General features: G+C 42.9%; 5 protein-coding genes, 4 long non-coding RNA genes, 6 other non-coding genes and 1 pseudogene across 46 annotated transcripts; 9 read left to right on the top strand and 7 right to left on the bottom strand.

Moving 5' to 3' along the window:
- Window positions 1–78,516: 78,516 nt before the first annotated feature.
- Window positions 78,517–110,565, bottom strand: LOC139179077 (uncharacterized). Of its 2 annotated transcripts, none has more exons than XR_011563477.1 (3): window positions 110,274–110,565; window positions 105,471–105,621; window positions 78,517–105,108 (listed from the first exon to the last, which is right to left on the bottom strand). It is a non-coding gene; the product is annotated as an uncharacterized lncRNA (long non-coding RNA). The 2 variants fall into 2 exon arrangements; XR_011563479.1 differs by having other exon boundaries at window positions 78,517–104,734.
- A 50,928-nt stretch (window positions 110,566–161,493) lies between these two features.
- MYLIP (myosin regulatory light chain interacting protein) lies at window positions 161,494–182,209 on the top strand. Its single transcript, XM_019986046.2, has 7 exons — window positions 161,494–161,768; window positions 162,826–163,016; window positions 174,532–174,717; window positions 176,002–176,199; window positions 176,670–176,834; window positions 177,764–178,184; window positions 180,639–182,209. Exons 1-7 carry the CDS (start codon window positions 161,682–161,684, stop codon window positions 180,726–180,728), a joined length of 1,338 nt encoding a protein of 445 aa, XP_019841605.1. The 5' UTR covers window positions 161,494–161,681; the 3' UTR covers window positions 180,729–182,209.
- Window positions 182,210–222,101: 39,892 nt separating this feature from the next.
- On the bottom strand, window positions 222,102–274,590 carry LOC139178855 (uncharacterized). The gene is made up of 4 exons (XR_011563303.1): window positions 274,337–274,590; window positions 252,269–252,366; window positions 222,781–222,819; window positions 222,102–222,208 (listed from the first exon to the last, which is right to left on the bottom strand). It is a non-coding gene; the product is annotated as an uncharacterized lncRNA (long non-coding RNA).
- Window positions 274,591–274,695: 105 nt separating this feature from the next.
- Window positions 274,696–335,385, top strand: GMPR (guanosine monophosphate reductase). Of its 3 annotated transcripts, none has more exons than XM_019985912.2 (9): window positions 274,697–274,908; window positions 283,699–283,818; window positions 287,603–287,686; window positions 292,909–293,082; window positions 307,976–308,057; window positions 311,484–311,590; window positions 326,199–326,241; window positions 328,745–328,904; window positions 334,901–335,385. In XM_019985912.2, the coding sequence occupies exons 1-9, from the start codon at window positions 274,837–274,839 to the stop codon at window positions 335,079–335,081; spliced, it is 1,023 nt and encodes a 340-aa protein (XP_019841471.1). In that variant the 5' UTR covers window positions 274,697–274,836; the 3' UTR covers window positions 335,082–335,385. The 3 variants fall into 3 exon arrangements, with proteins under 3 accessions (XP_019841472.1, XP_019841471.1, XP_019841470.1); XM_019985911.2 differs by having other exon boundaries at window positions 274,698–274,883; XM_019985913.2 differs by lacking the exon at window positions 292,909–293,082 and having other exon boundaries at window positions 274,696–274,883.
- A 3,056-nt stretch (window positions 335,386–338,441) lies between these two features.
- On the bottom strand, window positions 338,442–765,357 carry ATXN1 (ataxin 1). 27 transcript variants are annotated; one of them, XM_070777653.1, is made up of 11 exons: window positions 757,918–758,122; window positions 749,615–749,729; window positions 745,682–745,835; window positions 681,862–682,004; window positions 649,054–649,179; window positions 591,563–591,690; window positions 528,412–528,472; window positions 485,335–485,463; window positions 361,097–363,170; window positions 345,682–346,204; window positions 338,442–344,419 (listed from the first exon to the last, which is right to left on the bottom strand). In XM_070777653.1, exons 9-11 carry the CDS (start codon window positions 363,008–363,010, stop codon window positions 344,325–344,327), a joined length of 2,532 nt encoding a protein of 843 aa, XP_070633754.1. In that variant the 5' UTR covers window positions 363,011–363,170; window positions 485,335–485,463; window positions 528,412–528,472; window positions 591,563–591,690; window positions 649,054–649,179; window positions 681,862–682,004; window positions 745,682–745,835; window positions 749,615–749,729; window positions 757,918–758,122; the 3' UTR covers window positions 338,442–344,324. The 27 variants fall into 27 exon arrangements, with proteins under 27 accessions (XP_070633754.1, XP_070633755.1, XP_070633767.1 ...); XM_070777654.1 differs by lacking the exon at window positions 745,682–745,835 and adding an exon at window positions 684,173–684,349; XM_070777666.1 differs by lacking the exons at window positions 681,862–682,004; window positions 745,682–745,835 and adding exons at window positions 485,911–489,602; window positions 583,595–583,791.
- On the top strand, window positions 758,157–772,892 carry LOC109576881 (uncharacterized). Of its 3 annotated transcripts, none has more exons than XR_002183445.2 (4): window positions 758,157–758,370; window positions 758,979–759,380; window positions 770,573–770,763; window positions 771,576–772,890. It is a non-coding gene; the product is annotated as an uncharacterized lncRNA (long non-coding RNA). The 3 variants fall into 3 exon arrangements; XR_011563302.1 differs by lacking the exon at window positions 758,157–758,370 and adding an exon at window positions 766,735–766,798 and having other exon boundaries at window positions 758,482–759,380; window positions 771,576–772,892; XR_002183444.2 differs by lacking the exon at window positions 758,157–758,370 and having other exon boundaries at window positions 758,498–759,380.
- Window positions 772,893–779,445: 6,553 nt separating this feature from the next.
- Window positions 779,446–779,552, bottom strand: LOC139179152 (U6 spliceosomal RNA). Its single transcript, XR_011563581.1, has one exon. It is a non-coding gene; the product is annotated as a U6 spliceosomal RNA (small nuclear RNA).
- Window positions 779,553–953,523: 173,971 nt separating this feature from the next.
- On the top strand, window positions 953,524–962,386 carry LOC139178911 (uncharacterized). Its single transcript, XR_011563322.1, has 2 exons — window positions 953,524–954,061; window positions 962,151–962,386. It is a non-coding gene; the product is annotated as an uncharacterized lncRNA (long non-coding RNA).
- An 11,219-nt stretch (window positions 962,387–973,605) lies between these two features.
- On the bottom strand, window positions 973,606–973,677 carry TRNAC-ACA (transfer RNA cysteine (anticodon ACA)). Its single transcript has one exon. It is a non-coding gene; the product is annotated as a tRNA-Cys (tRNA).
- Window positions 973,678–977,542: 3,865 nt separating this feature from the next.
- On the top strand, window positions 977,543–977,615 carry TRNAW-CCA (transfer RNA tryptophan (anticodon CCA)). Its single transcript has one exon. It is a non-coding gene; the product is annotated as a tRNA-Trp (tRNA).
- A 23,850-nt stretch (window positions 977,616–1,001,465) lies between these two features.
- On the top strand, window positions 1,001,466–1,001,537 carry TRNAC-GCA (transfer RNA cysteine (anticodon GCA)). Its single transcript has one exon. It is a non-coding gene; the product is annotated as a tRNA-Cys (tRNA).
- Window positions 1,001,538–1,028,208: 26,671 nt separating this feature from the next.
- On the top strand, window positions 1,028,209–1,051,802 carry STMND1 (stathmin domain containing 1). The gene is made up of 5 exons (XM_019986333.2): window positions 1,028,209–1,028,425; window positions 1,036,451–1,036,616; window positions 1,040,336–1,040,487; window positions 1,050,460–1,050,591; window positions 1,051,288–1,051,802. The coding sequence occupies exons 1-5, from the start codon at window positions 1,028,345–1,028,347 to the stop codon at window positions 1,051,570–1,051,572; spliced, it is 816 nt and encodes a 271-aa protein (XP_019841892.2). The 5' UTR covers window positions 1,028,209–1,028,344; the 3' UTR covers window positions 1,051,573–1,051,802.
- LOC139179075 (KATNB1-like protein 1 pseudogene) lies at window positions 1,048,408–1,050,421 on the bottom strand (annotated as a pseudogene).
- An 18,954-nt stretch (window positions 1,051,803–1,070,756) lies between the features above and the next one.
- Window positions 1,070,757–1,070,829, top strand: TRNAE-CUC (transfer RNA glutamic acid (anticodon CUC)). Its single transcript has one exon. It is a non-coding gene; the product is annotated as a tRNA-Glu (tRNA).
- A 41,282-nt stretch (window positions 1,070,830–1,112,111) lies between these two features.
- Window positions 1,112,112–1,124,144, top strand: RBM24 (RNA binding motif protein 24). Its single transcript, XM_070778356.1, has 4 exons — window positions 1,112,112–1,112,414; window positions 1,113,584–1,113,707; window positions 1,115,141–1,115,195; window positions 1,121,986–1,124,144. The coding sequence occupies exons 1-4, from the start codon at window positions 1,112,247–1,112,249 to the stop codon at window positions 1,122,347–1,122,349; spliced, it is 711 nt and encodes a 236-aa protein (XP_070634457.1). The 5' UTR covers window positions 1,112,112–1,112,246; the 3' UTR covers window positions 1,122,350–1,124,144.
- A 27,234-nt stretch (window positions 1,124,145–1,151,378) lies between these two features.
- Window positions 1,151,379–1,151,451, bottom strand: TRNAE-UUC (transfer RNA glutamic acid (anticodon UUC)). Its single transcript has one exon. It is a non-coding gene; the product is annotated as a tRNA-Glu (tRNA).
- Window positions 1,151,452–1,153,433: the final 1,982 nt, after the last annotated feature.

Raw genomic sequence — 1,153,433 nt, 5'->3', positions numbered from 1 at the left:
TGAGCTACAACTACTGAGCCCACGTGCTGCAACTACTGAAGCTTGAACTCTAGATTCTGAGCTCCGCAACAAGACAAGCCACAGCAGTGAGAAGCCCACGCACCACAGTGAAGAGTAGCTCCCACTCGCCTCAACTAGAGAAGCATGCACACAGCAGCAAAGACGCAGAGCAGCCAAAAATAAATAAGTTTTTAAAAATAGAACGGATCATGAATTCTTGGCCTTGGCCTGAGCAACAGGAAGGATTTACTTGACATTGAGTGAGATGGGGAACACTGTGGATGGAGCAAGTTTGCGGGAGAAGATCAGCAAAGATTTTGGGAAAGTTACATTTCAGATGCCTGTTGGGCATCCCAGTAAGCAGCTTGACATATGAGTCTGGAGTCCTGGAGAGACAGCACTAAATCTTGAAGTTGTCAGTTTATAGCTGATATTAATGACCGTGAGACTGGATGGAAGCACCAAGGGAATGACTGTCAACAGAGAAGGAAAGAAGCTGAATTCCAGGTCCTAGGGGCAACCCACTCCAGTATTCTTGCCTGGAGAATCCCAGGGACGGGGGATCCTGGTGGGCTGCCGTCTATGGGGTCGCACAGAGTCGGACACAACTGAAGCGACTTAGCTAACTAGCTAGCTAGGGTATCTGATGATAAAGGGTCGGGAAGATGAGAAGCCAGCAAAGGTCCAGAGCAGTGGTGACCATGTGATAGAAGGAAATTCAGGGGAGGGTGGAGTCCTCTGAGAAGCCAGGAGCACAAAGTAGGAATCTATAATTTTAGGACATAAAACTTTCTGAAGAAATGAGTAAATGGCCATCATAGGTTCATGCACAGGCAATTAGAATCCATTGCTCCCTGGAGTTCCTGAGAGCCCAGGGCTGTACTGGTATTAGTCTGCAGTGGGTGGGGACGAGGATCTGGGTAGACGTTGTGGATGGGTTTTTCCTTCGGCCTTTTCTAAACAGGTTATATTGATAGCTGGGGCTGACAGACTGTGGTCTTACAGTGAGGTACGTGTGAGTCAGGCAGCAGAACAGAATTTGATGAAAGAAAAAAAATTTCATTTTGGGTCAAAATTCATCTCTGATGCAAGGTACTAATTTTTATTCCTGTGCTCTTTTATCCACACTGTTAATTATTTCTTGGTTGGAACATGCTTCTGGGATTGTACCTAGGAGGGCCAGCTGTTCCCCAAATTCTTTTGAAATGCTGAGTTTCGAGTTCTGAAAGTTGTGCCTCCTAGAAGGGCATTTGAAGATTAAAGTCAGCCTCTCTCTCCCCCTCAGCAGTGAATTATGTGGGCCTCTCTTATTATCCCCTCATTTTTAAGAAATGGAAACTCTTTCACAATGTTTAATGGGCTCTTCACATGTTATTTCACGCACCATTAACATAACTGGATAATAAAATTGATGTTTAAAATAACCCTACTTATTCCATGTAAGGTGAGAATATGCAGTGACCGTGATTAACCCAAGATGGAAGAGGAGGGCAGGAGCAAAGCCATCTGGTGGGAAACAAGGACGGCTCTGAAGCTCAGGACGTGGGTGCCCTGCCTGCCCATCTGGAGGAAGACAGTAGAGAGAAGAGCTGTCATTCGTGGGTCATGTCCATCCCCTCGTTCAGTCTCCATATGAATCCTATGAGGCAATACTGTCCCACTTTCTTGAAGAGGAACCTCAGATTAAGCAGATCACTTGGATTCCCTGTCGGAAGCGGTATGTTATGCACTGACCTGTGTTCCCCCCAAGTCATATGTTGAAGCTTTAACCCCCAGTGCCTTCAAGCGTGCCTGTATTTGGGGGTGCAGTTTGCAGAGCAAGTTGGCCATCCATGGGAGAGCAGAAAAGACAGGCAGGAAGTGAGGGCGCCTGGCCCCTCCGGACTAGGGAGATGAAAGATAGACACTGCCCTGTGATGTCCGTTTTCTGGAGGCTCGGCTCTGCTTCCTGCCCTTGGGTTCAGGGAGGGTCTCTGTATCCTTCCCACAAGTCCCCTTCATTCTCCCTCGATTGAGTGGATTTGCCTTCCTTATAAACAGAGAATTGCTCACGGAATCAGTCTCCAAGGCCATGCTCTTTGCTGTAGGTGTAACATGTCAGAGGCCCAGCGACATTCCTGAATGTACAGGATCGCTCTTTTCACTGCAGCTTTATTCATCTTACAAATGTGTATTAGGTGCTGCATTGGTCAGGGTTCTCCAGAGAAACAGCACCAGGAGGAGATCAGGGGCGAGGCTGGAGGGAGCCCGTTGGCAGTCTGTGGTTTGCAATTAGGTGTGACACAGCCTGAGCTATGAGGATGGTGGTGGGGCTGGAAAGGAGACTTGGGCTGAACACATGCCTGAGATGGAATGTATTCCACTGGTGACTAAGGGAGGAGCCAGTGTGACTGGGGCGGGGGAGTGGGGACCGAGGCCAATACTGAGTGGATAATGGGGCTGGTCACAGACCTGCACGATGGAGAAGAGAAATACCTGGTTCTGAGGGGAACACAGTGCATTCTGACCCATGTCCACCTGGCATGTCACACTGAGCTTCTCTCTTCACCAATATCATCACTACCAACCACCACACTCAGTTCTTCCATAATACACCAGGGGCAGATCTTTGCAAATTAAAGCTTATACAACCTGAGGGGCCCTTTTCGAGAAAAAGAACCTGTCTGCAGTTCCTTTCAAGAAACCACCCTCAGCAGGAAACCCCATTTCTTGTCACTTTAGCAAAACTATGTTGTAACTGACTGTTCAACCAGGCATCCCTACACTTTACTCAACTCCGGCCTAAGCACACCTTTCAAATCTTTTAATCACACAATACCTTGCCTAACTTGTCAGTTCCTCCCGCAGATCAAATAAATGAAGAATAAGTAATTAATAGATAACCAGATCTCTGCCCTAGCTTCCCCGTCATAATCTCCTAAACAAACTGTGACCAAACTGTGGGCAAGATAACAACTGGAGAACGATCATGAGGAGTCGACAAGCCTGCACACAGTAGGGGGTGGCGATGACTCTGACCGCCCCTCCATCTTAGTGATTAACTGAGATGACTTCCCTGTCTCCCTCTAAAGCTTCCATGGCCGAGCAGAATCTTCAGAGGTGGTTTTTGTGGGACACCGAGTCCACCATCTCCCCAGATTGCCAGCATTTTGACTAAAGGCACCTTTCTTTTGCTACCAACATTTGTGTGCATTGATTTTGCAAGGGGTGAACAGTGGGACCCCCCATTTGATAACTGAAGCAGATAAGAGTCTTGAAAGGGGGCTGGTGCAATCGAGAAGCTCTAAAGCTTGAGTTTCGTATTTATTCTGTTCAGTCTGCCTTTAAATACCATGTCAACTGCTAAACATGTTCACTCACCTAGGCTCACATTATTTGGGAACTCGGTTTTTCTCTTAACAAGCAGCTCCTGTAAAGCAAGGAGAAGGCCGCCTCCTGTGCTGTGTTTCAGGTTCATGGCTAATATTCTGTTCTAATCACCCCTAGACTTCCGTGCTTGAAACTGGACCTTGGCGCAGGCTTCTAGACCTTGAAAGTACTCGAGCCTTACAGGGGGGCTATGAAATTACAAAAGGACCCCTGGGTATAGTGGGGGTCAAAAAGAGGAATGAAGACGACGAATGGCAGTGGTGACAGAGGCGGTGAATGCCAGTGAGGAAAGTTGACAAGGGGAGACAGCTGCTAAGTCACTTCAGTCGTGTCTGACTCTGTGAGACCCCATAGATGGCAGCCCACCAGGCTCCCCCGTCCCTGGGACTCTCCAGGCAAGAACACTGGAGTGGGTTGCCATTTCCTTCTCCAATAGGGGAGACAGAGAAAGAGGGAAAATCCTACAGGGTCAAAGAAACCCGGAAGTAATTGGGTTTACCTAAATGTGGTCAAGATAATATTTTATGCAATCAAGCAGAAGGCAAAGATTGACATTATAATTAAATTCAGGTGGCGTGAACAGTAAAGAAACTGCCTGCCAATGCAGGAGATGTAAGAGACGCAGGTTCAGTTCTTGGGTCGGGAAGATCCCCTGGAGAAGGGCATGGCAACCCACTCCAGTATTCTTGTCTGGAAAATCTCATGGGCAGAGGAACCTGGTGGGCTATAGTCCACAGGGTTGCAAAGAGTAGGACACGACTGAAGTGACTAAGCACACACGCATGCTTGCCCATGATTAAATTCAGTTATGGGAATGAAAACCAGGCTCCATTTCTTGTTCATCCAAGTATAAGGCTTGACAATTTGTACCTGCTCTGTGTACTGAAACAGTGCCCGCTTCTCACAGGCCCACGAACGGGGTGGTAATGAGGATGGCGCCTTGAACTGGCACTTTTGCCCGAGGCTCTGGTCTCTTACTGGAGATTGCTCTGAGCTGTCTCAAGTGACTTGTTCACCAATTCTCAAAATGCTCCAGAGCGCCTGTTCTGAGAAGCAACAGGTGCAGCATGTTGAGGGGACAGATGCATGTCAGATACGCTTCTTTCCTCTAGGAGGTCACAGTCTAGGAAGTTAAAGCTAACCTTCATGAAATGGAAACAAGACAAGACTGAAATGCTAGAGAACAGAGTGTAAGTTCCACTGGAATTCAGAAGATGGTGATGGACTGGGGGCTGGAATAATCCAGACCCTTGCTGCTATCCATGAGCCAACAGCATCAGTATGACCAGAAATTGTTAGAGATGCAGAGTCTCGGGCACTATTCCAAACTTAATCCACCAAATGTGGGGTACATGTTAACAAGATCTTCAGTCTACCTTAAAGTTTCAGAAGCATAGCTCTGGAAGAGTTGATTCACGAACTGAGCCTTAAAGAATGGATAAGATTTGTAGAAGTTTACTAAATTTATCAGTGCTTGATTTCTTTGGGCTTCATATAAGAAATCCTCTTTGTAACCTTGATATCAAAAGCCCTTCTGATTAGTAAAAGGAAGTTGTGATGAAGGCGGGGTGGGGATATTCACACAGAAGGAAGATGGAATTTCAAAGAGTAAGGTCGTTTGGAACAAGTAATTAGCTACATGTGAAGGTTGAAAGTACATGAATGAAACCCTACTTGCTCTTCTGAATGTAGGCCCTTGTGAAAAAACTTATATTTGTAACCATCCTGCTCTGCATTTGGTAACCCCCAAAGTACTCTTGCCTGGAAAATCCCATGGACCAAGAAGCCTGGTGGGCTGAAGTCCAAGAGGTCGCTAAGAGTCGGACACGACTGAGCACCTTCACTTTCACTTTTCACTTTCATGCATTGGAGAAGGAAATGGCAGCCCACTCCAGTGTTCTTGCCTGGAGAATCCCAGGGACGGGGGAGCCTGGTGGCTGCCGTCTATGGGGTGGCACAGAGTCGGACACGACTGAAGCGACTTAGCAGCAGCAGCAACAGCAGTAAAGTATTCTTGCTTCAACATGTACAGTAAACCCTCTTGGAAACATCCAGACTTCTCACATTCAATTTTATTTCTTATGGGATGTAACAGTTCATCTCAAAGACTTGCATAAGAAGTGCCTCTCCTGGGTAACTAATTGGCATCTCTTAACTCCCGAAGTTTTATAGAGCCTGGTAGAAGAACTTAAAATTTTTATCTGTCTTATCTGCCTTTGGCCAAAGGGAAATAAAAGCATTAGTGATTCCAAACTTGAAGGTTTAGATAGGTTTTCTTCTTTGTCAGATTGTATCCTATCTTAGCTTGACTCCAACCTCTTCCCTCTCCTCCCCCACTCCTTTCCCCCTCCTCTCCAATCTCCCTCCTTCATCTGATTCTTCACTGTGGCTTTTTAAAGCATCTCTACTGCAGTCACATTGTTTTACACACACACACACACACACACACACACACACACACACACGCATGCTAATAGTCTCCCAGGCTGTAGTTGTTTTTCTACCCAGGTTGCCATTCCCTTTGCTTCCCTGAAGCTCAAATGTCACATTCCTGGCTGTTAGGAATTATCCCACATCTGGACCCTATAGCATTTCTTTGTGCCTCCCAGGACTTTTCAAATCTGAAATACTCTGATGTGTGTCTCTGTCTTAAATGTCTCCTTACACTATAAACTCCTTGAAAGCAAGGATTTTGCCTTATTTATATTTTGCCACAACATCTGGCAAGAATAGGTACTTAGCAAAGAGCAGATTTTTAACAAATTATTGTTGAACAAATGAATAATGAGAGCTAGAAAGATAGCAAAAGAGATTCTTGACAGTAGAAAAATGACCATAGGTATGACTGCTGAGTGAGGTGAGAGGGATGATGATGTATATTTAAAACAGATTTCCCCAGATGATTTCTGTAAAGGGCCAAATAATAAATATTTCAGCTTTGTGGGTCATACAGTTTGTCTCAATTATTCAGCTCCGCCATTGTATTACTATGAAAGCAGCCACAGGCAATGTGTCAATGAATGGGTGTTGTTTGTTCCAATGAACTTAATTTATGGACACTGAATTTTGAACTTGATGTAATTTTCAAGTGTCATAAAATACTATCCTTTTAAAAAAATTTTTCCAGCCATTTAAACCTCTAAAGGCTATCATTAGCCTTCAGGCAGTACAAAAGCAGGGTGGGTGGATCTGGCTCTTAGGCCACAGTTTGTTGACCTTGATTTAGAACAATTAAAACATTGCAATTAAAGAAGATTCACATCAAGGTTTTTATGTTGGTCAAAAGGACAATGATTGAGTAAATTATACTACAATCACTTATGAAATTCTTTGCAGCCAATTAAAAGAATAAAGACTATGTAGCAACATGGAAAATGCTATGATAAATTGCAAGTTGAATAAGGCAGACTAGAAAATTATGTCTGATTATAACTGTGTTGAATGAATCTTGAATAAGCGATCTGCAAATTATGTATGCACAAGGATTGAAAGGGAAAATGAAGGATGTTTGATTTGTATGAAGTTGGGACTATGGGTAATTTGTTTTTCCCTACATGTGAGATTCAAGCTTTCTCCCAATTCTCAGGTTCTGTGATACCATTACCATGGACATTTAGCTCAAATTAGTTCATCAAGCAAGTTCTCTTTGCAGACAAAGAAGGAAGAGGACATCATTTAGAGTGGTTCGAGGTCAGGAGAGGTTTCAACAGCGTTCCAGTTAATCACCACTTCATTACAAACAGCCCCACACTTAGTGGCCTAAAACAATGTCTGCTTATTATGCTTACGGATCCTGTGAGTCGGAAACTCAATCAGGACACAGCGAGTGGCACATTTCTACCGTCTGATGTCTGTAGTCTGTGGCCTCAGCTGCAAAGACCAGAGTGGCTGCAGGTGACTTGAATGTCTGGGGGCTGGAGGACCCCACATCTGAGGTGGCCCCTTTACTTACCACCTGGACCAGAGGGTGGAATGACTCCAAGGATGGTGTGTTAGTTTTCTGAGGCTGCTGTTTAAAGTTCCACAAATAGAATGGTTTTGACAATAGAAACGTATTGTCTCACAGTCCTGGAGAGGCTGGAAGTCCAAGATCAGGGTGTCGGCAGGGCTGGTTCCTTCCGAAGTTATGAGGCAGAATCTGTTTCATGCCTCTCTCCTCATTTCTGGTGGTTCCCTGGGCATCTTGGCACTCCTTGGTGCATCACAGCGATCTCTGCTTTCACATTCACACAGCATTCTCTCACACACCTGTCTTTGTGTCCAAATTCCCACTGTTTATATGAACATGGGGCGAACTGGATTAGGCTCCACCCTACTGATCTGATCTTAACGGAATCATCCACAAAGACTCTATTTCCAAGCAAGGTCACACTCACTAGTATTGTTAGGATTGCAACATCCTTTGATGTATGCGGTTCAACCCATTATAGCTGAGCTCAGCTGGGACTGTTCACAGCACCTACACACGGCCTGCCCACACGGCCTGGAGCTGAGTTCTGAGAAGGAGCACCCCCAAACAGAGCATCCTAGGTGAGCTAGGTAGAAGGTGCATAGCCTTTTATGAACTGACTTTGGAAGCCATACTTTATTGCAAGATGCAGTTAAAGCTTTCCTAGATTTAAGAGGACTGAGAGGTCGCCTCCAGATGAGAGGAGCAGCAAGGAATTTGAAGCCATTTTTAAAACCTACTGGGAATGATTTTTAATCCAGGATTTAGGGACCCAGTGGGAATTCTAAAGGGTCTGAGAAACCACAGCAGCTATGCAACGTATTGCATGAGCTCAGTTTCGTTTTTTCTGAGGCATGGGTCCACAGAGCTCACTCTGTGCTCGAGAGGGTGGATGACCTACAAAACGGTCAGGAAGTACTGGAATATTGGGTCCATCTGCTGCTTCTAAACAGAAAAGGACACTCCTCCCTTTCTCTAACTCAGAGAAAATGTTTTCTGTCTCTGGCTTGGCAGCAGAGCCAGCCTTTCTCCTTCCCCCAGGCAGCTTCTGCCATCTGCCAAATGGCATTGTTCTGTGACCCTGGTGTCCTTGAAGTGGCTCAGCGGCCTTAGAGGGAGGGCCCCTTTGATCCCAGAACGCTGGGGCTCCTCAGTACACGGGGATGGACTGAAGAGCTGCCCGTGGGCGCCACCCCCATCCCGCACCTGGGAGGCTCTGCAGCACAAGAGACCCAGTGGAGGGGTGGGCTCCTGCCACAGCATGGGCCCTTCCTGTCGTCCTAACCCCGATCATGCCTCTGTGCTCTTCGTGTACCTGCCTGTCTCCTCCACTAGCTAACAAACTCCTCTGGGAACTCACACTTTTCATTTCTCTTTCTATTAGAAAATATTTAAGACCATGTTTTGCATATGATTATACTCAAAATGGTTGGCAGTTTGAAAACATCAAAGCTGAGCTGTGGAAAGTTAGACCAGGCCCCCAAGGACTCTGGAAGGCAGGGCCTCACGGGCTCCTCATGCTTAGGAAAGTCTCATTTGGGGAAGGACGCCAGCTGCAAAGAGGAGGCAAGGAGATGGGAGAGGGGGCTGTGGCGAGTGAAAGGTGGAGCCAGTCTGGGTCCTAATCCTGGTTCTGGGACTGACAATTCGAGGGGCCCTGGAGAGGCATTTCTGGGCGGTGTGGTGGAACTGCAGGGTGACCCCCGCCTCTCCGTGTGTCAGCTGTGAGAGAGGCAGGTTCTGGGACTGACAATTCGAGGGGCCCTGGAAAGGCATTTCTGGGCAGCGTGGTGGAACTGCAGGGTGACCCTAGCCTCTCCGTGTGTCGGCTGTGAGAGAGGCAGCTGGCAGACTGGGCCTGTGTCCAGTTCCTAAAGCTAGACTACCTGGGTTTGTGTCCTGGCTCCTCCTCTGCTGCCTTTGACTTTGGGCAGCCGTGAGCTTGGCGAAGCCTCCGTTGCCTTGTCTGTAAAACAACTGCTCCCTGAGCTCACCAGCCTCCACGGAGTGGCCACCACGAGATGAGCACTGTGCCGCGTGTCACACGTATTGACTCCTTTCCTCCTAGGACAGCCCGAGGACCAGGTGCTGTTTTACCCATTTATCAGTGGTGCAACTGAAGCACAGAGAGTAGGTAGTCCGCCCACCATCACACCTTGCCAAGGGGCACAGCTGGCATTCGAACCGGGCAGTCGGGCTCCCTGGGCCTGTTCCCACAACTGCTTCATTATCACACAGCTCCCTGTCCCGATGAGCCTAAGCTGCTTAGCATGTAAATGCTCAAGAAATGTTTGTGGTTCATGCTGATCATTCCGAATTTCAGTCTCATCTTTTAAGTTGGGGGTGATGCCACCTAATTCACTGGAGACAACAGAGATAAAATACTAAACTGTGTGCCCGAGGCTGGGGTGCCTGGCTTGTTGTCTCTGGTGTCGGCTGCACGGTAAGTGGATGAGCCCCCGGTCCCAAGGACACGGACTCAGCAACCTTCTAGCTTGCACCAGAGCTTTGCTCAAGACAGATGCTCAAAAATAGTTTATTCCACTCTCCAAGAACTAGAGAATTCCCAAGTGTCTTGTAGAAGCTGTTTTAAAAGAAGGTGTGAAAGAAAGGATACTGAGTGTTGGGGCAGAAATCACAATCGACTCCACCCCCGGCTTCAGTCTCAACTCTAGAAAGAAGCTCATTCCATATGAGCCCTCCAGCAACCTGCTTCATGCTGGTTTCGCTGAACCTGTGCATGGATGTCACTGCCTTTGTTCACGCAGGACAGCTGTTGCCCTGTTCTCACTTGGCACGTGCAGGTCAATACTGTCTGTCTTTGCCTGCTGGCTGTCCACAGACTGGCGACCTTGTCTATTTACTAACTATCAATGGTGCAATGCCAAGTAGCAGGCTTGAAATGGTTCCTGGCTGATTCAGCAGCTTGGATCCTGCTACAGTTAGAGGCTAGTCCTAGTTATTTATTGTTTTGATTTCTTCTTTCTCTGCCCCTATCCGGGGTGAGGCAGCAATTCTGGGTAATTGTGTCTGCTCTGCAGACCAAGCTTTTCTTTCATGTGGGCTGTCCCAGGGTCTAGACGGGGCCATAGGATAGATAGTGGCATGACCGAGAGCATTCAGTGGCCCACCGGTCGCTGAACATAGCCACAAACTCCAACTGGGACTTCAGCAGGAGAAAGCTCACATTTTGATCTCCATCCATCTGATGCTATGTAGTTCTCAACTGATTCTGAATTGGGGTACCGAAGAGAGGGGTGTTATTGACGAATCCACTTAAAAGCCCCAGCAGAACGCATGGGAAATGGGTCTGTGGTCTGGTTGGAGAGAGAAAGCCTCTTTTTAGACAGGAGGTGGTTTCCCAGGGCCCCTGCCAGAGGAAAAGAGAATTGATAAGCAGGGGAAGAAGCGGGGTGGAGGGTGTTGGGGGTGGGGAATGCTGGTGGGGCTCTGGCACAAGACCACCCATGTTCAGATCTGAGCTCTGACCTTTCCGGCTGTACAGCTGTGAGCAGCTGAGTTTTTCTTCCTACTCAGTTCTCTCATCCGTAAAACAGGACAGACCAGAGCCCCCTCCCTCACAGGTGGGAGGCTTACACAAATTAATTCATATAAGGCACTAGAAAGCACTGTGGGCAGATTACACACTGAGACTCCTAGGAAGTGATGGTAGATGTGAGCTATCATTCTCTAGAAAAACAGTCCAGAGAAATGGAGAAAACAAGGTCGCTATCAGACACAGAGGTAAATTCTCTTCCTCTGGATGAACGTGGGTAAAACTCAGCAGCATTTAAGAGTCTGGCCTGACACTGCTTAGACGCCCAGTGATGACTCAAGGCCTGAGGAGGGTGAAGACAAAGGGAAGGACAGGGACCTGCAGGAGGGAGCCTGAAAGATAAGGCCAGAGATCTTGTTCCAGCTGTTCAGGGAAACAGCTCAGCTTCCGCATGCGGCATTCCTCAGCTTCTGTTCCTGCTCTCACCTCTTCCTGGAGTAACATCCAACCCAAAGCCTGAGATGCAACATTGAGAAGCCACGGGCAGGGATCCCACCTAGGAAACTGATGAACACACGATTTGCAGAGTGGAGGGCATCTCAGGACTGCCCCCTCACCCTGCTGCCGGTCTAGCATCCTGGGGTCTGCATGTGTGCGCTTCCTGTCTTGGTGCTGTGTTGGTATTGTTTTGGTGGACATAAAAGTAAGACCACCTTGAAGAAAGTTGCTGTTTTCTTCTGAAGTCTGTTTGCAGCCTGTTCATTCCTCCAGGGACATTCTGAGCCCAATTCCAAGAATAAGTTTGGAAAGTTAATAAAAGACTTCCCAAAAAACACGGGCAGAGAGGAACTGCCACAATAGCACACAACCGTATGGGACCAGTAGAATCCTGGCTCGAAGTGAAATCTTGGGTCGTGAGACAAAGATTCCAGAGGAAAACCACTCTGGGAGGACAGTGTTTTACAGAGGAAGCACTAAATAAATCCTCACTCATGCAGTGCAAGTTTTGACCTGGAAGTCTGTGTTTACAGGGGATCAGGGCCCATAGGAAGGCCCTGTAGGTTTCCATTAGGCTTCAAGAAAGTGGATGTTTGAGAAGAGAGGGATGGGAGAGAGAAGAGAGGCCAAATGGAGTGAAAACAACCAAACAAAGAGAGTGAGAAGAGAGGGATAGAAGAGAGTGAGTGCTAGAGCATGAGAAAATAGAGTGGCAAGAAGGAATACTTGATCCTCCACCTTCCTCAAACTTTTTTTTTCAATCACAGTATATGCATCTTTAAGAGGCAACTTTTTCTTGAGAGACTGAGTTCAAACAGCAAGGAGACTCAGGTTGCTAACACAGCTAACTGACTAATGCTAACTATACCGTTCAACACTGTGCTTCTCTTGTTCAGTTATTGCTTATGACCAGGCAGAAAGAAACCTTGCTCATTACGCCATGGGGATGGGGTTGTGTGCCTGGAGGAAGGGCGACATCTTTTGCATAGAGAAAATAATATGCCCTGTGTGCTGGGCACTGTGCAAAATTCTGGGGGTGCAGACGGCCGTGGGTGAAACCCAGCACTTGCCTTCATGGTGATTACCAGCTGGAGCAGATGACACATGTTAAATGACCCACTGAGGTTTTTAAAGACAAAGTATCCTGTTCATATGTATATTTTACTAAGATTTCTCCGGCTATGTTGTGGAGAATGCGTTAGAAAAAGGCAGAGTTGGATGCAGAGAGACTGGTTAGGGGGTTAGGAGGCTGTTACAGTAGGTCAGGTGACAGATGATGGAGGCCTGGGAGAGAGAGTAGTAAGTGGAGCTAAAAGATATTTGGAGTAGAATGGCATAAATTGGGTATGGATCAGAGGACACTGGGGCAGGGGTATTACTGCCAGTTTCAGACTTGACCTACTGGGTAGAGGGAATAAATTTACAGAAATATGGGACCTTAGGAGAGCAGCAGTCTGTTGGGAAACAATAAACTCTGTGTTGTGAGGGACACAGTAGATTGAATCACTTGACCTCTATTCTATACTCCTTGTAGTGGCCCAGCCTGTACTCCACAGTCCAGACAGCCAAAAGCTCCATGGTTCAGGTCCATCAATCGGTTAGACCCACTCGTGAGTCTTGAATTCAGAGCAGAGGCTGCAGAGCCCAAAGCATCTATCCGGCTAATGCAAATTCACCAGCTGTAAGAGCCTCTGAATCAAGTGATTTTGGCCACAGCTGCCTGACAGATGCAGCAGAAGTAAGCTTGTATTTGGAACAGCAGGCTTCTAACTTCTCAGCTTCTTGCTGCGGCAAAGACAGCACTTCTCCTAGAGGGTTAAATCTTCAGGATTATTCTGGTGTCAGTCCTGGACACCTCTCCTGGAGGCTCTCCTGGAGACTTTGCTAGTCTTTCCAAAATTTTTAAAGCATGCAATTTCCTGTAGAAACCCCTTTCTGCTTAAAATGTATGGAATGCTTCTGCTAGCAGCAACTAAAATTTAACAGATACAGATGCAGTGAGCACGTAGAACCTGCAAGTTATGTAGGTGTAAATACATGGATAACATGCAGATATATGGGTCTGGTGGCTCAGATGGTAAAGAACCTGCCTGCAGTGCAGGAGATATGGGTTCAGGCCCTGGGCTGGGAAGATTCCCTGGAGTAGAGATTGACTACCCACTCCAGTATTCTTGCCTGGAGAATTCCATGGACAGAGAAGCCTGGAGGCCTACAGTCCATGAGGTCACAAAAAGTTGGACATGACTGAGCAACCAAGCATGCACACGTGCACTTGGGCCTGGAGTTCAGGAGAGAAAATCGGTCTCGTAATTGCATGTTGTTGGCATACAGATTGTAATGGGTGCAATCACCCGGAGAAGTATTGCCAAGAAAGGATTTGCAAGATGAGAAGAAAGGAGGGCCTAGGACAGAACCTTTGGAAATACCAGTTTTTAAAAGATGGTTAGAAATGTAAGTTGGTCATCAGAGGGAGATGTCCAAAAGGTAGGAAGACCAGGAGGTGTTAGGATCATAGAAGCCAGGGGTGGAAAGTGTGTCTACAGAGTAACAGACGCTGGAGGAGGTCAGGCAAGGTGAGGGCTGGGATGTCTGTTGAATCTGGTCTTTGGTAATCTGGGCAAGAATTTGATTACAGTGTTGGGAATAGGGTTCAAATTAAAAGGACTTGGGGATGTGGGAGAGAGAAGGAAATTGATACTGTGGGAATAGGCAGTCTTTTAAAAGAGGGTTGACTTTCCCTAGGGGTGATATGGGATCAAGGGAGGGAGTTTTTGGTTTTTTTTTAATATCCTTAGTCAAACTAAGTCACCTTTCCATGATGAAGCATCAGTGAGGTTTGTGAAATTGAGGCACGTATTTCATCTAAACAATGGGTCTTTCATGTTGGAGAAAGAAGCACGTGTTTGATGGTGATGAGATGAAGTTAGGAGAGAATTAGTGAGGGATAAAGAAGAGAATGCCTTCCAACTGTGGTGCTGGAGAAGACTCCTGAAAGTCCCTTGGGCAGCAAGGAAACCAAACCAATCAATCTTAAGGGAGATCAACCCTGAATATTCATTGGAAGGACGGATGCTGAAACTGAAGCTCCAGTATTTTGGTCATCTGATATGAACAGATGACTCATTGGAAAAGTCCCTGAAGCCAGGAAAGATTGAGGACAGAAGGAGAAGAGGGCATCAGAGGAGGAGATAGCTGGACAACATCACCAGTGCAATGGACATGAACTTGGGCAAACTCTGGGATATGGTGAGGGACAGGGAGGCCTGGCGTGCTGTAGTCCATGGGGTTGCAAAGAGTCGGACACGACTGGGTGACTGAACAACAACAGCAGCAAAAGAGGAGGGGCTTCCCAGGTGGTCCTAGTGATAAAGAACCTGCCTGCCAATGCAGGAGACATAAGAGGCTCAGGTTCGATCCCTGGGCCGAAGAAGGGCTTGGCAACTCACTCCAGTATTCTCACCTGCATAATCCCTGTGGACAGAACAGCCTGGCAGGCTACAGTCCGTAGGGTCGCCAAGAGTTGGGCACAACTGAATGCAACTTGGCATGCATGCTCACACACAAAGAACAGAAGATACATATGTACTTTGCTGCTGCTAAGTTGCTTCAGTTGTGTCCGACTCTGTGCGACCCCATAGATGGCAGCCCACCAGGCTCTGCTGTCCCTGGGATTCTCCAGGCAAGAACACTGGAGGGGGTTGCCATTTCCTTCTCCAATGCATGAAAGTGAAAAGTGAAAGTGAAGTCACTCAGTCGTGCCCGACTCTTAGCGACCCCATGGACTGCAGCCCACCAGGCTCCTCTGTCCATGGTATTTTCCAAGCAAGAGTACTGGAGTGGGTTGCCAGTGCCTTCTCCGTATGTACTTTAATAGCTGTGCAAATATAGGAGTGGGTGGGCTTCCCAGGAGGCACTAGTGGTAAAGAACCTGACTGCCAATGCAGGAGACATAAGAGGTGCAGGTTCAATCCCTGGGTCAGGAAGATCCCCTGGAGGAGGGCATCTTGCCTGGAGAATCCCATGGACAGAGGAGCCTGGTTGGCTACAGTCCAAAGGGTTGCAAAGAGTCGGACACCATGTAGTGATTTAGCATGCATGCGTGCGTGCCATCCTGATGCTGGGATGGTTTTAAGCAGAGAAAGGGGAGCAGATAGGGGGAGGGCTTCAGACAGAGGAAAGAAGGGACAGAGGGAGGAGGTGCATCAGGAATTAGCTGTTGTGAGCAGGAAGCCCAGGACTTGCGTTGATGGCATTTACTCTCTTTGTGCAATAATAGACAACGTTCTCTTTGGGGGGATTTATGGGGTGCTGAGGACTGGAGATTTCTAGACAGTGAATAATGCCTTAACGGTCATCCTGTAGAATGAAAGAGGAAGCTCACTAGCTTTCTGTCACTGTCAGGAGCCTGCTTGGGTTTAATAACAAGGAACTGATGAATCAATCCATCCAAGCGAGATTGGTTCTAAATACAGCCCATCTGTCCATGATACAGACAGAATCAGGGGGAAGCGAGGGAAGAGTCACCCAGCAGACAGGGTCAGACACTCTGCTAAATGGGTTGTTGGGTAGGGGAGCAGGAATGTGGGTGTATCATGGCTGGAGCAGGATGGATTTCACCAGAGTGAAATCTCACCCTGGAGTCACATCTTGTCTGCCAGGAGGAGAAAGCCACTTGCTTTTCCTAGTGAACAAAAGCTGAGCTTGCATGAACATCTCTGGAGAGAAATGTGTTTGTACATTAGGCTGGTAATTAAAGGCTTCTAATAAACCAAGTCTCATTACTCAACTTAAGGAGCTGCCTAGAGAGCATCTGACATGGTGTCAAGTGTCGGCTCGGCACAAAGCTGAGCTGGAAGGGGCCCAGCCCTGGGGGTAGGGCACGGGCTGGGAGCTCGCGGAGACCTGCCTGCTAGGCCACCCCTGCTAGGCTGCACTCTTGGGAACAAGCAGATCCTTACACTGCTCAGGCTTCCTTGTTCTCTTTTCCAAATATTGAAACAGGCTGTAAAGCACAGGGCCCTGTCAGCTGCCTGATTCAGTGAACATTACAATGGTTAATTGTTGAGACCTCAATTGTTGTTGGGAACCCCATGCAGGTTACACTGTCTCAGCTGTGAGGAAGGCTGCTGCCAGCCATTCTTCACTAGCTGGCAGGAGAGTCTTGTTAGCATCAAAGTTCAGATAAGGTAACACCATCAGTTGCTTCTCCACAAAATAGAGCCTGTGGTTTGCACTTCACAAATGTTTGTGTAATTAAATACTTTCACTGGGGACAGGGATAATACTACCTTGGTTCTGGAAAATACTTTCTAGTTTGCAAAGCACTTTTCACTCCTATCATCTAATCCCCCCTTTGCTGTCGAGTGTTATTTCTTATCTAGAGTAGGGATAGTATTAATATTAGCCACACCACCACCACAATCAGATCAGATCAGATCAGTCGCTCAGTCGTGTCCGACTCTTTGCGACCCCACGAATCGCAGCACGCCAGGCCCCCCTGTCCATCACCAACTCCAGGAGTTCACTCAGACTCACGTCCATCGAGTCAGTGATGCCATCCAGCCATCTCATCCTCTGTCGTCCCCTTCTCCTCCTGTCCCCAATCCCTCCCAGTATCAGAGTCTTTTCCAATGAGTCAACTCTTCGCATGAGGTGGCCAAAGCACTGGAGTTTCAGCTTTAGCATCATTCCTTCCAAAGAAATCCCAGGGCTGATATCCTTCAGAATGGACTGGTTGGATCTCCTTGCAGTCCAAGGGACTCTCAAGAGTCTTCTCCAACACCACAGTTCAAAAGCATCAATTCTTCGGCGCTCAGCCTTCTTCACAGTCCAACTCCCACATCCATACATGACCACTGGAAAAACCATAGCCTTGACTAGACGGACCTTTGTTGGCAAAGTAATGTCTCTGCTTTTGAATATGCTATCTAGGTTGGTCATAACTTTCCAAGGAGTAAGCGTCTTTTAATTTCATGGCTGCAGTCACCACCTGCAGTGATTTTGGAGCCCAGAACCACAATAGCTGCTAACTTTTCTGGACAGCTTTCTCAGTACCGGGCACTGTTTCACGTGTATTACAAGCTGCATGGCCAGTGGCAATAGGGAAGCCAAAGAAGGAAAAGACTATGGCTTCATTGTACCCAGATGACATTTTATGTTAGCCAGGGGGACCCCAGGGTGGCATGCATTTTCACACAGTTCCTTGCTAGGAAAAACCTTGCTTCCTACAACTAATTTCAATATTCCTCATCACTCTTTCTGTGGCTTTCAAGATGGTCCATGACGTAGGTCCTTCTCTATATTATTCTGAAAGAGTCAACTCACTCTAATGAATAAGAAGAGCTAACACTTATGGGACACATCTCTGTGCTGGGCTCTGATGTAAGCAGTTTCTAGGCATCCTTTTATCTCATCCTCATAAGTACCCCACGAGGTGGGTAGAATGACTAGCCTTGTTTTCAGATTAGACAACCGAGGCATCAGGAGGGTACCCGACGTGCCCTAGGTCACTCAGAGAGCGGCAGGCAGGGAAGCTGAAACCGGGTGCCCTGGCTGCAGTGCCCACACGCGTGGTCCCCGCACTGACCGCACGGTTGATGGACCAGTGCGTTCCTTTCAGTCAAGCTTGGCCCCAACTTGAGGAACATGGCTTGCTGAGCCAAGACGAAACCTGCTCTTAGCAGAGGTCAACTGACTGCCTGAAGAAGCTACTTCTCAGTCTTCAGTGTCCAAGTCCATTGCTCTTCTCGCTGGATCATGTTGTCACAAGTGTCAGAAAAACCGGAACACTAAAATATATTGCAAGAGGCAGGGGGCAAGAGGTTTTTGTTTTTGTTTTAAATTAGGCTTTTGCAAGTTGGATGGCCACCAATTAAAACTCTTTTTTTTTTTCACTTTCCTCCAAAGAAATGCTTATTTCTCTGATCTAGAAGGGAAGAAACCACAAGAAGCTGTAATTTGCTTGGCCCTCCTGCCCTGCCTGTTGGCCAGCTGTTCTTTGGATGTGAGTGTCCTGACTCCTGGGGGCAGAGCCCTCTTTTCCACACTCTACTCCTCTGCCTGCCCACAACCCCACCTGCTTGAGCTTCCTGGGGGAGCTGGTTTGGGGTGTGGGTGGACCCAGAAGTGAGGTCAGGCACCTGCTCCTAGGCCTTCACCTGGGTGCCCTCCTTAACACCCGAATCATTCATCAGGAAGGGCAGGGCCCCTTTTATCTGGAACAATAGAGTGAAACGCACCATCACACGTGTAGTACATACAACGGGGTGAAAGTTTTCCCTTTGCCAGCAGAACATGACACAGTTCTTACCTGCGAAAATGTTGCTCAGCCTGAGAACTCCCGGCTTGTGCCCCTGGACATGGAATTAGTGGCTTGTAAAAGCAGAACATTTCTGAAATCACCCCTGAAAGAGCATCACTCACCATCTTATGGGCTACATCTTTCATCTGGCCTGCCTGCCTCTCTGTAGCTTTGTTTGTTTGTTTTTTTTATTCACAGCTTCTCACCAGTTTTAAAACGTGCCTAGAAGTGGAAAAGGGCTTTGCCTTATAAGAGACTGTCAGCATCGCCAAAGGTGACCTTCACTGTCTGTGCAAAGAGCACTGAAACAGCCGGCCACACTCACTTCTCAGTGCTTTTCAGGGCTTAGTAAGTTAGGCCACAGTAACCCCCTGGTGCCATACTCCACAAATGCTGAGCATTTTCAGATGATCATACACAACATGGTTGCTAAAGACACAGCTTCTCTGAGACTCGAAATGTCACAATTGTTTAAACAGTCCTGAGAAAATGACCCTGAAATCACAGGTACTGAGAAGAAGTCCATTTCTCCTCTACTTTGTAAACCTCCCAGTATGTATACACACACACACACCCACACGTACACACGTGTGCTAAGTCGCTTCAGTTGTGTCTGACTCTCTGCGATCTCATGAACTGCAGCACGCCAGGCTTCCCTGTCCATTACTATCTCCCTGAGTTTGCCCAAACTCATGTCCATTGAGTCAGTGATGCCATCCAACCATCTAATCCTCTGTCACCCCCTTAAATCCAGATGCCCAGGCCCATCCCCAGACCACTTAAGTCAGAATCTCGGGGACTTGGGAAGCAGGCAGTACTTTTAGAAAGCCCCCTCAAGTGATTGTAATGTGAAGCTAGAGGTAAGAATCACTGCTTTGATTCTCAAAGTGTGGGCCCCAAACTAGCTGCATCAGCATCACTGGGGAACTTAATTAGAAATGCAGATTCCCAGGCTCCACCATGAACCTAATGAATCAGAAACTGTGGAGATGGGCCCCAGCAATCAGTTTTAATGAGCCTTCTAGATGTCCATCCTCAAGGAAACCAGTCCTGAATATTCATTGGAAGGACTGATGCTGAAGCTGAAACTCCAATACTTTGGCCACCTGATGCTAAGAGCTGACTCATTTGAAAAGACCCTGATGCTGGGAAAGATTGAAGGCAGGAGGAGATGGGAACGACAGAGGATGTGATGGTTGGATGGCATCGCTGACTCGATGGACACGAGTTTGAGTAAACTCCAGGAGTTGGTGATGGACAGGGAGGCCTGTTATGCCGCAGTCCATGGGGTTGCAAAGAATCAGACACGATTGAACTGAACTGAAGTAGATGATTCTCTGCATGGTACAGTTTGACAACCAGTTTAGATGACAAGGTAGTATTTTTGCAAAATCCACTGAGATACTTAAGCTGTTAACTGTTACCTCTAATTTCCTTGTCTGACGCAAAACCCAATTCCTTTTCTGATGATTCTCATCTTGGCTCATCTGAGATGAAAAAACACAAAAGATACACCTGAGGCCCGACTGTTATTTCTGGATTGGGAGCCAACAAAGCAAAATAATCTTACACATGGAGACAAATTCTTTGGTCTCCTATAATTAAGGCATCTGTTTTAGTTTTGTTTTATAAGGAGCAGGTTTCTAGTCTTTACTTGTTGTTTATCTATCAAGCTTGGTGCAGCCAGAAAAAATTATGCCCCAAACAGGTTTAATTAGAGAGAAATGTGGTTGGAGTTCCCTAGGGAAATCTATGATATTGTAGGAAGATGTGCTTGTGGTACAGAGCAGACAGCTTAAATTCACTCTGAGAGAGTCCCGTTGAGGCAGCCACCAGAGGAGGGAGACGAGGGAAGGAGAAGAGAAGGGGGCGATCAGTAGTAATTTGAGTAAAGAGTTATGAAAGCAAAGATGACTTGCTCTCCAATCTTGAGAGTTACTGAAATTTCAGGATCTGAGAACTTCTGCCTCAAGAGTTACTGAGGGGCACAAATGAGTGATTTTGAATTGGGGAAGTTCAAAGACCTTCTCCTACTCCTGACTCATCCCCTCTCATTTACAGAACTAAATCACAGAAACAGCATTTATTAATTCCTACAGTTTGGGTATCCAGAATGTTGTGTTTTTCTTGCAGTAAAAATCTAAGAATACTAGGTGGTGAATGGACACTTATCCAGACAATTATATCTATTAGATATGAAAAAAGTGAAAGTGTTAGTCACTCAGTCGTGTCCGACTCTCTGTGACCCCATGGACTGTAAGCCCGCCAGGCTCCTCTGTCCATGGGATTCTCCAGGCAGGAATACTGGAGTGGGTTGCTGTACCCTGCTCCAGGGGATCTTCCCGACCCAGGGATCAAACCTATGTCTCTTATTTCTCCTGCATAGGTAGGCAGGTTCTTTACCACTAGCGCCACCTGGGAAGCCCATCTATTATGTATTTTAAGCCTCAAAACAACACTTAGGTGAATATCATTGGCCCATTTTTCCAAATTAGAAAACTGAGAGAGACCCTAAGCAAGTAACCTAGTCATTAAATGATAGAGCCAAGATTCTAATCCAGGTCTGTCCAACCCTAAGTCCTTTGTTTGCTTCTTTGGTCTGGAAGGATATTAATTGGAGCCTAGAGCTGTGCCCCCAGCTGACAGGTCTACATTCAACTACAAACAAAAAGATGAGCCCAGAGCCTCACTCTTACAGGTGAACATTATTGAGGGCAACTCTGTATGGTGTTTCTATACATCTTGTGACCTTTTCTATCCCAGAAGGATGCTGGCTTAGCAAAGATCTCTCTAGCCTGGTTCTGTTTCTCACACACACCCTGACCTTACAAGCTTCCCCCTCTCTCAGGAGCAGAGTTCAGTCCCTGGAGCTGGCAAAGCTGTGATCGCACTAGCTTCACCTTCCTCTCAGCTCCGTCCTTTTCAGATCCTCTTGGACCCTGAGGGAACCCATGAGCACCAGACTCTTGCTCAACCAGTGGGACCGGACTGGACGGTTAAGTAAGATTTCCCACGTGTGCTCATTGCTGCTGGCTCAAAATGGATCTTGATTGTTTTTCTTAGGAAAAATCCTTGGAGGCAAAGGCAAAGGGGAGGAGGGTGAGCACGCTAAAGGAAGAAGAGGGGTGAGGCGGTGGGGATACAGTTACCCTGGACTTTTTCATCTTGACTCCTCCAAGTCAACATCCAGGAGGTTCCCTCCCCATCATCCACAGGGTGAGAAAGTCTGGGCCCTTCTGAGATCCAGGAATGGGGTGTGTGTGTGGGGGGCGGGGGTGGCTAGCTGTTTGCAAACTAATCTGCTAAAATTTCTAAGGATTAGAAGAGTTGTTAGAACTGAGGAAAGTCTACTACAGCACTTCACATGCATTAATGCACATATTTACTAATCACCTGGGATCTTCTTAAAATGCAGACTCTGGTTCAGTCCCTCTGGCTGGGTTGAGACCCAACATTTTGCATTTCCAACAAGCTTCCAGGGGACGTGGCACTGCTGGTCCGTGAACCACACTATGAGTAGCAAGGGCGCGTCATATCTGAGTAAGCTATAATTGCTGGAGCCACTGTTAGGGCCATGGCCACTATTATGGACTAAATGTTTGTTTTCCCCCCACCCCACCACCAAATTCACACATCTAACTGCAGGTGTGGCTGCAGATGGGGCCACTAGGGAAGTAACTAAGATGAAATGAATAACTGAGTAATTTTGTTGTATACCTGAAACTAACACAACGTTGTAAATCACTTCTACTCCAATATAAAATGAAAATTTAAAAAAAGATGAAATGAATCATAAGGGGCCCTGATCCAATAGGAAGAGATGAGTGTTCTCCCTCTCTCTCTTTCTCCCTCTTTTCCTCTCTCTCCCTCCCACGTCCTCCCTTGCCCCGCACCCACTAACTCAATCCCAGAGGAAAGGCCATGTGAGAACACGACAGGAAGGCGGCTGCTGCTGCTGCTGCTAAGGCGCTTCAGTCGTGTCCAACTCTGTGCGACCCCACAGACAGCTGTCCATCAGGCTCCACCGTCCCTGGGATTCTCCAGGCAAGAACACTGGGGTGGGTTGCCATTTCCTTCTCCAATGCATGAAAGTGGAAAGTGAAAGTAGGAAGTCACTTGGTCATGTCTGACTCTCAGCGACCCCTTGGACTGCAGCCTACCAGGCTCTTCCGTCCATGGGATTTTCCAGGCAAGAGTACTGGAGTGGGGTGCCATTGCCTTCTCTGCGACAGGAAGGCAGCCATCGACAAATGAGTAAGAGCACTCTCACCAGAAACTGACCATGCCAGCACCCTGACCTTGAACTCTCTGCCTCTAGAGCTGTGAGGAAATAAATGTGTGTTATCTCAGCCCCTCAGTCTGTAGTATGTTGTTACGGTGATTGGAGTGGATGAATACAGCTGCTATGATGTCTGCTCCAGACGTTCAGGAGTTCGGGAGAACCAGATACCCTTGTGCCCTAGGACTTGCTGTGTTTAGTTGCTCAGTCATGTCTGACTCTTTGTGACCCCATGGACTGTAGCCCGCCAGGCTCCTCTGTCCTTGGGAATTCTCTAGGCAAGAATACTGGAGTTGGTTGCCATGCCCTCCTCCCGGGGATCTTCCCAACCCAGGGATCAAACCCAGGTTTCCTGTGTTGCAGGTGGATTTTTTTTACCGTCTGAGCCACCAGGAAAGCTCCAGGAATTCACAAGGGACAATCTCTAAACCCAGACAAGCTGGCTGTTCCCTCTACTAAACCCAGACCAAGCTGGCTGTTCCCTCTACTATACTTTTCTACACTCTGATGCTTCAATTCACAATTTCATTAGTCAGTGTATATCAACCTTAGCTGCACACGTGTATAATCTGAGAGCTTTAAAACACTAGCCATGCCTGAGCCTCACCTACCCAGGATGCCAATTTAATTGGTCTGGTGTGGGGCCTGGGCATCAGGACTTTTTAAAGCTCCCCAACAGATTCATTCTGAGATTGAGAACCACTGTTTCAAGTAAACGTTTTAGGTCTAAGAAAGGGGTTAATATCAGCCTCAGCTCTAGGGGAAAAGAGTAAAGCACTCTCTATGTGGGTGTGGGTATGTGAAGGGATTGGCAACAGCAGGGAAGGGCAGAGGAACAGAAGCCATCACTCCAGAGTGGCAAAAGGAATAGGAAATGGTCAAGTTAACTTCCTGCAAAAGTTGTGATCTGCTGCAGAGGTCCTACCCTCCTCTATGATGAAAGGTTAAAGGATCTTCAGAACCAGTCTGTGGAATGTGTCCTTTCAGTTCAGTGAGAGGTGAAGCCCTGCTGGGTAATTTCAAACCCTGTTCCTTCAGGAAGGCTCCCCAGATGTCAGTGTCAGCCTCCTGATCGAGATAAATCTCCTCTTCTGCTTTCTTCTGGCATAAGCTCCAATGTCCCCTAAAAGTGCCAAGCTGCACTTACACTATTTCAGTAGACAGGGCCTCACAAGGGATAAGACTTCTACTTCTCCTTGGAGCTCTCTGAGTTCCCTCTCCTATCCTGAGTCACCACAGTCAGACGGCCCTCCAAGAGCAATTTTGAACTCAGACACTAAAGGGAGATCAGGAACAAATGATATGACCTCTTCTTCCTTCGTTTGTTCATTTAGTTTGTGTTCACATTTACAGTGTTGAGTTATATTGCTTCCACCGTGTCACACTGTACCTCACTGATTTCTAGAATGAAGTTAACTGCTTTGTGGCTGGGTTGCATTTTCATCCATAACCTGGGGATGGATGATTCAGGTTATAGATGGTGAATCACCCACTGGTGATTTAGTTCCCATCAACTTATGGATTTAACTGATCCTACTTGACAATCTCAGAGGCATCACACCTGTGTTTACTCTGCTGGGTGAAGCCGTACATCTAGGTAGTAGGCAGGTCTAGGAGTTGGATCAAAGACTTAGCGGAGGCAAATGTCTCCAATTTAGAGGTGCTTTATCTGGTATGTGGTCGGAAAGAACATTGCACATCCTATATCAGATACAGAGAAAACATTAAACACATTGTATCTCTTTTGATTCTTACAGCAACCCTATGAGAATAGACATTATTATAATTTCATTTTATAGATGAGGGAACTGAGGTTCTAAGACATTCAGTAGTTTCTTTGCCCAAGGTCTTTGCAGTATTAGAACTGGGATTTATGGTCTGGGCATTACATTCCACTGCTCTCAGGAAAAGTCTGATCATCTCCATTTTATGGGGGAAGGAATTACACTCTGAGTTTAGTTAAGCTGCGGGAGGTTTACAAACAGGAAGCTTATAGCTTGCTCAGCTGCCATACATCTTTCCACTGTCTTTTTTTTTTTTTTCCTCAAAGACAGTCATAAGCCTTATCATTGCTGGAAAGTATCTCACGGTTTATGGGATCCGATAGGGCTGATGGGTTGGTTACTGGAATTTCTAGTCATTATTGGGCTCTAGGATAGAGACTTTTATTCCTTCAAAGATCTTTTTAGGAAGCAGTTAAGCAAGGCTGAAATTACATGTGAAATCAGATGACTTACATTTTTTTTAAAAGCTGTATTTTTTATCTCTCTCTCTAGTGTTACATTTTCTTGGCAGTGCCATGCACAACTTGAGGATCTTATTCCCCTAAGGGTCAAACCCAGGCCCCCTGTACTGGAAGTGCAGAGCCCTAACCACTGGAAAGCCAGGGAATTCCCCCCACCTCTCTCTTTTAGCAGCAAAATATAAATGCCAGTCCTTTTCCCTTTCCTGCAGTTTACCTCACCTTCTCATTAACCTCTGGTGTCAACTTCACAGTGATTCATCTTAACACGTGGCTGGTTAGAATTCTACAGAAGCGGTCCCCAACCTTTCTGGCACCAGGGGCCGGATTCATGGAAGACAAATTTTCCAAGGAATGGGGTAGAGGGTGGAGATGGTTTCGGGATGATTCAAGTGCATTACATTTATTGTGCACTTTATTTTTATTATTATTATATCAACTCCAACTCAGAAAGTGAAGTCGTTCAGTCGTGTCCGACTCTTTGCGACCCCATGGACTGTAGCCTGCCAGGCTCCTCTGTCCATGGAGATTCTCCAGGTAAGCATACTGGAGTGGGCTGCCATTTCCTTCTCCAGGGGATCTTCCTGATCCAGGGACTGAAACCTGGTCTCCTGCTTTGCAGGCAGACTCTTTACCCTCTGAGCCACGGAAGGAAGCCCCTTATTTCTCTTATTACTATATCAACTCCAACTCAGATCATCAGGCATTAGATCCCAGAGGTTGGAGATCCCCATTCTATAGTATCTCATCATCATTTCCATTTAAGAACATAATGAAAGTGCAGTTGTCTTAAAGTTACACAGATTAGAACAGGATGGGATCCTTTATCACTACGGAGGCTTCTGTGACCCAATTCACTGGAAGATTCTTGGTTGGGTTTATCCAGCGGGTGGGATGGGTTTCACACTGGCATCTCTGACAGGTCTTCCCTGGACCATTGTTCTTGTTATCTCTGTGACAAGGTCGCTGAGGGTTAGGCTTGTAGGTTGGATCAAGTTGTTCTGAGTTAAGATCATATTTTGGCCTCATCAGTGACACTATCTGTTCCATCAGTGGAGGTGATTAGCTAAGAGTAGGTAATGGCACCCCACTCCAGTACTCTTGCCTGGAAAATCCCATGGACAGAGGAGCCTGGTGGGCTGCAGTCCACGGGGTCGCTAAGAGTCGGACATGACTGAGCAACTTCACTTTCACTTTTCACTTTCATGCATTGGAGAAGGAAATGGCAACCCCCTCCAGTGTTCTTGCCTGGAGAATCCCAGGACGGGGGAGCCTGGTGGGCTGCCGTCTACGGGGTCACACAGAGTCGGACACAACTGAGGTGACTTAGCAGCAGCAGCAGCAGGTGAAGTTGGTACTTAATATTTAATAGACCCACTAAGGCCCCAGAGGCCTCAAAATACCTTTCCTTTTATATCACTTTGGCTCATCTTGCCCATCGTCTCTGGGCTGAAATTATTCCAATTACCTATTTTTATGATAGATCTCAGAGTTTCAGCCACAGGATTTCACTTTTTTCTCCAAAATATAAAGAGGCACATGTTATGTTGAGAGGTCTTGAGGCAACTGTCAAGGTTTCTTCTATTAGTATTTAGAAGAAATACTAACAAGCATCATAACCTTAGACAGTGTTGTGATTTGAACTGTGTTTCCCTCCCCCACCTCCTTCCTGGAAAATAGGCTGAAGTCGTAATCCCTGGTACCTGTGACTATGACCTTATTTGGGAATAGGGTTATTGTGGATGTAATTAAGATAAGATGAGGTCACACTGGAGTAGATGGGTCCTAATCTAATATGTTGTTTTTGTTTAGTCACTAAATTATGTTTGACTCTTTGGGGACCCCATGGACCCCCAGCAGGCTCCTCTGTGGGATTTCCCAGGCCAGAATACTGGAGTGGGTTGCCATTTCCTTCTCCAGGGGATCTTCCCCACCCAGGGATAAAATCTGAGTCTCCTACTTGGCAGGTGGATTCTTTACCACTGAGCCACCAGAAGTCCAATCTAATATGACTGGTGTCCTCGTAAGAAGAGGAGAGGAGACACAGCACACAGGAAGCAACACCACGTGAACACAGAGGCAGAGACCACGTGATGTGTCTGTAAGCCAGGCATGTCAAGGGCTGCCAGCCGCACCAGAAGCTGAGAGAAAGGAAGGCATGCACCAGATCCTCCCCTGGAACCTTCAGAGAGTGTATGGCCCTGCCAATACTTTATTTTCAGACATCTGGCCTTCAGAACTATGAAAGAATCAATCTCTGTTGTGTGAACCCACCAGGTTGTAGTTATTTAAGGTAATCCTAGGAAACAAGTACAAGTAGGAAGGAGAGTCCTGCCTTGATGTAGGGGCAATGAGTTTCCGTGGAACCAGTAAGCAGGGGGCCCTCTCCCTTGATGGCTATGGATCAGAGGCAGGAACCACCAACAGCTCTGTATGCATAAATTTTCAGGCCTGGGGTTCATTCCTCCAGGGAGACATTCCTGCAAGCCAACAGAGTTCTGCTAAGCCTCTGGACATCACGCTCAAGAGGAGCCTGAGATTCCTGAGCAGAGCCACGCAGTTTACAAAGTATCAGGTGCTTGGACAGGTGCCTGAAGAAGGACCAGATGGCCCAACTTTGTCTATTGCACAATGGAGCCCAGGGCCATTTCCCTAACAGGAGACAGAGCAGGCCGGCTCTTCTTTTTGCAAAATCGCAGAGTTAATCATCCCAGTGCCTGAGCCTTGCCTATTTGATCTTAGGGAGAACTTTTGTTCTCCATTCTGATTTTCCATCTCCAGTGCTACCTTTGTGTTTGTGACCTATCAGAAACATGATTCAGGAAGCCGACTTAGATAACGTTTGTCTACTAATTTTATTAGGTGCCCAATAAATGTTGGTTAAGAGGTTTTTCTTTTTCATCTGGAAACAGATGTCCTTTGAAGTGAATGCTTCTGGAGAAGGGGTGTCTTCTCCAGAATCCCCATCAGGACTCGGGCAGGTCTTCTTCCAGCTGCTGAGAGCTAACTGGAGAACCCCTCTCCAGGGACTGCCTCTGCCTGAAGCAGGCTGCCTTGCTCAGTTATTTACTGAGTGGTCTGTGCAGGAGTACAAAGGCTCGCCTCCAGTCAGCACATCTCTGAAGGTCATCCCAGCTCCAGGGCTCCCCATACGGTTGGTGGAGGCTTTCAACGCAGCTGCCTCACTGTTTGACTTCTCCTTCTGTCCAGGTCTGCTGCCCTCATCCCATACAGGTCGTTCCTGAGAGTACTCTCCACCGAATACCCCTGGCACACAAATCTCAGTGTGTTTTCCAGGGAACCTGATCTAAGATATTTCAACTTAGAGAGAAGAGAAATATATTGAGCACGCTTCCAGGTATCGACTTGGAATCTGGAATGCTTATAGCCATTGGCAGGAAAATAGAATGCTACCGTGTCTCGGCATTGTCTCTGTCCTCAGCCTAAAGGCTGGGTCAAGAAGGTGCCACTGCTTCCCAGGGGCTTATGAGTTCTGAGCACAGTGCGACTGCTTAGTAAGTGTTCACGGAATAGGCAATGGATGAGTGTTCATGGAATTCAGCTTGGTCCTGGGATGAGCTAAATAGGTCTTGCATAGTTTTTCTCTCTTTGTGATGAGAAGGGTCATCTTTGGAGGGTGTATTAATTCCCTAGGGCTGTTGTAACAGGAACACAGTCTGGGTGGCTTAAACAATGAAAATGTATTGTCTTAAAGTTCTGCAGGTCAGAAGTCTGAAATCAGGGTGTCAGCAGAGCCCTGATTCCTCTGAAGGACTTGGGAAAGGGTGCATTCCATGCCTCTCCTCTAGGTTCTGGTTGTTTTGCTGGCAATCCTTGGCGTTCCTTGACCTATAGACACATAATCCTAATCTCTGCCTGTAGTGTTCCTCCGATATGTCCAAATTTCCCATTTATAAGGACACTAGATATTGAAATAAGGCTCTATCTTACCCTTACCCGAGTACAACTTCACCTTAACTGATTATATCTTCAATGGCCTTATTTTCAAATAAGGTCAAATTCTGAGGTCCTGGGCCTTAGGACTTCAGCATATGAATTTGGGAAGGGAGATAATTCAATCATTTTCTTGGAGGTTCTATTTTGACTCTGGGATTTCAGAATTTCCAACATGCCCTGTGTTAGAAGCACTGGGGCTGCAGAGGGGCCACAGGAAAGAAAGTGTGACCTGTAGCTGTGGGGTCTGAGCCAGGGGAAGTCAGGTTCTAGATAGCAGAAGAATGGAATATTGAAAAGCCCCTGAGGCCTGAGGTCTGGCTGGGTTCGGACCAGATTTCGTGCATTTGATAGGGGGATGCAAACAGCGTAAAGATGCACCATCCAACCCAGATATTGTTGTACTGAGTGAAGTAAGTCAGACAGATAAGGAAAAATATCGTATGGCATCCCTTATATGTATGTAGACTCTAAAAGAAAATGATGCAAATGAACTTACTTCCAAAAGAGAAAGAGACTTAAAGGACAAACTTATGGTTGCCTGTACACACTGCTATATTTTAAATGGATAACCAACAAGGACATACTGGATAGCACAGGGAACTCTGCTGAAGGTTATGTGGCAGCCTGGGTGGGAGGGGTTTGGGGGGAGAATGGATACATGTGTGTGTACACACACACACACACACACACACATACATATATATATATACTGGCTGTTCTCCTGAAACGATCACATTTTAATCAGCTATACCCCAATACAAAATTAAAACTTAAAATGTGTATTTTTTTTTTTTTAAAGATACCCCATCTTTTAACTGATGCAGTTACTTCATCCTCAGGGAAAGGAGTATAACTCCTTATTTCTTAAGGGTCAGCTGCACATACTGATTTTCTTCTAACGTGCACTGTGTGGAACAAAGAAAAAGAGTAACTTTTCAGTAGAGAAAACTGACAAGCACCACCCCAGCAAGGTGATCCACGTCAACATCAACAGTGCTAAGGGATGTCGCTCCTAAGTACCAGGACATGACATGATGAAAACGGAACTTCACCTCTGTGATCTTTCTCCCCCAAACACATAGCCACAGTCTAATAACGAGAAAGGCATCAGAATACCCCAACTGGGGGACAAGCTACAGGATACATGACCAGTACTCCTCAAAAATCAAGGTAATATAAAATAGGAAAAGCTTGAGAAACTCACAGCCAAGAGAAGCCGAAGGCGAGAAGATGATTAAGTGTAACGTGGTGTCCTGGATGGGATCGTGGAACAGAATAAAAGGGATTAGGTAAAAACTAAAGAAATGTGAGTGAATTATGGACTTTAGTTACTATTAATGTATCACTATTGATTCATTAATGACAACAAATGTATCATGTTAATGTGAGGGGTTCATGCAAAATTGGATAAGGGATATGTGCAAACTCTATTTTCACAACTTTTCTGTGAAACTTCTAAATAAAACTTCGTAATCTTCTAAATTACCTCATGTGAAGAGTTGACTCATTGGAAAAGACTCTGATGCTGGGAGGGATTGGGGGCAGGAGGAGAAGCGGACGACAGAGGATGAGATGGCTGGATGGCATCACTGACTCGATGGACGTGAGTCTGAGTGAACTCTGGGAGTTGGTGATGGACAGGGAGGCCTGGCGTGCTGAGATTCATGGGGTCGCAAAGAGTCAGACATGACTGAGCGACTGAACTGAATCTTCTAAAATAAAACCTTTCTTGAAACTGAATTTAAAAAGTGCCATCCTAAACTTCTAGTTAGAAGATAAATAAGCTCTAGGAATATAGTTGCAACATAATGACTACAGTTAATTACTGCTGTCCTTTCTATATGAAAATTGTTAAAAAAAAAAAAAAGTAAATCCCTGAGTTTTCATCACAGGGAAAAAAATTATCTTTTTATTTTTTATTATATCTGTAAGAGATGATGGAGGGCTTCCCTGGAGGCTCAGTGGTAAAGAACCCACCTGCCAATGTAGGACACTCAGGTTCATCCCTGGGTCAGGAAGATCCCCTGGAGAAGGACATGGTAACTCACTCCAGTATTTTTGCCTGGGAAATCCCATGGACAGAGAAGTCTGGAAGACCCCAGTCCATAGGGTCACAAAAGAGTTGGACACAACTTAGCAACTAAACAACTACCTTAAAAACTAGATAATTTGCATTTCAAAAACATTAATAAACTTTTTCTTCTTTTTTCCTAGAAAACAGTTTTGTCTCACAGTTACTCAAAACCAGAAAGCAGGCAAATGGTTATTTAATTCTCAGGAGAAATATTTAAAAGCAAGCAAGGGCACTGACCAATCAGACCATTGGTGGAGGTGAATAATAATCAGGAACTCATTGGTCAAATATTATCTCTGTTTATTCCACCCTCATCTCTACTTAACCAGAGAACTAAAAGGAAAGGCTATGGAGGGAAAAGAAACAAATGTGATTCTTATGTATTCTTGGGTTGCTTTGAGTAATGGGATGACTGAGGACCCGGGGAGACAAAACCTGAGGTTCTAGCAGCTGTTTGGCCCCCTCAGCAGAGGGGAAGAACAGGTGTGACCCCAGAACTTTGAGAAGAAAGTGAGATGGGAGTTACTCCACCTTGAATTAATTTGCTCCAAGTTTTATCCGCTTAGAATATAATCTGTGCCCCTCTGATGCTTTCAGGAAGCTGTTGCTTCTGGGAAACATGTCCAAGGCTCCCCTTTACTCTGTAACAGAATCAAGGCTGAATCCACAATTTAATCTGTTCCCGGCTCCAGCATGACATGAGAACAAAGGGGTCCAGAGTCCAGGTCTTTCATTTTTTTTTAACCTGGATCCTGAGAGCCAAAGAGCAAACCTGCCCAGGTTTATCTTCCTCCATTGCTGGTCAATTGTTTTGACCTTTGACCTTGCATCTGGCCAAGAGTCCATGGGGCAGCTCTAGGTTTGCCCTGTGGAACAAATGTTGATTTAACCTTTTGGGTCTCCTGACACTATTGTGAAATCCATTTCATCAGAAACCAAGTTGTGAAAAGAAAAAGAAATTTGTTTTTGTTTGCTGTCTGTTGTTCAGAGTATTTATAGGAAATGGCAACATTAGCTTCCACAAGACTCATTCCATGTTACCACTTTTACAAGCTATGAGTGGAGAAAAGATATTCTAAGTTTCTAAAACCCTATTTCCTATTTCTCTTTTTTAATTTTCTGCTACATGCTTAAGAATGTCCATTAATTTTTCTATAAAATATTTACAATAAATAATTGTGTAGACATAGTGCCTTTCCTCTCATGATTTCAAATAATTTATAAAAAATGAATCACAGGGATTACTTGGTGATCCAGTGGTTAGGACTTTGCCTTCCAATGCAGGGGTTGAGGGTTCTGTCCCTCATCAGGAAGCTAATATCCCACATGCCTCTCAGCCAAAATAAAAAACATAAAACAGAAGTAATGTTGTAACAAATTCAATAAAGACTTTAAAAATGGTCCACATCACAAAAAAAAAAAATCTTAAAAAAAAAAAAATAGAACCATATACATGCCAGGCTTGTTTGGCTCATTTTCTTTTTTCTTTCAGTCTTTAAAAACTGTTTTGATATAAAAAAAAAAAAAAAAATTAAAAAAAAAACTGGATAAACTAAAAACATGTTTTCAGCACTAAATACATTTAAAAGTTTAAAGGCCAAAACAAAATATGATAGCACAGTAAGCAAATGCAATGTTTATTTCAAATAAACACATTATACTTTGTGGTTTTCATTGTGATCTGCCTAAGTATTTTAAATGCATTTTCCAATATTTTTGCAGTCTGAATGTATCTGCTGACTAAAGTTAATTCTGTTAAATGTTGTTTTCCCAAAATTTTTCTTTTGTTCCTAATTTGGTTTACTTTGGAGAAAGAACATTTGCTGTAGCTAGGACGACAATGAAAAACTAGTATTTTAGTAAAGCTTGTGTATATACTACTTTATTTTATAATAAATGTTTCAACAATTCACATATACTTATAATCTTTTTACTATCACTTGTTAATGAGTTTGTGCAAAGCAGTAATACTTTCGTAAATGATTCATTATTCACTTGAAAATTTTCGTTGCCTTTTGTTTATCATAATGAATTGTTTCAATAAGTACTTTACTGAAAACAAATTCAACTGAAGAATAGCTTTGCTTATTTTGAGTTGGATGTTACAAAATTGCCATGATACTGACTTGATGAAAATTTTGCTTTTCTGATTATTTTTTAAATTAGGAAAGTAATATTTGCTCATGTTTTTTAGAAGGTTTAAACAGCTCCCCAATCACTCTTTTATTAAAGTTAATTTTTTTTGAAGTATAAACCATACAGAAAAATTTATAAATCATAAATGTACAACTCCTTGATTTATAACAAACACCCCTATGAACAGCCATGAAGATCAAGGTAAAATCATTACAAGGACCTCAGAAGAGCCCTCTCCCAATCACTACCCCTTCGCTCCTCAAACACAGCCGTATCTTGACTTCTAACACTGGAGATGGTTTTTTTCTGTGTTGTGCTTGATATAAACGGAATCACACTATGTGCATTCCTTTCTGACTTCTTCACTCAGCGTAATGTTTGTAAGACGCACTTGCCCCATCGTGTGTGACTAATGCCATCCATTATCACTGCTTTCGTTTCCTTGAGTGACCCTACCTCAAGTCAGCTCTCCTCCTGCTTGGATGGTTAATTTTATTTGTCACTTTATTAGGTCATTTTACTGGAGAAGGGAATGGCAACCCACTCCAAAATTCTTGCCTGGTGAATCCCATGGACAGATGAGCCTAGGGGCTGTAGTCCGTGGGGTCGCAAAGAGTCGGGCAGGACTGAGTGGCTAACACTAAGTAGACGAGGGGATGCCCGGATAGTTGATCAGACATTCGGCGAGTTTCTGTGAGGGTGTTTTTGGATGAGATTAACATTTAAATCTGTAGATTGCGTAAAGTAGATTGCCTTCGTATTGTGTGTGGGCCCCATCCGAACAGTTGAAGGCCTGAATAGAACAAAAAGGCTGACCCTCCCCTAAGTAGGGGAGAATTCCTCCTGCCTGACTCCCTTGAAACTGGGACATCAACTGTTTCCTGCCTTCAGACTCAAACTGAAATGCCAGCTCTTCCCATATCTCAAGCCTGTCAGCCTTTAGACTAGAATTATACCATCGATTCGCCTAGGTTTCCAGGCTGCTAGCTCACCCTGCAGATCCTGGGACTTGCGAAACCCCAATTTGGCATAAGCCAATTCTTCACAGTAAAATCTCTTTTTATATATATAGCTAACTGACTTCTCTCTCTCTCTCCATATATGTATACACACATATATGTGTGTGTAAATATATATATAATCTATATCTTATATCTATCTCCAGTTCCCTGGAACCTCAGTGGCTTCTGTTGACTCCATTGCCTAACAGAGTCCAGGGGAAGCAATGCTCTGTAGCAACGAGTTCTTTTTTAAAGGATACAACCATTTCTCAAATCTTAGTCCAGGTCATAATGGCAACAGAGTGTCTGCCTGGTTCTTTCTTGGAACACAGGCCTTTGGAACCCTGAACCAATTTGAAAGGAGTCTGGCCACTATGAAGCTGCCATGCTGGAGAAACCACCCGGGCAGCCTACCTGGACATAGAGATGCCAAAGTTTTCCCAGTCCTCATCTGTCCGGCCCTCTAGTCTTTCCAGCTCAGGGACCAGACTTGTGAGTGATGGAGCCTTCAGGATGACCTCAGGCCTGGCCACCATCTGACTGCAATCTCATAAGATGTCTTGAGCCAAATCTCTTAGCTGAGCCACCCTCAAATTCCTTTCCCCTAGAAATGATGAGTGATAATGACTGCTGCTGTTTTAAGCCATAAATTCTGGGGTGAATTGTTATGCAGCAATAAGAACCAGGATAATCACTTATTGTAAAACCAGTGAGGGTTACTGGATCCATAGGAAAAATGAAGATAGTTGTAATTCATTACATTGTCTTACTCAAAGAAAAAATATTCCAAACACTAAAATCAAATCAATGCTCTCTTCTTATTCTCAACAGCTACTTGATGCATATTTTAGTTTGCTTCATATCTGAGAAAAGGTATTTTGTATAGATTTAATTTTTTTTTTTCAGAGTCCTTATCGGGCATTTTTTTTTCCTTATTAGCAGAAAAGATGATTGCTTTATATTTCATATTGAAATTGACTTTCTTCTTGAAGGCATTCTTCACAGAGTCCTCTGAGTTTTGGGGCTCACTGCTTCCTAGATTTGCTACACAATCATTGAACTGGGATTTCATTTCAGTAATCTCTGGATTTGTGTCGTATGCTTTGAATTTCATGCTGTCCTTTCTTTTGGGTTCCTTAAGAATGCATGAAACATACAATTTCTGCATCACTGTATATCTGTAGTCTTCTCAATTTTGCCCTCACACTTGATTGTCTAGGCTCCAAATTGCTTTTGGTGTGTTTCAGGCATTACAGCGTTGTTTTCTAGCTTTCTGTGTTGCTAGAGACATGCTGTCATCTCATACTTGTTCTATTTGGTAGTTATCCACTTTTCTCTAGAAAACTTTCGGATTCTCTCCTTAGCCCACCTGTTCCACAATTTCTTCAGATGTGCCTATGTACAACTGAGGCTTATTTTATTCAAAGTCTTGCACTAGTTTTTTTTTTTTTTTTTCAGTTTTTCAGACCCAAGTCTTTTCAGATCAAAGCACTTTTCTGTATTATGTCTTTGATTACATCCTTCCTTTCATTGTTTTTATACCTGCTTTTAAATGAACACTGAGTCTTTTAAAAAATCTATTTTTACTAACAATGTTTCTCATATTATCCATGTCATTTTCTACTTTATCTAGCTTTCTGGGAGATGCCTTCACTTTAAAAATCATGTCCCTAATTGGGTCTTCAACCATTTCCATTTCACTGTTTAGCTCTTTCATTAAGTTCTCAAAACTTCTGATAATCATTTCAAATTTCCAATAACTTTCTTGTTCTCTAACTGATCCACTTTGTCCCCACAGTAGCCAGTACTTTTTTGTTAAGGATGCCTCTTGAATTTCTGTTAAGATAATTAGATATTTTATAAGTTATCTCCCATTATTTTTTCTCGTTTCCTCAGAAGCCAGTCTATCTTCACCTCAGTCTTTATCTTGCCTCTTGTTGATTTCCCTCAAATGTTTGGTGATCCTTTGTTGACTATTCATATATACTAAGAACTATATTGATAAATATAGGTTGATTGAGTGGATTTCACTAATAGGTGTGTTTACTCAGAAGGTCATTTTTTGAATGGGAAAGCTGGTTACAGCCTGTGTAAGTGGATAGATTTGCCAGTCAAGCTTGCAATTCACTAGCAAGTCTAGGACCATCACAACTGAACAAGAGGGAATAGCTTTATCCAGGGGTAGAATTCCACTTCAGAGTGGAGCTGGATTTATGTCCACTGTGGAGCTCTAGTGCCCTGAGGCTAGACAATACTTCTTTCTGCCTCCATCCCAGCCCCCAACCCCTTTGGGAAGATCTTACTCTCTTCAGAATGCAGTCTTCGGTGGTCTAGCTGAGGATAAAGAGCTTCTCTGTACGTGGAGTGTGGCAGGCGGGCCTGAGTGACCCAGCTGTTTCGTCTGGTTTTGTCTGTTCTGTGGTTAACTCCCCTGATCACTGCCCAGGCCCCTGTGTTTTCTCTCTGCCCAGGGGCTCCAAGCCCGGAGCCTCTCAGGATGAGGATCCTGGCTGAAGACCCCGCACTCACGTGTCTCAGCTTGTACATTACTCTGCTTTTGTGCATCAATATGGTCCCATCTGCGCTCTGACTCCCAGAAATTTATCCAAGTCATTGAAATTTCTGCTGATGGCATTCTATTTGTTTTCAGCATTCTAACTGATTTATTCTTTATGTCTTTATTGACATTTCAATAGGATCTTGGGAGAAAGGGTAGGCAAATACACACGTGCTATCTGTCATTTTGGACTGGACCTAAAATAGTTTATTCAGTCAATAAAGCATTTATACATTTCCCTAAAACTAAAAGAGAGAGTATAATTAAATTTTCTAATGGAAAAACTGGAGGTCCAAAAAGTCAGAAGAGGGAATTCCCTGGCAGTCCAGAGGTTATGATTTCAAGCTTTCACTGCCCAGGGTGTGAGTTCAATCTCTGGTCAGGGAACTAAGAGCCACACAGCAAAAAATAAAATAAAATTTAAAAAATATTAAAAATGACAATTTTTTTTTAAAAGTCAGAAGAATTATCTTGTCCATTATCATCTTCCTAACAATTAGAGTAGCATAGTTATTAAAAGTCTGATCTTTGAGTCAGACAACCTGGGGCAGAGTCTACTTACTAGCTAGGTAACAATGTGTAAATTAATTGACCTCTCTGGACCTCAGTTTTCCTATCATTAAAATGGGAATAATCATACCTTTTTGTGGGTATTGTGACAATCTAAGTATTCAGCAAAGTGCCTGGAGTGTGGTAATCTATTAGTGGTAACCAGTAGCAGCAGCTGCCATAATATCACCATCATCCCAGTCATGAGTCATCCTCCTTGTTATTCTATCTTCTTCTAGACATTGTTGTTCTAATTAATCAGAGTTATGAGACCTTTGTGAGTTTGAGTTTTGTTTGGCTAACCTTCAATCACTACCTCTGGTTTAATCTCCCAATTTCAGGGAGCATGGCTAAGATAAGGGAATAAAAATTAAATACAGATGATGGAACAGCATGTTTTTATAGCAAAAATTTCTACCATTTATCTCATTTATTCTTTCAAAATACTTTGATGTAAGTAGTTTAGGTATTTACTGGATATTTATCCTATATATATATATATTATATAATTTTTTTTTTTTTTGCAAGTTAACTTTCGGGTGCCTGTTATAGAAGAGAATTTTCCTAAATAACAGAGGATTTTGAAAAGACTCATTGGGGCCTTTGTTCTAAATTATAGCAATATTCAGTTTTAAGAATTAAGACAGGCATGACTTGGTAAACAGAATAAAAGCATTGTGCTACTCTAAGAGTTTAAACTTTTTGAACTCTTTTTTTCTTTAATGAGTTAGTCCTACACAGAGCTCTAATAAATAAAACAGAGCCAAGTAGAACTCTGCTGGTTGAGGAGGGCTTGGGGGCTAGAGCTCTGCTCACTGGACAGTCCTTTCATCTTCAGCTGCTGCCAGCATGGAGGCTGCAGTATCTCATCTTCATACTTTAAGAATTCTAAGAAACAGAGTTTGGAAACCACTGATCTCACTTATTCCAAGGACAAGTTTTCCAGTTTCTATGAAAAAAACTACTGTTTTTCAGTGCCACCTTGTTGTGCCCACCCAGTATCCACAATAGTTTTAATCCTCCCAATAACCAGTCCTGGAAGACATTTACTCTCCCATTATTATACTAAGAAAATCAAAGTCCAAAGAGGTGAGCAACTTTCACAACATCCCACAGCTAATAAGCAGAGGATTTGACTTTTTACTCATGACCAGCTCCAAATTCTTTCTTCTACCTCCAAATAAGCACAGAAATCTAAGGTTCTTTGCTAGCAATAAAATTTCATAATTTCAAGATACCTTTAATGAGCAGAATACAAAACATTGATCAAAACAATAAACCCTGAGCCAAAACCCAGTCAGAGAAGGAGCTATGAGTACAAATGAAATAGAACATTTGCATGGAGATAGAGAAATCAATTTTAACTGGTTGGCCAGCTTTCTCTAGTCATCGCTCTTCCTAAACTTCTTGCAGTGAGAAAGGGAATTTTTGATGTCTCCCTCCCAAGTATGTTGCTTGATTGCCTCTTTTCCAGTTGGAACCCTCACTACTTACTTTTAGGCTCATTGCCATTGGGTTGATGATCATTTATGGTGGATGATCTACTTTCAGACCTATTCTATTCTTCACTGAATTTTCTGGGCTCTCTTAATGGGCAGGGCAGTGCACCAAGTGCCCAGAGGCATAATCCCCGGCCTTGAGGCACTCACTGTCAGGTTGGAATGAGGGAGCCCTACTGTGTGAGATACCAAGGAACACACATGGCATTAGGCACAGAGATAGAGATTATGATAGGAGATAGGAACCCAGAGGAGGAGTGCCTGGTCCAGTCAAGACAGGTTTCCTGGAGAAAAATGAGCTTGAACTGAGCCTCCAGGATCTGTGGGGCCTTTAGCAAGAGGAGAGGGGAGGGGAGGATAATCCCAGGTGGGAAACAGACAACCAGTACGCCCAACCGGCTGGAGAAGAGGGTGTGTGTCTGCCAGTACCACCGCCTATCGGCAAGAGGGAAGGTGCTTTCTGCTGACCTTATTTCACTACGGGGAGGGAGGCCCAGAAACAGCACCTCATTCCTGTGAGCTGATCTTGAGTCTCTGGAGAAATAAAAACTTGTGTTTCACAAAAACAGAGTAAAGGGTACTTGCACATACAATGTTTTTCTTTGCGTCTGCCTTTCAGGGCAGGCTCAACAAAATTTGGGCATTGTATTCATTTCCTAAGGCTGCCAAAAAAACCCAAAGTACCATAACAGGATGGCTTAAAACAACAGCAATTGGCCCTCTCACTGTTCTGGAGGCCAGAAGTCTGAAATCGGAGTATTGGCAGGGCCATGCTCCCGAGGAAACCTGTGGGGGAGAATGCTTCCTCCTTCTTCCAAGTGTCTGGAGGTGTTTGCAGGCCTTCCTTGGCATTCCTTGGTTTTTCAGCTACAGCACTGTAATTTCTGCTTCTCTTGTCACGTGACTGTCCTCCCCCTGGGTGTTTCTGTTCCCTTCTTTGAAGGACAACAGTCATAGTGGAATAAAACCCCCCACCCTTGACTCTAGTATGACCTCATCTTAACTAACCACCTTTGCAGTGACTCTGTTTCCAAATAAGGTCACATTCTTATGCCCATGGGGTTAGGGCTCCTACGTGTCTTTTGAGGGGACACAAGTCAACACATAACAGAGATGAGCAAGACAATTGTGCACCTTTGAGAGGAGGGGGCAGTTTTTGAGGATCTGTTGGTATCTGCCTCAGAGACCGGCCTTCTTGAAGCCACCATCCCTCATGGACCTCTGTTTTGCTTCTTGAAGAAAAAGATTTCAGGTGAAACTAAAAGAGTGCTTCCCTCAGAAATCTCTGGAGCTGGAAGCAGAAAGTGAAGCACAGAGGCTGGGACGAGAGAGGGGAGGGAAGAGAGGAGGAGGCTAAGAGTACTTGTGGCTAAGAGAACTTGTTTGGAGATACTCACGAGTGTCATCAGTGTGTCTTTGTGACCACAAAGCATGATGGAGGCAATATGCAGACTCCAGTCCAACATCACGTCAATCCTTGTGAGATATGGCCCATCTAAACATGAAGAATCTGAAAGGCTACACAACTCAATGTTTAGCAAGAGAATAATTGAAAGAAGTTAGCTGTCACTTGGGGTAAGAGTAACACACCATATCTGCTATCATATCTGATGACATAATTAGATATTAGTTCAACCTGAACCCAGAGGCCAAGTTAAAAAACCAGTCCTAATGGAAAGATGCCTTATTGTCAGCGTGTCCATAAAAAGAACTTAGCAGAATTATCCTGAATAACTGTGGCACATATGTCCTGTCCTGCTTAAAAATCTCTCATGAATAAAGAACCTTAGCTCCCTGAAGACACATCATAAGAGCTTTCAGAACAATCACAGGCTTTGGAGGACGGTCCTGCAATCAATATGCAGAAACAAGCCTGAGACAGATATATGTTTCCCCACCTTGGACAAGGAGTTTTTGCTCCCATCCCCTGCTCCCCAACCACTGGTATTTGAGGTGGGGTAGGTCCTCATTTTGTCAAATACTCAAACCTGACTTCAATAAAAATAAAACAGGGTGTGCACACAGAGGCAACAACAAAGAACAAACCAGCAAAGGTGGCATTTCACCCACAAATGTAGGTAACTGTTGTCCTCTCAGTAAGCATGTAATAAGAACGAATACAAAGATAAATAGAACAAAATTAAAATTCCAGAAAGAGATAGGAGAACACATTTACAGTATGAAAACAGTGGGTATCTCAAATAAATGGGGAAAGTTGGATTTTTTGAAAAAGATGTTGGGACAACTGAAAAGCCATTTGGAAAAATACGGATTTGCATCCATACGCTACACAGAATATCAGGGAAAACTCCAAAAGGATTAGAGATCTCAACGTAAAAAGTGAACCCATTCATTTTTCTGAGGAAACACGGGTAAATTTCCAACCTTGCAATTGGAAAGGCCTACTGTGACTCACTATTCAGAAGAGATAAAGGAGTAGGTTAATAGACTTGTCCAAGCATTAATACAATCTTTTGTGTGGCAAAAGTCAAAAGATGACAAACTGGGAGAAATATTTGCAACTTACATCATTAAGGGACTAAAATCTCAAATAGTTAAAGTTACTCTTAAAATATCAACAACAAAAGAAAAATTAATAGAAAAATGGACAAAATGCACCTATAATCCAATGAGAACAGGACACGACCCTTAAAAATATGAAATAAGATATTCAAATAGACTTATAATAAGAGAAATTTATATTAAAATTATACTGAGCTATTTCTCACCTATCAGATTGATGAAAACTCCAAGAGTTGAACAATACATTCTGTCAGCTAGGCTTAGAGCATCTGGCATTTCACATATTGTAGGTGGGAGTGCAAAATGGTACAACCTCTATGGAAAGGAGTTTAGCAACAGCTCACCAAGGGCATGGCAACCCACTCCAATGTTCTTGCCTGGAAAATCCCATGGACAGACGAGCCTGGCGGGCTACAGTCCATGGGGTTGCAGAGTCAGATACAAGTGAAGCGACTTAGCACATACTATGTTTTAAACTTCCAAACAGCTAGGTTGCTAAGATCTTAATTGTTTCACCACAGAGAAGAAATGATAATTATGTGACATGATAGAAGGGCAAGGTGATGCTACTGCTACATGTTGCAATATGTAAATTTATCAAATCAGCACAATGTACCTTGAATCTTAATCTCTGAGCCTGTTTCTTCTCCTGTAAAGGAGCTCATTAATAGCTTTCACATGGGCACCACACGGATTAAGAGAAATATTGCACAACACTGCTCCTGGCTCACACAAAACTAGCCCATCCCCACTCATTGTGGAAGGTTTACAAATGCCAGGGACAAGAGGCGACCATGTAACTGAGTAGGACCACCCCCACCCATGTCCTCTGCCTGCCTTTTGTCTGTAGAAAAACTTTAGTCACAGAATAAATTTAATCAGAGAACTGAGAAAAAGCAGAAAGAAAGGAAAACAGTCAAACAAGACAAAATAATAATACTTCAGTCAGTAAACAAAGTCAAGGACCTTTAGATCTCCCTCAAGGACCAGAGATAACCTGAACCAAATCCTTTGAGCTGTTTTGCAGATACTGAAACCCCCACTGGGATGGAAGACGTGAACTATATGCAGCCCACAAGCACGTAGACCCCAGACCGGTTGTAACCAGAAGGTGGATGATGCTGACTCCCACTTAGCTCACCACCAACCACTTGGAAGAATGTCCATGAGCTGATCACAGCCTGCTCTTTGGACACTATAAGACTCCTTACTACCCCTCTCCAGGAAGGGATGCACAGTTTTGAGGGCATTAGCCTACTGGGGGCCCCTTTGCCTGGGAAAGCAATAAAGTTATTAATATTTCTATCAATATTTCACCCAAAACTCTGTCTCTGAAATTTCACCAGGCACCAGTGTACAGAGGCCGAATTTCAGCAACAACCATGAGGTCAGGAGGCCTGTAGCCTAGGGAGGAGAGGAGATCAGGAAGAAGTGAACTTTGCTTCATGCACACCTAGCAATTAGGTGCTGGTCTCCCAGACCCTGCAAACACAGGAAACAGATCTCCTGGAGGGCAGGGCACTGAGGATACTTGTCCAGGGACCTAGAATTTAAACCCAATCACGTCTGCTTCCTTCTCCCCCTGCAGCTTGGTTTTCCTTCCTCTTTGGAATTCTCCAGAAACGGCTGTGAAGGAATTTAGAGTCCTCTGTACTCTTTTGACCTTTGACTAAGAAAAGTGATTCAAAGTCTGCTAAAGAGCAAGAAATGAACTTTGAAAAGTGCCTGCAGGAGATTTCAAAATCTTTGAACTCAGTTTGGATGTTACTAAGGACTAGACCTTGGATTATATTTTCACTTATATAATTTTGCCTCAGGAAAAGGCAGAGACACAGATGCACCTTCCAGTTCCTGGGACTGTCAAGGTTTGTGCCACTGAAGGACCAAGAATGGCTGGGGATGCCAACAGAAATCAAAGAGCCCGGGGTCTTGGCTCCAAAGCCTAGTCACTTTCTGGAATATACTGATTCCAGAAATGGTAATCAATTTCTGAGTCTGGCTGATTTAAGGAGAAGAAAAAAGAAACCCAAAACTATAATGCTTGGGTAAATCAGTCTTAAAGGCAGATTGATCATTAATCCATCCATTCATTTTACTCATCAAATAAATATGTATTATAATATGTATTATACCAGCATGCATGCTAGTTGGAGAAGGTAGAAGCAGAGAAATCTGATTAAGGTATTTGCCATGAGAGGAGAATTAAGTTCAGGAGTGATTTCTGGTTCTTAGGTTTGAAAGGAATCTTAAACGTCATCTCACACTATTCCTCAAGATCAGGTCTAGCAACTGAGGCTCAGAGTAGTCCTACCCAAAGCCATATAGCTGATTAAGGGCAGAGCCAAGAACAGGCTTGGGTTTCTTAACTCAAGTCCAGTACTAGTTCCATCACCACTTGCTGGTCCAGAGGATAATCCTCAGGTATGTTGGAGAGAGAGAGAGGGAAAAAAAAAAGGCTAGAAAATATGTATTTATTTGATATGGTGAAGAAGTTGATGGCTTAATTTTCCTCCTTAAAATTCTAGAGGAAGAGAATTCCTTGAAGACAGGTGCTGGGTGGGTAGAGAAAATGTACTTAATTAATCATTTCAGGATTCACTCACAAATACGGGCTTCTTGGGATAACATCCATTAAGATCCTGAAGGAAGGCTTCAGCGTGATTTGCTGCACTAATGAAAGATGAGTCACCTTACTATCTTACATATTGGCTTCCTCTTCAGAATATGTCGCTTTGAAAGGCCTAGTTATCCTGGTTGAACTCGGATTCACTTGGTCTCTATGGCAACCAAAGAGAATTCCCACAAGTCACCGGAAAAGGGCACTTGACATCTTGAAGCACAATAGACAGACCCTTTATATTATAGCCATCCCTCTCATTGCTAGAAGGGAAGGAGACACAATCAAACACACATTCCACAGCTGCAGAATAAAAACCTCTCTGCACTAGCCTGATTCTTGAAGCTGTTGCCGAGTTCAAGAGTCATTCATGACTGTTACGACTTGTAAGTTGACAATTTCAGATGGCTCTCTGACACTCTCCTCCACCACCCTGACCCCAAGCGTGAACAGAATTCAACCTAGTTATAATTTAGATCTATCAGAAATTGGTTTGGCTGCATAAGACAGACCATCCAAATGAGCAGTGGCTTAAACACACAATGTTTTACTCTTTCACTTTAAAAGTCTGGAGATAAGCAACTTGATGCATCCACAGCTACTCAGCAAAGCCTTTATGGCAACAAGGCTCCCTCCAGCAAACCACTCCACCATCCACTCCTACGATGGTGCGCCTCTCTTCCTCATGGTGCAAAATCTATCAAACTTCATTGTGTTGGCAGATGAAGGAAGGAATGATGTCATGTATGTGAGCCAGCTATCTTTCTAGGAGGTTCTACTGCAGTTGCTGAAAAGCTTTTGAATTAATAGACTGCCTGGCTCCTCTGTCCAAGGGATTTCCCAGGCAAGACTACTGGAATGGGTTACCATTTCCTTCTCCAGGGAATCTTCCCAAACCAGGGATAGAACCTGTGTCTCTGGAATCGGCAGGCAGATTCTTTACCTGTTGAGCCACCACGGAAGCCCTAAGGTCTTATTGAAAAGCACTTAATTATATGGTTAGAGCTGGGTGCACTGGAGGTAGGGGCTTGATTCCTGATATCTAAAAGGCCAAGGCTCTATTAAAAGGACAGAAGGGAGACATAACAAGTAATCAGGTCCTTTGAAGCGTTGTCTAAAGCCTTTAATGGCTTTCGGTACAAACTGGTTCCTAGCTCTGGTCCACAAGCCCAAGGCTAAAATGGTTTTTACATAATTATGGGCTAGTGATCCTCAGGTGATGATGTTGGTTGGAGGGTTTACCTCTTAGTGTAGAGCAGTGATGTAATGAAGTTACCAGGCAAAGGGGTTTGGGATCCGGACTAGAATTTGTAGGTAGACGTGTCCCCGGGTGGTTGTGTTCCCCTCTTCCCTCAGCAGCATGCTCGGGCTGGAGGCTCAGGTGTGTGGGCACTGGATTCAGGAATAGCATCTTTTGCTGGGTGATTATGGGATAATCCTGCACGCCTCTCTCCAGAATTAGAGAGGGTTATGTTTTCAGGGTTGATAGCTTCAAGGAGGAAATGCTACAACAGAACAACTTAGAGTAAGACTTTTCAGCCTTTGAGATACAAAATAGAGTTTCAAACTCCCAGCAGATATAATACATTGTCAGAAAGCACTTTTGTGTCTCTGTGTTTGGCTCCTGGGTATTGAAATGTTTCTGTCATAAGCAACAGATTTGGAAAAAGTGCTTGATCCTATGACATAAGAATCAATGTGCTCAGCTCTTTAGCTTTGATTCTGTCTGGGGGACAAGGAGACAAAGAATATCAGGGAGGAGAATAATAGAGAAGCAATGGTGGGTGTTGGGTCTGCTCCCTCCTGCCTTTGACCCAGTCTGAAAGGCAGGGTGCCTTGGATCCCTGCATCAATTTGGGCATTTGGTGACCTGGATTTCCCTTGGGGTTCTGAGTGGTGGTAGGCACCCATGTGGTTTCCTGTTTCACTGTGACGGAGGAGAGGAGAGATGACAGCGTGAGACACCTGGGGAGCCGGGCCCAAGGTGCTTTCAGATAAGCCCCAGATACCTGTGGCACACAGGAGCGGCCATGTTTTCTCAAGGATCCTCGAGTAAAGACGTGCGTGACAGAGGCCTTGGAGGTAGTGCACTGGGAGGATACATGCCGTGTGTACCCAGGTCAGCTGAGGGGGCATCTGACCCCCTCCATTCAGGCATTATTCCTATTTGTGGATAAGCAATTGGATAGAAACCGAATCCCCCAAAAAATATCTTCTGTAATCAGCTTACCAAGGAGACCCTGGTCTGGATGTTCACAATCTTCCAATTATCCCCATAATCTTACTGGTTAATCCTCAAGACAGGCCATGACGCTGTTAGTGGCTCCTGCTGCTGCTGCTGCTAAGTCGCTTCAGTCGTGTCCGACTCTTCGCGACCCCATGGACTGCAGCCCACCAGGCTCCTCTGTCCATGGGATTTTCCAGGCAAGAGTACTGGAGTGGGGTGCCATCGTCTTCTCCAAGTGGCTCCTGCAGCCTCGCACAATCTCATCCTGCCTCCTCTTCACAGTATCCTCAGGAAAAGTTGATACCAGGGCTCTGGATAATTATGGGCATGGTACCCAGTGGGGAGTCTTAGAGGTTGCCTTACTTGTGTTATGGCACCTCACACTCTCATTGCATTTCACTTTCTTGTCATGGGAAAAATAAGCTATCCATAAATGTCATAGTGGAGGGTCTTCCTGGGCCTGTGGGCTCCTACTCTGGGATGATTCTATCCACGGAATATGACATTCGGACTTGTTATTCACCTCTCTTAACTTCGACTTTCTTGGGATATACACACTTTCTGCATGGCAACACCTCAACACCCAGCACATAGTAGGTGTTCATTAAGTTTCCTCCCTTTCTTGCCATCTCTTCTAGAGTCAAGAAGAATGACTGAGAGTTTCTTCTGCCCCAAAATCCTATTGGAATTTTTGGATAGAATTTGCTGAAGTTCTGCTATAACCATTTTGAAGCCATCCACAAAACTGTGTATGCAAGCATCAATTTTTGTTTTTAAGTGACCTGAATATTTGACTTCTCTATAGTAGTAATACTGGGAAGCCTTAATGTTTCTCAAAGGGGAAAGTGATTTGTCTGTCAGATAACTGTGTCCAAGTTAATTGACATACAAGAGTCCATTGTTTCAATGATAAGTACTGAATTATGTCAGACAAAGATCAGAACGCTGCTTATAACTTCCCAATGGATGCTAAAAATAGCTGGGATACTGCAGCTTCAGTATGTGGGGCAGGGGTGAGGAGACTGAAAAAATAATTGAGCTGAGGGCCACTCAAAATCAAGCAAGGTCTATTTCAATAAATAGCAACTAAATGTAGTGGGCTTATACAAAGAAAGAAAAAATAGAAATCACTTTCTATATTGGCTATTAAAATGAAAGACACTGCACATAAAACTCTAGTCAAGAAATAGAGCAAAATATGAAACCATATACTGTAAGATTTTGATTATCTGGAGCCCTTTAGAAAGCAGCTGATGGCTGAGTTTTCTATATAGCTCGGGATCTATATTTTCAAGCAATGAATTTTTAAGACTTTAAATGGAAATCTCTCGAAAATAGATCACACTGTTTTATGCATTCTTAAACAGAGTGTGAAGAACGTATTGTTCTTCCTGACTTGGGATTTCAATTAAGTGTTTTTAATACCAACTATTATTTGGTCCTGTGTTAAGACAATGCTTCTGGAGAAGGCAATGGCACCCCACTCCAGTACTCTTGCCTGGAAAATCCCATGGACGGAGGAGCCTGGTAGGCTGCAGTCCATGGGGTCGCTAAGAGTCAGACACGACTGAGTGACTTCACTTTCACTTTTCTCTTTCACGCACTGGAGAAGGAAATGGCAACCCACTCCAGTATTCTTGCATGGAGAATCCCAGGGACAACGGAGCCTAGTGGGCTGCCGTCTATGGGGTCGCACAGAGTCGGACACGACTGAAGCGACTTAGCATAGCATAGCATAGCATAAGACAATGCTTCAGTCGTGTCCGACTCTGTGGCCCTATAGACTGTAGCCCGCCAGGTTCCTGTGTCCGAGGGCTTCTCCAGGCAAGAATACTGGAGTGGGTTGCCATGCCGTCCTCCAAGGGATCTTCCCCATCCAGGGATCAAACCCACATCTCTTACATCTCCTGTGTTGGCAGGCGGGTTCTTCACCACTAGCTCCACCTGGGAAGTCTATGATGCCCTCAAAATCAGCTTAGACACAGGGGACTGTTTACATCTGTATCAGTCCCAGATCTCTGTGTTTGTCAATATTTTATCTCACTAGCTGCTGTCACTTCTCACTGCTGTCCTATGTCCATCTTAGGTGGACATGACACTTCCTCCCTCCTTACTGCTTTCAGTGATTGGTAAATCCAATTCAAGTTTGTTAAAGCTATTTGTAAACTAGGAGTAAATTGATACTGAATCAACATTTGAGGGTTTGAGAGGAAAAGATATGAGCCTTAGTGATGGAACTTTATGGATACATTTTAGGGACTTCCCTGCTGGTACAGTGGATAAGAATCTGCCTGCCAATGCAGGGGACATGGGTTCAATCCCTGGTCTGGGAAGATTTCACATGCTGTGCAGCAACTAAGCCCGTGTGCCATGCCTACTGAGCCTGAGCATCTAGAGCCTGTGTTCTGCGACAGGAGAAGCCCGGCAATGCGAAGCCTGAGCACAGCTAGACAGTAGCCCCGCCCCCTGCAACTAGAGAAAGCCTGCACAGCAAGAAGACCCAGCACAACCAAAAAAAAGCAGATGTATTTTATTCAGAGATTTGTTTATTTATACTTTATGAAAGTGAAAGTCGCTCAGTTGTGTCCGGCTCTTTGCAACCCCATGGACTATACAGTCCACGGAATTCTCCAGGCCAGAATACTGGAGTGAGTAGCCTTTCCCTTCTCCAGGGGAATCTTCCCAACCCAGGGATCAAACCCAGGTCTCCCACATTGGAGCGGATTCTTTACCAATTGAGCTATCAGGGAAGTCCATTTATAGTTTGCTGGTCCTCAACTATATCTGGTTATTAGTTGATGTGTGATACACTAAAACTTTTTATAAACTATACTGTACAAACAGAAGGTAGTGTGGATATCTTTAGAGTCTTTTGTACAACCTGGCCCATAGCCATGCCCAGTCCTTTAAGACCCTGAATTGATCATGCTTGTCTGTATACCAGTGGTCAAGTTATTATGATGTGACTGAGCAAATACAGAGAGATGGCGCCGGGAGCAGATCTTATACTTCGGGCCCCTAGTTGGCTGATGACTACTTGCGCATCAAGTACATCAGGGCACCTTGGCCACCAGGCTGTCAGGGTTACGGGTCCTGTGGGATGGGTGAGATGTGCTGCCAGGCAGAGCTCGGTGGCCTCTGCAGGCTGTGGGAACGGGGGCACTGGGACCTGCAGGCCAGCCTCTTTTGCCTCGAGCAGACTCAGGGTTTATCTCAGTTTGCTATGCGAATATCATCCCTTTCTCTGTGTGTCCTGGTGTGAAAAAAAAAAAATGTCAAGCAGGGCTGGTGTTAGGTAGCTATCCTAGATTGCAAGGGGCCAGGTTCACGGGTATGGATGGCTCATGCTTTCCCCGACCTGCTACCTCCTGGCAATGCTTTGTCCTCGTCACAGTAATGGGGACATCAATGTAATTGGGTGATCCAAGAGGACACTGTCACTAAGGCACTAAGAGGGCTAAGACCCAGCCCTCTGTGAGACAACCAAGCTGGTCTGAAAATGCGGGAATTGTTTAAAATGAAGCTCATTCATTCAACGTGTATTTATTGACTACAGACGCTGTGAAAAGCTCTGGAGACACAAAGGTGGGGGCATAGGGGCCCTACCCCGATGAACCTGAGAGGGAGATAGGTGTATGGTGACATGATGGAGGAAAGCCTACCACAGTTCTGGCCTTCATAAGGGGTCACCTGTCCTTCCTTTATCTCCCAACCCAAATAGGAGATGAACGTAACAGCAACAAACCCCATGGCAAGTTTGAATTCCTGGGTTGTATAACTGCTTATTGGAACTTTCCTGGTGGTTCAGGTGGTTAAAGAATCTGCCTGCAGTGCAGGAGACCCAGCTTCGATCCCTGGGTTAGGAAGATCCCCTGGAGAAGGGGATGGCTACCCACTCCAGTATTCTTGCCTGGAGAATCCCATGGACAGAGGAGCCTGGCTGGCTATAGTCCATGGGGTCGCAAAGAGTTGGACTCGACTGAGCAACTAAGCACGTGACAAGCACGTAACTGTTTGTTATGCCACTGAAGAATTACGGGTTCATGAAGTTGCTAATCAGGCCATCCTACCTGCAGGCCTCTAATTCCAGTCTCTGATGGCCCTCAGGGCATCCAACACGTCGGACCACAGAGCATGAGAGCAGGTTTAAGGTTGGTTCCTGCCACACCACAGTGGCAGTCGTAAAGTCAGGGAGGAAGCAGGACACAGCACCGCAGTTTTCCTCTGAGCCAAACACCACCACAAAGAGTTTGTTAAACCTGAAAACTGCATTCTGAATTAAGCTGAGATTTTTTTGTTGTTGAGAACAATTTGGAGTGGGACAGTTTGATCCAACTGAACTTGAAAAAATAATCTTAGTCAACCATTAGGATAATAAATTTTGACCTACAAGGATAAGTAAACCAAATAAGTAAACAAAGTCAGTCCAATGATGGCATTCTCAGTGCCTCATTTTACAAATCCAGGAATATTTTCAGCTTCAGAAATAAAAGTATTACGTACAATTTGAAGGTTGTAGTTTCCTTCTTAAACAAAATGATTTGAGATTTTTGTCCGGTTAAAACCCGAGGGCTTTGTTCCTATGAATACCTAAACTCTTTTGACTGAAGCTGGGGTTTATCCTTTCTGTCCAATAATAAGGACAACTAATGGTAATTAAGAATTTGCTGGGGACTATGCCAATAGTTTATAAGAATTATCTCTTGTTAATCTGAAATATAGGACATTTTTCAGTGAGTCACATTTTATATTGCTTTAGTGTTTCTTGCAAACATTTTATTGCATGATAAAAAATTCAAGGGATACAAGAGAAAGAAAAATGGGCAATCTCTTAACACATGTGTGGTAGCTCTGTTGTCTTGGTGATTATCTGAAGCTCAAGATTACTTGTGCGAATAAGATCGTCACTCCTTCAAGACCAGGTATATTTTGAAGAGCTCATGTGATCCAAGGACAGAAGCTGTGTTTGTTATAAATTTGAATTCCTTCTTTGTACTTTACTGAACTCCATAATGTACCAGCAATGAATCCAGGTCTCCCATATTGAGAAAAATGTTACTTTGGCTGCAAGCAGGTTTCTTGAGGCAAAGATTTGTAGACATCCCAAGCAGAATTTTGTGATTATTTTTTTTCCTGTAAAGGTTCCTGTTTGCCAGGAAAGTTTCAGATGTCTGGAACATCTGAAGTACAGGCGTTCCTGGGTTAATGAATATTCCAAATTCAAGCAATTAAAGGGTTTTGTTGAAAACAGGAAGTCTCCTCAGGGGCCTGGAGACCAGAAAGCAATTGCTCGGCTCTGCCTTTCCTCCTCCCAGGGCAGCCAGCTCACCGGGCTCCAGTCCCACCAGCCTCCTTCAGATCATACACTGAGCCTTCTCAGGCCTCAGGGCCTTTGTACCTGCTGCCCTTTCCACCTAGAAGAAGGTACCCCAGCTCTTTTAAAGCCTGATTATTATCATTCTCTAGGTCTTAGCTCAAAAACCAAGATGCTTTCCTTGACTCCCTTATCTAAGGCCAAGTGAAGGCATTTATTCTAATCTTTAATTATCTTGTATATTTACTCATTTACCATCTGACTCCTTTCATCTCCACATAAGATCCACGACAGCAGGGCCTGGGTCACGTTCACGGCTGCATCCTCACTGCCCAGTGGTGCTCAGCACAGTCATTGTTTTTTGCTGTTTAGGTGTTCAGTTGTGACCGACTCTTTGCAACCCCATAACTGTAGCCCACCAGGCTCCTCCGTCTATAGGATTCTCCAGGCAAGAATACTGGAATGGGTTGCCATTTCCTTCTCCAGAGGATCTTCCTGACACAGGTATCAAACTTGCATCTCCTGCATTGGCTGGCAGATTCTCTACCGCTGAGCCACCAGGAAGCCCACAGAGTCATTACTCCATGTATACTGAGTGAATGAAAGAATGAATGAATGAGTAAATTAATCAGTAAGTAAATGAATAACATTGAATTTAGCTATTTTAACAAGATGGGGAATTATGAGACATCACATAAGCCATCCTACATCTATATTGTTGTTTCTCTGAAAGATGCTTGCACCGAGCATACAACTTGTAACTAATCGATAGATTATGTATAAGGATGAAAACATACTTTTTAGGGCATAAAAAGTAAGAATAACACTATGGAGATATTAAATTTGCCTCTGAAGAAGTACAAGGAACGTCTGTTTGCCTTGAATAATCTCTAAGCAGATCTGAAAATATTCCATCTATCAAAATCTCGTCACTCATCACTGTTTCCCACTCCTGATACAACTTCTCCTGAGAAAATAGCAATGTCCACCCACATTCCTGATTGCTTCATGCTTCCCATAAAAACTGGGGGTGGACAAGCAGGAGAGAAAGTGCATTGGGGAGGTCTTAAAAACCCTCCTTTAAGACCCCCTAATTCCACGGTCTGTTTAAGGTAGAAATTCCTGCCTTAGGCTTTTGAATCTGTAGAAAGCTACAGCTGACATAGTTAACTAGCTGACTTAGTTAACATTGTCTACTAGGAAATGAAGCAAACACATAAAATGCTAATTTGATGGCTGGAGGAAGGAGGGTATTTATTCTGAGCAGACCAGAGTTGTCTGCAGGCTGTGAGAGAATATGGGTTTCTGGAGGAGGGAGAAAAGACTGGAGGAGTTTGAAAGGGGAAAACAAAGTCCTCTAGTCCTGAGACCCGCCCCCCGCAGAGACTCAGAGGCTGGAGTGCAGGTAGGGGGTTAGAGGGAACAAACAAGGGCTGCGGATGGGAACGTTCTGGAATCTGTGCTTCTAACCTCATTTGCGGCAAAGCTATTGAAATTCTCCAGGGCATAAGAATAGGAGAAGCTTTGTGGCCCCGAGCTGAAAGTGGCCTTAATTGTGTAGAAAGAAAGATGTTGGTGATGCTTAAAGGTTCTTGTGTCAACCTAAGAGTAAGTGGGAAACTGACTCCCTGCTACTGAGACCCATCCCCAGGTCTTGAAAACACATTTTTGGATTAAAATCTTACCAACATAATCTTCAAAGAGTTGCCATCTCTTCTAATATGCCCTAAGTACCACTTACGGGGCAGCAGGTACCACAGAGCTCCAGAGAAGGAAAAGTGCTCCTCTGCTTGTGGGCCAGAAAGGCTTCAGGAAAGAGCTGGCTTTGAGGCACACACAGACCTTTGGTAGATAGAAAGGCATTGGGGGAGGGGGGCTAAAACAGCGAGAGCAGAAATACAGAGGAAGAAGCGACAGAAATCAATGTAAGGGCTAGAGGCTGATGTGGAGATCTGCTGTGTTTGGATGGGAGGAGAGAAAGAGGTCCACAGGCCACTGCCCACCATGGAGGGATGGAGCGATTTCAGGAAAGAAAAGAGTGAAAAAATAGAGGCTGAGTGAAAAAAGGAGACACGCTTCAAAAACATTGCCTTTGCCAAAGATTTGTGGGTTTTACATCTTCTGAGCAAGGTAATCATGTATTTACCAACTGATTCTTATTGAATTCCTACTATGTTGCCAGGTACTATCCTAGCTTTGGGGAGAAGGCAAGGGTTGTTAGAGACAATAACAAAAGTCCCTTTCTCCAGGAAGTTTGCATTCTAGTGGGAAACATAGATAGTAAAGAAATAACAGAGTAAGTCAGAAGGTGGTAAGAACTACAGAGCAGAACAGAGCAAAGGAGGTGTTGAGTAGAGTCAGTGGCATGGGGAACACTGTATCTCATGCCTGGAAGAGCAGACATATCTCCTTCCCAAAGATTTACTTACTCATTCATTCATTCATCATTTATTCATTCCCTGTGCTTTTTTTTTTTTTTTTTTTGCCAGATATTGTTCTAGGCACTGAAGCAGAGCTATACAAAAGACAAGCAAAATCCATCCCTTCAGGAGCTCATGGTCTAGTAAACATGCAGCAGATAAAGAAATAATATAATTGTAAGTGCCACTCAGTGTGATGAGAAAAATAGCAGAGCAATGGGGTCAAAAGTGATGGGGGCAGTGAGGAGATGACTAACAGAGAAAGGACGAACCATTCACTGATGGGTGAAAAGTATTCCAGAGGAGAGGAAAGCAAGGGCGCAGGCTCAGGACAGACTGAGTTTTGAGTGTCATGAATGTAAGTTCATGGGTTATGACATTTTTGCTCTCATCTCCCCTTGGCTTCTTTTCCTTCTCTTTTAAACACACTCTACTTCTCCATAAGTGTTAGTCGCCAGTCATGTCTGACTCTTTGAGACCCCATGGACAGTAACTCCTCTGTCTATGGAATTCTCTAGGCAAGAAGACTGGAGTGGGTAGCCATTTCCTTTTCCAGGGAATCTTCCTGACCCAGGGATCAAACCTGGGTCTGCTGCATTGTAGGCAGATTCTTTACCATCTGAGCCACCAGGGAAGCCCTGCTTCTTAGTAAAGACCTGCATAAATCAGGGCATCCTCTTACTACCAGCGAGGAGACAGTGTGACATCTGGGGAAAAAACACTGGGGTTTAGCTAGTAAACCTGCCTTTGTGTGTGTGTTTCCTGCCTTTGTTTTCTCATCTGCACAATCAGGGTTGGAATCCATGTGTTCCAGTCTCTTGTTCACTTGCTTCCACCCTTTCTAATAAGAGAGGCACCAATGAATATTCTTAAGAGGGGAGGAAGGGAACTTTCTGCCCCCTGCCTGGCTGGCTTCCTCCACACCTCCTGGATCCTCCCAAGTTCCATGGCTACATGCATTGATCAGGGAGGGGAGAATTCTGTTGGACTGCCTCAAGGCCTGTGCCATAGAGTCGAAAACTTTGCTAAAGTACATGGTGGTGATCAGCAAAGGACAACTGGACACTTGACTGGTCCCCAGGGAGAGGCACAGAAATTCTGAGCTAGAAGCTGGAAACAGTCAATCTGGGGTCCCAAGAGGTGACTTATCAGTGCATACAGCAGGGGCATATTGGTGACAGGCAAGGGAATCCCTTCAAGACTACAGGCACCATTAGCTGGTTCGGTTTCACTGGGTTTCCCCCTGAACCCTGACTACGCACTGCGGTGCAGACCAGGAGTTCTAACCCGGGAGCCTGGTCTGCAGCTTTGGTGGGCGATACCACGTCACGGCCTCATGGGGTGGAGCCTGGAGCTTCCACTGACAAGAACTGAGGCTCAGGCTGAGGCAGGGACTTGCCCAGTTACGCAGTAGCTGCACAAAACCTAGAGCAGAGCTTTCCTGATATACAAGGGAATCTTAAGGGAAGAGAGGTAAACTGAAAGAAGAGGTAGAAGGATCTTAAACATCCAAAGACAGTGCTCCCGTGGTGGGAGACTGACTGCCCACGAGGATCACCAGGGGAGCTTTTAAAACTCCCGGTGCCCAAGTCTTATCCCTCGGCCACTTAAAACAGAACCTCTGGGGCGGAGTCCAGCCATGAGTATTTTTTAAAGCATCCCAGATGGCGCCCATGTGTCGCCAAGGTTGAGAAGCACCGTCTAATGGCAAATTCAGAGACAGCTGTTAAAATTAAAAATGCAATAATTTAGGAACTCTCTTAAAAAACAACAACAACAAACTGATAATTTGCTCCTTTTTCGTTTTCTGGTCAATTCAGAGCAGTCATTTTTCAAGATAAAAACCTGGGTTAAGTGGGTGTAAAAGCAGGAATGAAATTTGAAATAAATTACTAAGTGAGAAATAAAAGCCATGAATAATGTAAGAAGGAGAGGAGCTGGAAGAACTAGGGCAGGAAGCAAAGCCAAGAAGAGATAATAGGGAGAGGTCACTTGGGGAAGCTCTGTGGGTCTGAATACCAATGGAAGGAGGAAAGCTAGCAAGCGGGTCCTGCCTTTTGAAACTTCGGAGCCATAAGCACCTTGGATACCTGAGGGAGCTCAGCCCTTGCAGATGATTGACAAGCAGGGGAGCTGTAAAGAGCAGTGGAAACACAGTGACACTAGCTTCAGCCTTTGCTCAGCTCGGAGGTGGAGGTGCGGGCCGGGCGAAGTGTGTCAGAATCCTTGGGGGAGGAAGAGGGGTCAGGGGCCTTGACAGCTTGAAGAGCTCAGTGATTTGACACCCTCCTCCCGCTCTGCTCTTCTCTTCTCTGTCCCTCCACTGAGGATCACTGTCCCTGGAAAGCTCCCCTGGAAGCCCCAACGTTCAGGAGCTTTGTGATTAGCACCGTGTTTGCACTTTCCGGGTGGCTCCCTGGATGACCAAGCCTACAGGGTGGCAGATAATGATTTCAAGTCACTGTTACTCAAGAAACAACTTTTAGTCTCCGTCATGGTTCCAACAAAACCTCCCAAGCGGAGGAACATTAGTCACTGTTCTTTGATCAAGAAATAATAAATTCTCTGAGCAGATTTGCTTCTGACAGATTTCCAGCAAGCTCAGGCTGTAGAGTTTCGTAAATTCCAGGTATTTTTATGAAATGGTAGTCATTTATTTGCTTTATGGTTTCAGGATAATCCTTTCTCTCTTAGTCAAAGTGTAATGAAGAGAGGGTTTCCCAATGTAAGATTCACTTGTCTGGATTGGTGATTCACCAGCAATTAATTATGGTTGAAAGTTGAGACGATGCATGCAATTGCCAGGTATTTGGGGATAATTGAAAGTCACTGAGTTTTGTAAATGACCTTGATGAAATTGTTGAGCTGGGGCAAGACAATTAGCTGCGTATTTGGATCAACTTTGTTCTCAGGCATTGCAAGAATTAATGTGTGTTTTGTGTGGTTCCCTACTTCAACCTCTGTGACCTGCAGAAAACCTTCTTGAGAAGATAGAGTTTAGATTAAGAAGTACTGAACAACTCGCCGCGCCGCGGCCTCCGCGCGCCGCCGCCGCCGCCGCCGCCGCCGGCTCCCGCCGCCCGGGCCCGGCCGGCCGCGCCGGGGGCCGCCGCGAGGTCAAAAAAAAAAAAAAAAAAAAAAAAGATTAAGAAGTACTCATTATGCTAGCAGAAGACCTTGTCCCCAAGTCTAGAATATATAAAGAGTTATCCCTTATCTCTAAGTCTAGAATATGTAAACAGTTCCTACATGAATCTGGCTGAAAAGGAAAAGTCTACATGGAAGATTTTTCTACCTTCTTGGTATATTTTCATTCAGTGTCAAGTGGCATCTTTCTCTGCTTTGTAATGTGGTATTGTTATGGACTTGAATGTTCACATCCCCCACAGATGCATATGTTGAAACCCTGCCCCCAAATGGGATGGTATTAGGAGGTGGGGCCTTTGGGAAGCAATTAGGATTAGAGTCCGTCCTGAGGTTAACTGTCATGAATGGGATTAGCATCCTTAGAAGGGTCATGAGAGAACTGGCTTCCTCTCTCTGCTCTCTGCCAAACAAGTCAGCACTCCAGAAGAGGAGCCTCAGCTGAGTCCAAGCAGTCTGGCACCCTAATCAGACTACAGGGCTCCAGGTCTGTGAGAAATTTATTTGTTGTTTATAAGCCAACCAGTCTATTGACTTTGTTATAGCAGCTTGAACTAAGACAGGTATATTCTAGAATGTTCTAAAAGCATTGACTGGAAAGGCAGATACTATTATCAAAGTGTGGTTAAACAGATATCAACACCTTCAGTGATTCACAGAGTTACTATGGTTTCCTAAAGAAAGGGGGAAAAAAGTTCCAAATTGGCAGACTGGCATAAATGATGCATAATGAGATATCCTTTTGATTGCCTAGCTTAGCAAATGGGTACCTTTGATGTGAATGTGTGTAAACGTGCTTTTGACACCTGTGTGCAAATGCATAAAGCAAATATTGTGATGCCAGGCTCAGCAGAAATTGCCATAGACACAAAAAATTCCCAAACAAACATTTAGCGTAACAACTCTACCGAACTAATCACGCTGTTCCCATTGACTCATCTGAAACAGGAGGAGATCTCTTTTGTCTGCACAAAACTAGTCATGCTTCCCTTCTGCATGGTTACATCTCTGGCAGAAGTTCCTCTGGGCCTAACCCACTTTTTTAAGCATGGCCAATGTTGTGTACTGGTTAATGGGAAAGGAGTATCATGTACCTCTTAAAAACCATGAAAAGGTTGGGAAAAGGAGAAACAGTCGCAAGTCATTCGATTGGCAGCTGGGAGAAAAGTAAGCCACAGGCTCAGCAGTTGAGTCTGTCACTGACCTCTGGGCTCATTCAGAAGATCCTGGAAAGAAACATGCTAATTGACCAGACGTTCAGACTCCCCGAAGCTACCCAACCCAAAGTCAAGCCATGTTCTGGGAGTTCCAGTGATAGCTGCTAAATAGATTCTAGCTGGGCAAGATCATGCCTTAAGGAGAAATAATATGAGTTGGCAAACTTTTAGATGAAGGACCAGATAGTAGACATTTTATTATGGATGAGTGAAAGGTGGACATGTTCACCAGTTACAGAGTATGATTTATAGAGGCAGACTAGCATGGTGATTATGAACACGGACTCTAAAGCCTGAATTTAGATGCCAGCTCCAGCACTTCCTGGATGACCTTGATTAAGCAAATTACTAAACCACTGTGTGCCTCAGTTTATCTGTCGATAAAATGAGGATAATAATAGAACTCGGGGCTTCCCAGGTGGTACAAAGGAAAAGAATCAGCCTGCAGTGCAGGAGATGCAAAAGACACGGATTTGAGCCCTGGGTTGGAAAGAGCCCCTGGAGAAGGAAATGGCAACCCACTCCAGTTATTCTGGCCTGGAGAATTCCATGGACAGAGGAGCCTGGCAGGCTACAGTCCATGGGGTCACAAAAGAGTCGGACACAATCTAGTGACTAAACACAATACTAGAAATCAGTGTTGTAGCTTGGGTGGTCCTATAGCAGACCCTGGGGAAAGAACTAGGGTGCACGTGATAATTTCAGATGAGATCCCAGGAGGCACAAGTGAAGGAGGAAGGCAAGTGAAATGGAGAGAAGGTCATGAAGAGCCATCAAAGAGGAGGTTGTTCCTGAGGGCAATGGGGCATAACCATGCTGGGACCTTCGGAGGCTCTGGATAGGGTGGGGCAACCAGGATGTTTACAACTGACACGTAGTCTTCACTGCCCATCCTCACGACCGTCCGTGGGTACTGCAGGAGTAATCGGACTGGAACGGGGACCTAGGAGCAGGGCAAGAGTCTCTGCCACACTGTGTTGTGAAAGTGTTAGTTGCTTCAGGCATGTCCGCCTCTTTGTGACCCCATGGACTGTAGCCTGCCAGGCTCCTCTGTCCATGGAATTCTCCAGGCAAGATTGGAGTGGGTAGCCATTCCCTTTTCTACACTATGTCGTGGGGTTATGATAAAGATGATATTTATGAAATATTACTGTGAAATAAGATTTGTAAAGCACTTTAGAGAAGTGCCTGGGGGACTTCCCAGGGAGTCCAGTGCTCCCACTGCAAGGGGCATGGATTCAATCCCTGGTCGGGGAACTAGGATCTCACATGCCATAGATGTGATCAAAAATAAATAATTGATGCAAAAATAAAATCCATGATGAACAGAAATGTTGGGAAGCATGTAGGCAAATTATAGGCAGTGGCCGTTCACACTTGATAAGGCTGTGAGTTAGCACTAAGTACTGCATTAGCTGATGGCAGTGATGTAGAGTAACTCTAGGAAAGCTGAGGACACAGGCTGTCAGGTAAAGCTTACACTGTATTTAGTGTGTACAGAGTTTTTATGGGGGCATGGTAATTAGGCACAAATAATACGCTGATTATATGAACTACTATAATTTGTATTACTTTTACATAATACAACCAAATAATAGTATTGCTCTCCTCACACTATTAGTCCTGCAGGATCCAAAATTAGGAAGATATTGGCCGTTTATCCTAATATGGTTGAATCATCACAACCAACTGTGTTCAAGGATGAGGGCCCTGAATTGTATCCCATGTAGTGTGGGATTCCATGATTTACAAACTTCCTGACTTTGAATTCCACTCATTTTTACTGCAAAGGTCTCTCCCAACTGCTCCCATCCATGGAGCTCACTTTGCCATGGAGCTCACATTCCCATGGGGTTTTAAGGCATATCTCCTTTTCCTGAGTATTCTGGCTGCTGGTGGCCTCTGACTGGGGAGGGGGCCACAACCTTGTTACCATGTTGGGACTGATCCTCGGTCAGGGATCACTGACTGAGGAGATCCTGGAGCTTTAGCATCTAAGAGTCCAGATGGTTGGACGGTGAAGTCCAGAAGGTTGGATGGTTCACCGTCTGAAAAGACAGAGCTCATACAAGCTGGTTCTTGTTTCCAGGATTCATCAGCAAAAACCTGAGCAACAATCTCTGGCATGGATAGAAGCTGTACAAATAAGTCTCTGACTACTTCCAGAGGCTGGAGGAATGACCTAGAATGGAAAGAGGAGGAAACAGCTGTGCCTCCTACTTAACCTTGCCAGGCGCCCGAGTTACTAATACGATCTTCACAGGCATTTCTAGACAATAGTGTGTGTCTCCATCAAAATGCTTTTGCTTGCAAGAAAGAAACAAAACCAACTGGAAGTGGCTTAAACTACCAGGAAATTTAGTGTTCCACAAAAGAAAATGTCCAAGATGACTAAATTCATCGGTTTGAAAAAAGGTCATCAAAGATGCTGATTCGATTCTGCCACCCTGGGTGTATCATCGTCATGCTTGGGCTCACTCTCCCCATGGATTAAGATGGCTGCCGCCTCTTTGGGCAGACACAACCACATCAAAAGGAAGAAGAGACTGCGTATTCCTAAATGTCTCTTTTCAGAGTGAGGAAACCTTTCCCAGGAGCCCCCCAGAACATCTTCTCTCTCAACTTATTGGTCACAATGGGCCACAGCTCAGTCCTAAATGATCCATGGGTAAGAGAAATAGGAGCACTGAGGTCAGCTTAAATGTGTCAGGATTTGCCCCTGGAGCTGGGCTAGGGCCGGGATCAACCTTCCCCACGTCACTTGAGGTAGAAATAGATTCTAAACCAAATTTTGAGCTCTGCCAAAAAGGAAGCAGGTGGATGGAATGTTACCTGACAACTGATATTAGGAGTCCAGAGATATCATGAAGGCCTAACTGATACTAGGTGGTAAAGAACCTTCCTGCCAATGCAAGAGACACGGGTTCGATCCCTGGGTCTGGAAGACCCCCTGGAGTAGGAAAAGGAACCCACTCTAGTATTCTTGCCTGGGAAATCCCACAGACAGAGGAGTCTGGCAGGCTACAGTCCACAGGGTTGCAAAATTGTCAGACACAACTGAGCATGCACCTGATACTCCTACTTCCTGCAGCCTTTCCTACTTATCTGAAGGTGGTTAAAACCTTTTCATTTGTCCCAAGGCTTTTAATCCACAAATTCAAATGAAAAGCACAAAATATGAATGTGACTGGAAAATACAGGAGTTGGATGTTGTTGTTCAGTTGCTCAGTCGTGTCCGACTCTTTGCGACCCCATGGACTGCAGCACGCCAGGCCTCCCTGTCCTGCGTCATCTCCCAGAGCTTGCTTGAACTCACGTCCATTGAGTCAGTGATGCCATCCAGCCATCTCATCCTCTGTCATCCCCTTCTCCTGCCTTCAATCTTTCCCAACATCAGGGTCTTTTCAAATGACTCAGTTCTTTGCATCAGGTGGCCAAAGTACTGAAGCTTCAGCTTCAGCATCAGTCCTTCCAATGAATATTTAGGGTTGATTTCCTTTAGGATTGACTGGTTTGATCTCCTTGCAGTCCAATGGACTCTTAAGATTCTTCTCTAACACCACAGTTCAAAAGCATCATTTCTTTGGTGCTCAGCTTTCTTTATGGTCTAACTCTCACATCCACAAATGACTTGGAAAAAACATAGTTTTGACTATTATGGACCTTTGTCAGCATAGTGATGTCTCTGCTTTTTAATACACTGTGTAGGTATGTCATAGATTTTCTTTCAAGGAGCAAGTATCCTTTAATTTCATGGCTGCGGTCACCATCTGCAGTGATTTTGGAGTGATGGGCTTCCACTCTCTGTGCCCATTATGGTGAAGAGACTACAATTCCTTGTGTCTGTAGCAAGGAGCACAGACACTTATTTCCTGTCTTCCCAAGCGTCCCATGTCCCCATCTTGTGGGGAACCATGATGAGACACACTCAGTCCAGTCATGCATCCCAAAGAAGTCTGGCTGATTCTGGTCTAAATGATTCCACCCCCAGGCTGCTTGGGTACCTAGTCTTGGTCCCAGTTCTTGACAGCATCTTTTTTGAGTGAATTTATCCAAATCTAGTAAGCACATATACACCTGCCCCTTAAACCTGAGCTATTGATTTTCTCCTGTATATTTAATTATAGCATCTCCATTAGACAGCATGTTAAAAAGCAGAGACATTACTTTGCCAACAAAGGTCCGTCTAGTCAAAGCTATGGTTTTTCCAGTGGTCATGTATGGATGTGAGAGTTGGACTGTGAATAAAGCTGAGCGCCAAAGAATTGATGCTTTTGAACTGTGGTGTTGGAGAAGACTCTTGAGAGTCCCTTGGACTGCAAGGAGATCCAACCAGTCCATCCTAAAGGAGATCAGTCCTGAATATTCATTGGAAGGACTGATGCTGAAGCTGAAACTGCAATACTTTGGCCACCTGATGCAAAGAAATGACTCATTTGAAAAGACCCTGATGCTGGGAAAGATTGAAGGCAGGAGGAGAAGGGGATGACAGAGGATGAGATGGTTGGATGGCATCACCGACTCAATGGACATGAGTTTGAGTAAACTCCAGGAGTCGGTGATGGACAGAGAGGCCTGGCCTGCTGCAGTCCATGGGGTCGCAAAGAGTCGGACACAACTGAGCGACTGAACTGAACTGAACTGAACTGATCTCCATTCTCCTTACCAGTGTCAAGTTCCAGAAGACACTTCTCTCCTTTATCTTTAACCAATGAACATCTTCAGATGGGTTTAATATCTCTTGTTGTTTTACCGCTATGGTTTTGCTTTCAGTTAAATTTATCAGTTCCTCTTATACCTTCTTTTCTTAGGTTTGCATTTCCTGCTTCCCCCATCAGTCAACTCCTGTCCTGAGACCCATAATCCCTGCTGCTCAGTTTTTGCCAATCATCATCTATCTATTCGAAAGGAACATCATCAAGCTCACATTTCCGTCAACATGCAAAAGATAACCTATGTGTCTACAAACACAAAAGAGGCAGTCCCAGATATTCAAGCATCTCATACAAATGGACAATTTGTATGTACACCATCCCCACACCCCTACTCTCCATCACCTCCTTCAGGACATATTAAACTAGGAACTGAAACGTGTAAATTCAGCAAACGCTTGGAGAAGTCTTCCAAGTAGAAACCTAAAGTTCTTTTCCCTTCTACAGCTGATCCCATTTTGTATCCATGGAAATGGATGCTGGTATTTACATAACTTTAAAGGGCTTATAAAGTCCACAAAGGAATCTGTTTTCCATATTAAAACTGTATCCTTAGTTCACCTCAGTGTGCAAAAGTATTGCAAAATATTTGGTGAAGTTAATTCCCATCTGGCCACCTCCACAATAGCTAACCGCAGCAGGAGAACTTAGAGAAATGAATTGTAGGCTTGCCTGATGATTTATTTGCTGTGTGAGTTTAAGCGAAAGCCTTAACTTTCAATATATATTTGATTTTCAAAATAGGCTTCAGAAGAATAAAAGTGAATGTAACTGTTCCACTGAGGTGTGACACACCATCTCAGGCTTCTTGGAGTCTGCTCTGGTTTTTATTGATTCATAGTAAAAGTGTTAGTCGCTCAGTCATGTCCGACTATTTGCAACCCCATGGACTGTAGCCCACCAGGATCCTCTGTCCATGCGATTCTCCAGGCAAGAATACTGGAGTGGGTTGCCATTCTCTTCTCCAGGGGATCTTCCTGACCTAGGGATAGAACCCAGGTCTTCTGCATATCAGGTAGATTCTTTACTGTCTGAGCCATGAGGGAAGGTTGGGTTATATTTTGCAAATTGTCATTAATAGTGTTTATACGTATGTATTATATATATACACACATATACATATATATAAATACACACACACACACACATATATTACACATACCTTGTAGGATCTTTTTTACTCCACTGTGGAAAGTACTGCATAGGCTGTGAATGTCTATTCCCAATGGAACATGCTTTCTGTCCTGGATACAAAAAATGAGCTGATCAGGGATGGGGTGTTAGAGCAGATTTAAAGGCACAGAGACCAGTAGTATGAATGAGCTTATGGAAATACTTGTACCAGTTCCTAAGGGAGTAATTACAGATAGACTTTGAAGCTACTTAAAAACTGGCAGCATCATAGATTTGTATAATCACCCTAGTAGCTGCACTAGATTAGCCTAATATAGTTCTGGACACATAAAAGATGTACAGTAACCACTTGTTGCATTGAGCTGAAGCTTAAGAAGGACTGAGGCTTAATGCATGTAAGAGGGGAGGAGCATCTAATCCTTTTTCAGAAATGAATTAAATTTCAGTGTTCTATTATCCTCTTTAGAGTTTGAAGTCTATTTTCCTAAGGTCGATGCTTAAAGGAGAAGCTGAGTGTGTAGCAGAAGAAGATAAAAGAAGAGGTTATAAAGAAAATATCTCACATTTATAGGGAACTTACTATAGAACGAATATTATGATGATGACTTACCATGGCATCGGGGGAATAAAATGAAACTCTGGACCTATTAGCTTTGAACTAACTCTGTTCCTTAATTATGAAATTAATTTCTAATGTGTCTTCATAGTATTTCAATATACCTGGGCATTTTAAAATAAAGCAAAGCATTTTAGTTTGCTCTTATACTAGAAAACTCACGATAAAACAATAAAGGATTCATTATGTCAATGAAATGTAGGCTGTGGGTACAGCCAGACTGATGTTGATTTATAAAGAAAAAAAATTGATGGGCCAAATTTTAACATGGCTTTGGACATTAATCACAATAGTCTTGAAAATAATCTATTGCAACCAGCCTGCCATTCTCCTCTGAAACAGGAAGAAAACAGCGTTCTGGGGGCTGAACAGGGGAGAAGGGCTTGCTCATTCATTTATTTATTCAAAAAATTTTTGTTGACTTTTATTAAGTGCCATGGGCTGTGCTAAGCACAGAGGATACATAATGACTAAAACTAATTTCTTCCTCCCAAGGAGCTCATGTCTAGAAAGGAACACAAATACATAAACAATTAGTGTTTATAGAATGTGAAAAAATCTTAATGGGGGAATGATCAAGTGTAAGGAACCTAAAGGGGAGCATCAAATCTAGTCTTAGGGAGGAAAGGGAGAGACGAGGAGGGCGTCTAAAGCAAAGTCCTGAAGAATAACTTAGCAGGGAACCAGAAGCAGGAACAGGAACATTCCAGGGAGAGGGAAAGAACCACCATTAAACAAAACCCCCGAGATACTGGCTGTAGACAGGAAGACACAAAAACAGTAGTGGAGTCACATGGTGAAATAAGGTGTTGATGTGGGCACTCAGGCCATGTTCCCAAGGGCGACAGGACAAAAACCATTCATCCAAGTGGTGTCAGTAATTGAAAAGACTAGGACATTAGACACACGAAGTATGTCTCATGAGATCTGCGGCATGAAACCCACTACTTTAGACTCATAACTTGCACTTGTATTACATGGCTGACTGTGTGAACCAAAGAAAATGCATACTAAAAACTAACGTTTAATGACATGTCCACATGTATATAAGTGTAGGCCTATTTACTATTGAGCTGCACAGAAACTGAGCTTAAATAACTATAATCAATAGCGCTTTAACGAGTTAAGCCAATTTTCTTTTTTCACTCTGTTAGCTTCTAAATATCTATTATCAGTGAAATGTCATTAACTGTTCCTCAGCTCACAGCTCACTGGCAGATTATATACAAGTTAAAAACAAAAATCCTGTATATTATTTCCCAGGATCTGGGGTTCTTCCCATCACTTCACACGCTCCATGTTGAAATAATTTATGTGTGAATAAATCAAACAAGTGTATTATTGTGTAGTTAAACAACAGTAGCCTAATAAGGCAGCAAGTAGATTTTGAAACACTAATTACTTTGGGGAGGAGCATTTTTATGCAAGCATGCGTGCTTTGTCACTCAGTCATGTCCGACTCTTTGTGACCCATGGACTGTAACCCACCAGGCTCCTCTGTTCATGGAATTCTCCAGGCAAGGATACTGCAGTGGATTGCCATGTCCCCCTCCAGGGGATCTTCTTGACCCAGGGATTGAACCCCTGTCTCCTGTGTTGCAGGCAGATTATTTACTGTCTGAGCCACCAGGAAAACCTCTACATTTTTATGGTGAGATATGAAAAGAACCACAGAGTAAAAGCCTCCTAAGGAAAGGCCAGAGAATATCTGGATTCGTGAAAACAAGAGGGCTTATATGGTTATTTAAAGGGTTTTGGTTGCTGTCATTTTATATCAGGCTTTCTCTTCTCTTTTTGTGAGTGTTTTTACACTAAGGGGAGTTGTACCTTTAGCAATGAAATAAATTGTGCAGCTCATAACAACTATGAACAAAAACAATAAATCAATGGAAATACAGTTGGCAAAGGCTTTACTTCAAAGATTGCCATCTCAAAAACTGCAAGCACAGAAAGATAAATCTTTGTAATTTGCATATTGACTAGAACGAACTTGATTAGGCTGATGGAAGCTACAAATGAGACAAGCTTCAGATGAACTAGCCCCAGAAGAACCGCAGAAGCCAGGGCCCAGGCCAAAACCAGGAGAGCCTTTCTCCCACCACTCTTAGTTACAGGTTCCGTCACTGACCTGCTCATGAGGTCAGCAAGAAACAAATTTTCTTCTCTTTTTGATCATTTTTGCTCAAAGTATGAACTACAGACCAACACTACAAGTATCACTTGGGCACCAGTTAGAAATGCAGAATCTTGGGCCCTAAACCCCAGACCTACCGAATCAGAATCTGTATTTTAACAAGAAGCCAGGTGGTTTCAGTGCTGTGGATGAGCCACCCTAAAGAATCTGAAGCACCTTATGGGACTCTAAGAAGCCACCATCATCCAGCAGAGCAGAGCCAGGAATGCAATCTTCACAATGTTCATGACAAGGGTCACCTGTTGGATGGATCCAGGATGCTGGGAAAGTGGAGTAGAGAGGGGAAAATGAAGGGAGAGGGATGTTAGGGCCTCCTAGGAGCACACTAAGGCAGACTCTGAATGAAATGGGAGGTGAGTCAGCAGGGTAAGTGATGTTTTGTTCTATTCCTCCAGGCTCTTTTTCATTTGTAATCAGCCTCTTGTAGAAATGTGTTGCCTATGTGTGTGCTATTTTATGTTATTATAAGGCATGAAGACATCTTTCAAGTTTTCTAAGGGTATGTTGTTGTTATTGTTTAGTTGCTAAGTTGCATCCGATTCTTTTGCAACCCCATGGACTGTAGCCCACCAGGCTTCTCTGTCCATGGGATTTCCCAGGCAAGAATACTAGAGTGGGTTGTCATTTCCTTCTCCAGGGGATCTTCCTGACCCAGGGATTGAACCCACATCTCCTGCATTGACAGGCAGATTCTTTACCACTGAGCTACCAGGAAAGCTCTTTTCTAAGGGTTTTGTTTTTTTTTCTAAGTCACTTCAGTCGTGTCCAACTCTGTGCAACCCCATAGACAGCAGCCCACCAGGCTCCCCTATCCCTGGGATTCTCCAGGCAAGAACACTGGAGTGGGTTGCCATTTCCTTCTCCAGTGCATGAAAGTGAAAAGTGAAAGTGAAGTCGTAACTTTGTTTAAAAATATTAGTTAGAACACATACGTTGCTGGCTTTCACTGCTCCCTGCTGCTGCAGGACCAAGTAATAATAGTAGTAGTGTTAGCCACTCAGTCGTGTCCAACTCTATGATCTCTTGGACTGTAGTCCGCTAAGCTCTTTGTCCATGGAATTCTCCAGGCAAGAATACTGGAGTGGGTTGCCATTCCCTTCTCCAGGGGATCTTCCCAACCCAGGGATCGAACTCATGTCTCCTGCATTGCAGGCAGATTCTTTACTATCTGAGCCACCAGGGAAACCAAGGCTCTCCACAATGTTTTCCCCACAACTATTTGGGAGACGTTCCCAAAGGAATTGCACACATGTTCTCAAGCTGTTGTGCTGGACTGGTGGCTCAGATGGTAAAAAAATCTGCCTGCAGTGCAGAAGACCCGGGTTTGATCCCTGGGTCAGGAAGATCCCCTGGAGGAGGAAATGACAACCCACTCTAGTGTTCTTGCCTGGACAATCCCATGGACAGAGGAGCCTGGCAGGCTACGGTCCAAGGGGTCAAAAGAGTTGGACACAACTGAGCAACTAACTCCCAAGCTGTTACCGTGTGGCGTCTGTAGGACTCCCTGGCCTTTTCTGGGTGGATCCGCCTTTACTAGGGAGAGTTGCTGATGCTGAACACGGGTACCACTTCTGTTTGGTTCTGCTGGGTTTGGAGGGCTGTGGCCCATGCTGACTGGACCCTTCTACCACCACTGTAGAGAGCTGAAGCCCTCAAGGGTGGGCAGCGAGGTGAAGAGGGCACATGCTTGGAGAGGTACCAAAAACTCTCACCCTGATACATGACAGAACTTTCAGTTTTTACCCCAAATCTCTCTGAATCCTCCATTGGACCTGGCCTGTGGAAATCCCTGTTACACTGAGATTTTTTTTCTATTGAGGTTTAGTTGATTTACAATATTTTGTTAGTTTCATGTATACAGCCTAGTGACTCGGGGTGGCTTTTTTTTTGCAGATTATATTCCATTAGTTTATTACAAGATATTAGGTATACAGTAAGTTTTCGTTGCTTATCTATTTTATGCATAGTAGTTTGTATCTGTTAACCCCCTGCCCTTAATGTGTCCTCCCCCATCAAATTTATTGAGTTGGATTGAGTTCTTTCCTTATCCCTACATGCTAATAGACTTCTGATGAGGCCTCCCCACCAATCCATCCTAAATACTCAGCTACTTCTTAATCTAAGAGATTCTAAAAAGTTGAAGTTGAAGCTGGGACTCCCACTACCCATAAACTATATTAGAGGAGAATTCATGCTTCATTATGCTTCAGTTCTCTTTACTGAAGTATTTTTAAGATGCAGTATTTTTTTTTTTTATGGCATCAGGGTATTTCAAAGAGTTTCCAGTGCTACTGTATCAGGACCGCCTCTCACATTCACGTCTTCTCTTTAGGGCCCCTCTCTCCTCCCTGCAGTGGACTCGGGGCCTTGGCCTGCTTTCCTCTCCTGTTGGTGTGATGAGCAGCCTATCTGTCCCTTTGTGTTCTGTTTCTCCCAAGACTGACTGCCTCCAGGGTAGCAGCTTGCACAAATAGCCCAGGCTCCTGCTGTACCTGAAGACTAACACACAAGCTGTGTACATTTGGTTTTGTTGCTAATCCCTTTAGGAAGCAGACCTGGGAAAACAGAAACTAAAAACATAGGGAAGTTCTAAATTATATAATCTTACAATGTTCTTTCCATTTTACTCTGTGGATATTAAGAATAGTTAACATCAAAAATAACCAAGATTTATTGGGCAATTACTGCGTGCTAATCTCTCATAAGCATTTTCCAATCACAGTTGAAGTAGGCTCTGTGATTATCCCTATTTCACAAAGGAGAAACTGACATTCACAGAAATTAAAACCCTTAGGTAGAATCACACTGGCAGATTCACGGTCATGGTTTTCACCTTCGTCGTATAATTCTTTTCTATATTCTATCTTTTAGTTCATTTCTGAAATGGCATCTAGAACCTCCAATAAACTTCCCTTGCTTCTGTTTAATAGAGTTGTATTCAATAAGGTTCTTCACCAACTGCTCCCACCCCCATCAACAGCTAGTTGGGGATCTCTATTAGGAACCAACAATGGTGTCTTATGAGATGTTGATACCTGTTTCATTTAAAAACAGGAGTTCTGTGTTAATACATTTGGAAAGCACTAGGTTAGACAAAATTTGAGAGATTACTTTTCTGAGACAACATAGGTATATATGTATATGTATATATTCACCAAAACCATTTTTTTTTCTTTCCTGAATCCTAACTAACCCCAGTGACAAATAAACCCATGCTTCTCAAACTTTAGGGGCTTCCCTGGTGACTCAGATGGTAAATAATCTGCCTGCAATGCAGAAAACCAGGTTTGATCCCTGGGTTGGGAAGATCCCTGGAGACAGGAATGGCAACCCACTCCAATACTCTTGCTGGGACAATCCCATGGACACAGGAATCTGGGGGCTACAGTCTGTGGGCTCGCACAGAGTCGGACACAAGTGAACACATCAAACCAAGAGGGCGTCTCAAACTTTAAGATGCAGACAGGAGACCTGGGAGTTTGTTAAAACGAAGATTTTGGTTCAGTTAAAATGAAGGTTCTGGGATGGGGCTGAGATACTGCACTTTAATAAGCTCTGAGGACCACACTTTGAATAGGAGGGCTAGAATACAGTTTGGTCAGTGCTGGTCATGGAAGACATGCCTGCAAAAGGTTTATATTATAGAACCTCACCCGGAGATACAACTGAGTCAGAATTACAGATGTTCTCTTTGTCTCAAAGGAGCATTTGGCACCTTCAAGTGTCGCTACTGCTCCTCATTCTTTCCTCTGGATAGTTCTCCACTATACCCCAGTGACTGTTTAGAAGAGATACCTTAAAAAACTTACGTGGGAGGTCAGACAGAGCTGTGGCCAACATTTGCAGTGTGAGCCTCAAAGAGGGCCACTGGCTCAGTGGCCTCTCTTATAAACTGGCTCCTGTAGTCCAGCTTGGATGGGCTGCCCCAGGCCGGAGTCCTTAGCATATGCAGCCCTGCCTTACCCTCCTGTGGGTAGCCAGAGCCCTCCTGAGAGCCAGCATCCTTTCTGATGTACTTCTCTTCAGAACCAACCACCAGCACAATTTGATTTGAGGGCTGCAAGAGCCCTCACTTCATCTCTCTCTCCACCTTCCCCCTTCCTTTCCCCACCTGCTTGCTGATGTCTCACCCAGGTCATAGAAGAACCAGGTAGAGCACTCAGCTCTGATCCAGCAAAATGCCTTTCCAGAAATGGGATATTTAAGTCTCTCTTCTGTTAACACTGACAGGTGCTCTCACAAACTGTGCTTTGGGGGAGGCCCAATTTCGATAGGATTCTCATTTGCAAACTTCTGCAGTGAGTTCTGAGTGAGTGGGGAGAGAAAGAAAATGAATTGGGGGCCCTCTCACTCCTGCCCTGCTAAGAACAGCTTCATGGCCATGGCCACATCATTCAGCTTCTTTGAGACTTGCTTTCTCATTTATCATAAAGAATAGTGAAGCTGCCTTGCAGAGCGGATATACGGAATGGATAACCGAAGGACTGGCACAGAATGGCCCCTGTGGCCGTGCTTTCTACTACAAATAGCTTGTACTTGACTAGACTCTAACACACAGCCCCAGGGCCCTCTAACTATCAAGAGCATGTGAATTTCTGACAGGCTAGTGGACATAAGCTGTGAGGACAAGCTGTGACCTCTGTCTCCCCCGGTGATCACCAGATCAGTGGGGCTCCTCCAGCTGGCTTCCCTCTCAGGCCTGTATGAGACCATTCCTCCCTGGGAAGAGGAGGCTGCCCACTCCTGACCTTACTGGGTTCTCTCCCCTGCATGTCTTCTGTCCTCCTCAACTTCATGGCCCAGCTTTTGCAATCTGGTGTCACCACTATCCACTTCCTATAGGCATTAGTGACCACTTCCTTCCCTCTGACCCAAGTAACCCCAACACACCAGATATGCTTATGTATGTACTACACATACCTTTTCATATACACACATCACACACATGCATGCATCACACTCACACACACAATACACACACATGAACACATGCACACACAGAATTGCTTTCCAGCAATGCAATTGACCTCTCTTTTATTCTTACCAGCTAATCAGTAGAAATTTGAACGGAATGTTTCAGAAAGCTCGTAAATAACATTAATGTCATTTTCTCCTGGTTTCAAATGCTAATTTCCAAATTTCACATCAGAACTTTAAAGAAAACCAACCTCATGATCAAATATTTTAAAAAATGTGTTTACTGAAAAAGACTAGCTCGAAGCTAGAAAAGATCTGAGTGCATCCAGAACAATATTACACCACAGAGTATCTTCCTTCTACATTTCCTGCTCTACTCTCCCCACCTCTCCACCTCCTCTGTCTTTTTTTTCTGGCCATGCCACGTGGCATGCAGGACCTTAGTTCCCAGTCAGGAATCACATTCCTGCACCATGCAGTGGAAGCACAGTCTCAACCACTGAACCACCAGAGAAGTGTCTCTTCACTTACACCCTGCCTTCATTTTGCTCTGTCTTAGGGCAGAGAAAACGATGATCTGTCCGTAGAAACTTTGTTTCAAGTTCTTCCATCATATCCTCTAAAGAAAGGCAGAAAAAATGAGGAAGAAAATGCAGAGTTTAAGATACGCTCCTGGAGTTTGACGCCTTGGTTTGAGATCCAGATCTGCTATGCACCAGCTGGGAGATTTGGAAATTTTGCTTCATCTCTCTGAGCCTCAGGTTACCCATCCAGCAGAGAAGGATAAAAATGCCTACTGACAGGGTTTTTGTAGAGGAAAAAGGTGAAAAACTTATAAAAGTACTTGAAGTTCTTGAATGTTGCCTGACACAGATAATATATTATTTATGTGAAAGTCTTTTGTCATCTCTAAGCCACTATATAGTTTTTAAAATTAGCTTTATAAATATTGGGCTTCCCTGGTGGCTCAGACAGTACAGAATCCACCTTCAATGCCGGTTCAGTCCCTTGGTGGGGAAAGATCCTCTGGAGAAGAGAATGGCTACCACTCCAGTATTCTTGCCTGGAGAATTCCATGGACAGAGGAGTCTCGTGGGCTACAGTCCATGGGGTCACAAAGAGTCGGACACGACTGAACAACTAACATTTTCACTTTATACATATTAGTTGAATAAATTAGTTTTAATATTATAACTATAATACATATGAAATGAGTTTTATATATGACTCATTTTTTTACACACCCTGATTTCTATAAGGCTCTAAATCCACAGTCTCATAATTGTTCACATTGTAAGGCAAAAAATAAATAACAGCATTTTGTTTCAACTAAAATTTTGCTGTTCATAACTGAAAACTAAATGGCCTTGAAATGAGACATTTGGGGATATGCTGCTAGGCCCATTCAATTCTTACATGTAATAAAACCCTTCTTTAAAGAAAAAAAAAAATAAGTAATGCAACTAGAAAAAATGTACAATTAAAAGTAAGTCCTGCTTCTAAAAGCTTTTCTAATCATGTCCACTACCAGATTATATTAAAATAGAGGAAATCTGAATAAATAAAATGTGTAAAAAGATCAACACACCTCTTGTCTTGGTTTTTATAATCAGATTATTAGTTGAATTTCATTTAATCATAATTAGTTTTTTCTCCCAAGTTTACATGTGAGCACAAACATCTATTTTCTTTTGTTTTTATTTTTTCTTCTTGAGTATCCCATGGAAGTGAAATCAAAGTGATATAAATTCACCCTTTCTGCCACCTCTGGTTTTATGTTATAATCTGATAAACAAGACATACATTTCTTTTCTCAGTTCCAAAAATATTGAACTCCTATAGCCAGAAATCAATTATAAATATTTAATTAGACTTCTAGAGGAAACATCTCAACTCAGAATGGTGATTTGGTTTTAAAATTTGGGGGAAGAAAACTATGCTCTGTGGCTCCCTCTTTGATTGCAGTCCTCACGGTTTTCCTAGGAGCAAACCACCACCAGGTCCCTGGCCAGTTAAGAGATGAGCCTCACTGCTGTCAGGAAGGTTGGTGGTGGGTGGGTCTTTTAATCAGTAAGCTGACATTTCCATGAAGTCAGAGTGTTTTGGTTGTAATAAAAACCTGGTTTTCACTACATTTAGGGGTGGTTGATTGGCCTTATTCTATCTTTCTATGCCAAGTGCAGAACTGTAACTCAGCTAATATTTTCATTTCAGTTGAATTAGATCTTGCTCTTGACCTTGTACTCAGAAACCTAAACAATGGGGGGGGTGGTTAATTCAGTTGAGAGTATAGCCTTTTGTCATATTTATAACTAATAAATTAGCAGACTTCGACATGAGAAGGTAAAAGAATACAGGATCCATGTCCAGGTACCTAGAGAAGGATAGAAATAAAAATAATTTGGGGAGATGGACTGGGTCATATTAAATATATGTGATGTTTCCCAGTTGGAAGAAAATGGCTGCTGGGAAAGTGAGTTGAAGGTCAAGGTTTTAGGGATACTTCCATCTCACTGATGTGTACTTAATTCCATGAGTGTCTAAGCATGGATGCCTCTTATTTTCACACATCATTGTTTCTACTCTAGTGACCCCCAAGACTATGTATATGTATGTCTTACTATAGAAAAGTCATCTGTTCAGTTTCAACATTATGTTACCTTATTCCTCTGCCAGCTTTACTGAGATATAATTAACATATACCATTGTGTAAGTTTAAGGTGTACAATGTGATGATTTGATTTGATATAGATATAGATATAATTTCAGTGATATGCACAATTAGGTTAGTTAACACATCCATCACCTCACAAAGTTAACTTTTTTTGTGATAAGTTTTAAGACCTATTCTTTTAGTAAATTTCAAGTATACAATACAGTACTGTTAATTATAGTCATCATGCTGTACTTTTAGATCATGCTGCTGCTGCTCAGTCGCTTCAGTCGTGTCCGACTCTGTGCGACCCCATAGACGGCAGCCCACCAGGCTCCCCCGTCCCTGGGATTCTCCAGGCAAGAACACTGGAGTGGGTTGCCATTTCCTTCTCCAGTGCATGAAAGTGAAAAGTGAAAGTGAAGTCGCTCAGCTGTGTCCAACTCCTAGCGACCCCATGGACTATAGCCTACCAGGCTCCTCCGTCCATGGGATTTGCCAGGCAAGAGTACTGGGTCTTATTAATTCTTGTAACTGGGATTTTGTACTATGCTACATTTTTGTGATTTTTTTAATAGCATATGAATTTTTCAATACTGGTGAAGATCTTTTTGATGATTCCCTTAAAGACATTTTAAAATAGAAAACATTAAATTTTTCTTGAAATAATAAAAGGCTGGAAGTCAAATCATAAAATATATCCATAATATAATAATGAGGCTGTGGTTTTTAGCACTATGAAGGGAGATTTAAGATAGGTAGAAAAATAGGTGTTTGTTCTAGAAGGAACCTCAGAGATCATCTCAACCGTCCTATTTTACAGGTCAGAAACTGAAGCCTGGAGAGTGTTCATGACTCGCCAAAATCACATTCAGTTCTCTTGACAATTCAGTAATTCTTATGCACTGTCATTATATCACTTAAGTGATTATATAAACATTATTTTTAAAACATTTAAATAAACATTATAATTAATACTTATAAAATTATGTGATTTGTCTTATAATCTTCATCAAGGATATACACTTAAAAATGTATTATTACACAAATCTTCTTTCCTCTGCCCAGGAATCAGACTTGTTCTAATAGATCCTGAGTAGTTGGTTTCCCTTCACATTCAAAGCAATAGGAAATACCCAGCTGCTTAGATAATAAAGCCTCTTATTTGTTTTAGGAAAACAATTCATTTAAGAAGTTTACCAGAAACCTTTCAAATCTGAGATATTATCTGTGTGAATAAACTGTTTTGCTTAAAAAATAAATATTTAAAATAAGAGATCACTGGATTACTATTTATCATTGCTGTACAGCTCTCAGGATTTTGGAAAAATAAAATAAATGTCTTTCTTCCCAAACCCAGAGGTAAAATTCACTTGTTCTCTTCATGAAAGAAAATTCATGAAAAGAAAAAAGATTCAAAGCAATTCCAATCAAAAGCCTTGTAAGGCTTGTTTCATTTCCTTTTGTTTTTATTAAAAAAAAAACTAACTCACTGATTCTAAAGTTTGTTTATGAATGTTGACGGAGAAGGAAATGGCAACCCACTCCAGTAATCTTGCCTGGAAAATTCCATGGACAGAGGAGCCTGGCAGGCTACAGTCCATGGGGTTGCAAAGAGTCAGGCATGACAGATCGACTATCACTCATGAATGCTGAGGGCCACAAACAGTCAAGGAAAGCCTAAAGACGTACAAAGTGGAAGAACTGGCTCTACCAGACATAAAAAAATAATGTAAAATGATGAGACGGCATGGAGTTGTTACAATGGTAGACAACCCAACGGAACAGAAGAGAGTCCTGGAATAGTTCATGTGCATATGGTCACTTGATTTTTTACCATGCTGACACCACAAAAGAGAGGAAAAAGGATGATCTTGTCAATAAATAATGCTGGGTCAGTTGAGGTCCACACAGAAAAAAAATGTGACCTCTATCTCATGTCGCAAACAAAAACCCATTCCAGACAGATTGTTAACTAAAGTAAAAGGTTTTGTTTGTTTTTTTTTCAGCTGAAGCTGAAACTCCAACACTTTGGCCACTTGATGCAAAGAACTGACTCATTAGAAAAGACCCTGAAGCTGGGAAAGATTGAAGGCAGGAGGAGAAGGGGAAAACAGAGGATAATGGTTGGATGGCATCACTGACTCAATGAACATGAATTTGAGCAAGCTCCAGGAGTTGGTGATGGACAGGGTGGCCTGGCATGCTGCAGTCCATGGGCTCACAAAAAGTCAGACATGACTGAGCGACTGAACTAAACTGAAGGTAAAAGTACAACAATAAAATTTTTAGAAGATGCTAGATAGAGATTTCTTAAACTAAATGCCAATAGTATAACTGTAAAAAGGGGACTAAGTTGGGCTTCATCAAAAATAGGAGCATATGTCCTTTGAAAGATACAGTTAAAAGAGTTAAAGGCAGCTGAAAAAGTAGAAGATCTGTGCTATATTCAGCATATAAACAGAATTTCTACAACTGAATGAGAAAAAGATAAGAATTCTACATGAATATTCAGCTAGACATAGTTCATTTTGGGAATAAGTCCGTTCCTTCTCAGAATCTTTTGAGCTCTCTTTGGGCATAGAGTATCCTACCCTTAGGAAACCACCCACTCCTTGATTTAAGCAGTAGATTCAAAATAAAGAATATGAGAACCCCGTGATAGTAAAGACAAAGAAATAGAACTTGAGTTGCTTTGAATCTGTTATTTTGTGTAACCTTTCAGAGTTTTTAATCTGTGTTTAAAATTTAAAAAAGCCAGAAGGAAAAACATAAATACAGTATTCTAACGCATATATATGGAATTTAGAAAGATGGTAACAATAACCCTGTGTACGAGACAGCAAAAGAGACACTGATGTATAGAACAGTCTTATGGACTCTGTGGGAGAGGGAGAGGGTGGGAAGATTTGGGAGAATGACATTGTAACATGTAAAATATCATGTAAGAAAAGAGTTGCCAGTCCAGGTTCGATGCACGATACTGGATGCTTGGGGCTAGTGCACTGGGACGACCCAGAGGGATGGTATGGGGAGGGAGGAGGGAGGAGGGTTCAGGATGGGGAACACATGTATACCTGTGGTGGATTCATTTTGATATTTGGCAAAACTAATACAATTATGTAAAGTTTAAAAATAAAATAAAAATAAAAAAAAAATAAAATAAAAAACAATGAAACAGTGCAGACTGCAAGGTGTAATTTTGTTTGGCGATGAAAAGTTTTACCTCATGCGTGAAATATTTCATAGAGTTTAAATAATATTTTTAAGATTTAAGTTTACTATTTTTAATTGTTACTTTATGTTAAAACTAAGAATAAATCAGGAAAATTATTTTTCCTGATAATTATGTTAACTGCTTCCAAAGTGTTATAGATGCCTACCCAGGTGTCAAATGCTCTCATATTCTGATGCCTTGGACTCCAAAGATGTGTAAGACTTCTACTCAAAAAACTATAAAATGTTATTGGGAGATATTAAGGATATAGATAAGCAGGGGGTGTCTCTTGTTGAAGGATTGAAAGACAATTATTGTAAAAAATTGTGTGTGTGCACATGTGTGTTAGTCATTCAGTTGTGTCCGACTCGTTGTGACCCCATGGACTGTAGCCCGCCATGCTCCTCTGTCCACGGAATTCTTTTTAAATTGTGTATTACAAAGTCAAATCAACATCCCTCCAATTTTTAAAATGAGACATAAAAGAATACAAATAAATTTTAATACTTAAAAATTAGAATATGTGCTTTCCAACAGTGACTATTAACAGAGTAAAAAACAAGCTATAGAGTGAGAAAAGTATTTGAAATACATATGACTGACAACTAACTCATCCAAAATATACTATTAAGAAACAAATATATAATTAACAAATATAAAATGAAGAAACAAAACATTGAACAAAACAATCCAAAAGCCAGACACAAAATAAAGCACAATGAAGATTTCCATTTATATAAAGCTTTAAAAGAATAGGTAAATGTGTTAATAAAGTCTAGTTTTTTGACTGGATAAAGAAAATGTGGTATATACATACAATGGAACACTGCTCAGCCTTAAAAACAGAAGGAAATACAGCCAATTGTGAAAATACAGATGACTTGGAGGACATTATGATCAGATGGGAACGTTTACACCACCCACCAAAGGGAGGTGCAGAAGTTCTGTCCAGTGTAACTGAAACCATGTACCACAGACATGCTTCACATGCAGGTCCTAACATGACATATGAATCATGCTTAGGATGCAAGTATTCTGATCTAATGGCTTAGATATCTTGATCTTGACTAGGGGTCCTTTAAAACTATTAGCTCATGAAGTTACCGAAAAAAAAGCAAAATATTTTATTTAAGTAAAGGACTCACAATCAAGTCACATTGTTGGAGCATTTTAGAAATTGATTCCCATTTCTATTAGTTGAATGCATAATTTAGTGATTATTAAGTATATGGTCTAATATTATTTAGATTCTGAAAGAGTCAAGAAAATGTAGTATAAGCGATAACTTTATCTGAAAATGGGTGTGATATAATAAAAGTCTATATAAATCATCTTAAATACTGCATATCAGTTTTTAGTTCATTTTGTTAGAAATCTTTGCATTTTCCTATAAATAAAAAAGGTATTCTTTTATTTTTCCATATCAAAATGTACTCCCTCTGCATGGGAAGAATGACATTTCCTAACAGGAATTTAAAAGTTCCAAAATAGTTAATGTCCATGGTTTAATAAATGACCACAGTGTTGTATGCAAGTATAACTCACTGTTTGATGTTTCATTTTAATCCAGTTTTCAGTGGACACATACTCTTCTGGTATAGTAAGGGCAGAAAATGTATAGTACTGGGAAGAAAATGAGAGAATCTTTCTCCTTGGAAAGCTAAATATTTTAGTTAGGTTTAAAAAGTATGAGCACAAGCCCCATAGCAGTTGTAATGAACGATAAAAGTCATTCTCCAAGGATTTGATATAGTGTAGTCATTTTTCATCACTATTATTTTTCTGTCATTTCTTTAAAAAGCCCAGCAGATTGCCTTTTCATGTTACTGTGTGTGACTTTTTGCCCCCTCAAGATTTCTAGGCTATTGCTATTGCAAAAAATAATGAAATTTTGCTTAATGTTCTTTTGCTCTTGAATTTTTTAAAATATAAATTTATTTATTTTAATTGGAGGCTAATTACTTTACAATATTGCTCTTGAATTTTTTAAATGAGGAACTCTGTACTGCCTACATCTCTTTCGATGACCACCACAGGCCTTAATCATGAAAGAGAAAAAGGTCTCCCCAACCCATTTATTTTGGAAAACAGTAATTTCACTGGTAAGCAACAATTTCACCATTTCTACAATCCATTTCCACTGGAATGAAGAACAGTTTTGAGATGAATTTGTATAGTGCCACTTAGGTATTGTTTTCCTAAATTCAGATAGTGATCCCTAGAGAGTACGTAGGAATGCTGTAACAAAACTAGTAAGACTATATTGTATTAATTTATTCTACAAATATTTATCATTTTCTACCAGTATCCAGGCTTCTCTGGTGGCTCAGATGGTAAATAATCTGCCTGCAATGTGGGAGACCTGGGTTTGATCCCTGGGTTGGGAAGATCCCCTGGAGGAGGGCATGGCAACCCACTCCAGTATTCTTGCCTGGAGAATCCCCAAGGACAGAGGAGCCTGGCGGCCTACAGTCTATGGAGTTGCAAAGAGTCAGACATGACTGAGCGACTAAGCACAGCACCCCATTAGCCAGGCACTAGGCTAGGGACCAAGGATACAATATGGAAAAGACACCCTGCCCTCATAGGAGACACGAGCTCATGTCAACCCAGAAAAGTGCATGTCCCGAGTATTACAAAAGCACAAGATAATATTGGAGGGTTACTTGATCAAATTTTAAGGAATCAGAGAAGACTGCCTGAAAGAAATGATAGCTAAACAGAGACATAAACAATGAATAGAAATCAGGCAGGCAAAAAATAAACCCAAAGGAGAATATTAGTTATTTCACTTGGAGTGTGGATTTTAGGGGAGTGTGGATTGGAGGTGAGGGCAGTGTGCCAAGATGAGGCAGAGAGAATGGAGGAGTTGGAAGGCCAGTTTTTTTAAGGACCTTGTATGCTGAGATAAAGGGCTTCCCTGGTGGATCACTGGTAAAGAATCCACCTACCAATGCAGGAGATGTGGATTCAATCCCTGGGTTAAGGAAGATCTCTTGGAGAAGGAAATGGCAACGTGCTCGGGTATTCTTGCCTGGGAAATCCCATGGACAGAAAAGCCTCGTGGTCTACAGTCCATGAGGTCACATAAGAGTCAGACAAGACTTAGTAACTAAGCAACAACAAAGCTGAGATAAAGACTTTGGGTTTATCTATGTAATAGGTAGAAAAACACTGACAGTTTTTCGGCACGTACAGTTCTAATATCACAGCTGGCTTCAGAGGAACAGAATCACAGGATGAGTTCTGTGAATTGGTGACTGTTCCATGTCCATCCTACAGGAGTCCTCTGGGGCTGTCATTGGAAAGTTGCTTGATGAAGGGGCACCCTCTGAGCTGATGAACAGTACAAAGAACCAGTGGGTAGTGGCTAATGTGGCTTTGGAATTAACTCTGTTTCACTTGGCTTGGAATTTTCCTTTTTTTTTTTTTCCTGAATTTTCACTCAGGTTGAGAGTGAATTTGGAGGGAGGAAACTAATGATTAGGTTGGATCTGTACTGGAAAAGTTCAGGGCATTGGTCGAGTTATTCTTCCCGAATGAGCACTGCTGCTGCTGCTGCTGCTGCGTCACTTCAGTCGTGTCCGACTCTCTGTGACCCCATAGAGGCAGCCCACCAGGCTCCTCCATCCCTGGGATTCTCCAGGCAAGAACACTGGAGTGGGTTGCCATTTCCTTCTCCAATGCATGAAAGTGAAAAGTGAAAGTGAAGTTGCTCAGTCCTGTCCAACTCTTAGCGACCCCATGGACTGCAGCCTACCAGGCTCCTCTGTCCATGGGATTTTCTAGGCAAGAGTACTGGAATGGGGTGCCATCACCTTCTCCAGAATGAGCACTAGTAGTTGCTAAAAATAACATCAGCATTGCTAAGTAGAGAAAGGATCATTTTCAAGGCTTGTTGTTTCCCCACTCCCGGTTTTCTGTGCTATTTAGGTTAGGGAGCAGGTCACTGTTCAGGAAGCAGGGTGCGGGACGTCCCCTGGGGCACATGGTGAGCACAAACGCAGAGAATTGTGTTCTTCGCCACAGTTTCGGCTCAAATTGAACACAGATGTCAGTGCAGACTGTCATTACATCCTCATGACTGTACTATTGAGAGAGACTCCCGACAGACTCCTCCTTCCAGGCCACCCAGGCTCCTGGGCATCAGCTCCCTGAGCATCAGTTCTAACATGTTCCTCCACTAACATGTTTCAAACTGCCAATGGCCCCTCAGTCCCTGTACAATGGTTCTTAGCTCTAACAGCATGTTATAGTCACTTGGAGAGAATTTTTTAATACTAATGGCCAGACACTTGAATCAGGACTACGGACTGAATGTTTGTGTCACCTACCACAAATCCACATGCTGAAATCCTAACCACTAATGGAATGGTAACAAAGAGTAGAGCCTTTGGGAGGTGATTAGGTCATGTGGGTGGAGCCCTAATGATCTGGATTAGTGCCCTTAAAAAGGAGACCTAAGAGAGCTCTCTTGCCCCTTTGCCATGTGAGGACACAGAAAGAAGATGGTTGTTTCTGAACCAGGAAATTCTCACCAGAAACCTAATTGACCAGTGCCTTGACCTTGACCTTGGGCTACCACACACGTGTCCCTGTGTTTCACTGCCAATGTATGAGAGAGTATGCCAATGTAGCCCCAGAAGGGAAATGACACAAAAGCTTGTATCTGAGCTTTCTAGACACCAACGATGCAAACCTTTCTCCTGTTGCTTTTGCTCTGTATTGTTGCTGTAACAAACCTGACCCATGGATAGGACATTCTTTGAATGAATGAATGAATAGGTGAATGACATGAATGCAATAAACAACGAAATGAAATGGCCATCCAACACATATGATGTCTATCTTTCAGTGCAGAATGAATGAATCTGTACTGAGATGCATTTACTGTAAACTATAAAGCCTAAGATGAGCTCTGCTTGGGAAAATATTGAACATATATGATCAGATATAATAAAATTTAATAAATTCCTTTCAGATCTTGGGTACCTCTTTTCTTACTTAGTTCCAAAGAGACACTTCAAGACAAATTTTCTCATCAAATTGTTTGTCAAGCAGTCAGACTTCCTGCTGCTTCTCACCTGCTGTGGTATGTCCAGAACACTTTCCTTCCCAGGAAAATAGGATGCTACAGTTTCATGATGCATCCTCCATCATAATGTGAGTCATTTATATGCCAATATGAGGTTTATCTGACTGCATATACCAATGGAGAATGGTTTAGATAAGGAAGAATAGAAATGAGTTTAATAGTATCTATTGAGGAAGGCTAGTAGGAAAAGAAAAGGTGGCCATACTCTGAAATCTATGCAACTATTTTCTGAATTCTGTTCACACTTTTGATAGGGGAGATGTGGCAGGAGTGGTAATAGAACTGATTGGGATGACCTCTGGGAGTAAAGAGGTGAGAGACGTGAAGAGGAACAGATATAAAGTTCACAGACCCATGCAAGATCCTTAGTGATGCTCATAATGGATCATCCTTGTTTAAATTTTTTAAAAGCCTTCCTCTAAATTTCTCTGTCCTCTGTGTTTTGAGAAGCTATAGCAGACACTTCTTCCTGAGGTTGACATTTTCATCAGAAGAGAAAGCCTGGGGACTTTGATAATAGCTGATCACAGGACTCCTGGGTGACCAGCATGGGCTCCCCCTCCTTGATCCTACTCTAATTAGGTGATCACAGCCACCCCTCCTGACATGTCTGCGAGGGGCTGCAGATACTTGGCAATGAATCTGTCAGTCATGCAGAGAGCACAAATGGGCTGGGTCAGAGGTAACCAGAAGCCTTGTGTTTATGTCACGTATCTATTTGGAAATTAGTCCACAGGCATGGGAAGGAGGATATAAAACACTGTAAATATACACTATATATGAACATTGCCATTATTTATTCTAGATTAAAATATCTGAAATTTGAGTTATTCTTTAGTAATAAAAATGAAGAACAATTTCACATAAGCTCAGGAATATTAACAAAAGCTATAATAATAAATTTGGGTAAGTTAATACTTTTTTGATATGCTGGAATAACTTGCTACTTAAAGGAATTCTGTAATGACTATTTTTGTAACACAAGAAAATCTTCTATAGGTCTCTCTGCATTCTAAACTGTTTTATAATTTTGATTTTTCTGAAAGTTGTATATACCAAGGAGTTTATTACTGTTAGATAAAAGCTGTTAAATTTTGGATTGTGGTTATTGCTCCTTATTCTTGCTTCTCTGGGATATTTAAGCCATGATGGCAGAATGACTGCAAATTAGGGAATGTTTTTCTTATACTTAGCTCTAATAGTGTGGAGAGGGTGCAACCCAGGGGGTGCAGTGGTAAAGAATTTGCCTGCCAGTGTGAGATTGATGTGGCAAGAGATGTGAGTTCTATCCCTGGGTTGGGAAGAGCCCTTGGAGTAGGAAGTGGCAACCACTCCAGTAGTCTTGCCTGGAAAATCCCATGGACAGAGGAGCCTGACAGGCTACAATCCACGGGGTTGCAAAGAGTCAAATACAACTGAGTACAGCACAGTATGGGACACGATTATACCACAGCAGTGCCCTATGCAATGAGGAGGCACGAAACAAAAACCATCTGAGCACCAATCATCGGTTTGTCTTCTCCTGTGTCCTGTAGACACCTGACCTTTGTTTTTGGCCTTGTGCTGCATGTGGGATCTTAGTTCCCCAGACGAGGGATCAAACCTGCAACTACTGAATTGGAAACTTGGAGTCTTAACCACTAGATAGCCAGGGAAGTCCCTGACATCTGACTTTTGAGGTGTCTACTTCAGAGCTGCAAGTTAGGGACCAAGGATGTTTCTTCACTGGGAGCTCTACTGGAGAGAAGGGATTCTTTGACACTCAAGACATTTTTGGCTCTAAAGCATATACCTATAATCAGAAGGAAATGGCAATCCACTCCAGTATTCTTGCCTGGAAAATCTTACGGACGGAGGAGACTGGTGGACTACTGTCCATGGGGTTGCAATGAGTCAGACACGACTTAGTGACTAAATAACAGCAAAAAGTGATACCAACACATGGCCACAGTCAAAGCTGGCAAGAGGCAGAGTTAGCGAGGGGGTCTGGCTCCTGAGTAAATACTCTGAAATATTATGACCTCACTGGAGTTGCCACATCAATTTCAGTTTAGCATTAAGCTATTATTTCCTACTGAATCCCTTTTCAGCTTTCTGGATCCTTTTTACATAAAGACTCTAAATGCCCAGGCCTGCTAATTATATACATTTGTATCTTTATGTATGCATCGTTGCATCCTTCTAGGATACACCGCAAAGGAAAGGTGACAAGCACGCTACTTATTTGTCTGCCTATTTATTTCACCTGGTTTTAGACAACACTTTTAGTCCTGATACAGTCTTCATTTCCATCTGTCTTGAGGCAACAAGATGGAGAGAGAGTTCCTGCTGATCCCTGTCATAACTGATAAGCTCCACGGGGACAGAAAGCCCTCACTGTTCTCAAAATCTCTGAATTAAGTTTTAAAAAGGGCACTGGGGTCCAAGCACAAATAGCAAACCTTCCTTCCAATTCCATTTTTAGCCCAAACCGTTGGATAGTACCCGAGCACAGTAATGCTCAAATTCAAAGATAATTGTTAATGTTGATCACCCTAGTGAGTATCATTGTTCCAGCCACAAAGAACCAAGTTCATCACTATTACTGGTAGTACAAGGAATACAGAAGCAAAATTTACATGAAAATAAGCAGCAAATAATCTCTGAATACTTCTCATGTGTCACTAGAGATGGGATACTGACCCTCAGGGTGCAGCAGAGAAATAAAAAAGTAACCATGCAACATCATCTACAACTGCAAAATGATTTCTCAAGACTTCTCAGTCCTCATCTCTATTTCCCTTCTCTTTCCCCCTCCGCCCACTACCCGCTTCCTCCTCCACACAAACATACATCTCCTTTGTGTGCCCTGAATCTTTAGAGTCAATGCTGGCTTTCAGGGCATAGGAAAGCCCATGAAGACCTCAATTTTTCCATAGCAGCAAAGATAAACCTGTACCAGCTTTATCACATATAACAAAATTTAATCTTCCTGAGTCCTACTTCCTCAAATGACAGATAGGCTCATCCAAAGGTGTTAATTGCTTATTAAGTCTTAACAACCATTTATATGTTAGCAATCACCTATGATATCTTGAATCCTAGGAGCAAGACTTGAGCTGACAAAAACAATAGGTACTGAGAGACGTGAACGTCCTGTTAAGAGGCTGAAATTTTTAAAACTGTCTGCTTGGGCTTTTTAACATGAGATTTCCAATCATGTCACAGTTTCCAATTTGAAATACTCGCCATTTATCTGAGCCTTCTAGAGATTTCTCTGATCTGTATATAATTTAAGAGGAGAATTTTATTTTCCACTGTAAAGATTGATTTTGTTAGTCAAAGACATCAGCAGCAAGTTTAAATTTGCATTTTAAATTTAGAATGATTTATTTCCAATGAAAAGTGTATCACTGCTGCAGTTATTCTAGGAGTGACTAGGGGACAAATAATTTATATTGAAAGACTATTAGAAATGTGAGCTTCCCTCTAAAGGAAAAGATTGGCACCCTTGACTTCATATTTTAAAACCTCTATATGACAAGAGACTGCCTAAACGCAATTATGTGACAAACAGCAGACCTGGAGAAAATACTTGCAACATACATAATCAAAGGGTCAGTATTAAGACTGCATGAGAAGCTCCTGGCACTGAATAGCAAATGGCAAACAACCTAATTTGTATGGGGAAAAAAAACAACCCTCAGAGAAAAGTACAAATGACAAATAAGCACAGAGGAAGCTTAACCTCACAAGTCAGAGATGTGCGGATGTTCTCTTTGTCAGATTGGCAAGGTTAATAAGATTAATATTTAGTGTTATTGCTGGCAAAGGGTACTGCCAGTTGTCAGTAAAAATTGGGAGAGTCAACTGGCCTCAGTTCTCTGTAGAGTTATTTGGCAACATTTATCAAAAATTTAAGTGTCTTTTTGACATAGCAATTCTCCCAAGGATCTATCTGGCACAAAAATGTACAAAAGTGGAGCCTGTTATGTTAAAAAATCTTAATTGTAGCTTTCTAATGATGAAGTTTTAGAAACAATCTCAATGTTCACCAGCAGAAGAATGGATAAATGCATCAAATTACAGCCACACCACAGGGCTTCCCAAATGGTTCAGTGGTAAAGAATCTGCCTGCCAAGCTGGAGACACAAGTTCCATCCCTGGGTCGGGAAGATCCCCTGGGGAAGGAAATGGTGACTCTCTCCAGTATTCTTGCCTGGGAAATCCCATGGACAGAAGAGGTGGTGGGTTACAGTTCACGGGCAGCAAAGAGACATGACTGAGCCACTAAACCACGACAGTCACACCACACATGCAAAGCAGCTGAAAAATAAGTGAGCGTGTGCTCACGTGGAAGGATGTTACCTGCTTTATTTTCTAAAGTTCTAGAGCAATATATACACTATTTCTATGTAAATAACAACAAACACCATAGTCATATATGTGGGTATAAATGTGGATGTGCGGTCATAAAAAAAATGCCTGGATGATCCAACTGTTGGCAGTGATCCCCAGTGAGGAGCTTGGGATTGGGGCAAGGGATTTTTTTTTTAATTGATTTCTAACTTGTATTTAAAATTTTACTTATATTATTAACGCATCAAAGAAAAGTTCTAGAATTTTCTTGTAAAATAGTGTGCCAAATGACTCAGATCCCACTATAGTGCTGTTACGTTCCAGAATTCATATATTATCTCTTTACATGCTCCCATTGGTAATGCTCGTTTTGATAACACTGGACACCAAATTTCCCACTGATTCTTTAGAATTCTTGAAAGCGCACTGCACTGAAAGTCAGGATATTCAAGTTCTAGTTGCTGTTCTATCCCTCCCTCCTCGCTACAGGTATCCCCGCTTTTCAAAGTTCACTATACATCACTTTACTTTTACAAAAGGCCTGCATTAGCACCTGTTTTTGCTAAGGGAAAGAAATCCAAAGAGGATTTTCATTTTCAGGCAAACAGGTGAAAAGGGAAAGTAGTTCCAGCTTTGGTTTTGCTGCAGCTGTTAGAGAGGTAGTGTGCACCCCACCCTCGACCTCCCGAGCAGAAACAGTACCTGCCAAACTCCTTCTCCAGGCTCAGCATCTCAGCATCTAGCCATGAGAGCTTTGAACTGTGTCTGTGGGCATCTGTGCTTTATCTCCTCTTACTTTTGGCATCTGTTAGCAAGACGTGTCCTAAGGTAACCGCTTCTTCACTTTACACCACTTCGGTTTCTGTTAAAAGGTTTAATGGGGGTGCCCAACTTTCAGATGGTGGGGAAATATGTTATCTCTTTGCAGACCAGTCATTCATCTCTATCTTTCTCTGAAAAACAAAATCCGGGCCCCATTTGTTGCTTTCTAACTCTGCTTCCCGCTGACCCGTGGCTCTTCTCCGCACTCATCTACAGTTCACCACTCTGCTTTTCAACTAAAGCAATTCTATTTCTCTTTGTTTTAATTATTTGTTGATTCACCTAAGATTTGGTCTGATTTCTGAGCAAAAAATCATTTGAAAATATCCAGAAGAGATTCTTTTAAGGTTCCTTCCAGAACTAAGACTTCTTGAATCGATGAAATGCAGGCTCTGGTCAGGAATGCAGACCTGTTAGTCAATCCTTAAATTATCTCAGCCTGGAGCTGCCTCTCTCTCTGTACATTAGGCCAGAAACACAGACCTTCTTTATTTTTTTCCAGAACATAAAGTTGAACTGTACAGGCTGTGATGGAGGTAAATGAGAAAGACCAACACATGTGTGTCAGGAAACAAGGGGCAACGTGGATGGCTGGCGGAAAGCGGGATTCTTCCTCCTGTTTCTTCAAACGGCCACTAGGTCAGTTGGTGTTGCTCCTAGCACGATGGTTTTGCTTTTGCTTATGAACATGCTCTGTTCAGAAATAATAGTTGGCAGAGAGCCCTGAGAATGCATTAATCAGGGAGCTGTAATTCAGGCTTCCCAGTTAAAAGTCAAACCAGAAACCAGCACCAGCTGTTAATCAGCAGCTGCTGGAGGAGTCAGGGCCTGATTTTCACTCTCAATGCCAATGAAACTAAGGGCCTGTGTTCAGGGTCAGCTCCATCCATTCTGTAAGCTGGGTAAACTTTGACAATTGGGTGGCCTTTTCTTTGGCTCAGGTGAAAAAACAAAATTGAGAACTTCTAGATGCTGGGAGGGATTGGGGCAGGAGGAGAAGGGGATGACAGAGGATGAGATGGCTGGATGGCATTGCCGACTCGATGGACATGAGTTTGGGTAAACTCTGGGAGTTGGTGATGGACAGGGAGGCCTGGCGTGCTGCGATTCATGGGGTCGCAAGGAGTTGGACATGACTGAGCGGCTGAACTGACTGAACTGAACTGAGAGAGTTCTAAAAGGAATCAGAGAGAGCAAAGTTAGAGCAGATGTTACTCTACTGCTCCACCCAACCCATTATTTCAAGACACACAACAAAGACTCTGTGACTCAAGACACCACCAACTGCATCACAAGGTAAGAAATCATGAAACTGTTTGCCAAAGAGGCAAACAAAGAGGTCAAGGTACAATATTCATTTCACAGCCCAAACACCATCTGTGAGGCCACTTTAGAAGTGAAGCAAATAGATTATGACTTATTTTTTCTATCCTATTTTTTTCCGTAGGAAAGTCTTAACAGCATGTTTAAAATATCACAGACTTAACCTACTTGACTGCAACTCCTTGAATCCCGTTTCCTCTCAACACCTCTATATATACCACATATCATTAAATTTGTTCTTATCCTTTGAATTTGTGTTATTGAGAGGAGGGCTCCGTGCTTTGTTTCTCTTCTACACCCGCCATCAGAAGCCCAGATGAAATGCAAACAACCTGTATACTAAATATAACTAAAATACTATGCCATTAAAAGGACAAGATACAGTATAGAAGCAATTTGAAATATGTTAAATTGCTAAATAAGCACATTACATTTGACAGGCACTTTAAAGAGTAAGCTATAAAGGCAGGGAAGAGTAGACAGATGGAAAACTAACTACGTCTGTGATTTAAATAAAAATAAATTTTGATAACGAAAGGGCTACTATGGAAACCACCTTTAAGCACCTCCTGTGTGTCAGGAGCAAATCCCAATGTCCATGTACTTTACAAGCCTCTGCTTTCATCATGTCTGCGAACATCCTATTGGCCAAAGTAAGTAGTATGGCTGAATCCAGTGCAGAGCAGGAGGGAGGGCACTCAGAGGTAAGAATCTGACTATGTGAAGAAATAAAGAACTGGAGCCATAAATGCTGTTTCCCCAGAGGCCCTGTACTAATTTAATTGATTTTATCTCATTTAACTTCATAATAACTCTAAGAAGTTATTACTATTATCCCCATTTAATAAATGTGAATACTAAGGATAAGAGGGGCTTCCCCCATGGCTTAGTGGTAAAGAATCCACCTGACAATGCAGGAGACACAGGTTTTACCCCTGAGTTGGGAAGATCCCCTAGAGAAGGAAATGGCAGCCCACTCCAGTATTCTTGCCTGGAAAATCCCATGGAAGGAGGAGCTTGGTGGGCTACAGTCCATGGGGTCACAAAGAGTTGGACATGACTTAACGACTAAACAGCAACAAGAGAGGGAAAGGCTAACTAGCTGGAAATTGACACAGCTACTAACTCCTTCTGTTCTAATATGTGATCTTCTGGCTCCACACATTTCTAAGTTTCTTGGACCTTTATTATTTACCAAAAATATGAAAATTATGGCAGAGAGATATTTGGCAAAATTAGGAACCAAAGAACCTAGTTGTCTTATTTCATTCTCAGGAATGAATCCTTTCCAAAAGGAATGGATTTAGTATATGTAAGTTATATCCAAATAGAATACAAAAGAAAAGAAAAAGAATCTTACTGAGTTAATTGACACCCAAAGAGAACACCTACTAGATTTTTGGGAGGCAACCAATCAAAATGACTAAAAAAAAAATATGGAAAACTAATAAATAACAATAGCCAAGAACATTTTGAAAAGTGAGAGAACTGGAAAGTCATTTGTCTTTACAGACATTGCAACACATTTAAAAGTTACAATAATTTTTAAAAGTACTATCATATGAATTGACAGACAAATCAGACAGACCAGAAAGCACAGAAACAGGCCAGAATCCACACAGGAATTTAGACTATGATAAAGGTAGTGATTCAGGTCAGTGAGGAAATGATGGATTACTTAGTAAATGGTGCTGTGATAACTGGATAGTCATCTGAAAATTTTATTATATTTCTCCAACATCTTATACTATAAAAATTTCACACCTATCAAAGATGTAAAAGTGAAATGAAACAGTAATAGCATGTGAACAAAACACAAGCGTATGTTTTAAATATATGCAAAGTGAAAAAAGATTTCTTAGGTTTGACATAAAACCCAAATCCCACTGCAAGCCAGTGGAGGAACTGTGGAACATATCTCAGAATTATCCCACTGAGGAGCGAGGAGGCCAAGTTGTTTATCCAGAGCTCCTGGGGCATTAATTTCTGGCACTTATGGTTATTGCCAGCAACCTCCACAGCAGGCCAAGGGGATGTGAGGGCACTGATGGTGTCTGAAAAAATATGGGAAATAAAAAAATGTTGTCTCTGTGTTTTTATTTCCATTATTCTAGGAGGTGGGTCATAGAGGATCTTGCTGTGATTTATGTCATACAGTGTTCTGCCTATATTTTCCTCTAAGAGTTTTACAGATTCTGGTCTTACATTTAGGTCTTTAATCCATTTTGAGTTTATCTTTGTGTATGGCAGGAGGAAGGGGAGTGTGGGATGAATGGAAAGAGTAGCATGGAAACATATACACTGCCATATGTAAAATAGATGGCCAGTGGGAATTTGCTGTATGACTCAGGGAACTCAGACCATGGCTCTGTAACAACCTAGAGGGCTGGGATGGGGTGGGAGGTGGGAGGGAGGTTCAAGAGGGAGGGGACATATGTATACCTATGGCTGATTCATGTTGATGTATGGCAGAAACCAGCACAATATTGTAAAGCAATGATCCTTCAATTAAACATAAATCCTTCAATTGAAAAAAAATTTTTTAATGTTGTGTGTTTCATTCATTAGGTGAATAGTGAGAGAGCTCTCTCCTACTTCCTTGCCTTGGTTCTGCACTCATGAAGTCTGGTTATGAGTGGACAGCACCAAATATTAATTGCTCTTTCAAAGTATATAGAACATCTTGGAAGACAGCCCTCCAAACTGTAAAAGTGTTGGTTTGCAGCTTCCATCATAGCTGGATCTTCTAAAGGCCATCCTACCATTTTTAAGGTCAGTTTTTCGTGGGTGAAAGGGTTCACAGTAGGATCAGTGAACCCCACACGTATGTGCTTATTGCCTACCTTCTCAGTAAAATGAGTTCCCTGTTCAGAAGCAAGACCACCTTTGGGTCATTAGGCCATGATGTCCAGGTAGAAGAGCTGCTTGCATTTCAACTTGAACCAGTACCAGTTACAGAACCTCTCTGGCTTTGAGTCACACTCAAGACCAGAAACTTTAAGGGTTACTTGGCAGGAGGTTGGAGCATTGTGCCTCTTTCTTAATGTTAGAGAATGTAACATGCTGCAGATTATTTTTCACCTTGAAGGAGATACCTTGAATGTCTCACAAATCCCCAGAACCTTCACTGATATTCACTGAGGTCTCTGAATTTTCATGAGATTTATCACTCATTCTCTGGTACACATGTGTTTTGTCAAGATATTTGGGGTACTTGGTACTTTTGGCTCAATCAGCATGGTCTAATCAGTATAGTGGAACAGAGTGTCCTATGGGATGATGAAATTATCAAGATCTCTACATATTAGATTAAGGCAGCCAATGGGATGTTGTGAGGGTATATAGCTGCTGGATTACAGCAAACTGTGTTGAGTGGTGTCTGCTTATTGGTTGGGAAAAAAGTGTTTGCCAGATTGACATCTACATATGAAGCTCCAGGGATTATGTAGATTTGCTCCATAAAAACAGATCATATCTGTAACAGCAACTGCAATTAGAGCCACTACCAGTTAAGTTTCCTAAAATCCAGCTCTCCTCCTTGACCTCCAGCACATCTGCTCAGGCCAAATAGTAGAGGAGGCTAAATAGGGAAATGACTGCAATCAATTCCCACGTATTTTCCAGGTCCTTGATAGGGTCATTAATTCTATAACTCCTCCTAGGATGTGGTATTGTTTTGGAGTGGGGATCCCATGTAGCCCTTCTTTCCCATGTAGCCCTTCTTTCCCTAGTAGCCCTCCTTTCCCTAGTAGCCCTCATCCCAGAAGCCAAAGAATGAATATGGAATTGTTTTCAATTGCCAGATTAAGCATTCAGGAACTAGAAAAATAAACTCAGGATCTCTAATGAAAACTCTCTTATGTCACTAAAATCCCACATCTCCCAGTCCAGTGGGCCTGTTGCCAGGGTCTCCAGGAAACTCTGTACACTGAGATGCTTGTGGTGCCCTACAACATTGCTTCCAACCAAGAAACTCCTCTTACCGCAAGAAGAAAAGTAATGATCTCACACTCATGGGATTCTACTCAAAGACAATATCTAAAATTATTTTCAAATCTGGTATCCCACTTTCCCTGTTGCACAAGCACCTTGGTAGGTCATGGCAGAACTCTTTAAGGGTGGCTAAGAAAATTTATGATACATATAGGTGGTAATGTTGTGGGAGATTATTTTTAAAATAAATATTTATTTATTTTCAGCCATGCTGTGCAGTCCGTGGGATCTTAGTTCCCCAACCAGGGATTTAACCCAGGCCCAGGCAATGGAAGTGTGGAGCCCTAACCATTGGACAACCAGGGAATTCCCATGTGGAAACTTTTTTAAAGGAATGCAGTCTCTCCTACAGTTAGGGGTTTAGAGAATGTGAAGTGGCTCAGATAGGGAAAACTTTGGTGGGGATTTGAGCATCCTCTGATGAACAGTCACCAGGCCTACCTAAAGTTTCATCAAGTATACAAATCAGGCTTTAGAAAGTTGCCCATATATTTCAACACTAGAGATAAAGGATCTGTTATCTACTACCAAAGATCTCTGAAAGGAAAACCATTTTGATCACGTCCCTGGCTCTGCTTCCTATTGCCGTGACCACAGCCAGCTAGGCTCTTGTGGTAAAGCTGGCCTCTGTTGCTCTGGGATCTAACCAACCTCACTACATTCAGGAATCCCATTCCAACAGCAGGACTTCCCACCTTCACCCCAGGTTCACTGTCAGAGCCAGTTTCCTATCTAGAACACTAGCTGCAAGCAAATCTAGGAAATGTCATGTTTAGTTTTCTATGTCCTGTGATAACAAGAAGAGGTTGGAATGGATGCCAAGTCTAATAGGTGAGAACCTCACGAGAGGAAAGAATGTTTTCGGTGAATCTGGAGAAAAGGCTGAGCTTATGCTCATGAATAAGATAGATGAATGGATTAGGATTGTACATGGGGTGTACAAAAAAGCTTTTGAGTCTGAAGGGGTAGGAAACATGTCCTTTTGTAAAAATGGCCTTTCAATCTCCTCAAAAATAAGTGTAAGAGGACACATATCATCCCACAAAGACTGCCAAACACAGACCTTTGCAGTCAATAAAAACTGTGTTTGCAAAGAATACTGAATGGTGTGAGGATGTGCTGACTGTTACATTGAGTGAAAAGGGGGTTATACAAGAGCATATATGCATTTTCAACTAGTGGGTGGGTATGTATGTATATGCACACATGTGCACACATATGTGTACACACTCATATACTGAAAGGAAGCATATCAAACTGCTAAAAGTGAATTAGAACTACAAATGACAATATTTTTTCTTTTATTTTTCCAAAAATTGGACTATGTCATTTTAAAAGTTAGCATTACTTTATAAAAATATTATACAAGAAAATGGAATAGCTAATGAATGTGTTTTGTCTAAATACATTCCAAACAAGTCTAAAATAGTCTAGTGTTATTATTCTACAACCCTAGAGTTTGTTTTCTAACATAGTATAAAAAAAGAGTACTTTAAGAACTAAGCCCAGGATTGGGAGATAAAAATGTGTTTCTAAAATCCTTAGTGTGGGCTTGATCTCAGAATCCTGGAAATAAAAGCTAAATTCTGGACATTTAGCCTGATTTCATGTTTGATTGTAGCAATAAATCCTTCCAATGTTTTTAAATAAAAACATAGATGAACTCTAATATCTAGGAGAAACATGCTTCATTTGAAAACAAACTCTCTAGCAAGATGCTTAATTGTATAGAAATCTACTTGAAAGCCATCATTTTCCAGATAAAGAGATCTGCAAAGGGGAGGGGCTGATTGCTTATAACCAAAGGTCAGATAAGAGAAGGTCCCCATGACACACTCAGGAGGCTGTGGCCAGGGGCCTCTTATCACTATTCAGGGTATGAAGTCAAAGGTACAAAAGGAAAACGTGTCCCAGAGGACTGTGAGAGGGCAAAGCCAAGGGTCAAAACTACACTGGTGCCTTGAGGGGTCAGAAGGCAGGGAGAGAATGCAAAGATCAGCTGGTGCTTTTCTGAGGCTTCAGTGATGGCTTAAAGAAGTATTGTAGGTTGGTTTAAAGAGTCCGAAAGGGGCAGACAAGTAATAGCTTGCTGATGATTACATGACCCTTGGGACTTAAAAACCAGGTATCTCAACTCAGCAGGATGGCCTGGCTAATACACACACACACACACACACACACACGCACGCACGCACGCCTGCCTATAAGTAATCCACATAAACTTGGTAGCTCCCGTATTCACCTTACTCGAACAGCATTTACCCAGGTCCTCAGAGACAAGCTTATTGCCAATCTAATGGAAAACTTCATCCATTTTCCTACTTGGTTTCTTTTTAGTCCTTTCCTTCGGCCACCCTCTCGGAATTCTACTGCCCTATCCGACTGCATCAATTAGCATCTTACTATGTGATCATTTCGTAGCTCAGTTGGTAAAGAATCCACCTGCATTGCAGGAGACCCAGGTTCGATTCCTGGGTTGGGAAGATCCCCTGGAGAAGGAAATGGCAACCCACTCCTGTATTCTTGCCTTGGAAATCCCACGGACACAGGAGACTGGCAGGCTACAGTCCATGGGGTCGCAAAGAGTCAAACACGGCTGAGTGACTAAACCACCACCCCATGATGATCAAACTTCAGTGTGCTTGATAATTATCTGAGAATTAAAATGGGATTTGAGGTTCCAATCCCAGAGGACTTGGGGAAGGGAGGTACAACTGTACACAGATGGCTCTTGAGTCACAACTTGAGAAAAACTGAAGAATATGGTCATGAGTCTCAGTCTCCAGCCCAGATCTTTTTCTGGGGTTTAAGGCCTGAAATATCAACTGCCTGATTGATTTGGACAAATTCTGCCACCTTAAAATCATCATGCTCTTATCTGCTCACTCCCAAATCTACTGTGCATTTTCCTACATGCCACCTGTGGTCCTGCTGCCAGCTGGGCCCAGGTCCTCTACAACCATGAGTCCACGGCTGGCCTCTGGTCTTCTCTCTCACTCATTTCTAATGGCTTTAGCTCACCTAAAGATAGGAAGAGCCACTGACTTTGCATTGCAGGCAGATTCTTTACTGTCTGAGCCACTAGGGAGGCCTTACGATCATCTACTGTCCCTAAATCTCTGAGTCCAATCACTGAAAAGGCTGCTACCTGTTTTGATAGAGGGAAGGAGAAAATATGAGAATAAATATATGACTATTTATTCATATATGAATATGGTGGCTCAGACGGTAAAGAATCTGCCTGCAGTGCAGGAGACCTGGGTTCCATCCCTGGGTCAGGAAGATTCCCTGTTGAAGAGAATGGCAACTCACTCCAGTATTCTCGCCTAGAGAATTCCACAGACAGAGGAGCCTTCGGGCTACAGTCCATGAGGTTGCGAAGAGCTGGACGTGACTGATTGACACTTTTACTATTTATGCCCATGTGAATTCCCCAAAACACTATGTATCAAAAGCAATTAGGTAGTCAATTGAGGGACATGAGTAAGAACAGTGAGCAAGGGGATTATACAACTGATTTCTTAAAGCTAAATACTGAGTAGCTTTATTCTAAAAAGCCCTTCAGTCAACCCCCTCCCCACCTCCCCCCATGTGGATCCGACTTTGTTTGAGCTTTCTTCCCTCTCCTCCCTGTTCACCCTCTGAGACTTCCACTTCGTGGGCATCGTTCCTGCAAAGTGTTGGAGCTGTTCCTTTATCTCAGCCAAGCTCATCCCAACCACACTTGACGAGCAACACTCTCCCAGCCCTGCCACCGCCTCCCACCCCATCCAAGCTAGAATGAACCATCAGTGGATTTTAAATACAGAGATGTTTCTCCTTCAAGAAAAAAATTCTGCTACCAGCTCTTAAACCAACGATTTTTCTCTCTCTGTGCCATATCGTTACTTGGCTCTAGTGAAATTGCTTTAATATTAGCCACAGTCTGACCACAGCGGTATTTTTAACTCCTTTCCTCTTGCGAGGGCAGCTGTCAGTTGCAATCAGGTGTTAATGAGGCTGGCCTGGGGTTAAATCCTCCTGAGTACTAGTTAGCTTTGTGCTGGTCCCAGGTGGCAGTTCTTTCTCCTCCCTCCTGCTAGCAACCTTGCCAATGCATGTTGTTTATTACAAGGAAGGCCAGTGTAGTGGGGAGAAAAAGGAGGGAGTGGGAAGATATTTTTCTCATTAACCCTAAAATATATTTTTTAAAAATTGGAACCAGAACCCATATGTCGCTGAGCGTTCTGGTAGTGGATTTTTATGATAATACTTAGTAGCCCCTGGTGCCCTAGATGTTTCTTGTAAAATTAGGTTGGTTTCTTGTTAAATCTCTTAGACAAGGCAACAGGCTCTGCTTGTCCTTGACGATAATTAGCACTTTCTATTGAAGGTAGCCCTGAAGAAATTATGTTTTCAGTTTTTGAATTCAAAATGTAAGACTTTACATGTGCCCAAACTGGATATACCAATTGCAGAACAGAGACTTATGTCACCAGGAAACAGGCTGGATAGGCATGCTTATTTCTAAAGGAAAAAAAGCTTTTAAATAGTCATTCAACAATCATCTAGCTATGAGCAGAGAGACATAAGGGTAGTGGATTGATGGCCATTTTAACAGGGAATGAACCAATTACAAAGTTTTACCGATATGATGTATTGATGATGTCGATACAAGAAAAGATATGGCTTAAATATTTCTGTAAGGGTTTTCCTTAGCTCCAGGACTATCTCGGTATACTGAGGAACATACTATCCAGTAGGGTCCCTGGTTTTAATGGCTGTCAAATGAAGGAGTTACTATATCTAGATCTCTCCATTGCTTTATGACCCTTTTGACAAAAAAATTTTTTTTCAGTAGGACTAGCAATACAGTCTGTTTCAGTGAATAACTCAGGCACCTTCAGGCCTCTGTGCTATTCTTATGTTGGACAAATTCAATATTGCTCTTCTACTTCCATTAAGTGGTCCTTTTGGGGGTCACAGATCCTTTTGAGAAGCTGGTAGATATGAAACATCTCAGTTTTGGGTAAAAAGAGGAATCTATACACAAATATACAACATATTACATACGATTTTAGAAGATTCATTATTCAAATCTAAATTCATTAAGATTTTAGAAGATTCTTCAAGGCTTCCTTCTGAAGCCTGTCAGTGGACTTTGTAAAGGGGCATAGGCTCCAGTTTTTTTAAACCCTGGACTAAATGTTAACTTTCAGATTCCATCCTTAAGAATGAAAATGTAAACAAGATAATGAATGAATATAAAACAAGACTATAAAAAAAGAATCTTCCTCAACTTAAGCCATATTTTAGAATATTACCAAACAAGTCTTACAGCAAAGGCAGGATACATTTCTCCCTGTTCCGATCCTCTGCAGCCCCCAGTGCCCTTGAATTGAGGGCACACTGCTCAGTATGACCTGCAGGATTTTGTCTACTCTCCTACCTTATTGCCTAGGGTTTCCAAAGACCTCTGTCGCAACAGGTGTGATTTTTTCCCCTGGGATTGCCACTTCTGAGCCTTTCCCATGGTTTCCCCGTTGTCTGGATTGCTGCGCTCCTCCTCGATTTATTTGTCAATATCTCTCCACTATTTGCATCTAAGACCAAATGTCACCACCTCCATAAAGTTTTCCCTGAGACTTTTTACTGGATGTGATCAGGCCTGCCTTAAAGCCCCGTGGCACCTTATTATCACACTTTAACTTAGTTCCTTACACTGATATCGGCCATGATGTACACTCCTTGTCCTGTGCAAGTCACTCATATAAAGGTTATTGAATGGATAAGTGAATGAATAATAGTGATGAAAGTTTGCATCAGAAAGAATAAACTTCAGACACTGTGAAGCGAGAACATTCTAAACAACAGGATGAGAATGATCAGCACTGGTCTAGGTGCCAGGATTCCAGAGTTCCAGCCCCTGTTCAACCACCTCCTCACTGTGTCAGCTCTAGTAAAGTCATTTAATTTCTTTGATGCTCATTTTTCTTATGTAAATCAAATGGAATATGTATGTGTGTGTGCTTTGTAAACTGGTAAGTGAATTGCAATGTCAAATTTTATATCAGTCATTATTGTTCATTATATGACAATAATATTGTCATATTATCATTATGACAATCAAGAAGAAAGTGGAAAATCTATCAATCCAGATATAGATAGCTCAAATAACTATGTCCACCACTTTGAGTTTTTAACATTTGCAGACATTTATGAACTAAAGTATAGACAGTCACAGACAGTATATCACATTTGTATCACAATGTGATATTGATATCATCCACCTTTCCTTTTCTGTGAATTTTTTAATACAAGTTTTTGAAAACAAAGTTCATTTCAAATCAATTAACCTAACTGGCCTTTATTGCAGAGATCCTTAGTGTGGAGTCCATGGATCACAGGTCCATCAATGGGCCATGGGATACCGGAGGTTCCAAGAGTCTCTGGAAGTCTATGCAAAATTATATGAATATGCATTCAAGAAGAGAGATTGCAGTTTGCAAACCCTCAGATTAATGACCACAAACATTTAAGAATTACTATTAAAGTTTAATTGCACCTGGGAAACCCACTGGATTTGTACTTATTTAATGCAATGACAGGAATAGGGCCCAACGGTGTGTAGGAATAGGAATCTAGCTAAAAAGGTATTAAGAGTTGTCGAAGGAAGCATTAAGAGGGCCTGATCTGAGGATGACAGTGAAAACAGAAAGGAAAGAGTAAATGCAAAAGGCATCTTTTAGACAGTCAGTCCCACCCTCCTGCGCTTTCTCCTGGATGGGTTTTCATGGATGAGGGATCCTCTTCCATCCCTGGGTATTTTTAACATTATCTACAAGTTATCTCTCCTGGTGTAAGAGTTCCATTTTCCTTCTAGCCTTATAGCTTTCTGAACTGTAATACATAAATAATTTAGTCCTAATTTTGGGAGGATAACTTGAGGCTCCTGATGTATGAGTGAGGAATAAAAGATGTTTTCTTGGGTTTGAGAAGCAGTGTAGAGAAAAAAAGGCATGGCTGGGAGAAAGTGGTTTGAAATGCTACTGGGGGAAAAGGACTTCTGGGAGAGGGAGAAAGAAAGAAGAGAGAGATGAATCTTTAGCAAAAGGAACTTTGGAGAAAACAAAGATGTTAAATAAAAAGGAATATTTTAGAAGCTACACTGCACGGCATGCAACAGAAGGCTTTACAGTACTTTCTTACTGATGCTTTAGTAAAATCTACATCATGAAGATTGGCATAATCCAGTGTAGACGAACAGTTTTCAATCTTGCCAATACATTCTAATCACCTGAAGAACTTCTAATAAATACCCAGCCTGTTATAGCCCCATCCCAGATAGTCTGATATATTTGGTCTCAAAGTGGGGCCTCAGCATCAGCATTTTTTTAGAAGTTCTCAAGGTGATCTATGTGATTTTGAAACCAGTAGTCTAGGGTCTGGAATTGTGGTTTTCAATATGCCAGTCATCAGAATTATCTGGTGAGCTTTTAAGCAAGATGGATGCACCAGGCCCCCTCACACCCATTAGGTTTGACTCTCTGGGCATTACACTTTTCTTTTAAATTCCAGATGATTCTGATGCAACATGAAGCTGCAGAGCCACTGACTATAGAAGAAAATTATATACTAGAGCCTAAATGAATCTATTTAGGTAGGATTTAGGCAAGATGAATCCATTAAGAAGCTATATATACTGCCTATTATTGGCACTAACTAAATAACTAGTTCCCTGGCTTCCCAGGTGGCACAGTAGCAAAGAATCTGCCTGCTAACATGGGAGATGGGGGTTTGATCCTTGCATGGCAAAGATCCCCTGGAGGAGGAAATGGCAGCCCTTTCCAGTATTCCTGCCTGGAGAATCCTATGGATAGAGGAAACTGGTGGCCACAGTCCATGGGGTCACAGGGAGTCGGATACGACTGAGCAACTGAGCATGCAACTAGTTCCCTGCCCTTGGTGTCTCATCCTCAAAAACTATCAACATTTTATTTCTATGCCAAATGAGTGGGAAAAAAAATAGTAAGAACCTAATAGACACTGAAACTATCCTCTGGATGAAAAAAGAGCAAGATGTTTGGATTGAAAGAAAATATCCAACACAAACCCTGTTTTGTTTAAATAATTAGCCCTTTCAGATTGGCTTCTTATTAAAAAAAGAATTCCAGGCGGTAAGCAAATGACAGGAACTCTGGTTTACAGTGATATGGGGTAAAATAAAAAAAAGACCACCTTTAGAAGAGCTGAGCCCTTTCCACACTGGTACGTGGTAATATCATGAAGGCTTTTGTTTCACAGCAAAATAGCTTCCAAATAACTCACCACACGGTAGCAGGAGGCATTTACCACTGTCACAATATAGATATTTGGAGCTCAGATTTTTACAGAATTACACAGATTTATGGGCTTCCCTGGCAGCTCAGCTGGTTAGGAATCCACCTGCAATGCAGGAGACCCTGGTTTGATTCCTGAGTCAGGAAGATTTCCTGGAGAAGGGATAGGCTACCTACTCCAGTATTCTTGGGCTTCCCTGGTGGCTCAGATGGTAGAGAATCTGTCCGCAATGAGGGAGACCTGGGTTTGATCCCTGTGTTGGGAAGATCCCCTAGAGGAGGGCATGGCAACCCACTCCAGTATTCTTGCCTGGAGAATCCTATGGACAGAGGAGCCTGGTGGGCTATAATCCATGGGGTCACAAAGAGTCAGACATGACTGAGCAACTAAGCACAGCACATACAGATTTATACACATACACACATGATATCTTAGATATATGCATGAGCATGCTCACACACGTGTGCACACATGCACTCACATGGTTTAGCTGATTCTGCAAGTTCTGCTCTTGTTTGTAATATACAGAAGCAGTTAACTGATAACTACAGTGACTATTGCAATTATTAGGGCAATGAAATAGGTTTCCTGCAAGTCATAAAGACTCTTTAATTTTCAAAAACAAGGCCAGCATTTTGTTTTTTGGCAAAATTAGTTCCTTACTTATAGAGGACAAACTGTAATTACACGATAAACCTGCATTTTGTCACTCTGAAAGCTGCTGGCATACCACGTGTTTAAGAACGTGACACTATGATTACCCTCAGAGTACCTGAATTCTAATCAAGAATTTTCAGTGCTGTAGTTTCAGCATGAAAAAGAAAACAGAAAGAACAGTTGAAGCAAAAGCCTAATCCTGAGAACTAAACAGAGCTAGAAAGAGCCCATAAGCCATTCTAGAGAAAGGAAGATGATCTTTAATTATCCTAGAACAGTTTGAACTGAGCCCAAAGTCCAAGAGACTAAAGCCACTGAAATAAGATCAGATTGATTAAAAAACTATCCACGTTGCAGGAAGAGTACTGATATGAAAAATGCCTTTCTACTGACACATGGAAGATAATTCAGGCAGGACTTATTTTGTTTTGTTTTACCATAACAAAGTAATAAATAAAATGGAAACCTTAATCATGATACCAACTGCTGTTATGGAATTTTTTTAATTGAATACAATGGCAGAGTTTTGTGTTGCCTTTTAAAACCACTACCTATTTTGTTTCAGTAACAAAAACAAACTTGTTTCCAGGGACTGTGGTTACTTTCCCTTTGCTTCTGTGAGTCGGGACAAGAGGGGATTCAATTGGCATGTGTTTATTGAATGGGCAGAGGAGAAACCATCCAGCTGGGAATTACCTGGTGAAAGGTGGGTAGGAGGGCTTCCCAGGTGGTGTTAGTAGTGAAGAACCTGCCTGCGATGCACAGAGTTGAACACGATTGAAGCCACATGGCACACACACGTGGGGTAGGAATGAGCAGAGCACCACAGAAGGCAGGATATTGAATGACTACTGGTGAGACATGGGTTAGAATTCTGGAGAAGACATAAAATCTCCAGAAATGCCTCAATTTTCTTATCTGTTAAATGGGGATACTAATACTATCTACTATTAGAAGGATCAAATAAGTTAACACATGTAAAGGGCTTAGCACAGCTTTCAATAAATGTTAGCCCCTATTAGTCATCTTTGACTCATCCTACCTACTGCATCCAGTTCATTACCAAGACTTACAGGTTTTATCTTCACAATACCTCTTGCATTGCCTCCACCTTTTTTATTTCCACTGTTGCTTTCCTGTTCAGGCAGGACCTCATTATTTCTGATCTGAAATCCTGCAGTAAAACTCCACATTGACCTCCTCACCCTCAACTTTCTCTCTGGTCCCTTGTGTACACTGAGACCAAAGTAACCGTCAGAACCATGGATCACGGGCCTCTACTGTGCAAACAGCCGGGTGTGCCCTGTCCCACAGAATGAAGCTCCAGGAGCTAAGGCTGTGCAGCCTGTGGCCCCCAGCAGGTCTCCCCACTATACGGCAAGCTTACGAATGAGGCGCTTATCTGAGCAAAACACTGGGTGTGCCCTGTACCGCCTCCTGTGTTCAGCCTGGGCTGCATCTCAGCTCCCTTCCTCTTCTCTCTCCCCTACTCCCTCCCACCCCATCTGAATGTCTCTGCTTGTTAACATCATACCCAATCTTCATGTGTGAGCTTATATGCCACCTCATCGATGAACCAGCCTCCCTCCATCTCAGCAAACAGATTTAATAGCTCATCCTTGAATCCTTGTAGCACTTTCTGAATATTTCTCTAAAGTAATCCCCCTTCCCTCCTGGGGCACAGTCATGTGTAATCCTCCTTTTGTCATTGTGAGCTTGTTCAGGGCCTGGCCCATGTCTTACTTTGTCTCCACTGCAGTACCTAACCTCTTTGGTAGCACCTAGCCTGTATTGTGGAGAAGGCAATGGCACTCCACTCCAGTACTCTTGCCTGGAAAATCCCATGGACGGAGGGGCCTGGTAGGCTGTAGTCCATGGGATCACGAAGAGTCGGACACATACTGAGCGACTTCACTTTCACTTTCATGCATTGGATAAGGAAATGGCAACCCACTCCAGTGTTCTTGCCTGGAGAATCCCAGGGACGGCGGAGCCTGGTGGGCTGCCATCTGTGGGGTCGCACAGAGTCAGATACGACTGAAGCGACTTAGCAGCAGCAGCAGTAGCAGCCTGTATTGAGAGCTCACTAAATGTTTATGAAATAAAAGATGTGCATTGCAATTGAAAGTTGTTGATTTTGCAATGACCAATATAAATATACACACACAAAGAGATGATTGGAATAACTAACCATGAGAAGCTGAGACTAAAAATTTGAAAATATATTTCCATCACTGAACAGAGGTCACTTGGCAAATATATAATTATTGTGGAGGTGGCACCATCCAGCCTCTTGAAGCACATAGAAGATATTCCTTAAGGAATTCTTTGCCCTTTGTCCTAATGTTTAATGAGGTGTTTCAGGTGTCTGGGTTCCTAGGAGAGAATAGACGTTTCAGTGGTAAACACCTAGATCTTCATGACATACATTTTCCATACAAAATTAATAGGTTAGTGCTTCTGTTTACAAATTAATGCAGTGTGGAATCTTAATTCAAGGCCTGATCATTGCTGAAGTGGCAAAGGGCTCTAGATGTCCAAGCAGCTAAGGTCTGGTCCTGTCTTTGGATGCCCCACTCAAGGCCTTAGAAGAAAGAACTAAAGCAAACCAAGAAACATCCTGTGAGAGCCCACCTCTTACAAGTTCAAATGCTCCTTTGGATCTCAGAGTACTTCTGGGCCTTCTGATTCACGCCAAGCCTTTATAAGCCATCTCTCCTGCCCTCTCCACACTCCGCTCAGGGCCATGTCTAAAGGTCAAAGATGACAAGAGTTGGAAACTCGGGCTGGTAACTTATAGTGATCTGCTGGCCAAGGAGGGAGAACCAGTGGGCAAGTTCTGTCCTCGCAGGCCCTCTGTTTTTCCTTTAGAGCCCTCCCAATCCTCCTTGATCTCATGGAACCATCCCCAGCTCGTTCCCAAGCTTGGTTTGTCTCTGGGTGGGAGTCTCTGAATGTCAGCCTGTGTGTGTGTGTGAGCATCTGTCTCTGCTAATCTGTGATGCTATTAAAGTCATCAGGATTGTATAGATCAATATGCAAATTTATGCAACAACTAATGCGTAACTTAGCATTTTACTTTTGAGCCAAAAGACAACACATGATTACTTACAGTTGAATATATGTCCCCCAGAAACTTTCAGTTGCTGAAAAAAAACCTCTCTGCAGCTCATCTGGTGTAGCCCTTGTCTCTCTTGCTGTTTTGCCACCAAGAGAAGGCAGAAGGAATGTTACCGAAAGGGCTGAACATCTTGGAGTGGGCCCTAAAAAAATAAAGCATAAAAGAGAGGTGTACAAACTGCTAGCATATGGAAGCCAAGAAGGGAAACTTTAAGCTGAAGACACTGAGCATAATCATTTTTAAATGGCACTGTGTGAGTGGGAAATGTTTTTCTAACCAGTCCTTAGAGAGTTGAGTTCTACACTAAAGAAGGAAGAATCAATAAGCTTAAATGACCTGAAAAGAAAGCAAATGCATGACAACATTCATCCACAGCATAGAATTAATGAACAAAGCAGCCCAAGTTTGCTACATGGACCTAAGGATTTATATGATTAGAGTTTTCATCAAAGTAAATTCCTTCTATTTCCTATTTGCTTATTACACAATAAATCAAGAAATTTAAAGGAGCTAGATAGTTTGAGAACCTCATCATTCAAAACAGTATCGAAAAGATTTTATTCCCAATATTCTGCTCTTACCCTTTAAGGACAGTCAAGGTCATTTCTCACTGCTAGGGCAGCCACATTCTGCAAGGACAGATGCTTAGGCTAATGATTCAGGGACTGTGTTTTGTCAATTAGCCTCAAATTCACCATGTTTAAAACAATTCCCCAAGGAAGCCTGACTATCCAAGCACCATGCCCCAAACTTCTAAGAGAAGAAACGAAGTGAAGTCACTCAGTCATATCCAGCTCTTTGCGACCCCATAGACTGTAGCCCACCATACTCCTCTGTTGATGGAATTTTCCAAGCAAGAGTACTGGAGTGGGTTGCCATTTCCTTCTCCAGGGGATCTTCCCGACCCAGGGATTAAACCCAGGTCTCCTGCATTGCAGGCGGATTCTTTACCAGCTGAGCCACAAGGGAAGCCCAAGAATACTGGAGTGGGTAGCCTATCCCTTCTCCAGCAGATCTTCCCAACTCAGGAATCGAACTAGGGAAGTCCCTCATAGCTAATGGGCACCTAAGAGCTGCCCATTGGCGCAGGCGGAGGCTGCGTGATCAGGAGCAGGCAGTAAATGAGATGAGACGTGAAAGGCAGCTTAGCCTCTGATCTGAGTTTATCTAGAGATGTTTCCCCATGCTGTAGGGTCTGTGACACATCCAGCTTCTTTTCTTCTCTGTCTCCTTTTCTCTCCTTAGGTTGACTTGGTTCTAGAATCTCATTTGTCAGGGCTTTTTACACTTCTACAACATGTCAGTATCCCTCTGGGTCATATGTAACAAAAGCCAACTATATTGGCTTAACCAAATCAGCTTTATAAGCTGAACTGAAAGTCTAAGTATCAGCAGACTAGGGCAGAAACTTAAAGTCATCAAGGGCCCAGGCTCCTGGTTTTTTGCTCCTCTGTCCTTACTGTGGGTTCTCATCCCAAGGGTTGCAGGATGCATACCCCACATACAGAAATGTATCTACATCCCAAGCTGGAAGAAAATGGAAGGGAAGAAGGGAAAGGGCATAGCCCAGCTGAAACTACCTTTCTTATCAGATTAAACAAAAACTTCCCTCGAGGTCCTTCCCTGTAGACTTTGATTACACCACCAAGCCTGGGTCACATGGTCACTCTTAGCTGAAGAGACCCCTAAAGAGGTGACGATTTTTAACGAGGCACATTATCCTTCTAAATAAATTTACATTTCTCTTTGTAGAAAAGAAGGAATGAATTTGGGCAAGCAAGTAATTAATCAAGAATATACAAGGTGTTGCACCAAACAGAGGTTAAGACCATCACATTACTTACTGTATAAACACTATGGGAAGCTCGGTAAAGGTCAGGGATATCCTAAGACCTGACACTATTTACAGTAGGAGTCTGCAAGGTCAAAACTATTTTCCACATGAAAAGATGTTTGACACCATTGTCACTCAGTTCAGTTCAGTTCAGTCGCTCAGTCGTGTCCGACTCTTTGTGACCCCATGAATCGCACCACGCCAGGCCTCCCTGTCCATCACCAACTCCCGGAGTTCACTCAGACTCACGTCCATTGAGTCAGTGATGCCATCCAGCCATCTCATCCTCTGTCATCCCCTTCTCCTCCTGCCCCCAATCCCTCTCAGCATCAGAGTCTTTTCCAGTGAGTCAACTCTTCACATGAAGTGGCCAAAGTACTGGAGTTTCAGCTTTAGCATCATTCCTTCCAAAGAAATCCCAGGGCTGATCTCCTTCAGAATGGACTGGTTGGATCTCCTTGCAGTCCAAGGGACTCTCAAGAGTCTTCTCCAACACCACAGTTCAAAAACATCAATTCTTCGGCGCTCAGCCTTCTTCACAGTCCAACTCTCACATCCATACATGACCACTGGAAAAACCATAGCCTTGACTAGACGGAACTTTGTTGGCAAAGTAATGTCTCTGCTTTTCAATATGCTATCTAGGTTGGTCATAACTTTTCTTCCAAGATTAAGCGTCTTTTAATTTCATGGCTGCAGTCACCATCTGCAGTGATTTTGGAGCCCAAAAAAATAAAGTCTGACACTGTTTCCACTGTTACCCCATCCATTTCCCATGAAGTGATGGGACCAGATGCCATGATCTTCGTTTTCTGAATGTTGAGTTTTAAGCCAACTTTTTCACTCTCCTCTTTCACCTTCATCAAGAGGCTTTTTAGTTCCTCTTCAGTTTCAGGCATAAGGGTGGTGTCATCTGCATATCTGAGGTTATTGATATTTCTCCTGGAAATCTTGATTCCAGCTTGTGCTTCTTCCAGCCCAGCATTTCTTATGATGTACTCTGCATATAAGTCAAATAAGCAGGGTGACAATATACAGCCTTGACGTACTCCATTTCCTATTTGGAACCAGTCTGTTGTTCCATGTCCAGTTCTAACTGTTGCTTCCTGACCTGCATACAAATTTCTCAAGAGGCAGGTCACCACTGTCACTAGGGAAATGCAAATCAAAACCACAATAAGGGACTTCCCTGGTGGGCCAGTGGTTAAATCTGTGCTTCCACTGCAGTGGGAATTGATCCCTGGTCAGAGACCCCACATGTGGCACAGCCAAGAAATTTTTTGTAAAGAAAAGAAAAAATGTAAAAGTTTGGGACTTCCCTGGTGAGCCAGGGGCTGCAGTTCCAATGGGGGCGGGGGGCTGGGTTTGATCCTTGGTCATGAAACAAGTCCTTGACACTACCCCTCACCCCAGCAACACGTCCTCTGCCTGCCTTTGCCTGTGGAAAACTTGAGTCAAAGAAAAAGTTTAATCAGAGAAATGAGAACATACAAAAGCAAAGGAAAACAGACAAAGACCAAATAATAATAATGTAGTCATTAAGCATAGTTCTTTAGTTCTATCTCAAGAACTATAGATAATAATCTGAGGCATATACTGTGAGCGGTCTTATAGATACTAAAGATTCCCTGATGGCTCAGACGGTAAAGAATCTGTGAATCTGCCTGCAATGTGGGAGACCTAGGATCAATCCCTGGATCAGGAAAAATCCCCTGGAGAAGGGAATGGCTACCACACCAGTATTCTTGCCTGGAGAATCCCATGGATATAGGAGCCTAGCAGGCTACAGTCCGTGGGGTTGCAAAGAGTCAGACATGACTGAGCAACTAATAAACACATTCACTTTCTTCGGGTGGGAGTCGTTAACTACATGATGACCAGACTGTACCATGACATAAGCTGCTATAATTCTGAGAACTGGCCTCAAAGAATTGGGGACAAATGGACCCTGAAACTGAAGATTAACTGTACCTGAAACAACCAAGATGACTCTGGTCAACCACCATTGACCAATTTGAAGATGACTGTCAGAGTTGACTATACTGTTTCTGCAGGTAGCCCTGTCCTTCTGTCTATAAAAACTCTTGCCCCACTGGTTGTCAGGGGCGGGGTGGTGGTGGGGGGAAGTCAGCCTTTGGACAGATGTCTGCACCCTCCCCCAACAGTTGCGGGTTTCTGAAATAAAGCAAACTTTCCTTTCCACAAAACTGGCTTATTTATTGGCTTGTGAGCGGAAACCAGTCAGACCCCACACTCCTTTAGGTAACAGTCAGGGAACTAGATCCTGCAAGCCCCAGCAAAAGATGCTGGGTGCCGCAACGAAGGCTTTTAAGGCTCCTCTATAATTTTTAAGGTCCTGAGACCAAAAAGTTTAAGCATCACATCTGTAGATTGTGCCTTGGGCAAAGTACCACTTAATGAAGATTGAGTTGAAATGAAGGTCTGAGAGAGGAGGTCTAATTTCAAGCAGACCCTGAAACCTGAGAAGGACTCCGTAGGGAAGCGTATAGTAGGGGGAGGGGCAGATATTTCAACCTGAGACAACCATCTGAATCTGTATGCTCAATTTTTTGTCCCACCAAATACACCAGACAAATAATATTTATAAATGTGAGGCACTCCACTTTTTTCCTTCAGAAAACTGAGAGCAACATCGTCATAAGTTCAGTTCAGTTCAGTCGCTCAGTCGTGTCCGACTCTTTGCGACCCCATGAATCGCAGCATGCCAGGCCTCCCTGTCAAATTCTCTTTAGTTTTTTTTTTTTTAATAAGTCACTGACAAATATCAGTAATTGAAATCTTACCAATGACTCTCTGTTGATTACAGTAAAAAAATTTTAAAAGCCTCCTTTCAGTTGCTCTGGTCTCTTTAAATACCACGTGGGCTGCTTGCGGCACCTGCTTTACCTTGAAAGTCTCGCCTTTATAAACAGCACTTCTGTGAGACTCAGTTTCCTTACCTGTCAAATGATAGCAGTGAACCAAGCTCTGATGTTCTGCGGGTTCTAAATTTAAAACTGGAATTGTCATGGCAAAGCCCATTAACAATTCCTAGGAAATTAAAATAGAACCTGGGTAACAGAGTCTAATTTTTTTTTTTTTTTCTTCTCATTTCCCTTGTGCTTAGTGAGTTTCACTGGCTCACAGGGTGCCATGGGCAGAGGTCCCACATCCGGCACTTGGGACCTGAATTCCTCGTGCTGACTGTCAGCAACGGAAACCTCACCTCAAGAGCCGCGCACGACACTGGGACTCAAGATGGCGGCAGCGGGCCGTGTGCAGACACGCTGCACACACCTCAGTACAAGATGGTGGCAGCGGGCCGTGTGCAGAGACGCCCTGCACCCTGACCTGGACCTAGGGCAGGAGCAGCACAGCTGCAGCCCCCTCCCCACTAAAGAGATCCCAACAAAACAGCCCCGCCCACCGCCTACGGGAAGAGCATTTGCTCTGAGCTCGCACGTCTCCGATCTTTGATGAAAGAATAAAGATCAAAGACCTTTGCTTCTGAACTAAACCCGGTCTCATTCTGTTGGCACAAATGACACTGGGCAGGAGGACCCTAGCTGGGACCCGACTAGAAAGGGTCAGTAACAGAATGAATGTCACCCGCCCTGAAATGGGCCCAGAGGGGTTAAAAAAGCAGTGCCTGCCCCTTGGCTGCTAGGGTGTGTACACCTGTTAGACTCCTGCTAGCTTCAGGAGCATATAGCGTCTGCAGCCACACCGGGCCTCACATTTGGCTCAATGCTCCACTGCTGCAGTCTTAAAATCCTAACAGTTTTTGAACAAAGGACCCTGAATTTTCCTTTTGCATTGAGCCCCACAAATTACACAGCTGGTCCTGCTATAGGTTGTTATAGAAGAGTGATAAAGGACCCAGATGCAGAGTAAACACGTCTGGCCCCAATCCCTGGTCTATTGTTGACTAGCTGAGTAATTTTTCATACATGATTCTATATCTAAACTTCAGTTTTACCACGGGTAAAGTGATACCAAGGGCTTCCCAGGTGACTCAGCGGTTAAAAAAAAAAAAATCCACCTGCCAATGCAGGAGATGCAGATTCCATTCTTCTGTCAGGAAGATCATCTGGAGGAGGAAATGGCAAACTGCTCTAGTATTCTTAACTGGAAAGTTCCATGGACAGAGGAGCCTGGCAGGCCACAGTCCATGGGGTTGCAAAAGAGTTGGACATGACTGAGTGACTAAACAGCAAAAAGTGATACCAACATCACAGAGTAGTCGGAAGAATCCAATAAGGTAATGCATTAAAAAAGACTTAGTGCAACACTCAAAATACCAGGAAATACACACAAATATTAGCAATTGTGATTTGCTATGTTTCATTTGTTAAATTCATTCAACAAAATATTTATTGAGGACCTACTATGTCCCAGACTATCCTGGGCACTTGAGCTATGCCTGAAAATAAAATAGAAAAAGAGTCTCATCTTCCTAGAGCTTGTGTTTTTCAGGGTAAGGGAGGAGTTTCACAATGAGTATAACCGATGCTATAGTAAGTTAGAGGCTTCCAGTGGTTCAGTGGTAAAGAACCCGCCTGTCAATGCAGGAGACACCGGAGACATAGGTTCGATCCCTGGGTGGGGAAGATCCCCTGGAGAAGGGAATAGCTACCAACTCCAGTTATTCCCTCCCTAGTGGCTCAGATGGTAAAGCATCTGCCTGCAATGCAGGAGACCTGGGTTCAATCCCTGGGTCAGAAAGATTCCCTGGAAAAGGAAATGGCAACCCACTCCAGTACTCTTGCCTGGAAAATTCCATGAACGGAGGACCCTGGTAGGCTACAGTCCATGGGGTCGCAAAGAGTCAGACATGACTGAGCGACTTCACTTCACTTCACCAACTTCAGTATTTTGCTAGGAAAAATCCCATGGACAGAGGCATCTAGAGGGCTACAGTCCATGGGGTCTCAAAGAGTTGGACATAACTGAGTGAGCCCATGTGTACACATAGTAGGTCAGAAGGAGGGAAGAGCTATGGATATAAGAAAAAACACAGCAAGATAAACAGGCCAGGGAAGATAGGGAGGGTTGTAGCATTAAGTGGGAAGTTCCAGTGAAAAGACAAGATTTGAACAGACTTGAAGGAGCTAAAAGAGTGCACTAAGTGGATATCTAGGGGAAAATATTCTAGGTGGTGTTTCCCAATTAATGAGGGGAAGGAGCATGCTTAAAGGCAGTTGTTCAGTTGCTCAGTCGTGTCCAGCTCGTTCTGACCCCATGGACTGTAGCCCGCCAGGCTTCCCTGTCCTTCACCATGTCCTGAAGCTTGCTCAAACTCATGTCCATCAAGTCAGTGATGCCATCCAACCATCTCATCCTCTGTCATCCCCTTCTCCTCCTGCCTTCAATCTTTCATCAAGGTCTTTTCCAATGAATTGGCTCTTCCCGCCAGGTGGCCAAAGTATTAGCCTTAAAGGCAGAGCCTGTGCTAAAGTTAGGTCCATCCCAGCAAAAGACAAGAGAAGTCTAGAACTATCTACCAGCAGTACTCCTCCACAGCAGTGAGGAAATACTGTATAATCTGTAATTGCTAAAACGTTTTTACATGGTTGGGGGTTGCAACTCCCAAGTATTTGCATGAATTTATCTGATAGCACCCAGTTAGTGAAATCTCTCATTTTCTTAAAGTTTCACTTTGAGGCGTAAAGACAGAGACAGAAAAATTCTTACAGATATTATTCAGATAACCAAGAGAACAGTTTCTTGTGAATCAAACAGTCCAATTAATTGAGCCAGGATGGATTGTAGAAGAGCAGCCAAGGAGAGAGGACCAAGATAAGAACCTGGACTGAGGTGTTCTTCTCAGCCACACCTGGGAAAGGCTTTCACCTTGTTGATGGTGGAGGGTGGTTTATAATGATCAGGGCCGCTCTGTGTCTATCCTATGTGGATATGGTGGGTTTTGCATTGTAAACAATTCAGGAATTTCTGTGACATTATTTTGGGAATCTGCTCCGATCAAGGTATAGTTAAAATCTGAACCAAATGACCCAAACTGGCAATTACCACCCCAATTCTGGTATCTAGGCTGGATGTTCTATAAAGCAGCATTTATAGAATGTATCCAAAACAAGCTACAATTCCTATTCCAGAAGGCCAAGTGGCAAGAAAGAGAAGAGGGGAGGAGGGAGGGGGAAAGGAAGGGGAGAGAAAAAAAGAAAGAAAAGAGACACATACAGTGATGAAATACTATTTACACCACTTGACACTTTTGTGTGGCCTCAGGGAAACGTCTAACTTTAAGATAAAAGAGATGCCCGTGGGCAAATTGTCAATCATGAATTGTTTAAAATATAACTTCAAATCCCCAATATAATGAAGTCGATTTTGAATCTTTTGCTGAACAAAAGTAAAAGAAACCATGAAGTGAATGTTATTTAACATTCTAAAGGCAATATCCTTGTAACTGGGATAATTAGATGTTCACAACAGAAATTTCAACCCAGCATGCTGATTCAGTCTCCACAGTAAAATCTCAGTAATTTAAATCCTGCTAAGACACACAAGAACTGAACTGAACTTTACCTTGGTACCGTCTATGAGGAAACAGATTGCTTAGCCAAATTAAATATGAATAAGGATTTAGATGGGCTACTTAATTTATCAAGACAGCAAAACACTCCTTAGCAGCACTATTTGCCTTCAATGTACTAATTACAGTAAAAATTGAAAATGGTGTTAGTGTATATTACTGGCTTAAACTTCACCTATTTTTTTTTTTAATTTTTATTTTATATTAGAGTATAGGTCTTCCCTGGTGGTTCAGAGGGTAAAGAATCTGCCTGCAATGCAGGAGACCCAGGTTCAATCCTTGGGATGGGAAGGTCTCCTGGAAAAGGCAATGGCAACCCACTCCAGTATTCTTGCCTGGAGAATTCCATGGACAGAGGAGCCTGGTGGGCTGTAGTCTGTGGAATCTCAAAGAGTCCGACATGACTGAGCAACTAACACAAAGGTTCATAGTTGATTCACAATGTTGTGTTAGTTTCAGATGTACATTTACATGTATCCTTTTCCCATACGGATTATTACAGACTATTGAGTAGAGTTCCCTGTGCTGTATAGCAAGTCCTTGTTAATTATCTGTTTTATTTATGGTGGTGTGTATGTTAATCCCAACCTCCTAATTTACCCCTCCCCCTAACCTTTCCCCTTTGGCAACCTTAAATGTGTTTTCTAAGTCTGTGAGTCTATTTCTGTTTTGTAAATAACTTCATTTGTGTCATTTTTTCGACTCCGCATATAAGTGATAGCATATGATATTTGTTTTTCTCTGACTTCACGTAGGATGATAATCTGCAGGTCCACACATGTTGTTGCAAACAACACTATTTTGGTTTTTTATGGCTGAGTAATATTCCATTGTGTGTATGTACCACATCCTGTACGTACCTTTGTATGTGTGTGCCATCCCTTTGTTAGTGGACATTCAGGTTGCTTTCATGTCTTGTAAATAGTGCTACAATGAACACTGGGGTGCATGTATCTTTTTGAACTATGTTTTTTTCCAGATATATACCCAGGAGTGGGATTGCTGGTTCACATGATAGCTCTATTTTTAGATTTTAAGGAAACCTCCATACTGTGCTCCATAGTAGCTGCACGGGTTTACATTCCCACCAACAGCGTGGGAAGCTTCCCTTTTCTCCACACCCTCTCCAGTATTTACTATTTATAGACTTTTTGATGATAATCATTCTTACCGGTGTGAGGTGATACCTCGTTGTAGTTTTGATTTGCAGTTCTATAACAGTTAACAGTGTTGAGCATTCTCCATGAACTTTTTGGTTATCTGTTTGCCTTCTTTGGAGAAACATCTGTTTAGATCATCTGCCCATTTTTTTGATTGGGTTGTTTGTTTTCTTTGATATTGAACTGCATGAGTTGTTTGTATAATTTGAAGATTAATCCCTTGTTAGTTGTATCGTTTGTGAATATTTTCTCCCATTCTGTGAGTTCTTTTCATTTTGTTTATGGCTTCCTTTTTTGTGCAAAAGCTCTAAGTTTAATTAGGCCCCATTTGTTTATTTTTATTTTCATTACTTTAGGAGGTGGATCCAAAAAGATATTACTGCAGTTTATGTCAAAGAGTGTTCTGCCTATGTTTTCCTTTAAGAGTTTTGTAGTATCCGGACTTACATTTAGGTTTTTAATCCATTTAGAAACGTCACTTATTTCAAAACACAGTGTTGAGTAATTCAGATCATATTTTATTTTAAAATAATGAACTGTATATTGTGTCAGGCAGATTCTAGTTCTGGCTGAGGCTCCCACAAAACAGAATCTTATTGTTAGTAAGGGTTGTCTTCAGGTTAATACAAATCACAGTTCTGTCCAGAAATTTCTCCTCGAGCTAACTTGCCATAGGAAAGAAATCTCTGTTCTGCAACACATCTTTGAAAGCAGCTTCTAAAGAGCTGACATGTGGCAACTGTCAAGCTCCCACCCGAATTCTGGCTCCCTGGACATCTAAAACTATTTTTAACCAACTCTGCCCTCTTCCACTAATACGTGATTTCTGCAGCTCCACCATCGTACTGCAACTCCTCAGTTTTCCCGAGCACGGCCTAAATGCAGGCATTTGTCCTTGTCATAAATTTGCTGTGTGGTTCGGTCTCCTCTGTGCAATGTTGCCCAGACACACATTTGAGCTTCTTCGCTTTGCAGTGATACACAGGTGCATCTCGGAACTGAGCTTGGGGGTTAATTGTCTACCTGTCAGAAGCTGGTCAGCCCATCTCATCGTCTTTCCTGCTGGCTGAAGCAGGTGGCTGCTGCTGCCGAACCAGGTAGAGGCCTACCCTAATGATCGTACTTAAAGAGAAAGAGCAAAGGGCAGGAAATGGGTGGTATATGTTTTCTTTGGGAATTACCATATAGCATAGGGAACTCTACTCAATATTCTGTTGTAACCACATAGGAGAAGAATCTGAAAAAGAGTGGATATATGTTTATTTATAACTGAATCACTTTGCTGTAGCCTGAAACTAACACGTCGTAAGCCAACTCATCGTCGTCCCTTCGTCACTAAGTTATGTCCGACTCCTTGAGACCCCATGAACTATAAACTGCCAGGCTCCTCTGTCCATGGGATTCTCCAGGCAAGAATCCTGAAGAGGGTTGCTATGCCCTCTTCCAGGGGATCTTCCCAACCCAGGAATTGAATCTGCATCTCCTGCTTGGCAGGCAGATTCTTTACCACTGAGCCACCTGGTAAGCCCCTGTAAACCAACTATACCCCAATATAAAATGAAAATTAAATTTAAATAAATAAATAAAGGGATGGAATGATGTGCCTATAGCTGAATTGCCTCCTCAAAACTGTCAAAAAATAACTGAGGTGCATGAAATCCTCCTGGAAAGAAACAGGGGAGCTATACCTGCCCACCAAGTCAAAAGCACCCCCTGGTGAGTGGACTACACTAAGAGTGGTGAACGGTTTTGTCCTAGAACAGAGAGTTAAGAGTCAAGATCTTTCTTGTTTGTGCTGGGACCATGCTGAGACTGAGCGTCTTCTACTCCTTAGTACTGAGGACAGGAGCAGTTCAGTTTACAGAACAAGTGCAAATGAGCAAAAATCAAAACTTATTGTAATTAATAGGCTAATGAGAAATATCATATCCACTGTTAACCTCCTGTTAACTCTTCCTCTTTTTTAGGGAAAGGCACTCAGTATGCCATGCAGGTGTCTTTGCTATTTATCTCTACCTCTGAGTGGTTCTCGGTTCTATCTTTTCCTCTGTTGATACTTTATTTTTTTTAATTAATTTTATTGGAATATAATTGCTTTACAAGGTTAGTGTCTACTGTACAACAAAGTGGATCAGCTGCACATATACCTATAGCCCCTCTTTTTGGGATTTCCCTCCCGTTTAGGTCATCACAGAGCATTGAGTAGAGTTCCCTGTGCCAAACAGTAGGTTCTCCTTAGTTATCTATTTTATACTCTTTTGATACTTTAGAACAAGTTTGCTGATAGTCTTGAACACGATATTTGTTTATTCCAAAAGAACATATTTATAACAAAATCATTGTAGAAGGAGCTCTAAAAAAAAAAAAAGACACTGATACAGAGAGACACATCATAAACAAAAACATACAGGGCCCACGCATCACTAATCATCAGGAAAATGCAAATCTAAGCCATAATGAAGTATCATTTTACACTCATTACAGTGACGATTGAATAAAAAAGAGAGAATCGTAAGTATGGTGAGGATGTGGAGAAACTGGAACCCTTATGCATTGCTGGTGGGAATATAAAATGGTGCAGGTGTTGTGCAAAATCATATGGAGTTTTCTCAGAAAATGAAACTACTTTATGACCCAATGCCACCTTTGAGCATTTACCCAAAAGAACCGAAAGGAGGGACTAAGATATTTGGATCAGTGTTTTTAACAGTGTTATTCTCATTAGCCCCAGATGTAGAAACAACCCAACATGCATCAACAGATGAATGGATAAACAAATGTGGTACATATATACAATGGAATATTATTCAGTCTTAAAAAGAAGTAAAATTCAGACACATGCTGCAATATGGATGAACACTGAAGACATGCTTCAGGGAAAGAAGCCAAGTAGTAAATGACAAACATTATATGATTCCATTTACATGAGGTACCTGGAATAGTCAAACTCACAGAGACAGAAAGCACAGTGATGGTTACCAGGGGCTGGGAAGCAGTAATGGGAGGCTATGGTTTAATGGGAACAGAGCTTCAGTTTGGGAGGATGGAAGGGCTCTGGAGCTGCGTAGATACGATGATTGCTCAACCATGATAACGTACTTCTTGCAGTGAATTGTCCTGTTAAAAATGGTTAAAATCAGACATGTGAGTTGTGCATATTTTACTGCAATTTTTTAAAAAGAGCAAATGTGACCCAAGAGGCAGAGTGGGCTTCAGTAGGATTCATTCCTTTTGCAAAGAGGAAAACTACACTGAAAATTGTTTTGTTTGTTCCTTAAGTCAAAACTTAGCTTGTCCTTTGTTTCTACTGGCTGAAAAGTCTTCAGAGAAAGTATTTGTGGTATCAAATCTTATCATAAAATCAGATAAGAATGTTCAGGAATTCAGAACATCAAAGGAAATGATATAATTTCATGGCTAACCTAGATAAATTTTTTTGCTTGTTTTATTGGCCGAGCCCACAGCAACTGTCTCCCCTGAGGACAGTGCAGTAATGGAACGCTTGGGAAGGGGACCCCATCATATGCCAAGTAGGGTAGAGCCACCTCTAGAGGCACCACACAGAGGATGGGCCAGCATCGAACACATCATCAAGGATGCCAAGAGCAGGTGAGTGGAAGAGAGCCAGGGCAGGGTTAGTGTGTACCTGGGCCATGGTCCAGACTCATCAGGCCGACACCCCGGGAATGGGTCTGTTATTTCTAACCAGTTGCTTCCTGCTTCTTTGCCTTCTGCTTGCTTTGAAGAGGCCAGTCCAGGTGGTGTTTGTCAAATCAGGTTGAAAGCATATGTATCCCTTACCCTTATTTCCTAAATATAACGAATACTTTTTAAAACTGGGGGAAAAATGTTAAACCTGGGTAACAACTCTTGTCAAAAACTCCAGTCCCTGAAAATCTCCACAGTTGTGTGAGTCAAAAAGTGAATGCTTTCAAGCAGGATGACTCATTTATTTCACGCAGACACCTGTAGCTTCTTACCTAACGCAGGTCTAGAGTGCGTTTTACCTTGTTTGAGGGACCTATCGTTATCATCTCTTGATCCAGCTACACGACTGTTTCACACACGGCCACAGACCTCCCTGTGGCTATTTGCGTAACTGAGCTGGGAAGTCTATAACCTGTCATCTTTGGGGCCAAGAAATGAAGAGACTGAAAGAATACATTTGTGTGGACTTCCCTGGCCATCCAGTGGTTAAGACCCTGCACTTCCAAAGCAAGGGGTGCAGGTTCGGTTCCTGGTCGAGGAGCCCAGGTCCAACATTCCGTGAAGCACAGCCAAAAGAAAAAGAAACACATTTGCTTGACAGCAGTCTCATGAGATCATCCCTACCGAAGCAATTATTTTGGGTGAGTGATATGACTGTCTTCTATTAGGCGGCTTTTCAAATTTTCATTATAGGCCTCAGCAAAGTTAAGTGATTTCTCATCCCTGTGATATGCACTCAGCTTTCTGTCAACATCTAAATCAACATTGAGATAGGATAACTGCTTCTACTTTCATCTGGCCCTCTGGCTCAAGGAGATATTTGCAGTTTTGTAGAAATTTAAATGACCCACACTCCTCGAAAAGCCAAGAACGTCACAAAATGTTGTCTATTTCAGTCTCGCTAACACTTCCAATAATGGTGACAGGGAATGTAAGTTTAAATGTCAGTTCTCTGAACAGAGTTCCCTGTTCTGAAAGATGCCTTCATTTTGCAGCTTCCCTTCTTGAGCCTTGAAAACCTGCAGAAAATCTGCGGGGATAGAAATTACTAAGAGTTTCTTCTGTTTCCGGCATTATTGAAGCTAAGTTACTCCAGGCAACCTTCCCTCTGAAATGACTGAACATGCTGGATAAGGTTTTTAAAAGTCATTGACGATGCATCACTGAACCAGTGATAAAGAAAGGCATCCATAGAGAGCAGACATCCGGTGAGAGCAGGAACGTGGAGATGGATGGAGGCTCGGAAACTGGCTTTCACCCTGGGGGCAGGGGTTGTCTCTGGCCCCTTGAAATTTCTGCTTTGACAGCTGTGGGGGGTGCTGGGACAGAGAGACAAAGACAAGAGCCCATGCAAGGTGGACATCTACTAAGAGACCCTGCAGAAAGCCGGGACACCAAAGGATGATGCTCACTGTGAAGGTCTACCAGAAATACACCGGCCTCACAGATGGAGACAGCAAGGAAAAAGGCAGCTTCCAGCATGACTCTAGGTAGAAAGGAGAACAATTCAATTCCAAACATTCACAGCCAACAGCTGTCTCTTCTGAAGGTCTCCTGTCCAAATTCACCCTACTTATGTTGTCCTGTGGGCTTCCCCGGTAGCTCAATGGTGAAGAATCTGCCTGCAATGCAGGAGATGCAGGAGACATGGGTTCAGTCCCTGGGTCGGGAAGATCCCCTGGAGGAGGGCATGGTAACCCACTCTAGTATTCTTGCCTGGAGAATCCCATGGACTGAAGAGGCTGGTGGGCTACAGTTCATAGGGTCGCAAAGAGTTGGACATAACTGAAGCAACTCAGCACACACACTTTGTCCTACAAACCTCGATGAAGTAAGTTCAAGTGTCATGGGTCAGTAATGCCTGCAGTAGCCTAGATAAAGCCAACACAAATCCTTGTTGGATAAGCCAAAAGGAATTATATATCAATCCTCAAAGAATTTATACAAATGAAGTATGAGATGATGGTGAGTCAATACATGTGCACAAATACACACACACACATACACACACACACATGCAAATTATAAGTCACCGCATGCAAGAGTCAGCAGAAATAACACATAGCAAAATTAAAGCTGCAAAAATTTTAGGTATTGGACAGAGGGTAAAAATTAAGTATGATTTAATTGTTTGAAACTATAAAAGAGAGAGTAAAAGTATAACTAAGAGATGATAAAAATTATAGAGGTAGGGAAAGAAAAACTATTCATTTTATTAGTAAAAATATAACAGTTAAAAAGGAAAGTTTAAAGGACTTACTGATGGCAAAAGAGGCCCAATTCAAGAAAAAGTGAAGAAGAAAATGGATTTGAAGAAATTGCTCAAAATGCAGCACAAAAAGAGGGAACATATGAAAGATTAATAAGATAAAGAACAGAATGAGATCAGATATACATTGACTGGCAGTTTATTTATAAGAGAGAATGAGACAGAGGGGATAGTCAAAGAGATAGAGTTTCTACAATTGTTGCAAAATACCAATCTTCATATTCAGAAATCCAAAGGACGTATCAGTTCAGTTCAGTTCAGTCACTCAGTCGTGTCCAACTCTTTGCAACCCCATGAACCGCAGCATGCCAGGCCTCCCTGTCTATCACCAACTCCTAGAGTTTACCCAAACTCATGTCCATTGAGTCAGTGATGCCATCTAACCATCTCTTCCTCTGTCATCCCCTTCTCCTCCTGCCTTCAATCTTTCCCAGCATCAGGGTCTTTTCAAATAAGGCAGCTCTTTGCATCAGGGGGCCAAAATATTGGAGTTTCAGCTTCAATATCAGTCCTTCCAATGAACACCCAGGACTGATCTCCTTTAGGATGGACTGGTTGGATCTCCTTGCAGTCCAAGGGACTCTCAAGAGTCTTCTCCAACACCACAGTTCAAAAGCATCCATTCTTCTGGGCTCAGCTTTCTTTGTAGTACAACTCTCACATCCATACAAGCCTACTGGAAAAACCATAGCCTTGACTAGACAAACCTTTGTTGACAAAGTAATGTCTCTGCTTTTTAATATGCTGTCTAGGTTAGGGTTAGTGGTTATATATTAGCTTCTTTTAACATAATTACCATTGAGTGTAAGCACTGTAATAACATTTTATTATGGAGTAATTTTACAGTCACAGACTCAGGCTTCCAAAAATGTATCTTTATCTTTGTAAAACTCGATGCTGTATTGCATCTCTAAACCCTATTCTGTGTGATACAGACATCTAATCCAGTGGCTTCTACATAAACTCAGTCTGTTTAAGTGACTTTTTGAAATCCTCTTCTCACTGTTCCCCTGCCCTTGCTCTATGGGATGTATCTGCCTGTAGGGTGGGAGCTGTCAGCTTTTTGATTGAAGTCAGCAGTTCTTAACCCTGGTGGCTCGTTACCATCTACCAATGTGCTTTTGAAATATGGCAAAGCCCAAGTCTGTCATCCACATGGCTGCTGCTGCTAAGTTGCTTCAGTCGTGTCTGACTCTGTGCAACCCCATAGATGGCAGCCCACTAGGCTCCCCCGTCCCTGGGATTCTCCAGGCAAGAACACTGGAGTGGGTTGCCATTTCCTTCTCCAATGCATGAAAGTGAAAAGTCAAAGTGAAGTCGCCAAGTTGTGTCCGACTCTTAGCGACCCCATGGACTGCAGCCCACCAGGCTCCTCCATCCATGGGATTTTCCAGGCGAGAGTACTGCAGTGAGTTGCCATTGCCTTCTCCAAACAGCAGCCTTCTCTAAATTCAATGTGTATATGTGATCCCTGAGATTGTTTTTTTAGTTGTAGATTACAGTACAGAAGGTCTGGGGCCTGAGACTCCATATTTCTAACACACACCCAGGTGATGTTGATGCGGCTGGTCTGTGAACCCCATTTAGAGTAAGTACAGAACAAACTGAATCAATGCTTCCTAACCTTGATTCCAAGTGGAAATTACACAGGAAACTTTAAAACCTAGTCATGCCTGGATATCATTATGTGTTCAAGATTGCGATTAATTGTACTGGATGCGGTCCAGGCATTGGGAAGTTTAGAAGCCCCCAAGATTGAGAGTGTGCCTGTTAGGTCATCTTCAGTTGTGTCTGATTCTTTGTGGGTGGGTTCTTTATCCCTAGTGCCACCTGCTGTGCCGTGCTTGGTGCTGTGCTTAGTCGCTCAGTCATGTTCGACTTTTTGCAGCCCCACAGACTGTAGCCAGCCAGGCTCCTCTGTCCATGGGGATTCTCCAGGCAAGAATACTGGAGTGGGTTGCCACGCCCTCCTCCAAGTGCCACCTGGCAAGCCCCAAATAATGACCTATGTGAAAGTGAAAATCATTCAGCTGTGTCCGACTCTTTGTGACCCCATGGACTATTCAGACCGTGGCATTCTCCAGGACAGAATACTGGAGTGTGTAGCCTGTTCCCTTCTCCAGGGGATCTTCCCAACGCTGGGACTGAACCCAGGTCTCCCGCATTGCGGGCGGGTTCTTTACCAGCTGAGCCACCAGGGAAGCCCAATAATAACCTAGGGTGATGGTAAATTTTGTGTTAAATTGGCTGGATTGCAGGATGCCCAGATATCTGGTTAAATGTTTCTGAATGTGCCCGTGGGGATGTTTCAGAAGAGATTAGCATTTGAATTGCTAGAATGAATAAAGCACAATGACCCACTCCACCCAGTGTATGTGGGCCTCTTCCAATCCTTTGGGGGCTTGTATAGAACAAAAACTGGGAGGATGGGAGGATGGGCTCGCCCTCTGCCTGACTGTGCAGCTGGGACTTCAATTGTGTCCTGCCTACCCACTCCTGGTTCTCAGGGCTTCCATCTCTGGCTGGAGTCTCTGCCATTGGCTCTCCGGTTCTCTGGCTTTTGAACTACACTGCCAGCCTCCTTGGGTCTCCAGCTTGCAGATGGTAGACCATGGGGCTCCTCAGCCTCCATAATCACATGAACCAACATCTTATAATAAATCTCTTTCTACATATAAATACACATCCTGGTTTGTTTCTCCGGAGAACTCTGAGTAACTCACCTAGCAACCTGCTGACGTGGACTGTTCCCCAGGCGCTGGTGCTGAGGGTCTGCTCAGCACCTGCTCAGCCTGCCCCACCTCATCCTTGTTCCCACTCTAAAGCAGCCCGTCATTGCTGTTTGCTCTCACTCTTGCACCAAATAATGTTTTCCTCCCACTTGGGGACCCTGGGACCTTTGAAATGAGCTGCAGCCCCACTGCTCATCTGGAAGACGCTGGCATTTTGGGATGGTCAGTAACCGCTCATCCTGTCCCTCACTGTCCTTCAGCCAAAGGTCTCTGGGGCTTCTGGGGGACTTGGGAGGGGTTTTTTCCTGCTCTCACATCCCCCAAACTTCAAATAGGAGCTCTTTTCCTGTGCTTTCAGACTTTCTCTTGGTAGGACCTGGAGACCCATCTAAGCTGTCTTGATTTCTCCTCCAATGCTCACCTCCCCTTCAGCTGAGAGAGAGAGTCCTTATCTCTGGGAGGGAGTATAAGCTACTTGCGTTCACACCTGCTTTGGTGTCTGCTTTGTCCCAGTATTAAGATCCATTTTAACTTAAAAGCAAAGAAGTTGGTACAAAGATACAGACAACATGTGTAACTTAGCCAAGGACGCACAGGAACCAGGCAGCTGACGCTCAGCACCAGCACGTCCAGAGCTGTCACACCAGCCTCCCTGTCACCATGCCCTGTGTTTCCTAAGTGAGTGAACATCTGGTACCTTTAAACTACACAGAACTGCATGTGTAGCTCAAAGGGCTTCTGAAGTCTGTAGCTGGAGAAGAAAATGAATTCAACGGCCAGCCGGGAAAAAACATTCTGTCTTCCTTCCTTTTCACCTTAAACAACCCTTAAGTATATGAGGAGCACAAAAAGCATTACTCACCAGAATCTTCTAGTTGTATATGCAGTGAACTAAAAGAAGAAAAAATTTAACCATATTGTTAAAAGATTCATAAGTTAATCTTGACCTAATGGCAAAAGCTTAACTCTTAAAACAGAACCTCTGTCAACACCTCTCTTCTGACAGTAAGTGTTCCTGATGCTCTGTGTGAAAAATATAACATAAAATGTGGATGTATAAATAAAGATTAGAAGGGATAAAGCTATGTAGTCACATTAAAAGTAATGTTACAGATTCTTATTCCTTTGACAGTCATCTCAGATTGTCAGGCTCTAATCAACAATGATGTGAATTCAGCTGTGAATCAAAGATATTTTTACAATTCACATTCTTATATATATTCTGATTTACTTGAGGCAAAGAATGATGGTAGATAATTCCAGCTGTGTCTAAACAAGGCAAATGTTTTAGGCTGAACAATCAGTTATAACTGGGAAAATGGGCTTTAAGATTTTTTTCTATTCATCTTCCATGATTCCTGAGTATTTGGAAAGTTAGAACATGAAAATATTTTGAAGCAGATAAGATTCACATCATTATGAAATCTCTCAGAAGTCAGAATTCAAGTCAGTAAAAATAGCAATTCTGGAGCAAGTCTCTTCAGAACCAAAAATATTTATTGCAAGAAGCTTTGTTCTACTTACTTCTAGCCTCAAAGCTGTGAGAAGTTACAGGGAGTAGGGTGATAAGCGATCAGATAATAAAGCTCTTGTCACCTAAGGACTCACGCATTGAGAGCAACCCAGGAATTATGGAAATCCTCTGGATTCCTAAAGAGGAAGAGAGAGCTAGAAATTATTTTCCATGTCTTCATGACGTTGGCAAAATAATTTGGTCATAAGCCTCTCCTTATTACAACATATTAAGTGTTTTTTAAAAAACATTCAATGTGACTAATGTTCTCCTTGTAATCACTGTACATGTATCCAGGCGCCTAAGTCTATGTTTTTCCAGTAGTTTGATTTCTAATATTTCTTATGTGTGGCACGATCAAGAATTTTTAATAACACTATTAATAAGTGCTAGAGAAAAGAAACATTCTTTATGTTTATGAAGCTTTTTAGGAGTTCAAAGCTTGTTTTTCTGTCTGCACATGGCTATATATATATATATATTTCCCCCTTAAGAGGTTTCCTTAGGAGGAATTAAAGAACTTCAGTGTGAAATGATGTGGCTCAGTGGTAAAGAATCCGCCTGCCAAGGTTCAATCCCTGGTCGGGAAAATCCCCTGGAGGAGGAAATGGCAACCCGCTCCAGCACTCTTGCCTGGGAAATCCCCTGGACAGAAGAGCCTGGCAGTTAACGGTCTATGAGTTCAAAGAGTCGGACAGAACTGCGAGACTGAGCACACGTGCACACGAGACCGTGAGAAGTGATAGGTTCTTGGATTCCACTGCAGAATTTAGGACTGAAGTATGACTCAGGAGAGAGTGATGGGACAGCACAAGGGCTGAGGGACTGACTGTATATATTGGAGTCCAGCAGATTTTCCACCGGCCGCTGCCTCCTCCCCTCATTGCAATAAGTTGGAGAGAAATGGGGATTGATTGTGTTACAGTGAGCAAACCTTCCCTAGGCACTGCTGCTGCTGCTGCTGCTGCTAAGTCGCTTCAGTCTTTGTCAGACTCTGTGCGACCCCATAGATGGAAGTCCACCAGGCTCCCCCGTCCCTGGGATTCTCCAGGCAAGAATACTGGAGTGGGTTGCCATTTCCTTCTCCAATGCATGAAAGGGAAAAGTGAAAGTGAAGTCACTCAGTCGTGTCTGACTCTTCAAGACCCCATGGTCTGCAGCCTACCAGGCTCCTCCGTCCATGGGATTTTCCAGGCAAGAGTACTGGAGTGGGGTGCCATTGCCCTAGGCACTACTGAATCAATTATTCTTCGTCTGATACCTCTGAAGCCCCAAACACCCACCCTCAATTAAGGTCTATCTGCTCAGGCTTCTAATACCCAGCATCCAACACCCACCCTCAGTTAAGGCCTATCTGCTCAAGCTTCCCAGGTGGCACTAGCAGTAAAGAACCTGCCTCCCATTGCAGGAGACATAAGAGACGTGAGATCTCTCTCTAGATCGGAAAGATTCCCCCTAGAGGAGGGCAAGGTAACCCGCTCCAGTATTCTTGCCTGGAGAATCCCATGGACAGAGGAGCCTGGAAGGCTACAGTCCACAGGATGGAAAAGAGTCAGACACAACTGAAGCGACTTAGCATGCATACATGCTCAGTCACAATAGTTCAGCCAGAGCTGACATGCTCTTCTTGTATCCTCTGCTTATATTTACCTCAATGGATGGCAATTACCTATTTACACTTTGATCTATTCTGCTAAAATATGAGCTCAGAATTCCTTGGGCTAAAGAATCATGTATGATTTGTTGTTGTATCCTTAATACTTAGATCTGAGCCAGGTACACAGGAAACTCAGGGCCAGAGTGTACTGCAAGGATAATGTGCAGGGAGACCAGGGAGTCAGCGATGGGAGATAGTGTCACAGCCCAGACTGAGATCTCATATGTTAGCATCTACCTCTGTGTCCGTATGCTCTGCAGAATTCCACAAACAGAGGAGCCTGGTGGGCTACAGTTCATGTGGTCACACACACATACATACACATACACACACCTCAGTGTCCAGGACACTTGCATTGTCTACACTAACAAAGCATCCATGGGAGATGGCTCTTGACATATTTTTGTTGGTGCAAGAATGGCTTGTCACTTACTCAGAATGACCTGTTTGTACCTTTGCTCATGCAAAGCTTGTTACTGTGATTGGAAAAACTTTTGCAAACTGCAAGGGCAAACTCCAGGTAATTGCTAAGGAGATTTTTCTTTTCCATTTTCTCTTTCATCTCTTATGTAAAAGGAGAAGCGAGAGTATTTCCTTCCACAGAAATGATAACCATTAAGACCTGGCTTCACCATTTCCCAAAGCAAGACGAGTACATTTTATGTCTCTTTCCAAGAAAACAAAAGTTTTCCCAGCGTGCAAAGTGTGTAAAGCTTAATGCTTACATAGAAATGAAGTCTTTAAAGAAAACTGGATTTTAATCATTGCCCTGTTGTAACACCGGCAGAGCAATCTGTGGTCAGGAAGGGGCTGCTATACACTGGAGAACCAAAGGCTAGAGAAGCTATCATTTCTGCTCACCTACCTTTTGTGAATTCACACAATGAATTATGTTTCATTTTTATGCTTCACAAAAACTTCCAGAAAAGACAGATTTCTAAAAAACCAAAATCTCTTCCTTCATTTAAAAAAAAAACAAAACCTCTTTCACATAAGCAAAGCTGTTATTTCAGCTTTTACAATACTCTACGCCCTTCTTTGCTTTGTCCTGAAATCTTATAAAACCAAGATTTCGTTCTTTTATAATTCATGGCATGTGATGTTTTTGGCCCTTGAATTTTCTTTAGACAAGGAAAGCGATTATACAGTTCAGTTTTATTAGAGCAGAGAGTCTTTATTTTTCTATGAAACCTCAGGATTTAGACTTTTCCTGACAAAGTAAGGTACCAATATGCTGCTGTTTCAGAGCAAAGTCTAACAAAAAAATATAATCCAGTGTCACAGTTTTTAAACTTAACTAGATGAGAAAGCAAACTAAATCAATAAAAAGTTTGAGTTATTGACGCCACTTAAAAGAAATACAATTTTATTTGCTTTCAAGCACATATAAACTCATGTTAGGTTAATCAAATGGTGTCTGATAAAGGTTCTTTGAGGACTTGCTTTAGCAAATGAACAAGGATGAAGTGCAATTACCACAATTCATTGACTAATTAGTATTCTTCAATAGCCCTGGTTTATTTTTATTGCACAACCATCCTGCTTGTGTAGGAGCAAACTTCTCAGGTTTATTTACTTAAGTAATTTGACTAGTCTCTATATAATTCTTTTTTACACTGTTAATGTGCTTAACACAGCATAATTTCAACCTTACCACTTTATAGTCAAGGTTTAGAGCAGGGGTCCTCAACCCTTGTGGCATGAGGGACCAGTTTCATGGAAGACAATTTTTCCACAGATGGGGTGGGGTGGTTTCAGGATGATTCAAGCACATTACACTTAGTGTGTATTTATTTCTACTTTTACTACATCAGGTCCATCTCAGATCATCAGATCCTGAAACTTGGGGATCCCTAGTTCAGAGGGAATCTATGCATAAGAGGGATCTGAGGCTAAATAATCTTTGCCTCTGCTTTGATGGTGCCCTTCAGCCAAGTGTGATTTAGTAGAGGGAAAAATTAAAAGATCTGGGTGGGAAACAAATTATGAACCCTCTCTGACTGTATGTGTTCATCTGTTTGGGACCGATCCATACCTCCAGAGATTGTGTTAGGATGAAATAGGTTTGTGAAATTGCTCTTTATACAGAAAAGCACTATTCAAATATTGGGTATCATCCCTATTTCAAAATCTGGATTGCTGAAGTTCAATTTAATAAGATGGGTTTTATTTTATTTTTTTTCATGCATGGAAAGAACTTGTTTACAAGGGTGAAGAGCTCCCTGTGAGTATGGAAGCTTATCAGGAACTCCTCTACCATTTCCAGGAGTCCAGAGGGCTACCCTGTTTGCAAAGTGTTATCAAGGAGCGGGGTGTTCAGAAAAACAAACTCGCCTGTCCTGGGGTGGCCAGATTAAGGTCTGTCTCCTCCAAAAACCTCCTGGGATAACTTCATCTCAGTTCTCTCTCTGCCTCAGAATGACTAGAGCCTGCCACTAGATTCAATTCAACAATAACCTTGTGGGGAAAAGGTCACTTTGCTGGGTGCCGGGGTAGGGGGTGAGGGTGGTGAGATCTGAGATGGAGAGAGGGCTCAAGGGCAGAGCCTGCAGTCCACCGGCCTGGTCCTCAGGAATTCACGGTCTGCAGATGGACACTTGTTGGACATTCACACCCTATCAGGCAAGTAGGGGTAAATGCAAAATACAGATATAAAATGTGTATACAAAGGAGAGATCGATTAGGACTGGGAATGTCTAGACTGGCTTCCAAGAGGAGACGGGATTCTAGCCACATCTTTTAAAATGTTTGGGATCTGGGGAAGAGGTTAGGAAGTGGACTAGAACACTAAATAGAGGCTCTATGAGCTTCCTCGGGCTGCTATAGGAAATTACCACAAACTTGGTGGCCTGTAAAAATAGAACTGTATTCTCTCATGCTTTTGGAAGCCAAAAGTCTGAGATTAGTATTGCTGGGCTAGGATCAAGGATCAATCGGGCTCTCGCTCCTCCCAGAGGCTGTGGGTTCTGAGACGCCTTCCTGGCCTCTTTGGGTTTTAGTGGCTCTGACTTTTCCTGGCTTGTGGCTGCCTCCCTCCAGCCCTCAGGGTCAACAGCCTCAAATCTCCCTGCTTCGTCTTCATACCACCTTCTCCTCTGTGTGTTAAAACTTCTTCTGTCTCCCTCTTACGAGGGTATGTGACTGCATTTAGGGCTTATCTGGATAATCCAGAATAGTCTCCCAATCTAGAGATGCTTAATTTAAATCACATTTGCAAAACGTTTTTTCCATATAGGATAATGTTCACAGGTCCCATTGATTAAAACATGAATATCTTCTAGGGACCACTTTTCAGCCTATCATGCAGAGGTTCTTATGACCAACCCCAGAGACCCTCTATTATTAATATTAATGGGATGATTATCTAGTGTGTAGATTATTTGGGCTTTTGCTTTTCTTCTCCATTTCTCTTTTTTTCTGCCCCATTACCCTAGGAGTTGGGAGATGAGGCACAAAGAAGTCAATTTAACAATTATCAGCTCTGGTCAAATATTGACGAAGAGCTTCATTAGGTGACTACAATGAAAATACTATTACCTGAGATTTATTTATTTATTGCCTAATTTAACTCAGCTAATCAAGAATCAATGATATTCCTGCAGTAGAGAACACAGAGGTAGGTCAAATAGATCCTGAATTTTCTTTCTGCCTTTTCTTTAGGCTTTTACATTGCTAGTTTAGCAAACTGAAAATTAATGAGCCATGGAGAAGTGGATTGTGAAATACTGACCTAAGAGACAGATTCTATTTTGGACTGTTTACTCTGGATTTACTCTGACAGTCACTTCACTTCACTGTAGAAAGTTTAAAAAAATGAAAAGAATGGTTATATTTATTTTCTGTGTATTGCATTTTTGAAAAAAAGTAAAAGTGTTGGTTGCTCAGTTGTGTCTGACTTTGCAACCCCATGGAATTTCTCCAGGCAAGAATACTGGAGTGGGTAGCCATTCCCTTCTCCAGCAGATCTTCCCAACCCAGGGATTGAACCTGGATCTGTTGCATTGCAGGCATATGAACAACATCTGAACCAAAAGACAGCAGATATAATGGACTCATTTTGTACAAAAGCTCTAGAAAGTAAAATATTCTAAGGTGTTTGAGGAGGAAACGGCAACCCACTCCAGTATTCTTGCCCGGAAAGTCCGGTGGACAGAGAAACCTGGAGGTCTACAGTCCACAGCGTTGCAAAGAATCGGACATGACTGCAGTGATTTAGCACAGCATACAAGGTGTTTCTAATGAAATATTTAATACTGTGGGTTTAAATATTTGTACATTCATTAATTCATTTAACTGTTTGTTCAGTAACTATTTACCCGATGCCAACTGTGTGTCTGCCACTGTTCTGGTTGCTGGGTATTTTAAAAGCTGAACGTGCCTTGTAGTACTCTAAAAGCATGGCTTAAATACTGGGATAATCTCTAGTTTAATTAACATACATTGGTTTGCACTCCTAAGAAGAAGGGGGTTAGAGAAATCTGAGTCAATAGTGGCCTTCTCTTGCTCCTTTGTTTCAGGCAGCACAGCAATGATGTGCTGCAGATAGAAGTACCTCTTCTCAATTCCTCCCAGACTGGATGATGCATCAGAAAACAGCTTTACAGCAGGCCTATTCTGCCAACTAGGATGGAGACTGGAAGGCATGCCTTTGGAGAGTTTAAATTTATGTTTCAACAACCCCATGTGAAATAAAGGTCTGGTTGATTAATCAGTTTCTTGAGTCAATGAAGAGAGCCAGTCAAAAGTATTCTAACTCTGGAAGGGATTTCTAACCTGAATAATCTACCTTAACAGCCCAATACATCAATTAACTGTATAGTGATCATTATCAAATTACCAATTTCACTTAGCTTATATAATTTTAGTGCTATATAGACACAAATTCGAATTTTGCATTGATGTAGGCTCCCTTTCTTCTGTACTTTCTTTATGACCTGACTTTGTATGCTTATAATATAATTTTTATTATAAATAAATATCTATTCTAAAAAAAGTAAATTCCTTTTTTTATTAAATCTCTTTACTTACAATTCAGGCTATGTTGGAGGAGGAAATGGCAACCCACTCCAGTATTCTTGCCTGAAGAATCCCATGGACAGAGGAGCCTGGTGGACACAGTACATAGAGTCACAAAGAGTCGGACACGACTGAGCTGCAAGCAGCAGGCTATGTTAGGATGGTTGACTTTCTTCATTGCTTGGTGCTTACTTCCCAAGTGACACAAGGGATAAAAAAACACCTGCCAGCGAAGGAGATGCAGCTTCGATCCCTGGGTCAGGAAGATCCCCTGGAGGAGGAAACGGCAACCCACGCCAGTATTCTTGCCTGGAGAATTCCATGGACAGAGGAGCCTGGTGGGCTGCAGTCCATGGGGTCACAAAGAGTTGGACATGACTGATAACACACACATATGTGTGCATGCAATAAAACCAAGAAGCAAATGAATGTAACTTAAAAACTAGAGCTAGCAGTTGAGAGGAGGGTTAAGAAGGACATTGTACCATCCTGGTATTGAGAGTATGCCTGATCCAGAAAACAGGAAATCTCTTTTTCTGTTTAGAGTGACTAGGCTATTTTTTGGCAGGAAAAACTGCCTACTAATTCATTGATTTCATCTCCTCCTATTTAAAAATGTGAATATTGTATTTACTTCAAGGATTATTTCTGAGTATCAAAGACAAAAATCTTAAGGCATCACCTTGACATTTGCATACTCCAAACATCCTATCTACTTTTTTACCAAGAATTTTATATTACCAAAACAGGTGGCTGGGTTTTACCTATTTGCTCACATGTGTTTATGAAAACCATTCAGTACAAATGAATGTTCACTGGGGCACCATAGTCAATCCCCAGCCTTTGACTGTCTTTCCTTGCTTGCGTGCATGCTCAGTCATGTCCAACTCTTTGCCACCCCATGGACTGTAACCCTCTAGGCTCCTCTGTCCATGGGATTACCCTGGCAAGAATACTGGAGTGGATTGCCATTCCCTACTCCAGAGAATTTTCTCCACCCAGGGATCAAACCCACATCTCTTCCGGCTCCTGCCTTGACAGGCAGATTCTTTATCACTGAGCTACCTGGGAAGCCCCATCTTCTCCTTACTCCCATCCAAAAACACTTTCTGAATTACTAGTCAGGTGATGTTTTTATGGTTTTGTTAGTGCAAGTGTATTGAATCTAGGCTATCCAGATGACCTGGCATGGCTGGGTAGGATTATATCCTGAAAGCATTGATATGACAGTAGGGGGACAGAGGGGAGGATGCCAAAAGGCTCTGGGAGGAACAAAAAGGAGTCGCAATGGTTTGCCCATTGCTAGCTACCTGATCAAGGCCAATAGATCTACCCTTTCAGAACTGTCAGTCTCCCCACTCTAAAATGTAGTCAGTGATAAGCCCGGTGATTGCCAAGTTGATCAGTACAGTTCAGTTTAGTCCTTCAGTCATGTCTGACTCTTTGCAACCCCATGGACTGCAGCATGCCAGGCTTCCCTGTCCATCGCCAACTCCCGGACCTTGCTCAAACTCAAGTCCATTGACTCGGTGATGCCATTCAACCATCTCATCCTCTGTCATCCCCTTCTCCTCCTGCCTTCAATCTTTTCCAGCATCAGGGTCTTTTCCAAGGAGTCAGTTCGTCACATCAGGTAGCCAAAGTATTGGAGTTTCAGCTTCTGCATCAGTCCTTCCAGTGAATATTCAGGACTGATCTCCTTTAGGATGGACTGGTTGGATCTCCTTGCAGTCCAAGGGACTCTCAAGAGTGTCCTCCAACACCACAGTTCAAAAGCATCAATTCTTTGGCACTCAGCTTTCTTTATAGTCCAACTTTTACAACCATACATGACTACTAGAAAAACCATAGCTTTGACTAGATGGACCTTTGTTGGCGAAGTAATGTCTCTGTTTTTTAATATGCTATCTATTTTGGTCATAGCTTTTCTTCCAAGGAGCAAGCATCTTTTAATTTCATGGCTGCAGTCACCATCTGCAGTGATTTTGGAGCCCCCCAAAATATAGTCTGTCACTATTTCCATTGTTTCCCCATCTATTTGCCATGAAGTGATGGGACCAGATGCCATTATCTTAGTTTTCTGAATGTTGAGTTTTAAGCCAGCTTTTTCACTCTCTTCTTTCACTTTCATCAAGAGGCTCTTTAATTCTTCTTCACTTTCTGCCATAAGGGTAGTGTCATCTGCATATCTGAGGTTATTGATATTTCTCCCGTCAATCTTGATTCCAGCTTGTGCTTCATCCAGCCCAGCATTTCGCATGATGTACTTACTCTGCATATAAGTTAAATAAGCAGGGTGACAATACACAGCCTTGATGTACTCCTTTCCCAGTTTGGAACCAATCTGTTGTTCCATGTCCAGTTCTAACTGTTGCTTCTTGACCGACATACAGATTTCTCAGAAGGCAGGTAAGGTGTTCTGGTATTCCCATCTCTTTAAGAATTTTCCACAGTTTGTTGTGAGCCGAGTTGATGGACTGAATCAAATCAGAGTATTTATTTACCTAAGGTGCACAGTCAAGTGCTAACTTGATAGGGCTTATCTATATCCTGTTCCCTCTGTTCCAACCAGTCCTCCACACCTTGCCTCAAGGAGAGTTAAACAGAAGTGAGCTTTTGGTTTGACAGACGCCCTTTCTCTCCCTCTCTTGACTGTGAATTCCTTAAGGTGTGGACTTTGTCAGTGTCATCTTTGGCCACTGTCTTACAACATGTAGTTGTTTCACATGGGTATGCTACAATGAAATATAAGTAGACATAGAACCTTCCAGAAGGTTGTTTCTCCTCAAATCTGAGTATAGACGAATATATGTATTCATGCATGCCTCAAATTGTATTAAGTGTTTTTTATGTGAAATACCTCCAAGCTTCTCTTATCAGCTGTAATGCTTCAAGTATATAGAAACCTTCCATTGTGCCCATGAGGAAATATAAACATAGCATTTTTAATGACTTATCTAAGGTAATTCAGCTATTTGAAGGCCTTCTTAGTGCAAAACACTACTATCTACACTGTGAGTGTGTGTGTGCGTGTGCGCGCACGCGTGTGCGCTTCAGTCGTGTCCGACTCTGTGACCCCATGGACTGTAGCCCGTCAGGCTCCTCTGTCCGTGAGATTATCTCAGTAAGAATACTGGAGTGGGTTGCCATGTACTCCTTCAGGGGATCTTCCCAACCCAGGGATTGAACCCAAGTCTTCTGCGTCTCCTGCATTAGCAGGCGGGTTCTTTACCACTGAGCCACCTTTAAAACCCATCTATCTATATATGTACCTTTTATTTTTTTAAACCAGGATCCTCTCATGTAGAAGCCCCCGTCAGCTTTGGTTGAAATCTGCACTGTTTTGAAGAACTTGTCCTTCATTTTCTTTGCCTTGGGGAACTCGGAACACTCCTCTGCTATTTTCATCACTCCATTTGCCACATACCTTTATTGTCTGCTTTGCAATCTTGCCTGGTCTCTCTCAACCTGTTCACTCCAGACCGTCCTTGCATTGTGTCATCTGAGAGAATAACTCACTTGCTAGTGAAACTGCCCTTGGTCCCAAACGATAAACAGTAGTAGTAATAATAACAATCACAAGAGTATGGCTAACACATACACAGCACTTACTCTGTACAGGGTGTCATTCTAATTGCTTATACTTAATAACTCACCTTCATCCTCTCAGGTAGGTATTACTCTCCCCATTTTGCAGACGAGAAACCTGAAATTAACTTGCTCAAAGCCCTGTATCTGGGAAGCAGTGGAGCTGGGATCTGAGCCCAGGCAGCCTATCAGAATCGGTGCCTATCCCCACCAGGCTCTGCTATCATAGGGTCCAATGAACACTGCAGGTCAGCTACATTCAGAGCTTTATCTATACACAGACAGGGGCTGCACATGCAGGTGGAGAAGCCCTTTGAACACTCCCGTGACTCTGCGGTGTCATCTAGTTAATCTGTAAACCTAGAGGGAGTCCTCCCTTCTGTTGTACGACTGTGATGCTTAGTACCAGCACTGTATTCAGGAGCAGCCCAAGATAGGACTAGAGTGGGTAGCGGACCTCTGATGGTGAGTGCTCAGTCGTGACTAACTCTTTGCAACCCCACAGACTGTAGCCCACGAGGCTCCTCTGTCTATGGCATTTTTCAGGCAAGTATACTGGAGTGGATTGTCATTTCCTTCTCCAGGGGATCTTCCCAGCCCAAAGACTGAAACTGCATCCCCTGCATCTTCTGCATGGCAGGCAGATTCTTTACTGCTGAGCCACCAGGGAAGCCCCATAGTCTGTAGTGGGTGCTCAGAAAGTACTAAGCAAAACACAAAGCCATTATTAGATACAAAAGGGAGAGAGCTTCAACCCTCATGGCAGTGGCTCGTAGACCTCCCTCTTAAGTGATAAAGAATTAATTTATAATGTCAATGTAGCTTTTCTATATATCCTGTACTCAACATAATATGGCGATGTTTTCAAACTGAGTACAAATGTTTGCTGCTCCACACATATTACTCATGGCCCCTTTATTTACACTGAATTATTGTAATTTAAGTTGGCGGCCGTGGTAGTTTGATGTTCAGCCACTTGCAAATTTGGTTAGCCAATGTAAACTAAGAAGTTTGGAGTCAAAATGAAGATTCTTGTTTCCAATATGTAGGCAATAGAGTGATTCGGTGTGGGGGTGTCAATTTGATTACTTCGTTATCTGTTACCTAAATATCTCAAAAGAAAATAGAGTCTGTTTCTGTCTTATCTTGTAGACTGTTACAAAACCAAATGAGATCATGTCTGTACACTGTTTTGAGCTTTTCAGTGGAAAATACATTATAAACAATGTGTCTTCTTATTATACATAATAACTTGTTGCTGATAGAGAGCTCAAAACTACCTTAAATGGAAAGTTATTAGGAAATTAATGTTAGTCTCCGTTGCACTTATTTTCGGAAATGGCAAATTTTCTAAAATAAGAAATGGAAAGTTCCAGGGGCAAGTGTAGACTATTACAATAAAGTTTTGGTTTATTTAAAATTCTTCTCTAAACTAAAGAAACAAAACCAACTCTGCACATTGGGGGAGGGGGAGTGTAGTTCTCATGAATAAACTAGGTCCATTGATTTTGGAAACTGTTCAATCCCTTTATGATGGGGGAAGGGGAGGGTTACTGCTGTTCTCATTGTGTCATTGTTATTTCTGAAGTACTTACTATACTATATTCCCTACCCTGAGTTTCTTTCTACATTTGCAACATGGACTGAGGAGTGAGACACTACTGAAGTAATCTAAGTGACAGTAGTGTGACAGAGATGTCACAACTTTGTAACCATATCAGATCTTGGCACCCTGGGAATAGGCAGAGGCCAGTTCTGGGTCTGCTGGCTCGGTCACTAGGACCCAAGGTCACCTGCAACCATGGCCACATCATGAGCAGAAGCCTAGTAGCCATGACTGATCGGGCAAGGCAGCCTCCAGGGGCCCTACCAAAGCCTTTGGAGGGACCACAGCCCAGGAGGAGGAACCGGAAGAGGGAGCAACGACCTGGCATACAGAGGCCTGTGCGGACTTAGCAGAACCTTCTGTGGCCATTTTAACTGACTTCTGTGGCTACATGCTCGGGCAGAGGCTTCCACGGTGAGGCAATTCACAGGTACCAGATGAACTGTGGCCAGATACGTTGGGCAAACAGAAGCAATTGTCCAGATTATTATAGGAATTGTTCACTTTATACAGCTGACTAGAACCTGGGACCAGAACTTTGTACAATAGAAATAAGGTTTTCCTTCCAGGATTTTCTGAATTTGTGTCGCAATCAATTTCATTAACACAGAGCAAAGTCCCTCAACAGGGCAGATGTGAGAAGCAGCTGATGTGAATGGAAAATCACCCACAGTGTTGCCTAGTGGATACTGACAACACCAGTCCAGGGTAGGCCAAAGGTCTGTGTGTCCAGGCGAGGCGAGGTCAGGTGCTCAACACAAGGTCAGAGGAGTGCTGGACTTTAAGGGACCATGGCCCTCAGGAAGGATCATTTTTGTCCATTTCACAACTTGACTTTGGATCTAAGGGTCTGGGTGTGGATGGCCCTAAAAAAAACACTTGCATTTCCTTTGCTTTCAGGTAAAGGTAGACACCTTTATATGTATTCTGAGGCTGGGAAAAAACTGACCCTAACCATACAATTACATTTTTTTTCACCTTGTAGAATAAATGAATTTGATTAAACCACATGAAATTATCATCTGTGACCTTAACAGATTCATGTTACTCAAACTAATATTCCTATTCATCATCATGCTTAGTCAGTCATGTTTGACTCTTTGCGACCCCATGGACTGTAGCCCACAAGGCTCCTCTGTCCATGGGATACTCCAGGCAAGAATACTGGAGTGGGTTGCTATGCCCTCCCCCAGGGGATCTTCCCAACCCAGGGATCGAACCCAGGTCTCCTGCATTGCAGGTGGTTTCTTTACCATCTGAGCCACCAGGGAAGTCAATATTCCTATTGAGTATTGTTTAATCATATTGGTATTACTTACTGCATCAATGAAAGAAACAGGAACTAGTAAATGTAAACACATCAGGTGCAATGGTCCCCAGCCTTTTGGACACCAGGAACTGGTCTCCGGAAAGACAATTTTTTCACGGAGCAGGGTGGTGGGGATGTTTTCAGGATAATTCAAGCACATTACATTTATTATTATTACATCAGCTCCACCTCAGATCACCAGGCACTGGATCCCAGAGGTTGGGGACCCCTGAGTTAGAGGATGTTTCTGACTCAAGGGAATTATTAGTAGAATGACCTTATAAGTTGTAATTTTAAAGTCAGACAAAGCCATACAAAGAATCTGTTCAGTCTAATGTTATATGGTCCTAAAACATAAAAGACTGAAAGACTTCATCAATTTCCAAGATCTTTAAAATGACATTTCTTGTGATCGCATTAAATTTAAGGTGTAGAGTTAGAAGGAGAATGACCCTTATTTGTCTTAAGGACTTACCAACTTGAGTGGGAGCTGCAGGCTCTTAGGGTTGACAGAAGAACAGGTCATGTGCTTAACTTGAATCCAGGGGAGGGGCAGGTGATCACCCCCACCCCTCTTAAATTTAAGGTACTATTGACAAAACAACTGTAAACAGGTTTAGGCACCTTACCTTGGTGTCACAAGAGAACTAGTCAGCCTTCCACCTAAATCTCTATTAGCAGATATCATCAGTTGCAACAAAACCGGCTGCTAGCAGCCTGAGGCCCTTTCATGTATGCTGACCAAGAGGGCTACCTTTCAAAGAACTCTGGAGCTCACCCCAGAAGGTTTCGATTCTCTTTCAGCTGTTGCCTTCCAATGCCTGGAGGGCACACGCTATTATCATCGGCATCACTTCTATTCCAAGTATTTTTTATGCAAAAGTGTGGACTGCCAGGCCAACAATGGACTCTCAGCAACATAGCCTTATGGGCCAGGAGTGCATGTGTGCGAAGTCTTCTCCAACTCTTTGCAACCCCATGGACTAGCCCAACTAATTTGCCAGGCTCTTCTGTCCATGGAATTTTCCAGGCAAGAATATTGGAGCAGGTTCCAATTTCCTACTCCAGGGGATCTTCCTGAGCCAGGAATTGAACCTGCGTCTCCTGCTTTGGCAGTCAGATTCTCTACCACTGAGGCACCTGGGAAGCCCACCAACCAGCCAGGAGCTATGACCACAAAGATTCTGGGGAAAGATTGTCTTGGCCCCAGTGAGCTGAGACCGGTGAAATTATCTTGACCATCCTCAAAGACAACAAGCATGTCATTGTGAGCTCTTTCTATGCCACTTTCAGAGACACTTGAATGACAAGCCCCAACCACATCCAATTTACCATCAAAACTAGATGAGGCTAGTATTCCAAAATATTCAAAAAAAAAAAAAGAACAATCTGGACTTTGGTATAAATAGGCTTATTTATTTTATTTCAGTTGAGAAGATAAACTGACACACATGCTACCATTAAGGGGTTAACAAACCCTCCTAAATTTGTAATATGTGCTTAGAACATTTCTCAGTAATCTATGAGGTCCATACCAACTGGATCTAGAATGTCCTGCACATCAGCTATTGATTTTGAAATAGATGAGAAATAATTTCATTAAGGCTTTTTTTTTCATTATTCCTGTAGGGAAAAAAAGATGAGGCTGATTTATACAAATTTTGAAGATCATTTAAGACCTCAGAAAAGTCCTAGAGGATCTTCCACAGCTTTGTGGCAGCTTCAGATAAGAGGCAAAGTGGCTGAACAAAGACCACAACCAAACTTTGAAGGACTGGGTAAGAAGGCAGAAGGCATGATCTCAGGGCTGTTAGCATGAACAGGAAAATCAGCAAGCTGATACCAGTGGTGGGTGCACAAGTCTTGCTTACCGCTGTGGTTTGCTCCTCCCTACGTGGAGGATCTCGGAGAAGGCACTGGCAACCCACTCTGGTACTCTTGCCTGGAGAATCCCATGGATGGAGGAGCCTGGTGGGCTGCAGTCCATAGGGTCGCTAGGAGTCAGACATGACTGAGCGACTTCACTTTCACTTTTCACTTTCATGCATTGGAGAAGGAAATGGCAACCCACTCCAGTGTTCTTGCCTGGAGAGTTCAGGATCTACTTATGTACATCCATGCATAAGTGCATGCCTGATTAAATATGCAGGGGGTCTCCCAGCATGTGCAGGGCCACTCAGAGACACTCTGTTCTGCTTCTCACTGTTCAGGGCTGGCTGCTTCTTAGAGAAGCCCATAGGTGTACAATCTGTATATCTATACACATGGCTCCTACTTCTTGGCTTCACTGGCCATCCTGCGAGGGTCAAAAGCCTGTGTTTTAGCATGGGTCAAGTTGATGGCTCTTTAAGGCCAAACTAGGAGTTCCGTGAGAGGTACCAGACCATTTCACTACAGCAAAAGCCCAGAGCCCCCCAAAATGTTCAATGTAGTTTTAGACTTACTTGTTTTACATGCATTCACTGACAAGGGAGCCTCTTGGCTCATTAGTTTTAAGTGCTCCAGCTAAATCATTTACATTTCACAGAAAATGTAATGTGTCATTTAAAATGTCACCAGAAAAAAGATATGCAAAAATATCACCACTGCTCTCTCTTTATTCTTTTTTTTTTTTTTTAACTGAATTTAACAACTAGTTTCCTTTATTACCTTTCATTTTCTCTGCAATTGCCTAAAAAGTGAAGTCAAAGAAAATGTTTTAAGGATCACTGGGTTAAATTTCAGACACGCAAGGAAAACGTTGCCACCCACTACCCTCAGAAACCACCCCCTTGTGTCTCTATGTAACACACAGTCAAATGTTCCAGTAGGACTGCTAAGGTGATGGCAGTCTTCTTCGGAAGAGCTGAGTCAGAGTCCCTGTCCCGGCTTCTCCATCTATGAACTCTGTGACCAGGTTACTAAGTTACTGAATCTGAACCCCAGTTTCCTGTTCGGTGAGATCCGGGCAGCCTCACAGGGTTGTTGTCTTAAATAACACATGGAACCCTCAGACAGAGCCAAGCATGGAGCAAGCACTGTGGCTGTAGCCTTGGGGTAGGAATACAAGCCAATACAAACTTGGGCTTGACAACCCAAGCCCCGCTCTGCAATCTTTAAGTAACAAAGCAATATGGCTGCTCCCATGGAAGAAAGGGAGCAAGCTGAACGTGGTTACTCCCTTGCTGTATGGCAGGGAATATTCATTTCCTGCAGCTACACTCAGTGCTAAAGAAATCGCCTGCAATGCAGGAGATGCAGGTTCGATCCCTGGGTCAGGAAGATACCCTGAAGGAGGAAATGGCAACCCACTCCAGTATTCTTGCCTGGGAAATCTATGGACAGAGGAGCTTGATGGGCCGCAGTCCATGGGGTTGCAAAGAGTTGGACACAACTGAGCAACTAAACAACAACTGGATTGTAACAAAATGCCACAAACTGGGTGGCTTGAAATAAGAAGAATTTATTCTCTGCCATTCTGGAAGCTAGAAGTCTGAGTCTGAGGTATTGACAGGTTGCCTGCTTCTAGAGTCTCTGAGAGAGAATCTGTTCCATGCTTCTCTCCTACCTTCTGGAAGTGGCCGGCAATCCTCAGCATCCCTGAGGATGAAGACTGGTGCGTGTAGCAGCTGTCTGAATTTTGTTGTGATCAGCAATGACCCCAAAGCCTGTGGTAGTAACCCTTGCTGACATGTCTTAAAATATATGACATTTAAGGGACTTTACCTCCCCAAGTTCATCTTGGGCACTATTTTAATTGTAGTTAAGCTGATCTTAGGAGAAGGCAGTGGCACCCCACTCCAGTACTCTTGCCTGGAAAATCCCATGGATGGAGGAGCCTGGTGCGCTGCAGTCCATGGGGTCACTAAGAGTCGGACACAACTGAGCGACTTCACTTTCACCTTTCACTTTCATGCATTGGAGAAGGAAATGGCAACCCACTCCAGTGTTCTTGCCTGGAGAATCCCAGGGAAGGGGGAACCTGGTGGGCTGCCGTCTATGGGGTTGCACAGAGTTGGACATGACTGAAGTGACTTAGCAGCAAGCTGATCTTACATTACAGATAATCAAAGAAAGTAGACCATTACTGGCTTGTTGAATGTAATTGTCCAACTTTTCTTTGTAATTATGAAAGAAGAATGAAAGGCATACAGCACAGAATTCTCTGGAAGCAGCAGTGCACTTCTATTTCCCATATGTATCTTATTGGTGGTGGTTTGCCCCTAAGTTGCTTCAGTCGTGTCCGACTCTGTGCGACCCCATAGATGGCAGCCCGCCAGGCTCTGCCATCCCTGGGATTCTCCAGGCAAGAACACCAGAGTGGGTTGCCATTTCCTTCTCCAATGCATGAAAGTGAAAGGTGAAAGCGAAGTCGCTCAGTCGTGTCCGACTCTTAGCGACCCCATGGACTGCAGCCTACCAGGCTCCTCCATCCATGGGATTTTCCAAGCAAGAGTACTGGAGTGGGGTGCCATTGCCTTCTCTGTTGGTGGTGGTTTAGTCGCTTCTATTTCCCATATGTATCTTTTTAGTGTCTTACTCTTACGCCCCCATGACCTGTAGCCCACCAGGCTCCTCTGTCCATAGGATTTCCCAGGCAAGAATACTGGAGTCAGTTGCCATTGACTTCTCCAGGGAGTCTTCCCAAGACAGGGATCAAACCCAGGTCTCCTGCATTGCAGGCAGTCTCCTGCTTTATTGCAGATAAATTTTTTACTGACAGAGCCACCAGGGAAGCCCCATGTAGCTTTCTGGATTCTTTTAAATTGTTCAGAACTCTCAGGGGCAAAGTGAAAGTGAAAGTGAAAATCCCTCAGTCATGTCTGACTGTTTGTGACCCCATGGACTGTAGCCAGCCAGGCTCCTCTGTCCATGGAACTCTCCAGGCAAGAATGCTGGTATGGGTAGCCATTCCCTTCTCGAGGGGATCTTCCCCAGCACAGGGATGGACCCCAGGTCTCCTGCATTGCAGGCAGATTCTTTACCATCTGAGCCACCAGGGAAGTCCTAAGAGGGGCAACATCCACATCAAATCAGTTTGACCAAATGAAAGTGTAATGAATACTAATCTTTCAGCCCAGTTTGACAATAGTATCTGGTCTAAAGTATGAATATGAGGTCAGCCTACAAAGGATTAAAGCCAATATACAATCTTGCTTCACACATGAGACCATGTCCAACCAAAGACCAACAGGTTTTTAAAGCCTGGTAGGTTACAGATTTTACAGTAAATATAGTGCTGGAAAAGTCATAGCCAAAGCTGTGGTTCAGACTTGTTAATTAAGACAATAAGAAGTAAGAGTTGATTTTTGATGTTGTTGTACTGTCTTAGGCATCTTTTCACTGCAACCTCACATGGCAGAAGGCACAGGAACATCTCTGGCATCTCTTACAGACACTAATCCCATTCATGAGGGTTCCAACCTCATGACCTAAGCACCTTCCAGAGGCCCCATCTCCTACTACCATCACCATCTCCTAATACCATGGGGATTAAGATCTCAAAATAAGAATTTTGAAGGCACATAAACAGTCAGTCCATAACATGTCCCAAGCATATTCTAAGAAGTCACTTTGTTTTTTCTAATGCTCAGAGATCTTTAAGAGAATATCAGTTTGGCTGACACATAAAGTGACGTATCTATATAGATTAGATCAAGAAAGGGCATTTTCATATCAGGAATAATATACTGGAAACCATGCTGTTGTTTTGTATAATAAAATTTACTCAAACAATGAAAGCAGGACTTTGATAAGAACAAATGATACAACATCTAAAAGCACAGAACTTCCCCGCTGGCTCAGCGGCAAATGCAGGAGGCGCAGGTTTGATCCTTGGGTTGGGAAGATCCAATGGAGGATGGCATGGCAACCCACTTTAGTGGTCTTGCCTGGAGAAACCATAGACAGAGGAGCCTGTCAGGCTATATAGTCCATGGGGTTGCAAAGAGTTGAACATGACTGAAACAACTTAACACATATACACTAAAAGCACAGACTATCTTGCCTTTTATAAACATCCTTCTAAGTTAGGAGACTTGATGCTGTTTTGTCAAAACTGAACTGCTCCTTCTTTTAGTCTAACATATTATTGAAATGTACAGCTTTATCCTAAAGTAGGACTGATTAAAATTTAACGTGTAGAAAAAGTATAAAGATTTTTTAAATAAGCATTTAAAAATCTAGGCGCTGAGAAGTTTCTGAGTCAGATATTTCACTACGGTTAGGGAGTTAAACAGTAGGCAATGAAGGGAAAACATTCCAAGGTAAGTTCTAGGTGATATCTTATTTCCTCATTGGTTTTAAGCAAACATGTGATGCATAAGGACGAGTTTTTTCCATTCATTTGTTTTCATCATGGTAATATTTTCCACTATAGTGCAGGGAAGGGTGGAAGAATGTCTTATTTTGGCAGGCCTAAAATGCCAAATAGTATCTACAGTCAAAACTTGTTGTGGTACAAGTACACAGATCATAGACACACAGTGTGTGGTCTCTTCTATTTTTATTTTGTGTTGTAAACGGAAAATAACAGACTAGACGGTCTGGCCTTTACCCCCACAGATGCTCTGCTATAGATGGCTGAGAAACGCATGGTAGATTTGTTACCTATGTTGTTGTTCGGTCACTAAGTCATCTCTGACTCTGTGATCCCAAGGACTGCAGCATGCCTGGTTCCTCTGTCCTCCCCTATTTCCTGGAGTTTGTTCAGATTCATGACCATTGAGTTGGTGTTACTGTCTAACCATCTCATCCTTCCGCCCCCTTCTCCTTTCACCTTCAATCTTCCCCAGTATCAGAGGCTTTTCCAATGAGTCGGCTCTTCACATCAGGTGGCTAAATAAAGTATTGGAGCTTCAGGCTCAGCAACAGTCCTTCCAATGAATATTCAGGGTTGATTTCCTTTAGGATTGACTGGTTTGATCTCCTTGCTGTCCAAGGGACTCTCAAGAGTCTTCCCCGGAAGACAATTTGAAAGCATCAAATATGTTACCTAGGGGTTAGCATCTTTCTGGTGTTCAGTATTTCCCTTTGCCATGGCCCTGGGTCTCTGAATCTGATGACACTGTGATCCTATTCCAACCGGTGGATGCTGGGAGTGTCCCAACTAGAGGTTTTGTGAATTGCCACAGCAGATGGTAAATGGCTCAGTCTTCCCCAACAGGGACTGAGTTTATCGCTGGCAAATTGAAAACAGAGATCGATGAGATAATCACTGACAAGGAACTTCCTCCTCATTCCAGCCACTGTTTATTCCAGCATCTGTAAGCATTCATTTCCTTCAGCAGACTGGGAATTACTGGTTATGGGCGGCAGCAGTAACGATAGAAGAACTTTGTTGACTCCTTTGGATCCCTTAAGGAAATCCAATGAGAGAAAACTCCTATTGTGCCCTTAATCAGTGCTCGTTCTTCCTAAAGAAGCAAAAAAATTCATGCTAATTTCTGCCTTATTGCTGCTCCTAGATGAACATCAAGTTGATTAGGTATTTTTCGTGTCCGACTCTTTTCGACCCCACGGACTATAGCCCACTGGGCTCCTCTGTCCATGGGTTTTCCAGGCAAGAATTCTGGAGTGGGTTGCCATTTCCTTCTCCATGATTGGATTATAACAATTTTTTGTTGGAAAGATACTAGCCTGAGCTGATAGGATAGGAGGAGAAATGGGATTGATCCTAACATGAAACCAGAGGTTTGTTTCAAAACACACCGAACCTTTGTAATAAAAGGCTCATTTTCTGGGATTTCTCTGGTGATCCAGTGGCTAACACACTGCACTCCCAATGCAGGGGCACGGGTTCAATCTCTGGTCAGGGAGATGGATTTCACATGCCAGAACCAAAGATCCCACATGCTTCAGTGAAGATGGAGGATCCTGCGAGCCACAGCTAAGATCCAGCACAGTCAAATACATAAGTAAATAGATTTTTTTTTTTTTAAAGAAGACTCATTTTCTCATTTACAGATGAAGCTAGAAATAGGTTCACATTCTGCTACACTGCTAAGGCTGTGCTCAAAGAGGGGGCTTGTACTCACCAGGTACAAGGGAAATACAAGCAGACTTTGAATGCCACCAGCCATTAGGTCCCCAGCAAGGAGTGGACTAGAGATTCTGTTTCCCACTGCTTGTAGGGGGGCACTGAGCATGCAAGGGGGTGAGAGAGGGAAATATCACTGCAGGCACATCTCAGGGGACACACAGCTCTCCTGCAACAGACCCTGGCTGTGGCTCTGACTGGGTAACTGCTGTGTCACATTGGTCTTCCCCAGAGAGAGGGGGCCACCAGTTTCTGTTTATGGAGTCATTGAGCATCCCCAAGCACAAGCAACCAGTTTTTAAGAATATATTGCAATATGCCACTAACATCCTTTAGGCTTTAACATAGCATTTGCAAGTAAATTAAAACTACCATTCTAAATTCAAGTGGCCTGGACCAGCTGTTTATGTTAGGGTCACAGGCTTCAGCTATCTCAGGAAAGTCAGCCAACTAAAGGAGGGAAGGAAGTCTGTTGCAAATTGGTATTTGAGAAAAATACAGATTTCCCCCACCAGAGTTCCAGGAGTCTTCTGCCAAAATGCAGCCTTTACATCCGCGTCGTCTGAGTTTCAGTGGACATTTGGAGAGTGCCCGTTTCCATGGCAAATCCAAGGAACATATAGTTTCCCCAACTGTTTACTCTTTGAGTACAACCTAAAAATGGCAGTACAGAAGAAAGCCTGACCCACTTATGTAAGAGGCATAAGTTCACCTTCTGATGAAAGCTACAGTACTTTAGAACTTCCTATGCTATTGTATACACAGTAGATAATTAATGTTTGAATTCCTTTCCATAGAGACTAAAGGAAGCCGTAGAATATCCTGGAGAAAATTCTAGGAGTAGAAGCCAAGAGTTCTTCTGCTGGCCCCCAAATTTGTCGTGTGATCTTAGGCAAATGGCTTTAAATCTCTGGACCCAGTCTGCACGGTGAAAATTATGTCTGGGCCTCTAAGATCAGACTTAGTGCTAAAACTAGGAATGTCTGGTTGTGCTATAGCCTAGAAAAACCGTTCAGCATTCATTTTCAAGTCTTATATCTAGAAATACACTTTCCAAGTTTCCTTTACTTGTTGAATCAATATTTGCATAGGAGAACTTCCACAATAATATTTCAGAGATAGTCACCCTATGAAAAATTGCAGAACTCTTGTTTCTTCACATTTCATTTTTGTGTGTTTGTATTACATTTTTCGTAAGACTGTTTCTTCTTTTCACTCTTGAAGATTAAAATATTAATAACTGTATCAGCCACAAGGCCACAACTGTGAACCAGAGTGGAGTTTACCTTCATGAGAAGGGGTTAATGTTACCCCTCAGGAGAGAGTGTTTTACTCTCTGCTGTCATAATATTTGGATTTTTCGACAAGGTAGGATTAAGTAAACATATGGGATGTTAAAATACACACACATGTATGTATGTAGGCACATAAGTATATATTGGGTTAGCCAAAACTGTTGTTCAAGTTTTTTGGTAACATCTTACAGAAAAACCCAAATGAATGTTTTGGCCAAACCAAAATGTCTATGTATGTATAAAACCATGCTAATTTTCATCAGAATTTAAAAGCTAATTACCAGGTTTCACTTAAATAATGCTCTAGAAATATCTATCAGGCAAAACATAAAATATTTATAAAAAGAAGCTTTATTGAACAAAGTTCATAAACTATAAGATATCACATTCAAATAAAGACTATAAGTACATTTAAATCTCTACTTGTCTCATTTCAGATCACAGTAAACCAGCCTTACTCTCACTGGTCTTTACAACTTGCAAAATGATTTGGCTTAAGTTTCCTTGGGGATTCTGTCCTGAGAAATCTCTCCACGATCTCACCATTACTGTGAAAGTCTCACATTTTAGAAGGCTGCTGCAAGCAAGTCTCCTTACCCCAAACTTATACAACTCCAGACAGTTTTTAAGGGTGTTTGTGTGCACGCACATGTGTTTCCCCCTCTCCTTTTAGCTCAAGGAAACAAAAACAATACATGCCAAAGTATTTATTTACAATTCCAACATACCTAAATAAGATTCAATAGAAATATTTTAACCTGTTTTATCACAATAGCTATAATAACCAGTCTTCAAATTGTATTCAGCATCTGTCACAAATTATCTCAAATAGAAGTTTAATTTTACTTACATGCCCATAAAACAGAACCATTTTAAATATTTATGGTAGTATATTTATGCACTATGCAAATATTTATGTAGCTCTTTGTTTATGCTAGGTACTTTGCTAAGGATTGAACACTCAAAAAGCAAAAATCAAATCAAATAAAGATATTACACTAAAGCTATTACACTTCCTGACCCTGGATCCCTGGCTCAGGAAGATCCTCTGGGGAAGGGAATGGCAACCCACTCCAGTATTCTTGACTGGAGAATCCCATGGACAGAGGAGCCTGGCAGGCTACAGTCTATGGGGTCACAAAGAGTCAGACATGACTGAGTGACTAAGCATACACACACTAAAGGCATCATCTCATAGATGCTGACTTCATCTAGAGCTTTCTTCTCATCCCCTTCAGAAGCAGATCTTTAAGTGTATAGAATCCAAGCAACGCTTGAAGTTCTAACCATATCTTCTTTCCATGCCAGGTTACTTTAAAAATATGCAAACTGTGTTGAGAAATATAAATAAGCTCACAATCTATTCAAGGGGATTCCAATTTGCAAAACTAGAAACTTTACTTTCTTTAATGGATCTTATCTTGCTCTTGAGCTCGAAAGTGCTCCATGTTTGGTCAATTAAAAAGTAATAGATCATTGTAACATACCTGAGACTGCTCTTTAGAAAGGACAACTTGCAAGGCTAGCCCTTGGCTTGGGTCTGGGAATTTGGATTTCAGGAGGGTTCCCACCAGTCCTGGGTTTGCCCGGTGGCTCAGCAGTGAAGAATCTGCCTGCCAATGCAGGAGACGCAGGTTCGATCCCTGGGTGGGGAAGATCCCCTGGAGAAGGAAATGGCAACCCACTCCAGTATTCTTGCTTGGAAAATCCCATGGACAGAGGAGCCTGGCGGGCTATAGTCCATGGGGTTGAAAACAGTTGGACATAACTGAGCACAGCACAACAGCAGCATATATAATATAGACAAGTTTACACACACAAATGAAAAGCTATAGAATCCGCTTGCCAGTGCAGGAGACCCGGGTTCAATCCCCGCATCAGGAAGATCCCCTGAAGGAGGAAATGGCAACCCACTCTAGTATTCTTGCCTGTGAAATGGACAGGCAAAAATGACATGGACAGAGGACCCTGGTGGGCTACAGTCCATAGGGCCACAAAGAGTCAAACACAACAGCGACTAAACAACTACTCACGAGTACTAGAACTGACAAGAATGATTCACGGTGCCCAGGGTGTCTACACAAACAACATGGCTTATGCCGCACCCCTGCTTTGCTTTGGGGAGTCTGAGATTTTAAATTCTTTTGCCATGCCGCACAGCATGTGGGATCTTAGTTCCCCAACCAGGGATCAAACCCACTCCCCTACATGGGAAGGATGGAGTCTTAACCACGACCACAATGGAAGTTCTGAGTCTTTGGCACCTGCCAGGCAGACAGTGCTTATGTGTTGCTGTTGTTTAGTCACTAAGTCATGTCCAACTCTTTTGCGATCCCATGGACTGTAGCCTACCAGGCTCCTCTCTCAATGGAATTTCCCAGGCAAGAATACTGGCATGGACTGCCATCTCTTTCTCCAGGAGATCTTCCCAACTCAGGGATCAAACCTGTGTCTCCTCGATCGGCAGGTGGATTCTTTATCACTGCACCACCAGGAGAGCTTGTGCTTATGTGACCAACTTACAATAAAAACCCCCTGGCCCGAGTCTCTAATGAAGTTTCCTGGTAGACAGCAGTGTGCATGTGCTGTCATGACTCACTGCTGGTTGAATTGTGTTCTGTGTGACTCCACTAGGAGCAAACCCTGGGAAGCTCATATCTGTTTTCCCTAAACTTCACGCCCTGTGTTTTTTCTCGTACTGAATGCACCAAGTAGCCTTTCTCCGTAAGCAGTCTCAGCTGTGACTGCTGCCAGTCCTTCTAGAAAATCACAGACCTGGGCATGGTCTTGAGGGCCCCCAACACACATGTAATTAATGAGTATCTCCTCTCCGCCAAGCACTTTCTAACAGCTGAGCATATTTCAGTGAGCAAAACAAAGGCCCCTGCTCCAGGGAGCTTACATTCCATTTGGAGCAGTTAGAGGGAAGACAGGGAGAGGAGGGAGGAGTCAGGCAACTGAAAAAACAAACAAGCAAATCATATTAAGAAAATATGCTTGATGGCAAGAGGTGCTATGCCAAACAAGAAAGCAAGAAAGGGCTTCCCAGGGGGTCCAGTGACATAGAATCTGCCTGCCGATACAGGGTACACGAGTTCACTCCTGGGTTCAGGAGGACCCCACCCACTGCAAGGCAACTAAGCCCAAGTGCCACAACTGCTGAAGCCCACACACCCTAGATCTGTGTTCTTCAACAAGAAAGCCCACCATAATGGGAAGTCTGCAAACTGGAAAGAGAGAGTAGCCCTAGCTCGCTGCAACTAGAGAAACCCCTGAGCAGCAAGGAAGACCCAATGTAGCCAAAAGAAAATTTAATAAAAGAAAGCAAACAAGAAAGAAGGTATGGAGTTTAGTCATGGAGGGCTTTGAGTTAAGAGTGGAAGGAGGTATGGAGTGAGTCATGGAAATATCCAGGGACAGAGCTTCCTAAGCAGAGGGAACCGCTAGTGCAAAGGCCCTGAGGCACGAGCATGTTCAGTTCAGGAATAGCAAGAAGGGCAGTGTGGCGGCAGGGCAGTGAGCAACCCCCAGGAGTGGTAGGAGATGGGCTGGGGAACGTGGAGACCAGACCAGGTGGGCCATTACCAGCTTTCCGGCTTTTATTCTGAGTCAGACAGGAACCCATCAGAGGGTTATGAGCAGAGGAATGATTTGATTTTAAAACATCATTGTGGCTCTTTATGGAGGATACACTGTACATTACTGCCAGAATTTGTGGATGACTTAGATGCAGAGTGTGTGAAAAAGAGGAAACCATGATTCTCGGGCTTCAGTTGGTGAAGTTACTGTGTATTGAGGTGGGAAAACCGAGGAAGGAGCGGGTTTGGCAAATGTAGTTGTAGATCCAAATCAGGGATGTAATTCTCTCCTCCAAAAGGAAATTTTCATTTCTCTTTTGTGCAGACCAGCAAGGGAGATGGCAGAGCTTCCTTCAAAAGCCACCGCTGCTTCGATGGTCATCACACAGAGATCTGGCAGGATCCCATATTCTACATGACTCTTAAAAGAAAACACATGTGGCTTGTGATATCATTGCATAGCACAGTGTTTTCATAATTTTACTTACATTATGTTATGTACTTTAATCCTTTGAACTTTAAGAAACAGAAAATTAAGTATCTCTCCGATTGTGCATAAAGGAAAATATATCTTGCCTCATATTTTGATAATACTTTTATGTAACTGATCTCATTTAAATCATATAACAACCCACTGTGGCCAATTACAGGTCTTACCCCAACTTTACCGCTCTGAACACTGAGCCTCGGGACATGGCTTTGATGTGATTTACAAGGTCAGCATTAAAATTCGCATGAGTTTCATTTTCTAGCCTATCAGTCTGAAGGCTGGCGATCTTCACTGACCATGTTTCCATTTTGCCTGTGTGGATATTGCATAAAGGACTCTGAATGAGAACTTAGAGCAGAATGATCTTACAGGGAGGAAGAGGAAATATTAGAAGCTGGTAACGAATGACCTACTGTTTAACTTAGCTCATAAGTTTTTAGAGACGGCATCGCTTTATTTCTCTCTGGAAGTATCTCAGACATTATCATATTAAAATATGTACTTGGTATATATATACACATAAAGACACTTCCTTCCATGTGAAAATCTCTTTGGTGTGGTACAGCTTGTTTCTCAAGTTAAATTGGCTGCTTCCTTTGTATCTGAAGCTACATGTTGGTGTTACAGGAAGCACCATCAAAAAGGTCTGCCTTAATAGTTGTCGTGGAGCAATGAGATAATATTATTATAATTAACAAGGTTCAAAGGACTTTCAGGTAATGAGAATGTACAGTGTTTTTAAAAATAAGAAACATGGGCTTAATAGAATTTAAAGACTGCAAAAACTCCCTACTTCTTTTCCAGTAACCTACTTGTCCAAGCATACATATCCGCTAAACAGTATTTGGGGAAATAGCCTGAATAGTTAATGAGTACCTTGAATTGACAGAGTGGGTAGAATAATATAAATATTTATCCTTTGAAGTGTAACTAATGGAGCTTCAGTGTATTCATAGTGGAGCTCCATATCAAAGTTCCATTTCTTTGGTTAGTTTAAAATACCTCATTAATATTTTGAGTAATGCTGAGGAACTACAAGACTATTTCTAATACTATTTTTAGATAACAAAAACAGTGGCGACTCACTTATATAAAGTTCTAAACTAAAGAAAATTGGTTCTTTTACATCTCTTTTTATAAAATTCTTGCTAACTGAAACAATCGCAGCCAACACTTTGGTATATTTCCTTCCAGGTTATTTCAATTCATAGATTTGGTGTGTGTTTTACATTCTAGTTATATTACCCCCTGGGTTCTTTATTTATGTATTTATGTTTTGGGCAGTGCTAGGTCTTCATGGCTGCACAGGGGCTTTTCTCTAGTTGCAGAGAGCAGCGGCTTCTCATTGAGATGGCTTCTCTTGCGGGGAATGGGCTCTGGAGAATTCAGGCCTCAGTGGTTGTGACTTATGGGCTGAGTTGCCTTGAGGCACGTGAATCCTCCCGGACCAGGGATCGAACCCATGTCCCCTGCATTGGCATGCAGATTCTTAACCACTGGACCACCAGGGAAGTCCCTCCCTAGTGCTTCTTTCACTTCACTCAGCAGTGAAGTAAGGAGGGAGGGTAAAGGCTCTGCTACCCGGACAGATTCTGTCTGCCCTTTGTTCTTCTATTAATTTTTGCTGGGTATGGTGGATGCTGAGCCCCCAGTTTTTGGTCATCCTCAGAGGCCTGCAGGAGAATCTTCCCCTGGGGTGAAATATGCAGACAGAAGTTGAGAGTACCTTGAAGGTTAAGCACCTAAGGGCGAGACTGGACTGAGGTATGTGACAAGCCATTCACACAGGACTTGCCTGCTATGTGCCAGTTGATGCTTGCATACTTTTCCTTCTCCCAGGTGGACCTGATGTTCATTTTCCATTGCCACAGCGACAGGAAGGAAAGCTGAAACCAGGAGTGCCGGCGGGAGAGCTGCAGGGCAGGACGCAATGCCATCAAGTGACTGGAGTCTCGTTATTAGGAAATGTGGAAAGGTTACTGAAACTGGTAAGCAGGCCACAGGAACTGAATACTCCCAGGGATGAGGGAGGCACTGGTGAACACTGAACCCTTTTTCATAGTTTGATTTCTTTTGATGACAGCATCCAGTGAAGGCTTTATAGTTTTTAAAAACCTCAAAATGAAGGTTAGTCTGGCAAGGGATGGCCAACCCCTCACAAAGCTATTAACCCATCTAATTGGAATTTGATCATGACAATTAAAGGCACATGTCAGTCTTTTCTTTTTATGACCTTCAAATAAGATCTACGTCTGAAAGCCCTGTCTATGACGACAATTGATTTCAGTTCAGTTCAGTCGCTCAGACGTGTCCGACTCTTTGTGACCCCATGAATCGCAGCACGCCAGGCCTCACTGTCCATCACCAATTCCCAGAGTTCACTCAGACTCATATCCATCGAGTCGGTGATGCCATCCAGCCATCTCATCCTCTGTCGCCCCCTTCTCCTTCTGCCCCCAACCCCTCCCAGCATAAGGGTCTTTTCCAATGAGTCAACTCTTCGCATGAGGTGGCCAAAGTACTGGAGTTCCAGCTTTAGCATCATTCCTTCCAAAGAAATCCCAGGACTAATTTCCTTCAGAATGGACTGGTTGGATCTCCTTGCAGTCCATGGACTCTCAAGAGTCTTCTCCAACACCACAGTTTAAAAGCATCACTTCTTCGGTGCTCAGCTTTCTTCACAGTCCAACTCTCACATCCATACATGACCACTGGAGAAACCATAGCCTTGACTAGACGGACCTTTGTTGGCAAAGTAATGTCTCTGCTTTTGAATATGCTATCTAGGTTGGTCATAACTTTCCTTCCCAGGAGTAAGCGTCTTTTAATTTCATGGCTGCAGTCACCATCTGCAGTGATTTTGGAGCCCCCCAAAAAAATAAGTCTGACACTGTTTCCACTGTTTCCCCATCTATTTCCCATGAAGTGATGGGGCCAGATGCCATGATCTTCGTTTTCTGAATGTTGAGCTTTAAGCCAATTTTTTCACTCTCCTCTTTCACTTTCATCAAGAGGCTTTTTAGTTCCTCTTCACTTTCTGCCAAGGCAATGCCAAAGAATGCTCAAACTACCACACAATTGCACTCATCTCACACACTAGTAAAGTAATGCTCAAAATTCTCCAAGCCAGGCTTTAGCAATACGTGAACCGTGAACTTCCAGATGTTCAAGCTGGTTTTAGAAAAGGCAGAGGAACCAAAGATCAAATTGCCAACATCTGCTGGATCATTGAAAAAGCAAGAGAGTTCCAGAAAAACATCTATTTCTGCTTTATTGACTATTCCAAAGCCTTTGACTGTGTGGATCACAATAAATTGTGGAAAATTCTGAAAGAGATAGGAATACCAGACCACCTGACCTGACTCTTGAGAAACCTATATGCAGGTCAGGAAGCAACAGTTAGAACTGGACATGGACTGGTTCCAAATAGGAAAAGGAGTACGTCAAGACTGTATATTGTCAACCTGCTTATTGAACTTATATGCAGAGTACATCATGAGAAACGCTGGGCTGGAAGAAGCACAAGCTGGAATCAAGATTGCCGGGAGAAATATCAATAACCTCAGATATACAGACAATTGGTTTAGAAAACAGAAAATTGTGTGAGGGGCATTAAAAAGAAGGTCTGGCCTTCAGTAAACCTTTTACCCTTCTTTGGAATAAGTGTGTTACTTCGTGTTATCTTTTCTTTTACTTTTAAAATGATTATTCTCAACTTGAGGCATAATGAAAAGATTACACATACAAAGAGAGAGAAGAATAAAGCAGTGTGATCCATATCTGAGGATCTGCTGTGAAGCTGTTTGGAAATCATTGTATTATTCTTTCCTGTAAGTTGAAAATTATGTCAAGTACAAAACTGAAGTAATGAAAGATAGCTTTTAAATCTTAAAACATGTTTAACATGGTCTTATTAACATTATATAAATATTGCAAGGCACCACCATAAACACTTAGGATAGTGCTGTTCCCAAAGCTTTTTATTTTGTATTGGGGTAAATCTAATTAACAATGTTGTCATAGTTTCAGGTAAACAGTGAAGGGACTTAGCATACACAGTCATGTCTGCATTCTCCCTCAAACACCCCTCCCATACAGGCTGCCATATAGCATTGAGCCGAGTTCCATATGCTATACAGTAGGTCCTTGGCGGTTAACAATTTTAAATATAACAGTGTGTACATGTCCATCCCAAACCCCCTCACTATCCCTTCCCTCCATCTTCCCCACCACCATCCCCGCCTCAGCAACCAGAAGTTCATTCTCTGTCAGTCTGTTTCTGTTTTGTAAATCATTCATTTAATTACTGATAATATGTGTTTTCCTTTTCATGACATACACTAAAATCCTAATGGTGAAACCTGATTTTGCATTTATAGTAAGAAATGAGCTAACTAGTCTTACTATTATATATATATATATATATATATCACCAGGAGCAGCAAATCCTGCCCATCATCCAACAGCAAGAATTGTCCCCTAAGAGAGCTGATTTACACAGCAGGACATCAAATAGATGATAAAGGCACAGAATATTGGTGAGCAATTTAAAGGAATACTATCATTTTTACCACTGTACATTTGAATATCACTTTTCTTTTTTTTCTAAGTATTTTTGCCCGTATTATCTCATTGTATACCCTGCCTTATATTTAAAACTTGCCGTTTTTCAAGTGGCCATTTTCACAGCTAGATGGGATTTTAAAAAAATCTATGTATATTTGAAGCTGGTTAAAAACATCTATAATCTGAGAAAGACCTCTTATTGACTGCAGCTAGAAAAGGAAGAAGGGGATTTTATTATTCTCAAAACTCCTGGAAATTTGATGTTGCTTATTGTCAGTCTATATCACAATGCTGAAATCCAGCACTTGCTCTGGGCAGTCTGTCTATGATAAATAATTTTTAGTCATGAAAAGAATGGGCTTCCCTGGTGGCTCAGACAGTAAAGAATCTGCTTGCAAAGTGGGAGACCTGGGTTCGCTCCCTGGGGTGGGAAGATCCCCTGGAGGAGGGCATGGCGACCCTCTCCGGTATTCTTGCCTGGAAAATCCCCATGGACAGAGGAGCCTGGTGGGCTATAGTCCATTGGGTTGCAAAGAGTTGGGCACGACTGAGCGACTTAAACTTTCACCTTCACCCTCACCAAGTTCTGTGTCACACCCATCCATACAATATATCATGTTAGCTCCTTTTTTTTTTTTTTCCACAGAAGGGCATGTCCAGACACGGTATGAAGGGCTGGGAAGAGGGGTGTCATTACAGATCAGTTGGTTGGAACACCTACCAGTTAGGGCAGGTTTGTGAGTATGAGCCTCAGGCACAATGGATCTGTTCTCTGTTCCACGGCTCCCAACTACATCCCCGGCATCTACCTACACAAATTCAATCAAGATCAGACCGACTATATACCTTGTTGTGGGTGGATCAGCCTTTGCATATCACCAGACTTGAGAAGTAGTTGCCTAATCATCTATCATCTCCATAAATAAAAGACATGTATCCAAAGAATGAAAAAATTATTTTTGTTGTTACACAACACTTGCCAAATTAGAAATTATCTCCCAGTTCTAAGCATCTCTCAACTAAATGATACATGCATTTCAGGGTATACTAAGAAGGGAAACAGAAGAAAGGGTAATATTTCAGAAGATTTTTTAAAAGGAGAAAGCTGAGAAAGAGTAATAATTGGAATTTTTCATGGAGGTTATTCTTTCTGTTTATGAAAATGAAAGTATCAGTTGCTCAACTGTATCTAACTCTTTGCGACCCCATGGACTATAGCCCGCCGGGCTCCTCTGTCCATGGGATTTCCCAAGCAAGAATACTGGAGTGGGTAGCCATGCCCTTCTCCAGGGGATCTTTCCCACCCAGGGATCAAACCCAGGTCTCCCACATTTCAGGCAGATTCTTTACCATTCGAGCCACTTATAATTGTTTATAATTTTCCTAATATTCATAATACTAGGTTTAGATTTGGAATTCCCCACCGCAAGTGTCTCTTGATCCTTCTCCAGAATTTCATATGCAGTATTTGATTATACAACAATCAAAATTTAGAGCGCATTGCATGCAAAGTACAAAAGTAAAACATCAACACTAACTGGAAACACCTGATAAAATACAGGTACTTCGTTCTTCCCTTGTACTTTTCAGTCTTTTCTAAGGAGAACACCATAAACTACAACTAGGGGAAAAAACCATTTAAACCGCCTGCTAGTTAAGACAATGCCATTTTATATGTTCCAGAGTCTAATACAGGTGTTGCTTCTCCTCTCCTTCTTCCACTCTTCAGACAGCCAGATTTGGAGATGAGATGCTTTACTTTGATGGCAGGCCAACACCAAATTAAACTACTCCTGAATTTCACAAGTCTAACATTTCAAATGAGAGATTTCAGCTCACTCCACACAGTTTAACACACTTGTGCTTGATGAAGCATTGCTGATAGAATAATTAGCTTGAATAATGTGTGAGAGGGTAAAGACAGCTTTTTAGGCAGTTGCTCACCGTCCTTCCCTCTGTGCCCTTACAAATGAATGTGTAAGAGGTAAAGAGAGAGAAGGGCCTTTCCTTTGACCCAGCACAGGATCTCTGCAGCAGTGTGCAGTGTTTAGAAAGGAATGCACACGGAGAGGTAGCCAGCTAGCCAGATCAAACCTCGTGCTCAGCCAGAAGCAACATTTTGAAGCCAGACTACCATCGTATCGCATCTTACAAATCTTATCTAGTGGTCCGTCTTTAGCCTTCATACCTGTGACAGAAAAAAAAGGTGTGGATGTGGGTGTACTTGAATAGCCATTTAAGCTATGGTTTCTATTAGTATTTTTAAAATCTACCTTCCTGCAACCAATCCTTTTACTTTGCTGGTTAATTTTAACACCATCTTTAGGAGGTTATAGCTAATGGAGAGCATAAGAGAGCAGACACAAGTAAAATGTAGCACTTCTCTGGCTAATCCGGAACTGCCAGTCACAGCTCAATCCAATACAGTTACCACCCCCAGGCCTGGGTGTGCAGGCTTATTTTGGAGTTAGACCCAGCTGGGGCTTGAAACCGGCTCCAGACGTTTCATAGCATTGCCAGATGGTGGGATCCTCTAGGAAGCAGTTCTACTGTGGGATTTTTACTCCCTAACCAGGTCTTTGAACATAATCTGCTTTCTCACCCAGGCACCAGCAAACTCAGCCTTCTCATTCCTTACTAATCTGCTCTCTATATCTCTACCCAAGGAAGAAATGAGGAAAGAGAAAAACCAGGGAGAGAGAGAGGAAGAGAGGGAAAGATTAAGGTCTCCTATTTCCTGGACATGCTAATAGAAGCCAGTATTCTTTTTCTTCTTGGTCATCATGATTTCTACCCTCACCCCAAGTGCTGCTTTTCCTATTTTTAGCTTTGTTTTAAGAAACCCTTCTCCTTTTCAGTCTTATCTGATGATTCAATTTCAAAACCCACTGACATCTTTACCAACCGTCCCACAGTCAAAGCATGGTCTGGGTTTGTATTAAGAAATATCCCTGGCAAGCCAAAAATATGCTATTTTTAAAGTAGTTTCTCCACAGCATGAGTATTTGGTTTCGGTGTTTGGTTGTTTTGGGTTTACGTTTCATTTTTTAATTTTTGTTCTTGGCCAATTGATATGTCTCCCTTTCCATTCATTTTCAAGCCTCGTCCCCACTGATTCTGTGAGCGCCCCCAAATTTTGTGCACCAAATTCTCTTTTGCTTTAATTAGACAACTTTTGGTTCACTGGCACTGGTTTAGCCAGCGTGGTCACTCAATAAGCAAAAATGTTTACTGATACACTTGGCCTCTGTCTTGCCCCTCACCTCTTCTCCCAGTTCTAAAATTTCTATAGATTAAGCACAGATTAGATGACAATTACACAAATGTTATCTCCTAGATAAATTTCCTAGATCAGTAACTGAAATTAAGTGAATCAGGAACAAGAGTTGATACAAGACAGGACTGTTTCAGCAGCATATCTTGAGATGTATTATATATATATATATATACACACACACACGGCTGTGTTTGGTCTTAGTCACGGCACAGGGAATCTTCCTTGCATCATGTGGGATCTTTCCTTGTGGAGCAGGGACTCTCTAGTTTTAGTGCTAGGGCTCAGTACTTACAGGGCTAGGCAGTTGAGGTGCACTGGCTTCTTAGCTCCCCAGCATGTGGGATCTTAGTTCCCCCACCAGGGATGGAACCCATGTCCCCTGCATTGCAAAGCAGATTCTTAACCATTGGACCACCAGGGAAGTCTTGTGAGGTGTATTCTTAAAAGACACAAGGAAAGATATGTGTGTGCATGCCCTTCTGCAGCACTGGAGGTTGGGACGTGGTTTAGTTTTAGCCATCGTGGGCTTTAGTGAAAGACTGTGGTAGGATCCTGACTAGTAGTCTTTTCCTCTGATATTCTTACTTCTTTGTAAATAAATGTTAGCGGGACAGAAACAATCCGAATTCCGGGAAAGGGATAATGACGGAAGTCATCAGCAGGTGGTGACAGAGCTGGCTATATAGATCTCCTTACATATACCATAAACCAGGTCATCCAAATGCTTTCTTGAAAACTACCTCTGCTGCTCTTCCCAGCAACCCTGGGGAAAGGCAGGACAGACACTATAGTCTCCATTTGCCTGATGAAACACTGAACCGCAGAGAGAAGTCAGTTTTCAAGGGTCCAAGGCTGAAAGCCACATCTCTGGCTTCTCCTATAAAGAAACCAAAGATATAGGCTGAGTAATGTGTTGGCTAAGAGAAACAAGTGGCAAATGAGGGAAGAGTTGGAGACTTTTAATTATTAATAGCTTCCATGGAGGTTCTGAGATGAGTCCCTTACCCTGAAGTTGAGGATAACACCTGGTTGTCTGAGAGAAAAGGCTGGCACTGGAGCAGGTGCTCAATTAATGTTTAATGAACAAATGAGACAGGGCATGAGACAAGGATGGGCAACCTGAGAGAGGGCCTTAGTGCCCTACCAGTGTTTTGATTCAGCACAACGGGTAAACAGAAGCCTTCGGAGAGGGTTCATAGAGAAAGCACTAGAGGAGAAACTCCCTGCCTTATTGAAGAACAACTGCACAAACTTTTATACTCAGATTTTGGGTTTGTTTTTTTTTTCAACGACGAGATCTAAAATAATGAACAAGAATTCTGCCTTCCAACCAGTCACTGTGGCAAACCCCAGAGACAAGAGTTTTTTCAAGCTTTGGAGCTGCTCTGCCTTCACCCCAGAAACGTGCTATTGGAGCGACCCAAGGCTTCTAAAGAATAGCAGCAGCCTGCAGACGATTAATCACTGTAAATTCAAGCCCGTCAGAAAGGCTTAGGAGCTGCAGACGGTCGCGGACTCGGAGCAGCGTCGCCCAGCGGGCAGACGCAGCGGCTGCGCTCCGAGGCCTCCCTCCTCTCCACAGCGTTCCGGCGCCTGTGAGCTGCCACCTCCGGGGCGGCCGGCGTCGGGGCCGGGGGGACACTCCGCCGGCGCTGGGAGGGCGGGCGGCGGTCGAGCGGGCGCCGCTATTGGCTGGCCGGGCGGCGGCGGAGGGGCGGGGCCGCCGTGATTGGCGGGGGGGGGCCCAGCTGAGTGGGGCGGGGCCGTTATATCTGAGGAGTCCCGGTCGCGGCGCAGGCAGTCGGGCTGCTGGAGTGCGGCGCCGCCGCGGGACCCGGGAAGCCGGCTGACGCGCGGGCTGGCGAGGCGGCGGGGGGGGTTGGTGCGCGGGGCGCGGCGGCTGCGGGGCGTAGGGCAGGGGTCTGCAGGGCTGCCGTCTCCCGGGAGCCAGCCTCGCCGATCCCGGAGCTGGGTCTGAGCCCCGCGCACACCAAAGACGAGGCGGCTGTGGCAGCAGCGGCGGCCCCAGCCATGCTGTGCTATGTGACGAGGCCGGACGCAGTGCTGATGGAGGTGGAGGTGGAGGCAAAAGCCAACGGCGAGGACTGCCTCAACCAGGTGAGGACCGGGGGCCCCTGCCGGCCCCCTGAGGCCGGGGTCAGGGGGTGCCTCGCGGTGGTGCGGGCGGCGACGGCGGCGGTGGGGAGTGCGCCTCGGGCGCCCGGCCTGCGCCCCCTCCTTCCCGAGGCCGTAGGGGCGCGCGGCCCCCTTCCTGGCGCGCGCGGGGGTGGCCCGTTGGTGGGGGTGGGGCGGGGGCGCGGAAGACGGGCCCGGGCCTGCCACCCGGTCCCCCAGCCTGGCACTTTGCTGGAAGAAAGCGGCCCGGCACACCTGCTGCAGGTGGTGTGTGCACGAGGCTGCCTGTCGTCCCCGCGGGGCCCGGCGGCGCCACCTGCGTCCCGGGATGAGGTGGCCGGAGGCGGTCGCAGGTCCCTCAGGTTGCTGGGCAGACAAGCCGGGCCCCTTGCCTCTCACTGCTTCTCAAGCGGACGGTTCACCGCCCTGCCTCTCCCGATTCGCTGGGGACGGTGGGTTTGGGTCATAAACTCCTTGGTTGTCTGTCAGCACGCGCGTTTCCTCGGGAGTGAAAAACCGTTCCAAACAGCGCCTAGTGGTGTGGCAGACGGCAGGATTTGCTCTCAAGTGAAACGCTGTGCCTTCAACCCCCCTCGACCTGAGATGTTTGGAAAGCCTTCTGTAAAGCTTAGTAGACACTTGTGGCGTGTTTCCTCAGTGTGTTTATTTTTTTGGAACCCAGATGGTTAAAATTGTCCAGATAATAAGCTGCCAAATCAGCTGTGCAGATTGTGCTGGTGGAGGGAATTCCAGTGATTGGAATAAGAAGGAAAATACCCCGTGGATTCCCCTCCTCAGGCTTTCTGGAAGGCTGCATTTTGAGAACTCCTTTTGTGCCTGCCTCTATACCACGACTAGTGGTTTAGCATCACTGGAGCCTTAGAACTTTGTTCTTATAGCCTACAACGGGAATTGTAAGACCGTTGTTGAACTTTGTGTTTTTTTAAAAAAACATATGCAAGAATCTTAGATGGAGTCTTGGTTTGCTTTGACCACATGGACCGCTTGCTTATCTATGCTGCATTCATTTTTGTTTTAGGTGTGCAGGAGATTGGGAATTATAGAAGTTGATTATTTTGGACTGCAGTTTACGGGTAGCAAAGGTGAAAGTTTATGGCTAAATCTGAGAAACCGGATCTCCCAGCAGATGGATGGGCTTGCCCCTTACCGGCTTAAACTGAGAGTCAAGTTCTTCGTGGAGCCTCACCTCATCTTACAGGAGCAGACTAGGTAAAATGATGCTAAAATAAACCAGTGTCAAATAGACCTTTGATTCCCTTTAGGGAGAACCACTGCACCTTCCTGGAGATGCTCAAGGCACGTTTGTTTTGATACAGAGGTGGTTCATAACTTACAAGTTTTCCATAGCACAGTTATTTTGTTGAGGTGAAAAGAGAGCAGCATAGTTGGCCAGGGGTACATTTTCCAGCTCTTGCGGTATTTTTCTTGTCATTGTAAACAGTGGGAGAGCAGGGATGAATTCTTACAAACATTTGAGATCAGCACCACAGCTCAAAAAACTTTTAAAAAGAAAGAAGAAAGACCCAACTGACTTCCTGATAACAGCATCTACTGCCCGATAGTAACCTCTGCCTCAGCAGTGTTACTATAGGTCATTGCAGACTGTTCTAACAGAAAGCAGGAAACAGTTCCTCTTGGGTTACTTAAACTTGGTCAACTTCTTCAGCCTAGTGTCAGATTACAGTCTGTAGCAAAGAGCTCTTTCCGAATTTTTTGAGTTGTTCAGTTTCTTACAAATGCAGTTAAGAAAACTCGTCTAACGCCAGTAGTAACATGCTACCCCACAAATACATTACACGTGATTGTTGAGTTTAGACTGCTAAATTTCTCTCTCTACTTCTAGAAAGCTACCAGTAGTGCGAGACAATCAGAGTGTGCGGTTTCCTTTTTCAAACAGAAAATGGATTCTCCCCTGGACTAGACGTAATACTTTTCTCAAGGATGAACTAAGCTAGGAAACTGGTGTTTAATATTTATTGCTGAAATGCAAGAGACCTAAATCTTATATAGTGGTGTATTTACTTAAAAAAAAGGAAAAAAGGAAAATGACTACTTTTAAACACAGCAAACTTTGGATCTTTGGATCTTAGTTTTAGTGTTTTCCTACTTTGGCTTAGAAATTTGCCACGACCATAAAAAATGTGAGTGTGACAGTTTTGAGTAATGATGAGTGAGCCATATTCTTCAGCATTTTTTAGCATGTCATTTTATTTTTTTGGTCGTTTACCAGAGGATGGCTAGACACATATTTTGAAATACTGTTTATTTGAGTTTGTAATCTCTGCTTTGCCTTGTTATGGAGCTTTAAAGGGTGAGGGAAATGTTCAATTTTGTATCTGAGAGAAGCTAGTATATTGAATTCTTAGTGCTTCTAAAAATGTCTTGCAAAATATTCAAGTAATTCCATGTTTAAGAATGTCTTAGCTGTCTGTATGACATCAGGATAGGTTGCGTTATTGCTTTTTTAACTTAAAGCTGATTTGTGAATGCTTCTACTTTGCAGTTCAGTTTGATAACTTGCAATTGAGTAAGAAAAAAATATGTGTGTATATATAAAACACAACCTCTTGGAATTTTCATTGTTTAGTTTTATCCTGATTTTGCAGTTATTTCAGGGTCTCCATTTACAAATCTATTTTGATGACAAATTTATTTTTTTAATCTGCAGAAGCTTGGAGGACTAAATACATCGTTAAATGGTAGCAGTCATAACAGTATAACATGTGCATTTGTATTATAAATGCTTACAGATTTTACAGTTTGCTACCAGACATTCTTTACCTGTGCTTTCTTATAATACAGTTAATAACTATTATCAAATCCATTTTATTCATGCAAGAAATACATTTTATGAGTTAGAATTGGAATCAAATTTCCTACTTTATTGACTCAGTGACTTTGACTCTTGAGATTCAAGCCTAACAGCACTCAAAGAATGCACATACCTGGTTAGACTCGGTAATTTTAATTGATTTTCATTCCATTTGAAATCATACCAAAAAATTCAGGTGATCTAAACTTTTGATTTTTAAAATATTGGTGTTTTACTTTTCTGTGGGGTTGTCTGAAGTAACAGAATTTTAAGAAAATGCCACCTAAAGTGTATATAGCATTCAGCTTTAATAAATAGATAAAGTGATTTATAATTAGCTTTATATCTTTTCATTAGGAACATAAGTTGTGCTGGGCCCAGTTTTGCTACAATTAGCATTGTGTTTATATGCCAGATACTACAGAACAGGAACACTTATTTCCCTTAATGTTAACATGATAAAGCTGGTGATTAATGTTTTTGATGTTCAATCATTTGTTATAAAATATTGATATAAAATGCCATGGAAGTAAAATAGATCTATTTACATAGTGAGTAAGCTCAGCTCTGCCAGTCCAGTTATGAGAGGTGATATTTTAGCATCTCCCAGTCAAGTCATGAGGGTACACTTAGTATACTGAAAGTGTCTGGACAGTTCATTAAATGGTGCTGAAATATCCTGGCCAAGCTGTCCTCCGTGGACAATTAAAGCAGCCTGCTTACAGTAGAGCTGGCCTAACTGGGGGCACTTCATACATTAGTTTGCATCAAATTAGGGAGGCTGCTAGAGAATGACAGGCGGGAAGGCCTGTCTAATAGCAGAGTCCTAGGGGCCACACGGAAGCCCTGCGTTCTAGGTTCAGCTCAGCCACCAACCACCAGTGTAAACAGCCTTCTAAGACTTGAGCCCTGCTGAAAACCCTGAAAAGACTTTCTTTAAGATCCCTTCTAGCCGATTTTTTTTTTCTTGGCTTCTGTTTCTCTTCATATCACTTTTCTAATGCTTTTTTTCTAGATAACATTTCTCTGAAGATAGAAAAAACATTTCCAGTGTCTGCTTAGATAGGGAGATAGAGTTAGTCTGGTTTCTGATGTGGCCTAATTTTAGATTTGATTCTTTACCCAGACTATTTTGTTTGCTCTTGAATGAGGAATTCTGGAAAGTAACCGGAGAGGTTTGTTTAGACTCAGCTGGAACATTTCAGAGAGGAAGACAGCAGGTATTTTCAGCAGATGTTTGCCATGCTGTGGATTAAAACAAAACGTGAGACTAATATATTCTGAAAGTGGGTCTGAAATCCCAGTGATCTTTGAAATTCTTACGTTTCAGAGGCTCTTGGTTATTCACAGCAATTCAGACCAGATTTTGTCAACATTTTCAAAACCAGAGGTTAGAGAATTATATGCTACATCTTCAGGGATCGTAGGTATTTATACCATCTACTGCCAATAAAAGCTTTCTGTTTCTCCTGATTTTGCCACATTTTAGCAGAGCTCTGTGTTCTTTGCTAGAGGGCACCCTTATTAGTTAGGATTCACCAACACCTGAATCCTTGATCCCAGAGAACAATCCTAATACAAGCACTCTGTGAGTACTGAAGTACACGTTCCTGGAAATGCTGTAATCCTGAATGTCGCATCCCATTAGGGTCTTAAAGTTGTGAGCAGTGATGAGTGTGATTGCAGGCCCCAGCTCATTCATCACTCCTTGGAAAAGCCTTCTCTAGGCCCGCTTCGGAGAAGGCAATGGCACCCCACTCCAGTACTCTTGCCTGGAAAATCCCATGGACGGAGGAGCCTGGTAGGACACAGTCCATGGGGTCGCACAGAGTCGGACACAACTGGGCGACTTCACTTTCACTTTTCACTTTCATGCATTGGAGAAGGAAATGGCAACCCACTCCAGTGTTCTTGCCTGGAGAATCCCAGGGACGGGAAGCCTGGTGGGCTGCTGTCTATGGGGTCGCAGAGAGTCGGACACGACTGAAAGTGACTTAGCAGCAGCAGGCCCACTTAGGAGACTGAACTCTCCGAATGTATCATGCCGCTTTCCTTTACAACATTTAACGAATGTGTAGCACTCATTTACTTTTGTGACCATTTGCTTATCATCAGCTACTCTAATTATCTAAATTCCATTAAGAAGGAGCTGATCAACCATGTATCCCCAGAGTCTAACAAGTACCTGGTGTGTAAATATTTGCTGAATCAATGAATTAAGAACTTGGAAGTCAGTAAAAATGGGGTTAACTGATACTGATAATACAGATTTTCTTGTAGATGTTGACATGTTTTGCCAGTTTGCTTCTATAACCTGAAACGTTTGAGATAATCTAAAAGAAATCTCACCATTAAAAAAACGTTTTCTAGCGGTTCTTCTTGGTTAATAGTTTGCTCGGTGCTTGGCATTCTTCTGTTTGCTGGCTGCCTTCCTTCGCCCCCTCTACTCCATTCAGAGCCGTTTGTTCATTGTGGCTATTTGTTCTTATCAAGGATGAACTACCGCCCACCTGGGCCTTTTATGACGTTCAGATAGTTTTCAAGCTGCAGGCCGGCTTTATCTAATTTCAGCCAATTTGTAGGTCCTTGGTACTTATTAAATTCAGTTTTTCCCCTTCTCCCAACAAAAATCATTTAGACATGTGAAAGTTCAGGAACGATGGCATCACTGAAACCCACAAAGCAAATACCACATGTAAACTATAGGCAGAGATGAGGTGATAATCTCAAATCAGTCCACAGCTGAATCAGGTTGACCCTAGCCCATGCCTGTAATAATGTTGAGAATCTTATAAAACATTGTCACGAGGGTAAATGTTGATTACAGAACTTACCTTTGTGTGATTCAGGATGGGTAAATTCCATAGGATGCATTGCAGGAATATTATGTTTTTTATATCAACTACATGTCTAAGAGTGGAACAACACATTCTTTTTTTTTTTTTGATATGCCCAAATATAACATAGGCCCCAGGAAAGTAAAAAAGGTTAAAAACAGACATGTATATTATTTCAAAGAAAGTATTAATTACATTTCTGAATTCTAATTTATTAAGTCTTTCTGCTCAGAATATGGGATGTTTGTGTGGTTTTATGTTTATTTTAGCCACAGGATGCCAACCCGGGCACCTTCAGTCTTTTTTGAACTTATGATACTTATATATACATATAAAATATCAGAGAACATTGAGAAATTGATTTGTAGCCCAAATGAACTTTTCATTTTGAATGTCATTATAAATAAACTCTGACTATTTAGAGGGCATTGAGAGTGAGACCAGGGTGACCAGTGTGGGATTAGGTTCCAGGTATATTTATTCTGAGTTGTGTCCCTGATTCCAGGCCTCTAATCTAGATTGCTGAGAAAGAGATTGTAGTTGACACTCTTAAACTCTGCGATTGCCTGGATTGTTATTTGCCCAGGGACAGCTATCTCCAGTGAGTGAGTAATCATACCTTTTAGAAGTGAGATTTTATGCTTCCAGGTATTTTTCTGGAGTGAGTTGTAATCAATTTGAAGTTACGAATTTCTCACACCTGTACCCTCCTTACCATTTAACTGCTTTGGAGCCTGAGGAGGAAACAAATTTATCAGGGATTCCCATTTTACATTTTGGGCTTTGAGAAAGATTTCCTTAAGCCTGAATAGAGACCTGACTTGGTAATTACTGGCTGTGACAGGTTTCTCAGTTGCAAACTTTGCATGAAATGTGTTAGATTTGATGGTTCATTTTAGTTATGGCTCCTCATTTGAATTCTGAACCTTGACCCTAAGGGGTTTTTACTAGTATTATGTTCTCAATCTCTTACTATAAAGATTTTCAAATGTACAGATAAGTTGAAGATTTTTAGATTGAACACCAAAAATACCTAGATTCTGCTATTAACAGTTTAACATTCTTGTTTGATTGCATATTTATCCACTTATTGGCCCCTCTACCCATCTATCAGTGTATCTTTTTTTATGCCTTTCAAAGTAAGTTGTAAGTACATATCCCCCTAAATACTTCACTATGCATATCATTAACTAGAACTCAGTCTTTGCCTACAGTTCTTTTTTTCTTTTGATATAAAATTTACATATGATGAAATGCATAAATTGTAATATTTCACTTAGTTTTGGCAAATAGATGTACCTGTTTAAAACCCTTATTAAGATTTAGACTATTACCATCACTCCAGAAAGTTCCCTCATGACCTTCTGCAGTCATTCTCTACTCTCCTTCCCTACCTCCACCCACCCCACTCCACAACCAGGTTGTATGTTTTTCCAACATAAATTAGTTACAACCTGTTCTACCTCTTGTCGGTGGAATCACACAGGTATTCTTTTGTGTCTGGCTCCTTTTGTTCATCATAAATTTTTTGAGACCCATCGTCTTGTTGTATACATTAGTGACTTGTTGCTGTTTATTGCTGAATAGTATTCCATTGTATTATGTACTGCTGTTTGTTTATCCATGCTCCATTGATGAATATCTGTTTTCCAGCTGTCATGAAGAAAGCTGCTATAAACATTCAAGCACAAGTCTTTTTTTGTAGACATGTGTTTTCATTTCTCTTGAGTAAATAAGATTGAAATAGCTGGGTCATAGAGGAGGTAATTGTTTAACTTATAAGTAACTGCCAGACCTTTTCCAGAAATGCTTGTACCATTCTGTGCTCCTGTCAGCAGTGTACAGGGGGCCAGTTCCTCCACATTCCTGCCAGCCTTCTGCTGGGTTTGCAGTGCTAGCACATTGTGGTTTTAATTTCTACATCTCTATTGATTAATAACGCTTTCTCATCGGCTTATTGGCCTTTCAAACATCTTTTGTGAAATACCTGTTCGGGTCATTTGCCCATTTTTACTTTAGTTGTTGCCTTTATTTTGAGCTCACACATTCTTTGTATATACCAGTTTTTTGTCAGATATTTGTTTTATAAGTGTACTTTTTTCCTGTGATTTGCCTGGTCTTTTTTTTTTTTTAATGCATTTTGACTGGAAGAAGTTTTTAATTTTGGTTAAGTTTCACTTATGCACTTTTTTCTTTTATGATTTTTGCTGACTGCATCCTGAAAAACCTTTGCCTGTCTCCAAGTCATGAAGATACTCTCCTGTGTTTTGTTCTAAAACTATTACCGTTTTGGCTTTTATATTTAGGCCTGGATCCATCTTGAACTGATTTTTGTTGCTCTGGAGTTTAAGATACAAAACAAACGTATAGCAGTTCTGTTGTGGTTTGATAATTTTTAAATATAACCTGGCAGTTAGAGCTTGTGGTTTAATGACTCATTGAACTGAGGCACGCGTTCAGGTGACCTCAGTGGGTGTCTCACTCTGCGAGGGACTAACCAGCTGTTAAAATGGAGAGCCAGGTTCAGTCAGTCTCTTGGGGAGAAATTCACTTCAGTTATTGGGACCGGAGAGTTTTAAAAAATAACTATTTAGTAATTTGCATGCAGTGCAGGAGACCTGAGTTCGGTCTCTGGGTCTGGAATATCCACTGGAGAAGGGAATGGCAACCCACTCCAGTATTCTTGCCTGGAGAATTCTATGGACAGAGGAGCCTGGTGGGCTACAGTCCATATCTGCAGAGAGTCGGATATGACTGAGCAACTAACACTTTCACTTTGAGCCATTTGAGAGATGTTTTAGTTGGTTACTTCATTTGGAGTTTAATAGTGAGTGTGGATATAGTTGTCTTATATTTGTGTCGTGAAAAGCTTTTCAAAATTACATAACTGGCAAGATAACTGGAGGGCAGTAATAGAGAGTAACTGTCCGTGATGAGCAGATCCACAACTCCCGATTGGTTTGCAGAAAATTCTGCTTTGATTATTAGATGATTTCTTTATGAGACAAGGCAGGGTTTAGAGGAGAGCATTCTGATTACAGTTCTTAAAAGATAAAAGACCTAATTTTATGGCTTAAAATTGTGGAAAGGAATTCATTTTAAAAATAGAGGAAATTCCAAGTACATATTTCTAAACAAAACGTATTAAGGATGTGTGGCTCTTTTTTTAAATTAAAATATATATCCTCATATTTATTCCTATTTTCTTTTTTTTTTTTAATCTTCTCTAATGCTGCAGTAAGTGTGAATTCATGAATACAGAGATATGAGTTAGCTAGTAACTTTTCACTTTGGGCTTCCAAGCCCCATCCTATGCTGAAAGTATCCAATTTCTTAGTAACTGAGTAAAACTGGAAAAATCAAGAATTTCAAGGTGCAGCCAAAGGAATGTTTAGAAAATGAGCTTGTCTGTTAAGATATATTCATAGACATTTGCTTAAGACATGAGTTTTTTCAAAGGCTTTCTTTCTGTTTATGCTTCTAGCATGTAGCCTAAATTGAATTAGATATGCCAATCACTTTTGATCTTTAGTTAAAAAAAAAAAAAGCAATTCACTGCAGGTCTGACTTCTTTGAACACATCTACTTATTTTGATACTATTGGTAACAGTTAACCCAGCCTACAAAAAGGGAGAGGGTGAAATCCATGAGCCAGTCAGTTACAGGCCAAATAGTTCAAGGGAAAATAGAAGAAAATACTTGACTCAGAACCACCCCTAACTATTGAGCCATCCCTGGATTCCTTGCTGGCAATGGTTCTGCACGCCCTGTCATCCTCCGTCTGGGAAGAGCACATTAAAGAAAGTCTGCTGACAGCCTGCCGCCGCTGTGACCTTTGCTATCACTGCTTCACGTGCTCTTCTGGAAAGCATAAACTTGTCACCTAAGTGCCAATTTGCAGCCGGTTATTTTGATAGGATACTTTCCTTCACACCAAAAGGCTGTAAGTTCCATCAAAAGAGGAACTATCACATATGTTCACCCTGGAACCCCAGAACTCCAGCATAGGGCTTGGCACAGAGACAATGCATGACAGACTTGTTGACTTGAAAAGGTTGCTTGATAGCCATGAAATGGCAAAATGCAGGAAGCGCCCTACCAGAAAGTTTCTGTAAAGAGGGGGATTTTTGTACTTAAGAGGGTAGCAGTCGCAGTACAGCCTAGAATGTGGAGTATATAGAAAAGGCTATTGGCCTGCACCCCCTTTTTAAAAATTCCAACTCACATGCCGAGAAAGGATCAGCGTTACTCTCAGGCCGCTGGCCACCTGTTAATATTTTGTTATTGCTTCTCTGACTTTGATTTTGGCAGCTGTCTGTCTAGGAGTTGGCATGGATAGTTTAGAAAAAGAAATTGGATTGATTTTGAACCTCTTTTGCCAGCTATACTAGTCTCTAACTTAATACCTAGGAAATCAGTTAAAAGACACTTTCACATACTGCTAAGTCACTTCAGTCGTGTCCAACTCTGTGCAACCCCATAGATGGCAGCCCACCAGGCTCTGCCGTCCCTGGGATTCTCCAGGCAAGAACACTGGAGTGGGTTGCCATTTCCTTCTCCAATGCATGAAAGTGAAAAGTGAAAGTGAAGTCGCTCAGTCGTGTCCGACTCCTCTCGAACCCATGGACTGTGTCCTACCAGGCTCCTCTGTCCATGGGATTTTCCAGGCAAGAGTACTGGAGTGGGGTGCCATTGCCTTCTCCATAAGCAGTGATTAAATCGAGAAGACTTAGTTTGGGTGATACCCTTGAAAATCTTTCAGCACATGCTTTCTTGTTTAATGTAAGCATATACTGAGATTTTTGCTGCTAGCATGTCCTCTGATGACTGCAGAGACAGGGGTACATAAACCAAGATGAAGTTTACCGAATGGTTGTCTAAAAAGCCTTCTGGGGACTGAAGCAGTGTCGCAACACCAAGGTTTTATGGGGCTGCTAGATCTCAGTCTTTGGATATTTTAGAACAAGTTATTTTTGTAGTCATTTCTTTCCCCCAGTAGGGACCCCCTTCTCAGTTTAGCAGTATGTCAGAAATACTTTAAAGACAAGCAGATGTTTGGTTTAATAAAAACCATGCTTATCGTCTCTCAGTGCTATTATTATGCATTCTTACTGTGATTTCTTCATCACAGTAAGGGGCTTTGAATGAAAAAAAAAAAAAAAAAACACTGCAGTGTTTGGCAGAGTCTGATAATTTTAAACATTTCTTTATCATTGTAGAAGGCACAAAATGTTGAATTTAAGCATTTTTTTAAAGGAGGATTAATGGCTCTTGTCAGCCCAAAGTTTTGAGACACTTAGCAGTGCCCCTTCTTGTTTTTTCTAGCCTCAGGTTCTCCTACCTCCTTTTCTTGCATTGTTCTCATTATCCCTTCTACCTGGATGTCAGACACAAGACTAACATAAATAAAAGTGACTTGAGGACTCGAATAAGGGTATCCAGCTGAAGGGGGAAACTGAGTTTAGGAGCCCTGTTCAGAGCTTTACAATGATGATCACAATTCATTTGTTAATTGAGGGAGTAGTGTGGCATTTCAGCATGTTTGAGAGGATGTATTGAATCATCAGGGAAAGTTATACTTCTGCATTTGCCAGAGGCAAATTTCATAACCCTGGCCAATCTGTCTGTGACAGTTTAAGCACTCTGTTCAGAGTCTTAGGCAATACAAATTATCAGGTAACAACATCTGAAGTTTTCAAGGATTCTAAATTTCACTTACTTTTTGGTAAATGTGGAATGCAGTGTTGTGTACAATTAGGACAGGGTCAGATGGAATGAAACTAGGATGGGCAGGCAGTGTGTAGTTTTATGTACATTTACAGAACTCTCTGATGTTAGACACACTTAGAGAGTCAGTTCACATGCAGCTAAATGGTCTGTGTGTGAATTAGACAAAAGGGTATCCGATGAGGGGATAGGAAGAGTGGCCTTCAGGACAGAGGGAACAGCAAGACCAGAGACGTGGGAGTGTGAATGTGCTTGGTTTTTCCAGAAAAAAAAACTTGTCTCTTTCCTGGGGCAGAGTGGCTGGAGGGAATGACAGGAGTGCACGTGTGTTTGCTCAGTCGCTTCAATTCTGTCTGACTCTCTGCGACCCTACGGACTGTAGCCTGCCAGGCTTCTCTGTCCGTGGACTCCCCAGGCAAGAATACGGGAGTGGATTGCCATGCCCTCCTCCATGGGATCTTCCCGACCCAGGAATCGAACCCACGTCTTTGATGTCTCCTGCGTTGGCAAGTGTGTTCTTTATCACTAGTGCCACCTGATATGGCTGGAAATCTGGGGCAAGACGTTGAGAAGTCTGGGTTCATGCTGACAGTGTGCTTCCTTGGCAAACAATGGGGATGTCTTGAAGGATTCTGAGCAGAGGAATGGCAAGTCTGTATCAGAAGCAAGCAGCTTGGAAGGTGGATTCACGCAGAGTCTAGAAGAGAGATCAGCTTAGGGGACATTGTGAATTCTCTGACGGTTGAGAGCTACAGCAGGACAGAGGAAGTGAAAGCGGGGAAAATGGAACTGGATTTAAAAGAACTTTCAGGGACAGAAATTAGACAGAAAGAAAATGAAGAATCAAAATTGAGTGTGCCGTAAAAATAGCAAATCAGTCGCTGGTTTCCACTGGGAGAAAAGTGGGTTTGGGGAGGAAGATAGTTTGGCTCCGAACAAGGTGAAATTGGGATACTGAAGAACATCTAGCGGAGAAATCTCTAAGCTCTTGCACATTTGAGTATGATCCTTAGCAGAGAAGTTAGGGTGAAAACGAGAGATTTGAGTGTCATTTGAATCAGATATCAATTACACATCAAGATAAAGTTTTTCTGATTAAGATAATTTCTTTTGAAATGTATAATGCAGAAACGTGTATATAATTATTATGTGTGTATGTAATCCTTAGACTTATTTTTTCTTACTCCTCATGATTTTAATAAAAGGTCTGTAAGTGTAAGCATTTCCCAGGTAGCTTTCTACCCTGCTCTGTTTTCCTTACTTAAAAGGGATTATGGAATTGCCATGCAGTGGGTCTGATAACCATGTTAGTCCCCCGGCATAACCTTATTCTCCCATTGCTTTGCAGACATATCTTTTTCTTGCATATCAAGGAAGCCCTCCTGGCAGGCCACCTCCAGTGTTCCCCAGAGCAGGCAGTGGAACTCAGTGCCCTCCTGGCCCAGACCAAGTTTGGGGACTACAACCAGAACACAGCCAAGTACAGCTATGAGGAGCTGTGTGCCAAGGAGCTCTCTAGTGCCACCTTGAACAGGTGAGGCCTCACTTCAGGCTCCTGTGTGTTGTCATGGATCTAGCAGATTTATAAGAATCTCCAGGAGAAACATCAAACTATGATAGATACAGGTAATTTGTGAGGTTGAGACTAAACCATTGCCCACTCTAACCAACTGTTTTCAAAAGATTCTTATCCTTTTCTTTGAGAAACTTATAAACACAAGATATAATCCACACAAATAAATGCCCTTATACAAAATGCTGTATAACGGAAATTATAAAGTCTCTGGCCTTTTAAGAATGTAAGTCTCTTAGAAAGTCTATCAGATATGTTGACCTTTCCTTCATTCCAGAAAGGATTAAATCAAGAGACCTAACATAGGTGTTTTAATTATCTATTCATGGCTAATGAGTTGACCTCCAAAACTTAGTGGCTTCAAACAGGAAATGTCATCTCACAGTTCTCTGGGTCAGGAGTACCGGCCATGGCCTGCCTGGGTTCTCTGGCTTCGGATCTCTCTGGAGGCTGCAGTCAAGCTGCCCGTGGGGTTCAGCCTCATCTGAGGGCTCAGCTGAGGGAAGGATCCGCTTCCAGCTGGGCTCAGGTGGCTTGTTGTTGCCTGGCCTGTGCCCTCACCACATAGGCCTCTTTCCAGAGGCTGTTTGATAACATGGTGACTAGCTTCCCCCAGGACAGGCAATCTGGCCAGAGCAAGAGCGAACACCCAAGATGGAGTCTTTATAAATTAATCTCAATATTGAGTGACAGCCCATCCCTTCTGCCATAATCTGTTCATTAGAAGCAGGTCATTAATCCAGCCTGTACTCAAGGAAGTTATACAGGGGCATGGATACCAGGGGGTGGGGTTCTTTAAGGACTATATTGGAGGCTGTTCCACCTCAATAGATAAAATAAATCTTGCATATTTCAGTTGCAAATGACCTAATCAATCCCATATAATGCTATAGTATAATGAAACGTAGAAAGTAAACCTAGACAAACGCATGAGACATTCCTAGGTATAAATTTCTTACATATATTTTTAGAGATTTTCTGTTGTTTTTTTAATTCATTCTCATCTGGCATCCCCAGTAGTTTTTTTCTACTAAATATTTAATAGTTGAGATCTTGAACAGTGTCTTAAAAGTATTTTACAATAAGTTTGCTAAATAGATGAAACATCAATAATATATAGCTTTAAGTTTTTATGATTCATAAATGACAGTGTCAGTCTAATTCACTAGTGGAAATAATAGATTTCTCTCTGAAAACTGCATCAGTTAACCTCTTTGTATACTCTGGCCTTTTGGTGTCTTACAGCATCGTGGCAAAGCATAAGGAGTTGGAGGGGACCAGCCAGGCTTCGGCCGAATACCAAGTGTTGCAGATTGTGTCGGCAATGGAAAACTACGGCATTGAATGGCATTCTGTGAGGGACAGCGAGGGGCAGAAGCTCCTCATCGGGGTTGGACCTGAAGGAATCTCCATTTGTAAAGATGACTTCAGCCCAATTAATAGGTATCCCAAGTCTTAAATTTGTTTAGACCTAAGTGTGTATATACTCTTGTAGCTCTGATCATGAAAATAGGAAGTGGAGAGGGCTTTACTAGACAGTCATCCTTTAGGGATAACATGTTTCATTTGGGGTAGGTACATTAATTTTATTCAGGCCTTGATAAGCATTCCATTTTTTTAAATGCAGGCTTAAGTGTACTCATGTGGCAGAGTTAATATTTCTCAAATGTCACTCACAGCTATAAAAATCTCATTTCACCTACACACAGTTCCCCAAAACTCACTCCAGTGCTCCTCTTCACGTACCCCAAGCACTTTTCAACGGACCTTTATAACTTGCGAGCAGAGTGCTTATCTGATGGTCTTATTTGAGCATCTGGTTTTGCAGCTGGGCCACGGCACATGGGAACCTGACTAGGTGCCTGCGCAGTGGTGGAGCTCCCCTGAGCCCACGCTTTTCCTCCCCCTTTCAGGATTGCTTACCCCGTGGTGCAGATGGCCACCCAGTCAGGGAAGAACGTGTACCTGACCGTCACCAAGGAGTCTGGGAACAGCATCGTGCTCTTGTTCAAGATGATCAGCACCAGGGCAGCCAGTGGGCTCTACCGGGCCATCACAGAGACACACGCGTTTTACAGGCATGTACCCCCCTGTGCTCCATGACCCCCGTGTCTGCCTCAGGGTTGAGGTTTCCAGGTGACAGCAAGCCTCCTACAGTTCCTGGGATCATTGTGTCAGTGAACCATGTACAGAGTTTAAGAAATTGGCTATTTGTGAGCCCTTCATTTCTGCCCTAGCAGGGGTCCTTCTCAACGTTGTCCTGCTTTTCCTTCAGCACGTGTGCATGTGGCGTGGAGGGTGTGAGTGTGATTTGCACGGACTCGCTCCACTGCTCATCTCTTAGCCCATTTCCTCACCACCCCCACCCCCCCCACCCCCCGACCGGGGTAACTGAGTGAGGGCTTGTTCAGCCACTGTTTTTGCCCTTACCCTGCAGGATGACCCAAGTTGTTTTTCCTCCCTGGGAGAGTAGCTGCCCTGAGTCCTCAGTGTGTAATGAGGATCCCTGGGTAACCATATTGATTCCCTCATTTCTGAGGGTGCTTTAGCATTGTGATTTGACTCAAATATTTGGAAAATCAAAAGCTACAAAATGTAATTGGCGGGCAACCGAACTATTTTTTGTTAAAATAGACACATTGTGAAGCAGAATGGAACATTTGTAGAAATTTTTAGCATAAATCCAAGGTTACAAAGAAAAACGTCCCTTTTCTCGCCATAAGCTGCTTTCCACTGTAGCTACTGTCCCTGGAGGTAGAGGTGCCCTCTGTTTTCACCGCTGCCCGACCAGAGATCCTTACTCAGGAGACATTTGAGAAGCATAGAGGTGGCATCATTGAGATGCTTAACACATATGAGACTGGAAGGATTTATTTTCAAGCATGCAGACAAGAATGTTAAATATCTGCCAACATGAGCCTCCCTGTTCACTGCAGCATTTAAGGTCCGGCTCATGGGGCCACCCAGGCCTGTCAGCACTGAGGTGGGTGTGCGTCTCTGTCCGTAGGTGTGACACGGTGACCAGTGCCGTCATGATGCAGTACAGCCGAGACCTGAAGGGCCACTTGGCTTCTCTCTTTCTGAATGAAAACATCAACCTGGGCAAGAAGTATGTCTTCGATATTAAAAGAACCTCCAAGGAGGCGTATGACCACGCCAGGCGGGCTCTGTATAACGCGGGTGTGGTGGACCTCCTGCCCAGAAGTGACCCCAGCCCCCCGAACTCTCCCCTGAAGTCCTCAGAGAGCAGCACCAGCTGCAGCAGCTGTGAGGGCCTCGGCTGCCAGCAGACCCGCGCCCTCCAGGAGAAGCTGCGTAAACTCAAGGAGGCCATGCTGTGCGTGCTCTGCTGCGAGGGCGAGATCAACTCGGCCTTCTGCCCCTGTGGCCACACTGTGTGCTGCGAGGGCTGCGCCGCCCAGCTCCAGGTGAGGGTTTACCTGGTTACAGGTGAGGGGGCTGCCTGGTTCCAGGTGAGGGTCCACATGGCTCCGGGTGAGGGGCTGCTGCTTAGCTGGCTGCCACAGCCCAGGTGCTGACTTGTGGAGGCACTGATGGAGAATGTCCATGTCCACCTGGGGAAGGTCTTTGTACTTGGTGACTAGGAAGGTGTGGCCCTTAGGAAACAGTATAGATCAGCACACTCTTCTCGACAATGTAATTACTGAACCACAGGCTTCTTTCCAGTCCTGGAAATGAGGATCAGATTTACATGGTAAGACATCTAGTTGGTTGGCTGAGCTGGGTACTGGGATCCAGGCCTGCTGGGCTGGATCTCCCAACAAGATCTCCCAAAAGAAGGCTGAACTCCTCCTTTTCTGTTTCATGTTTTCTCTGCTTCCTGACACTTAGGAGGATGGTGTCTTTTACTTCTTATTTGTGGAAGAATTCTTAGAGTTTTGGGTGATAGTTAACTCACAGTAGGTTGTTGCCTGATTATTTATGATTCATTTCCTTTTATTACCAGCTGTGCCTGTCAGGTCCCCTTGGATTGGCTCTCAGTTAGCAAGTCAAACTACTTTTAAAGTTTGTACTCAAAATAAAAGTACCGCTTACATAGTAGGTTTTCCTTTCTTGCACCTTGCATTTCCTTTTACAATAATTTTTTCAGTTTGTTTTCATCCCCCAGAACTGTTAGCTACATGTTGCTGTGGTTTTATGTAAAATTAGTCCTAAATAACTTCTGGTCCTTAAGAAGCTGCTTTTAGGGCTACACATGAGCCAAGAGGATGCTTGCATTCTTCCTTAGACTGTACAACACACTCTTTCCCCAGGAGTGGTCATGAATTTGCCTTTTGCTGTCCACATAGTCTGACCCTCACACCCAAGGCTCCCCCTGTGATTGAGCAAGGGATCTGCTTGCTGAAAGGCCAGCCCCGGGGTGGGGGCAGGGGTGGGGGGGTGTGACTGTCCTGTGACTGGAGCAACCATGCTCCCTGGCCACGTGGCATCTGCCCAGTGATGTGGCCCAAGCCAACTAGCCAAGGACACAGTCTCTGGAATGGTGTCTGGGTCTCCTGCATCCCTGCCCGAGGCTTCATAGTCACCCCACATGGGGACTACAGCCTCATCTCACAGCAAAAGACTGTGAGTAATCACTTTACTCACTGTGCCATGTTTAGGGTCTGACTGAAAACCTGATTAATGTCCTTCAGTTTATACTTTTTCATAATCTTTAGTTTTATTTACTTTTAAAACTTCTTATTTTGTGTTGGGGTATAGCTAATTAATAATGTGATCGTTTGAGGTGAACAGTGTAGGGACTCAGCTATACATAGACATGTATCCTTTTCCCCCAAACTCGCCTCCCATGCAGGCTGCTGCACAACATTGAACTGAGTTCGCTGTGCTATACAGGAGGTCCTTGTTGGCTATCCATTTAAAATATAACAGTGTGTACATGTCCGTCTGAAATTCCCTGACTATCCCTGCTCCCCATTTTTCCCCCTGGCAGTCATAAGTTCATTGTCTAAGTCTGTCTCTCTCTGTTTTATAAGTAAGCTCATTTGTATCATTTCTTTTAAGATTTTACCTGTAAAAGATGTCAGGCTTCCCTTGTGGCTCAGATGGTAAAGAATCCATCTGCAATGCAGGAGACCCAGGTTCCATCCCTGAGCCAGGAAGATCCCCTGGAGAAGGGAATGGCAACCCACTCCAGTATTCTTGCCTAGAGAATTCCATGGACAGAAGAGCCCTGGTGAGCTACAGTCCATGGGTTGCAAAGAGTCGGACATGACTGAGCAACCACACTTTCACTTTCATAGGTGGTGTCATACAATATTTCTCCTTCTCTGCTTGACTTACTTTATATAACAGTCTCTAGGCCCATGCATGTTGCTGCTGCTGCTCCTGCTGCTGCTAAGTCGCTTCAGTCATGTCCGACTCTGTGCGACCCCATAGACGGAAGCCCACCAGGCTCCCCCATCCCTGGGATTCTCCAGGCAAGAACACTGGAGTGGGTTGCCATTTCCTTCTCCAATGCATGAAAGTGAAAGGGAAATCGCTCAGTCATGTCTGACTCTTAGCGACCCCGTGGACTGCAGCCCACCAGGCTCCTCTGTCCATGGGATTTTCCAGGCAAGAGTACTGGAGTCGGGTGCCATTGCCTTCTCCAGCATGTTGCTGCATATGGCATTATTTCATTCTTTTTAATGGCTGGGTAATATTCCATGTATATGTGTATTATCATCTTTATTTTTAATCCTTTGTCAAGTGCAAACTTACAAACTGGTCAGAAAGCAAAGATCTCTCCCAGGGAAGAGCTAGAAATAATTGTAACCACAGCGTATTTAGAAAATGCACTGTAACAGGTACCACAGGTAAACACTGAAGACACAGATCCGTGAAGGTGTCCTAACCTGTAGTGCCGGCTTCTTTTCCAGTCGTGTCCCGTCTGCAGATCACGGGTGGATCACATCCAGCACGTCTACCTGCCAACGCACACCAGTCTTCTCAACCTGACTGTGATCTGATCTGCTGTGCACTTACAGGACATGAACTGCACTAGTATAAGCTAAAAAAAGATAGATTGTGGAGAGAAAAAATACTCCAACACCCATCTGCCATGCAACGTATAGGGAAAAAAAAACCAACAAGGAAGAATAGAAAGAATATAACTACTCCTCACCGCCAAAATGTACCATGTGTAGAATCAGCACCTGCTGGGTGGCGACCAGGAGGAGCTCTGGGACCCAGACACATTCCTTGGACTTCCTTCTTTTTATGATCAAGTAAGGAATCAGGAAAAATCTTTGACATCTGTTAAGTGGCAGCCTAACCCTAAAGTGGGTACCTTTTAGAAAATGATGTTTTAAATCTCCTTAACGTATCCCAAGGTAAGTTTCCTACCTGCAGCCAATTTTGTAAGAATTTGTTTTAAGGATTTACTTGGTTCTTTTTGTACGGGTCACGGAGCTCCGGACATTTTTAATAGGGAAATTTTTCTTAAAGAGATAGTCATCGTTTTAATGTCATTTCTGTTTTTTCTAACTTGTTCAAAATGATTGGGAGGCAAGCAGATTTAAAAATTGATTCGGGGACTTTTTTTTTTAAAGTGGGCAACAAAGTTGTCAGATTTAAACCAGTCTGGCCAGTGGAAAAGAGATCACTCCACATGGATGGTTTCCTATCCCTTCCTCCTCCCTTCTTCTTACCACATCCCCGAGCCTTTCAGTGATAAAATGCTACCAGTTTAGTTAGACGATTTCTATGTAGTAGTTGGCACTCCTTGGGCCTCTTGAGTTGGGGGAACGTTTTATTTTAAGATTGAAAAGGGAGCGCATGTTCCTTGGAAGGGAGAGCATTGCTCGCCGAGACGAAGCTTCGTGGCATACAAAGGGGGCGGTTCGTGAGTTCTCCCATGCACCCTGCTCCAGCTTCACCCAGTGGGGCTGCTTTTGCTTGATCCATCCAGCCTTTTACAGCCTTGTCATAGATGTCCTAGATATTGGATGCTTTTCTTCTTTTTTGGTAGTAAATGCTTAAGTATTAACTTTTTGTTGTCCCTCTATGTTATAGAGGGGTTTCGGGTTTGTTTGTTTGTTTGTTTCTGTATTCTTAATCATGTTTTTCCACTCCCACTTGGGAATTTTGGACGCTGGTCAGCTTGTGGGTTTTCTAGGATGTTGGGAAACCTAGATGACCTTACTGGGTGCAATACTAGCTACGTTAAAGCTAGAAACCTACACTGTCACTTTACTGAGATTTCTGAGTATACTTTCCATATTGCCTTAATGTAGCAGTAATGTGTTTATGCATTTGTTTCTTTGCACAGACATTTTGTCAAATATTAAAACTCTACTTTTTTATGGCACATATTAGCATATAAGCCTTTATTCCAAGAGGTATTTATTTTTTCACTTGTAAAAAAATAATGTTTCCACATAAAGAACTCTGTTATATCCTAGAGGACTTCTGTCTTTTATATTCAGGATAATAAAGACTTTAAAGCAAACATGGGTGTTTGTATTGTCATAGTGATTGTCATTTAAGCCGGTTTTTAATCATTTAAAAAGAACATGGATAACATCCTGGTTGGTATCTACTGTGGTCCTTCATGGAAGGTTTGAAAATGTTCAGGGTATTGGCTCTAACTGAGGAGACTGTTTACCAGTTACTCGTTCATCTGTGTTTTCTGGTTTATAGGATTGGAATGTAGGTGACAGCGGGGTCATATGCACAGGCAGAAGAGAAGTTGGGAAAAGGACTATGAAGTATTGGAGAAGGAAGGGAGTGGCAAAGTTGGAAGTTAAAAATGTAAACCCGGGTGGTACCACTAGTACGTGGCCTAGTCAGGACAGGTGAGTGTCGTCCTGGGTCCCAGCACAGACAGCCCCAGGCTGCAGACACGACGGCTTCCATAGGACGGCTTGCCTGCTTCTGCCAGTACCTCGCTGCCCTGCGTGTGCCAGTGTGTGCTCACGAAGTACGTTGTGGAGCAGAGAACAGCACACGTAATAGAAAGAACTCAGAACTCTGTGTGGCAGTTGAGTACTTTCAGCTGCTGCAGAAGTTCAGTACAAGTGCAGTGACTTTAAGTAAATAATTTTCTAAAAGTCAAGAAAAGCAAGATTTGTTTTCCACAAGTCAGCCCACCATCAATTTCTAGGAATTAACTCATTTGTCCAATCAGTACATTTATGGAGCACCTGCTAGGTTATTTTGCAGCACTGGAAATTTAAGAATGACCATGACATGAATGATATAGGACTTAACCTGTAATTTACACTGTTTTCTCTATATATAGAAATTAAATAATATTCAGAATCATAGAATATTAACACTGGAGGGAATCCTAAGAGTGATGGTCTCAAAATGCTGGCCAGAATAATGGATGGATGGATGACAGGCCAACAAATGATGAGATACTGTTCATTCTTCTAGACCATGGACTCCTAAAGTTTAATGACTAACATAAAAACTACTATATTACAAGGTGACTTAATAGAGCTATAGGAAAAGTGCCATGGAGGCACAGAAGTTGATGGTTAATTCTCCTTAGGAGCCAAAAACCCTGTAAGCTGAGCCTCAACATTATAGTGGAAGTTTACTAGGTGGTAAAGAAAGTATATGGTGCACACAGGGTTAGAGTGCAGTTTGGGGGTCTGGACCATCCGCTGTTGTCAGTGACGTGGTAAGAAATGAAGCTCAGAAGGGCATGTGGTTAGAGTTACAGTAGTGGACGACCTTGAATTCTAGGCTTCACTTGGACTTGGTTCTCCACTGCGTTCAGAACCAAGAACTTTTGGGGATGAGAGGGTGGCAGTCAGATCTGGTTCTTGCACAGGGAACTCCTGCCTCAGAGGAAAGGATGCACAAGAGCAGGAAGAGAACAGAAAACTCAGTTTTGATCACCTGTTGACATTACTTTGCTGACAAAGGTCCCTATAGTCAAAGCTAAGGTTTTTTCAGTAGTCATGTATGGATGTGAGAGTTGGACCGTATAGAAGACTGAGCATTGAAGAATTGATGCTTTTGAACTGTGGTGGTAGAGAAGACTCTTGAGAGTCCCTTGGACTGCAAGATCAACCGGTCAATCCTAAAGGAAATCAGTCCTGAATATTCATTGGAAGGACTCATGCTGAAGCTGAAACTCCAATACTTTGGCCACCTGATGCGAAGAGCCGACTCATTAGATTAAAGGCAGGAGGAGAAGGGGATGACAGAGGACGAGATGGTTGGATGGCATCACCAACTTGATGGACATGAGTTTAAACAAGCTCCAGGAGATGGTGAAAGACAGGGAAGCCTGGCATGGTGCAGTCCATGGGGTCACAAAGAGTTGGGCATGACTAGCGGCTGAACAACAGTTGACATGAAAATGAGACAGATCAAGAGACTTCAGAACTATGATCAGTATTTAGTGGGACAGACAAGTCATACACCAATTCTAATTTGTGTAAAAACCTGGGTTGGAACTTCCAGAGGATGGAAATGGTAAAGAGAAGCATTTGATGGCCATTGCATTTAATTGATATTTGAAGATGTGACAGTTTTAGAAGTCATGCATAGGAGAGCCTTAAAAGGAGGAAAGAATAAAGCTGAAGAGGACCCTGAAATGACCCAGATCTAAGGTGGACGGTGAGACTAGGAAGGAGTCTGAGAAAGACAAAGGGATGAGGAAAAATCAAGAGATTGAAAGCCACACCTGGAGACAACTTCAAACAGTCAAGACTGCTACATCCAAACAGGCCAGCAGAGTCAAGGAGCTGGGGGACCGAGAAAGGTCCATACAGATGTGGCAATGTTAGGTGGTCCCAGGATCCAAGAAAGAATTGGTGCATTGTGAGACTGAGGGGATACTCCAAGGTTGCCAAATTGTGGTGAGCTGAGTACAAATGTGAGATAGAGACATGGCAGCAATACAGCGGGGCCGACATGCATTGGTGGAGAGGTGGAGTCAGTCAAGGTGGTGCCATAGGACATAAACAGAACTTTATGAGGGAGCGTGATTCAGCGATGCCACATGAGAGGATGGTTGTTCCATAGGTTTCTTTTTTTTTTTTTTTTAAACTTTGCAATATTGTATTAGTTTTGCCAAATACCGAAATGAATCCACCACAGGTATACCTGTGTTCCCCATCCTGAACCCTCCTCCCTCCTCCCTCCCCATACTCTCCCTCTGGGTCGTCCCAGTGCACCAGCCCCAAGCATCCAGTATCGTGCATCGAACCTGGACTGGCGACTCGTTTCATACATGATATTATACATGTTTCAATGCCATTCTCCCAAATCTCCCCACCCTCTCCCTCTCCCACAGAGTCCATAAGACTGATCTATACATCAGTGTCTCTTTTGCTGTCTCGTACTCAGGGTTATTGTTACCATCTTTCTAAATTCTATATATATGCGTTACTATACTGTACTGGTGTTTTTCTTTCTGGCTTACTTCACTACCCTTTCACTGCTATTTGACACTCCCAGTAACGTAAAAGCAGCATACCATTCACGCTTCACTGGGTTGTGTGCTTTAAAAAAAGTTTCAGCATGCTATTTCCTTTAGTGTTATAACGCATATAGAAAGCACTTTTTACAAAATCTAGGAAGGGTCCACTTTAATTTGGAATTCTGTGTGAGCTAAGAACAAAGTTACTGGCTCTTTCCAACTGTAAATTTTTTTATTGTTAAAACACCTTAGAAAATTTTAAATATTTATGTCTAGAACAGTTTTCCCAAAATAATGAACTGTGCAGTTCTTGACATTAAAAAAAGAAAAAGATGTTACCATAGGAGGAGGCAGGCTCAAAGCATTCTTTCATCTTTTTATTAAGGGCTACAAAGAAGCTAGACCCCACCTGACCCCATTCCGGTAGGTCTGCACAGATCCTGTTGCAGATGTGGAGCTCAGATGCAAGGCGGGTACATTCTGGGGTTGTCCCCTTAACCCTGCCATTGGACACTAAGGATCAGAAGCCCCACAGGTTCCTACTGCTGGGCAAGGCATGAACTATATTTCAAGAAAAATGTGAGAAGGAAATGCCCCATAGACCGGAAGTTGGAGCAATTTCCAAACTCAAGCATGGGGAAAGTGTGTATATAAGTTGCTGCAAGTATGCCTAAAGCAGGATGGTGCAGAAGATACTCGGGTGTTGAGAGAGCCCAGAATAAACCAGGAAGTCAACATTTTAAAGGTAGTTTTATCAAGCAATGGAAAACGAAGCCTAGATGGAGTCTGAGCACAGTCAGAATTTAAGTCCAAATGCAGCCATTGTTGCCTTTCTCATTGCTTTATCGTATTTAGTGCCTTCTCACAGAAATCCTACAGCATTGCAAATTACTTTTATTCATATTTGCAGAATCTCCTTGAAATGAGTTTTAAAACAAGATGTTAAAGACGGAGCCCTATGCCTTTTAAAAGCAAAGCTATGTCAAGACCACACCCATTACACAGAGTTAACACACCTGCCAGAGGTTTATGAAAAAAAAATTCAAGCACAAGCTAAGCATCTGTTGCTCATAAACTTGTACTAATGCTAAGGGGAAGGAAAATCTCAAAGGCAGAAGCAAGCGAGCCATTCTTCTAGTTGAGAGAAATATTCCTGTACGTGTGTGTGAAACAAAAAGTTGATAATCGTTCTAAGACCAAAAATACTGCACGCAGAAGTATGTATGTATACGTATGCACATATGTGCATATGCGTGTAATTTTTCATGGGTGAAATGAGTCACTGTGGATTGGGTGCACTTGGGGAGGCTTTTTGAAGTAGGTAAGTTGTTCTCTGTCTTGCAGTCAGTACAGAATTTGTACTGGCGGGAAGGAAAGCAAAGCGTGAGGATCTGGAAGTGCCTGCAGGTGAGGGACAGAGGATGTGAGAGACGAAATAGGAAGAACGTAGAACCAGTTCATACAGAGACTTTGGGAACAAAGATCTTAAGTTTGATTTGGTGAGTGTGTCAAAGATACTGTAAGATTCTTCCTTATCTGTGGTTCACTCGGTTTCTATTCATTAATTTGGACATTGATTTATTAACTCGACAAATATGTATTAAGCACTTGGTAGACATCAGGCTCTCTGTTAGGGCCAGAGCTGTGGTTCTCATCCAGGCTGACCTTCTCCCCCAGGGGGTGTTGAGAAGTCTAGAGATGGTTTTTGTCACCACACTGAGGATGACGTGCTACTGGCATTTAGTGGGTGGAGACCAGGGATGATGCTACACATCCTGCAGTGCGCAGGACAGCCCCCACTCCAAGGCGTTTTCTGGCCTGAAATGTCAGTATCGCTGCTGTTGGGAAACACTGGGCTGGAGAGTTCAGATATCCCAGGGCAAGTCCTCGCCCTTTCAGGATCACAGGGAGAGCCGACACTGTAAAATATTCATGATAATCCTGCTGTCCTAAGCGCCACAGTGAAGTGGGTGCTGGGTGCTATGGAAGAGCAGAATCAGATGTCACTGACTGTGCTTGGGGTTGAAACGATTTCTGGAGGAGAGTCACATTGGAGATCAGTCTTAAAAGATAAGTTGAAACTTACCAGGAAGTTTGGAAGGTAGGAAGCGGGGGTGGAAGGAGAGTGTTCAAACACGCGGCACATCTGGGACCAGTGGCTGGTGTGGCGTAACTGGAATACAAGGTGTGTAGTTGGAGGTGATGGTGAGGGATGGGGCTGGGCAGTGAGGTTGGGACCGCATGCAGGAGGGTGCTCCAGGCCCTACGCCTCTCTCCCCCGCGTCCACCAAGGCCACGTAAGGTAACCTAGAAGGTGCTGGGTTCCACGGTTCTCTCCACGGCACTCTTGTCTGCAGATTTTATTTCCTCATCTGGGCTCCGGTAAGCATGTGTCCTCTGAGTTTTGAGTAAAAGTAATAGAGAAGTAAAACCCTTGCTAATAATTTGCCCTAAAGATGGAATCTGTCAGATAATCATTCAGAATTTAAAAGCTCATCTCAATATTCCTTCAGATGAAGAAAATGGTAGGATAAAAATATAGCAGAGCTTATTAGTAACATCTTACCCATTTTTTCCCTAAATGGTTAGAACATACTGCCTTAACCCGCTCTTTACATCAACGTTCCTGTTACTAAAGCTGTCTATATTTCAGTTCTAAATCCTGGGAGGATTTCCTCCATGAATTTAACATGACTGAGGAAACTTGCTCCAGGGTAGAACCTTGCTGCAAATTATCTAACTGAGACTAGGCTGCTTAATAAAGAGACTAAAAACGAATCACAGCCTTTTTTGTAGCTTCAAATGTGGAGTTGCCTTTCTCCTTCACCCTCAATTTCATGATTATTCATAATAGAAAGAGACCAGCTTTATACGATGATTGCATGGAACAAATGTCCTTTGTGTTCAAAACCGGATGCTGCCGCTGATACGGGCCAGGAGGGAGCATGTGGGAGAGAGTTGAGGGTACTACCTAGTTCTAGTTAGGGGAGTCAGCATTTCTAACATGCTTATAGGGGGGCGTGTATGACACCTCTAGGGTCAGGCAGTGTCTTCTGAATGACCCTCAGGCTATCTGTTCAAGCCCAAATCTCTACTAAGGTATAACCATGACTTTCCTGGGTTTAGATATTATGTAAGTTCTGCCAAGAGTCAGTTCAGTCGCTCAGTCGTGTCTGACTCTTTGTGACCCCGTGAATCGCAGCACGTCAGGAGTAAGTGTATACAAATAATCCATTATGCTGGAAAAGGAAACTTACAGATGTTTCTCAGTGCCCTCGCCCCGCTTCTGCCCTCTGCATCTTTGCAGGGGTAAGTGTAAGGTACACCCTGCACTCTAGTCTGTGGGAAAACTTTTCCCTCTTCATATCACCCTGATGTTTGAAAGGTGTTTATCCTTTGGAGCAACCACCAAGCTTCCCGTCTCCCTGCTGGTGTTTAACCTCACTTTATGTACAGTATCACCTAAGACTGTTCGGAGGGTCTTAGCACAGGTGTCAGCAGCAGTCCAGTGTCCAGTGCTAGACATACTAACGGCTTTAGGGGAATCGACTTGTTTCATCCTCACAACGTGCCTGTGAGTAGGTACTGGTTTTGGCCTAATTTATAGATGAGAACCTTAGGCCCAGAAAAAGGAAGTGACTTCTCAAGTTCACAGAGCTAGAAAGACAGAAAGCCAGGAGTCAAAGTGTGATGTTGTGATTCATAATAAAAGTATATATTTGGTCTTTGTCACCATTTCTGACACAAAGCCCCCAAAGCCCTTGCTTGGGATTTCTTCAGTGATGAAAGCAATAAAGATGTCTTTGGTTATGTTAATGAGGTAACATTGGAACCGCACCTTGCCAGGGGCCCCAACCTTGAGATTAGAGGGTCAGAACTTTCAGTCCCATCCTCCAGCCTCTGGGGAGGGGAGAGAGACTGGAGCTGGTATCAATTACCAGTAGCCAATGAATTGATCAATCTTGCTGATGTAATGCCAAAAGGAGAGCTTCTGGTGGTGAATGTGGAGATAAGAGAGATTCACAGTGCCTAGAGAGGGCATGGAAGCTTGGCACCCCTTCGCACACACCTGGCCCTATGCACCCCTTCCATTGTCTTTTTCCTGAGCTATGTATTCTTTTTTTATAATAAACTGGTGATCTGGTAAAGTGAAAGTGAAGTCGCTCAGTCGTGTCCGACTCTGTGCGACCCCATGGACTGCCGCCTACCAGGCTCCTCCGTCCATGGGATTTTCCAGGCAAGAGTACTGGAGTGGGGTGCCATTGCCTTCTCCAATAAGTGAAGTGTTTCTCAGAGTTGTATGAGCTGCTCTAGCAAATTAACCAAACCTGAGGAGGAGGTTATGGGAGCCCAACCTGGGCTTTCAATTTGCATCTCAAGTTGGGGAGAGCAGTCTCGTGGGACTGAAGCCTTACCTTGTGGGATCTGACGCTGTCTCAGGGTAGATAATGTGAGAACTAAGTTGGATTCTTGGACACTCTTGCTGGTATCTGAGAATTTCTTGATGCGGTGTGGGAAGCTTTCCTCCATCCCCAACACCCACACTGGAATTCGTGCACAGATGCAGGCCAGGGGAGGTCTGAAGCGCCACCCAACACTGCTGCAAAGGCACACAGGGCCTCGGATGCTCTCTCCCAGAACATCTGAAGGGACTTAATGGGCAAATAAATGGTTTCGTGTCTCTGTTTTTGTTTTTTAATGAGCATGACTAACAGTCCAAATTCTGCCCACCCCCTTAAGTTTGAGGGTACAGCTGTTGATTGCAAGAATCCTCACTATTAACGGTTCTTATGCTTTGAAGCAGCCTAGTTCCACCCCATGAAGCAATGTTTTTTTTCTTTTGAACTTATTTTGTATTGGGGTATAGCCAATTAGCAATGTTGTAATACTTTGAGGTGAATAGTGAAGGGACTCAACCATACATATACATGTATCCATTCTCCCCCAAACCCCACTCCCATCTACGCTGCCACATAACAGAAACGGTTTTTTTTTTTTTAACAATCTTGTGTTTTCTAGGAAATAAAAAACTTTTTGAAAGTATACAGGTAGAATCAAATGGGATTAGGAGTCTGGGATTTCCAGCACTGTGTTTTTTGACCAACCGAAAGGATTGTTGAAAACAACTGAAGGACTTAAATCTTGGCTCGCTTTTTCCCTTTCAAAATATCAGTGTTAATACCCATTTCTTTGCCAGCCCTCCTCTCTACTGGCTTCATGTTACCACCACTAATCCCGAGGAAAGAACAAGAGCCTGGGCATATTAGCCCTTCCAGTTGGAGGGGAGAATGTGTGCATTGCATCCTCTTTCTGTAACCAGCACAGTGGACCCCCGGAGGGTCACCCCTATTCCAAATCCACACCCACCAGGGGAAAAAAGCCAGCATACTAGAGTCAGCTCCACAAAGCATTCCTGAGAGATGGATGCGTCCCTCAAGACTGAGGAAAAGTGGAAAAAGACTCTCATCACATACACAGTGTGGGAAAAACGTCTACAAACCCTCATGCGTTCGTTACACCATAAACAGCAACAAAGAGAGGAGGCAAGTAAATGGTCCTCATAAACGTAGGGAAGGAAACTGTGGAAGAAGAACGAAGATGTGAAAAATATTTTTCTTTAAACTCAGGTGAACCAAATATGTTTGTCTGAGTTAGCAAAGAAGAGTCAGCTGGGGGGTGGGTGATAGAGACATAAGCTGATGAGATAGAAGTACGGGTTCCTTCTGTTTGCGCGCGTGCTAAGTCACTTCAGTCACGTCTGCCTCTGGTACGGCTCCTGCATTGGCAGGCAGGTCCTTTACCACTAGCGCCACCTGGGAAGCCCTCTCTTCTCTTAAGGCCCCCTATTACTTATGAACCATGAGGGTCAAGGGCAATGTCAGGAGAGTGAAGATGGTAGAATTCATTCCTCATCATATGTCTGTGACCATCGACAGCCATCCCTCAGTATCCACAGGAATTGGTTCCAGGACCCTCCACAGATTCCAAAATCTGCACATGAACTCATGTTTGTTATGGTGACTCAGATGGTAAAGAATCTGCCTGCACTGCAGGAGACCCAGGTTCGATCCCTGGGTAGGGAAGATCCCCTGGAGGAGGGAATGGCTACTCATCCCAGTACTCCTGCCTGGAGAATTCCATGGACAGAGGAGCCCGGCAGGCTACAGTCCATGGGGTTGCAAAGAGTCGGATGCAACTGAGCCACCTTCACTTTTAAGCACACCTTCCTGTGTGCTTTAAATCCTCTCTAGATACTTATAGTACCTAATATGATGTAAATGCCATGTAAATAGTTGTCAGCATACAACAAATTTCAATTTTACTTTTTGGAGTTTTCTGGAATTTTTTTTTTCAAAAATTTTAAACTTTCTATTTTATATTGGAGTATAGCCAATTAACAATGTGTTAGTTTCAGGTGGACAGCAAAGGGACTCAGCCATTCATATACATATATCCATTTTCCCCCACACGCCCTTCCCATCCAGGCTGCCACATAAATATTTTTGATTCACAGTTGGTTGAATCTTACGAATATGGAACCCACAGATATGGAGAACTGACTGTATATGCAGTTTGTCAAGAGAAGGTACAAGCCACACCCTTTGTTGCAGGCCATCTCAGAGGCTTGGTGTAAGAAATCATTAGGTTATCAGTAGATCTCAGCTTTTCAGCTCCCTAGTTGCTCAACTACACTGTAAAAGGAAGAAGCTGTGAATCTGTCAGGGCCTCGGTGTACTGCCCTTAAACTTGAATATCAATGGCTTAGGAGTGAAGGAGAGATCATGTTTGAATGTAAATGTCAACTTGTTATCTTGAACCATCTGAGTCATAAGATAATGTCGCCTGTTTTTTAAGGAAAACCAAAGACAGCTTGTTCTTCCCTAGTGGTTCAGTGGTAAAGAATCTGCTTGCCAATGCAGGAGACATGGGTTCGATCCCTGGGTGGGGAAGATACCCTGGAGAAGAAAATATCAACCCACTCCAGTATTCTTGCCTGGGAAATCCTATCAGAGGAGCCTGGTGGTCTACAGTCCATGGAGCCACAAAGAATCAGACACCATCTCAATGTTACTGGGTATCAGCCACCCGGCAGGCACCAGCCCAGATATCTCCTGCACCTGGTCAGTGCATCTAGCTGATATATCACCGTCTGACACATTGCTGTCTGTAAACGCATTAGCTCAGGGTTCTCTCCCCTGCCAGCAGAGCTCAACCTACACTCCCTGAAAGTCAAAATGCTTCATCACTTGGCCTCTACATACTTTTCCAGGCTGCGTTCCTGTCCCACCTGTTATCCCACTGGTGCTGAGACTAGACTAAACTATTCAGCTCTTCTGAATGTGGTTTGCATCCCCTGTCTTCTCACACCTGGACCTTTGCTGAAATGTTTCATAATGTCTGAAAGTGTTTTCTTCTTGCCTCTTTGCATTGTGGCTGTATTCACTTGACCTAAACTTTCTTCCAGGTCCAGCTTAGATCTCCTCACTTGCACAAAATCTTCCACAAATCTCCCCTCCTCTGTTAAAGTGAATGTCTTCTTCCATTGTAATTGAGAGCACTATGCACCAGCACACAGCATCAGGGGGTTTTCGTTGCTTTCCAGTATAAATGCCTGCATCACAATAGTTCCTCCTTTGTACTTATCATTATCTAGCATGCTAGATGTTTACTTATTTATTTCTTCACTGTCTGCACCACCAGAAAGTCCTGGGACTTTATCATCTTTTTTATTGGCTTTTTAAAATGCTGTATCCCCATTGCCTGAACAGTGCCTAACAGATAGTAGGTGCTCAATAAACATTTATTAAGTTAATAAGTGAATGAATCATAGGAGCCTAGAGGTCCCAGATTGCCCCCATCTTTCCATCACCTCAGAGTAGCTGGCAAAGTGCTTTGCACATGCTTCTCAAATCCAACTGCATTCAAGAGCCAGCCACCTGGATCTGGCTATGTATATCTCTTCTGCTTTGAAGAGAGGATGTGGATTTAACTGCAATTATACAGCTGTGGTGCCATGAGGCAGGCAAACACGATGGAGGATGAGTCTTTTATAGGAAAATTCTAGGTTAATGGGCAACCCTAATTGCAAAATCTAATTAGGAAGAGGAAATCAGTTAAATTAAGAATCCTTCATGTAAGAGAACCAAATAAGCTGTTGGGCAAAATTTTTCATTCCTCATTCACTTCAATCAGCTTCCTCAGAGAAGATGGCAAGACAGCAGGACTTCCATAAGAGGATTTTATTGGCCCAAAAACTATACTCTCATGACTACAGAAACCAAGAAGAAAAGAAAACCTGGCCTTTGGTCACCAGATTCCTCTTTGGCATGTGTCAGGAGGAAGCTGCCATGTCGCCTCTCCTAAGATCGAAAGGATTATCACTGTGAAAGCCCAGGCTCTCATGCTTGAGTCTCTGCCAGCATGCTTCCAATTTGAAGAACTAATCCTCCTAATTGGTCACAATCACACCCATCCCCACTGAAGCAAGCAACACAGAGGCCCCATGCAATTCACCTCTATTGCTGAAACAGTTACTTGTCTTCTTCAGTCATTGGTCTGAAAAGACAGCTTTTTTTCCCCCTTAATATTTGCAAGTATAAAGTGTTTATATCCTCATCTTCTGCAGCACCTTAAGAATCACAGAGTCTATTCCTTTTTTTCCTAATAAATCCAATGGAAATATATTAAAATAAAGAGACATAAGATGAATATAAGAATTACCAACATCAATTCCAACAGAATTATTTTATATAAATATATGTAATCAGAAGCAGAGTGATAACCTTAGTATCGGCTCCATCAAAATATCACCTTTATCACTAATGGTGTGAATTAGGGCAAGCAATAACCCTGACGTTTGTCATATGTAAAGCAGGGATAAAAATAATCCTGTTCACAGTTCTGCAAAGATTAAATGAGATGACACTCATATGGCACTTAGCAGCGCACCTGGAATATAGTAACCAGTCCATTAGAGCTGAATGAATAAATTAATAAACCTCTAGATATCCTTCAAACCACTGATCCAGACCGGCTATGTTTCTGAAAGAAGACTTATTCTCATGCCCCAAACAAGTAGATCCCAAGGCTTCTCTTTACAGCTGTGCTACTTGTAACTTAAGGGACACCACTCAAAGTTCATATCCCAAGGATTTGTATATTGACTGTTGACGTTTACTGAATATTACAGTGCTTTTCTAATAGATGGGAAAGTATTGTGAGGAAGAGGAGACCTTTTCTACTTTGCACAAAGCACTATATGGACAAGGGCTGGCCCCGGATAGTGAGACAAGCAGTGGCGCCAGCTCCCGGGATGAAAGCAAGCCGGGTTGGATGACTGGTGTAGCCACAGTTGGGCTCATTCACAGGACTCTAAACACTGTAAGTATTGTTGAGTAGAGCTGAAAAGCTGCTCTTGCTGGACAGTCATTTGGTTTGTAAATGTTAGCTAATGTGTTTGCTGTCCTTATTATAATCATCATTTCATCTTACTGTATGATTTATTATGTTCAAATTCATCACAGAGGCCATGCTTCTCTTCTAAAATAGTCTGCCAGCATCATCTATCTGCCATATTGAAGTTCAAAGGCAAACCCAAGTCAGCATCATATTGTCCTGAAACCAGCCATTCCTCCCTGGAATTAGACCCTCTGCAGATCCACTTCCCTCTTTGAACTGAAAACAGGTCCTGAGTCTGGACAGAGTACTTGAACTACCCCCAGCTGCCTAACTGGTTGACGACAAGTTCAGTTTAGTCACTCAGTCGTGTCCGACTCTTTGCAACCCCATGGACCGCAGCACGCCAGGCCTCCCTGTCCATCACCAACTCCCGGAGTCTGCCCAAACCCATGTCCTTTGAGTTGGTGATGCCATCTAACTATCTCACCCTCTGTCGTCCCCTTCTCCTCCTGCCCTCAATCTTTCCCAACATCAGGGTCTTTTCAAATGAGTCAGCTCTTCGCATCAGGTAGTCAGAGTATTGGAGTTTCAGCTTCAACATCAGTCCTTCCAATGAACACCCAGGACTGATTTCCTTTAGGATGGACTGGTTGGATCTCCTTGCAGTCCAAGGGACTCCCAAGAGTCTTCTCCAACACCACAGTTCAAAAGCATCAATTTTTCTGTGTTCAGCTTTCTTTATAGTCCAACTCTCACATCCATACATGACAAGAAGGATGGGCAAAATTAAACAAGGGTTGTGAGTTCTGGGAAGCAAAGTTAACCATCAGGACAAGCACAGGGCAGCAACCAGAGATGGCCTTCTGAGTGGCTACCTGAGCAAGGTGTCCTGGGAATCAGAAATAGTCACAAGGACAGAACAGGCTATAGCTCCAGAACCAGGAGTCTCTCCCTTCTTTAAGCCCCCATAACACGCTATTTGACTTCCTGGTGGCTCAGATGGTAAAGCGTCTGCCTGCAATATGGGAGACCCACGTTCAATCCCTGGGTTGAGAAGATCTCCTGGAGAAGGAAATGGCAACCCACTCCTGTATTCCTGCCTGGAGAATCCCAGGGATGGAGGAACCTGGTAGGCTACAGTCCATGGGGTTGCAAAGAGTCGGACACAGCTAAGCGACTTCACTTCACTTCACGTTAGACTTGTACATTGCCTGGTCATCTTCTTGGAAGTGTGTTCATAAAGGACAAAGGTGGGAAGAACCATAACTTCTCCCTCTCCTTGCTGCTGTCATGATAGCAAGTGCATGCTGGTTGATCAACCCACTTTTGTAATACACTTTTCTCTACCTTGATTTTCATGGTGCTGGTTACACAACTCGATGCATTTGTGAAAACCCACTGAACATGACATCACAAAGAATGACTGTTACTGTGTGTAAATGAGGAGAGGTGATGACAGACACCGTTGCTGCCTACCCAGTGACCTTTCTCCCACGCCCTGCTTCCTTACTAATTTTGTTGTTCAGTCGCTCAGTCGTGTCTGACTCTTTGAGGCCCCACAGACTGCAGCACGCCAGGCTTCCCTTACTAATAAACCCTGATTTTGTTCAGTTATCTATTGGATTTAGAGGTGGCTGGACCCGCCCAACCTCTCTTGGAGATAAATTTTGATTAATCTAAAACAACTGGTAATCTAATTCCTCTTGTCATTGGTTGGTTTAAGAATGACCTTTGAGAATGAAAACACTATGTCAAAGAGATATTTGAATCTCCACATTCACTGCATTATTTACGATGGCCTAGACATGGGAGCAGCCTAAGTGTCCAGTAACAGATGAATGGATGAAGAAGATGAGTTTGGCCATAAAAAAGAAGAATATCCTGCTATTTGTGACACCATGGATGGACCTTGAGAGCAATATGCTAAGTGAAATAAACCAGATAGAGAAAGGAGAATACTGTGGCATTTGACATAACTCTTGGCAATCTACTATGTAAAGCTCTCTAAGCTTCTGCTTGAGTTCTGCCTTTTCTTTAAAAAGGGGTTTAGGGTGCTCCTGTACCCTCTTCTTTTGTGACTTTCAGTTGTGTGCGGATGTGATGCCTGGAGCTGCTACTACAAGCTCGTGAAGATGAGGAGGACTAGCACACGGGCGAAGGATGGCAAATCAGACAGATGGAAAGAACCTCGGTCAACCTGACAGCACCGAGCAGCTGAGTTCACTGCTCCTGAAGACCCAGCCCACCCCTACCACCCCCTGACTTAACCACTATGGAAAGTAATACATTTTTTTTTTCTTATTGTTAAAGCTGCTTTATTCGGTTTTCCAATTACCTACAGCCAAATACATCATGATTAACACACTGGTGCCATGCTGCTAGAAATGGGTCAGGAGTTCTCCTGTGCATTGTATCCAACAATAAACACACGTCAGGTGTCTGTTACACCATCGCCAAGTTACCTTGTTTGTTTTGTTGCAGAATTGTCTCTTTGATTACAAGTTGGCTTTTGTTACCTGGGAGCCACTTGTAACCTAATTCAACCAATGACAAATGCTAGAAACTAAAGCCAATCGTGCCTTCAAAGCTGTCGAAATTTGTCTTTATTTCTATGATGATCTTTTTCTTCTTTTTCTAGGCTCTTTCCTGCTGGATAGAGCATTTTCAGCCCTTCACATGCACAGTTTCTGACTGAGTCTGCTCTTAGGCTTTCTGAGGACTTTTTGTTGTCTTCTGTCTAAAGCTTCATCGTTCTTTAGCATTTATTTTTATCTAAAAATTCTATATTCTTCCTTTCCCTCTTTTCTCAACTTTACATAAAATCAAAGTGGTCCACTGAAAGTAATGTTTAAGAAATAATGTGAAGAAAGCAATCTTTAAATCTTTGATGTCTTTTTTTAAACCACTTTATTCATCGCCTTATTATTTTTGTTTTTCATATTCTTCTCTTGGTTGAAAATGTTTATCATCCAGGAAGCCTTTTTATCCCTATTGAACTCTTCCAGATTCGACACCTTTGTCCTTTATTAACTCAGATTTGATGATTGCCTTATTAATCCAACAGAAAAGGCTCCTCCCCTATCCTTCCACAATTGCAAGATAAAAAATTATCTGCTGCTGACATCTTTCAGGCAGTGTGCCAAGCAAACAATACATCAGGCAGCCAACATTTTTCATCAGAACTCAGAACTATTTCATCAGAACTATTTCATATATCTCTCCATAAAATGCCTAGTGTAATAATTTGTTGAGTAGAGGTTCAATAACACATTTTTTTAATAAAACAAAGTTGAATGTTTATAGTCACTACTAGATGACAAATGACACGTGTGAATTTTGGCTGTTTTGGAACACATAGTAAAGGACCTCAACACTGGCAGCATCTTGAGACCCCAGTATAATTCAAGCAATTCAGGACCATCAGGGTCTGAATGTTTATGATGTGAATTATCTAGTTACTTCACCGTCTGCTTGCTGACACCTCTAGCACATTTTATTCCAATATTTAAAATGTCATCCAGGCTTCCCTGGTGGTCCACTGGTTAAGACTTCGTGCTTCCACTACAGGGGTCACAGGTTTGAGCCCTGGTCGGAAAACGAAGATCCCACATGCCGTGTGGTACAGTCAAAAAGTAATAAAAATTATTACTTTTTAAAATTATTATAAAATATCTAGAATGTATAGATTAATTAGTTAGATGCCAGGAGTCTGACCCTAATGTAAAGATTTGGGAATGTTGGAATTACAATACCTAGGATCTTAGCCTTCATGTGGAAGGAGACAGGATGAAATTTGTATGAAGATTCTCAAAATGTCGACTCAGTTTATTATATTTTGTTATTGCAGTATGATATCTTATAGCCTTTTCATCTCTTGGTTTTTATTCCTTCTTACCTCTGATGGCAGCTGGATTTCATTTCATTAATTCATTTTTTTCCATTCATTCAACAATTATTTTTGTGCATCACCTGGGGGACCAACCACAGTCCTGGGTGCTGAGTATATAACAATGAAGAGAACAGACAGAACCCCAGCGCCACTGGAGCTTACATTCTAGTTTTGGAGACAGTAGAATGTAACACAACCATAAGCTCATGAACCCAGTTCTTTTCAGGTAAATGAGGGCTGAGTAAGGGATGGAGCCATGGCCTCTCTAAAGAGGTGCCATTTGAACTAAGGCCTGATTTTAAGAGATTTCTTGTTTTTTGGACACTTTCGATAATCCCTTCTTTTGTCTCTATTAGAAGTATCTTGCATCAAGGAATAGAAAGACTGAAGTCTAGTGATGTGATATTCTCTGGTCCCATGACAGCAAAATAAGGAGCCTGGATCATCCAGAGCCTCTTTGCAGCTCTGAAATAATAACACTTTGTTCCCACAGAACACACGCAAGAAATCCATCTCATTACTTTTTCAGTATCAGAAATCTAGGAGGCCAATACTCTTTTAATGACTTTATCTTTGGGATCACTTTGTTTTGTAAACCGTGTAACGACAAGTTGGTACAACCCTAGCATTTTCATGAAATAGGAAGCAGGATTCAGACATGTTGGCAAGATACCCAATACCGGGGACATGTCTTCCTTTGGGGTTTGGATTGTCAACTAACTAAACCAGAAACATGTCTAAAGGGGTTCTGAACTTGTCTACTTCTGCTCGCTCTATTCTTTTAAGGGATAAAAAGTTCAGAACACTCAGGAGAAAAATAAGTGAAGAAATAAATATTCAAATCTCTTAAGGCAGCTGTTTCTGACCAGGAAAAACCAGCACTAAATGACTGTCAGTGCAGGGGTCCGCGGGGGTGTGGGGAGGAGGGAACAGTGTTGCAATTTACAGACCTCTCGTGCTCATTTTACCGCGGGGAACTTTATGGACAGCAGATGCCAATACTCAACGACAGTCATGACTGCCTGGTTAAAAGTCAGGTCTCATTATCTCCTGGTTAACAATTCACATTTTGAAACAGACGACCTAGACTCAAATGTAATCCTGTCTTCAGGCTTGAAGGGAAGTAAAACCCTATTTTAATCTAACACATAAGTAAAAGCAGGAAAATCCTCGCCAGAGAGTGGAAGAGGTTCATGGTTCTATTGTACTTCCTGACTGTAAATGTGTGAAAGAAACCTTCAGGAGAAGATGTTCCCCAAAGCAGCCTTTTTAAATGTTAAACCACTGCACTTTGGAAACCTAGATAAAGAGCTTTGTACTGCGAGCTGCTTCTCTGTTCCTTTCTCCTGAGCTAAACCTCCTGTGTAATAGCTTCTTCAGTGTGCTTTGTTCTGCAGAGATGTTTCATATTGCTGCAGTGCCTTCTGTCAGTAATCAAAGGCACACTGAGTCAGACTTGGCCTTTGGAAAACAACCAGGATAATGACTGCCTGTAATTATATAAATGTTTAAATGACAATGGGTTTTTAATTTAATTTAATGAAGGCAAAACTGAGCACACTCTAACACAATGCCTCTCCATGTAAGTGGCTACCTTGTCCTTTGGGTAACCTTAGGATAGAACCTGGTAGCACAATTAGAAACATAGTAGGTGCTTTAAATACATATATATATATATATATTTTTTTAATGAATATATGAATGAATGCTTAATAAATGTGCCTGGTCTGATTCTAAAACACCTTTATCTTCCCTTTAGAAATTTGGCCTTTTAGTCATCACTTTTTTAAGTGTTTACCTCAAAAGCATATGAATATTGAAGAATAATTAACAACTGAAAGTAACATACAGTATGCCTTCTTTAATGCTGCTTGCTGCACCCTCCCACATAAATTCATGTGATATGACTCTCCAGAGATTTTTGTTGTTCAGTTGCTCAGTTGTGTCCAACTGTTTCTGACCCCTTGGACTGCACCAAACCAGGCTTCCCTGTCCTTTACTGTCTCCCGGAGTTTGCTCAAACTCATGTCCATTTGAGTCAGTGATGCCTTCCAACCATCTCATCTTCTATCGCCCCCTTCTTCCCTTGCCCTCAATCTTGCCCAGCATCAGGGTCTTTTCCAATGAGTCAGCTGTTTGCATCAGATGGCCAAGGTATTGGAGCATCAGCTTCAGCATCAGTCCTTCCAATGAATATTCAGGGTTGACTTCCTTTAGAATTGACTGGCTTGATCTCCTTGCTGTCCAAGGGACTCTGAAATTGAGAGTCTTGGTATTATTGGTATTGGTATACCAATATACCAATAATATCAGCACCACATTTTGAAAGCATCAATTCTTCAGTGCTCAGCCTCCTTTATGGTCCAACTCTAACATCCGTACATGACTACTAGAAAAGCTATAGCTTTGACTATACAGACCTTTGTTGGCAAAGTGATGTCTCTGCTTTTTAATATGCTATCTAGATTTGTCATAGCTTTTCTTCCAAGAAGCAAGCGTGCTCGCCTAGGCAGCACATATACTAAAATTGTAACGATACAGAGAAGACTTTGGGGGTATTAGTTCTGTAAGAAAGAGAAGCAGTCCCTGACATTTGAGAAGTGGCCTGCCACAGCTGGACCTCAGAGCTACCAGGAGTTTGCCTGGTACTGATGGCTAGATGGGTGTCCCCCCATTGGATATAAAAATCACAAAGAACACTAGCATCAGATAGGGTCACTTTGCAACCATGATAGACAAAGCAAACCAAAACAAACACCATTTGAGAATCTTGTCTAAGCACAGACAAAAACACGATTCCTGTGTAAACCACAGAAAACAAAACAAACATGGTCATCTTCCTATACTAGCTAACATGAGTAACTGCTGCTTCTCTACCAATTATGGCTTTAGCCTTGATTAATTTCTCCTGCCCTAGAGATAAAGTTTAATAAGGTATTCAATAATAGATTTGCTACTGTTTCCTGACAGGATCCAATGCAGAGCAAAGCTCCACTTTCTTGAATGTTTGCCAATGATGCCTAACCAAAGCCCAACTCCTACAAAAAGTCACTTTCAAGACAGTCTTCCTGAATCCCACTGTGGTGGCCCCTGGCATACAGTCTCCATTGTTATAAGGGGCTTAAATCCTAACTCATTCATCCGCAGGTGTGTGCTTGGTGGTCTCTGGCTGGAAGGTATTGATTACATTTTGTGATTTCAGTTGCTGATATTTTCCCCAGTTTGTCATTTTCCATTTTACTTTACCAAAGTCATCTTTTTCACTATGCAAGTTTGTATTTTTTAAGAAGTAAAAAATAATTTTAATTGCTCTGGATTCTGAATCATAGCAAAGGAAAATTTCCCCAATCCCCAATGTCAGCAAATTAGGAAAACTCAGCAGTGGCCACAGGACTGGAAAAGGTCAGTTTTCATTCCAATCCCAAAGAAAGGCAATGCCAAAGAATGCTCAAACTACCACACAATTGCACTCATCTCACACACTAGTAAAGTAATGCTCATCATTCTCCAAGCCAGGCTTCAGCAATACGTGAACTGTGAACTTCCAGATGTTCAAGCTGGTTTTAGAAAAGGCAAAGGAATCAGATATCAAATTGCCAACATCCACTGGATCATGGAAAAAGCAAGAGAGTTCCAGAAAAACATCTATTTCTGCTTTATTGACTATGCCAAAGCCTTTGACTGTGTGGATCACAATAAACTGTGGAAAATTCTGAAAGAGATGGGAATACCAGACCACCTGACCTGCCTCTTGAGAAACCTGTATGCAGGTCAGGAAGCAACAGTTAGAACTGGATATGGAACAATAGACTGGTTCCAAATAGGAAAAGGAGTACATCAAGGCTGTATATTATCACCGTGCTTATTTAACTTATATGCAGAGTACATCATGAGAAACGCTGGGCTGGAAGAAGCACAAGCTGGACTCAAGATTGCCGGGAAAAATATCAATAACAGATATGCAGATGACACCACCCTTATGGCAGAAAGTGAAGAACTAAAGAGCCTCTTGATGAAAGTGAAAGAGGAGAGTGAAAAAGTTGGCTGAGAGCTCAACATTCAGAAAACTAAGATCATGGCATGTGGTCCCATCATTTCATGGCAAATAGATGGGGAAACAGTGGAAACAGTGTCAGACTTTATTTTTCTGGGCTCCAAAATCACTGCAGATGGTGATTGCAGCCATGAAATTAAAAGACGCTTACTCCTTAGAAGGAAAGTTATGACCAACCTAGACAGCATATTAAAAAGCAAAGACATTACTTTGTCAACAAAGGTCCATCTAGTCAAGGCTATGGTTTTTCCAGTGGTCATGTATGGATGTGAGAGATGGACCAAAAAGAAAGCTGAGCACAGAAGAATCGATGCTTTTGAACTGTGGTGTTGGAAAAGACTGTTGAGAGTCCCTTGGACTGCAGAGAGATCCAACCAGTCCATCCTAAAGGAAATCAGTCCTGAGTGTTCATTGGAAGGACTGATGTTAAAGCTGAAACTCCAATATTTTGGCCACCTGATACGAAGAGCTGACTCATTTGAAAAGACCCTGATGTTGGGAAAGATTGAGGGCAGGAGGAGAAGGGGACGACAGAGGGTGAGATAGTTAGATGGCATCACCAACTCAATGGACATGAGTTTGGGTAAACTCTGGGAGTTGGTGATGGACAGGGAGGCCTGGCATGGTGCGGTTCATGGAGTCGCAAAGAGTTGGACATGACTGAGCGACTGAACTGAACTGAACTGAAGCTATAAAGGAATTTATTCATTTTTGCTTCTAGTATCTGTATGGTTTCACTTTTTACATTTGGATCTTTGATTCAGTTGGAATATATCCAGATATGTGGTGTGAAAAAGACATTAACTTTTTCTAAATAGTCATTCAATTATCCCAGTACCACCAATAAAAAATCCAACTTTTCTCTGATTTGAGAGGCCACCCTCATTACATCCTACATTTGTGTATGTAATGACGTCTATTTCTATATTTTCTATTCTCTTCCACTGGTCTATCTGTCCATTCTTGTGCAATATCACATTGCTTTAAGACAGAAGCTTCATAATATGTTATTTCTGGAAGGGCTAGCCTCATGCTCTGCATTATGAGGTTTGCCTACTATTCTTGTTTTTGTTTTTTTTTTTCCCCTTCTAGATGAATTTATAATCAAGTTGTCTTATTCTAGGGGAAAGCCCTAATGTTAACTTTATTGGGATTACATTAAACTTATAAACTAACTTAGTGAAAACTAGCATGTTTATGCTGTTGGGTCTTCCCACCCACGACCACAGCGTGCCTTTCCACTTTTTCAGGTCTTCTTTTATATACTGAGCAGTGTTTTAGAGATGACCTCACATAAGTCCAAAGTGTAGGTTCATCCCTAGCTCTTTTTGTCTTTTTACTGTCAAAACTAGTGTTCTGTCTTCCATTGTGTCTTGTATTGGATTTCAATTACCATATGAGGTGGTTATTGGTTTTATATGTTAATTTTATAACCTGAAACTCTATTTTTATTGCTTAGGGTAGTTTTTCACTGGATCTTTGGAATTTGCACATATGTAAAACCCTATCACGTGCAGAGAGTTTTGCCCCTTCCTTTCCATTTTTTAACCTTTCTAATTGCTTTTTCTTATCTGATTGTATAGGCTAGTACCTCCATCCCAGTGTAAAATAGTAGTAAAGATAATGCATCCTTGTCTTGTTAATCATGTTATTGAAAAGTTTTTAGTGTTACCATGCTACTAAAATTTTGGCTTTCGATCATAAAAAGGAAGTAGTCATCAATTTCTATTCTATTGAATACTTTTAACAGGAGTGAAATTTCACATAATCAGATGCCTTATCTACCTCTGTGGAGATGATTATATATAATCTTTCTTTTTAGGTCTCTTAAGATAAAGAATTATATTATTGAATTTTCTAATAATGAATCACCCCTGCTTCTCAGAATAAATCCCAGGTGCTTGTTATATATTTTTAATGAGCTGATATATTGTGTGTTTTAATATTTCATTTAAGATTATTTCCTATGATATTCATAAATGATATTGGTCTGGAGTTTTCTTTTTGATGCAATCTAGTGTACTTATTAGTATAGTCTTTCCAAATCTGGAAGATACAAAAACAGCACTGGGAAACAGTGTTAAAGATAAAACCTGATTCCTGTAGCAATTAAAATTAAAAATGGAAAATGACACAAATTATTTCAGAAAAAATCCACATCCGATATTTGACAAGGAAAGAGAATTTATATACCATTCATGTTTGTGACTAAAATAATCCAGTGCTACTTTAAGTTTTTAACTCTCCCTGCACAGCAACTATAATTAGAAATGAGTTCTATACACACCCTTTTTTTTTTTTAGCAGCTACCGCCAAGCACATCCCCAATTTCTAAAAATGCTTTTATTCTTTAGCTGAGTAAATAGCAAAAAGTGCTGGAAGGCAAATAATAATAAATGTTCAGGACACAGATCAGCAGCTGCTCAGGGTAAGTTTCTTGCTGTGTAAAACAGTTTGGTTTTGAAGAGAGTTAAAGAAACAACCATCTGATGTTCAGAAGTTAAGATGAGAAAGTTAAAGAGCTGCCTCCCCCAAACCCATAACCCCAGTCTAAACATAAGTAAAGCATCAGTTGAATCCTAATTGTGGGACAGTCTACAAAATTCCTGACCAACACTCCTCAAAACTGTCAAAGTCATCAGAAACATAGAAAGAGATACTTAAGGAGTACTGAAGACTAAATGTGACCTAGATGGGTTATTGGAACAGAAAAAAGACATTAGGTAAAAACTGAGAAAACATGTAAATTATGGGCTCTATTCAATAACAATATTATTGCTTCACTAATTGTGGCAAATGTGCTATAAAAATGTAAGGTGTTAATAATAGAAGAAAATGAGTGTGATGTACAAGGCAACTTTCTGTACCATCATCACAATTTTTCTGTAAAGCTAAAACTATTCTAAAGTTAAAAGTGTATTTTTTTAAGGTTAAAGGAGCTTAAAATATAATATGCTGCTGCTAAGTCGCTTCAGTTGTGTCTGACTCTGTGCGACCCCATAGACAGCAGTCCACTAGGCTCCCCTGTCCCTGGGATTCTCCAGGCAAGAACACTGGAGTGGGTTGCCATTTCCTTCTCCAATGCATGAAAGTGAAAAGTGAAAGTGAAGTTGCTCAGTTGTGTCCGACTCTTAGCGACCCCATGGACTGCAGCCTACCAGGCTTCTCCATCCATGGGATTTTCCAGGCGAGAGTACTGGAGTGGGTTGCCATTGCCTTCTCTGAAAATATAATATAGGTGTGCCTTTTCTCCTGCTGCCAAAAAAAATACAGAATTAGATCAACAGGTACATGCAGAGGTGCTCATCACTAATCATCGGGGAAATGCAAATCAAGGCCACAATGAGATGTCACCTGACACCTCTTGGAATAGCTATCACTAGAAAGACAAATGATAATGTTGATAAGGATGTAGAGAAAAGGAATGCAAATTAGTGTAGCTACTATGGGTAACAGTAGGAAGTTCCTCTAAAAATTAAAGACAAGACAGAACTACCATATGATACAGCAATTCCACTTCTGGTTATATATTTAAAGGAAATTAAAACAAAATCTCAAAGCAGTATCTGCACTTCCATATTCATTGCAGCAATATTCCATTGTGTGTGTGTGTGCATGTGTGTGCGTGCGTGTGTGTGCGTGTGTGTGTGTGTGTGTGGACTATTATTCAGCCATGACAGAGAAAGAACTCCTACCATTTGCAACAAACATGGATGGACTTTGAGAGCAATGTGCTAAGTGAAATAAGCCAGACAGAGAAAAGCAAAATAAATGGCATTGATTGCATATGGAATCTTAAAAAAAAAAAAAGGCAAAAAACTAATCAAAGCAGATAACAGATTAGTGATTGCAGAGGCAGGAGACTGGGGTGAGAGAAATGGATGCAGATTGTCACAAGGTACAAACTTCCAATCATAAAGTAAATAAGTTCTAGGGATGTAAAGTACAGTTTGTTGACTACAATTAATAACACTGTTTTGTATTTTTGAAAGTTATTTAGAGGATACATCTTAAAAGTTCTCATCACAAGAAAAGAAAATTGGCCACCATGTGAAGCAATGGATGTTAACTAGCCTTCCTATGGTGATTACTTTGCAATATACACAGGTATCAAATCATTAGTGGTATGCCTTAAACAGATACAATTTTATATGTACATTATATCTCAAAAAAACCTGGAAAAATGTAGAATCATATTCTCCAACTCTCTATCAGACTTTTCAAAGTACCTACTAGTGTCAGCTCAATTTGCAGTTTGCTTTTTCACTCAGAAGTATATTTAGGCTTGTTATGGTGAAGACGAATGGTGGGTGGAGTGAAATGGGGAAGTGGTTTGTTTGGAAGAAAATCAAGATGCAGAATCAGAGTCTCAGGAGGGACAGATTCACTGCCTTCCTTTTACAAGAATTTGCTGATCAACAGCCCTCTTTTCTTTCCTCTGATCCTTTTCTGCTGCTCCTGTCTTTTTTCATTCTGGGAACTTGTTGGGTCAAACCTGCAAAGTGAAACAGAAACAGTCCCCCTCCAGGCCTTGCTAGCTCATGGTCATGAGAATGTGGGAGCCTGCCTTGAGGCCAGTCTGGTGGCTTCAGGTCATGACACACTTTTCGCGTTTCTGTTTATCATTGGCTCTTGTTTTCCACAGTCTGTCCTAGAAAACAGTCAGTCCTTAACCGTGATCTCTGAGTTAGTATTTTCCAAGACCCTTAGTTTTGATTGTCCTTCTATCCTGCCCAACATAGAGATAAAGCTCTCTTGTTCTTTTGGAAGCAGCTGGAGTCACTACCCAGAGGATGTAACTGCGTCTTCCTCAAGATGTCCATAAAGAGGAACCAGGCTCAGTTTCTCAAAAGCATTTCAAAGACACTCAAGCCACTTTAGCCCTAAGAGCCATTTAAGTATATGGTGCTTGGTCAGGAAACCTGGGAAAAAATCCATTGCGAAGTTCATTATTTTAACTAGGAAGCAAAACTATCCTGAGTTTTGTGACATGTCAAAGTACACAAGGGAAAAGATACAAATACAAGCTGGGCCTAGACATCACCCATGACGGCTGTTGTCCAGACAGCTGCGGGGCCTGGGGCATAGCCGGCTGCCCAGGCCAGCTGTACGTTTCAGTCCCCTGGGGATCTTAACCTTGGCCCTAGAATGTCCCTACTGTAGTTTGGTTCCCTTTCCTTTGCATTCAGATTCCATTCAGTTCCTTTTTTATCATATTTTCTGTGAGTAGAATTTAAAAAAGGACTGTTTGTGGTTTGGATCCAGAGCGAGACAGGGAATTTGTTTGAGTTAACACAAAAATGACATTAGAAGGGGAATGTTCTCTTAGTCTTTGGGGATACCTACCCAATACCATCAGGCTTTTAGAGAGGATGGCTCTAGTGTTCAAAAGATCACAGCATGATATAACTAGTTTTTGCCATTAACATTTTATTACGGAATATTTCAAATACATACAAAAATATGTATGTTTTGATTGTGCTGTTATCCTGCCCAACATAGAGATAAAGCTTTCTTGTCCTTTTGGAAGTCGTACCTATAAAGAACCCCCAACCTCAACAGTTATGCCCTTAAGGCCAATCGCATTGAACATATACTTTCAATCACTCCCTGGATGCCTCCCTGCGTCTCCACCTGCCCCAGTATTCTGAAGCAAATCCAAGACTGTAATCTCCTCTAGAAAGAGCAGGGCTCTTTTTCAAAGCATAACCACTATTCTGCTATCACATCTCACACATGGACAGTAATTCCTTAATACGATTTCATATCCAGTCAGTGCTCACTTTTGCCCATTGCCTCATAAGTATTTTTTGAGTTATTTAACTCATTTACTTTAATCCAGATCAGAATAAGATCTATACTTTGCAATTGTTTGACATGTCTCCAGTCCCTTTGATGTACAAAATTCTCTCTTTGTACCTCTCTTGCATTGGGCACAACTTTTTTTTTTCCTAAGAGAAACCTGATCATTTCTTCACAGTCTGGACTAGCTGGACTTTTTCTACAGTCTAGATTTTGCTGTCTACATCCTGACATTGTTTAATGTTTTACTCCTTCCGCTTGTAGACTCCCCACCCTTACCCCCCACCCCCACCCCCCATACCTGTTTTTTCTTTTTTAACTTGGATTCAGTGAAGTAAAGGTTTTGAGCTTAAACTCAAGGACAACAGATTGCACTGAATACGTTCTCCTTTTGAAAAAGGCAGGACTTCCTTGGTAGCTCAGCTGGTGAAAAATCTGCCTACAATGCAGAAGACCCCAGTTTGGTTCCTGGGTTGGGAAGATCCCCTGGAGAAGGGAAAGGCTACCCACTCCAGTGTTCTGCCCTGGAGAATTCCATGGACTATACAGTCCATGGGGTCGCAAAGAGACACAACTGAGCCACTTTCAGTTTTGAAAAGGTGTTTCACTTTTTTCCCACAGACCCCACTGGTCTACCAGGTCACCCCGTAATTTGTCTGGAGGGTTGAAAGGAGAGCAGTAAATCCCAGAACACAAGCAAATCTACTTATTTTCCAGAGGTTTAAATAGAAGCACCCAGGTCCTGAGTTTTAAGCAATCAGCATTTGTATAGACAAAGTGTACTCTTATTTATGGCAGCATTTGGTTTTTTTAAATAATCTGTTTTAACTCACTCCACCCCTCTCCTGCTTGCCATCCATCCAGCCACAAGGGGAAAAAAAAGAAGAAAAGTTGAAATATTTAATATGTTGCCACCTGAGTCCATTTTAGTTACATCACACAAACTTAACACAAACAACCTATGATCTTGGTCTTAAAACAGCACAACAGGCTCCTTCAAGACTTCATGCCTCTCTTTTCCTTTCCCTTCCTGTCCCATCTGACCCCAATTCGCAAATGGTTTCATGGAAAAGCTGTGGACCAGCACTGTTGAGAAGGAAATGCCAAGCTCTTTCCCAACTTGAGGTTTGATTCAGATACCTGGTCTACACTCCCTGACCTGATAGAACACTGACCTCAAAAAATTAGGATGTCTGTCCAAACACCCGAGGTTTCCGTTCCATTACAGACTGATTATCATCAGTTCAGCTCTCTAAAACTTCCTTCTAAAGCAGAGTCTGGCTGGAAGAGGAGCTTTTCTAGAGCACTTGGCATAGCCTTTACTTATGCTCACTGCAAAGCAGGCTTAACTACATCCTCTCCAAGGAGCCCCACCTGGGGCTTCTGTGCCCACCCCCCCCCCCCCAGGGGACTTTACTCTTCCTCCCCACCTTTCTCAACACCCATTGTCTCTTCTCTCCCTCCCCACTGGGCCGCACTTGGGTTGAAAGATTCTTGGTTAGTTGAAGGAAAATAGTAGCTGGTCAAAGAATCTGCCCTCATGGTGTTTCTTCTAAAACAGCATCTCTTGAATTAGAATAGGGGAGATAAAAGAAACGGGTTTCTGCTAAGATCTGCTAGTTCAGGGCAATTGATTCAGTGAGGGGTGTGATCCCCACTCTAGCCTGCGCTGTTGTGCTGGGGATTCCAAACCTTTGTGATTCCAAACCCTGACTACTTTTAACGGTGAATGCTGTATGTGATCTGGAATCTTAAAAACCTGAGATCAAATTCTACCTCTGCTATGTATGACCCTTCCTACTTTGGGCACCTTTACCTCTCAAAAGTTGAATTCATACCTCATGCCTACTTTTTGGAGTCTTTAAAAATTATACATGAGCCAGAAAGAAAAAATACTCTAATTGACATATTGCCATAAAAACAACTTAAAATAGATGTTTAAAGCTTTCAGCTAAGTTTCCTAGGCAAATGAATCTTTCATATAACAAATGGCAATAGCAAAATCTTATGGCTTGAATTGGAATAGCTATACCTGGTTTTCTCCGGTGGGGGGTGGGGGGTGGGGGGAACGGGGAAGTTAACTCTCCAAAGGACCCATTTTGAGAAGGAGCCAGTCCAAACCTGAGGATATGTAGAGTTGCACCCTTCAAGCAAATAGGGAAGAAGGGAACTAACCCAAGTTTATTTCCATGAAAGTAGAAATATGTTGGGATCGAGTTTACTGTAATGGTTGCAATCTACCATGTAGTTTATGTCGTCTCATTAGAGCTGTAGATTGGTTGTATAAAACATACATATGGAACCTATAACACATCCTCTATTTTCTCATCAGCAAAAGGAAATAAAACAAAATTGAATGCCTGTTAAGCACTCGATTCTTCATACAACAGTATGGAATTAGACTGTGGTTAAGAATCCCATTTTTCAGCCAAGGAATCCTATGTCCAACAGCGACTTGCCTGAGGTCAGTAGGTTAGTAGGCAGCTTAACCAGGAGTCCAACCCCAGCGTGCCAGTTCCAAAGTCCATGCTCGTTTTTTTGCAGTGACACAAATGAATAACACACCAGAAAACTGTTAGTAGGCATTTAGTAAATGTAAATATGCAGTAAAAACACATTCCACTGAGAATCAGGGGGAATAAAGGTCATACTGAAACCACGAGAGAGCAGTCCACTTCCCCCAAGTGCTGTCAATTAACTTTTTAAGACCCTGTAGAGCAATATGAGGACCGCCATTCAATCTGGTCATAAAAACTGGTTGGAACCTTTACCACCACCTAGAGGTCATTGGGCTGAACTGCAAAAAAAAAAAAAAGGGAAAATGTTATTGAAGTGGCTGTGCTTCCGTGCATATTATGGTTTTTTCATTACCATGTTGAACTGACATAATATTAGATCCCTGGGAGAAACAGATGATCCTCAGAAAAGAGAGAGTTTCCAGCCTCCTGAACATCAAGTAGGTCAAGGAGTGGGGAAGACCATCTGGAGAAAGAGGTTGTTCCAAGAATATTCCTGCCTTAGTTTAAGTTGCCACTTCCTGTACCAGCAACTACATTTTGAAGAACATATGTTCCACACGTGCTCCAGAGAGGCAGCCATTAATACCATCATCTTGCTTCCTGGGAAGGATGATGTAAGGGGCAACGAGAAAGGAATACGTAAGAATCCAACCTTTCACATTCTTGAACCTGGACTCCTGGTTCATTCTTGATGTATTTGGGCAAGATCAGAAGAAGCAAATTTAATATGTAGTCCATGATTTTATTTCCTTGAAAAAATAATCATTTTTATTTTAATATTTGTGGAACAGATCACAAATCTCCCATCTGAGACACTTGAGAGAAAGAAAAGGAAAAGGAAAAGGAAGGGTCTCATACTGCTTTAAAAGAAATATGTCTTCTATGATTCAGACTTTGCCTCTCAAAGCAGAGACATTACTTTGCCAACAAAGGTTTGTCTAGTCAAGGCTATGGTTTTTCCAGTGGTCATGTACGGATGTGAGAGTTGGACTGTGAAGAAGGCTGAGCGTCAAAGAATTGATGCTTTTGAACTGTGGTGTTGGAGAAGACTCTTGAGAGTCCCTTGGACTGCAAGGAGATCCAACCAGTCCATTCTGAAGGAGATCAGCCCTGGGATTTCTTTGGAAGGGATGATGCTAAAGCTGAAACTCCAGTACTTTGGCCACCTCATGCGAAGAGTTGACTCATTGGAAAAGACTCTGATGCTGGGAGGGATTGGGGGCAGGAGGAGAAGGCGATGACAGAGGATGAGATGGCTGGATGGCATCACTGACTTGATGGACGTGAGTCTGAGTGAACTCCGAGAGTTGGTGATGGACAGGGAGGCCTGGTGAGTTGCGATTCATGGGGTCGCAAAGAGTTGGACACGACTGATCGACTGAACTGAAGGGTCTCAGTCCATTTTGTATTTACACAGCCAGTGTGCTGGTGACTGTGAAACCACCTTAGATCTGATACTCTGGGTTTGGGTTGACTTCTTCTCTATGGCACATGAGCGGAAAGTTTGGTTATGAGTCATTGCATACCAAGACCCTTCACACAACCAAACAGACCTTCTGGTGGAGGTTATGGAATTGACTCCTTCTGGAGAAGGCAAGGGCAACCCACTCCAGTACTCTTGCCTGGAAAATCCCATGGATGGAGGAGCCTGGTGGGCTGCAGTCCATGGGGTCGCTAAGAGTCAGACACGACTGAGCGACTTCACTTTCACTTTTCACTTTCATGCATTGGAGAAGGAAATGGCAACCCACTCCAGTGTTCTTGCCTGGAGAATCCCAGGCACGGGGGAGCCTGGTGGGCTGCCGTCTCTGGGGTCACACAGAGTCGGACACGACTGAAATGACTTAGCAGCAGCAGCAGCAGCCTCACACCTATACATTTTATAATTAAATTGTCAAAAGCTAAAGCCAGGGAAAGCCTTTTAAAAGTAGCAAGAAAAAAGCCACTTATTCACATACGTGGGAATCCTCATAAGACTATCAGCAGATTTTTCATCAGCAACTTTACAGGCCAGAATGGAGTGGTATGATATATTCAAAATCCTGAAAGAAAGAAATAAACTTGCCAATCAAGAATACATTATCAGACAAGGTTTTGCTTCATAACTGAAGGAGAGATAAAGAGTTTTCTAGACAAACAAAAGGTGAAGACAAGTTCATCACCCTTCGACTAGCCTTCAAGAAATTGTTAAAGGGAGTTCTTCAAGCTGAAACAAAGATACTAGTTACTAGCAGGAAAACAAAACAAAGTTATAACTCATTTGTAAAGGTAAATATATAAAGTCCTGAATATGCTAATGTCATAATGGTGGTGAATAGATCATTTATAACACTAGAATGAAAGTTAAAGGACAAAAGTATTAAAAATAACCTAAACTATAATACAATTGGTTAATGGAAATACAATTTTTTAAAGTTGTAAATTGTGACATCAAAATCATAAAATGGGGGTTAGTGTCTAAATGTCAAATTTTGTTCAAAATTAGGTTGTTATCCACTTAAATAGACTTATTAATATAAGACGTTTTATTTTAAAAATACAATAAAAATACATGCCCATCAGCAGGCCACATCATTAGAGTACCACCTAGTGGTCCAGCCTCTTGCCCAGAGCATCCTACTGTAAGTGGAGCTGATTGAAGCTATGCCTGTGGATAGGCTACTTAGAGTGTGAAGAAGGGGAGAGCACACAGAATCCCTCATGTCTTCTGGGTGCCGTGTGTGGTATAATGAATAACTGTTCAACATCCAAAGTGACTTGAGGTTCAGTTTAGTTCAGTCCCTCAGTCGTGTCCGACTCTTTGCAACCCCATCAACTGCAGCACGCCAGGCCTCCCTGTCCATCACCAACTCCCAGAGTCCACCTGAATTCACGTCTATCGAGTCGGTGATACCATCCAACCATCTCTTCTGTCGTCCCCTTCTCCGCCTGCCCTCAACCTTTCCCAGCATCAGGGTCCTTTCCAATGAATCAGCTCTTGGCATCAGGTGGCCAAAACATTGGAGTTTCAGCTTCAATATCAGTCCTTCCAATGAACACCCAGGACTGATCTTCTTTAGGATGGACTGGTTGGATCTCCTTGCAGTCCAAGGGACTCTCAAGAGTCTTCTCCAACACCACAGTTCAAAAGCATCAATTTTTCTGTGTTCAGCTTTCTTTATAGTCCAACTCTCACATCCATAGATGACCACTGGAAAAACCATAGCCTTGGCTAGACAGACCTTTGTTGACGAAGACCTTTGTTGTCTCTGCTTTTTAATATGCTGTCTAGGTTGGTCAAAACTTTCCTTCCAAGGAGTAAGCATTTTTTAATTTCATGGCTATAATCACCATCTGCAGTGATTTTGGAGCCCCCAAAAATAAAGTATGACACTGTTTCCACTCTTTCCCCATCTATTTGCCATGAAGTGATGGGACCGGATGCCATGAGGTCAGTGAGCAAAATTAATAAGTTAGACTTCAAAAAGGAGTTTACTTCCCAATTGGATGACGTCAAAATGAACTGCCTGCAGACGGTTTTCATTGCACGTAGCTGGAAAGTGCGTGCTTTTGCCAGGTTTGCCCAGTTCGCATCTGGGACTGTAGTGGGGAATGGAACGGTCCTCTGTGGTTAGACGCCCTCTCCTTTTATGGTCATGCTGGAGTCAGACTTGGCTCCAGGGCTCTCGAAGCCTTCATCTCTCCACTCAAGAAATTGCCTTCCACTCAGTGTGCTCCTTCGAAACACAAGAACAATACAGTTCCCTGAGATGCTCTGCTAGTAATTAACTGCCTTGGGGCCCAGGATTCTCAGATGGGAGCTCAGCATCCTTCTTTCATTTACAGGGAAACCATTCAGACCTCCTTAGATGAAAGCAACCAGACTTGGCCATGAAAACAATTAGTGTACTTTAGAAATAAGCAATTTAGAAAAACAAAAGACAGCAGGTTTGAGGCATCCCTTTAAAAGTAATTCAAATGGGAATGGTAAGGAAAATGCCATGGGAAGAGTTTGGGCATGTTATATATTTGTGACAAATACAGGGCAACAGGGGGAAAAAAAAAGTGTCACATAGATGTCAGATGGTGTCAGTGAAATCTCAGTTGGGTGAGAATGGCGTTGGACTAAGTTGGAATCCTGCGAAGGTGGGAGTCTCTTGAGTTAGAATGTGGTGGTTCTAAGTGTAGAACTTTCCTGGTGGCTCAGACGGTAAAGCGTCTGCCTACAATGCGGGAGACCTGGATTCGATCCCTGGGTCGGGAAGATCCCCTGGAGAAGGAAATGGCAACCCACTATTGCCTGGAAAATCCCATGGATGGAGGAGCCTGGTAGGCTACAGTCCATGGGGTCACAAAAAGTTGGACATGACTGAGCAACTTCACTTAAGTGCAGACTAGAGCAATGCAATGGCACCCCACTCCAGTACTCTCGCCTGGAAAATCCCATGGATGGAGGAGCCTGGTAGGCTGCACTCCATGGGGTCGCTAAGAGTTGGACATGACTGAGCGACTTCACTTTCACTTCTCACTTTCATGCATTGGAGAAGGAAATGGCAACCCACTCCAGTGTTCTTGCCTGGAGAATCCCAGGGATCGGGGAGCCTGGTGGGAGGCCGTCTATGGGGTCGCACAGAGTTGGACATGACTGAAGCGACTTAGCAGCAGCAGCAGCAGAGCAATGACAGAAAGACCAGTGTTATGCAAACAGAGATTCTCAGAGAGGTCTCCTCAACCATGAATAAGTCAAGGAGCTGGACCGAGGGTAGGTTGTTTTGTTGGAAGGGAAACTTTGCAACCTTTAGGGGAAGTTAGAAGGGGAAAACTAGGAGAGAGTTGGGGCCCAAAGCATCCGCTGTCCTGGTGGATACACCCTGACTAGAATAACTCCTTTTCACCCTCTAAGAGCTCTCCAGGCTCTGTTTTACGGTAAGAAAAGTATGACTCAGAATCTATTTAAATTACACTGTGAAAGTTGAGGCCCTTGAACTAAAACTTACAGAGGCTTACGTCTAGTAAAGTGGTTCCAAACAGAAATGCCTGAAAATTTTGATTATTTTTTTTTTGGAAGGCTTGAGAGTAGGAGGAAGCAGAAATAAGAACTCTTAAAAAGTACCTGGGACTTTATTATACGGAGCTCTCACATTCCTCTAGGGTTTCAAATGGAGTGTTTGCTCTTCTGTCTTGATGGTGATTGGTGGTCAGGATTATTATAGCTAATTATAACATTTTGGGGGATTGCTAGGTATGACTTGAAGTATCGGGTTCATGGGCTCTGTGGTACACCCAGCTTAAGGAATTTGGTGTTTTCATCTTTTGCTTTCCTAGCACTTTAAACTGAACCAGTCCCCAGACATCCCTTGAGAATGTGCAATCAGAAACACTGTTTACACATGCAGAGACAAAGATGCGCATTGTTAATGCAGAGATGCAGGGGAATCCAGGGTGTCCTCTTTCTGTGGACATTGCTCCTGACTCTTGTCCTGTTATACCGACTGCAGAATACAGCTCTCTCCCGATCCTCTCCCTGCCTATGGTTCTGGGTCAGTGAGGTCTAGCTTTCCTGTGGAATTTTAATTATGCTTGTTTGAGCCTATGCTAACCTCCTGTTTGTGCAATGGCCTGGTCTTGAACATATAAAAGGCTAATGCCACTTGGTGGGGGGTGTGCTTGGATGTGCTATGCTCACATGTTCCTGCACCACTGAAAGAGTGGATTCGCTGATGGGTTTTCCATTTTAGCATCTAACTGTCCTTTCTAGAAGACCAGTCTCTCTTTTCACCTCCACACCACAGATACCACGAGTTATAAATTCTTTAAGTTAAAAAATTGATACAAAAGTGCCAGGGTCCAGCCCCGGTGGATCCAGGGAATTCGAAGCGAGGATCAGGAAACAATTGCTTAATTAAACGTTAATTAAGGATATAAAGAGTAATAGAATAAGGATAGCTCAGTGAGACAATTTAGTGGAGAAAAGAGGCTGAATAATTCAGCCAGAAGATGAGAGAAAGAACGACATGGGGAGACCAAGCTTCGGTGAACAAGGCCCACACTTTATTTTCCAAAATAGTTTTTATACCTTAAGTTATGCGTAGAGGATAATGGGGGAAGGGGTAGAGTCATGCAGTAAGCCAGGCTTTCTTCCTGCAAACTTATCATATGCAAAAGTTTAGGTGATTTGCATCATCTTCTGGCCCAGAGGCCTGTTAACATTTTAAGACCCTTTCTTCAGAAAACTTATTTTTCTCTAAAGGTGATTAGTCAGGCGCCACCCTCCAAAAGCATTAGATAAAGTTGCATTCCTATAGGGCAAAGGTGTGGTGGGCTATAACAAGAAAAAGAATTAACTCAAGGGTCCAAGGTTACAAACATTAAAGCTACTACTTACACCAATTATATTAATCAATACACTGCCAAGGACACAGCAGGTAAGGGATATGGAAACTTAGCAGCAAACATTGGCCCAACAAGTGAAAAACCCTTCACCAATACAATTTCTAATCAATCTTTTAACTGCTCAAAGGAATCTGTATTCAGACAGTTTAGAACATCTCATGCCTCTCACAATTGTGAACTAAAACACTCTTGTCACACCCAGGACAGCCCCCCGTAAAGTCAGAGGTGTAGGTGAGAGCCCAAAGCAGTAAAGTAGGCAGACTCTGGTTTTGGGGGTAGATGCTTGAGAATTTCCAGGGGGAACTCCTGAGGCTCGATCCCGCCTTTGCGTATGCCGAGCCTCCTTCCTCATGACCTTTGCCAGGGGCGGAGTTCCTCACGCTGGCTCCCGGCACAAAAGGACAATTGGTTTTTCCAGTAGTCAAGTATGGATGTGAGAGTTGGACCAAAAAGAAGGCTGAGCGCTGAAGAATTGATGCTTTTGGACTGTGGTGTTGGAGAAGACTCTTGAGAGTCCCTTGCACTGCAAAGAGATCAAACCAGTCAATCCTAAAGGAAATCAATCCTGAATAGTCATTGGAAGGACTGATGCAGAAGCTGAAACTCCAATACTTTGGCCACCTGAATTTGAAAAGCTGACTCATTAGAAAATACCCTGATGCTGGGACAGGGTGAAGTTAGGAGGAGAAGGGGATGATAGATGGTGAGATGGTTGGATGGCATCACTGACTCAATGGACAGGAGTTTGAGCAAGTTTTGGGAGATGGTGAAGAACAGGGAAGACTGGTGTGCTGCAGTCCATGGGATCATAAAAAGTTGGACACGACAGAGTGACTGAACAACAACAACAAACATTCTCAACTTGAAGCCTGTCCCATTCTTCCTGTAGCTCAAAGTCTACATGCTTGACTAGTAATAGTGACCCCTAGGCTGCTCTTCTGGCAAAATCTTCCCAAACCAGGTCTGGATACCTGTGGTGTTAAAGTATGGTCACTCTGTCCAGTTTCCCATTCTTTAACTGGTTTATAAAAATTAAATTGGAACTGAGTTGAATAGAAATGAATCGAAATGTTTAGAATGATGGCAGATTCATACTTGGGGGAAAAACACGTATTCATTCATTTATTCATGCAACAAAATTCTGCCATTGTGAAGCTCACAGCCAAGCAAATGTCTCTCAGAAAAAATATGCCCAAGGTTACAATGAGGATGGAGAAAGCACTGAAAAATCCAAAAATGTAGAGCCCAAACTTCCAAGTAAGAATGACAGTCTTCCTTATTATAGCAATGGAGAGGGAACTATATTGGAAAAAATGAAAAATTACATCTAAAATTTAGTAATTTGAAAATTTTTTCAATTTTATTTATGCATATTTCTACACAACCAAAGAATTTCAAAACAGAGCTACATCAGAGAAATCTTGGGGAAATGCTTTAAAATAATGAGGCTTTTGAAAGCAAAGTACGTGTTACAGAATCAGCTATTCGTTTTGCTTTGGGGTGAAATCATTTTCAGAAACATGGACCATCTGAGTTCGTAAAACAAAATCTTGTGTTCCAGCAGTATGGACTTTGAGCAGATTTCACTACTCAGTTCACATAAAATTGCAAGCAAACAAGCAAGGCTCAAGGCCCAACTTCAAGCTTTCCAAAGACAGCCAGTGGTGCTCAGAGATCTAGGATAGGGAAATGGAGTTCTCTAGGCTGAAGTATGAAGCATGCTGTGACCTCTCCCTGCAGAGGAATGAGCTATTCCTTTAACCTCAACCAGCCAGCCTGATTTGGGACTTTGGCAGCACTTACTGGATCCTGGCATCATCAAGAAGCCCAAAGGAATAATTGCTTATTTAGTGCAGATGGCAGAAAGAAAGCTCAAAGCTCAGATAGGAGACCCACTCTGATACTCTGCTCATTGTCTCCAGTAGAATTTCCACAGCACTTAAGACAACGTGCTTTCCCTTTGCTTGGTAGAAGCAATGTCAGAGTCTGCGGGCTTGAGATACTTGTACAATATGAGAAAAGGGAAGGGTGTCCCTGAACTAATAGTCTTAGAATATCAGGAAACTCAAGAACAGAAACCAGTGAAGCCTCAAAGGCCTGGGGCATTTAGTTAGGGTGTGGCAATCTCTCTGGCTCTTCATGTAAACCGTGAGCCACAGTTAATACACTGCCCTCTATATAAATTAAGAATATTCAGACTCAATAAATAAGGTCAGTAAATATTTGATGAATGAAGGAATGGTGAAGTTTATGTGGTAGAAGCCAGTCAATTATTATAAGTCCTCGGTGGGTGTTCCAGGGAGTGTTTTGATCCATTCTCCTCCTGAAGCTCCAGAGGTAACAAATCCAAGAACTTAAGCTTAGCTTGAAGGACACGGGTGAAATGAACTGAAAATAAAGGCACAGGTCTAGGTCAGGCACAAAGTGAATAATCAGTGCAGCCACCGATATGTGTTGGCCAGAGCTTGGCAACCATTGTGGTTGGGCTCTTCTGAGAAGTAGGGATAAGTTGATGGTTAGACTCCTAGAGTCAAGACACAGAAGAAGGAAGGAAGTTATGGTCCTCTGCTCCACCCAACAGATCTGCTCTGCTTGCTCCTCAGACTACATGCCACTTCCCATCCCCATCTCTTTACTCTCACTGTTCCAGACTTGAAATGCCCTCACTTAAACCCTCTACCTGTTGAAATTCTACTCATGCTTTTTTTTGGTATGTGTATATGCAAAGCTGATTCACTTTGTTATATGGAAGAAATTAACCCAAGACTGTAAAGCAATTATACCCTAATTCTTAAAATTCATTTAAATAATAGAAAATAAAAAGTTAAAAAGATAAAGACAAAACCCTAAAAAAAAAAAAGAAATAAGCCCCATGCCTGGCACAGGGAAAGACCCAGCTATCGACAGGCTCGTTCAACTTTCCTCTAAGAATGTAATTTCTTAGACCCACTCGTGTAATCAAGATGTCAGCAGTCTCCCTGCCCCCTGAGGTCTGATAACCTCATCAAACGCCTACTTTTATGGCCCGAGATAACACAAAACCCACCTCATAATGTCTGCAAATACTTGCATCCTGTTCCCTTCTGTCTCTCAGCCTCAACAGTCTCACCACCTCCAGGCCTGTGTGTGCGTGCTAAGTTGCTTCAGTCATGTCTGACTCTCTGCCACCCCATGGACCGTAGCCCCCCAGGCTTCCCTGGCTATGGGATTCTCCAGGCAAGAATACTGGGGTGAGTTGCCATGCCTTTCTCCAAGGAATCTTCCCGACCCAGGGATGGAACCTGCGTCTCCTGTATATCCTACATTGGTAGGTGGATTCTTTACCACTAGAGCTACCTCCAGGCCTGCTGACTCCTAAACAGCTTGCCCAGCTCTCTCTTCTCATTTCAGCAAGAAGTTCAACCACAGCAAGCAGCCCTGGTTGTTTTGCAGACCTCCTTCAGTCGCAGCACAGGGGCATTCAGGCAAGTCTGGGCTCCTCTACACTCCCCACACTTCCTTTTCTCCTCCCCTCACCATCCTGGAGTTATCAATAAATCCCTCCTCCTACACTGGCCACCAGGCCCATCCCAGATTCCTTGGGGCTCTCACCTACTATCTCAAAGGGCTTATTAAAGTATTTTTTCCAGACCTATACAGTGGTTTTATATGAAGAATTCTGGAGAATATTCTCTCCATTCATTGCCTACCTATATGCCATTGTTTCAGTTCAGGTCCGACTCTTTGTGATCCCGTGACGCCAGGCCTCCCTGTCCATCACCAACTCCCAGAGTTTACCCAGACTCATGTCCATTGAGTCGGTGATGCCATCTAACCATAGAACTATGATATAAGGAGCCTGTTTGAGGTCTTCCGGTTTTCCATACTCTTAGAACCAGATCAGTCAGTCTTGTGTGCTTTTTTTCTCTTTCACTTCAGTATTCCTTATTTCCAATTCTTAGCTCCTAGTTCTGATTTCTTTCATTCATTTATCTATCTGAGATAGATTTACTGAGACTCTACTATGTGCCGTGGGGCTCTCTGGGCAAGAACACTGGAGTGAGTTGCCATTTCCATCTCCAGGGTATCTTCCCAGATCAAGGTTCAAAACTGCATCCCCTGCATTGGCAGGTGGATTCTTTACCACTGAGCTGCCAATAGCAGCTGGTAAAATCGATCATTTTGAAATTCAAAGACAGACATCTTCTAGTCCAGTATTTCTCAAAAGTGGTCTGTACACAGGTTAATCAGAATCACTTGGTCCATGTTGCAAAATAAAGATTCCTGGGCCTCTCCCAGGTCTTCTTCAGCAAAGTCTTCAAGGCAGGGTACTGGGAATCTGCATGTTAAAATTTCTAATTTGATTCTCCTCATGGCCTGCTTTTGGAACCACATTTCCAAGGCTGTCTCCAACTCAACAGAAGAATCCACCCAACACATTTCTGAGATGTAAACAAGCAGCCTCATCTTGGACACATGCAGAGATAGAGAATTTACAACTTCACAGAGAGGATTTTTTTGTGCGTGGGTTTTTGTTTTTTTAATGGGATAACACTATTAGTTTCTTGCATGCTAAGTTGCTTCAGTTGTGTCCAACTCTGTGCAACCCCAGGGACAGGACAGGCTCCTCTGTCCATGGAATTCTCTAGGCAAGAATGCTGGAGTGGGTTGCCATGTCCTCCTTCAGGAGATCTTTCCCACCTAGGAATCGAACCTGAATCTCTTATGTCTCCTGCATTGGCAGACAAATTCTTTACCACTAGCTCCACCTGGGAAGCCCTTAATCTTTCTGACCAGTCACAAATTCAATATCCTTCCCAATATCCTTCTATCCTTCAATAGAAGGACAAATCCAGAGGCCACAAATATATAAACATTAATAGTATGGAGTATAAGTTAAAATAACATTTTATTTTATACCCATCAGAATGGCAAAAATTAAAAAGAGGAATAGTGTTTATTGTTGGTAGAGATGTAGGGAGAAGAGTATTCTTTTGTATTCTTGGTGAAAATGTGCAGTTATGCAGACCTTTTGGAAAACCGTCTGGCCACATCTGTTAAAGTTAAAAACACATACACACTTTGACTTAGTAATCTCACTTCTGACAACCTATCCCACAGAAATTAAAGAAAAAAAAACCAAAAACTTATGTACAAGAAAAATGTCAAGTTTTGGCAAAAGCAGGGAACAAGCAAAACTATGGTACACTCCTGGTAGAAGTGTAAACTGATACCGCCGCCTGAATACCTGTTTGTCCCTGTCTTCTAAATCTGAACATATGTATGCCTTGTGATGCATTCGTACCACCCTTGCTATATGCCCACCGGAAATGTTTACGTATGTTCACCGGAAGAAGTGTAGAGGAATGTTGACCACAGCACTGTGCATACTGGAAGCTACACAAACAGTCACGAAGAGTAGGATGGACAAATGAATTGTCATATCCATGTACTGATACACGGTACAGGAATAAGAATGAACACATTATAACACCAAACGTCAGTGTGGGTGAATCTCACAAAGGAAGCTAGGTATGAGAGAGTCATAAAAACCCTGTGATATCGTAGGGTTATTATTCCCATTTACAGATGAAGAAACGGAGGCAAGAAAGATTAAGTGACTCACCCAAAGTCACAATGCTGGCATATGGTGGAATTTCTGAAGCTAGAAAAAGCAAAATAGAAAATTTCAGGGACAGTAGCGAGAACCACACAGAGAACTCTCTATCGATATTTAGTCACAAAGCCAAACTCTTTGGAAATGAATGTTCTATAAGGCGCAAAGCCATCTGACAATGTTACCATCCAGTGTTTAAATGTCTTTTCACAAGACTAATAATAAGTTAATATTTGTGGAGCGCTAACTGACCAGGAGTCAGCCACAGGTCTGAGCCCTTTACCTACCTTTTCATTAAGCAACCCAACCACACACGAGCAAGTACTGCTGATCGTCTGCGTCCTGCCGATCAGCAACAAATTCCGGGCCTTGTCTTCTCTAGCGCATGCTCTTTCCTGTGACTTCATGGAAATCTCATATGCTCTGAAGTTGGTGATCTGGGTCTGGGTGAAGTCCCAGGTTTTTACTAGCTGTGGGACCTTGAACACGTTATTCAGCTTCCATGTAAAATTCTATAACAAGACCTTCATGGAGCTGTTAGGAACTGATAAGCTGAGGAGTAAGAATTAGGAGCTCACCAGCTGGCACACTGAAGAAGGCTCTCTAAAAGCTGATGTCATTTGGAACATGGAATACCCTTCCATTGCCACACTCCACCCCCGATTTTTAAAAAACTGTTTTATATTAGACTGTAGTTGATTTACAATGCTGTGTTAGTTTCAGGTGTACAGAAAAGAGATTCGGCTATACACATATGTATTCTTTATCAAATTCTTTTCCCGTTTAGTTATTACAGAATACTGAGTGAGTTCCCTGTGCTATATAGTAGGTCCTTGTTGATTATCTATTTTATATACAATAGTTTGTTAATCCTAAGCTCCTGTTTTTTCCCCCCACCTTTCCCCTTGGAGTAAGAAATGGCAACCCACCCCAGTATTCTTGCCTGGAAAATTCCAAGGACAGAGGAGCCTGGCAGGCTACAGTCCATGAAGAGACTCACAAAGAGTCAGACACAACTGAGCGACTGAGCATGCACACACCATTCCACTTGTTCAGTCACCCAGTCGTGTCTGACTCTTTGTGACCCCATGGACTGCAGCACTCCAAGCCTCCCTGTCCCTCACCTTCTCCTGAAGTTTGCCCAAGTTTGTGTTCATTGCATCAGTGATGCTGTCTAGCTATCTCATCCTCTGACGCCCTCTTCTCCTTCTGCCCTCAATTTTTTCCAGCATCAGAAACTTTTCCAATGAGTCATCTGTGTACACCAGATGACCAAAATACTGGAGCTTCAGCATCAGTCCTTCCAGTGAATATTCAGGGTTGACCTCCATTTAGATTGACTGGTTTGATCTCCTTGCTGTCCAAGGGACTCTCAGGAGTCTTCTCCAGCACCATAGTTTGAAGGCATCAATTCTTTGGCATTCTGCCTTGTTTATGGTCCGGTTCTCACAACCATTATTGACCACTGGGAAGACCACAGCCTTGACCACAGACTTTGTCAGCAGAGTAATGTCTCTGCTTTTCATCACACTGTCTAGGTTTGTCATTGCTTTCCTGCCAAGAAGCAATTGTCTTCTGATTTCATGGCTGCAGTCACTGTCCACAGTGATTTTGGAGCCCAAAAAGAGGAAATCTGTTACTACTTTCTCATTTTTCCCTTCTGTTTGCCATGCAGTAATGGGGCCGGATGCCATGATCTTATTTTTTTTTAATATTTAGTCTTAAGCTGGCTCTTTCACTCTCCTCCTTCACCCTCATCAAGAGGTTCTTTAGTTCCTCTTCACTTTCTGCCATTAGAGTGGTATCATCTGCACATCTGAGGTTGTTGATGTTTCTCCCGCCTATCTTGATTCTGACTTGTAACTCATCCAGTCTGGCATTTCTAATGATGTGCTCAGCATATAGGTTAAACAAGCATGGTGACAGCATACAACTCCTTTCTCCATCTTGAACCAATCAGTTGTTCCATACCAGGTTCTCACTGTCGCTTCATGACTCTCATACAGGTGTCTCTTACCTTTCCCCTTAGGTAAACATAAATTTGTTTTCTATACCTCTGACTCTATTTCTATTTAGTAAATAAGTTCATTTATCACTTTTTCATTCTGCATATAAGTGATATATGATATTTGTCTTTCTCTATCTGACCTACTTCACTTAGTGTGAAAATCTCCAGGTACATCCATGTTGCTGTAAATGGCATTATTTCATTCTTGTTAATGGCTGAGTAATATTCCATTGTGTATATATATATATATATATATATATATATATATATATATATGTATGTATGTATATACACACACACACCACATCTTCTTTATCCATTCATCTGTCGATGGACATTTAGGTTGCTTCCATGGCTTGGCTATTGTAAACAGCATTACAATGAACACTTGGGTGCATGTATCCTTTTGAACCATGGTTTTCTCTAGATATATGCCAGGAGTGGGATTGCTGGATCATATGGTAGCTCTATTTTTTTGTTTTAAAGTTCATCTTGATGGAAAAAGTACCATTTTGTTTAATTTTGAAACCTATTGTAGTATAACTTTGCAGCACAAAGATGCATATCCAAGTTCTGCAGATTTGATATTAATACTACTGTGTAGTAGACATTGAGCTATGTACTTGATATACATTATCTCACTTTTTAATGAATTAATTTTAAATATTTTATTCTGAAATAATTTTAAATTTACAGAAGAGTGTCAAGAATCGTATCAAGAGCTCTCCTATACCCTTCATCCAGTTTCTTGAGTTTTTACCGGTTTTCAGCGTGTGCCACATCTGAGTGCTCTGTGTCCTGCACGCTCCCTCCCTCCCTCTCTGCACACAGACATACATTAATCTTCTCTGAACCATTTGAGAGAACTCTGCAGACATCATGCCCCTTTACTAGTTCATTGTGTATTTTCTGAGACCAAAGCAGCTATCGAATTCAGGAAATTTAATACTGATATAATACTTTAATCTACCATGTTATGTGAATTTCATCCATTGTCCTAATAATATCCTGCAAAGCAATTTTGGGTACATTATCCTGTCCAATAACACACTGATACTTTTTAGAATAACTAAGACATCTGTACATTATTTTGAAAACATTTTGTTGTCGTGAATTTATTTTTAATGTCGGATTTCCATAAAGTTTCTTCAAAGATCAACTGACCGATTCCCCTTAAAGAGATCAGTCCAGTCTCGAAAGGACCAGGTTTGTGAAGATAAATTCGTTTACCCATTCACTGAAGCATCAAGGCAAAAATAAATAAATAAAAAATTCAGAGGGAAAGATTTCAAACTATCTGTTTGCTATTTGCCCGAGGGCCAAGGGGTGAAAGAAAACAAACCCGTTTTCCACTTCTCTGCCAAAATCCTGGTATGTGGTGAACCCTCTGTTTTCACAATTGACTGCAGAATCTTGACTGATGAATGGGCATTTTTTAACCCATGTCTGATCATTTCAAATTTAAAGATAGCAACATAATTCCATTTAGTGGGCCACTGATTGAAGGGAAATTGCACTCAGCTGATGAATTTCCATGTTGCGAAATGGGTCATAGCAGCAGATGGCCTTCGAAGAAGCAAAAAATAACTTTGGAGTTGGTTGCTTTTTCTCCCGGCTTCCTTAATTGAACCCTGCTGCCTGGGAATGTAACTCCTCAAAGTAGGTCAGGGGAATTTGGGGTGTTGGATAGTCAAAGGGAACTGTGAGTTGTCAAAGAATAATAATTTGAACTTAAATCACTCTATGTTGAGATCTGAGTACAAAACTAAGGCTAAGTGTCAGATCATAATTAATGTTTATTAAGCACTCACTACCACTGGCACCGCTCTAACAACTACACGTGTACTGACTTGTTTAATCTGTAAACCTATGAGTAAGGATTATCATAGTCTGCATTTGACAAATGAAAAAAACAGATTTGGAGAGTACATCGGTCAAGTTCAAAATAAATGCTTTTCTCTTTTGTCATATGAAATACTCCATTGAAGGACCAAGAGACGTATGTGCACGTGTGCTAAGTGGCTTCAGCTGTCTCCAACTCCAACCCTATGGACTGTAGCCCACCACGTCCTCTCCGGGATTCTCCAGGCAAGAATACTGGAGTGGGTTGCCATGCCCTCCTCCAGGGGATCTTCCTCGACCGGGAATCGAATTCTCTTACGTCTCCTGCTTTGGCAGGCGGGTTCTTTACCACTAGTGCCACCTGGGAAGCCCTATGTTTTTAAAATTGATACTATTGATATAATTTTATCTATATTAAGCTAAAAAAAATCATATTTATACTGTTTTGTAAATACATTTCCCAGTTAAAAAAACAGAAACAAAACAAAACCAGGGCACCTTGAAAAAAATGATTCATTCCGGGCCTGGTGCTGGAAATGCAAGAACCTGGTATATCTTGTCATACCAAAATACCAGAAACAGATCAAAAGCTATGTGGATTGTGTGAAAAAGGCTCGGGAACTTTGTGCAAAAAGGGACAAATTTTAGCATCAGTAAGTGTGATAATTTAAAAAAATTTAACACATAGAATATGTTTATATAAATACATAAGTGTTAGTCACTCAGCTGTATCCAACTCTATGATCCCACAGACTATAGCCCACCAGGCTCCTCTGTCCATGGAATTCTCCAGGTAAGAATACTGGAGTGGGTAGCCATTCCCTTCTCCAGGGTATATAGTGGCCCACAATAATAAGAAAATGGTAACACACTGATAATTCTTTAATGGCTCATGGAAGCCAATACTATATTTTGAAAATTTTAAAGTAGAAAGAATCGGATTTTTTTTCTTGCCCTGTCTATAGAAGTTGTATCCCAATGTAACCATTTAACAAGAGGGTGTTTATTTTTGCAGAAGTAATCTAGATAATAAATGAAGAAGAGATGATAGAAACATCACGAATTGAAACACCTAATGAGTTAGTGTTTTTAGTCAATCATCAACCATGGCTGATAACATCAAAAAAGGAACATTGCGTGTCTCTCAGCGGGAGTATTCCACTCACCTACATAAGAGTGTTGCCAAAGAAATCAAACCAGAATCTGTGTGAGCTGCAGTGCCTTAAAGGAAATACAGAGGACAGAGGAATATACCAAGAGACACCATGAGGATGTCATCTGGACTAGGGAAAGCTGAAGACACAGGGGCCAGTTTTGTTTCTGTTTTTTAAACAATAACAAAAGAAGAAGTGTAAAGGTGGCACTGCTGCTGCTGAGTCGCTCAGTCGTGTCCGACTCCGTGCGACCCCATAGACGGCAGCCCACCAGGCTCCCCGTCCCTGGGATTCTCCAGGCAAGAACACTGGAGTGGGTTCTAGTGGTAAAGAACCTGTCTCCCAATGCAGGGGATGTAAGAGACTTGGATTCGATCCCTGGGTTGGGAAGATCATCTGGAGGAGGGCACGGCTACCCACTCCAGTACTCTTGTCTGGAGGGTCCCATGAACAGAGGAGCCTGGTGACTACAGTCCATGTGGTCACAAAGAGTGGGACATGACTGAAGTGACTTAGCACGCACGCATGAAGTGTAAAGAGGGAGAATCTTTACTAAAATAGACTTAAACAATTATTAACCAATAGTAACATATGGACCTTTTTGGATCTTATTTCAAACAAACTGTAAAACAAAACACAACAAAACATGCTAAACACAGAAGTGTTAGAACATTTATAGACAGTCAGGAAGATAGCAGTGAAATTAAGGATTAGACTTGCCATTTTCAGGGTGTGCTAATAATTGAAATTGTGTTTAAAAAAGAGATTCCTTGTCTTCAAAGATACATACCGAAGTGTTCTCAGATGAAATCGTGTGTCTAGGATTTGCTTCAAAATAATCATGAGTGGTTGGGGAAATGAGTGGTGGTATGAAGAAGCTAATGACAAGTGCTGAGTTAGGTGATATGCACATGAAATTTATTATACTAGCCTCTCTGCTTTTGCATACAGTTGGGCAACTCCATGTCAAAACCATGTTTCTGAGTTGCCTCATACATCTAAAATTGAAAGTTTGTTGTTTATTTTGTTATATGATAAAATGCAGCCATGAAATTAAGAGATGCTTGCTCCTTGGAAGGAAAGCTATGACAAACCTAGACAACGTATTAAAAAGCAGAGACATCACTTTGCTGACAAAGGTCGGTATAGTCAAAGTATGGTTTTTCCAATAGTCATGTCCAGGTGTGAAAGCTGGACCATAAAGAAGGCCGAGCGCTAAAGAATTTGTGCTTTCAAACTGTAGTGATGGAGAAGATTCTTAAGAGTTCCGTGGACTGCAAGGTGATCAAACCAGTCAATTCTAAAAGAATCAACCCTGAATATTCACTGGAAGGACTGATACTGAGGCTGAAACTTCAATACTTTGGCCACTTGATTCAAAGAGCTGACTCACTGAAGAAGAAGACCCAGATGCTGGGAAAGATTGAAGGCAAAAGGAGAAAGGGGCGGCAGAAGATGAGATGGTTGGATAGCATCACCAACCTAATGGACATGAATTTGAGCAAATTCCAGGAGGTAGGAGAAGGCAATGGCACCCCACTCCAGTACTCTTGCCTGGAAAATCCCATGGACGGAGGACCCTGGTAGGCTGCAGTCCATGAGGTCGCTAAGAGTCGGACACAACTGAGCAACTTCACTTTCACTTTTCACTTTCATGCATTGGAGAAGGAAATGGCAACCCACTCCAGTGTTCTTGCCTGGAGAATCCCAGGGACGGGGGAGCCTGGTGGACTTCCATCTATGGGGTCGCACAGAGTCGGGCATGACTGAAGCGACTTACAGCAGCAGCAGCAGTGGAAGACAGAGGAGCTTGGCATGCTGCAGTCCCTGGGGTCACAAAGAGTTGGACAAAACTTAGCAACTGAACAGTAACACCACGAGCATGATATGATGCCATGATTCTTAGAGTACATTCTTTGTAACATTAGTTCTGAAGATGTTAATAAATGTCCTTCATGTAATAGATTCTGCTGTTAGATTGTGTGCATGTGTGTTAGTCACTCAGTCATGTCCAACTCTTTGTGACCCCGTGGACTATAGCCCAGCAGGCTCCTCTGTGCATGGGATTCACCAGGCAAGAATTTTGGAGTGGGTTGTCATTGCCTACTCCAGGGGATCTTCTCGACCCAGGGATCAAACCCAGGTCTCTTGCATTGCAGTCAGATTCTTTACCAAGTGAGCAATTAGATTAGAAAATACCAAATTACACAGATTTCTTCACTGCTCAGAATCTTAAAGATGTGAATGTAATTCTTCAAGAGGATATAATATGTAAAGTTTCCTAACTTAACTTGGTCCATATACGCTTTTTATATCCTTTTATAGGATTGTGTTCCACACAACATATTTTAGTAAACTCTAGTGTGGTGGATTGAGCCATGGATGAGGAATCATTCAGAACTCTGAAGTTGAGCTGTTAGGTATAGACTGAGCACAAGAGTTCTGGAATGAGCATAAGACAGAGGTCAAGTTTAGAGTCAGAGTAGTTATAGAGCTTCCAATTACTGCAACGATATTTTTGCTGGCAATTATGGTTGTGGTCCCACTCCAGGCAATTTAAGGATCTTAAATTCCAGCAGTGCATAAAAATGAACAAAGCTTGCAGTACAAGCTTTGTTTCTCCTGTCAATATCACCTGTGAAAGGAAAAATGGCAGCCCTGAGTGCTGTTTGGCGCTGGGAACTTTGACCACGCCAAGGTTTTGCCTCTCAAGGCGAGATGCTTGCAAAGCTCAACTTCTCACTCTCCTCAGAGATTCCTCACTGTACTGCCTTCAGGAATGACTAAAACAGTTTAATGAAACCTCATGTAAAGTGTCATGTGATTGTATTTGAAATTGATGTCACCTTTTGTGGCGGTTTCTGAGGGTTGGTGGGTCTGTATCTTTAGTATTTGGGAGTCCTGTACTCACAGGAGCTGCAATGGACTTCATGTTACCCCACCCACTCCTCATCCAGAGCAACGTTCTTGGGAACTGACCCAACTCCAGACATCTAGGGCTTCCCTGATGACTCAGACAGTAAAGAATCTGCCCGCAATGCAGGAGACATGGGTTCGATCCCCAGGTCGGAAAGATCCCCTGAAGAAAGAAATGGCTACCCATTCCAGTATTCTTGCCTTGAGAATTCCATGGACAGAGGAGCCTGGCAGACTACCATCCAGGGGGTCGCAGAAGAGTCAGACATGACTGAATGACTAACACTTTCATTTTCCAGACATCTAAGTTAATTTTAGGAAACCCATTTCCTATCTTCAAGTCTGGGATGGTTACAGGGGCCAGTGATGGCAAGTGATCCACGTTGGCTTTATCAGATTTCAAGGAAGACCCTTTATTCCACGATGACAAAGAGCCTCCTTTTCCCCCTATGAATGTGAATTATGAACCTTGAGCCTCAAATACTGCTGACAGCCCTCCTCGAAAGGTGCCCAGCCATAGGGCAAAGCTGACTCTCGAACAGCGTTAAGAACAGGCGCCGGTAATAAGATCCTTTTAAACACCATTGTTTGTCAGATGGATCCAAAAGCCTCCTCATACTTTAAAGTGGTGAAAGATAAGAGTTGAGTTTGCAAACTGCAGTTGGCAAACTATTCTTCTGAGATACTCTTGATAATTAGGTGAAGGAATTATATCCTCGCCATCACATAGAATTATAAGAAGTTTTCTTTTTTTTTTTCCATGTCCTCTAATTTACATTTCCCTGATTACTAGGGAGGCTGAAATTCCTTTCTGTATGTGTATTAGCCAATTGGATTTCCTCTTCAGTGAGCTGCTTAATTATATCCTTTGCCTATGTTTCCACTGGATAATTCTTCTTTCCCATGTTGATTTTAAAGTTATATATTATTTATATAATTCTTGTTATTTATTTGTATTTATTGCAAATACCCTCTCCCATTCTAAGTTTGTTTTGACCTTTGCTCTTGGTCTTTTACTGTGTAGAAATTTTTAATTTTAATGTATTTGAACATATCTTTTTCTCTGTAGTTTGTGCTTGTCTGATACATTGCTTTAAGAAATCATTTTGTATTTACAGAACATAAAGATGCTCTTTTTCTTTCTTTTTTTTTCCCTTTTGGCTGTACCTCGAGGCTTACAGGACCTTAGCTCCTCAACCAGGGATTGAACCCTAGCAATGAAAGCTTGGAGTCCTAACCACTGGACTGCCAGGGAATTCCCTATTTTCTCAATAAAAATAAACTTTTGCTTGTTTACCATTATATATTTATTGCACCAGGGATCTATTTTATATTTAATGTTGGATGGAGTCCCAAGTTTTTTTCTACATGGATTACCCATTTTTCCACAACCATTTATTTAATTTGTTGTTCAGTTGCTAAGTCATGTCTGACTCTTCGAGACCCATTGGACTGCAGCACACACGCCAAGCTTCCCTGTCCTTCACTGAGTCCCAGAGTTTGCTCAAAGTCATGTCCATTGAGTCGGTGATGCTATCCAACCATCTGTCCTCTGCATCAGGTGGCCAAAGAATTGGAGCTTCAGCTTCAGCTGTTTATTCAATAGGCAATCATTTTCCCCATGTATGTAACATTAACTCTGACAAATACATTTTCCACATAGGATTGTCTTTCGTTTCTAGGTTTCTATTCTGTTTCACTGAACTATTCGTGTATACCTATACCTGTGTTACACAATCATAATTAAGTATCATGGCTTCCCTGATAGCTCAGTTGGTAAAGAATCCACCTGCAATGTAGGAGATCCTGGTTTGATTCCTGGGTTGGGAAGATCCGCTAGAGCAGGGATAGGCTAACCACTCCACTATTCTTGGGCTTCCCTTGTGGCTCAGCTGGTAAAGAATCTGCCTGCAATGCGAGAAACCTGGGTTTGATCCCTGGGTTGGGAAGTTACCCTGGAGAAGGGAAAGGCCACCCACTCCAGTATTCAAAGAGTTGGACACGACTGAGCAACTTTCACTTTCACACTGAGCATCTGTATCTTGATCTCTTACTTTTCTATATACATTTGAGTATCTGTCAAAGCCATTCTGCTGGCATACAAAAGCCATCCTTGAGGACACTAAAAATTCACATCAATGGTACAGTTTAAAGAATAAAAATAAAATGGGGACTTCCCTGGTGGTCCAGTGGTTACAATTCCATGCTTCCACTGCAGAGGGCACAGGGAATTCCTCTCAATTCCTGGTTGGGGAATTAAGATCCAGCATGCTGCAGTGCCAAAAAATAAAATTTTAAAAAGGAAAAAAACAGTGCACCCGTTTTTCCTAAGATTTATGTATTGTTGACTTGAATCTTCATATTTTTATTATTTTGTATATACCTTTATGCATATGAAATGTACAAAGCCTAAAAGAACAGTGGTTTAACAGTGATAGAAATGTATTTTCTCTCTCCTAACAGTTTCAGCATTCCAGCTAAACCTCAAGGCTTCATGGTGTCAGGATAAGATGGACTCTGTGCTTTCTACCATCCTTAATTTGTGGCTTCTATCCCAGGCTCTCAGATACTGTATCCAGGGTTTGCCTGATAGCTCAGTTGATAAAGAATCCACCTGCAATGCAGGAGATCCAGGTTCAAGTCCTAGGTTGGGAAGATTCCCTAGAGAAGAGAAAGGCTACCCACTCCAGTATTCTGGCCATGTATCCAAGGGGTTGCAAAGAGTCAAACATGACTGAGCGACTTTCACTTTCATTAGCCAGATACTGTATCCAGGTCTCACTGTTCACCTCAACATTCTAGCCAGCAAAAAGAATGAAATACACTCCTTTTGTTTAAATGGCATCACATGGTGGTAAAAACATTTCCCTTCATATACTCCCCTTCATTATTTCTTTATTCTACTAGGAAAGCAATAACCAACTTCAGGTTTATCCTATTATTGTTTTCCTAGCCTCGAGAGTTAAATCTTATTTTCAGTCTTTCTTGTTTTTACTTAGTATATTTGTGCCTACCACTTAAATTACATCCTCAGTCCTTAAGATGCAGTCATTTCACTTTTTAAAAAACTCCCAGTATTTAAAAATGTTCACTGATAATTTTGTTTAAATTAATATCTATTTATATAAAATTTTTAATTGATTCTTTTTCATACCTTCCCAGTTTATATTTGGCTAATTTTTAGAAATATGATCTCCTGTTCTAGTTCATGGATATAATTTCCTTATCTCTCTGAGTATTCCAGGCATAACATTTTCTATTCCTGATCAAAACAAGTATTAACTGCATAGAAATATGAAATGGTATTGTCATTGAAAACTCATAACATTGTTTCTGTGAATTTTATCTCTACCACTATAGCAACACACTGTACTTGGAGAAGGAAATGGCAACCCACTCCAGTGTTCTTGCCTGGAGAATCCCAGGGATGGCAGAGCCTGGTGGGCTGCCGTCTATGGGGTCGCACAGCGTCGGACATGACTGAAGCGACTTAGCAGCAGCAGCAGCAGTACTTGAAGCAAAGCATAACTGTTAGGAGCTCTTGATTCGTTTGCTGCTATTTGAGGAAGCATCCAGTAACAGACTCCTTAACACAAACCTATCAGTTTCAAACTGCTTGACTAGACATGTTTTTGCCAAACCCCTTTAATATAGGTTATTGCAAGACCATTGGCTAGCTCTGTGCAAAGACCTCAAAGTACAGTTTGTCTGAAGGCAGTAGGCACTCGCAATGCATCTTCAATCAACCAGGAGAGAGCTGCCCTTGTTTCATTAGGAATAGCAAAGAAGTCTGAGTCATCTCGACCACTCATGGCAGGTTCTCCCTTGTGGCTTGACCATATGCCTTCTCTTCCTTTGACAAACGGTGACATCTCAAGAGCATACTAAATATGTCGTCTGAGATTTCTGTTTAGAGATGACAGCAGAAGTAAATGCCTCTGCCTGTCGAGTCTGATTCTGTCACAGGGCATCTCCTGCTGGGGTCTTTTGAATTCAGACTTTTCTCTCCCAGCTGCCCTCTCACATGCTTGCTTCAAATTGTCAGCTTCCAAAAAGCGATTTTGCAGATCATTTTACCCGGGGTCTTCCCTTCCCTGGGTACTGTTGAGGTCAGGACAGAATGAACTCCCAGGTAATGTTGCCACAGGAGGTTTCCCATAATCTTCTCTTTGCATTTTTTCCTATGTTTGCTTATTTTCATCTTTGGCACCTTGGTTTCCTTTGAGTTCCCCAACTATCTTCCTTTCCTAATTTTTTTGGCAAGCCTTCATTTCTTTATTTCAATTATAAAGAAAAAAAATTTCTAAATCCTCCTTAAAGTTCAGAGCTTCCTTGGTGGCTTAGCAGTCAAGAATCCACCTGCCAATGCTGGAGATACAGAAGATGTGGGTCTGATCCTTGGGTCAGGAAGATTCCCTGGAGTAGGACATGGCAACCTGCTCCAGTATTCTTGCCCGGACAATCCCATTGACAGAGGAGCCTAGCGGGCTTCAGTCCATGGGTTCACAAAAAGTCAGACATGACTGAGCAACTGAGTATGCACCCACTTAAATTAAAGCTCATCTCAAAGATGCAGCTGTAGAACAGTTTTGCATCAGGAGACTTCAACCAATCTGTTCTATTTCCATAGAATAGCTTTAGGGAATCTGTGTTTTTGTGTTCATGTAGAATTTTCTGGGAAGAAGGTCCATAAATTTTATTAGAATTTCAAAGTCAACTAGGACTAAAGAAACTTAAGGACTATTATTGTTGTCAAACTAGCTTTTTTCTGCCGCATCCTAGTAGTGAGAGGTGGAGAAAGCTCTTAGGACCAGTTATTCTAGTTTACAATACACCTTGTCTTTGGTGGGTTCTTCTGTCAACCTCACCAGTAAAAATAATAGACATTTGAACCAAAAGTCTTGAGCTTGCTTAAGTTTGGGGAAGTTAAGTTTGCTTAACAAGGGGGAAAAAACCAAGATCAATGTCAAAGACTTAAGACTGAAAGATAATCCCTGTTCTGTTTCAATTGCAATAAAAACTCTTGTGTTTTGAATTAAGTGGTGAGATTAGAAGGGGCAAGAGTGACAGAGCAGGGAAGAAGCCTTTGAAAAGCTCAGTTTGAATTATTTAAAAATCCTAATTACAAATTTAAAGTATAATTGCAATCATTTCATTACATGTATCGTATACATTAAAAATATAAATGGTCACTCATAAAGGAAAGTGAGAGAGGTTAATGAAGAGATTACAGTCCAATGTAATAAGCCTTCAGTATATTAACATAAAAGTTAGTTCCTTCTAAGAAACCTTTATTAAAGAAAGGTATTTCTTAAGTCATAAGACTCTTCTGCTATTAATTCTATGAAAGGTCAACCTACTTTCCTCCCCAGTGGTTAAGGCTCCTGTGGAGTAATATCTTCATTTTCCATTTCCTTGACTTTCTTGGTGTTTGGGTTCACCAGATATCCTCACAGATCTGTAATTCTACTTCTGGCCTCTGGGCCTTGGTTACTGACCCCCCTCAAGTCATCGTTACCAAGTGTCTCATCATTTGGTGTCAAGGAATTGGATGGAGCCTGGATCCTACAGCAGTGCAGGAGATACAGGAGACACGCGTTCAATCCTGGGTCAAGAAGATCCCCTGGAGGAGGGAATGGCAACCCACTCCAGGATTCTTGCCTGGAAAATCTCATCAACAGAGGAGCCTGGCGGGCTGCAGTCCACAGCATCGCAGAGAGTCAGACACAACTGAGCACACGCACACTTGAAGACACATAAGCAGCTGTTGGCCAAGCATGGTCAGAGCCCAGATGTTTCGTCAGGGTCCGTTGCCTTGCTTGACTCTGCAGTCAACATTCCTTACTCTGAGCCTGGCTGGCTGCTCTCTCCCATCCTCACTTCATGAGCACTGCCTACCAGAGCTTTCCCCAGCAAATCTGCTATGGAGTCTCAACAGCGGTAGGGGCCCAAGACGCCACATACAGAGAACAGGAAAGGAAATCCCCCACCAGCAAGCCCCAGATTCTATTTTAGCCACACAGTTTGCTCCCTTTTCCTGATCAGATTGCTTACAGGAATTGCTCACATATGGTAAAAATATTTTTAGTCTCTTTTTCATTCTTTCTACTCTTTGGCCTCAGCTGAACAGCAACATCCCTAAAAGTCAGAAAACCCTTTAAAAGGAGGAGAAGCCCAAGGCCAGTGAATCCATGAAATGGATAATCAGCCCCTGAATAATCAGGATCTGACTGTACCGTAAACAACTCCTCGCCCCGTCTTTCTGGGAGCCAAAGGCAAAGCACAGCCAAAAACTCTCTGCAGGAGATCCAAGAGATTTCCTTCGGCATGCACCCTGCCCCCACCCCTACAGTGCATTCAGGACCATAAACAATTCCCCTTCAGCTCAGACATATCTTTCTCCACATGAGTAAATTTTCTGGACTTGAACAGGAATGCAATTGACTGGCTTAGAGTTTGCATAAGCACCGCGTCGTGGCTCTCTGAGTTCGCCCCAGTGCACAGATTTTACATCTGCTGGCAAAGCCGGGCAGCGGTACTCAGAGGGGCATTTGAAACCACATTTTTTGGCTCATTAAAGCTATTCTACCGATGTTGCTCCCCATGTCATTCAACCTATTTTCAAGCCGTTTTCTCAATGGGGCACTTCAGGGAGGTTGGGCATGGATTTTGCTAAAAACTGGATTGTGTCCATAAGCTGCATCAAAGCCAGTTTATTCTCAGGCTCTGGCAACCTTTGAATAGCTCTTCCACCTTTGCAGGCTCCCCCACAGAGCCTGCTCTGCACAGTCTGCCCACGGAACGCTGATTTCATCTTGTTGCTGAAGTTGTGGGGGACAAGATGTTGCCTCCAGTGAGGGAGAAGGATCTGTGACCACCTCACAGCAAACAGCCCCCTGGCAAAGATATACAATCTCAGCTCTCTTTGGCTATTTTCCTGAGCCCAGCCAATCAGGGAAGTGTTAGGAGCACAGAATGCTTGAAAGCAATAGAAAAACATGCCTGGCTTGGCGCTTTCTTCATTAATTAGGATGGCTTACAGAGTTTGTTGACTCCAAGTCTGAGAAGAAAAGAGCCTACTTGGTTAGTAGCCTGAAAAAGCAGTGATTTTATTTTCTGTTTTGACCTGCAGTGGGCAGTACAGATGGCTAAAGCTGGGAGGTTTGTCCAGGCCCTGGCTGCAGTTCTTTGTATGTGTGTGAATCCCAGTCTCTTCCTCTATGAGCTCCACATGTTATTGTTCAGCCACTCAGTCATGTCTGAGGCTCTTTGCTACTCCGTGGACTGCAGCACGCTAGGATTCCCTGTCCTTCACTATCTCCAAGAGTTTGCTCAAACTAATGTCCATTGAGTCAGTGATGCCATCCAACCATCTCATCCTCTGTCGTCCCCTTCTCCTCCTGCCCTCAATCTGTCCCAGCATCAGGGTCTTTTCCAGTGAGTCAGCTCTTCCCATCAGGTGACCAAAATACTGGAGCTTCAGCTTCAGCATCAGTCCTTCCAATGAATATTCAGGGTTGATTTCCTTCAGGATTGACTGGTTTGATCTCCCTGCTATCCAAGGAACTCTTTAAGAGTCTTATTCTCCAGCACCACATTTTGAAAGCATCAGTTCTTTGGCACTCAGCCTTCCTTTTGGTCCAAATGGCCCTCCAAAAAGGGCTCCATGTCCAAAGCTGTCCCTCTTCTCTTTCTTTTCTGGTGTCCCAACATCCCACCTAGGAACACGGAGTGAACTGACCAAGCATGTGTCTGATTAGTGCAAGAGGCTGGTTTTTCTCTACTGAAATATACCCTGAGGAGTGTGTATCTTTCGATTTGGGTGGTAGGCTAAATATTAAGCATTAACTGCCTGGTTGAAGGAGCTGGAGCATTTAATTCATCCTCTGTGATGGCTGATAACAGAAATCCAGCTCCTTGGACAGCTGAGATACAAAAGACCTTGGCCAGGGCAATTAAGTAAGAATGAAACAAAGAAATCCAGATTGGAGAGGAAGATGTTAAACTATATTTTCAGATGACCTAATCCTGGTGATAGAAAATCCTAAGGAATCTGCTAAAGAACCATTAGGATGAATAAATGAGTACATAAAGGTTATGCAAAAATCATTTGTATCTTTATGCAGGAGCAATGAGTAAACCAAAAATAAAATTAAGAAATTGATTTCATTTATAGCCTTAAAGTAGTAAAATACTTAGGAGTAAATTTAACCTGCCAAAAAGGATAGAACCAGTATACTCTGAAAACTACAAACATCGTTGAAACAAATAAGATGTAAAAAGATACCCTATGTTTGTGGGTCAAAAGCCTTAGTGTTGTCAAGATGGTCATACTACCCAAATTGATCTGTAGATTCAGTGCAATTTCTACCAAAATCCCAGCTGACTTGTTTTCAGAAATTGACAAGCTAACCAGAAAATTCATATTTAAATCGAAATTGTAGGTATCCAGAGCAACCAAAATCGTCCTGAAAAATAGAACAAAGTTGAAGGAATCATACTTCCCAATTTCAAGACTTATCACAAAGCTGCAGTAATCAGTACAGTGTGGCACTGGTATTAGGACAGATGCATAGATCAATAAAACAGGTACAAGAAATGAATGATGACTCTCACATTTACAGTCGGCTGACTTTCAACCAACATACAAGACCATTTAATGGGGAAAGAAGAATTTGTCAACATATGCTGTGGGGATAGTGGATAGACATACACGAAAATAAATTTAAAACCAGAATTTGGACTCTTTCAAACACCATATACGCACCAGAATGGATCAGAACCTATGCAATAGCTAAAACTAAAACTTTTAGAGGAAAACACGGGTGTAAATTTTTGTGGTCTTGGTGTAGGCAGTGAATTCTTGGATATGATACTAAAAGCATAAGCCATTAAAGAAAAGATTAACAGGGCATAATTAAATTTTGAAACTTTTGTATTCCAGAGGATATCATCAAGAAGGTGAAAACAAACCCACAGAATGAGAGAAAGTTTTTGCAGATAGTATATATGATAAGGGACTCGTATCTATAATATACAAAGAACCATTGCAACTCAACAACAAAATGACAACTCATTTGAAAAATGGACAAAATATCTGAATAGACATTTCTCCAAAGAAGATATAAAAATATCCAACAAGCAGATGATGCTCTACATAATTAGCAATCAGGAAATGCAAATCAAAACTATAGTTAGATACCAATTAGCACCCACTAAGATGGCTGCAATTTAAGAAAAAAAAAAAAAACAGAAAATAACAAGTGTTGTTGAGAATGTAGAAAAAATTGGAACCCTCATATACTACTGGTCATCGGAACATAAAATGGGACACCTGCTTTGGGAAACAGTCAGGTCCTCAAATAGTTAAACAGAGTTATCACATGACCCAGCAACTCCACTCCCATATATATCCTCAGGAAAAATGAGAATATATGTCCAGGGACTTCCCTGGTGGTCCAGTGGATAAGACTCTGTGGGCTCCCAATGCAGGGGGCACAGGTTCAATCCCTGGTCAGGAAACTAGATTCCACATTCCACAACTAAAGAGCCTGCATGCCGCAAACTGAGGCCCTGTGCTGCTGCTGCTGCTTAGTCGCTTCAGTCGTGTCTGACTCTGTGCGACCCCATAGACAGCCGCCCACCAGGCTTCCCCGTCCCTAGGATTCTCCACGCAAGAACACTGGAGTGGGTTGCCATTTCCCTGTGCAGCCAAATACATACATAAATACATAAAAAATTAATATTTTTTAAAAAAATAAATAAAATAGCCAAATACAGGAGGCTCAACTCTCCCAAGACCTTAGAAAGAGCAGCTTGAGGAGTAAGAAGAACGTCAGGTAGACACAGTGTATGAAAAAAAAAAAAAGGTAGGTCCACATAAACATTTATACACTAATATTCAAAGCTACATTGTTCATAACAATTAAAAGTGAAAACAACCCAAACGTCCATTGCTAGATGTATTAGGAAAGGTTCTGAAGAGAACAGAAACAATGGAATATATAAAGGTCCCACTCCAGTACTCTTGCTGGAAAATCCCAGGGACGGAGGAGCCTGGTGGGCTGCAGTCCATGGGGTCGCTAAGAGTCGGACATGACTGAGCGACTTCACTTTCACTTTTCACTTTCATGCATTGGAGAAGGAAATGGCGACCCACTCCAGTGTTCTTGCCTGGAGAATCCCAGGGACGGGGGAGCCTGGTGGGCTGCTGTCTATGGGGTCGCACAGAGTTGGACACGACTGACGCGACTTAGCAGCAGCATATATGTAAGATGAAATTTATTATAGGAATTGGCTCACTTAGTTATGGAGGCCACAAGTCCTAGAATCTGCCATCTGCAGGCTGGAGAAACAGGAAAGCTGGTAGTTAATTCACCCTGGGGCCAGGAAGCCCTGAAAACAAGGGGGCCGCTGGCATAACTCCCAGAGTCTGAAGGCTTGAGAACCCAAAGCTTGAGGTCAAGGGCAGGAGAGGATGTACATCTTAGCCCAGAAGAAAGAAAAAAAATTGTGTCCTTCCTTTGACTCTTTGTTCTGTTTGGCCCTTCAGTGGATTCAACGATGCCTGCCCGCACTCGTGTGGATAAGCCTTCTTTACTCAATGGAAGCCAGGCCTTATTTGATTCTTCTTTTTCCCCGCTATGTCTCAAAAATCCTCCTGGTTTGTAGAGAGAGTGGTCTCACTTTTGGCTTGTAAAAGGCAAAGTTGATGTTTTCTGTTGTGTTTTGTTTTCAAGGCTCAGACTAGCAAGCAACAAAGGCTTGCTGGACCTCACTTCCTGTCTGGTTCCCCAGCTCCCTGGAGACTTGAATCTCAAATAAATGTTTCTGTCAGGAGACTGAGCTCCCAGCTGTGTAAATTGGTCACAGATGTAATTGCATTTGCCCTCTGCCCTGGAGGAACACAGGCCTGTGGTTGTGGGGTTTAGACGTCTCAGAATGAAAGACATTACTCCTGACTCTGGGTAATAGCCGTGAAGCCCAAAATCAGCTGCCCCAGAGACAGGCTGCAGTGTGGCCAGATGTCCAGGGCTGTTGCTAGCCAGACTCCAGGCCTACATAGCCAGCTACCCAGTTGGGATCATTTCATTGGCCAGTTGGGCACAGTAAAAAACAAAAAAATAAAAAAACAGCTTTTCCATTGGTTCTTCTTCCTTCCAAACATGACTCCGCCCACCCTTCATCCTCTCCCTCCCTAATGCCCACAGGACCTCTGCCAACAGCTCCAATCCCCATTTTCTTGAACAGTAGGCAACTGCAGCCCCAGTACGTCCACACTGCCCATGGGGTAACTACTAGAATCCAGTGAAAATAAATAGAGAAGTATGCAGCTGACCTCCATCCAATACCTCGAGATCCTAACACAAGGTTGACTTAATCGACAGCATTCAATGGGGCCTGGCAGAGAAACTGAAACCTGGCGACCCCAGCAGGAGGAAACAAGGCTGCGTTAGACCAACTCTTTGGGCATTTGAAGCCCTGGACTTAGGAAGAAGGCTGTACAGGATGGAGAGTCAGAGCAAGTCTGTACTTTGCTGGGACAGAAAGGGTGAAAAACACTGCCTGACAATCCCTGAAAATACTGTGAAAGGCTCTTACATCACGGCAATCCCTCCAGCTAGCTAGCAGTCTAAAGATCACTGGCCAGGCAGCTAGGTCTTTTGTTCAGGAGCTGCTGGGTAGCAGATCTCCAGGAGATTGAAGATGGGTTGAATGAACTTTTAAACAACGTTTATGGAGCTTTCCTTTTTCTGGGGTTTTTGCCTTCATTAGAGAACCAGCCGGCAAATCCGTGCTTCAAGTGCTGGGACAGAACTGGACTTCACGGTGCCACCTGCTGTGAGGGGTCGTGGCTGGGAGGGCAGGCTCCAGGGTCATGCTGCCTGGCTTTGAATTCATGTTCTGCCACCTATTAACCTTGTGACTTAGAGAGTCAATCTCCTCAATTTCTTCATTTGTAAAATGGGAATAATAAAGGGCCATACTTCATAGAGTTGCTAGGAGACTACATAAAATAACTCATGTAACATGCTTTGGAGAGAACCTAGCATATGAGAGAGAGAGAGAGGAGGAGGAGGAAGGAAAGAGAACATCATATGATTCTTAGCATATAATTCTGTTTTCAAAGAACAAGCAGTTTGCTGTAACAGAAGTATACCAATTCTCATTCAACTATTTTTATGAGCTAGTTATTCAGTATTTACACTTAGTTATAAAAGAATAGGAATAGAATTAATGTTTAACTGTGTCTGAGAGCTCTAAAAGTAAGTAATATTCGTTCGTTGATATATGAACTAAGTGGAGGAAACACACATCTCATTAATAGATGAATTTCTAATAAAATTTTACTTTCTACATGTAGTTATCCTTTTCAAAACATACTAAATTTGTAGATTGTTTTGATCAGTTGTGTAAGAACAATAAATTAATAATAACTCAATCCAGATTACTGTTTAACACTTTAACCATTATTCACAGAAATTTTTAAAAAACTAATTTCATTTGTTTTGTTGAAGAAAAATATAATAGGGTGATCAGTAAATGACTCTGAAGTATAAAATGTATTATTACAATAGGATGTAATTATTTGGGGAAGTGAAATTGAGATACAATGTCAAGGAGAAAAAGGAGCAATTTACAATTTGTGTTCATTAAAAAATAACTTGTATTTTTTAAATAGTAAATGAGCAATGTTCTTACTTTTACTTTAAAATTTCAGTGTTCCCAATACATCACACCAGACGTTTAATCTTTGGCAACAACTTAAAACCTTTTAAATGACAGTCTAAAAATGCAAGGAATTGGATAGCATTACTATTACTATCAAAATTACTATGGTATGTGTGAAAAATGTCTGAAGAAGACCTATTCTATGTGTGCGTGTGCATGTAATTATTTCCTTGAGACAGTTTTTACCTTCCTTGCGTTCACAGTCACTTCAGTCATGTCTGACTCTTTGCGATGCTATGTACTGTAACCTACCAGGCTCCTATGTCCGTGAGATTCTCCAGGCAAGAATGCTGGAGTGGGTTGCCACTTCCTCCTTGAGGGGATCTTCCTGACCCAGGGATTGAACCTACATCTCTTATGTCTCCTTCATTGCAGGCGATTATTTACCACTGTCCATGGAAATAACAGTTCAGTTGAGTCACTCAGCCATGTCTGACTCTTTGTGACCCCATGGACTGCAGCAAGCCAGGACTCCCTGTCCATCACCAACTCCCAGAGCTTGCTCAAACTCATGTCCTTCAAGTCAGTGATGCCATCCAACCATTCCAACCTCTGTCGCCCCCTTTTTCTCCTGCCTTCAATCTTTCCCAACATCAGGGTCTTTTCTAATGAGTCAGCTCTTTGCATCAGGTGGCCAAAGTATTGGAGTTTCAGCTTCAACATCAGTCCTTCCAATGAACACCTAGGACTGATCGATCTCCTTCAGGATGGACTGGTTGGATCTCCTTGCAGTCCAAGGGATTCTCAAGAGTCTTCTCCAACAGCACAGTTCAAAAGCATCAATTCTTCGGTGCTCAGCTTTCTTTATAGTTCAACTCTCACATCCATACATGACTACTGGAAAAACCATTGCTTTGACTAAATGGACCTTTGTTGACAAAGTAATCTCTCTGCTTTTTAATATGCTGTCTAAGTTGGTCATAACCTTCCTTCCAAGGAGCAAGAGTCTTTTAATTTCATGGCTGCAATCACCATCTGCAGTGATTTCGGAGTCCCTAAAAATAAAGTCAGCCACTGTTTCCACTGTTTCCCCATCTTTGCCATGAAGTGATGAGACCGGATGCCATGATCTTAGTTTTCTGAATGTTGAACTTTCAGCCAACTTTTTCACTCTAAGAGGCTCTTTAGTTCTTCTTCACTTTCTGCCATTAGTGTGGTGTCATCTGCGTATCTGAAGTTATTGATATTTCTCCCGGCAATCTTCATTCCAGCTTGTATTTCATCCAGCCTGAAATTTAACATGATATACTCTGCATAGAAGTCAAGTATTACTTTCTAGATCTTTTTTCTCCTGTTTCAGGGCTCCCCAGTCTTCTCCTGGTGTTATGGATGAATTGTATCCTCAACAAATGTGTATGTTGAAGCCCTACACCCCAGTGTGATAGTATTTGGAGACAGGGCTTTTAGGGAGGCAGTTAAGCTTAAATGAGGTCACAAGGATGGAGTCCTAACCTGATTGGATTCATGTCCTTGTAAGACGAGAAAGAGATACCAGAGATCTTTCTGCTTTCTCTGTCTCTCCCCACACACATTCAGAGGAAAGGCCATGTGAGAACACGGCCATAAGGCAGCCACCTGCAAGGCCGGAAGGGAGACCTTACCAAAACCCAACTCCGACAGCACCTCGATCTGGGACATTCAGCCTCCAGAACTGGGAGAAAAATACATATCTATTGTTTAAGCCACTCAGTCTGTGGTATTTGGTCTTAGTAGCCCTAGCAAACCAATAGACATGGTGATGATCCTTTAAATGATCACTTGGAAAGATACGTTGATAATGCAAGCTGGCAACAGTTACAGGTGAGGCAGGGTTATGAGGTAGGCTGCAAGACCAAGATGACCCTGGCAGCTGGTGATCAGACTGCCAGCAGATATGCAATGACTTCTGTATGGGGAGATTTCCTTAAAGACGCGATAAGAAGAGAGCACTCACTGTGGGCAGGATCACTGCGGAATATTTCATAGAGGATGGAGGTGAGCAACGAAAGGTGGGAGAGTTCTAGGGGTGGCATTTAGGATGGAAGGAGAGCATGACCCATGGCTCCAAGGAGGAGAGGCCATGACTGTGCCAACTGTGAGTAGGCATAAGGTAAACCTGATCAGCTAAGTGGTGGGCTCTGTCTCTACCCTGAGATTCACCAACACATTTACGCAGAAGGACCCCCAGTTGCTTTGTGCATGAATGTGCTTTGCTCTGCAATTGGATTTAAACTCTTATGAGGCTAAAGAGCCCTTGACTGACTTCTTCCACCTGCTGGACCTTCTGCTGTCTGCATGTCCGTCTTAGTATGGAGGGATCACACACTCCCACAGCTTTCCTTTTCACCTTTGCACACTCTCCTTTATTTCTTATCCTTTAGGACAGTATCATATGGCTGCCCACTCTCCCAAACTCCACCCTGCATGCCCTTCATCCATCACCCCCTGAGTACCTTCATGGACTTCACACCACCTGTGAGTATACTAAAGACCATTGAATTGTGCACTTCAAAATGGTGCATTTTATGGCATATTAAAGTTAGACTATAGGCTTCCCAGGTGGCTCAGTGGTAAAGAAGCCACCTGCCAATGCAGGAGCCACAGTGACTGAGACTCCTTGCTTCCAATGCAGGGAGCCGGGGTTTGATTGCTGGTTAGGGAACTAGATCCCACATGCCACAACTAAAGATTCCGTATACTATAACGACTGTGAAGAAAGCTGAGCGCCGAAGAACTGATGCTTTTGACCTGTGGAGTTGGAGAAGACTCTTGAGAGTCCCTTGGACTGCAAGGAGATCCAACCAGTCCATTCTGAAGGAGATCAGCCCTGGGATTTCTTTGGAAGGAATGATGCTAAAGCTGAAACTCCAGTACTTTGGCCACCTCATGCGAAGAGTTGACTCATTGGAAAAGACTCTGATGCTGGAAGGGATTGGGGGCAGGAGGAAAAGGGGACGCCAGAGGATGAGATGGCTGGATGGCATCACCGACTCAATGGATGTGGGTTTTCGTGAACTCCGGGAGTTAGACAGGGAGGATGGACAGGGAGGCCTGGCGTGCTGCAATTCATAGGGTCGCAAAGAGTCGGACACGACTGAGTGACTGAACTGAACTGAACACAGCCAAATAAATAAGTAATTTAAAAAAATCTTTCCTATAAAAATGCAACTAAGAAACAGGTTGAAGTACAGAATAATTATTATTCTGTTTAGATTGAATGTTGATGTTAGATAATCAATATAAAGTTTTATGATATTTGTTTTAATTTTTAAAACCCAGTGGTAAATAATTAAACAAAAATAGTGGAAGCATGGGAGAAATGAAGGGAATGGAAGGCATTTCTGTAGGAATGAGAGAGCTGGGTGGGAGACCAATCTGGAAGGAGAATAAATGCTGGCTGAATGAATAGTTTCACATTTTTGTATTAGAGTAAACAGGAAATTAACAGCAATCACTTGCATTAACATTTGAACAAGTTCTAACACTGCTGTGCATGCCAATGGAGCCAATTTCCAAGACTAAACAATCTTTTATGGGACATGAGCTTGCAAATGGAATGATGAAGAATTCTGAAAACATATGCTGGTGTCAGATTTTACAGGCAGTGTTTGAATTTGCATTTTAATGTCATAAGAAACATCTTTAGTGAATAAAACCCATGCTTCTGGCCAAAGGGTATCTTTCTATCAGGGGTTTTCAGCTCTTTGACTGTCTTCATTTGGAAGTTCCTGGACTTTCTTACATTCAAAAGCCGGTTCCTCCCAAAACAGTTACCATCTCATAAAAAGTACAGTTGGTTGACCTTTCCGTTGAAGGGGAATAGCGATACATTCTCAGGAACTGTCTTTTGTTTCTCCCCATCCAAGCAGAAATCATGTGGGGGTAAGTAGATACAGTATAAAGTCGGAACTAGAAAACATGTTAATGGCATAATGATTAAATCTCCCAGGAAACACAAAAGAAGGGCAAATGAAGATTTAATATATCATGGGATAGTATAATATACTGAGCTTAAAAGACCTTGGGAGAACAATATGAGAAAATTGAACTCTGATGACTGCCAGCTGTATGCCTGTGTCAGACAGAGCTTACACTTCAGTCTGCACTGTTTGGTAAATCATAGTATTATTCCGGGTGCTTTCCTACTAAGGCAGACAACCAAAGCACAGGCACCATCTCTTCTGAGCTTTCCCCCCCTAATTCCTGCATTTAGAATTCTGCCCACACTAGAGGGTAACGCTTATCAATTTCCTCTTAATTAACTAGAATCCCTTGCAACTGTCCCCATCATCAACCAATATTTGTTAAGAATCACAGACTGTTATCTTGGACAGGGAGAGCATTTCTTTAGAGCTGCTACGAAATACTACTATGTGTAAACACAACAGGTACCGGTGTTTGCAATTCGGGAGTCTGAAAAACTGTAGTCAAAAACAAGTGTCAAAGTGCCCTCTAGTGGTAAATACAGCGTACTGACACAATGCCTTTCTCTCCAGAGCAGAGACATAGGTTGTAAATGATACAGGACGATTGGATGCCTGGCTTCTTGAATCCTATTTTCTTCCAGAAACCCTGAGGTTCAGACAAGATGTGACACACAAAGATTTAAGTTAACTGGAAGAGACTTCCAGTACCCAAGACCAGGAAGAAATAATGAATACCGAAACGCGGCAGAAAACACTCATTGCACCCTAAGGATAAGCCTTCTCAGTATCTCTTGCAGTCTTTTCAGAAAAATTGAGTTCTGGTTAGCAGTTTTTCATCCAGGAGCGACACTCTTTGATTGGTTAATGATGCATTGCTTCATTACACGTTGACTTAGAGGGAGCACCTCCTCTAGGCCATTTTTTCAGTTTGATGATAAATAACCAAAATCACTGCAGATGGTGACTGTAGCCATGAAATTAAAGACGCTTACTCCTTGGAAGGAAAGTTATGACCAACCTAGATAGCATATTGAAAAGCAGAGACATTACTTTGCCAACAAAGGTCCGTCTAGTCAAGGCTATGGTTTTTCCAGTGGTCATGTATGGATGTGAGAGTTGGACTGTGAAGAAAGCTGAGCACCGAAGAATTGATGCTTTTGAACTGTGGTGTTGGAGAAGACTCTTGAGAGTCCCTTGGACTGCAAGGAGATCCAACTAGTCCATTCTGAAGGAGATCAGCCCTGGGATTTCTTTGGAAGGAATGATGCTAAAGCTGAAACTCCAGTACTTTGGCCACCTCATGGGAAGAGTTGACTCATTGGAAAAGACTCTGATGCTGGGAGGGATTGGGGGCAGGAGGGGAAGGGGACGACAGAGGATGAGATGGCTGGATGGCATCACTGACTCAATGGACGTGAGTCTGAGTGAACTCCGGGAGTTGGTGATGGACAGAGAGGCCTGGCGTGCTGCGATTCATGGGGTCACAAAGAGTCGGACACGACTGAGTGACTGAACTGAACTGAACTGAACCAAGAAGTATTCCTTTCTGAATTCTTTGAGAAGAATCCTTAATTTCAGTTATTCAAGTTCTTCTGGTACAGGTAACAAGATTGTACCATTTTCATTAAAACTTAAATCCAGTACAAATGATCTAGGGTTGATTAGAAATCCTAATCTAGGGTTTAATATAGTAATTGAGTTCTTACCTAAGGGGCAAGACAGTCTTCTGGAAGCAATACTGGCCTGAAGACAAGGAGATATGGACCATGGCATTGCCTCTACCACTAACGAGGTGACTTTGAGCAAATCCTTTAACATCTCAGGGCCTCAGTTTTCCCATAAATAAATGCGAGAACTAGACTAATAATTGGTTACCCTTTTCAGCTCTAAAGTAGTAGAATTTATAAAAATCATTTGGCAGGTGGTATTTTGAAGCATGAGAACTTCCCCGGTGGCTCAGACAGTAAAGGATCTTCCTGCAGTGCAGGAGACACTGGTTCAATCCCTGGGTTGGAAAGATCCCCTGGAGGAGGGCATGACAACCCACTCCAGTATTCTTGCCTGGAAAATTACATGGACAGAGGAGCCTGGCGGGCTACAGTCCATAAAGTCGCAAAGATGGACACGACTGAAGCGACTGAGCAAGTACACACACATTTTGAAGTACTGTGTTTGTCTTGGGTGTGTATTTTTCCTTCATTGATTTCAGGAGCCCTCTCCTAGCTTGCTCCTCAGCAGAAACCAAGATTCAAAGAAGCAGCTGAACTAAGAGGGAGACAAAGAGTAGGATGCCAGAGCTTTCCTATTCCTGAACCTAGAAAACACAAGGGCTGGGGAAAGGGGAAGGAAGAAAGACCGTGATGAGTTAGTCAAGTGAGAACAAAAAGCCGGGATGGGTGGAGCTAGGAGATAGGAAAGAAGAGCTGGAACTTTTCAGCATTAGGGTCAGGACCCAGCAGAAAGGGACAGCAGGAAGGATCAGCCTCCGGTGTGTGAACCCACAGACTCACCACCCGCAGAGAACCCCATCCTGGACTCGGTTGTTCCTGAACAGAGGTGGGGTGCGGATGCTACATGTGGGGTCACGGCATAAAGGGAGCACTTCCTTCCCCCCTCCCCCCCCGCAGAAACGCTGAAGAGGACAAGTCGGGCAGATGTCCACGAGAGGGACTCCGGTCCACTGCCGCTGACCCACGACAGAGCCCACGACAGAGCCCACAGGTTTGTGCAGGTGTCCTTGGCAACACCAGTGAGGGACGTGGAGACGTGTGCTTATCAGTTTTTACCATCTGTCCTGTTTGAGAGGAATTTTCTTTTTCCTTTTTAAAATGGGAAGCAGCTTTGGCTATAGAGTTGATTTCCTTTCCCAATTGAATGAATTGTCCCGTAAGAAACTAAGGCTTTGGTGATCTCTGATAACACTTTCACATGTGAAATAGAAGTGTTCTAGGTCTTCTCAAAGCTTAGGTTGTTATATGTTGGGCTTTAAAATAGGCTTACTCGTACCAGAATTTTACTATATGAGATATTACTTAAGATGGGTCACTCACCACCTGAAATGTGGAATTCTTTATATTATATGGCAGAGTTGTGTGTGGTCTGGTTTATGTATTAAGTATCTATATGAAGTTGTTGGTAAGAGATGGAGCACATGCCCCAAATTAATTTAAACATTAGTATAAATGTACTAAAGAATGGGTTTCCCAGGTGGCTCAGTGGTTATTTAAAAAAAAAAAAAAAAAACCCACCTGCCAATAAGGGAGACATGGGTTCGATCCCTGGGTTGGGAAGATCCTCTGGAGAAGGAAATGGCAACCCACTCCAGTACTCTTGCCTGGGAAATCCCATGGACAGAGGAGCCTGGTGGGCTACAGTCCATGGGGTTGTAAGGAGTTGGACACGACTTAGCGACTAAACAACACCAACAACATAACACCTGAAAAAATACATTCTATCAATACACTAGGTACCACAAACAGAAATTACAGGTGGCCTTGAATTTGATCAGAAACAGAGAAAACAATGCACCAACAAAAAAGATAAAAAAGGGAGAGTTTGATTCATTCCTAAAGAGAAAGTAAATGGGCATATTTGTATGTGTTTGCATTTTTCAAGGAAGACTTCTTAGGACGCAGGATTTTCATTTGATACCATTTTTATTTTTAAAAAGAGGTTGAAATAAGGCAGAGAGATCAATAAAACCCTCTTGGCTGGAAAAGAGGAGCTGTTTCCAGGGCAACAAGGGAGGATGATATGTTATGGATTTGAAGGAGACAGCATTTGACTAATGCAAAGAAAGAAGTGAGAGAAAACAGAGATCAGACTCGGGGCCAAACGGAGAATAAGAGACCGTGACTCGAGCCTCTGCCGCTTCTCTGTTGAGCGCCCCAAACCGCCCTCCCCCAGCTCCCAGCGCCCAGCTCCCCTCCCAGCCCACAGGCCTCTCAGGCTTCCGTGGCTCTTCTCCCTCCGGGGAAACTTCACTACAGAAAGAGACCAGACACACGGAAACTCTCAACTTCTTGCAGAGGCTGTGGAGTTTCAACGTGAGGTAAGATCTCCTGCTAGAGTTTCTTCAAGGATGGCAATCAGTTCTCAGGAGCCGGGGTGGCAACACCCAAGACTAGGGGAAGAGTGAAATGTACGTGAAAGTCTCTGGTCAGTCATTTTTTTATTCCAATTTATTTTAAAAAATGTTATTGATATATAGTTGATTGGCAATGTGTTAGTTTCAGGTGTACAGCCAAGTGATTCCTATATATATATATGTGTGTGTGTGTGTATTCTTTTTTTATATTCTGTTCCATTATACGTTATTATAAGATATTGAGTATAGTTCCTGTGCTGTACGTATATAGTAGGTCTTTGATGGTTATCTATTATATATATAGTAGTATGTATATTTTAATTCCGAATTCCTAATTCATCCCTCCCCTCCTGCCCTGAGGTAACCATAAGTTTGTTTTCTACGTTTCTGAGTCTACTTCTGTTTTGTAAAGAAGTCATCTGTGTCATTTTTTTAGAATCCACATTCGTCTTTGTCTGGCTTACTTAGTATGATAATCTCTTGATCCATCCATTTTGCTGCAGATGGCATTATTTCATTATTTTTAATGGCTGAGTAGTATTCCATTGTACATATGTATACCACATCTTCTTTATCCATTCATCTGTTGATGGACTCTTAGGTTGCAACATATGTTTAGTCTTTAACATGTACACACAAATCCACATTACTCATTAATTAGTCTGAGTTCACGTCTACATAAAATAATATTAAAAATAACATTATTACGGCTACTATTTATTAAATCATATGTTCCAAGCACAGTGATAAAGAATATATATACATTATCTTACTTAATTCTCTCATTGAACTGGGTATCAGTATTATCTGAGCATTTACATGAGCAAACAGGCTCAGAACATGAAAAACTTACCCAGGAACAGTTAACAAGTGGCAATGCTGGGTTTCAAACCTAGGTGTGTCCTGTCAGCAGAGTGACCTTGAAAGCTGGAATTCATCAATCAGATAAAGCTGTGAGAGAAATCCAAAAGTCAGCTTGCTACCATTGGTAATATCTGTAAGAGTGGCCTGACCTTAAGAGGCAGGAAGTTTATAAAAACATTTCAGGATTCCATCAAGTTCAAAGATTTTAAAAGTTGGCCAGAATAGAGATCATTTGTTAGACAACAAAACATGTTGAAAAGGCCTCACTTGCCAAAGCTGACATGATTTAAGCTTCAAAAAGAGAATAATGACTGTGCCCTCTGATATACATTAAAATTTGGAAAGCCATGGGGTCCAGAGTGAGATGCAAAAAGTGAGAATTAACAGGATTTTAAAAATTTGTATAAGCAGGTGAATAGATGCATTTTTATTAAGCCTTGTTGCTGTTATTGGCTCATTTATTAAATCAATGAAGAATACAGAATGTGGAAAATTGAACATTAAAAAGCATCGTCTGGCTAATAGAGAATATCAGTTCAGTTCAGTTCAGTCGCTCAGTCGTGTCCCACTCTTTGCGACTCCATGAATCGCAGCACACCAGGCCTCTCTGTCCATCACCAACTCCTGGAGTTCACTCAGACTCACATCCATCGAGTCAGTGATGCCATCCAGCCATCTCATCCTCTGTTGTCCCCTTCCCCTCCTGCCCCCAATCCCTCCCAGCATCAGAGTCTTTTCCAATGAGTCAACTCTTCCCATGAGGTGGCCAAAGTACTGGAGTTTCAGCTTTAGCATCTTTCCTTCCACAGAAATCCCAGGGCTGATCTCCTTCAGAATGGACTGGTTGGATCTCCTTGCAGTCCAAGGGACTCTCAAGAGTCTTCTCCAACACCACAGTTCAAAAGCATCAATTCTTCAGCACTCAGCTTTCTTCATAGTCTAACTCTCACATCCATACATGGCCACTGGAAAAACCATAGCCTTGACTAGACGGACCTTTGTTGGCAAAGTAATGTCTATGCTTTTCAATATGCTATCTAGGTTAGTCATAACTTTCCTTCCAAGGAGTAAGCGTCTTTTAATTTCATGGCTGCAGTCACCATCTGCAGTGATTTTGGAGCCCCAAAAAATAAAGTCTGACACTGTTTCCACTGTTTCCCCATCTATTTCCCATGAAGTGATGGGACCGGATGCCATGATCTTCGTTTTCTGAATGTTGAGCTTTAAGCCAACTTTTTCACTCTCCACTTTCACTTTCATCAAGAGGCTTTTGAGTTCCTCTTCACTTTCTGCCATAAGGGTGGTGTCATCTGCATATCTGAGGTTATTGATATTTCTCCCAGCAATCTTGATTCCAGCTTGTGCTTCTTCCAGCCCAGCATTTCTCATGATGTACTCTGCATAGAAGTTAAATAAGCAGGGTGACAATATACAGCCTTGACGTACTCCTTTTCCTATTTGGAACCAGTCTGTTGTTCCATGTCCAGTTCTAACTGTTGCTTCCTGACCTGCATACAAATTTCTCAAGAGGCAGATCAGGTGGTCTGGTATTCCCATCTCTTTCAGAATTTTCCATTTAATTGTGATCCACACAGTCAAAGGCTTTGGCATAGTCAATACAGCAGAAATAGATGTTTTTCTGGAACTCTCTTGCTTTTTCCATGATACAGCGGTTGTTGGCAATTTGATCTCTGGTTCCTCTGCCTTTTCTAAAACCAGCTTGAACATCTGGAAGTTCATGGTTCACATATTGCTGAAGCCTGGCTTGGATAATTTTGAGCATGACTTTACTAGCATGTGAGATGAGTGCAATTGTGCGGTAGTTTGAGCATTCTTTGGCATTGCCTTTCTTTGGGATTGGAATGAAAACTGACCTTTTCTAGTCCTGTGGCCACTGCTGAGAATATCAGTTAGTTAGCTTCATAAGTAATAACTTCCAGTGAGTGAAAAACACCTAAAAATACAAAATTTAATTGATAATGTTTCAATGTCTGAAAGGGTTATATCATCTCGTTTTTAAATACGGAAGACTAGAAGGTTCTGTGAGGCCTGGAGATCTTTAAACATGGTAGGGTCCCATCATGTTCAAGGTTTCCAGGGTTATAGGAAAAAAAAAAAAGTTCACTTATCTAAAAGTTTACCCGTGAGGTGGAGCTGGGGCCTCCTGCCTACTCCTCAAAAGAATTAGGTCAGGTGCATAATTTAAACCCAAGGAAGCAGGTGAGTGACCACTGCTGTCTTGTTATGGAATCATATAGGAATAGCAAGAACCATGCCCATTTTGTCAGGGTCCCAGATGAGAATCCGGGACCTTCAGCTGTATGTCTCGAAGTATAGAACTTGAGTTAACTGGTAGCAAAACCATCTTCCTTGAACAAATAAGTGTTTTGCAACCTGGGGAGATTCAGAGTTAAATATGGAAATGCTTAAGGAATTGGAACGCTAGTGTCAACACCCTTATGTTAAGAAGGTGTCTGCGTATTTGGTATTTTGCCTTTTGACTGTAATTTGAAATGTGTGTTTGTGCAACTGATTTCAATATGTGGTTTTAAGGTGAAATCTTCCAAAGTCATCTTCAGTAGTGAAACATCTAAGATAACTTTGTTGTTGTTATTCAGTTGCTAAGTTGTGTCTGACTCTTTTGCCACCCCAGGGACTGTGGCCCAGACTTCCCTGGTGGCTCAGATAGTAAAGAATTGCCTGCAATGCAGGAAACAAGGGCTCGATCCCTGGGAAGATCCCCTGGGGAAGGGAATGGCACCCACTGCAGTATTCTTGCCTGGAGAATTCCACGGGCAGAAGAACTTGGCAGACGGCAGTCCACGGGGTTGACAAGAGCTGGACACGACTGAGTGACTAAGCACACGAGCGCCTTTGGCACACGCAGACTGTAGCCCACCAGGCTGCTTCTGTCCATGGGATTTCCTAGGGAAGAGAACTTTGTTTACTTTAGTTAAAGGATTTTTGTGAATAACAATTCCTTAGTGTTCAGGAAAGCTGTGTATGGATCACTGATGACTTAAGAAGGAAAAACTTGGGTTGATGCAGCTGCTAAAGGCACTTCCCCCACAGAGGATCAGCCCTCCACCTTGCCACCTTTGCCTACCTTTGCCTACCTCCAGGCCCTAGAAGGGTGCCTCCGCTTCAGTGGGCGTCTTCCTACATCTGGTCATAAATTCTGACTATGACCAGATGGATTTTCCATAGCCCCAGGTCCTCCTCCCTGCCTGAGACAATGCATAACACTCAGCAGCATGTTTGGGCACAGAGAGGGCAAAGGAACAGACTAAAAACACTTGTTTGTGTCTGATTTTTCCAGTTATTACTTATCATGTGCTTTGGCCTATTTGTGCCCAGTGTCATTCAGGGAACCCAGTCCCACCCAGCATAGCACCCAGCTGTGACATTATCATACCTGCCCACCCAACCTGGCAACTGACTTTTTTAAACTTCCTTGGTCAATGTGATATTCCCATGTCTTAGTTGTAATACAACACTTCAGTCTGCATGGCCCGAGGCTCTCCCCTGCAGGAAGGAAATGCTATTATTATAGCAAAAAATTGCTCCAGAAATAGTCTCACTAGGCAATTTCCTTGCTAGGGAATTTCTCTTAACGTAGGCTCAGCCCAAGGTTCTCATTCTAAATAGACAGGTTTTCCAACATGCATGCAAATGTCAACCATGTAACCTGTACCACCCTCAGAGCCCTGGCAAGGAAGAAAGGAAAAAACTGAAACCTGAAAGCAAAGGTTAAGTAAATTTGTTTTCAATCACCCTTCCAATGATCCTGTTGAACAGGGAGCCACAATTCAACTGCTCAAATGACTCAAAATGCATGGAGATAACATGAGAGGAGCCATAGTCCACCGGTTCCTCTAGCACTTGGAGGACACCCTGTGGTCATGACCATAGGTCACTTGTCCTCCAGGGATTTTAAAGAGTGCTGTGGGTGCCCCGACACAGTTACTCCTGCCAGGAGCTAATGTGAGCTAGGATTCTTATCATCTTCACTTCATAATGTGTTCCTGGGGCCAGGGTGAGGCCAGCAAGCCACCTCCAGTGCAGACGTGAAGGAGGCTCTTGGGCTCAGGGCCCCGTATGCTGACCCCATCCTCCTTCCTCCCTCCTCTCCATGTGTGTTGTCTTCAAGACTCTCTGTATTCATTTGCTAGGGTTGCCGTGGCAAAGTGCCACACACAGGGTGGCTAAACACAGCAGGAATGTATTCTCTCAGAGTCCTGGAGGCTGGTGCTAAGTTGCTTCAGTCCTGTCCAACTCTTCGAAACTCTCTGGACTATAGCCTTCCAGGCTCCTCTGTCCATGGGATTCTCCAGGCAAGAATACTGGAGTGGGTTGCCTTGGCCTCCTCCAGTGTCTCAAGCTTCACTCTCCGTGTCTGAGGACAGCATCAGCGCTCAGCATTCTTGGGCTTGGAGATGTATCACTAAAGTCTCTGCAGCCATCCTCACCCTGCATTTTCCCTGTCTCTCTTCTTCTAAGTTCACCAACTCCAATGGATTAGGGCCTAATGACCTCAGTTTAACCTGATTATATCAGCAATGGTCCTATAACCAAGGGAATAAAGGTCACAGTCATAAATTCTGGGAGTTGGGACTTCAATGTGTCTTTTGGGAGGATCTTAGTTCCTGACCCAGGGATCAAGCCTCTCAACTGGAAGTGCAGAGTCTTAACTACTAGATCACTAGGGAAGTCATTTGTTTGCTGGTTTTTTGATGACGGCCATTCTGACTGGTGTGAGGTGGTATCTTGTTGTAGTTTTGATTTACATGTCTCTAATAATCAGCAATGTTGAACATTTTTTCCTGTGCCTGTTCACCATCTATATATCTCCTTTGGAGAAATGTCCAGACTGATGGTTTTAATAAAAAGTACATCTTAATGTTATTTTACTTTTGATGCTTAAAATTACTTATATACATAATTTATTTAGGTAGTTTTGATCAGTGGTGAGTACATCATGAGAAACGCTGGGCTGGAGGAAGCACAAGCTGGAATCAAGATTGCTGGGAGAAATATCGATAACCTCAGATATGCAGATGACACCACTCTTATGGCAGAAAGTGAAGAAGAACTAAAGAGCCTCTTGATGAAAGTAAAAGAGGAGAGTGAAAAAGTTGGCTGAAAGTTCAACATTCAGAAAACTAAGATCATGGCATCCAGTCCCATCACTTCATGGGAAATAGATGGGGAAACAGTGGAAACAGTGGCTGACTTTATTTTTCTGGGCTCCAAAATCACTGCAGATGGTGACTGCAGCCATGAAATTAAAAGACGCTTACTCCTTGGGAGGAAAGTTATGACCAACCTAGACAGCATATTCAAAAGCAGAGATATTATTTTGCCAACAAAGGTTCGTCTAGTCCAGGCTATGGTTTTTCCAGTGGTCATGTATGGATGCGAGAGTTGGACTCTAAAGCTGAGCGCCAAAGAATTGTTGCTTTTGAACTGTGGTGTTGGAGAAGACTCTTGGGAGTCCCTTGGACTGCAAGAAGATCCAACTGCAAGAAGTCCATTCTAAAGGAGATCAGTCCTGGGTGTTCATTGGAAGGACTGATGCTGAAGGTGAAACTCCAATACTCTGGCCACCTGATGTGAAGAGCTGACTCACTGGAAAAGACCCTGATGCTGGGAAAGATTGAGGGCAGGAGGAGAAGGGGACGACAGAGGATGAGATGGTTGGGTGGCATCATCGACTCAATGGACATGGAATCCACCCCGGAGTTGGTGATGGACAGGGAGGCCTGGTGTGCTGTGGTTCATGGGGTGGAAAAGAGTCGGACATGACTGAGCGACTGAACTGAACTGAACTAATCAGTGGTGTCAAATAAAGGTTATAACTCAACCCATAAGAAAACACAGGTGATTAAATCATTACAATCACAGGAAAGAATAAAATATAAATTGTGGTGGCAGATATAGATTTTTCTGATGGAGAAGCATAATGGGGTGATCGAGAGAAGCCTTTTATCCCAATTCAATTCATTTCATGAAGCTTGAAATGGGTTATACTAGGATAAATTCCTGTCGGGAACATGGAATGGAAATAGGAAGTCAAGGACAAAAAGGAACGATATGAATTTTCAACTCTAAAAGCAGAGTTTTTTCATGTATTTTGCAAGTGAATAAGGATAAACCCTGAGTAGTCCCGATGTTGTTTTCATTTGATATGTTTTAAAATAATATAATGTTTACACATGAAATACGCTAGGAGCTACATCTTTTTCAACTAAACTTACGATGAAAAGTTTTAGATTTCAGTTAAAATATGCAAGAGAGGGACTTCCCTGGTGGTCCAGTTGCTAAGACTCCGAGTTCCTAATACAGGCAGGGGAGGGCCAGGTTCAATCTCTGGTCAGGGGATTAGATACTACACACCACAACTAAAGATTCCATGTACTGCAATGAAGACTGAAGATCCCACGAGCTGCAAATAAGACCTGGTTCAGCCAAATAGATAAATATTTAAAACACATGATAGAGAATAGTTTTGGAGGGACACGTGGGAAAAGAAATTGAAGGCCACAATCTGTATCCATGTAGGGCAGGGTGTCTAAACCTCAGCACTAATGAAATTTTAGGTCGGGTGATTCTCTGTGATGGGGGTTGTCCTATACGTTGAAGAGTATTAAGCAGCACCCTGGGCCTCTACCTACTACATGCCACTAGCATCCCACCTTCCCAGCTGTGACAACCACAAAGGTCTCTGCTGCTGCTGCTGCTGCTGCTGCTGCTAAGTCGCTTCAGTCGTGTCCGCCTCTGTGCGACCCCATAGACAGCAGCCCACCTGGCTCCGCCATCCCTGGGATTCTGGAGAAGCCTGGTGGGTTGCATTCCATGGGGTTGCTACAAGTCGGTCGCGACTGAGTGACTTCACTTTCAAAGGTCTCTAGACATTGCCAAATATCCCCTGGGAAAGTAAAATTGTTCCCACAGGAGAACCACTTGATCTGTGGATAAACGCTCTTTTGTCTTCTCATTTCCACTCTCTTCAAAAGCATTGAAAAGTGAAAGTGAAAGTTGCTCAGTTGTGTCCGACTCTGCAACCCCATGGATAGTCCATGGAATTCTTCAGGCCAGAATACTGAAGTGGGTAGCCTTTCCCTTCTCCGGGGATCTTCCCAACCCAGGGATCGAACCCAGGTCTCCCACATTGCAGGCGGATTCTTTACCAGCGGTTGTCCAAAAACACTGACAGTCACCCTAGAATCCCCTCAACCTTATTTATATTCTTGTCCAGGCTTATGAGAAGTGGCCGGGAAATGACGAGTTACACCAGGACCAGTAACTTATTTATATTTCCTGCCTGCCCCTGCCACACACGTGTGTGTGACCCCTGGTATAAACTGAATTCAGTTTGGATGAAGAATGAGAAACTTGAGTTAGCACTGCTCTGGGCTGTTCCATGCCAAACTACATTATGTCCAATATTACGTTAGCTATATGAACACACACAGGAGAAGAGAGACTCTGATTTTTTGGAGATCTTACTGATTCTTGAAAATGGGATCTTTTTAGCTCTTGAGGAATAATAGGTAGGGGGAAAGAGATTTTATGAATCAGTAGAAGCAAAATAAAGGCAGCTCAGTTCAGGAAGAAAATGGGCTAAGGGTCAGCAGCCAAGTAGAAGAAAAGAGTGGCCGTCACCTCATTTTGTATATTCTGCATGTAAACCAGCCTGAAGCTGAGAGCTGAGGTCTTCATTCATTAACACAGGAGGAGGGAACATCGTGGTCTCATTAAACGTCTGCAGAAGCCAGATGCTGTGTGGATAGTTAGCTTTTTGTGGTCTGAGTGTGGGGTTGTTTTTCTTGCCACCCTATTTAACTTGCTGCCCTGCAAGGACAAGAGAAACACAGGGAAGAAAGTCAGCTCTTGGTTTTGGAAAGTCCAGAGAACCTAATTATTTAGATACCCAAAAAGGTTATGGGAAGAGCCAGAAGAATAGATTTGATTTGAGTTTGCTCCCTCTGGTACTGGAAGAAACAAAATTTTGCTGCTTAGGGTGCCCAGAATAGTTCAGTGCTTGGTTTCTTACTGCTCTCTGTTCTCAAAGAGGACCCCTTCCCTTTAAAAAGTATAATGGGACTCCCATGGTGGTTCAGTGGTGAAAACTCAGCGCATCTAATGCAGGAGGTACAGGTTCAATTCCTGGTCAGGGAGCTGAGATCCCACATGCCACTTGGCATGACCAAAAAAAAAAAAGATAAAAATTATAATAAATCAAAAGTATGATGGGGGGGGTGCTATGAGAAGAGTGCTGAAATGCTCCCCCTTGATTGCTCTCCCTCCATTGTTTTTCTACAAATTTTCATAACTTCAAGGGAATAAAAAAATCCCTAGGACAGCAAGGAGATCAAACCAGTCAATCCTAAAGGAAATCAACCCTGAATATTCATCGGAAGGATGATGCTGAAGCTGAAGCTCCAATATTTTGACCACCTAATGTGAAGAACTGAGTTTTTTGAACGTTGAGCTTTCAGCCAACTTTTTCACTCTCCTCTTTCACTTTCATCAAGAGGCTTTTGAGTTCCTCTTCACTGCCATAAGGGTGGTGTCATCTGCATATCTGAGGTTATTGAAGTTTCTCCCAGCAATCTTGATTCCAGCTTGTGCTTCTTCCAGCCCAGCATTTCTCATGATGTACTCTGCATATAAGTTAAATAAGCACGGTGACAATATACAGCCTTGACGTACTCCTTTTCCTATTTGGAACCAGTCTGTTGTTCCATATCCAGTTCTAACTGTTGCTTCCTGACCTGCATACAGGTTTCTCAAGAGGCAGGTCAGGTGGTCTGGTATTCCCATCTCTTTCAGAATTTTCCACAGTTTATTGTGATCCACACAGTCGAAGGCTTTGGCATAGTCAATAAAGCAGAAATAGATGTTTTTCTGGAACTCGCTTGCTTTTTCGATGATCCAGCAGATGTTGGCAATTTGATCTCTGATTCCTCTGCCTTTTCTAAAACCAGCTTGAACATCTGGAAGTTCACAGTTCACATATTACTGAAGCCTGGCTTGGAGAATTTTGAGCATTACTTTACTAGCGTGTGAGATGTGTTCAATTGTGTGGTAGTTTGAGCATTCTTTGGCATTGCCTCTCTTTGGGATTGGAATGAAAACTGACCTTTTCTTGAAAGGTTGTAGTTGAATCACGCATACACACCAGGATTCTTGGCCCCCGGAGGAGAAGAATTCAATCCGGGGCCAGAGACGAGGCTTGATCGCTCGGAGCTTTTGTGTAATAAAGTTTTATTAAAGTATAAAGGAGATAGAGAAAGCTTCTGACATAGGCATCAGAAGGGGGCAGAAAGAGTACCCGCTTGCTAGTGTTAACAATGAAGTTATATAATCCAAAGAATATCTGGAGGTTGTAAAGACCTCATCAGACCTACTCCCATAATTTACATTTTAAGATAACACTGTCCTCAGGCAAGATACATCCTTGTAAAGACCAGGTCTACTCCCATAATTAACATTTTAAGATAACAGAAGGTTGAATCCAAAGACTGTCCTTAGGCAGGATACATTATTGGTATATAATCCTAAGGAATGTGGAGAAAGAAAAAAAGTTTGTCCTTTCTTCCTCCTTGAGAATTCCAGACCCCTCTCTTCTTGGGGACCCCTAGACTCCCTATCAACCTGCCTAGGAAATGACTCTCTCATTCTAGTCCTGTGGCCACTGCTGACATGGGGAAACAGTGGAAACAGTGTCAGACTTTATTTTGGGGGGCTCCAAAATCACGGCAGATGGTGACTGCAGCCATGAAATTAAAAGATGCTTACTCCTTGGAAGGAAAGTTATGACCAACCTAGATAGCATATTCAAAAGCAGAGACATTCCTTTGCCAACAAAGGTCCGTCTGCTCAAGGCTATGGTTTTCCAGTGGTCACGTATGGATGTGAGAGTTGGACTGTGAAGAAAGCTGAGTGCTGAAGAATTGATGTTTTTGAACTGTGGTGTTGGAGAAGACTCTTGAGAGTCCCTTGGACTGCAAGGAGATCCAACCAGTCCATTCTGAAGGAGATCAGCCCTGGGATTTCTTTGGAAGGGATGATGCTAAAGCTGAAACTCCAGTACTTTGGCCACCTCATGCGAAGAGTTGACTCATTGGAAAAGACTCTGATGCTGGGAGGGATTGGGGGCAGGAGGAGAAGGGGACGACAGAGGATGAGATGGCTGGATGGCATCACTGACTCGATGGACATGAGTTTGAGTGAACTCCGGGAGTTGGTGATGGACAGGGAGGCCTGGCGTGCTGCGATTCATGGGGTCACAGAGTCAGACACGACTGAGCGATTGAACTGAACTGAACTGAACGCGAAGAACTGACTCATTGGAAAAGACCCTGATGCTTAGAAAGATTGAGAACAGGAGGAGAAGGGGGCAACAGAGGATGAGATGGTTGGATGGCATCATCAACTCCATGGACATGAGCTTGAGCAATCTCCAGGAGATAGTAAAGGACAGGGAAGTCTGGCATGATGCAGTCCACAGAGGTGCAAAAAGTTGGACACGATTGAGTGTCTGAACAACAACAAAAGGGAAAAAAAAAGCAAATTAGTTATCAGCTTCTCAGCTGTAGGAGAAGCTTAATTCTTCTTACTGATGTCCCAGGTCACCTAGTCCTGGAGACAAGAATGTAGCCATCTTGGTAGCCAGCTGATAGCAGATGTTAGAAATTAGGTGATGTTCTCCTTTCGTCAAAGCTGGGAAGAACACTAAACAACGTTTTAAAAATGAGGAGAGCCTGGGTATTCGCCTAGGACACAGCATTGAAAAAAACTGAGCTAATACAATCATCCAGTCTCCATGCAACTCAGCTGAAAGTCCTCCTCACCAAGAGACTTAACAGCACCTTTTATTTGAAGAGATCCTAAAATGTTTTACACGGTGTACCAAAGACGTGTCACATACTTGTGTTACCACTTAGAACCTTTGTCATTCTGTTTGCTCTCCCTCCAAGGCACGGTTCTGCCTAAAATAGCTCTCTGGTGCTCCTGGGTTCTGTTACAAACCCCAGAGACACATTCTAGAAGTAGAAATCAAATTAGATAGCCTTTTGTTTAAAGTTTCTTAGCAGCATTGGAGAATGGTGTCCTGTAAATTCAATGAATCAGTAGCTGTGGAATGAGATTGTCATTATCATCACAAACGCGTAGCTAATGAGGACAAAGGCCATGGGAGAGGGGGGAAGTTGGACACTTTTATTTAAGCCCAGCTTCTTATAGTAATGGTCAATGAGAAAGAGAAAAGCATATCTCCTATGAGAAGACCCTAAGGTCTGGAACACTGAAATAAAAAAAAATCTCAAGCCAAACGTGATGCTGAAAGGTCACTGACTGTTCGCTTTGTATCACACAAACCCCAGTGAGATCCTCAACGTGATGAAGCAGAATAACCCTAATCAGCTGAGTAATAACAGTAAAAGCCAGGGTGTATTTTTTTTACAGCAATAATTAACAGGTGTGAAGTCATTCGAACATTGCAAATAAATGTCTGCAAAGGTCAGGCAAGCAAAATAAATACATAAATCAGGCTGGGGGTCATATGGTGGAAATTGGTGGGATCTGCTCTGACTCAGAAAATGTATCATCTGCTAACAACAGGCACTTTCAATTGAAAGAAAGAAAATAAATAAAAGCAAAACAAACAAACAAAAAAAACCCCAAAACACTGTGCTGGTTAAACCAGACAGGTGAAGTTTAGGTGAGGCAGAAGTTTGCAAGCCCTGTAAATAGCACTGGCTCTTTCTTAGTCACTGGATTCTACCCTGGTTCCTGGATGAAATCTTTGAGGATAGGTTGAGAATTTGTCATATTTATGCAAACAGCTTAGTGAGTCAAGAAATATTTGTTGAGCTATATAACATAATCTTTTACCTACAGAATTTCTTCCCTTGAATTATTGCTATGGGTTTACCTATACAGGCAAATGTCATAAGAAAAAAATCATGGGACATTCTCACATTTCCATCACGCAAAGTTCTCTTAGCAGAGACCCATGAGAAAAATGCCTTTTAAATCTCAGTTCAGGAACAGGAAGAATCTGGGACTTTGTTTTCATATTTATGGACATTGAATACTGTAGCTACATTTTGATCCTAGAAATCGGAATGCCATATTTGGAGAACTTTTTTTTAGCTTTAGGACCATGTAATGCATTTCTATGTGATGAATTTACACTGGCTTTTATTATTCTCTTAATACAATTTTCCTCTCTCCTTAATACCCTGATCTATATATCCTTTTGAGTAGATTTTTTTTTTTTTTTTTTGGTGTGCCATTTCAAATCCACTGAGAATTGAGTATACTTTAATTGAGTTCCAATCGGAATTTGGAAAACCTACATAGACCATTTCTCAGTAAATGGTTTTAGGATTGGGACCATGTTTTTCCATAACCCCAAATGACATTGCTTTAGAAGTACTGAATTAAGGTAAAATATCGTGGGGTGGGGGGAATGAAATATTTTATATCAACAAACTACTTAAAAAAAATAAAACATGATTTACTGCATTTACATTTTGGTGACTTTTTACTGTGGTAAAATACACATAACACAAAATTTACCATTTTAACCATGTTAGAATGTGCAGTTGGGTAACATTATGAACATTTATAATGTCATGCAACCATCACTACTATCTCCAGGAAATTTTCATCACCCAAGCAGAAACTCTGTATGTACCCATCAAACCCAATTCCCCTCCTCCCAGCCCCTGGTAACCTCCCTTCTACTTTCTGTGTCTGTGAGTTTGTGTAGATTCCTCCTATAAGTGGAATCTTACAAGATTTTTCCTTTTGAGATGGGCTTATTTCACTTAGCATAATATAGTCAAGGTTCATTTATGTTAAAGAATGTATCAGAATTCCGTTCTTTTTTAAACGTTGGATACTATTTCATTGTATGAATATACCACATTTTGTTTATTCACTCATCCATGGACAAGTTACATATTTCCATTTTTTGGCTACTGTGAATAATGCTACTATGAACACTGATGTTCAAGGGTCTGTTTGAGTCCCTACTTTCAGTGCTTGGTGTATATACCCAGAGCTGGAATTGCTGGATCATATGGTAATTCTGTGTTTAGCTTTTTGAGGAACTGCCCAATTGTTTCCCACTGCACCCTCACCATTTTACATTCCCACCAGCAAGAACTAAGTGTTCCAATTTCTCTACACCTTTGCCAACACTTTATATTTTTAAAATAATATCCATCCTAATAGGTGGGAAGGAACAACAGACTGGTTCCAAATAGGAAAAGGAGTACGTCAAGGCTGTATATTGTCACTCTGCTTATTTAACTTATATGCAGAGTACATCATGAGAAACACTGGACTGGAAGAGACACAAGCTGGAATCAAGATTGCCGGGAGAAATATCAGTAACCTCAGATATGCAGATGACACCACCCTTATGGCAGAAAGTGAAGAGGAACTAAAAGGCCTCTTGATGAAAGTGAAAGTGGAGAGTGAAAAAGTTGGCTTAAAGCTCAGCATTCAGAAAACGAAGATCACGGCATCCGGTCCCATCACTTCTTGGGAAATAGATGGGGAAACAGTGGAAACAGTGTCAGACTTTATTTTTTTGGGCTCCAAAATCACTGCAGATGGTGATTGCAGCCATGAAATTAAAAGACGCTTACTCCTTGGAAGGAAAGTTATGACCAACCTAGACAGCATATTCAAAAGCAGAGACATTACTTTGCCAACAAAGGTCCGTCTAGTCAAAGCTATGGTTTTTCCTGTGGTCATGTATGGATGTGAATGTTGGACTGTGAAGAAGGCTGAGCGTCGAAGAATTGATGCTTTTGAACTGTGGTGTTGGAGAAGACTCTTGAGAGTCCCTTGGACTGCAAAGAGATCCAACCAGTCCATTCTGAAAGAGATCAGCCCTGGGATTTCTTTGGAAGGAATGATGCTGAAGCTGAAACTCCAGTACTTTGGCCACCTCATGCGAAGAGTTGACTCGCTGGAAAAGACTGATGCTGGGAGGGATTGGGGGCAGGAGGAGAAGGGGACGACAGAGGATGAGATGGCTGGATGGCATCACTGATTTGATGGATATGAGTCTGAGTGAACTCCGGGAGTTGGTGATGGACAGGGAGGCCTGGCGTGCCGCGATTCATGGGGTCGAAAAGAGTTGGACACAACTGAGCGACTGAACTGAACTGAACTCAACTGAATGTCTCCAAGATATATTTTTAATTAATGGAGTCTCTCTTGAGAAACCTGTATTCAGATCAGAAAGCAACAGTTAGAACTGGACATGGAACAACAGACTGGTTCCAAATAGGAAAAGGAGTATGTCAAGGCTGTATATTGCCACCCTGCTTATTTAACTTACATGCAGAGTACATCATGAGAAACGCTGGATGAAGCACAAGCTGGAATCAATATTGCTGGGAGAAATATCAATAACCTCAGATATGCAGATGATACCACCCTTATGGCAGAAAGTGAAGAACTAAAGGCCCTCTTGATGAAAGTGAAAGTGGAGAGTGAAAAAGTTGTCTTAAAGCTCAACATTCAGAAAACGAAGATCATGGCACCTGGTCCCATCACTTCATGGGAAATAGATGGGGAAACAGTGGAAACAGTGTCAGACTTTATTTTTTGGGGCTCCAAAATCACTGCAGATGGTGTCTGCAGCCATGAAATTAAAAGACACTTACTCCTTGGAAGGAAAGTTATGACCAACCTAGATAGCATATTCAAAAGCAGAGATATTACTTTGCCAACAAAGGTTCGTCTAGTCAAGGCTATGGTTTTTCCAGTGGTCATGTATGGCTGTAAGAGTTGGACTATGAAGAAAGCTGAGCACCGAAGAATTGATGCTTTTGAACTGTGGTGTTGGAGAAGACTCTTGAGAGTCCCTTGGACTGCAAAGAGATCCAACCAGTCCATCCTAAAGGAGATCAGTCCTGGGTGTTCATTGGAAGGACTGATGTTGAAGCTGAAACTCCAATACTTTGGCCACCTGATGTGAAGAGCTGACTCACTGGAAAAGACCCTGATGCTGGGAAAGATTGAGGGCAGGAGGAGAAGGGGACGACAGAGGATGAGATGGTTAGATGGCATCACCAACTCAATGAACATGAGTTTGGGTGGGCTCCGGAAGTTGGTGATAGACAGGGAGGCCTGGCGTGCTGTGGTTCATGGGGCCGCAAAGAGTCAGACACGACTGAGTGACTGAACTGAATTGAACTCTATTCAATTCAACAAGGATTTTTGTTTTTTTATAGGTAAGACTGTTTGCCTAGCGGAAGTCTGAAGTCAGGCAGGTCCTAGTTTAAACAGCTCTATTTTGCCTTGTTTCTTCAACCTTTAAATGGGATTAAAAACAGACTGTATTTCATAGCTTTGTTTCCATAATCCACGGAGACAATGCACCGCAAGGGTTTAGCAGAAGGGCAGGTGGAAAGTAATCACTTTAGAAATGGAAAGGACCGTGGCCATACTTTACCAAACGTGATTCCTTCAAACTTGTGTCTGACAAATGACAGCTGGCCCAGTCACTGTTAATCCATAAGCCTTAGTGCTTTTTAAAAATGATTTATTTTTGGATGTGCTGAGTCTTTGTCGCTGCAGTGGGCTTCTTCTAGCTGCAGCGGGGGCTGCTGTTTGTAGTGTGCAGGCTTCTCCTTGCAGGGCCTTCTCTTATCGACGAGCACAGGCTACAGGGCATGCCAGCTTCAGAAGTCGCGGCTCCCAGGCGCTAGAGCACCAGCTCAGAAGTTGTGGCAGTATGTGGGATCTTCCCAGACCAGGGATTGAACCTGTGTCTCCTGTATTGGCAGGCAGATTCTTTACCACTGAGCCATGAGGGAAACCCTAAACTTTAGTGATTGAGCGACCATTGTCAGGTTCTAATTGCTGGTTAACGATGGACTAGGTCATACAGATCAACCCTCCCTCTAAAAATAGTGAAAAATATCAGACTTCACAACAACTTGAAGCCTGTTCAGCATTGTAGAACTGAAGACACTGGGAAGTTCATGGGCTAGTGTTCAGCCAGACATCAGTATCTGTAGAGGTAAACACATTATTGGAGCATCTGCTGACACCCCTCACCTCTGCTTCGGTTCAGTATCTGTGTCAGGGGAAAGTGAACTGTCAGAGCTCAGGTCTCATGCAAGGAAGAGGGTCTGATAGTAGACCCTGCCCACACAAAATGGGGACCCCCCCAAAGGGGAACCCTAAATCTTCAGTGTTAGGATGAAGGGGATCTACATTCAGCTCCCAGCTTCTCCCCACTGCCCAGCTGAGTGAAAAGAGGGCTGTTTGACTGTTGAGCAGAATAGAAAAAACAACAAAGCAAAGGGGGGAAATGCCTGAGCCATTATAGCTTCAATACAGTACCGCCTCCGTTAAAGGATGTACAGGTAGATTTACAACTGACTCCTTCACAGCAATAATGGACACCAAAAGGCACTTCTCAGAGAAAGATTATCAGTGTGCTGATGAAAGTAACTAGCAATCTGGAATTCTATAGCTGCAAAAAATATTATTCAAAAATGAGGACAAAATAAAGACATGTGCAGACAAACAAAAACTGAGAGTTCATCACAAGGAAAACTTCACTAAAAAAATAAAAGAATCCTAAAGAATAGTCTTCAGAATTAGACATCCATCCCAGCTAGCAGACCTGAGATCAAAAAGATTAAAGTGGTAACATGGGTGAAACTAATTAGTGATTTAAAAATAGCAACAGCAATGAAATAAATAAATATTAATAACAAAGAGACTCAAAATATTGTGCTAAAAATAGCATGTAAGTCAGGAATGTGATGAATGGACTTGGAGTGTTTTGCAATCTTTGTACTATTTGGGGATGAGGTAAAGATTTTAATAATTTAAGAACTTAATAAGCCAAATACACGTTATTCAGTTCAGTTCAGTCACTCAGTCGTGTCCGACTTTTTGTGACCCCATGGACTGCAGCACGACAGGATTCTCTGTCCATCACCAACTCTCAGAGCTTGTCAAACTCATGTCTGTCGAGTCAGTAGTGCCATCCAACCATCTCATCCTCTGTCGTCCCCTTCTCTTCCTGCCCTCTTTTTCAGTGTCAAGGTCTTCTCCAATGAGTCAGTTCTTCGCAACAGATGGCCAAAATATTGGAGTTTCAGCTTCAACATCAGTCCTTCCAATGAATATTCAGGACTGATTTCCTTTAGGATTAAATGGTTTGAGCTCCTTGCAGTCCAAGGGACTGTGAAGCGTCTTCTCCAACACCACAGTTCAAAAGCATCAGTTCTTAGGCACTCAGCTTTGTGTACAGTCCAACTCTCACATCATGACTACTGGAAAAACCATAGCTTTGACTAGACAGACCTTTGTCAGCAAAGTAATGTCTCTGCTTTTTAATATGCTGTCTAGGTTGGTCATACCTTTTCCTCCAAGGAGCAAACGTCTTTTGATTTCATGACTACATTCATCATTTGCAGTGATTTTGGAGCCCAAGAAAATAATGCCTGTTACTGTTTCCATTGTTTCCCCATCTATTTGCCATGAAGTGATGGGACTGGATGCCATGTCTTAGTTTTTTGAATGTTGAGTTTTAAGACAGTATGAAAAGGCAAAAAGATATGACACGTTATAGTTTCTAGGAACTGAATAAAAAAATAGAAACAGAGACTTCCTGGTGGTCCCGTGGTTAAGACTTTGACTTCCAGTGCAGGGGGTGTGGGTTCCAAACACATTTAATAAAGACTTTTTAAAAACATAACAGAAATAGAGAATATAACTTTCATATTAGTAGAGGAGAAGAAAAGCAAATAGTAAAAAATTTTCAATCATGAATGCTAAAATTAATAGAAGCTTCAATGAGAAATAGGATAGTTGTACAGCCTCAAAATATCTCCCCAAATTTATTTACTAATTACTGAGCAGTATTAAGGACTTCCCAGGTGGTACTAGTGGTAAAGAACGCAGGAGATGCAAGAGACACGAGTTTGATCCCTGGGTCAGGAAGATTCTCTGGAGAAGGAAATGGCAACTCATTCCAGTATTCACACCTGGGAAATCCCATGGACAGAGGAGCCTGATGGGTCCCAGTCCGTGGGGTCGCAAAGAGTCAGACATGAGTGAGCATAGCACATTAACATACATCATGAACTTTTTGACACTCTTCCCTCCAAGTGAAGTGAAGTCGCTCAGTCGTGTCTGACTCTTTGCAACCCCGTGGACTGTAGACTACCAGGCTTCCTCTGTCCATGGGATTCTCCAGGCAAGAATACTGGAGTGGGTTACCATTTCCTTCTCCAGGGTATCTTCCCGACCCAGGGTAACCCTTCCCTCCAAGAGGTGGAGCTAAATCCCCTCTGCCTGAGCGTAGACTGGCTTAGTAACTCGTTAGTTACTTAGAACTTAGAACCACGTTCGAAAAGAACGTGGAGAATGGAAAAGGATCACTTTACAGTACAGAAACCTGGCAGACACGACCTTATCAAAGTCATCGACTTCCACATCACCAGTAACAAATCACATTAATACCATGAGCCCCCGACATAATACAATGAGATGAGTGCTTCACGTCTGTGGTATTCTTCACACACGCATACACATCCTAACCCAAGTCTTATATTAAGAAAACATCAGGTAAACCCAAACTGAGGGAGAAAATCTATGACCAATTCTCTTCAGAAGTGTCAAGGTCATGAATGATAAGGAAAACCTGAGAAACTGTCTCAGATTGGAGGAGACTAAGGATGCTCTTGGTGCCGAGAACTAAATGAAATACAGTTCAAAATTCTGGTTTGAATCCTGGGATGGGGGAAAAAAAAGTAGAAAAACAGCTATGACAGGCCCTAGAGTTTCCTCCATGCTCCCCACCTCCCGGAGCTCATGCCCTTTTAATATTCTCTTTGTTGAGTGTGGACAGGACCTGAGCTTCTTTCTAACAGAATATAGCAAAGTAATGAGACATTAGTGATTACACTTTGTTGAAGAGGACTCTGGTCTTCCCAGGTGGCTCTAGCGGTAAAGAACCAACCTGCCAATGCAGGAGACATAAGAGACATGGGTTCAATCACTTTGTCAGGAAGATCCCCTGGAGGAGGGCATGGCAACCCATTCCAGTATTCTTGCCTGGAGAATCCCATGGACAGAGGAGCTCTCACGGTGGTCTATAGTCCATAGGGTTGCAAAGAGTTGGACACAACTGAAGCAGCTTAGCACACACGCGCACACACACAGACAGGACTCATCTGGCTAGTAAACTCAAATTCTATTGCCAGCTTTGAGGAAACACGCTTTTAGGAAATACGCGGGCATGTTGGAGAAACCTATATGGCAAGGATCTGCAAGCAGCCGCTAGGAGCAGAGGGGCTTCCCAAGTGGAGCTACTGGTAAAGAATCCACTTGCCAGTGCAAGAGACACAAGAGATGTGGGTTCCATCCCTGGGTAGGGAAAATCCCATGGAAGAGGAAATGGCACTCTACTCCAGTATTCTTGCCTGGAGAATCCCACGGACAGGAGCCTGGCAGGCTACAGTCCATGGGGTCACAAAGAGTTGGACATGACTGAGTGAATGAGTATGAGCAGGAACAGAGAAAGACCTCTGAAAGACTGAAATCCTCAGTTTCAGAGCTGCAGGAAATGCATTCTCACAACAATCTGAGAAAGTTTGAAAGCAGGTCTTTCCCCAGTTGAGGTTCTTATAAGATCACAGTTCTGGCTAACACCTGGATTGTAGTCTGATAAAAGCTTGAAGTAAAGGAACTGACTAAGCCAGACACAAACTTCTGACCTATAGAAATCGTGTTTTTAAAACTGCTATATTTTTTTTTTGATAATTTGTTGTACACCAATAGAAATGAAGACAACTGCTAAACCTACCCCCGCCCCCCGAAGTTGCACTTTTAAAACCTCAAATTCTTTAACTTTTCAAAGTTAGGTTCCTAATCATCTTTTTATAAAGTTAGGAGATTTTACCATCAAGAAGCCTTTGAAAGTATTTAGTCCTTTTCATAAATGTAATTAAATTTCTATAAACATGTTATACCGAATATTTAATATATTCATTTTCCTTTTAGTGCTTCAATTAAGTCAAATCTTCCCCTGTATTTAAATACCTTGTAAATCTATTACATTTAAATCATAAATAGATTGAACCTTATGTTCTCCTATTTCAACTCTGCATACAGACTTGGTTAGACTGTAACTTAAAATAACAAATTTTAGAGAAGAAACAATTGTTCCTCTGCCCTTCTGAGTTCTTAGCTAAGACCCCTGGAACATGATTTTGTGCCTGGGAAGAGGAAAGGTATGATGGAACATTCCAGAAGGAAAGGAAATGGAATGCACAAAGTGGGCTTCTGTCTCTATCCTATAGAAAGGGAGTGGGCAAGAGACCAAGAGGAGAGGTACCTTCCTAGTTAATCAGCAAGGTCATCCAAAGGAGGCTTTTCCTTTAAGATGTCAAAGTAAAGTTGCTCATTTGTGCCCTACTCTTTGCGACCCCATGGACTGTAGCCTACCAGGCTCCTCCGTCCATAGGATTTTCCAGGCAAGAATATTGGAGTGGGCTGCCATTTCCTTCTCCCTGGGATCATCCCGACCCAGGGATCAAACCCAGGGATCAAACCCAGGCCTCCTGCATTGTAGGCAGACGCTTTACCGTCTGAGTAAGATGTGGTAGGTAATAACAACTATAAAGCACACATTCACCCCTGTTACTGTAACCCCAGGCAGATCCTTCATAAGCTTAGTTTCTCTTCCCTGCTGGGAGTATCATTTTCAAATAACCATACCATAAATAATTACATTTTACCTTGTTTTTAGTTAGGAACTTAAGATCAGAATTAAGATCAGAATTAACTTAAGACTTTGAAAATAAGCAGCCCATCTGGCTGGCTCCCAACAAATGATTCCATAAGGGTCATAAATATTTAGCCTGTCCAGCTAATTGTGGTGATTTTCACTCTCTCCCTGATAACTTTCATTTCCTTTCATGAAAGTTCAGGAACTTCCTATGCTGCAAATGTGATGGGCTGAGAACTTTATCATTTGCAGACATTTGTGTTAAATGAACATTGTGATGTTTCTTTATGGTCAGTTGTACCAAATATGAGTTCCCTGAGAACAGGTCAAGCCTACAGACAAGTGAAAGAAAATGAAAGTTGCTTTTGCGCAGTTAGCAATCTAGTTTGAGGATGCAAAGCAAAAAGCACATAATGCTACATGTGACCCTAAATAAACAGTTCCCATGTATTAATTATGGGAAACCCACAAGAACAAACAATTTAATTCTCTCCCAAACGTGGGAGAGGATAGCGTTAAATGTTTTTCATCTAACTTATGAGAAAACAGGTTTAGATAAATTAAGTGGCTTCCCCATGGTCATCCAGCTAGCATGTGGTGGGGTCAGGTTTTGAACCCAGGCAGAGAGAGGTTCCAAGACAAAAGCAGCTTTAGCTAAGGTTGTAATAAGTTTTAAGGACTGAGAGATTTCTATTTAACTTTACTATAACCTTGGGCAAGTCATTTCCTTTATATGTCCTCAAGTTCCGTATCTGCAAACCGGCTCCTTCTTCCTTGGGCTGTTGTGCAAGCGAATGAGCAGGTGCAGGGCGGGCACTTAAGCACATTCCTAATGCATAATGACGGCTCAGCGTGGTCAACAAGTGGACTAAAAATAAACTGACATCACTCATTCTCAGGAGGACTAAGGTCCCTAGAATCTCAGGATCTCCGCCGACTACAGACGTCACGCTTTTAGATTAATACAAACTCGTGAAATCCAAAGGGAACACAAAGATTGCCTCAACAAGCCCACCACGGCCAGAGTCACCTGCCCACTCTCTTTTCCCAATTCTCTCCACCTTCCCAAGGGTTTCTTCGGTTTTGGCATGTGAGAGGTGTGACTCAGCACCTGACGGGCACACGGGGCTTGAAAGGAAAGAAGGGAAGCCTTTCAAGGAGTGGACTTTTCAGTGGGTGAGGGGGTCACAGGCCAAGTCTCCTCCCTACAGGGGACCTCGGTGACAGACGAGACGGTGTGCACTCCTCCTCCCCCCACACACATACTTTGGTCACCGCAGTGAGCACGCCCGTAAACAGGGGCGGGCAGCGGCTAGAAGTGTCACACGAGCGGACTTCCTAGCGTCCATCTGGTCTGTCCGCACCGCGTCAGTCCCCGGATCCGCTCTTTACCTTGGCCGCCGCCGTTGGGGGCGGAGCCTCCGGAGCGCGGGGCAAGGCCGAGAGCGGCTGGGGGCGGCCCGAGGCCTTAAGGGGGCCGCGTGCGCGCGGGCAGAGCACCCGCCGCGGCACAGTCTCCCACCCTCACGCTCCCGCGGCACCGCCCCCGCCCGCCGGAGCCCCGCCCCTCCCAACGGAGGCCCCGCCCTACCCGCCGGAGCCCCGCCCCGCCCGTCCTAACCTTCCCGGCTCCCCGCAAACCCAGCTGCTAGCGTCCCGCGCCGCCTGTACTGCAGGAAGGAGCTGCGGGCTCCAGCCGCGCTGGCCCGAGCGCGCTGCCCGCACCATGCCCCGCATAGATGCGGACCTCAAGCTAGACTTCAAGGATGTCCTGCTCCGACCCAAACGAAGCAGCCTCAAGAGTAGAGCCGAGGTGGGGCCCTTCGAAAGCCGCATTGGTGCGGGATTGTTTTTTTTTTTTTTCCGGGGTGGCGCGGGGGAGGTGGGTGAGAGGCGCTGTACTGTGCGCCCACCTCACCTGCTTTTTTGTGTGTCTGGGGGTGGGTGGGACGCCGACCCCTTCTGCTCTTCTCACCACCGTAGAGAGGGAAAGCCAGCTGGTCCCCTGCCAGGACAGGAGGTGTCTGTAAGAGGTCCGAGTTGTCCTTAAGGGGTCCGACTCCGGCCTAAAATCCTCAAGGCGTCCGGTTGGGGCGGCGAGGGGAAAGGCACCACGGAACTAAACCCCAGAGGAGCGAAGACCAAGTGGTCAGCTGATTCAGAAAGAGTGACGGCGAGGGCAGGGGCCGGTTGAGGGGTGTATATAGGGTGAAAAGGACGCAGCGGAGCCCAGGTGTACAGGGACGGGGATTTTTTGGGCAGCGTCTCTCTGCGGAGAACTCTGACTGCTTTAGTATCAGGTCCAGCCATGGAATTTATTTTAGGAGGTCTGAAACTCAGGGAAACTCCGGGGCAAAAGTTCAGGGTTTACCTTCTGCGTTCCAGTGACTTCTGGGAGAGAGGCTGGGGACCTGTGCCTGGCGGCACCCCCTTACTGGACAGCTGGAGTCCAACCCAGTCTTCCAGAAGCTGGAAACACTGGGGTGCGGGTGTGGGGGCTAATGGGACCGCTGAGGGGCAGGGGTGGGGGCAGTTTTGCCCATTCTGCCTTAATAATGAGAGCAAAGCCCGAGGAACATGTGGAGACCAGACTGGAAAGAGCTAGAGGGTGGGGGCAGGAGGAAGGTCAAGTCTTGAAGGATAAACTAGTTGCACAGATAGGCAGAATCCCCTGGAGATGTGTATATGGGTGATGATGGCTTTGCTTGGGGCTTCGAGCTGGAGAGGAAGGTGAGGAAACTGCTGTGTCCGGAGGCAGGGGTTGCACAAGTAAACAGGGGGAGGCTGAGCCAGCATAGGTTTCTCCCCCCACCCCCCCTTCCAGGACCATAAATAAATCCCCTTGCGAGGATCTGGGCTGCCTGCCTGCCTGCGCCGGCTGGGACTCCTAACTGCAGTGCCTGGTGCTGCCAGCTGAGGGCTTGTTTGAATTAACTGGAAGCCTCCTGCTTTAGCCAATAATCAGAACTAATCAACTCACCTTCTCAAGCTGGAGGGCTGGCAGCTGGAGCCCAGACTGGAAGAGGTGGGGAATGAGTAACACTTTTCACTCTGGATTGGTCAGCTCTCTTCCTGCCCCTTCACTTAGAAGAACAATGAACAGCTTGGATGGCAGGCCCAGACTCCTGAAGTCCCAGCAGTAGCTGGTACCTGAGTCCACACTGAGACGAGATGTGGGGATTTGGGGCAGACTAATGATTTGGTGGCCGCAATAATCTAAATATTGGGTCACAATTCACTTAGTAAAGAAAAAGTTATTTTGAGAAAAATCATATATTTAAAGCAAGGATGTATTATGTGTATTTTCTGAAGCAGGAAACCTCTTGTAAAGGTAAAACATTCAGATTTTATGTTTGTTGTTGTTGTTCAGTCGCTTAGTCGTGTCTGACTCTTTGCAACCCCACGGACTGCAATACACCAAGCTTCTCTGTCCTTCACTATCTCCCAGAGTTTGCTCAAACTCATGTCCCTTGAGTCGGTGATGCCATCCAACCATCTCATCCTCTGTCACCCCCTTCTTCTTCTGCACTAGAATGAATTACTCTTTTCCAGGGAATAGTATGATGTTGTCTTGAGTCATTTGGTTTCGTAATTTGGGCTGACTGAAGCTGTGAATGTCCCAGCTTCCCATGATACACTGCAATCTACATGCACACACAGCAGTGTGATCTCGGTGCCCTTGAGAAGTGTTTTCATATTTCCATGTTTGTGGGAGTTTACCAGCTCCCTTCCTGGAAACCTGAATTAACTGGTGTTGCCTTTCCATTTGGTTCCTATCATGGCTTAGCTGCCTGCTGGCCACCCCCATCACCTGACTGCCTGTTTCATTGATATTGTGGGATCTAGGAAGTGAATGGCACCCCACTCCAGTACTCTTGCCTGGAAAACTCCATGGACGGAGGAGCCTGGTAGGCTGCAGTCAGAGAAGGACACAACTGAGTGACTTCACTTTCACTTTTCACTTTCACGCATTGGAGAAGAAAATGGCAACCCACTCCAGTGTTCTTGCCTGGAGAATCCCAGGGACGGTGAAGCCTGGTGGGTTGCCGTCTATGGGGTCATACAGAGTTGGACACGACTGAAGTGACTTAGCAGTAGCAGGAAGTAAATTTGCTCAGTTGTGCCTTACTCTTTGCAATCCCATGGACTGTAGCCTGCCAGGCTCCTCTGTCCATGGGATTCTCCAGGCAAGAATACTGGGGTGGGTTACCATTTTTTTCTCCAAGGGATCTTCCTAACCCAGGGATCAAACCCGGGTTTTCTGCATTGCAGGCAGACTCTTTACCATCTGAGCCACCTGGGAAGCCCATTTGGATACCATCATGGTTTAGCTACCTGTTGGCCACCCCCATCACCTGACTGCCTGCTTCATTGATATTGAGGGATCTAGGAGGACCTCTAACCTCCTCTCAAGTTGTGCTCAGTCGGCTGTGGATGCCTGAAGTTTCCCATAGGCAGATGAAAACTTTGCATTGTACGACCAGGTATAATCCTGAAGTGCATGCCCGCAGGCACAGGGATACCTGAATGTAAATTTGAAACTAAATGGTAAATGGCCGGGCTCACGAGAGCAGATGTGAGTGGAGCCAGGAGAGCAAACAGCCCCCATGATAGCAGTCTGGCTGGGAAGGGAGCCTGGTGACTGTTGACAAGATTCATCTCTGCAGCAGTTTTGCTCAGAGCTGGACCAGCTGCTGGATCCACCAGACAAGTGAGCAGGAAATGGGGAGAAAGGCAGGGTGCCCTCCCACTCAAGTTTAGTGCTCCTTCCAGGGCATTGCCACAAGTGTCACATGAAATGAACTTGAGATCAGCTCCTGGAGGCTAAGGTAAAGGTGGAGACAGCCTAGGTGGCCTTCCTGTGGTTGTACCACATCAACAGTCATCGTCAGCTGTCCCTCCATTGTCCATTCTCCTGTCTTCATAAGTCCTTGGGCCACAGGAATAGAGGGCCATGGGGCTGCATTTAGGTAGTGTTTTCAGAGGAAGTGACATGTTGGTTGAGCAGGACCTCTGCCACACTGAGGGGGTGACCTCCTCCCTGACTGCCTGAGAATTTTCTTCTTTGGGACCCATTCCTTGCTCCAGTGTCCCATCCTTGTCCTTAAGCTAGTAAGATGTTTAAAGAAAACCACAAACCTAACAGCACAACCATAATGTTGGAAGTCGGACAGTGAGGAGTTTGCAGTGGAAAACCGGTCACTTGGGCTGGGACAGACAAGACATAACCCAATGAGTGATCAGTCTCCTAAATGCTCCATAGTCTTTTTCTCACCAGAGGTCCAGTGAGAAATGAACCAGCTCTGGTGAGTTCTGGTCCAGCTTCCATGGACAGCAGGCTGGCCTGAGAGGAACAAGACCATGGCAGAGTAGAGAGGATATTGGCTGGAAGAAAGGAGACCTGGGTTCTTCCAGGCTCTGAGCCAATTGTGTTATTACCTGGGCTCTGTTTTTTCTGGGGCTGCTGTAACAAAGAACCACAGACTGGCTGACTCATACAACAGGGGTTTATTGTCTCTCAGTTCTGGAAGCCCCAGGTCAAGATGTCAGCAGGGTGGGTTCCTGCTGAGAGCTGTGATGGAGAATCTTCCTTGCCTCTCCCCTGCCTTCATGTTGTTGCCGCACAGCCTGGTTATTCCTTGGCTGCAAGCATTGTTCAGTCTCTGCCTTCCCCGTCAATCAACATTCTCCCTTGCTGTGTCTCTGTCCAAATTCCCCCTTTTTATAAGAACACCAGTCATACTGGAGTGGGACCTACCTTAATGATCTCATCTTACCTTGATTACCCACAAAGAGCTTATCTCCAAAAAGGTCATGTTCACAGGTACTGAACTGGTTGGTATTTCAGTGCCTTTTGGAAGAGAGAGTCCAGCTGTAACAGCCTCTGTAAATGTGGCTGTGTAACATTGGAGGGTTTGACTAGGCTTGCTTTTCATGAATGCATCAGAATCACCTAGGAAGACATTCCTAGGTACACACAGTGTCTCCATCACAAAGGTTCTGATTTAGGAGGTTGGGGCGGATTGAGCATGTGTATTTTGGGAATCATCGTGCGTGATTCTGATGCGCACACAGGCGCCGGGGCTGGCCGCTGGAGCCTTTCCACAGTGGAGCACTGTGGTTTGGTGGTGGTATGCGACTACACGTGCTTCCCTGAATCCTGACACGTGATGGTGAAACATCCAGGGGGCCAGGCACGTTCAGAGGGCCGGGCTGGGGCCCACCACACAGTGCCCTGAGAGACTGGGAGCCAAAACACAATCCCATCCTTACCCTTAGCCAGACATGAATTATTTGCACCCTTTTGAGCCACTCGGACCACAGAGGGGAAAGGCATTGCCCTGCGCTTATAGTCCAAGGTAAGCAAGTAACCTTATAGGTACCAAGTAACGCAGTCAGAGAATTGCTTTAATTGGCACCATCCATAGATTTAGGCCAGAGAGGCCCCTGCCCCAGACCCCATTTTTGTCCCCTCCTCACTGGACAGAGCTGAAGGCTGGGCCTTTCCCTCTGGGCCGTGCTCTAGATACTCAGAACCCTGGATTTCCTGCCCAGATGACTTTGAACTGATTCCAGGGCCTGCACAGGGCAAGAGGGCAGGGGGGTGGGGGTGGGGAGTCTTCCCGGGGTGTGCTTTCTAAGGGCCAGCCATGCTGCTCAGATGCTCGCCTCTCTATCTCAGAGAGTGGCCAGGTCACTGCTGTTTGAGGGATAGGCGTGTGGACGTGGAGGTTAGCATGTAGACTGAAGTGTCCCTGCGTGCACAAAAGGATGTGTGCGAGAGGAGATGGCCAGGACTGGCTCCCATGATGCCATGTTCTAGTACTTTCTAGGCCCTGAATGAAACTGTTGTCCAGGAAGGAGGACAGAGAAAAATTTGTGCAGCAGCTTCTTACACATTGCTCCTGGCATTGAGATATTTAGAAATGTGGTAGATGGGCTTTCTGGTTGTACTTTTGGGTCCTCAAACAATGGGCTGTAGGGCTGACTGTGATAAAAGTGAAAGTGTGTTTGCCCAGTCGTGTCTGACTCTTTGCAACTGCATGGGCTATAGCCCACTGTCTGTGGGCTTCTCCAGAATACTGGAGTGGGTTGCCATTCCCTTCTCCAGGGGATCTTCCTGACCCAGGGATTGAACCTGGGTCTCCTGCCTTGCAGGCAGATTCTTTACCGTCTGAGACACCAGGGAAGCAAGGGCAGTAGAAACATGTATTTTTGAGGTGGAGGAGGGGTGGCTTATTACTTTATGTGCCCTTTCAAATCAGGCTTGGCAGAGAGGGGGTTTGGAGGTGCTATATTTGGTGCCTTGACCAGCTGTGGCAGATTAAATGCCAAGTTTAGTTTCTAGTGGCTAGGATATTTAAAATATTTCTCTCAGCAAACAACTGGTCTGTTTTAGGGTGTGTGTGTGTGTCTTTCTGTCTGTGTACATAAGGTCGGAGCAGATATTTTATTTCTCATTCCCAGAATTAAGGATTGCATAGACTCTGCAATGTGGAAGAGACTAGACATGAGGGGAAGGGTTCATTGTCAAGGCTGACCTCTTCCACGGAGAACAGCTTTTTGCCTACTGCCTATAGGTTTTTGGAGTGCCAAGGAGAAAAAAATACCATTGTGAGCTCAGCCAGGTGCAGAGTGTAGCTGCTATTCCCATGCTTCTTGGAAGGAGTATTAGTAATTCGAGACCAAGAAATCCTGATTGTCGTGAGCCTGCGAAGCCAAAATGTTAGAGGGCCATTAGCAGCCCAGAAGGGTGCCATTAATAGTTCCCATCAGTTATCTTTCAGGATGCAGATCGAACTTGCTTTACTGAAGTAGAACCAAGCATGGTAATAAAGGAAGTGGGGGAAAGGGATGTGCCGCCTCCCACCAGTGCCCCCACAGTCAAGCATCTCTTTTCCCCTCGCTGATGCTGTTTAAGGCCGATGTCGTCATGTTGATGACCTCATTGGCTCAGGAAGCCTTCTGTGTGTGGAGGAACAGGAGATGCGAAAAGGCCAAAAGACCTAGGTGTCCCCTGGTGTCTTGACATGCTGATGGCAAAGTGAGGGTTACTTCCTACAAATAGGTGTCTCCTGGTGTCTTGACACGCTGATGGCAAAGCGAGAGTTACTTCCTACATATAGGTTCATCGGTACTGTTTTTTCCAGATTCTGTGTATGCGTGTTACTATGCGGTATTTGTTTTTCTCTTTCTGACTCACTTAACTCTGTAACAGGCTCTAGGTTTATCCACCTCACTACAACTGACTCAGGTACTGAGGAACCTATTTGCAGGACAGGAATGGAGACACAGATGTAGAGAAGGGACTTGTGGACATAGCGGCTGAAGGAGAGGGTGGGGCAAACTGAGAAAGTAGCATTGACGTGTATGCACTGGTGGTGGTAGTGGTGGTTTAGTCACTAAGTCATGTCCAACTCTTGCGACCCCATAGATTGTAGCCCACTGGGCTCCTCTGCCCATGGGATTCTCCAGGCAAGAATACTGGAGCAGGTTGCCATTTCCTTCTCCAGGGGATCTTCCCAACCCAGGGATTGAACCCAGGTCTCCTGCATTGCAGGTAGATTCTCTACCAGCTGAGCCACAAGAGAAGCCCAAGAATACTGGAGTGGGTAGCCTATCCCTTCTCCAGCAGATTTCCCCAACCCAGGAATCAAACCAGAGTCTCCTGCACTGCAGGCGGATTCTTTACCAACTGAGCCATCAAGGAAGCCATGTGTACACTGTCATGTGTAAAACAGATAGCTAGTGGGAAATTGCTATATTACATGGAGCTAAGCCTGGCTCTGTGATGACCTAGAAGGATGGGATGGACGAGGGGTGGGAGAATATAATTATGACCAATTCACGGTGTATGGCCGAAGCCAACACAACAGGGTAAAGCAATTTTTATTAAAAAATAAATTTAAAAGAAGTGAAAGTTACTTCCAACGAAAAATAAAAGGCTCTAGATAAACACTGGTAGGAAATGATTATTGCCGTGGTCTTTAGTCAGCTGGGATTAATGTAGGTCCAGATTCTTGCGGCAGCTTAGGATTCACACCTGGGTTTGTGCTGCCAGTTCTCCTTGGGAAAGCGTCCCCTTGCTTCTGTGCGGGCCGTGTCCCGCAGGGTCTGACTAAAGAAACAGACAGGACTGAATATTTAAAACAGGAAATTTAATGCGAGGCAGCATGGCTCAGCGGAGATGCCAGAGGGGATACGAGGGACCCCAGAGATTGGCTGCAGAGAAACCACTTCCAAAGGGGAGGGTCCCAAGGCCTGGGATCACTCTGTGAGCTAGAACCATGACCCGGCAGGCCAGGGCCGAGGGGGTCTGCAGAACTACTCTTCTTGGACCCAGGCCTGTCTCCTCCCTTGCCCCACCAGTGACCCCGTTGGCCAAACCCAGCCAGAAACCAGCCTGGGAAGTGGAGCCTATGGTGGTGTGTGTGTGTGTGGGGGGTGGTGTGTGTGGTGGGGGTGGGGGGGCGGTCCTTAGATAAGAGCAGAGCACTTAGATAAGAGCAGGCGTAGGATGAGCACTGCATCTGGGCACATACATGGCTGCTTTTGTATGGCAGCCGGAGATCTGGCCCAGGTTGAGGCCATGATTTCAATTCTGCTAGCTCTTGGCGTGGAGAAGGCAATGGCACCCCACTCCAGTACTCTTGCCTGGAAAATCCCGTGGACGGAGGAGCCTGGTAGGCTGCAGTCCATGGGGTCACGAAGAGTCGGACAAGACTGAGTGACTTCCCTTTCATTTTTCACTTTCATGCATTGGAGAAGGAAATGGCAACCCACTCCAGTGTTCTTGCCTGGAGAATCCCAGGGACGGCAGAGCCTGGTGGGCTGCCGTCTATGGGGTCGCACAGAGTCGGACACAACTGAAGTGACTTAGCAGCAGCAGCTCTTGGCGAACACCTGGCCCTACTCACTGCTTTTGCTGAGCCCGCCTTCCTGGCTTAGCTCTCATTCTGGATTCCCGATCACTTGAGTTAGTCATAAATACCCTGAAGCTGAAATTAGGGTAGAATTGGAGCTGTATTTGCAAATCAGAAACCAGTGGTTATGTGCACAGACATGGCTATCTTTGAAAGATGCTGGTAGTCATGAAACAGTGGAGAAGGTTGAAGGGCAAAGGGATTAATGGGGGTTGCAGCTGACTGCAGGGTGAAGGCCTAGTTCTCTCTGAAGGTGGAAATTAAAGGGAGGGTCTTGAATGGCAGGGGAGACTGGAGTGGATTTTCCCAGAAGGGGAACCGTCCCTCCAGAAGTGGAGAACAGTGACTTGTGTGTGGATGTTTGGGGCTGGCATGAAGCAGGCTGGGGACAGAAGGTGGCGGGGGATGGGAGAGGCTATTGAAGGAGAGAGCTTCCAGTTTGGAGGCTGGGCTTGATGGCAGAACATGCGGTGCCTTGTCCTGGTTTCTTGAGGATTGTAAGGAGCTGGGTTCAGTTTTTGCACCTGGATAACAACCCATGATTCCATTTCCTTAGGGACTCGCTTGTGTTTGGAGCCCCTGGCCCAACACCTAAGAGGACCCAGGGACATACACTTCCTTTGTGTCTTTTCATTCGCTCCAAACTCTAGAAATTCTGCCCCAATCACATAAAGAACCAAAGACTTCTTTTTCCTCTTGCAATAGGTGGACCTTGAGCGAACCTTCACATTTCGGAACTCGAAGCAGACCTACTCGGGGATTCCCATCATTGTGGCCAACATGGACACCGTGGGGACGTTTGAGATGGCAGTGGTGATGTCACAGGTAGGAAGGTGGGCTTTTTCCCTCTGGCGCTCACACTGGACAGGTTGTCATACATAGGGGAGAGGAGAAAAGCGAGACATTTCAGGTCATTCACTTTGGCCAAACTAATTGGTTCTGAGTCTGATTGTTGCTGGAGGCCCTTCTTTTTCTCTCTTCCATCAGAAGGTAGGTGGAGTCTGGACTTTGTATTCATTGAGATGGTCTAGATCTGATGCCCAAAGCTCAGCTTCTTTTTACATTGGTGCCAATCAAATCTTGGAGACCGTTCTTAATCATTAACTTCTCCCACCTGGAGGGTGTTTCAAGTATCTGCAAAATAGCTCAAAGATATTGTCGTATGTATCCCATGATGGGGAGTTTTGGGTGAAGTAGAAAAGGATAGCTTTATTGCTTTGCCATTGAATCTACCTGCAGTGCAGGAGACTTGGGTTCGATCCCTGGGTCAGGAAGATCCCCTGGAGAAGGAAATGGCAACCCACTCCAGTATTTTTGCCTGGAGAATTCCATGGACAGAGGAGCCTGGGGGCTATAGTTCACGGTGTCACTGACTGAGCAACTAACACACTTGTTGCTTTGCCAGGCAAAGGGGGACACAGTGGACTAATGTCTTCAAAACTGTGTGTCTGCACTTGGGGAAGATAGTGACAGGTTTTGTAGTAATTGTTCAAAGAGGATGTGATCAGCGCTCAGACATTCTTCTGATGGGTTGGTGGCGAGGTACATAGGAGTCAATGTTTTCAACCTTCAGGTCCAATTGTCTGCGGTCTACAGGCTTGTGGGCAGCTTGAGAAGTAGTGTTAGTCACTCAGTCGTGTCTGACTCTTGCGGCCCCTGGGCGGTAGGCCACCAGGCTCCTCTGTCCATGAAATTCTCAAGGCAAGAATACTGGAGTGGGTTGCCATTCCCTTCTCTAGGGGTCTTCCTGACCCAGGGATCGAACCCGTGTCTCCTGCACTGGCAGGCGGATTCTTTACTGTTTGAGCCACCAGGAGTGTGGGCAGCATACCATCCTTAATCATTAACTTCTCCCACCTGGTAGGTGTTTCAGTATCCGAAAAATAGCTCAAAGATATAGTCATGTGTATCCTTTGATGGGGAAACAGGACCCTGCTCCCAGGCTGCTCTTCCCTGTTTGTTGCTCCCTGGTCTCCCCTCTCTTGCCTGATCAGTAACTGAATCTGCCCATTGGAGCTCAGGGAAGGTCATGGAGGCTGAGGAAGGCTGTTTGCTATAATCAAAGCAATGGGGGACACTGAAAAGCTGTGCCCAGAAGCCTCACAAGACCTCGCTCAGTTTCAGACCGGCATCCATTTCTTCCTTGAAAATGCCTGTGATAGTTTTGGAAATTAGAGATACAAAACGAAGTTGGATGTCATGCCATATTATAATGTTAGATAAGTGTCGTATTTAGTAGAAGAGTGACGGCACCTTTAAAAAGAGAGAATCACTTTGCTCTGTAGCATTTATTATATCACATTATAGAAACCTTAGGTGCCAAGAACTGGATGGAATGTGGAGGAGGTGGTCGCAACTCCACCAGAGACAGAGAGGAGAGGTCACTTGGCCCAGGGCATTTCAGCAAAGCCGAAATCTCATAGAGCCGAGATGCAAACCCAGACTGGCTCCAGCATCAGGGACCTGCCTCCCAACTTACACTGGCAGATAATAGTACTGATATAAGCTCAAGGTCCCTGGAGCCGGCTGCTGTCTTTCTGCCTGTAAAGGGACTAGTATCCTGGGCTTGGGAAAATAAAGGCAAAGTTACTGTGGGCAGAACCTTCATCTCATGCATCTGCCTCTGCATTGGATTCAAGGTTCAGTGCATCTTAACTCATCATCGATGTGAAATGTGCGCTTCTGATGCTCAGAGTCTGTGCATCTATTTCCGTAGACAATGCCTGCCAAGTGAAAAGATAAATCCAATTAGTTGAAAGGGCTTCTTGCTGTGGGCAGCATGACTAACCTCAGGAGGTACTGGGATTCATTATTAGCCAGTGATTAGAAGGAAGATTTTCAAACAAATTATGAACTCACCAAATAGTGTAGGGGGTGGTCTGCCTGAGGTCTGAGTCCAGGATCAGTTGCATCTGTCCGCCCTCAGCCCCCATTGAGCTTTGGGCCGGAGGCTAACAAATTAATTGGAAAAGGAATTTGTGTTTTTTTTCCTCCCTATCTTTCCCTCACTCTGCTGTGATCAGCCATTGCTCTTCATGAATTCTGTATTTGTGTAAAAGTGCATGTAATCAGGGAGCGATTAATGGCCCTGATTAATTCACATATCAGATTACTGTTTCATGAGAAACAGAGAACTTGGTAGGCTCTTCCCATTTGCACAGGAAAGACTTTCCATAAATGAAACAGTGTTCATTGAAATAGCTAATCATGTGTGGGTCCTATGAATTTTCCATTTCTAGAATGCTGAGTTAGTTCCGTGCATCAGTAAAGTCAGAGAATTTTTTAATGGGGGAGATAGACTGAGAGAAGTTAGGAGTGAGGCCCCTATACAGGAGGAGGTGGAGGAGCCTGGGTTCTGGATTCAGATTTGAGTTTGATTCTGTCCTTTGCCCCACTTTTGGCCAAGCAGTTGTTAAGTTTCTTAAATGTCAGTTTCTTAAGTCCTGTCTTTGCCCACGAAGTTACTGCTGTTGTACAAAGTTGTTCTGAGAAGTACATGAAATAACATATGTGAAGTTCTTGTGCAAAATAGATGTTCAGTAAACCCTTACTGGGTTGATGGTCATAGTTTTAGAATTAGGATTTATGTACTTCCTTCCCTCAAGAATACCAGCTGCCTGATGGATGGGTTTAGCTTTTATCAGGAAATGTTTAGATCGTGAACACAAAGAGAAGCTTTCGCATAGAAGCTGAGGTTCTTTTGGGTTGACTAAGCATCACTCCAGTACTCTTGCCTGGAAAATCACATGGACGGAGGAGCCTGGTAGGCTGCGGTCCATGGGGTCGCAAAGAGTCGGGCACGACTGAGCGACTTTACTTTCACTTTTCACTTTCATGCATTGGAGAAGGAAATGGCAGCCCACTCCAGTGTTCTTGCCTGGAGAATCCCAGGGACAGAGGAGCCTGGTGGGCTGCCGTCTATAGGGTCACACAGAGTTGGACATGACTGAAGCGACTTAGCAGCAGCAGCAGCAAGGATCACTAAGCTCCAATACTTTGGCTACCTGATGTGAAGAGCTGACTCATTGGAAAAGACCCTGATGCTGGAAAAGATTGAGGGCAGAAGTGGGCAACAGAGGAGGATGAGATGGTTGGATGGCATCACCAACTCAATGGACGTGAGTTTGAGTGAACTTTGGGAGAGAGTGGACAGGAATGCCTGGCATGATGCAGTCCATGGGGTTGCAAAGAGTCAGACGTGACATAGCCACTGAACAAGAAGAAGCAGCATCACTTTGCCTTCGGGCTGTGCTGCTGACCAGCAGGAGACCAGCCCTCTGTGCTGTTCTTGGCCTGTCACGTGTGGGCTGGACCAGGGCTCTCAGAACCCTCCCCCATCCTCTCCCACCCCTGCTTCTTGGCATTGCCTCCTACATCTTGAATGCTGTGTTGGCTGATGAGATTAGAATGGAACACGGTCCTGTGATTTCCGTGGTTACACCTTCCTCTGTTAGGGGCTCCTCGGAGCATATTCAAAGCAAGCGAAGCGTGAATGGCTGGAACACTGGATGGTTTTGTGTTGCTGGTTTAACCTCGCCATATGGAGGAAGGCGGGGCAGGGCTTCCTTGACTTCTCGTCCTAACGGTGCCTTTCCGTTTTGTTTCCTAGCACTCCATGTTTACAGCGATTCACAAGCATTATACCCTGGATGACTGGAAGCTCTTTGCAGCTAATCACCCAGAATGCCTGCAGGTAAGACTCTACGCTGGTTATAAATGGCCTTTGTTGCCCTGGAAAGGAAATCATCAGGGTAGTCAAAAGGATTTGAGTTGGCAGCAGATAGACACACAGACTCCCAGGAGATAGTGAAAGACAGGGAAGCCTGGTGCTCTGTAGTCAACTTAGCAACTGAGCAATAATAACAGACACAGTCCCAAAGAGAAACTGGGGAAGGCGATAGTGAGTCCCCAGCCCTTGATTGGTGCTAGGAATTTGCCAAGGAAACCTGTTCTGTACTCCTTTTAAAAAATATGATGATTTACCTATAAGGAGCATATTTTTTTCCCTTGGAAAGTGAAGTGTTTTGTCATGAGAGCTTGTGGAGGTCCCAGCAAGGTCAATCCTGCCAGGGATTGAGTCTATTCCAAACATGCCTTTTATCTAGAAAAAAAAACACATCTAATTATAATAAGTTATAATTGCAGCTAAATATGATGGAGCAGAATAAACAATATGCTCTCCAGGATGACTTCAGTGAGAAAGGCAGATAGCACAAAGTATTGGTGTAGGTGTGCAGCAATGGGAACCCTCGACATGGCTGGTGGGATTGTATCATGGTGCAACTGCTTTGGAAAACAGTCCGGCCATTTCTCAGAAGGTTCAGCATAGGAGTTACCATGTCACCTAACAATTCTATTCCTAGAATAGACCCAACAGGTGTAAAAATACATGTTCACACAAAACCTTATACACAGATATTGAGGCATGCTTAGTCACTCAGTCATGTCTGACTCTTTACAACCCCATGGACTACAGACCACCAGGGTCCTCTGTCCCTGGGTATTCTCCAGGCAAGAATACTGGAGTGGATTGCCGTGCCCTCCTCCAGGGGATCATCCCAACCCAAGGCTTGAACCCAGGTCTCTCATGTCTCCCGCATTGCAGGCAGATTCTTTACCATCTGAACCACCAGAGAAGCCCACACAGATGTTCACAGTAGCACTATTCACAGTAGCCAAATGGTGGAGACAACCCAAGTGCCCATCAGCTGATGACCAAACAAACAAAACCTAGTATACCCATAGGGCGGAATATTCAGCTAAGAAGGGCAATACAGTATTGATTCATGCTACAACATGAAGGAACCTTGGAAATGAAACTGTTCACCTCAGACTGGGACTTAGACCCACATAGCTGGGACTCAAACCCAACCAAACCCATGGTCTTTCAACTGATCTCACACCCTGGGGTTTCAGGACCTAATGAAGCTCGAGTTCTTGATGTTTCATCGCAGAAAGAATTCATGAGAGACAAAGTGATGGGTGTGCTGCATGCTAAGTGGCTTCAGTCGTGTCCAACTCTTTGACCCCATGGACTGTAGCCCACCAGGCTCTTCTGTCCATAGGGATTCTCCAGGCAAGAATACTGAAGTGAGTTGCCATGCCCTCCTCCAGGGGATCTTCCTGATCCAGGGATCAAACCCACATTTTTTATGTCTCCTGCATTGGCAGGCAGGCAGGTCCTTTACCACTCATGCCACCTGGGAAGCCCAAAGAGATAGGTAAGAAGCAGATTTATCTGGAAGGAACACATACCACAGAGTGTGGGCCATCTCAGAAGGCAACAGTGGCCTTGAAATGTGGTGCTAGTGCTCAGTTGCCTCAGTTTTGTCTGACTCTTTGCGAGTCTCTGGACTGTAGCCTGACAGGCTCCTGTGTCCATAGGATTCTCCAGGGAAGGACTCGGGAGTGGGTTGTCATGCCTTTCTCAAGGGGATCTTCCCGATGTAGACATTGAACCCACACCTCTTACATCTCCTGCACTGGCAGGCAGTTTCTTTTACCACTAGTGTCACCTGGGAAGTTTGAAATGTGTGGTTAGCTTTTATGGTGGAGAAGGCAATGGCAGCCCACTCCAGTACTCTTGCCTGGAAAATCCCATGGACGGAGGAGGCTGGTAGGCTGCAGTCCATGGGGTCTCGAAGAGTCGGACACAACTGAGCGACTTCACTTTCACTTTTCATTTTCATGCATTGGAGAAGGAAATGGCAACCCACTCCAGTATTCTTGCCTTGAGAATCCCAGAGACGGGGGAGCCTGGTGGGCTGCCGTCTGTAGGGTCGCACAGAGTTGGACACGACTGAAGCGACTTAGCAGTAGCAGCAGCAGCTTTTATGGGGTGCTTTCCTGGTGTCTCAGTCAGTAAAGAATCTGCCTGCAATGTGGGAGACCCAAGTTTGATCTCTGGGTTGGGAAGATCCCCTGGAGAGGGGCATGGCAACCCATTCCCATATTCTTCCCTGGAGAATTCCATGGGCAGAGGATCCTGGTGGGCTACAGTCCATGGGGTCGCAAAGAATCATACACAACGAGCTGAGTGACTTAACACTTTCAACTTGTCACTTTCACTAGCTTCTATGGCCTGGGTAATTTCATAGGATAATGAGTGGGAGGATTATTCCATCTATTTTGGTGAGGGGGTGGAGATTTCCAGGAACTGGGCCACTGCCAACTCTTTGGTCCTTGACGGGCGGCCTTGGAACTGTCACGGTGCCTGTGGTGTGTCGTTTAGCTTGCTGATGTGTTACAGTGAGCATGTGCTCAGGCTCAGTTTCTAGTGGAAGTCTGCTTGTTCTCCATCTTGAGCGTATTTGGTTCTGATCAGCTTTTGTTGAGGGTTCCAACGTCCTCCTGCCCATGGCGGCTTAGCAGCTAGTTGTGATGTTGATGCTCTCGCAGGAGAAGATAAGCACACGTCCTTCTACTCACCGTCGCCGCGGCGTGCTAAGTCGAATTAGTGACTGAGCAACAACAACTGTTTGTGTTGTGTCCTTGGTCTGTGTCATTCTTTTAAAGGTCCGCTTCACTCTTGTTTCAAAAACATTTTGCTAAGTGAAAAAGCCAGACACAAAAAGCCCCGTATATGATTCTATTTACATGAAATGTTGAGACAAGGGAAACCTGTAGAGACAGAAGTGGATTAGTTGAGAGTGAGGGCTAAAGGGTGTGGAGATTTCTCTTGGGGGTCAATGAAATGTTCTAGAATTGATTGTGGTGACGGTTGCACAACTGAATATACTAAAACCCACTAAACTGTGCACTTTAAATAGATGAAGTGTGTGTGACTAGATCTCAATAAAGCTGTTACTGAGAAAAAATAAAGGCGATTTGAAAATAATAAAGGCCCCAGTAGAACATGCCAGTCTTTGATCCTGGCACCTTTGGGTGGTCCTGCATCTTGATCCTGGCACGCTTGGGTGGTCCTGCATCCATACCGAAGAGACATCTCTACACTGGCAATGGTTTCCTCCATGGTCAGATCATCTGGATTGGAAAAGGACTTCGTATTGTACTGCTTTTGAAGTTACACTAGTTTCTGGCTATTTTTCTTTGCTGTGCCATGACCGTGTGTGGATTTTGAATGGTGAGGAGGTGGTTTCAGAGACAAAATAGTTCTGGCTCACACTCGAGTCTTTTCTTTTTGGCATACTTTATTCTAATGGATTATCTCTGTTTCACCTTCTCCCCCTCTTCTCTGGAGGATGTTTGGGGAGCGTGAGTTTCCAGCAGCGCACTGTGAATCAGAACCGGGGCTTTCATTACCAAGGGCGATCATTCCACTTACTACCCCACTGCCACCGAAGTCAAAGCTCATTAAAAAGGGAACGCATGGCAAACCCAGTGGCACCGAGAGAAAGTAACCAGTCTCCAGTCCCAGCTGCCAAACTGTAACAGAAATGAAAGATTAAAAAGAGAGCAGAGCTGAGTGGGAGGGACAGAACCTGTGGCCTTGGGGACTGGTCAGACTGTCATGGGAGGGAAGGTGGGCATCGGTGTGTGTCACATTATCAGTCGCTTTACACTCAGCCTGTGGGGTTGAGTTGTGATTTGTGGTTTGGGGGGACTAACAAAGGAGAGTAAGATGTGCTGCTCACTGGCAGTTTATAGTTTAGAGGTGTGAGCTAAAATATTGAATTTACAAATTTTAAATTTATAAAAAATAAATACATCATAGAACGTGAGACGCGAACTCTGGGCACAGTCCCACAGGCTAGTTTTAATGAGGCATAAACTACTAAAACCCACAGAGCAGATTTTGAGAGCCGCACAGGGGTGGGTTGAGGCACCGGTGCTGAGGAAGGTTGGGGGAGAGGGTATCACGGAGGAGGAGGTGGCGGCATCAGATGGAAACACGTCCCAGCACAGACAGGAAGGATCCTTTCAGTCTCGTTCATTCTTGTGCTTTGGGACATTTTGTCTTTTTTATTGGAGACATTAAGACTTGTATGTCATTTTTCTTCTCTCTTTTTAAAAAATACTTATTTGGCTGCACTGGATCTTAGTTGTATCACGTGGGATCTAATTCCCCTGACCAGGGGTTGAACTTGGACCTCCTGCACTGGGAGAGCACAGTCTGCATGTTGTGATAATGTGGTATTGGGAGTAAAAATGAAAACAGGAAGGAGTTTTATCAGGGAGGTTTTAGACATCTTTCCCTCTCTCTTCCCCCACCCCTGTCTCAGTGGGATGCTCAGGGTAAGGCCACGGCTTGGGCGTGAGGAACCCGAGCAGACTGGTCACCTGGTTCTCCTTGCCTCTCCTCTGCTCCAAGAGGAGAATTTGCACCAGCCACTCCACGTGGTTCTGCTTTCCACGTGGCGATGTTGTTCAGTTGCCAAGTCGTGTCCGACTCTTTGCAACCCCATGGACTACAGCATGCCAGCCATCCCTGTCCCTCACCATCTCCCCATTGAATTGATGATGCTATCCAACTATCTCATCCTCTGCCATCCCCTTCTTCTGCCTTCAGTCTTTCCCAGCATCAGGGTGTTTTCTAAGACTGGCTCTTCGTATCAGGTGGCCAAAGTAGTGAAGCTTCAGCATCAGTCCTTCCAATGAGTATTCAAGGTTGATTTCCTTTAAGATTGACTGGTTTGATGGCCACGTGGAAAGCTTGAGGAAATTAAACAAAAGCCATGGATGAGATTGTGTGGCTGAGGTGCAGGGCTCAGTTTAGCATTTATATGCCGTTTAGTGTTGGAAAAGACAATGGTCAGTTTAGATAACTGACCGTGAGAATCTCCTTTGCCTCTGCTGCTGCACGTTTCTTGAGCCGGTCCGCTGTGTGTGTGATCAGGGTGAACCTCAGACGGGCACGGTACTGTCCCCAGAACTGGAGGGTGGATGGAGGCAGGGTCTGGCCTCTGAACGCCACTTACCATTCCTGTCTTATACCTCTTGGTTTATTCGGTACAGCATGTAGCCGTGAGTTCGGGCAGTGGGAAGGATGATCTGGAAAAGATGAGCAACATCCTGGAAGCTGTGCCACAGGTTAAGTTTATTTGCCTGGATGTGGCCAATGGGTACTCGGAGCATTTTGTGGAGTTCGTGAAGCTGGTCCGGTCCAGATTTCCAGAACACACCATTATGGTAAGTGTAATGGGATGACCCTCTAGATGGGGAAGCAGAAAAGAGTTACATGGTGTGTTGGGAGAGCTGTGTTCTCTTGGGAGCTTTTGGTGCCTTCTTTCTAGAAGAATAGTTGAGAATCAGTGGGAAAAGCACAGCAGCAGCTGCGAAGATCTGAGAAGTGGCTCCGCTATACAAAGTAAAATCCAGATCAATGCATAGGGTGTCGGCTCCTTGTCTCTGCTAAATATCATCAAGTGTCTCATACCATATGAGACCTTTAAACCAAGGTGTATGTCACTGCTTAACAGAGTCTATTTAAAAAAAATAAAAACAACACAGTTGGTTTTCTCTTTATCATATTTGTCATCTCTGCCCTACTCTCCTTGCTAGGAGAACACTGCTGTGAGAGTTGAAATCCACAATATGAACATTTCGCCATAGTCAGCTATTATTTGCAAATCAGTTGGTGTATTTCTTTATCTAGGATCTTTATTTTTGAACTTCCCTACCTTTTGAGGAGGGTATTTTACTAATTTTTTACACCTTTACTGATGAGAATGTGTGTCTGTTATCGTTGGGAAACATAGATGTATAGAAAAAAGAACTAGAAGCTTTAGGGTTAAATTTGGGCTTTTGGAAAATCTATATGGTAATTATGTGTCTTTATTGGTCTTAATTAACATGGTGCTTACTGACTGACCACTAGATAATTTACCTCTCTTTTTATAAGTTTTTTCGAACCCAGTTCTTTTCTTTTTTACAATTTATTTTATTGTTTAGTGGATTTACAATGTCGTGTTAATTTCTGCTGTACAGCAAAGTGCTTTAGTTATACATATGTGCACAGATACGTTTTTTCATAGTCTTTCTTGTTATGGTGTATCACAAGATGTTGAATATAGTTCCCTGCACTATACCATGGGAGCTTGTTGTTTATCCACTCTGTACATAATAGTTTGCATCTGCTAATCCCAAACTCCCAAACCATCCTTTCCCCAGTCCCCCTTCCACCCTGACAAGCACAAGTCTGTTCTCTGTGTCTTCCTTTTACAAATTTTTAATTTATCTTCACATTTCATCATTTTAAGGAAGTTGGGAGACAGGAATTGGTATTTCTGTTGACAAAGTTAAATCACCTGTGAAGGATTTCCAGAACATTTTAAAAATATATTTTTATTTATTTCTGGGTGTGCTGGGTCTTTGTTGCTGCTCAAACTTTTCTATGGGGTTGCGGCCAGTGGGAGCTACTCTCCATTGCGTTGCACGAGCTTCTCCTTGCAGTGGCTTCTTTTCTTGTGGAGCACGGGCTGTAGGGAACGTGGGCTCAGTGGTCGCAGCTCCCGGGCTCTAGAGCACAGGCTCAGTAGTTGTGGTGCTCGGGCTTAGTCGCTCCATAGCATGTGGGATCTTCCTGGACCAGGGATTGAACCCTTGTCTCCTGTACTGCCAGGTGGATTCTTTACCACTGAGCCACCAGGGCAGCCCCTCCCCCCCAAATTTTTGAGATAAGTATTTTTATGCTTTCCAATCAAGTGAGAAGAAAGCATCAAGTATTGTCCTGAGGTCAACCAGCTGTACCATGTTTGAAGTTGGAGGGGAAACAGCAAGATTCATTTCACCTCCATAAGAGTGCTGCCAGCATTGTTGGGTTTTGATAAAGAAACACCATTTATTGAGTTCCTGGAGAAGGTGATGGCACCCCACTCCAGTACTCTTGCTTGGAAAATCCCATGGATGGAGGAGCCTGGTGGGCTGCAGTCCATGGGGTCGCGAAGAGTCGGACACGACTGAGCGACTTCACTTTCACTTTTCACTTTCATACATTGGAGAAGGAAATGGCAACCCACTCCAGTGTTCTTGCCTGGAGAATCCCAGGGACAGGGGAGCCTGGTACGCTGCCGTCTATGGGGTCGCAGAGTCGGACACGACTGAAGCGACTTACCAGACTTACCAGCATGTTTCTCAGAAGGTAGAGAATTCACCTGCAATGCAGGAGACCGAAGTTCGACCCCTGGGTTGGGAACGTACCCTGGAGAAGGGAAGGGCAGTGAACTCCAGCATCCTTGCCTGGAGAATCCCATGGGCAGAGAAGCCCGGCAGACCATGGGCCATGGGGTTGCAAAGAGTCAGACACGACTGAGTGACTGACACTCTTCACTCCTCCGTTTCAGGAGGCTTCCTTCTGTACTTTCTCTTTACAGCATCTCTGTAAAGAGTAGGAACTGTTGTCCCAAGTTTACTGCAGATGAGAAAGCCTTATTCCTGATCCTTTGACTTTGGGATTTTCACAAGGGCACACCCTTGTGAGTGTGGCACACCTTGTGGAGTGGCAGAGCTGGGGTTTGAGGTCAGGGTGGTCAGAATTCAGAGTCCAGACTCTGCCCCTGGAGACCTGTAAACATGCCCCATCCTTGTTAACTTTAATGCTGAAGCTCCCTCCTTCCACTGGGCCATACACGTGACCAGTCTCCTGTTTCTCAGTCCTGAGCTGGGCAGCTTCCTCAGGCTCCTGTCATGACCCAGCAAGGATATGTATCTAGTCCTGAGGCCCCAGCTGGCTCCTCTGCCCCTAGTCATCTGTGGCAACGGAGGAATGAGAAAGCTGGCCTCCCGGGAGGGCAGACACCCCCTCCCCTCTGCTGGGACCTGGGAGCCCTGCAAACATTTGGTGTTAAACACAAACTCTGTGCAGTGATGACTGGGATGGTAGGAGAAGTAGGACAAATATTTGAGCAGGAGAGGTCCTTTGTTGATTCCTTCTGGTGAGTACTTCTGGGTTGCTGTTGACATTACCCCTGCTCTCTGGTAGTGGGATCTAGATCTTTCCAGATCATTCCAGTGCACCTCCAGTAGTTAGTGACCAGAAATTACGCTCTTTGAACGAAGCAATCTAGTGGCTCTACTTTTTTGTCTTAGATAATTGAAGTATTCAGTTGTGAAATATGACATACATACAAACAAGGGCATAAAACAGAGGTGTTTAATCAGTTCAGTCGCTCAGTTGTGTCTGACTCTTTGTGACCCCATGAATCGCAGCATGCCAGGCCTCCCTGTCCATCACCAACTCCTGGAGTTCACTCAAACTCATGTCCATCGAGTTGGTGATGCCATCCAGCCATCTCATCTTCTGTTGTCCTCTTCTCCTCCTGCCCCCAATCCCTCCTAGCATCAGAGTCTTTTCCAATGAATCAACTCTTCGCATGAGGTGGCCAAAGTACTGGAGTTTCAGCTTCAGCATCATTCCTTCCAAAGAAATCCCAGGGCTGATCTCCTTTAGAATGGACTGGTTGGATCTCCTTGCAGTCCAAGGGACTCTCAAGAGTCTTCTCCAATACCACAGTTCAAAAGCATCAATTCTTCAGCGCACAGCTTTCTTCACAGTCCAACTCTCACATCCATACACAACCACTGGAAAAACCATAGCCTTGACTAGATGGACCTTTCTTGGCAAAGTAATGTCTCTGCTTTTGAATATGCTATCTAGGTTGGTCATAACTTTCCTTCCAAGGAGTAAGCATCTTTTAATTTCATGGCTGCAGTCACCATCTGCAGTGATTTTGGAGCCCAAAAATATAAACTCTGACACTGTTTCCACTGTTTCCCCATCTATTTCCCATGAAGTGATGGGACTAGATGCCATGATCTTTGTTTTCTGAATGTTGAGCTTTAAGCCAACTTTTTCACTCTCCTCTTTCACTTTCATCAAGAGGCTTTTGAGTTCCTCTTCACTTTCTGCCATAAGGGTGGTGTCATCTGCATATCTGAGGTTATTGAGATTTCTCCCAGCAATCTTGATTCCAGCTTGTGCTTCATCCAGCCCAGTGTTTCTCATGATGTACTCTGCATAGAAGTTAAATAAGCAGGGTGACAGTATACAGCCTTGACATACTCCTTTTCCTATTTGGAACCAGTCTGTTGTTCCATGTCCAGTTCTAACTGTTGCTTTCTGACCTGCATATAGGTTTCTCAAGAGGCAGGTCAGGTGGTCTGGTATTCCCATCTTTTTCAGAATTTTCCACAGTTTGTTGTGATCCACACAGTCAAAGGCTTTGGCATAGTCAATAAAGCAGAAATAGATGTTTTTCTGGAACTCTCTTGCTTTTTCCATGATCCAGAGGATGTTGGCAATTTGATCTCTGGTTCCTCTGCCTTTTCTAAAACCAGCTTGAACATCTGGAAGTTCATGGTTCACGTATTGCTGAAGCCTGGCTTGGAGAATTTTGAGCATGACTTTACTAGCATGTGAGATGAGTGCAATTGTGCAGTAGTTTGAGCATTCTTTGGCATTGCCTTTCTTTGGGATTGGAATGAAAACGGACCTTTTCCAGTCCTGTGGCCGCTGCTGACTTTTCCAAATTTGCTGGCGTATTGAGTGCAGCACTTTCACTGCATCATCTTTCAGGATTTGGAATAGCTCTACTGGAATTCCATCACCTCCACTAGCTCTGTTCTAGTGGTGCTTTCTAAGGCCCACCTGACTTCACATTCCAGATGTCTGGCTCTAGGTGAGTGATCACACCATCGTGATTATCTTGGTTGTGAAGATCTTTTTTGTACAGTTCTTCTGTGTATTCTTGCCACCTCTTCTTAATATCTTCTGCTTCTGTTAAGTCCATACCATTTCTGTCCTTTATCGAGCCCATCTTTGCATGAAATGTTCCCTTGGTATCTCTAATTTTCTTGAAGAGATCTCTAGTCTTTCCCATTCTGTTGTTTTCCTCTATTTCTTTGCATTGATTGCTGAGGAAGGCTTTCTTATCTCTTCTTGCTATTCTTTGGAACTCTGCATTTGGAGGCTTATATCTTTCCTTTTCTCCTTTGCTTTTCGCTTCTCTTCTTTTCACAGATATTTGTAAGACCTCCCCAGACAGCCATTTTGCTTTTTTGCATTTCTTTTCCATGGGGATGGTCTTGCTCCCTGTCTCCTGTACAATGTCACGAACCTCATTCCATAGTTCATCAGGCACTCTATCAGATCTGGTCCCTTAAATCTATTTCTCACTTCCACTGTATAATCATAAGGAATTTGGTTTAGGTCGTACCTGAATGGTCTAGTGGTTTTCCCTACTTTCTTCAATTTCAGTCTGAATTTAGCAATAAGGAGTTCATGATCTGAGCCAGTCAGTTCCCAGTCTTGTTTTTGCTGACTGTATAGAGCTTCTCCATCTTTGGCTGCAAAGAATATAATCAATCTGATTTCGGTGTTGACCATCTAGTGATGTCCATGTGTAGAGTCTTCTCCTGTGTTTTTAGAAGAGGGTGCTTGCTATGACCAGTGCGTTCTCTCGGCAAAACTCTATTAGCCTTTGCCCTGCTTCATTCTGTATTCCAAGGCCAAATTTGCCTGTTACCCCAGGTGCTTCTTGACTTCCTACTTTCGCATTCCAGTCCTCTATAATGAAAAGGACATCTTTTTTGGGTGTTAGTTCTAAAAGGTCTTGTAGATCTTCATAGCACCATTCAACTTCAGCTTCTTCAGTGTTACTGGTTGGGGCATAGACTTGGATTACGGTAATATTGAATGGTTTGCCTTGGAAACGAACAGAGATCATTCTGTCATTTTTGAGATTGCATCCAAGTACTGCATTTCGGACTCTTTTGTTGACCATGATGGCTACTCCATTTCTTCTAAGGGATTCCTGCCTGCAGTAGTAGATATAATTTCATCTGAGTTAAATTCACCCATTCCAGTCCATTTTAGTTCGCTGATTCCTAGAATGTCGACGTTCACTCTTGCCATCTCCTGTTTGACCACTTCCAGTTTGCCTTGATTCATGGACCTGACATTCCAGGTTCCTATACAATATTGCTCTTTACAGCATCGGACCTTGCTTCTATCAGTAGTCACATCCACAACTGGGTATTGTTTTTGCGTTGCCTCCATCCAAAGCCATTAAACATCCACGGGTGTTTAATAAACAGTCATAAAAGCAGGGGCCCTTCAGCGCACCTGTACTCTGCAGCCCCTCCTCCCACCTCGGACAAAAGCCCACCCTTCTTGGTGCTCTTTTCCTTCCTCGAGTGTCCCTGGTTTTGCCATCTACCAATGCGTTCCTAAAGGACAGCACTTAATTTGCCTATTTTTGAACCTCGTATAAATGGTGATTCTACTGCATATCTTCTGGGCCTTTGCCTCTGTAGTCCATTGCAATGGCCCACATCGTTTTGTGGAAGCTGTGGGGTCATATACTGTTCCTGGGGTGAATCTTTTTTTTTTTTTTTTCCTGGGGTGAATCTTAAGCCTGTTTCCCAGGTGCCTCCCTTGCCCTTGACCTCTTGCTCTACCTGCATGCTGGTTGTACCAGCATTAACATCGCTGAGGGTCCCTGATGTCGGTGTGGCCATATGAGCACCATGGTTCAGCTGAACCACGGTGGGGACATCGCCTACCTCCCGAAGCTCATTCTTCTCCTTGTGAAAAGCTGGTCGAGATAAAAATGGTTGGAGCGTCATCATGGGGATCAGATGGGCTGATGGTAAGGGTGCAGTAGTCACCCAGTGGCAAGTGGGCAAGTACCATTGAGGGCACGTGCTCTGGGATCTGAACCAGAGGCGGGAGGCTGATGGAGAAGAGAAATGGGGGTGGGATGAGGGGGTGTATATTAGTTTTAAGAAGAAGGAGAAAACATGAGCCACTTTTTGAAATAGGGACAGTGAGAGCAGAAATGCCCCAGCGCCCCAGAGCTCCCAGTGCACCCTGCACACGGTTGCTGGTGAGTTTAGCTCACAGCTGGCTGTACCCAGGGCTGAGCAGGCTGCCTGTTGTGGAGCCTGGCTTCCAGCTCCAGGGAGAGGAGCAGGGGAGACGGGTGATGCAGGAAGGAGGTGGGCTGGCAGGGCAGGGAAAGGGCCTAGTGCAGTGCCTGGGGGCTGCTAGGGTGGGGGTGAGGTGGGGAGGGGGAGAGAGACACTGAGTTCCCACGCCCCCTGGGCACCCAGGGGTGCTGAGCCACACGGAGGCCCCGCCTGCTCTGTGCCTCTTCCCCGGCGAGGCAGCGTCGGCGGGGTGCGGGGTGACACTTTCCAGTGTTCCTCTGCAGCGCCTGCCGACTGCCCAGGGGGCGTGTTCCCAGTGTTGGGATTGGTCTCCCCAGTGATGAGCAGGAGGCTCTAGCCTTTCTCCCCTGGCTGCTTTACCTACACTGACCCCTCAGGTTCACGTGGAAACCTCCAGTACTCTTAACACCCTTGGTCTTTAGGAAGATAATTTTTCTCGTGGCATTTGGAGGTGTTGTGAGGATGTACTTGTCCACTGATGAGGAAATGAAAGGTAGATAACTTAGGGGATGCTGAGTGCTGTCCTGATGGTTACTCTGCAGTGAACGGAAGGGCGGCTCAGAAGCGTCTTGGCAGAGCCCCAGTTCCAGGCTTGCTGCTCCCATTGCCCAGCACATCTGGGATTCACGTGGACCCTTTGCTTCTTACCTTTCACCTAAGGAAAGCACCGCTGCAGGTCAGGAGGGAGGAAGCGGGGATGTTTAGAGAATGTCACTGGCAGAAAAGGGACTTGTGAAGGTGCTGAGTGTTAGAGTGTGACAAGTCCTCTGGGCCTCTGCCTGGTGGCTTTCCGAGAGGAATGGGAATGGTGTGTTCTTGGGTGGATTCCAGGGACTGTGGAAAGAGGCACTAGCAAGGACCAGGCACTTGTCTTTTGTGATAACTCGTGCTCGAGTAAGGCTAAGAGCACCTACTTTAGTTGGTGGGAGGCTTCAGCTTAGAGGGGTCAAGAAACTTTTCGATGTTCACACAGCCAGTGAGAGGTGGGACTGAGCTAGATGGTGTGTCCCCAGGGTCTGGAATCCCCCTTTCCAGGCCCCACCATTGCACCCTGCTGCAGCCAGACCCCCTCCCAGCTCAGGCTCCTTGTGACGGAGAGGTTCCTATGTTGGGTCTCTTTTGTGGGTTCAATCGTGTCCGACCCTATGGACTGTAGCCCACCAGGCTCCTCTGTCCATTCAATTTTCCAGGCAAGAATACTGGAGTGGGTTGCCATTTTCTCCTCCAGGGGCTCTTTCCAACCTAGAGATTAAACCCACGGTGTCCTGTGTCTCCTGCGTTGGCAGGCAGATTCTTTACCACGAGAGCCACCTGCAAAACCCAGGTTGGGTCTGGGAGGTGCTTTTGTGCTGGTGGCTCTTTCTGATCTGGCCCTGAGGACACAGGCTTGTGACACCTAATCTGTTCAGAGGAGACTAGCTCTGCTCCGCTGGGTAATGTCAAGTCAGCCACGGTTGGCAGACCCTTGGGAAGCTGTGGGCACGTCCTTGGCCTTTCTCTGTGTGGCCAGTGGCTCAGACACCTGTCTGGATCCTTTTCTCCAGCATTTCATGGTCACACAAGGTTCTGAGTCACACGGGGGCCCTGCCTGCTCTATGCCTCTTCCTGGGGAGGCAGGAGGGTGGGGCGGGTGATGCTCTTCAGTGTTCTCAAAGGTGGCGGCCGTGGGCGCCGGAATTTACCTCCCAGATGCCCTCTCAGGCCAAGTTAGCCTAGATTTTCTGGCTCATCCTCTCTGGAACTGATGTAAACTGAAACTGCGGTAGGAGCTAGGAAGGGCCCCCAAGATTCAGCTCATGTGTGTCTTCGAGAGTCACGCAGTAAATTTGGTTGCTTGTGTTTTTCATGTGAAAGGTGGTTATTGCCTTGGTGGCATCTCCTACTCCCTGGGATGCCCAGGTAAATAGAGAGAGATCTTCGGGTGCATGGGGGAAGACTCTGGCATTGATGTTCCAGCACTTTCTGTCAGGAGTTGGCCCTCAGGCCGGATTCAGTCTGCTGCTGTTGGCTGCTTGCTCAGTTGCTCAGTCCTGTCTGACTCTTTGTGACCCCATGGACTGCAGCATGCCAGGCTTCCCTGTCCTTTGCTGTCTCTTGGAGTTTACTCAAACTCATGTTCATCGAGTTGGTGATGCCATCCAACCATCTCATCCTCTGTCATCGCCTTCTCCTCCTGCCCTCAGCCTTTCCCAGCATCAGGGTCTTTTCCAATGAGTCAGCTGTTTGTATCAGGTGGCCAAAGTATTGAAGCTTCAGTATCAGCATCAGTCCTTCCAATGAATATTCAGGGTTGATTTCCTTTAGAATTGACTTGTCTGATCTCCTTGCAGTCCAAGGGACTCTCAAGAGTCTTCTCCAGCACCACAGTTCAAAAGCATCATTTCTTCTGCACTCAGTCTTCTTTATGGTCCAACTCTCACATCTGTACATGACTACTGGAAAAACCGTAGCTTTGACTATATGGACCTTTGTAGGCAAAATGATGTCTCTGCTTTTTAATATGCTGTCTGGGTTTGTCATAGCTTTTCTTCCCAGGAGTGAGCGTCTTTTAATTGCAAGACTGCAGTCACCATCTGCAGTGATTTTGGAGCCCAAGAAAATAAAGTCTGTCACTGTTTCCATTGTTTCCCCATCTATTTGCCATGAAGTGATGGAACCAGATGCCATGATCTTAGTTTTCTGAATGTTGAGCTTTAAGCCAACTTTTTCACTCTCTTTCACTTTCATCAAGAGGCTCTTTAGTTCCTCTTCACTTTCTACCATTAGTGTGGTGTCATCTGCATATCTGAGGTTATTGATATTTCTCCTGGCAATCTTGATTCCAGCTTGTGCTTCATCCAGCCCGGCATTTCTCATGATGTACTCTGCATGTGAGTTAAAAAAGCAGGGTGACAACATATAGCCTTGACCTACTCCTTCCCCAGGTTGGAACCAGTCTGTTGTTCCATGTCTGGTTCTAACTGTTGCTTCTTGACCTGCATGCAGGTTTCACAGGAGACAGGTAAGGTGGTCTGGTATTCCCATCTCTTTTAAGAATTTTCCACAGTTTGTTGTGATCCACACAAAGGCTTTAGCGTAGTCGATGAAGCAGAAGTAGATCTTTTTCTAGAATTCTCTTGCTTTTTCTGTCCAGCGGATGTTGGCAATTTGATCTCTGGTTCCTCTGCCTTTTCTAAATCCAGCTCGTACATCTGGAAGTTTTCAGTTCACATGCTGTTGAAACCTAACTTGAGGGATTTTAAGCATTACCTTGCTAGCATGTGAGATGAGTGCAGTTGTACAGTAGTTTGAACATTCCTTGGCATTGCCCTTCTTTGGGATTGGAATGAAAACTGACCTTTCCCAGTCCTGTGGCTGCTGCTGAGTTTTCCAAATTTTCTCATTCTACAGAAAGGATTTTTCTTGGCAAAAGACTTCTGAAGAGGCAGTAAAAAGTGGGTAGAAAACTTATTGTTTAATGGGTATAAAATTTCAGTTTGGGATGATGAAAAAGTTCTGGAGATGGATATTGGTGAAATTCCTTTGTAAACCCTCCAGTGACAAGGACAGGTGGGTCTGATCAGCCCCGCTTTATAGCAGGATAAATGGAGACTTGGAGTGGATATGATTTTCTTAAAATTACCCAGTGAGTGGGAGGGCGTTCAGTCAGCCCCAGCTTTCTGAAGTTATCTTGCCATGGATGTCTGGGTCCAAAGGAGAACTGGAAGAATTGGGGTTGGATTTTTCCCAGAAGACTTTTTAATTTATTTTTAAAAGTTTTAATTAAAAAAAAATTAATTTTTGGCTGTGCTGGGTCTTTGTTGCTGCACGGGCTTTTCTCTAGTTGCGGCTGGCGGACATCTCATATGGTGGCTTCTCTCGTTGCAGAGCTGAGCTCTAGGGTGCTCAGGCTTCAGTACTTGTGGCACAGAGGCTTAGTCACTTCTCGGCCTGTGGGATCTTCCTGGACCAGGATTGGAAGCCACGTCTCCTGCCTTGGCAGGGGGATTCTTAACCACTGAGCCACCAGGGAGGCCCCTAGAGGCCTTTTTTAAATGGTACAGAAGTACGTGAAATGTTCGTTTTGTTCCTTTTATGTGTTCTTTGGGCCCTCCCACCTGCCCTGGACACAGGCGCAGGAGGTGGTGTCCGGACAGTGCTTGGCCTCCCTGGGGAGAGGGGCCCTAACAGAAATCTCCGCCTGTCTGCACTGGGACCCAGCTAGGGTCTGCGGCTTCTATTTGTCCTGGCTGCCCCTGTCATGACCGAGCTGGACGTGCTGCTACCTTCTGAGCCTCTGGTATCCACTCCCCACAGAAGCTGTTTCTGGCCAAGATAAGCCGACTGCTCGCTAATCACCCCCGGCCAACTACCCACCCCCACCCCAGCGCATCCCACCCCAGCCCGCCGGCTGCCTGTGCTGTGGGCTGGGCTTCCCCCAGAGCCTAACCACACTCCCAGGGCCTCTCGTGTTTCTGAACGTGACTTCTCCTTTCAGCTTTTGTGTTTGCCCATCTTGGTTTCAAACTTGGATAGGTTTTTGTTCTGCAAGGGGACACTCACCGTCCTCTCCTGGTCATCGGCATTCTTGTTGTGTGGTCCTCAGGCTGGAGGCTTTTTGTCATCACTCTGGGTTTTTCCATGCTCAGTCCTCTTTGTGGTGCCCGCCTCTGGTTCAGGAGCCCTGAAGGCAGCTCAGGGGACATGGGGACACCTTGAGAAGCCCCTGGGCTCTTAATGGCATCAGCTCCCTCCACACTTTTAAACCTACCTTGACCTCACATGGTTATACTTGCTATGTCCATCTGAGGTGATTTGAATTGACTTCTTTGGTATAAAGTAAACCCTTTTAAACTGGCCTGTAGGCAGCATCAGAATGGAGAGAAAAATCCACAGTGAAAGTGAAACCCTGTAGGGAGCTTCGAGTGGCTTCTTTAGGTGTTTTATTTTTAACTTCTAATTGATTTTATTGGTAAAATTTATTTTGAATTTTTAGCAAGTCAACCAGGGAGGAAGAATGAGAGCTTGGCCTGCTGTTTCTTGGGTTCCTGTGTGCGTGCTAAGTCACTTCAGTTGTGTCTGACTCTCTGCGACCCTATGCACTGTATCTGCCAGGCTCCTTTGTCCATGGGATTCTCCAGGGAAGAGTACTGCAATGGGTTCCTCTGCCCTCTTCCAGGGCAATCTTCCCGACCGAGGGATCGAACCTGTGTCTTCTGCAGCTCCTTCACTGCCCGCAGATTCTTTATGCTGAGCCACCAGGGAAGCCCTTCTTGGATTCCTACTAAGTTTTTTTCCAGGTTCAGAGTTGTATGCTTAGGAGAAAAAAAAAAACCCTAAGAAAACAGAAACTATAACTTTCAATTGTAAAAGTAATGCAGTTTCTACTGTCAAACCCAAGAAATTGTAAGGAATTATTGATAAAAGTCAGAATATTCCCTCACCAGGACATGTTTTATCAGCATTTTGGTGTATATTTCCATCTATATGTATACTTTGGAGAAGGCAATGGCACCCCACTCCAGTACTCTTGCCTGGAGAATCCCATGGACGGAGGAGCCTGGTGGGCTGCCGTCTCTGGGGTCGCACAGAGTCGGACACGACTGAAGCGACTTAGCAGCAGCAGCAGTAGCATACGTATACTTGTTTAACAAAACTGAGATCTTACTATTTCCTTCTGTTTCTCCTAACATTATACTGAAAGCATTTAAGCATTTTCCCATGGCATCAAACCAATCTTATAAACATCACACGGGTTGGCCAGAGATTGTTGAACCATTCCCCTTTGGGGGAATATATTTGCAGTTTTGCACTGTTAACAGTAATACATGTTTGTAGTTAAATCTTTGACCTCATCCATAATGATTGCCTGGAGAGAAAATCCTGGAAGTTATTGGATCAAAGGATATACATACTTTTCATTTCTGTATATGGGCAAATTATTTTCTAGGAAAACTTGTACTGGAGTAGGCATTCCACTGGCAGAGAATGAGTGTCTGTTTTCAGCATTTAGTTTTTATAATCACTGACAATTTGTCAAGTGAAAAGTGGTAGCTTGCTGATGTCTTCATTGAGATTTGATTGCTGTGAAGGTTAAACATGTTCCCTGTGTTTACTGGCCACTGTTATTTCTCTCGTTAGTTCATGTTCTTCGGAAGTTATTCTGTGCGGTGCTTGCATTTTTCTTGTAGATTTGGAAAAGCTCTCATAATGTTAGTCGTCTTCGTAATTGTAAATCTTTTTCTCCAGCAGGTTATTAATTTTGTTGATTATATGTATGAGTGTGTGTTTATGCAGGTTTTTAACTTTCATGTAGACAGATCTGTCTTTATGTTTTTTCACTTGTATGTGTATTACGAGTATTCAGTTTTCCTCTAAATCTGGGAGGAGACAACTTTTAATTTATCTGAAGCTTATTTTGGTGCAAGGTATGAGTGATAATCCATATCTGTTTCCAAAAGATCCCTTTCCCCCCAAATTTCAATATTTCTATTGAAATATTGTTCCTTTACTCTGTGACATGAAATGCCATCTTTATCATATACTGTATTCTCATATGTTCCTATCCTTTCTCTGGGCTAGCATTTTCCATTGTCAAATGCTGTTGGGATTCAAGTAACTTTGAGCCATCCTCATCACCCCTTTTGAAGATGCTTCTATACAAAGTTAAAAGTCATGTTTTCCAGGTGGAGAAAGAAAAATTCCCCTTGGAATCAATTCAGTGAAAAGACACTTTTGGGGCTTCAGTGACAAAAAACAAGTTGTATGAGTTAGGGATGCACTGCCCAAAATAAGACTGTGCACAGTTGTGAACATTCAGACAGGCATCCTGCCAAGTATTCTATGCACCAACTGAAGAATCCACAGGCCAGTGAGTTGTAATAAAAAGGGCTATTTTCATGTTCCCAGGCTCCTGCAGTGAAAGAACATGCACTGTTTTCAAACCAGATGCATCCGTCTGGTTTTTAGTTTCTACCACTTCCTGGCTTATGGGTTTATTCTTAGGACCACAGTTTCATGTTGTTCTGAAAATGAAGTATGTACCAGTCCCCAAGGTGCCTTTGGGGTTTGGGGTTCATCTGCCTTTTCATATCTCAGTGGGAACCACTGACCCTAGGATGGGTTTAGTTCACCCCAGTTGCTCAGTCGTGTCCGACTCTTTGCAACCCCGTGGACTGCAGCATGCCAGGCTTCCCTGTCCATCACCAACTCCTGGAGCTTGCTCAGACTCATGTCCATCAAGTCAGTGATGCCATCCAAGCATCTCATCCTCTGTTGTCCCTTCTTCTCCTGCCTTCAGTCTTTCCCAGCATCAGGGTTTTTTCGAAAGAGTCAGTTCTTGGCATCAGGTAGCCAAAGTATTGGAGTTTCAGCTTCAGCATCAGTCCTTCCAATGAATATTCAGGACTGATTTCTTTTAGGTTGGGATACCTAGGCATTTTCCCAACTGTGAGGTGACCAGTAGTCCCTAATTCTGGGTTCTATTGGTTCCATAGAAGTTCTTCAGGGGTTTTACAAACTGTGAACCACAATTAACATTTTAATCAGCTGAGAGAGCGTTTCATTGCTTATTTTATATGTTTGGGTTCTCCGTAAGAGTTTGTCTTGCCTGACCTGGAAAGACCAAGGTCTCTTGGAGTTCCAAAGTCATGTAGTTCTGTAAATTCCTCATGCTGTCAGCTCACCCAGAGGTAGCCTGGGGTGTCCAATTCTGTGTTCTTGATAATTGTTGTTATTTAGGGTTGTTTCCAAATTTGCTGGTATACTGAGTGCAGCACTTTAGCAGCAGCATCTTTTAGGATTTAAAATAGCTCAGCTGGAATTCCATCACCTCCACTTGCTTGGTTGGTGGTGATGCTTCCTAAGGCCCAGCTGACGTCACACTCCAGGACGTCTGGCTCTCTGTGAGTGATCACACCATCACAGTTAATTGAGAAGAAAGGAAACCTGGAGAAAACCCTAAGCCACCAACTGGCTGAAAGTTGATTCAGGGGTTGGGCCCTTGTCTTCTCCTGTTTTTTACTTTTGTCCCCTTGGCTGCCTGGTGGCCTCAGAACCCGCTCCTCCTCGTGTTCAGGTGTGGGGCTCCTCCATCACTCACCTTTGTTCCTTCTGGAGTAGTTCATGATCATGAGCTATATTCTTTCTATCCCAGGCAGGGAACGTGGTGACGGGAGAGATGGTAGAAGAGCTTATTCTTTCTGGAGCAGATATCATCAAAGTGGGAGTTGGACCAGGTAAGACTTGCTGGGAGGATTGGGGTCTAACACTGGGAGATGCCCAGAAGGGACCTCAGGAATGATCCAGCCACAGGTTTAAAACACATTTCTTTTGGAAGTATTGTTGAGCTTCTGATCAGAAGAGGCTCCTGAATAGAAATATCACTGAGCTGCTTTCTGATGCCTCTGGGAATTTCTGAATGAACTTGAATGTGGTTCGATTCAAATAAGGTCTTGGTTTCAGAACATTCCTGTGGAAGAAAAGAATGAGAGTCATGAATAATCCCATTCACCTCGAAGAGGAAGGTGAGGGATGAAGAGCTCACAGGGACAGTTAATGGATGTGAATGACTCCAGTTTATGTGAATGTTTGAGGGACCCCAAACATTACAAATAAGCATGCAGCTGAGGCCACATTTGAACTTGACTCATGGCCCAGGCAGTTATCACCTTTGGCTCTTCAGCTGATACATATCCAGCTCAGATTTTGCTGCATCCTCCCAGGCCTTCTCTCCCAGGGCCAGCAGTGGCATTCTGAGTGGAGGAGTAAGGTGACGCCTTTCTACCCTCTTCTGGGTAGATATGTTTCTCTCAGGGCCACTTGATGCTGACCTTCCCTTTCGGCCAGACAGGTGCATGAACTTCCTTATTTTTAATTTCTTCATATTAAAAATTCCTCCTCGCACATCCATGACTAACCAAACACTAAAATGGGAGAGAAGGAAAAGAGATATACATTTTCACTTGGGAATAAAAAAAAACAGCAAAGTTTTTTTTTTTTTTTTAACAAATACCATGCTCTCAGAAGACACTACCAAAAAAGGAAGCAAACCATAATCTGCGAGGGAGGCAGAAAACTTGGTTGTGTTGTGACCTGGCACAGTCGTCAGCCTTGAGGGACCTGGATGGGCAGGAAGAGACTCTTCGGGAAGGAGAGCCCTGTAGGCTTGTAAAAGGCCCTAAGCATTTTTTTTTTTCTTTAAATAATTTTATCTTTATTTTTGGCTGTGCTGGGTGTTTGTTGCTGTGCAGGCTCTTCTCAAGTTTTGGTAGACGGAGGCTACTCTCTAGTCGTGCTGCAGGGGCTTCTCATTGTGGGGGCTTTTGTTTCGGAGCGCAGGCTCCAGGCACGTGGGCTCAGTAGTAAGGGCTCCCGGGCTGTAGAGCACAGGCTCAGTAGTTGTGCCACACAGGCCTAGTTGCTCCCTGGCACGTGGGATCTTCCTGGACCGGGGGTCAAACTTGTGTCTCCTGCCTTGGCTCAGCTCCTTACTACTGAGCTCCACCAGGGAAGCGCGGGTGACAGCATTAAATAAGGTTCATCATAGAACAACTCCTGGGACCTGGGGGAGAAAAGCATTAAAAATGTGCCCCACGGCCACCGGGGCTGGGAGGAAGTGGGCACCCAGTTTCTCCTTTTAACCTGGGGGTTCATCAGGACCACTCCCCCGCCTTGTCCCCCACCCATGCAGAGCTCCAGGCCACTGCAGCTGAGTCCCTGCCCACCAGGATCTCGCAGTGGAGTGGGAAAGGAGAAAGGCCGATTCTGAACCAGAACCAGAGGTTGTAAAGCTCCAGTTGTGCCTCACACAGTGCGTGTCTGGGGCAGGGGTGCCTTGGTCAGGAGGGAAGTGCCACAGCCCCCAGGGAGCGAGTGGCTGTGTTGTAAGGATGGACAGAAGGAGATGGCTCCTCCCTGCAACTGGATGTGGGGGAAGGCGGCTCCCCTGGTCCCGGTGTCTCTGCCGGAGCCAGGCCTCAGAGTATATATATATAGCCTTGGCTCTTGACCTGTCGGGAGAGGTTTGTGGGCAGCTGGGAAGCCACTGGTGATGGTGGGGGAAAAGGAGAGGAGGCAGAGGCTTTGCACGAGTCTGGTGGGAGTGGAGGAGTTCATGCCCAGCTTTTACACGGGCCCATAGGCAACACCCCCAGACAGGCAGGAGGGACGGAGTGAGTGAGTGAGTGGTGAAGCGGTGGAGACAGGGACGTGACTCATTCATTCTTGAGTTCACGCATTCTTTCAGTGACTATTTATAGAGGCCTTATTATACACAAAGCTATGTTCTCAGTGCTGGATCCACAACAATGAATATCCACGGAGCTTACCCTCCAGCGGAGAAAACAGATCCTCAGTTCTTACACAAATAATGACTTAAATGCTCTTTTTGAAATGAGGCTGTGACGAACAACGTGCCTGAGGCAGTGACGTTGAAGTTGAAGCCTGGAAGATGAGAAAGGGTTGGCCAGACCAGGGGTTGGTGCAGAGGGGAGCGCTCGGGGAACAGAACATCACGTACAGATCCCTGAGGTGGGAGGAACGGAAAGGTCAGCGAGGCTGGGGGGTGCCGAGTGGGGCGGGCAGAGAGAAGAGGGGACAGGCAGGTAGACAGTACAGAGTGTGAGCTGGGTGGCCTTGGAGCGGGCGCTGGTCTGCTGGGAGGGAAGGGGAGGTTTGAGCACGGAGATGTGCTGGAGAGGCCCGTCTAATTTGGCCTGGACCTAACTGGGCTAATGCACTGCAGACAGTGAACTAGAACTGGAGTTGACCATGGGGAGGGCAGAGGTCAGGGGGGATGAAGGCATCAAGGTGGCTGGTTTGAGTTCTGCAGTGGAAGCTCACCTCAGAGGCCGGGCTGGACAGGGTGAGAGATGGACCAGGAGAGGGTGAGGACCGGGAGGCTGCCGTGTGTAGAGGCCAGAGCCGAGGCAGAGGGAGGCTGGACCGGGAGGCTGGCATGTGTAGAGGCCAGAGCCGGGTCAGAGGGAGGCTGGACCGGGAGGCTGGTGTGTGTAGAGGCCAGAGCCAGGTCAGAGGGAGGCTGGACCGGGAGGCTGGCGTGTGTAGAGGCCAGAGCCGAGGCAGAAGGTGGCTGCTAGCATGCCCTGAGCACCGGCCTCCTTTACTCAGCGGATTACTGGAGGCTGGGCAGTCTTCATCCCTCATGCCATTTCATCTCCATCACAGCCCCATGAGGTCAATGCTTTCATTTCAACCTTTTAAGTGACACACCGAGGCTTAGAGAAGTGAGTCATTTGACAGAAGTTGAAGGTCAAGGAGGCTCAAGGCCACGGGAGGCATCTGAAGGTCCCTTGTGGTTGTGTGGGAAGTGAGGGAAGGTGGGAAGGAGTGGAGTTGGAGGCTGGGAAGTCAGTAAGAGGGAGCTGATGTTGTGGAGAGTGATGGTGACCGGTGTAGTGGGGTGTGTCCTGGACTTGAGCAGATGAGGGTGATATGGCCCAGAAGGGATGAGTGGCCAGGACAGCGGTTATACCCACCTCTGCTGAGCTGCGGGGGGCTGCTCTGCCCAGCGCCCCACCTCCCCCCTGCTCCGCCCCCAGGAAATGGGGGTAGGGCTGTGTGATGGGAGAGGAGGCTCATTGTCTCGAGTCCTGCTCAGCCCTAACCATTTCTCTCTGGGGTCCCCCTCCTCCTCCATCCAGGTTCCGTGTGCACCACCCGCACCAAGACAGGGGTGGGCTACCCCCAGCTGAGTGCTGTGATCGAGTGTGCAGACTCGGCCCATGGCCTGAAGGGGCACATCATCTCGGTAAGTGTCCCGGCAGGGCTGGGAGGGGACGTTTCTGGGAGGCCCTTGCTCCCCGGCCACCCTTCACCTCGTTGGTGACCCTGCAGTCTTGGGAGCCAGCTGGGGACCATGCTCGCAGTGTTCGGTGACGGTGACACTCAACAGAGATACAGGCCCTACTGCCTAGGGACTGCAGAGACGGGGGCGGCTCCTTGGTCAGCAACTACTCTGTAGTCAGTAATAGCTGGAGGTGGTGCGTATCATGATGGGATACATGGGGAGCTTTGAGAAAATGAGAGGGTCACGTATTTGCTTGCTAGGGCTCGCTGTAACAAACTGCCCCTTACCAGAGGAAGCACAAGCTGGAATCAAGACTGCCGGTGGAAGTATCAATAACCTCAGATATGCAGATGACACCACCCTTATGGCCGGAAGTGAAGAAGAACCAAAGAGCCTCTTGATGAAGGTGAAAGAGAAGAGTGAAAAAGTTGGCTTAAAACTCAATATTCAGAAAACAAGAGATCATGGCATCTGGTTCCATCACTTCATGGCAAATAGATGGGGAAACAGTGACAGACTTTATTTTTTGGGGCTCCAAAATCACTACAGATGGTGACTGCAGCCATAAATTAAAAGATGCTTGCTCCTTGGAAGAAGAGTTATGACAAACCTAGACAGCATATTAAAAAGCAGAGACTTTGCCAACAAAGGTCTGTCTAGTCAAAGCTATGGTTTTTTTTTTCTAAAAGTAAAGTTTATTATTATTATTTTTTTAATTTTATTTTTAAACTTTACATAATTGTATTAGTTTTGCCAAATATCAAAATGAATCCATCACAGGTATACATTTCTAGTAGTCATGAATGGATGTGAGAGTTGGACTATAAAGAAAGCTGAGCACTGAAGAATTGATGCTTTTGAACTGTGGTGTTGGAGAAGACTCCTGAGAGCCCCTTGGACTGCAAGGAGATCCAATCAGTCCATCCTAAAGGAAATCAGTCCTGAATATTCATTGGAAGGACTGTTGCTGAAGCTGAAACTCCAATAGTTTGGCCACCTGAGGCAAAGAACTGACTCATTGGACAAAACCCTGATGCTGGGAAGGACTGAAGGCGGGAGGAGAAGGAGAAGGCAGAGGATGAGATGGTTGGATGGCATCACCGACGCAATGGACATGAGTTTGAGTAAACTCTGGGAGTTGCTGATGGACAGGGAGGCCTGGTGTGCTGCAGTCCAGGGGGTCGCAAAGAGTTGGACATGACTGAGTGACTGAACTGAACAAATAAGAGAAGTATATTGTCTCACTCTTCTGGAGGTCAGAGGTCCAAGATCAAGGTGTCAGCAGGGCCACGAAGCCTCCAGGGAAACCCCCGTTCCAGCCTCCAGAGTTTCTCGTAGTTGCTCAGCTAAGGGCACCAGAGCTCTGGTTTTCACAGGGCATCCTCCCCGCATGCACGGCTGCCTTTGTGTCCAGATTTCTCCTTTTTATAAGAACATCAGACTAGAGCCCACCTTCCTCCAAGGTGACCTCATCTTAGCTATTCACATCTGCAGTGCTGTCAGTGCTCCGGCCGGTCACCGGTTTCTGTAGTGAGCGCGATTCGGTGCGATGCTGGGGGCAGAAGTTAGATTATGCAGGTGGAGGGGTATATGGATGGAGGTGAAGAGAATCAGTGATCTAACAACACTGTTATGGAGCTCCTCGAGGGAAAACACCCCAGTACTCAGCGACTACATGTTACAGATTGAATCTGTGTCAATTTAACCCTCATTTTATCCGTCATTCTCCTCTACCTTTATTGACATGTCCATCATTCAAGTAGTCATCACATCTGTCTCCTTCTAGGTGAGATGCTCAGAACAGGGCAGAACTTGTCAGATACAGTTGGATGGACTTGGACAGAGCTATGGCTTCAGTTTATGTGAGTTATACATGTATATCCTGAAAGTGAAAGTCTCTCAGTCATGTCCTACTCTTCGCAACCCCATGGTCTGTACAGTCCATGGAATTCTCCAGGCCAGAATAGTGGAGTGGGTAGCCTTTGCCTTCTCCAGGGTATCTTCCCAACTCAGGGATTGAACCCAGGTCTCCCACATTGCAGGCAGATTCTTTACCAGCTGAGCCATAAAGGAAGCCCGTATATATATCCTATAAACATTTGAATTATATATATTTAATAATATATATCTAAATTCTGAACTTTTGGCATGTTTTTAGCGGTGCTATAACAATGGACTCATATTAAATATAGTAAATTAAATCTTCAGTCCTTTTCACTTGTTCAGTTGCTAAGCCAAGCTCTCACATTAAATAATTGACAGGATATTTTGGTTAAAAAAAAAGTGGATATAGTAAATTAACATATTCTGGTGGGATGATCTGTTATTGGTTTTGGTTCAGCATTGAAACTAGTGAGATTTGATTTCTGGACCTGCTTTGAGGACATAATTTGTTGTTGTTCAATCGCTTAGTCGTGTCCGACTCTTTGCTACCCCATGGGCTACAGCACGCCAGGCTTCCCTGTCCTTCACTGTCCCCTGGCGTTGCGGAAACTCATGTTCATTGAGCCAATGATGCCATCCATTCATCTCATCCTCTGTTGCCTCTTTCTCTTTCTGCCCTCAATCTTTCCCAGCATCAGGGACTTGTCCAGTGAGTTGGCTCTTTGCATCAGGTGGCCAAAGTATTGGAGTTTCAGCTTCAGTCCTTCCAATGAATATTCAGGACTGATTTCCTTTAGGATGGACTGGTTGGATCTCCTTGCAGTCCAAGAGATTTTCAAGAGTCTTCTCCAACACCACAGTTCAAAAGCATCAATTCTTTGGCACTCAGCTTTCTTTATAGTCCAACTCTCACATCCACACATGACTACTGGAAAAACTGTAGCTTTGACTAGATGGACCTTTGTTGGCAAAGTAATGTCTCTGCTTTTTAATACACTGTCTAGGTTGGTCATAACTTTTCTTCCAAGGAGCAAGTGTCTTTTAATTTCATGGCTGGAATCACCATCTGCAGTGATTTTGGAGCCCCAAAAATAAAGTCTGTCACTGTTTCCATTGTTTCCCCAACTATTTGCCATGAAGTGATGGGACTGGATGCCATAATCTTTGTCTTTTGAATGTTGATTTTTAAACCAGCTTTTTTACTCTCCTCTTTCACTTTCAACAAGAGGTTCTTGAGTCCCTCTTCGACTTCTGCCGTATGAGTGGTGTCATCTGCATATCTGAGGTTATTGATATTTCTGTCAGCAATCTTGATTCAAGCTAGTGCTTCATCCAGCCTGGCATTTTGCATGACTTACTCTACATATAAGTTAAATAAGCAGGGTGACAATGTACACTCTTGACGTACTCCTTTCCCCATTTGGAACAGTCTGTTGTTGCATGTCTGGTTCTAACTGTTGCTTCTTGACCTGCATACAGATTTCTCAGGAGGTAGGTAAGGTGACCTGGTAGTCCCATCTCTTGAAGAATTTTCTACAGTTTGTTGTGATCCACACAGTCAAAGACTTTAGTGTAGTCAATGAAGCAGGTGTTTTTCTGTAATTCTCTTGGTTTTTCCATGGTCCAGCGGATGTTAGCAATTTGATTTCTGGTTCCTCTGCCTTTTCTAAATCCAGCTTGCACATCTGGAAGTTCTCAATTCACAGACTGTTGAAGGAGCCTAGCTTGGAGAATTTTGAGCATTACTTTGCTAGAGTGTGAGATGAATGCAATTGTGTGGAAGTTTGAGCATTCTTTGGCATTGCCTTTCTTTGGGATTGGAATGAAAACTGACCTTTTCCAGTCCTGTGGCCACTGCTGAGTTTTCCAAATTTGCTGGCATATTGAGTGAAGCCCTTTCACAGCATCGTCTTTTAGGCTTTAAAATAGTTCAGCTGGAATTCCGTCATCTCTGTTAGCTTTGTTCATAGTAATGCCCCCAAAGACCCACTTGACTTCGCACTCCAGGATGTCTGGCTCTAGGTGAGTGATCACACCACCATGGTTATCTGTGTCATGAAGACCTTTTTTGTATAGTTCTTCTGTGTATTCTTGCCACCTCTTCTTAATATCTTCTGCTTCTGTTAGGTCCATACTGTTTTTGTCCTTTATTGAGCCCATCTTTGCATGGAATGTTCCCTTGGTATCTCTAATTTTCCTGAAGAGATCTCTAGTCTTTCCCATTCTGTTGTTTCCCTCTATTTCTTTGCATTGTTCACTTAAGGCTTTCTTATCTCTCCTTGCTATTCTTTGGAACTCTTCATTCAAATGGGTGTATCTTCCCTTTTCTCCTTTGCCTTTCCCTTCTCTTCTTTTCTCAGCTATTTGTAAGGCCTCCTCAGACAACCCTTTTGCCTTTTTGCATTTCTTTTTCTTAGGGATGTTTTTGATCACTGCCTCCCATACAGTGTTATGAACTTCTGTCCGTAGTTCTTCAGGCACTCTATCAGATCTAATCCCTTGAATCTCTTTGTCACTTCCACTATATAATCATAAGGGATTTGATTTAGGTCATACCAGAATAGTGGTTTTCTCTACTGTCTTCAGTTTAAGTCTGAATTTTGCAATAGGAAATTTGTGATATGAGCCACAGTCAGCTCCCAGTCTTGTTTTTGCTGACTGTATAGAGCCTCTCCATTTTCGGCTGCAAAGAATATAATCAACCTGATTTCAGTATTGAGGGTATATAATATACTTTAAAAATCCCTATGAGCACACAGTCTCTTTCAGATTTTACTACAGCATCTGAGCCTTGCCGCCAGTGCTTCCCCCACATGACTTGGATAAACCGAAATGATTTAGGTCTTTGATTCGTGGTCCCACGCTCACTTCCTGTGCTCCTTCTGGTTTCTCATCCAGGCTTTCTGTCCATCCATCCATTCAGTTGGTTTGTATTCATTGAGCATCTGCTGTGTGCTTGGGGCTGGAATAAATGACTGAAGATTTATCGGGTGCTGACAGAGTCCTTTCCCAGGTGGTGCTAGTGGTAAAGAACCTGCCTGCCAGTGCAGGAGGCATGAGATGCAGCTTCGATCCCTCAGTTGGGAAGATCCCTTGGAGAAGGGCATGGCCACCCACTCCAGTATTCTTGCCTGGTGGGCTATCGTCCACAGGGTCACGCAGAGTCAGACATGACTGAAGTGACTTAGCATGCGTGCACGACAGTTCTAAGTTCTTCAACTCAGTATCATTCTCTTTTATCTTTTGCCTCAGTGAACAAATTAAGACCCATTTGTTGAACAATTTGTGCATAAAAGGCTGACATAGAGCCAGCATCCTACATTTACGGAGTGAGTTGATTTATGGAGTGACATCATTGGAGTTACCAAACAGGGCTGTCCTCCAGGGTGGTTCTTGAATGCTCACCATAGCCGCCTCTTGGGCTGGTTGTATGACAGCAGGGAAGCTTTTCACCATACACATTCCTGGCCCCCATTCTGTTTAATTAAAAAAAAATTTTTATTGAAGTATAGTTGCTTTACAGTGCTGTGTTTCTATTGTACAGCATAGCCACATGGATACACATATCCCCTCTTCCTTCCCACATAGGTCACACAGAGCATTGAGTGGGGTTCCTGTGCTATGCAGTCGGTTCTCACTAGTTATCTGTTTTATGCATAACAGTGCATAAACGTCAATCCCAATCTCCCAGTCCATTGCACCCTCTCCTTTCCCCCTTGGTATCCCTACATCTGTTCTCTACGTCTGTGACTACTTCTGCTTTGCAAATAAGTTCGTCCGTACCATTTTTCTCGATTCCACGTATATGTGTTAAGATATGATATTTGATTTTCCCTTCTGACACAGGTCCATCTGTGTCTCTGCAAATGGCTCAGTTTCAGTCCATTTTATGGCCGAGTAATGTTCCATTGTGTGTGATTGTGCGTGTGTACCACGTCTTCTTTATCCGTTCATATGTCAATGGACATTTAGGTTGCTTCCATGTCCTGGTATTGTAAATAGTGCTGAAATGAACATTGGGGTGCATGTATCTTTTTGAATTATGGTTTTCTCTGGTTATATGTCTGGAATGGGATTGCTGGGTCATATGGTAGTTCTATTTTTAGATTTTTGAGCAATTCCCATACTGTTCTCCATAATGCATGTATCAATTTACATTCCCACAATCCTGTCGAATTAGACTCTTCACAGTTTGGCCCCTAGAGCACCATATGTAATTAGTCATAAGTCTTCATTCACCATCAGGAGTCTTAATAACAATTTAGACCTTATATATATTCCTTCAATGGCTACCATTTCTAAACTTCAAATTAATGACGTTTTACTGTGGACTTACTCTGAGATTGCATACTTGTGTCTTTCTGGAAATTTCATACTTGCTTAGTTTATACGACTTTGGGGGGAGTAGGGGTGGTAGGCTTGTGGTGACTTGCACCACAAGTCACTCTGAACATCAACCTGGGATCTCCTTACCCAGCACCCTCTAATGTATAGCTTCTGTCAGCCATTCTCTAAGTGTGTGTCCAGACCAGCAGTGCCAGTATCAGCTGAGAACTTGTGAGAAGTTCTCAGGCCTCATCTCGGACCTAGTGAATGGGAAGCCCTGAAGGTGAAATTAACAAGCCCTCCGAGTAACCTGGGTCTGTTCTCAAGCTTGAGAGGCACTGGCTTCTAGAGTCGAGGCTCAGCACACACAGGCTGGGTCCATGTGCCAGAGCCATCTTTTGACACCCACAAAACAGCTTCTCTGAGTTTGTCAGGGACAGTGACAGCCCAGGCTGGTGGTCCTGATGCTCTGTGGTTCTTATTTTTCCATTGATGGCCAGAGCTTTTGTAGGTAAGGCTAGAAGTTCAATTTATAGCCAGCAAAGACCCCATGAAGTTCACAGACTTACATAGGTTCTGCACCCCTGACTTCAGCTCATTCCTCTGATCAGCTAAGCATCTTGTGGTTCAGAGCAGCTGTTTTCTTTGCTATCTGTCTAATGGAGTTTCACAAACAGGTTTTTCCCGCTTGCCTAGAGTCCTAAACCCAGTGGAAACCTGTCAGTTGTTCGGATCCTGCCACTTTGTCTGGTTTCCTTCCAGCTGCCTCATTTTACGGTTTAATCGCTGAATTTGCACATCTTTGCTACTGAAGTTCAGAAAGAAGCCACAGCAGGGGGTTGGCCACCGCTAAGAGGCTGGACTTGAGCTGGGTTTCTATTTATTGTGACCCATGTGGGCTTCCAAGAGGCAGAGGGCTGAGAAATCCAAGACACTCCCTGGGATAGGTGAAGAGTAAGGTGTGACCAGTTCATTTTGTCTTGTCATCTGCTGGGGATGTGACACAAAGCATTTTAAAGGTAGAAACAGCTTTAGAGGCTGTCAGGTATTGAACATCTATCTTCTGGGCTGGTATATCTATAATGTCTAATCCCTGGAACGGTCTAGGTATTAGGTAGCTGTTATCTTCTTTGGACAGGTGTGTTAGTCAGAATTCTCCAGAGAAACAGAACCAGTAGGGTGTGTGTGTGTGTGTGTGTGTGTGTGTGTGTGTGTGTGTGTGTGTGTGTGTGCGCACATGTGTGTTTAGATAGAAGTAGATTTATTATACGGAGAAGGCAATGGCAACCCACCAGTACTCTTGCCTGGCAAATCCCATGGACGGAGGAGCCTGGTAGGCAGCAGTCCAGGGGTCGCTAGGAGTCGGACATGACTGAGCGACTTCACTTTCACTTTTCACTTTCATGCATTGGGGAGGGAAATGGCAACCCACTCCAGTGTTCTTGCCTGGAGAATCCCAGGGATGGGGGAGCCTGGTGGGCTGCCGTCTATGGGGTCGCACAGAGTCGGACACGTCTGAAGTGACTTAGCAGCAGCAGCAGCAGATTTATTATAAGGAAATAAATTGGTTCATGTGATGATGGGACTGAAAAAAATTGCAAGATCTATAGGGTGAATTGGCAAGCTGGAGGCCTAGGAGAGCTGATTGTGTGGTTCCAGTCTTGAGTTCAAAGACCTGAGAGCCAGGGAGAGCCAGTGTTTCAGTTGGAGTCAGTATCACAGTTCTAAGGCAGTCATTGAGGAAAAATCCTCTCCCTTGGGGAAGTCTCAGCCTTTTTGTGCTACTCAAGCCTTCAAGTGATTAGGTGAGGCCCACCCACATGTGGGAGAGCAATCTGCTTTACTCTACTGATTTGCATATTAATCTCATCCACAAAGGGCTTCCCAGGTAGTACCAGTGGTAAAGAATCTGCCTGCCAGTTTAAGAGACATGGGTTCAATCCCTGGATTGGGAAGCTGCCCTGGAGGAGGGTATGGCAACCCACTCTAGTATTCTTACCTGGAGAACCCCATGGACAGAGGAGCCTGGTGGGCTACAGTCCATAGGATTGCCTAGAGTTCTACACAGCTGAAGCGATTTAACACACACATACTCTTATCACCAAAACACCCTCTCAGAAACACCCAGGACAATTTTTGACCAAAGGCCACTCCACAGCCCAGTCAAGTTGACATATAACATTATCACACCTGGTGAGGAGACTGAAGCTTTGAGACCTTAGTGATTTGCTCAGCATCACACTGCTGGTGGCGGGCAAAGCCAGCTCTGAAACCGAGGCCTGTTGACCTCCTGTGTTCCATGCCTTCCCTTGATCACCCTCATTTAGAAAATGTGGAGACTCAGAGGGTGAGGGCTCGCTGAAGTCACCAAGAATGCAGGGTTGGCCCAGCATTCCTGGTCCGCCCCTTTCCCACCCCAGTGCCTTGCGGGGAGCTTCAGCTTAATCTGTGCTTATAGCTTGGCCTTTCCCTCAGGGCTCCCAAGCTTGTGTTCCAGTGAAGAGATCAGAGTCAGTACCTGATGAACCCTGAGGAAGGGGAGGGATTTGAAGAACCAGATGAGTTCACTGTCCATACCCAAAATAGTCTGGACTCTGTAGTGCTTCCCAGGCAGGACCTGAAAACAAAAAAGTCCTGTGGTGAGGTTGGCTGGAATCACTGTTATCTCTCTACTCAGGGCCAAAGTTTTAACCGTTGTAATTGATAAAGACCGAGAGAGCATACTTCTCCAGTTTGAGGAGAGAATGATAGAGGTGGGGCTGATTCAGAGTAACCCCCAACGCCCTGCTTGTCTCTACCCAGTCAGTAGAGCTCTCATCCACTTCACTGACCCTCCACAAAGAGGGATCCATTGATCTGCAGATTTATTTTGTTGCTTTAATACATTAGCTTAGAAATGGTTAGTTTAGGAATGGTCAGACCATTATTTGAAAAGATCTAAACAAAGTCATTCAAAAAATTGCATTTTTTTGAGGCTTGAAAAATCCCTCCACCAAATACATTTAGCCTAGTAAAAGGTAGAAATGTAGAGGAAATAAAGATTACAAGAAATGCCATCTTTTAAAAAAATTATTAAAGCATGGTGATTTACAGTGTGTTAATTTCTGCTGCGCTGCAAAGTGATTCAGTTACACACACATATATATACTTTTCCATTATGATGTATTGTAGAATATTGAATATAGTTCCCTGTGCCATATAGTAGGACACTGTTGTTTACCCATTTTATGTGTAATAGTTAGCATCTGCTAATCCCAAACTCCCAGTCTAGCCTCCCTCCAACCCCTCCCTCTTGGCAGGCACAAGATGCCTGGTTCTCTGGGTCTGTGGGTCTGTCTCTGTTTGTAGATAAGGTCATTTGTGTCATATTTTAGATTCCATATATAAGTGGTACTGTATTTGTCTTTGAAAAAATAATCTATTTTTGGCTGTGCTGGGTCTTTGGTGCTGCGTGGGCTTTTCTCTGGCTGTGGCGAGCAGGGGCTAGTCTCCAGCTGCGGTGCGCAGGCTTCTCATTGCAGTGACTTCTCTTGTTGCCGAGCGTGGGCTCCAGGGTGTGCAGGCTCAGTGGTTGTGGCTCCTGGGCTCTGGCACGCAGGCGCAATACTTGTGGTGCATGGGCTTAGTTGCTCCACAGCACGTGGGATCTTCCTGGATCTGGGATTGACCCTACACACCTGCAGTGGCAAGTGGCTTCTTTACCACTGAGCCACCAGGGAAGCCCCTGTCTTTCTCGTTTTGACTTGCGTCATTTGGTATGATAATCTGTAGGTCCGTCCATGTTGCTGAGATGGCATGATTTCCTTCTTTTTAAGGCTGTGTACTATTGCTCTGTGTGTGTGGAGAGAGCTTTATCCATTCATATGTCGACGGACAGGCTAGGTTCTCTCCGTGTCTTGGGTATTGTGAATAGTGCCGCGATGAACAGAGGGGTGCGTGTTTCTCTTTAAATTAGAGTTTGGTCTGGATGTGTGCCCAGGAGTGGGATAGCTGGATCACATGGCAACTCTGTTTTTAGTTTTTTGAGGAACCTCCATACCCCATCCTCTTCCATAGTGGCTGCACCAATTTAGATTCTCACCAACAGTGTGCGAGAGTTCTTTTCTTCACACCCTATCATTTGTCATTTGTAGACTTTTTAATGATGTCCATTCTGACTGGTGTGAGGGGTACCTCATTGTAATTTTGATTGCATTTCTCTAATAACTAGGGATGATGAGCATCTTTTCATGTCCCTATTGACTATCAGTATGTCTTCTTTGGAGAAATGTCTATTTAGGCCTTTGGCCTATTTTTTGATGGGGTTGTTTGTTTGTTTTTGAGTCGTATGAACTGTTTGTATATTTAGAAAATTAAGGTCTTGTCAGTTGTATCATTTGCAAATAGTTTCTCCCAGTCCATAGGTTGTCTTTTTGTTGTGATTATGTTTCCTTTGCTGAGCAAAAGCTTAGAAGCTTGATTAGGTCCCATTTCTGTTTTTGCTTCTATAGAAATGCCATCTTAAGATAACCACTGCTAATGTTTTGATATGTATGCTTCTAGACATTTTTAGAGTTGACTCTTAACTAGGGTTCTAATTTCATTCATCCATTATTACAGCTGTGTGACCTTGAACAAGTCATTCCACCTTTCTGAGCCTCCCTCTTTGTTTTTCCCCACCTACAAAGTATCAACTTCTGGTACTTGTGGTGCTTGAATAGAAAAATGAAATTTGTAAGAACCCCTTGTTCATAGTTGGTGCTCGATTAGTCCCCTCTGTCCACTACATGCTTGTTTTCACTGCCCCTTCCTTTAGGGCTGGGCAGCTGTTTTTAAGAAGAGGTCATGCTGACAGTTCACAGATCGAATCATCACTCATGTCATGTGATACCTCTTCTACTAAAAGACTTCAACACTCTTGGAAAACAAAACAAGGAACCCTTGAAATATTTGCATGTTTAAAAAAAAAAAAAACCTCCCTGCAGCTGTGCCTGTTCATGAATGAAAGTTACATGCATGTCTCTGCCTCCTGAGAACATGAAAGGATGCTTTGAACCTCCTTTGGAGATTACCTGTAAATGTAGTCGGGGGCAGACTCCTTTGCCCTAAGGTGTTGTGTGACGTTGGGTTGCACTGGTTACACTGTAGCCCTGCCTGCTGGCCATGCGTTGTCTGTTTCATAAATCCCACCCTGGCACAGTGAGTAGATGAGGTGCTATGTATGGTTTCCTCTCCCAAGCACATCATGCAGTCCTGTTAACTGTGGACATCTTGACATCTGTGGACATCCTGGGAGGAGAAGAGCTTGTTTTCTGGGGGTCCCTAGAGCGCAGGCTTTCTGAGTCAGGCCTCATCACTGACCACACAGGTGTGACATTTGCAGAAGCCCGCACGAGCAGTCACAAACTATTCACAAGTGAGATAAAGACTTAAGAACACGCTTGTGTGTGTGTGTGTGTGTGTGTAGGTGTGCACACATATTTTAAGTCAGGCCATGCTAGGGACCTTCTTATTGGGAGCATGAGTGTATTTAATCTTCTTTGTTTCTGGCCATACTGCATGGCGTATGGGATATTAGTTCCCTGCCAGGGATCGAACCCATGCTCCCTGCAGTGGACGCTTGGGCATCTTAACCACAGACTGCCAGGGCCAGTCCCTATTTATTCTTTTGAGGTTATAAGTTTGAAACCCTATTGTGGAGAACTGATTTTGATAAAAAGATAAAGCAATTTAAAAATAATTGGCAAGTCAAGTGAAGGGCATAGAGGGGTTGCACCTTTGAAAGAGAAAGTAAAAATATGCGGTAAATTTGAAGCACCAACAAGACACACGGCCATGTGTGTGACTGTATTCACATGAAGAGCTTTGGCCACGTGCCCTTTATGGAGAGCCTGCTTCTGAAATAAATCCTTGCCTGTGACCCCATGGTCCTCCCTGGTCAGGAAAGCCAGACATGAATGATGCACTTGATGGAGGAGGTAATTGCAGTCAGTAAATATTCATAAAAACAAGAAATTGAACCCCCACCCCTGCCTTTTGATCAGAATTGCAATGAAGCAGTGTTTGAGATTCAACCAGGCAATCCTAAAGAAAATCAGTCCTGAATATTCATTGGAAGGACTGATGCTGAAGCTGAAACTTCAATACTTTGGCCATCTGATGTGTAACTGACTCATTGGAAAAAACCCTGATGCTGGGAAAGATGGAAGGCGGGAGGAGAAGTGGATGACAGAGGATGAGATGGTTGGATGGCATCACTGACGTGATGGACATGAGTTTGAGTAGGCTCTGGGAGTTGGTGATGAACAGGGAGGCCTGGCGTGCTGCAGTCCATGGGGTTGCAAAGAGCTGGACACGACTGAGCAACTGAACTGAGTGTTTGAGGTCTAGCTCCTGGAAGGACAGGCTTAAAAGCAGACCAGAAAAGGAGGATTGAGTCGTAGGGACCCACGTCCTCAGTCAGAGATGCTGTTTGTAAGGTGGTTCCTCTCAGTTCCATGGAGATGCCCTCCACCTTCCTGCCATCACCACATGGGTAGCTCGGGTGGCCTGGGTCTTCTGCATCCTTCCCAAAGTGTGTCCCCTCTCCTGGGGACAGGCAGCACCTGAGCACTGACCTGGCTTCCCAGGGCCTCTGCTTCCTTGCTTTTCTCTGTTGGGTGGGCAGCTACCCCAGGCCACGTGGCTGGCCTTTTCCTCCTCGGACCTCACACAGGCCACACTGCCAACAGCAGGTAGCAGCCTGGTTATTTTGTGCTTCTCATGCTTGTAAGAAAACCCAGTAGGTCTGTGTCCTGTGGTTTTGTACTGGGTCCCTGGTGTTGAAACATAACCCCCGTGGCCAAACTGTGCCAGCAGCCCACAGTGATGGGCAGTGAGCCAGTGCAGGGCGCTCTGTGGGTCAAGGGGGTGCCGGGAGCCTGTGTTTGACTTGAAGGAAACTGGGGACCTTACAAGACAGTGACAAGGAGACACAAGGCTTGAAATACAAAGGAGCAAACTCAGTGTCCTTTGAGGCTCATAAAATACTAGTGCTCTTGTGCTAAATAAGTTTCACTTCATGTCGAGCAGCGGGGAGAGGGGATGACTGAATGCTAGTTATGTGGGGATGGCCAGTGGCCAGGCATGTTGTACGAGGGCTGGTGGAGATGAGGTCCAGCCCCCCGATCCTGCCTGCTCAGTGGTTCCTGCATCCTAAGTGGAGTACTGATGCCCAGTGGGGGAGCGTGGGCGGGTGGTGGGGGCGGCGGGCTTGGGGGGCGGGGCGTGTACTGGCCTGAAACATGACTGACGGGGCCTGGGAATAGCAGGTGCAGTGGTGAGGGAGGGCATTAGCACAAGTTGGAGTGCCCGATGCAGCGAGGCCAAACAAACGGAAACATTGGAGTTTGGAGCAGAGAAAGGTTAATTGCAGGGCCATGCAAGAGACAGTGGCTCGTGCCCTAAAAAAACCCTAAGCTCCTGGAAGGGTTTTGGCAAAGCACTTTTAAAAGCCAGGTTGGAGTGTGGGGGGGCAGATTGCAGGGTCACGTGATCAGCTTGTGCACAATTATCTGATTGGTTGACGGTGAGGGAACAGGGTGATGTCACAGGGGTTCATGTTATTGGTCCTTAGGTTCCAGGAGGCCTGGGGCTATGTGCTCATGGTCATCAAATATTAGTAGAGTAGTTAACATCTTCTGTTTGATGGTGGGTTTTCATACCTGCAAAGCCACTCAAGAACTGTGCATCAAATAGGGGCTTCTCTGGTGGCTCAGATGGTAAAGAATCTGCCTGCAATGCAAGGGACCTGGGGTCAATCCCTGGGTCAGGAAGATCCCCTGAAGAAGGGAATGGCAGCCCACTCCAGTATTCTTGCCTGGAGAATTCCATGGCCAAGAGGAGCCTGGCAGGCTACAGTCCACAGGGTCACAAAGAGTTGGACATGACTGAGCAACTAACACTTTCACTTTTCACTTTCATATCTGCAAAGCAACTCAGGAACTGTGCATCAAATACTATTATCTAGGTACTTCAGAGAGGAGCTTGAGCAGACAATACAGGGGCTGGCCTGTCTCCCAGGAAGGGCCCCATGGGGTCCTGCTGGGTTGCAGTTCCTCTCTTTTTTCCTGATACTCCTCAGTCTTGAGGAGAACAAGGTTTTGAACAAGAAAAGGAATAAAAGTTCAGAGAAGGAGGTTAATCGTAAACTTGACAGAGCTACCCACACAGTCCGGCTTGGTCACAAGGGGAGTGCTGGGCCTGGACTCTGCTGGGTGTGGCCGGAGGGGGCCAGGCCAGCAGACACCATCTCATTCCCCCGGGGGGAGATGGAGGGGGCAGGCAATGGCCTGGCCCAGCTCCCACTGACCTCCTCTCTCTGCTCTTCCCCTTTTTGAAGGACGGAGGCTGCACGTGTCCAGGAGATGTCGCCAAAGCCTTTGGTAAGAGGCCGTGGAGGGGCGGGAGCGTGCAGGGGTTGGAGGGGGAAGGGTGAACTCTGTGTGGGGTTGCTGGAGGGAGGGGGCAGACACGTTCGGAGAGGATCGGGGCCAATCCTGAGTTTCCTCTCCCTGGGTCTCAGCCTCTGATTGGGTCACATCCTGGCATCCTTTGGTTCTAGCCCAGTGCCCAGGGATAGATAGTGGGCAGAGTCCAGAAGTCACCACTGAGAGGGCTCAGGGGACCCGTTGGAAGGGGACTGTACCAGGTCTGATGCCCCCCAAAACTTCAGCGAGGGGGTGTTTGGAGCCTAACCTGGGGTTAATATCCCCAGGGAGGGACTGAGATCCCAGCCGCAGTTTCACTTACCAGATGCTGAGGAGCCTGTTTCCCACTGGGGGCAGCAGCGTCCGGCTGTGGTCTGGTGGGGCTGGACCACGGGCCAGCTGGCCAGGTGTTTCCTTGGGAAGGCACTGGGCCATGCAGCATCTCTGCAGGCTGTGCCCCGTGCCCGCCACTGAACCTTTGCCGACTGCAGTCCACAGCTGTGAGGTGTACCAGCCGGAGGCAGCCCTTCCCTCCTTTCCTGATGCCAGGACCGGGTTTGCTGCTGGTTTATTTTTTTCTTTTTCGCTGGAGGGAATTTTCTGCCTTGGGCACCCCTCAGAGATGCCGCTGGCCCCTCCTCTCACCTGTAAGAGGTGATATCCCCCTCTTGTCCTTCTTTATCACTGTTTTGGTTCAGTCCGTAAATCGTCTTGGGTTCATTACGCAGGGCAGTGTTCTTAGCAGCTAGGTTTCGTAGCAACCCTGGAGAACGTGCAGGGGACAGAGGCCCCCAGAGGCGAGTGACAAGGTAAGGGTCCCGCACTCGAGGGCAGAATCAGGATTCCTGCTCCACTGGTCTTTCACTCACCTCTTATAATAACGATCAGCCACCAGGGACGTTTCTCCTGTGGGGTTTTCAGCTGGATGTACTGAACACTGTGGGGTTTTCAGCTGGAAGTACTGAACACTGAGGGGTGTCTGTCTCGGGCTCCCCTCTAATAGGGCACACGGGCACCCTGTGCAGAGTGGTCTCTGGACTCGGGCTCTGAAGGCTTGTCTCCACCCCCATTCCAGGAAGTGTAGCCATGCCTTCGGACGGAGAGGAACCACTTTGGGAAAAAATGCTGGTTGGGAAAGGACACAAGAGCGTTCAGAAAGGGAAGTGATTGGAAGCCTCTTAAAAGCACTGCTTCCTGAGTTGTGGTCATCAGGAGGCCTGACCGGACACCAGTTGTCCCTGCCCCCTTATCATCATGGCAGGGGGACCGAGGAGCTGGCATTTGTGTTGGGGACCCTGCGGGGAAGTCGTCAAAGCTTGCTGCCAAGTCAGGAGGCCCTCGCTTGCCTGATTCCCAGGCCCAGGGTCCAGCCCTGCAGAGCCGGCCTTCTGTGATGCTGGACGGAAGGGCCTGGGACACCCGAGGCACACCTCGAAGTCCTCTTACAAATATTTAAGCGACCAGCTGGAAGTGGTCAAGGCCAGTTTTTAGGGGAGTCTGTGCTTGCTCCTTCTGACCCTTCATCCTGACTGTGTAACACTTCTGTACCCTGGTATCCCCCGATTCTGAATGTAAACCCTCAGTAGGATGGTCAGGATGGTGAACGGTGACTGTTTCTATTTCTTCCGTGTATGCCTTCTACTTTCCTGACAGCTAGTCACGCCACCTCTGCCATGTGCTGTGATAAACACTGAGGACAGAGCAGTGAGCCGGCCCTGGTCCTACCACTCCTGGTTCGGATCCAACATAACCTCCAAAGGCCACTGCAACACTCCAGTCTCCTCTGTACCAGTCCTGGAAGTTTCATGTCATTCGGTGGTTTATATGGGGTGTCGTTTACACTGGAAGTCAAATGTTTATCACAACAGAGGTGTGAGTCGAGTTTTACAGGAGATATCTTTAGACAGATGTGTGTATATGTTTGATGTACACAGACATACACATGTGTACACACAAACACACACCTATATACATATGTACAGATATCTCTCCTTCATGCCCAAGCTCTAGGGCAGGAAGTTCTGTCTGTTCTGAGGTCCCTTCCCGTCTCTACAGAGTGTGAGAGTGCAGAGACCTTTAGGTTGACCAGATGCCCAATGGGGACATGGCAGAGGATTTATTGTATTAAGTATGAGATGGGACAACACGCTGAGATGCTGCTCACTTCTAAAGCTGCTCTGATTTTAAGAGAGACCTGTGGAAGATGGTCATAGGAAGTCAACAATAACCATTGAGGATTGCCACGTGTACCAGTCACCAAGCTTCAGTAGGTTGTGTTGCTCGGACTGTCTGGTGCCCGTCTGCCCTTAACTTTTTCCCCCCGAGTAGGGAAGTCGAGGTTTTTCTCACTATAGCCGGGAGAGGGAGTGAGAGTTGGTAGTCCTTGCATCTTTCTGGAGCTGATTTTTCCCTGACTCTTTTCTCTGCTGCTTCTTTTTGTCCCCACTTTGGGGTACAGGGGCTGGAGCAGATTTTGTTATGCTGGGAGGAATGTTTTCGGGCCATACTGAGTGTGCTGGAGAGGTGATCGAGAGGAACGGACAGAAGCTCAAGCTCTTCTATGGGATGAGCTCAGAGACGGCGATGAAGAAACACTCCGGAGGGGTCGCGGAGTATAGGTATGTAGGGGTGGGAAGGGGAGTGGGCACAGCGCCATCACTGGTGAGGTTACATTCCCTTGCTTCTTACAGGAATGGGATGGAAATAGGTCTCAGAGAGTACAAGTTTATATTATGGTGGCTTCCCTTGTAGCTCAGCTGGTAAAGAGTCCGCCTGCAATGCAGGAGACCCTGGTTCAATCCCTGGGTTGGGAAGATCCCCCAGGATTCTTGGGCTTCCCTGGTGGCTCAGCTGGTAAAAGAATCCACCTGCAATGTGGGAGACCTGGGGGATGGAAGTAGGTCTCAAAGAATACGAGTCTCTCTATATTATGGTACCAGGGGAAAGACCTGGGAAACACTTTTAAAATTAAGATATTTAAATAACTGTATGGCTTACCTTTTTTTAATTGAAGTATAGTTGATATACAGCATTGTTAGTTTCAGGTGTGTGGCAAAGTGATTCAGTTGTACATACGTATACATTTTTTTTTCAGATTCTTTTTCCTTATAGGTTACTGCAAAATACTGAATAGAGTTCCCTGTGCTATACAGTAGGTCCTTGTTGGTTATCTGCTGTAAACACAGCAGTGTGTACATGTCAGTGCCAGACTCTGAGTCTGTCCCCATCTTCCTTCCTGGTAACCGTAAGTTTATTCATAAATTCATTTGTATCATTCTTTTCAGATTGTGCATAGAAGCCGTGTCATATGATATTTGTCTTTTTCTGACTTCTTAGTAGGTCTATTCATGTTGCTGCAAATGGCATTATTTCATTTTTAATGGCTGAGTAATATTCCATCGTGTACATGTTATATGTACCACATATTCTTTATCCATTTATCTGTCGATGGACATTTAGGATGCTTCCATGTCCCGTCTATTGTAGACAGAGCTGCAGTGAATGCTGGGGTACATGTATCCTTTAGAACCATGTTTTCCCCAGATACATGTCCAGGAGTGGGGCTGGATCATATGGCAGCTCCGCTTTTAGTCTCCTAAGGAGTCTCCATACTGTTTCCATAGTGGGTGTACCAGTTTGCATTCCCACCAACGGTGTAGGAGGGTTCTCTTTTCTCCACACCCTTTCTAGCATTTACTCTTTGTAGACTTTGTGATCATGGCCATTGTGACTGGTGTGAGAGGTGATCTCTAATATTGAGCCACATGAGCTATTTGTAAATTTTGGAAAGTAATCCCTTGCTAGTTGCCATCATTTGCAAATATTTTCTTCCATTCTGTGGGTTGTCTTTTCATTTTGATTATGGTTTCCTTTGCTGTGCAGAAACTTTTTTGAGTTTAATTCAGTTCAGTTCAGTTCAGTCACTCAGTCGTGTCCGACTCTTTGTGACCCCATAAATCGCAGCATGCCAGGCCTCCCTGTCCATCACCAACTCCCGGAGTTCACTCAGACTCAGGTCCGTCGAGTCAGTGATGCCATCCAGCAGTTTATTTTTATTAGGAGATGGGTCAAAAGATATTGTTGTGATTTATGTCAAAGAGTTTTACTTATGTTTTCCTCTGAGTTTCATAGTATCAGGTCTTACATTTAGGTCTTAAATCCATTTGGAGTTTCTTTTTGTGTATGACGTTAATGTAATTGACCATAGGTGAGTGGATTTATTTCTGAGCTTGCTGCCTGTTCCATTTACCTACATCTGTGTTTGTGCCAGTACCATATTCTTTAGATAACTGTAGCTTTGTATATAGTATAGTCTGAAGTCAGGGGGGCCTGATTCCTCTAGCTTCATTTTTCTTTCTCAAGATCACTTTGGCTATTTGGGGTCTTTTGTGTCTCCATACAAATTGTAAGAATTTTTTGTTGTTGTTCTGTGAAAAATGTCATTGCTAATTTGATAGAGATTGCATTGAATGTGTAGATTGCATTGGGTAGTATAAGCAAGTTGACAATATTGATTCCTCCAATCCAAGAACACGGTTTCTTTCCATCTATTTACGTCATCTTTGATTAGAAAACCCATCCTGGCCTCTCTCAAAACAGCCATAATTTTTATCCAACTAGCACTGGCAGTGTTTGGGGTCGAGTTGGAAATGGAATTAGGGGTATGCGTGAGTAGTTATGACTTTTGTTGCCAGCCCTGGAGGGGACCCACTAGGCTTCCAGGGGGCTAGGCCAGAATATCCCAGCCTCGTCCTGAGAGAGCCCCTGTGGAGCCTGGCGTGAGTCAGGCTGAAGGGTCTCCCACCGCATGTGAGATGGGGTGGGTGAGACCCCCTCCTGGAGGTCAGACCTTTGGGAAGAATGCCCGGTGTCACCTGCAGCAGCTCCCACCGGACTCGCCCCGCCTGCAAGTTTAGACAGCTGACACAGGCAGCATTTGTAGGCATCTAATCCTATCAGTCTGTGGAAGGGATGTTCACGTCTGCTTATCTGCTCCACTTCCATTTTAATTGTGTGTACGTGTGTTTGAAGAACGCTGTGGCAGAATTTACTCACCACCTCGCCCTGCTCTGTAGAGCCTGCCGTTGCGTCTCATCAGAGTTGGCAGTGATGACAGGCTGCACCATGTGGATGGGACAGGAGCTCGGGAATTCTGGCCCCCTGCCATGGGCCGATACCCTCCATTTCCTACCACTTATTCCACACCCAAAAGCTTACCATGAGGACGTGGGATTTGGATGCATTATGTAAGGTCTGAGCCAAGCTCAAGGTACACAGTTCAGTCACTGAGATATTTCAGGTGGGCAGGCTGGTGGGAGGGGTGGGGTCCCCCCCAGAGCTCTGTTCCTCGGTACTGGTAGTCTAACTTCACTCCTCTTTCTCTGCAGTCTTTTTCTCTCTTGGGGGGAATCGCAATAAGAAAAAGATGTTGTAGTTATGGGGACAGCGGGGTGGGAACAAGGAGCTGGGGGCTACATTCATACCTTCATCCTGGAAGCTGCAGACAGTTTAGGACAAGAGGGACACCCCCGTCCCACACGGCCTCCAAAGGCCTCTTTCTCCTGTGTGATGACTGGTGGAGGAGGCTGGATAGTGTCGGGGGAGAGAGAGAAAGGGGTTTACTGCCTCCCCTTCGACCTGAACCTCTGCCAAGCAGCTTAATGCTTTACCAGTACCACTGTTCAAGGGCCTGTGCTGGTCTGGGAGAGGAGCCATGGCGATTGCATGACAGCCAGATGCTTTGCCTGGAGGACTTTCTTTGCCCTCTAGCCACTGCATCTGTTTTGGGTTTCTAAGAAAAGCAGGTAGGGAAGGCCGGACCAGGCTAGAGCACGAACAGAAACCAAGGAGCTGAACAAAAAACCATCTTCTGTGATTCCAGCAGGGTTTAGACAAAACAGAAAATAGAAGATTTGGGAGTACCAAGACTCAGTTCCGGAAGTGGATTCAATCAAATCTTAGACACGGAAGGAAAGTGCTGAAGGAGTGAGAAGCGTAATCCAGAGGCAGCGTGAGCCCTCTAGGCTGCATCCGTGTTCTGTCTCTGCACCACCCCCGCCCCCCCATCATCTAATCTCCTCCTAAGACTGGTTCTCTTACTTTGACGTTATATTTAATTAAGGCAGAGTTATTTATGCTTTGCTAGTTCCTTCCCAGTCATTACCCATTTAGTTCTCACACTGTCCTTGGGAGACACATCAAAGCCCTTCATTTTACAGATGAGAAGACTTGGGCATTGATGATAAATGACTTGCAAAAGGTACCATCGCCACTTAGAGAAGAAGTGATGCTGAGGATCTGGAGGGTGTCTGTAAGCCTGGGGAGGCCATGGAAATGTTTGTTAAAAAATGAAATGGTTATCATTTCTGGCACATGTTGGTCTGTGGTCAGAGAGTATAGCAATACCAGTCATCTTGGGTGTGACCAGTGACCAGCTTCATGAACTTGCTGTAAACTAGCCACTAGGCCAGCCCTTGGTCTGGTCAATGGTTGTGTTTTTGTTTTTCCTTAATTTTTATTGGACTCTAGTTGTTTGTTTACAATGTTGTGTTAGTTTCTGCTTTACAGCAAAGTAAATCAGCCATATGTATACCTATATCCCCTCTTTATTTGCATTTCCCTCCCATTTCTGCTTTGTAGATAAGTTCCTTTCTACCATTTTTCTAGATTCCACATATACGTGTTATTGCATATTTGTTTTTCTCTGACTTGACTTCACTGTGTATGACTGTCTGTAGGTCTATCCATGTTTTTGCATATGGTACAGTTTCATTCCTTTTTATGGCTGAGTAGTAGTCCATTCTGTATGTGTACCACATCAGTAGCCATTCCTGTTGATGGACATTTAGGTTGCTTCCATGTCTGGGCTATTGTAAATAGTGCTGCAGTAAACATTGAGGTGCCTGTATCTTTTTTGAATTCAGGGTTTTCTCTGGTATATGCCCAGGAGTGGGATTGCTGGGTCATAGGGTAGCTCTATTTTTAGTTCTTTAAGGAACCTCCATACTGTTCTTCTTTAACCAAGGAAAGGTCTTTGCTTCAGGTAGGCTTATTCCAAGGTATTTTTATTTTTTGTTGCAATGGTAAAATGGTATTTCCTTAATTTCTCTTTCTGATCTTTCATTGTTAGTGTATAGGAATGCAAGAGATTTCTGTGCATTAATTTTGTATCCTGCAGCTCTACCAAATTCCTTGATTAGCACCGGTAGTTTTCTGGTGGCCTCTTTAGGATTTTCTGTGTATAGTCTCATCATCTGCAAACAGTTTTACTTCTTTTCCAGTTTGGATTCCTTTTATTTCTTCTCTGATTGCAGAGGCTAGGACTTCAAAAACTATGTTGAATAACAGTGGTGAGAATGGACATCCTTGTCTTGTTCTGGTCAATGGTTTAAACTACTAGATCTTACCTGAGGGTAGTCTTACATGTGTAGATTTCAATGCACAAGAGTTAATACCCTTTTGAAATTCTAGGTAATGACTTTTTGATCAAGAGATGCTGTTTTTTCATGTGAAGAGACCAGCTAAAGTTCCGGTATTTGGTAAATTGTTAGAATTTCCAGATTTCCTGACCCTTGGATGGGGGCTAGTTGTGTGTGGACTGGAGATTCCCTTCTTGTAATGTCCCTTCTAACACAAGTCTAGATGGTATCTTCAGAACCTGCAGTAAGGGGTGTGACGCGGAATCCGGCAGTGTTGCTTGGTGGCCTTGGGAAGAGTGGGACAGGCACTCAGCAGGACAGTCAGATGTGGTTTAACGTTTGTGCCATGAGCCAGACCTGAATTTCTAAGTGTCACCCAGAAAACATGAAGGATGCTTACCAAAGCCTTGGGTGTTGAGGAGGTCCTTAGTTCTGCTCTGGGTCCACCTTGCAGAGGCCCCACACCACGTCCAGGCATGGTGATTTGTGCAGATGCAGGGAGGTAAGCTGAGGGGTGCCCAACAGAGGCCGTGTGAGTGGAATCACTTACCTCACTCGTGGAGGTCTCCATGTAACCTCACAGTGCCCACTTGTCCATTTTCTCTGTCCCTTCTTCCTCTCTTGATCGTCTCTTGTGAAGATGCTCTGTCTGATGCCATTTGGAGGGCTGGCAGGGGTACGGGGGAAGGGCACACTCTGGGCTTGTTCTGTTATTGGTTAGGGTGGGCCAGCAGGAGAGGCCTTGGTGGGAGGTGGCCGTGAGGTCTGTTCCCCCACCCCATCAGTGTTCTGGACTCTGGGTCAGCTGGAGGCCCGTGTACAGATTAGCAGAGGATGGAAAGAGGGGGCTGGTTTCCGATGGAAGGTGTGGCGTACCTGAAGGAGGTGGTGGGGTGCGGGCCAGGTCTGCAACTCTTCCAGGAGTGCTGATGGAGACTTTGTGTTCCCAGCACTCTGGGCAGTCAGCAGCCAGGTTGTGCGTCTTGGGTGGGAGGAGTGCGTTCACCCGCGATGCTGGCCTGACCCACGTGGCGTGTGCAGCAAGGCTGAGGTCCTCCCAGGGTGGGTTGGATCAGAGAGTGGCATGCAGCTGCCCGAGTGCCTTGGGGTGGGTTCAAGTGCCAAAGCTGGGGATCCTGGCTGGGTAGTTCAGGGAAAAGAACCAAACTGAAAGAAACGCTTCCTTTTTCTTCCAGAGCCCCTGAGGGCAAGACTGTGGAAGTGCCTTACAAAGGGGATGTCGAGAACACGATTCTGGATATTCTCGGGGGACTGAGGTCTACCTGCACCTACGTGGGGGCCGCCAAACTCAAAGAGCTCAGCAGGAGGGCGACGTTCATCCGAGTGACCCAGCAACACAACACCGTGTTCAGCTAACCCTGAGGACGAGGCCACCTCCGGCCAGCGGAGGCATCCACACACGCCTGCTTTTCCATCTCCCTCCTCGTGTTAGGGCAGAGGTTCCAGCAGGTCCTGGGGTGTGGGGGCCGCCCCCTCTTCTCCCGTCACCTGGAGGCTGCGGGGCTCCCCTAGGTCGAGGGGCCCAGAAGTCAGGCACTCAGTGGGTCAGCGGTTAGAGCTTACCTGCCCGAAATGTGTAACCTCATTGTTAAAACGAGTACTCATGCCTTTTTTTTTTTTTAAAGAAAAGTTTGACTTTAATATAATGCTATGAAGACTTGCTTGCGTGCTGGAGTTTGCATTTACAGGACCACATTGTTGGGGGAGCTGGGGGTTTTCTGCTTCCTTCCCATGATTGGCTCTTGGTGGTCAAGGTACCTGGGTGGGAAGGGTGGGGCCGCGGCCAGGGGAGCCAGCCCCCGCTCCATCCAGCTCACAGATGCTGCAGAAGAATGAGAGCAATCAACCGGACAGCTGAACTTGGTTTCCTCTAGGTGTCCCCAAGGTTCGGGGACACACTGTCGCCACATCTCTTACCCATGCCTCTGGGGAACAGGTCCTCTGTCACTGTGCTCACGCTGCTTTTAGTCTTGTCCTGGGTTTTCATTAGGTTCATTTCCCTCCATCTCTCCCCTCTCCCCCTCAGTTCCAGGCTGTCCTCTCTCTCAAAAACAGAACATTATTTTGAAGTTCCAGGGGATTTTTCCATTGCAAGGTTATCCACTAAAAAGTTGGCAGGTAGAGTCCCAGTGAAAAAAAGCAGCTGAAGCCTTGACATTGGTTTAGAATCGGAGCTAGTGACCCCTCATCACAGCGATGAATACTCCCCAGGAGGGACCCTGGGTGCTGCTAAGGGTCCATTCATTCATTGGTGACATTCATACTTTGTTGGAGAAAAGACTCATGGCCTTGGTGGGAGTCCCACCCCAGTGCACAGTGACACTTGTCTAAACGGTGAACCCGCGTGCATTAATGACTGGCCACTTCTTTTGAAGCATTACTTGAGTATTAGGACTGGGAAGTGTATGCAGCCCAGGATGTTTTGCTTCATTTCCTTTTAAATGGGGCTAAAGCAGCAGATACAGGAGTTAATTTTTCTTTGACGAGACGAGTGACAGCCCTAGAGGAGAGAGGAGCCACTCATTCCTGCTGCATGAGAGCAAATTAACAGCCTGATGTTCCTGGTGACTGACACTGTATGAGGAATCTGAACAAACCACCACACTCCAGGGACTCACAGGCCTGAGTTTATAGTCTTTGTTGTTCATGCAGTTGCTCAGTTGTGTCCGACTCTTTGTGACCCCATGGACTGCAGCACATCAGGCTTCCCTTTCACTATGTCCCTGAGTTTGTTCAGATTCATGTCTGTTGAGTTGGTGATGCCATCCAACTATTTCATCCTCTGTCGCCCCCTTCTCCTGTCCTCAATCTTTCCCAGCATCAGGGTCTTTCCCAATGAGTCAGCTCTTTGCATAAGGTGGCCAAAGTATTGGAAAACTTCAGCTTCAGCATCAGTCCTTCCAATGAATACTCAGGGTGGTTTTCCTTTGGGATTGACCAGTTTGAGCTCCTTGCTGTCCAAGGGACTCTCAGGAGTCTTCTCCAGCATCATGACTCAAAGGCATCAATTCTTCAGTGCTCAGCCTTCTTCATGGTCCAGTCTTAGAAGAATACATTAAAAAATCCAGCAACTTGAGCTCCATGGTAATACTTTTTCCTCCTAAATCCACCCAGAGTAATTCTTGTAGGAACACGAACGCCCACACACTCAAGGGTTTGAAGGATACTGAACCTCTGGCAGGATGTGCATTGCTGCTGGAGGTACCCCACCTTTTCTGTCTGGTTGTCTGAGGTGTGAACCCCTGTACCTGTGCTAAATGTGTGTCACACTCGAGACCTTGAGTTCATTAGTTTTAAGAGATCCTTCATGGCAAAAGAAGGGAAAGAAGTGGAAGAGAAGTCTTAAACCTCTTAAAAAGGGACTGCCAGTAAGTAGTCAGGAAACTTCCAGAACAGCATCCTTCATACTCCTGTCTTGGCTTGGGGCTGTCCAGTCCTATCCGTGAGGACGTGTGCCTGCTTTATCCATCTTGTGCAAAGACTTTCCAGACTACCCGCTCTGTTTCCACCAAGGGGAGTGAGGCAGTTCCTCACTCACCTGGTTTTTAGGGAAGCGAAAACAGATCACAGAAGCCAGAACCTCATCAGGAACATGTTGAAGCAGAGGTTTCACTTCTAAGGCTCCCTGACCCTCTGCAGATTCATCGCTGCCTCCAGTAGCAGTGGGCGTGGGGGAGCCTGCCCTGGATGCCCTCCGACCTGCTGATTGTACAGGGCTTCCTGTGCACTGTAGGCTCCTGGTGGTTTCAAGGTCGACCTCGTTGCCGCCTGTGAAGCAAAGGCTTTCCTCTCATCAACCAGACTGGCTCAGGTAAGACTCGCAGCTCTTGGAACCCAGACTTGTCAGGACCATTAGCAGCTACTATTACAACAGCAGAGCAGGTGGCGGTCCAGACTGCTGCATCAGAGCGGCCCACGTCTGCCCAGACTGAGGGCTTGAACAGCCTTGTTGTCTGGGTTTCAAGGCTCAGTGCATCACACCAACATTCGTTCACACTAGCATTCTTAGTACAACAGGACCTCGATGCCGCAGGCCTAACAGCAGAGTCCTGGTGAGATGTCCCGATACACCGAAACAAGACGACTAACAGGAAAAGAGATACCCATCCCTGCCTGGGGTGAGCAACAACGCTGAATTGGATGCCAAGAGTTCTCTTCCAGCGCCGCAGAAGCTGGAGCCTGGAAGGATTGGACAGCCACGTGTGCAGATGCAGGTAGAGGGCCTTACCTGACTGGGTCCTGGAGGAATTCCTTTCTGGGGCAACTGCCAAGTCTCCTCCATCTGAGAGCGGACACAGTGCAAACCTCTGAGTTTCTAACAGGCATGAACTCCAAGAAACACAAATGAACTTTCCACCTTCAGACCATTAACCAGTGTGCAGCAACGCTTACAGAAACATATCGATAATGCTACAAGCCCACAAAGATGCCAAATTCTGTTGAGAAGAAAAATCTCTTGTAAAAACAGCAGTGTGCAGAGAGGAGAAACAAATGGAATGAGCTGAAACATCAGATGTTGAAACCTGACTTTTATCTGATTCTCATCTCAAGCACAACCGACCCACTTACCACTCCCCAAAATTAGTAAGAAAGGCAAAGCCTTATGTCACCTTTGCCACCACAAACCTACCCAGCGATCACAGCGGATCAAGAAGAAGGCCCACCACTTCCTCAGCCTCCCTGGTTTCCAAGGACCTGACACAAGGCACAGACACGTTTGCAATTGGCACGGTTATTTTATTAGTACGAGTATACTGAAACAATAAACTTGTACTGGTTTACAGACAATTTATTTAAAACAATTTTGTTCAAATTTTGAATCAAACATTGTTTTATTATAATAATGAAATAATTTCTACCTAGAAAACCTGCAAGCACCATCAAAGAAAGGGACCATAAAATTCAATAAACAGACTCGAGTGTATCCTACAAATAGACACACCACGATTAGAAAATAGAATAGGAATTCTTCCATTTTTTTTTTTAATATTTGTTTTAAAAAAGCTAGTGCAAGTACAATATTTTACACTGGAATTACAGAGAGTATGCACGCATATGGAAAAAAGTTCTCCTGTCACAATAAAAGCTCTTAACTATGTATGCACTTAAGTTTTTCTTTTCAATAAGGTGCAAATCATCATCCCTTCCCTAGTTCTCCTCTGTACTGGCCATGTCAGTCTGATAGTGCCCTCAAAGTTCTGGTGTCTCTTTTTCCTTGGCCGGTGGGAGGCGTACGATTGGAAGGTTGGTAGGTCGTGAGCTGATATTAGAAAAACACATTCGGTGTGATTCTCAGAGATGGCCCTGGGGCCAGGACCCCACTGGCTAGAAATTAGGACTCTTGTCTTAACCAAAGGCCACCAGAAAATGCTGGCAGGGCTCTGCTGGAGCCTTTCAGCTGACACTAATTTGGGTGTACAGGGAGCAGTGAAGGCTGAGGAGGAAAAAAAAAAAACCTCCCCTAAAAGGCCAAATTCACAGAACTGATGTACACAGGTATCAAGTTTAATGTTCACCGACAATAAAGAAATTCACCCCACTCCTGAACTGGATTAATTGAAGAGTAGGCGGTTCGTGTTAGGAACCAGAGGAAACCTACACACCCAGCTTGGTAACTGTTCAGACTTGCCATTTATTCCAGAGGACAGTTCCTGTTACCTCGGCAAGGATGACTGCAAACAGCACTTCCAAAGGGGGCCTTCAGACTGGCCATGGAAAAGGAGACTGGCTCATCGGCCGTCCCAGACAGCAAACGAACAAACTAAAGGGAAAGAAAACTTGGGTGAAGTCTCCAAATATCTGCAGTGGAAGACTGGAGTCCTTTCAGCTGAGAAAAGTGACGGAAATTCTTAAGAGACGGTTACTGGAGAGCTACCACCTATTGGCCAAAAGCACTTAATTTTAATACAGCTGAACCATTTGTATGCAAGTCGTGAGGACGCGAGAACTGAAGCCGCTGTTCCCTCCCGCCGTCGTACAGGTGAATGTCAGCTACCAGAAACATTGCGTGTAATGTAGGGAGGGGCTCAGATTCTGAATTTTAAGAACTGGAGGGGGGATCTGCCCAACATCCTGCCCCTCCCCTGCCAGCTGTCCAGTTTCTGCTGGCTTGATTTCTGGACAGAATATGACTTCTGAGAAGTTGCTCCACGTTAATTTTGGCCTCTTAATGGTAAAGAAAGAAAAAAAAACAAACCAAAGTGAAATGAGGCATCTCAACTAAAATTCTTGTTTAACCCCCCACCCCCCGCCATTGAAATGAGGTGTCGGGGGGCAGAGAAGGCTGAACATTTGTGTGTGTGTGTGTCCTCGTGATGAGCCCCGTTTTCTTGGTAGCCAGGATCCCTTGTTACAAACACTTCTTGTTCAGAATTATATTCTTTGGGTTTACTGGAACAGGAAGTGCTGAAAATGTCAAACATCATCTCTGGAGAAAAAGGAGTTGCAATGGCTTAAGAGTTTAAACTAAGAAGGGAGCTCGGAGAAGTACTTTCGGCATAGGAATGAACAGTATTCTCTAATTGCAAAATACAGAATTAGTCTCCCTCAGAAGAGGGTTCTATGTAACAAAAACCTAGAGGAAGCATAGGTATAGTTGAAGAGCCTTTTAAGTAGTAATCTTTCAGGCCATAACCATACAAATCTGATCATTTAGACATGACATATTTCTATATACAAAAAAACATGTAACTTTCAACCTTTATGCTTTTTTTTTTTTTTTTTTACAAACAAGGTATGAAACTCATTGTTTCAACAGATCCATATCTTTCAAACACTGAATGAATCATTTTGACATTCATTTTTCTTTTGTGCAATTTTGTAAAACATTACCTGTACTCCTCAAAGTGAGTGCTTCAAAGTTTTTTTTTCTTCAGCTTCTCAAATTAGGTGTACATTAAAAAAAAAAAATTTCCCACAAGGTATAGTGCTACAAGAAAGATCTATCAGTAAGGTAACTTATTTGAAGCGAGGTCATCTATGTAAAAGAAATCTTAGCTCCGGAGTAGAGGTGTGCAAACAGTTTGGAGTTTCCCTATCAACAGAAACACAACACTGTCCGTGGAGGAAAAAAAGAGGAAACCAACCTAACACAATGGCATAGATAGGCATGTGCTTTATAGCCAAGTATGTTCTCTGTATAGTTATTACTAGATGTGTTCTTAAATTTTCTATTTCAGAAATTCTGGGTTGAAAACAAAGGTGGAAGCAGAGACTTCCGCTTCGCTTGAAAAGCCCACACAGCGTCATTTCCTTTGCTTTCACATCACCCTGAAGAAGCGGGATTGGACCATGGAGACTGCTGGCCCTTTTTTCACCTGGGATTATCATGGGTGACTAGGAGATAGGATGTGCAAAGGGTTTTAGGAGGAAACGGACCACGGTTTGTCGAGCTGCTTACAGTTCATCAAACAGTAGCCATGACAACCAACACAGCTCAAAAAGCCCGGCCTTCCATCCCCAGAGCTCTGCTTCTTCACCCAGATCTGAAATAGCATGGCATTTAGTGTCTTCAAAAGCATTTGAGACTTTTTTTTTCCTCTATGAAACAAACAGGCTTCCTTAGTAGTCACAGATGTTAAACGGTATTGTCAATTGTTTCCTTAAAAAAAAAAAATTCCAAAGCTATACAACAAAAGTAAATTTTGGCAATGTATTTCAGTAAAGATCGAACTATGTGCAAAGAGTGGATTTTATGATTTCTAGGAGCTACTGTTCGTCTTGAACATGCAGCATTATATTGCAATCTATGCGGTATCTAAGGAGAAATCCACAAGATGCAGGAAATCCAAACATTCCTTGAAGTTGTACAACCCTACTCCCAGAACAGTCAAAGTGCTGCTTCTGGACACGTCAGTGTACCACACACACGCCAGCCCCGTCCCTGAGTTAGAGGTGTGAAAGGTTCTGCAGAGTTCCTTGGGGGGGAGGAGGAGGGGGTGCTGCCATTTCCCGGTGGGCGAGAAAACCCGAAGCGCTCACCTAACCGAACACACAGAGGGTCATGATTCAGGGTGAGATGGGATTGAGGACAGCAATGGGAAAAAAAAGAAGAAATTCCTCCCAAAACAAATGGGGGTGAGTTGGAAAAGACACAAAATTGACCGACATAGAAAATCATCCTGAACGTCCAAATGAAAAAGCAATTTTGGATTTCCACTTGAAAAGATTTGAGGTAAGTGGTATCCATCTCTCTAGCCGTCCCGCCCCGCCCCCAATGTGGCCCAAACTGAAATAATTCTGAAGTTGAAACATCCTAAGGAACAGTCATTTTATAGATTTAGAAATCCCTAGAAAGAGAGGTCCTTGTTTGTTGGTGAATTTTTTTTTCTTTTCTCCCTGACTAATTTCTTTGTGATTGTGTTCCACTGTAAACGCAAAAGGCCTGCTGTTACTACTTTAAAAATGGAAAACGGGTAAGAAGAACAAAAGATGGGTTAGGTAAATATTGCAAAGTGGGCACGGCACAGAGGCACATGGCTGCTCCTCGCAAGCTGCGCGGCGCCGGAGTTTCTACGCCCGGCACTGTTAGGTGGGCTACGCGGGTGCGGTGACCGGGCTGCTCTGGGGGCCTCGGCACTCGCCCACGTGTGCCAACGAGAGGAGGGCCCCTGTCCTCCGGATGGCCTTCCTATTTGGAGGCGAGAGCTGCCACAGAGGAGCGGTGGCCATTGTCCGCAGGAGGCCCGGCCCCTCCGCAGCCGCCTGCACCCGAGGCTCGGAAGGCGCGCACGCGGTGGACCACGCTTCCTGCCCACGCTCGGAGGAGGCAGGGCTCCAAGTCTCCAGGATACAGACCTGAGCGGGTGGGGGCCCACCTACTTGAGGAAAGGACGGTGGAACAGGGGCTGATCCTGGCTCGATTGCCCCAGAGTGCGCCTTAGAAATGAGTCTGCCTGCTTCCCGTCTGCGCGCCACTATTCCTCGCGGAGAGGAGGGGACGATCTCCTTTGTTTGCTCTTTTCTGCACCAGGGCAAGGGAAACGCGGGGCTCCTCCGAAAGTTCCCTGCCCCGGGGCCTCGGCTTCCCCGAGCAGGGCAATCGCCCAGCAGGAGGCTCTCCTCTTCCTGGCTCCTTCCTTCCAGCCCTTCTCCGGCCGGCCGGCACAGGAAAAGGATGGAGAGAATAAGGAAAAAGCCAAGAGGGGCCTACCTACACTTTCTCTAGAGCACACTGATCAGACTCTATTGGCACGGAAAGTATTGCCCACACTAAAGAAGCAGGAAGGTGAAACGGGACAATGTTTAGAAAGAACCGACTCTTTGATAATTCCTATACCTGAAACAAAAGTACGAAAAACAATGATGATGTTCCTATTGCTCCAAACCACGCATGTTTTCCCGTTTTAGTGTTGGAGGTGTGGATCCGGTTAGTTCAATACTCAAAAGAAGCCAAAAGGTGGTGGGTGTTTCTCTGAGTCCACGTGAATGGGACTGAGGAGGACAAAGTCTGTATGGCAGCCCCTTATTCCTCTTACTGTCAAAACAAAAAAAGAAAAACAAAACCTAATAATTGCAAGTGCCCTGAGCAGAATATATGGAAGATTAAGCAAGTTCTCTGAACAGAGACGTTTAAAAAAATACAGCACTAAATAAGCAATATGACTGCAAGAATGGACTCACCCAGCTCTCTGCTAGCATGCTGAGAGGGTAATGAACACCGAAGAAAGTCAAGGACTGATCTAGCAGTTCAAAACCTACTCCAATGTTTTTGGTACACCCCAGAAATGGTTTCTAAAAATCATCAGTTCTGCTGAGAGCTAAATGTGAAGGAATACTGGAAAGCCAGAATGTGGGCTGACGAGAATTTTTTTTTAATCTGTGAAATGGAAAAAGTACTATTTTCAATGGTAAAAGAAAAATCAGGTATTTGTTCAGATTCTTTGCAGCCATTCCAAGTAAGAATATTTAAAAATTTCTCTCTCCTTATAAAACTTTTAAGCACTTAAAACGCACACTCAAAACCCACAAACAATTTTTCAGATCTCTGGGGATAAAAGGTCTCAACTGTGAAAGACCCTATCTGGGTTTGTACCAAACATTAAATCTTGATTTCAGATGGAAAAAGAAAGTCATTTTGAAAATAACATTAATAACAACAATAATAATTGTTTTCTTAAAAAAAAAACAAACTTGCTCACATATATAAATGTCTTCATGGAAAACTCTCTCAATGAATCTGAAGAAAATTCTCAGAGTTGTCCTGCTAAGACCTGGTTTTATGTGACAGATACGGTAAGAAGACCAAAAATGAATCTTGAAAGGAACATAACCTTATAAAAGGCCTAGAGTTTAGGCAGGTTAGAAAGTAATTTTGCTACATTTATTTATGCTCGTTCAGTCCCCCAAGCCTTTCCCACAATGTTATTTGATAAAAACTGCAGGAATATCACACAAATTTATAAACTCAAGATGTGCAAATCGCAAGGTTCTTTAAAAGTTCATCTTAAAAAGAAAAACACTGGACAAAAGTGAGTATTCTTTTTTTTTTTTTTCCCCATCCCTTCCCTCTCAGTTCCTCTGCCAGCTCTGCATATGCTTTTTAAATCCTTTCAGAGACATCAAAGTGAAGAGTGCCTCCTGTCAGGCTGTACTTGGTGGTCATTCATTGTCACATACAAGTTCATAATTCACATTCATCCCTTGAAACCACTTTGAAACTTTCAGCATCTTGCTCCGTGAGAAACTCTGCAGAGCTGAAATGTAGTTACAGTGTTAAAAAAAAAAAAAAAAAGAAAGCAACTTAGTTTTTTTTTTTTCTTTTCTGTTTTTCTTCCCAAAGAGTTTAAAGTGAGATACAGTACTTGTTGAATGAGAGACCAAGATGCTTGGTAATAAAGTGTGAACGGCATTTTAAGTACTTAGAGATAGTAATATATATGCTTATCTTCAAAATCTTATTTCCTCACGTCACACTGGAATCTGAAAAAAGTGGCACCCGAGTTGTCCATTGTCATGAACTATAAACAGTACTAGAGTTAAAAGACAAAAGATTTGCAAACCCAAAGCAAAGAGCTTCTGCAGCTCTTTTGAAGGGCAGTTTGTCTGTCTCTTGGGAGCGAAGTCAATGCAATTAACCTGATTGGTTTTCCTAACACTGCACAGAGACTGGAGGGGGTGTTCACTTTCCCCCACCCCTGCTGCCCAGCGCCCCCCCCCAACCAGTGCGGAGCGATGCCAGCAAGGGCCGCCTGCCCACCACGACGCCCTGGAGACATCACTACTGCACTAGTAAAGCAGAAACGAAATCCCATGGGTGGCAGTTGCTCTTTAAAAAAATATCAGTGCAGTCAGGCCCCATAGGGGGAAATATATATATATATATATATATTTATCTCTATGATTAAAAGTTGCTTTTATTGTAAAATAAGTTGGGGGGGGGGCGGGGAATGTTCCTTTACACGGTTAGCTTTCCATCTGCTGTCTGGTACCTCTCTCGGAGGCCCCGATGCTGATTCTGCACGGGAGAACCTCCTGAGGACATTCCCCCAGACCTCCAATCTGGTGCTGAGAGCAAGAGAGAGGGAGGCAGAGAGAAAGACACCCTCACAGAAGTGTCACCCAGGCACACGCACACCCCCCTGACGCAGCTCCCTTCCCGTAGACCATCCCTCTGAAGCCGGTGGAAGTCGGTGCCCCCGTGGGTGCATCCACGATGCCAGAAAAGGCGGGTGCCATGGGGCCACCTTCATCTCAACCAGGATGCCCACCACCTGCCTGGAGCCTGGGCTGGACCTACCCTGGCACCCCACCTGCCGAGAGACACGCCTGGAAAAAGCATATGCACCGATCGCCTGTCCAACGCCCGCTGTAACTCTAATGACAAGGTTATAACAGAACCCTAAAGTAAGAGGATAACATGTAAATACTGAGTTATTTAACCTACAGTACATCTGTAATCTGGATACAAATGATAAAGGAGGGCCAGCTTTCCCTTCCCCACGCGGCTTCTACTTGCCTACGTTAGAGCGGCCTTCGATGCAAATCTTAACCTCCTGAGAAATGAGAGAAGGCTTGGGAAGAGTCAAAGGTGGCTCGTCTTCCGACTTCTCCAGTTTGCGGGTCTCGGGCGCTGACCACCTCCTCTTCCTCGTGGCCGCGGGCTTGCTGGGTTCTATTTTGGTGAGCAAGGGCGTGGCCGGCAATCCTATTTTTTCGGGAAACTTCAGTTCGCCGTTCTCAGAGAGCATCTGGGCGCTTCCCTGACTGATCCCGTTTTCCTGCTCGGCATACCTGTGTCTACTGCCCGCGAGGCCGTCGGCCTTTGAGTGCTTCAGCAGGACGCTGGCCGGATCCACGGGCTGGCCCTTTTTAACAGAGCCGTTCTTCAGGTTCTTGAGGGTGAGCGAGATACAGACGTCCCCGACGGAGAGTTTGGAACACGGCAAATCAAAGAGCTGGCTGGTCCTCTCCGGGCAACAGGATGACCAGCCCTGTCCAAACACAAAAAAAGGATACTCTACCAAAACTTCCACGCTGACCTGTGGGAACAGGGAGAGAGAGGGAGAAGAGAAAGAAGGAAAAGATGAAGATGTTTCATCCTTGTTTTATCGCATATACACATGTACACAAACATACATTTGCACATAAGCTGATGGGAAGAAAAGACAGACTCAGTTCCCCAATCTGCCTCTACCAACACATGTAAATAAGCCTCTTAATTTTCTGCTGTACCTGTGTTTACCGTATAGCGAAGCCAGTCAAAGTTAAATTCAGTATTCAAAATATAGTTTTACTGTGTATCTGCTCTGTAGCTGGTCTCTGTTAAAACAAGTCAATGGACCCCCCCCTAAGGATGATGGAACACCTACTTAGTGTTCAGGTGCTGAGCGCTGCATGTGACTCAAGCCCAAAGTATGTTCCTGTGCTTTATTAATCACTGGACAGATGCTATCCTCACCAATGGCAGCGCTGAACAGGCATCAGAGTTAAGACTGTATTTTAGCTTCATGAGGCAGGCACTTACGTGTTCATCACTGTGTCCCTGGCCCCGAAAAGAGTACCTGGCACGTAGTTGAAAATAAGTATTTGTTGGACAAATGAATGCATATTCTAGGAATTTAGGAGAAGGAGAACCAAAGAGAGCTGGAGAAAACAGGGAGGGCTTCCCCAGGACCTGAAACCGGGCAACACTGCAGGGGTTTGAGGGTGCAGTGAATACAAAACAGTTCACGGGCTTGGCCCAGCCACACGGTCAGGCCCAGGCACTCCAGTCAGTCTCTCTTGTCTGAAAGACAAATACTGAAAGCAGGGGAAGCCCAGCATGCTTTCAGTAGCTGTTGTTTTCTCTAGGCTGCAGGCTTCCCAGGTGGCGCTAGTGATAAAGAAACTGCCTGCCAATGCAGGAACTGCAGGAGACGGAGGTTCAATCCCTGGGTCAGGAAGATCCCCTGGAGGAGGGCATCGCAACCCACTCCAGTATTCTTGCCTGGAAAATCCCATGGACAGAGGAGCCTAGCAGTCTACAGTCCATAGCATCTCAAAGAGTCAGACACAACTGGAGCACGCACACGTGTGCCATGTATTACCATAAATTTCGATACATTGAAATGACTGAAAGGATACTCAAGTCCATATAAAAGGGCACGGTATTTGCATATAACCTACACACATTGTCTGCATACATTAACTCATCTACATTACTCATAATGTAAATGTTATGTAAATTGTTGCCAAGGAACTACTCAAGTTTTGCTTTTTGGAACTTTCTAGAATTTTTTTTCTCCATAAATATTTTCCATCTGTGATTGGTTGACTCCACAGGTGTGGAACCCACAGATATAGAAAGATGGCTGTATTGACTAAATACAATAATATTGAAAATGTTGAATTTCATGCACAGGCACACATCCAGAAACACATAAATAATTAAAATATCTCACTTTAAAAGTAGTATAATTTCATGTAATTTACATGGATTGTGGCTTTTCTACTTAATCTATTTTTTTTTGACAACTGTGATTAATCCTGTTTTAGATGCACTTCTTGAATGATATACTTTATTTGCTCCATAGAAGACCTAAGTGTTTTTAGAAAAAACAACTAGAATGAATTTATATGAAAGCCTATGACTACAGTATGTGTGTGGGCATGGTGGTGGTTTAATCGCTAAGTTGTGACCGACTCTTGCGACCCCATGGACTGTAGCCTGCCCGGCTCCTCTGTCCATGGGATTCTCCAGGCAAGAATACTGGAGTGGGATGCCATTTCCTTCTCCAGTGTGTGGGCATGAGCCCATATAAATGTTCATATTATCTGGGGAAAATTTCATTGTTATGGACTATCTGAATAACGAAAAGAGAATTAAAAAAATTTTTGAGTTCCTACTATCTGTTAAACATTTAGGTACACACTTCACAAAAAGTATTTCATTTGACACTCACATAAACTAGTGAGAAAAATGCTGTTGTTCCGATTTTACAACTAAGGATCTCTAAGTGTCAAAGAGATTGAATCAGTGACCTAATGTCATGACTATACCCTGATGGAGTTGGGATTTAATCCCAGTCTCTGTGGCCCCCAAACCCGTTTTCTTTTTTCCTATGTTATGATCTCTGCCCCTGTGAACAAAGATATTATAGTATCACCAGAAGAGATGAACTTAACATTTACACTACCCCCAAAGTGGTGAATGTTACTTGGAATAAATAGAATCCAATGACCCGAGGTTATGGATTTGTTCCATGAGACAAAAAATTGTGAAATAGCATCAGCCTTACATCTGCTATGCAAATCAAGTATCTCCCTATATATGAGGCTGATATTCAATTACAGAGCTATGTTCACATCATGCAGACGTATACAAACATACCTACGCGTTACAGTATCAGATGGGGATACCCACTGAGTTCCAATTGGGAGGACCAACCTGGAGCTAGTTCCATGAATCCTGTCCCAAACCGCTTAAAGCCATTATCATCATACACAGAGCAGAGGAAACAAATCCTACTTCAAGTGGGGACTGTTGGCTGCATTTCCTAGGTGAGCCCTGCTCCTGGGTAGAGCTGTGCTGACGGTCAGCCCAACAACTACCAACCAAGGGGTTCTTGCTGTGTCAGCCATATTACACACATCCCTCGGAGCAGCCGGTGTTCACATTCTGAAAATAACTTCTGTGTACAAATCTACCTGAAGACTTTTACATGTTGCCAAGTGCGACAGACTCATTAAGAAGATGGCTTCAAAGCCTTTGTGACAAGTAACGTTACTGATGACTCCATAAGGAATGATATAGATGTACCTGCTCCCCCGTTACATACACCATATTTGGGGGCATTTTAAAAGCCCTTCATTGTTCTATCATCTCAAAACTCCAAAAGCAGGTCTTAGAATGAAATTCTGTGAGGTGCCTGATAGCTTGAACAGCCTACCTAATAATGCATGAAAGAAAAGTGATGAGGAGAGAGGAGAATATTTGAGAGGTATGCTGAAAAAGGCAATGATAATGGGTTATTTTAACCTAGAGAGCTTTGGGGAAATCTCTGTCATTTCAAAAGCTTGCCTTTGGTCCCTTCCTCCTAAAAGCTTGCTTTGTCTTCTCCCCAGAGAGCTCTGCCATCCCAGGAAAAGATGCCACCCCTTCAGCTGGGTCCATACAAATTAGGAGCAGAAGATTCAGGTCATCTGATTGTGGTAAGCATGGCTTACCTGCATGGCTCAGGCCCCATGTTATCTTTCTCCTAGTTATTTATCCTCGCTAATATTTATCCTCATGAATATTCTTCCCTTCCTAATGCTGTAGCCTGAATTATCTAGGTAATGCACTTTTTTTGGGGGGGGCTGGATATATGTGAACTAAAGTAAGGTTTTGCCCTTCCTCAGGTGAAGGTTAAACTCTCATTTACACATATCTCAAATAAGCACACTGAAATAGTCATAACAAAAGTATTTTCATTTTGCAATTAGGTTTCTCAGAAGGTCATAAACATTCTCAAAGGTTAACTAATCATTAACAATTAATGAAGAAATCATACTGACAGATTTTCCAGTGAGAATGTATATGGCTGGGTCTGCTGCTTGAAATTCCCTTACAGAGGAGCATTATCTGCCTCAAAACATGCTGTCAAGGCCAACAGGTACGACTGTGGATATGAAACAGACATGGTGGGATTCTGGGACATGATGTCGCTTTAAACCAGAAATGAGTCTGAATTCCTTGAACTTGAGGCCCGTGTGGGGCTCCCTCTGGTGCTGAGAAATATTATTAAGTGCTTCACATTCCAGGTTTTGCAGTTTGAATCAAGTTCAAAATGTAACACTGAGAGTGTGAGACTTACTGTTTAAGACCTAGTTCCTGCCTTCAGTGAGGAGCCAGAACACGCATACAAAACCAGTAATTTCACCAAGGCCTGTTTGGATACTGGCAACCATGTTACCTGGCGATGTCCACTTGGCTATATACTGGCAACTCTAACTGAACATGTCCCAAACAGACCCCTGATACGCCCCTCCTGGGTTCCTCCTGGCACCTCCAAGAGCCGCGTCCTCACACTTCCAGTGTTCAGGTCAACAGCCTGGGCATCGTACGTTCCTGGGCTCCTCCTCCCAGACCGCACGCATCTAAATCACAAGCAAGTCCAAGGGGTTCTCTCTTCCAAATACAGCTAGGATGAGCCTATTTCTCACTGCCTCCTCGGTCACAGTCCTGGCCAAGCCAGCTTCTCACTGGGAGAAAAAGCCCTGTGAACAAGCCTGGCATGGTCTGCATCCCACCCCTTCAATCCTGCACCGCAGTAATGCTGGTCTTCTCGTTGGTCTTTCACTTCAAAAGACGCTTGTGCCTCTGGGCTGTGCATCCGCTATTCCCTCCACTTGAAAGCCTTTTTGCTCTGTGTCCTGTTGCCTCCTGTTCCCCTTCTCAGAGTGTCACCAAACACCCTGTTGAACTATTCTGCATCCTTCTTTTCCCCATCCTCTTTAGTCTGCTTTATTTTTTCCCACAGCACGTGTTATCTTTTGACGTGTCATTTTCTTTACTTCCATATTTCTCCATTTCACCTCGGCCCACGAACTCCCAAGAGACGGTATGTTCTGGGTGGGGGGTGCTGTGCTGAGATCCCACCTGGTTCACTCACTGATTTATCCTCAGGGTGCAGGACACCTCCTGGCTTGTAATGGGTGCTCAGGACAAATCTGAAAGACTGGTTCTGTGTTTGCCCTCCATGAGTGAAAACACCGCAACGTACCACTGGCCAATAGCGGCCAGTGTTTAGATGCTACAGAGAGACTGCCTGGGCCTGCGACTGCCAGCCGGGACTCCGCGGGACACATGCTCCTGGCCCAGAGAGGAGCTGCACCTTCCCTGGGTCTCGCTCAGCTCTTCACAGGCGCCGTTCCAGGCCGAGCCACAGCTGCCTCACCCCACGGTCCCCTGTCAGACGCAGTGCTCACCCTGAGCTCACTGAGTCATACTTCAGTTACTTTCTCCCCAAGCGTGAGGTTCCTTTCTGTGCTTTCAGCTGCGCTAATAACCACGATTTCGTTTTATGACCTTGTCGAGGTTCAAATGGGCTCCGATTAAACCCCAACAAAAATATATTCATGAGGGCAGGACCATACAAGACCAAAACCTGTTATATAACTCCTGGCAGCTCGACACAGCCAGTTTCTCTTTTTTCATCACATAAATACATCCTTTTCCAAACACTTGAAGCAAACTGGAGGATGAAATGGGAGCATGAATAGCCTTTGTTCTGGTGTCAGCTTGAGGCCCCCTCTGCCTTTCATCCCTGGATGCCTTGCATCCAGCACCTCTCTTTTTCAGGGGTGGTCACCTTCCAGCCTCCTGTGCCCTTTCCCGCCCTCCTCCCGTGGCTCCAGACACACCCACTGCTCCCCACGGCTCCAAAGAGGAACCTGCCCCCACCTCTCCAGCCCCGCTAAACCAGCTCCTCTAAAACGATCGCCTCCAACTTCTATTCAAGATGAAGAAACCAAGACAGGGAGGTGCCATCCTCACTTTGGGCTGATAATTATTTAGTGCGCCTCCTGATCTGGCGACTGACCACCTTTTATGATCATTCTTAGCTCTTGTTTAAGTTCAGTAAAATACCTCTAGCTACTCAAAGACCGCCATATCTAAACTGTGCATGCATATACGCACATCTATGCTGTTTGGCTGTATTTTTCAACAGTAGATTGGTGCTCTGTCTAGACACACACATATGTACGTATCACCGAGAGCAGGATATAAAGAAAACAAAATGCCTGTTGTTTAAATTTGTCTCCCTTTTCCTTCATGAGAATCCCTGTTTTCACAAATGTGAAGGGCTTCTGTTTTACGAAGCATTTTTTTCTCGAGCCTATGGCAAATATACACATTTTGCCTGCATCCAGGAGTGAGGACATGACTCAGAAGTGGGTGTCGGTGAGGACCTCTCACTTTCGGTGACATGCTTACACTGGGAATCCCTAACTTTGTCTGCAAGTGAAGTTCTGGGTCCTGTTTCACCCATAGACAAAAGTCTGTCTGCTCTCCTCGAAGGCTAGTTTGCATGACCACATTCTCCATGTCAAAAAAAAAAAAAATTGAAAACACTGGAGCAAAGACGGAGGGGCTGACGGAGGCCCAATTTACTTCAATGTTGAAAAATCATTAATAAAAACAGTCACACCTCTTCAGTCGAGTGTAAGAGCGTCTGTGAGTGTTCTATTTAAAACACTTCATCACGTTCACGCTAAGCCTGACTCAGTCTTTGGTGGAAGCTGTTTCATTAAACCCACATCCCAGCACAGAGACGCCTCCAAACACAAGCCCTACATGATGGATGAGCTGAGTTCTTCTCGCAATGTCGCTTGGCTCCCAGAGACCCAGTTGGCAGGTGCCAGGGCAGCTCTGGGGCACACGGGTCTGTCCCACTTGCCTTCCCTCCCTACCAGGGTCTGAAAATGCGTGCCTTAAAGAACAAACGTGCACTATTCAGTGCTATAAGGAAACAAGCTTTCAAAACCACAGAACAACATGAAGGCACTGTAAATTTATGTTCCCAAGTGATAGAAGTCTGAAAGGCGACACACTGTAGGAGTCCAACTGCATGCCGTTCTAGAAAAGGGAGAATTACAGAGATGGAAACAGATCAGTGATTGCCAGGGTTGGGGGTGGGGTGGGGAGTACCCATAGGTAAAGCATGAAGGATCTTTTTAGGGTGGGGAAGCTATCTTCTAAGACGCTTGGAAGGCTGGATATGTGATATTACACATTTCTCAAAACCTACAGCATGTACAGCACAGAGTAAACCCTAATATAAAGTATGGACTTTAGTTAATAATAATGCATCAACATTAGCTCATCAATTACAAGTCACACATGTTCCATTAAAATGCAAGATTTTAATAACGGGAAACTCGAGGTGTCTGGGAACTTTGTACTTTCCGCTAAAACTACTTTCAACAATAAAGTCTACTTAAAAAAAAAAAAAAAGCTATAAGCTACAATGGTCCCAGATAATCTGCTTCAATAACACATGTAAGATCCCCAAGCTGGGGGCACTTATATCACACACATGCTAAAGCAGAGCATTTTTCTTCTTTTGGGGGGAGTGGGAGGGAACACAGACAAACAAAAATGTGTTTGATATTGCTTCTCTGCTAGAGCCTTTCTGGCATTAGAGCTAGGAGGTTTATCACCAATCACTGGACCCAGGGCCGTAATGAGCTTTGCATCGAGGGCAGCCACTACCCATTTTCTGATTCATCAGGGTTCACATCCACCAAGCCCCATGTGTAAAATGTTTGGCAAGTCGGTCTGCCTTGGCTGCTTAGGGACTATACAGGCGTCTGTGCTGCCTGCAGGAGGGCTCTGGCTATTTTTAGGCACCAGCTAACCCATTAAATGCATAATGCAGACACTGGTAGCTCACAGAACACAGCGGTCACATGAAAAAATAGTGAAATGGAAGAAAAGCCAACAGTAGATGTACAGTAAGCATGTCATTGTAACATGCTGTATGGGTGTGTGTGTGCATGCACACGCACGCACACACACACACACACACGAGTTGGGAGAAGAGAATGACATGGAATATTAAGCAGCCATCAAGGAGGTAAAAGGAAGCAGGCAGCTCCTGACTCTGGGGGAGCGACAGACAGCCCTAATGAGAGACAGAGCCCAGCACTAACGGAAAAAAGGCAGCCTCATCACAGATAAATTGTACTGACAAAATGTTGTGTACTCTTCAGAAAAGTCAAGCCTGGGGAACATGAGACGGAGGGCTGCAGAGGCTGCTCAAAGATGGAATCCAGGGCTCCCCCAGTGGGGCTGTCCCAGGCCGGGGGTTCCTCAGTGGGCATGGTGCCCAGATCCTTTCTGCAAAGGAGAGGTGTGTGAGCCCGTTTCTGCATTGGTCACTGATGTGCAGGGCTCAACCATTAGATGACCCCTCCAGTCCAGCTCACACTCAGGAAAACCAGACAGTGTTGTGTGCACACAGGCCGGCGTGAGGTCATGGTACTTCCTTCACAGAAACACGATGGCGAAGGATGCTCCTGGACCTCTCCTGGGAATATGCCGCAAGAACACAGGCAGAGTGAAATGGCAGAGACTCACCAGAAAAGTTCAGCCTTCCTTCCAGACTTTTCTAAACTGTCCCTCCTTCCAAAAGCTCTTGTAAGAGCATGAAGCCTTTTACTCATTCACTTTTCAGGACCTAACCTTTCTCTTCTTAGGGTCAAAGTCCCACCCAAGCAGAAGCAAGGAAGGGAAACTAACACTGCTGAGGACCTCCTATCCACTACTGACTGAACTGGTTCTTTTGAGCGAATTTCCTTTCTTCCCTGGTGGCTCAGCTGGTAAAGAATCCGCCTGCAATGCAGGAGACCCAGGTTCAATCCCTGGGTTGAGAAGATCCCCTGGAGAAGGAAATGGCAACCCACTCCAGTATGCTTGCCTGGAGAATTCCATGGACAGAGGAGCCTGGCGGGCTATTGCAAAGAGTAACACCACTGAGTGGCTAACACTCTGGCTTCACTTCACTTTCATTCTTATATCACTTTCATTCTTCACACTACAACACGAGCCGGATGGAAGGCACATGTGTCATTTGCACCATCAAGCATGTGTGCACTAGTCTGTGATTTGCACCAGGTCCCAAAGCTCCAGGGGTGGAGGACAGATTCAGCCTCGGGTCTTTTAGGCTCCAGGTCTTGCATTTTCTGACCTCTTAACCTGCTTCCCACCCAAGCAGACGATGCTCTGCCCTCCAGTTGAATCACACGGGCTCCCATGTTGATGCTATTATCATCTCAGGATCCCTTCTGGGCTCACCATAGACTCTGGAGACCATGGGTGGCTACCGAGAGGCTTCATGTGGTGCACACGGGCTGACAGACAGTGCCTGAGATCCTTCAATTCTCCTGGAGGAGAACCAGCCTGGGGGAACTGGGATGCAAGGATACTTTGCCTGGGCCAAGAAATACTGCTCTGGGAAGGACAAAACCACAGAGATGGGGATGGATATGCGAAAGCATTCTTCTGCTACACTGCCTCACAGGGAGCTTCAGATCCACCACCCTGGAGGTCTCTTTTCACAATAATAATTAGGAATTCGGCTCCTGAAAATAATCCCTCAGTGAAAATTCCCTTGTTTCTATAGAGGGTGGCTTTCCTTCTCCCGGGATCTACATGCTGATTATTAGCATAAAGTCAGGTACCTTTCCCTGTACATATCCCTCGCCCCACTCCTTTTTTTTGTTTAGTGGATGCTAGTAAATTTTACAAGGGCTGTTCTGCACGGCAGGAAAGCAAAGGAGTACAAAAACAAAGTGGATGCTGAAAATATGATCTTGTATAAGGAATCATTTGCCCATTTTAGTGATGAGAAAAACCCTAGCTCAGAGAGAAGTGAGACCATTTTTGTTCTGCTATTGTCCAGACCCCAAGCTCGGGGCTTCTCCCACCAGCCACACCGCATCCACTGGGGACGCCTGTGGTAGGTCATGAAGTCAAGTGTCCCTGTGGTCCTGCCTCCATGCAGGATTTACGCCTGGGGTCACAAAGCCATCCGTCCTTTAGAAAACCACCCCCTTCCTCCCACAACTTCCCCAATCAAATCTGTGATTTGGCTAATTAAGTGAAAACTCTCTGCACATCTCTCAACCTTCCTAATGGGTGCAAGTGTTAAGAGATTTCTAATCAGTTGAAAAGACCGAGACTGGATCTCCAGGCCTGGGGAGAAAACCCCTCTGAGAGCCCCCTGAGGAGGAAGGGAAGCCCTCAGCCCTTAGAGTGTAAATTAAATCCGGACCTTCCTTCTCCCTTGCCGCCCCTCTCCCCCTCTCGCTTTCTCTGATTCTCGGCTGACTCTGCCCCCGTCACTTGTGGCAAACACAGCTGGTGGAGTATTTTAGCTGGGATGATGTCAGCCTGTTTCTGATAGGCTTCTGGGTAAAGAGACACATCACTGGCGTGCCGGGCCCTGCACTTGCGTTTCTGCAGCTTGGAACCCCAGGCACCCTTTTGAGTCCTTCCCAGCGGGCGGCCAGGCCACACAGGGGCGGCCTCACAGGCCTGCAAACAGGCCCCGACAAACCCGCTACCTTCTAATTTGCACCTTGGCCGTCAGCAAAGAGACCGGTGGCCTGGCGACGGGAAGGAAATGAGACTTCACACTCGGAAGCCAATTTCTCAATCGTTTAAGCATTCGCTCTGCGGAGGATCGGGCGGGAGGTGCATGCAGAGATGCTACCTCTCAGCACTGCCCGTCAATCTGGAACTTAGAGGTCTGTGAGGCTCTGGTCTATGGGGGCTCCTACGGCCTTGGAGATGAGCCTGCAGCTCAGAGCGCTTCTTTACTGAAAGCTGAAAAGAGGTGCTGGGCGGGAGATAGTTGCATTTCAAAATAACCCCTCTTCCTCTCCTTACCTCTGTTCACAGTAGTGCTTTAAGGATTAAAGGGATCATTAAAAAAAAAACAAACACATTTACTTTTCCTTCTTGTTTATTTCCCAGGCTTCACTTGGGTTCTGTTAAAAGACAACTTTGCTAGTAAATCAGCTCATTCTTTTTTCAGTGAGGATCCACCTACTCCTAATCCACGTAGGATGCGGAGAGGGAGCAGACACTTAGACATGGGTAGGGAGTTCTACATAATGATGCTCTTTTCCAAATATCCTGATTTTTGCAATTTTTTTTTTTTTGCATCAGAACCCTGAGAAATTTTCTTGGGCCTCACCAAAGTTTACAGCGACATCTCACCATTAAAAAGAAAAGTCTTCAGGGCTAAAAGCTCCTGGCAACGCAGGCCCTCTGATATTGAGCAAGATCCCACATCCGGACATTCACAAGCAGTCCTGGAAAACGCTTTGGAAAATCAGACTCCCCCACCTCACTTGATCTTTTTAAAAATATTCTAAAAACAATTCAAACCATTAACTAGTTTGTTTATCTTTGACTGTCCCAAATACCAGCTACGCCATGACCATTTTTCAACTCATTTCAAACTGAAGGAGGTGCTGTCATATCCCATTCCCAGAGGCACTGAGGCTCTATAGCCTGGGAAGTTCCCCGCCTTGGGGCCAAACCTGACTTCAAGCAAGCTGGTCAGTGAAACGGTTGTTTCCATACACATGGGCGGAATAAATGCATTCAAGTGATTTAAGAAGCTGGAAAAGAGTGGACTGAAGGTACTCATGGAAATTAAGAGCTGATCTCGGTTCTAGTTTTAACATGACTCAGCTTGGCTGCATCTGGCCCTTGGGGTTCCTATTTATCAGGAGTCCAGGAGATCACCTGGGACAACCTTGACCTTCCACCTTCCAGATTATATGAACCATGCTTTTTATTTTATCTGATGCTTTGACATCTTGGGGTCTTGCTGACACTGGAGGGACTGTCCCTCCCTCCATTAGGTAATTCCTAGACACAGCTAACAGCTCCCCTACCGGGGATAATGTTCTTCACGTGTAAAGAAAACACCCACACCCCAGCTTCCTCCTCAGTGAATGGGACTTGCACTCTCTGGGCCACTATCAGACACCTAGGGACAGCTCCTGTACCCAGAGCCTGCTGAAATGATTCCAACTAGCCTACCTACCAGAGAAGGCAATGGCAAGCCACTCCAGTACTCTTGCCTGGAAAATCCCATGGATGGAGGAGCCTGGTAGGCTGCAGTCCATGGGGTCGCTACGAATCGGACAGGACTGAACGACTTCACTTTCACTTTTCACTTTCACACAATGGAAACCCACTCCAGTGTTCTTGCCTGGAGAATCCCAGGGACGGCAGAGCCTGGTGGGCTGCCATCTATGGGGTCGCACAGAGTCGGACAGGACTGAAGCGACTTAGCAGCAGCAGCAGCAGCAGCCTACCTACGCTTGCTACCCTGCCTCACCCACTCCTTCCCACTGAAACAACAACAAAGGCTCTTGTCCATGTTTTCTCCTGGGTCCCAGTGCCTTGTAACAGACCCTGGGCTTCTTCTGCATGTCAACATGTGGCCGGGCATATCCCCTCTTCTTGGGATCTGAGTATAACACACCACCTTTTCAATGGCAGATGTATTCTCCTCTGTTGGCCTCACCATACCTAAATGATAACAAAACCTACATGTTAAAACATGGATGTTGGGACTTCCCTGGTGGTCCAGCGCCTAAGACTCCAAGCTCCTGATACAGGGGGCCTGGGGTCGACCCCCCGGTCAGGGAGCTAGATCCCACACACTGCAACTAAGAGGTCACACACCACAACTAAAGATCAGATTCCAAGCGCTGCAACCAAGACGTGGCACAGCCAAATTAAAAAAATAAATAAATAACAACAACAACAAAACACTGATGTTGTAATGGGATATGGCAACTCTGGGCACCTAACACCCTCCCCTGAAGCAGCATTGTCTTTCCCTGACCAGAAAAAAAAAAAGGGGGGTGGGGGTGGAAAATGGCTTTTCTTAATCAGGGTTAAATTGAAGAAAGTAGGGAAAATCACTAGACCATACAGGTATGACCTAAATCAAATCCCTTATGATTATACAGTGGAAGTGAGAAATAGATTTAAGGAACTAAATCTGATAGACAGAGTGCCTGATGAACTACGGAATGAGGTTCGTGAAATTGTACAGGAGACAGGGATAAAGACCATCCCCATGGAAAAGAAATGCAAAAAAGCAAAATGGCTGTCTGGGGAGGCCTTACAAATAGCTGTGAAAAGAAGAGAAGTGAAAAGCAAAGGAGAAAAGGAAAGATATAAGCCTCTGAATGCAGAGTTCCAAAGAATAGCAAGAAGAGATAAGAAAGCCTTCCTCAGCGATCAATGCAAAGAAATAGAGGAAACCAACAGAATGGGAAAGACTAGAGATCTCTTCAAGAAAATGAGAGATACCAAAGGAACATTTCATGCAAAGATGGGCTTGATAAAGGACAGAAATGGTATGGACCTAACAGAAGCAGAAGATATTAAGAAGAGGTGGCAAGAATACACAGAAGAACTGTACAAAAAAGATCTTCACAACCAAGATAATCACGATGCTGTAACCACTGACCTAGAGCCAGACACCCTGGAATGTGAAGTCAAGTGGGCCTTAGAAGGCATCACTACGAACAGAGCTAGTGGAGGTGATGGAAGTCCACTTGAGCTCTTTCAAATCCTGAAAGATGATGCTGTGAAATATGCTGCACTCAATATGCCAGCAAATTTGGAAAACTCAGCAGTGACCACAGGACTGGAAAAGGTCCGTTTTCATTCCAATCCCAAAGAAAGGCAATGCCAAAGAATGCTCAAACTACCACACAATTGCACTCATCTCACACGCTAGTAAAGTCACGCTCAAAATTCTCCAAGCCAGGCTTCAGCAATAAGTGAACCGTGAACCTCCTGATGTTCAAGCTGGTTTTAAAAAAGGCAGAGGAACCAGAGATCAAATTGCCAACATCCGCTGGATCATGGAAAAAGCAAGAGAGTTCCAGAAAAACATCTATCTCTTCTTTATTGACTATGCCAAAGCCTTTGACTGTGTGGATCACAATAAACTGTGGAAAATTCTAAAAGAGATGGGAATACCAGACCACCTGATCTGCCTTTTGAGAAATCTATATGCAGGTCAGGAAGCAACAGTTAGAACTGGACATGGAACAACAGACTGGTTCCAAATAGGAAAAGGAGTACGTCAAGGCTGTATATTGTCACCCTGCTTATTTAACTTCTATGCAGAGTACATCATGAGAAACGCTGGACTGGAAGAAACACAAGCTGGAATCAAGATTGCTGGGAGAAATATCAATAACCTCAGATATGCAGATGACACCACCCTTATGGCAGAAAGTGAAGAGGAACTCAAAAGCCTCTTGATGAAAGTGAAAGTGGAGAGTGAAAAAGTTGGCTTAAAGCTCAACATTCAGAAAACTAAGATCATGGCATCCGGTCCCATCACTTCATGGGAAATAGATGGGGAAACAGTGGAAACAGTGTCAGACTTTATTTTTTTGGGCTCCAAAATCACTGCAGATGGTGATTGCAGCCATGAAATTAAAAGACGCTTACTCCTTGGAAGGAAAGTTATGACCAACCTAGATAGCATATTGAAAAGCAGAGACATTACTTTGCCAACAAAGGTTCGTCTAGTCAAGGCTATGGTTTTTCCTGTGGTCACATGTGGATGTGAGAGTTGGACTGTGAAGAAGGCTGAGGGCCGAAGAAGTGATGCTTTTGAACTGTGGTGTTGGAGAAGACTCTTGAGAGTCCCTTGGACTGCAAGGAGATCCAACCAGTCCATTCTGAAGGAGATCAGCCCTGGGATTTCTTTGGAAGGAATGATGCTAAAGCTGAAACTCCAGTACTTTGGCCACCTCATGCAAAGAGTTGACTCATTGGAAAAGACTCTGATGCTGGGAGGGATTGGGGGCAGGAGGAGAAGGGGACGACAGAGGATGAGACGGCTGGATGGCATCACTGACTCGATGGACGTGAGTCTGAGTGAACTCCAGGAGTTGGTAATCAACAGGGAGGCCTGGAGTGCTGCAATTCATGGGGTCGCAAAGAGTCGGACATGACTGAGCGACTGAACTGAACTGAACTGAATCAGGGTTACTCATGTAAACCACAGAACATCATCAGCAAAATAACCCGAGTGGTGATTTTCTTAACTGTCCCAAGCATGGTACCTGACCAGCCCCCATTGGAGAAGCAGAGAAATTAATTCATAACAAATATTGGATGCTTCGGGGTGCATTAGGGCTTAATTCTCTTAGAGAACGGTGGTTGGGGGAACGTGAGAAGTCTAACCTTTAGGTACAAAGTGAAAGTGAAAGAAAACCCTCAATCACCCCCACAGCCGCAGAAAGGCAGACAGGTCTGCTGCTTGGAAGAAAGTCACGGTGGCCAGGAGATAAGGGAGGCGGCATGGCGCGGTGTCCCCCCTACCTGCGTGATGCGGAGGCAACATTACCTGCGCTCGGTGATCCCCGACGGCAAACTGGATCACGGCGACGCCGGGGCTGTGGCTGTCTGCGATCCTCTCCACCGTGCTGGAGTCGATCTTCAGGTCAGTGCTGATCTCCGCGCTCTGGATGAAGTCCTCCGTCTTCAGGTCCTCCACTTTCTTCAGCTCCCCGTTGGCCAACTGGATGATGGAGCCTTTCATGAAGTAGGGCGGCAGCGTAGGGGGCGCGGCGGCAGCGGGGGAGGCCACGGACTGCGCCACGGGCAAGTGGATCTGGGCCTGCACCATGGCCGGGTAGGCGGCCTGGGTGACCAGGGCCTCGGGGCTGAAGTTCTCGCTCTTGGGCAGGGCGGTGGTGACGAACGTGTGAGGCACTGCAGCAAACTGGGGCGACGATGTGACGATGGCCGAGGCGGCGCCCGACCCCTCCAGGTCAGCGCTGCCCACGGGGATGAGCAGGGGCTGGGTGCCCGGGATGACCAGGTGCGGGGGCAGGCCGCCGGCGTAGGTGATCGCTTGCTGCTGGCCGCTCAGGTAGCCGATGACCGGCGGCTGCGTGCCCGCGTAGAAGGCCGTGGCCGGCAGCCCGACGGGGAGGGCCTCAGAGGCGCTGTGTGTGGTCTGGATGACCGTGTGCGGGGACAGCGTGGCGACGGCCTTCACACCTTCGGGGCCCAGCACCTGCTGCGGGGACAGTGCATAGGAGCGGTGCCCGGGCTTCCCCAAGTGCAGGCCACTCTTGTCGTTGAGGGCGGACGGCGAGTTCTCCCGGTGGGTGACCTGCTGCCCCTCGAGGTCGGCGGCGGGGGTGCTGCTGTTGGGCAGGACCATCACGGAGGCCCGCACCCCCGACGCGTCGCGGACGCTGTAGTCAGCGGGGCCGGGGTGGACCACCACGTGCCTGGACTCATACGGGTGGGGCACCGCCTTGCTGGCCGCCTTCACCAAGCCCAGGTCGGCCGCGGGGGGCGCCCCGTACCGGCGGCCCTTCTCCACCTCCCCGTTCAGCATCTCCTTGGCCTGCATGGCCTGCTGCAGCCGGCTGCTCTCGGCCTTCTTGGTGCCCTCACGGGTGACAAAGTGGCTGCTGGAGTCGGTGTACTGCACGACCACCTGCGGGGAGGGCCCCAGGGTGAGCGTGTGTGGGATCATGGTCGGGTGCGTGTGCAGGTGGACGGGGAGGGTCGGCGGCGAGGCCGGGCGTGCGGCGTTCTGCGGCGAGCTGGAGATGCGCACGTACTGGCTCTGCTGGGGGTGCGGTGGGGACCCCGGGGGGAGGAGCCCTGCTGTCCGTCCTAGGTGCTGCGGCGGTGGCGGTGGCTCAGCCTTGTGTCCGGAGGCTCGGCTCAGCCCGCCCATGTCGGCCAGCAGGCTGCTATAGGCCTCCAGCTGGGAGCGCTGAGCGGGCGTGGCGGCGCCCACCGCCGAGGCCACCGCGCTGGTGACCGGGCTGGCTGTGGGCGAGATCAGCTGGGAAGGGATGAAGCCGGCGTAGGGCCCACTGTACTGGGAAGACCCGATGAACTGTAACGTGTGCGGCAGGTGGGCGTACTGCACCGGGGATACTGGGGCCCCGGACGGAGGGGGCGGCGGGTACGCCGCGGGCATCGTCGTGGTGGACGTCACCGCCGGGACGGACCGGGGCGCGCTGGGCGGGGAGTAGTCCAGCCCCGTGGACAGCGCTTTGTGTAAACCTATTCCCTGCTGTAAACCGAGCTCCGCTGCGAGCTCCGCCGGGGGCCCCGCTGGCCCCAGCCGCCCGCCCACGTGGCCCCGGGCGCCGGGGAGCCATGCCGCGTTCTCCGCGCGGTGGTTGTCGCTGGGCACCGCCTTGTCCTCCGAGGACGGCCGGCTGGTGGCGGGGATCTCGCGCTTCTTGGGAGGCAGGCATTCGTTGCTGCGCTCTTGGTTGGATTTCATTTTTCGCCGTCCCCCCTCCACGGTGACCGTCTCACTGTCGGACTGGCTCTGGTTTTAGTCTGATAAACGGAAAGTCACATTTGATTTCTGTAGGGGATCCAGGCTCTTCATGAGGAATCATCTCCCCGTGGGTGCGATCCTCCAGCAGCTGCTCTGGAATCTGGGAAAAGGCAGAGGGTCAGGACCAAGGGGGAGAAAGGGGTGGGGGAACAGGGCGTCAGAACATCAACACCGGAAAAGAACCCCCTCCCGCGAGATTCATGTGAATCCCCCAAAATCCTGCCGCCAGCCCCACTATTAGAGCAGGTAAAACGCTGGCCGTGCTGGGTAGGACATCAGGAAGATCATTAAGCCACGGAGCAAGTCAAACCTTTTTTATGGATTTAGTCAGTCTTCTAAGATCTCTCTCTCAATACCCTCTTCTCCTACCCCCACCCTTTCCTTTTTGGAGGGCAAACAATGCATTTCTTAGTTTCCCTCCCAGAAATGGCCCTCCCACTCTTCAGCTCTAGCTTTACCCAGTCTCTGGAGGATCAAATGAAGCCTACAAGGAGGACCGCACCAGTGACGATCAGCGGTCCTCAGCCAAGCACTGCGAGGACCAGGTTAGGAACGGAAGTCCCCAGTGGATTTCATAGGTTATCTGAGTCCTCCTCTGCCATAGTGAAAGTGGAAGTGGCTCAGTCATGACTCTTTGCGACTCCATGGAATTCTCGGTTTGACTTGCTCCATGCCTTAATTCTCCAGACCAGAATACTGGAGTGGGTATCCTTTCCCTTCACCAGGGTATCTTCCCAACCCAGGAATTGAACCCGGGTCTCCTGCATTGCAGGCAGATTCTTTACCAGCTGAGCTATCAGGGAAGCTCTGCCATAGGCGCTACTCAAAGATTCTAGTGATTCTGGGTCCATACTGGATTTACAACAATTCTCTCTTGCCTAACACACACACACAGACATAAACACACACACTACATACAGGCCAACTGAGCAGAGGCAGCCCCAAATAATTATGTTCTCTACACGTTTCCAAACAGCTCCCAGTACAGCTACTCATATGGTAACAGCCAAAAGGAATCTATGAGACAGTTAAAACAGGAACATGGTTTGGTTTTTAAAAATGCAATATTCAGACATTGAGGGTGTCCTTCATGAGGGCAACATGCTTGCTTCGTCTCTGCCTTGTACTTCCTATCCAAGTGCTCTTTGAATTCTCTCTCCATCCTCTCCACCCTCTGCTTGGAAAGGGCCAGTCCACCATGAACCCTAGAGATGCAGCCTCTGCCAGACCAATCAGGGCTGTGTGTTTCAGCCTGGACATACAAGTATCGAGCCAGTTTTAATCTGAGATAGGACACCTATCTCAGTCTTTCAGGAACCACTGAACTCTGTTTCCAGGACTGTGTAGGCAGACAGATGTCCACCTGGCAAGAGGCAGATCATCAGTGGAACCAACAGGAACTAGGCTAACAGGAGGCAGATGTGAGGGTTGCCTACAGGCTGTGATCCTGGACAGTCGCTGAATCTGGGAATTCCAGGACCTGGGTTTTAGCATTTCTCCTACCCAGACCCACTTTCTATAGTATGATGTTAAAATAGACACAATAAGGCAGCAGTTTTCAGCATTACCCTCCCAACCTCCGGCTTTATTAAGCCACAGGTATATATATAGCCTTCTCTTAGGAAGTTCATGGCATGTAATTTACACCTAATATTATACAAATCTACTGAGATGACAGTGCTGTTTTCAAAACGACAGAATAAAATTAAACTACCAAAACTGAAAAGAGTTGACGCTTTTGACTGCTTAAAAAGTGCTGATACTGATCTTTTATCTCTAGGTTTCAAGTTACTCTAAGAAAGAGAACTGCATAAACTGGCATTCCCACTGGGACTAGCAAAGGAAAGTAATTTAGGGGATGGACTGAACGTGAACTGCTCCATGCGCCCCCTGCTGGCCCCACAGTAACACTGCTCCAATAAAACCCCACAGGATTTCATTAGGGATGTTCATGTAAGAGTAGTGTGTCAGAATCCAGAAGGAGAGTATTTGCATATAGTAGGCCCAGCCAGTAAGGGAATAGGTTAATTAGCCCAAGGCAGCTCTAGGGAAGGAAAAAATAGCAGCATAAAAGTCCTTTCAAAGCCAAGCAAAATGTCAAACACGTTTGCAGAGAGGTCCATTAGCAATGCAAATGTGAAATTGCTGCACGATGGAATGCACCATACACAAAGCTAGAAAACTCCTCTGAAGGTACTTTTTAAAACAGAACTCAGCTTTAGTGAATTTGAAAAAACAATGCCGACTTGGTGCTTAGCAGTGCCGTGGTTTATTTACAGTTTTTTTGTTTGTTTTGAGAGACACTGGGTGGCTTTGTTGGTCTTAAAGATCTCATTATAGATTCCATGGCTGGTTTTTCTGCTAATGGACCGCTAAAACACATCGGCCTTAACACACAACTTCAAATGCACTCTTCTGAAAAGTGGTCCATTGATAAACATCTTTTCCAGATAATACTGACAATAAGTCAAGGATACAAAGATTAACTGGAGCAACCCTGGGGCCAGACGGATACAAATTTCAACTCCCCCTCCTACATTTAGAAGGACCATATTTCCTATTTACCAATGCAGCTACTGACTTGGGTTGCTGTAATTCTGGGGCACCTGTCCCTGTTCTGCACTTCAATGGCTCTCCGTGCTGTCTGTATCTCTCAGCAGGGGAAGTCATTGTGAGAGTAGGGACTGTGTCTAGCTATATTTTCAGTGAACCACGAGAGGGCACCACAGGATGCCGCCATGTCCCTGGTACACTGGATGATGGTTCACGGGATGAAAAAAAACGGAGAGGTAAAATCTATGAAGGTAGAAAGTGCAGGAGGGAAAAGGGAGAGAGAAAGAGACTAGGAAGAAGAGAATAAGAAAGGAGAGTGGATGTCTGCTTTTAGGGTTTCTTTCTAGCTGCAGACAAATGGCCTTCATGTCCCTAATTGCCTTTTCAGTGCTGAAACACACCAATGGTTCGTTCACCTGAGTCCCCCAGTGGAGGCGTGTGCCTCCGGATGCACCTGCCGCAACAGAAACATGGGGCTGAGCACGATTATATAACTGCAAAGGTACCAAAGAGCCACACATGCAGATCATGTTTAAACATTATTATTAGGAAAGGGGAAGTGGACAGGGGTCAATAGATGGATCAAGGCAAATTTACATAGGGTTTACTACGTATGATTTGCCTGTTAATCACTGTTCTGAGTAGAGTCATCTTAAGCATCTTCACATCTACATTTGTATCTCTCTCTCCATCAGTATCTTAAAATTTAGCTCAGTGGCATAGGGCCTTGCTATTCAAGTGTGGTCCTCAGACCAGCTCCCCCAGCAGCTTTAGAAATGCAGAGACTCAGGTCCTATCCAAAGCTCCTGATTCAGAGTGCATTTTAACAAAATCCCCAGATGATTCATATGCACAGCAAGGTGTGAGAACCTCAGCCTGTACACCTAAGCTCCTAAGTAAACACCTCAGCCTCTTCCTAATGGAGTAGGTGCTGGGAAACCAAACTAGGCACTGTGAGCAAACAGAACTGATGGCGCCTTGGAGACCAGCAGCTAATATTTAGGGTTATTCCCCTGGTGGCTCAGACAGTGAAGAATCCGCCTGCAATGCAGGAGACCTGGGTTCAATCCCTGAGTTGGAAAGATCCCCTGGAGAAGGGAATGGCAACCCACTCCAGTATTCTTGCAGGGGAAATCCCATGGACAGAGAAGCTTGGCGGGCTATAGTCCACGGGGTTGCAAAAGAGTCGGAAACGACTCATTGACTAAGCACGTACAGGAATATTTAGGGAGAACTCAGCTGTTTCCTTTGGGGTCACCTAAACCTGATACAGTTCTAAATAACAGATGCTCCTTTTCTTCTGGTTCTGTCTGTCTTTGAAAACTCTAAGGAAACACACTTTAAAAAGACTATTATTGTAAATTATACATATGATTCAGTCATCTCTGGGAGGAAAAGCAAACTTTAATAAAGGAAGACACTTCTATCTTTGCTATCATTCAAAAATCCCTGGAACCCCCTACCCATTACCATGGATTCAGCTTGTTCCAGAAGTGACAGGAAAATGAGATGGTCCCTACTGATTCCAAGTCCCATAAATACAAACTAACTGCTCTGAATGGAAAACACGCCTAGAATCTGATACATACAGTCCTAAACATGCATTCCAAGGTCAGGGCGATACACTGGGTTGCTCTGCCCAGCACCCACCATCCTGTGAGTTTCTCAGTTTGAGTGAAACCCATGACTGGCATATAATGTTCATGCACAACAGATACACAGTTTTCGTTTTAAAGAGGAGGAAATAGAGCCTGGTGAGCTTGTGTCAGCTCTGGAAAAACCATGCGACCATTTAAAAGACAGAACACCTGGACCCGATGGGAGGGGTCAGTAGGACTTGGCAAGGATTCTTGAAGTCCTGGCATACAAATCTCTTGTTTTACTGAATTATTAAACAGGTTGATCTGTGTAGTGCAAAGGCAGAACGCACTTTGTTTAGGTTAAATGTTAAAAGTAGGCCCAACTCTGACATGTTTGAAATTTCCAAAATGGAGAAAGGTATGCTAGGTGATAGCATAATTAGATATCTTCATGGCTGACTGAATAAGCATACCTCAAAGGAGGTGTATCACATAGTCATTCATCAGACACTTAGTTTCTGTATCGTGGACCTTAACTGTTCAATGTCAGTGTGGGGCAAATGCTACGCTATGCTTTGCTAAGTCACTTCAGTCGTGTCCAACTCTGTGGGACCCCATGGACGGCAGCCCACCAGGCTTCCCCGTCCCTAGGATTCTCCGGGCAAGAACACTGGAGTGGGTTGCCATTTCCTCCTCCAATGCATGAAAGTGAAAAGTGAAAGTGAAGTCACTCAGTCGTGTCTGACTCAGCGACCCCATGGACTGCAGCCCACCAGGCTCCTCCGTTCATGGGATTTTCCAGGCAAGAGTACTGGAGTGGGGTGCCATTGCCTTCTGGTACGCAAGAACTCTATTTTCAGTTCTATTCTGTTCAACATCTTATTAAGTGGTTTGGTTATCATATTTAGAGGCAACAGAAGGCTGGAAGGGGTGCTTACTATATTATACTGAATACTGGAGTGGATAGCCTATTCCTTCTCCAGCAGATCTTCCTGACCCAGGAATTGAACCAGGGTCTCCTGCATTGCAGGCAGATTCTTTCTCAACTGAGCTATCGGGAAGCTGGCTTAATATATTACCTGCAATTAATATTCAAATATATCCTAAGAAGCTGGAAGTGATGGCACAAAGCCAGAAATACTAAAATGAACAAGAATAAATAAATGTCCTACCCTTGGTTTCAATAGCTCAATTAATAGCAGGGTTAGAGAGATCTGGTTGAAGAATAGTTCATTTCAAACAGCCCAGGAATTTTCTGTTCGACCATCCATTCAATATGAACCAACAGTTGGGTTTGGTGCCTAAAAGTTGGTATAGCTTCATTTAAAAAGCACAGTATTCTCAGTAACAGGATAAATACTGCAATAGCATACAGCATTGGTAAGGTCACAAAGTCCTGAGGCAAGGGGATACTGGCGGGCATGCCCAGGATGGAGTGGTGGGGTTAGCAGGAGGTCTGGACCCAAGACAGGTAAGTAACAGCAGCAGAAACTGAAGATGTATGGCCTGGGGAAGGACAGAAAAAGCCAGAGCAGAGATGTGATGCTCAGATCTATGAAGGACCATCAGTGAAAGACAGCAGAACAGAACTGAGCTCCAAATTACATTGATATACACTTTGCCCTTGAACAACGTGAGTTTGAATTGCACAGGTCCATTTATATGGGGATTTTTTTTCAATAAAGACCTGCTGTGTGCTGTGCTCAGTCACTTCAGTCCTGTCTGACTCTTTGCGACCCCATGGACTGTAGCCCACCAGTCTCCTCTGTCCCTGGGATTCTCCAGGCAAGAATACTGGAGAGGGTTGCCATGCCTTCCTCCAGGGGATCTTCCTGACCCAGGGATCGAACCCACGTCTCCTGTATCACAGCACGACATAATCTGCAGTTGGCTTAATTCCAGAGTGCAGAACCACTTCTATGGAGGGCTGACCATGGGACTTGAGCATCGGGGGCTCCTGGAACCAAACCCCCGAAGATACTGATGGATGACTGTATACAGTAGAAATTAGAAACTAATCAGAACTGGTCAAATGGGCTGGGCTGCCTCATGAGGTAGGGAAAACCCGTGTCATCTTAAGCATTGAGGCAGAGTTTAGAGACACTTGCTGATGGTCCCATGTGGAAAAGAGAATGCAAAGGGATCAGAGGGGAAGATGATGTCAAGGGCACTGCGGCATCCCTCCTAGCTCTGATCATGGGCTGCAGTGGGTGTGGCATTCCAGGTTAGAGGCTGAATTGAATAAGGAGGTGAGCCCGATCTTCAGACTTCCCAGGCAAGGGAGCCAGGGACCCTCAGCCTCACCCAGCACCAAGCTCAGCACTCCCACCTAGTGGTGATCCAGGGCACAGCAGTGCTGAAACCCCCCAGAGGGCAAGTCGTACAGATCAGGCATGGAGAACCATGAATACCATCGTGCGGTTAACAAGCTCGCTCTCTCCCTCTGCTGCTGCTGCTAAGTCGCTTCAGTCGTGTCCGACTCTGTGCGATCCCATAGACGGAAGCCCACCAGGCTCCCCCGTCCCTGGGATTCTCCAGGCAAGAACACTGGCGTGGGTTGCCATTTCCTTCTCCAATGCATGAAAGTGAAAAGTGAAAGGGAAGTCGCTCAGTCGTGTCCGACTCTTAGCGACCCCATGGACTACAGGCTACCAGGCTCCCCCATCCATGGGATTTTCCAGGCAAGAGTACTGGAGTGGGTCTCTCCCTCTAGGGTCACCAAAAGCAAGTTTGGTACCAGAGTCTGTATCAGGATGCAGGACCCTTCAGTCAGAGCAGTGATGTATGCCACACAGGGCCGGGGAGGCCCTGGTCTGCCATTACCATCCACACTGGGATTTCAGGGGAATGAGGATTGGCAGGAGAAAACTGTCCCCTTCTTTCTATTAGAACCAAAAATAATAGTTTTGGGGTGGCCTGTTTATCTATAGGGGCTTCTCTGGTGGCTCAGATGGTAAAGAATCTGCCTGCAATGCAGGAGACCCAGATTTGATCCCTGGGTCAGGAAGATCCCCTGGAGGAAATAATAGCAACCCTCTCTAGGATTCTTGCGTGGAGAATCCCATGGACAGAGTGTGGAGGGCTAGACTCTGTGGGGACTTGGGGGCAATGAATACAATCACTCAGTGTCATATGTTAATTCAAAAATTTAAGTCTACCCACAAGAACACAGCTGCATTTGCGGGCTCCCTGGGCTCAGGGAAGCTCTGAGGGCAATAAATGGACTCAGAGTCTTTGTTCTGATTAAAATCCACCTCCATGATGGAGATATGGAGGGGACTGCTCCAGACGCATGGCTGCTCTGCTGTCCTCCTTCCCCTGAACTCCTCTGCTTGGCGTGGAGCTAACCCCCATCTCCCTCCTCCCTACGTCAGGCTCCAGCATCTGCTTCTACTGTCTGCATCACAGAGCAACAGGATTCATCAGGCCCAGGAGAAGCTTTCCTCGGCTCCTGGCTTCTGCCCTACCCGTATCGCATCCACGTGATAACAGTGTGACACTGGGATGGTTTCTAGCGGGTCCTGCCACCTCTGGAAAACAGTGAGGTCTGTCCCATGGGTGGGGCCCACAGTATGGGGATATGGTCCACGTCTCTGTCTGCAGGAGGCCAGGCCGAGAGAGGAGGGCCCAGGCCCGCAGCTGGGCTGGCCTGTCCCTGGCTCACATGGGATGTCGCTGCAGCATCTGGGCAGCCAGTGTCCCCTGGCAGCCTGCCCGTACTGGAATTCCTGGAAAGGCTGAAGATGGAAAAATAATCACTTGGAGGGATCACCATCTGGATTGAAAGCGGTCCCAAGTGAGCTGTCCAAAAGACGTTTTTAAGAAAAGCTGGAAATGCCTTTCTGTCAAGACCTTCCCTGGTTCCATACGTGAGCAAATACCTTTCTGCTCTCACGTGTCCTGTGTGGCACGTAAGCTACCCCGGGAGTGACGCCCAAATCTCCATTTACCCACCGAAGGCTGCAAACAGTTCCCTGGGTGCTTTCCCCAACCCCGCAGCAGTTTGCACCCCGCTCCAGGGTGAACTGCTTTAAGGACAGAGGGACTGTGGCGACAAGGTGCAAAGAACCGGCCATAGTAACACGGTGAGAACTGGGGTTAGAAGACAAGTTATTTTTGACTCTCAACTGAATGTGCTTATTAGCACAGCAGTGAAAAATCTCACTATGGAAGTCATTCTGCACTCACTTCCACTGGCATCTTTGGAGTATCAGGATAAAATATTATTACTGATAGGAAGGTAACATGCATAGTCTTACTAGTACTAATAAGGAGGAGAACACAGAGAGTAGTAGGAAGAATAGCCTACTCCTGGGGTGGAGGTGAAGGACAAGGTCAAAGCCTGGCTTCATCCATGAGTAACAAACGCTGGCGACGGTGCAGGGAAAAGGAAACCCTCGTGCAGTGTGGTGGGAATGTAAATTGGTGCAGCCATCACGACAAACCCCTAGAGAAGGAAACAGCAACCCGCTCCAGTATTCTTGCCGGGAAATCCCATAGACAGAGGAGCCTGGCAGGCTAGAGTCCACGGTTGCAAAGAGTCAGACACAACGGAGAGGCTGAGCACTCACACGAATTATAACGAACAGTATGGAGGTTCCTCAATGAACTAAAAATAGAACTACCATATGATCCAGCAGTCGCACTCCTGGGCATATATTGCGGGCAGTATATGCAAAAGCAAAAACACTAACTTGGAAAGATACACGCACCCGAATATTCACACCAGTACTATTTACAATTGCTAAGGTGTGGACGCAACCTAAGTATCCATTAACAGATGAATAGATAAAGAAGATGTGGTCGTGGAATATTACTCAGCCATGAAAAAGAATGAAATTTTGCCATCGGCAGCAACATGGATGAACTTGGAGGGCATTACGCTACGAGAACTAAGTCGGGGAAGATAAATTCAGAGTGATACTTATTATATGTGGAATCTAAAAAATACAACCAACTGATAAATACCACATAAAAGAAGCAGACTCACAGGGAGAACAAACTGGTGGTTAGCGGTGGGAAGGAAGGAAGGGCAACATAGGGGTGGTGGGAGGGGAGGTACAGCTGGTGGGTGTAAAGACAGGCTCGAGGATTTACTGTACAACATGGGGAATATAGCCAGTATAATAACTAAATGGAAAGTAACTGTTAAAAATTTTATTAAAAAAATTTTTTTTTTAAAAAGACCCTCAAATTGAAAAAAATAATGACAAAAACACCCTGGATTCACGCCTACTGCCCGTCTCCCTTCTTTTAATGTCATCCTTATTTTACTCCAAATTATGCAGGTGTCCAGTTTAGAGAGATTCTCAATACTGTGTGACCTTGTAATGAGTATCTCTGCCTATAAAATGGGGAGGAATTAACACGCCCGGTGCCTGGCATAATGTACACACTCAATACACGGTCGCCATCCTAACTGTACTTCAGCACACGCTTCCTGCGGAATCCCTTGTTTCCACCCACGCTGATTTGTCACTGATCTCTCCTGGTTCCATGATCAGATCAACACGATACCCTCAGACTCTCAATCCTTCCCAGCATCTGGGACTTTTTTTTTTCTCACACCTGTAACTCACACAAGAAAAAGTCATGGATGTTTGAACATGTATTCTCTTTCTTCAGCTGACAGAAGAGATTATATTGGTAACAGCTCCCAGTGCACAGGCCCCCAGTTTATACCCCAAAGCACAAAAGCCGCTCAGCCTATACAAATGGAGTCCACAGAAGGGTGAGCTGGGAAAACTGGAGCCTGGTGTGTCTCTGCGAGGGTTAAGCATGATGCTTCCTGGTTCCACGCGGTCCGCTTTTCCACAACATGAAGATGAGTAATTCCCCAAAGGCCTGGTGGGGAAAGGCGGAACCTTCTCTCCCTACCCCACAGGGATGGCTGCCAGCTGTCTTCTGACACATGCGCTCAGCAGCTCTGCTACGCACCACACAGCAAAGGGCCAGCGGGAGCTGGAGGAGGCTTGGTCAGATCCCACCAGTGACCAGGGTGCCGGGGGCTCCCACGCTGACAATCGGAGAACACGAAAATCCCTATTGGGTCAGAAAAATGCCTTTCTGGAACTGAGGCATCCTGAGAGGGTCTTGAGGCATCTGCTGCCCTGGGATGTGGCTGAGTCGAAGGACAGTGGGACGTTCTAGATAACCATGAACTAACAAGTCATTCCCCCTGGGAGTGCCATGGCAGCGTCCCCTCTGTGGTTGTCCTCTAGTCTCTAGGATGCTATACCACTCTGCCCTCTTCTTAGTGACAAAGGCCCTGAGACCTCCTGGGACCCAGCGTCCCCAAGCAAAGCGGGTTATGACAGAAGCCACTGAGGCTGTTTTTGTGTGTGTGAGGAAAACAGAGCAACACTTTTCCTGCAAGCTGCACCAGTGTGTGACCATCCCATTGTAAAGACCAGGACACTGAGGCTTAGCATGTTAAACAAGTCCCCTAAGGTTCCATGAAGGGCTTCCCAGGTGGTACAGTTAGTAAAGAACTTGCCTGCCAAGGCAGGAGACCTGGGTTTGATCCTTGGGTTGGGAAGGTGCCCTGGAGGAGGAAATGGCACTCCAGTATTCTTGGCTGGAGAAACCCATGGACGGAGGAGCCTGATGGGCTACAGTCCATGGGGTCACAGAGAGTCAGAGGCGACTGAGCATCCACACACGAATCTAAGGTTACATGGCTCATAAATGACAGAAATAAGATGAAAATCTTGGTTCATCTGATACAAATATCTGGGTCCCAGTGCTCAGATTATGCAGTGAGCTGCGGGTATATAGTACAGGATTAATCTCACCCAAACAGACTTCTCATCATTGTCTTTGGCGACTGGGAGGTGACCTTTAGGCCTCTGGAATGTCCTGCCTATGGGACTGTGTTTGCCTGGGGGCTTTGACCACTGGACAGTCTAAAATATCATTTATGATGGGGGCTTTGGGCCATAGGCGGTAACAGTGCCAGCCTCTGGAGGAGGTAACCTCCGGGAGGAGCTGGGAGTAAAGACCAGCCATGTGCTTGGTTTGCAACTGAGCTGCAATGACTCTCCAGACACCGGGGCTAGGGGAAGCCTTGCTGGGTGGCTGTACTGTGAGTGAGCTGTCACACTGAAGGGGTGGGAGAAGGTGACACCCTCCACGACCCGCCCCACCCGAGGAGAGGACGCCTGGAAGCCCCAGGTTTGGACCCCCTCCAGACCTCTGCCCTATATGCCTCTTCCTTTTGTGTGTGTGTGTGTGTGTGTGTGTGTGGTGAAAGTCCCCTAATATAAAATATACTATTTTAATCATATTTAACTGTACATTTCAGTGACACTAAGTATGTTTACATTATTGTGCAACTCTGGACGTCAGACATCTCCCTAATCTTCCCTTTCCTAAACTGAAACACTGTCCCCATCAAACACTAAGTCCCCATTCTCCCTCTCTCTCCCTAAACCCCATCCCTACTCCTGCCCCTGATCTCTACCATCTACTGTGTGTGTGTTAGTTGCTCAGTCGTGTCCAACTCTTTGCCACCCTGTGGACTGTAGCCCACCAGGCTCCTCTGTCCATGGAATCCTCCAGGCAAGAATACTGGAGTGGGTTGCCATTCCCTTCTCCAGGGGATCTTCCCGACCCAGGGATCGAACCCGGGCCTCCTGCATTGCAGGTGGATTCTTTACCATCTGAGCCACTAGGGAAGCCCACCATCTACTGGAATCATCCCCTAAAATCATGACAAAGCCATTTGAGGCACTGCAGCGTTGCACAGCCCTTCTTCTGAGGCTTGACCATCCCTTATGTAACATGTTCACTGCATTCTTTACCTACTTCCATGCATCTTTCTCACTAGACGGTCAGCTCCCTGTGCTGGAGGCAGATTGAATTTCATAACCCTGTGGGACGCTCGGGCTGCTGTCCTTTCTTCATTGGCTGACTGTTCTCATCCTGTGTCTGTCTATTGCTGTTCGGTCTCCCTTAGAAGCTGGCTTCTAAAAGGCAAAGTGTTTCTGGATCTTCTAAATTTCTGGACATGATCATGCAGTGTTGGATCGAAAGTGAATCTCATGACAGAGGGACATAAAATACTGGGTAACTAAAAAGCATCTGGCCTGAGAGATTCCATTTCTAAGCTCAGATTCTCATGTGAGATTATGAACCCCGCATACTTCCCAGAGCTAGGCTGCAGCCTCTTTAACCCCTAAAAATCCACATCCCATGATCCAAAACTATGTCCAGATTGTCCCCCATTTATCCCAGGGGAATGCCGAGGATCCTCTTTGGATTTACTGGAAGGAATACGTGCTTACAAGGACAGTGATCTTATTGAAACCAGCTTAAATCAAGCATAGAAAGAACAGGGAGAGGAGCTAGTAAGGATCAGCCAAGATAAGAATTCTCCCTGAAATAAACGTTTGTTTTAAAATTAGGGCTCTGACTCACACTCACTGAATGGGTGGCTGAGTTCTGACCCTCAAAAGATGAATGGTTCATTTTGAAAAGCGGAGCAAGTGGGAACCCTACTCTCTACCTTGTTCCCCGCATCCCCATCCCCCGCTCCCCGGAGTGAGGCTGCGCAGTGGAGACCAAGATGCCCCCAGTCATTTCCAATCACCAGCGAAACGGACAATGGGATGACGCGCTACCTGCAGCTGTTTTCAATCAAAACGCTGAGTAATTACCGGCGGCCCCTCCCGGGGGCTCACAGGCGGCCCAGCACGAAGCCGGTGGAACATTAAGGACGTTGAATGAGCTGCCAGGAATTCGGCTGCCAAATCGCTCCTCCTCGCCCTGGCTCAGCACCATTAACTTAATCAGGTATTCATTCAATGAGAACAGTTTACACTCGCCCTGGAAGAATGCCGCCGCCCTCCGAACGAGGCACACGGTCAAGTCGACAGCTTTCAGCAGGGATGTCAGGGACGGGTTTTAGATTCTTTTATTCAATTTAGGGTCTGGGAAGAAGGGAATTACCCCCCTCTAGGCAGGACTTCTTGGATATGCCATGAAGGGAAGGCTCTGATAAAAAGCTGGTCAAAGACGGAAGAGAGGACAGGCTTTGCTTATTTGTCTGTATTTAGAGACATCCCATCCAGACTTTAGACTACAGCTCTGACTGCTGGGCAGTCAACCGATGATTGACTTTGATGTTGCAGAGACCCGGGAGAGACTTCTGGCATTTGGTGACCGGTGACTTTAAGGAAGATATTCAACTTTCTAAGCTTTGGTTTCCTCTTTAAGAAAATGGAGATAATGAACTCTATTTCATGGGGCCGTTACGGAAATGGCACGGGATCAGGCAGTGCCCCGCAAGCAGGCTGAAGCAGGCCAAAGAAAGTCATCCCCAGCCATGAACCACTTCCAGGCATCAAATGACCTCCCCTTGTGGATGCTGAGGGCACAGGCTTGGGACCCCAGTTGCTGGAGTGGAAATCCTGGCTCCTTCATCCACCAGCTGTGCCTCAGTTTCCCCATCTCTACAGTGGGAATACCAGTCCTCCGCCCACATGGGCTTCCCAGGTGACACAGTGGTAAAGAACCTACCTGCGTTCCATCCCTGGGTCGGGAAGATCCCCTGGAGAAGGGAATGGCTACCCACTCCCACTCCAGTGTTCTTGCCTGGGAAATCCCCTGGACAGAGGAGCCTGGTGGGCTGCAGCCCATGGGGTTGCAAAGAGTTGGACACCACTTGGCGAATAAACAACAAATCGGCCCTTATAGACTTGTTGGGAGTTCACACATTCAAAGAACTCAGACCAGGGCCTGACCCACTGCGTGACCAATAAATACTGGAGGCTGAAGTGATGATTCTCTCTTGAGAAGGACCCTCCTCCCCACTTCCTTCACAGAGGTGGTATTTTCTTCTGTATTAAAAACGCATACTTTCTTCCCTTGACTTCTTTCCTGGATTACTTCAGGCAACACAGGTGCCAGTCAACTGCAGCAAAGATGATGTGTGCAACCGTCTCTGACTCCTTGCCTCACCTCCGCTAATGAGGAATTTCAAGTCTCAGCTGCTTAGAAAGTTTACTATTAGTAAGTCTCTAAAACTTCTTCTAGAAAATAATCGATACAAGTGCACTGGTATTTTCCCCCCTAACTGGACTAAAGCCTTGCCTGCAGAACAAATGATCAATCACATCTGCATTCAAAAATAAAATTCAAATACGCTCATGTTTAAAATGTGGAGTTGTTTGTATTATCTGCTTTCTCCCCACAGTTATCAATAGAAGCTTTCTGGCTTCTTTGAATGTGGAGCATGGTACTTATTTTACTCACAATTACTCATTACAAATGAAATCAATCCCTTTCCTATTTAACCTCTTTAGAATACCCAGGCCCCACTGAAAATCTGCACATTATAAATGCACAAAAATTGGCCAGCTATTTTATTTAAGACCCTCGTAGCAAATGAAAGACAACAAGCGAGGCTGCTGGAAGCTGCAGGCATTGAATGAGTATAATCTAAAGAGGCAATACAATGTTTACTGGAGAAGCAGAAATGCAAAAAAGTCAGTCAGCGCCCTGTTGACAACAAAGCTCATTTTCTTCACTAGCTCCGTGACCTCTCTGAACCTGAACTGAAATCTCTGAACTGAAAGACAGTTCACCTCTCTGAACCTCCACTTCCCTCATCTATAATATGGGAATGATGATGATAACATTTCCAAAAGATTGCTATGAGATGAAATAAGATGACAGACGGGAGAAAGTGCAACGTCTATCACAAGAAATGCAAGTACGTTCTCTTTCCTGAATGTTGCTTTCAGCTCCATCTGCCTCTTGGGAACCTTCATGTAAATACTTCAACTTTGTGTCTGACTCTGTGACCCCATGGACCGTAGCCCACCAGGCTCCTCTGTCCATGGGATTCTTCAGGCCGGAATACTGGAGTGGGTGGCCATTCCGTTCTCCAGGGGATCTTCCCAACCCAGGCGTCGAACTTGGGTCTCCTGTGTTGCAGGAGGATTCTCTAGTGTCTGAGCCAAAGGGAAGCCCTTCATGGAAGAAAGTGCAATGTCTATAAGAAAAAAATCCAAATATGTTCTCTTTGCTGAACATTGCTTTCAGCTCCAATTACCTGTGGGTCAGATACCTCCATGTAACTGCTCCAACTTCCCTTTATCATCCCTCTCAAGCCAGCATCCCCTCTGTGTCCATGCTGGTGCCACAGTTCTGTACCCTTTCCCCAAGTCTAGAAGCACTGATTTTGAAGCCTTCTTGCCACTTAACCCCTCTATCCAGCTACTCCCCTAGAAGGGTCAATCTTTCTTCAAAACATCTCAACCATCATGGAAAGAAGCCCCCCCATCTATCCCTTTTTTCCATCTCACCATGGAGAAAGGAATTTAGCCTTGTTCCTCCCTAAATGGACTAGGCTTTGCCTTAGGCTTCTGGGAGATAATCTATGTTATACCTGATAGCTATAGGGTAGGTGCCTTGAGTCACAGCAGGTTACTTAACCCAGGGCTCTGCTTCCGTATCTTAAAATATCTACTCTGCAGGATTAAGTAAAAGTGTTAAATGCTCAGTCATGTCTGACTCTTTGTAACCCCACAGACTGTAGCCTACCAGGCTTCTCTGTCCATGGGATTCTCTAGGCACGAATACTGGAGTGGGTTGCCATTTCCTCCTCCAGGGGGACTTTCCCGACCCAGGAATTGAATCCTGGTCTCCTGCATTGGCAGGTGGATTCTTTACTGTCTGAGCCATCAGGGGTGAGATCATGTATATTAAGCATTCAGTGCAGTGTCCAAGCACAGGGTATGATGCAGTATGTTAGCTAAGAAATGCTCCTTATCTTCAATAGGAACTACAGGCATAGTAGGGTTTCCTTTGTGGCTCAGTGGTAGAGAACCTGCCGGCCAATGCAGGAGATGCAGGTTTGATCCCTGGGTCAGGAAGATGCCCCAGAGAAGCAAATGGCAACCCACTCCAGTGTTCTTGCCTGGGAAATCCCATGGACAGAGGAGCCTGGCGGGCTACAGTCTGTGGGGTTGCAAAGAGCTGGACGTGACTGAGCGAGTAAACACCACCACCAATAACACCCACAGTAACTTCTTTCCCTCTATGAGGAGATGATGGAAATGGTGAGAACTCTTGAAAATTCCTTCAGTATATTTAGTGGTTGCCTCATTTGCCACAAAGGATTTTCATTTTGAGTTTTTTTTGCTTGTGTTCTTTTCTAGGAAATCTATTATTTTTCCCAATTGATTTTTTTTTAAAGTTCTGCCTTCAGTCTGGAGAATGTAGGGTCGATGCGCTTTCCTTACAATGTAATTCCAGCACAGCGAAGGGAAACCGTGCCTCATTTCAGTGTTTTCAGCTCCTATCCGTCAGCGTGCCCTGACTTCAAGGTGTGGGCTAGCCACAGTCCCGGATGTGTGCAGAGGACGACTATCGCTCCTGATCTCTTCCAGAGTGTACTTTAGACTGGGAAGTGGGGGGAAAAGGCCTTTATTTCACTAAGAGATAATTTCTTACAATAAGTTAGGCTTTTCCTAAAATAAACAAAAATATAAATAAAGGAGCCTTCCATTAGAAAAATGTCTCAGTGTTAAGTAGAAAAATGTGCCCCTTCCATTTTGAGACATATGATCTCCTTGTCTGGCACACTTTCCCCACCCCCCCATAAGAGCACATTTCAAAAATTGGGATCTTTCTCCCCTTTGTAGGTTTGAAAAATATACAGTTAGCTTTCATTTTGCTGGGGTTACCTCATGAGGGGTGGGTAGCCTGGTGAAGACCAACAGGAAAGCAGTGACCGAGGCGATCGATAATGTTTCCGAATTAAATGATAAAAATGAACCCATCATAAACGTATGTGGTAAAACATACAAAGTGTTAGCTCCAGAGAACTTCACAGAGAGCTCTCAACGGGTGATCAGAAAGGGACCGGCCTGGGAGGCTGACACGAGCTCCAAGCAGCCAGGTAGGAATAACACTTCAGACGGGTGGGTCTTGTTTTCTATTTCACAGCTGTCTTGGAACTCTCCTCAAGGTCAATGTGGAAGACGTTTAATTAAATGGATTTACAAGCTCCCCCACGCTGACTGCCAGGACCACTGTGTGGTCAGTGAATCTCAGGACGGTGGGAGATCTTCAGAGAAAATGACCAAAGCTAGACACATCGCACAGAGAAGGAAATGGCAACCCACTCCAGTATTCTTGCCTGGAGAACCCCAGGGACGGGGGAGCCTGGTGGGCTGCCGTCTATGGGGTTGCACAGAGTCAGACACGACTGAAGCGACTTAGCAGCAGCAGCAGACACATCGCGACGACTGGCTTTGTGGTTCATGAGACGGTAAAGTTACAGATTCAGTAACAGAGGAGGGCTGTAGATGCATCAAGATGGGGACAGAGGAGCCTGGTGGGCTATAGTTCATAGGATCGCAAAGAGGTGGACACAACTGAAGTCACTGAGCATGCGCGCACACAAGAAAACACAGCACTTAAAAGGGATTATTTTAACAAGGCAGAAAACAAGTTCCCTGACAGACACATGGCAGAGAAAAGAGCTCAGAGAATGGGGAGAGCTGTTGGTGGACTGGTAGCTTTAGAATTGTGAAATTCTCATTAAGAACCACTACAAACACTTGGCCATTATCCAAAGGAGTAAAAATGGCTTTGTCTATGAGAATAAAGGAATCAAAACTGTTATAAGCATTATGTTTCTAGATCACAACCACGCATGAGTACATCGCAGGGGGGCGGGCTCCCCAAACTGGTTATCAGAAACACTGGTGACTCTAAAAGTACACATTCCCTGTAGATTCCCAAGATTCAGCAGATCTGCGCCGTGACCCAAGAATCTGCATTTTAAAAAACTCTGGCGATTCTGATCAGCAGCTCAGTTTGGGAACTTACTACACCAGACCCACTGGCAGCAGGTTAGGAATGTGTGGGGAGCTTTATAAAAATCCTTCTGGTAAGGCTACACCCCCAGCCCATCATGTCATAAAGCCTGGACCAGGAATCCAGAATTTCAGCTCAGGTTGAGAACCATCACTCAGAGTCTAAGTTTATGTGCATTTAAGTACCAGCCACTCCAGTACCTAGGACTGTGGCTGACATACAGCAGGCCCTCCTAAAGCCTGCAAATGTCCCAGCTTCAGAAAAACATAAATGAAATGCCAGGTTCCCCAACAATCTATGAAGGTACTGAGCTCCAACTTTATTTATCAGCTCATGTGAAATTTGCTTTTATTGAACCATGCTTTCCCTAGAAGACAAAACCTAGGTTTTTGTTTGCATATTTTTTTTGAGATGTTTAGAGATCATTTCCTGTGACTTTGGGGGTGCAGAGCCCCACAAGAAGTGCTGAGTTGCTCAAGGGCCAGCCTCGAGGTCAAGAGGAAAGACTGGCTGGAGCCTGATGTCATTTGGACTGTGATAGGGACAACAAATACTCCTCATGGATATCAGGCCCCCAGTTCTCTGATAATCAGGAACCTCCGTGCGGCCACGGCCATGCTGTTTAGCTCACATCTTACGATCAGGACCACAGCCAGCCTCAGCCACCAGGCCCTGCCAGCCACATGCTCCTGTGTGCTGTTACACGTCTGATAGCTCACATCTTACAATCAGGACCACAGCCAGCCTCAGCCACCAGGCCCTGCCAGCCGCATGCTCCTCTGTGCTGTAACATGTCTGACGTCAGCACACCTCGAGTCTCCGGGTACCCTGTACGGCCACGGCCATGCTGACTGCATGCTCCTCTGTGCTGTAACACGTCTGATAGCTCACATCTTACAATCAGGACCACAGCCAGCCTCAGCCACCAGGCCCTGCCAGCCGCATGCCCCTCTGTGCTGTAACACGTCTGACTTCAGCACACCTCGAGTCTCCGGGTACCCTGTGCGCACGCATCTCCTCCTCCCTTCCTTCAGAGAAGACCTCGATTGTGTATAGCGTCTAATGGCCTGTACTGGGCTGCATAAAAGAGAAGGCAGGTCCACAGCCTTTTTTCCCTTGGCCTGATGCAGGCTTGCTCCAGGTGTCTGAGAGCAGAATCCAGTCTGCTTTGCTGCCCACAGGCACCTCTGGCCCCAGGACAGATATCTGTCACTCGCCTGGAAGGACAGAGAGCAGGTGAGGGGAGCAGAGATTTCAGGAAGCAGAACTATTAACATCCCAGGAAGGAAGTTGAGGCTGAGAGAGATACTCAAGAAGGACAGTTTAAAAAAAGAGGAGGGGCCAAAACACCCAATTTTGGCTCAAGAGAGGAAAAGTGGTCAAGGAAGTGGAAGAAAACTAAGACATCAACTATATTAAATGGAGCCGAGAAACTGAGTAAGACATGAATTAAGGAAGGCCACTGATTACCCCAGTGGCTGAGTCCATGCTGAACATTAGAAGCACTGGTAAGCTTCCAAAAGATATTGACTCCGGATCTGGGTTAATGACCATTGGATTAAACTATGTGACTGCAGATGACTTCAAAGAGAATACTTTATAGTCCTCCTTAAAAGGAGGGGAATGGATATATGTACTAAGTGACATCTTAAGTGTGTTCTCTAGTCCTTAGGTTCAATGGCGACATTGGCATTATTGATTATCTTAGTTTAAATTTAGGTATGTCAATGGGAAATAATGTCCTTGAATAACACATCCAGCATTTGGAAACCTCATGCCTGGGATTATTCTGGCTGAGCCTCCCATATCATCAAGCAAGTGCTTGAATAAACAGATGGGCTTTGTACAAGTGCCCCGAGAGCTAGGGAACATGATTATGCTTCAGTTCAAGGGAAGTAAACCTCTTGGAAAATACTGTTCTTGTGGTTTGCTCCCTCTTCAACTGAGTTTTAAGCCCAGGGCTCAATCGTGGGAGACCCTTAGCCAATCTCAACTCCTCTGATGGTAAACTTGGTGAGAGGTAATGCAAATTATGAGTAACATGATCTCGCAGGTTTACCTTTGAAGAAAGACAGTGGAGACCGCACACACACACACAATCCTATCTCCATTATCCCAACACATCACTAGAGTCCTTCCTTAAAGTAGAAAACTGGATTCTAGAACAGCCCTGTCAATCTGTGATGGACCAACATGCCAAGGTAAGAGGTTTGAATCCAACAAGTGAGAAGGTCTTTACCTATTCAGCATAGGTAATAAATGCCTCCCAGGGATCAGGATGCATGGAGATAGAAGCTTCTCCAATGCCGTTGTACATTTATAACAGGCATTTGTTTTGGGTAATTAAAATACTCAACAGTTAATATTTCTCTGGAAAGCAAATTGTGTAATACCCAAAACCATGAAGCATTCTGAAAGGCAAGAAAAGTGAGGAAGATGGCTCTATACAAGGACATTAACTTCATAGCCAAGAAGGTACTAGCGATGATTATAAAATCTGGAGTAACATGGGGGAAAAACAAGGAGAGAGAACTTAATGTTTCATTCAAGTTCTGTTTTGAAACAGGATTCAGAAAGGATATTGTACCATTTGGTATTAATTATTTTGGTTCATGCACATGGCTAATTATTTCTACAGCATCTAAGATCTCTTTAAAACAAACATAGTTTGCACATACACACCCACCTCTTAAAATATGCCTTTTATCCCCTTTTCCAGAGCCTTGAGGAAATTTCTGATGGACTGTCTCAAGGGCAGCACTCTGGGAGTAAGTGTGGATTGTAGACTAAAACATGTAACTGGCCCCTAAATGCGTATAAACAAATTAACTAAAAGGATATTGCAGCATTTAAGATATAAACAAAATGACTCTCAAAGGTAATTTGCAGTTTTTTTTAATGTTCCATAATAAATTTTACTCCCTGAACATTCCACTGACCTCTCTCTTCCCAAAGTTCTCCTCCTCCATTCCTTCCGTTGTCTTAATGTCAGACTCACAATTCCATTGTCCAATTTGAACTCATTGCATGAATTCTTATATTAGATTTTCCTGTGAGGCCAATCTCGAGTGAGGATCTTCTGATCCTAAATGACTGATGTTTCTGGAGTCCTAGGAATCATTCACTTAGAGTGTTTCACCTTACTGAGGCTGTGTGCACGCAGGGGTAAGAAGGCAGTATTAACACTGCATAAGGAGCTGGTGAATTTGGGCAACTCTAGAAAATCCACGGATTGCTTTACCTGAATTGCCTGATCTGACCTATGGATGCCCTTCGTTCCTTCTAATAAGCTGGCCAAGTGTCTGGTCATACCTGCAGACCGCCAGTTCCTCATGCCCTACTGAACTGCTAAAGCTTGCTTCAGACCAACGCACAAATTGGAGACAACAGAGGCCATTCTTGTCTATTTACCCCTCATCCCCCCAACATTAATCAGCTCATAACGATAGAGAAACAGGACAATTAAATCTCCTGAGCAGACAGCATTGGAGGCTGGCTCACAAAGCTCTTGGGTTGGCCAAAGAGCTTGGGTTTTCTGTACAATGTTACGGAAAAACCCAAATGAAGCTTTTGGCCAAACCAGTGTTTGTAATCATCTGGAGCATTATGCTTCTAAAGCAAGAAGCTAGCTCTAGTCTGGGCACTTTGGATAAAGGATGGTGCTAGCATTGGGAGATATTCCAGGGAAGTCATTCAAGTGCCTACCTGTCAGCCCTGTCTGCTGGTTCACACTCTCCTGGTCCGCACCCTCCCCCTTACCGCCTCGGCCTCCATCACCACCGTCATCACTTCATGCCTGCCTGCTTCCTCTCCCATTATCACCTTTCCTCTCCAGAGTGAAACAGAAGGACACTTTCCCATGCCTCTTCCTGCCAGCAGCACCTTGGAGATGCTGCTGTCATTTTTTTTTTTTTTAAATGAAAGCTGATGTTGGACAGAGAAACATGTTTGAAGCCTGTGCAGTTATATGAAGATTTCTGATCATCTTTGTCAGGATAGAATGTGAAAATCTCACTCATGCTATACAAGGTTCTCTACTCATATAGATATCATACTCAGTTTATGTACAGGTTTAAATTCCAGTGCTTAATTTCATCTCCTAGTCACTCATTTGACAAGTTTTATTGAGTCTCTACAATGTATTAACAAGAAGTAGGAATAATAGCTAATATGTATGAAGCACTTAGTACATGCTAGCATTTTATATGGAATGTCTCATTTAAGTAAGCACTTGCCTAGTTGCCATTATAATATCTGATTAAGTGAGATGATTCACGGGTACAAGTACAGACCTATATCATATAAATGTGTGTAGTTCCTTTGTAGGACTGGGCTTCCTTGGTGGCTCAGTGGTAAAGAATCCACCTGTCAATGCAGGAGATGCAGTTTTGATCCCTGGGTTGGCAAGATTCCCTGGAGAAGGAAATAGCCATTCACTCCAGTATTCTTGCCTGGAAAATCCCTTGGACAGAGGAATCTGGTGGGCTACTGTCCATGGGGCTGCAAAGAGTCCAACACGACTTAGTGACTGAACAACAACAGGGCTTCCCTGGTGGCTCAGTGGTAAAGAATTCGCCTGCCAATGCAGGAGACACAGGTTCAATCCCTGATCCAGGAAGATCCCACATGCCGTGAAGCAACTAAGCCCAAATGCTACAACTGCCAAAGCCCACGCACCCTAGAGCCTGTGCTTTGCAACAAGACAAGTTACTGCAGTGAGAAGCCCGGACACCACAGCTAAAGTCCACAAAGCAGTGAAGACCCAGCACAGCCAAAGACAGACAAATAAATCTTTAAACAACAGTTTCTTTGTAACGGTATCTACCCCATTTCCAGCCTGCCCACCCCTGCCTATTTTTTCTCATCTCTCTTACTACATTATTTCATCCCTAACAGAGTTCTTCTGGAAAAATGGATGCTTACTGGATGTCAGTTGGCTGTTCAGCTTCAGAATTAGAAGTGGAAAGACACAGAAAACCTCTAGACTCTAAGATCCTCGAGGGCAAGCAAATGTTTTTCTTTTTCTCAACCTGAAGGCCCTGGCATAGTGCCCGACACATACTTGATATATGCATGCTGAATATTTGTTACACAAATCAGTTCCCCCGATGTGCTGTGTCATGTCTTGTAAATAATCCTGAGCGTTTCATAGTATTTGGTAAATAATCCTGAGCATTTCATAGTATTTGCTGACTGGGCTTTTCTGCTGCCCCATGTGCCACTGAAAGATACAAAAGTTTTAGATCAATTCAAGGTTCCATAAGAGTAAATCAGGTATGAATTGGGGCTTAAGCCAAGGTTTAAATAAGCAAAACCTGATGCTGATAGAAATGGATCTATTCAGGATGGTCAGTCTAATCATAAAAGAAGGCACATTTTTTTCCTCAACACAGAGAACTGAGTTCCTACTGAGATTTTTTAACATGGAACAAAACTGGAGGCAGGGCCGGCCACGTTTCCACCTCCACCACGTAAAACTAGTCTTCACTGCATTCTCAAATTTTCCCCATTTCCCCTTTCCCTTAGCCACTCCTCTTTCCATTCTAGTTTATTTCTTGGATTGATGTGGGGAGTGAAGGCATGATTTGAGTTTGTAAGCTTTTCATTTCACCCCAGGTAAGGGGGACATGATATAATTTGTGGGCCTGCTGAGATAACTACCAGAACAAGAGTTAACGGGTAAATATTGCAGTCATGACATCTGGTGAGATCTTTCTATTAAGTGACTGTGAAATACAGTTACAACCCGATCCAGCCATGTCAGTGGGAGTTTCTCAGGGTATCTGCTGCAAGTAGGCCCTATAAATCATTTTGATTATGGGACAATGCGTTCTGGCAGCAGGGGCTAGCTTTAATTTCCAAGCTTAGAGCTGAAGAGTGTCCAGTTTACTAAATCCACCATAGAGTCTATTAAAGGTAGATCTCTAATAATGACCTAAGACCTCTTGGCATTTTAATTCCTCTCAACACTGGCACTTGGGCAGCTGATAAAACTGAAGTCAGACTATCAGAAGTACCTTCTTTACAAAAAATAACTCCCCAAGTCGAACTTATTGTATTTGATGGGGGTGGAGGTGTGGGGTGGAGGGGTGCACCGTTTTTAAATTGACTTCAAGACAATGTTCTGGATATTTTTAGGTTGTAAGACCCAAGCATGGTTTCCCCCCACAACAGCCCAATCAATAGAAAGTGTGGTACTGCACAAACCACACTGTTTATGAACGTAGCCTTCTACTTACACCCCACTATAAGTAGGGCTTCCCTGGTGGCTCAGTTGGTAGAGAATCCGCCTGCAATACAAGAGACTGCCTGCAGTGCAGGAGATGTGGGTTCAATCACTGAGTCAGGAAGATCCCTTGGAGAAGAAAATGGCAGCCCACTCCAGTATTCTTACCTGGGAAATCCCACGGACAGAGGAGCCTAGTGGGCTACAGTCCATGGGGTTGCAAAGAGTCGGACACGACTTAGCAACTAGACCACCACCTCCGTGCATTAGACAGTGATCCATTCACTGAGATTATTCGATAACCAGGGGAGGGACCAGGAAGAATAGGGTCATGGGAAATGAGGTGGAGGAGGATCTGGTGCCTTGTCTCCTGCAAAGAGGTTCCCATCCAGAAGTGGGGACAGAGGGCGTGACTGCCAATTACTGCCTGAATCTTCTCAGGACGATGGTGTGAAGCTAGGGCAGTGCACGTTGTGGATCAAAAACACAGAGGTGTGTCGTAAACCAGCGCTGAGTTTTTTAAAAACAGGAGGAACAAGGAGGACTAACTCTGCACTGCTGGTTTTCAAAGTGCCGTGTTGTCCTTCTGCTTGGTACCAGAGAAACGGCTAACGACGCTGCAGGGGCTTAACCTCCCCAGATCCGTTAGTGAAAGAAAAGCTCAACATAATCAAACAGAAAATCCCTTGAAAAAGTATCTTCTTTCTCATTTTTTTTTCAATTCACATCAATTCATAGCACACTCTACAGTCAAAGAGCACATTCAAACTTGCAAACTGTTTACAAGCAGTGTTTAGGTAAAACAATGGGAATCCTACCATGTCCAAACAACCTGTAATGACCTCATATTGAACTATTCCCTTTTCTTTTCCTTCCCTTCCTCCTGCTGCTTCTCCATACTGCACTAGAATTCCTTCCGTCATTGTCTAGCTACTAATCATCTCCACTGATACACCTGCCTCTGGTGGGTCCATTCAGAGTCCCCCATAGTACCATCCCCATCTACACCAAAATGGAAAAAACAATAATTTTCTGCTTACTTATTTGTTCCCCTGACTTTCAACTTATTCTGACCTCGTTTCAACATCAGGGATTCAATTTATTTTTGTTGCCAAATCTTGGTCAGACCAATAGTGACATTAAAAAAAAAAAAAAAAACAACTCAGCTGTCTGCCTTTTATTACCTATAAAGCCTTGTTGATATATGGAAAGGGGACCTTTGTGGTGAGTTTTCATAACATGTCTGTCTGTTAGAGACAACAATAATAACAGTTCTAATACCACCTCCACTGGCTTGACCACTTGTGCTCCTGGAAGTTAGCCAGATACTGGCAGTTTCCTAGGAAATGACATTATACCACACAGCAACACCACATTAATTCAGAACCTGCCACTTAGCTAAACTCAGGCTCTAGCATCCTATGAGCTGACCTCTTTGCTACCATCAGGAGCAGAAACAGACTTAACAAAAGAGACTCCAGGATGTTGTGGGTTGATCAAGAATCTGAGACACTTAAAAATATGAACGATTCAATAAAACAGACCCAAACCTCCAAGCAACTCAAATATGACATATTCACAAACGTCCCGTGGAGATTCCGTCACAGAATAGAAGAGTCCTGGTTTTAATTAGCTATTAAAATGGGGGACTGATTTTACAAAAAGTACAAATGTGTGATTTCTTTTTTTCTCTTTGACTTGCAAGAATGATCTTACGCATAGAGCCCAAACCAGAGTTGTAACTCTTGTTGACTTTCTCCCTTGGTTATCCCAGGGGAATCTTCTCTTCCTCCTCGGCCACCATGCCTGTTTTAACAGACAAGGCACGGAGCATAATACAAGAGTGCTGTAATTACTAGTAACCTAAGCAGATGCATGCAACTCTCATGGAAAGCATACATTTCCTGGTCACTATTAATCATGTGAAGTGCTGACAATGTGGGGTGAACATCATGTGTTCTAACCCTGGAGAGGGAGGTAGGGAAGCTCTAGACTGCTGGATAATGGTGTACACACACATCACACCTTGCAGGACAGATTTTGTTTCTCCCTCCTATACTGTTGGTGGGAATGTAATCTGGTACAGCCACTATGGAGAACAGTAGGGACTTTCCTTAAAAAAACTAAAATTAGAGCTACCATATGATCCAGCAATCCCATTCCTGGGTATATATCTGGAGAAAACCACAATTTGAAAAGATACATGTACCCCAATGTTCGCTGCAGCACTATCCTACAATAGCCAAGACATGGAAGCAACCTAAATGGCCATCGACAGATGAATAAAGAAGATGTGGTGTATATATACAGTGGAATATTACACAGCCATAAAATGAATGAAAAAAATGCCATTTGCAACAACATGGATGAACCTAGAGATTGTCATATTGAAGTGAGTCAGACATAGAAAGACAAATATCCTTGATATCACTTATATGTGGAATCTGAAAAAAAAAATGGTACAAATAAACCCATTTACAAAACAGAGTCACAGATGTAGAAAACGAAATTATGGTTACCAAGGGGACAGAGGGAAGGGACAAATTGGGAGATTGGGATTGACATGTACACACTACTATAAAATAGATATTTAATGGGGACCGCTGTATAGCACAGGGAACTCGACTCAGTGCTGCACAATGACTTCTGTGGGAACAGAATCTAAACCAGAATGAATGAAAAAAAGGATTTCATTTCTCTCTCTCTCATACACACACACATACAGCCAAAGAATCAACCAAAGGATTCTGAACTAGGGCTAAAAATGCAATCTCAGGTCTAAAAAAGGGGCAGAGCTAATGAAGGTAATAGTGCAAGTTGCCTGATTTGTATACACTTGGTATATATTCACCTTGACTGAACAGGTCAGATTTTCCCCGAAATATGACATCACAACATTCTGAGCTTGAAATTTGTGGCTACTCATTGTTTCTCCCAATATCCATTCTCCCCACTTTTCTCAGAAGTAGAAACCTTGAGGCCTACTGTGCTGCCTGTGGCACTCTGCTCAATGTTATGTGGCAACCTGGATGGGAGGGGAGTTTGGGGGAGAATGGATACATGTGTATGTATGACTGAGTCTCTTTGCTGTTCACCTGAAACGATCACAACATTGCTAACTGGCTATACTCCCAACACAAAATAAAAAGTTTTAAAAAAGGAAGTAGAAACCTTGATTTTTGAATTGCACACATTTCTGCCCACCTGAAAGGCTTATCTTCATCATCCCTTGCTGCCAAGTGTACTGAGAGTAAATTCTGGCTGACATGAAGTAAACAAAAATGTTATGATACCTCTTGCAGACATCTTTGAAAAGGTGGCTAGGCCTTTCTTTTCCTTCTTCCTGGAATGCAAATGTAATGGCTGGAGCTTAAGCAGCTATTTTGTACATAAGAGACACACTAAGGATGGCCAAACAGCAAGATAGGATTGGGTCCCCACTCCTGGCAAGCTGCCATATCTGCCCTGGAATCCTACCTCCCAATCTCTTTTTCTGTGAGAGAAAAATAAATGTCTAATTTTCTTAGCCTGTGTGTGTGTGTGTGTGTGTATGTGTGTATGTGTGTGTAGGGGTGGTGGTGGCATGGAACTGCACCTAATCCTATTGCAAACAGACCTAAGTGGTCATAATAGATTTCATTTTATACATAAGGAAACGAATAATTAAAGATCAACATTGATAAATGTCTCAATCAGGGAAGCAGAGTTGGCAAATTAATTACACTTCTGTTTAATCTTCTACTTCTAAAGATAGATGATGGAGGTTCTATTATATATGCCCATCAGTATCTGTCAAATGAATATCATTTTATATTTCACGTCTTTGAATTTCTGAACCTCCAAGGTTTTCCAATTGGCACATCTAATCCCAAATCACACATACTCAAGGAATGAGATATTAAACAATAAAAAATGTAACAAGGCATAGGAATGAATAGACTTGAGAAATTTTTCTTTCCTGTTATATTCACTAGCTGGCACATGTCTTAATCTGCATCTCAGTACTTACATTGATAAAACTCTATTAATTTGCACTGATATTTTAGAGAGGGCTAAATGAAGATTTTCAAATTTGGGGGATGAGTCAGAATCTGGAATGTTAAAAGTACATTTCAATATGTATGCAAGATAATCAATATACCATAGCTCTAAAACACACTCCTAGATGCATTTACAGAATAACCCTCTGAAAGTAATGGATATGACTAAACTCTCTAAATTCAGATAGTGAGAAAAGATAAGCCAAATGCCTCCACTTGGGGCAGCCCCATCCCTCATCCCACAATCTTCACTTCCAGAAATCACTCTATGGTTATGACAAACAGAAAGAAGCTTTCCCCCTTTACATTACAGTAACTTCAGATTGTCTGCCCAGTCTTCTAAAACTCTTTAATATTCAAAATGAAAATGGTAACAGAGGGACAGGCAATATGCAGTTCCCCCTATTCTGCTCCATCTCCAGTAACATCTCTGCCCAGTCCCCAAGGACAAACAAACCCAGTATCCAGCAGAGTTCTTCTGCCCCCTAGTTACTGCCTTACAAGGCGCATCCTTGCAAATTAGAAGCATGAGCCTTGGAGTAGCCAAGTCAGAATCTTGTACTGGGTGATCTATTTCACTTCCTTGATGAATGCCTGCAGGTGGGGTTAACCTGTAACACTTGAGTGCATCCATTGTTTCACTCCTGGCTTCTGAGCAATTACAGACATTTAAAGACATACAGAAGCTCAGAGTCTACAATCCACACCGCCCCGCCTTCCACAAGCATGTCTGATAATCTCCAGCATCTTCTTAAATGCTAGCTTACCTTTAAGATAAACTGCCTTTCTTGAGTTCATTCCACCAAGACCGACTCCTTCACTGGAGACTATATGCCTTGGAAAACGAGTTTTCCTTACCTCCATGCAGGATGACTACTGTGTATAATGGTCTCTGAAATGCTAACTGAAACCAAGAAATCACCTGTCATGAACTATGAGGCTCTTCAGTTATGAAGAGCAATATTGATATTTACCTTCTGACTCGTCATGCTGGAGGGCAAAGCAGAAAAAAATCTTGGGTTTCCCTAGTTTCTATGCCGAGATAAAGATAACCTCAGCATCTCACGTCTTCTACCCTTTCAGATGGGGAAATAATGCCAGTGGTGATAAGAATGTCATGATTGTCATTCAGAGCACTTCCACGTGCATTATTATCTGACTTGCTCCTCACAGGAATCCTGCGTGAGACGGGTATTACGAATACTATAATGTCCAGAAGAGAGAACGGATGCAGAAGGTTAAATGATACGCTCCAGGCAACCCAGATGGAAAACAGCAGGGCTTCTGCTTCCGCCGTCAAGTTCAGGAGGAGCGGTTCTTTCCACATTAACTATTCCCCCCCTCCCCCATCTCCCCGCCAGACATACTTTTTAAATGCAACTGTTTTTCATTTGGGTCCATTCTTCTCTTCACTAATAACCATCAAAGCTCTGAAAGGTACAGCTCTATGAAAGAACAGAAGTTACTCAAACTGCTTTCCCATTGGTTTTATAAAGTTTAAAGAGCAAACACTAAAACTGAGTAACGTCTAAAGAGAGCAAGCACACAAAGATGGTCTTAAGAAAAGTTAAAACAGCCATGAGAAAAGAAATCACAATTTTTTTCAGATACTTAGATTATCACCAAAACGAATATTTGTAATGTAGGACTGAAATATTTTTGCTTTTCTGATATAAATACAAAATGGGCTGATTTTAGAAATATAGAAACTTTAAAAATATAAAAATTGTTCATAACCCCAATCTGATATATTTATATTCCAATTATTTTTGGCATGTATATATATGTAAAACATATAATGTATATATGTAATAAATATACATACTTTGTATATTTAAAGCTCACATTTACCCATGTATATTTAAAAAATTAGAATAAATCCGAATATATAGTTTAAAATTCGACCTTCACTTAACACTGTATTGTAATTCAAAAATTATAGGATGGAATCAACTATTTTTTAAAACTAGTTAAAGACAAAATAAAATTAGAAAAACCTTACAGTTCAGATTGCAACTAATTGTGAAAAGCACTTGGTAAGTGATTTTGGCATATAATTTAATGGAGCTAAATCTTAATCAATCAGCAAATAGTGACTGAGTCCTAAGCAGCTGGAATCCTTGTGGGAGGCAGGCTTGGGGATGTGATGGGTAAGACCGAGTTCCTGATGTTCGGAGCTTACATTCTAGAGCCTCAGAAATCAGAGAATTACAGTAAATTTGAGTGACCTGGGCTCAATTTGCCTTCACATTCCCTAGAAAGAATGGTTTTGCAAAGCAAATTAATGATGTAAATCATGCTCTAAGATTAAACACCTAATTTACTTACAAGAAGGAACCATAATCACTTTAAAAATATCCAACTGCATACAAATATTTTATTAATTAAAAATGAGCACCACTCAAGCATCTATTGGAGGAGGGCATGGCAACCCACTCCAATATTCTTGCCTGGAGAATCCCATGGACAGAGGAACCTGGCAGGCTACAGTCCATGGGGTTGCAAGAGTCAGACACTGCCACCACAAACATCTATATATGCTAAATATGAGCTAATACAGGAACCAAAAATGAAGTAGTTATATTCTTTTTATGTTTTTGACTTTTTCTAAGCACATGTGAACAAGTGGGGATTTACTGTACCAAGAAAACTTATGATTTTTGAAGATATTAGTATTTCTAATTAACACTAGTCCCAGTTTTAGCTGGTCAAGTAAAAGAAAACTTGATAGCAAAAGATATGCAATACACTGATCTAGTCTTCAAAACACCAATATTTAAACTGAATTGACAGAAATGTTTTAATTTGGTTTAACCTCAGGTGTCTAAAGATGTCCTAGAAATGTACACATTTCTTTGACTCCCTTCTCTACTGGACCAAGTGATTTTTCAAAATTTCTTTAATTAAATGACTGTTTGATTAAACCCTGGGCAGGCTAGAGTCAATAGCCAGTTATCTCTCCATTATGTTGTTGATACACATTTACTTAAATCACATTTTCTTAACATCAACCAGTCAAGGCATTTTGCAAATCTGACCTACTTCTCTTTTATAAAACCGGAAGGGATATTAGAAAAACAGAAAGTCAAGCATCTCAGTGAATGCCAAGACGACGACTATGCTTTGGAAGAAAGGTTGGCATGGAGCCTGAATCCTCCCACGTCCCTGGCCTCCTCAGATCCAGGGCCAGACCAGTGAGAATGAAGAAAATGGCAAGTAAAAGCAGCAGAGGATATGGAGAGAAAGAAGAGAAGGAAAGAAGCTGAGAGAGATCAGGAGAAAAACTCACAAGAGGGACAGATGGGTAAGCCAGGAAGATACCACAAAGAGGGAAGGCCCCCCAGCACCGAAATGCAGTAACTCCTCTCCATCCACCACACATTTAGCTCCAAGCCTGTCCATCTGGAGAGGGTGAACTCCAACTGGTGATGGAAATGGTTATTTCTGAGGCATTGAGGGCCCATGTATGCAATTCACTGACTCCTTCATCGTAGTCTTATTAACATCTAAGACCCTGAACATGTGGCTAGGGTGGAGTGGAGAAGGTAAAGAGGAGGGCTTTCTATGGCAGGAAGGCAGCGTGTGATATGATGCTGGACAAGAGGCCCAAGTGAAAGTCCTGATCTTGCCACCTGAGTTGCCTCTGTTTAAAGCTCACTCAATGCCAGACAGAGAAGCCTGGTGGGCTACAGTCCGTGGGGCCACAAAGAGTTGGACATGACTTAGCAACTGAACACCAACTAGTCCTGGAAGTCTACAACCATTGCTTGTAATCAGTATCTCCACTCTGGCTTGACAGTATGGTTCTACTTACAGATGATCCGGCCATCACTTAAAAAGAACCTAACATTTCTTATTTGTGCCTTAGTTTTTCCATTTATACAACTGTTAATTTCTTTTCTATCTGCCTCCTGGGCACATTGATGTGTACCAGCGAAAGGCAATCATTAGCTAGAGAAACATTAATGACAAATAGACCTTTTGATGGGTTCCACCCTTATTTCTGGTAGAGCAATCCAGCTCATTCTGGGAGGCAGTCTGGAAGCCACTTGTTTATCAGGTTAATGACATCACACCCAGGTTAGATCTGTTTATCCCCTCCACCTCCCTATGAACTTTGTAGCACTTTCCCTACTGCGGATAACAACCTAGGTGCACATCAACATGCGCTTTCAGTGTTTTTTTTAAAAACACACATAACCCTCACATACATCACGATGACATAAATCATGTGATAACACTGCGGTGACTTTCAAACGATGTAGCGATCACTCAATAAACAAATTCCTAAGCAGCTGCTCAGCACCTAGAAAGGCACCGGAACCTGTTAGGATGGGAGCAGGAAAAAAAGAAGACAGTGTCCCTGCTAAAAAAGAATTTATGACCCAGCTGGAAAAAAATAATGCTCACCCATAACAAAATTAGAGGACAAAATCATATTCGGTTAAGTGCAAAATTGCAGAGTACAGTCAATTAGCAAGCTAGAAGGTTTATTAGAAGAAACAGTAGCTTAACAACTTTTCTTACTATAAAGCCATAGTGCAAGTTGGCTTAAACATCAAATCTGGTTTCCCACAACTGATTAGCCTGAAAATGGTTTAGCAAAACACTAATCCTTTAATTTAACAATCTATAAATGCAGTCTCTAATAAGTTCCATAGAGCCCTTCCTTGGATTCATAGAGACGAGGCAACTCTAACAGGTTATCCAATGCTTGTTTTAATGAGCACCTCTGGACCTTAATGAAATATCACAGGTCCAACTGAGCATCAATTAAAGAGAAATCATCTCCAAAGGTAAAAACGGTGACGCATCAACAGTGGCACGTTGCTCCAGGTTAGCAGTGTTGAAAGGATGCTGTGAGGTCAGAGGGTAAACGTGCCCCAGAGATCAGCCACTTCCACCTCTGCCTGACGTGGACATAAGCTGGGCCATGGGATAAAAGGAGGAAACCCCAGGACATACATAGTATGGGAATACTATGGAAGGAGAAACTCTGAAAGAAGAGAAATACATCGGTTCAGCACAGAATACCTTTGATGAAACCTGCGTGTTTTCTTCTATTTTTCCAAGGCACAGTGGAGAGCGTGGCATTAGCCGGAGTCCCTGAAAAATGTCGATTTTTGCAGAAATGCAAAAAGCCTTTGTGGCAGCAGTGAGCCCTGCTTAACTCTGCTTCCGGAGAACACTTCTTAGACGGGCAGAGAGAAGGCACCCACTCCCCCCCGCCAACCTGGTGACTTGGCAGAAGTGCTGTGGAGGACAGAGGATGAGAAAGGCTGGATCAGGGCAGGACGGCTCCCTGCTCCCTGCAAACAGAGACCAGATGTGCCCAGACCCCAAAACCACATCAGAAGAACTCCAAGGAGAAAGGCGTACTAAGGAAAGCTCTGGGATTAGCAGGAAGGCATGAGGATTTGGAAACGATACATTATCGCCCAGGCTCCACTTCTCTGATTCCCACGACTAAGCCATCTTCAACAGACTACTCTCCCCATTGACCCCAAGCACAAATAGTTAAACTTGAAGATCTACAGCCCTGTTGCTTAGGGTCCAAAGCAAATATCTGCAGGAAAAGTGTCTCTGAGGACACAGCTGTCAACGATTCTGCAATTCTTTTATCTACTACAGATGCTACCCCCAGCCCACCAAATGTCCCTCTGTGTCTGGTTACGAAAATAGGAGAATTTAAAAATTCTTTTTTCATCCTCATTCTCTCATCCTGAAGATCACGGCAGTTTCTGGGGGAACCTGGATGGAACCCTTTATTTAATTTTGGATCCTGAGAAAAGGCTTGGCAGTACAAACTCCTTGTGATTTGTAAATAAATGCTGTGAAAATTCCCAATAATGTTTGTAGCTACATTTCTTTTCCTGTTTCTTGCCGTCCTATGATGGTTACAAATTTAAGGGCTCCCTCTAACTCCAATTTAGCCATCTGTGCCCTGTTCAGATATGGGTCGGGCACCACCCGTGTTAGGTCAACACTGATTCGAGAATCCAAACAGTTCAAGCTACTCGTTTTGGAAAATATACTCCCTTGTGAATATGTTCCATGGCCTCTATGTTTCCTTCTGCTATAAGAAAAAAAAAAAAAAGACTGAACAGGAAAAGGAAAGAAAAAAAAGCCGGACAAAAATGGGCTCTCCGTCCAATTAGCTGTAGAGTTTCCAGCAGGGTTTTGCTTCAGACACTGTGTGAGTTAAATATCTGCACAAACCCTGGGCATGGGTGTTCCTAACCCCCACAGCACGGCTGCCTGCAGGATGGTATATGGAACACTAATAGCACACTTATTATTAGATTTTCTGCATGGTTACATAAGCCTACAAAAGGGGAAAATGTAAATGATTCAGGAAGATATTCTTCATGTGGTTCTCATGAAATCTTTAATATCTTAAGACTTAGGAAGAACTCTCCTGGCAAGATACAGTCAATTTTCATGCTTCATTGGCGGGGTTGGGGGTGGGAAGTCCTTTCAGTAATGTCAAGGAAATGGCTATAGGCGAAAAAAAAAAAAAGGAAAAAAAATTACACCCTGGACTGAACAAAACCCCAAGGCACTTTGGACTAAATCCTTCCTTCGTGCCCACAGCATAGTGGAAATGAAAAGGAATATTCACTCGGGGTCTGCGGGGATTGTCTTTGGACTAGTATGTCAACCCACAGGATTTCACTTCATCTGGCAGAACTCATTATCGATCGGCCAGTTTTTTCATGAATCTGAATAGACTGTAGGTTAAACCGACCACAGTGCCCCCTTCCAAAAAGACTACACACACACACACACACACACAGAGCAATGACAGGGAGGGGGAAGCCAACGTGGGGCCTGAGGAGGTGAGGCAGGACTGGAAGGGAGACCCCCACGCACCGAGCTTCTTCAAAGGTAAACAAGTAAGCCACACCAGTGAGTTACTTTCATTTTCATTTAAAAAACAACAGCTTTTCAGACAGTTTCCCTTCATTTCTTAAAAACCAAGGATAACAAAAATACATTTCTTAAGAATGCCACTTACATTATGTTTTCTACCGCTCGAATAATAGATGGCAAACTCTAAATTCCCTCCTTTTTAAAAACCAGATGTTGACACCAAGTTCTACTTTTGGTCTCAAAATAACCCGTCTTTGGAACTGTTCAATTCAAAAGCATTGTCATTCGGTACTTAAACTCACTCAAAGAAGTCACTGTGCAAAAGGAACAGTTTTTCCTGAAAGGTGGAAAAGATACCTGACATCTAGGCTAGGGACCTGGTCAGCTAGTTTCAAAATGGTTTCATTCATTCATTCACTTACACAAGTGCTTTTATCAATTTATTTCCAGTATCCTCAAGAATTATACCATAAAACTCCACATATTTAAATAAAAATGGACCGTATTTATAAATGCAAATAAAAAAAGCAACCTGATCACTATTTCTGCCAAAAGCCCCAAAATATGTCATCTGCTTCCTTGGTGGCTCAGATAGTAAAGAATTTGCCTGCAATGCAGGAGATCCAGGTTTGATTCCTTGGTTAGGAAGATCCCCTGGAGAAGGGAATGGCTACCCACTCCAGCATTCTTGTCTGGAGAATTCCATGGACAGAGAAGCCTGGTGGGCTACACAGTCCATGGGGGTTGCAAAGCCACTCCCCTCCCCCTGCACGTCCAAAATGGCCTTAGTTTAGGAAGGTCAGGTCAAATTCCTCTCCTTCTGCATTACTTGAAGCTCAGACCATTTACTGCCCATACCTCTCTGCTGGTTGGTGCTAACCCAGATGATGCCTTGTGTCGTAATAACAATACACCTTATAGTTACACATCATTTCATCACTCACAAAGCTCCCATACATCATTCCCTTTAATACCCACACAGTAATCCTTTAAGAGTGGCACCAGGCCCATTTTCCAGACCAGTAAACTGAGGGTCAGCTAGGTTACATTGCATGGCCGTAGAAAACATAGCTTGTGGAGCCAAAACTGGGCTCTGAATCTCTGAAGCCTATATGCAGTGCTCTTTCCATTATACTACTGGGCCTGCCTACCAACCTATTAAAGTACTAGAATGCTACTTGCTTGCAATAAGTCTATGTTTTATCTTTCACAGTGTAAGCAGTTTGGAAGAATGCCCTCCCGCAAATTACATTTCTTTGAGTCCTCCACGACACAATGAGATGCGAGCACACAGCCAAATTCATTCATTCGTTTGGTCAGTTTATCAATGACCACGTACGGAACACCTACTTTGTGCTAGCCACGCACTATTCTAGGTATTAGGAAAACAAAGACTCCCTCCCCTGCCCCCAACCAGAAATGCAGTTGAGACTCTTAGTTCTACTGGGAGACAGGTGTGTGTAGAGGTCACTCTAGTGCAGGCTGATAACAGAGGCCTCCACGAGATGCTGGTAGGACAGGAGGCAGCAGCAACTGACTGCCCCCAAGTATACGGGCAAAGACGGGTCATTTCTGAAGACCCCTTCAAGATGGGGCTTGAAAGGATATACGTAAAAACTGGCTTAGGAAGTAAGGAAAGAGGGAGGAAGGGAAAACAAGAAAGAAGGAATGAATGGTTCTGCTTTCCTCAGACAGCCCTCGGTTGTGCTGCAGGATCTCTGCCAAGTCGGGCTGTGGATGTGACTGCACTCAGGATGCAATCCAGGCTTCCATCACTGACTCACGAGCACCCAGCATGCCTGGATTGTGTGCACAGGGTGATGCGACCCTGGGAACGGGGCATCAGGCTGCCCCCTCCTTAGAAGAGGGGTCAGAGGAGGGGACAAATGCAGGGACCTTTACCATCCAAGCCCAGGGGACAGAGACCCCGGCTGTCATCTGTTCACAAACTTCCGATGGGTGTCTCCTGCATGCCAGGTGGGCTAACAGTACGAGAAACTAAGCTTAATGGTCCTTAAAAATTAGGAGGCAGCAGACACCGCGCCCTCGTTCTAGGCTTATTCAGAGGCTTGATCACGGTCTGGTAGCCCAGCAGGTCCTGGTGTCTGGATCTCTGTGTTTGGGCTCTTGCAGGGAGAGAGTAGAGGAACTGGCATCCACGTGATTTTTTTTTTTTTTTAAAAGGCTTCTCTACCTGAAAATGCCCGACACATTTCAGATGTCAAATCTAATGCGATGCTCGGGGTGGGTGACTGATCCATGTGAGGGCTCTTAAGTGGGAGTAGAAGCCTGTCTGGCTGATTGTCTTTCCCGCACACGCGCATTCCGGTGCTCGCAGACTTGTGGGCCATAAATAGCTCTTAGGGGAGGGTGAGAACGCATCACAGGCTCGAGAGGGCCTCGGCACCTGAAATCAACGAACGCCTGACACTCGTCTCCCTGAGGGGACTCTGTTTAACGAAGGGCCGCTAGACTCAATCTGAGCCCTCTAAACCATCACTTGGGAGCATCGTTAGGGGCTGAACTGTGACCCCTTAAGTGCGCATGTTGAAGTCCTGACCCCCAGCATCTCAGAAGCGGACTGTATCTAGAATCAAGGTTGTCATAGATGGAATTAGCTAAAACGGGGCCGGACCAGAGTAGGGTGGGCCCCTGATGCAGAGCAGCTGGTGTCCTTACAAACAGGGAAGTCTGGAGTCAGGCTCCCACAAGTCAAGGGATCACAGAGGCCTGAGACCGATTCTTCCCCAGCACCTTCAGAGGGAGCATGGCCCTGACACCACCTTGGTTTTGGGTTTCTAGTCTCCAGAGCTGTGAGAGAAAACATTTCTGTTGTTGAAGCCACTCAGTCTATGGGGCTTTGTGAGAACATCCCTGGAAAACTAATATAGATAGGGGCGTGAAGCTGTGTGTGTGTGAAGGACGGACTTGAATCATGGAGTGACTGAAATTCAGTTTTCATGTGATAATATTTAATGTCATTGAAGTTCTCTCAGCTTATATTGTGCCCACGCACCCAAACCACAGAATTCCTACCGAACACTAAAGACAGGTGCATTAAATAATACAGTTACCTGAGCTGTCGCCCTTCCAGAATGGACAACTCAATCGGCCAGGTTTATCCACGCTGGATATCACAATGTACCACACGATGTCTCTGGGTAGGGACCAAACCTCCCGCAGAAGTTCCCGGCGGTCAGACCGATATGGAGTATCATTATTAATGTATTCAGTCTAAGAGCTGCTGACATTTCTATGTTGATTACGCTTCTACACTTACAGCTTTACAATACTGAGTCATACTGAATGGAGGCTTATTCAAAATAGACCAAATAGCCTGAATTGAGACTCCACTATCGGTAATTGACTATTATTAGTAATTTTACCCAATGAGGAACTAAGCATTCGCTCAGAAGTTTGTGCTTTTTCTGGAAATAGGATTGACTAAGAAAGTGAATAATGCAAAGAAGCTAGGGATAGGGTAGGCTAAGAGGACAGGAATGTTTAAACTATTATTTACCCATATATTTTTTAAAATGCAAAACTCTTTTAAAGCTGTCTCCCCATTTCCCATTCATCCATGGCCGTGAAAGTGCTGACTTCCAACGTCTGTGACTTAGCCCAGGTAGAGACGAAGGCTGGCCTTCCACAGCCTGTTACATGTAGTTTTTCTTTAGTTGCTCTGTCATGTCCGACCCTTAGCGACCCCATGGACTGTAGCCCACCAGGCTCCTCTGTCTGTGGGATTCTCCAAGCAAGAGTACTGGAGAGGATTGCCACTCCCTTCTCTAGGGGATCCTCCTGACCCAGGGATTGAACTCAGGTCTCTCGCATTACAGGCAGATTCTTTACTGTTGGAGTGTCACATGTAAAGGAAACATAAATCTGACACCAGGAAGCGCTGGTTTCAGGCTGTTAGGTAGGTCTGGGCCCTGTCTTCCGAGGAAGCGTGGAGAAAGCAGGAGTGGATGGAAGGGTGGGGAGTAGGGTGGAACCACTCTAGCGCGCCACGTGCAGAAAGACTTCCTGGAAACCCTTTTTACACCTCTCCTCCCCGAGTGTCAGCTCACGTGGTAGCTGCTCCTCATCTTGCCTCTCACCTCCCCTGACTGTCTCTCAGTGGCCCCCACACTAGCTGTTCTCATACCCCTCCCTCAATGGTCACGGGATTTCGCTCAAGGAGCAGTCTGGCCTACTCTCAGTTCAGCCATTCAAAACTTTCTGAGCTCACAGCAAAGAGCACGGTAGACAAGCAGGGAACTAGTCCTCAGATGGTGTGGGATGGAGAGGAGGACTGTGAATGTTTATGATTTGTCATTTTTCTTCTTTTGCACGCGGCACACCCCATATTAATGCAAGCAGAACCGGGAGGGCGTCTACTTGGGAAGACTCTGTCATACCAAACTTATTCCACTCGAGCTCTTTCGCTACTAAATGCACTTTTAAATTATATGTCCTTTTCTTTCTCTAAACTATAAAATTTAGTCTTTCACTTAATGAGAGAGGCAGTAAAGCTTAGTATGCACAGTAAATGCTCAATATATTTCATCCATTATTGATGATAATTAATACTGGATTTACACCCCAATAATTCACCACTTATTAAAACATAATTCTTGAAATATAAGTTGCCCCCACACACTTTCTTATTTATGGTCATTAGATCATTCCACTAACAGCTTTGCCTGAACAATATATTCTTTTAACATTGAAGTGCCAGGCATTCAGCTAGTAACCTGGAGGCAGAGATGGTTAAGATCCCATTATTCCTGCCCCACAGGGATGATGGGCTTCATACACAAGGAAATTAGTTGGACTTGGGTCGACTGTCTTTTGGCCAATGAGGTAAAGGGCAGTGTGCTAGTATACAAAAAAAAAAGAGTAAGCTGCCTTTGAAAAGCTTATGAATGCAATAACAACTACAGGATACTTCAGTTTACTATCATGAACTTGAGTCTATAAAGGAATTCTTCATTTAAAGGGAAACCCTGAATAAATTAAAAAAAAAAAAAAAAAGGCAGAGGAACCAGAGATCAAACTGCCAACATCTGCTGGATCATGGAAAAAGCAAGACAGTTCCAGAAAAACATCTATTTCTGCTTTATTGACTATGCCAAAGCTTTGACCGTGTGGATCACAATAAACTGTGGAAAATTCTAAAAGAGATGGGAATACCAGACCACCTGACCAGTGACTTGAGAAACCTTTATGCAGGTCAGGAAGCAACAGTTGGAACTGGACATGGAACAACAGACTGGTTCCAAATAGGAAAAGGAGTACGTCAAGGCTGTATATTGTCACCCTGCTTATTTAACTTCTATGCAGAGTACATCATGAGAAACGCTGGGCTGGAAGAAGCACAAGCTGGAATGAAGATTGCTGGGAGAAATATCAATAACCTCAGATATGCAGATGACACCACCCTTATGGCAGAAAGTGAAGAAGAACTAAAAAGCCTCTTGATGAAAGTGAAAGAGGAGAGTGAAAAAATTGGCTGAAAACTCAACATTCAGAAAACTAAGATCACGGCATCTGGTCCCATTGCTTCATGGGAAATAGATGGGGAAACAGTGGAAACAGTGTCAGACTTTATTTTTCTGGGCTCCGAAATCACTGCAGATGGTGATTGCAGCCATGAAATTAAAAGACACTTACTCTTTGGAAGGAAAGTTATGACCAACCTAGATGGCATATTCAAAAGCAGAGACATTCCTTTGCCAACAAAGGTCCATCTGGTCAAGGCTATGGTTTTTCCAGTGGTCATGTATGGATGTGAGAGTTGGACTATAAAGAAAGCTGAGTGCCGAAGAATTGATGCTTTTGAACTGTGGTGTTGGAGAAGACTCTTGAGAGTCCCTTGGACTGCAAGGAGATCCAACCAGTCCATCCTTTAGGAGATCAGTCCTGGGTGTTCATTGGAAGGACTGATGTTGAAGCTGAAACTCCAATACTTTGGCCACCTGATGCGAACAGCTGACTGATTTGAAATGACCCTGATGCTGGGAAGGATTGAGGGCAGGAGGAGAAGGGGACGACAGAGGATAAGATGGCTGGATGGTATCACCAAGTCGATGGACATGGGTTTGGACAGACTCTAGGAGTTGGTGATGGACAGGGAGGCCTGGTGTGCTGTGGGTCATGGGTCGCAAAGAGTTGGACATGACTGAGCAACTGAACTGAACTGAAATGAAAAGCATAAAAGGAAAACCTGGGGCAACTTTGCTAATCTGTGAGCAGAAAATCAGCCAACGCCACTTCATACCAGTGGTCAAGTGGTCATGCCAAGGTTATACATGGACTGGATTCTCTCTGTACTCTGTCTTAAAATTTATTTTGTACTTCCAGGTAATTCAAGGAACTCATGGACCCTACTGCAATTTATGTCACACTTTTACTGTTTATATAACAATATTTTTATTATTTAATAGCAATACAAACGATACCACTGTTTGAATGGCAAGATGACTCCATCTCTTTCACTATCAGAAAGTTGTATCTAGGCTGCTTCAGATACACCTGCCTTTTCTTATTTTCTCCATGTATCCAAGACAAGCAAAGCTTTCAAAAATCCTCTCATTGACTATTTGGGACACGGACCCCATATAAAGAGAATTGTGATTAAAAAAAAACTGAACATGAGTGAATCCCCAGAAGGTTCTCTAAATACAGTGTACAACCTTCCTTGGGATGAAGTGACTATGAGATAGGAGAACAAATGGTCCAGGTGCCCAGGAACACAAACGTGTGATGTCTCTTCATAGTCAACGCCACTTGCATTCAGACCCAAGACCTCATCCGCTCACTGAAGTAGTGAGTGCTCGCGGACTGCCTCCTCTGTTCCAGGCACATGAAACAGAAGATCTAAAAGATATCGTTCTTACTCTCAAGTCCACGGTACCTACTATGCAAACACTCTCAAGAGGACAGACAGCAGAAATCCTACGTGGGCAGGAAGCACACACAGCCTGGCTCAGTAAGACCACGAGGGGGCAGTGAGGCTAGACTCCTTGGAGGAGAGAGAAACCTTGAGTTTGAAGAACACACAGGAATTATCTATCGTATATGAAACCAAGGAGAACAGCTCTAGACAGAGGACGGAGCGTGTGCAAAGGCACACGGTGTCACACGAGGGATCATGGCACACGGAGGGAGGTAGGAGAACATAGTGTCAGGAGGGGAGGAAGGAAGAGAGCAGGGCCCCTCCCTACACAAGGTGTCTCCTGGAGGCCATGAAAAATCTTCCAGAGGCTAAGAAGGGCCATTTTCATATTAAAAAGGTCCCATATGTACACTCTGTGTGTGTGTGCACGCCTAGTCACGTCCAACTCTTTGGGACCCCACAGACTGTACAGCCTGCCAGGCTCCTCAGTCCATGGCAATTCTCCAGACAAGAATACTAGAGTGGGTTGCCATGTCCTCCTCCAGGGGATCTTCCCAACCCAGGGGTTGAACCCAGGTCTCCCGCTTTGCAGGTGGATTCTTCACCATCTGAGCCACCAGGGGAGCCCAAGAATACTGGAGTGGGTAGCCCATCCCTTCTCCAGGGGATCTTCCCAACCCAGGAATCGAACCAGGGTCTCCTGCATTGCAGGCGGATTCTTTACCAGCTGAGCTACCAGGGAAGCCCATACATATACTACTACATATAAAATAGATAACTAAGGAGAACCTACTGATCAGCAGAGGGAACCCTACTCGAGGCTCTGTGGTGACAAAGAGGGGATATATACAAATGTATAGCTGATTCACTTTGCTGCATGGCAGAAACTAACACAACATTGTAAAGTGACTATACTATGATAAGCATTAAAAAACATACAAAAAGTCAAGACAAACAAAGAAAAAAGGGTCACTCTGGTCACAGTGCAGAGGATGGTGGGAAGAGAGCATGTTCCGCAGGCAGGGGAATGGTTGGGAGGATCTTGCTCCAGTGTTGCTGGAATATCATGAGGTCCAGCCAGGTGCTGGGCAGTGAGGGTGGTGAAGAGGGGCCGGGGGAGAGAGGCTGTGCAGGGGGAGTGCACACCAGTCACTGGATAGCCAGATGTGCACACACGCAGGAGCAGGCGGGGAGGTGGGGGGCGGTGTTGGCTTGGCTACTGCCACTCACACAAGGGATACAGGAGAAATGATGCAACAGCTTCTTTCTACTCCCAGAGCTCTAATTTCCCATTTTGACTCTAGGATAAAGTTAAAAGATGTTAACTTTGCATCAAAGGCTCTCTCCAGTCCTTTACACACGGTGAGTACTCAAGACACATCAGTTGAGCACTCACTGGAGACGTGAACAGACATACAAGAATCATTTGCTCCACCTGACAACACATCCGCCTTTCCTGAATTACTCTGCCTCCATGAAAGAAGAGAGACAGTGTGCAACTTATTCAAAGAATAAATGCAAATATTCCAGTCCATTCATCTGATTATCACCAACAACCCCTCCAATCTTTTTCTTGGGTAGGGTCTCTGTCCTCTCCTTCACCCTGCAGGCTATTCATCTTCCACAAGATAAAAGGGTTTCCTTTATCCAGGTGGAAACAAATGCTGGGTCTCAGAGAAAAAGCCATCATCCCCAGACACAATGACACATCCCAGGCTCTTACAGCAGTCTGCATTACTGGATTTTTTTTTTTTTTTTCTGGCAAAGAAGCCACAATTCAGGAATCTATGCAAAAATCATTAAGTGAAGGCTGCTCCTCAAAGGCCCCATCCGTCACTCCTCCCCCTGATCCTGCCCCTCCTGGGATGACAACACGTCAGCTCAGTCACTCGAGTGGATGTCTGCAGCAAGGTTTCTGCCTTGCATCTGCAGCTGCTCTGTAGACTGCTGGGGAGGGGTGAGAGATCGCTTGCTACAAAAAATGTGAGTTCGGGACTGGAGGTGGCTGAGAACATTTTTATGCTGAGAATGTTAACGTTCCCTTTCAGATCCTACCGAGCCCCCAGCTTAAAACTTTTTCATAAAAGAAGGAGACATGGATGATAAAGCAACACATGGGCAGAGATGCTGTGATCTTCTAGAAAGTCCAGAGAACAAATGGGAGAACTCCCTGACCTGCTGCCTCAGGCCACCTGGATATCAGCTCCCTGGTGAAGGAGCACAGCGGGAGACGAAATAAAAGAAATATAAAGAAACGTCCATCACGACTAAAGGAGGTATGCATAGAGCAATTAGCGTAACCCGTTAGGCTGACAGACTGAATGCCTCCAAACAGGAATGGAACACCCTCCCCCCGTATCACTTCCACTTTCCTATTATTTAAGGACAAGGGTCACATCTTAGTCATTTTAAGTACACAGTGTTTAACAGCACCTGACATATAATAGATGCATAGTAAAGTGCCTTTGGAACAAGGGATCAAGCAAATCCCTGAATTCCAGATTGATTAGGAAGCTTAATGGCTCGATGGTGGTCAAGGACTAGCACTTAAATGAACCAAGAATCCTGCTCGAAGTGTGTGTACAGATGAAGCAGAAGGAAGGTCAGCCCTCCCGCCCCTCCACTGCACTAAACTGCCTCTGTTCTCTGCAGGGTTATCAGAAAGCTTAGCCCCAGCCCCTCCGGAGGTACAGAACAGAAAAGACAAGTCCGAGAGACCAGAAGGTCCTCCCTTGTAAGCTCAGAATGGAAGACCTCTGCCCTGGCCGCTGGGTGGGGGTGGTGGCCTTGTTGCTTTAGTTCAGAGTTAAGCTCAGACTGTGCTTTGCCAGTGATTCTCAACCAAGGAGGGACATCTGAAGAGGAACGGGGGCATTCTAGATTGCTACAGTAACTTGGGGACAGGACTAGAATATCAAGCCTAGATCAGGGGTACTAACACCGTTATAATGAGCGAGAGGGTGTTCATCGCTGAGGACTGCCTGCCTGCCTCCCTTGTGAAACGCTGACAGTTTAAACATTCTCTAGAATAGATGGCACTGTCCTAGGGTACTTGTGTATTTAATTCTCTCTGCATGGAATACTGAATCAGGTTATCCAACATCCTCCGTCCAAGTCTTCTGTCTGAGGATATCTAGGAAGCCTGGCCTGCTGCAGTCCATGAGGTCACAGAGTCGGACACGACTGAGCAACTGAACCGTGTAATAGTAATGTTGATAGCCAACGCTTATTGAGCATCACTGCATGCTGGTGGTGGCTATCTCACACACAACTGAACCTTCACAGCAACGGATTTGGTGGACACTGGTTTTTAATTCCCAGATGAGTAAACTCATTCTGAGAGAAAAATGCAACTTACCAGTAAGCGGAGAAGCCCAAGATGTGAACCCAGGTTCCTCAGGTCCCCAAGTACACATACTGAACCATCCAACAACCATCCTGGTTCTCAGTTCACGCAAGAACCCAAAGCCTGGTACACACAGTTCAGTTGCTCAGTCGTGTCCAGCTCTTTGCGACCCCATGAACCACAGCACGCCAGGCCTCCCTGTCCATCACCAACTCCTGGAGTTTACCCAAACTCATGTCCATTGAGTTGGGCATGCCATCCAGCCGTCTCATCCTGTCGTCCCCTTCTCCTCCTGCCTTCAATCTTCCCCAGCATCAGGGTACACACAAGGCTTGTGAAGACGCCCAGGAGCTGGGGCTGAGCCGGAACCACTGAAGAAGTCTCCTAAGCAAAGAACCCGCAGCAAGGTGAAAGGGACCGCAGGTCCCCGGACAGTGCTGACCTCTGGAGTCCTGCGGGGAATCTGGTCAGCAGCACGGGTGCTCTACTCATCACGTGTATTTGACTCACTTCTTGCTGAGGTCTCCGCTACCGAAACATAGAACTTGCCTGAAAGCAATTCTTCACATAAAATAACACATGAAATTCCTGGAAACAACGGAGAATCCAGAGATTTTTCTTTTGAGGAGCGCTAGAATGGAGAAGGCAATGGCACCCCACTCCAGTACTCTTGCCTGGAAAATCCCATGGATGGAGAAGCCTGGTAGGCTGCAGTCCATGGGGTCGCTAGGAATCGGAAACGACTGAGCGACTTCACTTTCACTTTTCACTTTTATACATTGGAGAAGGAAATGGCAACCCACTCCAGTGTTCTTGCCTGGAGAATCCCAGGGACGGCGGAGCCTGGTGGGCTGCCGTCTATGGGGTCGCAAAGAGTTGAACATGACTGAAGCGACTTAGCAGCAGCAGCAGAAAAGACCCCAATGCTGGGAAAGATTGAAGGCAGGAGGAGAAGGGGACGACAGAGGAAGAGATGGTTGGATGGCATCAACCCACTCAATGGACGTGAGTTTGAGCAAGCTCCGGGAGTTGGTGATGGACAGGGAAGCTGCAGTCCATGGGGTTGCAAGGAGTCGGACATGACTGAATGACTGCACTGAACTGAGATAATATCTGGGCCTTGCAGGTGACACAGTGGTAAAGAAAATGCAGGAAGCGTTTTCTCCCTGCAAAGTGTCAATGCAGGAAAAATAGGAAATGGTTTTGCTCCCTGGATTGGGAAAATCTCTTGCGGGTGGAAATGGCAACCCACTTCAGTATTCTTGCCTGGGAAATCCCATGGACAGAGGAGCCTGGTGGGCTACAGTCCATGGGGTCACAAAGAATCAGACACGACTGAGCAACTAAACAACAGCAACACCTTCATTTATGTAATTACGATTTATCATTCTTCTCTCTTCCTGAGTCCAGTGTGGCCAGATTAAAAAGACCTTAGCATCCCTCGGTGGCAACTATATGGAAAACCTCCACAAAGACTTTCATTGCCAGCAGAGACTGCAGAAGGAACTCTAAGTGGCAGGCACTCTACACAGCATTGACTGAAAAGCCGCTTCCCAGGTTCACTGGACTTCCTTCTGTCTTGACAGCCCTTCATTTTCTTGTCACCTTGAGGCTGTAAAACTAGTGAATGAATGAAAAGGAGGCAGCAATCATGGTTTCTGGGTTTATTGGAAATCCTGTCCCTAAAACTACACAGCCGATAATATGAAAGTGTGTGATGTACCTTCTGTTCACTTTCCTTCTCGTGAAAAAGAAAACGGTGGCACCAAAGAGGGTCAGTGGGGTCATGACCATCACAGGCATGGCATCGCTCTCTTCCAGATAAGTGGGACCAGTCCACGGGGCTTACGGGCTGGCAGTGCATTCACTGGGCTGCAACTAACTGTTCAAGCTGTTCCCCACGCATGAAAGGAGGTGCCCCTTGCAATAAGGCCAGTGTCCCAGGATCAGTGCTGAAAAGCCCTGAATAGGGGTCACCTTCTGCCAACCCCCGTCACCCACTCACTGCCCAAAGCCACATTCTTGCTATTCATTTACCAAAGGTAGATTTCTTCCCTGTGAGGCATGTATACAGGCTATCAATTTGCCAACTCTTTATTTTGCAGCTGGGGAAAGCAAGGCTTGTTCAAGGTGATTTAACAAAGTATATGCAACATCTTGGCTAACCTGAGCTTCCTGGACTTCAAAGAGGGGGTGGTGCCAACCTGCAGACTCAGGACCACCCTCGTGCTAGTCCTCTAAGTATGAGATCCTTGACCCGTAACCCCCCAAACTCTGGTTTTACTTCCCAAGTGCTGGTAATGGAAATCCTTCTCTCTGAACTCTGGTGTTCTCATTACCATGTCATCAATATCTGTTGCTCGAACACCTTCCTAACTAAGCTCCATTAACCTCCATGGCCTGGATCTTGGACCTCACTGGACCCCACACATGCATACATTTTTCTTGTACATTTCTCTGTATGGTATGCATGCAAATAATCTCCTCTCCTGGACCGATCTGCTTTTTTGATGCTTGCTTCTCTCCTATACCCACAATAGCCCAGCTGTGCAATAGACGAATCTGGCCTTGCTCCCTGGTTTAGAACCTGGGCTGTAAGACGCTTGGGTGTCGCCTCCAGCTATGTTCAATTTGGCTTCTCCACTTTGATCATCTCCCTGATGGTCCATGTTAATGGCAGTCATCCACTCATGGAAAGCAAGACGACAGACTCGAGGTATCAAAAACAAATACCCACAAGAGTAAGCAAAAAAGCTGGAGTCGTGGAAAGCGCACGAGACAGGGAGCAGCAGGGTCCCTGCCTCACTTAAGCTCCCCTCTGCAGAGGCTTCGCAGACGTACAATGGTGCCAGTAATACATGTCCTGTCCTCCCGCTCCCAGGAGCATTGGAAGGAACAATAAAACAATCATTATAAAGGCTTTTCAAAAACAAGAGAATACTATTCAAATCAAAACGATCAGAGTTATGGATTTTGGCCCTTCCTAAAGAAAGAAGCTTTTTTCCTTTGAATTTCCCATAAGGCAGCGTCACCATCACCATCAAACCTGAGCTCTGCTCAGAGTTCTCACCCATGAAGGCCCTTCAGGATCAGGGCCACGCCTTACAGGGAACACAGATGCTCAGACAGCCCCAAGGACCTGTGGAACTTGAATTTTCTGGCTTGGTGCAAAGGAATTTTTTGAAATTCCCCAAAGGATTCTGATCAACTAGGTTTGGGGTCCCAGTTTTAAAAATAAGTTCCTCAGGACTTCTCGGGTGATCCAGAGGTTAAGAATCCGCCTTCCGATGCAGGGGACCCAGCTTTGATCCTGGGTCAGGGAACTAAGATCCCACAGGCGGCAGGTCAAGCCCACCCACTCTGGAGCCCACACGACACAGAGAAGCCTGCACCTAAGACCCAACACAGTCAAATAAATTAATTAAAAGCAATTAAAACAATAAGTTTCTCTGTAACAGAAAAAATTTAAGTATAACTATGATTCATGAATTTGTTCCTTCCTGCAGAGGCTATCTGTTTAAGTATAGGTTTTCTCAGTGGAACTCTGGAATTGAACAACTTCCCTGGCTAAAGAGTTTTCAGGAAGTACGCTGGCTCTGGAAGGCGCTGGAAAACCAGTGTGTCCTGTGTACCAAATCTTGACCCACAGGTATGGTGGGAGGAGCGTGTACATGGCAGCCGACGACCCCAGGGGCTTCGCTGCGGCCTCCAAGCCTCGCATCCCTTTCAGGTCTCCTTCCTTCTCTGCGGTCCAGGCCCAGTGGCCCAGAGAGAAGTCAGCATCCTTGATCCCTTCCTGATGCTTCTGCCCGCCCCAGGGTGGCCCCGTGGCCTCCTCCACCTAGCAGTCTAGGGATCGATTCTTGCAGTGAACACTTGGTAGCCAGTTACCAGGATCAGTGACATCGGAGAGACAGCTTTAGAAGAAGTCAGGAGGGGGAGAAGCTGAGCTCAGTGGCAGAGAACTCTCCGATCCCCCAAAGGGAACATGCGCCTCTTTCCAAAGGTGATCAAGTGCGTGCCGGGAAGCTCTGACTGCCTGGCTGGCAGTGGAAATGACGCTCGCTAGCAGTCATCAGTAACCTGCTCCCTTCTCCTTTTCAGATGGCTGTTCTGTCCGTCTGCTCAGTCTGGGGGAAATTCCAATGCCACCAACAGAGGCACGCCATGTGGAGGGGGCAGCTAAGAGCACAGACAGAAACCTGGGCTTCCCAGCTGACACCCAAGGATGCAGAAACGGGCAGTCTTAGAAGTCCCCTAGAAGTGAGCTTAGCAGCAGTTGTGAACTGGAAAGCTGCCAGGTATAATAAATATAGCGTTTCTGGAGAAGGCAATGGAACCTCACTCTAGTACTCTTGCCTGGAAAACCCCATAGATGGAGGAGCCTGGTAGGCTGCAGTCCATGGGATCGCTAAGAGTCGGACACGACTGAGCGACTTCGCTTTCACTTTTCACTTTCACGCACTGGAGAAGGAAATGGCAACCCACTCCAGTGTTCTTGCCTGGAGAATCCCAGGGACAGGGGAGCCTGGTGGGCTGCCGTCTATGGGATCGAATAGAGCTGGATATGACTGAAGCGACTTAGCAGCAGCAGCAACAGCAAAATAGCCTAATATCTTCCCTTCCTCCTCAGAATTCTGAATGCCTGATGAGCTAGTGATGGTCATTTTACGCTTACTGATTTGCTTGACACTTCCCCAATCCATTCATTATCTCTAAAATCACTCGTCAGTGGTTCTCCACGTGTGGTCCTCAGGATCAGGAAGACCACCATCACCTGGAAACATTAGCAATCCCAATTCTCAGATTTCATTTGGACAGATGGCATGAAGTGCAGGGCTGGGGTCCAGCAGACTGAGTTAACGTCCTCCAGGTCAGGTGTGCTGACCCACTAGAAATTTGACAGCCATTACCATTGAAATCCCTTAATGTAAATGCACCAAAATGAAGTAAGAATCATTTTCTTTCAAGAATCTTCAAAATCTTACTTGATCTAAGTGAATTCATAAGCAAAACAATAACAGTCTGACATTTTTGCTTGATGAAGGCTATTTTTTTTAAGAATGATTAAAAGAGCACATATTTCCCCAACACAAAAAGTCTATGATTTACAAATTCTCAGATAGAATTACGATGAGTTGTTTCATTCTAAAATGCATGACTTGACCACTTTATTTGCCTGCAAACAACTCTACCAAATTCATGATAGGTGATCCATGTGTTTAAAAATCATGGGCCTATGGCATTAATGTTTTAAGTCCTGTTCAGGAAAACAAAATGCTGTATTTCAGAAGGGACTGAATTTCAAAATATGCTTTTTTTTGCATTTAACCTACAATAATGTATATACTTTATTGTAGGTTAATTGCAAAAAAAAAAAAAAAAGTGTATTTTAAAATTCAGTCCCCTCTGAAATACTGCATTTTCTTGGGCTTCCCTTGTGACTCAGCTGGTAAAGAATCCACCTGCAATGCAGGAGCCCTGGGTTGGATCCCTAGGTTGGGAAGATCTCCTGGAGAAGGGAAAGTCTACCCACTCCAGTATTCTGGTCTAGAGAACCAAACCCATGTCTCCTGCATTAGCAGGCTGATTCTTTACCACTGTGTCACCTGGGAAGCCCGAGGCTTTTAGGTCTTTTGATGTTAACTGTAAGGCTACCTTTTCTCTGTGTTAGCCGGGCTTCTCAAATCCTCCACAGTCACAACATGGCTGGTCAAACATGAGGCCTCCATCAAATCACCTACTGATTAAAGAAGGAGGTACAAGTCATCTGAAAGTCTCTTTTCATGATGAACATGTACATCATGGATGGGCAAAAATTTTAACCCTTTGTTCCCCAATGGTCATTTCCTCCTGAACCTTTTGGGATAGCTTAAAAGAAGAAGAAAAAAAATTACCCTTTCTCCTTGGGAATAGTTTCCAGATTCTTTCAATGACCAACAAAAAGATCCTGCTCTAAGTCTTCACTAGTCTTTCAAATAATTAAAAAGCTGAAACTTTCAAATACTAACCGCAATAACTAGACCCATAGATCATTCTCATAAACCAATACTCACTCTGTCAGCCGAAGGGAAATACGGTATAAAACTGTGAGACCTAGAGTAGACAGCTCATCCAAAGTCCACAGAAATTAAAGTCCATTTATGGCTGCACTTTCCACGCCAGTTTTCCAAGACGGCCCTGCACTTGCTGACTCACGGCACAAGACTGTGCTTTAAGGTAACCAAGCTCACACCAGCCGGTTGCTAAACTTGTGAGTGTCAAACAGTCAAACACCACCATGATTAAACATTAAATTACATATAACTCACAACTTAACGAGTTACATTCAAAACTCATCACTCCTCACTATTTCACCCTGTTTGACTATTGTCTCTATGACTGAGGCTAGTTCCATCAACCTGCATAGTGGAAACACTACATAGTGGGTGAGTCACTATGTCCCTTTCCCTGAACTCTCACTGGGGGATGTCCTCCTGATGATGTGGAACTGTTCACTGTGGGAGTATTAACATTTCCATCACATAAATTACCAAAATGCTACCAATCAGAATCTCTGTCATCTCCAAGCCAGGAGCCAAGCTTGGAATTCCTGTTAAGCAACTAATGGCATTCACTCTAGTTTTTTCTTAATGGGACTAGAGTTAGAATTCTGAAGGTGAGAAGAGACGGGCCAGTGGACTTTCCATCATGACAGGCCCAGGCACGTGCCAGCAAACCAGCTACCACCAGATCATTACGGGTCCAGAGCTTCCAATTAAGCTACGGCTGATTTACTATTTCCATGATCTGCAACAAAAGCATGGTAGCTGTGTGTGCATCACCAAGAGCTCACTCAAGAATAATATCTGCAAGAAAAAAAGGCCACTTGACATTTGTACAGTCTTTCTCCATGCTCACAGCATTTGATGGATCAGCTCATTAAGTCCCCATAACCACTCTTAGGTTGGCTTTCACTATCCCTGTTTAAAGACGAGAAATAAATAAGGTCAGGTGGCCCACCCAAGGTCACGATCTAGTATGTTGCACAGCCAGCACTCAAACCCAGAAACCCGTGTCTAGTCAGTGTTACTTAGTCTCTACCACAGATTACTGCTTTTCTGTCAGTTTGTTTTGAAAATAGGAATTTTCCTTTTCAAATGATCAACATCTGGATTCACTTTCCTCCTGCCTTTGATTACCAACGCAGTCAGCTGGGACAGCGCACCCATGTCTCCATGGATGGATAACAACCCCCCACAGCCCAGCTCGCTTCTTGACCACACACAGAAATGATGTCCACCCTGCCATGCCCCACATAAATCAGACCCAAATGCACTTCAGCTTGAATTCCTAAAGATGCTGTAGGCAGGTGGGCATGATAAGGAAGGGTTCTATGCTTTGGATCTGACTTATTCCAATCCAGGGGAAAGATCTGCAGTATCTACTTAAAGTAAAATCATAACAGTGAATTAAAAAGCCAGATTCTCACAGTGGTAAAAATGGATGCATATGTATGTGTACAAGTATAGTTTGTTTTATATATTTTATTTATGCACACACATACATACTCCATGCGCATACATATACAGAAGTATGTGTACACATGTGTGTGTATACATATATATATATATGCTAAGTTGCTTCAGTCGTGTCCGACTTTTCACAACTCTATGGACTGTAGCCTACCAGGTTCCTCTGTCCATGGGATTTTCCAGGCAAGAATATTGAAGCAGATTGCCATGCCCTCCCCTCCAGGGAATCTTCCCCACCCAGGGATCGAACACACATTTCTTATGTCTCCTGCGTTGGCGGGCAGGTTCTTTACCACTAGTGACTCCTGGGAAGCACTATATATATACATATACATGCTTTTCCCTATAGTTCATTTTTTCCCATCCTTATGGAGCTATAGAGCAGAAAAGAAAAAAAAAATCACTGCCTTTATCAGATATGTACACATTTTATCCTTGCAATATGTTTAAAATGATTTTATGACTAAATCCTGGGAAAAATGTGAAGAATGCCTGGCTAGATGCATGCTTTTCCAGTAAAAACACAGCATTGCTTATTAACTGTAGCGTTTGGAAAAGCCTTTTCGACATGATGTACATTTTTGTTTTAGCTTGAGACTAAATCCTGTTTGGATCTAAGTTTTCTTTGGCTTTAAGAGAAAGTTTAACTGATTGTACAAGACGTGCCCTTGGGCTCTCCAGGGGATGTTCATTGCTTGCCCCCTCCCCGCCCCCCTACAACTGCCCCCCGAGGCCAGATGAAGTGCTAGCCTGTTAAAGTGCCTCTCTCCCAAGACCGAGCCAGGGTTAAAACCTTGAGATGTTTTCTCAACACATTAAGCAGAAACAAACTCTAACAATGGGGAAAAAAGCAAACCCATCTGTCTGCTTGTCAGGAATTTCGAGATTGTCAATTGACTGACCTTGGAGCTGGAAAGCATTTTCCAGGCGGTGGAAGAAAAGTTCAATGTGGCCGGAGATGGATACAGAGAAATTCTTAGAGGTCACAAGTGAATCATGAGCACTGAGATCCTGAGAACAGATGATGGAGTTTCCATTTTATCTCACAATTTTGGTGGGTGTGTGGTGATGACTTAAAATGATGTTAGGTTACTGAGCCAACATATTCTTGGAAAGAAATTTCCCTACTGTTTTACTCAAACTGTAAGTAAATGGGGCCGAGGTGTGGGTCTGAGCTGAGGACACTTTAAAGTAATCAGGCTGTCAAATTAAAAGCAAACACTTTCTCAGCATTTCTGAAGACTGAAATAGTGAAAAGTGCATTGCCTTCTAAGTATATCAGAGTTAAGTCATTTCTGCCTTGTAGTTCTGGAAGACAGGAGGTGTGCAAGTACGGGAAGGCCCCTAATTCTCCTTCTAACTCACTGAATCTCAACCAGGGAAAATTCTGTCCCCCAAAGGAGAGGACTCTTGAGAGTCCCTTGGACAGCAAGGAGATCAGACTAGTCAATCCTGAAGGAAATCAACCCTGAATATTCATTAGAATATTGAAGCTGAAGCTCCAATACTTTGGCCACCTGATGCTAAGAGCCTACTCATTGGAAAAGACCCTGGGGCTGGGAAAGACTGAAGGCAAAAGGAGAAGAGGGCAGCGGAGGAAGAGATGGTTAGGTAGCATTACTGACTCAACAGACATGAGCAAACTCCAAGAGATAGTGGAGCACAAAGGAGTCTGGCATGCTGCAGTCCATGGGGTTGCAAAGAGCTGGACACAGTTGAACAACAAGAGACCCTTGGCAATGTCTGGAAATGTTTCTGTTGTCACAGACATGGGGGTGGAAGGTGAGATGGGGCTACCAAGCATTCAGTGGGCAGAGGGTAGGGGTGCTGCAAACATCTTACAAAGCACAGGACAGCCCCTTGCCTCCAACCTCGCACTCCAACAAACACTTATCAGGCCTCAAATGTCCAGAGTGCTACTGCTGCTATTCCCTGCTCTAACAGGAAGCAGAAATGATCAGCTGCGACAGAATCTTCCATCTTTCAAATTGGTTCCTGGGCTTCCTGGGCCCCCACAACACCCTTCTCTCCCACAACCTACAGAGATGCTACTCACAGTGTGGTCCACAGACCAGCAGCATCAGCACCTCCAGTGAGCTTCCTACAGATGTAGGACTTCAGGCCCCAGCAGGTCAACGGGACTAGTATGTGCATTTCAGTAAGAGCTCCAGGGAACTCCTAGACATTTTCCAGTGTGAGAGGCACTGTGCAAGTGCCCTTCCCCTTCTCCTTCAGTCCTTCCCCACAGGGCTGTCTGTCCTTCTCCTGTTCACTCATCATTAACTCTGCACTCTGCCTTCCAAGGAAGCAGATCTAGTAAAAAGCAGCTCTCCTCTCCAACACTTTTTTCCGAAAACTCCCCTCCAGCAGAGGCTCTCCCTGGCTCCCTGCAACACCAGTTCATTCTATAGCCCTTTTAGGAGAAGGCAGCTCATCTCCCACAGTGCCTTTGGCTAGTCAAGGAGCATGCCATGTGGAGAAAAACATCAGAAGGCAAAATCATTAAATTTAAAAAGAAATCTTGTAAAAGCCCAAAGAGAACTTTTGAAAAACATCTGAAAAGTCAAGGTGTTCAATATCTATATTCATCTATTTATCTGTCTAATGTTGGATACAAGGCTTCCCAGGTGGCTCAGTGGTAAAGAATCCACCTGCCAATGCAGGAGATGCAGGTTCAATTCTTGGGTAGGAAGATCCGCTGGAGAAGGGAATGGCAACCCACTCCAGTATTCTTGCCTGGGAAATCCCATGGACAGAGGAGCCTGGAGGGCTACAGTCCACAGGGTCACAAAAGACTTGGACAGGACTTAGCAGCTAAACAATAACCATGTTGGATACATGAATGCATTTTCTTCTCTGGATGCACACTTTATAGAAATTTGATTTTCTAACTAGAATCTAATGTAGAAGCTCATCCTTGAGTCTCATCAGAAGCAAGGTATCAAACAGAGAAAGGAAAAAGGAAAGAGAATTCCTGGCTGTAGCACTGAGAACGATGTCAACTTCTGCGTTCTCTTCCTCGGCTACCTTTGCCAGGTTGTAAAAGCATAAAAATTGGTCTAAAAAGGACTGGGAAATAACTGCTAAGTTATCAAGACAACAATAAGTCTAGTTAGCTAAACAGGAAGCTTATTTCATTAATACCATACTTTTGTGAACAGGGGGTCAGTTTCTCTTTTACAAGGCATGTGATACACGTTGTCATAATTTGGACAGTTATGTCTCCCGAACGTCAAGCAGCTGGCGAGGATGTGGGACTCACCCTGACAAGAGTTTAACACTTTACATGTCGGTATAAACTACTTATCCACCAGTAAGACTGTTTTTTAGGATATGACACTGGTATGGTTGCAAAGCTGTAAAGAGTGGAAACAGAGAGAGCTGTGGCTGAGACTTTTATCTTAGTTGGAGCAGATGAGACGGTGTCAAGAAAGGTTATATCACCAACAAAAAAACCTCTACAGAGTTTGCCTCTAGTAGGAGGAGTGCCCGGGCTTCCCTGGTGACTCAGCTGGTAAAGAATCCGCCTGGTATTCAGGAGACCCCGGTTCGATTCCTGAGTTGGGAAGATTCCCTGGAGAAGGGATAGGCTACCCACTCCAGTATTTTTGGGCTCCCCTGGTGGTTCAGATGGTGCAGAATCCACCTGCAATGCAGGAGACCTGGGTTCGATCCCTGGGTTAGGGAGATCCCCTGGAGGAGGACATGGCAACCCACTCCAGAGTTCTGGCCTGGATAATCCCCATGGACAGAGAAGCCTGGCCGGCTATAGTCCATGGGGGTCACAAAGAGTCAGACACAACTGAGTGACTAAGCACAGCACAGGAGAAGTGCCCACTGGTAGAAACCCTTTCAGTCTCTAGTTAAAGAGGAAAATAATCAATATTGACTTTTAACTGTTCAACTTTCAGTGGTTGCAACTGAAGTACAACTGACCCTTGAACAGCATGGGTTCGAATGCATGGTTCCACTTCTATGCACATTTTTTTTCAACAAATATGCAGACAGCTCTTTGGGTTCTCACATTCAACTAACCTAAATGCTATCTGGATGAACCTGTGGATAATGGGGGGTGGACCACAGGACTTGAGCATTCCTGGAGGTTGTTATTCATGGCGGAACCAATGGAACCAATCCTCCTTGGATACGCAGGGTTGACAGTGCGGTGTGTAAATCTCTTGAGTGTAACGGAGTACTTTTCCCCCTGTAGGGCCAACAGCTCTGCCCCAGGGCTCACGTGATTCTGAAATCTCAGGCTGCTACACTTTCTCAATCACCAGTTGATCCATGTGGTTGAAGAAAACAAGCTCTTCTGTATTGTCCATCGTTTGTTTCTGGGCCTATTTACTTGCCACTCGCGTATTTCCCTAGAATTTATTTTGTGTGCACGCTTCTGACTGCCTCTCTTTCTTTTCATTTGCCCTTTTAGTGTAGTTTCATAAAACAGGGACAGTGTATACTGCTCAGGGAGTTTCTATGGGTTTTCTAACTTTTTAAAAATTGGAGTATAGCTGATTTATAGCGTTTCAGTTGTATAGTACAGGGATTCGGTTATATAAACTATATCCTTTCTCGGTTTCTTTTCCATTAATATAGGCTGTTACGAGATACTGACTATAGCTCCCTGTGCCATACAGTTGCTGCTGTTTAGTCACTAACCCACGTCCGACTCTTTGCGACCCCATGGACTGTAGCCTGCCAGACTCCTCAGTCCACGGGATTCTCCAGGTAAGGGTGCCAATAGGTTGCCATTTCCTTCTCCAAACCTGCTGTACAGCACTCAGCCATCAAGAATCTGCCTGCAACGAGGGAGATGTGGGTTTAATCCCTGGGTCGCAAAATCCCCTGGAGTGGGAAATGGCAGCCAACTCCAGTATTCTTGCCTGGAAATCCTATGGACAGAGGAGCCTGGTAGGTTACAGTCCATGGGGTCGCAAAGAGTCGGACGTGACTGAGCGACTTCACTTCACTATACACAGGTCCTTGTTTATCTATTGCATACATGGGAGTGTATATCTGTTAATCCCCAAATGGTTTTTAAAAATTAGAGATAACTGTGGCTTTGTAGTAGAGCCTGAAGTCAGGTAGGTTGATTCCTCCAGTTCCATTTTTCTTTCTCAAGATCGCTTTGGCTATTCGAGGTTTTTTGTATTTCCATACAAATTGTGAAATTATTTGTTCTAGCTCTGTGAAGAATACTGTTGGTAGCTTGATAGGGATTGCATTGAATCTATAAATTGCTTTGGGTAGTATACTCATTTTCACTATATTGATTCTTCCAATCCATGAACATGGTATATTTCTCCATCTATTAGTGTCCTCTTTGATTTCTTTCACCAGTGTTTTATAGTTTTCTATATATAGGTCTTTAGTTTCTTTAGGTAGATATATTCCTAAGTATTTTATTCTTTTCGTTGCAATGGTGAATGGAATTGTTTCCTTAATTTCTCTTTCTGTTTTCTCATTATTAGTGTATAGGAATGCAAGGGATTTCTGTGTGTTGATTTTATATCCTGCAACTTTACTATAATCATTGATTAGTTCTAGTAATTTTCTGGTGGAGTCTTTAGGGTTTTCTATGTAGAGGATCATGTCATCTGCAAATAGTGAGAGTTTTACTTCTTCTTTTCCAATTTGGATTCCTTTTATTTCTTTTTCTGCTCTGATTGCTGTGGCCAAAACTTCCAAAACTATGTTGAATAGTAATGGTGAAAGTGGGCACCCTTGTCTTGTTCCTGACTTTAGAGGAAATGCTTTCAATTTTTCACCATTGAGGATAATGTTTGCTGTGGGTTTGTCATATATAGCTTTTATTATGTTGAGGTATGTTCCTTCTATTCCTGCTTTCTGGAGAGTTTTTATCATAAATGGGTGTTGAATTTTGTCAAAGGCTTTCTCTGCATCTATTGAGATAATCATATGGTTTTTGTTTTTCAATTTGTTAATGTGGTGTATTACATTGATTGATTTGCAGATATTGAAGAATCCTTGCATCCCTGGGATAAAGCCCACTTGGTCATGGTGTATGATCTTTTTAATGTGTTGTTCGATTCTGATTGCTAGAATTTTGTTTAGGATTTTTGCATCTATGTTCATCAGTGATATTGGCCTGTAGTTTTCTTTTTTTGTGGGATCTTTGTCAGGTTTTGGTATTAGGGTGATGGTGGCCTCATAGAATGAGTTTGGAAGTTTACCTTCCTCTGCAATTTTCTGGAAGAGTTTGAGCAGGATAGGTGTTAGCTCTTCTCTAAATTTTTGGTAGAATTCAGCTGTGAAGCCGTCTGGACCTGGGCTTTTGTTTGCTGGAAGATTTTTGATTAAGACAGCCTTCAGAATGGGAGAAAATAATAGCAAATGAAGCAACTGACAAACAACTAATCTCAAAAATATACAAGCAACTCCTACAGCTCAACTCCAGAAAAGTAAATGACCCAATCAAAAAAGATCTAAATAGACATTTCTCCAAAGAAGACATACAGATGGCTAACAAACACATGAAAAGATGCTCAACATCACTCATTATCAGAGGAATGCAAATCAAAACCACTATGAGGTACCATTTCACACCAGTCAGAATGGCTGCGATCCAAAAGTCTACAAATAGTAAATGCTGGAGAGGGTGTGGAGAAAAGGGAACCCTCTTACACTGTTGGTGGGAATGCAAACTAGTACAGCCACTATGGAGAACAGTGTGGAGATTCCTTAAAAAACTGGAAATAGAACTGCCTTATGATCCAGCAATCCCACCGCTGGGCATACACACTGAGGAAACCAGAAGGGAAAGAGACACGTGTACCCCAATGTTCATCGCAGCACTGTTTATAATAGCCAGGACATGGAAGCAACCTAGATGTCCATCAGCAGATGAATGGATAAGAAAGCTGTGGTACATATACACAATGGAGTATTACTCAGCCATTAAAAAGAATACATTTGAATCAGTTCTAATGAGGTGGATGAAACTGGAGCCTATTATACAGAGTGAAGTAAGCCAGAAGGAAAAACACCAATACAGTATACTAACGCATACATATGGAATTTAGAAAGATGGTAACGATAACCCTGTATACGAGACAGCAAAAGAGACACTGATGTATAGAACAGTCTTATGGACTCTGTGGGAGAGGGAGAGGGTGGGAAGATTTGGGAGAATGGCATTGAAACATGTGAAACGTCATGTATGAAACGAGATGCCAGTCCAGGTTCAATGCACGATGCTGGATGCTTGGGGCTGGTGCACTGGGATGACCCAGAGGGATGGTGTGGGGAGGGAGGAGGGAGGAGGGTTCAGGATGGGGAACACATGTATACTAATTAAATAATTTTCTATTAAAGAAAAAAAAAGAAAGAAAAAAAAATTAGAGATAACTGGCTTATAGCAATGTTCTGGGTGACAACAGACACACAGCTTCATGAGCTAAGAACGACAGAAGAGGGAGACAGAACACACTACTTCTGAGACCCTTGCCACCCGGGATCAGGACTATAATGCATGCAAGGCTTGGCTGGAACACATTTGGAGAGCTGGGTCTCCTTTCGAGTGAGAACGATTTCCATGGGCCCAAGCCTCTCCTGTTCTCATTAATTCAACTTCCAGCTCTCACTGACGTGAAGCAGGAGCAGACATCATCCCTGATATCAGAGCTGGCTCCTGCCCACCCAAGGCTAGAGTCTCCACACTGCAGAAAGCGGAGGGGATGCCGGTACACAAGGAGGTCATGGCCTCAGAGTCACTAAGCTTTGAAGGAGAACGACCTTCCCTCCACCCCACATCAAACGGTATCTTGAAAGATTTTACAATACCCAGAACCTTTCACTGCCAGCCAAATGAAGGAGGTGGTTTGATCCTGGGCTGAATTCAGATTTGCTGATGAAGAATTTTTAATAACTGTTAAAACAACGTTTTGGATTTTGAATATCTTGTTGGATATGCATGCATATGCATACATAGGTGCATGGTGAGTGTATATAAACATATATATACTCACACATATGCAAGTACAACACTCAGAAAGACTGGGACTCTAGTGCGAAGCAGAGCTTTGGCAATCCCAAACCTAGAAGACATCCAGCTGTGGACAGGCATTGCTGCCTTCACAGCAGAGCTGAACACGTGAGACACTTCATGTGGCTTCATATGATGCCAGGCAAGCAGATGGAAGCCCAGGGCCCTGGCTCGTCAGCTCAAAGATCGGGCTTCTGCCGTTCCCTAAGGTGGGGAGAGCTGCTAGGCTCTTTAAGCTAAGCCACTTGTATAGCACATATCTCATGAGTTCCTTCTCATCACCCTTGTCTGACCACTTCTTCATCCCCCTCTGCTCCTCCCCTCAAACTTGCCTGATCCTGAGAGAAGTACAGACAGCAGAACAGCTGGTCTCTGGTGTTGGGGAAGCACAGCAGGACCCTGTGATCCTTGCCTCCCATGCCCTCTGCTTGCCTTCTGTCTGCAGAAAAACTTCAGTTTTTCTGATTAAAAGAACAAATGTAATCAGAGAAGTGAGAACATGCAGAAACAAAGGAAAACAGTCAAAAGGAAACCAAATAATAATACTTTAGTCATTAAGCATAGTCGAGGACTTCCAGTTCCTTCTCAAGGGCTACAGACAGTATTCTGAGCCATATCTTGTGAACCGTTTGGCAGATACTGAAACCCCTACCAGGTAGAACAAGTTAACTACATGATGACCAGACTGTAGCCATGATATAAGCTGCCACAATTCTGAGAATTGGCCACAAAGAAATAGAAATAAACCAGTGCTGGAACTGAAGACTAACCGTACTTAAAACAATTAAGATGATGCTGGTCAGACCACCGATGACCGATTTCAAGATGACTGTATGCTGTTTCTGCATGTAGACCCCTCCCTCCGCCTATAAAAGCTCTGGTCCACTGATGGTCAGTGTTGGGGGAGTTGGCCTCTGGACAAGTGGCCACCCTCCTCCCTGGGTGCAGGCGTCCCAAACAACACAGACTTTCCTTTCCACCAACCTGGGCTCTTTAATGACTTTTGAGCAGCGAGCAGTCAGACCCCACTTTTGGTTACGCTAGGGATGCACAAGACATTTCCAGGCATCGTGTGCAGCTCTTAACATGAGTATAAAGAAAACAAAAATGCTCTCCCTGATATTGTTAAAGAAATATTGATCTTAGGGAAAAAAAAAGCTTAAAACTAATATGACAACACAGTGACACTGGAGGGAGCTCTAAACATCTAGTGATAGGAAAAAATACTGAAATTATGTACTCTTAAAATTTTAGAGAGATGTTTACATTTAGGGGATTGATACTGTGCTGAATTTTGGCTTTTGCTGGTCAATGTGTCCATCCTTGATATGGACTCAGAGCAGCTGACTGTTAGTAATATGAATATCCATGTGTGCACGGGGGTTGGGGGAGCAACTAAAACTTGCCTTGACTTCAGTCCTTGGCCAAAAAAGGAGGCCAATTATTCTTGGCTTCCACAGGACCTCTAAAAAGCATTCCCTGGAAATCTTTTCTTGGAGAGTTCTTTTAAGCAAGAGTATTTAGGAGACAAAGGAAAATAACAACAAAAAAAAGATCAGGGAAAGTGAAACTTGTTGAAACTGGGCACGTTTTGGCTTCTCCTCTTTCCAAAAGATGTTTTGGGAGGACTGTGCCCTCTCGCCTCACCTATGCCCTCCCAAAGCCTCCAGTGATGAAGGTCATGTGGCCCACATCTGCCCTGGGGGCCAGAACCTACCCAGATACCACAAGTTCTGAACCGGCAGGCCACGTGAGATACCGGGCAAGGGGCCCTTTCGACATGCTGGTGTCCCACACGCAGTCACCTACTTGACCTTAATGTCCAAGCTCACAGGAGGAGGGCAGAGGCCGCCTAGTGCAGTCTAGTCCCTGGGTCGTCACTAAGCTGTGTCACCAGCCCCCCAGCCGTACGCATGCTTGTATACACACGTTCCAAGTGGGCTGTTTTCTGATCCACACCCTGTGAAATGCCAGTGCACCCTCTCAAGCTGTTCATCTTTCAGCCCTATGAGTGTGACTACAAAGGGCTGCCGGTGCAGGTCGGAACGTCTGTCCAGCCAAGAAGCACAGGCTCTATCTTATATGCCTGATGATCACTTTTCCAGTCCCCGTCTCTGAGTCTAGGAAAATTTCTTCCTTCATTTAACAATCTTTATTGAACATCTGAGACATTCATCCACTGTGCTAGGCTTGGAAGATGTCCTGGGATTTGTCTAATTTCTCCAAAGAAAGCCTTTCACATTTGGATCTTGTGGAATACCAATTGCCACCTGGACACAGAAAGCCACACTCCAACCTACTGCCCCACCCTGCCCTGGAATAAGAGTCGGATCCACATGTGAATTGCATTTGCATCAGCATTCCCCTACACACATATCAGAAGATAAATCTGCTCCATAATAAGTACATCACAGGCACACAAAACTTACTAGTCAACTTTTGACTCAAGACAGTCTCTATTCTTAAGGAGTCATCTATTTATATCATACTGATAAAAGCCAAAAGTCCTTGCTTGGGCTATGAATGACTATACAGTGAGAGTTTGGACCCACATGATATTTTGTATTTTAATCTGGAAACACCTTTATTTGAATTTCCCAGCCTATCTCCTCTCAATTTCAGTTAATGCCGGTTTGACACCATTTCGCCAATGTCCACTATGATGTCATGAACCTTGTAGATGGAAATCACCCAAGCTATAATTCAAAGCACTCTCAGGGAGCTGAGTACAGAAATCCAACAGACTGGTCATGCAGGAAGCAATAAAACAATCTGGTTTAATAAAGCCTGGGTTTCATAAAACCAGCTGAGAAGCGATCTCAGAGGTGAACCCCGCCAAGTGCTCCTCTTGGTGGCTGAAGCACCAGGCTCCTGGCCGCCATGGTGGACTGGAGGAGACCCAGTCTTCAACCACAACTCCTGCCCTCCACCCCTCCCGCAGACCACGGACAGCACATCCTGTCCCTCTGTCTTGGCTAATTTTCATGCATTTCATGTGCAAAGTCTGCTGATGTCCTTTACAGAACATTCATAAAAGCGGCGCTTGAATGGCAGCGTTTAGTTTACTGGAGGTGAAAGAAGAGACAGCAAATGGGGAAAGGCACTGGCGTCAGGGGGCTGAGAAGGCAATCTGGGCTTGGGAGCGTAAACCCTGCTACCTGCTACTCCGTGAAATGACAGAGCATCAGCCAGCACAGGAAGGAGCATTTACCCCATGCCGTCCGTTTTGGGAAGGGAAAGACTAAGCGTGTTTGGGATGTTTTCTTCTACTTTAAATGCATACGAAGCTGATGGTCCACAGCTCATCTTCTCTTTCTTTTCATCCTCCAGAGGTTTCCTTCTTTCAATTAAAATGACAAGACACCGAAGAAGTGGAACCCCTGGAGGAATGGTGAGGTGGCTAGAATTTTTTGGATCCGTTTTCTCTCTAAATTAATCATACGCCAAAGAACCCAAGTGAAATAGCTTTTCAAGAATCTATAGGAAACTTCGAGCACACCCTACTATGATTCATTCCTAGTCCATTTCTAATGGAGCCATTTCAATATTCAAGGTACTGGGAAGATGGAGCTTGAACTTAACACGTGTACTGCGTTCATAACCTTTGAAGGCATGACTAGGTGTCCTGTTATCTGCCACATGGAATCAGGTTGGTGCAAGTTCACAGCATGAGGTTAGAGGTCGTTCACGGGGAGCTGTGGCTCGGAGAGAAGATGAGACGTGGCCAAGGTCACAGAAGTAGTAGCAATGATGACTGTTAACTTGGCTCAAGTTTAAAAGAAAACATTCCAAAGGTACTATCCTTATCTGAAAGTTTTAATTTCAGGTTAAGGACAAAAACACATTATTAAAATGTTTTTCTTTTTAATTCTAAGATTATGTTTTAATGATGCAAAATAATACGGATGGAATGACTGGAATGTGATATTGCATGCAAACCAACGTCTAGGTCAGTCTGTCCTAAGAATACGTTGATACATGCTCCTCAAAAGTGTCTGCATCACCCTTTGGATACTGAAGATGGTTTCATTTACAACATCTTATTTACTTATATGTCACTTTCAATTGTATATTGCAAGGTGTTTAGTAAAAGCCACGTTTTAAAGAAGTGGAGAAGCAAGGAGGTGACTAAAATGCCAGAGGGCACTATACTGTTAGCAAGTCGAAGAATTAGCTAGAAACCTACGCTCTAAATCCCAGCTCAGTAGCTTCTCACCATTGGCTCCTGTAGCGAGAAGCCCAGCTGGAGGGTATGAGCTGCTGCACACCCACCATGAATCTGGGCAAGTCTGGGTGGTCTGTGACATAAGTAGAAAGACTTTGCATCTGTATAGCAGCCTGTCTGATGAGGCTCATGGCAGAAAACCAACAGTGACCAACACACAGTATCTGAAGGTCAGCATTTCCTGGATGTTCTCAGGGCTGAGTGTCTAAGGAAGGAACTGACTCTGAGCACAGGGTGAGGTGTATCTGCGAGGGATGCTGGGGGAGGGTAGAATGACGTTGATAAAAAGGGAAGTCACGGCGGGAGGACCACCAACCCAGCCTCTTGGAAAGGCTGTAGGAAGGGCAGTGGGGTCATAGTGCTGTGTTTCAGGGTCTATAAAGATAAATTATGACACTCAGGAGGGAGGGGACACATTTCCTGGTCTCTGCTTGGCAAGAGAACAGAAGAATGGCCAATCACCAACCCTTTTGACATCAAAGGGCAGAAACAGGAGCTGATGAAATATTCCAGAAGGGTGTCTGGGGGCCACACCATGAACATATAGGGCAGGATGGAGGGAGGAGGGGATCACTGCAAGCCTGCCAGGAGCAGGGCTGGAAGAAGGTGCTTGGGAGAACCTTGGTGACATCCCTGGAACAGGGAGGAGGACAAGTAGACTAGGGGGTGGGTGGGAATTTGAGGAAGAAGGTATTGACTTACAAGTACCTTAAACGCGTACTCCTCGAATGTATCCTTAGGATGGTGTAGCCTTGTGAAATGTGAGTTACTGTCTGTTCTAGATTTTTAAATAAACTGTAGTTATTTTAAATAATGGCTTTACCAAAGCTGGCTTTCACATTTGCTCCCCCTTCCCACTTCTAAATCCAGTTCGCTGTTAAATGTGTTAATGTTAAGCTGCTGAGTTAAACATTTCTTTCACCAAATTGGTACCCTGAAGATAAAAATGAAGAGTATGATGAGAAAAAAAGAAGATGATGATGATGATGATGGTAATGAAAGTTAATGATAACTTAGGCCTTGCATTCTGACAGGCAGACATGCATTTTTTCATTTAATTTTCAGAATAACCTCTGTGGCTTCAATGTAAGGAAAACGAGGACAGTATGGTTAAGTGAACTTGTTCAACTTCTCACAGTTAATTGGTAGTGGCAGTAGAATAATTTGAACCCGAGGGTATCCAATTCCAAAACCTACTTCTTACCCTGGCCCTTAGCAGAATGTTCGGCACACAGTAGGTGCTTAATAAATACTGGTGACAGAACAAATGAACTGGTTAGAACAAAACGCAGCTTCTAACGTTTAGCCAATCAAATGGCACAGTGCCCTTCATTCTTCATTGAAATTGGTTAAATATACCCCAGTCACTTAACACAATAGAAACAGTTATTATAATCGAACAATGTCACCAGATCAATATTTCCTGCCAAGGGATAAATGACTCTGACTTGCTTTTGACATTTATTTCCCAAAAAACGAACTCCGCTTTGCCCCGACATTTACAAATCAGCAGGAGATGGGTACCCGAGAGGTTGCCTGTTCTCCAGAATTGCCTTCGCTTTTGTCTTCTCTATGCAAAGCACAACAATAATAAAGGCAAATTTTAAAAAAGAAACAAACATGGTAATTGTTGTTATTGTGTACCTACTTGTTAAACCTAGTTAAGAATCTGACTTGCAGTTTGTATAATTTAAAAATCCGGTTGATGGAGGTCTAGGGTTGTTTAAAGACCATTTTAAAAAGCTCTCAGACATGCAGAAGCCAGGCCCTTCTTGGCCCCTTCACCTCACATAGCGTGGTCTGTGGTTTGGTTTCGTGTTTTTTTAAAAAGAACAGTTGGTTTTGTAGACGTTCCACGCAAGTGGACTCCCCCTGCTGGTCTTCTGTGGAAGTGCTCCCTGGACTGACATGCTGAATGACAAAGGTAAAGAAAGCAAAGAGCAGGTTGAAACTGGCTCTACAAGGATGCTTTACAAGGAGCCCTCCCAGAACTAAGCTTAGGTTCAGGCTCTTTGGCTGGAGGGAGGATGTGTGTCAAATTATCAAAAACCTATGATGACCTTGACACGAAAGGGTTCTTATGCTGCTTCCGTCTCATATCTTCTGTGACCCTGGGCGAGTGACAGTCCCAGGCCACCTTCCTCTCTCCTGATGATTACTTTCTGTTTTGAAACACTATGCATCCACTGTGTGCTTAATTGAGGTCTCTTCCCTGAAGGAATTTATAATCCAGCAGATGATTTAAGACCTACTATCATAAGCCAATTAGAGAACCAAACAAGTGATGAAAGGCCTTTCAGGGAAGAGAACCTGAGATGACCTCTGAATAATGCATCTGATTTACGAAGGTGGGGAGCAGGAAGCCATGCCTTGCTGATCTTGCATTGGGATTTCCAGCTGAGACTAACTTCACAGGCTCTGCCTGGCTTTTTTTTTTGGTCATGTAGCAACATTTGGGAGATGACAGTTGAAATAGTGGTTTGTCTAAACCCAAGTAAGGGGATGCCTTCTAACATATGGCCCCTTGCTTTCAGAGAAGCTGACATGCACAAAATTCAGAGATTTAGAATGGTGCAATCCTTTGCTTTGCTACATTTTTCTTTATTTTCTAAAGCCTTCATCATGAGCTTCCTTTAAATTGGGAACCTCCGAAGAACTACAAGTGTATCGGAATCACATATATTCAGGTCATACACGACATCTGTGGAACAGAATGAATTGAAGTATTCTCTGAAGTGTAACAGTGGTTGTTTTGAATGAGAATGACCAACGCTAAAAGATGGGACGTATTTAGAAAATAAAGTCTAAAGGATGCGTGCTGATATTACCCACAGTCTATGCTCTTGAAAATGACTTCTATCAGGCATAATCAATAATACTTAAATCAAGCATAATCAATAATAGTTACATATCACTAGTTTTCATGTCTTATTGACTCTAGGTCTGGCTGTCTGTATTCATCTTACTAATATCACGTTACCGATACCGAATTAAAGTCAAGAGTAGATCTGTAATAAATTAATAGGCACATAGGAAAATGGGAGACCGAGACACCTGCGTATGGGTAATGCTCAGTGAAAGCCCTTGACAGCGTGGTCACTGCTGAGACCTGGAGCTAGCACACCCGATCGTAGCAACGTGGACCTGGTATTTTCCCATGAAGACAAGCAGGAATCCAGGAGCCCTCACCCAGATTCTTCTTGAAGGTAAAATACAAAAGAGCCCTTGCTGACTGCATCAGGATTTAAGAAACGAAGGAGCCTGGAGGGATACAGTGCATTGGGTCGCAAAGGGTCGGACACGAGGAGCATCTGAGCACACACTAGGGAGGGGGTGAGGTAAGGCCAGGAGGGAATGGGAGGAGGGATGCAGATCAATGATGAGGTTCAAGGATGAGGAAACTCCTGCCTGTTATTGACCTGGGAGAGAAATGAATGTCATCACAGTGTGGAGGTTGCTGGTCCACAGTGTGGAGAGAGGGGACCCGGTTTCTAGTGAGTCAGAGTCCCAACTCAGAAATACCTCCTTTCTCTGATTTCCTCGGAGGGAAGTAATTTCTCCAGCCACTAGAATCCAGTCTCTCTTCATTCATAATAGGATTGCACATCGTCCCTGTGTTTAAACTGTTCATATAAGAGTCTTCCCTCCCTATGTAGGCTGTCAGCCTTCTTGAAGTCAGCTTATATGTTTTCATTCATTTCTCTCAAAGTTTAATATATGGAACTATTAAGTATTAGTTGAACACATAACTAAATGTATGAAATACAGGTTTGCTCAATCAAGGCAGCGATGGTAGTTTAGACACTAAGTTGAGTCCGACTCGTCTGTGACTCCATGGACTGTAGCTTACCGGGTCTCCTCTGTCCATGGAATTTTCCAGACAAGCATACTGGAGTGGATGGCCATTTCCTTCTCCAGGGGACCTTCCTGACCTGGGGACTGAACCCGGGTCTCTGGCATTGCAGGTGATCTCCTGCATTGCAGGCGGGTTCTTTACTCTGAGATGTCATCACCTAAGTTAATGTAAATGTTGACTCCTGGAATTGTGAACTACAGAATACAAACTCTGCCAAATAGCAGAGAACTTTCTAAAAGCCTTCCCTCTTGCTGTGCTTGCTCCCTGGCATCTAGTCCAGACCCTGCCTCCAAACACTCTAAGGTAAGAAAAACGTAGCTTGAAGTAAGCCAGGTCTTCATTGGGAGAGCCTATTAAGATGAAAACACAGCCTTGGGCAGCCTGTGAGTCTTTATCTCTGAAGGGTTTACTAACACTGTTACCCAGTCTTCCTTATCGTAGGAGACCATCAGATCATTCTAACTCCATTGCCCACATTCCTCTCTGCCCTGACTTACCCCAGTTTAATTGTCCCTTTCCAGAAAACAAAACAACAAAATCAAACTCCACCAAGTACTTAACTGTATTCAAATATCCATACAATTCTATCTATGGCAACAGTCTCCGTCTTCCAGAAATTTAATTGCCAGCATCCCCCACCTCCACGGACAATAGAAGAAAATGGGCCTCAGTCTCGCAAACTTCTGCACCTCTCAAGGAACTAATTAAATCTCCTAGGATGCCCTCACCCACACCCTAAGAAATTTGAAGGGTGTGCAAAATCCCAACCCAATTCAACGCTCTGATAATAAAAGCCCTTTACTTGATATAAAGCTTCAGCTTGCATTTCTTTGTCTCTCTCCCCCCACAGAGTAGTAAATTTCCAAATTCCCGAAAGGTCATGCGCTTGGCAATGGAACAACAGCGTCCTGAGAGGGAGCGTGTTAGTGAGTGTACTTTTCTCCAGGCCACTCCGCGGGCCTGCTGTCTCTCTTGGGAGCTACAGGCGTCATCCAAGTGGGTGAACGCTGGGCACAGCGGGAGACAGTCTCTGGGGGTGATGGTGGAAAACTCGGTACCTGCACCCAGTGGGGGGTGCAGCAAACCAGATCTTCGGGATTAGGTGCTGTCCCCTGGGGAGCTGCCAAAAGTCCTCCTACCCAGCTCTCAAGTACTGGGGTGAGGAGGTGTCTATTCACAAGAGGAAAAGGGTTCTCCCAACTCCTACCTTGGGAAGCTTGAAAACAAAGGAGAGAGAAGGGAAACAGCACTTGCTGAAATGGCTTAAACGCGCCAATGATCATGCCACGTGTTTCATCCTCCTCATAAGACCCTACAAAGTAGGAACCATTACTCCATTTAAAGATGATCTGAAGCTCAAAAGAACATCCTCAAAATGACACAGCTAGTAATTTACAGATGCAGGATTCAAACCCAGGCCTGTCTAGGTCTTTAAGCCCTGTTGTTATCTCATAGCATGCTGCCTTTCCAAAGGAAAACCTGGCTTTTAGGTGCAAAAGAGAATTTGTTCATTTGATAGAAGGTGATACTCTGAATTCATCCTTTTTGTTATAGACTTGGGTTATCAGATCCACTTATTCTTAGTCTGACCCTCTTGTACTGTGAGCTCTTGCCCATGAAATAGGAACCCAGTAATGGAGGCCAATCTTGCCCTTTTATCTTACGCAACAAATGTTTAATGAATGGATGAATGAATGTGAGTCAGTGGTTGAAAGAAAGAATGAATGAATCTGACAAGTCCATAAGGGGACTGAATCAGCAATCTTGGTCTTTAGTGCTTCTTAATCACTTTTTTTTTTTTTTTTAATCCACATGACATGACATTTCGGTGTCTATAGAGAAAGCCTGGAAGTGTGATACTGGTCTGGGCTTTTTCATTGACACAGCAGCCTGCCTGACACAATGCTGATTTCTACAAGACATTGAACTTAGCCTGAAGCCATGATGTCCTTTGGAAGGATAGAGCCTGAGGAAATAGATATTAAAGAGGTGGCTATCTGGGCAAACGAGTTAATTCAAATTCCTCTCTACATTCTAAGAGTGAAACACATTCTCAAAAAGTCAGCGAGTCAGGAAAACCAAACATTGTTTCATTTTGAGTTCTGAAAATAAAATGCTGTTTATAGAAGAGATGCTTAATTCAGGGGATAAAAATTGAACTGCTTTTTGGGGCCTCGAGGAGCTAATTAAAATGGGACCAGGCAGCAATTATATACTCAGAGGTGTCCCACGGGCCCTTAGATTTCCACAGCTCAGATAATCTCACTCGCGACCATCATTTATTTATACCAGGTGTCGGATACTTGATACAGAAATGGATTTCTACCGTCTCATCTCACTGTTTAGGGAATCCTGGTCAATTCCTTGGCATGTTGTACATGAAATGAGGTGGCGAGACACTAGATCTAACAACTATCAGAGAGCGAGGTTATGCTTATCCAACCAGCTCATTTAGGTATGATCCCCGAAGTTCCCGAAGCCCTGGCCTTCATTCTCTCTCCACTCGGAATTCACGCGAAGCTATTATAAGGAAGCCAAAGATAAAACAGCTTCTGCATAATGAAACGCTAATCCAGGAGTGTGACGCCCACGACACGAATGAACGCTAGACAGAAGATAACAAAATGTCTAGACTTATTCAAACCTGCTTCTCAGAGTTCAAACTCCTATTCCAGGCTTTATCAGCGTGTGAGGCGTCAACTGGTTTAAAGACACACAGCTAAACAACAAGGAGCTAAATCCTGTAGAACCTCTTCAGTGAAGAGGTTTTAGTCAGTGATTTTAGTCATTTTAGTGATTTCATTCAGTCTGTGTTTATCTATCCAAACACAGGAACACCTTCTTAAACCAATAGCCACTTATTGAAAGTAATATACAGTTTTAGGATGATGACTTTTGTCCAGACTTTTACTAAACATATTGGTGGATGGGAATATTCCCTGGTAAGTCTGTTTTTCTGGCTCCTTCAAGTTAACAAAATTGTACCATTTAAAGGTCTGTGGGTTTGTGTTCAGTACAATGGACTGAAAGTATGGCTCTCTGGGTTCTAGAATAATGTTAATATATCTCAGGCATTTTACCAGGAGCCTCATTTCATTCCTATTATAACTCTCCCAGGGACCCAATTTCCTACCTAGGATATCAATCATGTCCTCTGGCAAATTACCTTATGCTTTGATTTCTCCAACAGAAAATGATAATTTTAAAATAGGAAGGATTATGTGGAATAAAAGGATGCCCAATTCATATTAAACTGCAAAACAGTTGGTATATAGGCATATATAATATATAATTTTAACATAAGTAATTTTTTTTTTTTGAGCTTTCAGCACAGGTTCCTACTAGCTATCTATTCTACACATGGTAGTGTATACATTGGAGCAGAAAAGGCACCCCACTCCAGTATTCTTGCCTGGAGAATCCCATGGACGGAGGAGCCTGGCGGGCTACAGTCCACGGGCTCACAAGAGTGGGACACGACTTGGCGACTAGAGAGAGAGTGTATATGTGTCAATCCTAATCTCCCAGCCGTCCCACCCTTCTCTTGCCCCTCTCCATCCACACATTGTTCTCTGTCTCTGCATCTCTATTCCTTCTCTGCAAATAGTTTCATCTGTACCTTCCTTCTAGAATCCACATATATGTGTTAATATATGATATTTTTCTCTTTCTGTCTTACTTCAGTCTGTATTAACATAAGTAATTCATTTTTCTTTTATGCCTTTGTCAAGGCACCTCTTAGAACAATTTCTAATAAACGTAAAAACTGGATTCGAATTTTGGAGATCACTTTGACAGAGATTAGGTATTAATGTAGAAGGCCTCACTGATGTGCACCCCCATGGAATGTACTCATTCACGCTGGGGCTTTAACATTTACCTCTCATTATGCACAGAAATAAAATCTGCTAAGAAAAGTGGCAAGTCAATTGTATGACCTATCACTTTGGCACACATATTTTTATTGTACAATTGTAGATTCCACAGGAGTTATCTCAACATCTAAGTCCTGGTTTTCCCGAGGTAGGTGGGAAATAGGACTCCTTAGGAAGCAAAAAGCGGAAGCAACTGAGAAAAGCATCCAGGAGTGAATTCTGCCTAGTTTGTGACTCCCTCTACTCCAGCGCCAGGGACGACTGAGGCCACCTGTGAGAACCGAAATTTACCCTTTGCCTGTCAAAGTCAAGGTAACTTTTTTGTTTTGTTTTGTTTTTTTATCCCCAGCTTACTGTTTTTTTTTTTTTTAATTTTATGTAGTTTTTAATTGAGGTAGAGTTGATTGACAATATTATGTAAGTTTCAGGTGTACAGCGTAGTAATTCATAAATCTTAAGGGTTATTCTCCATTTATACTTATCACAAAATATTGGCTATATTCCCTGTTCTGTACAGTATATCCCTGTGGCTTACTTGTTTCATATTACTAGTAGTTTGTACCTTTTAAACCCCCCATCTCTATCTTGCCTCTTCCCACTTCCCTCTCCCACTGGTAACCACTTATCATTTTTATTCCTGGGGAAGAAAAAATCCCTTAGTTATAGCCAGAATAAATACTTGAATCTCATTTGTTCTGCTCTTATCTAGAGCCTTCCTGCCTTAAGTGTGGAACAAAATGGGGTTCTGAGAGCCCCTCTTCCCATATCTCTTTTGAAAGCAAGAGTTATCTCAAGGCAGGAAAAAGAAAGTGAGGATATTTTTAATTGTTTTTTTTTTTTCCCCTCCTCTCAAATAAGTGAGGGGAATTCTACACAGTGAGGAGAAACAGGACCAGTACCTAAGTCAATAATGTAAATAGGATTGTAGATAAATGTTTAATTTATTCACGGGGAAAATACCAGACTTTCTTTCGCGTCCATTTTTGCAGCCAGTGTGCTGATAACAAACGGCCACTATCTAATTTCTATAAGGCAGTGTTTATGAATTAAAAAAAAAAAAAAACTTTAACCAATAATTTATATGTCTGGGGTGTACACGAAGTAACACAACTTATTTTTTTAGAAGGATCCCATGCTGCTGCTACTGCTGCTGAGTCGCTTCAGTCGTGTCCGACTCTGCAACCCCATGGACTGCAGCCCACCAGGCTCCCCCGTCCATGGGATTCTCCAGGCAAGAACACTGGAGTGGGTTGCCATTTCCTTCCCCAGAAGGATCCCATAATTTAGATTAAATGAATATAAAATGATTTTTCTCCCCCCAAACCTAAATTAGAGAGATTTTCCTGGCCCAATAATTAATACTGCATCACATACAATGACTTTCCTTTGTATCCTTTACCTGTGTGGCCTTTTAATAGAGACAAAGCTTTTGCTATAACCATGGAGCATACAATAGAGCAATCTGTAAAATATCAGAAAGAATAATGTCTATCTTACAGGGTTGTTGTGGGGATTTAATGAGACAATTCACAAAAAGCACTTAGTGTAATGCCTGGTACATATTAAATATTCCATAAATGTCAACTATAATTATTATTCCTCTCAGTGTATAAACTTCTATAGAGAGCTATCTTCTAAAGAAATCTCCAAGTTATCTTGCACACCTAAATTTTAAAAGAGTTTCTCTACATATAATAGCTCGGACCCCCCCGAATCCCATCCTATTTCCCAAGTACTGCTTTCTTAGTTCCTATTTTGTTCTCCTTGTATTATGACATGTACGTATCTGAACTCCTCTATCAGAGCTTTAGTTTCTAGAAAGCAGAAACCCTACTTATCATCATATACTCAGTAGAATATGGCTTAGTACCATGTACAGTATAGGTGTTTAGTAAGTATTTATTGAATGAATAAATGAATGAATGAGTGAATAAATAAATATGTGATGACATAAATCCTAGGGTCCAACAGGCAACTACCCCACTGATATTTTACATTTTTGTCAACTTCCTCTAAAATGAACATTTAGTGTTCCTTTCACACCCCAAATTGTTAATTCTCTAGGATATACCTTCAACAGGAAAAAAAAAAAAAAGGTTGCCTGTAAAAAGGAGAAGGTCCATCCCATCTGGATTAACTTTTGTACCCAATGTACTAATCCCACCCCAGTCTGGTTCTTAGACAACACTGCTGGGATTTGGGGAAGGAGTTTTGTCATGAAGGCAGGGCAAACACCAACAATAATTTCTAAGCCATAGTTCCTAAGGGAAATCAGAATAAGAAAGCATTTGATTATATGCCTACTTTAATCAACAGAGGGAGTTACAGTTTGTTTTTTAATGGCCCACCCTGCTTTTCAGTTTATGAATACTGTATCTAGCTATCAAACAATTGATGCCCTTTGGGTTCAAAGAACAAACCCATGCCTCTGTCCCTAAGAAGGCTAATCATAAATTATCAGCATCTCATACTTTAAGGATATTGCCATTCATGCAATAGTACTCTGTACATTGAGATCTGAGCCAAATAAGTATATGTTCAGTAGAACAATATAATCAAACTCTATACAACGTAATTGAGAAGTACACCAGCAATGATGATCAATTCAGGTAGAATTATATTCAGTAATAATAACTTACATAAATGTGTACTTTTTGACAATTTACAGGCTCTTGTAGAAGGGCAGGACTACATAAGTCTAGCATAGGATGATTGGCTGCCACTGATGTGGGATTTCTAAGTTTTAGCTTTTTATCAGGAAGAGACAAATTGGAGGAACATGGGACTTCCATGTTTAGAATACAATTCTCCAGTTTAGAATATAATTCTTCCTTTAAAGACTTGGTTCAAAAGTCAACTTCTCAGAAGCCCGCCATATGAACTTCATCTTTAACCTCAGGACTCTTGAGATTAAAAACTGTGTGAATGAATGAATGAATGAATAATTGAAAAGAAAGAGTAATGAGCTAAAGTGATTAATGGGAATGTGTATCCATTTACTGTGGTACAGCAGAAGATTGAGAAGTGAACACTGTCCTAAAGCTACCAAAAGCACATAACAGATGCTTAAAATGTTCATTAACTGAAAAAAACGAATGAATAATTCTCTGTTGAACTGGTTATGTGCAGAAGATGCACTTTCTCAAATTATTGTCATTATCAAAGTAGATATTGTTCCCTGTGCTATTATTTTCTTCCTCTAATCTTTGAATCCCTGGTTCCCTGTTAAAAGTTCTTATAGTCATACAAAAATGGAATTGTTGGGGCGGCAGTCATACTAAGTGGTACCCCTCTCCGTAACACATTAACTTCCCCCTCGACTGCCTCCAACAGAGCACTTCCAGAAATGTTTGGTCTTTGGAATAAAGTAGAAATCCACTGCAATACAGGGCACGGTATATGTCCAATCAAAGAGGAAACAGAGAAGCAGGAGTCACTCATGAGACTGCAACAGTTTGAGCAAGCAGCCCTCCGAACACTAGTGTTTCCCAGGTATTTGATGTGGACATCAGGCATGGTCTGGAACTTGACCAGGACATTCCATTTCAAGATGTATCCGAGTAGAGTACATATCACACATCATCTATGTGGGAATCACATGCTGTCCCCAGCCTGGGACACGTCCACAGAAGGTGGCCTAGTTAGTTCTCCTGAATCGGCTCCTCCATTTACTACCCACCCTAAGCCCCTAACCAGCCTCAAAGCCTCATTTCTACTGAATGAGGCTAAGAGGACGTCATGAGCTTCTGATGAGCTGATGCTCATAGGTATTTTAGCACAGTGCTTGCCACATAAGAAATGTGCCAAGTAAATGTGCCAGTAAATGTTATTATACTCATTATTACTTTACAAAATGATTCCCACTCTAAATTTTAAAATATTTAGAATCAATGAATGAACGAATCACCATGTCCAAATGCTTTGCAATAAGAAGGAATATTTTCCTCCATGGTAGAGGATCTGGGCCTTGGGAGTACCATTTTCAGAGGAGTGAGATCCAAGCTGGACCACATTCTTTGGAGAAATCAGCAAATACGATGATCAAAGGTGCACGGGGAGCTTTGAGGGTGAAAGCACACAAGGGAAACAGCTGGATGTGTGCGGTGAGCGGATTCCCAAGGCTGTCACTGAGGTGCTAAGGGCAGGCGAGGTGAGGCTGGGAGGGGAAGAGATGGTAACACAACTGAAGGAATCTCAAGGCTTTCTGCCAGCATTTGGCAAAGTCCACTCTCCTACCCCAGCGGAGGGAATGTGTGGGGGGTGGTGCTGGTTCTATTATCCATGAGCTTCTAAAGGGTGAGCCCTCAGTCTTTGGTCCACTTGACCATAATCAGAGCACACGTGGTACAAAGATGCAAGGATGGGGGATGGTCTGGGAGACCAGTTACTTTTTATATAACACACACAGACACACACACACACACACAGAGCTGCCTTGGAGGATACAACCGGCAAGTACTCTGTCGCAACATAAATGTACTCTTATAATGATAGAAAGTCGCACATTAATGCAAATTATGTAAATCCTCACTAAGTAACTTGAATCAAATGGAAATTACAACCACACCAAGATCCTCTATAAACGTTCAGCTGGAGTATTCTATGCTGCATTTTGCCTCTGTGGTGTGAAGGTGGCTAGAGATGTGGTGGTATGACTGTCACTGTCCCCAGGGACTTTCAAACAAATGAGCTGTCTGGTGAAACAGTCCCAGGATGCCAGTTTTCTAAATAAATATTAAAATGCATTTACTGTCTGCATCACTTAAGAGGTTGAGGATGAGGGGGGCATGCATTGAAAGACTCACATGGTTTTATTTAACAACAGCTCAGCTATTAGACAACCAAGATAATTAGGAAGACAGTCTCAGAGTTATGCTGGTGTTCTGAGGGTATCGTCACAGCATGCCCGGACTGGAAGATCATTTACAGATATAAATGATCTTGTTGTTGTTGTTTAGTTGTGAAGTTGTATCTGATTCTTTTGTGACCCCATGGACTGTAACCTGCCAGGCTCCTCTGTCCATGGGATTTCCTAGGCAAGAATACTGGAGTGGGTTGCCATTTTCTTCTCCAGGGGATCTTCCCAAGCCAGGGATTGAACCCGAGTCTCCTGCATTGGCAGGCAGGTTCTTTTACCACTGAGCCACAAGGGAAGCCCCAAATGATCTTGTTATTCTGCCCTAAGTGGTTGAAACGCAGACCCAAACAATCCACAGTTGACTAATCTGTATTCACTGTGACAAGTCCTTACTGTCAGACCTGAAGTAATTATCAGAAAGTGAGAAAACAGACTTTCCTTTTGGGAAGCTGGGAGATGGCTTTCTGCTCTAAGTTGGCACTAAATAGAATGACCCATAAAAATAACTTGGAAGGCTATTACCTTACAACCAGAACTTATAATATCTAACAGTTACAGACAGTGTGCCTTTCTCCTGTGTGTTTTAATTAAAGATTTCAAAGACACAGAAACTGAAAACGTGTACATAACCCATCTAATTTCGCATAATCTCTCATTAGTTGCAGAGCGGATTGTCACCCTGTGTGACCCTGATTTATGTGTGATACACACACATTTATGAGCTGCTGGCATTAAAAAATGCTCTGGATGGGAATCAGTGTCCTCTTTTTGATTCACACACGAAACCATCAGGTTCCCAGCTGGAATTGAGTAGAAGCACATTAGGAGAGGGGACAGTTTTGGATTAAGCTTGTTCAACGCAAGTTGCCAAGGGAGCATGCGCTTTTTAACAACTGCTGTTTCTGGCCTTGCTGTTTTAGGATTTTCTCTACTACAGTGTGAGAAGACAGAAGTTCACAGGCATCTAAGGGTGCGATTATTCAAACAAAACGGAACACAGCACACGGCTCCCACATATCAATCAGCAGTGTCATTTTAACAGTGGCAAGGACATAGAAGAGAAAAGAAGCAAAATCATTTACTGCACTAACAGTTACATTTGCCCGCCTCTCCTTGGAGAAACAATGACTAAAATCAGTAATTTTTAAATAATGGATGAGTACAGCTCTGAGATCAAGGGGATGGAAAGTAATGTACCAATGCTCAGACTTGTGAGCACTGGAGTCTTTCGTTTTCCTCCGAACAAGCATTTTTCAAAAACATTTTGAACGTGAAAAGCCCATAGAGTTAAATACTGGGCTGCCTCCTACTTTATCAAGTTATACGCAGGCCCAGGGGGAGGCCAAAGCAGACACGTGCAAAGCGTCACACATGCGCTGGGCAGGGGCATGAGCTTGCTTGCACGCACGCACATGCACACGCACACACACACACACACTTGCATACCAAGGTAGGGATTAGGACAACCACACTATGACAAATTCAAATCAAGCACAATTATGTCCCAAACTGATCATTTTCTATGGAAATTAACAGGGAGAACAAAGTTTAGCCAAGATTGACTTTTAAGCCCATTTCATGGCTATGGCACATGTATTTCTTCTAATATTTGAATCTCAGCACCTGTTGCAAAGGCAGTGCTTACGCAGGGTATTCATTTTCTGAAGGACATGAGGGCTTGCTTTTTGCCGCTGTGTGCAAAATGAATGGCAAAGTCATATTCCTGCCTGTACTCAGTTGGAGCAGAGCCGCCTGGGTTTGCTGCCCATGCTTCTCCTTAGAGAGGCCACAAAACTGGAGATGGGCGGGGACTAGACTCTAGTCTGATATACGCATCAAGATATATCAGACACTCAGTCCTTTGGCAATGCACTGAACAAATGTTTCTGCCAACAGGGAGGCTTCAGTGGGCTCACCACACGGGTGAGGAGAGTGGGTTGTGCACAGTAATTGGGGCCAGGAGAAATCCAGATCACACCACTCTCTTCCACTTACAATACGTTCATCTCTCGTCTTCTGATACCTTCAAAACCTTTGCCTTCAATGAATGGAAGGTCTGAGACAGCTATAACCTTGTTGGGTGAGATTCTTACTCTTTGACTTGAAAAGATTCCCCATTCTTGGAGTGAGACTTAGCAGAGAGGGGTTCCAAGTCCCTCCAGTCCTGGCTGGCAATTCTGCATCAGTGAATCATATTCCTAATTCTACAGTGAAATCTCCCCAAGAAATTGAGGGGCAACAATAGAAAAGAATGAAACGCTGCCATTTGCAGCAACATAGATTGGACCCAGAGACTGTCATACTGCGTGAAGTACGTCAGGCAGAGGAAGACAAAAACTGACATTACTTGTTGGTGGAAATCTAAAAATAATGCAAATGAATCTATATACAAAACGGAAACAGACTCACAGATACTGTAAGCAAACTTAAGGTTAACGAAGGGGAGAGGAAGTGGGGGAGAGATAAATCAGGAGTATGGGAGTAACAGATACAAACTATTAATACTACACATTAAATGGATAACCAACAAGGATTTACTACATAGCACACGAATTGTCCCCAGTGTCTTGCAATAACTTATGAAAGTGAAAGTTACTCAGTCATGTCTGAGTCTTTGCAACCCCACAGACTATACAGTCCATGGAATTCTCCAGGCCAGAATACTGGAGTGGGTAGCCATTCTCTTCTCCAGGGCATCTTCCCAACCCAGGGATTAAACCCAGGTCTCCCACATTTCAGGCAGATTCTTTACCAGCTGAGCCACCAGGGAAGCCCATTTGATTATAAGTAACACCCTATTTATTTAACTTATATGCAGAATACATCATGCAAAATGCCAGGCTGGATGAAGCACAAGCTGGAATCAAGATTGCTGGGAGAAAGATCAATAACCTCAGATATTCAGATGACACCACCCTTATGGCAGAAAGCGAAGAAGAACTAAAGAGCCTCTTGATGAAAGTGAAAGAGGAGAGTGAAAAAGTTGGCTTAAATCTCAACATTTAGAAAACTAAGATCATGGCATCTGGTCCCATCACTTCATGGCAAATAGATGGGGAAACAATGGAAATAGTGACAGACTTTACTTTTTTGGGCTTCAAATTCACTGCAGATGGTGACTGCAGCCATGAAATTAAAAGACGCTTGCTCCTTGGAAGAAAAGCTATGGCCAATCTAGACTTCATATTAAAAAGCAGAGACAGTACTTTGCCAACAAAGGTCCATCTAGTCAAAGTGTGGTGCTGGAGAAGACTCTTGAGAGTCCCTTGGACTGCAAGGAGATCAAACCAGTCCATCCTAAAGGAAATCAGTCCTGAATATTCATTGGAAGGACTGATGCTGAAGCTGAAACTCCAATACTTTGGCCACCTGATGCAAAGAACTGACTCACTTGAAAAGACCCTGATGCTGGGAAAAATTGAAGGCGGGAGAAGAAGGGGACAACAGAAGATGAGGTGATTGGATGGCATCACTGACACGATGCACGAGTTTGAGTAGGCTCTGGGAGTTGGTGATGGACAGGGAAGCCTGGCGTGCTGCAGTCCATGGGTCGCAAAGAGTCGGACACGACTGAGCGACTGAACAACTTTTAATTGAACATAATCTATAAAAAAAAACGCACAAATTAATCACAATGCTGTACACCTGAAACTAACACAATACTGCAAATCAACTATACTTCAATTTTTAAAAGTTACTTAATAAAATTAGGCTTTCAAATAGTAAAATAAATATTTGGATTTATGTATTTTTTTTAAAAATGAGGGACAGTAATAATAAGAGGTCCTACAAGTTGCCAAATCAAATATGGAATTCACTCAACCAGGCACACCCTATCTCTCATTATAAAGACCCAGTTGTGAATTCTTTCCTTCCACAAAAGTCTCCTTAGGTGTGGACATGCTACCCAAACAAATGCAGGGCAATAGTAGGGGTTGGCAGGGGGTGGGGGCTCCGTTATTCACAGAGAGATGTTTCTTCCATCTGTATTATTTCTGCACTCTCTGTTGTTGAACTTGGGCCAATGAGGTCTTATTTTCATTTTTTCATATTTTTCTAAGGCAGAGGGAAACCAGGAATGTTAAAGTTTTACTACTGAAAAATACTTTATATTTAGTAAAGTGCTTCAAAAATTGCCTTAGCATTTTTGAAGTTTGTAACACAGTACTGTTGACTATAATCACTATGCTGGGTATTAGATCTTCAGGATTTATTTATCTTCTAGTTATAGGTTTGTATCTTAAACAACATCTCCCCAGTTCCACCCCCACCAAGACCCTGTTAACCACCACTCTACTCTCTGTATATCTTAACTGTTCTTACCATGAAGAAGAAATGATCATTATGTGATGAGACAGAAGTGTTAGCTAACATTATGGTGGCAATCAGACTGCAATATATAAATGTATCAAATCAACAAAGTGAAGTGTTAGTCACTCAGTCCTATCCAACTGTTTGTGACCCCATGGACTATAGCCCACCAGGCTCCTCTGTCCATGGAATTCTCCAGGCAAGAATACTGGAGTGGGTAGCCATTCCATTTTCCTGGGGAACTTCCCTACCCAGGGACTGAACCCAGGTCTTCTGCACTGTAGGCAGATTCATTACTGACTGAACAACCAGGGAAGCCCATCAAATCAACATGTGTGAGTTAAACTTACTGTTACATGCCAATTATATCTCAATAAAAAGAATAACACTGTCACAGGACATCCGATTTAGGTAACAAATTTTGGAGAGGGAACTCAAATTCATTTTTAAGGAAGGGGCAATTAGTGACAAAGCTGGGGCAGGGTAGGATTCTTATAATCACACACCCATCTCTGCATATATTTCCTTTGTTAATTCACAAGTCTGAGAGTTGTAGGGATGCTTCTGATCTATTATCTTTTCAAGAATGAGCTCAACAGTCCTGAAAGTTGGTGGTGAGCTCAGCCTGGAACTCGGGGGTTTTGACCTTCAGTTCCATCTGTAATTGTTGCTACAATATAATTGCTCCTAGAAGCCAAAGCAGAGGTATGCATTCAAACAAAGGCAGGAAAGAGGCATATAAGTGTGTGTGTGCAAGTGTGTGGGAGTGGGCTGAGAACTGTCCACATGACTCACGTGGAAAATCACTGTGGCAGAAAGGTGATTTTTGAACCCTGTTGGGAGCCTGACTGCTGACTGTACCTCCCTCTACAACCTGTAGCAGTTGCGTCAGCAAATCCTGGTGATTTAACATCGGTATGGAGTTGACTTATTTCCAGGGTCTGCCCTGTTTTCTAAGCACAAGCACACATCAGCTCATGCTCCCCAAAAAGAGGCCATTTCTTGGAGAATAAACCAGAATTCTCCTCATTGTTCTTGCTCCCTCCCCACTTCGAATGCTGGTTTGAGGGATGTTTATGGAAGCCTCTCAAAGATCTTGCTGTGTGTGGCTTTGACAGGTTCGCCTGGGATTGCTGAAGGGGTTAGGAGTCAAGGGGTTGAGAAAACTGTCCTAGGGACTAGGAAGTGTGGGTGCTCTGTGACTAACCATTGGGAAGACTCAGAGCAGCTCAGGTTGGGCTGGAAACACCCAAGCCCTGGTGCCGTGTCTCCTCTGAGGACCTTCCAGAATCTTCTGATGGTGCTGGATCTGGGCAGGGACTCTCCACTTCATTGTGGGCCTGAGGTCTTCTATGAATGGCCATTTCTGGTGCCTATGCAGACAATTTCACCATGTGCCCATGAATAAAAGTGAACAACCAAAGCAGAGCAATATTCTAGCTACTGTTTCTCTTCCCTCTAAAATGCTTCCAGGTACTAGCTCTCCTTAATTCTTTCCTATTTTAAACACACAGATACGGTTGATTTCAGGGTCTCACGGAGCAGAATAGAACAAATACCTATGGGTGCTGTCTCAGGACCTCTCTGAACTCACAAACTTCACATTTAGGAAAAGAAGGACCCCCACGTCACTGTGCCAAGCTGTTCACCCAAAGTGACCCGTCACGCACTTGCAGTCCTCACTCAAGTGTATTAGTTTAAAATGTCTTTTTGTACAGCAGAATTTTAAGAGTAATTATCCCTTATTATCTAGAAATGGTCTGAATATATTATACTGGAAAACAAAGTCTAGTTACAGGTCACAGAAAAGCATCATTCTCACCCCCTGGGTTCTTCAGATTTTTCCTACCTTCTTAATCATCCTTCAGATTTTTCCCCCTTTCCTTCAAAGCAGCAGTTTTCAGCTGTTTTTTTTTTTTTTTTTAACAAAGCCTTTCCATTATAATCTGGGTCCATAAGGCTTCTGGCTTGAACATTTATCTTCTAAACATCAAAGAGTTTATCATTAGATTTACTTCTTGGTTCTTGCGATATCCCTCCCTACTTGTGCTACTCGTTTTTTCAAAATTTAGGAATGAGAAGTCGTTTGGGAGAAGGTCTCTCCCATGCCCATCACACATTCCCTTGCTCAACCACAAACACGCCTGCGATAGCAGAGTTAGTGGTCCATGTCCCATACCTTGTTGGCCAGTGAGAGATGACCCTGCGTGTTAGAGTGAGGCGTGTGCACTGTTTCGGCATGATGACACTGGAGTCAGACTTCAGAGCTAGCCTCAAGATGCTCACAGACTGATATTAACCACGGTCTGCTGCAAGCATATGGGGATAGACAGGCTGGAGCAGATCCCAAAGAAAAGACGCAGTGGCATATTTGCCCACAATACTGCTATGGTGGCAGAGTTTGGAGAGAGTGAGAGGCGGGCACCCACCCTCTGCGTCACCCTGGAAGGGGGATCATGCGTGCGGAGAGCGATCTGCAAACCTCGTGAGGACCAAGGCAACACTGCCTGAAAGCTGGGAGTCGTGAGCCGCTGGGGGCGGGGGAAGGAAGTTGATTCTGTCTTTCATTCTGACAGGGCTTCTTAACGGGCACGGAGAGGGCTGAGGGTGGGGGCCGGGCGGGGGCGACACAGAGAGAGAGGACAGAAGGGTGAAGCCAGCCAGGCAAACGAGAATGAGAAATTGCAATTACGGACCTTATGGAGGAGCTGCTGGTAAGCTACTCCGGCCAAAGGAAAATGTTGATTGGACCAGTTTTCTGAGGGAAACAGACAGCCCTTCTGCAAGCAGATGGATGACAAGTCTCTGGGAGGAGGCTGTGTTGTTCATGTGTGAAACGGTCTCAGCCGAGGAGTAAAAGCGCCAAGCCATGTATGTAAGCAGGAGCCACCTGGCCCGCATGTGGTGGGGTGTGCGTGCGTGTGTGTGTGCGCGCGAGAAGGATGGAGACGCTGGCAGCCAAAGCTTTAGCTGAGAACTCCAGGACCACTCAACCAAGCGAGTCTCCATTTGTACATTTCTCTTCCTCTCTTGCCCCCTCCCCTCCTCTCTTCCCAGCAGCCCCACTCACCCAGCACCCTCCTGCCATTTTAACTCTTCTCTAACTTCTAGATGTGTCTCGTATCTCATGGCGCTATTCAATATAAAACTAAGAAACTAGAAGTAACTCAAATACAAGGCAGGAACTGAGATGAGGGGACCAGAAATGATCTGCCAGCCAAGAATAGAGTCAGAACCAGCCCGTCCTCATGGACTAGGATTTCCTGAGGAGGAAGACCAGGAAGGGGCCTGTGTGGAAGTGCTCAGTGTGGGTCCAGAGGTGAGCCCTACGTGGCCTGCAGTGATGTCTGTGGCTCTCTTCTGGGCAGATCCAATAGGCATTCCTTGCCAATAATTCCTATGGTTCTTTTGAGGCTAAAAAGTAAACCAGGCTGCTCAAGAAATTCTTTGATGGACTCAGAGCTTTCATTGCCAGGGCCTGGGTTCAATCCTTAACTGGGGAACTAATATCCCACAAGCCATACGGCCAAAAAAAAAAAAAAAAGTAAACTAGGCTTCTCAACCTCAGATGTATTGACTTCTTGTGTCAGATACTTCTCTGTAAGGGGCTGTCCTGTACTTTACGGATGCTGAACAACATCGCCAGTTTCTACTCACTAGACGCTGATAGCAATCAAGTTGTGACAATCAAAAATGTCTCCAGATATTGCCACCTGCCTCCTGGGGGAGGCGAGATCAGAACCACAAGGTAAATGTTACACAGGTTTGGCTGGTTCCAAGTGGAGATACCACCTTGCTCTGTGCATGAAGGTTAAACACACACACACACACGCATAAGCACACCCTCACACAATATTATATACAAAGACTCTAAGGACAGGTGGTTCTCACTGCTGATTTTTTTCATACTTTTATCCACCTGATTTGCTGTAAATGCTTCCAAAACTGGAGAAGAACTTCCAGGGTTCCATTTTCAAAGTGCCCGCCAGTGTTTACAGCCCTGAGCCTTAGAAACTGGGAGGGAAACATTCAGCCAAGATGAACTCCCATTCTTTCATTCGGCTTCTGCAAAATAAGGCTGCACACAGACGCTTGCCTTATCATCAGGCTCTGCTGAGTGTCTGCACCCAAAAGAGAAAGCAGACGCCTAAAGACGACTGGAGATGTTCCCCATAGGGCTTGGCACTTGAGATACTCTGACTCTGCACAGATTTTTCAGTGACTGGAAGGATGGGGCTGTGGAAGGGGAGGCTTGCTGCACTCTGAATTACTTAGCTGACTCAATGGAACAGATGCGCATGTGGTCAGATGTACCTGAACCAATGTGAAATGTATGGATTGGGTTTTCGCTACGTGTAAAGTCCAGTTACAAGGGCTAAAGGCAAGTAGAAGACATCAGGTCTACTGCTGCTAGTATTGAAGTGCTTACACAGTGCTGTAAGAACAGTACATGCATTTAACCCCCACAATGCCTTTGTGAAGGAGCTATGGTGGTGCGAGTGGCAAAAAACCCACCTGCCAATGCAGGAGACATGAGAGACGCGGGTTTGATCCCCAGTTCGGGAAGATCCCCTGGAGGAAGAAATGGCAACCCACTCCAGTATTCTTGCCTGGAGAATCCCACGGACAGGGGAGCCTGGTGGGCTACAGTCCATAGGGTTGCAAAGAGTCGGACATGACTGAAGAAACTTAGCACACACATTAGTAAGCCACGTCTGCAAATGAGGAAACTAGACATAGAGGTTAAGTACTTAGCCCAGTTACAGCACTAGGAGATGGCCTGGTAAAGGGGCATTTGAACTCAGGCAGGCTCATACCAGCGCCTGCACACTAGCCAGCATTCTGCACTATCTTTTCTGCTACAGCAGTTATACAGAACTACACGAGGCAGGCAGGCTGTGCTAAGTATTATAAATAGCAAAGAAGTACAAATAATAAAAGGATCTGGGAGCCCAACAAAGAGGCAGACTAGTTGGCTTTGCAGTTGGAAGTGTTCCTGGAGGAGACGGAGTGTAAGCTGGGTCTGGAAGCCTGGGGAGGATTCTGTGATGGGCTGGGGTCAGAATGAAGGGAACGTGGAAGTGAATACGCAGGGAATGTTGAAACTACGACGGGAGTCAGGGTTGGCCGGAACATGGGCTACCAATGGGGAAAAGAGAGGGAGGGAGGGAGGGCTAGGGAGGGGGCACAGCGGTCATCTTAGCCCTGTCCCCTCCTCGCCATATTGCTGAGACCTTAGGGGTTTCTGAGAAGAGGAGCAGCACCTTCTGAACTGTCTCTCTTCCCAAGAAACCAGAGTCTGCCTAATACTTCTTCCCCATAGAGAGATGTCCACCCCTCCTTCTTCCAAACACCTTTTGCTCTATTTACCAGGGACTCCCCAAGTTTCTCACATTCTAAAGTACACGTGCCTGACAGGCTTGCCATTCCGGCAAAATCATGAGTCTCAGAAGAAGGAAAGCAACTAAATTCGCCTGGAACGACATTATTTTCATGGTGGGTGCTGAGATTGAGAACAGTTAAATGCTGAAAAGGAAAAGAATTCCTGAAACTGAGTGGCTTGGACCCACACTGCCACACTCCTGGGACCAGCACTAGGTGGGAACGATCCAATCAGGGGTTATGGTGCGGGGAGGGGGCTGGTACATTTCAAGACGTTGAGTCCCCAAGTCACCCACGTTTTTGATGCAGCTTTCCAAATCACAGCAACTACTGTAATAAAGCTATATGGTTTGTTCGACAAGAGCCACAAAGAATAAAGGAAGGAGGGAAGGAAGACAGAACAACAAAAAAAAAAGAGAAGAACAAGAAAAGGCATACCCTGCGGAGGCCACGAGGTATCGAGGAGCCCAGTCTGTGGTCCCCAAAGCTGACAGCTATTATGCATAATTAGCACAAAGCAAGATTCTGTATATACACACTATCTCCAGACATGTTTTTAAAACAAGGGCTCTGCCTTTTACCACCAATAATTCGTCTTGTTGTATGTTGTTACTTACACAGATGTTCCATCATTTTTTACATATGGCTCAGCCAAAGAAAGCTTTCCCCCCTTCCCTTTTTGGGAAAGATGCAAAGATGCGCCCGCCTGTGTGAGGGAGAGGAGGATGACTAGTTTTTACAGAACTTTCGTGGTGATGATAGGGGTGGGGGTGGCTGGGGCGTACATGTGCGCGCCTGTGTGTGTATCTGTGTATATAATAACAAGATTCTCTACCCAATCCTGCCAACCACACTTTATCTCTCTTTCACTGAGTCATCGCAATGGGATTTGGGAGTACTCAGTCCATCCAGGGTTCATGGCATTTGCTGGGATAAGACATTATCAAAAGCCTCTCTAAAAAGGGTTTGAATATTTACAGAAGAAAAAAAGAGGCGGGAGAGATGCAAATACATTTGAGGTGGTTTTTTTTTTTCTTTCTTTCTTGGCAGTCTTTGCAACTGAGAACAGCAGAGCCCTCCCATGTCTCTCTGGCCTTGCTCAGCGTGGCCAGTATGCACATATACGGCATCAGAGAACAGCCCTGCTCCATGCTTTCTTGGGAAGGAAGGTCTGTGCGGATGTGGTTTATTTGAGGTGGGGGGTGGGAGTGCAGATATCAGAGGGATGAGGTCAAATCCAAGCAAACTGGGTTTTTAAGATAAAGAAATACAACTGGTTGAAGAGAAGAGGAAGAAAGGCAGATTTAAAAAGATACATCTTCCTTTTTATTGCGATACCACCAATTGAGAGAACATTCTGCTGGGTGGGGAGGGGGGGATGTCTGCCAAGGACTTCTAATTCAGTTTGTTCCACCATTTTATTTTTAAACTCAAGTGCAGATTTTATTCCTGGAATGTTATAGGATTGGTGTGGGCAGAAATGGGCAAATTTACTTCAGAGGTGTTTTATAACAACTTGGAAAAGACCCTCTAAATTCCTCCAAGTCCATTTCAGGGGCGGATTTCATTTCCTTTCTCTTCTTCGGAAAGTTACCTTGACGGTTTTAAAATTTTTATATTACAAAGGAAAACCTGATTATAATTTGGAAAGCATTTCAAAATTCTGATAGTATCTATTAGGCATTTACTATGAGCCAGGCACAGTAAGAATTTGCCTTCTCTCTCATTTAATGTTCACAGCTCTCACATACGGGTGAGAAACCAAGGTGGGAAGGGATGCCAGAGCGTATAGTTCAAATCCCAGTCTTGACAATAGCAAATCCTTCTTGGTCACCATACAATTATGCTTCCACATGTCAATGTCAGGCAAGACATACAATTAATCAAACAAATACACAACTTGGCCAGTAGGCTACTATCTCTTATTCTAACAGGATGGTGGCAAAAGCAGATTCCTTAGCCTGCTTTTCTGGTGTTGATACAGCCAACAGAGGCTTGCAAAATCTCTCCAGTCTCTGAGCAAAAGTTTTGGTGCTGGGCATGTAGTACTCTCAAAAGAACAGAGGAAGGCTTCCCAGGTAGCTCAGTGGTTACGAATCTGCCTGCAACGTGGGAGACGAGGGTTCGATCCCTGGTTCAGGAAAATCCCCTGAAGAAGGAAATGGCAAACCACAGTATTCTTGCCTGAGAACTCCCATAGACAGAGGTTCCTGGCGGGCTACAGTCCATGGGGTCACAAAGGAGTCAGATACGACTTAGCGACTAAAACAAAAGAGCAGAGGAATTGGTGGGTATATATTTATTTCAAAATGCAATGGCACCAATACCAAAACTTGCTCATCCTACCCTGGCAACATTAAAGACTGATAGAATGTCCCTCCCTGCCCTGGCTGCCAAAGCCTTTGCTTCAAAAATCGGTTTCCTCTGCCACTATTTACTGCTGCATTTTGCTCCGTGGTTCTGAGAAACCTCATGGAAAATTACAATGTTACACTTGTTAAATTGACCCTGCAGGGCGCTCTGCCACTGGGACATGCCACATCCCAAGAGGTAAAAAGGCAAGTCAGCCAGGCTCACGCTGAGAATATCATCATGAAACCAACAAGGATATGCAAATCTGTCTGCTCTAGCTCATTTGCATTGCCTTTCATTGGTTTTGTGGAACCTCTATACTAAATGTCAATTTCCTTTTCTTTCCTAAAGCTTATTAGCTGCTTGTGATGTTTACAGCTTGAAGACCAAACAGATTTAATAGGTAAAACATTTCAGCTATATAATTAAAAAGCATGAAGAAGAGGGGGAAAAAAAGAGGTTCTGATATAGATCAAACGCGGAGATCTACTTGGGCTGTTAAAATATGCTTTCCAAGTTTGGAAGCTGTAGGGGCCTCATGCATGTCTGTGCACGCATAAGCACCACCACAAAATTTGCTTAACCTATTTTTTTTTTTTTGGCAATGATTTAGGAAAAGTAGAAAGATTTGCTTATAAACGACCAAGGGCTTGAACCTAGTCACTGAGTACACATTTTACTCACGACAAAATCTGAATGGAAGTCTGCCAGCATCTGGGCTGACATTCAAATATTCTGAGTTTCTGTGTATCCTGATCCCTCAAAGCTATGTTTTAGAACTTAAAGTTCTGATCTTTTCTGAGGCACCACAGAACTCAGTCCTCACCTCTCAGTACAGAGTGAATATATAGCAGTAATACTGTGCTCTAAAGAAGTGCAAAGAAGTCCTTTCCCACATAGCATTTAATTGACAGCATCAGTTCAACAAGTACACGATGGGTTCTGTACCAAATTATTTTCCTGTTTGGGTGTCAGATTTAGGAACTGGGTGAAGGTTTGGAGAAACCTTGGCAAAGTCTATAAATATTCCTTAAAGTCTATAAATATTCTTTAAAGTAATCACCTAAATAGGAAGCAGTATCATTCAGACACACTTTGTGAAATCAAGTGTAGAATCTTTTGTACTTTGAATGCAGCGGCTGAGGTCATACCTACTGCTATTAACCCTTAGTTCAGTAGCTCCTCCGAGAGGTAACTGGTGATTCACACTTTCAAAGCGCTTCTTTACTGGCAACTTTAACGCAATTAGCTGACACCCCAAATTTCACATAGGCTACAGGAGAAACAACTATTCCACCTCAAATTAAATTTTATGATTGGGTTTACGAAAAGCCAAACACTCTTAGGAGGTTCTGGAGGTGGGCAGACAAGAGCAATCTATCACTACACAGAGAGAGAGAGGTCTTTCCAGGTTGGGCCCCTCCTTGTCACGTGGAGCCCTGGTAGAGCCATGGTAAAACATCACTGGAATGTTTTAATACTGCCAGGGCTACAGGTACTTTTATGTCTTGATGGAATTCAGCTGTGCAGCTCCTTACTCTCACACACAATCCATCCTGTTGTAAATTCCTTTCTCCCTCTAACAGTGATGGCAGCAGGGTGAAACAGGTTGCATTCAACGGCGTGAAAGAGAAGGGAGGCAAAGAAAACACTAAAAGTAAAGGCAGAAATGGTGAGGCTTCAGCCACAGTCCACAGACCTACCTCTCATTGGCTCTACTGATGAGTTATTCCCAAAGCTCAGGCAAGCCCCACGCCTCTGTCCTCATCTGCTAAACAAGGGTCACCACACATCCTTTCACCTCAAGGAATTTTTGTGAAATTGAGAAGCTTACAAAAAGCACTGCAATCACGGATGCCAAATTATTATCTCATAATTCAATGTGCCCACATCAGACCGAGACAAGTGAAACCCCAAATTAATTTGATACCATATGCTATGGGTTGCATTTTCCAACAGCCTTCAAAAATTGGCATTTATAATATTTGTGGGTTCATCCTTTTCCGTGTACAGAAACATGTGCACACATCAAAACAGACCCAGTTAAATCGTAATTATCTGGTGGAGGATTATCCAAGAATCTTACTGTTTCTTCTTTTCCCTTGATGCCCATTTTTTAGCCTTTCTGGCAATTCTTATATGATCAAGGAAAAGAGATGGCATGGAAATCAATAAATCCTTTCCTTATTCACTGTCATTTCAATGCTCTGTGTCCCCTCAGCCTCCACTGGCAGAAATAAGGGACAGGACACTATTTGTGCTCACAGTGGGATGAAAACATTTATCTGCGTTATTGGGAAATGAAGTATTTACAAAAATTAACTGCTCTTCACTTTCTAAAACTTCACTTACCAAATTGAAATTTTTCTAAGATCTGCTTCTTTCACAGTGCTATATTTAGGTATCTTTTATTTATTTTTTAAAAAATATTTATTTGGCTGCGCCAGGTCTTGGTTATAACATGTGGGATATGGGATGTTGCAGCATATGGGATCTCCCCTGACCAGGTATCGAACCTGGGCCCTCTGTATTGGGAGCTCAGAATCCTGCTGACCACTGGACCACCAGAGAAGTCCTGGTAACTGCCTTTAAAATAAAGAATAATAAATTTTAACCTTTCTTTGATGATTCAGTATCATCAATAACCATCCACATATTATGATGCTGTACTTCACAGCCTAATTTTATATCTGCTCTTGAACATTCTTTCTTCTCTGATCTCAGTCTATTATGTGATACATCTCAGCTATTTTTTCATTCAACAAACCAAATCTTATGCAGTGTCTCCCATACGCCAGGCACTATGCTACTAGGAGCTAAAACAAGCATGGTCCCTACTCTTGGAGAGCTTGCCTTCTCTTTGGGGAGAAAAGACATTAATGATATTATCACACAAATACATATGCCTATATGTGAAAACAGCTCTCAGAGAAAGGTATAGGATGATGTCAAATAGGTGAAAGTGCTATAAGAAGGCCAGGAACTTGGGGCTCCAAGAGAGAGACAGGGGTGCATTAAGGGTATTATATTAAGGAAGATCTGTCTAGTTACTGGCATAAACATTCAGACAGGAACTGTTCCAAGTGACCCCAGCACTTTATGAAGTAACTGTACATCCTTAGCCCAAAGGACTAAAATCCAAAACAAAAGTGAAAAGTTTTTGGTAAACATATTATTGGGGTGTCACTGGTATTTTTATTCAGAAATTATGGTGAGTGTAGTGTGGGTAAAATGAGTAAATTGTGTTGGTGCGAATGAGAACTATTTTCCGCTTGAAAATAGAAAATACTGGAGTAAGATGAAAGAGATCAAGAAGAGTTGGCACACCAGTGCACACCAGTATAAACTCATGATGTATTTCACCTAAAAAAAAATATATATATATACGTTTAAATTCATAAATATATAAATATTTAAATTTATATATTTATATATATCTATAGAGAGAGAGAAAGAGAAATTGATTCATTTCCTAACTCTGGCTGTGCCCACTGAAAAGGCTGAGAAACAATGACAAACCCAGTCATAATGAGAACACCTGAGCCCAGACTGTGGTCTCCAAATGCCATTGCTCACTAATAGGAAGCAGGTTTTCTTGCAAAAAAGGTGATCCCAGGTCTGAGGTAGGAAATGTACAGGAGGAGCCTAGAACTTACTGTCATATTAGAAAGTAAGTCAACTATATATATATATATATATATATAAATCCAAAAAAAACCAGAAAACTAGTATTACATGGAAAGGACTCAAGAACCAAACTGAATAGTTCGCAGGCAATAGTCAAAATGAGGCCATTTGCGTATTAGTTAATGGTAAAAACTATAACTGATTGAAACACACCAGATATATATCATTTAAGTTCAAGAGTTTACAGTAATATTTTTTAAAATGGTGACTAAGGAGAAAATTATGAACCAATTTTATGTTCAAGACTGGTAAATAAGAGTCAAGTATTCATCCTGCTTTTTATACAGAACTGGAAGCAGTGAGTAAACAAACAGTAGGTGAGGGGAAGTTTCTCGTCTCGAACAATGGTTCCTGGTAATAAACGAACAAAGAATAACAGAATTAGACTAGCATCATTTCGCAATCGCCTGTAAATTTAGGAATTTAAACAAAGATCTCATTGCGAAAAGATACACTACTAACCAATGACCTCCTAACACAAGACCAACTGTGAAGCTGTCAGGCAAAACAAAACGAACCAAACACTGCCTCTAGGGCTTCCCAGCAGTTCCCGAGGCAGACAGACAACAAGGGGACATGCCCAGCACCACCAGCGAAAGCCAGATGGTGGACATTCTACTGCACAAATGATCTGGTTTCTTCTACAGAAAAAAAACTATATAACATAAAAAAAAAGGGTAAGATGTGGCACCAGTAGCTTATAAGAAGTTTAAGGGACATAAATAGACTATTTATACTCTGATTCGAGTAAACTCTGAATTCTGGCATAATAAGTATGTGGCAGAAAATGGTGGAACAAAATTGATGTATTGGCATTGCAGTGACCTAGGTTACCATGTATGATAACAAAATGCCAGCATGAAATTCCAAGATTGGACTCACTATGCCAAACAAGGTAAATTGTACCTTCTGGAATTGAATAGACAGAGGTTGTCTTGTAGGTTTCCTTTTCTTTCTTTTTTTTAAAGATATCAGTGAGCATCTTATTAATGTTATAATTTGAAAAGTATTTTCTGCTTCTAATGGAAGATTTGGACTAGCTGAGGAAACGACCATTGGTTCCCCAAATTGCAGCCTTTTCAATTAAAAACTGCAAATTGTTTCATATAGTTAATGATTTCAACTTTGAAAGAAGCCGTTTCTACTCTTCCTTTTGTTTTAAGTGAATAAGTTCTAAGTGGATAAGTTTAAATGTAAAAATACCCTGAGATTGCAAGGTAGCTCTTAAAAAAAAAAAAAATACAATACCCTATCATTACTTGCAACTCACTTTTTTAGGGAGCCAAGATTATTTTCTCAAGACTGTGCAACAATATTAAAAAAAAAATCAACAACAACAAAAGGGAATAAATTGGAAACTGAAGTTAGAAAAGCCTGCAGCTGTCATCCGTAACACTGATTTTAAATTTCTGCATTCATCCACACAGCCTCATTGTTCTTTTTTCTGGGTTTTATGTCAGCATTATACATTGAATTTTAACAAACATTATACTAACAAATTTTTCTTTTATCAGTTTTATATATTGAGGTTTCACACCAGATTGTGTTTGAAAAAGGAGTTGATACTAAAAATCGACAAAGTAAAGAGGGTCCTGGGTGTCGGTGGGCGTGGGGTGGGGGAAATCTTAGAATTTGGAAAGTGAAGAGAATAATGTTTGCTGATCTGTTTATTACTGTATTAAATTCTATACTTGTCTTTTTAAATGATTCATCATTGCATACAATGTATTGAATACTATACATTATATGGGTAGCCTTTCCCTTCTCCAGGGGATGTTCCCAACCCAAGGAATTGAACTCAGGTCTCTGGCATTGCAGGCGGATTCTTTACCAGCTGAGCCACAAGGGAAGCCCAAGAATACTGGAGTGGGAAGCCTATCCCTTCTCCAGGGGGATCTTCCTGACCCAGGAATTGAACCAGAGTCTCTTGCATTGCAGGACGATTCTTTACTAAGCTATGAGGGAGGCCTTATTGAATACTTTTACCACGGAAAATATAAAATCAATGTCATAAAATACATATTTTGGATTCAACTGCAAAAAAGAAGAGAAAAGAAAAAAAGATAATAAAAATATTTGTAAATCATCAAATAAAGGTAGAGGATGATATTTGTACCTGTGGGTGATTAGTGCTGTAACTCTACAATGCCTAAATACAGGAAAGAAAAGGAAAAGGAAAAAAATGGAGTTCTTGTATAACTTTCTCCCACGTGACAGCAAATACTCGGATGCCAGTAGTGTCTCCGTGGTCTCTCGAATCTTTTTCACATGTAGAGTTATGCAGGCAAAGGGCTGGAACCATCATGTACGCAACACATTTGCATACGTGAATGGGGTTTCAGAGAACAGGAGGAAGGAGGCAGAAAGCATTTCATCTACCTGTGGTATCATGGTCCCTGCCATCACCTGTCCCGCCGGGTACTTTCTGATTCAAGGGAAGGAATGTGATGTGGTGTAGAGGGCATGGGTTTTATTACTCAGACTTACTTAGGGTCAAAACCAGCATGTTTATTATTAGCAGGGTAGCTTTGAGCTGACTCACTTCCGTTTTGTGTAGGCTCTCTTATCTGCAACATAGAGATAGCAATATCCACCTTGTCAAGATGTCTGTATATCTTCCAAGAAATAACATATAAAATCCACCTAGACCCAGACTCAGTGTTCAGTAAATAGCTTCCACTCTGTTCTTGGGACCTTGCAGGAACGCTGACCAGCCTATTTGAGCAACAGGGATCAACGTTCTGTCTTGGAAATGGACTTTCCAGGCCACAGATGCAGCTTATCCTGTTCCTGGGAGTTACGGAGAAGCTCTGCCAGAAATCCAGCCTTGGGTCTCATCCTAGCCTCCCTGAGCCCCACTTTAGTGGTCATCTGTGAACACACCTGATCCAGAGAAGAGGAATAAAAAAGGGGAGGGAAAGAGGAGCAGACTCCACCAAAGGCCAACACCAGGAGAACAAAAAGTCTGCCTCTTGACAGTACCAATCCCCATTACGAGGCTCTGGAGACCTTTCCTTTTGTTTAAATCAAAGTCAATATTTTCTAAGCCTTACATGAAAACCGAAAGTGAAAGTGGCTCAGTTGTGACTCTTCGCGACCCCATGGACTACACAATCCATGGAATTCTCCTGGCCAGAATACTGGAGTGGGTAGCCTTTGCCTTCTCCAGGGGATCTTCCCAACCCAGGGATCAAACCCAGGTGGATTCTTTACCAGCTGATCCACAAGGGAAGCCAAGAATACTGGAGTGGGTAGCCTATCTCTTTTCCAGTGGATCTTTCCAACCCAGGAATTGAACTGGGGTCTTCTGCATTGCAGGTGGATTCTTTACCAACTGAGTTATCAGAGAAGCCTAAAATGAGGGGGCACCTTCTCTCCACATTTAAAAGCAAGCACTTGCCACTTCAGCTTTCAAATTATATAGCATTGAAAATAGTATAGCTGAAAGAAACGTGGCCTTTGTAATTAAGAGTTCTCTCTCTCTCCTTCTGAAAGCCAACACGGGAACAAACTGAACTGAAACATGGTTGTTGGAAAGGTTAAAAGGTTTTCATGCCCCTGGATTCTATCTTTAGCCTTGCTTTCTTTGTGTAAGACACAGAAGATGTTGCCCCGATGTATAGAATATGCGCGCACAGGGAGCTGCATGGCAACAGCTCTTCCAGGATCACCGGGGCAGTCCTCTTTCCTGGAAACCAAACAGCAAGCTACTCACTGATTCCTTTGCCTTTTTCCCTCAAACTCTCGAGCTTTATAAAGTGCCTACTGAGCTAGATGGCTGCTCACTACAAGCAGGACGAACTCTGCACACAGCATTCAGTTGTATCCAGAGACAGAGAAAGTCTGGAATTTGGTGGAAGAGAAACAAGGTGTTTGGTGAGTCGAGAACCAGAGTCAAGACTGTGAGCTTCTTTAGGCCAAAGATTCTGTGGCTGGCATTCAATAAATATTTGGAGAATTACTTAAATGCAGGAATGAGTATGGGATGTCCAGAACTGCTCATGAATTGTATGAGAAAACCTTTCCCGATTTTGTAGATAGTGTAAGATTAAATTCAGCTGACAAAACGAGAAGATGTAGGAGTATCCATCTCATGTCGCAGTGATTGTGTCTGTTTTCAGAGGAAAAATTAAACATTTCATAAAAAAAAAACAAAAAAAAAACAGGAGGGCAGTTTCTGAAAACTCATTTGTGAATCAAAACCGAAGTAGACCAAAGTGACTAAATATTCAAATGAAAGGGTAAAAAAAGAAGAGAGATTGCCGATTTTCTTTTCCTCTTGCCAGTGTGAGATTTTAAAGGCCTTTCTTCCTGTCCAAAGGTATCAAGTGTATTTAAAGGGTCCACATAAGCCTGCCTCTTCACAGCCTTCTTGTTCTCATAGTGCACCGTCTAGTCTCATCTCATTTCACCTCACCTAGTTCTACAACAGCAGGTAGGTTTATGCTTTAATCACTTTATTCTTTGAAAATGCGACCATTAATCCACATTAAAACTCCACTAATTCAGATCTTTAAGAGTTAGTTAGACCTGAAAAAGTCTCACTAGCATCTAGCTTAAGCCTACATTTTTCAAAAAAGGTTTAGAAATGTTTACCTCATTTAAGCATTCCTAAGTTTACTTTATCACCATCAATTTGTATCAAATAACGTCTAGGCTTTAAAGTGAGTCTCTGTGCTGTGCTTAGTCACTCAGTCATTCCGACTCTTTGTGACCCCATGGTCTGTAGCCCACCAGGCTCCTCTGTCCATGGGGATTCTCCAGGCAAGAATGCTGGAATGGGCTGCCATGCCCTCCTCCAGGGGATCTTCCCAACCCAGGGATCGAACCTCTCCCTTCTCCCTCAATGCAGGCAGGTCCTTTACTGTCTGAGCCACCAGGAAAGCCCTAAAAGTGAGTCTAGAAGAAACCTTATAATGTTTGGTACAGATGAGAAGTCCTTGAGATTTGAAGTAAACAGTTAAAATGTCTGGGCTCAAGTTCCGTTTATGCCATCTTCCACAATCATTTAACTTTGCTGAGCACCAGTTTCATCATTTATGAAAATGGGAATAGAAAGAAATACTTCTCTAAGAGCCGCTCTGAGGATTACATCGATGTAAAGCAATAAATTTTATGAGCTGTATGCAAATTACGTAATTATCATCCCCACCATTGTCCAGACTTAAAAATAATTCAGATAAGAGAGGGTAAGAAAGAATCAATGGCTCCTCAACCTCCTTAACCAGCACCATGCTGTTGGCTGTGCCACTTTAGGTCACAAAAAGAGCCATACTATCTACATGTAAATTTCTACTTGTTATATAGACATAAATTGGTTCTGGCTCTAGAAATTGAAGAACAGAGAGGGTGAAGCAACGTGTGATGAATTTATTATTCAGGTATGTTTCATGAATTAAATTGATAAATGTTTATTGAGCATTTATTATATAACAAGCTCTGTTTTAGGTGTGAGGACAGAGCAGTGAGCTAAACAGACACAGTCTCTGCTATTGGAGAGCTGACAATGAACTGATGCTTGCGGATTGTAGATCGCTATCTTCCCCACTTCATATTATGCCAGTGAGTGTTGGGGCTCTCTCCTCCGCGTGTTTTCTTTCTCCCCCTTCCCTCTCTCTCGGCACAACTTACAGAGAAACTAACACCTGGCCAGCAACATACCAGCATGAGTGGTCAAGCCCCGGCCTCCCGCCCCCACCAGGGCTTTATAACCTCAGGGTTTAAGGATGCCCAAAGGCTGACGTATCTGTAGCCCATTGTAACACATGGGCTGGGAAGCTCTGCATTATCTATGATGTAGTCAGTGACTCAGAAATTAATTAATATTGACTTCCTCCCACATTAACTATTACTGCACACATAGAACATGCAATTCCTCGTATTAGATACACAGCAGCTTGTTTCTCTCACTTATTGCTGTCAATTTACTGCTTTTAGCAGGTGAGAAAGATGAAGTTAAAATGACTTCTGTAGTCTGCAGGGAAAACTACACAGGCACCCGAAATAACATTTTAAAAATACGCTATTAAATCATTACGGCAAAGAGTAAAATTTAGGAATTAATGTAAAGGAGCCAAGGAATTTCTGGAATTTAACACCAGCTTCAGAAATCGACCTAAATACTGTGATCTACGTTATGCAAGCTACATTTCTTGATTCTTGCTCTTGTCTTGGATATTCTAACAAAGCAGCAGCCTGGGTACAAAAGGAGGTAGATAAGCTCACATCAGGAGGACTCAGAGTGAACACCACTCTGAGAGATACATGGGTTCATCAAGGAAGGAGAGTGTGCCTTCCAGTAGTAAGCAATCTAATGAGCAGTAAGAACCAGCTTGAGTTAAAAGAGAAATAACAGCAAAAATAGAGCTACAGGAAAAACGACGCTATTAGAAAACAAACAATCCAATTAAAAAAAAAATACATAAAAGACCTAAATACACACCCTCCTACAAAAGATCTTTAGAGAGCAAATAAGTTAGGAAAAGATGCTCCAAATCATGTCTTCAGGGAATTTCAAGTCAAAACAACAAAATAGCACTAAACACACCAGCCAGAATGACCAAAATCCAGAATACCAAATGCTTGTGAGGGCGTGAAGCAATGGGGACTCTCACTCATTGCTGGAGGAAACACAAAATGGTACAATCACTGTGGAGAGTTTGGCAGTTTCTTACGAAATGAAGCATAGTCTTACCATATGATTCAGCAATCACACTCCATGGTATTTACCCAAAGGAGGTGAAAACTTAGGTCCATATAAAACCTTGACCGTGAACATTTATAGCAGCTTTATGAACTGCCAAAACTTGGCAGAAACCTAGACCTCGTTCAGTAGGTGAATGGATAAATTGCAGTAATCTGTGCAATGGAATACTTTTCAGTGATCAAAAGAAGTAAATAATTGAGCCATGAAAAGATATGGAGGATCTTTAAATATATGCTACTGAGCGAAAGGAGCCAGTGAAAAAGACTACGTTCTGTATTGGTCCAACTATCTGACATTATGGAAAAGGCCACTATGAGGATAGTGAAAAGTGTTTGGGGGTTGGGAGGGAGATAAATAGATGGAGAACAGGGAATTTTTAGGGTGGAAACTATTCCGTATGATACTGTACTGGTGGATACATATCATTATGCTGTTTTGTTCTTTTAGTCGATAAGTCATGTCCAACTCTTTGCGACTCCATGGACTGTAGCCCACCAGGCCCACCAGGCATGGGATTCTCTAGACAAGAATACCGGAGTGGGTTGCCATGCCTTCCTTCAGGGGAATCTTCCTGACCCAGGGGTTGAGCCCCCATTTTCTGCATTGGCTGGTAGATTCTTTACCACCAAGCCACCAGCAAAGCCCACATCATTTTACATTTGTCAAAACCCATAGACTGTATCAGAACTATGGAAAAATCCAAATAACTTTCATGGTCAAGCCAATACAACAGAAAGAATGAACTCGACTGTAAATCTTGGACTTCAGTTACGACCAATATATCATTATTGGTTAATAACAGAGGCCACTGGCTTGGGGCAGGAGCAAGGCGGGGAATGTGGGAACACTCTGTACTTTCCCATCCACTTTCTGTAAACCTAAAACTGCTGGAAAAAAATTAAAGTCTGTTAATTTAAAAAAACAAAACTGGTTTGAGGTTTTTCCTTCCAGATGACTTTCCAGATTTGATTGGAGCCCTGTGGAAGGCACCAGAGAAGACGCCATCAAGACGACTCCTGTCCATGTTTTGAAATCCCAGCAGGGACTAGCTTGCGGGTCAAGAACTGGGAGGACATGGTGTCTCTGATGGAGGTGATGGCACAGGCAAGGCTTAGAGGTAGAGCAGTTGGGAAGATCGGCCAACAGAGCACTGCACTGGACCACAAGACAAGGCCACAAGTCGACAAGGAACTGCAGATCAGACTGAAGGTGCTGGACTTGGCCTAGAGATTCAAAATGGGGTCTGAAAGGTGAGCGAGCTCACTCCAGACAACTGGAAAGGGATGTGATGGAGTCAAAAAGAAGTGTCTCTGCTTGATTCAGGCCAAAGGAAGAGACCCAAGAGAAAGGGAACCCCACTGCAGGTGAGGTAATGAGTCATCAGACTTGAGGGAAAGTCAACAGAAGATACTGGGAATCTAAGGGAAAGTAAAATTCCCAAGAAAAGACATGCTGAGTATGTCGAGGAGGCCAAGACGGAAGAGTAATACTCTCTCAGAAGTCTGGATTCAGAGAACTCAAGAGCACAGCTCTCTATCAAATAGAGGTCCTAGATCTTGCCTTCATTCGGGTTTTTCACCTGACCATAGTCAAGAGCAGAGCAAGAGGCATGTGATGGATCCTAGCAGAAAAGAGAAAAAACAGAGGAACAAAAAGGGCACATACAATTGGTGAAGTCAGAGAATCTTCACTCTTACATCCGTGCACCAGAAAGCTCAGAAGCCATAAACATTTTAAAGACCTATATTTATCAACAAGGAAAGATGTTCCCAACAGAAGACAGAGTGAGAAAAGAAGGTTCAGAAAAGTCTATCAATTACAATTCCATTTTTGTAAAACCGCCTCTGTTTATTTGTACACATATCCATAGAAAAGATTCTGGAAGAAAACACTCAAATGCCAACATCTACAGGTGACAACCTGCAGGAAATCAACCATGAATATTCATTGGAAGGACTGATGCTGAAGCTGAAGTTCCAATACTTGGGCCACCTGATGCGAAGAGCTGACTCACGGGAAAAGACCCTGACGCCGAGAAAGATTGAGGGCAGGAGAAGAAGGGGATGACAGAGGATGAGATGGTTGGATGACATCACTGAGTCAACGGACCTGAGTTTGAGATGCTCCAGGAAATCGTGAAGGACAGGGAAGCCTGGCGTGCTGCAGTTCATGGGGTCACAAAGAGTTGGCCATGACTGAGTGGCTGAATGACAACATGGCAGGTTTTTTATGTTGCTGCTGCTGCTGCTAAGTCGCTTCAGTCGTGTCCGACTCTGTGCGACCCCATAGATGGCAGCCCACCAGGCTCCCCCGTCCCTGGGATTCTCCAGGCAAGAACACTGGAGTGGGTTGCCATTTCCTTCTCTGTTTTATGTTGCTACTCTAGTTTAACTCCTCTTCAAGCTATTGCAGAGATTACTTGTAAGAGACAGTTGTTTCAAAGGAAAGAGGTAACACTCCATCTCATAATTCAAGTTTCCAGTAATGTTCTCCTTGGTAAGGGCAGAAAAGCTAGTGCCTTACACAAAAGCCACGCTGGCTTCAGATCACTGTAGTGCAGCCTCTCGTGACATAAATTACTTCAACAGCCACGTTCTGATGTCTAAAGAAAAAAAAAAAAAAAAAAAAAAGAAATGGAAATTCCAAAGAACTAAAGTTACAAAAAGTAATGGCAAGAGCAGCAAGAACAGCAGCAGAGGGAAGTGTCTGAGGAGGAAAGGAGACAGACCCCCCTGACACATTCTCAGCACTTGTTTCCTTGACTCTGGAGGAGGCTTCTTGATTAGTCTATTCAAAAAACTGTTATTGTAAAATAAAAATTTCTGGCTAAAAATAACATTAAAATGCACAAGATATGCAGAAACACCCCACGATGCAAATTATTTATGAAGATAATGTAGCAACACGACCAGAAATTAGCATGACTGAGTTGTTTTACAACTGAGCTGGGTTCCCCATCCACAAACCAGAGGGACGCACGAGCCAATCAGCAACGTCAGATTCGGTGTTTGTTCTTATCCTTCAAAGCTGTTTTTACATACAGAGGAGGGAGTGGTGGTGGTGGTGGTCCTTAGGGTGGGGAGGGATCTTTTAAAAAACGGGTACTCCAGCAACAGTGTTTCTAAAGACTTATCGTCTTTGCTAAACTAACAATTTCATCTTGAAATCTGTTACAGGAAATACCTTTAACCAAAAGCCATCTGTTTCAAATTCTTCCTTTCTATGGGCATAAATTCACTATAGCTATTTACTGTAGTTCAGTATTTAGGCATATTGCTATTACCTTTTCTGTAACTTTCATTTCGACTGCATTAAAGTAGGAATACGAGAGCGCCAGAAGGGGAAATGTCTTAAAACCAGTTGACTTTAACCTTTATTACCTGCTAATAACTCTGTCCAAATGTTTAATAGAGGAAGAAGCCAAACTATGGTCTAAAAAGAAGACTAAAAGATTGTCTGAGGATTCCACTTATTCCTGTTTTTTTCTGTTCCTTGTAAAATGAATCCTATGAATCCTATAAATATGTTCTTGGTAAAGATTTCCAATTTGTTTCGATCTAGTGACCAACGAATCTTTAACTCTGTTTACCTACCAAATAGGGAACTGTACCAATAATCACAGTTTCATCTTGAAATCTCTTACGGGAAACACCTTTAACCTTTAATGTCACTGTTAGAATAACAGTGACGACAACAGTATAAACCCAAATGATAATCTATTAGCTTTGATAGTAACATCGCTGAGAACTAACAGACTCTGAGGCTGGAGCCTAAAGTCATAATTTAGTTCAGGATAGATTCATTTACAAGGTAATAACCATCACCTGATGAAGGGGGACATACCTTAAGGGAGTGCATGTTATCCCTGGGCTGTGAGTTGCTAGTATACAGTGAGGTATACAGTTATAAGTCAACACAGAGCATACTAACCCAAGGACTCGAACCCTGGCCCCCATTCTAAGGAGATTACTATTAACAATGGGCTAAGTGAATGCATGTATTTATAAAATGTCCATGCTTGATGTTGGTTGGAGACAGGGACACAGTCTCCTCGTCTCACTGTATTAATTTTGAACAGAAGAATGTAAACCTACTTGCATAGATGCTGCTTCTGAACAGGAGCGCAAGAAACTGGGGAGATTTGTGATAGAAAACTGAAAGGTTGAGTGACTCATCTGGTTCAAGGTTCGGCACCAAAAAGGGTAAAAGGCAGATCTGAAGGTTTCTAAAATCTTCCAAAACTGTACGGTGGACAGAATTGATCTTCAGCCACCCAAAACTAGAAAGTCAGAATTTTAAGATTCATTTGAAGACATAGAGTGGGTACTCAATAAATGCCTGGTGAATAAATGGATGAATTTTTATTTAGAGGTGTCTGTGGGCAACACTTACTAGGGCCTGAAAAACCAACGTAAATTGTACAAGGATCTTGTCCTTAAGAAGCTTCTATCAGGAGAAGCAAAATAATATCATTGAGTAATTTTAATACAGTGTGATACTTGTAGTAATAAGGCAAGGCTATAATAAATGCAGTAATAAGGCAAGGCAATAAATATATTTATTGGGCTTCTCAGGTGGGTGCCAGTGGTAAAGAACCTGCCTGCCAACGCAGGAGAAATAAGAGTCACAGGTTTGATCCCTGGGTCGGGAAGATCCCCTGGAGAAGGGCATGGCAACCCATTTCAGTGTTCTTGCCTGGGAAATCCCATGGACAGAGAAGCCTGACAGGCTGCCATCCATGAGGTCACAAAGAGTGGGACACAACTGAAGGGATTTAGCAAGCACACACAATAGGGAACCAACAGTTAAGATCTAGGGAGAGGGACAGATAAGGCTTCTAAGATGAGATCTGATTAATTCACACCAAGTGCTAAAAATCTTATCTGTAGCTTCTGTCCCAGGGATATTTGCATTTTAAAGTAAAACAAGTAGACGGCTTTGCTCAATTCTGGAGGAACAAATGCGTGAATGTGTTAGTTGTGCAGTTGTGTCTAACTCCTTGCAACCCCATGGACTATAGGCCACCAGGCTCCTCAGTTCATGGGATTCTCCAGCAAGAAGACTGGAGTGGGGTGCCATTCCCTTCTCCAGGGGAGATTCCTCACCCAGTGATCGAACCCAGGTCTCCTGCACTGCAAGCAGATTCTTTATTATACGAGGCCCCAGCGTTGAACTGCTATTCATGGCATATCAGGTGAGATTTAGCAGAGAAGATACTTCAGGCAACACACCTGGGCATGAAAAAGATAATTCAGGTAACACTCCTGGGCATCTTTTTCTATTCAGTGAAAAAGAGTCATCGAGGGTAGATGCATGTCTTCTTCAAGCAACTATGTCCAGCAAGCACATACAAGAAAGCTGGTGAAGTGTCCTGAACAGATATTTGCACACCCATGTTCAAAGCAGCATTATGCAAATCAGCCAAGAGGTTGGAAGCAACCCAAGGGTCCATCAATGGGTGAATAAATTTAATATATATTCAGTAGACTATATATTTTCTGTATGTTCAGTAGAATGTTATCCATCCTTAAAAAGGAAAAAGATTCTGACACATGCCCCCAGCATGGATGAACCTTGAGGACATTATGCAAGATGAAGTAAATTGGTCATAAAAAGACATGCACTGTAGGATTCCACTTGTGTGAGATACATAGAAGACAGAATGGTGCTTGCCAGGGGCGGGGAGGAGGGAGAATGGAGAGTTAGTGTTTGATGGTAAAGAGTTTCCATTTTGCAAGGTGAAAAGCATTCTGGGCTGGTGGTGATGGTTTCACGACAATGCTAATGTACTTAACACCACTGCACTTACACTTAAAAATGGTTAAGACGATACACATGGCCGGGTCCCTTCACTGTTCACCTGCGATTACCACAACATTGTTAGTCAGGTATACCCCAATACAAAACATTAAAAAAAAAATTTAAGTGGTGATGGACAGGGAGGCCTGGCGTGCTGCAATTCATGGGGTTACAAAGAGACACAACTGAGCGGCTGAACTGAACAACAAAAAACCCAAAAATGGTTAAGATGGTAAATTGTGTGTATTTTAATCACAATTTTAAAAACTGGGAACAAAAGAAAGTTGGTGAAGCATACCATAGCTTTGAAATTTATATGCAAAGTTCTTAAGAGTATTATAAAGATTGCCATCAGTTATTATACATGAAAATTTATAGCACAGAAGACCAGAATGGATAGCATGTATTGACTGGATGGGCAGGTGCTTGCTTCCTAATATGTTTGAAAAAAATGACACCTAAAGGGTCTCCTCCACAATCAGCTGAAATTCCACCATTAAGAAATTTCAATCCTGAATCCCCGAGCTTTTGTACAGTGTGACTATTCTGGCTGAGGTCCCTATCAGGTTAATATGCTGTTACCAGACTGTTTCTCCCCAGCTCAGTCAAGGTACATGAACTGATTGGAGGCATCTGGGAGAGAGAAAGATGAGGTTCAACACAGAAGAGGGAGTCCAGACAGTGAAAGCCACGGGTCCGCAGGAACCGCTGAAATCCAGTTGTGCTACTTGGAAATTCTCCCCACACGACCTATGACCTTTTGACACAGGTGCTCACATACCTGCTTTCTCATCCTGTCTCTCTCCCTTCTGTCTGAAAAGGCTCCCAGCAATGCAAAACGTCCCAAGGCAGAACCTGGATGGAGTTCTATCCAAAGATCAAACGTGGCTTCTGCTAAACAGTTTTCAACTCTGGCCCCATATTTCATCATGGAAACTAATTTGGAGTTTTCAGTTTCGTGAACTGAAGTACGGCCAGCAAATCTAAGATTGAGATGGAGTAAGTAAATACATGGGCTTCAGAGCTCTGCATTTCTGAGTCGGCTGCAACGAAGAGGTTAGATTCAACGAATCCAAATCTGTGAACGGCATAAGAGATAAGAGGCTGGATCAGAAGGGCTTTAACCTTATGCCCGTTATCCTAGAATCTGGGCCCAGAAAGTTAGCTGTATGCAAGGCTGCCATGCTCTCTGGAGTCATGCCACCCCTCTGCAGCTGGTCTGCCTTCAGTAGAGCACACCAGGGGAATAGGTGTCTATGTATGTTTGTGTTCGAGAGAGCGAGAGACAGAGAGAGAGAATCTACTGTGATTACAGAGAGTGTACCTAAAATGGGGAGAAGCAACCATATTCTGAACGGGATAGCCTGTCTCCCATCGTAAGACACTCAGAATACTTACCAGGCGTCCCAGTCTCCACACCTGCTGTCAGACCTTAGCTGACAGTGACTACCTCTGGATATTCATCAAGGAGCTTCAGAGAAAGTTCCACCTGTTCAGACTTCAGCAATATTATTAAAACTTCTCAAAAAGTCTATAACAGGAGGTGGTTTTGATCAGCGTTCATTTTAATTGTGTGCCCATGTCCCTGGTGGATTCCTGGCCTCGTTACATTGCTTAAGTACTGGAGAAAGCACAGGTGGGTGAGGAAATAAGCTGACGAAACCTGTGAAATAACATACAGGTGGTAGCAAACACACCCTGCCATCTTCACCCCACTTTAAAAATAAGATTCTATTTTCCTCCTGCATACGCTGCGTGTGCTCGGACAGACTGAATAGGTATCTGTAAAGAGATACATATTATTTTGATTAATATTTCATGATAAATCTCCTAGAACCCTCCTCACTCTGGAAACAAAACAAAACAAAACAAAACCTCCTAGAAGGTCCTGCTTGTACTGAAAGAATACAGGAGTTGGACCTTCCTTGATCCACACGGCTGGGCTCCCTCCCTCACCTGGCATCGTTCTGGACTCTGTGACGTCACCAGGCTGAGCACAGTAATTATATCTTCCTCTCAGGATCAGATACAGTCAGTCAGTGTTTGTCCTGTGATCCTCCAGTAAAGCAAGTAGGTAGAATCGAGAATTCCCCAATGGGGCTTTCCTGGTGGTCCGGGGGCCAGGACTCCACACTCCCAATGCAGGGGGCCTGGGTTCAGTCCCTAGTCAGGGATCCCACAGGCCACAGCTAAGAGTTCGCATGCCACAACAAAGATCTGGCACAGCCAAATAAATAGATTTTATATATATTTATATATTACATATAAAGAATTCCCCAGCACACCACATTTTCATTTCCATTTCACAGAACAGTGAAGCTCACCCCATCAGGACATTTTAAATTCTGAGGTTCCCTTCCTTTAAATAATTGTTTGAGACATTCTGCTAAAAACGTCTAAAATGCTAGCTGTATCTCAGGAGCAAACAAATGCCTCTATTGCCTCTGACCCTGCATCGGAGTTTCTGAAACCCTCTCCTGTTTGAAAATGCGTCCCATTCAAGTGGCAGTGCCTGGAGATTAGGGCTGCCCAGTACAGGAGCAAAGTCTCCAGTCGCAAAGGGGCAAACCTGTCCCCTCAGTTGACTTCGGTGGTTACCCAACACTTGTATCAGTGAGCACAAAATAAAGAGCTAATACCATTAAGTATCCTCACCAGAGGTTGGTTTGGAAACTCTCTAAGTAGAGAAAATATAGGACTCTGAGCTACAACAGCGGCCCGCCTGCTCCTGGAGGACTAGGCTCTGGGTTTTCAGTCCTCCTTGTCTCGTCCTCCTCTCTTCCCTTGATTTTCACTCGCTGTCAGTGTGACGGGCAGGGAAGGTGTCCCTCAAGGCAAAGAGTAGAACTCAGAGGCCACCCCAACTGCAGCCTGCACCACCCTATCCACGCTCTTCTGTACTTCCCATTTTTTTACTGGAAAATTAAAAAGAAAACATGGCAAATTATCATCTGCTTAATGCATATTTAGGTGTCCCCTGCCTCTCTCTCTTTTTTTTTAATCTATAAAAGACAGTACTTTCCACATCGGGGCTATAACCTCCAGGCCTGAACAGGATCGTGCCAACTCCTACCCGATATCACACAGTTTCGGTGACAACAAACTGGGTCCCAAACGGCCCGGTGAAAACCACAAGTTCTCGGTCTCAGTGACTTGAATTTAGTGAAATGAAACAGTCACTTCTATTTTAGTATTTTTAAAGAGTGACGCTGAATAGCATAGTTAAAAGGTCAGTTCTTGAAATTAATGAGTGAGCCCTGGTCCCATCCAAGGATAGAGACGGATTTTTTAGGGGGTCCGAGAGCCCCTGGAACACACTGCCTATTTTGAGGTTAACAGGGAAACCAGTTGGCAAGAAGAGTCTTCAGCTGGGGTGACGCTGTAACACTACCTACCAGGCAAAGACACATTTTTTTTAATGAGTCTTTCAATCAACCCATCAGTAACCCATCAGAAGCCAGGCAGGATCCCATCAGGAAGAGATGTGACGAACACTGCCCGCAAAGTCCAACCCCCTTCACCCCTCCCGGAAGACTTCACCGAGACACTGCCCATGACCTGAGCCTCTGACCTTCCTGACACGCCAGGAGGCTCTGCATCCTCTTTCTGGTCTCTGTTTAGAAAGCACATGTCAACTTGGAAGCACCTCTCAGCTGCAGTGTTTCTGTCTTCTCCAGCAATTCCTGGGACGTCTAGGTCGGGATTAGAAAGTTTAGAAACTTCCCCAAACTGTCCAGGTGGACAAATGCTTTTAGGCATTTGCCATCACCCATGGTTTTACATGTGGAATTGATTACGTCCACATCCTAGTACAAATCTTTCAAGGACTCCTCTCCTGTCTTTAAGATAGATTTCAAACTTCTCCGCAGAGCTTCCTGAAAAGAAGCTCTTGGTGATCTGGCCTTGCCACTTCTCCCCTGCTTTGCTCTAGACACTCTGGACTCTGTACACTTTTCCAAGATGGCACATTCTCTCTCATCTCTGAGCTTGGCACACAGCATCCCTCAGGCAATCAACCAAAGTTAATGCCCATGCTTCCCCCATCCCTTGAATCTGAACTTATTAGATGACTTGCTTTAGCCACAGGGAGATTAGCAAAGATTTTCCAAGGAGAGGTTTAAAAGCACTTGCGTGCTGGACTTTGTCCTCTCTTGCTGCTCCCTGAGACCACAATAAGAAAGCTCAGACGAGCCGCCTGGAGGATGAGTGACCATGTGAAGCAGGGACCAGCTGTCCCAGTGGATGGTCCTGCCCCCAAACCAGGCTTACAACAGTTGGACATAAGAGTGAGGTCATCATGGACCAACCAGTCCTAGTCAAGCTACCCAGCCTGGAATAGCTCTGGCTCACAATACATGTTTGGTGTCTCAAGTCATTAAACGTTGGGGTGGCTTGTTACATATGTATGCCAAATGGTACACCCACTTCGTTTCCGAGTTAACACCTGTCAGTTCGTCAGGTCTAGGGGTGAAGGCTTCTCTGAGCCCAGAAGATGCCACATTGGTCTGCATCCATAGCATCCTCTGGGTACCACTAAAAGACAGGAATTGCCTATCTTCTCACCACTCTTTCCAGTGACTGGAAGCTTTTTTAGCTGTTATGGAAGCTTTCCTTAGCGCACACACCAGGTACATATTTGCTGGAAGAAGATACAGGAATGTATACCTCCATCTTCTGACTTATTCTGTCTTTAATGTCAAAGAATTAGCCCAGGTAATTTTCACCTATCTCCACCTAGACATGGTGACTACATCAAAATACTGTCGTTTTTCTTTCTCAGAGTCCCACTCATATCAGTAGGTTTTGGGAATCTCCCTACTCTTTTTGAGACAAGACTAGTGTCTCTTCCAAACTCGCTGTGCCTTTCAGTTTGACTAATGCTAAAAAATTTACCTAAAATACCAAGGTCCCTTAGACTATGCACATGGATAATTCTGACAAACGATGCCACCTTCACCGTCATAATGACTCTACTACACATGTTAAAGCAGCAGAAGACTTTGACAAGACATAACCGACTTCACTGGCAACGCAAAGACACTGACAGTTAATGACAATTCCCATTACAGAGGAGACATCTCCACAACAAAGAGACTAGCACGTTTCAACTGTTCACCTGTTCTGTTCACCTGTTTGTTTCAGCAACACATCACGATAAACTTTGTTTTGTGCAATTTATTATCATAACAGCATTATAGCTGCCATGGTTACTAGGGAGCAATCTCTGGGCTAATATTTAGCACACATTATCTCATTCAGTTCTCTCAACGATTCTGCAGCATAGGTATGACCATCCCTATTTTACAGATGAGGTAAGTAAGACTCAGAGAAGTTGGGCAGTTTCCTCAGGGACACACACAGCTACTGAGCAGCAGATCTAGGATTTGAATCCAGGTATGAGTCCCTGTAGCTCAGATGGCAATGAATCCGCCTGCAATGCAGGAGACCTGGGTTCGATCTATGGGTCAGGAGGATCCCCTGGAGAAGGGAATGGCAACCCACTTCAGTATTCAAGCCTGGAGAACTCCATGGACAGAGGAGCCTGGCAGGGTACAGTCCATGGGATCACAAAGAGTAAGACAGAACTGAGTGACTAACACTATACCTATGAGTCCAAAAGTCCTTAGTTGGATGAACACCTTTAAATCTGACTGATGCTGTCCAATGGAATAAAGAACTACCTTCCTTTGGAAGACATGGGAATAGGCGCAGAGAGAAAGAAGGTGGCTTGCCCTGGGTCTCACAGGGGTGGAGGGGAAAGACCCAGGGGTCCATCCTTAGTCTGATGCTTCTGCACCAAGCCCCGGGCATCCCCATCTTCTCCTTGCGTTATGAATATTTAGATTCACACCTACCTCTGTGACTCAGATTCAAGAGGGAGGGAGACCCTGGTCTTTCTGTACTAGGTATGCTTCCAATTACTGTATATCTAGAGAGGTTGTGAAAAAGAAAAAGGAGCATGAAGCTCATGAGTCCTAATTGGGCTCTCATCTGCTTCTCCAGATTTCTTTTAAAAAAGCAACCAACCTAGAGAAGGATTTTAATCTTCCAACTTTAATGTGATTCACAGTCTGTATCTATTATTCATATCAATATGAGAGAGCTGATTTCATTGCCTGTGTACCATGAAGAATGATGACTATTTAGCATCAGATACTGAATTAAGAGTTACATAATGATCCTTAAAAAAAAAAAATCAACCTTGTTTCTCCACTGTATCAAAATGCACTTAAGAGGTATTTATTGTTTGAGAAACACACAATGTCTTCGAGAATTTAAACCCTTTCAACAACTTAAAATAATGACCTGGTTGAGCATACCACATGCTTGTTAAACAAAACTGATTTATTCAAGAAACATCTTGGAAACATAGGATACTCTGAAAGTACAATCAACTCCCGTGGAGTTTCTTTTTTCCTCCAAATAGTATTTCTGTTAATTTCAATTCCAGATCTTCAACATTTATCCTTATTCTAGCTATGAAAGGAGGCATTTATATATGTTGAGTATAAATGTGCTTGGCTTCCCAGGTGGCTCAGTGGTAAAGAATCTGCCTGCCAATGCAGCAGACCCAGGTTCGATCCCTGGGCCAGGAAGATTCCTTGGAGAAGGAAATGGCAACCCACACAAGTCTTCTTGCCTGGAAAATCCCATGGACAGAGGAGCCTGGAGGGCTATACCCCATGGGGTTGCAAAGAGCTGGATGAAACTAAGCATGCAAACAGCAAACAATAAAATGTGCTAGAAATACCTGGTTACACCCTAACTGGCTTCCTCATCCTGAAGACACAGGTACGTGCTATTATCTCAGCAAATACTAAAAGGTCTCTGTGAATACAAAAAAATTCTTTAAGTAATGAAAGGTACTAATAATATTTTATGTCATTTGTGGGTTTCAACTGTTTTGGGGATATCTTTTTCACCAGATTCCCTTGCTCCCCAGCACCCAAATTTTGCTGGTAGACCCACCTTTGCTTTGTGTGTGTGTGTGAGAAACATATCCTGACATCTCCATGCCAACAGAAACAGATGCATTCCCGAGGAAAAAATGTCAGCCACAGGCACTGGCCAGGGGCTTCTCTGATGAAATGGTTATAGCATGCAATCCCTAAGACATTCACTGCCAACTGACTGCCCAGTTTTAGGCTCAATCAAGGCAAGGCCAACTAAGTGAGGGACTTTAAGATAGAAAGCTTCTGTGTTCTTTTGGATCCAAATCAGGAGGGAGGGGCAAGTCATTTAGTGCCAATTCAACTTGACATCAAGGGAGGAGGAGAGGAATTAAAGAGAAGAGGACAAGGGGTGCTCCTGTGCAATGCTGCGAACACAGATAATTACTGGAGCCCAGTCAGAGAGCTCTAGTTACACTCAACTGCTTTTAGGCCAGACCTGTCAACAGGACAAGGAGTCAAGATCCACTGTGGTGTTTCCCTTCTACCCTCCTCTCTCGATCTCTGACTCTTCCCAAACATCTACCCCATGTCCCCAACTCCAAACACCAGTGCTGATGAACAACAGGAACGTTAACCCGATTCACAAGAAAAGCTGATACCATCTAACGTCCTGAGATCAGCCAGCACCCTGGTCTGGCAGTCCCCACACTCTGCCTGGATCAGCCACTAATCAGTGTGTTATTCTCCACGGGATGCTATCTGGACGAGAAAGACCATGTGGTTCACAGTCCCAAGCGGCACTCCCATGATATGGACATCTTCTTCCTGGAGGCCAGCCCAGATGCAGGAAATGGAAAATCCTCTTTGAGCAAGGTGACTGCCAACTCCCTTCCAACCCTCTGGAGGCCACCCTCGTCCACTGCCATCCCTCTGCTGGCCTTTATGGATGCGCCAGCCAGCAGGTTGCCAGGACAACTGGCGTCATCGCTGGGACTCAGAAATAGATCGCCAGCAGAGCTGGGGACCTGGACTGCAAACTCCAATGACAGCAACAAGATACCAATTGGCAGCTTGTCTGCGCCACTAAAGGAGTGATGGCCTAACATAACCCAGCAGAGAGCTCTCACCTTGACGTACTACCCTTAATGTACACATGAGCTTGATGCGGTGGTGACACAGAAAGGGCTAAAACCTCACTAAAGATAGAGGCTGGATGACGTTCGGAATTATGTGAGCTGGTAGATTCACAGGAGCCAACTGGCACTTGTATCTTTAATTTATTAGTCTCCTGAAAGTGGGGCGGGACAGAAAGGAGGAGAGCCAGAAACAGGTAGAACAACTGAAGCTGCCAAAGAAAGGGAAAGGAAAACTCTGTTTGCACAGGCAATAGCTGTCCCCGTTCTGAACAATAGCATCCTAATCTCATCCCCCCCCTTTTCTTGGAGAACAAAGAGAGAAAGACAAAGGACACTGGGAAAGAAGAGCTTGCCAGGTCAGAAGAAGGGGACGATCTTTGGGTCCAGTTCTCTTTGTTCTGCAAGGTAAGTCTTACGATGCTTAGAATGGGCAGCAACTCATAGGAGCCCCAGGCATTGAGACTGCCTATCAAAGTCTTGGATGTTAGCCCTGGAGAAATGACAATTTTTCAGTTGTATGCGAGCTGCAAAGGCTGCAGGGGAAAGAAAGAAAAATGAAGTGAAGAGCCACCTAATACAAAATTTTTAGAAAATAATTTTAGCAAGAGCATTTTCATTTCCAAATATGCAAAACATCGACGTCCCGATGTGAGGATGGCTTATGTCCAGAATGAAAGATGTAGCACAGTCCAGCGCCTACCTGTGCAGGGGTCTCAAGCAGTGAATTCTGTTGGCGCTGTGGACAAGTCCTAATGCTGGACACTTGTGGCCAGAAGGTCATAAGACATGCGTGATAAAGGTATTGAGAAAGATGTGCGAGTTAGAGGTGGAATAAGATGCTGAGGAGTCCAAAGAGCATGACGAGAACTTAATTGAATTTTGGAAATAAAAAGATTCTGAAGGACGTTGCCATTTGCATCCCATTAAGGTTTCTACTTTGGGGGAGTCTACTTAAGGAAGTAGTTTCAGGACAGAAGCACAAACAGAGAACTGGGGACTTCCCTGGTGGTCCGTTGGCTAAGACTGCGCTCCCAGTGCAGGGGGCTCAGGTTCAAGCCCTGGTCAGGGAACTAGATCCCACACGTTGCAACTAAAGATCACGCTGGATGCAACTAAGACCCAGCAAAGCCAAATAAATACCTTAAAAAGTAGAGGAGCTGACACCGAGACACTAACATCCTCCAACACAGATGTCAAACAGCTAATTTTACTATCTCACCTTAAAAGCAGCTTATACTTGTTGCAAAAGAGTTTTTTTTTTTTTTTTTTTGAATTATATAACATTCTTATTCAGGGGTCTGCAAAAGGTTAACAAAATCCTCAGGACACAGAGAAGATGGATCCATTCTTTCACTCTGCAAGTCCACCTACCATCATTTATGACATAGCTAGCACTGGAAATTTAGTATGAAATGTTGAGGGAGGGAGGGATGAATGATTTTCTTAAAAAAAAAAAAATGACTGTTTTACAAAAGTTAAAAAATGTGGGAAATTAAAAGAGTGAAATTATTCATTTGTCTTTATACATCTGTCCCCAAAATTGATACGTTTGCTGGTAAGAACCATCAGGTTTTGTTTTGGCTTTATGACAAAACGATGTCATTTAGTCCCTATCTGTGTCTCACTCTTTCCTCTAAGAAAACAAAAGAGAAACAACAGTCTTTTAGATGAAGAATGAAAATACTACTATGATGATATACTTGGAAAGAAAGACATACATCACTCATATTTATACATGACCATCATATTCATACATATTTATAACAAAGGTGGTAGAGCTGATCAGTCTCCAAGTTACCGAGTAGGAAAAAGATTGATCTTTGTCTGGAAGAATTTGCAGTGGCTTAAGACTCCCCGTCCTGGGCATCACCCCCATCCAGGCATCCTCGCCCTGCCTTCGGTGTACACAGATTCTCCCACAGCGAGCGTGTCAAAGGCACTCCACTTGAGAAACACATTTTTAGTCCTGGGTGTGGTTTCAGCCTGAGGTTCAGTTGAAAACACTACATTTTACACAGGTTGGGGAGATGCCGCTTCTCTAAGTGACCCAAATTCTTGCTTTAGCTATTGCTCATAAACACATAAAATGACTCCGAAGAGGAATGGGTCCCACGTGCCCAAGCCCCCACTCCACGTCTGGATCAGTGGTCATGGCACCTCAGTCCTCACAGATTCTGAGGTCTCACCTGCCCAGGCAAGAAGCAGTTAAACAAAAAGACTTGAGTTATCTTCTCTCGCTCTGCCGCCTTCTCAAAACACACACATATATGGGGTGGAAATCCAACCCCTGTTTCAAGGCCGAATTCAGATGCTCAGTTGTCTGTGAATCCTTCCTTCTCTGAAAACCCAAGTCTCAGGAATCTTACTCACACCCGCTTCAGAACACTGACTCTGTGCTGGCCAGTACTGACCAGCACAGTGGAGGGAAAATCCCAGAGGGCAGTGAATACAGATGACTCACCCCTGCCTCCCTCACAGACCTGAGCACACCAGTCTTTTCATAAACAGGATCCAGTCAGTGAATTCAAAACAGTAAACAGAACATAAAACCTTTTTACTTCAGCACTACTCTGTTAGAAAGCAGTCTGACCAGGCTGTGGACACGTTCCTTTACAGGACAAAACACTGCAGAAGATACACGAATGTTTTTCCTGCCACAACTGCTCAGCACTCTGGGTATTTCTCTCTTCCTCTCTGAGATGCTAAGGCAAGTGGGCTGAGCAGGTGGGGAAGACGATGTCGAGGAAAACAGGTGTGCCTGGGATGGGCTGCCCTCGGCCAAGCAACTCAGAAGTAGGGCTGACATCAATTCTCAGTTCTCAGCAGCTCATGCAGAGCCCCCAACACCACCACCAGCCGCAAGGCAGCAATGGCCAGGAATGAGTGAGGCCATCTAGAAGAAGCAACTGGAGGAAGTTTGGGAAAGAGAAAGAAATGGGTGAAAGAGAAAACTCCAGAAGACTTGAGGCTACATAAAGAACACCCAGAGTGCTTGCATGAAATATGAGAGCCTCTTTGCCTTTATAACATGCAGACCAACTGGTAGGGTCATTATAAGCAAAGAATTTTTTAAAAAGAGACTTTCCCCTCATTTATCTAATAGTAAAATCTCTTCCCTTGTGATCCCTTTTATCGACTTCAGTTTTTTTTTTTTCTATGATAGCACTAGAGATCATAAAAAAAATTGGTATCACAGATGGCAAATCTAAAAGGTACAAATTGACAGACACATAGGGAAATTCCCAAATCGCTCTGATTAGAGTGTGTATATGTAATTCTCTCACTCTGGAGACTGGAAATTCAGTTCCCATTTTTCAAAGCTTATAAAGACAGCATAATGCTGTCTAAATAGGCACAAAGGTGTTTATTTCAGTCTTTCCATTTCTTCCCAGGAATAATGTAACTCCTGCACTCTGAAAAGGGGGTTGATAAACAAAAACTTCAAGAAACCTTGATACCTGCTATCCTCAAAAGCCACAGAAGACGATGCCTCCCTAAGAAAGTGATTGTTGGTTTCTCCCTTCCCACCAGAGAGACATTCGATGGACCCAATTTGTATCAGTTCACTATTCCTTCATTCCAAAGTACACATCTCTCAAAAGGAAAGAAAATGAAAATGATGCTATTCAGTAAATGGTGAATTTCTGGGTAAACCAACGACGCCAAGTCTATCTCTCACTTTGGAAGTGGAAAACATGAAAGATGATAAAATAATGGGATTATAAAACACAACACCCTGCCTTTCACAGAATGCTAGGGCAGGCTGCTCACAAACAACCCATAAAGCAAACCACTCAAATGGAAGAGGAGAGGAAACACACATCAGGCAGAATTTAAGTATCAGAAAATCCTCAAACACTATTGATAGTTCCATGAAGCCTTTTTTTTTTTTTTTTAAACAAACAGCTTCCTTTCCCACATTGACTTATATACATTGTCAACATTTGACGTCTACTTCTAAGGAAAAGACAGTGAACTAGTCTTTGCATGTCACCCTCTACCTGACCAAACTACTATCAGATTGAAGCCGTTTGCATAAGAACCATGTTTTGGGTTCTTTTCTGAATGGCTTAGGCTCCCACAGGAGAAACCCAGGCACAGGCTCACTCTGTCCTTAGTTGCTTGACAAATATTTACTGAGTGCCCACTTTAGGACAAGCCGCATTTTAGGCCTTATAGATTCACCAGGAAAATAATAAGAACAACATCCCTGTTTTTGTGGATCCTACAGTCTAGTTGAGGAGATAGGGCAATTAATAAATGCATGTATAAAATGTACGGTGCTTAAAAGAAAAAAAAAGTAGGCTAGAGAAGCGGTCCCCAACCTTGGTGGCATCAGGGACCAGTTTGTGGGAAAAAAATTTTTCCACAGACCGGGGAGGGGATAGGAGATGGTTTGGGGATGATTCAAGCACATTGCACTTACTGCTGCTGCTGCTAAGTCGCTTCAGCTGTGTCCGACTCTGTGCGACCCCATACACGGCAGCCCACCAGGCTCCCCTGTCCCTAGGATTCTCCAGGCAAGAACACTGGAGTGGGTTGCCATTTCCTTCTCCAATATTTACTGTGCACTTTATTCATATTATTATTACCTCAGTTCCACCTGAGATCATCAGGCATTAGATCCTGGAGTTTGGGGACCCCTGGGCTAGAGGATACAGGGACAAGGTGCTGCTTTATATAGGTCGGGGAAGGCTGCTTAAAAGAGGCAGCTGGAGAAGAGCTACTCAAGAAAGCAGAGCAGCTCAGAAGAGAATTACAGATCACGGCCTCCTGGTTTATATACTAAGTAATATTTGAGAACAGAGGTGGATTATTTTTCAAAAGTTAAATTTCAAAAGTGGCTCATATTTAATTTTCAAAAAGACCAATGAGTATGGATCCTAAATTTAAATGACTAAAACTGCATTCTTAGAAAAAGTGCTCAAGTGAACACCTTTCTACTGTCACATGTTCCCTGGGAAGGTCCTCTGCAAAGGGTAGTGTTGTTGTGACACACACAATAATTCTTTTTTTTTGGTTTTTTAACCACAAGACTGTGCTCAATGTTTTAAATGCTCTTGTATCAATAAACTGAAGTTGTGCCAGATCACTGACTCTAAGACGCCAAACAGGGGAAAGTGACCATCCAGCCAGCCTCATCCAAAGTTGATATTCGAAGCAATGTTAGAGTCTTTAGAAGAATCATCAGAGCTCTCTACACTCAACTTTCTCATATTACTCAAGATAAAACGGGTCCTCAAGGCTGTAGGGTTAATTGCAGCACCATGGGTAAAATCCAGGTCTTCCAACTCCTAGGTCAGTTTTCTTGCCTCTTCTCTCTGTACAAGATACCACACCTTAGAGCCAGTTTGAGACACTTTGAGGAGCAAAGTCCATCTGCAAGAGCCACAGTGGCATTTGACAGGTGGATGATGGGGACAAACAGAGAACAACAAAGGTAGTGAGTCTGGGGCAACAAGCTGCCGAAGATGGACACCACTAATTCCAGCAGCTGCCATGATTATTACTAACACGTTCATCTACCCTCCACCATACCCCATCTACATGCAAGCTCAAGTCCTTCGAAAAATCTCCTGCCTCCTCTATTATAATGGCATGGCTTTGGGACACCAGGATACCAAAATAAGGAGAAAATATCACTGCAGATGGTGACTGCAGCCATCAAATTAAAAGACGCTTACTCCTTGGAAGGAAAGTTATGACCAACCTAGATAGCATATTCAAAAGCAGAGACATTACTTTGCCAACAAAGGTCCATCTAGTCAAGGCTATGGTTTTTCCTGTGGTCATGTATGGATGTGAGAGTTGGACTTCGAAGAAAGCTGAGTGCCAAGGAATTGATGCTTTTGAACTCTGGTGTTGGAGAAGACTCTTGAGAGTCCCTTGGACTGCAAGGAGATCCAACCAGTCCATTCTGAAGGAGATCGGCCCTGGGATTTCTTTGGAAGGAATGATGCTGAAGCTGAAACTCCGGTACTTTGGCCACCTCATGCGAAGAGTTGACTCATTGGAAAAGACTCTGATGCTGGGAGGGATTGGGGGCAGGAGGAGAAGGGGACGACAGAGGATGAGATGGCTGGATGGCATCACTGACTCGATGGACGTGAGTCTGAGTGAACTCCGGAATTTGGTGATGGACAGGGAGGCCTGGCGTGCTGTGATTCATGGGGTCGCAAAGAGTCGGACATGACTGAGTGACTGAACTGAACTGAACTGAACTAACTCAGTGCTGTAAAAATATAGCAAGACTGCAAAAGGTTACTAACTTCCAAATTTACTAAGAAAACTGGGACTTCCCCCGCCTCCCCAAGCGAATGTAATTTGGAAGAAAAAGTCCTTTGGAGTTCAAAAGAATTTAGCATTTTCTTCCTCTTGCTCAACCCATTCCATTTACAGAAGGATTTTTAAATGACTTTAAGTTGTGGCATCTTAAGGTTTACACTCTAGAATGTCTTTGAAAACCTCACTTAATGTTTGAGGTCTGACAGGGTATCACATGAGCAGTTCAAAGCAATGGTTTAAAACAAAAACACACACCACCAGATTCGAAACAAAAGCTATATTGATTATAGTTCCTGCACTGTTCTTTTTAAATGTAGCCTGAAATCTACAGCACTTTTCCATAAGATACTTGTTTCCTAGGTTAAAAGATGCTTAAAAAAACATCATCAGACGTGCATTCTGTTGGCTACCTGATTGGGAAATACTTTCTAGAAAAACATACAGCTATAGTAGCACCCAGATCTAACAGGGCCCCCAAAGTATTCCTTAATAGTGATAGAAGCTTTTAGAATAAGAGTTTTTTTAAATAAGATTCTGCTGCTTGTGGGAACCCCAAACTAAGATGGAGACTCATCAATAAACAAGCAGCATAGAGCAACACAGATTATAAACCAACACTTCGCAGGAGTCGGTGACTTGCCCAAGGTTGCAAACTTTGACCTTGACCTTGACCTTAGGACCAGAAATAGAATTGAGGTCAATAATTCTAGGAGCCCTGTACTTTCCACCAGAACCAATGTGATCATTCGTACAAAATGAGAATCCATGAAAACACCAGCACCCCCCATCACCCACTTACCCTGAGGCACTGGGAGCGCTTGAGTTCAATAAGCTTATTTTAATATGGCTATTTAACCCTCGGGAAATATGGATAAACATGCATATTTAATACAAATTTTTAGAAAACCAAGAAATAAAATTTCAGTGGAAATTTATCTTTTCAACGGTAAATGCTTTTTCTCCTAGACACATGCCCTCATATCACTGCTCCTTGCTCTCTCAAAATTGTTTATGCAACTGAAAAAAAAAAAAGGTAATAAATGCCTGGAAAACTTTCCTGACCAAATTATTAAGAAACTGAAAACTTAATGCACAGTTATATATATATACACACACACACATATGTGTATATACATATTTATATTTAATACACATACACACAAATATGTAAAGATGTGTGTGCACAAATATATATGATAGATATTTCCACACACACAAAAAAACCTAGTCAAAGATGGCGCTTCATGTTCTAAAATTTGAAGGTAATATGTTCATAGGCTAGCCTGGATTTCCTGTAGTTTTATTCTTTCCTGGACAAAGCTCTAAGCATTTTTTTCTTATGACACAGTCTAGCAATGAGGTAAAATCTCCAGAAAGCAGCAGAGCTGAGTGAACCCTTAAGTTCTGTGGTAAACTAAAGCTTCTGGAAGCCCACAGTGTGCTTTCTCTTCAATTACTGGATCCTATACCTCCTCATGAAAGGTGACCAGCAGCTGAATGCAGAAACCACTCATCTCAAAATCCCAACCCAGCAGCCTGACAAAAACCAATAAATCAGCCAATTTTAAGCAAGAAAAGCACCCTGAAGAGCTGACCGTACTAGCTTGCATACCTCAGATTTTTCAACACCAGAAACATTTCCTTCCAATCAAAAACCCCATGTAAAGAAAATAATGACAGAGTGTGATTCCCTGATTGGGAATCATTAGCCTGAAAGGTTTTACCCCATACCCACTAACCTAAAAGAACTGCAGAGCAGGGTTTAAAGAGGCTGCTATAAACTTGGCTCTAGGCTGAAATAATCACTGTCTTCCACCCTTTTATTCCAGAAGGAGAGAATGAGCAGTTCCCAACAGAAGCTGAGAAAGTCAACTTCACAGCAAATAACAACAGAACCTCTCCCCTTTAAAAAAAAAGAAGAAGAAGAAGAAATTAATTGGAGGATCACCTAGAGCTAATGCTAACACGTCTTCAGCACCCTGGCTCGAGCATCCAGTGATTCACAAACCGTTGCAAGGCAAGCCAGTGCAGATTCGACTCTTGTTAACTTACAACATTCACTATGCGCGGTTCACAGGTAGCCCCAGCTTGTACGTCACCATGGAGACTTCCCACAAGAAGCTGGAGTGCTCCTGGGCCTAGGTGTGTTCTTTCTTCCTTTCACAGAGAAGGGAGAAGTACCTAGCGTGGGAACAGGAGAGAAAATAAAAAGCTGAACACTCCGTCAAATCCCTTGTTATCACAACAAACGAAGATCAATTAGACTGATGGGTAATTCACCAAAGACCATTTTCCAGTACACTTTGCTTAAAAAGGAAATGCGATATTTTTGCTCTTGCCCCAGGAGACGGCATGGTGCAGCCAAGCGTTTCCCCCACCCCCACCCCAAAGTTGAAGCCAATTTTGGGAGACTTCAGATGCAATCCCAGCTGAGATGCAAACTTGCAACATGGCCTCAAAATAAGCCACCCGAGTTGACGCTCTTGCAAAAGGGCGGGTGCCGGGACTATGACCTTTTGCCATATTCATACCTCACCAAATTGTTGGGAAGATCAATAAGAACACTTTGGCAAGGCACTCCAAGTTCCCAAGAAGAAAGGCGCCCCGTAAAGACAAAGGATTATTCACCGTCAGAAGTCTGTAGCTTAGCTCTGAGCCAGAATATAAAAGTCAGCTTTGGCAAGGCACCCACAATCAACCATCGCCGGTGCACTCAAGCGTCCAAATGTTTCTCCTTCCACCTAGTGGTCAAGGGGTTCACAGGGCAGGAAACAGAGCTGTCTGGAATCTCAGGGAGAAAGAAAGTAAAGCTTTGGAACAGGAAGGGAAGAGAAAGAGGAGACCAAAACTAATAAGGAAGGCATGTGCCGGGGACATGATTATTTGGTCCACACCACCCAGCTCGCTCGCACTGCTGGTCTGCAGTGTTTAGTGTGCTGATGTTTGCAGGGCTGTGAAATTTTCCACTTGGCCATCTGCCATTTCCAGCCACCAAGGATAACATGATAGAAGTGGTATGTGGAGTTCTGCTGACCACTGCCAAGGACAGACCGTCTGGTCATCTGCTGCAATCCAAGGAGGCCTGGCCACGTGGCAGGCAATACCCAGTATCTGCTGAGTCAGAGATCTCCGTTGTGTTCTTGTGCACTGGTTTTTGGAACTCAAGTAAAGGTCCTTTCATTTCAGGTGAAATTCCTCTTGGTAGACTGGACCTAGGCTGGTCTTTGGAGAGAGATCAAGCCCTGAACTTTGGAGTAGGAGCACTGACTCCAAGACACTAGACACCCAGAGAACTAACCCTAGGGGGTATCAAATAGTGAAAACTCACACAAAGGAAACCACTTGAATACAAGACGGGGCATCACCCAACCACAGCAGCACCCTGTGCAGGACGCCTCATCTAAACAACAAGCAAAACAAAAATACAAACCCAGTCATCAGCAGACAGGATCACCACCTCACTCAGCCTTGCCCATCAGAGGAAAAACAAACAAACAGAAACTCAGCACAAATCTCACCCTATACAAAGCTTACACAAACCAATGGACCAGCCTTAGGAGGGCAGAAACCAAAAGGAAGAAAGAATTCAACCTTGAAGACTGGGAAAAGGAGACCTCAAACACAATAAGTTAAAAAAACAATAATGAAAAGACAGAGAAATACTACACAAATGAAGGAACAAACTAGAAACACAGAAGTCCAAATAAATGAAGAGGAAATAGGCAAACTACTTGAAAAAGAATTCAGAGTAATGAGAGTAAAGATGATCAAAAACCTTGAAAACAAAATGGAGAAAATGCAAGAATCAATTAACAAAGACTTACAAGAATTAAAGAATAAACATACAGAGACAAACAACACAATTACTGAAATTAAAGATACTCTGGAAGGAATCAATAGCAGAATATCTGAAGCAGAAGAACAAATCAGTGAGCTGGAAGATAAAATGGTGAAAATAATATTTGAAGAGCAGAATAAAGTAAAAAGGAATGAAAAGAACCAAGGATAGACTCATAGACCTCTGGAACAATATCAAATGCACCAACATTCAAATTATAGGGGTCCCAGAAGAAGAGAAAAACAAAGGGTTTGAGAAAATTTTTGAAGAGATTATAGCTGAAAATTTCCCCAAGATGGAAAACGAAATAGTTAATCAAATCCAAGAGGCACACAGTCCCATACAACATAAACCCAAGGAGAAACACGCCAAGACACATACTAATCAAACTAACAAAGACTAAACACAAAGAAAGAATATTAAAAGCAGCAAGGGAGAAGCAACAAGTAACATACAAGGGAAACCCCATATGCTTAACAGCTGATCTTTCAGCAGAAACTCTGCAGGCCAGAAGGGAATGGCAGGATATATTTAAAGTATTGAAAGGGAAAAATAAACAACCAAGATTATAGTACCCAGCAATAATCTCATTCAAACTTGATGGAGAAATAAAAAGCTTTTCAGACAAGCAAAAGTTAAGAGAATTCATTACCACCAAACCAACTTTACAACAAATGTTAAAGGGACTTATACAAGAAATACAAGAGAAGCAAAAAGATCTACAAAATCAACCCCAAACAATTTTTAAAAATGGCAATAGGAACATATATATCAATAATTACTTTAAATGTAAATGGATTAAATGCTCCAAACAAAAGACAGACTGGTTGAATGAATACAAAAACAAGACCCATATATATGCTGTCTAAAAGAAACCCACTTTAGACCTAAAGATGCATACAGACTGAAAGTGAGAGGATGGAAAAATGTATTCCATGCAAATGGGAAGCAAAAGAAAGCTGAAGTAGCAATCTTCATATCAGACAAAATAGACCTTAAAATAAAGATTACAAGAGATAAGGAAGGACACTACATAATGACCGAGGGATCAATCCAAAAGGAAGACGTAACAATTGCAAATATCTGTGCACCCAACATAGGAGCACCTCAATATATAAGACAAACACTAACAGACATAAAAGGAGAAACTGACAGTAAAACAATAATAGTAGGAGACTTTCACACCCCTCTCACACCAGTGGACAGATTATCAAAACAGAAAATTAGTAAGGAAACACGTCTTAAATGATACATTAGATGAGATGGATCTCATTGATATATTCAGGACATTCCATCCAAATGCAGAAGAAAACACCCTCTTAAGTGCACATAGAACATTCTCCAGGATAGACCACATCTTGGGTCACAAATCAAACCTCAGTGAATTTAAGAAAATTGAAATTGTATCAAGCATCTTCTCTGACCACAATGCTATGAGACTAGATATCAATTATAAGAAAAAAAACTGTCAGAAACACAAACACACAGAGATTAAACATGTTTCTAAATAACCAACAGGTTACTGAAGAAATCAAAAGAGAGATAAAAAAAATTTCTAGAAACAAATGACAATGAAAACATGACAACTCAAAACCTATGGGATGCAGCAAAAGCAGTAAAAAAAAAAAAGTTTATAGCCATATAATCCTACCTCAAGAAACAATACCGAATAGACAGTCTAACTTTACACCTAAAACAACTAGAAAAAGAACAAAAAGCCCCCAAAATTAGTAGAAGGAAAGAAATCATAAAGATCCAAGTAGAAATAAATGAAAAACAAATGAAAGGAACAAACACTAAAAAAGATTAACAAAACTAAAAAATGGTTCTTAGAGAAGACAAACAAAATTAACAAGCCTTTAGCCAGACGCATCAAGAAAAAAAGAGAAGAGTCAAATCAACAAAATTAGAAATGAAAAATGAGAGGTTGCAAGAGACAATGCAGAAATACAAAGGATTATAAGACTATTATGAACAACTATATGGCAATAAAATGGATAACCTGGAAGAAATGGACAGATTCTAGGAAAAGTTCAATCTTCCAAGACTGAACCAGGAAGAAATAGAAATTATGACCCCAATTACAAGCACTGAAATTGAAGCTGTGATCAAAAATCTCCCCCCCAAAAAAGCCCAGGACCAGATGGCTTCACAGGAGAATTCTATCAAACATTTAGAGAAGAGCTAATGCATATCCTTCTAAAACTCTTTCAAAAAATTGCAGAGGAAGGAAACACTTCCAAACTCATTCTATTAAGGCCACCATCACCCTGATACCAAAACCAAAAACACACAAAAAGAAAACTACAGGCCAATATCACTGATGAACATAGATGCAAAAATCCTCAACAGAATTTTAGCAAACAGAATTTAGCAACACATCAAAAAGCTCATACACCTTGATCAAGTTGGGTTTATTCCAGGAATGCAAGGATTCTTCAATATATGCAAATCAGTCAACGGGATACACCATATTAAGAAGCTGAAAGATAAAAACCATATGATCATCTCAATAGATGCAGAAAAAGCCTTTGACAAAATTCAGCACCCATTTACAACAAAATCTCTTAAAAAAATGGGCATAGAAGGAACCTACCTCAACATAGTAAAGGCCACATATGATAAGCCTACAGCAAACATTATTCTCAATGGTGAAAAACTGAAAGCATTCCCTCTAAGATCAGGAACAAGACAAGGGTGTCCACTCTCACCACTATCATTCAACATAGTTTTGGAAGTCCTAGCTACAGCAATCAGAGAAGAAAAAGAAATAAAAGGAATCCAGATTGGAAAAGAAGAAGTAAAGCTCTTCCTGTTTGTAGATGATATGATACTGTACATAGAAAACTCTAAAGATAGAATCAGAAAATTACTAGAGCTAATCAGTGAATTTAGCAAGGTTGCAGGATACAAAACTAATACACAGAAATCACTTACATTTCTATATACTAACAATGAAAAATCAGAAAGAGAAATTAAGGAATAAATCCCATTTACCATTGCAACAAAAAGAATTAAATATCTAGGAATAAACTTACCTAAAGAGACCAAAGACCTGTACACAGAAAATTGTAAGACACTAATGAAAGAAATCAATGATGACATAAAACAGATGGAGAGATATCCATGTTCCTGGGTAGGAAGAATCAATATTGTGAAAATGACTATACTACCAAATGCTATCTACAGATTCAATGCAACCTCTATCAAATTACCAATGACATTTTTCACAGAACTACAACAAAAAATTTCACAGTTCATATGGAAACACAGAAGACCCTGAATAGCCAAAGCAGTCTTGAGAAAGAAGAATGGAGCTGGAGGAATCAACCTTTCTGACTTCAGATTATACTACAAAGCTACAGTCATCAAGACAGTATGGTACTGGCACAAAAACAGAAATATAGACCAATGGAACAAGACAGAAAGCCCAGAAATAAACCCAGGCACATATGGGTACCTTATTTTTGACAAAGGAGGAAAGAATATACAATTAATTTTGGAAATTAATCCTTTGTCAGTTGTTTCACTTGCTATTATTTTCTCCTATTCTGAGGGTTGTCTTTTTACCTTGCTTATAGTTTCCTTTGCTGTGCAAAAGCTGTACAAAATTAAACCTCTTCAATATTGAAGCCTCTTCAATAAATGGTGCTGGGAACACTGGGCAGCCACATGTAAAAGAATGAAATTAGAATACTTCCTAACACCACACACAAAGATAAACTCAAAATGGATTAAAGTCCTAAACGTAAGACCAGAAACTATAAAACTCTTAGAGGAAAAAATAGGCAGAACACTCGATGACATAAATCAAAGCAAGATCCTCTATGACCCACCTCCTAGAGTAACGGAAATAAAAACAAAAGTAAACAAACGGGACGTGATTAAACTTAAACGCTTTTGCACAGCAAAGGAAACTATAAGCAAGCTGAAAAGACAACCCTCAGAATGGGAGAAAATAATATCAAATGAAACAACTGACAAAGGATTAATCTCCAAAATATACAAGCATCTCATATAACTCAATACCAGAAAAACAAACAACCCAATCAAAAAGTGGGAAAAAGACCAAAACAGACATTTCTCCAAAGAAGACATACAGATGGCTAACAAACACATGAAAAGATGCTCAACATCGCTCATTATTAGAGAAATGCAAATCAAAACTACAATGAGATATCACCACACACCAGTCAGAATGGCCATCATCAAAAAGTCTACAAACAATAAATGCTGGAGACGGTGAGGAGAAAAGGGAACACTCTTGCACTGTTGATGGGAATGCAAATTGACACAGCCACTCTGGAAGACAGTATGGAGATTCCTTAAAAAACTAGGAATAAAACTACCATATGACCCAGCAATCCCACTCCTAGGCATATACCCTGAGGAAACCAAAATTGAAAAGACAGGTGTATCCCATTGTTCATTGCAGCACAATTTACAATAGCTAGAACATGGAAGCAACCTAGATGTCCATCGACAGATGAATGGATAAAGAAGCTGTGGTACATATACACAATGTAATGTTACTCGGCCATAAAAGGAACACATTTGAGTCAGTTCTGATGAGGTGGATGAACCTAGAACCTATTATACAAAGTGAAGTGAGTCAGAAAGAAAGATAAATATCATATTCTAACACATATATATGGAATCTAGAAAAATGTACTAAAGAATTTATTTTCAGGGCAGCAATGGAGAAAAAGACAGAGGATAGACTTTATGGACATGCAGAGAGGGGAGGAGAGGGTCAGATGTATGGCAAGAGGAACATGGAAACTTAAATTGCCATATGTAAAACAGACAGACAATGGGAATTTGCTGTATGGTTCAAGAAACTCAAAAAGGGGCATTGTATCAATCTAGAGGGGTGCCATGGGGCGGGAGATGGGAGGGAGGTTCAAAAGGGAGGGGACATATGTATACCTATGGCTGATTCATGTTGAGGTTTGACAGAAAACAACAAAATTCTGTAAAGCAATTATCCTTAAATAAAAAATAAAAAAGAAAAGAAATGAGGATCTAAAAAAGAAAAAAAAGAAGTGGCACGTGGAGGCCCTTCTGGGAAAGGGCTGGGTGATTTTTGTTTGTTTGCTGCTTTTAAAGAAAAGACCTGAGTTTACTCTCAGTATCTCATTAATTATTTCTTGAATCTAGATTTCTTGCCCCACCCTCCCCCCCCCCCCCCCTCCACCTCAACCGCCCTTCTGTAAGACAGGGCCAGGAGCAACTTCTCCTAGGCCAATATTATTCAAGGTATTTTGACGTGTGTACTTTTGCAGAGAGTGACGTACGAGAGTGGCTTTGGGGATGACAAGAAATAGAAGTTAAATACTACTCTAGAATCTTGTTTGCTTCCCAAATAAATCATTCACAAGTACCAGCCATGTTTTCCTTTCAAAGTCATAAGTGCACACTGAACAAAAATTGGAATCCCAGCATTAGCGTGGTTGGTAAAGAATATTTTTGAGGGAAAAATGTGATCTCTTATCTTAAAAAAAAAAGGCAAGAACGAATAATACCAAATCTTAGGTTTGGAACTGGCAAAACACTGACAAGCAGACCTTTAAAGAAGTAAAAAATTGGAGAGAAAAAAGTGAGGATTAAAGAGAGAAAGGAGGTGTCTTCTATGAAAATACTTAACCATGACTTTTATAGTGAATTCAGTTTACAAAGTGCTTTCTTTCTTCTAAAATAGAGGTTGTAATTGACATAAAACATTGAATTAGTTTCACGTGTACAAAGTGCTTTCTTATTCATTCATTCACGGGACACATTTTTTACTTGGAGCTTACTATACCCAACAGGTTCTTTGTTCACAACAGTGAACAAAACAGACAAAGGACCAGGCCTTTAAGGACCTCATTGCCTCAAGCAGAACAGATGTTAAAAAATCAGAGTATGTTATTTTTAACATATGCATAAAATTTAAAAATCAGATAGACATCAAGAAGGACAAATAAACACTGCAATTTGCAATCACCCTACAACGGGTTATGTCACTTAGAAGGAGGATCTGTCTTACAAAAACAACATTTAAACAGGGAAGAAAAAGATGAGCAAGAATTACCCGGCATCACATTTCTAGGCAGAGGAAACAGCCTCTGCATTATGCGATCTCACTAGACCTGTACTATTAGGTTCTGTTATTTCATCCTTTTCCCCCCTGGCTATTTCAAATGAGTCTCCTTGATCAAAAGATGATCAACAGAACCATTGTCAATACCTTGAAACAGGAAACGATTCTTCTTTTCAACTATTGGGCCATCAGAGCAACAAACGCTAGCAATTTTTGCTAGGGGAACATCATTCAGTACAGATATCATACTTAATGTGGATTCCTAAGGCATCATAAATAACCCCATTATCACAATGAAGTAAAGTGAAGCTCCCTCTTCATACCCACATGCCACAGCTGGAGTTAAGAAACTACCCCGCAAAGGGCTAAAATCAGATCACATTACATGTAAACTTCTTAAAACAAAACAAAACACTTCTGACTACCTTCTATTAGGTTCCAAACTGGCTGGCTTCCTCTTGACTATTACAACGTCTTTATTATTTCTTTCCTGGACTGAAATGGCATTTTTGCCCACTTTCTAGAGTGTCTGAGTGCCTTCTCTTTTGGTTCTCGGTTTGGTATCTGTTTATTTACCCAGGTAAGCAGCATGGTTTATAGAAATAAAAAGCCTCGGAAATACTGTGTCCATCTGAACTGTCTTCTTGTTCCCTACCATCCCAGAACTGCATGGTGTATAAAAATAAAAAGCCTCAGAAATATTGTGTTTATCTGAACTGTTTTCTTGTTCCCTACCATCGCAGAACTGGTACTGCTTAATTTTTTCACTAAGGAAAATCAGTAATTTGCTTTCTTCATCTACACAATGAAGGTATCCTCAGACAGGCTCATTCATGTTCTTCCATGAATGGAGTAAGTTTGAAAGTCTGTTTGAAACGAGTAAGTCAAACTTCTGTTTGAGTCTCTTTTCACTAAAGACACCAGATAAAATGTAGTATCTCCTACACATTTGGTTTTTCCTATAAACCCAAATATCAACATTCTCTCAAGTTCAAAGTCATGAAATATAAACCTTTACTTTGACTCAGTAGTTCTGACAAGCTTTCACAGATTCGGGAAGAAAACAATGAGCAAGAAGAAAAAGTTGCCAAGTTGTCTAAAACTCTGCCATGAGACCTGGGAAATTATGCCAGGCTGACAGTTTCATCCTCTGTCCAGAGATGAAAATGACACAATGTCAATTTCTCCTCCTCCTGACTGCCCACAGCACTTACAGCCTCTACCGCGGGTTCTCTTCAATTCAGCACTTTGGTATATTGTCTTTTTATAGTCCAGTGGATTGATTTAAGTCTTGAAAGGCTCAAAAAGTTTATAAGCTCCTCGATGAAAGAAACCTTGCCATGCCCTTCTTCTGCAGCCTCCTAGGAGTGTCGAGAAGAGCCTGAATTTAAATTAAACAATCCATATCCAAAACCGGTTCTACGACTTCATCCTTACGCCAAAGGAAGCACCACTCTCAGCTATAATGTCAACCCTTCTCACTCTGTCCTCCAGGGAGGGACTTGGGAGGTCCTCTGTGCCTGTCATCAAAATGAAAGCACTGCGTGAACCTGAGAACAATTAAATTATAACGTACCCTTCTCTCTTCTATTCAAGTCTATTCTATTTTTAGTCACTAATGGCTTTTGAACAGTTGCCATCGCCTTTCAAGACCTGCAGTCCCCTCCCCCACCACCAGGAGCCTTTATCCTCGATTTTCCTAGCTTCTCAAAAGCCATCGTTATGGAAACCCTCGTGGTATATGAAGGAGAGATGAGCACGCTCTGAGGCAGTGGTTCTCAGACTTGAAGTGCTATCAGAAACACCCGGAGAGCTTGTGAAACTGTGTCTCTGGGTCCCACTCCCCAAATTTCTGATCCAGTAGGTCTGGGGTGAGGCCAGAGAACCTGCACGTTTACCAAGTTCCCAGGTAATGTTAATGCTGCTGGTCCAAGGACCAGGCTTTGAGAATCACTACTCTAAGCCTAAGTCTTTCTGTCAATTACATAGCCGGACAGAGACTAAGGATTGGTTTAGTATCACTATAAGATGATTACGTTGGAAGGAATGATACCTGTTTATTCCACAGAAGTGACAAATGACCAAACCACCCCAAAATCCCATACCACTTTAAAATCTGGGAAAATTTTGGGGGCTCTTTGTCTCCTACTGGCTCAGGTCCTGTTGGGGTCAATTCTGCCCTGTCTCTCCTTCAGTCTTCTCTCTACCAAAAACTTCTTCACAGCTTACAAACCCACTCAATCATCCCCAGACTCTGATACATTTCCAAATGGCTGTCACTTCTCCCCTATTCACCATAAAACATGTTAAAGTGTAGTATAAATTCCACACTGTATTTCATCAGGTACCTCTTAAACCTGTAGAGTTTGATTTCAACACTTTAAAAAGTAAACTTCTCTTTTAAAGGTCAGGAATGTTTTCCTGTCTTCTAAATGTAGTGGCCTTTTCCTGATTGACTTTCTTATAATGCTTGATAAAGGAGTTCCGTAAAATTTCATTTTATTTAGGACTATAACTTTTCCTAAACAGCAATCTTTCTAGAACACGACCTTTACCTCACTTTCTTTGTTATTTGGGCTTGGTCAACCTCATGCCTTGGGTCCAGAGATGCTATGCTATGCTATGCTAAGTCACTTCAGTCGTGTCCGACTCTGTGCAACCCCATAGACGGCAGCCCACCAGGCTCCCCTGTCCTTGAGATCCAGGCAAGAGCACTGGAGTGGGTTGCCATTTCCTCCTCCAATGCATGAAAATGAAAAGTGAAAGTGAAGTTGCTCAGTCGTGTCCGACTCTTAGCGACCCCATGGACTGCAGCCTACCAGGCTCCTCCATCCGTGGGATTTTCCAGGCAAGAGTACTGGAGTGGGGTGCCATTGCCTTCTCCGGGGTCCAGAGATGGGCATATGCAAACTATCATATACAAGATAAACAACAAGGTTCTATTGTATAGCACAGGGAACTATATTCAATATCCTGTGATAAATCATAATGGGAAAGAATATTAAAAAGAATATACATATATGTACAACTGAGTCACTTTGCCATACAGCAGAAAATTACAACACTGTGACTCAACTATGGGCATCCCTGATAGCTCAGTTAAGAATCCACCTGCAATGCAGGAGACCCCAGTTCGATTCCTGGGTTGAGAAGATCTGCTGGAGAAGGGATAGGCTACCCACTCCAGTATTCTTGGGCTTCTCTGATAGCTCAGTTGGTAAAGAATCCACCTGCAATGCAGGAGACCTGGGTTCGATTCCTAGGTTGGGAAGATCCCCTGGAGAAGGGAAAGGCTGCTCACTCCAGTATTCTGGCCTGGAATATGTATATAAAAAGAATGTACATATATGTACAACTGAGTCACTTTGCCATACAGCAGAAAATTAACACTGTGAATCAACTATACTTTAATAAATTTTAAATAAATAAAAAGACAGGCATGTGATCTAGGCTTGGAGAATCAGAATACATATCCCTCTTGTGATGACGACTGGATCTAGGTAGGGATGGGCATGAACCAAAGGCCCTCTCTGACTGACTGGAACTAAGAGGAATCAGGAAACATGGTCTACTCACAGAGCTGTTTTTACCACCAGTGAAGCCCACATGAGGATGAAGCTCTGCAGTATGGAACGAGGTTGAAAGCCAGGACGTCTGAGTCCTGGTGATAGTGAGTTACCTTGGATGTGGCCACGCCAAAAGTCAGATCCATCCCTGGATGTTTTAGTTGTGCTGTGACAGACAAAATTCAAAAGTAGCCCTCAAGACTGCCTGGCCCCCTAGTGCACATGTACCCTCTCCTAGTTATTTAATCAAACACAATCTGGGTGGTGCTGCTGTGAAGGATTTTGCAAATAAAATTAAGGCCCTAAATCAACTGACCTTAAAACAGAAAGCCCGTCCTTGGTGGGCCTGACCTAATCAGGAGAGCCCTTCAAAAGAACAGGCTCTTCCAGCAATGAGATTCAAACCACGAAAGATCACACTGAGGGAGAGACGGAAACTTCGTGTGGCAAGAACTCGAGATGAACACCAGGAGCCAAGTGTGATGCTCATCCCATCACCAGCATTAGAGTGAGGGTCTCAGTCTTACAACCTGCAAGTGAGAATCCAAGGCATACCTACCAAGACCCACTCAAGTCCTACTTCTTCCATCACTTTTTCCTTTACATCCTCCTGTGCTACAACTTTCTCCATCAGAAGTATTTTTTGTTTGGTTTTGGAGAACTCCTATGGTTTTGATTTCTTTTCCTGAGGATACTAGCCATTTTATTCTTTATCCTCAAACAGGCACCACTTCTCTAGACAGATTGTAGTGAACTCTAAGAAGGTGGGTAGGCTAATGCCTTTGCCAATGGTAAGCCTTTGACACATACTGGGTGACTTAACTGAGAATGTGGCATTTTTCTTTTCCTCTGACATGTCCTCAAGTCTCCTCACTCTGTGAGCTCCTTTCTGGTTGACTTGGAGAAAAGTCACGACATGAACCAATATGGAAACTGCTCTGTCAATCAACCACAGAGCCTCTTTTTCCAACTCAGGACTAAAGGCTGACTCTCTTGGTATTTTCATCCTGAAGGAAGAAGAGGAACAGCTACTGACTACAGAGTTCAGAAATGCCTCTTCTGGGTAAGCTCAGACTAGCAGGTCCAGAGTTTCTGTCTGCACCCTGCTCACAAAGGAGCATCTATGGCGGTCGTGGGGGGCCCCCAATGCTCCCCTTCCCCAGGGACGGCAACAGAACTTCCCCGAGAGTATAGGCGTCCAGTCAGATTTCAAGTAGAACTACAGGGAGTTGATTGTAGCTCAAACCTAGGGTATTCTGAAGAATATGACTCATTCATCACATCATGCCATCCTTTTCAATCAACCAATCAATAATTTGTTTGACTTATCCATTGTAAAATCCTTTTCCAAACTGGCAGTCCATGAATATCTAGCAGGCAATATCTTGTGGACAATCTCCCTGATATTATCTGGCTGGTGCTTAGGTAATGAAAACTAAAATTAGCATCCACCAAAAGGACACATAATCAGAGAGAGAAACATGCTGGGAAAAAACTCACGATGAAACTTAGAAAAGAGCCAAAAAACTCATCTTGATCCATGCCACTGTTTCCTAGGATTAGCACAGCTTATCACAAAAGGTAAGGCTCTATCCACACACATACAGACCTGGCAGGTGTCTGTATTTGTATGCTGGTTATATCTCCGTACTGTTATAAAGCAAAGTTTATTGAGACATACAATTATGCATCCAGAGAAACGTATGTCTGCATATCAAGAAGTAAAGGCAAAAAAATATGAGAAATACATAATCTTCACTGAACAGCCGTAGAATGATGTCTCGAGGAAATTACGATTTTAAAGATCAAGATGGCATGTGCTCCTTATTGACAATTCCTCCCCAACCTTATTTGTCTAATACTCTGCTTTCAAAGGGGGTTGCTAAGACCCAACAGAAGGCACTGTGGCCCAGGAGACAGAACAATCTAGATGAAGACACTTAAAGACCATACTACAGCTCTGCACCCCCTGGGTTGCAGGTCCCTTTCAGGCTGCCAAGAGTCATCACACACCTTCTCCCAGGAGGAGGGTTCTATTCACACCTGCTGGAGAAGGTCAGTGAGAAGTCTGGATGCATGCTGCAAAAGTGCCTGATAAAAATGGCAAAGGCAGGGACAGAACCTGTTTCATGTCTTGATCACTTATAACCATTTATAAACCATGGGCTTCCCTGGTAGCTTAACTGGTAAAGAATCTGCAAGCAACGCAGGAGACCCCAGCTAGATTCCTGGGTCAGGAAGATCCACTGGAGAAGGAATAGGCTACCCACTCCAGTATTCCTGGGCTTCCCTTGTGGCTCAGCTGGTAAAGAATCTGCCTGCAATAAGGGAGACCTGGGTTTGATCCCTGGGTTGGGAAGATCCTCTGGAAAAGGGAAAGGCTACCCACTCCAGTATTCTGGCCTGGAGAATTCCTTGGACTGTATAGTCCATGGGGTTGCAAAGAGTCAGACATGACTGAGCAACTTTCACCTTCACTTTTTTCAGAAACTATGAGCTGTTATGGTCCCTGAGTAGCTATTGTGAAGAGTTCCCCCTGGCTTTACATTTCTTTCTGTTTCTGCTCTATTTTAATAACAAATATTATTTAATAAATATTAATATTTAATAACAAATTCTCTCCTTTTAAATAACAAAATCAGTAAAAATCTCAAGAAAAAAAATTCCAAGATGTTGCTCTCATTCTCTTCTCACCATAACATTAAGAGTAGTAAGATAGTACTGTCAACTATTTTATCTGGCCTGACTTCTAAAAACACCAAATGGTAAGTCATAGTAAAATGACAAGACAGAATTTGCATACACTCTCCAGCCCCATCCTTTAGGACAGAAACAAGGAACAGAATTCACCACAGGTATTAAAATTTTAGAAGCACCCTATCAAAGCCATGACTTCCTTTTCATTTAATTTCATTTAATGAAATGTTTTTACGCAAAAGCAAAGTTCCAACTAGGACCTCCAACCATGCTTTGGATACACGTCTACATGTGGCTGAGTCCCTTCATTGTATTTGTTAATAGGCTATACCTCAATATAGAATAAAAAGTAAAAAATAAACCAATAAAAGTTGTGGTATTGTTACATGATTAAAGGCTATTCAAAGACTTTTTTTGTGAAACAGAATTATTTCCCCAAATTCAAAATCAGCAAGTTTAACTATCCAACTTTGCATAATGTTTGGATCAATAGGATTTCCATAATTACATTAAAATCAACCTCCTTTGCCTACTTTTTGTCCATTTTCTTAAATTAAAAGCCAAGAGATACAATGACTATATATTAACCTCTTTTTTCCACAAGTCTCTGATGCAATCAGAACAGAGGTACTTCTTGACAAAGACGCTGTTGAAAACCTCTTCTTTGGGAGGAAGCTTAATAAAACTATGCTAGCTTAAAACTGAGATTTCAGTGGTTTCATCTGAGACACCATGGAACAGAAATGCCACTTGGCATTAAATCTGGGGATTACCTGTTGAAACACCCAAGGCTGGTAGACTTTGATGTGGGTTACTTGGTGCCAAGAAAGTACCAATAAACACAATTATCCTTTTCTTTTTATTAACATGGAGTTGAAGATTTGATACGGGATTTGGAGGAAAGATCTGTTGCGTGGAAGGTAGGAAAAAGCATGCACACACAGACACATGCCTGCTTCAACTAGTTACGAGTAATGTTGTATAACAAAGTACCTCCTATGCTGTAACTGGGAAGGACCTTTGTATTTTTTTAAAACACTTTTCATTTTGTATTGGGGTATAGCTGATTAGCAATGCTGTGATAGTTTCAGGTGGACAGCAAAGGGATTCAGCCGTACATACATACATATATATATATATGTATCTACTCTCTTCCAAACTCCCCTCCCATCCAGGTTTTCATATAACAAGGAACAGAGTTCCCTGTGTTATACAGGAGGTCTTTGTTGGTTATCCATTTTAAATACAGCAGTGTATATAGGTCCATTCCAAACTCCCTAACTATCCCTTCCCTCCATCCTTCCCCCTTCCCTGCCAACCATAAGTTTATTCTCTAAATGAATCTGTTTCTGTTGTGTAAATAAGTACATTTGTATCATGTCTTTTTAGAGTCCACGTATAACTGAGGCCATATGATGTTTCCCCTTCTCTGTCTGACTTACTTCCATCAGAATGACAATCTCTAGGTCCATCCAGGAAGAACCTTTATGTTTTACTACAAGTAAATCACTAAAGATGTGTTGCCTATAAGCTTAAAATATACCTAATGGGCCACCCCAGAGAATCCTGCTTCCCAGGTAATGAGTATTTAGCTAAGATAACTTTTGTTTAGCTACATGAAACAGCCAGACCAGGTCCTCCTGTGAATGACTACAGAAAGCACAAAATTAACACCTCCCCTCCAGAGGCTGACCTAAACCAGGAAATGTTTGACTTTACTTCCTCCCTTTTTAGTGTAAAAGAAGTCTGAATTCTAACTCAGTCAAGATGCTTCTTTGGGACAGGAGTCCACCATCCTCTCCATCTGCCAGTTCTCTGAATATCAAAGTAACTACTCCTTTCCCCAACAACTCATGTCTGAATTTATTGGCCTGTTGCCTAGGGAGCACTAGGAGCTTGGACTCAGTGACAATTCCACTTGCTACAATGTCAAATAAAGGGCAACATCAACTATTCTTTTCTAAGCAACAGGACCCCAGCAACCCCAGCAAGATACAGCCACAGTTGGCTTTCAGAGTCCTATACCAGATGACCACATTTTATGAAAAACTACAAGGAATTTCCATATATAATGAGCATCTTAAAAGTGTCCTGCTGCTGCTGCTGCTAAGTCGCTTCAGCCGTGTCCGACTCTGTGCGACCCCATAGACGGCAACCCTCCAGGATCCCCCGTCCCTGGGATTCTCCAGGCAAGAACACTGGAGAGGGTTGCCATTTCCTTCTCCAATGCATGAAAGTGAAAAGTGAAAGTGAAGTTGCTCAGTCGTGTCTGACTCTTCATGACCCCATGGACTGCAGCCCACCAGGCTCCTCCATCCATGGGATTTTCCAGGCAGGAGTACTGGAGTGGGTTGCCACTGCCTCTCCAAAGTGTCCTACATCTCTTTAAAAACAAATACTTAAAACTCTTTAGAAGTAGCAACACCTGGGGACGTCCCTGGTGGTCCAGTGGCTAAGACTCTGGGCTCCCAGTGCAGGGAGGGTCCTGGGTTTGATCCCTGGCCTCGGAGAAGGCAATGGCACCCCACTCCAGTGTTCTTGCCTGGAGAATCCCAGGGACGGGGAGCCTGGTAGGCTGCCATCTATGGGGTCGCACAGAGTCGGACACGACTGAAGCGACTTAGCAGCAGCAGGGAACTAGATCCCACATGCCACAACTAAAGATCCCGCGTGTCATAACTAAGACCTGGCACGGCCAGATAAAATAAATAACAAATATTAAAAAATAAAGAATTAACAACACTTGGACACACGCCTCTGGAACCCACATGCTAGGGAGTGGTGCACCTCCACTCCTTCTAGAAGAAAAAGTAACATTCTCCCACCACCTTCATCTGCCAGGTTTATGGGTTTATCCTAATACCATGGCTCAGGGGATTCTCACACTTAGAACTCCTCACATATCAAAAGAGGAGAAAAATCTCTCGCTCCTTAATTGTTTTGTCGAATGAGCTCTCCGAAGTTCATTTTTGTTACCTTTTTCAGGCAAAATAAGAGGCCTTTTACAAAAATTCTATTGCTAAAACAATGGAATTCTCCTGGGAATGACTTCGTTATGGAAATGAAGTGACAGCTTCTTTTATCTAGCCAGGCAGAAAGTCTGCATTTATAAAAGGCATTCAGAGCACTCAAGTGCTGTGTGTGGGAGGACAGAAAATGCTATTTTTAATTCAGATCGCAGCATTCCTCCCATACAGGTCTTTCAGTATAATCAGAATCATAATAATACTGATCTAGAAAGGAAAAAAAAAAGAAAGATTCCCATTTCTGCTGACCCCAGCAGAAAAAGAATGTGGGGAGGGGAGGAAAGGGGGAGAAAGAAATTAGAAGAATGTTGAATACAGCTTCCTTCCACTTTTAGACCACTCTATAAGCTCTGAGATCAACCTCCAAGGCTATCAGAGCTATTATCTAGAATGAAAAGGACTTAAGCTCTGTGAGTAACAGCCTTAGATCTTCTCATATAAATTTACATTTTCCTACCTGTGACTTTCACTGTACTGAGCTTGCAGGAGTCACCAAGGGCCTGCCAGGAAAGGTTATGAGGGTTTTCCCATCTGTCCCTAAGAGCTTACATTCTGTGGCGATGCTGTGGGGGATGAGTCCATTGAAACCTAGTTTCCAGTTTTGGAAACTGGAAGGCCTCATGGGCAAAGCAGGAGGCACCCGAGCTGCCGGGTGGGGGTGAGCAGATGCAGAACTTCCCAGGTGGAGTGTGGAATCGGCAGAGGAACCTTGTACATGGCTGCTGTATTTCTACTGGCTCTGCTGGGGACCAGAGCTTGAGGAGTGATGAATGAGATCCTGGTAAGAAGTGAAGACCAGTGTTCTGGTCCCTGCAGAAGCTGACATTGGAGGGGGAAAAGTATAGGATGAGAGCGGAATTACAAAGGATAACTGATGGAAAAAGACCCTTCAGTAACAGCTAAGCTTGGGCTACCAGATTTGGGCTTCCCAGGTAGCTCAGTTGGTAAAGAAACTGCCTGTAAGGCAGAGACCTGGGTTCAATCCCTGAGTCAGGAAGATCCCCTGGAGATGGAAAAGCCAACCCACTCCAGTACTGTTGCCTGGGAAATTCCATGGACAGAGGAGCCTGGCGGGCTTCAGTTCATGAGGTCGGCCATGACCTAGCAACTAAACCATCACCACCACCAAGGTGTTGGTTTACAATCAAAAGTGCAAAATTGAAGAACAGATGGGGTCAGAGAGATAGTTTTTAACTGAGGTAAAATTCACATAATATTTGCAATTTTAATCATTTTTAAAGGGAACAATTCAGTGGTTTTTTACTACACTCATGCTGTTGTGCAACCATCACCATGATCTAATTCCGAAAGATTTTCATCACCCTCCAATAGCCATAAGGCAGTCACTCCCCATTCCCTCCTCCTCCCAGCCCCTGGCAACCACTGACTTGCTTTCTGTGTCTACAGATTTGCCTGTTCTGGATATCGCATCTAAACAGAATCAGACAATACGTGGCCTTTGGTGTCTGGCTTCTTTCACTGTGCGTAACATTTTGAGGATTCATCCATGTTGTTACATGGATCAGCACTAAATTCCTTTTTTGGCTAAATATTGGCTACACTGCATGTATATACCATATTTTGTTTACCCATTCATCAGTTGATGGACATTTGGGTTGTTTCCACTTTCTGGTCATTATGAAGAATGCTGCTATGAACATTCCCGTACATGTTTTTGTTTGAACGCCTGTTTTCAGTTCTCTTGGGTACATACCTAGAAGTGGCACTCCCGGGCCACGGTCATTCTGCAACCTTTTGAGAAACTGCCAAACTGTTTTCCATAGTGTCTACACAGTTTTAAAGTAGTGGATGAGGGTTCCAATCTCTCTATATCCTTGCCAATGTTTGTTATTTTCTTAACTTTTTATCATGGCCATCTTGATGGACAGCGGTATCTCATTGTGGTTTTTATTTGCATTTCTCTAGCCACTAAAGATGTTGGGCATCTTTTGAACATGCTTATTGATCATTTGTATTTCTTCTTTGGGGAAATGGGGCTGCCCTCATGGCTCAGACAATAAAGAATCTGCCTGCAATGTAGGAGATCCCAGTTTGATCCCTGGGTCGGGATGATCCCCTGGAGAAGGGAATGGCTACCCACTCTAGTATTCTTGCCTGAGAACCCCATGGACAGAGAAGCCTGCTGGGCTCCAGTCCACGGGGTCGCAAAGAGTCAGACACAACTGAGTGACTAACAGTTTTGCTTTTGGAGAAATGTCTATTCAAGTCCTTTGTCCATTTTGAAATTGAGTTGTGTTTTGGTTATGCAGTTCTAAGAGGTCTTGATCTATTCCAGAAACTAGACTTTGTTATCAAATACATGATTTGCAAGTATTTTCTCCCATTTGTGGGTTGTCTCTTGACTTTCTTCATAGTGTCCTTTGATTCACATGAGTTTGCTTTCTTTTTATGAAGTCCAATTTATTTTCTTATTTTACTTGTGTTTTTAGTCTAAGAACCCATTATCAAATCCAAAGTCACGAAGATCTATCCCTATGTTTTATTCTAAGTTATATACTTTAAATAAATGGATTAACAACTTAAATAGGACTAATTTTTTGCACATGGTGTTGAGTCTAACTTCATTCTTTTGCATGGATCCCATGTGTTTTTCCAGCTTTCCCAGCACCCCTAGTTGAATAAAGGTCACAGAGATTTGAATATGGAGTGATTTTAGTTCATTCTTTTAAGTTTTTTTTTTTTCTTTAAAAAATAAGTCGTTTTGCAAATTTCCTTAACTGACTTTTGGTTACAGAGAAGGTAAGTGAATAAACTTGTCTTCCCCAACCCACATTCTGAAGATATAGCAAGTTTTCAAGAAAGTTGACTCCCTAGGGCCATAATCCTGAGCTTTCCAGGAAGTCAATCAGTTCTTGGGTGGTGCTTTGGCAAAGACCAATTTCCAAAAGCAACAAGTAGCTTGAAATTGCTGGGTTTTCCATTATTTTTATTCCATTTGTCACCTGTTTCTTCAGCTCTAGTGAGCTGCTTCTGTCTTCTCTAGATTCAGAGATCTAGAGATCTCTGTTCCTATTACCACCCCAATACCTGCCTATTAATATTGGCTCCTTGCAGAGAACTTAAGTGAATTCACACTGAGTCAGATATAATCTTCTTTCAACATGATGTTCAAGTCCTTGTTTTGTTGTGTTGTGTGTTAGTCGCTCAGTCATGTCTGACTCTTTGCAACCCCATGAACGGTAGCCTGCCAGGCTCCTCTATCCATGGAGAATACTGGAGTGAGTAGCCATTTCCTTCTCCAGGGGACCATCCCGACCCAGGGATTGAACGTGGGTCTCCTGCACTACAGGTGGATTCTTTACTGTCTGAGCCATCAGGGACAGATATAATATTCTTTTTGCATGATGCTCAAGTCCTTGTTTTGTTAAGCCAAAAGAATGAAATATAGGTTGTGGCAGTCTGGACATCGTCCATTCAGTCTGTAGGGGAACTGGAGACTTTCAAATCCCTCTGAAACATCGTTTCTCAAGCTTGGCTGCACATTGAGATCACCTAGGAAGCTCTAAAAATACTGCTGCCTGGGAACCCCCAGCAGAGATCTTCACTTAACTGATCTGGGGTGCAGTCCAGGCAACAGGATTCTGATGTGCAAGCCAGGGGGAAGCCAGTGTCCTGCAGTCAGGCACCTGGGGTTGCTACGTACTCCTCTGGGTCTCAGAGCCCGCTCTTCCAGCCACTTCCCACTGCTTGCAGGCAGTTAGGGATATACATTCATCTATTTTTTTTCAAGTTTTATAGTTGCAGATTAAAACTAACAAAAACAGTTCTCTGTATTTGCTCTCATTTAATCTTTGTAAAAGCCACAGACAAGGAGGGCTTCCGTTATTATTATTCTCCATGATTGTTGGGGAATCACATGCCGACAGATTAAGCAACAGCCCCAGATCACAATATCTGAAGTGGCAGAGAAGGGATTTCAGTGCAATTCTTTCCAACCAAAAGTCTGTATCCTTTATGTCCTCTCTCTCAGTAATTTTCAAGGGGGTGGAAGTTACGGATGTGGTCACATCATTCGGTACCAGGGCCCACAGGGGAAACAGCAGCTTTACATCTTGCATCCAGTATTCACCTTGCAGGATATATGTACTCACTGAAAATAACAGTGGGCGCTGCCTCCGTGATTTACTTCTCTTTCTCTGTTGTATGTACATGGGTGTGTGAGGATGTGTGGGTGTGTGAGTGTGTGTGTCCACAGAAGGGAAGTGGGCCTCAGGGGTATGTCTGACTTCAGGACGGTGTGACATGACTTCCGAACTGTAATAACTGGGTAAAGTTTCCAGAGATGATGGGGGAACAGCAGCTCTTTTCCCAGTGTAGGATAAGACTGGCAACACGCCATGAAACACCTTTAATGCAGTATAGAAATAACAAGCACGGAGGAAACACTTGGTTCACTTGTGAATTTAATCTCATGCCTACATATGATTACAAAGCTCAAGCAGCTGAAAACCACAAGAGTCAAGAATATCAGGCAAAAACACCAATACTTAAATATTTAGATTCTTATAGCAGAGAAGACACAATAGCAACATAAGTTTGCCTTGTCTATCAAAGCACAGGGCACATTCACAAACCTTTCCACCACAATAGAAAAAAGTCAGAATTGATAAAAACATATTGGTTATGGAGGGAGAAGCTGAGAAGTGAGTTTCAAGTTACTTTTTCCTCCTTTTTCTAACTGGTGCACTCAAACAAATGTGTGGGTCTACGCGTGAATGTGTGTGCACATACACACAGGCCTGTAGAAAAACACATTTCAGTCTGATCATTTTTCATAGATCTAATTTATTCATCCTTCAGACTAGGGGCAGTGGGCTCCAAAGTTATTATTCTGTATCTGTTATTACTACATAAGGAAATTGGGCGAGTTTCTATACAACAAACTTGGAGCTGTAAAGGAATAAGAATTTACCGGAGGTTTTCTTAGGCCAGTGTCAGAAGTTGGCTAGATGAGAAAAAGTTTTTCACAAGTGGGAGTCGTAGCTGCTTGTCTCTTAATTGTAGTGAATCTGTCAAGTTTCTTTCCAGTGTATCAAGACTTTACTCTTCAAAATCATTCTTTGTATGCTCTGAATTGCTACACTTTTAAGCTAACTACTTCTCAAAGCGCTGTTTAAAAACTGACATTTTCAACCACATCCCAGGCTTAGAATATATCTAAATTTGCAAAGTCTCATTGGCTCTTAGGAGAGTGCTACTTTAAAAAATACACTTGACAGCCAATCTCTTGAAAATGATTTGTGCAGAAATTGTGTTCAAATTACTTTATATCAAGAGATTTAAGAGAAAATGTGGTTTTCTTTGTAATCGGCTAAGAATAATGATATCCTTTATCTTCAACTGAACATGTACATATGTTGTATAAGCTGTTGCGTTTAAACAAATTGAAAAACAGTAGGGATCTGGCTATCGTCCATAAAGAAACAAAACTTGCCCAGAATATCATTGTAAGCATTAAAAAAAATACAATTAACTATTATTTTCCACTAAATTCAATCCCACATACAGAATCAGATTGTCAGCTGGGTCCAAGGCATCAAATTATAAAAGCTAATGTCTCTAAAACAGACAGGAAACTCAGCTAAAAGAAATTACTCCAGTACAATTTTACATAAGAAAAAAGAGAATAAGGGGAAAGTGTATTTATATTTCTACAAATTCCTTTTGAGTTACCGGGCAGTATGTTATTTAAATTCACCCTTCTAGACACAGCATACAAGTCACATCCCTAAACAGTCCCAGTGAACATTTTACTGAATATCAAGTGCAAAGTGCTGCCAGGTGAGGTTCAGACATGGAGAAAACATGTTCATCACTCTGAATTCTGAATACTGATTTTTGTCACCAACTTTTATCATTTTGGGGTATTTCTCATCACCATCAGTGATTTTCAAAAGTGTTCTTTTTTTAATCAGAACCCTACCTTCAAATGAAATTTTATATAGAAATCTAACACAAAAAAAAACAAATTAAATTCAGACTATTCATAGTGACCTACTGGTTTCTCCATTCCTTACACATCCCCTCATCACCACCAAGGACTTCTGGAGGCAGCCCCATGGGGGTCTGGGGGGCTTTGAGAAAATCTTAGGCCACTGGTCTGAGGGGTCTGAGCTCCTTATCAGGGCATAATGAACCCTCTACACTTTGCTCCTTTATTTCACAGACTTATGACCTCACTACCCACCAGTCCCATGATACGCCCTCAAGTCATCATGCCGACTGTTCACTGCACACATTATGCACCACGCTGTTTGCTCCCCATGTTTAGTCTAACCTGTCAGCGGCATGAGGTACATTCACACTGCATAGAACCACGACCATCGTCCATCTTCAGAATGCTTCATTTTGCAAAACTGAAATTCTGTACATAAGTATGTTATTTTAAAAACCTCTTGATAATGTACTTTAATGATCTAGGGTGTGGAATACCCAGCTTCTTCACTTCCCCTTTGCCCCCCACCTGCTGTATCTCTCACTCCTTCTCATCCACACTTGGGACCTTCTTTAGTGAGAAATGTGGTCAATGTGGTTAAGACATATGGTCAGTGAAACTCCTAGTTACCAGCTTAGCTACTAGCTACCAGTTTAGGTTGCTAGAAATGAATACTTTGGATTTTTTTTCCTTAATCCCTCACTGATCCCTATTAACATGAACTGTTAGGAGTCCGTCTGCACCCCAGGACTGTCTGGGGCTCCACGGAAAGTACACCTTTAAGGAGCAGGTGCATCCGGGCCCAAGAGCCTATGGCTATCACCAAGCTTGTCTGTGATACCCATGCAGTTTTATTTCCCATATTTTAACACCTCTGAACTTGGGACTTGTTTTATAACCTCATGAGCTCATAAAAAAAAGTGATAGCATTTCTTTTATTCCCCTAGGAAACTAATCATTACATCTATCATGCATCTTATCACCAGAGGATCAGAGAAATTAGAGAAAACTGGTACATATTTTACTTTTGAACAGAGACTTTTAGTTTAAAATGCTTGCATGAACATGGTCATATCTCCGATCTTACAGTCAGAGGACTACAAAGCAAAGCAAAGTAGAAAAGACTTAAAAAGGGTGACAAGTCATTTTAGTGGCTGACAGAAGCCAGCGGGTGACCTGGACGCCAGGCTGGAACCGCATGCTAACTGCTACCCCATAAAAGTCTCCACTGCTTGGCCTCCGGTTCATCATGTGTGAATTACACAGGGCAAATTAAAATTCAAACTGTGTTAAGCCAATCCTGAATTCTTTCCTGCACCGGCATTCTACAGCTCTCTGACCTCGCCAAGAGTCCTCTAGGGGAAGAGTTCAAGTACGAACCACTTTGCACGGCTGGTTGAGGTGCTAGATGAGGGCAAGAGCCCACCTCTTCCTGTGTTCACCTCCCCCACTTCCACTTCTGTAGCTTTTGTGGCTCTAGTTCTATTTCCCAACTTGGATCACAGTTACTGCTTTCCACTTCATATCAGCTATGTATACCTAGACCACTGAGCGAGGGGCCAAAACCCAGCCAGATACCATCTATATAGTTCTCTCTCTCAGCTGTGATCAGCCTGGATACCTTGAAACACACAAGGGTGGGCCACCAGTCCTCACAGCGAACACGGCAAACACATCAGTAACCCAGATGCCAACCTTGACTCATCAGTAAGCCTACCATGTATCAAGTTTAACCAGCCAGCACCAATGCCACCAGACTTTTTTTTCACCAAGAAGTTGAGTAAAGAGCGTGGAATAGGTCCTTCTATCAGGTGTGCCTGGGGTGCTGGTATCAGTCCTATTTTTGAGTTTCTATCATTAGTTTAGGCTGGGCATCCCCAATCTTATAAAAGTCAATAAGGTAAAGAACGCCTTTGGGCTTCATCGGAAGGGAGAAGGGCATCTACAGCCTTCTAAAATAGGAAGCTGCAGTCAGGAATGAGGTCTGGAGAGTACCCCTTCCAAAAAAGGCGGGGGGAGGAGGGTGGCATTTAATACGAACACGAACCAGATTTGCTGAAAAAGCAGGCTTCATTCCTTAACAAAACTGCAGCTGACTGCTTACCAAGTACTTAAATTCCCTGAAATATTGTATTATAACCGATCCATGGGCGTTATCATGAGGCCCTTATTCCAAAAGCATGGTCAGGGGCAAAGCAAATTAGGGTCTTGGTGATAACTTCAGATGACGGAGAACAAACTGTTATGCTCCTATCTTTTAGACATTTAAGGAATTTCAGTGTTGCTTCACTTGCCAGACTAAGTGAGTTATAAAAAATCTCTGCTTTCTCATAAAAGCCTCCACAGACCCAGGCATGATGAATGCTGTCCCAAGGAGGAATGCTATCCCATTTCCTCCTGGAAGAAATAATCCTTTTTTTTGTGGTTCTCCTTTTCCCTTCATCCGTGGGACAGTGCCTACTCCCAGGCTGAAAGCATCATGGTTTTGGCAGGGAAATGACTGAAAAATCTTGGCATCGGAGTTTATTATAAACTGGTTGCACAGGACTGGAAGGCCATCGGAAGCCCTGGAAAAATGAGAACTATTATTTCCAGGGTAACAGAGAGGTTGGGCCTTTTAGCTAGAGATTTGTTTTCATTTGTTCACATGCTGTGATTCATCTTTTGGGTGACAGCAAGCAGGCTGTATCATTTTTAAGTTCATCATTTTATAAAGAACCAAATCCAGTGGAGAAAGTGTTTTAAGGAAAATGGTCATTTGGGGTTCTAATGATTTTTTTCTAGTATGGTCTCGTTGAATATTTTTACAAGAGCAGTGTTAATGTTTGCCCACCCCTTTTTAATTTCCAGAAAATAAGACTGTGTGTGTGTGTGCGCGCAGGTCAGGCCACCAAGAAGTAGTTTAGAAATGGAGGATTTTAGCTTTAATTCCCCTCCTCCCTCCTTATTTAATGGTAGTGGCTAGGCCATTCCACAGAACCCATTTTTATGCTGAGTTCAAGAATCCTGATGTCTTGTTCAGAAGTGTTAGGAGGATTGATAAGTTAATGTTGGTAAATCTCTTGCAATTCCCAGGTCAGAGCTGTGAAATGAGTAATACCAGTATTTGCTGTAGTGGAGTCAAGGCGATGGACTCAGTCCAGTGGGCCTCAGTAGCATACAAAGCTTGAAACTTAAAGGTAAGAGGAAGGTCTTTTGCAGTACTTACTTTTACCCAATTCTCTTCTATGCTCAAAGCATATGCTATGCTATGAGTAAAGGGCATGCTCATGAGTATTGATAACGCTGTATTAAGTTGATGAGGGTAAAAATAAATGAAAGGATGAGTGGATGAGTAGATAAATGACCCGCTGGCAATTAAATACATATACTCCTTCCAGGTTACACATGAAGGCTGCTTCTTTAGAGCCCTGTCTTCCTCACCCAAATTAGCACTGCAGAAACATATCATGGGGCTTTGAGTCTTAAAATATAATGAAATTCCTTAAGTCAAATCTATGAGATTTGGTTAAAAACTTTCAATATGGATTTGTCCAGTATTTGAGGTAATACAAATATTTTTGATTTAATATTTGTTACTATCCTTCCCTCTGTTGCCTAAACTGATAAAAATAAATAAAGCTTTTCTATTACATTGTTCTTAGAAATTCTCTATAGAAGGTACTTGAAATTAATGAATACGTAAGTGGATGGACAAACGGGTGAGGGATAAGAGGCATTACCCAATCACAGCTTTGCAGAGTCAGAATGAACCCTGAAAGCTTTCTCATGCCTCTAGGAAGGGCTGAAGATGTACTGAAGACAGCTACTATCAAAAATACAGAAAATGACAAGTGCTGGCAAGGATGTGGAGAAATTGGAACCCTTGTGCACTGCTGGTGGGAATGTAAAGTGATGCAGCCGTTGCAGAAAACAGTATGGAAGGTCCTCAAAGGAAAAAAAAAAAAAAAAACAAATAGAACTACCATATTATCCAGCTTGTATTTTTCTTAACAAACCTTTATGAGAAATGGGCTCAATCACGATTTTAGTGTTTAAGAACTTCTACTGTGTAGAAACTCTTCTTTACACTGAACACTCCAAAGCCAAGTTTATAATTTACTATGTATGCCCTGAATACAAGGGGAAGGCTTTTTCCCAATGCACCAAAGACCGAGTTCCCTTAATTTCTGAGTCCACAGAAAGCTTACCATACTGCTGCTCTCTTAAATTTTACTCAACAAAGTACTCTCTATGGAAAACATACTCTCTTGAAACCACCTCCGTCAAAGCTAGTTTTTGAATACTTACAAAAGTCACCTAAAAAGATTGTTTTTTCTTTTAAAGGAAGAAAACAGATTTAGCTAGTAATTATTCTTGGGAGTCTGACTTTACAGCTGCAAACATTGGATATGTCATTATAATTTTTAAAAAGCATTTTAAAGATTGCTTTCTAAAGCAACACAGTAAGAGGTTAAGTTGTATAGTTTGTGAATACATACTCACTGGAAGAATAGAAAAAACTCTCCATATTGTTTGGAACTCATACTGTTACAGCATTAGTCCCCAATATATCATACCTTCCTGTATCTATGTTCACATTAACTGAGCTTGGTTACGTGGTTTGTTTTGGCTGGGAAGGTATTTAAAATGTAATCAATACATATAGACCCAAATACTTGTGATCTGGGATAAAATTTCTGGTGACAAGAGCATCTCACACAGATTCAAAACATGTTGTTTCTCAAATGACTTAAATGGAAGTCAAGATCATCTGCCCTCAAAATTATTTATCAGATGCCTTATAAAGTGGTTCAAAAGATGATAAAGATAATGATACTGTAAAGTTGTAAATTATTTTACATAATATGAAAGTAGAAGAGAAAGAAATGTTTTTAAGTTAATCTACTCTGACTCCAAACATACTTCTGAGTTTAAGTACAAATCTAATTCTTTGAACTGAATCTCTAAGCCCTTAAAATGTTTACAAGTCAAGTTGGCAAAGGATGGAAGATAGCTTAAATCTGAACCTATATCTCAGATCCAAATCTCTTCTTGATCTGTATATCTGAAAAGACACAACATCCTATCTGAGAGATCTACTAAAAATAAGTTTCACCACCTTAACAAACAAAACCGAATAAAAACCGAAAATAACAAGTGTCAGCAAAGATGTGGAGAAATTGGAATCCTTGTGCACCACTGGTGAGAATTTAAGATGATGCAGACACTGCAGAAAATAGTATCGAGGTTCCTCAAAAAATTAAAAATAGAATTACCACACAATCCAGCAACTGAACTTCTGGGTGTGTACCTGAAGAATTGAAAGCGGGAACTTGAACAGATATTTGTATGCCCATGTTCATAACAGCATTATTCACAAAAACCAAAAGATGGAAGTCACTCAAATGTGAACAAACAAAATGTATATATATTCAGTGGACTATTATTCAGCCTTAAAAAGAAGGAAATTCTGACATATGCCACAATATGGATGAACCTTAGGAAAACTGTGGTAAGTGAAAGAAATCAGTCACAAGGACAAATACTTGTATGGTATCTAGAATCCACTTACACGAGGTATTGATAGTAATCAGCTTCATAGAGACAGGAAGTAGAATGGTGTTTGCCAGGTCCCCGGGGGAAGAAGAGTGGGAAGTTGTTGTTTAATGAATGTGGAGTTTCAGTTTTACAAGATGGAAAGAATTCTAGAGACTGGTTGCACAACACGTGTGCATTGATACTTAATACTACTGAGCTGAACACCTAAAAATAATCAAGATGATAAACTGTAGGAGTATTTTACCATGATTTAAAAAAAAAAAAAAGAATGTATACCTTAAACTCAACATTTTCAAAACTCTGTTCTGTGCCTCCCCGTCCCTATGAATAACATATTCATTTCCTTTCTTGCTCAAGCCTGAAGTCTGGGAATTATCCTGAGACCACCTCCCTATCCTTCATCCACATCAGAAACCTACAAGTCCTACACAGCTGGCCTTGAGAAGACATGCATCTTGAACTCATATACTTGTAACACGGCTGCCACCATTCAAGTCCAAACCACTATCACTTCCTCTCTCGTCAGCTTCAGGTTCCCCCCACCCCCCCATTCCCTGTTTCCTTGCCATCCTCCAATCCACCTGTCTACCGAGGCCCTCATGTGACTTTCCAGGTACTTACAATGAAATAAACCTTGTCAAGTCCAGGCTCTTCGTTACCTGTGGCTTGCCAGCTCTAACTTCATCTCCGTCTCACTCACCCTGGCCTTCGGTCACTCGGGTTCAGGTTCTTTGAAAGTGCCAAGCAGTTCTCACCTCAAGGCCTTTGCATATGCCACTCGCTCTGCCTATGCTCAGTTAATGTAATTTCATAAGCACATAAGCTCCTTGAGGGCAAGGCTTTCAATACTTAGCACAAATTTAACAAATCATGTCAGATAGCAAAAAGTATCATGAGAAGAAGCAAAGCAGGGTAAGAAGCCTGAGGGGCTATTAATATTTTAGATAGAAAACACAAGGACGGCCTCTTGCCAGTGGCCTTTGCATATTCATCCAGGTCATTTTCCTGTTCAAACATGTGTAAGAGCTCCTTTTGACTTTCCTATTTATGGTGATTATGCAACTATGTTTCTAATCATCCAGGATTAAAACCCTGATGTCTAACTTCTGACCCTTCTCTATCCAATCTATTCTCTAGTCTCCCTGATGCTGATTTTAATCACATTATCTCTCTTATCACTGCCTGTCTGGAAAATGATGTCCCTCCCCACTCTACTCCATCCTTTACACATATGCTAGATTAATCTCTTTAAACTATAGTCTCGATCAATTTACTTTTTTGTTGCAAAATCTCTTGTTGTCTGATTTAAGTCCAGACTGTCTCTGCCTGACAGTCCATAGCACCTCTTCTATTTACTTTTCCAACTGCATCTCACATCTTCCCCATCCCAGGCAAATGGGCTGCTTCTTCCCTGGACATACTCTTTGTTTCCTAGAATCTGTGCTTTTTGACTCATTGGCCTTCACCATCCTACCCACCCCTGCTGCAGACTAACCTAAACTTCAAGTCCACTTTCAAAAATCACCTTCTCCATGAAAAATTTCCAATCTTCCCCATCAGAAATGATCACTTCCATCTCTAACTCCCTAGGACACTTTACCTTAATTACACATTTCATTACATTGCCTTTTATGCCGTAATAACTTGTATACTTTTTCCTGTCGCTTTTCAGCTCATAAGACTCTGGAGGACACAGCCTGTGTCACCTGCTACCTTGACTGTTGTAAAGTCACTGTCTTGTCTGACTTTTTGTGACCCCCATGGACTGCAGCATGCCAGGTTTCCCTGTCCTTCACTGTCTCCCCGAGTTTGCTCGAGCTCCTGCCCATTAAGTCAGTGATGCCATTCAACCATCTCATCCTCTGTCGTCTCCTTCTCCTCTCAACTATTATTTTGTTCCCCTGAGTTCAGTCCTTGGACCAGCAGCATTGGTATCACCTAGGAGTTTCTTAGAAATCCAGAATCTTGTGCCCCACTCTCAGTCCTAGGATCCAGAACCTGCATTTTAACAAGTGATTCCTATGCATTTGATCAAGTTCATGCTAACCACTCATTTCATATCTGAGTGTCTTAACTGACTAGGGGAAAAAATGATCAAAAACAGAACAAAACTTACACAATCCAAAGATAATTGTGAATGAATAAGGCTTTCATTATATAAAACTGTATGAACGCTCCACAGTCAGTGGAAGGTTAACTATCAACCTTCTGAGTGAGAAAGACAAATCTTGCCTTGGCCAACAGCTGAGAAGAATTTTGTGGTTTTATAAAGCTTGTCCACTTGTGAATAGGAAGCCAGCCAAGGATTTGACCAAATGCTTCCCTGGTGGCTCAGCTGGTAAAGCATATGCCCACAATGTGGGAGACCTGGGTTCAATCCCTGGGTTGGGAAGATACCCTGGAGAAGGGAACAGCTACCCACTCCAGTATTCTGGCCTGGAGAATTCCATGGACTGTATATAGTCCCTGGGGTCCCAGAGAGTCAGACATGACTGAGTGACTTTTAACTGGCCTAACTTCACTGGCCAACATTATAACTCTCCTGTAACACATTAGTTATGAAAATATTTACATCAAAACTTTAAAGAGTTTTCCATCACCTCCAAGTAGATTAGAACACAAGTGTGCTATAGATGTAAGATTTCTCATTTGGTGGAACAGCAAGTTTGCTCTGCTCTGTAATAAAGCTTTGGATTTTTTCCTACCTGGTAGACAAAGCATACTAAGGAAATACAGACGTGATGTGACATGTACTCAGCTGCTGGGAAGATGGTGTTTCCTGGGGGATGGGAGGCAGTGGCCGTGGGGACGGGCCTTCAAGGGCACGGTGCTGGCCACTAGGGGGCATCCGCATGCGAATCAAATCAGCCCGACTTCAGACTTCAAACAGGAGCTACCCTTTAGGAGAATTCACAGGGCAACCATAGCCACCCTCCACGCCCCCTCATAAACGGGCAGAGAGCAACTTGCACGACGCGAACGATCCCTAACTTCCTTTGTCTTGTAGCACAAAAGCTACTGTGTGAATAAGCTGGCGTCTGCTGCAGGACTAGGGGCTGACTCGTGATGCTATTGCCTGCAGGCTGCTCCATCTCTCCGTTGTTGGGGTATCTCCAAACTTCCCTTTCTCTCGCAGAACCATCCCAGCCACAAAGAGAGCCTGGGCCACGCCCTTTCTTCTCCAGACTGCCGTCTCGTGATCTCGGAAGTTCAAATTGATAGACCCGCTTGTAAAAGTGGTTTCCAAGGAGCGGGAATACGAGACGTGAGGCCGGGAAGGCCTGGAGCGAACAAGATCGCCTCTGAGGGGGAGCAGCAGCAGGAAGTGACAGGGTCAGTCTCAGGCCGCCGCGCTGCCCGAGCCATTAACTCACCGACAGAGGGGTGGCCCAGGCGGCCGGCCGGCCCCCTGCACCTGCGCGGCTCAGAGAGTGGCCGCGGCCTCGCCCCACCACCTTTCTCCTCACCGGGTCCCTCTCATCTGCGGGCAGACTCCAGGGTGGGTCTAATTACAGGACGGGACGCCCGGAGGCAGCCAGGTGTGAGCTGGCAGCAGAACACACAGGCCCGCCGCTCCCGGGGCCTCACAGAGACAGGGATGCTCTCACCCTCCAAGCCGGCTCCTCAGCAGCTCTGCCGCCCAGGGCTGATAGGAAAGGTTTCCCCACAGGGTTTTCATCCACAGCCTCCCTTCCTCAGAAAGCCCCACTGGTTTGCGTGTCCCTAAATAACTCCTGCAAAAAACGCCAGTGCCTCTGATACTGCGGAGCCGTGGCATCTACGATGATCACAGAACCAGGAGACAGCTGGATGTGAGGAAAGGATGATCTCCAATCCCGTCCCCACACCCTCAACTCCTCGGGAAGGAATGCACTGTAAATGAAACGGGAAGCAATGGCTTTGTTTACTGTTCCCCCTCAATTAGGAACCTGTACTCCATGGACACCCATTTTGCACATACTAAGTTTATTAAAAAGAAAAAAAAAGGGTTCCCAAGTCCTAAACATTTAAAAGGCGCTCTCTTTTATGATAGAAATAACTTTAGAATGCAAGCCCTATTTTTTCCCCAATATGTCAGTAAGCAAAGAGCAACAGAATGGGCTGAGCACCGTCTATCGCTGAGCCTGTAATCTGCTTGCTCAAACTTCTGCCTGTAGGTTTTCAGACACCAAGAAGAGCAGTTATGGCCTCCCTCCTGCAAGTCAGAGAGTCAAAGCCCAAGTCAGTAGCAACAGAAGAATATGCATTACAACAGTGACTGGAAGAGCGGCTCAGGTCCTCCCGCACCCCACTGCCACCATCTAAAGAACAACGAACAGCCAGCATCACTTTCTAGGAATTTGTCAGTGGCTGTGATCACATGTCCTCCTTAAACGTAGATCTCCTTTGACCAAATATTGCATAGCAACGATGTGGTTAAGAGGCCCCTGGGACTCACCACTGAAACAGAAGGCTTTGTAAGTGACATATCTGTTCAGTATCTGTTCTTTTTAGCAAAGCACATTTCCAAAGTTCAGCCAATGGCTAGGGAAATGTTTGGGCCGTTGAGAATCCCCTCTCTGGCAACAGAGCTAATCTCATGTATGAATTTTTCAGTCCCTGCATTGAGAAGATGTCTTAAATACCCAGCAACATGTTTATCTTCATTTAACAGTGAACGCCCTTTCAAATAAAATCTGCCAGGACAGAGATTATTGTTCGTGCTAATGGAAAGTGATCAAAAGCCCGCAATGCTTTAGTTAGCTTACTCTGAAGCCTGTTCCTGCTTGAGTTTCCCTGCAAAGTACATCAAAAGAACATAGATATCACTGAAAACTCGAGACGTTTACAATCTTCTAGTAACGAGTGAAACTCTGCAAGATGGGGAGCAAAGCTTACCTCCACCTTCTCTCTGAAACACAATATGTCATAATCTATACGTAGTTCAGCCTTTCTGTCTAAATGTACACCGTCCCCAATCCCAGACATATTCTAGGCTTCCGACCATCTTGCTATATCACTTAAGAATCAATCTAACAAACTCTGGTGATTTTATGGGTTGGCAAGAGGGCTTGAAATGAGGAGGAATGTCAGATATCTCCACGTCAAGTGGGACCCTTGAAGTTTGAAGAAGGGGCAAAGCTTTCATAGAGAGGCAGTACAGATGTCAACGAGGGCAAGCAGGAGGGTCTGCCTAGCAAGAGAAGCATCAGGAAGGTCAAGGGCCTTCGAGGAAGAGGGATGGCAACCTGAAGGCCTCCTCCTCTATCACACTTTCTGCATCCCTGGCTGGAGATGCCTGCTTCCAAGAGCCATGCGGAAAGCAGAGAATAAGGGCAAGCAGTTAGGAGTTTTCTTCTCCCCTGCAAGCATCTCTCCAGGCTACATTCAAGGAAAAGAGACTGGGGCTGATGAATTCCTGAGTCCCAGGAATCCGGCACCCAGCCTGGTTCTTGGGAGCTGAGTTTAAATTGTGTGCAGTTCACGCACTTTGCTCCTCTCATTAGACTGTCCTCTACCATTAGAGACAGGAGCCTGTGAAATGTGACAGGACAAGTCCCAGGAAGTAAAAGGGGAATGCAGAGTGTTCCTCCTCTCTTCCATCAAACAGCCTCCTTTCTCCTCTCCTTCAAATCAAAACTGGCACTCTCCTGTTAGACCAAAAAAGAGAAAATGGTGTGCAGTGACCTGGTGAAGCTCAGATGAATTGTCAGCTTACAAAAATTTGACCGACCAGCAAAATGTTACCACGCACCTCCCAGAGCCGTGGGAGCTCATGTCTGGTAATGAGGCAAACCAGCAGGAAAGAGAGACACGGTTCTGAGCATGGACCACAAGGCCTCTTTCATCAGCAACTAGATGCCCCAACATTAAATTCTACTTTCTCGCTCATGTTTAAGCCATTTTATCTCCACCAGAGGGCCAGAAGGGAGATGAAATTGTAACCTGAATTGCTGCTGATTTAAGAACTGATCCAAGACCTTGGGGAGGGCAGGGCAGCGAAGGAAGAGAAATGTGAAAAAGTTGGGGTCAAGACAACACTCAGTTACTCAAAGGGGGCTTATCTTAATCTAAGGCGATCCTCCAATTCTACCCAAGAAGCCTCAACTCACAGAATGACATTGTCATTAAAATAAGCTCAAAAAAATATATAACATAGGATAGCTTCAATGGCTACTTGGGCTCAAAAAGTCCATTATCTCTGACTCCTTCCATTGCTTCTTACATCAAAACAGTCACCCTGTCCTCATCAACTCTTTCCTTGTAGAGTCGACCACATCTGCCCCTTCATAACGCTCCCAAGTTTTCAAAATCTTATCTCCTTTTCCTGTAATAACCTCCCAACCATGGCCCCCGTCTCTGGTTTTCTCCTCACCACCTCCTACGCTGTGAACACAGTTATAAAGCTAATCTCACTGAGACAGGAGTGGTTCCATCACCAGCTTGCTGAGAAACGTCCAGTGACTACAAACCTCCACTTTAAGGCCGTGTCCACAAGCACTGCCCTGTCCATGCTGAGACCATATGTACTCAGAGCCCTCCCTCTCCCCTCCATGACATGTCCCTGCCCCCAACCCAGAAACAAACAAGCACCGTTTTCAAGAATCTGTGAGAAACCGCATTCATGGGTCCTCCAGCATTCCGGCTTCTCTGGATCAAATACTACATCCGGAGATGTGGTTGAAAGGCACATTCTTAAGTCTCACACACATGGTATGACCCCACCCTATGTTTCCAGTACCATCTTTCCACTTCTATGAGTGCACCACTGCCCATGTGGATTCACACCCAGAGCTTCCAACTCACTGTTCACATTCGGCTGCTATGCCTTGCTCAGCTATGTTTTGCCCTTGTCCAGATGTCCCTTCTGGAGAAGGAAACGGCAACCCACTTCGGTACTCTTACCTGGAAAATCCCATGGATGGAGAAGCCTGGTAGGCTATAGTCCATGGGGTCACAAAGAGTCGGACATGACTAAGAGACTTCACTTCAGATATCCCTTCTCCACTGACCTGTAGCAGGATGCTGCAGCCTGCCAACCCCAGGACGGGGGGTAGCAGGTACACCTTCGACAGCCTGATGCCAGAGTGCAGTCAGATACCCCTGGACTGGAATCCCAGCAGCATCCCAGACAAGCTAACCTCTCCTTAATTCAGTGTCTTCATTTTTAAAGGAGGATAGTGATCTCTACCTTGTTCAGGAGGAACCAGGCTAGGAGGGCAGCCAGATAACACATGAACCGAGAGGTCAAGTTGCAGACAGACAGTGACGTGGCCGAGACAGGGCTGAAGCCTGGAAGGCTGGGGAGGGGAGCTCAACCCCCAGCTGACTTGGATCTAACCTGCCCAGGTCTTCATGATTTTCCATGCACTGTGATGAACTAATGTTAGCTCTGTTATTTTATTATTATTAATCCTCTTTTGAGTCAATGTCATCAAGGCAGGCTTAACTTCTTCAAGTCTGGGTTTGGGGGCTGCCACGTGCATTCCTGTTACAAACATGATCAGGGATGAGTGACATGTCATCCCTAGGCTCACCCACTCCTTCACCCTACAGATATTCATGAGGCACCTACTGTGTGCTGGGTGGAAGAGAACCAAAAGTGAGCAGACTCGAAAGATGGGAGCTTATGTATAAAAGACTGAATACCGTGTTTAGGACATGGCAGGGGGCACATGCCCCCTGCAGGGCAAGGCTTTCATCGCTGCTACAATTCTGCAGGCTTTCTCTCTTTCCTCTGTGATCATGGGGAAGGCCTCTAGGATGAAAAGATCCATGCAGCCCACATTGGGGAGCTATGCGTGAAGAATAGGGTCTTTTCTTACAAGAAAGGCAGAGACACCAGATCCACTACACCCTCGATGAGGGAGGAGGGAACTTCTGCTTTAAGCCAGTGAGCGTGCAGGATACTCTCTGCAGCACAAGCCCATCCTGTCCTGACTAACACGATGCCTTTCCTTTCCTCCACTATCACCATTTGGCAATTAATCATGTGTAATAATGCCTTGTGATCATCCTTACACTCATTGCCCTTTATTTTTTTAATTTCCTTGACTTTACTTGTCATCATGCCTCTTTAACAAGAGCCTCTTAAACATGGTGACCTTCGTTTCTACTCACAGGGCTCTCCTCTTCACCCTGTCCCCCTAAACTTAGCAGTGAGCCTTGCATACAGCAACTGTTCAACTCATAATTGATGATTTAACATTTTCCCATTAAGAAATAATCCCCCTAATATAATGACAATTATTTACTTTCAGTAACTAATGCCATTCTACTGGCATGGATGATTAGGAATTAAGCACAATAGCTACTGTAAAACTTTAGGGTCTCACCTATGTCAGCATGGGCCTCAGGATTCTTTGTCAACTAATCGTAGGTTGGCCTGGTGACCATCTCTTATTTGTGTTGATCCCAGTGTCTGTGGTCCTGTTTAATGATATGTGTCTGGGCTTCCTATTCCTTCATCTGTATATTTAAACAGTCCTAAGGACCAGCAATGATAACAGCTATGGAAACATACTAGCTGTGAGACCGTAGGCTAGTCACCTCATCTCTCTATGCCCCAGTGTCCTTATCTATACAGTGAGAGCAAAAAAATGTATCTTGTAAGGTTGTTGTGAGAATTACATGTGTTAATACGTGTAAGGTACTTAGGAAGTTAAGTACTGAGACACAGCGGAGGGGTTTCCCAGGTGACGCAGTGGTAAAGAACCCACCTGCCAATGCAGAAGACACAAGAAACGTGGGTTTGATCCCTGGGTTGGAAAGATGCCCTGGAGGAGGAACTAACAATGCCTGGAAAATTCAATGGACAGAGGAGTCTGGCGGGGACAAAGTCCTGCAGGGTCGCAGAGAGTCAGACACGACTGAGCAAGCACACACAGTAAACGCTAAAATCATTTCCTGAGCTCCTGCTGGATGGCAGGTATTAGAGAAACAGGGATGAATAAGGGGCTGCCCAGTTTCTAAGGAGTTTACAACCCAGTAAATGTGATTAAATATTGATACCTAAACAAGTGAATCCAAGTGTTACAGAACCAGATCCAGAAAGTGCGTGCACACACACACAGAAAAGGCAGACTTGCATGCACACACAGCTGCACACATTCACGTGTACACAACTCCTGGCAACCGCTTACAAACAAGAAAGTGATCCTTTCCCTGGAAGAAAGGAAGCTGGAAGGTTCCATGGAGAACTGACAGCTGACCTGAGTTTATGATATGAATAAGGTACAAGCCAGGCAAGATAAGGCACAAAGACATCCAAGTAATTAAATGTAAGAAGAGGCAAAAAAACATTTATTCACATATTCATCCAGCAAAGATTTATCAAATGCCTCCTCTGTGCGTATATTTCTTTGAGTCCTGGGACACAGCAGTTAATGGTACTGACAAGACTTCTGCTTTCGCCACCTTCTAACAGAGGAGACTAACAATAAACCAGTTAAGAGATATGCAAACCAAGGAGCTAGGAAGAAAACCCAGTGGGTTGAGACGGCCAAAGGGAAACAGGGGACACACGAGACCCCCTCCCTCCATTTGTAGACGTGTAGAGAGAGAGAGGTGAGAGCAGAGCCAGAGGCCGACACCAGACTCCATCCCTTTTTTTTTTCCCATGGGAAAAATTTCCCCTAACCCTCCTGGCCTTCTACTCCATCCTTTGTCTTTCCCAGGGATGTGGAGCGAGGTACCTGGCTGGGGGCTAAAGCCAGGGTGGACCACACCTCTCCTTGGGAACCCATAACTTCACTGGGTAGAATTACGCTACCACAGGGATGGGAGGGGGAGAATTAGGTTCTCTTTTTCCTTCCTTCTTCACACAGACGGTGGCCCACAGGCTCAAAACTTTCCTGCAGGTAGACTGTGACCAAGCCCAGACCAGAGAAGCTCTTTGAGATTCTCATCCTAAGATACAACTTCTCAGTTAACAGTTGCCAGTCCCAGAGGTTCACCCTGGCTCCATCTGCCTTATTACACTTGTCTTATTTCTCAGTTGGCTCAGGACTTGGGAAGGAATGAGTACTCTTTGAAAATAAAGGTTTTCATACAATAAAAAACCTTTCCTCCCTCAACAGACCTCAGAACTAAATTAGGAAGCACTATCCTAATCTATCAAACCTGTCATCTTAATGAAAAATCCTTCAAATCTCTTACTTAACAGCTCCAAAGACACGGTTGGGGTTTCACGAGAGGTCTAGCTCAAGAGGAATAAGGCAAATCCAACAGAAATAGCAAACATTGAGGGAGAAGGGAGATGACTTCAGTGCCACTGTGAAACCCTAGGGTACACAGTTCATGGTCCATAGCCACAAAGAGGAAGAGGAGGAAACGTGAAATCTTCAGATAGTCTTACCTTATGATTTCCTATCTACATGTTTTTTTAAAACCACACCAGCAAACGAAATTTTTGAATCTATCTTTTCTCTTTTAAAAAATTGAAAGACGTTTAATATTTACAGACTTGCCTCATTGCTTCCTTATGAGACTGGATGAGACCAAAACATTATCATGAAGAAATTATTAATGGTATAGTTACTATCCATAAGACTCAGAGAGAAATAATAATTTAAAAAAGATGAAGAGTAAGAAGGATGGCTCCTAGGTTCTTTACCTAAAAAGACTGCTCAGGCCCCCAAAGTGTTATATATCAAAAAAGGAAATACAAATCAAATGTCAAATGGATGGTAAAGATTTTTAAATGAGTCAGGAGTTTGGTGGGGGGAAGCATCTGCTAATACCCAAAGTGATCACAATGGTTTCACGTAGGATTTTTTTTGGGGGGGCCACACACATGGCATGTGGGATCCTAGTTCCCCGACCAGGGATTAAACCCACACCCCCTGTATTTTAAGTACAGAGTCTTAACCACTGGGCAGTCAGGGAAGTCCCCATGGAGGATTTTAGAGACGAGAAAACATCAAAGAAATGTGAAAACCCCACCCACACACGCTGGAGAGACTGCACTTAGAAACTGCACCTCTGGTGGAAGCCCCTAGAAGATATGCCATGTGCAACGGATCGCTGGGTGCAGCCCTACAGGGCCTGGCCTTGCACTGCCCTGAGAGGGGTCTCCTCAACCCTCTGTGGACCACGTTAAATGTGGCCTGTTTCCCTGTCCACTTTCAGCCAGGAGCAGTTGAGCGCCATGTCCAGGAAGCACTCTGTCCACCATGCCCCTCTGCCAGGGCTGCCAGGCCAGAGGGCTGATTAGAAGAACAGGCTCTCACCGCCTCGGGCTGGGCAGTTCTCTGCCAGCACACTCGGGGACCCGCACAATTTTACTACAGACACCTCCTTCCCCTCATCGAGCCCCCAGCTCGGTGGGGACAGGAGGCAACTGTTGATAGCAGAGACGGATAACAATGACCCAGTCCGCACTCTCTACAGGAGAGGAAAGGCGGGGCGGGATAACATGGAGAAAAAGGCGGGAGGCATAGGGCTGTGTTCATCCTGCTCAGGACACACGGGCTGCCGTGGCCATGATATTTTTTCTGGCTGCACAGACATGTTGCTATGGAACCAATACATGCCACTGCTTCTTGGCCTCTGGCAAATAAAATCGCAGTGCTGGCAGGAGGATTTCCCTTAAAGGGATACCATCGAGGCCGGGCGCTGTTCGAGCTTGGAAACGGCGGCAGCGTTGTTCCAGGGTCCAGCCCCACCAAATAGCATGAGCTGGAGCCCAGTGGAGCCCTGTTTCCCAAGGTGTACACTTGCACAGCACAGGAAACTGTGTGGCACCAACACGAGGCGTGGGGATCAGCCTCTGAGTTGCTTTTTAAGAAACTCCAGCTTCGGTGTATTTTTGGTTCCCCACAAGCAGTAAAAGCAAACAGCGTGTAGTTTTTGGGGACAATGATTTGATGCCTCCAACTCCTTACAACCCAGCAGCAAACCGAAGTTGTCGTTAAGTGGCTCAGCGTGGGTTCAGGTGGTCCTTATTTTACTGCTTTACCATTCCTCAGGTCATACCCATCTCTACCCGTTTTTTTACTTAAAGAACAGCACAAAACAGGCAAGGAATTCGGCACCTTTTCCCAAGGCCCTTCACTGTCTCCTGCTTTAGTCGTGATCAATCTCTTGGTTCCACCGAGCCCCTCCAGTTTCCCCGGGGAGCAGCAGGCCTCGGCGTCCCATGTTATAGCGGTGTGCTCTGGGGGATAAACCTTCGGGGCTTTTCTTGGGTAAGATGAGGGAATGGACACCCTCACACTTCTAATGATGCACAGTTCATGCACAGGGAGTACGTGGGGCCAGGAGACATCAATTCTAGAGTAATAAGCAGGCGAGATAGGCAGTCCCTTAGTGAATCAGCAATCCACGTTCTAAATTCTATACAGGACGCTGGTAGAAAGCAGACTATCTCTGTAACCTGATGAGCAGAAAAATCAAGTTCCTTTACAAGGACTCCAGGAAGGGCTGAAGAGAAGCCCTCTGTCTGTCAAGATAAAGTGATTAAGCTGAGAAGTGGGATACAATGAGGGACATGGGCTCTCAATACTAGGTTTAGACCAAGCTCTAGAGGTGATAAGACATTTTGGAAATAACTGCACTTAGATCGTCAACCTAAATGAAGGTGATCCAGAGCCAGGTGTGGCACAGGTGTCTTGAAAGAATCACAGGTAGGTCCACCTTCTGGGATCCCACATTTGTACAGTCTCCATCAGATCAGATCAGATCAGATACTCAGTCGTGTCTGACTCTTTGCAACCCCATGAATCGCAGCACGCCAGGCCTCCCTGTCCATCACTAACTCCTGCAGTTCACTCAGACTCACGTCCATCGAGTCAGTGATGCCATCCAGCCATTTCATCCTCCGTCATCCCCTTCTCCTCCTGCCCCCAATCCCTCCCAGCATCAGAGTCTTTTCCAATGAGTCAACTCTTCCCATGAGGTGGCCAAAGTACTGGAGTTTCAGCTTTAGCATCATTCCTTCCAAAGAAATTCCAGGGCCGATCTCCTTCAGAATGGACTGGTTGGATCTCCTTGCAGTCCAAGGGACTCTCAAGAGTCTTCTCCAACACCACAGTTCAAAAGCATCAATTCCTTGGCACTCAGCTTTCTTTGAAGTCCAACTCTCACATCCATACATGACCACAGGAAAAACCATAGCCTTGACTAGACGGACCTTTGTTGGCAAAGTAATGTCTCTGCTTTTGAATATGCTATCTAGGTTGGTCATAACTTTCCTTCCAAGGAGTAAGCGTCTTTTAATTTCATGGAAGCATACCTTTTTTTTTTTTAAGAGAAGGAATGCTCCTCCGAGAGTCTACAACTGCATGCCAAATTTGCACAGCACGGAAACCCTGGTAAGCTGGCTCTGCAGGTGCCAGCGGTCCCGGGTGGGGGCGTGCCGCTCTGCAGCTGGCCCGCACCCACCTGCAGGTGCGCCTGGGAGTCCAACAGCAAACAGGTGGACCACGGAGTCCCAGCACGTGACGGGGTGTTGCAAATGTGGTGGTTTGGGAAAGGCGCAAAGGAAAGAAAAAATAGGCCTTTTCAGATGAGGTCCCAAACAAAAATGGTTCTGGGTACCTCCATGCCATCAGCTTCTCTAGGTAGTAGTCAAGTACGAGAAAGTTAAATAGGGGAGAGTGCTCCTCCTGCCACTTGTCTTGACAGATGGAGGTATGGTGTGGTGAGGGTGCCTTCAGCCGTGTCTGACTCTGCGACCCCATGAATGGAGCCTGCCATGTTCCTCTGTCCATGGAATTTCCCAGGCAAGAATACTGGGGTGGGTTGCCATTTCCTCCTCCAGGGGAACTTCGCAACCCAGGGATCAAACCTGGGTCTCTAGCCTCTCCTGCATTGGCCGTGGATTCTTTACCATCGGGATAACATCAAGTTGAACCACCTGTTGACTGTATCCTCAGAGGTCACTGGGATTCAAAAGACAGCTGTGTGTGGGATTGGGGGGCCATAACCGCACACAGCTGAAAGTCCAATGCCTCCCTCATAATCTAGGCTCAGAAGAGGGTGGCGGGGGAACGGAAGCCCTCGGGACCTCAGCTGTCCCGTCTGTACACAGGGGCTTTGCCAGATGGGCTCTAACGTCCCAGCTAGTGCTCACATCCCATTATTCCCTGTCGTGGTGTTAAGACAGTATGTCACATGAACAAAATGCATGGGTTCCCCTTGCCCACGGCCGTGGTTCTGTGCATCAGCCAATGGAGGAAAAAAAAAATTTCCTCTCTCATCCCTTCTGCGAGATGAACAAGGTAACACCAATGAGGAAGACCAACTTAGAGGAGACAAAACCTGTGAACAGCCAAAACAAATGGCAGAAAAACACCAGGGGGAACCCTCCCCTCTGAAGGGAAGAGGAGACGCAATGAGTAGGAAGAGTATCTCAGTACCAGGTGGGAGAAGGCCTATGGATTATAAGCACGTACCGAGAGGCGAGTAAAACACACCCGTGAAGGAGTCAAAGGATCACTCACCCTGTGAAAATAGCAGTCTGGTCTCTCTCCACCCAGAAAACGGACTAATTTCTTTGGAAAACTGGAAGAGAAAAAGATTAAAAATAAAACATTAAACCCATCCTATAAATTGGCTTGGGGACGCGGGCCAGGGAGATGAGACCCCTCCTAGCACCGGGCCCCTGATTACTTACTAGGCACGCAGCTAATTTCTGAAGACCGTGGACCTCCCACCGCTTGGCTGAGTATGAGAATTTTAAAGACGGAGCTCTGAACAATTAATATGAAGAAAATAATCATGTGCATGATTCCTTTATCTCCAGAGGAGTGAACCTTTGAAAAAGGAGTGTCGTGGGGCCGCACCCCGCGGGTCTTCAAGGCTTGTAGTTGCCCAGGCTCGAGATGAGAGGAAGAGCCCAGAGACAGCGACAGAGACATCTGGACAAGGCGGTCCTCCACTGAGGCCTTGGAGAGACAAATCCCCGTGTGCAACAGACGATGAGCAACACACGGACATGGCCGCACTCCTCACTAATTGGGGGAGGAGGCTACAATTTATAGGGGGAATAAAGGGCAGGTGGGCTCCCCCAGTTACCAGGGAAACCCAGAGGTTAGGGCAGAGCAAGCACGTAGGCAGTTACTGATTAAGCCCTGTAATTAAGGGATTGGATAGTCATGTGAGTGAAGCCGAGCCTGGTCGGGCAGGCGATGCAGAGACCAAGGGAACTGCCATCTTGATTGGCCTGACCATACAATATATAGTTCATATATATTGTGGTGCCTGGGAAATCATTTTTAGGTAGACCTTTAAAACCGCCACGTCTGCACCCCAACAATGGGGCTAACTGAAGATGTCTTCATAGTAACCAGAGCATCCCATCATGTCACTTTGCCTTCTCCCAAAATGGGGTACCCACAACTCCATCCATCCCTCCCCGCCGGCCGGCGCCACTGAAGTCCATGACCCCAAAGGGATCCATAATTAAGCTCCTACGGGAAGGGGGACTTGGCAGAGAGGCGCCCACATATCAGGCGGACTGAGTAATCCCATGAGGAAGCCACGGTGTCTGAGATAAAGTGTGGGAAAGAACCGAGATGATGTGAGTGTTGGAAGAGGAAGCCTGGAAGACAAAGGCAGATAAGGCGGTGACAGCCACAGACCGTTTAATCTGCATCACCCAAGGAACTCGGCGCAAGATCCAAGTTTTTAAAAATTTCCACAGGCTGTTTTCAAGACGGCTTTGCAGGTTCAGGAGGGGAGGAGGCAAGGCGAGCCTAGCTCCCCAGACTGGTAATTTTCACACGATCCCAGAGTACCAGGGATCCAGTCTCCAGCCACTGCTTTTCCTTCCTTTTCCCTAAAAGGAAAAGAGCACTGCGACCTCTAGGGCTGGATGGACAGTCTCCTCTCGGGGAGGTGTCCACTGGCCACAGATTCCCAGACTCGGTGCCTCAGAATCTTCTAGGCTGTCTTCACAGCCCCAGGGAGAAAGCCCCCTCCCCGACCGCCAGCCTGTGCGGGGAGAGGAGAGGGGTACTGAAAGCACGTGATCCTGCCTCTTGGGAAGTTCACACGCTGACTGAAAGCCCTGCAGGGAAACACTGCAATCCCCGAGAGATGGTCCTGGCCCCACTGGTGAAATCTCTGAGCGCCGTCTTTCGAAAGCAACACTTTATAATTCACTCGCATACATTAACCTTTTCCTCCTTAAGGCAGACAGGAGGTTTAGAGTGAGATTCACCAGGACCCCACACACTGATTTCAGAGTCAAACCTGAATCTGAGTCTCAGATGCGTCACCCACCACCTGTGCGATGCCGGGGACATAAACTCTCGGAACCCTTTCCTCATTTGCATTGATGGCGGTCATAATACCAACTTCACATCATGTCTCAGGTTCTCAGTGCAGTCCTTGGCACGCAGAAGAGACTTAATAAAAAGAAAATCCCTTAATGCCGTGCAGCATAACACATTTACAGATCTGTGACGACAAGACACGGCAGAGAAAACTGTGGGTATCTGTATTGTATTCTCTTTTTCTCCACGCCCCAAAAATGAGATGAGAAAAATGAAAACAAAGTAAAACCATTTACTGTGAACAATCAGGGCTTGTCAGGTGGCTCAGTGGTAAGGAATCCACCTGCCAATGTAGGAGACTTAAGAGACTCAGGTTTGATCCCTGGGTGGGGAAGATTCCCTGGAAAAGGAAATGACAACCCACTCCAGTATTCTTGCCTGGAGAATCCCATGAACAGAGGAGCCTGGTGGGCTACAGTTCACGGGGTCACAAAAGCCGGACACAACCAAAGCAACTAGGCACATGCCCACGTGAACAATTAGGTAATACAGATAAGGAAGGAAAAAACCCCAGATAATACAAAGCAGCAAAAGTTCCACTAATAACACTTTGAACATTTTCACTTCTACAGCAGCAAGGTCTCAGCTATGCTCAAATATACAGAATATAACATACACATACTTATATCAATAAAATTATATACATATATACAGTGTATTTATAACATTCTATGATACCATTCATATTGTTCTTGTCTAATATTTTACTTGTTATATTGTAAAACTTTTTTAACATCAACAAATTCATACCCATCATAATTGTTTAAGGACTACAAGAGTATTGCGATGAAAGAACGAACCACTAAATCCATATTTGTTGAATTTACAGAATTTATCAGTGTCCCACATTTATGAGAAACGACTACATTTATGGTAGCGTGTGATTCTTTTGCTTCTACATCATCATCAAGATTGGGAAAGGCAGCGTGTATAAATATCAGAAGCCTTAACAACAAAAAATTGTTTTGGTTTGAGTGGGTGTAGCTGAGAAGACTACAAACTAGTACATATACTACAGGGAATAATATCACAAATCACAATATTCAGTGAGTCTCCAATACATTGAAAGGGGACAAAATTTTAAAGACCAGGAGTACCAGCGGATATAGATGCCTCTTTCAAGTGTGAAAATCGTTAAGTCTGAAGTTCAAGAGGTGTCCCTGTTTACGGCCCGATTGTGGTGGAGTGATTTCATGCTACAGAGAGAAGTAAACTGGAAATTGTAGACTCCTGTGTGAACCTAAAAATTATAATCACATTATACAAACTAGAAAACTTTTAAAAAAAAAATCAGAATTTACCATATTTAGAAGATATCAAGAATGGGAATGTTTGTGCGGTCTCGATATTTCTAATCTAATTTCCTTCTCAAAGAGAATGGTTGGTCTGGTAAAAACGTATGTGATACAGCTTAACTGAGTTGCACGACACGTGCTTGTCCTCGGCTGAGAAACTAGTAACCGGGAAAGTGAAGGTATGCCCGCGATCAGCAGAGTGTAGAGTGAACTCGTCCTCCAATTATGAATGGAACCCTTTAATGCATTGCCAACCCTGCTCCTACAAGCAGGCAGGAGGTGGGGAACTGCCAGGGAGCACAGCGAAAGAAGACAGGGCACATTGTGGCAGCAGAGAAATGCCAAATCAGATACCAGCTGAAAAATTCTGGTATCTGAGACCAAAAGTGGAGAAACACAAGAGTTCGACTTGTGGGTTCCCACAAATGCACAGGTGATAAACCCTTCACACGCTACGTTCTAAGAAAAGTTCATGCTTTGTCCAGCTTATGCGACTTTTAGGGGAAGTAACAATTTGTGGTGGGGGGCATGTTCGTAGAAGAGATTTCTACTGTCCTATGTTGTCCATGAGTAACAGCATCAACACCTGGAGATAAGAACTTAGATCTTAAAATTTAGCTCTGGATGGAAGCAGAGAAAGCATCGCTTCCACAACTCCCTCTAGGGACTTTACTGTATGGAGGAATATGGAGTGAGCTACGTTTAACAGATCTCTTTTGATGGTACAGTTTAGGAGCTTGTGAGAAGTTCCTAAATCTAACCATGAACTTCTTAAAGGGACAGAGTTTCTGCTTTGCTTCTCTCTGTCATGGTCCCTGCTTTCTGCATGAGAAGAAACCAGATGGTCAGGCTGTGGTGTGCAGTATCCAGTATAATGTCTCTTTTATGCAGTGGAACCTAAATGACACATGTTCTTAAATGTGCTTTCAAAGGGACCTTTGCATCCTTTGATGGTGTAGGTAGGCTGGCCCGGAGTACATCCTTTGATGGTGTAGGTGGGCTGGCCCAGAGTACATTCTGTAGAGCAGACCCAGCCATGGAAAATGAGGGTTTAGATTCTAAGACACCCCCATCCAATTGTGTGTCTCTGGTAAATATGATGTAGCTAGGAAAACTGGACTGACACTCTCTATTCCACACTTACAACATATTTTTGGACTACTGATTTAGGAAAGTTCTGTGTTGCCATTGTATAATGTCATCCTGAGTAAGCACTGGATTCCTTATTATTAACTATTCCCATTTACTGGGTGGCTAATTATGCCAACAAGGGCTTCCCTGGTGTCTCAGCAGTAAAGAATATGCCTTCAATGCAGGAGATACAGGTTCAATCCCTGGGTCAGGAAGATCCCCTGAAGAAGGAAAAGGGAACCACTCCAGTGTTCTTGCCTGGGAAATCCCATGGACAGAGAAGCCTGGCAAGCTATAGTCCATGAGGTTGCAAAAGAGTGGGACACGATTTCATGACTGAACAACAACACTTATGCCAACAAGTTTTATCCACTATCTTTAATTCTCACAAAATCTCTGTAAAACAGGTTCTCTTAGACCCAATGTGCAGATAAGGAAAACAAGGTTCAAGACACGTGGCCTACCCAAGGTTACATAACCAGTAGGTGACAAAGCAAGAATTCTAAGCCAGGTCTGCCTGGCTTTTCTGGCCAAAGAGAAAAAGAGAGGAGCACTGTGGCAACAAGCATGTGGATTTCTGTATGGAAGCCCTGGTACGTAGCATTCTGTTGAACACAAAAGCCAGCACTTGCTCCCACTAAATAAGCAGACATTTCGTTTTCAGGTTATAAAATAGATGGGGGGCAGCAAGTGAGGATGCTAGAACCGATGTCACCCACAGCAGTGAAGGGCGACTCGCGCCATCCAACAGGCGCTGGGCAAACACGCTTCAGGCAGAGGAGCAGGACCAAACTGCTGACAGTTGCAACGACACAAAACGTAGCCGTGGCAAGTCGCTTGAACAATTACTTCGCATCATTCTGATTATGAGCCACAAGCATGCAATCAGCAGCACAGAGACGATCTCAAATGATCTCCATCAGCATTTTACTTCAGCTATCACAGCAGATGGAACAGACTCTCATCTGACCTAAACACAATGTTAATGACCCACATACGAAGAAAGTGCAGGCAGAACAGGGGCACGGGGGCAGTGGCCTTGCTGGACGCCAGTGGTCATAATAGATGCATTTTATTTCGTTCAACTTCTCCATTTACTACCTCAGAGTAAATAAACACCATTTATGTGTTTCTCATCTGATACACTTATCCACAGTCTAACTCAATTGAAAGACTTAAGTAAGCTTACAAATTCCCCAGACTTAATAATGCATGTGGTACACATCTCTACAATCATATTCCATTGTAAATTTTTGTGAGTTTGCATTTCCCCCACTCAATTGTGGCCCAGCCCTGAGAGCAAGGAATTGACATCATTTATTTCTGTATTCCCAACATCGAGTCCAGTGTCTGGCATCAACAGTAGACAACAAAATATGCAGAAATGAATGAAGTCTCATCGGGCCATAAATAAGAAGGCACACTTACTGAGCGGATGGATGACCCCCCAGTTGTTCTAAGGGCAAGATCTGAATTCCAAAATGTATCTACAAATTGAAAAGATGATGGTACAAATTGAAAAGATTTGGGGAAATATATATCATGAAAATCTGTTCCTAGGGGGAAAAAACACACAGATACAAAAATAAGGAAATACTGCCCTCATACCAACTGAAGAAAATCATTTGCAAGGGGATTCTCACCAGACTGTGCTCAACATTAAAGCCTTTAAACTCATGGAGGAGAGAGTATTTGGGAAGCGGTTCCCGAGGAGAGTAATTAAAATCACTATAGGTTAGGAACCACATCTGGAAGAGAAATACTGATTATTAGATTAAGGGGGGGGGGGGCGGAGAATTCAACTTTTCTTCTCAAAAAGTAAAGGAAAAAGGCTATAAAGCTTTCAATAGATCAGCACTAAACCATGGGCTTTCCTGGTGACTCAGTGGTAAAGAACCTGCCTGCCAATGCAGGAGACATAAGAGACCTGGGTTCGATCTCTGGGTCAGGAAGATCCCCTGGAGAAGGAAATGGCAACCCACTCTAGTATTCTTGCCTGGGAAATCCCATGGATAGAGGAGCCTGGTGGGCTACAGTCCATGGAGTCGCAAGAGTCGGACGTTTAGCAACTAAACAACAAGAAATGAAAACTAACGCTTTCACTATGAGTTGGGGCAGTAAGCCTCATGAAATGGGATAAAGCCTCTATTTAGCCTTTAGATAAATATTATATCTACAGCAAAATGTGACGTCTCACCAGATTCATCCACTATTGAGATCCTATTTGGATTGTACTGAATGGTTACCTGCCATTCTGTGTGAAAAGGCATTTTCAGGCAGACGTTACTCCTAGCTTCATGATTTCCTGGGAGCCTGTGTTTGTGGGTGATTATGAGTGTATGTTGTGTGCGCACAGGTCTAGAATTCCCAATGATCTCAAAGGATATTATAAATAATCTTTTTTAAAACTTTTATATTGGAGTTTATTAATAACATTCTGTTAGTTTCAACTGCAAAGCAAAGTGACTCAGTTATATATACACATGCATCTATTCTTTTTCAAATTCTTTTCCCTTTAGGTTGTTACACAATATTGAGCAGAGTTCCCTGTGCTATACAGTAGGTCCTTGTTGTTATCCAGCAAAGGAGGGATATAGTTTGGGAGTTTGGGATTGAGATGTACACACTGCTATGCTTAAAATAAAAACCTTTTAAATTGAATATTTAATATCCTTGACTTGCCAAAACATACTATATAAGCTCCTCAAAGTCCATGCCCGTACACCTTAACAATTCTCCTGGTAATTAGCATAAGATCACTGCATGAACGGCTAAACGGTTGAACAGAGGGCAAGACAAAATCAGCAAACCAACGGCATCTTAAAATTCCAAAACTGCCCATTGCTACCTTAGCAAGGCTGCACCTCTGGCTTGGAGGGAGTGGTAAAAGAAGCAGGACGCTATTTTTAGAGTAAAAAGCCACAAGCTTTCTGTGCTATACGTTTCCCAGCCACGTCCCTGCAGTATAACTCCTCTTACTGTACGTAAAGATCAGAGCTACTTCACTGAAGTTTAGTATAAACAGGGACTTTCACAGGGCAAAGGCAAGCGTCAAATACTGTGACTTTTTTTTTTGGCTATGGCATGTGGGATCTTAGTTCCCTGACCAGGGGCTGAACCTGCGCCCCTTGCACTGGAAGCGTTGGAGGCTTAAACCACTGGAGCACCAGTGAAGTCCTCTAGATACTGTAACTTTAAAAAATGCTGCCTGTGTTAGAAACCTTTCAGCCACACTGGGCAGGAGTCCTGCTAGATGCAAAAGTTATGGCCCCAATCAAACAAAAAAGGCTTAATTAAAGAACACATCTGGACACAACGTTGGAGTTCAGCAAATTCTCAAAAGTCATTTTCTCTTACACCTCCATGAGCTTCACAGCTTTCAAACTACTCGAGTGTAGAGTGAATGGTCAGCCGTCAACACCACTATATCGTGTCAATTGTTTAACGGTACTTCTTAAATGTCTAGAATAGTCAAGGGCTGGCAAACTTTTTCAGTAAAAAGAGCCAGACAGGAAATGTCTTAGGTTTTGTGGGTCTGACAATCTGTCACAACCACTCAGCTCTGCCACTGTCCCACAAAGGCTGCCATAGACAATACTATACAAACGGGCATGGCTGTGTGCCAATAAAATTTTATTTGTAAAAGCAAGAGGAGGTGGGATATGGCCCATGGGCCAGAGTCTGTCAACCCCTGGTGTAGAATATCATCACACTGGGAACCTGAAAAACAGAATCTCTGTTTCCTCCTTTTCCCCAAAAGAGATTTTATTTTAACTTAGTAAAAAGTCAGATGACAATATCACACACTATCCAAAAGCAGTAACTGGCTTATTTCTGCAGCACTCACCACTGAACTTCCTTTACAATAAGCGGGAAGGGCAAATCTTTCAGTGTCAGGTGGAATTTTCCAGAGGGGCAAGTCTCTGCATTTATGTCTGCATGACATACATGTAAAGGGAAGAGGCTGCCCAGAGAACCCTGGGTAAGTGCCCAATAGCCTTGAGAAGCAGGGAAGAGGCTGCCCAGAGAACCCTGGGTAAGTGCCCAGTAGCCTCAAGAAGCAGGGAAGAGGCTGCCCCAGAGAACCCTGGGTAAGTGCCCAATAGCCTCAAGAAGCAGGGAAGAGGCTGCCCCAGAGAACCCTGGGTAAGTGCCCAATAGCCTCAAGAAGCAGGGAAGAGGCTGCCCCAGAGAACCCTGGGTAAGTGCCCAATAGCCTTAAGAAGCAGTGACCTTTCTAGGCAATCAGGGAGACATCTGTGCCAGGGCCAAAAACAAACCACCTGATTAAAAATGGGCAAAGGACTTGAACTGACATTTCTCCAAAGAAAATACACAAATGGCCAATAAGCACACAAAATAATGCTTAGCATCGCTAACCATCAGGAAAAGGCACATCAAAACCATACTGAGATACCACTTTGCACTTCTTAGGATGGTGGCGATTATCAAAAACAACAAACAAAACCACAGAAATACCATGTAATGGCCAGAATGTGGAGCAACTGCAATGCTTATGCATTACTGGTGGGAATGTAAAAGGGTGCAGATACAGCTACTGTGGAAAACAGTATGATTGTTCCTTAAAAAAAAATTAAACACAGAATACCATATGATCCAGCAATCCCACTTCTGAATATATACCCAAGAAAGGAAGGAAGGACTTGAACATACATCTGTACATGCATGTTCATAGCAGTCTTATTCTTTAAAAGCAAAAGCTGGATGCTCTCAAGTGTGAATGAGCAAATGGTAGTCATCAAACACGCAGGGGAATATTATACAGCCTTTTAAAAGGAGGACATTCTAACACATGTTACAACATGGAGGAATCTCGAGGACATTATGCTACATGAAATAAGTCACAAAGGGACATACACTATATGATTCCACTTATATGAGGTACCGAGAGCCATCCAACTCATAGACAGAAAGTAGAATGGTTGTCAGGGGCTGGAAGGAGGGGTAATGGAGGGTCTGCTTCATGGGTACAGAGTTTCAGTCTGGGAAGACAGAAGGCATTCTTCAGATGAATGGATGATGATAGCTGCACAACACTGTGAATGTCCTTTATATTAGTGAAGTGTACACTTAAAAATAATAAATTTCATTTTATGCATACTTAACCACAAGTTTTTAAAAAAAGATTTTTGAAAAAAATCACATTTTTCAGGTGATCTGTTTAGACCAGGTTATCCCAAGGAGGTCCAAGTCTGTCATGCTTGAGAGGGCTGGTTTACAGGAAGCAGCTGAGGAATTGCAACTGGGTTTGAAAATTTGACAGGCCCTGTTCCCAGGTGGCTCAGATGGTAAAGTGTCTGCCTGCAATGCGGGAGACCTGGATTCGATCCCTGGGTTGGGAAGATCCACTGGAGAAGGAAATAGCAACCCACTCCAGTACTCTTACCTGGAAAATTCCATGGACAGAGGAGCCTGGTAGGCTACAGTCCATAGGGTTGCAAAGAGTCAGACACTTTCAGTGACTTCACTTTCACTACATCTAGAATCATTTGGACTAGAAGAAAATACAAGCGTTCCCACTAACATGGAATAGGACCTTATGGTCCCTGCCCACCCCACCCATGTCCTCCACCTGCTTTTTGTCTGCAGAAAAACTTTAACCAAAAAACATGTTTAATCAGAGAAATGAGAAAATACATAAATAAAAGAAAACAGTCAAATAATAATAGTTCTATCATTAAGCAAAGTCAAGGACTTTTAGTTCCTCTTCAAAGGCTGCAGATAATATTCTGAGCTGTGAGAATATCCTGTTAGCTGTTTTGTAGATACTGAAACCCCAACCAGGTGGAAGAAGCTAACTACATGATGACCAGACTGTAGCCATGACATAAGCTGCCACAATTCCAAGAACTGAACTCAAGGAAATGTGAACAAACCGACCTGGAACTGAAGATTCACTATACTTAAAACAGTCAAGATGACACTGATCAGACCACCCCATGGACTAGCTCCCTCCTTAGTTGATACATCCCTGAAACCCGCATTAAAGGCTATTGCCCACTGACTGCCAGGAGATGGGAGAGAGTCAGCCTTTGGGCACAAGTCTGTCTCCTCCTCCATTTGCACATTGCAGTCCTCCAAAATAAAGCAAACTTTCCTTTCCACCAACCTTGCCTCTTTATTGGCTTCTGAACGGTGAGCAGCCAGACCCCACTCTAAGCAACGCTAAGACTCAGAGTGAACCAGGGCACCCAAATCTGTGATGTGGCCAGAAGACGAGCACTCTGCTCTCTGAATGCTACAGCCTCAGAGACTCAATATGACAGTGAATCAGTCAGTGACAGCTAAGAAGAAAAGGGAACTTTACCTATCTACTTCACGGAAGGACATAAGAAAGAACAGAGAGGTAAAAGAAATCCCTGTCATCAAGGCAAAGCAACTCCCTGTGGAAAATTCTGAAAGAGATGGGAATACCAGACCACCTAACCTGCCTCTTAAGAAACCTGTATGCAGATCAGGAAGCAACAGTTAGAACTGGACATGGCGAACAACAGACTGGTTCCAAATAGGAAAAGGAGTACGCCAAGGCTGTATATTGTCACCCTGCTTATTTAACTTATATGAAGAGTACATCATGACAAACGCTGGGCTGGAGGAAGCACAAGCTGGAATCAAGATTGCTGGGAGAAATATCAATAACCTCCAATATGCAGATGACACCACCCTTATGGCAGAAAGTGAAGAACTAAAGAGCCTCTTGATGAAAATAAAAGAGGAGAGTGAAAAAGTTGCCTTAAAGCTCAACATTCAGAAAACTAAGATCATGGCATGTGGTCCCATCACTTCATGGCAAATAGATGGGGAAACAGTGGAAACAGTGTCAGACTTTATTCTTCTGGGCTCCAAAATCACTGCAGATGGTGATTGCAGCCATGAAATTAAAAGACGCTTACACCTTGGAAGGAAGTTATGATCAACCTAGACAGTACATTAAAAAGCACAGACATTACTTTGCCAACAAAGATCCGTCTAGTCATGGCTACGGTTTTTCCAGTGGTCATGTATGGATGTGAGAGTTGGACTATAAAGAAAGCTGAGCACCAAAGAATTGATGCTTTTGAACTGTGGTGTTGGAGAAAACTCTTGAGAGTCCCTTGGACTGCAGGGAGATCCAGCCAGTCCATTCTAAAGGAGATCAGTCCTGGGTGTTCATTGGAAGGACTGATGCTGAAGCTGAAACTCCAATACTTTGTCCATCTAATGTGAAGAGCTGACTCATTTGAAAAGACCCTGACGCTAGGAAAGATTGAGGGCAGGAGGAGAAGGGGATGACAGAGGATGATATGGTTAGATGGCATCACCGATTCGATGGACATGGGTTTGGGTAGACTGTGGGAGTTGGTGATGGACAGGGAGGCCTGGCGTGCTGCGGTTCATGGGGTCGCAAAAAGTCGGACACTACTGAGCGACTGAACTGAACTGAACTCCCTGAGGATGAAGGTGATAACTCAGAATCTCCAGCTACAATAAGAAAAGTCTTTCCCTCCCTAACCCTGCTCTCCTTGGTCACATCCATCTGACTGCTTTTAGTTGACGCTCTTGAAATATAAGCTCCTCTAATTCTGAACAATGCTCAACACCATAGAACCATGCCCAGGAGGTGACCTTATGAGAACTGTCCGTATTTGCAGATCACTCTTCCAGGGGTTACTCGGGTAAGCTTACATTCTTGCAAAGTCAAGCTAACAGAGGGCCACATGACCTACGACCAACAGGGTGATGCTGAGTCATGGTTTCTCAAGTGAAGGAAAATGATACTTCTTCCCATATTCTTGATAAGAAACAGGAAGATTCTTCCAAGTATAAGGAAGGAGAAAAATCCTACAGCCACACTGCTTATATATGACATGGACAACTACATACTAGTGATGATGGATCTTCTCCCACCCAAAACAAGGAGGAAGACTGGGTTATCTTCCAACTCAGTTATCCAGAATGGCCATCCGAGGGTCTCAAATATCCCCACTAACTACAGTATTTTCTAACTATCAGAGTTTTAGCCAACATGATGGAAAATGCAATTTTTCTTCAAGAGCACTCATCTCTGTTGTAACCTCGTTTTTTTTTTGTTTTTGTTTTTGTTTTTGCCAGTTCTTGTCAGAGAATTCAAAGCACTGAAGGGAAATGTGTATATGGGGGGAAAAAAACTGCTGGAGGAAGAAAAATAAACTCAGAGCAGGGGTATAGACAAGATTTTTAGATAGCAAAAGCCATTAGTAAACAGGGTAATGTTGAATAACCAGCTGGAGGGAAGAAAGAAGCCCTGGTTTGTAGCGTTTGCAGATTTCTATAAACCCTCCCACCATGACCAACTTCCGGCTAGCAACACGATGCCAACTTGTTCTAAAATTTCCTAAAAATTTAACAACTAACTTGTGAAAGCCAGTGCAAGCTGGCTCCAACACACCGCTGGCTGAAGCCCATTTCCCTTATCTCATCAAAATCAATTAGCCCTGTTTCATATCTGAAATAAACCCCCAAAGCTACAGTCCTTTCTTAATTTCAGGCCTCTTCTTATTTTTCTTGTTCTTGTTGTTGAGTCACTAAGCCGTGTCTGACTCTGCCACCCCATGGACTGCAGCACACCAGGCTTCTCTGTCCTCTGCTATCTCCCAGAGTTTGCTCAAACTCACGTCCATTGAGTCAGTGATGCCATCCAACCATCTCATCCTGTGTTGTCCCCTTCTCCTCTTGCCCTCAATCTCTTCCAGCATCAGGGTCTTTTCCAATGAGTTGGTTCTTGGTGTCAGGTGGCCAAAGGATTGGAGCTGAAGCTTCAGCATCAGTCCTTCTGATGAATATTCAGGGTTCATTCCCTTTAGGATTGATTGGTTTGATCTCCTTTCAGTCCAATGGACACTTGAGTCTTTTCCAACACCACAATTCAAAAGCATTAATTTTTCAGTGCTCAGCCTTCTTTATGGTCTAACTCTCACATCTGTACAGGACTACTAGAAAAACCATAGCTTTGACCATATGGACCTTTGTAGGAAAAGTGATGTCTCTGCTTTTTAATACGTTGTCTAGGTTTGTCATAGCTTTCCTTCCACGGAGCAAGTGTCTTCTAATTTCACAGCTTCAGTCACCATCCACAGTGATTTTGGAGCCCAAGAAAATAAAATCTGTCACTGCTTCCACTTTTTCCTCTCCTATTTGCCATGAAGTGATGGGATCAGATGCCATGATCTTAGTTTTTTTTTTTTTTTTTTTTACTGTTGAGTTTCAAGCCAGCTTTTTCACTCTCCTCTTTCACTTTCATCAAGAGACTCTTTAATTACTAAAAGAGATCTGTTGGGATTTCCCTGGTTCAGTGGTTGGGACTCTGCCTTCCAATATAGAGGACATGGGTTTGATCCCTGGTTGGGGAACTAGGACCCCTACATGCTACATGCATGGGAAAATAAAAAGATTAACAAAAATAATTTTTTTTAAGATATCATATCTTTTCTTCCATCTCCCTGCCTGGAATAAAATTAGCTCAAGCCTGATAGTGTATAAGAAGCCTTCTTCAAATGCTCTTTGACTGTACTAGCTTTTCTCCGTTCTGATTTTCGACAGCACTTCTCTATTACTCCTCTTGGATTCTAGAGGGTTGGGTTCCATGAGGGCAGAGAAGGTTCTCATAGCACTTCGCCCCCGCCGAGTCCGTGACCTGGATTGAACTGAAGGAAATCCTGCTGACTTTTCCATCTGGGCTGATGCTGTCCAGTGAGTGAGGCTCACCAGCTAGGACCCATGGGCACAAGGGCGCTCACTACTGTACACGCCAAACTTCCCTGGCAGGAAGGGAGGAAACTAATATTTGTTGAGCAGGAAATTTCTGTAAGCCCTAGAGCCCAGACCTTGGTTTCTAACACCGTTTTGTAGCAAAAGGAACCAGAGTTCTTTGGAGAAACAGCGAATTCTAGAACTGGGGCAGGGAACATTCAAGATTAATATGAAAGGAATGCTTAAAAAACAAAAAAAACCACAATGATGATGGCATATCAAAGCAAAACAGGAATCAACATTCCTAATATTCCCCATGGCCAAAACTGGAACAATTTAAGAAACAAGATAACTAGCACTGGATTATAACCTAAAGAATAAAAACACTCATTAGTTTATACTGATATAAGAAATGAGATGGCTGGATAGCATCACCTACTCAATGGACATGAGTTTGAGCAAACTCTGGGAGAGAGTGAACGACAGGGAAGCTTGGCATGCTGCGACTGTGGGGTCAAAAAGAGTCAGACACGACTTAGTGCCTGAACAACAGCAAAGAAATGACAGTCAATAAATAAATGGAGGAGACTACACAAAGCTGTGCATAAGACTTCATTAAGATACACTGATCGCAAGGAGGGGGAAGGCAGCTCCCAGCTCCTTAGGTGTGGCTTTTCCCAAAGAGTATAACGTGGAAGGTGGGCGGGTGGGGGTGTGTACGCCAAGAGTAACTGAGTGGAGAAAGGGCATGAACGCCACCTCAGACCGATGATCAAGGTCAACATCAACAGGGATAAGTCACGTTGATAGCGTGTCCCTGATATACATGATGTGACGAAAATGGCAACTTACCAATTTTGAGGAGTACTGATCAGTTCTTTCGCTGAACGTCCTTCAGCTGGGGTTTTTCTAATCCTAACAGAAACCTAGGAGAAATCCCCAATGATCAGCACTCCTCAGAACTGTCAAGGTCATGTCAAGTCTGAAAAACTGTCATGTTCTAGAGGAGCCTCAGGAGAGATGACAGCTAAATGTAACACGGCCTTCTGGATGGGGCCCTGAAACAGGAAAAGGACATCGGGTAAAAACTAAGGAAATCTGAATAAACTGTGGACTGTAGTTACTATATATATATAGTTTTACTTAATACCCCAAATGCTGTTTAATGGTTTCATTCTCATTTTACAGGACAATGAGGAGAAAAAAAAAAAAAAAAGATATAACTATTTTGCCCAAGCAAACAAAGTTAGCAATTGGTAGAATTCAAGTTGAAACTCATGTTGAGTTGTTCTAAGAGATTTAGAAGTTTTAACTCATTAATCCTCACAGCAGCACAATAAAGAAGGAGGACTAAGATTATTCCCTTTCCTGGTGTAGAAACTGAAGCTCAGAGAGGCAGGGTGAGTTGTTCAGGGTTGCACAGCTAAGGTTGCTCACAGTAAAAAAGTTTCTCAGGAATTGTTTATTTGACCCAAATGTAAACATATCTGATTATTCTGGAGCATCTCATTTTAGAAAGTTAGTTTCATGATTTCTCCCTTTAACCTCTTTTACAGAAAATTTACCCCCAACCCCACCATCAGCAGTGAAAGACTGCATTCTTGCCAATGAGCTGCAATTAGGCTATTAAGTAACAGACACAAGGCCAATGTTTGTTAATTAGCCAAAAGCCATATAGGATAATGAGCTCTAGATTCTGCAGAGTTTTATATTCCACACAGACCCTCCAAATCATGTGTGTGGCTTGGATGGATTACAATACTTGCCCTTATCACAGTTTAAAAACACATCATTATTGCTCCGGTCAATAAACATCTTGAACAGTGCATTCACAATACATCTACTTCTTTGATAATTTCCATTTACTCGGTCATTTACTCACCTGATCTTCAATTCTTAGTTGACCTTACCTACCTTAGGACTTTTTTGTGTATTTGTTTCATATGAAGTTTTTCTTGAGAGATAGGAGTTAATTAAATGATTTAGGAAAAATGTGCCTCTTCTGACTCGAATACTGGATTGTTATTATATTTTACGAAAGTTAAAGTTTATTCCAGATCACTTTAAGTGTGCGCTGTCCTGAGTTTAGGTGCTTGACAGACTCATGAGTGCCAGCAAATGTTTAAGCTGTCTAGAAGGTTTCCCTGTTCTCCTCCTCTGTGAATCGATGGCCTTGCCAACTGCCACCAGAAAAAAAGTGTTTCTCTTCTGCCACGTGATGCGACCAAGAGCGAAAGCCAGCTCTCTGCTTACCCTCAGAAAAGGGCTCAGTGCACGAGTATCTGTAGACTAGCAATGACTTTCTAATCAGAATAAAATCCAATTCAGGCAAAAAAACAGATGCTCGACTAGGAAGGGGAAAAAAGTCTTCCTTCCCAGAAGTGATGCTACAATCAGTACATTCTTCCAATCAGATACAATGAGTTTAATGGCAACATGCCAGATTAGGACGTTTGATGAAACCCTTTGAAAGAATTCAGTTCCTTCCTACCTCGTAAGAAATCTACCCTGGGGACAGGTATTCCCTTCTTCTCTACGCCCCCAAAACCCTGCCAGCCAGTGAGAGACTATAAGTGGTCAGGGCACCAACTCTGAAGACAGAGTCTAGGTTTAAACGACCTTGGACTAATTACTTAATCTCATTGTTCTTGGATGCTCAATTTGCATAATAATGGTTGTAAGGATTAAAGGATTAATATATTAAAAAGCACTCAGAATTTTGGGGCACATTATTAAGTACTACTTTTGCTATTTGTTGTTTAGTCGCTCAGTTGTGTCCGACTCTTTGCAACCCCATAGACTGTAGCCCGCCAGGCTCCTCTATCCATGGGATTTCCCAGGCAAGAATACTGGAGTGGGTTGCCATTATGGATAGACAACAAAACAGCTGACTGCTGCCCAATGATTCCAAGATAAGTATTATAACCTACCCTCTCCCCCTACCTCCCCCTCACCCACTCACTGTCCTTCACCTGCCCACCTGCTCTCAAAGTTTGTTCATTTAAGACCTGTATCTATTCCAAAGCCATTAAGGCCTGGTCTGCAACCACAGGATGTTGGCAGATAGAAACCCCTATTTGCATGGCTAATGTATTTATCCAGATTAAATGTATGGCTAACTATACAGTTCACTTCTCCTTTTTTTTTTTTAAACTAGGGTTTTTCGCATGCAGATTTTATCATCATGCTTACTTCCTCTCTTTTCTTGTATTAAAAAATCTTTTCATCTTCTGCTGTGTCCCACCCCACTGTTGAATTTTTTAAAAAGGAAAGAAAAAGCACACCAGCCAACAGGCTCAGAACCCTAAGTATTTTGCTCTGAACTTCACACTGACAGTATTCTACACTGTCATGGCAGTTTAACAGAGAATTGAAATTTAATGAGAAGAGATAAGAGAGAAGTACAGATAAAGGAACTCTTGAAAATCAGCCCTAACAGTCCCATGAAGGCCTGGGTGGCCTCAGAGCTTATTAATATAGACTGCCTCTCACCAAGGGGCATGTAATTTCGTTTTGCAGTCGTTTCTTCAAAACACCATCATACCGCTTTACCTTTAAACAAGGACATTCTGTAACCAGGGATTCACCTATGGGGCTTAGTCATCCGATCGGCCTCAAGGTCGCCGACTTGAGTAACACGATGAGAATGACCTCATTCACCCACTATAGAACCGTTATATCACCGATCGATACAGGAGGCCTCTGCGCATTGTCAACAAAGCCTTCTCGAGGGAGCGCCCTGCATACATCAGAAACAAATTACACCCTTAAAGGCAGATGACATACGAATGCAGAAAGATCCTTTCTGCAAGGCAAAGCTTTTGTTCAGTGTGAAAGGAGCACCAATCCAACCTCAAAAAAGGGCAGGGGGTGGGGGTGAAGGAAGAGAGAGAAGAGAGAATCTTTGACATGTTTCTCTTGCCTTGCCTCTCGGATGCAGGATGCATCTTCCAGGGGCTCACGAGGCAGGAGGGGAGACAAAAATGGGAGTATGATTACAAGGGACTGTGATGCTGAGGACCGAGAACCAGCAACACTCCTGGCACACCCATTAGGAGTGTGCTCTACGGCACCAATTTCACAAGGCATGGTGAAATAGTAACAGTGTCCACGATATACGTGGGAAATGGCTCACCACGTATTAGTCGTTATTCGAATTAGTTTACAAGTATTGGCTCTAACTTTAGCTCTCTGACAACCTGGTGCCCCAGGGTCTAATATCATTCCCATTGTACAGATGGGAACACTGAAGCACAATAAAGTTAAGTAGAGGTATTGAAGTCACACTCCTAAGTGGTGGGAGCTGGGATTCAAGCCCAAGCAGTTAAGACTCTGGAGTCACCATATTAAACTGGGTAGTTAACACCAACACCACCAGCACCAAGAAGTTATCTTTGTGCTTTTTTCTACAGGTGCTTCTTCCCTCTTCTTGGAAGAACAGTCCCGTACATTTGCTTATGGATTTCTCTCCCAGCAGAGCCTCCCCCGGGCAGGTGTTCCGTGCACGGCTCTGGAATGAAGGATGAATCACTGACCCTAGTCAATCCTTCTTCATTCATTCTGTGAGACAGGCTGAGGATTTCCAATTAACCTTGTTTTCAGATAAGGAAAGTGAGGTTCGGGGAAATCAAGTGACTTGTCCAAGGCCATATTGCTTTGAACATGGTTTCTTGCAGAACTTAACAGTGGTTTTTAAATTTGAAAACCCATGGGATGTTTGTAAGAAATCAAGATAAATATTCTATTTATAGACTGTAAATACATCTCTTTAGAGATATAGGAGAGAGGCCACATCCAGTGCACAGGTCTGGCCTCTCTAGTGATTCAGGACAAAGCACAGGTGGAAAGGGCACTCTGCCCGAAGCCCCCTAAACTCTGAGAGAAGGCAACCCACCTTTCCCCTCACACTTCACAGAGCTTCTGACCCACAGAAGGAGACCCAGGATGGCATTCCTTCTCCTTCCAAAGCTTCGGGGCCCGGTTCTTTCCCCCCTCAACGGGGTGAGGCTCACCTTTTGCAGGCACCTCTTTAGCTATTTCCTTCTCTGGAGTTGCTCTGCATCTGTTCCTTTTTTAGCCCTGGGGGTATCCCCTACTGATAACTGGAAAGGAGGCAATCCCCTAGTGACTTAGGTTTTCATCACCAACCAGAGCAGAAGACGGCAAAGCACACACAGGGGTTTCACAAGCTGCTCCCGAGGGCTGGACACCTTCGACCAGACCTGGAGCCCTTTGCTGGCAGACTTGGCTCCGCAGCGGTGGGAAAGCTGCTCAGGCTGAGGCAGCAGTTTTGCAAGGACGGTGCTGAAGGCTGATCTGCGTCCAGTCGCACCCCATGGTGCTGAGTCTCAGCAGGCAGGACGTCCGAGCTGGAGGGAACCTTGGAAAGCCTTGGGTCCAGCCTCCCATTTAACAAACAGGCAACCCGCTTCTCACTCATGAAAAGTGACTAGGCCAAAGCTAGACACTGGCATGGCTCAACTAGGGGACTTCTGACCTCCTGCCCCATGCACCCAAAACTCTAAGGAGAGACAGTAGGAGGTGACTTGCAGATGGAACCCAAAAAGATTTTCTCCCAATGTCAAATGGTGAAGTGAAGTGAAAGGCACTCAGTCATGTCTGACTGCGATCCCATGGACTATACAGTACATAGAATTCTCCAGGCCACAATACTGGAGCGAGTAGCCGTTCCCTTCTCCAGTGGATCTTCCGGACCCAGGAATCAAACCGGGGTCTCCTGCAATGCAGGCAGATCCTTTACCAACTGAGCTAAATGAGAAACAGTTGAACGCTTAGGATCGAACTGAATTCATGTGTGTGCACGTGCTAAGTCATTTCAGTCATGTCTTACTCTTTGCAACCCTATGGACTGTAGCCTGCCAGTCTCCTCTGTCCACAGGATTCTCCAGGCAAGAATACTGGAGTGGTTTGCCATGCCCTCCTCCAGGGGACCTTCTTGTCTCAGGCATCTCCTGCATTGGCAGGTGGGTTCTTTACCACTAGCACCACTTGGGAAGCCCCAGTTCACGTAGGGGTCTGCATAAATCATCTCTTGAGACCTTCTGGGAAATGTTTAAAATACTCTGCCCAGAAATACTTGAGGACTTGTCAAGTGCTTTGTTGTTGCCTAGTTGCTAAGTTGTAGCTGACTGTTTGTGACCCATGGACTGTAGCCCACCAGGCTCCTCTGTCCATGGGATTCTCCAGGCAAGAATACTGGAGTGAGTTGCCATTTCCTTTTCCAGGGGATCTTCCCGACCCAGGGATCGAACCTTTGTCTCCTGCACTGCAAGCAGATTCTTTACCACTGGGCCATCAGGGAAGCCCACTGTCAAGTAAAAGATAACCCTTTCCCACAGCCTCAGTTGTTCTGGAACATCTAGTTGGTTAACGGGGGAGACAGGAGAAGCACCCAGGCTTCCGCTGGGCTCCCTTTTTCTGCTCCAATGTGAGAAACGGCCCCACGATCATTAGCATATCTGATTTGCATTCACTCCAGATGAGATTTCATCACTGCATCCTATTTATTCATTCCTTAATATAAATCTAAATTGCTCTCTTCAAATAGCGGAGAGCACTCTTGCCTCCGTCAGGGGAAAGAAACCATCACAGCAAGGGATGTGCCGCGCCTTCGTCTTCTCCCCTCGCCGACACCCGCCCCGGCTCGTCCCGGGACTCAGAAAACACGCCTCTGTCTCAGGCGTGTCATACTGGGGCTCTCGGCGGACAGGAAACCTGGTAGCCGTCCAGGGTTCCAGATACCTCGGGAGCCTTTGCCAAGTCCTGATCTAGGTGAGCCTTGGCACCTTCACAGCAGCCAAATACAGTCATTCTCAAGGAGGAAAAAATCTACAATCAGGTATTAGAACCTGGAAAAGGTCGGGACTTCCTTAGGGTCCAGTGGTTAATTCATCTTCCAGTGCAGTGGGTGTGAGTTCAATTCCTAGTCAGGGAGCTAAGATACCACATGCCTTGCAAAACACCAAAGCATAAGACAGACACAATATTGTAACTTTTAAAATGGTCCACATGAAAAAAAAAATCTAAAGAAAAAGAAAAGAACCTGGAAAAGTTGCCTGGGAAGTCAAGAGGCAAAATTTTTAACAGAAAGTGAGGCACCGAACTATGGCATGTCCACCATCTTCAGGGAATGACGTTCAAACACGTGGGCTGCACCAAGCACACAGGACCACAGAGGTTTCCGCTCGTTCCTCCCCACCACGGCCACCCCTCCATCAGCCGTGGAAGCAGCCTATCCCCTGAGCACCAGTTTTCCTGATGAAAAGTAGTTTCTGGTGCCTTTTCCTGTGAAAGGAAAGTTCTAGAAGTTTATATGCAAACGAGCCACTTCTAATTCTTTGCCCTTTAGGATCAGACACTTTTTCTCCCTCCTCTGTGTGTGTTTATAGAATAGCAAAAATATTAAATGAAAATCTTGTATCAGCTTGCACCTATGCTAAAGAAAGTTCCTGTGAGACTCTTTGAAGGAAAACATGGTAAAAGAAAAAGAATGTTCGATTACCTATAAATTCAACTCCTCAATGCCCCTCCAACCAGGGTATATGTGACAAATTTTATCCAGTCATTCTGTTTTCCTGCGTCCTAACCACTGCATTTTTAGCGATTTTCTAAAGAAAGAGTTCAAGTGTGGTCAGAACTCAGAGGAATTGAGCTGTTTTCAAGCATTACTACTTGAGTGCTTTTAGAGCTTCATGCTTGAGTTAAAGATGAGCACTTAAAAATTAACTCTCACTTCTGGGCTTGGGGCTGGAAGCCAATGACATCCCCGAGGGTCACCAAAGACGATGCTTGCTGGTGAGACTCTGCCTAGCGGTGCTTCAGCATCTTGGCCCAAAAGTAACAGAGATGGTCACTCCTGAACCTCACTCAGTTACAGAATGTAAAGACACAGAAAATATAATGCCTTTACCAATAATCTCTTCTCACCATGAGTCTGAAACAATCAAGATGTGCAAAGAAACGTTAGGGCGTTGGACCTTTTTTTAAAATATATGAATCATTTTTAAAGTCTTTATTGCTACAACACTGCTTCTGTTGTTTATATTCTGGGTTTTTTTTTTTTTGGCTCAAAACAAGTGGGATTTTAACTTCCTGACCAGGGATCGAACCGGCACCCCCTGCATTGAAAGACAAAGTCTTAACCACGGGACTGCCAGGGCAGTCCCAGGGCATTGGACCTTGAGTTAGAAATTTCCAGTCCTGGGTCTGCCATCGTCTTGACAATGGGAAGTCACAGAACTTCTCTGGGTCTCAGTTTCTCAGTCAGTAAAATGAGGGGGGTTAACAGATTTCTAAAGCCCTTTGCGTGCTCCCAGCCCCTGCTTCCACGCTCCTCCAGCTCTCCCTTTACCAGCAGGGACTGAGCGTGTTGGGGAGGTTGTGCCTTTGACCCGGGAGGAATGTGACAACGGCCTTCCTTGCATTGTTCCCACAGTAACCAGAGCCAGCTGTCCGTGCCGGCTGGCCAAGTTAGGGTGCAGAATCGCACACAACTTGGAACTCTGTTGGTAGGACTGGGCCTCCAGAGTCTCCACCTTCCTCGGGGCCCTTGTCTGCAGGTCGGTACACCCCTGGGAACACAAGAGTGGGTCTGTGATCTTTATTAAGTAACATGTGATTTTTAAAAACTGGAGTGTCGCCACCAGCACTTGGGACTTCCCCCAATCACAGCTGGACGATTTGGGTATGTCTTTACCTTCCTGGGTCCATGAACCTCTCTCTGGGGTGCTCTGGGGTTGGCATCACCTAGAATCAGTCGGGACTTTCCAAGCCTGTTGGCATGGTCTGACACTAAGGCAAAGATCCTGGGATTCAAGTCAGAGTGAAAATCTCAGATGACATTTTTCATCTGAAAATCTCGGGGTGAGCCAAGACTTGTAAACACGCACTTCTGAGCAGGACCGACCGTGACGGGTTTCCTTTTTGCCTGCATCTCCGATACTAATAAGGGAGGGTCACTGGAAAGCAAAGGCATTATTTTTAGCTTTTGTAAGGAGGGAGGAGTTTCTCAAAGGGCAAAATGGAAAGGAATTTAGGGCAAGGGTGGAGGGAGGAGGAGAGATTAGGAAAAATCAGGACTTTCAGGAGAGATAAGGAGCTTCCTCCTCGTTTCTTAACCGACTGGCTCTAGCATCAAGGATTTTGGGTCTAGATAGCTGGAGACAAAGAGGCTGTTGGAAGGAAATCACTTTTTTCTATGAGTGTGGTGAATGCACCCTTCACGCCCTGGGGTTTTTCACTTTCCAAATGTAGCAGATGAGGCCACTCGTGGAAGCTTTCTTGGGAAAGAATTTGGAAATTCATGTTGGATTTGAACACCGCTTTAACTTTCACAGGCCCCAAAGAAACACAGGCTTTGGATCTGCAGAGATCGTGAAAGTTCCAGATTAAAAGGAGATGAATTCCTCTTAAATGGCCTTGTTACTTTAACACATAGCAAGGTAGAGTCCAGCAGCTTCTGGGGAGACCATGGTACGGGCCAAGAACATACTACTTTTTTTTTTGTTAGTTTATTTATTTGGCTGCACCAGGTCTCCAGTTGCACACACGGGATTTTCAGCCTTCATTGCAGCATGTGGGATCTAGTTCCTTGACCTGGAATCAAAGCTGGGCTCCCTGCATTGGGAGCATAGCCTCTGAGCCACTGGACCATCAGAGAAGTCCCAAGAGCATACCATTTTGAGATCTCTTTTTTCTTCTTCTCTCTTTCCCCCACCTTTCTGCCCCCCGCGCAACAGATAGTAAGGTGGTAAAGTGGAAGTCACTCAGTCCTGTCTGACTCTTTTTGACCACATAGACTATAGCTGCCAGGCTCCTGTGTCCAGGCATGAATACTGGAATGGGTTGCCATTCCCTTCTCCAGGGGATCTTTCAGGGGATCGAACCCAGGCCACTTGAATTGCAGGCAGATTTTTTTACCATCTGAGCTACCCTGTAGATAGTAAAATATCTCCTTAAAGAACTGCAAAAATCAAGTCATGCATTCCTCAATTCAGATCTCCTGGTAAATTGCTAGCACTACAAGTTCAAATGCCATAGAGTTCATAAGAATCCTTAAAAGACACAAACCACTTCATCACAACCTATCTGCCTGCTGAAATTTTGAAAGCAAGACTGCAAAACATTCAAGTAATCACCCTTGTGGCGTGACTGACACTAGCCCAGAGCTAACAACAAGGGAACACTAGAATTAGTTCCCCACTTCCAGAATAGGACCTAAAGAAGTCTGTGCTACAGGAGAAGAGTTGCTGTGTTTTGTTTAATGGAACTAAATTTGTGCCCATTTAAATCACAAGCAGGTGGCACTTGGTAGCAAAGAAAGGCCTGAAAATATTCGCATTTAGTGAATGCAGTTGTATGTATAATTAGATGAGATGTATTTTAAAGTACGCTAATCCTTTGTACTCTTTTCTACAATTCAAACTGGTGAGGAACAGAAAGCAGATTTTGAATTTATTATGAAAGCTCAGCCATCGTATTACCAGTTACAAAATAAAAAATGAGGAAAGCATCAGAAAGTCTTTATTAATATATATATGTTTACATAATATATATGTATATAATAACATATACATTAGGGTAAGTGTAAGTGGCTCAGTCGTGTCAGACTCTCTGCGATCCCATGGACTGTAGCCCACCAGGCTCCTCTGTCCATGGGCTTCTCCAGGCAAGAATACTAGAGTGGGTAGCCATTCCCTTCTCCAGGGAATCTTCCTGACCCAGGGATCAAACCCTGGTCTCCCACATTGTGGGCGGATTCTTCTTTACCATCTGAGCCACAGGGAAGACCAATATATACATTAGCATTTATTAATATACATATATTAGTCAAAAGAAGAAGAGGGCAGCAGAGGATGAGATGGTTAGATAATATCACCGACTTAATGGATATGAGTTGGAGCTGACTCCAGGAGATAGTGAAGGACAGGGAAGCCTGGCCTGCTGCAGTCCATGGGGTCACAAAGAGCTGGACATGACTTAGTGACTGAACAACACATTAGCACCCGACCAAAGGGAAAGGCTTGCTTGCTTTCAAAGGACTTTGTGTTCAGGAGAAATGAGTGAGCTAAACAATAGCGTCTGGTAGGAAAGGAGATGGGAAGAGTCAAAGGTACACATTTATTTTGCTTTTGGGCCATGCTGAGTAGCATTATACTACTATAATTAAAAATATACTACTATATTATACTACTATAATAAAAAATAAAGTAGAATCTTGTAGTTCCCCAGCCCGGGATTGAACATGTGTCCTCTATAGTGGAAATGCAGTCTTAACCACTGGACCACCAGGGAATTCCAAAAGGTACACATTTTAGAAGCATAACATTTTTTTCTGAAGTTTTTCTATAGAAAATGTCAAACATGTACAGAAGACGTTCAGTAGAATGCCAGATATTCACTACTGCTGCTGCTGCCGCTAAATCGCTTCAGTTGTATCCGACTCTGTGCAACCCCAGAGACGGCAGCCCACCAGGCTCCCCTGTCCCTGGGATTCTCCAGGCAAGAACACTGGAGTGGGTTGCCATTTCCTTCTCCAATGCAGGAAAGTGAAAAGTGAAAGTGAAGTCGCTCAGTCGTGTCCGACTCTTTGCGACCCCATGGACTGCAGCCTACCAGGCTCCTCCGTCCATGGGGTTTTCCAGGCAAGAGTACTGGAGATATTCACTACCCAGCATCAATACTCATCAACTCACAGTTCATCTTATTTCTTCAAGCAAATCCCCCAAAAATCATTTAATCCCTAGATATTTCAGTATGAAGCATAGACTTTTTAAGCTCCCTCTTTTGTCCTGAGATCTCTGAGAAGCCAAAGGCCCCAGGGTCATGCAGTCAGACAGTGGCAGAGGCAGGGCTAACTCCTTTTCTCACTGGAGGCCGAGGGGCTTCCGTTGCAAGCCCTCTGGCTCTCTTGCCCTTACACCCCCCACTATCTGTGTTAACTGAACCCTGGCCTGCAATAATATTAGCATGGAAAACAAGCGTTATACTGGTTGGAAATCAGGAAATCCTGAATTTTAACCTCAGCTTTGCCATTTTCTCTGAACCTTAACTGCCCCAGGGACTAAGTAGGGATATCAAATTGCCGCTACTCACAACATCCTAATGGGCTTCCCAAGTGGTGTTAGTGGTAAAGAACCAGCCCGCCAATGCAGGAGACTTAAGAGAGGTGGGTTCAATCCTGGGTGGGGAAGATCTCCTGGAGTAGGAAATGGCAACCCACTCCAGTATTCTTGCCTGGGAAGTCACATGGACAGAGGAGCCTGGTGGGGTCCATGGGGTCACAAAGAGTTGCACAGGACTGAAGCTACATAGCACACACATACAACATACTTCTAAAGATAGTGGATTTTCAACTTATAACAGTTATTTTTAATGTGTTTTCAGGGAACTTTGGGAAAAGTTGTTAGAATCCATGAAGTCTTAGAAAACTATTAATACGGGGAGGTGAGGTCTACTATATGAATGAGTTGGGGTGGGCATACATAATTATTATGTAACTGTACCCTCAGAGCATTTCCATGACAAGTTCATTTCTTTTTCACATATAAATTAGAACCAACTATTTCAACATGTTGAAATGGAAGCTTCTATGAAAAACAAATGTTTCATGTAATATACATCAATATTTCCCAAAGAGGAAAGAAGCTGCTTCCTTCCCCTCCCCACCCCCAGAGGAGGGGAGGGAAGTTCTAGCATCCTTTTGGAGAAGGCAATGGCACCCCACTCCAGTACTCTTGCCTGGAAAATCCCATGGATGGAGGAGCCTGGTAGGCTGCAGTCCATGGGGTCGCTAAGAGTCAGACACGACTGAGCGACTTCACTTTCACTTTTCACTTTCATGCATTGGAAAAGGAAATGGCAACCCACTCCAATGTTCTTGCCTGGAGAATCCCAGGGACGGGGGAGCCTGGTGGGCTGCCGTCTATGGGGTCGCACAGAGTCGGACACGACTGAAGCAACTTAGCAGCAGCAGCAGCAGAGAAGGAACAGACAAGCCCAACGAAAGTGAAAAGAAAAAACAAACATTCCCTCTTTGTTGTGGACTTGGCAAAACTCTAACCAAAGCAGACTTACAATAGAACACAAAATACTCCCAAGAAAGCACTCGAAGCTGGAAAAATAATAACCGAACACAGGACTTTAAGTAAGTGACTGTAAAACACAACTCAATTGCACCCTTTTTTCCTTCTCAACACACATAGAGGTACTGTATTTGAGGAGATAATGAAAGTGAGGTCATGACAACCCTTAAGAAGCCCCAGTCTAGGGACTTTCCTGGTGGTCCAGTGCCTAAGAACTCCACACTCCCAAAGAAGGGGACCCAGGTTCGATCCCTGGTCAGGGAACTAGATCCCACATGCATACAGCAACCAGGAAGTCCACACATCGTAACTAAGACCTGGCACGGCCAAATAAATACATATTAAAAAAAAGAAAAGAAAAGAAACTCCATTCTAAGTCAACTCCAAACCTTGAGATTAGACACTAAACATACTTGCTGCCAAAAGCCAAACCACAGGAAATCTTGTCATTTTGAATATACACTGGCAGCCAATGTGCACCATGTGTAGCCTCATCATAAAACCCAGGCTGCGGACCGAGTGTCACAGAGAAGCAGTCAGGTCTGGGGAAACAGCCCACCCGCCTCTGTTAGCTTCCTGGGGCTGCCAAGACGAAGGCCCATAGACTGGGGGCCTGCCTTACACCGTCAGTATCTACGGCCTCACGTTCCGGAGGCTGGAAGTCCAGGATCAAGGTTTCAGTAGGGCTGGCTCCTTCTACGAGCCTTGAGGGAAGGTTCTGCCCTGTGTCTCTCTCCTAGCTTCTGGTGGGTCTGTAAGGCATCTCAAGCTTGTGACAGCATAACTCTAATCTTAATACGGCTTTCTCCCTGCATCTCTGTCTTGGTGTCCAAATGTCTTCTTTTTATAAGGTCATACTGGATCGGCGCCCATCACAGTGACCTCATCTCAACTTGATCATCTGCAAAGACCCTATTCTAGATAAGCCACAGTCACAGACACTGTGGGGGAGTACTTTCAGTATCTTTTTGGAGGGACATGGCTCAACATATAACATCACCTCATCCCCACCCAACTTAAGAGAGGTACGTGAGGGAAGCTGAGCCACCTCCCATGGAGTTTCCTGTGGTCCCACTGAATACACCACCAGTGCCCGACCACTGCTTGGAAGGAACACTCAAGAACAGGCATGCCATGCCCGTGGACACCCCTGGCAAACCATCACTTGGCTTTCACATGCTATCATGGCCCCTTCCCACTGCCTTCTCTCCCATACCCATCTTCAGCTTTGGCCGTGTGGCTCCCATGCAATCCACATATCAACTTGGCCCCTTTCAACTTCAGGGTAGGAGGGACATCCATCAGAGTCTTCTGCCAACTTTGCATCCTCTTCTACATATTCAGCTCACTTTTGTTCCTCCTCCTTTTATCCCTTGCACGTTTGGGACAAGTTGAGAGGTATCTTAGGCTTCCCAGCTGGCACTAGTGGTAAAGAACCTTCCTGCCAATGCAGGAGACATCAGAGTTGGGGGTTCGATCCCTTGGCTGGGAAGATGCCCTAGAGGAGGAAATGGTAACCCACTCCAGTATTCTTGCTTGGAAAATTCCACAGACAGAGGAACCTGGCAGGCTACAATCCATAGGGTCACACACAGTCAGACATGACTGAAGTGACTTAGTAGACATGAGAGGTATCTAATAAAAGAAAATCATAATATATTTTTGATCTCTTTCTAGCCGGCATAATTATTAGGCCACAAGAGAAGTCATGATGGTTATGTTGAGTATGTTCTTTGGCAATTTAAAAAGTATTTTTCAAGCATGATAGTGGCAGACTATAATTATTCAACAACCCTAATAGACAGCAGAGACATCATTATTCCCAATATACAGAGGAGGAAAATGAAGCTCAAAAAGGTTAAGTAATTCAGTAATGGACACACTGCTCATAACCCAGAACCAAAACATGGATTCATCTCGTCTGATGTCAAGTTCTGCAAAGTTATAAAATAAATAATATGACATGGTCTATATGAAATCATCAAGAAGGACTAAAGGGTTTTTTTTGTTGTTGACTAGAAGCAGGATGGTAGCAAAAATAAAGCCTTATGTTTACATTCCATGTTTTAAAACATTTTCCAAAATGTTTCAATGCTAGGTTTTATGTATTCTTATAAAAACCAGATGCGTTATTCTTAGGCTCATTTCACAGATGATAAATGAAGGCAGAGGTTATATAACTTGCCTAAATGAACCAATAAGCTGAGAATGCAGCTACAGTAAGAATCTCTGCATTCTAGGTAAAAAATGGGCCTTTCCAAAGAGGAAAATTCAATACAACTTCCTTGGAAAGGAAACATCTGAAAAGAAAATAATGTAAATGAAGGATAACACGTAGAAAACTGGATACATTTCCAATGTATAGATACCTATTTTCTTGCAGGCAGCAAGGTATGTGTCATGGATGTCAGGATGGATCCCTGAGCCCTGAGCTTGGCCAGCCCAGATAACCACTCACGTCCCTGAGAACGAGTAAAAGGCTATTCTAAGTGGGCCACACAAGACTTGTGACTAGTGATGAAGGAGGAGAAATATTTTTCTCATTCATCACAGGCCTCGGGAGTCCTTTTAATTTTTGACCACCTGAATGCATGAAAGAAGGCTTCCAGAAGGAAGGGAATCTTAGCTAATTCTAGAAGGATAAACAGCTTTAGAAAACAGAGGTAAGAGGCATACGTGCCTCAGTGTGGCCAGTGGACCATTGTGGTTGGAGCTGTGTGTGTGGAGACACAGCGGTGGGTGACGAGCTGGGAAAGAAGAGTGGGGGCCAGATAATGAAGGACCCCAAAGGCCTTTCTGAGTAATTGAGATGATTCTGTAAAATCAGAAGGGGCTTAAGAAGGTTGGGAGCAGGGGAATGCCTCTATCAGAGGTACTCCGTTGCCTCGACACGAAAAACTCCGAAATCGTAAGTCCAGTCCTGCCCTCTCTTCCAAGATCCAGATGTGTTTTCCAGAACACCTGCTGACCATCTCTGGATGGGTCCTGCTGGCATTTCCAACTGGGCACGTTAGATCTCTACAGTCCCTTCCAGACCTAACAGTCTGTGATTCTAGTTAAAACTGACATTTCCCTTGCAGAGACTGAAAATAAACAAAAAGCAGAGAAGTCATATTCAAGAGGCAGAGCAAAAAGAGCAGTGTCTTTCAGTTGAAAGGAGAAAAAAAAAATCTTTTAATCATCTCTCTCTGACTGCCCAGGCTCTCAGAACTAAGTAACGCATCTGAGAGTGTATGTGAACAAGCCGTGTGCATCCGTGGTGGGGTACCCAGAAGGTAGAACTAAAGCATTCTCCAAGGACACATGCTCTTGATGACAAGCCAGAATGGCTTTCTGGCTTTCAAAGCTGCTCCCTTGCACCCGGAAATGTTGGTTCTGGAAACAACAACTAAAGTACAGAATAGGAATCCTGCTTTGCAAAATATTTTAAGCATTCCACACTTCTAGACCCAAAACTACTCATGCTCATCTCTAACCAACTCAGGCCATTTCTAAGTCGCCCCTGAGTTCCTAAGAGGCTCTGTGGAAGGGCATGTCTCCCCAGAGACAGGTGAAAAACCTCCAAGTTGCCCTTTTATGAGGAGTAAATATGTTTCCCTGTTAAACTTGCCCTCTGCCATTGCAAAAGAAACAATATTGTGAAAACCCTTCCTTTAGTAGAGAGCAGTAATTCACACAGTGTGTATTGAATAAGGTGTAATTAATAAGGTAGAGACATTTTGCTTCTCTTTTCTGGACATAAGTTCTGAAAGCAAAAATGAAGAGTGTAGGTGGGTTACCACCCCAGGCGTGTGTGCGTGCTAAGTCACATCTGATTCTGTGCAACCCCATGGGCTGGATGTAGCCGGCCAGGCTCCTCTGTCCATGGGGATTCTCTAAGCAAGAATACTGGAGTGGGTTGCCGTGCCCTCCTCCAGGGGATCTTCCCGACCCAAGGATTGAACCCGGGTCTCTTCCGTCTCCTGCGTTGGTAGGCAGGTTCTTTACCAATAGCACCACGTGGGAAGCTCTACTACTCCATACTCAGAATTTAGAAAAGATACACTTTTCACAAGCCCACGTCTAACAGTCTGCTTGGCTGTGACCCACTGGCCAGTCTTGACCAAAGGATTAAGTCAGCATGAGGTCTTCTTGGGCCCTGTTCTCCCTGATGCCTCTGTAACCTGCTGGCCCACATCAGAGCTATTCAACTCAACAGAGCACCTCCATCATATACTGAATCTCACTGAGAGTCACTGGGCTCTTCTGTCTGAGGGTGGGGCTGCTCCAAGTATTCCAGAGGATGTGATTCATTGTTGTTTAGCTGCAAAGTCGTGTCCAGCCTTTTTGTGACCCTGTGAACTGTAGCCCACAAGGCTCCTCTGTCCATGGGATTTTCTAGGCAAGAATACTAGGGTGGGTTGCCATTTCCTTCTCCAGGAGATCTTCCCAATTCAGGGATCGATGGGATTGATCCAGGGATCTGTCTCCTGCTTGGTAGGCTGATTTTTTTACCCCTGAGCCACCTGGGAAGCCCAGAGGATGGGATACCAAGTCACTAAAAGCACAGACAGCAAAATGGCTTCAACTTCAGAAGGTGTTGAGGGCAGCTGTGCGTGTGTACCCTGACCCAGAGTCTCTCCAGAGATATTATTCAGATTCTACTTTCTTTCAGGTCCCTGATGTCTAGGATCTTGCTTTTGGCCAGCTGGCAGTGCTGAGACACACAGGAAAGAAAACTGTGTCTGATAAGAGATCTGAGCCAACTGACCTACATGACAGTAGCCAAGCATATATTCCAAACCCTGTACCGCTCAAAGGCTGTTTTGATAGACTTACTCAACTTTTGTAAAACATTCATAATAAAATCCATGATACTCCAATGTTTCCTTATAGATAAAAAACTACCGACCCCAAACTCTCTAAGATCTGTTTTACTCCACTTCCTGTTCACTCTCTGGATCCTCACGGCAGTCTCCCCTGGCCTCCCAAGTGGGGCTCAGGTGCCCCTTCTAGATGCTTCCTCCACACCCTGTATTTCCCTCGCACCCTGCTTATCACTGTGGATTGTAACTGACTAGTTCTTTCTTCATCTACAGCACTAAAATAACTATAACCTAGCACGATGGGGAAGGGACCCTTTGCTTTTGTACTACCTTAGTATTTCAGTACTTAAAACCCTACGTGGTACCCAGTGGAATCTCAAAGAATGTTAGTTGAATGACTGATGGAAAACAGAATCCAAGCTCTGAATAAATGCTATTTATCACTGTTTATTCAGGTGGCGTTAGTGGTGAAGAACCCACCTGCCAAAGAGACACGGGTTCAATCCCTGGGCCAGGAAGATCTCCTGGAGGAGGGCATGGCAGCCCACTCCAGTAGTCTTGCCTGGAGAATCCCATGGACAGAGGAGCCTGGGAGGCTGCAGTCTACGGAGTCGCACGGAGTCAGACATGACGGAAGCAACTTAGCACGCGTGCACATTCATCCGGTACACGACAGGAACACTTACCTCTCACTCCATTCAGTGCTATCTGCGGCCCTCAGAGGCTGGCGGCGCGGCCACAGTTACTGCTTTGGCCACCTTAATTAGAAGGTATCATGACTCCAAAGGAAGACCATGAGCTTGCTCTGTTTGAAGTCAATCAGGAGCTAAAAGCTTTGAGAGTTTTCCCCTTCAAGAGCACCAGGAGGCTTGAAAGAATCTTAAAGCAGGGAAAGCTTTGAAAGAGAGTTATGGGCAAAGCCTAAAGTGTTTAGGGCTGGAAACAATTATTCCTCTGCACAGAAACCATTTCAGGGTGGTGGGGGGGAGGGAGCATCAGCGAGACTGGTGATTTTCATGCAGTTCTAGGCCAGCGCCCTTTAAATAAGAAGACATGAGACAGACGCTTGCACAATAAATTAGAAATAGATTAGGGTAAGTTTATGCCACAACACACAGTTGTTTAATAAGATAATTTAATCGAGGGTCAAAAATAATTGGGGGGAAATGATCAAATCCACAGGAGAATCATCTATGAATGCTAAAACAAACGAATCATGGAGAAGACAATCTTGGCCAAATAAGCGCTTTGGTCCAAGTCCGTCAGGCAGCTTTTCCTGACCACCTACTATGTGCTCGGCACTATGCAGGGTGTGTGGGGGACGTGGCACGAATCACTGCCGTGGCCCAGAGTTCACTTCCTCTTGGTGGTCTCTAAAGGCACCCCACTGATGCCGCTGCCATCTTTCCAAAATGCAGATGCAATGGTGTCCCCAGGGTGACAGCCACCATCATCGTAGTCCTAATCCAACAGGACAAACAGGAGCACTCCCAGGGTTGAAGACCTCTCCTGACTTTTATTCACAACTCCCCACCCCCAAACCCCCATCCATAACCTGAGACTCAGCCATACTCTCTTACTACCCACGCTTCCCTGGGTTTAAGACTTCTTGACTCAGTCACGCCTGTGCCTTTGAAAATGTTGTCCTTTTCCACCTAGAAGCGCTACCCTAGCACAACCTGTCTGCCCCGGCTTCATAACTCACCTCTCTGAGACGTCTTTCCTAGAAACACCCCTTATCCCTGGCCCTGGTGTGATATTCTTTAAGAGTTTCCCCAGGACTCTCCATATATCAGGATTGTGGAACTCGATACATGGAATTCTCCCTTCCTGCCCTCCACCCTTGCTTCCTCTGATTCATCTCCATCCATCTGGAACACCTACTTAGCAATTACTCTCTACCAGGCCCATGCTATGCTAGGTGCTTTGGGCCCAACACCTCTTAATAAAGCCACACGAATTGTAAACATGACTTGCAGATGAGAAACACAGCTCAGAAAGGTTCAGTAACTCGGTCAAGTACACACAGTCAGCAGGCGGCTGCGCTGGATGCCTTTGTTCCGAGCCCGAGCTCTTTTTTCCTCAACACGTCAACTCACAAGAAGGCTTGGGGACTCGCCCATGACGCCCACGCAGACCCCAGTGGTTCTTGCAAGCTTCAAAATCACACACGTGGTTTTGACAGGTACAAGCCGAAGGTGTGCGTGGCCAAAACCAACCGGATGGGCACACGCACGCAATCTGTGTACTTCCGCAAACTTTCTCTTTTCTGCATGTCATAGAGATGATATAGCACAGAATCCCCAACGCTACCCGTGAGCCCTCCACTTTATGGAGTCAGTCTAAATGCCTTTTGTTTATAACCACAACTGCACCAACTCTGCATGGTAGATGTTTCCAAGGAGCCTCAAAGCCTCAATTGTTACCATCTTTCATTTTGGTTTCTAGTTCTGCTCATGTAAGGGATGGCCTATCCTTGTATTTATTACTATCAGAATAATGTCAGGTTCAGGATTAGCACATACAATAGATGTTTCTCTGATTTCTGTGCAAAAGATCAAAATGCTTTTTATATGGCAACATCAAAAAGAATCAACATGTAAACATGTTTCAACAGGCATTCTTTTTCCCTCTGGTGGTTTTCTCAATATTTGGAAGGCCTTATTAGCCTGCTTTGCTTACAAATGGTAGAAGAGTTCACTATTTCTTCTAAGCTTTTTCTGAGACTACTGTATTTGCTGACAATCAGTGTTGGGTGCCCTCCTTTTGGTAATATTTTGCGGGAGGAAACTACCTGGGAAATATTTTGGCTTATCACACAGCCTGCTCTGGGAGGACAGTGAGGAGAGGGGTGTAGATTTTTACCTCTTTCTTTCCATTAATTCTCCCTTCCTTTCTTTCTTTTCCTCTTTGTTGTTGTTCAGCTGCTAAGTCATATCTGTCTCTGCCACCTCCTGGACTGCAGCACGCCAGACCTCCCTGTCCTCCACTGTCCCCCAGAGTTTGCTCAGATTCATGTCCACTGAGTCAACGATGCTCTCTAACCATCTTATCCTCTAATGCTCCCTTCTCCTTTTGCCTTCAATCTTTCCCAGTATGAGGTCTTTCCCCCTTTATGTGATCAGTCAGTCGTGTCCAACTCTTTGCCACCCCATGGACTGTAACCCACCAGGATCCTCTGTCCACATGATTTCCCAGGCAAGAATACCGGAATGGGTTGCCATTCCCTCTTCCAGGCAATCGTCCCAACTTAGGGATCGAATCTGCATCTCTTAAGTCTCCTGCATTGGCATGTGAATTCTCTACCACTAGCACCAACTGGAAAGCCCAAAAGGAAATTATTTAATTGACTATAGCTTAAAGCCTAGTTAACCATTTGATTAGTTGTTCTTAGTCGGACACAACTGAAGCGACTTAGCATGCATGGTGTTCTAAGTTCATAGCTTTGAGGCATTAATAGGCTGGTGTGTGTCCTTAGCCATGGGCTGCAGCCCACCAAGATCCTCTGTCCATAGAATTCTCTAGGCAAGAACACGGGAGTGGGTTGCCATTTCCTTCTCCTAGGGATCTTCCTGACTCAGGGAAGATTTTTTTACCATTAGCGCCACCTGGAAAGCCCCATCTCCTGGTGCTACCTATAGCTTCTTAGACTTTTCATTTGACTGGCAAAATAAACGTAGCATGAGATTCAAGTATAATTGCTGCCTCTTTCCTCTAGAGCATGGACTTCCCACTCACATGCCTGTCAGTGCCAGTGAGGAAAATCAGTCTGCTATTTTATCGCTGCAGGAGAACTGGCAGAGCAGGCCGCTGTCTCTGCAAACCATTCAGTCAGCTCCAGCATTTCCAAAAGGCTTTCTGCTCATGATAAAGCCCCATAAATGCCCAATGAACATTACACATGCCAACCCCAAAGGCAGCCTCACTGTGAGTGGTGACACATAAGAAGCGTTCTATTAAACTTAGAACCCACGCAAGGCTGTCTACCATTATAGCTGTTAACACCATTCTGGTGGAAGTAGCCAATTAAATTATGTAAGGAAGAGAGATAAGAAATCTAAAAACTAGCAAAGAGCAGCAAAATGATCATTATTTGCAAAGATTGTGGCTGAAAATCACAAGAGCAACTCAGCTGAACAACTGTTACAATTAGAGAATTCTGTAAGGTAATTCACAAGTGCTGGTTTAATTGCTAAGTCATGTCCGACTGTTGTGACCCCATGGACTACAGCCTGCCAGGCTCCTCTGTCCATAGGATTTCCCAGGTAAGAATATTGGAGTGGGTTGCCATTTCCTTCTCCAGAGGATCTTCCCAACCCAAGGATCAAACCCTGGTCTCCTGCACTGCAGGTGGTCTCCTGGATTCTTTACCAACAAGAATAATATGCAAAAGTCAGTAGCCTTCCTAAGGAACAACCATTAAGAAGACATCCCAGTCTTTAAAATTGCAATAAAAATGAAAATGGCTAGAGATAAACTTAAATAGAAATACGCAAGAACTAGGTAAAGAAAGAAAATTTCACATTATTGAAGGACAGAGAAGGTACATTTACCTTGCTGGTCTTTGATGAGGAAATCACTAATTCTTTCCAAAGTAACTGATAAACGTAATATGATATCCAAGAATACCATGAGAAAGCTAACTCTGAAGTTTATCTGGAAAAATGCATAGGAAGGAATAGCCATAAAAATGAAACAACAAGAAATAAGGAAAGAGGACTTCCAGGGTGATACAGCCACCTGCCAATGCAGAGGACATGAGTTCAATCTCTGGTTCCGGAAGATTCCCATGCCACAGAGCAACTAAGCCTTAGCACCACAACTACTGAGCCCACAAGCTGCAAGTACTGAGGCCCAGAGACCTAGAGCCTGTGCTCAGCAACAAGAGAAGCCACTGCAGTGAGAAGCCTGCAAAGCTCAACTAGAGAGTAGACTCCACTCTCCTCAACCAGAGAAAGTTCGAGCACAGCAACGAAGACCCAGTGCAACCAAAAATAAAAGAAAGAAGGAAAAAAATAAATAAGGAAAGACTAGCATACCAGATATGTAAAATATTTTAAAGCTCCAAAAATTAAATCAGTATGCAATGGCACACAAACAGAAAGCAAGATCAATGGAAAAGGAACAGACCCAAACACATACTGCGATTCAGGGTATGACAAAGTTGGCAGTGCCTGTTATTGGGAGAAGAAAGTCTTTCAATAAGTGGATGGCCCCCTGGCAGAAATAAAGTCAGATCCCTGGTTCAGATCCTACACTAAGATAAATTCTTGAGCAACCAAAGATTTGAATGTGAAAAATGCAAATGTAAAAGCCCTAGGATAAACCTCGATAACATGACGCTAAGTGGAAGAAGCCAGTCACAAGGGCCTATGCACCGTATGAGTCAATTTAAACGAAACGTCCAGAACAGGCGAATCCATAGAGAAGTAAAAGAGATCAGTGGTTACCAGGGACTTTGGGGTGGAGGGAATGGAGAGTGACTGCTTAATGGGTATGGGGTTTCTTTTTGGGGTGATGAAAATGTTCTGAAATTAGATTGTGGTGATAGTTGTACAATTCTGTAAACAGACCAAAACCACTAAACTGTACACATGAAAAGGATGAATTTTATGGTATGTAAATTACATCTCAAAAATGCTATGATTTTAAAAGTGCTAAGAAAAAATATAAGACAATTTAAAAAATATAACGTTTGAGCAGAGAAGCCCTAAGTATGCCAAAAAGTTAAAAGTCAAAAAAAAAAAAAAAAAAAAAGGTCTGATGAGTAAGCCTACATAACTTTAAAGACAAATCCTGCGGGGGAAAAAAGCCTAAGAAGTCCAAAAATAAATGGAAAAATTAAAAAACTCAGGACAAAAGGATTAGTTTTTTTAAGTTACTTTGTGCTCCTAAAAATGAATTAGCTGGAAAAGACCAAAAACCTAGGGGAAAATGGGCAATAAAAGTCAATACACATTTCTCAGAAAAGAATATAGGACTGGCTCGTTAAACATATGAAAAGATATTCGATCATTTGCTTGTGAGAACAAGCAAAACTCTATATTAAAGCTACTAAAAGATAGTAGTTTGCACCTCTTAGATTGGCAAAGATCATGCAGTTTAGTAACACTGTCTGTGGAGAAAAGGCACAAGCCCATGGTGTTAGTGGGAGCATGCATTAGTACAGATGCCAAATCTGAGGGCAATTTGGCAAGGTTTACCAAAATTAAAACTGCACATTCTTCTGATCCAACAATTCCACTGTAGCAATTTCTCTTCCAGAGAGCCTCGCTGACATAGAAAATGCTATTTATAGATAGTAATTCACTGCAGCATCGTGCCTAGTATAAAATGATTGGAAACAAGCAAAAGTCCATCAATGTGGGGCTGAAGTAATTAAGGCAAAACCCTTACAATGGAATACTATTTAGGTATTAAAAGGAATGGGTTTCCCTGATGGCTCAGTGGTAAAGAATCCATCTGCAATGCAGGAGGCGTGGGTTTGATTCCTGGGTTGGGAAGATCCCCTGGAGGAGGGCATGACAACCCACTCCAGTATTCTTGCCTGGAGAATCTCACGGACAGGGGAGCCTGTCGGGCTACAGTCCATAGAGCTGCAAAGAGTCAGACAGGACAGAATAGACTGAGCGTGCACACACTAAAAAGAATAAGACTGCTCCCTATGGTGTGACAAGAAAGGTTTTTGAGGATACAGGCTTAAGTCAAAAAAGGTAGGAAAAAAAAACACAGAACAGTGTGCATGGTGCAAACATTATGCTGAAAAACACCTGTACCAGAATGTTCCTGGTGGTCCAGTGGTTAATAAGACTCTGTGCTTCCAAGGTAGGGGGGAACAGGTTCAATCCCTGGTCAGGGAACTAAGATCCCACGTGCCATACAGCCTGGCCAAAAAATATATATATATATTAAAAAAACTCCATATTTTTTCTCCTATAGTTTACATAGTTATAAAATATCCCTTGGAGAAGGCAATGGCAACCCACTCCAGTACTCTTGCCTGGAAAATCCCACGGACTGAGGAGCCTGGTGGGCTGCCATCTATGGGGTCGCACAGAGTCGGACACGACTGAAGCGACTTAGCAGCAGCAGCAGCAAAATATCCCTATATTTATATTGTGTTTATATTATGTATATTTGGATTTTCTATTTTCTTTATATTTTATAGTTATAACTTAGGTTTTCTATTTTTAAAATATCCCTAAACAAACCCACAAGAAAATGGTAATGAAGCTTGCCACTAGGAGTGAATTTGGGTGACTTGAGAGACTTACTTTTCTTCTACCTCTTATTTTATCCTTTTGTACTTTTAGTGATTTAAAACAAATTAGTTAATTCTTTCAGTTAAAAGAAAATAAAGAGAAACAAATATGACAGATACTGAAATACAAAATGAATAAAATATTGTGGTCTAATTCTAGAAAACTCTGTTGGTTATTTTTAATATAGGTATATTCAAGAAAGAAATTAATAACTTAAAAAAATCCCTCATAAGGGATCACCCATCTGCAAAACAGATGCATTCAACTAAGCTTCCTATATGTGGGCCATTGGTGAGACCCCACCCTACTAACACACTCCTCTCCAGAGTGGGAGGACTCCCTCCAAGACCAAGGAGCTAATTCAGTCTTCATAATTCACTTAAACCTGAACTCTGCTGCAGCTGGAGACATGCCAACTAGACAGGTTTCTTTGGATTTATCCTCAGGACATAAAGAAAGAGACCAATTTTGCCTATTTCTACTCACTGAACTGTTGGGTCTCCCATTGGCCATCAGCTGAATTAAGAACAAACTAGCTGTAAAAACATCTTGATAAACACTACAGTGAATTCATAAGAAGTTCCCTTAAGTGCTTGCTCTAAGAAGGGTGGAGGGGAGGAGGTGTGAACAGGAGAGAGTGGAGATGTAGCCCCCCAACTCCCCTTTGAAGGGGTCCTGAGTGACCGGGCGGGACAGAGTGGTCCGTGGTGTTCAGTTCAGTTCAGTTGCTAAGTCGTGTCCAACTCTTGGCGACCACACGGACTGCAGCATGCCAGGTCCCTGGTGATGGGTCAGCAAAAGGACAGGATTCTGGGCTCACACAAAACTTTTCATGTTAACCCTCTCACAGGCATTACAGCACATCTGTGTACTTTTAACCTCATCTGTCAAGCAGAACTTTTTTGGATTCCCTTGAAGACACACATCTATCACGGCAAAAGAGATGGCAAGGCTTACTCAGCAACCCCCATCCACCCTTATAACATTCCCGAGCCATTACAGCCGTTTTCCATCGTCCGGTGGATAGAATGGAGGGCAGCGTTGCTGACTGGCCAACCCCAACTTTAGTTTAGTCAAAAATGTCAATGTCATCTTTCACAGATGAGAACATAGCCCCTCTCCTTCCCTTCTCCTGTGTCCAGAGAGGAGAGGATGGGGGTGAGTGATTGGGGTGGCCTCAATGGCACCCCACTCCAGTACTCTTGCCTGGAAAATCCCATGGATGGAGGAGCCTGGTAGGTGGCAGTCCATGGGGTCGCTAAGAGTCGGACACAACTGAGCGACTTCACTTTCACTTTCATGCATTGGAGAAGGAAACGGCAACCCACTCCAGTGTTCTTGCCTGGAGAATCCCAGGGACGGGGGAGCCTGGTGGGAGGCCGTCTATGGGGTCGCACAGAGTCGGACACGACTGAAGCGACTTAGCAGCAGCAGCAGCAGCTACATAGCTTAGAGAAACTGCTGAAGAAATAGAGTCAAAAGAATTTTGAGAAACATTCTGTAAAATGCAGCCTTCCCAGCTAGCTAGCCTTCAGAAAAATTTCTCTGAATTCTTGATGTCTTGGTTATGTAGCACGTGGTAACATCTGATACTAGAGGCCAGATTCAATTGTGGATCTAAGATAAGCGGGGCCGGGACGATGCACAAAGCTCAAGGGAAAAGGGGAGAAGTGGAGGAATCATTGCAGGGTCCCTCATTCCCGGAAAGCGGGAGACATGGTATGTTTTGAAGAGACAGGAAAAGTTAGGAACAGGTTGCATGGGGAAATGTGACAGTGCGTATGCTGGAGAAGAAACCATGGGAACCTGTCTCAAATGACGAGCAAGGATCGACAGCTGGCCCAATCCACTGGGTGTGGGGACCTCTGGGCAGCTGTGTGAGTGGCAGGGATCACCCAGGGTTGGTGTTTGGAAAGGACTGTGTGACACTCAACTATCGGGAGACTATAGTTCAGTTCAGTCGCTCAGTCGTGTCCGACTCTTTGCAACCCCATGGACCACAGCATGCCAGGCCTCCCTGTCCATCACCAACTCCCGGAGTCTACCCAAACTCATGTCCATTGAGTCGGTGATGCCATCCAACCATCTCATCCTCTGTTGTCCCCTTCTCCTCTTGCCTTAAATTTTTCCCAGCATCCGGGTCTTTTCAAACGAGTCAGCTCTTCGCATCAGGTAGCCAAAGTATTGGAGTTTCAGCTTCAACATCAGTCCTTCCAATGAACACCCAGGACTGATCTCCTTTAGGATGGACTGGTTGGATCTCCTTGCAGTCCAAGGGACTCCCAAGAGTCTTCTCCAACACCACAGTTCAAAAGCATCAATTCTTCACTGCTCAGCTTTCTTTATAGTCCAACTCTCACATCCATACATGACTACTGGAAAAACCACAGCCTTGACTAGACAGACCTTTGTTGGCAAAGTAATGTCTCTGCTTTTTTTTTTATTTTTAATTTTATTTTATTTTTAAACTTTACATAATTGTATTAGTTTTCCCAAATATCAAAACGAATCCGCCACAGGTATACATGTGTTCCCCATCCTGAACCCTCCACCCTCCTCCCCGCCCATACCATCCCTCTGGGTCGTCCCAGTGCACTAGCCCCAAGCATCCAGTATCATGCATCGAACCTGGACTGGCATCTCATTTCATACAGATGGCTAACAAACACATGAAAAGATGCTCAACATCACTCATTATCAGAGAAATGCAAATCAAAACCACTATGAGGTACCATTTCACACCAGTCAGAATGGCTGTGATCCAAAAGTCTACAAGTAATAAATGCTGGAGAGGGTGTGGAGAAAAGGAAACCCTCTTACACTGTTGGTGGGAATGCAAACTAGTACAGCCACTATGGAGAACGGTGTCTCTGCTTTTTAAATATGCTGTCTAGGTTGGTCATAGCTTTTCTGCCAAGGAGTAAGCATCTTTTATTTTCATGGCTGCAGTCACCATCTGCAGAGATTTTGGAGCCCCCCAAAATAAAGTCAGCCACTGTTTCCACTGTTTCCCCATCTATTTGCCATGAAGTGATGGGACCGGATGCCATGATCTTAGTTTTCTGAATGTTGAGCTTTAAGCCAACTTTTTAGTGAACCTTTTAAACCATGGGCCGGGGACGGAGAAAGTGAACCTGAACGCAGCTGAAACAGTGAGCGTGGTGGCTGGATGAAGAGGAGGGGAGGGAAAACAGGGGACCCTGTGACCAGAGAGGGGAATTGCAGAGTCTGAGATTTCAAGACATAGAAAGGTCCAAAGGCTACTGGTTCAAGGTGATACACAGGTCATAGGTGTGCCAGTGTCTGCAGGTGGCTCGAGTGAAGGAGAGATCAAATCCTAAGGTGAACAGACGGAGCGACGGGACGGCAAAGGGTCAGAAGAGTAGGGGGATACTCCACAACCACTGTGTCAGGGGAACACAACTGCCCACCCCAGGTCCAAGAGCAGGTGATGAAGAGTCTCGGAACCACGTTCCTCACTTTTCACAATCAAATCAGAGAAAGGCCCGTACATAGAAACAGAACTCTGTCAGATGAACAGGTGCATGACCTGGGTTAATATTATCCTGAGGGAGGCAACAGAGAGCAGTGCATTTAAGAGTAAAACAGTGGCCGGTTCAAGTTCCAGCTCCCCAACACTGACTGGCTGGACACTTCAGGCTTCATGGAGCCTCTTTAAACCTGACCCATCACCTCGGCGGGCTTCCCTGGTAGCTCAGATGGTAAAGAATCTGCCTGCAATGTGGGAGACCTGGCTCGATCCCTGGTGGTAAGATCCCCTGGAGGAAGGCATGGCAACCCACTCCAGTATTCCTGCCTGGAGAAGCCCATGGACAGAGGAGCCTGGCAGGTTACAGTCCCTGAGGTCACAAAAGAGTTAGACATGAGTGAGCAAATAAGCACAGCACATCACATCAGTAAAGAAGAAATGCTGCAACATTTCCATGATGCTTAGATAAGAGGCTGGTGACAGGGACTATCTTCAACATCTTGTAATAAACTATAATGAAAAATAATCTGAAAAATTATAACCAAATTACTTTGTTATAAACCAGAAGCCATGACAAATCTAGACACTGTATTAAAAAGCAGAGACATCACTTTGCCAACAAAGGTTCACAGAGTCAAAGCTATGGTTTTTCCAGTGGTCATGTTGGACTATAAAGAAGGCTGAGCACTGAAGAATTGATGCTTTTGAGCTGCGGTGTTGGAGAAGACTCTTGAGAGTCCCTTGGACTGCAAGGAGATCAAACTAGTCAATTCTAAAGGAAATCAGTCCTGACTATTCATTGGAAGGACGGATGTTGAAGGTGAAACTCTGATACACTGGCCACCTAGTGAGAAGAGCCAATTCATTGGCAAAGATCCTGATTCTGGGAAAGATGGAAGGCAAAAGCAGAGGGAAGAGGCAGAGGATGAGATGGCTAGATAGCATCAGCGACTCAGTGGACATGAATTTGAGCAAACTCTGGGAGACAGCAGAGGACAGAGGAGACTGGAGTGCTGCAGTCCGTGCAGTGGCAGAGAGTCCAGCAAGCCTTAGTGAGCGAACAACGACCACAGATACCAGAAATTAACACAATGTTGTAAATCAACTATATTTCAATTATGTTTAAAAAACAGCTTCAAAAAAGAAGAGATGCTAGGGGTTGGTGATTAGCAAAAGGTAACTGATGTTCTTACTCCTCTACAACAACGTTCTCAAGGAAAATTATTTTTAGGAGAGCGAGATGGGCAAGAAAAGAGAAGAAACAGAAGTGAAGCAAACAAACGTATGAAAGGGGAAAGAATCATTTACTCTCTGAATTCCTAACTGTTTAAAAGCAAGCTACCCAGAGAAACGAAAACATGGCCCCACAAAAGCTTGTTCAGGAATGTTCACAGCAGCATTATTCATGACGGCCAAAAAGCAGAAACAACTCAAGGCACCACCAACTCACGAATGGATAAACAAAACCTGGCCTCTCCACACAATGGCATATCATTATCACAATAAACACCGAACACTGATAACAAGCTTTTAACGTGGACGGACCTTAAAAACAACACACTAAGTAGAAGGAGCCAGGCACGAAAGTCCACATAGCGCATGATTCCATTTATAGGAAACATCTACAACAGTCAAATCTAGATGTAAAGAAAACAGATTCCTGGTTGCCAGGAGCTGGGGGCGAAGGGTCGCAGGAAAATGGGAATTGACTGCTAATGGATATAGGGTTCCTTTTGGGGCTGATGCAAATGTTCTAAAATGTATTGCGGTTAGAGAGATGCACAGTTCTGTGAATGCAGTAAAAAGCACCGATTGTACAGTTTTAAAAAGAAGAACGTTAGCTACATGGTTCTGAAAGCGTCCCGCTTCCTCTCTCTGAATAAAGACTCTTGGTCTTCCCTGGGTGAGAGGCCCTGATGGGCAGAGCGTAGGAAAGGCTGCATTCCAGCAGTTCCCTTCCTTATGAATATCACGAGATATTGATCCTCCTCCTCCTCCGGAGACGTTCTCAGGTGGGTGCCAGGGAGGTTATTTCTCTTCTCCTTTCTCTGCTTCTTTCAATCTTGGCTAGTGCCTTCTGTTTCCCCAGGCGCACAGTGGGTAAAAATCAATCTCTGCTTGATCTTTCACAGGCAAAAGCTTTAAGGTGGACGGGCCTTTTATACACAGGAGTTTAAAGCTCCTGAAAAATACCGAGGCGGGTGCTCTGAAGCACTGATTGTGGTTTCTCCACACCACGAGGACAGGGTCCTTAAAAGCAACGTTTCCTCCAAATGACTCCACTGAACATCATTTTCTTTGGGGAACAAATTGCAAAGAGAAAGTATTGAAAAACCATTCCCCACCATGCATCTGAGGTTTGATTTACATGCTAATAACTGCCTAAAAAGTGGCCTCATAATATTATTGGTTCCAGGAAACCAAGCTTTTTCATAAGCGTCAACAGTGTTTTTAAGGGAACACTGATGTTAAAAAATCAGAAGGCTAATTTACTCATTTGCAACAATAATAATCACAACAATAACAATGATTATTATTATTATTATTAACACTTCCACATGACTCTGAGGGTCTCTGGTAATACTGGCTTTTGTCCGCACACAGAGAAGTGCCTTTATTATTTGAATGGTCCAGGAATCGAAGATGGAAGCATTGCTCAAAGAAGTCTCATGTAAACTGTCTTAAAACATACGCTTGATAGCGCCTTTTTAAAGTCTCTTCATGCTTTGGCTTTAACGTTCATGGCCGAAGACGCAAAACAAATGATAAACATCATGTTTTATAACAAGTTCCTGTGGTCAATGGCATGTCAGTTGTAAAACATCAATTTCTACCGAGGCAAGCACATTAGGAAACTGTGAAGTCGCCCACTGAGCCCAATTTCCATGAAGAGGTGCCAACCGCATTATGTCTATATAATCTACAAACGCATCCAACTCCTATCGGAGCCGGAAACTTCAGGATTCTACCTGGTAGGGGATGGGCATAGGTGTCTAGAAAGAGACAAAAGGGATTTTTTTATGACACTGGAAACTAAGAGAAATTTATATAAGATTTAATTTTATATAAGATTTAATAAGAATAAATCTACTATGTATCTCTAGGTATCTAGAAATCTGTAAAACTGGAGATGGTCATAAAACATAAACCCATTAAATTTAACGATTTATATTCTACATTCAGCATTCATGTTTCTGTATCCAGATATAAAAAGTACAACATTCTATTTTGCTTTTGCTTGGGTAAGGTTGAAACATTCAGATGGTACCATGTTTCCTGTGGGGTCTTAAAGAGGTGGGTCCAAGAGTTTCCCCTCTGTTGGCTTTTAGAACTCTTCAATTCCCCTAAACGCCCACTTCAATATTGGAATAACTTCTAGCTACTCTTGTAACATTATCAGCAGCGTACTTACAGGAAAATATATGTCTTTTATATGTTTTGACAGTCAACGTTCAGTAAAAACCTAAGAGTATTTGATTTTAATGCCTCACTTTTATATAGTACTCCACTGTTCATAAAGTGCTTTCTTTCACAGTCATATGGGCTTCTTTGTACTAAACCTCAGCTTTCTGTCATTCAATTTCTATAAAATACTTTCAAAAGTATTAGTTAATTAATGAATATTTGGTGGTGGTTTAGGTACCAAGTCGTGTCTGACTCTTGTGATCCCATGGACTGTAGTCCGCCAGGCTCCTCTGTCCATGGGATTCTCCAGGCAAGAATACTGGAGAGGGCTGCCATTCCCTTCTCCAGGTAATCTTCCAACCCAGGGATCTAACCTGTGTCTCCTGCATTGCACACATGTTCTTTACTGCTGAACCACATTTAACATAAAGTTAACCTGGAATCTATGAGGAGAATTCGGGGGACAGTGACTGCAACCTGGGGATAGCAGAAAGATCATGACATCAAAATTATTCTCATAGTTTCAACAGAAAAGAAAAACCATCAAGAGATACAATAAAGTATGCAAACTTAAAATTAGAAGAAAATGTTTCTTGCATGGGCTGCAGTATGGTTTTAAACAGAAGGGAGCGATCATTACATGTGACTGCTATTCACTAAACATTAACTACGCTAGCATCAGAATCTGAGCCTGCAAGTACCAGTCAGAGTAACAGCCGAAGCAGTTTCTTAACACTGCTGGGGTGCATACATGTTCAAGGGTGGGAGGGAGACAAAGTATTCTTTTTAATATGGAAGCACTTCACCCTGAAAATTGTAACTATGACAAGCTTACACAGTCCTCAGTTTTCTACCTCAGAGCAGAACAGCATCCCCAACATTTGTGATCATATTCTGTCAGCTGCTCTGCTAACAGTAGAAATTTTTACTTGTATATGGATAGCAAGTTCTCCAAGAAGAAGCATTTCTAAGATCAGCGTTCCACGATATTAGGAATATTTCTGTGCTCGTGTTACACACGCTACAGATTAGAAATAAATGGGTTTGTAATCTCCAAATGAGCTCCATGGAGCAAATAACTGATTCATCAGATATTAGTGAAAGCAAATGTAAAAGCCAAGAATTATGTCTCTGTGTTGACAAACTGTAAACTGCTCAGAACTTTTATGTTAACAAGGCATTTTGTAGCGATCTGTCAGATTTCTCCCTTTATGTGTGAAACACACATGCAAAAGAGAATTACAAACTTCAGAGTTCTTTAACCTTTACAAACCAACGCAGTAATTACATTGCAAGATATTTGACAGCCCAGGGTAATATGAGAAGCGAATTCCTTCCCCGCCCCCCACTTCCTTTTAATAGCTCTCAATTTTTCTACAATTTAAAGACTGCCTGAGCAATAGACTTTCATAGCCATGAATCCCACTAAAGATACATAGGGAGATAAAATCACTATTCCAATACACAGAATATTTAAGGCTCCTCCAAAGAAAATATTTCTCAACACATAAAGACAGTATTAAATTTTAAGAGGGAGGCTATCAACAAAATGAAGGCAGAGAAAAGTAAACATAAGTTAACTTGACAAGCTCATACGGATAAGGCACAGATAAATGTTATCTCTGGGTTACATGCCTCATACAGGCAGTCCTCAACTTATGAATGAGTTGTGTACAGAAAGTTCACTTCTAAGTCAGTTGTTTGCAATTCCAAACTCATTTTCTCAGAGAAATGATGTTATAAATAAGGCTTGATTTTGTAGAAAGGCAAACAAGATCTAGTAAGCCCACGCTGCTGCTGCTGCTAAGTCGCATCAGTTGTGTCCGACTCTGTGCGACCCCATAGATGGCAGCCCACCAGGCTCCCCTGTCCCTGGGATTCTCCAGGCAAGAACACTGGAGTGGGTTGCCATTTCCTTCTCCAATGTATTAAAGTGAAAAGTGAAAGGGAAGTCACTCAGGTGTGTCCAACTCCTCGCGACCCCATGGACTGCAGCCCACCAGGCTCCTCCGTCCATGGGACTTTCCAGGCAAGAGTACTGGAGTGGGGTGCCATCTCCTTCTCCGAGTAAGCCCATACGGTAGACAAATTCTAGTATGGACAGTTCTCAAGCAAGTTGACTCTATGCTTCAATTGGATACCTTCACGAGCAGGATATCATCCTCTGCCCCCATCCTAGCCACACCCTGTGATGATATCCTGCTCGTGAAGGTATCCAATTGAAGCAGAGGCTGGTTTGTGTTCAACAAACCAGCTTCCCTGGCATATAGTTTGACATTTCCCAGTTTTAGTTGCAGTTAGGTATGTCCATGGTACTAAATCCTGACCCAGGGAATGTGAAAGAGAACCACATGTCCACTAACAAACCTCCAGTGAGAAGAGTCACACTCTCTTTTCCTCCTGGCTATTGGCCAAATAGCTGCAGAAGATGGTTAAGGTCTCCCATTGACCCTAGGGAACAGCTGAGCCACGAGATGGAAGGACTCAGGGTCTGAGAATTACCACCATGCGTGTATCTCTACCACAGCCTGTGGAATCCCCCAAGTTAACTATACATGCATGTGTGTTCAGTTGCTTCAGCCATATGCAACTCTTTGAGACCCCAAGGACTGTAGCCCACCAGGCTTCTCTGTCCATAGGATTCTCCAGGCAAGAATACTAGGGTGGGTTTCCATTTCCCCTCCTGCAGGGGATCTTCCCAACCCAGGGATCGAACCCCCATCTCCTGCATTGCACGTGGATTCTTTACCACTGAGCCACCAGGGGAGCCCCAAATTAACTATAAAATGACTGAGAAAGAAACTCCTATTGTGTTCCTCCTTGAGGCCTGGGGTTGTATCTTACCACAACAGCCTTGCCCTCTGCATCATCACCTTTTTGTTGCATCTCAGGAAAAGTCCTTTACGTTTGCCTACCCTGAATAATCCACTGAGTTGGTCTGCCTGCAAACAAAACGCCCCACCCTGCTGAGATTTATATTGCTTCTAGTTTTACTTCTTCCTTCACTGTGGTCTATATATTTACACTAGAAGGTCTTCTCTTTTTAATTTACTTGGGGAACTGGATAAGCAAACTTGGTAAATCATTAACCTTACGTTGAGTGTCCTGCTAAGCCAACAGGGCTCTGAGTATCTCAGGGCCTCACCTACAGGGTCAAGTGCAGGATTTTGGTCTTTCATTTTTCTCTTTGCTGAGAAGGCTTTTCCCTATTATTTCCAGATTTTACAAGTGGATTAGGGTTGCAGAAGCGTATGCGCTGGATGGGAAAACGAGGATTATATAATTTTTAGACAAAATTCACAGAAGTGGCATCACTCAAATTTTGTTAAAAGCAGCTTGTTCACTTCATCCTCTTATTCATTCCTTCAGTTTACTTTTAATGGGAAAGGGGGGAAAAAAGACTAAAGAAGGAAAGATGAGAGTGAAAAAGGGAAAGAATTTTAACTACCCTCCACCTCTTGCTCTGTAAATATCCTCCATATTTCATTATTGAGTTGTTATAAGGTACAGTAAAGCTCTAATATAAATTTAAACAGATTTGGTCTAATCCTAAAAATTGGCTTTCTAGCTTTGCTCCTTCCAGCAGCAATTTTCTGGCCCATTCCACGCTCATTTCTTTGTTGTGTCTCTGAAAGGCCCATGAGGTTAAACGGTCATGCACTTCCCACGTGGCATCTTAAGAAATAATGAATTAACCTGTATGATATGTGTGCACCACCTCATTGACAGGGGATGTCTTGATGGGTTTCCCCATCCTATGGAACTCCACTGGGGATTACAGAGCAGGGGTCTCGCTTGCCTTCGCCTTGCAACTTTTTTGAGAACAAGTTCAAAATGGTTCCCCGCACTCAGCATGCGACTTCCACTTCGGCTGCCAAAAGAAAATGAGACACCCACTGCAGTAAAGGCACTCTGAGAAGGGAGGAAAACGGGCTGGCATCTATGGGACTGTAGAAAGACCCACTGCACAAAGTATTTTTCTATAAAATCTTTACATAGAACCACTGACTACAATTACAATTTTGAAATAAGTTCCCTATGAAAAAGTCCTGAAGTCAGTGCAGGAGTTAAAAAGGACATAAAAGACTCTTTATCCTGCCAGTTTGAACATATGTGCCCCCACAGCAGGCCCATAAAGGGGACCCAGTAGTCACTTACCAGAGTGTTCTGCCATTGCCAAAAGATGGCATTTCTTTTTACATTCTCCAAAAAACATCTATTCATATTATTCAACACACTGCCATTTAAGTCATGTTTTGAATCCACCGTGGGCAAACTCACATTCCATGGAGAGTTCTCATTGTTAAAAACATATGTGAAAGTTAAGTTTACATGCTGCAGGAACTTCTCTGGTGGTCCAGTGGCTAAGAATCTGCAGTCCCGAGGCAGGGGACACAGGTCTCATCCCTGGACAGGGAACTAGATCCCACATGTCACAACGAAAGATTACAAGTGCAGCAACTAAGAGCCAGCATAGCCAAATAAATACTAAAAAAAAAAAAATTTCTGACACCCCCATCCTTCCCAACCCAGGCCTCAGATGTATAAGCTCTCATTACCTATTTCTAACTCCTAGCCTACGACCTCCATCGTTCCCAACTCCAGCCACTCTGGATATCCTGTCACCAACTGCATGCATATGTCATGTTACGGAGTCACTTCCTTTAACAAGAACTTGCAGTTCTGCGTCAACTGCCCTAACAACTTCAAACTCTTCCGCAATCTTAAGGATCCTCTGCTCTGTCTTTCCCAAAGCTTCTCAGTGCTCTTTCACACGGATCTCCAGCAAAAGCACACACATCACTCAGCCGCACAGGTCACCAGTATTCCCCTCTTGTGCCTTTGCCCCCGCTGTCCCTGCAACTAGAACAACTTCCCAGCATGCACCATCCGTCACGTCTACCCCTCCTCTCAAGGTGCACATCAAGTTTTCCTTCTCTAATGAAGCTCTTGCTGGCCACTCAAATCCCAAGTCAACTCTCGTTCCCCTCAACACAGACTCAGCCCAGAGCTGGCCACCTCCATCCCAAGTTGTCAGCGAGATACTGTCATGTGTGACTCTCTACTTGCTTCCTATGGGTTGGTTTTGCACCTTCAACTAAATTTCCATAAAGATAATTTTAGACATTTAGGGCCACCTGATGGAAAGGGCTGACTCACTGGAAAAGACTCTGATACTGGGAAAGATGGAGGCAGGAGCAAAAGGGGGCGACAGAGGAGGAGATGATTGGATGGCATCACTGACTCAATGGACTTGAATTTGAGCACACTCTGGGAGATAGTGAAGGAGAAGGAAGCTGGGGTGCTGCAGTTCATGGGGTTGCATAGATTCAGACATGACTTAGCAACTGAAAAACAACAGCAAGATACACAGAGAGCTGCCGAAACGGGAGTGTTCCCTTGTACCCATCACCCAGCTTCTCTTTAAGTCAACATCTCACATAACCACAGAACAATGATCAAGACCAAAACATGAACCTTGGTCTATAACCCCACAGACAGAGGAGCCTGGTGGACTACAGTCCACGGGCCTGCAGAAAGACCCAACTGGGCAACGGAGCACACACAGTTCCGCTAACTAAACTACAGAATCCATTAAGATGCTACCAGTTTTCCACCAACACCTTTTCCCTGTTTCAGGATCCAGTCTCAGGTTTCCCCTTACATTGAGTTGCTGTGGCTCTCTTCCAATCTGTGGCCATTCCTCAGTCCTTCCAGATCTTTAAAGAATCCTGGCACTTTTGAAAAGTAGGTGTTTGATGCATCAATTGAGTCATTCATTCATTCATTAAACAAATTATGTTTAGGCCCTTGGCTTAGGTGCTAGCGGGACAGCAAATAAAACAGTTCCTTTTTTCAAGATGTTTATAGCTTAGTTAACAGAAATTCATGTGACTGTCTATACATCTCTGATAAAAGTATTTGGAGAATGCAAGTATCACCCACTTCTCAAAAGGTCACTTCATGATACTTCCTTTTTACGAAAGGCCTACATTAGCACCTACTTTTGCTGATGGAAAGAAATCCGAAGAGGATTTTGGCTTTCACAGAAACAGGTGAAAAGTGAACACAGTTGCAACACTCGTTTTGCAGCAGCGGTTAACACCCCCAGCAAAATAGTGGCACTGCCAAGCTCCTTCCTGGGAACTACAGTCAGCACCTTAGCATCCCAGCCCCAGAGATCTGAACTGCATTTGCGAGCATCTGTGCTTTCCCTCCATTCATTTTGTGCGGCCGTTAGCGAGATGTGTCCTAAGGTAATAGCTTCTTCACTTTAAAGCCATTTCAGCTTACATAAGATTTTTCACAGGCACTCTCTACTTTCGGATAGTGGGGGAAGCCTGTATAGCGATGGGTCAAATGCTAAGACTGTAAATTTTACCTGGAGAAGAAAATGTAGGGTGACAGGTAGGCAGGAAAGACTTAAGAAAAACAGTGTTTTGTCCTCCCTTTTACTCCACTGCTCACTCTATAAAAAAGTAGGTATATGCAATAAATAGAGACAAATACCATCACACAGTTAGTTACTAGATACACTCTGCCTCTGCATCTTCTAAACTAATTCCTAAAATCAAACCTCAAGGACACACTGTTTAGGAAGATCTAATGTAGTAAACATAGACTCTTTATACAGTGACTCTGTGCTTTACTAAAAAAATTGCAAACAGTTAAGGTAAAAAAAAAAAATTTGAGAAGCCATTTGTCTTAATCCAGTTTTCAAATCCAATTTCATAGTTTTTACTCCTTCACAGGGAATAATGAAGAGCAAATAAGAAGCATCATCAATCAAAGACGGTCTCCCTAAGTTTCTTTACTTAATTCAATTTTCTTGTACTGCTCCGACTGTATTTTCCAAACAAAGCTGTTCTTTTCTATATGTGATAGTTCAGTCCTGCAAACATTCTCAGGAATAATAAACAAACATCCTGGACACATTTTCTGCCACAAATTGCATTCTACAACATTCTTTATCCAAAGCACTTTGAATTCCAAGCAACCAGACATGTTTGTATTGCAAGACCTGCACACAATAGGGAATGCCTATTTTTAGACCCTTATTGACACTTAAATCTGTTAATATTTAACTCCTACTATTGTTCTGAAGGATGAATAAGCAAACTCTCCTGCACACACAATGTTGTATCCAGCACTTTAATTTTAATAGTAACGGCTGCTAAAAGGAATTCTACTTTCACTATTTGGTATCATCCTTTCTAATTAACGTCAATGTGTCTTTTCCACGAGAGGGTGTATAGAGCAGATGCACCTATGTGCCGTGTCTGTGCATATCCACACAAATGCACACATGTACATGAGTGCAATATACAAATACACTCATATGCATACAGACTGGTCCCTATGGTAATATTCACTTATAAATAGAGCTTGTTCCACACCCCCAACTTGCATGGGAATATACACAAACAGCATCTAATCCAGTTGATTTCCTTTCATTAACTTTTGTAGCAGATTAAGATAAAATGCTTTAAAAGAGCCAAGTAGACACTTCATGGAGTCTGTGATTAAGAGACACAGAAGCTAATGAGACAGATGGGCTGCTGCATAAAGGGAATTTCAGCATGCCAGCCCACACTGTGGATAAATTTACTGTGCTTCACCTTTTCTGTGGCAAAGTCTTCATCACTTAGCACCCTACTTATTTAACTCTTGTCCCTCTCACAGACCCCCCTCCTAGTTCTGCCCAAACCTCCTAAAATGAGGATTATTAAATAAAATAAGACATTCTTTTTTTTTTTAGTCTGTTATTCAAAGTTTACTCAGAAGCAATATTTACTATAAAATCATGTGGTTTCTAACTTAACAGAGAATGGACAACTCTGTTAACAGAGCTAGCTGGAAAATTTTTAGAAAAATACCATAAACATAGAATTTCTGGGCCAGAAAAATGAGCCGAAAAAAAATTCACATATATTTTTAAATTATTCACAATAGATTTTTCCTCCAAGTGGTTGGTCCTCTAAGTTATTCTTGCACACACAGGGGATTACTCTCCCTATCAGCTTCTGCATAAGAATGCCGCATGTTTACAAAATAACATATGCAGAGGGCCTTACAACTCACCATACAGTTTTTAAGCATTCCCACACTTGATCACAGCATACCTGTTAGATATAATTATCTCTGTTTCATAGATTTAAAAAAAAAAAATCTCAGATTTTTATGAGCTTCTAAATGAAACTGCATACTTTAAAATTTTCCCTATATATATATTTTAAAAGTTCTCTCTTCTCTGGTTAAATTAAAATGCCCTGGTTCCTTTAGTATCTGCTTCCTTTATTCCCTGGAATCTCCCTCTTGAGAGATCTGATGTCCTATGAACTGATGATCTGATTATTTCTACATTGACAATTCTTTCCTCTGGGCTTTAAAAAAATTGTTTTGTGCACATTGTTGAATGTTTTTCAATTTTATCAATTTTACTATGACTTCCATGATCTTATTCTAATATTTATCACGACGTTAACTTGTACTCCTAGAAAAATCTGAAGAAGTTGCCATTTTTATCCAACTGCATTCATCTACCAGGCCCATTTCTTGAATCTTCTTCCCAGTCACTGTTACTGCAAAGATCTTTGAATTAAATAGAAGGGCTGTCCTTTCTTTTTTTGGAGGGGGAGGGGGCTGTCCTTTCTGATCTGCAAGATCATTTTGCCTGAGCCATTTAAAAGGTGCTTTAATATAACAACTGTTCAGCATGGTACATTCTGGTGTCATAAACACTGCACCATGATATTATCCTATGCAGGGGGCAAAAGGAGGAGGTGGCTCTAAAAGACAGATCTATTTAAGTGCCAACACAGCCTAATAATTAGACCACTGGGAACAGAGAGAGAAAAATCACAAGATTATAGCCCAGTGGCCTAGCAGACAAGCCCCCTCTCCGGAGGGTGTAGGAGATTATTGAGTGTGGCCACCATTGAGCTTCTGGACCTGAAGTCTAGCCTTTCTAACCCACAGAGATAATCCACCTTCGGGGCATCCCATCCTCCCTTCCTGTTGCCCAACTCCACTTTCCAGGCTCTTTTAATTGGATTATTTTGGAATCTGCTATTTCCGTCTCCCTCCTTTCCCCAAACTGTCATATAAGTGCTGCAGCTCGACTTACACAGCTGCCAAATTTCACTCCAGAGATGGCTGTATTTCAGTGGCAAGCGAAGTGCTCGTCCTGTGCCATCTGAATACCCGTTTAAGAGGTTCGGCATCTGGAGGGGGTTGCCTTGATGCAGGAAAGCAGTGATTTGTTTGGCTTTATTTTGTATCACCATCACCACACTGGAGGAGCAGATCATTCTTTAGCTCCACCTGAATATGAAGGAGGAAAAAAACCAGAAAACACTCAACACATACACAAGAAACGCACAGAGAGAACAGAAACGGTGACTGGGGCTTTTCACAGGTTCTTTTCTACAGGGACTTCAAAGCCTTAAAACATCAAGGATGTCAGCTGACGATCTTTTTCAGAAGTGGAAGAAGCCTCAGAGAGTAGCCCACTCACGAAACAAATATTTCATAGAAAACTTGGAGGCAAAGCAAGTACTTTGTTCAAAGCTCCCCTGATCCCCAGACCCAGGGCGTTCCACTTGAACTTGAGTTCAGCCATAGATGCACTCAGAAGCTCACATCTCTGCCAGGGGAGCCAAACACACCCCCAGCTTATAAAGCATTTGATATCAGCACTCAGTTGCTCGTTTTGTTTGGTTATATTTATTTATTTTAGCTACTCAAGAAAACTCTCTACCAGGAAAAAAAAAACAGAATGTGAAATAGGAGGGAGAAATAACAGAGTAGAATTAGCAGTAGCAGATGCTTTAACCAGGCGCCAGGACAGAAAATGTTCTAAAAGTTTATACGCATATAATCCTCACAGTGACCTGTTGTCTTCACTTTAAAGAAAAGAAAAATGAGAAAGAAGAAAGAGTATTCCCAAAGAGAAAACAGGAGGCAGAGTAAATTGCCAAGTCCTAGAAAAAACCTTCCTAAATTTTATTCAGACAGTAAAAATCTAAAAAAATATCACTGATGTAGTTCTCATTTAATCTAAAGAGATAATCATAATCCTTGATACCGCTTGGCCTCTAGAGGCATGAGTCTTCCGTTTGTTGCTAACTCAAGCAAGTACATTATTCCAAAGAATGTCTGTATATCGCATATTTCTAAATCTCCTAATGATAATGGTTCTTTTAACAATCAATGAACAATCAATGACTCAATATTTGACCCTTGGTGAAATGAAGCACTAATGAGTTTTGAGGGGGTCCTGAGTTAGCGGGGGAAGGGGTCTAAATGATTTTCATGTTCCCTTCCATCTCTAAGGGCTTCCCTTGTGGCTCAGCTGGTAAAGAATCCGCCTGCACTGAGGGAGACCTGGGTTCGATCCCCGGGATTGAGAAGATCCCCTGGATAAGGGAAAGGCTACCCACTCCAGTATCCTGGCCTGGAGAATTCCATAGACTGCACAGCCCATGGGGTCGCAAAGAGTCGGACACAACTGAATGACTTTCACTTTCAAATTTCACTTTCCACCTCTACATACTCTAACACCAAAGGCTATAGTAGGTAATAGTCTAGAATTTAGAAAACATATTTAAATGCTTCATCTCATTTGATAAACTCTAAAAGGAAAAAAGAGAGTAATTCAAAAAGTACCACTGAATACTGACACTTTGATATTTTACGTTTAGTCATCACTCACACTTTGGATAGTACAGTTTGCCAACACTGAGAGCAGTGTTAGTGTATTAGAAGGAAAGAAATTTCTGCAGCATTCTACTTTAGCATCCCAACATGGAAAGCAAAAAAAAAAAAAAAACAAAAATGGTAGGCTTTGGTATCAAACATTTTCTCATGGGTTTCACTGTCATATGACAAAATATTCTACCTCATTTCAGGAAAGGTAAAAAGACTTATGTGAATGCTTGCATACTGACACAGTAAATTATATTATTTATGAGACTCTTCAAAGAATAAAATGCTTTATACAGAAGTCTGGTAAATTACTTTAGATACTCGAATACACTTCAAAATAGTTTTGAAAAACTATGCCTACATAAAAAACACTACATACCCTGGAGTCTTTGTCTCTATGATTTTCATTTTGCCATGAAAAATATCATTGTCTCAAAGTAATTTTTTGTTTTTTAGTTGCTAAGCTGTGTCTAACTCTTTGAGACCCCTGGCTGGCTCCTCTGTCCATGAGATTTCCCAGGTAAGAATACTGGAGCAGGTTCCTTCTCCAGGGGATCTTCTCAACCCAGGGATCAAACTGGCATCTCCTGCACTGGCAGGGGGATTCTTTACCACTGAGCCATTAGGAAAGGCTGTCTCAAAATAATACCTTTCCCCAAACTGGCTATGAGTTATGGAGACTACCTTCAAATGGATGAAACTAGTATAGAGAAAGGAAGAACATATTTATTCTAAAAGATAATTTAGGAGAAGAAAGATTTAATAAATATCCGTAGGGTTTTCTTAACCATGGAAATGGGCGTTGCAAATCCCAGTGTGTGTGTTGGGGGTCTGGGTGGGTTGGGTTAGGGAATGGGACGGACAACTAAACTAAATGAACTGGGCTTGTCAAAGAAAGGAATAGTATTTGAGTCAAATATATGGTAGAAGTTTGAGCACCAGAATAAGGTGACTAGGAAGGAAGAATACAGAGAAAAAGTGTCCCTCAATGACAGTAAATCCAAAGCCAAAAATGTAGCCTTTACCAAACCCATGTTGAAGGTCAAAGGAGATAAAATAAATCTCTGAGTGGATTTGTATTATTTAAGAGACCACTAAAAGCATCCAGGAATGGAGGGAGGAAGGTAAGAAGAACCACAATCCCACAAATAAGCTGAGGGGAAGGGTACCAAAAAATCAAAGAGGCCAAGAGGTGACAACTGGAGACTCTTTTGATCCAGAACTTTAACCTGTGTGAAGTTAACTAAAATTAATGGCTCTTGCCCACAGAAGGGAAAATTAATTATATCATTCGTCTCACTCTCTAAGGATGGTGGATAAGGTAAGAACAGCGAAGTAATTAGTCAAAGTTAGAGTAAGGTCAGTGTGTTCTGGGGATGATGCCACCTCAGTTCTTCCTTTGAGTGACAGTTGAAAAAAAGACAATACCACTCTCCACTGTGAGCCATCGACTCTTCTGTCTTCCATGTTTATAAAGTCATAGAGTAAAACGTGGAGAAGGCAATGGCAGCCCACTCCAGTACTCTTGCCTGGAAAATCCCATGGATGGAGGAGCCTAGTAGGCTGCAGTCCATGGGGTCACTAAGAGTCGGACACGACTGAGGGACTTCACTTTCACTTTTCACTTTCATGCGTTGGAGAAGGAAATGGCAACCCACTCCAGTGTTCTTGCCTGGAGAATCCCAGGGACGGGGGAGCCCGGTGGGCTGCCGTCTATGGGGTTGCAGAGTCGGACACGACTGAAGTGACTTAGCAGCAGCAGCAGCGTAAAACGTACCCATTTCACCCTTTGTTAAAATACAGATTATTGACAGTGTGTACTACTTCTAAAGCAATGACAAACCTAAACAGTGTGTTGAAAAGGAGAGACATTACTCTGCAGACAAAGATCCATATAATCAAGGCTATGGTGTTCCCAGTGGTCACTTACAATTGTAAGAGCTGGACTGTAAAGAAGGCAGAAACACATCAAAGAACTTGATGCCTTAGAACTGTGGTGCTGGAGAAGACTCCTGAAAGTCCCTTGGACAGCAAGGAGATCAATCAATTTTAAGGGAGATAAACTCTGAATATTCACTGGAAGGACTGATGCTGAAGCTTCAGTATTTTGGTCACCTGATATGAACAGATGACTCATTGGAAAAGTCCCTGATGCTGGGAAAGATTGAGGGCAGAAGGAGAAGAGGGCATCAGAGGATGAGATGGGTGGACGGCATCACTGATGCAATGAACATGAACTTGAAACTCCGGGAGATGGTGAGGGTCAGGGAGGCCTGGTGTGCTGCAGTCCATGGGATCACAAAGAATCGGACATGACTAGGTGACTAAACAACAACTATTTCTGTTACCTAAACAGAGAGACTTTTTTGCCAACCAAAGTCCATCTAGTCAAAGCTATGGTTTTTCCAGTATTCATGTATGGATGTGAGAGTTGGCCTATAAAGAAAGCTGAGTGCTGAAAAATTGATGCTTTTGAACTGTGGTGTTGGAAAAGACACTTGAGAGTCCCTTGGACTGCAAGGAGATCCAACCAGTCCATCCTAAAGGAAATCAGTCCTGAATATTCATTGGAAGGACTGATGCTAAAGCTTCAATATTTGGCCACTTGATGCAAAGAACTGACTCATCTGAAAAGACCCTGATGCTGGGAAAGATTGAAGGCAGGAGGAGAAGGGGACAACAGAGGATGAGATGGTTGGATGGCATCACCAACTCAATGGACATGAGTTTGAGTAAGCTCTGGGAGTTGGACAGGGAAGCCTGGTGTGCTGCAGTCTATGGGGTCACAAAGAGTCAGACACAACTGAACAACTGTAGTGAACTGAAACTGAGAGATGAATGGCTGCAAGATTTCTATGGACCCTGACAATTGCGCATCCAAGCCAAGTTTGACTCTTGTCTTCTCTCTGCATTTCCCAATCTGGTCCTGCCGTCACTAGTCACGGCCTCCTGCTGGCCCCTATCCTCTGGATCTTTTTGCCTCTGCCTTCCAGATCAACAGGTCTTTCTCCACTGGTTTCTCCAGTCTCTCATTTCAGATGCACTCTAAACCTTTTATTTTTTCAATTTTTTCATTTGCTTCAAAGTTAAACCCAAGACACAGTGACGTCATAAGAAATCCATTAAGAAACATTTTTCTAGGTTGAACACCTGTTGCCCCAGCAGAGTGTGCACCTGTTAATTACTTTCATTTTACAATCACTGCTGCCTCACCACTATACCAACATCACCTAAATGGTATGTGTGGTGTTCCCAATATTCTCAGTTATACCCTAACTTCACTAACTGCAAAAGTTTTCTGGCATAACCTGTCACTTGAATTCTTTGGCTACTTTTGAAGACGAAGTCCAAAGAACTCTTAAATGATTCTCCTTTGGAAGAAATTATTTCACTGGTATTAGCAACTAGCAACTGGTCCAAGCCTCTTTTTTGAATGGTCCAGATCATCTCCCCTCTTCACCCAAACCAGGTTCAGATGCCATCAACAGTATCTCCCTTAGAAATGTAAGCTCCATCAGGGCAGGCCCCACGCCCACATTCTTCCATTCCATATCTCCAGTGCTTAGAACTCTGCTAGTACCTGTGTGTGTGTGCATGCGTGTGCTCAGTCACTCAGTCATGTCCAACTCTTTGCAGCCCCATGGACTATAGCCCACTAAGTTCCTCTGCACATGGAGATTTCCAGGCAGGAACACTGGAGTCGGGTGCCATTTCCTCCCCCAGGGGATCTTCCCAACCCAGGGATGGAACCCGCTTCTCTTGCATCTCCTGCACTGGCAGGAGGGTTCTTTCCCACTAGCGCCACCACCCAGTAGCCCCCAAGAGGTATTTGAATGAATACATGAGGGATGAATGACTAAGTGAGACCAGGATTGAAAGACATCATCTCAAATTTCTTTCAATTCAAAGCCTGTACTCTCGCTCTGCACTGGCAAAGTCTGAAGGCACCCCCAAAGGCCCTACGGGACTCTGTGAATTGAGTTTTCAACAATGATTTGGCCTGGCCTTGCAGTCTCACATGACTGCAAAAACGGTTTGGTTATGGAGGCAACCCCAGCTGCTGTGAAACATGGTTAAATATTCCCACTCTTCTGTCTCGCTAGAGAAATTCATCCATAAGCCCCTAATAATCAACATGTCTGCATTTCTGCACAGCAGCCAGCAAGGCACAGCAAGAGCATCCTTTCTTCCTCTCTGTCTGAGTCCCTGTTGCTTCTGTAATTGGGGAGGAATTGAATGCTATCCAAATACCAAACCTCCCATATGGCAGCTTTACCACGTCCTTGCTGCCGAGATGCATGGCCGTGCTACCTCCGCTCGCTGGAGTCTGGCAGAACACGATGCACTCCTTTCCCGACCTATATTTGCTGACACATTTGCTGTCCTCTCTCCCTTTATGAACTTATTAATATTGTTGGGATAACATATGTACGTGCATAAATACAAGTTTCATTTTCTTAGGTGTCCTCATAATCATTTGGAGGAGAATAATTTATGGCCCACTAAAGAGGAGTTCTTAAGCTAAACGGTCTTAATTAGGAATTCAGATGTTCCTCTCTTTACTGAAAAATACAGAGCTGTGCAAATGAGACTGGAAACCTGGGCCAAAACAAATGTACATACACAGGACTTGCAGAGTCTCCGGTGAAAAGCATTAGCTTTCCTGAAGCCAGACCAGTCCCCCTGGGTTTGTCTCCTTAATGCCAAATCTCACTCTGCCTCTTTTTCCCTTCTACGTTTCAGCCTTGTGATGTGGCTCAGGGGCTGAGGGACTCGCACCTCCACAGTTTTCTCTTGTGTGCTTATGAAGGATAAAGTATATATTTCCTAAGAAGTATACATTTCCTAAGACCTTCTTCCTTCCTAAGAAGGTCTCTGATTCTACCTTCTCTTGCATTTTTTTTTAAGTGAAAGGAAGCTTATTTAATACCACTGAGGGAATAAGATGAGCCTAGCACGGCAGCTTGCATATGTGGAGCTGAATGGTTGGGAATTCAGTGCAGCTCCAAGAGGCCAGAAAGGCGGCCTGATCCAAGGTCCTCGGTGTATCTCAGGAGCAAGGCGGCCCAGGGAGCTGGAGGGGGATTTGAGGCTCTGCTCTCACACCAGGGCTGCTCCAGGGACCCACTGGCCAGGTGTCGTAGCAGTTCTGAGACTTCAGAGCTTTGTGGGAAATGGTGGTCTGAAGTGAAGACTTCAGTCAGCCAGTTTCTCCAGACCTAGGATTACTAATATACTATACCCTTTCTGTATCCCAGAGGAGGATGAAACAAGAGAGGAAGAAGGAAAAAAAAAAAAAAACAATTTTACAGGAATGGGATTACGCTACGGTTACTGTCATACTTTGCTTTTTTTTTTACTTTGATCATGACCATTTTCTCATAGCATTACTCTTTTGGAATAGGACTCAAATGATTTCATGCTTCTTGATTTAGTCTTATTTCTCAAATGTCAACTATTGGTTAAGTTTCAAGCATGCTACTATCTACAGAGGAAAGGTCCTTCAAAATGGTATGATTTACAAATAATGCACTGCCCCACCCCCTAAAAAAATAACCCAACATGTGGAAAGACACTGGTTCTCATAATCAACTGGCAGATATTCTTCCTTTTTTCAAAATTCTGGGCAGTGGCAAAATTTTATGGAAGTAGGTCTCTCCTACACTGCACCTCTGGAAATATAAACTGGTATGACTTTATTGGAAAGTAATTTGGCAACAAGTGTCAAGAGTCTTAAAACTTGAAAACACTTAAATTCAGAAATTTACTGCTAAGGAACTATCCCAAGGAAACCATCAATAATGGCAACTAACATAAAGCCATAAGAACATTCTTGGTAGCATAAAGGCCAAAAAAAAAAAAAAAAATAGAAATAACTTAAATGTCCAACTAGAAGGGATCAATTAAATTACCTTAGGATATGTATTCAATGGTATACTATGTAATCACTAAAATCATATTGTAGATAAAGGACTTGCTTTGAAAAGATGTGTATCACTGCACTGTGAAGAGGAACAAAAAGATTATATAACAGCATATATTGCATTGCTCCCTTAGACCATCTGATGGGACATGGTCTCTGCAGCTGAACTGATAAACACAATCGCCAGGTATCCCCTTTCTTATTAATGCCTTGTCACCATCCTAGTCGATGATCTGAAAATAAGTAGCAGTTGATTTCTTTCCCAAAAAGCAAGAGGTCCATTTTTATAAAGAGATGGAAAGAATACAGAGGTGGAGAACACGTGAATCTGCAGATGTATGCTTGTTTTGCGTGTGTGTGTGTGAGTGTGCACGTGAACAGGTATGTAAGCATCCCCACGACTACCTTGGATCTTGTACAATGAAATGAGAGCTATTTTTGGTTAAAGATGCCAGAGATATTTACCTGTACATGTGCTTTCATCACAAGGGAGAGTCCTAAGCAGTTAGTTCCTTCCCATCAGATCTTCTCAGACAGATTTTGCTTGAGCAGAAGGGGAGGCAGCAGAGAAGGTCAATGTGAAAAGCCTAGACCTGTAATTATAAAAACAACATTCCCACTGAGTTAGGCTGTTTTCTGCAGTCTTCATTCACATGAGCTGAATTCTCAGAAAAGAGAAACATATTTGCATAATCTCTCTCGCCCTCTTTCACACACACACACACACACACACCACACAGTTCTTAATTCAGAATGCCAAAAACTCAGGGAGCAGACCCATGGTAGGTCCTCGGGTTCTGCTGAGGGATTGCTTCCCACCACATCTCCTGACCTTAGGAATAACCCCGTCAAAACACTCTTTTCTTTCCCCTCCTTCTCTGCCTATTGATCTCAAGACTTCAGAGAAATGAGAAACAATTCTTCTGCAGAAAATGTCATAAACATTACTGAATCTGATGCTCTCTGAGATTTTTTTCCTAACCACAGAGGTAAGCAAGTTCGATACATGTATTTACATAGAAGCCTGACTTTCACTTTCGAAATGGAACAATGCCTCTCTGTTGATGACTCAGGTGAAGCCTGGAATCACTGATCGTCAAAGTCATCATGGACATGTATTGAACACCGACTATATTCCTGGCACCCCGCTCCACCACAACCTGTGAAGCAGTGAAAAATCATTATTACCTGTTATTGACAAGAAAACTGGGCATTTGCACGGCTAACAGATGTTAAAGGCAGTATTTTACGCCACTATCTTTCACACAAAGCCATGCTAATAATCTCAGTGCTAGAGATTTTTCCAAGACTGATCTATCAACACTCTTGTACTTACTATAAACACATCAAGTATTAATTCAACATCACCTTATTTTTCCCCAGAGTTGACATGTCACCTAAGTTTTAGCATTACTAACGCTTTTTGGATTGGATTGTCCTTTGATATTCGTTTCCAAGCAAAATCAAAATCAACATGTTCCTATTTCCATCAGGAGTAAATTCATAGTTATTTCAATAAATTTAAAATGTCAATCAATCCCAAATCCAGATGCCGAAACACTAAGGAAAAACCTAAACTCTAAGCCCTACCCAAATGACTAAATTTTTTTAGAAAGAAGGCAGATAATAAAATCAAGAGCCATATGTGAATTCCTCATTTAAAATATGGAAGTAAAGACAGAAATTTCTATACATTATGCCTATGAAATAAAAATAAAACATTTACACATTCTAACCTATTTACAAATTCTACCTACTATAGGTCTTACGATGACTGTGCACAAAATAGAGATGAGCGTATCAAGAAACCAACATTGTTATTTACGGGTCACATGTTAATTTCCCTTGCGTACCTATGGACGTTTGCAGCTACTTGCTCGTGCTGTTCTGGTTATGCCCCTGTGCCTTTGCACATGCCCTGCCCTCTGATTATCATACCTTTCCCCTCTTGCCAACTAGAAAATGCCTACTCATTCTTCAAGGCCAATCTCCAATCTCAATCCCTTTTGATGACTTATCCGTTCTTCCCTGACGTCTTCCGGAGATCCAAGCAGAGCAGATTCTGCCCTCTCCTGTGTTTCCTTAACAATGGTACCGGCGGAACCTTAACATCTTCCTTTTTCAAAGTGAAAGTGAAGTCGCTCAGTCGTGTCTGACTCTTAGCGACCCCATGGACTACAGCCCACCAGGCCCTCCGTCCATGGGATTTTCCAGGCAAGAGTACTGGAGTGGGGTGCCATTGCCTTCTCCGTTAACAGCGGCTAGGCATATTATATTTACTTGGAGCTGGTATGCTCAGTGACAGCCTTAGTGCCCACAGACACGGCGTGCTTGGCCAGCTCCCCAGGTAGCAGCAAGCGCACGGCGGTCTGGATCTCCCTGGATGTGATAGTCGAGCGCTTGTTGTAATGCACCAGGCGCAATGCCTCGCCAGCGATGCGCTCAAAAATGTCGTTGACGAAGGAGTTATCCAACCATCCAGTCACTGAATCTGCCACCCTCCCCTTCTCCCCTGACCACCACCTCTGCTCCAGGCTGCCCACCATCACGATTCATCTGGACTATTCAGTGGCCTACCAAGTGGTCTCCCTGCTCCCACCCCGCGACCCTACAGCCCATCCTCAGAGCCTGCCTAAAGCATGGCAATGGCTTTCTACTGAGCTTGGATTCTGACCATGGGCCCCAGGGCCCAGGGTGGTCCAGCCCTTGCATTATTTTCTAGCCTGCATGCAGCTCTCCTGGCTTACTTTTAATTCCTGGGAAGTACCTTGCTCTCCTAGACCTCAGGGTCTTTGCACATGTCCTCTTCCTTGCTGAGACTTCCCCTCAAATCACGCATATTCTTCACCAAATAACCATGTACTGTTCCCTCCTCTGGCTCAGTCCTTTTCTCCTCAGAGGTGCCTTTCCTCACCTCCTCAGCTAGCTCACTACCTCCTTGTTGTTCAGTTGCTAAGTCGTCCGGGCTCTTTGAGACCCCAGGCACTGCAGCACACCAGGCTCCTCTGTCCTCCACTATCTCCCAGAATTTGCTCAGATTCATGTCCATTGAGTCGGTGATGCCATCTAACCACCTCATCCTCTGCTGCCCGCTTCTCCTTTTGCCTTCAATCTTTCCCAGCATCAGGGATCAGTACCAGTAGCCCTTACTATATACTTTGCAGAATCACTCTCTCCTTGGTTATGCTGATCACATTTGTAATTTTACTTTTGAAACTTTTAATTAATTTTTTAAAATTAATTTAATTTAAATAAAATTAATTTTTACTAATTTAGTAAGTTGTTAAATTCATTGATGAATGGTTGTTTCCCTCACCAATTAGTAAGTTCCAGGAAGGCACAACTGTATAAGTTCTTGCCCATGCTTTTATCCTATTTCAACACGATGCTGTGTGCATTATAGGCATTTACTAAAAATCTGCTGAATCTTCTGTCCTCCACTGTCTCCCAGAGTTTGCTCAAATTCATGCCCAATAACACCTTGTACCAACTCTTGTTAAAGCAATTATCATATTTTCTTGTACTTGTGTCTTAGGTAAGTTCATCCCTCCCAGGACACTGTTGAGTCCCTTAAAGGCAAGAAGGGGTAGGTATTGCCTCGTTCCACTCTCCCCATGAGTTTAGCACAGCAGCCTGGCACATAGATATTCAATAAATGAGCATCTGTTGAATGAACAAAAGAAAATGTGCGTGTATGTGTGTGTGTTCAGTCATGTCTGACTCTTTGAAACTCTATGGACTATAGCCTGCCAGGCTCCTCTGTCCATGAGATTCTCCAAGCAAGAATACTGGAGTAGGTTGCCATGCCCTCCTCCGGGGAATCTTCTCAACCCAGTCTCATGTGCCCTGCATTGGCAGGAGGGTTCTTTACCACTAGGGCCACCTGGAAGCTCCATATATATATATATATATATATATATACACACACATACATGTGCATCTGTATATACATATATATGAAATATGTGTGAAGCTGCAGACTTGCATATTTTAAATACACTATTGATATAGTATATTTAAAGTATTATTATATGTTGTGATGAATAATGGTTACAAATTCATCTGTGAAATGGGCATAAAAACACTCACATAGTAGTTGGGAAAAAATATGTGTAAGTAAAAATTTTATATCTATCTATCTATCTATATATATATAATATGTGTAAAGCTCCAGAGTTATACATTTTAAATATTATCATACATTTTATATATATACATAGAGAGGCGGAAGGAAATGGCAACTCATTCCAGTAATCTTGCTTGGAAAATCCCATGGACAGAAGAACCTGGCATCCTGGCAGGCTACATTCCATAGAGTCGGACAGGACTGAAGTGACTAAGCAGCATATATTACATACATATAAGTAAAATATTTGGCACTGAGTTCAGAATACTGGAAGCACTTTATGGACATTATCATTAGGGCAACCAAGTTGAATTTACAATTCATGCTTCAAATTTAACAGTTTTACTTGCTAACATTTTTTTCCTATTAAAACATTAATTAGCATTAGCATCTCCATAAGGCCATAGAGAGATTATCAGAGAGGCCCTCAGTAAACTACAGATAAAGGAGAGTTTTACTGTCTGCAGCTGAAGGGCCAGTATTGTTTCAGTAATCTGCAATGTATGTGCAGAAGTACAGACACTCCAACAGAAAAGATGTCTGTCTGTCCAAAAGTTATCTATAAAATCTAAATGACAGAAACAACAAATATTATCATTCAAGTACTATAAATATTTAGCTGAAATAATTAGAAACACTTACTGTGAATTATTTCTTTTGCTAAAAAAACAAGAAAGTGATACATATTCATCTATTTCTTTTAATTACTAAACAGACTTAATAAATATTATGTATTTGTCTAATGAATACACCATAAATGTTCACGCTATTCTGGTTTAGAATTGCTAAAATTTAACAGATTATGCAAAGAAGCAAGAAAATTTTGCAACTGTTTTCTTTGAGGGGGGAAATAACATAAGAATGAACTATTTACAAATGCTACCAGTACACAGTTGAGCAGAATGTAATAGTTTATTCTACAAAGCAAACTTATAATTTAGTTTTATATTGCTCTTTCTGTTGCATACAGGCTGAATTTAAATAATAAATACTATTTTATATATACTGTGTGCTACTGAAATATAAAGTACTATCATTGTATTTTGAGATTTCTATTTTCAATTCATTTTTATCTCCGTGATAAATAATAAAACTCAAAGCAAGTCAGATTTCTAATTGTGACTTACCCATCTTCTGGGAAGTAATAGAGTTACAGACGGGAAATGTTATAAAAATGCTAACTTCCTTTTTTATTGAAATACAGTGAATTTACAATGTTGTGTTAGTTTCAGATGTACAACAAAGTGATTCATTTACACATATACATATACATATATTTTTCAGATTCTTTTCCATCATTGGTTATTACACAATAATGAATATAGTTCCCATTGCTATACAGTAGATCTTCATTATCCATTTTCTATATAGGAGCATGTATCTGTTAACCCCAAACTCTAATTTATGTAAATTTATCTAAACACTAAACTACCTACATTTACTTAAATGCTAAGTTCCTAATTGTTTTACCAGTAGGATTTTAAACTGAGTTATAATTCTACTCATTGGCTACAACTATCAACCAGTTTAATATGATGCAAATCTAGTGTACCTTGCAACATAATTAAGATGAAAAAGTAGGGCAGATAAATTTAGCAAAAAAAAAAGTCTTAAATCTACTTAGATAATTTTTCTCTGAATTTCTGAATAATTTCATTATTGTGATGCTTGTGTTAGTGTCATAAAATCTAGTGAAAGCTTAGGAATTTACAAGGCAAAATTTCTTTTTACTTACGCTGGTCCTTTAATTGGGAATGCCCTTCTTATTCATTCAAATGTTACTCTTCCTTTAAGATTCAGCTCAGATATCACCTCCTTGGTGAAACGCTTCCACATATACTGTATTTGTCCTACCATGTAATGAATGATCTGTGTCCCTCTCTAGACTCTGAGATGCTTAGAGTCACTGATCAGGGCTCGAATTTTTCATAACAGCCTGCACAGTCCTCTGCACATAAAAATTCTCAGAAAAGACTGGTTCAATGTGTCAATGAACACACACATCCGGATACTCTTAAGACTATGGTGAAAATGTCCTTAAATTGTGATCTGAAGTTAGAGGTTAAAGTAAAAAGAAAAAAAATTCACTTTTAGTGAAATGAAACTCTTAAGCATTTTCACTTCCAGATGCATCAGCATCACATAAAAGATGTTGGAACTATTTTAGAAAATAGACATTCTGCACATTTTCCCGTCTGAGAATCGGTCTGAAAAATACCAAGCTACACAGGGGGCCTCTGGGTGTTCTCAGGACAAACGTTCAGCTGGGTATTGATTCCACACACTCGCTTAATGGAAATCCAGAGGAAGACTCAACATCTACCACGCCTGCCCGTCACGCACTACTCCCCTATGCAGCCGCTGGAGAGTAAGGCGGGGGCGGGGGCGGGGAGAGAGAGGTTCCCCGGAGACGTCTGTCCTCCCCTCCCAAGACCAGCCAGCACTTCAGCGATGATGCATCCGAGCAGGAGAGAACTTAGGCGCTCAGAGAAGCACCACACCCGGCCTGATGGACATTTTCCACTTTCATGGTCATTCTTCTCCCGCATGGATCAATTTCTCACATATCCCCTTATAATTTTTCAAGACTGAGCCTTTGCAAATATCTGCCTGGCTGCATTACCTAAGCCATCATCGTACACATGCCAAAGCCCCACCTCACTCAAGGCTAGTTCTGCTCTGAAAAGCACAGTGGGCAGCAAAAGAACAAGTTCCTCCTAACAAGGATCCGGGCTGATCGTCCACATTCGGGACCATTCGTCACCGTTGGGACAATAACTAAGGATTTTCCAGGAGGTCACGCCAAACCGCCCTTAATGGGTTCTCTTTTCTCCATGGCCCAAGATTTTCTAGGCATTACGCAGGAAGAGGAGCAGAAGGCTTCTGTCAGCCTCATCTTATATCCTCAGCCAGCCAAAACAACCCCAGGGATTTCCCTGTCGGACCACATCTTTTAAGCACCCCGTGTGATGTCAAAACACTGTGGATGATGAAAAGGGACTATGATATGAAAAGGGTAAAATATGGGAGTAACAGATTTCTCACTATGTTATCAACTTAAAAAATTTGTATTTTCCAAAGGTAATAATGTGCAACAGGATGACTGAAGTTCACACTACTGTATGACATAGATGAAACTTGAGAGTAAATCCTCAGAGTACTCATCACTAGGTAAAAAATTTTTTTTTCTTTTTTTCGTTTTTGTGTCTATATGAGATGATGATTGTTAACTAAACACCGTGGTAATCATTCCACGATACACGTACAGTCAAACCATTATGCTATATACCCTAAACATACACACTGCTGAAAGTCAACTACACCTCAAAAAAGCTGGAAAACACTGTTTAATCCCCCCTATCTTTTGTATTATGCAAACAGTGGAACGCACCTGGTTAGGGAACTGGATCCCCCATGCTGCAGCTAAAGATCTCACATACCACAAACAAGGTGGAAGATCCTGAGTACGCCAGCTAAGACCAGCAAAGTCAGATAAATAATTTTTACTTTCTTTTTTTTGGCTTTACAACGTTGTGTCACTTTCTGCCATATGTCAGTATGAATCAGCCACAGGTGTACCTATGTCCCCTCCCTCTTGAACCTCCCTCCCACCTCCCATCCCATTCCAACCCTCTAGGTTGTCACACTGCACCAGCCTGAACTCCCTGAGCGATACAGCAAATCCCTATTAGCTCTCTATTTGACATATGGTAACGAACGTTTGCATGCTACTCTCCCCATTCACCCCGCCCAGTCCTTCCCCCACCGTGTCCACAAGTCAGTTCTCTGTGTCAACGTCTCCACTGCTGCCCTGAAAACACGTGGTTCTAGATTTCATAGATACGTGTTTTTCTCTTTCTCACTTACTTCACTCTGTATAACAAGCTCTAGGTTCATCCACCCATTAGAACCGACTCAAATACAGTTCTTTGTGTGACTAATATTCCATTGTGTATATATGTGCTATAGCTTCTTTACTCCTTCATCTGTTAATGGATGCCTAGGTTGCTTCCATGTCCTGGCTATTATAAACACTGCTGCACAGAATATTGGGTACATGTGTAGTTTTCAATTATGGTTTCCTCAGGGTATAATAAGCCCAGTAGTGGGATTGTTGGGTCATATGATAATCTTGGGCTTCTCTGGTGGCTCATAATGTAAACAATCCACCTGCAATGCAAGAGACCTGGGCTTGATCCCTGAGTTGGGAAGATTCCCCCAGAGAAGGGAATGACTACTCATTCCAGTATTCTTGCCTAGAGAATTCCAAGGACAGAGGAGCCTGTCAGGCTACAGTCCACGGGGCTGCAAAGAGTCAGCCACGACTGAGTGACTAACACTTTCCCTTTCACTTCAAGGGAGCTTCATTTATAGCTTTTTAAGGAATCTCCATAGTGTTCTCCACAGTAGCCATATCAATTTACATTCCCACCACAATGCAAGAGGGCTCCCTTTTCTCCACACTCTCTCCAGCATTTATTGTTTGTAGAATTTTTGATCATGGCTGTTTCTGACCAGTGTGAGGTGATACCTCATTGTACTTTTGATTTGCAGTTCTCTAATCATGAGCGACATGTCAGTTCTCTAATCACGTCAACATTCTAGGAATCAGTGAACTAAAATGGACTGGAATGGGTGAATTTAACTTAGATGACCATTATATCTACTACTGTGGGCAGGAATCCCTTAGAAGAAATGGAGTAGCCATCATGGTCAACAAAACAGTCCGAAATGCAGTACTTGGATGCAATCTCAAAAACGACAGAATGATCTCTGTTCGTTTCCAAGGCAAACCATTCAATATCATGGTAATCCAAGCCTATGCCCCAACCAGTAACGCTGAAGAAGCTGAAGTTGAACAGTTCTATGAAGACCTATAAGACCTTTTAGAACTAACACCCAAAAAAGATGTCCTTTTCATTATAGGGGACTGGAATGCAAAACTAGGAAGTCAAGAAACACCTGGATTAACTGGCAAATTTGGCCTTGGAGTACAGAATGAAGCAGGGCAAAGACTAATAGAGTTTTGCCAAGAAAACGCACTGGTCATAGCAAACACCCTCTTCCAACAACACAAGAGAAGACTCTACATGTGGATATCACCAGATGGGCAAACCGAAATCAGATTGATTATATTCTTTGCAGCCAAAGATGGAGAAGCTCTATACAGTCAGCAAAAACAAGACTGGGAGCTGACTGTGGCTCAGATCATGAACTCCTTATTGCCAAATTCAGACTTAAATTGAAGAAAGTAGGGAAAACCACTAAATCATTCAGGTATGACCTAAATCAAATCCCTTATGATTATACAGGGGAAGTGAGAAATAGATTTAAGGGACTAGATCTGATAGATAGAGTGCCTGATGAACTATGGATGGAGGTTCATGACATCGCACCGGAGACAGGGAACAAGACCATCCCCATGGAAAAGAAATGCAAAAAAGCAAAATGGCTGTCTGAGGAGGCCTTACAAATAGCTGTGAGAAGAAGAGAAGTGAAAAGCAAAGGAGAAAAGGAAAGAGATAAGCATCTGAAGGCAGAGTTCCAAAGAATAGCAAGAAGAGATAAGAAAGCCTTCCTCAGCGACCACTGCAAAGAAATAAGAGGAAAACAACAGAACAGGAAAGACTAGAGATCTCTTCAAGAAAATTAGAGATACCAAGGGAACATTTCATGCAAAGATGGGCTCGATAAAGGACAGAAATGGTATGGACCTAACAGAAGCAGAATATATTAAGAAGAGGTTGCAAGAATACACAGAAGAACTGTACAAAAAAGATCTTCATGACCAAGATAATCACAATGGTGTGATCACTGACCTAGAGCCAGACATCCTGGAATGTGAAGTCAAGTGGGCCTTAGAAAGCATCACTATGAACAAAGCTAGTGGAGGTGATGGAATTCCAGTTGAGCTATTTCAAATCCTGAAAGATGATGCTGTGAAAGTGCTGCACTCAATATGCCAGCAAATTTGGAAAACTCAGCAGTGGCCACAGGACTGGAAAAGGTCCATTTTCATTCCAATCCCAAAGAAAGGCAATGCCAAAGAATGCTCAAACTACCGCACAATTGCACTCATCTCACACGCTAGTAAAGTAATGCTCAAAATTCTCTAAGCCAGGCTTCAGTAATACAGGAACCATGAACTTCCAGATGTTCAAGCTGGTTTTAGAAAAGGCAGAGGAACCAGAGATCAAATTGCCAACATCCGCTGGATCATGGAAAAAGCAAGAGAGTTCCAGAAAAAAAATCTATTTCTGCTTTATTGACTATGCCAAAGCCTTTGACTGTGTGGATCACAGTAAACTGTGGGAAATTCTGAAAGACATGGGAATACCAGACCACCTGACCTGCCTCTTGAGAAATCTGTATGCCGGTCAGGAAGCAACAATTAGAACTGGACATGGAACAACAGACTGGTTCCAAATAGGAAAAGGAATACGTCAAGGCTGTATATTGTCACCCTGCTATTTAACTTCTATGCAGAGTACATCATGAGAAATGCTGGACTGGAAGAAGCACAAGCTGGAATCAAGATTGCCGGGAAAAATATCAATAACCTCCGATATGCAGATGACACCACCCTTATGGCAGAAAGTGAAGAGGAACTAAAAAGCCTCTTGATGAAAGTGAAAGAGGAGAGCGAAAAAGTTGGCTTAAAGCTCAACATTCAGAAAACAAAGATCATGGCACCTGGTCCCATCACATCATGGGAAATAGATGGGGAAACAGTGTCAGACTTTATTTTTTGGGGCTCCAAAATCACTGTAGATGGTGATTGCAGCCATGAAATTAAAAGACGCTTACTCCTTGGAAGAAAAGTTATGACCAACCTAGATAGCATATTGAAAAGCAGAGATATTACTTTGCAACAAAGGTCCGTCTCGTCAAGGCTATGGTTTTTCCAGTGGTCATGTATGGATGTGAGAGTTGGACTGTGAAGAAAGCTGAGCACCGAAGAATTGATGCTTTTGAACTGTGGTGTTGGAGAAGACTCTTGAGAGTCCCTTGGACTGCAAGGAGATCCAACCAGTCCATCCTAAAGGAGATCAGTCCTGGGTGTTCATTGGAAGGACTGATGCTGAAGCTGAAACTCCAGTACTTTGGCCACCTCATGCAAAGAGTTGACTCATTGGAAAAGACTCTGATGCTGAGGGGGATTGGGGGCAGGAGGAGAAGGGGACGACAGAGGATGAGATGGCTGGATGGCATCACTGACTCAATGGACATGAGTTTGAGTGAACTCCGGGAGTTAGTGATGGACAGGGAGGCCTGGCGTGCTGTGATTCATGGGGTCGCAAAGAGTCAGACACGACTGAGCAACTGAACTGAAATGAACTGAATCATGAGCGATGCTGAGCATCTTTTCATGTGTTTATTAGCCATCTGTATGTTTTCTATGGAGAAATGTCTGTTTAGGTCTTTTGCCCACTTTTTGATTGGGTTGTTTATTTTTCTGGTATTGAGCTGCATGAGCTGCTTGTATACTTTGGAGAAAAGACAACCCTCAGAATGGGAGAAAATAATAGCCAGTGAAACAACTGACAAAATAAATATTTTTTTAAATAGCCATTAAAACCTCATGAGCTTTTATGTTAGAATAGCAATTTTTAAAAAAATCCCTGTAATTAGGTTTTGCCAGGCTTAGGCTTAGAGTAAAAGGCTTCTTCCCTCTCCCAAAGACCAAGGTCAAAGCTGGAGTCTACTGAACTCTAGGTCTGAGGTCCAGATCATCCAGTTCTAATCTTTCCCCGATGTGTATCTACAGACCTGCTGGGTCTGAGGGTAGACTTAGCAAATAGAGGGCGAGAGGAGGGGCAAAGAGTACAATGAACAGAGCCTCTTTCTGGTACAACAGCAACAACGGCAGGACCACACTACAGCAGCCCCAGAAATTAATTGGAAGGGTAACTAGTCTACCTTCTTGAGTAACAGGAACAGAGACCAGGGAATGGTCAGTGAAACCTAGCCAGCTTCGGCCAATATCGTTGCCAACTGTTTCAAGTTTCTTCCCCATGGCCTTTTACTATAGGTAGTATCCCCTCTCTGAATTTTAAATCATCTTGTCCATGTTTTTGCATCCCTTCTCCATTCTGGTCTCTTTCTTACTGGTTAGCCCCAACAAGGGCTTCCCAGGTGGCACCAGAGGTAAAGAACCCGCCTGGTAAAGACTTGAGAGGCGGGTTCGATCCCTGGGTCGGGAAGATCCCCGGGAAGAGGCCATGGCACCCCACCCCAGTATTCTTGCCTGGAGAATCCCATGGACAGAGGAGCGTGATGGGCTACAGTCCATAGGGTCACAAAGAGTCAGACACAACTGAGGTGACTTAACACACATGCACACAACCCCAACAAGCAGCGAGATGTATGAAAAGCAGACAGTGAGGGAAGGAGAAGGAACTGCGCACGTTCGGCTACGCCAGTGGTCCCCAGATTCTTTGGCAACAGGGATCGGTTTCATGGAAGACAATTTTTCCACAGACTGGGGGGGAGGGGGGATGGTTTCCGGATGACTCAAGTGCGTTACACTTATTGTGCACTTTATTTCCATTATGATTAGATCATCTCCACCTCAGATCATCAGGCATTAGATCCCAGAGGTCAGGGACTCCTCACCTATACAATGAGTGTCTCTGAATGTCTATATGTGATTAAAAGTCAAACAAAGAAGTTAATGTTAGTAGTGCCCAAGCCACCTATTGGAGAATATTTGTTGTCTGTTGGTGAGGTCTTCTGCTTCTTACTAGGTTCTTAAACTGTTTAAATTAAGCAGGGCCAAGGGGCCTTACATTAATCACACTAGTGACGCTGCCTCTTTTTAGGCCAGAGAGCTGGAACTTAGCCAGGCAGTGTTAAGAGAACAGTCTTTCCTTCTTGGTCAAAAAACCTCTCCCATTGATTTTCTACTAAGAACATGGTACTGGATGCCCACAAATAGGATGGAGAAAAAATGTGTCTGTAACCGCAGGTGAAATTCCAGATTATGAAATAGCTCTCAAGATCTGCAAAAACACTAAAATCATCACATTTTATAGGATCCCTTTGTTACACTGATATGTAAAAATTCTATTAAAACATCGTCATTTGCCACAATGACAAAAAGCTTTTATTTCAAATGACTTTGTATTCTGATGTTATGATAAAAGTGGGTCTGGCTTTCTCTTCAACGACTAGACCACCTTTTCAGGAGAATTCCTGTACTTCACTTGTAAGTGCTTAATGAGGGACTAATTAGTCCTCCCCGCTCCATCCCTTTAAGCTCCTATGGGAAATGAGGTCGTGCCCAAAGCACCAGGTGGAGGTGCCATCAACTACTAGAGCAGCACAAAGGGCAGCCCTTTCCCAAGGCAAAACAGGTACGAGGTCAAGTCTCCCACAAGCGCTCTGTTCTCCACTATCAGGCACAGAGTACAAAAAAAAGCTAGGTATTTATTATTAGCTCTTGGGAAAGCACTGCTGCAGCGCTGTACCAAGGTTCATTGATCTTAGCTCCTCCTCTCCTTCACTTACTGCCACGTGGCCCCTTCCCGCTCCCTGGTTGGCTGTCCCCTGGGCCCAGATGCACACCTCCAGGGAGCAGGGCAGAAGGCGGGGCTGTGGGCTGCTGTTTCAACCTGCATCCCTCCTCCTTCCCATCTGCATACCAGCATCCTCCAGCGAGCCTCTCAGCTCTAAGACACCATCCCGAGGTGGCTCGGTGGCAGCCTGCCAGTGGTTTGAGCTCCTACTCCCTTCTACAAGAGGCATGGTGAGCAAATTAGAGGTTATAAGCAACTCCGGTGGAAGGAGGAAAATTCCTTTGGGCTTTGTAAGGGAACTTCGTCAGCGGTGTCTCCAAGGTGGAAGACGGATGTGTTCACCCACGCCCCTGAGCCCTGCCGAAATGGGTGGACCACCCCCTTTTGTTGGTTACAACCAAGGGAGCAGGGCAGGAAAACGTTTTCCTTGAGAAGAATGTCTTTCATGTTCAAGGTCACTGCGGACCCAGATAAGCAACATAAATCTATTTTCAATGTAAGGTACAGCATATTCCTAAACGGTGGTGTTGCCAAATTCATCCTGAAAGAGATGATGTTGGTTCAGTCGCTAAGTTGTGTCCGACTCCTTGCAACCCCCTGGACTGCAGCACACCAGGGTCCCTGTGTTTCGCCATCTTCTCCAGTTTGCTCAAGCTCATATCCACTGAGTCAGTGATACCATTCAACCATCTCATCCTCTGTGGCCCTCTTTTCCTTTTGTCTTCAGTCTTTCCCAGCATCAGAGAGAGGTAGCTGGAACTAAAATATTCAGTTCCCACCATGGGTTAAAGCTTTATTAGAAAACCAGGAAAGCACACATCCTGGCCAAGGGACAGCCAAGTGAAGCTGGTGAGTTCTAAACTATGCTGGAAATAGCAGCAGTGGGCAGTCTAGGATTAAGTAAAAGCAACAGTTAAGAACGATGCTTTGATGCGTGTTACATAGCTGGTCACACCCTGCAGAGGCTGGTTGCCACTAGGGTGTGGCTTTAAGATGACAGCCTCCCCAAAACTCAAGGATACCTGAAATTCCATCATTAGAGTCTTTCCTTTGGTTTATAGATCCCCTCCCTCTCTCTCTTCAAATTTCAGGATAATATGCTGTCTTGGAAATAGACTATCCAGACATCCAGAAAAAGAAACACACACACAAACATATGTGGAAAGAGAACAAGTTTTGAATTAAAGCTGAGTTTTAAATCCCAGCTTTACCACTTTCCAGCTCTGTAACTTCGGGGAAGTTACTTATTGGCTTGACTCTCAAGTTTTTCAGCTGTGAAATGAGACAAACACCTGTCTCAGAAGGTTAGTGCAAAGATGAAGTTCCATTAAAAGTACATAAAAGTCCATGGCCCAGACCACACACATAGCAGACATTTGGACATTAGTTTTCCTCTGCTTTTTTTTTTAACAGAGCAGGTCATAATAGGGGAACAACTGAGGATGAATGAGGATACTAGCTTCCGGATGTGGAAATAACAAGGAGGTCAGCACAGATGGAGAAGGAAGTGGCAGGAGAAAGGGCCACCTGGGACCCAGGACAGGACCTGTTTCACAAATGTGCTGGGGTCAGCTCTGCTCAGGGCACATGGTGGCTACAGACTGACATTCATTTGCAATGTAGACTGGCTGACAAGACTGTGAACTTAGAAATGGGCCTTCACCAAAAGCCACACCTAGCCCCTCCCAAGGCTCTCCATTGCTTGGTGTCTGGCTGGGGAGATGAAGTATCTGGGTACATATGAACAGCCATTCTATAGGATCACCTGCAAGGGTATAGATTAGGTGAAGCCATGAGCAGGTGGCAGGCAGGCAAAAGAGTAGAAGAAATTAAATGTAGCTTCCGACTTGCTGAAGCCCAATGATGCCAATCAGACCCCACTGACCCACAGGCCAGATCAGTGAGGCTAGAGACTTTCTGCGAACTTACTGAGGACAGGCCCCACACCAAGGTGGACATCCAGAGATGGTTCTCTTTTCCTAGACATCAGCACCTCCACACTTAGGGACTGCCCCTTACTCACCCTGGAGAGCCAGCCATCCTTGACTTCCAAGGCATGACCCAAGCCATCTCACCAATTTCTCAGGCGAATGGACCAATCAGAGGGCTTTAAAAATGGCAGGAGGTGAGGGGCTCTAGAGCAGGCTGATGCTGAAATATATTTTTAGGCTGAGAAGACTTTAGAAATCCAAAAGGCCGCTATGGGACTTCCCTGGTGGTCCAGAGGTTAAGAATCCACCTACCAATGCAGGGGACACGGGCTGGATCCCTGGTCCGGGAAGATACCACGTCAGTTTGGTTCAGTCGCTCAGTCGTGTCCGACTCTTTGCGATCCCATGGACTGCAGTACACCAGGCCTGTCCATCACCAACTCCCTGAGCTCACTCAAACTCATGTCCATCGAGTCAGGGATGCCACCCAGGCATCTCATCCTCTGTCGTCCCCTTCACCTCCTACCTTCAATCTTTCCCAGCATCAGGGTCTTTTCCAAAGAGTCAGTTCTTCACATCAGGTGGCCAGAGTATTGGAGTTTCAGCTTCTGCATCAGTCCTTCCAATGACTATTCAGGACTGATTTCCCTTAGGATGGACTGGTTGGATCTCCTTGCACACATGCCTCTGGGCAGCTAAGCCCAAGCGCTGCAAGTACTGAGCCCGCGCTCTAGAGCCTGTGCTCCGCAACAAAAGAAGCCACTGCAGTGAGTAGCCCGAGCACTGCAACTGGAGAGTAGACCTGCTCTCCACGACTAGCGAAAGCCTGCACGCAGCAGTGAAGACCAGAGCAGTTAAAAATAATTAATACACACACACAAAAGGCCACTATGCAGAACATAAACTTTCCCCAAATTTCCTCCTATAATTGCTGCCCATAAAAATAAGCTTAACCTGTATAAGTAGGAAGGAAAAAGGGATTTTTAATAATAAACAGAAATAGCTAATGCAAGTTAACAGGGACATTATTTAGAAACATTAATAGGTCAGGATACCAGCCCTTCTGTTTCCCCAAAAGGCCTCCGTGGAGCACTGCTAATGTGCAGAGCACATTCTGGAGATCACGAAACTGAGTGTTTACTGCTGTAGTAGTTACTGGAGTGTGACTTCAGCAGATTCACTTTTAGAAAATTTCACAATGCAGAAGTGGGAAACAAAAATACACGAGCATGGAAATCTGGTTAGTGGCTTATTGTGCCTTTTTCCTTATGCAACTGAAGTGAATTACTGGCCATTACTTTCTATCTAATAATCAAGATGAATAACCTTGGGTTGATTCCTTCTGTGTATTATCAGTAACAAATGAAAAAATTCCAGTTGACCTTTCCCTAACCCTTAGTATACTTTTGGGCCATTCCTTCCTTCCTTCCTTTGATGAGTTGTGCACATAAAGAATTTGGCATCATCTTAATACTAGTTGAGCAGAACCATTATGGAAAGTGAATGAAAACATCATACAATGATTCCTAAAGCCAAAGGAAATGATTTTGGAATATACACATCACTGATTATATTCCATCAGTACAGATAATTAAAAGTTGACTATAGAATAATATTAAACAGCAGGTACAATTTTTTGAAAATTTCTCCCCGATTTTAGCTATGCAAAAACACCAACTGAATTGTTCAACGCTAATCAAATTCATCTCTTCTTAAGAGCAGAGTATAATAAGTGGGTTGCCTAAAAGGAATGCTTTGAACAGAATGCTTCACGATTGTCTGATTAGTCTAAATTTAAAACTCCAACAAAGGCAAGATTATTCTTCTTGAGGTTCAAGATTCACGAGGATTTGGTAATGAAATTCCTTTAGGAGAGCAAATTAAAAAAAAAAAAACCTGCTATCTACAAACTGCCAGTGTTTTATGTCGGTAGAGTGTTTTTAAATCAAAGTCACCATTCATTCAACGATAAATGTTTGTTTGAATAAATGAATGGAAAAAAAAAGGCCTCAAAATAGTTTACAAGTTCAATCACCTCTAAGTTATGAATCAGGCAGGAACTTTAATCATCTCCAAGCACACAGGCTGAAACGGGTTAAATGTCAGCACTCACCAAGCCAGCCAAAGCCAAACCTGGAAACTGAAGTCATGTCCTTTGATTCTTAGAAAATGACCCAGCTGTTAGGGCCCGTTGCTTAGCGGCCTCACTGCAAACTCTCAATACAATTTGGAATGCATGTTATCTAGGCCAGGTGAGGTAAGATGAAGGAAAACATAACAAAGCCAGCCTTGTTCTGGAAATTATTACAGGTAGTCACCAAAAAAAAAAAAAAAAATCAAGCAGGGGAAAAAAAGGCAAAAGCTCCATCAAAATGCTAAAATTAAAAATGAAATTCTTAATATTGACGTCTTCACTCTAATGAGACACCTAGAGAGAATTTCTCAGTGCCAGAATTGATACTATACTGAGAGTGGGGGAAAAAAAAAAATGAGACTGCAGGATATCGGATAAGAAGTGGAACCCAGAGTCTCCCCAGGCACTTTCAAGTTTCTTCCAGGAACACTGCTAACACCCATCTTTTTTCCGTTCTGACCTTCTAACAGGATGCAATCCCTGAGCCAGCCAGACACTTAAAATCTATTTGTTTCAGTAACTCAGATGAAAAATGTAACTAGAAGATTTTTTGCAAGTGGAATCTATTTGGCAAGAGGAATCTGTTTCTATGAGAAAATTCTCATGCATTTCAAGAGCGAGGGTTCTCAAGTCGTAAATCTTGAAGTTTTCAAAATTCATGCCAACGGAATGAATATTACCCCCATGCTAAACTATCCTTGGTGAGCTAAGCATAAGCAACAAAGCATGTGCCCCAATATCTATTTTTCTGATCTCAGAGAAAGGTGAAACAGAGCTGCCCAGACCCAAGTTGTCTGTCACAGGATCCTTTCCTAAGGTGCCTCCCCTTAGGCCCCGGGTGTTTCTGCTCTGGCTTTTCCACCCCTACCCTGTGGACATTAACACCAGTGAGACATCATATTGTTTCAAAATGAATATTCATCACTGTTTTGCCTCCTAAAAAGTTTTCGTTTAAACCTTTTCATTTTTAAATGGAGAAGTCAAAAGCTGTACTTGCCTTTAAATTCCAGCATCAGCTAGCAGCCAACCTTCTGATCTGGGAGACAAGATAAGGTAACTCCCCTATTTTTAAAAGCTTATTTTGTTTCATGTGCAGGCCTGCCATAAAAATCGCTGAAATCGCAGGCCGGGTTCATACTCCACTATGACTGTGCGCAAAAACCCTGTAACTGAGTCTCAGTTACCTGTGTATGAAGTAGGAATTCTTATCACAGAATATAACAATAATTATGATCATAAAGTGGTTGGCACATTGTTATCTTAAAGGCTAAACAACGCCTAGAAAGGACACAGTGGTTCCCAAGTGTAGCTAAACGCGGCCCAGGGCTGATCCAGACACATTTGCTAAGGGCCAGAATCACTGAGAACCTAAGAGCCTGATTCTTACCGGTTTCTCCAAGCTGGTGGCCTCCGGCCATGGAGCCAGGCGCCCCCTAAAGGCAGGCTTGGGATTAGTCCTTCTCTGTTACTCTTTTTCTCTGGCCCTTCGCCTGCCTGACAGCATCTCAGCCCTTCCTCACTCGTCTCCTCTCCTCCCCACCCCCTGGTCCAAGAATCCCAGAGATACCGCGCCGTTCCTCCCCGCGCCCCACCTCCCAGTCTCCACCCTCCCTCCTGGAGGAGAGTAGACACAAATTCAACATGCCCCGGGTGGGAAAACCAAAAGCCCGTGTGACTGGCTTTACTACAATATTCTCTTACAGACCGAATCCACAGAACCTCTGAGGTTGGCCTGTAATGGATTTTTCATGGGGAAACCTCCAACAGCCCCCGCATTTGAGTTTACACAGTTTGAGCCCTGGCAGCCAAGGGCCTCATTTAAAACAAATTTCCCACAAGGAAAGGCACATTGTGAGAAGGGCAAAGAGGACACAGGAGAGACAGAGAGGGCCCCACCCCACCGTAAATGGGGCAGGAAAGTAAAAGTGAAGTTGCTCAGTCGTGTCTGATGCTTTGTGACTTGGTGGACTGTAGCCCACCAGGCTCCTCCCTCCATGGAATTCTCCAGGCAAGAATATACTGGAGTGGGTTGCCATTTCCTTTTCTAGGGGATCTTCCCAACCCAGGGATCGAACCCAGGTCTAGACTCAGGCTTCTTGAGGCGGCCTGAGCTTGATTTTTTTTTTTTCCTTTTTTGACCATGCCACATGAGGCAATCTTAATTCCCCAACCAGGGATCAAACCCATGTCCCTCTGCACTGGAAATCCATCTTAACCACTGGACCACCAGGGAAATCCCTGAGCTGGATCATACAGATCAAATATCACCATTCTGCAAGGTTTGGAGAGGTAGGAGAGGACAAAACCACAACAGGACAGGGAGGCTTCAACCAGAAACGGGAGGCATGGATGCTGAGTAGGGCTAACAAACAGAGACGAAGCTGCAGAGAAGGAAAGAAACAAGCGGACTGAGGCAGGGGACAGGGGAAGGGGAGGGCACCCCGAGGTGAGATTCATGGAAGGCAATGCAGGGGACACTTGCAGGCAATACCCCGGGAGCTCTCAGGTGGCATCAGAGATGCAGGCTGGGACCCTAACAGTCCCGTCGTCTCTGCCAGGATTATGCAGCTCAGCATCTGGAGGCACTTCCCTGGAAGCGTCAGGACCTGGTGGGAAGGGCCACAGAAGCCAAATCCACAAACCAGGCGGCTCCTTGTCTGGTGCTGTCCTGGAAGAAGACCTTGTGGACGGGAGATCAGTTAAGGGCCTTTGACCAGGTCTAAACACAGCACGTGGACCATGGGGAACAGCTGCAGGCATTTCCCTCAATAGAGAAAGAAGAGTAGGATCACAAAAATGCTTCACTCTCGGGATTTTGGAAGAGGTGGATTTGGGGAAGCCCAGCTGTTCCAGGTGGGACTCAGGTCGGGCACACGTGATCCTACATCCACACACGTGTATGTGTCATACAATGTACTGCATCGGGAGAAAGAAAACCACACTAATTATAGACATTAGGAAGCAAATCAAGGAGTGAAAAATTATCCAAATTACTTTAATGGTGTAAGAGTAGTACAGATTAGAGTCATTTACAGAAGAACTGCTTCCACTAATGCCCCAAGACCATGCAGCATAATACCAATGAAAGGTATCATGAACTGTGTGTGCGATCAACTCACTTGTGTAAGTTACATTTTATGACAACACTAAATTCTGTTTTATGTGTTCAGGCTTCCGGTGTTGCAATGTGTATAACTGCAGAGTCCGGGAGTCTGCAGAGTCATGGACCTTAGGGATTGCTTTCACTTTAACCCTTTCGTTTGAGATGAAACAGAGGTGAGGTGAAGAAGTCAGGGCTAACAGAGGGTCTGGCTTTCTCAAGGCTGCAGGAGTTTGTTTAGAGCAGGGGATATATGAGGTGCTCTCGATCCCCACCCTGCTACAGTGTGTGCTGCATGCTTAGTTGGTAAATCATGTCTTTACAACCCCATGAACTGTAGCCTGCCAGGCTCCTCTGTTCGTGGGATTTTCCAGGCAAGAATACTGGAGTGGGTTGCCATTCCCCTCTCCAGGGGATCTTCCCAACCCAGGGATCAAGCCCGTGGTTCCCGCATTGCAGGCAGATTCGTTACCCGCTGAGCCATCTGGCAATCCTAAAAATGCTGTGTGCTTGGACAACACAGCAAGGTCATAGTCCCTTACCTTTCATTCTGCAAGACCATTTGCTTGCAATTCAGAGTTAATTCAAGGACCTTGAGAAAGAGGCATGATGCTTGGAGGGATGGGGTAAGCTCAGAAAGAGATGTTGGTAGCTTTCAGTTAAGCGACTTTTGTATGATACGATCTTTGGAAGAATTTACAGTCTCTGTTAAGAAAATCAATAGGAGAGTAGCATGAGTCAGTAGGAACAATATAGGTTAGCCAGTCAAATACCACAGTATGAGGCTCAAAGCTTACTAGCTATGTGGCTTAGGACAGTAATAGTCTCTTTTTCAAGCCTATAGCCATAACTTTTCAAGTCTTTAACCATAAAATGGGCAAAAACGGTCATTTATTCAAAGAGTTATAAGAGTAGACGAAATTATATATTAAGAACACCTAGGGAATTCCCTGGTGGTCCAGCAATTAGGACTCTGTGCTTCCGCTGCAGGAAGCATGGGTTCAGTCCCTGGTCGGGGAACTAATAAGGCCTTGTATGCTGCGGTGCAGTCCAAAATAATAATAATAAAATAAGACAAAACATTAAAAAAAAAGAGCACCGAGCACAGCTAGGTGAGACAGAGAGAAGACAGACGTGGACCTGGATGTTCTGGCAAGCAAGCAAGCAAACCAGCTCTACCTCCGTCTTCTCGCTCTTTCACAGAGTGATTTACACACACACACACGCACACACACGCGCACACACACAGTCACCAAGGTCTTCCTTTCCTGAATCACCTTTGTTGTCAATAATTGAAGCTCGGCCAGTGAAAGGAAGAAAACGCAAGCCAATAAATGAGACTCCTCCGGATCCATGAAGCCCCGGCCCACCTTCTGCCTTGTGTGCCCTTCGCCTCTATTTTGTTGCTTCTGATTACACTGTGTTCAGATGTGGAAAGAACTATTTTCTTTCACTCTTATTCAAAGACATGGGACATTATTGTTCTTTGTTTCCTTAAAACACGTTGGCATTCTTGCTCTTCCTTCTAGGAGAGGGACTGCAAGGGTCTCTGAAGCTTCTGGGGTGAAGCAATTATCTGCTGGGCTGCAAAACCAGAACCCAGCTGCCACTCGCCACCAGGAAAAGTGCATGGGGTAAAACCAGCATCCCTCAAAGTCATCAGCATCGGTGAAGGCGAGGTGACTGGTGCTACTCAGATGCGCTGCGTCGGACTGGATCGCACAGCCTGAGCCTCGTGGGGACCATCATGAGATACAGGATACGGGGGGCTTCCCTGGTGGTCCAGTGGCTAAGACTGTGCACAGGGGCCTGGGTTCACTCTCTGGTCATGGAACCAGATCCTACATGCCACAACGCAGCCATCGGTTCAGTTCAGTTGCTCAGTCGTGTCCGACTCTTTGCAACCCCACGGACTACAGCACACCAGGCTTCCCTGTCCATTCCCAACTCCTGGAGCTTGCTCAAACTCATGTCCATTGAGTTGGAGATGCCATCCAACCATCTCATCTCACAACGCAGCCATACACATAAATAAATATTTTTTAAAAAGATATAGGATACAAGTGTGGCTCTTGTTTTCTTCTCATGATGCTACCGTTTCAAGGAGAGTCACAAATCACATGGCTGCATCGGCCCTCTAGAGTCTTATGAATGATGATGGCCTATGTCTGTTGCTCTCTCTGTTTTCCGGCACTGATGCATATTTCCCCCTATATTTACAGTCTTTTGTTATTGATATTGAGATTGATGATGGACTTCAAAGGCAGCAGATACAGAGAAGCAAGGTAAAATAATATAAGGCTGATCTGATGATTAGATAAACTTGATTATCTGAGCATGCATCGTCTGTACAGGCACTCATGGAATGTTAACAAAAACTAAGCACATGTCAGGACACCGAGGAAACTTTACTACCTCTTGATATTCTGTGATCCCAATGCAGAAAAACTCCACAATAATAAATGAAAGCATAAACAATTCAAATAAATTTGTATACACTTAAAAAATACCCTTCTAAAGAGATTTAGAGTCTGAGAAACACTAAATTATGTAACTGCAGCTTGAGACAATAAGGATAAAGAGAACATAATGTAACCAGAACTCAGAGGCAAAGACCTGAAATATTTTCAACGTTAAGGAAAATCCAAAACTAAAGAATAATTAACTCAAGAAATTAGAAAAGGGAAATGAACCTAGGGAAAGCAAAATGAAGGCCAAAAAACACAAAAATAATGAAAGGCATTAAAAATTTCAAAAGGCAGTCCTTAAAACCCCTAAAGAAAAATAGATTTACTGCTAGCTAAATGGATGCTCCAAAGAATGAGCAATTAAATCAAATTGCAAATGAGAAGTAGGATAAAACTAAAAATATTGAGGATATTCATAATTTTAAGAATGTGTAATATGTTTCTATGTTAATAAAATTTTAAATATAGAAATGGCAGATTTTCTAGACAAATTGAAATCTTTAATATTAATTTCAGAAGTAAAAATCTTGATCAGAAAACTTACTGTAGAAAAAAATTGTAGGTGGTCTTGCATTAACTTTTTTTTAAAAAAAGGACCTGTGTCAAATAATTTGGAGGACAAATAATTTCAAAGCTTTCCAGGATGGACATAATATGTAAATTACATTATGCAATTCACAGCATTGCAAGGTTAAAAGAAAAAAAAAATTCTCGTATTAAAGATGTTTAAAGACATTTTATAAAAAATTTCTGTAGGAAGTGCTATTGAAAATTCAAATAGAATACTATTTATTTGCCACAATATAGGATGCTTGCCACAAACCAATAACCAACATCTCATTAGAAATTAAAAAGAAGAGTCAATAAAGAGTTAATCATTAAATTCAGGAAGTCAAGTATACCTCGTCTACCATTGTAATTTAACATGGCATTGGGATGTTCTAGGAGAAATGAAAGTTAAAACATTAAAATGTGGGAGACAATATCTTCATTAGTAGAAACGCTGTGCTATGCTTAGTCACTCAGTCATGTCTGACTCTTTGTGATCCTATGGACTGTAGCCCGCCAGGCTCCTCTGTCCATGGAATTCTCCAGGCAAGAATACTAGAGTGGGTTGCCATGCCCTCCTCAGGGGATCTTCCCAACCCGGGGATCAAACTCAGGTCTCCTGCATTGCAGGTGAATTCTTTACCATCTGAGCTACTAGAACATCTAAAGGAGTTAGCTGGAAGATTACCAGAATTTAGAAAGGCTGATAAGATGGCCAGTTATTAGAAGATTCACAAGTGTATGTACATGTGTGCACAGAGACATGTGTGTGTGTATACACGCACATATATACAGTTTTTCTATAAACTAGCAATAAGGGAAATAGAGAATATAAACATATATTTATAAAATATAAATATTTTGTATTTTAAAATATAAAAACATATAAAATATATAAAAATATAATTGAAACAAAGATCAAATGCACAATTATAACCAATACTGTAAAATCCCCAAGGAAAACTTATTAAAAACTCAAATCCTTCCTACGAAAACAGGAATGTAAACTAAGGGACAATAAAAGTCTTGAATAAGACTATATACGGGGATCAAAAGTTCCAAGCATGTAAAGACTTAAACACTCTCCAGTTTAATATGTAATCTATGACAACTAAAATTATTCTGAAAAAAAGTTTTAAAATCTGAATGTAAGGGCCAGTTCGTTCAATTTGTTAGCATGTGGTGCTAGTCAAATCTGACCAAATTAGTCTTATGTTCACATGGAAGAATAAATGAATAGGCTTAAAATAGCTCTTTGGGAAAATTTGGGGAAAAAATTATATGGAAGAATCTAAGACTACTTATGCTAAAAATATTAAAACTATAGACCCACGAATGTGCAAAATCACAAAGATCAAGAGAACAAAATATAATGCTCAGAAATAAACTCAAGTCACAAAAGTATTTATTACACGATAAAGGTAGTGTTTCCTACCCATGGGGAAAAGAGTATGAAATAAATGACACGAGAAGAACTGATAAACTATTTAGCAAAAGTTCATTTGATTCTCACGTCTGAGATCACACATCAAAAAATCTAAATATAAACTATGGGGTAGTAAAAAACTACAAGAAACTTATAGGCTATTATTTGTCCGATTTCAGTGAATGGAATGCTTTTCTAGGTTAAAAAAACAAAACAAAATCACTAATATATTTCACTACACAAACACTTTTAATATTTGTTACATCAAAACCACCATAAATAAAATTCAAAGGAAAATATCAAAGTGAGAAAATACTTGTAACACCACTGAAAGTTAATATCCTTAATATAAAACGTGTGTCTATACACAGACATCTTATATATGTATACTTATATATATAATGAGTAAATGAGTTCAAGATATATGTCCTAACACAAAAACAAGCAAAGAACATAGTCAATTTAAAAAGAAATAAAAAAAAGAATAAATGTCCAAGTTAATTCGAAACCACATCAAAAAAAAAAAAAACCTAAAAGCAAATTAAAACAAAATGCAATTTTTAATTTATCAAATTGGCAAGGTTTTTCCTTGTTTTTGTTGTTTAATTATAGTACTTGGCGTTGTCCAAGAGTGCAGACACATGGACACTCTTTATCCTGGTTGGTAAAGGATAAAATACAGTACTTGAACGCTATATATCAAAAATCTTATAGACTTACTATTTGAGCCGACAGTTCTAGTTCTAGAAATGAATCCCAAGGAAACAATCAGAAATGTCCAAAAAAGATAGACGTCCAAGAAAATTCAGCACAGCCGTACTAACAATAGCAAAAAATCTGGAGAATTAAATGTGCAGCACATTAGACTGCTTATGTAAATTACAGTATCCATAAGAGACGTGGAACTCTATAGCAATAAAGTCATGCTATGTGGGATTGAAAAGACACGGCAACATGTTTGTAATATATAGACCACTGATAAAGGCAGTTCACAGACAATCCAATCAGCGTGATCCCTTAGTTATAAGCTGTGTATGCCTAGAAACACTAAAAATGGTTGCAGTTATCTTGTGGGTGATTTGCCCTTCATTTTCTTCTCATTTTTCACTAACTGAATATATATCACTTCTGCAATCAGAGGAACAAGAGATGGAACAGGCTTTTCAGTCAGACTGCTTCGACTCAGATCACAGCTCTGTCATGTAAGCTCTGCAACCCTGGGCAAACTACTTCCCCTCTCTGAGCCTCAACTTCCTCATCTCTCGATGGGACTAGTATCAGTAGCTACCAGGTTGGGCTGCTGTGACCATCGAATTTTACAGTGTACATAGCTCACTGAGTACAGTATCTGGAAATAATAGTGCTCAATGAATATTAGTATTATTTTGGTTTTAAAACAACAATTACACACACACACCCCCCTCAACATTCAGAAAACCCAACATTCAGAAAACTAAGATCATGGCATCTAGTCCCATCACTTCATGGCAAATAGATGGAGAAACAATGGAAATAGTGACAGACTTTATTTTTTTTGGGGGGGGGGGCTCCAAAATCACTGCAGATGGTGACTGTAGCCATGAAATTAAAAGATGCTTGCTCCTTGGAAGAAAAGTTGTGACCAACCTAGACAGCATATTAAAAAGCAGAGACAGTACTTCGTCTAGTACTGTCTAGTTCGTCTAGTTCGTCTAGTCAAAGCTATGGTTTTTCCAGTAGTCATGTATGGATGCGAAAGTTGGACTATAAAGAAGGCTGAGCACCGAAGAATCGATGCTTTTGAACGGTGGTGTTGGAGAAGACTCTTGAGAGTCTCTTGGACTGCAAGGAGATCCAACCAGTCAATCCTAAAGGAAATCAGTCCTGAATATTCATTGGAAGGACTGATGTTGAAGCTGAAACTCCAATACTTTGGCCACCTGATGGAAAGAACTGACTCACTGGAAAAGACCCTGATGCTGGGAAAAATTGAAGGCGGGAGGAGAAGGGGATGACAGAAGATGAGGTGGTTGGATGGCATCACCGATGCGATGCACATGAGTTTGAGTAGGCTCCAGGAGTTGGTGATGGACAGGGAAGCCTTGGGTGCTGTAGTCCATGGGGTCGCAAAGAGTCAGACACAACTGAACTGAACACACCACCCCTGCCTCCAAACTTTTATAATACAAGAAACTTTGCCTTGAATTTATTTCTACACCAGAGGAAAAGTAGAAGCCTTCAAAGGTTATATAGTCTCCAAATAATCACTCTCTTTCCCCTTCTCTGTCCCTGCCTCTCTGTCTCTTTCTCTCTCCTTTTGTCTCTTTTTCTCTCTCCTTCTTTCTGTGTCTTTTTTTTTCTCCCTCTCACACACACACACACACACCCCTCCCCCAAGATTACAGTCTCCATGCCCTAGGATCCTGAGGAGTTTGGGCCACAGCTAATTATGCAGCCCTAATGGAGACCATGTGAGCTCTGCCAACTGTCCACCATGGTCAACCAAGGTCAAAAAGAGATGGCTTTGATAAAGAAGCCAGATGACCTAGGAGAACAGAGGCTGCTGATAACCAATTGGCCAACATGTGATCCAAGAAAAGGCTTTTACTGTTCTGCAGCACATTGGGCTTTATAGCTGAACGAGCAAAGCATGGGGGAAGGAGCCCCAGACAAGGAGTCAGAATACCCAGGTTCTAGGACCCTCACCAGCCACACATTCTCACTGGCCAAATGAGAACGCTCTGGGCTTCCATCAAGATCTGGGGTTCTATTAAAAAGGATGACAACCTCAGTTTAGAACATTAGTTGTTTTATCAGTAACTTCAAATCTGGCTCCTGTATCCCAAAACATGCCAAAGAAAAGTAAAAGAATAAACAAAGCAGCCCAGGCATCTGCAATTTTTATTCCGCTTTCCCCATCTGTGTTACTTCCCTAAATCGAGCAGGGGTGGGTAAGTGACAAATGAGTACAGATTGCAAGGCAGCACATGTTCAGGACAAGGTCATTAGATGCCATCAGAAACGGTGTAATAACACATGCATTTGAGAGATAACACAGCTCCGTGGGTTATCTACAAACCCTTCCCACTCAGAGTCTCGTCTGTTGCACTCACAAACCCACTGTGGTCTCCAAGCCTGCTGCTGCTAAGTCGCTTCAGTCGTGTCTGACTCTGTGCGACCCCATAGACGGCAGCCCACCAGGCTCCAGCCCTGGGATTCTCCAGGCAAGAACACTGGAGTGGGTTGACATTTCCTTCTCCAATGCATGAAAGTGAAAAGTGAAAGTGAAGTTACTCAGTCGTGTCTGACTCTTAGCGACCCCAGGGACTGCAGCCCACCAGGCTCCTCCATCCATGGGATTTTCCAGGCAAGAGTACTGGAGTGGGGTGCCATTGCCTTCTCCGTGCCTAGACAGTGGCATTAAACGGGACATGCAATGTCAGCTGGAGAAGGCAAGGCAATCCAAAGAAAATAAATGGGGTGGGAGGGGGGAATCTTTGCACATGCAAAACAAAAATAGTCCTAAAATGGGACATTAATGATTTGTTATAAAGGTACATTCAGGTGCATTCATCTGAAAAGAAGGAAAGATGCTCTATGCAAAGGAAGGGGGAAAAAAAGTCACATCAGTGACAGATGATACCAGGCAGCAAACTGGAGCGTTTAGAACAGGCTTTGGTGTCAGACAACCTGGCTTTAAATTCCAGTCGCCACCACTCATCTCTGGACCTTCATTTTTTAAACCAACAGAATGGTTGTAGCACTATCTATCTCAGAGTTACTGAAATGATTCACAGTCATTCACTCACTCAGTGTATAATTACTAAGCTTCTATATGGGCTGGGCCCAAATGCTGGAGTGACAAGACAGAGAGAAACAGGCAGGGCCTCCACTTACATGGACTCTACGTCTTTCTTAGATTTGAGTGGAAGAAGAGAGTCAAAGAAATGTATGTGAGGGCAATGAGGAAAAATTAAACCAGTTACAGGGATGGAAAGTGAGGGGGGTGTTATTTCAGTTAAAGTGACATTTGAGCAGACAGCTGGATGGAGAGAGAGAGAGTGAGTCATCAGAAGGGGGAAGAAATCAAGTAGCGGGACCAGTAAGGTAGAGACCCTGAGGCAGGAAGAAGTTTGCATTCAATGGGATGTTTGTAAGAAGCGTGTGAGCTCAGGGCTCAAAAGAGCATGTGGTCCAGATGGTGAGGGTGAGGATGGTGATGGTGATGGTGGTGCTGCTGCTGATGGCCATGATGCCGTGGTGATGATGGTGATGTTCACAGCAATAAGCAGACAACAGAGTTCAAAGGATGTGAGAATAGACACAGCCCACGTTCACTAAAGTACCACAGTGACAAAATTAGTATTGAACGCAGGAAGTACTGATTAGGATCTGGACTAATTTTCATTTATTAAAAATTGCAGCTCTATTTTTAGTTATATCCTTTAATCTGACTTCATTCAAGAAAAGCTTCTCTCTGAACATTCTATTTCAGGAATGCAAAAATTTTTAAATAACAATATTCTTTATGCATGATTTGTTTTTTACTCAGCCATCGTTCTGTTGGCTTTTTGTCTGCTAGTGTGGCGTGTATGTGGTGTTTCAAAGAGTTATTATGCAGGGTACTTGGAAATTTCATAGGAGCATTTAAATGGCAAAAAGAGCTGGTAGTTTTCATTTCCACATATATACTGTCCCACAGAAGAATTTTAATATACGTCCTTTGAGGCTTTTAGTCTTTTCTGAACCGTCTCTGGGTGAAATTCTACTTTATATAAGTTATGGATATTTTTGAAACTTTATAAACAGATTCATTGATGCTGTAAGAATTTTTCTGCAACCATTTTTTTTTTTGCTTAATATCAGGTTGTCGAGATTTATTTGTATCACTCTGTCTCATTTTAAATCATTTCATTTTCACTGCTGCATATTCTATTATTTGATCTTATTATAATTTGCTGTTCTGCTTTGATAAACATTTGGGTGGTTTGCATTTATTTTGTAAACCATTATTAATATCAGAAGGGCTGTAGTGGACAGCATACATGTTTTCTGATTCATGTGTACCAAAGATTTCCTTGGGAAGAGACTTAAAAGGAAAACTGCCTCATCACTAGATATGTATATGTATATATATATATATATATACACACACACACACACACACACACACCCATCTTCACTGGATAATGCTTAACTGTTTTCCTAAATGTTTGCACCAATTAACACTCCCACCAGAAGTAGATAAGTATGAAATGCCATTTTTCTAACTTAGACCAAAATATCCTCTTTGCCACAGGGGATTCCAGACCTCAAATAACTCAAGTGCCTGTTCCATCTACAGCCTCAGTCAGTTCAAAACTGGTCTTTGAACAAATCTAGACTTCAAGAAATTTCAGTTCTGTTGAATTTCTGGCTCACTCATTATAATCAACTTTGCAAGCAAATAATATCCCCTCAGAAACAATAATAAATAATCACATATTGCTGATGCCAGGATGCAAAATGAAGATGTTTCAAGGAAAACAAACATGCTTACAAAAATATTTTGGTTATGTGAATTAATCTGAACCAAACTAAGCGTCATCTAGATATTTGTCCCTAACCCTTTATTAAATAAAGTTGCCTTTATTCCATGGCATTTTTATAACTGGACTGACCAGATTTAAAAAAGAAAAAGTGTGCAATAAGGAAAAAAGTACTGAATTTACTCTCTTCAGAAATTTATCAGTTATGAATATACTAAAAACTATAGAGTTGTATACTTTATAGGGATGCACTTATGGTATGTGAGTCATATCTTAAAGCTGTGGTTAAAAAGTATATCAACTAAGCGAAATAAGCCAGTCACCAAAGGACGAATACTGTATGATTCCACATATATTAGATACCTAGAGCAGTCAGATTCATAGAGACAAAAGTAGAACGGCAGTTGCCAGGGGCGGAGGGAGGCGCAAATGTGGAGTTACGGTTTAACGGGTACAGAATTTCAGTTTTGCAAAACGAAAAGAGTTCCAGAGATGGACGGTGGTGATGGTGGCAGAACACTATGAATGCACTTAATGTCGATGACCCTTACGCTCCAAAATGGTTACGATGGCAAATTTTATCTCGTGAGTATTTTACTACCCATGAGAAGTGAAGGTGGCTGTGTTTTGTTTCAGGATCAGGTCATATTCAAGCAAAGATAGGAGTTCTTTTTGCATAAAGTCATAGGGATTGTGCACCATAGATTGGGCACTGCATCCCTTTCTTTAATTTTCATAAGCAATACCGAATTCCAGTGCACAAATGTTACAACAGCATATACTGTGGGTGAGAAGAAGGTTTAAAAAAAAAATCGTGAGAGTCTAAAGTTACTGCTCACATTGCAACCTTGACACGACAATTTTGCAAAAACAAGGGCTTAAATTTAACAGAATATGCCACGATTCAGAAAACGCTACTACCATATGCCCGAGGGGACTGAGTCACGCCTGCAGTTTAACTCTAACTCCTGAATTTTCTGACTTTCTGTATGTTTAAATTCTCATCACACCGCAGCTTCAACCTTTGTTTCTGTCACTGATCATACGATGCCCCTCTTATCATTTGACATAATCTCTACCATGCCATGCTTGTTTTTGAACAGCCCTGAGGTTCAGAGGACACCATGAGAAATGTTAAACAATAAAAACTGTCAACGATGACTGGAAATGGAAAAACAGCCCAGCCTTTTTTCGATGCCATCTTTATGCCTAGAACAACCTTCCCACTCTCACCCCCACATCCATCAAGTGAGCTGTATCTCTTCCTTCTTGCAAAGTTCACCTTAATTCACTTCTCTGGGATTCTATAATGAAGGCAGCTGTGATTACAGCAGACGCGGAGAAGAGAATCCTATCCACCCCTGAGGGGGAAAGAAATGAGTACTAATTTCTGTCCATAAGTCTAAAAGGGGTAAACGGCGCAGATCACATTTTTTTACCTTGAGATGATTTTTGTAATTACATTTTTTATTGAAGTATAGTTGATATACGATCTTTCAGGTGTACAGCAAAGTGACTCCGTTATATATCATATGCTATATATATTCTTTTCCAGATTTGTTTCCAATATAGGTTATTACAAGATATTGAGTACAGTTTCCTGTGCTATACGTAGGTCCCCGTTGTTTATCGCTTTTATATATAGTAGCCTGTATCTGTCAACTCCAAATTCCAAATTTATCGCTCCCCACACTTTCCGCTTTGGTAACCCTAAGTTTGTTTTCTGTGTCTATTTCTCACAGATTACATTTTTAATGTGCGTACGTGTGTGCTGTCGCTTCAGTCGTGTTCAACTCTATGATGCTGTGGACTGCAACCCACCAGGCTCCTCTGTCCATGAGATTCTCCAAGCAATAATATCAGAGTGGGTTGCCATGCCCTCCTCCAGGGGACCTGCCCGACGTGGAGATCAAACCCATGTCTCTTACGCCTTCTGCACTGGCAGCTGGGCTCCTTACCACTAGGGCTACCTGTGAAGCCCTTTTTAGTGTATGGCTGGGCAATAACCTATATCTGTTTTTTCCATCTTTGCTCTCAGAATCTTCCAAGATCCCCAACAAACGGGCATTCTTGAGGGCCCTGAGGATTTAGCATGGCCTGTCACTTACAAGGCACTGAGTCAAAAACACAGTGTGTGACTCACAGTGTTCCTGCTCAGAAGCCCACAATCTTTCTGGGAAGGCAAGGCAGGCATCACATGCAGAGAGTTAGTAATAGTAGGCGATTTTTCAATTTACACACACTTATTCAGCAAATATTTACTGAAGACCTACTAAATGCCAGGCATCCCGCCAGACGTTTGGGACAAAAATATGACTAAGACGTGGGCCCAGGAGAGAGACAGATGGGGTTCAGTGTAGAACCGTTTTATCATGGAGCCATCAGAACACTAGTAGGTGGTAAAATTAGCAGCTTCCCTCTCTCCAAAAAAAAAAAAACCACTGAGCACTTAAGTAATCCAGTCACTGACTGAGTGAGCATTCTGGCCATGAAAGAACAGATTTGGAATGAACATAGTGATGCTGAAGCTTGAATACTCTGACCACCTGATGTGAAGAGCCGACTCATTGGAAAAGACCCAAATGCTGGGAAAGATTTGAGGGCAGGAGGAGAAGGGGGTGACAGAGGGTGAGATGGTTGAATGGCATCACCAACTCAATGGATATCAGTTGGAACAAACTGCGGGAGATGGTGAAGGACAGGGAAGCCTGGCATGCTGCAGTCCATGGGGTCGCAAAGAGTTGAACACGATCGAGTGACTGAAAAACAACAGGGATGCCTTCTGATGCTTTCCTCTTTAGAACCAGCATTCCAGGCACACAAATGCTCCAATAATCACTGAGAGGCAAATGACCAGCCGCCCCTGATGCAAACTTGACCCCATGGAAGGACAGGAATTTGGGTTGGCACACGGACTTCCTCTTTCCTAACAGTCTTCACAAATCCCATTTTTTCTGTCTTCTCTGCAAGGCTCTAACCTCAAAGAAGGCAGAAAGTGAGTCCTGTGTGCATTTTCCCCAGCAGCTAGCAGGATGCGTGATACAGAGTGAGCAATTAAAAACATTTATGACATTAGCTGGAGAAGGAAATGGCTACCCATTTCAATACTCTTGCCTGGAGAATCCCATGGACAGAGGAGCCTGGCAGGCTATAGTCCATGGGGTCGCAAAGAGTCAGACACGACTGAATGCACAACTCAGCATGCACACATGCTCAAGAGTGTATATATGTCATCTGTTTCATCTGCTTCTTGAACCACTGAATCAACATCACCCAACATCTAAGTCCAAGATCCTCTCCCAACAAATCTTCTAACTCAAAAGGGACAGATGCCACCACTCAGCTCCTCTGGACCACACAGCATCTGGGGAAGATCAACTCCTTGAAGGAAGGTGAAGAAGAAACAAGAACAGGCTGATGAATGACTCTACATTTTGGGTGATTTTAGCATATTCCAACCAGAAGAGAACTGATCATTCTGAGCAAAGATGTTAATGAGCCCTGCAAACAGAAATTACCACAACAGAACCATAGACATCTTAATTAATTCTTCTCCTCCAGCAATATTAGCACTAATGATCACAAAGTCTTCAACAGCAGTACAAGCGAAGATAGAGATACAAACACACACTTTTGGTACAACTGCAGTACAGACACACACACAGGACTGTTCAGTATCTGTTTTTCTGAAAATTGCCTAAACACACAGGTGGGAGCAGTCCTGTTCATACTATATGATTCAAACCCCAGACACACTGTGGGTGGGTAATTTGGTGGTTTTGTTTGTTTGTTTTGTTTTCCAGCACTGAAGGCCCATCTGCCCCACCCTTTACTAAAGTCCACGAGACATCCTTGTGTTCTTATCAAAATCCTTCGTTTCTCTGAAGCTGCCTCTAATGAGGCAATAAAAAGAGAACTAATTAGTAAAACCAGATTTCAAAAACAAACAGAAAAGCAGGACAAATTTCTTAAAAATAAAACCCCAATTTTTTGAAAAGTTGATCAACGTTGCCTGCTTAGAACCTCTATAACCCTCTAGTGGAAAGAGGAATTCATTTTTTTAAGTCCTGACCATTTATTAGATATTTTTAAGGTGACAATGAGAAAGCGTCTGGGAGGGTGTCTGCCATGTTTTTCCCGTCCAATAAGCCATGGGTCTGTGGACAGAATCACGGACCTAGACTGGATCTTAGCACTCCTCTTACTGGGGCAACTTCCTTCCAACTATGGGTGTTGCAGTTCAGTTCAGTTCAGTCACTCAGACGTGGCCGATTCTTTGCAACCTCATGGACTGCAGCACACCAGGCCTCCCTGTCCATCACCAACTCCTGGAGTTTACTCAAACTCATGTCCATTGAGTTGGTGATGCCATCCAACCATCACATCCTCTGTCATCCCCTTCTCCTCCCGCCTTCAATCTTTTCCCAGCATCAGGGTCTTTTCCAATGAGTCAGTTCTTCATATCAGGTGGCCAAAGGATTGGAGTTTCAGCTTCAGCATCAGTCCTTCCAATGAATATTCAGGACTGATTTCCTTTAGGATGGACTAGTTGGATCTCCTTGCAGGCCAAGGGACTCTAAGAGTCTTCTCCAACACCACAGTTCAAAAGCATCAATTCTTCAGTGCTCAGCCAGCCTTCTTTATAGTCCAACTCTCACATCCATACATGACTACTGGAAAAACCATAGCTTTGACTAGATGGACCTTTGTTGGCAAAGTACTGTCTGTGCTTTTTAATATGCTGTCTAGGTTGGTCAATAACTTTTTTTCCAAGGAGCAAGCGTCTTTTAATGTCATGGCTGCAGTCACCATCTGCAGTGATTTTGGAGCCCAAAAAAATAAAGTCTGTCACTGTTTCCACTATTTCCCCATCTATTTGCCATGAAGTGATGGCACCAGATGCCATGATCTTAGTTTTCTGAATGTTGAGTTTTAAGCCAACTTTTTCACTCTCCTCTTTCACTTTCATCAAGAGGCTCTGGGTGTTTCACCAGGTCTTTCTCACTCATTCATTCCTTCAGTAAGCATTTGGGCCCCTCTGTATTTTGTGATGGGCTTGCTGGGCGTCAGAGCCAAACAGGAGAGAATCATATGCCCCCAGGGGGAGTTCTCCCCAGGAAAGGACACAAGTCACTCTGTTGTTGAGTTAAAGTGGTGAGGCTGACTTAAAGAAGCAGTCTTATCACGTAACAGTATACCTCACGTGTTTGTGTATGTGCTCAGTTGCTACGTCACAGCTGAGCAAAGACTCAGTGTCCAAGTATTTGCAATCCCATGGACTGTAGCCCACCAGGATCCTCTGTCCATGGAATTTTCCAGGCAAGAATACTGAAGTGGGTTGCCATTTCCTCCTCCAGGAGATCTTCCCAACTCAGATATCAAACTCACATCTCTTGCATTGCAGGCAGATTCTTTACCACTGAGCCACCAAGGAAGCCCATATCTCACATACAGATAAAGAAACTCAAGGGCCCAAGTGCGTACAGGACCGTGTGGGCCAAATGTGCACACAAACATGTGCTGAAGTGCGGAGTAGGGTGACTCACAAGGGATTCATTAGAAAAAAGCTGAGAGAAGCAGTCACTTCAATACATAAAGGTAGAGAGCCTCTCTCTCCAAGCACCATGCTGACCAGAGCATTTTATGCTCATCTGTAAATCTGCACCAGAGAAAACAAGCAGTGATCTTACCTCCTAAAAGCTGACATTAAAATAATGCATTATTTAAAATGAGCTGCTTAGGTAGTAAACTAACATTCAAGGAGTTCACGAAATTAGAAACACTAGAATAGGAAGTAAGAAGATAATGATACTTGTCAGAAGATATTAAGAAGACAAGTCAATAAAAGGGGTCTGTTCACAGAATGATTCTAAATACAAAATGGTCAGATTGATACTCAGAAATATGGCTTTTCACAGAAATAACAATAGAGAGGTTTCATTATGTAAATGGCTTATATGTCCGCCCAAAGTGCATGAAGAGGTAATTTGCATCTTTGCTAATCTGCATTTTTGTTGTCGCAGAAATGTCAAGGATTTCTCTTGCTGACTTCTGAGGGAGCCTTTCATTGGTATACCATAGCCTTTAGTTAGTTAGCGTTAGTTCAGTTGTGTCTGACTCTTTGCAACCCCATGGACTTTGCAACCCTCAGGCTCCTCTGTCTGTTGAATTTTCTAGGCAAGAATACTGGAGCGTGTAGCCACTCCCTTCTCCAGGGGAACTTCCCAACCCAGGGATCGAACCCACATCTCCTGCACTGAAGGCAGATTCCTCACTGTCTGAGCCACCAAGGAAGCCCATAGCCTTTATGACGGCAAAAAAAAAAAAAAAAAAAAAAAGACCACTGTGCTCTTAGTTGCTCTTAGATAATAACATATGCTCCTGGATGATGATGATAACTTCTGTGCTGGACACTGCTCAGTGCGGCAGAAGCAGTCATATGAAACACGATTATTATCCCAGGTTCACTGCTGAGAGATGGAAGCGGTGTGCCCAGGGTCTCGTGGTCACTAACAAATGCAGGCTGGATTTGAATTCCCGTCTCGCTCATGGACCCCCAAGCCAGGCTTCTTTCCAGTGCCCTGCATATCCAATGGTGCAAACTCTGCCGGTATCATGACCATAACACTTCAGAAGGTATACAGAAAGATGGCTACAGCTGGTCAGTCCTGGGTGCACATCTCGCGACCTGTCCCACTCGGTGGCACCCGTATTTGCCACCTGAGACCCCTGGATAATTGGTGCCATACTCTGGTCAGCTCTGGAAATGATTCAAATTACTCAGATCACATAGGGCTCACAAGTCCACATCTCACATCAGTCCAGAGTTAAAATCATCTGTCCCACATCTCCTCTGGGGGTCTAGCTGGACTTTCCATTAACATCTTAACTGGATTACTACCTCACCACTCCTCAGTCAGACTCTTGGTTTCATGATCCACATTTCATAGGACCCTCCTCTCCTTAGTTCTCAATTATTATTATGATTAAAATCAGCGCTCTGAAATCCCAAGGTGATTGACTGTAAACCTCTCTTCTCAGCCACAGACTTGCGTTAGAAAGGTCAGTCAACAATAGTTTCGTTTCAGCTACCTTGACTTATTTTCCCTATCTATCTGCTGAACAATTCTTCAGTTCTCCATCAAATAAGTAAAAACAAATGGAAACCCACTCCAGTATTCCTTCCTGGAGAATTCCATGGACAGAGGAGCCTGGTTGGCTATATATAGTCCCTGGGGTTGCAGGCTGACATGACTGAGCACACAGGACATCAGAAGGAAAGAGGAAGAGAGGAGAAGCTCTAATGCTTGAAAGAAGAGTGTGAGTTTAACTTCAGACAGCGCTGGTTTCGAGTCCTTATTCTATATCTCAGGGGGCAGCTATTAATCTGATTCCCTAACCCCGGTCTTCTCAGGTGTCTCCAGCGGTAAAGAACTCGCCCATCAATGCAGCAGATATAGGAGACACCGGCTCGAGCCCTGGTTGGGAAGATCCCCTGGAGGAGGGCGTGGCAACCCACTCCAGTATTCTTGCCTGGAGAATCCCATGGACAGAGGAGCGTGGTGGGCTGCAGTCCATGGGGTCACAAAGAGTCGGACACGACTGAAGCGACTGAGCATGAGCGTGATGAATGGTCTTCTATCATCTGTGAAACAAGCAGTAAAGCTCACCTCCTGGGGTGGGGTGGGGGTGGGGTTTGGGTTTAAATAGAGGTTGTAGGTCATGCTCCTAGGGTTGTACCCAGCAAAGGATAAAGTTCCTTCCTCTTCTGTTTTCTTTGGTTGAAAAGGAATAAGTAAGTGTTGGCTGCTCAGTCGTGTCCGACTCTGTGCAACTCCATGGACTGTAGCCTGCCAGGCTCCTCCATCCATGGGATTTCCCAGGCAAGAATACTGGAGTGGGTTGCCATTTCCTTCTCCAGGGATCGAACTCGGGTCTCCTGCATCGCAGGCAGATTCTTTACCATCTGAGCCACCAGGGAAGCCTCCGACAAGGAGTAGTTTGCCTCATTCACTCAGCCCCCCTCACTGTCTCCTTAAGGAACGCCCAGCCCCTGGCCTGTGCCCTGCAGGCTGGAAGCATCCTGGGACAGCAAGAGAGGGAGTGAGCGTCTCGTCACCCAGCCAGCGTGGCCGGCAAAATCTGCTCCTCTGTCAATACAGCCACAGGCACACATATGGCTGTGACAAGGACACATGTGGCAACATGCCTGAAAAGGCAGAAGGTAAATGCTAGTTTACACTCTTATTTCCATGAGATTAGGGGGAAGACACTGAGTCTTTGCTCTCTTGAATTTCTTCTGAGCTGAATTCCTACAGGCAAGATTTTTGTCAATGACCCAGAACTGCTTAAGCTTCCAAGAAGCCAAGCAACAAAACACAGCAAGAGCAGATAATAAAACCCGGGTAGCGGGGGTGGAGGAGGCAGTTAAGGGTCCCATTCACAGCGCTCCAAAAGGCAAGAGGGGCTTTCAGGAAAACAAAACCCAAGAGTTACCATGTCAGCACTACAGTTTCACAAACACCAGCCTCAACAGAAACCAGAAAATGGGAAACTGCTAGACAATCTGAAGTTTAAAGGAAAAGCCTATTTTTTAAAAATGGAAAATAGATGAGAACTGCCAATACCTAGGGCACTCAGTTTTAGAATATCTTCCTAGGTGGCGCTAGTGGTAAAGAATCCACCTGCCAAGGCAAGACACCTGGGTTCGATCCCTGGGTTGGGAAGATCCCCTGGAGGAGGGCATGACAATCCACTCCAGTATTCCTGCCTGGAGAATCCCATAGACAGAGGAGCCTGGCGGGCTGCAGTCCATGGGGTTGCAAGAGTCAGACACAGTTGAAGCTATTTAGCAAGCATGCACATTGACATTGAATTTCTTATTAAATGTTTTTGTTATGAAGACACACTTAACAAGAGGCATAGATAGCTTGCTAACCTGGCCACTTCATAAGATTTTCTTGTTTGATAGATTTAAGAGATTTAAGGCACAGCCATAAATCTTTTCCAAACAAGGAGGATTATAAGCAAAGTAATTAGTTCATTAATTAATTAGACAAACAAACCAGCCATTGACAAGCCTAGGGAAATTCCTTCCACTGCTTTTTTTTTTTTTTTCCTTTTTCCAGTTTAGGAGGGGAAAACCTGGGAAACAAACATGACCTACTACAGCTACAGTTCCTCATTTTATTTTTTTCCCCAAGCACCCACAAATCCAGGTCTCCCATTTGCTTCCAGGTCTTGCCCAAGTTTAAATCTCTTACCCAGTGCCGACCATCTGGAGCCCTCAGGGGGTTGCCACTGTGTCCTGCGTTTGCCCACAGATGCTGCTACACACCCCTCCCCCAGAGGCACCTGCCTGACCAGAGTGTCACAGTGGCTGCCAGGGCAAGACAGATATGTCGGAAAAGGCAAATATCTCCTGCTGTCCAGGAGGGGCTGGAGCAAGGCTCCTGAACAGCTCCAAGTGATTACAGACCTAAGACTCGAAGCTAATTAATGGAAACTGAAGTGAAGATGGTGACAGCTCAGAGCTAGAGTGTGAAGCTCATGTCATCTGGTGGAGAGAACCCAAGGAGAAATCTCCTAAGGGCAGGGCATTAAGGCTTGCACTTAATTTGCTTTGCAGACCTAACACATTTCTGTTGAAAACATGTCTTTACACCCTGGAGAGACTTCATAAGGTGCTGACCTGCTACTGATTCCGGCAATGCCTGCACCACAGCCCACAAAGTAACTCTTTGCTCACTGAATTCGGATCACCCAGCTGTCGTCATAGGGAGGGAGGTCCTTCAGTCCAACTAAACAAACCTATTTGTTGTCCAGCTTCAGGATCTCCGATCCTCACAAGCAATCATCTCCAGCATCAAATGCCCCTTTGTCCTCCACATCACACCATCAGGACTCTTTCCTCCTATAAAACACAGTTTAAACCACCCTCTCCCTTAATCCCATCTAAACGAACCCTCTCTAGCTCTCGCATCCACACAAGCAATAGACTTAGCTCTTACTTCCCACTGACATAGATGTTTCTATAGCGAAAACATTAATCCAGGGACTTCCCTGGTGGTCCACTGGTGAAGAATCCACTTGCCAATGCAGGGGACATGGGTTTGGTGCCTAGTCCAGGAACTAAGATACCACATGCTGCAGGGCAGCTAAGCCCACATACCACAACTGCTGAGCCCGTGTGTTCTACAGCCCAAAAGAAGTCACTTCAAGGAGAAGGGTGCACACCACAACTAGAAAACAGCCACAACTAGAGAAAGACTGCTCAGCAATGAAGAGCCAGCACAGCCAAAATCAATAAATAAAATTATAAACACAAACAAAACAACACAATCATCCAACTCATGCTTAATGTATAACTTTGGGCAATTTACTTCTTCTTTCCCGGCCACAGTTTTTTCACCAGCAGAAGGCAGATAACAGCAATACCTATATCAGAGAGTCGTTGTGAGAATTAAACATTTATCTTTAATGTGTGTATGTATGCAGACATACAGACTTAGGGCATGCAACGTGCTTAGCACAGTACTTTGGGTACATGGTAAGCACTCAGAAAGTGTCTATGCTTTCAACAGCATGACTGTTATTACTGTTACTCTGTCGCTCGTGCGCCCATTTGCATTGGTCTCCACCACTTGATTACTAAACTCTTGAGAAAAGGAGCTATTCTTACACACAGCCCAGAAAATGAGGACGTGACAGAAGTTCAGTAAGTGTTAACTGAACAACTAAGCAGCAGCTTGGCAAGGATTCAGGTATTTCAGACTCAACCTACACTGCTGATTACAAAAGCTCATTCCCATGTGTGAGTTTGGGCGAAAACAAGTACAATAGTATCTGACTATTTAAGGAGGACAGTGGTAAGATAAATAAATACTCCTGAATCTCCAGAGAAAGGAATTGTAAGAAGGCTTTGGAATAAGAAAAAGGATCTACGAGGGCCCCCAAACATCTCCAGAAGCATCCTGAAGATAAAGACTGAAGAAAAAGGGAGAAGGTGGCATGGAAGCCAGCCCAGCACTGCGCACAGGACAAAGCCCAGCCCCTCGTGCTGGGGGAAGGGCAAAGGGCACCTCCTGTGCAAGAGAAATACCATTCCTTGAGAGGCGTTTCCCAGGTGTAAGTTACCCCAGGTCTCATCCCTAACCCCAGCAGTATTCAGTTGTCCTGCCTGTGCAGAGAGACATCCACCTGAATTTACACAGAGAGTATTTCCACTCCATGTGCTAGATCGCCCTCTTCATTTCTGCCTGCCTGCCACCTGCTTTGCTTCCACCTGCTTCACAGAGACTTCCTCTGTGACATCTCATGTCTCTCTTAATCTTCTGATACAGAATGTCCCAGGCCAAGGCAACCTCCCAAAACTATCCAGGCTCCTACTGACCTGCCCCCTATAGAGGAGGAGACTGTTTTGGAGAGGTTAGTCATTTTCCAAAAGTCACAAAAGTAGGGGCAAGAACTGAGCCAGAACCGAGACCTGGACTCTGTGACCAGTCCCCTCCTCCCAAAGCAATCTAGTTTCCAACTCTGCAGCACCCTGCCTGCTCACTGCTTCCATTCCCAGCCCTTCCCAGACTCAGAGATTGCTAAGTCATGAAGATAAACTGTGTTGTCAAGCAGGCCACTGAAACAGGCCTCCTTGCTCTGGGAGGACTAAATATATTTGGCTGTTTCTACTCCATGGTCACCCTGCTCTGCATCACACCAACTGCCGTTCACTCGTAGCAGTCCATGACATCACATCTCCCTAAGATTTCTGACTAATAAGCAAGTTAAATGGCTAATCAATAATATCATGAACTGATTTAAAACCTTTTTTACAGACAGATTTGGGTTGGCCAAAAAGTTCATTTGGGTTTCTCCATTAAAAAAATCCAAAGAATTTTTTTGGCCAACACAATACTTAATTCTTTCTTTTTTTTTTTTTTTAAATGGGTTATATTTTGTTGGGGTCTTTTTCTCTCAGGCCATCACAATGCTAGTTCAGCAGGAAATGTCATACTTTGAATGCCAGAGGCACTAAAAAAATAATCTAAACTAAATTAGCTTTTTTACTCCTAACAACCGACTGGGAACAATAAAAGAATTCAAAGAAAGAAACGCATTTAGCACACTAGAAATCAACAGCTGCTTCTCAAATCAAAGTTACCTGGAAAAAGAAACTGCTTAGTAGGGAGAATAATTTACCTTCAACTAACCATGTCAAGCTAGGAAAAAAAACAACTTGCAAAATAGCCATTAAATTAATTTTTCTTTAGGTGGCTTGGGGATAAGAGAAGAAGGGATATAGTTCAGTTTTACTAAACTCCTAAGAAACTCTGATATACTGTACATGCTCCAGGCAAATGGCAAGCTGCGGGGAGGGAGATTCCCAGGAATCTGTGAATCATAACAGTTAGTCATCGTTCGGGAAACTTAGGAACCAGCTCCTATCAGTTAAGTGCATTATTATTTGCTAAGTGCCCAAGATATAAATTTCCCTGGAAACAATTGGTGAAGACACTACAGGCTATGCCTGGCCTCTTCACTGTCCTACTGTGTGGCCTGGCAGATTCAGGGTAATTTCATATCCTAGTATGAAGGAGAAGTGAATATATGTAATTAATATACACACAGGCACACTCATGCACACAGAACTCTGGGCTTCCCCGGTGGATCACTGGTGAAGGATCCACCTGCCAATGCAGGAGATGTGGCTTTGATCTTGCTGGGTTGGGAAGATCCCCTGGAGCAGGAAATGGAAACCAACTCCAGTATTCTTGTCTGGAAAGTTCCATGGACAGAGAAGCCTGGCTGGCTGCAGTTTCTGGGGTCGCAAAGAGTCTGATACAACTGATCACATGCACACAGACAGGCACGTGTATACATATTCCTAATCAGAGGTGGATCCAGTGTTTGGGGTCTGAAGCTGATAAAGTTAGATAAGGGACAGAGCAGTGAATAGGGACAGGAGTGGGTCCTTAAACAAAGAGTTCACAAAATTATCTGCATAAAATTCGACACTGGGCCTTAGAAGGGATCTGTGCAAGTGAGAGGCTATGAAGTTGAAGTGGCATTAGCCTGCAGATGGCTGTGCCTGGTCTGTAACACACTCACGTGTATTTGAGCAACTCAGGGTGGGGATGCCTGTCAGAGGCCAAGATCTACATAGTTCACTACAGCCCTCTTGAGCATCAAGTGTATCGTAAATACTTTAGCACACATTTTTGCTGAGTTCAGGTGGCCACGGGAAAAATGTTTACACAGTGTGTTTTAGACAAGCTGCTAAGTGAATTCCAGTATGCAGCTTTACTACCGTGGCAGGAAAACCTGCCATCCACAGTAATGGATTAGGCAGCTATGCCTACAGTCTGGAAACTCACCTAAAGGTACCTGAGAGAGCACCTTGGACCAGAGTCACCGTGTAGCTAAACACAGAGGTTACAATTACATGTGGACAACGTGGGTTGGAACGGCGCCCCTGAAGTCAACGAGCTTAGGTTGGGGCTCAAGTGAAGCTGGGAAAAGGACAGTTTACAATACATGGTGTTTGCCACCGCCCCGCACTGGGAACCAGGGCAGGGAGAGTCCTCTATTGCATCTTATTTATGGCTGGAGAAAATGAGAACAGAGAAAAACTCTGAGCACCTCAACATGAAATCAATCCATAGAGCTCTTTTTCACCATAAGAAAAACATGTACCCTGAAAGAAGATTCGAGAATCACAGGCTTCTGGGATTTGAGGCAAATGTCCACCTTAGGCCAGCAGAAGGTCATTCCTGTTCCATTAACTTTCAGGAAGTAGATTAGCCCCTTCCGGGCTTTCTTTATTCAGGCTCTCAGAGCTCCAGGGTGCCAGTGGAGTGTCGCTGAGATCAGCAGTGGTGGCTAGAATAGAAATCTGAAAATAACACAATCGCTCCGCCACGCCAACTCACTACTTTTAATTGCGGCTCATTAAAGATGTAAATAGAAGAAGAATTATGTTCACCTCTACTACAATCTCATCGCTGCAGTAAAATGACACTGCTTCTGCCTCTATGCAAAAAGGAATGCTTCTACTTTGCGTAATTATCACCGCAAGTGGAAGGCAATGATTCACCAATTTTCCAACAGCAGTGTGATTCACATGTTTCTGCTTGTTGTTTGACAGAGGCAGGTAGACAGAATGATTCATTTAAAAATCGCCCAAAAGAAGAAGAAAAGGCACGTCCGTCAAAAGATGGAATCTAAAAAATTCTGAACTCTTCTTAGTAGGTACTACAGAAATGCAAGCCTGCTTGAGGAAATTCTGCAAAGAATTTAAGCCAAAAGGGGGCTAAAACCAAAGCGAGGAAGAATCAAGAGGGAATGTGAAACTAACTACCCAACAGGAATCAGAATTTTGTCTTAGAAATGTTATTTTCTGCTGTGGCTCAGATCATGAACTCCTTATTGCCAAATTCAGACTTAAATTGAAGAAAGTAGGGAAAACCACTAGACCGTTCAGGTACGACCTAAATCAAATCCCTTATGATTATACAGTGGAAGTGAGAAATAGATTTAAGGGACTAGATCTGATAGATAGAGCGCCTGATGAACTATGGACTGAGGTTAGTGACAATGTACAGGAGACAGGGATCAAGACCATCCCCATGGAAAAGAAATGCAAAAAAGCAAAATGGCTGTGTGGGGAGGCCTTACAAATAGCTGTGAGAAGAAGAGAAGCGAAAAGCAAAGGAGAAAAGGAAAGATATAAGCATCTGAATGCAGAGTTCCAAAGAATAGCAAGAAGAGATAAGAAAGCCTTCCTCAGTGATCAATGCAAAGAAATAGAGGGAAACAACAGAATGGTAAAGACTAGAGATCTCTTCAAGAAAATTAGAGATACCAAGGGAACATTTCATGCAAAGATGGGTTCAATAAAGGATAGAAATGGTATGGACCTAACAGAAGCAGAATATATTAAGAAGAGGTGGCAAGAATACACAGAAGAACTGTACAAAAAACATCTTTAGGACCAAGATAATCATGATGGTGTAATCACTCACCTAGAGCCAGACATCCTGGAATGTGAAGTCAAGTGGGCCTTAGAAAGCATCACTACGAACAAAGCTAGTGGAGGTGATAGAATTCCGGTTGAGCTCTTTCAAATCCTGGAAGATGATGCTGTGAAAGTGTTGCATGCAATATGCCAGCAAATTTGGAAAACTCAGCAGTGGCCACAGGACTGGAAAAGGTCCATTTTCATTCCAATCCCAAAGAAAGGCAATGCCAAAGAATGCTCAAACTACCACACAATTGCACTCATCTCACATGCTAGTAAAGTAATGCTCAACATTCTCCAAGCCAGGCTTCAGCAATATGTGGACTGTGAACTTCCAGATGTTCAAGCTGGTCTTAGGAAAGGCAGAGGAACCAGAGATCAAATTGCCAACATCCACTGGATCATGGAAAAAGCAAGAGAGTTCCAGAAGAGCATCTATTTCTGCTTTATTGACTATGCCAAAGCCTTTGACTGTGTGGATCACAATAAACTGTGGAAAATTCTGAAAGAGATGGGAATACCAGACCACCTGATCTGCCTCTTGAGAAATTTGTATGCAGGTCAGGAAGCAACAGTTAGAACTGGACATGGAACAACAGACTGGTTCCAAATAGGAAAAGGAGTACATCCAGGCTGTATATTGTCACCCTGCTTATTTAACTTCTACGCAGAGTACATGAGAAACGCTGGGCTGGAAGAAGCACAAGCTGGAATCAAGATTGCCGGGAAAAATATCAATAACCTCCGATATGCAGATGACACCACCCTTATGGCAGAAAGTGAAGAGGAACTCAAAAGCCTCTTGATGAAAGTGAAAGAGGAGAGTGAAAAAGTTGGCTTAAAACTTAACATTCAGAAAACTAAGATCATGGCATCCGGTCCCATCACTTCATGGGAAATAGATGGGGAAACAGTGGAAACAGTGTCAGACTTTATTTTTGGGGGGCTCCAAAATCACTGTAGATGGTGATTGCAGCCATGAAATTAAAAGACGCTTACTCCTTGGAAGGAAAGTTATGACCAACCTAGATAGCATATTCAAAAGCAGAGACATTACTTTGCCAACAAAGCTTCATCTAGTCAAGGCTACGGTTTTTCCAGTGGTCATGTATGGATGTGAGAGTTGGACTGTGAAGAAAGCTGAGCGCCGAAGAATTGATGCTTTTGAACTGTGGTGTTGGAGAAGACTCTTGAGAGTCCCTTGGACTGCAAGGAGATCCAACCAGTCCATTCTAAAGGAGATCAGTCCTGGGTATTCACTGGAAGGAATGATGCTAAAGCTGAAACTCCAGTACTTTGGCCACCTCATCCGAAGAGTTGATTCATTGGAAAAGACTCTGATGCTGGGAGAGATTGGGGGCAGGAGGAGAATGAGAACAGAGGATGAGATGGCTGGATGGCATCACCAACTTGATGGACGTGAGTTTGAGTGAACTCCGGGAGTTGGTGATGGACAGGGAGGCCTGGCGTGCTGCGATTCATGGGATCGTAAAGAGTCGGACACAACTGAGCAAATGAACTGAACTGAACTAATGAGAAAAACAGTTTCCCGTATCTTCTTTTACCCATATTCTCATAGGACCTAGTTTGTGAAATTAGAATGAGAATTATATCTTGTGGATGATTATTGATACAATATAATAGTGAAAACAAATACACAGAAAAGTATGCTTGAAATATTGTGTTAAAAATTAACCTAAGGGCCAGACACAAAAGGACAAATATCATATGATTCCAGGTAGAAGTGGTACCCAAAGTCGGCCAACTCAGAGGCAGAATGTAGAGTAGAGGGCACTAGGACCTGGGAGAGGAAGGAACAGGGAGTTCGTGGTTAATAGGTACAGAGTTTCTTTTTGGGAAGAGCTCTGGAAATGAACAGTGCTGATGGCTGCACAATATTGTGAATGTACTTAATACCACTGCATTGTTACACTTAAAATTGGTTAAAGTGGCCAATTTTATGTTACATATACTTACTGCAATTAAATGTATATATGTGTGTGTGTGTGTGCACTAAGCTGCTTCAGTCGTGTCCAACTCTGTGCAACGCTATGGACTGTAGCCAGGCTCCTCTGTCCACGGGATTCTGCAGGCATGAATACTGGAATGGGTTGCCATGCCCTCCTCCAGGGATCTTCCCAACCCAGGAATCAAACCCACCTTTCTTAACTCTCTCTTGCATGGCAGATGGGTTCTTTACCATGACTGCCACCCGGGAAGCCCCTTATATCTATATCTATATCTATATATAGTATATTTAAGCATAAAATTCAGGACACATGTGGGATTGATGGCTGGGCTCCCAGGAGACAGTGCTGTTGGTTCCCTGACTCTCTCACGTGGATGAGGGCAGGACAGGCAAGGGAAGGGATGAGGCCAGTGTGGATACTCACCAGGAAACGGAGAAACGTCTACTCCTGCAAAGAAGGGGACAGCCACAGCTGAGCTAAGCCTCTGAACATCGGCACCGGCACGGAAGCTAAGCATTCAGAAGTCCTGATTTAAATGCATTAAGCAGATCTGATCTTTTGCAGGCTCTTACTCAATTTCATAGAGCAGAAAAGCACTCCAAAATTTGTCAAGTTAATAAATACGGATTTGGGTTGAATTTGCACAATATGCGCTTGTAGGTTCACTGGCCATGACCTTTGATGATCAGAATTGAACTTCCCCTTTCACTAAATGTCACTCCAAGTTTCAGACAGATTTGGAAGCGAATGCCGCTCTGTGCCCATTACTAAGTGTTTTTTAGTATCATAAATTTGGTTTCAATCAGGCAGAAGAAACAAAGCATTTAGCGTTCCTGCAATGTACTCACTCTCAAACTCTATTTTACAATGGAGAGCAAGTTCTGTCTACATGACCGCCCAACACAGGGCACAAGGCCCTTACACAAGTGGCTAATTTGATGACCTCCCAGAAATGGCCACCTGCCAGCAGTATCGTTGAAAAAGGATGCTGGTCCTGAAGACAGTTGAAAATAATCCCTTTCTCATCAACTCCAACCAAGTAGCTTAGGTCCTTGGAGGGCTCTAGTTTCTCTCAAAGCAGCAGAGTGCAAGCCAAGTGCCCTTAAACCAGTGGAAGAAACCACGCGAGTGGAGATTGGAAATCAGAAGTGTTCGAAAGAGGTAGGGGGTGATGGCAGGGTACAGGCAGGGGTTCGGGGAGAGACCAGGGTTGGAATCCTAGCTTTATTCCTATAAGCCCATGTGATACCCTTCAACACCAATAACCTCATCCTTTATAATAACATATCATTTGAATGTAAAAGTCACACCATTGTCCTTCATTGTGTGTGTGTGTGTGTGTGTGTGTGTGAGGATCAGATGAGATGAAATAGGTACACACACAAAGAAATTGATATATAAAGTATTCTTAAATTAATTTTCTCCTTAAAGGGGAAAATGTACAAAATGTGTCTCCCAGGTTTTGCTGAGGAAGCTTTTAAAGAGAGTCAACCAGTATTTATGGAATACCCACCATTTTAAAGTGTTAGTGCTATTGCTCACAAGCAACACAGGGAGATGTAAATTATGTCTTTAATTTTGAGAAAATTCGAGTCTAACAGCAGATAAGTAAATCTCGGCTAAGTCTGATCACAACCCTCTCCCATCCCCAAACCTTCAGTGGCTCTCCACCACTTCAGAAAATATTCTGACCTTAATATGAGAGTAATTCAATAGTTCATCTGTAAAATGGGGATACCTATGTTGCAGGGAATTGCAATCAGAGCTAATTTATATAAAGCACCAATTGCACAGGCTGGTGTAAGGTGGCTATGCAGTCAGTAATTCACATTAATTAGTATCATCATCATCATTATTAAATCAGTCTCCTTCCTCCCAAGCTCTCATTATTCCACCTCACACACCTTACCCTGGACCCAAACCAGTCCCTGGGGTTCCTTCGGCACCCAATGCCCGTCCCTTCTCACCTCTGCCACGTGGGATCCTAGCTCGTTTCCATGCTGGGCTCAGAACGCCTTCTCCAGATCGTCACCGCCAGCAAGGAGACCAAGCCTCTCACTTCTCTGTTTTCTCACAGCATTTCCTCACCTTCCCTAACTGAACTCACTCATAGTTTCCCCCTCCATAACTGACTGTAAATTCATAAACTCAGTTTGAAGGAAGGCAAAGGTTGGAAAAGTTTGATTACCAAATGAGGACCAGTCCAACTGAATACCATGATAGTAACATGATAACATTGTTGTTGAGTCACTAAGTCATCTCCAACTCTTTGTGACCCCGTGGACTGTAGCCCTCCAGGCCACTCTGTCCATGGAATTCTCCAGGCAAGAAGACTGAAGAGGGTTGCCATTTCCTTCTCCAGGATATGTTCCCCACCCAGGGATCGAACCTGCATCTCCTGCATTGGCAAGCAGATTCTGTACCACTGAGCCACCAACGAAGCCTGGCAGGACAATAACAGCTAACATTTTGTTACAGCTTTAACTTTTCATTTCATTCTCACAAGTGATAGATGCTGCTTAATTTCTCCTAGTCCATGGATGGAAGAACCAAGACCCAAGAAGGTTAAGTAACTTGGTAAACATGACAGAGCTAGTTAGGGGCAGGTTTGCATTCAGACTCGGGAAGTTTGCCTCAAGAACCTATGCTCTTATGCTGAGTGACATTGTTTTCCAATAGCATTATAGCAATTTATTATGTCCTATTTTAAAAAACCTCTAAGGACCATAATCAGTTCTCTCAGGGCTGGGTTTTAAAACTTTAGATCCATCAAGGTGTCCTATTCTGCATTCAGATCCTTAAAGTCTCAGGAAAGGACTTCCTAATTGGGCTCCTCTAGCTTGCAGACTCCTCTGCGTGCACTCACCAACACTAAACAGCCTCCAGGAACTACAGGCATAGGATCAGCCCATGGACCCACATACGTGGTCTGCAGAGGGCAGTTCAAGATAAGCACCTACTACCCCGAGTAGCATCTGAAGCTGTAATGAAACTTACAGATGTCTATTGCCTGCTGGAGGTTTTGTCATGAGGTAGTTAGGATGCTTTCGAGGACTGGCTCTCACAAAAGGGCAATTCGACAGTCAGTACCTCCTGCTAAATGAACTGGAGCAGTCACCGGGCAAGGCCGCAGCCCCGCGGACAGTGCAGCAGAGGATAACTAACAGTGTGCATTCATCCACCTAAGCCCTGGTCTATTTCTTAACGCATCTTCTAGAGAGCCGAAGGGTCTGGCTTTCACATGAACGCGAGGCACAGGACAGGAAAAGAGGAAAATTCAGCAAAGGTTCTTCACTGTGGCAAGCCAAGATCAACTCACATGCAAGGCTGAGAAGCGATGTGGTATTTAACGCATCTCATCAGTAGTCAGTGTTGTTGACTGGCCAATTTCTTAAAATCTGCTCATCTAACGATGGCTCAACTTTTGGCGTAATTTTATACACAAGAAAACTGAAAGCTGGGTAAGAATAGCATGCAAAGGAAAAAAAAAAAACTGGCAAACCTCAGTCTTGCTGAAGAACTCGTTAATTCTAATAGTTTGTCTCTAGATCCTCTTGGACTTTTATGTAGACAGCTATATCACTTATTCAATATTAATAAAAATATTTTGGTTCCTTTTTTTAAAAAAAACCTGGCAAACCTCAAATTGAAATTCTCTATTCCCAGCTTACTGACTCTAACTAAAACATTAATAGGAAAAATGATATGTTATAAAATAATATACAGTATTAAACATTCTTACCCCGATGACAAAATATTCTTTAAAAAATGTGTAACGTGCCTCACACATTCATCTCCAACAAATCCCATTCTGAATTCCTTGCAAACAAGTGCCAATGATGATGTTTTTAGTGGCATTTTTAACACGTGACACTAAAAAAACCATCCTACTCCCCCATTTGAAAAGGAAATTTTGAGGATGCCAAATTAATTTTGAAGATGACTTTTCATTCTATTTAAGCCAAGATATTTTTTTCTCCTTTGATATTTTAACCAAATAGAATTCTTAGAAATGAAAAAATAGTAACAAGTATATTTCCAGAGCAGAATAGCCTTTCAGAATCAAAAACGTTACATCAATGCTTTCCTGCTATCCACTCTTGACTTTTTAAATTCCCTTAGGAAAAAATACCACCTATTCATACTACGTTGCCAGCACTGGATGTGTTATTTCTTTGGATTTATGATTTGGCTGATATGATTTTTCATGACATAATACAGTGGTTTTTTTTTTTTAAAGCAATTTCTAGTAACTTCACTGATATGGCTACTGAGAAGCTGACATGATCCTCCCTGATGTTAGAATTTTCAAATACCAAAGATCCACCCTATTTCTTTAGTGAAAATGGTCTGATGCTGAATCCAACAACTTTTGTAAAAACTATTTAACCAAAACATTTCCTTTATATCATTTCTATAACAAGGTAATTAGCACTGAGCTTATCTGAAAAATGTTACATCTCCCCTGAAGGATTACTTGTATATTCATAAATGAATTCTTTCCTTTCTTCTCACCTTCCATAAATACGTACGGAGCTAAATTATGTGGCGGAATGGGCTTAATACTTGCAATACAAGGTTTAAAATAAACCAATCTCTGCCGTCATGAGCCACCCACAGAGATAACTTTGTAAACAAAGAATTGCAGTACATAGAGCAGGAAAAGGGGACATTTCTATTTGGCCTCAATGAAAGAGGAGTCCACTGGGTACAGAAACAGAATCTCACACCAAAGAATCAACGTGAAGAAAGGCATGACTATTAAAATACACAGTATGTTCAGAGTAGAAGGAAGTGTGTGGAGAGATGCGAGGGGTGGCAGATGAGGTTTAAACACTAAGCTGATAACGAGTTCCTAGGGGGTCTTAAATATCATGCGACGAAATTCACTTAATCTCATAGGGAAGAAAAAAGCTAATGAAAACGCTTTAAATTTTTCCTTGCATTTCATCCTACTCATTCATTACTATGAAAAATACCAAGAGAAATATTTTTTAAAAAAGAAGTACCGATCACTCTCACGCTGCAAACATCTTTCCTGTTTGCTTTATTCACGTCTACTCTTTGCTGACAGGCACCCATTCCCATCATGACTTTGTGACCAATACGTGTATGCAATTTTGAATTATGAATTTTACACTTAACATTGTATTAGAAACAGTCTTCTGTACTTCCACACACTGTCAAGGGTTTTCAGGAATAATTCAATCAGATCCTTTTCTTTAAGAAGGTAATTTTCAAAATAGTAGGATGAATGGGATAGAGAAAGGAAAGACTGGAGGCAAGAATACTCTTTGGGGGCTCTCCCGGTGGTCCAGTGGTTAAGAATCCGCCTTGCCATGCAAGGGACATTGGTTTAATCCCTGGTCTGGGAAGATCCCACATGCTATGGAGCGACTAGGCCCACCCACCCCAACTCCTGAGTCCACACGCTGCAACTACCGAAGCCTGAGTGCCTAGAGCCTGTGCTGCAGCACAAGAAAAGCCACTGCAATAAGTCCATGCATGGCAACCAGAGAGTAGCCCCTGCTCACAGCAACTGGAGAAAGTCCATGCACAGCAACAAAGACCCAGCACAGCTAAAAAGTAAAATAAACCTTAAAAAAAAAAAAAAGGCAGACTACTCTTTGGAAGTGGCTGCCCTGGTCCAGGCAAGTGATGCTAACAGCCTGAAAGAGAACTTGGGTGAGGAAAGGAGAAGAGTGGATAGTCTGAAATCTATTTAAGAGGCAAAAACTACATGTGGTCAAGAGATGACATACAGGAAGAGGAGGAGGTGACCAGCCTCGGTGACTAGCTGGCTGGTGACCTTGTTTCTCTAAACAAGGAACCCATAAAGGGAGACAGGAGAGTGAAGGTACACGTTTAGCCTCAAGGTGAAGACACCTTTGGAATATTCAAATCAGAGCCATCTGGGAGGAAGTCAGAAGCCAGTGACCTTAAACTCTGCGGAGAAAGGGGAACAGTGTTAGTCATTTGAGCGGAGCTGATAATGATGCCACGAAGCAGTGAAGCCTTCAGGGCGCGCGTGTGCAGGAACCAACATGGGTGAGTTTCAGTTTTCACTCCAACAGTGTGCAAACGCGGCTGTTAATTCTAACTTCTTTTGAGGCAGAGCAAACACCTCCCTTCAAAGCTCTCAAACTGTCACCAAGGAAGGGTACCTTTCACGGCAATCAATGTGGGCTTTGATGACGCCTATTACAAGACAATTCACTGCGTTTCCTGAACTGGTGTGGTTTCACTCACAGTTAGACCAAACCACACAGCCGCTCTGAAGGGCTGATGTAATTATTAGCCCGTGATGGTATCAGGAGAAGAGCGAGCTGTAACACATCTCACCCAAGGCATGCTTGGTGCTGCTTTACCGCCCAGCGTCTCAGGGACGTGGAAGGTAACTAACTCCTCTGAACTAGAATGTATTCGGAGAGCTCTCCGACCATAGTCTTCAAGGAGGCTGCTGAGCTTGCTCTTTTCTTCCATCGGCTTTCCAGAAGCAGGGCCTAGGTGGCCATTCAGAACCCCTGCAATTCTCAAGGCTGCCTGTGCTAAACAGCACAAGTGACATAGTTTCTAACTAGACAGATCTCCTTTAAAAGCAGTTTTTTCTCTTTTCAAACTGTGGACAGCTACTTAAAAGGAAATATTCCAGGCACCGCTAAAGACCTCCCAAACAGCAATGCCAGCACCTGGTATTTCGTGAAAATCACACACTTTATCATTTCTTTAATTTTCTCCCCGGTTATTGCTTAAAGCCTTTAACAAAGGCTCGAAGATGCTTATATCGGTAACTTATATCTGGAAGAAGTCACACAGAGGAAAATCGAGTCAATTCTCCACGAAGCACATATTAAAAAGCCTCTTTTGCCCTTAACACCGCTTTGGAAACCCATGCGTTTCTTTCCTTCCCTTAGCTGAGAATCTGATAAAAAGCCCCATCTACTCTGGTCCACTCTCTGCTTACCAAACCCCCAGCAGATGAGGTTAGGTGGAGACCAGGAAGAAGATGCTTTCCTGTCACCAGGCTCAAATGTGCTCTTAACACAAGCTTAATTCAGCTTTGGCGCAACTGTGCTAAGAAAAAAACAGAGACAAAGCAAGAGTCAAAAGAAAGGCTGCAGAAAGCGTCTGGTGCCGTGGTTATCCCGGCAGCTAATGAATTTCCTGATTCCCCTACTTGTTCCCTCCTCGGCCAGCCAGGCTTCTGCGAGTCCTTCGGTTTAGTTTTTGGCTTGAACTAGCTGTCAGGTGTTCTGCCGGTTGTGGATCCTCCAGCAAAGCCCTTCGGGAGACGCACCAGAAGCAAACACCACATCTCTTCTGGATCATCCAAGGCCGGGCTGGATGTGGAAGAGGGAAGGAGAGGGCCAAGCATCACCATTGCCATCTGTCAACGTGAGAGTCAGATCCTGAATCTGCCACCACCACTGCGGGGGCTTTGACGCGTGTCCACTGCAGCTCAGCTTTTTCCCTTCCAGCAATGGGACCACTCTCCTGCCACCCAAATGGACAACCTGCGAGGCTAACAGCTGAAAGTAACAGCATTAAACGAACGGCCACAGGCAGCCAAGGAGGCCCTGGGAGCCAAGGATACAGCATCCAAATCACCACAGCACCGCGCCATCCTCCCATCCTTCCCCCCGTGGGCTCCATCGAGTCCTGCGCCCACAGCTAATGTTTCTGCTCTGCTAGACGTGGGCTTAGGGCTCCTGCCATTACCAGGGAACAGTCAAGAGTCAATGGTAACACAGCAAGAGACATAACCAGAAGGTTTCTAAAGGAGCCGCTGACCTAGGGGAACATTTCACACATTTAGATACAAAAAGGGGTTTCTCAGGGGTTCAGAGAATACGCTGACTCCACATCCTGATAAGGTCGGGAGATAGAAGAGCGATTGTAACCCTCATGGTTTGACACTGCTCAGATCAACAAGGAAGTATTTCCTGGGCACATTAAATTGTGCTCAGATCTGGACCCTCTGCTGTGGGCAAGGAGACCAAGAAGAGGATGAAGAAGTAGCCTCAGAGAGTTACTCGCACACCTCAGTGCGGAAGAGCTCTCTGTGAGGAGTTTCCTGGGCTTAGCACCCTCAGAAATTGTGACTCATCGAGCCCAGTGTTGCTAAATCTGCAGCTTTAATACACACGTCCCAGCGATTCTGCTGGAGGGGGTGCTGGGCTTGGACCACCTTTGAGAACCACAGGGCTATGACCTGATTCCTGTCCTCAAGTCTACAATGCACAAAGTGGTGCACAGCCAAGGATTTTTAAATTTTTTTTTTTTTAAGATGCAGGCTGTCATTGGTACAGGAGTTCATAAGGAGAAGCCAGTCGTTAGGTCCTGAGGATTCAGGGCAGACTTTGTGAGTGTGAGCCAGGCTTGGCGGTCAGGAAGGACTTCGATAGAAAGAGACAGCCCCATGCAATCATCTTAAACCAATCTCTCTGTTCAGAACAAGGCATAACAGAAGATGGAGACGGGGCTACAAGGCCACCACTGAACAGGTAGAGAGGCTTTGTACATCGACTGCAGGGAGGAGATGGTCACCAGGAAAATCATAAAACTGGCATCTCCAGATAACACTGTGTTTGCATTTTTTCATTCTGCCACATTCGTGTGGTTTCCTGCACTTCATAATTTAACATTTGTAAGAGGAAAAAAAAAATGCTGTTATGAAACCCAAATAATGCACCACTCTGAGGCTGACAGCGAGCCAGCTGCTAACAAGAGTGACATGTGAACATCATTTAACGTGTCATTCACAGCTCTGCTTCAGAATAAGGGATACTGAGTAAGAAAGAGAAATCATAAATTCCATTCAACGTGAAACAAAGTTTGGGGCTCTGAGGGGTTAAAGGGCTGGCAGAAAACCCATGACACAGCGACAGCGGGCACAGAGAAAGAAGAAGTTAGATCCCCAAGAGAAAAATAGAGGACAAGAATTCAAAAGCAACCTATCTCGTTTATTCTAATGTTATATTCATAGAGCACTACGCCATGTTTTCTTTAATGCTGCAAGGGAATAAATCACGAGCCGGAACTGCAAAGCCTGCTTGTCCAAAGGGCTGTGTCACCAAACAGAAGGAAGGAGCAACCCCAGGTGCCTGCACCCTTTTCTTCACAGCGGTTAGTCCAGTGAGCCCCCTGCCAATGATGACTTGCCAAGGGCACACCATAAATTCAGAGAAGCAAGAATCAAAAGGTATAATTATTTCATTAACTTCATTAGAATGAACTGTGGAATTTCACATTTGCAAGCCACCCTGGACATCCTCAAGACGGTGGTGTTTTTACAGGTGACTCATTCCAAGAGGGTGGATAAGTTGTCCAAGGTCAAGATATGTGAGCAGAACTGGGCTTCCATCTGAGGCCTTTGTTTCCAAGAAATACACTGAAGCAGGCTGATAAAACTTCCTTGGAAGTCCACATTATTTTGGTGTTGAGTTTGGAATTTATTATTTATTTATAGCTTGGCACATTTGCATTCCACCCCTCTCCCCTCTCAAACCAAGACTGTTGTTCCAGGACACCATGGTTAGTTAAAAGGTTCACAATAGGGACTTCCCTGGTTGCTCAGTGGTTAAGAATCCACTTTCCATGCAGGGGATGCAGACTTGATCCCTGGTCAGAGGACTAAGATGCCACATGCCGCTAGAGCAACTAAGTCCTTGTGCTACAACTACTGAGCCAACGCAAGACACTGCACAACACAACAAGGACCCCACATGCCACAACTAAGACCGATGCAGCCAAATAAATAAATGAATAAATATTTTTTAAAAAGGTTCACAATAGATCCTGTTGAATAGGCTCTGGAAACTCGCAGTGCCTCTCACCTTGCTCATCCCAATACTTCACTTAAAGGATAACAAATGTGCCCCTAGACTGAATCTACTGTCTCTCATGTGATTAACCCAATATTCTCTCCACTGAAATGCAATACACGGAAGATGAAGTTTGTTGCCTAGGTGTTTAGTTCAGTTCTTTCTAGTCTTTCCTAACCACCAATGCATTCTGCTCAAATCCTACTCTTCTGCAAATTTCAGAAATGAACACGCTAAGTCACTTTCATTGTTCTTTCAGCTCTCCAGCACTTGATCAACATTTCCTCAACATCCTGTTGCTTGGGTTGAATAAGATGTCCTGGGACACCAAACCAACGATGATGGATGAAATTTACAGCTGATGGATGCCAAGCCCTTCAGATGACTTACCCAAGACCATTTGTGTTTCAGGATCGTTCGTGCAGGCTGAGGTCTCCTCCTCCTCTCTTGTTCATGGTCTGTAGCAGCACTGCTTGGGAGGCCTCGACATAAGCTCTTTCATTTTGCTCCAGACTGCTGCAGTAAAACAAAACACAACACCAAGTCAGAATGAAAAATAAATGCCACTTCAAGCAGTTCGTTGATATTCAGGGGGAAATCCCTGGCCTTTCTCAGATGTATATTTTATAACCTCAAACAAGCATGTTAATTACCAGAACGAATCTATCACACAACTGATCTCCATATGGTACTTTGAAATGCCGGTGATGGGGAGGGGAGGGGAGTACAAAAAAAGACAACAAAACCCCTACTAGATAGGTGCTGCATCTCAGGACACTTACCGCTGATACTGCGCTTGCAAGATTTCAAGTTTACTAACTGAAATAAGAAATTAAAGAAGAATTCATGATGTTGAAACAGAGATGCTGACGTGCAGTTCTCGAGGGCAGAAAGTGGAGAAAGTTATGTTTTGAATTAAAATTCATCTGATTCTGCCCATGAAAGACTCAAATTGAAGGAGCTAATATTAGTAGTTTTCAACGAAGGATTACTAGGATTGAACAGAAATGGCAAAGTGTGAGAGAGAGGACATTTTCCATTTTGCGCTCCAAACAGGTAATTGATGGGCTTTCGTTCTGACTTGGTCTATCTTGATAAATAACCTTCTCCACCCAAGCTGGAAAGCGGCATTTACTTCACACACTGAATATGTAATGAATGGGTAAAATATGCATGCCTCTTAACCCCCACTCAGAGCAGCTGATAAAGCCCACACATTAGAACTGTGTGTGACAAGTCGCTCTGAAAAGTTCTCCACTGGGCTGTGAGCTTCCAAGGCTCACTGCTCACAGGGTGCTGTTCGGGCTTCTTCGGATGCTTAGTCAAACCACCACACCACCCCCTACCCCCCGCCATTGTTTGTTCTTTGACAATGGCCATTTGAGAGCCTGGAAACGATCCTCAAAAGATGTCTGCACCCTTTCTGAGCCTTTTCTGAGCTCTTCCGCATCTATTCTGAAAGCCCATTGGAAGGCTGTCACCCCGTTCTCTAACTATGGTGACTGCACCCCACTTGTAACTGGAAACCCTCTGTGAATCTCCAAAGGTCCTGAATCAAGGAGCTCACCATGCACTGACCCAGTTGTAAGAGACAGCATATACTTTCTGCACCTCCCTAGGCTGCTGTGTGAATAATCAATTCCTTGAAAGCCTTCTGAAGCTATTACTTTATAGAATACTCAATGTTTTTTTAAGAGGACTTGGGTGGGGGGTGTGGACTGCTGGTTCAATTCATGTTGGCACTTCAACATTTTGAGGAGGAGGAGAAAGCCACTTTGGTTAATGTTTAAACAAGCGAGTTGAGTGTAAGGCCATTAGATTTTCAGTCTAGCTGGAAGAGCAAATGCCTGAAAATGGCCAAGGCTCTTTTATTTTTCTTGATGCTATCAATTCCCACTGAAAGTGAGGTTGTAACAATTTTATTAGTTTTCTGAGCAGTTTTCATGAAATGTAACTCAGCTCCCACTCAAATGTGTAACAGTAACATATTGATACAAATCAACACGAGCCAGGAAGTTCAAAGCATGACAAACTGTCTTCAGTTTACCGATTTGGTAAAAACAGAATTTGGAAGACAGGAGGATTTAAGCAAGCCCACTGAGAGTTACTGGCTGGTATCAATCTTCTTTTACTAAAAATAAACTGCTGCAATTCTCTTGTTACCAGCTTTATGTACTGGTATTTTAGAACTAGAAGTGTCTTTGTCATCTAGTCCAAGATTCTTCTGCAAATAAAGCTGCTGGCCCAGAGAAGGTGAAGAGCCTCTTAAAGTCACACAGCAAGTTTATCTCTGCCTTGACTAGACTCTGGGTTTAATCACTCATGCCCTCTGACTCTTAATGGGCATAATAATGTCACTGAGTACAATGTAATGTGTTGATTTGAAAAGTTTACCAGAAGCACAACACTTTCTCATAATATTCTTTCTCTTTTTCTGTTTTATTTCTGTGTAAAGAAATTCATTTCTGGATTATATTCTTGTCACCAAGCAGAGCCAAGTGATCTGGGAGAGGAGATAATGTCTCCATTATTAGCTCAGGGCCCTATCTCTGGCTTCAAAAACCAGGTGTTCAGAGGAGTAAGGTTTAGACTATTTGCAGAGGAGAAAAAAGAAAAAAGGACTCATCTGAGTGACAAGATTTTCCATTCTTATCTCTGTAGATGTGAAGAACTTGGAAGTGATTCATTTTGTGTTTTATAGCTGACCCTCAATTACACATAGTGTAACAAGCATGAAACCATTTATATCAAAAGAAAACCACTGAAAATTCTACACACCTCCTTTTAAGCAAGAATTGTAATATACTTTCCTCCTTCAGCAAAACTTTTCAGCAGTGCTGCTGCTGCTGCTAAGTCGCTTCAGTTGTGTCCAACTCTGTGCGACCCCATAGACACCAGCCCACCAGACACCTCCGTCCCTGGGATTCTCCAAGCAGGAATACTGTGCTGCTAATCACCCACAAAACAAACTGGCTTGAGTTTAATCTCCTTTGCCTGCCCATTCTTGCTTGCCGGTTGAAGTTATAAATAGAGATAAGACCAAAAGTCCAGAAAGACGAAAAGAACACCAGAGGCCTAGAGCATTCATTGATTTGCCTGAGCACTGAAAGTTAGCTACAGAAACAGGGATTGCCCTCTAGATGATATCCTTACAGGGTTTTAAAATTTGATAAGCGTTTTGTGATAATTTTCTGAACAGTTATAAGCAGCAGCAACAAAATATAGCATATCAACATAACTCAAAAGCAGTGGTCTAAAAGCCATGAGGTTTTTTTTTTTTTTTTTGTCTGAGTTTTGCAGCTTAGTCTATTTTTAAATTTAAGTCATAATCTCCTATGCAGAATTAGTTCCTTATCTATCAAATAAAGGGACCTAAGTAAGGGCTCTCCATAATGAATTCCTAGTGATAATTCAAGTTGTTTTCATATGCAATTGAGTATACCATATCAAATTAAATTTCCACAAACACAATTTTATCTTATATGATCCATTAAGATTCATTTTAATCCTAAATTCCAACAATTAGACACAGATTGCATAGAAGGTGAGTAATGGGTTCATGGTGGAATAATCCCTTGGTGGGGAATGAGTGTTCTTGTCTATCAATAGCTCTGGGGAGATTAGCTTTCCATTTGAGAAGAGTCAGATCACTCCCTTACACCATTCACAAAATAGAAAGATGGTAACAACAATCCTACATGCAGGGCAGCAAAAGAGACACAGATGTAAAGAACAGACGTTTGGACTCAGTGGGAGAAGGCGAGGGTGGGACAGTTTGAGAGAATAGCATTGAGACATGTATATTACTGTATATAAAATAGATGACCCATGCAAGTTTGATGTATGAGGCAGGACACTCAAAGCCAGGGCTCTGAGACAACCTGAGAGATGGCGTGGGAAGGGAAATGGGAGGGGGATTCAGGATGTGGGGACACGTGTATATCTGTGGCAGATTCATGTTGATGTATGCAAAAATCATCACAATGTCGTAAAGCAATTATCCTCCAATTAAAATAAATAATTAAAAAAAAGAGAAAGAAGGGTAAAAAATAAATTCTAGGTAACTTAAACATATTAAGATGTGTTCACCCAGACATAGATTAACATAGTATTTATTATGCATACTGACAACATTTTATGCAGTAACACACAAAAAGAATAATGTTACAATCACAAAAGGCCTCGGAGGCCACTGGAAAGACTTTGGCTTTTTACCTTAAAATACAAAGACAGTAGAGGATTTTGAAATGAGCAGGATAATGATCTGCCTTATGTTTTAAGGGATCTTTATATCTGTTGTCTGAAGAACAGATTCTAAGGAGGCAAGGCAGAAAACACAGAGTCCACTTAGGCAACTGCAAAAATTCAGGTGAGACGCTCGATACGTGGACTGAGGTGATGACACTGGAGGAGGAGGCTGTGAGAACTGGCGAGATTCTGGACACACGGCGAAGGTCAAGGTGACAAGTGGTAGAAGAGACAGAAAAGAGTAAAGGATCTTTCCAAATTTTTGACCCAATCATCTCTAAGAATAGAGTTGCCATTCACCAAGATAGAAAAAACTGGAAAAGGCAGGTGTCAGGAAGGGCCACTTTTCCGTGTTAAGCTTAAGATGCTTGTTAGACTCCTAGTGAGCTATCAGGTAGACACCTGGATGTGGGTGTTTGGAATTCACTGACATGTAGATAGGATAGAAGATACATGTGAAAGCATGAGTTACTGTTACAGGCAGCGTCCAAGAAGATGGTGCCCAGCTATCCTACCTTGGTATTCATGTCCTTATTATAATCCTCTCCCCTGAGTGCAGACTGTATTGAGCGACTCCAGCAAACAGAGTGGGGCAGAGGTAATGGAATGTCACTTCCAAGGTGAGGCTACAAGACTGTAGCTTTCATCTTGGGTACCCTCTTGCATTCTCTCCTGGATGACTTAATCTGGGGGAAGCCAACTGCCAGACTGTTGAAGCCATCCTGTGCAGGGGCCCACATGGCCTGCTGGCAGATCCCAGGCACACACAGCCTGCCTCCACCCTTCAGATGAGACTGTAGCTGATCCTTCACATTAGCCTGGGCTAATGGCTTGACTGTAATCTTAGGAGGGGCCTTGAGCCAGAGATACCCATCTAAGGTGTGCCCTGATTCTTACTCATGGAACTGTGAGATAGTAAGTTTTTGCTACTTTAAGCCACCAAGCTTTAGGGTAATTTGTTACAGAGAAATAGATAACTAATACAGTTATGATGCACCGGGCACTGTCTAGAAATTTTACCTGACTTATTACAGTTGGAGACACTGAGTCACAGAGAAGCTATATCACTTGCCCAACATCACACATATGTGACTGGGCAAGAATCAAGCCCAGGTCATCTGACTCCAGAGCTTCAGCTCTTAATGACCACATATCAAGACTCCTCTAGAATAACCTATTCTCCTGCAATGAATGTACAAACCTGAAATTTGACCTACTGCAAAAAGTGCTAACATCACATAGTTCATACAAGCAATGGTCCATATGCATTTTCATCAGATTTCTTAAGCTGCCACATAGCCTTACAATTCTCCAGTCTTTGCTATCCCAACTACGTCACGCTTAGTCGCTCAGTCATGTCTGACTCTTTGCAACCCCATGGACTGTAGCCCACCCACAGGCTCCTCTGTCCGTGGGGATTCTCTAGGCAAGAATACTGGAGTGGGTTGCCATGCCCTCCTCCAGGGGATCTTCCCAACCCGGGGGTCAAACCCAGGTCTCCCACTTTGCAGACTCTTTACCATCTGAGCCACCAGGGAAGCCCACCTGTACTACAATCTACACTCACCTGTCAAAGAAGAGATAAAAGCAGCCTCTTGCTGTCTGAACAGTAACCTTAGTCTGGTTAATTTCAATCTGGTTAACTAGCTGATTTAACTATCAAAGAATTTCCAGAGTGTTAGAGTTTCCTAACACTCTAAAATATTGACTGAATGTGGTCCCTTTGAACATGTAAAAAGTTCTCTCTCAAACTACTAAAGTGGTAAGAAAAGAATAAGATACTGAATAAGATAGTCACAGTAAATTCTGCTTGAATTTCTTAAATAATAAGGGAAAGTATGCCAACAATATTAAGTTTTTAAGTAGAAACTGGCAAGACCAGAATATTAAAAATGATAGCTCTTGAACTGTACAAAATCCAAAGGCTGTTGTCCCTTTAATTATTGTAACACATTAAGACGTTCCCATTCTTTCCCTGACACAGACATGTGAAATACAGAAAAAGAAGTGACCTCTGAACGTTTGCCTCAACACAAATTTAGAATGTCACTGTCGTCGAAAAGGGCTGCTGCTGGCTAATCCATCACTCCTATTTTCCAGGAGGAAAACACCCATGTAGTTGCAGCCAGCAGCCTGTCCCCCCATCCACACTGTAGAATGCTTTTCTTTTGTTAAAATTCTTAAGGTTGTGCCCACCACCAATGGGAGCCAAAGAGCTGGAAAGAAAGTGTCATAAAAAAGAAATACAACAAAACCCACTGCCATTTACAAATCGGTCACAAAAAGCGCCTGTGTTTTATAAAGGGGCATGAGACACATCACCAAAGGTATCTTTTGCCATTTAAAAATACCAAACAGTAGTAACAACTCCACTGCTAGGCTGCTGGGACTTGATCTGCAGTTTGGACAATTTGTGTGGGGAGATTACTTTGTCATAGGACACAGGGAACAGATGCAACCAATTAACACAAAGAAGTGTTCAAAATAGTTTCAAAACATATGAGTTTGGAAACAGAAGTTCCAAGCAGCTTCAAAGATGGTAAGCAAAATAGTTTAATACAAGGAAGTATGAGTAGTTTTCCTTTTAAAAAGAGAGGCAAGGAGATAAGGTGGTGAATTTCCTTGGGCCTTCCTCTAAATAAAGCACGAATTTTAAGGAAAGTACCTGAGAAAAACTGCTTTTTATTTTTGAAAAATGGGGAGAGGGCAACCTATATGATAAATAGTCAGTATGGTTTAATGAGCTGATAAGAGTTCATTGTGGGACATTCCATTATCCTAAAAAAAAAGAGACAAAAAGGTTGCAAAAAATTGGGGAAACACACTTGAGGGACTTTGATGTATTAAAATGTATGATAAAGCTCTAATAGGGGACAAAGCATGCATCTTGGTCCAAAATATATTGGCCACAGAATACTTTTTTCAAATAGGCAACCAGTATACATGCGTGACAAGAATACACCCCTGGAAAACAATACACGAGGCCAGGGGTTCTCAAAGATTTTGGTCTCAAGTCCTCTTTACACTCATAAAATATACTGAGGACCCCAAAGCACTGTTAATGACATAGATTACCTTTAATGATATTTATATTAGAAATGAAAACTGAATTTTAAAATCTGTATTAATGCATTTAGCTTAAGTAACAAGGTACCAACTGCATCTTACATAAAACAGCAAAATAACCATATTTTTTCAAAACCAAAAAGTTAATGAGAAGAGTGAGACTGATGTTCAATTCCACAAATCTCTTTAGTGTCTGGGTTCACAGAAAACAGTTAAATTTTCACAAATGTCTCTGAATTCAAGTTGCTGTGATATGCTGTTTGGTTGAAACAGAGGGAGAAAATCTAGCCTTTGTTTTCAGCTCCTGGTGGAAGTTCTCCTTTAGTGCTACACCAAAACTCAACAAGGGCTAGTTTCTTAAAGGGTGGTAGCAAAGTGGAATCTGAAACTTACCAACGAACTCCTTGTACTCGGTTCTATTAAAATCCGTTGGTTTGTCTTGCACTTTGGATGGATCCTTTTCCATGTGTGGTTTCGTAAAATCACACACTGGTTGTACACACGTGCCTGCTTGGTTGCTCAGTCGTGTCCGACTCTTTGCAACCCCCTGGACTGTAGCCCACCAGGCTCCTCTGTCCATGGAATTTCCCAGGCAACAACACTAGAGTTGGTTGCCATTTCCTACTCCAGGGGAGTACTTCCCGACTCTGGGATCGAACCTGTGTCTCTTGCGTCTCCTGCACTGGCAGGCAGATTCTTTACCACTAGCACCACCTGGGAAATCCCATACACTGGTCACTGGAAAATAAAATTAGCTCACTGACTTACACAGACTTCCGAGCAGTGTTCACTATACAACATCATCATACATCACGCAGCTCTGAAAAACTCTTCTATACACCTGTGAGAGAGCAAGACTGGATACCCAGTAGTATTATAAAAATAGTTTTGACCCTGCAGACCTCTCTCACCCACCCAAAATGGTCTTGGAGCTTCTCAAAGCAGGAACTGCTGACTAAGGAGACTAAGTTCTGAAGATCCCTCCCAGAAGAAAAGCATAGAACATTGTTTCCTTCCTATCCTAGGATTCTGTGACCCTAAACAAGGTCTACTGGTCCACAGCCATGGCATAAACCATGAGGGGTCAGTTGGACAGGATTGACTATAAAGAAAACATTTGGTTATTTGGGTTATCCCAGGTAGGAATCTGTGAGAAGTGTACACTTTAGAATCTTTCAGCAAACACTTTCTTCCAACCTAGGCCTTAATAATTTAGGAAGGATTTGTTTTAACCAACAGCAATCAACTTTTTAAGTACCCTGAAAGAGACTCAGAAAGGCCTATTTCATGAAATCAGTTAATGAAGTAACTATGTAGTTATCAGGGAGTAGCGACCCACTCCAGAATCCTGGAGAATTCCAAGGATAGAGAAGCCTGGTGGGCTACAGTCCATGGGGTCTCAAAGAGTTGGACACGACTGAGCAACTAACACTTAGCTTAGCACTAGTTATAAACCATCCCCTCTTTAAGAACTAAAAAGAACGACTAAACAACACTGGTTATCTTTGGGTGTCGATGTACACATGCAATAATACTAATAGCTAATATTTCAGTATTAAACTTGCAAATTATCTCTTTAAGCCTGACAACCATCCTAGGTGGCTGACACTTTCCTATTATTTTGTTGTTTTTTTTTAAATTGGAGTATAATTGCTTTACAATGCTATGTTAGTTTCTGCGGTGCAGCACTGAGAATCAGCTATCTGTATACATATATTCCCTTTTCCTATTTTTAATAAATGAAGAAATGAAGCTGAATGGGGCTAAATAACATACTCAAAGGGCTAAATAACCAAGAGACAGATCCAGGACTTTAACCTCTATCTGTATCTGTCTGACACCAAGGGTCTCTCCAGTCCTCACTATGCTGCCTCATTTCCAATTAATCATTTGCTGACCTTCCCAGTGGCTCAGCAGTGAAGAATCCGCCTGCAATACAGGAGACTTGGGTTTGTTCCCTGTGTCGGGAAGATCCCCTAAGGGAGGGAATGGCAACCCACTCCAGTATACTTGCCTGGAAAATCCCCAAAACAGAGGAGTCTAATGGCTCCACAGGGTCACAAAAAGTCAGACCCGACTGAGCACACACGCACAAACTTCAGCAATCCAGATTCTTTCGCTGGCAGTTATCCCCAAAATCATGAAATACTTTCATCACTTTCCTGTTGCAAAGTGAAGAGGTGCTCAATGAATTGGCTCAGAGGCCACCCCAATAAATGTACAAAGCAGGAAGATTCTTTCACCTCCCAAAGCGGAAGGGTCACCCCATGGAAAATGAAGTCTCACTCAAAAGCCACATAAGCAGGATGCTGTGAAGTCCAATCTTTTGATCCCTAAAAGGTCACGAGGCTGGAGCACAGAGCAAACATAATGATGTTCTGGGAGCAAGACCCAAGGAGCCCTCGGCTCTATTCCCTCTCCATTCCTCTGGAATTAAAATGTATTAAACAGGGCAGTGAAATGCCCGTCATCTCGAAGGCACCCCAGTAAGGCAAGGGAGATGGGATTATTCTCTTCAAATGCTTTCTAAACCCTTAGTTCCCTCAGGTCACTATAACCTCTACCCATTATTTCTTGCACATCAATGCCCTTTCTTCTGCTAATTCAGAATCAATCAAAACATACTGAATACCAACTTCCTAGATCAGTCCTAATAATTTTCCAACGCCCAGCTGAAGACATCTCCACTTCCAGAACTAGTCCAGCTCTTCCTTTCTTCAAAGTGCCTCTGGCAGGGACCCCCATCACTATGGATCTCCTGTGTACTGCCTGATGGTAGGTGACATGGCTCCATTTGTGTGAGTCTCTTTCTTTGACATTTAGAAGCTCTGACTGTGTAGATCACAACAAACTGTGGAAAACTCCTAAAGAGATGGGTATACCAGACCACTTTACCTGCCTCCTGAGAAACCTGTATGCAAGTCAAGACGCAACCGTTAGAACTGGACATGGACCAGTGGACTTGTTTAAAATTGGGAAAGGAGTACAACAGGCTGTATATTGTCACCCTGCTTATTTAACTTATATGCAGAGTACATCATGTGAAATGCTGGGCTGGATGAATCAAAAGTTAGAATCAAGATTGGGAGGAGAAATAGCAATAACCTCAGATATGCAGATACCACTCTAATGGTAGAAAGTGAAGAGGAACTAAAGAGCCTCTTGATGAAAGTGAAAGAGGAGAGTGAAAAAGTTGGCTTAAAACTCAACATTCAAAAAACGAAGATCATGGCATCTGGTCCCATCACTTTATGGGAAATAGAAAGGGAAAAAGAGGAAACAGTGACAGATTTTATTTTCTTGGGCTCCAAAATCACTGTGGACAATAACTGAAACCATGAACTTAGAAGACACTTGCTCCTTGGAAGAAAAGCTATGATAAATCTAGACAGTGTATTAAAAAGCAGAGATAACACTTTGCTGACAAAGGTCCATATAGTCAAAGCTGTCGTTTTTCCAGGAGTCACGTATGGATGTACGAGTTGGACCATAAAGAAAGCTGAGTGCCGGAGAATTGATGGTTTCAAACTGCGGTGCTAAAGGAGACTCTTGAGAGTCCCTTGGACTGCAGGGAGATCCAACTAGTCAATCTCGAAAGAAATCAGCCTTAAACATTCAGTGCTGAAGCTGAAGGTCCAATACTTTGACCACTTGATATGAAGAGTTGACTGACTAGGAAAGACCTTGATGCTGGGAAAGACTGAAGGAGAAAGGAGAAGAGGACAGCAGAGAATGAGATGGTCAGACAGCGTCAGCCAACTCAACGGACATGAACTTGAGCAAACTCCATGAGACGGTGGAGGAGAGAAGCGCCTGGCATGCTGCAGTCCACGGGATGGCACAGACTCAGACACGACCGAGCAGCTGAGCAACAGCAACATCTTTGACAACTATTAGTAGATGGTGAGTGTTCCTGAGACTTTCTGGGGAATCTCTCACAACACTTCCCACCGTGCAGAACACAAAATATCATGTTTGTTCCTATTTCTCCTCACTTGGATGAACAGTGAAGAACACAGGAAAGTATTTTTATGACAATTTTATTTTTAAACATCTTTCCCTTCAGTCCCAAGATTGAACAAAATTAGCAGTACACTCAACCGGAAGTTTTAGGTATTTTGAAAGAGTAATTAGTCTATAGTACAATCTATGGTATTCACTGAGGAGCTCCATGACAGCTTATCTGCGAGACTCCATCCTAATGTGAAGTGATTTTAGAAGAAAGAAAGATAATATATACTAACTCGTGGCAAAAAAAAAAGAAAGAAAGAAAATGGATTTGGAGTACAATTTAGAATCCATGGATCAGTTGTGTCTTGACCTTTCTAAATGCCCAGCCATTCTTAATGACACCCATATCTGGTAGCCCCCACGCCCCTCTGAAATGTTCTATACGTCTCTGTTTCCAATATGAATGCCACAATCTGCCATGGAGCTTTTCAATGAATGCTAAAATAGCCAACTCACTGAGCACCTCTTCACTTTGCAGCAGGAAAGTGATGAGAGCGTTTCATGATTTGGGGAATAACTGCCAGAGAAAGGATATGGATTACTAAAGTTTGTGCCTGCTCAGTCGTGTCTGACTCTGCGACCCCGTGGACTGTAGCCCACCAGGCTCCTCTGTTCATGGGATTCTCCACGCAAGAATACTGAGGTGCATTGTGATTCCTTTCTCTAGGGGATCTTCCCCACCCAGGGATTGAACCCAAGTCTTCTGTGACTTCTGCATTGGCAGGCAGAGTGCCACTTGGGAAGTTCAGTAATATTTAGAAGTTCCTGGGGCAAGGACGACAAGATACAGAAGAATTCAGTTCATTCCCTTAGCACTGTGCTACACACTTGGTATAAAATGACACAATCATATCAACTGATGGTAACAAAACTCTTTTGATACTGTGTCCAACTCATGAGATTTTTTCCTTCTCCTCCCAAATGCCTCTTTCTCTCAGACAAACCAAGTCAATTCAAGGTTTGTGTATTTGCAAGCAACACAGTTAGGAGCAGACGTGTGTCTTGTTCTGTTTTGTTTTGCTCCGTTGCCATACCAAACTTCTGTACAGAAGTTAAGAAAGGAAAGCCACTGTAACGGCTCGTGTCTAATTACGATGACAGCGTACCTAACTTAAATACTGGACTCCCATTTGTAAGGTACATCATTGGATTTTAACTTTGTAAAATTAAAGGCCATGAAAATGCTGGCTTTGCTATGAAACTTCACAGCCTGACCTTAACCTTCTTTGCATATATCATTCTTGGTGGAAATTTTCAACAACCACAAAGGTGGGGGCTAGAGGGTGTGTCACATCTTGACTTCTTAGTCATATTTCCTGATGTTGCCGTTTTTGTATATTTAAAATATTTACTTATGGCAACGTTGAAGTAATTATAGTTTAGGAAGCACTGTTCTCTTTTTCTATCTTGGTAGAAGCCCCTCAGTATGCTGCACCACAAAAGAAAGTTCTCTGAATCAGGCATTACTAAGTGAGGGGCTGATGTTCCTAGCCGGTAAATACTAAACTTCTCCCGTGGCTCTTGAAATCTGAAGTGAGTAATTTTAGTTTAGCCAACATTTTTATCCTGCCTTTCGTATTAAGCACTGGGACAGCTCTAGACTAACACTTCTCTTTCGCCTCTACATTTATATCAGTGGAGCCCACACGCCCCTGATGTCACTTCTAAGCACCTGACACCTGAGGCCATCCAACAGAAGCTGAAGGTGCCATTAGCCATGGTTCCAAATCAAGAAGGGGTAAGCTAAAGGGTCATGAAGGACAGAAGGCAAGCAATGCTGGATGACAGCCGACAGTCTGGGGGCCCATCGTGTCTACAGATTCACTGAGTTCCTTCTGGTCCCTGGCATCACTGAGTGGCCCAAACTGGGAACAAGCAGCACCCACACCTCCGCCTTCCCTCATATTACTCTCGGGAGCTGTGCCAAATTCTAACTGTTCTACTTCCTGGTTACACTACTTGAATTCTTCCCTTTCCATCCCTCCAGCCTTGCTGCCTCAGCTCTCACCCAGCGCTCCCACTCTCCCATTGAGATTTCCGGCCGTTCTCATGTTCCGCCATTCACCTTCCCAGATCATCATCAAAGCTGCCTCTGGAAAACTCAGGTCTGATGGCTGTACCTCCCCAACCAAAACTCATGGACAACTATAGTACATTCTTCAAACCACCAGGGAAGAGAAAGGAGAATGCAAAAAATACACCAGTGGGACAAACTCAAGGGACCTCAGACCAAAAACAAAAAGAACAAAACAATACAACATACTCTGAGATCCCCATCACCTTTCCCCCTTTGTGGTGAATGAGCAAGAAATAAGAAATCTGGAGAAAATAGACTTGGCGAATACACAAAGGGCCAGGAACCCACATTTCATTCATAGATTTCTTTCTGGGTTTACTTGGCTCATCTGCATTTCAGGTCTTTTTTTTTTAAGTTCAATTTGACTTTTAATCATTAAAAATAATCCTAGAAGCATGCTCTGTTATGCATTGCCAAGCTGCATTGATGCATTTCATTACTTCTTGAAAGGTCACATATTAAAAACATTACTAGCAGTCAAACTAAAGAAAATAAAAAGATTTGAGATATTTTTTAAAAGCAGTTACTAAAACAGAAACAACTGGTATTTTCAATCTCTGGCTCACTACAAACTGACAAGATATGAATATGAATTTTACCAAGTAATGTATAATGACTGCTTCTGCTCATCACAACCACTTGCCAACAACTCAGTGTTATAGTTCATTTGGATGTTACATGTGGAACATGTCATCTAGATAACAAACCATCCTCGTTAAAGTAGATTTACTCTAGCTAATTTTTGATATCGTGACATCATTAACATAAAAAGCTGAGTAAATAACTATTCTCAAATTGTTTTTACAAAAGTCATTGCAACATTTTCAATTTCCAAACAAGTGAGAGACAATATCTGAGAAGTTGTAAGATGGTGCCATAATTGTCTAAATTGTAGTCATTCCACCAACAAATGTACTGAGTAAGTGCTTTGGAAAGAGAGTCTGCCAGGGGCTTATCTGGAGTATAAAGTATTTGATACGATGGGTCATGGCCTTGGGGAAATTAGTTTCCATCTGGGAAGAGAGTGTGTATAAATGGTACAACCTCTTTGCAATAAAATAAGAGAATAAGAGAAGAACCACGGGACTTCAGAAAGGAAACCATTTTATGCAGGAGAGGTATTGGGGGCGACACCATAGCAAAGGTCGGCCTTATGGACTCGATGGATAGGAATTATGAACTCTTAAGTTTATACTCTTAAAATGAAAGTCCCAGAAAAATTCTCTAGCAATTTGTAAAGTTAGCATTTACTGAGCAACTACTCTACGTTAAGAAATTCACAAATGCTACATGCACTCCTATATTTACAGCAGCAATATTTATAACAGCCATTTAGAAACAATCTAAATGTCCATCAACAGATGAATGGATAAGGATGTCCTATTATGGCAGAAAGTGAAGAGGAACTCAAAAGCCTCTTGATTAAAGAGGAGAGTGACAAAGTTGGCTTAAAGCTCAACATTCAGAAAACTAAGATCATGGCATCCGGTCCCATCACTTCATGGGAAATAGATGGGGAAACAGTGGAAACAGTGTCAGACTTTATTTTTGGGGGCTCCAAAATCACTGCAGATGGTGACTGCAGCCATGAAATTAAAAGACGCTTACTCCTTGGAAGGAAAGTTATGACCAACCTAGATAGCATATTCAAAAGCAGAGACATTACTTTGCCAACAAAGGTCTGTCTAGTCAAGGCTATGGTTTTTCCAGTGGTCATGTATGGATGTGAGAATTGGACTGTGAAGAAGGCTGAGTGCCAAAGAATTGATGCTTTTGAACTGTGGTGTTGGAGAAGACTCTTGACAGTCCCTTGGACTGCAAGGAGATCCAACCAGCCCATTCTGAAGGAGATCAGCCCTGGGATTTCTTTGGAAGGAATGATGCTAAAGCTAAAACTCCAGTACTTTGGCCACCTCATGTGAAGAGTTGACTCATTGGAAAAGACTCTGATGCTGGGAGGGATTGGGGGCAGGAGGACAAGGGGACAACAGAGGATGAGATGGCTGGATGGCATCACTGACTCAATGGACGTGAGTTTGAGTGAACTCCGGGAGTTGGTGATGGACAGGGACGCCTGGCGTGCTGCGATTCATGGGGTCGCAAAGAGTCGGACACAAATGAGCGACTGAACTGAACTGAACTGAACTGATACATATACACACATACTAGAATATTACTCAGCCATAAAGAAGAATGAAATAATGTTATTTGCATCAACATGGATGGACCTAGAGATTATCATACTAAATGAAGTAAGTCAGAAAGAGAAAGACAACTACCATATGAAATGACTTAAATGTGGACTCTAAAATATGATATAAATAAATACACCAAAGAAACAGACTCATAGACACTAAGAACAGATTTGCAGTTGCCACGGGGGAAGCGGGGCTGGGGGAGAGGATTGGAAGTTTGGGATCAGCAGATGCGAACTATGGGCTTCCCCAGTGGCTCAGCAGGCAAAGAATCCACCTGCAATGCAGGAGACCCAGGTTCAATCCCTGGGTCAGGAAGATGCCCTGGAGAAAGAAATGGCAACCCACTCCAGTATTCTTTCCTGGGAAATCCCATGGACAGAGGAGACTGGCAGGCTACAGTCCATGGGGTTACAAGAGTCAGACATAACTTAGCAACTAAAACTGCCACCACCAGATGCAAACTATGATGAACAGGTCCTACCGTAGCACAGGGAGCCATACTCAATCCTTTGATAAACCATGATGGAAAAGAATATGAACTGAAAAGATTTTGAAAAAAAATATAAATAGAGTCACTTTCCTGTACAGCAGAAATTAACACAGCATTGTAAATAACCTATACTACAACAAAAATCTTTTTTAAGAAATAAATTCATAAATGTTATCTCTTAGCATCCAAACAAGCCTGTAATAATAGCTTGGTTATATCTGACTTACAAAGGACTCACAGAGTCACTGACATTCCCAAGAGTCATTAGTTCTTACTGAACATTAGTAAGCCAAAATCATATTTATATCAACACAACAATTAATCACACAGGGAAGATGACAGTCTTAACAAGAACAATCAAGGGTCAAAATCATTATATACTTTGAATATAAATATGGCTTGATATAATAAGGATTCAAATATGCCTAAAACAAACCACATCCCCCAAAATGTAACTGAAATGTCAAGAACTTACTATGCTTAATATACTTCCTTATTCTGTCCTCTAACATTAGTATTATGCAATAGTTTCATTTTATACTCAATTATTAAAATATGTACATATTTTAAAACAGTTATTTACATTTTGTTTCTTAGCATGTGATCCAAGAACCTTTTGTGCTAAATGTATCACAGGAGTGTGTTGTGTTAGTCGCTCAGTTGTGTCTAACTCTTTGCGGACTATAGTCCACCAGGCTCCTCTGTCCATGGCATTTTCCAGGCAAGAATACTGGAGTGGGTTGCCTTTCTCTTCTCCAGGGGATCCCCCCTGGAGAATTCGACCCAGGGATCAAACCCAGGTCTCCTGCATTGCAGGCAGATTCTTTATCATCTGCGCCACCAGAGAAGCAAAAGGATGCGTTAAAAATACAACCCCCAGAGCCCCACCCTAACCCACCTACCCAGGCTGCAGGGGCCCAGGAATCCGAATCTTCCCTTATCCCCAGGTGAGTACTAGCTGCACATTCAAGTTTTCAAACCCTTCATCTGGAGTTTCCTTGGCTACTCGTTTCCCTCTTGGTTTCTCTTCTACTGGAATGTGTCATTGCCACTTTAAACAATTCCTTTCAACATTCTCCAAATGTCTTCTAGAAGTCACAACACACTAACTAAAAGAAAAACGGCTTCTAAAATGCTGAAGTTATACCACTGAAAAGAGGATTATTTCAAACCCTTTTTACAAACTTTCTTTTTCTGTCTCTAGCTCAGCGAAAATGGCACTGAAAAATGCTCTGGGTTCTGTGTAGGCAGAAAAATGCCCCACCCCTCCCCCAAAGGAGAGGGAAGCCTGGCGTGCTGTGGTCCATGGGGTCACAAAAGAGTCGGACACAACTGAGCAATTGAACAGCAGCAGCAGCGGCATCCGGACCTCTACCTACGAGACGCCAGCACAGCGACCCACCTCCTCCCAGTTACGGCAATAAAAAGTGTCTCCAGACCCGGCCAGCTGTCCCCTGGGTACTCGAAATGGTCCCAGGCTGATACCCACTGGTCTAAGGCATACATCAGTCTACCTGGTGTTCTGTGCTCTCTCCTTTCCTGCATCAGTTTCTCCCTCTGAGGCAGAAGTCTCCAACCTGCATGTATATTTCACTTACATTACAGCCGGTCTCACTCAAACTCTCCCATGAGTTCAGTCTGTCTGGCATTTTTAAAACAGCTCTAAGTCAAAACTCAACCACAGGCCTTTTCTAATGGCCCCACTACACTTACTCCCAGCCACAGGCCACGGAAACATGGCTGCTCCACAGTGACCTGACGATGAGCTCACAATCCATTCCACTGCTAGACGGGCCAAAGCCTGCTACTTGACTGTTACACAGAACTGTCGAAAGCTCTCTGCAATTTATTATCTTGACATCACTAATAAAAATTCTTTCAATCACAAGGTTTAACACAGTGTAAATCAAATACCCATGTGATTGACTTAGCCTGACTCTGATGACAGAACAGATGTCTGGGAATCAGATCGCAGGACATAGCCACCGTCTCAGAAGAAGAAATCAGTCTACCAAAGAAATAAGGGAATTTCCTCAACAAATTCTCTCTAAGAAAATGACTTAAACCGAGATGTTAAAAGATCCTGTTTTATGGAGTTCTTAATTCCGCTCAGACTTTCCACTTCGATTTCAGAATAACAAAACTGTAAATGGAAAACACAGCTTCTATTCTTACTGAAATCTTAAACAAAAAATACAGCTTCTAAGATTGGATATTAAATTCATAAAATCACCATCAGTCTTTTTGAGGTGGAGGTGGTCGTCTGAATTGCACAGACTGGTGGCTCGACACAAGGCTATTACAGGGAATATAATAAGCATACAGATCCTTGGTAACAACAAGTAACCAATAGCATTTTAACAGATCAACCTCAGGGCGTTAATCCTCTGTAACTGTGGCCATATTAATTAGTTCTAAGACATTAGAATTCGACGTTTTTCTCTCACTGGCCTTTCTTCAATGCATAATAATCTTATAAATTCTGCAAATAATGTCACCTTACTCTGAAGGACTAAGGGCCCAGGTCCTGAACCAAACACCAAGCTCTTCCTGTATTCTCCTCCATTTCTGTAATGATACTGGCCTTTGGGCAGTCAATACTGCTCCCGACAGACTCACAGTTTCTCTTTTACCTTTTGGGAAGGTGGTGCTGTTTAGTCACTAGGTCGTGTCCAACTCTTTTTTGGCCCACCAGACTCCTCTATCCATGGGATTCTCCAGGCAAGAATACTGGAATGGGTAGCCATTCTCTTCTCCAGGGATCTTCCTGACCCAGAGATGGAATCCATGTCTCTTGCATCTCCTGCACTGCGGGAGGAATTTTTTTTTTTTCTTTTTTTAACTGCTGAGCCACCGGGGAAGCCCTCTGGGAAGGTGTTACACATTCTCAATTTGTTTTGAGGATTTGAAATTCAAGCCTTCGTGGCACCTGAAGGGCTAATGGACAGGCAGGAAGAGTTTTCAGGGAGAGGTGAAGATGAATCCCCTATGCTATTTATTTTTAATATTAATTTACTTATGGATTTGGCTGTGTCGGGTCTTCGTTGCAGCATATGGGGTCTTCACTGAATCGTGTGAGGGCTTTGTGCGTCATGGCGCACTCTCTTTAGCTGTGGCACTCAGACTTAGTTGCTTCACAGGATGCCAGGTCTTAGCTCCCAACCAGGGATCAAGCCCATGTCCCTTGCATTGCAAGGTGGGTTCTTAACCACCGGATCACCAACAAGTCTCTTCTTTGCTATATTAAATTGGGTGTAGGAACTGCCAGGAAAGATGATGACAGGATGGGGTGGGGAGAAAAGAAACTCAGACATCATACACACTGTCTTCAATATGCAAAATATCAGACTCTAAAGTGTTACATGATGAATGAAAACATCAAGACAGATAACAGCACAGAGACTGTCTCCAACCTGGCTACCCCCATCAAGCTGACGATGACAGCACCTTTGATACCAAAGTACGAAGGGTGGGTGAGTTTACAATCAGGTGGAAGTACATACAAGCTAAGATTTCCAAAGACTGCCTACTAACAAACAGCTTTTATCTGGCTCATGGAGAAAAGCAGGGTGATGCTCTTAAAAGGACTGAATACCAGATTGAATACTCCGTAACTGTAATTTTTACTTTGAAAGTTACTCAGGTATACACACACTTTTCAAAAAATAAGGTACATAGTAGCTCTTTAGTTCTAAACCCACAATTACTAGCATATGAAACCAATTCTTGTTAGTCTTAGCCCCAGTTTTATATATCTTGCTCGCTGCTAGGGAAATTGAAACATCTTATTTCCTCATTCAGCATTTGCTGAGTACCTAGGCCCCAAGGATATACATATGAATAAAATATGGTCCTTGCACTCTTCATGTAGTGGTGGGAAAATAAACAGTCAATACTAACAAATAATAATAAACAACGGCAGAGCCATGAAAAAAGCAGTACAAGGGGCAGAATGGATATTTTCTCCATAAAAAGGACACGAACGTGGGTTTCCCACCCTAACTCCCAGCTCACAAATTACATTTTCTGTTGTGGATGGTTCATGGTGACCAAAGACTTTCAGTGTGATTCTTTTTGGTTCAAATCTTTCGGTTTGTTCCATCTCCAGGACAGATTTAACTACAATATTGGCCTCTGCTCTGGAACGTTCAGCAGACCAAGACAAGTTTTACGCGAGCATCAGTCATTGATTTTCTTCTAGTTCACCACAGGATCTAGAATAGCAAGTTCATTTTATCCCACATTCATGGCACCCCTACATGATTTTGTTAGCATTTCAGATCTGAGCTTTTACCTCATTTGGCTCTTTTACTTTCACTTACTAGCTAACAATTTTTTTAAAAAATCAATGAATAGCGTCTGAGTGGCCACAGGGCATAAAGCATCACGGGAAATGTACAAGAGTTTGTCCTGGTCCTAAAAAAGCTCTCCAGCCTTAGTCCGGGAGACAAACCTGTAAACAAACAATAAGGCGTGAATCAGGGGACCGCGGAGGAGTCCTGCGAGATGACAAGCAATGAACTTGGCAAGTGATGGGCTCCAAGTTGGAACACAGGTATTAATTATGTGCAGACTGGGGGAAGGCGTCTTCTATTTTTAAATCCCCCTTCCCAGAATGAACAAAGTTTGAAAACCCCACCTGGATAAGAAGACAGGGAGTCACATAATGCTTAGCCAACAACATTTATTTTTAAAAGTCATATAATACTTGAGATGTCTGATGATAACACTTGACATGAAATTATAATTTTGAATCTTGGCTTATTTTCCCTCTGTACTCTCATCATTGGGTCTAGAGTGGTTTCTCAGAGCTTTCTCACAGATGGCTAGCTATGGGAGAAAACAATATTGGGGAGGGGAGAATTTTATATACTACCTGGGTATTACTTTGCAACAGGTAAGATCAAAAGCCAGCTTCCAGGCACATCTATTCCAAGACTAGCATCAAACATGTGCAAAAAGATTTTACCATAAAGAATGCTTTATCATGAACTTATTTTTGATGTATTTGGTTATAAAATTAGAAGGGTCAAATTAATTAATTAAAAAAAAATTTAACCCTGTATACTAGGATTTTCTCCAAATCCTATTTACTCTACCCATTTTACTTGTATCCTGCTTCATTCATACTAGTGAAGGTTGATGTGTTTTCACAATAGTGTTTTGAGGCTTACTCTTCAGGTAAATTCAACAGGAACACTTGTCTTTTCAAGCAGCTAATTCCTTTTTAAGCAGCTAAATGTTCACCTGCATTTGTTTTTCAATAGATAACTAATTGTGAATGTAAGCAAAAAGCAATTGATGAAATTCAGATAAAATTGTTTACAATTTCCTATTACTACTCTTAATTCACTATTTTCCTCAACCATCATGCCCTGTTTTCTGTATCTATCACGCACTTCAAACTGTGAAATTTTTAGACACTAAATGGTTGTCTGAAAATGTTTGGTGCATGCTGAACTTACGAGTTTTTTAATTTTTTTCTTGCAACTTTCATCCATGACTGTTTGCCCGAAAGACCTTCTGTTTGAGCCAAAATGTTGTTTGTTTGGTTTTTCCCCTAAATCCTGGCAATAACTTTAGACGTAGCTTTCATTTGTGCCACTGAATTTTAACAATGGCAAAAAAGGCTTCTTTATAGGACTGAATTATTTTAATTTTGCCAGCCAGAAATGACAGAAATAAATTAATGGGGTTGATGTCACATGGCAAAAGTGCAGGGTAAAATTAATCTTCTGTGACAGATATAAGTGAAATATGTACAATGCCAATGTTTAAATTACTTTCAGGATCTTCACTGACATTCTTACTTCATAACCCAACTTCTTGGGTACTAGTTTAATTTCTCTTGATTTTTGAGAAAATGCACATATTGTATCACATAAGTCTTGACTTACGTGGAATATCTTGAGTTATTTATAGGAAAATCTTATTTTCAAATTCTTAATAACAATACTGTATACTCTATCAATCATTATAATTTTCATTCTGTCTTACATCAGAAGGTGGCTTTTAAGCCAAAATGTTACTTTTTTATCTACAGATGGTTTGATATGTTTTGCTTCACAAAGAACCTGGCTGTCTTTTGGCTGGTACACTTTTCCAGCTAAAAATGAGAAACTGAAGGCAGAAAGCTGAGTAGGAACACCGGATGGGGAATTCAGATAGACTTTTACAGCATATTTTCATTATTTTCTCTAAGAGATCTGAATATTCAGCAAGCTAGTAAGGTTCTGGTTTGAATATAAATTGACACCACTATTTTAATTTCACCAAAAAAAAAAAAGAGAGAGAGAGAGAGAGAGATCTGTAGAATTGAAACTACCAAACAGGGAGGGAAATAAGAAGGGAAGAAAAAAGTTAATCTTTTTTGAAAAAAGAGGGGAAACATGTATGTGTGTGTCTGATTAACTTTGCTATACAGTAGAAACTAACACAACATTGTGAAGCAACTATTCTCCAATAAAAATGAATTTTAAAAAACTGAAAATAAATCAATAAATATTCCCAAAAAAAGGCAAGGAGGTAAGGAAAGGAGGGAGGGATAGAGAGAGTAAAAAATAGTCAGTTTTTATGTGGGAGGTTAAGTTCGAACATTAAACAAATGTCATATATAATTCAAATTCACTTTGAAAATCCCTGATCTTTCCCCATAAGGCACTGCAAACATGATTTTGTGTAGACAACACTTGACAGCAACTTTCACACACACAGAAGTCTGGGAACCACTGAGTTAGACTCACTGGAGGGACACACAATAACGTCCAAACACTCAAACCATTCCTTTCTTATTATTACATCCCTCGAGTGAAAGGCAAGAATTAGCTGAAGAATGCTAACGTGGCCGTGCTTTCCAGCAGGTTTTAATTCATTCTGTTGTAAGAGGAAACCCCTTAAACTCTAATGCTTATTAATAAATTTATTGTTATTGTAGTTTAAAAAATCGCAGCTTCATATCTTGTGTTTTTAATGCCGTGGCATGAAGAGTAACTTTAAAAGTCTTTTCTTTAAAAAATACTGAATCTGGTTGCTAGTTTAAAAAATGAAACATGTAACCAAATAAGTACCAAAGATTTTCCAAGGTCCTTCATGCCTGTTTTTTTGTTTGTTTGTTTGTTTTCCCTTGCTTCTCCACTGTTTTGGAGTATTTTACCCCTGGTCTCCCCCATGAAGTACAGATAATAAAACTTGAACAGAATGTGAAGGACTTAAGTTAGATAAGGATGCTGTCCTGGCTCCTGGCTCTGTACCCCAGATTTCTGGCGAGAGCAGACCAGAACTTAACCTGTGCGGGCGGCCCCCAGAAGTCTGCTCAGCCCCCAGACACCTCTTTCTACTCCTTCCCTTTCTTCCTTTTCGTTTTCTAGTCCACAGTGTCCTGAGCTCCAAAATAAATTCTCATTCATTATACCTCCACTCCAGTAGCTTTAAAACTTTCAAGTGAAACAAATCACACTGAAGCCCACTGGCCATTTAATTCTTAAACAGCCAGAAAGAAGGGTAAGCATTACCACAAATGTGGGACACAGAAAGCGTGAAAGGACTCTTTTTATTTTTTTTTCTTTATGAATGAACTGACGTGTACCTAGGGAAACAGTCGATCGTTTTAGAAAACACCAAATTCCTAATGTTTTAATTAGGAACGATTTAAATTATTACATCGAGAAGAGACTAGCTTCTAGAAATTGAAGGATGTCATCAAAAAAATTGAAACATTCAATTGGGAGTGAAGATAAGAAAAAATTTTCTATGAGAAAGGGATGGATGGGGTAAGAGGTGTAGAATTTAGGGGCTCTCTAATAAATCCCTAAGGAAAGGGAACGAGATACTGATGACTGATACTCCTGCTCAACTTTTCTGGGGATCCTTTTATTTTGGGGGGCAGGGCTACTCAGTTCCTTTGCAAGTCTCTACCTCTGTGCCTCTCAGCTGTGCGTTTTGGAAGGAAAGGTGCCACTGAGGATGACAGAACGTGTCGATCAACCATGTGCCCAGGTAGGTCTTGCAGCCAGGCTGGCATAGTCTCTGCTGTAATTCTATCCTCAGAACCCCAGGGTGACGCCACAGAGGACACGTGAGACCAGCAGCCTCGCCAGAGCACCATTTAGAGGAAAGGCGCAGAGTTGCCATATGTGTAACATGCACGTTAAGGAACACCCGTAAGAGCCACTCAGGACAACCCTGGGGCATTCCAGGCTCAACGCCAGGGAACAATGAACGATGATGCACCACCAACAAGCAAGGCTGCAGCGGTTTGCGGGATGTGCAGGCAGGCTCTGACTTCAATACCCCAAGTCGCAGCTGCACACCTCCGTCTTTGCCGTTCCCATTAGCTCACCCTTGTCTGGCTGAAAAGAGCTCAGTGAATCAATGGCTTCTGTTGAACTGTTTATATATTTTTAAAGTTCTGATTAGGCCATTAGTCACTGAACATATTGCACAGTCAACTCGAGTAGCTGCAATTATGCAACTTCCCAAGAACATACCGGGAGCATTTACAGTGAGACCATGGTGCCAGTGAAATGTGAAATAGAGATTATTTGTCAGCAATTTTAAGAACCTTGCGCTTCAATGCCAGTGGAAACATACACGTGGCAGATAACAGAAGCTGGGAGGGAAAAAAGATGCGTGCTGAAAGTACCCATGTTGACTCTTCTGAACACAGCTGGGACCTGAAAATGAGAGCTCCCTGTACAACAAACAATTGCCAGAAAACCCTGCTTGATGTCACCTATCCCCTTAATGGTAATGTCCCCAAAATCCTTGAGGGACTGCCGCCGCCAAAGGCACAGAACTCCTGAGTCCTGACCTCATTCTCAGGGAGCAGCTGGTTCCCCTGCAGAGCGCCCCTCCATACCTGCCCACATGTGTATCCAAACACAGTCAACATCAGCTCCCACATGAAGCATCTCCCTCCTCCTTTCTACTCTCTGTTCTCACTTTTCATTTTCAAAATCAGCAATAATCTTGTAATTTGATATTCGAGGATTTCTCATTCAAAGCAACAAAGGACATTCATGAAAGAAAAGAAGGAACATGGAAGGGGGGGGTGTCACACAATCTCTTTTTTATCAGAGAACCACTGATAAAGTGGTTCAGTGCTGAACCACTTCCACATGCAGCGCCTGGGATAAAGCAACGGCATACATGACATCAAGGAAATGTGCAAGGGATTGGCAGTTCGCAACCTTCCGGCAGAGAAATCTGAAATGATCGGTCATGAGAAGTGGGTCAGCGCCTCTACATTTGCTGCACAAGTAATAACACAAGCAAGAACCTTCCTAAGAGTGTTTTATAGTATTTTTCATGGCACAACTGGTACTTTTTGGTCTATTAATCCACACTTTCCTACTTCTATTCATATACTTTATATGTACTTATTTGTTGAGTTATATATTTAAGCTGAACTTGGAAGGACAGTTATTTTTAAGAGGCTGCCAACATGAGTCAGGAGGAACCTCAGAAACCTGGCTTGCACTGGCTCTGGCATAAGGAGCCTTGACAGCCAAAACCAACCAGAAGGTTGATGCGATCCAGGTTTCCAAAACATGAGAGAAAAGAAAAGGCATCCTTTGCCTTCTTCCATCAGGCCTTTAAAAATATGTATCAGGCCATTTACCAAAAAGGACTCCTTCTGTAAGGTCACCAACCACTTGCTGGTGTGTTCAGAGCGCAAAACTAGATGTCCATTCATCAGTCTAGCTTCAATCAAGATACAGCTTTCTTCGCCTTGGATGGAGACGAGGTACGGAAGAGATATGGTACCCAGTGGGCCAACACACCGGAGCGATCCAACACAGCTGCTTTCTAAATGAACGGCCCTGAGTCTCTGCACCGACAGCCTTCCAAAACTAATTGTGGCTGTGGGGATGAAGAGGACAGTTTCTCGGCTTCTGTGCCTTTAAGGTTATTTCAACTTTCCACCTCTGTTAACCCTCCCGCAGGAACTTTTGACAGAGAGCTCTCCTTAAGTCTCACAGGCAGCGACGTCTAGAAGAAAAACATCTCGTTCCTCACTAGATAGCTGAAAACTGTCTCCCCTCTTTTGGAGATCAGATTCAAGGGGGCTTGAAGACGACCTGAGAGTGTTTATGACAGACAGACTCCTCCTGGATTTCAGCTTGGGACAAACAAACCTTTCACATGAGTCCTTGCAAACAGACAGTGCTCTGTTTGAATGTCTGAACCCCATTCTAGTACAAACATGCTTGGCAACCTAGTGCCAGCATTTTCTTCTTGGCAAACTGCTCTGCCGCCACCATGGATATTACCACTTCGGGATCCCTGCGACTTTCCTTTCCTCCCCCGCACCCCATCCCCATTCCCCTGAGATACTATCTGTGCCCGGGCGGTAGGGGCAGAGGCTGTGCCTCTAGGTGCCAAGGAGCTGTCAGCGCCCCTGGCAGGGGCCTGGTCCGTGCCACACTTCTTCTCCTGGCGCCCCCGTGGTCTGACACCAGGACAGAATACGGCCACTTTTTCATCATCTGACTGTTAACTCAGATGCAGACCACAGGGCCGACAAATCAGCTCGTGGGTGATAGCTCAGGCACGGGGACATCTAGCAGCATCTTGACTCCAGGGATTTTCTTCTCTCATCTCCTAAGTTTCTCTTCACAGGGGACATGGTAGAGAGAAATCACCTTTCTCAGCTCTCATCTCTGTTCCTCTGGGAAGATCTTAGACTCCTCTGACAGCAGGAAAGCTGTAGCCTTCGCAGATGATGAATCCATCCCCCTCTTTACATTGAAAACTTTCTCTTATGAGAGGCTCAATTCCTTACTGGATGATCAAGAGCTACTTTTTTGTAGGGACTAAAACAGAAGACTTGGAAGTGGTCTTAAAGATCATTTGATTTTGTGGCTTCATGAACTGAAATTCTAATTTAGAGATCCTTGGGCCTCAACCTCTGCTCCCTGCCCACCCCCCATCCTCACCTCCAAGTCTTTGGCTCATTCAACAGAGGCTGGTGGGAGGCCTAGAATTCTCCAGGGGTTTCTGAAGCCACATTTAAAAACCACTGATGTAATCCAACTTCCTCATTTTCCTAAGGCACAGAGAAGTTAGGTTATTTGTCAAAGGCCACACAACAGTTAATGACAGGCCAGAGACTTCACCCTAGCCCCTGCTGTGCCAGGCCAGTGACATTCTTTCCTGCTCCTTCCTAAGTATTTAGTTAGCATTCTGCAAAACCACAATCATTGAGTCTCTGCTAATAAGGATAATGCCTTCTTAATGAATACATAATTCAATTTCTTTGAATTCATTATACAACCTCTACATTTTTAGAGTCTTATATGCAAGTGAAGTGTCACCTTCCTAGGAGTGTTTTCTAACAGAATAAAGGATTCCTCATTAATTCACCTTCATATTCTAAAGGTGCACGAGACTTTACAGTGAACAAACCAGAAGTATACTGAATGAAACTTTCTTTCAGAAAACCGAGGAAATGATCAATGGACTAACATATTTGCTAACTTTTGCAAACAAAATACACACATACACACCCTCTTCAGCTTACAGCTCCAGGAATTATTATGTGAGGAAAAAAGTTAAAAGCTTTCACTGTCATACCAGGTGAACTGGTAAGCACACGGGAAATTTTGTTCACTACTATACTCCATTTTCATCACTCATGCCATTTATATATTAGCTTGGAATACACACTGGAGAAGGAAATGGCAACCCACTCCAGTATTCTTGCCTGGAGAATCCCATGGACAGAGGAGTCTGGCAGGCCATGGTCCATAAGATCGCAGAGAGTCGGACACGACTGAAGTGACTAAGCACGCACACACTGGAAGTCAAATAATAAAACTGCATTTTGCTAAACTATTCTAAAATGAAGCCTTTGGGCAAATGATCGTGGCATCTCCAGCCCCTCTCCCCCACCCCCCATTATTGAGAACGAGTTGGGTACAGACTCTGGGTTTTCCCTTTACTGGTGAGGAACAATTGAATGAGTAACAAGTGAGGGCACAGAGGTGGTTCCCCCGCCCACAGACCCGGACGCATCTCTGCACATTTTGAAAGGCAGGCTCAGGATTACTGCTGCACCCACGCCACATGCCAAAAAACCACCACTTTTAAAGTCAACTTATGTAAAACGCAGCAGTCTTCCCTGTTAGAAGCTGGAGAAGGCTGCTCTCTGCTCATGCTAAGATGCATCAAGGAGTCAGATTTTGTTAAGTTGGCATCTAACTTACACAGCTGACATTAAATGTTTACAGGTATTCATTGTGTACAGGTGATTAAAAATGAAGTTAGCCTTTATTGCATGGCAACAAATCAGGAAACAGAGAAACCGGTCATTGCTCAATCTTTAAACTGTTAAAAGATGAAACATGCTTCAAGTGGTACCAAGCCCAAGATATTTTCTTTTTCAGTAAGTTCTTTTGAGAGCAGAAAGTATTGACCTTAGCTCCACCTGTTATGTATTTACTGCTGCTGCTAAGTCACTTCAGTCGTATCCAACTCTGTGTGACCCCATAGATGGCAGCCCACCAGGCTCCCCCGTCCCTGGGATTCTCCAGGCAAGAACACTGGAGTGGGTTGCCATTTCCTTCTCCAATGCAGGAAAGTGAAAAGTGAAAGTGAAGTTGCTCAGTCGTGTCTGACTCGTAGCAACCCCATGGACTGCAGCCTACCAGGCTCCTCCATCCATGGGATTTTCCAGGCAAGAGTACTGGAGTGGGGTGCCATTGCCTTCTCCGTATGTATTAACCATCTTAACCATGTATTACTTAAATTTTTTGATCCTGGAGCTCTTTCATTTTTAAAAGTTTGTGTATAGACTAGAGATAGTATGTATTTACTTACAAGAATGCAAATTCAAAAAATTACTCAAAACATATTGACTTTTAGCATCTTGATACTGTATCTTGCAGGGCATGATGGTACAGGCCATAGTGCTTCCAGTAATACCTTGTTACAAAGATTATATATAATCATCCTACAGTAAATAACACAGACTCTAAAGTGAAAAACCATATCAGATTCTGAAATATATAATGTCTCCTTCTGAACTTCCAACCTTATAGTCTTCTGAAGTACTACGTCCAGAAGCATGAAAAACAGAGGTGATTTCTAATCTGGTAACACACCATGAATTAGTGAATTATTCTCATAGTTCTTGCTCTAATTAAGGTTAAATAGAAAAGCACCCATTGGCTATTCCAACAGACAACCAGAGTTTCTGGTTGTGTAGTTATTTCCCTCATAGGGGTCCACCTCAAAGGTATGAGACACACAGGTTTTCGAGAATTATGCTGGAAACAGATGTTTACGTAAAACAAAATACACAGGATGGTCAAACTTGCTGAAAATAAAGATTCTTGGACACTAGACCCATTTAATATTATACTTCAAGCTAGAAACAAAGAAGGTTAACTAACATATTCATATGGGGGCCAATTTTTTTCCATCCATAACATGCAGAAAACCTTAAGAGCCTTTTCCGACAAGATTTCTTTTAAGCCCTACAAATACTTTTAAGTACAACCTCCCCAGACTTTAAACAAAAAAAAAAAAGTTTATTTAAAGGTGTAAATGAAGTCAATCAAATAAACAACAAATATTTACTGAGAACTTTCTATGTGGCCAGGATTACGTTTCTAAATCCCATTACAAAATTATTTAACTTTATAAAGAATGTCAATAAATAGTCTTCCAAAATGTGCCTAGGGCTGTAATTCCATCTAGTTTCTATGATGACACCGTAAACCCTGGATGGAATTACAATCTTAATGTGGACAATCAGGGTGCACTACTCTTCGTGCTTGGGGAATCCATGATGAACTCAACTTCTAAAATAATAACCACCAAGCCTTTGGCATGTAATTACAACCAGGAAGCCAAGCCATCCACTGGCTAGTACATAAGAAATGTTCCATTGAAAAGTACCTCTCACCTCACTGTAACAAAATCTAGTTAATACATCTGAAAAACCTCTTCATCTCCAAAATTAAACTTTCTACTTTTGTCATGAGAAAATATCCAAAAGGGTTTACTTTACAGATATGTTAATATATTTGGTAGGGACCAGACCATCTGATATTCAGAGAAGGAAATGGCACCCCACTCCAGTACTCTTGCCTGGAAAATCCCATGGATGGAGGAGCCTGGTGGGCTGCAGTCCATGGGGTCCTCTAAGAGGACCGCTAAGAGTCGGACACGACTAAGTGACTTCACTTTCACTTTTCACTTCCATGCATTGGAGAAGGAAATGGCAACCCACTCCAGTGGATTCTCTTGCCTGGAGAATCCCAGGGACGGGGGAGCCTGGTAGGCTGCCATCTATGGGGTCGCACAGAGTCGGACACGACTGAATGACTTAGCAGACCATCTGATATGACCAGTAAATTCTTAGAATCTTCCAATCTCACCTTCAGACACCTAAAACGAAAGTCTTAAAGGGCAATAGATTAAGAAACAAGGGGGAAAAATCATACTTAAGAGCCCTAAGAAATTACTGGCATGTCTTCTAATTCCTTGAGATGAACCTGACTTCTATTCACATACACAAAGCCAAGTGTCTTGTGTCTGCAAGAGGGGGAACAAAAAAAGATTTATCTGGAGAGATTAAACTCAGGATTATAGAAAAATGAATTTAGAAACAAATCCAGAATTTTCCTGGGAAAACAAAAGACAATGATACTATGAATCAGTGTCTTTTTTTTTTCTTTCCTCAAGAAGCCTGGATAAAAGAAGAAACACACACACACACACACACACACACACACACACGATAACAAGCACCACAGGGTATGAAGGCAAACATGCATATAAATTCAATCTATATATCTGTATTTAGGACACATATGGCTTCCTTTATCATATCTAACTTTATTTGGTACTTGTAGAGGTCACCAAACCTCTATAAAAATCAGTATTGCCATAGCAACTAAGAGGCTAAAAAAAACCTCTGTCCGAAGGCCTCATCAAATCCAATATAAGGCATACAGAAACTGTCCTTTATGTGGCCACCTTTAACACCATCATGCTTCTAACAGCAAAGGTACGTGACATTCCCATGAAAACTCAGTTCCTCCAGGGACCACTTATGGATTATGCTTACTGAGTTCCTACAACACTGACAGTTGAGAACTTACTAATAGCATTAGCTCTTCAGCTTATTTTCAAACTCCAGGCAGTTGTATCACAGCAGTTACCTAAAGTAAAAAGCAGTCAGACAGGAGATAGTAGGCCAAAACAACTCTGATGAATTTCCATGAATATGAAATATATCATTTAGTGGCTTTTCTTAAAAAACTTTGATTAAAAAAAAAATGGACTGATGAAATGTCTGCCTCTTGGGAGTTCATCCCTCTCCTATAACCTGAGAAAACACACGTGGTACAAGTGAATAATTTTTCTTAGAAGAAGTAATTCCTCTTCTTCTTTTTATTTTTTGGCTGTGCTGGTCTTAGCTGGGCGTGTGGGATCTAGTTCTCTGACCGGGGATCAAACCCAGGCTCAAGTGGTAGAGTCTTAGCCAATGGATCAATAGGGAAGTCCCAAGAAATAGTTCTTGAAATAGCTCTGACGTCACAGAAAGAATAAGAAGAAAAAGGGCTCTAAGTTTAACTCCAGCAGTAAGGTGGTACTAGCCTACCAACTCAGTTAAGAGTTCAAGGCTTTCCTGGTTGAGACCTCTATCCCAGTGACAGGAAAAACGCCTGACTCTGGCCTTTGCCCACGGTTCTCCGAGGAAACTCAGAAATGGTTAAGTAAGTACCTGTTCAACACTGAAGCACGCTAACATTGAAGGCTGAGTAATTTTCGACAAGTTGTAACATGCTGTTGATGGAATATACCCATCCTCACTCAACATAATACAGCAAACCAAAAAATAAAATAAGGGGAATGGGGAAAAGAAGGAATTCATTATACGCCCACTTTCTACAGAATATTCCTGGTGATCCTTGCTGTCCTGCTGCTACTGCTAAGTAGCTTCAGTCGTGTCTGACTCTGTGCAACCCCAGAGATGGCAGCCCACCAGGCTCCCCCGTCCCTAGGATTCTCCAGGCAAGAACACTGGAGTGGGTTGCCATTCCCTCCTTTATCGGATCTTCTCGACCCAGGGATTGAACCCAAGTCTGCTGCATTATAGGAAGATTCTTCACCATCTGAGCTACCATGGAAGTAATGGGGCTATCTAAAAAGCACTGCCATTCTAGAACTACCAATAAACTACTTCAAAAATTAAGCTTAACATCTTGAGATTCCCACTAATGACATTCCTGACAACTACCAAAAGCTGGGTAGATAGCTCTTCTTCCTTCCTGTCATGCTTTACTGAAAGGAAGCAAGAAAATAGATATGTTTGGTGGTGTGTGTGTGTGTGTGTGTGTAAACATATACCTTTCCTATATGCAGCAGGAATTTCCTGTCTGGTATATTTTAAAGCAAATCAAGACAATACTCTTCAGGACAGAGCCTGTGAGTCAGGCAGTATTATGGGGCTAAAATGCTTGGGACTGCTTAAGTCATAGGAAAGCAAGTTGAAAGGCCTGGGGCTATTCCACTCCAGACAGAAAAGAATGGGAAAGAAGATGAACTGTGTTGGCAGTTAGAATGCTTTTTGACAAATGTTCTCATTTGCTTCCTCATTTGGAGTTTTTAGCAACTACAGGAGAACAAGATGAAACAATCAAAAATGGCACTATTTAAGACCTACTGTATAGCACAAGAAACTCTAGTCAACATCTTGTAATAATTTATAATGAAAAAGAATCAAAAACTGAATATATATACATAACTAAATACTTATATATAACTGAATCATTTTGCTGTATACCTGGAACACCACAAATTATATTTCAATTTTAAAAATGAAAAAAAGGTTTACATGGTAAACCATAGAGGAATAAGTTGTTTTTTAAAAAATATTATAGAGGAGGGAGGGGACATGAAGAAAAAAATAAAAATAAAAAACATTATTTGTTCTCTGGTTGGAGAAGCTCTCAGAGAATACAGTCCTGATAGATGATGATATTCGGTACTCAATGCCATCGGCAACTTGACCTTCTCCAGGCCACACAGCCCAGTACTGTCATGCCTCCACTTGGAAACTAGATACAAGGAGGACATTTGTTTATTCACATTACCGAAGAGGTAAACTCCAAAGCTCTCCTGGACGTGTGACAGGTCTCCAGCAGCTCCTTATTCTTTACAAGTAATTAACCTCTTGATGGGCTTAGAGCAGTCACAGCGTTAGAAGCCACAGCACACAGCTGATAAGTTGTAAACCCTGGGGAGAGAATAATTGCAAAATAGATTTCCAGGCTCATTGGAAAATAGATTTCCACTTACTGAAAAAAAAAAAAAAAATAGACTCAACTTTTCAGGAACATCTGAATCACAGAATTGCAGCATTGGCAGGGAATTTAGAAAATGATGCTACTGCAACTTCTGACACCAATAACAAGAAAATGGAGGTACAAAGAGTGACTTGCCCAGATACAGTCTCAGTTCAGTTCAGTTCAGTCGCTCAGTCGTGTCCGACTCTTTGCGACCCCATGAATCGCAGCACACCAGGCCTCCCTGTCCATCACCAACTCCCGGAGTTCACCCAAACTCATGTGCATCGAGTCGGTGACGCCATCAGTCTACTGGACACAAACTGGGTTAGCACTGCCTCAGGTCAGACCTGACCATCCAGCGTGGCAAACTTTCACATCCAAGCCCCTTCATAAATCATGCTGGTGCCATTCAGACAACCTTCCTGCCCTTAGGTCACCCGATTACGTTTTAGGAAAGGACTAGGAGATAATGACTAAGCTATGAAAACTGAGAATGTGACAAAGGAAAGGCGCGAGGGAAGAGAGACAATGAGAAAAGAGCCGAAAGACAACTCATGCTTTCAGTGCTCGCAAACACCACTTGTGCTTCTCCCTGCATTTAAGTGCATGATGAAATCTGTGATACAAGCCTCATGTATTCTGCAGTGACGAGGACAATTTCTGGCCAGAATCTCGTGGAAAGTGTCACAGAAACATTCCTTTGGAAGCAGGTCCCAAATCTTGACATGTTCCTTTCACCACAGTCATCACGAAGTCTCACGGCAAAGCTCCTGAGGGTAGGGACCTGGTCTGTCTAGTTCACTATGATACTCCCTGGACCTGGGGAATATGCAGCCCAGAGCACATACTCTGTAAAATGTACTGAAAGAATGAATAAAAACTCCTAAGAGGAAAGAAGAAGAAATATGCATAGTTTGGAAATGCATATGCAGTATTATCATTTCCTCTAAGGAAAAATGAAAAAGATACCTATTTGAAATGTAAACAAATGTGAAAAGATAGGTGGTTTTTTTTTAATATTTGTAAAAAGTTAAAAATGTAAAGCACCTATTAAACAGTTACCATCACTTCCATTTATTAAGTAGGTACCATTAGTTAAGCCAACACAGTTCTCAGGTTATAAAGAGCTTACAGCCCCAAGCACAACATCAAGAAAACACCTTAATTAAAGGGTAGCAAATAAATAGTTACTGGGAAGATACCATGAACAAATAATAAAAGAAAAAGCAAATGTAGTTGGAATAGAATAGAAATGGAAGCTCTACGCACTGGGTGTTCAGACAGAATAAAGGTGATCATTGTATATTTTCTAATGACCACCATATAGTTCATATAATTGACCTGTGTGCAACCACTGAAATCAACATTTCTCTCTGTGCTTTTAAATCCGAACCTATACTTTAGCAGCTCTATCTCAGCCCCAAATAAACTATCTGACAAATAATTTGGACAATTACTTTGGGTCCTCATATAACTTGCTGGCTCTCTAATGAAATAAACTTATAAATTAAGTATGAGTTCAGTTCAGTTCAGTTGCTTCGTCGTGTCTGACTCTTTGTGACCCCATGAATCACAGCACGCCAGGCCTCCCTGTCCATCACCAACTCCCGGAGTTTACCCAAACTCATGTCCATCGAGTTGGTGATGCCATCCAGCCATCTCATCCTCTGTCATCCCCTTTTCCTCCTGCCCCCAATCCCTACCAGCATCAGGGTCTTTTCAAATGAGTCAACTCTTCGCATGAGGTGGCCAAAGTACTGGAGTTTCAGCTTCAGCACAGTCCTTCTAATGAACACCCAGGACTGATCTCCTTTAGGATGGACTGGTTGGATCTCCTTGCAGTCCAAGGGACTCTCAAGAGTCTTCTCCAACACCACAGTTCAAAAGCATCAATTCTTCGGCGCTCAGCTTTCTTCACAGTCCAACTCTCACATCCATACATGACCACTGGAAAAACCATAGCCTTGACCAGACGGACCTTTGTTGACAAAGTAATGTCTCTGCTTTTTAATATGCTATCTAGGTATAGGTAGGTATAATATGAACAAATGTAATTATAAGATTTGCCAATTTTAAGGACTTGGGAAAGACAATTAGATCCAATTAATATACTCACATTTGCATGAAAGTGAAAGTGAAGTCGCTCAGTCGTGTCCGACTCTTTGTGACCCCATGGGCAGTAGCCTGCACCAGGCTCCTCCGTCCATGGGATTTTCTAGGCAAGAGTACTGGGGTGGGTTGCCACTTCCTTCTCCAGGGAATCTTCCCAACCCAGGGATCGAACCCAGGTCTCCTGCATTGTAGACAGATACTTTACCATCTGAGCCACCAGGGAAGCCACATTTGCGTAATGGGAAGTAAATACAAATAAATTTTTCTTTTAAAAAAATTAATATGATTTTAGCCATTATAAATGCCTAATAATAAAGGTAACAAAATCAGCAACCACTTTGAAAAATAAAGGCTATGGAATAAGCATCACCAATTCAACAGACATGAATCTGAGCAAACTCTGGGAGATAGTGAAGGATAGGGAAGCCTGGTGTGCTGCAGTCCATGGGGTAGACTGAGCAACTGAATGACAACATGGAATAAGCACCATAGTAGGTGCTTTACACGTACCTCAAGTGGCTATTCTACCTTTTTGCTTTACAGATGAAGAAACAGGCTCTAAAGCTAAATAAGGTGGCAGATAGGTCTTCAAAGATAGGAAGATACGTTTAAATGCATAGCTCTTGATCTATTCAATGGCTGTATATCTGTACACTGAGCAGTCAGGCAGCATAATGATGAGACCTAGGCTTTGGAGTGGAGAAGGCCATGGCACCCCACTCCAGTACTCTTGCCTGGAAAATCCCATGGATGGAGGAGCCTGATAGGCTGCAGTCCATGGGGTCGCTAAGAGTTGGACACGACTGAGTAACTTCACTTTCACTTTTCGCTTTCATGTATTGGAGAAGGAAATGGCAACCCACTCCAGTGTTCTTGCCTGGAGAATCCCAGGGACGGGGGAGCCTGGTGGGCTGCCGTCTATGGGGTCACACAGAGTTGGACATGACTAAAGTGACTTAGCAGCAGCAGCAGCAGCAGGCTTTGGAGCTCAAGCTCCTAGGTTTACATTTCAGCTGTACCACGTGCTAGCTATACACCCTGACCCCTCTGTGCCTCTGTGTCCTCATCTCTTAACATGGAATCATAACAATACCAAAAGACCTGCTACCTACCAGCTCATCAGGTGGTTGTAAGGACTAAGTGAGGTAATACACATACAGCCCAGAGAACACCGTCAGGACTCAAGACTGTCACCTGTGCCAAGGTTTAGTATCCTTAGGGATGCTAAAAAGAACACTGAATTTGGAGTCAACTAGCCTCAGACACACACACACACACACACACACACATTATCTAAATACTGTGTGACCTTTCCCAAGTCACTTAAACTTGCTGAGCTTCATCTGTAAAAATGAGATGCCAGCTGCCTTGTATTTCTCCCCAGGATTGTTATAAGTAACAATTAATAGACAATGTATGTGACAGTGCATTAAAGGATTCAAAAAAGTGCTCTGAACTACCACAGCCATGTGAATTATTAGCAACTTTCAGCCTCTCAAAACCAAAGAGCTCGTCTTTATTACATTCTCTCCAGCCTGAGAATTTAACATTGAGCATTGGTTCCAGTCTTCACACTGGACTACTTATAATAATAGAACAAATGTCTGGTCATTCAGGACTCGATCAAACGGAACTCTATTAACTATCTCCTTCTGCACACCCACCGTGAGAAGGTAATTGATGTTCACCATGACCCCAGAGCACTCCAAGACTCTGAAGTACCTTCGGGGAAAGATTAAATTATGTTCAGCCTAGTTTATTAAGAAATGTATTTAATTATATTCAAGATCTTTGAAAATTCATGACCTAGAGAGTAATCACAGGTTCTCTGGTCACTGGAAGCTTCTGCTCAACATCCCATCCCCAAATGCACTTTATCAGAGTTTACTCTAAGATACAGGCCACCCTGGGATAAGAAATACTGGGAATCCAGTGTGGTAATTATACAAGTCAAAAGAACTTTGTCCTGAGCAATCCTCAAGGACCACAGAAATAGTAAAGTCAAAATCTTGAAACAACGAAAAATTTGTAAGATTCCAACATGTTTCGAATATATTATAATCTTGGCTTTGTTAATAAGGAATTTAAACATTTGAACAAGGAATACCATAAAAACACACCATTAAATATCTTATTATTCTCAGTACTTAGAAGTGTAAAAACAGATGAGTCATACTGAATATAACACTCCTCAAGAGTAGGAAAATAACATTTTGCTCATTTTTGTCCACTGGTTCACAGAAATTATGTGTATGCTAACGAGGAACATAGTACACAAAGCAAAAAGTTAGACCATATTAGGGGTATGGCTATTTGCCTTTGTCAAAATTACTACAATGCTGTTATGTTATCTTTTCCAATTAAAAACTGGAACACAAATGTGCCTAAGTCCTGTATCTCAGTGCTGGGAGAAAAAGCAATAGTCATCCATTATAACCCTCTGTTCAACAGACGGCTTACCTCTGGAGAATTTTGGAGAATTAAGGAGGTCCTCCCACCTCTGCTTGAACATCTCCAGTGACAGAGGTCTCATTACCTCTTCAATCAGCTTGTTCTATTTTTAGGCAGTCCTGATGCTAGAACATTCTTCCCCAAGTGGAGTCCAACTCTCCTTACCTTTAACTTCCTTCCTGTTCTTAGTTGGGCTCTCTGGACCCACTTCAGTAAAAGTGAGTTCACTTCCCATCAGGCTGTCTGCCAGTTTCACTCACTCTATCAGTTAAATAATGACCTGCTTCTACTCATATTTTTCACTGTTCTACAAACCATGAGGACCATTCTTCAGAGTCATATACCACCAGCTAAGGGGCTTCCCTGGTGGCTCAGTGGTAAAGAATCCACCTGCCAATGCAGAAGACGTGGGTTTGATCCCTGGGTCAGGAAGATTCCCCTGAAGAAGGAAATGGAAACCCACTCCAGTATTCCTGCCTGGGAAATCCCATAGACAGAGGAGCCTGGCGGGCTGCAGTTCATGGGGTTGCAAAGAGTCGGACACAACTTAGCAACTAAACAACAGGGCTCCCGGGCTCCAATCTCCATGAAGACTGTGATGGCCAGGGTCCTATGGTCATCAGGGTACTCTGTGGACTTTCCTGGGACCCCACTATCACACACACTGTTTCTGTGAGAAATGTATTCTGAGTTCCCAAGGTATGACTTATCATCTTTCTGAAAAGATCCATTTATAAACTACTATTTCTACTTACAGGGAAAATACACTTAAGAAAAACTCCACGAGGTATAAATTATCACTCTGTCTTCTTACCTGTCTTATGAGCCAAGTAAGTATTTTCGTGTGTGCATAAAAATCCTCAGCTACTCCTCCCTTGGCTAAAAGGAGCTGACTAGAAGCAGCGTTAGCAAACCCATACTATTCAGATCTCTTCTGCTGCCCGGGATCACAGAGGCTGAAGACAAATGCCCTGAGTATCTCTAAGTCACCAGTCTACCAGGTGTTTACCTACGTACACCATGCCCAGCCAGGCATGTGGGACAAATCCAGCACTCTGGGACCTGCTGGCATTGACATCCCTTCTGAAGCTCCTGGTCTATACCTTAACAGGCCTTTATGTATACCTTGCAGTAAAAGCAATGAAGTCCTATACGATGTCTTACTAGCAGCTTTGTCTTGAATCGTAAACGGCTTAAGCAGAGAGGTGATCGTATTTATTTTTATTATTTTATCCAATGCCCGTTTCGGGCTGTTACTAAAATTTTTAAATGTCATGCACACAGACAGCCCTTACTTTATATATGAATGGCCCAATTTAGCTGGGAACCGTCCTTCCTGAATCTCTCAGTCTCCACCACAGAGAACGTGGCCAGCACTGCCTTGGGCCAAACTGAATAGCTGGAGAGAGTCAGGGGTTAGAATCAGGGTATACAATCCAGCCCAGTAATTTTATAAGCTTGCTTATCTGGTTTCCCTTAAGTTTACAACAGATCAGATACAGGCAAATGAAAGGAGCTTTAAGACATGACAATCAAGAAAAGTGGATAAGGCAGAGGCCATGGCATCAAAAAGAATTATGAGCTTCTGGGGCCTCATGCATGACTCTACTATATCAGTGTAATCACTTCAGAGAAATGACAATAAATCTCCAAGAAGAAAGTTAAATTATGTTCACTCTACTGTACTCTATTTAGGAAACTTTATACCACATTTTGGGAGAAGGCGATGGCACCCACTCCAGTATTCTTGCCTGGAAAATCCCATGGACAGAGGAGCCTGGTAGGCTGCAATCCACGGGGTCACGAAGAGTCAGACACAACTGAGTGACTTCACTTTCACTTTTCACTTTCATGCATTGGAGAAGGAAATGGCAACCCACTCCAGTGTTCTTGCCTGGAGAATCCCAGGGACGGGGGAGCCTGGTGGGCTGCCATCTATGGGGTCGCACAGAGTCGGACACGACTGAAGCGACTTAGCAGCAGCAGCAGCATACCACACTTTGCATTGATTTCTGCCTGAAAACGTTGAGGTTTTGTTTTTTTTTTTTTTCCCCTTCTAACAAAGTCAGCACTTGATGTATTTAAATATTCTGAGTCAATATACTATATCTGAAAGCAGTTAATTCCAGGAGTACGCAAAATTAAATATTTAAATCTTTACTAGGGAAATCTGAAGTAAGAACAGAAGTGAATAATCATTAAGAAATTCTAAAGAAGTAATGGGTTTGCCTTCTCTTGTGGAGAGGAACATTTGAAGGAAAGAAATTTACTTGCAAATCTATACTGCTCAGAAGTCCAGCTGTTGTAAAAGCCCTTACGTTTAGGTGGACCCAGAGAATTCTGACACCTCTCACAAGAATAATGTGAAGAGTTCTCTCCCCTTCTCGTTTTCAATAAAAAGATGGTTTTGATTCTAAAAGCTAAGAGGGGAAAAAAAAACTAGGGATGCTTTTAGTGTAATACTTTGCCAGCTCATCTCTTAAACATCCTTGCTATGTGGATATGATACTTCCATTAATAAGAGTTTTAGGGAAATTCTGGCATGGCTTTTTTACTCTTGGAGGACACTGCCCTGGGCTTATTTAGTGCCAACATCACCATTTTAAAGTGGAAATGCCTCAGCGAGGTGAGGAATGGAAGTTCGTCAAACTAGCATACCTATCGATGCATTTTATTAAGTGGACTTCCATTGCAGCATATATATCAGATAATTTTGTTTCGGATTACAAATCAGGAAAATTCCTTAACATATTATTAGCGACGGTGTAGTCAGGCCTCCCTATCCGTGGGTTCTGCATCCTTGGGTTCAACCAAGAGCAGGTTGATAGGACTTGAGCATCCTCAGATTTTGGTACCTTTGAGGAACCCTGGAACCAATCCCCCATGGATACCAAAGGAAGACTGTATTATTAAGTGTTAAGGACAAAATAATTCTAAGAAGAAGTAAATCCATCATTACCATCCATCAAATTGTTACAAACTCCACTTCTTTAAATATCTATTAACTTTTTCACCCTTGGACTCCTTGAAGACCCTTCTCAAGCCTTCAATTCCCTTCAAATCCATCTCAAAAAAGTTCATGAGATGCTATATAGAATACAGCTGTTTATTCATCTTTCTAACAACACTTTTTCCATTCTTTTTCTGTACTAAAAGTATTTTAGAGCTTTTATTAGCCGCTTCTTTGCACTTAAATTTTGGGGGAGGGGAGATGGTGGTGGTAATCTGTGGAAAGCTAGCCTAATTTATTTTCCTTTTTTAAAATTTTTTTTTTTTAATTTTTATTGGGGTATAGTTGATTACAATGTTGTGTTAGTCTCAGGTGTACAGCAAAGTGACTCTGTTATACGCACACATATCCCCACTCTTTTTTAGATTCTTTTCCCATATACGCCATTACAGAGTATTGTATAGAGTTCGCTGTGCTATACAGTAGGTCCTTATTAGCTTAAAATTCTTATCCTTTGTTTTCTATAATTATTTTTCCCTACAGTTGCCCCTCACTCCCCAATTCTCTCATAAAAGAGACAAAGCTCCCACTGGGCTTAATCTTCAATATTTTTTGGAGGGGGTTGTTATCAAGAGGATAATTTATTGGTTAAAAGAGCCAAAATAGTGCTTAATGATCATCTAGCGAAGCATATTCTTTTCACAGTGGATGAATCAAGGCAGAGAGCTACAAAGAGTGGGAAAAAACCCTCTATATACAGAGGCCCACCACTGAGAGTATAGGTACTGTGTAGGGCTTCATAGACGTCAGCAGATTGCATCCTCAGACAGGATGCAGGAATTATTATCCCCATTTTACAGGTGAAGAAAGCTGAGGCTCCAAAATATTCCATAATTTGCTCTAGGTTTTTCAGTTAGGAAAGGAATGAGCACAGGACTCATCTGTTCATCTCCACCTCACTTTCTGTTAGGACCTTGGCCTCAAGGCCTAGGCTAGTGTTCCCCTGACTGCATCAGCGTGTTTGCCTGTCCAGTCGTTCAGTCATGTCCAATTCTCCTGTGACCCCATGGATTGTAGCCCACCAGGCTCCTCTGTTCATGGGATTCTTCAGGCAATAATACGGGAGTGGGTTGCCATGGCCTTCTCCAGGGGATTTTCCCGAGCCAGAGATCGAACGCGCATCTCCTGCATCGGCCGGCAGATTCTTCACCACTGAGCCACAGTGGAAGCCCATCAGAGTTTCATTAGCTTCAGGTGTTTTTAATTTACTCACCGGGTACTGCTCTCTGTAGAGAAATGCCCAACCTGTGCCTTCCCAAAGGGACCAAAGACTTCTTCCTTCCAAATTTTTAACCCACTTCTAACAAAGCCACACATGGAGTAAACAGCACCCAAGTACAAATAGTACAAATAAATAATCAAGTCCTGAGAGTCAGTGTGTGCCGTTCTCATCAATAAATAGCTTCAACCACTGGGAAGAGACCCCCCCCAGGCCCTGGGAAGTTTTGCCCAAGGTACAGAACGAGGTCCCTTCCTGAGTCTGTAGGGCTGTGCTGCACACACATCTCATGCGATGCTTCCTGACTGCTCCGAGCACCAGGAGCGTGTACTTGCCCACCCCAACCATCTGTCCCAAGGTCACAGCAGAGATAATGCCACAGGGTAACAAGCAGGGGGGGGAGGGGGGGGCGGGGAGAAAAACTACAACCTCTTGGAGTATAACTTTTAAAACTTGTGAATCACTGTGTCATACATTTGAAAATTATATATCAACTATTCCCCAATTAAAAAAAAAAAATTAAACAATGATGAAAGAGAAAAAGACCCAACCAACAAACAAAAGGGGCAACCGGTTCCACTTCTCAGTGATTAAATTTTCACTTGCATGCAGACTGACTGCGTTCATTATTCCTTCGAGCAGTGCCTAGAACCTTCAAGTCTCAACACATCACTCTATCATTAGAGAGTCCCGCTGAAGAAGGCCTTCTCTGATAAATTATTGTGTTAACATGTGAGAGGCTAGAACAAAAATGTGTTTGAGCTGCCCACAGGACCGGCCACTCCCTACCCCTCCCACTCTCATTCCCAATACCTAGGAGGTGATGTTTTATTGTTCCAAGTGTATACTTAACACAACACTGGGCTTTTCTTAAACAAATCAACTTCTTTCCAGAGAGGATTAAACACCTAATGGCTACGGCACGTTAAAATCTCTGCAGCGTTTGTGTATACATTTCCCATGTTATATGATAACATAGACATATTTCAAGTAAGCAAAAATAATAAATTTTCAAGGCCAATCTATTTTAAAAAATAATCTCAATAACGAAAAAAAAATCCTAACTGAAGCTAAAAAGCTACGTCCAATGAAGAAAAAAAACACTCATCCAGGTGTCTCTGGAGAGATGGTTTTTTTCAGTCCCAGACTGAACACACACAAGCTGTGTGTTGTGGGGTTGATCATTTAACTTCTCTATGCCTCAGATTTCTCATCTGTGAAATTAGAACATGAGGATAGATTAAAGCTCTTTCAGCTCTAAGATTCTGATTCTATGACTGTCCTTGCAATTCAGTAAAGTACAATATAGTGTTTAACACGGCCTGCCTTTTCAATGAAGCTAAATTTTTTTAAAGGCAGCAAAGCTCAAATAGGTCAAGAAAACACATCCAGAAAAGAATTTTTCAAAATGTAACCCATGCAACACCACATCTGTCCAGAAATTATTAATATCTGATCTTCCAGAAAAAAGCCCCATTTTTGTTGTATGCAATGTTCAGTTCACCATTGGACAAGAAATGACGAGCCTGTTGAAGTTCTCCTGTGTTTGCTGATCTGCTGTGTACAGCACCTCCCCAACAGAAAGGAACACCTCTATTACTCACTATTAAACTGCATCGAAAAGACTGTGGAAAACAGCTCAGAAATAAGCAAGCAAAATCTTGCTGTCAACTGTCTGAAACTGTTACAAATTACAGGCTAATCTCAGAATCTGTGACCTCACCACCCAGCCTTTGACAAATTGAGTAACTATTTCCCTGTCGGTGACTATGAAAAGAATAAAAATAAAAGGGCAGCAGAACACAGTAGGTGAGGATAGGAAAGCAGAAGGAAAAACGAACACATCTCTCTGAATTCAGAGGCAGATTCCAAGTGGTTTTCAAGGAGGGCTGAAGTCAGAAAAGCAGAGATGTTGTTGCCCTGTTTATTCGTGGTTTTTACCTTTGGCTCCTTAAAGTGAAGTCTGAACACTGTTTGTGGGTCATAGTAAAAGAGAACTCTGAAAGCACAATGAGACTTCCAGGGAGAACTAAAGCCAGACCACACTGCGTGAGCCAGCCAAGCAGATAGTGAGAGGCGATAAGGAGAAAAAGAGGCACTTGTTTTTATTAACAGAAGCCCTCACCAACTTCCTTAGACTTCCCCAAATGAAATGTCAGACTTGCCCAATTTTGAATAAGAATCACCGGTGCCTCTTAGCAGAAACAACATTCAAACTTCAGGACTTGACCACCTAGATGTTGCTCACAGGCAATAAAATGACATGTATAGGTTACATTGCCCAGGAGGAAGCAACACGGTACAGGGTTGAAAAAAAATAAAAATTCTTCATCTGATTTGGATGAAACACACAGCTTAAAATACACTGAACGGCACCAAAAATGATCTGCTGAATGAAAAGAAAAGCCATTCTGACTCAAGGCAAAACAAGCTATTGTTCAGCGAGTGGGGCTTACTCTGGATTCCCACTCTCCTTTGCAATCCCATTTTCGTGAACCGCAGGTGGCAGGCAGGTCCCGCCTTTCAGCTTCCCTGACTGTACACGGGAAGCTTTCCTCACTTCCCTCCTGGCTGCGCCCTCCCTGCTGGTCTAGCTGGTCACTTGCACACATGCTCAACCAAGGGCCTGGGGAGGGACTTCTCTCTGTATCTGGGGTATGGACGAGAAAACACTCCCCGTTCTGCCTCTGTGGTCACTATGTCTCTGCTGGGTACTAGTCTCAGTGTGTTCTGGACTCCCTCCCCACGTCCATTCCTGCCTGAGGATGTGATCAAAGACGGGCAGAAGAGAGCCAAGTCTGAGCTTACCAGGAGATCAGGTTTTCTGGTGCCGAGCAGAAAGTCCAGAGATAAGTGCTGAATCCTGGCCATCTACAGAGCAGCACAAAACTAGTCCTGTTCCTTTTTACTGCTGCGGTTGCCATGGCCGACCCAAACAATATACCCCGGCTTCTCTCTCTCTCCTCCGGCTTCCTAACCACCTCCCACAGACCTCCAGCGTGGGCAGGACCAGGCCCTAACTCCTTGCTGATAGGAATTTAGAAGCTGGAAAGGATTTTGAAAGGGATCATACAGGCAGGTCGGCCCTGAGGGGGTCAAGTGGTCAGCAGATGGTCGGTTTTTAGCTGCAGGGCTCCGCTTCCCTGAGTTTCCACCTAATTCAAAGTGGAAAACAGATCTTAAGAAGGAAAAGAAACTGGCTTAAAAAAAAAAAAAAACCTCATCTTGGGAAAATGACAATCACCTTTAAACTGTGATTTCACCACACTCAGCAAAACAAATGGGGGTTAAAAAAAAAAAGAAAGTAACATCCTGGATTTAGAATATCTGGACAGAGACAAGAAGGGAGAGAATTCACAGTCTCAGTCATGGGTGATAAGCCCTGGGAATGGCATGAATGTTGTGATTTTCTTGTTTAAAACAAATTCCTGCTTAAAGACGCCACTTAAAAAAAAAAAAAAAATCCAGACATAGAAACCACAGAGAGAGAGAGAGAGAGAGAGAGAGAGAAGGAAGATGACCCTAAAAATAAACCACAGATGAATTTTTTATAATAATTTTGAAACTAAAGACAGAGCCGCCCAGGACAGAGGGAGACCCAGCTCGGCTACTGTCCAGCTATGCAAGCCATTTTGGTCACTCAGGTCTTAACCTAAACAACGGGGGAAATGGAATGAAGCATCTTTAAATTCCCTAACAGTTCTAAAATTCTCTTTATGAAGAGTATGAACAATATTGCAACTAGGCTTGAACAAAACCGTATGAATAAGGAAAAAAGAGATGGGAGACTGACTCTTAACGGTGGTTACACTGCGCCCTGGGGTTAAGGGTGACACCACCCTAACTGTCAATTTGCTTCATTTAGGAAACCTGGGCCTAAAATAATAATTACCACGACAGGGGGGGAGTGATGTCCATCACTGTAATGCTCCCGATGTCACTTTGCACACGAAGAATGTGCAAGTTTTATGCTCTATACATTTACCACAATAAGAAAATAGAAATCTGCATCGAAGAGGGGGGAAAATTGTGACGAAGCCCACACTGAATGAATGTTTTGAAGGTGGGCGCCGAGTTGAAAATGAAAACACGGACTTGAGTTTCCATTTCCTATCTCCTTTAATTTGGTCTCCGGGGCCTGCTAAGCCCAGTTTCCACTTCTATCCGCATCTGAGAGAAATGGCTTATTTGCTGTTTCACAGAGTGGCTCCTTAGCGGTCTCTGCCTCTCTCTCCCCTTCCCCACAAAGACGGGCTGTCATTCTACAGAACTAGACAAATGCTGCAAATCACTACTAAAAGCTCCTGCGAGGCACTCCGTCGAAGAATCTGTACAGATCAAAATCTCAAGTGCTTACTTGCCTAGGGACTGCCATAATTTGAGGTGTTGCTTCTTTTTAAAGAACAAAAAACAGATGCTCTGAGCTGATGAAAGTAAATGTCCTTTCAACACATCCCTTCTCTAGCACTTGAAACTCTTACCAACAAGAAGGGCTTCCCACACTCAGTTCGGTAGTTTCTGCACTCTTTTTATTCTTTGAAGTGGCAGTGCAACGTGATTCTCTACCTGGGGTCAAACGACGCCTTCCAGGGAGCCTTTGGAGGGCACCCTGAAGCAGGGTGCACTCAGGGAGCTGCCTGCATCTAACTGCGACACCAAGGACGCGTCTCTCTGCATCAGAGCTAGAATGACCCAATGCTTCTTGACAGGCTTTACACAGAGTCTCAAAGTTACATTCACAGGCTTAGGCATTTCCAAACTTCTGCACAAATATATACCTAAGAGCATTTCTGCCTGGATCTGTAAGCACTCCAATGTGAATCAAATAAGTGGGAGGGACGGTGGTGAAGGCAGTGGCAGAGAGACCAGTGAACTTGGAGATCTAATCTCAGCCCTGCTCATACTCTGAAAGTCCCCAAACCTCCCCAGGCCTCATCTCTTATCTGTAAAATACATAAATAGGGCCAGATCATCCTAAAACCCCTACAAGCACTCATGAATACAACCACTGCCCACAGCAACCTACATAACAAGGCAAAATCAAGTAGTGAGCTCACTCCCAGGCTGGAAAGGTGAAGGGATGAAGGGTGAGTAATGAAATTAATGGTACTGGACCCCGGATGTACCTAAAACAACTAAACCTCCTGCTTTGCCCAGCTGCACACTAAGTTATGGGAGATATGTAAAGAAGTCTGCTTCTCAGGGAAGCAACCATAATAGAGACTGAAACTGAATCCTGGACCTGAACAAAATCAAGTATGTTTAACACCTAGTCCACTTCTTTCATTCAGTAAGCTTCCTAGGTGGCTCGGTGGTAAATAATCCACCTGCCAACGCAAGAGACACAAGCAACACAGGTTCGATCTCTGGCGGGGGGAAGATGCCCTGGAGGAGGAAATGGCAACCCACTCCAGTATTTTTGCCTGGAGAACCCTACAGACAGAGGAGTCTGGTGGGCTATGGTCAATGGGGTTGCAAAAGAGTCAGACACAACTTCGCAACTGAGCACGCACACAAGTTGCAGAGGTCCCTCCAGAGGTCTGGACCTATTCACGTGCTGGACACGTCTGCCTGGAGGTTCTGCTGGGCTCTGCTGGGTCCCCCACCATAGTGAATGGGGTCATCATCCACCGAGTAATTCAAACCACAAACTCCTCCCTCTCACTCACCTCCAACGTCGGATGAGTCACCAAGTCCTCTGGGTGCTGTCTCATCTCCACCTCGCCAATCTACCCACTCCTTCCACCATCACTCCAAGCTCTCTGAGAACAAGGGACCTATCTCCGTGGGGCCAGGTGGGATGACCAGCACACAGGCCGGGGATGAGCATGGAGCAGGTGCTTCATGGCTGTTGAGTAAGCATTCCTCTGTCACCTGAATTTCTAGAACTGTTTCTCCTCTGGGCTCCCAGCTCACCACTGGTCCCTTATCACAGCAAATGCCCAGTACAATAATGGGATTTCTAAAACACACACCTGATTTTTCACATCCCTGTTTCAAGTTTTTCAGTGGGTCTGCATTCCATCCCAGATAAAACCCAAACTTCTGGGTTTGGCCTACCAGACCCCTCCTGCCCTAGACTTTGAACCTCTCCAAGGCGGTCGGGCCAGCCTGACTTCAACAGCTTCTTTAGCCCATCTGTATACCATTCTGCACTGTTTTGTTCCTTTTTGCATACGCTGCCTAAATTACTTTGCATACGCTTGTCTAAACTACCTCTCATTCTGAGAAGCTTAGTTTGAAGGACACGTGTCCTGAAAGCCTTCTCACACTCCCCTTTTCCTTCCTTCGATCCGATTTATTTTTCTTAATAAACTTACAGAGAACTATTGTGTTTTATTTACCTAGTTACTTTTAAATATTTATTTTTATTATTCATTTGGCTACACCAGGTCTTAAGTTGCAGCATGCAGCATGTGGGATCCAGTTCCCTTACCACGTATCAAACCCAAGCCCCCTGCATTGGGAGCATGGAGTCTTAGCCACTGGACCACCAGGAAAGTCCCTTCAATTTAATTTAGATGCCCCTTCTCTGTGGTTTTGTAACACACAGGTACCACAATGCTTAACAGAGAGTAACAGTTGAATCTGTTGCCTGCTCTCAGCACAAGGGGTCAAAGCCCACACCTTATCTGATGCTTTAAGCTCAGGACCTACAGCAAAATTTGACATATAATGAGGATTCAAGAAAAATACTTGAATTAATGAAGAATGGAGGGGAGGGAAGGGGAAGGAAAGGAAAAAAAAGGGCTCAAAAGAAAGAGAAGCCCCTGAAGGGATTTGGTGCTTTTCAAAAGGTTAAGCAAACCAGTCAGTGTCGGAACTGGGTTAAGAATCCAGTCCTCTATTTTCTCTGATGCATCTTCCGTCCTCCAAATCCATGCTTTTTTTTCAAGGATCTCTACTCTTGAATTTCTTTGGTGGTCCAGTGGTTAATATTCTGTGCTTCTGATGCAGGGGGCGCAGGTTCAACCCCTGGTCTCGGAACTAAGATCTCACATGCCACATGGTGCGGACAAAAAAATAATAATAATAGAAAAAAAGTTTTTTTAAGTAATACAATTTAATAACAGGGATCTCTATTCTTTTGGACCCTGTCACCTTCTCCTGGAAGATCCCCTATAGGGTCTTTACAAACTACTCTCAAATCCTTCTCTCCTATCAGCTCTCTCTCTCTATAGAATTATATACTCAATGATCTGCCATCTAGATGTCCTACTGATGACCCAAATTTAAAACAACAAGAAATAAATAAAAATAAATACATTTCCCCCTGCCTTCTGCAAGGAAAAAAAAAAAAGCAACAACTCAAACTAAAAAGCAAAACACTTGTTCCTTCTAAGTCACCTGAGCTTCCCTATGCCCATTCATATAGTCATCTGAGACAGAAATGTGGAAGTGGGCACTTTTTTAATTACTTAATTTTTTTTCTAAATTATTATTTCCATTTCAGGATATATGTTGTGTCTTTTACATTTTGCCTCATTTAACCCTGATAAGAAACCATGTAACTGGAATTCAAGAAGGGGATAGGGCTAAAAAAAACAACCCCAGAAATTTAATATATTGGCCATTCATGCTTAGCACCATCACCCCCTCTTTCTCTCACATATGAGAAGACCTACTGATTGTTACACAATACACCCACTCTGACAGCCACTGTATTCACTAGAAACCTCTGAAACTCTCATGACTATTACACTGGGACCCCTAGGTAGTGTCTCTGTCTCCAGAATCACCCCCATCAATTCAACAGTCCACTCTGCAGAAGAATAAACTTTCTTAAAGTACCAGTCACTTCTGGTTCCCAACAAGATGGGGAAGTTGCATAGACTAGAGGTTGAATCATCTTAGAGTTATGCCCGTTAACTAATGTAAGTATTCCGGGAACTCTTGGAGGAAAGAAGGTAGTAAAGTCTCAGGAGGGGGAAAATCTCAGACTGAGGCAGGAAAGGTCTAATGGTTATGAAGTGTGGAGTGATTTGGGGAACAGAGAAGTTATTGATAAGCCTTAGAGAAAACTAAGTTTATAGAAACATAAGGTTAAACATGATAAGAATAAAATAAAATATATTCCCTCAAAACTAGCAAAAGAAAATTCAGTCTATCCAAAGAAAGGAAGGAAAGCAGTTAAAAAAAAAAAAAAAGAAGCAAAAGGAAATAGCAAGTAGAAAACATTAGTAGCAAGGCTAAAATGTCTTAATAAAAATAATTTAAATAAGTGAAATTGGGTGTAAAGTCAGTAACTAACAGAGACAACATTACATTTAAACTACATACAATAAGTAGTAGAGGAAAATGAACCACTTTAAAGTGAAAGTATAAACCAACATTGAAAATAAGGAATTATAAAAAAGAAAATATGAACAAAAATAAAGACAAAATCTAGGACAGTACTTTTAATATCAGACAAATGGAATGTAAGTCATAAAGCATTAAAAATGACCATGAGGGATATTATATACCTGCAAAAGGAATGCTCAGTAAAGAGGATTTTATGATCATGAACATACATGCATCTAATAAAATGATCTCAAAATTTTAAGGCAAAATTATGGCAAAAATCAGGTAAATCAAAAACGTATCTAGCAATCAAGAAAAAAAGGAAAAAATTCTGTATAGCAATTATCCTTCAATTAAAAAATAAATAAATTTAAAAAGAAAAAGAAAAAAGGAAAGCTAAAAATATTTCTGGGAATTAAAATACTTAACTATTAACCTGGGGAGGAAATAAAATAGAAATAACCAAATACTGACTTAAGCAACAATTAAAGTATTATGTATCAAAATCTGTGCAGTGCAGTTGAAACATGAGAATTCACCCTAAGTCCTTGGCTGAAGCCTGAACAGGCTACAGCTATTAAGCCCATACCCATAGAGCAGGTTGTACACACGGAGAATTACCAGAGTTCTAGAACAAATGTCGTAAAAACTAAAGAGCATTCACTAGAAAGAAATAATTCTAGAAATGTATGTACCTGTACACCTAGGAAAAGAAAAGAATAAAAATTTCAAATCAAATGATCTACAAAAAGGAGAGAAAATTATGCCAAAAATAAGGAGTAAGAAAGAAATAGTAAACCTAAGAGCAGAAATCAGTGAAACAGAAAGTCGGCAACAGTTCATTCTTCAATTCCCAGCAAGTCTAATTACAAAAACGAGAAAACAAAATAATAATAATGGAAAAGCAGATATTGCTACAAATCCTACAAATATTAAATGTTACAAACAACTTTATGCCAATAATTTTGGCAACTTACAGGAAGTGAACAATTTTTTGAAAAATGGATACAAAATTTACCTCAACATAACCAAAAATGTACAAAAACTCTGCTAAAAAAAATAGGTTACTATCAGTTAAGAAAATTGAATTCCTTATCAAAATCCTCAGCACACAGTGATATAACTGCTTTGAAACCTGATTACAGTCACAGTTACGCAACGCTACACGTGTTAAAACTCAGAACTGTAACCAAAAAAGGATATTTTGCTGTATAATATTTTTAATTAAATTAAATACTTTTAGAACCTTTGCACAAAGGAAACTCCAGGCCCAAGTGTTTTCAACTATCAAATTTCACCAATTATTTTTAAAAGAAATAAAATCTTACAGAAGTGCTTTCAGAAAATAGTGAAAACAGGAACACTCTAGCACACACTTTATAGAGCAGCATAACGCCAATACTAAAAGCTAGCAAATACTACACAGGGGGAAAAAATTAAAGACAATTCTTAATGGGCATATTTGTAAAAACAATAAAATATCAGCAAAAAATTCAGTAATAGGTAAAAAGAACTGTGCATAATGATAACTTGTTCTTATCCTAGGAACTCAAGGTTGATTCAAAGTCTAATATCAATCAATGTAATTTACCAGATAGAGGAGAAAAACAATATGATATCTTATTAGAAGCAGAAAGAGAACTGTACAAAATTCAAAATCCACTGCTGATAAAAACAAACATCCCTAATAAAGCTAGAAACAGAAGGTGCTTCCTCAATCTGATAAAGGACAACTATGAAAAAGTTATAGTTAACATCATACTTGATAGTAAAAGAGCAAATTCTTTCCCTGTAAGGTGAGAGACAAGGTGTGGTTATATATCCTCACTCATAAACGAAGTTAGCAGTCCACAAACATAAGGTCAATAAGGTAAAAATCAACTGTATTTCCTTATATAACATCAAGTAATTTGAAAATGAAATTCTAAAAAATTAAATGTATGACAGTATCGGAAAAAAAAGCAAAATGCAGTTACATAAGACAGGCAGTTCCTTTGCACCAAAAATAGGGAGCCATCATTGAAACAAATTAATAAACAAAAAGAAATATACTATTTTTGAATTGGAAGTCTCAATATTGTTAATATACTTATTTTCCTTAAATTGATCCCTTATAATTCAATGCAAGCCAAACAAACTTCTCAAAGGCTTTTTAAAAAATTAAAGTCAATTATAAAATGTGTATGGAGCTCTAAAAGAGCTGGACCACCAAAAACCATCTTGAAAAAGAAGAATAAAATTAGAGAATACATAACACCTGAGTTACCATGAAGCTGTTTTAGCCCAGTATTGACCTAAGTTTAGCATGCACATCAATCTAATAAAACAGAGTCTTGAAACAACAAATATTCTCAACTGATATTTGACAAAGACATTAAGGTAATTTGATGAGGAAAGAAAACTTCCTCAATCATTTGATACATTTCAATAAATGTTTGAAAAAAAATGGAACCCTGACCCCTACCTCACACCATACATTAAAACTAATTTGAGATGCGTTAGAACTTTAAATATTAAGACTAACCCAAAAAGCTTCTGAGAGAAAATTTAGGGGAACATTTCAGTAACCAGAAGGTAAGCAAAAGCTCCACGAAGACATGAGAAAAAACATTTATCTTAAAAAAATGGTAAATTGAGACTTCATTAGAATTAAAAACTGCTTACCCAAAAACACAGTTTAAAAAAGAAAGATAAGCCAAAACACTGGGGGGAAATGTTGTAATACATACACTTGACCAAAAAAAAAAAAACATATTCAGAATATATAAAGAACTAAATATATCAAAAAAAAGCAACCAACCCAATTTTAAAAACTGTCAAGGAATTTTAAACAGACACTACAAAAAAAGAAGATACACAAATGGCCGAAAAGCACATAAAAAGATGCTCAATATCATGAGTCATCAGGAAATGCAATTAAAACCATGTGATACTACTTCATTTAACCACTAGAATAGCTAAAATTAAAAAGAATGGGGCGGGGGGTGGACCAGATGCTGGTGAGGATGTGGAATGACTGGAACTTTCATATACTTGGGGAGGGAACATAAAATGCTGCAACCACTTTAGAAAACAGTCAGGTTCTTATAAACTTACACACCTAACCAGTGTCCCAGTAATTCCACTCCAGAGAGAAATGAAAATATATGTCCACAAAAAGACTTGCCAAAGAGTATTTACAGCTGCTGTCTTCATAATAGTCAAAACACAGAAACAACCCAAAGGACCATAAACAAGTGAAAGAATAAACTGTAGTATTCACACACACACTGGACTACTAGTCAAAAAAAATTTTTTTTAACTGATACATGCAACAGTGTGGGTGAATCTCTAAAATGATATGTTAAACAAAAGGAGGCAGATACCAAAAAAGTACCTACTGAACGATCTCGCTTGTATAAAGTTCAAGAATAGACCAAACTCATCTACAGTGAAAGAAATCAGAGCAGTGGTTGATTATGGGCAGGGGGCGAGGGCGGGGAGATTAACAGGAGAAATAAAGACTCTCTTTGGGGTGATGGACATGCCCTGGATCTTGAATAAGGTGCTGGCTACACAGACATATCCAGTTATCAAAACTCACTGAACTATACATTTAAGCTGTGTGCATTTCACTGTATATAAACTCTTCCTGAATACAAATGAATTTATTAAGTTAAGATAAAGATATACTTTCCATCTGGAGCACCTGCCTGGGGATAACCCATGCTCTTCGTAAGGAAAAAGTGAACAGAGATGCGCTTCAGTGAAAAAAAAAAAAAAAGCCGTGCAAGGGAGGCCAAGTAAGAAAAAGCTAAAGGCAGAGGAAGAACAGTGGTCTGGTCGAGTGAGAAGAGAAATCGAGAAGACTGAGTCAGAAGGGGAAGGTACAAGCCAAACAGGAAGACGCGAATGAGCTGAACGTAAGGAGCAGAAAATTACAGACATACAATTGTGTTTTAAATTAATACAGCTACTGAGTTACACTCTGAAAAGAGCTGAAGGCAGTTTTATTTGGAAACTGTCCTCTTCTTCCCTCCACACCTCAGTTAATCAAGTGGGAAACAGGGGAATTCGGGGAAGGCATGAACCTAGATACATCCCTCTCTTTTCTTTTTTGAAAACCAACCACCATCAATATAATCCTGAGTTAACACATTCCTGTCTATGGCATTTGATCAATGATAAACATCACAAGGTCACATGTGGCCGTTAATATATTTACGTATAGACATGCTAGGATAATGAGATTCACAATCTATTCATTCCTTTAATAAGTGAATGAAACCATGACCACAAGTCCCTCTGAGGGAGTATCCTAGTTAACTGAAGCTGGCCTTGGAACCAGAGATAACATTTCTCCTCCTTCCAGTTGAATTAATAAGACGAGCAGGAGATGACTAACACGAGCAGTTGATGAAGCAATTAATGCCAACTCTCTCTCTTACTCATCCCCTCCAGCAAAAGAATTAACCCCGGCTGAAAAAGTAGACACCATGTGAGCAGAATGAACTTTACCACACCATGGAGCTACAAGCAATGAGTAGGAGGGTTCCGGTCCAAACTCTCTGAATCTAGGGCGACCTCTACGAGATCAAATTTCAATAAGATTGCGTTCATCAGCGCTGCTTCCTCTATTTCAATTGACCAATGCTGGCTTTACAGGAATAGCTTTGAGACATTCCTACAAAATTAGCTGACTCACTGAATTTTTAAAAAAGGAGAACAGAGCAAAAAAGACATCACTGGCCTCTGGTGCACATGCATGTGGGAAAAAGCATCTCTGTGTTGGAGTGGATGCCGAAGAGTAACGATCTGTCAATGTTATTTAGGCTACTTGTGGGAGAACTGCTTAATCCCAAAGTCCCTTCTTGTTTCTACTGGCTGAGGTATCTAGAGAGAACCAAATATTCAGGAGTAGCCAAGAGTCTCAGAAAACGTCTGGTTCAGGCGATTTTGGTGTGTGGGGGAAGAAGGGGACATTGAATATTATTAAATAAATTATATATATATATAATATGGGTGTTGAATATTATTTATCATATTATATACTAATATATCACAGTAATATTAATAAATTCAATTGGATGTGTTTGTATATATTAATAAACTCGATTTATTATTACATGTATTAATATTAATAAATTCAACTGGATGCTTTTTCATAATGCGTTCAGTTCTCCCACCACCTGAATACCCACCCTCATCCTTAGAGTATGGTTCCTAGAACCCCAGCATCGATATCATGAGGGAATTTTGTTACAAATGCATATTCTCAGGTCCCAATAGAGGAAATCAGAAATCCCAGAGCCCAGGATTCTGCAGTTTCACACGCCTTTCCAGTTAATTCTGATGCTGTCTCAGTTTGAGACCTACTGCCCTAGGTGATGCTCCTCTGGCCCACTGTTTCTGAACCTCGGTCTCCACTGTCTCAAGACAAAAAGTGAAGACTCGGTAGCCTTTGTTTTGCGGTGCCAGGTCGGCAGAGCTTGAGTCACTTGCCCACGACCACAGTGTTGAAGCAGGGCCAAGCCAGCACTGAAAACAACTCTCATGTGTATGGGGTTTTATAATCTGTTCAAAATGGATTTCCAAAATAACCCTGTGAGGTAGTCAGAACTGTTACAGATATCCTTCATTCCCAGATGAAAAGGCTGGGCTCAGGGAAGTGAATGACTTAAGTCTATAAAACTAAGTAACAGAGTTGAGACTAGATCACCACCACCCACCCCCATTTCCTGATTCCTGGATTGGGATTGTCGCTGCTCCTGGCAACTGCCCAGCACCCCTTCACCGTGTACCCACACATGTGTGCCAACACCCAGGTGTGAGAATTTGCACATTGAGAATGGATGGTAAAGTAATAGGAATCATTTGTCTTCGCCTGGATTCTAACATTAAAGATAATCCAATAAGATGTAATAGTCACATTCTGACCGGCCCATTAGCATGTACTACTGCTACTCTCGTTTCTCACTTCCGCCCACCTCTATGAGCTGGTCCCCAATTCCGCAGATTTAGGAGAACACCATCTGACTGAAACGAGACACTTGGGAGAGCACCCACTACCACTAGCGTTTGTAAACAGCTTCTCAAAAAGATGGGGAAGGCAAATTCCCTTCAGCCTTTCCAATCCAGTCCTTTTTAAAGTTTCCCTTTTTAGCACTTTAAAAATACACGTTGACAAGTACACACTGCTACACATAAACCAGAAACCAACAAGGACCTACTATATAGCACAGAGAAGTCTGTTTAATATTCCGCAATAACCTAAACAGGAAAAGAATTTTAAAAGAATAGAAAGATGTATATGTATTAATGTAACTGAATCACTTTGCTGTACACCTGAAGCTGATGCAACGTTGTTAATCAACTATTCTCAAATACAAAATAAAAATATTTTTCCAAAATGCATATTTTCACTTTGGAAAATACAAAAGTGACCCAAAAATACAAACCTCTCAGATAACACTTAACATTTATCCTGTTTGATTTTTTTCTAAGTACAGACAAAAAATAACTAATAATATGCAAATAGAACAATTTTTTAAAATTTGGACTATGTCACTTATTGTCCTATATACATTTCTTTGAAAGCTATGATGGGGATAGGCTGAACTGCAGTTATACTACATCATCATGAAGCAAGATACTTATATTCTAATTCTAGTTTTAACATGTTCCAAAGAGGGCTTATTAATTCATTAAACTAATAAATAAAATTTATTCCAGGTGAATTCTTACCTAGATCAATTCTAGGAACTAAGAGCTATGGAACCTGCCAGATAATTCACACTATATACTGCCAGGAAATCACAGGAACAAGGTTCACTGAAGTCTAATCTCTATCTCATCCATTGCTATGGACATGAATGGAAGCTGGGTTCTCTCATTTTCCACGTCATCACCTGAGGCGGATGTTCACTCTCCCATTCTCTCCATACCGCTGCCCTCTGCCCATGCCAGCCCCATTGTTACTCACTTGGGTAACAAAAGGTCTTACAACTCTCTGCTTGGAATTCGTCCTCCACCCTGGGTCAGATCTAATACACATTTGCACAGACTACCAGAAATAATGAAAACAGCTGAAATTACTGGGCACATCTCATGCAACTGGCACTATGCTAATGCTTTTCATACATCTTTATGACAAAGAGGCAAATGTTATCATGTTACTATTAGAGATAAGGACTTTAAGGCTTGGAGAGGTCAAATAACTTGGTCCAAGTCACACAGCTAAATAGATTTGGAGCAGCATGACCCCAGAACCAATCCCATTTGTTAACTCAGAAAACTGCATGCTATCTGTCATCAACAGCAGTGGTTTCCAATATTATTTTTTAATCCAAAATTTTACCGACTGTGAACAATAGATATTTTGCTCTAAATATCTGTTAATCAAAAAAATATACAGTGACCAAAAAGATACTATTAATTTAGTAACACTTTAAATGAATTTGGGGTTGATGAATTATATCAACCAGCTACATATATTTGGGAGAAAGCACTGATTTCTGTTAGTGATATTAATTATTAAACCCACACACGAAGCTTACACTGCATATGGATTTATGTGTGCATGCTAAGTCACTTCAGCCGTGTCCCACTCTGTGTGATCCTATGGACTGTAGCCCACCAGACTCCTCTGTTCATGGGATTCTCCAGGCAAGAATACCGGAGTGGGTTGCCATGCCTTTCTCCAGGGGATCTTCCCAATTCAGGGATCAAAAGCACATCTCTTACACCTCCTGCACTGGTGGGCAGGGTATTTACCTGCTAGGACCACTTGGGAAGCCCATATGGATGGGTAGGTCCTCCTTCATAAAAACTGTGGTCTCCCGTTGTCCTAAAATCTACAGATTAGAGACCCCCAGAAAGTAAAGTAAAGTCTTTATCATGAAATACCATGAACTCCACTATTTAGGCCCAATCTACATTTCCAACTGTGTTTCTTGTCCCCTCTTCGCCACATACCCGCCGCCCTACCTCTGGGTGTGGTAGACAAATATTCCTACACTATTGGATTTCATGCCTAGAGGCCCCCAAGCCACATCCATCGCAAGCCTCTTATGAGAGAGTTCTTTAGCTCAAACATCTTCAACTCTGTGGAGCCACCTCTGATAACACCTCTATCCCCCATGATCAAATGAACACAGTTTTCCGTTTATTTGATTGTGGCCCTGTGATGACATTTAAACACACTGCAAATAAAAAGATGTGCAAATATCTGACTCTTCCTCTCATCCAAATTTCCAGAGGGTAAGGACAGCACTTATTCATCAGGGTCCTTGTCCCTTCTCTCCACTCTCAGCCTCTGGTAGGTGCTGTCAAATGAATATCAGTACCAGCCTGGTTGGTAATTTTATCCGGGGGAAGTCAGTTTGGCAAATAGCTCTTGCCACTAAAGGAGCTCTATTCTGTGTGTTGTAATGGCTGATCATCTGTAAACTGTAAAACTCCCAACGTCCCACCTCCAAAAGCCAAAGGCAAGTACTGACACTAGGAACTGGAAAGTCTGAGTCCAGTTTCTGGCTCTCTCACGAAGCAGCTCTGTGACCTTTACGCAAGTCTCATTCTTCTCTAATCCTCCATTTGTTCACTGAATTTCGGTGGGAGGAGGGGGACTAAGCTTCCAGTTCTTACTTGTTGCAATTCTATGACTTGCAAATTCTACAGACCAAGGTTGGCAAACATTTTCTGAAACGCACCCAAGAGTAAATATTTCATACTTTGTGTTGGTTGACGATCCCTTTCTCAACTACTCATCTCAGTTCTGTAGTTATACAGGGAAAGCCTCCATAGACATTAGATAAATGAATGGACACTGCTTGTTCCAATAAAACTTTATTTCTAAAAAAGTGGCAGCAGGCCAGATAGGGGCTGTAGGCCATAATCTGCCTACCCTTGCTCTGGGCAAATGCCTCCATGTTGCTGTGCAATTCCCAGTGCTTGATCTGAAGTTATAATTCACGGGGTGTTTATTACAAAGTCTCCAAGGGTCTTATAAAGAGTATAATGAGGAGTATAGTAAGATATACACCACCACTCCCCACCAGGAACTTGAAAATGGGAAAAAGAGATTGCCAAGTCAGAGGTTTACAGTAAGAACTAGACTTAATGGATAAGAATATACACACACAAAGTCAATGAAGACAGCAAAGTCCCACCCCCACCCCCACCACAGCCCCCTGCTCCAGCCAGTACCTGTGAATTACACTCAAAAATTTAAGAAAAGATTGTCTTCCAAAGGGGCCATGGGTTGGCTCTTCCAGGGATGAGTACAGTCACTAAAGCAAATGTGAGCAGTGCCAAGGCTGTTGTGGGGAAGAAAGTGGCTTCACTATCTAGGCAACCCTGGTGAGATGACTGTGGGTCCCACTAGAAAAACATCCTTCTCCTGAGACAAAGAGAGCAACAGCTCTTCCCTGCTCTGATTCCAGGCTCACCAAACAATTACCTAACTCCCTATGAAACATTTCTTAAGGAGACGGAAGTGCTGTAACCCTTACTGCTACCTGCATCGAGAAAGCAAGCAATTTCTCAAAGTGAATCAACAGAATAGCTTCCACTTGTGATTTACATTCCAGAGTAGCTTGACACAGAGCATACGCTGATCTCGGCGCCCAAGGATACTCGAGTGACGCATCTCACTGTGAATTACCACGCCGGCATCAAAGTGCATGCTCCGCCCAGACGTTACTTAGCTCTCTGAGTCAGTGTGGCAAGTCCTGGACACAGACCTGAAGCCATCTCTGGGCTGCAGGGCGGAGGGTGGCGAGCGGGTGGAGACCCAGCCAGCCCTCTCCAACAGGCCGGCTGACACACCACTTCCAGCTCTGCTCACTTTCAACTGATTTGAAGCCAGAGCATTGGCGAGTGCAGAACAGGGTTTCTGTTTGCCTCCCTATGCGTGTGTACAATGAAAGTCAGCAAAAACCAGACTTAAGTCGAAAAGAGCAACAGCCAAGTATTCATAGTTCTAATGAGTGACTGGCTTGGCTGCCACCATAAGGTGCAAGGAAGTTTATATAAGGGGTATTGGGGGTTTTTCTGCCCTAATATATTGTCTTCATTGGAGTATAGTTATATTACAATGCTGTGTTAGTTTCTATTGGAGAAGGAAATGGCAACCCACTCCAGTGTTCTTGCCTTGAGAATCCCAGGGACCGGGGAGCCTGGTGGGTTGCCGTCTATGGGGTCGCACAGAGTCGAACACGACTGAAGCAACTTAGCAGCAGCAGCAGCAGTGTTAGTTTCTGCTGCACGGCAGAGTGAATCATAAACCTCAATTGTGGTGAAGGGTCAGTGATGTCCAGAAAATGCTAGATCTCTGGCCCTACTCAGCTGAAAAACAAAAGCTCAGTCCTGAAGTCGGAAGAGTTTTAGCCACACAAATACGACACTGAATTTTGCCTAGTAATAAGCCTGGAGCAAAATGAAAGAAAGGGCTCCAAAAGGTCAGGGTCTGCTTCCCTAAATCATGCCAGGATATCTGAGGCCAAGCGGCCCCAGACCTAGGAGGAAAGGCAGAGCAGAGCAGCTCACTGCAGAGGAGCAGGAGCAGGGAGCACCTCCTTTCCTGTTCGCTGTGACACGATCCAAGTTCCACCTTCTGTTCCAGAACTTCTAACCCACAGGTCACGCTTCTACTCACAGAAGAGCCGACGGAGTGAGCACGTCCCCTAGGAGAACTCTTAACTTTCTAATTTGCAGTGTGTTCTGTTGGCAATGCTGTGTTTGGTGGCACAATCCAACTGGGAATTAAATATTATACGCTCACTAGTAAATTATCAAAATGTAAACTAACAGCTATAGCCGACACCATCTGAAACTGCCAAGAACTTTCACACTGTGACTCTAGTGGGAAGGAACATCCCCCCACCCCCCACCCCACTCTGTTTAGTCTTTAGCTAGGTTTGCCCTTGATGACAACGTGCTCATGTATGTATGTGGATAATGTCGACAGGAAGATGACCGTGCACTTTGGTTCCTGGCTTTTGACTTGGAATTTCCAAGCAGGATTATCCTGGGTGTGGATAATATTCAGCAAGATAAAACTGTAATTTTTGTAAGCATTTCTACTCATCATAATTTTGAAAATCACTTTCCCTGACCACTACACTTCTTGGAGAGAGAGAGAGAGTGTGTGTGTGTGTGTGTGTGCGCGCGCGCGCGCGCGAGCACACGCATGTGTTCCGTCAGTCATGTCCAACTCGTGTATTAATTTCTTACCACATTTAACATAGTGCCTTGCACACAATGAGTATTCAATAAATATTTGGCGACGGGCTGACCTCACAATATCAATTCCAATTAACAGAAATCCAGCCTTTCAAGTGAATTAATGACAGGAACAAAATGCTACATCACAGAAAATGTGACTGTTCTATAGTCCTCTATCTTCCTACATGGAAAACTATGAAGTTCTTCTATATTAAAAACTCCTTAGGAAAGAGCAAAACATGTCTATTTTCCTATGCCCCCGCAAAGTAGAGGATGAAAGAGCAAGTTTACTTCCCTTGTACAGACTGAGAAATCACCTTTGAAATTCACGCTAAACAGCTAAATGGAGCAGCAGACTGTCAAAAACTGTCAAGTGAAATAATTATTGATTGGAGCATTAAAATTAAAAATGAATGTAGGTTAATAGATGAAGATGCCTGGAAGAAAAAGCATATCATTTAAAACTAGAAAAAATCAGACAGTGAATCTGCCAATCAGGCTTGTCGAGCTTAGAATGAAACAATTCAAAAAAAAAATAAAGATAGCAATGAAATAAAAATTAACCACACAATGGCCTTTGTGACAGCCAAGGATAACTGCGCCAGGTTCTCTTGATGGCTTGCTTCCCTCCCTCAGTGTTATCTGCTCAGTTGTGTCCGACTCTTTGCGACCCCATGGACTGTAGCCCGCCAGGCTCCTCTGCCCATGAAATTCTCCAGGCAAGAATACTGGAGTGGGTAGCCATTCCCTTCTCCAGGGGATCTTCCCAACCCAGGGATTGAACCCAGGTCTCCCGAATTACAGGCAGATTCTTTACCATCTGAGAGACCAGGGAAGACATTGACATAAATGCCAGGGTTGAGAGATTGAAACTGGTGATTATCAGTTTGGTGATCTTCATGCGAATGGACTGAATCGTGGTCTCCAGTCCATGACAACCCTCTTCCTGGAGAGGAGTGTCCTTTGGTACTACCCCGTCTCTAGGCTGACAAAGCTCTCCTTTATAGATCTGCTGAGCTGCAGATCCACACGTCTAAGTTAATTAATGCCCAGCATCTCCCCCTCGCAACAGTTCATGTGCCCCAAACAGAACTCTGGATGGTACCACCCCTGCCTTGGCTTCCTCCTAAACCCAACTCCCCCATTCTCTATGAAGGGCACTGCCATCTTGGATTGTCTCTTTTCTTTCCTTGCTACTTCTAATCCATCAAACAAGTCCCTGCTGCCCCACTGTGATGCAGAACCGAATCCACCCATTGCTCTCTATCTCCCCGCTCTCCTAGCTCATCTGGACCACTGCAGGAGCTTCTCCTGGTTGATTCTTCACTCACCTACAACTGCTCTCCCATAGGATCCAAGCCATCTTTATGAAACACCGCAGACACCATCACTCCCCCTGCTTAAATGCCCTCCATAGTTCCCATGATGAGTTGAACAGCAGGCCCCAAAATGGTATGTTCACATCCAGAACCTGTGACTATGAGCTTCTATGGAAAAAGAGTTTCTGCAAGTGTACTTAAGTAAAAAAGATCTCAAGATGAGATCACCCCGGATTACCTGGGTGGGCCCCAAATCCAGTAACCAGTGTCCTTAAAAGAGACAGAAGAGGACAAGACACAGACCCAAAGGAGAAGGCCATGTGAACACAGGGGCAGGGACTGGAGTGACTCTGCCACAAGCCAAAGAATGCCTGGAGCTACCGGAAGCTTCAAGAGGCAAGGAAAGATTCTCCCCTGGTAACTTCAGAGCGAGGGAGGCAAGGTGACAGCTTGGCTTTAGACTTCTGTCCTCTAGAATTGTGAGGGAACAAATTTCTGTTGTTTCAAGCCACCAAATTTGTGGTCCTTTGTTAGGACAGCCCTGGGAAACAAATTCAGTCTCCTATCACAGGTAGAATAAAATGCAAGTCCTCTTGCCTCTCACTCCAGAGTGAAAGCCTCTTCCTGACCGCAGGGCCTTTGCATGACCATTCCCTCCATCTGCAAAGCTCTTCTGATGATGTCACCCCTACAGCATTCCTACACATCACTGAGGTCTCTGCATAAGTGTCACATGCTATGAAAGGTTTTCCCTGACTTCCCCAAATAAAGTCACCCTCTGTCTGCCACCATCACTCTTTCTCCCCTAATGCACCCTGCTCTGATTTTTGTCTGAAATACACAGCACACTTATGGATTTATAAGCAGTCTTCCTCCCCTATGAAAAGGTAAGCACTCCAAGAGCAGGGGCTCACACTGCATTTGTTCATTTATATACCCAGTGTACACACTCTGCCTGGCACCTGAATATCCAGTTGCATAAGAAGGAATAGTTTTCTTTTCTTCTGCTAAATTATAAAAACCTGACTTGATAGCACCATCAAGAGAGACTCTGTTACAGGTCCAACAGGCGACTATGATTTTTGAAGTCTCTGAGAGTTACAATCCCTCATCCATTATATCAAAACACAGTTAGTTGATCAAAGTGTGGCTTTTCCACTTCTATTACTGGAGTTAAGATGAAGCACAGTGTAAAGGAGAGATCTAGATCCTTCAGCTACCAGGCCATGTGACCCTAGGTAAATAACTGTCCTCTTTGAACCTGGAGAATGGAATGCTGAAACTTGTTGTGTCTGAATCCACAGGACGCCCCTGAGAACCAATTGAGGTCATTTAATCAACAAAGTATTTCTCTGGATATTGTGCAGGCCAGATGTTGTGCCAGCATGGTGACACAGCCAGAACCTAGACAAGGTATGTCTGCCCTTATCAAACGCAGATCCAAGCATACAGCTTTGCAAGTGGCAAAATGTGCATATGTAAAAGCAGGGGGGTGCGATGTGTGCTTGACACTCCAATGTAACCAGCTCCCCATTTCCAAACTGTTCAAGGCTTTCTGCTCTGCATACTTCTTAACACAAATGTGAACAAGAAGATGGATCTCCAACGACATGGATTACCCTCTTCACTCAATCACCCGCACAGTTCGCATGGGAACCTCATTTGTCTCCTGCTGAGCAATTTCTAATACAGGAAAAAAAAAATCAGAGCTACCATGAACAAGGGTATAACATTTAGTCATCTAAAAATGGGGATGGGACAAACCGTGAGACGTTATTTATTTATTTATTTTACTTATTTCAAAATAAACATGCTGTTTTAGATACGTACCAGGGGTGTGAGCAATACCAACTCAAGGTAGTTCATATGTGGCCATGTCACAATAGATTTTTGTTTTTTATTGACGCACAGTTGATGTACAATGTTACGTTAGTCTCAGATGTACAGCAAAGTGATTCAGCTATACACGCATGCGTGTGTGTTCAGTCGGTTTAGTCCTGTCCGACTCTTTACAACTCTTTACAACTCTTTACAACTCCATGGACTGTAGCCCACCAGGCTCCTCTGTCCATAGGATTCTCCAGGCAAAAATACTGGGTTGCCATACCCTTCTCCAGGGCAACTTCCTGACCCATGGGCTGAACCCAAGTCTCTTACATCTCCTGCATTGCCGGTGGATTCTTTACCCACTGAGCCACCTCAGTGGGTGGCTCCCAGTTATACATATATATGTATATTCCTTTTTTTCAGATTATTTTCCATTATAGGTTATTACCAGATTCTGAATATAGTTCCCTGTGTTATACAGTAGGTCCTTGTTGTTCAGCTATAGGAGTGTGTATCTTAATCCCAAACTCCTAATTTATCCCTCCCCACCCCCACCCCCTTGGTAACCATAATTTGTTTTCAAATGCTATCAATTATATGTGGAATCAAAAAAAAAAGATACAAATGAACTTACTTAAAAAAACAGAAATCAACTCACAGACACAAAAGAAACTTAGGGCTGCCATGGCCATTTTTAATCATGTGAAAAAAGGTAGCCCACAGCTTGCTTTATGTAACTCAGACATAGCATCTTATCCTCGAAGCTGTCCAGACCTTTCAATTCTACATTAGTGGTTCTTATAAAACTCTGGAGGGCCAGAGAATTCTTTGAGAATTTGGTGAAAGCTATAACCTTGTACCAGAAAAACACATATTCATATAATGTCATGTAAAGACAGTTACTGGGGAGTCATGGGGCATTCTGAGAAAGTCCAATGACCAGAAATGCAAACTCTCCAACCACTCTACTTTACTGTCAGCCCACGGGCACCTCACCCAGCCTCCTCACCTGATCACTCACCTGTGTTTCTCTCCCCTGCTCTCCCCTTGGTGTATGCAAGTGCTGAAACCACAGTATATATAATATAAAATCCAAAACAATAGGAAAAAATTAGATTATACAGAGAAAATATGTCAAATTATAAAGTCCTGAATATTGACTGGAAGGACTGATGCTGAAGCTGAAAATCCAATACTTTGGCCACGTGATGCAAAGAGCTGATTCATTTGAAAAGACCCTGATGCTGGGGAAGATTGAAGGCAGGAGGAGAAGGGGACAACAGAGGATGAGATGGTTGGATGGCATCACCGACTCAATGGACGTGAGTTTAAGTGAACTCCGGGAGTTGGTAATGGACAGGGAGGCCTGGTGTGCTGCAATCCATGGGGTCTCAAAGAGCCGGACACGACTGAGCGACTGAACTGAACTGAACTGAGTCATCATAGTAAGCAAATCTGATCCTATACAAGCTTTGCTAATTAAGCTCTGCTATTAGTATTTTCTATAATGAAAATTAAGGTTTTGTCATTCAAGTTCTTTAAATGAGTAAGTTAATGCATCTAACTGGCTAAAGTTGAACATATAGTGTTGCTTCACCCACTCTGTTAGTGACAATACAAGTAGTAAATGTGGGTAACAATACTAGTGGTAACTGTAAGTAACAATACTGGTATAAGTGTGAATAACAATACTATAAGCATGAGTAATAACACTAGTGGTAAGTGTGAGTAACAATACTAGTTTCCCACTCTGTTCAAAAGTTCTGTTATGGTAGGAATTAAAAGGGGAAAAAAAAAAACTAAGATTTTTCTTCCAAAAAAGGTACAAAGCATTTTTATCCAAGAACTTTGAATGTGCACTGTCATGCATAAAGTTGTCTTTAAGGAAGGTTGGTATGCTACATTTTAAATACTTAAGGTTATGTTCATATAAACATTTATGCAGGCTTCTTAGAAATAAAGAAGAATTCTGCTAAGGATTAAAAGCCAGTTCCATGATTTATAAATTATTTCAACTAAAAATTCTAAACTATGAATTCTTTAAGGTTATTTTCCAATAGAAGAGGTCATTGCTTCAAGAGACAGAGTAACATACTATATTATCTTTCTTTCATACTTTAAGGTCTTAGGCAGGTCATCTCTGGGGACATTTTCACTTAAAAAAAAAATGCCTTTTTGTGATCCTTTAAAAGGTAGTTTATCCTTATGCACTTAAAATGAGTTCAATTACCCATGGTCAGATTGCACAAAACCTATTACTATAAATCAACTACCAAAAAACAAGCTACAATTATTACTTAATCCTAAAAAAGGGTTAAGAGACAAAACTCAAAAGCAATCTTTTATAGATAAGATAAAATTCTGTTATGTATCATCCCTTTAGTTAAACCTTTTATTTATAAATCTAGCAAATTTCCCCGTGTAGGCTAAATTTCCTTAAGCTTTTCTGGACAAATTCCCTGCATTCAACATCATAAATTCCAATGTTTAGTCAGAAAAGAGGCTCTGGAGCATTAAGATAATTACACAACTTGAACTTCTAAGTATATATTTTTTAAAAAATTAATAATATACTGTACTTCCTTGCTTAGAAGGAAATTTAAATTACAAAGAATCTGACTTTCAAAATTCTTGAATCCAAAAGCCATTAAAGAAAAAAAAACAGCCCATGAGCCAAGGAGCTTCACGAAATATTTATCAGAGTATAACATTTCTATAATATGAAAGCTTCTGGCTTTCAAACTCATGTCCATTTTTACTCCATGGTGTTTTTTAGCATAAAACAAATGCGTGTTGATTCTGGTACAAATCATAAAAGAGACTGTGAGGAATGTTCAAAGTAACCTCAACCATGATGACTTCATGTTCAAAAGATTTTTCTCATGTTAATAACATTTAAATCTTTGCTTCTCTCTGACTCACATGCTTCAGACTGGAAAGTTAACCAAATGGGCTGTCCCAGCCAGGTGTGGGAAGAACTTCATTGTCCTAAGCACAAAATGGATGGCATTCCCTTTTGCAACTGGACAGACTAAATATGGACAGACTAAATATGCCTCATTTCATGAGGCAAAAAAAAAAATAAAAAATAACCCTTAGCCCCAATTCCTCAATAGGAATCTGGAGAAAATTCATGAAATCTCAGCAGCTTATTTAAGGTGTCTTTTTGATTAATGGGAAATCTAAAAAGTCCCCTGGCGTTCAGATTCTGTGGGCACCAAAGTTCTCCTCCAGGCATGTATGGTCATGAAGGAGCTGTAATATCTTCCATGATAATGGCCTCTAACCAAGTCAAGTGTTCATCCTGAGACAGGCTGGGACCTGGGACCTGGGACCCTTTGCTGCAGCGCTTGCACCTGGACAAACATCTCCTTGCAACAAAATACAAAGAAATAATATGGAGCTAAAAATAGCTGGGTGCATGTGCAGTTAGGGTGACGTATGGACAGCAGGATACGAAAAGACCAAAAACCCAACTGCCACGTCTGAGGATCTGGGAGCAAAAAGACAGTACTGGGAATGACAGCCAAGTACAATGCATGCCCCCATGCACAGAGCACCACCAAGGGGGTGGGCAGATCACCTAAGCCATCCTTTGGGCCAGACCCCTGAACCCACCCCTACCCTCAACCCATGTATGGAACCAGCTCACCCTACTCCTGAGTGAGCAAGCAAAGGAAACTGTTATTTGTTTTTGGCTCCTTCCTGCTGCAGCAGGAGCCCCAATAATTCAGCCCTCACCTGAATTTCTCATCTGGCCTCTTACCAGTTTCTATTGACTAGGGAAAGTCAAGAACACCAGTTGGTAATGATCCCTAGATTATACATCTGCTCCATCTACCACCACCAGAGTAAGCAACCCTATGAATACAGTGGATGGACATACCCCCAGGAGCTATTTATAATCTCGTTGTGACTGAAAATTCCAATGGGACACTCAATGGGCAGACCAAGGTGGCATACACACAAGCAGGGCTGGGCTCACTCCATCTCAGGGCTGGGCTCACTCCATCTCAGGACTGTGCCATTCACGTCTTTCCCACCAAGGTCAAGGCCCTGGGCTATTCCCAGTTTCACCAGAGAAAGACAGGAAGTGAAGAAGCCCCAGGCCACCGTGGGGCTCCCAAACAAATACAACCCACTTTAACAAGTCAAACCTGCTGATCCTTTATGGTCCATTTGAGGGAAGGAAGGTGATAAGACGGAAAATAATTTACCTAGTACGTTCTTAAAGAATGAAAGTGGCTCTACGGTTTTCAGCCCACAGTCCCTTGGACAATTAAAATGAAAGTACATTCATGCCTCTTTGCTTTACACGGTGTATCTTGCCTGTATCTGTTGGGCGTTAAATTCCTTCTCTAGAGCCTTCTTAAGCGGGAGAGTGGAGTTTTCTGTTTACTCAGGTTTCCAGAACTGCCATTTATTTCTCTGCTACTGAGTGTTTTCATTCCAGCGGAGTGTGATTGTTAATTTGTTATTGCGAGTTTCTCAAGGAGTCAAAACAGCCAGAGAAAAGCATGAGCTACACACAGCAATAAAGGCTGGAAAATATCTCAACAACATGGAAATGATTCGCTGCCTAAAGATCTCGGGCTTAAGAAACACCCTACCCTTCGATTCACTGTAAATTTGTTCAGATGAAACACAAAACAGCCCGGTCCGGTTTTCAACTCAGAAACCAAATTCAAAAAAACATCTTGCTTGAAATATCCTGTGAAAAGGACTTGCAAACTATTTTTCCCTCCTCCCTCTAGTCAGTGAGGTCAATTATCACTTGCACCCAGGATTCCGACTTTAGTACCTACTCCCACCGTCTCTCCTCCAACAAAACTTTGCCCAGTTAAGAGAGACAGCTATCGCCATACAAATGGACTACACACATGCCAGCATTTTTCTGCACTGCTTCTTAAAAGAGAGGTAAAAGCAGCCAAGTGAAGCCTAAGCATTTCTACGAGGAAAGACTCCATACATGCAGACCTTTTTGATCAATTCAGATCCTGGTACGCAAGGAGCACAGGGGTAGAAATGATTGGTAAATATTAATATTTGCTAAATAAAAGCAGCTGATGTTTCTCTACCCTTGTGACCCCGTGTCCTGCAAGCTCTCCTTCCCCACAACACCCAGAGACACTTTCCTTTTGGTTATAGCATGGAAGCCAACCACTGGATTCAGATGAAAATACTAGGAAGGAGCTTCTTCCTCTTACACTCAGTGAACTATAAAAGGTTTGAAGTGTGTGTGTGTGTTGTGGTGGTGGTGGGGGGGGTGTTCCCAGTAATATGAAAGAGATTTTAATATAAATCTTAGTGTCAGTGTTAAGCTGAATCAGAAAACATCTAAGGTCACAGATCTCATCTGTGAGGATGATGCCAATTATCATTTTTCAATGCAAATTACAAAGACCTCTTGAACACGATTATGTACGACACAGAATAATTTCTTAACAGGGTCCTATTTCAGGTGGCTCTCTGAAGAGTTCAAGCCATATGGAGCCTAATTAGACAGTCAACTTACACCCTCCTTGGTCTGAACTTGTATGACAAACAATATTTCAAAAGCTATTTTTTTTCTAGAGATAATGTGTTTGAAAAAGTCATGGTTTATTTCCATAAAGTCTCTTCAATCATGAAGTCATTTCTCTCATATACAAAGATGGTTACAGCCAAAAACAAATGGCCAAATTCTATTCCATCTCTATCTCTCCCTCCCTCTCTCTTTTCCTAGTAAATTAAGATCAGTAAGTTCAAAACTTTTCGTAGTTGTTTAAAATTTACAAATATTAGTAAAAGCATAAAGTAAATAGATGCCTTAAATATGATCAAGGAGCAATCAATTTTGGATCCAGATGTAGATATTAGGAAAGAGGAATAAATGAAATGCATAAATAATTCTAAATTATTGAGACTGGATGCTGAAAATTTCAGCCACTATAAATGTATCAATTCTCCTAATATATCAAAAACAACAAAACATGCTCAGCAAATTGGGTTCAGATAAGATACCTAAATGGAGAAGGAAATGGCAACCCACTTCAGTATTCTTTGCCTGGAGAATCCCATGGACAGAGGAGCCTGGTGGGCTACAGTCCATAGTGTCGCAGAGTCGGACACAATGTAATTGACTTCGCATGCATACGAGATGCCTAATATGAATGAAAAAATAAGCCCAAATTACAATTTTTTAAAAAGAGATATAGTTTCAAAGAAGCAAACTCACAGAGGAGACAAACTAGTGGTTATCAGTGGGGAGAAGGAAGGGGGGAGGGGCAATACTGGAGTAAAGAATTAAGAGGTTCAAACTACTATGTATAAAATAAGCTACATGGATCTACTGTACAACACAAGAAATACAGCCAATACTTTAAGATAATTATAAATAAGCACAACCCTTATAAATTATGAAATCACCATATTATACAGTGATTTATATAATTATAAATTATATAGCAATAATTTATATAATACCATACATCAACTACACTCCAATTAAAAAGAAGACATAGTTTTAAATTTCTTAAGTACTTATAGAAAAACCTCAAAATGAGCAATAAATTACTAAGTGAATAGGCTAAGAGCTTGTATATATAAACTAAAATAGATAATATATATATAATACATAAAATAGATGCATGAAAATAGGGACTTCTAAAGTGCTTTCTTGTATACTCTTTTCTTTTCTAATGTGCTCACTATTTTGTCTGTGATATAATTTGTACTACTTTTTCACAGAAAATCTTTTATCATTGGCAAATTACTCATATAAACTCAGATGTGGACACGAATTCAGACCACGAAAGGATCAAAATGAACAAAATCTCTATCCAATGAAAGTGAAACCATCATCTAGCCTGTTTCCTCCATTCACCAAGCAGAGATGCTACTGGGCATAACTAAAGCTGTGCTGAGCAAATGGAAGCGTGGACACTCGTTCACTCTTTCCTCACATTTTTATGCACATGTGTACTACCCTCAAACGATGAAGCTGCAGGGAAAATTTAGAGAGCACTCAGTCCAGACCCTCCTTTTACCTGTGATGCTCTGAGGGTTAGAGAGATCAAATGCCTTGAGCATGCCGAGTTGATTAGCGAGAGCAAAGCAGGTTTCTTTCCTTCCTGATCCTTGCTCTTTCTGCCTCATTGCCTGGGACGCTGAGAGGCGGCCAGAGCCTCCAGTCACATGAAGGCTGACTAGGAAGCAAGACTTGTAACAGAATGAAGCAATAATGACATGATAAAATGAGCTGTGCAGACAAGTACACAGGAATTGAGGGAAGTGGGGAAGGAGGCTGGTTTGAGCAGAAATAGCTGGGGAAGGCATTCCGTCCTGGAGAATGGGAGGCTCATGCTGGACATTCAGGGTGGGGCAGAAGGTGGGGGTGAAGGCAGAGAGTGAGGGAAGAATCTGAGCAAAGCCCGGTGGTGAGAAATAAACATGATATGTACAGGCAAAGGCTGACGCCTGGGGTGGACACCAGATTATGTCCACACTCTACCACTCTCAGTCTCCCTCTCACCAACCCCACCACCCCCACCTCCTCCCACATGCCTAGGAGTCTGCCCTAAACATGATAGAAATAAATTAGAAAACCCCAAAGGAGAACAATGGGGATTTCCAGGTGGCTCAGTGGTAAAGAATCCTCCTGTAAAAGCAGGTTCCAGCGCTGGGTCAGGAAGATCCTCTAGAGAAGGAAATGGCAACCCACTCCTGTATTCTTGCCTGGAGAATCCCATTGACAGAGGAGCCTGGCAGGTTACAGTCCATGAGGTCTCAAAAGAGTTGGACACGACTGAGCAACTGAGCAACAACTAGCACCCTGGGTCTCCCTGTCAGCAACCACATCGCCACTGCCTCCCATAGACCTAGTATGCATGCATGCGTGCTCAGCCACTCAGTCATATCTGACTCTTTGCAACCCCACGGACTGTACTCTGCTCTAAATACACACAAATACTACACAAATAAATTAGAAAATCCTAAAGGAGAACATTATCATGATAAAAAGTAACTAAGTCATAAACAGCATTTACTAGGTACCAAGGGCTCTCCTAGGTGTCATAAAAAAAAAAAGTAAAGTGAAAGTGTTAGCCTCTCAGTCCTGTCCGACTCCTTGGCCGACTGTAGCTGGCCAGGTTCCTCTGTCCATGGGATTTTCCAGGCAAGAATACTGGAGTGGGTTGCCATTTCTCTCTCCAGGGGATCTTTCTGACCCAGGGATCGAACCCTGGTCTCCTGCATTGCAGGCAGATTCTTTACCATCTGAGCCACCAGAGAAGCTCTTCTAAGGTGTCATATGTATCCTGATTCATTTAATCCTCATGCTGATTATAATCTCCACTTTGCACTTTTCAGATGAAGAAACTGAGGCCTTAAGTGACTTGGTCAAGGTAGTATATGTCAGGGCTGGTGTTTAAATCACAGGAGATTTCAAAATTCTGGGATATCCAACAATAACAAAACACATGGGCATAACCAGCCAAGTTTAAGCTGCCACTGCAAGACAGCTTTGCACCCCGTGCCCCACCGCACAGGCTTCATTCCTGCCTGTTCTCTGATAATTCAGTCCTCATTGCTAAGGAATCTCCAGGCTGTAGTCACACCTGCGGGGCTACTTCCAAAAGCCCAGGAGAGCTGATCCAAAAGGGACCTCAGCAATCCAGACACGGTGGACATCTGAGACAAGCCCTTCTACAGAGAGATGGCTGCCTGGCCACCGAGAACAAATTTTATAACATCCTCTCTTCCTGTACAGAGTATCTGGTCATAGAGTTTGTTATCGGCAGAACCAAGATTTAAAAAAAAACTGTGACCTGTGTCTGTTTTCTCTCTCACCCTTTTTCTCCCAAGGTGTATATTTATATTTTTGGCAAAGCAGTCAAAGGGAAAACATCACAAGAAGCCTTCCTGTGGGGTTCGCGGTAAAATGAGTAACAGCTGGAACGAGAGAGCAAAGAGAAAGTGAGTCATGGATACGGAGTTTAATCTGTAAGATTTTTCCTCTGGCTTTCTTTTAAATGTTTTCTCTAAACTCAGAGCTGGAGGCTTACATTTACACACTCCAGAATTCCACCTGAGACTGTAGCATCTCAGCCCTCTGTCCTTTTCACAACAGTGCAACTTAAATGAGGCCATAACTGCAAGAGATTGGCCAGGGAGATGTGGGCTAAGGAGACCTGTCCACATTTGGTTTACTAAGACCTCACAAACTCCTTTTCCAAAGAGTCAGGGTCTTTTCCAATGCGTTGGCTCTTCACATCAGGTGGCCAAAGTTTTGGAGCTTCAGCTTCAGCTTCAGCTTGACCTTCCAATGAATAGTCAAGGTTGATTTCCTTTAGGATTGACTGGTTTGATCTCCTTCAAAAAGACCCTGAGTCTGGGAAAAACTGAGGGCAGGAGGACAAGCGGTGACAGAGGATGAAATGGTTGGATGGCATCACTGACTCAATGATGAGTTTGAGCAAACTCCAGGAGACAGTGAAGGACAGGGAAGTCTGGCGTGCTGCAGTTCATGGGGTCACAAAGAGTCAGACGTGACTGAGCGACTAAACCAACAGCACCACCTCCTGCATCAACGTGCAGCTCTGGGTACCACGGACTAAAAAGCCCTCCTTTGATTATTAATCCCCACAGTCCTACTTTACTTTCTCCTATGAATTCTGGTCCTTCCAACTAATTCCTGACACAGTAGAAAGGGGAAACAGACCCACTGACCGTAAATCACATGGGTACTTAAGTGTTTTTGTGCTTACTAGGGCTTCTGGCATATTAAATGTTGAATACTCTTCTTCCTGACTCCCCAGATGAATGAAAAACCACTGAGATCATCAATGCAGGGGCAGCAACAGACTAAAAAGGAAATAAACTTTTCAAAATAAAGAATAACTTCAAGTATCTTACTAAAAATAAAATTAAATGTCTTTGTATAGTAAATGAAATCTCTTTACTGCACAATTACAATTTAAATTGTTAACTATCTTAAAGGAAAAAAAAGCTTTATATAAGGTGAAACTTATAGGGGAAAAAAATACATGAACACAAAGCTTTCTGGAATTAAAAAGCAGAACAAAAAATATAGACATATATACACTATTGATACTATGTCGAATAGGTAACTAATGAGAACTTACTGAACAGCACAGGGAGCCATGCTCAAAGCTCTGTGGAGACCTAAATGGGAAGGAAATCCAAAAGTGGGGATATTTGTATACAAATAGCTAATTTGGGGCTTCCCAGGTGGCTCAGAGGTAAAGAACCCACCTGCCAATGCAGGAAATGTGGGTTCGATCCCTGGGTCAGGAAGATCCCCTGGAGAAGGAAATGGCAACCCACTCCAGTATTCTTGCTTGGGAAATCCCATGGACAGAGGAGCCTGGTGGGCTACCGTCCATGGAGTCGCAAAAGAGTCAGACATGACCCAGCGACTAAACGAAAACGGCAACACAGCTGATTCACTCTGCTGTACAGCAAAAACTAACACAACATTGTAAGGCAACTGTATGTCAATAAAAAAGCTTTTTTAATGCTCATGGTAATAAAAAATGATAACAGCTCTTTAAAAACCAATAAATATATGTTTTTTAATTCTACAAAATACAAGAAGAATATTAGAAGAAAACCCTCTATCATTCTTAGGAGCCATGTGTACCAAGACTTATTAATCGTACCCTACATAAGGCTTGCATTCAGGTCTACTGCTCTTTTCTAATAAAATTTTCCTTCAAGTTCTCCTTTTGTCGTGAACTTGGGTTATGGCCTTCCCACTGGCTATATACAACCACACATATCTTTCAAAAGCTAATTGAAGCATAGAGAAGTTAAACATGATTTATTCAAGGTCAACTCTCCAGTCAGTGGAAAACCCATAAATACAGCCTCTCCATAAATACTGAAAGCGAAGAGGAACTAAAGAGCCTCTTGATGAAAGTGAAAGAGGAGAGTGAAAAAGCTGGCTTAAAACTCAGCATTCAAAAATCGAAAATTATGGCATCCGGTCCCATCACTTCATGGCAAACAGATGGGGAAACAATGGGAACAGTGACAGACTTTATTTTCTTGAGCTCCAAAATCACTTCAGATGGTGACTGCAGCCATGAAATTAAAAGATGCTTGCTCCTTGGAAGAAAAGCTATGACCAACCTAGACAGCATATTAAAAAGCAGAGACTACTTTGCTGACAGAAGTCCATCAGTCAAAGCTATGGTTTTCCCAGTAGTCATGTATGGATGTGAGACTTAGACCATAAAGAAAGCTGAGCACTGAAGAATCGATGCTTTTGAACTGTGGTGTTAGAGAAGACTCTTGAGAGTCCCTTGGACTGCCAGGAGATCCAACCTGTCAGTCCTAAAGGAAATCAGTCCTGAATATTCATTGGAAGGACTGATGCTGAAGCTCCAATACTTTGGCCATCTGATGCAAAGAACTGACTCATTGGGAAAGATCCTGATGCTGGGAAAGACTGAAGGCAGGAGAAGGGGATGACAGAGGATGACAGATGGCATCACCGACTCGATGGACATGAGTTTGAGCAGGCTCTGGGAGTTGGTGATGGACAGGGAAGCCTGCTTGGCATGCTGCAGTCCATGGGGTTGCAAAGAGTCAGACATGACTGAGCGACTGAACTGAACAGCCTCTCCACCGTGAAGTTTATGGGTGCTGGGCCATACTGCGTGAAGTTTTGACTCTTGAATGTTGTTTTCAAAATTCCCTTCGGTATTTTAAAGCAGCTCATGTTGACAAGCTAGCAAATTTCCTTAACACTGCACAGTTTCACATTCTTGGGCCTATCACACATGCCAATTCATTTTTAACACGTGCATTTAAAACTTCCTTAAGATACTGTGTAACTGACTCAAAGATACAGGAATGGGAATGGCTTTAGTAGCCTGAAGTATATTTTCTTCCTATTAAATGCAGCTGAATCACAGTACAGGGTAAGAAGTTGCTGCAAAAAGAAACCCTCTTCATTTAAGGCATCACCCAATCATAGGAGACCATGTCCTAGGATAAGACTGCATGAGCAGTGTCTGGCAAGGGTGGAAAAGTAGGCTCTGGGAGTGCAAGATGCATTTAGAGGGGAAACATCATGAGAACTAAGCTGTATCAAGAAATGAGGGCGCCAGAGCTGTCATAAAAAAAAAAAAATTTAAGAGCATGTGCAGATTAAACAGATAACAAGAGGGATTTTTTTTTCTTTCTGTTTTATGAAAAGGGAGGTCATTCCTCTTGCTTTCAGGACCTTAAAAATTAAACCAGAGTGGCCAAGGGCTGGAAAGTTTTGAAGAGAGCCTTGAGCAGAATGCAGGACCTTAAAACAAGGAGAAACCTAACCCCAGGGAGTTTGTTTTACTTTGCTTTCTGCTACCACACTCAAAGACAACTTGATTGAACAAATGGGCTTTTTTTTTCTGGTATTGCTCTATCATGAAAAAGCTCATTTGCCATTTAATTTTTATCTAATCATGCTGGCTGTTTTCTATCTGTCTCTTTCTCTTGTCTACCCCCACCCCACCTACATTGGCATTCTCTGTGGTCAAAGAATCTGTTTCAGAATTAGTGTTCAATATAACAAATGTCAAGTAAACACTCTACACATTTCCTGTGCTATTTAAAGCATCCTAAGCAATTATTTGCTCTAAAGTATTAAACTGTAAATTTTCTTAGCTGTGCCAATTCCTATAGTAATAGCTGTCACAGAACAGTACTTAGAATCCTCAAATGCAGCTTTTAAATCAGCTACACTCTAAGTCTACATTTGCCAAGATTTTTCTAGTTTCCATATTTTTACAGCATGTTTTTGAGACAATGTACAAAACTGCAACAAAGTGTTATATGTAGCTCTTTTTTTCATATTTGAAGCTTATTAGTAGGCACATTGGTGTCTTTGAACATAGATTTTCTCTAAGCAAAAAGATGAGCGCAAGAAGATACACAGACCCCGACCTTAACCTCAATACTATACTGTTTTTTATTACAGGCCAAAATCATGACCTTTGAAAAATCACATTTGATAAAGCTCCAAATCATATAGTTGGTTCATAAAAAGGTCTCCTAACATTAGTTCTGTAAACAATGCATATTGTATCTATACATACAAACACATGCAACCCCAGAAAAATATTAATACAAGACATACATATATAAATGTGTATGTGGCAATGACTATCTACAGATACATATATGCCTTTATAAGCACTTTTATGTCTAGCTAGATGCGATTTTTTAAAATCTTTTAAATTCATTACATATTTCTGTGATGCCATGAGAGTAATGTAAAAGTAACCCAGGTCTATGCTCTTAATAACTAAGAGTGCATTAAACTGCCACCTTCTACAGTACTGTCTGACCTTGGGAAAAGATTTCATGCAATAGAGTATGATTTACAAACAAAAAACCAAAAATCTCCCTTGCTTATTTGTTTCAAGTAGTTAATTATTAGAATGTATTTTCCAAGTGATGAAAGAATTATAGTATTCCCACCACACCCGAGCCCATTTTGATTTTCACACGCTGCACCAGGTATTATTACTACTTGCTGAAAGATAGCATGAAAGCAGTCAGGGACAACAAGGTTACATTATCTTAACATGTTCCACTCAATGGCTCTCGACTGTGTTATGAAGTGCCTCACATTAGTTACCAAAAATGCATTGCTATTTTAAGAGTCACGCTATTAAGGAACCACATGTCTGTAGGGCTAATATTTGTGACTTATAACCTGACAAGATTTTTAGAGAGGTGTCTGCCCAGTTACATGAAATCAGCCTCTCAGATGGCCTGTTTGTTACCATCCCTCCAGAGCATATGCCTTGCCTGGGAGAGGATGCATCCTTCGAGAGCACCAAAGAAACCATCACTCCACCTCAAAATCCCCTACACTAGTTCTGGTCCTCCAGCCTGCACAACACAGCAGAGGACATGCTCCCTAACCTCTTTGTACAGATCTGACTCAGTTCCTCTTTAAGCCCACAATGGTGAGAACAAGGAGGAAGAAGTAAGAGATGACTGAGCCACGAGGAGAGATGAGAAAAAGGAGGGAAAACAAAATAAATATCTGACTGGGGATTTATCTCTGTGCACTTTCGTTAAAAATGTTTTCAAATATCACTGTTCTTTAGTGGCTACTACTTGCTTTTTTTTTTTGCCTGCATCATGTGACATGGGGGATCCTAGCTCCCTGACCAGGGACTGAACCCTTGCCCCCTGCCCCCTGCCTTAGAAGCACTGGATCACCAGGGAAGTCCCAGCAGCTACTGCTAAGGTGGGAAGAAAGGTGACGTGATGCAGAAGGGCCCCACAGAGAGGACGTCAAATTCGTGATAATTATGAAATCTGGGTGGACAGTTACTAGAGTGCTCACTGAATTCTTATGCTTTATAGTTTATCTTAATTTTGCTACTATGCTTTTGTATAGAGCTCACATTAATGAAAGCAATTTTGCAAGTCTCACAATGACATGGGTGGTAAGTGGTAAAGTATAATTAGTTAAGGGCATAGGGCCTGAAGTTAAAATGCTATGAATTGAGTCACAGTCCTACCACTTACTGGTTGTATGACCTTGGGCAAGCTACTAACCCAGTTACCTTATCTGCAGACTGGAGATAATAACTCCCAAATAAGTTGACTGTGAAGATTAAGTGATCAGCACAGTGACAGACACATCCTAAATCCTCAATGTGCCAGCTAGCCGTTACTATTATTAAAAGGGTAGGTTCTTTGCACAATGACCTTTCTTGACTGTGTCCAGTAGATCAGGAATCTGGTAGATAAATACTGGTCAACCAATTTACAGTACTGAATAAAGATATCCACAATCAAACACAGACTTTTAAAAATGAAATCCCATATGCTGTTGTCTAGAAGATGTCTAAATTAATTAAGGAAACAAATATAACAGTCCACAAGTAAAGTGTGAGGAACCCAAGGGTCAAGGCACCTTTTCCAGGGAGCCTAATTAATATTAGCAATGTTAGCTGCCTCATGTAAGAGAAGATCAATCCAGCATTAACTTTCAAGCTTAAAAACATTTACCAATCACCCTTAGCAGTATTCACAGTGCACAAAATATGTTAAGTCCTGATACCTTATGTGAGCAAAGAATAACAATTAGCAAAATCCATGTATATATCTTTCTAAAAGTTAGTCCCCTGATAATTATGAAAAGGCAATCAAACATGAATTTGTTTGAAGCCACAGGCCACAATTTATTCAACTTTATTGTTCCCTCTGAACAGTGTGCTTTGCACATACATAGTAGGTTTACAAGAAATGAACAAAATTAGGTTGACTGTAAAATGAGGAGGCTGGACAGAAAAATGTGCACAGTCCCTTCAACACCATAAATGATACACTGCCCAAATGATCAAACTACTAAATTCTGAATTTCATGGATGACCAAATGCCTCAATAACCAAACTATTAAATGTTCAACTTCCCAAATGCAAACTGCCTATATGATCGAACCATCATCAACCTTAGTTGATCCTCACAGCTAAATTCAACAATGAGCTGCAACATTAAAAATGACAGTTATTGAAGATATTCTTCCTTCCTTAATTTCAATTTATGTGAGCATGAGCAACCCACAGCTCCTGGTTTCAGTATTTAATTCTATTATCACAGTATTAAGAGTATGCCAAGGCTCTAAGTCCCCAGAAGCATAAAGAAACTGGCGACTCTGAGAAATACATATGTTTTGAAGCCACAGGAAGAAAATTAGGACATTTCCTTTTTTTCCTCAATAATTCCTAATCTCCTTTTTGTGTATTTTTTGAGCATTAGTTGTTATTTAATACAATGGCTCTCCAGGGAGAAAGAAAATCAACCTAAAAATAAGACTTTTCCAGAGATAAAGAGAGATAGTTGCAATAGAAATTCACCAGAAGGGAATAATCTATTTTATATAGCAGTTAGAACCTTATAAATAGAAAATATACTTTTAAAGTCATAGCATAGGTTTAGAACTGGCCAAAATTGAGTTTGATCAGTATTTGAGGAGTTACTGATTACTGATGAAAGCAAAGGAAAACCCTAATTGAAGGATTAAATTTATCTCAAGATCAGCCACTCACATGTCTGTACCTCTGTCATAAAGTGTTTATGAGTTTGATGTACAATATAGTCCAGACATAAGTCTCCTTCCAGAGAGCAGAAACTCCTTATTATACACATTCCAAACTGAGATAGATCCATTAGCATTTCACCTACATAAGAACAACTCCTAAAAGTTATTGGCAAAGGTTATTTGTAGATAAAGAATCAAAAGACATAAAGATTTCCAAATCAAAATGTAATGGTCTTTAATCTTGTGAAGCACATGTTTAAAGAAAATTTAACTAAAAAGCAAGAGCAAAACCATGTTCCCTCTACAGAAACTAGCAAATAAAGAATATATGCACAGAACACCTGGATTTGCTTCCCTGTTTCCCTGCCAGTGACTTCCATATATACATATATATGTATACACACACACAGAGAGATAAAACAACTAACAGTCAAACATTCGGAGCACTGAATGACATGCAGTCATCAGATACACTCTCACACAAAAGAGAGCAAGGCTGATGCTATTTCAATATCATGAAATATTTTCCTAACTGTGCACAGATGGAAGTACAGACTTTTCTGCCAACTGCCTGGTTCAGAAACTTTGCTCTATTTTTAATTATTTGGTTCAGAGGACCCGTTTGTGATTAACTTCTGTGTTGGATGGAAAAGCAAGTAAAGTTCCTGACCCCACAGCAAAGAACACTGAGAGAAGTTTAATTATTTTTCAACAGTGAGTGTAATATTGTAAACCACGTGTAGGGACAACTAATTTATCAAAGACCTGTTGAAGGTTCTTGTAGTTCAAAGCTATGAAGTGTTATCAGTAAAACAAAAATTCAGGAAGTCTTAAGGAAGTGACATCAAAATGAAGTTCTGGTTTTGTCTCCTCTTTTTTGTTGTTTTTAAAAATTGAGATATAGTTGACATATAATATTATATTAGTTTCAGGTGTACAACATCATGGTTGCATATTTGTATACACTGCAAGACGATCACAGTAAGTCTAGTTATCACCATCTAATGACGTCCTTAATGACAAATAAATGTTCATCTTTGAGAAATGCCAATGGAATGAGAAATGGGGAGGAAAGAATTAATAGTATTACAAGGCCTAATGTTATTAGCACTAGAAGTTTCAGTTTTGACTGGGATCCGGGAATGGAATGCCAAAGTTTTACGCACAGGAAATGGACTCAGATGCAAGAAGAAGTTGGTCAGGAAACTCAAACCATAGAATTCAGAATCACACACCAGAATCGCTGAGCAAGATAAAATCCCAGAAGAGAAGTAGAAAGAGAAGCAGAGGTTCAGCAATAAGACAGAAAAGATAGTCAAGGTAAGAATGGAGCAAGTTGGATTTGATTTGTATTTTTAAGAGCTGTGTTACTTTTTAAAAGTTGTTTCAAAAAGAAAACAGTAAATCCAAGGAACAGATTAATATAAATACAGAAAGAAATAAAATAGAAGGGATCCAGTTAAGAACCTTGAAGGTAGAATAGAGCTAAAACCTAAAAAACCTTTACTCCTAGAGTAGTTTTCTTTTGATCAATTTCTCTAAAAGTTTAACACATCCTGCATTTTAGTCTTTGATGTACCTGTAAAATCTCAGATTCTACAAAACCATATTCCACAGAGAGCCAAAATGTTTTAGGGGTACTGCTGCTGCTGCTGCTAAGTCGCTTCAGTCGTGTCTGACTCTGGGCGACCCCATAGACGGCAGCCCATCAGGCTCCCCCGTCCCTGGGATTCTCCAGGCAAGAACACTGGAGTGGGTTGCCATTTCCTTCTCCAATGCATGAAAGTGAAAAGTGAAAGTGAAGTCGCTCAGTCGTGTCCAACTCTTCTCAACCCCATGGACTGCAGCCTACCAGGCTCTTCCATCCATGGGATTTTCCAGGCAAGAGTACTGGAGTGGGGTGCCATTGCCTTCTCCTTAGGGGTAATAGTCATTGCTAAAAACCATGTTTGCAAATGAGTCCAGGATCAATGCCAGAGTGATCTGGGAACTGAAAACACAAAGCAACAAGCACCTAATTTCTCCTTGAGAAGTGCAGACATGGAGAGAACCTTTGCAGAGTGGTCTTAATTCTGGGCTTTCCAGGTGGCGCTAGTGGTAAAGAACCCACCTGCCAGTGCAGGAGATGTAAGAGACGCAGGCTCAATCCCTGGGTTAGGAAGATCCCCTGGAGAAGGGCATGGCAACCCACTCCAGTATTCTTGCCTGGAGAATCCCAGGGACAGAGAACCCTGGCAGGTTACGAGTCCATAGAGTCACAAAGAGTTGGACATGACTGAAGCAATGTGGCACGCATGCACTTAATTCTGAAGTTCAGCTTATTAAACCACTAGCACAGCTTGTGACTGGGTTGGTTCATATGGCACGACCCTTAAATGGACACATACACACTTGTGGGCAATTATGAAACTTCAATAACTGGAAGCAATTCAAGCAGTCATCATATGGAAGGAAGAAAGGTGATCTGTTCCAAAACGTCCGATATAAAGCTGACTCCTGTTATGCATATTCATGCTCTTCCTTCTCTACCATGCAAATCAGAGAAGTAGATGCATGGGTATGTGTGTTGGCAAAAGACTAGAATATTTTTAAAAAACAGAATTAGAAAAAAGCACATCTAGGGCTGAATTATTGATAGTTGCAAATAGCTTCATAATTCCAATGTAGTATGATTACTATGGGCCACAGGCCATGGCTTAGAAATGGTTTTTATTTCGTTTAGAAATGTTTCTATTTGCTCTAACAATAGCCACTATGCTAGGATGGGATTTGACCTGTGTCTTTGTCCATAAAACAATCCTATGAAATATGTAAACACGAATTCAATTTTCTTTAAGTCAAGAAAAGCAAAAATACGGTTGTCAGAACAAGAACGGCTTTCTGTGGGATATTCTAGTTAAATGAAAGCTATTCAACTTGAATCAATTGCTGTATCCATTCTCCAATACACAGCAGATTTATATTTCACAAGGTTTTTGACACAGAACAAAATGTTACTGAAATATCTCTTCCATTCCTTTTGTCCTACATAACATTCCAGGGGCTGAACTCCCAACATGGGGCATATATTTGTCAGCTTCTGTTTGCACTGTTCTATTCTCGTTTGTCTTTGTTGCAAATTTTCCATGTTGACCCTTTCCTGGCCAAACATTAATATAGACCTTTGGTTGTGTTGCAACTCATAATTTAAAAATCTTATGTTTTTATTCTGCACCATCTTTAAGCATCCATAACTTTTAAAATTAAGCCCTGCTGTTTACATCAATGATAGAACTTTTTTTAACATACATCTGCTTGTATAAACACTAGACATCCAGGGAGAAAATTATTGTGATCCAACAATCCTCACATTCCTATATAAAACCAATCACTTGAGGATTTAAAAGCTAGATCTGTGGCGACAGACAGGCTAGAACTAGCAGGAACAAGTCTGTACAAGATGAATTTATCCTCCACTGCCTTTGTGCCAGGTCATCCCAGGACTAGGCTTGTGGGCAAATGCCAAGATGGAAAGAATGGGTTGGTGCCTGTTTTCTAGCATATCTGTGTAAAGACTCAATAAGTGCTCAGAAGGAGTTGCTGCTCTGAAAGCGACATACGGTGAGTCGCTGCCACGTGGTCCTGGCCACTGAAAGCCTAAAGCCGGGGCAGCTCAAACTCGGTCAGAAACAGATTTCAGACAGTGGGGAGCTAAAACCCTGGATCTCAGAGATGATGTCCAAGAGGAGGTCTCTGAAGCTGGGTGTCATCCTTTAGGGTGGCCCAGAATTAAATGGTGACGCATTATGCCTCCTGGTGAGTTCATATATACTTTGAATGGCCCAGACACCAAGTCCCGTGGACTTCCACCGAAGATCTTGGGGCAGGGAGAGTTGTCCACCAGCACTCTCTGTGACCTGTTAGAGAGAAACATTCTTAGCTACTCCGTCACCAAGCAAAACTCCCCAGCCAGGCTCTAGTGCCTTTACGCCTAGGAAAAATCTGTAAAGAGACTGCGGCGAGGACGCCTACAAGAGACATGGCCTTTGTCTGGTCTGTAGAATCCCCGGGCAAGATTCCACATCTAAAATCTAGCTTCAGAAAGTCTCAGGGCGAATCAGATTCTAAGTATTTTTGAAACCTACAGCACAGTCGACCATCAGTGATCAATTACTTCTGCAAAGACAGAAAAGGCTCCGTGATAGTTGTTATACATGCTTCTGACATCAAGAGATGGATGGTGATTTCTACTCAAAGATGAACCGCTAGATGTCATGGGACCGTAGAGGATTGTCATCAAAGCGATCACAACCCAGTGTCCTGGTGTATCTCCAGGCCAGAAGGTGTACACTGGATTCACAGGGGCTTCATGGGATTCTTAACTCGCTTCTGCATCATCCAGCAGAAAGACACACAGGACCTATCTATCTGGAAGTAATCTGTCTTCCCTTCCACATAGGAAAGGACTTCCCAGAGAAGATGGCATCAATTTTCAAGATTCCATAGACGAGATCAATACAATTTCCTGATTTTTGGGGGTTTTTTGCTGACACTGTTGCATTAAAGGAAATAAAGCCTGAGAAGCTCAACTTCAAAGGTGCAGTGACTGCAGAAGAAAAAAATAAACACTCTCTACCTATCCATCAAATTCAAGCTAGGCCAGGAACCAACATCAAAACTTATAAAGAAATGTTTCAACAGGCAAGAAGGGCTGGCTTACATTCAAGGGGCTATCCTCTTTGGCCATCTTTCCAGCTCTATCTCAAAACTGCTGTTAGGTCACTTCAACTAAGCAAAGTTGTCTTTTCAGTCTACAAATTCAGAGACACAAATGAATAAGACTTGAGAGATCTTGGCCCCACAAGGTGATGAAGAAAGTCCTGAGCTTCATGCAAGTCGGAAGATCTGGGTAGACAGCCCAGGCACATGCATTTTAGTCCCTGGAACCAAGGAAACCTGTCAACCTCTTTGGCTTTGTTCCCTCCTCTAGAAAATGCCGAGGATACCCTCAAGGAGTTATGATGACCGTCCAAGGAAACCCTTCGTTCAAGGCACTCCAACTCCTGTGATATGCTATTATCGTCTGAGCTGGACCCATGACACGGCTAGTCACTGCACACAGTCCAGAAGACTGAGGTCTTTAGGACTGCATTTACTAATCAGAGGCTCAGACTGCCAAACATTGCTAAGAGAAAAGGGTAGTTCTGACTAGTCCTACTGGAGAAACAGGAAAACAAAGAACTTTCATCCCAGCAAAGTCTTTGAAGACCCTACATATTTAAAATGGGAAAGTGTTGTTTTTTTTTTTTAATTTTTTAAGGAAATCATTTCTGGAGACTTCAGGGCAAAGAGTAAGAAGGGTAGCATTTAGAGAAAGAAATTCTGAGATTAGTCAGGTCACTGAATGTTCTCTGCACAGCAGAACAGCAAACAGTGAGTGAGTGTTCATTTCCATAGATTAATAACCCTCTCTCCAGGGCTTAAAGATGATATGAACTGTAACTTCCAGAGTTTTGTTTGGAGAAGGCTCATCTACTCCTGGTAAGGCTTGTGTTTCAAGGACACACTCAAAAATATTTTTCTTCATTTCAGATTGTTTCTTACTCACATTGGCCCGTTCTAATCTCTAGGATGACCAAAATGGATCAAAAGCTTGCTGGGGTGACGGGGGTGGGGAGGGTGGGGAAACAGTTTTTCCTCTTTTTTTGGATCTGTTTACAAGGATCATTAAAATAGTCTTGTTCATTCGGATGACTCTGGGATGGAAAAAAAAATAATAACAACCTGTTCCTTCTGAAGAGGAGACAGAGGTCTAAAGGGTTACAGAGGCTTCAACAGAACAGGAAAGCCAAAATAAAACACAAAATTTGATCTTAGATGCTATCACTATATTTCCTTCAAATGCAATAGAAAGCCAAGTTTTATGGATGGAGATTTTTAAATAAATAACTACATCATCTTTTTTCCTGTCAACAAACAATAGATAACTGGTCTTAGGGGCCTAGGGCCACTTATAAAAGAAAAAAAAAAAAACCAACATGCTAATCTTATGAAAAATGTCGGATCAAGCAGCAGAGGCAGCCGCCGAAAGGAAACATTCTTTTCTCAGCTCCCTATAGAAAGACTGTCTCCCCACAAAAGCCACAACTTGGGGTCACACTCCTCAATGGTGTGGGTGACGGCCACAGAGGCAGCTCCAGAGGTGAATCGGGAATGGAGCCCTGACAAAGGGAAGAATATTCTAAATGCACCCAGCGGTCTTTCTGCCCCCCTCTGAGAACCTGCCCGAACAGAGCAAGGTAGAAAGGGCTTTGGGGCGCTGTGGTGGACAAAGGGCCCTGGGCCGCGGTTCCTAACGACAGACTCCCTACAGAACCTCCGTCGGACGCACACACACCTTCACATCAGTGATCGCCAGTGGACATCCTCTACCTGGAAGAGGCATTTTCACCCACCAGCAGCAGGGCAACTTCTAGACAAACTCACAAGACAAGACAGAGGAGGTGCGCACTCACAGGGGCAGGGAACACCACGGCCAGCGGCTGGCCCACCCCACCAGCCCCCTTCCTCCTGAGCGGGTCAAAGCCGGAGGGGTTTAGGGCTCCCCGTCCATGGGGTGCTTCACTTCCACTTGACCCATCTCGCTTAAGCCTCCAGAACTACTCTCTTCCAGATAAAATGATCTCCCTGGGGAAATTATCCTATCAAGAGCTTTCACCTGAATTGGAGAGCCGGGTCACAAGAGCACGCGCGTAGGGAGACTGATCGAAGCGAAGAACAGATGTTAAGGAGGTAAACCTCGAATCTGCTCATTCATCCCACAGGACGGCGGTGTTCCTAAGAATCCTCTCATATAATCAAAATCCAACAGGAAAATATTTTCATTACAGAGAAAGACAGTTTTAGACATTCAAAAACAAAAGTAATTTTTGCCCTGCACTGATGTTCAATAATAATAGTGTTTGGCATGGCTATAAGTGTAGTATTACAAAACTGAGATATCCCTAAGCAAATCCAGCATTCTAGTTTATTACTTTCATTCTAGAAAATTCATCACTGGGCTTTTCTTTCGTCTGAGCATAGCTTTCTTACAAATTTTGCTCACCTTTATCACCAATTGTTTGATGCACAAACAACGGTATTCAAACCAAAACAGTATTCAAACCCAAAGACACCACGGCTTTTTCCACCACTTAGGTCCATGAGGCCCCAGGCTGGTTCCAGACCACAATCCTTTAAGTCATGGTCTGTATAAATAGATGAAATCACATCCAGTTTGTATCCTGAAAACCCACATTGTAGAGGAAATGCTTAACATTTATTGCAGCCCTACTGGGTGCCAACTGCCAAGAATGGGGGGGAAAGACAAAGGTCCCTGGTGTCTCCACGCTGGGAAAAGAGATGTGGAATGTTTCAAAAGCAGAAGAGCAGGGGGCCTGACAGGCAACACAAAACCAGTCCTGGGAGGAAAGGACTCCAAACCCAGACTCTAAGAATGGGCCAGAGTGAGCCCCCTAGATAGAGGCAGGTAGGGAAGGGGAAGAGCGTGGCTAAATGCTGTAACACAATAAGAAAGGACAAGTTACTTGGAAGGAGAAAACTAAATGACTGAAGCAAATAAGGGGCAATAGACGAGGGACAGGGCTAAACTTGCAGGACGAAGTTAAGTATTCAGAAGTTCAATGAAAAACCAAGGAGAGGCAGACGGACAACAGAGATGCAAACAGATATCTAAGAAGAGGAAATGTCCACTTCGGCCTCAGAGAGGAATACCACTGAGGAGGGATTTAGCACATCCCAGACCATGGGGTCTCGAAGAGTCAGACACGACTGAGCGACTTCACTTTCACTTTTCACTTTTCACTTTCATGCACTGGAGAAGGAAATGGCAACCCACTCCAGTGTCCTTGCCTGGAGAATCCCAGGGACAGCAGAGCCTAGTGGGCTGCTGTCTATGGGGTTGCACAGAGTCGGACACGACTGAAGCGACTTAGCAGCAGCAGCAGCAGACCACTGTAGGTCAGCAGGGCCACTGGGCCCAGTGCAGGCCTGGAGGCCAGATGCCCTCAGAGCTCCAGACCCAGGAAACTGCTCCCAATCTCCTGCCCGAAGAGCTCTCTCCAGGGAAGAGCTGCAATGGCAGGGAGGCCGGGCAGGGTGAGGAATGTCAAACCCGAGGGAGGCCTTTAGGACCAAGGGAGCAGAAGGTGTGGGGAGCCCTGGAGAACGGGTCAACCTCGGCCGGGCCTGAAAATCCAGACTGATGGCTCCAGGCCCACATGAGGGTGGCTGCCAGGCCTCCTGCACGGCCCCCAAGTTCCCCGAGAGAAAGAGGGTCAGCCACACAGGGCGGAGAGCCCCAACGGCAGGCAGAGGAGACGAGACACCTAGAAGAGCCGTGTCCCTTTTTAGGCACCAGGAACCGGTTTTGTGGAAGACAATGTTTCCACACGGGAGGAGAGGAGGCATGGTTTAGGGATTACTCAAGCGCACCACATTTATTGAGTTCACTGAGCAGGAGGGAGAGCTCAGGCCATAATGCGAGCGATGGGGAGCGGCTATAAACACAGATGAAGCTTCCATAGCTTGCCCGCCCACCCGCCCGACACTCACCTCAAGCTGGGCGGCCCGGTTCCTAACCAGCAATGACTGGGACTTGGTCCGTGGCTGGAGGTTGGGGACCCCTGACTAGAAAACTGGCCCAGGATGAATCAAGGTCAAGGAGTGAGAAGTAGGTGGGAAAGTAGAAAGGGCCCTGAGCAATGGAAAAGCACTAGGTGGCGCCAGTGGAAAAGACCCCACCTGCCAATGCAGGAGGCATGAGACACTGGTTCAATCCCAGAGTCGGGAAGATCCCCAGCAGGAGGGCCTGGCACCCCACTTCAGTACTATTGCCTGGTAATCCCATGGACAGAGGAGCCTGGTGGGCTGAAGTCCATGGGGTCACACAGAGTCAGACACAACAGAAGCCACTTAGCACACACGCAAGGTTTCAACGTGGAGCGGTTCCCAAGGGGTGAAGTGGGCAGATGAGAAGGAGAACTTAGCCAAGCCAAGTCGCTGACCAGCCTGGTGCAGAATGTGACCTGGGGTCACCCCTCTTTGTCCTTCCAGGTTGGCCCTGGGCACAATCACAGAAGAAAAGAGAGACATCCTACAAAAAACTTGAATTTTCTTACAACACAAAGTCAGAGAATCCAAATAAAAGGAAATCAGACTGGAGAAACAGCTGCAGTACATATGACTTTAAAAAAGATCAATATCCAGAACACACAAAGAACTCAGAGACACAGATGAGAAAATATCAAGACTCACTGCTAATTGTGTAAAAGAAAATCAGTAAATAAACACATATGGAAATGTTCTATGACTGAGAGAGATCAAAGGAATGCATATTTTAAAGCCAAGGAGGCCATTAAATTAGCCAAAAAGAGTAAGTCTCACCATTAATCAGGTGGAAGCAAGACAATCATATATCATCAGTAACAATGCAAATATTGTCTTTTAGAAAGTAATTCAGAGCAAGGGCCCCTCTATCAAGGAATGAAGTCTTCTGATGTGACTGTAATCCGAAGAAAATACTTCAGCGTATAGAGGTATTCACTGCAGTTTTCTAACAGTAAACAATCAGAAGCAACTCCAACGTCCACAAATAATACAAAACTGAAATTAAAAGAAAACAACTTGGTAGTATCCTTGCAAAGGATAACTGCACAGTCGAAGTTGTAAATCGGAATGCTCACACTAAACAGAAAAAGCAAAAGTGAAAAAAGATATATGTTAAATTGTCAAGACTAAAAGACAACGCCTAACAGCAATTATGATTGATGGACTGGGATGGCAGAGTCAAAGGGGACTTTTGCTTTTATTGGTTTCCTCTTACTGTCGTAAAGTATAGGCAACAGGCGTTTAAAATGTAATATTTCTATCCATTCTATAGCAGTGAACTCCCTCTTCTTCTTTTTTTTTTAATTTTTTTAAATTTTATTTTATTTTTAAACTTTACATATTGTATTGGTTCTGCGATATATCGAAATGAATCCGCCACAGGCATACACATGTTCCCCATCCTGAACCCTCCTCCCTCCTCCCTCCCCATACCATCCCTCTGAGTCATCCCAGTGCACCAGCCCCAAGCATCCAGTATCGTGCATCGAACCTGGACTGGCAACTCGTTTCATATATGATATTATACATATTTCAATGCCATTCTCCCAAATCATCTCACCCTCTCCCTCTCCCACAGAGTCCAAAAGACTGTTCTATACATCAGTGTCTCTTTTGCTGTCTCATATACAGGGTTATTGTTACCATCTTTCTAAATTCCATATATATGCATTAGTATACTGTATTGGTGTTTTTCTTTCTGGCTTACTTCACTCTCAGGCTCCAGTTTCATCCACCTCATTAGAACTGATTCAAATGTATTCTTTTTAATGGCTGAGTAATACTCCATTGTGTATATGTACCACAGCTTTTTTTTTTTTTTTAAACTTTACATAATTGTATTAATTTTGCCAAATACCAAAATGAATCCGCCACAGGTATACATGTGTTCCCCATCCTGAACCCTCCTCCTTCCTCCCTCCCCATACCATCCTTCTGGGTTGTCCCAGTGCACTAGCCCCAAGCATCCAGTATCGTGCATCGAACCTGGACTGGCAACTCGTTTCTTACATGATATTTTACATGTTTCAATGTCATTCTCCCAAATCTTCCCACCCTCTCCCTCTCCCACAGAGTCCATAAGACTGTTCTATACATCAGTGTCTCTGAACTCCCTCTTCGATGGAGCAAATCGACCTCCTAGAGAACATCACACGCAGATCATGGAAGGCTGTCTACATCCTCTCAAGTCTCAGTGGTCCATGTAGGATTTAAACCTGGCCACAAAGGGCTGAAGAGACCCTCCTACCCTTAGTACCCACCCTCCAAAGACACAACTCTTTCCTTTGCTTTTTTTTACGGCCCTTAAATTCCATACCTCCCCCCTCTTTCTTTTTATAAAATTACATATTGATAGGCTTTGTTGTTGTTCAGTCGCTAAGTCGTATCTGACTCCGCGACCCCAGGGACTAGCTCGCCAGGCTCCTCTGTCCATAGGATTTCGCAGGCAAGAATACTGGAGTGGGTTGCCATTTCCTTCTCCAGGGGATCTTCTCGAATCAGGGTTCAAACCCGTGTCTCCTGCAGGTGACTTCTTTACCACTGAGCCACCATGCAATATAAAGTGAACATCCATTTGATTCTTCCAACAATCCTGTGAGACAGATGTTGTCATCATCCCCACTTTACAGATGAGAAAACCGAGAATCACAGACTTATGAAAAGTGAACATCCATTTGATTCTTCCAACAATCCTGTGGGATAGATGTCATCATCCCCACTTTACAACTGAAGATCACAGACTTAAGAAATGTGGCCTGGGACACACATCTAAGCAGCTGGAGCCAGAATTCAGACCTCAATCTCCCTGTCTTCAAAGCCTTCACTTCTTACCATTCCACATCCTGCCTCTTCCCTTCCTTCCTCCCTCCCTGTGAAAACAAATAAGACAACAAAACAAGAAGACTCTTAAATGTCACCTCTTCTACTTGCACTGGCTGCCTAGAAAAACCATTCCATGAATCAGGAGACATCAGTACCAACTGCTTACAGATTAACCAATAAGACAAGGTAATGGTCTGTGCACACCAATTGGGAAAGTTGATGCAGAAGAAAAAAGAAATTACCTCCAGCCTCAACTCTGCACCTGCAGGTAAAAGCCAAACGGCACCCAAAAATGATTTCTACTTGCAAATTAAAAGCCAAATGTGACCCTTGACGCTATTGCAGAGAAGAGATTCTTCGCTCTCCTTGCAAAGAAATTATCCATAATTAGCAGAAAGATTCCTTCCAGCGATAACACAGCCACTCCAGAAAAGGATGTTGTTTGGGGTACGGTAGCAAGAAGAGGGAAAAGAAGCTGAAGAAGCAGTAAGGTATAAAACTAATAGAGATGGGGTGATGGATGATTTTAGGCACCCCTTCTGACTTACTTTATAAACAGTGACACAATAATAGCCGAAAATGTAAATTCTAATTAAAGACGAAACGGAACAAAGTCAAACAACAGCAAATGATGTTTGACAGAGCAAAGGTCTGGTGGGGGGAGGAGGCATGGAACCAAGAGGAAGAATGACAATCAAGTCTGTTCATGGAACTGTGCCTTGTGAGAGACAGAAGGGGCCTGAGTGCTTATTTCTTTCACCCACTTGCTTTACTGTAATTGGAGAAACTGAGGCCCAGAAAGGTGGGTGGCTGGTCCAACTCACCTTGCAGCAGGGCAGTTAAAAAGAAACTCTCGGTCTCCCCAAAACCGGTCTAACAGCTTTCCACCACACCCCATTCATGCCACAGAGTCCTGGAAAGCCACTCCATGTGAAATCTTTTGGGGGGGAAAAAAAGCATTAAACATTCTATAACTATTAAATTCCTTTTTAAATAATTTTCAAATGCACAGGGGTACGCTGAAAAAGAAAAGAAAAAAAGAAGCCTGGTTTTGATTTCTTTTGGAAAATCGCACAGCGCTCAACACTTAACCTCGTATTGAGTGAAATATTAACAGGCCATAGAATGGTTTCAGTGTTCCTTCAGTAAAAGCTAAACAGAATTCGAAAAACATATCCCCCAGGCCTACAGTGGAGTTTCTGGAGCACACATTAAACTCTACGCTCCGCTCAACAAGCCCGTCACTGTTAAGTAACTCATCAGAAAATAAAGAGGGAATTACCAAAGGGGAATTGCCAAGCAATTAGTTCTCTGAAGCAGATGACATACAACTGTTGTAAGGGAGGAGCTTCCCCGTTAGTCATATGTCAGAGTCAGAGCTTCCTAATCTGTAAATAAAATGCATCACATATGATTACAGCTGGGCTGTAGGCTGGGGTTGCCAGCCTCACGCACAAAGAGTAAATCCCAAATCCTTCTGTTCTGTGTGTCTACAAAGCAAGACTGGGCTCTGAAGACACTTTAAAAAAAAAAGAAAATCCATGGTAATTTTCTTTCCTTTATGGAAGTATAATTGACCTACACCACTCCGTTACATCCAAGGGTATGAGAGAGTGATTCGATATTTCTACATGTTACAAAACGATCACCACGTTGGTAATTTTCCTTCAGTGTAAGAAAGACAAGCTCTCTGTTTTCCCTGCACAGGCTAAGAGAGAAAAATGATCTTGCTTCTCTATCCTGTTGACATGAGTCAGTGAGGATTCATCTCTGGTCCAGTGGAGGTGAGACAGGGAGGGGCAGGGACAGGAGGGGACCCAGCACTCGCCTCCCAGTGGATCCCTGACGCAGGAGTCACCTCCCTTCACTGCATGCTTTGTTCTTAAGAGTTGGATTCGGTGCCACCCCCCATCTATCAAACTGGAGACAAAAATAGTTCCAATCGGCCAAATCTGGCAAGCGGAGCGTGGACCCAGTGAAGCTCTTTTTGAGAGTCAAAAGTTCACCACCTCGCTGGGACTCTGGACGCCAAACATTTGGAGCCCAACTTAAGCCAATCCTCTGAAACACAGATAAGCATATGCCATGGTCATCATTTTCTTCCATTAATAATTATTGAAAGTGCGTAGGAATCTCAGGGAGGTAAGACAAAGACTGAAAGAATGGGAAACAGCTTGTAGGTGACCCTGGACAGACAGGCAAGCCTGGAAAAGGAGGGCTCATGGCCCATGAACCTCCCCTGATCCCGACCTCTGAGAGCCTGCCACACTTCTGCCGTGGGTCTTTAAATGCTGCTCCTGGGCATTACCCTGCCTTCTTACAGACGGGGCTGGGGGCTTGAGAGACAGTGCCTGGCAGCAATAAATACAGGCTGGGGTCCCAGCATGACTCCACTGCTTGACAGCTGGGCAGTCTTGGGCAAGCGACTTAACCACTCTGTGCTTCAGTTTCCTCACTTGTGAAATGCAGATAATAGCAGTGCCTGCCCCGGAAGGTCCACAGTGAAGATTAAAAGAGTTAAAATACAGAAAGCGTGGACTATGGATCATCTCTTTATTTCCTTTAGGGTCTAGCTGGCATAACACCCTTCACACCTTAGATGTTCATTAAATCTTAACAGACAGCACTGTCTGCAGCCCTCTGGAGTTGCTGAGCTGTTTTCTCCAGTTATATCACTCCTATCTTAACCTTCTGATCTTTTATAAAAGTTAGGTAAGTCACAGCCTCATTCTGGGCCATTTAGGGGAATACAGAAGGCCCAATGAAATAACACAGGTTAAAAAATAAATACACAGTCCTCAAATATTCCTTAATTATATTAAGACTGAGTCCCCTGTAACAGCAATACAACCTGATAATTTCCAGCCTTCTCCTTCACTTTGAGCCATATAGTCTTAGGATCTTTCTCCCTAGAGCCAAGGCTCACTGATTCTATATTTTCTATAAAGTATAAATGAGAAGTCAAATTGTTTGCAAAGCTCTGGCTAGCAGCCAGAAATATATTTGTTGTTGTTGTTGTTTAGTCATAAGTCATGGATGACTCTTTGCAACCCCACGGACTGTAGCCTGCCAGGCTCCTCAGTCCATGGGATTTCCCTGGCAAGAATACTGGAGTGGGTTGCCATTTCCTCCTCCAGGAGATCTTCCTGACCCAAAGATCGAACTCAAGTCTCCTGCAATGGCAGGCGGATTCTTTACAACTGACCCACCAGGGAAGCCCAGAAATACATAATCTGGAACCAGATTACAAATTGCCAACATCCATTGGATCATCGAAAAAGCAAGAGAGTTCCAGAAAAACATCTATTTCTGCTTTAATGACTATGCCAAAGCCTTTGACTGTGTGGATCATAACAAACTGTGGAAAATTCTTCAAGAGATAGGAATACCAGACCACCTTACCTGCCTCCTGAGAAATCTTTATGCAGGTCAAGAAGCAACAGTTAGAACTGGACATGGAACAGACTGGTTCCAAATTGGGAAAGGAGTACGTCAAGGCTGTATATTGTCACCCTGCTTATTTAACTTATATGCAGAGTACATCATGAGAAATGCTGGACTGGATAAAGCACAAGCTGGAATCAAGATTGCCTGGAGAAATATCAATAACCTCAGATATGCAGATGACACCACCCTTATGGCAGAAAGTGAAGAAGAACTGAAGAGCCTCTTGATGAAAGTGAAAGAGGAGAGTGAATAAGTTGACTTAAAATTCAACATTCAGAAAACTAAGATCATGGCATCCGGTCCCATCACTTCATGGGAGATAGACAGGGAAACAATGGAAACAGTGACAGACTTTATTTTGGGGAGCTCCAAAATCACTGCAGATGGTGACTGCAGCCATGAAATTAAAAGATACTTTCTCCTTGGAAGAAAAGCTATGACCAACCTAGACAGCATATTAAAAAGCAGAGACATTACTTTGCCAACAAAGGTCCATCTAGTCAAAGTTATGGTTTTTCCAGTAGTCACGTATGGATGTGAGAGTTGGACTCTAAAGAAAGCTGAGCACCGAAGAATTGATGCTTTTGAACTGTGGTGTTGGAGAAGACTCTTGAGAGTCCCTTGGACTGCAAGGAGATCCAACCAGTCAATCCAAAAGGAAATCAGTCCTGAATATTCATTGGAAGGACTGGTGCTGAAGCTGAAGTTCCAATATTTTGGCCACCTGATATGAAGAACTGACCCACTGGAGAAGACCCTGATGCTGGGAAAGACTGAAGGCGGGAGGGGAAGGGGACGACAGAGGATGAGATGGTTGGATGGCATCACTGACTCGATGGACATGCACTTGAGCAAGCTCCCAGAGTTGGTGATGGACAGGGAGGCCTGGCCTGTTGTAGTCCATAGGGTCCCAAAGAGTCAGACACAACTGAGCGACTGAACTGAACTGACTGATATATATATAAATGTGTATACATATGAATATTCACGCACATTGGAAAAGGAAATGGCAACTCACTCCAGGATTCTTGCCTGGGGAATCCCATGGACAGAGGAGCCTGGTGGGCTCCTGTTCATGGGGCCACAAAGAGTCGGACACGACTGAATGACTAAGCACATACACACACACATACACACTAACACACACACATCACATTCAAGAGTCCACATGGAAGCTATCAAACACACTCATATTACTGTGATTTATCAAAGTATAGTAAATGAATTACCACAAATGAACAATTGCTCCCGAACAAGTAGGTGGCACAATGTGATTTACGCATATCATATGAGATGAATAAATCCACGGTGGAAAAGATCAAAGGCAAAGCTGGAATTGTTGTTAACATGTGCAGGGCTTCACTGAAAATCTTCTTAATAAAACTGTTTAGAGGAAAATAGAGGGATCATTTGTTTAAATGAAAAGAGATACTGCATATGTTGAATTTCAAAAGCAGCATTCATTTTCATACACACACATTAGATCTGGCTAAAATTAGCTCCAGTTTCTACTTTATTTTTTTTAAGTCTTAAAGAATAAAGGTTTCAACAAAATTTCATTGAGCTGAAGCTCAGCCCTGAGTTTCCAAGGTACCTGAGCATCTAGGGAAGACACCCCGCCTTGCCGCACTCCATTATCCACTTGGGCATCATCCCAATTTTTCCACCCACTCTCCCTTCGCCTCAGGTCTTAAACAGGAAACATACACAGGCTGTGTCACACCAGCGCTCCATTTCTGCTGCCTCCACTGCCTCTTGCCTTCCCTCACATATTCCACTCTGGCTGACTTCATTGCTGAAAGAAAACTCATTCCCGCCTGCCTGGTAAACTTCCTACCAGGCACAAGAACCCAAAGCCCAGACTCAAAGATCACTTTTAGGCCAGTGGCTCCTCCAAATTTATTTCCAGATTGGACGTCCCAGCAATCTTCTTCCCACACTCTCTAGCGTCTGCTGGACTCCAGCAACTCAGATGTCCACCAGCACCTGGGCTTTCGCCAAAACGGCCTGATCGATTACACACCATGCTACTTGCCTGTAAGGGCCCAGCCACCAAAACAGTCATCCTTCCGCCCTCTCTTCTCTTCCCAAAGAAATGTTAACCAGCCTCCAGAGTTCAACCCAAATGGTGCTTCCTCCTCCAAGTTTTCCCCATCATCCTACTCAGCACCATTCTTCTGAATTTCCGCTGTGTTAGAACCTACCCCAGTAAGCACAACCCACCCCCTCCTGCTCTGTATTAGTAATTTCAGAGCATGTCTTCTTTCCCCTACTTGACCACGAAGAATATAACCTCCTTCTGGTAGCTCTTACTCACTCTGTGCAGTAGTAAAAAAAAAAAAAAGTACACATTGAATAAATGAATGAATCATTTCTTTATACAGACAGTGCCTGTGAACAAGGTAAGTCATAACTTGCTATAGCTATATTATATTGATATGGTTTCCCTGGTGGCTCAGTGGTAAAGAATCCTCCTGCCAATGCAGGAGATGCAGGTTCAATCCCTGGGTTGGGAAGATCCCCCGGAGAAGGAAATGGCAACCCACTTCAATATTCTTGCCTGGGAAATAACATGGACTGAGGAGCCTGGTGGGCTACAGTCTATGGGGGTCACAAGGATTCGGGCACAACTTAGCAGGTAAACAACAGCAACATTGATAAAATAGCTAGAACCTAAAATAACTGTAATCTAGGTTTTTTTTTTTAAAAAAACCTAATGACTATAACAAGGTACAACATGAATGATACTGTTTCCCTGCTCACGTTTAGCCATCAATTGTGAGGACTGTAATGAGGCCATTATTTATGCATCATGTTTAGCTAATACTTATACGCTTCCTTTAAATGTGATCCTAGGACATGTCAGCTGCTTAAAACTCAAGGTGACTCTACTACTTTGTCAGTAATACAATACGAACATTCCTACAACCCTTCATGCACTGTACCAGGTACTACAGAAACCTGGATCTCTTCTCAATAAGCTTCCCGTACTGACTGAGAGACAGGACTGTTTGCTGCCTGATTTTTTCATAATAAAATTCTTGAGACATTCTTGTTTTAACACATGACTCTCTTTAAACACCGCAGATTAAAAAAAAATTGCATATGTATTAACCACATGTGCAATTAAGCTACTTCCCCAAAAATGTGAATGTGAGAACTTTCTGCCTAAAATGGATAATACCCCTAAGAGAGAAACTAGCAATAAGACACTGCACCCCTTTCAATGGAGTTGATACTTACAGACCTCATGAGGCTTCCCTCTGCACATAATTCCGGAGTTATTCTATTTCCTTTTAAAAGACACCTCCCTAACCCAAGGCCCATAAAATATAAAGTACCCAGTTCCATATTTCACAAGAACAGAACGTGTGTGATAACTTCCCCCCTCCCCTGCCTTGCACCCCAGTAGGACTTTACTGATCCCCCTTCCTGAGTCACCGTACTTCAATCATTCAGGTGTGTGTATGTGTGTGTGTGTGTGTGTGTGTGTGAGTTTTCACTCAGACCACAAATAACTTCACTTACGCCTGCAACTCAGCAGTTCATCCTACAGTAGAAAAACAACACACAGGGATCCTGGGTCAGGAATCGAGGCAGACTAACACAAAATCCAGAAAAATAAATAAAAGGCCTTTTGGCTCTCAGGGCTGCAAATGTCCACACTGTTGGTCCAAAGACCAAGGTACAGGGATATTTACTTACTCCTCGTCACTTATGGTTAAGGAGCAACCATCACCAAACAAGAACGTTACAATCACCCTGTCAAGACAAGTCACATGCTCACAGTGATAGCTTATGTTCATGGATCATAAACCATATACCAGGTTACTATTCTGTCCAGTGTACAAATATTACATCGTTCCAACCTCACAGCAGCCCTAGCGGAAGTTCTCATATGATCTCCATCTTACACATGAAGAAACTGAGGCCCAGGAAGGTTACAGTGGCACTTCTATATCTTAAATTCAGACAGGCTGGTTCCAGAGCCCCGCATCCTTATTTTAAATACCACGGAATTTATATAGAACTTAAAAAACTGGACCTTAGAAGCAGGGTGTCAGGGACGAGGGGCAAGCTCTTTATTTAAAGAAATCTAGTGAATCAGTTTCAAAGTGAACATTCTGATAAAGCAAGGATTCGCCTCTTAAACATGAGCTGAAAATCCAAATTTCTGTACGTAAGGTTGGATAAAAGTGGTCGATGCATCTTATCAGGGAAAGAAACAGAACATGACTTGGGAAGAGCTGCCTTGAGACCACCAGATCCAGCCCACGACACAGCAGTGGAACACCAGTGTGACTCCAAGAGAACATTCCGGTTCATTTGGATTCAGTGGGTCTAGGGTGGAGTCCCGGTTCTATTTTTTTCTTTTTTTTTTTTAACCTCTCCTGGCGATTCTGGTGTCCCGCCAGGCTCGAGAACCTCTGAACTGGTCTATTTCCACAGCTTGGAGCAGGACTACTCCCAAGGCAAACAGAAAGAGGGGATCGATTTCACAATCTCCTCTGGTTGCGAATACCAGTGTTCCCAAGCCCTTATTGCCCCAACTTCGAACTAACTTCCCCTGCTCTCCTGATTCTAGGCAGGCAGTCTTCCCTTCAACAGAGAACCATGAGTCATCAACCCTGCATCCACCCTGTGTCTGCATGACTCTCCAGGTCAGAAAAATTTACTGTACATGAAGAAAGCAGGAAGTTGTCAAATCCAAAACTGACACAAAGAAATTCAAGATCCAGCCAACATGGGTTGCTACGGAACCAACAAGCTATCTCCCTGCACCACAGTCACACAACGACCACGACCTAAAACATGGAGACAGTGACTTAAGGTAACCGTTTGGTAGCAAAACCTGCTCATCGGCTCCAAGTACAGGTGACAATTAAAACGATCAGGCTCAACCCCAGCACACAATAATGAACCATCGGCAAGGCAGAGGCAGACTGTTATCAACCAAATAAACCAAAAAGGAGGATACCTGAATCCAAGTTTAAAAAAAAAAAAAACACCTCTCTGCGATTTCTCCATTTCCCACACAGTACAGTTTGCAAAGACAATTATCTTCAACAGTCTGTAAAGTGCTAAAGTATGACTAGTAAGTGATTTTCCCAGGCCAGACTTTATCCTCAGATAGAAACCAGAGAGCATCGCAAAACTCTTACCCGATGGGTGTTGGACTCCCCCAAAGCAGCCGTGGAGGAAGAGACTGCTGTCCAAAGACGACAGACAAATCTGCAGCTTGAATGGAACACCTCGGTGATTTGCAGCCGGCTCCTCCTGCAGTGGTCCAGGGCGTGCAGAAGAGGAAATCCAAAATGAGAAACAGCACGAATGGCTTTAAAAAATAATTCCACCTGAAGACACCATGCAGGGAAATCTAAACTTTAAGAACATCAAATTTTGCATCGTTTTATGAGAATTACACAGGCACCAGCCAGCTTAAAAGGCAGATCTGGTTTGATTCAACAGGGCTCGGAGGGAGGCCAACACACAAAAAGGTCATCCCTTCAATCAAATTAAAAGCTTGGTCTCTCCATTTGAGCCAGCTACTGTCAATCTTTTCTCTAAGATTCTAACGAATCACCTCATAAACACATGCTGGTCATTACGGGACTATCAGGTGGAAATGGGCACGGACTGAATAGTAATTGAGCCCAAGACTAATTTTCATGAGGCATATCTTACTATCAACATGCAACTTTAGGCACAATCATGACACAGAGCACAGTTGTTAGCATACCAGTCTAATGGGATAGAAAAAAAGAATCAAACGCAGAAAAAAAATTTAAGTATGCATATACTCACTAGAGTTTCCTCTGAACTTTAAAGGATTTAATTACTGAATGTACATCTACTTGATTTTCATTCTGCCATAACACCTTGAGCATGTTTAAGGAAAGATTACCCACTGTAGGATGAATGAGTGAATGCGTGAATGGATGAATGAAACAGAATGAATCAATCTTCCATATACCTTTCCATCAGGGAGCCTGGCGCTCCTAGTAGTTTTTGTGAGGTAAACACCTATGCATAGAAACAGAAGAAGTTGAGGACTCGATCTGCTAACATACTTTCCTATCTATTCAAAGCATATTTTTAAATACTGGTAGTTCCCAACTGTCCACATTAAATAGAATCAGGAGCACAGTTATTATAAACTAATCCCCAAACTCGTCATTGCTGATTTTTTTTTTTCAGCCTTTCATTACTGGAGCTGATCTGCATATTTGCTTAGGCTGGTTTTAAATTTAGTTTGGGTTTCCTAAGCCCACGCCAGGTAACAGTAGGAAGGAGAAGGCCCAGGATTATATTGGGTGTCAGAAAGAAACTATTCTGGAGCTATGAATATGATCTCCAATGTGAATAATCTGTAAACAGGTAAGTGAGCCAATTAGCCTTGGGTACATGGCAACACATCTCATGATTATTTTCATCCATACACACTCACTATTTTTAAGAGCACAGCCCAGCTGGAAAGGAAAATAATGTCGATTGCTTTCCAACACTTTGCAAAGTAATGAATAGTAGCCAAAGTATTCTTACTTCTCGCTAATCCATTCACCAACTATTTATTTAGGCCTCATTTGCATGCCATAGACTGACATGCAGAAGGAAGTTCTCTAGGCCTTGGTTTCCCCATCTGTAAACAGTTAGGTCTGTGTGCTGTTGTTTCAGTCATGGCCAACTCTTTATGACCCTATGGACTGTACCCCACCAGTTTCCTCTGTCCATTGGATTCTCCAGTCAAGAATACTGGAGTGGGTTGCCACACCCTCCTCCAGGGGATCTTCCGAACAGATCGAACCCAAGTCTCTCGTCTCTTTGGTTTCCTGCATTGGCAGGCAGGTTCTTTACCACTAGCGCCACCTGGGAAATCCCAAACAGTTAAGTGTAGAGAAAGGAGGAAGCCTTTCTAGACTATCACATCTCTGAAGTCCTTGGAAGACAAGCCCTCCAGTAAAAAGCTTGTTGAGTTACAAACATTAATAGTGGCCAAGTTAAATAAAAGCTCACAATATTCTATTTATTCTTACACAGTACTTGGTTTAAGGGCCAGGGGGTGATCTTGATTTTATCTAGTAACATCTCAAATGAAGCCTCAAAATCCTTGATCATCATTTTCAAACAATGTGCAGGTACCATGGATTTGCAGAGTGCTTGCTTTATGAGCTAACAATTGAGAGTGTTGGCTTGTGTATCGACGTGTGTGCACACTATCCTATTTACCTATCACCTGGCAGATAAGATTTTATAGAGTCCAAATTACAGTCTCCTCCTATTCTGCTGAAGTGCAGAGAACAGTCAAACATGATGCAAATGCTGTAAAATATTAATTTACTCTCGCATCGGTATGCCTGCGTATTTCAAAAGTATCTGTGTTGCTACACCAGTTAGAGTAACTAAAGAGTTAACATAACTTGCTGGGTTCTATCAGAGGGAAGAAGCCAAAAATAAAAGCAAGGCAGAATGGACTCACTGCAAAAATATACAGACAACGTACAATAAAATAGCCTATAGACTGTTGAAGACAATATATCTACTAAAAGTGGAATTTTTAATATTTAAAAAGCACAGCAGAGCAACATAACACAACACTATAAATAGTGGGAGATAGAAAGGTGGCCTAAGTAATACTGATGTGACAGTAAAGAGGAGATACTATACAAATAATGTAGATACAGAAGAAAACATAAATACTTCAGGGAGAGTAGGCCAAAGTTAAGGGTGCAATAAAAGAAAATATGCCACACACGGTGATAGAAAAAATATCTAGCATTTGAATTCTAGAATTCTAGCATTTGAATGCTAGAAGCATAAGCATTTACAGGTTAGCAGCTATAACAGTGATGACTAAAAACTTCTGATAAATAACTCAAAAGGTATCCATTAAAGAGCACCTAAGTAGAAAAAAGAGAACTTCCTCTTAGCCTGAACCCAAATGCCATCACCAGGGGAGCCTCTGCCCCCTGAAGCCTCAAACTGATTACATTACAGGGAGTTTTCTGAAAAGTAACATTCAGGTTTAGTATACAATTTTTGCTTGCATTATTGCCATCATTGGTGCTTTCTCATCACTTCACAAATGGGATGCATTAAAAGTTATATTTTTAAAAAATCAATGAAACAGTTCTGCTCCCATCAAATGTGTCAAAGAGGATATAATGCTTGTTGCTTTTTTGTCTTTAATAGTTCTAAACATGTTTTAGTACATTTGAGGTGGCAATAGGTAGTACATGAATTTATAGTGCATTAGCCTGAAAAGTTCAGATTTATAAGGATTATAAAATATACTACTACACTGATAAAGACAAAGATACATAAATTATGAAATAGGAAAGAGATTTCTGAAAACTGTTTCCACCATTAAAGATTATTTACCTAAGCCTTTTTATTACTCCTGGAATTTTAAGCATTTACATATTTTTAAAACCTTGATCCAATTACAACTTTTTCAGCCAACATTTGAAAATATTCTCTTAAAACTAGCACAGAGTATACACTTATCACCTCTTAAAGAAATTTTGAATGTGTATTTTATTAAACTGAATTAAATTAAATTAAAATTTGAACAGCATAATTGAGGACTATAAAAGTCTTTCTTTAAAAAAGGGCAGTCCTGTGTGGAACGCCTTAGAACAGAAATTATTATCTCTTTTGGAATTTCTATGATTTCTTATTTTCGATCTTTTCACAAAATAAGGAGAGCCTGCTTCTGATAAGCTGGGAAATATAAGCAGAACTAAATCTGCTCTTTGAAGCAGTTAAGCTGCACATATCAAAAGATATAAAGCAATGGAAATCAAATCATCTGTCTCCCCATAAAAATAATATTCTGTCTTGCTGCACTATGTCATCTCACATATGCACATATTTAAGCTTTTCAGAATCAAAACTATGTGTTACTTGCAGACAACTATAGTTTAAAGAATTAACATTCACTCCTACCTTCGCTAAATTTCAGGCTTTTAGTAAAAACATGTTTATTGACTAACTTCTCATAGGAAACAAAATGAGCCGGTGTTACCATGCGTTAGTCATCAAAAACTGTCATTCAAGGTAAGTGCAAACAGAAAATCCACTTGACATTTCAGAATGGAAAAAAAATAAAGGCACATTATACAAAAGGAATGTGAATCAAACTCTGTAATGACAACAAAACAAGAAGTCACAGAAGCATGTTTATTAATATTTTAATAAGCTCTTCAGGCTGGCCTTTCCTGGGACCCCCAGACAACTGACTTAGACCTATTGAAACGTAAGGCCAGCTACATGTACAGTCTGATGGCTGAAGAGTTATTCTTGAATCTATTTGCAAGGGTAAAAGACAAATTAGAGGCCAGGAAACCTAGTCTGATTAAATATCACTTCTGTTTATCAAACCCTCTTAAAATGAAATCCGGAAGGGAAGGGGAAGATACCCATTTTCACAGTTCCCAATCAAGCACATTTTTCATACTTATTTTAACACAAATTTATTTGTGCACTCAAAAATACACGTTCACATTTGGCTGCCAGTAAAGTGTTTTTCTGTACATAGTAAAATGTAAGTCAGGACCTCCAAGGCGTTGTGTAAAACTTAAACTTCTGTGCTTCATTTTATATCCTTGCCTCTCCCATCTATTTACCTCCTAGAAAGAATGGCTTACTTTAAACACAGCAACACTTGATCTGAGCAGGTCGCAATCATGTTACCAACTGCAGAGACTCACTAAAGGGTAGAAACTCATAAGCCCTCTGTGAGGAACACTGAATAGCTCTCTCAATCCAGGCCCCAGAGGTTTAAAAAAAAAAAAAGGATTTACCAGTTTAGCTATGGGGTTGTAAAACTGTAAACTGACTAGCAAGGTCACACAGACATCCAGACATTATTATTCTCAATTATTTTTTCTTTCAAATATCAGAGTTATTAAAATACTCCCTCTTGTTTGGATTGCCTGAACAACACAGAGCTTCAGCAACCAAAGCTGCTTTCCTTTTTTTCCCCAACAGTATTATTTTTCTTTGCATAGAAGGCTTATTAAGGTGGCCACCTAATGCAAAGAGCAGAATGTTGTTCGCTGTTATTAAATGCTCATTAAATTTTATTCCCAAATAGAGTACAAATTACCGTGCAAAAGCACCAAACATTATCAGTCTACCAGCTAAAGGCCTGTATCATCTCTTACCTGAGACAAAAACCTTTTAACTTACTACCTCCAAGGTAAGGATCCTGGCCAAGAAATCCAAGTTAAGAATGAATACATTCAGAATGACTGCCTACTGCCAGTAGCATTTTTTGTGTGTGTCATTAGGATGGCCATAAAGTTTTTAAATATGACAACGGGGATATCCTTCTCAAATAAATTACTTCCGCTGAATAAATCCTTTAGAAAACCCCGCTATTGGCAGCTTGGGTTCTAAAGGATGAGTTCTTTTGCACTTGAAAGGGTTAAGTGCCTGCAAGGCCAAAGGCACCAGACAAACTGCAAGAGAAAGGTTGCTTTCCTCAGCTCCTCAGCTCTGAAAGGTTTCTAGCAAGTACCAAATACTTGTTGATGTGTTCACAAGCAGGACTGTCAGGCTCCTTTCACGGTCTGGGGAGATGCATTTACATACTGCACCCAGTAAGCACAGCTTGTTGGTCTCCTTTATAAAAGCTGAGTAGCTAGAAGCCTCATGCAGCGTCTCCCATCCGAAGTGACAAAAAGAAGATGCGGCTGAAATAGTAAAGAGTCTCTCATCTGGTTGGGGCAGCACAAATACTGTGCATCAAACACTTGGGAGTAGTTCAGGCACAGACAAACCCACCTGAATGGACGGGAGAACACTGTCTGTTGCCATGGCAGCCTGATCTAATTACATGAGTGATCAGGGATGGAGTAAGTGCACCGAAAACCTACACCCGCTGACAGGTATCTACGAGATGAGAAAGGCAGGCAGGCGGAAGGTTCAGGGGAGCCCTTCGACCTCTGCTTTCTGTAGAAGGTGGCACTCAAGCCCATTTATCTGTGGAGCTGCTAAAATATTGACTGATGCAGGCACAGTTAGAGGGCAATCAGAGGAGATTAAATGCCATAGCATTAGCCCTTAGAGTGCAATCCCTTTCCAAGAGTTCATGTGCAGGGTTTTCTCATCCTTCTCTCTGGTGGTTTCTTCAGGCAGACGCTCCATTCCAAAAAAAAGCTCAAGTGTCAAACTACCCTCATCCACCAAATAAACCACAAGGTGGGCTTAAGACGAGGGCTTCCAGGAACTGTAGGGTTCCTCAGAAACCCAAATGAGATGGCTTAGCTAACACGGTCGAAAAAGTAACTAGCTGTGCCTAAAAATAACCCATCAAGTACCCGCTGCTGCGAGCGATATGTAACGATGATGTTTAAATATTAAGAACAGCCTGCATTATAAAACACAAATGTCATTGAGATGTGACTACGAGATTGCCAAAGGAGAACTTATTTGCATACACACATTCCCGTGCAAGCTCCAGGATGTGCAAGGAGCATGCCACTCTAAGCCATTAGTTTTTATTCTGTGGGTGTAATAGGGTCTTCTAATTTTGCTAATTGTATCCTGTGGCTCTCACAGGGAAGCTAAGAATCTCTTCGGGGACAGAACCAGTTCGGAGGAGTCCCTACTGCACAGCATACGGTAAACAAAATAAAAATAGCTTGCCATTCTCCTTAGCCACATCGCGCATTATATAACCAGCTTCCGACTGGCTTTCTGTGTGTGTGTGCCCTTACTACTCTTCAGCAATTTCCCAATCTCTCGAAGTATTTATATTACCCTCTTATCTGTAGGATTATATACCAAGAAAGCAAAACAAAACAGAGCTGCCACGGGATTGAACTGAACCCCACTAGTCCTTAGAAACTGCTTTTTGTTGTTGTTGTTTGTTTTCTGGCAGGATCTCCACAACCACCCTACTTCCACCCCCCACTAAGGTTCTTGCTCAATCTCCCTAGAAAACCTGAATTGTTCCATCGCTTCCAGTCAGCCCCCTACGTGGTCTGAAATAAAATGAAAGCACCAGCCGCGGAGTTTAGGAAGGCGGCCTGAGGGCGAGGGTGGCCGAGGAGGGGTCAGGGCACTGCGGAGTCAGCCAAGCGGCCACGGCGGGGCCCCCTCCCCACCGCGATGGCCCGGCCGCCCCCTCCCCCGCGGGCGCGCACACACACACACGCACTCACACACTCACGCCGCGCTCCGCCGCCGCCTCACCTCTCGCTCCGCCCGGCCGGCCCCCTGCCCTGCCCCCTGCGGGACCGGCCTGCGCGCAGCGCTGGAACCACGTAGGAGGCGGCGGCGGCCGCGGGAGTGGCGGAGTCTCCGGCCCGGCCCAGAGTGAGCGAGCAGCGGGGCTCCGGGCGCATCCCAGCGCCCGCAGCGCCTCCTCCGCCGCCGCCGCCTCCCCCCTCCCCTCCTCCCGGCTTCATTCACCCTCTCAGCAGCCGCGCAGCCGCTCACTCCCGGCGCGGGCAGGGCAGCGCCTGCCGCGGCTTCCCGGCTCCGGCCGCGGGCGCTGGCGGGGGCGCCGGCCCGGGCTGGGGCGCTCGCGGGCTCCCGGCTCCGGGCGGCGGCGGCGGCGGCTGCACATGATCAGGAAGCGGCCGTACCAACAGGGCGGCGGCGGCGGCGGCAGCCGCCCGAGCCGCCACCGCTACTCCGGCCGCGCTCCCGGCACCGCGCGCCCGTTCCCCCCGCGCCCACCTCCCTCGGTGTCCCCCGCGATCCCACCGACCGGCGGCGCGCGCAAAGTCCCGACCCGGCCGCGGGCGCAGACCCTCCTGGTCCGCAGTCGCGCGCCGGCCCAGGCGGGCCTCCGTCGGGAGACCCCCGCCCCGGGGGGCTCCGGGGCCAAGCGGCCCCCGCGGTAAAGCCAGCCCTCTTCCAGATCCGCTCGCTCTCGCCGCCCTCTGCGAAGAGAGGAGTGAGGAGGGGGCGGCGGGAGGAGGGGACAGCGAGACCCCCGGCCGCCGCCTCCCCCCTACGCCACCTCCTGGGAAGAGGACACGGCTCTCCCCACTGGCGATCGGACCGGCAGCCGCCGTAGTGGGGAGCCGTCGCGGATCTCCCCGCCCGCCCGCGCCCCCCGCCCGGGCGCGCCCCCTCGCCGGGCGGGCGCCCACCCGGCCCCTGCACACCACCCTCCCGCCGGTCGTCTCAGCGCCCACAGCTGGGGAAGTCGGCCTGGGAGGCTGGAGCCGGGGAAGGGTGTATGTACACACACACACACACACACACACACACAACACAACACAACACAACACAACACAACACAACACGACGCGTCGATTTCCTTCGCTCCTCTTCCAGCTGTTTTCCGTGCCGCCGAATGGGGTTTGGGGTTTGTTTGCTGGTTGTTGCTTTTGCCCCTCTCGGGAGAGCGGGGTAGGGGGGGATCTTGATCTAAATCAGGGGAGAAGGAGATGGGGGGAGGGGGGAGAGAAAGAATCAGAGGAGGAAAAAAAAAATAGCCACTTACTGTAAAGTGTAAATGGATCTGGGGTTGCGTGGGGAAGGGGGGGCAGAGGGAGAGAAACAGTGTCTTGCGGCTGCTGTAGCTCTGGCTGCTGCTCCACGGGGCTTGTTTTGGATCCCCCTGCAGTGAAACAGGTCCTGTACGGCTCCGCCACTGTAGTAGAAATGATGTCTGCGGTATACTCTGCTCTCTCCTCCTCCTCCCCCCTCCTCCCTCCTCCCTCCTCCCTCCGCCCGCCCTCCCTCGCGCTCTCTCGCGCTCGCTCGCTTGCTCGCTCCAGTATGTAAATGTGTAATAGAAGCCAAATATGGAGCAGTTGGCTGCCGCCGCCGCAGCTCAAGGATCCGACTTCGCGGGGGTTGGGGGGGGGCCACCCTCCGGCGGGGCGGCGGGGCGAGCCGCTCTGAGCACCGCGAGCGCACGGCGCGGCCGCCGGCCGGCGCCCTTAACCCTTGGGTGCGCGCATCTCCGGGCCCGGCAGTCCCCCCGGGGAGGCGGGCGCGTTTCCCCGAGACCCGCTCGGGATCGGGGTGGCGGAGGGGGGGGGGGGGACGCGGGGCGGGAGCGGTGACCGGGACCGGAGGGGACAGTTCTTCCAGGTTTGGGAAAGGGGCGGGGAGCTGAAGCGATGAGGTAATTGGAGCGGTGACCGGTCGGTCCTCGCGCGCCTCCTCGGGTCCCTGCATCGAGTTGTGAAGGCACAGGCTGGGCGCGACTCAGGCACCCTGGAGGGACTCTCCGAGGGGTGCCGGGCTGCAAACCGGAGCCCGTGAAATCCCCTCTGGGGAAGCAGAGGTGGGCCGGTTCCGATCCCGACGTTCCCTTCGGGCGTGCGGAGAAGCGTCTTAAGAGGGCTGACTCCGACCTTCACGCACGTTAACCCTCAAACCGGTTTAGCTTCGGCGTTTTGGAACCCAGCCCACCGAGCCGCGGGGATCGCCTTGGCGTGCAACTCAGGAAAGTTTTAAGGGTCCTCCCCCTCAACCCCCCGTCTGCACGTGCACCCTCGCCTTTCCTGCCTGTGAAAGCTGGTGACCACCCTGCTCTCCTTTCTCTTTCTGCAGGTCCGGAAATCTGCTCAGAGCACGGAACTACCCAGCTCGAGCCTGGGTAGACGACCCGCGCACTCCTCTCGCCTCTAATTCGGAATCATTAATTTCATCGGAAATGAGGTAACCAGTGTAGGAGATAGAGAAAGCAAACCGAGCATCAGATGGCAGTTCTCGTGAATCCGCGCGGTAAGAACTTCCTCTGGACTCAGTTTTTAAAGTGCAGTTCTCAGTTCCTCGCCACCCGACCCTCCGTGGGTACCACCGCCAGGCATTAGCTGGAAGGGAAGGACTCTTCTTTGGACTGGTGGTACCTGGCCAACAGGTGTGCCACCTGGAGGAGGAGAAGGCACAGCCATGCTACAGGGAGCTCATTGCGGCGGCGTTCTCCTGGCTGCAGATAATTCTGGAAGGCCGGTAGGTGTCGGGCAACATTTGACCTTTTTCAGGTGCTTCGAACCAAATGGCTAGAAATAGAATCCCTCCACGTAAGTTTCTCTCTGAAAGTCTCCACTTGACTGCAAGTTGTATTTGAGAAATCTTTTGGCTTAATTTACTTATGATCTAACCGTTAGTCACCAACTGAAGCAGGATACAGAATCACCAAGAGAAATGTGTCAACTTTTAAACAACTGTATTGTAGAGCCAAGGTGTTGCAGAAATAAAAGCATCCTAACTAGGAAGGTGTAGTGCCCCGGAAATATTTCTCACATTTTGAAATACCATGCACATATACATGTCTATTTTAAAAGAACTACTACTGTTTACTCGTTTCTACAACTTTTTTTTTTCCACTTAAAAATCAATGATGGTTACAGTTTAAAGCCCGGCTTGGTCTAAAGTGACATTGTTGGTCTCATTACAGCCTCTAGTGGACAATTAAAATCAGTTTCCTGAAAAGGCTCTGCCTGGCGTTGTGTTCGTTGACAAGCATTATCAAGGTGAAGGTTAATAACCGGGTAATAATATCTTTTCTCCTGAATTGGCGAGTGGGTTTCTGAAAGGAGTAGAAGCTGTAGGCTCTGCAGGGAAAAGACCTATGCTTTGTGAGGCAGGTATTATTATTACTGGCCTGTGAATAAAAAGAGAACTTCTGCTCTTCATTTCAGATTCAGACAGCTTTCATAAAAAAATAAATTCATCTAAAATATTTTTATAACAGAAAATATTGGTTGCCATGTTTTTGGCTTAACTGAGATGCTTTCATTCCAACTCCTAATCTGCAGATTGTCCAATCCACCTCCACTCTATTTTTAGACATCTTACATTTAGACAATTTGGGGTTAAAGAAAAAAGCTAATACTTTCATTATTACACTGATGCAAGCAGTTATTATAACAACCTTAGACAAATTAAAACACATAATTCAGATTACAGTTAGTCAATTAATTTAAATGTTCCCTCAAGGAAGATAAATATGTTTATTACCCAAACAGTAAGAACAATTAATAAGAACTGTGTCATTTAGTTACTTAGCCATTAAGGTTAAAACCATAATCTGCCGTTAAAATCTGTAACTATTTCTTCCTGCAAGGTCCAGCATAAACATAATACTCACAATATAGTTTCATTACCTTTAGTACTGAAATGTTGTATTTTCAGATGGCAAAATATGAAATGTACAATCACAACTGGCCCTGATTTCTTTAAAAACAATACCTTCTCCAGCAAAGAAAAACTCAGTGAAAGAAGGGTTTTCAAGAAGCCAGTAAGCAACTCTGTAGTACTATGCTTCTATTCATAAACCTGGTACTACATTCATGCCAGCATGAGTTGAACTTTGCAATTAAAGGAGATTGAAAAATAAGGCCTGCTGAGCCTTCTTCCTCCTAATCTGTGTTCTGCATTGCTTGAACACTCATATCTACTTCACTGTTAGGGTAATGTCTACTTTTAAAGGTTTAAAATGGCCTATCAAGTATATTTTATATCATATAATTATATATCACATCGTACTTCTGAAAGCATAGTCTTCAGAGCAGCATCTGGAAGCTTTTTAGACCTTCAGAGAGTTCTACCCGAGACCTACTGAATCACAGTGTAACCAACATCCCTACCCCACCCCAACCCCCGACCCCACAGTGATTGCTGAGTGCATTACCCTGTCTACACTCCAGGGCTCTGTCTAGATGAATTTATTCGCAAACGTGGAACTTGATTCTTCAATGTATTCCTTTTTATTCCCTTCCCTTTTATTACTTTGCACTTTTCAAATGAAAAATCATTAACATTCTATGCTTTGGTCAAACAGTACTGCATTTCAGAAGGGTTATGCACAAATCTGCATCATCATTGCCAAGGGAACACTCTGTAAGGAATATACCAGGGTCTTGGACATGGAGGTTTTCTTCAGGGCAGCAGAGGGAGCACAAGAGTGCTTAATAAAGCAAGTGTACAGGCCCTTCAAATCGCAAGGGCTTTTTAATTGTAGAGTATGTCTTCATTGGAGGTAGCCTCTTACACAGTTCAAAGACAAGCAAACACAAAGGGCTCAGCGGCTTGTAACAACTAAGTAATAGAGTGGATTGGAAGCTAAATAGTCAGTAGCATATAGATATAATTATTTACAGTTTCAGGCTTGAATTCTTAAAGTGGGCCTCAATAGTCATACTTGAGAAAGATGCCTTATCTTTTCTACCGTGAAAAATAAAGATATACAACACGGAGTAAGGCAAGTAAGAGTCACTCCTGTTTCTCTAAAAATCTTGGGGTCAATTAACTCAATATGATATCAGATAAGTTCACTTCATTTGGAATCAGATATGTTGCTGAAAGGAGAGGTATTTCTTAGTGTGTTTACTTTCACAGTCATCTTAGGGGGTTATCCTCTATGTTTGTAGAAGGGTAGATTTATGTTTCAATTATATCAATGTAGCTTTTCATACTTTTTACAGTCCTTCCACATTGCATCTTCCAGTGGTTCTGGGAGATGGATGAGATGGCTATAAAGCTCAGCCTCTAAAAAGTTTTGGAATTGGCTCATGCCTGAACAGTATTGAGTTGTTTAATGATGAACAAGTCATTAACTTATTACTAATGAACAAGTGAGTAACCCACTGATTTGTTCAGAAATGAGGGAAATCATAGAGGTTGAAGACCCAGCAACATGTTCTTTATAGTTTTTAAGATTTTTCGAGTTATCAGATAGTAAATATTTAATAATTGAATATTTAAATAAGAAACTTATGAACAACAGAGACAGTCTTCATTCTCGAGCTATATTTTTATGTGTTTATCACTTATTTACCAGCAGCTGTTCATTTTGCATTTACAATAACGAGGCCCTGAGACTATAAAGATGAGTAAGACATTTCCGTCTGCAAGGAGCTCATAGCAAAACAAACCTTATCTTTTGAAAAATGTCTATTTTTACCATGATAAAACTTAAAAGATTCATAGTTAATTGTTCCAGTACCTCTCAGAAGCAGTATATTGATCAGACTTCCGAATACAAGGCTCAAACACTAGGATCATTGAAAATGTGGTTGGGGATCAGGGAATTGTGTAAATCATCAGCCAAAGTTATTTATAAAGCTAATATTAATATTTCAAATTTGTAAAACAACCAAAATGTAAAGATACAACATATATTTTATCTGATATCCTTGCCTATCCAAAAAAGAAAAAAAAAAATCACAGTAAATTTAAATGGTCAGCATTTAATAATTTATATCTTTTTCTTAAAAAATTGCTAAAAAGAATTTCCTCCAGGCTAAAGAAAGATCTGCCAAATTTCAACCTGCAGCAATTTGTTATGGTTGTGTAATAAAACCCCCAAAGTTAGTGGAAACACTGACAGTTCTTTAACCACGGTATTATAAGGAGAGTGGTAGCCTATATATATCATTTAAAAATCTGAGCAAACCATAGTATGCTTACAAAACCAATATGCTTTCCTTAGACTGCACTTCCAAATAAAGCTGAGAGACCAGAGAAGTAAAATAAACTAAAAACAAAAGTGAAAACCACTCACACAATAGACTCTGAGGTCAACTCACCACACCCAAACTGAAGTCACTGGGCTCTGTTCTTGGCATGGAGACTCTTAAAAGACATGCTTCTGAATCAGCTTTCTTGACCCTCCACCAAACTGTAGCACCACAGGCTTCTGGGTAATGAATGTGACATCAGCAATAGTCAAGAGTGAAATTAAAATCATTGTGTTTAAACATCTGCTGACAGTTTATGACTTAATAGTACACATATTAGGCAATTTTAAATAAGATTCTGTCTACAATGAAAACAAAAACAAGTGCTTTGGCATAGGTCTGCTGCTGCTGCTAAGTCGCTTCAGTCGTGTCCGACTCTGTGCGACCCCATAGATGGCAGCCCACCAGGCTCCCCTGTCCCTGGGATTCTCCAGGCAAGAACACTGGAGTGGGTTGCCATTTCCTCCTCCAATAGCATAGGTCTAGTACTGTCCAATATGATTGTTAAGCACTTGAGATGGGCTGTAATTGTAAAATATACCTTGGATTTTAAAGACTTGAAACATATACGTACATACACATGCACATATATACACATAAATTCATATAGTATCTCAATGTTTATATTGATTAAATGTTAAAATGAAAATATTCTACATATATTAGGTTAAATTAAAATATTGTTAAAATTAACTTACCTGTTTCCTTTTACATTTTACTGTGACTACTATAAGATTCACAATGCCATGTGTCCATTATGTTTCTGATGGACAGCACTAGTAAAGACAGTGGGGCTGGGGAGGTGTAGGAATTAGTTCTAAGAACCATAGTTGGAGACCTTATTGCAGTAGTGTAGTAGGTAATTTCGGAGAAGGCGATGGCACCCCACTCCAGCACTCTTGCCTGGAAAATCCCATGGACAGAGAAACCTGGTAGGCTGCAGTCCATGGGGTCACGAAGAGTCGGACACAACTGAGTGACTTCACTTTCACTTTTCACTTTCATGCATTGGAGAAGGAAATGGCAACCCACTCCAGTGTCCTTGCCTGGAGAAGAATCCCAGGGACGGGGGAGCCTGGTGGGCTGCCGTCTATGGGGTCATACAGAGTCGGACACAACTGAAGCGACTTAGCAGCAGCAGTAGGTAATCTGGTTACTTTTCTACCTTCCTGAGATTCCCCCCTTGCAGTGTATAACACTGACCTTGAAAAGTGAGTGTTAGTCACTCAGTCATGTCTGACTCTTTGGGACCCCATGAACTGCAGCCTGCCAGGCTCCCCTGTCCATGGAATTCTCCAGGCAAGAATACTGGAGTGGGTTGCCATTCCCTTCTCCAGAGGATCTTCCTGACCCAGGGATTGAACCCAGGTCTCCTGCATTGCGGGCAGATTCTTTACCAGCTAAGTCACCCGGGAAGCCCAACATGGACTTTACTCCTTATTAAAATGATCTGTGAGAGTAAGCTATTGGTAAATGCATAATCCTGAGATATGCTATGGGCCAGCAAACAAAAATTTGTTAGGCTTTATGTTAGACTAAAAATTTGTTAAGAGTCAGTCTCTCGGGGTGGGGTAGGGACAGGCCTCAGATACTTTGCCACCCTGGGAAGCTGATGGAAAACTTGTTCTCTGTTTTAGAAAGCACACACTTTCTGGAGTGACAGCTGAATGGTTGAGGGTGACATCTTTTAATAAGAAATGGCTTTAGGCGTGGATAATGAAAAGTATACAGTTACTGCTTCACTAGAAAACAAATCAAAGCCAAAAGGAAATCTGTGGGTTTTTTTTTTTAACAATTTCTAAAATATTTAGTACAATAGGACATGTCCAGAAATGAGATGAATTTTAACCATTACCATTTATTTTGCAAGCAAGACCTAGATACATTTTCATCAATATAAGTATTATCAACATTGAATGTACTGCAGTGACTTATGAAGTAACAGAATTTGTGGTTTTATGCATCTATAGAACATAGCTCTTCTTATATGAAATTAAAATGAACATTTTAAGGCTCAGAATGAGTGAATTGAACTTTGCTCAGTATTGGCCAGGAGCATTTGGAAAGCTATTAAAAGCACGTCATTAACAACTTGGCATTTTGTTTCCTCGAAAGAAATATATTTTCCAAATTAAAACCAAAGCCCAAAGCCACCATTGTTTACACTTAAGATAGAGGCTGTTGATAGGTTGTGAGGGTAAAGCTTGGGGTGCCTTCAAACTAAGATCAGGGAGAACAATAGCCATCACATTGTTATTCTGACTTCAAGACATTAAAACACATAGCTATAAGCTCTTACCGTGCCTTTGTTTTTCTTGAGTCTGTTTCGGCTAGGAAAAGCTGATCCAAATGCAGGTCAGAGTTTAAGACAATTATTTTATGAGGAATTTACCAAGTTTACCCCAAAGAGGAAGAGTCAGAGAAAAATGCATTGGCAAACTTTGCCTTTTGACATAAACAAGTAGAGGAAACTGTCCGTGTCAGGATTTCAGCAGGGTTTGTCAGGCAGTTTGTTATTTGCAGAAGCCCTGTGGGGCAGGGCCGCTCCACAGTTTAACTGCTGGGTAACTTTGGGGAGCTCTCAAGACTGATGACTGAAGATCCAAATTTGCTTTGTGCCCTGGCACTGACATGGAGCGATTGCTCCTGCTGTCCATGCTCTCTGACCGAGCCGACTAATAGCACTCAGGCTTCAACTGTAAATTACAAACAATCCCTTTTTAAGTACAAAATGAATGCACAGAATGGAAGACCCTGTCAGCTAGAATGCAAGTAAATCAAGTAGAAAAAGACAAACGGTTCACTCACACCACTTACAGCCAGATTCTTATTCTGCTAGCCATACTGTCATGGGAGAACTTTTCTTTTTTTGTCAGATATAAAGAGAAATTAATACGCCCATTGTAATTCTAATCAACATGCCAGCCATCAACGGAAGCATCTCCTCTGAAAGCCGATCAGGCTTCAAGGTGATGCTTCCCAACCCCTCCCCCTACCTCTGGTTTAAAACTTGTAGCTGAAATACCAATAGTAAGACCATGTGACCCCAGCACTCCCAGCGCCAGCTTTTCTGCAGTCAATTTCATAATGACTTCGCTCCGCCTCTCAGCTCAGCACTTCCTTCCCCCTCACTCCTCTCGCCCCCACCCCCAGCAATGAATCATCGCGCATTTAAAGAGACTTAGATGACCCAGCGTGAACTTTACTGGCATCCTGTACATTCTTATGCCAAAAAAGGGAGTTGCTCTGTGGCAGAAACCTCACCAGATCCCGGTGCTGATCTGAGAGGCAGCAAGATTGGGAGCTTATCTAGGAAGATCAGTGAGGAGTTAATTTTCCTAGATCCTGGTGGTGATTCAGAATTGCCTATCTCAGTTCACGATCAGGTTTTTAAGAACCCAGTTCAGCTCTCTGTGCAGAAAGGAATATATCAGAGAAAAAAATGTTGGCACATCTCCTTTATGCAATCAGGGCAGAGGAATTTATACCACATCAGCCTTTTGATTTCTTCAGATCTGGCTGAGGGCGGGGTTTCCATATTTGTGCTTTGGCAAATGTGTCCAAGAACGAACTCCGCCTTAGAGATGCTCCTAGAGTTCCTCAGGTTACTGTGTGCTGATTTGTGCATTTATCAAAACCAGAAACATCTCTGCCTCTTCCTTTCTTTAATACCATTTCTTAGTAATAGAGATTAAGCAGACAATCTGGGCGTTGCTTTTAGACACTCTTCACCCTACTTAAGGCGTAAAGGGATCGCCTAAATAACATTGTGTTTTTCCATATACTTTCTCCCTACCTGGGAAGCCCTTCTCTGCAGGGTAATTTTTATTCCCATCCTCCAGGATCCAGCTCAAGCACCAACATTTCTGCGAAGTTATCACAAGAGTTTGTGGCTCTGCCCAACGTGTGAGTCAGCTAAGTGCTATTTTCTTATTCTTTTTATTTATACAATTTTTTTTTTAACTCTGACAGAAAAGAAAAAAATCAGGGCCGTAAGCACAGATGGAAAGAGTCTCCTAAATGAGAGCGTCTCTTATCTAATATTTCCTGTTACTCCCAAACCCGTCTGACCTCCACTTACAATTTCACATGTCACTGTTTTCCTTTTATTGCTCCATTTATGTGGCACCCCAACTAGTCAGTTCTCCCTGCGAGTTCCCATTGTTGTGGGTTGACTTGTGTTCCCGGAGAGATATATTAGTCCCCAGTGCCGTGAGTATGGCTTTATTTGGAAATAGAGTCTCTCCACATAGGTGGCGCTAGTGGTGAAAAACCCACCTACAATGCAGAAGACACCAGAGACGCTGGTTCCCTCCCTGGGTTGGGAAGATCTGCTGGAGGAAGGCATAGCAGCCCACTCCAGTATTCTTGCCTGGAGAATCCCATGGACAGAGGAGCCTGGTGGGCTACAGTCCATAGGGTCCCAAAGAGTCAGACATGACTGAAGTGATTTAGCATGTACAGATGTAATTAGTTGAGATAAAGTCTTACTGGATTAGGGTGGACCCTATGTCCAATATGACTACCATCCTCCTAAGAACAGGAGTCACAGAAGAGACACGGGGGAGAAGGAGCAGCCACATGAAGACAGAGGCAGAGACTGGAGCTATGCTCCCCCCAGCCAAGGAAAGCCAAGAATGGCCAGAAACCACGGAGAGCTAGAAGAAGCAAGGAAAGATTCTTCCGTAAAGCCTCAGAGGGAACAGGTCCCTGCTGACACCTTGACGTTAGGCTTCTGGTCTCCAGAATTGTGGGAGAATAAATTTCTCTTGTTTGAGGCCACCCAATTTTTTTTTTACCACAGCCCCAGGAAATTCAGACACCGTTTCTACAAGAGCAATGGCAACAGATGCGTTGCATTCTTTCTTGTCTGTATTTACATAGATGGCCCACTGTCTTCCCTCTATAGATACACATCGGTAATCAGTTCTGGATGTGTGTTTGCTCTTCTAGCCATGACCACAACAATAAACAAAAGTTGCGGTGGAATAGGAAAGCTGGCAAGAGAGTTCTAGAACTACCTTCCCATCCTCCCAGAAACACCGGGCTTCTGGCCCAGGCACAGAGGTTGCAGAGGTCTGAGATAGACCTGTCTCCTCCCACACTGGGCCACAGCTCAAAGGTCTTCCCAGGGCTCCTCGGCTCCCTCTACTGGTGCCAGGATGCCACAGCAGCTCTCCTCTTGAGAAGTGGCATTTCAGGGACTTCCCTCGTGGTCCAGTGGCTAAGCCTCCGCACTCCCAATGCAGGAGACCTGGGTTCCATTCCTGGTCAAGGAACTAGATCCCGAATGCTGCAACTGAGAGTTCACATGCTGCACCCAAAGATCCTGCTTGCCACAACGAAGATGGGAGATCCTGTGTGCAGCACTTAAGACCCACGGCAGCCAAATAAATAAACAAATATTTAAAAAATAAATAGATAAAACTTTAAAAGAAAAAGAAGTGGTATTTCTCTGTGTGGAGTAGGGGTGAGGAAAATACTAAAAACACAATTAATTGTTTGGCACGGAGGAGGAAATACAACCCCCAAAACTGCTGCCCTTTTTGTAAACTGTTCATTTGAGTCTTATAAAAGTCCTTAGGAAAAACTCAGTCTGAGTCCCATCTTTCAAAAGCACATCCGGAAGCTCGTTGGTTTCAAGAAGCTTCCCCCAGCAGGTGGAGGGAGGCCTTCCACTGGAGCCTAGAATCCCTAAGTGTCTGTTCTCAGAGTCTCCATGAGAAGGATGGTACAGTCCTCACACACTCATCTCAGGAAGTGGGAGCTCCGTCCTTCCAAGGGCTCAGGCCAAGAAGCACCTTGACTCCTCTCTTTCTTTCACACCCCCACATCCAACCTGCCGCCAAATCCAATTTTTACCCTCTAAAAATGTATCCGGACCATTTCTCACCACCTGGGCTGCTGCTGCTGGAGCGGAACCACCACCACCCTTCATCAGAATGTTCGGACTGAACTCCTGAATCCTCTGTCTGCTTCCACCGTGTCGGCCTCAGGCCTGACTGGGGCGTCTGCGTGAGGTGATGCCACAGCTTTGCTCGAAAGCGTGTGAAATGTCATCTTCCACCTGGAGTCAAAGTCCTCCCGTGACCTCCGAGGTTGCACACCGTCGGGATGCCCTCTGTCTTTCAGATCCCCTGCCTCTCTCTCTCCTCCTCAGTCCCACAGCTCCGGCCCCAAACAAACCAGGTGCTCCCTTGCCTCCGGGCCTTTCCTACTTGCTGGTCCTTTGGCTTGGAATGCTGAATATCCACATGGCTCGCTCCATCACTTTCTTCAGCGTTTTTGCTTAGGAAATTAAAAACCTCCCAGCAAAGCCTGCTCTGACCACCCTACTTAAAACTGGACCCCTGACTTTCCTGATCCACTTTGCTCTGCTCTGTTATTCCATCGATGTGTTACCTTAGAACGTTCTGAGTCATTTCCTTTATTTATTTTTTGTCGAGAGCAGAGGTTTTATCTGTTGTATTCACAGATAAACCCCAAATATCTAGAACAGTCCTTGGCACACGACAGACTAAAGGTTTATCAACCATTTAAATGAATTAATGAGTCAGTAATATTTTTCAGGACCTACTATGTGCAAGGTTTTAAGTTCTAGCACAATGATTCCCTCATTATAGGCTAATCCAAAACCAACGCATTGTGTCCACATGTTCTATTGATCTTTGACTTAATCATATCTGGTACGCCTAGTAAGACTGGATCAGAAAGAGCTGAATTCATAGTCAGGCTCAGATTTGTGAAGGACTTTTTAAAAACAAAATTTGAAACCAGAATTGAAGACAATGTACAAACCTGACAGCAAGTTTTGAGGAAAAACAGAAAAAGCATAGTGCCAGCTTTCAGTAATAATAATTGTTAAAAGCTGCCATTTATCAAGCTGTTATTCTGTGCCAGGCAACGTGGGAAGAGCTTGGCAGATGTCATTTCATCTAAATCCCCACCGCAGTCGGGTGACCTTGAGATCATGCTTCCCATTTCTTTGATGATTAAACTGAGGCTGGCAGTTTAAGGGGACCTGCCCAAGGTCCAAGCTCACCCAGCACTGGTTTCAAGGTAGGAAGCTATCCACTTACACAGCCTGAGAGTTTTTAACAAGTCATTACCTGAATGATACAGGCCAAGTGGAGTCGTAACACTGCATTGTAATTATTTTGGCTAAAGCAACACTTTTAGTAGAACTCTCTATTAGATTTTATTTTTGAGTGAATAATATATGTCCCAGAAATTAAAACTAGTGATGCTTATTGAGGACTGAATATTCCTACATAAGCCAAGTGGCTTCAAAGCAACCTAACTGGTTTCCCAACTTGCCAAACTATACTCCAGCTTATGATTTTTATCCATGCTGCTACATGGCTGCCATGACTCTCACTTGAAGCCCATGGTCACATTCTGAGGACCCTTTCCTCTCAGAAATTGTGTCTGGAATCTGACACATTCCATCATAGTAAGGTCTAAATAGATTGTAAAGGGCCCACATGAGTTTCCAAGCCTAACTGAAAGTTTAACTTCCTTTCTGTTGACCTGGGTTTGACTTCTCTTGTTCTACTCTTGAACTTCCCAAAGGCCACTGTCACCAGAACTCAAGGCCAGGATCTCAAAGTAACCTGGCCATACAAAGGCGTATAAAACACTACCACCTGTTCACAGACTCACTCCACTTTATATTTGCAGGAAACAATCCTAGAAGCTGAAATACTTCCAGAGTTCAACAGTCTGGGAAATTTAAAAGAGGGAGGAAAAAAGCCCTTCATCCAAAGATCTGAGGACAGAACTCTGTTCTTTGAGGATGGGAGGAGGTAAGAAGACCCTATTCATGGCTGCAGGAGAGGAAAAGAGACCCACAAGGAAACTACCAACAGATGGTAAATACATTTTTAATTCTTCTGTCATACTGTGTGGACTTGTACACATTTGTCCTGCTGTGTTAGGCTCCAGAAATAGCTAGCCATGGAATTGCAGAACAGTTCGGCTGCAATTTGAGATTTAGGAAACCATGCTGGCTGACAAAACAGGAAAGGCTCATAGTAGGATGGAGTGGATTTGCTCCCGGTTTGCAGCTCTTCCATGTGGCATCCGCTGTAGCTCTTAGTGCAGAAGAGTCTCTCACATGTCAGGTCTCATTGATGACGTTTTAAAACATACTATTTCAAATGGTCCCCCGAGCTCTAGTTACAATTATTCAACACTGACATGATCCACTCGGTAACTCCCAAAGGTTAAAAGGAGTGCAATCCATTTATTTATGGATTCTGAGTCTTCCGGGGAACATCACAAACACATATGGCAGCCTGGAGCCCTAAACCTAGCTTTTCTCATACTTTTTGTTTTGATCTAGTGTTCCCATGGAACATCATGGGAATTCTAATGCCAGGAAAAAGACCAAATATGATAATGGATTTCTCTGAAAGGAACCTAGGGAGATAGGATGTTAAAGCACATTCAATTGACTCTGGATCTAAGAAGTGACCTGAGATGGGTACTGGGAAATGAGTTAGGTTCCCAGTCCCATCACCATCTCTCAGTGCATCAGCAAGAAAGAAAAAGTGGATGTGGAATAATGGGGAGAGGGTGGGCTATTCCTTAATCATGATCTAGAAATATAACTTACACAATTGCTAGACCTGGAAGGATCCTTACAGAATCTAGTTCAATTTTTTTTCCTTTCATTTTATAGACAGGAATCACCGCCAAAGAGTTGCAAGAAATTGGCAGAGACTATACTGGTTGGTGGCAAATTCAGTTCTGGAACCCAAGACATCTATTTCTCGGTTCAACGTGTGTTCTGTTTTAACACCCACGGACATTTCCGTGATAAGCAAAGTCCAATTCTAGAAGACCTTTCTCATGGTAATCTTCCCTCTTGAGTTCTTGTAAGAGGATAGAATCTCTGACTGGTCTGTGAATGTTTGTAGATATTCTTTATAGCTAAGCTTTCAAGTTTAAATATTTGGGGTTAATTTTTGTTCTAAGCCCCTGGGGACTGTGTCTAGATTATATAGCTATCACACAATTTGGCCCAGCTGGGATCCTCTTTTCATGAAATAGCAAGGAAGACTGGTACATAGGGATTAAGAAGCATTGGCAAAAGAGAGCAGTCTTAATGCAATGACTTCCCACCCCGAGCTTTACTGGCCTAAGAATTTCTCCTGGCCTTAACTGAAGAGAGGGGTGTGCGTGTGTGAGAAGTCGCTTCAGTCGTGTCTTATTCTTTGTAACCTCATAGACTGTAGCCCGCCAGGCTCCTCTGCCCATGGAATTCTCCAGGCAAGATTACTGGAGTGGGTTGCTATGCCCTCCTCCAGGGGAATCTTCCTGACCCAGGGATCAAACCCATCTCTCTCACATCTCCTGCACTGGCAGGCGGGTTCTTTACTGATAGCACTGGAAGAGAGGGGTAGGTAAGAGCAAAAAGGGGTTTTTATCTTCTTAGTGAAGGAACTGAGAAGGCAATGGCACCCCACTCCAGTACTCTTGCCTGGAAAATCCCATGGACAGAGGAGCCTGGTGGGCTGCAGTCCATGGGGTCGCTAAGAGTCAGACACGACTGTGCGACTTCACTTTCATTTTTCACTTTCATGCATTGGAGAAGGAAGTAGCAACCCACTCCAGTGTTCTTGCCTGGAGAATCCCAGGGCCGGGGGAGCTGGTAGGCTGCCGTCTGTGGGGTCGCACAGAGTCGGACATGACTGAAGCGACTTAGCAGCAGCAGCAGCAGTGAAAGGAAGTATACTGAAACAGTTCAGAACTTCTCAATTTGTTGAAATCTTGATTTTGCTTATTTTAAGTTTATATAATACTAATTATATCCTTGTTTGAATGTCCTATATATTCATAGATCATTTTTTCCAGTGGGTACATATGTTTGTTAACAAAAACTATTCTCAATCAACTATTATAAAAAATGTTATTTTTTGCTGTTTGTTTTTTTTTAAGAAAGTTAATCAGTAATTCATGGCTACTTTAGCAATAAAGTCTTCTAAATTTTGCATTTTTATTCAGCCTTTTAATTTCTTGTTCCTGCATGTGATTTTGGCAATGTTTTATTCTATTTTTACGGTGGAGAAATATTGGCATTCTTTGCTTTGAGAATCAATTTGACCCTTTTGACTACTCTGGCTAGTTTTACTGGCTCTCTCCATTGTCTGGTTACAGATTTGTGGGTGGGGGGAGGGTAGAATTATCTTAAGTGAATTATTTCTAGGGAAGCAGTAATAAAGGCACACTTCAGGTTATTTCATTCCTGTGATCCAAATTTGATTATCTAGCTGATATCACTGGGGACATTTGCAGCTTTAATAATTACATCTCAAGGCCTAAAGAAAAAAAGAAGAAAAATTACATTTACTACATATTCACATGCAGCCTTTCAGAGACTTACCAGAGCCTTTCAGAGACAAACTGAAAGCCTGTTTGGCTGCTTTAAAAAAAAAAAAAAAAAAAGGATTGATATCAAGATTCTGCTTTAAGAGTTCAAGCTCAGTTGACACTTTGTTCTTTCAAAAAAAAAAAACCAAAAGCTAGATTTAAACAACTGTTTTGGTAGAAGGGTTTAGTATTGCTTATCTGAAAGAGTGAAAAACCCAAGCTATTGATTTTACCTTTCCTTTTGGAGGACAGTTTTAGGATTTTTTTTTTTTTTTTTTGGCCCCCAGAAAGTTTTGAGGCTCTGATTCATGTTAAAAGTGCCTTGTTCCATTATAAACCAACACAGCTTTGAAGCTGTCTCCACTTCTAGGTCAAGGGCTCTCCCTGTGGCCAGATGCCAGTTTTATCCTTGGACTCTCATGATCCTCGGAAATAAATCAACTTTCCAGTAAAATCCTATGACTGCTCTGTTTTACATAAAAGTGTGCAGCCTGGGGCTGTGATATTATTTTGTATTTTAGGTGGAGAAGAAGGGAAAGAAAACATTCATTATTGCTGAGAGACAACTCCAAATGGAGCCATAATTATGGATATCAGAGGGCAGCTGGGTACCATACTCACTCTCCCAGCAGCACCTAGAACCCCAAAGCTTATTATTGATGTGGAAACAAACACACAGATGACTGTGAAGTGTTCTAATCCACATGTGGCAAGGGTCAATACAGTCCATGAGTTAAGAAAGCACTGAGTAGGTTGCCTCTTAGGTCAAAATTTCTTCCTTGTGGCAGGAAAAAAAAAAAAAAAGAATGAATTACTACTAAACATAGCAATACAGATGAATCTCGAAATGTTGAAAAATAAAAGCGGCTACACGTGAAATAAGGTCTCCTGTATTGTTTCACTTGTATAAAATTCAAAATCATACAAGACTAATCTATCATGTTAGAACTAAATATATAGTTTACTTTTGATGAGGGAAAGGATCGTGCCAGATAGGGGGCATGAAGATGCTTCCAGGAGGCCAGAAAATTCCATTTCTTGACCCAGGTGATGGACCCAGAGGTGGGTTCACTTCGTGGTAATCCATTAAGCCATATACCTGTGATCTGGGTGGTTTTTACGATAAGAATGATTTACTTCAATTTAAAAGTTTAAAAATAATATTCACATTGGGAAAGACAAATTTAAGACATATTAGAAAAGCATTCTGCTAATTAAATATTGGATATTTATATTTGTAGAGGAAAAATAGACAATTCAAATGAGCTAAAGGAAAAAAAACGTGCAAAACTTCAGTGTAGGACGATGGGAACACTCCCACCCTGCTGCAGAGAGTATTCATTGCTACTGCTGCATTTGGCTTTATCTATTAAAGATATACACATCTGGTGACCCAGATTCCCATCCCTGGGTGTATATCCAATAGAAATACGTGCATGTGAGCACCAAAAGAATAGCAACTCCATTCATAATGGCCCCAAACTGAAAACAAGTTGTCTACCAACAGTAGAGTAGATAAAATGTGGTATTATTATATCCAACCTTGGAATACTATACAGCCTTTCAAAAGGAATGAACCATAATACCCTTAGCATAAATGAAGCTGAGAAATCTAATGTTAAAAGATAGAAGTTAAAAAAAAAAGGCATGTGTTCCCATTTACTTAAAGTCCAAAAAATAAGAAAAGATAAATATGTGAAAATATCAATACACACTTGGGTGGAAAAACTAAAGAAAAGGAAAAAAGAAGTTATCATAAAAGTAAGGGTGCTGGGGAGAGGGTGGGTTGTGAGTGGGAAGGGGTGGATGGACAGCCCCTGGGCCATATTCAATTTCTTGATTTGAGTAATGGTTATGTGAGGGCTCACATAATAAAAATTTATGAAATTATACTTTTATATATCATACACTTTCTCTAATGTATATTTCACAATAAAAAGGGTATAAAAATCACATGAAACCCAATTACTCAGTGATAGTTATCAATTTAACACTTTGATATGTATATTTTCCAGACCTTCTTTAATGCAATATGTACATCTTACCCACACGGCTTTGTAGCCTTTAATTTTCGTTTTCTTTAATGATTGGATCTCCCAGAAGAAACTCTTGGGTTTTTTTGTTTTCAATTTCCATTTAATTTTAACTAAGAGTAAATATCATACAAGCTTTATGCCCCTTTGGAAGGCTAAAGCCATGGAGTGGCTTTCAGGAAATTAGGTTGCTTTAACCTAAGCTACAGTGATTCATAAACCAATCTGCAGGATTTTGTCGTAGCTCATGGGAGACTTTTACTTCTCTGTTAATAATGCTGCAGCTTCAAAAGAGAAAAGCCTCTTTCCACCTCTTCGGTGTGCTGCCTCTTCAAAAGGAAAGGCCAGCCAGTGAGGGGAAAGGCCAGTATGGGAGTGGTCAGGAGGCTTGCGGGGAGGAGGAGGTCACCCTAAAATGTATTCTAATACTCATCATGCTGATCCTGACCTAGGAAATATTATAAAGTACTGAAATCGAACAAAAAATGATCCAGATGCTTTAAAAAAAAAAAAAGTCGTTCCGTTGCTCTCCTTGCCCAGAGGGCAGTCCAAGTTTCCTTCCCTCTGCCTGGAACACGCTGCTCCTCCCCATCGCCTGATCAGCAAGCATCCTCCACTGTTCTCCTTTACCCTTTTCATCATCTGCATATTTCATCCTCCCCAACATTACATGGTTGAAGAAACCTTCTATGACCACCCAAGCAACAGCTTCATGGCACCCTGAACCTACCACATCACAGCGCTGGTCACCTTATTTTGAAATAGCCTATTTTCTTGTCCACAAATATGCTGCTAATCCATAAGCTTCACACATGCAAGGACATGCATGTCCTTCACGCACGCATGTCTGTTTCACCATTGAAACTGCCAGCTCTAGTGCACACTGGCACCCAATAAATACAGTTATTGAATGGGTGAAAAACAGTTGTGAAATGAGATGGAGTGTGAGGAGTGGAGCTGGGATTTAAATTATGCTCTTCCAACTCACTTCACCCATTAAACACAAATGGCTTCAAAGAGTCCAATCAAACCAACACAGGATGGTGTGAAGCTTTAAATTCTACAATGGCTTCATTTCAAATACTCTGTGTGACCTCAGAGACAGCAGCCCACCAGGCTCCCCCGTCCCTGGGATTTTCCAGGCAAGAACACTGGAGTGGGTTGCCATTGCCTTATCCAATGCATGAAAGGGAAAAGTGATAGTGAAGTCACTCAGTCGTGTCTGACTCTTTGCGATCCCATGGACTGCAGCCTACCAGGCTCCTCCGTCCATGGGATTTTCCAGGCAAGAGTGCTGGAGTGGGGTGCCATCACCTTCTCCAACTAGTGAAAGAATCTACTGGCCAATGAAGGAGACCCAAGAGGTGTGGGTTTGGTCCCTGGGTCGGGAAGATCCCCTGGAGAAGGAAATGGCAACCCAGTCCAGTATTCTTGCTGGAAAATTTCATGAACAGAGGAGCCTGCAGGCTACACTCCGTGGGGTCTCACAGAGTCGGACACAACTGAGCACACACACACACACACACACACACACCAGTAATAGCAGTTTGTATCTTGTTTTATATTTTGTGAAGCAGTTTCACAAGTCTTATACAATTCCAACAATAAAACCTCCAACATGAACTGAGAGGCTATTAATGTCATCATTTTATAGATGGGAAAACTGTCTGAGCTTAAGTAACTGGCTTCATAAGATTATTTTTCAGTCTAAGCCAGGAACAATAGGCAAGAATACACTGAAGAACTATACAAAAAAGATCTTAATGACCCAGATAACCATGATGGTGTGATCATTCACCTAGAGCCAGACATCCTGGAGTCCAAAGTCAAGGGGGCCTTAGGAAGCATCACTACAAACAAAGCTAGTGGAGGTGATGGAATTCCAGCCGAGATATTTCAAATCCTAAAAGACAATGCTGTTAAAGTGCTGTACTCAATATGCCAGCAAATTTGGAAAACTCAGCAGTGGCCACAGGACTGGAAAAGGTCAGTTTTCATTCCAATCCCAAAGAAAAGCAATGCCAATGAATGTTCAAACTATCACACAATTGCACTCATCTCACACTCTAGCAAAGTAATGCTCAAAATTCTCCAAGCAAGGCTTCAGCAGTACATGAACTGAGAACTTCCTGAAGTTCAAACTGGATTTGGAAAAGGCAGAGGAACCAGAGATCAAATATCCAACATCTGTTGGATCATAGAAAAATCAAAAGAGCTCCAGAAAAACATCTACTTCTGCTTTATTGACTATGCCAAAGCCTTTAACTGTGTGGATCACAACAAATTGTGGAAAATTCTTCAAGAGATGAGAATACCAGACCACCTTACTATCTTCTGAGAAATCTGTATGCAGGTCAAGAAGCAGCATTTAGAACTGGGCATGGAACAACAGACTGGTTCCAAATTGGGAAAAGAATACATCAAGGCTGTATATTGTCACCCTGATTATTTAACTTATATGAGAGTACATCATGCAAAATGACAGGCTGGATGAAGCACAGACTGGAATCAAGATTGCCCAGAAAAGTATCAGTAACCTCAGATATGCAGATAATATCACCCTTATGGCAGAAAGTGAAGAACTAAAGAGCCTCTTGATGAAAGTGAAAGAGGAGAGTGAAAAAGCTGGCTTAAAACTCAGCATTCAGAAAACTAAGATCATGGCATCCAGTCCCATCACTTCATGGCACATAGATGGGGAAACAATGGAAAGAGTGAGAGACTATTTTTGGGGGTTCCAAAATCACTGCAGATGGTAATTGCAGCCATGAAATTAAAAGACGCTTGCTCCTTGGAAGAAAAGCTATGACCAACCTAGACAGCATATTAAAAAGCAGAAACATTACTAGCAAAGGTCCATCTAGTCAAAGCTATGGTTTTTCCAGTAGTCATGGATGGATGTGAGAGTTGGACCATAAAGAAAGCTGAGCACCGAAAAATTGATGTTTCTGAACCGTGGTGTTGGAGAAGACTCTTGAGAGTCCCTTGGACTGCAAGAAGATCCAACCAGTCCATCCTAAAGGAAATCAGTCCTGAATATTCATTGGAAGGACATGCTGAAGCTGAAACTCAAATACTTTGGCCACCTGATGTGAAGAACCGACTTACTAGAAAAGACCTTGATGCTGGGAAAGATTGAAGGCTGGAGGAGAAGGGGACAAGAGAGGATGAGATGGTTGGATGGCATCACCAACTCAATGGACATGAGTTTGAGGGGAGTTGATGATGGACATGGAGAAGGCAGTGGCACCCCACTCCAGTATTCTTGCCTGGAAAATCCCATGGACGGAGGAGCCTGGAAGGCTGCAGCCTATGGGGTTGCTGAGGGTTGGGCACGACTGAGCGACTTCACTTTCACTTCTTACTTTCTTGCATTGGAGAAGGAAATGGCAACCCACTCCAGTGTTCTTGCCTGGAGAATCCCAGGGACGGGGAGCCTGGTGGGCTGCCCTCTATGGGGTTGCACAGAGTCGGACACGACTGAAGTGACTTAGCAGTAGCAGATGATGGACAGGGAAGCTTGGTGTGCTGCAGTCCATGGGGTTGCAAAAAGTCGGACACGACTGAGTGACTGAACTGAACTGAAGCCAGGAACTGGTAACTCCTTAGAGCTGGTAGTGTATACCACATGTTTTTAGGCAGTAGGGACATAAATATGTGACAACATTCTAATTTTTTTATCTTATAGTAGAGATTTCCTTTTTTAAAGCATTAATTTTTTAGCTTTATTTTTATTACAAAACTAGCACATTTGATGTAGGAAAAAAGAGCACAAATAAGAAAATCAAAATCACTTATGATCACATTAGATAAAATATCTATCATTACACCGTTTTAATAACTGACTACATATTCAGTCTGGAGTTTCACTAGAGTGAGAACTCCCCTCCCACACTCTCCTCTTCCCACCCCCCACCCCAACTCTGTTCTTTATCTTCAAATTTTTCTGAGCTATTCTTGCCCATTTGCTCTTTTATTTGAATTTGAGAATTAGGTTTTACCAAAACTCTGTTGGGATTTTTATTGGATTTGCATTCCTTTTATAGATTAATTGGAGTAGAACTGAAAATTTTACTATCTTGGTTCCTGTCTTTCATAAACACAGTATATTTCTCCATTAATTTATGTCTATTTTAATGTCTTTTTTAAAATATGGAAAGCTTCAGAAATTTGCATGTCATTTTTGCACAGGGACTGTGTTCATCTTCTCTGTACTGTTCCAACTTTAGTATATGTGTTGTCTAAGCGAGCATTCAGACAAATTTTTCTTGTAATGGTTGGATTATATTAGGAGAGAAAGGTAACATATTCTTCACTTTCTTTATGAGACCAAAAAGGAGATTAATCTGGACTAGTTATTTCTATCAAACATAAAAGCATTTAGTTGCGTGCTAGAAATGGAGGAAATGTTTCTGACTATGTTATCTCGCACCATCTATCATCTAAATGGAAGGTTTTTTTAAAAAATTATTTATGGTTTTTTTGGACTAAAAGTGAAGAAACCTTTTATTTATTTATTTTTGTGTGTGTCAGATTTTTAAATTTTTTATTTATTTTTCAATTGGTGGAATATTGCTTTACAATTTTATGTTGGTTTCTGCCCTAAAATAACATGAATCAGTCACAAATTGTATACATATCCCTTACCTCCCTCTCCTCCCCCAGTATTTCTGTGTATATTTTATTTTTGGCTGCTCTGGGTCTTCCTTGTAGCACGTGGGCTGTAGAGCCCTTAGCTTCAGTAGTTGCGAGGGTTGCCCTGAGGCATGTGAGATCTTAGTTCCCTGAGTAGGGATCTAACCTGAAGCCCTGCATTGGAAGACAGATTCCCACCAGGGAAATCCCAAAGTGGAAATTCTTTGGTAGTCTTGACAGAGAAATTCAGCCAATCAAAGGGGTTGGGACAACAGGGGAAAAGGAAAGGAAAGGAAAAGAAGATGGTCAGACATGATTTGGAGGAGGGCTGGAGAAATGGGTGGAGAACAGTGGGGCGGGCGGAAGAAAGTGGGGAGGAGAAAATGACAGCAAGTGTGGATTTTCTGAGTTCTGTTATTCTAGAAAACCAGCAGCATCCCTTGGGATCTTGTTGGAAATTCAGAATACAGGCCCCAACTCAGATTTACCCAGTCCAAATCTTCATTTTAACAAGATCCCCAGGCAATTCGTATGCACAGTCAAGTTCCAGAAGCTCTTAGTTGCCCCCAGCCAATCTGAGCCAGACCTGATCAATGTCATCAGCCTTAGCCCTATTAATAGACAAAACTGGTTTGGTTGCCTAGAGACCTGGAAATCTGGTTCCTCCTGTAGACTCTGCATCTCAGAGTGCTCCTACCACTTTGGCCAAAGCCGTGTGACTCCAGTTGGCCTCAGTTTCTCTGCTAGCGTGTCAGTTCTCTGCAGGGATTGGATCCTGGCCAGGACCCCAGTTTCCTCAGTGCGGTCCTCACGTTCCACCAGAGGCTTGCACTGCCCCTCCTCTGGGACGCAGGATGTGATTTTCCTACTCTCTTCTCAGCTTCTGCTGGGGACCCGCTGTGACTGGCCCGATCACCTGGAACTGTGCCTGATTTTGAATATTGTCACCTGGACTTCTTCCAGAACTGCGTTCTGCTGGCAGAGAGTTCACAGTCAGATGTCCAAGTAGCCTGGCTCAATCTGAGTTAGTCACGGCCTTTGACTGCTGCACACAAGTCTGCCTCGCTGCCTCCTGGGGACAGGCTAGCTTCTGAAGACACGCTCTGTCCCCTCTGTCCCCCTGAATCTTGGCTTCTTCCCCCTTCCCAGGGCCTGAGCTGATGCGGTCTCAGCCTGCCTTACACACAAATGTCTCCTACTAAAGAGAAGGAGGCCAGCACAGAGCAAGGGTGGCAGGACTCAGTCCCTTCTCTCTGTTAACATCTAAGATGCTGGGACTTCATGGCCCTGCTTGTGTGTGTAGGCCAACTCCAAGCACTGCCCTTGGAGCCCTTTAGGTAAAAGATATCCTAAAAGTCTTGGAAGACTACTGACTACAAATGGGCCCAGTTGTTTTGCACAGCTTGTAGTTTGGGCTCTTTTCTCCAAGGTGGAGAAAAATCTTTGTGGCCTAACTTACTTTATGAATGTGAAAGTGAAAGTCGCTCAGTTGTGTCCTACTTTTTGCCACCCCATGGACTATACAGGCCATGGAATTCTCCAGATCAGAATACTGGAGTAGGTAACCTTTCCCTTCTCCAGAGGATCTTCCCAACCCAGGGATCAAACCCAGGTCTCTTGCATTACAGGCAGATTCTTTACCAGCTGAGCCATAAGGGAAGCCCAAGAATACAGGAGTGGGTAGCCTATCCCTTCTCCAGTGGATCTTCCCAACCCAGGAACTGAACCGGGTCTCCTGCACTGCAGGTGGATTCTTTGCCAACTGAGCTATGAGGGAAGCCAACTTACTTTATAAATACAGGCTAATGCATACAGAAGCTCAATCATTTCTCTGGTTCCCATGCAACCATTTCACTTTGACCTATGGTGTTATACCTCTTGCCCTGCTCAATCTGTGGTGGAACATTATACAAAGTGTATCACATCTGCTACTGTGTTTTAAGCCACGTCAGGTCGGCCATCAGCTAGAGAAGCCAATTTTTATTACTCTCCCCTAATTCATAATAAAGCACTGACTTTATCTTTAAGATTGTTACATCATTTCTATTCCTAAAAGCTATTCTTATGGTGATTAAAAAAAAAGATGAGAAAGAAGAAAGAAAACAAGAAGAAAGTGTGGCAGCACCCACAGCAGCTAAGGAATGGTGTGGGTGTTGTTTCCATTATTTACATACATAACACTTTCACAAGAATCCAAATGTCTTACAAAAGAAAATACAAATTGCAGGAAAGACGCGATAACACAGCAAGACACAAAGAAAACAATTATCTAGAGGAAGATTTGAATTTGGCATCCATCGTTTGCAGCAAAAGAATGGATAAGTATCCACTGGCTGCTTGCACATAGCAAGGTAGGCATGTAGTGGCATTTGCCATGGTCCAAAAAGAAGTTCCATGGAAAATAGAAGGAAATACACGCTATGCAATGTAGTCATTCCAAGTTTCTAAAGTTGCATGGCGATCTCATTAAATCAGCAGGGGTACATAAATATATGGTTTTCCAAAGACACTCTTGGCCAAGCGAAATCAAAGGTCCAGGAAGAAGTTACTCAAGATTAGCAAGAGTGTTTGGATAGGAAATAGAACATACATAAGCATGAACCATTCACTGGATCATTCTAAAGGTCCAGATTTTCTCAGGACAGACTTTATTGATAAGTCATGAAGAAGCTCTATTTGAAGTTAGTCTAAAAAAACCCAATTTTGACGGATGGCATGAAAACTCCCCTTTAGTGGTTTTCAGTGCTATGCCTGATGTTATGTCATTATTTGAACAGGGTTCCAACCAACCGTTTAAACTTTTGGCAAAGGGGAAACCTGGTATGGGGGTGGTGGAGGGTGGGGGTGGGAAATGCTCTCAGGAAAAATGTCTAACATGTTGCAAAGCCTTGAAAAGGGAGAAGTAGACAAAACAACACATCACCACTAGTGTAGTATGTGCAGTTACAGTCAAACCACTCAAAATTACAATGTCATTTGTCTTCTTTGTATCTCTTTTGTTTTCACAAGTCACATGGCAAAATCAACAAATACTACATCATCCCTCTGAGGATTCAGCTGGGGGAAAAGCATCGGTTAGCTCATCTCTAGAGTAGCTATGATTAGCATGCTTCGATTCTCTCATATGATCTGTACCCATGCTTATTAAGCTGCTTGCTCGCTTCCTTTGTGCTATGATTATGACTACAGCTATGCAGTGCAGTCTAGTGCAGCCCAGAGGTACCCATTTCCACAGGTTTTTCCAAACCTGATGTAAGCTCCATAGTTTGCAAAAGGTTATTTGTTGGAAAAAACATGCAAAGTCATATTTGCAACTGATGTTGAACTTTTCATAGATAATATTAGGGACTTCCCTGGTAGTTCAGTGGGTAAGACTCCATGCTTCCGTTGCAGGGGGCGTGGGTTTGATCCCTGGTGAGGCAACTAAGATCCCACATGCTGCACAACATGGCCAAAAAATAAACAAATAAAAATAAATGTATAGAAAATATTACTGTACCTGTACTGGATTATATATTCTGTGTTACCCTTACCTCCCCCCAATCCATGATTACTCAGAACTTGTGAATATGACCTTATTTGGAAATAAGAGTCTTTATCAATGTAACCACATTAAGATGATGTCGTACTGGATTAGTGTAGGCCCTAAACCCAATGACTGGTGCCTTATAAGAAGGTCCTTCAGAGATGTAGACATGCCGGAAGACCATCATGTGAAGACAGAGGCGGAGACTGGAGTGATGCAGCTGCAAGTCAAGGACTGCCAGTAACCCTCAGAAGCTAGGAGAGAAGCTCAGTACAGGTTCTAGTCTGAGTCTTTGGTGGAGGGATGTGGCTTTGGTGACGCTTTGATTTTGGACTCCTAACCTCCAGAACAGTGAGATATAAATTTCTATTGTTTATACCAGGGGTCCCCAACCTCCCGGATCTGAATGTCTGATGATCTGAGGTGGAGCTGATGTAATAATAATAGAAATAAAGTGCATGATAAGTGCAATGTGTTTGAATCATCCCCAAACCATCTCCCCCGACCCCTGTTCCATTGAATCATCCCCAAACCATCTTCCCCCCGACCCCTGATCCATAGAAAAACTGTCTTCCGTGAAACCAGCTCCTGGTACCAAAAAGTTGGGGACTGCCCAACCTTTAAAACACCTAGTCTGTGGTTATTTTGTCGTGGTAGCCCTAGGAATCTCCAGATTATGAAAGTGAGTACGTCAAATTACATAAAGACTTGATATTAACTTTCCCTTAGATGATGAAACTAGGGGAAGAAAAGGCTACTTCTCATGGTGACATGGCAAGTCTAAACCAAAGGTGGGGTTAGAAACTGGTCATTCTAGGATCACAAGGCAGGTAGAACTGTAGACGGATGAAAGTTTCAGCTAACGCACTGTGACACTGATGTCACATTTAAAAGTGAGGTACAAGACCTCCATGTGCAAAATTTGTGAGAGAGGTTATCAAAATCTGATCACATGGCTTTCAACCCCTTACATAAATATAAAGTACATAAAAAATGAAAACTAGAGGTTAAAGATGGCAGTTGTTTTGTATAGAGTAGTCTGTGTGCTGGGTGTCCTCCCCCCACCAACTTTTCTAAATCTTTAGGGGCAAAGAAAATGTGGGTAGTTCCCCTGGATCGGATGTGGGTCACCCACAAAAGAATGCAAGCATGGGGTTATCTTGCATCCTTTCTAAGAGGATCATTTGGACGTGTAGCCAGATGAACAAAAAGGCTGGAGTTGGTAACAGATTCCTAGGGTCCCAGGAAAGAGTAAGTGATAGCCATATTAAGATGGATCCATTTGTTCGCAGGGAAATCTTGGTGAGATAACTCTACCCTGGAGCATCTCCAAAAAATTCATACAAACCAACAGGAGAGGCAACTTTATATACCTGTGAAGATCAAAGAACTGTAACACCAGATCTTCACAAGAGGACCAGACAAGTAAGAACTTTCCTGCCCCGCCTTCTCCTCCTCCTCCTGGTATTCTAACCAGAGAAAAGTGCGCAGCCGCCTTCTACAGACTGCAAGGGGCAGGGATGTGGAAAGGAAGGGAACACAGGTTTCTCTCCTAACCCAACTGTAGCTCTTTGTAGGAGGTTGAGCTGGGGATGGGAGAAACCTGTCGATGTTTTTTTTTTTACTGTGACGTGAATCCAGACACGTTAATTACTGACCAATGGATATATTACCTGGAAGTAACTGGAAGAATAAAAATTTCCTCTAAATTTCAAACCCAAGAGCCGAGAAAGTGCTAACTCTGTGGAATAAATTTGAAGTGTTGCTTTATGATTGATTACATCCTATGAGTCATGCTAGTTCAGTGCAACAGTTACATAACCATTTCTAAATGCAATTGAATCGAGTAGTTCTTATAGAGCCTTCTATAGACTTTTCCTCTATGAAGTCACTGTGTTTCTGTCTGAATTTGGAAAATTATATGTCAAATTGTCCTCAGAGAATTTTGTCCTTTTATTAGCACTTGTCAATGCTCAGTCAGTCGCTCTGTCGTGTCCAGCTCTTTGCAACCCCGTGGACTGTAGTCCACCAGGCTCCTCTGTCCATGGGATTATTCTTGCAAGAATGCTGGAATGGGTTGCCATTTCCTCCTCCAGGGGATCTTCCTGACCCAGGGACTGAACCCGCACCTCCTGTGGCTTCTGCACTGGCAGGAGATTCTTTACCACTGAGTCACCTGGGAATGAAATGTCTAAACCGAGAAGCATGATACGCTTGGTACATATTAGATTCTCAACAAATGTTGCGTTAATAAAGAAATGAATGGGCAGTGAAGAGAAACCCTGCTTGCCTGGGTTCTTTATAAACCCAGGTTATCCCCAGATTCCTTTATGGTAAAGTAAGAAATATTTCAAGTTGATGATTTCTAAGAAACTCCAGCCAGACATTTATGGTCTCATAGAGTATATGTTCCTGAGAAGGCAATGGCACCCCACTCCAGTACTCTTGCCTGGAAAACCCCATGGACTGAGGAGCCTGGTGGGCTGCAGTCCATGGGGTCGCTAAGAGTTGGACACGACTGAGCGACTTCACTTTCACTTTTCAGTTTCATGCATTGGAGAAGGAAATGGCAACCCACTCCAGTGTTCTTGCCTGGAGAATCCCAGGGACAGGGGGAGCCTGGTGGGCTGCCGTCTCTGGGGTCGCACAGAGTCAGACACAACTGAAGCGATTAAGCAGCAGCAGCAGCAGCAGCAGCAGCAGAGTGTATGTTCTTCATTCACAGTGGGATTAAACTAGAAACTGATAATTGAGAGATAATAGAAAAATCTCCCAACATTTGCAAACTAAATACCATGGTTCTAAATAATTCAAGGGCCAATGAGAAAAATTTCAAGAGAAATCAATACATCAAACTGAATAAAAATTAAAATAGCAAAATTGTAGGATGCCATTAAAAGTAGTGCTGAGAGGGACATTTATAGCTCCAAAGGCATACATTAGGAAAGGGACAAAGTCCCAAATCAATAATCTAAGATCTCACCACAAGAATGTAGAAAAAGAGAAGCAAAATAAACCCAAAGCAAGCAAGAGAAAGGAAACAATGAGGTTAAGAGCAGAAATCAATGAAAACAGGAAAAACAATAGAGAAAATCAATGATACAAACCTTGGCTCTTCAAAAAGACCAAAACTGACAAACTTCTATCAAGACTGACAAAGGGAAAATGGAAAGAAGACACAAATGACCAATATCTGGAATGAATAAAAGGTATCACTACAGATGTCAAAAAGAAAAGGGGACACCATGAAAAAAAAAAAAAAAAGTAACATATAGATTTGACAACACAGATGAAATTAACCAATTGTTCAAAAACACAAGCCACAACAACTTCCCAAAAATGAAATAGAAAATTTCAATAATCCTAACATCATTAAGGAAATTGAATTGGCAATTTTTAAAAATTCCCCCCCAAAGAGATCTCCTACCCCAGAGGGTTTTACAGGAGAAATTCTACCAAACATTTAAGGAAGACTTAATACCAATTCTATATAATCTCTTATAGAAAAAAGAAAAATCACTTCCAGTTCATTTTATAGAGCTAATATTATCCTCACACACAGGCAAAGATGATACAAAATAAGAAAACTGCAGACCAATATTTCTTGTGAACAATGATGCAAAAAAATTTAACAATATATTAGCAAATAGAATTCAGCAATATTGCCAAAGAATTATACATCATAGCTAAGTAGGGTTTAATCCAGGAATGCAAGTCTGGTTCAGTATTTGGGAGTTAATCAACATAACCCACAATATTAGTAGGCCAGGACACCTGGATACATCCACACACTTGCCTAATGGATATTTTACAATGATACAAAAGGGATTCAATGGAGGAAAGGTGAAGGAGGAGAAGGAGGAGGAATAAACGGAAGAAGAGAGGAGGAGGAGAAGGGAGGAGAGAAAACTGAGACTCCAGAGTTAACAAAATGGAATGTTTCTGAGTGCCAGGAGCAGAAGAGTTCACGACTTCTGCAAGACTTTGGAAAGGATGAGTAACCACGTGAAGAGATACTTTTCTCATTCCAACAACTGGATTGGATTCACTGGTACTTTGGTGAAGCTGTCCTAAGAAGCCATTATCTTTTCCCTTTTTTCTTGCTGCTCCCACACCTAGAGAACACAACGTGGTTTCATTGTTTTATTTACTTTTTTGTTTTATTAGTTTGTTTGTCTGCTTTCCCAACTGACTTTATTTCTTAAGTCAACTGGGAAAATCAGGGGTGGAAAGTCAATCTGGGGCATCCAAATGTGGAATGGATCCTGGGTCAGTATCCACCACGGAGGCCGCCTCTTCTATCATCTTTCTGCCCCTTGATAGTGGGTTCTTGATTTCTCGGGGTAGCCTCACCTGCTGCTCCTGAGCCCTTTTAGGAGGGGAGATGGGTCCTGGGGAGTGGAGGGTGTTACGAAGGCGGGTACCCATCAGTTTGTGTAAACCTGAGTTCTGATCACAGACATGATTCCCTCTGTATCTTGGGTCCTGAGTATTAATGGTGGCATCACCCACCTAACCATCCTCAAATACAGAGAAGAACCATGTGCAGGCATTATCAGACCCAGGGCACATCCAGATGTTCCATGCTTCTTTAGATCCTTAGATGTAATCACTTCACGAAGCGCTATACAGTTGAGATTTCAACTCTGCAGGAACCTCCAGGACTTTTACAGTAAATAGTGCTAGAACAGGTGGACATTTATAGACAAAAATTGAACTTTGACCTTATACAATAATTAATTCAAATAAAAGTACAATATAAACAAAATAAAACCGAAATCTATGTACTTTCAGGAAAGAAAGAAAGAAAAAAAAAAACCTGGAGAATATCTTTGGAATCTAGGGCTAGACAAAAAAGTCTTAGACTTCATGCCAAAGTATGATTCATAAAAGGAAAAACTGATAAATTAGGCTCCACCAAAATTTTAAAATCTGCTTTTTAAAATTTATTTTAATTGGAGGATAATTGCTTTTCAGTGTTGTGTTGATTTCTGCTGTACAGTGAATCATCCGTAAGTATACAGATATCCCCTCCCTCTTGAACCTCCCTCCCACTCCCCACCCCCCACCCCTCTATGTTGTCACAGAGTTAGCTCCCTGTGTTATATAGCAACTTCCCACTAGCTATCCATTTTACATATGGTAATGTATATGTTTCAATGCTACTCTGTGAAAGACCCTGTTAGGAGGATGAAAAGATATGACACAGACTGTGAGAAAATATTTGCAAACCACATATCCAGCAAAGGACTAGTATCTAGAATATATAAAGAACTTGGAAAATTCAACAGTAAAAATACCAAACAATCCAGTGAGAAAATGAGCAAAAGAGACATTTCACCAAAGAGGTCCTACAGATGACAAATAAGCACATGAAAAATACATTCAACATCACTGCGTGCATGCTCAGTAGCTAAGTCATGTCCAACTCTTTGTGACCCCATGGACTGTAGCCTGCCAGGACTATCTGTCCATGGGATTTTTCAGGCAAGAATAGCGGTGTGGATTGCCATTTCCCTGAGGCGATCTTCCTGACCCATGGATTGAACCTCCGTCTCCTGCATTGGCAGGTGGGTTCTTTGCCACTGACCCACCAGAGAAGCCCTCAACATCATTACTAATCAGGGAAATGCAAATTCAGACCACGAGATATCTCGACATATCTATGAGAATGACTAAAATAAAAAGTAGTGATACCACCAAATGGTAAAGATGCAGGGAAATTGGATTCTTCCTATATTTGGTAATCCCAAATAGAACAGACACTCGAAAAGTTTACAGTTGCTTTAAAAAAAAAAATATGCTGGGGATTGTCCTGGTAGTCCAGTGGTTAAAACTCCATGCTATTCGTTTGATCCTTGGTCAAGAAACTTGGATTCCCACATGTTTTGGGGTGTGGACAAAAAAATGGGCAATTACCATACAACCACATATTACACACTACAGTATTCATCCCGGAGAAATGAAAACTTACGTTCACACAAAAACCTGTCCATGAATGGTCATAACAACTTTATTTGCAATAGCCAGAAACTGGAAACAACTTGACTGTCCCTGAATGGGTGAATGGTTAAACAAACCACAGCACATCCATACCATGGAATACTACTCAGTGATAATCAGAACAAAGTAGTGATACAAGCAACGAGCTGGATGAATGTCAGTATCTTTTATTAAACTCCTGAGAAGTATGTTGAAATGTCCTTCTATTTAGAGGTCATGCTTTTACTCTTGACATTTGGATGCACTATTTTAATATATTCATTTATAATCATTATAGTGTGTTCTTCACATAAGAAAAATACTAAAAAGAAAAACTGACATAATAAATAGCTTATATTTATGTAGCATGAATTATGCCCAGAGCACTATTCTAAGCGCTGCTTGGGCTTCCCAGGGAGCTCAATGGTAAAGAACCCCTCTGCCAATGCAGGAAACATGGGTTCAATCCCTGGGTTGGGAAGATTCCCTGGAGAAGGAAATGGCAACCCACTGCAGTATTCTTGCCTGGGAAATGCCATGGACAGAGGAGCCTGGCGGGCAGGCTACAGTGCATAATGTAGCAAAAACAGCTGGACACGACTTAGTGACTAAGCAACCACCAAGCACTTTTTAGATACTGGCTTCTACATAACCATACGAAGCAGCTCTATCATTATCCCCCATTTCACAGATACCATAACTGAGGCATAAAGAAACTTGCCAAGGTTATCTAGAAAGTATATGCCAGAGATGAGATTTCTAACCTAGCAATCTGGCTCCATATTCTGGGCTCTAAACCAATCAAAAACACTGCTATGACATTCATGGAGATGTTGCTATTTGAAAAGTCTAGATTGCTCCTGTTGGCCAGTGTGGTGGGCTGAGTGGCTTATAAGGTCACTTACAAGGAAATAAAAAAGCTACTTTTACTATTCACATCTTTTGCCACCCGACAACCTACCTAACAACACCTCCTGTAATAAATGCCTGGTTTTCCAACTTTATACCTTCATCCGTAAGTCTTCATCATCGTGTGGAAAAGCATGGAGCTGGCAAAGTTCTGCACCAGTAAGTTCATGCACTCGAGCAGGGCTGAGCTTCAGTTTTCTTACTGGTAAAATGAGAGATGGTTGTTTGAAAAATCTCTAAGAATTTTTCTAGGTCTTCTAACCCCATGACCCTATGAAATATCCTCATCTTGCAACGCTGCCTTGAAAAGTTATCATGGTTGCATGCTAAAAATAAAATTATACCAACCAGAGTTTATCTTAGAGGGAGGAAAACAGTCTTTAAGAAAATAAAACACCAATGGGTCACTTGTTAGGAAAAGTAGGCCATAGTTCCTAGTGTAAAGGAAGAGTGTAAACTACAATTTAGGTTGAAATTCTGTGTTTAAGAAAATGAATGGAGGGGCTTCCCTGCTGGTCCAGGGGGTTAAGAATCTACCTTCCAATGCAGGGGTCATGGGTTCAATACCTGGTCAGGGACCTAAGATCCCACATGCCGAGGGGCAACTAAGCCTGTATCCTGAAACTAGAGAAAGCCTGCGCGTGCCATCAAAGACCCAGTGCTGCTAAAGTAAAAATAAATTACTTACTCTTTTATAAAAGAAAATGAATGGAATTTGGGGGGTTTTGACCAAAAGAGAGGCAGCAAAAGGGAAAATGAATGAGCAACAGGGTGGGGCTCCCAAAGGATTTTTAAACACAGAGATGACAAATGTTCAGTGTTAAGATCATTGTGTGAGTGCTTGCTAAGTCACTTCAGTCCTGTCCGACTCTTTGCAACCCCATGGACTGTAGCCCGCCAGGCTCCTCTGCCCACGGGATTTTCCAGGCAAGAATACAGGAGTGGGCTGCCATGCCCCATTGAGATCATTATTGGGCTACAACCCATCTCTCCAACCCCTTCAATAATAATGGCATCTCAGAAAGGCTTGTGTAAGTGGTTTTTTGTGGAAATCAAGAAAAGAGATGGGGTTTCAGCAGAGGGAACGAATGAGTGGTGACACCCTGCAGAGCAGACAACGGGCACATGCAGGGGGTGGGGAAGTGTTGGGTGGGGGGGGCAGGGCTGGATTTTCCAGGAGGCCTGGAGTGGGTATTCAGGCCTGTCCAACCTAGAGCTTAATGGCAGGGAGGGCCCAGCTGGCACCTGGCTTCCACAGCTTTTTCCCCCCTTACCAGTCTCCCTCCAAAACCTTTGCTGAGCCTTTTCAAATGGTGATCCACCCACTCCTCCAGATTTTTAGCACCTTTGGTAAGACTCTTCCCTTACTTTGTCCTGATTTATAGTTATTAGTATATCTGCCCTACATAGTCTGCTGGATAACATGCTCTTTAAGGATGCTGGCCTCATAGCGCCAAACATAGTAAGTGCTCAATAGTAATTTATTGAATGGAATTTGCTTCTTAGCCTTCCTCCTCTATTCTCCTGGGGGCTTTTAGTTGGAATGAGTCACACTGTTCAGACACAGCAAATAGTAATAATGACAATGAATGTGAACATAAAAGGTGTTTCTTATTTAAAAAAAAAAATTTCTGGAGTGCCTGCAAGGAGGAAAGCAAGTACCTCTGATGGGGGTGGGGAGTAAGCCTTACATATTGAACCACTAGCTCTTCAACCATATTTTCAATGGACAAAGATCCACATGGAATATAAACTCATCCCCCATATAAAATCACAGATGTTTCAGAGAAAAACCACAGGAACAAACTTGAACTTCATGACTTCTATTATTTTGTGATAAAAGGTTTAAAACACAATGTGAGCTTTTTTAAAATGCTAAGTTCCCTGTGAGGAGTGTGGTGTTAATTTCATCCTGATTCAGGGTGCCAGCAGAACTCAGCACAGAATCGAAAAGAGAAAAATTACTTTCCTGCAGCTCTGGTACCTACCTAGTGACCAAGCTTTTGCTGATTTTTTTACTTTCTCCCAGATGAAATGAGGGCTTCCCAGGTGGCTCAGTGGTGAAGAATCTGCCTGCCAAACAGGAGACGGGGGTTCAATCCCTGGGTGGGGAAGATCCCCTGGAGAAGGAAATGGCAACCCACTCCAGTGTTCTTGCCTGGAGAATCCCATGGACAGAGGAACCTGGCAGGCTACAGTCCAGGGGGTTGCAGAGTCAGACACGACAGCAGCTAAACGGTAGCAGCAGCAGATGAAATGAGTATCCTTCCCACAATGATGCCCTTTAGACATTCGTAACACATACACTGGTTCTCCCCACGAAACTAAAGAGAATTTCTCTACTAAACCATAGCTCTGTTAGCAGCAAAGGTGAAGTCCCTACTAAGCATGAATTAGTATTTGTGCCCCATGACCTGCTTCTCTTTGTGAATGAAACCTTGCAGAACTGTGGTTTTCCTATTTCTATGCACTGGGTATAGATTCCTACCTGCCCTTATCATATTCCCGGGAGCTTGATATCAGGAGATATTGTTCTTGTATATTTCAGGGGAATTTTGACAACACTCACATCGTGTGCTTACTAATGAGCTTCCTGGGATAGAAGATGATAAACCAAAAGCTAATCACAGTCATTTCTTCAAACATGCCACCAGTCTGTTTGCCTAGTTTATTGGAAGGCTACACATAATTCACCCCCGCCCCCTGCCCAGGTATTAGGTTAGAGCCAGTTTCTTCCTGATCATAGTGCTTCATTCGAACTGAAGCCTTCCGCTGGAGCTGATATGTTCCTGTTCTTGCCCAATCACTGTGGTATTCAATGACAATGTTTTCTCCTTTCATCTCTCTCTTATAGTATTTCCTTTTGGCTGTTGGTTAGTCGCTAAGTTGTGTCTGACTCTTTTGTGACCCCATGTAGCCCGCCAAGCTCCTTTGTCCATGGGATTTCCCAGGCAAGAATACGTGAGTGGACTGCCATTTCCTTCTCCAAGGGATCTTCCTGACCCAGAGTGAACCTGCATCTCCTGCATTGGCAGATGGATTCTTTACCCTTGAGCCACCAGGGACCACTTGATGTAATGTGGCTATTTAAACAGGTAATGTGTAGAACAGATAGGAGGCAGGGAGTCACTGAGCAGGCCAGATGAGCTGGAGCCCAGAGGGGACTGGGCCCCAGGGGACAGCAGACCACTGAAACCCTCTGGCCCCATCATCTTTCCTCAGCATTTTGAAAAACTTCAGGACAGAAGGAAAACAGCAACTGAGGAATTTTCAGCAACAGGTGGTCTCTTCAACAGGTACTTAGGATGCATACACCATATGAGATGCTTGAGCATCCTGTGGTTTTCCTGGGGTCCAAGGCTTCACTTCTTCTTTACTGTTTTTCTCTTCCTCTTTGTATTCATGATTACTGTGGCTAATCTAGTGAAAGCCAAAATAGCTGTTCTAAATAGAAACATTTACAAACCTTCATGGGGGAAAGAAGGAGGAAGATGTGGCATTCCAATGAACAGCTTTCTCTTTGGGTTTGCTTCTACAAATTCCCCTAGGGCTGCCAGACTCTTGGGAGTGACACGTCGCACAGCATCACATGCGTCCAGGTGTTTCATAAGTCAATGAATACTAGCTAACAATGAGCAACAACATCACAGCGCCTGCCACATTTTACTTGGGCTGTAAAATTAAAACAGAAGCCACTTTAAATTATTTTGGGAAAAAGGAAACTATCTACTCAACCGTATTAGCCTTCTCCATTCCATTTGGTTAAGCTGTCTACAGAGCACCATCTCCATCATTATGACTGCTTTTCAGGTTGCTGCTGCTGCTGCTAAGTCACTTCAGTCGTGTCCGACTCTGTGCGACCCCACAGAGGGCAGCCCACCAGGCTCCCCGTCCCTGGGATTCTCCAGGCAAGAACACTGGAGTGGGTTGCCATTTCCTTCTCCAATGCATGAAAGGGAAAAGTGAAAGTGAAGTTGCTTAGTCGTACCCGACTCTTAGCGACCCCATGCACTACAGCCTACCAGGCTCCTCTGTCCATGGGATTTTCCAGGCAAGAGCACTGGAGTGGGGTGCCAATGCCTTCTCCAGGTTAGGTCCTCCTAATTCTGTCTTCCACTGTTGATTCTTTTCTCTTCCTCAGCACTGGGCTCTGCTCCTGAAACCAAAAGGCTATTCTCAGCCTGGTGTTTGATCCCCTCCATCGCCTGTCGTCTCATAGAGGAGTCTGGGTCTTTTCTGCCCAGTGGTCAAGTCTTGGGCACAACCACCTTTATTCAGCTTTTAAAACTAATACGCACTGCAGGCTGATGCTTGTGGGAGTGACCCTGCTGATATAAAATTGTCAGTTCCCCTGTGGCCTCTATTCTTACATCTGTCAGACAGAAGTCCTCAAGGAGTCAGACTGAAGAAAAAGATGATGGTTTGCCAGAGATGATGTAAATATCTGGACTGTCCCATATCGTGAGCACAGCCAGCAATTGTTGTGTGTCAAATGCAGATTCCAATTTCTGTCACTTTCCTTTTTCTGCTCATTTCTCCCATCCAGTGTGTCCACCGAGCAACTGGGAAAAGGGCAGTACCAACAATGTGGATCCCCTGGTAGCTCAGCTGGTAAAGAATCCACCTGCAATGCAGGAGACCACGGTTCGATTCCTGGGTCAGAAAGATCTGCTGGAGAAGGGGTAGGCTACCCACTCCAGTATTCCTGGGCTTCCCTGGTGGCTCAGCTGGTAAAGAATCTGCCTGCAACGTGGGAGACCTGGGTTTGGTTCCCTGGAGAAGGGAACAGCTACCCACTCTAGTATCCTGGCCAGGAGAATTCCACGGACTGTTAGCCCATGGGGTCACAAAGAGTCAGACACGGCTGAGTGATTGTCACTTTCAACAACTACACTTCAGGATACTTAAAATTTTTGCTTGTGTTTCCCTACTTTAAAACCCCTATACTTCCATTTTGCCAACATTTACCAAGTGGTACCAAATGTGAATTTATGTGAAGAATCATGTGTGCATTTGGGAGTGATAACTCCGTGTTCACCATTTTTCCATAGGGTTGCAAAGAGTTGGACACGACTGAGCAACTGAGCAGGCACACAGGCCTTCCTTTTAGGAAAACGTATCTAGTTCTTGATGTATTCCATAGACCAAGCTCTGAAAAAGACTGGAATGTTGGGGTGAAACTGAAAGTGGTGGATTTCAAATACTGGCGTCTTTGGCAATTGAGAGGACTTCAGGGTAGAAAACTCATGAAAGCAAAATATCTTGACAGCTTAAAAAAATAAATAAGGGGAGAAGCACTCTGAGCACTAAGTCACAGAACTGTCACAGGCATTTAATTTTAAATGGTGTTTTCAGATAAATACCAAATATTTCATTTTAGGTTCAAATATAAGAGTTAAAGTAAAATTTCTCTCTTCCTTCATATTTGATAGCAGCCCAAGTTGATTCAACAAAGAGAAAACATTGTGGTTTTCCAGTGGGAAAAGTTGATAAACCAGCTCCCATTCTCTTCATATGTCTATCAACAAAAACTTCATCTTAAGAGTCTTATCAGATGGTAAACATTTCAGTTCAGTTGTTCAGTTGTGTGCAACTCCTTGCGACCCCATGGACTGCAGCACGCCAGGCTTCCCTGTCCATCACCAGCTCCTGGAGTTTACTCAAACTCATGTCCATTGAGTTGGTGATGCCATCCAACCATCTCATCCTCTGCTGTCCCCTTCTCCTGCCCTCAATCTTTCCGAGCATCAGGGTCTTTTCCAATGAGTCAGTTCTTCACATCAGGTGGCCAAAGTATTGGAGTTTCAGCTTCAGCATCAGTCCTTCCAATGGATATTCAGGACTGATTTCCTGTAGGGTGGACTGGTTTGATCTCCTTGCAGACCAAGAGACTCTCAAGAGTCTTCTCCAACATCACAGTTCAAAAGCATCAATTCTTCAGTGCTCAGTTTCCTTTATGGTCCAACTCTCACATCCATACATGACTACTGGAAAAACCATAACTTTGACTAGATGGACCTTTGTTGGCAAAGTAATGTCTCTGCTTTTTAATATGCTGTCTAGGTTGGTCATAACTTTTCTTCCAAGGAGCAAGTGTCTTTTAATTTCTTGGCTGTAGTCACCATCTGCAGTGATTTTGGAGCCCCCCAAATAAAGTATGTCACTGTTTCCATTGTTTCCCACCTATTTGAAAGCTAGTTATTCTGAATTCAGGGCAATGCTTTGAAATTTTTTTTTTAAAAATTCATTTTTAAAGTGATTTACAAGTGCAGATAATTTCCCTAGATCCAAAGCTGGCCTAACTTTTTAAGCAGGCAGTTCTGAAAGTAAAGAAAAAAGGGATTATCTGGAGTCATCACTTAAAGTACAGCAATCTTGTGACTGCCAACATTTCTGCCCCCTGGTTTTTCCCTTTCCCACACCCCACAGACATCCATATTGGCTTTAAAAGTCAGATACTCAGAGAAAAATGAACCTGGCTGGAAGGGAAGCTTTGCCAGTGCTCCACGTAGGGGCCAGGATGGAGGCCTCAGGAGGTCCCCGCTCTGTGATTCAGCTCTGAGTCCTCGCGTTCCTCCCGGCTTTGCCCTGGAAAGAGCAGTGCCTGGCTGAATTTGGAGTTCCTGTTTGTTACAACTTCAGCAGTCTGCAGCAGGGAGACAGGCAGAGTCCTGCTCTGATTGGCTGCCTTTCTCTGATGTAACAGCTGGCCCAGCCAATCAATAGCCGGTACTCCGAGAGCTGAAAGATGAATTGTAACAGGCAAGGCCCTGGGAATAAAAAAAAAAAAAAAAAGCAACTACCCCCCACCCGCCAAACAAAACCATACACACGGCTTCTGGAGGGTCCCCCCGAGAGGAAGCCTGCTCTCTTCTGCTGCAAGCCCTCTGGGCAGGCCTGTTTGCCTCTCAATCCCTTGGCACTCAGCCGAGTTCACACCATTTTCAAAGTAGGTCATTCAGGTAGTCTCAGCAGAGGAGGGCTACGCTGTCAGCCTCAGTCCACGGAGCCTGCGTGGAGGCCCAGGCCTCGCAGCGGAAGGCTGGAACCTAATGCCCGGCTGCCCCGCGGGACGCGGTTGCAGCGAGGTGCACGCTCGCCCGCCAGCCTGGCTTGCTTTTAGTCAAATCCAGTTTCTTGGCCGTTTACAATTGGTCCGGGACTAACCATTCTTCTGGACAAAGCTTCAGCCGGGCTTAAATGTTTTCACCTGAATGAAAATTCACTACAAGAAGGATGATGTCATCTTGATTCAGTTCTTTGTTCTTTGTGCTGAGAAAATTCATCGTTATTTCTGAGGCTAGTGAGTTATTTCTAATAAGGCGGGCTGATACCCTCAAGGAGAATGCAAGGAAAGACAGAGAGGCGTGAAGCATTTTCCTGAATAACATATTCAGGAATATGCATATAAAATGCATTTCTCATTAAAAATGTAAAACTCATACATGTTCATAAACACATAGAACATATACATTATTATGCAGGCACATGCTGATAACAAGGTAAACTTCCACTTTCTTGGTCAATGACATGCATAGATACATGTCAAATAATGTTTGAAAGGTAAATATTGTCTTTAAACATGACCTACCTGCAGGTATTATTTCGAAGTTATCTTGCTCTGCTGTTTCTTCAGTCTGCAGTACCCTCCTCTGCTCTTAAACCCTCCTCTTAAATTCTTCCTCTTTAGGAAACCTCTGACTTCTGATTCTCAGTGATTACTTCTCCCCATTCAGAAAGCCTGCAGCAATAAAAGCGGCTGGGAGCACACACCTAGGTATGATGTGGCTGTTCTTTATTACACAACTCCTGGAAAGCCAGGGCCAGTGTCTGGTATTTCAATTGTTTTTGTTTAGTTGCTAAGTCCTGTCCAACTCTTTTTGCAACCCGCTGGACTATAGCCCACCAGGCTCCTCTGTCCATGGGATTCCCCAGGCAAGAATACTGGAGTGGGCTGCCATTTCCTTCTCCAAGGTATCTTTCTGACCCAGGGATCAAACCCTCATCTCCTGAATTAGCAGGCAGAGTCTTTACCACTGAGCCACCAGGGAAGCCCACATTTCAATTGTACATCATCAGGACAATGGGAAAAATGAAAGGGAGGAGGAAAAAGGAAAACTAACCCTGGCATGCTGCAGTCCATGGGGTCCCAAAGAGTCGGACACGACTGAGCAATGGAACTGAACTGAACATTTATTGGGTGCCTGATAGGTACCAGCCACTCCACCAAGATTTTGATCAACTTTTTTTTTTTTCATTTAAAACTCGTAACTGCCCTAGAGTGGAAGATTTGCTTTTCATCATTTTAAAGATAGGAAGCAGAGGCTTAGAAGAGTTACATAATATATGGGATCAAACAGCCAATAAGCCGAGGATTGAACCAAGATTCAAACACAGCTGTTGGACTCCTTGCCCTTTTTGCTACTCCCCAGTTCTTAATCTTGGCTGCTCAGCTTTTAGAAATTTCAGATGCCTAGGCCCCACTCCTGAAGATCTGGACTCAGATTTCTTAGCCCAAGAGATCAGGGAGTGTTTATTTTCTTAAGTGCTATGTTGCCAGCAAGGCCTGGCACATAGGAGCAGCCAGTCCTTATTCGTGAAATGAATAAGTGAATTCAATCCATCTCGAGGGGTGGTTCTCAGGCCTGGCTCTATGTTCAAATCACCTGGAGGACTGATTAGGCCCTACTCCCAGAGGCTCTGATGCAATTGGTCTGGGGTGGGGCAGCTTGGCAGGCATCCTAGCTTTTCAAAAACTCCCCAGGCGATTCACATGAGCAGCCCGGGCTGAAAACCATCAGTCTGGAGTGAGGTCCTGGCTTCTGCAGAGTTTTAAAAGCTCCACAGGTGATTTTGATTGGAAGCCAGGGCTGAGAACTACCACCTACATATCCTGCTGCCTCTCTCTGGGTTTTAAAAATGGGAAGGCATTACTTTCTAAAAATAATTCTGTCAGCAAGTGGGGGAGTGCTTACCCATGCACTGCAGCGTACCCCTATGGGGGACATTCTACAAGAAACAGTGGGCCTGCTATTGCCTGATTTCTAATCTGTAACTGGTTCGGTGCTAACATGTTCTTTGATTTTTGTCTGTCATGGACTAGTTGGGGAATGATTTATGAGACTGACAGATCAAGAGTCCTGTTTTGCAGCTAGGAGGGAGAGAATGAACATCCTGTCTACTGAGCTAACCTTCATAAGCTTCAATAATCAATTTGTGTGATGTTCATGCCCTAATGTGCATTTCTCACTCAGGAGCATATGTAGGGGGTGGGGGAGAGTGGGGAAGAAACAGTATTCAAATGTACAGCTCTCTGAAAATTGAGAGATGGGCAAGAGAAGAAAAAAAAAGACCATGCCTTCATGGAAACCCCAGATATGTTTCATAATGCCTCTAATGATCTGGAAATCAAAGAAAATTACATGCCATGAGTTTACACGTTGTTAGCTTTAAACATTTCGTAGAGTGCATTATCTGGAATGCATCAGAAAACAATTTAATACTGGAGAGAGATCTTATTCCTCTGTGTAATAAGCCCAGCAAAACCTGATGCATTAAACATTTCTGTATAAGTCATCTTGCCATTATATAATATTATTATGAATACATAACCAACAGCCCCTGTTAAGAGTCAAGGATTGGGAACATTTTAAAGAGCAAGTTATTTTACAGTTGGGGGAAGCAGCTTTTTATATATTAATTTGTATGCAATTAATAATAGGTGACATTATTGAGCCCTTAACTCTGTGCCTGGCAGTCTTTGACATGCTTCTCATGTATTCTCACTTAAACCTCACAACAGAGAGATGACGTAGGTAGTATTATAATCTCTTTTTGCAGATAAGAAAACTGAGGCCCAGAGGGTCTAAGTAACTTATCCAATGATCCACAGCTAGTAAGTAGTAGTAATTAAACCAGGATTCAAATTCAGGCAGTCTGATTTCCTAGCAGATGGTTTAACCAGTAATGGACTTCCCTGGTGGCTCAGATGGTAAAGAGTCTGTCTACAATGAGGGAGACCTGGGTTCGATCCCTGGGTGGGGAAGATTCCCTGGAGAAGGAAACGGCAACCCACTCCAGTACTCTTGCTTAGAAAATCCCATGGACAGAGGAGCTTGGTGCAGGCTACTGTCCATGGGATCGCAAAGAGTCGGGTACGACTGAGCGACTTCACTTTCACTAACCAGTAATACATAAGAAATAATGTTTTCCTTATGCTGATTTTATGTTCTTTTAAGCAAGTGCATCTTTTCCATTTTATGTGACCCTGACACGTGGTAATCAAGAATCAAATCAAGAATCAAAAAAGAGAAAACAGATTTCTGGAAGGAAAGCAACCATTGCTTCATCCCCAGTTTCATTCCACAGCCCCTCCATTACTTTCCACTGCTAAACACAATTTCTAAAACACCTTTCTTGAAGAACTGAAGTGCAGTTCAACAAAAGCACCGATTGTATGTAAGGATACTGGGCAAGATTGGAAAATGAGCAAAAGGCAGCCCTTGCCTGTAAGAATCTCTTAGAAATAAAGACAGATCTTGGCATCCTCCTGTCTCTTTTCTGTGTTCCTCTGAGTTCCAAACCCCAATCCAGCCTGAAGGACCTGGCACGATTTTGTCCCTCCCTCCCCTTTGTGGGATTGAGCTTCAACCCTACTGGGCTTCTCTTGGCAGTGTTAATGCACCACAGTCTTTCCGAGGTCAAGGTCACTGTGGGGCGTGGTTCCCATCGTGTCAGGCGCCCCTCCCTGCCCACTCTTGCAACTGAAATCTCCTCTGCATCCCCCAGATTTCAGCTGTAACATCACTTGCTCAGGAAAGCCTTCCCTGACCAGTGGGAATCAGGTCCCAGCCCCCTACTGAAATCTTTTTCATTCAATCTTCTCTTCATTCATGGAACTTAACGGCTATCTGTGATATTTATTTGTGGAGTCATCCGTTGAGTGTTTCTGTCTCCCACCTGCTTGTAAAGTCCCAAGAGGAGGGAAGGGAGTGTGTATTACTCAATTTCCTGCATTCAGCACCCTACATTCTACCACATGGTGGAAGCCAATTTTTGTTTTAGGGACTTCCCTGGCAGTCTGGGGGTTAAGACTTCTCCTCCCAATGCAGGGGGTGTGCCTGAGATCCCACAGGCCTCTGGGCCAAAAACCAGAACATAAAACCAAGGCAATATTGTAACAAATTCAATAAAGGCTTTAAAAAATGGTCCACATTTTGGGGGGAAAAAACACCCAATATTTGTTTAAAGACATGTTCTTCCATTTAAAGGACTTCCCTGGTAGCTCAGCTGGTAAAGAATCCACCTGCAGTACAGGAGACTTCAGTTCAATCCTTGGGTTGGGAAGGTCCCCTGGAGAAGGGAATGGCTACCCACTCCAGTATTCTGGCCTGGAGAATTCCACAGAGTCACAAAGAGTCAGACACAACTGAGCACCTTTCTTGCATTTAAATGTCATCTGTCCCTTTGGTCCTAGGGGTAGTGATGGCTTGGAGGTCGCTGGTCCCAGGGTTAGTCAGTCGCTTGTTCTTCCCACATGCTTTGCTCACATGTCCTCAGATTCCCCTGATGTTAGGGTATCGCTTGTTTCCTACCAGGACTCTGATACAGGTGAGAATTAGACAGGCAACAAATAAGATAAAATGAGTGGTTCAGATAAAAATAAATTAGTGGTTTTAGAAGCATAGACAGAATCGAATGCTCTTAACCATTTTAATCTTTTCATTTAAACATTACAGGGGCTAAGAATTTACTGGAAAATTAAACATGTATTTGAAGAGTGCACTAATACCAAGCCAGATTACAGCATATTAGAGGGTGAAAAGCACAATTCAGCCCTTGTCAAACAGGCTCCAACTTCGATAAACCAGATAAGGAGATCCAGATGTCCAAGTACACACTGGCTCCTACTACAAAACCCCTTGTGGATCAGGAGGGGGGCTTTTTAAAAATTATAAAGCAAATTCAACTTTTTTTCCTCAAGACAGAAACAATCTCTCCCCAGTTTTTGAAGGCTAGAAATCTGAAATCAAAGTGTTGGTAGAGCCATGCTCTCTTTGAAGGCTCTTTTCTCGTCCAGCTTCTGCTGGTTGCTGGCACTCCAGTCTCCGCCTTTGTTGTCAGAGGGCCTCCTTCACTTTGGGTGTGTCTGTGTGTCTCCAAATCTCTCTCTCCTTATAAGAACCATGGTCACTGGAGTTAGGGGCCACCTAATCCAGTATTACCTCCTCTGAAAGTGCAAGTCACTCAGTTGTGTCCAGCTCTTTGTGACCCCGTGGACTATACAGTTCATGGAATTCTCCAGGCCAGAATACAGGAGTGGGTAGCCTTTCCCTTCTCCAAGGGATCTTCACAACCCAGGGATCGAACCCAGGTCTCCCACATTGCATGTGGATTCTTTACCAGCTGAGCCATAAGGGAAGCCCAAGAATACTGGAGTGGGTTGCCATGCCTTCCTCCAGGGGATCTTATCCCTTCTCCAGGGGAATCTTCCTGACCCAAGAATTGAACCAGGGTCTCCTGCATTGCAGGCGGATTCTTTACCAAGTGAGCTATGAGGGAAGCCCTCTAAATATCTGCAAAGTTCATATTTCCAAATAAGGTCATATTTACAGGTATTGGGAGATTAGGACTTAAATACTTTTTTTGGCATGTGTGTGTTAAGTTGCTTCAGTTGTATCCAACTCTTTGTGACCCTATGGACTGTAGCCCGCCAGGCTCCTCTATCCATAGGATTCTCCAGGCAAGAATACTGGAGTGGGTTGCCATGCCCTCCTCCAGGGGATCTTTCTGACCCAGGGATTGAACCCGAGTCTCATGTCTCATTATGTTTCTTGCATTAGCCGGCAGGTTCTTTACCACTACCGCCACCCGGGAAGCCCAAATACATCTTTTAGGGGGGACAATTCAAGTCACAACACTTGCTAGCATATAAAACCAATTCTCTTCCTCCTTTCTGCTTCTCCTATGTTATATAAGGAATGCTGGTGGTTGTTTGGGTCTTTTCCCTCTCTGTCTTTTTATCGGCCAGTCTAGTTACACATCTGTCAGTTTTGTTGGCAGTTGTCAACTTTGCAATTTAATCTTTAGATTATAAAGTATCCAGGAGGGATTGCGGCTGAACTAGAAATGGAATTAATATCTCCAGGACATGGATGTGGTAATGGATAGGATTTTGCACCTTCTCTTGCACACTAGAAGCTGATGCATGATATTGCCACTGTTCTTATTATTTGGAAGTTTAATCATGGTGAGAAGGCTGCTAAGTAGCCAAAGCGTAGACTATTTTGGTTACTTATGTGAAACTGATAGGAAATTGACTAAAGAGAGGAGAAGTCTTTTTTTTTTTTTTTCCTGCTTCTGATGGAGCTTCTGAGGCAGGGCACTTCCAGCAAACCCTGTGGCAGAGTGTGCCTGCATTCATGGAGCTCTGATGGCAGGTAACTTTGGGCTCATGGTTTCCTGAATCTTCTGTGTAAATATGGTTCCTGGCTGACTTCATTTATTCCTTCTTTCATGCTCTTCCTTTCTTTATATAGACCCAAGTGTCTGATCTGTATAATTTTCCTTTTTTCTGAAGAATTCCTTTTAATGTTTCTTGCAAAGTAGTTCTACTTGTGACATATTACCTTAATTTTTGTTTGTCTGAGAAAGACTTCACTTTTGAAGGATCATTTTATTGGACACAGAATTCTAAGTTGTTGGATTTTTCTATCAATACTTTACATATTTCTCTCCATTCTTTCCTTGATAGCATGACTTTTGAAAAGAAGTATAATTCTTGCTGTGTTTCTCTGTAGGTAGGGTGATTCTTGGTTTTATTTTCATCTCAAGCTTCTTTCAAGAGTTTCTGTTTGTGTTTGATTTTCTAAAGTTTGAATATGATATGAAAGAGTGTAGATTTGGGGGTATTTATCTTACTCAGTGTTTTCCAAGCTTCCTGGTTTCATATCTGTTATTAATGTTGGAAAATTCTCAGCCATTACTACTTCAAATATTTCTTCAGTTATTTTCTCTCCTTCTTCTCCTTCTGGTATTCCCCTTATACGTATGGTATATCTTTTGTAGTTGTTCCACAGTTCTTGGACAGTCTGTTTTCTTTTTTCCTCTTTTCGATTCAGCTTTGAAAGCATTTATTGAAATATCTGATTATTTTCGTGGCCATGTCTAATTTACTGATGAGCCCATCGAAGACATGGGCATTCTTCATTTTTGTTAGGGCATTTTTAGTTTTTTTTTGGTCTCCCGTACAGCTTATGTGATCTTAGTCCCCCGACCAGGGATTGAACCCAGGCCCCTGCATTGGAAATGCAGATTCTTAGCCACTGGGCCACTAGCTAAGTCCTCTTATTAGGGTATTTTTGATTTCTAGAATTTCCTTTTTTTAAATTCTTTCTTAGCTGCTTACATTACCAATTTGTTCTTGCATGCTGTCTACCTTTTCCATTGGAGCCCTTAACATGTTAGTCAAAGTTATTTTTAAATCTCTGGTCTGACCATTCTCAAATCTCTGTCATATCTGAGTCTGGTTGTGTTGTTTGCTTTGTCTCTTCAGACCTTGTTTTTTGCCTTTTATTATACCTTGTAATTTTTTTGTTGAAAGCCAGGCATGATGTGTGGGGTAAAAGGAATGGAGGTAGATACGACTGTAACATGAGCTTTTGTGTTTATTTGGCTAGGAGTTAGGCTTCGTTGGGCTTCCCTTGTGGCTTAGCTGGTAAAGAATCTGCCTGCAATTCAGGAGACCTGGGTTTGATCCCTGGGTTGGGAAGATCCCCTGGAGAAGGGAAAGGCTACCCACTCCAGTATTGTGGCCTGGAGAACTCCATACCAGTCCATGGAGTGGCAAAGAGTTAGACACGACTGAGTGACTTTCGCTTAGGCTTTGTTTACTCCTTGTTATAGCTCTGGTGTCAGAGGTTACAGTTTCCTCTGATGTCCTTATTTTTGTCTCCTCTGTTGTTTGGGGGTTTTCCTAGAGACTACTTAAATAGCCTCTGAGGCTTACAGTTCTTCTTGCTGCAATCCCCTGTTATTGTGAGGAGCCCTGACTGCGGTGGTGAGATGTGGGGGGATGGAACGTGTTCTCTGGTCCTGTTATTACAGGTCTCAGTCTTCCAGTGAGCCTGAGTGGGTATTTCCCTTCCCTCATGTCAAAGGCTAGACAGGACTGGAGTTGGGTATTTCCCTCCCCCTGGGTGTGTTATGATCTGGTAAAACCCCAGTCAGTTACACTTGGTTAAACAGGGTTCCTTGAGACTAGGCTTTAATGAAGGAACTGGATGCTCTGGGCAGATTTCAAAATGTTTACTTATCCCCCTAACCCTGCTGGAAGCATGTAGGGATTTTTTTTTTCTTCCATTTTCACAGTGGGAACCTGGTAGGGCTCCTGGAGATAAAATTCAGGAAAGTGTGTGGGCCCCTATTCTAGCTTGAGAATTTTCAGCTCTCGAGCTAGGATAGACTGTTGCTGTTTGTTGTTTAATTGCTAATCATGTCCACCTCTCTTGCAACCCCATGGACTGTAGCCGCCAGGCTCCTCTGTCCATGGGATTCTCCAGGCAAGAATACTGGAGTGGGTTGCCGTGGGCTTCCTCCAGGGAATCTTCCCAACCCAGGGATCGAACCCACATCTCCTGCATTGGCAGGCAGATTCTTTACCACTGAGCCACCTGGGAAGCCCAACAACAACTAGGATAGACTGAGCCTCCAGCAATTTATCAGTCACGGTTTTTAAGTGTTCATACAGACGCTGGCTGCAGTCACGGGCTTCTGCTCTACAGAAGCTGTGATTCTCTGTATCTGCCTGTTTGTCTCTCCAGTTTGAAGGCAGCAGTTTTGCTCTGCCGAGTTCTCTGATGGGTAATTGGATTTTAGTTTGTGCAGCTTTTTTTCTTACTGCAAGGACAGAGTGACAATTTCCAAGTTCTTCACAGGTTGGGCTGGAAACTGAAAGTTCAAATGCAGCTTTTTAAGTTTTTAAGTTCAAAGGTTTTAGAAAATCTGAAAAATACAGAAAAATTCTTAAGTAGACTATAAAAATCACCAATAATTCCACTAACCACTGATAATCAGTTAAATTGTGAATGTATATATTCTATGCCTATAATGTATACATGTTAAATACATGTAAAATACTTTTTAATAGAATTATGCTATGCTACCCATAGTTAAACAGAAAATTATGCTATGCTACCCATAGTTAAATAGAAAACATCTATTTCTGCTTTATTGACTATGCCAAAGCCTTTGACTGTGTGGCTCACAATAAACTGTGGAAAATTCTGAAAGAGATGGGAATACCAGACCACCTTACCTGCCTCTTGAGAAACCTATATGCAGGTCAGGAAGCAACAGTTAGAACTGGACATGCAACAGACTGGTTCCAAATAGGAAAAGGAGTACTTCAAGGCTGCATATTGTCACCCTGCTTATTTAACTTATATGCAGAGTACATCATGAGAAACGCTGGGCTGGAATAAGCACAAGCTGGAATCAAGATTGCTGGGAGAAATATCAATAACCTCAGATATGCAGATGACACCATCCTTATGGCAGAAAGTGAAGAGGAACTCAAAAGCCTCTTGATGAAAGTGAAAGAGGAGAGTGAAAAAGTTGGCTTAAAGCTCAACATTCAGAAAACGAAGATCATGGCATCCGGTCCCATCACTTCATGGGAAATAGATGGGGAAACAGTGGAAACAGTGTCAGACTTTATTTTTGGGGGCTCCAAAATCACTGCAGATGGTGACTGCAGCCATGAAATTAAAAGACACTTACTCCTTGGAAGGAAAGTTATGACCAACTTAGATAGCATATTGAAAAGCAGAGACTTGACTTTGCCAACAAAGGTCCATCTAGTCAAGGCTATGGTTTTTCCAGTGGTCATATATGGATGTGAGAGTTGGACTGTGAAGAAAGCTGAGTGCTGAAGAATTGATGCTTTTGAACTGTGGTGTTGGAGAAGACTCTTGACAGTCCCTTGGACTGCAAGGAGATCCAACCAGTCCATCCTGAAGGAGATCAGCCCTGGGATTTCTTTGGAAGGAATGATGCTAAAGCTGAAACTCCAGTACTTTGGCCACCTCATGAGAAGAGTTGACTCATTGGAAAAGACTGTGATGCTGGGAGGGATTGGGGGCAGGAGGAGAAGGGGACGACAGAGGATGAGATGGCTGGATGGCATCACTGACTTGATGGACATGAGTCTCAGTGAACTCCGGGAGTCAGTGATGGACAGGGAGGCCTGGTGTGCTGCGATTCATGGGGTCACAAAGAGTCGGACACGACTGAGCTACTGAACTGAACTGAACTTAACCCATAGTTTATTTATCCACAAAACAATATGTTACATATTTCCCCACATCAGTAACTCTTTTTACTTTTAGTTATTAGTTACACATATTGAAAAATATTTGGTCATATGAACATTTTGCTTATTTAATTGGGGATAACATAATATAAAAGCTAAAATCATAAATTCTGGGATTAGATTACCTGGCTTAAAGCCTAGTTCTTCCACTTACTAGCTACATGATCTTGGGGAAATTATTTATCTTCTCTGTGCCTCAGTTTTCTCACCTGTTAAATAGGGACAATAATTCCTCAGGATTTGGCAAAATAATAAAGAGGATTAGAACAATCACTTATTCAAGCATTTCAAAATAAATTTTAAAATAATCTATTTTGCATCTTGTTTGGGTTTGAAAATGTCAAGTATTTTAATGCAGGCTGTAATGTACTTAGGGGTTTCCCAGGTGGCTCAGTGGTAAAGAATCTGCTCGCCAAGGCAGGAGACTCAGGTTCTGTCTCTGGGTTGGGAAGATCCCATGGAGAAGGAAATAGCAACCCACTCCAGTATCCTTTGCTGGGAAGTCCCAGCAGGACAGAGGAACCTGGTGGGCTACAGTCCACGGGGTCGCAAAAAAGCCAGACGTGACTTAGCGGCTAAACAACAATATACTTGCCCTTTGGTAATTTCACTTGGGGACATGAGGGCAGCATTAGTGTTTTAACTGGCTTACCAGCGTTTACTGCCTCTCCATCTCAATTTATGATCAAGGATGTGCTCTGTCTTCTACTTATGGGAAAACTCAGTCTTGAAGATTTGTTAAATGAAAAATGTCCTAGACTGAAGAAAAGTACATACCATCCACCTGAAACCATGAATAGTGTGGTGGAGAAATCCTGGTTCTTTTGGGGTTGGAATGCTCAAACTCTGCTGTGTTATTATTGCGTCATTTCCATTCAAAGGTTAATAACAATATTTTATGCAATATTTTAATGCAAAAATATACCACAAAAATTAAGCCAAAAAAGTTTTTGTTTATTTTTGAAGGTTAACACAGAACTAGTTTTGGAATTTAATGCTAACTGTTGTTGTTGTCATCAGTGGAGTTTCAGGGATTGAAAATTGTGTTTCACTGGGGCAAGACCATCTAACTACTGCGAGCTACTCTTCCTTGCCTGCAAACAGCAATTCTTTTGCTTGAGGGCTACAGAGACACATATTAAAGAAAGTAAATACTGAACTGGTAGGGTCCCTAGAGGCAAGTTAGCTCAATACTTTGATTTTACAGATGAGGAAACTGAGACCTGGAGAGGTTAATGATCTTGGCCAATGTGAATGGAGGAGGGAAATAGAGTAGAGATCTCATTCCAATTCAGAGTACTTTTCATTAAATCAGACCTTTAAAAAACAAAAGCTGTGATTAAATACTTTGGTTAATTCAAAGCTAGTCTTTTCCCTAGTTGACCTGAATTAAGGATCTACAATTATAGCTGATTTTTTTAACTGCTTCCAGTTTTATTAGAAAGCACTGACCCACATATGTTAAGACAAACATAGATCTTATTATTTTTTCTCACCATTTATCATCAGAAGAAGCTCAAAAAGTAAAGTGAAGTGCCCCCTGAACTTGAAAACACAAGCTTGACAACACTAAGAGTTCATATAAAACTGGTGAGACCAACTATAAGAGTCACTTAGGAAAGAATATCTGAAGAACCACCAACACTATTTGAAGCACACTGGTACTTCCAGGACGTGAAGTACATTGAAGCACATAATTTCAGGGCCATGTGAGTAGAATGTGATTTTACTAAGTTGATCAGTAGTATTATAACATACAGGCTGGCCTGCTTAGGGTTTCTAAAAGGGAAAGTTAGGGAAAGTGTAAGCATTGTGTTATCTAGTATTATCCAAGGACTGAACCACTGGATCTGGGATTCATAAGCATCATGATCACTAGAGAGGGTACTCCAAGGGAAAGCAAGGATGGTTGGTTCATCAGGCTTTCCCGCGACCTAAATAAAGTTCTCTAAAGGACATCCAGCCACCCTTTTTTGTTCGGACTCTGTGCTCCACAAACAGATTTTTGTTCCAAATGGACTTTTCTGATATTGAAAAGAAGGTGATCTCGATGCTAAACTTTACATTTTTAGCTGTAAGAAAGGAATAGCTTCTATTGTTGTTTAGTCACTAAGTCTTGTCCAACTCTTTTGCAATCCCATGGACCGTAGCCTGCCAGGTTCCTCTATCAATGGGATTTCCCAGGCAAGAATACTGGAGTAGGTTGCCATTTCCTTCTGCAGGGGATCTTTTTGACCCAGGGATTGAATAGCTCCTATTATAACCTTTTACACTGATATTATTGTTTATGCATCAGTCTCTTTTGAGGTTGGTTAATGAGAACCAGACCTCCTGAATCTGGGCACAATGAAAAAACTCAAATGTCCAGATATATAAAGTTGAAAACTAGAACTTAGAATGTCATTACTACATAGGGTATTTCCACTGACTGGGTACTCAGTGGTAAATTTGTGTCTCCCTTCTTGAACATCAAGCCTAGATTTGCACTATATTTTAAGTTAAAAGGGATAACTAAAAAATGGCAACAAAGGGTATTAATAGATAGTATTCCCAATATCCACTTGCATTTTAGGTAGAAGTGTATATATTCTTCTATTCTCCCTTCCTTCCTTCTCAGGACCCAAATTTGAAGATGATTTCACTGCACCATGAATGGGTTAGAGAGGCAAATTGATCTCCTTGGCCAATGTAAACCGGGAGGGAGGATCCTGAGGTCTTTGAACCAACACCTGTGGTCTAAGGACTGCACTGAGGCTCCCTGATGTCTTTATCCAAGTATTTCTTTGCAGTGTTTTGTGATGCAACAAAAGGCGGAGGAGGAGCACTGGTAACCAGTCTTAACGTTTGAAAGAAGCAGAAGCACCCACACCCCACAGTTAGTCACCTGGCTGTAGCAATTCCCGAAGAAGATGGGCAGATGGCACCATTTTTCTCTTGCGTTCCTACTGGCCCAACGCCCACAACACGAGGTTGGGCCTTTTGCTGCTCCTGCCTCCTACTGCAATGGTGTCTGTGTTTAGCCTAGTTTTCCAACATCATTAATTAAACCACTACTCCCGGGGAAGGAAAAGCTACGGGAGCCAAATCATATTTTTCCCACCAGGAACCACAGATTTCTAAGTCTCTCAACTTTGAAAAGAGCTCATGGTGCCCCAGATGCCAAGAAGGACTGGGCACATTTGTTCCTCGGCACATGTACCAGAGACCACTAGACAAAACGATTCCAACCTAGGCCTCCCTGGTGTTATCTTCTGGTTTTTATTACATTTTTTTTTTCTCCTCCCAAAATAGGATTAAATAAATAAATAAATAAGTGGAAATAAGTGAAAACCTCCTGGGTATTGAAATATGTTATGCAAATTCCACAATGTTTTTATTAGACAAAATAAATGTCTGTGACTGAGGCCTCCAGGTTTGTTCCAACAGCTAAACAGGCCTGGAGAAAAGCCATCTTTGGGATAAAAATTAGACTATGACCAAGCACACAGAAAATTCTCCCTTGAAAAGGTTTCACTTTTTAATTTGTTTTTAGCTCTCCATAAAAATAGAGCCTTATGAGGAGACTTTTCAGAAGCCTTTAGTGAAAGTATAGGAACAAATTAGGACCATATACCCTAACACTAGAGAATCAGAACGTGAAAAAGATACCTTTTCTCCCCCTTTGGAGAATGTTCTTTTGTCATTTTCTATTTTAGGTTATGTAACACTATTATCTATCTGTACTAAATGCTAGAAGTATTTTATTTTATATGCAGTTTACCAAATGTAAAATAGTAGAATACTATTTATGTATAGCATAGAATTAGACCAAGGATTCTCTTTTTAAATAATATCAGGGTTACGTGTCTCTTGTTACTTTCACTATTTTCTCCCAAAGTAGAAACATATCCACTCACGCACAGGTCACCTTAGTTCCAAATTATCAGAGCTATTTACTCAATGTGATTCATAACCATTGGGATCAACCAGAAATGAAGTACACTGAAAAAAGACTAAAGCACTGGAGTTATACAAAAGACGGTACAGTTGGCACAGTGGAAAGACCTCTCGAAGCTAGAATCCAATCGTGTCACTTTCAAGTCCAAGATTTCCATTTACCCAGTGTTTGACTTTGGACAATTCTTTAAAACTTTCTGGGCACCATTTTCCTCATGAGCAACACAGTATTAAGAGTTCCCTCCTGTCTCACAAAGTTATTGTGAGACTCAACACCTGTATGAGTGTTCTACAGGTCCTTTGTAAACTATGACTACTACTACTAAGTCACTTCAGTCGTGTCCGACTCTGTGTGACCCTATAGACGGCAGCCCACCAGGCTCCCCCGTCCCTGGGATTCTCCAGGCAAGAACACTGGAGTGGGTTGCCATTTCCTTCTCCAATGCATGAAAGTGAAAAGTGAAAGTGAAGTCGCTCAGTCGTGTCCGACCCTCAGCGACCCCATGGACTTCAGCCTTCCAGGCTCCTCCGCCCATGGGATTTTCTAGGCAAGAGTACTTATTTAACTTAAACACAAAAACCAACCCTACAGTTTATTGAACACCTACTAAGTGCCGGGCATTGTAATAGGTGATTTACCTACATTTGTTCAGCACAATTCCAGGAGGCAAGAACTGTTATGCATGTATAAGGACAGAGCTGTCACTCACATGGCCCAAGCCTTTCTTTGCCTTCTAATCCTAGTAATTCCATTTCAGTCCTCCAATCTCAGCTCTAGGGCCATGGGGTTTCTGGAAAGAAACACCAGGCACCTTGCACTTGGCTTTATCTCCTACAGCGCTCTGTATGTGGCCGCTTGGCACAGCCCTAGGGTGAAAAGGTTGAGCCAATGTTTAACTTTTTTCTTCCACTCCCCTCACATGTGCCAAACAATGGAAAAATAGATTGTGACCCTTTTGTTAAAACAAAGTAAAACCTGAAATGATGATACTGTCCTTCCGGGCAGTGACCTATGATATGGCAAGTCCTCTGGGTACCCTCAAATTCTGTCCTATCCCCCCATCCCCTCTCTGCAGGTATTTCTCTTCCCTCAGCTCGCCCTTTCTTCTTGCAGAGCCTGCTCCTAACCCATCAGTACAGGGCTTGCTCTTAGCTCCAGTTCTGAAATATTTATGATCTAGCAGCCAACTCGGAATATGGGATAGAGTTTGTTCTGGTGTTCTCCTGTCCATATCGATTGGATCAAAGGGAGATCCATCTGGAACCCACTTAGAGTCCTTCCAGATGGTAAGCTTGCTTCCAGATGGTATATTTAGTAGGAGAGAGAGAAATCACTGAACACAAACACCATAGCACCAGGGAAAGTCCTATGACCTTATTTCTTTCGGGGTTTTTCAGGAGTTGGAATGATTTTGCTTGTCTTAAATTTTCACAGGAATTATTTCCTCTGCCTGAACCTCAAGCTGAAATTAGGGGCTTTTGGAGAATTATGGTGTTACTGATAGCCAAATACTGACCATCTGCAACCACAATTACGGATTGTGGCTTGATTCTTCTTATTTTAAAAGTTGAGATGAATTTAAAAAGCTGTTGTCAAATTTCTCAGGGAGTTCAGGGACCTTCGTTGTCAAAGTGCCATCTACTGGATGCAAGCTCCTATTTGGCTAATCCTGAAAAGCAGAAGACTTATAGCAAACCTGAACTTCCCCAGCGCATCATCATCTTAAAAAAGGATGACTTCCACTTGCAAGATGAGTGACCCTAATAAAGATAGCAGGGTTGTGTCTCTGAAGAGGCAAAGTGGTGAGCTTTCCTATGAACAAGGAGTGAACCCTGGACCTGAGGAACCTGGGCTCCTAAGCAAGCAATTTCATTTATTTATTTGCATTTTCCTCATTAAAATATTTTTTAAATTTATTTCATCTATTTTTAACTGGAGGAAAAGCCAGCAACTTTGGAAAGGACACACACTAATTCCCTCAGCTGTCACCCTTCTAAGTGGGCTTTGCCCCACACTTGCCAATGAATGGCCTTGTGTGGTCTAGATACTTTGATTCACTCAACAAAGAAACAAATATTCAGTCATTCATTTGTTCACTCACTTTATTGAGGACCTACTATGTGACAGGCCCTGGGCTTGGATGATGATGGGAAGGAAACTGCTGGCAGAGCCTGGATCATCCCTGCTCTTGCTGGCCAGGTACCTTTCCTATTTGACTCTAGGATGAACTTCCCAACTGTGTGCATGGGCGGACCCCTCTGCACCCCTCTTCCTCAGCACACATCCCTGGGACAGTGGGAGTTGCAGGGTGGAATCAGCATTCCTACCCTACAGGGTTCTCTACAAACCCCTGCAGGAATCACTGAGGGCAAGCCCACCTGATTTGGTAAACTGTGTGTGCGTGCTCACAGGCCCCTGGCTTTCAACCCAGCAACAAAAGGTCTGGATCTCGACAAAAGTTCTTATGGAGCTGAACCCACACACCACACAGGATAGCAAGCCAGTCTCTCTCTTACTTGTTTTCTCCTAGCTGGTCGGCAGGAGATTGAAGGCATTTTTCCGCAGCCCAGCTGCCAACGGCCCTGTGGTTAGAGAGAAGGAGTGACAAGTGAGGGGTTCCTACGGACTGACCCACACTCCCCCCTGAAAGGCCACAGACTGAGTCCTCAGCATTCCTGTGGATTTTAATTGCAGTGTGGGGGTCTGCAGTCCTTAGGAATGCAGATTCCATAAATTAGAAATTGTGGTGACTGAGCTAGGCCTGAAGTTTACATTTGCAATATCAGTGAAGATAAGGTTTGCATAGCAAACCAAAGGAATTCCTTTATAGAATTTTTCTCTTTTAGTTTTTGACCGCGCCATGCTACATGCAGGATCTTAGTTCCTTCTGTGACCAGGGGTTGAACCTGCACTCCCTGCGTTGGAAAGGTGGAGTCTTAACCACTAGACCACCAGGGAATTCTTTTGACACCTCACAGAAAACGGAACAACCATACCTCCAAGATTGGGGGCCAGAGACTGCAGACTAAAGTTTACATTAATTAAGAGAATAAATGGTTTGCCAATACCCTGGAACTCTCTATAAACACCTACTCAGGTATAAGCAACTGCATGTAATTTAAATCTATTCCTAAGAAAACTTCTCATAGGAACACTGGGTTAAAGGCCCACTTTTTAATTTTCTAAAAGGGCTAGATTTGATGGACTGATTGCAATAAAGTTCTGCTCTCCGCTAATTCAGATGGGCTTCCGCCTTGTTCTCCTGAAACTGAAGAAACTGTACGGCAGTCACAGAGAATCATTTAGAAGGTGTTGGAGGTCATTTAGCCTCTAGGCAGAGCGGTTCCTAAAATTAGTTTTGACCTATGGTGGCTTCTATCGTTATCCTGCTAGCCGTAAATCATGACTATTAAATGATGCCACCCCTCTGTAGATCATGTTTTATTTTTGCCAAGCGCTTTAACCCTCATTTTAATTATACCCAAACCAGTCCTAAAATGGTTACTTCCTGCTCCCTAGTAGGAAAATTGAGGCACAGTGAGGACCTCTCCCTGGCTTCATGCCTCAGAATCTGCTTGCTCTAAGATAGGAAGAGAATTCTTGCCTCTTACCTTCCAGCTCTTTGTGTAAGTGATCCCCCAGTTTCCTCAATTTTAACTGCCTGTTGAAGGAAGCTTCAGTGTGTGTCTCTTTCAGGTTTGAACCCTTTGGGGCTATGTTTTCTAGCCTCCAGAGAATGCCCTGGTTCCCAAAATATTCAGAACACCGTCATCTCCTGCAGATGTGGAAACCACCAAGGAGGGGTGGGCAAGAGCAGGAAGGGGCTAAACAAAGGCAGGAGGGAAGCAGGGAGCACTGCCTCTCAGGTATCCTTCCCAGGCATCAGCTGGCCGTTCAGAACCAGGGCGAGGCTGCCCTTAGCCATCACGTCAACAGATGCCAGGTGCTGGTCCAGAAACCGTAAAGCTAGCTTTGTTGAGTGCTGGTTCAATGGACAATATGCTGAGCTGCCGGGAGCAGGAGCTCCGCCCCTGGCAAAGGTCATGAGGAATGAGGCTTGGCATATGCAAAGGCGGGATCGAGCCTCAGGAGTCCCCCTGGAAATTCTTGAGCATCTACCCCTCAAAACCAGAGTCTGCCTACTTTCTGCTTTGTGCTCTCACCTATACCTCTGACTTTATGGGGGGCTGTCCCCCACTACCTCTCTCTGGAAAAAAGAGTTAACTTACAGCTCCAGTTAATAAAGTTCCTGGGTGTGATAGTGTTCAACCTACAAACTCCTTTGGAAGTCCTCTAGCCTGCCTGAATAGGTTTTTCTGGCCACATGTGATTGCTCAGAGCCTCCCAACTGTGAGAGGCATGAGATGTTCTAAACTGTCTAAACACAGATTCCTTTGAGCAGTTAAAAGATTGATTAGAAATTGTATTGGTGAAGGGTTTTTCACTTGTTGGGCCAATGTTTGCTGCTAAGTCTCCATATCCCTTACCTGCTGTGTCCCTGGCAGTGTATTGATTAATATAATTGGTGTAAGTAGTAGCTTTAGTGTTTGTAATCTTGGACCCTTGAGTTAATTCTTTTTCTTGTTATAGCCCACCACACCTTTGGCCTATAGGAATGCAACTTTAATGCTTTTGGAGGGTGGCGCCTGACTAATCACCTTCAGAGAAAAATAAGTTTTCTGAAGAAAGGGTCTTAAAATGTTATCAGGCCTCCGGGCCAGAAGATGATGCAAATCACCTAAGCTTTTGCATATGATAAGTTTGCAGGAAGAAAGCCTGGCTTACTGCATGACTCTACCCCTTCCCCCATTATCCTCTATGCATAACTTAAGGTATAAAAACTACTTTGGAAAATAAAGTGCGGGCCTTGTTCACCGAAACTTGGTCTCCCCATGTCGTTCTTTCTCTCACCTTCTGGCTGAATTATTCAGCCTCTTTTCTCCACTGAATTTCCTCACTGAGCTATCCTTATTCTATTACTCTTTATATCCTTAATTAACGTTTAATTAAGCAGTTGTTTCCTGATCCTCACCGACGCCGTCCCCGCTTCGAATTCCCTGGATCCACTGGGGCTGGACCCCGGCACTGAGCATCATCCTGATTCATCTTCACATCAACTATGGGAGCTGGGACTATTACTATTATATTTCCATTGTGTAGACAAGGAACCCAAAGCATAAGTGGGGGAAGTCATGTGCTTAAGCTCATGGCATCCATGAGCCTGTCTGACTCCGGAGCCACCTCTTAACTGAATCACCTCTTCCGAGAGCCTGGGCAGGGGAGCAGGAACAACATGGCAGAAGTTTCAGATCTCAAGCTCCTTGTGCCCAGAGATAGGAGATGCCCGTCCATTGTTGACTTGGAGGTGTCCAAAATGGACAATAGACAAAGCTTTATAAAGGCAGTGCTGTGGTTTGCTGGAGTCTCTGTCACTGATTTTTTTTTTTTTTTTTAATAACACCTATTTTCTGGAGGGGCTTCCCTGGTGGCTCAAATGGTAAAGAATCTGCCTGCAATGCAGAAGAGCCAGGTTTAATCCCTGGGTTGGAAGATCCCCTAGAGGAGGATGGAGCATGGCAACCCACTCTAGTATTCTTGGTTGGAGAATCCCATGGACAGAGGAGCCTGGAGGGCTACAGTTCATGGATCACAAAAGAGTCAGACATGACTGAGCAACTAACACACACATTTGCCAGAGAGCCTGAAACCCTTGGATGGAAATGGTCTGTCGTTCCCAAGAACTCTTTTGTCATGTCTATTGGCAGAACTTCAAACTGCGCATTTCAGAGTCTGAATAGGTATGCCAAAGTCCACTGTTTAAAGGAATGAAAAACTCTCCTCTGGAGTTATTCATTCACTCAGAAATTTGTCACAATGTGAGCAACAAGTGTGTGCCAGACATGATGCTGAGCAGTAGGATGTCAAGGTGATCATGGGTTTGGTCCCTCTCTTGTGGCATCTATAACCTGGGTTGGGGTTGGGGGACTCTAACTGTGGACCAAATCTGGCCCACTGCTTGGTTTTGTAAATAAAGTTTTATTGGAACACAGTCATGCTCATCGATTTACATATTGCCTGTGGCTGCTTCCACCATGACAGTAGAGTAGAGTACTTGTGACAGAGACCACAGGGCCTGCAAAGTCTAAAACATTGACCATGTGGCCCTTTACGGAAAAAGCTTGCCAACTCTTGTCCTAAGATAACATTTACTTGTCAAGTCTGCATTTTTTTTTCTTTTGGATTGAACATGTATTAAACCCCTAACTGGTCATCCATGATCATTCCCGACTAGCAAAGTTACTTCCTATGAAGAAAAGTGGTCATCACTAAGGAACTCAGAAATGCCGAGAAAAATGTAAAATTATAATTATAGAGTAACCCCCAACATATCCTCAGCGTTTGTCACTTGCCAGAGTTCTCATTCTCAGCACTGCACATATATTCACTCAATTTGTTCTTGGGATAATTCTAGGCAGAAAGCACGGTCATTATCCCCATTTTACAGATGAGGGTTGGTTAAGTAATCTGACAGAAGTTCAGGGCTGAGCTGGGTTTAAGCAGAGGCAAGCGGGCACACACACTAAATGAGGACATGACAAGGGGTGAAGGTGGTGTCCAAGTGGGTTGAAGAAAAGAAGGGAACCCCCTCCCCACACAACCCGGAAGTGGCAGGACAGTGCTAGCCTGGTGATTACAAGACCTATTTTTAGCCCTAAGAAAACCCTCATTCAAGGGAGGATGAGTCTCTCTGTCGCTTTCCATAGTCAGACACTCTCTGATTAGAGGAGGATGAGCTCTGAGCTTCACTGTAATTAAAGCGCTTCTCAGATTCGGATGTGTCTAATGCCTCTGCTAATGCTGATCCGTGGAGGATGCCTTGAAACTCAGTGAAAAAAAAGCATTGATTGTCAGAAAGAGGAAACAGTGCAGAGCCCCCATGCAGTTGATTCCTGTATCGCTTTCTTGGGGATTCCCAAGACCCTAACTGGCACGCTCTTCCTTTTCTTCTGACACCCGCTGTGTTCCTTCTCCCCACCCCCGGGATATCCTTGTTCCTCCCCAACAAGGTTCTTTCTAAAATCTGGAGACCTCTCCTGGGGTTCTTGCTACACACTGGGAGTGCAAAAGGCACCCCCCATGGCTGGGTAGGGGACAGTAGTTTACTGAGCTCAGGAAGCATTCATAACAGAGTCACAAAGTCTATGTTCCTTATATATCTTCAAAATTATCATGAAAGTATAACCCCTAGGGTTATTCAAACTTTCTCTCTGAACATGACATTAGTTGATGAGTCTGGGAAGCTTCGTTCATGCTGTGGTTGTCCATAAAGAATCACTGGTGCCATTCATAGGACCTTGTAGAAGTGTAAGTTGCCGTAAGAACGTGTAGACTGGGATAGGGATCCAGTGGTTAAGACTCCACATGCCCGATGCAGGGAGCCTGGATTCAATTCCTGGTCAGGGAACTAGATCCTGCATGCTGCAACTAAGATCCGTTGCAGTCAAAAATTAAAAAAAAAACAAAACATGTAGATGATCTTTTCTGGATCTCCCATGCACTGGAGCAGTTGGAAAGTAGACGGATACTTGATTAATCTGGGAAATCAGAGACACGCCCACACAGGGCTTCCTCTGTCCTGGGAGTTTACGCAGCCACAGTTCCACTGGTCCATATAACGGGACACTCATCCAATAAGCCTTGTAAGTTATACCTTATTTCAGACATCAGCCTGAGTTCACTCTCAACCCTGATACAGACGTAAGTATAACAAGCAAATGTATATAGTCTCTGAAATATGCATAAAATTACAAAAAAGTTAAAGGTACCTACTTTTAGGTCTGACAAGCTATTCCCTCCATAGAATTATGCACCGCAGTTCCCGCTGCTCTGTAAAATCTTTGGGAGGCCATGCATATCATATGCAAACCCTACCAGCAGGCATTCCTAGAACATTTAAATAGCCTGTCTCTATAGAATTAGCTCGACAGCCAGCATTGGACAAGCTAGGAGATAATTATGTCTTCCATAAAATGAAGTTCTGTTCTGAGGAGGGAAGATGGCCAAGATGCCAGGTATATTTTTCTTTTTCTTTGTATCTTGGCCATCTCATGCCAAGACACATTCCAAGCCACCCTTTGGCTCATATTTCTGTCTTTCCTGAAATGACTTTATTCTCTCGGCATTCACTAGTAACTATCATGATGAAAATGTAGATTTCATTTATCTCCAGGATTTTATTTGGGACACTCTTTGGGGCTCTTACATAATCTTTTTGAAAAGAAATTTGTAAAACATAATGATCTAGTCATCTGCTTTTCTTTTTTAGTTCAAATAATCAACTTAGCAGGTAGAAAAGACTGGAGCTCTCTATTTTAAATTTGTGCCAAATTGATTCAAAGTTAACATATTTTTGAAAGGGTTATCTAAATAATCTCTAATGGCTCTTGGGTGTATGTGTTAGTTGCTCAGTCGTGTCTGACTTTTTGGGAACCCATAGACCAGCCTGCTAGCTTCCTCAGTCCATGGGATTCTCCAGGCAAGAATACTGGAGTGGGTAGCCATTCCCTTTTCCAGATGATTATTCCAACTCTGGGATTGAACCTGGGTCTCCTGCACTGCAGGCAGATTCTTTACTGTCTGAGCCAGGAGGGAAGCCCAAATGCCCCTTGCTTAGGGCCATTTCTTGCTTAGCCCTATTTCTGATCCCAGTTCCATAGTCAGTCTTTGAGAAACTGAGGAACTAGTAAATAAGAAGGTAAGGGAAAAAAGCGGGAGGGAAAAGGGAATCCATAAATTAAATTCATGTCTTTTGTGTGGTGCCTTTGATGTAACAGTCATTTTATATCATTCTCAGAAAAAAAGGCATTATTTGGAAGAAATAGGAGGTCAGCCCCAGTTATATCTTCTGGTGTCGTAGCTATCTTGAAGTGCTGCCATGGACAGTTGTTCCAGCACCACCTAACTGAAGAGAGCACCATTCCTATTTTGATCTGTATGTATGGACCTGATGACTGACATTTCTTCTCTGGCACTGAACCCTGGCTTCCTGCCTTCCCTCCCTAGTTGTAGTCTGTCCACAGTCTGCAAAGTGAGCCCTTTTTCAGCCACTGTGGTTACCAGCCCAGGCTGGCACAGTCTGCTTCCTGAAGGTTCATCCATACAATCAACTCTTCTCCTAGCTTTGCCCCATTCTGAAGACAGAAACTTGGAAACTAGCTCTATTCTTGGCGATGCCTAGTGACTTCCTGGTGCAGCCCAGGCTCTCAGCCAGAACTCCGGGTCATCAAGGAATTGACTGTTTATATTTTCACTTCCAGTCATACCCTTAAACCCCTGCCCCAGGCTTCATGTTTACCTAGTTCAACTTTGTCCCTGGTATGTCTGGAAACAGAAAAACGTTTCCCAGACTTCTTCCCTATTTACAAGGCAGAGGAAGGGACAAGAGAAAAGAAGAAAACACTGGAGTTATCCCCCAGAGATCCAAGTCTGTCCCATTCTAGTCCACCCTGTCAAGTGCTGAGCTGGTCCTTAACATAATTTTCATCATGGAACCTGCAGACAGCTACAGAGTCCTTTATATATATATAATTTTATTTATTTGTTTACTTTTTGCTGTGCTGAGTCTTTGTTCCCTCAAGGGCTTTTTCTTTAGTGTGGTAAGTAGGGGCTACTTTCCAGTTGCGGTGCGTAGGCTTCTCAGTGTGGGGGCCTCTCTTGTTGCCAAGCATAGACTCTAAGGCACGCAGGCTCAGTAGTTGTGTTTCCCTGGCTTTGGAGCACAGGCTCAATAGCTGTGGCACACAGGCTTAGCTGCTCTGCAGCATAGGGGATTGAACCTGTGTCTCCTGCATTAGCAGGCAGATTCTTTACCACTGAGCCACCAAGGAATCCCCCACAGAGTCTTTTATTTTGTTACCAAAATGTTTTGAAATGGTCCTTTCATCCAAATCCATTTACATCTTCCTCCGAGATCTTAAGAAGGCTTGTTTCAGTCACCAATGGAGAAATACCAAGTGCTGCTTGTCCTACATATTTGATTCGGCTAAAAATATTCCACGGCCACCTCTAGAAGCCTTACTTTATCTTCTGGAGCATTAGCTAGCTGGCTCTTCATCACACCAGCCTCTTCTGATTCTTTTCTTTTCTCTCACTCTCCTTTTTTTTTTTTTTTTGTTTCAAGGACTCATTTTCTCTAGAGATGAAAGGGACCTCAAGAAATCATCTAATTCAGCACATTGCATTGAGATAAAAAGGATAGGGTTATCCTCATTTTGCAGAAGAGGAACCAGAGGAAGAAACTGGCTTCAAGGCACAGAAACGTAGATGCCATAAGCTGTGGCTATGAATTAGCATCATCTGAGGACCAAGCTTTCAGAGCAATTAGATTAGGATCTCCAAGGATGGTGTTTAAGTCTAACCTGCATCAGAATCCCCTGGAGTGTTGGTTGAAGAACAGATTGCTGAGCCGCCTTAGAGTTTCTGATCCAAAACCAAAGTACTTGCACATATCACCGGATGAGGGGACATTCTTGCCCCACTGTGGGAACGCCTGGTGCTAGGAAGCCCCATTATGGGTAAGTTAGCAAAGGAGACGCTGGCTTGGAGGTGAGTCTGTGATTTCCTGGCCACTTCAAAATGCTCCACTCAGTTCCTGGTCAACGGGACCCAGGAACTCTGGCCCACGTGAAGACCCAACCTCATGTCTCCCAGAAGCTGACAGAAAGTACTGGATCAGAGGATTCTCTGTCTCCATCAGCACCTTCTTCCTTGTCTTTGGTCTCAGCATCATCCTTCGTCTTATCCCCATGACCTCAGGGCCCTGCCATACTTCTGACTCTGGGTCATTGTGTGTCCAAGGCCCTCCCTCTGACCCCATAGAGCCTTTCCTTGGGCCGCGCACCATCCTACCAAAACCTAAGGCACAGCTCCTTCACATCCCCGTGACTTGGTGTCCTGGTGCAGGGCGGGTGTCAGTCTCTCAGCCCTGTCCCATTGCTTCTTCTCACTCTGTACTGTGTGTTGAAAACATTCACTGGCCAGTTGCTAGGCCTTTGTGCTCAATACGCTTTCTTATGCAGCAGCCTAAGAAACTGATCATTTCTGCTTCAAATGTCCACATTCCTTATGGCTCATTAACTAGATCTCTTTTAGTCCATTTGCAGAGCAGAGCTGATTAACATGCTTAATGCATTCACCTGTTTGCCAAACATTTATTGATTAACTAATATGTGGTTAGCACTATCCTAGATTTAAGGACAAAGAAAGAAATGGGACACATTTTCTTCCGGTGAGGAGTCAGAGGGGAGATAGGCTTATAATAGGAATCTTAGTTCAGGGTAATGGGTACAAAAATAGAACCACGTGCCAGTCTGAGTGGTTTATCAGGGCAGACGATGCAGCTGAACTCCAGGTTCCAGCAGCCCCTCCCTTTTCCTGGGACCTGGGCTTGCAGGTTTCTAATCATGACTGTTTGGCAATACAAGGTTGATTTATCTATGTAGGAACAACAGCACGTATGTGCAAGAGACAAATGTGAAGACCCAACCTTGTGTCTCCCACAAGTTGTAAATCAACTACATTTCAACTTAAAGAAAAGAAAAGAACAACCAGACCCCCCGCCAAGTGCCCAGGGCTGAGGGAAGAAGTGGCTTGGGGAGCGGATGCTGCGAGCAGTCGAGGGTGTGGTGCTCCGCGAGTGGCGAAACACCAAGTGCGACGCTGAGACGCAGGCAGTCTAGTGCGAAGAGATAAGAACGACTCGCAGAGCAATCCTGCCATTATGCTTCCGTAATTTACTGACCCTTTCTGGGATCCAAGCTGCTTCCTTCTATGCTGTGGCTGTGATTAAGTAGGAATTTTTGTAAATAGAATCTTTTGAAAAATATGTCTGGGCGGTTGCTATTTAAAGGCAAAAGATTGCAAATCTTTATCTAAAAGGAGGACTTCTCTGGCAAGATGAATAATCACCTCCTATTCTACCTGTTTCTAAAGACTGAGTTAAAACAGTTTTTTTGAAGAGCAGTACAGTGCTTCAGCAACATTGCTCAGTGGACAAAAATCTCTCTTGAGTACTTTCCCACTTGCTCTAACTTGCTGAGGGCAATTCTAGATCGTCATTTTCCTGCCTGTTTATGAGCACTCGTTTTATTCTTACCATCAGACAGGCCCCTTCTGAACTGTACACTCTTGTGAAAAAAGCTGCCTGTTCTGTGTCTCTATCAGTCTGCTTACTCTTTGCAAATATTATGAATGTTAGTGGATTAAAATTCTTGGGAGAACATTTGATAAAAGTTTGGGGGGAACTGGTACCTTAACCCAAATGAATGTTGTAATGATCTAATGGAAATGGAGGAGGTACTTTGGGTTTATATGGTTTTCCAATAGCTCCTCACGCTGGACATGAGTTGAGCAAATTCTAAATGCAAATCTTTATATGTACTCTAAGTTCCACCATGAAAGAGATTCAGAGAAGAGCAAACAGGAAAAAAAAAAAAAAAAAAAAGCCCTTTGTCCTGGAAAAATGATTTAAGGAAAAAAGTGAAAAGAATTGGTACTGTTCAAGGTGGGGAAGAGGTTAGAGAGGAATGATTAACCATAGCTTAAAATATGTTCAATAGAAATAAACATGAGCTGCATAAGTAACTTTAAATTTCCTAGTAGGCACATTAAATAATGTAAAAGGAAATAGGTAAGAAAAAATTGAATAATATATTTTATTTAACCCAATATATCTAAATGTAATTATTTCAGTATATAATCAGTACAAAATTATTTTAATGACATATTTTATGTTCTTTACATTAAGTCTCAGAAACCCAGTATGTATTTTACAAGTGAAGCCTTTCAGTGTGAACAAACCACATTTCCTGGGTTCAGTGGTCACATGTGGCCAAAGCGGCAGTGTGATGGACAGCGCCGGTCCAGACCCTAAACGAGGCTGCTGAGAAGGCCTGCGTGGCTGTTCAGAGTATCCGTGAGGAAGAAACAAGAAGGGATTAAGCTGGGCAGATGAAGGCCGTTAAACAAATATGGAGGCCTGGGTACCACCATTTTTAAGATTCTGACCTCATTGGTCTGGGGTTGGGCCTGGGCCTTAGGAACAAATGGGATTTTTGAAAAGCTCCCCAGGTGATTCTAATGTGTAGCTGAGGCTCAGACCCTCTGGGTTAGAGGAGGCATGTTCCCAAAGTGAGAGAACTCCCACATTAACATGAAAGCTTTAGGGGCAGGGGGTTCATCATCTCTTGTGTCCAGATTTAAGAACTGGAAGGAAACTTCAATGTCTCAGAGTCTTCCATCTTGTTTTACAAACGATGGAAGGCCAGTATTGGGTATTACTGTTTGATGTTTATAGATGATTTTGTTTGCTTGCTTGTTTTTTTTTTTTTTTTTTTTTACATCCTCAACTCCTCCTCCCCGCTTTTCCTTTTTAAACCTAGAAGCTGCTATTGCTGCTGCTGCTGCTGCTAAGTTGCTTCAGTCGTGTCCGACTCTTAGCGACCCCATGGACTGCAGCCTACCAGGCTCCTCCGTCCATGGGATTTTCCAGGCAAAAGTACTGGAGTGGGGTGCCACTGCCTTCTCCGATTTTTCAAACTCATTTCTGTCTGAGTTGAACTTGGGATTATGTGCTGATGATTCCCAAAGCCTCATCCTGTCCTGAGAGGCCATGGTTATCTTCTCCTAGGCTGCCTCCAGGAAGCTTTACACACGACAGTACCACTGGGTCCACAGGATGAGGAGCTAAGTCCCCAACTTCAAGCTGCTTGTGGGAGGATCTCTGTCCATTCCCTTACTGCCATCTTCCTTCCCACTTCCCTAAGACAGAGAAGGGTTTAGATCTGTGGGTGTGATTTATAACCCACGTATGCAAAACTAGTGCCTTTTCTCAAGTTCTTGCTAACATAATGGGCAATTTCTGCCAGCAAGCTAAATATTTAGAAATAAGAAGACATACTCTACTGCCCAATAAGAGCAGCTTTTAATGAAGGTCATATGTGGGGTCTAATAGGTTGGACAGAATCCTGTGTATAGTTGCCCTGTAAATGTCATCATGTCAGGAGAATTAAGTACATAGGATGCTGTGGCCCCAGAGAGAATGGCAGGATCACTGCTGAAAACAGACTTTGTCAGGAGCTCAGATAACCACCTTCAGTACCCCTCTCATACAACAGTAAATCACTCTCTGGCAGGTTCTTGTTTCTAAAAGTGGGTCATCTTCACTGCTTGCCTTTCAGTTTCTGGAAAATGTCTATTGTCTTCTATCCTCTTGCTTAGCAGCTCTGGCCAAAAAGAATGAAATAGGCAGAGACTAGCCACTTGGGTCATCGAAAGAGTAAGCTGGAATTTTGCCCTTTGTTCCTCAAGGCTTTGCAACTGATTTGTATGCGATCGGGTTTATACCAGGAGGGCATAAGAATAAATTATTATTTAGCTTATTATTCTCTGGTTCTAATAGATCTATAAACCAAGATTCTTAAGAATCTTCTTCACATTTCTTTAAAAAACACACACACACACACACAGTAATGTCTATTTGGGGCCCCTTTCTGAGGATCTCAGGGGAAGTTTGCTGGTGATAAATGCTGGAACCCTGGAACAGAACAAATTGGTCTCACAAGCAGTCGGTGACAGCCTTTCTGAATACAGCTGCTTTCTTCATTAGAAAACTAAAAATAGCCCCGATCATTGCAGGCTGATTTCACTTTAAGCCTTCTGCCGCATCCATTTGTCTGTTTCATTCAGGGTTTCTGCGTGTCTATGACACGGTGATACTATTTCAGATGAAAAGTGCATTGAAGAAATGTTTGCTTCCCTCCCCCACGTTCACTCCAGATGTCCCCAACTGTCCATTGCTGTTTCCTATTAGGAGAACTCACGGGAATCTTCCGGCATCCTTGCCATCCCCATCTGCTTCACTCATTTTTGGAAAAGTAAACACCATCCACATTGCAAACAAGAGTCTACAATTATTAGGGATTTTTTTTCAAGGAAATGTTTATTACATGTGTGATTTTTCTATGGATAGCTCATGAAATATTGAGTACAACTACCCTTTCCAGCTGATGTAGGATTTTACTAGATTCTCTACTCAGGCTTAGTTTGAGGAGACATTTCTCCCCCTCCGGGAGCTGGTGGACTCTGTGGCCGCTGGCAAAGCCAGCTCCTTTTCTAGCTTTCAGAGTGATTAGGAAGCCCTCTACAGGAGGCAGCATATGTGAGTAGGTCAGTCTATGGCTACTGGGGAGAATGTAGGCTTAGTCCCTGCCCTTCCCCATCCTGCCTCCCAAAGGAAGTTGGTTTTGCAATATGCATGGAGGTGGTACCATGATGATAGCTAGGTGGGTCCCTTGTGAGGTCTATAGCAGTCTGATTCTGTTATCTTCCCTTCTTTCAGCATCCAAGGTATTGAGGGAATGGAACATAAAAGAGGAAGAAATTTGGAGAAGAACAAAAGAAATCAACCAGCTGCTTAATACTCTCCATTTACAAAAGGTCCATTCAGGAAACAGGCATTCAAAGCTGTACCAGGAATCATTTATAATTAAAATATGGAAAATAAACCTCAACCCCTTAAATCCAATCACATTGTATATACCCTTGTATATATCAAAGTATGATTTTAATGGCTTTAATAGAACTGAAAATCCTAAAGATGAGAGCTAATGTTGCTATGGAAACTTTTACATGTCTTGACTGCAGAACTCTTAGTTTAAATTTGCAAACTTAGTATCACATTAGCTTTTTTTCACATTGGATTTCTGGTTGGTCTTTTAAGAAGATAAAAGGAGAAAAACTGCATGTCATACTAGTACTTCTTGTTATACTCACAGCCAAAGAAGAGAGTGGTTTATCATCATTTGACACTTTTTTTTTTCTGTCTGCACAGGGAAACCTCCATCAAGGAGCTTACATAAGGGCTATGCAGGGTGAAGATTCTGGAGTCAAGCATGATTAATTCAATGCCGACAGTTTCAAAATTTGAATGATTTCCTTTTCTCCTAGAATTAGATATCCAAAGTCTGAACCAATAGCCAGGGGGAGTGTGAATTTAAAATTCCAAATTTTACAGAGCTCAGATCCCTAGGAAGAGTCGAAAAAGCTCTGAATTCAGCCCTCAGAGGCATGGTGATGCCCAAAGCCTGAGCTCATTTGCTGTCAGCACACACGGCCCTGGACAGTTGGGCCCCTCATGAGTAAAAGCGATATGAAAAGAATGACATTTGGAGGACTGTGCAATGATCGTTTGGAAGGCTTGAAGACCCTGTCCTCCTCTTTCTCCATCATCTCCTCCCTTACTGTCAGCCCATCCTCAGCTAGGGGGTGGGGGGTGGTATCAGCAGAATGTATGGCAAACTGGAAGCTTTGGAATCTTTAGGGTCAGGTGGGCCTGGATATAAAGTGAGCTCCACTGTAGGTTGGGTTATCTAACTTCTTGGATCCTCAGAGTTCTTACTAAATGGAGATAATGATGCCTATGCCACATGGATGTTGTTTAAAAATGATTGAGATAACATGCCAGATACTGAGTACTTCACCTGGTGTGCACAGCAGGCTCTCTATGAATATGTCTGCCTCCATTTGAAATGCATCATCTTTGGGGCCAGGAAGAGACAAACTGTTGGATTAGCCAAAAACTTTGTGTGGGGTTTTCTATAAGACAGTATGGAAGTCCTGAATGAACTTTTTGGCCAACCCAATAGATCCAGGCTGCATCTACCGAGTCCTTGTAAAGTGGTCATAAACTCTTCTTCCATCTCGACTATCATGTATTCATGTATTACTAGTACATAGTTTGATTGTTTTCACATAAATCAATCCATTTACCCTGAAACTCATGCACCTGGGCTCTGATGGCCTGATTTTGGACCCTATTCTCAGCCCTTGGCTAAGAAATACCTGCTGGATGCAGGGGTGAGATGAAGGGGTATGAGGCATGTGTAATTTGGGAGGGGGAGCTCTAATGAAAACATTTAAAAAATACACAAACACAGAATCGGGTTCAGGGCTGAGGAAGGAGCCCATGCAGGTGCTCTGAAATTAAAGCTTCATGAGCATGACAGTAAATCTCCCTTTGTCTGAGGAAGTGAACACACTATCCTGAGAACTTCTAATGAATGATCACCCGCTTTTTTGTGACTTTGTACAGTGCTGGCACCTTGCTTTGGTCCTACGACAATTGAATTTAGGTCTGTCACTTGATATGCTGACTCATGATGAGAAATCATTATACCCACAGAGTATGTCCAAGTCGAGTGGGATGGGTATCTATGGGACCATATAGTGTCATGGGAAAAATTCAGAATGTGGCTTTCATCAATAACCTATATATCCATCCGCTGGGGCTGCCATAATCCTTCACACTGGTGGCTCAAAAAGTAGAAATTGATTTCTCACAGTTGTGGAAGCTGGGAAGTCCAAGATCAAGGGATGAGACAATTTGATTTCTGGTGAGAGCTGCCTTCCCCACTTGGAGATGGGCCCTCGGCTCACTGCATCCTCACATGTCCTTCCTTCTGTGAATTCCCAGACAAAAAAAGAGAAAAACCTTGTCCTTTTCTATAAGGCCAGCAGTCCTATTGGATTAGGGCCCCACCCTTAGGACCTTATTTAAAGTTAATTTACCTTAAAAACCCTATTTCCAAATCCAATCACATTGGGAGTGTATGGGCTTCAGGGTATAGACTTTGCAGGGGACACAATTCAGTCCATAGCACTGATTGTGCCCTACTTCTGGCTTGCTCTTGAGGTCTCACCTCTTAAGGATTCAATGCACTCAGATCTGAGGATAATGTTAGAGCAGGGTGGAGTAGAACAATGACCTCCAGGAAGTAGAACCAAATGGCACCCTGCACAGAGCAAATTTCCCAGCAGAGTGCTGCAAGGAGAGCCCAGGCATGTCACAGAGAAATGATTTCCTTGACCCCTGACAAAGCTGTGTTTCCCTTCCTTTCCTGTTCTTTCTCTTTCATGTTTTATTCCTCTTTTTTCCCTTCCTTCCTGTTTTCCATGTCTTCCTTTCTCTCTCTGTTTTTAATAGTATACAGTCAGACACAGTGGTACTTGGCCCTCTTAGTGATGGTTATCTGCTTTTGATTTTCCCAGGATGAAAGGTCTGACTTACGGGTAAGGAGTAGGGAAGCAGAGAGAGCTTAATAGATGGGAAGAGGGTGGCAGGTCGCGGTGGTGTTGGTGTAAGACACGAGAAACAAGTGTGATACCCCACGGCAGGGAGGAAGGAAGAATGACAGTGTGGAAACAGAGTGGTAGGCGCAGACACAGAACGAGAAATACCCCCGGTGATAACTCTGGGTCTCAGTCGCCTCATCAGCCAATAAATAAATAATGCTGAAGCAGAAAAATTGAGGTGCCCTCAATCTCTGCTATGCTGTACCTCTTTCTACCTTACCTTACTGGGAAATGGCATTGATAAATAAAACTCTTTGTGTGACTTGTAAGAAAATCATTATGTAAATTCAAAGTATTGCTCAAATTAATTCTAATGAGGTTCAGGGGGAAAAAACAAGTAACAACCAAAACTCTTTAATAAAGTGTTCTAAAAAGAAAAAAAGAATTATCGCCCACTTCTGCACTTCCTGCTTTTGGCAGGGACTCGAAGTGGAAATCTGAAAACACTGTGAGACAGTCTGTTCTCATGGTATTTCTAGCTGAGAACAGGAAGGAGGGGAAATCTCATATGAGTGAGAGAGCCTGTTTTTCAGTGATTAGCAGGCCAAAGAAGTTTCGCTGGGCAATCAAGCTTGACAGCACCTCTAAAAGTTCTACCTTTATGTGGTCAGCAGAGCAGATTTTGCCAGAAGCCCCACCCTAATCACCAAGATACAACTCTCATCCGCCATTTTTGCTGAATGGCTGTTCTCTCTGAGGTGGTGTTACGTGCTGCAGACCCAGACAGGAGCTGTGTGGCCCCTACCCTTCTGGAGCGCAGAGCAAAGTTGGAAGGATAAGGCATTTATAAATGACAAATAATCACAATGCTAAGCAGCATATGCTGAGTGCTAACTGAGCCATGCAGACAATGCTAGGAAGGAGCCTTCCGCAGGCTGCACAAAATTCATTTGGTTTGCATTTGCTCTCTACCTCACCACTGGGCTCTCATCACTCATCTCTGGTGTACTCTGCACCTTGAGGCATAATATGTTTCTTAATTCCTTTAACTCTTTTGCTCGTCTCAAGTCACAACACACTGTCCTGTGTGTGAAGCTGATGAGTCACTAAGGCTGAATCCTGTTCACTTGAGGACATAATGGTTAATGCATATTGATTGACTAGGCATGCTAGAACCAGAAAAATCCCAAAGTCTAGACTAGTTCCATCGTCCCTAATTACCTGCCAGAGGGGTACGTGCGCTGGTGTCTAAGGCTGCAGCAGACACTCCAGGGAAACACCCTTGACTCCAACCGAGTCTCATAAATCACATGAGGCCTGTGGCAAAGGCATCATCTTTACGACCAGGGTCACTGGAGGGCTCTCATGAAGGGGTGAGAGTTCCCCTGCACTCCATCCCATCCCCAGAGAAGAACACGGGAATCCCCCATCTGAGAGCAAGTCTCTCACTTACTGAGGGGCAAACTTTCCTGGAAACAAATAAAAATGACTTGATGTTCTCGTTGAAATAATATAATGATGAAGATTATGTTCTGAACAAGGGACTAACAGTATTTTGTTAAAATGACCAAGACCACCATTACCATCTTTAATCAACTATTCATTTATACCTGGGTGATGTGCTCATACAGCGAATAGTAAATGCTTACGAAAGTGCATGTAAATCAGACAGATACAGCTGGAGGTCAACACCTTGTATTTACTATAATGCTTTAACCCACGTGACTGCTTTGTGCCCACACCAGGTGAAAGGCTGGAGGCGTGTGTTGGTGGTGGCATGGAAATCGGGGGTTTCTCTGGATTGATTTTCTCTGGATCTTTGAGAAAATCTAGGATTGCTTCCTGGGTTTTTATTTATTTTCTGTTGGGAATATGAAAATGAATCAGACACAGATTTGGCCATCAAAAGAGCATATATGATCCACTGAGTAAGCCCGATACCAGATAATACAAAGGAGGCAAGAGGACATTGGATAGGAAACTCTGCAAAATGGGACTGTAGAATGTGATAACATTCAACCTTACAAACTAAAATGCTGATATAAAGTTATCCTTTTATAAATATAAATTTTGAAGGCAAGTTCATTGTAGAAAATATATAAAATAGAGAAATGCACAAAGACAAAAGGAAAAAAATCACCCCTAATGTCACCTGGTGAAAAACACTGCAAAATGTCACTATATGTCATTCTAGTCTCTTTTCTGGGCTTCCTCTGATAGCTCAGACCGTAAAGAATCTGCCTGCAGTGCAGGAGACCTGGTTTGTTCCCTGGGTCCAGAAGATCCCCTGGAGAAGGGAATGGTAGCCCACTCTAGTATTCTTGCCTGAAGAGCTCCATGGACAGAGGAGCCTGGTGGGCTACAGTCCATAGGGTCACAGAGAGTCGGATACGAATGAGTGACCAACACTAAGTCACTTTTCTACACATATCTATGTATTTTAAAACAACAGTAGAATCATATTGTGTATTGCTTATAAACAGTTCTTTCCTTTATCAACAGGCTGTGAAATATACTGTGGTTTTCTGTCCCCTACATGATCTTCTGTCCTTCTGCACTGTGATGTTCAATGGTATAATGTTTCGTCCTGCAGATACTCTGCACTTGCTTTATCCAGTCTCCCAGAGTAGCCCATTAAGACTGTCTTCAGTATCTCACTACTCTAAACAATGCTGTGAGCATCTTTGTATGTAAATATCTGTGCCCCTAACTGATTATTTCCGCAGGATAAATTCCTCAGATGTAGGATTGCCACATTATAGGTATGGGAATTCAAGTCCAGCAGCATGGCTGATATGGTGATTAGGAAAACAGACAAGATGAAAACTTAACCCTTGTATTTCAGAGATGCCTGTTTTTTTTTTGTTTTTTTTTTTTTTTTTTTTTGATTCCTTTATGTTGTGTAAACACTGATCCTAGAGATAAAAATGTAAAAATGGTCATCCTAGGTCTGCTGGCCGAAAGCTTCATTAGATTTGGGCTGCCATTTTGTCAACCAGCAACTTACTCTGCGTTTGGCTGACACAACCTGTTACCTGCCTTTAACACGCACAAATTGACCCTTCCTTACTTTCCACTTGCTGCCTTTTCATTCCTTATGCATTAGTACTTCATAGGGTCAAAAACATCACCATGCTAACTGATACGTCATCAAACTCAAAAGCAAACAGTGAATTTCATCATACATCCACAGTATCAAAAAAAAAAGAGTTTAATCTCAGATGCATTAATTTAAAAAGAAAAAAAAACAGTTACAACTTCTCCTAGAGCTCTCCATGTTGGTTGTTATGTTTAGGGTGAAAACATCATTTGACTATGGGCTGAAAATGCTGATATCTTCACAAACATACGGAAGATATGCATCTGAAATGAGGTGGCCAAACGCATCTAACATGTTTCAGAGCTCTGCTTTCAGGACTGTCAGTTTATGAGATCCATAAGTAATTCTGTATTTTCCACTTTGAAAAAAGTGAAAGTGTTAGTCACTCAGTTGTGTCCAACTCTTTGTGACCCCATGCACTGTAGCCTACCAGGCTCCTCTGTCCATGGGACTATCCCAGCAAGAATATTGGAGTGGTTAGCCATTCCCTTCTCCAAGGGATCTTCCTGACCCAGGGATGGAACTTGGGTTTCCTACATCCCAGGCAGATTCTTTCCTATCTAAGCCACCAGGCAAGTCCAACTTTTTTTTTCCACTTTAGGGTTTCAAAAGTCTCCTTTGCTCAGTCTCTTCAACAGTTATTGTTTGAGTGCCTATTCTGTACCTGGAACATAAGTCAGCTGATGCTCTCAAAAGGTCATAGTCTCGTTCAGGATACGGTGTCATCATTGTTAGGACAGGGATCAAATGCACGAATAGCTCCCTTTGCCTGTCTTCCACTTTCTCCCCTGTGCTCTAGCTTCTTTGAGTTTTCCATTCGCTGTCTCTCCCCTCCCTCACATCAACGGTTTCCAGGAAGGGCCTGGACTGGGGGTTAACCCAGAGGTGCAAGATGGTGGTGGAGGTTCTGCAGGGCTGGCTGCAGCGAGGGACCAGGAAGCACATGCTGCAGCAGGCTCCCTGCCGCAGCCCCACCCTGAACATTTGTGGAGCCCGAGGCCAGAGCACAAATGGAGGCCACTTACCATCTGTGGAAACACATAAAAGTTGTAAATCAAGTTAATAAGCTGTTAACTAAAGTACAGCTTCAGATGGACAAAATCGAAAAAATATGTGTAAGCTATGGTTTTATATGATAGGAAGTTGGAAGACTATCAGGCGATTGGATTTAATTATTGCTGTTCATATATGCATGTTCTGTTGATGGGTTGGCAATGTTTGGATAAGAACGAAAGGATACATACCCTTCTGGGGAAAACAGTGACTGTCCCTGGGATCGGGACTGGTGGTGCGCAGAGGGGTCTTTTACTTATTGGTTTAGGTAAAATTTTTAAAGACGTGATGAGAGGATGGGTAATTTTATTTTCTTTTTCTCTGCTTTTCTCTATTTTTCAAATTTCTAAAGTAATCATATGTTGCTTATGTAATTTGAAAAAAATTTAAAAAGAAAGAAGTCAAGACTAGAAAACTGTTCTAGGATTGGAAAGTGTCTCATTAAGCTGAATTCCTAGAAAAAGATTGTATTTCAGTTTTTAGGCTTATCTGACTTAAGAAACTAGAATTAACCCCAGAAACACCAAACATTTTTCTTCAAGAGGTCATGGGGGAATTGGAGAGGTACCCAACTATCAAAAATGCCAAATAGAGAACCTATATTTTAATGAGAACATGTACAGCCATAGAACTTATTGCCTGACTCTTTAGGCATATTATTTTTGGTGGCTCAGTGGTTTAAGAATCAGCCTGCTGATGCAGGAAATGCAGGTTCAATTCCTGGATTGGGAAGACCTCCTAGAAGAGGAAATGGCAACCCACTCCAGTATTCTTGCCTGGAGAATCCCATGGACAGAGGAGCCTACATGGGCTACAGTCCATGGGGTTGCACAGAGTTGGATGTAATTGAGCATGCACATATACAGGCTTTTACAAAATAACCAAGTATTTATTTTTCAATGACCTCAGACATTTCAGGATTATTTGCATAATAAGATGTTGTATTTACTCAGTGATTCCAGCTTTTCAAAGTGCTTCGTGTTAGTCCTTTCATTTTTATCCTCACAATAATCCCACAATGTAGGGAAGATGTCACCCCATTTTCCAGGTAAAGATAAATGAGGCTCAATAAGTTGAGAATGGTCCCGCATGTCACAACTAGATCCTGGTGGAACCAAGACCAGAGCATAGGTCTCTTGGATCAGAATAGAGTTCTCTTGCTACTGCTACTAATAAACTTACACAATGAATTTTCTGGAATGTACACTTATTTCTCAGAAATTTTTGTAAATGTCCTCCATTCTTCTTTTTCCTTTTTTAATTAAACTTATCTTTTAAAGGCTGCCAAAATTTCTCTATGGGCTATGAAAGAATATTCAGCACCCTTTTAAGAGATGCCTGACTCCCTGCAAGTAATTCTACAAATAAGGAACTTTATAGATAGTGCTAATTAGTGCTGAGTACCTTTAGAGATGCCTTGCAGGCTAATGTCCAAAGAGGCAACACATGGGGGAAGGAATTGTAATAACCTTTCCCTCAGGGTGTTAGCTGACTTCCTGTGACGATGAGAGACCATAAGATTATTTTACTCAATGCTTAAAATATACATAAGGACTGTATCTCATTTACTTAATCTATTTCTTCAACTGGAATTGTTTTATAATAGCAAACATTTTACTTATACTCTAGAAAGAGCACACTTTTAAAAGATAATTTGGATGAAATAGATGAAAGAGATCAAAAGATACAAAGTTCCAGATTAAAATATGTCATAGGGATATAATATACAACATGATGATCATACTGTTTATGGGGTTCTCAAGGCAAGAATACTGAAGTGATTTGCCATTCCCTTCCCCAGTGGACCAAGTGGAAGATGAGATGGTTGGATGGCATCACCGACTTGATGGACTTGAGTTTGAGCAAGCTCTAGGAGTTGGTAATGGACAGGGAAGCCTGGCATGCTGCAGTCCATGGGGTTGCAAAGAGTTGGACACGACTGAGAGACTGAACTGAACTGATGGTGATTATAGTTAACAATACTATATTGCATATCTGTGAGTTGCTAAGAGAGCAGATCTTTAAAGTCCTCATTACAAGGAAAAATATATTTTTGTAACTATGTACAGTGACAGATGTTAACTAGGTTTATTGTGGTGATCATTTTGCAATATATACAAATATTGAACCATTACTTTATGTTGTACACCCAAACTAATGTAATGTTATATGTCAAGTATACCTCAATTTTTAAAAAGCTTAGGTGGTTTTTTTAAATTAACAAATCTGTGGTGCCATTAAAAGAAAGATAACTTGATTTTTGTAATATATATTTTTGTACATTAAATTTTTTAATTTCAAAATGTTGTACTTCAAAATGTTTATAACTTGACTTATAGTTTATTTATCATTATTTTAGTGAGATGTATACAGAGCAGAAGTCTAAATGACCCTCCCCCCCACTGACTCTCATACCACACCATACAGGCCTACAGATATAATTAACTGAAGCTCTTAGCCATGGCAATCAGAGAAAAAGCTTTTCACTGGAAAAAGTTATAAAACAAAACCAAAAATATCATGTGATTTTATTTTACTTTATCTCAAAATCTTAAATATGGGGCTTCATGTAAAAGGTTACTGTACAACTAAAACCTAGCAAATAAAAATAAGTCCTATTTTTTTCAGAATATGCAGGTAAATAATGAAGGTATTATGTAATTGAACCAGAGTATTTCTTCCCTCCAAGGAAAAGGTCTGTGCTTGATCCAACTATCAGATCCATTACAGAGGTATTCTATACTTAATTAAACAGCAATTTAGAGAATAAGAGAACAGAATTTTAGGCTTGTAAAAATGTCTTGGAAGTCTTTAATAATTCCATAGAGAGCCTTGGTTTTAAGGTCTAAAGATTCTCCAGTCATGCAGAATCATGGGTCAGCAAGAACCAGTGTGTTCACTAGCACAGCTGCTTCAGGAGGTGGTGGCATGGCCCCCAAAGGGTAATGTAAAACCAACTCCCCACGTTAAATCGGGGCTTCACAGGTGGTGCTAGTGACAAGAATCTGCCTGCCAATGCAGAAGACGCAAGACAATATGAGTTTGATCCCTGGGTCAGGAAGATCCCCTGGAGGAGGAAAATGGCAACCCACTCCAGTACCCCACTTCAGTATTGAAGAGGAGCCTGGTGGGCTACAGTCCGCTGGGTTGCAAAGAGTCGGACACGACTGAGCACACAGCACACACACATCAGTCAAATCACTCTTCAAGTGCTTCTCCTACTTCAGAGTTCAACTTACTATCTGCTACTACCCGCCTGTCCCATGGTCTTAAGTTTACTCTTGAGTCAAGAGGAAGAGGAAAGCCAGTCACGGAAGGATTAATACTGCATGATTCCACTTATATGCGGTATCTAACATAGTCAGAGAAGCCAAGAGCAGAACGGTGGTTGCCAGGAGGAAGTGGGAGTAGGAAGTAGGGAGTCGATAATTGATAGGCATCAAGTTTCAGTGACTTAAGATGAGTAAGTCCTGGAGATCTACTGTATAACACTGTGCCTACCGCTAACGACTCAGTTTGTACACTTAAAAAGGGGATATATGTTTATATATAGAGGATCCGGAAACTGACTACATTGTAAAGCACTTATACTCCAATAAATTATTTTTTTAAATAAAAGCTGCTTAGACCCTGAGGAGGGCAGGGGGAACCTTTCAAGGGTAGATCTCATATTGAAGATTCTTATCACAATAAAATTTAAATTTAAAATTTAAAAAAAGGAAAAGGAAAGCAGATTAGCAACAATGTCAGGAAGAGAATTAAAGGAATATATTAGTAACACACCTCTTTGTGAATGTAAGATAGGGCCCAAGGCAGGTAGAGCATGCTACTGGGCCATTCCTGAGTTTTAGTTCAGAGAGTTGGAGTTGCTTGACTCAGTGACCAAGATGACAGGCGTGCTCCTCCAGCACGCAGACCTCTGCTTGCCTTTGTTTATAATGCCTCACGAGTGAAAGGGCATCCCATGGTACTCCCTAGAAATAGCCAACTTTATAGTCTAGGGACACTCTTTAAGTCCTATATGGCAGCTCCAGGACAGGCATTGATTAGGCAAGAGGAAGAGCCAGATAATAGAGATAAAACAGAGAAGTTGTCCTTGTAACTCTACTAATGACCTCAACACTATCTCCTTGGATGGGTGCTCCTTGATGGAGATACTCTTGGAGGTACATGGCTTCTGTGCTTGTCTGAAGGTGAACAGAATTCTAACTGTAACAATACGATCTTTGCTCTGACAGACTGGAGATAAATTAAGAAAACATAGGCACCAGACCTCTTCCTCCTTGGGACAGGATTCAACAGCCCCTAGGCAAATACATTTTATTCCTATACATTCATTTTTTTCCCATATCCTTATCATAATTAGGTTGATACATTACTATAATTAATCTGTTCTAATTGAAGAAATTAGCAGGCTCCTCATAGTCTTAGAAAAGGAATGCCTGCTTCCTCCATTCACTAATTTCATGCCAGCTTCGACCACGGTAGCAAAATGTGCTGTGCGGTGCTTAGTCACTCAGTTGTATCTGACTCTTTGCGACTCCACCAGGCTCCTCTCTCCATGGGGATTCTCCAGGCAAGAATACTGGAGTGGGTTGCCATACCCTCCTCCAAGGGATCTTCCCAATCCAGGGATCAAACCCAGGTCTCCCCCACTGCAGGCGGATTCTTTACCATCTGAGCCACCAGGGAAGCTAGTACAAAGCCACCAGCAGGTCTTAGCATTTGCAGGGTAGGGTCATAACTGAACAAAAACTGTTAAGAAGTGTGAGAAGGTCAGCTTTCCGCTGTCCTTAGCATTTGTGTAACACCAGGGAAATCTTAGCACATCTGTTATTTTTAAGTGGGCACCAGCAATTCCGAAATCTAAAAGCAGCTCTGTCTAAGCCTTTAAAGGTTTTCTTAGCCATTGACTCATGTCTTATCCCTTTGGTTGCTGGCAACCTGACTTTTAGCCAAGCAAACAATAAACTGAGAGCATAAACAAAATTGGTCCCTCTCATTTTTATAGTTGAGGAATAGACATAACAAAATCTATAAATTTCCATGGGCATAAATCCCTGAGCACTACCTTTCAGCTGCTTAAAATCTAATAACACCAGGAGTTACTCTTCTGAGCAGGCTATAAACCTAAGCAGGGTGATTTTGGCATAACAGATACAGTTTGCAGGGAGATTTAAACATGATTATAGCTCATAACTGTCAACAACTAACACAAAGCCGTATTCCCTCAATCAGAAAATCTGCACTTCAGGTGTTTAAGTTTAGCGGGGGTTGGAGGGGCTGCTGTATCTGCCAGAGTTGCCTGACAACCTACCATGTGAGGATGAACAGCCTTGCAAAATAGGTATGGAGGTCCGGCTCTCTTTGTCCCTGTGTTCTAGAATTTCCAGAAAGCTGGCTTCCCATGCTTCACTGAGAAAAGCAGGTGGGAATCTAGGAGACCAGCGTGGAACCTTAAAGCTGACACTGCTGCTAAGTCACTTCAGTCGTGTCCGACTCTGTGCGACCCCATAGACGGCAGCCCACCAGGCTCCCCCGTCCCTGGGATTCTCCAGGCAAGAACACTGGAGTGGGTTGCCATTTCCTTCTCCAAAGCTGACACTGCTAAACCACAAAGCAGGTCATGGGAGCAAAGGGAGTGGTGGCAGAACAGCCTGGTGGGGACGCCAGGACAGCATCATGGGAGGGCTCCGTTCTCCTCTGCTACCACCTCAAATGTAGCGTTAGGAGAAGTCTCCTACCCCTCTCACCAGATTGTCACTCATTAACTCTACCCATAAGACATTATGTGGTTAATAGCCACACACCCCCGAAAAAACTGACTTGTCTAAATTTATTGGCAGATGTCCCAAACTTTGACCTCCACCTAGAATTTCCTAATGACATACGGTAATAGAATAAGCCAGTCTGAGTAGTATGGTATATATGTGTATTAGACTAAATCTAATTTTCAATGACTAATCCATTTGAGCCATGCAGCTCGCATTACAGAGGATGGAAGATTGAGCATTGCATATTTAGAGACTCAATAAAATGTGTTATGTAATGAATCATGGGACATAATGCCCTGTGCAACAGTGAACTCAACACTGGCAATTCCTCACAGAGTTCCCCAAGCTGCAGAGGGAGAGGAAGAGAAAAAAAGGAAAAAAAAAATGCCGTCTGTATTGGACCAGAGGGACACCCAACTCAGGCATGCGGAAACTAGGAAGATTTCCCAGAGGGAGTCCTAGGGAAGTGGGATCCTGAAGCACGTGTGGGCAGTAGCAATGGAGGGGTTGAGGGAAGGGAGAATACTGCAGGCAGAGGAGAGATGGGGTTTAGACGTCAGTGGTGAGACACCACAAAAAGTAGGCAAGACACGCTCAGTCATGTAGGGCTTTGCAAAATCTTGCAAGATTTGGGCTTTATCCTAATGGCAGCGGAGGCCTTTGGAGGGTATAAGTAGATCAGCAATATGATCAGATCTGGGGATGGCACCTCGACAACTGGGCCTGTGGCATTGCTGACCTATGTAATAATACCACAAGCCCACGTGGGATTTTATCCCCGTTAGACAACTGATGTTGCTTCTCCAGCCCGTGTTACCAGACTTAGTTCATCATTATTAGTGCATGCCCTTCTTTGAGAAATCACCTATCATCTCTTCTCATGCATGATGGTTGCTCTGGAGGAAGATAACTTTGTGCTTTTGTTAATTGCCTGCTTATCTGGGCTGACATTTCTAAACCCACACAGAAAGCCCATAACTTTCTGTTCAGGAATATTTTAGTGCAGCTAAATGAGCATATAACTGTTGACATACTAAACAAAAGAGTTGACTCACACGGTGCTCTGGAACCAGTGCTGTATTCTTAGATGGTGTCACCTTACAGGGCTCGGGTGTCCTTAAAAGGAATCTGCCTCTTCACGGCCTCTCATGAATTTCTACATCCCGGCCCTCGGAAATCTAGAGGCCTGCTAAGTGGTAACAACTGAAATGAGATGCTGTCGTGTGGGAATACTAAGCATGATAGGCTAAAGAAAGCAAAGAACTTCCTCGAGAATAATTGGATTTAACATCTTGTTCATAGAACAGACGTGATCTGCAGGGGAAGACAAAATTGATTTTTATGTGGCTTACTGGCTGTGCCCGCAGAAACCAAGCTCTCCTCCCGCCCGCTCCTGCAGCAGTTGTGATCAAGAAATGACAGTCCTCTCTCCCCTCTTCAGCTCTGGTTGTAGCACAGGCCGCAAATAAATTGCTAACATTTAAGTGCATCTGTTGCAAAGACAGAAGCTCAGAGGACACTGGGGAAATTTCAAACCAAATTTCAGGACTGAGCTCATAAAAGCATGCACCATCTGTGGAATTTTGCTCATATGCATTGCTATAATGGGGGGGGGGGGGCAATAGAGATGGGGGAAAAAAGAGAGATAAAAGGGTTGCATAGGAACCAGCTTGAAACCGAAGTCTCTCTTTTCAGATCAATTTGCAGGTGGCCTTTGGGCCAGGCAGGATCCCAAATACCCTTCCTCACCCCTAGAGCTCTGACCTACAGAGGCTTAATTGCATGTAAAGGTTATCGCGAATTTACCCTCTGTCTATACACAGCCCCTTCCCTGTACTTGTGCAAGGACTCAAGACTTTCCATCTTTCCTCCTTCTGGTTCACTTGAGACTGAGGCTGAGTCTAGCTCTTTCTGCCCCATCGTCCATGCGGCAAAACAAAACCAATCCAGAGCATTTTCACGTCAGCCCGTTACACTGTTTCAGTGCCGGGGAATGCAAGTTCCTTCAAAATCCCTTTATAGATGATCAAACTCATGGTCTAACAAGCTTTTTGTTGTTTGTGATTTTCATTTCCCTCCGCAGTTTAGGGCACTTTGGAAAAAATTTTCTATTCAGCACTTCTCCACTCATAATTCAGGAGAAAAAGAGTCATGCGGTATAATAAGGATAATTAGCTTCAACTGAAAATAATAAGCTTGGCAGCACAGAGCCCCTCCACTCAACACACTCTTCCATTTATTGTTTTGTGTACTCTCTGTCGAGGCTAATTACTACTCCTGTAATTACTAACCTGTTGAAAGAACAAAGGAAAATGCAACGTGGTACTTAAATAAATCCGTTTCTTCCAATACCATCTCAATAAAACTTTTTAGCACAGAATGTATCCTTGCAATCTTACAGTTAAAAACTGCTGCAGTTTGTCCTCAAAAGTATGCTCAGCTATTACTCATAGATGAATGATTTTTGGTGTGTATGTAGGCAAGTGGGAGTTGAGTTTCTTTCATTTAGATTCGTGTAAAATGCAGACGGCTGGAAGTGATGATCTCATGCTTAAAAAGGTTCAGCATTGATACAGCATGTTTCCTTTTTGTTAATTTGTTAACCCTGGTGCATTGTGGGAACAAGCACTGTTTAAATGACCACAGGCTTCCCCTGTGAATGTGTTTTAATCCAGACCAGGCAGACACTTGTCTTCTCCCCAGGAGAAGAGATACTGCTGACTATGCCCAACCAAAGTAGAGAAATCTGGAGACAAATGTAACTCCCCCTTTTTTCTAGGGGTGATGCACATTAGGAAGTTTTAAAACACAGGAAGATGTAAAGAAAAGGGAACCCTCCTACACTGTCGGTGGGAATGTAAATTGGTGCAGCCACTGTGGAAAACAGTACAGATCAGATCAGTCACTCAGTCGTGTCTGACTCTTTGAGACCCCGTGAATTGCAGCACGCCAGGCCTCCCTGTCCATCACCAACTCTTGGAGTTGACTCAGACTCATGTCCATTGAGTCAGTGATGCCATCCAGCCATCTCATCCTCTGTCGTCCCCTTCTCCTCCTGCCCCCAATCCCTCCCAGCATCAGAGTTTTTCCAATGAGTCAACTCTTCGCATGAGCTGGCCAAAGTACTGGAGTTTCAGCTTTAGCATCATTCCTTCCAAAGAAATCCCAGGGCTGATCTCCTTCAGAATGGGCTGGTTGGATCTCCTTGCAGTCCAAGGGACTCTCAAGAGTCTTCTCCAACACCACAGTTCAAAAGCATCAATTCTTCGGCACTCAGCTTTCTTCACAGTGCAACTCTCACATCCATACATGACCACAGGAAAAACCATAGCCTTGACTAGATGGACCTTTGTTGGCAAAGTAATGTCTCTGCTTTTGAATATGCTATCTAGGTTGGTCATAACTTTCCTTCCAAGGAGTAAGCGTCTTTTAATTTCATGGCTGCAGTGACCATCTGTAGTGATTTTGGAGCCCAGAAAAATAAAGTCTGACACTGTTTCCACTGTTTCCCCATCTATTTGCCATGAAGTGATGGGACCGGATGCCATGATCTTCGTTGTCTGAATGTTGAGCTTTAAGCCAACTTTTTCACTCTCCACTTTCACCTTCATCAAGAGACTTTTTAGTTCCTCTTCACTTTCTGCCATAAGGGTGGTGTCATCTGCATATCTGAGGTTATTGAAATTTCTCCCGGCAATCTTGATTCCAGCTTGTGCTTCTTCCAGTCCAGCGTTTCTCATGATGTACTCTGCATATAAGTTAAATAAGCAGGGTGACAATATACAGCCTTGACGAACTCCTTTTCCTATTTGGAACCAGTCTGTTGTTCCATGTCCAGTTCTAACTGCTGCTTCCTGACCTGCATACAAATTTCTCAAGAGGCAGATCAGGTGGTCTGGTATTCCCATCTCTTTCAGAATTTTCCACAGTTTATTGTGATCCACACAGTCACAGGCTTTGGCATAGTCAATAAAGCAGAAATAGATGCTTTTCTGGAACTCTCTTGCTAATACAGAGGTTTCTCAAAAAACTAACTAATGTATGACTCGGCAATTCCACTCCTCAATATACAGCCAAAAAAACTAATTCAAAAAGATATATGTACCTCAATGTTCATAACAGCATTATTTATTATTGCCAAAGAATGGAAATGACTTGTGTCCATCAAAGATATATGCATAAAGAAGATGGTACACACATACAATGGGATATTAGCTATAAAAAAGAATTTTGCCATTTGCAACAACATGGATAGAGCTGAAGGGCATTATGCTGAGTGAAATAAGTCAGACAGAGAAAGATAAACACTGTTTGGTATCACTAACTAAGATCACGGCACCTGGTCCCACCATTTCATGGGAAATAGATGGGGAAACAGTGGAAACAGTGTCAGACTTTATTTTGGGGGGCTCCAAAATCACTGCAGATGGTGACTGCAGCCATGAAATTAAAAGACGCTTCCTCCTTGGAAGGAAAGTTATGACCAACCTAGATAGCATATTCAAAAGCAGAGACATTACTTTGCCAACAAAGGTCCATCTAGTCAAGGCTATGGTTTTTCCTGTGGTCATGTATGGATGTGAGAGTTGCACTGTGAAGAAAGCTGAGTGCCAAAGAATTGATGCTTTTGAACTGTGGTGTTGGAGAAGACTCTTGAGAGTCCCTTGGACTGCAAGGAGATGCAACCAGCCCATTCTGAAGGAGATCAGCCCTGGGATTTCTTTGGAAGGACTGATGCTGAAGCTGAAACTCCAGTACTTTGGCCACCTCATGCAAAGAGTTGACTCATTGGAAAAACTCTGATGCTGGGAGGGATTGGGGGCAGGAGGAGAAGGGGACGACAGAGGATGAGATGGCTGGATGGCATCACCAACTCTATGGACATGAGTTTGGGTGAACTCCGGGAGTTGGTGATGGACAGGGAGGCCTGGCGTGCTGCGATTCATGTGATGGCAAATAGTCAGACACGACTGAGTGACTGAACTGAACTGAACTTGTGGAATATTAAAAACACAACAAAGTATTGAATAAAACAAGTAAAAAAAGATGCAGACTCACAGATATAGAGAACAAGCCAGTGATTACCAGTGAGAAGAGGAAAAGGGAAAGGGGCAATATAGAAGTAGGGAATTTAAGAAAGGGTTATTATAGGATTATATGAAATCACATATGTGCAAAGTTTGAAAATTGAAAAGCACAATAGAATTGAAAGAACTTTCTTTCAATGATTGGGTTGGCCAAAAGGTTCATTTGGGTGTTTTCATAAGATGTAACAGAAAAATCCCAAACAAACTTTTTGGCCAACCCAATAAAAAGGCCATCTAGGAGCTTAGAAATAGCAGATTTTATACAAAAAGGAGTGACCACACCAGTCACACAAAGTTGTTTATGCCTTTATTCTTCTATTCAAATGGTGTTCCTCCCTCTATCTCTTATGAAAATATAAAAATGAGAATTCATGTTTGAGAAATTTCTAGATCACTGTTATTAATCTGTGAGGAATTACAGAGAATAAGGAAGGTTCAAAATCTGAGATGACATTATGAATTCCAGAAAGAGAATTCAAATGGTTTCTGGGTAAGATGTTAGAATGGACTAATATGAGAAGAATCAGTGACCACCAGGAACTAGCACTGATTCATTAAGAACAAGTCCTGTCAAACAAAATTCATCTCTTTCACTGACAATGTATCAAGCTTGCAAATAAGGAAATCAGGGAGATGTGGACCTCATTCTTAGCCTGTGTTTGAGCCTTCATTAAGAAAACCTCAAAATCACTCACAATAATCTTGTCAAGGGATTGGCAAATCATTAGCTGAATATTAGTACTGGTAATTATTATGAGTTATTACAAACAAGCTAGAAAAACTGGAGGTGTTTAGAGAGAAGAAAATAGGGCAATGAAGAATTTTGACAATGTATCTATGAGAAATAATAGAAAAAAAAAACAGATAAAACAAGTTTCCTTGGCCAGAAAAAATATATATATGCATACATATAAATATTTGCACCCAGTCATTCAGTTGTGTCTGACTCTTTTGCTACCCCATGGACTGTAGCCCAACAGGCTCCTCTGCCCATAGAATTTTCCAGGCAAGGATACTGGAGTGAGGTGCCATTTCCTACTCCAGGGGATTTTCCCAATCCAGGGATCGAATCCATGTCTCTTGCATCTCCTGCATTGGCAGGTGGATTCTTTAGCACTGCACTAGCTGGGAAACCCCATATATAAATATTTATTTACATATAAATACACAATTATATACATAAATAAAATGTATAATTATTACGTGGAAGGATGATTAGACCTCTATCTGGCATTGATGAGTAGCACTTGGACCGCACTGAGAAGAATGACAGGGACCCAGATTCCAGTTCAACCACCAAAGCTATCCAAAGATGGAATGAACTGCCTCTGAATGCTCAGTGAATATACTACTACTGCACAAGCCATAAAGAAACACTAAAGATCAGATGGATAATTTACTGAAATGACCTTAGCGGTGGCTACTTTACAACAGAACAGAATTATCATACAGTTCGTACCACCTTCACATATATTCTTGTCCTAACACCCTTCCAGGCAGGCTGAAGCCTGAGGCTCAGGCCCAAGCAGAGTTTTAGGAGAAGCAGTTGAGCCCATGTTGAAGTGGTCTAGTTTATGACTCCTGGATATGGATTGAAAAGGGGCTGAACGCTACATTTTGGCCATCTTGGGAAGTTCCAAAGTGTTTTGGCAAAGATGGTGTTGAAAAGGGAGGTAGAAGGGCAGCAAACACTCATTAGAAGTGAAGTCTGTAACTGGGGTTGGTTGACACACAGCTGGCAGAATGGAGAGATGGTTGACATCTACAACTACCTCTGTGGGCAGAGAGAAGGAGCCTTTGGGGAAATCTCCCTTGGACTTGATTTGTCAGTGAACGGACAGAGAACTCTTCTGCATACTGAGCTGGTTCCAAGGTTATCACATATTATCTTCACGACTACCCTCTTGGGTAAGACAATGAACACACTTGTGTCCCCACTTTTCAGAAGAGGACCCGAGACTCAGAGAAGGTATAAAATTTCCATACAGCAAGCTAAAGGCAGAGCCAGACATACAACACTGTCCTTCTGACTCCAGTGGACTGTGTCATGCCGAGGGGAATGTGACAGCACAGACAGTACATCAATAGCTAACAGAAATAAATGGTTCTTATTTCCCTGGCATCCTGTTGCATGGATTTCTATCATTTCTGCAGCTATAGGTAACTCTAAGGGCTTCCCTCCCTGATAGCTCAGTTGGTAAAGAATCCTGCAGTGCAGGAAACCTGGGTTTGATCTCTGGGTTGGGAAGATCCCCTGGAAAAGGGAATGGCAACCCACTCCAGTATTCTGGCCTGGAGAATTCCATGGACTGTATAGTCCATAGGGTCACATCTTTGTCAGACAATACTGAGCGACTTTCACTTTCAGGTAACTATAAAACATTATGGATCTCCCCATGGATCCACTTATAGGCCTACCTTTTTGATTTTCAAAATAGAGTTCATCACACTACCAATTCCTTTTTTGAACTCTGTCTTAAAATCATACTAGATGGACATTCATTTCCTTTGTTTATGATTACAGATGAAAGGAGATTTTCTCAGCCTCTGAGGAGCCAGATTTGCAACTGCTCATTTGCAATTGGACAACATACAGCTATCAGTCTGAGAGTAAGACAATGAGTTCTTTATTAGCCCACAGTCAGATTCCCAATGTTGAGGCTGGGCCTCAGTGCTTAGGAACAGTTTGGCTTATTAAGTCACCTGGGCACATTGTAATTATTGCAGGAAGAAACCTTACTCCCACATTTATATTTGCATCTTTAAAAGCCAACACTTTGCTGAATCATTTATTGGGGTTAATCAAATATCATCATTAAGAAACCACTGCTTATCTTTCTGAAAATGATCTTTTTAAACTGGAAAAGATACAGCTACATACAATAAATCAACAAAAAGCTATGAATATGTAAAGAGGGCAAACTCATCAGGCCTGGGCATGAATTATTTCAAAGGAGAGGCACAATTACTGTCTGTGATAATGAGAAGAATTACAACCAATCTAAGATGGGCCCCATGCTCTTTGAAACATGAGTCTCAGTTACCCAAAGACTGTTGAGACTGATGTTGAGGAGAAAGAGGAAGAAAGTTTTTTCGGCAGAGCTTTCTTCTCACTTTAGTTGAGCATTACTATAAGCTGCTGCTGCTGCTGCTGCTGCTAAGTTGCTTCAGTCGTGTCCGACTCTTCGAGACCCCATGGACTGCAGCCCACCAGGCTCCTCGGTTCATGGGATTTTCCAGGCAAGAGTACTGGAATGGGGTGCCATCGCCTGCTCCATTGCCTACTTCTTCTTCGACCATAAGCTGAGAGAGGGGTAAAGAACTTTATAAGGAGGGGCTCTCAACCTTAATTCCTGGGATCTTTGATATGATTATTTGATGGGGGCATTAGGAATTCTTGGAAGACTCTTGTCTAATTTGTCCAGTGTAGGTAATTATGAATGAGGAAGGTAATTCTGAAAATCTTGTGGGACAAAGGAAATGGTAGTTTTTAGTTTAAACCGAACTCTCAGAACAGCAGTTGAACTTCCCCTTTAGCTTCCTCACTCTGCCTCTAAACACCTTCGTTCCTTTCCAACAATTCCCCACAGTAGTCATGTTCTGTCTCAATTTCCACTTCACTCAAATAGGTAACTCATTGCCCCATATCACACTGTCCAGTTGATGGAATCTATGAGAATATCTCCTTGTTACTTTCTGTTCTGACATATTGTGGGAGATATAAAAAATTGTTAGACACAGTCCTCATCTAGTTAGGAAGACTATCCCTGTGTAAAAATAGAGCCAATGAGATAATCATGGAATTCAATGCCAGACAATGGTAAATTTCTGGCACTTGGTACCGACAATCAGAGCTATATAAATTCAGAAAAAAGAGACTCATTGGGGCTCAGGCAATCAGGGAAAGCTTCTCGAAGATGTGACTTGAGTTGAGCCATCCATGGTGGCTAGAGTTTGCATAGAAGTCAAGTCCATGACACTATACCTATATGACTTGATACAACTGTTAGTTAAATGTAGCCATTTAATTGTAAAATGACTCCATCCAAATGCTATATCCTTAGTATATATGGGGCTTCCCTAGCAGCTCAGGTGGTTAAGAACCTGTCTGCAATGCAAGAGACCCAGGCTCAATCCCTGGGTCAGGAAGATTCCCTGGAGAAGGGAATGGCTACTCATTCCAGTTGTTGTTGACTGGAGAATCCCATGGACAGAGGAGCCTGGCAGGCTTACTTTAGTTGAGCATTACTATGAGCTGACAGAGGGGTAAAGAGGATTCTAAGGAGGGGCTCTCTGGGATCTCTGTTGTGATTGCTTGATGGGGGCACTAGGAATTCTAGGAAGTCCATGGAGTTGCAAAGAGTTGGACATGACTGACTGACTAGCTTTCACTTGGTTTATTTGTGTGTGCTCAACATTCTTTGTTATTCCTCTATGCTCCAGCACACCTAAATGGACCTGTTAATATAATATTGTGCTGTGACTGGAGTTGGATTCAGGTTAGAAAGCAAATCTAGGTGAACCAAAGCAAGATAGAAACAATAATGGAAAGGTTAACATAGAGGTTGTTTCTCTGAAAACAGCTGAGCTGTCAGGAGTGCAATGGGATGGACATCTGTGCAACGGCACATGTAAAATGATAGATGGTGGGGAGCTGCTTGGTGTTCTGTGGAGACCAAAATGGGTAAGCTGAGGGTGGGGTGGAAGGGAGGTCCAAGAGGAAGAGGATATATGTATACCTATAGCTGATTCGGAGAAGGCAATGGCACCCCACTCCAGTACTCTTGCCTGGAAAATCCCATGGGCAGAGGAGCCTGGTAGGCTGCAGTCCATGGGGTCGCTAAGAGTCGGACATGATTGAGTGACTTCACTTTCACTTTTCACTTTCACGCATTGGAGAAGGAAATGGCAGCCCACTCCAGTGTTCTTGCCTGGAGAATCCCAGGGGGAGCCTGGTGGGCTGCCGTCCATGGGGTCGCACAGAGTTGGACACGACTGAAGTGACTTAGCAGCATAGCTGATTCACTTAATTGTACAGCAGAAACTAATGCAATATTGTGAAGCAACTATACCTCAATAATGAAAACCCAAAAACCAGTTCAGTTCAGTTCAGTCATTCAGTCGTGCCCAACTCTTTGCGACCCCATGAATCGCAGCACGCCAGGCCTCCCTGTCCATCACCAACTCCCGGAGTTCACTCAGACTCACATCCATGGAGTCAGTGATGCCATCCAGCCATCTCATCCTCTGTCGTTCCCTTCTCCTCCTGTCCCCAATCCCTCCCAGCATCAGAGTCTTTTCCAATGAGTCAACTCTTCGCATGAGGTGGCCAAAGTATTGGAGTTTCAGCTTTAACATAATTCCTTCCAAAGAACACCAAGGACTGATCTCCTTTAGGATGGACTGGTTGGATCTCCTTGCAGTCCAAGGGACTCTCAAGAGTCTTCTCCAACACCACAGTTCAAAAGCATCAATTCTTTGGCGCTTAAGCTTCCTTCACAGTCCAACATTCACATCCATACATGACCACTGGAAAAACCATAGCCTTGACTAGACGGACCTTTGTTGGCAAAGTAATGTCTCTGCTATTCAAACTATGAATGTGCTAACTTCCTTCCAAGGTCAAGAGAATAAAACTCAGCAAATAAACAAGATCTAGGTGAATCAGGATTTCAACAATCATGTAAACATAAGGTACTGGTCAAATGGACACCTCGAGACTAAGTCTGCCATCATAGACTGTCTTTAAGACTTCATGCTGGAATAAAACTAAGGCAAGAATTGGATAGGCTAGGCTGGGAAATAGAGAGTGATTACTTAGGAGAAGAGGTAATTAGATTATGAAATTAAGTATATGGGGCAAAACATAAAGGCTAATTTTCATACTTAATGTGCTTTTGGGGTCTCAACTAGCTCATAGCTTACTCAGCTCAATTCCAAATAGTAGAGCAAGAAAATACGTGATATATTTAAAAATTGATTATGGGGAAAAGTAGTCTTATTGGTCCCAAAATGTGACTTATGTTCAGGGTGCTGAGATTTGATCTAATCAACGCAATAGGAATACCAAAAGTCTGCTGCAACTTCCAGGTCAATTTTTCACATACATCTAACTAGAGCATTCATCTTCTCAATGCAAACGAGTCATGATTTTCAATGAAAGTGCTCACATCAGACCTTTAAAAACCAAGACCTGCATGTTCTTCATGAAAATGTAAGAGTCCCTGACATTTAGGGTAACAGAAGGAGTTGCTCTGATATTCTTTGCTAAATTTACAAGATTTGGCTAAAACCCCAAGCGTCTGTCCTATCACAGTAGAGTATTAGTCACTCTTGAAAGGATTTAGCATACTGTACTCTGGTGTGTGTGTTAAATGCCATGAACTATGTGACTGGTGGGCAGATCCAACTCCCAGATTCAAACTGAAGCAATTAGAAAAAAAAATTTTTTTTTTTTTTTACTATTGACTATATAGAGTCATTTAGTTAGATTAACTGAGCTGAGATCTAAGCATACAAATTCTTTGTGAGAGGAAGAGTACAGTGGCAAAAGGGAGTCAGAGAGTGTCCATTATAATCAGAACAGTCATTCAAAGAATTGTCTAGAGTAGCATTTCAAAATGACTTCCTGCTGGTTCTTAATGATGGTAGCATATCACCAGGGAGAAGGTGTTGAGATCATATAATCTGAGGGACATCGAGTTAAGCAAAGATAAGCCAGTTTCTTTGCTGTAGAACTTCTTAGATTCTTTCATACACTAATATGCATTATGAATCAAGAGAGGTCACAAGCTTATTTCACTGAGATTCTTTTTCATTTAACGGACAGATTATTCCAAGAGATGCACATCCATCTATTTTTCAAAAAAGAAAGCAAGATCCAGAGTGGGTGAGGGCTTTGTCTAAAGCTACAAAACTACCTACATATAAATAAGACGACTTACTTGAATAGTGGGCCACAGTGGTGGTATAACACTGAATGAAAAGTGGAGAAAGAAAGGATGGTGGCCATTTCTGGAACAATTATAGGCTATAGATTTGAGGTTTTGAGATGTATTTGGAGAAGAGGCACAGGAACTGAGGAAGCAGTCCGGTACTGACCAGACTGGATGAGTGCGTGTGGTCTACTGGATCATGCAGAACACTTGGGCAAAGCCATAGCTCTCAGCTACCAGAGAAACTTACCATCAGTTATCTTTATATTGACTATAATCTGCATGGATAATTTGGCCTCAAGAATAGAACTAGATGCATCGACAGATGAATGGATAAAGAAGATACAGGACATGTATACAATGGGATACTACTCAGCCGTAAAAAGAATGAAAAAATGTCATTTGCAGCAACATGGATAGACCTAGAGATTATCATACTAAGTGAAATAAGTCAAAAAGAGGACAAATACCATATGATATCACTTATATGTGGAATTTAAATGTGACATAAGACACACGGAACAGACTTGTGGTTGCCAAGGGGGAGGAGGGGTGGGGGGGATGGATTGGGAGTTTAGGATTAACAGATGCAAACTATTATACATAGGACGAATAAACAACAAGGTCCTACTGTGTAGCACAGGGAACCATATTCAATATCCTGTGATAAACCATAATGGAAAATAATATGAAAAACAATGTATGCATATATATATACATGCATATATATATATCGGAGAAGGCAATGGCACCCCACTCCTGTACTCCTGCTTGGAAAATCCCAAGGACCGAGGAGCCTGGTAGGCTGCAGTCCATGGGGTCGCGAAGAGTCAGACACGACTGAGCGACTTCACTTTCACTTTTCACTTTTCACTTTCATACATTGGAGAAGGAAATGGCAACCCACTCCAGTGTTCTTGCCTGGAGAATCCCAGGGACGGGGGAGCCTGGTGGGCTGCCGTCTCTGGGGTCACACAGAGTCGGACACGACTGAAGCGACTTAGCAGCAGCAGCAGCAGCAGCATATATATATGCATGTATATAAATAACTGAATCACTCTTCTGTAGAGCAGAACTTTGTAAATCAACTATACTTCAATAAAATAAGTTTTTAAAAAAATAGGACTAGATGGACCCCCAGGGGCAGTATGTAGACCTTCAATCAAAAGAGGGTATTACTCTCAAGAAATGAGCATTTGTGGTAATTTCTAAATTGGGAAAATAGTAACCCAGTGTATACTAGAAATACATTCTTTCTTTGTTTTAAAATTTTCACTGGAATATTTTTCCAAGCATATCTGGAAAAAAAACACTATTAAAGAAGGACTTTACTTTCCAGTAACAATTTTAAGAGGAAAAGTTTATAGTAGGATTTGTGACTTACAGATCCCAATGTGCTACATAAATAATACAGGAAACTGCAAAATGATCTTATGTGAAGTCACTGCACAAGATACATGTTTAATTAGCACCTACTAATAAAACAGATGCATGTGAAATTATTCAGGGTGACATGTACTATTCTGAACAATACGATATCAGCTCAGGATGCCAAGGGCAGGCAACATAACCTGTTTTTAATTGAGCATTTCAGCACCAAACAAAATAAGAGACAGCTTGTGTTTTATATATTTCTGTAGTACAGCATTATCCAACAATAAACTCAAAAATAATTTACAAAAAAAACAAATTTTAGGCAGAGAAAAATTTAAAGGCACAGAATATTTTTGGAGTTAGCTGTTCCACAATTTTATAGGGAAACTAAGCAGTGGATCAATACCCCAATGCTTATTTTAAAAGTAAAACTTTAGTACTTTTCTTTTAACTTGACCACATTATTTTCAATAAATCAGAAGAACTACCTTTGAAGAATAGCCCAGAACATTCTTAAAGATACGACTCTCAAATTCAGAATTTATTTTAACATTGTAAAAACTTAAAAAGGAAGCTTTCTTTTAGTTGAAATGGGTTATCTTCCCGCCCCCCAGCCCCGCCTCCCCCACACACAGCCAAAGAAATGACTAGCAAATGAGATGGTGGAAAATAGCAGAAAGAGAATATATAGCAAGACTGCCCTTAGGAGGTTTTAGTCTCCAGTGCTATCCTGGGAACTTCTGAGTAAGGGGTTACTTAATCACTCTTTGGCAACAACTGTGACATTTATAACTGGAATGAATGTCAAAAGCAATCTTGAAGAGGAAAAAAAACCCACAGAGTATTGCTTCTTGAGATATAAATATGAAAAGGTTAAAGGGCAGCTCTTCCTGTTTGCCTTGAGACCACCCATGGTGGGGACTTCGGTACTGTGGGTATCTGACCCTCATATCTTTTTGATTTCAGGACCAATTGGGTCTCCTCTTCCTCACCTAGCAACTGCCTCTTCCTCTGGGCCCACCTCCGTGCCCTGTCAAGGTACCCCCGCCCTTATAAGTCACTACTGAGCTGCCTGGGGTCTCAGTCCCGCAGCATCAGAGTGGGACCCTGAAAAGAAAATGCATAAAGGAACGTAAATCCTACTTTGACTTGTAAGAACTATGGATTCAAAATTCAATAATGAATGTTTTCTTTTCTATTCTCCTTGCAAAATTCAGAAAATATTTCATGTGTCTACTGTATTTGCTGTACTGACCTGAGCGCTAACAGATGAAATAAGCCTATACTCCAGGAGGTTACAATCTAGCAAACATCACAGTAAGGATTTTTAGCAGATGAAGAGGAAGAAGGTAGGATGAGAACTTACAAATGTGTGATTCCCTCCTTAGCAAGGCAGCTTATGTCTCTGAAGTGGAATCCTGGCCTAATTGGAGAGACCTATGTGTTCGCTGTTCTCCAACTGGTTTCCTGCCTCATCATTCATAGTTTTGATTAAATATTTTCAAGGCACTTGTCAGTAGCATACCCTATAATGGTTGCTGTACACTCACATCCTAAGCAATAAAAGTGTTAGTCACTCGGTTGTGGCCAGCTCTTTGTGACCCCATGGACTATAGCCCACCAGGCTTCTCTGTCCATGGAATTCTCCAAGCAAGAACACTAGAATGGGTTGCCATTTCCTTCTCCAGGGGATCTTCCCAACCCAGGAATCCAACCTGGGTCGCCTGCCTTGCAGGCAGATTCTTTACCATCTGAGCCACCAGGGAAGGCTTCCTAAGCAATAAGGTATGATTTATTCATGCCTGTTTCAGCAGAAAGGATGTAAAACATCATATATGGATACACTGAAGTTTCGTCTACAACAACATGAATGTATTTTAAATGCAAATGCCTCATTATTTGAAGGAATATAGTGATGAATTGTTTTGTAAAATGAAAAATACTTCTGAAATGTAATTAGTCTAAGTTCTCTGGCTTAAAAGTCTGGATTTGTATATGTTTGGTTCTCCAAAAGTTAGACAGACATAGGCATATTTCTTAGGTGAACTATTCTAGCACTGACTTAAGTCTTTGCATCTTAAATTTCATATAAACATACTGCCCTCATTTTCCTCTGGCTTCAACTTTCTCACATTTCTTCTGTTTCATTTGTCTTCTTCTTATACTCTAAGTCTCTATGGAAGCTGCTTTAAATCTTTTCTGCAACTAGATGAGGTATTAATAAATAAAATATAATTATATATCTTCTTCCTTCTATGACACAAGACGTCCTTATGTTGAAATACTAAACATAGTTCAGAGGCAGAAGAACCCTATTCAATTCCATGGTACCTTTCAAAATATCCAGTATCTAATGGACAAAGAAGATGTGGTATATATACAACAGAATATTACTCAGCCATAAGAAAGACTGAAATTCTGTCATTTCCAACAACGTAGATGGATGTACAGAGTATCATGCTTAGAGAAGTAAGTCAGATAAAGACAAATACTGTGTGTTTTCACTTATATGTGGAATCTAAAAAATAAAACAAAGGAATGAAGGTGATAAAACTGGACTCATAGATCTGAAGAATAATTTAATTTGCAAACACATTAAGAGGATAGGGATGGGACGATGTAGGGAAAGGGGATTAATGGGTACAAACTATGAGGTATAAAAGAAATAAGACAGACGGATGAATGTACAGCACAGGGAATATAACCAATATTTTATAATAACTTTAAATGGAACATAATCTATAAAAATAATGAATCACTTGTACATCTAAAACTACTAAAACATTGTAAATTAACTCTACTTCAATAAAAACAAACAGAAAACATTCACTCACTGGGTACCGGCAAAGCTCTGTTTGGCATATAATTTATTAACAGTCACTCTCTGTTAACGACCGGTGGCTTTTGTGGCCTGAAAAAGAGGGACACCCGTTTTTACTCCTGAAGACACAACTAACTTACGTCAGAAGAGTGTTTCTGATACAACTTTTGCATGTGAATAAGAAAAAACCCTGTTTCCAGCTCTTTAGCCTCCTTGAACATCAGAGGCCGAGAAAACAACATTTTCAAACCTTTTATGTATCAACAGAATAAAATATTTTGAAGACACACGAGTCACATATGGCTCTCCCAGAATATCACAATCCATGAATATGAGTGTTATTGTTTTTTGTTCTGCAAGAAAGCTTCACACGCTCTTTCACAGATTTGCCAAGTATAGCTTGATTCATAATAGATTCATAATAGACGCCGAGAGATGAATACATGAACTGATTACAAAGTAGTTACCCGTGTTTTATTTGCTGTTGACAAAGCTAGCCACGGTTTTTCGCTTTGGAGAGGGAATGGGGAAATTCAACCATGGGTCTGAAAAGCAAACGAGAGAAGTGTAGGAAACTAGCTGTGTGATGAGTTTTCAGGGCTTTTTCACCTCAGTGAGTCCTTCAGGAAATCTTGGTTTGTTTTAACAACAATTTCTCCCTACTGAAATGTAAATGGTAAAGGAGAAATTATTTGCAAAATCCTTTAGTACACTTTGAGGGGAAAATATGATAAGATACACAGAACTATTTTAAAACCGGTATTATATACTTTGTTTTGTAATTCAGAAAATCCAAGAAATCAGGAAACCTGAGTTCTGGTTGCCTCCGGTTTGAGGAGGGAGGAGGGTGGAGCCATGGGGTCACAGGGAGACAGGTAATGAGCTGTAACAAGTCTCATGTAATACCTAACTTACTTGTAGACTTCCAATTATGTCTGTGACCTTGGACTTAGACTCGGTCTGTTCACCTGGCTCAGTTAGTCCACTAGCATTTAGCAGGAACTTCAAGGTGCCCTTCTGCATAGAACAAGCATAAGACGGAGCCCTAGTTGTCTTGGAACTTAGAGTCACTAGGCTGTAAGAGGGAGAGAGAAGATATATATAAAAACAGACTATAAACTGGTAAAACTAAGTGCTATGGGAGTCTAGAAGTTTGCACTAAACCATCTTGTGAAGTCTGAGCTCTATGATGCAATGAAAACCTTCTCCTAACTAGGAAGACAATTTCTATATCTTAAGAAATGATTGACTAGCACAAAGGTTGATCACATTAGGAATGGGACATGCCCCTTACAAACTTTGTGATGGAGCTGGTAAGGGTTCGTAGGAATGAGCACTGGGCCTCCAAGTAGGGGCAGGGCATGGGGCTAGAAGTTGAGGCTCACCATCAAGGCAAGTAATTGGGAATGAGAAGTCCAAAAAGAGATGGCAAAGCATCCCAGGAACTGGCCAACTCAGTGTGGAAATTCAGAGCAGGAGACACAGACTAACAAGACAGAGCAGACAAGTGGCTGACATGGAAGACGGTCATCGAAAGGAATAGGTTTAAAGCTTCTGAGAGGGGGTCCATGGCCATGGTGGCAGCTGGGAAAGAAGAAGCAAAGAGTCAGAGTCATGGGGCAAGCAGAGAGCTGGACAGTTCCCCAAACAGGAACTCAGGATCAAGGATCAGGGCAGAAGGCGCAGAGAGAGGCAAAGGTGATGTGATGCTAGAGACTCAGCTGTTGATTAGAAAATTTAAGTTGCCACCCAAGCAATGACTGAGAAGTGACGATAAGGCAGAATCTGAAGTGAGAGGTCCTGGATGGGGGGACATGGGGCTACGGGACTAGGAGAAATTCAGAGCCAAGCAACTAGGCCAAGGACGACTTTCATAAACTAGGCTTACTCAGATATAATGAAGCCTTTTTTCACTGATGGATGTCCATTTGTCTTAAATGTGGTGTATTAGGGCTCTCCAGAGAAAGAAAACCAATTGGGGGACTTCCCTGGTGGTCCAGTGGTTAAGATTCCATGCTCCTACTGCAGAGGGCACGGGTTAGATCCCTGGCCCTGGTTGGGGAAGATCTCACATGCCTCACAGTGCAGCCAAAAAAATAAAAGAAAGAACCAGTTGGGTGCATGAGTTTGTGTGTGTGTGTGTGTGTGTGTGTGTGTGTGTGTGTGAGAGAGAGAGAGAGAGAGAGAGAGATTTATTATAGGAATTGATGTATGTGATTATGGAGGCCATCAGTAAACTGGAGAATCAGGAAACCTGGTATAATTCAGTCCTGGTCCAAAGGCCCGAGAGCCTGTAGAGCCCCTAAGGACAGGAGGAAATGCATGTCTTGGCCCAGGCAGAGAGAGCAAATCCATCCTCTCTCCACATTTTTGCTCTCCTTGGACGCTCAGTGGACTTGATGTCCACTCACACCGATGAGGGTGACCTACTCTCTGTTACTCAGTCTACCAGTGTCTTCCAGAAACATCCTCACAGACATACTCAGAAATAATGTTTTACCAGCTATCTGGGCCTCCGTTAGCCCATCAAGCTGACAGTAAAATCAACCATCACACGTGGCAAGAAGAAGTTTATCAGAGGCTTCAGGTAAGGGTCCTTGCCCCTCACAGAGATGCACAGGAAAAGGTACTCTCCCCTTGCCCCCACCTCGCAGAGCACTAGCAGGACTCCTGGTACTATGGTAGCCTTTTCACTGCTGGTTTGAGGACAGGGAGGAGGGTGGAGCCATGGGGTCACAGCGGGACAGGTAATGAGCTATAACAAGTCTCATGTAATACCTAACTTACTTGTAGACTTCCAATTATGTGAGCTAGTAAAATGCTTTATTAAGGCAGTTGACTTAGATTTTCTGTCACTTACAGCCAAACGCAACTTATCCAACATAGTAGCTTAAGTGGGAGCCATTTCAACATTAACAAGCTAGTCTATAGATCACATCTGATCCTAGATAATTCTAAAAGCAGAACAAAGTTATTAAGAGAGAGTCAATTTAGTAACACTGGACCAGCTTCAATTTTGAGGCTGTGTGATATAGAGCAATGGACCAGACTTGGCTGGTTCAGCCACTACCTGTTCATCCATGGACAATCCGCCTGGCTTCCCGGATCCTCTTCTGTAGCACAAGGTGTTTGAGTTACATCCTCCGTACATTGTCTCTGCTCTACGATTTTTTCAAGCAATTCAGTCAAATTCAACAAGACGGGGAAAAGAACTATTCCAGGCATTGTCTTAAGCACCGGAATAGAAGGAAAATCAAAGCAGAGAAATTTAGAAACTATAAAATGCTTTTCTATAGTGTGCACTCCTAGCGCCGAAGAATTGATGCTTTTGAACTGTGGTGTTGGAGAAGACTCTTGAGAGTCCCTTGGACTGCAAGGAGATCCAACCAGTCCATTCTAAAGGAGATCAGTCCTGGGTGTTCTTTGGAAGGAATGATGCTAAAGCTGAAACTCCAGTACTTTGGCCACCTCATGTGAAGAGTTGACTCATTGGAAAAGACTCTGATGCTGGGAGGGATTGGGGGGCAGGAGGAGAAGGGGACGACAGAGGCTGAGATGGCTGGATGGCATCACTGACTCAATGGATGTGACTCTGAGTCAACTCCGGGAGTTGTTGATGGACAGGGAGGCCTGGCGTGCTGTGATTCATGGGGTCGCAAAGAGTCAGACACGACTGAGTGACTGGCCTGAACTGAACTGTGACATAAGGTTTTTGTTTCCTTAATGCATTGAAAAGACCGTGAAAATTATTTGTTGAATAATATTTTTTGCAATGAAAATGATAATTTGCTAGAGCCACAGAAAAGCAAAATCACACTTTAATTGGAAAAAAAGAATATCCAAAGCGGCAGTTATCGCGTGGTCTGTCACACCCAGAAACTTTAGGTGAGGTAAGTAGAACTAGCCACGTCCCCTTCTGGAGCTCTGAGGGCAAGACGGAGAAAATAAACAAGGATAGAGGAAGGACAGAGGAAATGAATGAGGCCCACAGGAAACTGAAGTCTGATAAGCTAAAAGCCACCATGAACAGCCTCTGCAACCTTTCAAATGCTCTGCTCTCATGTCCTACCTAGCAATGGATCATACGGAAATAAACCACTACATCTCTGTAAATTTTGCTTACCCATCAATGGCCATAAAAAGTGACATCACAGAAGCTTCCCTGGTGGTCCAGTGGTTAAGAATCCACCTTGCAATGCAAGGGACACTGGTTTGAGAAGTGTCCCGGTCTGGGAAGATCCCACATGCCACAGAGCAACTAAGCCCGTGCACCACAAGTACTGAGCCAGCACTCTAGAGCCCGAGAGCCTCAACTACTTGAGCCCACGTGCTGCAACCACTGAACCCGTGCACCTAGAGTCTGTGCTCCACAACGAAGAACAGCCCCTGCTTGCTGCAACTAGAGAAAGTCCGCGGGCAGCAACAAAGACCCACCATGGCTAAAAAATTAAATAAATCAATCTTTTAAACAAAAGACAATGACAAATTCTCTCCTCTCTGGTCTCCAGCAACTTTCCTAACAGACTTCTAAAGAAGCTCAATTGAGACTGGGTTAAAACCCAGTTGGGTGTCTGCTCGTCCACTGTCTCACTGAAACATGGCAGGTAGCTTCAACCCCTGCACGTGCTTGCCTGAAATTTAAAAGAACGGATGTCCTGGGGGAACTGGTCTAAACTGGGGGTATTCATTCTCTCAGCGGGAAAGATGGTCTCGGGAGATACTAGTACCTGAAGGCACAGGATAAACTTCATGGTGTTTGTCGTCAATTTTGTCCAAAAATTTGGTAGGTGGACTATTATTTTAGTACAAAAGTAGAGAAGTATGGGAGAAGGCAATGGCACCCCACTCCAGTACTCTTGCCTGGAAAATCCCATGTGAAGAGCTTGGTAGGCTGCAGTCCATGGGGTCGCTAAGAGTTGGGCATGACTGAGTGGCTTCACTTTCGCTTTTCACTTTCATGCGTTGGAGAAGGAAATGGCAACCCACTCCAGTGTTCTTGCCTGGAGAATCCCAGGGACGGGGGAGCCTGGTGGGCTGCCGTCTCTGGGGTCGCACAGAGTCGGACACGACTGAAGTGACTTAGCAGCAGAGAAGTGTGTGTGTGTGTGTGTGATAAAAAGAAATTTTCAGCAATTTTAAAGAAAAAACAAGAGATTTTTTTAAGTGTTCGGGCTTGCCTAAGCCTCCAGGCCCTAAGATGTACTCTTCAACTCTCCTTTGCCATTACTGGACAATTCAATAAAACTGTTTAAAAAGCCACTTCCCTAAGGAGGGTAATTTTCTTTCCCCACCTTACCAACACTCTGTTGTACCTTCCAACCCCCAGCTCACCCCAATATGAGTTGTTGCTGAGCTGTTATAATTTTGAGGGAAGTAAGACAAGGATACATTTTGTAAGGTGTACGGGAGGGTGGAGAGAGGAGAGGGAAGAAGAATGAGCAACAGGGAACTGTGCCTCTGAGAGGTGAGAAGAAAACTGACCTTCTCACAGCATAAGAGTGTGTACAACTCTATCCCCACTTCTCTGGGAAGAACTTTGAGGTAAAGGCTGGAATTTTCCAATTCTAGGGAATTAAATTAGCTCCTCAGGTTTAAAACTTCATAGAACTCACTGCAGTAAGTAGAAGAGAGAAGGGCGGGGTGGGGGTGGGAATGATGGGAGACTTTTATTCCCCTGATTTATCTGTTCTTTGTTTTGGCTCCTAACTGGGTCATCGTATTGGCAGGGGGCCTTCAGTTTCAAACTGTGTCTTTTCACCGTTTCCAGTCATTTTCATTGAAGGGGAAACCTTTTTCTTTAATGAAGGCTCCCAATAACCTGTTATCTGGAAGAAATCTTAGTGAGAAGTGGGTCATCCTTAGAAAGAATCTGAAGAAGGGTGGGTGGGAGGAGGGACAGACTTCTTGAAAGGAGGTCAAATCACACTGGAAAAACTCCAAGTGTTTTTGGAGAAGCGTTGTCTCTTAGAATCCTTCTTTGCTCCCTAACACCACTGTCATCATACCGGCTCCAGCCATTGTCACAGGGAGACTTGCAATGTCACCATTTTTTTTCATCCATTTATACCAGAAACATTCATTGACCATTTACACGTGTTGGTATGCATGCTGGAGATAAAAAAGATGAATGGATTCTTTTTTTCAGAAAGTTCATTGTCTAGTGGGTAACCAACACATAAAAAGATAACCGTAAGATAGCAAAAGAGTAGGAACAGCTGCAAGCTCGGGTTACTATGGAAACTCCAAAAAAAAAAAAAAAAGGTACTGAACTGAGCTGGTAGTGATCATGGTGAATATTTAAAATGGTGACTTCCAGGAAGACGTGATGGCTGAGGATGGTTTGGCTCCATCTCCTTCTTCAACTCATCTGTTCTATTATGGCTTCCCAGGTGGCATTAGTGCTAAAGAACACGCCTGCCAATGCAGGAGACAAGTAAGAGACTTGGGTTCGAGCCCTGCGTTGGGCAGATCCCCTGAAGGAGGGCATGGCAACGCACTCCAGTACTCTTGACTAGAGAATTCCATAGACAGTGTCAATCCTGACAGTCTCTCCTACAATCCATTGAGTAGGAAGAGAATCGTTCTGAATTCTAGCTAATAACTCCAGTCACATTGCTGAAGTGCTTTAATGCTTTCAAAGAAAACTGAACTGTCAGTTAAGCTCAAGGAAAAGTACACTGCCGGTTTGTTATTTATGACCAGGAAGATAAACCCATTGGTTCACTTTGGTCTTATTTAAGCCACAGGAAATAAGCTGTTGGCCATCCATTAAGCATCAGCCACTGACTGGGCAGAGATGATGGTCTGAGGACCACTTCTGGTCCTGCTGAATCTCCAGAGGCCACCTGTGCTCTGAAAGGGGCAGAACTGGCAATATTGTCCTTTCTCTTTCCCAGCCTGGCTTTCTAGTGTGGTCATTGTTGCTGGTTTTGACATATTGTACTTTCTGAAGGGGAAAGGGATAAATGCGGTGATGAGATGACCTGGAGGAGTCCTGTAGGAAGATGGGATGGTTCGGTTTCCTCAATAAAGTCATCGTATCAGATGTAAATGTCACAGTGGTTACTGTGGCCATCCAATGCTTCCGTACTATGAGTCTATGCAGATACCCCTGAATTTATTTTATTCAGCCATATGCAAGAGTGAAAAACAGAAGGAGTATGAATGAGTGAATTCCACCTTGTTTCATCAGAAGTCGGCATCTCCTCTCCTGTGCCTCTGACAAACAGAAAATGTCTCCATGCTTTCATACTTTTATCTCTTTATCTTACTCAGCCCTCTCTCCAGTAGCCTGGAAGGGATCTCCAGAGGGAGAAGGGGGAAATTAACTGGCTTGGATAATTCCTAAGATGGATATTTATTTATTAATTAAAATTTTCTTTTTCAAATTACTTCATATATATTTAACATTTTATAATTTATTTATTTACTTTAGCCACACCACACAGCACATGGGATCTTATTAGTTCCCCAACCAGGGATTGAACCTGTGCCCCCAGCACTGGAAGCATAGAGTCTTAGCCACTGGACCACCAGGGGAGTCCCCTAAGATGGATATTGAGATCAAAAATTGTCAGCCATATGGCTTTTCTTGCTTCCTCTCTTCATTTTATTCCACCCAATCGACCCATCTCACGTGTACCCTGCTCCCGCAATGTAAAAGCTTACTGCGGATACAGGGAGGCCTCCCAGCCTCTAGCCTGTTCTTCATTACACACATGTAACAGGAACATTCGGTGCTCAGCAAATATTCCCTGTGCTCCCCTGTATTCCCAGTCTTCTTTGAGTTAGACTGGGGTCACATGCCTGGTTCTGACCAATGGATTTGGAACAGAAGTGCTAGGTGACACTTCTGGGCTAAGGCTGCTAACTGCTCAGTGTCTCTTCTGTTGGATCATGCCTACTCCAGATGATATATCTTCAAGAGGAAATAAATTATATCCCATTGTATAAAAGCAAGCAAGAAACCTTATTCAGTCTCTGAGATAACATGGATTTGTCTGGTGCCACAGTTACCTTTAATTATCCAGTGTTCTTTGGAAGAAATGATGCTAAAGCTGAAACTCCAGTACTTTGGTCACCTCATGTGAAGAGTTGACTCATTGGAAAAGACTCTGATGCTTGGAGGGATTGGGGGCAGGAGAAGAAGGGGATGACAGAGGATGAGACGGCTGGATGGCATCACCGACTCGATGGACGTGAGTTTGAGTGAACTCCGGGAGTTGGTGATGGACAGGGAGGCCTGGCATGCTGCGATTCATGGGGTTGCAAAGAGTCGGACACAACTGAGCGACTGAACTGAACTGAATAACCCTACAACTGAAAGTAGTATTCTCAGCACTTACGTGTTTCAAAACTTATTTTAAAATTCTATTTTTTTGGAAGTACATTTGAAGGACTATAAACACGTAAAGCAAGTCAGCAATAATTACTGCACAGATACAGCAGTGGTGTGATTATGGCTTGTAACACCTACAAATGCATCCGCAATTATTGCACTTCTTTCCATATGTCTTTCACCATTGTTCTCAATTGAAAAAGACTGTTTTCTATCCAGCCAGGTTCTCCTATAGACTTATGAGGAAAGTTTTACATGTTTCAGTAAACATATAATATTTTGTGTACACCAGCCTATTAAGTTATACCTCTTAACTCTTTTCTTTTTCCCCCTAAAATTACACTCCTGTCTTTTAGACTTAGCATTCCAGGTGAGATAAGAAAGACAGGAGGAGAAATAGGAAGAGAATTTCTGGAGGCGAGTAGTGCAAGAGGATGGCTCATTCATAAAGTTAAGGTATTTATGGGATATAAGAGCTGTACTTCTTAACATTTAATGCAGCCAATTCGTGCTCTGTGCTATATTTTGTGACCTAGTCAGCTCAATATTGCTTCTACAGGCACTGCTATGATTGCATACATTTTTGGTTAAAACACACTTAGGTGTTACTTAAGGATCAAAGATGCAACAGTGTTTGTGGTGTTCCAGCATGCTGCTAACCTGGAGCGTGAAGTCCATACACATCACACCCTTTTTCTAGTCTTTCCCAAACTCTCCAGTCCCACTACTGTCATGATCAAAAATCCAAACTTCCATTATTACTACTACTTTCCCCCAAACCTTTGCTCATGTTATCCTCTCTGGTATTAATATTCTCCTTTTATGCTCTTACATTCCTTATTTTCCCTGTCTCTCTTCTACAGGACAATTTCTACCTATATTTTAGAATCCAGCTCAAGTATCACTGGAGAAAGCAATGGCACCCCACTCCAGTACTCTTGCCTAGAAAATCCCATGGATGGAGGAGCCTGGAAGGCTGCAGTCCATGGGGTCGCTGAGGGTTGGACACGACTGATTGACTTCACTTTCACTTTTCACTTTCATGCATTGGAGAAGGAAATGGCAACCCACTCCAGTGTTCTTGCCTGGAGAATCCCAAGGACGGGGAAGCCTGGTGGGCTGCCGTCTATGGGGTCAAACAGAGTCGGACACGACTGAAGTGACTTAGCAGCAAGTATCACTTCCTCCATGAAGCTTTCCCTCACTTTCTCATCAGCTCCCAGAGTATCCTGTGCTTATTTCTGGCACAGCAAGCATCCAAGAACAATTCACTGGGTTTTAGGATATTCATGGATATGTGCAACCACCACCACCATCAATTTTAGACCATACTGTTCACCTTAAAAAGAAAGCCCCTGCATTTGAGCCATCATTCCCCAACCTCCTCCCTTCAGCCCTACGGAACCACTCTTCTACTTTCTGTCACTATAGATTTGCCTCCTCTGGACATTCCATATAAGTGCAATAGTATAATATTGTGTATAGCTTCTTTCACTTAGCACAATGTTTTCAAGGTTTATTCATGTTGTTGCATGTATCAGTATTTCATTCTTTTTTAATTGCTGAATAATATTCCATTGTGTGGATAGCATATTTCTGGATGAGACTAACATCTGAATCCGCAGCCTGAGTAAAGCAGATTGCTCCCACTTAATGTGGGTGGGCCTCATGCAATCAGTTGAAGGCCTGAAGATAACAAAAAGGCTGCACCTCCTCCAGAAAGAAGGAATTCCTTCCACCTGACTGCCTATGAGCTGAGACATTGTTTTTGTTCTTCCTTAAGACTCGAACTGAAACTTTGGCTCTTCCTGGGTCTTAAGACTACTCATCTTCAGACTAGAAATACACCATCAGGTTTCCTGGTCTCAGGCCTCAGACTCAAACTGAAACTACAATGTTGGCTCCTCTGGGTCTCCAGCTTGCTGACGGAAGATCTTGTCAGAATTCTTAACTCCATGAGCCAACTACTTATAATATATCTATTCTCTAGCTGTCATCTGTCATCTATCTACCTAGCTCCTCCTGGTTCTGTTTCTGTGGAGAACGCTGACTAATACAGGAGGGAACATGCCAAGAACTAACATTCTTGATGTATTAATATTTCGATGTCAAGATGAGCATTCTTGGCATGTATAGAATTTCATGACATTGTCTCTTTTAGTTATCACAGCACTAAAAGTAGCATCCTCACTATCGTCATTGTTTCCTTGGAATCATTAAGCTATCTAACCATTCTCTATATCTCCTTTAATAGAAGATCCATTTTCAAATCAATTACTCCTTGTTTATCTAAGTGAAATCAGTGATAATCATATCCACTATCATTGATTTCAAATGTTACCTTTAAAACATGTGCAGTTTAAAAACACAGTGTAGATGAGTATTTGTTGGGAATACATATGAAGCTTCATCAACCTAACTTCTTGAGAGTTAAACTTGTTTTGTTTGTAAAATAATCTTCCCCAAAGCTTAGAGAAATCACAGTAAAATGGCAGTTGAGAGAGAGGCATTTTTATATTATGTGCCCCAGTAAATGAAAGTCTCAGCTGAATAATTTCTATTCTGCATTACCACGTACCCCGCCTTTCTCTCTCTCTCTTTTGCATTACATTCACATAGATCCTATTATCTGGTCCAACAGAGATCATGCTTACAGTACACAAAACTTCCCTGGAGGGTTTTCCATTTAAATCTAAAGAACCAGATCAACAGGACTCTAGTGCAATGCTCTAGAAAGATGCAAAGCCTCCATTTGATTTCCAATGTGGGGGACTGTATGGCATTTATGTGTTCACCAGCCTCAGTTCAAACTCAGCAGTAAAGCTAAGCCAAGGACTGGGAACTGGCTTCTGAGAACATCAGGGAAACAACAGCCTTTGCTCGACCATCTATTTTTTGCCCAGTTTTAACACTGAAGGACTTGGGAAGAGAACTGACAACATTTTCAACATGAAGCTTATTCAATGTTTCTCTGTTGCTACAATTAAGCATTTCAGCAGCATATGGGCTGCCTTTCAGTTCAAACCCAATCGTCCGCTCTGACAGGTCACAGACAAAAACCAGGATAATGACATTCTATCTTGATCACAGGAACCAGACACACCAGTCTGGTGGAGAACAGAAAAGAAAACAACCACCCAAATGCTGATTTAATTTCCTTTTCCTCAAATATTGAGTTCATATTGAAACTGAGCATACCAAGTGTGAATTTTGCTAAGAATAGCACTCTCAGTGTTATATGAAATCTGCAAAAACTCCTCCAGGTAATCATAAAGTCCTAACGTGTTATGGACAAAGATCATTTCCTTTTTTGTATGTTCAGATTCAAGCCTGCACATTATCCTATCTATCTAGGGAAAATGAAGGGGCTAGTTGAGGAGATTATCTAGGTATTTTGGACATTTAAGGAAAAATGACTTTCAAAGATCCAGAAAACTGAGGGGAGAGTGACATAAAATATTTTGACTAAATATATAACCTCAATTAGCTTGATCATCTCCTCAATTCTCCTTTATCTTTTTGTGTTGGTGCCATTCAAAGTCATCAATAATCTAGTTTGCCTGGTACCATTCAAGACTAGTGAGACCAAGTGTCTTTTCCTGGAGCCATGGTTGAACAGGGAATCATGCTGTCTCAAGCACTGCAGCACAGTCATTTCTTCCCATTGCTCAGATTTGGTTCTCATCCTGTAACTTCCATGAGGATAGAAACTTGGAGGACGTGGTAAGTCAATGCCTACTTTCAATTTCTGGTTAGCACTTCTACCCAGAACCCCTGGTCCTCTGCAAAGTAAAACCCTTCAAGCACCATATGGTAGTTTGAATAATGGCCCCCAATTATGTTCTACCTCCTAAATCCCAGAACCGGTGAATACATTACCTTACACGGCAAAAAGGGATTCTGCAGATGTGAGTCAGTTAAGGATCTTGAGATCAGGAGGTTATCATGAGTTACCCAGATGGGTCCTCTGCCATCCCAGGGTCTTTATAAGAAGGAGAAGAGGGGGTCAGAATCAGAGAAGGAGATGTAATGATGGAAGCATAGGTAGGATGGAGCAGGTTATGAGCAGAGAGTTTGAGCAGCCTCTAAAAGCCAGAAAAGTCAAGGAACCAGATTCTCCCCGGGAACCCCCAGAGGGAACACAGCCCTGCAGAACAATTCTAGGCTTCTGATCTCCAGAACTGTAGGACAACTAAATTGTGCTGTTTAAGGCACCACGTTTGGGATAATTTGTTATAGCAACTATAGGAAGCTAACACACACTCCTTCCCCCTTTTAGCCCCGCAGAAAGTATAAACCTATAAAGATCACCCCTTGCTGTCTTTCCTTTAATTCTTCAGAACTGAGCTCCTAAATTGGGTTAGTAGCGGTGGTCAGCCTTCCAAAATTATATTTGTAATTTTGTGTCACATGCACTTTTTAAGAAAAGGAATCCATAGATTTCATCAGGTTAAGACAATGATCTATGAATTCTAAATTAAAAGTGTTCCTCTTGACTGGGCATTCCCATCTTCACATCTTAACCCCTCGCAGGCTGTGGGTGGAGTAAAAGAAGGAGTGTGAGAAAGAGAACTTTTCAAGTATCTTCATTCTTTCACATGCGGTCCTTCCTCCACCGTTAGAGCTGAGGCTGGTGGGGTTTTGCTCTAAAATGGTGCTCCCACGTGCCATGTTGGTGCTGTTCTTGTTTCTTTTTCTTTTTTAAAAATAACAATTATTTATCTGGCTGCGTCGGGTCTTAGTTGCGGCATCCAGGATCTTCACTGCAGCATTTGGAGTCTTGTTCTCTGACCAGGGACCGAATCTGGGCCCCCTGCACTGGGCGTGAAGAGTCTCAGCCACTAGACCATCAGGGAAGTCCCCGTTCTTGTTTCTTGCATATGCCAAACTCTGTTCCTCAGGAGGAGGCCTCACCGATTTCACGGAGCTTGGGGTGGGTGACTCTGCTGGACTCCTCACTGCTCCACTATGCATGGTGGTGGTGGCGGTGCTGGTGGTGGTAGATGGGGAGTCCATATGGACACAGCATCACTCAATTATTATATGTGATTCCCAGTTGATGTCTTGACTGTGACATGGAGTCTAAGGGCATCTCTGTGATGTGGAGCCCTTTTCCATGCCTGAAAGGACGTGGGGGAGGTAGGAGAAGAAAGTTTCTCCCCTCCACTCCCCAAAGGATATATTACCAATATATAGAGTGGGAGAAACAAGTTATTCAGAAATAGAGACAAGGTATTATCTGCAGAGGATTCTATTTACTGTCAGTGTAAAGAGAAGCAGAGATGAGGCTTCTCTACCCTTCACTGTGTAGCGGTTGTTCCTTTGGCTCAGATGAGCGTAGTTCTACTCTATTGTGATTCTCTGGTGCCTGCCAGGACAGAAAGGCTCTGTTCACTTTACATCTGCTATACCTTTAAAGTAGTGACATGTGGGGAAATTGCTGTCTTGTTTGTGTCAGACAGCCATTTTCCCCTAAAATACTTACTGTTACTCCATATTTAATGAGTGCCCACTGGGTACTGGGCAATGTCCAAGACACATTGACAATCCCTGCCCACACACACGCATGTGCCAAGGCAAGTTGGCAATTGGTGCTGCGATGTGCTTCTCTGACCACTGTGGATGGCATTCTTCTGAGACAAAGAGCGTCAACAGCAATTCAGCTGTAGATTTCTTCCAAGAAAGCTGTAAAAGAAACTGAATGCGCTTTGTTTGCTTAGCAGCAAATATGAAAGAACCCATAACAATGACTTGACAGTACATGCGAAAAACACTGTAGTTGCCAAGGACTTTCACATCGGCTCTGTGTCACTGATTCTTGCCATTTTTGGAGGCATTCGGGGCAGTTGTTACTATCTTTCCAAGGATATGGGTCTCCAAGAGATTGAGTGACTTGTCCAAGGAGAATACGGCAGCAAATGTCAACCGCGAGCAGAACCCAGCTATTCTGACTCTGATTTCAGCAACTTCCCCAGCGACTCAGGTATTACAGGGTCCCTTATTAATTAGGGAGCTTCCCTGGAGAAATTTGAAAGTCTTGTATTTTAACCCTGCTTTCTTTCATACAATGGGAGAGCCTAGGGAAAAGTCATTTAAATTGTCTTTTCCTTCAGTAAAAAACTTACTCTGTGCAATCTGTATGTGCCCATCAGTAACTATGTACTGATGTTTTGGAATACATAAGGCAACTAGGTAAATGCTTAGTTAAATGGAATTAAAATTATCTTTGGCTGTGAGTTGGGCTTCAATTGTGGCTCAGCTGGTAAAAGAATCTGCCTGCAATGCACAAGACCTGGGTTCAATCCCTGGGTTGGGAAGATCCCCTAGAGAAAGGAATGGCTACCCACTCCAGTATTCTGGCCTGCAGAATTGCTTGGACCGTATAGTTCATGGGGTCGCAATCTGTACGTGCACATCAGTAACTATTTACTGATGCTTTGGTATACATAAGGCAACTAGGTAAATGCTCAGTTTAAATGGAATTAAAATTATCTTTGGCTGTGAGTTATCTTTGAAGATGGGAACATTTCCTAAAACAGAATTTTGTCGTTAGGCATTAATTTGACTTAAACATTTAGAATCACCTTTAGTTATATTGTGTGTGTGTGTGTATAAACTCACTGAGTTCCCTAGAGCTCCACAGAACATGAATAAACATATGGACTGTTCTCTTACACCTACCCCACAAGTCTGAGTATTGAGGATTTATATAGTTAGAGACTATGTGGTGTAAATATGTATAAATTTATATTGTGTTAATTTATGGCATGCGCTACAGAAGGCTGTTTGCAAGTTGCAGTGTACTTCTTCCCACGTTTCTGCTGAAATATTCATTTCTGGGTTCCTTCACCATGTCTCCCTTTGTCTCCCCACAGATGTTTAGGCAGTTCGTTTTCAGGGGAGCCTGTGCGTCTTGGAGGTGTGCTTACTGAATGCAGGTCAGGTGAAGAATGCATGACCCCTGTCTGGATTTGGCTGAAGGATGCTTGCCTTTCCCCTTCGGATCTTCTTGCTTCTGTTATGAAAACTATGGCTCCAAAACAGTCACTCTGGGTGACTCCTGTTCCCTGGCCTCGTGTCCCTACAGTCTAAAGAGCAGCTTTCAGGAGTCAAACAGCATTTCATTACTCGTAAAAGGGAGAAGAGGGCACCCTGACGCGTTGTGGCTCTTCGCCAAAGAAGCTGAATTTCTGTGAGAAGGGCTCAGTTCAGTCCACCTCTGGTTTACTTGTGGTTATGTTGGAGGGGAAAGGATGGTGAATGAATGAAATTCAGAGTGCTCACAAACCACATTTTATGTGACCTGTTCTTTCACCAGTTTAAGTTGTTAAAAAGGACTCTTATTGACTTATTTGAGTTAATCAATGTCTTCTTTCCTGGCCCTCCCTTGGGGAGGTGTGCTAATGGGTAGGGGATGATGAAGAAGGAGGCCGTGGGCAGGAAGAGGAAGAAAAGCAAAGCCCTAAACGGAGTGAGCAGTCCCTGGATGATCAAAAGCTGGCTGTCAATGGAAAGAGGTTTAAAGTATACTGTGAGTGCTCTGAGGCAAGGCAACTGCCTGCTCGGATAATATCTGCTCTCCAAATTTAAGGGAAATTAGTGTTTTTAGGTTGTTTAACTGCTTTTCCTCTCCCCTTAGATTGGCTCTGCTTATGAAAATTTGAGGATAGATCTATGGAGGGAATGATGGAATCACCTATTTTAGGGGATTACAGAGTTTGTTGATCAAAAGAACTGCTCTGCAGGTATTTGTCAAGCACTGTGAATTCACCTGTCCTCACAATGACCCGTTAATGGCAAACTAGCATTTGTGTAATCCTTTAACATTTTCCTTTAACTTTATTTTTAACATACATTGGCTCATCGATTCCTCCCAACAATCTGCTAACATTCAAAATGTTAACAGAAAGAGAAAGGAAATCTTAGGGCGTTAAAGAGAGCATCCTAAGGTCACACACTTGGAAAACAGTGCCAGCCAGAAACCAAGCCTTGGTCGTTTTTGCCAAAATACGGAATTGGAAAAAAAAAAAAATACGGAATTGGTACACTCTACCATCAGGAGTCAAGTGAGAAAAATGTCTGTTTAAAATGTGTATTCAAATCTAAGTTCTGCCAAGTCATCTGGTGTTTCTGCCATGTTTCTTCAATGTCCTGAATTTTTCTGGACTTTATTATTCTACACCAGCCACACCCAGTGAGAATATGGGTACATATGTCCAGCTGGAAAAGAAAGTTTGTTATCTGGGGGGAATAGAAAATCAAAACAATAAACGGGTGTTCGGGTGGGTTTTGGACTTGGAGTCGTTAAAATGCCAGGGTGGAGTTTGAACTTTGAGTAATGAGAAGCCACAGAAAGATCCTGAGAACTAATGAACACTGCTAGGGACCCTTTAGAAAGCCCTTCATGTACAAGCTTTCAGTGAATCCTCCTAACAGTCCTTCAAGGAAGAAACATAATCATCCTAATGTTACTTCAGGAAGGTGAGGCTCAGAGAAGGGGTGACATTAATAGATTGGATAGCCAGTCAACAGCAAAACTAAGTCTCTAAGCTGAGCATAAACTGTGCTTTCAGAAGTTTGATCGGGGAGTGGCTTGTAGAATGTACCAAAAGGAAAGAAACACTTAAAAGCTATTGCAGAAATGCATTCAGCAGATTTAGTTATAAATCTAAATGCAAGCAATTCTCAGGACCATGATGCAGATCACTTCTTAGGGGGTGGGGGTGGAGGCAAAGGAGTGGCCTCTGGATCTAAAAACAGCTTCTACTCATCTCTGCGTCTTTCTCTTCATCTGACAGATATGTGAGTAACTGACTTTTCATTTACCAAACAGTCTGAGCACAGCGTAAAATCATGCTACTCATCTGAACTGAAAAATGTTCTCTATTTTCCAGAAGTCTCTGAGCACCATGTGTGAGAGAACATGACAGAATAGAAACTGATTATGCAAAACGTGTGAGAGCGAACTGCAGCTCTTGGTGACATGTGGCAGCCTCACTGGGAAGGAAGAGCCATGAGACGGTAGTGGGTGCCGGCTCAGGCTGGCTGCGGCGTGTCACGGGCTGAGTGGCAGGAGGGGGTTAAAACAGTTTATGGGCTGTAGCTCCTAGCCCTTGGAGGCATTCACGTGCTACACACACATGCAGGAAGATATCCTGAAAGATGACACTCAACTGCCACGCTCACATAGAGGCAAAGAGAGAAATGCCATTAATTTCTTTGTTTGATGCTGTGTCCCAGGGTCCTCATTCTAGGCTTTGTAGATCCTTCTAAAGACATGAATATTCCATGAGAGAACCTCCCTCTCAATATAAAACTTGCAAAAAAACACTCTTAAGAGGATTGTATCTGAGTTCTCCAGAAAACCAGAACCAATAGAATATCTATCAATCTACCCATCCACAGATTTATTATAAAGAATTGCCTTATGCAATCATATAGGCAGAGAAGTCCCAAGATCTGCAGTCAGCAGCTGGAGACCCAGGAGAGCTGGTGGTGTAAGTTCCGACCCAAAAGCTGGTAGGCTCAAGACCCAAGAAGAGATGATGTTTCAGTTTATGTCTGAAGGCAGGAAAAACCCTGCCATTCTAGCTAAAAGCAGTTGGTCAAGAAGAGTTCCTTCTTATTCAGCCTTTTATTCTATGCACGCCCTGTGTTGACTGGATGCGATTCTTCCGCAAACAGGAAGGGCAATCAGCTTTACTCAGTCTACCAATTCAAATGTAAATTTCACCCAGAAACATCCTCACAGAAACACCAAGAATAACCATTATCTGCTCTGGGACCCAGTCAAACTGACACACAAAATCAACCATCGCAGGAATGGAAATGGTCACCAGGTTGGGTAGAGGAAGAGAGGGAACACAGAGGGGATAAGAAATTTTAAGTTCCTGAGAATTCCAGATAGAGCAGAGAAGCAAAATGGCGTTCTGAAGCAAAGCAAAGCTATTGCGCTCAGGGAGCTATCCAGGGTACTGGGCTGCTTCCACCTTTGATTCTCCCTGATCTGGAGGCCAGAGCCTTCTGTTTTGTTCCTGAAGTCTAGCCTCTACCCTGGACTTGACTTAAGTTCTAATTCATTCTGGCTTCTGCTCTGATCTGTGTTCTGCTGGACTTCACTGATCCCAATAGCAACCTCTTGCAACCACCAAGCTTAGTCTGGAACTGATAACCAATTGTACCCAATGCTACTTTCACTGTGGTTTTAATAAGGGATAGCCTGTTCCCTGGGTGGTTTCCAACAACAGTGGACACACTTGTGCATGTGCACACACACACATACACACACACACACACACATCATATTAGACTGTGCAGCCATAAGGTTCGTATTTTTAGATGGATATTTGCATAAGCACGTTTGAACTTATGTTCAAAATGTCAGATCTTGCTTTATGATGATCTAACCAAAAAAAAAAAAAAATCAGATCTACAGATTTCTCTAATTTAGACACATGCAAGTATATACAGAAGCTTGTAGCAATCAGTACAAAAGAATACATCATCAGAAAAGACTTGAAGAAATAGAGAACGAACTCAGGAGATGCTGTCTAATGCCTAGTCTGGCCATGGGGGAATATACAGAGAGAAAATGATGGTAGCTTCTAGGACAGGCTGATGATTTGAGCTTAGGAATCTTATTCCCTGCGTGTTAATTTTGTTGGAAATGAGCAATTGAACGTCAAGAGAGGGGGTGTCAGATTGAAAAGGCTTTCACTGGATAGGTCTGGGAAAATCTGAATGTGAAAAAAAATTAAGTATAGTAATGAAATGTAAACCATTGAAAAAACCAGAAATCCTGCATCCATACTTATAACAAATAGATAAATAATTCAGGGAGAGGAGAAAGCTCTTGCTTACAGTTGAGTGCCAGAGACCAAGTAGTAAAATTTGGAAAACCATCATTTTGAAAGCATCATGGTAAAGATAGAATCAGACAAGAAAAGTTACTGAATGATAAATCTCATAGGAAAATTTGAGGAACAGAATATTTTCATGGTCTCAAAGTTTGCATGTGGTGGGGTAGGGGGGAGAGATGGGGGTCTTCTGAAATAAGAACTCTTCCCTGAAATTTCAGCTGGCAGCAATGGAAAGGAGGTTGGTCAAAGGAAAATTGGGTTGGCCCCAGACTACTTCTCCACTACCTTAAAATATAGTAGATATTGGAAAAAACATGTAGAGGATTTGAAGGAATGGTGATTCATGAATTTTATACCAAGCCAAAGCATTGTTCTGAGAAGGGAACAGAATGATATTTTAAGATATGCAATGACTTTTAAAATATACAACTCATATATTCTTTCTGACAACCACTCTAGGTAACTGAGTGATTAAGCAAAGTAAAGTATTCAAGAATAGAGTAGACCCAGGATAAAAGCACTAAAAATGAGCCTTCAAAGCATTTAAACAAAAGTTATTCTAAACAATATTAATAAGTATGGCTGAAGAAATGCAAAATATCACTAACATTTCCTATAGACAAAATCTCAGTTTAAAATAAATGATAATACTAACAACTGAAAACTGTGAAATCTCATCTAAAATTCCATATTAACAAACAAAAATTGTGGTTGGAAGGGGAAAGGGGATATGGAAGTGTGAGTTAATTTCAGTACTATAAACAGACATTATATGAATCAGGAAACAGAGGACTCACTCAAGTGGTGAAATCAAGGAGAGTTTAATGAAGAAATGATTTCGACATATATACCTTATACAGAGTTATGTGGAACCAGCAATGGATGGTGAAACACCTTGGCAGTGGTAACAGCAGGTAGCTGTTACCAACTGCTAAGCCTGAAGAAATAATGGAAAGGAATAATGGTTTCTGGAACCTAGAGACAGCTGGAGCTGGAGCAGTAACTGTAGAACCGGCTTCCCATTAGAAGCTGTGGCCTTCAAGAGGAAAGCACTGCCAACCCCTGGTCCAGACGGAAGGAAACTAGGAGAGTGATACTGGGCTCTTCCTTTTTTTATATATTTATTTATTTGGCTACGCTAGGTCTTAGTTGCAGCATATGGAATCCAGTACCTTGACCAGGGATTGAACTTGGCCTCCTGCACTGGGAGCAAGGAGCCTTAGCCACTGGACCACCAGGGAAGCCCCATAATGGGCTTTCTTCATAGCCTCTCATCTCCTGCCAGGGCCTCCCATTGGCTGGCCCAGCTGAGTCTGATGAGGGAACCCAGAAGAACACAGAGGACAGCCCACGAGCCTTCAAACAAATTGGAGATGGATGGAAAATAGACCCGGGGAGGAACAGAATATTTAGTGCAGACAACAGAGGCATTTTTAATTTATTAATATTCACATGAATATAGGGTATAAGTTTTTTTAATATTAGGAAATCACTAGCATAGCATTTCTCATACAGGTTTTATAATCATTGTTTCAGTAAAGGTTCACTGAAAAAAGGATTCTGTGGTCAAATAAATTTGGCATATCCTGTATTCTACTTTTGGAGTCTAAAATTCATTAACATATTGAAAGTTATAAGAAGAACTACAATAAGAAATATTTTTAACTTTATATCATTCTGAATTTTCCAAACTTATTTAATGAGAACATTCTTTTAAAAAAATATTTATTTTAATTGTAGGCTAATTACTTTACAATACTGTGGTGGTTTTTGCCATACATTGACATGAATCAGTCATGGGTGTACCTGTGTCCCCCCATCCTAAACGCCCCTCCCACCCTCCGCATACCATCTCTCTGGGTTCTTCCAGTGCACCGGTTTTGAGTGCCCTGTTTCATGCATCAAAATTGGACTGGTCATCTATTTCATATATGGTAATATACATGTTTCAATGCTATTGTCTCAAATCATCCCACCCTAACCTTCTCCCACAGAGTCCAAAAGTCTATTCTTTACATCTGTGTCTCTTTTGCTATCTCGCATATAGGGTCGTCATTACCATCTTTCTAAATTCCATATATATGCATTAATATACTGTACTGGTGTTTTTCTTTCTGACTTACTTCATTCTGTATAATAGGCTCCAGTTTCATCCACCTCATTCAGTTCAGTTCAGTTCAGTCGCTCAGTTGTATCTGACTCTTTGAGACCCCATGGACTGCAGCACCCAAGTCTTCCCTGTCCATTACCAACTCCCGAAGCTTGCTCAAACTCATATCCATCCAATAGGTGATGCCATCCAACCATCTCATCCTCTGTCGTCCCCTTTTCCTCCTGCCTTCGAACTTTCCCAGCATCAGGGTCTTTTCAAATGAGTCAGTTCTTCACATCAGGTGGCCAAAGTATTGGAGTTTCAGCTTCAACACCAGTCCTTCCAATAAATATTCAGGACTGATTTCCTTTAGGATGGACTGGTTTGGTCTCCTTGCCATCCAAGGGATTCTCAAGAGTCTTCTCCAACACCACAGTTCAAAAGCATCAATTCTTCGGTGCTCATCTTTCTTTATAGTCCAGCTCTCACATCCATACAAGACTACTGGAAAAACCATACCCTTGACTAGATGGACCTTTGTTGACAAAGTAATGTCTCTGCTTTTTAATATGCTGTCTAGCTAAAGTGTAATAAGAGTCAATATTAAAATTCTGATGTGTAAATCTAGAAAGCTAGGCTATATTGGTAGAGAAAAGTATTATGATTTTTAAAAGTCTCCACCTTTTATATTGTAAGAGTTATAAATGGTGGGTCAGTTTTAGTTTATACTTGAGGTCTACAGTAGAAGCACGTGATAAAGAGAAAGCCCAAGTCAAAATCCCACCTCTCTCAACTCCCCGAGAATGGTGAGAAAATAAAGAACTATAGGTGGAAGAAACCAGTGGTCAGACATGCATCCTGATGGACCCTTCCCAGGATCAAGTTTCAAGTTGGCAAGATGTATTAGATAGGCTCACTGCCTGTCCCCACAACAAACTGAGAGTGACCACATCAAGCTAAATTCAGTGGCATCATGTCGTCAGGCAGAAAAAGCTCCACAGGAACTCCCAGGTTGGGGATAAAATTAAGTATTTCCAGTGTGCCTTATGGAGAAATGCCAAAGGTAGCTAGGCATGCTATCTGGAGAGCTTGCCAGTGTGAGCCTTCATGCAGTGGCCCTGTCCTTGAGGTTGTAGGTCAGATCGTTCAAGCTGGAGAACAATGAGTATCCTTATAAGAACCCGTGGGTTCCTTGGGCCAGTGAGACTGAAGCAGTTCCTACTCATCAAGAGTAGATGGCCATTGCTCCCTAGATATGCGGCTACAGCTCCAATAGAATTACCAGGAATGGAACCAATTGAATCTTTGTTTACCAGTTCTGGCTAGTGGCCAGTAAGAATTACTGCTCAATCTTTCTTCTGCAACCACAGGGATAGGAAAAATGTACCAGTGTCTCAACACTCAGGCACCATCTTGGAGAGGAGTAGGGGGTGATGTAGTGACCACCTGCTTCAAATTTCCCTGGAATTGAGAGATTTTCCAGGATGCAGGACTTTTAGTGCTAAAACTAGAACACTTTGAGGGTGAACTACTACCTGTTGATTACCCTAAGAGGATGTGAGACTGAATACAATTTTCTCATCCAAACAAAAATGGAGTCACTAAAAGAGACAGTTTAAACTGATGCAATGGAACGATTCATCCGTATCGGGCTAAAATTTAGTCTCTGATCCTCCCCCACTTCTACTGGTCTTCAACACTTGAGATCAGAGCAGTTAAGACCAGTTTTGCTGTACATCTGAATGTCTTGTGATATATCATTCAAAAGGAAAACTATTACCACAATAGCAAACCTAAATAAATAGCACCACCAAAATATAGTGGAAAACCTTGCTTCTGCTTGTGAAGGGTTAACTGGTATGGAATTTGCTCTCCTGCTGCTACAACTAGAAAACCAGATAAATTCTATGAAACAGTTGTCAGACATTGGGCAGCATGGAATTCAGGACAATGACCTCTAAAGCAGGAAAACAAATGGGTGGGTCCTATGATTGTTGCAGTTTTTACCTGGAGCAGTTTCCAGGTCGTAGCACAGGCTGGGGAAACCCAAACACAACCCAGCAGTCTTGTTGAGTTAAGAAAGCCAGAGGTGAAGCTCAGTGAGATAATACAGCTAAATTTGTGAACATACACTGGAGGGGAGGGAGGGAGAGAGTGAAGGGTGGGGGAGAATACAAGTGTTCCAAAGATGTGCAGAGAGATCCCTTGATATTTTGGCGGGGGCTGGGGTGGGGAGTACAGAAAAAGTTTGGTAAAGAACCATCAGAAAGAAGCTGGAAAATCCCCAAGCTTACATAAGACTGGGGTCACATTTTCACTGTCACAGGGAAAAACTTTGTAATAAATGGGCTTTGGGTAAAGAGTTGAGAATGGACTCTCCCGAGCAGTGGGGCTAAATTATTCCCAGACTAAAGGCTTCTCAGGCTTATCAAAAGCAAGTCATGAAAGAATCAAATTGACATGAAGTACTTAACTGCATATAGAACAAAGTCCCACACTGAATGAACACAACACAGTCTAGCACCCAATAATGTTTAGTATCCAATAAAAGTATTAATAGACATGCAAAGTAGCCAAGAAAGTATGACCCATGATGAGAAGAAAATAAACAATAGAAATAAATCAAGAAGTAGCAGAGATGCTGAAACTGGCAGACAAGGACCTTAAAACAGCTTTATGAATCTTACAAATATGGCCCAGGATATTATGAAAAAGATGAACATGATGAGGATAGAAAGACTAAAAAAGAACTAAATAGAACTTCCAGAAATGAAAAACTCTATAATTGAAATGAAAATTATAGCGAATAGGATTAACAGCAGATTGGACAGAGCGGTAAACTTGGAAACACAGCAATTGAAACTCCTAAAATAAAACACATATTTTTAAAAGCCTGGAAAAAGTGAACATACCATCAGTGATCTGTGGGAAAATATCAACAAGTTTGACATATGTGTAATCAGAGTCCCAGAGGAAAGGTAAGAAAGAAAGAATAGGGGAATATTTGAAGACATGTTGACTGAATTTTTCTGAAACTTGATGAGAAGTACAAACTTATAGATCGAAGGTCAATGAACTCAAGCAGAAGAAACATTAAGAAAGTGTTACTAGGTCACATTATAAGCAGATTGCTTAAAACCAGTGATAAAGAGAAAACTCTAGAAGGAGCAAGGAGGGGGAAAAAAGACACAGTATATGCAGAAGAACAAAATATGCATCACAGCAGACTTCCTGTTAGAAATAAAGCAACTTAGACAACAGAAGAGCAACACCTTTACAATCAAAACCAAACCAAATCCTGTCAACCTAGAATGCTATACTAAGAATATCTTTCAAAATGAAGACAAAGACTTTTTAGACAAATAGAAGCTAAGAGACTTTTTGCCAGCTATACTGGACTACAAGAAGTTTAAAGAAAGTTCTCCAGGTGAAAAGAAATTAATAGTACATGGAAATTTGGATCTATACATAAAAATGAAGGACTAAAAAGTGTGAGAGATGAAAAATATGTGGATAATTATAAAAAGACAATGTTTTATTGTTTTAAAATACCTTTAAAGGATAAGTGATTGCTTAAAGCAAAATTAATAAATAAATAAAATATATTTTGGAGCTCATGACATATAGAAGTTAAATGTATAAAAAGAGTGGTGTAAAGAAAAGGGTAGAAATGAAAGCATACGATTGTGAGTCTCTTACATTGCATATGAAGAGATATAATAGTACTTAAATATAGATGGTGATAAGTTAAAGATATATATTAAAAACTTTTGGTTTTAGCACTAAAAAATAAAACAAAGGAGTATAGCAATAATGGAGATGGAATCCTATTGCTTAATTAATCCAAAAGAAGGCAGGGGAAGGAAAAAAAATAACCAAGAACATATGGGACAACTATATAATAAATAACAAGGTAATATGTTTAAATCTAATAAAATAAAATATTACATTAAATTTAAGTGGTCCATATATTCCAATGAAAAGGCAGTGATTGTCAGACTGGATCACAAAGCAAGATCTTATATATGCTACATATAAGAAACTTATTTAATTTAAATATGAAGATGCATATAGGTTAAAAGCAAAATGATTAAAGAAAGTTGTATCAATAGGCTATATTAATATCCAACATAGTAATTTCAGAACAAAGAATATTATGAAAGATAAAGGGAAACATTTCATAATAACAAAGGGATAATTTCATAGAGGAAGACATAAGAATTTTAAATGTGTATGCACTTCATAGAGCAAAACAGATGAAGCAAAAACTGATAGAATTGCAAGAACGAAGCAGGCCAACCCCACAATTATAGTGGAGATTCCAACACCACTCTCTCAATAACTGATAGGGCAAATAAGCAGAAAATTAGAGTTTAGAAGACTTGAACAACACTATTCACCAGTTTGACCCAACTGACATTTATAGAACAAGCCATCCTACAACACCAGCAGAATTCACTTTCTTTTCAACTGTGTGTGGAGAATTAATCAAGACTCACCATATTCTGGGCCATCACACAAGCCTCAATACATTTTTTAAAAACTGGGATTATGCAAAATATGTTCTCCAATGACAAAATAGGTTCTTTGGAATTCACTGAAATAGAAATTAACCTTTATACACTGACATATTTTCTAATGTAATGAGAAGTGCTCATTTAGTTGTCAGATGAATCAGAAATACACTTCAAACTAACTGAAGCAAAAAAAGGGATGAATTGGCTCATGCAGCTGAAAAGAATGTGGAGTCCACAAAGTTAGAGAAATATATAGGATAGGGATGTAGAGATTAACACTTGGGACTCAGTGCCACAGGTCACAGTGTTGTTCTGCTCTGTTTTTTTTATTTATACCAGTCTCTGCGTAGAGTCATTCTAAGAACAGTCTCAACTAACATGGTGGCAAGATAGCCTCAGATGGGTCTTGTCACATCCAGCAATTCCAGTGTCTATATATCAGTGCCAGTGAGCGACTCTGATTAGTCAAGTTTGGTGCACCTGCCCCGACCTGTGGTTGGAAGACAGGCTCTGATAAGAGATAAGAAAAGAACTCTTGTTGGGAATTACAAAACCAATAGCTATCATTGTCTATCATATCAGAGTTTTGTGAAAAAGAAGTGATACTTGATCTGAGTGTTTTTAAGGTATTTGTAGTGTGGGTAAGATCATTTCATTTTGTGAAGCTGGTATGCTCAGAGGCTGAAAAAAATTGCCAAGAGATCAACCAGAACGTTTTAATAGACGGTAATCTCCCATCTTCTTTAAGCATGAGACTCTACTAAGAACCAGGTGTCAAGAAGTGATTTTCATTAAAAAGAGCAGGAGATGAAGACAGGACTGGTGAGCCACATATGCTCTATAAAGTGGTTAAGAAGCTGAAGGACAGAGCTTTGTTTATTCTAGATGGTTAATTCAGATGGTTAAGACATCATATCTGCTTCTTAACACTCTTGGTTCTAAAAAAGGAGCTAACTGTATGGAACCTACATTTCCCCCCCTAAACTCAGTGTTTTTGGAATTGCTAGAGACCTACTTTTTATCCCCTTGCATAAACCCTGCCTCCCACCCCCATCCCCAAGCTTAGTTTTGTTTGTTTGTTTGTTTGTTTTTTCTTTTAGCCGCACTGCACAGCTTGTGGGATTTTAGTTCCTCAACAAGGGGTCAAATCCAAGCCCTCAGTAATGAAAGCAGAGGCCAAATCACTGGATGGCCAAGGAAATTCTCCCCATACCCATTTTTGAAAGAATGATTCCGTAAAGTAGGTTCCTCTCCTGCCTCTATAACATGCAATGAAGAACAGGGTCCATTTTTTTCATACCCATGCTGAACTCACTCTAAAATTATATTCAAGCAGCTATTAGAAAACTGCTTATGCAAGAGACACAGGAGACATGAGTTCGACCTCTGGGTCAGGAAGATCCCCTGGAGCAGGAAATGGCAACCCACTCTGATACTTTTGCCTAAAAAATCCCATGGACAGAGGAGCCTAAAATGGTCACAGAGAGTTAGACACAATTGATTGACTAAGCCTACATGAACGTTTATTGATTACTAGCTGTATTCATTTCCCATTGTGTTATGATGAATTACCATAAACTTAATTACTTAAACACAAAGTTATTCTCTTCCAAGGTCAGAAGTCTGAAACGGGTCTCAAGTCCCACCTTTTTCTTATTTTTTGACCCTCCTTGTAACAACTCTTGTGATTATATCAGGCCCACCCAGATAATCCAGAATAATCTCCTGATCTCAAAGTCCCTTTTGCCAAGTCTTGAGTTTTGTCTTTTTGTGCCATCCCTAGAACGTTCTGGAGGTTTGGATATAGAAAAGGGCTCTATTTCTGGAGTTTGGTGATAAATTTTATGGATGGGTTTTACTTTACTGTTACATTCCATCATTGTCTACAGGGAGATAGTCCCTGCAACCAAGTGGAAATTAATTTTAGAAACTAAGTGGCTGCAGACTCACCCCCTCTAGTTTCAGCTTAGAAGGATATCTTTCGGAAAGATGAAACTTCTAAGAGAGGGAACCAGGAGCTGGAATGCCAGAACTCAAGGCTACTCTTATTTGAGACTCTTGTTTCTTTGTATGCTCACCCCCAGATCGACTTTCTGAGCACCTGTAACACCAGCTAAAACACAGATGGCCAGTCCCAGCTTTATCTCATCTGGGAGTTTAAACACTCAGTATAGTCTACCTAGTATTTTGAATTCCAATTTCTAATTTCTTGGAGAGAGTATCTGATTTGCTTAACTTGGGTTGATGTCTAATCCGATTGTATTCAATTGTGACAAGGAGTGGAAGAAGCAAGATATGGGGTCCACTGCTGCTCAGTGGGGTCCAAATGATTGGACTTTATTAGGAGGGGTGAATGGTTCTCTATGAAGAAACATGAGGGCAGGAAGGATGGAATATTTCCCCGATAAGTCTTCTACATCTTGGGAAAGGAGCACCTGACTTGCCACTCAAAACAGAGAAAGCACAATGTTACTGAGCCCTAACTTGCATTGCTCATGACACAATAGGCCAATAAACTGAGAGAAACCACTGTAAGACTATTAAAAGGGGGATTTTTGCTTTGGCATCAAAAAACAGGGACTACAATGAAGTTCAAAAGAAAACTGGTTATTTCTGTAACATGCAATTTAATTACCAAAATTATGACTGATACCATTTACCAGGATATACCAGAATTTTAGGAGTTCCATATAATTTCTAGAATGTGTATATTAATAATATTTACCCATATAATATAATCTAAGATATGTTATCACTGCTTATTTGACAATGCCTCTCACACGGTTTAACATACCAAATAATCCTAGTTAGCTTAATATTCCTCTCTCTGAGATGAAGAGAGAACAAATGTTTTGAGGTGTTCCAGGGACCCTTTGGAAAGCCTCAAAAATTAGCTAGAGGTCAAATGAACTTCACTGAGAATTTGATCTTTGGAAAGTTTGTTAAAAATATCAAAAAGTTTTAACCAGTGATAAAAAAAGATCACAAATACAGATCACTTAAAGAAACTCACAATTATTAAAAAGCAATTCAATATTTAAAGAACTTCGTTCCCTTAGAGAATTAAATTCAGGTTTTGTACTTCACCTTTAAAATTCATTTGCTTAATTAAGTTCAATCTTATCTTAGCCAATCATGACCATGTACAAAACTTTGTGTTCCTCGAGAAACCTTCCATAACTTTCTGTATCCATATTTTTCTGTCCCTCATTTGGCACAGTGGTTAAGAATTCATCTGCCAATGCAGGAGATGCAAGAGACGTGGGTTTGATCCCTGAGTTGGGACGATCCCCTGGATCTTTCTTGCCTGGAAAATTTCATGGGCAGGGGAGCCTGGTGGGCTAGAGTGCATGGGATCACAAAGAGTAGGACATGACTGAACACGCATTTTCTTTTCCCCTCAGAAACAACAGAATGCATTTCTTTTCCTCATATCTTCTTTCCTGAAAACACACATCCTAAATCTTTGCATATTAAATGTGTCTCTTATAATTCTTAACCTCTATCTCTAGTGAAAAGCAAGGAGCAATTAATTATCAACTATCTGTCACACCAGCATTTCCTAATTGACAAACTTACACTTTAATCTTCCTCTTCTAGAAAAGCAAATGCAGACCTGCCCAGTAATTAATGTTCTAATATGCTATTCTATTTAAAATGACCCAGTATACTTATGGCTGATTCATGTTTTTGTACAACAGAAATACATTGTAAAGCAATTACACTGAAATTGTGTGTATATATACACAGAAAATAAAGTGATCCAGATAGTCAATGAATTTTCTTCATTCAACTTACTTCAAAGACATGAAAATCTGGAGAGACTATTCTGGATGGACATTCAAGACATTCCTAAGACACGATTATTCCTATGGAGTTTACCTAAAACCCTAACACTTCATTTACCTCTATTTTATTTTCTTAAAAGCTCTGTCATATTGTTATTTTTCTTGCTGACACACTTTGTAATGGCAATAATAAGGTCTTATTTGATTTCTAGTAAACCCAGATACAAAAAAAGCAATATACTTAATCAAACCAATAAGCTTAAGCTAACTTTAATAACAGATATCAAAATAATTCAATACTGAATTTTAAGATCACATGAACCCAAAATTCATACAATGTTTGAATTGAATGTTCATATAAGGGCTTAATTTCCTTTAAGCCAATTGAATACAGCTCTTTTACAAATTAACTGTGGTAATGCCACACAACTATAGCACATGTACAGACAGACAAACACAGGAACCTCACAGTTCCCATTCCGAAATTTCAGCCATGAGTCAGGTACAACGATGTAAAACCCATTGATTACAAAAGAGGTTGGGTTCAAATTGGGTTTCTGGCAGATGGGACATGTCCAAGTTACCTGCCTAAATGGCTAAATCCTCTTTACTAATATTTATGGAAAAGACCTTTATGTCTATTTGTAGCTTCTGATGATTTTAGGAAACACGTGGAAATTTCTCTTCTTCCTGGGACTGTCCCATTCTCGGACAAGAACAGACAGGGTTTTTTTTAGTTTTTTTTTTTTCCTGTTCCTTTTCTCCATTTCACATCAGTAAACGTTTTATATATCACAAAACTGATTTGGCTATAAGTGGAGAAACAGTACCAAACAAAATGAAATGAAAAACCCAAAAAAGACAATCAGAAAATCCTAAATAAACCCTCAAGTTTCTTCTTGGGGTTTCGACACAGGAGACCACAGACAACATAATTAACGTGACAAGGGGAGCCCACAGTGTCCCAGGATCACTCTGCCTCAGCCCCTTGTGGAGGCCCTAACAGTACTGCTGCCACACACTGTTTCAATTAAGTACCATCCTCCCCTCACACATGGGCTCAGAGCTGTAATCAGATCAGTTACCCAAAGTGCGCCTCCGGGGACTTTCTTCAGGGATCGTTAAACACTGCCCGTGGGCTTCCCAGGTGGGGCAGTGGTAAAGAATCTGCCTGCCAGTGCAGGAGATGCAAGAGACGAGGGTTCAATCCTTGGGTCAGAAAGATCCCCTGGAGTAGAAAATGGCAGCCTGTTCCAGTATTCTTGCCTGGGAGAATCCCATGGACAGAGAAGCCTGGTGGGCTACAGTCCATAGGGTCCCAGAGAGTCAAACACGACTGAGCACGCATAAAACATTTCCCATTTTAAAGACAGAAATTCAAGACAAAATACAAATGGCACACACACACACATGCACACACACTCGCACACACACGCTAGCATCCAAAGAAACAAATGAACCAATTCACTGATTCACAAATCAGGTAGAAGTCCAGCAACTCCTCTTTACAGGGCACCCCACTCAGATACAAACAAATCGGCTTATTCCACACAAAAGGCACCAAACGAAGAGAAAACGCAACTATTTCCTCTCTCCAATAGGGTACCCCCAAAACAAATTAGCTTATTCTGGAGAAAAAGCCCCACATATGCAGGAAAAAAAATTTCTGGCTGTACATACCAGCGCAACTTATCCATCTGTATGCACTCTTGGAGTCTGGTCACCTTCCCAAATGTCCATTCCTTGCTCCAACTGCCAAGCGCTGGGCAGCCAGTGCCGCTTTGGGGAACTTTGAAGGAAAGACCCTCAGGACAAGCAATGGACAGCTGCTAGGGCCTCACCTGAAAACTCCCCAAATGGGGCTGCGGGCCACGGGCAGCAAGGCTCCTGGCTGGCTGCGTGGAAATTCATTACCGAGTGTACGCTCGCCTCGTACTGCTCACTGCAAGACAGGCCAATAAATCGAAAGACGAGTTGTCTGGGCAAGGAACAGAGACTTGATTCAGAAGGCCAGCAGACTGAGAAGATGGTGAACTTGCATCCCAAAGAACCAACTTGTCTGAGTTAGAATTCAGGCTTCTTTTACGCTAAAAGGGAGGGAGTCAGTTTAAACATTTCCTCATTCTGGGCAGCCTCAGGAGGGGATCTGTTAATTTCTTCCTCCCTGCAGTCATTCACAAGACGGCCTGGTCAGGATGTTTCCTGTAGGTAAAACAAAGGCTTTTCAGCTTTATGTTCATTACTTGGGAGGCAGGGTTCCCAGAGATGGGCTGTTATGTATGGTTTAAGGTTATAGGCAATGGCACCCCACTCCAGTAGTCTTGCTTGGAAAATCCCATGGACGGAGGAGCCTGTTAGGCTGCAATCCATGGGGTCGCTAAGAGTCGGACACGACTGAGCGACTGCACTTTCACTTTTCACTTTCATGCATTGGAGAAGGAAATGGCAGCCCACTCCAGTGTTCTTGCCTGGAGAATCCCAGGGACGGGGGAGCCTGGTGGGCTGCCGTCTATGGGGTCGCACAGAGTCAGACACGACTGAAGTGACTTAGCAAGGTTATAGGCAACATTCTTTCAGTGATTAATTTATAACAGACTATAAAGATTCTTCCCTATTACTGAAGGCATAAGGGCTGAAGATCTCTAGCATTTCTGAGTTTCAGATTCAGCACTTGCCTTTTCTCTCACTCTAAACCCACAGAAATATTCTATTTGGGATTATATAGTGCCCATACTTCCAGTGGCAGTCAGCTCTTTATTCACAGAACAATCTGTGTCCTTCTTTCCTGGTGTACTGTTGTCACTGGGCGGTAGCATCTTCGGGGTTAGGAGCAGACGTGTGGCTGAGCTGTTTGTAATGAAATGTGAACTAAAGCCTCTAATGGAACACTCATCATGCTCTCTCCCAGTTGGCTGCTGGTCTCCAAGGACTCAGCTACTGGATGGAGGAGCCATAATATGGAAGGAGCCTGGGCCCCTGAATCGCCACCGGAGGAAATCTGTCCACCCATCAGGAAACCTTCACTGGACTGTTAAATGAGTAGTAATTAACTCCTGTTGTGTTAAACCACTGACAGTTTTGTGATTTACGGATGGCTGCTAGTACTTGAAAATAATTTTAAGTCAACAAAGGATAGCACTGGAGAATTATTAGAATTTTCCTGCATCTTTACCTAAGACTGAGCAAACATCCACTTCTGCTGAACTCTACAAGCTAAAGGTGTAGCGAATGATTGTGCATAGGCTGTGCAGTCTGCTGATGGTTAACTATTCTGATACTTTTGCCTGGGGAAACACACAACAATGAGAAAAGAGGTTGCTTCCATTTTCTTCCTTAAATAAATAATTTAAATATAGTGTACTTAAATATATACATATAATTTATAAATATATATTATATAGAAATATATATGCACATATATATTATATCAAGAGTAGCCCTGCATTGCAAGGGACAATGAAAGTTTGAAAGTTTGCTCAGGGGCTTAAAATTCTTAGGTTCATCAATCACTGAGTCATCAATTCGCTGTGATATAATAAATAATAGAATGGGGGGGGGCAGATTTTTCTCTGTGGTACATAAACTGGTAATTCTCCTGTGACTTAGTTTGAAGTTTGGAGAATAGAGGGGATATATTGTGAATCATATTCTCAATAGGCAATAATTTGAAAATTGCACAAAATTTATTATATTGGTAAAAAGCAGCTTGCCAGACATAGGAAAGAAAGAACAGCTTACCTCAGAATTTCCGGGTAATTTCATAGGCTGCTAACCAATTTCAAAAGCGCTCAACATACACCTAAAAGGTAGGAAATACCCTGGCAAGACAGGCTCCCCTGTTGACTCAAGTGGTAAAGAACCCACTTGCCAATGCAGGAGACTGAGATTTAATCCTTGGGTCTGGAAGATCCCCTGGAGAAGGAAATAGCCAACCCACTCCAGTATTTTTGCCTGGGAAATCTCATGGACAGAGGATCTGGCGGGCTAGAGTCCATGGGATCACAAAAGAGTTGGACACGACTGAGCAACTAAACAACGACAACAAGCCTGGAAAGAGCTGAGAGGCAGAACCCTTCATAGTAAGGGGACAGGAATCCATGGCATTACTCTGTGCCCCTCAAGCTTCATAGCTCTCAACTTACAAGTGAGTTACATTTCAAGGCTCATTGTCATTTATTCATTCTTTCATTCACTTAATAAATGCTTATAGTGCCTTCTGTACTAAAGATTATAGCTTTGGAGATAAAATGATAAATAATATAAAGGCCTTATTATGAGAATAAGTATACTACTCTGGATATTTAAATAAATGTGATACAAGAAAAATCTCATGACAAAAGTATCAAAGCCAGTTGTTAGGGCAAAGAACATGTCGTCTTCAATAAGTAATGTATTTAAAATGGCTGGAATATAAAACCAAAAGACCAAAGCCTCTTTGATCTGTAATGTACCTAAGACACAGTAAAAAAAGAAAAGGATTATTTCAGTTTCTTGTAACTGGCATCTTACCACCTTATTTTAATGAAGGATTAAGACAGAGTAGGCAACCCTGAGTAATCTGTTATCATTCTATATTTAAATAGAATAAAATCTTTACACGTCAGATGCTTCTCTAGCTCTGCCATATTAGAGATTTCCACTGTATTAGATGAACTATCTGAATTCTTCTTTCCTAGGTGACACAAAGTCTTCGGTTGAGTGAGGGAAATAGTCATTGCCAAACAAACCTAGCTCAGTGGGTGAGAGGGTCTGGAGGCCACCAGCTTTGGAGAGGGGTCTTTAGGTACCACTGAGCTCAGGGGCTCTGAGCTCCCGTGTCCTCCAGCCGTAATGGTAAATGAGACGATGTACCATTCAGGCTATTGTCTCAGTCAGGCTTCTGGCAGGAAACAGATGCCTACTCAACCAGGATTTTGAGAAAGTTTATTGAAGGGATTATTTGCAGAGGTAGGAGGTATATGTGTGTGTGTGTGTGTGTTCAATCACTCAGTCATACCCAACTCTTTGTGACCCCATGACTTGTAGCCCACCAGGCTCCTCTGTCCCTGAGATTTCCCAGGCAAGAATACTGGAGAGGGTTGCCATTTCCTTCTCCAGGGGATCTTTCCTGACCAGGGATCAAACCCGCATCTCCTCCATTAGCAAGCAGACTCTTTGCCACCTGAGAAGGCCTTGCAGAGGCATGGGCGGGGCTAAGCGTACCAACAAGCAATGTTGAAGTACCCAGAGTCTGACAACACTAGGAAGCCGTTACCATCTCTAGATCTGAAGGGATATAGTAATCAGGAGAAAAAAAATTAGCCAGAGAAACAAAACCAAAAGGGTATGTTGTGTATGCATGAATTATAAGGAATTGGCTCATGCAATGATGAAGGTTAAGAAGCTTCATGACCTGCAGTCAGCAAGCCGGAATCCAGGAGAACTGATAGAGAGCCGAGGGTGTAAGTTCCAGCCTTAGTGTGAGTTCAAGGACAGTTAGAAAGAAATCATTTTCTTTCACTCAGACTTTTATTCTGGCTGTCACCAGACTGGATGAGGCCACAGTGGGCAGGGCAATCTATTTTACTCAACCGACTGATTAAATATTAGTCTTCTCCAGAAACATCCTCACAGGCACACTCAGAAATAAGACTTAACCACTTATTCGGGCACCCCATCAACCCCATCCAGTTGACACATGAAATTAACCATGACAGGGGCAAAGGACGAATACTGTTCCCAGAGCCTTGCAGGAGGTGGAGTCATGAGTCTTGAGACAGGATCTGTGGTTGAGAGAGGTGCAGCTGCTGTTAGAACAGCTCTCAGGCAGGGAAGAAGAGAAGTGAATACACACCCATTCTTTCTCTCTGCATCCCTATCTTCTGCTGGTGTATTCCACTCTCCCAACCCAACCGTAAGCCAGTGGACTATGGAGCCCATGTGATACAGTCAGTAGTGTAGGGAGAGGTCAGCCTCCTGGGACTCAGAGCAGGCAGACAAAAGAGGAGAATAGGAGGAGGGACAAACAGAGGCTACCCAGAAGAGAAATGCCAGACACTTTTTGGAAGTACTTAGTAAGGGAAATTGTGGGGGAAAAGATTGTCATTTATAACCATGGAGAGCTTAGAGTCATTTTGGATCTCAACATTAAACAATATGATGCAGGGACTTCCCTGGTGGTCCAGTGGTTAAGACTCCATGCTTTAATGCAGGGGGCATGGGTTCCACCCCTGGTCAGAGAACTTGATCCCACATGGTGCAACTATGACTTGGTACGGTCAAATTCTTTTTAAGTGTCTGCATCAACATTAAAAACTAAAAAACCAATACGAAGCATCAAACCAAAGAAAGACTTATTTTATACCCCTTTCATAAGCTTGGGGCATATAACGGCATACAGATGCATTTATCATTTAGAAAGCTGTAGTTCTGAGAATGTATATGTGCATGCATATCTTCTCTTTGAGGCTATAAGCTATTGCAGGGAAAAGATTATCTTAGAGTTTTAGTTTTCCAAGAAGTGCCTTGTACGTGGTAGGTTTCCATAAATATTTGCTGAAGAACTGTTTCAACTTCTTTTCTTTGAATTTAACAGGAACTGATGAAATGCAATATAAAAAAAAACAAAACAAGAAAGGTCTCCTAAGTGTCATATGGAATCAGCCAAGGAGATTTTTAGCACAGCAGGTAGTGAGGATGGAACTAAGTTGCTTTGTCTAAGACTTCTTAGAGCTCATTCATCCCACGAATATTTATGGAGCAGCCATGCTGTGCCAGACACTGTGTTAGGCTCTTAAGATACAAAGATCATGTTTTGAAGGAAGAAATCTATTAAGCACACGAACTGCTCATTTTTTATGGCATGCAACCAGCCTACTGCCACACAGCTAATTGGATCAGCCTTACAGAGATCTGAATCAGTTAAATCAATGAAATGGGTGGCTTATCCTTTTATTCTAGGCATGTAGAAACAGCCTTAATTCTACTGGCCTACTGCCTGTTTACTCCCTGACTGAACTTGGGTAACACAGAGTCAGAGCTATACAGATCATGACCACACTAGCTTAATAAAGCTACTGCTATATCACTTACTCAAAGTTCTCCCAAGATTCAGGCCCAGTGATGAGAGGTCCTTGAAATTGAGAAATCCAAATAAGAATTGTAATCACAGAACAGTTAGGCTTTCTTTATTGTTGTTGTTCAGTCACTAAGTCGTGTCCAGCTCTTTGTCACCCCACGGACTGCAGCACACCAGGCTTCTCTGTCCTTAATGTCAAATGCCAGCACCTCTCTAGGGGGTGAATCTCTTATATCAGCAGACAAAACAATGTCCTCATCTGCTAATTTCAGCTGGCTTTTCCTTCTGGACCCTGAGGTATGAAAATGAAAAGCTGCTGTTTAGAAGCCAAGAATATTCAATGGGGGAAGAGGACAATCTCTTCAATAAATGGTATTGGGAGAACTGGAAAACCACCCATAGAAGAATAAAATTAGACCTCTATCTAGCACTACTCACAAAAATTAACTCAAAATGGAATGAAGACTTTGATACTGTAATTTATAATAAATATATATTTAGCCTTTGACCTATTCCTGGCACACAGCTGGATTTCTTAAGTGATGAAACCATAATAGCATCTCTTATTATGTTAATTAGGTGACTTCTAGAAAGTCCAAGGTAGCCTAAGATGGGATCCTTCTTCTGAGGAACCAACCAGATGGTTAGATGGTTGGAAATGTTTACAACCGAAACTTCAGTCCCAGCTCCTGATCTCTGGGAGGGGAGTGGGGTTAGAGACTGTTCAGTTACCAATGACCAATCATGCCTCTATAATGAAGCCGTCTTACAAATCCCAAATGATGGGTTTGGAGGTCTTCCACATGGAGGTGCTGGGAGTGTCAGACACTCTGAGATGGTATGGAAGCTCTGAGCCTCGTGTACAACTTCCCCAGTGCATCTCTTCCATCTGGCAGTTTATGAGTTATATCCTTTTATAATAAACAAGCAATCTGTAATAAAATGTTTCTCTGAGTTCTGAGAGTGACTCTAGCAAATCAATCAGACCTGATGAGGGTTTTGTTGGAACCTCTTATGTACAACCAATTGGTCAGAAGCACAGGTGACAAGCTGGACTTGTGACTGGCGTCTGAAGTGAGAGACGGACAGTCTAGAGGACTGAGCCCCTTACCTTGTGAGATCTCACAGTATCTCCAGGTCGGAAGCATCAGAATTGAATTGAGTTGAATTGTAGGATACCAGGCTGACGTCAGAGAGTTGCTTGGTCGAATGGGGGGAAACTACACATATTGGAAAGACTTAACATGAGAACTGAAACTGTAAAACTTCTAAAAGAAAATACTGGGCAAAACCCCCTTGACATTGGTCTTAGCAATGATTTTTGGGGGATATGACACCAAAAGCACAAGAAGCAAAAGCAAAAATTAATAAGTGGGACCATATCAAACTCAAAAACTGCACAGCCAAAGAAACAATCAACAAAATGAAATGGCAAAGTACAGAATAGGAAAAAACGTATAAATCATATATCTGATAAGGGGTTAAGATCCAAATTATACAAAGAACTATTATGACTCAACAGCAAAAAAACAAACAATGTGATTTAAACTGGGCAGAGGAACTGAGTAGATATTTTTCCCACAGAAGACATACAGATGGCTAACAGGTATACAGAAGTACTCAACATCAAATATTCAGGGAAGTGCAAGGCAAAACCACAATATCACTCACACCTATTAGAATGGCCATTATCAAAAATACAGCAGATAAGTGTTGGTAAGGATGTGGAGAAACATGTGCTACTGATGGGAATGTAAACTGGTACACAGTATTAAGTTTCCTCAAAGGATTAAAAATAGAACTACTGTACAATTCAACGATCTGACTTCTGGGCATATATCCAAAGGAAATAAACATTAGAACTGAAAAGATATCTGCAGTCCCATGTTTATTGCAGCATTATATATAAAACGGAATATTATTTAGCCCTAAGAAGGAAAGAAATTCTGCTGTTTGAGACAAGGGTGGACCCTGAGGGCATTACGCAAAGTGAAATCAATCAGAGAAAGGCAAACACTGTATAATGTAACTTATATGTGGGATCTGAGAGACCAACTTATAGAACCAGAGAGTAGAATGGTGGTTATAGGCTCTGGGGTCAGGTGGGGGAAATGGGAAGATGTCAGAGAGCACAAACATGCAGTTATAAGATGAATAATTGCTGGGGATCTTATGTACAGCAAGATGACCTTAGTTAATCATACTGTATTATATACTTGAAAGTTGCCAAGAGTGTAGATCTTAAATGTTCTCACCACAAAAACAAAATGGTAATTATGTGACACTGAAGTGTGAGCTATGGTGGTAATCATTTTGCAACATCTAAGTATATTAAACCACCCTGTTGTACACCTCAAACTACACAATGGTGTAGGTCAATGACGTCTCAATAAAGCTGGGGGCAGGGGAGAAAAAAGCCACCTTTTACTTGAGTGGGTTTCTCAGAGTCATGCAGCCCTGTTTTCCAACTTCCTTTTCTAGAACCCTGTCTTGCTTCCATAGTGCTGGGAAAGTGGACTGGAGTCCCCTGCTGTTTGTGTCAAATAGCAATTCTTTTGTGTTGCTCCATTATAAATGCTGCTCAGACATTTTGAGTCAAAACTGTGAAATATCCCTTCTTGCCTTCCCATTATCCATTTTATTACTAGATTTAAGACTGGTGAATAATCCCATATGTGACCTTGGTTAGAGGATTCTTTTTTTAACCAGGACAAAAACCAATTACGTGATCTCTTCATGTAAGGTTTGCCAGTAGTTGAACATCCTACGTACTTGTTAAAGAGCCCTATTATTTGATCTCAAAATATTCTGTAACAGGATGGAATATATTTTCTCCAGAATTTAACTTTATGCTCATTATATCTATCATGAGCTCTGAGACGTGTATTAGAATGACTGAATGGATGTCAATCAAAGTTTTACCTTGAGTAGTGTCAATCAAACTTGAGAATTTGTCAGCTTTCTTATTATGATCATTAGTAATATCTTTTAATTAATTTGCTGATAATCTCATTAGTTGCACTTTTGGTTTAGAAATGAGAAGAATACTGATGGCATTTCTTCCTTGTCTACTTTTAGAGTTGTTGACTCAAATTAATATAGCTTTTATTTCATAGATATTTGTATATATGTTTATATTAAAAGCTTTTTAAAAATCTGTCTACAACTCCCAACAAACCATTCCCAAATGCAGTAAACTTAATATAATAAATATGCAACAAATGTTCGTGGAATTGAATCCATATGCTTTTTTGAAAATGATAACATGTAATAATAGGAATAAAATATTCAGTAGAAGACTTGAAGATAAGTTTGAGAATTTCACTCAAAAAATATGAAAATAAGACACACACACACACACACACACATATATATATATATGGAAAATATAAGAGAATTAGAGACCCAAATATCAATAGATTAACACAGTTCTAGTGAGAGACAAGAATACAAGAGTGAAAGGGATATCATCAAGTAAAATATTTTAAGAACAGAAAAATATGGATTCACGATTTAAAGGGGCTCATTGAGGGCTAAAGGGCTTCCCTGGTGGCTCAGCCATAAAGAATCCACCTTCAGTACAGGAGACATAGGTTTAATCCCTGGATCAGGAAGATCCTCTGGAGAAGGAAATGGCAACTCACTCCAGTATGCTTGCCTGGTAAATCCCATGAACAGAGGAGCCTAGCAGGCTACAGTCCGTGGGGTGGCAAAAGGGTTGGATACAACTTAGCAACTGAACAACACCACCACCAACAATAACACGTCAATTCACATAATTGTGACATTTCAGAACCTGGGGTAAGGAGAAAGTAAGGCTTACTTTTTCCTGTAAGGCTGCTACAGGAAAAAGAAGATCAAAGACCAATACTTAGAAATTATTTGTATCTGGTTTTTTGCTCTAAAATAACAAAGTGATATTTGAGGGAAATGAATCCAACCTAAAATTCTGTGCAATAAAACTACTATTAATCAAGTATCAGAAGAAAATAAAAACATTTGGGGGCATTCGAGCTTTCAAAAATCTGCTTTCCACATATCCTGCCTCATGAAGCAACAGGAGGATGTGTCCCAAGCAAGAGAGGAAACCAACCAAGAGGGAGACTGTAGATGAAGGCAACAAGAGACCAGCAGAGGATCCCAGGGATTAGTGTTGCTAAGACAGACATGCAGACCAATGTAATAGAGAGTCTGGAAGTAAATTCACATACAACTGTCCTTTGACGAAAATGCCAAGAATAGAATGTGGGAAAAGAGAGTCTCTTCAACAAATGGTGTTGGGGAAACTAAATCCATATGCAAAAGAATGAAACTGGACCCTAATCTTACTCCATAGATAAAAATCAACTACAAATGGATTAAAGACTTAAATATAAGACTGAAAACTCCCAGAAGAGAACAGAGAGAAAGCTTTTTGACATTGGTCTTGGCAACTATTTCCTAGATATAACATGAAAAGCACAGGCAACAACAAAAAATAGGCAAGTTGGACTACATTGAACTAAAAAGGATCCACAAAGCAAAGAAAACCCTCATGAAATGATTCTTCCATTTTTGTGAATCCTATATCTGATGAGAGGTTAATATCATTAGCATACTTCTACTTCAATTTAATGTTAATGATAATATTTGTGATATATTAGGATAAGTGAAATAAATTATTAAAGACTATTTTACCTATTACTTTGGCTTTTTGTTAAGTGTGGCTAGTAAAAAGTTTAAAATTACATATGTGGCTTGCATTATGTTTTTATTGACTTTGTTCTTTCAGTGCAGGACTGTATTTTATTCATTTTTAATCTACATTTAGCCTAGCATAATTTGGGTGATAAAAATTATTTGTTTAATGAAGTAATGAGCAAGACAATGATTATTAGGATTGAAAGAAAGTGAAAATGAAGTCGCTCAGCTGTGTCCGACTCTTTGCGACCCCATGGACTGTAGCCAGGTAGGCTCCTCCATCCATGGGATTCTCCAGGCAAGAATATTGGAGTGGGTTGTCATTTCCTTCTCCGGGGATCTTCCAGACACAGGGATCGAACCCTGGTCTCCTGCACTGCAAGCACTCTTTACCGTCTGAGCCACCAGGGGCTCCTTGAGGACTGCTGTCAGTCAAAATTCCATCTCACTACATTTAATATAAAAATCTCATAATAACAGTGGTCTGAAAAATTCAGAACTTTACTTCCCGTTTCAAAGGTAGGTGAGTGAGTGCTGTATGGTGACTCCATCAATTTGTGAGAGGTATAGTCCCCTCTAGCTTTCTGCACCCTCATCTTTGTTCTCAAATATGCTCATCAGATACAGAATTGCAGATGATGCCAAAATAAACTACAAGTAAATATGTGTTTACCTCCATTATAATCCATATCACAGAGGGACAACTTCTGTGTGAGGCTCACAGAGTGTCCAGATACATTATTTTCGAAATATTTACATGTAAGAGGGAAATGTTTTCACTTAGGTACCTAAAGGAATGTGTAGTTAGCATGCCTTAAAGACTCTCCTTCAAATATCAGATGTTTCAAGTGAGCTTTTGCCAAGGGCTGGATCAGAGGCAGGACTGAAATCTCCCAGGAGCGCCTGAAGAGCCTATGTTTTGTGTTGTTGATTAAAGAGAGAGCCATATGCTTTAGATAACAGGTGTGCAGATGGCAAAGCCAACATTCTGTTGTGTAAATTTAGCAACCTGACTTGTACGCTAGCCCAGATTGGGGGGGGCGCTACCTTATTGGTGTACACACTTGATAACAGGGTAACTGTGCAAAGCCAGACTTTACTCAAAAAAAACTTTGAATCAGTGCATGCACTTGAACAAGAATTTGGTTCAAAACCCTTGCCCAAAGAACGGATTAGAGTTTGGGACTGGGAAAGGGCAGGTGGAACAATCTGGCAGTTCCAATTTTAAAATAACTTAATCATAGTCTGGGTAGAAGAATGAATTTTAGAAGGGGAATCCCAAAGAGTACACTGCAAAATATATTCCGAGATTCTGAATAAGTCAACCTGAGGCTAAGGGTGTTGTCTATTTGAATGATGGAGACTGTCTAATAAATTCAGTGATTATAGTTTTTGTTTAGGAAATGTGTGGTAGCCTGATAGCAAATTTTACTCACACTGTAATTTCAGTGTGTTGTATAAATTCAACTCTTTTTTTTGTTTTTACTCCAAGGTTCCTTCCATTGTATCATCCTACCATAAAGCTTCTGGGCTAGCTGAAAAGGATGGAAGTGGTACCTTCTCTACAATTAGAAGAAATCTATGAACTAGGTCCTTCAAGTTTGGCCAATGCCACACTAAAGAGAAAGATGAAGAATTTGGAAACTCTAAGGTGGTAATGTGGATTCCTTGGTTTATAACTGGCTGCATAATCCCTCTGAATGACAAAAGTTGAATATTATTGTAGCATTTCTTTGTATTCTATTTGTAGTATTTCTCCTTTTTTTTTTTTTTTTTAAGGTAGATGAATTCCTATGGAGACTAAATGAAGGTCACCTATTTGTTGAGGCAAGTGAGGAGATTGCATTGAACTTTTTAAAAAATGTGACCACCCTTTCAGCTAATCTCCACCTACTTGATTCTGGCAGTTTATTGTTGGCACAAGCCTGGCGGTCTAGTAGATCCTAAGTCTTCTGAGAGCAGAGATCATGCTTGTTGTTTCCCCACTGTACACCAGGCTCCTAGGATACTACTTTAAGGACTCAGCAAGCAACCAGTAAATATTTTTTGAATGAACAAATAAACCATGAAAAATCTGGAATCTATACTCAAATGGAACAGATTAACCCAGAGATGACTCATGTTCATCTAAATCCAAGAAAATTTGTCTTTTGTAATCTTAAGAAGAAAGCTGATGTAGACCACTGAAGAGATGAATAGTAAACCAATGAGTCTCTAATTTGGGGCAGATGTGGAACATTCTAGGTTAAATGTGGGGTGGATTTCACTTTGAAAATACCCCAAATTAACTACATCTGAAGAGAAAATTAGGGCAAATAATTTGGCAAAAATTGGAGGTCACCAATAAAATAGTACAGGACTCACTACACACACACACACACACACACACACACACACACACACACACACAATCTGAATACGATCAGTGAATTGCATCAATGTCAATGTCGGTTGTGAATATTATACTTTAGTTTCGCTAAATGTTACCATTAGGGGAAACTTGGTCAAGTATACAACAAATCTCTATCACTTCTTATACTGCATGCAAACCTACAAGTATCTCAATAAAATTCCAATAAAAGAAAAAACAGAGGGTGAGCGAGATCAGTGTGACAGTACTCATGAAAACTGTCAAAGGCTCCAAAAATTGGGGACCACTGAATTAAGATGGAATGAAAGCTATTTTTACTACAACCCTGGAGCTTTCTCAGCTTTAGATGCTTAAAACAGATATTTTTTCCAGACTCAAAACCGGGATCTACAAAACATTAAGAGATGGTGGAGATTTCAAGTTGAGAAAAAGAATTCATGAAGTTAAGAAAGACTGATCCTCCTGGTAACCTTTTTTTGCAGAGATTACACCAAAGGCAGCTACTCTACCTCCACTTACTGTTGGCCCTGATAGTGAAACATAATACTTTGGAGGTCTATAAAATTCAGTTTCGTAAAAGGATGTTTTTCTTTTTAACTTTGCTATTTCTTCCTTTTCCTTATTAAAAGCCTCTATTAAACTAAAATATACTGCTTATCCAAAGAGGACAGTCAAGATGAATTCCAGCTTATCTATAATTTTTTGTTATATATATATTGATTGAAGTAGATATCTTGAAAGCTTGCTTTAAATCTTTTGATCATCTCATGATATTATTAGTTTTCTTACCTCATAATCCTATGTCTGTAAGTTTTGTGTATTATCAGATTCATTTTTAGTGTTGTTTTTTTGCAATAAGACTGTTGGACATAGCAAGATGAAAAATTCCTTCAATTTGATTACATAACAAAATCAATATTATCATTTGTCCTTGTTATCTTTTAAATCTGTCAATATATATATTTGGTTTTTAGACATTTGCAGCAACATTATATCCATAAATTAAAATTATACATTTTTTTCCATGGATTCATTCATTCATCTTTTTATTCATTCAACATTCAACTAGCATTTTTAATTATTAATAAGCATATGCCACTGTGGTCAGAGTAAATTTAAGAAACTAATTTAAGAACTAATGTTGTTCAACACAACTTAAAATATCCACCTTGAAAACAGAGAAAAACTAAAAAACAAAGATTACTAAAGGGTATATTCATTCTTGATTAAAAATATAAGCAAATTTCATGACAAACTCACTGAATATGCCATCAGTGAGTCATCATGGTATGCATTTAGTCCTTATTGATTCATGCAGACATCCCTAGGGAAATGACCAATGGGGATAAATCTCCACATCTCTTATTTTCTGTAGATGGAATTTTAAAGAACCGTTGCCAAATCTGTCATTCAATTTTCCAACAAGTGTTCAGTAAGCTAATGTATGCTGAAAACTGTCAGAGTGATTCCACACATTAAAGGACTCTGTGTGCCCATTAGCAGGTAGGATTGATATATGATGATAGACCAAGCTGGTCCCATCAGGAAGCCAGACCAGAATTAGGAGGTGTACATTCTTGCTGTCTGAATAAAATGAATCACATTCGCTTGATATTCCACAAGCTGACCCTCTAATGTCAGCAAAAATCAATGTAGCCAGAGCCTTTACTCCCACTAGAATTCCTCTGCCTTGAAGCTTGAGAAGAATACAAGGAGGAACTGAAGAGTCAGATAAGGAAGGATTTTCTGGAACACGGGGTAATCTGAAAATGGGCGATATTAGCATCTAAAAGATACATTTTAAAATCAGAAAGTTTGCCTCTACCTTCCCACTTTCAAGGCAAAGATGAGCTGTCACCAGAAGACACTTCCAGGTGTCAGAAAGAAAGGCCATATTTCTCTTTAAGGGCTTGACCTTAAACGGTTCTATTATTGTTGACCTGTGGTTGGCGAGACCTGACTTATCAGGGCCAAGCATAGCAGTCAAAGGAAGGATTTGGGTCTATCGGGCCATCTTTGGAGGGAAGGTCTTGCGAAGAAGTCATGCAGATACAGGGCAGGATATTGTTCTGGGACTGCTGAGAAAGAGATTGGCTGAGGGTTAGGGTTAAGCTTCCCGGGGAGAGATGAGTAGAACAATTTGCCTGAGAGTTTCTACTGATGAAAATGTTATCACACAAGATTCTGCCTCATGAGGAGAACCATGGTTAAAACCTTGACCCTTTTATTCTGTTTGCTTTCAAAGAGCATGAAATCTTTTTGCTCATCCTCAGGAAGGCATATAGAAGATCCTGACCTTTCTCACCTGACCTTCTTGACTCAATTTCCTTTTTTGGGAGATGAGCTAAGCCTTATTTGGATGTGTGCAGAGATGGGTACAGAGTCTCAGTCCCTGAAGGGCTGCAGATTTCTGTTCAGTTTCTTGTTGGGAAAGAAAGTTATGGGTCCTTTATAAAGAGGGCTATATTAGCAGGTCTTGTCTCTCTCTGTCTTAAAGATACTGTGGGAGCTGACTGCATTCCTAGCTAGCTTCTTTTTTTTTTTAATATTTATTTTTATTCATTTGGCTGGGCCAGGTCTTAGTTGTGGCATGTGGGATCGAGTTCCCCGACCAGGGATTGAACCAGGCCCCCTGCATTGGGAGGATGGAATCCTATGCATTAGACCACCAGAGAAATCCCCACCTAGCTAGCTTCTTAATGCTTTTCCCAGTGAAAGAAGCGGGTAGAGACACTAGTACATAAGAACTCAGAAGTCTAGATTTGGGGACAAGGGATTCAGTTTACCCAGTTCTTGCTTTAAAGGCTGGCAGTTGTTAAAAGGCTTCTAATCGTACCACGAAGTGTTCTTTATTGGTTCTCTGTGTCTGAGGACCTGAGATTAGTTTCTGAATTTAAATATGTGACATGCTTATATTGATGAGCCTTTTCTGAGTGTGAATTCTCAAATATTTCTTTCTCAGTTCTTGACATGGTCTACTGGGAAGCCATCAGCATCTACTGGATGATGCTGGAAAAGCAAACATAGAGCATTTTGAGTGTTAGCGCGCACTCTTTTCAGGTGAGGACTGACTGTCTTACGTTATACAAGAAATAGTTTCTAAGAGCTTATCTAAGTGACTGTTGAAGCTGAATTCTGTTCTCCATGCAGGATATTTTTGGCCGGTAACTTTTCTTGCCAGGAACTATGATTTTAGCTGTGGAGGTTTAGCCTTACCCAGGGGACTATCTCTAGGATCTGAAAAATCTTTTAGCTCTGTTATGAGTGACATGACTCTTTGCAGCTGCTACAATGACCAAGTAAGTCTTATATTCACTAAAACTGCTAAGGGCTAATAACAAGTGGGTCCTACCACCAATGTGAGCAAGTCCTGTTTGATTTAAAGTCAATAAACAAACAACATTGTAAAGGACAGGTTTAAGCCATAAACTGACATCTTTTGCTGAGGTAGAGATCTCTGAGGGGCCTGGTGGTTCAACTGATGGATCTGATTTAAAACTAGAATATAATAAACCTGCAGGGCTTCCCAGGTGGCTCAGTGGGTAAAGAATCTGCCTGCAATGGAGGAGACACAGGAGACATGGGTTTGATCCCCTGGAGGAGGGCATGGCAACCCACTATAGTATTCCTGCCTGGAGAAGCCCGTGGACAAAGGAGCCTGGCGGGCTGCAGTCCATAGGGTCACAAAGAGCTGGACACAACTGAAGTGACTGAGCACGCACATGCATAATAAACCTGCAAGGGAGAAGGATTCGGTGATGGACAGGGAAGCCTGGCGCTCTGCAGTCCATGGGGTCGCAGAGAATCAGACACAACTGGGTGCCTGAAGTGAACTGAAGGGAAAGGTAAGTTACAGCCTAGGGTGAGGCTGGGGTGTGGGAGGCTGATTCAGCTACTCTGTCAGGCCAGCTACATTCAAAATCTGGCAAGCCAACAGACGTTTTTCCCTTTCACACTGAGATCCCCATTCCTATTCCCTCTACTCTGTAAGACCATGAAGTGCTTTATTTTAACTTGCTTTATAGACTCAAGGTTGTAGAGTTTATTGATCTTACTTCCAATAAAACATCTTTCATTTTCATTAAACAAAATGCCTAAAATTTGTTATGTTGTGAGTAATAAATGTGCATTTTCCATCTTTACAATAGATTAAACACACAGTTAAGAATGAAATCAACTTAAGTTCCATTAGAGGCTTCATGAATTATTTGAATCAAATTATAAGTCAAATTCATATAACAAAAAAATTCTTCCAAAGTCCATATTTAGTTTTCCCAATTTTTCCTAGGGCAGAAATTGTACTCTTTCATATTCTTTCTGACTATAAAAATATTATTGACAATAATAAAGAATATTATTGTAAAAATTTCTTAATTTTGGGAAAGGATAAAGAAGAAAGTAAAACTCAGTCTGAATCCATTTACAATAACACCAAAAGAATAAAATACTTAGGAGTAAGTTTAACAAAAAAAAGTGTAAGACTTATGTACTGAAAACTACAAAGCTTTGTTGAAAGAAATTAAAAGAGATTTAACTGAATGAAAAAACATCTCATGATCGTGGATCAGGGGACTTAGTATTATAAGGGTAGTAATAGTCTCCAGATTGATCTACAGGTTCAATGCACTCTGTATCAGAATCCCAACTGCCTTTCGTTGGGCAGAACTGATAAGCTGATCCTAAAATTCATATGGTAATTTAAGGAACCCTGAATAGTCAAAACAATCTTGAGAAAGAATAGCAAAGTTAAAAGATTGTTACTTACCAATTTCAAACTCCACTACAAAGCTATAATAACCAAGACACTGAGGTACTGGCATAAAGCTGGACACTCAGATCAATGGAATAGAATTGAAAGTACAGGATTAAATCTATTTATTTATTGTTTTATTTATTTGTCTGTGTCATGCAACAGGCATGAAGGATCTTAATTCCCTAACCAGGGATCAAACCCAAGCCCTCTGCAGTTGAAGTGAGAGTCCCAACCACTGGACCACCAGGGAATTCCCCAAATTCATACATTTATGAATTTGTTTTTGACAAATTTATGACGTTTTCGACAAGGGTGCCAAGAACCCTTGTTCCATTCGATGTGCATGGAACAGTCTTCTCAACAAACAATGTTTGGACATCTGGATATCAATGAAACAGGACCCTTTCCACAAATAAAATATAAAATTAACTCAAAACAGATCACTGACCTAAATATAAGAGCTAAACTTATAAAATTCCTTGAAGAAAACACAGGCATAATATTTGTGACCCAATCAGACAATGGATTCTTAAATATGACACCCAGACCACAAGCAACAAAAGGAAATATAATTGGACTTAATGAAATTTAAAACTCTTGTGCTTTAAAGGACACTGTCAAGAAAATGAGAAGACAACTCACAGAATAGGAGAAACTATTTGCAATTGTATATCTGATAAAAGACATATATAGATTATATAAAGAAGTCCTACAGCTCAACAGGAAGAAGACAAACACTCCAATTGTAAAACAGGGAAAAAATCGAATAGACGTTTATCCTGAGAAGACAGACAAATGGGTAACAAACACAGGAAAATAAACCTGAAATCCTTAGTTTTCTGGGAAACATGTAATAACCAAAACCACAATAAGATAACCATTTCACATCCATTAGGATAGTTAAAATCAAAATGACAGACAGCGACAGATGTTGGCAAAGATGTGCAGAAAACGGAATCCTCATTCACTGTTTCTGGGATTATAAAATGGTGTAGCCACTTTGGAAGACAATTTGGTAGTTCCTTAATCTGTTTAACATAGAGTCATTATATAATTCAGCAATTCTACTTCTGGATAGAGACTCATGGAAATTTAAAACATATGTCCACATAAAACTTGTACATAAATATTCATAGCAGAATTATTTATAATAGCCAGAAAGTACGAATAGCAAAATTGCCTACCAAATAATGAATAGATAAATAAAAATATGATATATCCAGGCAGGGGAATGCTATTCTACAATAAAGAGGATCGAAATACTAAAACATGCTCCAACATAGATGAACCTTGAAAACATTATATTAAATGAAAGAAGCCAATCAGAAAAGGCCATGTATTGTATGATTCCGTGATTCCATTTATATGTAATTTGCAGAATATGCAAATCCATAGAGACAGAAAGTAGACTAATGATTGCCAGAGGCTGGATGTAGGGGACAACAGGGTAATAACTCCTAATGGGTACAGAGTTTCTTTGGGGTGATAAAATGTTCTAACACTAGATATTACTGGTGGTACACAACTTTGTGAATATGCTAAAAACACTGAATTTTTATTTTAAAAGTGTGAATTTTCTAGTATGTGAATTATATCTCAATAAAGTTGCCAAAGCTGAAACTCCAGTACTTTGGCCACCTCATGCGAAGAGTTGACTCATTGGAAAAGACTCTGATGCTGGGAGGGATTGAGGGCAGGAGGAGAAGGGGATGACAGAGGATGAGATGGCTGGATGGCATCACTGACTCAATGGACGTGAGTCTGAGTGAACTCTGGGAGTTGGTGATGGACAGGGAGGCCTGGCGTGCTGTGATTTATGGGGTCGCAAAGAGTCGGACACGACTGAGTGGCTGAACTGAACTGAACTGAAAGTTCTTATAAAAATTAAGCCAATGAGTTAACCATCACTTTTAAGTATAGGTGGCACTTGTAAAAAAGACATAACTCAATCTGAGACCATATGACATATTAATAGAGTTAATGCTATTCTCATATTGGGGATGCACAAATACATATGTGCATTTTTCACGCAGACACACACACACATTATCTCCGCAAGATTTTGATCAAGCACTGCATTCTGCATTTGCTGTTTTTCAGGTAATGGCATAGCCTTTACCCCAAGGACACCAAATACTCTTATAAAGCAGGGTTTCTCCAAAAGGTGGGAAGAGGACCACTGGGGATGCTCAGGACAATTTGAGCTGATACTTGAGTGAACTTTTTTTTTTTCCCATAGGGAATGTGAGATCTTAATTCCTTGACCAGGGATTGAACCCACACCCCCTGCATTGGAAGCATTGAGTCTTAATCACTGGACTGCCAAGGAAGCCCCCGAAAAGTTTTTATTTTAGTTGTCTATTTATGTTATTGTGTACTAAAAAAATATAACTAGCTCATCAAACTGATGTCACACATATAAGTGCTTAGGGTCAGGAGAGGAGGGAATATATATTTTAAAAACTGAACAAATTTAAAGAAATACACAAAGTATGTAATAGTAGGGCTAAACAGGGCAAACGCTCTGAAATGGTACTGAAACAATGGTAGTTAAAAAAAACTCCTCCAAAATATTATTTTTAATCATGTCATAGTATTTGTTGCATGGATGATATAGCAGGACTCAGTCTCTCTTGATGAGCCATTGGGCTGTCTACAACCAGGGTTTGTTACCCTGGTGAATCTCTCCAGGGCCCAGTTAGTGTCCTCCTTGCCACTGCTGGCCTGGGACGGCTCACAAAGGAAGAGGAAGTCGCCAGAGAAAACCTGTCTGGCCATCCTCGAAAGCAGACTCCCTTGGGAAAGGTTTGCTTGTGTTAAGTTCAGAATGTGAATTTACTGGATGGATGCACTGGAGTATATTTTAAAGCTACCTTTCCTCTTGGTAAGGCAGGACAAATAAGGGGTGGTCAGGAGTCATGCAGGGTGAAACCATTTCCCTTCCCCTCAGTTCTCTTGCCCTCCTCCTTGACTCTCTCCAGGACTCATAACCTGATGAGTCCTGAAACGGGGACAGCAAAACTCAGGGCTCTTCCCATAAGAAACCTCTTTCATTGCAGTCACTTCCTTCCACTCCCGCCCCAAGCGAATGGGCTGAGAACAGCAAGCCCACTTTGTGAAACCAGCTCTCAGAAGGACAGAAATGCCTGATCTGTGTTTAAAAGGCAACACCATGTATTTAGAAATAACCTGCTTTCAGGAAATTCAGAACAATCTTCTTAAAGTTCTGCTGGAGCTAGCCAATTTCTCTTTTAGGGTCACTTGTTTGTATTAATAGAAATCCATCTGCATAAAGTGACAGTCTACGTTCCTGCTCCCCCGCCTGTCACCAGATGGAGATTTGGTCAAAGTGGGATGCTGTCTTTCACACAGATGCCAGCATATATAAAAAGACAAGTTATTGGTGGAAATTATAATAGATGGAGATTAGGACCATTCTAAAACAGACTTGGATCTCTGCTTTTGACACAGGAAATGTTGTTTACACCATTTCAGTGGGACTGCCAAAAATATACCAGTTCCACGCTAAAGATAATTACTTACACTACTTACTAACAGATAATGCATCCTTCTGAGTAAGTTTGAAAAAAAATTTTAAATGAAACTCTCCCAGTTAACACTTATTTATTTATCCCTTTTTACTCACCTTTCCTTGACTATGGAGTTTTTTTTGTTTTTTTTTTTTAATTAAGAAAAGTAAAAGTAACAGAAGTGAGCAAGTGACGGTGGGCTGTTGGAGGAGCGTGGTCACCGGAGTACAGCTCTTCCCCTCCCCCATCACGTCCAACAGCAGGCCATTGGCTCGGCCAAGCCAAACACCCATGAGCAGCTGCGTGCAAATGATGCCTGAAGCTCTGAGTCCTGGCAGAGAAATGAAGGCAAACGACCCAGAGATTTCACCACCATGGCCTGGACGAGCACCTGCGAATCAAAATCAACCCCACAGGTTGAGGACCAGAAAGCAGCTGATCCTGGCAAGAGTGTGGAACCTTCTTTCAAGTCCTTTTTAGACCACAGCTAGAAGTCACCCCACTTTGTGTTACCTGCAGGATCCTGCTCTACAAACAGACCGCTGATTTTCAGGTGCCTCCTAGGCACCTACCAATATGCAGCCTCCCTTGTGTTCTCCCAGGTCCTTGCCCAGCTTCTCCTGGAGTTTCCTGGTCTATTTTCCAGACTCCCCTGCTCAGCAGGATCACAGCCTACTCGTACAGAGTTCTTGTGACTCATCCCGAACTGAACAGCCCTTTGTTTCCTCTCATCTGAACCTTTGTGGAGGATCCAGAATTGGTTAGAATTAATTACCTTTGACCACAGACACCTGATGTCAACAGCTTAGCCAAACAGAGGGCTGTTTTTCTTGTATGACTGGAGCTCCAGAAGGACTCCCAGGCTACCTCTGCAAGTGCCCGAGGTCCTCACGGATGACCTGCTTTACCATCCTTACGGTTTGATTTTCATCTTCGTGGTGCAAAGTGACTTTTCTACCCCCAGAACTCAAATCTATTTCCAATCAGGTTGAAAGATGAAGGCAAAAGGCATAAGTCACTGAATCTGTCCTTTTTATCAGGAAAAGAGAAAATTTCAGATAGTGTCACCCAAAAGCCTTTGCTTTCAAGCTATTGGCCAATACTGAGTAACTTGGTCACCTCTAACATTAAGAAAACCTGCGGAAGTGATTGTGTTTAACTGGGTACTCTGTGGCCCCAAAAGAAATTCTGGCTCTGTAATAATGAAGAAAAGGAGAATAGATATTGGGCACAGTGGTAAATAATCTGCCTGCAATGCAGGAGACACAAGAGATGTGGGTTCAATCCCTGGGTCAGGAAGAGCCCCTGGAGAAGGAAATGGCAACCCACTCCAGTATTCTTGCCTGGGAAATCCCACGCAGAGAAGAGCCGGGTGGGCTCAGTCCACTGGGCGGCAGAGTCAGACACAGCTGAACAACTGAGCACCTGAGCACAGGCACAACATTGCAACAGTAATGTCCACCACAAACCAAGTTCAAGGAAAAAGTTGGACAATTTGGAATGATGATGCCACATGCTTGACTTCCTGTGTCACCTCCACCTGGTAGCTCCTACACTCACTTCTGATCAGGATTTTCTTGACATTGCCAGGACTGGAATATCTCATCCCTCTAGATATGACTCACTGACCCACTGGCTTCCTCCTTCAGAGGTCAACCCCATAGCTAATCAAGTTCTGTGACCTCTATCTTCTTTACTTTTCCAACCAGTCTCATGCAAGCCCATATCTTGTAGCCACTACTGTATGATTTATGACAATACCGGGGTCTCAAACATGGTGGAAAGCAATGAGAACTGGAGGAATCGGGAAATACTGGGAGTTAGGAAGTATGAGTAACAAACAAAAGTCTCCATTTATCTCTAATTCTTCATCCCAACCACAGAGGAAATTTTGGGGTTTGTTTCTGATACGTCCTGCCAAAATTTTCTAACCCTTTACAAACATATATGGTGGAAATTTTCAAAGTGTAACACAAATGGGAGTACAACTAAACATCTGTTCTGTAATGATATTTTTCAAATGAACAATGTATCTTGAATATTTTCCCAGACCAGTACACAGTGATCTACCTGATTCTGCTTGGTGTTATATTATATGGATGTATGGAAATTTCTTAAACTCTTCTCCCTATTGAAGGACATTTAACTTGTTTCCAGTTGTTTACCATTACCCACAAGGGTGCAGTGAACAGCTTTCTACAATGGACTTTAATCACCTGTATGAATACGTGTGTTGGACAATTTCCTGTAAGTATAATGGAAATTCACATTTATTGAAAAGAATGAAATTGGGACTGTCCCAGAAATTTTGGTTGCACAGTCAGGATAATTAAAACTATTTTCTGCTCACAAACAGCCATGTAGATCTAAGTGAGAAGTGATTTCCCATTCACTATCAGCTACAATTGAAAACTCAGAGGAAAATTTCCCTCTCATTTGGTTTCTCCTTAGGGAATATTTAAACAATATTCCTACCCCAGAAAAAATCTGCAAGTTAATAAAAAATTATAAGATTTCTTAGTATTATACTTATGCAAAGTGTGGGGCATGACTGGGTATGGAGATCTGAATAATTCAAAAGAAAAAATAAACCAAAACACTTGGCGTGGAAATAGCCAGAAGATTGAATCCAAAGTGTTGTGAGCTTTCTTTTTGTTATATTGTACTGATGGATGCCAATCATACAAAATAATATAGGAAATTTTGGAGGAAAATATTATTTCAACAGTAAAAGAAACTTGTATATAACCAAATGTATATTTTTAAGTTAACATTAAAAGAAACTTATGTATATCACAATGTACAATTTTAATTTTGTGTAAGTTTCTTGATAAACAGGAGATTTTGAAGAAATTTTATTCTTGCTATATGTCAGTCTGTGATCCTGGTCTCCTATACATTTACCTCCACCATCAGAAGTACATTTATGTCAAGGTTTCACTGGACAAACCCATTAATTTTTCTTTCCATTCTTCATTTTGTAAGAATGTGTGCCTGTGTACATGTCAATTTTAAAGAGCCCTACAAAGGCAATTATTATCGAGAGCCAAATGGAGAGCTCGTGGCATCAGCAATGTTAACTATTGTTAGAGTAATACATTGTCCTGTGTTGAAGTTAATAAATATTAAGGCCAAAGGTATAAAATTAGATGTAAACTTCCAAAGTTATGGATTGTTTAACCCTGACTGATCTTAGATCAAGACAGAGAGTAGACTGGAGAGCTCTGGAAAAAAAAAAATTGTTTTAAAAAGATTTAAAAGAGAGAAAATGATATTCAATATTTTGTAATAACCTATAAGGGAAAAGAATCTGCAAAACACCCAAAACTAACACAACATTGTAAATAAACTATACTTTAATTTTTTTAAAAGATCCCCCAAAAAATGAATTTAAAAGAAATAGTGAACAAAATTTTCTGTCCACATCAAAAGGCCTTTCATGATGTCTCCAAGCATTTGTTGGAAGCAGAAGTATAGCATTTCATAGCATATTTCCTAAAGCTTTGTATTTCTCTGTCATGCTCAAGGCCTGTGGAATTAAGCTATTTCTTTCACATGTCCTGGCGTTATGTAAAAGTAAACGCTTTACCTTATTCATCTTTGTTCAGTGTCTCCTTTTATAAAGATGAATGATGACCTTGTGACTTCTGAACACCAGTGATAGGTTATTTCAGGGCTTTTTTCCTCAATAGAGCAGCCTCTCTCTTTTTAAAAAAATCTTTTATCTATTTTGGAGTTAAGCATTGGCGGTATTACCCTGTCCCTCTTACTTCTGGAATGACTAAGAAAAAAAATCAGCTTCTTAAAAGGATTATCTTTTTAGGTTTTTTTTTATCCTTAAAACTCTTCGTACTTCCCCAGCTTTTTTGTTTCTATTCGCATCTGAAATCTGTTTTATTTAGTGGCCGGTTGATATGCATTCCATGTTTGTTCCCAGAGTTACTAGCATCTTCATCATCCTTTAACAAGTAGAAACACTGAGGTAGCAAAGGCAAGGGCTTGGCAGCACCCTTAACTCAGTTTTTGAAAGAATTGATGAGAGCGTGAGACGCTGAGCTTTTCTTTCCAACCATGCTTTCCCTCTTGGTTCATAACTGATTCCCTCTGAACTCTGGTACTTCAAGTGAAGGGGTTATAAACGGAGAGTAGCTGGTGAGGCAGAAGTGGCTGCTGTCTCCAGCCTCAGGCACTCAGGAAGGGCTAGTCGAACATTAGGGTAACCTTCCTAAGAGCTCCTTAATCTTGTGGGAGGAGAAAAGCCGCTTCAAGTCTGTTAATCAACCAATCTCTGGCCTTCTATTCTTTCAGTAATGCTTTACTTGCAGCATTGAATTGGAGGAAACGGGAACTCCAGAAGGAGAGCCGAAAAATAATTATATTCTAGTCTGGTTCAGTGAGTGTGGGATTGGAACAGCCTCTTAATCTCTTAGTATTCTACTTTGTGAAATTAGTTTGGTCTTTTGGTTTTAGGTTTCTCTTCCTGTCCTATCTATATGCTGTGATTCTTCTGAGGATGAGTAAATACCAAAGAATCGTGAAAAATAATTCTAAGAAATATCAGTGTTCTTTTTGTCTTCTAACTTTTGTATCATTTGCTAATTTAAAACTTATTTTATCAAGCAATGTAAAAAAATAAAAACAATTCATACTACTCTTAATGACTGGTAGCATTTTAATTGGTTTGGGAGGAAAAAATGGTATTCTCTCAGATAGTTCATTGAAAGTATTAATAACTTATGTTTAAGTCACCATGATTGACCCTGGTGGTAACATGAAAGTGAATAACCTCTGTCCTCAAGCATCAATAATAAACATGCTATGCTATGCTATGCTAAGTCACTTCAGTCATGTCCGACTCTGTGCGACCCCAGAGACAGCAGTCCACCAGGCTCCCCCACCCCTGGGATTCTCCAGGCAAGAACACTGGAGTGGGTTGCCATTCCCTTCTCCAGTGCATGAAAGTGAAAAGGGAAAGTGAAGTCGCTCAGTCGTGTCCGACTCCCAGCGACCCCATGGACTGCAGCCCAACCGGCTCCTCTGTCCATGGGATTCTCCAAGCAAGAAGAGTACTGGAGTGGGGTGCCATTGCCTTCTCCAAATAATAAACATGCTTGTGGCTAAATCTAAAATGAGTACAAGGATTTGATATGAAAATTCAAAGGAGGGGGAAACTGCTCTCGGTGGGAAGATCTGGGAAGTCTTGATGGAGACGTTCTCTTGCTGGTACACAGTAAATATTCTGCAGAATGAGTAAGGTTGCATGTGAACTAGATCATTGAGGATAGGCAGAAAATTACTCATACTGAGTTGAGAAAGTAGGAGATCAAGGCAGAGGCAATGGTGTGAACAAAGGTGTGATATTTTAGACACGTACAAAAAAGAATTAACGTCCAGCCAGGTGTCCCAGCCCCTAGAGCCCTCCTCTCCTGAAGCTGTGGCTGTCTGACCTCTACCCCAGCTTACTGGATGAGCTCTTGGCCCCTGGGTGTCCACATGCGCTTGTGTGTGCGTACATGTGTGTGAATCTGATATTCAGTTGCTAATCAAGCCTTGACTGCCTTGTTTCTGAGCCCCACCCAGTACTAATCTCTAGATTTCTTCCCCATTTCCTGAACCTGAACCCATATTGAGTCATCAGCATGCACTCCAGACTCTCTCAGATGGAGGCACCACCTCATTCTTGGTCCTTCAGCACTTTTGAGACGCTGATCCACTTTCTTATGACCTCCATGGTTTCTGAGATGCTCACAGTCCTTCAAATCACTTTGCCCCTGTGTGCGATGTGTCATTTTTTCCCTAACAGCTTTCAAGATTTTTTTTTTTTAATCCTTGGTTTTCAGTAGTTTGATTATGATGTGTCAAGTGCAGTTGATTTTGAATGTAACACACTTGGAGTTCGCTGAGCTACTTTAATCTCTAAGTTTATGTCTGTCTCCAAAATGTTGGAAGTTTTCAGCTCATATTTTCTTTCCGTCCCTTTCTGGAATTTCCATGACATATATGTTCGACCTTTCAATAGGGTTCTTTGGTCCCTGAGGCTCTCTTTTCATTTTATTGTTTCTCTCCATTCTTCTAATCAGATACTTTTTTATTCATCTTTCTTCAAGTTCACTGATTCTTTTTTTCCCGTCATCTCTATTCTGCTGTTGAGCCTATTCAATACCTTTTAAATTTTCAGATATTTTCTTTTTCAATTCCATACTTTCTAATTACTTCCCTTTTATAGTTTCTCTTTCTCTGCTAAGAACTACTTTCTGTTCATTGCAAGTACTTTTAGATTTATTTTATGGATCATAGTTATAAAAGCTGCTTTAAAATTTCTACCTGGAAGTGTTAACATCTGGATCATCTCAGCGTTGGCCTATGTTGCTTCTCTCTTCCACTGCGGGTTGGTCATATTTTTCTGGTTCTATGTGTGTCTGAGTAACTGCATTGTCAATGGCCATCATGAGTATTATGTCATGTAGATTCTTGTTCTCATTCTCTGGAAAGTGTTGATTTTTAAAATTCATTTGATTCAGCAGGTAATCAACCTCATTCGATTCAGACTGAAAGTTCTGTTTTGCCTTTTGTGGGCGGTGGTTCTAATCTCAGTTCAGCTTTTAAAGCCTTTAGTATGCTGCTTTGAGTATGTCCCTTGTGTGTGCCACTTAGGGATTAATGAGAGTTGGGCTGTGGTTTACATATCAGTTCAGTTCACAAAGCCTTGGCTATGTTGGTTTGGGTCTGATCCACACATGTACTTGTGTAGGTTCTAAAACAGAATTATGGATCCCCTTGTGTAGTTCTCTCTCCTCCACACTCTCTGGCCCATAAAACCCCCTTTTCCAGGTCTCAGTCCAAAAAGCTGGAACAGCAGTTTAGTTTTAGGCACCTGCAGCCCTGACCCCTTTCCAGTTCTGTACTTGGGGGGTCATCCTCAGGGCAAAGCCAGGGTAAAAAAGACCTGAGAAATTAATTCACTTGCAGGTCACTTCAAGTTTCAACTCCTTTCTCCAACCCCTGCCTGCTTAGGTTTGGTTTCCAGAGTTCTCAGATAATTACTTTTTGTGCTCTGTCTAGAGTTTTTAGTTGCAATCTGCCAGAGAGGTAGGCTGTGGTGGGCTTGCCCTGCTCTGCCAGAAAAGGAGTCTAAGTTCATGTGGGAAAGAACAGTTTCAGGAAGCTTGGAGAAAAGAAAAAGAAGAGAGCAGGATGGAATTTTGGTATGGAGGCAGGGTGGAGAGAGGGATTTTAGAGAGGAGGACTTGCTTAAAATTCACGAGCAGAGACAGACCCACAGGAGAGAGAAAATAAGAAAAATGACCTGCCTCAAAGATGAAACTTTGCTAAAAAGACTCTGAAAATTAGGTCCATACAAGCAGATCATGGGATAAGGCTGAAAGTTGAAGAAATCATCTGTGAGGGAATGAATTTCCCAAGTTTCATTTTTTTTTTCTTTCTGTTTTTTTCCTTTTCCATGACTCTGATCTCTGAACTATCTCAAGTACAGAGATAGAAGGGGAGTTCTGAGGTGCTAGCTGCTAAAACTCAGATAATAACCCATTTTTCCTGATCTGAAAAACTGAGTAAAGGGGTACTTGTGGGACAGAATATGAAGAGGAGAAAGTCATGGAAGGAGATCCATAATTCTGTTTATGAACCCACACATGATATGTATGGTCAGATTGGGGAATCAAGAAGGAGGAGATGAGATTCAGGGCAAAAATGGTGGGTGTGGCTTTGAGTAGACGAAGGATGCTTTTTTTAAAAAAAAATTTTATTTACTTATTTGGCTGCCTGGCATCTTAGTCATGGCACACAGTCTCCACTGTGTCATGCAGGATTCTTCATTGCAATGCATGGGTTCTCTAGTTGTGGTGAAGGGACTCCAGAGCACAGGCTCAGCAGTTGCAGCTCGTGGGCTCAGTTGCTCTGCACCTCACCAGGGATGGAAACTGCACCCCCATATTGCAAGACAGATTCTTAACCACTGGACCACCAGGGAAGTCGCAAGGATGCTTTTTGTCTCTGAGATGGATAAAAGTTGTTGAGAATAAATGAGGATCCCCAGAACTTTGGGGTGAAAAAAAAGGAAGCCAAGTTGGCTGATACCTTACCTGCTGCTGAGATCACCTGCCAGGAAGGAGAGGGGCCATGCTGACGAAGCCTTTGGCTAATCAAACCCTCGTGAAGGGACTTGAACTTAGTTGCTGTGCTAGCTCCGTTTCCTCTCTGACTGTAAACCACCACAGTTCCCATAGGAGCTAAATGCTGGGCAGAACGTGTCAGGGCACAACTCGGTCTAAACTTGGGTAGCATGTGCATTGCATATTCTCTCCATTTCTAGAGTTGAAAATGGCTTTGGAAAAAAATCATACAATTATAATATGTGGACCGCAGAAGAAAGAAAAGTTAGCAATGTTCTGGGAATCCTGCCCAGCTCTTTTATGATTCTGAGTAGTAAAGTTACAACATGCCACATGCAAACTTGTTTGGCAGAGCATGTGCTGAAGTGTGTGTGCTTAGTCAAGGCCTCTCACTCATCTATTTCATTTTCTGCCAGCATCCCCATTATTAATGAAGAGCGACTGAGCCTCATGGCAGGTTTGAGTTAGTTCTGATGTAATTGTCCATTATCTCTCTTGTAATCGCTTTCAGGCAGTTCAGATGCCTCCCCCTCCTATTCCCCAAGACCTGACTCTCCACACTCCGGTTCTAGGTGAACCAAAATGCCAAGTCACTTTAGCTCAGGTTTCTTTCTGCCTTTCTTCTCTGTATATGAAACTGTGGACCCCTCCCATGAGCAGAGAAAAGTCATTTAGAGATTTAACGTTGATTTCATGTCTATTAATCATGGTACAATATCAACATTTTCCTCCAGGCAGAGGTACAAATGACACATTTTTTCCATGTGTGGTGGGTGCGTGTGTATGTGCTCTAAGATTGTTTTTATTAAAACAAAGCAAGATCTACTTCCTGTGAGACTCAATGTTTTGTTGTCAACTGATAGGGCTTTGTGTTTCTGTGTTTGAGTCCCCCCTGCTGGGGTAGGGATGGGCGGGGTGGGTACTGACTAGATTCGCCTGAGAGTGTCAGAGTGGTGTCAGACGAACCTAAGGACAAAGAAAGAAGAATGCTTTGGAGAATGGCAAATGACAAGGAAATGGGCTATCAACCACCAACTGCCAAGCTGATTAGTTTAAAATTAATAATGTACTGAGAGTGATGATCTCCCCTTGACTTTGGTAGGGATTTAATATGTGTTTTAATCAAGATAATATTTATTTCTTAAGTGAATTCCAATGTCAAACTCAATAGGACACAAGTCTCATGAATGAGTTTTTGTCTCAATCAGTTAGAATCCAGGGGATGGGTTTATGAGCTCTGCTAATGCTACTAAGTCGCTTCAGTCGTATCGGACTCTTTGCAACCCTATGGACTGTAGCCATCCAGGCTCCTCTGTCCATGGGATTCTCCAGGCAAGAATACAGGAGGGGATTTCCATGCCCTCCTCCAGGGGATCTTCCTGACCCAGGGATCAAACCTGAATCTCTTATGTCTCCTAGAAAGAAACTAAGCTGTAGAAGCCTAGATATTAAGGGCTAAACAAATATTTTGAAATCTAGTTCAACTTATTTCATAACCAGAAATGGAAACATAAGAGAAATTAAGCAACTTGCTAAAGGTCACAGAGCTAATTACCGATAGAGTCAAAATTCAGACGCGTGTGTATTTACTCCCTATGTGCTTTCCGTTGTACCCTGAAGAGTTGTGCTTGTCTTGCTGGCTTTGCTTTGTCTCTTTCCATCGAAAAGTTAAAGGTAGTGGAGCGTGGGAGGAAGGGGACAGTTTGCGGAAAGAAAGTCCCCAGAAAAGGACTCGGTTTCTCAGAAAGAGGTGGCTTAAATATGTTGATACAAATTTATTATTAGATTTTCATTCACTGAGGAGAAAGCCTGTGATTCTCACTATAAGACGATGCTATGGACTTAGAGACTTCTAAGACCCTCCAAAATTTAGCAGTGATGCCAGAAGACCAGCAGCTTCCTTGAGCTCAAAGCACTAACTGCTACCGATGCTTTCTGCCTGTTTATCTTCCTCACACGCCCACCGCCCTCACAAGCTAACACGCACAGCTCATCACCTAATTATAATGGATATGTTGCGAACAGAATTAAGATTTTGGGGGTGTCCTGAGATTCAGTTAGCATGAGTCTTTTCCCTCGAAAACAGCCTCCAAAGGAATGCTTCAAGAAAAATGCTGGTGACTTCCAAGCAACTTAGAAACTGTGGATTTTATTTACATTTTCAATAACCATGCTCTCTCCTACATTCATTCTCATCCATGTGGGCCAGTCTGATGAAGATAAAACCAGGTAAGAACAGTTTTTAAGGTGTTATTTAGGAAGTAGCCATCGTCAGTGTTGTGAAATCAGAGCAGGCAATCAATCATTTCCCAAGTTAGAGATAGGGAAGCCAGACTGTCCAGATGACCCTAGAAATTCAGTCTCAGGACCTAGCCACCTGGACGTGAGCTAGCCTGTCCCAAAAATACTGATAGGCAGGCTGCTGGGGTGAGGCATATATCCTGATTCAGGCTGCAAAGGTTATTTTGTGGGATGCTCTGAACGCTGTATTCCACTTCTTTCTCCCTGCTGCAGGAACCAGACACAGGCCACCTGGGCAGTGATTCAGAGAAAGAAGGTAGCTCAGCTATGTTACCCGAGACCCAAGATTCATTTACACTAAGGCTGTAAGCTTAGACCACATCCCTGGTCTCTGCAGGACATGCTCTTCCTCACATAGATAAAGTGACTGCTCTTAAATTTGTTAATCAAAGTAGACACCTTAACTTGTGGAGAGAACAGGAGGTTTAAAATCAGAAGTTCCAAGACCCAGACCCAGTGGGAACAAACCACAACTGGCTAGAGGGCTTCAAGAAGGTCATTTTCAACCTCTTTATATCTAAGGATCCATAGCACGCCTCCAACATAATCTCTATCAGATCAGATCAGATCAGTCACTCAGTCATGTCCGACTCTTTGCGACCCCATGAATCACAGCACGCCAGGCCTCCCTGTCCATCACCAACTCCCGGAGTTCACTGAGACTCACGTCCATCAAGTCAGTGATGCCATCCAGCCATCTCATCCTCTGTCGTCCCCTTCTCCTCCTGCCCCCAATCCCTCCCAGCATCAGAATTTTTTCCAATGAGTCAACTCTTCGCATGAGGTGGCCAAAGTACTGGAGTTTCAGCTTTAGCATCATTCCTTCCAAAGAAATCCCAGGGCTGATCTCCTTCAGAATGGGCTGGTTGGATCTCCTTGCAGTCCAAGGGACTCTCAAGAGTCTTCTCCAACACCACAGTTCAAAAGCATCAATTCTTCAGCGCTCAGCTTTCTTCACAGTCCAACTCTCACATCCATACATGACCACAGGAAAAACCATAGCCTTGACTAGACGAACCTTTGTTGGCAAAGTAATGTCTCTGCTTTTGAATATGCTATCTAGGTTGGTCATAACTTTCCTTTCAAGAAGTAAGCATCTTTTAATTTCATGGCTGCAGTCACCATCTGTAGTGATTTTGGAGCCCAGAAAAATAAAGTCTGACACTGTTTCCACTGTTTCCCCATCTATTTGCCATGAAGTGATGGGACCGGATGCCATGATCTTCGTTTTCTGAACGTTGAGCTTTAAGCCAACTTTTTCACTCTCCTCTTTCACTTTCATCAAGAGGCTTTTGAGTTCCTCTTCACTTTCTGCCATAAGGGTGGTGTCATCTGCATATCTGAGGTTATTGAGATTTCTCCCGGCAATCTTGATTCCAGCTTGTGTTTCTTCCAGTCCAGCATTTCTCATGATGTACTCTGCATATAAGTTAAATAAACAGGGTGACAATATACAGCCTTGACGAACTCCTTTTCCTATTTGGAACCAGTCTGTTGTTCCATGTCCAGTTCTAACTGTTGCTTCTTGACCTGCATACAATGCCAAAGCCTTTGACTGTGTGGATCACAATAATCTCTATAGCTATTTCCAAATAAAAAAATTCTGTGTTTACAGCCCTGTCCTGGTCACACGATGCAGTCCTTGTAACTTCTCTGCCTGGACCTGAATACCACTTCTGTTTGGCAGTGTATGCTTTGTCTCCACACACAGTCAGTGGAAGTTTGTAACAAATGCACATCTCAGACCTTGCCCCCAGACTTACTGAATCAGAATTTGCAGTTAAACAAAATCTCTGCGTGATTGGTTTTTAGAAGCATTGTACTATTAGAGTCTCAGAAAAACAGCCATGAGACTGACAAATTTCATCTATCTTGTTGTTCGGGGAGGTGGGCTCTCTGTGGGTAAAAACGGGGCTTCCCTGGCAGCTCAGATGGTAAAGAATCCACCTACAATACAGGAGACCTGGGTTCAATCCCTGGGTTGCAAAGATGCCCTGGAGAAGGTAATGGCTACCCACTCTAGTATTCTTGCCTGGAGAATTCCATGGACAGAGAAGCCTAGTGGGCTACAGTTCAAGAGGTCACAAAGAGTCAGATATGACTGAGTGACTAACACTTTTACTTGCACATGAGTAAAAACAAACTAAAAAGTCTGTTGTTTGTTACATATATACATATAGCAGATAAACTTTGAGCATGAATCTGCTTGCTACACTTCACATATTTGGGTATTTTGGAAGGAATAATGCTAAAGCTGAAACTCCAGTACTTTGGCCACCTCATGCGAAGAGTTGACTATGCTGGGAGGGATTGGGGGCAGGAGGAAAAGGGGATGACAGAGGATGAGATGGCTGGATGGCATCACTGACTCGATGGATGTGAGTCTGAGTGAACTCCGGGAGTTGGTGATGGACAGGGAGACCTGGCGTGCTGCAATTCATGGGGTCGCAAAGAGTCGGACACGACTGAGCGACTGAACTGATATATATGATAAAAGTGTTATGTCAGTGATGTCTGACTCTTTGCAACCCCACGGACTGTAGCCCGCCAGGCTCCTCTGTCCATGGGATTCTCCAGGCAAGAATACTGGAGTGGGTTGCCATTCCCTTCTGCAGGGGATCTTCCCTGCAGGGACTGAACCCAGGAACTGAAACCAGGTCTCTTGCATTGCAGGCAAATTCTTTACCATCTGAACCACCAGCCATTTTTGTATAGGGAGGCATTCTCTCAGTAAGGAGGTAAACAAGATTAACTCAGTAATCAAGTTCTTGGATCACCAAGTCAGTAGTCTGGAGCATCCCATTTGCAGGACTGCGCTAGGAACCGGTTACACAGTGATAAACAAAGCAGATGTACTTTCTGCCCTCCTGGAATTTGCAGTCCAGTAAGAAGCTGTCACAATAACTAGAAAACAGAGACCAAGTTTTACATCTCTTTGCCTTCCAAAGGGCCTAGAACTCGAACAACACAGTATTCAATAAGCTTTGCTCCAATGCAAATAGCAGAATGCCTGAAAATAACCTGAGTAATATTTTGCAATTTTTCAAGCTGTTTGGACAAAACCCATCAGGAAGCTGAGAAAAAATGTGGTTTACCTTTTCATTTGTTCCATTTCTCCTCCTATTATCAAACTTGGAACAGTTTGTCAGGTTTTGTTTGTAACATGTAACTTCCTAAATGTAATAGAACCATGTTTCTCATCACACATAAGTAATATTTGGTTAAATACTACCTAAGCTGTTTCTCCACGACAGGGGAAAAAAGATTTCAGCAGAAAATAAAGCAACATGTTTGGCTGGAACTTGTTCTACTTTTGTTTTTTCCATATTGGTCTCCACCTTTGTTTCAAAATGTTTCTGTCTGAGGGGAGATTTCCAGACCGCAGCCTTTGGGCTGAGTGACAATGACTCAGTTCCCTACCCTGTCTTATCTTTAATACTTTCTTTGCAAATTAAACAATAGAAAGATGGAAAGATATTTTGGCTCTATCAGTACAGAACAATTTGAAAACACCTGCCTAGGGGGAAAAAAAAGTCACTGGAAATAAAAGCATAGGGAAAATCACAGAGCTGGAAGAAAACCTGGATAAAGTCTAATCCTGTGGGAAGAGTTAAGGGTGAGTGGGGGCAGCCCCCACCCCCTCACTCTGCAGAGAAGTAAAAGAGGGCCCAGAAGGGAGAAGGGTCCTGCCTAAGGTCAATCATATTTTAGGGGAATGAATGGAAATTCTTTTAGATAGGGTTCGTGTAGAAGGTTCTCTAGTGAAAGCACTACACGGATTTTCACTTTTACAAGGGATGTATGTGTGCAAAACAAACTGGGAATAGGTGATATTTGTTTGCGATAGTCCAAAGGACTTTTCTTCCTTCATTGCTCACTTTTACGTTATTCTGTTCCGTTTTCTCCAGCTTCCCTTGCTGATTTTTTTGGTTTGTCTACTTGTTTCATCAATTACTTAGAGATATGTCGAAGTTTCCAACTATGACTGTGGATGTGTCTACTTCTCCTTTCAGTTCTTCCAGGTTATGCTTCAAGTGTTTTGAAAACTGCTGTAAGATGCATTCACATTTAGGACTCTTATGCCTTCTTGGCGAATCAATTGTTCTATCATGACGTAAAGTTCCATTTTATCCTCAACAGTTTTCTTTTCTCCGACTCTACTCTGATTATTAATACAGCTACACATTTTTCTTTTGATGAGAGTTTGCATAACTTCGCCATCCTTTACTTTTAATCCACTTTTATCATTGTATTCAAAGTGAATCTCTTGTAGACAGTATATATAGATGGGTCATGGACTTCCCTTTAATCTAAAATCTCAGTCTTTTAATTGGCGCGCTAAGAGTATTTCCATTTAATATAACTATTGCCGTGTTTAGATTTAAGTCTACAGTTTATTATTTGTTTTCTGTTTTATTATTCTATTTTCATCCTTCTCCTTCCCCATCCCTGTGTTCTTTGGGGTTATCTGAATGTTTTTCAGTATTCCATTTAAACTCTTCTATTGTGTTTTTGGATAAATCTCTTTGCGTAGTTTTGTTGCTTGTTATTTTGTTCTTGTTTTTATTTTCCAGTGGTTTCTCTAGAGATTATAATAAGCATACTTAAGTTTTACAGTCTACTTAGGGTCAATATTTTATCACTTCAAGTGGAATATAGAAATTTTATCAATATATATTAATAGATTCCTTCACCTTCTGCTATTCATATTGTAGTTGTCTTATATAGTATATATACATATTTTGAAACCCAATCAGATGTAATTATAATTTTTGCTCTCAGTCATCCCACATATTTTAAAGAATGAAGTAAGTGTAGTCTACTACATTTCCCTATATACCTAACATTTCTATGGCTCTTCCTTCATTTTTACAAACTTCCATCCGAAATTTTACAAATATCTGTCTGAGCTTTCTTTTAGGAGTCTTGGTTTGTTTGGTTTTTGTCTTTTGTGAGGTTTTCATTTGTGGTTTGAGGGGATAGAGCTGCTGGTTAAGAATTTTCATGGTTTTCCCTCAGAGACTACCTTTTGTTTTCCTTCATTCCTTAAGATTATCTTTGCTGAATATACAATTCTGAATCAATAGTCCTTTTCTTTTGGCATTTAAAATATATCATGACATGCTTTCTTCTGAGAGCCATGGTTTTTGATGAAAAAATCAATGACATTTTTAAAATGTCATGCCACTGTCTTCTGCTTCCGTGGTTTCTTATGAGATGTCCATGGTCAATTGAAACATTGCCTTGCCTGCTTTTAATACTTTGTCTTTAGTTTTTAGCAGTTTGATTATGGATGTGTCATGGCATGGATGTCTCTATGGGTTCCCCCCCACCCCATTTGGAGTTCTCTGAGTTTCTTTAATCTGTAGGCTGATGTCTTTCATAAAATTCAGGGGATTTTCAGAAATTCTCTTCAAATATTTTTTGTATGTTTTACTTTCTCCTCTTTCTGGAACTCCAATAACATGAATATTAGGTATTTTGGTATGGCCACATAACTTCCTAATTCTCTATTGTTGTTTTTTTTTAATTTTTTTTTTCAGTCAGTTCAGTTGCTCAGTCATGTCTGACTCTTTGCGGCCCCATGGACTGCAGCACCCAAGGCTTCCCTGTACATTACCAACTCCCAGAACTTGCTCAGACTCATCCATCCAGTCAGTGATGCCATCCAACCATCTCAACCTCTGTTATCCCCTGTGCCTCCTGCCTTCAATCTTTCCCAGAATCAGAGTCTTTTCAAAGGAGTCAGCTCTTCGCATCAGGCGGCCAAAGTATTGGAGTTTCAGCTTCAACGTCAGTCCTTCCAATGAATATTCAGGATGGATTTCCTTTAGGACGGACTGGTTGGATCTTCTTGCTCTCCAAGGGACTCTCAAGAGTCTTCTCTAACACCACAGTTCAAAAGCATCAATTCTCTGGTGCTCAGCTTTCTTTATAGTCCAACTCTCATATCTATACATGACTACTGGAAAAACCATGCTTGAACCAGATGGACCTTTGTTGGTAAAGTAATATCTCTGCTTTTCAAAATGCTGTCTAGGTTGGCCATAACTTTCCTTCCAAGGAGCAAGTGACTTTTAATTTCATGGCTGCAGTCACCATCTGCAATGATTTTGGAGCCCCCAAAAACAAAGTCTGTCACTGTTTCCACTGTTTCCCCATCTATTTCCCATGAAGTGATGGGACCAGATGCCATGATCTTAGTTTTCTGAATGTTGAGCTTTAATCCAACTTCTTCACTCTCCTCTTTCACTTTCATCAAGAGGCTCTTCAGTTCCTCTTCACTTTCTGCCATAAGGGTGGTGTCATCTGCATATCCGAGGTTATTGATATTTCTCCCAGCAATCCTGATTCCAGCTTGTGCTTCATCCAGCCCAGCATTTCTCATAATGTACTCCACATATAAGTTAAATCAGCAGGTTGACAATATACAGCCTTGACGTACTCCTTTCCCTATTTGGAACAGTTCCATGTCCAGTTCTAACTGTTACTTCTTGACCTGCATACAGATTTCTCAAAAGGCAGATCAGATGGTCTGATATTCCCCTCTATTGAAGAATTTTCCCCAGTTTGTTGTGATCCACACAGTCAAAGGCGTTGGCATAATCAATAAAGCGGAAGTAGATGTTTTTCTGGAACTCTCTTGCTTTTTTGATGATCCAACAGACATTGGCAATTTTATCTCTGATTCCTCTGCCTTTTCTAAATCCAGCTTGAACATCTGGAAGTTCACGGTTCACATACTGTTGAAGCCTGGCTCGGAGAATTTTGAGCATTACTTTGCTACTGTGTGAGATGAGTGCAAATGTGTGGTAGTTTGAACATTCTTTGGCATTGCTTTTCCTTTGGGTTAGAATGAAAACTGACCTTTGCCAGTCTTGTGGCCACTGATGAGTTTTCCAAATTTGTTGGCATATTGAATGCAGCACTTTAATAGCACCATTTTTTAGGATTTGAAATATCTCAGCTGGAATTCCATCACATCCACTAGCTTTGTTCATAGTGATGCTTCCTAAGGTTCCCTTGACTTCACATTCTAGGATGTCTGGCTCTAGATGAGTGATCACACCATCATGATTATCTGGGTCATGAAGATCTTTTTTGTATAGTTCTGTGTATTCTTGCCACCCCTTCTTAATATCTTCTGCTTCTGTTAGGTCCATACCATTTCTGTCCTGCATGAAAAGTTCCCTTGGTGTCTCTAATTTTCTTGAAGAGATCTCTAGTCTTTCCCATTCTATTGTTTTCCTCTATTTCTTTGCATTGATCACTGAGGAAGGCTTCCCTATTTCTCCTTGCTATTCTTTGGAACTTTGCATTCATATGGACATATTTTTCCTTTTCTCCTTTGTCTTTAGCTTCTCTTCTTTTCTCAGTTATTTGTAAGACCTCCTCAGACAACCATTTTGCCTTTTTGCATTTCTTTTTCCTGGGGATGGTCTTGATCCCTGTCTCCTATACAATGTCATGAACCTCCATCCATAGTTCATCAGGCACTCTGTCTATCAGATCTAGTCCCTTAAATCTATTTCTCACTTCCACTGTATAATGATAAGGGATTTGATTTAGGTCATATCTGAATGGTCTAGGGGTTTTCCCTACTTTCTTCAATTTAAGTCTGAATTTGGCAATAATAAGTTCATGATCTGAGCCATAGTCAGCTCCAGATCTTGTTTTTCCTGACAGTATAGAGCTTCTCCATCTTTGGCTACAAAGAATATAATCAATCTGATTTCACTGTTGACCATCTGGTGATGTCCATGTGTAGAGTCGTCTCTTGTGTTGTTGGAAGAAGGTGTTCGCTATGACCAGTGCATTCTCTTGGCAAAACTCTATTAGCTTTTGACCTGCTTCATTTTGTACTCCAAGGCCAAACTTGCCTGTTACTCTAGGTATCTCTTGACTTCCTACTTTTGCATTCCAGTCGCCTATGATGAAAAGGACATCTTTTTTTGGTGTTAGTTCTAGAAGGTCTTGCAGGTCATCATAGAACCATTCAACTTCAGCTTCTTCAGAATTAGTGGTTGAGGCATAGACTTGGATTACTGTGATATTGAACGGTTTGCCCTGGAAACGAACAGAGATCATTCTGTCATTTTTGAGATTGCACCCAAGTGCTCATTTCAGACTCTTTTGTTGACTATGAGGGCTACTCCATTTCTTCTAAGGGATTCTTGCCCACAGTAGTATATATAATGGTCATCTGTATTAAATTCAGTCTTTCCAGTCCATTTTAGTTCACTGATTCCTAAAATGTCGATGTTCACTCTTGCCATCTCCTGTTTGACCACTTCCTACTACTACTACTACTAAGTCGCTTCAGTCGTGTCCGACTCGGTGCAACCCCATGGACTGCAGCCTACCAGGCTTCTCCGTCCATGGGATTCTCCAGGCAAGAACACTGGAGTGGGTTGCCATTTCCTTCTCCAATGCATGAAAGTGGAAAGTGAAAGTGAAATCACTCAGTCGTGTCCAACTCTTAGCAACCCCATGGACTGCACCCTACCAGGCTCCTCCGTCCATGGGGTTTTCCGGGCAACAGTACTGGAGTGGGGTGCAATTGCCTTCTCCCTGACCATTTCCAATTTACCTTAATTCATGGACCTAACATTCCAGGTTCCTATGCAGTATTGTTCTTTACAGCATTGGACTTTATTTCCATCACCAGTCATATCCACAACTGGGCGTTCTTTTCACTTTGGTTCTGTCTCTTAGAGGGGACACTTCAACTCACAACACTTGTTAGCATATGAAACCAATTCTTTTCCTCCTTTCTCCTTCTGCTATTTTATATAAGGCATGCTGGTGGTTGTTTGGGTCTTTTCCCTCTCCCTCTCTCTTTATTGGCCAAACTAGTTACACATCTGACAGTTTTGTTGGCAATTGTTAACTTTGCAATTTAATCTTTAGATTATAACATATCCAGGTGGGATTGCAGCTGAACTAGAAGTGGAATAAATATCTCCAAGACATGGATATGGCAGTGGATAGGATTTTGCACCTTCTCTTTTGGGGAAGAGGGTGGGGATTATCTTCATCTTCAGTTCAGTTCAGTTGCTCAGTCATGTCCAACTCTGCGACCCCATGAACCGCAGCACGCCAGGCCTCCCTGTCCATCACCAACTCCTGGAGTCCACTCAAACCCATGTTCATCAAGTCAGTGATGCCATCCAACCATCTCATCCTCTGTCATCCCCTTCTCCTCCTGCCCTCAATCTTTCCCAGCATCAGGGTCTTTTCAAATGAGTCAGCTCTCTGCATCAGGTGGCCAAAGTTTCAGCTTCAACATCAGTCCCTCCAATGAACACCCAGGACTGATCTCCTTTAGGATGGACTGGTTGGATCTCCTTGCAGTCCAAGGGACTCTCAAGAGTTTTCTCCAACACCACAGTTCAAAAGCATCAATTCTTCGGTGCTCAGCTTTTTTCACAGTCCAACTCTCATATCCATACATGACCACTGGAAAAACCGTAGCCTTGACTAGATGGACCTTTGTTGGCAAAGTAATGTCTCTGCTTTTCAATATGCTGTCTAGGTTGGTCATAACTTTCCTTCCAAGGAGTAAGCATCTTTTAATTTCATGGCTGTAATCACCATCTGCAGTGATTTTAGTGTAAGTTTTGTTTTTTACTCAATTGTTAAATTCTATTGCTATATCTTCATTTTACTGCTCTTTCCTTTGTCATTTCATTCTACTAGTGAGCTCATCTAATGAGGTTTTTTGTTTTCGTTATTCTGTTTTTTAGATCTCAAATTCGTATTTGGTTCTTCTTTACAATTTTTTTTGGGGGGGGGGGGCTTCCCTGGTGGCTCAGATGGTAAAGCATCTGCCTGTAATGTGGGAGACCTGGGTTCGATCCCTGGGTTGGGAAGATCCCCTGGAGAAGGAAATGGCAACCCACTCCAGTACTCTTGCCTGGAAAATCCCATGGACAGAGGAGCCTGGTAGGCTATAGTCCATGGGGTTGCAAAGAGTCAGACACAACTGAGAAACCAGCTCTCCTTACAATTTTTACTTTTAATGAAAAATCTATCATTCTATCCCTCCAGCCACTTCAACAGGATTTACTCTTACTTCTTGGAGCAGATTTGTCCTATTTGTCCATATTTGCTTTAGAGTCTTTATCAAATGATTCTGACAACTGTATCGCCTCAATGTTGACATTTGTTGGTTGCCTTTTTCCATGCAAGTGGAGATTTTACTGGTTCTTCACATGCTGAGTACTTCAGGGTTTCATGCTGGACATCTCTGAGGGTTATGAGACTCTGGGTATTATTTAAATCTATGGAGATTTTTGAAGTATTCATTTTACCAGTCAAACAAGCTGGTTGGTTCCAGCGAGCCTTCAGGAGTTTTGTCTCTTCCATATTCAAAGCCTTGCGCTGCTACTGAGATCAGTCTTACATGTGCACCACTCAGTGGCCATTCTAGGACCTGGGTAAGAATCCACCCCATAGGTCAGCTCTCACAACCTGTGAGATGCTGGTCAGGATCAAATTTATGGGAAGAGTTCATGGGACTAGAGGCACAAAAACACTTTTTTATGGGGTTGCTTCCTGGACCTTCTCCCTTTCGGCCATCTCCACCATACATGCTAGTTTCCCGAGGCACCCTTTATGGTGTTTTGAGGCTTTATTTGTCTACTCTGTCACATACTTCTTACTATGTACCCATATCCAGGGCCAAGGAGTGAGAGGACAGAGAGAGAAAAATAAGTAGCGGAGTTCCCCTTACCTTCTTGGGACCACAGTTCTTCTCACCTGAGAGGAAGGACCCCCTCCTTTAAATTCAAAGTGCCTACTGGTCACTGGGACCTGAGGATCAAGAGAATAGAAAAAAAGAAAAGAGAATATTATAAAAACAAGATTTCTCCTACTCTGTCTATATATTGGGAGACCATTTTTCTTCTTCTTGTGCTGGAAATAAAGGGCTTCTTGTGGAAATATTTCTGTTTGTGCCACTGGGTTTCAGGACACCTTGGGTTTAAGTGAAAAAAAGAAAGAAAGAAAAGATAAACTTATGGTTTATCTTTTGATGGTTTAGTGGGACTGAGAATTCTGGTATTCTTCCCCAATCCACCTGCTTTTTTTCTTATTACTTTTTACTTTTCAGAACCCTCAAATAGCTGCTTCACGCAATCTGTTCAAGTTTTATAATTGCAGTCAGTGGGAGAGATTGGGTGGCATGTGCTTCTCCATCTTACTGGGAATCAGAACTCCAGAAGCTTTAAAAATACAAAATAAAACACATACCTAGGTCTCAAAGATTCTGAAAATAAAAATAAAACATATACCTAGGTCCCAAAGATATTGATTTCATTTGTGTGGGAGGAAATGTGAGCAAAGGTTTGGTTTTGATTTGTTTTGAGATAGCCCTTGTGATCTGAACATTCAACAAAGTTGAGAACCTCTTTCATAAGCAAAGATACCTACAGGCAGATTTTATTTTAAAATCCACAACCACGGTTTATTACCATTTTCGACAGACACTCTACTCTGCTGGATATGTGAAGGGTTATTTAACTTTATGGAACATAGTTGAGTTTATACTCTGGATTATGTTGTACCTGGTCTTGAACCCCTACTAGGACATTCATTAGTTGTGGCATTTTTAACAATTCATTTGACCTCCAAGTCTCAGTTTTGTATCTGGAAAATGGGGATAATATTAAATCCTACATTAAAGGATTGTTGAAAGTATTAACTGAGATAATGAATGTAAAGCACAGAGCAGAGGGTCTGGAATGTGGCCAATATTCAATGAATGTTAACTATTAACACCACTCACATATTATAGGCAAGAAATTTGAAACTCAGCCAGATAAATAACTAACTGAAACTTTTTTTCTCCTGTCTTTTTTTTAAATTGAAAAGAAACTAATATTTACCTTAAAGGGAAATACTAGCATATTCATCAGATTTTTAAAAAGATTTTATTGACATACAGTTGCAAACGTTCAAGCTTTTCCACAGTGACAGAGAGTAAGTAAATCCCAGACCTGTCATTCCCCCTTCTACCAGTTCAAGCCCAGGAACAATAATTTTTTGGAAAGTTCTTGAATGGGATGCATATAAATCTAGGATTGTGTTTAGAAGCATCAAGTAAATGATTGATGGACTTTATAATGCATCTGTATATATGATATATACTGTTGCCGGGAGAAATATCAATAACCTCAGATATGCAATTGACACCACCCTTATGGCAGAAAGTGAAGACGAACTAAAGAGCTTCTTGATGAAAGCAAAAGGGGAGAGTGAAAAAGTTGGCTGAAAGCTCAACATTCAGAAAACGAAGATCATGGCATCTGGTCCCATCACTTCATGACAAATAGATGGGGAAACAGTGGAAACAGTAGCTGACTATTTTTCTGGGCTCCAAAATCACTGTGGATGGTGACTGAGCCATGAAATTAAAAGATGCTTACTCCTTGGAAGGAAAGTATGACCAGCCTAGACAGCATATTAAAAAACAGAGACATTACTTTGCCAACAAAGGTCTGTCTATTCAAGGCTATGGTTTTTCCAGTGATCATGTATGGATGTGAGAGTTGGACTATAAAGAAAGCTGAACGCTGAAGAACCGATGCTTTTGAACTGTGGTGTTGGAGAAGACTCTTGAGAGTCCCTTGGACTGCAAGGAGATCCAACCAGTCCATCCTAAAGGAGATCAGTCCTGGCTGTTAATTGGAGGAAGTGTTCTGTTACCCCCAAAATTTTAAATAACCAGGAAGATCTCCCAAATTTTCTAAACTAAAGGTGTCTAGTGTTATTTTCATTTCTTTGCTTCTCTTTAATTTTAATTTTTCTTTCTAGTCCTTCCTTTATTATAATTTTTAAACAGAAAAATATATGTTTTTCTTCAAGGCAGAGGAGGTCCTGGTGCATTAGTAGGAGAAGTTTTATCCTTACAACATGCTTCGCTATTTGAGAATTAGAACGGTGGCTCACTCTGACATTTTATCAGCCAATTTATTAATAGCAATAGCTCTTTGGAGGTCTTCATTCCATCATGTAACATTATCCATGTCAGAAAGATGATCTCTAGAAAAATTTTAAAATACCTTTTAAAACCACACTGCTAAAATACTCACCAGCTGTAAATGTTTTCCTGGCCTGCATGTGTAGGAGGAGGGAGGCGGAGTGGTGGTAATAAAGTGGGAGGGTTGGGGGGAGCCACTAACTGTACAGGGGAAGTGACTCTGTTGATTCTCTGATGGTAAAGGTCAATGTTTTCCCAAATCCAAATCTGACATTCAGAACAAATCTAATTTTTGTCACATCTTCATGGAACAATGATGAGTTCTTTACTTTGTGATTTCTATTCCTCAACCTTCAATCTTTTGCTTCTTTGTCAGCCAGCCCTGGTAACTCACAATGTTGAGTACTCAGCATTGACAGTCAAGGGTCTCACATGACCAACTGGTTTTGGCAGAAGCTGTATTCCATGGGAACAAATTGGTACATGGGCGTGTGAACAGTAAGGCCCAGTAACTCTATCTCTCATGTAGAAACTACCATCAGCACAGATGACAATACCTTGAATGGGGGATCTTAGAAAGATCCATGACATAGTTGTAGTATGCCAAAGGTTTTCTTGGGAAAGGCTGTGTGCTTCTGACACAGGATAGGAAACCTTGGTTCTGTACTTCCCCTACTACGTGTACACAAAGGGTAGATGGCTCTTAAGACGTAATACCTCTGCCAATGCAGCTACTCTGAACAGAGATTAGGACTGGATACATAGGCTCTGAAAGTTGAGGTTTAAGCCAGTTTTTTCACTCTCCTCTTTCCCTTGGACTGCAAGGAAATCAAACCAGTCAATCCTAAAGGAAATCACTCCTGAATCTTCATTGGAAGGACTGAAGCTGAAGCTGAAGCTCCAATACTTTGGTCACCTGATGTGAAGAACTGACTCATTGGAAAAGACCCTGATTCTGGGAAAGATTGAAGGCAGGAGGAGAAGGGGATGACAGAGGATGAGATGGTTGGATGGCATCACTGACTCGATGAACATGAGTTTGAGCAGGCTCCGGGAACTGGTGATAGACAGGGAGGCCTAGCGTGCTGCAGTCCATGGGGTCACAAAGAGTTGGACACAACTGAGTGGCTGAACTGAACTGAACACAGGCTTAGATGAATATTAGATTGTTTTAGAAAAAAATACAAGGGTGTCAAGTTGGCTTTTGATTTTCATTTGCTAATGGTATAATATGGAGGTCTAGGAGGAGTTGTGTTTGGAAAGAAAAGACAGATGCCCATAGCTGATCACAGTTATACGCAGCGTGGATGCCTTACTCTATGGCATTAGTCCTGCCAGTTCTCTTTGTAGCAGACAATGTGGAGGAGATGAAAAAAGTTGGATTTGACTAGATTGAGTCTTGAACCTACTGTTTAGTAACTCAATTTTTAGTAACTCAGAAATACATTTGTGTCAACTCTCTGCAACCCTATGGACTATAGCCCCCCAGAATCCATGGGATTCTCCAGGCAAGAATACTGGAGTGGGTTGCTATGCCCTTCTCTAGGGGATCTTCCCAATCCAGGGATTGAACCTGCATCTCTTATGTCTCCTGCATTGGCAGGCACTTTCTTTACTACTAGAGCCACCTGAGTCTTACCAGCTATCAATGGGACACATCTCTTCTCTGAGCCTCTGTTTCCTCATCTATACAATAGGAGCAACACCAACAATGACCCACTAAGTTGTGATGATTAAGAGAGAGAAAGCAATTTAAAAAAGACTGAAAACCATCATGCTTTAAATCAATACTGACAGTAACCATGGTAATATTAATGAACATTTTTAATGGTAAACACTGACTGACCATGTACAATGTGCCAAGGTTTGCCCTAAACACTTTTTGTGGATCTTTTTAATTGATCTTCACAGCAACTGAATTTAATCTTTCTTTCCCTCATTCACTTAATGTCCACATTCATGCATTTCATTTTGCAAATAAAGAGTTCAAGCTCCATGAAGGAAGAAAATACATATCTCTCCAATTCACAGGATGCCTGGTATGAATGTTTGAATACATTTAGGTCAGTAAGGGGCAATTTTGCCATGTCAGGGACTTTGAGCAATGTTCAGAGACACTGTTATTCGTTACACCTGAGGAGCGATTTGGCATTTAGCCCTTAGAGGCCACAGATGCTGCTAAACATCCTACAATGCACAAGACGTTCCCTAACAACAAAGAATTATCCAGCCAAAATGCCTGTAGTGCTGAGGTTGAGAAATCCTGATTTAGATAAATGGAAAAAAAAAAATCACTAAATGAATGCACGTGCTGAACAGTCTCCTCGGACATAACGTGTCATGCAAACTCTATCTAGACGTCAAAAGATTGCAAGCTCTTTATTATTTTTTTTTTTTCTGATTCTGGCCTCACATCATTCCTTCATGCCCCCTAATTCTTCATTTTGTGTCTGATGAACCTTCTCCCAGCAAAGATAACTGCTTCATTCACTTTACTGATACAACAACTAAATAAAAAACAGAAATCCAGACAATCTTTTCTCCAAGGAAGATAATCTCCTCCGCTACCTCTGACAAAGGGGGCTTTGCTAAAACAATATCTTTGAATACATCTGGTCAGCTAAAAGGAAAAGAGGAGCCAATCTGAGCAAGTTTAAAACATGATCTGTTCCTGGTTTCTATCTTTATTTTTCCTTTTATCCAACTTCTGATCTGCTTTTAATTTACTGTATATTTCCAAATTATTCCTATTTTTGTGGGTGATCCTTAATTTCTGGCATAAGGCAGGAAATAAACAAATTAAACAGCAAAGAGAGGTATTCCAAAGTAACATTTTTATCACACATTTTCTCCAGTAGTATTTCTTGGATAGGGTTAGAGTTTTCTGTTAAGTATCACTCACCTAGTGTGTAAGGAAGCTATAAGTAAAAGCAGCAGCCAACAACCAACCTACAGGGGGTGAGGAGGGTTTGGGGAGAGACCAGAGTGAAAGATACAGAAAATATTTGATCTGCTTTACATTTTTGAGGGAAAAATACAACTTTGATTCTTAAATGCAAAAATATTCACATGCTTCAAGTACATATTTTCCAAAGAAATGAGACAATGCATAAGAAACAGGCTGAGGGCAGCTTTCAGAATGGGAGAAAATAACAGCAAATGAAGCAACTGACAAAGAATTAATCTCCAAAATATACAAGCAGCTCATGCAGCTCAAAACCAGAAAAACAAACAACCCCATCAAGAAGTAGGCCAAAGAACGAAACAGGCATTTCTCCAAAGAAGACATACAGATGGCTGATAGACACATGAAAAGATGCTCAGCATCACTCATTATTAGAGAAATGCAAATCAAAACCACAATGAGGTACCATCTCACACCAGTCAGAATGGCCACCATTGAAAAGTCTACAAACAATAAATGCTGGAGAGGGTGTGTAGAAAAAGGAACCCTCTTACACTCTTGGTGGGAAAGCAAACTAGTACAGCCACTATGGAGAACAGTGTAGAGATTCCTTAAAAAACTGGAAATAGAACTGCCATACAACCCAGCAATCCCCACTGCTGGGCATACACACTGAGGAAACCAGAATTGAAAGAGACACGTGTACCCCAAAGTTCACTGCAGCATTGTTTACAGTAGCCAGGACATGGCAGCAACCTAGATGTCCATCAGCAGACGAATGGATAAGGAAGTGTGGTACACATGCACAATGGAATATTACTCAGGCATAAAAAAGAATGCATTTGCATCAATTCTAATTAGGCGGATGAAACTGGAGCTTATTATACAGAGTGAAGTAAGTCAGAAAGAGAAACACCAATATAGTATACTAACACATATATCTGGAATTTAGAAAGATAGTAACAATGATCCTATATGCAAGACAGCAAAAGAGACACAGATGTAAAGAACAGACTTTTGGATTATGTGGGAGAAGGCAAGGGTGGGATGATTTGAGAGAATAGCATTGAAACATGTATATTACCATATGTAAAATAGATGACCAGTGCAAGTCCGATGCATGAATCAGGGCACTCAAAGCTAGTACTCTGGGACAACCCAGAGAGATGGGGTGGAGAGGGAGGTGGGAGGGGGGTTTCAGGGTGGTGGGATACATGTACACCCATGGCTGATTCATGTTGATGTATGGCAATGGCAACCCACTCCAGTGTTCTTGCCTGGAGAATCCCAGGGATGGGGGAGCCTGGTGGGCTGCCATCTATGGGGTCACACAGAGTTGGACACGACTGAAGTGACTTAGCATAGCATAGCATAGCATGGCAAAAACCAGCGCAATATTGTAAAGTAATTATCCTCCAATTAAAATAAATTAATTACTTCAAATAAAAGAAGCTGAGAGAAAGAGGAAAAAGAAGGAAAATACAAAGACAGAGAGAGAGAGTGTGTGTGTATGTGTGCATGCGTGCGCACAAAAGGAAGAGCAAGTCAGAGGGACAGATGAAGGCCAACCTCTTCTGCAGTTAAAGGATTCTCTGCAACTTTCATCCCCTAGCCCTGTTCCTCCAAGCCTCACTTCCCTGGCAGGCAAAGCCTCTAGAGAATATTTGTCCATGCAAATTTTATGGTGGGACCTATGAAATGTCAAATGAGAATAATCCTTTTTACTTTTCCAATATTTTTTAGTCTTTTATTGCCTGTAGAAAGCAGGAGGCTTTATTTCTTACTTAATTATTTGCTAAGCAGTCCCCCTCTGTCCCACCCTCCCTCCCAAGCCACCAACAATCCTCTTTCCCTTTAGGGAAAACTAGGATAACATGAGTCCTGTCCTCCTACCATTTACAGTCTCCAAAATAAATAAACAGAACACACACACAGAAGCCATCTAAGGAGAAGATAGAACAACTTGCTTTCTCAAGTATAAGCAAAAAAAATTTCTTTTTTTTCAATATTGCAAATGCTTTTCTGCAATGTTCAGTTCTTCAGGGGGAAATGGTTGGCAATTTTACACACACACACACTCTCTCTCTCTCTCACACACACACACAAACTCTCTCTCACACACACATTCTCTCTCTTTCTCTCTCTCTCTCTCACACACACACACACACACACACACACACTCCAATAATTAGCTTGTTGGTTGAGTTGACCAACCCTTGAAATAATAGGTATTTTTTTTTAGTCATGAATGATGGCTCTTGGAGGTTAGTTATCTTATGTAAAAATTTCTGGTAAATTAATTGCTCTGCTGTTTGACTGTTGAACATTAAATATTTGATCTCCCATAATTTCAACATTAAAGGCTTTTTCTAATTTGTTGTGTTTAAATCACCAAAGCAAAATGTCTTTGACTAACCAAAGACATGTTTAGTTCTTTCAAGATTCCAATAATAAACAACTCCTAAATTGACCCTAATACTGAGTATTCACAAAACCGGCAAAACAATTTTTTGAAGAAATGTTACAGAAAGCAGGGGATTCTCTGAGGGAAAAGAATGAGATATGTATCTTATCATCATGGAATAGGACATTCTGAAGTGCTTGGACAGAATTATTCATTTTCCTATGAAGGTAAAAGTGGTTCTTTATTCCTGTGTTCTGAACCTACCCTGATAGCCTAAGGGCGAATGAGCAATATCACAGGAAATCATGTAGAAAGTTTACAAGCCACAATGACTATCTCATTTGCAGTGGCAGTTGTTATTTGTGCCCTTGTCCCTCAAAGTTTCATTGTGTCTTAGACTGATGGATAGTCCAAGACTTGGTTAGAAAAATATCACCTAGGTTTTCAAAAGTGATTCCAGACTCTTCTCATTGCTAACTTCCCATTAGATGATCATTATAAACCAGTGCTTCTGAGAGGGATCTTCTTTCCAAAGGTATTGCCTATTTTGTGATTGCTGAGATACTGAAATGTCATCACTAGGAATTCATTCACACGTTCTATAGATAATAAATGCCTCCTGGACATATGAGAAGACAAATCACAATCCCTTTTCTCAAAGAGTTTGTGGATTTGTGCTTGAAATAAGGCAATAACCGGATTTTGAAGGTCCATTAGGAGGCTTCATGATTCCATGTACATGACCTCCTGGAAAAGGCAAAACAATGGCGATAATAAAAAGATAAGTAGGTTCCAGGGGCCGGTGGGGAGGCAGAGAGGAATAGGTGGAACACGGAGAATTTTTAAGGCAGCAAACTACTCCACGTGACACAATAATGGTGCATTTGTTGTCGTTGTTTAGTCGCTAAGTTAGTGTCAACTCTTTTGTGACCCCATGGACCGTAGCCCACAGGGATAGAACCCATGTCTTCTGCATTGGCAGGCCACCAGAGAAGCCCATAATTGTGGATACATGTCATTACATATTTGTCAAAACCCATATAACACCAAGCATGAACCCTAACATGAACTATGGACTTAGGGTGGTTTTTATGTGCTAATGTAGGTTCATCATTGTAATACCTGTGCCATTCTGGTGTGGGATGTTACTAATGGTGGAGGTGATGCATGTGTGGGAGCAGGGAGGATGTAAGAAATCTCTGTACCTTCCTCTCAATTTTACTGTGGACCAAAAACTGTTCTAAAAATAGTCTATTAAAAATGTCCACTAGTAAAATGTGATCTATCTTGGAAAGGGCAAAGCCTTCCACTGATCAGCTCTTCTGAATTCTAAGAAACCATCAGTTACTTCAGTTCTTTTCCACCGCCAACAGCAAAGAACGGGATATTTGAAGGGAGCGCTATGAAAGAAGATTTTGGTGGCTGGCACTTTTACAAAGATCTGGAGAATGGGGCACTATCCAGAGAAAGAAGGTCTAAATAGACCATTGTGGGAAGGTAGTGAGCAGGCAACACTTGTCAGAGGAGGTTGGGACATGGAGGTTGGTAGGGCAACTTGTGAACAGAGTTCTACAGAAAGCAAGATAATTCAAAAGACAGTATGACTCAAAATGGATCAAAGATCTAAATATAGGAGCTAAAACTATGAAACTCTTAAAAGGAAAGAGAGGGATAAATTTCCATGACCTTGGATTTGGCGATGTTTTCTTAGATGGACACCAAAAGCAAAAGCAACAAGAGAAATAAATAGATATACTGGACTTTGTTAAAATGAAAACCTTTTGTGCACAAAAGGACACCACTGAAAGACTGAAAAGATAACCACAGAACGGGAGAAAATATTTGCAAATCATGTATCTGTTAAGGGTTTAAGGTTCAGAATATATAGAAAGAATTCTTACAAGGCAACAAATAACTCAAAAAATGAGCAAAGTAACTGAATAGAATTTCCCCAAAATAAGATTTACAAAAGGCCAACAAACACATGAAAAGATGTTCACAGACATAAGTTATTATGCAATGAAATGCAAAACAAAGTCACAAAAAAATACTTTAGTCTAAGATGGCTATAACCAAAAAAAAAAAAGAGAGAGAAAGATAGATAAAAACAAATATAGATGACCTCAGTGTGTTTAGTAAAGTAATAGAAATACCCCAACCCCTTGGCCCCAAACACTGGAATTTTGGGGTAACAGACTGACAGCTTTGTTGTTTGCACAATTATAATCTGCATTGTATACACAAAGGATACAGGTACCTTTTGTTTAATCTGTACTTTCTAAATATAAAAAAAGGGGAAATGGGGTATATATCAATTTTCGTCTAATCTGTTTGAAACATGAATTCTATTTGTTTAAAATTAGGGCTTTACTCCCTTTTCTGTAAGTCTCTTGTGATCCTTTGTAGAAACTTCTCCTTAAACCTCAGTTAAGTCCATTCTCTGGTAATAGCTTGGTTTCATATTCTACTTAACAATTTAAATAAACTGAAATATTTCTAAAATGGGAAAAACAAGGTGATTCCATTTACTATTTTGCCTGGCTGTCGACTAAGAGGCTAGATGTCCCGGCACGGTGGTTGCATTGAGAGATTGGCTCGTAGGCTGTAGAACTGTCTGGTTTCTTCTTGAATTGGGGAAGAGACAAGTCTCCCACAGTCCTTATTGTCAAAAGAGGAATAGGATCATGTACTATTCTGATCTTACATAAACCACAGATGGCTGTTACAGTATCTCTAGATAGGGAAAAGGTAAGAAGTATTTCCAGGATCTCACTATAGGAGGTGGAGACAGGCTGCAATATTCTTTTGCCTGGTTCCTAAGACTTTCCACTCCACCACACTACAGTCCAAACTTCTCAGCCAGATGTTCAAAGCTCTTCACAATCTGATACCACCTATTTAAACACCTATTTCAAAACTTCATAATTTCAGTTTCCTGCCATAGTCAGGCTGATCTTCCTTTCAGCTTGCAAACATGGCTTTTCTTTCCTAACTTCAAGCCTTAGGTTATTTCCCCCTTCCTGACTTTTATCACCCACTTTGCTGTCTCAGCATATAGTGATTCAATCCTTCACCATCTGCAGAATGCAATTCGGTCCCCATGTCATTCATGAAAAATTCTGGACCCTCTCCAACTCCTGCATAATTGATATTCATTAAAAATAAATAAATAAAAATCCCATTGAGACTAATTATTTGTATAACTAATCTGGGTCCTTCACCATTTTTTGACACAACGGTTAGATTTAGTCAATTTCTATTTCACCCTCTTTCTATAACAAAGTTTCTGTAACCTCAGCACCACTGATACTTGGAGCCAGATCATTCTTTGTCATGAGGGGCCGTCATGTGTACTGAGTTTAATGACCTCCCTAGCTTCTACCCACCAGTTGCCAGTAGCATTCACCCTCCAGCTATGACAACCAAAAAAGTCTCCAACATTACCAAATGTCTCCAGGGCAGTGGAGAGGGGAAGAAACTCACTCCCAGGGGAGAACCACTCCTAAGGTACCTCTCTGAACCTTAGAGGCAAGAAGGCTGAAAACCACATTTCTCAGACTATTTCATCTAGAATTCAGGGCAGGAAATAGGTTTTGACAAGCAGGTGAACTTGTGCTAGATTTGAAAGGCTACAGTGAGGTGGGGACCATATTCCTCTACCTTTGGCTGGTTTCAAATGACAGAAAGGGTTGTGAGGATGCAAAATATTTCTTCAGCAATATTCCACATCCATTCTCCTGGGCGTTGAAAGGAAGCTGTGTGTGTGTGTGTGTATGTGTGTATGTGTGTAGGGGGCGTGGGGTGGGGTGAGGCGTGGCTGGGCTCAGTGTTCCACATCCTAGTATCCAGTTTTTCTCAGTATTAAGAGACAATTTCCATAATTGCCCAGTGCTGGCCACTTCCAGATTCCAACTTCCCGAGTCCCGAATAGCAGTTGTTAAGGCGAGGTTTTGAACTCAACAGATACACTGGTGCCTAGCTCCCTGGTGGTCAGTTCTTTAATGTTAAAGGAGTCAGCCCCGGGGCCCGTTGAAAGTGAACTCCTGAAATCTTCCACAATTTTTTACGCACCTAGTTCACTTCATCCATCGTTTTTTTCTGAATAAAGTAACTAGTTTCTCTTTCCTGCACTGAACCCATATAATGCCTTACCTATGATTACTTTACTCTTTCACTAACTTCCTTTCTTTCTGAGTAGTTAAGCTTTTTACAGGGAAGAATTACACTTCTTTTTCTCATCTGCCTCCCATAATCGTCATCCAGGGCTTTGCTCAGAGTGGGAAGAGGAAAGCAATTCGATTCATTTGCGTCTGGAGTTCACTGAAAACTTGCTCAATGAATACAATCTTGGAAGAAGGGATGGAAAAAAGAGACACACACCCCTCAACCCAGTTCTCCCTCTTCCTCAGTGTGTTATAGAACCCAGACGTGCACATCTCATCCAGGAGAGAAAAATTGCTTCTAGTGGGAAACTGTTGTGAGACTTTCTTACTAATGGGCTCAATCATACACTCCATTCCAGGCAAACAGCCATGTAAAATATCCAGAACACACACTCTCCCTAGAATAATATCAATCAGGCATTTGGCTCTAAATATCTATTCGCTGATGACTCCCAGGTTTACTTCCCCAGGCCTGGCCATTTTCCTGGACCCCAAACTTGTGTACATAAATGCCGATTTGACATCTCCATTTGGATATCTGATGTTCACATTAAACGGAACATGTGCAAAACCAAACCTTCTTCTCCTAGCCCGGGTTGCCTCTTGCACTGTCTTCTGCTGCTTCTCTTGTAAATGCCAACATCCACGCATCCGAGCATGTCAAAAGCAACTAGAAATAAAGACTAATTTCTCCCTTTCCCTCAACTTCCACTGTCAGACTATCAGCCATTCTGTGTTTTAACTCAAAAATCTATCTAAAATCCATCCACTTCACCCCATCTCTGCTGCTCACTGACTCAATGGACATGAGTTTGAGCAAACTCCGGGAGATACTGAAGGACAGAGACACCTGGCGGGCTGCAGTTCATGGGGTCACAGAGTCAGACACAACTGAGCGACTGAAAAACAACTGCTGCTGCTGCTGTCCCCTTGGTTTAAGCCACCACCGCCTCTCATTTCCTTACTGGGCTCAATGCTTTCTCTCTTACTGCCATACTTTGAAACAAAAATTAGATCATGTCTCTATTCTGTTTAGGTATGTTCTGTAGCTTCTCATCAGAATAAAATCAACACCCTTTTATCGAGGGAACAAAGCTTTACATGATGTAGCCACTGCCCAGCTCTCCAAACTCACTCTGTCCCATTCTCACTTCCTGCTCCAGCCCCAGGTCTTTCTTGTGCTCCCTGATTTCCCAAGCCTTTTACGATGTCTTTGCACTTGCTTATCTTATCATACTGTATACAAAGGTCTGTACAGTCAAAGCAATGGTTTTTTCCAGTAGTTGTGTACAGATGTGAGAGCAGCACAATAAAAAAGGCTGAGCACTGATGCCTTCTAGCTGTAGTGCTGGAGAAGACTCTTGAGAGTCCCTTGGACCAAACAAGGAGATCAAACCCAGTCAATCCCAAAGGAAATCAACCCTGAATATTCACTGGAAGGGCTAATGCTGAAGCTGAAATTCCAATACTTTGGCCACCTGATGCAAAGAACTGACTCATTGGAAAAGACCCTGATGCTGGGAAAGACTGAAGGCAAGAGAAGGGGATGACAGAGGATGAGATGGTTGGAGATAGCATCACCAACTCAATGGACATGAGTTTGAGTAAGCCCCGGGAGTTGGTGACGGATGGGGAAGCCTGGTGTGCTGAAGTCCATGGGGTCGCAAAGAGTTGGACATGACTGAGCCGCTGAACAACATCTTATCCCTACTCAGGCTCTTTGGATGTCTAATTCATTTCTGCTTTCAGATCTTGGCTCACATGTCATCGTTCAGATATGTTTTGCTTGATCAGCCCATCATAAGTAAACCCCAGCCTCTAAGTCATTCCTATCCTATCACCCTGTTCATTTCCCTTGCACTCATCAGTATCTAAACTGCCTTGCCTACTTCTCTGTTTTCTTGTGTATTCCCTGTGCCCTGCCCAACCCTCCCCCCACCAATTAGACTAGAGCTCTCGTTAGTGCAGGACCATGTATTTGTCTCACCACTGCGTCTCAGCACCTGAAAAGGAGCTTGGCACATTACAGGCCCTCAGGAAATATTAATAGTTATTGAAGGAATGAGTGGTTGAATATGTTCTTATCCAGGTTATTTCATTCTGGCAACATACATAATACATGAAATTTACCACCTGAACCATTTTCAGTGCTCTCTTTGGTGGCATTCAGTACAATTACATGGTTGTGCAGTCATCACCACCATCCATCTCCAGATCTCTTTTCATTTTGCAAAATGAAAATTCCACACCCCAGAAACAATAACTTCCTGTTCTTCCCTCCCTCCAGACCTTGGGGACCGCCATTCTCCTTTCTTTCTCTATGAATTTGACTACTCTCAGAACCTTATACAACTAGAATCCTACAGTATTCGCCCTTTGGTGACTGGTTTAGTTCATTTAGCACAGTGTTTACAAAATTCATCCATGTTGTAACATGTGTCAGAATTTCCTTCTTTTTAAAGGTTGAATAATAGTCCAATGCATGTATAGACTGCATTTTGTTTACGGATTCATCCTTCTATGTATACTTCGGATGCTTCCACCTTTTGGCTATAATGAATAATGCTATGAACATGTGTGTGCAGATACCTCTTTGAAGTCCGGCTTTCAATTCTTTTGGGTATATACATATCCAGAATTTCCGATAATTCTACTGTTAATATTTTGAGGAACTGCCATACTGTTTTCCATAGCAGCTGCATCTTTTTACATTCCCACTAACAGGGCACAAAGTTTTCAATTTCTCTACACTCTTGTCAATGTTTGTTATTTTCTGTTTTATTTTCTTATAGTAGCCACCTGAATGGATGTGAGGTAATCTCATTACAGTTCTGATTTACATTTCCCTAACGATTAGCTATGTTGAATGCCTTCTCAAGTACTTTTTGGCCACTTGTATATCTTCTTTAGAAAAACGTCTTTTGAAGTCTTTTGCACATTTTAAAATCAAGTTTGTTGTTGTTACTGAGTTGTGGGGGTTCTTTATATATTCTGGATGCTAAACTGTTACACGATATATAATTTGCAAATATTTTCTCTCCTGTGGATTTCCTTTTCATTCAAGGGAGTGTATCCTTTGATGAACAGAGATTTAAATTTTGGTGTAGTCCAGTTTATCTATTTTTTTTTCTTTCTTTGCCTGAGCTTTCAGTGTCATATCCAAGAAATCATTGCTAAATCCAATGTCATGAAGCTTTCTTCCTACATTATCTTCTAAGAACTTTATAGCTTTACCTCTTATGCTCAGACCTTTGATCAATTTTTTTTAATTTAATTTTATTTTATTTTTAAACTTTACATAATTGTATTAGTTTTGCCAAATATCAAAATGAATCCGCCACAGGTATACATGTGTTCCCCATCCTGAACCCTCCTCCCTCCTCCCTCCCCATACCATCCCTCTGGGTCGTCCCAGTGCACTAGCCCCAAGCATCCAGTATCATGCATGGAACCTGGACTGGCATCTCGTTTCTTACATGATATTTTACATGTTTCAATGTCATTCTCCCAAATCTTCCCACCCTCTCCCTCTCCCTCTCCCACAGAGTCCATAAGACTGTTCTATACATCAGTGTCTCTTTTGCTGTCTTGTACACCAGGTTATTGTTACCATCTTTCTAAATTCCATATATATGCGTTAGTATACTGTATTTATGTTTTTCCTTCTGGCTTACTTCACTCTGTATAATAGGCTCCAGTTTCATCCACCTCATTAGAACTGATTCAAATGTATTCTTTTTAATGGCTGAGTAATACTCCATTGTGTATATGTACCACAGCTTTCTTATCCATTTATCTGCTGATGGACATCTAGGTTGCTTCCATGTCCTGGCTATTATAAACAGTGCTGCGATGAACATTGGGGTACACGTGTCTCTTTCCCTTCTGGTTTCCTCAGTGTGTATGCCCAGCAGTGGGATTGCTGGATCATAAGGCAGTTCTATTTCCAGTTTTTAAAGGAATCTCCACACTGTTCTCCATAGTGGCTGTACTAGTTTGCATTCCCACCAACAGTGTAAGAGGGTTCCCTTTTCTCCACACCCTCTCCAGCATTTATTATTTGTAGACTTTTGGATCACAGCCATTCTGACTGGTGTGAAATGGTACCTCATAGTGGTTTTGATTTGCATTTCTCTGATAATGAGTGATGTTGAGCATATTTTCATGTGTTTGTTAGCCATCTGTATGTCTTCTTTGGAGAAATGTCTATTTAGTTCTTTGGCCCATTTTTTGATTGGGTTGTTTATTTTTCTGGAGTTGAGCTGTAGGAGTTGCTTGTATATTTTTGAGATTAGTTGTTTGTCAGTTGCTTCATTTGCTATTATGATCAATTTTAATTTAATTTTGCCATGTAATGTAAGATAAGGGTCCAACTTCGTTCTTTAGCTTATGGATATCCAGTTTTCCCAGAACCATTTTTTGGATCAGACTCTCCTTTGCCCAATGAATGATCTTGACATTTACAAAAAATATTTGTCCATGTATATGAGATTTATTCTGGGTTTTCCATTCTAGTTCATTGGTCTTGTTGTTGTTTGTTCAGTCATGTCTGACTCTTTGTGACCCCGTGGTCTGCAGCATGCCAAGCTCCTCTGTCCTTCACTATCTCCTGGAATTTGCTCAAATTCAAGTCCATCGAGTCGGTTATGCTATCTAACCACTTCATCCTCTGCCGCCCCCTTCAATCTCTTCAATCCTTTTGCCTTCAATCTCTCCCAGCAACAGGGTCTTTTCCAAGGAGTCAGTTCTTCACATCGGGTAGCCAAAGTATTGGAGCTTCAGATTCAGCATCAGTCCTTCCAATGAATATTCAGGGTTGATTCCTTTAGAATTGACTGCTTTGATCTCTGCTGTCCCAGGGGCTCTTCATTGCTCTATATATCTGTATTTATGCAAGTACTGCACTGTTTTGATTACTGTGACTTTGTAGTAATTTTGGAATCACAAAGTGTGAGATCTCCAACACTGCCCTGCTTCAAGACTGCTTTGGTTATTCAGAGTTCCTTGAGATTTGATGTGTATTTTAGAATGGATTTTTCTATTTCTGCAAAAAAAAAAAAGTCAGGATTTTGATAGGCATTGCACCGAAGCTGTAGACCATTTTGTGTGGTACTGACTTTTTAATAGTATTAAGTCTGCTGTTAAATTCTGTCTCCTACAATCTTGTTAAGAATTTTTCATCAATATTCATCAGGGTCTGTAGTTGTCTTTTCTTGTAGTGTCTTTGTCTGGCTCTAGTATTAGGGAGATGTTGCCCTCCTAAAATGAGCTTGGGCGTGTTCCCTCCTCTTCAAGTTTTGGAAGAATTTGAGGAGGCTTGATGTCATTCTTCTTTAAATGTTTGGTAGAGTTTGCCAAAGAAGCCATCTGGTCTTGGGCTTTTCTCTATTGGGAAGCTTTTTATTACTGATTAAATTTCCTTACTAGTTATAGTTCTGTTCAGATGTTCTATTTCTTCACAGTTGAGTCTTGATAGGTTGGGTTTCTAGGAATTTGTCCCTTTCATCCAGGTTATTCAATTTCTCGGCCTACGATTGGTCACAGTGCTCTCTGACAATCCTTTTTGCTTCTGTAAAATCGGTAGTCATGACTTCTCTTTCATTTCTGATTTTAGTTATTTAAGCACTCTCACTCACTCTTTTTTTCTTAATACAGCGAAAGATTTGCCAATTTTACTGATCTTTCCAAAGAACCAATTCTTGATTTTGTTCCCTTACCCACTTTTTCAGACTTTTTATTTAAAGAGAGGTGGGATGAAAAGAAAATAAACACTTTAAAGATAATTATAAACTTGACTGTGTAAGAAAGGAAAGAATTGTTGAACTGAAAATGGTATTGTCACCACTTAGGTACAAAATTGGAAAAGTTTTTTTTCATTCTTTATTCCAGACACAGCCAAGCATGGAAAAGAGGGGCTTTATTGTGATCTTTGTGCAAAGCAGATAATTTTTTAGCTTATATTTACATATGCACTTACTATGTACCACATGCTATTCTAAGCACTTTACATATATGAACTTGTTTAACCTAATGAAATAAGTGTCATTATTAGTCCCATTTTCCAGATGAATAGACTGAGAGAGAGCATTTAAGTCATGCCTAGTAAATATCAGAATTGTGATTTCCACTTAGGGAGTCCAGCTTGAGAGTTGCTATACTAAGTGCATCCTTTTGATGGATGACATACACACAAACTGGCCTTTCTTTTAAAGAGGTCTGAGTGCTATTTAGAAGTTACCAATGAGATGGCCTTGAAATATGTTATTCCAGCCCAGAAAGTTTGTTCTTTGAGCTTTAGGGTCCGGGTCTTTTCTACTCTAAGCTTTCTTCCCAGTGTCTGGACATTCATTTGAATCACCGTGATGGACACATTATTTGCTAAGCTCTACAATCACTCTGACTCAACCAGTGTCAGGGTCATGCAATGCCAACATGACACCATGCTGGGCCCTTGGGTGTGCGTGATCAGCTTTCCCTTAGGTCTTCCCTCTTCTGCCCCTCCCACCTGCCATGGCACCTGTCCCATTTTCAGACCTACTGTGGTCCCCTCATATTGTTGTGTTGGGCTCAGCAAGTCTCTCAAATAAAACCTGACTGCTGCCTTTACTTCAAGGCTGAACAACTTGATAAGGCCTGTTTTAAAAGGTCATTCTTGTTATTCATTGAAAACAACAGTAGCCAAAGCAAAACAGATTTGGGGCATCAGTACCCTGGTCAGAACCTTCCTGGGAGTTGGTGGAGAGGAGAGCAGATGGAAGCCTACCTTGACACAACCCTGGCCCATGGACCTGACTCAATAATCTGTAAGGACACACACGTGTGCGCACTAGTCACAGATTTCTTCTCCCTCCTGCTGGAACACTGAGTCAGGAAAAACATTCAGAGCCTGAGCCGGGATGTTGCTAGTGAAGCAGAGATTTCAGGTGAGAAGTAAATGTGCAGAGCGGAGGCAGTGACCTTTCTTATTTGCAGTGTTTTCATTCTGCAGCTTGCGCGGCAGGGACCCTGACATCTGAGGCTCTGATGGCCCGAGGCTGTGTTGGAGAGGAAATAAATGAGCCTGCCCTACTTCCACAGGCGCTAGTACTCCGTGTGCGGCATGGAACCTGGGCAGGGCGAGATGTGTGTGGCCGAGCGACCTCTAGTGCCTGACACTGGGAGCTGCATCGCCTGCTCCCAAGGCGGAGGGAGTTTGAGGGGAATCCTGAGTTTAAAAAGCACAGGGTCTATTGTAAAGATTCTGTTTGTCCAGCACCGTCCAGGGTGTTAGGGAGGATTCAAAGGAATTACAACTAGGCAAACTTAAGGAGCTTATCCTCCGGCCTGGGGAAATCAAAAGAGCATATGGTTTCTGTATTGACATGATGTCATGGGAGGAGTTTCTGAGAAGGGAGAGGACACCACGGATCAGAGTAATCCAGGAAGCTGAACCTAGAAGGACGAGTGGACTTTACATGAAAAGAGGGAGGGCATCCTGGAAGGGGCGGAAAGCAAGCCCGGAAAGCAAGCCAGCAGGAAGAGGAACCTTGACGACGCAGGGCAGAGATTTCCAATGACAGGATCTGTTAGTCCACAGTGTTAGGATGATTGACAGCAAAACCCAAGAATAGAAGATCCAGCCCCCTGAGGGTTCTCCGTAGAGGACCCACCTCACCACCCAGCCTTTCCTGCTCTTCCAGTCAGAAGGGAGCCCAGCAATGCTCTTTCTGCCCCCAATGCCTGGGGAACGATGGGCATGTGACGACATGACCAGGGGCTGCAAACTCAAATACAACCCAGGCCAAAGAGTCAATGCAAATGCCTGAAAGAGATGGGTGGAGGGTTCTGGCACTTGGGAGATGTCCGATTTCGTTTTTAGCCAGCCTAGAGTCCTGAATTGCAGCAGGAAGGGGTGGAGGCTTCCTCCAATGGGCAGCGGTGACTCAGGCCTGGCTAGTTGTTACGGTCAGGAATGCAGGACCCAGCGCCAAGTATTCCAAGCCTGCACAGGAAGTACATTATATTAAAACTTTAGGTGAGGTCTCTCCATGTTTAAACTTTGGGTCAACTTTTTATTTTATTAATTTAATTTTTATTTTATATTGGAGTATAATTGATTTACAATGTTGTGTTAGTGTCGGGTATATAGCATGTCAGGTGTGAATATTCAGTTTCATGTGTGTGTGTGTGTGTGTGTGTGTGTGTATCTCCATTCTTTTTCAGATTCTTTTCCCACGTAAGTTATCACAGAGTATTGAGTAGAAAGCATTGTACAGACCAAATAAACAGTTAAGCTTGCAGGCTGATCCTTTATGAATTGGGATTCAGATTGATCACATTTGTTCTAAAAAAATGTTGTAAAACGCTGAATTAACAGACAAGTTTTACTATAATTCTTATGACTTAGGGGAAATTACTGACTTTGGGAGCTGCTTAAATTTCTTTTTGGTGAGAGAGGGGACTGATTATTCTCTCATGAGGGCCTTGAAAAGAGCTTGGGCTGAGTTCCTGAAGCCCTTTGCTCCTCTCTCTCTGCCCCTCATTTGCAAGTTCGGTTACCTTTCTAACCCACTGTTTTCTTTTTTTAATAGGTGTGTAATTGACATGGGGCTTCCCAGGTGGTGCTAGCGTTAAAGAACCAGCCTGCCATTACAGAAGACATAGACTTGGGTTTAATCCCTGGGTCAGGAAGATCCCCTGGAGGAAGGCATGACAAGCCACTCCAGTATTCTTGCCTGGAGAATCCCATGGACAGAAGAGCCTGACAGGCTACAATTCATAAGGTCACAAAGAGTTGGACACAACTGAAGTGACTTAGCATGCACATACTCATATATAGTGCCCTGTCAAAAACCTTGACCCACAGAATCGTGGACATAGTAAAATGTTCTCCTTTCACACTATTAAATTTAGGGTTGGTTTGTTATGCAGAGAAAGTACGGAGAACATAACTGACATAGGTATAACTGACATATATTATACATATTAGTTTCAGGTGTACAGCATAATGATTTGGTATTTGTTTATATTGCAAAATCACCACAATTGGTCTAGTTAACATTCCTTACCACACAGTTACAATTTTTTTCTTATGATGAGAACTTTTAAGATTTACTCTCATAGCAACTTTCATATATACAGTGGTGTATCATTAACTATAATTACCATGCTGTACATTGCCATGGCTGATTTATTTTGTAACTGGAAGTTTGTACATTTTGACCACTTTCATCCATTTTGCCCACCCCCACTTCTAGTCTGTTTTCTGTATCTGGGGACTTTGGTTTTATCTTTTAGATTCTATATATAAATGAGATCATATGATATTTGAGCCTCTGTTTTCTCATTAATAAGATTGGCAATCTAATTAGAGGTCCTTTTAGCTCTACAATCTATGATTCCTAAGGCACCATCTAGATCTAAAATTCTATGATTCTTGTTCCAGTCTGAAAGAGGATGTGCTTTCCAGCCAACTTCACCTTACAGAAAGTTCATTTTGTGTGTTGGATTTCTGTCATCCTTGAAGGGAGGCAGTGCAGAGTGGCAAAATCATTGTTAACCTTGGGCACACATTAGAATGAACTGGTGAGTTTTGCAACAAACCCAAAGCCAAGCCGCATTCAGAACCACCCAGGCAAACTAAAAGAACTCTGAGGATGGGTCCTGGGCATGAGGATGTTTTGATGGTTCCTCAGGTTATTTCAATGTGCAGTCAGGATTCAGAGCCACAGGTGTAGGCAGAAGTACACTTTCTAACCCAGGATCTAGAATTTAACAAACCTGGGCAGTGGCAAGCCACATTTGTAGCCTGAGGCAAAAGAAAAAAAGTCTGACCTCTAAGTGAGTAAATGAAAGTTGCTCAGTCATCTCCCACTGTTTGTGACCCCATGGACTATACAGTTCGTGGAATTCTCCAGGCCAGAATACTGGAGTGGGTAGCCTTTCCCTCCTCCAGGGGATCTTCCCAACCCAGGGATTGAATCCAGGTTTCCCACAGTGCAGAGAGATTCTTCCCTCTGTAGAGGGAAGCCCCGACCTCTACTATACGCTTATCAAAACATCCTTCTCTAGTTCAGACAAAATGAGAAACGTTTATAAAATCTCTACAATCAGAAAGCAAGACTGCATATAACATCTATGTTGTCCAATCTGTTCATGAACTATGGTCAACCCTGGGCATCAAGGCAGTGGAGACTGAAGGGCCTGCAGTGCTGGGAGCAATGAGCTGACTGAAAGCAATTGTCCCTGTTGCACAATAGTGTAGGGTCGCAATAAACAGTGTCTTTATTTCAAATGATGGTAATTTGTTCATCATGGATACTTCTGTATTCGGAGTCTTTAAAATTATTGAATTTAAATATTATTTACCTTGATTACTGAGTTTTTTGTGCCCCCTCCCCTTACAGCTTGCACTGGAGAGCATTTCATTCATTCCATCCTAATCTGAATTCTGAACCTGAGTTTAAATTCTGCTTCTGCTTGGGTAGGTTACTTAACCAATCTAACCTCACTTACTTGTGTGTAACAACTGTAGTGTTGGAGAAGACTCTTGAGAGTTCCTTGGACTACAAGGACATCCAACCAGTCCATTCTAAAGGAAATCAGTCCTAAATATTCATTGGAAAGACTGATGCTGAAGCTGAAACTCCAATACTTTGGCCACCTGATGTAAAGAACTGACTCATTAGAGAAGACCCTGATGCTAGGAAAGATTGAAGGCAGGAGGAGATGGGGACAACAGAGGACAAGATGGTTGGATGGCATCAGCAACTCGATGGACATGAGTTTGAGCAAGCTCTGGGAGTTGGTGATGGACAGAGAAGCCTTGAGTGCTGCAGTCAATGGGGTCGCAAAGAGTCAGCTGAGCAACTGAAATGACTGACTGACTGACTGGTGTGTAAGATGCCATTCATGCCAGCTCTCCCCACAGCCCTGTGAAGTGTAAATGACGTGATGTGATGAAGTGCCCAGTGCAAAATGGGAAGCCTCTATATGCCCTAATGGGGGTTGGCTAATATCACACACAAAGATTGCACAACACCCTGGTTACCATGGTTCTCATATGCGTATTCCAAGAAACTTGTCTTCCCTGGGGTCTGTTGGTTCTAGGGTATAGGATTGGAATTGTCTTGACATTGAAAACTGTCTCCAACCAAAGAATTCTAGACTAAAGGTGTTCAAGCTCTTCCATAAAATCCTAGGGATCCACAAATAACCTGATATTATTTAAGCTGATCAATTATTATATAATTGCCTAATGGGCATAATTATTTTCATCTATTTTATATCTCTGGATCTGTGCAAATTTTAATCAGTTTAAAGAAAGAGTCTGTAGATTTAAAATGTTTGAGAAATACTCTTCAAAATCCTGGTTCTCAAAGTTTAATGTCCATAAGTCATCTGTGCTCAGTCAAGTCCGGCACTTTGCAACCCCATGAACTCCTCTGTCCATGGAATTTTCCTGGCAAGAATACTGGAGTGAGTTGCCATGTCCTCTCCCGAGGATCTTCCTGACCCAGAGATCAATCCTGCGTCTCCTGCATTGCAGGCGGGTTCTTTACTGCTGAGCCACCGGGGAAGCCCTAAGTCACCTGGGAGTCTTGTTAAAATTCAGGTTCTGATTCAGCAAGTGTAATTGAGGTTCTGCATTTGTAACAAGCACCCAGGCAGAAGTGGTTGCATCATTTGTGGGGCTCGGGAGGGAAGGAAATTTCAGGATTTCTAATTAAAAAATTAACAATTTCAAAATAGTGACAACAAAGTATTAAACCACAAGCAGAGTCCTTGAGGTCTTCTGCCTTTCTACAGGCCACATGCCCATGAAGCCACCCCTGCTCCCAGGAGAGGCCAGTGCTGCTGGTCTATGATTATATTTTAAGTAGAAAAGATCTAATCAGTGGTGTCCAGTAGAACTTCCTGTGATAATACAAATGTTCTATTCCGGTGCTATTCAATATAGCAGCCATTTAGCCACATGGGGCTGTTAAGCACTTGGAATGTGGCTAGTATGACTAAAACTAGTTTTATCAAATTTTAACTAAATTTAAATAGCTCCATGTGTCTGGTGGCTGCTATGTTGGACAGCACAATTTGGTTGTCAGCTTTCTTCGGCAGAAAACATGCTATTCTGGCATATTATCTGTCTCCAGGCTGCTTATGGAACATCACCTTCAAGGGAAGTCAGACGAGATCTTTTTCTTTATGCTTTAATAAGTCTATTATTATCATTATTGGATTGGAAAAGTTAAAAAAAAAAAAAGTTTTTTCAAGTTTCTCCCTTACATCTTCCAGAAAAACTCTAACAAACTTTTTGACCAGCCCAATATTATTATTTAATCTGACAGGCAATGAATGCTATTCCAAATATTCTCATGGAAAAAACCTGGTCTTTTGGTATGGCAATTTTTTTTTTAACATTAAAAGCAATTTTCTACTTACCTTACTGTGGAAAAATATTGGCAAGTCATATGTTAAAAGTTTCTTGTCTCCCCTCAAGGGAAATGATTGACAGCCTTTAAGTGCTTGTCTGCATCTTTTAAGACGAAAGTGACTGACACTCTTCAAGAAGCACACACCTTCCTGCAGTCTGGCAATGTGACTTGATTCTCCTGATGTGAAGATAGTTAGTTTTCAGGTGTCTGAGCTTCTCACGGTGTTAACCCTCTGTGGTCAGACATCTTGTTTCTTGGACTGAGCATGCACGGGAAGAACGCGCGATCTCGCGGGAGTGCCCCCAGGAGCACTGTTACGAACGGAGAGGTGCTACAGTTCTGAAGGTGGGGTTTTTGGGGTTTTGTTTGTTTTTTTTTTTTTGGTCTGTGTGAAATCTCCAAGTTGCTAAATTGCTAATCTCCGGAGAGGTTTTCTGGTTTCCAAGCTCTGTTCAAGACTTCAAACTTTGTTTTTGAAACAGGATTAATTGGGCACTGAATGAGACGGGGAGACAGAGAGAGATTTAAAATCTGACTTCTTGGGACTTCCTGATGTTCCAGTGGCTAAAACTCCGAGCTCCCATTGCAGGCGGCCTGGGTTCCAGCCACATGCTGTTGCTTGCTGCTGCTGCTAAGTCGCTTCAGTCATGTCCGACTGTATGCGACCCCAGAGACAGCAGCCCACCAGGCTCCCCCATCCCTGGGATTCTCCAGGCGTTCTCCAGGTTGCCATTTCCTTCTCCAGTGCATGAAAGTGAGAAATGAAAGTGAAGTCACTCGGTCGTGTCCGACTCTTAGCGACCTCATGGACTGCAGCCTACCACGCTCCTTCATCCATGAGATTTTCCAGGTAAGAGTACTGGAGTGGGTTGCCATTGCCTTCATGCTGTAGCTTAAGATCCGGTATTCCCCAGCAAAGATCGCAGATCCTGAGTGCCGCAGCTAAGACCCAGCCCAGCCAAATAAATAAATAAATATTTAGAATAATAATAAAAATATAACTTCTTGAGTCAAAGAAATGGAAGAAGATGCTACAAGACGTTTGGGAGACCAGGAAGGAGGAATGTGAAAGCGGCTCGCTCATTTAAGAATAAAAGCCAGAAACCAAAGTTCCATCCAACAGAAATTTATAAGTATCAGGAAAAAACAGCCCTTGGTTTCTGTGACTGTTTTTCCTTTGGATCTGTAGTTAGTACATGGCTCTTGACATCAAAGCACAAAGCACAGGAGGGATTAAACATTCCCCAAGTGGGTCACTGCTTGGCAGCCCCAAGATACACTGTTTAGAAACCTAAAACCTGGAAACAGACCCAGGAATCTATAGGAAGTCAGTAAATGATAGAGTGACAGTGGAGGAAAAGGTAGTGTTATCCAAAAGTGTTAAGTCAACTGGCCAAACATTTGGGGAAAATAAATATTGCTCAATACTTACACTCTACAACACAATAAAATCCCAGATGGAGTAAATATTTATGTGCTAAAAATAAACAAACCCCCAAACTATAAAAGTACTGATGGAAGAGTGGAATTTGGGGTCAGGAGTGTGTATGCACTTGATTTGACCGCAGTTTACACTCCCACTGGCAGTGCAAGGGTTCCGTTTGAGCAGAATATTTTGTGTCCCCCCACACAAATATGTGATATTATCTAGTTTCTGGGTTTTGTCATTCTAATAGCACAAGTTTGTTTAAAAATGCACATCTCAGATTATTAATTTGAACATTTCTTCAAATACTTTTTAGCTTTTTGTACTTCCATTTTTATAATACCTGTTTACCTCCTTTTCCCAATCTCTACTGGGCTTTCTGTATTTTTCTTCTTGATTTGAGAAGGTTCCTTGTGTGTTGTAGATATTGATCCCTTGTTAATTTGCACATTGTGAATACCATTTTCCTCTTTGTCATTTTAAAAATACCAGTTTTATAAATGTTAGTCTTTGGTGAACAGAAGTCCTTCATTCTGATAAAATGAAATCCATCTCACACAATCCATAAGTGGATGCAGTGTTGTTTGTGATGGGAAGCTGGAGGCAGTTGGAATGTTCAGTGCTGGGACAGCAGATTGATAAAATGTTAAGAGGCACACCAAGGAATGCTGAGCAGAAATTAGAAGCGATGGACTAAGTGCACACAGAACATCTTAAAAATGCAATGCTGAGTGAAACAAGTAAGAAGCATAATGAGGAATATAACACAATATCGTTTATGTCAGTTAAAATGTGTGAATCTCATACAATACATATTTAGCAAAAACATATGCAAATGAAAAAGATACATATTCAATACCTTAGAATGGTTTTATGAAGCAGAGGAATGGAATAGAAAGTGGGGATTACAGGAAAAAAGTAAAAAGAGAGATGCCTAAGAACTGATTATTACCAACCACTGATAATATCTTAGGAAATGAATCAATAGGACCTGAGTATCCCACACTCAACCACAGAAAAAAAAAAAAACACAGGTAAAAACATTTTTCACGTGGAGGTAAAAAAAGACTTCCTAAGCATGATACAAAAGGCAAAAACTATAAAAGAGAAGGATTTTCAATCTAGTGAAAGAAAATATATTTGAATTATGGTAAATATACATAACATAAAATTTATTATCTTAACTATTTTTAAGTGTGCAGTTTGGTAGTGTTAAGTACTTTCTCATTGCTTCACAACCAATCTCCAGAGCTCTTTTTGTCTGACAAAACTAAAACTCTGTAACCTGTTAAACAACTCCCTGTTGCTCCCTTCTCTCCTCCCCTGGCAACTACCATTCTGCATTCTACCTCTATGAACTTGACCCCTCTAGGTACCCCCGTACAAGTAGAATCATACAATATTTGTCCTTTTGTGACTGGCTGATTCCCTTTAACATAGTATCTTCAAGATTTATCCATGCTGTGGCAAGTGTTAGGTTTTCCTTCCTTCTTAAGGCTGATTAATATTCCATTGTACTACGTGCTGTATTTTGTTTATCTGTTCATCTGCTGGTGGGCGTTTGGGTTAGTCCCACATTTTGGCTATTGTGAATAAGGCTGCCATGAATGTGAATGTACAAATATCTCTTTAAGACCTTGCTGTCAGTTCTTTGGGGTCTATATCAAGTGGAATGACTGAATCGCCTGGTCATTCTATTTCTAATATCTTGAAGAATTGCTATAATGTTTTCCATAGCACTTCATCATTTTACATTCCCATCAACTGTGCACAAGGATCCCAAATTCTCCATATCCTTGCCAACAATTGTCATATCTTCTGGCTTTTTTTGGATAGTATTCATACTGATGGCTAAGGGACATAAAATATTTTTTTAATGGTAAAATTTTAAAAACGGGGGAAAAGTTTGCCTGGTATATGGTTTATATTTCTAATAAATAAAAGGCTGTTAATAATCAGTAAGAAAAAGATGAAAAAGAAAAGTAGGCTATGGGTATAAAGAGCAACTTATCAGAAAAGACTACCAGTAGTTAATAAATATGCGTGCATGCTCACTCTTTTCAGTAATGAGAGAAACATAAATAAAATAACATGATACCATTTAGAGCATGTCAGTTGGCAAAGATGTTAAGAAACAGTAATACTCAGTGGTGGTAAGGATATGGGGGAGTATGTGCTCTCATACAATGCTGGTTGAAGAGAACAGAAACTCTAATCATCTTCCAACATGCATTCTTCCCATTTTGCTTAGTCATAGAATCCATTACTTTTTAAACTGACTGTACTGTTGCTTGGAATAAAGACAAGATTTTTAAGCCTTCCTCACAGCTATGTTGCCAAAGTCTAGCTATGACTTAATTTTAGTCAATAAGATATAAGTGAAAGTACTGTGTAGGAACTCTGGGAAGCTTCCTTAAAAGAATGGAGAAGTATGTCCATTTCTGCTGTTTTGCTTCTTCCCACTGTTTTAATGGAACAGAGATGTGATGGCAGGCACTCAAGTAGCCATCTTGGAGCCCAAAGACACTTTGAGGATGCTAAGAAAGAGAGACCTTGAGCATAGATTTGTGTGTCTGAAATGTGGCCTTCGGGTTCCTAATAGTCACCAACTCCTGATATGGAGGGTCTACATTCAGCCACCTAACCATGGAAAATTCCCATTATGTGCAGGTCAGGAAGGGGAGTCACACATCTCTAAGGGGAGCCCTGGCATTCTGAAGATGACCAAGGTTGCCAGAAACAAATATTCTCATAAAAATGTTTTATTAAAAGTTTGTAAGATGTAATAAATACAATAGAAATGTACACAATTTAACTTTCCAGTGGTGTGATAGTGTAAGATTTTAGCAAATATACTTCTGAAGTTCTTAAAGCTGCAGTAAGACTTGAGGGATCCCTCATATGGCAGGCAATGTCGTTGCACTTTAGCTACTCGCACATATGTACAGGTGATGTGATTTTCATCTCCTCTTGGAGCCTTTATGCCTCTCTTAAGTGGTACTCTTTGTACGTAGATCTGCTAATGTGAACTCACTCCCTGCTTCCCAAAGCTGTGCTGTGTCCAGGAAGTTACAAACTGGAAGTAGTTGCATCAAAGCAAAGGCATGGGGGCAGTTTTAAAAATGGGGAAACTGTATTTGTTTGGCCTGGAGAGGAAGAAATTCAGTATAGTGAATAGTGGATAGTGGTCTTTAAATATCGGAGGGGCTTTAAGAAGCAGAGATGACAAAAGGAAGTGCTTTCTAGGGACGAAAGCTGTCCATCAAAGAACTGTGCTCCCTTGAGAGGTAGTGAGCTCCCCATCCCTGGAAATGTTTGTCTGATCTGGATCAAGGCCCTGTGATACCCTGGGGTTTTGTGAATGACTGAACATGATAGCTTTATGAAAAGACAGGAAGAAAACGTTAGTGGGAATTGTGTGTCTGAGGAGAAGGCTTTGTGGTACATGCCTGGCAGCACATGGAGAGCAAGACTGAGGTGTAAGTTTAATTTTCTTAATGTCCTTTTTCCCAGATGGTTAACTGGGACTGCCCTGCCCATCGTCTCCCAGTCTGTCTCCACCATCTAAACATCCTTTCCCTTTGCCTACTCAACCCTAACAATTTTTGAAAACCTTTCTTCCTCCCCAGAACCTTCTCTTAAAACTTCCTCCTACAGCTGTCACTGAGGCATGTAATGGAGGTCTGTTTCACAGTTACTGACACAGATCATGGGCTCTACCCCCATGCCCACTCAGCACAGAGCAGTAAGACCTCAAAGTTAAGGGAATGGCTTTGGGACTCAGACCACTGTTTGAATTCAGGTTTTCCCAACAACTACCTACTACTTACCACACTCAGCTTTGGTTTCCTTATCCTTCATTTGGGGAAGACGATGCAATTCAAAGCTCACGTTAACACCAGGAGTTAACTGAAGGCATCGTATGGAAAACCTCTCCTGAGAGGTAGCTATTCTTGATTTTCTGCTCTTGACCACACATAGCATTGCAGTGAGGCCCTAAAGCGCTTCACTCCTCACCCCCTGCCCCCAGCACACCTGGCGCTGTCTGAATGCTGCCTGTGATTGTGGTAAGACAGGTCGTGGAATCTGGTGCTGTAGCAATGGGTACATGCGTGCTAAGTCACTTCAGCCATGTCTGACTCTTGGCGACCCCATGGACTGTAGCCTGCCAGGTTCCTCTATCCCTGGGATTCTCCAAGCGAGAATAACTGGAGTGGGTTGCAGTGCCCTTCTCCAGCAGATCTTTCCAATGCAGGGATTGAACTGGCATCTTTTATGTCTCCTATATTGGCAGGCAGGTTCTTTACCACTAGCACCACCTAGGAAGCCCCCTACAGCAATGGTGGCCCTAACTCCACTTTTTTCTCTCCCCATGATCATGACAACCTTGAGAACAGCTGGTCTGTACACCAATTTGGCATATATTCACATTCAACTTGGACTCATACTGGGTTGCTCACAAGTCAATGTGTGTCTTGTCTCTGGAGGATAAGGTCTATTTGTGACACTGCAGGGCACCCCCTTCAGAGAGTGCTGAGCCTCCCAAGCCCATGGGGTTACTGTTACTGGAGAGTTCGTGTTGGATTAAGCAGATCCCAGCTGGGCAGTTCCTCTAAGTCAGCCTGGGGAACAGAGCTTCTCCAGGTGCCAAGCAGATGCCTTGGAGAGAAATGACAGCTGTGGGTGGGACTCAGATACTGGAGAACTCTTGGGTCTTACAGCCTTGAGCTCGCCTTGGCAACAGCTCTTTTCCCTGTTCTCTTTTGAAAGGGAACTATGTGACTGCTGGCACTAGGCAATTATCATTTGTGAACATTTTTTTTTTTCTTGTGTCATGTCAGAGAAAGACACACACAAACCTTGCCTGTGAACAGTACATTGAGGAATTATAGGCATAAGCCAATCTAGTTTTAAAAATGATGTTGCCATCTAAATTCTATTAACCCTACAATGCAATCTCCCTTAGACCAAAATATTGCAATTTCCTTCTCTTTCTACTTTCTTTTTCTCCAATTTAATTTGATTTTTGCTCTCTTTGGAGGATACACAGTAATCGGGTTAGGCCATTGCCCATTCAGCATTGCCCGTAGAGTTCCTCGCCTTTCTATTTCAGCCCATTCTATACTTCTTCCTTAATCCACTTTCTGCCCAGTGAATATCCCAAGAAGAACTGGACAGAGATAAATCATTTCGCCTTGGAAACTTATCAGGTTGAAAAAAAAAAAAATAAACAATCTGCTGCCCTCCCAAACTCAGAAAATCATGTTAGCTTAAGCTACCAAGTCTGTTTGTTTTCTTTTATCTAAGGGATAGATTTCATTATGAAAGCTGGGCCAGATTGAATGGCCCAAGAAGTCCCTCACACCTAGGGAGTGCCAGAAAAAATAAATGTATGTTTTTGTGATTGAAATTGTCCTATCTGAATTTCAGAAGGGATTATGTTTGATTTTTTGGAGGAGGTGAATCATATAGATTTTAAATAATAATTCTGCAACTTCAGCTCTTTTTGAGGGCATGCAGAATTGCTTGCCAACTCCTGAAAGCCCAGAGAGTAATTGATTTAACAAGACTGAAGCAATATTGCTTTTTATGCAGCTTAAGGTGTAAACAAATATTTCCTCTTAACGCATTTCTAAAACTGGGTACAATTACATTTATCAGATTCGATGAAAACAGACATACCTTTCAAAAGTCCAGTCTACTCTCATTCCTTCTCTTTCTATAACCAATAAAATGAAGAAGAAAATGCAGAAATTAGAATAGGGCAAGTCATGGAGACTAAGTGGCTTGTTTATTTCTTTCTTATAAATTTCAGTTACATGTTGACTTGTAAAGAAGGAAAAGGGCCCTCTACCTACAAGATCTAGTCAGAAGTGCCTTTTGTTCTTTACAAAAGGAGAATGAAGAAGTAATAACAATATGGTAATATTTCCATCCTGGCAAAGTAGTCCCATGAATGGTTAGTGCAGTTAAGGTCTGGAATCATTCAAAGGAGCATCTCTGGCAATTGGGAAGCTTTGGTAAAACCCCACATAAAAACTCAGACACCCTGAACCTGTTTACTAGCTCCAACATTCTGGTCAGCTTTGCTGCCATCCTCGGTCTGGCTTTCCACACTGGCTCTCTAGTTCACGTCTTCCCTGGTGGCTCACATGGTAAAGGATCTGCTTGTGGTGTGGGATACCTGGACTCGGTCCCTGCACTGGGAAGATCCCCTGGAGAAAGGAACGGCTGCCCACTCCAGTACTGCTTTCCTGAAAATCCCGTGGACAGAGGAGCCTGGTGGGCTACAGTCCATGGAGTCACAAAGAGTCAGGCATGACTGAGCAACTAATACTTTCACTTTCACTTTTCTAACCCATTGGGATCCTGCCACCCTGAGACATGATGGAATTGACATTGAGATGACCTTAAAAAACATCTTTCAGGTAACAGGGCTGCTGAGTTACAGACATCCTTGGTTACAGCCCAAGCAACGTGGCTTGAAACATTCTTCAACCAGGAAGGCTGGGCATAAACCAGCAGGCATTTCCTATAGTCTTAAGGTAGAGTCCATGTTCCTCCAAAGAAGAATACAAGCCATTTAATCTACAGGGACAAGAAAGAACATATAAAGGTCCGTCAGCAAAATCTTGATCTTTCTGTCAAAATTAGATTCATCACTGATAAAGAGATGAATGGATCTGTCTAGATATGTATAAACAAACCAACACAAGCTGTCATGATATGAATATAATTCCAGGTAATACATCTTGTTAATACTTACTGTACTTTATTTATGCGACTTGTATATATGTGCTCAGTTGTTCAGTCATGTCTGACTCTTTGTGGCCTCATGAACTGTAGCCCACCAGGCTCCTCTGTCCATGGAATTTTCCAGGCTAGAATACTGGAGTGGGTTGCCATTTCCAACTCTGGGGGAATCTTCCCGACCCAGGGATCAAACTCACATCTTTTGCATCTCCTGCATTGGCAGGCAGGTTCATTACCATCACACCACCCTGGCACAATAATGCCATGATGTTTACTCTCTTTTCTTTTTAAATGCGCAAAAGTAAAAATAGCTCCTCCTTAGACAATGCAGCAGGCAAAAGTCTGTTATCAAATCATTGTCAGTGACGCAAAGCGAGCTGTAGAGAAAAACCCTCAAAAATGAAAATTGACTGGAAAAGAAGGCTTGTACACGTTGCAAAGCAGACATGAACACAATTACAATTTGTCTCAAACTTTGCAGGCAATTTACCTTTGGATTGATGTCAAACAGGGAAAATTTCAGCCTGAGGACACTTTTTAAAGGAACTGATCAGTACTGGAGAATAGGGGAAACAGAGAGAACTCGGATGGGCGTGTTAATGGAACCAGCATCTCAGTCCTGCCTGCAGTGTTAATGGGACCAGGACCGGGGAATGAGTATCATTCAAGCAGATAATTCCTGTTCCTGTTAACCCACCTTCAGCCTGCCAATCTGTCATTTTTCTAAAGCTAGATTCTTTTTCTTCTTTCCTATTTTTAGTTGGCAATTATATCTGAGCACTAAGGTGCCGCCATCACATTTCTGTGAGACATCCTGGGAGGGAAGCCAGTCGACGACCACAAAGAATACTTGAGGATCTTCAGCCTAACGAGAGGCATGGCAGAAAACTGCCTTAGTCGAATCATCCTGCTGCACCCCTGAAACTCACACGGTATAGTGCAGCAATTATATCTTAATAAAACTGGAAGGAAAAATAATTAAATTAAAAAAAATTACCTCAAAGCAACTTTACCGTGATTTGTGCATGCTTAAGTCACTTCAGCTGTGTCCAACTCTTTGTGACCCTAAGGACTGTAGCCCGCCAGGCTCCTCAGTCCATGGGATTCTCCAGGCAAGAATCCTGGAGTGAGTTGTCTTGCCCTCCTCCAGGGAATCTTCCCGACCCAGGGACTGAACCCCATTTCATATATCCTGCATTGGCAGGCAGGTTCTTTACTACTAGTGCCATATGGGAACCACTTTATCACGATGGACCATCTTTATTTATCACACGTCTAGTGTCTCAGTTCTGTTCAGTCACTCAGTCACGTCCGACTCTTTGTGACCCCATGGACTGCAGGACACCAGGCCTCCCTATCCATCACCAACTCCCGGAGTTGGTATCTAGCTAGTGTCTAGCTTATCATCATTGGCTACCTTTGTTTATTAAGTGGCCACCTATTGACTTGTTCAAATGGAAATGATGGGTCATTAACATTATCTGAAACCAATGTAATTCATTCAAAGGGTTCCCATTGTCTGGGGAGGGCCTAGGTCCTGATGCCATCTTCTGTTTCAACAAACAAGCAGAAGGAAGAGCCTGGGATTAGCTGATTTAGTGTGATACTTTAGCGCCTGTTGTGGCCCAGAGCACGGCCTCTGTCCGTTTGGTACTAGAGGAAGTCGAAGCAGAGTGCTTGGGCTTGATGGCATCTCATCCTTACTTCCTTTTTACTGGGTAAAATCACAGAGAATGGAAAGTGCATTTGGAAAAAGAAAATAAGGTCCAGGGGATTGGAGTGTGGAATTCTAGGTGGGGTTCTCATCAATCCTATCTCCCTTCTAGGGAGCTGTTTGTGCAGTAGTGGGTGGATAGCTTTCTCCCTGGCTTTCAATTCATTCTAGTCCATTCTAATCCAATTCAGTCTATCAGCGTGTGCGCGTGTGCGCATGCACACACACAAACACACACACACACACACCCCTTCATCTCCACATGGGGAAGACAACAGGGAAGGATAACCAAGGTGATGGTGGAAGTCTTGAGTTAGGCGATGAGTGAACTAAGAGGATAGCCAAGAACACAGATGAGGCAACAAGGAGATGCTTTGGAACAGTGGCCATGAGAGGTACCAGTTGTGCGTGAAGCATGAATGACTTGGGAGGTGAAATCACATCAACGCTTTTTCATCAACCCCATCTATAGTCTGACCCTCTTCCCCAGGTTTTGCTTTTCTCCCTCCATGGGACTTTATGCCTATGTGCTGGGGGCAGAGAAGAACAGAAGCTGGGTTTGGAGGGGTAGAAGGAAAATACGAGAAGAAAGAAACAAAGGTGAGAACTAAAGGACGGCCAGCAACCCCCTTGATTTCCCCACTTTCTGGACGTTGCCTCTGTGTTTACTCTGCAGAGTTTGTGATGATGAGAAGCCAGTCCTGCAGATTCAGCAGCCGAGGCATGAAAATTGGAATTACTCACCTTTGGAGAAGGACACATTTGTGATGGGCTAAATGGAATGACTATGTTCATTCATCAGAGGCTGCGATGCAATGAATTTCCAATTGGTTAACTTCTAAATAACAAGACTTGCTGTAATGAAGGCTGAAGGGTACTTGAGTTCGGTTTTCATACTATAAAAGGCATCAGAATTTGCACTTCTTTCAAGCTCAGTAGGAAGCTCTTGATATTAGAAAAAAGAGCAAATTCTGACCAGTGGGTCTTCATCTGTGTGGGCAAATATCTGAGAAATCAATGGCTGAAAATGAAAAGACTATGGTGCAAAGAGAAAGAAAAGTGGGAGAGATAAGCTTGGCCATGCCTGTCCAAGCACTTCTGAGGGGAGAGGGTGAAAGTTATATTCCCATCTTAGCGAGGGGACTATCAGACTCTATGCCATTAAACATTCCAATCCAATTCTGATGCCACACTCACCAAGCCCCTGTGGTGATTTCACTTTCTAGAGAGCTTGCTTCACAGGAGAAGACATTGCTCAGGCCAGTGCAATTTCTGACCTAGCCAGAATTACATTTTCTATCATCCATCAATATACTTGCATGTTATGAATCTATTTGAATATTTTAGGTGCAATTCTCTGTTTATCAAGCTGAGTCAAAAATGACATCTTGTAAGCTCACTGGGGGGATACCCTGATGGGGCAGTGGTAAAGAATCCACCTGCCAATGCAGGAGATGTGGATTTGATCCCTGGGTTGGGAAAATTCCCCTGGAGAGTGAAATGGCAACCCACTCCAGTGTTACTGCCTGGAAAACTCCATGGACAGAGGAGTCTGGTGGGCTATAGTCCGTGGGGTCGCAAGAGTCAGTCATGACTGAGCATGCACATGTGCACACACACACCTAAGCTCACTTCCTTCAGAGCCATAGGTAATAGTCATTATCAAGATCAGCAGTTGTTTCCAAATGTGCTGCTCCCCAAATCAAGGGAAGCTGACATCAACAAGGAAATCAAATTGTATAAGATTAGTCAATTTTGAAGGCACCGTACATGAGCCATTTCGCACTGTTGACTCAATCAGTTTTCAATGGTTTTGAATTTACTTACCATACACTTTCCTTTCCATTACTAACTTCGTCTTGCTCCTTAGCCTCCATTTTTGCTGATGGCACACAACACGTGAGCTTGTCATCTCTTCTAGCTTAAAGACATCTTCTCGAGGTAATTATCCAGTCTTTGGGGATTTCTCCTGTTTCGTTGATGGAGCTATTCTCTGAGTCTTTCCAGAATCTGCAGTGGTGTTGCCTCTCCTACAACCTGATGTTCCTTTGGGCATCATCTTAGCTCTAAATTCATTGCCTCTGGAGCTTAGGCCCCTACCCTCTATGACCTCCTCATCTTGAGCCGTTTTCTTCCAGGCAACCAGATCGCTGAAATCACCTAGAACTCCCAAGGAAGTTCTAAAACATGTCTGCCATCCCCTGGGGTTATTGGCTTTCTCCCCACCCCCACCATGTCAATTGTAGAGCCATGCCACTCGATTCAGTTTTTGTTCCAATTCATGGTCTGAGTGATCTTTTAAAAACTCAGATTTTTTTTTAAATCACTCCATCCCCCAAAGTATTTGAAGGCTCACCATTGCTTTGACAAAGATTCTTGACGAAGTCAATGGAGCTCCAAATGGACTGCTCCAGTCCTGTCCCCACCCCCATCAGGTTCTATATTCTCTCTGACCCCTGGTCCTGCTCCAGCCCCACCAACCCTCCTTCTTTTTATACAAGCTATTGTGCACCTGCCAACCACAGGGACTTTGCACATGCTGCTTCCTTTACATTGAGTGATCTTTCTCCCCTCTTGCCTGGCTAACTCCTGTTTGTTCTTCAAAACTCAGTTCGGCCATTAAAAATTCAATGGATGAATATGCTGTTAAGGTATTTAACATACCCTTATCATGCCAAGGGATTCAAAACTATTGCTCAGGTTCTAGTATACTCCAAATAATTCTCTTTTCTGAAATAGTGAGGCATACTGTTAAGGTCTAAAACCTCGGAGGGAGGTCCAAGAGGGAGGGGATATATATATACATATATACACATATAGCAGATTCACTTTGTTGCATAGGAGAAACTAGCACAATGTTGTAAAGAAATTATACTCCAATGAAAATAAATAAAGAGTCTGTGAATAGTGGGCAAATGCAAAGAGAGAGGGATTTGGGAAGCAGTTTACCACTAATAAGAAAGCAGGATAAAAAAAGAATGAAATAATGTCATTTGTAGCAATCTGAAAAAACCTACGGATAAGCATAACTAAGTGAGGTAAATCAGAAAGAGAAAGACAAATACGGTCTCACTTACATGTGGACTCTAAAAACTTAATACAATGAACTTGTTTACAAAACAGAAACAGACTCACAGTTTTTGAAAACAAACTTATGGTTGCTAAAGGGGGAAGGTGGGGGTAAATGAGGAGTTGGGAATAACATGTACTCACTACCTGGTGGGCTGCCGTCTATGGGGTCTCACAGAGTCGGACACGGCTGAAGCGGCTTGGCAGCAGCAGCAGCAGTACTATATTTATATATAACAGATAGTCAACAAGGACCTCCTGTACAGCACAAGGAACTCTACGCAGTATTCTGTGATAACCTAAATGGGAAAAGAATCTGAAAAAGAACAGGAATGTGTTTATGAACCAGCAAAGTGGTTCAGGATAACTGAACCACTTTGCTATGCACCTGAAAACTAACACAACATTGTAAGTCGGCTGTACTCTAATATAAAACAAAAATTTAAAAAAGAAAGCAGGAAGGAGTGGGAAGAGAGAAGGAAGGTCACTAAGATGGAGATAGAAGACATTCCAGTTGGCTGAGACCGGGGTTGCTGAAAACCCACCCCACAGCTCTGCCCTTCTTGTAACTTAATCCCCGCCCTTGCCTCTTTGTCTATGAAATGCCACAGAGGCGATGAGGGGTCCAAAGCCCTGGAAGATTCTTGAATTAAAAGGCAAGATGGAAAGGCCAAAGCGCTACCATTATTATTATAAGGAACGTGTCATAGACAGAAACAGACACCACAATGCATAATTTTTTAAAAATAAATACCATGCTGTCAAATTGGAGAGTGACTGGCTGTGAGATAATTTGGCAACTGCAGTGGAGCAAATGTTCAGGAGAGGTGAGTATTTTTCCACTCTTCCAGAAGGCTGGGAGCATAAACAGCAACAATTTTTCTTTCTTTTTTTTTTTTGCCTCAATCTTTCAGTCGTGTCCATCAAATGAAGCTTTCAAGTTGAATGCTGAATAAAATACCCTAAACACAGCACAGAGCAAGCCCAGACTGAACATCTTGAAACTGGTAAGCTGAGAGAGAAAGCATGCATATTCCACGTGAATGGCTTCGTCAGTGTCAGAGAATGAAGCACGTTAAAAAAAAAAAAAAATCAGGCTGTGGTTCTCTTCAGCGTGTTCCCTTTTAACAGTCAGTCCAAGGGGAATTCACATCTTTAACTATAGGATGGACTGTCATAGCAGTTTAGGCGGTGTTGACAGCATCAGAGGGGGAGCAGTTAGCCGGATACCCTATACTCTGTGACGTACTAGGGCGCCCTGAGAGCAGAGAAAACTTACAGAAGAGGCACGCCGTTTGCACAGGCCAGAGCTTCATGCCAAGCACAGGCAAGGGGTGAAGCAAGCACAGCCGTGTTTGTGTAGATTCAAGACCAAGGACACAGCGAGAGAGTGGATACTGCAGCGACAGACTTGCCCACCAGCAAAGAGATTGGCTAATAATAGTTGTGTTTATACCAGAGAGAATTGAAGCCACAGCAGAAGGGGAAACTAAAGACATTAAATTTTAGTAGAGCTAATTTTGGAAGAAGGGGGAAAGTGCTGAGGGAAATGAAACAGGATAAAGCTGTTGAAGAGAAAGCCACGAAGGAAACAGTGTGCAGAGGGAAATGAATGCATGGCCGAAATCGCTACAAGCTGCCCAGCCATAAATATTCCAACAGGGTGAGGGGAAAAAGAAAGCCAAGGTGGATTGAAATCAATGGCAAGAGAAATAGAAATGCTTGTATAAGAAGAATCTGTAGAAGGGTAAGACATCAAGGGTTGGCTAAAAGGTGATGACTGAATGAAAGTAAATTGTGGAGAGTTCCTTCTTTGGTTGAACCAACACCTCTGTTTAAGCCCATTTGCATTTTCTTCCCAGCTCCCTTTCTGTCATCCTATGTGCTGTGCTGAGTCGCTCAGTCGTGTTCAACTCTTTGCGACCCCAAGGACTGAAGTCTGCCAGGCTCCTCTGTCCATGGGGATTCTCCAGTCAAGAATGCTGGAGTGGGTTGCCATGCCTTCTTCCAGGGGATCTTCCCAACCGAGGGATTGAACCCAGGTCTCCCGCACTGCAGGTGGTTTCTTTACCATCTTAGCCACCAGGGAAGCCCAAGAGTACTGGAGTGGGTAGCCTATCCCTTTGCCAGGGGATCTTCCCAACTCAGGAATCAAACCAAGGTCTCCTGCATTGCAGGTGGATTCTTTACCAGCTGAGCTACCAGAGAAGCTCTGTCATCCTATAAACTCCTATTTGCACTTTTCTGTCTGGCATCCACTTCCGTCCACATGCATCGTGATTCAGGTTGTGTTTACTCCCATATGTTCTTGATTAAAGTTAAGGAGGTGTTTCATCTGAAGATGGGGTGATGAGGGGGATCCACCTTGAAGAAAATACTAAAGATTTAGGCAATGGCTACCCTGCCTGTTAAGAATGCTTCCCTCAACATCAAAACAAGAGGCGAGTGCAAAACTTCAGAGGTACACACCAAATAAGTGAAGGTGTCGGCAATGGATGTTTAGATCAACATGATGCGATGGGGAACACAGTCACTGAGGAAGGCACAGGCCAGCACCTCTGCCCTGCTGTCCCCTGAGGACGGTCCCTGAATTCAATGGGAAGAAGGCATACATCTCTCTGTGGCTTTGCATAGGGTGAGAAAGACATTGGAGGCCTACGGCTTTTAAGCCTTAACTCTCTAATAAGTAGGTCAAGTGGAAGTCTGCAAATTAAAAATGAAAAATCAGAAAGGAGCAAAAATTGGACCTCATGGCTACATTATCAGCAAATAACTCCAGCTCAGCATGGTGAAAAGGGAAAAAAATAAGAAAAAGAATCATCTGATCTGTGGAAATCAAATACATTTATCAGCAAGCGCACACACTCTGAAATCTGAAATAGCATGAGTTTTAATATTTCATCTTAACAGATTTTGAGAGTCTCAGTTTGTTGGATAGCTTTCATTTGGTACAAGAGTCCAGAAAAAATTCCAGGCACTAGGAATTTCTACTTACAGGTAGGCCCCTGTATGCTCATTCTAGAGACCCTGTTGGGAGCTGGCTAGGGGTTGGGCATCCCCAACCTGCTCCATCTTTGTGTGAGCGACACTGAGAAGAGAGATAAATGGCTAGACTTTCCTCTTACACTTTTACAGTAGAGGTAGTAACATTTCCTCACTCAGAAATCTGGGGGCTAGAGCCAGCTTGATGACTGAGGGTTGTGGGCTAACTTCAGGCTGACTTCTTCTGGGGAAGAAGAGGCTATGCTTGGCTAGAGTATTAATGTCCCAGCTTGTAGTATTGAGCTAGCGAAAATTCTCCTTCAGGTTTTTCCATAATATCTTACAGAAAAACCAGAGCGAACTTTTTGGCAAATCGAATATGTGAACAACAGGATATTAGAACAGGGCTGTACAAGGTTACATAGAGTGCCCCCCAAATGCATTATCCATCATTCTGAAATCTCAGAGTGTGACTTTATTTGGAAATAAGGTTGTTACAAATGTGATTAGTTAAGCTGAGATCATACTCGATTAGGACAGGCCCTAAGTCCAATGACTAGTGTCCGTATAAGACACAAATACAGACAGACAAACAGACACACACACACACACACACAGGAAAGATGACCATATGAAGATAAACAGAAGCAGAGAGTCAAGTGATGCAGCTACAAGCCAAGGAATGCTGAGACTTGCCAGCAACCACCAGAAGCTAGAAAGAGGCTAGAAAGAATTCTTCCCCAGCCTTTAGAGAGAGTGCAGCCCTGCTGACACCTAGATTTTGGATTTCTAGCCTCCAGAATATGATGTAAGAGAATAAATCTTTGTTTTAAATCATGCAATTTGTGGTGCTTTGTTATGACAGCCCTAGGAAATGAATATGTAGACTCCAACGGTCGTAGGCAGAGTCTGCCAATAAGTGACAAAAGGAGTGAGAAACAGAATAACCACCAAGAAAGACCCGAGGACAATAAAAGCACAGCCTCTCAGGACCTTTTACCACAGAGTAAATAACCCGATGGAGCCCACACACACAGCTGGTGATGGAGGGGAAAGGGAGAGGACATTTTAAAAATCAAGTCTCAGGACAATTTTGATGTGCATGAAAGTAACACTTAAGTCCTCATTGGCCAGATGCTGCAAAGGGAACAGTGGGCAGGGGCAGAAAAGAAAGCATCTTTTGTTTCCAGGGGGCAGTGTTTTTAGCTGCACTCTGCTGGAAGCTATTCCTTCCCACTCAGAAGCTCAGGGGAAAGATAAATCGCTCCTCTTAGCAGGTTGCAAGGAGAGATCAGAGGGTTGCTGAAATCAGTAGAGTAGGAGATGCAGGGACTTAGAATAAACCATGGAAGTCAGGCTGGGCAGACGTGTGGGGCAATTGCTTCTCGAGTATTAGCCTACATGCCCAAGGCCAATTTTTTCTTCCATTTCACAAGGTGTGGTTCTAAGCCTTTGAGACTTGCCCTGAAGCCCCAGGCCTCTTCCTTCAGTTTTCTTCTTTCTTGGTTTGGTGCATCTTTGTACTGCATTGCTCTGAGAAAGTTTAGGCCATCCACTACACATTCATTCGAGCTCCTGCCCCCTTTCCTACAAGGACCCATTGTCTTTCTCTCCTCGCCTGAAAGAATGGAAGTCTTCCTCGTGTTTAAAGTCAGCTCCCCCTCCTGGTCTCTGTAACTCCTCATCTTCTCAGGGACTGTGCTCCATCAGCTATCTCCTCCTTCACGTCCCTTCTGTATAAAATACATTCAATCCTTCTCAGTTGAGGAAATCTCACCATGGCTTCTGGGGCAGCTCCCATCAGCCTCGATAGTGACCCTTTTCTTCTCCTCCTCTTCTTGAGGCTTCTTGGAAGAACAGACTTCATTTTTGTACCATCAGGCTCTTGGCCCTGACATTACACTCAAACCTTCCTAGCCAAGGTGACTGCCAAGTAAGATGGTACATCTACTCTTATCATAGGTGACTCTCTCTGTGGTATTTATGAGCTGCTCTCCTTGAAACTCTATTCTGTGACTTCAGGGACACTATGCTCTTCTTGTTTTAAATTCTCTTCCCTTGATTTCTCCTTTTATCTGGGAATCATCCCATGGTCTTCCAATAGCCAACCCCCCCTTTTAAAATTCTGAGCCCTCTCCTTTTTACTCTGAGAGGAAAATGTTTGGGAAGCCTCTGCCCAAAGACTGTCATCTATACCCAGATCTTAATACATGCTGATGAATCCAAATGTATGTCTTAAAAAAAATTACAATAGACAACAGAAAAAACAAATATATATATATCTAAAACTCTTGTTATTTCTCATTATATTCATATTCCACAAAGTCTCCCAATTCAATATGTTCAAAGTTCAGCTAATCATCTTTTCTCTATTACTCCTTTACCCACCCCTAACCCCCAATCAAAGACCCTTGCTCTCCCCCTAAGCTTCTTTCACTCACTACTGATAATTCAACTAAGGTTTACTGAAGTACCAAGTATCTAAGTGTCTGGTCCTGAGCTTGCAGAGATAAATGAGATCTCCAAGAACAGTAGGAAAGAAAGAAAAGTAAACATATGTTATAGTTTAACAGCAGAAGCAAACCTAGATGATGTACAAGATAAAGAGGTAGCGTGGAAGAGAAGATGATTATCTGGATCAGAGTAGGAGAAAGATTAGGTCAGCTGTGCCCAGGAATGCTCCCAAAGATAGATGAGATAGTCTCTTTCTTACATGAGCTACAGCTCTGTCTCCCTTAATCCTCACCACCACCAATCTCCATCCAAGCCTGACTCCTGGGAGTTTTCCTAGAGTGATCTTCTACATCTCTATAAATTCCTATCAGACCTATGTGCAAAAATCTCTCAAAGCTTGTCTCTTGGATGAATTCAATGTATTTCCTAATGGGCTTAGCTCCTATTTCACTTTCAACTCTACTCCCATGAGTGCAAGGAATTCACCCACTTTGGTTGCTTGACTATCATGCGTGAATAGGTCTATTTCTGTACAAACCTGATGCTTAATTTCGTTGAATGCAAAAATGCTCCAGAGTGAGATTCCTAAAACTTAGATATGATCATGCCACTTTGCTTTTTACAAATCTTCAGGGCTCCTCATCACAAAGTAAATCTGAAAACTAGCTTGGCAAACAAAGCCATCTTTACATTCTGGGCTCTGAAGATTTTATCAGCAGACATATCATTTAGTCAAGCTTCTGTGTTTTCTGTGCCCCCTCTTAGAATTCATTTACCTTTCTGGTCCAGATGGACTTTTTTATCATTTAAAATTCAGGCATCTTATTTTTATTTATCTCATTCACCCTTTCTGTCCCAGCACAACTCTAACTTGTCCTAGACTGTCTATCTTCTTAGGCTGTCACAATATTTATCACTAATTATATCTTTGATATATTCACATACCTACTTCCCCCCAAAAAATTGTGAGCTCCGAGCTCCTTGAAGACAGAGCCTGGGAGTCAGAACAACAACAAAAAAAATCAATCTAATTAGCTTATAATGGTGTCACTCTTGGGTCAAAGAGAAAACCATAAATATAAACAAACACAAGCTGATTGGAGATTCTCCTTCTACTGTAGACATATTGCTATCTCCCAGGGTAAAATTATATCACGTTTATATAAGAAGGCAATCAAGTGTATAATATATTTGAAAAGATTTCTATCAAAATGGTTGAGATTTTTTTAAATATTTGGGAGCTTACAGAGGATAAGCTTTAATTATCTAAAGACTCATTGGTATGGAACACCTCATTGCTTTCTAAAACTATATAAATGGATAGATACAAAGGTTACAAAACATACAGCAATACCTTCAGAGCAAACACAAGATGACTAACTCTGCTGATGTGATCTGCACCATTAAACCCCAAAGGAGAAACTAGAAAAAACACGGATAAAAGCCACAAAGCTGAGGAGACTATAAAACATGCAGCAGGAGAAGGGAAGGGAGGGCCGGAGTTCTAGATGCCCGAAAGAGATCTTTCTTCTTTCAGATGTAAAGAGTGACTACTGCTTATAAAGTGTTTTCAAAATCATGATATTTAGCATGCGTTTGACTCTCTTGATTTGCAAAGCATGATTGTGAATATCAACTAATTGATCAACCTGCAAAACAGTCTTTAGAATTCAGTAATTTGTGTTGTTTTTCAGTCGCCCAGTGGTGTCAAACTCTTTGTGACCCTGTGGACTGCAGCACACCAGGCCTCTCTGTCCCTCACCATCTCCCCCACCTTGCCCAAGTTCATTGCATTGGTGATACTGGACCCCAATTAATTAATCCTGGATCCCAACTAAAGAAGAGCAGACGTGCCTGGAGAAAGTGAAAGTGAAGTCACTCAGTTGTGTCCGACTCTTTGCAACCCTGTGGATAGTAGCCTACCAGGCTCCTCCATCCATAGGATTTTCCAGGCAAGAGTACTGGAGTGGGTTGCCATTTCCTTCTCCAGAGGATCTTCCCAACCCGGGGATCGAACCCAGGTCTCCCACATTGTAGGCGGACGCTTTACCGTCTGAGCCACCAGGGAAGTCATAGAAAATCCCGTGGTTGGGTTAGAATCCTCAGGAGGAATGAGATCAGCCAGTGCAGATGTAAACTGGTCAGGTCTTGGTCTTGGGCCAGTGGCTCCCAAGTTCCAGAACCTCCATAAGATGAATTTAGTTGGAAAAGGACAGATTTTTTTTTTCTAGCTTTATTGAGGACAGATATTTTTACTTTTAATAGTTGATTATTTTAACATGCCTTTGGAAAATTTATAAATATAGCATCTTACTCATGATTTTATAATGCTCAAGATGGGTAAAAAATTCAAAAGGAAATCTCTTCAAAGAAAAACAGAGATCATACCAACATTGTGTGCCTATGGAAAGAGTCACCAGGGTGAGAGGTGACTAACTGAAGTTTTGGCAAATGCTGAGTAAGAACAAGTCTGACTCTTATTATCTCAAATCTGTGCCTGTTTAATCTTGATGTCCAAACTAAATGATTCCAAATTTGTGAAGCTTTTATTTCTGATGTGGAGTTCAAGGAAAAAGGATAGAAAAGGGGGATGATCGGAGGAAAAGGAAGCAAGTAGGGAAAGCCTTGGGCTCCCCAGTTGGCACAGTGGTAAAAAGAATCCGCCTGCCACTGCAGGAGACGCAGGAGACATGAGTTTGATCCCTGGGTCGGGAAGATCCCCTGGAGTAGCAAATGGCAACCCACACAAGTATTCTTGCCTGGAAAATTCCATGGACAGAGGAGCCTGGCAGGCTACAGTCCACAGGGTCACAAAGAATCCAACATGATTGAGCACAACAACAACAGGAAAAGCCTTATATGCAAGTTCTAAATATCAGATAAAGAAAACCAGCAGAAACAGATCCTTTGAATTCAGTGCACAAAACAGTCTTCGTGAAGATGCAGCTCTATTTCACTTAGAATCTGGCTCTCTCTCGAGTGTCCTGGGGAGACAGGCATCTCATTTCCAGAGGGCCCCAGAGAAACAGCAATCGCTCGCCATTCTCCTTGCCAACATCTTGCACAAACAGCACGAGGCAGTGGCTTATCCTCACAGACAGTACAGAGCACTCAGAAACTGGTTCTTATGGCAGAGACAAGGCTCTTGGATGGGTTGACTCAAAAAACAGGATATTTTTCTAGTTCCTCCCCCCACTCCCCATTTTCAAACTACCTCTTCTAATTGCATACTTGCAGTTTATAGGAATTTAATAGAAAAAAAAAGCCCAAGAAATGTCAGAGGTGACAAAGCAACATATCAGATCAACTCTGCAAAGGTCACAGAAGCCAGGAAGCAGTCAGCAGATTTGCCAGAATAAAGTCCTAGAACTTCACATTTTAGCCCCTAAGGGATGCTCTGTGGTCTCCCACAGGAGGGCCCAGCCTCTGCGCTAGGACATCCCTCAGCCTCATCTCTGACTACTCCAGCTCGGCCTAGTGGGACTCTCTCAGCCTAGTGGGAACCTCTTCGTTTCTCAAGACTCAGCCCAACTTCACTTCTTTCAGAAGATCCCTTGTTCCCATGTCCTGAGTTAGATCCAGTGCTTTGGGCTCCTGCAGTGCCCTCTCCCTCCCTGCCTCCCTCCCTCCTTACCTCCCTTAGTAGATCCTTTAGCAAATTTTTACTGAGCACTACTGTGTTCTGTTATTCTTAAGCACCAGAACTATAAAAGCAGCACCTGTTTTCATGGAGGGTACATGGGGATACAGCTTCCAGAAACCACTCCAATTTATCATTCTTTGGGGTTTTGGTTTTTGTTTTATTTTATTTAAAATATTGTGTTCATTTCAGGTATCCAGCAAAGTGATTCAGTTTTGTATACACACACACACACACACACACACACATTTTTTTCAGATTCTTCTCCATTATAGGTTATTGCAAAATATTGAATATAGTTCCCTATGCTTTATAGTAGGTCCTTGTTGTTTATCTGTTATATATATAATAATGTGTATCTGTTCATCCCAAGCTCCTTATTTTTCCCTCCCCACCTCTTTCCTGCTTTGGGAGCCATAAGTTTGTGTTCTCTGTCTGTGAGAACAACATGCTTTTTGATAATGAAAGTTCAGTGATGAAAACAAAAAGGAGGGAGGCGGTTTACTGAAGTTGGAGAGACAGACAAGTAAGTGGTTGTTGAAGGGAGAATTTTAAGCTGAGACCTTGATGACACAAAAGAGTCATAAACGAAAAGATCTGGAAGGTCAGTGGGGACAGAATAGGAAAAGGTTTTAAGCCCCTTAAGACCTCTTGGGAGTTTCAGGAACAGGAACAAGGCCAGTGGGGCTTGTGTGAACCAGTGAAGAGGGGATCAAGATGAGGTTAGAGAGGGAGGTAGGGGCCAGGAACCAAGGGCTTTCTAGACCATGGAGAGGCATGTGGATTTCATTCTGAGGGTGGCTGGAAGCCACCCAAAGTGGTTTTCAACCAGGAGGAAGTGGGAGGATCTTCTCAAAATCACCGCAGGAGTTAAGGACACCCTTGTTTGCCAGACATTGTAAATCCTCAGGTCTGGGGCAGGCTGGGCATCGCAGGTGGTGAACCATTGACCAAGATCTCTGTCACATCAGACTTGTGTTCAAAGCCATGCCACGTCTTCCCCTCACTCACCCTGCCTTTCCCTGCACCTAACCAAACTGGCTGCTCCTCCTGCGTCCTTTTCCAGCATTGGCAGTTCATGGCTCTCCAAGTCCTGCTTTATGCTGCCTACACGGCCTCGAAGAAATTTAACCAGACTCAATCCTGATCATTTTATCATCAAAATGTCTTTTGATTTGGCCTCTCATTACCACTGTCGACTGTCATAGTTCAGTGCATCATCTCCCATCTGACAGTCACAACAGCCTCCTATACTTGCTCATGGTCTCCGCAGGCCAGGTATTAACATCTTCCGTACTGCAGCCAGCGTGCTCTTCCTAAAAGAAAGAATGGGATCATGATGAGCAAATCTCCATCTATGAGGGCGTCTGCTGACATTTCCTTCCCAGATATAATTGACTCTCTTGCCTGTTAAATATCACTAATAACTCCGTATGCTTACAGAATAAATTTCAAGTCTTTACCATGGCTTACCAGACCCTTTTGAATCTGCCTTCAATGTATGGTCCCTTACATCTCTTTCATTCTATTTCCCACAGTTACTTCTTGCTTCTAGAACATTCCCTGCCTTTTCATGCCTGACTTCTCACAAGCTCTTTCCTCCGCCTAGAATGCCCTTCTTCTCAAGCAAACTTCACTTGTTTTTCAAGTTCCAGCTCAAATGAATCCTCTAAAAGTGTACATGCAGCATTCTCCATGCCCCCACATACAGCATTTAGCACTTTACATTCCTGGACTTCTGGTTTAGGTTATAAATATTTGAATCCCCATGAACCTCTCAAGAGCAGAGCCTGGGTCTTATTTATCACTTTATTTCTAGCACCTAGTGTAGTGTCTGGCACAGACCGCCTAAAAAGATACTTGTTGAGTGGATAAACCAGTGAATTACCTTCAACTCCCACCCCCGTTTGCCATACATTTTGATATCCGCCCCCTCTTTGCAAGCAAACACAAAAAACAAACAAGATCCAAAACTTCAAGCCAGTTCTGTTTGATGGCCCCTGTGGATGCTTCCTCAGCCACAGCTTTAAATAATGTAAGGTGATGCTAAATTGGAATTATCTTGGCACAGTTAACTGCATCTGAGATTTAACTGAGTTTAGGCCAAAAGATTTCATTTTTCAAGTGGTTTGCCAAAATGGCTAAAACAGAAACAAGAAGGCACTGCTTTAAATATAGTTTGCTTCCTCTTCTGTTCAGAGAGTTATTGGCCCACTTTGAAACTGGAGAAAGCTCTCCAGGGGACAAAAGCAACGATCACTTCTTTTAGTTTAACTACAGGTAGGACAGGGCTTCCCTGGTGGCTCAGAGGTTAAAGCGTCTGCCTCCAATGCAGGAGACCCGGGTTCGATCCCTGGGTCAGGAAGATCCCCTGGAGAAGGAAATGGTAACTCACTCCAGTATTCTTGCCTGGAGAATCCCATGGATGGAGAAGCCTGGTGGGCTATAGTCCATGGGGTTGCAAAGAGTTGGACACGACTGAGCCACTTCACTATACACTATACAGGTAGGGCAGCCACTCAGAGACACTGAAGGGTTTGTCCTGGCACTTTCATTTGGGTTTACCCGAGACAGTGCTTTGCTGCTGCTGCTGCTGCTACGTCACTTCAGTCGTGTCCGACTCTGTGTGACCCCATAGACGGCAGCCCACCAGGCTCCCTCGTCTCTGGGATTCTCCAGGCAAGAACACTGGAGTGGGTTGCCATTTCCTTCTCCAATGCATGAAAGTGAAAAGTGAAAGTGAAGTCGCTCAGTTGTGTCCAACTCTTAGCGACCCCATGGACTGCAGCCCACCAGGCTTCTCCGTCCATGGGATTTTCCAGGCAAAAGTACTGGAGTGGGATGCCATTGCCTTCTCTGAGTGCTCTGCTAAGAACTTGCTAATGAAAAAGCAATATTATTAATGGTTGGCTGTGCTTAGGAATCTGGGCAAGGGGATCAGCAAGATCTAGAAAGATGTGTATATATCTCCGTTAAACAGAGGTTTGCCCACTGTAATCACAAAGTAGCAAAGGCAGCTTCGGGGCTGAGCTGGATGACTTCTGACACATAAACACAGAGAAACACAACCAGAGCCTGGGGAAAAGAGGGCTGCCATCACACGGAGAAGACCCCTGTTGGTTTCCTTGGATTGTTCGTTTGTGTCCCTCTTTGCCTCGCCAATCAGAAGGGACTTCACTGAACTGTGCTCCCACTCTATACAATGTTTGTTGCCCAACTTTAGGATGAAGCCAGTTCCACACTGGTGCTTTTCCATCTCCTCACTATAAAATAGGGGAATTCCAGTCCAGGAGGGTAAGAGTCTTTGTGATCAGACGAACCAAAGATTGTTGACAAAGGGATAAGGCACATCTCAGGGGAGGCTGCGTGGGAGCTCTGGACTCTGAGCAGTACCTAGGAGAAAACTTTCCTAGGTTTCCTGTAGCTCAGATGGTAAAGAATCTGCCTGCAATGCAGGAGACCCAGATTCAGTCTCGGGGTCAGGAAGATCCTCTGGAGAAGGGAATGGCAACTCACTCCAGTATTCTTGCCTGGAGTATGCCATGGACAGAAGAGCCTGGCGGGCTACAGTCCATGGGATCGCAAAGAGTCAGACACGACTGAGTGACTAACACTAACACTACTAGAAGAAAACACGAGAATTAGATGTTAGAGAGGAGGAGAGTGCTGCCCTGGAGGGAATGCTGATGGACAGAAGGCAGAGACAGAGCAGGGCGAAGTTTGTCTGAGGACAGTTAGTAAACCTATTTGGCAGGAGAAGTAAGTCCCATCTTATCTGTCATTTAAATCTTTAATCTGCTAAAATTAATCGAGTTTTTCTATAGGTTGAGTACTATACTAGAATCCTGGGGAATCAAGAAAAAAAAAGACAGTTTATCCTCAAATAACTCAGAGTCCAATGGAGGAATCAGCCTGGTAAACCAGTTCAGAGTGATTGTGATGGATGCTGTGGTAAGAGGTATCAACGAGTGCCTTGAAAGCTCACAGAGAGGACGGCCTGATTGTCTGGAGGATCACAGAAACCTCCATGGAGGTGATGACATTTGGATGGGGTCTGGTGGCTCAGATGGCAGAGAATCTGCCTGCAATGCGGGAGACCTGGTTTCGATCCCTGAGTTGGAAAGATCCCCTGGAGAAGGGAATGAATACCCATTCCAGTATTCTTGTGTGGAGAATTCCATGAACAAAGGAGCTTGGCAGCCAAAGGAGTCCATGGGGTCACAAAGAGCTGGACATGATTGAGTGACTTTCACTTTCTTCAACATAAGCAGGAGCTTGCTAGGTCTGCAGAAGAGAGCTCCAGCCAAGAGAATAAGTATTCTCTAAACCTTTCCTCCATTATTGTTCACCATGAACCTTCACAGTTTCCTTAATGGTTCTCAACGATGCCAGACTCACTTTTGGCCCACTCTTTCAGCTTGTTACCTGTTGTATGTGCCACACTCTGGATGCCTGCTCCTTTATGCCAAGGCCCAGCACCTCCCTGAAGCTTTCCACATGATCTCTCCAACTCTAGTTCATGGGAGAAATGACATGAATGCTGATACATCTGAGATTTCCAGCGATCAGGCAAGACAGTGCACAGCAGTGTAAGGACTGGCATAAATTCATATGAAACAACCGTTCATGGGGGTCCTTCTACGCCTGTGCCCAAAATCATCTCAGGAAAATGCAACACCAAGTTAGCAAGTGGCTGTCACTATTCCAGCTCAAGGTGTTCTTTCTCTGCTCAGAAATTCTAAAACGCTCTTAGTTTGTACTGCCAATTTAGAATATATAAATGCTTCATTTTAAAAATAAATTCATCATTTTAATTGTTTCTTGTGTGTCACTAAGTAGACAATAGTTGGTTGTATAGTCAGCTGTTATCTACCTAACTTGACCATAAGGTCCTTCAGGACAAGAACCAACTCTCATGTTCTTCTATCAGGAACATGACCCTGCACTGCAGGGCACCTGTAGCAGTCCCAGTTATAATGATTACTTGATGGCCCTACTCAGAAAATCCCATGAACCAGCCCTGTACTGGAAACATCCATCCACTCAACTGAAGGTACACAGAAAATATTCGATTCATTGCTTTTCTCCAAAATTTCCCAACCATCTGGTCCTGAAGACAAAATGTCTCAGAGCCTTGCCTCGTATGTGACAGCAGCTCTAAGGTATTGATTGGATCTGATACCATTTCTTTTATGCAAATGATCCTTAAAGCTACGTCTCTGGCCCCGACACGTCACGACATCTTCAAGATTCCCATTGTCCTCTAACCTCAGTCCTAAACTCAATGTGTCCGGAATGTCCAGTACGTCTTCATCCTTACCCCTGCTCTTTCTCCTTCATTCTCTGTTTCGGTGAATGGCATCCATTCTGTGGCTCAAACCAAGACCCCACAAGACATCTTTCACTTCTAACAGGAGTAACTGTAACATTGATCACTTGAAGTGCTGTGCTCTTGAGAGTGAAAGGAGGCACTAGTAAGTAACTACTCTGACGCAACCAGGATCCGTGGTGACTCTCCTGCTTATTTCTCTCACCACTTGATGACCCATCAATCAATCATCAAGTCTTGTCAGTTCCATCTCCTAAAGATCTCTCAGACTCCACTGACCCCGTTTTTGTTGCCTTTATCTCTTGCTCTCAGTTTTGCAGTTTCCAGTCCATATTCTACCTAACAGAGGGATCTTTCTGAAATATACATTTGAGCAAAACTCTTCAGTGGTCTTGGATTTTATTTTTAAAGAAACAAGTTCAAGCTCAGTATTGTCCCCATTTCCCATTTTTAACCTCCACTTTCACCGCCCTCATCTCTTATTACCCTTGCGATTTACACTGCAACCAGAGGACGGTGCTTTAGGTTCCCAGCAAGTGCCGTACTCTTTGACCATGCAGCCTCTCCACACGCTGGGCCCAATGCCCCAAACCCTTCTGTTTTCTCACATCTTTCACGTGGTGAACTATTCTTTACCCTTCAACACCCCTTCAATCTTAGCCCAAGGTTTACAACTAACCTCCACCCAGCAACTGGAACGCCTCAGCTAAAACATAAATCTAACCATGTCATTTATTTGATTGAACAATTCAGTGATTTCTGATCTCCTGCAGCAGAAAATTCGACCTTCTTAGTGGATCTCTGCACGTATTGAGTTTCACTGCTCTACGTTTGCTCTCACCATTCCTTGTGCCTGGAATGCCTTTCCATATTTCTGGGGGTAGTGCTGGGTTTCAGTCTTGGCTCTAACACTTATTGGTAGGTGATCTTTGGAAAATTTTTAATCTATCTTTGTGTGTTAGCCTTATACTCAGTACAATAAAGATAATCATAGTATTAATCTCAGAGAGTTTGGGGGGAAGGTGACACAAATGAGGATTTTAAACAATGTACATAATAAACTCTCTGAATATTAGCCATCATTATTAGTATCCTTATAGTTACTGATGTTCTAGACATTATCTCCTTCCAGAAATTCCTGCTCAGTCTTCACGTTTCATTTATTCATTCAGTATACAGTTTTTAAACCCTATAAATCTTCTACACATTCTCTGCTGCTGCTGCTGCTAAGTCACTTCAGTCGTGTCCGACTCCGTATGACCCCATAGACAGCAGCCCACCAGGCTCCCCCGTCCCTGGGATTCTCCAGGCAAGAACACTGGAGTGGGTTGCCATTTCCTTCTCCAAAGCATGAAAGTGAAAAGTGAAAGTGAAATCGCTCGGTCATGTCCGACTCTTCGCGACCCCATGGACTGCAGCCTACCAGGTTCCTCCGTCCATGGGATTTTCCAGGCAAGAGTACTGGAGTGGGTTGCCATTGCCTTCTCTGAGACATTCTCTAGATACTAAGAAATAAAACTGAATCAGGTAGTGCTTGCTTTCAAGAATATCAAGATGGTGGTAATTTCATAGTAATGTCTCAATATCATCTGTTCCTATGGCACCTTCTCCATGAGGCTGTATGATCTTCAGAGACATAAACAGATATATTCACTCTTGATCCCCCAGGGCCTGGTATACTTACTGGCACACAGGAGGTTCTCAAGTAATATTTGTTGGAATATATACTGCACTTCAGAGAAGGCAATGGCACCCCACTCCAGTACTCTTGCCTGGAAAATCCCATGGAGGGCTGCAGTCCATGGGGTCGCTAAGAGTCAGACACAACTGAGCGACTTCCCTTTCACTTTTCACTTTCATGCATTGGAGAAGGAAATGGCAACCCACTCCAGTGTTCTTGCCTGGAGAATCCCAGGGACGGGGGAGCCTGGTGGGCTGCCGTCTATGGGGTCTCACAGAGTCGGACATGACTGAAGCAACTTAGCAGCAGCAGTAGCAGCAGCATACTGCATTTAATCATTCTAGTCTCACACAACTCTTGGCAAATACTATGCAAGTGAGTCTCAAATTCATAAAAACCACTTTATACCAGTTCTAAAAATTGTCCTTGTTTCTGCTATGCTAGAGAAAATAAAAGTGCTACTGTACTGTTTCATGAGAAATCATGAGAAACACTGGGCTGGAGGAAGCACAAGCTGGAATCAAGATTGCTGGGAGAAATATCAATAACCTCAGATATGCAGATGACACCACCCTTATGGCAGAAAGTGAAAAGGAACTAAAGAGCCTCTTGAGGAAAGTGAGAGAGTGAAAAAGTTGGCTTAAAGCTCAACATTCAGAAAACGAAGATCATGGCATCCGGTCCCATCACTTCATGGCAAATAGATGAGGAAACAGTGGAAGCAGTGGCTGACTTTATTCTTTGGGGCTCCAAAATCACTGCAGATGGTGATTGCAGCCATGAAATTAAAAGACGCTTACTCCTTGGAAGAAAAGTTATGACCAACCTAGACAGCATATTAAAGAACAGAGACATTACTTTGTCAACAAAGGTCCGTCTAGTCAAGGCTATGGTTTTTCCAGTGGTCATATATGGATGTGAGAATTGGACTATAAAGAAAGCTGAGTGCAGAAGAATTGATACTTTTGAACTGTGGTGTTGGAGAAGACTGTTGAGAGACCCTTGGACTGCAAGGAGATCCAACCAGTCCATTCTAAAGGATATCAGTCCTGGGTGTTCATTGGTAGGACTGCTTGAAGCTGAAACTTCAATACTTTGGCCACCTGATGCGAAGAGCTGACTCATTTGAAAAGACCCTGATGCTGCAAAAGATTGAGGGCAGGAAGAGAAGGGGACAACAGAGGATGAGATGGTTGGATGGCATCACTGACTCAATGGACATGGATGTGGGTGGACTCCGGGAGTTGGTGATGGACAGGGAGGCCTGGGGTGCTGCGGTTCATGGGGTCACAAAGAGTTGGACACGACTGAGCAACTGAACTGAACTAAACTGTACTCTTTTTTTATTTCTGATAATTTCAGAAGTCTGAAAACTTTAGACAAAAATATGTGACAGCCTGTTAAAAGTTATGGGATGGGAATGAAACATTTATTTAGACTAACTTTTCTTAGTAAGCTTCATAAAAATAAATATTGTATATTTCTCTGAAGCATTAATATCAGTACTGTATTGTGGGCAAATTTCAGCAAGGATCATCCAAACTTCAAGTCTTCTGTCTGTCCCGCTTTCCATACATCCATCTATCCACCCATTCATTCACCAATTAATGTCAGTTAAGCTTAAACTCTATCAAAAAATGGTGTCAAGTCACTAAAGTCTTAATGCATCTCAGTCTTTCTTTTTTTAATATTTTAATTTTATTGGAGTATAGTTGGTTTACAATGGTGTTAGTTTCAGGTGTACAGAAAAGTGATTCAGTTATACATAAACACATATTCATTATTTTTTGGATTCTTTTCTCATATAGGTTACCACAGTATATTGGGTAGAATTCCCTGTGCTATAAGTAGGTCCTTGTTGGTTATGTATCTTATATTAACATACAGTAGTGTGTGTATATTCATCTCCAGATTTATTCCTCCTTCCCCCAGATTTCCCCTTTGGCAACTGTAAGTTTGTTTTTGATATCTGTAAGTCTGTTTCTACTTTGTAAATAAATTCATTTGTATCTTTTTAAAATTAGCTTCCACATGAGTGATATCATATGTTTGTAGTATTTCTTATAGAGTCATCAGCATTAGAAGTAGGATAAAAGAAAAAGACAATATGGATGTATAATTTCTCCTTAACACGTTTATTATGGGTATTTTTATCTCATCATAAGCACTTTTATCAGTGTTTATGAGCATCACCAACTCAATGGGTATAAGTCTGCGCAAACTCCAGGAAACAGGGGAGGACAGAGGAGCCCGATGTGCTGCAGTCCACGGGCCACAAAGAGTCAGACACGACTGAGGACTGAACATGCCACATTTGGGGATAAGTTTTTTTGAAGAAAGAAAAATATTTTTTTTTACATTGCTTTGGGAAAGCAAACCTTAATAAATAGGTAAAAGTCCTGAGAATTTAGTAGAGCTAGGACTTCAAGGCCTAATGAGCAAATGGAGAGAAATGATCATATGGTTCAAAGTTAGACAGTAAACCTCCCATTGCTCGCTTGGCAAATTGTAATCATTATCAGTGCCAAGTACGCTAATAACACTAATAAATCCAATCCCCCAAACCGAACTTAATTGACCTGGAATAATTGCAAAGAATACCAGTCATAGTAAAAGGGAAAATGCTTATCATGGACTCTCTCTATGTTGCACACTCTCAGAAGCAACTTGTCAAGACACACTTTTTTTAAGGAAACCCCACAAGAGCAAATCAGTCACCAGAGTCCGTGGGGTTCTACCCTCTCCAAAAAGTCTGATCTGTATTGAATCAAAGAAGAAAACTCTCCAGGCTTAGACATGTCATTCCCTGAATAGTTGTAGAGCTCCACCTGCTGAACAAGGAACAGAAAGCACACCCTAAAGCCAGGAAATCTCAAAGGTGATAAAAAGTTGGGATCAAACCTGTGATGACAAGAAAACCATCACATAGTCTTGCGAGACCTCATTTTTAGAAGCCCTGAGCCTACTACATTTCAGCCAAATTCAGTTAACTTTGTTAAACAGCAACAAGCAAAAGTTGTATTATTTACTTGGCATCATCTATCCCTATGAGAATAGTCAGGAAGTTGGGGGAATAATATAGGGCAATTTCCAAGCTCACCTGTCTTCCTTCTACTGTATGTGGGGACCTTTAGCTCCTAACCCTATATAGAACCAAGACAAATATATCCATCTGTGAATAACAGATGACAGCATTACAGAAGAGCTTGCTTTCTCTCTCTGCTCCAAAACCACCGCCACACTTTTCAAGTGTTTCCCGAGAGGATGGACCATCAGCACTTCCTAATGTGTGATGCTCACCTGCTCTTCTGAAAGCAACCCATGAGCTCAGAGGCAGCATCTGAAGTCATTTTCTTCTTTGGGGTGCTTTTTAGTAGCATGTGTCTTGAAATCTGAAGAGTCTGGCAGTTAAGACTTCTTCCATGAAGGACCTTAGGAAGACATTCTGCCAAAGAACAACTCTCAAGCCTTCTGGTCTCCCTTGTTGTCCGAAAGATTCTAATTCCTCATTAGCAATTAGTCATTGTTTTCTAGGATCCCAAAGGCTTTCCTGGTTACCCCTAAAATGTAAATACTTTCTTCTATGTTTTATCTGTGACTTTTGCTCCTTCACTTTGAATTCTATTTTACTGTTTGCTGACTTATTCTGGAATCATCAGCTCAATGGTTGGGTGCCTCCTGTCCCCTCCTGGTGCCCAGAAGCAGCTCTCTGGCTGGAGGCAGTCATCTACAAGGGGACTCATGGATAAGGACCACAGGAAGCCTCTGAGAGACCATGTGAATCAGGCCAGCCTTTCCAAGTGCTGAAATGAACCTGCAGGAGCCTTGCAGGCAAAGGTATATTTTGGGAGGCACTGTATATTAAAAGTTAAATCCCTTGTTTCACATGAGTATCTCTCTCTTGCTCGCTTGCTCTCTCTCTCTCTCTCACATACACACACACATCCTGAGACAAAATAGATACAGTCTTTCAATTCTCATTACATCTGATTGTCTCTTTCTCTTTTTCACTCTTTCTATTTCAATCTCTGTGTCACTGTCTCTCTGTGTCTATCTTTATTTACTTCTCCCGTGTTACTTTCCCCAACGTATCCCTTTAAATAAAATAAAGAAATCCTATCGTCAAATGGCTGTCACTAATTGGTCACATGAGCCAATGTGACCTACCCCATTCACAAGTTATTCTTCTTGAACTACAGAGACCTGAATGGATAAGGGTTTTCCAGGAAAGAAGAAATGGATGTTTTTGTATCAAGATTTGGATGCTTAAAAATGGACTAGCATGGGAATTCCTCAGTAGTTAGGACTCTGATCTTTCACTGCCGGGGGCGAGGGTTCAATCCCTGGTCAGGGAAATAAGATCCCACAAGCCATGCCACGTGGCCAAAAAAAAAAGAATGGTCTAACAGTCTGCCAAAAGATACAGATAAGAGGAATACCTCTGGAAATACAGAGTGCCCTTCTTCTAACCATGCCCAAGCAATAATCAGGAATTCGATAACTCTCAAGGAGTGCTACGGAGCTGAAGCCAAAGTCCCATGATGCCGTCAGGATTCAGATAAAGACTCTTCTGATGATTTTGGAAAATTGATTGTATTCAACCTTTACTATAGGCATGTCTCACACTAGTGTTCCACAAGTTTGTGATGAAAAGGACTAAAGGCAATTTCTTGTTTCCATTCCTCCCCCACATCAGTGGCCACATCAACATCTGGTGGACATTCTGAGTGGAATGTTAAACAGCCTTCCTGATTGGGAGGAGGAAAGTGGAGCATTAGTACGAAAGAATAGGAAAGATAATCAGAGAGGACAAAAACAAAGGAGAAAAGCACTTTTAAGAAACTTGGAATAAATATATTCCAACTTGAGAAACGGGTGACAATAAATGAAAATTTACTAAAGGTACTCATTTCTAAAGTAGATTCTAAGAGAGTGTTTTTCACATATGAAATTGGCATAGATTCTAAACTGACACCACCTAGTGCTGTTAAAGATTCAGTGGAAAAGGGACTTTTAGGCTTGTCATAAAAGGGTATGAAGGTTTTGGAAACCAGTCTGATGAAGCATCAAGACCCTTAACTTTCCTTTTCATGTCCCTGGACACAGTAATATAGAATTTTGGATAGAATTCTAAGCATATATTCTGAAATAGATTTAAAAATTAATGCACAGAGATGTTCATTACAGCATTATTCATCTTGGTTAAAGAAAACAAAATTGGAAACAATCTGAATATCTTCCATTAGGGACATAGTTAAGGAAAACTCATTTGCAAGTAGCTTTAAATATAGAGAAATGTTATAAAAAAGATGCTATGAGAAAAGATATGATCTAAACTATGATGATAGTAAGAAAAACTGAATGTGCACTTATAAGTACTTTTTTCCTTTTGATTTTTTGAGGTCTTACAAAATCTCTTATAATATGAAGATATTTCTTCAACAATCATCCTCAGAAAACTGAACTCAAAGGCAGAAATGCAAACACTTGTATAAACCTTCTGACCAGACACACCAACCAACTCTCTGGTGCATGACTCCATGAGAAAAGAAACTGTATAAATGTTTCTTTCTGAGGTTCTTAGACTCTCTGACAACTTTCTATGTTTATCCTTTATTGGATTAAAATTACCACAGCCCCAATTACCAAACCACATGCAGAATTTTCAGAAATCCTTTGGAGCAGCTGCCCAATCCTCCGGGGTTTTTCTGCAGTTGCAGACTTCAGAAGGTTTAGCTAAACGGGGTATTGCATGAAAATATCGTGTTACCAGTTGACTTGCAAAAGTTCTTTGGTAAGATTTTAGTAACCATGTTTTGGTGAATAAATGGAGCAAGGAGAGTGAATCATGTCCTGAGATGCCTTTGTCTGGGAAAACCTATTTTTGGTTAGAAACCTCTCCCCTTAGGACCTTAGGGGTGGGTGCAGGGAACCATCACTGTCAGCAGTACCTACATCTGTCTAAATGTAGTAGACTCTATTATACAGAATGAGGTACGTCAGAAAGAGAAAGACAAGTACTGTATATTCATGCATATATACGAAATCTAGAAAGATAGTGCAATGATCCTACATGCAAGGAAGCAAAGCAGACAGACATAAAGAACAGACTTTTGGACACAGTGGGAGAAGGAGAAGGTGGGATGATTTGAGAGAAGAACATTGAAATATATACATTGCCATATGTAAAATAGATAGCCAGTGGGAGTTTGATGTGTGATGCAGGGAACCTGAAGCCAGTGCTCTGTGGCAACCTGAAGGGATGAGTTGGGGAGGGAGATGGGGAGGGGGGTTCAGGCGGGAGGGGACACGTGTATGCCTGTGGCCGATTCCTGTTAATGTATGGCAGAGGCCATCACAATGTTGTGAAGTAATTATCCTCCAACTAAAATAAATAAATTATTAACAAAAATAAATGTGGTAGGCTCTCACAGAAACTGCAGGTCTGATAGCTCAACCTTGTTCTTGATTTGTCTATTCTGGAGAGTTATAGTTGTCAGATATAGGTACAGGGAATATTTTCATAACAATAACTTTTTATAGGTAATCTTTCTTTAACTTTTTATTTTATGTTGGAGTACAGTTGATTAATATGGTTGTGTTAGTTTTAGGTGGACAGCAAAGTAATTCAGTGACACATATACATACATATACATGGTTTTTAAATTTTTTCATGAAATACAATTTGTTGGATTTCCTTCCTGTTAGTTTTAGTGGTTTTATGTCCTTTCTAAGAAATTTTTACCTACCCCAAGTCACAAAGATACTCTTCTATGCTTTCTTCTAGGATCCTCAGTTTTAGCTTTTAATTATAGGTCTGTGATACATCCTGAATTAAGTTTTATGAGGTATAAGTTCAGGTTCCAAGTTGATTTTCCTATGCATTTGTTCAACTGTTCTGAAACTATCCTTGTGGGCTCTGTGTAACCTGATCGGTGATTGGCCCGTCAGCATCCTGAGGTTTCCCTGACATAACTCTAATTGCATGATAATATCTCGAAATGTCTGTCTTTGTGTTTTCCTTTCCCCAGCATCCTGGTGCTTGCGTGACTTTTCTGTTTGTCAGAGGCATTTGCTTTGCCTGGAGGAGAAGTAGGATAGTTAAGTAGGAATTTAAAAAGCAGGAAACAGTCAATGTTCAGTATTTCTTTTTAACCTCTAAACAGGCTTTTGAATATCTGAAAAGAAGTCCTGAGGGAATCAGAGAACAGAATTTAGACCACAAAAATAGAAGTAGAAAGAGGATGAAAGAAAAATGGAGCATTGCTTCCCCACCAATACATATAAGTAGAGGGTCATTTGGGTTGAGGAGTGTGTGGGGTAGAGGATGTACATGACCTTAGAAGAGGTGGGTACTGGGAATGCGAGGGCTGACTGGGCAGGACAGATACAGACAAGCAGGGTCAGCATCACGAACATTGCTAACCATAGTGAACAGCGCTGGGGATTCCTGGTGAAGCTCAACCAGTGCCTGTAGACCATTGGTTGCCTTTCCGGGGCATCCTGCAATCTACCCAGCTGGGGAAGTGTTAGCTATTCATCTTGTCCTTGGCAGCTTCCGTTTTATAGTTCAATTGTTTGTTGCTTTCCATCTGGAATGTATAGGTAGTCACTGCTCCCCTCCATTTATTAAGAGCTTAGGGTCCCCATAAATTCTTCTCCCGATTCTTCTTTGGGGTGTTTGGGCCCTGAAACCCAGAGATGAGATGGTAGACAGTTCCTGTATTAAGACTTGAGCGTAGGGGGAACAATAGTGAAACCATTTACGTCACACGCTTACTATATAGTATTGTAATAATTCCTGCACTTTTCCTATCTTCCACTAGATTGTATGTTTAGGAGGGCAAAGATCTTGTCACTCTTGGTCAATATCAGACCCCAATGCCCAGTGCAGTGCCTGGTATGTTGTGGGTGCTCAGTTAGCACTATTGAGGTAAATTAATGATTCAGTAAAGAATGAGTGATTTCTAAACACACTGACTTTAGTGGGTTCCTTAGAGAGAATATCAAGATGATAATGCTTTTTATCCTAAACATGTAAGGTCTAAAACTTTAAAAACTTAAGAAGCTAAACTATTAACAATTATATTTTTAGACTTTCCTGTTTTGTTGTTAAGACTTCCCAACCTTGGAAGTCTGTTCACAGTCTCCCATATTCATTCTTTGGAGTCTTGTATATATTCAGTGTTTCAAATGGTGAAGTCATTGAAAGGACAACACCCAGAGAGTTAGAGCAAGCGTACAGGCCATCATGAGAAAACTCCATTTCTTCTATTTGCAGGAAATAGTTTGACAAACATAAAATTATTAAACTTTTTCTTTTGTACGTGTGGTAGAGAGAATAAGGGTCCTCCAAAAGTGTTCATGTCTTAATCCTTGGAACCTCTTACCATATATAGCAAAAGGGATTTTGCAAATGTGATTAATTTCAGGATTTTGAAATGAAGAGATTACCCTGGATTCTCCAAGAGGGCCCAATAGAATCACAAGGGATCCCTTAAGACAGGCAAGAAGGTCAAAGTCAAAGGAGATGTGATGATGGAAACAAAGAGGGAGATTTGAAGTTACTCTATTTCTGGTTTTGAAGGTGGAAGAAGAAGCCATGAACCAAGGAATGTAGGCAGCTGCTAGAAGCTGGAAAAAAACAGATTCTCTCCTAAAGCTTTCAAAAGGAGCACAGTCCTGCTGACTCTTTGATTTTTAAGCCTTCTGACCTCCAGAATTAGAAGCTAATAAATTTGCATAATTTTAAGCTACTAAGTTTTGGGTCAATTATTATATAACAACAAAAAACTAACACAGTTCTATAAACTTTACCAGTTGCATTAGGCGTATTCAGAATGCTGGCTGAGAGGGGCTTGAGAAGAGCTTAATGAGGTGATGCTCAACTGGGACAGAACAGGAATTCTATAAACAGATCAGGTGATGCTAAGGAATTTAAATTATTCAGTTATGTATAAATTGCCTCATGAATATTTATAAGCATATGTCTGAATATCATAAACATATCCAGATTTTATATTTTTATATATATATATATGCACACACATCACACCCAAATACACATATATACTATCTTGGGACAGGTGTAAACAAAAGAGTGTGATATAAGAGTACCTAATCCATTTTTAATTACACATGCCTTACCCAGACTTTCCACATATAGTACTGTACTTGAAAAAATAATGTTGTAAAAGTTAGTTTGAGAAGTGGGAAATAGAGTTCTTGGGAAGTAAATGAATGAATGATTAGAATTGGTTAAATTAGATTAAATAATGATGTGCCTGTGTTTCGTGGTGGACCAGTGATTGATTTCATTGGGTTTTTCCAAAGACTGAAAAATACTGATCCTTGAGCAAAGCTGAAAAAATTCTGTTTGCTTTATCTAGTCCTAGGGTCAAGTTTAAATGTATAAATAGAAGCCATGAGTCGTGCTGCCAACTTCTAAGTCTGAAATCTACCCCAGTTACAATGTTTTGACAGATACCAATGAGACCCTCATAGTCAAAAGACACCCTCCACTTCCATTGTAATGCCTGAAATTCAGTTAGCAGCAATTTGTTCATTTAGGTGACTAAGATTTTTTACCTTAGTTTTCTCTTAAAATGCCAACATCCGTATGGATAGGGAATCTCTCCAGGTCATTATCACCAGCTACCTTAGCAGTAATAATTCATGTAGATTCCTTTCTAGGGGAGTAGGAGGTGGGAAAGGTGGGGAATACTAAAAAGGAAGAAAAGAGGACACCAGAATGTGCCTAAGGCTGGCCATAGCCAAGTTTAAGAACTCTGCACTCAAACAGTTACCAAACTTAGCTGCAAACAAAATTGCAAAGTAACAATTGCTACCAGATTGCTCTGTCATCTATCCCTACAACAGCCTTGTTTATTAGGTGGTAATATGATTCCAGATTTAAAGATGCACAAAGTAAGGTATAGAAGTGAGCTTTAAGTGGACAAGTCAGGACTAAGTTTAAGTGCCAAGTCTGTAGGACTCATGATGCAGCCCCCATTCCTCTCGTGAAGCTTCTCTTTGGTACCAGTCTCTTCCTGCGCTGCCCCCTGACTTCCCATCTCAGACGCTCTATGCTCTCCGGTCACCCTGTCACCCAAGCCCTCTCACACTAGAGCCCCCATTTCGATTGACTTCACACTCCTATCCTATTTTTCCCCTTGGCAGCAGAGCTGGGGTTCATTTAACTCAAGGAGGGTTGCAGAGGGCATAGAGACATGCCTGAGAGGTCTCCCATGGGCTTAGCAGGAAGTTCAAAGGGGCAGAAAGTTAGCAACCCACTGATTCAGTAATAAGCAGCAAACCATGACCGCACCTGTATTCATTCAATGACCAATGAAGGCCACTCTTCGCAGGGTGCTACAGTAGCTGCCAGACAACTGAAGTCAGAGTTTGGGAAACCTGAGAGCACGCAGCGGAAACGCAGCCACACAAGCAAGCCTTCAGTGTAGGAAGAATAAAACACAAAAGAGAGTCTTATGCTGGAGCCCCAAACAGTGGTCCAGGATTGGAGTTTAGTACGATAAACAAAGCAAGAGTCTGATTGCTAGACTAGGACTCCAGGTGAAAGTCAGCTGAGCACAAGTGTGCCTTGACTTTGACTGACTCATCTGAGCCTCAGAGTTTCTGCCGGCTTCCTGGAGCTCAGCCTGCAGCTGATGTTGTATAGGCTGGGCCAGTGTTTTTCAAGCTGTGAGTCATGACCCATCCATGGTCATGAAGTTGGTTTAGTGGGTAGTAAAGAGCACTCATGAAAATAAATAAAATAGGGAGAATACCATGTGAAGATGAAGGTAGATTGGGTTGATGCTTCCATAAGCCAAGGGCTTCCCCTGTGGTTCAGCTGGTAAAGAATCCACCTACAATGTGGGAGACCTGAGTTCCATCTCTGGGTTGGGAAGATCCCCTGGAGAAGGGAAAGGCTACCCACTCCAGAATTCCGGTCTGAAGAATTCCATGGACTGTATAGTCCATGGCATTGCAAAGAGTCAGACACGACTGAGCAACTTTCACTTTCCATAAGCCAAAGAATGCCAAAGATAGCCAGCAAAACACCAAAAGCTGAGACAGAGTCATGGAACTGTCTCCCTGAAGCCCTCACAAGGAAGCAGGTTTAAGAACTCTGCACTCAAACAGTTACCAAACTTAGCTGCAAACAAAATTGCAGAATAATCATTGCAAAAAATAACCAGAGCAATCTATCCCTGTAACAGCCTTATTTATTAGGTGGTAATATGATTCCAGATTTAAAGATGCACAAAGTGAGGTGCCTACTGGCACCTGTTCGTGAACTTCGGTCCCCAGAACTGTGAGAGAATACAATTCTGCTGTGGAAGGCACCCACTTTATGGTACTTTGCTACACAGCCAAAGCAAACTAAGACACATTCTCCAAGATCTCCCCCAAGTTGGCATTTGTGCTGGAGGAAAATGGAACTTTTTCTAATACCACTTCTTTCCTTCTACTTGAGGTCAAGAGCATACCTCCTGTTTCTCCTCCTCCTCCTCATTACTGCCCCCTACCCATCAGCCCCTATCCTGGAGGCATTTGGGGGATGGAGTGAGCTTGTAGGGTGCTCAGGGTAGGTAAGTTGGGGTGGAAGGGAGGGAGGTTATTGCAAGTTCCCTTTTCCTACTTCATCTCCCACCAGCAGTTCAAACAGAACAAAATAAGACGCAAGACCACTGATCAAACTTAGCTCTGTGTCAAAAGACCAGCTAGTTCTAAGACTAAGGCAGACCATCAGGGCTGATGTGGCTTGGCATCTCAGAGGAGCAAAGAGACCTTGGGTAGTGCCTTCTCACTCCTTTATCTGTTTTCCTACAAATGCAGACCCTCTTTGGGTAATGAGAAAAGGAAAAAGCAGATCTGTGGAAGGCGAGCCAAGGCAATCCATGCTGGGCTGCCCCCAAATTAGACTGGAACCTTCACCACCTAGGAAAGCAAGGCACCGGCCCCCTCTGTGAGCCTGGATCCACATGCACATGTTGGGAGCAGGATGTGCTGTGTAGATCTGAATTGTTCCAGCTTCCAACGTTGCACCCAGGCCTTAAGTGGAATCACTATCTGTGGGAACTTTTGACAAGAGCTGGCAAGCTGAGCTTTTCTTTGACATGTAGCCGGGGGCGTAGCACTTGCTCTCACATGAGAGGCAGAGCTCTGCAGCCTGTGTGAGCCACAGGGCTTGCCCAGCTTCAGCAGGAGGGGAAATTGCCCTGGTAAATTACCAAGTGAGGGGGAAATAGGAGTCAGAATCTCTATAGCGGAATTTATTGTGAAGTTCCAAGATTTTGCGAGAAGAGACCGTTTTGACGTGTGGTGTCGTGCATGCTGCAGGCTCTCTTAAGCCAGGAAAGCTTTAATTTTGAATCACGAGAAAAGCCGTGACACACGATGTGAAAATATCCGGCCGTGCTTTGCCTTCCCTTACGGCAAATAAAAGTCTTGAAATAAAAATGTTTCCACGGATTTTCAGATCTTTGCATGGGTTGCTCCTTTAGTCACACGTTCTCTTTGATATTACTCACCGGCAGCTTAAATGGAAGTTATTAGCATGAATGAACACTCTTTTCTTAATGGCTGGATGAAATCCGTTGTGAAGCCCAAACAGTCAGACAGAGAAAAGCAATTAATAGAATTTGCCTTCCTCTAAAAGAAACTTGGAGTGTTTGTGCAGTCATGTGCTGAGGGAAATGAATATGGTGGTTGGTTGTGGGGGAAGGGGGCGGATAGAACAGACCCTGCCCACAGGTCAAGTCGCAAATGCGCTCCAAGTGAAAAACCCAAGTCTGCGACCTCGAGGAATTGCATAAATGTATCACAAGACAAGATTTGGCTCAATGCCTAGAAGCCGATGAGGTCACAAAACCGAGTACTCAGAAAATATGCCGTGGACCAGACTCTCATTCTATTGCTTTCCACCATAGAAAGAGGATCTCTTCCTCTTTTCTCCTGCCCCCCAACTGCCTGTTATTAGAAGTAAAAATGGGATTGCCAGGTGTTTAACTTATGTAATCTTACAAAGATGCGACATGTACTCTCTCATCCCACACTCGAATTTTAGCTGTGGCTCTTCTTGCTCTGTCTGGAGGCATCTCAGCAGTTAATGGGAATGATTCAAAAGATTCTACTCCAATTCTGGCTATTTTAAGATCCTTAGCTTTTCTTAGCCGTGGATTTCTTCTGTCTAAATCTGCCCGACTGAATTGGAAGCTGCCCAGAATCATCTTCTTTGGAAATTACATTTGTGCATCTAGGGTATATTTGTCGTTCCACCCACACTCAAGCCACTTTTTGAGAAGTGCAGAGCAAGTCATGTGACAGTCATCAGTGTATTTGCACCCTTTTTTTGTTTAAAAACATAATCTGCATTACAAATTGCACCAATTCCTGTATGTAGTAAGTCATCATTCAATAAAAAGCCCAAATGTATGCCTGTCACATTCAACATAATAAACTGCAAGTAAATACATCTTTTCTTAGTCCAAATCAGTCAGTAAATGATGTCTTTATTTTCTCTGTTATGCACCAAGTTTGCAATCAGCTTGATTCTTGATTCTCTGAGGCCAAGACCGCACAGCTTCAGAGCAGGGGAAGAGCGTGTTTTGTCAGAAGCGTTTGGACATCTGAGGACAGGAACGTAGCCAAAGCAATCCATGTCTCCAATTCTTTGCTTTACTTTCTTCTCCTCACTCCAGTATTATCACCATCACCATCTTAACCTCCAGGTAGAAAAGACTTATTACACAGTGTCTTCATCGGAAGTGATGCTATTAATATGGACGAGACATTGTCCCCCGCGTGCTGTGGATGAGTCTGTGATTCATAAAGACGTATGGTATAGAAGAAACACTTCAGCTTTTTTTAAATTTCTTGATTGGAATATAATTGCTTTACAATGTTGTGTTAGTTTCTGCTGTAAAACAATGCACTTGGGCTTTAAAGTAAGACAAGACTGGGTTAGGACTGCTGTCTTCTAACATACATTAGGTCTTTGTCTTTGGAAATATTGCTTAACCTCTGAGATCTTCTATTTAGTTGTCTACAAGATGAGGATAATAGATGCTTTCCAAGATAAATGTGATGACTTTAAAATACATGTGTGTTGTGCTAGGTACACAGTACCTGCTCAATTAAACTTTAACTAGTAGCATAGATGTGGTCTTATGGAAAAAGGCAAGCAAGCCAGGCTATATTTACTGTGGACAACTTAATTTTTTAAAAAGATTTTAAGTCTTTACTGAATTTGTTACAATATTGCTTCTGTTTTTTGTTTTGATTTTTTAGCCATGAGGCGTGTGGGATTTTAGATCCCCACCAGTGACTGAACCCACACTTACTCCTTTGGTATGAGAAGTCTTAACCACTGGACTGCCAGGGAAGTATTAATAACAGTGGTTATCATTCTGGCTACCACAATCTCCTTTAATTGTGTAACAAGTAAGGTCGACTTATCATTTCCTTTTTGTAAATGAAACTGACACTCAAATATAAGTCAGACTTTTCTGCCCTAAATTTGGATTCCTTTTTCACGAAGATTATAACCACTCCATTGCCCTCTCTTTGTACTTCAAACAATTCAAGCTTATTTCTGCCTTCAGATCCTCATACTAGCTGATTTCTCTGCCTCAAAAACTCTGCTTTCAGTATTTTACATATCTGACCACTTCTCTTTACTTGCGTTTCAACTCAAATACTCCCTCCTCGAAGAAGTCTTCCCTGACTACGCTGTTTAATGCAAGCTCCTCATCCCAGCCACAGCCCCAAGTTCCCCCGGAAACTTTATATGTTTCACTGACCCAGGGCCCTCCTAGCAGTGCAGGAGTCACATGACATAATGGTTAAAACTGAGGGCTCAAGAATTAGGTGGTCTGAATTTAAATGTTACTTGTACCACTTACTGGCAGGGTGACCTTGGAAAGTGACTTGATTTTGCTTTCTGTACTTCCATTTCCTCCTCTATAAAATGTGGATGATGATAATGTCAGTGGCAGCATAAAAGTGTTGGGCGGGATTAAGTGGATTAACACACATGGAGAGGATGTGAATCAGTGTCTGATGAAGACATGCAATAAATGTGGATGAAACTTTCAGGATTATGGGACACACCTCATTCTCCGATGTTATCTTATCTGCGTGTGTTTGTTTATCATCGTCCTCACCACAGGGAAGGCATGGAGCCTCCCATCTTTTTCACCATTCTGTCCCCAGAATCTAGAATGGCACTTAGTAGGGACTTGATAACTATGTGATGTTAATGAATGAGAGAACATTAGCTGTGTGTATATTAGAGACCAGCAAGCAAAGGTGTGATGAGAAAGAGGTGAGGCTAGAGTAGCTGCATATCTGGATGAGATGGTTTCTGGGGACTTTCTGCTTCTGTTTCACTGTGTATCAAGCATTTATTCTCTCTGTGCCTTCCAAAAGCCCTCTGTTCCTCTCTTATCTTGTCTCTGGGCACGCAAGGAAAGACCTCATCTAACCAGCATCTCCACAGGTGTGCTCAAGACCCATGGGTGTAACTTCATAAACCATTACAACTCAAGGAAAAAAGTCAAGTTGAACTCTTTAGAATAATAGCAGATTTAATGGCTACTCAAGAAAGGTGAGCCATGATCCATAAAAGATCAGTATCCTCGTAAAAATAGAGCAGGATCCAGAAGTGAGCAAAGGTGGGGAGGGGAAGAGCCTTGACAAAAGCTGCTTCACACACACATACACACTCTAACACCATTAAATACTTCCCCCAGGCAACACACCAACTGTGTCAGTCATTGTTTTAAGACATTTTTAGTGTATAGAGCCAGAAAATATATATATATGAGATAAAATGCCCGATGAGTTCACACTGATATTTTCTATTTAAATTCAAGATTACAGAGTTTTTTTTCCTTGAACTTTTCTATATTACATTCATATCTCCTTTCTCTCATAGTAAGAATCCTGGTTCCAAAGGACACTGGGAACAACAGACTTAGAATATAGCATAATTATTTGTTTAAGCTACAAAGCATAAACAACAGTCTTGGAAAAGCAAGCTAATTCCACCAAAACCCATGTAATTACAGAAACATTTTACAAAGTTTTCACACATTCTCTCCATTTTTAACAATCATCCAATATCTCTATTGTCAGAGCATATATCCATTACATACTATAGTCTCTTCCTTTGAGTCTCTTTTGGGCTTAGTTCTAAAAGTAACAATACGCTTAATGTTCGCCAATTGTTCTTCTGTAGATGTCTCTCTAGTTATTTTGGTTGTCCAAAGATCATTCTTTAGTAGATCTTCAGGAGGAGCTCATACAAACAATATTCCCTGCATTCATGCATGTTTACTACTTTGTCTTAGTTATATCTGAAAGTCAGTTTTGCTGGGAATAAAATCCTTAGCTCACATTTTTCTTTCTTTAATGTATTATATATACTTGCATGTCTGAGTGCTAAGTCATTTCAGTCGTATCTGACTCTTCGCACCCCTATGGACTACAGTCTGCCAGGCTACACTGTCCATGGGATTCTCCGGGCAAGAATACTGGAGTGGGTTTCATGCCCTTCTCCATGGGATCTTTTTGACTCAGGGATTGAACCGGCTCTCGTGTCTCCTGAATTCGCAGGTGTGTGCTTTACCACTAGTACCACCTAGGAAGCCCTATATGTACATATACATACATATATGTTATCTGTTTACTCCTGTGATTAAACAGTCTGACAATAATCCAATTTTTCCCTGTATAAGTTGCATGTTCTTTTTAGCTAGATGTCCAATAGATGTTTTTCCAGTAATTTTATTGCCAAAAGCCTTGGTATTGGTCATTTTAGGTTGATGTTCTCATGTGTACAGTATGGTTTTTCCATATATTGTTTCAAAACATTGCTCTGTCAAAAAAGTTATCTTCAGTTATAGGACTTGAGAGGATAAATGAGATCACATAAAGTGCTTAACACCTTACCTTACATATATGAGAATTCAATTAATGTTAGCTATAATGTAAAAACTCAGTGGTAAAGAACCTGCCTGCCAATGCAGGAGACCTAAGAGATATGGATTCGATCCCTGGGTGGGGAAGATTCCCCGGAGGAGGGCATGGCAACTCACTCCAGTATTCTTGCCTGCAGAATCCCATGGACAGAGGAGCCTGGCAGGCTACAGTTCATAGGGTGGCAAAGAGTTGGATGCAACTGAGGTGATTTAACACACACGCACACACGTAATGTAAATAACAAAATTCAGAATCCCTCCTCCTCGCCCTGAAAAAGATGAAGGAACATCTTTAGCTTCAGATTTCTAAGAATTTGAATACAATGCTTGATGGAAAGAGGAATGATGGAGCTGAAGCAGCTGTGCTCACCAGGGGCTATCACGAGCGAACATCCCCACACAGGCACATGGTAGCCAGCAGGACTTGATAAAGATGTGCTGTGACTTTTGAGCTTTGGAGCCAGAAACCCCTTGAAAATTAACCATAGTCCTTGGAAACCTGGAGCAATGTAGAGTCTTCACGTGTGCAATGTATTGTCTCGTTACTCCTGATAGGCCTGGTCTTATTTTTATACAGTTGGAAGTTGGGATCAATTATGTCTATATGAAGTGCTGAACATTTTGTCTGCCCCATTAAATCTCTCTCACCAGGCCGATCCAAGGTTTGAAATCTGCCCCCACAAACTTGCCAAGGATAGCTCAGGTCGTAAACACACAGCTGGTCTTTGAATCTTTCTCATCCTGATGACAAAATCCTCTGCATTCTGGTCTACCTGGTTTCACATCGTTTAAGGCACCCATCAGAACCATAGCATCTTGATGGGGTATGTTCTCCCGGCCTGTCTTGAAGAAAAACCATACCTTCGTTCCAAGCATTTTGCGTGCAGGTCCCCAGTGCCAATCTTAATAGTCGGTCCTAATGATGCTTGACTTCACGAGTACATGTGCTCTATTGACTCAAGCTATATTAAACCTGTTGGACTCAGCTCCACGAATGCCAGCAAGCTCTGGCCTGTGTTACCTCTTTTGCCCTTAGTCTTCTCCTGCTGCTTTGCTCCAACAAAAGAGCCCTCTTGAATGCTTTTCCCTGCCAGGCTAGCCAGGCTGCAGGGTTGCTACCCACATTCCACGGTCAGGCTGCATTGTCGGGCATTATGTTCCAGTGTTTACTTAGAACGCCACTGGGGACCTTTTTCCTCTACAAGGTCACTGACTGTGATAGAAAGTTTTTCAGAGGCTACACAAGCAAAAAGCAGGTAAATATCAAATATAAGGCTCAGCCACTTTGTGTATTTAAAATTGTCAACAAGAAAACAAATTATAAGAAAATAATAATAAATACTATTGTTTCATATCTTGGCTCTTTTAAAAGGAGAGATTGGGAGACGAATGGAAGGAGGAGAGAAAATAGCATTGAAAGTTTAAAAAAAAAAAGTGCTGATGGATGGAGTTAAGACCCAAGGTTTAAAGACAGCAATTGAATATACATACATACATACACACACATATATAGGTTTTATTCATACACGCACACATATGTATATACATATATATTTAGTACTGTGATAGTTTATTTTTTTCTATTTATGTGCTGCTTGTAAGAAAAACAATCAAAATATTAGGATCTAGAAAGGTTGAAATTAAAGGATAGAAAAAGGTATCTGTAAAAATATCAACTGTGTTGTTTTCTATGGTATGTAACAAATCATCACAAACTATACTGCTCAAAGAATTTCAGGGGAATTCCCTGGCGGTCCAGTGGTTAGGGCTGCGTGCTTCCATTGCAAGGGGCAAGAGTTCAATCCCTGTTTGGGGAACTAAGATCCCACATGCTTTGCAGTGCAGCCAAAAAATTTTTAAAAATAGGTGGCTCAGTGAGCAAAGAATCCGCTTGCCAATGCAAGGAGACATATTCTAATGCACATATATGGAATCTAGAAAAATGGTTCTGAAGAATTTATTTACAGGGCAGCAATGGAGAAATAGACATAGAGAATAGATTTATGGACATGGGGAGAGGGGAGGAGAGGGTGAGACGTCTGGAAAGAGTAACATGGAAACTTACATTACCATATGTAAAATAGATAGCCAATGGGAATTTGCTGTATGGCTCAGGAACTCAAACACGGGCTCTGTAACAACCTAGAGGGGTGGGATGAGGTGGGAGATGGGAGGAAGGTTCAAAAGGGAGGGGATATATGTATACCTTCCAGCTTCCCTGGTGGCTCAGAGGATAAAGCATCTGCCTGCAATGCAGGAGACCCAGGTTCGATCCCTGGGTTGGGAAGATCCCCTGGAGAAGGAAATGGCAACCCACTCTAGTATTCTTGCCTGGAGAATCCCATGGAGAGAGGACCCTGGTAGGTTGCAGTCCAGGGGGTCGCAAAGAGTCGGACACCACTGAGCGACTTCACACACTCACACACACATATGTATACCTATGGCTGATTCATGTTGAGATTTGACAGAAAACAATAAAATTCTGTAAAGCAATTATCCTTCAATAAAAAAATAAATTAAAAAAATAAAAAATAAAATAAATTAATTTTTTATAAAAAGGTTCAATCCCTGGGTTGGGAAGATCCCCTGGAGAAGGAAATGGCTACCCACTCCAGTATTCTTGCCTGGAGAATCCATGGACAGAGAAGCCTGGTGGGCTACAGTCCATGGGGTTGCAAAGGGCAATATTGTAAAGTAATTAGCCTCCAATTAAAATAAATAAATTTAAATAAACAAAAAAACAACTTAGCGACTAACCAACAACAACAAACAACAACATGTATATTCACACGTATCACATGCTTATGACAGATACACATTCCTAGATAGACAGGGAAGTCCACGCGGGGTTGCCTACTCTTCTGGCCTCCCTTGCTCTCTCTGTTTCTCCCTCTCCAGCTCCTCGGGCTGCTCTTCCCTGAGGACCCGCTGCCTCCTGTGGCCCGGTTCCTGAGCCCATTGTGAAAAGGAAGACTGGACAGCCACCATCCCATTGATCGTCGCTAAAGGATCTAAGAATTGCATCTCAGGACCCAGACACGGCTTCCAGTTGCCCAGCCTCATCCACTCCACAGCCTCATTTGCGGTGAGTCTCTGTGACTCCTGAGGAAACCTGGAAGCTTGGCGGAGGGTGGGGGTCACCGGTTCTGGGGCTCCGTTCCCCACTCAGTTGCTGCCAGTGCCATTCTTTAACCATGGCCGAAGCTTATTCCTCCAGGCGAGGTGGGTTCCCTCCCACAAGAATCACTTTAGGAAAGAATAGAGAACACAGAAGCAAGCCTGATATGGGAGTGAGCAAAACTGCGCTCTTCTCTCTGAGGCCTGGAGTAGTTTTGGCCTCACCTCTGAGCTACAGAGCGGTTTTGGAACTCTTCTTGTGGGGACCCAGCAAGGCACCTGGAGGATGGCTCAGACTGTGCTGTGTTGGTAAATTTCTCTCTGAATTATGCTTCCTACCCACTATTTCTGAATTTCCAGTAAACTCTCATTGAGATGCAAGCCGATGCCTTCCCAGTGACGGAGATTAAGAGAAAGGACCTGTCCCAGGTGGGTTACAGGATAAACCAGAAAAAGCAATGCTTTTTCTTTTGCTGCCAAAATGGCCAGACAGCATCAACAGTAGCAATGGAGAGCTGAGCCCAGAAGGATGAGCAGCAGGAAATGACAAGAGGAGGATTCTGGGGGACGGATCCGACAGACCTGCACCAACTCCCAGAAACTGCTGGCAAACAGCTTGGGAGGAATGATTTAGGTAACACAATACATGATGTCAACGCCACTGGGTTACCATAATAACATCCACAGCTGTTTACTGTGTACAGAAAGCTTTCCATAAATGATCCCACTTAATCACCCCCAACAGCCCTAGAAGGTTAGTGTCTCTACTACTGTTTTACACCTGAGGAAACCTTAACTGAAGCTCAGAGACAACTGAGCTCAGCTGAAGCAAACAGCTATTAAATGGCACTTGAGGCCTTGAACCGGGCTGTGAAAGTCTAAGCCCCGTGTACTTCTGACTACTCACCCTGCTCCCTCTTCACCTAGCAGATGAGAAAATTACGTGAGAACGGTGCCAGTACTGCATGCTGTAAAGAAAAAGTTGCAAGGGGCATAGGCTAGGCTCCAGCGTGCTGCTCATCCTGTGGATTTTAAAGAAGTTGCCAGTGGTCCCCTGTATGATGTCACTCTGTTTGGGTAACCGTGGATAGGGGAGAATACAGGCTCTTGTTATTTGTCTTGTGCAGAAGATTAAATTGAAGTTGCAGAATCAATTTAGCTCCAAGTCCAAAGGTTCCCCAAGCTGGTCCAAAATAATTTCCTCTCTTTATTCCACATGTAGACATCTGGCCTCAGCCTAACCCGAGTGACTACTATCTCGAGCTATTTTGTTCCTTGGCTTATTTGTCTTCTGAATTATCATCACAACTCTTCCATAATCCCCCTCCAAGTAAATATCAGTTCCTGAAAGAAATTAATACGCCATGGAGACGTCTTCCAACAACAGAGAACGTATTGCGGTCACGTTTCAGTACCAGGAAGCTGCTAATTCAGACACAAGACGTTTAAACAGCCGTTAAAGATGGACCTTGAAACACTTTTCTTTGAGAAGAAAACATAACACAAAGCATAGGTTTTAAAGTGTATTCGCATAAGACTCCATAGATACCATTATTTTCTCATACCTGAATCCTTTCATTTCATATTTATTTCTGAACCATTCATGTCACCATTGATTTGCAACAATTTCAGAATATTCTAACAGATACACCACTTTACAACACTTATATTTGTTGTAAGGATAAGAGTATTTAAATACTGTATTGAAATTGTGACGATGTTTTACACGTGTCAAGCAGCTTTAGAACGAGAACAAAAGCATTCCAGTCACCTGGACTGCAGCTCTATTTCCTCTGTATCTGAAATAGACTATCATCTGGTCATTTATCTTTGAGTGATGGGATATTTTTGAGGTTTCAGTTCATACAGTATTTGTACAGCCATAATCTCTCAGATGCCTTGCCCTCTCATACTGTGATCCTATCACATTTAAATGGAAAACAAATCAAGAGAAACTAAAATTATCTGGGTTCCCATTATTAGGACACCTATTAGTGCCTTGTCTGGCTGTTCTATGGAGTGATGCCAATATCCTCTCTGTTTAGGAAGTCCATGTTTAGCACGGGCCATTTGGATGTTGACTAACACACAAAAATGGCCTTTATGCCATAGGAACAAACTTAAAATAGTTTATTAAACTGGTGCATCGGAATTTTCCACCTGAAACCATATTCCCAGGGAGAAAGTCTCCCTGGTTACAGTTTTTACTGGTTGCTTTGTTTATATCTGCCCTGTCCCAGAAAGAATTTTAGACAGCTAGTCACCACTGTCAGTCTAACATGGTGCCCCATGTATTATTAATAAAAATCCTTCCAGTGCCCACTCTGATGACTCGAAGATGAGGATAAAGCAAACACTTTGGAGTTTTTTAGTGCACCATTAATATATCACTGAAACATCATTCTGACCCTAGCTGTCACTTTTAATACTTTAACCCATGATACAGATTTTTATATATAGATGCTATGGTTTTCGTTTAAATGGCTAGGAATTTTTTATGTTCACAAGTAAAACAAAACAAAATGATAAATTCTGATCTTAATCTCCAAACGGGAAAGTATTGACGGAGGCGTTCTAGGTAATTCTGTCTTCTGGGCAGATTCATTCACTCTAGGGGAGTGAGAAATAAGGAAGATTTATTTACCCAATTAATGAAGACCAGGAAGTGGTGGCTTAAGTTGTATACACTTCCGCGGTAGCACTAACATCTTCCATTGATCAGATACATATTCCATAGCAGGCACTATAATAGGCAAGGCTTTTACAAATGTTTGCCCTTTACCGTGATCCTACTATTACCAACAACCAACAGGAGAAAAAAATGGAGGTGAGGGAAGGTGCGGACGTTGCTCAGAGTGATTCGCAATATCGGGCTTCGGAGCAACATCAGAGGATTTCCCTGGTGGTCCAGTGGCCGAGACTGTGCCCGTCAGTGCATTGATCCCCAGACAGGGAGCTAAGATTCCACACGCCTCATGGCCCAAAAAGCCAAAAAATAAAACAGAAGCAATATTGTAACAAAGTCAATAAAAACTTAAAAGAAAAAGGTTCACATTAAAAAAAAAAAAAGAAAGAAATCTTAAAAAAAAAGCTCCATCGATCTGGCTCCTGGCCTCACCTTCTAGCACAGTGATTCTGCCTCTCACAGGATGCTATGATAATACACACCTGGCATCATGAAGTACCAGTCTGCTTTCTAGATGGCTGAAAGAAGTTTCGTAGATTTCATGTACACCCACATCATAGCTAATATTGGCCTTCCTTTGGGATAAGCCTGGAGTAACTGGAACCCTCTGAACAACCCTGGTTCTAATTTGGATTATCAAATATTTTGAGCCTCTTAAACAGAGACTGGATCACAGACACTCTCATGCAGGACCTAGTTGGCAAAGATTTCCCTTGCCCTTGTCATTCATTAGCAGAATTTGCAGGATTAGATTGGAAGAGACCGACACTTGGAGAATTTGGTAGAAAAGAGATATCGGGATCAACGAGAACAGTGCTGTCTACCACAGTCCACCCTTTTCGCAAGATGAGTGGGCAGAGAGAAACAGGGAAGGGAACCATGGATAGTCACTTTCTTGTGGTTTTTGAGGGAAATAATGGGCCTGGCATGGTAGCAGGCAAAGCAGACTGAGGGTTGGCTGGATTGAATAATGTCAGTGCACTCTGGGACATAAGGACTGTCCCAAGTCATCTGATATCTGGCCCTGGGGTGATTAGGGCAGGATGAGAGGGGTCCAGAATCTAGTCCCCATCCTTAGGAAGTTTCCTGTGTCCTTGATGAAACATAACTAATATGCATGAAACAGAGAGCAAAGAAATAGTAATTATTTGACCAAGACGCATTTTACAGTCTTTAGAAAAAGGAGAAATTAATGTGGACTACCCTTTTTGTGAAGCTGTAACAGGAAGCCTTGCCCCTAAAAGGGTTTAAATAAGCATAGGCCAAAGTATATCCATCAGTTCCTATTTTATCTTTCAGTGCCTTGGTTTTCACATTTGAAAAACTGGAGGTAACTAACACTTGTCCTTTCTCATAGCTGGAAGGGATAATTACCAAGATCCTTGGAGTGAGGGTGCCAGGATGCACAGATATCTGAAGGAAGGATATCATCCTGTTAACCAAACAGAAAAGGCAAGAAAATAAGAGACGGGCATCAAAACCTGGACAAATTGCGGGACTTCCCTGGTGGTCCAGTAGTTAAGACTCTGCACTCCCAGTGTAGGGGGAGTGGGTTTGATCCCTGGTTGGTGAACTAACACCCCACATGCTATACGACGTGGCCAAGAAAATTTTCAAAGTAAATTAACTTTTTAAAAAACTGAACCAATTGCATCCTTTGACACAACCTGGACTTGCCCAATGGCACAATATGGAATGCTTCCTGTATGATGTTTCTCTAACTTTGTGTTGGCCAGAATTTAGCATGTCAATCTTTTTTCACACATTTCTTATTATTTGGCAAACTTTGGAATCTTCAGCAAGAGCAAGCAGTTATCTAGTGCCAGGGACTATTTCAAGAGCTTGAGGGATGTATCAATAAGCCCAATCCTCTTGAAACAGTTCTGTGTGGTAAGTACTATTAACACTCTGTTTCACTAATAAGGAAACTTAAGTATGGAGAAATAGCTTGCCCAAGGTGTCACAGCTGATGAATGAAAGAAGTGATAGTCTAACTGGAGCCCAAGCACTTAACCTTCAAGCCGTAAAGAAATCTCTCAGCACGTCATTGTGAGGTACTGCCAAGCAAAGGAAGAGCCAGTATAAAATTCCTGTTTTTATGGACAGAAGTGTTGTAAGAGATATCGTACAAGAGGTGTCCACAGATGACAGTTTCACTGGTAGGGTAAGGGGCCACTTTTTACTATTGAGGTGCCCTATGAGTGATTCTGCATACAGCCTAGTATGGAGGCCTTGGCGGGAGAGCATTGGGCAACTAAGAAACAAAAGACGATGGCAAGAGGAGGGATGCAGAAGTAGGACAGCCGGAACGGATCCAAAGTAGGGTACAAATCTGGAAAGGATTGAAAATCAGGACAGTGGTTTAGGCATCTAGGTCTCAGTCTGTTCCTGACATAAAATAAATGAATTATCTGAGTATCCTAGGCCTTTTCTCTATGATCAAATGTTAATGCAATGAACCACAAGGAGTGTGGTTTCAAAACTAGTGGCCAGCAGCACAAACTGGGAAATTGCTTACTTAAACCTCTAAACAGTGAGATTTAACCAGGATGATTTTGTGATCTTTGGCATGTTTACAAAGGCATAGTCTGGGTAGTTTTCCACTGGACACTGTTTATCCAATTTGCAGATACTAATATTGTAAACGGAGAAGTCAATGGCACCCCACTCCAGTACTCTTGCCTGGCAAATCCCATGGACAGAAGAGCTTGGAAGGCTGCAGTCCATGGGGTCGCTGAGGGTCGAACACGACTGAGCGACTTCACTTTCACTTTTCACTTTCATGCATTGGAGAAGAAAATGGCAACCCACTCCAGTGTTCTTGCCTGGAGAATCCCAGGGACGGGGGAGCCTGGTGGGCTGCCGTCTATGGGGTTGCACAGAGTCGGACATGACTGAAGCAACTTAGCAGCAGCAGCAGCAATATTGTAAACACAGGGGTGGACACTCTGGTAGATGCTGGGGAAACAGATAGAGAAGTTCAGCCCCTGCTCTCAAGGATCTCATGGTCCAGTGAACAGTCACACCCGTATTTCATCAATGAAAATGCAAAAAGTGTGACAAGAAAGGGTACATGGTGCCATAAAGGCACAAAGGGAAAAAAATTCGACTGTTCTAGAAAGTTCCATGGAAGAAGTGTCGTGGCTGACTATCACAAGATTTGGAGTCTTCCAGATGGTGGGAAAGGATAAGGAAGGACATTCTTGTTGGAAGGGATAAATGGACAAAAGACGCACATGTGAGAGGGCATGATGAATTCATGCACTTATAAGCTGGTATTTGTTTTCCCAACTTAAACAGCACACATTCATTGTCTCAGGGTTAGGGCGCCATGGTCAGGAGTCTGAGCGTGGAGTAACTGGCTTATCTCCTTCATACCTTCTCCCTGGTCTGCCTTCAAGGTGTTGGCCAGTGGTGGGGTCTGATTTTAAGGCTTGACTAGGGGAGGATGCTCTTCCAAGCCCATGAGGTTGTTGGCAGGATTCAGTTCCTTGAGGCTGTTGGTTGAGCAGCCTTAGTTCCTTGCTGACTGTTTGGCCAAAGGCTGCCTTGAGGTCCCAAGATCACGTGAACTTCCCTGACACAGCCACTTACTTCATCAAAGCCAGCCATGGAGAGTCTGCCAGCAACTGGGAAGGGACCATCTTAGATCATTTAATCCAGAAAGGTAACCCTCTGTCTTGATGGATTTCATTGATTAGAGGCAAGTTACTCAACCAGCTCACGCTCAAGGAGAATAGATTACACAAAAGCAAATGTACTGGAAGGTGGGGATTTGGGAGGGTGAAGAGCATCAAGTCTCTTTGCCACAGAGCCAGTGCCAAGTCTAGGAGACTGGTAACTTTCTATCTATATGCCCTGCATTGTGAAATACCATCCCAATTGAAAAACATGATGAAAAATTCTGGCTGGATCTGTAACAACCTCATTTGCTTTTCCCACCTATCTTCTCAGTCTCTGCTGAGAAGAACTGGTGCCCCTGAAACCAAGCTCCTCCTGGGATGATAATGGCCCTGGCTCTCAGTCTCCTATCTCCTGAGTTTCTCCCTAATCAGATTACTACTGCATTATTAGGCTCCGTTATCATATTATGCTTTTCAGCGTATAGATAGAATTTGGGATTTTCCTAAATGCTTGAAATAATTTTAACCCCTTTAAACCCTCATTAAATGCTTTCTCAGTGAATGTTACTCATTACCAGTGAGATGTATTCACCTCTGGCTCTTTCCAAAGGGCATAGCTTTAAGGAGATAACAGATTTTTGACAAGTTATTAAAGAAGGGTTAAGTCCACAGATTTCATTATCATTTCTGGCACAGAGTTTGAGGTCAAGTTTTCTTTTTATTTTGTTGCTTGGGTTTTAACACATGAGCCCCACCTGCCACCGTCACCCGAGGACCTTACTATGTGAGAGTTTCAGTGACAATACAAGGCTTGTGAGTTGCCTGAAAGAGATCAGAGAGTATCTTAGAAACAAAGTAGAATTTCTCTCTCTCTCTCTCTGATCACAATAACCAGAAATGGAAAAGAACACCGAACCAAAAATAGTAGCACCATTTACTCTGACAGAATAGGAAACTAGCAGCTTCTGCTTGTGAGTTTTAGGACTTCAAGCAAGCAACACCTCTGTGACTCCTTCTACTCATCTGTCAAACAGCAAGGATGACAGAGATGCAAATGTATTTCCCTAAACAGAGTCCAGATTTAGTACAATGCTGAGCCCAGTGTGTACAGCTCTGAATTTTACCGAAAGAGAAGCCCAAAATAACTGAGTAGTCCACGCTCTCAACAGCAAGCAGGGGTTGCCACGGGTTTCAATAAAATTCTATTTATAGCCAGCATTCTGGAGCCACAGTCACAATTGTCTGTTAAATAGAAGAAATACAGGATTATTTTACACATCATTTAGAACACAGTTTAACAGAACCTTCTAACACAGAAATGAACAATCTTTAAGAACAATCTTTAGATGTGTGTGGGAAGGTAGAGAAATCACAAGCTTTGGGGTCCAGAATTATGGTTCCTAACCTCCATTTGGCCTCTGAGGGAATCCCACACCCACTGTGGCTTACATCATTAGTTCTCAGATTTTTTTCATATGGGGCCACCTCATGCGAAGAGTTGACTCATTGGAAAAGACTCTGATGCTGGAGGGATTGGGGGCAAGAGGAGAAGGGGACGACAGAGGATGAGATGGCTGGATGGCATCACTGACTCTATGGACATGAGTCTGAGTGAACTCCGGGAGTTGGTGATGGACAGGGAGGCCTGGTGTGCTGCGGTTCATGGGGTTGCAAAGAGTCGGACATGACTGAGCGACTGATCTTATCTGATCTGATGGTTTTTCCAGTGGTCATGTATGGAAGTGAGAGTTTGGACTGTGAAGAAAGCTGAGTGCTGAAGAATTGATGCTTTTGAACTGTGGTGTTGGAGAAGACTCTTGAGAGTCCCTTGGACTGCAAGGAGATCAACCCTGGGTGTTCTTTGTAAGGAATGATGCTAAAGCTGAAACTCCAGTACTTTGGCCACCTCATGCAAAGAGTTGACTCATTGGAAAAGACTCTGATTCTTGGAGGGATTGGGGGCAGGAGGAGAAGGGGATGACAGAGGATGAGATGGCTGGATGGCATCACTGACTCAATGGACGTGAGTTTGAGTGAACTCCGGGAGATGGAGATGGACAGGGCCTGGCGTGCTGTGATTCATGGGGTTGCAAGGAGTCGGACACAACTGAGTGACTGGACTGAACTGAACTGACATATAGCTGATTCACTTCCTTGCACAGCAGAAACTAACACAACATTATAAAGCAATTATACTCCCCAAAAAATAATTTTTAAAAAACAGTCAAAACAAACAAACCTCACTTGATTTCGTCTCCCATAAGAGCTATCCTCTCCTGTTTCTGTTCAGAACCAATGTTGTTCCGAACTGTCTCTCATAGTTTCCATTTCTTCACCTCTCCTTCATTTAAAAATTATTTTCACATTTTAAAAATTAAAATTATACACACACACAGCTTTTAAAATTCGACTATTACTACAGAATATATTGAAAATAGTCTTCTGCCCTACTCTCTATGCCCAAGTTGGTCAGTCTATCTACTGATCAGCGACAAATACTTTCAATTCTCTCCAGCTTTTTCTTTGGATAGTCACATTTCTAAATGATGTTCTTGAACTTTGTATAACTGGATGTACAATGTAATATTCTACACATCAGATTTTTTGCTCAATGTTACGTGGGTGAGAAAGACCCATATAATCCAGTCACTTCCATTACATGTCTTGCTGTGTTACATTCTGTTCAACAAAGATAGCAATTCTTTTGAGGGTGGTCATCTGAGCTGTTTATAAATGACATTACTATGAACGTTCTTATACATATCTCTGGGCACATGTGTAAGACTTTTTCTGCATTTCTAGATGTGGGATAGGACCAATGCATCTTGGATTTTTAAATTCTTTATGAAACAGAAGCTCTTAATATTAACTTGACAATAAAATAGTCCATGTTATCAGTTTATCTTTTAGGATTTGTCTCGTTTTTCGCATTGCTCAAAAAAGTTGTTCCTTATACTAAAATCATGAAAATATTCTTCCACATTTCCCTCTAGAAGTTTTAATTTCACCTTTCACTTTTAAGCCCCTAAAGCATCTTTGATTTATGTTTGAGCATCGTGTGTCCTTCTTCTCTTCAAATCTGGATTCCATTTCCACCATCTAACTGAACAAAAGGCTTTCATATTGCTTTCCATATGGATTATTCTAAACTCCAATTCTCCTCTCAGGCTTTATCTTGCTTCATAATCATTCACACACTTGACACAGTGGATGACTTCCCTCCTTCTTGAAAGATCCTCTTTTCTTGGCTTCCATAATGCCACATTCTCCTAGCTTTTCCTAAACACATCTGACAGCTCATTCAGAGTCACTTTTGCATGAGTCCATTTCCTGCCTGACTTCCAAATATCAGGGTCCTCCTGGGATCACTTTTCAGCCCTCTTCTCTTTCGACTCTGTTTTCCCAGGTAATCCCATCTACTCTCGGGATTTGTGCGGATGATCCCCTAAAACCGAATCTCTAGGCTACATCTTCCTTCTGCCCACCAACCTTCTATCCCCTTTGGACAGATTCCTGACCTCCCACATTATCATGACTAAAATTGAATGCCTCCAATCCAGTTAATGTCGGCCAGCCACCCTGTCCTGTGCCCAGTATCTGGGGAGGGTCATTCTCAATACTTCGTTCTCCCTTAACTCTCCATACAAGACAACGACAGATCTAGTCTCACTAAAACTACATGGGCAATCTGTTTAATTCTCTCCATCTTCACCACTAGACATTCATTGTTTATCACCTGATGATTATAACAACCTCCTAATCATTCTCCCTGCTGTAACTCTTGTGCTCTTTCCATTTTTTTTCTCCAAATAGAAACCAGACTGATCTTTCGAAAATATAATTGGATTCATGACAATCCTCTCTGCAAAACCCTTCAACGTTTATTATTGCACTTAGGATGAAATCCCAAACCCTCGACTTGGCCCAGAGGGCACTTTGCACTAAATGGCACCAGCTTCTCTCTCTATAATCCAGTATATCTCAGTGTCAGCCTGGAATCCTCTCCAGGTGTTTGTTTCTTTGTCTCTTCCCTTAAGCCTCAGGTTAAGTGTCTAACCCTCACTCCCATCTCATTATATGATATCACACAAACTTGTGCTTTCCTTTAGATCATTAGGGCTTCCCTGGTGGCTCAGTCCTGCCAATGCAGGAAACAGTTCGATCCCTGATCCAGGAAGATCCCACGTGTAGAGGAGCAACTAAGCCGTGTGCAACCATTGAGCCCAGTGCTCTAGAGCCGGGGAGCTGCAACTCCCGAGCCTACGTGCCCTGAGCCCACGCGCCCTAAAGCCAGTGCTTTGCAACAAGAGAAGCCACTGCAATAAGAAGCCCGCTCACTGCAACTAGAGATGAGCCCCCACTCACCCAACTAGAGAAAGGCCCGCACAGCAACAAAGACCCAGCACAACCAAAAGCAAACAAATAAGTATATCATTAAATACAGTTTGTGATTAGATGCTTATCTGATCATTAACTCATTATCAGCATCCCTACCAGACCCTGAGTTCCTGGGGGCAGGGGTCATGTCCTTATTGTTGTTATTGTTATTATTATTGTTCCTCCCTCCAGTACATGGCACTGAACTCGCCATGTACAGAGTACAGAACTCGCTAAGCGCATGTCAAATACTGAGGGCGCACAAAGATGAGCGATGCCCAATTCTTCACTGAGAAGGCGGCATAGTCTTGTGGGGTTCCTAGCAGGTGCAATTCAAAATCTCTGGGCTCTGACCCTGTTTCTAGGAGGAGGATGCTGGAAGCGCCATTTTTCCTGTCACTGGGCTTCATTGTCCTTACCTGGAAGCTTCCCCACTCCTGTCTATACCCACCTCCACCCCATGATTCTATCATCATCCCTTTTAAGGCTATGATTTCTTTCTATGGGGGAAGGTAGCCTGGGGGAATAAAAGTTTCCCCCACAGAGCCTGCCCAACTGTACTGCCCAGCTGCGTAGGCTATTATTACTTTAAAGCCGTAATTAGTGTATTTGTTCTTAAATTCCATCGTTGACCATGAGTAGCACAAAATCCATTCACCTGAGATTATCCTTGTAGATGATTTGGATACAATAAAGGCAAGCTGATTGCTATTTCAGCATCACTGTGGTTTTATTGCCCCCTGGTGGACATACTAATTACTTAGCCCTGCCCGTTTCAAGATGCTGCTGTTTAAACAGAGGTCCACAGATTTTCCCTTGGAGATCATGGTATTCACTCCTCTCCAAGTGAAACTAGAGACAAAAGGCATAAGAGAATTTTCTTGATGAAAACTTCTATGTTGACTCCATCTGCATTTTTTTCTTTAAGGGCAATTTCTTCATCCATCTACTTTCCTTTCGCCCAGGAGACGTTTCTGACCCCTCGGAGACACTGTCCAAGGAGGCAACCACCAGATTGATTAGCTATTTGGTCTCAAAGAACAATTGGTTGAGGACCCCCATTTTAGAGAGTAATATTCAATCCAGTGGAAGCTAGTTTTCCCAGGGGATCTAAATGCTCAGGCTGTAAATTTTTTCAAATGTATAAAAATAATAGAAGTACTACCAACACATACACACGAAGTTACGTATAATAATTGCATTATAGGGACATGTCCCCTGTACACATGGTTTCATGTTTCCAGATGCATTTTCACTCTCCGAATCAGAAACTTACTCATGAGACACAATTCAGCTACTCACAATTGTACCTCCTTGTTTTATGAAGTAGAGGAAAGGTGGATAAGGGGAATGACATTTCTAATTGACAGAAAATATTTTAGCAAGGTTTATATATATATATATATATATGACTTATATATATATGGCTCAGATGGGTCTGCAATGCTGGAGACCCAGGTTCAATCCCTGGGTCAGGAAGATCCCCTGGAGAAGGAAATGGCAACCCACTCCAGTACTCTTGCCTGGAAAATCCCATGGACAGAGGAGCCTGGTGGGCTACAGTCCATGGGGTCGCAAAGAGTCGGACATGACTGAGTGACTTTACTTTACTCTACTTTACTTTACTTTATATAGATAGATAGATTACTCTTTCCAACAGATAGAACATTTCCCAAAAACTAGAGATGGCTATATTTATCATTAATGGAAAAATTCAATGAGAAATGGCTGACTGTTCAAAAAGAAGAACCAGCAGTGGAAATGCAGTTTTCCCTGTTATTTGCATTCCCATTTTTTCTCTGTAGCACTGGATTTAGCATCAGACAGCTCTGGGTCTGAATCTTGACTCCTTTCTAACGAGTTTTGTTCCTTGAGGCAAGTTACTTAACATTTCTAAACTTCAGGATCTTCTTATCATCTACAAGGCAGGTATAATAATACCCACCTCACAGATTTGTTGTGAAGCTTGAATGTGATATTATATGTAAAAAGCTGTGCAAAATGCCAGGCACATATTAGGCATTCAAGCAACAGTAGCTGATATCATTACGGTAATTATTCTTAAGGTTATTCAGAAGGTTATGAATGATCTTGAGGGGGAAAAAATAACACAAAGCCAATCAAAGCTAATTGTTTGCATTCAGGAGCAGTATTTAATCTCTTTTAAGAAAAGACTCTCTTTTAGAAGAGAGTATGAATCTCTTTTAGGAGAGATTATGAATAGCAAATAATTAATAAGTAACGTTCATTTTCTGCACTCATTTCTTCCTATCTCCCTGGGGCAGGCAGAACTCTAAATTGGCTCCTAATATCCCAGGACCCTAGCGTGTACCCCCTGAATGACCCCCTCTCCTTGAATATGGGTGGACCCTGTGAATATGATGGGGCATCACACTCATGGTTGCAGATGAATTTAAGGTTCCCCATGGGTGGACCTGGCCAAATCAGGTGAGCTCCCTTTTTTTAAGTGATTGATTTTTTTTTTTATTTTTTACTGAAGTATAGCTGAATTTAAATGCTGTGTTACAATACTGGATGCTTGGGGCTGGTGCACTGGGACGACCCAGAGGGATGGTATGGGGAGGGAGGAGGGAGGAGGGTTCAGGATGGGGAACACATGTATACCTGTGGTGGATTCATTTTGATACATGGCAAAACCAATACAATATTGTAAAGTTAAAAAATAAAAAAAAAAAAACATTAAAAGAAGTGCTTGAAGATCTAAAAAATAAAAATAAAAAATAAAAAAAATAAATGTTGTGTTAATTACTGAGCACAGCAAAGTGACTCAGTTATACATATATATGTATGTATATATATATGTATACATTCCTTATTATATTCTTTTCCATTATGGTTTATTCTAGGATATTGAATATAGTTCCCTGTGCTATACACTAGGACCTTGTTGTTTATAAGTCAAGCAGCCTATGGTACTTTTTAATAGGATCCTGAATGGATTAAGACTGTCATTAATCCCATTCAGAGTATTTTTTTTTAATCTCAGACATTAAAAATTTCATTTCCAAAATTTCAGTTTGAGTCCTTTAAGTATCTTTCCTGTCTTTTGCTGTTTGCTCAGTCACGAAGTCGTGTCGGACTCTTTGCAACCCCATGAACTGCAGCACGTCAGGCTTCCCTGTCCTTCACTATGTCCCAGAGTCTGCTCAAACTCATGTTCTCTCTAATCTTCACCTGCTTAAACTTTCCTCTAGGTGTTTGAACACATAGAATATAGCAATAATAAGTTTTAAAGCCCTTGTCTGCTAATTCCAACATCTGTGTGAGTTTGGGGTCTCTTTTAGTTAACTTATTTTTCACCTAATTGTGGATCGTAGCTTCTTGTTTCTTTGCACGCCTGGTCCATTTTTTTAATTAGATTTCTAACATCATCAGTTTTATTTCGCTGGCTCCAGAAGAGTTCTGTGTTTCTACAAATATTCCTAAACTCTTGGGTGCAGTTCCATTACTTGGATGCAGTTTCAAATATTACTTTTATGATTTGTTAGGTGGGACTGTGGAGATGCTTTGTTGCTGCTGTTGTTTAGTCACTGAGTCATATCTGACTCTTGTAAATCCATATACTGTAGCCTGACAGGCTCCTCTGTCCATGGGATTCTCCAGGCAAGAATACTGGAGTGGGTAGCCATTCCCTTCTCCAGGAGATCTTCCCAACTCAGGGATAGAACCCTCATCTCCTGCATTGGCAGATGGGTTCTTAACCCCAGAGAAGCCCATAGTGATGCTTAGTGAAGGGTTAGTTTTCCCCCCTACCAAGGACAAGTACTTAGTACCCTCTGAGTACTCTAACCTATATGTTCTGAGCTTTTCTAGTCCAACAAGTGAGAACAGGCATTGTGAGAGCTCTGGGTACCATTTCCTCTAATCCCTTTGGGTGGTTCTTTCCCCAGTCTTGAGTAGTTTTCTCACCTGCCTGTGTTGACTAGTCCTGTGCTGAGTACTCAAGGAGACCCTGTGCAGTCCCCAGAGTTCTCTCTGTCTCCTCTTAGTACTTTGCTCTGCAAACTCTAACCACCTTTTCCCTTCCTGAACTCCCAGCATCTTCTTCCCAATTCAAGGACTCCATTGGCTGTTTGGGGTTCTCCTTCCCTGTACCATCAGCTGGAATCTTTATCAAGGCAGTTAGATAAGGTACTCACTCTATTTGCTTTCCATCTCTCAGGGACCATTGTCCTTTATTGCATGATGTCCACTGTCTTAAAAGTCACTGTGGGCTTCTGTGGTGGCTCATTGGTTCAATACCCATCAGTGCTGGAGGCACAGGTTCAATCCCTGGTCTGGGAAGATCCCACACGCCGTGGGGCAACTAAGCCAGTGTGCCACGATTACTGAGCCAGCACTCTCGAGCCTGGCTGCTACAACTACTGAGCCCAGGCTCTACAAGAGAAGCCCCGGCAGTGAGAAGCCCGTGAGCCGCAACTGGAGAAGAGCCTGCGTGGCAACGAAGACCCAGCACAGCCAAAAATAAATGAGTCATTTTTAAAAAGTCATTGTTTCACGTATTTTGCTTCTAATTGTTTCTAGTGGGAAGGTCATCTGGTCCTTAGTATTTGATCTTGTCTGCAAGTCTACCTGAATCATGTTACTTCAGGGGAAAGGGAAGAAGTTTGAAGGCATCCTTTTACCAAATTTCTTGAAGCTGTCAGGATACATAATAATCATACAATTGAGAGAATTTTTGTTTTTTAAAAATATATGGCAGATTCAGGAAAGACGGGGAGAAGGCAATGGCAACCCACTCCAGTACTCTTGCCTGGAAAATCCCATGGATGGAGGAGCCTGGTAGGCTGCAGTCCATGGGGTCACTAAGTCAGACACGACGGAAGCGACTTAGCAGCAGCAGCAGGAAAGAGGACAGGGAAGATGTCTCTCTCTTTTTTTTTCCCTCCTGTGCCAACGATGGAACATTCTTTGCCTTTTCCCTAATAGAATGGGAAATAAAAGAATTTTTAAGTGGTTGCAAAACTGAATTCATCTGAAGCTAAATGTAGAAGAAGATAACAAGCTGAATATTTCCCTCTAGCAGTTTGGAGGGATAACATATCTGCTCTGAACAACTGAAAGCACAATTTACTACATTGTGTGGTGTCCTTTGAAAGTAAGATTCTCCCTGCTAGGTGAGCATCACTGCTAATATCACTGCGAATATCTATCACTGTCACCCTTTCGGCACTTAGCTGGTAAATAGCAATCTAATTAATAGTCAGTTGGGATTCACTCTGGAGGAGGAATAAGAATAAACTCAGCAGGAAAGTTGTAGGCTTGCCCACTGTGGACAGTTCTTCAATTACTTCTTTTAATTCTTTAGAGGATGTACTGAAAGAGACTGATGGAGCCATTAGTGATAAACCCTGTCAGGAGAGAACGTGCTCCCTCTTCCAGTGCTTCTGGGGTACACCACTGTCTAGGTATCATCTTGGGGTCCCCATCGCTACTAACACCACCTGTTTGAAAAGTAAAAACACATTTGGAGAAAAATGGAGGATTGGTGTCATGAAATATACTATGATCCTCTGCTGAGGGCCAGAAAAACTGCTAAGGGAAGAAGAGTTTCGTGTAGGATTCATGCAAGCTACATGGACTTAGGATAATTGGGTATAACTGTACATGGCCCCAGAGGTTGACAAATAAGCCCCTTTCTGTTCCTCAGACACCTTATGTGGCACCTATAATAATACATGACCTCTCCAAGATCAAGAACGAGATGATACTACTTCTCCTGGGGTCCCATTCCAGTCCTTTAAACCATGATGCTGATACGAGCTGCCTCACTGACCTGGACTCTATCTTCTCCCAATTCCCAGGCAGCCACACTGGACTCCACGCTCTCCCTTGCACGGTCTAAGCATGCTCTGAAGCAGGGCATCCTTGCTCACTGTTCTCTCTTCTGAGAAGCTGCCACCTCCCTCCAGCCACAAGGGTCATTTCCTCTCCACCTCCCTTGACCCCCCCAATCTAAAATTATGCACCCTCCAGTTACTCTCTATCCTCTTCTGAGCTTTATTTTCCTGCACAGCACTTTTTACCACCTCCCAGAGTATCCATCTATTCTATCGTTTATCCCATTGCTGATTGACTTTAAGCTCCCAGAAGGCAGGGACTTTGTTTTGGTCTCTCCTGCACCCACAGCACCCGGACTGTGCCTAGTGAACAGAAGGAGCTCAATAAACATTTGTTGAGTGAATAAATAAGCAAGCATGTAGAACAATGGAAAGCTACATGTGCGTGTCTTGTGTGTGTGTGTGTGTGTATAGATGATAAGAAAACTGGCTTGCCTAGGTGAAAGTAACAAATGATGCCTGGCCATAAATTAAATTTTAATACACCAGGAAAACTGGAGATGTAGAGATATGAGGAGCCTACAGGTATGGGGTCAGCTGGGGTGCCTGAGGAATAATCCAAGAAGGTGATGAAGGATTCATGAGAAAAATGAGCAGATTAGGTCTGAGACACTTCCCCAAGAAAGAATTAGTAAGAAGAGAGTCTGAAAGGAGAGGGGCTGCAATTCATCCCATAGCTGACTGACATACCCTCCATTAAGAATGGAACAGCTCAGGCTTTTTTCGACCCTCACAGTTACTTAATCTTAGCATCAGAGAGTCTGATGGCTAGTACCCAACCATGTGCAAAAACTGACCATCAGCTGCACTCAGGACCATTCACAAAACTGAGCTGGAGTTTTGCATTAGCTCTTGAACTGGCATTCTTTTAAAAAATTTATTTATTTATTTATTTTACTTGGCTGTGCTGGGTCTTAGTTACAGCACTCAGGATCTTCCATCTTTATATCTTTATTTCGGCACATGGGATCTAGTTCCCTGACCAGGGATGGAACCCAGGCCCCCTGCATTGGGAGCACTGAATCTTAGCCACTGGACCACCAGGAAAGACCTGAGCTGCCCTGCTGAACACAGATCTTTTTGTTTTTAACAATGATTAACATTTTTTTCATTCTAGGTCCACAGTCTCTGCTTGATCCTTGGACTCTTAATGACTGTCCCTAAAAGAATGTCACCCACTGACCCATTACTGAAATGTAGGGTTAACGCAGACATTATCATAGACCAACTATGGGCTCAGCAGAGCACCTGACACTTAGTAAGTGCCCAATCCATGTTTAGGGAATTAAATAAAAGAGCCATTTCTCCAAGCAATGACAGTGGTGCCACCTGGTGTGTGGACGCAGCCCAGACAGGCGAAGAACTGAGTTCCTCCTTCTCAAAGGGCTTCTCAGGTGGTTCTAGTGGTAAAGAACCTGCCTGCCAATGCAGGAGACATAAGGGACCCAGGTTCGATCCCTGGGTCAGGAAGATCCCCTGGAGGAGGGCATGGTGGGCTACAGTCCATAGGGTCACAAGGAGTTGGACACTTTAGCACGCACGTCCCTCTTTCTCAGTGGAAGCTGGTCCAGAGCATACTCAAGACACACACACTTCTTTATTTGGGAAAATCATCCTGACCTTTCCCCTGTATAAACAGTCTCCCTCTCTCTCCCTCTCTCTTTCTCTTTCTGTCATTATCTCTGCCTCCTTCCCCCATCCCTAACTCCCAACAAAGCTGTTGTACCTGAATTTCAGTCTTCACACAGAGAGAGAAATCTGTAGCAGCCTCCCTGTGATGGATCTCCTGGAGAGACTCAACAGACTTTCCAAGGGGAGAAGAGCTATAATTTCCTTCCAAGTAATTCTGACTATCAAGCCCTCACCGCAGCTTATCCGGAGAGCAAGGAGCAGGCAACTCGCTGGAGCTGCTCTAATTGTAGAGCCTGATCAAAGGCAAGACGGAGGGAAGCAAGGAGTCATGCCGCTTGTGTGACCCCCACCCGCTCAGAAGGGGGTTTCTCCAGAAGAAAGAAAACTGGCAGCACACACTGTGAACAGGGCAATGCTTGCTTTCGGTTGGTGGTAAATGACAACTGATACTTGCACTCTTTTTTCTTTCCCTAGAGCTTTGAGGCCTGATACAGGAGGGCTAGAGGGCAGTTGAATTGTCCTTGTGGGTCTAGGAAGGAGACGGAAGTAAGCTTGTGGCTAAAACACAAAAAGAAAAATCTTGTTCAAAAGCTAGATTATCCAACAGGAATTTTCTTCACTTGCAGTGATGTTAATCTGATAAAGTTGTGGGCTTCCGGCCAGAATTTAGAATTATATCTCCTTTACAATAAAAAATAGGTCAACTCTAAATGTCAAAGTGTAGTCTAAATAATCTTAGCTGCCATGAATTTTATAATTACTGTGGATAAGTGGAGCATTTGCCATGCCTGTATATATTTAGTCATTAAATGTATATGTGTATATACATTTAATCCTCCTGATAACTTTAGGAGGTAGACGTTGATATTATGGCTATCTACTATTTTTTAAGATGAGTAAACTGAGACTTAGGAAGGCGGTATAATTGGTTGGCCTTCTCTGAGCCCAGACTCTTCTCCTCTCTGCTTTCCTATGCACACGAATAATTCCAAATGCTTCTTAAAAATGCAGACTCTGGAGCATCCACATCGGAGATTCTGATCCAACATATCTCTTCCAGTTGCTGGGAATCTGCATTTATGACATGCCACAGAGGGTATTTTGAAACGGACATGGCAGTACCTCACTTTGAGAATTGGTGTTCCGGGGGTTATTAAGTATTCAGCATATTCCCAGTCGAGTCCTTCTACTAGAAGAGCAAGGAGCTGGCCCCCAGAGGTTAAGCAACTTCCTGGAGGCCAGTCCACTACCAAGCCAGCTGGCCCAGCATTCTTTCCACCACATTCCAGTGGAGAAAAAATTCAAGTCTCTGAGAGAGCTTTGTTCTCCCCCAGTCTTTCAGTTCTTGCAAGCAGCCAAACTCCCCTGGAGCGTCCAACAATATGTTCAAGGCCAGCGCAGAAAAATCACACCACTCATTCGAAAAGTCTCCGAGCTCTGTGCCCACGTACTGCCAAAATTGGAAGCAGTGAAAATCATTTAAATATTACTTTTCTTTAATTGTGAGAATATCAGTGTGTGAAAATTACCATGTGTAACCTTAAGAGCTGTTACAGCTTTCTGAAAAGCAAGCTTGCCTTTCCAACTGCCATTCATCAAGGACTGGCTTTCCTCTTATACATCCCTGTTCAGCCCTCAGCATCGTCTTAGACCCACATATGACCTAAAGGTGGCTCAGAACTGGTTCTTCAGGATAGATGTACAATAGAAGGCTTATAATTCTATGAGATTATTATGGCTACATTTCCGGTGACGCTGTCATCCTTGGGGCTATTCCTCTGAGATGGGTGTTTTCTCTGTATGTTTACCCAGTTTGTGTTGAATGAACCAACATCGAGATCGGTGGCTTAATGCCAAAGTTCAGCAAACAATTGTTCCCCTGTCTGTGGGCTTATTCATTTATTTCTGAGAGTTCTTTGCCAGAATCTGTCCTGTCAAGTCCCTTAGAGGGAGGTGTAAAATATGCTTGCACTCTGCATTTTAGGCCATTCCATTAATTCATCACTGGTGTCATGGCAAGTTTTCGCACATGGATGTCACAAATCTCAATTATGCAAATACGTTGTCTATTTCTTAACAACGCGCTGGTACAACTTGCCTTGACTCATTGTCGTTCCCTTCATCGCATGACCGCTCACAGACCGATTTGTGAGGTCTCTAAATGCGCTCGGTTCTGTTACTGAGGCAACCTGCCCCAGCGGATTCCACAGATAGAAACTTCACATCTGAGCGACACAACGTGTGCATGAAGGGGAGGACTGTTCTCCAGAAATACAGTGTTTGGGTTGAAGCGTCTGACAAAAGGACATGAAGAACCAGAACAATACCGGGTTTTAAAATTAGGTCTTTAAATTCAAGATGACACTCGAAATACCACTCTTGTTTCTTACAATCTGGAGCTCTCTTTTCCTTTTTCCAGAAGCTGCAAGGCTCCCTGTGCTCCGTCTCAGGATGCAAAACAGTTGAGCCTTACGGGGGAGTTTTGTTCCCTACTCTATAGCCGTCCTGTTGAACAGGGCTCTCCATGTGGCAGGGGAGGGTTTTAGCAGTTGAATGAAGCCACGTAACAAAATGTTTCATGCGCCTGGGAGTTGTTAGTTAATGAGATAAATCCCTCTCGTATAGAAGCTATTTCCTGGGAATTTTGCGCCTTCCTGGAAGTGGTACAAACTCTTTCAGGCCATTAGGGTCTCACAGAATCATTTCATACTCTTGTGGGAATTACTTTATCATTCTAAATCAGAGATCAGCAAACATTTCCCATAAAAGGCCAGATAATAAGTATCCTCCGCTTTGTAAGCCATATGGTCTCTGTCACAACTATTCAACTCCGTAGCAGAAAAGCAGCCAGAGACAGCATGTGAACGAATGGGAGTGTCTGTGTTCCAATAAAACTTTATTTATGGACACTGGAACTTGGACGCCATGTAATCTTCATGAATCACTAATTAATGTTCTTTTTCCCTCTATTTTTCAGCCATTTAAAATCTATTCTTAGCTCATGTGTCAGATAAAGACAGGCAGTGGGCCATAGTTTTCCCCATCCTTGCTTTAAGCCAACTGACTGATAAAATAGAAATACCAACATAGTCATCAGCTTCTCTCATTTACCTAATCCTTAGCAAGCACTAGAAAAATGTCAGCTATTCCTGAAATAATCAGTCAGTTGGGACATGTTTGGGAATGAAAGTCAGCACATAATTTTTCTATGCATAGGAAGAATGCTGGTAAACTCAGTGGATTTGGTGGTTGGAATCAGAATTGATTTCTCTAATGTCCCACTGCCTAGAAAATCTTAGGGTCTGAACTAAACTTGGAGAGTTTTCGATGTGAATTCTAATGCCCACCCTGATATATGAATGTTCCCAGGGCTGCTCTCTAGTTTTCCCATCATTCTTGGAAGTATAACTTTCAGAACAGAGGAGGAAAACTAACTCCACAGCTTGGGTGATGGCAAGTAAGGATTTTCTTTTCTTCACTCTGACCCACTAACCCACAAAGATCCATTCTCTACCAGGGAAAAGGATGAGAAGAAGCTGGTATAGCGCTCAGGCTACAGTTGTGATTCGATGTAATAAAGTTCCTACCTGGAGGGCGAATACCTTGATAAAATGAGGCCAGGGTTTCTTTTTCTCTGTGCTTGATTGTCTAATGAACTTCATCTTATTCTTCGTTGTCATTTTCCTGCTCGGTCCTTTCTCCTTCTTGCCATTTTTCCTTTTTCCTTTCTGTCTTTTGAAGTAGCAATATGGGGGGATTCCCTTGCGGTCCAGTGGTTAGGACTCTGCACTTCCATTGCAGGCAGGATGAGTTCGGTCTCTGATCAAGGAACTAGGATACCAGATGCTGGGCAGCACAGCTAAACAAACAAACAAAAAGATAACCAAAAATAATGAAGTAATGATTTGATATTCTGATGTGTTCTATACCTTTCCAACTCCAAGTGTGATCTTCTGACAACAGTGACAGAACCACTGGGAGCTTTTCAGAAATCTGGGATTTGAGGCCGCATCCCAAAACCTACTGAATCAATTATCTGCATTTTAACAGGGCCTGCACCATCAACTTTAAGAGGCACCAATTCTTATGATACCCCCATCACTCCAGGAAAAAAAAAAAAAAAAAGACAAAACTCAGGAGTACATAGATTCCAAATGGAAGTAAAGACTTTACCTTCCAGAGATTACTCATAACTGATGAGAAAAATTGGGCTTCTCCATTGGCTCAGACAGTAAAGAATTCGCCTGCAGCGCAGGAAACCCAGGTTTGACACCTGGGTTGGGAAGATTCCCTGGAGGAGGGCATGGCAACCCCCACCCAGTATTCTTGCCTGGGGAGTCCCCAAAGATAGAGGAGCCTGGTGGGCTATTAAGTCCGTGGGTTCATGGAGTCAGACACGAGCAACTAAGCACACATCGCACATCCAACTTTTGGTGAGATTTGAAGGATTTTTTGCCCTCAGTTCAGGTCAGTTCAGTTGCTCAGTCGTGTCCGACTCTTTGCGACCCCGTGAATTGCAGCACACCAGGCTTCCCTGTCCATCACCAACTCCCAGAGTTTACCCAAACTCATGTCCATCGAGTCGGTGATGCCATCCAGCCATCTCATCCTCTGTCGTCCCCTTCTCCTCCTGTCCCCAATCCCTCCCAGCATCAGAGTCTTTTCCCATGAGTCAACTCTTTGCATGAGGTGGCCAAAGTACTGGAGTTTCAGCTTCAGCATCAGTCCTTCCAAAGAACACCCAGGACTGATCTCCTTTAGAATGGACTGGTTGGATCTCCTTGCAGTCCAACGGACTCTCAAGAGTCTTCTCCAACACCACAGTTCAAAAGCATCAATTCTTCGGTGCTCAGCTTTCTTCACAGTCCAACTCTCACATCCATACATGACCACTGGAAAAACCATAGCCTTGACTAGACAGACCTTTGTTGGCAAAGTAATGTCTCTGCTTTTGAATATGCTATCTAGGTTGGTCATAACTTTCCTTCCAAGGAGTAAGCGTCTTTTAATTTCATGGCTGCAATCACCATCTGCAGTGATTTTGGAGCCCCCAAAAATAAAGCCTGACACTGTTTCCACTGTTTCCCCATCTATTTGCCATGAAGTGATGGGACCAGATGCCATGATCTTAGTTTTCTGAATGTTGAGCTTTAAGCCAACTTTTTCACTCTCCTCTTTCACTTTCATCAAGAGGCTTTTTAGTTCCTTTTCACTTTCTGCCATAAGGGTGGTGTCACGTGCATACCTTTTTTGCTCTAGCAGCCTTCAAAGTGGAAAAAGGTTATCCAATAGCAGAGCAGGATAGTTAAGGACACAGAGCCTGGAGTCTTAGCAGAGGGCTCCAGCTCCAGTGAAGGGAGACATGGAAATGATACCAGCACACATTCTGTGGCTCAGGCTGGGGGTAACAGAGCCTGCTTCACTGCAGAGAGGGGTCAGAGGAGAGTGAACAGGACGGAATCATTCCTCGGCATTCTGGAAAACAAACAGGCAGTGGTGTGTCCCTCGGGGGCCATGGAGGTGGGGTAGGGGTGGTGAGGAGAAAGCCTTGATTTGTAGCATTTATCAGTTTCCATGGTGTACCTGGGTTTCCCTGGTGGTTCAGACAGTAAAGAATCTGCCTGCAATGCAGGAGACCTGGGTTCGATCCCTGGGTCGGGAAAATCCCCTGAAGCAGCACATGGCAACCCACTCCAGTATTCTTGTCTGGAGAATCCCCACGGGCAGAGGAGCCTGGTGGCCCACAGTCCACGGTGCTGCAGAGTCGGACGCGACTGAGCACCTAAGCACAGCACAGAGTGGACCTAGTCCTACCCTGGCTGATTTTAAACCATCCATGTGGTATCACTGAAGGCGGAGTTGGGAAGAGACGCGGAGTAGCACATCACGATTCAAGAGCCGCAAATAAACTCAGAAACGCAGTAAGTTGTAAATAATTGGGAACTGATGAGTTGTACTTATTACCTTTGTTTTTAATATAACTAATTGTGAGTTTATATAATGTAAGTTTTAGCAATGCCTGTGTTGAACAACTAAGTTCAAACAGTCCTGAGAATTGGCTCTCATGAGACACTAAGAATAGGCTCCAGCATGTACCTTTAAAAGGGGCATTTTTCACACATTTGGACTGTAAATCGTAGGAAGTCTCAAAAGGTACCTGCACAACGCATTTGGGTATCATTTCTTCACACTGATATCCTAGCAAACATCTGTTCACAGCTTGCCTTCAAAGGAAAAGAAGAGAAAACATCTGTAGAATTTCACTCTTAAGGTTCATCCTGCAAACTTTCCTTAAACTTTCTCCAGAACATTTTATAGGCGTCCCTTTTGTTGAGTTCTTCTGGTTGAGGATTTTCCAGTTTGCAGTTGGAACGTTTCATGTGACTTACTGCACCCATGAGTTAATACTTTCGGAGATGTTCCTAAAACACCATATTAGCCTTATTTCAACTGTTCATTCACAAATTTTTAATGTTTGTTGCTCAATAATCATAAAGCCTTGGTTTGAGTTTCATCTCATCTTTCTTCTTCAGTTTTAGTCAAAGGAAAACTGACAGGCATCACAGCCGTAAGGAGAGAAAAAGGAGTTCAAATGCTATAAAAATAATCAGTTTCCTATAACAGAGCTGACCATTAATTTCCTTAGCATAATCCAGAATTTTACTACATTTCCAAGAATCCATACTAGTATTTTCCCGGTGTTGTGGATACATGGGACTGAATAAGGCCATCTGGTTCCTCTTCAGAGATCCCTCATTAACTACTCCCCCACCCCCACCCCACTCCAACACACACACACACACACACACACACATACTCCCCATCTAAGTCACAACCTCTCTGAGCAAAGGTTTGCAGCCTGTGAAATAAGGGACCGGTAAGCAATGTCTAGATCTCTTTCAGCTTTTAAAAATTTATTTAATTTAGCTTTTCAAAATTTATTCTAGAAAATTAAAATTAATTGGAAATAGGATAAAAAGAAAAAAAAAATTCAGGAAAGAACTTGTTGCTCATTTGGGCAGTCCGCCTAGTCTGCCGTTTTGGGATGACACCATGTTAATTCTTTGAGAGAAATAGGTACATTCATCCACTCTCTTTCCTTACAAGGCAACAGTTCATAAAAATGCCTCTTCCATAAAAAAGATTTGCATGACCCATTTCGCGGCTGCTGAGCTGTTTGTGATCCTAAAAGTCTGGTTTTCTTCACTGTGTGGGTTTCGGTTTGCGTCACCGTCCTCTCCGAGGTCGCCCCGCGCGACACTGCTCTGGGCCGTCCAGGCCGCCTCCACCTCCCACCTGTCCTCCAGGGCTTCGGCGGACTGCACTCCTACGCCGCCTTCCTGCAGCCGCCTCCTACCCTCTCCTCGCGGTCTGTAACCCCAAAACCAACAGCTTGAGCCCCCGGCTCCGGCAGCAGGGGTAGGGGCGTGTCCCAAGGTGCCTTGGAAAAAATAAGACGTCCTCGAAGGATGCCAGCGCCTAGGATACTTTTAAAACGCACTTGGCGGGGCAGCGGGAGCTCTCCCTCACTCCTCTCTGGAGAGAGGGCTTCCCAGGTGTGCCTTAAATGCCTCCGATCTTGCAGTTTCCGGTTACAAAGGTCCCATCGCCGCGCAGGTCCCAGGTCCGCGTGATGTAGTTTATTGTGGCAACAGTTTCCTGGCGTCGAGCGCCTCCTGCCGAGCCCTGAAGCGCCCGAGGCTGGGGACAGCGGAGGCGCGGGGTCTGGGCGCTGGGCGCGCGGGGGGCGCCGCGCGCACGGGCAGCGAGGCCGCAGGAATCGCGCGCACCGCGCACGATGGGCTGCGGACCTTCCCAACCGGGTGAAGAAAGGAGACGCGTGCCCGCGCCCAGGAAGGGCTGGGAAGAGGGATTCAAGGTAAAAGCACACACACAAAACAGACAAACTGTACAGCGTCTTGCTTGGGAGGCCTGGCGAGTCCCACGCCTGGAGGCGGCTGGAGAGGGCCCTGCGGGCTATCAGAGCCCACCTGGTGGTTGAGCACTGGGCGGACCGGGAGGGAGCGGCTTGCTTCAGCGGGGATTTAATTGCCTTCTCAACCAGGACTCCTGTTGCTCCAGGCCTAGCTTTCGGGTTCACAAAGGTGGTCACACCCCCGGACCAGAGGCGGGACTAACGGGGACGACGGCGCGTTCTGCATGGAACTGGGCTTGTGGTGATGCTCCAGGGAAGATGAGACTTCCTGGGAGCCACCCTATATTATCAGCTTCCCTTATGGGAGTAAGACCCGGAGGAGACCTCCGTAGCCGTCTGGCTGAGCTCTCTTGCTTCTCACAAGAGGATCCCGAGGCCCAGGGAGGTGGACCACTTGCCAGAGGCTGTACAGCTTGTTTTGGGGGGACAGCCGGAGACAGTACAGAATTGTCAGGAGTCTCATTTTAGGACTCCACCCACACTCCCGTAATTCTTCTAGAGACACGATGGGGCATTTTACCCCCCGAGGGCATGGAGGAATGGGCTGGTGGAGGCAAAAATGAGGTCCATGATTCTTGACATCATCACTACCATCGCGAGACTTCCACAAAGAGAACTAGGAACCCACCAAGGTCCCTTCTAGAGGGATTATCCCAAGATCATATTGCTGCTGCTGCTGCTGCTAAGTCGCTTCAGTCGTGTCCGACTCTGTGCGACCCCATAGACGGCAGTCCACCAGGCTCCCCCGTCCCTGGGATTCTCCAGGCAAGAACACTGGAGTGGGTTGCCATTTCCTTCTCCAATGCATGAAAGTGAAAAGTGAAAGTGAAGTCGCTCAGTCCTGTCCGACTCTTAGCGACCCCATGGACTTCAGCCTATCAGGCTCCTCCATCCACGGGATTTTCCGGGCAAGAGTACTGGAGTGGGCTGCCATTGCCTTCTCCTCAGGGAAGTGTAGGCAACCCTATTAATAAATTTACCCAGACAATCCAATTTAAGCCCATACTGTCTGCCGCAAATCAAGATATAATGTCGCCCTTCCTATATTCCCTGATGGCTCAGTCGGTAAAGAGGCTGCCTGCATTGCAGGAGCCGGGGGTTCAATCCCTGGGTCTGGAAGATCCTCTGGAGAAGGAAATGGCAATCCACTCCAGTATTCTTGCTTGGAGAATCCCATGGACAGGTGGGCTACAGTCCATGGGGTCACAAAGAGTTTGACACGACTGAGTGGCTAACACACACACATTCCTTAAGGGCATGTTTGGAAATACAGTTTAAAGAGCAAACACTCTCTCAGCAGGCAGTGGGTAAGTCATTCTTCAGTATCAGTTACAACAGCTACCGTGTGTAAATACATCAGAAACAAACTGGACTTTAGAGGCTGGGACTCAAGCATGGTCCACGGGGGACTCCTGTGCCCAGATGCACACCTATTTCAGCACTGTTCTCTGCTTTCCATCCCAACTGCCACTGTCTGCTTTCAGGAAACCATTTCCTCTTACACTGGGCCTTTCTGCCTCTCTCATCACCACCCTAACCAGTCCGTCTTCCACACTGCCACCTGTCTTCCTGAGAAGAAGTTGCCTTTGTTGTGTAAAAGTTTACATTTGGTCTCATCAGTCTCTCTGATGTCATCCTCTCCTCAGCAGTCCCTTGCATTCGTCTGCCAAACCCAGAAGCTGCAGTGCCCCGTTCTTCCAGGCTTCATCACACTCTGTGCCTTTCCCCCATGCCATTCCCACTCCCTGGAATATCTTCCCTGGGCCCCATTCCTGGTCCTCCTGATGGACTCCTACCTGTCCCTCCACACTGAACCCGAGCTCCACTGCCCAAACACTGTGACGTTCCCTTATCCTATCGTAGATGTTTGTTTAAAGCTCCTTCGCCCTCATAGATTTATGGGCTTCTTGGGAGCAATTTTGATCATCTTTGTTATTCATCACTGTTGGGGAATAACATTAAGAATACTTTATTTTTATCTTTTTCCCCCAAATATATTAATGTGACTTTAAAGTACTAATCCATTCTGTTTTTCCCTTTTTTGGTACAAAAATCTTTTAAAATTTATTTTTACTGGCATGATTACATAGAAGACTTCAGTAGAAGAAAATTTTCACTATTTGTGTTTGTTTTATGGCCATTATCATTTGTCCCATCTCATGGTTATTACTGAAAAATATATATATATATATATTTTTTTTATAGAGGAGGAGTGCTGAAAAGCAATCGTCTCCAAGTGTCAAGTACACTGGGTCCCTTTGGACCAAGCATTCCCAAGGCTGGGAGGAGTTCTGGGTTTCTTCCTGACCTTTCCTGGGTAAGACAGTCATTGCCCCTTGCTTGGATTTTTGTACAACACTCCAAACTAGTCTCCCTGGGTGCTTCCTTCACAACCAGCTTCCACCTGCCCTGCGGCTCCAATCTTCCACGTGACCTCCACGTGGAAGGGATCATTCTAAAATAAAATCTGATTATGTCCATTCTCTGCTGGAAAAAAGTCACTGACCCACTAGGTAGGCATATCCACCGATGGTCAAGAGTGTGACTACCTAGGTTTGATTTCTGGATTCACCACTTGTCAGCTGTGTGACTTGGGTCCAGTTATTTGACCTCTCTGTGCCCTGGCTTCCTTCTCTGTAAAATGAAAGTAGTGATAGTTATTTTGTAGAGTTGCTGGGAGGAATAAATGAATTCAGTTCACATTAAGTGCTCATACCAAAGCTTGGCACAGGATAAGCACTTAATATTAGTCATTGCAATCACTGTTATTACAATTATTGGTTATTACACTCACTAATAATGATAGTTATTGTAATTGCTGTTATCACAATTATTTATGTGAGAAAAAACGCAAAGTTCTTAGCACACCTTACCAGCCACCCTCAAGCTGATGCTGGTCAAATGCCCCAGTTTCATCTCTCCCTGCTCCCCTGTTCTAATCAAACCTCACCACGGGTTCCCCAACCCCATTTTGTTCCTACCTCTGTATCTTTGCCCCCACAGCCTCTTTCCTTCAGCTCTACCTCTACATCTTCCTGGACCACAGAGAGATATACCCCCAGGTTTCAAGATGACTCAAGACCACTCTTCTCCATAACCCTCCCCCTCCCCCCATGCTGGCAGAGTGAAACTCATACCTTCTCCCGTCATATTTCAAAACATTTATTGTGCTTATTTATTTCCATGCTAGCCTCCCATCCTAAGCTATTACTGAAGAAAAGAACTGTTTTTTGTCTCTTAGTCTCCAGTGCTCACTACAGTGTCTGATGCAAAGCAGACATTAATGAATGTTTTGGGGTGACTGCGTGTAAAGCTGATGCTGACATGAGCTCCTCAGATTTCTTCACCTCTTCTTGTCTCCTAGGAGCATAACTGAACTAATGATAGTCAGCAAGGAGGAAATTCGATATTAAAATGACCTGAAAATAGACTCAGACTTGACTCTCTTTCCCTACTCCCAACATTTGACTTTGGAAATCCAATCTGGGAAAAAATATAATTATTAACTAAATACTCTCTGGCTATCAGAACAGTACTTTTTTTACCTTCATAAATGCACAGGGCTTGAGAGTTCCCTAGTTACACAGTGTCTTTTAAATGAGATGAACACGTTTGCTTGCCTGAAATATTTATGTTTCTTAGCAGCTTGACTTTAAAATATTCTGAATCAAACTTCTTGAGATCTGCCTGCTGACTTTCTGTTCACTGTACCTTTAGTGGCAAGAAGACATGGTAATAAAATAATACATAATAAAGAAAGCATGGGGAACTGTTCTTAGAAGAAATGCTCTTCTTCCATGTGATCAACTCAAAGTTTCTTGCCTTATATAAAAGGAGAGAGACTAGATTGGAATAGATGATTTCTGAATATCCTTTGCAGTTTCCCCCTAAACTTTGACAGGAAAATTGTTTGTCATCAGTAAACGGAGTTAACTTTTTAAAGTGCATTTTTTTAAAAAAGTTATATTTCTAGTTGTTTTTGATTCAGTTCAGTTCAGTTGCTCAGTCGCATCTGACTTTGCGACCCCATGACCCCATGGACTGCAGCACGCCAGGCTTCCCTGTCCATCACCAACTCCCAGAGCTTGCTCAAACTCATGTCCATCAAGTCGGTGATGCCATCCAAACATCTCATCCTCTGTCATCCCCTTCTCCTCCTGCCTTCAATCTTGCCCAGCATCAGAGTATTTTCCAATGAGTCAATTCTTCACATCAGGTGGCCAGAGTAATGGAGCTTCAGCTTCAGCATCAGTCCTTCCAATGAATATTCAGGATAATGTTTTTGGAGGGTTGCTATTTATTATTATGTTTATTTGAAGTAAACTACAGAGAATCAAATTGTAATGAGAAAAATTCTTCCTATATGTTTACAGACAAATACATTCATCAGTCATCTGCCAATAATTTGATTTAGGAAGGTTTCAGCTCCAGGGAACTGTGACAGATGACTCTTCTTCCAAACTGTTCATCAGATTTGTTTCCACAAAGCGTTAGAAGATAACATATAATGCCATCAGACCAACCAACCAACAAACAAAACACCTTCTATAGTTAAAAATAGTACCTTTCTTGGGATGCTGATAATGCCCATGCAGAGCTGTTACTTTGGAATTCACAGCTTTTCACTTCTGTCTCACATTGGTAGATTTTTATCCCAAGACAGTGAAGCATAAAATAAAATTGATACAAAATATGAAAACGTTGATTCTGTACTTCTGCTACAACTTCATCTCAAGGACAAAATAAAACCTTCTACCCACCTCCCCACCCCCATACCATCACAGTTGGACTTCTCATTGGTGTAAAAATATAAACTCTGCATGCATAGACAGACCAGGAAAACTGTCTACACCATATCCCCATGAGGCATAGATCTAATTAATTTGTAAATATCTCTCGTCTTTGAACTACATCTTTTCTCAAGTCTAGATTATGAAATTGGGTGTTAAAACTTCCAGAATGTGTTGCACATAGATAAGATATTTGAAAGACATCGTTAGTTTGCAAAAGAGAAAAACCTTAAATTTCTGCTCTAGAAACTGAAGGCTGTTGGTATATGTTCTTTTATGCTGGAAGATTGTGTTTCATTGGCTACAATTTGAGTTTTGGTCACTGACAGAGCTTGAAGGCAGACTGTATTTAAATAAGCATAAATGGGAAAGATTCTTGCTCAGGCCTGGATGAGCTGCTTTGATGAAACAATTGGGAGGTTGTGTGGAATTTAAATCTACTCTGACTTGTAGTTGACAGATATCTTTGTGAAAATCCACGTGTTCAACTAAAAACATTCAAACTTGCTCTCAGTTCCAATGTGGGCATTTTGTTTGTTTTGTTGTTGTTGCTGTTAAATCAGTTCCCCATTTCAGGATCTCCCCTGGGAAATCTTAAATGACAAAATTAGTCCCCATGCATAACTCCATGCTTTGCTAGGTTCAAAAACCGATGAATCTGTGAAACAAAAGGAACTTGTAAAAAATATCTGTTTTACTATCACTTCATAGATTGGGTTTTAATAGCTCATTTGGCAAGAGGAGCAAGAATGGTGGATATAATCTTTACCTTCAATGTGAACTGTGAGCCCCTTAAAGATAAACATCAGACAGGGTCTCCTTTTCCTGTTACCTGAAATATAAATATAATATGAGATATGTATACCTATAGCTATGTATATATATTTCATATAACAAAGGAAAAGGAGGCCCTCTCTGATAAAATATGACTGTTATTATATAATAACATAGCATGGAAAATGTTATATGTAAAGACTATTTTCCTGGGTCAGCTTACTATTCAGGGACTGTATGCACAATAACTAAGTCTGAGAAGAAAGAGATGAAGAGACAAAGAGAAAAGCCTATAGTTGTTCTCACCCTCTATCTTTGCGCTGAGTCGTATTTCAGGACTGTTGAGTTTTTGTTTGCTTACTTCTTTGTTTGTTCAGTTGGTTGGTTTATCATATTTTCTCATGTAGTTCTGAACCACAGAACTAATTAGGTCTCAACATAATGAACTGATATTGGTTTAGCTGGAGTGATTGTGTTCTGTAAACAGGATGATAAGCAATGCGAGTCTCCCTACTAACAGAACATACAAGAATGGCTAATAGAATTACGAGAACCTGAGGATGACAGGGGCCCTCAACCTATCAATGGTGGTTCCTCCTTAACCTCTGAGGGAGCTTTGGAATGCTTCCAGAAAGTGGTCAGATGGACTCAACTATTTTAAATTGTTTTTTTGATTTGTTTTTTGTTTTTATTGTGAAAGTACCAAGAGCCAACTCACTGGAAAAGATCCTGATGCTGGGAAAGATTGAGGGCATGAGGAGAAGAGGGAAACGGAGGAGGAGATGGTTGGATGACATCATTGACTTGATGGACATGAATTTGAGCAAACTCCAGAAGATAGTGAAGGACAGGGTAGCCTGGCGTGCTGCAGTCCATGGGTTCACAAAGAATCCAACGTGACTGAGGGACTAAACAACAGTAATCAAGAGTTTTATGCCGATGTCCTGGCTTCTTATTCTTTTCCTAGAGGGAATGTTTTCTGCTTGGTCCCTAGAGTCATAATTTAGAGCCAGAAGGGGCCTCCCTCCTTTAAACTAAAGCTCTGAGAAGGTCTGTTATCCCTCCTTTCTAATATTTTGGGGCCCACTCTTTCCCCCACTTCCAGGGCCAGGGTCCCAGTTCCTGTTTAAATCCCATCTCACCTGGACAGTTGCAGTCCTCATACTGGTCACCCCGTTTTGTCCCTTCCTTCCCTCTACTCCTGCCGTGGGTGCTAACCCAAGAGTGGTTTTTCTAAAAATCACACCTGATCACTTTATTTTATGTAGAAAAAGCCTACAAAGGATTCTTGTTGCCTTCAAAACAAAATGGCACGTGTCTACTTGTCACAAAAGACTTTCCCACCTGAGCAGCTACCACTTTCTACATCAGTCTATTTCTGCTTAACTGGAATAACTCAAGTTTCTGAGCACGCCGTGTTGTCTCACACCCCACCGTCCTGTGTACTTTTCCTGTGTCTAGAATGACCTTTCCCTTTCCATCCTGGGACTTCGGGTTTCTCTGGTGGCTCAGTGGTAAAGAGTCTGCCTGCAATGCAGGAGACCTGGGTTCGATCCCTGGGTTAGGAAAATCCCCTGGAGAAGGAAGTGGCAACCCACTCCAGTATTCTTGCCTGGGAAATCCCATGAGCAGAGGAGCCTGGCAGGCTACAGTCCATCGGGTTGCAAAGGATTCGGACTAAACAACAAGTGGAAGCTCCTTCATAAAGACCCAACTCAAGCATCTTCTCACTGACATTTTCTTTGATTTTCCCAGCGTCTAGAGCTGCATTTCTTGGCTGCTGGCACTGCAGCATCTTGAACTGTGTCCTGCTTCTGACGTCACATCACCATCTCCCTCTCTGTAGTCATATCTTCTTCTGCCTCCCTCTTCTAAGGACACCTGTGATTACTTTCAGAGCTCCCTGGATAACCAGGATACTCCTGCTATCATAAAGTCCTTAATTTAGTCACACCCGAGAAGTCTCTTTTGCCTTAAAAGTTCACATCGACAGGTTGCTGGGTACTATTCAGCCTCCCACAGATAACCAATTGACTAAGTATTCATAAAGCAGACCCTGCGACATTTTCATTTTCCAAGAAACCATTTTCTGGGACTTCTCTTGGTGCAGTGGCTAAAACTCCATGCTCTGAATGCAGAGGGCCTGGGTTCAATCCCTGGTCAGGGCACTAGATCCCACATGCCACAGCTAAGACTTCAACTGCCGCAACTAAAGATCCTGCATGCCACAATGAAGATTTAAGATCCCACGCGCCGCACCTAAAACCAGGTGCAAACAAATAAATAAATAAAAATACGTTTAAAAAACAAAGAATTGTATATCAACTGTACTTCCAAAAACTTTTAAAAAAGAAGCCATTTTCTAAGAAGTCTTGACTGTCACAAAGCTATTCCCTTTTCACAGGCTGATGTCGGCGTGGCTCATAGACCCCAGATCGAAACTTCACTTCCTGAGGATGCAATGGGCAGCCCTGGAGACCTGGACAAGCAGGCCCACTTGGGAAGCTTACCTGGAACTATTCCAGAAAGTTTCCCATCTCCTAGTGAAAGAAACGGAAGACTAAATTCAGGTAACATCCCTGTGCGTGTTGATCTCTGTAACACACTGTTTCTCTGAATACATTTTATAATGTGTGTTTGGGGACTCGCATCACTGCTTCTTGTGTTCCAGATAGTGCTTCAAGTGATAAGGTCCCATCACCAAGACATTAGGAGTTAGCCTTAGGTCTTCATTATGTGAGTAATACTAACCATTACTTACTCACATCATGAGTTAATAAGATACTAAAAATTTTGTTGATGACATAATTAAAACTTTCTTTTTTACTTAAAACTAAAAGCCTTAGGACTTGCCTGGTGGTCCAGTGGCTAAGACTCTGAACTCCCAGTGCAAGGGGCCTAGGTGCGATCCCTCGTCAGGGAGCTAGATCCCACGTGCTGTAACTAAGCTGCAGGCTGCATCGAAGGTGGAAGCTCCCACGTGCCGCATCTAAGACCCGGCACAGCCTGATTAATCGTTAACTCAAAAACTAAGAGCTCCTATTAGTGGTTGCATAAGGCCTTGGGAATAGGAGTTGCCCGGGCTGCAGTCCATGGGGTCACTAAGAGTCGGACATGACTGAGCGACTTCACTTTCACTTTTCACTTTCATGCATTGGAGAAGGAAATGGCAACCCACTCCAGTGTTCTTGCCTGGAGAATCCCAGGGACGGGGGAGCCTGGTGGGCTGCCATCTATGGGGTTGCACAGAGTCGGACACGACTGAAGCGATTTAGCAGCAGCAGCAGCAGGCTTTAGTTAAATTCCTCAAAACTCCCACCATACTAACATCTTTCTAAGGCAAAGTTCTACATTTAAAAAATTTGTAAAACCTACATCAAACTATTTCTCCTGTCTCTCCCCATTCAAAGCTATCAGCAGATGTATAGTAAAAGTATCTTCCGAAACATCAAAGACATAATTTTGACCTAGTGTGTTCTTTAGAAACTGTTAGTGGGCCTTTTTTTTTTTTAATGGTGTGTTTTCACTTTACTTGAGCTACCTTCTGGTGTTAAGAGATTTATTTATATTTCTTCAGCTTTTAAAACAAATTGAACTTATCAGAACTCCAAGGAAGAGTACTCTCTTTTATTCGAAGGGGAAAGCTTTCATTTCATTCCTCATTCCCGTAGTTTCTTTGCTAGGAACCAGTTAGAGTTGGAAAATAGATTGGATAGTAAGTGATATTCTTTTACTTGGACTTTTGTGGCAACTTGGGTTATGACAAACCTCCTTTCTTTAATGCCCATTTTATTTATCTTTTAAACTGAAGCATAGTTGATTTACAATACGGTATTAGTCTTAGGAGTACAGCATAGGGATTCAGTATTTTTACAGATTATATATGCCATTAAAACTTATTACAAGATAATGGCTATAATTCCCTGGGCTATAAAATACATCTTAGTTGCTTATCTACTTTATGCATAGTAGACTATCTCTTCATCACCTACCTCTATCTTGCGCCTACTCTTTTCCTTCTCGCCTTTGGTAACCACTAGTGTCTCTTCTATATCTGTGAGTCTGCTTCTGTTTTGCATATACATTTGTTTGTTATTTTTTAGATTCCACGTATAAGTGGTATTGTATAGTCTGTGTCTTTCTGTGTCTGATATTGCATTAAGCATAATATTCGCTAAGTCCATCACAAGTTTCACATTGCTCCTCGTCTTGTGCTTCTGACAGGGTGTAGCATGACCTCTAAGGATGAGGGAGGGGTAGGGGGAGCAGGGAAGAGATGCCCCCCCTCACCCTCAGTGTTGGGCCAGCACATGTATTTTTTCTCTCTGATAATTCTGTTGATGAGAATCCCTCCTAGACTGCAATACGAATACTCGCTATCGTGTTAACATACTACAGATCGTCAGGAGGATGGGGACCTGGGTGCCTCTGGACAGGCAGTCCTGCCATCTGTATACACTGTTGAGAGCAGTGTGGGGAGGGAGGCCCCAGGGAAGCAGGAGAGAGACCAGCGGGGGAGGGGCTGAGGCACAAGAGCAGGTGTTTTCAAAATGCAGTACTAATTTGTTTTCAGGGAAGGGCTTCCCACAGGATGAATAAGAACCAGTGCCCTGAGCCTTCTATTTGTTCTCACCCCAGTTTCCTCTGGGACTTCCCAGGTGGCGCAGTGATAAAGAATCCACCTGCCAAGGCAGGAGACACTGAAGACGTGAGTTTGATCCCTGGAGTGGGAAGATTCTCCTGGAGAAGGAAGTGGCGATCCACTCCTGTTTCCTTGCCTGGGAAATCCCATGGACAGAGGAGCCTGGGGGCTACAGTCCATGGGGTCGCAGAGTCAGACACGACTGCAGCAACTTAGTGTGTATGCAGTTTCCTCTCTGTCTCCTCTCTGCATCCCTGCTCTTCACAGCTACAGAGTATATTTGTTAAAAATTTCAAGAAGGTTAATATTCTTAAGTGAGGGACATCTGGTTTGTGTGTGTGTACATCTGGGGGTTTTTCCTATCTTCCCATTACAAATTCATGAAAACTGTCTTCGTTAAACCGTGATGTTAGAAATTTTTATGAAAAGACTTCATCCACTGGATGGAAAGAGCTTCTTAAAACACAAGAGAGCTCACTTCTTTCATTTTTTTTTAAGTGTCAGTGGCTGCTGCTGCTGCAGCTAAGTCAACTTCAGTCGTGTCCAACTCTGTGCGACCCCATAGACGGCAGCCCACCAGTCTCCCCCGTCCCTGGGATTCTCCAGGCAAGAACACTGGAGTGGGTTGCCATTTCCTTCTCCAATGCATGAAAGTGAAAAGTGAAAGTGAAGTCGCTCAGTCGGGTCCAACTCTTAGCGACCACATGGACTGCAGCCTCCCAGGCTCCTCCGTCCATGGGATTTTCCAGGCAAGAGTACTGGAGTGGGGTGCCATTGACTAGAGACTATTTATTTAATTTATTTTGGCTGTGCTGTGCAGCATACAGTATCCTGACCAGGAATCGAACCCGTGCCCCCTGCACTGGGAGCATGGAGTCTTAACCCCTGGGCCACCAGGGAAGTCCTGAGAGCTCATTTCCAAGGACCCCTCCTGGCACCTTTATTTTATGAGGTTGTGAAAATGGGATGCTTCCTTGCTTCCTTATATAATTGGGTGATGTGTAATGGGGCGGTCCCTCTCATTAGTGCTCCCCTAGAAACTGTTTCTGTGCCATTTTTAGAATCACTGATAAAAACTTGGCTACCACTTGACTCCAATCCTGATTTGGTTCAAAGACTCTTTTCAAAAAGGCATGCTTTTACTTATGTAGATTTAGCAGATGGCGTAATTGTAAACTCAGGGTTGCAGAACTAGAAGTCTCTTGGCAACATCACGCTGTTTATCTTTTGTATACAAAGCATAGAAACCAAACTGCAACTCATGAGAGTCACTGAAAGACTATCTCGTTTGTGCCTGTGGTTTAGCTTCATAATTATTGCACAGAACCCATGTAATCGTACCCAAGTGTATATGTGTTGTTACAACAAAAGTGTAGTATATAGCAGCACATGAAAGACTTTTTTGTAATGTTAATATTCCAACCTGCTAAGTAAACATTATATTATGTTGATGTGTATCCTCTGTAAGAACATTAAGGATTTGAACTTCAAAGGATTATAAAGATTTGTAATAGAAACATATTTGGGTACAAGTGTTGAGACTAAGAATTAATTATTTAGCATGATTTATAAGGCATGTAATTAGCATTTGATTGATAAAATCATTGTGCTTAAATTTCACTGTCTCTTTTTCTTTCCCTTTGGAAGACCTAGTGATCAATGGATTAATCCATAAACCCCAACCCTTAGAGAATCGAGAGCGACAAAAGTCATCAGACATTCTGGAGGAGTTAATTGTCCAAGGAATAATACAGAGCCACAGCAAAGTATTTAGAAATGGAGAATCATATGATGTCATGGCAAGTAATTTTTAATTAACACTAACTTATAGGAAAAATGAGCTTTCCAGGTGGCTTGGTGCTGAAGAATCTGCCTGCCAGTGCAGGAGACTCAAGAGACTCAGGTTCGATCCCTGGGTCAGGAAGATCCCCTGGAAAATAATAATCTACTCTAGTATTCTGGTGTCCATGGGGTTGCAAAGAGTCAGACACGACTGAGCGACTTCACTTTCACTTTCTAGTATTCTTGCTGGGAAAATTCCAAGGACAGAGGAATCTGGTGGGCTACAGTCCATGGGGTCTCAAAGAGCTGGACATGACTGAGTGACTCAGCATGCCCTACATAGTTAAAGATAGCAACAGGATATGACTGATTACGAGTTATTTTTTCCAGCAATATGCATCTTAGTGTCACAATACAGATTATACTATAGCATTTATCTAAGCCCGTTTTTTCCTCTCATTAACTCCCTCACCCCTCCACACACCATCCTTCTCTATGGATTCAGAAATTGCCTGATCATTAATGATTAATGAATCCAATAAACATATCTTGGGTTTTACCAAACTTGAAACCTAAGACCCACTTAATAAAATGCCTTCCTTCTTTCAGCAATTTTTATTAAACATTACCTCTGTATCAGGTATGTGACTATAGAACTAAATGCTGGCTTATCCAATAAGAAAATAGGCCTAAATACCAAAGCTAAAGCAGATATGCTTATCACTTATATACACACCTAGGGGTCAATCATGAGGAAATGAAATGATAAAAATTGTTATACCCTATTTTTCTTTGTCAATTCATCTTAATCAATCATTGTTTTTCTGTAGTGTGAGCAGTTCGTTTTAGCCTGATTTTAACTGATTGTGGTCAAAGTCTTGAGTCCTTCACTTTTTAATAAGTTCTTTGTAAACCTGTGGTGAGGATAGCAGGCTTGGTGTTGTTTTGCTTAGTTCTCTTGTTTGTTTGGGTTTCTTTTTAAGCCACTGCTCCCGGCAGTACCTGTAATCCTAAAGCATAGACAGAGGAAAAAAGAAGATAAAAAGAAGAAATAACACAGAAAAGGGGCCTAAGGGAAAATGAATAGGGAAGAAAAGAATGAAACTGAAATGATGGAAATTAAGGCCTGAAATTATATCAAAGCCGCCTCAGTGGTGGCCAGTCTCCTGTGTTGTAGGGAAAACAATCAATAGGGGATAAAAAGATTCATTATTGAAGTCAAGTTCGCCACCTAGACTAAGTCACTTAGTGTTTCAATAAAGGTAATTTCCTTCTCTGTGTGTGGGACTTGCTGAGAACTCATGAATAAAAGCCAACATGGTATTTTCTTTTGAAGAAGGCAAAAATAGGTGCTACAGAAAGTATTCAGCGAAAGGAAGGAGATTGTTAAGCCTTATGAATGATATCATCAAGCTGCCAATAATAGGAGGAAGTGAGGGAAGATAAAAATGGACCATATGATGGAAAAACTGATGCCAACACAATGACAATTTACATTTGTATAAGGCCAGCTATCAGGATACAGGGCATTTTGGAGTACCTTATCCTACTTTCCTTTGGAGAAGGAAATGGCAACCCCCTCCAGTGTCCTTGGAGAATCCCAGGGACGGGGGAGCCTGGTGGGCAGCCGTCTATGGGGTCGCACAGAGTCAGACATGACTGAAGCAACGTAGCAGCAGCAGCAGCAGCAGCAGCATCTTACTTCAAAGTACTAAAAAATGATGTGTCTTTAATATGAAAAAGGCTAGAAGAGATTTTTTTCTTGTAGATGAATCTCGGGAATCAGAAAATAAAAAGTGGATCAAAAAAAAAAAAGACAGGAGAGCCATCTGGAGGAAGATAGATTGTGTGGACATTCAGTAACTAAGCAATGCCTTCTGAAGAGAAATGCTACTGTCCCTTGATGCTCACACCAGTGGGAGTAGCATTAAAATATTTTTCAGTGATTCCAATGCCAGAGATGAATGAATTCAGACTCAGACCTCACTAGGGCATCAGCAAGGTTAATTAATATAAGCTACATCATGAAAGAAACGTATCTATCAAAAAATGAAAACTACAGGCTTGGCTTTCAATAACATCATTAAGAGCGCCAAAGATGAAGGCTGCGTTTGTATTCGTATTATGCAGACATGGAATGGTGGTGGAGCATAGTCGGAGTGTTCTCAGAAGGATTTAAATGTGACAGGACTTCAGAGGTAGGCAAGAATAACACAGTTTGTGTGTTATTTTTTTGGTTTGGAATTGGGCCAAGATGTCCAACAAAAGCCAGATTTGCAACAGGCCAGAACAGTAATGCATCTTATTACCTAGCACAGTCCTTAACCTGAACATTCGCATCACCCAGGAAGCTTTCAGAACTCCTGAGGCCAGTGGCAAAGGCTGGGCCCCAGAATGTGGTGCTTTTGAAAGCTCCCAGGGTCCTCCTGAGCAGCCCAGGCTGAGAAGTACTGCCCTGAAGCGTCAATAAAAATGTACACCAAGCCCTCACATTCATGATCAAGCTGGGAAGGGTTAAAGCTTTCGAAACTAAAATTCCCCCATTCACCCTGAAAGAAAGTCCTAAAATATTCCAGAAAATAGAGCATCTGTTCACTAGAGGACTAAGACGGTTCCTAGGAAGCGTACGGAAATGAAGAGATAGAATTGCTCAGGGTCACGGGTGAAGTCTCTTTCAATTCACGTGTAGCTGAGAACGTGTATGTTAGACACCAGAGATCTTGAATATCTGGGGGAAAGTTATAAGGCCAATGCAAAAAGATGAGAATGAATATCGAAGGACTGAAAAGGGAACCGTATTAAGAATGAAAATATCATGAGACAGTTAATACTTTTAACTAAGAAACAAAGAGCCAAAGGAAACAAAAGGGGGATAGTCCAAAAAGAAAGCAATGTTAGTGTCAGTAGGTACTACAATAGGTTGGATTCAGACATGTAAACACCATTCTTCACTGGGGGCTTTAAAAAAAAGCTTTAAATGAAATATTATGAGAAAAAAAATCAGAACAGTAAATGTGAGAATACTTAAAAATAAGACTTCTTAAATAGACCAATAGTTACTTAAATATAAGGGAATTTATGACGTAGATCTGTCCCCATCTTAGCTAGGTTGTTGTCTTTAATTCTGTCATCCTTTAGAGTGAAATAGAATAAAGGATGCTGAAAAGGGGACTCCCCTATGACCTAGTCTCTTTCTAGAAGTCCACAGCTGTGTCTTTGTCCAGCGGTCCCCATTGTCTTTTTGTTTGTTGGTTTGGCTGCTCCATATGGCACATGGGATCTTAGTTCCCCAACCAGGGATGGAGCTCCTGCCCCCTGTGTTGGAAGTGCAGAGTCTTAACCGCTGGACCACCAGGGAAGTACCCCCTGTCGTCTTTTTTCTCAATTTTTTTCATCATCTGCTTTTTAGCCAGTACTATGTCCGTTCCTGGATAACCCGCCTGAAAGCATATTCATACTAATAGGCGTTACGTTCACTCAGAATTATAATGATATGTAAGAAATACAATGTTAAGAAGCTAAATTATCAGACCAAGTGAATCGTCCAGTACGTTTTAAAACATTCTCATAAGACTCCAGTGACTGTATTATAAATGTAAATTGGTTTTATGTACACATGTAAATATGTATATGGCTTGGTACAGATCTCTTTAAAGAGATGGGATCAGCTCTCATTTATCCACATAGGTATTATCCACTTGTTGTTGTTTAGTCACTAAGTCAACCAGTCAATCCTAAAAGAAGTCAGTACTGAATATGCATTAGAAGGACTGATGCTGAAGCTGAAACTCCAATACTCTGGCCATCTGATGAGAACTGACTCACTGGAAAAGACCCTGATGCTGGGAAGGATTGAAGGCAGGAGGAGAAGGGGACAACAGAGGATGAGATGGTTGGATGGCATTACCAACTCAATGGACATGAGTTTGAGAACACTCCAGGAGTTGGTGATGGACAGGGAAGCCTGGAGTGCTGCAGTTCATGGGGTTGCAAAGAATCGGATACGACTGAACTGACTGAACTGAGTCTCTAAGTGATGTCTGATTCTTTGCAACCCCAGAGGAACCCCACCAGGCTCCTCTGTCCATGGAAATTCCCAGGCAAGTATCTGGAGTGGGTTGCCATTTCCTTCTCCAGGGGATCTTCCTGACCCAGGGGATCAAACCCAAGTCTCCTGAATTGTCAGGCAGATTCTCTACCACTGAGCTACCAGGGAAACCCATTATCCACTTAAGATTCTTTTATCCCAAACTCATTTCTCCCATCCTGGGTTTCCCTGCACAAGACTCTCAATCCTCTGTTGAGTCCTCCTATCTCTGATCCAAGATGATTCCCATTCAAGCCAACTCCTGTCCTTGATAACTTTCAATACTGTTAGGGAATTTGTTGACAATATATCAGAGTTTCTAACATTGTTGAACCGCATGGGGAGTTTTTTTTAAGAGGGAGGAAGTTGACCAGATAAAGACAAAATAATGGCAGTTCACGCTCAGAATGACTGTCTTGGAGGTTTTAACAACGAGCAGGAATGACAGATCTCTTCTGAGAATCTGCCTTACTCTAAGCACAAGACTCTCACTAAGAGAGTATAGCCAAAGTAAGTTTATTTGTCGGTCAATAGTTAACTAGAAACGTGCTGAGGGTACCAGAAGTAATGTATACAAGGTAGGTTGGCTAGAAACAAGACCCCTCAACTTATTACAGCGTCTTTGGGCGTGCAATCCCCTGCTGCTGCTCGTAAAGAAAACAGTTGATCTAACAACTTCTATAGCTTTTGAAGTTGATTTTTTTGTATGGTTTCTATGGGTAGCTCTCTAGGTATAACATGTTCATATAATGCTATCATTTTTGATAAATGGTACAAAATGATAGTTGATAACGCCTGACTTAATAAAATCCAGTGGTAAAGAATACAGATAGATTTTCTCAGGGCTTTGAAGGCTTTTCTTTAAAATGTCAAACTCAAGAAAGGACAGGGGTTGCCCAGGTAGGATTAACCTCCACAAGGGGTAGGAAGCACATGGTTTCTTAAGAGTCATTTTTGGATAAAGCTACAGGAAGAGTCCACCCAAACTGGAAAGCCCAAGTTCTCTGAAAACTGTTGATCTCATCACTTAAATCAAGGTTCAGATCCTGTGTAAGCCTGAAGGAACCTTTGTTTATTGGATTTTAGATGACTGTATCATATTCTCCTTAGCCCTCTCTGAGTGAATGTCCCTAAAAAAACTATCTTCTCCTAATTTTACAGTCTCTCTAACTGAGCCCCCATAGCAAGCATATCTGTCTTTTGAGCAGATGGCTTTGGCCAGCAGGGAGCCTAAAAGCCAATGGTCATAAAAAAATAAAACAAGGGTGGGGGAGGGGAACTTGCTTTGACAAACATCTCCCAGTTTTCCTGCAGTGCACAATTTCTCACCACATAAAACTGTCTGAAGGCTGCAACTGAGCCAAAACTTTAATAAATGTTTTCCCTCTAAAAGGCTTTCCAAGAATCATAGATATTAAAGCTGGAAGGAACCTTAGCCGTCCTCAGCAGATTGCAAAGCAGCGTCTATGGTATAATTTTGAGAAAAGTGAGTCCAGAGAGACGAACTGCTTTGTGTCAGGTCACCCAACGGGTAGCAGTGGTAGACCCGGGATGAAATAAAGTCCAGGACCCCTGCCTGCTGGCCCCCAAGCTTCTGAATCTCATTTGTCCCCTTCTTGACAAGTACTGGGTTTGGTGTGATTCCGTGTGCTGTCATTGAACAAAGACCATGCTTTCACTGAATGAAAAGCAATCACCGTTTATCGAGTGGCTATTGCATACTTTGCTTTTAAAAAAACAAAGACTGTGAAATGTGTATTACCAAACCTATTTTACAAATGAGGAAGGGAAAGCCTACAGAGTTTACGAGTTTGCACAAAGCCACACCGTGACTGAGCCAGGATTCAAACCCGAGGCTGCGCGAGTCTGGGTCTGGTGCTCTTCCCGCTGTGCTGAACTGTCTCTCTTTGTGTGATTTATCTTCTCAGTAACTACCATCTTGCAATCTGAAGACACAGTCTTTTAGATATGAAAATGAATATCAATAGCTCCTTTGTCTTTAAAAGTCTTTAGAGAAATTAACTAGAACTATACACAGGGGTACTACCTAGTCTGGAGATACTGTGGATTCAGTTTCAGGCTACTGCGATAAAGCAAGTTAGTGTGTTAGCTGCTTAGTTGTGCCCAACTCGTTGTGATTCTACGGACTGCAGCCTGCCAGACTCCTCTGTTCATGGAACTCTCCAGGCAAGAATACTGGAGTGGGTTGTATATAGTATAATTTCATTGAGTGGTTGAACATGACAGATGCACTGTGAATATATTAATATATGTATATAGATACATGGGCATGGGGCTTCCCTGGTGGCTCAGACGGTAAAGAATCTGCCTGCAATGCAGGAGACCCAGATTCGACACCTGGGTTGAGAAGATCCCCTGAAGAAGGGAATGGCAATATGAGCATAGAGAATATCTGGAAAGACCCACACCAAACTCTTTAAAATAGTTTATGCTGATGAATGCATTCAAGGCCCAGCTGGTTAACAGAGGATTCAGTTCAGCTCAGTTCAGTTCAGTTGCTCAGTCATGTCCAACTCTTTGCGACCCCATGAATCGCAGCATGCCAGGCTTCCCTGTCCATCACCAACTCCCGGAGTTTACTCAAACTCATGTCCATCAAGTTGGGGATGCCATCCAACCATCTTATCCTCTGTCGTCCCCTTCTCCTCCTGCCTTCAATCTTTCCCAGCATCAGGGTCTTTTCCAATAAGTCAGTTCTTCGCAGTAGGTGGCTAGAGTTTTGGAGTTTCAGCTTCAGCATCAGTCCTTCCAATGAATATTCAGGACTGATTTCCTTTAGGATGGACTGGTTGGATTCCCCTAAACAGAGGATTGGGGGACTATTTATGTATCATTTTAATTTTTCATAACCAAGGTATATTATTTTTAAAAATTAAACTTTCTTTGCAAACCCTTTACAACAGTTTAACCTTTTTTAATAACTAGAAATTATAATCAAAGTCATTATCACTGCTCTAAACTATATAAAGGATGGCCAGTCATAGGAGATGTGCATGCGTGCTAAGTCACTTCAGTCCTGTCCAACTCTTTGCGACCCATGGACTGTAGCCCACCAGGCTTCTCTCCATGGGATTCTCCAGGCAAGAATACTGGAGTGGGTTGCCATGCCCTCCTCCAGGGGATCTTCCTGACCCAGGGATAGAACCCATGTCTCTTATGTCTCCTGCATTGGCAGGCAGTTCTTTACCACTGGCGCCACCTGGGAAGCCCTCATAGTAAATAGTATGGGTTTTTTTGTTTTTTGTTTTTTCCTGTTGTCATGAAACATGTGGAAAGAACCAACAGCAAAGCCCAGTGCAGAGCAGAGTTGCTGTATCAGTGATTGTTAAGCCTCTCCTCCATAAGACCGAAAGTTCTAACACTAATCTCAATCCCAAATGAAAGTCTTTTGTTGCTTGTGGAATATTAAAAATCATGGGGTTTAACTTTTTACCTTGAATTACAAATGCATCCAGCATTCATTTGCCACCTTTTCCCATCTTGTTTGTGTTCTTCGGATTTTTTTTTCCTTCTTATCAGCCCTCTTTCATCTCTGCATTTTTGTTTTTTGGGTTTTTTTTTTTTTTAATAATAGTTTGTTTTTTTCCTAGACATCCAATAGATATGTTTTCTTTAGGAATTAGTTCTGTTGTTACCAGGAATTAAGTCTTTAGGAATGAGTTCAGTTTTTACCAGTTTTCACATAATTGTTTTTAAAATCTATCCAAAAATCTATTTAGATTTTTGGACTAACACCTTAAACAATGTTTATTCACTCTCTCTTGCCTTTCTCTTTGCCAGTGAATACATTTGTCTGTCCATTTATTTATTTTATTTTATTTTTTTTTTTTAGAAATATTTAGTCAATTTACTCAAATGAAGAAAACTTAAATGATACAGAACTGAATATATCAGAAATCTATATACAATAAAAAGTGAATATAAATTAGTCAATTCCATAGACATTTCCAGTTAAGCATTCATACAAATACAGATTCGCCTTTTTCTTATATATAGGAGTAACACATACATACATACATGACATGATTCTGGCAAAAAAAAAAAAAAGAAAAATCAGAGATACTAAAAATATTCTCAAGTTTTAAGAATGGTGTAGAATAAGTTTTAACAACATTCTACATGAATGGAAACCCCTGATTTAATTCCATGATTTTATCATGCCAGAAGCATGTTTGCTTTTAATTTTCTTAAACAGATATTGGTATCATACACATTGGCTTATTAATAATTAAGGCATTTTGCATACACAGTATCTCAGTGCGAACAAAAAACTTTTAGTACTGATTATTTGCTATAATGGTTTAAACTTTCAAAGTCTTTTCAACATAAGAAAATAGTAGCTGCACACATTTAAGTGTTTTCTTATAAAACACAATCTTAAAAAAAAGTAATGATGATTGGTCTCTGTGATTCCTAGTAATAAGTCCTGTCTTATTTTTTACATAGTATAAATTATATTCTTATGCAGGATTGCATTAAGACCCAGTAGTTCTTAAACAATGTTACCAAATAATCATATAAATCCCAAACGCAGCAAAGATGAACAATCTTCGTAGTGCACTTTCACCTCATTGGAGCTGAAGCTGCTCCTTTTGGATCTTTTTCCACTTCAATGTGAAGTAGATCGGTAGCATTTCATTAGTGGTTTCAACATACATTTCTCTTTAAAGGAAAAAATGGTTTTGATTTCTTCCATAGTTCACAGTTCTCAGATGAGATATTTCTGGGGAAATCATATTGTCCAAGGATGTTTTGAATAGCCAAATGCTATAGATGAAGTCTTTCAATGCAACTGTAATAAGTAAGCATCTACATCCTTGGCTATATTACCAGTATATCCTGGAACCAAAGTAAGATGGTTTACCTGTTCCCACAACCCACTTAATTGCTGTTTTAAAATCTGAATATTTCCATCGTTCATAATTTCTGTTTTGGATGATAGTTCTGACCACCACCTTTTAATGACTGCTTGAAGCCAGTTTAAACCAACTATTATATATTCTTCAAATCTGCTTTTAAGTAGTGACTTTACTAGAGGCAACAAATCTACACAGCAGCCAAGTGAGATATACTGTTTTTCCTCCTGTAAACTATTGGTGAGCACGGGAAGGCAATCCACCACAACTCCAAGGTCCTCTATCCTTACTAAATATGCTACAAGTTCACTAATACTTCTCTTTCTCCAGAAAGTTAAAGCTACATTCAATCTCAAGTTCCTGCTGAACAAAACCTGTGCCATTGTTTCATGGTCCTGAGAAACATCAGAAAAAAAGCCACTATATTTTGATGATGAGCTTTCTGTCTGTGAAGAACCAGAATCACTGGTGTTAATCAAATATGTTCGGCTATCATGCCGTAATTTTTCAGGGAGGTGGCCTGCACAAGCCAGTTCATTTTCTTTATTTGCCATGACACAGCCCCCACTTTTAGGGGACTGCTTTTTTCTGTAACAAGGATTTTGAATAGGATGATGAACTTTCTTTCTTCTATAGATCACCTTACGTAGTTTATCTGGGCTTTTCACAGCTTGTCCAACTGTTCTAGTTATGTAAGTAGCCAACTGTTTTGGAGATTTCTTAACCTCCTTCATGTTCTTATTAGTGAAATTAGAGATCCTTTTTCTAGGAAGATCAATGGAATGATCCTCAGTATGATTACAAAAGTTGCGTTTTTTAACATTGTGGGTTTCAGATGCCATAATCTCTTAAATACCGGCGCCTCATGGTACCGCGGCGCCTCTGCCCAGCCCAGGCGCTGACCGACTGCGCCCGGCAGCCCAGACTATCCCTCGGCTCCCCGGCCGAGATCCAGGAATGGCCATTCAAACGCCGCCGCGCGCGGCCCGCCTTGTCTGTCCATTTAAAAAAGTGTCTTCCTCCAGGTAAGCACTACCGAGAAGCCACTGAGAAAGCCACCAGCCAGGCTGAAAAAACTTAAAATCAAGAAGGAAGGAAAAGATTTCACGATGAAGGACATAGAAGAGAAGATGCAGGCGGTGGAGGCGCGCAGGAAGGTAGCCCAGCTCTCACGTGAGGGGCACTGCTCTGAATGAGTGCATCCTCTCTAATTGGCAGCTTTCAGACAAATTGCATGGATTGTATTAATTCTTTTAGTGATCTCTATGCTTCCCATGCTGTATACTTAATTTTTTTAAGTTCTCTTTGTGTGGTGAAGAAATGAAACACCATCTTGAATTTGGTCAAATTACAGCTTCATCCATAAAGCCTAAGGAAGCAATATCTAGTTCTGAGAATTAAGTATGATATTTTCTTCCTATTAAAAAAAGAGAGAGAAACATCAGCTGGGGCCCCGGGTGGCAGAAGGTCTCGGTTGGAGGATGGGAGCTGAGTGGAGGCTGTGCAGACCTCAGACAACGCCTGCAGCATTCACACACACATGGTCCCCATCACCCTCTGTCTGCCATTATTTTGGGAACCAGCCTTCATGGCTTTGGTCTGATAGCCTTTACCTGCGTGTCTCTTGTTGGCCTCCCAAAGAGCAAGGACTAGACCATAGCTCCTTGAGAGTGTCTGGATGGTATGGGGGGTGGGGGGAAGGGTCTGTCTCCTTCAATAGTAATTCCTCAACCTCTGTTGAATGACTGCATAATGAAATAGAGAAGCCAGGAATGTTCGTTACAGGCAGTATTAATGAGAACTTGGAGAGAGTTACTTGGACTCTTTTTTCACCCTTTAACCCTGCTTTTCAGACTAAAGAAGAAGAAACAAGAAAAAGGCTACAGAGTGACCGACTTCCGGCCCCAGCCCATCATTCAGATTCAGCTGAACTGGTTGGGGAGGACATTGTGTTTGCAAAAGGACTCAAAACCGTAAGTTGTGCCGAATTTGAACCGTCTGACCTGCAGGAAGGAAAACTGCTGAAAAGGAAGAAGAGTACAAGTGAAACTACCTCTGACGATAGAAACTACAGTTACGAAAATATCGGGGCTGTGGAGTCAGACGCGTCCTACAACCAAGCGGACGGCGTATTCTGATAAAACGTAAGCCATTTTATGTGAATTTCAGGAAAAGGCATCCATTTCCCCAGGTGTGACATTCTTAGTCTGTCTCCGGTTTTCTTTGACGGCCTGACCCCCTCACCCCCTGGGATGTGCCTTGCGCTTTAGGAATGATTGTGAGAGCTGCCTGGGCTGGAGCTCAGTTGAGTCAACTAAACGGCTAGTCTGGCTTTCAAAAAAAATAAATAAAAGGAAAATTTGCCCAACTTTGGTTTTATAAAGTTGTTGTTCTCCTTAAGTGTGGCTTCAAACATCGTGAAAATGCCTTTCATTTGTGAGCACCTTTCAGCTTCCGGTAATGTATTTGTGACAAATAAAATCCTTCTTTGTGGTTCCTGCCCCTTGGCTGTGTCCACCCTCTGAGGGTCCTTTAAGACAAATTATATGGATTTGTGTTAAGTATTTTCATGATCTGTATGCTTCATATGCTGTATGTTTAGGTGTGGGTTTGTTTTTTTTTTTCCTTTTAATTCTCTCTGTGTTGTGATGAAAGCAAAATTCTAATGGTGGCTAAATTACACTTCATTCATAAAATTTAAGAAAGCAACACCCAATTCTCAGAATTAAGTGACATATGGAATTTTCTTCATGTGAGAAAAGAAAAACTTTAATTGGAGCTGGTGGGGGAGGAGGTCCTGCGCCTGACTTCCCTGAGGAGTTTCCTGGCCCTCATCTTCCTGGAATTACACTGTGGTTCTTCTGTTTCCTCACCACCCTCGTCCAATCAGTTGTCAGGTCCTATGAGTCTACATTATATGAAGCTCTCTTGTATCCATGTTTATACTCTCTCCCGTCATTACCTAGTTCAGACCATCTGACCATCATTCAGCTAGATTACTACAATCGTCTTTCTTTTTCCAATGGTCTTGAGAAATGGAATATTCCTGCCATATCTGTAAACAAGGATGTCACAGTCATCAGACTGTGACACTCAGCCCTGCAGCGTGAGTCGATGAGCCCTGAGGGATTCAGGTAGGAAAGCCTACGTGCCATCTATCAGCCATAAGATTGCAGCCACTCCCTACGATGAGCCCTGAGGAAACTCAGGATCTGAAAATACAGGAAGGGGCCCCAGATAGCTGAGGTGGATATCAAAGGCATGATTTCAGTGAGCCCAGACTCTTGAATCTTCCCATACATAGAAAAGTACTAAATTCCTTAACTTGACACATCTAGTTTCTTTAATTAACAGTGATCTTTTGATGTTCCAAACTACCTGCCCTTTATTGTAAAACTCTTATATATCCTAGCTCCTCTTCTTGGAGCCTCGGAGGAGTTTCTCAAGCTATCTGAAATGCTGTCTCCTGGGCTACAGTCCTCATCTGTCCCAAATAAAACTTAACTCTCAACTCTCACATTGTGCAATTTTTTTCTGATAGTAAAAGAAGTCTGACTTTTTTATACTGAAAAAAGTCTTTTCAGTATTTATTCAATGGTCTTCTGCTGAAACCCTTTTTTGGTTCCCTTTCATGATCAAGGTAGAGTCCAGACTTCTTTTTCTGACTGGTAAGACCCTCCGCTTTCATAATTCACTTCTGCTGAATTTCTGCTTCTTCAAACTTCACACACTCCCTAGTCTCTGGGCCTTTGTGCTGTTCCCTCCTTCCTCTCTCCCCATCTCACGGCTTTACTTGACTAATACCCTCTTGTTTCTCCCGTCTCCATTCAGACACCACTTCCTCTGATGCCCCTGGTCTCGGTTGATGGCCCTCTCTCATAGTTGCCCCTTGGTATTCCGGGTTACTCAGTGTCACACCTGCCACCTCTGTAGGAATTGGCTGATGCATGTCCGTCTTCCCCACCAGACGTGTCAGTTCTAACAGGGCAGAGGATGGGTTCATCTTGACCTCAGTTGCGGTTTTGTACCTTGGAAAGTGACTAGCACATGATATATGCTGTGTAAATATTTCTTCAGTGGGTGAGTCATTACACCCTCCTCCAAGAGCTGGAGGAGAGCCCAGGAGATGGCTGGGGAATCATGGCTGGGGGCAGTGCTGACTTGAGCAGAAGACCACTGGGTACCTCCTGTTTGTACATTCCCTTTGGGATGGTGTAATGGATACCACATCTTCCTACAGCCTGTAGGACCGAGGACTCCTTAAGCTGATGTATGGTGGTGCTGGTGGGGAGGCTTCTTTCAAAACTCATTTCAGAACCAAAACCTTTGAGAATCAGAGTCTACTTCTTACAAGGGTACCTTGGAAAGCCCTGTAGGCTCCCTGTGCCTCTTTTGTGAAAGTGTTAGTCTTTCAGTCATGTTCAACTTTTTTCGACCTCATGGACTGTAGACCGCCAGACTCTTCTGACCATGGGATTTTCCAGGTAAGAATACTGAAGTGGGTTGCCATTCCCTTCTCCAGGTGATCTTCCCAACCCAGGGATTGAACCCAGGTCTCCCGCATTGCAGGCAGATTCTTTACTTCCTGATCCACCTTACTTTATATGTTAATTTGTAATCACCCTTTTCAGAGTTGTACCAGATGAAATACTGTGTTTTAAAGTACTGTGCAAGCTAGAATATGTCAATATTTATAGCATATTATTGACATAAAATCCTATGTGGGAAACATGATGTTTTTCATCTGTCCATGGGTTTTTCTACAGAGATGATCTTGCGGTGACATGTGCCAATCCCAATCATGTGAAATATAAAAGTAGCTAATGATTGACTACTATAAAATCATTGTGCTAGGACACTTTGGAAGAGTTGGAGTATCATTCAGACCTATGCAAAGAATAAAATTTAATTGACTAAAAATACATTCAATGCAAATTTACAGTAACTGTTGAAAGTTAAATCAATCTTCAAATTTGCTAAATACCAAAATAATACTTTCCCTTGAAATCTTATGCTTGTGCCTATGCTATTTATAGGCATGTTTATTGAGCTAAAATAAATGTAATTATAGGGCTTCCCCGGTGGCTCAGTGCTAAAGAGTCCGCCTGCCAGTGCAATAGACACAGGTTCGATCCCTGAACCGGGAGGATCCCACATGCCACAGAGCCACTCAGCCCATGCACCACAACTATTGAGCCTGTGCTCTAGAGCTGGGGAGCCGCAACTACTGAAGCCCGAGCACCCTAGAGCCTGTGCTCAGCAACAAGAGACACCAGTGCAATGAGAAGCCAGAGCACCACAATTCGAGAAGAGCCCCCGCTCACAGCACCTAAAGAAAAGCTCGAGCAGCTGTGAAGACCCAACACAGTCCCAAAATAATAATAATAAATAAATGAGTAAAATTATTTTTAAAATATATACAATATAGATGTGAGCATTATCATTGATATCCTGGCTTGAAACCTCTCACTATATAGTTAAACATGCCAAGGAGTAAGACACCCTAGATGATAAGCCACATATTTTCTTAGCAAGACCTTTCATTTTAACAGCATGGAAAGAGAGAGATGCAATGAGTTACCTGGATACTGGGTATAGCCCTAAAACTCTAGATATGTGTTGTGTGTGCGCTCAGCCACATCTGACTCTTTGTGACCCCATGGACTCTAGCCCGCCAGGCTCCTCTGTCCAAGGAATTCTCCAGGCAAGACTATTGGAGCAGTCTGCCATTTCCTTCTCCAGGGGATCTTCCTGACCCAGGGATTGAACCCGTGTCTTGCATTTCCTGCACTGACAGGCAGATTCTTTACCACTGTGCCACCTGGGAAGCCCAAAAACTTTAGGCATGTTACTACTCATGAAACCATCTGATGGTTTAGGGAAGAAGCGAAGGAGGTTCAGAGGCTGTAAGTCCTTCCTGCCTTCCCAGAGCCACAAGCATCAGCAGGACACGAGGTTTGTGTTTGAACCCACTCTGCCTCCAGTAAGCCACCAACCCCATCCCTGCAAAATTTAAAAAACGAACAAAGCAAAACCAACCACTTCAAATGTAAACATGACTTTTTACCAGGATCAACTCTCTTTCTTTTTTAAAGATGATTCATACTAAACAGTAAGGACTGAGCTTTCTAAAATATAGTCTCTAGGAATAATGTTAATTATCTCTACTGAAGTAACATAATTGGTTTTCTCATTCTTATAACGAAGTTCTGAACAATCACCAGGGTATTTCAGTTAAAACCAAACCACAACCTTCAGAAGTTATGAGTCAGGAAGGTGAGATTAGGCAAATGTCTTTATAATAATTTTAATTGAGGGCAGCTGAAAAATGCCTGTATTGATTTCCTTGTGAAAGATGGCCTTGCTGTGTCTAACAGAAAGTACTTTGATATCTAGCAAAAAAATCCTCCAGTTTTTTCTGGGAGAAAAAAAACTTGTGATAATTTATGTTTATTTAAAATAATGTATAAAAGGTGTATTTAAAATATTTCACATGTATTTAAAATATACACGATGTAAGACTGTTAGCAAAAGTACTTTTGTAATCACAAGGACAAAAATAGAATTCCTCATAGGGTGTTGCTATGGTGACTACTAGTAATTTATGACTGTGCCGATTTCTGTGTTTGTTATTTCATTATCAGTAAACAGCTAGTATTTGAGGGAGTAATTATATAGTAAATGCCACATACTAAAGATGTTTAAGGCTGCAGTGTGTCAGCGGACAGATCACTTTTGCATCCACATAAGCTATATATGCAAACCTTCTTGTAGGATGGTGGAATGTTTGTCTCAGGAGATCAATAAAGGCATTATTTTAAAACAAACTGTGGGAGATAACCATTATGGTCTCTCTGTCACTCCTATCTGCTTCTTATAAATAATACCCACCTCTTTGTTTTTGTTTTTCTAAATCCCATAAGGATTTATGTTATAGGCAATATGCACTGAAAAACATAGGAATCAAAAAATACCAAGAATCCAACATTTTTCCCTCCTATCAAGAAAACTACTAGAAATATTTGACTGTATGGACTTCAATTTTTATTTCCTGCCGTAAATGGACTCATACAACATAAACTGTTTTGTAACTTGCATTTTTCAACTCAGAAGTACAATATCTTTTCATGTAAATAAATCTACTCCCACTGTATCATTCTGAATGATGTAACATTGTGTAGTTTCCCTGTTATGTGTTTAGGGACTCTCATCCCTAAAGATGATCATAAACACATTTCTGTTTCTGTTTTCTGGCAAGTTGGCAAGTAAAATAATTTGAACATTGCTCATTTAACAGCAACCTACACCACTGGGAGGGCAGACAGCTGCTTGCTCACCCAGGACCCTGCTTCCTATTGTCCTTATTCTTGGTCACTGCTCCTCAGAGGGCAGAAGATCTGTCTTGCAAATTCACCTCAAGATTCTCACCCTGTCCAGGAAGCTGCATTCCCCTTATCACAGTTAGCATTCTGCACACTGAGATCTCAAGTATGCTTGAAAAGTCCAAGAGATAAAACATTTCAAAAAGGCAACCGTTATATCTTACTTTTCATTGTTGTAGTTGTTCAGTGGCTAAGTTGCACCCAACTATTTGCAACCCCATGGGCTGCAACATACCAGGTTTCCCTGTCCTCCACTATCTCCTAGAGTTTGCTCAAACCCAAGTCCACTGAATCAATGATGCCATCCAACCAACTCATCCTCTGTCATCCTCTTCTGCTCTCAATCTTGCCCAGCATCAGGGTCTTTTCTAATGAGTCAGCTCTTCGCATCAGGTGGCCAAAGTACTGGAGCTTCAGCTTCAGCATCAGTCCTTCCAATGAATATTCACGGTTGATTTTCTTTAGGATTGATTGGTTTGCTCTCCTTGGAGTCCAAGGGACCCCAAGAGTCTTCCCCAGCACCACAGTTCAAAAGGATCAATTATTTTGTGCTCAACCTTCTTTATGGTCCAACTCTCATATCGATACATGACTACTGCAAACACCATAGCTTTGACTCCATGGACCTTTTCATTGATTGGGGATAAAGGCTACCTGCCTTTGCAAAGTGTAACTGACAGAAGAGTGTTTGCAATTAAAGATCCATACATTTTTCTTTTGTCATTTAGAAACAAGAAATTACTGTCAGGAAAATAAAGTGATCAGCTATTTTAAGCACCAAATGCAGTCATTCTAAACGTCAGGATCATGAAAGCAATAATCATTTCTAGTAATTAATACGTACATTTCCTCTCTATGGAATACAATTTAATTCCTGAACCAAACATATTATTTTAAAAGGAGGATATTGCTTTATCCTCCTTAACTTAAGGAGGAAAATCAGTGCTAACTTGTTAAATCCTAGAGTATTAGCCCTTAACCATCACACCAAACTGTGGAAAATTCTTAAAGAGATGGGAATACCAGACCACCTGATCTGACTCCTGAGAAATCTGTATGCAGGTCAAGAAGCAACAGTTAGAATTTGGACATTGAACAACAGACTGGTTTCAAATCGGGAAAGGAGTATGTCAAGGCTATTGTCACCCTGCTTATTTAACTTATGTGCAGAGTACATCATGAGAAATGCTGGAGTGGATGAAGCACAAGCTGGAATCAAGATTGCCAGGGGAAATATCAATAACCTCAGATATGCAGATGACACCAGACTTACGGCAGAAAGCAAAGAAGATCTAAAGAGCCTCTAGAGGAAAGTGAAAGAGGAGAGTAAAAAAGTTGGCTTAAAACTCAACATTCACAAAACTAAGATCATAACATTTGGTCCCATCACTTCATGGCAAATAGAAGGGGAAACAGTGGCTGACTTTATTTTGGGGGGGCTCCAAAATCATTGTAGATGGTGGTTGTATCCATGAAATTAAAAGACGCTTGCTCCTTGGAAGAAAAGTTATGACCAACCTAGATAGCATATTCGGAGAAGGCAATGGCACCCCACTCCAGTACTTTGCCTGGAAAATCCCATGGATGGAGGAGCCTGGGAGGCTGCAGTCCATGGGATCGCTAAGAGTCGGACACGACTGAGCGACTTCCCTTTCACTTTTCCCTTTCATGCATTGGAGAAGGAAATGGCAACCCACTCCAGTGTTCTTGCCTGGAGAATCCCAGGGATGGGGGAGCCTGGTGGCTGCCATCTGTGGGATCACACAGAGTCGGACATGACTGAAGTGACTTAGCAGCAGCAGATAGCATATTAAAAAGCAGAGACATTACTTTGCCAAGGTCCATCTAGTCAAAGCTATGGTTTTTCCAGTAGTCATGTATGGATGTGAGAGTTGGACTATAAAGAAAGCTGAGCACCGAAGAATTGATGCTTTTGAACTATGGTGTTGGAGAAGACTCTTGAGAGTCCCTTGGACTGCAAGGAGATTCAACTAGTCCATCCTAAAGGAAATCAGTCCTGAATATTCATTGGAAGGACTGATGTTGAAGCTGAAACTCCAATCCTTTGGCCACCTGATGTGAAGAACTGACTCATTTCCCTGATGCTGGGAAAGATTGAAAGTGGGAGGAGAAGGGGACGACAGAGGGTGAGATGGTTGGATGGCATCACCAACTCAATGGACATGAGTCTGAGTAAACTCTAGGTGTTGGTGATGGACAGGGAGGCCTGGCGTGCTGCAGGCCATGGGGTCACAAAGAGTTAGACATGACTGAGCGACTGAACTGAACTGAACTGATGGGACTGACCCGTGCCAGTGGTTCTCAGCCTGTGACCCCCTACCGGTAGCATCAGCATCACTTGGGAACTTGTAATAAATGCGTTTATGACTAAAAGACCACTTTCCAGCAGGTTCAATTAATTACCCCTGCACCCAAGGATCAAGTTGAATATCTACCAAGAGTTGATTATTATCTCTTCTGAAACCTAATTTATTGCCATTTGTACTGGAGTATGGTGAGACCACTCAAGATGGCGGTTCCCTTGCTCTTTGTACATCTCCTGCATGGCCAGTGCCTGCTTCACTCACATGCCTATCCGGTCCTCTTAATTATAAGTCTTAATCAGTAACTGGCTACGTGCTTGCCCGCTGCCCCAGACACTGGTTTCCCTGGTGACTGATGAGAAAACCTCACACTGATTCCCCATATAAAGGGCAGTCTCCTTGTCCCTCAAGCAGCGAAGGCTGCAATTGTGTCCTGCCTGCTCTTACTGTCTGCTGTTCACAGTGGGGTGTCACTCTACGCCCTTTTGTTTCAGACACCTAGAAACATAGACCTTTTGGTTCAGACATATAGAGCGGTTGTTCAGACAGCGGTTGCATCTCTGTGTCTAGTAGCGGTTGATGTTTCTGTCACTGTCTCTGGGCTCTTTCTTTCATCTAAAAGGCTCATAAGCCTGTGACATCCAGCCCAACTACTAGCTATTACATTTAATTTTGAAAAGCATTTTTTCTTAAATATGATCTAAAGGAATAGACAAGATTATATAAAAAAAGAAATCTTTGAAGCTTATATTCATATGGTTTCATAAAATGTACAAATTTCACCCTCCAATTCAAGAAAACTAAACCTGCAATTATAGGTAATACATTACGATGCGATCTTTGTAACTAATACAATTATGTAAAGTTTAAAAATAAAATTAAAAAAAAATAAAACAAATGTACTTTGAAAGACACTAGCAAGAAGCTGAAAGACTTCTTTAAAATCCTTTTTTTTTTTTTAATAAAATGCCCTTAGAGAGTTGAAAAGAATTTAGGAAAGGTATTTACAGTTTAACTAAATAATAAAGGTCCTGAGTCCATCCTAAAAAAAAAAAAAAAAAAGAATTCCGACCACGCTTCCATGTTACATCAAAGTGCTTTCAAGTGAAAATGTTAGTCGCTCAGTTGTGCCCGATTCTTTGCAACCCCATGGACAGCCACCTGTCCATGTAATTCTCCAGACAAGAATACTGGAGTGGGTTGCCATTCACATCTCCAGGAGATCTTCCTGACCCAGGGATTGAACCTGGGTCTACTGAATTGCAGGCAGGTTCTTTACCGTCCATTTTCAAGTGAAAGTAAAACATTTATACTTTCACTTTCAAGTGAAAGTATATATAATTGTTTTAGGTTGAAACAAAATATTTAGGGTATATATACACTGCTTTGTTTAAGACTCCCTAACTATTTTTATTAACTAATAATCTCCGCACATGATTCATCTATTGTATTTTTAAGAAATTTTCTAACACTTAATATATTGACCCTAAAATGTGTGTTTCATATTTTAAATTTAAAATGAGGGCTTTTTTCCTCACATGCCATTCAAAATTATAAAAATATATTTTTTAAACCACTTAAGGAGTTAGCAATTTTTAAAAAGTTGAAATATGCTATCATATATTTAACCAATGCTTCTTTATTGGAGGATTTGGTTATTTTCCATTTGGCAGTAAGTTATTGCAAACAATTTTACAGTCAACACCAAAATACCAGCTTATTAGTCTTAAATTTCATCTCATAAATTCATGAAATGAACATTTTGATTTTTAGCAATGCAGGAAATTGCAATTTCCAGAGGCATATTATGGCAATGAGCAATTGCTGATTAGTCCAGAATACTTGGAACCATTTGTTTTATTTAATTCTCCAAAAAAGGACAATTTATCCCTTTGTCCTTCTAGACTTGTTGAAATCTGTACAACTTGAATGAGGGAAATTCACACCAGAAAAAAAGCCAAACAAGCAGTTACCAGCTGCAGCTGATGTAGAGAAATTCACTTGGACGTTCGTCCTTGACTTCAGGTGCTAGGGGCCTGCCAATTAGGTGCTAGAAAGAGGAACTTCTCTAGTGCAACCCTGTCTACAACAAAGCAACATCTAATTTATTCACGCTCTGGTCTTGAGGCAGTTTATTGTCAATACCAAATCATTCTATTAGATAGTCTTTTTTAATTGAACTTTTTATTTTGCAATTGTAAGAAATAATACAGCGAAATACAATGTGCTCTTTTTCCAGACTTTCCCAGAGGTAACATCCTGCAAGACTGTGGTGTAATACAATACCACAGCCAGGATGTCTACATCAATTCAATCTAGACCCAGGCTATTTCCATGGCTCCAAGGACCCTTCATGCTGCCCTTTTAAAATTATTTTATAGTTTTTATGGGGCTTCCCTGGTGGTGCAATGGTTAAGACTTCGTCTTCCAATGCAGGAAGTATGCGGTTCCTAGTCAGGGAGCTAAGAAGATCCCACATACCTCAGGGCCAAGAAACCAAAAAATAACACAGAAGCAATACTGTAAAAAATTCAATAAAGACTTTAAAAATGGTCTACATTTAAAAAAAAGTATTTTAAAAAATAATAAGATTATTTTATAGTTTTAAATTTCTGAGTTGAAAGTCACATAACATGCACCATCTTAACATTTTTTAGTGCACAATTTGGTAATAAGTATATTCATATTGTTGTACAACTGTCTACACTCTTTTCTTAACTGAAGTATAGTTGACTTACAGTACTATGTTAGTTTCAGGTATCCAACATAGTGATTCACTATTTTTATAGATTCTACTCCATTTAAAGTTACTACAAAATAATGGCTATATTTCCCTGTGCTACAATATATGCCTGTTGCTTATCTATTTTACACAGAGTTGTTTGTATCTCTTAATCTCATACCCTTTACTGCCCCTCCCCCATTCCTTCTCCCCATTGGTAACCACTAGGCCTGTTTTACTTGTCTGTGAGTTTGTTTAAAATATCTTTGCTGTTGTTTCTTCTTACTCCAGTCTTTGAATATTAAGCATCTACTCTTTGCCAGGCCCTGTCCTAAATACAGTGGTAGGATAGGCATGTCACCAGGAATATGTAAGGTGGGGGACCTGATTATGAAAATTTAACCTCTTGGGGAGGGGAAAGCACGTGTATACATGAGACTTTCAAAACTGGATAGTATATGTCCCAATTTCTAAAGTGGATAGTACATTTTCCAAAAGACAAATCATAGAATAATCAAACAATCCTTCTCATTTCCACTTCTTTTTTTCCTTTTGTGTGCCTACTTTTTAATCTCCAAATTTCTTCCCTCTTTATACATCCTCCTTTTCTCTAGTTTTTCCTTAGATATTTAAGAAACAAAGCTTGGTGAAATTGCAAAGTTACTATCTAATTACTCTCAGTACACTAAGAACTTTTTTATTTTCTGTGAAATTTTCTTAATCACAAGGACTTTCTTTAAAAAAATCATCCTTTTGTAGTTATTTGCTTTGGTCTGTGTCCAGCAGGTGGCACTAAAGGATAGGTAATAGAAGTCAATATGTGTCTCCACTGTAGACTAACAATCTATTGGAGTTTATAGCATTTTTCAGTCCTTCTACTTGACTGTATAATAATCAAAACTTTGGATGGTCTATCTCATGAATATTTTAGCTTCTGGGTCACTATTACATTCTCCAACATTTCTCTTAATTCTTGATGATTTCAATGTCCTTGTGGAAGATCCTTCCTACATCCTTCGCTTCTTCATTTGGTTCTTCGACTTTCTTATGCCCCTGATCTTTTCCACTAGAGAGCTCAGAACATTTACTTTGTACTTGTCCTCTTTTCTATCCACACACTTTTGACCGGAAACAAACAGACTACCAGACATTTCTCCAATAAAAATGGGTTAAGTTGGGATCAACAGAGAATTGAAATTTGGGGTGTGCAACCATGGCACGCCACATTCAAGCCCCCACCCCACCCCGCCCCAGAGCAATGGAAGACTTTTATAAGAGGAAAAGAAAGTCAGCAGAGTCCTTGTCGGGAAAGGAGTCTTTTTCTTCCTGCTGGGTCAAGCATGTCCCAGGGTGTGAGAGCTCCTCCTTCAGGTTTCCCAACTCTATTTAATTGTTGTTTCTGCTTATTATTATTACTTTACAATACTCACCTTATTAGCATTCATTCTGTCTGATGGCTTTAAATAACAGCTACATGCAGAGGACGCCAAATTTATATCTTCCTTAAGTCTAGGCTTCATTTGGCTGTGCCATCAGCATCTCAACATGTTCCAAATAGAGCTCTCTCCCTCTCAAAGCCATTCCCTTTACCACTCCTCCCCAAACAAACCCTGACAGCATCCATGACTTCTCTCTTTCTCTCACGTTTTCTACCTGGGCCTTTAGCAGATCCTGTCAGCTCTTCTTTCAAATTATATCCAGAGTCTGATCACTTTTCACCACCTACACTAAATCCCTGTCTGAGCCAAACCCATCTCTCACCTGAATTGTTGTCATAGCCCTCTAATTCATCTCCCGGCTTCTGCCCCTTCTCCCTTCAGTTGACTCTGAAGACAGCAGCCAGACTGACAATTCTAAAATAGGAGAGATCTTATTATCGCTTTGCTACTCAACATTACAAAGTCTTCTCACCTCATACCAAGTAAAAGCCAAAATAGAGGTCTACAAGGCCATGTAAGACCAGACTCCAGCGCCCACCTCACCATCCTGTTCCCTTGGATCTCATTTTCTAATACTCTCCCTTCATTCCCTCCAATCACACTAGTCCCTCTATGTGATCCCACCGCGGAATCTCTGTACATTTTGTTCCCTCTGCCTGGAAGGCTCCTCCCCCAGACAGCTGATTGGTCATTCTTCCCCCTCTCCAGGTGGGACAGCCAATGAGCTTTTCCCTGGATGAAAACTGTAGTCTAGCCACTCCCATAGTTCTTTAGCCAGCACGAAGCTTTATTCTGGGGTGGTTTATGCACACACATGTGCGTTCATGTACGTGCACATACACGCACACACATTTTATTACTCCTCTTTCCCCAGCTAGAGTGTGAGACCCACACGGGAGAAGACTTGTGTCTGTTTTGTCATTGCTGTATCTTTAGGGCCAACAAGGGGGCCTTGCAAGCAATTGGCCACCAATAAGAACTTGCTGAATGAGTGAATGAATGATTACTCTAAGTTGAATTAGTGGTTACATCCCAGAATGTTTCTCAGCTGGCCAGTCTCACCTCACCCTCGTGACATCGAGTACTTTGCCCTTTTGAAGTACAAACAAGCAGGGGCAGATCTCCAAGCCCTTGGTCAAGGTCTTTATTGAAAAAGAAGATTGAAACTCAGAACAAACGAACTCATTTTTTGTGAATCATTCACTGACAAATACTCTGCCAACTAACCCCTTTCCTTGATCCGGCTTTTATCTGAAGGTATGATTCCTAATATAAATCCTACAAGGCTGAACACGATGACACGTATTATAAAATACCAACCAGTGAGAGAAAAACATCTTCACTCAGAATCGTCTATAAATTTGGAATTTCCTCAGCCTAGCCAATATTTTTGGAGAAGGCAATGGCACCCCACTCCAGTACTCTTGCCTGGAAAATCCCATGGACGGAGGAGCCTGAAAGGCTGCAGTCCATGGGGTCGCTGAGTCGGACACAACTGAGCGACTTCACTTTCATTTTTCACCTTCATGCTTCAGAGAAGGAAATGGCAACCCACTCCAGTGTTCTTGCCTGGAGAATCCCAGGGACGGGGGAGCCTGGTGGGCTGCCGTCTATGGAGTTGCACAGAGTCAGACACGTGACTTAGCAGCAGTAGAAGCAGCAGCCAATATTTTAGAGCCCTGAAAATGGATGATTGTAATTTGTTTTTGTGAACCAGGCTAAGTTTCTCCAGTGGCCGTGTATTTGTCTTTAAGCCCTAAAATATTTGCACTAATATAAATAAAAAGGAAAGATTTGGGGCTTCTATCCTCCAAATTACATGTCCTATATTTCAAATGTGATGGGTATTATCAAACCATTTCTCTTGTCAGATGAAAATTTTTTATTTGCTGTATATTTGCTTAGAGGAGAGAGAAATCACACCCAAACTCTTTTGCATCAGATTTTAAATACTAAAGTCTTTTTGGGAGGTTTGGGCAAGGAATGGAAAACGTGACATTAATCCTTCTGTAGAGAGTATAGTATTCTAAGGATGTTCATTATGGAAATTTGTGTATTTCCCACAGTGTCCAGCCTTAAACAGTTTCCAGAGCTAGGTAACTGATAGCTCAACTGCCATCTAAAGAATGATTCTGCTTTTTCACTTTAAGTACTTTTAGGCTTTAGGAAAAAATCAAACAACCCTTTGCCTAACTAGTGTCCTTGATTCTCCCATCTTTCAGGCAACAAGTGTGAATTTAGCATGTCTTTTGTGCTAGGTCTTTGGGATATAGAGAATAAGCAATAAAGAATATAATTTATCTTTATTTGAAATGCTGATGATGAATTAGCGAATTCTGCAGGTAATCGAGATATTCAGAGGATCAAAATGCAATGCACTGGGGGACTTTCCTGAAGGTCCAGTGGTTCGGACTTCAGCTTCCAGTAGAAGGGGTATGGGTTCCCACATGCCTTTTGGCCAGAAAACCAAAACATTAAAGAAAGACGAAGCAATGTTGCAACAAATTCAGTAAAAACTTTTTCAAAGGTCCATATCAAAGAAATCTTTTTTTAAAAAAAATGCAATGTGCTGTATTCCAAATCAGAGGCACAGAGAAGCAGAGAGAGAAAAATGCTATTTCTGAAGGATCCTGTGACGGTTTCGTGGAGAAAGTGACATTCCAGCAGAATCTTGACTGATGAGTGGGAGTTGACCCAGTATAGAAATAGAAGAATCTCTCCGGAGAGAGACTTGAATCTGCAAAGACTGCAAGTGTGAAGGAACGCAGCATGGGGTAGTGTTTGGTGCACACGGGGAAGTGCTTGAGCCAGAGATGTGAACAGGAGAAGGAAGTCTCTGGAAAAGCTACAGTGTCTTTGGACTCTGCTCAGTGGCTGGGCTTTCTGCTGTAAACACACAAGTCTTCAGGTGACGGACAAACTCAGCATCTGCTTTAGGATGACCCTTCCAGTACAGCGCTTCTCAAAGTGTCCGGACCACCAGGAACAGCCTCCCCCAAGAACCTGATGAAAAATCCAAATTTTCATCCCCAACCCCAGCCTTCAGAATCAGAAATTCCAGTCATGGGATCTGGGAATCTGTGTGTTGTGTCACAGCACCCAGCCTATCCTGACGCACGCTTAAGTTTAGGAACCACTGTTCCGGTACCAGCATGGGAGATGCAGTGGGTAAATACAGATTGAAGCTCAATAGATTGTTGCAAATAGCTCAGCCCTGAAAAAAAAAAAAAAAGCCAGAGGCATGAGTGTGGGCAGAGCAGGATGTATGAGAGAGGACTTTGTGAAACCTTACACTTGGCAGGAGATAAGCAAAGGACATCTGGAGCACCAGTTGTCAAATTTCATTGGTTCCCAACATTTTCTGGGTGCTTTTCAAAACCTGTACCTTCTAGGTCCCACTCCTGACTCATCAAACAGAATTGGCATCCCGTTCAGGGATCCTCTTTCTCTGCTGCTCCTGTGTCTTCTTGGCATTTTGCGGTGGTTTTTTTCCCTGGAATTGTCCATCTGGCTGAGGTTGGTCAACTCCTTGCACTTTGGGGGAGTTTTTGTTAAGTAACACCTGCTTTCTTTAGGGAGGAAGAGCACTTTACAGAATCAGAGCTTGGAGGTGCCTGCAGAGCCCCAGGACTCTCCATTCCTGCCCCTCATTCATCCCCTGTGCTGTGTGCTAAGCCACTTCAGTCCTGTCTGACTCTTCTCGACCCTGTGGACTGTAGCCCACCAGGCTCCTCTGTCCGTGGGGGTTCTCCAGGCAAGAATACTGGAGTGGGTTGCCATGCCCTCCTCCAGGGGATCTACCCAACCCAGGGATTGAACCTGAGTCTCAGGTCTCCTGCATTGGCAGGCGGATTCTTTACCACTAGTGCCATCTGGGAAGCCCTTACTTAGCATTAGAGCATAAAGATTTTGATACGAAACATTTTCATTTCTAACAATGTTTATAATGGCTGCATAATGTTCTACCCAATGGATATGTGATTTATCTTTTTAACCTTTCTCTTACTGTTTATACTTTGACTATTTCTCATATTGTACTATTAAGAATAATTATGATGAACCTTTTCATCCATGTAGATTTTCCCATATTATAAAATGTTTCCTCAGATTTTCAGGGGAATTAGGTGGTTAAACAGGAAACTTTTTTTTTTTTCCATATTGGGATATAGCTGATTAACCCGTGTTGTGATAGTTTCAGATGAACAGTGAAGGGACTCAACCGTACATGGACATGTATCCATTTTCCCCCAAACTCCCCTCCCATCCAGGCTGCCACATAATATGGAGCAGAGTTCTATGTGCTGTATAGTAGGTCCTTGTTGGTTATCCATTTTAAATCCAGCAATGTCTACATATCCATCCCAAACTCTCTAACTATCCCTTCTCCTCATTCTTCTCCTGGCAACTGTAGATTCATTCTCTAAGTCTGTGAGTCTCTTTCTGTTTTGTAAGCTCATTTGTATCATCTCTTCGGATAAACAGGAAACATTTTTATCAGCCCTGACCCATGCTGCTCAATTATTTTCCAAAGCGGATACAGTCAATGGAAGATGAGTTTCACTCTTGCCCTGTTAACACTGAATATCATTAAAATAATTTTTATGGTAATTAGGAGGGAAGATATGTTTATTTGTACACATATAATTACTACTGAAATTAAACATATACTCTTTATTAATTTATTTCCCTTTTGTGAACACTTTTCAGTGCTAGCTTGTAAACCAATGAGAGGTTCGTTTCTGGAGCTTTCTGATGTCCTCATGCTCTTCCTTTCGTTCAACCACCTGTGACTGGCAGGCTAGAAGAATACCCGTAACACTGTTCTCACACTGGGTGGTGAGTAGCACCAGGTAACCAGTTAATTGCCAGTTAACAGCACTAGGTAACCAGTTAATAACCAGGTACTTGTGTATGTGTTGGTCGCTCAGTTATGTCCAGGAATTGAACCTGTGTCTCCTGTGTTGCTGGTGGATTCTTTACCTTCTGAGCCACCAGGGCCATGAGGTTGCAGGCAAGTTCCCAGCCTCCTTTTCATTACCCTCTTCCTTCTTGCTGGCTTCTGCTCTCTCAGAGGAGTGATACTGCCATTTCTGCACTTGGGAGAAGTTATTGAGGGCACATGAGAATCATCTGGGGAGTGTTTAAAATTCCCAATACTCACCACCTTCTATACACCAATTAAATCAGAGTCTCTGGGGGTGCGACCTGGCATCACTGTTTTTTGAAAGCTCTCCTGAGGATTCCAAAATACAGTCAAGGTTGAGAACCACAGCTTTAAATCTGCAGCCACAGGCTACAAACCCCCATATGCAGTGGCCCCTGCCCTCCCGGGGGCTCACAGCGGGGCAGTTTTGGTGGCAAGTTCGGTTCAGTTCAGTTGCTCAGTCATCTCTGACTCTTTGCAAACCCAAGGACCGAAGCACAGCAGGCCTCCCTGCCCATCACCAATTCCCAGAGTTTACTCAAACTCATGTCCATCAAGTCGGTGATACCTTCCAATCATCTCATCCTCTGTCATCCCATTTTCCTCCTGCCTTCAATCTTTCCCAGTGTCAGGGTCATTTCGAATGAGTGGCAAACTTTCCAATGGGTGGCAGAGCACATTCTGCATGCTTTTATAAGGAAGTGACTATATACCCTACACACATGTGTGTATACATGCCTATGCACGCACACACACATATATACCTGAATGTGCCACTTAAATAATTATAACCTATAATTTAATCAACCAGTGACCTCATTTCAAAAAGCATGATCGGATTCTGACTTACCTAAGAAATGGTTACATTCAGTATGCTGTATTTACTGAGGTAAAACATTTATACTCATTGGAAATAAAATCCTGATGCTGGGAAAGACTGAGGGCAAGAGGAGAAGGGAGCAACAGAGGATGAGATGGTTGGATGGCTTCACTGACTCAATGGACACGAGTTTGAGCAAACTCAGGAAGATGGTGAAGGACAGGGAAGTCGCACAAAGAATGACGGAACAACAAAAACAGATTGGAAAAATCATTTACAGACTACAGGTTAGAGAAAACTGAGATTTACGTTTACAAACTAGAGATTTAAAAAAGGGTTTCACATTGTTTCTATTAACAAGAAATTCTGATTTCTCTTGAGAAGAAATTTAAACACCATCACCCGCGGAGGTTTCTGCAGCAATACTTCTCTCCACTAGGTGGCGCTCCGGACAAATTCATAAGTTGCTGCCTTTGCCACAATGCAAAGGTCTCTAGAGAAATTCAATTTTCCTGTGGCAGGAATGGCTATTCATTCATGGCCTGGATCGACAGCAATCAGAAACGGTTTTCTTACCTTTTTCTAAGTGAGAAATAAAGTTAGGCCTGTTTGAACTGTATTTAAATGATCAATCCAAATATTGTCTTTAGAATTTTTAAAAATCTACATTATGTTATTGAATTCTATTGCATCTCCCATTCTATTGCATTATCAAGATAATTATAGGTTTTAAAATGGCTTCAATGGCTTCATTTTACAGACACGCAGGGCCTGCTTTTTCTATTAAAGCCAATATTGAAATATAGTCCCCACCGTCTATATATAAAGACCCAAACACACATTAGACCTCCAAGAATTGAATTTATTTTTATGGGCTAAAGCATCTGAATGTTATCTGAGACAGGATTAAATGGAAAGCATTCCTGACCCTTCTCAACAGAAATAGGACCATCCTTGGCCCCGGGCCTGGGCGGTTGAGCCCTGGGCTAGACGAATATACAGTTTCAGCAGCAGACAGGTCTGGGTGGAGCTGCTGACAGCGCCTGTGGACATTCTCAGGAACCTCCATAGAATTTCCCGAGGCAGCCGGTCACTGTCATCCCTTCAGTTGTACTGGAAAGGGCAGGATTCTTGACCATCCAAGAGGTCCAAATGCCACAGCGTATCCCGTGTTCATCCACGTCTAAGTGTAGGTCCTGCCCTAAAGATTCTTTCTGCCATTTTTGTTGACATGGATAAGTCATTGGAATGAGCCTGGGCTCATCTGTCGTAAAGCTAAGCTTGACATGAAGAGCCAGAGAAGGACAAAGACACGTTTGCTTTCTTCACGCACTAGGAGCCGTGTCACCTCAGGAAACTGGACGTTAATGAGCAGAGAAAACGACAGCAGCGTTTCATCCTTCCACTGGCACAGCCCAGAGCTTGGCTGGCCTCTGAGCCTGCCTCAGCAACGACGACGCGCTTGACATTCGTAGCAGCTTCTTGGATGAGGATGCTGGTGCCTGAGTGTTTACATGGTGCTCTTTCTGATGGCTGGTTTCTTCTCTTTCCTGCCACTCCCGGGGCCCAGGTCAGCCAACCTCTCACGTCACAGAGCAGAGTCCCTCCAATCATGCTTATGCTTTTACACCAACGCCATTACTTCCTTCTAAGAAATGTTCTCCAAGGACATGGGTTCTTGGAATGAACACAAAAGTTGACTTGGGGGAATTCCCTGGTGGTCCAGTGGTTAGGACTCTGTGCTCTCACTGCCGCGGGCCTGGGTTCAATCCCTGGTCGGGGAGCTAAAATCCCATAACACCCTCCCTACCCACTCCCAACCTCCTCCTTAAAATAGAAAAGAGAGAGAGAGAGAAAAAGTAAACAAGGAAGGTGAGAGGACACAGGACTGAAACGCCTAAGTCATGCGGTTTATTGATTTCTTTTTTGGCCTCACCCTGCAGCCTGTGCAATCTCAGTTCCCCAAACAGGGACTGAACCCTTGACCACTGCACTGGAAGTTCTAACCATTGGACCACCAGGGGAGTCCCAAGTCATAGGTTTTAAAAGGGCAGTCTTGTGCTCAAGGCCGGCTTCTCACCTCATTAGGGAGCTGGACTCGCAGGACAGGTGGACACTCCATTTTAGAGCGGTGCTCGCACTGTGACAGGCCAGCCGACTGACAGTGACCTGCAGTTCATGTGAAAGCAACAGAGAGGAAAGGGATCCCTGGGGTTAACGGTGCCCCTGGAAGTCAGGCTAACGTGGGTGTGGTCAGCCTCTCCCTCAATGCCCTCTGCCCACCCCATGCTGGGGGAGCAGAGGGGACCAAGAGGGAGTCAGATGACCCAGCAAAGGGAAGGAAGTCAGCATGGCTGGGACGAAATACAACTCTACCAAGTCATCATGTGCCGTCCTTTAAAACCTCAGTTCAGGGCTCTGCGATGACCCAGCGGGGTGGGATGGGGAGGTGGGGGGGTAGGTTCAAGAGTGAGGGGTATACATTAATCATACAGCTGATTGACTCACTGTACAGCAGAAACTAACACAATATAGTAAAACAATTATATTCCAATAAAAACATTTTTAAGGTTAAAAAAAAATACCCCAAACAACTCTGGGTAATAGCATCATCCCAGTTTTACAAATGAGAACATACTAACTTTATAATGTCGAGTATCCTATTCAGTCCCACATAGGAAGTGGCCGTGTGTAAAACTTGAATCCAGGCCTGTCTGCCTCTACGTCTCACCCTCCGTGAGATCAAGGTTGGTCTTTCAGAGTCAGTCCGCATCCCTCAAAGGAGGCAAAGGAGTAGATGCAAATGAAGTGCTCGTCATCCTCAACGAAACGGAAGTGGGGAGTGGACAAGACAATTACGATCTGTGAAGGACGGTTGAATGCAACAAGGCTGAACCTAATGGTAGAATCCGGCCTGCTTTTCTGTTGCAATCGATACTTGGCTTTTTCAAAGATGGTGACATATACTACCAGCACTCATTCCCATTTTAAAATATGGGGACTTAGCCCAGAGCTGCTGTAATCAACTTCCCCCGCTAAAAACCTCAGCTTTAATTCCTCAATAAATAAAAAGTATATTAAAACAGCTTTTTTCTTGCTAGAAACGATAATGTAGTCTTATTAAACCTATAAATTATTTGCAGTACTAAATATTCTTTAAATAATAGCATTTAACACAGGATTTTAAGCAGAATATCCCACCCACTTTAAAAAAATGGCAGATGTCTTTGCTGAAATGGATATTTCCACTCGTGCCAGAAAGGTTCTGTTGAGGGAAGCAAACACCGTAATCAAAGCACCCGTTTTTCCAAAGGCAACATGTGCACTGGGAAATCATCAAGAGTTGCATTGCACAAAAGAGATGATTTAAAGTCAACCGCTCAATACAATTTGATAAAACTTTTCCAGATATCTGAGGGCTTTTGCCTCCAGGAGTGACGTGCTTGCGCCAGTTGAACCAATCACAGCCCTTCCCTGGCTGTGATTATTTAACCTTGGGACCAAGAGAGAGTCAGTCCCGGTCCCGTTCTAGTTGTGGGAACAGCAAGATGTGAAATGTGGGCCAGCGTGTAGTGATAAAGAAGTCGACAGGAGAGAGAAGCAGAGACAAAACACAGATCCTTGAGACATTTTGGTCTCTCATTATAGTTTCTCAAGTGGGTTTGGCTGTCAGTTTCCTTTGATGATATAAGCAATTCCCATATCCTATCAAACTCCTCTTTGTACAGAAGCTCATTTGAGCTGATCTTTTATCACATTCAGAGAAAACAACGATTCATGACTAATGTGCCATCAAACTGAAAATATATGAACTATTTGTCTCTAGAAATTTCAGGGCTATTGTCAGGCTTTCAACTTCTTGATAGAAGGAGGCCAACTTATCTGTGACAGAGCTGCCACATGGTCCCTACCTTAAAAGGGCTCTGTGAGAGCCGAGCAAGATGAAAGCGGGCAGGGGGTAGTCCTGTTGTGGATCAGACATTTACAGAAAAGGAAAGCACTCAACGCATCTGCATAAAAGCACACAGCCTGGCGGGTGGGAAATGCTATTAGGGACGCTACTCCACCCAGGGCTGGTGCTCTGTCCCCAAAAGAAGCCACATTCAGGAATCTGTGCAGCATAAGCCTTTGAATGTGGAGATGAAACTATCCAAATAGAGCTCAATAGAGAGGTGGAGAGGATCCAGTCACATCCAAACCACCTGTCAATAATTAACAGTTAGGGACTTTCCTGGCGGTCCAGTGGTTGAGACTCCGAGTTTCCATGGCAAAATAGGGTGGGGGAGGAGGCAAGCCTGGTCAGAGAAGTAGGATTCCAAGGATCTGGGGACACGTGGCCAAAAAATAAAAAGTCAACAATTACTCTTGGACAATTGGAGAATGCCATTTATATGAGTGAATGCCACTCATCATTTCTTTCCTGGGCAGAAACCTCCAACACCAGGCTATCACGTTTAGAACACTTCAGCTCTATCCCTGTGAAGCTTTACCAGGCATCTTGGGATCAGGTTCTCTGTAGGAGGAGTGAGCAGGCAGGGGAGAAAGGGCTGGAAAAAAAGTTCCACGTATACAGCAGGTCTAAGGAATGGAAGAGAGCTTGACACCTCAGGTGGGCATCTGCAGGTACCATCTCCTACTCCCTTGGGTCTGATTTTCCCAAAGGAAAAGCCAGGTCTCACCTGGCAAGAGGAGAAAAGACCAGTTCTAGAGGGAACATTTAACTCTGCAGCTTGTTCGCATCCTATCCAGCACCACCTCTAAGGCCTCTCCCCTCTCTTCTGCTCTTGCAATAGTGGTTGAAGACGGTCCCACCCCCTCCTTCCAGATTTGCCCTGGGCCTTCTCTTTATTTCTTCTGTCTTTCTTTCTCCTCCCAGCCTGTCAACTGCTCCTAATATTGAAGTCTTCCTGGTAGAATCTGTTGTTACGTTAGATTTGTTTCATGTTCTTTATCCAATATTCTTGCTGGGAGAACCCATGGACAGAGAAGCCTGGTGGGCTACCATCTATGGGGTTCCTCACACGCGTGCGCACACACACACACACACACACATCCTTACGTTAAAAAACAGGTGAGTTAAATGTTTGGGCATGATCCCTATAGAAAAATTCTCACAAAATTAAAATGAACACAAAACCAAACAACCTTCCCCACTTCTCTCATGATTGAGTATATTCAGTGTTTGTTCACATGAGAGAAAGAACTAGCAAAAAGCAATATCCCGCAGGGCTTTCCTCTTTGGTTTGATCTAATTCACTCAGCCCTGGCAAACAGCGCAAAACTATATGGGCTATGATGAAGCCCAGCGAATATTCATGTAGCTGGATCCTTCTAGGTACTTGGCTACTGATACAGAGACCTGGTTTGGACCCAGCACTGAGCCGAAGAGTCCTGCAAAGTCCATCAAAGTCCATGATATGGACATGAAGACACATCAAGTAGGTGGCTGTCCACAAGCCGAACCAGCCAGTAGCACCTTGATCTTGTACTTCACAGCGACAAAGTGAATTTTCATTTGTAAGACCACCTGACCTGCCTCCTGAGAAATCTGTATGCAGGTCAAGAAGCAACAGTTAGAACCAGACATGGAACAACAGACTGGATCCAAATTGCGAAAGGGGTATGTCAAGGCTGTATATTGTCACCCTGCTTATTTAACTTATATGCAGAGTACATCTTGTGAAATGCTGGGCTGGATGAAGCACAAGCTGGAATCAAGACTGCTGGGAGAAATATCAATAACCTCTGCCACCCTTATGGCAGAAATTGAAGAGGAACTAAAGAGCCTCTTGATGAAAGTGAAAGAGGAGAGTGAAAAAGCTGGCTTAAAACTCAACATTCAAAAAAAACGAAGATCATGGCATCCAGACTCATCACTTCATGGCAAATTGATGGGAAAACAATAGAAACAGTGACAGACTTTATTTCTTTGGGCTCCAAAGTCATTGCATATGGTGGCTGCATCCATGAAATTAAAAGACATTTGCTCCTTGGAAGAAAAGCTATGACCAACCTAGACAGCATATTCAAAAGCAGAGACATTACTTTGCCAACAAAGGTCCGTCTAGTCAAAGCTATGGTTTTTCGGGTAGTCATGTATGGATGTGAGAGTTGGACTATAAAGAAATCTGAGCACTGAAGAATGGTGCTTTTGAACTGTGGTGTTGGAGAAAACTCTTGAGTGTCCCTTGGACAACAAGGAGATCCAACCAGTCCATCCTAAAGGAAATCAGTCCTGAATATTCATTGGAAGGACTAATGCTGAAGCTGAAACTCCAATACTTTGGCCACCTGATGCAAAGAACTGACTCACTGGAAAAGACCCTGATGCTGGGAAAGATTGAAAGCAGGAGGAGAAGGGGATGACAGAGGATGAGATGGTTGGATGGCATCACCAACTTGATGGACATGAGTTTGAGCAAGCTCAAGAGTTGGTGATGGACAGGGAAGCCTGGAATGCTGCAGTCCATGGGGTCACAAAGAGTCTGACATGACTGAGCAACTGAACTGAACTGAACTGAAGCCATCCAGGCTATGGTATTTTGTTATGGTAACCTGAGCTGACTGATATAGGGGGCATAGTGTCAGAGCCAAGATTAGGTCAATGTGGGACCATTTCCCCACTAAAGATCCACCTCCCAAGGAGGCTCTGCTTGTTCACTGATGAATCAACAGAATAAACTCTGACTTCTTGGGGGTGGGGTAGGAGGGTATGAAACATTCCTGAAGTTCATTTTGCCTCTTTCACATCTGTGATGAGTTCTCTACTATTTCTGGGATGATTTCTTTCTTTTTAAAATTTTGTCCAAGATTTCCCTAGCAGTCCAGTGGTTGGGACTCCATGTACCCACTGCAGGGGGCTTAGGTTCCATCCCTGGTTAGCGAACTAAGATCTTGCATGCTGCCCAATGCAGCCAACAACAACAACAAAAATCTACTTTAAAATTTTGTCTGTAAAATTTTCAGTATACATTTCCAAAAGATAAGGAGTCTTTAAAAATAACCATAATGATCACATCCCAATAAATTTCCAGAAATTCCTCAATAGCTCAGACAGTAAAGAATCTGCCTGTAATGAGACATCTGCCTGCATAGAGACCCATACTCAACTGTCCTGGGTTGGGAAGATCCCCTGGAGAAGGAAACGGCAACCCACTTCGATATTCTTGCCAGGAGTATCCCATGGACAGAGAAGCCTGGCGGGCTGCAGTCCATGGGGTCACAAAGAGTCAGACACGACAGAGCAACAAGCACTTTCCTCAATACCATCAACTATCTAGTACCTATTCACATTTCCAATTGTTTCACAAATGCATTAACGTGTGCCTTTTTGTTTTACAATTTTTTTTAATCGAGATCCAATTAAGGGCTACCAATGGCAGTGGTTACGATGCCACTTGAGTCCTTTATAATCTCTTGGTCCTCTTTCATTGTTTTATTGACTTGAATTTGTTACTGTTGTTGTGGGGAAAGACAGATGACGTCTCATATGAAGTTTCCCTGTTTGGATTTACTCGTTACATCTTCATGGTATTTTAAAATGTTTCTCTCTCTTTTGTGATTTCTTATAAATGGCTAGTTGGATACATAACTTGACAAGATTCAGGATGACTTTTTTAAAGACTGCTTTATAAGAGTGGTGCAATCTTCCATCAATAAATACAATATTTAGTTGTTTCTCTTTGTGTGATGTTTGCTGCCACTGATGATTAATACATAGATCCATTAATTCATTAAGGGATGTAAAATGATAATATTCTGTTGATCCTTCATTTACTCAGTTCAGTTCAGTTCAGTCGCTCAGTTGTGTCCAACTCTTTGCAATCCCATGGATTGCAGCACACCAGGCCTCCCCTGTCCATCACCAACTCCCGGAGTTTACTCAAACTCATGCTAATTGAGTCAATGATGCCATTCAACCGTCTCATCCTCTGTCATCCCCTTCTCCTCCCGCCTTCAATCTTTCCCAGCTTCAGGGTCTTTTCAAATGAGTCAGTTCTTCACACCAGGTGGCCAAAGGATTGGAATTTCAGCTTCAACATCAGTCCTTCCATAGAATATTCAGGACTGATTTCGTTTAGGATGGACTGGTTGGATCTCCTTGCAGTCCAAGGGACTCTCAAGAGTCTTTTCCAACACGACAGTTTAAAAGCATCATTCTTCAGTGCTCAGCTTTCTTTATAGTCCATCCATCCATGACTACTGGAAAAACCATAGCTTTGACTAGACAGACTTTTGTTGGCAATGTAATGTCTCTGCTTTGAATATGCTGTCTAGGTCAGTCATAACTTTTCTTCCAGGAGCAGGTGTCTCTGAATTTTATGGCTGCAGTCACCATCTGCAGTGATTTAGTAGTTGAAAAAATTCTATAAAATTGTCCTTTTCTATTATTTAATTATCCAATATAGTGCATAGAGTAACATCAGGATAAATGCCTGATATTTCCCTTTGTTTATTGGCTTTAAATTAATGTGTTGGATCACCAGCATTCTCCAAAGGGGACCAACTGGTAATTAGTCCGAGTTGTTTTTTTTTTTTTTTTTAACTTGTGTTTTATATCTTTATGAACTCATGGATTTTAACATATATGTTTCAATCCACTGCAATTATTATCCTTATTAATGTTAAAATATCTCAGTCGTTAGTCAAGGAGAGCCTCTTAGTTTGGCTCCTAAGTCCTTTTGACATGCCTTAGTAAGATGTCTTTACTGTTGTCCTTTCTGCCTTGATTTCTGATTCAAAAAGATATTCCAGATTTTCCCTATGCCTTTTCTGACCCAGACCTAGAAGTCATCTCTCCAAGGAGTTCCTTCCTAGTATTGGGAAATGAAATTGTACAATCACAATCTGGCCACTCGGGTTTACATTGTTATGAAGTTGGTCATTATTTTCTTGGCTATTTCTATGCATGCATGAGCACTAAATCATTTCAATCGTGTCCAACTCTTTGCTACCTGACAGACTGTAGCCCACCAGGCTCCTCTGTTCATGGAATTCTCCAGGCAAGAATACTGGAGTGGGTTGCCATGCCTTCCTTCAGGGCATCTTCCCAACCCAGGGGTCAAACCCGCGTCTCTTACATCTCCTGTGCTAGCAGGTGGGTTCTTTACCACTAGCACCGCATGGGAAGCCCAGTTATTTCTTACAGATAGAACTAAGAAATATTTTAGAAAAAATTTTTTTTAATTTTCAAAAGTTAAAATACATCATGAAAGCATATCAATATGTCTTCCAATTCAAATTCAAGAGGTAAAGTTTTTATTTACTTTTTTGAACTTAAATATATCCTTTCTCAATCTTAAATATATCCTTTCTCCTATACCAATAAAATTTGTTGTCAATGACACTGGAAATGATCAAATTATAATATCATGCTTCATTTTTTCATTTCTTTTATCTTGCAATATACTCACAACACTCTCAGAGAAATAAGGCTTCCCTGTCCCAGGGACGGGGAGCCTGGTGGGCTGCCGTCTATGGGGTCACACAGAGTCGGACACGACTGAAGTGACTTAGCAGCAGCAGTCCTTCACTATCTCCAAGTTTGTTCAAACTCATGTCCATTGTGTCAGTGATGCCATCCAACCATCTCATCTTCTGTTGTCCCCTTCTCCTCCTGCCTTCAGTCTTTCCCAGCATCAGGGTCTTTTCCAAAGAGTCAGCTCTTCGCATCAGGTGGCCACAGTATTGGAGCTGCAGCTTCAGCATCAGTCCTTCCAATGAATATTCAGGGTTAATTTCCTTTAGGTTTGACTGGTTTGATCCTTTCAGTCAAAGGGATTCTCAAGAGTCTTCTCCAGCACCACAATTCAAAAGCATCAGTTCTTTGGTGCTCAATCTTCTTTATGGTCCAACTCTCACACCCTCACATGACTACTGGAAAAACCATAGATTTGACTATACGGACCTTTGTTGGCAAAATGATGTCTCTATTTTTTAATGTGCTGCCTAGGTTTGTCATACCTTTCCTTTCAAGGAGCAACCATCTTTTAATTTTAGGGCTGCAGTCACCATTCACAGTGATTTTGGAGCCCAGGAAAATAAAATCTGTCATTGTTTCCATTTTTTCCCCCTTGTATTTGCCATGAAGTGATGAGTCCAGATACCATGATCTTAGTTTTTTGAATGTTGAATTTAAGCCAGGTTTTTCACTCTCCTCTTTCACTTTCATCAAGAGGCTCTTTAGTTCCTCTTCACTTTCTGTCCCATTAGCATCAGGAAACTGTCAAAATGTAAGCCAACATTTTCCTGGCTGAGCAAATACCCTCACGACACAGGACTTTTAAGAGCTCAGGTTCCCATTTAGTCCTCTTCGGCCCCATTTCCATTTAGATTTTTAACCTGTCAATTTCTTCTTATTATCTTCTCAATGTTTTAATAACCTCTTCTGAAGTAGTAAGGGCTTCCCTGATAGCTGAGTTGGTAAAGAATCTGCCTGCAATGCGGGAAACCTGGGTTCAGTCCCTGGGTTTGGAAGATCCCCTGGAGAAGGGAAAGGCTACCCATTTAAGTATTCTGGTCTGCAGAATTCCACGGACTGTATAGTCCATGGGGTCGCAAAGAGTTCAGACACGAATTTCACTTTCACTTTTCACTTAACTTCAGTAAAAAGAAGAGCAATTCATCAATTTCATGGGAATATTTTCCTACTACATTTGTGTTGTGTTTTTATTTTATTTTTCAACGTGCAGAGATGGAATTACTAAGCCTAGCAAGGCCTCAAGCCCTGAGCACAAAGCTAGTCACAAAATGAGAGTTTATTAAATATTTGTTGAATAAATTAATAAATAAATGTTCTTTATGTGGCCAAATACACTACTCTTTTCCATTGTGAATTTTCCTGTTTGCTGGCTCCAAAGTTTAAAAAGCTATTTCTATTATTCATACATTAAATGTAAGATATATTCTGAAACAAGAAAAATTAATCAGTATTTCTAAAATATATGGGAGTTACAGGAACTTCCCTGGCAGTCCAGTGGTTAAGGCTTCATGCTTCCAATGCAGGGGGTGTGGGTTCAATCCCTGGTCAGGGAACTAAGATCCCACATGCTATGTGGCCAAAAGATAAAAGTAAAATAAAATAGATGGCAGTTACAAACACAGGTGAAATTAATACAGACCTTAACTTTAGCCAACCTGACCACATGCCAGGCCTCTGAAGACATTCTGTGATTAAAGACTTCATCCCGGGTGATTAGCACCTTGGTTTATGTTTTTCTTTTCTCCTAAAGTCAGTTAATCATATTAGGAGATGGGCCTGAAAACCACCAAGGGCATTTCACCAGTTTACTCACTGGGAACTTTTTTCCAAGCCGTTTTCAAGCACCTGAACCTCGGAAACACCAAGTCCGACACAACTTGGCAAAGGAATTCACTTCTCACAGTTCTCTCCCCACTTCCCCTCAATTCATAATCCCTTTCACCTTTCCCATCTGCAGTGACTATGGAGCAAGAGGAACAGTAAATCTGCATCTTAGTGATGGTGACTAGTACTCACTGCAGGAGATCCCTCACTTCCAAAAGTCCTGGGAGCATGTGGTGAGGTGTCCTATTTATACCAATGACCTTCCGCACGTCCAGAACTTGAACAGCTGCACAATATATATAACGGAATGGAAAGTAACATGACACACATTTCAAAGAGAAAACTGGAAAGGCATATACATCCAACCTTCCTTTTGGCTCTATGTTTCTTTGCGTCCATGTCATAAAAATAACAAAGGGGCCAGCATGGGGCATGAAGGCAGAGACTGTTTTAGGGGAAATTATTTGACTCCCCAAAATGAAAGCCTGAAATGAAGAAGAAAACGTTTGAGAAAAAAATGGATTACTGATAAAGACTCTTATGGAATGATATCATCACTTTCTGAATTGGAACGGTACATTATAAAAGGTACCAATCATTCCACTTAATAGATTTTAAAATGACTACAGATTTTTTTTTTTATTGGAATCCTTGAGCTCCAGGATCCTGTGTGCATGACTCTGTTATCTTCAGGGGGTATCTACAATAGTCCTACACATAAAATAGTCACTCAATCCAGGTGTTGTAATTAATACATTGTGAAAATCTCAAGAGTGATGAAGGATATGTGTGTGTTGTGTACACACAACTGTAGCCATAGGAAATTATAAGCTTTTATGGAGTACCTACTGTATACATCATACTGCTCAAGGGGAGGAGATAACCCAGGGCTCAAGTAGCATGCAAACACTAAGCTTTATAAAAAGGAATGGAATTGGGTCATTTATAGAGATGTGGATGGATCTAGAGTCTGTCATATACACTAAAGTAATTCAGAAAGAGAGAAACAAATATCGTATCCTAACACATATAAATGGAATCCATCAAAATGGTACAGATGAACCTATCTGCTGGGCAAGAATAGAGACGCAGATGTAGAGAACAGAGATGTGGACGTGGGGTGGGCGGAAGGGGAGGGTGAGACGAATTGGGAGAGTAACATTGACATATATACACTTTCATGGGTAAAATAGCTAGCTAGTGGGAAGCCGCTGTATAGCACAGGGAGCTCAGCTCGGTCCTCTGTGATGACCTAGATGGGTGGGATGGGGAGGTGGGAGGGAGGTCCAAGAGGGAGGGGATATATATACATATAGCTGATTCACTTCGTTGTGCAGCAGAAAGTAATGCAACCTTGTAAAGCAATTATATTCCACTTAAAAAAAAAGAAAAGACATTGGGCTTTGTGGCAAGATGATGACAAAGTGTAAAACCATTTAAAATCATCATTTTAAAAGTCAAATAAACTCTTTTCTCCATCAACAAAACAACTCCCCTGTCTGTCCATTTACAAAAATCAATGAACCCACCTCTGGCATCCTGAGCTAGAAAATCAAGGTTAAAGGCAAGGACCCCTGGTCCCCCTGGCACTCACCTCCTTCCTCACCCCCATGACCCATCCTCTGGTTTACACACTTCCATTAGTCTGGAAGCAAGTGTGCTGCTTGCTCAGATTGCTGTGATTGCTAGAAGAGGCTCTGGAAGATGCACTCCCACACTTGTATCATCCTTGGCTCTGAAACACGCTCCTTCTAATAGTGTTGCGGGAAAACAGTTAATGTTGTTTTGCCATCATTAAACTGTCAGTGCTGCTCAGTTGAAAGCACAAATAGCATACACACACATAAAAATGCTCAAAAAGCTTGGAAATAGGTTTATTTTTCTCTGAACACAGGAAGAACATAGGGACTTATTTCTGTTACACCTCACCCCATTTTACCCCCTAACCAATTTCTGGGCTATAAATGTAATTGTTGCTGTTAGTCTTCTCAGAGAAAATATATATTGAATAAAAGCATGGGAATGTCATTTGACCGATATGAAGGGAAATCTTGTTTCCAGAATTCACGTGAGTACCAAGGTGGAAATATGGCAAAAATACAGAGATGGGCTGGTCAATACAGTTTGAGGACGGGGGTGTTCTAGACAGACTCTATCTCCCCTTTCTGTTCTAGAACTCTAAATCTGTGATCTGAAAGAAGAAACATGGTAAGGAGGGAAGACAGGTGAGCAAATCGCTTGGAGCTACATCAAGAGATGACTTCCTGGGACTTTCCTGGTGGTCCAGTGGCTATGATTCCTTGATCCCAATGCATGGGGCCTGGGGTTCAACCCCTGATCTGGGAACTAGATTCCATACGCCGCCATGCTGCAACTGAATACTCTGCATGCTACCACGAAGGTCAAAAATCTCGGATACCTCAATGAAGACCTGGTGCAGCCAAATAATTAAAATATTAAAAAAGAGAGGGAGAGAGGACTTTCATTCTCTGTCTTAGCTACACAGCAGGACAAGGCTGATCAAGAGGAACCAAGACCTAAAAGTAGAGCTGCTGCTGCTGCTAAGTCGCTTCAGTCGTGTCCGACTCTGTCTGACCCCATAGACGGAAGCCCACCAGGCTCCCCCATCCCTGGGATTCTCCAGGCAAGAACACTGGAGTGGGTTGCCATTTCCTTCTCCAATGCGTGAAAGTGAAAAGTGAAAGGGAAGTCACTCAGTCGTGTCCGACTCTTAGTGACCCCATGGACTGCAGCCTACCAGGCTCCTCAGTCCATGGGATTTTCCAGGCAAGAGTACTGGAGTGGGGTGCCATCGCCTTCTCTGAAAAGTAGAGCTAGCTTCTGCCTATTTGTTGGAAAGGCCTTCGGAGAACGTGCCTAGTTTTGGAAGCTAGGAGGAGGTCGAGACTGGAATCACACTGGTCAGACAATACAAAGTGGATCTCAAAGGGGTCAACACCAGAATTAGTGAGTCTCAGATAGCACAGGAAGAACAGAGGCTTTCTGCTCCCCTTGTACACAGGATGCAAGGTCCTGGGGCCAGCACTCCACTTTTCCAGCTTTTATATCTATTTCTATTAGTAAAGCTGTTACCATGACTAGTTGATTTTTCAGCATCAGGAGAGAAAGGCAAAGCAAGAACATAGTCTTGTGTTTTACACTTGTTGTATTGCATATTTTACAAACGGAAATCTCATGGCAACCCCGCGTTGAACAAGTCTATTGGTGCCACGTTTTTCCAAAAGCCTTTGCTCGCATCCTGCCTTTGTGTTGCAGTTTGGTAATATTGAAATAATCAAATGCTTTCGTTAGTGGTCTCTGTTGTCACCACTACAACTAGCTCAAGGCTCAGGTGATGCTTAACATTTTTAGCAATAATTTTTTTTAAATTAAGGTGGGTACATTGTTTTTTAGACAGCATGCTCTTGTATATTTTATAGCCTACAGTATAATGTAAACACTACTTCTATATGCACGGGGAAACCAAACAATCTCTGAGGCTCATTTTATTGTGATTTTATCTTTATTGTGATGGTCTGGAATCAAACCACAATATTTCCAAGGTCATGCCTGTGCTCTATTAGAGATGTAATCTAGAATTTAAAATATCTTGTAGATAGTCATAATAGAGAAGCAAGGAAAACGTTCTCTCAGTAGTAATGCGGACCACCATCTACCTTGTATAAACCTGATTGCTCAACTGGAAAAGCTTCTTTTCATTTGGTTCACAGTAAGTGGACAAGGGCATTGGTGGGAAATGATGCTGAATAGAATCCTCGGGGACAGAGCGAGTTAACATCCCCCAAGTAGGGGTGGGCATCCCTACATTTCCCTAACTCCTTACAGCTGGGTTAGGTATCTAATGACTAGATCAGTACCATGAACTTCAAGTGGAAGTGACGTTTGTCACTTCCAAGCCTGGATATATCAACGCCAAGTGCTTCCTCCCTTCCCCTCTCCACGGTGATTTGGAAGTATGATGCAGATGGCACAGCAATAAGATGGAAGCCTAGCCTCCAAAGTCTCTGCTTGAATGAGAGCTGCCAAGGAAAGCCTGCGTCAACCTGTTACAAGCACAAATACATTTTTGTTACTGAAGCATAACCTAACATTATCCTGACTCACATGGTCCCTGGGGAAAAGGGGGAAGCGATTCTGCTCTCCTTCTTACTGGAAAACTATGGACCGAAGAAAGACAATGACTACTTCAGAAAGACTACCTTCCCCCTCAATGAGATCTGCAAAGACAGATGACATAGAAACACGGTGAAGCAAGATAATTTTGTATCTATTTGCCCAGTTCTCTGAGGTCCCCACCGATCTTCTGACCAATGCCATTTGTGACCAACTTTTCAGTAAACCTTACTACGTTTACCTGGAATTGAGCCTGGACAGAATTCTGTGCTGACTTGGAAGAAGATGCAGCAATACCTTTGATGAAGCCATGAGTCTTAATCTGCTTAATGATTTCAAGACTGCGTTCTCATTTATTCTATTGATGTTGAAGACGTTCTATAGCAGTAGAGTGCCTCCAGGTTTCCAGGATCTTTTCGTCCAGTCCAGGTGCTTCAAAGAAATACCGACCTCTTGGCTCTAGGCCCCCAGGCTTTCAAAGTAGCGCTAGAGAATTTAGCATTTAGTCAAAAGGACACTTCATTGTTACACAAATGAAAGCCAGTGGTAAACTAAAACAAATGAGATCTCAAAATCAATCCTTTTTATTTAAAACTAAGAACTTTAAGGACCTGATGATCAAGATGATGTTTTTGAACATCCGATTGGGCAATGTACTTGAAAGCGCTTTTTGGGGAAAAAAAAAAAATTATTTTTTTGCTACAGTGCACAGAAATGCTCTCTTCCTTGGCTTTAGACAAATGGAGAATACTCACCTTATTTTTTTGAGACTACTTAACCCCAATAACAATTTAGAATTACTATCATGCAGCCGGCTGTCTCATAGTCTCCTTTGTCTTTATCTGCTAGAGCTGTGGTGCCTCCTCACTGCCTGCCTCTGTTTCAATAGTGTACAATCTGGTTATTATGTGAGTTTTATTTTTTTAAGCACCAAAACCCTGCTTTTAGCCCATGGGTTTCTTTATTACCATCTAAGGAGCCCTGGCAGACTGGAGCCATTTTTCCCTTCGACAGACCTTTAAATGATTCTTCATGCTTTTGTCACATAATTAAAATTAGATTACTTTAACTCCCTGCTGGCTGGCCTGAGTGGGGGCCCTTGTAAAGCCTCCAGCTGGCGGAGGGGCCATTGAAAGGTGGAATATGGTCCAAACACACTCAGCCGCTGCCTTCCCCCACCCCCAGCCAGGAGCCATTGTGTGCCTTGCCAGTTAGACAAGATTTACCCCGAGTTTATCAATGGCTGCTTATTTTCTAAGGGCTGGATTTTCTTTTCAAAAGACTTGGAGTCAGGGATTGGTATGTTTGTTTCTAAGGAGCTGGAGCTCTTCTAGTCCCCATTTTCCAGCCCCCAGAGAGCTCACCTCTTAGTGCTTTGCCTGGTGGCTCAGCCAAAATGGACTAGAAAGAACAAGCACCTGAGCACATATACTGTCATGCAAGTTGGTATCCAAACATTTGCTTGGTTTCCCCGCCAAGGCCAAATGCAAAAATCCCTTCTCTCTTCTCTGGGCTGTTCTCCTTTAAACCTCCCCCTTCCCCTCTGTGATCAGGACTCTCCTTGGCTGCATTTCTAAGCACAGCCTCAATTGGGTTTCCACTTGGAACAGCAGTGAGAGCTCCCATCACGGTAGATCTACAAAACAGCTCTTCATAACACACCTACTCCTGCTGAATTTTTAACACCTGCGGCTTCTCGCTTCTCCTCCATTTCCTCCCCAAAACAGAGAGGCAGGACAAGTGAAGTCCAGTGTTACTATCCATCAAGGAATCTCAGCTCTGTCTGCTAAAAGAACAGCTCTGGGTCACTCTTGGCATTTTCTGTAGCCAAAGACCTCCTCCCAGCCTTTCCCCGGATCATTTCATCCATCCGTCTCTCTGCCTGCCTTTCACTCGTCCACTTTCTATTATACAGCCCAGCCAAGAGAGACGGTTTGAACTTGATCAGATGTGGACTAGAGTCCTGTGTTAAACACTTATTAGGGCTGTGACCTAGAGTGAGTGACTTAATGTCTCTGAATTTTATTTTCTTATGATAAAATTAGGGATAATAATACCGCCACCTTATTACTGAAGTTAACAGAATTTCTTCTTCCAAACTAAGCTCTGATTAAAATGTGTGGTGCCCTTAAGAAAGAATCTTCAATTCCCAGAATTTCATTTCTTAGTGGAAAACTACCAATACTTCACATAAAGTCATCTGCTAACATTCACACAAGTGTGCTTGTAGGAATGTCTTGAGATCACAAGGAACCAGCTTTGTTCTGGTCATTGTGTCCTCATTTTATATCATCCAAGAAAATAACTCTCATAATCAGAGGGAATATGACAAAAACATCCAGCAAAAACCAATATTCCTATTTTTAAGTGGTACGTTTGTGGTCCAATTCCTGTTTCGAGTTGTTATCAGGGTTGCTACAGAAATTTCTTTAAAGACAGACATGCTGAGAAGAATGTCAAGAAACTTATTTTTAAGTACTTTAAGGTTTTGATGTAAGAAAAAAGAATACATCAAAGGCAAGAAGGTGATAAAAACAATGACAGCAATAGAAAGAGTTCTAAATCATCAGTGAACAGCTCTGAAACTGGAAAATCGAAGGGGGAGAATTAAGTCAAATTTATAACTTTCCTAATTTGTAACTACTGAGAAAGCACAGTAATGCACTGGTTCTGTGATATAAAACAATACATTCTAAAAATCCAACCTGTTCTAGAATTTCGTATCCCTTTCAATTACTTCTTTGTTTTGAGGCCTTATTGAAAACACAACGGAATTCGCTGACAGCCCAGTGGTTGGGACTCATGGCCGAGGCCCGGGGTTCAATCCCTGGTCAGGAAACTAAAGTCCCAAAAGCTTTGCAGCCTGGACAAAAACAAAAAGAAAGAAAGGGGAAAACATGAAACAAAATATTCACCTGTAAAGGCTGGGAAGCCTTTATCCTGCATTTCCCTATCAGATGGGTTGTCACCTACAGGAATTCTGATGGAATGGGATACAAGAATAAGTTTTGATCATTTTATTTATCATTTGGAAGCAAGAAGCACAGCCATGGGTGAACATATTCAGCCATTCAGTAGAGAATCTTGGTTAATCAAAAAGTGGCATGATACAATAAGTAATTGATGGAAAGTTCACAAAGGATAATTTAGTGTATGCTAAAGGTGATATTTCAAATAAATGGGGAAATTTCAAGCTATTCAATAAATGGTATAGGACAAGAAGGTAGTCACCTGGAAAAAAATTAAATAAACCCACATCACATTTCTTGAACCAAAATAAATTCCAGATAGAAAACATATTTAAATAAAACCATAGAGTATTAAAGAAAACAAAAATGTTTTAAATAATTATGCAGTGGCAAAAGCTTTTCTGACTCAGAACACAGAAATTATAAAAAGATATATTTAACCATGTAAAAATTTTAAATTCTGCACATCAAAGAAAAAACAAAAAATGCAAGACAACCACCACACAGAAAAGTAACTACAACCCATATCACAGATGTGGAGATAACATCTTTCTAACAGAAAGACTTTAAAAATGGCTCTTAAGTACATAAAAATAGTCTTAACCTTACTCATATTAAACAAAATGCAAAATAAAACCATAATTAGACACCGAATGACATGTCCGTGAAAAGTCAACAGTACTTCTTAATTCTTACACTCAGAGGAACCACCTGGAGATGGGCTTAACCTGCAGAATCTGATAGATCAAGTCTGCAGTGAGGTCTGAGAGTTTGCATTCCTAACAGGCTCCCTCCTGCCAGCGACCCACTGGCCACACCCTGAGCAGCATGCATTGCTGGTGGGCCTGTATATTTATATTAGCAGGCTGGAAGCAATTTGGTAACAGCTTTCAAAATAAAAAGTGCACAGGCTGTCAGCAATTACACTTTAGTCATTCACAGGGGAGCCTGGGATGCAACTGAATATGCAGATGAGAGAAAACCATATAATCCAGATACAATCCATGCAACTGATTATGCAAATGGAAAAAAGAATAAGGCTGATACTGATGCAGAGAAATCTCCAAGATACTTTAACTTGATAAAGAAGTTTCAGAAAAGAAAAACCACCTACATGTGTCTGTGTGTGTGTGTTATTGAATGGGCTGAAGACATCTCTGAGTGTTTTTTCCCTCCTCACCACCTGTCCAAAAGCAGTCTGTGATCTAGTTCTTCTGTCTCAGATAGTTTCCATAACTTTTTCAAACTTGCTTGGTAACACACAAGCATGCAGAGTGCTATTTGCTTTCCATGGAATTCTCTGTTCCACCACCGTCACAACTTCCTGCTTTTTGATTGTCCAAATACGAATCACCAGACATGCATTATTTTCCCTCCAGCTCCACGAGACACACTTCAAGCTGTCCAAGTAGACTCCTTGAAGTCCCTCTCAGGTTTAAGGGGTGGTAAGGCAGGATCTTGTATCTTGTTTAAACTGCTATTTCTGGAGCCTCTGCCACTTGCTTCACTGAAATAGAATGTAGCTAGAGATCGTATTGTTGCTGCTGTTATTTAGTTGCTAAATCCAGTCCTACTCTTTGGTAACTCCATGGATTGTAGCCTGCCAGGCTCCTCTTTTCATGGGGACTCTCCAGGCAAGAATACTGGAGTGGGTTGCCATTTCTTTCTCCAGGGATCTTCCTGACCCAGGGACTAAACCCAGGTCTTCTGCACTGGCAGGCAGATTGTTTACCATCTGAGCCACCAGGGAAGCCCCTGCTGCTGTTGCTGCTGCTGCTAAATCACATCAGTCATGTCTGACTCTGTGCGACCCCATAGACGGTAGCCCACCAGGCTCCGCCATCCCTGGGATTCTCCAGGCAAGAGTACTGGAGTGGGTTGCCATTGCCTTCTCTGAGGGAAGCCCCTAAGAGATCCTATTACAAAGACTCTAATCATGTTAAAGACTACAAATCTGTAGCCTAGGCCATGTCTGGCAGTGGAGATATTTGGATTCTGTTTTTATTTTGTTTTGTTAAAAAAATTTCCCAACCTCATTGAGAGAAATTGACACATAATACTGTGCAAATTTAAGGTATACAACATGCTGAGTTGATACTGTTATAAATTGCAAATGATGGCCACAGCAGTACTGGCTACCACTTCCAACCCATCATACCATTACACTTCTTTTTCATGCTAAGCATATTTAATATGTACTCTCTGTGACATGCCAGTACAGGATACAGAATTATTACCTACAATCACCACGCTGTCCGTTAGATCCCCGAATTGTTAATCTTCTAACTCCAAGTTCACACCATTTGAGCAATGTATCCCCATTCTCCCACCCCCTCACCTCCTAGTGACCACCACCTCTACTCTGTTTCTCTAAATTTGCCTTTTTTGAGATTTCACAAGAGATGTGAAATTTTGTTTGACTCTCAGAGTCTTGGCCATTATTCTCTAACCAGAAGATTTTACACGAACTTCCAGATTTCCGAAAATCTGAAAGATCTGCCAATAAATGGCCTGCATTCCTCCTTTGCAAGATTTAGCTGGAGCTAAGCTATGGCTGGGGCTTCCCTGGTGGCTCAGATGGTAAAGAATCTGCCTGCAATGCAGACTCAGGTTTGACTCCTGGGTCAAGAAGATCCCTGGGAAAGGGAAAGGCTATCCCCTCCTCAGTTCAGTTCAGTTCAGTCGCTCAGTCGTGTCCGACTCTTTGTGACCCCATGAATCGCAGCACGCCAGGCCTCCCTGTCCATCACCAACTCCCAGAGTTCACTCAAACTCATGTCCATTGAGTCGATGATGCCATCCAGCCATCTCATCCTCTGTCGTCCCCTTCTCCTCCTGCCCCCAATCCCTCCCAGCATCAGGGTCTTTTCCAATGAGTCAGTTCTTCCCATGAGGTGGCCAAAGTACTGGAGTTTCAGCTTTAGCATCATTCCTTCCAAAGAACACCCAGGGCTGATCTCCTTTAGAATGGACTGGTTGGATCTCCTTGCTGTTCAAGGGACTCTCAAGAGTCTTCTCCAACACCACAGTTCAAAAGCATCAATTCTTCGGCGCTCAGCCTTCTTCACAGTCCAACTCTCACATCCATACATGACCACAGGAAAAACCACAGCCTTGACTAGACAGACCTTTGTTGGCAAAGTGATGTCTCTGCTTTTCAATATGTTATCTAGGCCTACCCACTCCATTATTCTTGCCTGGAGAATTCCATGGACAAAGGAGCCTGGCGGGCTACAGTCCATGAGGTCACAAAGAGTCGGACACAACTGAGCAAGCTTCACTTCACTTCACTCTGTGGCCATTCCTTTAGTGGGACCCACAGGGTGCCATGTTCCAACCATTTCCTTGTCTTGGGTTCACCCATTATTATACTGGCAGTGTAGTCTTTCTTCTACCCTCCTGTTTCTTTCCCAGGTGTACATTTTGGTGTGTGACACCCCCACCCCATGCCACAGAGCACATTCCCACTGGAGCAGGGCTGGCCCAAAGCAAACCTGCAAAGCTCTGGAGCATCTTATCACTTCTTTCTAAAACACTTCCCCACACTGAATGCCTTTTCCCTCCCTCCACATCCACCAAGTTGGTGCTTTCTTATTGCCTCAAATTCTCTTTTCTGAAAGAAATGGATCATCTCATTCATTCACACTAAATTGTTAGTGATTTAATACATCTTTGCGGGGGGGTGGGATGTCCAAAAATGTTCAGCATTTCCAAATGGTGACATTCCAGCCAACCAGACACTTTGGATGAATTGAGGCATTTGGGGGCAGGAGACTAAGATCCTCCAAACCACACCTAGTGGACAGTTACCTCTCCACTTTACATCAGCCAGCTAAAATATTTGCCAGCACCATCAGAAGGGCTGTTCCTTTTTGTTTCACTGCCTAGGGGTTTGCCAAGGAATCCCTACCCTAGTTGGTTCTTCCTGGGAGAAATATTTATATAATTCATTCCTATTCTGAGATGGGGCGCCCTGTGTGTTTTAGCCTACCAGAAGCTTAATATATGCCAACAGTGCAGTATGGCTCTAGACAGGCACACATACATGCATGCATGTGCACACACATAGACACACACACACTCGAACATAAACTTAGCCATGTCATCCACAGATAAAACATAAGCAGTAGCTTCACTGAAACTTTAACCCACCTCCAGGGATTTGTACAGCTCATTCTGAGAGTCCACATTTTGAGAAGGACGCTGATAGGTTATGAGCTTTCTGATGAAAGAAACCAGGAGAGGGATGATATTGGAACCACACCAGTAATAAGAGAAGGTTTAAAGAAAGACTCAGTGGCTGTCTTCAAAGGTTTGAAGGGCTGTCACCGACAGGGAACCAGATGGATTAGGTTGTTGTTGTGCCAAGGAACAAACTAAGACCAGTGGAGAGATGCTAAGGATGAGAGTGGGAGGCGATTTTGGCTCTGGAAAGAAATTTTAACAGCTACTAGATAGAGATTACAGGAAAATGACTTTCCCTTTCACTAAAAATATCCCAGGAGAGGCTGTCTGACCATCTGTTTGGAATGCTATAGAAAGAAACCTTACAATAGTTGGTGGCCTGACTTGAGTTTGCTGGGACTTTTGATACCAAACCCCACTTTTTGTATGATTCTGCTTGCATTTCACAGAGAACATATCATCCACAAATGCAGGAAAATGCCTCTACCTATTCCTTTGGAATTTCAGTATAGTCATTCAGGTCCAATTACATCAATGTTCTCTTTCAGACCCAGCATCTGGGATTTCTATAATTTCACCTTCATGACCCTTGGATGTGCAGCCTTTGTATTCCTGTTGTCAGTAAGCATGTGAAATGGATTTTTGCTCAGTGGGTCTTTCCTAAGCATGCTTGCAAAGCAGATGATGTGGCCAATTGTTTATTTTATGGACAACCTTTTTTCTGTCCCCAGAACATGGCTAACATATCTATGACTCACATTCACAGGACAGAAGGATTGTTCTGGCTTGTGTTTTTACTTCTTTTGGCCAATTGGAGAGATATTTATAAACATTTATTGATTTGGATTCATAAGCCAAAGCAGGGGGGCAAAATCTTGCTGGGCTGGTTGCTATGGTAACTAGCATTTCACACGTGTACTCACCAGCCAGCAGTGAGGGCTCAGAACAAAACCCAAAGCCTACCTGTAGCTTCAAACTGCGTATTTGCTCCTTTTACATTTCTAACACTATTGATAGGATGTGTAAAATAGATAACTAAAGAGAACATGCCGTATAGCACAGGGAACTCTACTTAGCGTTGTGTGGTGACCTAAACGGGAAGAAAATTCAAAATGTGTGTAAGCTGATTCATCTCACTGTACAGAAGAAACTAAAACAGCATTGTAGACCAACTATACATCAATAAGAATTAAGAAAAATGTTATGTAGTAAGGCTACATTTTTAATTCTGTCTACTAAAATAGGGGACGACAGAGGATGAGATGGCTGGATGGCATCACTGACTCGATGGACATGAGTCTCAGTGAACTCTGGGAGTTGGTGATGGGCAGGGAGGCCTGGCGTGCTGCAACTCATGGGGTCGCAGAGAGTCGGACACGACTTAGCGACTGATCTGAACTAAAATATTCACCTCTCTTCATAGATGTACAGGGACACTTCTGTCATATATAAAGTGTCCTCATATGTGTGTTGTTCCAAGGCTGTCTTTGTTGGTTCCCACACAAACACGATGGGGTTTCCCAGGTGGCTCAGTGGTCAAGAACCCGCCTGCCAATGCAGAAGACTCAGAAGACGGGGATTTGATCCCTGGGTCAGGAAGATCCCCTGAAAGAGGAAATGGCAACCCACTTTACTATTCTTGCCTGGAAAACTCCATGGACGGAGCAGCCTGGCAGATTGCAGTCCGTGGGGTGGCAAAGAGTTGGACACAACTGAATGACTGAGCTCACTTGCTTGCACACAGATACCATTCTTTAAAAATCATTGATAGAAATGTTCTCTTAAATCAAATGCTTTTTAAGCAAAAAAGAAAGAAAATCAGTTTTTCTCTTCCACAGTGCCATGTGATAGCATATTGCACTGAAATAGAAAAAAAAATTGTTTTTATTCATCCTTGAGAAGAATAATTGATTCTGTACCTCTCTTGGGGACATTTTCCAGATTTGTGACTTCTAATCAACTTGATTGTCGAGAATTTAAAAGCTTCTACCTCAGTTCTCTGCCCTGTGTTGCAGTTGATTTGTAAGTTTGGGTGGTATTTTTTATTAAAGAATTTACAGCTGGAATCAAGGACCACAAATATAAAGCAGCAGACAGACAACTCAAGAAAAACACAATTAAACGAGATATTAGGGAACACAGAGGGTGACAGAAGCAAAGCATGCTGGGTGGAGCGCAAGAGCTGCAGAATCAGACAGAACCAATTTGACCCAAGTGTTGCCTTGAGTAAACAACTTCATTTTGCTGGAACCCTCTGAAATGAGAATCGTATCTTCCCATAGGGTTGTCTTAAGGATCAAATGTCAGATTTACACAAAGTGCCTAAAATAATGTCAGACCCAAAGCAAGCACCCAAGTAATAAGAATTATTATTTTTGTGTTGGGCTAATTTATTGAGATAATAAATTATGTTTTGTTTTTGCCAGAAAATATCCAGGTTTTATGATGCGGTGGAGCTTCTATAATTTTTAAGTCCTGTTTTTAAAAACATGACGAAAACTTATGAATATAGAATCAGGTGTAAGGAAGAACTATAAATGCAAATTCAAGCAGACAAAAGCCCCCAAAGTGACACATTTTATTATTTAATCACCTGACACATGTCTGTAATATTTCTTTCTACACTTTTCTGACTATACACTCTTTGATTGCCTCTTCATACAACATTGGTTTTGTAACACATTCTCTGAAGCAAATACGGAGATAACTCAGTCATTCTTCCAACAGGGTTAATTGAAATTTGCTTTTTGTTATTGATAGCTGGGATGCATAAAACATGTGACTTCACATTGGTTATACTTGCTGTTTATACTACTGCCACAGGCTTATGTCTTACAAATACAGGATTATGATCAATTTTATTTTATGTGATTGCCATAAAATAGGAAGAAAATAAAGAAAAATAGAAAGAAAATATCGTGCATGTATAACTATGTATAGCATCGCAGGGTATATTCTAGAAAGCTCCGGTTTTGATTAGGCATCCATGAGAATGAAATAGTTGGTGTATATTTTTCTCCTTAACATTCAGTTCCAATATCTGTGTTGTCAGCACCAAGAAGAGGTAACCTATCATAGCTTCTCAGGTCGGGGTAGGAACGCATGAGCTAAGTTGCTTCAGTTGTGTCCGACTCTTTGCAACCCTATGGACTGTAGCCCATCAGGCTCCTCTGTCCATGGGATTCTCCAGGCAAGAATACTGGAGTGGGATGCCATGACTTCTTGGTAAAGAGCAGATGGGGAGACTAGTCTTTCCTCTGTGGGATTTTCTTCTATCAGTCCTAAAACCTGACCATTTCCTCCTACTGACAAGAAAAGGAGAAAATGGCTCTATGGCAGAACTGATTTTATACCATGACAAAATGCGTGTATGTCCATATAAATGCTTTCCATACGGGGTGTGCCCATGTACAGCCACACTGTTTAAGTAGATGAGACAATAACAAGACAGGTTTCGTATGCATATATGCAGGTATGTAAAAATCCTATTAAAGATTCATTAGAGATGGTGAAATACAACTGTTCTATGAGATCACGTCAGAGTCAAGGTGATCTTTGTTTAAAAGATGCTAATCAAGGTTGCACGAGAACTACTGTAGGCTTTTTAGGGGATAATAGGAGAAATCAGAGATAGACGAGACCGTTTAGGTGATTCAGCACTTCAAGCTCTTGACGGAGAAGATTTGCCTGGTGCCCTACGTTCACTTATTCTTCTCCCAGGTAAGTTATAACAGATTCAAGAAACCAGGCTGCCATCAGCTCCTCAGGAGTTTCTCCTTTGTGGAATTAAGACCTCTGGCCTTGTTCCACTCTGGTTTAATTCTGTTGTTGCCTCCTGGATATACAGTGAAATTCCTGAGCCTTTAAAAGTCCCTTCAGAATATCTTCAAGGAAAGAAGGAGGGGGACTTCCCTGGTGGTCCAGTGGCTAAGACTCCACAGTCCCAATGCAGAGGACCTGAGTTCAATCCCTGGTCAGGGAACTAGATCCCACAGGCTGCAACTAAGACCTGGTACAGCTATATATATATATATATATATACGCTATGCTAAGTCACTTCAGTCGTGTCCGACTCTGTGCGGCCCCATAGACGGCAGCCCACCGGGCTCCCCCGTCCCTGGGATTCTCCAGGCAAGAACACTGGAGTGGGTTGCCATTTCCTTCTCCAATGCATGAAAGGGAAAAGTGAAAGTGAAGTCGCTCAGTCGTGTCTGACTCTTAGCAACCCCATGGATTGCAGCCTAACAGGCTCCTCCGTCCATGGGATTTTCCAAGCAAGAGTACTGGAGTGGGGTGCCATTGCCTTCTCCGATATATATATATATATATTTTTATATTTTTTTTTTTTTTTTTTGAAAGGAAAGAACAGAGGGGGAGAGTGTGAGTTTCTTTATAAGAAACTTTGGACCAAATGACACTCCCACATACACAACCAGCTCACTATTGCCCTAAACCATAGACTATTACAGAGCCCTTCCCACTTGCCGTAAGGACCAATAAAGAGAGCATGCCAGGTCTCATAAGAGGATCGTTAGCTTGACAGGAGAGGCCATAAATAAGTAATTCACTCCCAGGTCCGATTTCTTTTGTTTATTTTAAGTGTCCCAACGCTACCTTGCTGTTTTATTAATGCAAGTGTCTCATTTCCATTCTCAGTTTCAAAGCCGATGGAATTGAAAATAAAAAAACAAACCCCAAACCAGACCCCTATATCTGTCAGTAGGCCAGTCCATCAGTCTCCCCATAAAAAGTATGTCCGTTTGGTATACTAAAGACAAAAACTCTAGCGGCATTGTCTCTAGTTTGATTGTTCGGAACGCGTATTTCCTATCCTATCTTGGTTTGCCGTATCAGTGCTGCCGTACAATGAGAAACCATGCCTGGCTGACTGTAAAGCAGACTCTACCAATCTGTGCGATCAGCTGGTTAAGGAAAACTGGCTCTCATTCTCTAGGATGGATCACGAAAATGAACTCCAGACGTGACTGAGTGATGCTGGAGGAACTCAGGAGAATATTGCCCACAGGCAAATGCCAACATTGAACTGAGTAAGCTGAGGACCTGGAAGAGGTCCACAGAGGCTCAAAACTGGAAGGAGCTCTAGAGATGGTCTAGTCCTGTCTCCTATAGGCAAGAAAACAGAGGTCTAGGCAATTCAAGTAAGTTCTCTGACACTAGCATGAACTGGGAGCAGAGACAAGAATAAAATCTAGTCCTTCTGACCCCCAAGCTAACAGTATAACCTGAGGTTCATAAACAGAATGACCTAACCCTGGGAATATAAATTCACCTTCTGGGGACTTCTCTGGTGGTTCAGTGGTTAGGACTTTGCCTTCCAATGCAGGGGGTACAGGTCCGATTCCTGGTCGGGAAGCTAGGACCCCACATGCTCCATGGCCAAGAAAAAACCCAAAACATAAATATGGTAGCAAATTCAATAAAAACTTTAAAAATGGTCCACATCAAAAAATAAATTCACATGCTAGGAAATACCCAAAGCTGTAGCATAACTATGCCACTTCTTTTAAATCTTAAATACTGCCTTAATATGGGCTTCCCTGGTAGCTCAGATGGTACAGAATCTGTCTGCAGTGCAGGAAACCTGGGTTCAATTCCTGGGTAGGGAAGATCCCCTGGAGAAGGGAATGAATATCCACTCCAGCATTCTTGCCTGGAGAATTCCATGCACAGGGGAGCCCAGTTGGCTACAGTCCATGGGGTTGCAAAGAGTCAGACATGGCTGAGTGACCAACACACTTAAGATAGGTAACTTAATATTAATTTTAAAATGGGCATGTATTTATTTTGCAGAAAGACAGGGAGGAGAAAGCAAAATTTCCATGAATTTTTAAAAAGAACCCAAATATCACAGGATGTTTACGCTTGGGGCAGATTCTCAGAAGGAATGTGTTACCACTGCTCAGGGCACATAGTGGGCTGTTAATAAGCATTGCTTTATCTCTCACTGGCTCAAACACCCAGGAAGTCCCTTCAAGAACGATTTTTGGCTAATTTCTTTCATTCTGGCCATTTTCCCCTTCTCTGCCCCTACATAAGCAAGTACAAGTGACTCAAGCCCATATATACTAGATTTTGGTTGGTTTCTTTCTTCTTGGATCGGGGGGTGGGGTGGCATCAATGTCTTATGTTGAAACTTCAATCATTTCCATACTTCTCTGCCATATTCTTTTTGAACTATAAGTTCAATTTAGCATGGCTAAGTTTGGGAAGGAATAAGTTTATATATTTTTAATCTCAATTTTGCATAGTGCTTTTTCTTAGTTAGATAACAAAGATATTACTCAAATTCATATCTACTTGTTTTCCTTTATTCCAATTTACTATCAGTCCTATGTTTCAAAGAGTAAACACAAATTTTCCCCTTCACTGAGTTTACCTCCTGTCCTGCTGAAATTGCTGTTATATTAATAGTTAAATCACCTGTGGTATGAAGCATCTATTTTCTGAAAGTATAAACTGAAAGAGTGAACACTCTTTACACCTCTTATCAAACCTCTTGAGATTTGTTCAGAAGAATGGCTAGGTTTAGTTAGGTAGATATTCCTGATTTGTTTCTGTCCAGAGAAACAGACGACAAGCCTTATCGTCTACATAGCTCTTCACACTGATGTCTCCAGTTCGTTACCACTTATCTTATCCATGTATTATACTTTCCCACATGCCTTTAGACCCCATCCTGTGCAGCAGCAGAACATATTTCCCTGTTATTTGATTAGAAGTTTAGTCAGGTGAATTGCTTTGGCCAGTGGTATCTAACAGATGTGACATTGGCAGAAACTTAAAATGTGCTTTCATATATCTGCTTGCTCTCTTATGTCTCTGCCATAACATAAGACCATTCTCAAAGCCTGCTATACCCAGGAGGAGGATGAGAGACAGATGGAGCAGAGTCACCTCCGGTTAGCTCCAGATGTCTGGGTGGGTCCAGCCAAAACCAGTATTTGGTTATTACATTCGAGAACCTCAAAGATATCATTCTACTGGCTTCCATTCTTCTGTTGAAAAATCAACTGTTACTTTTATTGTTTCCCACCTGGCTATGGCAAGATTTTTTTTCTCTCTCTTATTTTTCACATTTAATTGTGATGTGCTTAGACATGGTTTTCTTTATATTTATTTTTCCTGAGGGTTTCTTAAATCTGTGGCTTGATGTCTTTCAGGGTTCTTGATTTCTTGTTGTTCGTTTTTATTCTCAGCCACTGTCTTTTCATGTATTGCTTCTGCCCCATTACCTCTTTCCTCTTCTTGTAGAACTGCAATAATACATGGGCTAATGTTTTCACCATATGTCCTGTCTCTTATATTCTTATGGGTATTTTCCACTTTTTGTTATTATGCTGTTGCTCTGGGATTCAGCATGGATATTTTCTTGTGATTTATCTTCCACTTATTAAGTCTCTTTTCATTTGACTCTAATCTGCTAATAAACTCATCCACTGAGTTCTTAGTTTCAACCATTGTATTTTTTTACTTCTAAAGTTATCATTTGATTCTTTTTATGTTTTCCGTTCATCTGTCAAAATTCTTATCTGATTTTTAAAAATGTTCTGAACTTTCTAAACCCTCATTTGATACTCCATTTTCTACAGATTTATTTCTATTTTAAATGATTTCTCTTGCGTTTTTTCCATATCATGTTGGATCCTCATGTGACTGGTCAGTCTTTATTGAGTGTGGACATCAGTTGATCTCAGATGATATTATTTTCCTCTAGAGACATATTTGCTTCTAACAGGCTAAGGCACTTGCAATCCCAGGTCACCTGAATCCAACCAAAGATTGAGATTATTCAAAACTGGTCCAAAAAAAAAAAAACTGGTCCATTTCTGGTTTACCCTACTCTAAAGATATAGTTCTTCTGGGTTCCAAAGCTTAGGTGAGGGTTCCCGAGGTATTGCTCATCCTTAGCAGACCAGGATCTTCATTTTCTGTCCTCCTAGATTTGTGAGTCAGTGGAGAGCTTTTCTTTTTTCTTTATTTTGGTTTTGGGTCTTGTTGCATGCACGGGCTTTCTCTATTTGTGGCGAGCAGGGTCCATGCTCTAGCTGTGGCGCACGGGCTTCTCGCTGCAGCGGTGCTTCTTTGTTGACGAGCACGGACTCTAGGCACGCAGGCTTCAGTAGCTGCCGCATGGGAGCTCCAGAGCATGGGCTCAGTAGTTGTGGTGCATGGGCTTAGTTGCTCCCCGGTATTTGAGATCCTGGACCAGGGTTGAACCCGGTGTCCCCTGCATTGCAAGGCAGATTCTTAACCACTGGACCACCAGGGAAGCCCTGGAGAGATTTTCTTAAACTCTCAGCTGCCTTTTCTGAAATTAACAGCTGCCTCCAAGAGACAGTTGTTACAAATACTGAGCTTAATTTTCTGAGTTTCCTTTTTTTCCCTTCCTTTTTTGTCATGGCTCTGAGTTTCTTGTCTATGACACCTAGGCATTTCCCTTTCTATCAAGCAATGTGATGTATTATATTTTATTGTTGGTATTTTCTTATGATTTAACATGGATGGAGGAGCCTGGTAGGCTGCAGTCTATGGGGTTGCTAAGAGTCAGACACAACTGAGTGACTTCACTTCCACTTTTCACTTTCATGCACTGGAGAAGGAAATGGCAACCCACTCCAGTGTTCTTGCCTGGAGAATCCCAGGGACAGGGGAGCCTGGTGGGCTGCCGTCTATGTGGTCACACAGAGTCGGACACGACTGAAGCGACTTAGCAGCAGCAGCAGCAGCAGTCATTAAAAGCGTGAAATCAAACCATCTGGATTCTAATCGCAGCTCTGCCACATATTGGCTATGTGACCAGGAGCAAGCTACCTATGTTCTTTGAACATCAGTTCCTTCATTTGTAAAATATGAGTAATAATAATATAGACCTCATATGAGGATTAAGAGGATTAATAGAAGTGGAGTGTCTACAGCAGTATGTGGCACATATTAAAAGTTCAATAAGTTATTAGCTGTTATTGTTCTATTATTCTCATGATCATCACCACCATTATCATCCCATGCATTCCCATGTGTTTATACCAAAAATAAAGCCCCTTTTTAATGGAAATGCAATATATTTTCTTTTTAATCCCCAAACAGTATCACCCTGCCATCTGCCATACAAAATAAGATTCCCTCCTCTCTAAGCTCAAGTAGGCTCAGAAGATGCAAATCAACTTTAAATTTAGACTGTATAAACTATAATCAGCAAGTGCAAAGTGTTTCAAGGGCGATTTATATATTTTCAAACTAATTATAAATAATTTTTATTATCTTCTCTCCCTTTTTTTGAATCGTCTGAATCATGGCTTCTCTACATCAGGGCGAATAATTGAAAGGAGGGACTTGCAGATTAGTGATACCACCAATGGCTCAACTATCAAAACATGCTTTGAATTGAATACACGATTGTGAATCCCCTGGAGACAGAGGTCCCCAGACCTGTGAAGGCATAGCAAGAATGAATCAAGTGGAGGATAATGAGGGAGGCTTTGTAGCAAAGTCTACTGAATGACTCCTTGACATTCTCCGATCTCTGACATGACAGACATATGGTGTTTATCAATAAATAAAAAGGATATAATTATGTTGAGGCTGAAGCATTCAGGGCTTGGTAACATTTGGTAAGCTGGAAGGCTGTCTGACCTGCTCTTTATCCTGACAGGTAGAATAAAATAAAGTATCTCCATAAAAATCTATTCATAGTACACAACAATCTTTGGTTGTCTTTTGCTTCCTCAAAGAAGCAGTGGGTCATGTTCTAATTTGTGCCCATGAATGTATGTTAATATATTATTTAAATGACACTCCAAGATAGTCACAATGAGTCGTTACAACTTTCAACGCACAGCTCCTTATATCCCCAGTCTGAAGGTCAGGGTTTTTTGTGGCGTGTGCTTAGGGTAAGATCTTTGCTATCATCCATAATTTCCTTTTATGGTCACATCTCCTATTCAGTCTTTAGGAAGTCTCATTGGTTCAACCTTCAATCTGTCTCGGGAATCTTGCCCTTTTCCCTCCTTCTTTATTTTTTTATTTGGCTGCATCCGGTCTTAGTTGCAGCACACAGGATCTACTTCCCTGACCAGGGCTCAAACCCTGGTCTCTTGCACTGGGAGCACGGAGTCTTAACCACTGGACCACCAAGGAAGTCCCCCATTCCCCCCAGTTTTGCCACCACCATAGTCTGTGCCCCTTCACCTCTCACCTTGATGATTATGGAAAAAGAAAAAAATGTGAAAGTGAAGTCGCTCAGTCGTGTCCAACTCTTTGTGACCCCCGTGGACTGTGGCCTGCCAGGTTCCTCCATCCATGGGATTTTCCAGGCAAGAATATTGGAGTGGGTTGCCACTTCCTTCTCCAGGGGATCTTCCCGCCCCAGGGATTGAACCTGGGTCTCCCTCATTGCAGGCAGACTCTTTACCATCCGAGCCACCAGGGAATCCCTTGAATGATTATGATCACCTCTTAACAGTCTTCAGCTAACATCTAGAGTGATGTCACATCACACCCCCACACAAAATCCTGCAATGACTCCAAAGTCCTTACAACGGCTTCCTAGGCCCTGTGATCCAGACCCCCATATTTTTCTTCTGCCACTCCCTTTACTCCAGCTGATTGGTCCCTTGCTGTTCCTCAATATTTTAGACACTGTCCCTCAGCCTGGAATACTCTTACCCTAAATTCTAGAAAAATGCTTCAAGTCCTCGTTCAAATCTTGCCTCTCAATGAGGCTTAACTCAACAACCCTACTGAAAATGAGAACACGCCCTCATACAAGTATAGCCTAAGTAATATTAGTAAAAGAGTGGCAGAGAAATCAGGATACTGACAAACATCATACACACCAAACACTTTTCAGAAAAGTGCTTCTCTGCCTTATGCCAGTAAGAAATAACATAGAGGGGGACATATATATACCTATGACTGATTCATGTTGGTTGATGTATGGCAGAAATCAACACAATACTGATTTAATTGAAGCAATTATCCTTCAATTAAAAATAAATACATTCTAAAAAAAGAAATAACATAGAGCAATCCATCTTCTTAACTCATCTTGTCTGTGGATTTGTATGATCTGGGGAGAATTCTGGAAATCCCTAACCAATGTATTTTGCCATTTAGACTTTTGTGATAGAAGTATCCAAAATGGTTCCAGGAAAACAGAGGGAGATTTGGATTTTCAACTTCAAATGTAGCTCAGATGGTAGAGTCCACCTGCAACACAGGAGACCTGGGTTGGATCCCTGGATCAGGAAGATCACTTGGAGAAGGAAATGGCTACCCACTCCAGTATTCTTGCCTAGACAGAGGAGCCTGGTGGGTTACAGTCCGTGGGTTGCAAAGAGTCAGACATGACTGAGCAACTGACATTTCCACTTTACTTCACTTTTCAACATTTAAAAAACCTCCAAACCTACAATATTTATCAGTCATAATTGTTTTATTCTTCCCAAGCTTACCGATATGACTGAAATAATCAATATGAGTAGGAGGGAAATAGGTAGATATTATATTCATGTATATAAATATATATATAATCACTAAGGAACATATTTTTAAGAAAAGTTAAATAATTAAAGGCCATATATGTATACAATAGTTGGACCTAAGCTAATTTATTTTGATACACAGTACTATGATATTTATTATAAAGTACAAAGCAGCCTAAGAAAATGTTTGTTTTTTTCATGTAAAATTGCTTATTGGTCTTTTCCTAAGAAAAAAATAATGATGGGTTTTCACCCATAAAAGTGCAAGAAAAAGAAAAGGTAAGTTGAAATTGGAAGAAAAATACAATTAGGAAAAAAAATCTGTTTTTAAAGCTGTGAGGGAAAATATTTTATAAACATCTTTCTAGGATTAGAAAAATTACCAACTGTGCAGTTTGTTACTTAAGTTAAATAACTTGTGTATCAGTGATTCACTCTTGAATTATCCTTTTAAATTAAAAGACAAAGGATTTAATTGTGATAGCCTATATTGACGCGGAATCTCAGTGCACATTGAAAACGACATTGTTCCATATCCAAATAGGGGCTGAGTGCTTTCATGCAGTGTAACATAAATAGAAACAGAACAGATAAGCCAAAATAAATTATTTTCATAAAATGTTTGGGTTGTTTCACTGTGTTTTTATGGGTATAATTAGATGAATTGCTTTGCTTTGTTAACAGAAAGAAACAGATATCGTAACCATAATTATGCATATATTCATGCATATTAATCCTTATATATTTATTTTCACTGTTTATGTGATTAAAACACAGTACAGAAAGTTTTCTTTATTTGCACAAGATCGCCTCAGAATCATTGCCAGAATCTGACAGAAACTCTGATTGTGTTTGACTCTTCAGTGTGTTTTTTGGCTCATTTATTGGTACTTGTCTCTTTGGCAGAGCCTAATATAAGAATAAGCTTCCCAGGTGGCTCGGTGGTAAAGAATCCGCCTGCCAATGCAGGAGACCTGGGTTCGATGCCTAGGTTGAAAATCCCACGTGCCAAAGAGCCCACACACCTGCAACTAAAAAAAAAGAAAGATCCCTCATACTGCAATGAAGACCCAGTGCCACCAAAAAAATTTAAAAAAAATTTTTTTTAATTTAAAAAGACAGTCCTCAAAAACCAACAGTGTATAGAAAAACAAGCAATGAGAAAAACTTTTACCCCAGAAAATAAATATATTTTTTAAAATAAACGCTAATACTTACTGTAATTTTTTATTGCTTCCAAAACATTCACTCCAGTATATCTTCTTCCCAAAAGAACCCAGAAGATTATAACCATTCTGTGGTAGGATTCAGTTCAGTAGGCTTCCTCAGTTCTGGGCCATTCTGTGTGCTGTGCTAGTAGCTCAGTTGTGTCTGATTCTTTGAGACACCATGGACTATAGCATGCCAGGCTCTTCTATCCATGGAATTCTCCAGGCAAGGATACTGAAGTAGGTAGTCATTTCCTTTTCCAGGGGGATATTCCCGACCCAGGGATCGAACCCAGGTCTCCCACATTGCCAGATTCTTTAACGTCTGAACCACCAGGGAAGGCCATCCTGAGTCTGAGCAAATCAATGTCATCCATCTTGCTGCCTGAGGCATGTCAATGTCATCCATCTTGCTGCCTGAGGCATGCATCGTCCCATGACGGGAAAACAGAATGGAAGCCAGGCCTAAGAAAAGCAGCAAATCAGAGTCCTCGGCTTAAGTTTGGTTCAAAGGTGAAATTGCAACCTAAGATGGTACAATCAAAAGGAAGATCAGATTTTGGTTTGAAAATTGGGCAAAAAGAAGCTCAGTTCCCCCTGCCTATGACCAAGGAGGCTCCTGGCTCTGAGAGCTGCCAGCACTCAACTTTCCGTCTTGAGGGAATGGGCTCAGGATCAAAGCCAAACAGCAGAGGATGGATGATGAAGCAGGAGGATCTCATCGTCTCGGTGACAACATGACCCTTGGGGCTGAGTCACACCTGAAGCCTGCCCTGCCTCTGGACTTTCCAATTACAGGAGACAAAAAGCTCCTTTTGATTACTTGCGTCAATGTGAGTTAGGATTTTTCTCACTTACAAACAAAATTATTCTATTTTATACAGCAATGTCAATGAGGATTCTAGAAACTGACATTAATAGGCTCCTGCTAGAAGTAAAATCTGCCTTACCTTTTGAAGGGCGATTTGGCAATGCATATCAAAATACCTAAATTTAGGGTTCCCTAGTATCTCAGATGGTAAAGCATCCATCTGTAATGCAGAAGACCCAGGTACAATCCCTGGGTGGGGAAAATCCTCTGGAGAAGGAAATGGCAACCCATTCTGGTATTCTTGCCTGGAGAATTTCATGGACAGAGGAGACTGGCGGGCTAGAATCCTTGGGGTCGCAAAGAGTTGGACACGACTGAGCAACCAACACACACTTCAATCTAATATATAAACTTGAAAGAATTTATTCATTCATTCCACAAGTATTTAAGCACTTCTTAAGTGCCAAGCACTATTCTAGGAGTTGTGGGTTCAGCCATGGAGAAAATAAATTCCCTTATGGAACCAGCCTTATGAAATAATAAAAAATGTGTAAAAAGATTTATCAACAAGGATGTTCATTTCAGAGCTCTTTATAATAGGGAATAGTTGGAAACAATAAAAATGTCCAACAAAAGGAGATTGCTTAAATAAATTGGGGGCATTGACATGATAAAATGCTGTTTAGGAATTTTAAATAAACTGTTGAAACTAATAGACAAAATTATTTACCATGTACTATTAGGTGAAAAAGACCCTGGTGCTGGAAAAGATTGAAGGCAGGAGAACGGGACGACAGAGAATGAGATGGTTGGATGGCATCACAGACTCAATGGACATGCGTTTGAGTGAACTCTGGGAGTTGGTAATGGACAGGGAAGCCTGGCATGCTGCAGTCCATGGGGTTGCAAAGAGTCGGACAAGACTGAGCAACTAAACTGAACTGATTAGATGACAAAAGCTGACAGTAAAACAGAATGTAAGGGTAACTTATGTTAGCACATTTATAAGTGTGTATTTATGTACAAGACAAACCTGATATTAGGCATTCTAAAATATTATGTTATTTTGAGTAGAATTGTGAGTGATTTGGATTTTCTGTGTATATCTTTATGCTTTTTCATAATTTTCTGCCATAAATATGCCTTTCCTTCATTAGCAGGGAAAATAGCAATCTTACCGAATAACCTCAAGTAGTTTACATTAAAAAGTAAATAAATGACACTTGAGTGCCAACATGGGGCTGTCTCATAAATCTGAGGTGACCCTCTAAACATCTATAAGTAAAGGGTCAGGCTAGTGTTCTCCGTTCTAGGGCATATTTGCTCAGGAGGCACTGTCTACCATTTTTCCAATGACATTCGTACTTTTTACATATATATATATTATAATTAATTTATTTATTTTAATTTTTTGCTGTACTGTGTCTTTGTTGCTGCATTCGCTTTTCTCTAGTTGTGGCAAGTGGGAGCTACTCTTCGTTGCCATGTGCGGGCTTCTCTTATTGCAGAGCACAGGCATTAGGGCACGTGGACTTCAGAGCTGCAGCACGTGGGCTCAGTAGCTGCGGCTCCCAGGCTCCAGAACACAGGCTCAGTAGTTGCAGTGTACAAGCTTAGTTGCTCGGAAGCATGTGGGATCTTCCCGGATTAGGGATCGAACCTGTGTCTCCTGCACTGGATTCTTTACCACTGAGCCGCCAGGGAAGCCCCCGCATTTGTACTTGGTAAACGGAGTAAACCAAACCAGGTCTTAGAGTTGGTTAATGACTGCTTGGACTAGGCCCTAGGTCTCCTGCTCTTGGGCCCAAGGCTATTTCCACCACACCGTCCTCTGCTTCTCAGCAACATCATTAGAATGAATCTGTCATCAAGAGAAAGTCATTCAATCCTTTTGGAGTGTTCATCAGCTCCTTAAAATAACTTGGCAGCTCCAAGGCTCACTGTTTAAAGACTTAAAACCAAAGCAGCACCCTGAATTTAAAATGTGAAGAAACACAGAGTGGATTTCAAATGTTTGCACTCTCATCCTTCCCTTTCAGATTTATGTAACAGAATTCAAAGTGTGCGAACACTTAAAGCCACTTCTACACCTAAGGCAGAGTGAAACTATCCCAAAGGCGAGGTTGGCAGTGAACACTCCCTCCACTTTCAATTTTGCCCTATTCTCATCCTCCAAAGTGACCTTTTCTTTCTATTTTCCGGATGCTTGATGTAAAAGCGGCATTATGACTTTCATGATTGAATAACAGTTACGAATTTCCATTTCACTTTTCTTACCAGCTTAGATGTGGTTTAATGCAGCATGCTAGAATTCTCCCAGAGGTGGATCTGAGCTGAACCGACTAGGTTTCTGACTGCCAACTCTTCTGCACACAAAAATAGCAGCATAACCTATTACACACATTTGTTATCTGTTACTAAGAGAAAATTACCAACCCACCCAGAGAAACAGAAATACATCTGATCATGGGACTTCTCCAAAGGGCAGAAAACCTGTTAGTTTTATATCAGAGGTCTCACACAGACTCTCAGAAAAAGGTAAACGTTTCCAAACAATCAAAACAAAAGACTTCAAGGAGGCCATATTTTTGTTTTCCAAATTAAAAAAAAAAAAAAGTGCCTGGCCTAAATACTTTACAAGTGGTTGGTGCTAATAAAGAATGCATTTTCTTTCACTAAGCTTGCAAGTAGATGTCTTTAAGACAGCAATTCTATTCGGTAGATATTTCTTCGGTGTTTATGTATGTCAAACCCTGGGAATGGATGTGATTGTGGATGTACTCAGTCCTGTCTAGACTCTCTGTGACCCCATGGACGGTAGCCCGTCAGGCTCCTCTGTCCATGGGATTCTCCAGGCAGGAAATCTGGAGTGGGTTGCCATTTCCTTCTCCAGGGGATATTCCCGACCCAGGGATCACACTGGCAGGTGGATTCTTTACCATTGCAATACCTGGGAAGCCCCATATAGAACCCTGCAGAGGACTTAACTGACCTACAGGAGATCCAGTAACATCTAAGCCACCAATCCTGCCTGGAAAAGACCTACTGTCCAGAGCAATACTACTTCTAAAGTAGGCATCTCCTTAAACCACAATAGTATAATGCTTCTCTCCCTTCGTGAAATATTATTACTCTCTTTTCTCAACATTCTTCATAGGAGTTGACTTCCATGATTAATTTAAGAGGAAGAGGGAGCGGAGTGGGGCGGGGGCTGAAATAGATAAATGAATGTGAAACTTGTAATTTTGATTTTGGCCTTTAATAGTCAAATAAAGATTTTTAACAAAGTGGACAATAATTCACTGTAAGTAATAAAATCATACCAGTCTTGCCATGGAGTGGGAACCAAGAATACAGGGCTATACACATGTAGTCGCTGGGATATGACAAGCTTGGAACCTATTTATAACTTTTAAAGTATTTTATGACTCTTTCTTTCCAAAGAAGCACACATCACATTGCATGAGGTCTGTGAATATACAAGTGTTCTTCTCTGCCAAAGGCAGCTGAGAAAGCAAAAGGATTATCCAAGTATTGTTTTTCAAACCTGAATCTATGAAGGGTAATTATACAGAAATATTTGGTACTTAATAACCTTGAAACTTTGAATTCAGAAAGATTTTATGTCCCCAGGGCTACATGGTCTGATGGCTCAGGTTCATAAATCCAACGAGAATGGATCTGGCTATTGTAACTCTACCCACCTTTGTGCAGTTGTCAAACAAACCCAGTGTCCGTAAAGCCTCACCCTAGCCCAGTGCCGGCCTTTGGGGGGCGCTTGATGTTTTGTCAAGCAGAGCCCAGTATGAGTTACGGCTTCTTTTTAAATTGGTTTGGATACATGTATATGTACGGCTGAGTCCCTTTGCTGTTCACCTGAAACTATCACGACATTCTTAATCGGCTATACCCCAGTAAAAAATAAAACAAATTTTTAAAAAATAAATTGGTTTGGAAAATAAGGAATCTCCATTCTGCTTAATCTTTGTTTTCAGTGAATCACATAACACTAGATTATTAGTAATGCTTTCATTATCTCTGGAGTTCAAAATCAGGGATATCCAGGTAATATTTAATACAAAATGAAGGAAGTTTCAAACCAAACTATCAAATATTGTTGGACTGAAAAAATAAAAGCAACACCAGGCAGGGGTTACATGGGATAGGAAGAGGGTGGCTGAATTATTTTCTTTGGGACAACTGCATGGGAAGCATCTTGTTTCCAGAAGCTGAGTTCTGTGACACAGTTATCCCAGTGTAGGATCGGAATTTCCTTGTAGACTTCACCACTTTACCTAGTGAACATCAGAGCTGCTGGCTACCCTCCCAGACACACTTCTTCCCTTATCACAGTCCCTCTGGGGTAAGTTCCCTGTCTGGGTAGGAAGAAAAGTGAGACAGCCAAAGTCAGTCTGTTCTGTAAGTAACTTCCCTTCACAAAAGATGTCTTGCCTGAGCCTCTGGGCTTCTCTGGTGGCTCAGACCATAAAGAATCTGGGTGCAACGTAGGGAGACCCAGATTTGATGCCTGGATGGTGACGATCCCCTGGATAGGGGAATGGCTACTCACTCCAGTATTCTTGCCTGGCGAATTCCACGGACAGAGGAGCCTGGTGGGCTACAGTTCATGGGGTTGCAAAGAGTCAGACTTGACTGAGCGGCCAACACTTGGAAGTATAGTAATTCTTAAGTGGCACCACAAGATAGATGTCCTATATTAAAAAACATGCCTCCTCTGTTTCACAGCCTGCTTTGTTTTTCTAATTTTTAAAAACCATCTTTATCGTACCAGTACACACAGTTCCTTTTAAACCTGTATTTTACTTCAGCGATGAGGAGAGGATGTTGTTTACAATTTCACTTTCTGGCTCTTATGCGCCTGTAAAATATTTTTCTTCAATTGGTTTTAAAACCATTTTTTTTTTTTCCCAAGAAATTTTGGATTTCTTTCTGTCTATCTTTCACTGGGGGTTCAAACTTGAAGAAACTGATGACCTTCAAAAGCCAACCTCATGCAGATGTCAGCAAGATAAAAAACAGAACTTAACATTTTTCACAACAATATTTGCATTCCTATTAGCTTTTGCAAATGCAGTACATCTCATCCTCTTGGGCAGACTGCAAAGGTGCCCTGGCAAGAGGAACAGGACTATGTGACTCTAATAGGTTAACATTCTGAACTGAGCTGCTTTGAAAGGAATAAATGCTGTGGTCCAGGTGCAATTACTGGGTGGACTTCAGTGAACACTCTTAGAAATGACTTAACAGCAAACTATGTGTCAAGAGGGGGCAGGGAGACACATTCTGCTCCCGTTAAATATCTTCATCAAAACCTCAAATAGGATCATGATTTTACAGCCTAATTGAATGTAATCTTGATTTTTAAAACAAGCTGCAAAAAGTCGATATAAAAAAATAAATACATATGAGCTGCACTCAAGTCTGTATTTCCACAAATGCTTTAAAGGTTTGCTGTGTAGAAACCAGTGATTATGTAACAAGTCGATTTCAAAGATTACATCTCTTACAATTACATCCCCGATAAAACAGTTGAGATCAAGTCACTAAACATTCTTGCAATTCAAATAGAAGAAAATAGATTAACTCTTTGCTTGGCGGGGGGTGGGGGTGGGGGTAACATATGATGAGAAATCTGTACCAATCATCCCGAAAGGCTAGGGAGGAATAAGTTAAGGAGGAAGCACAAATTTGGTGACTGTGAGGTGAAACACTAATTTGTGGTCCTTTGAAAGAGAAGGCGGTGTCTGACAGACAGGTGTCTACCGTTGCTTAGCTTGGCTGGGCGGTGAGCAATGAAAGCTAGTGGCTCCCCCGGCACACCCGAGGGCCAGAGCTTTTTTTCCTCCTGGCTCTATCTCGCTGATTGTCCCCAGCATCGGCTCTTTGGGGTCAAGGGAAGTTGGGGGCCCTCCTTGTCGCCCTGCAGACCTCAGAGCATCCAATTCCGGGTATCGTCGGCGGAGCTCGCGGGCCCCAGCACCCAGGTTGGGGAACTGGCCTTCCAGCGAAACCGCCCCAGGGCTCCGGCCCCCCAGCTCGTCTGTCTGGGTGTCCGGCCCTGTCGCCGAGGCCGAGCGCACAGAGCTCGCGTCGCTGTTTTGGAAAGCGACGCAGCTCCCTGCTCCCGCGCGCTCCCCGCGCCCCGGGTCCCGGCTGAGGCCGCGCCGAGTCCCCGGGACTTTGACGGGTTAGGACTGGCGACGCCGAGGGCCAGGCGGCCTCCAGCCGTCCCCAGCCCTGCCCCAGCGCCGGTTCCAGCGCCGCACCGCGCCGCGCCGGCAGAGAAGCAGCTGTTCCCAACAGCTGGGGGGCGGCGGCGCCGGGCGCCCCAGGTGCGGCCGCGGCCAATCGCAGGCGTCCGGCCCGCCCCCTCCCCAGCCGGGCGCCGACCCCCGGCCCGCGGGGGGAAGGGAGCAGAGAGGTGGAGAGCCGTCCTCGCCACTTGTCTTCCAGCTTCCGCGGCGGGAGAGACAGGATCCGGAGCCGAAGCCGCGCGGAGTCTCCCCCACACCGACCCCCGCCCCGCACCCCAATACCCGGGGCCCCGCCACCGCCGCCGCGCCCCTCGCTCGCCCACCTCCGCGCCTGGACGCTCTCACTGCCGACCCTCCCCAGGCCCCACCCGAGACACCTACCTAATTTCTGCGAAAGAAAAAAAATCTACCTCTAAACGCACCCTGATCTTCGCTTGAGGACCACCCCTCTCATTTCACATTTTGGCCTCCCAGCCGGGTGAGTGGAAAGCGTTTGCACATCCTACAGAACCGGAGCCTCAGCCAGACGATTCGGAGGATTTGTACCGTGACCGGCAGGGGGGGCGGGAGGAGAGAGCGAAGTCAGGTCTCCCCGGGCGGCCGCTGGCGACTTCGGCAGCCGCGCGCCCCGCGCCCTCGGTCGCCCCCGGGCCGCTCGCCCCCGCCGCCGCGCCGCCACCCTCGCCCCCAGGCTCGCCCGTAGCCCCCGGCGGCCGCGAGAGGGTGTGGGAGACGCGGAGCCGGAGGAGGACGCGCAGCCGCTGCCCGAGCCGCAGCCGCAGCCGGAGCCCCAGCCGCGGGGCGGGCGCGAAGATGCACACCACCCAGAAGGACACGACGTACACCAAAATCTTCGTCGGGGGGCTGCCCTACCACACCACGGACGCCAGCCTGCGCAAGTACTTCGAGGTCTTCGGCGAGATCGAGGAGGCGGTGGTCATCACCGACCGGCAGACGGGCAAGTCCCGGGGCTATGGATTTGTAAGTTGCGCGGATGGGGGGGGGTGTTGGGGGGAGCGGGGGTAGCGTGTATGGAGGGGGCAACCGAGAGCCTGGCGGGGAAACTGAGGACCGCGGGGGCGGGGAGAGAACAGAGTGGCGCTGGGCAGGAGGGGTTGGAGTTTGGAGTGAGGGGCTCGGCGCGCCCGTGCGAGGACCCCAGCGAACTGGAGCGGTGCTGCCCCTTCGCTCCCGCGGCTGAACTGAAAGTTTGCGCGCCGTGGCGCTGGGGACGGAGGGCCGGCGCCTGCCTCGAAGGGTTCCGGGGGTACCGAGAGCGCGGTGGCGGGATCGGGGGACAGGCGGAGCAGGGGTGGAGGGGAGGGAGAGAACTGTGATGTCTGCGGGATTTGGGGGGTGCGGAGATCTGAGAGGGAGGGGCCGCAGCCCCTGGGAATAATTACACTCCAGGGTTGGAGGCTGGTGGTTAAGCGCGCTGTTTGCTTTGTAAAAATGAGTGTCTTCCTGGCGTTCCGGCTGGGGCCGGGAAGGGACACTCCAGGAGGTCTGGGACTCTTCTTCTTAGGCCACCCCCCTCACCACCACTACCTCCCCCCCTTTTTTTCGTAATTGCAAAGATGACTTCTTTTAAAAGATGAGGCTCTGCCTTTTTGCCGAACTGAAAGAGAGCATAGTTAAGCTTCCCGGAGATTTCAGCGTGCAAATTCAGCTGCCGAGGAGCAGGGAGCTCCCTCGCAGGACAATAGCTATTGTGGTTGAGGAGTATTTGCGGGGTTGGGAACGCCGGGCGGGCGCGAGGCTAGTCTTTCTTGAAAGCAAACCTTGGCTCTCCGGGCCGGGTAGGGACACGGGAATGGTCGGGGGAGGGGGAATCTGGAGGAGTTCTGAGACGGAATTCTGGCTTCCGAGTCTCTGCTAGGCCCTACCAGCACCCTTAGAACTTTAGAGGTGGGGGAGGCGGTGGTTCTTTTTTTCCGCCTCTCTGTATTCTTATTTTTGTGTGTTTTGGAAGGAGGGTCAAGGATTATTCTAGTTTCCTCTCCCCCCACAACCCCCACTGCCAGAAAAAAAGAAAAAGTTAAAGAACCAGCGCAGTTTTACCAATAAGAATAACTTCTCCAGTGCGACTCTTGCTTTCTTCAGGGGTTGACTTAGAGCTCTGTGTGTATGTCTGTGTGTATGTTGCTAAGGTCACCATGGCTGACCGGGCTGCTGCTGAAAGAGCCTGCAAGGATCCCAACCCCATCATTGATGGCAGGAAGGCCAACGTGAACCTGGCATACTTGGGAGCAAAACCAAGGATCATGCAACCAGGTGAGAAAGATCCCTGGACCCACCTCCACCTCCCCCTCCCCCCCCATAGAGACCCCCACTTCTGAATAGGGTGAATCCCTGATTGAGAAGACCCTAGTTCCCTGAGCATCTGAAGATGTGTTGAGTAAAGTTGATCTGTGGCTGGTTATTCTACCAAGACATGAAAGATAGATGAGAGTTGAAAAGACTCCTTTCTTGACTTGAAATGTACCTGTGGGCAAAAAATAGATCTTGGGGTTGGGTTCCGTTTGTACACACCCAGACTGGGGCTTGACTCCTCTGTTTTCTGTATACATAGTTAAGTCTCCATTTTCCTCTTCTTGGCCACTTGTTGCCCATTCCCGTGTGGATGATATGGGCCAGATCTGTCAACTCCAGCTGGTTATACGTCTCTGCTTGGTGGTGTTTCTTCTTTTGCCACCAGTTGCCCTGTGCTCAGAGTGGGCAGTTCAACCAGAACACTGACCCAAAAGAAACAAAGGGGCAGTGGTGGTGCCTAGATGGTAAATGTTCAAAATAAAATCACAGCATATTTGTAATGACAGAAAATAAAGAGATTCCATGCACTTCAGGACCCTTACGTTACAGATGAAGAAACTGATGCAGAGATGAGAAATGGTTTACTCTAAAGTCATACAGCTGTTAGTCACCAAAAGGGAGAGAATTTCGTCTGTGTGAAAACATGATCTTTTGGATTACTTACCACACTGTCTTTTGCATTCGCACAAGTAATTGTGAATCGACTACTGAACAAACGTAATCTTTTTCTTGGGCATGCAAATTTAAATCGTATACTCTTCATTCTTAAGTCTGTCCATCTGAAATTTTGGAAAGAGGTAGACATTTCAATCCAAACAGATTTGCTGGGAAAGTAGATTGTCAAGAAAGGGTGTGCATGTGCAAATATTCATGAGCATTAAAAAACATTTATCTGTCTAATACAGTGTGTGTTGTTTTGCTGTCCAGAAAAGAGTTTGTTTGGTAAATGTTTAATACTATAATCTGTAAAAGCCATAATCTTCCAAAGCATTGTCCAAAACATTCGAGAATGTTCCAAATTAAAAAGGCTTTTTTATAGATCATGATTCAGAATTGTTGGAAGATTTGCCACGTGTAACTTCATTATCAAGTCCTGTTGTTCTTGGTTTCATTCCACAAGAACTTTATGTCTGGTTTTCTAAGGTCTTACTCTATGTCTGTCAACTGAACTTTGGGGATCATTTCTAGTTTCCACTTGAAGACTATTGAAAATTTTATTTAAATTAACAATAACATTAGTAAAGTGAATTTTAAAAACCTATTTATAATATTTTCTCTAAAGTATTAAAAGAGTGATTACCTTTACTAAGTGAAAGGTGTGATTGCATTTTATTTGTAGAAGTAATAAATGCCTAACTTGCACAAATAGAGAATGTGGTATGTTTTATTGTTAGGTTTTGCCTTTGGTGTTCAACAGCTTCATCCAGCCCTTATACAAAGACCTTTTGGGTAAGTCAATGAATCAGGCCTAAGTTTCAATATGACTATCATTTGTTAACCTTCATTTTCATTATATCCAGACCAGACCATTATGTTATAGACTGTTCCCAGTTTACATATTTATATATGTTTGTGTATTTTGAATGCTGATAATGTAAATATTTTTAGATGAGTCAAGTTATCTGACCAAGTATGCAGCCTCCCAACCAGACCCATTTTGAGCTTATGATTAACAAAACAAAACAAAAATACCAGGTATGACTTGTGTACAGACGATTGTGTCCCAACACCATTACTGCTGTTCAACTTGACTCAATTGTATTTATCTCTTTCTAACCTGACAGGGCTCGTATACTGTTAAGCTAACTGATCAGAAGGATACCATGATAAGAGGTGGAATAGTTCTGTTTGGAATTAAACTCTGTAACCAGTAGACTCAGACACACAAGCTCAGATGGTGATTAACGATGCATGGATGTTGGTGTTGTTTTATTTTTTCACCATAGTCAATAGACCTCCGTGTGCTTTATTTTATTACAGTCATGAAGTGGTGTTGATAGCTAAACTGTGTGCTTTTTTTACTTAATTGAAAAGAGCTGTAGTGAAAGTGTTTTCTTTTCCTCGGGGAAGGGGCTCTTTGTGTTTTTGGTTTTGGTGGTGGTGTTGACGGGTGTTGACTTTTGACTCTGCCATGGGAAGCAAAGGGCCTTTTTTTATTTCCTTGCTTTTCAGCTGTAGCCTGTAACTTCCACTTAACCATATTTTTGTAGTGAGTGCTAAATGGTGTGATTTCCCTCTGTAAGAACACAGATTCATCGCTTGCATGTCCTAAGTTTCTGTATTACTGGGGCGTTTTTCTGGGGATGGGGTTCTTTCTTTGGCAGTGTGTATCTACTTTTAGGCCTTCTAATTTAAAGGTTCAACAACTCTCATCAGATTTCATTAACACTGGCCAGTTTTTTTGAGCAGAGTAGCACTAACCTTCGCCTTTCAGATCTGACTCGGGTGAACAGCTGGCTTATATTTGTGTTCTCTGGGTTCTGTGATTACGATCCTTCCCTGTCCAAGCTCCCCAACTTCCCTTCCATTCAGACACTATATGGGGGGGAAAATCCCCAAGCACCTCAATTTATTCTGAACACCTAGGGTCTGTTTTGGCTGTTTTCTACCTGATCCACTTGGCTGTAACTAATGCCAGAAATTTACGCTCTCCTTTTGAATATTCTAACTGTTTAGAAGTGTTTCATCCTCAACAATATTAATACTTTCTTCTGCATCTTAGCACCTGAACAGCTACATGTGTAACCTGAAAGGTTAGATTCTATCTGCAAAGATAGATATCTACCAGGAGTAGATCCAAAGAAGCAATAATAATTTGACTTGGAAGATTCAAGTTATATTTTCCATGAATACCTTCTTTATAACCTTCTCTTAACCATATCAAGATTCTCACTCTTACTACCAACCCTTACTTTTTTTTTAAACCATAGAAGAATTTTTTGTCCAATAAGATTAGAAAGGGCCTTCGTGTATCCATAATGATGCCCCATCTAAATCATTCTGGATATCGACAACAAATAGTAGTTGATGGGTCCAACTACTTCTGTGGATACCACTTCTCATTGGTCTAGACTATGTTCAAGGTAGAACTGGGGAGAACAGACATCTTAAGAAGTGACGGTGAACTTAACCATGGTCTCACGTTACTAATCCCGAGACAGCTGCTATACAGCTAAATTGATCAACCGGTATTAGCATGTGTGTATTTTTCTCGATGCTAGTGGATGGTACAAAATAAGGAGACTGCATTTTGGTTTGGGAAATGAAACTAACACAAACCCATCAGGGACTATTCGTTGCTAAATTACTTGGTATTATTTGAAGTACAAGAGGAATTCTGAATAGCAAGAAAATAGATGAGTCGGAGGAGTTGGACAAAGCTTTGTGGGGACTGGAACAAGACTTGGACCAGTGGTATGTCTGGACAGGTGAAAGGAAAAAAGGGACCTGTCTAAAGGGTATAGGATAGGGGAACATCAGCAAAGAGGAGAAAAGACTCAGTACGTGGAGAAATGAGACTTCTATGGAGGGTCTTGAGAGGCAGACATAGAAATTTGAACTGGCTGTGATAGTCCTTATGGATCCATGAGAAAGAAAGTAGTATAAGGGAAATAAGAACAAACAATGTGTCATGTGGAAGTTTTAAATCAAGTGTATTTGGATAGTAACCTTTAGCTGTTCATCCCTTCTAATAGCAGCTGTCTTTATAAAGGATGGTGATTATTACTGTTTGGATAAATTGAACTTGAGGTTCTTATTAGAAATAGATAGCATTCCAGATAGACCAAGCAAGGCTTCTCTTTTTTTTTTAGGGGTTCTTAACACTGCTCTAATTCCCAGAGTCTGTACCTAACAAATCACACCTGGTCATCCTCAATTCTATTTGAATGCCACATGTTCTTATTTTTAGGCCTGGAAAGAAGTTTGAGAATTTTTAACAGTGAATTGTTTGAAATTCTAGAACTATTTTTTATATGGTCTTTAAATGGCCCCTACATTACTCTAGGCTTTTAAAGAAAAAATCTTGGCCTGAAGGAATTTCCGATGTAACACAGTGGGCAGATGTATAGAAATTGGTGAATTTGCCAAACTACATCTTATAAATATTTTATATTTGAAAGAATCATTTTCATACTGAAATCTTGGAGAGGAGAGATTATGGATCTGTGAGTAGAAAATTCCAGGCTAGTTTAGACCAAGTTGAAACACACTTAAATATTTACTCAGTCCTCCTTTAAGTGCTAAGTTTTATTCTAGTTGCGTTAATGCATAATAAGTATTATACTGTCCACTAAGTGGGGCAGGAGGGACAGTTAACCAAACATCTGCTACTTGCCTGGTACTGATAAAGGATTTACATAAATTATGTAATTTAATTATCACAGTAATTATCTGATAAAGACACTGTTAATGTCCTTTCCACAGGTGAAAAACTGAGATGCAGAGAGGTTAATTAACTTCCCACAATGGCTACTAAGTGCTAGAGTCTGATTCTAGGTTCAGAATCACGGTTTGCATGACTTCCAAAGCCATACTCTTTCCTCTGTGTCAGTCTGTAGCCCCAAAGACACAACTGTGCTCTCTCTTATAATCTAGTAAGAAAACTGAGAAGCATGCAGAAGGGCTGTCCATATGGTTTCAGATAAGGCAGAACAACGTCACGTCGGTGGGATCTAGGAAGTCTTCATGAAAGAGGTAGAATCTGAAATAGATTTTAAAACATGATGGAGGCTAGGGAACTCTTGCAGTGAGTATATTTTTCATTGTAGGCTCTTCACACTGATAATTTTATTTAATGCACAGCAGTTCAGGGTTGGAACTATTAGGTTCATTTCACTTATCAGAAATATGTGAGGCTAAAAAGGTGAAGCAAATTCTTGAAGGCTTTAGACATGGTGAGTGATACAGCTAGGGTGAGTAGGATTGGGATTGCAACAGGTAGAGATGGAATGAGGGCTGGCGTCCCTGGCCAAGGGATGTCATGAGCCAAGGTGAAGCTCTGGGTATCTGTGATGTGTCCATGAAACCTTGAGGAGCCCAGCTGACCTGGATTCAAGGAAAGGTGGGAAGAAATACTGGAAGGAGTATTTTGGAGCCAGAGTATAAAAGGCCTGTCATGCCAAAGTTTAATTAAGAAGTTTGCAGTTAGCTTGGTAGGATGTTAGGGACCTAGGTTACTTTAAACAGACGTATGAGGTGCAGACTGGGTCAGCAGTGTATGCGATAGGCTGGAAGAAGAAACCCTTTAGGATGTCCAAAGTCACAGAGAGACACCAGAGGGACATGAAGAGACAGGAAGAAAAGGAAAACATAGTAAATTTTCTGTGAAAATTGTCCAAGATGTTAGCTTCGCTCTTCGCTTTTATTACTACTGTGCTGTGCTGAGTCGCTCAGTTGTGTCCAACTCTTTTCGACGCCATGGAGCCCGCCAGGCTCCTCTGTCCACAGGGATTCTCCAGCAAGAATACTGGAGTGGGTTGCCATGCCCTACTCCAGTGGATCTTCCCAACCCAGGGATCAAACCCAGGTCTCCTGCACTGCAGCAGATTGTTTACCATCTGAGCCACCAGGGAAACCCCTTATTGCTACTAGACATGTACATTCTATGATTCATTGAGGGAAAGGATGTTGGTAGATCTCTAGTGGGAAGGAGATTTCCAAACTGCCTTAATGGGTTCCGCAGACTATTAATACAAACAGGAACTGCTTGAGAAGCCCCACCTCTCGCTTTGGTCGGATTCTGCTTCCCTTCCTGAATTGAGATATTTCAGTCTCTCCATGGTCTTCTGGATTCTCCCTTCCCTAAAGCCTTAAAAAAAAAAAAAAAAAAACAACTCCATGGTTTCATTTGCCTTCCAGATGGCTTCCTAACCCTTGCCAGACTTTGTGTAGGTTTCTGATATTCCTGGGAACTTTATACTCATTGGTTGGCAGCATCAAATGAAAGCTATTAATGTAAAATCAAATGCAGACAAGAGTCCTGTAAGAAACCCTGTCTATCTTACCAGTTAAAACATTCTACACACACACACACACACACACTGATCCTACCTTTTTGTAGGCTAAACTTATTTTTAGTTACCACCTTTATTCAGAGATAGAAGCCTAGCAACCCTCCTGTTGTCTCTGGAACTTTGGGAGCACATGGGTTAATGTTCCAGTATCAGTGAGATTCATACTGGCTGGCCTTTGCAGCTGATAGATGTTTTACTTTGGCCTTATAAAGACATTTTACCCGCTGGAAACCCTTGTCGCATGACAGGATCAAAAATAGCCCGGCTGCAGCCCCTGCTGTCCATCACCACATGTAAACTGGCGTGAGTGAGGCTCTCTTATCCGTGTCTGCACATCGTGGACACAGCAGCCTCCAGGGACAGTGTTTCATAAAGCCACACCTGTCGCTGTGAGCCAGTCAGTCACCTGACCTGCAGAGAAGTTCTGAGTGTGTGCATGACCATGCATCTGGTTTCTGACAAGCAATTAAGAACATCTCTTAAGTGTCCTCAGAAACACTTGATGACGTCGTTTCTTCTGGCACTGGGAAAGATCTCCAAGTCTAGTAAAATCGAGTGTATTTTTATCATTGGGGTCAAAGTTCATTACCCTCTGTGATAAATTCATCTTTTCCATGGATGTTCCTTAATGAGTGCTTTCAGTAAAACTCTGAAAAGGCAAAGCAAAGTTTATGTTTTAAACATCCTAATATGCAGTTTTCTGTTTTGGGTTCTTTAAAATTCAAAAATTTTCACTCGTGCTGTACTTCTTATATGTTGCTTTTGGCAACAAGCAGATGGCATTATGGTGTCGTATTTTTGGAAATACAGGGGTTTTGATGGAGATTATTCTAAAGAAAGATGAAAATAAATCAGGTATTCATGGTAGCGTTTTAACTGAGCCATTATGAATGGCAAGAGTGAGAATTGAGATGCATGGGTTTCAAAAATACCTCTTGTGAATTTTTTTTAACAACATTAACTTTTAAGTAAGGCCACTGGAGTGTGTTTTGTATGTGACCTCTGAATGTGTAATTTTAAAAGGTACTTAATTTTGTTTCACGTTAACTTTTTATAGGATAATACACCAAAATAGAATTGATTTTGTATAAAATATCTACCAGTAGGGAAGATTTAAAACAGATATGCTAATAAATCTGTTTCTGTTGAGTTTGAAGGTGAAACAAGAGTTATTAGATGCAAAAAAAAAGTTAGTCTTACTATTGTAACCCTATGAAGTTGATATTGAGAAATATTTAGTTTGTGTTTCCCTGTCCCTACCTTTTCCTTCAACCTCATCATTTCCCCCAAAACCCCTTCTGTCTGTCATAGAGATAAACAAGCTGGCTGACCTACAGTTGCCTGATAGTCAAACAGGTTTGACTGACCCTTGTGTCTTTATGAATTTTATGGAGAAAAAGAAAGAAAGAAAGACCAAAAGCGTGCTGCACATTCTTTTTGGGAATCACTGCCATGAATGTTAATAGCATTTCTGTAGCTTCCCACAACAGCCTCTTGTGATAGTGAGCTGCACTACAGTTCGTTTGAAAAAGTGTGATTCTGCTGTGTTTACCACACTTGTGAACTTTTAAATTCCTTTTTTATTTTGTCGCCTGCTTCTTTTTTTTATTATTATCTTTAATAAGGGTGACTGAGGTTGCAGAGAGATTAATGTGTGCTGAGTCTGCATAGCAATTTCCAGTAGGGTTGCCATGATAATAAACACAGATTTTGTGGAAATTGATTGTCGTTTTGAGAAACCGGCCATCACCCTTACAGAACTGAACAATCACGGATTCCCTTTGGAGTCCTCTGTTCACACTTAAGAAACTTTCCATTGGCTGAACCGCTTTTGTTGTACAAAGTCATCACAAAATGTTCTGAAGTCGTAATTCAGCACTTAGGAAATAACCTCCTCTGTGCGAGGCCCTCCTGAACCGTGAATTTTTTTTTTTTTCCCTAAAACTTTGGTTCCATGGTTATTTCTTGGTTCCAAAATGATCCTGAATAAAAAGTTCCAGCAGGAAGGGTATCCTATTTTCCTTGTTGAATTCCTTCTGGGGCACTCCATGATCTTGGCTCCGGCCAGACTCCTTTCGCCGATGAATGGCAAGTCGATATTGTGGCAACCCTATGCTCATAATAACCACTAAATTGGAGTTTGTCTGATCTCGGAAGAAGCCAGGCTCAACCCAGGAGGCCATTCCTGCCTGACTTTTTTTCTTTTTTTTCCCATTTCTCAATAGGATACCTGCACACTATGTCTATCCGCAGGCTTTTGTGCAGCCTGGAGTGGTCATCCCCCACGTCCAGCCCACCGCCGCGGCCGCCTCCACCGCACCTTACATCGACTACACGGGAGCCGCGTACGCACAGTACTCGGCGGCCGCCGCTGCCGCCGCCGCCGCCGCCGCCTACGATCAGTACCCGTACGCAGCCTCCCCGGCCGCCGCGGGCTACGTCACGGCCGGGGGCTACGGCTACGCGGTGCAGCAGCCAATCACCGCCGCCGCACCTGGGACCGCGGCCGCTGCCGCCGCCGCCGCTGCGGCCGCCGCCGCCTTCGGCCAGTACCAGCCTCAGCAGCTGCAAACAGACCGGATGCAATAGGCCCGCAGCCCCTGATCAAAGTCGAGTTGCTTTCTCTTTCCAAATTGTCCCAGTTTTCAGTAGCTAATGAGAGTTAACATTGACTTAACAGCTTTAAAAAAAAAAAAAAAGCTATGCTATTGTGAAGCAGAATTATGATTTTTTTTTTATATACTCCAGTAGTCATTCTAGACGTGCAAGAGATAAGAAGGAAGGGGAGTGGGCGCAGTTTTTGGAAATCAATCCCAAAGAGCCTGAGTAAATACAAGGCCGCGACGAAATGGTGGCAGGAGGAAACCATGGAACTTCACTTTTATAACGGGATTTTTACTTTTGCTCTTTTTATAGTATCAGGGAAGCAAACTGCCTTTTACCAGTTAGAAAATGCTATTTGAATCTAGTTGAACCAGGGAATACAGAGTGAGCAATATGTAGCTTGAATTACATTTAAAAGCAGATTTAAAAAAAAAAATGGTGAAAGCACTGATTGTCATTTTTAGCCGTCACTATGGCCTAGAGAACTTTTCTCAAGTAAGAAGGTGATGTTCTTACTCTCTCAAAAAAAAAAAAAAAAAATGGGCATCGAACAATCTAGGAGCGTGGCAGTGGGTGAAGTGGTGGACAGGCACCAAAGCTATTTTCTCATCCACCCAGTGGATGAGTGGGACTGTGAAACAGGTGATGTGGAATGAATGGGTGCAACAGCTGTACAGACAATCAATAACACACACAGTTCTGGAAAGAACACATCACTTGTGCTTGTTTGATGAGCTTGTCACATTCTAATCCCTCTCCCCATCCTGTTTCAATTTTGGGAAACTTGTATCTGCTGGTGTCAGCAATTCTGATTCTGAAATAGGATCAGGCTTTTACTACATACAACCGCCTTCTCTTTCTATTTATTGTGTCGACTCGTGGCTTATGATTAAAGGCAGGCAAAGTTTGCAGACTCTAAACCCTTAAGAGCTGTCTTAAGGACATTTATTTTTTTCCCTTTTTAAGTAATTTTACACTTTTTAGTATCTATTTCAGAGTCATATTTAAAACTATTTATTAGTGAATACCGTACATGAGACACCAAGGTTACTGAGATGACAATTCTTCAACGTTAATGATAATGTGGTTTATACTGTGCCTTAATAGTAATGCTATTTAAGATATTTATTTTTAAGTTTTACTATGCTGCACTCTAAAGAAAGGAACTTTAGATGTGACACTGTAAAATTATGTATTCATCTCATGGCATAAATTATTTAGTAGGTCTAGATGTAGCATATTAAATATTAACCTATTCAACTAAAGATGTTGACTTGGATTTATTTAAATTCATATGTGCACTGTATAAGAGAATACTCTTACATTAACACATTTTAGTTTATTTTAGTTTTTAGGGTTTTTTTTTTTTTTAACAGGATCTATTGCTAGTTTCATGCTTCCTTCTCTGATTTTTGCTCATGCAGTCTCATTTACTGGTACTTCATTAGTTTAACACTTATGTAGTTTTTAAATGCTGCTTTACGTTTTTCTTCTGAAACTGCAATACTTGCAATTTTTATTAAACTAAATTGAATACTATTTTACACTGTATTGGATTTTTATACTTGAACAATTTCATACAAGGGAAGACAGGTTAGCATTTTTATGGACTTTCTCCATTATCACTGGATTTACTTTAAGTATTCCCATACTAGACAGTGTTATGTAATGTAGACATGACTCTCCTGTGCAAATTATTTATTCATTGTGTATATTGCTTTATAACATTTCAGATCTTCTAATCTATTCACTTGTATTAAATATAATTTTTAACAACTTCTGTTGCGTTGATTGTTTCTCCTTTTGTGGTAAAAATGGAATGATATTGCCCTTTAATTAGAACTAATGATGTGATTTACAGGTAGCATTTTCAGTGAGCAGAAAGCTTCCCAGATGCCTTCTTTTTATACTTTTTAAGTAAATTTCAGTAACTCAGTATCTGCCTTACATTTAGCACATGATACAGGTCTTTCCCCAGTAGTGAACCCTAAAGGACGATTCATGGCACTGGAACTTGGTTAGGTGAAGGTTGTTTGGAAGGAGAGGGCTATAGGGGGAATGGTCAGCTCAAAGCTGGAGTGATGCTGGGCTCAGGTAAACTGAGGTTTGGTACTAACCTCTAACCGTGTACTAGCAATGTGACCAAAACACGTTGCTTTTTGTACTCCACTTTTAGGCTGAGGTTTTTATTGATTTCTCATCTATAATTTTAGGACAGAAATACCCATCTTACATGGTTATTTTAAGTATTAAAGTATATCAACTATCGGGTAGAAAGTTCGTTTGGGTTTTTCTACAAGATGTTATGGAAAAACCCAAACAAACTTTTTGGCAAACTCTATACTTAGAACAGAGTCAAATGTATTACTATTTATCTAGATAAACGATTACTGGCAGTAGTTTCTGTAATGTTCTATAGCAAAAGCTAACCAAAGAGGAAATCACCTCTTGGAATGTTTATATTTTTAAACTTTTGTCCACAGTGATGTGGCCTTGACTGTCATATTGATTGTCTTAAAGTGTACATGTTACGTTAATTATGGAATGGACTGTCTGCTTGTCCCTAGGTCTTAATGTTTTCCAAATCCATGACATAATATCTTTTATTGAGTTCCATTAGTTTTTGAAAATTACAAAGTTATAACAGATTCCAGCATGCTTTCTACTTGATGATAACTATCATCCTATTTAGAGCCACCATAATCTTCAACCTTAATAGCCTTTAATTTTCCAAAGAAAATTAGACACCACCAAATACTTTGGGAGAGATTGTATTGCACCTCAAGGTATTATCTGGGGTCAGTAAAATAATTTCTAAACTACTTAGTTCAGTCTGTGCATCAGTGATCATTTTACTCCAAAAGACAAGCTCTACATTTAATGTTTCAGATGTATGAAAAGTCACTTGTGCCCTCTGTAAGTCATGTGTTGATTGCTGAGCTTTAAAATGAAACATTTGATTTATCAATTAAAAATAGGTCAGATGATTCTGGGAAAAGCTTGTCAGAAATAGCCATACTCAGGGAAGCCAGAAGTTCATGTACACCTGACTACACCTTGGAGGTATTTACTGATCTATATGAATATCAATATTAGCAGTTACAGAGAGGACAAGATTTTTACTTAATAATGCTAGAGCACATATTTCTAAAAGTAAGTAAAAGTTCTTAATTTCTAATAAAGAGGGGGGCATACCCATGACACAAGGTCTCCATTGGTCAGGAAGCTAGTTATATTTATAGAGTTGGAGAACACGATGGTCTGAGATTCAAAGAGCTGGATGAGTCCTCTTTACTTACCAGCAGGGTGATCTTGTACCCCTCTATGGTGGTAACCTGTAAGCTGATAAGACCTAACATGTTGCTTTGTTAATCTCTCAGATTGTACTGATCAAATGAGTTAACTGATATGAGAGCATTTTAGAAATTTTGAATATTAGACAAATGGAAGTTATACTGTGGCAATATACACAATATTAATTTGGAAATAGACCTCTGTTGTCTTCTATGAAATGACTCTTCCAAAAGAGGGCAAAATCGTTATTTCACGGTGTTATCTTTCCTCTTCCTGACCAAGTCACAGCTAAACTTGCTGTGCAGTGTGAGTGGCACAAAAATCACATTGAAAGATGGAGGGATTGCTTAAGGGAAGGAAGGGGAGATGAAAAGATTATGGAATATATTTCTCTCACAGGGAACTATATTTTTAGCTTCTTCCTCACTCCTGTCAAATATTGTTCTTAATTCCCTCTGAGGCTTGAAAGCGTTTATTAAGAGGACAGTCTGAAGTTTACAGGGGCAGAGGTGAAGAAGAACCAAAAAAATAAGTAAATGCATTTTTACGCTTTTGTGCTCTTTTTTTCCTTCAAGAGTTCCAGGTTGTTTCCATGGAAATTCTAACTTCCCTTTGCTTAAGCACTTCATACAGAAGAGGTTTCATTTTGGATATCTGGTCCAAGTTGAATTTTGTAAGTTCAATAATGACTTTAGCTAAATTATTTACATTCCAGACTTTGAAATCCCAATCGCAAATCAAAATGAGAAAGAAATTAGATAATACATATATAAGCACTTTAGAAATTTTAAATACAAAGGACTTTAAGCTTTGATATCATGTATTAATTCTGTCTCAAAATTGCACAGTATCTGCTAATTGTTGACCAACTCTTTCAGAAAGAAAGTCTATAAAGTACCCTTCTTGGACTTCTCTGGTGGTCCATTGGTTAATGGACCAATGCAGGAATCCAGCTGCCAAAGCAAGGGACACAGGTTTGATTCCTGGCCTAGGAAGACTCCAAATGCCACAGGATAACTAAGCCCAAGCACCACAACCACTGAAGCCGGCAGACCTCAGAGCCTGTGCTCTGCAATAAGAGAAGCCACTGCAATGAGAAGCCCAGGCATTGCAACTAGAGAGCAGCTCAGTCTCTCTCTAACTAGAGAAAGCCTGCAGGCAGCAACGAAGACCCAGCACAGCCAAAAATTAAATACAGTACCCTTCTTTCCAGTTACTTGTCTCTTGGGAGATGAATGTCATAGCTTTTTAAAATCCAAGATACTACCTCTAAGCCATCGATATGCTATCAATATACTTTAAGTGAGTTGGAGTGTGTGCATTGTTTTTCCTGTTTCCACTCTCAGAGGTCATTCTGATTACATCATAGGAGGGATTGAGTAGCAATCGTAATTTCTTTTCATTTAATAGCTCAGATAATATGTTCATAAAAGGGCAAATATTTCAAACTGACTTCCAGAGTGAGCGTGAAACACAAAAACCTTTTGCCAAGTATGTGCGTTTGTGCTCAGTCCCTCAGTCAGGTCCTACTCTTTGTGACCCCGTGGACTGTCCTCCACCAGGCTCCTCTGTCCATGGGATTTTCCAGGCAAGAATACTGGAATGGGTTGCCATTTACTCCTCCAAGGGGAATCTTCCCAACCCAGGAATCGAACCCATGTCTCCTGAATTGCAGGCAGGTTCTTTACCCGCTGAGCCACCAGGGAAGCCCAGAAATAACGAGGCTTATCTCTTATCTCTAAACTAGGTTCACCTGACAGTCGCAACCAGGTATGAACATGTTTAACTTTCTGAAACTCTCTAAGCTGCACCACTTGTGCTCAAGGTGCCTCAGGTGAGGTGAAGAAGATAGAAAAGATTCTTCGGAGCATCTTAAGGAGCACGCACTTCCATTCTGCATTGTCTTGTGTCCATTTTGAAATTTGAGAAAGAAGGGGTGTGAAAAGGAAGTAGAAGAAAATAATGAAGAAAAGAAAAAAAGCGTGCCCTAAAGCAAGGTGGCGGAGAAGGCAATGGCACCCCACTCCAGCACTCTTGCCTGGAAAATCCCATGGATGGAGGAGCCTGGTGGGCTGCAGTCCATGGGGTCGCTAAGGGTCAGACACGACTGAGCGACTTCACTTTCACTTTTCCCTTTCATGCATTGGAGAAGGAAATGGCGACCCACTCCAGTGTTCTTGCCTGGAGAATCCCAGGGACGGGGGAGCCTGGTGGGCTGCCGTCTATGGGGTCGCACAGAGTCGGACATGACTGAAGAGACTTAGCAGCAGCAGCAAAGCAAGGTGGAAGGGGATGAGATGGAGTGGGAGTCAGGTGGGCAGATCACGTGTGGCGAGGACCTGCCTGTGGGTGGCTCACACGTGGCGAGGACCTGCCTATAAGCGGGTCATGTGTGGTGAGGACCTAAGCGGGTCCCGTGTGGCAAGGACCTGCCTGTGGGCGGGTCACGTGTGGTGAGGACCTAAGCGGGTCACGTGTGGCAAGGACCTGCCTGTGGGCGGGTCACGTGTGGTGAGGACCTAAGCGGGTCACGTGTGGCAAGGACCTGCCTGTGGGCAAGGGCTTGCATGTGGCGAGGACCTGCCTATAAGCGGGTCACGTGTGGCGAGGACCTGCCTGTGGGCAGCTAGCGTGTGGCGGGGACCTGTCTGTAAGCGGGCCATGAGAGCAGGAGCCGGGAGGCGAGGGGGCTCGGCGGCAGGAGACTTCGTCTGGGGGTGAGGAGAAGCAGCTTATTTATTTACACTGATCAGCTATCTAGTTTTCTAATTCAATACAAAACAACAGCTGAATTTTTGACTATGCTCCGAAAAGTTTAGACATTTTTTAAAAAAGGTGTATTCTTGGTAACTGAAAGTTTAGAAGCAGACACGAGTGCCTGCAGTAGTCCCAGACGGAGCTTCGTCATGGCCCTTGGCCCTCCAAGGATAGGACAGCATCCTTTCATCCCTTGTCACTTTCAATTTTAAGCAAACAAGTTGGCGGCGGTGGGGGTGGGGGGTTGGGGTGGGGGGTGGGGGTGGCACAGGACTTCCCTGGCTGTCTTAGCTGTTAAGCCGCCTCACTTCTGTTGCGAAGGGCACCAGTTTGATCCCTGGTGGGGGGCGGGGGGGGGCAGTACTATAAGATCTCACATGCCAAGGGGCTTTAAAAAAAGAGAGAGAGCGAAAGGTGGGGGAGATTAAAGGGAAATGTACTTACCTTGCTAACCAGTATAGTTTCCTTCAACGCAGGAACAGATTGCGTGTGGTGAAGAAAGGTGAGCTCTGCATGTCTCTATTTGCACAGGTTTCTGCCTCAATGCGGGTCACTCCTACTGATGGGTCTTTGGGAGAAGTAACCAAGTTGAAGAAGGGATGCGGCCTGCACCGCTAACCACACGTCGGGTACCAGGTACTTAAATGTGAAGTAACTAATGGTATCCCCGGTTCGATTCCTGGGTTGGGAAGATCCGCTGGAGAAGGGATAGGCTACCCACCCCAATATGCTTGGGCTTCCCTTGTGGCTCAGCTGGTAAAGAATCCGCCTGCAATGTGGGAGACTTGAGTTCGATCCCTGGGTTGGGAAGATCCCCTGGAGAAGGGAAAGGCAGCCCACTCCAGTATTCTGGCCTGGAGAATTCCATGGACTATAGGTGGCAAAGGGTCGGACAGGACTTAGCGACCTTCACTTTCACTTTCAATGGTATCCCCAACTGCCCGGTGAGCAGCCTGCCCCAAGCCACAGCTTCAGCATGGCACAGAACCGGATTTCAAGGTGGGGTGGCCTGAAACCACCTCCTCTGTGCCGGCCACCTCACCACCTGCTTCTGGACCTGTTCTTTCTCATGAACCCTAGGTGCTTCCCCTGGGTTCCTCAGACAGAGCCACTGGTCCTCAATCTCCTGTGACATATGAGCAAGTGACCACTGAATTAGTGGAGGCAAAATTCCTGCACATAGATATGATTGCCTGAAAAGAATGGGAGTAGCAGATTCCAGGGGGCTGAGGAAGCTTTCAGTGTTGCTGTGAACAAGTCCGATTCATTCCCAGTTACAACTAAATCCACTCTTTCATCCTTTCACTTGACATCTAACTGTAGTTTGTGTACCTGCTAATCAGTGGGGACCAGTATTACAAAATCTAATGCCAAATTTTCTGTACTCTGCCTACTTCATCAATCGATAATTTAAAAACATTCCATGTGGGGCTTCCCTGTGGTCTAGTGGCCAAGACTCCTACAGGCTCCCAACCCATTGGATCCCTGGGTTAGATCCCTGGTCAAGGAACTAGATCCCACATGCCGCAGCTAAAGATCCTATCTGCTTGCAGTAACCAAGACCAGGAGCATCCAAATAAATAAATATTAAAACAGAAAACAAAAAAGAAACAAGCACTCTGAGAACAGTCTAGTGGCTACCAGTGGGGAGAAAGGAAGGGGGAGGGGCAACATAGGAGTAAGGGATTTAAGAGGTACAAACCACTATGTGCAAAATAAATAAGCTACAAGGATATATTGTACAGCACAGAAAATATAGCCAATACTTTATAACTGGAAATGGAACATGATCTTTAAAAATTGTAAATCACTGTTCTATACCTGAAAATACGAAATATGAAATGTTAGTCACTCAGTTGTGTCCTACTCTTTGCGATCCCATGGACATATGTTACAGGTATACAGTATGAGTCACAATTTTTAAAGGTTTTACTCTATTCATAATTCCCTGGTGACTCAGTGGCTAAGACTCTTCACTCCAAATGCAGGGGCATGGGTTCAATCCCTTGATAAAGAATCTGCCTGCAATACAGGAGACCCAGGTTTGATCCCTGGGTTGGGAAGATCTTCTGGAGAAGGGAATGGCAATCCACTCCAGTATTCTTGCCTGGAGAACCCCATGAACAGAGGAGCTTGGTGGGCTATAGTCCATGGGGTTGCAAGGAGTCGGACATGACTGAGTGACTAACACTACTACTCTATTTATAGTTATCATATATAAAATATTGAATATATTCCCTGTGTTATACAATATATCCTTGTAGCCTATATTATGCCTAATACTTTGTACCTCTCACTCTCCTTACTCTTCGCTGTCTTGCCTCTCCTTTCTTCCATCTCCCCATTGGTAAACACTAGTTTGTTCTCTTAAGTCTGCTTCTTTTTTGTCTTATTCATTAGTTTGTTGTATTTTTTGGAGCCCAGGTGTAAGTGATACCACACAACATTTGTCTTATTTTACTTGGCACGATGCCCTCCAAGTCCATCCATGTTGCTGCGAATGGCATTATTGCGTTCTTTTTTATGACTGAGTAGTATTTCAGTGCGTATATATACACCACATCTTCTTTGTCCATTTCTCTATTGATGGACACTTAGGTTGTTTCCCTATCTTGGCTACTATAAATAACTGCTTACATTATCTTAAATCCTCACAGTCTCACTATAGACTTGGTGTTATTATCTTCACTTGTTTTGGAGGCTGATATAATTTCCTTAAAGTCGTAACTGAAGGTGATAGAACTGTGAGTTGAAACCCAGGTCTGAGTCATGCCAAAGATTAACTGCCACAGGATTATTTTAGCAGTCTCTTTCTGTGTCACTAGGAATTGTCTCAGAAATTCTAAGGCAAGTTTAACAAACATGCTTTCAATCTATAGACCCTTCAAAACCAAATCTAAGGACCCTGAGGCAAGTTATTTACATGATTAGAATCCTTTAAAATATATAAAGATACATATAAAGATAGCATAGCACAAATGCCTTTGTGCTCATTCTCTGAATTTAATTTCTGTGGTCAACCTTTATGTAGTCACTATACTAAGGGTTACGTAGAAGGCGATGGCACCCCACTCCAGTATTCTTGCCTGGAAAACCCCATGGATGGAGGAGCCTGGTAGGTTGCATTCCATGGGGTCGCGAAGAGTCGGACATGACTGAGCGACTTCACTTTCACTTTTCACTTTCATGCATTAGAGAAGGAAATGGCAACCCACTCCAGTGTTCTTGCCTGGAGAATCCCAGGGACGGGGGAGACTGGTGGGCTGCCATCTATGGGGTCGCACAGAGTTGGACACGAGTGAGGCGACTTAGCAGCAGCAGCAGCATACTAAGGGTTATAATGACTGTTAGTCATCTTGACCTCCATCCATTTATGATTTTGGGGAAAATGTATTATACTGTGATTTATTATTAGGAATGATCATAAAATCGAATGAGTATATGTCAAAGAATGTCAAATAGTTATATACTTGTAATAAATATAGCCAACTTTAATAATAACAACATGGAGTTTAAATTGAGAATATGGATATTAAAGGTATATGGTTCAAGTCATCTGCCATGCATGAGCTAGAGTAGTGAGCTTAACTGTCTCCATGCCAGTTAAGAAAAGACAAAGGAGGAAAGGAGAACTTGATGAAGAAATAGTGCCCAAACCAGGAGCCATAGCAGCTTGGGAATGGCTGAGTGGGAGGTACGTATTTGCAGAGTTTGAGGACTGAGACTGACCGGTGAAAGAAGTCTCTGTGCTCACCCCTCAAGCACACATGGGGAATGGCTTTCCATCCAGGGCATACCGGGAATCTTGATAATTCACACTTTCCTAACAGCTGCATTTCTTATCATCTTTGGCATATTTCTCCAGATTGCACAAAGCCTCTTATCTTGCAAACATTCTCTCTCTGGACTCCTGTCTCTTTCAGCTGCTTAGAAGCCACGTCTCTTAAATCTCCCAGCTGTCTTTCTTACCTTTCAGCCCTTGTTTCCTTTATCTGTACTTTTTTTTTTTTTTAATCTTCCCCAGCTGCCACTTTTGGCACAGTAGTTGTCTCTCTGTTCTCTCAGAGTGAGACATTTCAGCACGCTGATGTGGGGAGGGAACATAACCATTATAACAATGCATTTGCAAAATTAGCCCTGAAATCTAGCAAGAAAAAAATTCATCTCTGCATTCCTCCAACCTGGTGCACTGCATGAATCAACTCACGCAATTCTGAAAAGATGAGACATCTAAGAGACTTGCACAGAGAAATGCCAAAGAGAACCACAGGGCACTTAATTGTCCAAAACAAGAGATTTCTCCCCTTAGAAATGCAGAATCTCTGCAGCAACAGCCTCACCAAGTTTATGTAACACCTTCTCAGTGGCATAAAATGTTAACTGGCATCCCAACTGTGTACAGAAAGGTGAATGCCAGAAGCTGGTGACAAATTTCAGTTCATATTGGAAACTCCTTGGTTTTACTTGCCTATCACCAATACCTATAGCTGATTCTAAGTTTTTGTAGTCAATGTGATTGTCACACCTCATGGTAATTCTCTTGAGAGAATATTAGTGGTTCTGTGAGGTTATCAGATTTTCTTACCATGATGGATTCTGAGAGATTGAGAGAAATAATATAATTTTAGTTTGAGGGAATTTTTTTTTTAAATACATAATAAAGGCTTGAGGACCTCTGAAAAAGAGGGAAAACTTTTGGGATGCTACACTGCTAGGCAGCTAGGAGTTTCTGGTTTGGCGGCAATCATTCATTTATTCCCACTCAAGAAATGCTCCAGGACTTCCCTTGAGGTCCAGTGGTTTAGACTCCCAAGTTTCCAATGCACAGGTGGCATGTTCAATTCCTGGTCAGAGAACTAAGATCCCACACGCTGCACAGTATGGCCAAACAAATGTTAAAAACAAAACAACAACTGAAAAAAATAAAAAACCTAAAGAAATACTCCAAAAGTAAAATGTCTTGGGTAATCCCTAGGTTCTCTTTGGAGCTGGCCAATAACCTCAGAAATTTGAGCAAATCTGTTAAACTATCTTTGTGTTGCTAGTATGCTAACAAGAGTGTCATTCCAAAAATGATATCAACCAATATTGAAAGTAAATCTCTTGATTGTCCTAAATACATACCCACTATGCTTTGAAGTAAATGGGAACTTCTTATATACTTAATTAAGTCCAGGTTCTTGAGGGGAAAATCAACAAGCAAGGTCCGTTTGAACTGGATTTACTCACTTTGACTGTCATCTCAATCAGGTCAATTGCCATATCTGAATATATTCTATAAAAGCCTGCATTGATTATGATATGCCAGAATGAATAGTTGAACACACACACACATATCTCCAAGTTACAAAGGGCAAACTCTTTCTGGCTATTGCTAATTAGATAACAATATGGATCCTGGTAAAAAATAGTCTGTGTTAGAAGGATAGAAGCTCATAGCTTTGTACTCTGTGATGATCCAGAGGGGTAGGATGGAAAGAATGGGAGGGAGGTTCAAGAGGGAAGGGTTAGATGTATGCATATGGCCAGTTTACTTTGTTGTACAGCAGAAACTAACACAACATTGTAAAGTGATTGTACTAAACTGAAAACAAATATTTTTTAAAAAGGATAGAAGCTCTATAACTCTAAATGATGAATTGATATCATATTTGAGGTCCTGAAGTTCCAAATATTATCAACTCAGTACTTCATAACTCCAGGGAAGACAGGTCAAACAGCCAGTGGATTCTATAAATTACAATTGAAACACTAAAGTCATAATTATTTTTCAGAATCATTCGTATTCTTTTTTGTCTTGACAGTGTTCCACTTTCCTTTTCTGTTACAATGATAGAAACACTGAAATCTCATCTTCCTTGGGTATTACTGGGCATTTCCTGTGTATGCATGCATGTGTGCTAAGTCACTTCAGTCACGCCCAACTCGTTGTGACCCCATGGACTGTAACCCTCCAGGCTCCTCTGGCCATGGGATTCTCCAAGCAAGAATACCGGAGTGGGTTACTGTGCCTTCCTCGAGGGGAATCTTCTGGACCCAGGGATCGAAACGCTTCTCTTATATCTCTTGCATTGGCAGGCAGGTTCTTTACTACTAACACCACCTGGAAGCTTCTTCCCTGTGTGTAAGGCATGTTAAATATACTATTAATGCATCTTTCTGCGATTTGGCTTCTGTGGAATAGCCAATGTATGACAGCTAACATTCCCTTGACATTATTCATTTTTATGAGATCTTTGAATAAATAACTTTTAAAAATCTCTGATAGAATAAGGTAGGAGTTATAACTAAAGTGGTGGGAACTGGTTATTAAAACTAAAATATTCACTATTTTATAGATCAGTTATCTTTCTTATAATTATTTCAGAGGCATTATTTGCAGTGGTAACCATAAAATTGTAATCACTTTTGTGATTTCGGTTATGTTGAGTTAGATAGCTAGTATGTGTTTACAGATTCTAAAGACACAGAGGAGATGTCAGTGTGGACATGAATGCAAGCGTAAAGGCTATAAAAAGACTATGGGAACGTGCAAGTGGATTGAAGAATGATGCAAACTGTTCTCTAAGGGTGGGAAAATAAAACTAATGTGCACCATAGTGTGAAGAATCGGAAATCTGAACAAAGAAACACTGAGCTGTTGAACTGTTCCAGTGTCTATTGCAGTGTTACACACCACCCCAAAACCGAGGCGTACAAAATAAAAAACATCCATTTGTTCATTTTTGCTGTCCTGTGGGTCAGAAATTCAGAGGGGGACAGCCCTTCTCTGCTATACAGTGTCTGCCCTAGACCAGCAGTCATGGTTAGAATGGCCAAGGTGTCTGGAATGCACAGTGACCCAAATAGCTGGGCCTTGGAGGATCACTTCCAGGATGAGCTTGAGCATGGCAGTCTCAGGGCTGTCTGACTTCCTGCACAACACTTCAGACTTCACTGACCAAGGAGTTTGAGTTACCTCTCTTGGCCCAGCCTGAGAAGTTACGTAGCACTGCTTATGCTGTGTTCTGTGGATTCCAAGTAAGTCACGAAGACCATGCTGCACTTAGTAGACAGAAGACTTAGACCCTACCTCTTGATGGGAGGAATAAAAAGTATTTGGTGCCATCTTTAAAACTACCATCTTAGGGACTTCCCTGGCAGTCAAATAGTTAAGACTTCACCTTCCAATGCAGGGGGATGTGGGTTTGATCCCTGGCTGGGGAGCTAAGATCCTCCCATGCCTCAGGATCCCCCCCCAAAATTATATATATATATATATATATATATATATATATATATCAGAATCAATATTATAACAAATTATAACTTTTAAAATAGTCCACATTAAAAAAATTTTTTTAAAAACCCTGCCATATTAATAAAGATTTTTTCAGTGTAGATTCACTTACCTTGAATGCCTTTTTCATTCTAATACCTAATCTGTAAGTAATAAGTTCTCTTCCCCTTTCTGTGGCTATGTTTGCTCATTTTTGAAATGTAGAATTGGTGTGCTGAGTTATGAGTAGTAGAGCCCTGGGATATAGCTGTATAAAAGGTTACTTCTGATATAAACTAGTCTTAATAATAATCAAATGCTTTAATAACCAATACTTTGGCCACCTGATGCAAAGAACTGACTTATTGGAAAAGACCCTGATCCTGGGGAAGATTGAAGGCAGGAGGAAAAGGGGACAACAGAGGAAGAGATGGTTAGATGGCATGACCAACTCAATGGACATGAGTTTGAGCAAGCTCTGGAAGTTGATGACGGACAGGGAAGCTGTGAGGTCTCAAAGTGTCGGACACGACTGAGCAACTGAACTGAATAATCAAATAGAAATTTCAGATGTCAGCAGGGTATAGTAGTTGTTAGATATAATTTATCACAACTGTTTAGGAGACTGACAGTTTTTCTAAATCTGATAACCAGCTAGCCAGATGTTAGATTATGAATCCAAATTCCTAGGGCTGGGATATGCACTGGAGGAAAATTAGCCAGGTCCATGGAGCACAGAGTGACCGTGACACTAACAGCAGGAACCAACATCCTGAGGAAGCCAGCAGCCTATACAATTAGAAGGACACTGTAGGGAGAGGTCAAAGGCTACAAGTTCAATTCCTGCCCCACCAGTAATTGCCATTATGCGTCTGGGCAAAGACAGAAGAGTCTATCTTTCTCCTCTGTTTCCTCATCTGTAAGAGGTTTGACTAGGGAACCTCAGGATTTCCCTTCTTCCAGTTACAGTGACAGTGACTTTCATGCAGGTCCGTCCTACTGTGCTCCTAACAGGGCAGCTCTTAAAGCATGTATGAAAAGAAGCTAGGAAAAAAACTAAAAAGCATTTTTTTGGTGACTGTCTTACAGTAGAGCTTCCAGCCCTTTGCATGTTTCAGTGCATTCTTGCCTGTATTAAAATACTTACACGAGGAAAAGAAAGACATGAGAAAGAGCTTGAAGAGAAGGTATTTGATGCCAATAGGCCATAATTAAGACAATGGGTCCCTATGACTCAGGCAGTAAAGAATCTGCCAGCAATGCAGGAGACCGAGGTTCAATCTCTGAGTGGGAAAGATCCCCTGGAGAAGGAAATGGCAACCCACACCAGTAATCTTGCCTGGAGAGTTCCATGGATAGAGTAGTGTATGGGGTCACAAAACGTCAGACACAACTGAGCAACTAACACTACGTCAATTTAAAAATTAAAATAAAATGGCTGGTTAAATATATTAAAATTGAAAAAAAAAGATTTGAGTCTAAAGAGAGCTTCCTGGTCAACCTGAGAGGTACCCGAGAGTGATGTCTCTCCAGAGCAATGAGGACAATGGCCAGGTCCCTTCCCACCCACTCTACACACTCAGCCAGGGAAAAGCTGCTCTTCCTCTAAGAGGTAGCATAAATAACAGCCACCCTCACATTGCCTGGGGTAAGTACACAAGTAGGCTACTGGAGGAGACATCTGGGCCTGCTGAAGTGAGGCTGAAAAGCTGTGTCATATTTGTCTAAGGCAACAGGGGCCTCGCTTAACAGTGAGATCCATCAATAATCCATGGCCCTGTGGAGAAAGAACCCTATTAATAAGATATGTCGCTGTTTGTGGGAGACAGAGCCAATGAGGCCCTCGTTCCAGGGAAACTGAATATGCTCAGAGTGACGCAGCACTCTCTGAACTTTCCAGTGACACCACCAGATAGCTTAGATCAGAAGCAATTTTAGAAGATACATTCAACACACAGCAGTCCTTTCTGCCAGCCTCATTTGTTGGGGTCAAAGGCTGGTCAGAAACACACTTGACCCGTGCGCCATTTATACCTCAATAGAAAGAGAAAAGGGAACTTCCCTGTAGCTCACAGGGTAAAGAATCTGCTTGCAATGCAGGAGACCCGGGTTTGATCCCTGGATCAGGAAGATCCTCTGAAGAAGGGAACGGCAACCCACTCTAGTATTCTTGTCTGGAGACTCCCATGGACACAGGAGCCTGGCAGGCTACAGTCCATGGACTCCCAAGGAGTCAGACATGACTGAGAGACTAAGCACACACAAGGGGTGGGGGGACGGAGAGGGAGAGAAAAAGAAAGAAAAGGAAAGGGGGAGGGGACAGGGGAGGAAGGAAAGAAACTTGACCAGAGGTTTTCTTGTTTGTCTTTAAGAACGGTCAAGGGCACTGAGTTATTTGGGGGCCTTAGGCTTTATATTAGGTCACTGTTTAAGCATAAAAATGTTATCTGCCTGGTTTTAGACCCAATATGGAAGATTGAAAATCAACAGAATTCCCAAATCTATTTTTCATTCCATTTAGAGCTCATCATCTTCTAGATCTATCTAGTTCTTCTTTATGGTAACATTTAATTATTAATTCTTCCTTACTTTTAGCTTCTAATTTAAGAATACATTAATAGATTGCTCACTAGGGAGTTAGCCAGAATCATGGCAGGACAAGGTCATTAGTGTATGATGGCTAGGCACTTGGACTTGGAGGCAGATGGATGTGGGACTGAGACTGGCCTCCACCACGTACCAGCGAGTGACCTTGGGCAAGTTCCATATCCTCCCTAAGTCTCTGTTTCCTCCTCTGTAAGAGGGGGATGATGCTTTCCTCATAAAGTATGATAATGTAAAGCATTAATAAAGGCAAGGAGTAAGCACTCAATAAAGATTTTATATTTTGTTTTTCTTAATTATTCATCTGACAAATATTAAGTGTTTAATAAGTGCTGGATATTGTCTTAGGCAGTGGGGACATAGGAGTAGAAAAAAAGTACAACTTTGGTGCTCATGGAACTTATATTCTTGGAGGAGAGGAGACCAAAAATAAACAAACAAGTAAATATAAGAGGTGAAAAAGTAATGATAGAGAATAAAAAAGGAAAAGGAATTGAGGGTGAGAGAGGTAGGAAGGAGGGTAGTGGCATCTTATTAGTTTCTCTGATAAGATAACATCTAAACCAGGAATAAGAACATATAAGGAGTAAGCCATGTGGGCATTTGTAGGAAGATCATTTGAGGTACAGGGCATTGCATGTTCAAAGGCCCTGCGGCAGGAGTGTGCTTGATGTGTTCAAGGAAGGGCAAGGAAGACGGTGTAGCTAGAGCAGAGAAAGTAAGGGGGAGAAGTGGTAGAAGATGAGGTCAGGGAGATGGAAGGGAGCAGCCAGAACACCATACAACTTTATAGAAGATGGCGACTTAGGGTTTTACTGCGGGTAGGGTAGGAAGCCACCCACAGGTAGAACAGTGTTGATGTCACGACATGCGGAGGGGGTGAGCTAGCATTCAAGAGCTGAGGCGGGAGTGTGGGCAGTCTTCCATGGTCAGAGGAGAGAAGACAAATTGTAAGGGCACAGATACAGATAGGGTAGTAGGTGGGGTGGTGAGGGACAAGTTCTCTTGTGACTGGTTCCGTTTTTTTCAATGCAGTACGTAAATAGTAATGTCATTATCTAAGAGCAAGGGCAGTAAATGCATGTTCTGCAAGGTTCTGTGTGTTCTGGCTGCTCCCTGCCACCTCCCTGACCTCATCTCCTGCCACTCCTGCCCATTACTTTCTCCACTGTAGCTGCACTGTCTTCCTTGAACACACCAGGCACACTCCTGCCTCAGGGCCTTTGCACGTGCAGTTCCCGTGCCTGGAATGATCCTCCTGCAAGTGCCCACGTGGCTTACCTCTCTTATTCTTGTTCTGTGTTTAAATGGCATCTTATCAGAAAAGCTTCCCAGACTTGCCCGCTTCCTATCTCTGTCTCTCCTTTTCTACCCCCTTTCCTTCTTTATTCCTTGTTATTATCTTTATCACCTATCTGAAAAGTATATTTGCATGGTGATTTATTTTGGGTCTTCATGCCCCCAGAATTTAAGCAGCACAAGTACCAAAATTTTGTGTTTTGAGAAGGGAGGTGAAAAAGTCTAGGAGAACGGGCTTGTGGTGAGACACAGAATAGGATCAACAAGCAGTTGTTCTAGTAAGGTTAATGGCCATGAATTTAAAGCACTGTATCTTTTTTAAAAAATATGCCAATATTTAGAAGTATGGAAAATTATGAAAGAGATGGGAATACCAGACCACCTGATCTGCCTCTTGAGAAATTTGTATGCAGGTCAGGAAGCAACAGTTAGAACTGGACATGGAACAACAGACTGGTTCCAAATAGGAAAAGGAGTAGGTCAAGGCTGTGTATTGTCACCTTGCTTATTTAACTTATATGCAGAGTACATCATGAGAAACGCTGGATTGGAAGAAGCACAAGCTGGAATCAAGATTGCCAGGAGAAATATCAATAACCTCAGATATGCAGATGACACCACCCTTATGGCAGAAAGTGAAGAGGAACTAAACAGCCTCTTGATGAAAGTGAAAGAGGAGAGTGAAAAAGTTGGCTTAAAGCTCAACATTCAGAAAACGAAGATCATGGCATCTGGTCCCATCACTTCATGGGAAATAGATGGGGAAACAGTGGAAACAGTGTCAGACGTTATTTTTCTGGGCTCCAAAATCACTGCAGATGGTGACTGCAGCCATGAAATTAAAAGACGCTTAGTCCTTGGAAGGAAAGTTATGACCAACCTAGATAGCATATTCAAAAGCAGAGACATTACTTTGCCAACAAAGGTCCATCTAGTCAAGGCTATGGTTTTTCCTGTGGTCATGTATGGATGTGAGAGTTGGACTGTGAAGAAGGCTGAGTGCCGAAGAATTGATGCTTTTGAACTGTGGTGTTGGAGAAGACTCTTGAGAGTCCCTTGGACTGCAAGGAGATCCAACCAGTCCATTCTAAAGGAGATCAGCCCTGGGATTTCTTTGGAAGGAATGATGCTAAAGCTGAAACTCCAGTACTTTGGCCACCTCATGTGAAGAGTTGACTCATTGGAAAAGACTCTGATGCTGGGAGGGATTGGGGGCAGGAGGAGAAGGGGACAACAGGGGATGAGACGGCTGGATGGCATCACAGACTCGATGGACGTGAGTCTGAGTGAACTCCGGGAGTTGGTGATGGAGAGGGAGGCCTGGCGTGCTGCGATTCATGGGGTCGCAAAGAGTCGGACACGACTGAGCAACTGAACTGAACTGAACTGAACTGAAACACTATAACAAGTGTTTAGAAGTATCTAAACACTAAACATTATAACTCCCTTGTTTTCTATCTGAAAAAATATTTGTACAGTTTCATGAACAAACAGGAGAAGTTAAGAAAAAAAAAGTCATGAGATTCCTAATGAAACGTTTCGATTGTCATTCAAATGATGCTGCCAAAAAATATTCCAAGAGTATTCCAAAGTATTCCAAGAACCTGATATCTTAGTTTAGGTCTTTGCTCCCAGGATGCTTTTCCACTCCACTTCATCTACCTCCCATTAGACACTATCTTTCTAGGAGACTCAGAAAAGCCATCTGGACCAAGGAACAGACTCCAACTCTCACTACAGAAGCCTGAACAATAGAAAGGAACTGCCTTTACTTAGAGCTTTTCAGGTCTGTATGTATAACGTTGAGTGTTTGATTTGCCCCTAAAGGGCAGGGGCTCTATCCTAAAGGATAGAGCAAGGGACAGTCTTTGTTTATAATATGGCTAATTTATACATAAGTGTAGATTTGCAATTGTGTCAACTTTTCCCTGGTGGCTCAGACGGTAAAGAGTCTGCCCGCAATGTGGGAGACTCGAGTTCAATTCTTGGGTCAGGAAGATCCCCTGGAGAAGGAAATGGCAACCCACTCCAATATTCTTGCCTGAAAAATCCCATGGACGGAGGAGCCTGGCGGGCCACAGCCCATAGGGTCACAAAGAGTCAGACATGACTGAATGACTTCACTTTCACTTTCAACTAAACTAAAAGGATAATATGACAGAAATTGTTTCCTCATCACTCGCTGAGAGAGAAATGTGTTTCTCTCTGGAACAAAGGTGAACTACATCAAGATTATGTGCTCTCCTTCCCAGGACCTATCTTGGATTGCCTTGTTCATGAATGGTATGGTTTGGGTGCTGCTGATCCCTGATATTTTAGTAAATTATGGCCTTGAATTTCTTTCAAGGGAAGAAACGGAAAAAAAATGATGGGAAGACTCAGCCCATCGTTGATCAGCCCCCAAAGGTGTGCAGTGTGAATAGATTCCCAAATCTCAGTGGCTTATGATAACAAAGTTGAATCTCACTCAAGCTACAAGGCCATTGTGTTTGGCTGCCATGTTGTTTCATGTCATCTTCACACCACAACCAAGGATACCCTGGCAGAGACTATCTGGTATGTGGCTGGTGACGGGAAAAAGATGAAGCAAAGCACAAACTCCTCAGGAATTCCCTGGTGGTCCAGTGATTAAGACATGGACTTTCAGTGTCATGGGCCCAGGTTTGATCCCCAGTCAGGGAACTAAGATCCCCACAAACCATGCAGTGTGGCCAAAAATAAATTAAAAAGCACAAACTCCTCTTAAACTTTTGAATGAATGTGATACATATCACTTCTCATACTCCATTGGCCAAGCATGATTTCAGAGGGTTGAGAACATAGAATCTTCTCCCAGGAAGAACAAACAGATGCTGGTAAACTGTAGTACAATCTACAATAGATGCTTTATTGAATGAAGTAGTACTGGATAGATTGATTAAGATTGGATGAATTGAGTAGATTTGGATCGGATCAGACTGATGTAAAGCAGAGTATTTGAATCAATGTGTTGGCGTGTAGTGTCAATAATTAAGCCTGAATTGAATATAGCATAAGCCAAAATTGACTTAGATGGGACTTTGAATGCAGAGAACTGTTTACTTAATGATGATGCTTTACTGATGAGAAAAGTAAAGCCTACATAGAAGAGTTGACTGGTCCCACATCACACAGAGTCAGTGAAGAAACCAGATTTTGACTTTTCCTAGTTTGGTTCTTGTCCTGTCATAACTGGAAGCCCCTCGGGAAAAACAACAATACCACCACAGTCCCCACCTATGTATTTACCTGATATTTATTTATAAAATGCACATTTGAGGTAAAATTTGAAATAATAAAAAAATAAGCAAAATCCACCCTCCCCACATCGTACCTCAGCTTTACCTCCAGACAAGTAACCACCATTGACACCTGTTTATATACAGAAACCTTCTGTCCATGCACAAGCATGCATATGTGATCTATTTTTACAAATTATATGATATATGTATCATTTGCTTTTAAAATTTAACAATATGGACAGCAGAAATGAACATAATATTGTAAAATCAGCTATATTTCAATAAATAGATAATTAATTTAACAATTATCCTGAACATATTTAGTCTCTGTCTCTGTGAATCTAACCCTTGTTTAATGGCTATGTGATATTCTCCTATGAATACCACTATCTATATAACCAGCTAGCTGTTATACACATTTAAACATTTCATGTATTTTCATATTACAAATGATGAAATCCATCACCTATATGCTCAGACTTTGCAACTTATGTCTCAAGCCTTGACCTTCCTCTGGATTATTACACTACTTATCCACTGTGTATACTGCTTATACTACTTTGTACTGTCACCTTTTTTTTTTTTTTTAGTTTTTTTAAAAGTATGGATCATGTTTAAAATCTTTGTTGAATTTTTAAATTCACTGGACTTTATTGAATTTTTAAAGTCTTTTAATGAATCCCCATCCAGGGTTGATCCCACATGCTTTGTGGCCAAAAAGTCAAAACATTAAAAAAAAAAAAAGGAAGCAGTACTGTAACAAATTCAATAAAGACTTTAAACATGATCCACATTTGAAAAGAAAAAAAAGTGAAGCTACAAAGTAGGTAAGTAGTATAATAATCCAGAGGAAAGGTCAAACGGGAGTTTAGCTCCCCAACCAGGGATTGAGGACTTCCCTGGTGGCTCAGCTGGTAAATAATCTATCTGCCTGCAATGCAGCAGACCTGGGTTCAGTCCCTGGGTTGGGACGATCCCCCGGAGAAGGGAATGGCTACCCACTCTAGTATTCTGGCCTGGAGAATTCCGTGGACTATATAGTCCATGAGGTTGCAAAGAGTTGGACACGACTGAACGACTTTCACTTTTACTTTCAACTAGGGATTGAACTCACATGCCCTGCATTGGAAGGTGAAGTCTTAACCACTGGACTGCCAGCGAAGTCCTTGTATCTTCACTTTGAATATCTAATAGCTATCAAAACTGAGATGGTCAGAAAAGAGAATTTTTGTGCATCCCAATCAAATTTTCACTTTCCTAATCTTCTTCGCAGTTAATGACATTTCTGTCCACCTAATAATATAGGCTAAAATATTAACAGTCATTCTTATTTCCTGTCTTTCTTCAGTTCTTATATCCAATTTCTTGTTGGCTCCCGCTCCAAATTAAATCATGACCTCAGCCACTTCCCCTGACCTCCACTGCTGTTACTCCAGGCTAAGCTCTCATCACGCTTCACGTAGTTCACTGCAGTCGCCTGCTTGCTGGATTCCCTTCACCCTTTTGGTCCATTCACATTCACTGCAAAGTAGCCGGAGTGATCTGTTATTTTTATTATCAAACAGCAATGTATTGGGTTGGCCAAATGTTCATTTGGATTTTTCCAACCCAAACATTTTGTGCTACATGTCTGTGTACATTCTGTCTAGCACACACAAGGCTAGACAGACAACAAGCAAATAAATACTATAATTTCTTATGGTGATAAGAGCTAAGAGAAAATAAAAGACTGTTGGGATAAAGAGTGATTGGGAGGGAAGAAAGTTACTTCGGATGCCCAAGTCAGGAAAAGATATTAAAGATAAGAAAGAGGCAGCCAGGTGGAAGAATCAGCAATATCCTAAGATGGAAAAAGTTGGCTGTGTCTCAGGACCAGAAAGAAAGCCCACCGTAGCAGAAGTGGGCTGCATGACAATGTACACAATGCTACATTTTGGTCAACCCAATATATAAATATGTATATATGGATATCAATTCACTTCAGTTCAGTCGCTCAGTCGTGTCCGACTCTTTGCTACCCCATGAATTGCAGCACGCCAGGCCTCACTGTCTATCACCAACTCCTGGAGTTCACTCAAACTCATGTCCATCAAGTCGCTGATGCCATCCAGACATCTCATATACATGGATATATACATCCATAAAATTTAAGTGAAATGAAACATTCAAATTTTTATTCTTCTGTTTTATAAGCTTTAATCCTATCACAATATATCGATAGAACACTAACATAACATCAGAACATTTTCTCACATCTCTTTATAGTCAGTCCGTGTCCCCTATCTCCAGCCATAGCGATATAAAAAAGTTTGTTCAGATTTTTTCTTCCTTACATAAATTTAGCTTGTTGTAGAATTTTATATACATAGAATCAATTGTGTTCTTTTGTGTGAATCTTCTTTCACTTAGCATAGTGTTTTTGAGATTTATTCGTGTTGTTAGATATATCAATAGTTTGTTCCTTTTTAGTGCTAGCTAGTACTCTACTGTATACGTATACCACAATTTTCTTATCCATTTTTGGGTTAATGAACACTTGGGCTGTTTCCAGTTTAGGGTTATTAGAAATAAAGCTTCTGGAACATTTCCATACAAATCAGTTTTTGGACATATATTTTCATTTCTGTTGGGTAAAGACCTCAGGAGTAGAATTGCTGGGTTATAGGGTAAGATTATGCTAGGTTTTATAAGGAACAGTCAGATCATCTTTCAAAGCTGTTATACTATTTTATACTCCCAGCAACAAAGTATGGGAGTGCCTGCTTTCTCTTTCTGCACTGTGGTTTTATTTCTTGTTCACATTTTAACATCCAGTATTCGGGGATGTGAGCTTTATATAGGCATTCCCTACAATACTCCCAGGGCTTCCCTGGTGGCTCAGGGGTAAGGAATCTGCCTGCCTGCCAAGCAGGAGATGTGGGTTCGATCCCTGGGTGGGGAAAAATCCCTTGGAGAAGGAAATGGCAACCCACTCCAGTATTCTTGCCTGAAAAGTCCCATGGACAGAGAAGCCCGGTAGGCTACAGTCCATGGGATCACAAAAGAGTTGGACATGACTTAGTGCCTAAATGACAATACTCCTGCCTTGACTGGACAGTAGACTTTATCTCCTTCTCTGTGCCCTGAGCATCAATCGAATTAGAGATTAAATTCAACAAAGTTAAGCATATACCCTTAGGATAAAAGCCAGTTTCAGGGATGTACCAACTAGGATTCTGGTGTTATTTCATTTTGGCATCTGCAAACCCCTTACTTATTTGCTAGATCTTGAAAGCATTAAACATATAAAATTATCCAGAATTTTTAGTTGTTTTTAATGAGAGAGATTCATTTCACATTTTAATTGGATTAGATTTCATTTGGGACATCTAGTCTGCCTTGCTGTCATAATTGGAAGTCTCCAGAATGTACTTTAAAAACTGTAAACACGGGTTACATCACATCTCTGATTAAAATTTTCCAACGGTTTCCTATGGCCCTTAGAACAAAACTGCAACTTCCTATTTGACCTTCATGGCCCTGTGTTGTATGACCTGTGCTTACTCCTGTGATTTCATTTTAAAACACTACACTTCTGCTACGTGGGCTTTCTTTCTGGTCCTGAGACACAGCCAACTTTCTCCATCTTAGGATATTGCTGATTCTTCCACCTGGCTGCCTCTTTCTTATCTTCAATATCTTTTCCTGACTTGGGCATCCAAAGTAACCCTCCTCCCTCCCAATCACTCTTTATCCCAACAGTCTTTTATTTTTTCCTAGCTCTTATCACCATAAGAAATTATAGTATTTATTTGCTTGCCTTGTGTGTGCATGCTAAGTCGCTTCAGTCATGTCCAACTCTGTGCAACCCCATGGACTGTAGCCCGCCAGGCTCCTCTGTTCATGGGATCCTTCAGGCAAGACTACTGGAGTGGAGTACTCTCGCTATGCCCTCCTCCAGGTGATCTTCCCGGCCCAGGGATCAATCCCATGTCTCTTATGTCTAACCTGCATTGGCAGACGGGTTCTTTCTCACTAGCACCGCCTGGGAAGCCCTAGCCCTGTAAGAGAATGTAGATTCCATGAGCACAGAGACTGTCTCTCTTGTTTTCCTGCAGTTTTCCCAGTGCCTAAAATTGTACTGATAACCTGGAAGCACTCAGTGAGGACTTGTTAAATGGAAGCACGAATAAACACATTGTGAAGGGACTAACCTCTGTTTACAATAAATGTAGCCATGCTGGAACATGTAAATATTAAATCTCCATTTAAAAATGAAGCTGATTTTTTTAATTTCTCCTTTACCTAGTGTTATTTGGATTCTTAAGAAACTTACTAGGGACTTCCTGGTGGCCCAGTAATTAAGTATCTGCCTTCCAAGGCAGGGGACACAGCTTTGATCCCTGGTTCAGGGAACTAAGATCCCACATGCTGTGGAGCAACTGAGCCAGCGCACTGCAACTGCTGAACACTCGAGTTCATTGGCCACAACTAGAGAGAAGCCCATGTGCTGCAACTAAGCCCCAATGCAGCCAAATAAATAAATTTTAAAAAATATTTACTATATGTGTGTATTATCTGATTTACAGGGGCATTATTATTTGTTGTATAAAGAAGATGTTAAAAAAAAAAAAGGAATTTCCTGGCAGTCTGGTGGTTAGAACTCTAAGCTTCCACTGCTGGAGGCCTGGGTTCAATCTCTAGTTGGGGAACTAAGATCCCACAAGCCTTGTGGTGTGGAGGAAAAACAAACAAACAAACTGGTTTTCAAAGGGTTGAGAACCATTGTGTTAAGGCCTCATGTGCTGTTCTTAGTTGCTCAGTCATGTCTCTTTGCAACTGCCACACTCCTCTGTCCATGGGGATTCTCCAGGCAATAATACTGGAGCCGGTTGCCATGCCCTCCTCCAGGGGATCTTCCCAACCCAGGGATTGAACCCAGATCTCTTGCATTTCGGGTGGATTCTTTACCGTCTGAGCCACCAGAGAAGCCCTAAGTGCTCGTGACTGCCTATAACCTAAGCACCTATGTTCTATTGAACAGCTTGCCCTCAGACACTGAATGGCATTCTAGACGTGTCCAAAGCAAATTTCATCATCTGGCTTCACAAAACTTTCTCTTTGTGCTTGGTTCCTGCGTGTTTCACTCTTGGTCACCATGTCCCTCAGTTCAGTTCAGTCGCTCAGTCGTGTCCGATTCTTTGCGACCCCATAAATCGCAGCACGCCAGGCCTCCCTGTCCATCACCAACTCCCGGAGTTCACTCAGACTCACGTCCATCGAGTCAGTGATGCCATCCAGCCGTCTCATCCTCTGGCGTCCCCTTCTCCTCCTGCCCCCAATCCCTCCCAACATCAGAGTCTTTTCCAATGAGTCAACTCTTCGCATGAGGTGGCCAAAGTACTGGAGTTTCAGCTTTAGCATCATTCCTTCCAAAGAAATCCCAGGGCTGATCTCCTTCATAATGGACTGGTTGGATCTCCTTGCAGTCCAAGGGACTCTCAAGAGTCTTCTCCAACACCACAGTTCAAAAGCATCAATTCTTCAGCACTCAGCCTTCTTCACAGTCCAACTCTCACATCCATACATGACTACTGGAAAAACCATAGCCTTGACTAGACGGACCTTTTTGGCAAAGTAATGTCTCTGCTTTTGAATATGCTATCTAGGTTGGTCATAACTTGCCTTCCAAGGAGTAAGCGTCTTTTAATTTCATGGCTGTAGTCACCATCTGCAGTGATTTTGGAGCCCCAAAAAATAAAGTCTGACACTGTTTCCACTGTTTCCCCATCTATCTCCCATGAAGTGATGGGACCGGATGCCATGATCTTCGTTTTCTGAATGTTGAGCTTTAAGCCAACTTTGTCACTCTCCACTTTCACTTTCATCAAGAGGCTTTTTAGTTCCTCTTCACTTTCTGCCATAAGGGTGGTGTCATCTGCATATCTCAGGTTATTGATATTTCTCCTGGCAATCTTGATTCCAGCTTGTGTTTCTTCCAGTCCAGCATTTCTTATGATGTACTCTGCATATAAGTTAAATAAGCAGGGTGACAATGTACAGCCTTGACGTACTCCTTTTCCTATTTGGAACCAGTCTGTTGTTCCATGTCCAGTTCTAACTGTTGCTTCCTGACCTGCATACAAATTTCTCAAGAGGCAGATCAGGTGGTCTGGTATTCCCATCTCTTTCAGAATTTTCCACAGTTTATTGTGATCCACACAGTCAAAGGCTTTGGCATAGTCAGTAAAGCAGAAATAGATGTTTTTCTGGAACTCTCTTGCCTTTTCAATGATCCAGCGGATGTTGGCAATTTGATCTCTGGCTCCTCTGCCTTTTCTAAAACTAGCTTGAACATCTGGAAGTTCATGGTTCACATATTGCTGAAGCCTGGCTTGGAGAATTTTGAGCATTACTTTACTAGCGTGTGAGACGAGTGCAATTGTGCAGTAGTTTGAGCATTCTTTGGCATTGCTTTTCTTTGGGATTGGAATGAAAACTGACCTTTTCCAGTCCTGTGGCCACTGCTGAGTTTTCCAAATTTGCTGGCTTATTGAGTGCAGCACTTTCACAGCATCATCTTTCAGGATTTGAAATAGCTCAACTGGAATTCCATCACCTCCACTAGCTTTGTTTGTAGTGATGCTTTCTAAGTCCCACTTGACTTCACATTCCAGGATGTCTGGCTCTAGGTCAGTGATCACACCATTGTGATTATCTGGGTCGTGAAGATCTTTTTTGTACAGTTCTTCTGTGTATTCTTGCCATCTCAGTATCTTCTGCTTCTGTTAGGTCCATACCATTTCTGTCCTTTATCGAGCCCATCTTTGCATGAAATGTTCCCTTGGTATCTCTAATTTTCTTGAAGAGATCTCTAGTCTTTCCCATTCTGTTGTTTTCCTCTATTTCTTTGCATTGATCACTAGCCCCACCATCATTTAATCAGTCATCTAGTGTTATCTTTGTACCTCTTCAAATTACTTGTGACTATTCTTTTCCATCCCCATTTCCATGACTTAGTTCAAATGCTCATCATCTTACCTGTAGAACCTTGAAACATTCTTCTTTTGCATCTTCTCACCACCCTCTATCTCTGTTATTCATAGACTATATAAATATCAGTCATATTATGGGCATGGAATAACAAAGAGGCTACTGTGTATGACATTGACCATATTACAAAATTCACATTACACAGCACCCTTTCTAAAGTTTCAAATCTGATGATATTCCTGGCACCACATTGCCTGCCAAAGTAAATCCGTTCCCCTCAGTGTGGTTATTACCACCCAGGCTCCATCTTAGTTCTTTAGCTTCTTCCCCAACTCCATTCATGCCCTATATACTCCAGCCATACAGACCAGATCTGCAGTTCTCAAGACAAGTTCTTATGTTGCCTGAACGGACTTGGACATATTTTCTCAGCAAGAGTCATTCCCACCCCATCTCCTCTGTCTTGCTGCCAGAATCTATAACCATCCTCCAAAACTTAGCTCAGCCTTCACTTCCACTGTGGAGTTTTTCATCTCACCAGACTGGGATTGCCTGGGTCTGAAAAAGCCTGAAATCTCCCATAAGTCCTTGAAGTATTACACTTCTGTGCTGTCCTGTAACTCCTCATATATATCCCCCAACTGTAATGCCAGCTCCTCATAAAATCACGACCAGCCCCGTGTTTATAAGAGACTAGACCATAAGAGATATATAACAAGTATTTCTTGAGTAGATTAATGAATCTTGCACTTGTATGGTATATATTTCTTCTAAGGAACATAATTTTCAATATCTAGTTTGTGAGCTTGAATTAATATTTCCCCATGGTACTTGAGATTTCTTTTATACGTCCTCAGAGTGGAATTTAATTAAACCATACTTAACATAATTACTGCATATCTGCCACAGGCAAAGCAATCTGGGCTTGAAAACAAACAAAAGACAGAATCTATAGTGTTGTGAACTCACAGTTGTGAGGTCATGGTGGCATCGTAGACTTCTGAACTTTAATCGAAGTTCATTTTAAGGAGTGGAAAGTGAGGTGAAATCTCAAAGACAGCCTGTAGCAGAATTAGACTAGAGCCAAAATTTCCAAGTAGGAAAAACACAACACAACACACACACACACAGAAACAGAGAGTAGAAGAGTGCCGTGTAAGTGCAGGAAACATATTTAGCCAGTAAATGACACCTGTTTATTTTTTTGTTTTCAAAGAGTTATTTATTGTTGTTAATGTTTGGCTATGCTGGGTCTTCGTTGCTGCACACAGGCTCTCTCTAGTTGCCATGATTGAGGGCTACTCTCCAGTTGCAGTGCACAGGCTTCTCTTGTTGTGGGGCATAGGCTCTAGAGTGCTCGAAGCTTCAGAAATTGCAGCACCTGGGCTCTAGAGCACAGGCTCAATAGTTGTGGTGCGTGGGCTCAGCTGCTCCCCGGGGATCAAACCCATGTCTCCTGCTTTGGCTGGCGGACTCCCAAACGGCTGAACCAGGGAAGTCCTGTTTTTATTTTTTTAATTAATTATTATTATTATTATTTTGCCACACTGTGTGGCATGTGGGATCTTAGTTCCCTGGTCAGGGATTGAACCTGCGCCCCCTGCATTGAAAGTGCAGAGTCTTAACCATTTGACTGCCAGGGAAGCCCCATGACACCTTTTTAAAAATTGGAAACACTAGTAAAGTGATGAGATCGTTCGTAGCCTCAGACAATTCAGTTAGGCTCTGTGCCTCACTTTCTCTCAGTTATAAAGCAGGGGTAATAATGGCTGCCATCTGGAGTGTTGAGGGAATTATAAATGTTACAGGTGAAACACTCCATCAGCTAGGAATGCTTTGGCTGTGAGCAGCATAAAACCCAGTAATACCTGAAGAAGGAAATGGCAACCCACTCCAGTATTCCTGCATGGGAAATTCCATGGACAGAGAAGCCTGGTGGGCTACAGTCCATGGGGTCGCAAAGAGTCAGACGTGACTGAGCGACTGAACACATTGAGGGCTAAGAAATACAAGATATATCACTAATATAACACTAATTTGTACATATTATCACTTATTAGAACATCTGTAGGATATGCCAGCTATCACTTTGGAGAATCACATTATCATACTGAAATTATACTCAAAGAAGACTAGGAAAAACAGTGGAAATGTTTAAAGTATATTTTCCCTATGAAAGAGTATTCATAAACCTTACAGATTTCAAAGAATATAAAACATGAACTGGAAAACCCATGAAAAATATATAAAGTCTTTGGGTATAATAATTATATCTCTCAACTAAGTGATGTATTATATGTTGTATCACATGCTTTTCACAAAATAAAACACGAGATTTAACAAATGTTTTTATTGTGGAAGAAAAAAAAACAATTGTAGGATCTTAAGCAAATAAGCTTTTTTTGTAATATATATTAAAAGTCTGAATGGAGGAAGTTGCTGGCCTTAATCCAGCAGCATGAGTCTTTGAAAGTTTCTTGGCCTTTTCTTTACGTTGGTGGCCTCCTGCTGGTCACATGGGGGTTAAAGGGCCTGCCATCATGCCTGCATTCCAGACTGAAATGATGGGGGAAGGAGAAAGGTCCTGCTGGAACACCTGTCCCTTGTTATGGGGACAGCAAGTTCATCTAGAAATGCCCAGCAGAATTCTGCTTATAACAGTGCTATCCTGTCACCATCCGTAGCTAAACAAAAAGCTACAAAAGCCGCGGTTTGACTTTTAAGCGTCTGGAGTAGAAATGTCAGGGGAAAGGGAATGGGGAGTAGCTTTAATTTTTTTTTTTTTTTTGGCTGTGCTGGGTCTTAGTTGTGGCATGCAGAATCTTTTAGTTGTGGCTTCTTGTAGGATCTAGGTTCCTCACCAGGGATAGAACTCAGGCCCCTGCATTGGAAGAATATAGTGTTAGCCACCGGACCACTAGGCAAGTCCTGGGAATAGCTTTTCAGTAGTCAATGAACAAGACCTTTCACAGGAACCTACCATAGGAGGCTTAATTTTGTTCTTGTTGTTTAGTTGCTAAGTTGTATCTGACTCTTTGTGACCCCATGGACTGTAGCCTGCCAGGCCTCTTCGTCCATGGGATTTCCCAGGCAAGAACACTGGAGTGGGTTGCCATTTCCTTCTCCAGGGTATCTTCCCCACCCAGATATCAAAGCCGCATCTTCTTCAATGGCAGGTGGATTCTTTACCATTGAGCCACCTGGAAAGCCCCAAGAGGGTTAATGATGAGCAGTAGTTGAAATTTTAAATTAATCTTTGAGGTTTGCTATGAATTTTGCAGTAGTCTTGATCTCTGCACTCTTAAACAATGAACTTCTCATTACAAAGAGTAAACAAAGAATTGGCTGGTTTTGGTGTGTGGTCTGTGGCTTCACCACATATCTTACACATTTCTTGAGGCTGCCTGGGATGGTGGGGATTTGGTGACTTGGGTCATGAACGCCATTATTTTGTCATTAGCCTTCATGGTAAAGATCCAGTATTAAGCTGGTCTTTTTATCTATTTTTAATACCTTGGATTTGGAGGTAGAGGAAATTAGATGAAACCCCCAAACACACCGAAGATCATGAAATAATGAAAATGTAAGTGGAAACATGCAGAATCAATGCATCCTTTATCATTCT

The sequence above is a fragment of the Bos indicus genome, chromosome 23, assembly GCF_029378745.1.
Source record: "Bos indicus isolate NIAB-ARS_2022 breed Sahiwal x Tharparkar chromosome 23, NIAB-ARS_B.indTharparkar_mat_pri_1.0, whole genome shotgun sequence".
NCBI lineage: Eukaryota > Metazoa > Chordata > Mammalia > Artiodactyla > Bovidae > Bos > Bos indicus.
This window is presented reverse-complemented; position numbering and strand designations above follow the sequence as displayed.

Bases quoted from the DNA above. Each gene is read 5' to 3' on its own strand.
- RBM24 (XM_070778356.1), top strand. From the start codon at position 1,112,247: ATGCACACCACCCAGAAGGACACGACGTACACCAAAATCTTCGTCGGG. The intron at 1,112,415-1,113,583 runs GTAAGTTGCGCG...TATGTTGCTAAG, and splicing joins AGTCCCGGGGCTATGGATTT to GTCACCATGGCTGACCGGGC. The intron at 1,115,196-1,121,985 runs GTAAGTCAATGA...ATTTCTCAATAG, and splicing joins CTTATACAAAGACCTTTTGG to GATACCTGCACACTATGTCT.
- GMPR (XM_019985911.2), top strand. From the start codon at position 274,797: ATGCCCCGCATAGATGCGGACCTCAAGCTAGACTTCAAGGATGTCCTG. The intron at 287,687-292,908 runs GTAAGACTCTAC...TATTCGGTACAG, and splicing joins ATCACCCAGAATGCCTGCAG to CATGTAGCCGTGAGTTCGGG. The intron at 311,591-326,198 runs GTAAGTGTCCCG...CCCTTTTTGAAG, and splicing joins TGAAGGGGCACATCATCTCG to GACGGAGGCTGCACGTGTCC.
- ATXN1 (XM_070777661.1), bottom strand. From the start codon at position 363,010: ATGAAATCCAACCAAGAGCGCAGCAACGAATGCCTGCCTCCCAAGAAG. The intron at 346,205-361,096 runs GTAATGTTGCCT...CTGTTCCCACAG, and splicing joins TCGGGGATCACCGAGCGCAG to GTCAGCGTGGAAGTTTTGGT. The intron at 344,420-345,681 runs GCAAGTAGAAGC...ACTACATTTCAG, and splicing joins CGAAGGCCGCTCTAACGTAG to CTCTGCAGAGTTTCTCACGG.
- STMND1 (XM_019986333.2), top strand. From the start codon at position 1,028,345: ATGGGCTGCGGACCTTCCCAACCGGGTGAAGAAAGGAGACGCGTGCCC. The intron at 1,028,426-1,036,450 runs GTAAAAGCACAC...CCCTTTTCACAG, and splicing joins GCTGGGAAGAGGGATTCAAG to GCTGATGTCGGCGTGGCTCA. The intron at 1,050,592-1,051,287 runs GTAGCCCAGCTC...CCTGCTTTTCAG, and splicing joins CGGTGGAGGCGCGCAGGAAG to ACTAAAGAAGAAGAAACAAG.
- MYLIP (XM_019986046.2), top strand. From the start codon at position 161,682: ATGCTGTGCTATGTGACGAGGCCGGACGCAGTGCTGATGGAGGTGGAG. The intron at 163,017-174,531 runs GTAAAATGATGC...ATTGCTTTGCAG, and splicing joins ATCTTACAGGAGCAGACTAG to ACATATCTTTTTCTTGCATA. The intron at 178,185-180,638 runs GTGAGGGTTTAC...CTTCTTTTCCAG, and splicing joins GCTGCGCCGCCCAGCTCCAG to TCGTGTCCCGTCTGCAGATC.